General features: G+C 39.7%; 20 protein-coding genes and 5 long non-coding RNA genes across 58 annotated transcripts; 12 read left to right on the forward strand and 13 right to left on the reverse strand.

The window, feature by feature from the left end:
- Positions 1-1,665: 1,665 nt before the first annotated feature.
- On the reverse strand, positions 1,666-10,392 carry LOC136107146 (fatty acyl-CoA hydrolase precursor, medium chain-like). 3 transcript variants are annotated; one of them, XM_065847976.2, is made up of 14 exons: positions 8,518-8,632; positions 7,565-7,769; positions 6,587-6,728; positions 6,012-6,145; positions 5,632-5,785; positions 5,378-5,479; positions 4,985-5,089; positions 4,311-4,451; positions 4,144-4,230; positions 3,035-3,182; positions 2,712-2,843; positions 2,329-2,401; positions 1,996-2,182; positions 1,666-1,879 (listed from the first exon to the last, which is right to left on the reverse strand). In XM_065847976.2, exons 1-13 carry the CDS (start codon positions 8,588-8,590, stop codon positions 2,008-2,010), a joined length of 1,671 nt encoding a protein of 556 aa, XP_065704048.1. In that variant the 5' UTR covers positions 8,591-8,632; the 3' UTR covers positions 1,666-1,879; positions 1,996-2,007. The 3 variants fall into 3 exon arrangements, with proteins under 3 accessions (XP_065704048.1, XP_071670437.1, XP_065704047.1); XM_071814336.1 differs by lacking the exon at positions 8,518-8,632 and adding an exon at positions 10,278-10,392 and having other exon boundaries at positions 1,666-2,182; XM_065847975.2 differs by having other exon boundaries at positions 1,666-2,182.
- A 1,400-nt stretch (positions 10,393-11,792) lies between these two features.
- On the reverse strand, positions 11,793-26,718 carry LOC136107147 (fatty acyl-CoA hydrolase precursor, medium chain-like). Of its 2 annotated transcripts, none has more exons than XM_071814338.1 (13): positions 26,527-26,718; positions 20,839-21,041; positions 20,286-20,421; positions 19,890-20,023; positions 19,221-19,374; positions 18,864-18,965; positions 17,947-18,045; positions 17,378-17,518; positions 16,012-16,092; positions 15,025-15,172; positions 14,236-14,385; positions 12,457-12,529; positions 11,793-12,331 (listed from the first exon to the last, which is right to left on the reverse strand). In XM_071814338.1, exons 2-13 carry the CDS (start codon positions 20,856-20,858, stop codon positions 12,142-12,144), a joined length of 1,428 nt encoding a protein of 475 aa, XP_071670439.1. In that variant the 5' UTR covers positions 20,859-21,041; positions 26,527-26,718; the 3' UTR covers positions 11,793-12,141. The 2 variants fall into 2 exon arrangements, with proteins under 2 accessions (XP_071670439.1, XP_065704050.1); XM_065847978.2 differs by lacking the exon at positions 26,527-26,718 and adding an exon at positions 21,615-21,694 and having other exon boundaries at positions 20,837-21,041.
- Positions 26,079-28,128, forward strand: LOC136107149 (cytosolic iron-sulfur assembly component 2B). Its single transcript, XM_065847982.2, has 5 exons — positions 26,079-26,267; positions 26,374-26,453; positions 26,715-26,840; positions 27,317-27,362; positions 27,887-28,128. Exons 1-5 carry the CDS (start codon positions 26,126-26,128, stop codon positions 27,982-27,984), a joined length of 492 nt encoding a protein of 163 aa, XP_065704054.1. The 5' UTR covers positions 26,079-26,125; the 3' UTR covers positions 27,985-28,128.
- Positions 28,129-29,328: 1,200 nt separating this feature from the next.
- On the reverse strand, positions 29,329-36,545 carry LOC136107214 (fatty acyl-CoA hydrolase precursor, medium chain-like). Its single transcript, XM_065848099.2, has 13 exons — positions 36,438-36,545; positions 35,515-35,719; positions 34,541-34,682; positions 34,223-34,356; positions 33,915-34,068; positions 33,195-33,296; positions 32,466-32,570; positions 31,659-31,799; positions 31,491-31,577; positions 31,177-31,324; positions 30,883-31,014; positions 30,488-30,560; positions 29,329-30,065 (listed from the first exon to the last, which is right to left on the reverse strand). Exons 1-13 carry the CDS (start codon positions 36,508-36,510, stop codon positions 29,891-29,893), a joined length of 1,671 nt encoding a protein of 556 aa, XP_065704171.2. The 5' UTR covers positions 36,511-36,545; the 3' UTR covers positions 29,329-29,890.
- A 3,282-nt stretch (positions 36,546-39,827) lies between these two features.
- LOC136107405 (fatty acyl-CoA hydrolase precursor, medium chain-like) lies at positions 39,828-47,899 on the reverse strand. The gene is made up of 13 exons (XM_065848442.2): positions 47,774-47,899; positions 46,851-47,055; positions 45,860-46,001; positions 45,287-45,420; positions 44,805-44,958; positions 43,719-43,820; positions 42,690-42,794; positions 42,210-42,350; positions 42,039-42,125; positions 41,081-41,228; positions 40,787-40,918; positions 40,392-40,464; positions 39,828-40,240 (listed from the first exon to the last, which is right to left on the reverse strand). Exons 1-13 carry the CDS (start codon positions 47,844-47,846, stop codon positions 40,066-40,068), a joined length of 1,671 nt encoding a protein of 556 aa, XP_065704514.1. The 5' UTR covers positions 47,847-47,899; the 3' UTR covers positions 39,828-40,065.
- A 2,162-nt stretch (positions 47,900-50,061) lies between these two features.
- On the forward strand, positions 50,062-52,101 carry CIAO2B (cytosolic iron-sulfur assembly component 2B). Its single transcript, XM_065848444.2, has 5 exons — positions 50,062-50,254; positions 50,356-50,435; positions 50,697-50,822; positions 51,299-51,344; positions 51,869-52,101. The coding sequence occupies exons 1-5, from the start codon at positions 50,113-50,115 to the stop codon at positions 51,964-51,966; spliced, it is 492 nt and encodes a 163-aa protein (XP_065704516.1). The 5' UTR covers positions 50,062-50,112; the 3' UTR covers positions 51,967-52,101.
- LOC136107407 (uncharacterized) lies at positions 51,887-63,586 on the reverse strand. Of its 2 annotated transcripts, none has more exons than XR_010652279.2 (5): positions 63,496-63,586; positions 60,636-60,912; positions 58,733-58,919; positions 54,007-54,219; positions 51,887-52,389 (listed from the first exon to the last, which is right to left on the reverse strand). It is a non-coding gene; the product is annotated as an uncharacterized lncRNA (long non-coding RNA). The 2 variants fall into 2 exon arrangements; XR_011741246.1 differs by having other exon boundaries at positions 54,003-54,219.
- Positions 63,587-64,555: 969 nt separating this feature from the next.
- RRAD (RRAD, Ras related glycolysis inhibitor and calcium channel regulator) lies at positions 64,556-68,509 on the forward strand. Its single transcript, XM_065848589.2, has 5 exons — positions 64,556-64,669; positions 64,778-65,136; positions 65,337-65,410; positions 65,917-66,121; positions 67,626-68,509. Exons 2-5 carry the CDS (start codon positions 64,782-64,784, stop codon positions 67,901-67,903), a joined length of 912 nt encoding a protein of 303 aa, XP_065704661.1. The 5' UTR covers positions 64,556-64,669; positions 64,778-64,781; the 3' UTR covers positions 67,904-68,509.
- Positions 68,510-95,239: 26,730 nt separating this feature from the next.
- Positions 95,240-152,481, reverse strand: PDP2 (pyruvate dehydrogenase phosphatase catalytic subunit 2). 3 transcript variants are annotated; one of them, XR_010652290.2, is made up of 3 exons: positions 152,390-152,481; positions 147,552-149,615; positions 95,240-95,391 (listed from the first exon to the last, which is right to left on the reverse strand). XR_010652290.2 is itself a non-coding variant. In XM_065848624.2 (2 exons), exon 2 carries the CDS (start codon positions 149,554-149,556, stop codon positions 147,955-147,957), a length of 1,602 nt encoding a protein of 533 aa, XP_065704696.1. In that variant the 5' UTR covers positions 149,557-149,615; positions 152,314-152,402; the 3' UTR covers positions 147,491-147,954. The 3 variants fall into 3 exon arrangements, 2 of the variants coding, with proteins under 2 accessions (XP_065704696.1, XP_065704697.1); XM_065848624.2 differs by lacking the exon at positions 95,240-95,391 and having other exon boundaries at positions 147,491-149,615; positions 152,314-152,402; XM_065848625.2 differs by lacking the exons at positions 95,240-95,391; positions 152,390-152,481 and adding an exon at positions 152,192-152,306 and having other exon boundaries at positions 147,491-149,615.
- Positions 123,636-139,280, forward strand: LOC139829038 (uncharacterized). Its single transcript, XR_011741245.1, has 3 exons — positions 123,636-123,700; positions 123,964-124,059; positions 138,977-139,280. It is a non-coding gene; the product is annotated as an uncharacterized lncRNA (long non-coding RNA).
- A 1,027-nt stretch (positions 152,482-153,508) lies between the features above and the next one.
- NAE1 (NEDD8 activating enzyme E1 subunit 1) lies at positions 153,509-185,606 on the forward strand. 3 transcript variants are annotated; one of them, XM_071814339.1, is made up of 21 exons: positions 153,509-153,566; positions 153,796-153,896; positions 173,527-173,630; positions 173,722-173,786; positions 174,704-174,734; positions 175,343-175,414; positions 175,523-175,602; positions 176,706-176,815; positions 177,160-177,269; positions 177,866-177,928; positions 178,198-178,261; positions 179,022-179,113; positions 180,387-180,446; positions 180,535-180,668; positions 181,495-181,570; positions 181,947-181,986; positions 182,486-182,572; positions 183,600-183,692; positions 184,106-184,220; positions 184,296-184,345; positions 185,340-185,606. In XM_071814339.1, the coding sequence occupies exons 4-21, from the start codon at positions 173,746-173,748 to the stop codon at positions 185,447-185,449; spliced, it is 1,428 nt and encodes a 475-aa protein (XP_071670440.1). In that variant the 5' UTR covers positions 153,509-153,566; positions 153,796-153,896; positions 173,527-173,630; positions 173,722-173,745; the 3' UTR covers positions 185,450-185,606. The 3 variants fall into 3 exon arrangements, with proteins under 3 accessions (XP_071670440.1, XP_071670441.1, XP_065704563.1); XM_071814340.1 differs by lacking the exon at positions 153,796-153,896 and having other exon boundaries at positions 153,521-153,566; XM_065848491.2 differs by lacking the exons at positions 153,509-153,566; positions 153,796-153,896 and adding an exon at positions 172,421-172,546 and having other exon boundaries at positions 173,722-173,782.
- Positions 159,458-169,161, reverse strand: CA7 (carbonic anhydrase 7). Its single transcript, XM_065848297.2, has 7 exons — positions 169,107-169,161; positions 166,926-167,123; positions 164,277-164,395; positions 163,277-163,372; positions 162,968-163,030; positions 161,379-161,534; positions 159,458-161,115 (listed from the first exon to the last, which is right to left on the reverse strand). The coding sequence occupies exons 1-7, from the start codon at positions 169,144-169,146 to the stop codon at positions 160,993-160,995; spliced, it is 795 nt and encodes a 264-aa protein (XP_065704369.1). The 5' UTR covers positions 169,147-169,161; the 3' UTR covers positions 159,458-160,992.
- A 672-nt stretch (positions 185,607-186,278) lies between the features above and the next one.
- On the forward strand, positions 186,279-203,832 carry TERB1 (telomere repeat binding bouquet formation protein 1). 12 transcript variants are annotated; one of them, XM_065848231.2, is made up of 22 exons: positions 186,279-186,501; positions 187,672-187,743; positions 188,400-188,458; positions 189,085-189,195; positions 189,383-189,511; positions 189,975-190,106; positions 190,557-190,617; positions 190,715-190,830; positions 190,963-191,085; positions 191,634-191,786; positions 192,859-192,990; positions 193,847-193,972; positions 194,977-195,134; positions 195,595-195,950; positions 197,538-197,599; positions 198,507-198,599; positions 198,841-199,008; positions 199,490-199,570; positions 200,830-200,943; positions 201,341-201,453; positions 201,949-202,176; positions 202,741-203,832. In XM_065848231.2, the coding sequence occupies exons 2-22, from the start codon at positions 187,739-187,741 to the stop codon at positions 202,768-202,770; spliced, it is 2,550 nt and encodes an 849-aa protein (XP_065704303.1). In that variant the 5' UTR covers positions 186,279-186,501; positions 187,672-187,738; the 3' UTR covers positions 202,771-203,832. The 12 variants fall into 12 exon arrangements, 11 of the variants coding, with proteins under 11 accessions (XP_065704303.1, XP_065704308.1, XP_071670442.1 ...); XM_065848236.2 differs by having other exon boundaries at positions 202,123-202,176; XR_011741248.1 differs by lacking the exon at positions 201,341-201,453 and having other exon boundaries at positions 202,123-202,176; positions 202,741-202,754.
- Positions 203,833-204,961: 1,129 nt separating this feature from the next.
- DYNC1LI2 (dynein cytoplasmic 1 light intermediate chain 2) lies at positions 204,962-229,178 on the forward strand. Its single transcript, XM_065848134.2, has 13 exons — positions 204,962-205,142; positions 206,071-206,144; positions 206,565-206,681; positions 212,893-213,123; positions 219,477-219,640; positions 219,878-219,971; positions 220,528-220,663; positions 220,999-221,110; positions 221,682-221,741; positions 222,447-222,488; positions 222,872-222,989; positions 223,976-224,092; positions 226,174-229,178. Exons 1-13 carry the CDS (start codon positions 205,048-205,050, stop codon positions 226,278-226,280), a joined length of 1,467 nt encoding a protein of 488 aa, XP_065704206.1. The 5' UTR covers positions 204,962-205,047; the 3' UTR covers positions 226,281-229,178.
- A 10,508-nt stretch (positions 229,179-239,686) lies between these two features.
- Positions 239,687-274,818, forward strand: CMTM4 (CKLF like MARVEL transmembrane domain containing 4). The gene is made up of 4 exons (XM_065848243.2): positions 239,687-240,237; positions 256,981-257,157; positions 267,816-267,914; positions 268,649-274,818. The coding sequence occupies exons 1-4, from the start codon at positions 240,052-240,054 to the stop codon at positions 268,820-268,822; spliced, it is 636 nt and encodes a 211-aa protein (XP_065704315.1). The 5' UTR covers positions 239,687-240,051; the 3' UTR covers positions 268,823-274,818.
- Positions 274,819-278,296: 3,478 nt separating this feature from the next.
- On the reverse strand, positions 278,297-289,514 carry CMTM3 (CKLF like MARVEL transmembrane domain containing 3). The gene is made up of 5 exons (XM_065848626.2): positions 289,334-289,514; positions 283,617-283,772; positions 281,368-281,463; positions 280,408-280,525; positions 278,297-280,177 (listed from the first exon to the last, which is right to left on the reverse strand). Exons 1-5 carry the CDS (start codon positions 289,442-289,444, stop codon positions 280,149-280,151), a joined length of 510 nt encoding a protein of 169 aa, XP_065704698.1. The 5' UTR covers positions 289,445-289,514; the 3' UTR covers positions 278,297-280,148.
- Positions 289,515-290,260: 746 nt separating this feature from the next.
- Positions 290,261-293,340, reverse strand: CKLF (chemokine like factor). The gene is made up of 4 exons (XM_065848069.2): positions 293,179-293,340; positions 292,939-293,097; positions 292,264-292,359; positions 290,261-290,626 (listed from the first exon to the last, which is right to left on the reverse strand). The coding sequence occupies exons 1-4, from the start codon at positions 293,236-293,238 to the stop codon at positions 290,522-290,524; spliced, it is 420 nt and encodes a 139-aa protein (XP_065704141.1). The 5' UTR covers positions 293,239-293,340; the 3' UTR covers positions 290,261-290,521.
- A 36-nt stretch (positions 293,341-293,376) lies between these two features.
- TK2 (thymidine kinase 2) lies at positions 293,377-307,222 on the forward strand. Of its 3 annotated transcripts, none has more exons than XM_065848068.2 (10): positions 293,377-293,527; positions 294,290-294,327; positions 294,691-294,765; positions 295,930-295,983; positions 297,474-297,563; positions 299,003-299,076; positions 302,374-302,462; positions 302,733-302,812; positions 304,020-304,100; positions 304,496-307,222. In XM_065848068.2, the coding sequence occupies exons 1-10, from the start codon at positions 293,380-293,382 to the stop codon at positions 304,592-304,594; spliced, it is 828 nt and encodes a 275-aa protein (XP_065704140.1). In that variant the 5' UTR covers positions 293,377-293,379; the 3' UTR covers positions 304,595-307,222. The 3 variants fall into 3 exon arrangements, with proteins under 3 accessions (XP_065704140.1, XP_065704138.1, XP_071670451.1); XM_065848066.2 differs by lacking the exon at positions 293,377-293,527 and adding an exon at positions 293,544-293,562; XM_071814350.1 differs by lacking the exons at positions 293,377-293,527; positions 294,691-294,765.
- A 3,180-nt stretch (positions 307,223-310,402) lies between these two features.
- On the reverse strand, positions 310,403-315,385 carry LOC136107541 (uncharacterized). The gene is made up of 2 exons (XM_065848644.2): positions 315,030-315,385; positions 310,403-312,872 (listed from the first exon to the last, which is right to left on the reverse strand). The coding sequence occupies exons 1-2, from the start codon at positions 315,339-315,341 to the stop codon at positions 311,373-311,375; spliced, it is 1,812 nt and encodes a 603-aa protein (XP_065704716.1). The 5' UTR covers positions 315,342-315,385; the 3' UTR covers positions 310,403-311,372.
- Positions 315,386-315,487: 102 nt separating this feature from the next.
- On the forward strand, positions 315,488-623,632 carry LOC139829040 (uncharacterized). Of its 8 annotated transcripts, none has more exons than XR_011741254.1 (10): positions 315,488-315,599; positions 384,639-384,694; positions 462,686-462,741; positions 512,689-512,769; positions 552,514-552,686; positions 585,283-585,413; positions 604,531-604,650; positions 612,432-612,521; positions 614,699-617,989; positions 622,665-623,632. It is a non-coding gene; the product is annotated as an uncharacterized lncRNA (long non-coding RNA). The 8 variants fall into 8 exon arrangements; XR_011741250.1 differs by lacking the exon at positions 512,689-512,769 and having other exon boundaries at positions 614,699-614,848; positions 616,474-617,989; XR_011741255.1 differs by lacking the exon at positions 512,689-512,769 and having other exon boundaries at positions 462,686-462,778.
- BEAN1 (brain expressed associated with NEDD4 1) lies at positions 317,547-357,743 on the reverse strand. Of its 2 annotated transcripts, XM_065848667.2 has the most exons (6): positions 357,594-357,743; positions 356,510-356,584; positions 351,223-351,357; positions 330,530-330,739; positions 327,785-327,926; positions 317,547-321,160 (listed from the first exon to the last, which is right to left on the reverse strand). In XM_065848667.2, the coding sequence occupies exons 1-6, from the start codon at positions 357,622-357,624 to the stop codon at positions 320,812-320,814; spliced, it is 942 nt and encodes a 313-aa protein (XP_065704739.1). In that variant the 5' UTR covers positions 357,625-357,743; the 3' UTR covers positions 317,547-320,811. The 2 variants fall into 2 exon arrangements, with proteins under 2 accessions (XP_065704739.1, XP_065704740.1); XM_065848668.2 differs by lacking the exon at positions 356,510-356,584 and having other exon boundaries at positions 357,594-357,715.
- Positions 375,763-405,040, reverse strand: CDH5 (cadherin 5). 3 transcript variants are annotated; one of them, XM_071814347.1, is made up of 13 exons: positions 404,809-405,040; positions 400,925-401,112; positions 388,513-388,696; positions 385,952-386,240; positions 385,745-385,861; positions 384,813-384,977; positions 384,202-384,389; positions 382,414-382,667; positions 381,687-381,829; positions 380,949-381,073; positions 379,776-379,884; positions 379,243-379,488; positions 375,763-378,432 (listed from the first exon to the last, which is right to left on the reverse strand). In XM_071814347.1, exons 2-13 carry the CDS (start codon positions 400,930-400,932, stop codon positions 377,927-377,929), a joined length of 2,334 nt encoding a protein of 777 aa, XP_071670448.1. In that variant the 5' UTR covers positions 400,933-401,112; positions 404,809-405,040; the 3' UTR covers positions 375,763-377,926. The 3 variants fall into 3 exon arrangements, with proteins under 3 accessions (XP_071670448.1, XP_071670449.1, XP_071670450.1); XM_071814348.1 differs by having other exon boundaries at positions 375,763-378,420; positions 404,809-405,039; XM_071814349.1 differs by lacking the exon at positions 400,925-401,112.
- Positions 623,633-624,461: 829 nt separating the features above from the next.
- LOC139829041 (uncharacterized) lies at positions 624,462-627,710 on the reverse strand. The gene is made up of 2 exons (XR_011741257.1): positions 627,505-627,710; positions 624,462-625,343 (listed from the first exon to the last, which is right to left on the reverse strand). It is a non-coding gene; the product is annotated as an uncharacterized lncRNA (long non-coding RNA).
- Positions 627,711-640,802: 13,092 nt separating this feature from the next.
- On the forward strand, positions 640,803-858,545 carry LOC139829042 (uncharacterized). Its single transcript, XR_011741258.1, has 3 exons — positions 640,803-640,857; positions 735,516-735,606; positions 858,445-858,545. It is a non-coding gene; the product is annotated as an uncharacterized lncRNA (long non-coding RNA).
- Positions 858,546-1,012,484: 153,939 nt separating this feature from the next.
- CDH11 (cadherin 11) lies at positions 1,012,485-1,094,009 on the forward strand. 3 transcript variants are annotated; one of them, XM_065847919.2, is made up of 14 exons: positions 1,012,485-1,012,808; positions 1,026,728-1,026,809; positions 1,053,271-1,053,401; positions 1,073,401-1,073,796; positions 1,075,045-1,075,339; positions 1,075,967-1,076,086; positions 1,076,560-1,076,727; positions 1,079,611-1,079,798; positions 1,081,267-1,081,520; positions 1,082,515-1,082,651; positions 1,082,853-1,082,974; positions 1,083,774-1,083,891; positions 1,089,864-1,090,115; positions 1,091,098-1,094,009. In XM_065847919.2, the coding sequence occupies exons 4-14, from the start codon at positions 1,073,569-1,073,571 to the stop codon at positions 1,091,592-1,091,594; spliced, it is 2,379 nt and encodes a 792-aa protein (XP_065703991.1). In that variant the 5' UTR covers positions 1,012,485-1,012,808; positions 1,026,728-1,026,809; positions 1,053,271-1,053,401; positions 1,073,401-1,073,568; the 3' UTR covers positions 1,091,595-1,094,009. The 3 variants fall into 3 exon arrangements, with proteins under 3 accessions (XP_065703991.1, XP_065703992.1, XP_065703990.1); XM_065847920.2 differs by lacking the exon at positions 1,026,728-1,026,809 and adding an exon at positions 1,048,364-1,048,597; XM_065847918.2 differs by lacking the exon at positions 1,026,728-1,026,809.
- Positions 1,094,010-1,153,433: the final 59,424 nt, after the last annotated feature.

Consider the following 1,153,433-nt stretch of genomic DNA (forward strand, 5'->3'; position numbering starts at 1 on the left):
CTTAACAACAACCAAACCATCAGTGTATTATCAGCATTCTTCTAATTCAAAATCCAAATCACGACACTATATCAGCTACTAGGAAGAAAATTATCCCAGCCCAAACCAGGAAAAGTGCCCAGAGCACACATTGGTGTTTAACATATATGCACTGTTACGTTGTGCCAAACTGGGTGTCTATACCAAGTAACCATTAGTAGTAAAGCTATAAAATAAAATGCACTCTGGAGCACAATGTAGGAATCTGCTACTTGAAGGTAACCTACATGTTGTGGTCCCAGTATTGTTCCTTTCTCAGCTGTTTCAGATCATACCAGTTTTTATATTTGGACTTTCAAAGCACACAGATGGACAGAATGCTGCTTCTCACACAGTCTGAAACTACTTTGTTGTCATATGTGCCTAATAAAATAGTGGGCTTCACTTTTCCACAGAAGTTATACCTATGATTGTGTGTTCACAAACACATGGGATTTCTTCTGTCTTGTTTGAGATGATGGTTTTCTGGACATACAAGGACAGAAACACTAATTCAACAAGCAAACAAATAATGGATTTAAAGGCTCCTTCAGATTAGAACAGAGGAAGGAATAAAATGCCCAGTGTGCCCCATATTAAGAAATGTGCGTTAAGAAATGTGTGACAGAACTAGCAGGATTGTTGAACACTGTTGCTACAATTAGCTGTTGCTACAATTAGCCATTCCTTAATGATGCGTTTTTGCAAGGAATGGTAACGAGTGTTTTTTGCAAGTTATAAAAAATCAGCACAAAGGGGAAAGCCAGGCAGAGGCTCAGTATAGATCCCACTGTTTGAGGTCCACTCGTGTGAAAGCCCTGGTGAGGCCTGAAGTGAGGAGGAGGGGGAAGAGGAAGAAAAAAGAAGAAGGAGGAGAAGAAGAGGAAGAAGAAGATGACAACATCCTCAGGACATCAACACCCACAGGCAGGAACTGTGACAGCCCCTCTGGGAAGAGCTGCCACAGACTGTGGGACACTGCAGGAGGTGAGAGGGGCAGCTCAACACCAGCAAGGGGGTAGTTAGAGCTTATTTATTGGTGTTTGCTTATTGTTACAAGTAGACTTCTAATAGATTCTTGGGGGCTTCCATTGTGTGCTCCTTTGTGCCTGGCAAGTGAACCTTGCTTGTAACGTAACTTTGCAAAAAGCCGACTCCACTACTTGTGCGCCCTGACACATTCCAGATACACCAAAAACATCATCGCAGCTCCTACTGCCCTTGCAAGGAAGAAGACTGGGGGTTTGTGAGCATTGAGACTCAAGTTCTGCAAAGAAAGCTGGAAAATTCACATCTGAATTCAACCCTTTGGGTTGAAGAAAGAAACTGGGCACATTTCTGGCTTATTGGATATGATTTAACCTCTTGGAATTAGCCTGTATCTGTTAAGTGAAACTAAAGGAAGTTCTAAAAAGTCAAAGCAACATTTGTTTATAACAGCTTACAAAACAAGAAAACAAGTAGAAATCTTCTGTCCTCATTTGTGAGATGTCAAGCCAATCTCACAGAGGATTTTTGGTGGATGCTCTACTCCCTACAAGCTATTTCCAATTGAAGAAAGTGGAAAGACCCTGTAAAAATAACACCTGACCGTTCACTTCTGAAGGAAGAGGTGAATAAACATATAGCATCTTATGACACTTCTGATATTTTTCTGTATGGATAATTTATTACAGATTTCAATAGATTTGCCAATTCCCACCTCATTCTCCCCTCTCACAGGAGCATTATTCAGTTTTGATATCCACTGAGTAGATGCCACAGTCTCTTTCAGCCTAAAAGATTCTTTTCTCCTTGCTTCATTAAATAGTGATTCTTAGTCCTGCAAACATTCCAAATTTCCCTTGATTCTCTCCTTCCACTGTGTTCATGACAACAGATTACAGAATAAGGACTTAGAAGGTGATTATTAAACTCTGCATCCTGACAAAATATATTTTTTTTTACTTTACTTTGAGATTTAAAAGCAAACTGTACCTTCCACGACTCTTATAAATCACTGTGTTCCCTCTTTACATCCTCCATTTCTCTTATGAGCTGTGTCCAAAACTCCATTTTGCGTTCTTTCAGTTTCTTTGATGCCTTTTGCATCAGGTCTATTTCCAGGTATCCTTCATCCAGATCGTACCGAGGCCAATGGACCAATCCTTCTCCATTGGGATTTCTGGAAATAATGTAATGATCAGTTAGCTTTTCATTTACCTGTCACTTCTGCTCTGACTGCCAAATTCCTAGGAACCACCATGTAAGTATTGCCGTTATGGTTCAGGCGGCACGGACTTGAGCTGTAATTAGCATTACAATTCTCACCCATTTCTAGCAAAGTTGGTCCAGTATCTCATAACAGTTCTGCTAAGCTTGTTTTCTTCTTCTGTAGCGTTCCCTGCAAAGTGAGACATAAGAGGGCAACGTTAAAAACTAAATAATCAAAAAAGAAGCAGCTCTGTCAATTCCAATAGACTGTATTCGGTTCTATTTGTCCCTCTGAGCTACGAGAGTTTTACCCCGTAGAGCTCTAGGAGAGAACTGCAGATGGATGATTTCATGGAAAGTAACTACTGCTAAAGACAGAAAATGCTTGTGTTGATTTCAATGATTCTAAGAGAGAAAGTCTATTCTAAAACCCTCCCTGTAAGTGAAATTATAATAAGAATGCTTTAAAAGGACCACTTTAGTAAGCATGGATACATTACCAGCTAAGAATGGCTTTCCAAAGACAAAGGCAATCTCATCTGTATGATCTGCTTTTACAAACTCTGGTACAACCCCTGTCGCTGAACTGGGTCGATGCTGAAACTCATAAAAGTAGACTGGGTTGCCAGCATCTAGTAGAAAATGTACAGAGGATTGTTAGTTTGAGAGCTGAATATACCTGCCGTCAAAGAGCATAAACTTTGATTACAAGCTATTTTGATAAAATGAAAACACATAATGAAGCGTGATACATACTGCCCACAGACACACCTCAGGGTGGAATTCTACATTTCTTCTAAGAGATGCTGAGTTAGAGACTCACCTCTATGGTATCTGGCCACTTCAGTGGCTGAAATAAGAAACATAGCATCTGCTAGTGCATCAAGAAAACCATCTCGCACCTGAATACGGTTTGCTGCATTCCCTATGTATTCATTGTATATTTGATCAACAACTTCAAAAGTAACACCCTGAAATGAACAAAGAAAATATAACAGTGATGAATATTATCAAGAGTAACCGCACTGAGTGTGTCACCTGCACATCCCTGGCTAAAAAAACCCCAACCATTACCTTCTTTCAGAGAACATTCTCAGCTGTGCAGAGTGTGGCTCAGAGCTCAGAATGGGGAATTACACGAGTGACTGGGTAGAAATGTTCTCATGGAAAAAGGGGTTTGCAACATCTAAAGATCAAACTTCTTTAAATAAATGTCAGCGGTACTGATAAATAGATACGGCAGTCTGTTCTCACTACCGTGGAAATAACCCTCATAAGAGAAAAGGAATCCTGTTGGATTTCATAAAATTCACTTGTTTGTAGAAGGCCATAATTTTTGTCCTTTCAGAACAAGCTGTGTCTCTGCATTTCTAGGTTCATGATGGATGTCTGTGACACTGAATGATCCCTTGCAAATGCTGGCCATGGTCATAAAGTCCTTTATTCTTCCATAAGGAACCAGAAGGCTAAGAGGTTTGTAAATTACAGGGAAGCAAAACCTCCAGATAGCTAAACATGGGTCTCTCAGTGCCATTTTAAACACATCAGGTTCTCCTGACTGGATACCTACTGCCTCAGAACAGCACGTTCTATAGGGTTTGTGTCACACCTGCTGGTACCATGCGTGCCTTGGATAACCTAGGGAATCTAAAATGTCACAAGACATCTGTGTTTAGGTACCTGAATCATTTCTGGAATTCCACAGAACTCCTTTTAAGAGAGAATGGCATTTAAGATAGAAATTTAAAGTACATTTTCAGTCATTAGTGGCAACAGGGACACAGTATCTGCTGCCTGATACTGGCCTGTAGTAGGAAGCTGTCAAACGGAACAAAGTTTACCTCTAAAATATACCCCATATATAGAATACACAAACATAGAACCAGAGCTGTGAAAAAGCAACACTGGGTTGTTCTGAAAATGGTCTCTTACCTTAATATTCATTGCTAAGAGGCTCTGTAAAAGTTGACGTGCAACATCTTCATCCAGACCATCTGCATAATCAGGAATTTGCATTATCTGCATGATATAGAGAATCATATTTATCAGAAAGACATTAACAAAATTATATATTAATATTGACATTATAAGTCTCTTACCGTAGGAAGCAGCCATCCAAATTCATAGTTATTTATTCCTATTATATATGGGACTGGATAGATCAGTTTTTCAGATAGTAATTGCTGGGGACTCTTTGGAAGAAATACCCCATCTGCACATGCTCTGGTGGACAGGGAAGCCTGGAGGGAAAAACAAACAAACAAACAAACAAACAAACAAACAAACACCAGCTTCCTTGGCACAGAAATTTTGACTCCAGAAAAAAAATTGAGATTTTTACTGCAGTTCCAAAGCAGAACAAAAAGCACCAAGAAAAAGGAAGCAACATATTCATGCCATCACTACATTTTCTCTACAGATTTTCTGCACTAGGCAGAAGATTCTGTGATGATCAGCATTATATTTTTAATGTGTGGGAGACACAGGTGCTGATGTTCAATTTACATCTCTTCTTAATTAGTTCAATCCTATTATCATTTATGAAGCAGTAGTGGAAAAACTAACTTCTGTGTTGAAACTGGAGAGGAACATGGAAACCAGCACTGTGACAGGAATTTAAAAGTAGAATCTAATATATTATATTAGATTAATTAATTTTCAGGTGCTCCAGGAGAAACTGTGACATGTACACACTCTTTTCCTTCCCCTGGCATACTCTGTTAGGATTAAATTAGAAGAGTCATTTAAATGCAGTAAGTATAGTTTCACCTACCAGTTTTTGTGCTATCTGTACTATCTCTTCTTCTGTTTTTTCCCTTAAGCATTCAACTATTGCAGCCGAACTGGGTTTTTCACAGCCAGAGGCAGCAGCAACTCTCTGAAATCAATAAAACACTCACTGTTCATCTGCTCCCTATAGAAGACTTCTTCCCTGCCTTCTTTCTTCTCTTCCTTACTCTTTTGCTTTCAGACTTGTCTGAATGCTTGAGTATTTGAAAAGCAAAACATAATTAAACATATAATTTGCACAAAGAAATTCTTTAATAACTGTGGTTCTAGTTTCACAAGAAAAAAGAAAAAGCACTGCTTCTACATTTTGGGATAAACTGTTCAAGACATGTAAAACTGAGAGGAAAAATAATCAAAATTACCACAAAATACCCACATCTGCTTCCTCTTCAGGGTGGTCAGTGAACAAAAGCCTGCTTGCAGTACCACTCTCTGAAATGGCTTTATGGAACAAACCCTTCGCCAGGGGAGATAAGATCTATAACAAAGCAAGAACAAGCATGTCAAGCATTCAGTTCTGACCACTGACTTACCCTTCACATAAGGCTTCAAGCATTGCAAGCATCATTAACGTGTGTGGTGGTTTTTTTTCCCTTAAGTAGTTAAAATTCATTATTACTTTGAACTTACAAGAGCAGAAACACTGACTCCTCCTGCAGATTCTCCAGCGATAGTGACGGATCCTGGATCTCCTCCAAAGTGTCTGATATTTTCCTGAATCCACTGAAGAGCTGCTACTTGATCCAAATACCCCCAGTTACCTGGCGCGTGCTTGTCACCAGTGCTGCAGAGAATGGATTGGTTTCAGTGCTCAGTGCAAGAAGAAAGGCAGAGAAAAATATCATCTGTGCTATAAGAAATCAGCTGTAAATTGTTCCCAACTGTTGCATATGTAATTAAGAAACATATAGACTCTTTGCATAAGCAAGCGTCCTGCATGTCCCTTCACAGAGGTTTTGCACACGTCATTGTGGAAATCACTGAGCAAAAACTGAGATAAAATATCTTACCTAAAATATCCAACAATACCTAATCTGTACTGAATTGTTACAACCACCACATTGTCAAAGGCCGCTAATGCTGAACCATCATAGGATGAACCTGCTCCAAAAAATAATCCACCTCCATGGATCCACACAAAGACCTGGGAAGACAAAACCAGAGACAACCCAGCACGGATAAGAGCTCCCAGTGGTAAAAACTAAATATAAACCAAAATACCTTATTTTGTGCTGTTTCACTCCTGACTCTTTCAGATTACATTTTACAAGTAGTAGAAGTCTTTCAAATATGAGGCCTGCAGTCTCACAAAATAGCATTGGTTTAAATACTTACATTATACCAGTGCGCTATGACTTTTCACAGATTATTGAGAGGAAATCAAACATTACCTACTAAAACAGCAATACAATTTAACTTAAAAATAGAATTTTGTGTATCTTTTAAACCTCGGCAAATATTTACTGGGGCAAAGTATGGAACTTGATCACCACCACTAAACTGCAGCTGTAAGTCTGCAGATAGTACAACTTGTAGGTTTACTGTAAAATAATTGTGCTAGACGTTTTATAATAGTTTTGCTTACAGGCAGCTCCTGTTTTTCTGTAGCAACGGGTGTATACACGTTTAGGTACAAGCAATCTTCAGACATTTGGAGACGAACTTTTTCTTTTCTATTAGTAATAACATCTGAAAACCAATCTCCTGCTGCTTTATCCTGTAGACACCTGAATAAATGAAAAAATAACAAGTACCAGGGATAATTAAAAACTCAAAGCTATGAAGTGTAGCTTTTTTGTACTACCACAACAAAGTGCTAACCAGAAACCAATCTCTAATACATTTCCAGATTGTTTGCAACAGAAAATGTGTATTTTTTTAACCTTTAGTATGTTTTATTCCTTTGAGCTCACATTAAGGAGATCTGTAAAAATTAATCACAATCTATGGCAGTACACAGGGACATGCAGATACAACTTTGTGTGTTTTGAAATATTACAGAAATATACCTGCAACTACCTGTGGCTATAAATTACTTCAGTAAAAACACAAGTTAACTATTTTGCATCTTCAATAGCTTTTTATATCGTAATGGTGGTTCTCAGGCTTGAGGCACTAAACAAGGGCAGTAGCACAAATGCAGCAGATATTTACAACATAGACTAGAAAGGCTCTGCGGTGCTTATGTGTCCTATTAAGCATGTGACTCATTCTGCAATTTTTTCTTCTAATGTTTTACTCCAACATTTCCTCAGTTTCTTTCTCTTTCTGCTCCATAATCTACAGAGTTTATAAACATTGCTAAGCAATGACCAAATTTTCGAAAACATGAACATTATTAGCAAAGTGCTGGTGCACATGAGTTCGTCACTAATGCCCAGCAAATAAGAGCTTTTCATACAAAAAGCAGCTTTAGAAATGCATTCATTGTAACAATCACAGGTGGCAACGAGATGGCAGCAAGGAATGTATCTTTGTGGCTTTAGATTGCCCTACACATCAGTGTCCTGGAACTGCATACCATGTACAATTCTTACAAAGACCCCTGGCCTTGTTGTCTTACATTGGTGGGTAGGAAGTGGCATCTCTGACTCCTTTCCATGGCTCAGGCGGTTGGGGTTCAGAAAACCTCAGTGGCCCAACTGGCGGCTTAGCAAAAGGAAGCCCCAAGAAGACATTCACACTCCGCTCGGCTGCGTCCACTTTGAAGCGGTACCCTCGCACTCTCCCGTATTTGGTCTCCACTTCTGGTTGCTCTGCATTGTGGCCTGGGGGACGTGAACACAAAATCACGTAATTGGTCTATTTGTAAGTAATTGCCAGATTTCTGAGAACTTTATCTTCTTAAATAAACACCTTTTTTTTTCAACAAACTCTAATCAGTATAGCTGACATCATTTCAGCCTTCCTTCTACTTGGTTTCCATGTATAATCTCCCTCAGATATAACAGATATATTGTCTTACTATCCACACACATTAGTAATTTCATGTAGACCTGAATCCTTTTTGATCCACGTTGTTACCTGAAAGTTCAATCAGGTGCTCTCAATAAGAAAAGGCATTTTCTTTTTAAGAAAAGATCTGTGAATACACAAAATACATGGCAGACCCTTGACAGTACATACAGCCGAGAGAAAAAGCTTCTAGCATTCCTGAAAATGCTCTGACATATACAAATACTGTTAGCATTTAGGTAACATTTGTTTTAAGATTGGTGTGAAAGTTCTCCATACCAAATTACAGACGTGGTGCAGTGGTCTGCCCTGCCCCAGCAGACAAGATGTTGAGAGAGGAAGCTGATTGCTCTATTTGCAAAATCAGACAAATAAGACAAATGACTGAAAGCAGATCACAAAAGGAAATTGAGAAATGTTTGCTATTGAGACATAATTTCTATGCAGCAAGGTTGTTTGCCCAGCTCCTCTGATACAGCTGGGGTTCCCATCCATGAACAAGCTGCCACGGGCTCTATTTCCTGACAGAAGGCAACAGGTAAAATCCCTTCCCAAGCTCACCAGTAGCTACAAGCGCCATGACCCCCACAGCCAGAATCAGGGACAGCAGCAACGCGTCCTTTCCAGTTGCCATTTTCAAGCCAGTCACATATTTACCCCTGCAGCCTGTTGCCTTATATACCCTGTTACGTGTGCGTGTTACGCAAGGCAACCCCTGATCAGCAAAAGCAATAGTCCAGCTGTGAGACAAACCGATGCATGCTTGGTAGCTAACCAAAGAATTAGAGAGTTTCTCAACAGTAACGAGATGATTCCTCAGCTTGTGTAGCGTGGGAACAATATTAGAGTCTTTGGCTGGGAACTCTACATTTAATGCCTCTGAAAAATCAGGAGGGTTTATGGGCTTCACATCTATCAATGATGCATGACATGAAAAAGAGGGAAGAGAAAGCTGAATAAAGGGCTTGTGTTAGATCTATGTGAACTTTGGTCTTTGCCTCTTTTTTTTTGGCACACCTCAGTAGCTCTTGCCCAGAAAGGCTGTTTTGCAATTTTATAATATATCACGAGAGTTCTCAGCTGTTAGAGACAGCCCATATTAATTTGCTGCTTGCACCTTCGTTTTCACCTGAGTGGGCCCTAAAGCCCCACGGTCATTAAATTAGTTCAGCACACATACTATGCACCTGGTACCCTGTGCACTAGGACTGTGCTTGTGACCTTTATTCCAACCTTCCCCAGAGTACCTGCACAGGTGTGCTTTACAGCCCTTGCAGGTAACCCCAGTCAACGTTAACCTGGGCTGCTCAGGGAGCAAACTGTTGGCAGGTGGCCTCAGGCCTACACAGTCAGTGCACACTGATTATCTCAGGCATTTGCTCTGGTCACCAGGAGGCTCCTGCCCTCTGTACAGAGCTGCGAGTTGCAGCACTACCCTTTTATCAATGCCAATGTGCTGTTCCCAGTGTATGGCTGGTGCACAGTATACATTGGCAAAGGGGACAACGTGGTAAGTTTGCGCTTCAAACAAGATAATGGAGATGATAACTTCATTATAGAATTTTTACGGCTGCATAGATGCAGAGATGTTCACTGGGAGACTTTTTTCTTGTTTTCTGTTTTTTGGTTTTTCTCCATGCAGTGTGGAACAGCAGGAATCTCTGCTTGTGACTCAGCGTCCATCCCAATGGGCACACACACCTCAGCTCACTTGTGACCTCCAACCTACTGGAGTTCTTTGCTACAAAACCAAATGCTGGGGACTCTGCTTGCTGCTCTTTCCTTTAGCTGAAAAAAAACTTTAATTCTCTCCATCAGCAATTTATTTTCTATATACTGATATTTACTCATTTTACTAAACTCTGTCCTTTCCTATTTGCTTTCCCTTTATTTTTCCCCTTCATTTACTATTACCCTTACTCTTCAATCCTTCTTTGTTCTACTCACTACTTGTCTTTCAAATACACGATCTGCAAAATCTCTCAGCGCATGTTCCATCCAGAGTCCCAAAGAGCAGCTGCTCTGAAAATATTACCAGTGCAAAACAGTTTCTGCCAACTCTGCCAATCTTAGTTAAAACAAGAAAATAAACAAATGGGATTTGAGATCCCTACAGCCTTGCCTATAGGCACTTGATACAGATCCACAAGCATGACCTATATGTGGAAACCCTTACTCTAGTGAAATAGACAAACTTGTGGAATCTGGGGACAGTGTTACATATCTGGTAAGAGGAATTCTTGAATCCCATCTGGCATTTAATTTTAAGAGAGAACATCTGTTTGGTATTGAATTTTAAGAGAGAACATGTGGCAGCTTACCCTCAATCAGTGAATAATGCAGAAGTCAGGGACCAATCAAAAATAATCCTGCAACAAGATTATATTTGCTTCTTTATACTTCAATGCACTGTTACCTTTCTTGATTTCAATAGCTGAAAAATAGACACAAGTATCACTTTTATGGCCCATAATTGCCTAAGAGCTCACAATTACATTTTACCTCAAGAGTGTATGGTAGTAATGTTGAAAGTCTGCATTTAAAACAGGCTCAGTTTGTGTTTTTACTCAGCCCCTGGTGAGTATTCAATGAAGCTGGAATGTACAGAACTTAGATCTAGAGTTTCTAAAGCTTTGGCACATGGAAATCTCACGTCGAGATGCCTCTGGGATGGGACCGAGTTTCACAGCTCTCACCCCTAAATAGATAGGAGTAAAATCTTCTGACATTTTCCACTGTGATCTATTTTTAGCACTGTGCCTGTGTGTAAGAATTGGTTCCACTGCTCTTCACTGCGTGCACTTAACAGAATACATGCTTATGTTGTAAGATACAGACAATGCTCTCTCTTTTAAAGGGAATGGTACAGGAACTAAGTAAAATTGTAACCGCAATGAAAATCTATCAAGACTATTTTGAGACTATATTCCTGTCACAAAACATGTTAGCTAAAACAAAGGAGAAGAGACAGATTCTCAGCAGGAATTCCTACTTATCAAAACAGCAGTTGTGCTAAAAGCCGAACCCGACCTCCCATGACAACAGAATTTGTGCACAAAGATGTAGGAAATCCCACCCTGTTTCTTCCAATAAAGTAATTCACAAAGAAGTGATAGCTTGGTAGATGCCGTAGTACATTATTAGCTATGAACAATCTTGAGTTCTTCCAGAGGTAAGGAGGGAGATGACAAAAAGGGGGAACGAGATGTCCAGTGCCCTGTGGGATCTGTGGAGCTGCATAATGGCGCCTTGAGGCAGCAGGTGTGGTCAATATGGTTGGGATAGCTGGAGCGGCCTGGGAGCCAGATATAGGAAACAACTGACATAGCAGAGAAAGAAGTTCTGGACAACACTGAAGTGTTCAAGGCTCGTTTTTGGCAGTCCAAGTGCATATCAGCCGGTAAGGGCACTGGAATAGTTCTGGTGCAACGAAATGTCTCTCCAGTGCTAGTACTGAAGGGATGTGACCCAGTGCAAACGGAGTATCCGGAACTGTGAGGGCACAGAGAACAGCCCGGAGCACAGCACCAACCACCACAGAAGAGAGAAAGTGTGAAAATAATGTTACCAATGTTGATCCTTCTAAGGGAGTTATTGATAAATTTGAAAGGAAAAAAGTGTGGATAGTGTAGACCATTTTTCCCTTTTCTAACATTCGAGAGAAGTCTTAATTCTAGCACTACTGTTATAGATTATGTATCACAACTGTCAGAAATATACTATTTCAAGCCGACTTGCAAAGCAGAACATTCTTTAGTTTCTTTTTCTTTCTCCATAGAAGTAATTTCTGTATCTAAATCAGACTAAAACTTCTGTACCATTGCTGATACACTTGACATCAAAAGACAGTTTTACCTCCATATCCCGTCTTTATTGATTTCACTTTATTAAAATGATGTTGCTGCTACATTCTGTCTCCAGTCATGGGGAAGCGACAGAAAAACTTGAGCAGTAGGGAAATTAGGTAACTAAATTTATTAAGTGAGGCTTCTGTTGTAGATGCAAATCCAGGAAGAAGTAAAGGATCACAAAGGGGAAATAAATCAACTGGAATTATTACAAATATGTAACTGGAATAACTGCAGTTATGAAAAGTGTGAAGAAAAGGTGAACAGAACATTGATTTAAGTAATTTCTTCTACTATCCTAATAGTTTGCATATTATGTGCATGTTCAGGCTGTACACTATAACTCTGAATTAACCTTCTTGTTTTCTGTTCTTTTGCTATTTGTCCCTTCAAACATGACCTTTCTCCAGAAGTCTACCTTCTTTTCTTTCAACTTGCTGGCTTTCTTTTGCTTTAGATTTATCTGTAAGTATTCTTCATTTAGGTTGTAAGATGGCCATTCAACCAAACCCTCTCCATTAGGATTTCTGTAAATGACAATGAAGAGAGAGTGAATGCCCTTTTCAGTTGCAAGGGAATTCAATTGCAGAAGTTTGGACTGAATCAACAAAATTGCTAACTCCCTATAACTCATGAATCTCATGATTCTTACCCATTTCGAGCAAAGTTAGCCCAGTACTTCATCAGAGTTCTACTAAGGTTCTTTTCTTCCTCTGTAGCTTCACCTGAGAAACAAAATTTTAAATAACTGTTATGAGTTGCAGAAACCAAAACCTTGCTTTTTCAGAAGGAGCATTTCAGTCTGTGAATAGGTCTTAAGAACTTACTGTTTACAACAGAGGCATTGTACCTGCAATATGTTAGTAACACAGCAATCATCAAGAGAAGACTTCAGCACTCTTTGTGAACAAGACGAGCACAATTATCCTTATTCTACAAACTGAGAATTGCAGTACAGGAAACAGGTGATATGCCTGTAGCTTTTCAGGAAACCAAAAGCAGAACCGAAAAAAGAACCCATGTGTCCTGAGTGCCATTCCAACTTAAGGAATGGGCCGCATGGTTTATTTTCATAGATCTCAGTCTGGCTTTGTGGGACGAAAATTTTCCCTACTGTTCACAGTATGACGAGGCAAAAATTTCTTCATTGTGATACCAGACAAGGTTGTTTAAATATAGTCACACATATGCCCACTGCATTAGTGTGCTGATTTAACTGAAATCAACCATAGCAGTAATGCTTTCAGTAGATTCAGGCAAATAGAAAAAAGAACTAAATGGTGTTTTCTAGTGCAGGATAACACAAGGGGGAGGGGGTGAAAAGACAAAGTCAAAAGAGATTGAAAAATGTTTTTACAACATAGCTGGATTGCTCCGAAGTTCAGTGGAATGAAAGGAAATACTTTCATTTCTGTAGGCTTTGAAACAGACTATGAACTACTGTGCAAATGACAAAGATAATGGCAAAAAAAATGGTGAATTCACTTAAAATAAGTAGAATCTCTGTATTTCTTTGTCAAAATAAGAGCTGCCCCTGATTTGTTTCATGAGAAAGAAGATAAGTCATCCTGAATATTATGTGTTTAGGCATATGCAATTAAAGAAAATTGCTGGATTCATAATATTCCTGAGGATGTGCCATCTTGTATCCAGCTGTTCAGTGACTGGCACATTCATTTGGACTGTAGCAATGTGGGATTCTGCCTGAAGGAACCAGACCTTCCAGAATCCTATGAGAATGCCCAAAATGGCAAGGCAAAGGCAATTTTGGGAGTACACTCTTAATCATTCCCCAATGGACTGGTTCCATTTTGAATAAAAAGCTTAAATATTAATTGAGTCATAGGAGACAATAGTCTTTAACCTAACTGTTAGATCTTCATGCAGAAAGTGAAACACTGGAGTTCCAAGCATTGCTCTGATCAACACAACTGGAACACTATCTGCAAAAGAGACTGAGTGCCACATTCTCTGGGGCCTGACAGCCCATAGGATTTCCTGGAAAGGAGGAGACATTTGCTTAAATTCCTCAGGAAAAGAAGAAATCCTAGATTTCCTGCTTTGCAAGCACTCTACTAGTCTCCTGCAAGTGTCATTGACCTTTCCTTGGATTTATTTTTGAGCCAAAGCTATTTGTCAAATTCATCAACAGTGCTGGTATAATGACACTGATGTTTTTAAGCAAATGTCCTCTTTGCTAAATTGTTGGCGTGTATAACATAGAGTGCCTCAGAAACAGCAAACTGTACAGGACAAAGAATGAAGACAGTAAAGTCATGTTAAATTCTAACATGAGAAAGGGTTCTACTTTGGTCTCACTGTTAACAAATGCACTTTAGTCTGATTAAAAGGGAAGCAGCACTACTGAACAGAATAATGCTGGTGTTATGAGAGTGATTTGTAAGTGAACATGGAATGTTCTATTCCTTACTGCGTAGCTGAATATCACCAGCCAGAAATGGTCCTCCAAAGACAAACCCAACTTCATCTCCATGATCAGCTTTCACATACGCTGGTTTATTATCCCCGTATGACGTGGGCCGATGTTGATATTCAAAGAAGTAGGTAGGAGCTCCAGACTCTAGAAGACATAACGAGAGTTAAGGAAGAGATTCGTAAATCACAGCTGACATCAGCTGTTTAAAATATTACTTTAAATATGCCCCAAGCTTTATACTGGGCACATTTTTAATGTAATGTTACATTCAAATATATATTTTTTCTTTTTAATTAAAAATTAAGAACCCACAGCACTTACACAAAAAGATGAAAGATTAACCCCATGAAAACACAGAGAAAACAAAATAACATCAAATTATTTTCCAGTTCTGGTTTGTGTACACTTCAATACCAGAATAACTCCAGAGTAGAGAGCTGCTGACTTCCCAAGCAGCAGTGGGTCAAAGGACAAATTCCAGGTTGCTTTAATATGTTTCAATTTTTAAGCCTGTATATATCAGTTATCAAGCGTTTACTTGTGTCATCATGCTCTGCTCTCAGTCTGTTGACTGTGAGCACAAGTGCAAGACACTAGTACAAGGATAAAAGAGTACACACACTTGTTTCACACAGTCCTGCAGACCTATATGCCTCTTCACCCTCAAGTTCCCAGTGGGAATCTCAAGAAGGGCTGCCTACCCACAATAGGGTTTGTGTCTACATCGTTTGATCCAGCATATAGCAAAAGGTTTTAATATCCTATTGGTGTTCATTAGCTCACCCCTGTAGTAATTCAGTGCTCTAATGGATGGCATAACAATTCCTAAGTCCCCTAATAATTCCAGAAATCCGTCCCGCAGCTCAGCAGGATCATCAGTGTTTCCTAGATACTCATCCACTATCACAGACAGAAGCTCTGGTGGTAAATCCTAAGAGAAATTGGGGAAACGAGAAACACACAGAAAAATCATGTCCTTGAATTAGCAGCTAAAACCATAATCTTTTGAACTTCAGACATTCTGCAAAGGCACAAAGGCAAGCACCCATGTTCATGGGAAACCACAATGGCAAATAAAACCTATTCAGATTTTTTGTGGGGGGAAAAAAAGCAACATCAAAACCCAAGCCAAACAAACCACGTCAAGTCAAATTTGCAATGGATTTGTACAGGTTAAAACTCTATAGGAATCAACGAAGATCCAGGGACTTCACCTGATAATACCTTTGGTTTCTCTTTTCTTCAAGAGAAAAGAGATGGGAATAACAACAGAAAATTATCTGAGTCCCTGAAAAGTTTATGGACTATCAGGCTAGAGGGCAAGACCAAGTTTTTAGTATTAGAATTTGCTGCTTGAAAGTTATATTTCAAAACTAGGAGTGCAAAGTAACTAATTTTAAAGTTATATTTAATGTAAATATATTGAAAAATCCTGCTTTGAAACCCGTCAACCAGGTTAGCCATCAGATGCTGTAAAAGCAGGGACACTATTACAGTAATACTACACACAAATGCATAAGATAAAAACGTTTGTTCAGAGGTCTAGAAGGAGAAAGGTATTTCCTCAAATCCCAGGCCTTACTCAACCCTGTTTCTGTGTAACTCCACACACCGTAGTCCCATCGGCTTTGCTGGGACTCTTCCCAGAGCATAGCCTTGGTAACACTACAGCTCAAGCATGAAATCTGAGAACATCAAGCTTCACAAATCTGTTATATGCATTAAAAAGAAATTTCACTTCTCAAATTAGGCTAGTGCAACAGTACTTACTATCAGTGGGAGAAAAATATCTAAAGTTGAAATCATCAATTTTTTATCTCCTATTTCCCTCAAACCTGGTACTTTTGATGTCTGCACAGAAAAAAAAAAAAAAAGTAATTAGTGCCATTCAACTTCTCCAATGTTTTTAACATTGGAACTACATTATTGCACTTTATTCTTACTACTGGTTTTATCTTTGAAGCATATCATATGTGAAATGTGGTACAATGCAGCAGCTGTCTTGAAAAGCTTGAATTTATTGCAGTAAATGTTTACATGGTGAAGGCTTCTACATAAATCACTCATACTATATAGTTTAGGCTTAAATCCACACACATATTCTTAAGAAACTCTTAAGACTAGAAAGCATTAGGGCAGAAATGAAGCAAAAAGCTTCCCCTGTCTCAAGGGCTGATTTTCCCTCTGGTAGGGGAGGTGTTAAGAGTCTCTCTGTCTCCAGTCCAATTATTCGAATCCTCTGAAGGAAATACAGATAGGCAGTGTTCCCACTCTATTAGACCATTACATCCAATGACTCTTCTGTCTGCAAAATGAATTACAACAGATTTCAATGTACAGTTTTCTTCTTGGACTCAGTACCAGCACACTCCCAGAGACACACAATTACTACGTAGATCTAGAACAAATGCTTTGTGCTACATAGATGGATACTTAGGAAATGAAGAAAAGAGGACAAAGAAGAGAAAAGACACAAATCTACCTCCTGCTGTTTTGTGCTCTGTATAGCAACCACTCATTTAGTGAAGTTACCCATGGAACTGATATGATAAAGAATGTATGGATTGAGAATGAGTTGGACACCCGCATTATGCCCACACTCTGTCCCCAGATGAGATTTTCAAACACTAGATCATTCTACATGATAATGAAGAACACAGGGGAATGACATCAGAGTTCATAGTGACAACGTGATGTTTAAGGTGATCAACGTCACATTTCTAAACATTCTGCGTATCAATCCTGAATACTGCGTGTTGTTGGGGAAAAGATTAGTTATATTTTTCTTTCAGTAATAAGTAACATGCCTTCTTTTTGCTCTCTTTGCCTGGATGAGGGATTAAAAATTTAGGATAGGAAATATGGTATAAAATTAATGTTCCGAGGATGCCCATGTAGTTTAACTTGCAGGATGAAGCCTGTCTCACTGTTTCATGACGAAATGGTTCTGGGTCACTACAGCATCCTAATGCAAGAAAAGTTTACCTTGTCTATATTTCCAACAATCTATATTTCCTTTTCAGCCATACTTAAAAGGTGTCCTACCAGCAAATACCTCCTCAGAGTTGCCTGCATCAGTTAACACATCAGTTAACAATCAATCAATCAAAAAAAAAAGAGAATAACACTAAATTACAGATCTCATGTTCCAGCCAAATTCATTGTTGGTGACTCCTATCATAAATGGGACTGCATTAAATTCTTTTCCAGCCAATATCTCTTCAGGCGGCTTGTGAAGAAATACTCCATCCAAAACTAAAGGTAGAAATGTGATATCCTGAAGGAGAAGAAAATAAAATTACGTGTTAATAGTATTTCCCATTTTTTCTTCAAATCATATAATAAAATGTCCACATTTAATGTTCCAAGTGAAAAAAAAAAAAAAAAGGCTTTAAGAAATCTGAGTATCTACAGCCACTGTAACATGAATTTATAGTTTTGTACAAGAGTATAAAACGCAAGCCCGGTTGGGTCGTAGCACGGAGAAATGTAACGGTCTCCTGATCCTTCACAGGCACTGTAGCACTTCATTGAAAATTCTACAGAGAAATTATGTGAAATTATTTCAATATTTAGGTGGTATTTTGACAAAAATGAAGAAAATTCCACTCTGGAACAGGCTAGCAATGAACTCTGGTTAGAAGCTGAGCTAAAGTTTTGCAAATGTGCCATTAAAAAAATATTACTAAGTAAAGTTTCACCTACCGTAGTGTTAAAGACTATATCGTTTGCTTCCTGGTTCCTTAAGCAGTTTATCAGTGAGAGTGAGCTGCTCACGTCACACTTAAATATACTTGCAATATGCTGAAAATTATTAACAGAGACAAAAACTGTTAGCTGTGAGGCGGTCTTTAAGGAATGTATTAACATAAAATTACTACACACGGTACTGTTAATAGTTTTATTTAAGGACAGATTTAGGTGAGCTTGATAGGTCTTTGAGTATTTTATTTTACTAGAAATACTACGGTTTGATCACAAAGTGAAATCATTCTGGCATACTTCTCTTTCTTGCTGTATTTCCATTCACTGTTCTATAACAAACCTTGCTGCAGAGATAATACAAAGTTGTAACATAAATCAAATAAGGAAAGAAAATTCAGAAAATCAACTTATGAGATATTTACATTATTACCACTTGATGTTTCAGGAGGAGAAGTGAAAAGGTACTTATAGAGAGGAATTTAATTCTAAATTTAATTTTAAAGGTTTTTTTAAATAATTAATTTCAAATACAAGTGCTGCATAAAAAAACCATAGCTGAATAAAAACTGAATGCCTCTTCTGGATTCTAACAAAACTTTCCATAATAAATTTCATAGTTACCGTATAAGTTACAATGTGCATGAAAATCAACATATGCCCAGCTTGGCATGTGTGTAACTGAAAATACTTAACTTGACCCACAGATACTATAATCACATAACTGTATAATCTATTTCCAACACCAAATGAGACTGAAAATAAATAGACTATAGGTATAATGTGGGAATAAATTTTATCAACTTTGTTGAATAATATGCAATTAGATTTTCCCCTTTTCTCTTTTAAGCAAATTATCAGATATAAACAATATCCTGTTTTAGGTTATAAATGCTTTAAAATACAAAAAATGAGCTTACCTTAAGATCTGTTGTAAGATGTAAAGTTTTATCTGGAGAGATTATAATTCCACTCTCTAATATTACTTTATGAAAGAGACCCTTAGACATAGGAGATAAAATCTGCCAAGAAGGGAAGAACAGAAAGTTTATTCTACATTAAGGTTTTTATCCTATAATTTTATACTTGACTAGACTGCTGGATTCAGCGGGGAATGACACATTTTTATGTGCTTACAGGAGAAGTGTCCAGATTTAGCACAATGTGCCATTAATCTGACTTTCAAAAATCAGATTAAGCAAAAAATGTTACACTAATTGAGTTTTTAAAGATTTCATAAACTATGTTAATTTTTAGTGTATCCACTGCATGCCTACATGTGCAAAATTCGAGCAAGATCCTGCAGATACACCAAAGAGCGTGACAGATCCTGGGTCTCCACCAAAGTGTTCAATATTTTCTTGGATCCACTGAAGAGCCGCTACTTGATCCAAAAATCCCCAGTTCCCACGTGCGTGTTCATCACCAGTACTGAAAGAAAAGAATAAGCCAGCTTCTCAGGAAGACTAATAGTTCTTCTAACACCAGAATAAATAAATCTCACCAACTTAGATTTTGTGCAAAGTGTCATATTTGGCCAAGGGAAGATCTGTACAGCCTACTGACCTAAAGCTCTTCCCGGTCAGACCTAAGCCCCACTGACTTACTTGCCTCTACAGTTCACTGACCCACCCATGGATGGATTCCTGGCCTTTATACTATATGATTTTTTTGCTTTACACAGCAATGGATGGAAGTAAAGGCAAGAACAAAAATCCTATCCAGAACCAAATAAGCCCAACTATGATTTGATAGCAGGCTACAATCAAATGACAATGCAAATGGAATTAACAAACATTTCTTAATGTCCTTAAGTCCTGATGTCAGCAAACTATGTGCATTCAAACCACTCTAACAGCAGGAAGCTGTTTCTTCAGGAAACAAAACTACCTATGCTTTAAATACGATAGGAAGTATTTTGTAAAAGGTGAAATAGGTCATCTTACTTGAAGAATCCAAGGAGTCCAAGTCTGTACTGAATTATTACTACCACAACATTCTCGTAGGCTGCTAGTGCAGAACCATCGTATCTAGAAGCACCACCGAATATAAAATTGCCTCCATGGATCCACACCATGACCTTAGATAAAAAAGGGTGAGACACACTTTTATACATTGCTTGGTAGATTCCATTTGAAAAAGGAAGAAAACAGCAGAGAATCAAGAACTCCAAATCACTGAAGCTCAATAGGAGCTGAATTTTAGATTGTTGCACTTTGAATTTTATGTAACATTATTTTTGCAAATACAGCATCACATTTTCAAAAGCAATTAAGTGACTTAGGAGCTATAATTAGGTGCAAACTTTGTACAACACAAGTTTGTACAATGGGTTTACGTACAGGTAACTTGTTCTTGTTTGAACCAGCAGGACTGTAAACATTTAGATACAAACAGTCTTCGGAAGTTCGGAATGGAATGTGTTTTTCTTTAAAGTTTTTTTCACCTATTTTCAACAAGGACAGATCTTGAGGACATCTTCACAAAAGAAAGGAAACATGATTATTAGTGATAAAACTGCAATAGCATCAACGTAACAATGACAGAGAAAACACACCTCCTTGTACCCCACAGGCTGAATTCCCACAAGGTGCTCAAACTTTGTGTTAGAGGTGCAAGCTGTGAAAGCACAGCTCTATACCTGTCTTTAAAAAGCTAATTATTTCAGCACAGTATAATGAGAAAACATTAATTCCTAAGGCAGGAATTTCCCAGGAATTCTTTGTGCGTCCTAGTCCCACAGTTCTCATGAAATACTTCAGTACTGGCAGCATATTCACTACCAGTCAATACAGGCTCCTTACCAAATATCAGACCTCTGTACTCTAATAAACATGACAACACTGACAAACACGAGCAGGTCCTATACACAAATGAACTGAATGGCTCTCACACTGGTGGGTAAGAAGTTGCATCTCTCAGATCACTCCAGGGTTCAGGTGGTTCAGGTGGGGAAAACCTCAAGGGTCCAACAGGGGCTCTTGCAAAAGGAATTCCAAGGAAAACATTTACAAGTCTGTCTGTCTCCTTCACAACAGTTTGTCTCCCTTTGAGTCGTCCAAGTGCAATAGTCACTTCTGGCTCAGCACCATTCTGTCCTAAGTAAAACATCAGGAAGAAAAAAAAAAAATAGGCGTCTTCATAATGATCAGACAGACTTTTCAATGAAAAACATTTCTAACTGACTGTTTAATTCAGAAGATTTCAGCTTGTTCCTTCCAATTTTGTACAGTCTTCTTTTCACTTCTGTGCAATGACAGACACTCCTGTGGAACTGGCTCTGCCAGGGACAACTGGAGCTGGGTAAAACACAGTTCAGTTACTGTGCAACAGCACACAGCTTAAAAACAAATTTCACAGTAAACAGCAACAGTCAAAATCATGAATATTTTCTAAATCTATAATCCAACAAGATCTTAAAAATATTTTGTTTAGATAATTCAGAAATGTTTTTGTTTACTGCCTTTTAAGAATGGCAGAAAGTTCTAATTTCATAAAATCATCTCAGAAATGGTTTCATCTCAAAACCAGTAACTTTTGCAGCAAACTTATTAGGATACTTTAGCAGCTTGGTAACAAAAGTATTAGAGATGTACTGCCTTTGAAAATCAGTACACTTCAGCTTGTTAATGCAGCTGCTTCCCCAACACCAATAATAACAGTCATCTCACCTTCTGCTCCGCAAATGACGAATGCTATACTACAAAGCAAAGCAATCTGGCTTCGAGGAGCCATCTCTCACCTGTGTTTGGGCTCCAGACTATTGGTTTTATGCTGAACAGACATGTACAAAGGTCCTGGCGGAAGGCATTCTGACGAGGAAGTGCAGCCCCGTGCTGTCCTGAACATGCCCCGCATTCAGCACTTTCAGACCGTACTGGATAGAGAGGGTAAACACAATCCTTCAGCGCAATGCACCTAATCATTACCTGATTCTGAGAATAATCTGAAAATGACTCAAACACCACGTGTGAACAACAACAAAAGGCACCGTCCTAGTTAATCTCCTGTTATCCTACAAGCGGGGAAAGCAGTTGTGCTCTAAAGAGGTTCCAGAGCTGTAACACATAAATTCTTGTAAAAAAGCCTGAAAAGCTGCAACAAAAACCTCACAAAAATACAGGAATGTAAATTAAAAATAACTAAGAAGTAACAATTAAAAAAAAAGAAATAAAAATAGTTAATACATGCGGAAGTTTTAATGAGGGCTAGCACATATGTACAATAACTGACATTGTGCTTTTCAGCAGGGCCGGGCCTCCAACCTCCACTTTAGTTCTTTATCCCTTCTTGAATAAAAATAGACCTCCTGCATTTTTCAAAATTAAAGGGGAGATTAAAGTTAAGGGTCAGACTATAACTTCTCTACAAACAGCCTCAGCGGAGGACAGAAAGCAAGAGTGAATAACCAGCACCCCATGGGGGACAGACTTCCCTCAAAAAAGCGGGAAAGGGCCATGACCTCACCTTCTCTATAAAACAGCTTCCTACCGTGGAAATAGGCTGGAAATCCAATAGATTGTTTTGCCTGCTGGCTGAAAAAGTCCTAAAAGATTCTGTAGTCTGTAGAAGCATAATACCCCTCAGTGCAGCCGACCAGCCTCAAGGCCTTCATGCTCCACCAACTCCCAATCTTCAACTGGCAAAACACCCTCCACAAAATGGCTCTTTGCTTTTCCACCTTGGATTGTTTCACATCTCCTGGATGAACCGTGTCGTCACTCAACTGCAAAGCCACCACTTCAGACTCCTCTGTACTGCTTTCACTCAATTCACCTCAGCACGGACACTCACAGAACCTGTGAAGCCAGCTTCACCACAGACCATACATCATGTAAGTTCCTCCTGCTTGGGATACAAAGGTATGTCACAGTAAGTCAGGTAATCTTTAACAAAAAGGGTTGCAAATGAGATAGCTAAAGTAAGGTTTTCAGAGCTACTTGCTATTTTGTATATAGCTCCTGAGTGTCTAGGTTAGATAGCTTTGGAAAAGTGTGCCAGTTTCTCAGGAATTTCACCTGAAACTGTGCAAATGTGCATTGTAGAACATAACTTGCCTCTTATTTTTTATACTTTCCTCAAATCTTTCTGTTGCAATTATCTTTGTTCCAGTCAAATATGAATAGTCTTGGGATTTTTGTTGAATCTTCTTGTGGTCTAAAGACAGTCTAAAACCAGCAGAGTTCAAAATACGGGAACAGGTGTGTGCACCTGTTTGTCTATATCTATATCTATATCTATATCTATATCTATATCTATATCTATATCTATATCTATATCTATATCTATCCATGCACATATATGTGAGGCAGGGAGCAAAGGGATGGACAAAACATGATTGCATGAGGCTACTTTAGATGAACAATTTCCATTAGTGAAATCTAATGAATACACATTTCTTGTGCTGCCAAACTGAACTCTCCTTATTGAATTAAAAACCAACCAACCAACCAACAAAAAACATTTTTAAACTCAGCCAACAACTTCATAAGTCAGCTCAGTCAACTTTCCATTTCCTAAACAGACAGAGAAATGATGCTTACCAACAGAAGTTATTATCCAAAACAACATTCACTAATTGAAACTTCAATGTAAGGTGTCCCTCAGGGGTCTGTACTGGGACTAGTACTGTTTAATATCTTCATCAATAACATAGACAGTGGGATCGAGGGCACCCTCAGCGAGTTTGCAGATGACACCAAGCTGTGTGACGCAGTTGACACACCTGAGGGATGGGGCACCACCCAGAAGGATCAGGACAAGCTCGAGAACCGGGCCCATGTGAACCTCAGGAGGGTCAACAAGGCCAGGTGGAAGGTCCTGCACCTGAGTCAGGGCAACCCCAGTATCAATACAGGCTGGGGGATGAAGGGATTGAGAACAGCCCTGCAGAGAAAGACTTGAGGGTACTGGGAGATGAAAGACTGGACATGAGCCAGCAATGTGGGCTTGCAGCCAAGAAAACTGATTGTATCTTGGGCTGCATCACAAGGAACGTGGCCAGCAGGTCAAAGGAGGTGATTTTGCCCCTCTGCTCTGGTGAGACCCCACCTGCAGTGTTGTAACCAGCTCTGGAGCCCTCAGCACAAGAAAGACATGGACCTGTTGGAGAGGGGCCAGAGGAGGCCACAAAGATGACCAGAAGACTAGAACAGCTCTGCTGTGAGGACAGGCTGAGAGAGTTGGGATTGTTCAGCCTAGAGAAGAGAAGGCTCCAGGGAGACCTTCTTATGGCCTTTCAGTACTTAAAAGAGGTTTGTAAGAAAGATGGGGACAGACTTTTTAGTACAGTCTGTTACGATAACAGGTAATGGTCTTAAAGGAGCGGAGATCCAGGCTGGACATGAGGAAAACATTTTTTACTATGAGGGTGGTGAAACACTGGCCCAGGTTGCCCAGAGAGGTGGTGGATGCCCCATCCCTGGAGACATTCAAGACCAGGTTGGACAGAGCTCTGAGCAACCTGAGCTGGGTGAAGGTGTCATGCTCATGGCAGATGGGTTGGACTAGATAAGCTTTGAAGGTCCCTCCCAACCCAAACTACTCTATGATTTTATGATAAAGGATTAGATTAAGACGTGACCTTTAATGCCAATGTAATCTATACATTAACTGAATACAATACAAAACCAAGGTGAAAGCAGAAATAAATTGAGACTTTGCTCACAGGCAGTTTGCGTGTCTTATCTGAAATAACAGGAGATGCGTAAATGTCTCAGTAATCTTCAGAACTTGTTGGGGGCAAGCCCAACCTGGCCCAACTTACTGCAGTCAAAGAGACACCTCAGGAAACCACCACCACCACCTCTGTAAGGTGGTGCCCAGCAAGAGAACCACAACAAATGTCTTTTATTCTAGCAGCAAGACTTACCTCCTTTCAAATCCCTCTGCCTGGGGAGCATGTTCACATCTTCCTATCCCTGACCATGACTTAACACAGCAGGTATGAAAAAACCCAAACCCTATACAGATATTTTTTTTCAAAAAGAAATCAAACATATTGAAGGAAGCTAAATCAGATAATATACAGTACATTTAGACAGGTGTTTGTGCTTTAACCCTATTATAAAGGGGTGTACGAAGCCAAAATATGTCATCATTACACTCCATCATTCCAGTTTCTTTGTTTGCAGTGTTTTTTATATACAGTTTTGTTGAAGTTTAAAGCCTCTTTTAAGCTGGCATGCTTAATGCCTTAAAAATACCAAAACCTTCTATATGGATTTATCTAATTGTGTCTGCTTTGATCCTAAGTGCATCACAGTTGCTACTACTTGAGATAACTACGAAAGTTTGCGTAGGCCTAGAGAACAAATTAACCAAAGAAACACGCAAGACGTTGCAAGGATGAGCAGCTCACTAATCAGCTCAAACGTAACCACAGGCTGATAACAGTAGTTTTATAGCTACTCCAAGGACATCCTAGAGATTTATCGAAACTTTGTAAAGACTGCTCAGTAGAATTATATCCTGAGATGACTCAATACCAGGTATGAACAATGTGGGTGAGGGTATTAATTCCCCAAAAGACCACCAGAGACTACCAGAGACTTCACACCTGTATAGAAATAACAAGCTGAAAGAGCGAAAAATTACAGCATATGCTTCAACTCAATGTTATGACTATGCATTAGACAGATGAAACTGTGTACTAGATAAGATGAGGTTTTGATATATTTTATACACAAATATCCCATGGAAATTCCTTTCAGGCATGCTAGTTTAATCTAGCATCCAGAGTTGCGCAACTCTGTAGTGAAGAAGTATCTCATATCTGAGAGCAAATTGGCAATCACGTACCCTGGGTAATGCACTTTCAGTTTTAGCGACAACAGTTTGTATTTAATGTGCAATTTAATTTACCTATCCTCCATAACACTAAGTTCACTTCGTAGGTCCCTCACACTCACTTCGCAGCGTCGCTGATCCCAGCGAAGTTTCAGTTTAAAGCTGAGCAAGACCCGGCCCGCTCCACGCTGCCTCCCACCCGCTCCTCGGAGCTCCCGACCGGCGGCCCCGCGCTCCCCGGGTCCCCAGCCCGCCGGCGGCCCCACGCCCGCAGGAGCGCGCTGTCGCACGGGGAAGCGCCGGCCGGCCCAGCACCGCCCAGCAGCCGCCTCCGCTCCCGGTGCGGCCGCGAACGGCGTCCGGGCTCCTTCCGCCCGGCAGCGCCGCCGCAGCCATGGTGGGCCCGGGCCCGGGCGGCGGGGCGCCGCTGGAGAACGCCAACCCGCTCATCTACCGCCGCTCGGGGGAGCGGCCGGTGACGGCGCGGGAGGAGGACGAGGAGCTGCCCGACTCCATCGACGACCGGGAGATCTTCGATATCCTGCCGGGAGGGGAGGGCCGGGGCCGCTGAGCCGGCGGCGCAGGGCAGGGCAGGGCCGGGCCGGGCGGTGCAGCTCCGCTCCACTTTCCTTAACGCGGCACATCTCATCCGCTCCATTAACGACCCCGAGCACCCGCTCACCCTGGAGGAGCTGAACGTCGTGGAGCAAGTGCGAGTGAAAGTGAGAGCCCGGGGCGCCCATCGAGCCGCCGGGGCCCGGGGATTAAACGCGGGCGGGGCACTGATCGACTAACCTGCTGCTTTCTAGCGCTGAAGGGCGTTCTTATAGCGGTCTGCTGCAGCTAAACGTGGTATTTTACAGTGTCAGGGAAGAAAACCATGAGCGGCAAGGTGCAGCTCCGAGTTGCGTTTCCCATAGGTGCCTGCAGCTGGGCTGGGGTACGGCCAGAGCGGTTCGTCCATGAGTGTTTGGTTTCCCCAGGTGAATGACGCGGAGAGCACGGTGGCGGTGGAGTTCACTCCCACCATTCCTCACTGCAGCATGGCGACCTTAATCGGCCTCTCCATAAAAGTGAAACTGATCAGATCTCTGCCTGAGAGGTTTAAGGTGAGTAATCAAATTGCTCTAAAAGCCAAGAAAAGGGATTGTATTGGAAAATTACAAAGAAAAAAAAAAGCTACCTAACTCGTGGTGAGAACTGACCGGAGTGATTTTGTTCTTGCGGGTGAGGGGAAGGCTCTGGGAAGCAGAGGGGGCCGCGCACGGAAATGTGGATGCAGAGTCGCGGTTCGGTGGCAGCGGTGTCAGGCGAGTGGGGTCGCGGGGGCAGTGACCTGCAGTGCTCTGCAGCACGGGAGCAGGGGAGGCTGCTGCCCTGTCTCAAAGAGGCTCAAGCAGATGGGAATGCAGAACAGTCTGCGAGTTTAGACTTTATTCTGCTCTATGCAGTAACTGCCATTGGCAAGAATACTCTTTTTGCCCTCTTTTTGTTACTGTCTTATTTTTATCATCAAAGAGTTTGAACTTGAGCTTCCACTGTACTATTGACTTTGTCCTCTTTTTCTTTTGTGATGCCTTTTAAGCTGGATGTTCACATAACACCAGGAACACATGCCTCTGAGCATGCAGGTAAGGTTTTTAATGCTCTGGTTTGTGTTTGGGTTTTTTAATTTTGAAAATTAGAGGGGAGAGAGACTCCCAGACCTGCAGAGCAGCTGTTTACTCTCTGGGACTTTACATGCGCCAGCTCCTGGGGGATGTAGCGGAACAGAAACGTGTACTGATGACGCTGGTGTGTTCTGTACCCTGCTGTAACCATCTCCTCAGGCAGCCTGTGCTCTCAGCTGGTCATGGATCTGCCTGGGCTCTGGAGGACTCAGAAAATGGGGAGGGGCTGGGGGGAAATTTCCTCCTGCATCACAGCTACAGGTGCTGCTGGACCACAAACAGCTTTGTGGTTTAACCTGTGATAACGCACCAGCTGTGACTTGAGACTGCAACTCTGCAGCATCCTTAGCAGCTGCAGAATTATGGGTCTAGCTGGGTGCCATAGCAACAGAGTGATTATGTGTCTCCATGTAAAATGCTTTAACAAAGACCCTGTACAGCAAGGTTTTGACTGGTTTCTTGTGTTGTGTTTTTTTTCTGCACAGTTAATAAACAGCTTGCTGATAAAGAACGTGTAGCAGCTGCTTTGGAAAACTCTCACTTACTGGAAGTGGTGAATCAGTGCTTGTCTGCCAGATCATAATTGCCTGATGAGGAAATTATTGGTATTCTGCTCTGTTAAAAGTTTTTTTTTTTTTTTTTTTATATATATATAGTGGTGATGCTAATGTTACTCTATACATATACCTATGAGCAAAATAAAATCACTTGGATTTTCTTAAAGAAATGTTGATTACTCCTACAAAACTAGTGTATGGGAAATCAGCTTACAGACAGCTACAAAACATAATGAACATTTACTCTTACATTTTACTGGTCATTGCAGAGATGGGTGTGATATTTGTGAGATGATAGAAAAAAAAGTGAGGACCAACAGCAGTTCGTTTGCTGAAGCTCACAGGTCCTCTTGTCCAGGCTCCCTCAGCTTGGATACTCACTGAGAGATACCGTACTGCCAGTTCTAGCAAAATCCTCCGTTCCCTGGTTTTAATGATTGTTAGCTGGCTGCTGCTCTATGGAGATAAAGGGGGAGAAGAAAACATTAATTTGTTACAAATATTTCTTGTCAGACTCTTTATTTTTCAAAAAAAGCTACTCCTAAATGTAGCCTCTGGAATGCTTTGTAACAGGACACATGCCATCAGAAACAATGAGCCTTTAGAGCAGCTGACTTGAATACAAGCAGCCTCACTCAAGTCCAGGAAAAATTCCAGCAACAGACATGTGTTCCAGATTCCTGGGCTCTGGGCAGAGCCTTCAGGGGTGGCTCAGTGGCATCCACTGCTCTCAGTCTGCAAACACTGCAGCAGGAGCTCCCTGGGCCAAGCGGCTGTGTTGTGTGCGACAGGAACCCGCTCTGCGTTTGGGCCCACGGACCAGCGCAGTCCGTGCACCTCGGGTTCCACCACCGCACATCCTCGTGCGCTCGGGATGTGCCCACCAGCCCTGCTGCCACACTTCTGCCAGGCCGGTGCTGCCTGGCACCAGCATGGGGAACTTCTGAGGGCTGCTCATTCCCAGTTCCTTGAGTAGCAGGGAAGCAGCTCAGAAGCTTCGTATCCAAACACAGAACTGAACTGTCCGAGGAAGAACTTCACACTGCAGTGGTAAACACATACTGGTTGTGTGAGTGGTTGTAAACTCTGCTCTTCCAGCTTCATTCCACATGATCATCAGGGTTGCTGAGGAACTTTCCAGTTGTCTCATCAGCTTTGTTGCTTTTTAGCATCTTGTTGCAGTGCATTCAAGTTGCAGATAGCAAGGCTGTGCTCCTTAGTACAGAAGTTAAAGCAGCCTCTGGTTCCTGCCATGTGCTCAGCTTCAGCCCTTTGGGTTGAAGAAAGAAACTGGGCACATTTCTGGCTTCTTGGACGTGATCTAACCTCTTGGAATTAGCCTGTATCAGTTAACAGAAAGAAAAGGAAGCTCCAAAAAATCAAAAGCAACATTTATTTATAACAGTTGACAAAACAAGAAAACAAGTAGAGATGTCAAGCTCATCTCACAGAGGTTCTTTGGTGGGTGCTCTGCTCCCTACAAGCTATTTCCAATTAAAAGAAGTGGAAAGACCCTGTAAAAATAACACCCGACCATTTGCTTCTGAAAGAAGAGGGGAATAAACATGTAACATCTTCAGATACTTCTGATATTTTCTGTATAGGACATTTCTTACAGATTTGAATAGATTTGCCAATTCCCCTCTCACTCCCGCCTCTCACAGGAGCATTATTCAGTTTTGATATCCACTGAGTAGATATCTTGCTCTTTTTGAGCCTGAAACATTGTGTGTTTTCTCTCCTTGCTTCATTAAATAGTGATTTTCAGCCCTGCAAATATTTCAAATTTCCCTTGATTCTCTCCTTCCACTGTGATCATGACAACAGATGACAGAATAAGGACTTAGAGGAGTTACTAAAATCTGCATCCTGACAAACTAATTTTGTTTGACTTGACTTTGAATTTTATAAGCAAACTGTACCCCTCCCCCCTTATAATTCACTGTGTTCCCTCCTTTCATCCACCATTTCTCTTATGAGCTGTATCCAAAACTCCATTTTGCGTTCTTTCAGTTTCTTTGATGCCTTTTGCATCAGGTCTATTTCCAGGTATCCTTCATCCAGATCGTACCGAGGCCAATGGACCAATCCTTCTCCATTGGGATTTCTGGAAATAATGTAATGAACAGTTAGCTTTTCATTTGACTGCCGGTTGTGCTCTGACTGCTCAGGCTGAGAGCATTTCAGAAAACCAACACAACCTAGGAGTGTGTGATTCTAGTACCTGAAGAGTTGGCGTTCTTTTATCAAAACGCTCATCAATGGAATAGCAAACATTTAGTAACTGCCGTTAATTTGGGATGTAAATCTCCACTGCACATGGAATAACTCTTGGATTTTATTTGTTCGTTTCTTTGTTAGCATGTTCATTTAAAAGGTTTTTCTTGCAATCATTAAGAATAGAAATAACTTGCTTCAGTATTTATCTGAAATTCTGCCAAATTCCTAGGAACCACCATGTAAGTATTGCCGTTATGGTTCAGGCGGCACAGACAAAACTTGAGCTGTAATTAGCATTACAGTTCTCACCCATTTCTAGCAAAGTTGGTCCAGTATCTCATAACGGTTCTGCTAAGCTTGTTTTCTTCTTCTGTAGCATTCCCTACAAAGTGAGACATAAGAGGGCAATGTTAAAAACTAAATAATCAAAAAAGAAGCAGCTCTATCAATTCCAATAGACTGTATTCGGTTCTATTTGTCCCTCTGAGCTACGAGAGTTTTACCCCGTAGAGCTCTAGGAGAGAACTGCAGATGGATGATTTCATGGAACGTAACTACTGCTAAAGACAGAAAATGCTTATGTTGATTTCAATGATTCTAAGAGAGAAAGTCTATTCTACCCCCACGCCCCCCCCTCCCCCGTAAGTAAAATTAATAATAAGGATGTTTTAAAAGGACCACTTTAGTAAGCATGGATACATTACCAGCTAAGAATGGCTTTCCAAAGACAAAGGCAATCTCAGCTCCGTGATCTGCTTTTACAAACTCTGGTATAACCCCTGTTGCTGAACTGGGTCGATGCTGAAACTCATAAAAGTAGACTGGGTTGCCAGCATCTAGTAGAAAATGTACAGAGGATTGTTAGTTTGAGAGTTGAATATACCTGCCGTCAAAGAGCATAAACTTTGATTACAAGCTATTTTGATAAAATGAAAACACAACCAGTGTCCATAAACACACCTCAGGGTGGAACTTTACATTTCTTCTAAGAGACTCACCTCTATGGTATCTGGCCACTTCAATGGATGGAAAAACAAAGAAAGCATCTGCTAGTGCATCAAGAAGACCATCTCGCACCTGAATACGGTTTGCTGCATTCCCTATGTATTCATCGTATACTCGATCAACAACTTCAGAAGCAACACCCTGAAATGAACAACAAAAATACTTCTTATAATGGTGATGAATATTATCAAGAGTAACAGCACTGAGTGTGTCACCTGTACAAATATACCCTATATATACAATATACAAACATAGAACCAAACAAGTGAAAAAGCAGCAGTGGGTTGTTTTGAAAATGGTCTCTTACCTTAATATTCCTTGCTAATAAGCCATGTAAATGTTGACGTGCAACATCTTCATCCAGACCATCTGCATAATCAGGAATTTTCATACTCTACATGATACAGAGAATGGTATTTAGTAGAAAAGCTTAAGTTAAAATCATATATAAATAATGACATTACATGTGTCTTACCATAGCCATCACCCATCCAAATTCACAGTTATTTACTCCTATTATATATGGGACTGGATTGATCAATTTTTCAAATAGTAATTGCGTGGGACTCTTTGGAAAAAATACCCCATCTGCAGTCCCAAAGGCACCTAGTGAATGCTGGAGAAAAAAAAGAACAAACAACAAACATGTTAGCTCTAGAAAAAGTGCTCAGATTTTTACTTCAGCTCCACAGCAAAACAAAACACAGTGCCAAGTGAAAATATTTGAAACGATGTCTTCAAGCCATCACTACGCTGTCTCTGACAGATTTTCTGCACTAGGCAGAAGATTCTGTGAAGATCAGCATTATATTTTTAATGTTTGTGAACCACAGGTCATGATGTTTAATTTGCATCTCTTCTTAGTGAGTTCAATCCTACTATGATGTGTGGAGCAGTAGTGGAAAAACTAACTTCTGTGTTGAAACTGGAAAGGAACATGGAAACCAGCACAGTGATAAGAATATAATATGGTACATTAATTAACTTTCAGGTTCTCCAGGAGAAACTGTGACATGTACATGCTCTTCTCCTTCCCCTGGCAGAGCAAGACAGCAAAACACAGGCATCTCAAGGTACACGCAGAATGAAAGGAGAGTCACCTGTTGACATTGTTCAGGTGAGTTACAGCATAGCTGCAGTGCTGTCAGAGCCTGGAAAGGTCAAGAAAGTCACATCTTTCACTCACTTCAAGTTCCCCTAATATGCCAACACACAAGTAGCATACTCTGTTAGGAATAAATTGGAAAAGTCATTTAAATGCAGTAAGTATAGTTTCACCTACCAGTTTTTGTGCTATCTGTACTATCTCTTCTTCTGTTTTTTCCCTTAAGCATTCAACTATTGCAGCCGAACTGGGTTTTTCACAGCCAGAGGCAGCAGCAACTCTCTGAAATCAATAAAAACACTCACTGTTCATCTGCGCCCATAGAAGGCTCCGTGTGCCACCGAGCCTGAGAGTGCAGCAGGGGGGAGTCTAAACTTCTGCACAAGGACCATTGCAGCCAGACACGTTCCAGCTGCAGGGGCAGAGAGTAGGGAGCCCTCAGAACCCTTCACACTGGGGCTGAGCGGAAGGAAGTCAGTCAGCTCTTCATTTGAAATATAAACAGAATGGATAAAGTCCTGTTTACTTGTGCACAACAGGCATCAAAAAAGAGGGAAAGAGAAGAGTATTGAGAATCTGGTGCCATTTTCCAGCCAAAAATCATAGCTCTACTTTTCCTGATGACAGTACGTGTTCTAGGATTGCTTTACATTTCACACTCCTTCCCTGCCTTCTCTCTTCATTTCCTTAGTTTTCTGCTTTCAGACATTTGTCAATATTTGGGAATATGAAAAGAAAAGCATCATTAAACATGTATTATTTGCACACAGAAATGCTGTCTTTAATGACAGTGGTTGTAATTTCACGAGAAAAAAACTCCACAACTGTTTCTACATTGTGGAATACACAGTTTAAGCTGTGCAAAACTATCTGGAAAAAGAAACAAATTTACCACAAAATACCCACTTTTGCTGCCTCTTCAGGCTGGTCAGTGAACAAAAGCCTGCTTGCAGTACCACTCTCTGAAATGGCTTTATGGAACAAACCCTTCGCCAGGGGAGATAAGATCTATAACAAAGCAAGAACAAGCATGACAAGCATTCTGTTCTGACCACTGACTTAGAAATTCACTCACAGCAATTGCCATTTCAAACATTTTGAAAATAAATGCCATAAGAGTCTTATTGTACAGCCTCTGATCTCATCTCTGATCCCAGGCCACAAAATGCACAACAGGTTCAGCTGTGGTAACTTTGCGCAAGTGACTGTCAAAGCCAACAGGGAAAAGGCAATACGTTCTCTTAAAGAACTTTTCTCAGAAAGATTTGATGGGGCGGGGGGGTTGGCCCTACAGAAAAACAAAAAACAAACAAAACACCAGAATTTAATTTAGTAGATGAGGAATAACATTTTGGGTCTGAACAGCAAGATTTGGGTATGATAAGAACATTTTCATCAATCAGAAGCTGTACTGACATCACATTCTATTATAGACCAAGGTGTTGGACTCAATGATCCTTGTGGGTCCCTTCCAACTCAGGACGTTCTGTGATTCTGTGATGTACCATTTACTATTAAACCATCCCTTTTCTCTCACTGACTTTTCATGTAGGTACTAAAAATTAACATGAAAGCTGTTATTTTTTTCCCCTAAGTTATTAAAACTCATTATTGCTGTGAACTTACAAGAGCAGAAACACTGACTCCTCCTGCAGATTCTCCAACGATAGTGACGGATCCTGGATCTCCTCCAAAGTGTCTGATATTTTCCTGAATCCACTGAAGAGCTGCTACTTGATCCAAATACCCCCAGTTACCTGGCGCGTGCTTATCACCAGTGCTGCAGAGAATGGATTGGTTTCAGTGCTCAGTGCAAGAAGAAAGGCAGAGAAAAATATCATCTGTGCTATAAGCGAGTGTCCTCCACGTCTCTTCACAGAGGCTCTGCACACAGCATTGTGGAAATCACAAAAGACAGAAATAAGATATCTTACCTAAAATATCCAACAATACCTAATCTGTACTGAATTGTTACAACCACCACACTGTCAAAGGCCGCTAATGCTGAACCATCATAGGATGAACCTGCTCCACAAACTAATGCACCTCCATGGATCCACACAAAGACCTGGGAAGACAAAACCAGAGACAACCCAGCACGGATAAGAGCTCCCAGTGCTAAAAATTAAATATAAGCAAAAATATCATATGTAGCTTGATCATCAAACTGCACCTGTAAGTCTGCAGATAGTACAGCTTGGAGGTTTACTGTAAACTAATTGTGCTAGACGTTTTATAATAATTTTGCTTACAGGTAGCTCCTGTTTTTCTGTAGCAACGGGTGTATACACGTTTAGGTACAAGCAATCTTCAGACATTTGGAGACGAACTTTTTCTTTTCTATTAGTAACCATGTCCGAAACCATATTTCCTTTTTCTTTATCCTGCAGACACCTGAATAAATGAAAAATAAGTAACAGGGATAACTAGAACCACAAAACTATGAAGTGTAGCTTTTTTGTACTACCACAATAAAGTGCTAACCAGAAACCAATCTCTAATACATTTCCAGATTGTTTGCAACAGAAAACATATAATATTTTTTCACCTTCAAGATACTATCTTCCCTTGAGCTCACATTAAGGAGATCTGTAAAAATGAGTCACAATCTATGGCAGTACACAGGGACATACAGATACAACTTTGTTTTTCAAAACATTTCAGAAATACACCTGCAACTACCTATGCCTATAAATTCCTTCAATGAAAATGCAAATTAACTATGTTGCATCTTCAATAGCTTTTTGTATTGTCATGGTGGGTCTTGGGCTTGAGGCACTAAACAAGGGCAGTAGCACAAATGCAGCAGATATTTACAACACAGACTAGAAATGCTCTGCAGTGCTTATGTGTCCTATTAAGCATGTGACTCATTCTGCAATTTTTTCTTCTAATGTTTTACTCCAACATTTCCTCAGTTTCTTTCTCTTTCTGCTCCATAATCTACAGAGTTTATAAACATTGCTAAGCAGTGACCAAATGCTCCAAAACATGAACATTATCAGCAAAGTGCTGGTGCACATGAGTTCATCACTAATTCCCAGCAGATAAGAGCTTTTCATACAAAGAGCAGCTTTAGAAATGCATTCATTGTAACAGTCACAGGTGGCAACGAGATGGCAGCAAGGAATGTGTCTTTGTGGCTTTTGATTGCCCTACACATCAGTGTCCTGGAACTGCATACCATGTACAATTCTTACAAAGACCCCTGGCCTTGTTGTCTTACATTGGTGGGTAGGAAGTGGCATCTCTGACTCCTTTCCATGGCTCAGGCGGCTGGGGTTCAGAAAACCTCAGTGGCCCAACTGGCGGCTTAGCAAAAGGAAGCCCCAAGAAGACATTCACACTCCGCTTGGCTGCGTCCACTTTGAAGCGGTACCCTCGCACTCTCCCGTATTTGGTCTCCACTTCTGGTTGCTCTGCATTGTGGCCTGGCAGACGTGAACACAAAATCACGTAATTGGTCTATTTGTAAGTAATTGTCAGATTCTCACAGCTTTAGCTACTTAAATGTACACTTTTTGTTTCAACAAACTCTAATCAGTATAGCTGACATCATTTCAGCCTTCATTCTCCTTGCTTTCTATGTGTAAACTCCCTCAGGCTATCATATGAATTGTCTTACTATCCACACACATTAGTAATTGCATGTAGATCTTAACGCTTTCTGATTCATGTTGTTAGTTAAAAGTCCAATTGGTTGGTTTCTATAAGAAAAGATCTGTGAATACACAAAATACATTGCAGAACTTTGTATGTACAGCCAAAAGGAAAACCTTCTAACCTACCTGAAAATGCTCTGTCATATACAAACACTGTTAATGTTTAGGTAACATTTGTTAAACATTAGTGTGAAAGTTCTCCATATCAAATTACAGACGTGGTGCAGTGGTCTGCCCTGCCCCAGCAGACAAGATGTTGAGAGAGGAAGCTGATTGCTCTATTTGCAAAATCAGACAAATAAGACAAATGACTGAAAGCAGATCACAAAAAGAAATTGAGAATGTTTGCTATTCAGGCGTAATCTCCATGCAGCAAGGTTGTTTGCCCAGCTCCTCCGATACAGCTGGGGTTCCCATCCATGAACAAGCTGCCACGGGCTCTATTTCCTGACAGAAGGCAACAGGTAAAATCCCTTCCCAAGCTCACCAGTAGCTACAAGCGCCGTGACCCCCACAATCAGAATCAGGGACAGCAGCAACGTGTCCTTTCCAGTTGCCATTTTCAAGCCAGTCACATATTTACCCCTGCAGCCTGTCGCCTTATATACCCTGTTACGTGTGCGTGTTACGCAAGGCAAACCCTGATCAGCAAAAGCAATAGTCCAGCTGTGAGACAAACCGATGCATGCTTGGTAGCTAACCAAAGAATTAGAGAGTTTCTCAACAGTAACGAGATGATTCCTCAGCTTGTGTAGCGTGGGAACAATATTAAAGTCTTTGGCTGGGAACTCTACATTTAATGCCTCTGAAAAATCAGGAGGGTTTATGGGCTTCACATCTATCAATGATGCATGACATGAAAAACAGGGAAGAGAAAGCTGAATAAAGGGCTTGTGTTAGATCTACGTGAACTTTGGTCTTTGCCTCTTTTTTTTTGGCACACCTCAGTAGCTCTTGCCCCAGAAAGGCTGTTTCGCAATTTTATAATATATCACGAGAGTTCTCAGCTGTTAGAGACAGCCCAGATTAATTTACTGCTTGCACCTTTGTTTTCACCTGAGTGGGCCCTAAAGCCCCACGGTCATTAAATTAGTTCAGCACACATACTATGCACCTGGTACCCTGTGCACTAGGACTGTGCTTGTGACCTTTATTCCAACCTTCCCCAGAGTACCTGCACAGGTGTGCTTTACAGCCCTTGCAGGTAACCCCAGTCAACATTAACCTGGGCTGCTCAGGGAGCAAACTGTTGGCAGGTGGCTGAGGCTCCTGCCCTCTGTACAGAGTTGTGAGTTGCGGCACTACCCTGTTACCAATACCAATGCATAGATGTATGGATGCTCTCCAGGAGACTACGAACTTTTTTTATCTCCATCAACAATTTATTTTCTATATCCTGATCTTTACTCATTTTACTAAACTCTGTCCTTTCCTATTTGCTTTCCCTTTATTTTTCCCCTTCATTTACTATTCTATTTTCCAAGCCTTACTCTTCAATCCTTCTTTGTTCTACTCACTACTTGTCTTTCAAATACACGATCTGCAAAATCTCTCAGCGCATGTTCCATCCAGAGTCCCAAAGAAGCAGCTGCTCTGAAAATATTACCAGTGCAAAACAGTTTCTGCCAACTCTGCCAATCTTAGTTAAAACAAGAAAATAAACAAATGGGATTTGAGATCCCTACAGCCTTGTCTGTAGATACTTGGTACAGATCCACAAGCATGACCTATATGTGGAAAAACTTACTCCAGTGATACAGACTAACTTGTGGAATCTGGGGACAGTGTTACATACCTGGTAAGCGGAATTCTTGAATCCTGTTTGGTACTTAATTTTTAAAGAGAACATGTGAGAGCTTGCCCTCAATCAGTGAATAATGCAGAAGTCAGGGACCAATCAAAAACAATCCTGCTGCTGGGCTACGGCGATGGCGGTTCATCCATGAAGTGTTTGGTTTCCCCAGGTGAATGACGCGGAGAGCACGGTGGCGGTGGAGTTCACTCCCACCATTCCTCACTGCAGCATGGCGACCTTAATCGGTCTCTCCATAAAAGTGAAACTGATCAGATCTCTGCCTGAGAGGTTTAAGGTGAGTAATCAAATTGCTCTAAAAGCCAAGAAAAGGGATTGTATTGGAAAATTACAAAGAAAAAAAAAAGCTACCTAACTCGTGGTGAGAACTGACCGGAGTGATTTTGTTCTTGCGGGTGAGGGGAAGGCTCTGGGAAGCAGAGGGGGCTGCGCACGGAAATGTGGATGCAGAGTCGCGGTTCGGTGGCAGCGGTGTCAGGCGAGTGGGGTCGCGGGGGCAGTGACCTGCAGTGCTCTGCAGCACGGGAGCAGGGGAGGCTGCTGCCCTGTCTCAAAGAGGCTTAAGCAGATGGGAATGCAGAACAGTCTGCGAGTTTAGACTTTATTCTGCTCTATGCAGTAACTGCCATTGGCAAGAATACTCTTTTTGCCCTCTTTTTGTTACTGTCTTATTTTTATCATCAAAGAGTTTGAACTTGAGCTTCCACTGTACTATTGACTTTGTCCTCTTTTTCTTTTGTGATGCCTTTTAAGCTGGATGTTCACATAACACCAGGAACACATGCCTCTGAGCATGCAGGTAAGGTTTTTAATGCTCTGGTTTGTGGTTGTCTCTGGGTTTTTTAATTTTGAAAATTAGAGGGGAGAGAGACTCCCAGACGTGCAGAGCAGCTGTTTACTCTCTGGGACTTTACATGCGCCAGCTCCTGGGGGATGTAGCGGAACAGAAACGTGTACTGATGACGCTGGTGTGTTCTGTACCCTGCTGTAACCATCTCCTCAGGCAGCCTGTGCTCTCAGCTGGTCATGGATCTGCCTGGGCTCTGGAGGACTCAGAAAATGGGGAGGGGCTGGGGGGAAATTTCCTCCTGCATCACAGCTACAGGTGCTGCTGGACAACAAACAGCTTTGTGGTTTAACCTGTGATAACGCACCAGCTGTGACTTGAGACTGCAACTCTGCAGCATCCTTAGCAGCTGCAGAATTACAGGTCTACCTGGGTGCCATAGCAACAGAGTGATTATTGTTCAAAAAAAGCTACTCCTAAATGTAGCCTCTGGAATGCTTTGTAACAGGACACATTCCATCAGAAACAATGAGCCTTTAGAGCAGCTGACTTGAATACAAGTAGCCTCACACAAGTCCAGGAAAAATGCCAGCAACAGACATGTGTTCCAGATTCCTGGGCTCTGGGCAGAGCCTTCAGGGGTGGCTCAGTGGCATCCAGGAGCTCCCTGGGCCAAGCGGCTGTGTTGTGTGCGACAGGAACCCGCTCTGCGTTTGGGCCCACGGACCAGCGCACTCCGTGCACCTCGGGTTCCACCACCGCACATCCTCGTGCGCTCGGGATGTGCCCACCAGCCCTGCTGCCAGACTTCTGCCAGGCCGGTGCTGCCTGGCACCAGCATGGGGAACTTCTGAGGGCTGCTCATTCCCAGTTCCTTGAGTAGCAGGGAAGCAGCTCAGAAGCTTCGTATCCAAACACAGAACTGAACTGTCCGAGGAAGAACTTCACACTGCAGTGGTAAACACATACTGGTTGTGTGAGTGGTTGTAAACTCTGCTCTTCCAGCTTCATTCCACATGATCATCAGGGTTGCTGAAGAACTTTCCAGTTGTCTCATCAGCTTTGTTGCTTTTTAGCATCTTGTTGCAGTGCATTCAAGTTGCAGATAGCAAGGCTGTGCTCCTTAGTACAGAAGTTAAAGCAGCCTCTGGTTCCTGCCATGTGCTCAGCTTCAGCCCTTTGGGTTGAAGAAAGAAACTGGGCACATTTCTGGCTTCTTGGACGTGATCTAACCTCTTGGAATTAGCCTGTATCAGTTAACAGAAAGAAAAGGAAGCTCCAAAAAATCAAAAGCAACATTTATTTATAACAGTTGACAAAACAAGAAAACAAGTAGAGATGTCAAGCTCATCTCACAGAGGTTCTTTGGTGGGTGCTCTGCTCCCTTCCACTGTGATCATGGCAACAGATGACAGAATAAGGACTTAGAAGGTGATTATTAAACTCTGCATCCTGACAAACTAATTTTGTTTGACTTTACTTTGAGTTTTAAAAGCAAACTCTACCTCCCCTCCCTTATAATTCACTGTGTTCCCTCCTTTCATCCACCATTTCTCTTATGAGCTGTATCCAAAACTCCATTTTACGTTCTTTCAGTTTCTTTGATGCCTTTTGCATCAGGTCTATTTCCAGGTATCCTTCATCCAGATCGTACCGAGGCCAATGGACCAATCCTTCTCCATTGGGATTTCTGGAAATAATGTAATGATCAGTTAGCTTTTCATTTACCTGTCATTTCTGCTCTGACTGCCAAATTCCTAGGAACCACCATGTAAGTATTGCCGTTATGGTTCAGGCGGCACAGACAAAACTTGAGCTGTAATTAGCATTACAGTTCTCACCCATTTCTAGCAAAGTTGGTCCAGTATCTCATAACGGTTCTACTAAGCTTATTTTCTTCTTCTGTAGCATTCCCTACAAAGTGAGACATAAGAGGGCAATGTTAAGAACTAAATAATCAAAAAAGAAGCAGCTCTATCAATTCCAATAGACTGTATTCGGTTCTATTTGTCCCTCTGAGCTACGGCAGTTTTACCCCGTAGAGCTCTAGGAGAGAACTGCAGATGGATGATTTCATGGAACGTAACTACTGCTAAAGACAGAAAATGCCTATGTTGATTTCAATGATTCTAAGAGAGAAAGTCTATTCTACCCCCACGCCCCCCCCTCCCCCGTAAGTAAAATTAATAATAAGGATGTTTTAAAAGGACCACTTTAGTAAGCATGGATACATTACCAGCTAAGAATGGCTTTCCAAAGACAAAGGCAATCTCAGCTCCGTGATCTGCTTTTACAAACTCTGGTACAACCCCTGTCGCTGAACTGGGTCGATGCTGAAACTCATAAAAGTAGACTGGGTTGCCAGCATCTAGTAGAAAATGTACAGAGGAGTGTTAGTTTGAGAATTGAACATACCTGCCGTCAAAGAGCATAAACTTTGATTACAAGCTATTTTGATAAAATGAAAACACAACCAGTGTCCATAAACACACCTCAGGGTGGAACTCCACATTTCTTCTAAGAGACTCACCTCTATGGTATCTGGCCACTTCAATGGATGGAAAACCAAACCAAGCATCTGCTAGTGCATCAAGAAGACCATCTCGCACCTGAATACGGTTTGCTGCACTCCCTATGTATTCATCGTATACTCGATCAACAACTTCAGAAGTTACATCCTGAAATGAACAACAAAAATACTTCTTATAATGGTGATGAATATTATCAAGAGTAACAGCACTGAGTGTGTCACCTGCACATCCCTGGCTAAAAAAACCCCAACCATTACCTTCTTTCAGAGAAAATCCTCAGCTGTGCAGAGTGTGGCTCAGAGCTCGGAATGGGGAATTACACGAGTGAATGGATAGAAATGTTCTCATGGAAAAAGGGGTTTGCAACATCTAAAGATCAAACTTCCTTAAATAAACATCAGTCAAGGATGCTGATAAATACATAGGACAGTCTGTTCTCACTACTGTGGAAGTAACCCTCATAAGAGAAAAGGAATCCCGTTGGATTACATAAAATTCATTTGTTTTGTTACAGGGAAGCAAAGCCTCCAGATAGCTAAACATGGGTCTCTCAGTGCCATTTTAAACACATCAGGTTCTCCTGACTGGATACCTACTGCTTCAGAACAGCATGTTCTATAGGGTTTGTGTCACACCTGCTGGTACCATGCGTGCCTTGGATAACCTAGGGAATCTAAAATGTCACAAGACATCTGTGTTTAGGTACCTGAATCATTCCTGGATTTCCACAGAACTCCTTTTAAGAGAGCAGGGCATTTAGGATAGAAATTTAAAGTGTATTTTCAGTCATTAGTGACAACAGGGACACAGTATCTGCTGCCTGATACTGGCCTGTAGTAGGAAGCTGTCAAACAGAACAAAGTTTACCTCTAAAATATATCCCATATATAGAATACACAAACATAGAACCAGAGCAGTAAAAAGCAACACTGGGTTGTTCTGAAAATGGTCTCTTACCTTAATAATCATTGGTAAGTATCTGTGTAAAAGTTGACGTGCAACATCTTCATCCAGACCATCTGCATAAGCAGGCATTTGGATAAACTGCATGATACAGAGAACCACATTTATTAGAAAATCTTATGTTAACAAAATCATATATAAATAATGACATTATAAGTCTCTTACCACAGAAATCACCCATCCAAGTTCACAGTTATTTAGTCCTATTATATATGGGACTGGATTGATCAGTTTTTCTGACAGTAATTCCGTGGGACTCTTTGGAAGAAAAACCCCATCTGCAGATGCAAAGGCATATAGTGAAGGCTGAAGAAAAAAACGAAAAAACAACAAAAAAAGCTTAATTAATTCATGGATGTTAGCTCTAGAAAAAAATTTCAGATTTTTACTGCAGCTCCCCCAGCAGAGCAAGACAGCAAAACACAGGCATCTCAAGGTACACGCAGAATGAAAGGAGAGTCACCTGTTGACATTGTTCAGGTGAGTTACAGCATAGCTGCAGTGCTGTCAGAGCCTGGAAAGGTCAAGAAAGTCACATCTTTCACTCACTTCAAGTTCCCCTAATATGCCAACACACAAGTAGCATACTCTGTTAGGAATAAATTGGAAAAGTCATTTAAATGCAGTAAGTATAGTTTCACCTACCAGTTTTTGTGCTATCTGTACTATCTCTTCTTCTGTTTTTTCCCTTAAGCATTCAACTATTGCAGCCGAACTGGGTTTTTCACAGCCAGAGGCAGCAGCAACTCTCTGAAATCAATAAAAACACTCCCTGTTCATCTGCGCCCATAGAAGGCTCCGTGTGCCACCGAGCCTGAGAGTGCAGCAGGGGGGAGTCTAAACTTCTGCACAAGGACCATTGCAGCCAGACACGTTCCAGCTGCAGGGGCAGAGAGTAGGGAGCCCTCAGAACCCTTCACACTGGGGCTGAGCGGAAGGACAAAACAGACACCCTCCAAGTATTTTGATATAGAGGCAGACCAAGATAGTAATTCTGGTAAGTAACGTGCTGTGCTGAGAGGGCAGGATGACATAAAGGAGTGAGGGGGATGCGCAGGCAGGATAAGACCATGTAGATGGTAACAAAGAGCATAGGATACCATTCTTGACGATGTCTTTTTGGGTGGAGTGACGGCTCTCAATAAAGATACAGAGCTCATTATAATGTTGCCTCTTTTATATTCCCTATTATCAAATCCAGGTTCCTGGATGTTGTTTTCTTGTAGTTGAAAAAAACTGGCTTGAAGTCAGCTCTTCATTTGAAAATAAACATAGTGGATAAAGTCTTGTTTACTTGCATACAACAGGCATCAAAAAAGAGGGAAAGAGTATCGAGAATCTGGTGCCATCTTCCAGTCAAAAATTATAGCTCTAATTTTCCTGATGACAGTACATGATCTAGGATTCCTTTACATTCCTTTACATTTCACACTTCTTCCCTGCCTTCTCTCTTCTCTTCCTTACACTTTTGCTTTCAGACATGTGTCAATATTTGGGAATATGAAAAGCATCATTAAACGTGCATTATTTGCACACAGAAATGCTGTCTTTAATGACAGTGGTTGTAGTTTCATGAGAAAAAAAAAACACAACTGTTTCTACATTTTGAAATACACAGTTTAAGCCACGTGAAACAATCTGGAAAAAGAAACAAATTTACCACAAAATACCCACTTTTGCTTCTTCTTCAGGCTGATCAGTGAACAAAAGCCTGCTTGCAGTACCACTCTCTGAAATGGCTTTATGGAACAAACCCTTTGCCAGGGGAGATAAGATCTATAACAAAGCAAGAACAAGCATGACAAGCATTCTGTTCTGACCACTGACTTAGAAATTCACTCACAGCAATTGCTATTTCAAACATTTTGAGAACAAATGCCATAAGACAGTTATTGTGCAGCCTCTGATCCCAGCTCAGCCGTGCCAAGGGCTCTGCAGCACAGCCAGAGATAAGCAGCCCACGCCTGGCCTGTCCCCTCCCATAGCACCTCGCTGCCAGGACTCGGTGGGACGGCACCGCAAGCCAGAGACAGACCGAATAAAACCGTGTCCAGGAGAGTCTGGCTGTGCTGCAGGAGGGGAGGAAAGAACTATTGGCCAGAGGGCAGAGCTTGGGAAACAGGAATTTCTATGACATCTGTCACTGAACCCTGATTTCACTGTGTGATCTCTACCAATTTGTGAGAGACTGGGCAAGAGCAAACTCTTAGCCAAGGTGCTCGAAGTTGATGTAAAAATTTTACATCATCGCTGGGTCACAAAATGCACAAGTTCAGCTGTGATGACTCTGCACAAGTGACTGTCAAAGCAATCAAGAAATTGGCAATGCATCCTCTCAAAGATATTTTCTAACACAGATAGCTTTGGGGGAGTAATGCCACTACAAGAAAAGCAAAACCAAACCAGACCAAAATACTCAAAAGAACGACGACAACAACAAAACCAAAGACCAGAATTCAATTTAGTAGATGAGGAATAACATTTTGGGTCTGAACAGCAAGATTTGGGTATGATAAGAACATTTTCATCAATCAGAAGCTGTACTGACATCACATTCTATTATAGACCAAGGTGTTGGACTCAATGATCCTCGTGGGTCCCTTCCAACTCAGGACATTCTGTGATTCTATGATGTACCACTTACTATTAAACCATCCCTTTTCTCTCACTGACTTTTCATGTAGGTACTAAAAATGAACATGCAAGCTGGTAATTTTTTTCCCCCCAGGTAATAAAGATTCATTATTACTGTGAACTTACAAGAGCAGAAACACTGATTCCTCCTGCAGATTCTCCAGCGATAGTGACGGATCCTGGATCTCCTCCAAAGTGTCTGATATTTTCCTGAATCCACTGAAGAGCTGCTACTTGATCCAAATACCCCCAGTTACCTGGCGCGTGCTTATCACCAGTGCTGCAGAGAATGGATTGGTTTCAGTGCTCAGTGCAAGAAGAAAGGCAGAGAAAAATATAATCTGTGCTATAAGAAATCAGCTGCCATTCTCTACACAGAGCTTTTCTCCTACCTGAAATATAAATGGCTCAAAAACCATTGAGCTTATAGTAACCAAACAAGAACAGAATGAAGCTGACTTGGGACTTGTAAATTGTTCCCAACTGTTGCATATGCAATTAAGAAATGTATAGTCTCTTTGCATAAGCAGGTGTCCTGCACGTCTCTTCACAGAGGCTCTGCACACAGCATTGTGGAAATCACAAAAGACAGAAATAAGATATCTTACCTAAAATATCCAACAATACCTAATCTGTACTGAATTGTTACAACCACCACATTGTCAAAGGCCACTAATGCTGAACCATCATAAGATGAACCTGTTCCTCCAATGAGCCCACCTCCATGGATCCACACAAAGACCTGGGAAGACAAAATCAGAGACAACCCAGCACAGATAAGAGCTCCCAGTGGTAAAAACTAAATATAAGCCAAAATACCTTATTTTGTGCTGTTTCACTCCTGACTCTTTCAGATTACATTCCACAAGTAGTAGAAGTCTTTCAAACATGAGGCCTGCAGTCTCACAAAATGGCATTGATTGTATTAAATACTTAGATTATATCAGTACCCTGTGATGTTTCATATATGATATAGAGGAAATCAAACATTATCTACATAAATGTCAATAAAATTTAATTTTATGATAGGATTTCGTGTATCTTTTAAACCTCAAGAAACATTTACTGGGGCAAAGTGTGTAACTTGGTCATCAAACTGCATCTGTAAGTCTGCAGATAGTACAACTTGTAGGTTTGCTGTAAAATAATTTTCATAGAGCTTTTATAATAATTTTGCTTACAGGCAGCTCCTGTTTTTCTGTAGCAACGGGTGTATACACGTTTAGGTACAAGCAATCTTCAGACACTTGGAGACGAACTCTTTCTTTTCTATTAGTAACAAGGTCGGAAAAGAAATGTGCTGCTTCTTTATCCTGCAGACACCTGAATAATTAAAGAAATAACAAGTAACCGGAATAACTAAAAACTCAAAGCTATGAAGTGTAGCGTTTTGTACTACCACAATAAAGTGCTAACCAGAAACCAATCTCTAATACATTTCCAGATTGTTTGCAACAGAAAACATATAATATTTTTTCACCTTCAAGATACTTTCTTCCCTTGAGCTCACATTAAGGAGATCTGTAAAATGAGTCACAATCTATGGCAGTACACAGGGACATGCAGATACAACTTTGTGTTCCAAAACATTTCAGAAATACACCTGCAACTACCTGTGCTTATAAATTCCTTCAGTAAAAACACAAGTTAACTATTTTGCATCTTCAATAGCTTTTTATATCGTAATGGTGGTTCTCAGGCTTGAGGCACTAAACAAGGGCAGTAGCACAAATGCAGCAGATATTTACAACACAGACTAGAAATGCTCTGCAGTGCTTATGTGTCCTATTAAGCATGTGACTCGTTCTGCAATTTTTTCTTCTAATGTTTTACTCCAACATTTCCTCAGTTTCTTTCTCTTTCTGCTCCATAATCTACAGAGTTTATAAACATTGCTAAGCAATGAACAAATGCTCCAAAACATGAACATTATTAGCAAAGCGCTGGTGCACATGAGTTCGTCACTAATTCCATCAGATAATGGCTTTTCATAAAAAGAGCAGCTTATAGAGATACCTTGAGAAATGCATTCATTGTAACAATCACAGGTGGCAACGAGATGGCAGCAAGGAATGTATCTTTGTGGCTTTAGATTGCCCTACACATCAGTGTCCTGGAACTGCATACCATGTACAATTCTTACAAAGACCCCTGGCCTTGTTGTTGTCTTACATTGGTGGGTAGGAAGTGGCATCTCTGACTCCTTTCCATGGCTCAGGCGGCTGGGGTTCAGAAAACCTCAGTAGCCCAACTGGCGGCTTAGCAAAAGGAAGCCCCAAGAAGACATTCACACTCCGCTCGGCTGCATCCACTTTGAAGCGGTACCCTCGCACTCTCCCGTATTTGGTCTCCACTTCTGGTTGCTCTGCATTGTGGCCTGGGGGACATGAACACAAAATCACGTAATTGGTCTATTTGTAAGTAATTGCCAGATTCTCACAGCTTTAGCTACTTAAATATACACTTTTTGTTTCAACAAACTCTAATCAGTATAGCTGACATCATTTCAGCCTTCATTCTCCTTGCTTTCTATGTGTAAACTCCCTCAGGCTATCATATGAATTGTCTTACTATCCACACATATTAGTAATTGCATGTAGATCTTAACGCTTTCTGATTCATGTTGTTAGTTAAAAGTCCAATTGGTTGGTTTCTATAAGAAAAGATCTGTGAATACACAAAATACATTGCAGAACTTTGTATGTACGGCCAAAAGGAAAACCTTCTAACCTACCTGAAAATGCTCTGTCATATACAAACACTGTTAATGTTTAGGTAACATTTGTTAAACATTAGTGTGAAAGTTCTCCATATCAAATTACAGACGTGGTGCAGTGGTCTGCCCTGCCCCAGCAGACAAGATGTTGAGAGAGGAAGCTGATTGCTCTATTTGCAAAATCAGACAAATAAGACAAATGACTGAAAGCAGATCACAAAAAGAAATGGAGAATGTTTGCTATTCAGGCGTAATCTCTATGCAGCAAGGTTGTTTGCCCAGCTCCTCCGATACAGCTGGGGTTCCCATCCATGAACAAGCTGCCACGGGCTCTATTTCCTGACAGAAGGCAACAGGTAAAATCCCTTCCCAAGCTCACCAGTAGCTACAAGCACCGTGACCCCCACAATCAGAATCAGGGACAGCAGCAACGCGTCCTTTCCAGTTGCCATTTTCAAGCCAGTCACATATTTACCCCTGCAGCCTGTTGCCTTATATACCCTGTTACATGTGCGTGTTACGCAAGGCAAACACTGACTAGCAAAAGCAACACTCCAGCTGCGACCCAACCGAGCAGGGGCAGCCAGAGCAGCTGCCCGACCTGTGAGCCGCTGTAAAATGCTTTGAAAACAGTTTTCATTGTGACAGACGATTCGTCCTGCTGCTGGAACACCACCTACTTCACCACCATGTCAGGGTTTCCTCACACTACACAGTGAAGAGACCAGGAAGGGAACTACGCTTTTACCTTGTCACATCTGTTTACTTTGTCTTGGTATTAATGACTCAAGGTAAGGAACACACAATATAGCCACCAAGAGCAAACCCCAAACAATACTCCTGAAAAATGTGCTTCGGCTGAAGAAAAAGTCGAAGGATTTTCCTTCTCAGAAAACGATAATTGTCGACAAAAACACTACCAGAAAAATCTCACTTTTCCTGCAAGGTGGATGATGCTGCACCTGCCACTCAGTCCTGCGTGTTCAAGGATGTTTGCTTGGTAGCTAATACAAGAGTTAGAGAGTTTCTCAACACTAACGAGATGATTCCTCAGCTTTTGTAGCATGGGAACAATATTAAGGTATTTGGGTGGGAACTCTACATTTAATGCCTCTGAAAACTCAGGAGGGTTTATGGGCTTCTGTGTGAACTCACATCTATCAGCGGTGCATGACATGAAAAAGAGGGAGAGCTGAAAAGAAATAAAAGCGATTTTCTGCCCACACAACTAAGGGCTTGTGTTAGCTCTGTGTGAACTTTGGGCTTTGCCCTTTTTTATCTCTCTTTGGCATGGTTCGGTAGCTCTTGCCACAGAAAGGCTGTTTCGCAATTTTATATTATATCACGAGAATTCTCACTGTTACACACAGCACAAATTAATTTACTGCTTGCACCTTTGTTTTCACCTGAGTACGCCCTACAGTCCTACAGTTCACTTGGAGAATTTTCTCTTGTTTTCTGTTTTTTGGTTTTTCTCCATGCAGTGTGGAACAGCAGGAATCTCTGCTTGTGACTCAGCGTCCATCCCGATGGGCACACACACCTCAGCTCACTTGTGACCTCCAACCTACAGCAGTCCTTTGCTACAAAACCAAACGCTGGGCACTCTGCTTGCTGCTCTCTCCTTTTGCTGAAACAAACTGTTTTTATCTCCATCAACAATTTATTTTCTATATACTGATATTTACTAATTTTACTAAACTCTGTCCTTTCCTATTTGCTTTCCCTTTATTTTCCCCCTTCATTTACTAGTACCCTTACTCCTCAATCCTTCTTTGTTCTACTTGCTACTTGTCTTTCAAATACACAATCTGCAAAATCTCTCAGCCCATGTTCCATCCAGAGTCCCAAAGAGCAGCTGCTCTGAAAATATTACCAGTGCAAAACAGTTTCTGCCAACTCTGCCAATCTTAGTTAAAACAAGAAAATAAACAAATGGGATTTGAGATCCCTACAGCCTTGCCTATAGGCACTTGATACAGATCCACAAGCATGACCTATACGTGGAAACACTCCAGTGATACAGACTAACTTGTGGACTCTAGAGACACAATTACACACACAGCAAGTAGAATTCTTGAGTCCGGTTTGGCACTTAAAGAGTGAACATGTGGCAGCTTACCCTCAATCAGTGAATAATGCAGATGTCAGGGACCAATCAAAAAACAATCCTGCCACATGATTATATTTGCCTCTTTTTACTTCAATACACTGCTACCCTTCTTGATTTCAATACCTGAAAAATAAAGACAAGTATCACATTTATAGATCCATAATTTTGTAAGATCTCACAATTACATTTTACCTCATGATTGTATGGTAGAAACGTTGAATGTTTGCAACTAAAAGAGGGTCGGTTTGTCTTTCTACTCAGCCCCTGCTGAGCATTCAGTGAAGCTGGAATGTACAGAACATAGAGCCAGAGACTATGAATCTAGTGCTTGATAGCTTTAACTCGCTGAGCCCCACTGGAGTTCAGTTTAAAGCTGAGCAAGACCCGGCCCGCTCCACGCTGCCTCCCACCCGCTTCTCGGAGCTCCCGACCGGCGGCCCCGCGCTCCCCGGGTCCCCAACCCGCCGGCGGACCCACGCCCGCAGGAGCGCGCTGTCGCACGGGGAAGCGCCGGCCGGCCCAGCACCGCCCAGCAGCCGCCTCCGCTCCCGGTGCGGCCGCGAACGGCGTCCGGGCTCCTTCCGCCCGGCAGCGCCGCCGCAGCCATGGTGGGCCCGGGCCCGGGTGGCGGGGCGCCGCTGGAGAACGCCAACCCGCTCATCTACCGCCGCTCGGGGGAGCGGCCGGTGACGGCGCGGGAGGAGGACGAGGAGCTGCCCGACTCCATCGACGACCGGGAGATCTTCGATATCCTGCCGGGAGGGGAGGGCTGGGGCCGCTGAGCTGGTGGCGCAGGGCAGGGCCGGGCCAGGCGGTGCAGCTCCGCTCCGCTTTCCTTAACGCGGCACATCTCATCCGCTCCATTAACGACCCCGAGCACCCGCTCACCCTGGAGGAGCTGAACGTCGTGGAGCAAGTGCGAGTGAAAGTGAGAGCCCGGGGCGCCCATCGAGCCGCCGGGGCCCGGGGGTTAAACGCGGGCGGGGCACTGATCGACTAACCTGCTGCTTTCTAGCGCTGAAGGGCGTTCTTATAGCGGTCTGCTGCAGCTAAACGTGGCATTTTACAGTGTCAGGGAAGAAAACCATGAGCGGCAAGGTGCAGCTCCGAGTTGCGTTTCCCATAGGTGCCTGCAGCTGGGCTGGGGTACGGCCAGGGCGGTTCGTCCATGAGTGTTTGGTTTCCCCAGGTGAATGACGCGGAGAGCACGGTGGCGGTGGAGTTCACTCCCACCATTCCTCACTGCAGCATGGCGACCTTAATCGGCCTCTCCATAAAAGTGAAACTGATCAGATCTCTGCCTGAGAGGTTTAAGGTGAGTAATCAAATTGCTCTAAAAGCCAAGAAAAGGGATTGTATTGGAAAATTACAAAGAAAAAAAAAAGCTACCTAACTCGTGGTGAGAACTGACCGGAGTGATTTTGTTCTTGCGGGTGAGGGGAAGGCTCTGGGAAGCAGAGGGGGCTGCGCACGGAAATGTGGATGCAGAGTCGCGGTTCGGTGGCAGCGGTGTCAGGCGAGTGGGGTCGCGGGGGCAGTGACCTGCAGTGCTCTGCAGCACGGGAGCAGGGGAGGCTGCTGCCCTGTCTCAAAGAGGCTTAAGCAGATGGGAATGCAGAACAGTCTGCGAGTTTAGACTTTATTCTGCTCTATGCAGTAACTGCCATTGGCAAGAATACTCTTTTTGCCCTCTTTTTGTTACTGTCTTATTTTTATCATCTAAGAGTTTGAACTTGAGCTTCCACTGTACTATTGACTTTGTCCTCTTTTTCTTTTGTGATGCCTTTTAAGCTGGATGTTCACATAACACCAGGAACACATGCCTCTGAGCATGCAGGTAAGGTTTTTAATGCTCTGGTTTGTGGTTGGGTTTTTTAATTTTGAAAACTAGAGGGGAGAGAGACTCCCAGATGTGCAGAGCAGCTGTTTACTCTCTGGGACTTCACATGCGCCAGCTCCTGGGGGATGTAGCGGAACAGAAACGTGTACTGATGACGCTGGTGTGTTCTGTACCCTGCTGTAACCATCTCCTCAGGCAGCCTGTGCTCTCAGCTGGTCATGGATCTGCCTGGGCTCTGGAGGACTCAGAAAATGGGGAGGGGCTGGGGGGAAATTTCCTCCTGCATCACAGCTACAGGTGCTGCTGGACCACAAACAGCTTTGTGGTTTAACCTGTGATAACGCACCAGCTGTGACTTGAGACTGCAACTCTGCAGCATCCTTAGCAGCTGCAGAATTATGGGTCTAGCTGGGTGCCATAGCAACAGAGTGATTATGTGTCTCCATGTAAAATGCTTTAACAAAGACCCTGTACAGCAAGGTTTTGACTGGTTTCTTGTGTTGTGTTTTTTTTCTGCACAGTTAATAAACAGCTTGCTGATAAAGAACGTGTAGCAGCTGCTTTGGAAAACTCTCACTTACTGGAAGTGGTGAATCAGTGCTTGTCTGCCAGATCATAATTGCCTGATGAGGAAATTATTGGTATTCTGCTCTGTTAAATGTAATTTTTTTTAAAAAATATAGTGGTGATGCTAATGTTACTCTATACATATACCTATGAGCAAAATAAAATCACTTGGATTTTGTAAAAAAAATGTTTCATTACTCCTACAAAACTAGTGTGTGGGAAATCAGGTTACAGACAGCTACAAAAACATAATGAACATTTACTCTTACATTTTACTGGTCATTGCAGAGATGGGTGTCATATTTGTGAGATAGTAGAAAGAAAAGTGAGGACCAACAGCAGTTTGTTTGCTGAAGCTCACAGGTCCTCTTGTCCAGGCTCCCTCAGCTTGGATACTCACTGAGAGATACCGTACTGCCAGTTCTAGCAAAATCCTCCGTTCCCTGGTTTTAATGATTGTTAGCTGGCTCCTGCTCTATGGAGATAAAGGGGGAGAAGAAAACATTTGTTACAAATATTTCTTGTCAGACTCTTATTTTTCAAAAAATGCTACTCCTAAATGTAGCGTCTGGCATGCTTTGTAATAGGACACATTCCATCAGAAACAATGAGCCTTTAGAGCAAACTTGAATACAAATTCAAGTCCAGGAAAAATGCCGGCCACAGCTGCCCCCCTGCCCCACAGGTGACAAAAAGCCTTTGCTGTCCCACGGCAGATGAGTCACAAACAGCAGGAGGAGACAGGAGGATCAGGAGGACAATATAAACCCAATGCTTTAAGTTGACACAGGGCGACACACACTTTGCCAGATGGGAAGTGCAGTGGCCACGGAGTGTGGGCAGCAGCTGTGTCCGCTCTGAGCCGAGCGGGAAGACCTGAGTGACTGGCACATCATTGCCGCCAAACTCTCTCTGCTGGACTGGATCCCATTATTTTGATGTAACTTTGAGATGATGGTTTATCATAGCATTTTTCTTTCCTAATCTACCCCAATTAGTTTCATCTGAGTTCCCATCAGATGTGTCACACATGGCTTTGACTGAAATAACCTCAGTAGATTGTGAGGAGCTTGCTTAACCCCAGGATGCCTGGCAGCTTGATTTCTCTACACTTTTGCTAATGGAAGAGCTGGCACATTTTCTAAGGATCAAGAAGGTATCTAAGCAGCAATACTTTTTTTTTTCCCATGCAAAACAACAAATAAACAAATAAATCATCCACATAGTCTGAAATGCTTGCAGAGAAAAACAAGAAATGCCAATAGATTCAATTTTTCCCCCAAAGTTTTAATAGAACAAAATTAGTTTTATAACTGAAAATCAGAAAATAGTTTCATTGACACTGTGGCCAACTTTTTGAAAAACACAAATACTTTTGAGGTAGACAGAAAATGATTAGGAATGAGTCACATAAATTGCTTCTCTTCAAATTGGTACTGATTTATTATCACAAAAATGCATTTTAGACATTGTTTTTTGAAACATAAGTCAGTAATGTAAAGAGCCTGTCAAAATCTGCTTCATTATCAATTCTTACTAATGGCAAAATTGACCAGGAGCTTGAAACAGGAGCTGTTATCTAAACACTTTCTTCCTTTTCTCCTTCAAACTCACCATTCTGGGTCTGTTCCTACAAACTCAGCTTTAACTGAGGTTATACTCTGGATTTTATTTTTAGTATGGAAGTGACAAAGTCTTGTCACATCTATTTGTGTTGATAAGAAGAATACTGGGCCATTCCTAGTAAAACAACTGCGAGTTATTTTATTATTTCAAACACAAAGTAAGCATTGTATCAGCTTTAACTTCAGTCATAACTGCCGTACTTTAAATGTATATGCCATTTGCATGTACACACTTCATCTGTAGTCTCAGTACTTAACTCCACAGGAAATGTTCTTATGCAGTTACCAAGTCATATAATAAACAGTTTTCTGCATTTTATGGCTCAATAAGTAAACACTATAGCTTAGATGCAAATTGTATATACATCAGTTAATGTATCATACTAGTTTAGCACTTGCAACATATTCTACTAATCCTTAAAACTGCAGGAACTTTGCTATGAGTGATATGAAGACAGTGTACCTACTGCTGACACGTTCCTGTGACCCAGTCTTCATGTTCTTTAAAGTTGCTTGAGTCTGTCACTGACTACAAATAAATTGTGTCTTTTTTTGGCCTGCATGCCGATCTGGGCAATCCCTGCTTCGCCACAAAGAATGACAAGATGAAAGAGAAAATGTAGTATGAATCGTGCTTTGGTCCAGCTGGGAAGAATGGAAGCCATCCCACAGAACAGGCTCTGGAATACACAAATAAAAATAACATGCCAAAGAGAGGAAATACATACACGAAAGCTTCCAAGACTGTGATGTAATGTCTCTGAGTAGCTAGGTTCAGGTCTGTACCAGAAAAAACATATGCCACAGAAACTGCAATGCACAGAGCATGTCCTCTCGCAAACACGGACAACTGGCGAGGGACCGCCCTGCTCCAGGACAGATGTTCTCCCAGCGCCCTGCAGTCTGTCCCAGCCACGCAGGCTGCACCCTGGCTGGGAAACAAAATTTGAAAGCTCTGCAGGTTAAATACGCTTTTGCATGCATGGACAAATTGTCAAGTTAGCGACATGGAGGTGGGATAGCTGAAATCATGAGCTGAGATCGTGAACCGCGGTGTGGCTTAGGGCTGGTAACTGCACCCCGGCAGATGGTGCTACAATTTCATGCAGGTCAGTGGCTGTCCTGAGAGCTGGCCAGCATAAAACCAGGTGAGAAAGAAGGGAAAATGTCTTCATCCAGCATCTCGGAGCTCCTGCTGCCCTTTGAGACTGGAAAGAGTCCTGCCCAAGCCCAGAAGCTGGCTTGGCACCTTCATCATCCTCGGCTTGCTCGTCCAGAACACCAAGGCGTTGGTGCCTGTGCTGTACCTGCTAGTCCACGTCAGGTTTTCAGCTTACACTTAACCAAATCCCTTCACACCCATGAAATCAGTGTTCACCATTCGCAACAGCTCTGTCCCTACATATAATGAGGGACAGTACATACAACAAGATGCCTTTCCACTTATAAAATCTCTTTTTTAAAGCTGACACCGTTTCAGCTGAACTGAGATTCAATTTATTTCAGCTGTCTTGGTAATTATTGAAGCAGTCAATTTTAATTAGGATGACACTTAATGAAATCTGCCATAAGAGCATTTGTGGGTTTTAGTCTTTGCAAAAAACCTTACGAATATGTACTAGATATAGAGAAATAAATAGGCACAGTACACAATGTATTGTTATTTTCTTTCACAGTTAATCAAGGGAAGTCTACTTATCGATATGACTTGATGGTGACAGGATGACAGACTCATTTCTCCAATGAACTATTTTCTTCTTATAAGGCAAGAAAAAGCACTGCATCTGCATGACATCATCTAGAAAAGTCCTCCTTCCTGAAAAATACTATATTCTTTTTTGTTGCCTAGCTACATGCTGCTGTTACCTTAGAAGGCTGTAGATTCATTTGAATGATTCTGGTGGTGCTGATGTGCTTCAGCAGAGGAGTAATGAAAATATATAACCCTCTCTTTGGTAAAGATTATGGAATAAAGGGGTCAGTGCGAACAGAAAGAGCCTTTACAGCAATTCACCATATTCATCATATTCTATTTGACATTAATAAAGACCATTTCCCCGCACAGCCCTGGGTACATGAGCAGGCAGTGAAATCACACTTGATGTTTTTGATGCGAGAGTCTGATGCCAAGGAAGCGTTTGCTTGGTTCATGTTAATTACTGATGTAAGTGTAGAAAAGGGGAAAGACTGTTAAGGCCTGATTCTCATCTCATTTCCAAACTGTAAACAGGGAAAAATGCCATGAAAGGCAAATAACTTGCTGAATTTTGTTACCACCAGAGAATGGAATGATCACTCAGTCCTTCTTTGAATATAAGTAGCTTTGATGATTTGGAAAGTTAAGAAAGTCCACTTAAAATGCCGAAGGCCCAAAGACTTACATTGTGATGTGCCTGTCAAAGAAGACTCTGACAGTGAACTCTGCTCTCAAGCATGAGACTTGCAGAGATTGAGAGCTGAGCAACATTTCCCTGGCACTTCCCCACCATGATCAGCAGCTCAGTGTGCTGCTGCCTCACCAGTTTGGTACTCTGGTCTTCAGTAAAGGTGGGGAAGTTGCTCGTGCAAGGAATAAGTGAATAGGGAAAAAAAGTTATTTCTTACCTGCTTCACTGTAACTGGTTTGGGTGTAGAATGTCCTTGATGCACGTCAAGATTTTGTGGTTTTATCTTTGGGACTGAGAGACTTCTAGCGCTGGAGTTCTGATGCAGGTTTTTTTATTTAGGGTTGGCTTTGAAATTAAGATCTGCATTTGCTTTCATAAAATATTTCAAGTCTACTGTCTATAACTCTCTTTATATAAGTACACACTTCATATCATTCTATTATATCCATCTATGCTTGTGCTTGTTCTCTGTATTTTATCATAAGCCTAGATCCTGATCATTTCATGTTTTTTAGAGAGAAAGTGGTAGATAATGAAGCATATCATGGTTAGCATAATTACTATTACATTCCTTTTCAAGAATAAAATCCGAAAGAACTTTGACAATTTAAGGTGAAAATAATAAATTTGATTTGATTCTAGTATAATTCTACTATAAGAATTTTTGAAGTCTCCTTGCATAGCGGCAGGAGCACAGCAGGAAATGAGACATTTAAAAGAAGCAGAGATGCCTGTTACTGCTGTGATGCAAATGTGGGATTTGCCAAACTCAGCACATTCCAACTGGACGAATTCTGAATTTCTCCCGGAACAGATGATGACATCTCTCACATCCAAATTCCTACACACTTCACATGAACAACTCCATGACATCACTCACCACAGCAAAAGACACCACAAATTCTCCACTGAGTTATAGAGAAGTGTGATGCCTTTCTGATTCAAATTCATAAGCCTCCCCTGTAACTGTGAGTTTTTGTCCCTGTTTCAAGCTTTCATTTGTTGAAATGAAAGAGAAATGGACTTTTGCCCATGAGGAAAACAAGATCAGACTTTATCACCTATAGCAAAACAGCAGCTGTGTTCTAATTCTGGTCACCACCAGTGCCCATCACGTGCCTTATGTAAGGTGCAGCTATTCTAAGCTTTATAAATGCACATCTGGACACAAAACTGAAGTTTCTGTGTTAGAAAAGATAGATTTAAAAATCCTTGTCCTTTCTTCATAGATAAGAAGCACACAGAAGAGGGCAGCATAGTTAAAGCTTTAGTTTATATTGCCACAAACATAACAAATCATATTTCTGTCTTACGTCCTTCCCTCAGTGATGGATCAATGCGACTCTGCACACTGGAAGCTGTTGGTTGTCTCCTCAGCCCACAGGTCTGCTCCTGCTGATGGGTTTCCACTGCAAGGACACTTTTCCTTGTTTGCCTATCATATTCATGGAAGCATCCACAATATGATGACTTTACCCAGATTTTCAGACCCCACATTCTCAGGTCTTCTTTCATTTGGTATCTCCCTAATGTGTTGAAATGTAATCAATGTTTTCTTACTGACACAATGTGCTGTACTCCCAGCACCCTCACTGTAATCTCCTGCTACAGAGAAGTTTTCCCTTTTAACTATACTTTCATTCTGCAAGTTTCTGTGGGTTTTTTTCTGTAGTACTATGTGGAAGATGGCTGTTAACAGGCAGCTTTTGAAGACATTGTCCAGTAGGTGTACAGAAGAAATGGGCTCTGTGGGTTAGCAAGGGCAGCTTTAGACTGTTTTCTACCCAATTTCCTGCCTAATTAAACCCTTTGTTTCTCAAAAGAGAGTTACAGTAGCCCCATGAAAATATTACTCACTGCTCAGTTGACAGTGTAAACAGATGCTACTAATTCTCAGGATTAACAAAGAGAGCAGAAAGCATCACTGGCCACTGGGGAAGTCCATGCACACATGCAGTTTGAACAATCTGTGTTTCCAACCTGTGTGCTTCTTGCACCCTAACTTCTAAAAAGATGTATTAGAAAAGATACAGGGAAGGGCAAGTAAGGATCATGTTTATACATCCAGTGATTGAATACTCTGGCTTCTTCAGCCAAGAGAGATAATTACTACAGAAAGCAATAAAATCATTTCATGTATGAAAAAGACGATGGAAACCTTATTCTCTGCTTCACAATATGGTAAATGGAGGTGTTGCATGACATTGAAAATCTACGTGGGTTAAAAAGCAATCAGAAAAACATGCAGAAAAACCACATCAAGTGCTTCCGAACAAAAGGAATATTTTAGCCTGGCAGTTGTACAGGGGGAGTTTTAATTGTGTTTATCATGTCCGTATTGTCCATTCTTCTTTAGATATCTACTACTGACAGCTACTGGAAACTGGCTGTAAGTTGAGTCTGACCCAGTACAGCTCCTTTAATTTGTTATTGTAAACAGATTCATTCCTCTTGCCAAGAGCTACTGCTGGTAACCAATAAATCTTCCATTTGCAATTTTCTTCCTTACCACTATGCACTTCATAGCAAGACAGCCAGTCAGCCATTTACTTGCCCACTCCTTAAACCCACTGTCTGTAGCAAACTGTAAATTCAGAAACTTTTTAATGGTATCAGACTTCTAGATATTTCTTTTAGAGGGCCTCTGAAATCCACACTAAGGAGTACACATCCCACAGGAATTGTAACAGGATATCTAGCATTCCACGCATGGACAGAAGAGGTATGTCATGTACATTGGCCATGACAGGTTTCATGCTGAAAAACAGGAATTGGAGATGATGAAAGAAAATAATTATGGAAATACCTTAGGTCATGTTCTGATTTTACTCCAAACTTGAAATGCAATAGGACCAAACAGCTGATCACATACGGTACGTGCTAATGAGTCCATTCCGCGGTGACTGAAGAAACTAAGGGGGTATCCGAACTCAGGCTCTCGTACCAGGGTATAGCACAAGTGGTCACCATGTCAGTAAGAAGTAAACTTGAATCTGAAAAAGTAAAAGTCAGTGCAAATTCAAAGTTACACTGGAAAAGAATGGTTTTCCCAAGTATATTCTAACAGGATAGTTTACTAACCATGTGGTGCACTCTGTGAAAAAGAAGTGGGGGAACTGCACAGGCAAAAATGAAATTAGATATGCCACTTGTGCAAGTTCTTTTTTTCGGAGCAATGATTCACCTGGTGCAGTTGCTCATAAGGTTATCTAGTGGGGGAATTTTTTAGTTTACTCACAGCAATGAGAAATTCAGAGCAGCAGGAAGATGAAGCACATTTCCAGTTATTCTTATCCCAAGTTATTTTTTGCGCTCTTGCATGAGTTTCAGAAAGAAGCCTTTGCTTTATGTTACAAGCAATGGACTTAAACCATACCTATTTTATAATTTTCTACCTGAAAAACGCAAACAGTACTACATTCTTTTGTGTTGTCTATCCTTTAGAATTTCTGGTCTGGAGCTGAGAGGAAGCACAGTAGCTGTGAGAGGAACAAACGTGTGATTAATTTTGTACATCTAATAATGGATTTAGTTAGGTTTCTGCTTGCACCTCCCCCCTGGCACTCTACATTAGCTTTCGAAACTATGTGGGTTCCTATTGACTCCAAAGCTCATACTTCTCACACGTTATTGTTGCAGCCTCACTTCATGACTACCGCTATTCAACCAAAAACATTCCCTGACATTAAATGCAAGTGTAGTTATAAGCAAAGGGATGGCTCCTTGGCCAAGGGGATGCGCTGCCCTCCCTCGACAGTGTCCAAATGCACGTGGATGTGACATTTATCAGGCTTTCCCACCAAGGAGTTAGTGCTAAGGCCGAAAGCTTCACCATTGCTAGAGTTACTCACACAGTTCAAGCTGTAGCCCACTTTTACCTTCCTACACACTAACTGCAAGACACTGCAACATACCATGTGCTACACATGAAAAGGTCTAATGTGCCTTTGCATGCAGCTCACAAACTGAACCAATTAGCCTGTATCTGTTCCGCACACACTAATCTGTGGTTTGAAGGGTGATGGTGAGGAAAACTTGAAACCACGTGTGCACTGTATCCTGCTTTTTGTGTGATAAGGACAAAATGTTGGTGTTTTTTTCTTAATTTCCCTGTACCTCTGTCTCACTTGCTTAGGTTAAAAAACCCAGCACATTTCATTTTGCTGCCTCTGTCTCTTCTTCCACTGGCCTGAGTCTGTCAGTCCTGTAATTAAAATAATAATAAATGCTGCTGTTTGTTTGTTAATCCAGGTATTTGGGAGGTAGCCAGCCTCATGCTTCTGCAATAGTAATGCTTCCTGTAACTTGGCATGAACAGACCTTTTTGGATATCTCTGCAGCTCACACAGAAATAACTTCACCCACATAATGGCTGGTTAATTAAATGTGAGACAGTGCAGATGAGTTGAGAAGTAAGAAGAGGAGAAACCAATGACTTCCAGCATAGAGTCACACTGAGAGCAACATTTTCTCCCAAACCTCACTGCTGCAAATCCAGTCTTTGGGCTGTTAAAATTATTTGTATTACTCCTAATCAAATGTGAAACAATGTGAGACAGCAGTAAGAGTAAACACTGGAATTCAGTAATAATGTTAGTCTGCTGTAAAAATATAAATGCTGTTCATAACATGTCATTTGACCTTGAACAAACACGGATGGGACAGAATCACATATAGTTAATTCGGCCCCCCAAATTCTGCTTTTTTACCTGAAAAATCAGTGGGGAGAAGGTCAGGTGTTAGGTCATACATGCTCAGTTATCACTGCACTCCCTGCGACGTCTGTGCTTGTCATTTACACCGCGAGAAGCATTCTGCACCTAATATAGCATGAACTCCAGACACAAGCTTTATTACCCCAGGAATAAATCACTGGAAAACCAGGATTCGTCTGCATGTTTTTCATTTTCCATATGATGAAAAGTACTCAGGCCAAGAGAGTGCACTAGAAGCGAACACTGATACTTCTCCAAAGCTAGAGGAAAACTGAAATGGAAAAAAAAGGAGAGTAAGGAAGGAATGAGATAAGAGAAAAAAAACCCAACAGTAAAATACAAAGAAAGGCACCTTAAGAGAAAAGCATATGAAATAAGGAAAATGAAGGTCATATGAAATAAAACTGGAAAAAAAAAAGGTGAAAAGTAATCCATTTTTAGAGAGCTTTGTGCTCAGTTCCATAGAATACAGGACATCCTATATGGATCTTTCTTTCTGAGTCTCTGATCGAACTCTTCCATGAGCACCATAGAACACACACCACAGATGGTGGGCAGCCAAGCAAAAGTGAAGCTTTTGGATTGATTCTCACACGGGAGGTTACAGTGGTTCCTCCAGGATCCCAGGATGCTCTGATAATTTGGATGTAGCTGACTGAGGTCCCTGAGACAAAAAATGACCCAGTGCTTCCAGCCTTGGCAGAATTTGCTTGTTCCTTTTGTTAAGCTGAACCTCCTCGTGTAGTTAAGACAGGAGCCCCTGGACTGCAGCTGTGCTGCGGGTGACGTGACACGGCCATTGCAGGGGACACACACCTGGGTTGCTGCAGAGCCACCCGTGACTCAAGAACCGCACAAAGATGGTACCAGCTACTGTGACACCCCTGAGTCAATGCACTTACAGGCTGCTGTGCAGGCTGGAGTGGACTTGCACCTTCACCACTTACAGACGCCAGGTCTGGCTCTATGTAAAATCCAACAGAATTATAAAATTTTTGGTTTCCATTTCTATATGTAAGGAATAGTATATTAGGCTTACTGAAAATATCAAGTCTACAGTATGTTTTTGAAGCACTCATTTAATTAAAACAAACCCTAGACCAGTAGAGGCTAGGAAAATAGAAAATAAGAGTAGAAAAGCAAGACATGCAAATCACTTTTAAATAGAAATAGATGGTCTGAAAATCCTTCAAAGAAACTACAAGATCAGTATTTCAAGCCTGTGGTCTCATATGCACCCCACTGAAATCAGCAGGTGCCACGGTAATGTGTACAAGAATATATAGCAATAATTAACAGCAAACAGAATTACATGCTACGTGAAGAAGCACTTAATATGTCTTAAGTGATTAAACTGAATTATCTGTTAATTCCTCCGAACTTCACAAAATAGCGGGACATAGTAAGATCAAAGGAGATAAACCAGCTACATGACCCCTGTGAATTCCCCCTCTCTCTGGTTCCAGGCACAAATCCTGCGGTGGGTGGGAACAGACCCGACTGCCTTGGCACAGCGCTGCTCTCTGCAGCTGGTCCTCACCCCTGAGGAACAAGCGAAGTCCCGGGGACCCAATCCAAGGACGCCTCACTTTCCGTTAAAGGACAACTCACAGAACCCAGTGCCAGATCCCAAGTCGTATCCTGTAACTCTGGTGGAATTCCATAACCATTAATCCATTAATTGTACCTGGTGCTGGCACAAAACAAGTATCTGCCACAGAGTCCCGATTTTTTTGCATGATTTCTATTAGGCATTATTTTATTTTCAGTCACTTTTCCTGCTGAAACACTGTTGTCTCAAATTCTTAATTTAACACTTTTGCATATGCCTTTCCTATTACTTTTTGGCTAGCAAGGGGTCTATCTTGCATTTACATCACTAAAATATTTATAATTCTCATGAGCAAAAGGCCTAGAATAAAATATGGCTTCTTTAGTGTCAGTGAAATGCCCATTTTTAGTTTGGTTCCAGTCGGTAGTGCTATATGTGGCACAAATGTGGCACGGTATCTTTGATTCTGGTGCTTCTCAGATTTCCCTTCTTTCACGGAGAAAATAATTAGAAATACCCCCACTTTATATGTCAACTTCTGAAGTTTGACCCTGAAACACAGAAAAGGCATGCAAGAGAGACTGATCCAAAAGACTTACAAACCCACTCAGAAACATGCAAATTTTTAAAAAGTTAACAGAAGAACTTCGATTTCTGGAAGTGTATTTACATAATTAACTGTAAATAAATACAGATTAAGATTGTTTGGCAGATTCCAGTCCATCCAAGTTAAGTAACCAAGGCGTACTTCAAATGCTAACCATAATTTATTTAAATGTGACTTAAAATGCTAACCAGAGGTTTCTAATTCGGCTCATTTAAGTGAGGCACTCACTTCATTTCACCACCAAACTCTGACTATTTAAACTGACAAGGCTATTTTGGTTGCTGTTCTGTGAGACAGGCAGAGAGAACTTGCTGCAAGCACTTGATGATCTTTAACTGCCACATTAACACTTCAAACTGTAGTTATCGGGGTGGAGGGGCCAAAACCACCCCAAGAGCATGGACTGGAGAATTATAATTAGCTCCTGAAAATAAGAGAACATTCACTTATTTAATTTCACAGGAAAAAATTACCCACTCCTTGTGGTCAGTCCCTTCAAAGTATTTTTATGTCTATCTTTGCTGCAGTTAAGTAGCGTGAGGAGTTTAACATGTAAGAAAAAAGAGATTTCTGAGCCGGTATGCAGTGTTTTATTTGCTATGAAACCCCATAGACAAATCCCGCAGATTCTTTTCCTTCCCATACTTTATTCCCTACATCTATAATTTCATTTCCATTACCTCCCTATCTCTTACCTTCTTTAGCCTTGTTTCTGTAGCTGATGTGTAAACCCTTAAACTTTCGCGGATTTGATGGCAGCTATCCCTATACAGAGTCACAGGGATTTTCCCCTACTGATCAGGCTGTAACCTTTTGGGAGCAGGAGCCAGAGTTATTTTGGCTGTAAAATGTCTAACGTTTCGGTTGCTAGGTAAACAATAAACTGTATACACGATGCTTGGGTGAGCCATTCAGAATACAAGTATAGTTATCTGGTTAGTCGTTTCTTCACCCGATCACACGGTCATGACTGTGCCACTTATGAGATAAGCCTTTCACTGTCGCTGCTCAGGTGAAATCAAGAGAAGAATTTGACCTTTATGTTTTATATTTCCCTCTTAAACCGTTAACACTGCATGTGGACACTCTTGCAAGCTTACTATGTAAGTGCAACACCTCGCAGAGCTGCTTTTCTCATAACCCAGTCCTGAACGTTAGGTCAAGCAAGCACAAAGTAATGCAAAGATTGCAAATACTGCAGATTTGCAGCTGGTTTTCCTAACACTACTGTAGACATCACCTAAACTCCTGAACAATAACATGGAGCCTAACAAACCGAGGAAACCTGTTTGGGTACGACACACGCTCTCTCGCACTGCGAGTGGAACCAGGTGACACAGCAAATGCTGTCTTCCATTTCCACCCGGGGGAGCATCGGGAAAGTACTCCGAGCCTAGCACAAAGAGGGACGCGGGGCAGACCCCACCAGCTTGACTGCACAGCCTGTCACTCGCTACACATGACAGTATTTCCCACTGAAACGCTCTGCTTCCAGCCCTCGCCTCCTCACGGCGCTCGCCCTGCGCCACCGTCCCGCGGCCAGCTGTATGGGAGCCCCACGGCCGGCAGGACGGGAGCCCCGCGGCCGCCCCCTTCGCTGCCGCCCCCGGCGGGACTCCCCGCGCTGGGCTCCCCGCCCCCGCCGCGCAGAGCGCAGCGGTGCCGTGGGCGGACAGCTCTGCCCACGACCGCGCTGGCAGAGAGCCGCGCTGTGCGCGTCACGGCGGGGAGGGCCGGGCTGGTGGAGCCATAAATACGGGCGAGGAGCGAGGTGGCGGCAGCAGTCGCTGAGGGAGCTCCCGCGGCAGCACAAGCGGTTAACGGCGGGGAATCCCTTTCTGCTTCCCTCCCTCCGCGGGGCGCCCCGAGGTAAGCGCTGCTCCGCGGGCGGCGCGGCGGGACTGGCCCGTGCTGTAGCGGCCGGGGCACTGCAGGGGCGGCGGGTGCTGACAGCTCTGCTCTCCCCTCCGCCCGTAGCTCCATGACTCTGAACCGCGGCGACAAGCTGCGCTACCTGGACAAGCGGCGCGGCAGCATGCCCTTCTCCGTGCACCAGCACCTGCACCGGCGCAGCATGCCGGTGGACGAGCGGGACCTGCGGGCCGCCCTGCCGCAGGACGAGCTCTCCGGCCTGGTGCGCTGCACCTCGTACAGCCCCGGCGAGGAGCACCGGGAGAGCTGGGCCTCCGACTCCTCCGACTCCGTCATCTCCTCGGGCAGCGACTCCGACAGCAACCTCTACAAGGTGATCCTGCTGGGCGAGCACGGCGTCGGCAAGACCAGCCTGGCCCGCATCTTCGGCGGCGTGGAGGACTGCGCGGACGCGGAAGAGGCCGGTGAGGGCGCGGGGCCCCCAGGGCAGCCCCCGGGCGGAGGGAGGCGGAATCCCGGTGCCGGGGACCCGCCGCTCCGAGCGGCAGAGGGCAGCGATACCGTCGCCGGCCCCGGCTCCCCGGGCATCCCCTCGGCCAGCCCTCCCAGGGAGAAGAGGGAGAAGAACTAATCTTTTTCTGAACTTTTTTTTGCTTTTCCGTAGGAAATACATATGACAGATCTATCATAGTTGACGGAGAAGAAGCATCTCTCGTGGTGTTTGATATATGGGAGCAGGTACTTACAGATTTATGATAGTTTTTCTTTATGGCATGGTCAGTGGTTCATCCTAAAAAGTAGAAACGGCACAACTATGTCTGTTTCTTCTATCAGTAATATCAAAAAAGTGACATTAAAAATTAGAATTCATACTGCCTTTGTTCTCTCCTGCAATTAATTTCTTGTAGCTAGGCAAGCAATTAAAAAACTTGAATAGGACCCGGGTGCAAATCCCTTAATGTTTTGAACGAGCAGCCCAGGGTGTTACTGTGAAATCAGAGATTCACGATCTGATCAGTGCAGACCTGATATTATTTTTCAAAAAAAGATCATTTTGGTTTGTGATTTTTTTTTTTTTTTTTTAAACGACAAAATCATTTTTACAAAGGGAGGTTGGCTTACTTTTACTGACTCTTTAATAAAGCTAACAAAAATATCTTTAAGGTGGTTGCAATAATTAAATCATTGATTGGTGTTGAATAGATTTTTCAGTGCAATAAATCTATTTCTTGCTTTTGCTTTAGGATGACAGCCAATGGCTTCAGAACCACTGTATGAAAATGGGAGATGCCTATATTATTGTCTATTCGGTGACAGACAAAGTTAGTTTTGAAAAGGCCTCCGAGCTAAGAATCCAGCTAAGAAGAGCAAGGCAAACAGAAGACATTCCTATTATTCTTGTGGGCAATAAAAGCGACCTGGTCAGGTCCCGGGAAGTCTCAGTTGATGGTAAGAGACACTATTAATTTATACAATAACGTCTAAATCAGTAGCAAAGGCTATGGATGATCATAGTCAATACAAATGGTCTGGGTTTGATGTAGGAAAAACATTATTTGAGGCACACCAGAGAAATCAAGCCAGCTGGTTCATGCTGAGGGACTTGGTACCGTGGAAACTGGTGGAGATGGTGGTGGAGGAAGATTTATGACTGCACAGAGCGATGCTCCTGGCTGCAGTACAAGAGAAATAAATGCTTCAGAGCTGCAGTTTAGCAGATGGTTTTGTGTAGCATTCAGGTTTGGTCCATATTAACTGAAGGAGTTCAATTGTATGTTACATGTGCAACAGCACTTGCTAATCTCAAGATTTGATAGCCCGAGCTATGCTTTTTAAGGGACAGGAGGGCCATGTCGTGGAACTCAGGCAGCCTTTGAAAAGGGTGATACCCTACAGCCTGTACAATCCTCTTTTCTTCTGGAAGTGATTCCATCACATTTGAGTTGAGCTGGTGGGACCAGGCTCACACAACTTGGTCTTTTTGTATATTCTGCCGTTGTGATCAGTGAGAATTTTCTCAGTTCCAGCTAGCATTTCTGTAACCAGAGCACAGTAACCACTGCCAACACCACAATATTAATTTCACTTAAGTAAACATTTGTGGTGTGTGGTTTGGTGGTGGTGGTGGTGGTTGTGTTTTTCATTGGGAAGAATACTCTGAAATATTGGTACCTTGATGATGATGATGAACCATCTCTTGCTGTCTGGTCTTGCCATATTCCCTGTATTAAACAGGGAATTGACTGTGCACCAGGAGATTATCAATTTTCAGGCTGGTGGCAGTACATGGTTGACTTGTCCTAGTGGTAACATCAATACTTTGCTCAGGTTTACAACTTTACCATTATTTACCACAAATTGAGCATGGAAATTTACACTGCAGCAATGTTCCAGAGTTACGTGGTTATGTCTGGAACACTGAGCATCTTGTATTTTGAATGTAGCCCTAGTCAAATCCAGTGGTGTGCGTCTTCATGACCTCTACTGATCTGTTCAATGACTTGACCTTCATTTATAACTAATATGGAAAATTCTCACTTACTGCAGCAAGGCAGAGATGCGTAATTGCTCAACAGCTTTCAGAAGAAATAAGAACTATTTCTGTACCTCACTTTCCTATCAAGCAGCAAGCATGCATCCAAGCGCCACTCCTGTCTCATCTTTAGCTCTTAAACAATACTGGGATGGTCTGTCTGCCTGTAGGACTATTGTTGTCTTACATTCAGTACCATTGGCCAAATGAGATTTCTGACTATATCACAACAAAACCAAGAAAAGTAAGGGGGCAAAACCACGAGCTCAAATTTGCACTTTCTCACTATGCAGTAAGGTTCTTCATGGCAGTGAAGGCACTCCCTCGCTTAAAGTCAACTTTTCTTTTGTTTTTCTGACAGTATATATGGACAGAAAATGTACATCTCCACTCATCTCCTTTTGTTCTCTTTCCATCCAGAGGGACGGGCCTGTGCCGTTGTGTTTGACTGCAAATTTATCGAGACATCAGCTGCTCTTCATCATAATGTCAAGGACTTGTTTGAAGGTATTGTTCGGCAAATCAGACTTCGAAAAGACAGTAAAGAAGACAATGCCAGGAGAATGGCTAACACAAAGAGAAGAGAAAGCATAGGCAAAAAGGCAAAGCGATTCCTTGGGAGAATTGTGGCAAAGAACAATAAGAAGATGGCTTTCAAAGCAAAATCCAAGTCTTGCCATGACTTATCTGTGCTTTAGGAGCTTCAGCAAGGCCAGATGTTATGCGTGTGTGATGAACAAGCATCTGACTGTTATGAGAAGCATATGGATGATCCTCATGGTGATAAGAAGAATGACTTGTCAGTTGAGACTCTTGTTAATGCCTTAAGGTGCACAAGGAAGTCCAGAAGTTACACGACAATGTCTGCTTCAGTGATAAATGGTTTAAGTTTCAATGTGTGCAAGTAAATGAACTAACTGTAAATAGTGGCTTGCCATAGCCACATTTTCATTGTGTACATATGTTAAATATCCTTTTGTCCTGTGGATACCAGAGATGCAAAGATATGATGAGTATCACCATAGACTTGTCTCGTTTGCAGAGCAAAACTTAAACTTGTACGCAGGCTCGTACACTCTTTCTAGTATAAAGCAAGCAATGATAAATCTTTTTAAACAAATGTGGGGAGAGGGGATTAGAACTACATTAAAATGGGAGAAAACAAATTACATATAAATATATAGTTAAATACAGAACAGATATCATTTTATGAAGTTAATTTGCACTTGCATTAACCATTATTCAATTAATTTGTTACTTGTTTACATGCAGATTTTATAATAAAGTATTATTTCCTGTTATAATCAACTGTGCTTTTATCATTACTATGGATAAAGAATGGGAGAGCAGTATTTTTACACTGACTTTTTTCACTGTGCAAAACATTACACACAAATTATGCAGATTTACACACGCTGAAGATCTGGAACAAGATGAATCAGGAATATCCATGTTCTTCAACAGACTTTTTCTTTAAGAAGTAAAACCTTCCTTTGTGAACACTACTTCTACAGTCCATATTGGAAAGAGGTGCCTTGACCCTTTGTATTTTTGGTTATCGTCAACCTGGTTCTCTTGTCAGCTCTGGCAGGAACGGGCCTCTTTATAATGCCATTAGTTAGATAAATTGAAGCCTAAAATGTTCTACTTTGTAAGTCCTCTCCTGGCTTGAAGGCCTTGTGTTACAGCTGATAAGCAAATGTGTGAGTTTGGTTTTGATTTTGTTTTTTCTTTTGTGGGAGCAGTATAACTTTCTAACCTACTCACAAGCCTGTAGATACCTCCCCATGGTTTCAAAAAGCTCAAAGCAGGCTGGCAAGGCCATTTGAAAGAATTGTGGGCTTCAGCTGTGGTATACGGTGGCCTTCAGTGCTGTTAAAGTCTTCATATTCATTTCACTGTGTTATAATTCATGTGTTTCTATTATTTTTCCCTATTTGCTATTCATGAAGTTAATAAGCAGTCATGTCTCAGTGAAAAACGTGGACTTGCTGCATTTGCTTTATACATTCCTTTTCATAGGATACACTCTGTTTAAACTTGTCCATAAACTCACTTCTTAAAAGCAGTAAAACACATACTCTTGTGTCTCTTGCTACTCTCCTGCCCAAGTCCAGTTCTTCAGAGAGGTTGTTCCAGCTGCCTGGGAGCTGTTTGTCTATGATTTTATAGGGGCTGACCTCTCCCTGCGGCAGGCAAACTGCATCTGCTGTTACACCTCACACTGAGCTTCCCTGAGCTCGAACTAGCAACTCTCCCTTGGGTCAGCCCAGTGCTTGGGTACTTGTCAGAGAACAGTTAGTACTGGGGGAAATGGCATCTGATCTGCGTAGGTAATGCTCTGCAGAACGAGTGTCGCCTGGTGTTGCTGATGCTGGGCCTGAGTGGTTGGATGCACGGTTTAGCATATGTTGCCGGAAACAGAACATTTATTTTTATGAAAAGAGGTGCTTACTTTGTGTCCTGAGTGAAGCCTAAAATGTGTAATTCTGTGCTGCTGCCAAAACTCACATTTATCTGATGATACATTTTAATTGAATTTGGCTTTTTTTCACTAGCCTTGCTTCCTGGCAAACTGTTCTCTCTGGGATGTCCAACCACTGTCAGAGTACGACACCAGGTGTCTGTTTACATGGCAGCTTTTAGCTGTCAACACCAAAGCAATTGCTCTAGTCCTGAAAATTCTACAGCAAGAGCATCCAGATTCATGTGCATAAATACCTGTTCATGCACACACTGAAGTTACTGACAGAACTACATGGTGTCCCCTGGATGTCTGTCTTTTGGTTGCTTTGTGCTTTCAGAATGACCAGAGAGGACTGATATGTTTGATTGGCTTGCGAGATTTAATTCTGTCCATAACAAACACAAGGAATGGGATGGAAACCCAGAGCTAAGGAAACGGCATTTCAGACGGTGCCAAGTGTTACAAAGATGTGTCACTGAATGCTGCAACGTAACTGCAGCTGCAAAGCCTCTCCAAGGTCATGGTTAACAGCTCTGCTTCTTGCATACTCCGACCTACAAATCAGGTGTTTTACTGTCTTCATGAATTCAAAGGTTAGGTTTGGAAAACTCAAGCCTAAAATATTTCTGAGGTGCTCTAGCGCATTGCTAGAGGTCCATTTAAACTGTGGAAAATAATTTATGTTTTGAAAGTATATCATACAGGACACTGTGAGACAACAAACTGTGAGTCACTCTAAAGAAGCTTGGGCTAATCTAGAATGTATTCTAGCAGTTAATATTGTACAATAAAATATTGATTCAAATCCTCATTAGACTATTTTTTTCATTTGTTTGTCCAGGGGTTAGCATAATTCAGCCATGGGTAATGAAAACAAGGAGGGTTTGTTTTGTAGTAATACTTCTATAGCGGAGATTTTGTAGCTCCTGCAAGATTTTCTACTTGAGAAAAATTCTTGGGTGTCATTTAGTGGAATTTTCGGAAGTACATGTGCAACATCAGCTACAAGTCAGTAACAGGTACCTGGCTGACAAACGCCTCTAAAAATCAACCTTCTTCAAAACGCTGTTTGTACCCTCAAGCATTCAAAAGTCATCTATACGGTTTTGTAATTTGAGGTGTTTTACTGGTATGGATGCTGAGATTCTTGTCATTAATAGGGTGAATCTATGTAATGTTAAAATTAGTGTGTTCCAGTATTTTCCCTAAGTATTACCAAAGCAGAAATGAGTGTAAAGGGTAACGGTTGTGTGAGTTTTCTTATTTTATGCCAACGTACATCTGTTTTAATTTGGAGGGACAGTTCACACAGTCATTTAATCTTTACTGCTTTCACTGCCGCTGCCAGCTGAAGTTCCTACTACTGCTAATTGTGGTGGTGGATTTTGTGTTGGCACAAATCCATTTGGAACAGCTAGTTATTAACAACTACAGTGGAAGGACATTGCCTTTTATATGTGATACATATGCTAGGTAAACAAATCAAAGCCTCCTCTGCTTGCTACTGCTAAACTAGCTCCTGTAAATTCTTCACCATATGAAAAATGTGAAGAAAGCCATTCCTCCATCTGCCCAAACCACAAAGCATAAAGTCATGTCACATAAATATAGACAAAATGTTAACTGCTGGGGGAAGACTCAGCATCGCTAAAAATGTGGTTTTACTCAGATGCATTTTCTCAAAATAGGACTAGGAAAAACAGGGCATGATCTACATAGTAACATTGCATAGCTTCATTTTTCTTTACTGAAAAGGAAAGTATAGTGAGTTGACAGTGATTAATAATCCAGGGTATGATAAAAGATTGCTAAGACGTAGTCTACAATAAGTGGAGTAATATTTATGTTGAAATTTGCTTTAATACTCTTAATTTGATTCAGAGGCAATGTTCAGGTTCAACTGCATGTACATCAGAGACCTCACTGAATCTGCAGTTACACTCAAAGATCATCTCTGTGCATTCCACCATATAATTTATATTTTACCAGATGGTATATAGCATTATAACAATTTGACTCCCTCTTTGCATAAGGGAACATCTGAACTCCAATACTATTGAAGTTATTCATTTCTAAAAATTGAAAGAGTAAATTATGTCAACTGCCCTTGTGCTCTATGGCTTGAACATTGAACAGAGAAGTAAAATATAAAAAGAGAGAACAAATGCCCATTGCTTATGTCCAAATAAGATTTCTCTAACCCACTGTTTAGAATCCAAGGGGAAGCAACATTGTTTAACTTAAAAGTACACTAAGGATTCTAGCACTAGAAGGTAGGAAGGAGGCTAAGAAATTTACTCAACACCAAGTTCTTCAACAATGTAATAATATGAATTATATGTCACAAAAATGTCCTGGCAACTGGGTAACATGGACAGTGTAAATTCTAAAGATTGTCCTCTCTCTTCTTCTTTTTTCTTCCCCCCTACCCCCCTATTTATAAATGTGTTGTCTGAATGAATCATTGGAAACCAATTAAGAGCCTATGGATTTTTTTCTAGTTCTTCCCATATTTATCACAGGAGCTGAAGAAAATATTAATCTGTACTATAATTTAGCAGATTCAGAGACTGAGAGAAATAGACTACATTTGAAAATACTATTTTTTTTTTTTACCTTCCTAAAAATATCTTCTCTAAGGTCCAAAACAGGGGCTGGACAAAGGACGGGATTTGGAGAGCAAGTGTTCCTGCTCAGAACAGTCTAGTCAGACCCATAAAAACCTCCTCAGCTTGTTTCTGGCACTGAGTCCCACTTTCATCAGCCTCATTACACTAGGATAAATAATTACACTACTGTTAGGCTTGCAGTCCCACTAAAGGTTGTGACCCTTACTTTGGGAATGACAGTTTCAGTTCAGTAGATGCCTTGGCAGAAGAACAGTAATTTTTGCCATGTCTAAATTGGATTATTGTAATGCATTATGCTTAACAAAGAGCTTTTGGGAGCTTCGGGTGGTAGGAAATGCAGCCGCATTAATTAAACTGGCTAGGTCAAAATGAGCACATAACTTGTGTGGTCAGGTCTGGGTTCCCATACATTTTTAGGTGAAGCGATGATCTAGAGAAGCTGTAAATAGCATTGGACGTGACTAATGTTGAAACTGCTTCACTTCGTTGCATGTTTCTTGGCTGGCTACAAAGCTTGTTGAACTCAGTACAAAGTCGGCAACTTTGCTTTATTTTGGACTGCCCAACAAGAATCATCTTTGCATTTCTAATTGCAAGTTTTCAGGTACCTCATTACAGGTATCCAGGCCAGAACAGTTCAGTGCATTTGACACTGCGATGGTAACTGCAAGAGATCATGCCCTATTTATTACTCTTGCAGATCAAGGATGCAAAAAGCATAAAGCAACAGAAATGCATCTTATCAGAACTAGAATATATGGTGAATTTTAAAACTGTGCCAACTTGCATCAGCTCCACTTCATTACAGGCCTGCCTTTGGAATTTATTGAGTGTTCACCAACCTTCTTCAATGAAAAGAATAATGTAACGCTCTTTGGCTATCAGCTGAGTACCAAACAATTTTCTCACAGATTTTTCATCTATGGGTATCTCAGTCACACGCTTTTCATGTCAACTTGACTTTTATCTTTCCAACCTCCATGGTTACACATTGTCGCCCTTGCAGCAGCGGCTCAGCGGTGCGCGGGGGGTGGGAAAGCGGCCCCGCTCTGCTGCTGCGGGACTTACTGAGAAACAGCAGCTGTCAACAGTCGTAACATGAACCTGGTCCCCCAGCTCGTTGCTTTACATAATATAGTCTTGATAAAAATGTCAGATTTTGCTGCACATAAGTCTCTGATTAAGGCAGCATAGCAAATTAAATTACTTTCTCCTTGAATGCAAGGGGGTACTGTTGCATTTGCAAGACAAAAGGGAATGGAAGATTTTTAGCTAACTAAGCATGGAGAAAACAAACAAAAAAACCAACTTATGCAATCAGTCATCCACCTCTAATTTTCACTCTAAAGTAATTTTTTTGATGGAAATCTTTCCAGCCGTGGAGTATTGTTCCATATGCTCTTCTGCCCTCTGATCATGCACTATATCTCTATCCAAGTCTCATATGGAAAACCTCCTTAGAATCTGACACACAAGAGCAATGGAAAATTCCCATGATTTTGAAATGGAAACATTTTATTCAAATTAACATTTCTGTGCAGGGTTTACAGCTGACAGTCCAGCTGTGGCAGTCCATTAAATTCATGAAGAAAAAAATGGCTAGAGAAACAAAGAAAACACAGAACTCTTTGGTCTTTCTCAATAATAAGTATTTCTGTGTTTATCCTGATACTCTGGAGCAGATCTATCACTGTAATAAACTGCAAAGAAGTAGACAAAACAGAAACTACAAGACTAGGCTGTTTTTACTGTACGTTTTTATCATTACCAATAACAAACTTTCATTTGTGCAAGTAAAGACACTCAATTCATATGTATGATAAATACACAATGAATGCACCTACACGCATCCATTACCTGCAGAACTGTTTTTCCCTTAAGCAGTAATTCAAAAGATAACACTAAAAATCTGAGTTACAGCATAGAGGGGATATAAGCCTACAAATAAAGCGGTAGACAGCACTGAGGAAGCAAATAATGCTTCCTGCAGATCTGTCTCTTATTCATCTTTTGTTTTTTCAAGCTACTGGAGAGCTGAAGCATCCATGCATGTCTGCACAACATTTATTCAAAAGCTGAGCTATTCAAGTATCGGAGCAAAGCTCTGAATGGCCAAGTCCTCAAGAACAAAGATTTAGGATGCAAATATGCACCAATGTACCTTCTGCCTTCCCAGAGGTTTCATTAGCAGAATGCCCAAGTCTTTCTAGATCGGTTTCAAGGGTTCTAGGAAACAGCACATGTTCTTTTCTAAAAACATATTCAAACCCAAAAAAATGCTAAGGGCTTTTTAATGAACAATTTCATACCCAGCTTTCAGAAAATGAGTTGTAAATTAAATTCTTAGTTAAATTCTACAGATCCTGACTTGGTTAGTAATTGGTTCATTTTTAATTACCAGGTATATAATTAACTAACACGTCTTTATTATTTCACCCCCAAAGTTACATTTTGCCGTTCAAGAGCAAGACGGATTAAAGAGCGTTTTCATTTTAACCAGAGAAACGGGGAGCTGGTTGACTTTTCTGCTGGCTCGGACTGTGACCCCTTTGAACGGGGGCTGCTCTCACCTGTCCCTCCCACCAACGTGAGGAGTTCTCCAGCCTTGGAACTGAGCCCTGCAGTCGTGAGCATTTCACCTGCTTTTCAATCTCTTTTGAATGACTATGCTCGAATATCTGCTAATACACTATTCATTCGAGGAGTATGATGTAGAGCAGATGACAAGCCCTAAAGAACAAACCACAGACAAATTTTGACAGGAGTTTGGATGTTGTGAATATTGTAAAGGCAAATTAGTATTCCAGGTGGTAATTTCAGGGTTTCTTGGCTGGGCAAAGATTTTTAATATTCTCATTATTAACAAATGTCAGTATTTTGTAGGCTTGTTTTTAAGACTTTTTGAAGCATTCATGCACTCAAAACTTTCAGTTACATACTGGAAGGGGTATATTTGGTGGAAAGTATGAAAGATGAAATTATGTCTATAAAATGATATTTGTTCTACACTGAGTTTTCTAGCATTTTTTACTTTGGGTGTCACAGAAAGACTGGCTCTACATCGGCACCCACAGATGTTCCATAAAAGACTGAGCAAGAAGGGAAACGTTGAAATGAAATCTATACGCAACTTTATATTTCTATTCAAGGGAAGAATTTCTGAACCAAACCGCTTCTGACTTCACTGCCAAAATAGCAGATGGGGGATGGAGTGGATCAACAGGCCAGAGAAGACCTGTAGGTCCAAATGGAGAATGAACTTTTTGATTACCTCCTGTTGCCAGGTGTTCTTTTCCCAAACTCTACAGCCAAATGCAGGGGTTCTTGGGCTGGAGCAGAGGAAGAGAGGAACAAAACCATCACTTGCACTAACTTCTTGTCTCTGAGATGCTTTGAGAAGAGAGCGCAGCATGGGGATTGTGGAGCTCAGCAAGGAGCTGTGCCTGAGGCAGACTGGGTGAGAAGTCTCTGAGCTGCTCAAGCAGGAGCTTGTTCTTCTATGCCAGGCTGGGTGGGAAACTTCCTGCATCTCAGAGCATCACCTCCTCCCTGGCTCCTTCACACACACAGCCCCCTACCCCCACCAAAGGAAAGGCTATTTCCAGTTCTCTGATTGTAAAGCTTGCTTTCCCAACAGCAGGATAGAGGTTTAATTAAAACTCCACCTGGTACTAACATAATCCAGCAAAATCCTATCCATTTCAGGAAATAAATCCTTGCCGAGGTTGGTTAACCAAAGTGATATATTTAAGCAGTTTTCTGTTCTCTTCCTTGAACTTAGCCATATTTCTGCAGTAAAACCTGCCCAAACCATTCAAATCTCTAAAACATCACATTTTCCATGACATTGAAAATGGCTTCTTCAGGTCACTTGGTGAAAAATGGATGAAGAAAACTAGCTGCATTTTAATATCTGTGTTTCACTTATCCTTTGTCATTTCCAGAAGGATTAATAGGAAAACAACCAAACAACAACAGACACACACAAACCACAAAACACAGCTGATATTTCCAATATACGTTACTTGCATCCCTATATATGTGGCAGAGAATGCACAGCACCTTCATTGCTAAATGTACACCCAGCTTTCTAATTCCTTATTCAACTGAATACTATTTATGCAAATAACGTTATTAAGACCACAGGACAAATCCTGCTCTTTTCTGGAGAGTCAGCAGATTTAGGCCCTGTTTTTGGAAGCACTACCACATGCTTAATGTCAGCGGGGTGCACTGAGCGTGTAAAAATGAATATGGAAAAGGCTCTTAGTTTGGAATTGTGTTCTTGCTACACTATGGGGAAAACAAAAATAGAATCCGGCATTGTGAGAGCGTCTATGTGATGTCAGGAAAATGCATTGGCACATTTGTAGGATCAGGACTACGTACTGAAAACAAAGTAATTGCATGGCAATTTCTGAGAGACACAACCACACTGTGGCAAAAACATGAACAAGCACCCAATAGGTTCTTTGAAATAAAGGAAAACGAAACCAAACTGTTCCTGCACTGATCTGTTTTACTAAATTTCAGGAGCCATAACAATAAGACAGATCAGGAATTCACTGCTAGAATAAGAATGAGGGATTACATTAATTACTAATAAATTCAACCCTACTTTGGAATGATCTCAGCACTTACAGTTCATCTGTTAAGAAATTAAAATAATAAACTTGATGTCACATTGACACAGAACTTTCACAGAGCAGAATAGAGCTAAGAATTAGTTTTCCAAAGAAAAGGATATAATTCTAACACATTATTCTAATTCTAAGTCCTGCCAATTTATGAAAGGAAGAGCTGAAATTTTGCTTAACATACTACCCATTCTACCTTTTGGAGACTAATTATGTTGGAATCTCGCTTTGATTAGACATTAAAGATCTAGCTATTTATTATATTTCATATCATTTCAAATCCTGCCTTGTGAATTTGTGATACAATTTCAGACTGGCAGTATCATGGATCTCTGTTATCTGTGGAAAACATCCATTTGCAATTTAGAGAACCAGTATGAACTTCTGAGCCAATAAGGCTTCTGAATTACAGCAGAATAAAAGACATAGTTACACAGATTTTAGAAGAGAACTGGATTTAGGGGCTTTTGTAGTTGGTGTTTTTTGGGGTTTGTTTTGGTTTTTGTTTGTTCCTGTTTCATTTGTGTTTGTTTGGCTTTTGTTTTGGTTTTTTTAGCCGCTCTTCATTTCCTCTTCAGTAAGAATGTCTTGTGAAATGAACCATTCATTTCATACCCATCCACTGGCTCTTACTCGGAGAAACAGCAACTCATTTTAGACCTAAGTTTAACTGTATGACATCTTTAATACTCTCATTAGAAGTATGATTATTTTAAAAAATATTCTATAAATTTGCAGCACAGCACACTCTTTCCCTATGTCAAGCTTTACCTATAGTAATTAGCTTTATTTTTTTCCTTTATTTTTATTTAAACCTTGTTTGCCATCTTAGATGTTGAATAGACAGGTTTACAGTGTAATGTAATCCCACCTTTTCTGGAGTTTTTGTTTTCTCTGTGTCCACATACGCTCTTTCTTGGAGTGCTGAAACATCAGGTACCATTCCTGTACCTCTGCAATACAGGAGAAGAGACCCAAGTACAGCTCAGGAATTTTAAAGGCCCAAAAGCAAGTCATCCTACAGTGCCCACTACTTGGATGGCTGGAGTACTGAGCTTAAATGTGAGCGTTATGTTTTTGTGTTTGTCTTTCCTAATTCAGCCCCGTTCCAGTTTAGCTGCACACGTGTATCTTGGAGCACAGATGGATCAGGATCCAGTTGCTGTAGCTTCCAGAATCAATGCCTGTGTAGATTCCTTTTCACTGCCCCTCTCCCTAATGAAAACAGAGAGTACTTTGGGGTTTGTCCTGAGGCTGAGAATAAGAAAATAATTGAATGCTTCCAAGAATCTTGTGGTAGGAAAATGGTTTCCTTCCCATTTGCTGGCAAATACAGCAGGTTAAATGTTAACCCTGATGAAGCCAGTAAGTTTTCCCTTAGACACAGCTACAGCCAAGAGCTGTATTTCCTCTGTCATTAAAGATGTAGTAATTTGAAAAACCACAAAAAGCAAAATTAGTTCTGGTTTTATGTGGATTTTGTACAAATTAGCAAGATATGCACAGAACAAATTCAAAACCTGTACCTCATGTGTTTTGCACAAGAATGTTTTGACAGATGGATGCATTCAGACAGAGAAATTAAGAAAATGAACCCAGTAAAGTTTTCCTGATTATTTTTGTTTCCAACATCTCAAATATTTGAATGACTGAATGCAAAACTATGTTTCTAGGTCTGGGAGGCAATTAACAACAAAACTGCAGAAAAGTCTTTCATTTTATTGGATTAAAAGTAAAGTGAAGGTCAGGCTCCTACAAACGCATATGCTCCTGCCACACTTTAAGCTACAGAAGAGCTTTCTTGAGTTCAAAGGGACAACATTAATGTGAGGAATTCAAGACATGCGGGGGGGTTGGAGAGCTGCCCCTCCCCAGCCCGCCCTCCACCCGTGTTTGGCTGGAGTGCGTGTCCTGCAGCCCACCCGGCTGAGTGGGCTCAGGGCAGGGCTGTGGTCAGACCTGGTCACTCCTCACCCGACAGCTCCCACCCATATCGAGAACAGCGTTTGAAAGATCCACAGCAGAAGTTATCGAAGCTCTTCCATCACAGCTCTGAGTTATTACAGCCTTCCTGCACAAGCTGATGTGTATTAAAGAACGGATCTGCTGGAACTCAAACTGATTGACTGATTTAATGAAGGCAACTTTCATATTGCTACTTCCTTGATCTGCTGACATTTAAACATGTGCTTGACGCTACTTGAATAAAATTCAGGGTAATGTGCACGTGTATTTAGACCTACTGCTCTAATGAGTAACCATGCTACCGGGACATCCAGTGCAGTATTACGCTTCTTTTTGTGTAAACCAATGCTTTTTTCCTCAGAATAACTTATTCAAAACACATCAGGGTAATACTGATAGATTAAAATAGTGTCCAGTACTTGCACAAAAACAGGAGAAATCAAAAACATTCATCCACTGCTTGATTTTGTTGCTTTATATCATGGGAATGGTCAATTAAATTTAGTCAATTGTTTTAATTTACTTTACATGAGGAATGCAATAAGCCAATTTTCCAACACTTAACCAGACAGCAGGCATAGCTGGCTTTAAAATTATTTTTCCACATGTTGTTCTTTCATCATTCACCTTTCAGTAAACAGGCATTTCCATACAGCTCTAATAATTAGATTTGTATTTTCAAAAAGCAGTATTTACAATGTTTTTTCTTCTTTAATGTTCTGTTTTGACAAAATTGCTACGTCCAGTTCTCTAGTATAAATAAATGAACTTCTCTTTCACCCTGAAATCCTTTTACCTTTCACACGGATAGTTAAATATCAGACATCAGTTATCTAGCTTGTGCCTACAGAACTATCATCAGTCTAGTTTATGACTGAAATGTTACAAGGACTATTCACTACAGCACAAATGACATTAGCGAGCACATTCTCCTATTTAATGAGTATGTGTTAGCTGAGATTCCTTATAAATGTCTACACCTTTCAGATATCTCTGTTTAAGGCTACTGACTGCTTTAAAATATGAATGTGGGGTTTTTAGTGAAAAATAATCAGAAACCACGGTAGGTTAGAGTTAGGCCTTTTAGAAAGAAGTCAGTGTTTTGGGTTTTTTTTCCTTTACTCCTCCTTTTGACTTAAGGGTCCAAGAGTAACTTTATGTGAGCACACGTACCACTTGAGAAGTATCGAGCTTGTACGAGGCAATATTTTCCGGAAATAAGTTAGCCTAGCACAGTAGGATACCTATTACCAGCTAAGGAAAATAAAAATAAAATAGAAATTTAAAAAAATAATAATAAATTTTAAAACCACACAAAAAGCCCACACCACTCTATAGCAGTATTATGTGCTGTTATGAGCAGTTCCAAATACTCTAAGTAGTATTCTATACTAAAATCTGTGGGTATATCTCTAATCTACAAAACAGGTCACCTGCAAAAGTTGTCCCTTCCCAGGCATAAGCACCATCTGCCATTTAATAGATGCTTCAGTGACTCAATAGTCATTTTAGTGCTGCTGTGCTCAGCACCACTAACCAGGACCCTTCAAGTCAATCCTGATAATGCCAATATCTTTGAAAACGGTTTCAAGGCTTGTGTAGCCAGTGCTGGAACTTTATTTTCAGTCTTAGTATTTTCTTCACCTGGCACTTTCTGAATTCCCCAGCATGCAACATGGTCCAAATACAAGTGTACAACTTTGCACAGAGTAAAATTGCAGCACATATTTTCAAAGGGGATGTTAAAATGTTTTGCATGTGTTAAAAAGATGTTTGGAGGCACAATTGCCCAACTCTGTGTGCAACTGACACAGATATTACATGAATGCAAAAAAGTATTTCTAGACATTTTTTATACTGCTTGAAAAGCTACTCAGAAAATATTACTGGAACCTCTTTAAGTAACAAATTAAATTATATTTTCATGCCAATTTATCTCGTCCTTAAAATTACTTCTACATGTATCTATTTCTGCAAATAGTATAGTTATTTGAATACAAACTAAGTCTTTAAAGTCATATTGTAAAAAAACTGAACAGTTATTATTAAAACCAATGTACAATTTGCCCAAGTCTATATTTACAAACCTCTTTTCTTTTGTATTTTTAATCTGTTTGTTTGTCGGGTCAGATCTTAAGCACTGTGCCTGGAGACCACTGAATAGAAAAACTAAGTAGCCTTGATGCTGCTTGACCAGCTGTTGATATGTAAACGTCCAAATAGAAAATAATTAGCAAGTACTACTAGTTAAAGGAATGAAGATATAAGAATTATTAACCGAAAACTAAGCTCACATTATCAGCTACTATCACCCGACCAAGTAACAATTTGCAAATTAAAGAACATGGATTAGTCTTATACGTTTCTATCTTACATCGTCTATCCTCCCCAATACAGTAAATGCCCCTACATATTGGCTAATAAGGGCTACAAACTTCGAGAGAAAACAGCAGGGGCTGAACTATCTCATGGTGACAACTTCATAGACGTTATTTTTATCTCCTGAACCCTTTTCATGACAGAACCTCATCTTACAGTCTATTCCATAAGTAGCCTACGCTTTGGCGGGCACTTATCCTGAATCATTTGCCTTCCCTGACACTAATTCGGGCCACACTTAGTAATAAAGTCGCTTTCATCCCCAGGGAGTTTCAGTATGAGGTGAAGTCAATTAAAAATCCATAGCAGAAGTATTTGGCTATGATCAGATGTATGCACTGCAGCCTCCAGATTAGGACACGTTTCTCTGAAGACAGAAAACGTGCATGGATCTGGTTACGTTAATGTATATTGGTGACAAGCTGAGAAGAAGCGAGAGACTCAAACATCCAAAATGCCAACTGCTGCTGCAGTGGCAATAGTAATAAAGCAATAACCAAGCGCTGGATTCTCTTCATATTGTTTCTTTCTGGACAAATATGTAAGCAAGTTGCAGTGTGGCCATACCAAGATGATAACTAAAAACCTGCCAAAAATATCATCACCCCCTTGTTACCTGTAGGCAAAGCAAGCTGTAACCCCTTGCTTCTGCCCCTGGAAAATGACTAGCAGCAACGGTAGAGCCTGGAGATCTCAACAGATCCTCCTCATTACCTTTTTCTATGGCAGATATGAGGGACCGAAATTCAGACAGAAGAAACAGAAGCAGCTGATCTCCACACCTCAGTCCATTTCTTTCCCCTGTATTTTAAATCTATAAATTTTTAATAGATTTTACATCTAAACATCACATGCCCTTTATTAGTTACAACTAACAGAGGTTTTCCTACAGCTCCAGTAGTATCACGTGTGCTATAAAACACGCTTTGGAAAATAGCATTTGTAAAAGATGAAGGTGGGCAGCCAGAATTGAATTCCACGACCACAATCACAGCAGGTAAAGATGAAAATAAAGCCTTATACCAGTGTTGGCTGAATATGTCTTCTCTGCAGTTCTTAGCAAACATAGCAAGGTAACATCAGCCTCCCCAGCTCCTTCCTAAAAATGCACATTTCTTTGTCTCCTCATACATTCAAAACCAAACAAATCACATATGCCAATATCTGTAAATTTAGTAAAACATTTTGTTAAGATAATCCAATTTATATAAATTACGAATTTATATAACTTATATAGTTTTCATATGAAAAAGTTCAGAAGTTATTTGCTCTCCCAGAGAGAAGAGTAGAACTGAATATAAAAAGAACAAGTATAAAATACCTTCCCTCCCCAAAGATAATCACAGCTATCCATGTGGGGAGGAGAAATACCATGCCTTACTCTTTGGGATTAGGGCATTCTTTTAATTTGCCATTTGGCATTATGAACACAGTAAACAAAGAGAGAAAATATAGAAACCATGTGACTGCTTGTTCCATAGCCTTTTGCACACTGCTGCCGCAGACTTGCTTTCAGATGTCAGTACAAAGCTGCCTGCTCACTGATGCTCAGTAAGAAATGTCAGGGAAGAGATAAGCAGGCTAAACAGAGACTATTTTAGAAACATGGACTGTTCTATCATTAGTTCTATAGATAAACTTCCCAACATATTTTTGAACAGCAAATGTGATTGCTTAGCCAAACATAAAATCAGGAGGAGGCAGTATTTTAATATTTTAATATGGAGCTTGGCCTTATTTCAGGAGCTTCATATAGGCTGAGATAGTTTAACCTTGTTAGGCTGTTGTTTAAGGCTGCTAGTGTACTGAAGTCTTTATGTTAAAATGATTCTTCTTCACAGAAAAATGGGGAAAACAGACGTGTAAATCTTCAGGATGCAAGCCAGAAATAGAAAGAAAATTACCCGTCTTCAGGTAATCATTAAGTTGTCATGGAATGGTAAATAAGGGCCAAATTCTTGATAAATCTCAGTTTTGCAATAGAAGGAATTCATAGAATCACAGAACAGTTTGGGTTGGAAGGGACCTTCAAAGCTCATCTAGTGCAACGCCCCTGCCATGAGCAGGGACATCTTCACCCACATCAGGTTGCTCAGAGCCCCACCCAGCCTGGCCTTGAAAGTTTCCAGGGATGGGGCATCCACCACCTCTCTGGGCAACCTGGGCCAGTGTCGCACCACCCTCATCATAAAACATTTCCTTATATCTACTCTAAATCTACCCTCATTTAGTGTAAAACCATCACCCTTTGTCCTGTCCTGTCCTGTTCCAGGATACAATTGGCTTTCTGGGCTGCAAGCCCACATTGCTGGCTCATGTCCAGTCTTTCATCCCCCGGTACCCCCAAGTCTTTCTCTGCAGGGCTGCTCTCAATCCCTTCATCCCCCAGCCTGTATTGATACCAGGGGTTTCCCCAGCCCAGGTGCAGGACCTTCCACTTGGTTCATGTGGACACACTTCTTGAGCTTGTGCATTGTTCTGCAATATCTCGTAACTGAGACTTGTGATATCTGGTGAGGCACTTTGTGATCACCTTTCCAACACACAAGCTCTAATATTTCAAACAGTAAGCAAAGTGTATGTCAATCATCTTTTGGAAACATTCTGGAAACTTAAACTGAAGGAATTTACCCAGCTTCCCAGCAAAAGTGTCTATTAAATTAACTCTTTATTTGCTTGTGGTCTACTGATGCCAAAAAGTAGCAAAATCAGGTGCATCATGTTTTACTTGTCAACAGGGTTTACAATGCAGAAGAATGTGTGTGGACCACAAAGGAAAAGAAGAGTGTTTAGACCACCTACAAACACATTATGGAAATCACCAAAGACTGGAGTGGTGACAGACAAGATAATACTGTTTTCCAGAGGTGATCCTGTAAAGGGACACTCAATCTATATATATCTTACCTGCAAATGTATATTAAAATGTTCTTTGTTCACAATATACTTTTAAAGTATGTTAGTTAACATATTTTTAGAAGTCCTTTTAGTCATATCTAAATGCATCCCAAAGGGATTTAATTTAGATTGCGATTAATTTTCCTCTCCCCTACAGAGCAAGTACAAATGGTATAAAAAGCTCCAACATGAAACAGGAAGCATTTTTAAGCCGGCACAGATGTCAGACGGTCACGATGCAGAGCAAAAAATCAGCAGAGAATATGACCTATGTGGTATTGTGTTCCTCTCTTATTGTTATAAATCAGGGGTATTTTCACTGAACTCAGGCTTATTATACTGATGAAAATGAGGTGTAAGCCAGAGAATAAGATCCTTGATTAATCACAAGAAGTTTTTTTCCGTCTGAAATACTTACTTGTCTTCAACATGGTGGTTTCCTCAATGTATTCATTTGACTTGCATTGGTCATGCTGTTTTGCATCACGTCTCAGAAGGCGGCTTTTAACAGCAATATTCGTTATATTGTAGACGTTATAAAAGGTTTGCCGTGCATTTCCATATGTTTGTAAGAGAGGCAAAAGTCACTTCAAGTCACAGCAGTAGAAGGATTCACAGCGTGAAGGCTAAATGAGTTTTAATGGGTACTTGTCATTTTCTCCAGCCTATAACAAAATCTCTTGAGAACAAAGGAAAAAATGGGTGGAGAAATGTAGTGCTACATTAATGACATTTAAAGTAACAGTGCTTTCCTAATGTTATTTTCTAAATATTACTACTGTTCCAAATACCAACCTTTACATGGCCTGTCTCTGCTTTCATATTAATGGGAATACATTGTATTGATTAGATCCTTTCTTAACGCTTACTCCTCAGAACAATCTTGCAAAACATTGTTGGACCTCTACTATCCCCCACGTTTTGTGAATAAAATCCAACATGCAAAGTTTTATTTTATAGCAGATTTTTTTACTGAATCTGCAGATTATAAAGTACAGCTGAGAGCGTGAAAATTGCTGTCCTTGAAAAACACTGCCTGATGCTTTGTGTACACCCACACAATGCATCACCAATAATGACAGGTTGGATTAGGTTTTTTGAAGTGCAGTGAAAGGTCTTTTTGCAGTTCATTTTGTGCGCCTGCAGTCATTGTGTGCTGGATGAAAGATTCTCAAAAGACCAAGTCCATAGTAACGTAACAGCCGTCAAAAATTTTGGAAAGTGCAGCTAAAAGTAGTCAATGCATATGGGTAGGAGTTTAAATAAATCCATAACTTGGAATTGTGTCAAACTTTGTGTATTATTTTGCATCAGTAGGAAAGAAAAGAGGAAGGCAAAGGGAGCAAAAAAGACTTGGGGAAAAATTACTTTCCGCTAAAAAACTACAAAAAATTTAATAATGTCAAATGTTACAAAAGAGAACTACAAACACTATATGTCTGCTCCCCTCAAACAAAATATCCAGCCTGAAAGGTTTTTAATCACACGCTATATTGACTGAAGAATGAATGTCTTGGCTTAGGCTTCAATGGGCTGGCTCTGTAGCAGTCTCCTGCCACAGCCATTTTGCAAATGACATTTTATACAGAGAAAAACCTCCTGGAGATATAACAGTAGAACATGACAACTCAAAAGCCATAACGGAACAAATTGGAAAGATAGAGCAATCTCATCTTCTAAGAAGCGAACACAGGTTACAATACTCTGTTGAAATGTATGTTGCTGCGTCGTGTTATGACAGCGCACAGAGGTGCATTCCTGGTCAACTCTTGATATTCTTTATGCAACAATATGGAAAACACCTATTATTTCATTACAAAATAAAAAATGCAAAACTGCCTCTCAATATATTTTTTCACTTATTTTTACATTTCTAAATGTTATGTAAGGCTGACCACCATCATGGGAAGGGCACTTTAAAACAAACCCAAGGCTGAAACAGTAATTTTAACTGTTTTCGTGAAACTGGGAAAAGAATGTTTTCCCCTGGAAAAACAGCTGGTGGCCATCACTTAAGACCCTTGTTCATGTTTTAGATAAAGGCTAAGGTCAGGTTAACAGTCTGGAACAATGACCAATCTAGACAGCTAGTTTCTAGGATTATATGAAGATTGTTTTAACTAAGTTATCGCTGAAAATGTGTGTCAGATTAAACAACAAACTACAAAAAGAAAGGTTCAGATAAATTGGTTTTTTCCCAGTCTTCTAGTCTAGCATTGCACCTCTTTTATCTAAAATACAGCTCTTGTCCACTTGATTTCTTTTTCTCCAGGAACCGTTTAACAGTGAAATGCATTGTCCACATAACTGTGTTTTGGGTGAACAGATGACTGAAAAATACCAGGCTTTCCTAACTTCTCTCTGCTGGTTGCTACTGCTTTTGTACTGACACAGCAACCTGATGTAAATCTCACCCTCTGATACAAAAGCAAAAACATCCTCTGTCTCCCTCATGATAAGAGAAGAACACACCTTCCCTCACTCAAGAGTTCAGAGAAATTTCTATGGCTTTTAGGTATTAGTCACTACAAAATCATTACAGAAAGCTGCATCACCAGCTCAACAGAAATGTAGGAGGGAAGAACATTCAAAGATAAATCTACACCCCCCCGACAGGCTCCTTTAACACAAGCTTAAGCCCTACATCTCCCCCGGCTCCTGACATTCCCAACTCCAGTCAATGAGGTTATTTATACAGAAGCAGCAGGAAGGTAACCCAGCAAAGGTCTGGAACGAGAGGAAAGGTCCCTACAGGGCAGTTTGGAAGGGCTGCCTTCTGCTCACAGGGAGGCCAGGCAGGGCAAAAGGTAACACACAGCCTGTAACTCAGTGATGAATTCCTGGAGTTCTCAGGGCTCTGAGACTGTCCCCACCGAGGAAACACTGGTCATCAGGAGTCAGCTTGATATCATCTCTGACCACATTTAGACAGTAACGCCCATCACATTGGCAGGCCAGGCAGATCCAGATGCCCGGTGCCTAAGGATTTAGGAGCTGGTGTAGCTATGTTAACTTGTCTGAACGCCCCCCTCCACTGGAAAAGGGAAGGAGGACTTGCCTAAATCCAAGTTCTGAAAGCTCTTCCCCCAACTGCCGGCAGTAACAAAGCAGTGTGCCATGCTGTATGCTGAGCAGTCATATTGTCATGAAAACAAACATCACCTCGGACAAGTGATAGTGAGCACAGGTCACAGCATTGCCTAGAACAAGGTCAGTATGATGTCTAAGTGGCTGTCTCCCATTTGCCCACATTTGCCCGCAGCAGAGCTGCTCTCTCCTCAGAGCCCCAAAGCTGCGCTTCTCTCTCCTGGCATCTCTCGTTCAGAGTTACTTAAAGACCTTTTCCTAGCAACACTTCACTTCCTTTCCAGTGGCAGATGCTGCAGTCATCTTAAAGTGAAGATTTAGCAGCCAGTAACCCAGGATTACCAGCAGCAAGTGATCAATACAATCATTACAAGCCTCTGAAAGACACATCGGTATCACGGAAAATATGGTACAGAACTGTCCCATGAGCACCCCAAACTCTTCCCTTCTAGCAGGTTCAGCAAAAGTCTCACATCCACCACCTTACTACAGTTGGCAGTAACAAAACTGGTTTGAACCATCAGTAAATAACGACAGGAAAATATACAAAATCAGAACCACAGAAATATCCCTGTAGCAAAGTATTTGCTCTAATTATTTAGCAGCAGTTAACAAGAAAGGGAGCTTAATTTCATGTTCCTATACCAGCTGTCATGCTTTTGCAAAATAATTATAAATGTCTTTAATAAGTTTCTCTTATTTGTAGACAGGTCTGTGCTAGACACATCCCAGGTCAGTGATGATCATCTAGTTGTGCAAGTCGAAGATTTGGGGAATCGGTCTCTAGGATATTGTGCCTTAGCAACAGTGGAAATCGCAATTGTGGGAAACACCCAGGTAGCTCCAAGGTACCATTTTCCTTCCAGAACTCCTGAATGTGAATTATCCTCAGATCATTTCCCAGGTAACTCAGGAGATCCTGATTTTCAAAATAATTCAATTCGGATGAGATGGGATTCTCCTGCAATCTTATATCTACTCTGGGTAATCCCTTTGGATTAGGAACATTGGCTTTGATACTGCAAACCCCTGATTAATTTAGGTTTATGAATAATCCAATTAAATTCAGCCTTCTCTTGTGCATTTACAGAAATGCTGCCACGTGCATGGGTTCATTTTGAAAGGCAGATTTGCTGTGTGTTGCGCATCGGAAAGCAAAAGGGAAATGTGTATGGCAACAGGCCAATTTCAATTAGATTAGGAAATGAATCTCAGGTATATGATCTTCAAATGGCAACTGAGGAAAGTGTGTTTCATATGCATGAAGGTGTTTAAAATAATTTATATGCCTGTGTTTTGGACTGAAAGTCTCGGTTTTCTCCCCAAAAGGCTAAGCTCCACACTTTTGCATTCTTACCCCTACATTCTGGGAAATACTGAAATCAGTGCTGCATTTGCCCACTTTTTCCTACAACCCTAACTGCCTGTTCAGCTCGCACTGTCTGAGCAATAACAGAAACACAGGGCTGTCTAATACACAGAGTGAAGAAGCCTGCTGTTGTTCTGCTTATTGGAACTCCAAAGGGAATCCCTCAGGCACGCAAAGATGCAAATGGTCGCTTAAAATAACAATCTTATTTTAAACATGGATTAGAGATTGCACGGTCTTTCCTCATAGCAAAGCAAGTAACGCAGTGAAGGAACTGAGTCGCAGGGCTGTATCCACATACTTTGGGAATACAGTCATACGGGCTAAGAGGCACAAAATCTAAACATAATCACCCAAGAAACACATTAATGCTAGCATAAACAAATGGATGTTTAAATTAGAATGAGGCCTCCATAATGGCTTTGCCTTATTATTTTGAGGACTGATGAGGCACTGCACACATCCCATTTATAACAGTCACCTTCTCATTTCTCCTTGTTAGGAACTGTTCTGCATCCATGGAGTTGAAAGGGTTTATGTCTTATAAAAACAACTGACAAGCTGTATTTCATGAGGACTGTACAGTCTAAACACAAGTGTTTGTAGCTACATTTCCATGGTAACAGCAAAAAAAAAGGTTATAATTTTCTCAGAGTTTGCTGTCCACTCTTCCTTGGACTATCTAGCATAAAAGTGCTCTTTGTTTTTCACCAGTGCAGTACTGACGAAATATTTTTAGCTCTGCTAATTCAATTTCATATTTAAATCAATCTGAAAATGAGTTAACTTTCAGTCTGCCAAAGGATGTCAGGCAAAGCTTTCACTGATTTGATTTTGCTTTGGCTTGTGATGATGGAAAGATTACACCATGTAACAACAAGGAAATGAGTCCCAAAGTTCTAGAAGAAATTAATTTTTTCATTATTTAATTTCAATTTCCTTATTACCCTTTTGAATTCATTTGATATAAAATGCTGCTACTCGTGGAGCTGCAGAGGTTTGCACTATCTCATCAGAAGTCTGAATCATGACAATTATATATTCAAAGGATCTGAAAGCAGATTAAAAAAATTAGGTATACAAGTCCTACAATATTGCAGGAGGCAGGCATAAATTATTATATTTTACAATAACTGATGCAGAGATTAGTAATGGCTGGGTATTTAGACATTCATTCATAAATCCAGTTGAACTCAAGAGAAACTGGTTAACTTCAGAGTCACAAATAGCTTGTCTACTCAAACGCAGAATGAGTCTGGCAGAAATGAAGATCCAAGCCCAGCATTTCTGGATGCCTAGATACCTTATATAGTTAGCAGATCACATCTCAACATTTTTTGATAATATAAATTGTTGAAGAAACCTCTTATGGCAAACCACATTGGCAGAGTCTTCAACCTTAGCTGCTTTAAGAGCAGACACTGTACTGCAGCTAGATGCAAAAGCAATGTTGTCTCCAGCTTCATCATGAGGTGTGTTACCTCTCTAAAAAGAATAACTGATAAAAAGGACTAAGTCCTTTTGATAAGAGCAAATTCTGGGCTGCTAACACCAGAGACAAGCTTCTTGGTTCATACTCAGGATAGTATGGAGATGAAATGATAACACAAGAACTTGCTAATATCCACTCAAAGTGCCTGGGCTGTGCCCTGAGTAGGTGATTTTTACAGGGCAGTTTCATTTCTATGCCTGTTTATTTTAATAGCAATCTTCTGTAGTTCCCAGCAAAAATTAAATCGTGTTTTTGAGGGACCCTGTGTCCTTGAGACTGAACCATCCCAATGTTTTGGGGTTTTTTGTTTGTTTGGGGTTGTTGTTAGTGTTTTTTTTAACCTTGGAGTATTTCTGTTTGCATTAATATCCTACGCATGATTCCAGGTTCAGTGGCAAAGTACAGAGGTCCTTTACTATTTGAAGGCAAGCTCCCCTCAGGGCTTTTTTTTTTTTTTTCAATTGATCCAGCCAGAAACATTTATGCAACATCAGAGCTTAACAGAGAGAGTCAGGCAGCACTAAGTATAAATGTAAGGAGCACTCAGTCTGATGTTGTAGTACAACTTCTTCAACTAGTGCTCAGAAGATTCAAGTACACAGCGGGCTTTGTTAATATGGATTAAGGAAACTCCACCTATGTGAAACAATAGGATTCTTTAAGATAAGGCCAGGGAAATAATCATCTGCCTGCTAAGAACTCCCTGTCTCACAACACTAGGATTTATGTCCCTGCATGCCGCCTTGCCACTCTTAACAGAGAGCACTTCAGCATTTCCGAGCAGTGGAAAACACTATTATCTCCTCCTGCAGAAGACAAGACACAAGGTAGAGTCATTTGCCCAAATGCATAGATGCAGGCTGTGACTAACCCAGGAATGATGCTCTGTTCAGTGCCTTATCCATTAAGCTCCTCCCTTGAGGAATAAGAGTCTGATATCAATTGCAGAATGCAGTTCTGTTTCCCAGTACAAAAAGACTGGAGTGGATTAGGAGAAGGATTTGACCCTTGACTATAAAAACAATGCTTTCCAAAATATAATTAACTTGGACTTTCATTCTTATTTGATTTGAAGTATTAGCTCTGTTTGGATTTTTACACCAGTATTGCATTCCTTTGTACTTCCTCTATAGTTATTTTCATGGGAGCAAATCTCATGATCTTTTGCTATGTAATTAGTCATAATTGCCGCAAAATACAAGGGAAGCAAACTGTAATTTACCTGAAAACAGTTAGAAGGAAAATCCCAGCCTCTGGCCCAATGAGAACAAGCAGATGATGAGCTAAAGGTGCTGCACAGGGCCCTCCAAAGGAATGATGAGCACAGAAAGCAGTTTGAGCATCCCAAGAGCAAGGCAGATCTGGCAGCAGCACTGTTATTAACCACATCTGTGCTTTAAATACTGTTTCACACCCATCTAAACTTGATTCCAGAATCCATCAACCCATAAAAACATTATTAAGAAAGAATACCGTGCCAAATGTTGAGCTGTGTAGACATACAGTATAGATCTTGTTGTCTACACTCTCTTGTCTTGGATATTTCAGATGTCCCTATTATCATGCTGCTGTCCCACTTTTCCAAAGGGATGTAATAGAAAAGAGATTACTGATGTTTCAGTAATGTAGGAACATATGGTCCTACATATTTATAGAAAGAGCCTTGGGACTTCCACGTAGTAGGAAAGCCTGCAAGCTGCCATCTGGGATTCTGAAGTCTATTTTCTGTCAGTAATAACACATTTTACCTTTAGGTTTTAGATTTTCCTCTGGAATATATAAAGCTGAGAATAGAGCATACAATGAAGTCCTGTTTGCAGATCTCTGTAGACAAACTCTTATTTGGAATACTGTCATTTGAAATGCGATCAATACTTGTCAGAAAAAATTTAAAAGATGAAGTAATTTTAGCTCTTTGTAGTCCAGCTCATGGCATAAATTCTCAGCTTCTGGATAAGACTTACTACTTAGTTTGTTTTGGTGATGCATTCCTTCCAAATTAGATAGGCTAGCAGTTCAAATGTTTAGGGTATCTACCAGCACAGTCCACATGCTGCATGAAGTAGCGTAAGAGTAACATTTTATGTCAGGAGCTAAAGCTATAATCAAAGTACCAGTTCTCAGAAGACTTGCAATAAGAGTATGAGCATTGGGCATACCGACTTGGATGTCTACACACCTGTAGGAACTCTTCGAAATACCAAAAGCCTCTTGAAATTTCTACAGAGTTTTGACCTACTCTTCTAGGTTTGACACAATCTCCTTTCCTTGGTGTAACATTGATTTTTGAGGCCTTAGGTTAGAAAAACGCTCCGATAAATGGAGACGAACTTCAATAGGATATTTTTTCTTGCAATCTCAATATTTTTGTTGTTTTTAGAGCAGCACGTGAAGGCTTAAAGCTGAGATAAACACAGCACAAAACATGGCAGTGATTCCAAACATCTTTGATAACTATCTGGCCTGTTAAGATGTTGTCATTCTTATTATAGAAGGTGCAATGTTTGATCTCAGCGGGGACAGATTAACACACCAGCCTTGGAAACTTTACTCTAATAGCTAGCTGTCGAAGGAGTGCTGACACCTTAGAGAATTGCACTCTGGAGTATTGAATAATGTTCAGTTACTCAGCAGCTGAATCACTTCCATATGTAGACAGCTATGACAAAGGTTAAGGGTGAACCTAACTTTGTTCCCACTACAGTCAGTGATAACGTTTTCACTAATTTCACTAGGAGAAGAATAGGGCTAATTGTAGCCTAATATTCTGTCACAAAGATTAGTTCGTTGTTTTGAAATGTAACTACACTTGCATAAATAGTGCTGGAAGGGAAAAAGTGATGTATTGCATGGTTTATTTATTAATCTCAGATACAGAACATTAGTTTCTCCACATAAAATACTTTTGTCACCACTACTCTCTACTGTGCTTTTTTTTTCTCCTTAATTCACATGGTCAATTTACCCAAAACTGAGATTCAAAGATTACTAAGACATGATAATATATACACAAATACAGCTCACAGCACAGCTGGACTTTGTCTACTTGAGCTCCTAGATGTTACAATAATGCTGCCAAAATAATATAATACTAAATCAACTAATTCTAAACCAAAAAGTGTTGGGGGGTAATGTCTATCAGGCACCATATATAAACACTATAGCAATTATAATAGATTGTACCAACTTCTTTCCTGTTACTACACCTAAAAGTAACATATTTCAAGTTATAAACCAGAAGCACAGTCAACACTACTATTTTGATAATCTTTTTCAATGTGAAACAGACAACTCATTTTTCATGAGAATACAGAAGTAGGGATACTGGTAACAACTACGACTGGAACAGATAAAACTGTGATATTCAAGTTCATTCACTTCTCTGAATATGGAACCTTCAAAAGTCTAAACGACCCATAGATCAAAAAAAAAGGCAGTTAGAAGAACCCTACTCAAACTTTTCTTATAGATTCTTCTGGAATTAACTATTTACTGGAGTATTTCCCTCCTCTTATCACAGTGCAAGTATCAGTTTCACTAATTATTTTTAATGTAGTACCACCTAGAAATGTACTCCTCACACAAGACATTATTATGCCAATACTCTGCAAAGACAGAATGGGACAAAATCTCCGTGTTCCACACAACTTACTCTACCAGGGTAAACAGATTCCTACAACACGGAGATAAGAGCTGGACGAAACTCCAGGTTGCAGCTTTGCATTTACTACCAGTCCTTACACCATGCCTACCATGCCACAGCAGTGTTTACTGTGGTCACAGGCAACCATTATCACTTTCCATGGAACTGAAACAGTATTAAAATGAAAAACCCCTTCAGTTTGCTGTAATCTAGTTTCCAGCTAGCTCCAGTTTTCTATGAAAAACACACATTTCCCTCTTTTCCTGTCTGGAAAAGCTCAGCATAATGCAGTATAAAGCTACAGAAGAAAAAAGTAGATACAAACTTTTCTTTTTTTTTTTAAATTAAAATTAAATTATCTCCTTCCTAAAATATAGCCTTAAGTTCCTGGAAATTAGTGTTTTGTTTTCCCTTGACTTTAACTAAGCAATTTGGCTGTAATTGAAGTGGCAAGTGACACTACAGAATAAGTAAACAATTAAGTCATCGCACTTGTAGAAAGAAGATGAATTATTTCTATAGTCATCTCCATTAGTAGAAGACAGGGCTGTCAATACCTGGTCTTACATTTTCCCCACTCTGGTGCAAATCCTGCTTGGTAAGGGCTATGACATGAGCTATAGGGATCCATTTTTCTTCAGGCTGAAGAGGTAACAATAGAAGTCATTAAAACACAGTGTGAATTTTGTGCTGGGACCATATGAGTCACTAATAAATAAAGGCAATGGGCAAAAAAAGATATTATCTTTTAGTAATTGTATAATGCAGTACATCCTTATTGGTTTACTTGTGTGTAAACCAGCCTTACCTTTCTACTGACGTCAATGAAACAGTAAAACCTGGGCTTTTTAGTGTCATCAATGAAAGTGCTAATGCTCTTAAGCAGACAGCCATGTAAGTGACAATATCCTTTCAGTGAGGTCAGCTGGAACAGTAAGGTTTTAGTCACTGCATGTCACTTACAAGGAAATTTTAGCTTCTGACAAAAGTGACGAAAGGCTAAATGGAATATTCAAAACTAGGTACCCAGCAAGCTCTCAGTCAATAAGCTAATACATGTATAGACACAGACAAGGCTGGCCACAACCAGCAAACATCAATTTCAGTTCACACTCTGTCCAAAGCGGAAGCGGAAGATGTTAACTCAGAATTGGGTTTTTAAATGATTTGTTGAATTGTGAAAAGTTCAGGGTTCTATCCAGTTTTCAGATTATGACAGTATGGTGTTGCCATCTAAAAAGACGTTTTGTCCTTAACACATAATACAACCTATTGCATCCCAGCACAGACTTGAAAAAATACTCTGACGTGAAACAAGAGGAAAATGGCAACGTTATATTTGAGAAACACACGTTGAACTCGGAAAACCTTGTGGGGAAAAAGTGCAAATCTGTTTTTACTTGGTGGTTCCTCAGAAGCTGGTACTCTTTAGAGTGCTTAAAAATAGGAGTTACCTGTACTTCATAGGGCTTTCCAGGCTTTAATCTCTCTGTCCAGCTTGAGTGCAGGTGCCACTCCTGGCTGCCATCTTCCCTCAGGGGGGTTCTCTCCCTTTCACTCGGTGAGCACATCTGGGAGCAGTAAGCAGCACGGCTCAGTTCCACCCCGCACTAAAGCATCTAGAGAAAACAGAGCAGAGATCACACTGGCACATGGTGTCTGGACACATTGAGTCTGAAAGGTACATGTGCGGCCAGATTCTGGAAAGCTGGAAACAAAGGGAAAAGAATAAGCTGGTTTTAAAAACCAACAAAACATTTATAATGCAACAGAAAATGTGGGCTTTGAATTAGGCAAATTCTTGAATGGAATTCAGATAGTTAGAACCCAAAGTCTGAGGAACAAATACATAGCCTTCTCCCAAACTAAACTAACTTAATCTTGCTCTCCAGAGTGCTTAATTCCTCTGATTTCCATAAGCCTGGCTTAGATTTCTTAAGTGTAATATTTGAAAGGCAAACCCTTAACTTCCTAAGAAAGAAACAGCCACTTCCCTCCCTCTGATTCAACACATCAGCCACATTTCTGGAAAAAAGTTCCATAGGGGAAATGCATTCAGCTCATCCCAGCACTGAATGCTACAGAAATTAATTCCTGTATCTCTGGACATGAGGTGGAGTGTTGTAAACAAGGATGACGCAAGTTCTCACACCGGCTGCAACAGGGATTCCCAGCACCGCGCTGTCTGTTCTCCTCAAGTCTGTGCACCCATCACTGTTACCTTGCGAGACTGCAGAACTTAAAGAGGCACACAGAAAACACAAGTGTTGATGTAACTGCTGTTAAAACTATAGCCAAACTAAATAGGGAAGTAAATAAGTAATTGTTTTCTACTTCTTATAAATCTATTTTCCAGAGAGATACAAAACCAGAGGTGACTGCAGGTAACCACAAATGCAATCACTCAGAAGAGACCACAGATACTAAGTGTAGCAGAGGGCACTTCTTCAGAACACACATGTGTTTGTTTGATCTGTGTTCATATAGTAGTCCTTAAAGAGTGATGATGATGACGTTATTATAATCTCATTTAAAATCATTGAGATAAATGCTGACTTTGTTTTAGTTCTTGGTAAGCGATCAAAGTCATTAATAACTCTACTGTGTCTGCACAATTTACCGTGGTTTGTGTGTTGTCTTGATGCAAGCCAGGCATGTCTGGAAGTAAATCACCCACCCGAGACAGCCAGAAATTTAAGTGTCTATCAAATTATAGCAGTGGTCAGAGAAATTGTCCTTACTGTTATTGATCTGGATCTTTCATTTGTAGAGATACTTATACAATTGCATTACTTTTTTTTTTGTCTTCTTCATAGGAATATTTATCCAGTGGGGCCACAGGTTAGGATGGAGGGAATGAAGTTATTTAACTTCATCTGAAGGTCTGAATCCTTCATTGTGATACACTATCTAAAAATGCTGAGTTATCGAAAGTGTAAACTACCATACCAAGATCCACAAACATCAAGAGGCAAAAGAAAAAAAGCCACCAAGAAATGGGTTTGTGCCCAGATGGATTTAAGGTAGGATTTGGATTTGGCCGAGAAAGCAGGAATCTCACTAAATCTTCATGATAACATCTATTTCTGAGAGATTTAATGAAAGAACATCAAATTTAATCAAAGAAAAATATTTGTAAATTCTAGGTGAAGCCTAAAGCAAAAACCCTAAGAGTTTTGAATGTGAAGCCTCAAATTATTCCCTTAGAAAATTCAAAGAAAACTGACAGCCATTGTCAGTTTTTGTGCAAGTTCATTCTCAAACACATCTTATAACTGAAGTGGGTGCTGGCTGAAATTTGCCAGCTTGATGTTACTGTCCATTAGTATTTCTAGTCAAAGCTGTATACCTGCAACTCTTGGAAAGTTTCGGCATTGTATCAAGTAGAGAAGTAAAAAAAATACAGTAAAATCAAAAATATTCTTCATAAAGTTTATCCTGGCAAGAACTGTAATAAAATTCTCATATTCATAAATTGTAGCTGGTATCATTGATGTATTATTTACTCTTTCTTAATTATACCCATATTTACATGCTTCACTGTCAAATAAATAGAATAGCTAAGATTTATAAGGAACACTAATTGAGAGATAATTTTGTTCAGAAGGACATGTGGACTTTGTTTCCTTAATGATGCTGGAGAGGTTACCACATTAACACAAGAGAACAAATTGTATATAATAGCATCTGAATGCTCCCATTTGAGGAAAGATGATGAAGATGATGTTGATGCTTTGAAAATGCTTAAGTCATTTATGGTCAACCTTAAAACCTGCAGGTTTTTTGATAGCACAGCAGATTGGTATTTTGCTTTTTTATTCAGAACCTAAAATGGACATTGCAGCTGTTTAAGGAACATCCAGAGTAAGATGAAAATATTGCCCATGTCACAAATGCACGAGTCTAGACTAAAGGCAGTAAATAAGTTCTAGATGCGTTGGCACCCCACAAGCACTAATGAGCTAATTCACAATTGCTTTCAAAGCACAGTCTGCAATTCAAATTATTTTTTCTTTGCTCCAGTAAAGTGTATCCAAACAAGATTAACACAAGAGCATAGGTTCTTTTCCAAGTAGATCAACCCCTGGTTAATAAGACCGGGATACTTCTGTTTTCTGCCAACGCTCCCAGTCCATCTTTTCACGTGGGTCTTGCCATGTCTGTAACCTATCTCAGACTCAAAGTTTGTTAGCATCGATGTCTCGTTTCCTGGACTGGTTAGTACAGCTCCTTCCTTTTCAAGCCTCCTAATTCAACTTCCTCCTGCCTAAGGCACTTATTTACTTTTCTCTACCATTTCAGACATCCTGGACATCTGAGTTCCAGGTAAAGAGGTGGGCATCGCAGAACCCCAGAATCCCTCCAACACAGCACAGCTCTTTGCTACAATGGAGCTGCTGTTGTCCTTTACGGTCATTTCCCAGTGCAAAATATGCCAAGAATTGTAAAAGTTATTTAATCTGCAAACAAATTGTAAGATTGTTTAAAAGCATGTGTTACAACCATCCAGCTTCCAACATCACAATATTCAGAGTGCAAAAGTATTTCAGAACATAGGACATTAAAACAAAAAAATAACAAAAACCAACAGCCAAGAATGTTATTCTGCCCTGAGAGTACAACACCACCCAAGTCCTCCCCCAGTGTTCCCTGTTCCCAAGCTCCTGCTCCATCTCAGTCAACATGGCTTCAAAGCACAAAAGCACAAATATAATTCAAGCAAAAGGTAACTGGAATTTCTTAAACAAAGCCCAAACATTGTCATTGGCTAGATGTATACCTGGACATGATTATAAGCATTAAAACAAAACCAAGATATTAACTGCTTTCATGTAGACAATGAAGATGGAATTTTTCTTAAAATTAAGGCAAAATAATTAGCAGCTGAAAAATCACTTCTTACAAGTGGAAAATGTCAGGAAGCCCTAACAGGCACATCCCTTTATGACTTTTTTACTACTTCTCTTTGGCATGTCAGCCCTAGGTGGGTCATATCCCTACATTCCTGTCAATAAAATCATTACATTTCACTGAGGAGTAAGCAGTCTTGAGTCACTTTGCAACTATTGTGGAACAAAAGCATATACAGTGACCATTAGTGCTTGATGACAAGCGATGACTTGAAAGTAGCCTAACTTGACTCCATCTTTCATTCACCTGATCATTATCATACAGGGCAATTAAACTTGGCTTTGCCCATTATGAACTTCTAAATGACAGTACAGAAGCAAATCTGAATGGCGGGTCCTTTTATTTTTAATTTCTGAAAATGTTAAATGAAGTTCAGTATAATTCACCACTACATTTCACCTGGCAGCAGACGGGAGTTGCTGAAGCGGTTTGCTGCTGATGGGCACTGTGGACAGTTCGAGCCACCGAGGGCCTGGACAGGGCAGCTCCACAACACAGGTCACTGCTCACGATCGAGGTGAGAATGGATTTGGGGTTTGCAACGGAATACAACATCTTCCCATCCGTCTCTCTTTAGGGCCAGCAGAGAATACAGCACACCAAATTCTGCGGTAGCATACATGAATATGAGTTGTGCATTGGTAAATGAGCACAAAGGATAAAGGACCGGCAGAACACATACTTGCTTGTGTTAGGTAACCTCCAGTCCCACGCTTGCCCATGGAAACTGTTTACATTAAAAGAGAGTGCAGCTATGAAACTCCCATCATTCTGTTAGCTTTGAAGACAACATGAAGATAGAGATTTCTGGCCTCAAATTCCTGTCCTTAGACTCAATTGTCAAAACTGGTAGTTCCCTAGTATGAAATACTCTATCAATATAACTCTTTCCTTTGTGGGTCATTTATCACTGGAAAGGCAGATTCTCCGCACACTTGGACCTATGGAGGGGATTCTGCGGCATGGAGTGGACACTGCGAGGATTATTAGAAACCTATGAAATAGTGGTTTATCCCTGCAAAATTCTTTTGCTGATTTCAACAGCGTTTACTGCAACCTATTACAGCAATATAACAAAAATCATTTTCTTTCACACAAAACAAGTATTTTCCTGCAAGTCTTTTCTTTTGTTTTAAAAACAAAGTCAGCTGCTTCATAACGATATTGAGAAAGTACCCTTATTGTCACAATATCATATAAATAAAACAATGTGAATGCACCTAAAGAAAAGCTAAACAGTTCTTGCTGGGCTTAATGCCTTAATAGCAACACACCCTGCTTTCAAAATGCATACATGGTGGCTTTTTCGGACCAGCTAGCCTTAAAAATTATCTCAGTTCTGTATGCGTCAAGGGGGATGGCAACCAGATAATCCAGTTTACACCGAGAGTCACAAATATTAAAACTTCATTGTGACTTTTCTTCCTCAAAACTACTTTGAAATCAGCAGACACTGGAAAGCAATCTAATTGTAAAAAATAGGAGGCTATTTCTAATGACCGGAGCTGTTAACTCAAGAACAGCAGCAGAGGCATCAGCCGTTCATTGCTCTAGAAGCTACTTTTCTGCAGTGATTCACACTTCGGCGACGTCACCAACCAATTTACCCAAAAAAACCCTTCAAGTAAGTTTGACAGGAATGTTTCTTTTGCAGCCTCTGAATCACACCTGACCGTGACAGCAGATGGGGAAATCTACTTTTGTCATTGTGACTGAAAGAACCATATGTGACAGCAAGTGCTGTAATTTAAACATTCATCTGTGTCACACCAGGCTGTAGTGGATAAAGATTGGCATTCACATCGCCTTGAGCCAGCGGCAACTGCTGAATGGTAAATCACCCAATGTATCAAAGAGGGCAAGGTCAACAAGATAACTGTGATCACATCTCTTTATAGGCAATTACAGTGAGAAGCAAATGGGATGATTCATTCCTAAATATAAATAGTATCGAGCACTCCAAAAGCCCAATCCTGAACAGTTTCAAAATCAGGACTGGAAGGAGCTTAGCCTCTCATGAGAAACTGAATAGCTTCTACTATTAGGCTTTCATGTCTTACTTCAGGCTCACTGCTGTCAGGGAGGCTGCATTCCCAGCCTGGCTCCAAGAACACACTCACAATTTTGGGTGCTGGGAGCAAGATTAGACACATGTGCCTAACAGGTATTAGCTTGTTACCTTTACTAATCCGCAACTGTTCACTTGAAAGATGAACTGCAATCTGAGATTCCAAGGTAAGCAGTACACTACTCCTTCCATCATTTGTTCATGTTGTCAAGTAAGAAGAATTCACAGCTTGATTTTCTAGCTCTGTAATTTATATTTGTAATTTGAGAAATACGAACATGATTCACACATGCTGATTGAATCACTTGGAATTTATGGACTGACGTGTCTCTTGTAATCATCTGATCATCCTTTCTATGCCTTTATTTCTAAATTCTAATTTAATAAAGGCATTTTGTTTGTTTGTTTCCTTTATTTTTTGGTGGGAGGCCAAAATGATGCATATCTCTTTAAATGAAGTCGAATCAATGCGACACAAAGAGGAATTGTATTGCTTCTGCTTCAAAAATCCCTGTTTTCCAGACATCACGTGACATCACCTGAGACATGAGTCATATCGACATTGTAAGATTTCTTTTTAGCAATGTTGCAATGACACAGCAGAGACTGCATTTTCAGCTGCTGCTTCTATATCTATGCTTACAAACTATCAGGCATTTGTGCATGCAAATAAGCATGCATTCTTGCAAGCTTGGTGTTCTGTAAAAGACTACTGCAGTATTCTGCTTGCGTGCACATGATCTACAGTTATAAGTAATTAGAGAACAGTTGACAATCTCACTCTGGGAAGTCTTCACTGATTCCACATAGGGAAAGGGATTAAGACTTTTTGAATACAGAACTTCAAATTTGTAGAATAATTGAGGTTGGAAGGGTTCTCCGGAGGTCATCTCCTGGTCAGGTCCAATTCCCTGCTCAATGCAAGGCTAATTCCACAGTTGAATCTAGTTTCTTAGGGCCTTATCTGGTTCAGTTCTGAATATCGTCAGGAATGGAGATGCTACAAAGTTCCATGTAGTCTGTATAATAAAGATACACTGTTTCCTACCATTACTAGGATCCTTTGAGACAGAATGGCTTGAATTGTTTTCCAACTTTGTGTCAGTTTTACGTAGACCAAAGACTTCTTATAACACCTATTGGCTTCTAGTGTGAAACATTATAGTAGACATGTTCCCTATGAACCTAATTTCTTCCACATCATTGCATGTCTGCCCATTACTATAAACTATGCCACTTTATCACGTTCGAGTTTATCACTGGTTGCAGACCAAAATGGGGCAGAAGATTCCCGCACCCCATGACCTCGATGCAAGTAAAACACAGTTTCCCACTTAATTCCCAAAAAGCCAAGGAATATTTAGGTATATGCTTATATAGGAAAATATGCTTATATTAGGAAAAAATAAATCACTAAATTTTTCAGAGAATTACATACTATGGTACTGAATTCCTAGCAGCCTTATGTTGAGGTTGCTCCGTGCATTCTCACTGATGCTATTTTTGCTACCTTACTCTAAACAGTTCTTCATGCCAAAACACAGTTTTAGGAAAAGAAGCTTTGTTAATCTCAAACCATGTACGTGAAAGCTATCTTTTGCCTTGTGCCAACAACAAAAACACTTAACATTCTGTCTTGCTGCTCAACAGTTGTCTCTACATTTGTTAAGTTACCTGCAACTTCAGCAGGATATAGACAGTAAATTATGGTTTTGTCCTCATTTCTGTCTTATTACCTGTAATGCACAAAACAACTGAAGAGAAGAAAGATTGCCCAAGATGATTTTCCCTTGCACCTTCAATCTGAATGTCCCAACAGTACACCATTCTAATCAACTGCTCAGATACTGTATTTTAATTGAAAAACGTTTTAATAAAGAAAACCATCTATGGCATTTATCTGCTCAATCACTTTGTTAGCAAGCAGTATCCTAAAACTTTTCTGTACTATAGACTCAGATACATATGGTGATAACTGAGTTGAAAAACAGCTCAAGTACATTTGGAAGAAGTTGGTGGCATAATGGCAAGGGTTTCCAACAGTGGTACTCACTTTCAGAGAGGGATGATAGAAGAAAAGGGAGTGACTAAATCAGCAGAAAAGGAGTAGTTAAGAGTCTGCTTTGTGTCGTTGGCTGGATCCTTGACATGTGAATAAGAGATGAAATCACAGAACTAAGAAATATCAGCTGTTAAAAACAAGTCTATGTAAATAGCTAATCTTGTCTGAAAGACTTAGTGAAATTTATCTAAGGGCTAATGCAGAGGACATGAGAGGCCAAACAAGGCAGGAAACAACATAATGTACCTTCACAAAAAGACACCTGCTGCCTTGCAGCCTAGTGGGCTGCTCAGTGAAGGCAGCAACAGTGACAATACTGAGCAAATAACACTAGAATGTGAAAAAGGAGTCGTAGGAGGAGTATGGAATGGGTCATCATCTGGACCTGCACCACCATAGTTTTCAGCATTTGTATCATATGAGTCTGAGGAAAACAGCTTTCATTTTATACTGTATACCGGTCTTCGCCTCTGGCCTTGAAGGACTAAGTTGTCGTACCTGCTCTTGAAGAAGTCATGGCATTTTAAAACAGAATTAAAAACAGATTGCCAACATGTTTTTTTTCCTGCTGTTGTCAGTGACCTACAAGATCCATTTATAAATATTGCTCACAGGTTTCTCCAGGCCCTTACTCACCAGTGCGGAAAGGCCAAGGACTGTTACTGCTGCAGCACAGCTGAAGACAATTATTTCCACCCAGAGAAGAGGGCAGTGACCTGCTTTGCTCCTATATTAGCCAGCTGGCATCTGCACACAGCTTCCTTGATTGTCCTTGATTAAGACCTCAGATCTGCTTCTATTAAAGGTAAGAATAAAGTGTAAACTTAGGCAGCACTGCCAGAGAAGTCCATTTCACTTTGAAGCTGGAGAACAGGATACTACCTAGCCATGACAACTGACAGTATTCAGTCTGCCCTGAAAATTGAAAACTGTAATTTCCTACATTGTTTCCATGTTCACCTTATTTCCAAAATATTGCTTATTAGTGCTTCATGGTTTTCCTCTTCAGATAAGGTGTTATTGCCACTGTTTTTAACTGCAGTAACCAGAACTGGTGCCTTTTAGGTTATATCAAGTTCCCGCTTCAGATTGGGCACAGTCTGGTACCTCTACTCAGTGAGTATGTAACATGCCAAAAGCAAAGCTTCTCTTCAACTCCCATGCTTGCACCAGCCTAATTGTACATCGTTTGAATAGCGGGTTCTCTCAAGTGCCTGAGCTTTCAATACCTTCTTGAAAATCAGCCCAATAATATTAAACAGCAAGTATGACAAGAGGTAAATAAGCATGACCAAGTAATATGTGCCTTCAGGAGCACATCTCTTTTTATTAAGTGGGACACTGCATCAGATGTCAACTGTTTGTTGGGAAACCTGAACATGAGAAAGCAATTTACGTACCGGGTCTTGGCTGACAGAGCTATGGAGTGATCAGACAGTATTGGTGTGAATGTCAATGGACAAGGACACTAAAATGAGTGCAAAACACTTACAGAAGGTGCAGTAATTACTCAAAGCCCGATCTACAGTAAAGACACATTAGCTCTTGTGACACTATTTCTCATGAAATATCTTTATGTAATGATATTTCTACTGCATTAGAGTCCTAACCCTGTTCCCAGATTCTATATGAACTGGAAACAGATGAAGTTGAATGATGGTCTAATACACAATGTGCTAGTTTAATGAGTGGGGTTTTTTAATAGCTAATGCACTGCTGCGTATTTTGGCCAAGTCCCTAAGATGTTTCAAAAGTCCAATTATATAAGGTCAATAGGCACTTATTTTTAAGAACCCATGATTCAGTATATGCTTGGGTTCGATGCTCCCTGTAATGTTTTAATGTTTGTTATAAAAATTGCTACAGTGATTCATTTGCATGTATTTCTCCTCTGTTTGCAAGGTAATAGAGTGGCTATTTTAAGGGTTGTTAAGTGGAACATCCTAACTGTGAACACTCTGAAAAGATAAATGGAAACATGTAATATTTATGCTATGCTATATTACTGTGATTCAGTCACATAAAATCCGATCAATATCCTACAGCTCATTTTAAAAAGAAACTGCTAAAAGCAATAAAAGATAGCAATAACTGACTTGTTAACACAGGTAATGATTTAAAGATAAAAAATTCAGAGGCACAATTGTAGCACACTTACAATGTTGAAAGTCTGCTGAAACAATGCCAAAATAGAGGAATACAAAAGAAAATGTTATTCTGCCCTCAGACAACTATTTAGAGTGTGTTTGCTTCAGCCATAGCTGCATCTAAAGTGGTTTTGGGTTGCTTCAACCTCTTGCTCCTATTTCTAGTACATCCTGAAGGTGTAGTTCATGTGTTCTGGCAGTGACATTACAGAGTTCCCCTAAGTCTTGCTTCCCCCAATATTATTCCTAAGCAACTGCTTGTGGAGTTACAGGACAAACCTAATCATTGATCCTGGTGTTAACATAAAGGGATAGTGAAATACAGCAGAAAATCATAGACATGAATATGCATATTTTACCAAATTAGAGCTGTACTTCATCCAGTACCAACTCGGGAACTGACTGGTACTGCTGTTCATGGGGTCCATGCACAGTGGCATAAGGACCGTACAACAGCAACCCTGTGTGGTCATCACAGCTTCATGGTAGATGTCACTATCCCTAGTAGAGACTTCCTCAAGCCTTGAACTATGAGCCTGAACACTCCAATTAAAATTGTCTTGGTGTCAACACTTAAACTTTAATCTTCTTGCCCATATAGAGTCTAGTCCCTTTTTGAATCTAAATTCTCAATCCTTAAATTTCAAGGATCGGGATCCACTGTGCTAGCTGGCTAAAGGGACTCTTTGTTAGTGGTATTTCGGATGTGGCTCACTCAGACTGATCAGTGCATTTGTAAAATTTATAATAAGTGTTCAACTTCTGGCATAACTTGGCGCTCTGAATTCTGAAAGACTACTTGTATGCTTAGAATTGAAGTTAACAGATATTAATACTTTCCTTATAGGTTTTGAGGAGAGTAACAGAGCAATGTTTTCCTCCTACAAAACATTTGCCAAGCTGCTTTGACTGACAGCAAGTTTGTATAAGTGCAGACTTTTGCTGACAATGTATGAGTCAAAATTCACCATTTCATTGTTTCAAGTCATTCAGCTGCTTCTAGCAGTGTTTAGTTGTATCCCATATTAGGGTTAAACCTTCATTCTCAGAACTGAAACTTGGCTGCTAAATATAAACTTGAGCCTAATCTAAGCTCTTGCTTCAAAAATGTTAGTTTGTACAGCTGACTGTGCTAAGTGGGGGTGGAAAGTTTTTGTTGCTGAAGAAGTTCCTTACTATTTTAAAGCAACTTTGCCAGCTATTTCTTTGCTGTCCCTCTTACAGTCACATTGCTGGTCATAGCTAAAAATACATGAAATATTGTTTTCCTTTCACCCCAGAGTAGTAGGTGAGAGCAATGAAATGTTTGTGGGTTTTCATAGTTGACATTCTGCATGTCCATCCATATATTTGGCTAGGAACAAGGTCGGGTAAAGAAACATGGGCAAAAATAATCCACAGATACTAAGCTAAAGATAAAACAAACTCCTAAATTGCTAATAAAGGTCTCTTAGAGCACTGAGAAGACTGTATGTACTCCCAAAAGAGGGAGACGCGCCCACATCACCTGGTGTGAGACTCAGTCATATGGCAACTGCTTTCCTCATCCTGCACTAGGATGGAACTTGATCCAGCTTCACCTGCCCTGGAGTTCAATCCATCTCCAGCTGTCACTACTCACATCTTCACTTGTGCTTGGATATCCTTCCCATGCACTTCCAAAATTCAGGGAAAGCAAAGCTGGATTTATCTGCCACCTCAGGATTTCTTACTCTGAATATTCAGAAATACTTCCACACATTTTCTTCCACTCTATTCCCAAAATTGGTGAAGGAGGTACAAATAACTATCTTGCTGCACGTTAATAGTGAGCAAAAAGAGCAACTCGGATGACAGAAAGCAAGCCTATAGCGATTCCTGCAGTCATTTTAGCATCTTTTTTGGTACCATTGGAACTACAGGTATATAACTGTCCATAAAACCAGAAAACCGAATCTATTTTTCCATCAGAAAACCTACATCCCTTGTTTCTACAACTAATAACATTTCACGGCTGATAATCCCTACATCACATTCTGTTTATTTCCCCTTTACTTCCTTAATTAAAAAAAATATTTAGATTAAAAACAGTGAGGACTTTTACAAATTATTCTGGTTAAAAGTGCCTTTAAATATTTTTTCTTTCCATTTTTTTGCTCCGGCAGGTTTCCTTGTGCTAATTATCCTTGTTCATTTGGTTTTCTTAGGATTAAATCTAAAAGCTCATGAGACAACACTGTTATAGTCTGGAGTATCCTTCGGCAGAATGAGATAGTTTGTTTTACAAGAATGCTTGTGAATGGATGGATGGACCAGCAAAACTGTGCTATATTGACTTAAGTGCATGTATTATTGGGACATGCAAAGCTGAAAAGGCAAACTCAAAGTTAGATATCATCAGGAAATTTCTTTAAGCTAATAGAACAGTGATTAGAACTGCAATTACTTGTCATCCCAGTCTGAAAGTTTGAGTTGGTTTTAAAATCAAGGTAAGAGCTCAAAAAAGCTAGAGTAATGTTTCACTCTGCTCACATTTAAGTAAAAGGTGAGACTCCTGACTCCTCTCAATCTGGGTGAAAGAATACTCAGGCCAGAGAGAAGCAGCACACAGTAGAAGTCAGTCTGGTCTCCATAGCGGCTAATTAGGTAGAATTTGTTCCCCCTTTTCCCACATAAGGTGCCTATTATTAGAAAATAGCTTTGTGCCCCTGATGAGAAAAGTAGCATTACTGTGTGTGGTAGTACAATAGAACATCCTGATCACATTGTCTATGGATAATTCACTGTATTTCTCCATTGTATGACTGGCTGTATTTTTAAACAATCATTACTGCTAAAAAAAAGTTTTCATCTCTGTTTCTTCGAACAGGAATTTCTCCTCCCTTGCTCCAGCTTCTTGCTCCCAGTTATCCACTGCCGAGATCAAAACATCTTCTGCTCTTTATGTTCTGCTCTTTATGCTCCATACTACAGTACATGCGGGAAATGAGGACATTTCCTTTATTAAAGAACTACATTAAAGTGCTACAGATTTGTCTGGGGAGCTTTTTAGCAATTTTGCACCCACCGTGAATTTATGGGACACAAAGGAATTCAACAGTAACTTGTGATTAGAGCTCATGAGTTTTATTGTTCTATAAACTACATAAATCAAAGTTTATTCAATATTGCAATTAAATAACCCTTTGGTCTGATCTGATAAGCTAGGTGGTCTGTGAGTCAAACTGTTCACTAAAGAATTTCCCTAGTTATTCCTAAACTGTACCCTTGGCATTTCAGACTATGAATAAGCATCATAATAGATTAAGGCAGTAGCGTCAGCACTCATTTCATATCCCCATTCTTCATAATGAAATTCAGTATGAATAAAGTACTACTGTTCTAAGTTGTTCTCTACAGCTATTAATCATTAACAAAACACCAATGAGAATGAAAATGTGAATTTACTGGGGCCAAATACTCATCCAAATATTCAAATCGCCAAGGAATCTCTTCTGTAATTGAAATCCCTGTGTTGGTGCCAGACTTCTACAGGTTTGTTCACACTTCATCTTGAAAACTTCTGCCCGTCACCTGGAACAACATAAATACTTTGCCTATTGTAACCACAAAGAAAAGTTAGCAAGGTTAAACTGGCCATGCTGCTTTGCAGGAGGGTAGTTTGGGGTAATCACAGTGCACATCAGCTGATGGATGGTAACTTCTCATGACAAATTGAATCAATCACTCTGCAACTGTTAAACTGAATCCTATACACCTATGCTATCAGAAGGGAGGAATTCTCCTCCAAAGTCTTATAAGTGCTTTTAACAAAATGTGATCTCACTGTTATTCAAGCTGCAGGTGCCAAAAGATCCTAAGGATCTCTGGATCCAAGGAAAACTCGTGTTTTGGTGGGAAAGGTAAGTGTATCTGTTTCTGAAACAGCTCTAACAAGTACAGCTACATGTACAGGAACCAGGCTTTTCAAAGGGGACAATTTCCTAAAACAGCAAGAATTATCACTCTTCCTTTAAGAGTCACACCTAGAGATCCTTACATACTCTCTGTTGTGAAGGGAAGAGCTGAACTGGTTTACCTGGCAGTCTTCCTGTTTCCTTCCACTCTGAACAACCGTGAACTGTTTGGTTCAGTTATACTCTGCCAACCACATCTTGGATCCACTGAAAACAGAGTGCTTTTATTACACGGTACTTAGGACTTTATTAATCAAGTAAGAACCTGTTATCCTACTAGTTCAAGGTAGGAAATATTTTGTATGGCCATTTAGAGTGAAGCTGTTTCTGTGCCACAAACCAGCAACTACGTACTCACAGTATGAGGGAAGTGAACACTGAGAACTCATCTCGAGTCAAGCAGCGGCAATTCAAACACCTTTTTTCCCCTCCCCGGTCATGGTGAGTCATTAGCTAATCCTGAAGTTGAATGCTATCCACAGCTTTCTGTAAAACTGTGATCTATAGATTTGATCAGCAGAAAAGTTAGCTTTACTGCCTGGAAATTACTTTAAATGACTGTCTATGCTTACAGTGGCACTTCAGACTAGTGGAATGAAACTTTAGCTCCTTTTTACCAGGTCGCTATTTGGTTGTGAAGTCAAGTCAAGATCCTTTCTAGACAAGATGTACAGGACCATACCACAGGGGTCCTCAGTTGATGAGTTTGATGAAACAGAGATGATATTATCTAATGATAGATAATCCCATGGCTCTAGATTTAAGTACACCAATTAATCCTATGACATTTGCTTTGGGCAGCCAGGTGTTTTTATTCTAACTGTAATGAAAGTTGTGTAGACTGCTTTACCAACCTGTCTCCAGGACATTGGCATTCTACTGCAGTCATTAGATGAACTTGCTATTTTTAGCAGCCCAGAAAGCATATTCTGCCAGAGTTGCCTCTACATTCAAGCAGCAAGCAGTTAAGGGAGCTGAAATTGCATTTGTTAAAACTCTAAAGCCTGACAGTTCAAATGTCAGATGATTATAGTGACAGGCTGATGATTTTGACAAGTCCTCAATCTCTGATACATAATTTTTGCTTTCATGATGGAAATGTGCAATACTCACTCAGACCCAGAAATAACACCAGCTAAAAAGAGACCAAATGAGACAAGTTTCCAGTCCAAAAGCAGCTTAAAAAGGAGCAATGAATGATTAAACAAACGAACCAAAAATGAGAATAGAGCCACTAGTGTACAAGGAATGTAAACATTAAGTATATTTTTAAACTTTTTTCCATCCTCAGACTGGTGCAACACCTTAAATAAGGCAAATGTTTGCTCCAGAATTGAAACAGAGGTTTGTCAGAACCATCTTGATCTTTTCAATTGATGCACAAATGCATTTATATTGACAAAGTTCTGCTGGCCTAATCTGCTTAGTAAAGCAGTAATGATCCATTAGTATCTGATTCGCTGCTTAGTATTTGCTGCTTTGCTGGAGTGTGGGAGCTGTTATGCTGCAGTTACCTGACTGTTCCTGTGAGCCATAACACTGCAGAAGGGCTTCAAACAGTGGAAGACACAGTGAGAAAGAGATTAAGGACTTGGGTCTGAGGTTACCCATGTACAAATGACCACAAATGGGGTCCACACTGTTGAGGCTTGAGAATCAGCATAAGGATTGAAGGTATAACCCTGTAGGACCACCACGTAACATCAGACCTTGCTCTTTGGTAAAAAGAAACAGCTTATTTGAAGTAATATGTAGACTGGTTTCTTGAAGAACTGAAGCTTATGCATCTATGCACTTGCGTTTTTATGCATAATCACTTGTGCATCTGTCAGTTTCAAAACAAATTTTTAATCCAGTGGATAATTTCACATAATTTGCAGGGTTGTTACAGAAATGTGATACTATTAATAAGCTAAATTTATGAGGCCTGTGTCCAACAGAATAAATAACATGCAACCCCTGGGCAGCAGACTGTTCGGGTACCATGTGAATGGCTTCAGATCAGCTACAGCGCATACTGTGTGTAACACTGCCAGCTGGCCAAAGAAAGACAGGTGGAAAACATGGGATGGCTGAGTGCACTGCAATGAAAACCTAGTGAAGGGGAGCAGAGAGCCCTAGGAAATACAGGAAGGATCTGGGGAATTGCGGTGAAGGTTATGGGAGATGGGGGAGAGCTGGAGACAGGTGAGACGAATTGGCTTTGTGTTTATAAATTGATGCCTTTTTGGCCTCCCCAAGTGTAATTCAGCACATACCCTGCAGGTTTCATTAAAACAGAGAGCAGAGAAGTAGAGAAATGACAGAAGACACTGCCATTCTCTTTTTTCTTTTTTTTTAACTTTTTAATACAAAAAAGCCTATGGAGGAGGGATTGATGAGCAACTACGAGCACAGGAGACATATCAGTTAAAACTCACTCTTTTTTTTCAGCACCAAATAAACCCTAGTCTAGGTTAATCTCCCGTGTCCATCTGTTCATGTCTAATAAGGACACACTCCAAATGCAGCTTTTCTAAGTGCACATTCAACTTTTCCCAAGTCATTTCCCTACCATGTAATGCAGATTCAAGTTTCAGCCTTCTATAATTCACTTCAAAAGTCCACCAACCACAGGAAGAAAATCCTCAGACAACCGAGTTACATTCATGTCTGCCAGCGAGAGTGGCACTACATTTTGCCCTTGAAGATCTTTTAGATGATCTGCATTACTTTTTATTCAGTCTAATATTATCTTTCAAGTACAAGGGGCATTCGTTACAATCTTGTATGCACATCTTGTGCCTGGGAAGATGAACATTTTGCAAATACCTAGTTTATCTGAAAACAAAGAGCATTCACTATTGATTTCAATGAAAAGAATTACATTCATGATGTGCATCCTAAAGCTGTAGGTTCATGGTCATTTCAGATTTCAATAAAATCGCGTTGTCACTGAAAGAACAGATCTTCCAAACATCTCCACTCTCTTGTGCGGAGCGAGCATTCACAGACAAGCAGTGAGCAAGATTCACAGCACTGTTTGTCAGTCTGCTTCAAGAAAAGGATCTTTTCCACATAGACTTGACCTTCTCTGTTTCCTGAAGCCCAACAGTCTCTGTCAACCAGACATCCCACCCTTTGACTGATTCCCATCCCCTGCTTGCCTTACTAGACACAGCCAACTGTTTCAAGCATCCAGATAGGGCCCACATATCCTAATTGGGTTCCTCATGCTCTTTTCTTGCAAAGACTGCCAACTTAAACAGTTCCTATTCTCAGCTGAATCCACATCGCTCCTTCCACTGTGCCAGCACAACTGATGTGCCAAATGCATGGTGAAAAAGATCAGGGAACCAATTAATCTCAAAATAACATTAAAAATACACGCTTAAGTGTTTTAGATGGTCACGGTTTATTCCAAAGGAGTCCTTCACTGCTGTCCACATAAGGTGGTGACAATTAACAGGTTTTAAGAGATGAAACATTACCCTAGATTAAGCATGATGCATGAGTCAGTAGCTCTGCTTGCACTAAGCGAATATCGCACATGGGATCAGAGCTCAGGAATTCTTAACTAAAAAGCTTAGTAAAAAGCCCATGTTTAGTAACCAAAGTAGAAGTAGAAAGAGTAAGAATATACAAAAATAGCAATAAAAAGGAATCCAGTAAAGTGAAACAACAAAGTCAATAAGATACCTTGCACTCTGAGGCTGGGAACATATTTTAATTCTGTGCCTGGCACAGTGGGAATTCTGGATCACAGATGGGGTCCTAACTGGTACAACACAAATGGAAACAGCATAGGAATAAAGAGTGACCCCTCTCCTTACATCCTCAGTAATACTACATCCTCACGAGAACAAAGTCACCTTTTTGAAAGAAAATCACAACACACACACCACCGCCACACACAAACAAACAAACCGCCACACTGAAACACATCCTCAGGCAAAGGAGTAATTTCACAGCAATTTGCAACTACAGACCTAACTGGTGAAATTGGTCCTTTGCTTTGTTCGGGCCACTGAGCTTTTTATTTTGGAATTCATCTGAAGAAGCCTTAAGAAGCAGACACTGCTATGGGGAATAGTCCAAATGCTTAGTAGGAAAAACAGTCATATAAATATTATGTGCAAGACACCAAAGGAGAGGCAGAATTAGTACAGAAGCAAAGTCGTCTTGTGGCCACAAGAACCGCCCATGCAAGCAATCCCTAAGACAGACCACTGATATCTTTGTATATCATCTGCATGACAGTTCAATTGAAAAAAAAAAAGGCAGTGTCTACAGTGTGTGCTTTCAACAGTTTACATACAAGTCCTGGAACCACTGCTACAGGAACTGAAAGCTGAATTGCCTTGTATATTCAAACTTAGAAAAAATCCTCAGTTTCAAAGATTAAGGAAAAATCCGCATCTCTGTTTGAAGTTAACAACTGAGTGGTGTCTCTAAAACTGGGAAATCACTAGCTTGAGTAGCCTCCTTTTCTTAAACAAAAAGAGCAACCTCACAGATAATGCTGTTAGCAAACCCTGAGTAGGAAAAACTACCCTTATTAATTTTCTTTGTCCTGTTCTTCGGCCAAGTACGTATAGAGCGTACATTTTAAAAAGAAAGCTAAATTGGGAAGGCATTGAAAAGGTAACTGTGAGATTCCCTTCCCTGCTGGCCAGGGCTCTCTGTCACTCAGGCAGGGCACCAGAACGACAGAAAAACAGAGGCATGGTGACTGCTAAGGGTGAGGCTGTTTGAAGCAGGGGAGGGAGAGGAGACAGCCGTCTTCCTCCCCGCTGTCGCCACTTGGCTGTTGTCCTGAGCATCCTTCAGCCCTCTTCCTTCAGGACACAGAGACGAGGAAAGCGGCCCATGGCGGGGCAGAGGTGGCCGTCCCTGTGCCCAGGTCAGCTCCACGTGGCCGTCCCCTCAGTGGGTTGAGCCCGGACGGACTTCCAGCATCACAGCAGCTGAGCTGCAAAGCCAGTTAATGTTCAGGTATTGGGGCTTTATAAGCTATACCATGGGATTTCTAGTGAGCATCTTCAAACTAAGAGACCTGAAGGGAAGGAAATCCCAGCAACTAAAGAAAAAAGCAGTCAAAAGCAAATAATCAGACATCAAATTACAGATAAGTGGATCCCCAGTGTAAAATCAGGTTTACGTGATTGCTTTTGTTATCAATGCAGCTGGTTTTCTGTTCACAATAGGATTAACAAGAAAGAAATGATTTGGTTAAACACGAAGGTTCAAAACTGAGTAAACTTTAAATTGCAATCAGTAAAACCCCCAACTCACCCATTGCATTTTATAAATAGCAGTTTAAATTTGTTATTTGGGATTTGTTATTCAAATGGGAAAGGAAGAAGGACTTTCAAAACCAATGTAAATGGGCAGTTGAAAAATTTAAAGGTAGTACTTCGGAAACATTATATAAGCCTTTATTTAAAAAGTAAAATAAAATAAAGCAGCCATCACTTCAAAATACCTTCATCTATTTAGTTTGTGATGCAAGCCTGCAGTAATAGCAACAAATTATTTAATCTTCTCTAAAATATCCCAAACCAAGGCAAAGAGGTTACCCACATCTCTTAGTCATTAGGATAGAGAGAGATATTGTTTTGTTGACCCATTTACAAAAATAAAAAGATTAATTTTGGTTTAGATTTCAGGACAAAGATGGGATGATAACAAGCAAAGGCTGGTTAATGTCATCAGGCTCTGCTAGTACGGGATTGAATCTGCAAAGGGTGCGACAGAAGCCAGTTGAGCCGCCCACAACTTGTGCCTCAGCTTTTCTGCCTGTTGGCTCTGAATTCCCCCATGTAGGTGGGAGTTCCCCTGTGAGTCACAGGGTGCCCTGGCAGCCTTCCTGATTTCATCCCACCCGCAGCTCCACTCCAAGTGAGCGCTCCCCGAGCAGCCTCCTGCACCAAGCAGACACAGCTTTTCTGCCAACGCGCCGTCCCTCCGTGGCTGTAAGGCCTTGCTCAGGAGATGCTCTAGTGCCTGACTGCCTGCAGTTGTTCAGCTGTCCTTGCAAGGCCCTTATAGATTATATAGAATTATGGACAGTATCTGCGGTTAAACTTCCCGTACTGTGGAGGAAAGGAGTACACGTTAAAAAATCCCAGGTTACTAACTTCAAAAGATGGTTCTTAATATCCACACACAAGAGCTTTGTGTCTCCAGCTGGGAATGCACCTCAGTGGAAAGTAGCATTTTGTACTCTATGGTTTTCCATGCGGTGCACTGGGCGCCTCATTCCAGACCACACCACCCCATTCCAGGAGCTGGTGGGATCAGCAGGATGGCCTTGCCATCTTAGCAGAGATGGCAGCAACTAAGGAGCTGCAGGACTGTGACAGAGGCAGCTGCGTACAGTACACAGGCTGCGCTGTCCTTAGCAGCGATACGGGAGCTCTTAATCTCTAGAGCCCTCCTTATAACACCTTTAACCAAAAGCCACTGATGTCAGTGTTTTCTATGTAAAAAAAACATCAATCAAATGTTTGGATGCTCCAGGTCTTTGGTCAAGATGTTTCTAAGCGGTATTCCAGAAATAGCACTAGCTTTTATTTACTCTCTAACAGGTCACATTAATTTGCCAAGTGCCATTACATAGCACCAATTAGTTCCATTATTTCTTCATTACTAGCTGCGAGCATAGATGTTTCCACAACGTGCTGAAATGTGTTTCTGAAGCTCTCCTCAGTAGCTCTGAAGGGAAGATAAATGAGGACAATCAGAGTGCCTAGATTAACAACCAGTGATAAATCCAGGCTCTTTCATTGAAGCCAAATTAAATATTCTGGTGTAGGCCTTGACCTAATTCCAGCTACTCATTATTTTTCTCGTACTTTTTCATTAAACAGATTTGGTATAATCTCTGGCTCTGCCATAAGAATAGGCCATACACTTCTTTTAGACACATATACCTTCAGAAATTATTCTTGCAAGTTATGGATCATTTCAGATGGCCTCAAAAGTTGCCACTAATTTTGCTGGAACCAGAATTTAATTCTCTATCAAAAGAGGAAAACTCGTGTTGCTAAGAATAACATTTTATCTACCATGTTTTAAATACTACAAGCTATATCTGCTTGCAAACAACTCCAAATGGTACTGTTAGGACATGATTCTTAGTTTTAATCTTAAAAAATTACTTCCTTTGCTTTCTTCGTTTTTTAACTATTCTTTGGTTGTTCCTAAATTTTAGAATACTAATGTGTCCAGAAGAAGTGTGTAAGCTAGTGGTCAGTGTGTTGTATATTATGCTATCATATATGTTATATATTGTACTATACTATTTCACTGGAATTGTCCTGCCTTGCAAGCACTTGTAAATAGCAGCCAACACTGTATTGAATTACTTAAAAGTATTTCATTCAATTAATCTTGTCTGTTTTTCTAGAGCTCTCATATCTCTCTGCATCTTCCCTGTAATAACTGATCTTGCTGTCTCCAGGATTCAGTCTCCTGTATTAGAAAAGTCTCCTGTGTCTCCTTTCTCATAGATTCAAAAGCAACCATGAATTACACTGACCTATTTCACCACTGTATCACTCTCAGAGAGGAGATTTGTCAGATGACTTAGATGTTTCATTATTCTCTCAAGGAATCTGACCTACCCTAGAATAAAACTGAGAGGAAGGACCAAATTCTGATATCAGGGACAATTAATTTACTGGACATAACCAGTCTGGGTCTTGGAAATTCATTTATATTCATATTGGTGGAGATGGTGTTAGAATCTGGCTAAAGATCTCAAACTAGAAGCTTTGCCAGCTGGTTACTAAACTATGTCTCTATATGTTAAGCTCCTATGCTCTTAAGGTGCTTTTTGGTCCAGGTAGGCTCCAGATATGTCTGTTCATGACATCTCTAGAGCATTTGCTGAGCAAAAGCTTGTTATTCAAACATAGTGTCAGTTCTGCTCTACTAGAGGCAAAATTCCAACCATGAGAGAACATAATCAGAGAAGTAAATAGGTCCACACATATGCTTGTTCAGTCACTGAACAATACAGTTCTAAAAAAGCCCTGAATAACTGCAGAATCACTGATTCTTGCATGCTCTTTGGGTTTAGGTTAGGGTCCACTAGGATCCTCCTTCTTCTTCCATCAGGTCTGATTATCTTCTCCTCTATATCACAGTTTATTTATTTCTCTTGTGTAGCCCACCTATTGGGTTTGACTGGTCTCCCAGCCAATTTCATTATATTCACAAGGAATTCCTCTCTCTTCTTTGGCCCTGATGAAGCTCTCAGTCATCCTTGACCATTCCAGGGCCATCTCCAACGCGCCTTTGCTCTGCTTTGCTGTGCTTGCTGCCTCCACACATGCTGCGCAGCTCAGCGATAAAACAATTCTACAGCTGGAGCCAGTATACAGAGAAGTTTCAGACTGTCGCAATATAACTCACTGCTCTGTTGTTTTTCAGTATTTTTTCTCAGTTCAACTCAAAAAAAAAAAGATGATGCACACAGAAAAAAAAGAAAGTGCATTTTTAATCCTCCATACCATCCGTAGGCTTCTAAGGGTATATTCACTTGTTTTACTTCTTTTTTGTAAGAGAAGATATACAGATAAGGTAATCCTATACTCAGTATTATAAAGACCAACATCATACTATCATACTTCCTGCTGTGAAAAATATATTTTGTATTAGACCTTTTCAAACAGGAATTAAACTGGCTGCATATTTTGGGTGTGTGCAAGAGTACACAAAGAACTGTACCTGCAGAACTTCAAACAACTCTTTCTGTGTCTCAAACTGCCACTTGGAGTTTACATTTTAGAACTTTCTACTGATTCGTGATAGCGATAATTGAAATATGTGTCTATTCTGATGAAATCCAAACCATACTCTGTACTGCAGTTCCTTTTTCCAAAAACAATGTTGCAGTTGACAAACAGGAACTTATATTGAGCTATTTTGGTAGAATGGGCAGTGACAGGACAGGCTTGAAGGCAGAATAACCTGATCTTTCTCTGACATGGCATCTCTAGCAAAGCTTTTCGCATAGGGGCTGACAACAAAGGGAAGCTTACCCTGATTCTTCTTCTGTCATACAAGTTATTAATCTGACACCAAATACAATTTACCCATCTAAACTAAGGAAAAACAAAAAATCAGTTCATGGATATCAGCAATTTTTTAGGCATGCTTACAGTAAACTATTTTACAAGGTGTTAATTGGATTTCCAGACTTGAAGTAAATATAATCAGATCAGAGTTTCTAAGTCCAGACCCCAGTCAGAACAGATACTGCAATCTCTAACTATTCCCTATGGAAAAATTCAGGGTGTCTTAATTTGACATGTCAGTATTGAAAGGAAAAATCCTCAGACTTCTGACAGCAATGAATGCATAGTCCATAGTCATAAGGTCTGGAAAATCTGTCCACTGCTCGAGGGGAAAGGAGACAGTGAAATCACATACACTGTGAAGATCCATACAAATTAGATAAGCAAATTCTTATTTTTAGCATTTGCCCGACAGCAAAGACAAGGGAACAGTACATAAACAACTCAGAAGGGAACAAGTAACCTAGGCTAATCCAGGGCACATTGAAACAGCCAAGTTTCAGATGCAGGGTGTTCTCATATAACTGAAGAACTTGTAACTCATTTAATTGAAGAAAAATTGTAACGGGCCACCCAATTGGGAAGACAAAACACCTATTTCTGTCCCTACCTTGCCACTCCAGGAGTGACCTTGCAAAATGCCAAGTGTCTTTCACTTGAAACCGAGGGCCACAGCAAATCAAAGGCTTCACTTGCCCAGTTTTATGAGACTATCTTGGCACTTAACTCTCATTAATCTCCCACAGAAGTCAAATGGGTTTTAGGAAGATAAATCTCTGAGGATCCAAGCTTTTAGTACCTAAAATAAAACTTGAGCTTAATTTGAAACCCAGCACCAAAACAGTGAGTTTGAGGTTTTTTTTTTAACCATCTGGTGAGGCCTGACATTTTTAGTTGTAATTTTCCCTGCTTTTCTGACAGGGGCACAAAGATAGAACAACTCTGTAGTATAGGGAATATGGAAATCAGTCTTGAGCTCTTTCACTCTGACATATTTTAAGAAAAAGCATGAATAACACACATTTCCACACATCCTTTCCGAGCAACTGCCTTTACCAGAAAAGGAGATAGCACCGATACATTTCCTTAGGAGAAAAAAGGAAGCCCTGCTCTGTTCTGTGAGTGAACGGGCAGGAGTGGTATCATTCCAAAGGGGAATCAGAGCTGTGGGGTCTGAATGGACAGAAGATTCTCCCTGACTGCAGAGAGCAGAAGTGCTTGCAAAGCAGGGTGTAAGATCCAGTTTATCCCCATTGCCTCCCTAGAAAACAGCACACAGCTTGCTGCTCAGCACGCACTCTCCAGATCCCTTCCGCTTGCTCTTCCAAAATCTCCCGTAGCACTGGATTATGAAGTCTACTCCTGAGATGAAGTGCCTAAACTTTAGGAATAGATCTGTTAATCTGGCCTTGAAGGCCAGTCATTCCACACAGGCTGAAGATCTGGTGGAATATCTGATAACATAGTATCATTTGATAACTTGCTCACATGTTTGCATAAGACTCAATAACAAGCTGAATAAGTCTTGGTAGAAATAAGCAGTGGCTCAGGTTGTGTTATAACCCCACCATTTCTGCTGCGACTGGTTTGCAGATGTCAGATAGAAATGGAGTTGTTGGAGCACAGTTAACGTTTCTTTGATTGCTCATGGGCTAAACCCATAATGCTGCATGGATGTAGAAGGCAAAGGGCATAGATCCCAATGAGACTTTCCCTGTCCGAGATTGAATATGTAGTTTATACTCTGCAATGTGTAAGTGAATATAGGATATATCTCCTAGGAATTTATCTTGTTGAAAATAACTAAAATATGACCAGGATTTGTTCATGCTATAAACCAAGTTGAAATCCTCTCCACTGATTCAATTTTGTTTGTAAGTAAGGACAGCAATTAAAAATACCATTAGCCTACTGATGAGTATGTTTCCATCCTCCACGTGACTCTTACTTGAGCATCTGTGTTCTTGTGAGCAATGCTGTGATTAAATTCGTGATCTCTGTAAAGATAATCTCCCGATTTCTACTCACTTATTTTCTCTGAAAAATTATGCTTGTCTGTAACCTGAAGGCCGTACAATTAACTGTATGTAGCTTAAAGTAAAGCCACTTTTTCAAAATTATATAAAGAGTAGTTATTGAATTATGTTCTCAGTTCAAGATAAAGATTTTTCTTAGGATGGGCCAAAGAGGTTTTCAAAATGTTATTGCTCTGGGCTCTGTAGGACAAAAGAAAATGCGTTGTGTATCTGCATTGTAAGGAATCCAAACAATAGTAGCCAAACTGAGCATTAAAAACATTTTCCAGAACAGCATCTCCTGGAATAGGATCTGTTCTTTCTATCGGTGTGCGGCGGTATAGCCACACACTGCTTGTAAAAAACATCGAAGGAAAGCCTCGGTACTCGGAACAAATGGGAGCTCTGCAAGCCTGAAGTGTTTACCAGCTTTTTTCATCACCCTTTTAAAAAAAGATCAGTTGCAATATCATGAGTCTAACATAATTAGTACCAGTAAGGGACTGATAAGATCTTAACCCAGAAGAAGAAAAATACATATTAGGGAGTTTTCATATCAGCTGGGTCTGATGAACTTTGTCATCCTAGGATATTTAAAGAAGTAACAGAAGCAGTTCCACAAGTCATATTAGCTCACTTTAAAAACTGGTACACAAGGGTGCTAAGAGGAAAAAGAAACTTGGTTCCTATTCTAAGAAAAAGTGAAGTGGTTAGCAGCTGGGGAATTATAAATCACGCATCCTAATTAAAATTCCTGGAAAAATACTGAAGTATTTTTAAACACATTATATACAAGCATGTAGGAAAACTCAAAGATTCACAGTCACCATGGATTTATTGAGAACAAATTCTGTCAAGGCAATCTAATTTCCTTCTATCAAAGGTAACTGACCCTGTGAATGGAGAAGCAGCAGTATGAGTCAAATGTCTTGACTCCAGGAAAACCTTTACTATTGTCTCCTCTAACAACATATGCAGAAGGAGGTGTCCTCAAGCCGAAGCTGCTGTAGGATGGGTGCAGGACTGTTTGAAAACTATGTTGAGATTGCATTCTTCAACGATTTCTGGTGAAACTGAAGAGCTTCCCATGCTGGATTCTGCAGCAGTCTGTCTCAGACAAATACTGCTCACTGTTCTCAGCAGAGGCTTGGAAGATGGAAATAGCGACTGCGCTTATTAAATCTGCAAATGCTAGCAAGCTGGGAGAGACTGCAAGTGCGTAGTATAAATTCGGAAAGTGGTTTGAAAAGAAATGCAGGTCAATAGGAATAAGTGCTGTACTCTTCCAAACAGAAATAGCCAATTATAAAAATAAAAGATGGGAAATAAATGACAAGCCAAATGATAATGGTGAACCCGGGAGTCTCAGTGACTCACAAGACGGACATGAGTCAGCACTGTTAATGCAGTCACAAAAATTGGAAGCCAGCATGCTGAGAGGTTTCAACGGAAGTGTAATCTAGAAGACACGTGAAGTAACCTTTTACTCTACATTGCAATGGAATACATTTTGGGCCCCAGTTTTGGGGGCCATTCTTTAAGAAAGCTGTTGCTGACATTAAGAAAATTTGGAGGAGGGCTATATGAGGGTTCTTTTAATTTCTATGCAAGAAATTGTTCCTGCTTCATGCGGGAAATCTCTCTCGTAGTTACCGCAACCAACTGACCTTCTTTGAAAAACCATATGCATGATAAAATAGAAAACGATATGCTCTAGTTAGATACCAGCCTGTTGTCAGCCATATGCTATTTTGGGAATTGCACTTCCAATACTGAAAGTCAAGCCAAAATATTGGCTTCTGTCAAGGATACAGCTTTATACGAGTTTTCTACCAAGATCTTAAAAAAGCTATTACTTTAAAGGAACTTGAATCAAGATTATAGTAATTCTGTAGTGAAGAATATTACATGCACCTTTTAATAGTATTTGGATGTAATTCAGCAAGGCACTTAAACAATTGTTTACTGCTCGCATATACTTCAGGATATATATATATATGTGCCTTGCTGAAGTAAAACATAAATTGCTGAGGATAAACTTCTGGGTCAAATTTTCAAAAGCAGCCTTTGATTTTATTGCTGGACCAAATTTGCTTATTGCTGAGAGTCAAAGCATCACACTTTGGAAGAATTCCAGCGTCTTTGCAGGTCTCCGAATTTCTAAAGACTCTGCTGCTGGAAAAGTTCTTCTGTGAGTACTGGGAATAATAAGAGACCTGCTTTCTATCAATTTGTACTCTTTATTTCCACAAACGCTCACCTACACCATTGTATTAACACATTTTCTCTTGCCGTCTGTTGTAAAGCGTCCCCAGACAGCACGTGCCTGTGGATTGCCCAGCTGGTCTCTGCTGAACGGAGCGTGTGACACTCAGGCTGTACCTCTGCTTCCTTCAGTGATGACACCAGCACGGACTTTCTCTTCTGAACAGCCTTCAGTTTTATTGAAACTTAATTATGTATTAGACTTCCATATATTTTGTCAAATTTGGCTAAAATTATACTGTGGGTATAAAACGTCTTCAGGGAGATGGGACTATGTTATTGATAATAATATGATAGTATAAATCTCATTTTCATAAGAAGCTAAGCCGTAAAGAAAATTACTATCAGCATAAAAAAATGAGCTTTTAGGAGAAAGTCCTTTCCCAGAGTAAATCTGAGACTGCATTTCAGAAGTTAGCAATGCTTATACCAATGACCTGCAAGCATAGACCTTCTGTACTCTCAAAAAGTAAGAATCTGCTTTTAGCATGGAGCTCTAAGTAAATGAACAGAAAATAAGCAATCACAGAGTTTCTGTGACAAGAAGGAGAAAACAGGGGTGTGGGTAAAGCACATAGAAAGCAGGCAAAGGCAGTAGTTACCACCATTTGATTGACTGACTGATTGGGTATTTGATTATGGAGACTATTTTCTCTATGGACCCAACCTGTTGTGCTAATAACTTCTCTGAGTTCAGTGGAGTTCTCCCAGAACTTCAGCTGATTCCTCCCTAAAGACCTAAAGATTAGAGCTGTCAGTTGAGGCTGAAGGGCTCGGGACATTTGGCCGGTGCTAATAATGACTCTACAAATGTTTCCTGAGGCTTACAAACTTTCAAAGTAGGGAAGTATTTCTTTTATTTATTTTTTAAAATTGTAAATCATATTCACTTAAGAGGCAAACTCTTACACCTCTTTTACTCTAATAACTCTTTCCTGGTAGCTTAGAACTGTGTTTTACATACAAGCTCTCCTTTCTAGAGATGGGATTTTTACAGGACTCATTTGAAATCGGTGACCGATTCTCTTTGCATGTGATCAACACAGGGCTGTGAAAAACACCAAAATTCCTCCCAGTCACAACCAGGTGTCTGGAAACCGTTTCCAAACATATTGCTGGAGTTTCCACGTACCCTGTACCATTGTTCAAGAATGTCATTGTAGTCTAGCTCACATCTGAGGTCTTACGTTCCCTCTTGAGTTGGACATGTACCCAAACGCACCCAAGCAGACGGTGCTGTAGGATAAGCTCTGCTTTCGGCAATACCAACTGCCAGTAAACTCAAGAGGCCTGTTAAAAATAGAAATAGTTAAGACGAGCGGCATAGCCACACAAAATTTTCCTGTCGGGAAGGAAAAGGGGTGCAATGGAGCTGTGACATAAATTTCAGGCTCATAGGGATTCCTCCTGCCGTGATGATCTCACCATAAGTCATCAAGAAGAGCTGCTTTGTATTAACGGTATAGCTACAAAGTACCATTTTACCTGGTTCAGTGAGGATAACAGAAACCCAAAATGACCTTCTGCTCTTTTCTTAGTTTCAAAATTCGGTCATTTCAGTGACACATTCAGAAAGCCAGGATATGGGAATGAGTTTCTGTTTGTCTACCTCCCTGTCATCCTCCAATTTGATTTATACTTCAGCAATGTTTAAGATTAGGCCTTTTGATGCATTGGAGTTTTGGAGAAATTAGATAAGAAAGATTGATTTTTTTCATTTCAGCTTATTGGGAATGAAGGCTTTGCAATTATTTGATGGTCTGACTGATGAGCATTCACAGAAGAGAATGAGAAGAAGGAATTGACTTTCACAGACAAGGTGAGTAGAAAGACACACAACAGATTTGTATTTCAGAGCTTTCCACAGCGACAGCAAAAGCAAGTTGTTCATACGGATTCAGAACGATTCAAAAGAACAGACCTAAGGAATACACAAAACATGGTGAGATCACAGGTCTGAGAAAGCAAAAAGGAGCCACCTTCTTCCTCCAAAATGCCCTTCAAACATTGGCATGTCAAAAATAAATAAGTAAGCAAGCAAGCAATGGCAGACAGAAACAGGGTGAAGGTGCAGCTGCTCACTTGTTATGTCCTCGTTACTCTATGTGTTGCAAGGGTTTGGCTCTTTTCAGTGATAGACCTGTTGGTACCAACAGGGACCCAATAGAGCCCATAACTCCAGGCAGTGTCTCACAGCCCTTCTTGAACAGTAAATCTGATCTTACTGTGGAACAGTATCTCAAACTGAAGATATAAAAAGCCCAGCAAAAGAACTGAAAGCAGTTACTCAGCAGAAGGGAAACCTCCTTCCTCCCCCGCTGCCTTCAGTCTGAAAAGTCACCTTGCACATTGCAAGACCTTTCTCTGCCCAACTGACGACTTGGCAGCCCTGACAAGAGCAATCTGACTTTGGATGAAGCTGGATCTGTGGGAAGCATATAGTTAGAAAATAAGTCACGCTTTCCTTCCATTGAGTGCATGTTCTATTTATAGCACTTTCCAGATTATGCAAGGATTCCCAGAACACTGCAGACTCTAGTTGAAAATTATATCTGCATAGCATGTAGTATCTCAAGCAATATTTTTTAAATCTCATCGTTAGCAGAATGAGCATCTTGCAGTTATATCTACAGAAAAGCTAGGGTAAATTTGGAAAGATACTGTGTCGTAATGAAGAGTAATTATGGTTTGTTTTATTTTGTTTCCCAAATCATTTGGTAAGTTGTATCTTTACAAGCAGCAAACCAGTAATTGCAAACCAGTAAAAGCCAAAGTAAAAAGTTCACTTGATTGAAAAATTATGTTTTTCTGATCTTTAAGAGAGTATGTATTTTAGAAAATATGAGGGATTGTTTTAGAATTGAATGACTGAGGACAATAATATCTAAATTCTAACACTGTAATGTAAATTTCCTCTCAAAGTTGTGACAAAATACAGTGTCTTGCTATCCATTCAGCCATGGGATAGGAACTTTCCCTGAAAGTTGTTTTGTGTTGCAAACATTACAAATTTCTTGAATTTTCATGTTGAGAATACCAAATAATAAAGCTTAAAATATTTCAATGACATTCAAGAACTTCTAAACCCTCAAGGAAAACAACATGGCAGGAGAGCCACGCAGATATAAAAGCCAAGTACATATATCACCAAACATACCTGTTTTCAGTGCAAACACACTTGGAACACCTGCATCTATTGCGTTTCCCCCAACTCTTACGTCATGTAAACTCGAACTACTCTTATGCTTTGAAAGAGGCCAATTGGCAAAGCTTATTCTGAATTTTCAAATGACTTATCACTCCTTAAGTGTGAAGCAGGAATTTCTGAAAGTCAGCCTCAATAACAGCCGTTTTGAAAGCCTGGCTTAGTCAAAACCAAAGAACATTCATAATTCTATCACAAAGCTTATTATCACTGAGTCATCACAGGTTCTTACTGAAACATCAAATACAGACACAGCTTTGGGTCAAAACTATTCAAAAATATGAACAACAACAACCATTTTCATGCCAGTGCATTCTGTCAGACTTCACATTCTTGACTTAGTTTTTCAAATGGATGTACTCATCGGATGTCCCAGTCTATTTTAGTCAGCAGATTCACTCTAAACTCTGTTAACTGGTTTGCTGGCTAGCTAATGATTCCAAGAACAAATTGTACTCTTTCGATATATTTCTCAGTTTACTATACGATTGCCAAGCCCTGTTATGAAGTGAACTTTGCAATCTAACAATAAATTACACCTACAGAGAAAGTCTGCAAAGTTATCTTCAAGAATATATTAAATTAGCAATATACCTGGGCTTACCTGTAAAATTTTATTGAGTGTGTTTAATGTGTTACACAGCAGAATTTATACAAGTAGAACTAAATAGCGTACCCTCAAAACCACCTTTTGTGCTGGATTTAGAAACCGGGGGTTGACAAATTTTTCCCACTGTTAATAAAGCATTCAGGCCTCTGTACCCACATATCAGATTCTGCAGTGTTTCAGTCCATTAAAAATATAAAATAAATGGGAAGAGGGGACAGAAGAAAGGGGGCTATTTCTAGATGCCAACATAAGGTGGAAGGGCATTTTTGTGGTATTTTTATTTAGTGATATCACCTATACTTTTCGTGTCACTCTAATTTTAATCTCTGAGGTGCTATTTTTCCATCAACTAACTATGGAAAAAAGTGATGTGAGCTCCTCAGTTATCTATCCAATTATTCATCATTAATGAGCTGAGTTGCAATGTAAACCTTCATGCGTAACTTTAGAGTTAGAAAAGAGCCAGATTAGACAGTTTTAATTACCCAAGAGTCATCATTTGAGCTCTCTCTTCTCATACTCCTTCATTTTTAAATCAAACCTCACATCTCACACGTTAGTTCTCGCACATCATCCATAGATACTGGAATAATTTACACAAGGTGTGAAGTAGTCTGTTTTTAGCTATCTGTTACCAAGTTAGCAATGTTACTATTCTTACTGGGCACAGTGTGTAAGATGTATTCCCACACTAGGAGAGTATTCAGTAAGGTCACAAGGATGCCCGGTCCTTATCAAACACATTCCCTGGAAACTTGGCAGGGGTTTAGTTTTACAAGAATTCAGGGGCAAATTAATGGTATTGGGTTTCGGCTTATTTAAATTTTTCAGTGTTTGTACAGAAAGAGATTTTTATTACCAACCTGTAGCAGAAGATTTGTTGTCAGTAGTACTCAAAGTCTAATTTTGCTTTGAGTAAATTGATTTTGAACTCATTTAATCCACTAACTTTTGTAGACTTGCTTCATGTTTGCAGTAGAAGCAGGCTGTATTTACACTACTAAGATTAATTTTAGTCTATTTAATCATTTTAGAAGGAAGAAAACTGAGCTTTTTACATAATTTTCAAGATAACATCAAGGCCAGAGGCAAACACAGAGTAATATATGCAAGGACTGGATGCAAACATTTTGCATGTTTAAAAAGCATTTTACGTAACCCAGTGAAACAGAAGCAGTAGCAGTGTGGTTCTAAAGGGAAACAGAACTCTGCAGAAAAGAGGGACTGGGTCAGAGTGCTACGTTTCTACTTCTCATATCTGTGGGCAAGTGGCAAGACCCCACACTCCTTGTTTCTTGACATTTTTCCAACATTTTACTTAGTCTCTATCCTGTAAAAAGTAGCTGTGCATGATAGGAATGTTGCCAGAAACAGCGAGGTGGAAATTGAACGCAACCAACCATTGAAGATCTTCACAGAACTTCTAGGCAGGAGGCTCTTCGCATTCTGCTGTCAAGCCAGACCAAACTATATATCCTGAAAAGATCTATTAAATAACACATCACAGTATATCCAATGGGAAAAGATTTGATCTGCTGTGCTCGTGGGGATCAGAAAAGAATGGTGAGCAGGGAGAGCCTTATTTTAGAGAAGAGTCTTTTTAAAAAGCTTATTAAGGGGAAAAAAAATAAGCATAGGAGCAAAGTTAGTTATTATCACCTGCAAAAGCTGAAAATAGCCTCAATAAATGAATGAGGGGACTTGGATCCCTCTGAGAATCCAAGAATGTCTATGAAACTAAGTTATGAAACTTAGCAAATATAATATTCAACTATGTATCCTGAAAGTAAGTCTATACAGATAATAATATGCGATACAAAATATTTGCTGTGGCATCAGCTGTTTTTCCCTATCTGCTATGCATTGAGGCCTACCCAACTTTCTCAGTCTCAGTGAGAAAGTGGAATTTGAAGCTGGATAATTCATTAGCTTCACTTACTAGGAAAAGGACTAAGGCCCAATTCCTTCCTCATCCTATAGCTGTGCAAATGAGAAACGAGGGGTCACCACACGTCCTTTCCTGCCCAGGCACACGCTGGCGGGCAGCGGGTGCTTTACAGTGGGCAGCAGCGCTCAGGAGGAGCAGCTGGCTGAGCTGCCAGCCCGCACTCTGCTGTGTTATGTCTTCTTCTCCAGCACACTGGGATGGCAGCTTGCCATCTGCAGCACGTTCTGGCCAGAACATTTGGATACAACTGCGCTCCAGAAGTCCAGGAAAATAAATTGACTCAGCCTATCTGTCAGAATAAGGTCTTCTACTAAAGGATACCCTTTGTCAGGCAGTCCTACAGAGGAAACTTGCTTTCACATTCTTGTCCAGCAGAGATTTCTTCTGTGACCTTGAACAAATAATTGTCTTGTCTATGCCTGGGTTTGCTCTCTGAAAATATTTGCAGGGGTTCTTGAGGGTAAGATTGCAAAGCCCTCAAATACAATGATACTGAGATCCAGAAAAGTGGACAGATACAAACTTTTTTTGGAAACACAGCTTTCTACTTCAACTATCGAAAAGCCTCAGCTGTACCAAAGTTCAAGTATGGAGGTCAAAAAAGGCTGTGATAGCAGAGAGCCTTCAAACTCTGCTCTTGGGTAATGAACGTGTCTTCCAACACTTAAACAACCACTCCTGACTGATAAACAATGCAGCATCTTGCCCTTCTGGCCTGCAGAAAGGGTCACCACATGTAGGGCCTTTGAGCTGTTCTGGGAAATGCAGATCTTGGAAGACTTCACCAAGAATGATATAGTTCTGTGTTATATAATTATCATTTCTTCTCTAAGATACAAAGCTCTCCGACAGTAGCGTTCCCTGGCTTTCCTCACGTGAGAGTCACAGTGCTCTTTGTGCAACGTTGCTCCTGCAGCTTACGGTTCAGTAACTTTCTATCTGCCTTGATTGTAAGTGGCAGTGTCAACACTCATGCCAAAAATAAAGCCTCCTGACGAATGACATGGATACTCCGCAGGCTTAGAGGCATCTTTTTATAGCAACCCTTTGATTTGAGATACCGCACTTTTGCTATTTTTGGCACAGAGGCTTGGAGAAACTTTCATGATCTTTAGCCTACATGACTACTTTTGCACACAGCTCAGGTGCTGTCAGAGTAGTTGTGGCTTCTCTTAAAGATAGCGAAATACGTTCATTCTGTTGGATATTTGTACTCACTAGAGAAACAGCTGACCTAGAAAACTGAGATTGGGCTATCACATGAGTTTTCCAAATTGTTGCTGGGGTATTAAAAACTTGTCACTTCAAGAAGTTCTAAGGTTTCATACTTAATGTAACTGAAAAGAATAACTTTGAATTGAGTTAACTAGAAGTCAAGTGTAACCATGGGATTACTTTGATGTATTTCCTCATTTAATAACCTGGAGGGGATTTATTTATTTATTTATTTAAATAGGAGATTGTGGTACAAATGGCAGATGCCAAATTCACCCTCTAGCAGATACAAGTGCACTATTTATGCATAGTGCAGACTGAAGGTGTCCTTATCCAAACTTCTAAGTAATAATTTACCTCTAATACAACTCTACCAACCCTAAACAGCGCCAGAAGCCACTGTGTAGGCAGAGCTCTTGTTCTTTTACATCTGTTCAGTTCAACTGGATAACAGGAGAGTAAAATTTTGGCAGCACCACCTGATTTAGTCATTGCTATCGACATTCTAGAGAATTCTATTTCTGATATTTACTATTGTAGTCAGAGCCAAATCTTGAGGAAATGTGTATTGCAACCAAATGTCCTGTGGCTTAAGAAATGCTTGCCAGATTAGACCTAGTTTACCATAGTACATACAGAATCTGGAAGGTAATTTAATTTTCCAACTCTCGTTTTAGTGCTTCTTTTCATTGAAGTTTCTTGCTCATGTTCCCTTTCTGATCAATATGACTTAAAAAGCCGATCTAGGTAATAAAAGTACAAGGAAATAAAAAGCGTTACAGACACTTTATCAGTATTGGAAATAGTTTCACAATAAGTCTGTGACTAGGACCTTATTGCTTCTGTAAGTGAATATGGTCCTAAACACCAGTGCATTAAGGCTGCTTAAGCCTGAAAGTAGGATGATTCCAACTTGTCCTATTTTAGCAGGGTAAACTCAAGGTATACTTTTAAGACTACTGAATGCAATTAATTTCACAATTACTTTGAAAGGATTGAAAATCTGACCAGATTAGATTCAAAGCCTGGGCAGCAATTGCTGCAGCTGAATACAGAGCTCTGTATACCTATTCACTTTAGCTGTTCACTAATGTTAATATCCACTCGTCATTAAGTAAAAATTCAGTCCTTTAGACTTTCCCCCTAAGGCATGCTAATGAATTTATTTATGGGTGTTAATCCAACTAGGAAATTGTTCCTCTCTCTGTATATAATCTTTCTCTCCTTTAGCATTCGACCATTTCAAATGCTGACTATAATCACCCATAGAAAGCTTTTCTTGTAAATACTAAAATGAAAAGTAGAAAAAAAGGATCAAAAAGATTCTTTGTATTTCTAAAAGCTGGTGTACAATGTGTTGATTTGCTTTTGGCTTTTTTGTTTTGTTTTAAAATTGGAGTCAAATGCGAGCATCATCATTTGAGTACATCCCATGCAAATTGTCAAGCACATTATCTTGAGGGAGGCTTTTCTCATCCCCAGTTTGATGTGCTAGGTGGAAACGAGGACTGTGCTGACAGCAGGCCAGATAACTAATAAAGTACACATCTAGCATTGAGTCAAATGCTCCACAATCCAAACATACACACTTGACAGAGAGACAGACATTTGTGTAATTAACATTTGGCAAGCAAGAGGCAGATAAGTAGCCAGTAGGTGTTTACCAAGAACTGAACGGTTCTAGTCATCTGTGTAATACGTGCACCAGCTGTCAGTCAGAGCTGGGGGTTTTCTCTAGGCTGACAGTGTCATTTGTATTCACCTTTTCTTAGCTCCCTTTCCAGAAACAGACATAAATAGACTTTTCAGCAGATGTGAATGCAGTATAGATTAGCAAATTTCTAAATGCACAGAACAAGGGTTGGAATCACAGGAGATTACCTAAGGTATTTCCATAATAAGAGCTGTAGAAGTCTAAAGAATATGTACTAAAAACCAGATGCACTAGAAGCACATTTTTGGTACAAGTTCTCATTAAGGCTCCCTCCTTGTTTTCCACTGCTGGAAATCAAGGGGAGTCCTGCAGGTAAAGCCCTATCCACTACAGCAAAGACTGCAAAACCAGACCATTTTCACCTTTTCTTGAAGACAAGTATCTCTGAATACAGTACCTCTGCTCCTCTTAACTCCAGATTTCCACAGCAGATTTACTGCCTCTTTTCTGGAAGAGCTGTGATATTTTTACTGTAAAGCAGACAGTGCTGAGCATCATATTTCAAACCAGTTCTCTTGCCCACATGCTCTGAGCTGTCAGGCATCAGCAAAGCAACCTGTTTGTTTCCTAAAGCAAAAATCTGGAGAGAAGTCTTTGTTCCCAGACACTGAGACTTTTATACTATTTGCTTTTCTTCCTTTGATTAACAAACAAGAGTCTAGAAATGGTGCTCACAATGGACATGGATCGTTCTTGTATTTAAGTTCAACTCTTCTGTTTCCTACATACACTTGGAGGAGGGGGGGGAAGTGTAAGGTGACTGATGCGGATCTGTAAAAAGGAATACATTCCTGCTTCTAAAACACATTTGTTGAAACATAGGCTGGCAGCCTATTAAATGCAGAACAGGCACAAAAAGTTAGCCAAAACAGATACATAAATGTTGATACTGCATATCATTTTGATTGTAATGAAATGAGCTACCGACTTTGCTTTCATATGCAGCCACATCAGTAAAACAGAATTGTTCTATTTAGATCAGTTGCTTGAGCATTCTAGCCACATTTTGAGAGCCTTATTAAATTTGAACGGCTACTGCTTCTGCTCTTTTCTGCCCCAGTGTTTGGGTTACATTATTACCTGAATCTGTTCTTGCAGTGGGTGACAGAGGTGGCCCAAGGGGACACAGCCGAATGCTGTTTCTGTAAGTTGTTTTTCACCACCTGAACAAACTGCTTGTGTGTTTATACACCTCCAGTTCCAACACTGCTCTCCAGGGTGGATCAGTCTCATTAATATCCCATTTCCATGTCTAGAAGGAACTGCAATGCTTGTTCTGTACCAGACAAGTTTTGGATATGGTTAGTCAGAAATGTGCCTTTATGTTACACCATCACAACCTGGTGTTGTAACGCAAGACATAGTTTTGCTTCTACTGTAGAGATGGCAAAACGTGCTGTGCAGAAAGTAACTCCAGAACCAGAATCCTCTTTGGACATATCCCATAGCCCAGATGTTAGTTGACTTAAAACTTCATACAAGTGCTGTTTCATACTGTGGATATGACTTCATGAATTTGAGTCTTTAAAGAACTCTTTGGGAATCTTGGTTAACAGTTTCCAAGTATTGAAGCACTTGTACTTTTATACTCAGAAAGAGATACTTCCAGACTATCTACAGATCAAAAAACCCTTTCAGTCCTTAAGACTGAAAGTAGAAAAATACCTTTGTTTTTCAAAAACATGGGAACCTTTTACCATAAAATTAGTTTCAAAAAATAGTCTATATTAGGCATAGAGTCTATTCAAGTCATTCTTGCTTCAAGAGGGCAAGGTGACCTTCCATAAGATGATTTATGGGCTTACATAGAATTTCAGACACTTATAATGGTAGAGAATTTGGCTCTTTTCTTCAAATGGTGAAGTCAATGCAAATACGGGTAAGAGGAAATTCACACTGAAATGAAAGTATGCGTTCTGCTCAGAGTCATTCTGGGTTTTATACTGTCTCAGTGGTTTTTAGTTACAATTTTGAAAACATATGCAAGAAAATCATTATGAAAATTGTTCATTGACAAATGTATCTTTCTACTATTGTCTGAAGTAGATAGAACTTTAACTGGTACTTTTCCATGCAAAGACTCCCCTCCACCACTTCCAGAATACAAATACTTAGATGCAGCTACAATAAAGAAAAATTCCAAGTGACACGGATGTATAGCCATTAGCAACAGAGATTTCCAAAGTGTCAAAAAGCATGTCGTCACTGGTCTTTTCAGAAAGATGTGCAAGTAAACTCAAAATAGCAGCCACAGACAATACTCAGTTCACCAGTAGAGCAGAGGTAATCTCGGATACCAGACAAAAGCCCTTATGAGCAAGTAAGTCAAATGCTTAAACCCATGTCCCCGGCTGAGACTATACACCTCTTCTCCTGGCAGACCCAAAGTACCAAGTGGAATTGCTTAGGCAGAGCAAGCAGTACAGTATAGATATTTGACAAGTGTGTATTGAGACAAGTTTATATACACCCAGTTTTGTTTTTAACCAAAAACATGCCTTCTAAACTGTAAACAAATGATCTTCTATTTGTTCCATTTCCCTGTTTTTTTCGGGACAACTGTTGGATTGAAACTGAGTTCTGAGTGAAATAGAATGACAACAAAACCAATCACAGAATTAAGGTTTAAAATCTTTTGTACACTAGGTTAAAGGCGGTATTAGTACATCTTATTACTTTGCCATTTCCAGTGCCTTGTAAAAGATAATCTCATTAATCCTGTTTTGCTCCCTCTACAGAGGTGAAACACTAGGTAAAGGAACACAGAAAGAAAGCAGTTGATAAGCGGTATCTGATACTAGAGTATCAGAGCAAAGCTATGCAAACTGCCAAATCATCTCAAGAAGTACAATTTAAAACGTGAGATCTTCACATTCTGTATTGTCCGGCTAGACACAAACATAAAATCAGTTCTGTTTGCCTAAAGTGTGGTAGAAAAGAGTCACGTTTCATTCACTGCTACAGTTACTCTCTAACTTTGTAAAAAATTCACAGTCCTCAGAGGAAACAGTGCCAAAAGAGAGCATTTTTTTCCCCAATTCAAAGAAATACAACAATAAAAGAGAGCTTAAAATATATTTTTATATATAAACAGATAGCCTGTTTTATTTCCCACCCTCTCCACTTTCATCTTGACAGCAATTACTATTTCTGAAGACAATAACAAAAGGTGAAACATCTCAGATCACTCAGCTCTATTTATATGAAAAAAATAAATGCGTAGAGGATTGTGGAAAAAGCAAATAAAGTTAGAAGTACGTAGACTACATTTTCACAATTACCGTTAAGGTAAAGGGAGCTCTGCAAAGTTGGAAAGTGCTGTATTTTAGTTGGGTTTTCAGCAATAAGAGGGCAATACTGTGAAGAGCCTCAGTAGTATTTTGGATGTTTAGAGGTCTTCAGTTGATTTTTGTTCATGTAAATATAACTTTCATCAGTTATATCTCCTGGACATAGCTCATAGAAAAGTTTTGCTCCCAGTTTTGTGCTTTAAAAAACAAAAAAAGCCCCAACCAACCAGCCAACCAAAAGCCCTGCTTCATATCAAAAGAAATTTTCCTTAAGAAATTTGAATGATAATAATGAGAAAAGAAATAACGAGTCCTGAAGAGTAAAAAGAAACACATGAAATAAAAATAGACTTGTTGTCAAAATTGTAAAAAATACATTACAAAAATCAAGTTCCCAAATGCTTATGGATCTGAGGATTAAGTGTCAGAGATGGAAGCTTCAGAGAGAACCTATGGAAGGTGACAGACATAAAGCTTCCACACCAGCCGTAATGCTGGAGACCATCATCCTTAGCTGATACAAGCGGGGTTTATTCAGCTTGTTAAAGCCTTCTTCAGATACTCGCTGGTATAAGAACAGAGATTTTATAGTTGAAAAGTGAGATCAGAGTCACACAGGTACATCAAAGAATCATTTGTCTTGGAGACTCCTCCGTTTTCTTAAGTTTGCAGTTAGCATCTTTTTAAGCCTTAGTGTGTGGCCTTTGGACAGAAACAGATCTTGAAGACAGGGTATCTGAAAGCTTGTCATGGATTTATTTTAACCATAAAAACTCAAGGTTTTAACACCATGTTTTCATCCACTCCCTATATATGTTGCAACTAAGAAGGAATAGACATTTCTAATAATCATTTCACAACAGGGAAAGCTTTCTGGCCAGTATAGATCTTTTCTCAGATAATTACTTTACAGTGTCATGGGCATAAACTCCATCAGTTCAAACACATGGTAACTTGGGCAGAGTTGCTGACATCCTGTCTCTGAACTAGACACGTTCAGTAAGGGAAAACTAACAGTCATCAACACTAAAAATAAAAATAAAAAATTAATAAACAAACAAACACACACCACCCACACACCAAAAAACAACCCACAACACAAAACACCGCACCATACAACTGCAATACAAGTCAGCCTCCAGCTAGTGACCATTCATAAAGAGAATGAAATGAGCAAGCTTTCAACAAGGAATAAGCCAAATTTCTGCTGTGTAGGAAGCAGCATGTTTCAAATCCTGTAACAGCACAAGTATCAAGTTTCTTCACAAGGTCAGATGAAACAAACATGGCCTTAAAGTCTAATGGCACTGTATTGTCATGATTCAATCGGAATCAGTCTGCTCAAGTTACAGACACTGAGGCTTTAAAAATTAATACTTCATTTCACCTAAGCTGTTCCTGACAAAAGCCATATAACTTCAAAAAGTGCTGACAAATGTTCTGCCTCGCCATTTCCTAAAAAATTAAGGTTTTTCATCCTTTCCTTAAGGAAAAAAAGAAAATAACTGCAGGGTTTATTTCCCTGTAATATTTTGTTGATTGCTTGTAAATATTGCAGTTTTTATCCTGTGAAAATCAGTATGTGAGCCTGTGAAACCTGTGACTATAAAACATTTCCTTCTAGCTAAACTACCAGAAAGTTACTGCATTTTTTCCTATTTAAATGAAAATTAGAGCTCTGTATGCTACTGAAAAGGCTGTGAATGCTTTGAACTTTTTTTTTTTAAAGAAAAACCTTTTCATTATTTAAAAATGACCACTTCAAATCATTTGCAGATAGAAATTGCTCTAATGCTATAGCTTGGCAGGTTGGAAGTTTTACAGACAAGCTATAAATCCTCCAAATAGACACCAATAATAGAAATAATTGCACAGTCTTTATAAAGCGGTGTGAACAATTATACTGCAATATAAAAATCTATTTCCACTATAACCAATGATGAATCGGATGCCCATTAATGAATAAAGGTTGTGAATCATCATCTTTGAAAGATTTAAGACCGTGAAATGTAACACCTTCTTAAAACTGGCTCCCTAGCTTGTCTGTGTTAACAATTGCCTGGCTGGAGATGGTTAAGAAATAACTGGAGTTTGGGTTCAGTGACCAAACCTCAGTATCTGTCTGATGTGCACCACCCTGGTCTTGGTACGGCTTGGAAATCCAGGCTTTTGAAATCGGCCAACTCCAAGGGCACGGTGCTCCTTGTACATTGGGAGAGTACTGAGCTCTCACCTAGACTACCCAAGATCACACCTGTTAACAAAGCATTTTCACAAAGCAAAAGGGCCTAGTTTAAAACAATAACATTTGTAAACAGTTTCTTATTTTATCTGAAGTTTTATTTGCTCATCTGTCAGTATCCAGTTAAACGTGATGTGAGTTGATGGTGCCATCCTATATTGGCTGCTGCTGACTAAAAGGGCAGGTCAACAACTATTCATAGAACTGCGTAGTGAAGTAATGGTGATTGGCAGCTCTGATCAGAAACGGTGACCATGAGCACAGTATATATATTTTAAAGATGTGCATTATTATATTTAATTCACTAGCGTAAGAAGGCAAGATACACCGTTAAGTCTCTCATATTGAATAATCCCAATTTAGTATTGGTTGCTAAAGTTTTGTACTTTGTGATTTTTTCCGCACTCTATCAAATAAACCCTTTCTTCGCATAAGGGCAAGTCTTAAAAAATTAGGCAATACATTATTTTTAACCTTATGCTTTCATAAGCATTGTATACAATGTAAATCAACACACCCTTTGCCATAAGTAACATAAGGTTTACAAATCCACGGAGACTAAAGGAAAAAGACCAGCATGCAAAAAATACTTCAGAAATTTTGAAATTATTTTCTGTTATTTTGTTTTCCTTAATCCATCCCGGCTTACCCTACCCCTAGTATAATTAAGTTCACTAATTTAATCTAAAAACAAAACAGATTTTTAAAATTTAGCTTGTGCTTTCAGCTCAGATACTACAGCAAACCAGCTAAATGTGAGCATGGTAGTCCTGAACTATGCAAGTTTTTGCTACAGTCTGAGTCCTCTGAGCTTCACCAACACTAAAAATCTGCATAGACAGACTGCCCATTCATACACGCTTTTTTTGAGAGGATGGTATTTGCTTTCATGGAGCTTGGGTGGTTTTTTAGTTTTTGGAAAAGAGGCAAACACTTGTAATGAGACACAACTTAAAGGAGGATACAGTGATCTTTGAGCCTTAGTTTTCCTTCTTCTGGCTTCTGAATGCACTGGTTACCTTGTCTAATAGCTCTAATTTTGCCACAAAATGTTTAGTCAAAGAAATATACACAGCTACATAGGACATTTCCTTTTGTAGGGAAGTGAATGATTTTTAAAACACAGGAGGAGACACCAGATTACATGTATTACCAATAGAAATGACAAGCACAAGAAAGAAGACAGGTTTGATGCATTCATTCTTCTTGTCATTTAAATTAAGATTAAACAGAATAAGAACATGACTTCCCAATTATTTTTTTTCTTAATCCCTGTTCTTACTTACTGGAAAAAAAGACTTCTTATAGTTATCTGTCAGTTATATAGAACCACTTGCAGAGACTTTAAATAGCATGAGTTAAGTATCAGCCTTGCCTTTAGGTCTAAGAACTGGCTTCCATCTGAACCACAGCTCCACGTTCCAGTCCCATCCATGACAGCAGCACTGTGCTATCAATAGCAGCTCCAGAGCAACAACGTGCATCTACAGCTTAGCAAGCAGAGAGGATGTAAAAACATTTACTAGACATTGTGCAGCTGCAGTTGACTCTGACCATCCAAGCAAATTTGCCTCTTTTAGTGAGGCAAATTAATCCTGCAAAGTGCCAAATTACTACTATCTAGCTCTGGAGTCAGCTCAGGTACCTTTGTGCTGTACCACATGCTCCCCAGCATCGCTGAGAGTGGCCAGGGATTTAAATTGCTGGTGAGAGAGCATCCCATATTCCATTAAATCCTATAAGCCATGCAGGCTATGAATAACGAGACAGACAATACTTTGTGTTTCTCTAATAACTCTGCATTGTGTAAGAAAAGGCAGCTTGTCAAGTCACAAACACAAAATCCAGCTGTAATTTCAGACACTTCATACGTCCTTCCCGTTAGGTTCGTGTGAGTGAGTCTACAAAAACACTCACAGTTCTTTCCATAAGTTCAGCGATCACCCTAATCACCCAAAAGACATGAAAAAAAGCATTGGAAAAATTAATCACATGTCCTGCCATTATCACCACTTCTTAATGCATTACTCTCAACACAGCAGTCTTAATCTTTCGGATACAAATGTCTGATGTTGTTTTATTTCAATAAAGTATTTGTTGTCAATACAGTTTTTCAAACTTAAAAGTATCTCTCTAAATGGTCCTCTCGAAAGATCAAATTCTTGGTATAACTAGATTAATTTTGCAGTTCTGGATGTGAACAAGAAAATACCTTATGTCAAAGAAATGTCATTATTCCACACTTAGGAAGAAGAAGCAAGACCTTGGTAAGGCCTGTCCGTGCCATGCGGCAGAGTCTGAGCTCAGAGCTGTGACAGAGCAGCAGGGGACAGCCCACTGTCAGTCCTTCCACATTTTGTACACCCATAAGATGTTAGGGAATAGACTGCCTTAGCTTATTGAATTATTGGTATACTGCTTCTTACAGAACTTGTTTAGAAACTGCTTATAGAGAATTTTCCTAGCATAACTTCTGCAAGCTGTGAACCTTTGTTGTTTCTGTTTTGTTAAGCAAAAAAGGCTTCGGAGTCGTCAAGCTGGAAGATAAGGGGATCTGCATCCCTGGAGACAAGTGAAGGAACAAAACAGTGTCTAACAGAAAAATGTTTTGGCTGTTGTCAATAACTTATTTTCTCCAGCTGCGAGTGCAAAATAGCAACTGAAGGTCAGAACTTTGACAGCCCACCTGATGAAAATGAAGAGATCCAGTGAAGAAAAAGGGACACCTCAGACTCTAATTTTGCAATTGGCCCAGAGTGACTCACAGGGGGTGGGGCCTTGATTGTGAGGCTATTAATTATCCAAGTTTTTTTCCGCTGGGGGTCCCTCTTCAGGAGACACCAACCTCATGCCGCTCTACACTGTATCTTGCAAATAAATTACTGATTTTAGAAGAATTTCATGTCTGAGTCTGTTACAGAAAACCTAGGGAAAAGAAACTTCTCCAACATAAGATGACCTGATTTCAGCAGATTTTCTTACTTCTTCAGTTTCCCTTTCTACCCTTTATTCCTTTTTAGGTATTTACAGTGCCTGTACTTTCTCGCACATTGCATATAGGGGATAGCAGGACAACCATGACAAGAGTTTCCAAGCTGCACACTTCCATAACAGTCAAATGGTTCTTAACAGCTGATTTTCCCTGACTTTTAGATTGCCAAAGCTGCCACTCAGAGATCCCATCCCTTACCTGCATGGGTTTTATCTCACTCAGGTTTCACAGACCATTATTTAAAGCACAACAATTTTACCTATACAAGTTATACAGAAATTCATGTCATCAGCTTCTCCTGTAAACTGTTGGTTCTAGAGGCAACACATGAACTCACCTGGTTTCAGTATGCAGTAAAAAAGCTAAAGGCAAGATGTCTTAGGAAGGCAATAGAAAACAGTGAGCTAATGTAATTCTTAAAAAGCAAATGTACATACCCTGGAAAAATGGTCTACAGCTCCTCCTCAGTGACTTGCTGTGCCTTAAAATTACAGGGTCTTCACCCTGCACACTGTGCTTTGTTTCTCAGTAAGGAAAGAGGAAGTAAAGGTATTAGTTAGGTTATTATTTTATGATAATAAAACTTAGTTTGGCATCCTGACATGTTTGAAGCCTGTCAGTAAGGGAAGAATTAGGGCAAAGTCTTCATGCATGCCCCAACACCAGAGTTTCAACTTCTAGAAGGCACCTTATGCCAGACACTTATTCAGAGCAGAATGTGCACACAGTTACCCAGAGTGTTCCCACAGGACATATTTCTGGGCTGATGCAGTAAGCCTTTGTCTTCCCTGAGACTAGATAGCTTAGAGGATTCATGCATTTTCCATTAGTAATCCTACTTGAGATATTGAAATAGAGTCACATATCCATAAATTTACTTCACCACTTTAGCACCAACTGTTGATAGAGGAGACTTATCTGCCTCTTACACACAAGGAAGACAGGCAGAGGTTAACAGGATTGTAATTCTGTACAAGTCTCACCTGAAGAAGACAGCTCAGAATACCAGAAGTCATTTTTAACCCACTGTAAACACTCCATGCATTTTTCTTAACTACCCTAGTCTTTTCTCCTTTCTTTCCTTACAATATATGCTGCCTCAAATCTATTTTCCAGCTGGTTTCTATCACTCTCAACAGTAATACAAAAATAGCCCATTTGTAATTTAAAGGTTTAGAACCAATTATCTCAGTCTTTGCTTGCATTTCATCAGCTCAAAACTTCTGTATATCAGATCACATTGTTCCAGCTGAGATCCTAACGAGATAGAATTTCTCATTTTGGTGGCCTGTAAATTCTATTTATAGAGTCCTTTCCAACAATGAATTCATTTGTTCAGAAAACAAGGTCTGACTGTGCTCAAAAATAAGTTATAATGAGCCATGTCAGCAAATACTAGATAAAGGTACCGTTGAAAGAGGGAAATGAATACTTCAAGCTCATTTATGATTTATGAGTTTAGGGTTGAAATGGAAGTGACACATAATAACGAACAATGGAAATACCTCATTTGGAGAGTGAGGATGAATAGAAATTTGGGCTTGAATAGGTTATTAATAGATTATTGATCTAAGCTATTTCTGCTGCCAAAAAGAAAGGAAAGTTCAAGTACTGGTCAGCAATAAACAAAAATACACAATAGCTAAAATACTTCTGCATGGCCATAAGCATATAGACCTATAACCAGAGTCATGGGTATTACACATCTAAACCATCTCTTTTGCAGTTTGAATGGACACATCCAGGAGTTTCACGGTCTCCTCCCAGGTTTTTCAAGGAGAGGTCAATTGGCTCTGAACAGAGTCGCAGGATGATGTGGCAGTGAAATCTTACGTGGTCTCAAGGGAGAGCACAACAGTTCATTTTCTACTCCAGGCCAGGAAATCAAAAATCTCACACTTTGTTTATTTTCTACTCTACCAGTTTCATCCACTGCCACAGCTCGGAGGGTGAAGCTCCCATTGACCAGTGCCTCAAGAGGCCTGACTTCAGAGACAATGCCCACATCACTGGTGTGTTTTAATTCAACACCATCCTGAAAATCAGAGCCAAGCTTTGACACGTTCCTGAAGAATGTGGCAGAAACATGCAGTTATGCCTCTAGGGTGATAGGCTTGAGGTGGCTAAGATTTCACCTAGTCAAGCACAGAAAACCTCTTTAGAAAGAAGTAAAAGTTGAATTGGGTGTACATTCATACCTCTCCTTTCTCTTCACAAAGCATAAAAAACATGTTTTCCTATTACAAAGATACATTTAAAGTAGTAAAATCCTTGTACTCATGACTGTCTAGGATACTAGCTTGCCTACAGTTCTTGTTTTTCATCTGTAGATCAAATGGGGTTTAGATACACATATATGTAATATATAGAGCTGCATAAATCAGTTGGTCTGGTGAATACTACCACCTGTTTCAAATGTATTTAGTAATTGTTACATTTTTATCTAGATATGTAAACTCCTGCAATAATTTACAGCTTTTACAATAGCTGTTTGATTACAGCTGTCATTTGCTAGTTTTTAACAGAGAGGTATCAGCAATTAAGCTGGGATTCTGCTACCAATAGTTTGCATAAATTAGCAATTTCAGCTCTACTAAGAAAAGCGAATTCTCAGTTGGATTTCATTCAGTGGTATATCCCAGAATTCCTACACAAACACACTCTTACCCAACATGGAAAGAACGGAAGTCCATAACGTGGGTGCTCCCTTTTTTCCATCAATACACATTGCCAATTACTTTATTCTCAACTCCAGTTCCCAAGAGATACAACTTTACAAGTAAGCATTCTCCTGTGTGCTTGGTACCGCTGCCCTAACGCAAGCACACCGGTGTTTGAGGAATAAGGACGTGAGGTTCAGCTGCACCAGTCTACACCTCTGGAACTCTAAGAGAATGTAAGGGCAGGCAGTTTTTGTTTTGGCACAGCATTGGCTTGTTGCAATAAGAATATAAAGTTCAGGTTCACCTGTTGCTATGTTTACTGGGTTGCATTATTTCTGTTGCCCTAGTTAAACAACAGAACCTTACAATTCCTAATTTATTTTTAAAAATGTGTAACAAAGTAACAGAAAATTCTTACACTAAGGTGAAAAGGATCTCTTACATCTGTAATGGGAAAGTTTTTGAACTCTTTCAGCAACAGAGGTTTCACAGGAGATGGTTTTCATCAGCAGGATGAATAAAAGATGAGTTGGCAGGTGAACAAGGTAGAAATATTTATTACCAGCATTCACTGAAAATGACAGTAGAATGCCTCTAAAAGCCTGACTGGAAGAGGAAAACAAACAAACACACACATTTAAAAAAATCACCCAGCACTCCAGAAAAGGAAACGAGGATAACCAAGCACGCTTACTTTTGGGTCAGGTGCTTGGAAAGCCAGGTAGACATTGAATTCAAAATGAAACTGAGTCCCATTTTTCTTTTTGTAATGTACATAAAAGGGCAGCAATGTCACCCTGGGTTTGTCTGTGGGATTTTTTTTTTTGGTTTGTCAGTTTTGTTGTTGTGCTTTTATTTTTCCCAAGGAGTTCTACACTCTCATGTCACCACAGAGAAACTTTCAGATTATTGACCAGTGCAATCTGTTCTACTGTAGCCAAATATTTCAAACATATGGAGCTTACTTTATAATAAAAATAACTAACCTTTTCAACCGTGTTAGGCACATTGTTTGAAAAAAAGATCAGGGTCCTTAGGGAATTTACTGTCTACTATTATCATTATTTTTAAAATACAGCAATTATCTCTTATTCATAAACACAGCTGTGCAAAGGAGAGAAAGGTCCTATGTACATGCCTCAGGAATTCACAGGGGATATCACAGCAAAGAAAACCACTGGCAAACAGTACGTTTCTTAAGGAGTGTTGGGACGTGAAAAAAGCAACAGCAAGAATACACAATAGATGCAAGTTTTGTTAAGCAGCATCCAGTGCAGGCAACTTTGTTCAGAAGAAAGAACTACAGATAAACACAAGAATTTTAAAAACAGGAAAAGAGGCAAAACCTCTCAACTGCTAAACAAACCAAACACTGATTTATTTCTCGGACCCTCATCTCATTTAAGAATTCCAGCTAACAATGAATTTGAACCAAGATCTCTGTGAACACCTAAACTGAGCAGCACATCTCAAGCTCCTCACAGTATCAAGTTCCTCCAGGAACATTTCAATGTGATTTCCAGACTAGACATTTGTCTAAACCGAAACACCCTTACCTAAGCCACAGTGTAGCCATGGGGCAGCCACCTGCACCTTCTGAGCTGCACAACAGCAGGAGCCAGACACAGGTAATGGTTGAGCAAAGACTTCCTCAGCTGAGGAAGCAACTGTGCAATTCTCATGCCATTGAAGACTCTTCAGGGAATTCAGACAAGCGCCTCGTGGCCTCACTTTCATGTCTGTGAACCCAGCAGTGCCAAGACAAGGAGACTTTTCCACAAAGATTTACCACTTAGGATACGCGGGCCATTAAAACTTGGTTTTGGCAAAGAATCAAACTCTTGCTCAGATTACCCAGTTCATAAGTTGGAAGTACTAATAAATCATATACAATTTTAAAGATGTGTGTAGGTGATTGGTGGTTTTTTTTACCTCCATTTTTCAATAACACCTGAAATTTCTGTTATGAACACATATCTATAATAGGAGAGACAGAATTCATAACACCGATCTCCTTTTGCAAAACCCAGATGACATCTTCTGGCCAACCTCAGCTCTGCAGGTACAAAAATCAAAGATTATTCAGTAAAGCACTAAAATTGAAATCCTTTTTGTTAAGAAAAACTCCACAGAACCGCAGAACATGATATAGCAATGCAAGAGCCATCTCAGCGTTATGAAGACCATTTCAGAGAGCACAAAGCAAAGCACACTGAACAAAAATAGAAAAGAGCATGTCAAAGGCTTCACCATCAGAGCCCAGAACCGCCCTGAGCTGACAGCAAAGTGCCCTTACAGCAGCCACAGCCAGGAACAGCTCCTGCCACCACCATCTGAGAGAAGTACGGTCTGAACTAACCAACACGCTCTGGAACAAGTTGCTGTAGGATTGGCTCCAAACTTTCAGCAGAGAGACAGGACAAGTACGCTTTGTGACCCACTTATCTGCTGCCTATGATTCCAGTACCTTTTTAAGCATTGCTCATTGACCACATTTTACCCCTCTGCATTGTTTCTAATTCAAAAAAGCTCACCATAAGGCAAAAAGGTACTTTTTTTTTTTTAAGAAATGAAAATTGCCCAGTTAAGTTCGCTTAACGCAAATAGAAACCATAACTCTGCTTCCTTTCCACAATTCCTTGGCTCCCTATCATCTCTTCCCTTTGAGCTGTTAACGACGTTCAGTCAAAGCATTCCAAGAGTCTCGAGAGCACAGGCTCAAAGCCCAACTCCAGCAGACAGCCACCACTTGTCAGCAGGTGCTGCAGTGCAGGCCAATGGGCTGTAATGTCTCTGAGCAGCACTTACCCCATGCAATAAGAAACAAGACTTACTCATACCTGACTGACAACTGGGGAGAGATCTGACAGTAGCAGTTTGAACCAGTTCTTCAGGATAAAGACAAAGATATAGTAAAATTCCAAATGTTCTATTTGACAATAATACTTCTTTGATGGTTAACCTCTCTGAAACAGATATAAAGAAGGAGAAACTTTTTCATGTCACAGCCGTGCTTTGTAACCCCAAGGGGACCACATGCCTCAGATTCTTACTTCTCTACTGAAGCATTAAGCCTGTGGTAGTGAAGAGCACACAGCACCCCACAAGGTGTGCACAGTTCTGCTTTCAGTTCTTACTACAATTATATCTCTGAACAGAGAGCCTCTGTTCAACTAAAACAACACCAAAAAACTCTTCCTCAAAGTTTAGACAGATACCTTCTTTAAAAATAAATAAATAAACAAATAAATAAATCTGTCCCAAATAGTCTTCTTTTATCTTAATATCACCCCCCAAAAAAATAAAAATACAAACACTTATAATTAATATAAATAAAGTTAAGCCTAAGTACATGAACACTTGTCTTGCTACTAGCCTCTTGTAATTCAAGGATTTAATCAGTATTTCTATAGATGTTGCATTTGTAGGGGTTTTTGCATTATTTTAAGACAATTACAAACACACACTTAATGTGAATGTTACAATGAACACGTATGTGCATGTGAGCCTATCAAATTAAAATAGTTTCATGTAGATTTTCAAATTAACTAAAGCACATTTTGGATACTTTGGCCAGAGAACTAGTGCTCCCTCTGCTGACTAGTTAATTTAGTGGAACCTCACTACTATCAAGATGTCCTTACTTTTACATCTTAATGGTTATTTCCATTGTGGGAAAACCACAGAGCTACAAACACTTCAGAAAACTTACAACACCTACTCAGACTATTTACTTTTACACCAGCTTGAACATTTATGATTTCTGACCTGGAATGTAGCATCTTTTCGCATGAGTATTTAGTAGAAAGAATGTCAGTCAGATTCCAGTACAGCAACCAAAACATTACATCTTTCATCCACTTAATAAAGATTAGGTTTAAGTGTTAAATGAATATTTTTACTTACAGTGATTCCCCCTCACTGTTTAGAATGAACTTACAAAAACAAAAAAAAACCCAAACAAACAAAAAAAAAAAACAAAAGCAAATATCTCCCCATCCCCCTGCCCCCCAGGCTCCAAATATATTATGGAGGCCTGAATATTTAAATTTAAATAAGCATCGTAATTTAGGAACATGGAAAAAGAGTTCTGGAGGGAAAAAAACAAACAAACAAAACAAAACACAAAAAAACAAACCACAACAAGTGACAAAGTTGTATTTCAACTGAAAGTTTAAGTTTTAAGGAAAAATCATATTTTCTTCTATTATTTAAGTTAGTGCTTAACCTCAGATATTTTACTTAAAAGTCATAATGCCCATAATACCACATTCTGAGACACAGAGTTTGAGTGACTGTGATTTTGACTGTTGCTTATTTTTTTAAATATATCTATTAACAATTTCCTTCTAATCAATCTTTAAGACACATTATTTAAATGCCTGAAAAAAGCACTGAGAATTTTTATCTGGAGGAAAAGTATTTTAAAAAAGCTCCAAATCCACAATTGCTACTGGTTCATGCCTCAAGATCTCATCTACTTAAGATCTTAAGAAAAAAATTAAATACTTTTTCATCTACTAAACTACAGATGGATAATGAAATTCAGGAAAAGCAATATTTTTATCTGCTCTGCTGTACCCACACAAGTTCTTCATAGCAACAGCAGTAAACAGTCCTATATTCCCAGTACGCACATTTGTGTAAGCAACAGTTACTGCTGTGCTTAAACAAGGAAAAGAATCGCTAGAAAACACCATATGTGAAATTCAAGAAAATAGAGCTAATTTGCAAGCTTAGATTGGCACTCTAGAAAGTATGAAAGAAAACCACTCTAAAATATATGTTCAGAGATGAGAACATACATTCATTAGAGAAAATAACTCCACACCTATAAGTAAAACCTGACATCCATAAGCAACAATAAGTGTAAAATAAAGACTAAACATATTTGGGTGAAATATCAGCACTGTTATTTCTCTCCACTAAGTCAAATCTGAAATGTGCCCTCTTCTCCTGTATTTGCATTTAGATGAATTTTTGGACTTCTGGATCTGTCAAACTTCCATTAAATTATTGTTGGTGGATTTGATGCACAGCACTTCATAGAAAAATATTTAACAAAAGGGTATAATTTCTAAGCAACTTAGATGCTTAAATGCTTAAGGCTAGTATTGTTAACTCTACATAGGGAACCATGAAGTTCCTCATGTGTGTTTGAACTGAAAGTTGTCACTCAAGTCCACACATAGTTAAGAGAACATGCATTCACATTTGAAAATAATTTCAGAAGAAAATATTGATTCCTAGCTTAAAAAAAGTATTGAGAAAAACACATCTGACAACCCAGAGGGCTTTGATCAGCTTTCTAAAGTGCTATCTTCACATATACAAGGCAATTTGTTAAAGTATTTGACACTGTTACATCAAATAAAGGTTTGGTAGTTCGTTTATTTAATTCAATTCCAGTGCTTCAATAGGGTGCTACTCACTTTCCATAAGAGCGGAGCCTTTCCTACACTCCATGAAGCTACAGGTATTATCCATCTCTCTATTAAATCGCACCAGTCTCGGAGAAATTTGTCCTGTTTGTTCATTTGGAAAGTTTCACCAGTAGTTCCCATAGAATCAGAACTGGGTCAGCATTTATTAGTTCAGTTACATTTCAGTGAACATTTATCAAAACATTTTTCTTCGTTGCGTACAGACCTGGAAACTCAGACAACTTTCACCAAACTTGCTTATATAAAGTTATTTTCAAGACTAATAAGTAACCAAAAGATTTAGGAACTTCCAGACCATAACACTAGGAACAGCTTGACTATCAGAGAAAAAACAATAATGGTTTCGGTATCAAAGCTGGCTAGTGGTACAAAATAGCAGCAGTGCAAGTCTCTACTCATTGTTTCTGTGGTAATTTTCAATTGTTTCTGAATTAAAATAGATCACAGTAACTGTGATATCATCTCTGTACATTCTCGCAAGGTCTTCAGGCAGTGTCAGCATCGCAGTAAGTTTCTCTTGATCCACCTCCCCATACTCGTTACTTCCAATTGCGTGCCGTATTAAATGAGTAGCTACATTTTGGTCAAGTGAGGCAATGCCTCTATTTTTCCTCTGAAGTAACAAGCTGTGCATATAACCCAAATTAACTGGTTTCTCAAAAGCCAGTTGTGGTTTCTGCACATTAAGCTCTGTAAGGTGTCCAGCAACAAGTTCTACAACCTTCTCATTACTTAGCATCTCCCATAGACCATCTGAAGCAATAACTAGAAATTTATCCTTGCCTCTTAATTTGTGGTACGTGACTTCAGGCTCTGCAGTTAAATAAGGAGGCGTATGGTAGCTTGGAGGAACATACTGATAAATATTTAAAGCCTCAACATCACAGCTATTCTCCAGAACACTGTGTTGCAACTCTTTACTCCATTTTAATTGCACATCTCCAAAAGCTCTAGATGGTATGAGAATCCCAAGTAATCTGTCATTCACAAATAGCGTTTTCTCCTCAGATCTAGGATGCTCTCTCTTCAGTCTTCTGATTTCAAATTCATTGAAGGCATTGTGGTCACGAGTTAGAGGGAGAGTAGACCACGTTCCATCTTCTTCATGAACCCCTAAAATTGCTCTGCAATCACCAGTATTTGCAACATGTAAGTGAACACCATCAATGTGAGCTACACAGGCTGTTGCACCAGAAAAAGCTACTTGAAGGGCAATATTTCTCATCAGTTCCTTTTCCTGAGGAGCCTGAACTTCCAATGATATGTCTGAGTCTAACCTTTTGAATGCACATATCATGGCTTCTTCTAAACTAAATGCTGGCTCAGCATCTAGGTCCAGCAAGTGTTGCCAGTAAACCCGGAGGTTTTCAAAATACTGTGAAGTTATTTCTTGATATTCTGTTTCATTTAGATGCTTGTGCCACTGCAGAATAGGTGGAACTGGTTTCAAGCACTCTGCAGCAAGCTCCATCTCTTCCAAGGTTTGTCGAGACATGAGAGAAACCGCTATATAATGAAGCAGTCTCTCACTTACTGCCTGGGCACAGGCAGAACCTGCATGACCATCAAAGACTCCAAACATCATCCCTTTGGTCTGCAAGCAGGTGGCTGCACTTCTGCGGTCTTCAACAGGGGTGTTGGATGCCAACTGGTTACTTTCAAACCTCAACACAGAATTCGCATTTTTACCATTCAAATCCAGTATTCTATGGGATAATTCACCTGCTCTGAGTATATCGTTGATTTGTGAAGAAGACAACTGGAAAGAGAACTGTTCTTCTTCAGTGGAAGTGTGTCGAAATGCTTTTTTTAAAGAGAAAGTATTGTCTAAACTGCAGTTCACAGCAGGGTAGAGATGTGTTTTGGAGAAAACAAGCTTCCATTTTATCTTGTTTCTATTTGGGACACAGATGGAGTACAGACGTCCTTTTCCTTGTAAAACAATGCTGTTTCTTGCTGAGCTTAAGATCCAGGATGATACAGTTCTTGACATGATAAGTCACTCCACAAAGAGTAGCACCTTCCTTCAGTAACACAGAATGTCCTTGCAGCCTGGAATATAAAAATAGGAAAGGTACAAAATTTAGAAGGTTCACAAGAAGCTTTCTATACAGTAATACAAAAGGAAGTCTAGAGCCTACAGAAATATCCAGAACCTTTCTCCAAAGAAGACTACTATAAATACAGGCATCTTAAAAGTGATAAAATTTCCATCACTTAATTATAACCTGGGTGAATTTGGCTTAGGATATGACTGCCACTCTTCAGTTAACTAATCAGAAAACATAAATTTTACTTTCCAAGCATGTTTTCCTTCATTGTGGCAAGGCTAAGAAGAAATTTCAACATTACAAGAAATGTAATCATCAACCATTCAGTGAAAAGCCTCATCTAACAGGACACAGAACAAACAGATTCAACAAGTTAGAAAATAGGAGTTTAAGTGACAATGCACAACTTTAAAAAGCCTGCTAGAGTAAAACTCTATTAATGCACTCTAAATAGCAAAAACAAGAGAAGATCACTACTCAAACCCTGTAGAAAAAATGAAAGATACGCCAAATTAATGATTTGTGTGAATTGTCGTGACCCTCACATCTAGAACAAGTTAGTCTACCTTTCCAATTCTGTTCAAGCCTATAAGGTCAGTGGGATTGGGTTTTGTTGTTGTTGAGGGGGGGGAAGTTGTTGTTTTTTATTTTTTTTTTGTTTTTTAATCTTCAAGGTCTTAACCAACCTTCACACAGGCACGATTTTTTTGCACAGTTGAAGGCAGATTCTACTGCTGCTTAATTAATGCATTTATCACAGCATTGTGTGCTTTGATGAAGTGAAAGTTAAAGCACAGTTGCATTGACAACTTTTACAGGTTTATATCTAGACAACCAGAACAAGCAGCTGTGAAGAGCTCTGCTGCAAACAGCACTAAAACCTAGGGCACCTGAACAGCTGATGTTCTTCAGGTGCCATGGGGGTGGTCCCTCATATTGTCTCCTACTTTAAATAAGGCATTCGAGCTGTGGGTAATTGCTACATACTACCAGATGCTTACTCCACAACAGTATTTCAGGATTTTAAAGTTAACTGTGTAGTAGCATTGTAAGTACAATTACTTCCAAAATATCATACCCGCAGTCAGTTAGAACAATACAGTTTTACGTGAGCTCTGAACCACGTTCAGATGGCCTGTAGCACTACATGCTCTAGGTCTCAAGCCAAAGACGCTGCATGCTACTGCAATATTGTCTTTTTAGCAAGGCACTTTGTGAGAAATAACAAGAAGCCAGCCAGTTGTACAAACATGGTTCTAAGAAAGCAGCAGGAGATAAAACCAAACTTGAACTATTATAAACAAAAGGCCTACTGATAAAACCCAAGGACTTCACCAAAATCCCATTTGGAAAAGAGAAGCAATGTGTCACAAAACATTTCTGAAGGGCACCACTCATGCTTAACAACAGAAAAGAGTAGACAAGCCTCCACCAACAAGGACCCCACTACTGTAACTCTGAGGGTCCTATGAAGACAGGCAAAGACACAGCATAATTTTCCTGCTGATGATAGCAGAGCAGATGGAAAAGGCGATACCAATTCATTGCTCAAGGCTGGCCTGCAGTCTCCTGGGACACAGGCAACACAATCAATGCCTTTTGTTGTACTGCAGAGAGAATACAAGCAAAATAAAGCTAATAGGAAGACAGCTGATACTGCTAACTCCAGCACCCATTAAACCCAAAAAGCACCAACAGTGCAAGACAATGCTTCATGTTTGCCAGCCTTTCCCAGGCAATTCTCCATCCTATTATTTCTTTTTCCACTTCTCATCTCTCTAAGCCACATAAGATTAAAACAATGACAACTTTAATGTCGTTGACTCAAAACTCAACAGAAATGGTATTTTAAACAAGCTTACCCGTTCACATCAGCTGGCTAACAGACATAGCAAGGTGATTTTTTTTTTTTTTTCTTTCTTTTTTTAGAAGCAGAACGGCCAAATACCATTTAGACGTATTTGTCTGAGGTCAGGTAGCATTGATCAATCCTAGAGCATATTTCTGAACCACTCCTACTCACTGTCCATAACTATACAATTTTCACATCCTCAGGTCCCCCTCAGCTGCAGACCTCACTGCTCTGCCCAGGACATCCACCCACATCCATGAGCTGCTTCAGCGCAAGCCACATTAGAACACAGTACCAGTGCTAATAAAAGCAATGTGCGCTAAAGATCTTTATGTAAGAGCCAATTACATAAATCTTACGCTCCCTGCTCGGCACACCTATTGCTTCAGCACTGAACATGGCACTTCCTTGTCAGGTGAACCAATGTGATCATTGAAACACAAACTGCCCCACAACCCACAACTCGCTGCTGGGCAGCCAGAGCTCACTGGGAGCTCACAGAAAAGGAACGCCCAATAAAACAGATACTCGTTACATTCTGCTTTACAGCCCCCCCCCAGCCCCATTTTCCCCTCATGCTCGCTCCCGGCACTGCCCACACACCCTCCGCACCCCCAGCCCTTCACCCGCACACACCGGCCGACACCCCACAAGCTCCCCCGCCCCGCCCCTCACTGAGCCCGCACCCCAGCGCGCACAGCCCCTACCGCACACACAGCCCCTACCCCGCACACCCCGCGGGCCTTTCCCGCAGAGCAGTCCCGCGGCCTTCCGGCCCCCATGGCTCCGTCCTCCCGTCAAGGCCCAGCTCCATTCTCTCTGCCCCACGGCATCGCCCCCAGCCCACCTCAGCCGGTGCCACAGCGGAAGGGCCGACAGCCACCGCACAGGCGAGCCCCCGCGGCGCCGCCCGCACGACTCACCCGGAGCGGCTGAGGCGCCTCTGGCAGCCGCGGCTCTTCCCGCCCACCCCGCTGAGGCGACTGCCCGCCCCCCGCCGCGCGACGCTGCCGGCCGCGCCCACCGCAGCCGCCACGCGACCCCCGCCGCCCGCAGGTTCCGAGCTCGCCGGCGCGGCGCGGGAGGTGGGCGCTGACTGACAGCGCCGCCGACCAATCCGCGCCTCCGACGCCGGCACCGCCCCCGCGCCCCACCCCGAACAACTGCGCGCGGGTTCCTGTCAGGACACGGCGGGACGGGCGGAGCGCGCGGAGCCGAGGGGGGGCCCGCGCCATGTTCTCCTCAGCGCCCGCCGTTACCGCAGCAGCTGCTCCGCTCGGACACAGCTGCGGACGGGCGAGGCGAAGCGCGGTGCGTGCTGCCGCCAGGCCTGGCCTTGAGGGGAGATCCCTGAGGACGAGGCCTCGGAGCCTCCCGTCACCTCAGCTGCCCGCGTTCCGGCAGCAGAGCCGCAGCTGCTCCGCAGCTGGGTAGGGACTGAGGGACCGCCAGGGAGCGCGGCCCTGCGCGTTTTTAAACAGGAAAGTAACGTGAGACAATAAAAGCAAGAAGATGCGATGCGTTAGAAAATAAAGCATCAGCAAATCTTCTTTTCCACATTAATAAAGTTTAAAAAAAGTTATTCTCTTTGGGGAGGGCCATTAGGATTTTTGTTTGTTTCCTAAATACAATTTTACACTTTTCAATGACGAGGCTGCCAGCTGATGAGGCTCAAAACTGCAAGGCCCTTTTGAAAATTCTAGGCCATATAAATTATGAAAAACAAATATTAAAAGCTTATTTTGCTGGCTTCCCTTTTTTATTTCAGTTGTTTCACGTGTCTTAGTTAAAATTTCTACTGAGTGGCTTTATACCACATACCAATACAAGGAATGAGCCCAAAGTGCATGGTGGTTAATAAGTAGTTATTGTGTATTACGGGTTGGTTACTAAGTAGTCCTTGCTTTAACCTGCAATAGTGATTTTGTAAAAACAGAGGCTCACAAGTCACAAGAGGTTTTGATATTAGCAGAGCATTTTTTATTCTCCTGGCTTCTTGTACTGAAGCATTTTTTCATTTAAATAATGTGTTGCAGGTATCCTAGATGAGAGAAAGGTTTTCCCAGATTATCTCAAGTGGAAGGATGTGTGATCATCTTCGTGAGTCTGAGCTTTCATTTGTTTCCTGTATTTGCTAATACAATGAAACATGGTTTCATGTTAAATGGAAGACCAAGCCATAGGACATTATTTTAGCATACATGAAAACAATTATTTTAAGTTTCACATAATTATTTGTCTGACGAATCTACTGAACAGAAAGAGGTCACCCACAGTAGACCTTACCTGTACCTCTCTGCTTTGCTCCACTGCTGGGGTATACTTACAGGCGTTTCTGGATCTTGAGGTGCTCCTCTTTCTGACCTACCAATTTTTTCATCCTCTGTGCCATTTACAACCGTGGTGAAACCTCATCCAGAAGCCTGAAAGGTAACTTGACTGTTCTGGGTTTCCTGTACTCCTGGCATGTTTAAATGCTTCTCTTCAACAGAAAGCTATTACTTATTGCTCACGTGTACGGATAGTAATTTCATAAACTCATATGCAAAAGCTGAAGTGATTTAGGAAGTGTGCAAATGGAGGTGAAAGAACTGACCTGCAGAAGAAGGTGTTGCTTTCATTCCATATTTTCTAAACACAAGTAAGAATACCATACTGAAGGCTTCCAAGAAACTTAATAGTTTTCAGTGTTAATAAGTTGAATTGCAATTTAGATTCTACTTTGGAGTGTTTGGCTATGCTGATGAACCAGAGTGATATATAATTAAAGTTTAAAGTAGTAGAAATGCTACTCTTTGGTATGATTTGAGAAAAGGAGGAGTACTGCTCAGGCTTGCAGTATTTTTGCCTTCAGGAATATCTAATGAAAATGGCAAATTTCTGCAGCAACAGTGGCTTGGTTGCCCTAGTGCTCTGTCTTAAAAAATTTTAGTTCAGGTTTCTTTAAATAAAACTAAGATTTGTTTTTGACTCCCCTGTTTATATGTGAACTGAAGCTCAGTATTAAATGTCATGTGACAGAAGAAAGTTCTTATCAGTATTTATAAGTAAACAAGTGTAATTCCAGGGGCATTGTACTAAGGTGCAGTGACAGGTTAAAAATATAGCAAATGCTATATTTAGATTTTTTTTAAGGTATAATTTTATCTGTTGACTTGTACAGTCAGCAACTCTGATTTTCTTTGCAAATGCATTTTTGTGCTCTGTTGCTTGTTTGGGCCATGATCCAGCTCCCGTTAAAGTCAATGGCAGTTTCAGCAGGCTTTAATAGATTTCAGATAAAGTGGAACGTTTATTTGAGCCTATAAGGTCAGTTTGAGAAAGGCCATTGCATGAAACAAGATAAGAAAAACTGAGTTCTTGGGAGAGAGGCAACTCCCCAGTTGTAAACCTTGCTTGAGGGTTTTAGCACTTAGTAATCTCCTTTGCAAAGAGCAGCAGCTAACCCAACTTTGGAAGCTTCTATGTTGCTAAAAGAATTCTAGTTAACTGAAGTTCAGGTAATTGTGGTTCCACAGACACTGGACTCCTAACTGCACTGTGTCACTTTCTCTCTGACAACCCAAGACTGTCTAGAAGAACTGAAAATTTTAGGAGGCAAAAGAGGTCGTATATATGTGTCACTTGGAAATGGCGTATGAAGGTATACTTGGTATAACTCTGACAGTTTGGGATGATGAGCTCTTTAGCTGAAGTTAAGAAACAGGCAGAATGTACCTACAAGGTGAAAGAACAGCCATTTCTAATCTTTCATGTCCTTTTAGAAAAGAAGGCTAATACTGTGACTACCTGGACATGAAAACGTAAAAGATTTCTATCTGATTTCCCTTACCAAAAAAAACCAAAAGGCACATCAATCAAGCTAACCAGTTTTTCAAAGGAAACAAATACAACACCAGTTCACAAAAATACTTGGATGCCTTCTTGCTCAGACCCTTAAAAATGTCAGCTGTTTACTCTATGTATTTTGCCTGCAAATAGTAAAATACATTTCATTTCCTGTATATCATATTTTTGATTTTCTCAAAAGGCAAATTAGTACATCGGATGCAGAAATCAAACAAACAGAAAAGAGGAGCGAGACTAGGAAAAATAAATTTCCTCTAGGTCTGTTAGAACAACTACATTTTCCTAGTTTGTTTACAGAAAATTCCGGTCTTTGATCTTCCTCTATAACCTAAAACAAATACTCAAATGCTAGGAAAGCAAACAAGCTGCAAGAAATGTCAATGAACAGAGGTAAACACCATGAACTGTAGGAAAAGGGCCATTCCAGTTCTCTGACTTCATTTAACCTCTGCTGTTACAGCAGTCTAAGAGTGTCTCTATATATGAAGATGTAGGCTTAAACTGAAGATTCAGTTTAGGTTAATGTAATTGGGCTGGTACAAAGGCCTGCCTAGTTGCTGCAATTGGATCTAGACTCCACAAATAAAAGTTTTACCAGTTGTTGCTCACAAAACTGGTTCAAGTTAAACTGAAATGCTTATTCAGTTAAGATTCTGCATCACTGTTAAAGTGAATTTAAGTTTATTGCAGACACCTTACAAGTGCAAGGTAGTCTTTTTGCTCAGTATCAAGCGCTCATGTGTAGAAAAGTAATTATACACATTTCCTCTCTCCTCCTTCCACCTTCTTCTCCTCCAACAGATGAATGGTCTGAGTTTACTCCTGAATTGATGCATTTAATATTCCACTATATTAATGTGAAATGAAATTAAATGATGGTTTGCATTAATTTGTTGCTGTTCACAACTTGAGGTGAGGGGCCAAAATTTACTAAAATTCAAATACAATGCAAGTAGCACTCTAAATGGCACACCAGAGGTGTAAGCGTTCTCTGCCTTACAGCCATGCAAATGGAGAATAGTTCTGTTAAAGTCAGTCAGGTTTCATCAGTATGCTGTAGTTTCCTCAGGGTGAGAAAAACTTGGCACTCCCCTTCTTACAGGCAGTATAGAGCAACATGGGATGACACTTGGTGTTTTCACTAAATGGTCACTCTTACACACAGAAGGAATTCAGAGAGGAAAACAGCTGATCTCAGGTATAAGATAACATCTGATTTTTCCAGGCTTATCTCTGCTTTATTCCCTGAAATGCTCCCTTTATCTTTTTGACCTTTGAACACCACCAAAAGCACCATCTGGTGACAAGGTACCTTGCAACACTTCTTCCCTGATGCTTATATTTGAGTTCATTTGCAGCCATCACAAAATTTGTCATTACAAATCACTGCTAGATCATATCAGCTATATCCCTGAAACTGCCTAAAAAAAAAAAAATCTTTCTGTTTGCAGAGGATGGGAAAAAAAAAAACTTAAGCTGAACCTTAACTATAGCTATCAAAGTTTAAAAGTTCAGGTTAACACAGTATGCAGTTCACCAGGTGGAGGATATCTCCACTCTGTCCGTGAAACAAGAAACAAAAAATTCTAACTGATTTGATTACTTTGTTTTGTAAAAATTGATTTTTTCTGATAAAGGATTTTCAAGGACTGTGTAAGTAGAACCAGCACAGGGATACCAATTACACTCACCTATACCTTAATAATTATCATTAAAGTTAAATTCTTTGATATGTTGTATTTTGACTGAATTTGCCTTAAAAAAAAAAAAAAAACGTGTTGTTTAAGTGTTCAGTTGTTTTAGGCGTTGTGTTAAGAAGTGGGAACAGCCAGCCACTAGATGGCATTTTTAGTCTAGTTTTTGTAGCTGTGCTGTGTCAGTCACTGTCCTAAACAGAAGGCCTCCTGTTCTCTCAGTCATGACAACTGTGATCCTATTAATTCTTGCTGGAGTAGTTATACTAAACTGCTATTTTTCCTTCAACATAGTTGGTAGGACATAAGGATAGCACATATTCTAGAATTTGAATGACCTTGACAGAGGAGTTTTGCTGAGTAGTGTTTGTATGCAGAGGAAGACCAATTAGAAGGAACACAGAAAAAAAATGAAGTTTCTGCAAATCCTTTAAAAGTACTGCTGCATGGCACAGGTATTTGGCCCTATGAATTGCCTTTGAGGGGCACGTTTGTTCTAGAGGCACTAGCTAGAATACCACTAGGAGCTCAGACAAGCAAACTAGTAACAGGGGCTTGATTCCCATGGTCTTACAAAATGTAGCACTTCCATAAATTGATGGTCATGCCTATATATGCAAGCACCAAAACATAGCTCTGAAAGTCTCAAAGCACACTACAAATACAGTACACAGTCCTTGTGTTTCATTATCCTCATCTCATGGATAACTTGAGCCTTATAGCAATAAATCCTTTGTTTCTTTTATCAACACTATTTTATCTTGTTAACTACATTTCACCCAACATATTAACAAGTCAAGAATCCATATAAGCAAAACAAATTAACATGGTCCCTTATGCCCCTGAATAGTCTTGCTAGGAAAACTTTGCTAAATGAGAAAGAATCATCAGTGAAGCTCTTCATGCTACCCCTTCTGAAAAGTAACTTAGATTGCTGATTTTAAGTCTTTTAGCATGAAATAGAAAGTTTTATTGCTATTAGTTTTGCTACATTTTCCTGGTAGACTACATTTTCAGTTACAGGGAAAAGACAGTACAGCAAAGCTTAATCTAATAGAATACCATACATTCATCATACTGATTGCATTGTTTATTGAGTATACAATAAAATTCATTATGTAATATATTTGATATTTCTTCTTGCACTTTGCTTTCATAATACCAAAATAAAGTGCATTAATCTGTAGAATGTAGTTTATAGCTTTAAAACAGTAAAAATGAAATATTTGCTTTTTTATTGGATGCCCAGGGTTTCAAGAAACAACAAAAAATATAAAAGGCTTCCTTTTCTATTTTGCTTCACTGTGGTAAAAAGATATAATGTTCTTTAATCCAGCAACTGAAAGAAATTGTAAAGTTAAGCAACTTATTTTTGAAGGAAGGTGGACATTCAGTTTCTCCTGGAAACTGAACACCTGGGGGATTCAACATTTAAAGCTCTTTACAGTAGCTAAGCTTTTACAATAACCTAAACATTATCCCTGTGCTGTTCACAAGTAAACCACCCTTAAAGAAGCTTAAGTATTGTGTTCAAGGTCACAGAATGGACACATTCAGTAGATCAATAAGATTTATTTTATTAGACTGGGTGGTTGTAGTTGGGGAAAAACTGGACAAAGTTTGATACACAATCCTTACCTTTTATGAGAGATTGAGTGATCAGAAACCAACTTGTATGCCTAGAACAAGAGAAAACACTGAAAATATTGACCAATGACCTTCTCTGTGAAGGTGTGTGCTGGTACTAATGCAGCAGTACTTTGGTTGCTTAATTAAGATATATATATGGTAAGTAAAAATTAAGATTTAATCAGGAAGGTATTTTAATTTACCCCAATAAAATGTATTTGGGCTAGCGAATATTAGGTTCTTCTGAAAGACTTTGAATATTTCAAGATTAAAACCTACATTAAGAGATTCATTTTAACAGGAACACAAGATCCATGACAACAGGAATTTAACTCTGAGCAAAAAGTCATCCAAAATGCACAAAATACCAGAATTTTCTTGAATGGAAGGATTAAAAATAAATAGAAACTGATGGGAAGAATTGCGGTATAGGCTAAAAATAACTTGTGAACATGAGTAAGCTTTCTAGATTTATTTTTTTTTTCTCTAAAAAAGCAGCCCAGAAACTTGGGAGGGATAACTCTTACCTGCATTTAGATTCTACTATAGCATAATCAAGGTTTCTATGAAGCTGAAGGTAAATAATCAAATCATTCTTTGATCTGAAATAAATGCATCAGTTGAAGATATCAAACAGCATTTCTGTTAACAAAAGTCCAAGAAAAACAGTGCCGTAAGTAGGGAAAGGTAGGTCTATTCCAAACAAAGGACAAAGAGGTGCACACTTGATTTTAAAGTCTTATTTATTTAATTTGTTAAAGAAATATACATTAGATTTTCTGCAATACTAGTTTGCATTACTAGCAAAGTTACATTCATAATAGCTAAAACCACTGTATTCTGTAATGATTTTCTGTTTCCTTTAGCATCTGCTATATAAGAGTGTCACATCTAAAACAATGCTGAATTAGCCCTCACAATGTCCCTGTGAGGTAGGTTAGTGTTACCCTCATTTTATGTAAGGGGAAAGCAGAAGTTTCAGGTCAACGTATCAGAAAAACTGTAGAAGAGTTAGGTCTAGAATTCGAGTGTTCCATGGCTTGTACTGTGCTTCACATCTAGTGCCTTTCACCCTTTCTGAAAATGGAGAACAGCCCATAGTAGCTGTTATCCTCCTTTCCCCCCGCTTTCCTTTACATTGTAATATTTGATGATTTCTCCAACTAAGCTGATTAAAATTGATAAACATCAGCAATTTTTATCTGAACTATACAGATGAAGTAGAACATTTGAAGCCCAGAATTCAAGCAGTTGAAGATAGATTGTGGGTATTTACAGACAACATCACTGAATTTAGTGCCAAAGACACAAGTCTGCATTTTGTCACCAAGCTACAGATGCAGTAATACTATCACATGGCTTTCCTAAAGCAGCTTTCTTTTGAAGAGGTGAAAGGGCTCAGAACTGATGAGCCTCTCATCTGCAGGGAGCATCCTGACAGACTGCCAGAGCAAGGGCATGATTCGTGCAGCAGTGCACATTCAGTGCAATCCATGTCTACCCATGTTAGTTCTTCAAAATAAACAAAATAGCTGCTTTTCTTAGGGCAGCAATGAAAGAGGCTGTATTGCAGAGCAAACCACTTAGCTGAGGTAGAATTTGAACAACTGCGAACCACAAAACACATACCTGAGTTGCTACAGATGTTCTTTTCAACAAAATTGACAATTATGTATGCCACATGGGCTAAAAGAACTAGTGTCTGAACAACACCAGGCAATAAAATGGCCTGCTTTTAAACACAACATTTACATTAGTATTTCAAATTAGTTTTAAAACAGCATTTTAGAACAGTAACTTAATATAGATGTAGTTTTCATACCAGTGCCTACCTGATGTAAGAACTCTTTTCTAGTGCTATTCATGTGCATGGTATGTGACAACAGACAGCAAGAATACAGTGAAAGCAATCTTTAAATCAAACAGAGATCAGCAAATGCTAACAAGAGATTGGTAAAGAAAATTTACGTCCAATGTGTCAAATTCTTGACTACTGTTTCATCGTGTATTGAGACAATTAGAAATTGTAGCCACCGGTACTAGTAGATCACTACATAATTTCCCATTTTATATTAAGTAGGATTTTCATTTCATCTTAATTTTTAGAGTGTCAGGTCTTAAACTCTAGATTACTCAGCTATCCCTTACACTTAAAAAGTACCAGTTAAAAAGATCCTATTTCTCAAAAGAATGAGCAATTCAAATAAAATCAGAAGATTGTTCCCCTCCAAGTAGAGTGTTCACAGTAGTGGCTATCTGGGGTGTTCCACAAGTGATCTGAAGACCAGGGTTTTTATCTATAGTATCTCAGATGTGGAAGCTCTTTGATATTTCAGTGTCACTATCAGTTTTCTTCAGGCCTTGAAGGAAGCTCGAACTACTCTCCCTTTAAGAGGCTGAGGGGGTCGAAAATTATTCACCATTTGGATCCTCTGGTCTTCCTCAGTGGTGAAGAGGAGCATGCGGAACTTCTCCAGCTGTAAATTCAGTGAAAATTTACTGTTTAAAATGGCAACCAGTATTAAAGCTTTTATTAAAAAGACCAAAGCAAAGCATTCAGTACATTACAGTCTGTTAATGGAACAGGTTCAAGGAAAGATCCTAAAGAGTATTTGCAGAATAAACAGAAGCCCTAATTATTGAACAGGCTAATGGTCTTTTAACTTAGCCCTGTTGCAAATCAAAACAGTCACTGTCTGTGTTGAATCCTACAAGACCTGGGAGAGTACCAAAAGCTTACCTGCTTCTCAGAAATCCTGATGGGTTCTTTCAGCACTATCCATGTTACACTCTCATTAAGGGGTGGTGTTGTCAAAGAACCAAGGTATGTCCAATAATCTAGACTCAAAGGCAAGAGACATTTGGGGTTGAAGCTTCTAAATTGAGCTTTTGTTCCCTGGAAAAATAAAATTGATACTTGAAGTATAGCTTTTTACTTTTAAGTGCAGGTTAAAGAAGTCTTTTCGAAGGATAAAGAAATGCTGAAGTAGTATTAAAGATTAGGGGAAAGGAATAATCTATGAAGGTTTGGCTCCCATGTAACAACTGTTATCTAAGAGCAGCATAGCAAGAGTGACACCTGCTGCTGACTTACTGGACTTTGAGTTCTTGCCTCATTGCCTCTGCCAAAGTTCAGCTCTTGTCACAGAAGGTCCAAGAATAATGCAGGAAGTATATTCTGTATATAGCATTCAGTGTGAGCTACAGATATCATGGCAGAATTCCTTGTCTCATTACTTGCTATTTTCTATGCTCCCCATCTACTTCAGTAGGAAATTTGAAACCTTAAAAACTTGGCCCCAAAGAGTCATCATCTGCTAAGACAAATATTGACTTTAAAAATCAAATGTTCAAGTCTAAAATAAGACTAAGATGGATCAGCCAAAAGACCAGTAGAAACAGAAGAAGGTGCTATTTAAACCAGTGATTGCCTTAACTAACACAGTCTAGGGCTTGTAGGAGTATATGAAAGGTACTTAGTCACTCAGAAAGCACCATTCAATTGTCTGTAAAATTGCTCATAAGGAACAGAATGAGTAGTTTATCCCCAGTGGCAAACCTGCAGACCTTCAGTCACTACTACTGAGGGATAATTATTTTCTTCCTGCAAGTGGAAGAAATTACTTAAACATAAAAATATCATTTAGCGTGTCTACCGACTACATATTGCTGCATAACTGCCTTCATTTCTTGTCTTTCACAAGCTTATACAGAGGAGCAAGAATAATATGCCTACTCAAGTTTATTTTGCGTATTAGAACTTAAGCATGCTATAGAATGCATTAACCTCCTGTAAATCCAGAAAGGTAAACACTTGTAGTGGTCTAATCAGTTCACACTTGGGAAAGTGCAGCAGGTATCAACCTTCAAAGCTCTCAGATACAATACATCTGGGTGAGGACCACCTTGAAGTATCACTGTAAGAACAGACTAGCTCAGGACCTCATGAAGATTGGCTCCCAACAGAGCTTTGCAGCAGAAGACAGACACCCAGCTTTGACTTGTTCAAGGCTACGCACGATGGAAAAGGGTTATTTTGCTGAGTGTAAGAGCTGAGCCTGAAGGGTCATGGAGCTTTTGATTTCAGATACTCTGGGAAAAGCAGAACCTCTGAATGACCAGTGGGGTCAGCATAGCCTTGGGAGGCATCTCAGACTGAGCAAATAAGATGAGCTTTGGAGAGGAAGGGGGGAATACAACTACAGTGATGTTCTAATGATGGGAGAATTTGTGGTGGGTGATTTTCCATTTTTGTCTTAAACATGTACATGAGCTTGATTTGTAAAAGATATTCCAGAAACAGTAATATTTAAAGGGATTAAAACTTACTTTAAATTTTACCATGTACAAAGCATCAGTGAGTCTGTTCATATTAGCATGTTCTCTCCCAATCTAAAATAACAGAATAGACAGGTTAAATAAGAATTACTATAATAATGCTTTGAATAGGTGTTGGTTTTTTTCTCTAAATCTCAACATTCCTACTAAAGTAAGTTTAAAAGCAATTTGCATTGAGTTACTGCTTCCAGTAAGTCATCTGTTTTCCTTAAGCACTTCTGAAATATGTGGTTTGGTTCTCAAACACTTGACAGCATAATACTTTCTATCATGTAAACATGCTATTTTTGTTATTCTTACCTCCAAGAAAACACCAACTACTGCCAAGCCATCTGGAGCTGCTGCTGCTTCTCCAAATGTTGCATATTTTCTGGCATTCCAGTGAACCAAGTGGAGCTTTAAAGAAAAATAACAAATAATAATTAAACAAATTGGCAATAGAAGCTGTGAACATAGGTTGTCTCATGTTAACAGGCACTAATGGTTGTTCATAAAATAATGTAGGTTTTGCTCTGAAAGCATCTTTGGAAATATGAGCAAGTTCAGCCTTTTGGACCAGTCCATAAGCATGGACAAACACTAAACAAAGTTTCTATATATCAGCTTTAATTTGAAGCAAAGCAAGCATTAACCTGTGACCTAACTTCCCTGGTATGGGCCTCATCCCATGAAGCAGTATGCTCCGGTACTTACTAGGAGGCTCCAAAATCCTGTGTTACTGTAGTGTTTGGGAAAGATTGTACTGGGAAAGGCCTGTGCTTGTCCTAGGCTTTGCAGAAATGTCTCAAGCCCCCACATGAAGCCACTTCTAAGCTATGGACAACACCAACATTTCACAGGTGGTGACCATCAGCTGAAGCCTAAGCTAACTATGCCAGGTAGTGGAACTACACATGGCTTCTCAACATCATGTTTGTCAGTATAGCCTTCCACCTGTATAAATAAAAGGATGCAATCAATTGTGTGCAGCAGGCTAAACTAGACAGCAAAGGGCTCTCAGAGATGCTGTGTGAGCACAGCAACTAAACTGTGGGGCTGTGTCCTGTTAAATAGGATAAGATGACTGAGAATCTTGGAAAAAGGGCTGGACTAGGGAGAGATAAGTTCGCACTCTGAAAAAACAGAATAATCAATAGATAACTTCAGTGTAAGGAATAAAGTTCTCATTAAAGTCTGTGCTGACCTAAGCATGGTGAGTAAGCAATCAGAATCCTAAGGGACACGTGGTCCCCACTGCAGACAAAGTCATTTGTCAACAGCATTTGCATGAATTAATCCCATCTGTAAAAACACATATTACCTCACATGGAAAAGGTTTGCCATCAATTGTGTGCTCCGATCCTTGGTCATGCTTTGTCCCCCAGTGAAAGTGAAACTGCTTTAACCGAAATGGGTTCTCAAAGGGACCACCACTGATTGCTAAGCAGAAAAAAGTAAGAGAGAAAAAACTTAAGCACTCCAGCTTCTTAGCTTCCTGTTAGTAAAAACTAATGTAGTGGAAAAAAGCCAGCAGCATCTCCCAGTTGCCAATATCAAATATATGCATCATCCAGATATTTAGAAGGGCTGGATTTCTTAACAGGAAGTACCCGAGTTTATGTAAAAATTAAATTTAAAAGCATTGAGTGGCTATTTGTACAGAATTTTGTGGCTTCTTTGAAAGAGTATATTTGACATACAAAGAGGGGGTAGCTTTATAATTATGCCTTTCTTGTTCAACACAATAAATCCAAATCAAATGCTAAAAAACAAATAACAATTTGAAACTCAAGTATCTAAAATATTTTTGACAGTGCTACTTGACATTTCATGCAAAAGAGCATAGATACCTTGAGCATCAGGTAGACAATTTCCTGTTTAGAGTGTTTCCCTTCCTCTGGGGGTTATCTATATTCTGTTTCCTTTAAATACCTGATCCCACAAAAAGAGGTAATATAATAGCTTGTTCTTTACATGACACCATTCAGAATCTCAAGTCACCTTAAAAATGTGAGGTAGTGCTACAGAGAAACTTCATACATCATTTAGAAGTAACACTTAAGATCAGGTGAATGTGTAAGCTGCCACCTATAGGAAATACTTTATCAACTGCATCAGTAGTCCTGTACTTTTATATGGCACTAAATCAAATAAATTTTGCCAAACAGACATGAAAACTTGATCAAAGTCTTATATGAAGAAAATCAAAATTACATTTAGTATCTGTAAGGCACTCGTCCTCAGTGTAGTCCATAACATGTTGTCTAAAAAAAATACAGCTGGGACTTTCACAGTGCTACCATATGTGCACAGTTCCAGCTGGCCTTTATGCAGGAAACTGGCTTTACCAAAGCAAAGGTTTCAGTATTAAGAATATAATTATCTCCTAGTGTGTTTTTCTGAACTTAGCAATGGAATGCATCACCTGTCTCAACCATTATTTTAACAAATCTAGCTATTATGGCTTACTGTCAAAATTCTGTTGTGCCATTTATGCGGAATTATGAGTCACCAGATCTATTTCAACACAACTAAAACACTTTAAACCATGCTTTCCATCCCTCACAGTCTCCTTCCTTGAAAATGTTATTAAAGCAAGGCTTGTGCTTAGTGTAGAGAGGGCAGAGGTGTTCATTTCTGTATGTGCTCTGAGTCTGTATTTCTAACTGCAGAGTAATAGACGATGCTCTTAAACTTCTAAAGCTGGATAATGTTATCTGTTATATGCAGTTCAGCTTAGAATGGCACAAGAGTACTTAGCCAGCTAAGAGAACACTTTCAGATATATTTTACAAATTCTCTTTGTAGGGTGACATGCTTAATGCATCTGTGTAGTAAGATTTTGGAAAATGCATGTCCAGTCTTCTCTTCAAATTCAGTAAAGATACTTGAAAACCTCACCGTTCAGTTGGGCAGTTTCTTAGGTTCATTTCAGAAGGGAAATTTTAAAACAAAATGGCTTGACTTGTAACCCCTGGCCCCTATTTCAAAGGGTTACCAACAGAGACAAGTCACTTCACAGAAAAAGTAACTTGTTCTGAGTATCCAGGGTATCCTATTTAGCTAGAACCAAACACATGCAAATGGAAGATTAAACCAGCTGATTGACATGTTTAAAAATTGTTTATAGTTTTTTAAAATGCACTCAGCTATTTCATCATCTCCATTTGAATGCTCTTCCCTTACCTCTCAGATGTTAAAGCAAGGTTTACCATGGCAGTAGAATTAACAGAAGTAATCTATCACTTAAAGCATTTATATTCTCTGCCAAGAGCTAAGATACAAGAATAATATGCAACTGCAGATAGCCCAACATCCACAAGCTGCTACTGACTCAGAACTAGCTGAATATTTTATAATTTCTGAAGAAACTGAACTGCTATAAGGCAGGGAGGAAAGAAAAAAAAATAGTGCAGGGTCACAATTAGTGACTGGTCCAGATACATCTTGAATGTAGTGGATTATGATGATGATGACTATGCTGTGTCACCTGATCTCTGCTAATCCTCTTCTCTTCCCTACCCCCGGGGATGGAAACTGGGCAGTGAGCCACACAGAGCTGGCACGTGTGTTGGTACCTTTGATTTGGATGATCATGGACACATGGCAGTGAGGAGTGTACATACCTACTCCGTGTGTCTAGAACTGGTGGAAAGATGGAAGGAATGCCCAGCTAGCAAACTGACAATTCCCATTTGAAAGGGATGTCCTGCAAACAAACTTCTGATTCTCCTGATGCAAGAGCTTTTCCTAATGTAGAAACACTATTCCTCTAGGCAATATTGTATTGCTAGGCAGATTCAAGTGAAGACAAATGTGGGGCTCAGGAAGACAAAATATAAAGGGCTCTGGTTATACACCTTGTTCTAAACTGAAATTATGAATCATAAGAAACACACTATACAGGATGTACTTGTTTCCCTCACTAACAAATTGTATTCTGAGTTAGTTGGCTGCATGTTAGTCTCACCTGTCTTGTCATCAGTATCTTCAAACTCAACCATAACTGAATGGCCATTGTTGGAGATGCTGAGAGATGTACATGATTCATAGGAGACAATAAGTGGCTTCAGATTAGGGTCATAAACTGCTCTTGCAGAAACTATATCAATAGGTGACTGGCGGTTCCCTTGAGCAATAGGATAAGATTTGTGCCACTCTGAAGGTCCTTCAAAAGGAAAGAAAGGAAAGCACCATTATTTTCTTCTTACTACACACAAAATAATCATTACAGGTTTTCATGAGCCTTGAAGTAAAGCTTGCTGAGCAGGAGTGACTTGAAAATTTTGTATCCAAAAGGTCCACTTAAATTCTAAGCTGGTGTATTTTTATGAGCACAAACAGACTGCAACAAGATGGGCAAGTCAAATGTCTTGTACAAAACACACTGAGGAAATCACAGCACATCAGAGTGCTGTATCTTCAGTTACTTGTGACAGTAATTTTCTGCAGAGTGTGTAATTTCATTGCTAAGGAATCTGAAGACCTTCCAAGGTGGGTGCAGGTGTGAACACATGCATATGCACATACACACTCCCCCAAAGAAACAGCATTTAATTCTTCCTGGGAAAGACAGTGAAAAAGCTCCAGTGATTCAAATTAGATGCAGATGACTCAATCTCTTAGCTACTGACTATGCAGTTATTTTTAAAACCATTTTATGACTGCAGTAAATCTTTGAGGCAGCTCCATTCTTCACTCATGCCCATTATGGTATCTTTCTACCCTGAGTGAAGGGTACAGTGTGATAATTAGTATTTTTGGACTTCCTGACCGCAATAAAGTGGGGAGAAAGATCAATTTAATAACACAGCTCTCTACTGCCAGAGCTGGAACATTCATATGCTATTTGAGATAACACAACTGTATCTATATCAAAGAATTACTTACTCTTAACACTACTTTCTCTACTTTGGTATGGTAGTGCAAGAAGCAATTAAATTCTGCTGCTGCTTATGTTCAGAAAGTATTAACAGTAACAACTTTAAGGTTCCCAATAAGCACATTTTCAATTGTAGCATTCTCACATACTTTCACAAGTGGAAACTTTTGTCTTTAAATCAAGCACAGGTATTTACCCTCCTTGAGTTTATGTAACAAAATCAGCAATCCATTATACTCTTATTTGTCTTTGGCATTTTCTGAAAAGCTAAGCTTATAAAATAGCGTATTTTCTCAGCTTGCCTGTAAAGCAGATTTAGGATTTCAATGCTGTTACACAAGCTTAGGCAATATAACTTGTCTCTCATGAGCTTTGCAAGAAACATGGCTTTATTGCTACTACCTATATGCCAAATGCATAGAACGAGCTACTAGCACTAACCAGCTTCACTAAGCATTTAAGTGTGCTTTTTGATTTGGGGAAACTCACACAACTGCTGTTGAGAGAGAGAGTGGCTTCTGAAGGTTATACAAAAGACTCTTGTTGGACACTCAGCAGTCAGAATAGCTGCTGCCAAAAGAGAGAGACTACTGAAGGTTATGCAAAAGATTGTCTTGTTGGACAACACCAGTCACTCATCCATCCTCCTCTGTAAAGCATATAGGTGCTATAAACCACTGTTGTAGGAATCTTTCAGTAGTGCCACAAATCCTCTCACTCTGTGACACACATTCTTGGAGGTGGGAAGCAAAGGAGGATGACTAAATTTAAAGCTGTCAAATCAGAAAGCATAACTTGTTCTTTAAGAGATTTCTGATACTGATCTGTACAATTTATTGATGTTCTAGGAATATACAACATATATCTTATTTTATTCACTTCTGTGGAAGCCTAGATATCACATTTTAGCAACTGCACAGGATCAGAAGAGCTATTACTGCTCTGCTGAATCTTTACTTAGAAGAATTAATTGTTTTCATGACAGCTTTTTGGAGCAGGACCCATCTGTAATATCTGCAGCCTGGGGAAAAAAAGAAACAACCTCAGCACCTCTTCTCTCCGTTTTGGAACATTGATTACAACAATGAAAGGCAGCAGGCATAGGTTTGTGCCACTTTCTGGGTGCTACTTATTATCAATAAAGTAATTAATTACCTGCTGTGTTTACTTGATGCTTGCAGGCAGCTCTGCAGGGCTCAGGAAACAATTCTAGAAAGAAAATGAGTGGGGGAAGACCGAGAGATGCAGCGCAGAAATGCTATAACCTACCGTCATCCCGCCCATAGCCCCAACTGCGCTGGCCGGTCATTACCGGGAGCTGCGCCCGCTCCGCTCAGCTCTGTGCGGGAGTGCTGCTGCTCACCTGCTTTATACCGGCTCACCGCGGGGGGGCGGCCCCTTAAAGACACAGAGCGAGCCCTGCGGGAGCGGGAAGCACCGCCTGCCTCCCGCTCCCCGCTTTGCTGCTCCTCACCCTGTTTGCTAACGCAGCACAAAGGAGGGAAAGTAAAACTGAGATAACTGAAGTCCCAGGACTTAGAGAGGAACCAAGGCTGTCCAGGTCGCATCGGGGTCAAATATAAGAAAAGGTCGTAGTATTTTCCCATTTTACACCTCAAGGAAGCAAGAGCCATAAGCTGCTCTGAGCAACAGGGCACAGTAACTGGCAGATTGTAATGGGAACTGTCCTTCTCACTTTATGTTCTACAGGGGGAAACATCATCAAGTTACTGCCTCTCTTTTCTTGAACACTCTCCATCTGCAAAAAAAAACCCCAACCAAACAAAGAATGATATTTCCACCTGATTTGTAATTAAAACTTCAGAATCGGTGCTTAGGTCAGAGGGAGAACATTCTCATCTCAGAAAAAAATACTTGTGCTACATTCAAACAAGGCAAACATCACAACAATTAAGGATAAATTTGCAATCTCTTGTGGATTCTTTTGGTTTATTTTGTTTGTTGTTATTGGTTGCTTTGTTCTTTTTAAGTCTACAGAAACTGGGGAAAAAAAAGTGTGTTTATATTAGGGAATAGAACACAGCAGACTCTAGAGAAAGGAGGTGAGCTGTGAAGACTCAGTTATCTGTCATGGTGCAGTAGTTTCCTGCACCCTGCTAAACCCATGAAGAGGCTACAAGGAGACACCAAATCTGCAGCTGTAAAATATCTTAAGACATCTCTGTGGCAAGAAAAATGGCTCCTCGGTAGTAATTTTGTTAGATCTGAGGAAAAGCTGTCATTCAAGGCTATGTTTTATAAGTACGTTGATTTTCACAAAGACAAAAGGACATAGAAATAGGGATTCTTCTATTATGCAATCAGGAAAATGGAAGAAAAAAATCAATGGAAGCATTTAATGCAACTTTTATGTTGTGATACTGCATCGTAAGAATTCATTTCCTTTTTTTCAGGACCTCTCCATAGGATTCAGCTATAAAACCTTTGAGATTCACTGATGCAAGCTAAATCGCTCGATAAGGGATGTAAACTGCTGTAAAGGTGTCCACAGAGTGGTTCTGCAATGACTTGCTCAGGTCATCTTCTCAATTTGTTGCTGTTAAACTCCCGAGAACTTCTCGGGTCCCTGCACAGGCGCTGACCCTGCTGGGATGTCTGTGGTCAGTCTGCACACCCAGGTCCTCGTGTGACTCAAATACTGGAATCAGTACAGCAGCGCTGCCTTTGGGTTCAAATGCTTTGCTGCTTAGTAGCACAAATGAGCTGTGATGCCTAGGTTCTTATTCTTGTGTGGCTCTTTGCTGTGTTTGTAGACAGGGAAACCCGCTGTAGATAGAGTCAGCCAGATGCAAATAGTCAGGAAAGCTGTTCTAGACCATGGGGAAAAGTACAAAAATACCAACTTATCAGAGAAAAGAATAAATAGAAGAGGAATTTTCTGTATTAAAAAAGCTGACTATAGAAGGGGGAAAACCATATGCAAGACAGAAAATACTGAGCAACTTTTCAAGAGAAACTTCAAACCTGAGGCTCAGATCTTGCTGACATAGTATAGTGCCGATGAAGTGGCCCAATATCTACATGGATTTGACACCATTCGCCATTTCAGCTTTTATCTTCTCACATTCAAAACACAATCTGTGTATGTGGACTACAAAAGCAGGTGCAGGAAGACATCTGAGACAAGAGAAACCTGCTGGAGATGTGGTGGGAAGTCGACTCCTCAAAATGGAGGTTTAAATGGTTTGATTTAGAAAACATAACGGAGGCAGTGACAGTACCTAAGAGGAAAAACCAAAATAGCTTGAATACAATTTTTGCTAGAAGTGATAGCCAGTGTGTACATGACAGGAAAGTTGGGTAGAAAAAGAGGAATGGGATACCTGGCTCCCTCAGAGCTTCCCAGCCTTCACATACCACTTTTTATTATTATTTGTCTTTGACTTTAAAAGCTATAAACACTTGGCTGCTTTATACCAGAAATGAGCACTATATTTTGGAACTAAGTCTGAAATAATCTTATAATTCATGGTTTGTCCAGTTGAAACTGTATAATTGCAGCAGATAGCAAGAAGAGAACACGACACCTTTTGATTTTGATAGACAGAACATTCCTACAAACATTGCAACAGTCACTGAAACTTCAACAGAAGGAAGGATTTACTGTGACATAACAAACACAAAGCCTGAGAAAAATGAGCTTTGGAGGAGATAATGTATATGGGAAAATAAAAGAGGAAGCACTATACTGTATTATAACATCCTCTACAAGATATAAAACACTAGATTGCACCGTTGTATAATTTATGCTAGCAGATATCTAGCAAATTAAATATACTAAAGAGAAGCAGATTGAAAGGATCACAATACTCTTTTATGGGCTAACAAATGGGAACAATGCACACATTTTAGCACCTCTCTTTTGTTGTGGAAACTTGGTGCCAGAGACGTTGTTGAAATTTTTAAAGGTGTGAAGCTTTCCTTTTTTTGTGCACTTTCATAGGACAGGCTGTATTGATCCTATATGGAAAGATTTTCATAACAGAAGTGCATAGATACAGAAGATTTCAGAAATAATTGTAATAATGTACACCAACTCTGTAAATGTATCTAACCTGATTTTTCTGAGTGTGGGTATCTGCAGGGCTTCTGACTCAGACTGCTGTAAAACGCCTCAAAACTTCACACCAGAAAGTGGCTTGAGAGATGAAGAGAAATACCCTTTTTGGACATGAGTTCTGGGAATGAGACCTTATTTTTAGAAATGTATTTCTGAAGGAAAGAGCATCCTGTGTTTCTGTGCTTGTGATTCCCATCAGTGTCCCCAAAGACACCCCGACCTCGCTCGGCGCGGGTTTTTCCCGCCGTTTTCCAAATTGCCATCTCGATCTCACTGAACAATGACGGCATCCCGACCGGATCCCGACCGGATCTGCTCAAATCTTCGCGTCAACACAAATGCTCCCACTTCTTGCCACAGGACTGCAGCACCGCCCGCGTCTCACGCAGGGAGCCCGGGACGCGTCCCGCTGGGGAGGAGGAGCCGAGTGCGCCCCTCCCGCGACGCTCCACCTCGCCCCGCCCACAGCCCCGCCCCGGTCGGCTCCCACTCCGGCGGCCCCGCAGCGCCGTCCAGCGGCTCGGCGCATGCGCTCGTCCGCGCCTGCGTCAGCTGCTGGGGAGTGTGGGGCCATGGCGCAGGCGGGCAGGGCCAGCCTCAAGGAGCAGAGATACGACCGGCAGCTGAGGTAGCGCGGTGGGGGCTGCTGCTGGGTTCTGCGGCTCTGGCTGCCCGTCCCATCGCCGGGCTGTTGGGCCGCTCGCAGGGAGAGAGGCGCGGCGGGCGGCCCGGCTGGGGCTGCGCTGGGCGGGCCGGGCCGGGCTGCTCGCTGTCCCCGCTGAGCCTCCGGGGGGCGGCACTGCCGGCTGCGGCGGAGCCCGGGTGGCGGGGAGGCCGTGGCCGGGCTGTTGGGCCGCTCGCCTGTCGGCTCCGCCGGGCAGCGGCGCGTTCGTGCCTGCGTAGGGAAAAAGGCGCCAGGTGAAGTGAGACGGGGGCGGCTTGTGTCGGAGCCAGCCGGTGTTTGAGTGTGGCTTGGGTTCATTTGCACATGCTTGTACACATTTGAGAGTCTTAGTTATAATGCTTTGCTGTGCCTGGGCAGTAGCGTTCTTCTCTGCAGCTGCACTGAGTAAAATTCCTTCCCTTGTGTGGGGTTTGTGCCCGAGTGCTGTCCTGTCCCCATTGCAGCCTGTGTTATCACAGATGTAGTGAATACAAGAGTCATCTCCATCTGCCTGTACGTTTCAGTGTCTTGTATTATAAATTGTAAAAAAAATATTAAACCCCATAAAAATTTATTATAATAAAACTTACAAAACCCAGAACATTCAGTTTTAGGACAACAGTTGCGTCAGGTGTGTTGTGACCCGTGTTAAATATGTTACAACGGAAAACATGTGTGTTCATATGGTGCAGAGTATAATAGATGGAGGGAATGAAATGTCAGTAAAATTGGGTTGCTTTTCAGAAAGTTTCATGTTTGTCACACTAAGTTTTCTTAAGGAAAGCTCATCTTGGGTAGTGCTATTTAGCCACTCCTCAGTTGAATGGAGAGAAGTGTGCTACCCTCCATTTGTGATTGCTTCAGTGTTTAAAAAACTCTTTATATTTGCATTATTATCTGAAATGAAATAACATCAGAATGTTTCTGTTTCCATCCCAATGTAGATTATGGGGTGACCATGGACAAGAAGCTTTAGAATCTGCCCATGTTTGTGTGATAAATGCAACAGCGACGGGAACTGAAATACTCAAAAACTTAGTGCTACCAGGTAAGTAGATATTTCTTTTGTATTTTGTAGTGATGTACCTGATAATTTCCTAATGCCTAGTTATTTATTGTAAATTTTTTTTTTCCCCAAGGTATTGGTTCATTTACAATTGTCGATGGGAATTGGGTCTCTGGAGAAGATGTTGGAAATAAGTAGGTTTGTTACTAGTTTCTGATAAAGATTGAGAAGTAACAGGGTTTCATAAGTAGTTCTGTTAGTGTACTTGTTAAGGAATTCTATAAGATTGTTAATAACTTTAAAACCTCAAATGTGTTTCTCCAAGTCTTTTGTGCTTTTGGACATTTGTGGCATACACAGCATGCATGATAATTTTGAAATTAGCTCCTAAATTTTGCATGGTTTTTTAGTTGCCGTTTTTGTATCTTATAGGTCTGTTTGCTTCACAGATCAAGTTTATAAAGACAGCAGTTTGCTCAATATAAAAACATTCAAAAATAACTGGTTTGCTGTACTCTTGATACATGATAATGCAAGATTTGCTTGTGTTCCAGCATGGCTAAATGTATTTTCCAAAATTTTCATTGTGCAAAGAACTTACTTTTAGTTTATCACTGTGAAATTAGACTAATAGCCACCTGTTAGCTTTCATAGCTTTAAAGGCTGCGTGCAGCAGGGGAAAGGATAAGAAACTCTTTATAAATCCTATAGAAACAACTTCTTTGCTAATCGTAGATCCCATTCTCTTGTGGTTCAGGTAGGTACCTACAAATATCTGTCTACTTACAAGGGTTATGTGTGGGTGGAGTGTATTCCATTACATGAAGAAATGAGTACAAATGGATCTTTAATTAGGCTAGTGAAAAAGAATCTGCAGTATGATCCGGCTTCTAGAGGAGTTTGGTGTGTCTTATCTTTCAGATTTGTGGCCCAGGCATTGGAAAGTTTCCTTAAGAAACTGATCATTAGGAAAATATTACAGTGCAGAAAGGCAGATTTAAGGGGAATTAGTTTGTGTATGGGAGTCAGCAACATACTCTGCACTACAAAATGTAGCTTTAATGTTGTTTTTCTTCAAAATACAACCTCACATCTAACTCTTGTCTCCTTTTCAGTTTCTTCCTACAAAAAAGCCATATTGGTCAGGTAAGGACATAACAAGTGTTAATTTAGGTGTGTTGAAAGCATGAAAGTATTGAGTTAATAGTCAAAGGTAGTATTATGAGCAATGCTAAAAACATGTATGGATAGGTTAGAATCTATGTATTCTTTGTCAAAATACCCCATGCTTACTTTTTAGTCACTCCTAAGTGAGAAGGTAAGTTCAGTTGTAAGATTGAATGGAAAAATGAACAGGACACAGTTAGGAAAATATTTGAAAGATTAAAATGAAAGAGAAAATATTTGGAAGGTTAAGATGAAAGAGAATTGTGGTTGAAGGAGTAAACTAAGAGTAGAGAAGTGAATGGTGGGTAAAAAGAATCACAAAAATGGAAGAGTCCAAAGGCATTGGTAACTCCTGGAAATTAATAAATAGCTCTCACATAACTTTTGTTTTTAAAATGATATTACTAAAGATGGACTCAAGTGCGTGCTGTAAAGAGATTTATTTTTTCTTCAGATAAGCAAGGCTTGGAATAAAAAATCCTACCTCATGTCTTTTTTTTTTTAGCATGTTGCATATGTAGTAGTGATATACTATATATAAATTACAGTTCAGGAGGTTAAACATTGTTTTGGTTGTTCTTAAACAGAATCGTGCCCAGAGTGCTACTGAGCTCTTGCAAGAATTGAACAGTGATGTTTCTGGAAACTTTGTTGAAGAGGTTTGTTTTCTGAAATCAGTCGTATGTTTCTTGTTACACAATGTGATGAAAGTATGAAATAAAACCCTTGTGTTTCCTGACATTTTTTTTTTTTCCCCAACTATTTAGAGTCCAGAAAAACTTCTGGAGAATGACCCTTCCTTTTTTAATCGGTTTAACTTGGTGGTTGCAACCCAGCTACCAGAAAGGTAAAGAGTAACCTGAAGTTGTTTTTGTTTGTTTTCATTCAGTTGTAAAAGCAGGCTTCGATTGCAGGTATGTTTGCGGGAAAACATAACACAAAACAGAACTCTGTCATTGTGAAGAAAAGTTACACTAAATTATGGCATTTTTTCTACAGACCTTTAATATGTTAATACATCGTTTAAAACCTTCTTCAGATCCCTGTCTGACTCGTAGGTGCTGTCTCTAGATATATTCTTCTATGTCAACTACTCTTGTAGTGGAAGTTGTTTCTGGTCCAAAATCATTATAGCAAGTGTCCTTATGTAAAACCTAACAGATCATAGGAGCTGTGATACCTTTAGATTTTTGCAAATCTGTTTTGTGTAGGGCTTTCTATTTTACCCATGTATATAATTATTTTGCCGGTAGAAACTTTGTCAAGACTGGAAGATCTTGGGGTTTTTTTAACCTCTTCCTGCTGCGAGGTGTCTCCTGTGCTGCCTTCCAGTAAATAGTACACATGAAAAATGACAATTCTCAGAGTATTGAGAAACTGACAGAGAAGAGGATGTTCCTGTTTCAATAGCAAAGCTGCCTCCACAGAGGCAAGAGGTTGCTGGATAGATGAATAGTTAAATCTTGTTTTTGTAAGGAAGTGACTGTTGTTCATACTTCATATATTTCTCCCTCCCTCTACTTACAGAGGAGCTAGAGATACTGTCTCTTAGAGAAATGAGAGTCAACTTGCGTCTTTGAAGTGGCGATTTTCTTGCAGACATCTGTGAATAAAGAGTATTTATATGCTATGCAGAAACCTGTGATTGGAATCGCCCCTACTGGAAGTTATGTTTGTGCAACATACCAGTCTCATTGGAGTTTTTTGTTTAATTGATAGTTGGAACATTTGGGAGAATGGAGTTAAATATAAGTAAGCTAATGGATAAATATATTTCTAACCTAGTGTAAATTCACATATAAAATTAATGACCTGGTATGTGCTTAGAATCATGATAATATTAGAGTTCTCCCATAGAAAGCTTACCTTTCACAAGCAACTTGTGTAAGAGTTAAGTTTGTAGTTAGCTGTTGTCCTCTTGTATATCTGACAAAATGTTTTTCCTTATAGTACATTGCTGCGCTTGGCTGAACTTCTCTGGAATTCCAACATTCCTCTGCTGGTCTGCAGGACTTATGGACTGGTTGGTTATATGAGAATCGTTATGAAAGAACATACAGGTTAGAGGGTTTTCTGAGATAAGGACTTTTCTAAAAGCCTTAAGGGTTCAATATGTGATGTCACTTTTTTCTCCATCTTTATCTTGTGTTGTATTTAGTATTTGTTAAGTCTTACGTAGTTTGCAGGTTGTCACTAGGAGCACTCTTCGAGGAATGCATAGAAATTATGGACTGCAACAAATAGTAAAATTGAGATTATCTCAACATTAAAATTAGCTTACACAAAGCAGTTACTCTGAGAATCAAGCAGTGTAAGGTGCAGATGATGTGCTGTATTCGGTGTATAGCGCTGTTTTGAAGGTCGAACATAAGTGTGACATTCATTGTGTAACTTTTTCTCACAGTTGTTGAATCCCATCCTGACAATACGTTAGAAGATCTGAGACTGGACAAACCATTTCCAGAACTGAGGGAACACATTCAGTCTTATGACTTGGATCATATGGACAAAAAGGTTGGTATGTGGTTTGCATTATGTGCTCTACGACAGATGCGGACACAGAACAGGGGTTCTATGAAGATGAGTAATCTTCACGGATTACTTTTAGTGCTGCCGAGCCTCATCTGAGCAGAGGCAACTGCAGTATCAGTCACAAAGTACTATTTTTTGCCTTTGCCCCAAATATTACTGTCTGTATTTATATCTTAAGCAAATGGGGGTGTTGGAAAGTAATTAATATTGTTGGACAACTTGGATATTTTGTTAGATTTATTTCCTCGTGCCTTCCATTTAAAAAAAAAATATTTATGACTACCTACTGCTGCAGAGCTTTGCAGTGTGGATACTTCTGCATGACATAAGTTCCACTTCGGAAAAATATTGGAGAACTTGGCTCAGCCACCCTTCTTTTAAGTAAGGGAATAGTAATTTAGTAATTTGCTTTATAGTAGTTAGAGAATGTTATTTCTGAGCCGAAATGTGGAACATGTCCTGTGTTTTTACAATAGTGGAAGGGATGTTAGATATGTACGTTTAAAATAGATTTGTAATTTGTGTCCCATTTTTATCTTTTCTCAATTTGACAAGTATTTCTCTGCTCTTAATTACAGGACCACAGCCACACTCCATGGATTGTGATTGTAGCCAAATATCTAACAAAATGGTTCAACGAGGTATATTGCAAAACTTCATAAATCATCCGTAGTATTGTTATTATTGCTACCTCTTTAAATATTTCTTTTCTAAACTAGATTATTATGTTAGCAATGTGTAACAAATAAAGAAAACAAGGTGAAACCATTAAAAAATGTACTAGTTGAAATAGAAGTGAATACGTGTGGACAGTGACAGACTTCTGGAGTTCAGCAGTCTGAGCTCAATGACATTAGCAATAGCTGTTCTAAATAGAAATATTTTAATATTTTTGCATTTTTCAATTTAGAACAGTGACCAGTTGCCTAAGAGTTACAAAGAAAAAGAAGCCTTCAGACAACTGATTCGGCAAGGTAATATATGTCGTAGAGTCGCTTATTCATACTGGCAGAAATATGTAAGGCAATATCTGAAAAATCATCAGAAGTTTTCTCGGGGTTAATTTATGAAAATCTGCTGGCACATACAGTACAATTCTTTTGCGAAATGACTGTTTTATGCAGGTGCTTGCAGATGCTAAAATCAGTGGGGCGTTTTTAAGATCTAGAAATATGTTGTCATAAATTACTGTAGAATAAACCCAGTAACTGAATTTTTGGTATTTTCTCATTTAAAGCTGGCCCACATGCAAATCGTGGAGTGGTATCTTTATCCCTGGGCTGGGCTAGGGAAGCGATCTGCAGTGATTACCTTTGGTTAAATTAGGTTTTTAGTGCAGTCCCTTTCTTGGTCTGGCTTGCTGCGTGGGTTCATAAGTGTTGGCCAGATTTGACCGAAAAAGCACAAGAAGACATGACTGGGGATGGGAAGGAGAGTTGAATTGCCTTTTTACCACCATCTGCATTAATTCAGTGATTATGAAACTCTACTCTCTCACACAAATAAACTGGTATTTTTGTGATAAGCAACTTGTATGTAACATCACAGGAAAATTAATCTTACGCAGAATGTACACGTAGCTGATTTTATCAGTATGTCTTACTAGTAATCCGTTTTTTTGCTGCATAGTTATTACACCCCAAATGCATTCAAAGCCAGTCTGCTCTGTTGGTAAGACCCAGGTGATGAATTGTAATTCAGAACACGAGTTTTGGTTTGTTTGTTTTCAATAAGGTATCTTAAAGAATGAAAGTGGGACCCCAGAAGATGAGGAAAACTTTGAAGAAGCTATAAAAAATGTGAACACCGCATTAAATACTACAGAGGTAAAATAAACATTTATAGGACAAAACTGAAGAAACTTCAACTACCTCATTTTTTCAGAACATATTATGCACTTTTAGGACAGAAATTCCATTTGCAACATTTATATTTAGGTAAAACAGGATTACTACAATTTTAAAAATTGAAATAATGTGTAGTAAAATAGACCTAGACTAGGTGGCACTGTAGCTTATGGACATTTTGATTTCCTTGCTCCTGCAGGGAAGCTACACTTCTGTCCTGAAGACTTGAATTCAAGTATGGAAAGAATCAGTAACCAGAGTTCATTAGCAATGCATGCCTGGCTTAGACTTTACCAGTTTTCTTTTACAGATCAAACTGTGAAGTGTGTGGTAAATTAGCAGCCACTGGTGTGGATGATGTTCAATTTAAATAGGAGAGAGACTCAGAAAGCATTTGTTGAAATGATGCTATATTGAAGCCACTTGCAGCAGTATTGATTCTGTATAGAAATGAAGTGCTGCAAGGGACCTTTGACTCAGCAAATTCAGTACTTTCATCTTGAAGAAACATATTATGGGAATTTCTTTCATAAACTGATCAAGCTAAAAGATGTTAAAAGTGAAGTTTTTGTTGTTTTTAAATAATCCTGAAGTAGTAACTCATGGTTTAGAATTGACATCTGATTAATTTCTCATCCATGGTAAATTGCGAAAGGTAAATGGGCTAAAAACACATTTTGTGATTCTTTCCGGATTACATTCAGTTTCTATTTGAACCGTGCTGATCCTTGCTTGCACAGTCACATTAAGTCTCCCAAAAAAGCAGCAGGTCAAACTTAGTGCTCTCATCTGGGCCACTACAAGCTGTGTCCCAGGTTATTAGTGATTTATTTCAGTTTATGTGTCAGACTGAACTCCGTCAGTTAAGGGGTCAAAACACGCTCGCTTTTGCAGCCCCTCTTTACTTCCCTGGCTTTTTTGCTGCTCCACCTCTGGTTGGTAGGATGGGCAGCTGGTACCAGTGCTACCCTTTGCTGATACCGCTGCCGGTTTTATAAATCTTCCTTGTGGAAGATGGAAATGAGGTGAGATTTTGTTTGTAATGTTTATCTAGAGCAGAAGCACGTGCCTTGTTTTCAGGCAGGGCTACTATTTGAAATACGTCTGAAAAGCACTAAGTATGCAAGATTTAGAAGAGATTTTGGTGTGAAACTCAAGTCACTTAGAGTTGGCTCACCTGTGTAGTGAGTGTTGAGATAGTTCAGGAAATCCCAAGGCAAGTAAATACAAACCCATTTTATTTTTTTCATAGATTCCAAGATGCATTGAAGAGATTTTTAATGATGATTGCTGCATAAACCTCACAGAGCAGGTAATGAGTAATTAAGGGTAAGGCTTAAACGTAGGAGAAGCATCATAAATAACATTTGTGTATGTGACTATCTCTTGTGCATTTGCAGTCACCCTCTTTCTGGGTTTTGGCTCGAGCTGTGAAGGAATTTGTGGCAAATGAGGGACAAGGAAGCTTGCCTGTCCGGGGTACCATTCCTGATATGATCGCAGACTCCAATAAATTCATCAAATTGCAAAATGTGTAAGTATACGGTTTTTACTTTAATAGTTACTATTGGTAGTAAATGGTGATGCCTTCAGACCTCACAAATTGCATGAATTCCTGTATTTAAAAAGAAAAGTGTATGTGGGAGTGGAGTGAGGAGGGTGTGAGGAGCATGGCAGCCTGGGCTGTCTGGAACTAGGGCCTCGGCCTCCAGTGCACCCCAGTTTCCTAAGGCTGGGCAGTGAGTGATCACTTTTCTTGGTGTTGGATCTAGTAAAGACAGTCCTACAGTGGATCCCATAGCCCAGCTACTGCTGTCCGAAGCAAATAGTTGCTTAAACGCAGCCTTTATTTTTTTCTCTTCAGTATGTATGTCAACCAGGTTACAGAAATTCTAGTTTCCTAGGTATTTAATTCAAAATAGAACACTTACAGTTCCTTAAAATGAGCTCATAAATTGAATTTTATTAAATACCATGTTGTAGAGATGTTTGCATTGTCATAGGTCGTAACAGAACTAAGATGCTATGGCAACAAATACTGAAATAGAGAAATTAATGACATCCTGCAAGCCAAGTCAAGGACACATAGCTGTTGTTCTGAAACTACTTAATGTTCTTCCTCTGACTGTTTGTAGTTACATTCATTTTAACTGTTTTCTAGACCACATGTTTAGTGAACAGCTCAGCCATGCCCAGCAGTCAGACAGGGAAGTAACGAGTGCATTCATGGCCCTGAGGTGGCTCACTTCATTCACACGGCTTGTATTTTGTCTGTATAATATAAACCAAAAAGAAATGGTCTTCACTGTGAAGTTGATGGCTTTATCTTGTAATTAATAAGACTTCTTTATTATTCACAGATACCGTGAAAAAGCAAAGAAGGATATTGCTGCTGTGGGTAACCATGCTGCTAAACTGTTACAATCCTTAGGCAAGGTAATTAAAAATCTACCCTCATTCTGACAAGATAGAAATATTTTTACCCTGACTTTCTGTACAGACATAAGTCACAGGAGACAGATACGAAAAGAGAAGGCTTAGTTACCTTATTTTGTCGAAAGGTTTAAGTTCTAATGAAATTTTTTATCCAGGGTCTGTTTTATTTATCACTTTTGATTTGGTCATATAAAAGCAAAAGGAGTACAGAGGTGTATTATTTACAATGTAAGTTTTGCTTGTTTGTTAGTTTGTTTTTTTATTTTATTTTAACAAGAATGACTAGTTAGTTCACAATGAATGTATGAATATATCTGAAAATATAAATTCTTTGGTCATTGTATGTACTGGAATGAGAGTATATTCTCTCTTTTAGGCACCTGAATCTATTTCAGAGAGAGAGTTAAAATTATTTTGTAAGTATGCTTGAATTCTGTCCCTGTGTTTACACAAATGATCAAAGAATCAAAAACTTTTGACTGCTAATGTAGTTACTAATCAGTAACTCAATATTTGAATTTTTCATAGGATCATAGTAGATGTAGTGGAAAAGAACCCTTGTTGATTTGCAGTATGGGAGAGGAGATTGTGACGTTGATGGCTGTGATTGATGAATTGCTATGGAAGAGCTACACGTCTTGTGCGCTCTTACACTAACATGGCAGATACATGTAGATTCTAGAAGTAAATAAGCACAAAAAGTTTCCCTAAAACACTTGTGATCATAGACCTAAATGTAGTTCAATGGATTTTTATTACTGCAAGAAGCTGGAAGAAACATGAAAGTGTTAAATGAAATTATTACAAGTTTTAGTGTTTCATGTTTAACTCATCAGAGATACAGACTTGCAAAGATTTCCTAGTTGGTGATGCATTCAAGTAGGTGATGCTCTCCTTTCTGCACCCTCTGCTTAGGCAGCAACTCGGCTTTTCTCCGAGTAGTACGGTGTAGATCTCTGGCTGAAGAATATGGCTTGAACACTTTTAACAAGGACGAAATCAGTAAGTACTCTATTTTTGCACATACTTCAATTGCATTTTCAACTTGAAATGGTTTTGTGATCAAAAAGAATTGTATGTTACATGTTCTGTTTTATTATGCAGTTTTATAATTTGGCATCAACTACAAGTATCTTTTCTACGTCTAGAATGTTGAATTAAATTTGATTTTTGAAAGTTAAAAAATGGCCTTACAGATTGATGCATGGAGATTTTATTTTTGATAGCACATAAATAAAACATTTTCTTCAAATTTCTCTTCTCTGTACCTCAGTTTTCTCTGACAGAGTTGGAAAGGTGCTTTCACCTGACCAAAGTTACAAGACTAATTGCCTTGACTCCCTCTAAGCTTATATTTTCAGTACGTGAACTAGCAAACTAGTTACTTGATGTTGCATTTTGGGCTTTTTTGAACCTGGATCAATAAAAATAATTTCCAGCTTTTTTTTTTAATTTAAGTTTGTTTAAATTAAGCTTATATTAGTACTCTGCGTGTTTTGTACAAAATATATATAAAAAGTATATACATTTTGTGTATACTTAAGTTTTGGGATATTTATAATTTAAGTGAAAGGTCCTTGAATTAGTTGGTAATATGCAATGTGATTTCAGTAGTAGTATTTGCACAGACTACTGAGCTGTATGTTAAGGCATTTAAGACCTGTTTTATAATTAGAGTCATTACAGTTAAATATATGAAGCATGTGTTTCAAATCCCAAAATTATCACTAAAAGGAATATCCCATTTAATGTTGCAGCAGGTGTCAGAGCTGAAATGTGAATATCTTCACTGACCAGTTTATATCAAATACATTCAATATGTTTGGTCATACACTGGAGTCAAACTCATGTATCTGACAACTGACTCATTGAGATTCTCAGCTGTGGGTTGTTTTCATGAAAATATATTTTCAGTGCAGAGTTTACGGTTTAAGCACATTGGAAATACTTGATTTCAAGTAATTAAAAGCCCCCTTTTTTTTCCTCCATTTTGTGTGTACTAGTTAACCGGTTCTCTTCCTGTTTTCAGTTTCCCATATGGATAATCCAGACAGTGAACTAGTGCTGTACCTGATGCTGCGGGCTGTAGATAGATTTTATAAGCAGCATGGTAGATATCCAGGTATGTTAATACCAGACTTACTTAATGTCGTAAAAAAACCCCAACTAATAGTTACTATAATACTAGTTATAGACTATTAATAGAGTGTTAGTTGTAGTTTTGCTTCCATATTAATATAACTTTAAGAATGTGAAAGTTAAAGTGAGGATTTTTTTCTCTTTAGGAACTTAAGAAATTTATCTGAATTGATAACACTGAAATGGGTTGTGTGGATTATGAATCGGTTCAGCTATTCGGTATTTGTCATTACCACGTGTAGCACCAACAGAATATGCAATTATTATTAGTCTAATATTAATATGTTAATTGACTTAGAAACTTTTCAGAAAACAAAATTCTTGTGCTGCCATGTAAGCCTATGAACTTTGACTATGTTGTTATGAGTCTGTGATGAAACACAACTAATTTTCCAGGTGTCTACAACTATCAGGTAGAAGATGATATTGGAAAACTAAAATCATGCCTCACCGGTTTTTTACAAGAACATGGGTTGTCTGTAGTGGTGAAAGATGACTATGTTCATGAGTTGTAAGTATTATATCTTAAGTATTGCTTTATCGGTAGAACTGACCTGAAAATGCTAAGTGTTACTTTGCTCTCCAGTTGTCGCTACGGAGCTGCTGAACCACATGCTGTCGCTGCCTTCATGGGAGGTAAGAATGTCACTGTATTTTGAAGGACCGTACAAATAAACCCGCCTGCTGCAGTACATGCTTGGGTCAGAATCTCCTCTGGTTTAATTACTTTGTATTGTCAGAGCAAAGGCTGTGATCACAGACTGTAGTTTAAATAGTATTAGAACAAAACCTGCCCCCTTCATTCTCCAGATGTGACCTTCTATGGTGTATAGAGAAGGTGGACACAGCAAGGGTTTCAAGTCGGTAAAAGAAACCAAATAATCTTAAAAATTAATCTCAGTAGATCAATTCTAGTAGCTTTATATTGTGTTTTGAAATAAAATGCTTGAAAGAGGCTTTGAGGTTTATTTTTGAAGGAATAATTGTACTAATATTAAAATTAACACAGTACACATCTTCCTTGAACTCAATAACACTCATGTTAATTAAATATAAATAGCCTTGATTGCTTACCTTAATTCAACCTCTGGGTATTATCAAGACTGAATATGTTTTAATGGATGCTCAAAATTGATATATCCAGTTAGGTTCTTTATTTGGCTTCATGCAGTGCTGAAGATAATTATGTATTAAGTAGTCTGTGGATTTGGGAACTTTTTCTGCTTAAGTGAAACTTGGTATGTGCAGTGTGTTAGAAAAATTAAAGGTAACTTCTGAAGAAATTATAGAATATTTCATACTACAGGAGAACACAAAGGGATTACAGTGCAGTGACCCTTCAATTTATTTTGTAGTTTAAGTGTATATGTTTTTTTTAATTGAACTTCTCAGTTTCATTTAGAGAGGTCACAGTTTGCATAGAGAGAGCAAGTGAAGCTGCCTTTCAAAGTAACAGCTTTCTGACTGGAACGTCCTGAAAGGCATTTTTACCTCCTAGGAGCTGTATCAGGCACTTCCCAAATAATTCCAGTGTAACGAGTTCTAGATAAATAACATTCTTATACTAGTTTTTAAATATCACCTGCTAACTACCTTTTTGTTTGGTTCTGTTTTGTTTTTTCCTTTTCAGGAGCTGCTGCACAGGAGGTTATCAAAGTCATTACAGGGCAGTTTGTAATTTTTAATAACACCTACATTTACAGCGGAATGTCACAGACTTCAGCGACTTTCCAGCTGTAGGAGAACGATCTCCCACTGCTGCTTGTTCTGTAAATACCGCGGTGTTCTGCCACTGACTGGACTCTTCTGTTTTACCTGCAAATTAAAGTTCCTTTATTTGTAACAATTTTATCATTTTTTTTCCTCTGGGGACAAATAAAATCATACCAAATCCTGACATTTTTTTTTTAAGCTAGAATTTATGATTCACCTTTGAGAGAAAAAGGTGGCAGCTATTCTTTGACAGGGTGAGTTGCATTTACAGATGGACTTGCCTGCTTTGCAGTAGAGCTGAACTTTTTCCCAACAGCTGCTCTTCAGTTTGGTTAGAGAAGGCCAATGTGACTTTGGTCTGAGGATCTGTGAGGAGAGCTGGGGAAAGCTGTAATGCCTTTATTGAGTTCAAGGGCGGTGGGGAAAGGGATTGTGTTCCTGAAAGCCTGTTTTTTTCAGCTGTATTGATCGAGTGAAGGATTCTCTTCCTGTTTTGTCTTGTACCTGTCAGGTGATGGCACACTCTGTGTTGTGCTGGCGTGCTGTCCAAAATACCGGGAATGGAAACTGAGCTGCATTGAAAACCAAAAGGTTTCCCCCAGGCCTGGGGCTGGAGCCATACGAAGTGTCGGACGGCGCTTGATGTGGCCGAAGGGCTCTGTCTGTCTCCCGGAGCCCGAGCGGACCGCGGCTGCGGGGCCTCCGTGCCCGAGCGGCCGCCGCTTCCCCACGCAGCTGCGGCTGCTGCTGAGGGGCCGGGAAGCGCGAGCGGCCGCGCGCGCCGCGGCGGGGCGGGAAAGGCGCGCGGCTGAGGGCGGCTGCGCGGAGGGGCCTTCTCCTCAGGGCCGGGACCGCGGGGTGACCCGGGGCCGCGGTGGGGCTGACCCGGTACGGCGGAGCGGCTGACCCGCCGCCGCGGTGCTGACCCGGTACGGCGGAGCGGCTGACCCGCCGCCGCGGTGCTGACCCGGTACGGCGGAGCGGCTGACCCGCCGCCGCGGTGCCAGTCGGGCGCACCAGGGGGGGCCCGCGGGGCCCTTCGCGGTTGAGCTGAACCACTCCCGCTGTCAGATCGACAGGTAATCCGTGCCCTATTTCCCATCCTCTTGATGTTCCACATCCCTCCCAGAAGCTGGCAGGAGGAGAATTTTGCCGTTTCATCTTGAGACTGTTGGCCTTTTTTTATTTTTAAATCTTTTATGTGTTCTTCCCTTTTTATATTTGGGATGATCCAGAGTACTTCTTAAGACTTCTACTTCAAAGCCTAACTGTAATAATGAGCTATAAATGATACATGGCTGATTGGAGAGGGTGGCGGGATGGGATGAACACTGAAATAGCACGGAAAGACTTCAAAGGCCTGTTAGACTGAGCTGCATTTCTCAAGTCAGCAGTTGCACCCTCAGCTGCTGCTGGTTTTGTTTCAAAAGGACACCAGCAACCCAAACTTCTGACACACAGGATTTGACCATTGGGTTTTAAAAAGAACAAATACCCCTGAGACTGACGGTTTCTAACCCGGTGTGTCCTCACGGAGCTGAGTCCAGTAGTCCAGGCCCTGACCGGGCACCTTCCCATCAGCCTCCTGAGCTCCACAGCCTCCCGTGTCCATCTGAATGTTCAAGCTCTGTGCTCTAATGCTGCTGAACAAACACATCCATATATCCACTTCTTTAAGACTCTAGTTTTGAGGTTAGAGGAGATGTTACTAGGTTGTTTCCCATAACTGGTGGGGAAGAGGTAATGTATTTTATAGGCAACGTTTACCAGAAGTCTGTAGCAAATCCTGTAATTCATCTTTTCATCTTTGCCCTTTGATGCAACATCAGAATTGAGCTATTTGCATTTTAATGTCGGCTGTCTTATAAATACTATTTTGTGTGCCTTCTGTATGTTGCAAAAAAAGATCCAGTTGGGGTCAAGACCTATCTTTCTATAGCATTAAAAAAAAAACTTGTGCTGCTTATATTTAAGGTTCCTTAATTGTATAAATGTGTATTTAAACTTTGAAATTAGCTCCAAAGTGAGCTCATTTTACAGCCTTTCTTTTGTTAAGGAATATGTAGGTAGTTTTTGTTTTCTCTTAGGCTAGTAGGGTGCTATCAGTTAGAGGTAAAAAGACGCGAGGAAGACCTGAAACTTTTCTGCTATTGTGGCAGGATTAGATTTGCAAGAAGACAAAATGCATATACGTTATCATTTCTGAAAGGGTAAAGGAAGATAAACTCTCTTCAAATTTTCTCTCCAAGGGACTGTCTGTGCTGCCAAACCTGAATTTCCCTGTCAGTACTGCTTGACTAACTCGGATGCTGGCACATGAGGTTTGTGCAGAATCAATGCTGTGGGGTTTTCTGGTTCACACGGTTCATGTAATGTGATTTCTTTGGTGAACAAAAATAAATTCTTACTTTAAGAAAGAATGTCTCCATTTATGCTCATTGTCTTTGGTTTTGATCAATTCTGATAAAACAACATAGTTATGTTTTAGTGGCTCACTGAGTAGCTGTAGTAGAATGAATGCTTTATAGTGGATGTCAGACACACTTGATAGTCTGCATAACGTTACTTGGTGGCCTTACTGCCACTTGTTGGCTGATGACAAAGTTGGCAACCTGTTGTAGGGAAAATTTGATCAGACTTGTTGTGATAAATGACACAGAGATTGGTATATTTTTATTGATGGGTGTTTTCTGTGCCCCACGATAGTAACATGGAATCACTGATTTTTGCAAAATGTTAACTGTAAAAACATAATAACAAAACAGTTACAAATGCAGTGTTACGATAAAAATACTGTGTTTCCAAAGGAAATCTTTGCCATTCGAGAGCATATTAACCTCTGTGTCAAATGATAGTGTAAAACCAAAAAAAAAAAGGGGTGTATTTTAAGAAAAATGATTTAATTTATACTGCATATGATATTACAAACACTGCTAATCTAAACAGAAAATAAACCACTTTTTCCTTGCCGTTGTAGAACAAGAACAGGGATACAACCAAAAATGGATAATCAGAAGGTGCAGAAAAAACAGTGTGGTAAGGGCAAATCTAATGGCAAATCTTGCAAGTGTTTAAAATATACAATATCTGCTGTTACTGTTGCAAATAATTAGGAAGTAAGTCTTTTTATTATACCCAAGAGACTAAGAAACAGATTTGCAAAGTGGTTTACCTACCTAGAGTTGTATGTAGGTGCCCAGAAAATGCTTTGTGTTAGCTTACTAACCTGACAACCTCTGTAGATTCACTCTGTAGATTTTAATTTGCATTTTCACTCTGAACATTTTTCTAGTTATAGATTATTAACTTAAATACACTTAATGTATTATGCCTTGCAGTTGTGACTTCAATATTCAGTAATTTACATCAGATTTACTAACGGTTACTGATAGTTAAAGGCCAGAAATATTAAAAGGGAGCTGTTACTTTAGCAAAGGAATCATGCTCAAATAACATACTATGGAGAAGAATATTTTTATGTTAGGTATGTTTGTCATTTACAGATGGATAGAAGTAGTGTAGCTCTGTTTTGCTCACTGTATTTTTTTGCTTTTAAAAGTGTATATGTACTACATTTTTGGTCAAATTTATTGTAATACTAAATGGATCAGTATAAAGAAAATATAACAATTTGCATGAAGTTTTTTTGTGTTTGCTCTTAGATATGAAAACAGATCTGAACTTACTGCTTGAATGCCTTAAATATCAGATGGACTGCCCTGCATCTCAGAAAGAGGCTTTGATCACTATTTATTCGATTTGTCAACAAAACAGTAAGAAGCATTTTTCATTAGAAACAATGCAATTTTATGATCACAATAAATGCTAAGAATCTGGTTGTCACTGTAAAAAATATCTAAAGGATGGAAGACTTGAGAAGTTATAGAATCTTGGACCATTTTCATTTTACAGAGAAACAAAAGCAGAAGTTTATTTTTTGTTCTTTCTTTTCTGTTGTAGGTGAAGCAAGTGAATATTTTCGAGAAATTGGTGGTTTGATGTTTATAAATGATCTTGCAAAGTCAAGTGTTCATTGCATAGTGAAGGAAGCGGCTTTGTTTACCTTAGGAATTATAATAGAGAGTAATGGTAATAATAAGTAATATTATTTGTATTTCTGAGTCAGTTGTGATCCCATGTTATTACTTGTGCTTTGTCTCTGTTACTTTTTTGGTCTCAAAAAATTAGATTACAAGATTACTGCCCATGACTTGAGCTGATAAAGTTGCTACCATTTCACTTGTCTGTCCTCAGATTTGGAGAAATACCTTATTGATTGGTGCAGACAGCACGTCTGTATGATCCCTGTCAGCTGCACCACTCTTCCTCAGCAAGTGTTCAGTGACTCGTAGATTGTTCCAAAGTTTGCGGAGGTCCTGATTGCATTAAAACTAACTACGGGAGGAAGCCCTCAGTCACTTTATAGCGGTGTTCTATCTCCACTCACCATATACTGGATGCAACTGAGACTGTAGTTACTGTATTACAAATATAATTTGGGATTTTGAATGGCTTGCTTTAGGACTTAATGGTTTTTATTTTCTGGTTTCAGTCTATTGTCAACAAACCTTGTGTACTTCTGCTTTGTTTGAAGACCTCATTTTATTTTTAGTTAATAAGGATTCTGGTGTGAACTTGAAAAGAATGTCTGTCTATGTCATCTTAGTACTGGTTTCAAATAATAGTAAGTTGCGTTTTTTTTCTGTTTTATAACTCCTTTTTTTCTATCTGCCAATCTGCAGTACAGACATTTGTAACATTCAGTAACCAATGTTTTGGTAAATCTAATTTATAAAGATGGATGGTTGATGTAACTGAACCTGAAGTGCGTAAGTAGATCGTTGCTTACTGGGATTTCCTTAAATAGCAGAAAGTGTTGTAGTCCAAAAACTGAAATCATAGTTAAGAAAAAAAAATGCAAACCAGTAGTTTCTGACAATGTATAGAAAAAAATAGACATAGAAAGAAATGGAACATTTTTGCCAAATTGTTGCTGTGATTTTTGTTTTGTGTTTGTGGGCCATATATGCTTAGGAAATGAAAATAGAATGCACATATGTAAACTAAATGTGACATTAAGAATTTTGCCTCAAGTTGCATGTGTCTTCGGAGTCTTGTATATGTTCTTTTTTAGAAAGTGGGCAAACCTATGTCAGAGATACAGGCTGCATTGGTCTTCTGCTACAGCTATTCAGGTAAACAAACAGTTGCAATTCAAACAGAAAAATTATAGACTATTTGGGACTTATATTTGCTTGCCGGTTTGGGACTGGTTTGCATTGTTCTTTACAGAACAACTCTTTCCACATCTGAGATGAATCTGTCAGATGAAAATACTAATGAGTGCTATCAGCTGTGGTCTTCAGTCTGCAGTACTCTCTGTGCTTGTGTTAACAATCCTCAGAATGGTAAGTGTTGCTGTTAAAATTGTGAAAAAAGTTTAAAGTATTTCTCCAAGGTGACAACAGTTAGTTTTCATTTTTACTGTTCAACTGAAATTTCAGATTTTGATTTGGGTTTATTTGTTTTTATTTTTCCAGAAGATAATCAAAATATTTGCTGTTCAGTCTTTCCGTATGCCAAAGAGTGGCTCGAAAGTTGCACAGAACCTGAGATAGTTCGTCCTATTTGTTCATTTGTTGGTCTCACAGTTGCAAATAACTGTAAGTGCAGCTCAAGCTTTAGATAGTTTTTCTTTTCCAAAAGTAAGGTTAATTCAACTGTTAAATGTTTTATTTATTTCTGTCAATCTACAAATTCTTTTGCTGTTCTTCCAGCTTTTACTCTGAAAACTAAATTCCACCATCTTTACTTGCACTGCATTGTGCTAAAGTCCACAAATCGCTACAAACTGGCTGCATTTAGTAAAGTCAGTAAGAACCATTTGGAAGCTATTTTGATTAGAAGTATTTTACAAATATAAGTCATATTCACATCTCTGAAAACCATAACTTAGGTAGAATTCAGGCATAATGTTTGCTGTTTGTATGCATGTTTTAGGGGCATGTGTTTCCTGTAACTATTTTAAAAGGCGATTATGAATTTTCTTGAGATTTATATATATCCAGCTTCATTTCTGTTGTATGGATGGAAAGTTAATGATTAATACATGCACAGAAAAATTGTGATGACCCAAATTGATAAAATGCTAAAACAATTTGAAACTTGTATTATTTAAGACACATTTTTTTCTTTTTTTCCCCCCACTAAGCATATGTGCAGAAATATTTTGTTTCTGTTGGAGGACTGGATACGTTAGCTAAAGTTCTCATCAAGCTGATGCGTGATTCCTGTATGAGTCACTCTAGCACAAAACTTGCAGTAGTAGTAACAAAGACTCTGGATGCCTGCATTGCTAATGACTGTGAGTGAAAAGCCTGCTACCATTTTTTACATATGGTAATTTTAAAATGCAATTTTTAAAGTCTCATTTTGGTGGAAAAAAGTGCTATGAGTGGATGCTAAAAGGCAATTAAGTTATATACATACCAGTTTATATTACAGATTTTTTAAAATTCAAACATGTCTATGGGGAATGATTCAGTTCATCCGAGGTTGGTTGTTTTCCCCTTGTTGCTAAAATAAACATAGTGAAACTTAACCTATACTGAAAATGAAAAATAAGATCCTGGAGCTAGTTTTGTGTAAGTCAGCTTGGATCCCAGAGTTAAGACCTGTGTTTCTGTAAACCTATGTGTGAGCTAATAAGTTCTGTAAGCTTTAGTAACTGGGTCATGGAGCTGAAAATGTGATATGTCTGTACAACACATCTTCACCCTGATTTACTCTCTGGATAGTCCTGTCCTAATGAGCTCTTTGTATATTCCATCAGAAAATTTTGAGAAAGCTGGCCATGATTATTTCATTTGACGCTACTGCCATAAGTGCTCGCTACCAGAAGTTCAAAGAAGTTTAAAACTGTATACCTGCACTGGTTTGGAGCCTAGTTTCAGAGAATTTGTTATGTGACAGGTTTAGGTTTCAGCATGTAATTACTAGCAGTGGTGTTCCCAGATCCAGGAAAAGATTACCCTCTACCAGAAAATTTCTTGGCTCTTTTTGTGGCAGATAATCCATGTGTCAAACCTTATTGTACTCTTGCTCTGTTCTGGAGCTGATAAAGGGTATGGAGAAACTCAGCAGAGGTCTACAAAACTTGCATGTTGCAAAGCCCTTGTTTATCTGATCTTCTACCACATTTCTATACAGCACGATTGGGGAGAAAGGGCAGTGTTGGATTTGGGGAGCAGCATGGGCAGAATTACTGCACTGGAAGGGATGTCATAATTTGAAGTGTTAAAATGAGAGAGAAGGACTGTGCAGGTCCAAAGCTTGCAGAGGTCTGTAGAGTTCCCTTGAAAAACAGTGTTTTATGCTTGGATGATGCCTGTATACTATCTAGTTTATTTTTCTCCAAATTATTTTTAATGTAATAGCTGCCATGGGTGTTGTCTTGACAAAGTATCACACTGTATCAGAGCTACTGAAGCTGCTGTCCAATGACACTCTGGATACAGGAGAAAGAATCAGTATTATTCTAACAATTGGACACTGTACTGAAGTTTCTGGTAAGATTTTTTGTTTTAATTTTTCCTGTCAGTTTCTGCTAAGTTCTCATACATTATTTCAATGGTGTCATTTCATCAAGATGGGAACATGAGGGAAAGTTCTGTTCACAGAATCACAGACTGTCAGGGATTGGAAGGGACCTGGAAAGCTCATCCAGTGCAATCCCCCCATGGAGCAGGAACACCCAGCTGAGGTTTCACAGGAAGGTGTCCAGGCGGGTTTGAATGTCTGCAGAGAAGGAGACTCCACAACCTCCCTGGGCAGCCTGGGCCAGGCTCTGACACCCTCACTGAGAAGAAGTTTCTTCTTAAATTTAAGTGGAACCTCTTGTGTTCCAGATTGAACCCATTACCCCTTGTCCTATCATTGGTTGTCACCGAGAAGAGCCTGGCTCCATCTTCCTGACACTCACCCTTTATACATATTTGTAAACATTAATGAGGTATAATATGAATACTCAGAAAAAAATGTTTGCTATAGTATTTCATTTTTAAATTTAAAAACCTGTTAACAGATAGCATCTTCAAGAGCTTTGAAGAAGTAGACTATTATGCAAGAATTCAGAGCTGGGCTTAGGTATCTTGGGGGAAAATTTATCCAGACCTGAAAACTACTACAATACATATACCAAATAAATCTTTTTGAACTCTGTTTTTAATGGCCCTTGATATATACAGCTTATGTCCACTTTACATAGCTATTAATTTTTTAAAAAAGCTATGTAACAGTATTGTTTTTGAAGTAGCATAACCAGTAGGTAACCCTGAAATGTTTTGCCAGGCTCCTCAGGGCTTTCCCAAGCATATGTGGTGAAAATATAACACTTTTTTTTTTCTTTACAATGTCCTATTTTAGAAGAAAATCAGTGTGAACTGCTCCAGAACAATGGTCTTCCACTTATGATTCAGGTATTAACTGAGTCTCAGGATGAGGAACTAAACAAAGCTGCTACTTTTGTGCTGCAAAACTGCAAACAAATGAGTAAGCTTACTGTTACTGCTTTAAAAATTACAGAGATGACTTCCATCTTTAAGTTCTGTAGACTTTCGAAATGATTTTATCTGTCGTGGCTTTGTTACTCTGTGTACTCCAAGAGATGTTTGTATTCTGCAGAAAAGTTGCGTACTGGTCACCATGGACTGATTATGGGATTTAAGTAGAAAAAATAAAAGTAAAAATTCCGACAATGTTGCCATAATGCATTTATGAATCCAGTAAATTGAGACCCAGTTCTTAAAAGCTTTCCCATCTATAAATCATATGCAAGATATTAACATTGTCATTTAACACTTAGTTGGCACTCTATTCCTGGATGTGTGCCATTGTACATAGAGGTGAAACCAGTAGATAATCAAGCCCGAAATCACTGTGAATACAATTATTTTGCAATATTAAAAAACCTTGATGTTTATTTTCAAAGTAGAGTGTGTTTTGAAGTGTCTTGTTCGTTTGTTTTGTTTTAATTAACAGTATAATACTACCAATGAAACAGAAAGACACCTTGTCCTTTAGTCTCTAAAGCATGAAAGGTATTATGCAATTGATAATTAGTAAAAAGCATGTATCTGTGTTTTTGTACTGAAAACTTAACTGAGAATTTTGTTTAGGATTGGAGGTGTGTGGTGATTTTCACTGTCCATTAATATGGAGTTGTTTTTAAAAAAAAAGTAACCAGACCCACACTTGTAAGGGACCTGTAGAGTTAAGATTAAGTCCATGATAAAGTAATTTTTTAGAGCACAGCATCATTGTGTGAACAGCTTATAGTAACTACAATTGCAAGCTCACCTCTTATAACTGTAGTTTATATTAGAAGTGTATTAACATTTATATGTAAATTTCAATTAACAGTAATACAAAATTACTGAGAGATTATATTTTGCATTAAATTATTTGGGCCTCAGCATGCTAAAATATAATAAATACTTATTAGCGTGTTAATGGGTAGAATTTGCAATATTAATTTTGATTTATATTCTATAAAGCTGAACAGTTGTCCCTGCAAATAAATGATAATTCATTAAACGTGAACAATGCAGAAGAGTTGGACGTGCGAGTCAGAAAAAGAAGTCTACAAGACTACTGGAAGAAAGCAAAAGAAATTTTACACAGAATACAGTTGATGGAAAAAGAGCATAATGAGGTGGGCCTATTTACTAAAATAGGATCAAACTGAAGCAGATCTTTCTGGAGTTTAGGGAAAAATAGAAAGTAAACCCTTAAGATAATATCAGTGTGAGCTACAGAAGTGAGGAAAACATTGGATATGTGTGAAACTACGACCTGCACCTTTTACCATTACTGTGTATCATACAAAGTTACAAGTATGCAGGGCAATCAGAGAATGCACACATCTGTATTTCTATGAAGCATTTTAGTTTATTATAAACCCAGCTTTTCTACAAAATTGAGATCACTTAGGTTGGAGAAACAAGAGTTGGATTTGCTGTCTTGTTTGCTTTTGATCAGGGGGTTTTGAAGCTTCTCTGGAATTTGTTTTACCTTCAGAATTACACTGGTCTATCCTACTTAGTGTTGTTGCTAGGTTTATTTCCTGTTTTTAAAGAGCTTGTGTAGTTGCTAACTAGTATTTTTTGATACAGGAGAGAGTGCAAGGAAGAGTATTGGTAGACAGGTCTTCAGAAGCCAATACTGAAGCATCAAAATACTATGAAGTGAATCCTGCTGATCCAAAAATTTATGTAGAAAGAACACATAAAGAAGTACACTGTCCACAGTTGACCTCTAAGTTGGATGATCATGTTCTTGCTCCATCTACTCCACTGAAAAATGGAATAGTGAGCACTGTGGATCCAGTCAATGCTTCTACTATACAAAATGAACAGAGTAATATTATTCTGCATTCGCTTAATGAACTGCAAACAGGCATAGTACTTCAGAGGCATGGTATAAATGAAAAAACTGCTTGTGTCGAAAATCAGTCTGTTCCTCAGGTGAGGTAAGTATCTTATACCTAAGCAGAAATACTAAGTTGATTTTCTTTAGTAATTTCCAAATGGAATGTTAGCCTTTCAAATTATCTGTTAGTAATTATGTGTTTTTCTGGTGGCGAAAAGGCATAGGCTTTCAGGGGCTCACTAGAGAGTATTCTGTAGAAGTGTTTTTGACAAAACAGATCAAAGATTGTGGGCAATGTAGTAATAAAAGCTTCTGATCTTTATCTCTGAATGGCGGGCTTCTGTCAGATTGTATAGAGAGCCATGCTCTAACGCCTTCAACATAGTGTTGAAAAGCATCTGTAGTTTTTGCCTCAAAATTCTCACTGATTCAGTCGATCAAGATTGGACCCATTTGTTTGCATGAAACCACAGAGACTTCTGTGGTATGCACTTACTAGGAAAACAGCACTTACGGAACCGCTCTGCAAAAAAACTGAAATTGGAATGCCAACAAACTAAGGAAATCTCTCTGCCCACTTTTCTCCCCTCGTGTTCAATTGCTTCCCTGCATGGGAAGAAAAGGAGTCTTGTTTAGTCATTTACTGTTCCCTTGCTTGTTGCTCTCACATGAATACTTATCATCTTTGTTTTTTTTCCCTGCTTATGACTATCTTTCCTATTGATAAACAAAAAATTGATGATAGGCAACTTCCAAGAATAAATACAGATTCCATTATCTTGAGTTTATATCTGGAATATCCCTCAAGGCAGGCAATGAGAGAATATGAACAAAACTATGTTTCTCCTTTTTTTGAGCTCCACATTTTTATTGTGCTTTTTATGCGGCTGGCTGGATCCAGCTCCTCTGCAGTTTCCTTGCATGCTTTATATTGTAACTTTGCAACTACTGCAGAAATTATCAAAAGCTTAGGATATTTTCCGTGGTACATTCAGGTAAATTTTACTTTGCTGCTGAATTTCACACAGCTTCTTTATTTGTTGTTCTGATCTCTGAAGCACAAAAGTGTTAAGAAACTAACTTGGAGTGGGGAGTGCTCTCCTTGCATATGTATTTGTGTGAAAACAGTGGTTACCAGAGCATAACTATGCATGAGGCTCCTTGCTCCTGCAGCAGTTGGAGGTAGTCAAGGACACAGAAAAATACATGATCACCATATCATAGGAGCATGTTGGTTGCAAAAAAGTCAGTCAGTATAAGAAAAAAATAAAATCGGTTACCTTTGAGAACAATTGCTACATCTGGTGAAGGCTAAACTATTTTGAAGACTTTGTGAAGGTTTTAGGTGCGCTGAGTAATCCTTATGTGAACCAGGACTGCAAATGATTCTGGAAACCAGCATCCCCTGAAAGCACTGCATTCCAAATGCTGGCACAGATGTGCTGAAGAGCACAGCAGGGAATGCTCATCACAGATCTCTGGTAAAGAGATTCCTATCACACAGTGATTACATGCTGGGTACCACGAGCCAAATAGCTTGGGATAATCAAATTATTTTTGTATGTTTTACATATTTAATGTGCTTCTTGTTTTGCCTTTGGAATGTGTGTAGTCATTTTACGGGTAAATGTACATTATGAAGTTTGATTATTTTTTTAAAAAATTGTTCACATTTTGATTTTCCCAGCGGACACGTATTTAATCAACCAGCAGAGATTGCTAAAAATATGAAACGGACATGCACATCAGGTATAAGTAGCTAAACATGTTCCTTTCTTGAGTAATTTTGTTCTTAATGACATTTTAATTGGTTTTGTCTCCTATTACCACTGCTTTTTATCCGATGTTATCTATTATTAGATGATAGAGTACACTAGGTATAATATCCTTTATTTGCATTGGTTTGGAATTCTATATTGTATACAATTTTACTAGAAGAATAGTTATTCTGCTTCTCTTCTAAGACATATGTTAGCTTTCTTTTTTTGAGTTTAGCTATTCAAATGAATGTGTAACAGACAGATGTTTTAAGTTTAGTCTGAATACAATCCGTACTGAACAGTGAAAGCCATTAATAAAAAATGTGTAAGGATGCTGGTTTTGTTCTGTACTTGTAAGACTGAGGATAGAGCCTACTTGTGAGAAGGACTTAGGCCTGGAGCTATTTCTGCATGTTGAACATGTGTTTAAGATAAAAGTTTTTCAGATTTGCATTGATCTTCTCCATCTGATACACTTATTTCAGAAATGGGATCTGTTCAATCAAGTTTAGTTTCCTGTTGATTTATAAAATTTATGCTTATTCATTAGGTTAACATTTACCAGAATGGTAGCTCTGCAGGTAACGAAGCTGATCTCTAGGTTGTACCTATTTAATTGGAGAATAAATAATATTCCAATACATCAACATCTGATTCCAAATAGGAATAAAGTCTATAGAACATAGTTAAGCAATTTAAGTTTATAGAGTTATTTTGCTGTGTTCAAAGTGAAGTAATATGCTTTGGGAGAGTGATGAAAAAGTACTGAATTAAATGTAATTAATGGATTTACAAAAATGTAAATGCGATCCATTTAAATGGTATGCTGATGCATGATTACCATGGCCAGAGACAGATTGCATTTTCTTTCTGGTTTCATTTCCTTCCTAATTTAGATCAGCATGCATTCTACCCAGAGATAACCAAGGAAGAAAATTCTACTTCAGCTACATCTGCATCCCATAAGATGGCAAATTTAAGGTGTTTAGGTAAATATTATCTTAGGTCTTTCTTTCCCGAGTCCATGAAAGAAGACTTAATGAGACAGCAATGCAGTAAGTGAACTGACTTCACATAAATTTTAAGACCTATGAGAAGTGTGACCTCTTTTGAGATGTGTATTTGGAAAACTGGAGGTCAAATTCTTGATCATAGCGAGCAAAATAAAATGTTGGACTTTATGATAGGTGCTTTATCAGTTGTGCTGGAAATATCCTTTTTTTTCCCCAGGTTGTACAGCAGGACTGCCCTTCAATAGCAGAACCTTTACCAAGGTGTTGCAAAGTTGTCCATATCTATGTGACCATCACAAAGTCATTCTGGAAGCTGAAGAAAGATATAAAAAAGAACTTCGCAAATTGGCTGGTTCGAACAACAGTAGATATGCAACTTATGAGAGTAATTCTGATATTTTTTGTAGCTGTAACTATTGTTTTAAATTGCATTTAAAATTCTGAACTTTATTTGATGCAAATCTGATTGTCCTACTCTTGTAAATACACTCTAATTTACTAATGATTTGTAGTACATGAGATCAGAACTAGCCACTTTTGTTTTGAGGATCTTGTGTATTTCTTTGCAGTAGTGATGCATCCTCATCGTAGGCTTTGATGAGGCTTTGTCCCGTTTACCAGAGTTAGTCAAGTACTATAATAATAGAAGGGAATATATTAAGTTGAAGTAAGTGTGAATGGATGTATGACATCATAACACGGTCATTTGATTGTAATATTGCATACTTATGGATGTAAGAGCCTTATAATTCTTGATGAATTAAAAGCGCATCCTATATTTTTCCTGGTTTAAAGGAGGCATTTTTGAAAAGCAAACAGTTACTGCTTACTATCATTTGTACTGATGTCCATCTTCTATTTTCCAGAAATAGTGCTGACCCCGGTGCAGAAAAACAGACTGCATACAGAAATACCAACTTTTAGGAGCAAAAAGGATAGTTCCCAAAGTAAGGGCTCAGTTTGGAAATTAATGCAAAAAGCCTTTACTGTTTAAGAAATTCTTTAGCAGGACTTCGCCATGGGATGCTGTATATAGGGAATTATGTTTGGGTTTTTTTTCCTGTGGATTCTGTGAAAAATCTGTGTATTAGTAGGCCAGAAAATGCATATTCTATAATAATGAAATTGTGTTATGCACATTACCTCACAATGAAGTTATCTGGTGCTTTCTTTGTAGATACTACTTTGAATCCTGTCAGGGTTACTTCCATGCCATCTGGTATTTTTCAGTTTTGTGGCATTAATTTTTAAAATGGAGAGGTATAGTTGGGATCAGAAAACGGTACAGTTGCCTGTTCCTGGATTCAGCATCACTCTACTACACAGTTACAGCCATGCTATCCTATGATACCTGTTTCTGTTCCTGCTTGGAGCTCTGCTAAGGACTTGGGTCTCCGTGTGCTAAACAGCTAAAGAGTAAACCTTAACATATACAACAATACTAGAGCAAGTAACTGAAAACAGAAACTACAGGAGATCTGTCTACCTGTCCCGTATTATGTGGTATTGAATAAGATGTTATTAGTATCTTATTCTTAAGGTAGAGATGGAAAAGTGAATATAAGATCTGTCACTTTCTGCAGTGCCCTTTAGGAACTCTCTGAACCATCAGTTGCCTGTGAAATCTGGTATTCCTTATAAAGCACAACAACTGTCCATTGGTAAATAGCAGAGTACATATCTTTTACAGTATCTTACTCTGTACTATAGCAAAAAAGTTAATGGTTATGATTTTTTTCTTACTCTGCATATATATATATTTACATAATTCACAAGGAATTTTCTTCAGAATATGGTGTCTGTGGGTACATCCTGCAGAGCTCCAACTACAGCCATACTTTACTACATTCATCAACTAGTAAAAGCTAGTAGATTTTTTAAAATTGTCTTTTCCCCTCTAGATTCAGAAATTAATTAATTTGGCTATGGTAGCTATGGGGGTCTTCTCATTTAAAAAAAAAAAAAAACAAACAAACAGCTTTATTTAATCTCAAGAGCTCATTACACTAGTACATTACCTTTAGCAAGTAGACATTTTCTTAAGTAAACTGAATTTTCAAGTCTTTCATCCAACACCAGACAGTAGTATGGCTGAAAAGATGGTTCTCTCTTAAATTTTAATTCCTAAAACACTACCTGTGTGTTGTGTGTGATTTTTTATTTTTAAGAAAGATGCGTAATATTTTATCCTTTGGGTTTCTTTAAGGTATTCTTTTGACTCCAATTAGAAAAAATAAATCTAATATTTCAAATAGAGATGAACATAGTAAAAATACTAAGCTGACTGACAACTATAACTTGATACCTACGTATAAAAAGTGTGAGTATTACCAGAAAATTAATTCTTTAGTAAGTATAACTTAAAGATCAGGGTTTGCATTTAGGTCAGGGCATTGAGAAAAGCACCTGTGCTTGCTATTGGAGAGAAATGCCTGACAAGTTAAGTACCTGTGTTCTCGTACCTTCAGTCACAGTATTACTGATGTTTGAGTTAATTCCTGTTATTTGCCAGTTGCTTCCAATGCATAAATAATCCTCAAGTGTTAATGTCAATTATGAGAACAAGATTGAATGAAAATGAGGTATTACTAATAAAGCAATATTTACATATTCAAGTTAATTAGAAGAGATGTTCCTTTACAACACCATATTCAGTTTTACAGTAGATTTCAGTTAGTTTCGAGTAACTAAGAGGTTCCTTGTTCACAATTTCATAGCTTTCAAAAAAACCCAAGATGCTAACTTGAAGAGACAAAGAGTCAAAGAAATGTGCAACCAGGAATGTCAGCGCTTAAAAGAAAATTGCATATATTCACTTGACAAGGGTGAGGTTAGTTATGCAAAGCCTAATCATACACTCACATATTTATAAATGTCCAAATAACATCATGATGAATTGCATAAGTTCTTTTAAAGTCACCTTTAACAAGAGCCCAGTAGCAAAGTGAACCTTATTGAAAAGAGATTCTACTCCAGTCCTACTGATTTATCCCTGAAATGAGTTCAGAGTTTTTCAACTGACAGTCCTTTCTGAATAATGGCTATGGAGGTACGCTTTTTCCTACACTTGTAACATTTGCATAGTATAACAGAAACCTCAAGAAAAAAACATACTAAAGGTATAAACTATGTAGGCATGACAGAAATGGTCATGGAAAAATACTGTATGTCAGTAAGCGGGTGACAGTGAAGAAATCTTGAAGAACCATTTTTATCTTGACAAAGCAATCATTTCTTCAGAATTACATAAGATCGTATTATCAGTAATAATACGTTACTTCCAAATATGCAATAGCATTTGAATTTACCTAATTTTTAATTGCAGAAAAATACATATTTGTGGAACAATGAAATGTGTTCCCTGGACATGAAGACAAGAACTTTAAAAAAGAGAAGAACCCGAAAAGATTTCACAACTGAAGAAATTAGCTATCTTTGTAGTGGAGTAAAAAAAATGGGTAATCACTGGAATTTAATTTTGTGGTCTTATCCATTTCAGAAAGGACGGACAAATGTTGATCTTGCCAAGAAATACTACAGGCTACAATTGCAAGTAATCCTAATTTGATTTTCTACTAATCTTATATGTGGTCAGCTCGGTTTTCAGCTTTTGCCCCTGAACTGACTTGCAAAAAAAAGTCAGACCATCAGAATTTGCAGCCCATGGGATTGTACTTTGTGTCAGTTCAGTGCCATGCACGCTGAGCATTAGAATGGTCCCCGAGGTAATTCAGGTGGGCTTGTGCTTCAAGTGAGAACTAAGCTGGGAAAATATCAGAGAACCTTTGAATCTGCTAGTGCCACCTGACAGGGTACAAAGAGAATAGGAATTTCAGTTAAGGACCCTAAATTAATCCCTGTGTTTATCAGGAAATGAGTATTTTCTCTGTTCGATATCTTTTTTGATGATGCTTTGTGAAAATTCTGGTGGTTTTCACCGTGTTTAATGTGCGGTCCTCACACAGCGATGCTCTGTGTGGATGGAGTGGGCAGCATTTCTGCTGTGCTTTGGAAACGAGTGGGAGTGTTTAGTGGCAAGCAATTTTCTACTGAAATGTTTTCTAAAATTGTGCAGTGTTTTGTGTCAACATTTGTCTCTTTTATCTCTATTTTATAGAGGCAAGAAAAAACCAAAGATAGTCAATAACATCTTTCAAGAGCATTTTGGATTTTGTTGCAGAATGTCAAAGAACAGCTTTATTAACGATGAGGTGTTGGCACAACAGTACGAGCCCTGAGAGAATTTAGATTGGCTTGGACTCATGGTTTTCAGGGTAACATTTATGGCCCAGTTGTTATGCTTTGTACATTTCAATCACATGTAATTTGATAAGGTGGTGTTTGTTTTTTTTTTTAATAATGCTAGCATAGCTAAAAAAATCTTTATATGTAAAATTTAATGTTCTTAGACATTTCATTTATGTAACATTCAGTTTGGCTTCCTGTTTGAATCTTTGTATAGTTTGCATTATACCATTGCTAAGAAAAGGCTGTATTGCTAAAATGAGTATTTTATGTCAGAAACTGATAAGTGTTGATGTTGTTGTGTCTGAATTTGTTTCCTCTCAATCAGTGAAATGTTTAAAACAGGTAAAATATTTTGTCATGCGCTTAATGTGCTGTATGTGCAGAAAAATGTATCTGACAGAAAACACCAACTTGCGCGTAGCAGGGAAAGTTTACGTTGGTAGAGTAAGTAAATTGAAATGGAAAGCCTGTGGAAATGTCAACTTCTGGGTAGAAGATTTAATGTGTGGTTCTGCTGCAATATTTCTTGACTGATATTAATGACTGGGAAAACATTCCTGGACCTATGTAAAGTACTTCAGCGTTGAACTAAGTAGAATGCAGGTACTGATAAGATTTGGCTTCTGTTTACAGTTGGACATTTTTGGTGTATTATTCAAGTGAGCAGAGCTGCCATTTCTGCTAATTATACAATTTTTGTACAAAGCTTCAGTGAAAGCCTTAGTAACTTGATTTTTCAATGATAACCTTAGATAAAAAATACAAATTAAATAATATTCTGATAAAGGAATGATTCCTTATTAGTTAATTTCTTATGGAAAAAGTTTAGTTCACTTATTAGCACTAGCTTTTCACTACAGTGTAGCTTGAATGCTGAAAAACAAGCAAGATAACCAAAACTGAACGTCTTGCAGTAAAGATGATGCCAATGAGATAATAAATGGGTCTCCTGATACTCTCAGCTGTTGCACTTTGGTTTTTATATGATTAGAATATACAAGTTTCATAAAAGATGCTGCTTTGAGTAGCTCCATTCAAAATTGTAGTCAAATATTGGCATGCGTATTTGCAGAATATGAGTCAAAAGAGCTACCGAGAGCCGTATGCACAGAGGGGAGATTTTGGTCTGTTACACACTCTACGGTATTTTTCCAAGGGCTCGAAAGCTGGTCTGGATAAGCTGCTACTTTGTTGATGGCATGTACATCAGTAATCTGTATTATCGCCGTCTAAATATATTTCAAGTGGAGAAAACATGCAAGGCATAAATCTTTAGTTGACACAAAGTCAGAATATTGCAATACTGACAATTTACCTAATATTAGGCATGATTTAGGTTGGGGAGGGCCTCTGGAGTCCGTGATCTCAGCTCCTTAGAGCAAGGCTCATCTCAGAGTTAGGCTGCTTGGGGCCTCCTCAGCTTCTGAAGGTCTTCGAGGATTACATTCCCACAGCCTCTTCTGGTGCTTCAGCTGCTGAACAGGCATCATTAGAACACTCTGTGTAATCCAAAAGAGAAGAGTCATGGACTAGAAGCAGGCAGAAACCTCGTGTCAATCTTTCTCTCCTTTTCAGTGACTGCACAATCTTGATAATCTTACTAGTTTTCTTGCATAAAATAGTTTGAAATCCGCGCATAAGGAGCATCCTAAAAATGTAATTGCGTAAGAATAATCGGCATCTTAGGCTGCTGAAGAACGGTATTTTTCGTTTTGAAAGGCTGAATTGGTGACAAATCACAAAGGAAAACGTGTTTTTAAGAAAACTTGAACTTGCTTTGTAGTTCTATTGGAAGAGCAGCGATTATTGGCGGGGTGTGAGAATGTGGGTGGCAGTTAAAGCTTGCTTCGGGAGCAATAATGTACAACAGGCCCTGTCCTGCAGGTGCGCTCAGCCGCTCCCGCGGGCACCAGGGGGCGCTGCCGGCGGCGGCCACACCCGCCGCGGAAGACACCGCCCAGGGCGGGGAGCGCTGCCGGGGCTGCCCTGGCGCCGCCTGAACGGAAAGCGGCGCGGCCGGGAGCGGCGGGACGGACGCGAGGGGCGGGGGGCGGCGGCGTTGAGCCGCGGCGGGGCCGGCAGCGCGGGCTGCCCGCACAGCCGGGCCGGGGAGAGGGAGGAGCGGGGTCCTCGGCGGGCCCGGGTGAGGTCACTCTTTGTGGCTGCAGTCGGCAAGATGGCGCCGGTGCTGGTGGAGAAGAAGCTGCTGGGGCCGGACGGGCCCGGCGGCGCCGAGCTCCCCAGCGAGGAGGAGGAGGGGCAGAACCTCTGGTGAGCGGCCGCGCCGGGCGGGGGGCGCCTCCCGGGCCGCGGCACCCCGGCGGCGGAGCCGAGCGGCTGCTCTCGGGAGTCCCGCGCTGTCACGGCGGGTTCTCCTGCTCTGCCGAGCCGCCTCAGCCCTCCCGCGGCGGGCGGCAGTCCTGGGCCGGGCTGGAGCGGAGTGTGCGCCCCGGTGGGCGCGGGCTGCGGGGCCGCCCTCGGGCCGCGCTGACAGGAGCGGGGGTGGCGGCGGCGGGGCCGGCCCGCCCGGCGGCTGAGGCGCGGGACCGGCGGGGACTGTGAAGGGTGGGGAGCGGGGCCCTTGACCGGTGTGGAGGGGCTGTGGGTGCGTGAGGGGAGCCCCGCACCCCCCGGAGCGAGGGCAGCATCGCTGCGAGGGGCGTGAGGGCAGGGGTGCGGAGCCCGGGACTCGGCTCTGCCGGAGATCCGCGGGGTGGGCTCCGGGAGACGGGATCGCTTGGTTTTTCGTCTCTTTTCTCTGAGGAATGCGTAAAAAATTACTAATAATGACCAAAAAAATTGTGCATAAGGTACAGTAATGGATTGTGGGAAGAGTTAGTCATCAGTTCAAAAGTAGTGCTTGCAGTTATGTGACGTTTTATAAGGCAGAAAAACTTCAGAAAATGTCACCGCCTGAGTTTTATAAATGATAAAAGCTTTTCTCAAAAAGGTGGCATGCTTTTGGTCTTTTGAAACGAACCTGAATCTCTGACATCATATCTGGTTTGTAAATAGAACGGATGTGAATGGATTGGTCTGCGCAGATCTGCTGAGCTCACGGGTGCTGTCACTGGGCAGCGTGCGCTGTGTCTGTGTGTCTGTGCGCGCTGTGTCTGTGTGTCTGTGCGCGCTGTGTCTGTGTGTCTGTGCGCGCACCGCCCTGCCTGTCAGCCTGACAAGGGGGATGCTGTTTTTCTAGGTCCTCGATACTGAGTGAAGTTTCTACCCGGTCAAGATCTAAATTGCCATCGGGCAAGAATATTCTTGTTTTTGGTAAGTAGCATATGAAAGCAGTTGGGTGGTTGGTTTTGTTTTTGTAGAAAGTGTGTTTAAAACAATGATGTGAACAAACTGAGGCATCAGTTTGTTAAAATTGGGTTATGTGATATGATCTACAGTGTTATTGTCTTCAGGCTGATAGTTTTACTTTCTTTTTGGTTTATTATGCTGGTAGATTTATAATATCTATTTTAACAAAAGGATTGCAATACAGAATAGTTAAGTGCTTCCTTCTTGTCATGGTATAAGCTGTTGGATTTAGCTGGAATACTTGAAAGGAAACAGCAGGTAAGTAGTGCCAAAAAATGTACAAAGATATTTCTGATTGCTTAAGTGTGTTTTGAAAAAAAAGTTTCTACAAAGTTAAAATTAATTCTGAATGTGTCTTTCTGTCCTGTAAAAACTTACTGGCAGGTGATGATGGTTCAGGTAAAACCACGCTTATGGCTAAAATACAGGGAGCTGAGCATGGCAAGAAAGGAAGAGGACTGGAATACTTGTATCTAAATATTCACGATGAAGACAGAGATGGTAGGTTCATTTTATGTGTAATCTCTTTATTGTAATTAAGTAGCTGACAATGCCTTTTTTTGTAACCGTGGTTTCATCAGTGTATTTTGGGTTATGCCCAGGTAACTGCTTCCAGCGTTGTTCTCTGTATTTTAGAAGCTATATTAATTTCTTGTAAGTTAAATGCATTTTACATTCAATGTTCATTCTCCCACTTGCCCTTCTTACAGCTTGACCTGTGTGTGAGAAAAAAGTACACTTGAGCAGCGCTCTGGATCCATTTACTTTTAGGGTAGCTAGATTTGCTGATGTTGACTTACTAGCAGATATAGTGTAATTTGGTATGACTACTTGATAATGATAGAAAGTGATACGTCCATGAGAATTTAATTCTCAGTATGGATTTCTGGGCATAGGGTTTTGGTGTTTCCTTACAGGGGCTGTGTGCAGTATTTTGGTTAACTGTAACTGGGGTATTTTGCTAGAGCTGAGTGAGTGAAGAAGAGAGCTTTAAGTTAGAATTAGTATTTCTTTTTTCTCAGATTGGAACTTGTCTCTTTGCCCCTTGTCTTTCTCTTTGTTGTTGTTGATGATTGTTATTCTCTACTATATGGGAAGGGGATGATGGTGAAAGATCGTTTAAAAGCAGGTCTAATTAACAGAATACTCGTATTTTTAGGAAGGTTAGGGGCAGGAAGAGATGGGGAGTGAGTTGATTATCAGTGCTCCTAAGTCTGCCTCTGCTTCTCTCATTCTGAGCAAAATGAGAGAAGCACCTCTTTGTGTTAGTTTCCCTCTTCAAAAATGGGAAATGACAGTCTTCCTGTTCATGACTTTGTTCTGAGTTGTCAGTTCAGAAGGGAGAAGCAATGATGATGCTTTATCCATGTTTCTGAAAAGAAATGAGCTAGGAAGATCCTATAATATTGTTTTGGAAATGGAAATGTACTAAAGACTTGCACAAGTGATTAAGTACCATATGTGACTGGTTGTTATGGAGATTGGTCCTGCGCTCACATGGTAATAAACTGTCTTTGGATATTAAGTTAGGCACAATTAAAGGATGAGTACATTGCCTGTGTCTTCAGTGGCCACCTAATCTTGCAGTTCCTAAACAGCTTTTGTGCTGTAATTTTAAATGCTGAGCCATTCTTGGCTTCTTGAAGTTCTTGGTATAAGTGCTTTTTCATGCACAGTCTTCTTTAGTACAGTGTAAATACTTCATGGGATTAAAAAACCACTGTGATGAGGAGCGTTAGGACAGCCTGTGACATAAGGCTTCTTGCAGCATCAAAGGATATGGTATTATAAGCAGAAAAATGTTTGGTGTGCCTTTTTTTCCTGGTATTCTTTATCAGACCTCAAGTATGTCCTTTCTGTGGAAATACTTTGCAGCTATTCCTGAGTATCTAGAAGTGATGAGTATTTAAGGTGATTAGGAGAAGCCTGTCATAAGAACTCTGGCATCACAAGCAGGAAAAAGAGACCCTTTTGACTGCCAGACTCAGCTGGAGAATTCATGTGTCCCTTTAATGGATGTGTTAGGATCTAATAATACATACCTTTTTCTTCTCTGTCTCGTTAGTGTCATCGGTGAGCAAAATAAATAGCAAAGTGGGTCAGGACCTCCCAGCAGGGAAAGATAATGCTCGTCCTTCTCTAGGACAGGTTTGGGTTAGTTTCCTTAAACTCTTTGCATGCTTTAAGCGTGTGTATGCTCAGATACAGGTTTAGGAACAAAGCCTTTATGATTGAGCCACAATTCTTGGAAGCCCTGAAGAAACTGAAGATAGGCATTCAGGAGCTTACTATCACATATTCAGGTATCTGCTTTTTATTATACCCCAGCCTATTCAAGACCAGCAAAACACAAGGATTTCCAGGGGTGTCAGATCAACACTGGTAACGAAAACTTCGTAGTGGAGTGAGAACATGTTTTCAACTTCTTTCCCAGGTGCTAGAAGATTTCTTTGCTCTCTCTGTCTTTTTCTTCTTAATTTTGGAAGAGTTTACTCTGTCCAGGAGAAATATTTTGGTCATAGTGCTGAGTCATTATCTACCTCCCACCACCCTTTGAAAAATCTTAAGGGAAATCTTCTGGTTTGCTTCTTATCCCCACCCCCCTTCCTCCTTAAGGGGTATTTGAATCTGACTCTTCCTACATTTGAAGTAAGATTACTCTAGATTTCTAGGTGCATATCTTAGTTTACAGTTACTTCTTTCTTTTCCCCTAAAGATTAGATCAGTGATTAAAGTGTTCTCTTTTTTAGCAGGAAAATTAAGCAAATGCAGAGAAAACACTTCTCTTTTGAAGAACCCCCATGGCTAATACAGGTAGCCACTAACTTTTTTATTTTCACTGTGACCAGCTTTTTTCTTGGCGGTGACTGGACACCCAGCTTGGATGGCAAGATACACGTCCCCACTGCATCGGTTGTTTGCTGGTTCAGCTCTGTTAGATGTTAGTTGCCCAATGTAACACTCAATACTCTGGTCCCTAGGTCTCAGGATAGCTTAGAATAAGTCCACTACTGAACCTCTGCGTGAAAAATCTCTGTCCTAGGCTATTATGCCAAATTCTGCCTTGGCTAAGGCATTTGTTCAAGAGGTTTAGGGATGCCTGAGAAGTAATCCTGAGAGAGAGGATTCTCTTAGATCATTAGCCCCAGGTACAGTATCCTTGGAGGGTATGGCTTCTTCTGCATACCTGACACCATAGTTCATCTGGATGAAAGCACACACTGCACTAGCTCTAAAGTTAGCTCAGGATATTAAACAACCTTGGAGCTCATGCCCAAGAGTCCTCTCTTGGTAGAATTTCTCAGGGAGCATGGCCAGTTTTAATTTTTTGCCTCTTTGTGATGAATAGGTGTTTTGTGACGATGCTGGGTAGTCTGCTTTCAAGAGCTGAGAAACGTAATTCGTAAGAGGTAGAAGAGAGGCTCTGCATAATTTTGCTAAAGGATATGGATTTCTGGCGTATCTTTCAGAGCCTCTTGCAGTGACGGGGCAGAGTTAAAGTAGGGACATACAGGAAGACAATGTGACAAACTACCTCCCCTGGTTTTGTAGCAATACTCTATGGCAGGCGTGTCACAGTCATTGTCACCGGGGCCACATCAGCCTCATGGTTGCTTTCAAAGGGCCGAATGTAATTTTAGGACTGTATAAATGTAGGAGTAGTTTGACACCCCTGCCGTATGGGTGAGCTGGCAAATATGAACACCATAGAGGACTTTCAGTTGAACTGCCTCAGATTACAAATGCAATACAGTTGTCCTGACTTTGCCAAATATGCCGGTGAAGTACAGCCATTCTGTTGTTGCGTTCTTACCTGTAACAAAATCAGGTAGTCTTGTTTTTTTGCCTCAGGTTTGGACTGGCCTCAGTCATATAAATGCATATTGCAGTGGAACTGGTTATTCCAGATTGAGCCAAGCGCTGCTGGCACACTGGTTTCTAATGGGAATATTTTTTTGGAAACTTCTTTAAAGTAGTTCTCCTGAAAATTATTTTTCCCTGTTTTCCTTCTCTTCACAGCTTGAATGAGGGATTTCTAGTTACCGCTGATACCTTCTGAGTAAGTGCAGGAGGTGTAGTTGCAGGTTGCAGAGTTGACCATCTGCAGTAAAATTCATCAAAGCTGGAAAATATTCTTTATGGCTAAAGGGATAATGAAATATTGACAAGATTTTGAAATTTAGTTTTAGCTAATATTTTAATAGTCCTTAATAAGGAGCACCTGCTTTTCCAGCAGAATCTGGTAATTGCTCTGTTTTGGTGCCTAATGTCGTAGCCTCTACGGAAGGTCTAGTTAACGCTGACATCATATGACTAACTAGGAGCTTGACGTGGTGCTGACAAGGTTGAATCTGCCTTCAAGTCCTTGCCAAATTGTGAACAACCAGGACTGTATCTTAAGGTGTGTTTTGTATTTGTAGCAAATGTAAATCACGAGCCATACCTCTTCATTGTAAGAAAGGAGGAAAACCGTTCATTTTCATGCAGTGTTATCTTTCTTTTTTTTTTTAAAAAAAGTACATTTTTTAAAAAAAAGTCCAGTGCTGGACTTCCAGTCTTCCTAGCAGATTGGTTTCATTTGAGTGATAGTTCCACCTGTGTTCTAGTTCCAGTCTGTGTTCTAGATGTAAAGCAGAAACTTAAATCCTTAAGTAGGACAGAGTGGTTTAGCAAAGAAAACCTTTGTAGCTTTTAGGTATTGCCTTAAAAAAGCGGCTTAGCAGCAGTGAATTAGATATTTATTAATTTTTGTTACTTGATAAGGTGTGAAAGTCTTTTCTGTGATCACAGCACTCTCCACAGGAGAAACTGTGGAAGTGCTGATGGGAATTGTAAACTTCCGTAGACTATAGGTAGACTTAAGTTGGGCTTTTGACACTTCTGTATTTGCTTCAAGGAGGAAGTCAATGTCTATCAACCTTTCACTCAGGGAAAGCTCCCAGGGTTTTTATTCACTGGTAGATTTCTGCTTTTGGGAATATAAAAAGGATGTTTCTGCACTGCAGAGAATAATGGAGTCCTGCACTGATGTTTCATTTACTATTGTGAAATAGTAAATGTGTTCACATTATGTCCTAGCTTCCTTTTTCCAAACTTTTATCAGGCTCTGTCCTTAGAGGTCTTCCGGCAGCTTTAGATTCGTACATCCAGTGCTGTGAGAATGCTGTGTGATGTCAGTGAGACGGCTTCCTGAAAGGGGTGGGAAGGATGGGGGAAACAAGGAATATGCAAAGATTCATTTCTTAGATACACAAGGATTACTGTAACTGTTTACTGTAAAGGATAGATCTGAGATGAGCAGTTGGAAGATCTTTTAAGTTAAAAGCGTAACTGTTGGCCTGTTTGTGTCATGACTGATGTTTCAATGTCTTATGACAGCCTAACAGTACATAAGTAGGAGCATAACATGCTAAATGAAGACTGCCCACGTATAGCATCTTGCTATAATCTGTCTGTAACTTGGCTGTTCAGTAATTTTATCCAAGACCTGATTAGAAGGGAGGTATGTATATCTCTGTGCTCTTTTTTTCTTCCGATTTCCTTAGTCAAGTTTCTGCCTTTTTGTAGAGCCAGTGTTTTTTATCCCGATGGATTATTTCTTGAAGTTGTGATAACTACAGCGATGGGATTTATTTTGTGAAGTTAAACGATTTGGAGCACAGGGCAGGGAAACATAATAAGGCAGAGTAATTGTGAAGAACTGTGAATTTTGAAAATCTGGGCTCTGCAGTGCTTGTTTTCCTGATCTGTGTATTTCAGAATTCACGTATCTTGCATGTAATACATATGGAGACCCACCGTTCCCTTTGGACAGCTCTAGTGGAACAGGGAATGTGTTGAAAGAGTCTAGAAGATAGTTGTTCCTGTTCAGGAGGAAGTTCCAAGGATAATGTTGTTGTTATTATTAATAATAATAATTTAGATAGATTTTGTTGTTTGGAGTACCTGATAAATCATTCCTGGATGATGTTCCATTTTCAGTTTCTGCTGCTCTTGCCAAAGTTGACATTTTGGGTTAAACTTCTCATGCTAGCTTTCTGGGGAGAAACACAAAACTAAAATACCAGATCTTTTGTTCAGTACTCATTCTATAAGGAGCCTGCCAGTAGGAGCCGATGCTAAGTCCATGTGAATTAGGAGCAGGTAGCACAACTTTACAGTTTGGTAGGTTGGGAGTTTATCCTGTGGTTGCTCCTCCTCCTGTGCTAGAAACCTAAGCTGCTTATTGCCTGTATCTTGTTTGCAGCTTATTTCTGTTGTGAGATGTCTTTAGCATGTTAAACCAGCTAATGTGTCAGAGGGACACCTCAGGCTTCCCTGCTGGCCTCAGCTAGAACCACCCCCTTTTGAACTTGGAGTTAACATGCATCACATGTCTTCTGGTTTTACTTGGAATATACATATTTAAAATTCAGGAATGCTACGCAGTATCTAAAAACTGTTGTGTCAGCTGTCCTTAGTAAAAGCCAAATAACATAAATTCTTTTTTAAAAGATTCTGAACCTAGAAAAAATCCTGTTAAATGAAAGCATCTACTGAGTAATGTAGGCATTTACATGCACACCTGTGTTGAAAATAAACAGGCAAGATCTGCTGGTAGTTGGGGTTTGGTCTTTCATTTAACACTGATGTACTCATCCATTTACTTGTGGACTAGCAAAGCAAGAAAGTTGGCATCTGTTGAGTTACAACTGTTACCTTTTCTTTTCAGATCATACTCGCTGTAACGTTTGGATTCTGGACGGAGACTTGTACCATAAGGGGCTATTGAAGTTTGCAGTTTCTGCAGAATCTCTGCAAGACACCCTTGTAGTGTTTGTTGCAGATATGTCTAGACCTTGGACTGTTATGGAGTCTTTACAGAAATGGGCCAGTGTCTTGCAAGAACATATTGATAAGATGAAAATTCCTCCAGAAGATATGAGAGACATGGAACAGAAGTGTAAGTTTTTGTGCATCCATATATTCTGGTCCCTTTTTTTTGGTTGTTGTTTTGAACTAACTCTTGCAGATTTCTTTTGCAATGATAAATTTCTTCAGAGTAGTGTTTTAAGAATGGGTTGGATAAGAATTACTTTGAAATTGTGATTACAACTCAAATGCAAAAAGACTGTTAGGCTTTAAAACAACTCTTCCAGTTTTGCTGTGCTAACAAAACATCAGGTGAATTAATGGTCTAAACCCCTTGCAGTAATGAGATTTTGATAATGAAATTATTTTTAAAAAATGACTACATACGGAATGACATTTTAAAAATATTGACGAAATTCAGTACTGAAGTGAGCTGCCTGCTCTCCTGTGGTATCTAAGCCAAGGTCCCATTTCCACCCTGTGTTTATCTTCCAGTGGGTCTCTTTGCCTTTGTTTTTCACGAGGCTTAGGCTGTGATCCTGGTACATCCAGTCGTCTCTGACTGCAGCCATTCCTACCTTATGACTTTAGGAATGTTGTATAAATTAACTGTCTTTCCTGGCATATCTGTGGCAGGAAAGAATCTGGCACTGGCAAGCAGTCACCGCTGCAGTGCTGTTTCCTGCAGCTTCTTTTCTTTCCTAAAATAGTTTTGAATGTTTCTTGAGTTTTTTCTGTTTCCCTATTGAATTACTCCAAAATAAATTATTTCAGTGGAAAGGGCCTTAGCTGCAGTGTAGATTTAGACTGATCTTTGCTGGTTGCTGCTTTTGTTCAGGGCTGGTGGCTCGCCGTACTGGAGCGTTTAAACCTTGCAAATACTGTCTGGGAGCTTCCTTAGATTCACTTTAGGCAGCAGTGTAATCTGTTTGGCATGTGAGCATTCACATGTATTTCTATAGCTGATCTCCTTTCCCAAAAGGCTTGTGCCTACAGCATACTAACTGGAATTTAAACTTAATGACAGAAACCACCTGGATTTGATCACCAGCTTATATATATTTTTTAAAAAGAAGGAGTAAAATCTGACAATTTTTAAGGGGAAAAAGATTTTTTTTGTATGTACATGTGAGAGATTTTTGGGAATGGGAGATGAAAAGGCAGGTCTAGTCTCAGAATACAACAGCTAAACCAATTTGCACTTTTCTGAGACACACCAAATTGTAGGGAAGTTCAAATAAATGTAGAGTTTGTGCACTTAAATTTTACTTTTGGAAAGAGAAGTATTTTAAACCTTCCCTAAGAGTCTGCTTTGTGGAGGAGCTACTTACAGCTATGGCAAAGCTTTAGCACAGTGTTTAGGGAACTTGGAATGGTATTGTCTTAAGAGACTTCGAAATTAAAGTCTTGTAGAAATTCCCTGTTACTCTTGTACTTTAATAGAGTTGAGGGCAAAGGAAAGTTTGAGAGCTGTGTAGCTTCACAGGCTTGCAGGACTCTGCTGCCATGCGATGGCTGAGCAGTGAACTTCAGGATCAGTGTGCGGGTGAAACGGGCCCTACCGTCTGCACCCCCAAACTTCCATCTCTCTCCTTTTCTTAGTCTCTGTGTAGGACACTTGTGTCATCTCAAATGTGTGTCTTCTGTATTGTTGCAAACTGGCCCTGGGGCCAGATCTGTGCTCAAAACTTTCTCCCACCATAGCTTGTAATTCTCTCAACAGCAAATTTTGCTAAAAGAAATTCCTGTTCTAGCTGTGGATATATTAGTGGAGCTGCTCAGACCATATAGAACACACATGCCTGAAGAATGCCTTTTGACTGCAGTCCATCAATAAAGCTACAGCAGCAAAGTTTGCTTACTGAAATCCAGCTGTGTATGCCTCCTAAGATAAGCTGCCACTGTGTTGCAGTAGCCCGGATATAAAAAAAAAAATGGTATAACAAAGCACAGATGTAAAGCAGGCAGTCAAAATATAGAAATGGGGTGCAGAGTGAAGGGATGTGCTAAATTCATTCCGGTAAAGCCCCCCTGTAGCATCTCCCCGCAGGGAGGTGCATGTTTGAGTTCAGCTTGCAGAACCGCATTCCTGTACGTTTGCTTCTAGGTAGAACTGGTGGCATGTGGACCAGACTCAGTGTCCACAGGGCTTTCCCCAGCGATTACACTTGGTACCAGTGCCTGTAGTTCTTGTTGACTCTAGGGAAACATTTTCTAGTATTATCCCAATAGCATCCCTTTAAAGTGCTGCTAGGTTGTTCATTTTCCATTACTAAGATCTTATTACCAGTTTCCAGAAATCCTTTTGTTAGCTTACCCTTCTCGGTGGAATTGAACTTTGGACTGCTCGTCTTTGGTTTCAAGGGTTTTGTGGCCTTTCTCCACCCAGTCTTTTGTCTCATGTTTGCTGTTTGAGATACTGACTCTTGGCTTGGCTGGGTGGATGACGCTGGGCTCCATCTGGTGTACGAGCTTTCCTTTTGTGTTAAGGAGCTTCCAGAGTGGGAGGCAGGACACACATACGGAAGCAACAGGCTGCCTTGAAGGAAATTGAATTATTCAGAATATACCAAGAGTGTTGTTTGTCTGCGCTGACTGCTAGCGCTGAGCTGCTCTGGAAATTCCTTGCTAAAAGCTTGGCCAGTGTGGATTCAGATATATAATGTCAGTTCAAGTGTTCTAATTTAATTCAGGCTCAATTATGATAAGTAATTGTTTAAATAACACATATGATTAATTATTTTGGGGAAGATCTAAATTTTGCATCCCTCTTTATGACAGCGAAGCAGAAGACTGTCAAGAATCAAGAAATGTAGAAAGGAAGTATACTGGTAAAATGGCTGTTCTATTAATGTCCTCTGGAGCATTTGAAGCTAAACGCTTGAAACACAATAATACATTTTTCTGAAAATTAAGCAGTGTCCCATTTAGGCTGAACTGATTTCAGATTCTCTGCCTTTTTTTTGTCTTACTCACAGCTCCAATAATTCTTCAGCTAAAGGATAGAATAAACTTAATTTGCCCAGATGTTTTTTGTCTAGGAATTCTGTTCACAAGACTGAAATTTATGGTCAGTAAAGATAGTGCTCAAAAAAAAGCTGCATGAATTGGTTGTGAAATTGAATAAAGTGTAAATATGAAACAATTGTCTGTGGAAAATTTTCTGTGTTTTTCTTGTTCTGCTGTTCAGTGCCTTTGTGATCTAAGTAGTTAAGTTGTAGTGTTTGTCTGCCGTTTCCATATTGCAGTTAAACAGTGCTTCAAGACTGACGAGTTTATTGTTATTAGACCAATCAAACATAAGAATAATGGTGGATTGCTTTCTTGGTGGTACTTCTGTTCTTGTTACAGTCAACTTTCAGTAGCTTGTGGAAATAAGCAATAAGGTGAGAACAAAAGGATTAACTGTAAACTTGCATTCACTTGCTGTGTTAAACGCAAAAGTCTAAATAAAAGGCTTTTTTTACCTAGGTAAACCTCAAGTTTGGCAGATAAATCAGTAGCAGAGGTGTAATTTTTATGGCATATCATCACCAGGTGATAGTTTTTCAAATGTAATAGGCTGTTGCTAATACTCAACCTTACTGATAGGTAGCAGAATATTACTGATTTGTCAGATGAACATTTGCTTTTCTGGCTTCCTATTTTACATGCATCATCTTATTTCCTGTTTAAAAAAAAAAGCCTAAGTATTTTTTCTTCTACTTTTTAATCAAGAAAAGAGTTATTTCCCATACCATAAAGAATGTAATTCCTTAACATGAATTACGTGGAGGATAAAATATTCATAGCTCACTAGGAAAAAAAGAAGAAAGATTTATACAAGCTGTTTGGGTGCATGATGAACTTTATGGCCATTAAACTTTTAAGAATGGAGATCGAGTGAGAAACAGATATTGGAAGTAAAGAAAAAGTACTGAATTGCTGTGTGACACTTTAACTGAAGCAAGCTTCTTTATTAGATGCTTGGGCTGCAGTTTGTTGGTAAGAGGTAAATCCAACAGCCCTTGCTGTGTAACTTTACTGGGATTTAACGGCTGAAGTTTGAATGATAATGGGGGTTCAGTGAGAGTCTTTTAAAAAGTTTTTAAGAGCCTGTTGCTAGCAGGCACTTAAACCCCTTTAATTCAGAAACAAGCTATGTGTGTTCAAGATAAAACAATTTGAGGTTCTTACTAGAGCTTCTTTTGCCTTCTTTTAACTCTGGTAGTTGCTTGTTCAGCAGCCACCCTTGTTAACTGAAGCTGAGTGTTTTCTGTGTTATTTCTCAGTCTCTAGGCAGGGATTAATGCCAGACCACGCGCATTATTAACCATCTTCAGCAACAACAGTCTCCAGTTTGTTTCTTCCTCCATGCACGGATCAGGCTGGGCCGATCGCAGGGCTGTGGAGCGCAGGTTTGGTTCTGCCTGCTCTTGGGGGTTCTTGGCTCTTGAGGACCATGGTCTTCATTCGCATTCAGCAGAAACTCATCAGGATGTCCATCAGATTTCTGAAGCTTCTATGTTGCATTTGCTCTTCTTTATATTAGTAAAATTTTTGGGGAATCTTAAATAATGGTTTGTATGATGTTGTCCGGAGTCTTACTGTTTTCAAGAGAGGCTCTCCTTTCTCGCTTTTGAGGGGTTTTATACTAATAGATAACTCAGTAAAGAAAAATTTTTCTGCTCTGATATGACCAAAGCCTAGGAAACTAATATTGTCTGATTATAATGCTGTAGTAAATTGAGACCAGTATTGTCAAATACGCTTTTATATCGGATTAAGTCAGAGAGGCTTATCTGAATGATTCTGGTGGATGTAAATGGTATTTTTTAACTGTTGTGATCTACTTGTCTTCAATAGTTTTTTTTTTTTCTATCAAGTACTTACCAAAACCCCTTTTGTAGTTAAATGCTCTGGAATTAATTTGCTTTAGTGAGATAGTCAGTAAACATATTTATTGTGCAGAATGTGTAATGGAATTTTGATTTCCAGTTGCTGAATATGGAACAACACTAGAGGAAAGGATCTCTTTGAAAGCATGGTTGTTTTCTCTCCACCAGAAGGCACTACCTCCCCAAGTTTAAAAGCAACTGCATTTGAATATTTTTAGTGATTAGAAGTCTTATTGTCTATATTTAATGTGTGTTTTTTAAGTTTTTCTCTGGACTAGACCTTCCTTGTTTTCCCCAGGAATCACACAATTTTATATTTCAAATAGAAATTGCAGATTGTGCAGCTTTGAACAGAAGTGTTCTTCTGATTTGATCTTCCTTGCACATGCCCATTCTATTGCAGGAATGGTTCCTATTTTGAAAAGGTACAGTGACTTCATTTTGCAAGATTTGTATTTTAAACTATTCTGAGGTTTTCCCACTTCCTAAACCTCAGCTGTATCCCATGGCCTGCAGTAGAATTGCAGTTCCTTCCCTGTCACATGGATGGATGTGCTGAACAACACTGTCTTTGTGACTGTGCTAGAGATTGGGAGCTTTTTCAAAGAGTTTTCCTTACTGTGAGTATGGTCAGCCTGCTCCCGCTATTTCTAACGTAAAGATGCTTTCAGGGGAGCAGCTCGTGGAGCTTTGCTTGGCTCTTTCCAAGTGCTCCTCATGGTGGGGAGCAGGCACATCCTGTAGGCAGATGGATCTGCTCTGGGCGTTCATCCTGGAAAAAGAAAAGCTGTGGGTTGCAGCCCACTTTTGATTAAGCTTGCATGGGGTCACAGTGTGCTTCTTAACCCCCAAAATGGGGTTAATACTATTTCTTAGGCACTTCAGTATTTCATAGTATTGAATATTATTGGAACATGCGTCATTACCATAAAATTAAAACACTGAAAATTTAGAAGGCATCTAGTTTCCTCTGGACTCCATTATAGTTTTCCAGAATATAACAGAATCTCTTCAGTTAACATTTAAAAGTCCTTGAGTTTGTATTTATGCAGTGTATTTTTTGTGTTTCTAGCATTCAACTCCTCCAACAGAAATTCACAGTCATAGAAACTTAAATTGAGTCATAGTTTATAAGGTAGAGTGGCTATTTAAGCTTGGTGTTTTCTGTGCCCCATGTACATTTTCACCATGCTTTCTTCCAAAATTAGGTACAAATTGTGCTGAGTATTGGTGACGTTGCTAAACTGTATTTATGTTTTCTGTTATCAGCTCCCTTATAAAGAAATGCATTGAGTTGAGGAATGTGCATTTGTGCATACTGTAGCTCTTGCACATAGTTTTGATTGCTTGTTCTGGATACCAAATGCACTCGATTTATCTAATTGTAAATGTTGGTGGAGAATTACTGTGTTTGAAGGGGGTAACAAGGCTTAAGCTTGCGTTCTGTTCTCATATAGTACCTTGTTATAACAGCCAAAAAAAAAGTGAGTTGTAGTTATTCGTAGATTGGTTATGCTTTATAAAGAACTAGTTCCTTTGTACCTTAAGAAGATCTCTCTCTTAATAGTTATAAAGGAGTTTCAAGAGTATGTGGAACCTGAAGAAGGCTACCAAGGATCACCGCAGAGGAGGGGCCCTTCTGGCCAAGAGGATGAACACGTTTCGTTGCCACTTGGAGAAAACGTGCTGACTCATAACCTTGGTATTCCGGTGCTGGTAGTTTGTACAAAAGTGAGTTTCTGGTGCTGTTTGCTACTATGGAAAAGTGTAATTACTTTTCTTTAATTTTGCAGAAGGGTAATAACCTTATCAATTAAACGTTAATTACTTTATCTTTGATGTATTGGTGGCACTTTAAAACCAAAGGCTCAAAGTAAATGCGATGTGTTTGTAATATTAAGGAAGATGTTTTAAGATGTGCTGGGAGTGACTGGGTTTTTCTGGCTTTGGTTGTTCCCTTTCTTGCAGTGCGACGCAGTGAGTGTGCTAGAGAAGGAGCACGATTACAGAGAAGAACACTTCGACTTCATTCAGTCACACATTCGTAGATTCTGCTTACAGTGTATCCTTTCCTGCACTGAAGCGATTTGCTGTAATGTGGAAGCAAGAAAATATGTTTTAGTGTTGAATTGCACATAAAGTTAATCTGAGAAATTACACTTCAAGACTGCTTGGTATTTAGTTATTTACTACTTAGCATTTTTTGTTTTGAAAATGTTGAGAGGTGTATAGCATGGTTTTTAAATTCTGCATGGAATTCAGAGCTTTTGTTCCTTTACAAAGGATTTGCCTTGTGAGGTGGTTTTTCTTGGTTTTCCCCTCAGAACTTGCAATTTCCATGTAAACCCAAGATTTTGGCAGTTTCTTTAGTTTTTGACTTTTTCAAAATTAGGTGCCTGGGAGAGTAAGTGACTTTCGTGCATGTTGAGAGAAAAGTATCATGAGTCTGCTCCTGTTATACCCCCTTCCTCTCCTGGCTACTAAATGGCTATAGCTTTTTCCCTAAACTACTTCTCAAAATCAGGTGTAGTAAATATATGTCCATTAGGTCCCGTTTTGAAATTCTTACTATAATTTAAAAGCTGTATCTAACATGTTTTCCTTAAATAAATAATCAGATGGGGCTGCCTTGATTTATACATCAGTTAAGGAGGAAAAGAACCTTGATCTGTTGTATAAGTACATTGTACATAAAACATACGGTTTTCAGTTTACCACACCTGCCTTAGTGGTAGAAAAGGATGCAGTTTTTATGTAAGTCAGTTGGATAAGCAGCATGGTTTCAGATTATTTTATATTAAGCATTACACTTCATATAACTATATATAAAAAGAACTTGAATGATTTGTGTCATTCAGAAGCTTAGTATGTGAGTCTTCTGAAGTCTTGAACTAAAAACCAATGTGTATCATTTGGGTTACTGGACTCAGAGTCTACCATTTCAGCTTTTTACTGTCTTTGGAATTTAACTGAGAATGAGGACTGACCTGTAACAGAATTGCTTTATTCAGGTAGAGGGCAGTAAATAAATGGTCTCTGTAGAAGTGCTTTTTGTGACCGAAAAGGAAAAGCTTTCCTTCTTTTTGTAGACCTGCTGGTTGGGACAATGAAAAGAAAATTGCCATTTTACATGAAAACTTCACAACAGTGAAACCAGAAGATGCATATGAGGACTTCATTGTGAAACCTCCTGTAAGAAAGGTAAAAAGGGGTAAACTCTTCCCTGTCCCCTGACAAATAAGCAGTTTGAATGGCTACTAATAACTACTAATACTGAAGAGCTCCAAATCTAAATGTATTTATTTTTTTAATCCAAATGTGTGAAACATCAGGCTTTCATTTTCCAGTTCACCTTAGTGAGTGAAAGGCAGTCCAGAAATAACCACTTCACATGAACCTTTTTGCATGTGTGGGCCAAAACCAGTTTTTGAAAGCGGAGAATACCGTTGTAGGACTTCAACAATTTTCATGAGGAGATTAACACCAAAGCTTAACAGGATGAATGTGGCTGCTACCCAAGTACTCATCTTTCTGGGAGAATAGCCACAGGCTGCCATCAATGGGAGTCTGCTCCATTCACTTACACTATTTTAATGACAACTTCTTTAATGTTACTACGCTTTTAAATGTGAAATAAGTTTTTTGGTTTTTAAAAAAGTAAAGAATTGTATTAAAGATGAGGCTCTCTTTCTTCCCTTTTGATCATGAAAACATAAAACCAGTCGCAGCGATTTCAGTTTTTACTTCTATTAACAAAATCTTTTTTCAACAGTTAGTCCATGATAAAGAGCTGGCAGCAGAAGATGAACAAGTATTTCTTATGAAGCAGCAGGTAAGAATGAAACTAAATTACTAAATAAGAATTTAAGCTCTCCATTGTTATTGCCTACAGTTTTTAATTCCTCATTTAAATCACTAGATAGCCACTGTTCAGCTCTGTAAATTCACGTGGAGTTGTGACATAAGACTTTATTGTAACAAAGGCAAATAGAAAATACGGCCACTTATCGTGGCAAGTTGAAGGAAAATACGCTGAGAACAGAAAGAATTTACATTTCAGAGGAGAAGAATGAGAAGAAAATCTGAAATTTCACAGCATAGATATATTGATCTGTAAAATATAAATACTTTAAAAACATCTTAGTGTTGCAGTTTTCTTACAGCCAGAGGCTTGAAGGACTTGAAGATGTCAAATTTGGCTATGCTGTGTCATCTTATTTTCTTTTCTTTTCAAAAAAATAAAACCCAAAACTTTCCTGTATAGCTGATTATAAATATAGTGGTCACAGACATGGGTGGCTGTGATTCTGGCTTTTTTATAGTTCTGGACCGGCTGCCTAAGACAAAGGGCTGAAGCTTATTTATTTGTTTTAATGCTGTCCTCTAGTGGTAAAATCTGGAAGTATATAAATATCAAAGGAAGCCCGTAAATATCAGAAAAAAATTGTCAAATAAGTTAAAGAAATAAAATACAGTGAAACTAACACTTACATTATTCTGAAGTATGTTTAATTTTCTGAATGTGTTGTTTTTGCAGTCATTCCTTGCCAAACAGCCAGCAACGCCTACAAGAGCATCAGTAAGTAGATCCAAGAGAAGAGTAGAGGAGATGTTTTCTTTCCTTTTAGGAAAGAGGGAGCAATTCTAACCTGTAGAGATTCATTTTGTAAATGTAAAATACATAACCTCCAACTGCAGAAAGTAAATAATAAAAAAGGCAATATTTTAAAATGTTGATTATAAATTGCTTAATGGTAATTCACTGCGGTAACATAGAAATATCTGATGATTATTGAACTAACAATTTACTACAGTGATTCACACCAGTGGTGTTTTCTTTGAGGTTTTTTTTTTCATAGTGTGCTTACACTACAGTGCTAATATAAAGGTTTAAAAAGTAATTTGTATGTGATGTTACATTTGCTTTCTTCTCTAATTTGTGTGATTTGGACTTTTTTACAGGAATCTCCTGCAAGAGGCCCTGCAGGATCCCCAAGAACTCAAGGCAGAGCTGGTCCTGCCAATGTACCCAGTGCCTCACCAATAACATCAGTTAAGAAACCAGATCCAAATATTAAAAGTAAGAATAAGCATTTTATTGTTTTTATCATGTGTTATTTCCCTTAAAAAGAAATCATCTTCTGTAGAAGGATTTTGCAATTTATTCACTAATGGTATCGTTAGTTTAATAACAAGAATGAACTGATGACAGCTTCAGGTTTGATTTTCTTTTTTCTTTCTTTTGTCATTCATGTGATTTGAAGTGGATTTCTGTGACTGCCAAGCAGAGTCTGAGCTCAAATACATTGTTTCCTTAGGTTGCCTAAATGCATCTATTATGCATCAGTTGGATTATTAGACTGGGGATTGCTTTAAACTATGTGCAATTTTATACTTCACATCACTTATTCTGGAATCCACAATGAAACCTGTTCTACTAAACCTTCTCTAGAATGCAATTTTTTATAGTAGATGAAGAAGCTTGGGAATTACACCCTTTTCCCCGCTCCTCAGCCCTAAGACGGAGCTTGGCGGTATGGGCTGGTTTGTTTCCTCTCTGAGCATTGAACAAGTTGGTGTGGCCAGTGTTGTTTTGGTGGTGACTGGTGCCAAACCTCACCCACAATGGGTGCCCTCCTCGTGCAGTTCTGGATCGTGTCTCATTGCTGCACATCCACGTTTTGATTGATGATAGGTAGTGTGGCGTGACAGACAGCAGTAAAATGTCTACGCAGTTTGTTAATGGACTTATAAATCTTTGCACACCCATAATGAATACATTGTTTCTTGGGTTCTACATGTAGAAAAAACAAAAGCATACAAATATTTAGATTAAAATCACCCCCCTGCCGCCATTCCAGAAGAGCAGTAATATGCTCTCAGTCATTTCTGACTTTGCCAAAGAATTGAAAGGACTCGTGTCTTTAAATTGAGCGAGAAAGACTCTCATATTTTAGGTTTATTTCATTGATTGGTAAGAGAGTTATATATATATATGTAAATAATAAGTTCTATTGTTTACCAGTACTAACTATTCTGTGATGTATATATTTGTTTTTTATTTAGATAATGCTGCAAGTGAAGGTGTCTTGGCTAGTTTCTTTAACAGTCTCTTGAGCAAAAAGACTGGCTCTCCTGGGAGTCCTGGTGCTGGAGGAGTGCAAAGTACAGCCAAGAAATCAGGTATTGGACTTGTGATTGCTGGCTGGTTTGCGTGTTTTCAATATGTTATTTGGCCCGCGTTGGTCTAACAGTGTGTGTCTTTTAAACTGGTCAGTAAAGTGCCAGACCTTGACAGGTGACAGTGCCAAAATGTACAGTCTTTAAGACAGAACTAAACTACTGCAGCTTCGCAACTCCAGGGCTTCCATATTAAGCCTGTTATAACTTGACTATTTGAGTGAAGTTATACTGCTGAGATGTAAATAATATTTGAGTCTTGATCATATTGAGGAAGTGCTAATTTCTTTTTTTTTTCTTCCATGTGTAGACTGTGATATTTCAAATAACTTCATTTGGTGGTTTCTGTGGTGTATTATTTTTCTTGGCATGGACTTCTAGACTTAAAAGTTATTTCATTTATATTCGCAAGAAGATTCTTGCAGATTCCAAGATTTGCCTTCACCTTTCCATTCCTGTGCAACAGATAAGGAACTAGGGTTCCCTGCTCTCACTCGAGTCTAGAAAGGACAATACATAACAATTGTATAAAGCTCATCTCATTGACTAAGACCCTTACCATCCTTGACGATATTTTTGTAGGGAACCTGAAAGTGAGTTACCAGTTTAACTTATAATGTAGGGGGAAATTTTATTCTCTTAAAACAGCTCCTTGTCTGTCTTCTTCTTTGAAAGGTGCTCACCTATGATGGTGGTAAAGGGGAGTGTGTAAACCTGCCTGTCGTTGAACGGCTTGGCCGTGTTTCTTGTGTCCAGTATGAGGTAGTTGCAGGACACAGCTCCTTGTTCTTTGGAGGTTTAAGGTTCCAGTCCATCTAGCGTTAAAAAGCCACAGTTTTTGTTTAGATCTACTTTTGTCTGAGCAAGAATTTTGCGTGTTTTTTATTGTTTTAGGATTTAGGTTTTTTTAACTCCAAGGTACCATTAGTTTACATGTAAAGTGTTTTGTATGTTATATTACAGTTAATGTACTCATTTTTAAATTTAGTTTAAATACCCATGCTTTGAATAGGTGCTGTTAAGAGTACTGTGGCTTACAACTAGTGCTTGAATCCAAAACCTTTGTAGTGATTAAAGGTAACCTTTTAACTTGGTTATGTCTTTGTACTTTGGAAAAAGCACTTAAATCTCCAACAGTTAAATCTTGCCTTCTTAATGTTTTCAGCATGTACCCTGGAAAAAATCCACCTAATATTTCACACACATTTGAGCTGGAAAACAGATGCTTGTTAAATTCTTTGGCTATGTAAGGAAGCTGTACATGGTTATATAATCTACTTTTTGTCTAAAAATGTAGCTTTTAATCTTAAATGCTTGTATGTACTAGGCATATAGAATATTTAGCTCCAATTTTAGTGTTCAGTTAGTGGGTTTATAATTTTCAGAGTGAGAAGATTAAACTGATGGTTCAGTTAGAGAATTGGTAAAAAGTTTTGAGTCTAATATAAAAATGTAAGATATGCTTTTCCATTAAATACTTCAGCGTGTCTGTTTCCAATTGAAGAAATCCTTTGAAATGACTGCTCTGAGATATTACATGAATATGCAATTTGTGTCCCCTTTTTTAAGGGAAAACTTGTCTGCAGACATAAAAGAGTTCTTCCTGTTAGTTGTTTAATATTAAAACACAGCAAGTGTAAGTGTGACCAAACAAATGTGGTTTTTGTAGCAGGTGTCCTGTGTACGTTGGAAAACTTGTGGCTAAAATCTGGGTTTAAAGTCAGTCCTTGCTATCAGTTCTAATAATAGACCTGTGTATAGTTGTTTTTAATAGAAAATTCTAAATGTGATTGATTTCAAAATGTTAATTGCTGTAAAATATATCACAGATTTTCTTTGCTTTATGCTGCTGTATAATTCACCATTTCATCTCTTTAAAGTCAGTCAAATCTGAGTATTTATCAGTCTTTATGTAGATGTTACCTTGCATTGTGTCAGGACCCGTGTTCTTGGGTAGGTGGTGAAATAATGAGAAAATAAATGATATATTGTCATATAAAAGTGATTTCATGAATACCCGTACTCATTGGTTAAAACATTTAACTGAAATTAAATTGTTTTAACCTTGTCCCTTTTCTTTTTAGGACAAAAAACAGTTTTGACAAATGTTCAAGAGGAATTGGATAGGATGACTCGCAAGCCAGACTCTATGGTAACAACAAACTCTCCTCCAACAGAGAACGAAGCTTGATAGCGCATAAAAATGCATATGTAAATGACCAAATAACTATGTAAATTGATCTGATAAGACCAGGAATTTTCTGCTATGGCAGATGCTATCAGTTTTCTTGGGGCAGGGGAAATGAGCTTACTCCATCATTGCCTTGTCCCAGTAAAAAGTGCACATTCAGGAAGTTTGCATATAAAATCCCTCTGTATAAGATAACCATTTAGAGTTTATATAGGGCAATTCTTTTGGTTTTGGAGGTAAGCAGGTGCAGCTGCATTTCCTGTTGGGAAGAACACAGAGAAGCAAAAAATGGAGAATTCTTATTAAAATACTACTACTGACTGCACACAAGGCAAGAAAGAGAAATTCAATCCTCTTTCAGAGTTACTGGAATTGGCTACTTGTATGTTTGCAAATGCATTATATTCTTGGAAAGATGGTGGTGGTGTAACAGAGCATTAATTAGGTGAAAGGAGCCTAGGGAGGGAATGGAGCCCTGAAAGGGGAAACAGACTTGGGGCAGTGAGAAACTAGAACGTTGGATTGACTGGAGAGGAGCAATGTTGTTAAATCCTGTGTTTCACATAGGGTAAATAATCACTGTTTTCAAAAGACTACTTTACATTGGAGAATTCCAGGCCGAACACTAAGCGTCATGGGAATTTATTCTTGTTATAAATCTCGTTTTAGTTTTTAAAAAAGTCTAAGAGTGTGGATGCCCTTTCTGGTGTAGCTGACAAAGGGAGAAACTATAACTTGTTTAGATCCAAGTGCCTGGCACAGTGTGTGATGTGTCTTTAGGAGGTGCTTGAATTTATTGTGCACTGTAGTACAAACAGTCACTGTTTGGTTTTATTTTAAAATGGGTAGTTTGGCAATTTGTATTTAATTTTAAATCCTGTTTTCTGATAGCTTCTGCCTTTTTTTTACGCCGAGAGGCTAGCCTATGAAGAATGGTGGGTGACGTATCATTTTCCCATAATGAAATATGCTACAGAATGCTCTCAGTATTTTTTTTCTTACTTTTTGTAACTAAATATTAGCTACCAAGCTAAAATTGATTCCTGCCTTACACCTATGGAGGTTTTTAGAAAAGACTTTCATGGCCCTAGTTCCAACCGCATCTGCTGCAGGTGCAGCCAACTCCAGTTCTGAAGGTAACCTAAACGTATGAATGTGTACATGGTGAACACACTTAATAACTTGTATTTTCTCTAATGTAGCATTTCATTTGGAAAGATGGGTTGTGGTTGTCCCCGTTGATCTTGCGGAGCTCTGCCCACGGTCACATAAAACCATCATTCTGTAAAAACAAACAAAACTGCTATCGTTACTGAAAAGGCACTTTGATTTTATATACAGTATGCTTGTTTTACATGTACACACTACCATAAATTAAAACTACCAAGCATATTCTGTGCTCTTAATGTTGAAGGGAAAAACCACAATTTGAATTTTGCAGAGTTTACTTTTTATTGATATGAACTTGTACTAAATCTGATGTCTGGATATAACTTCCCTAATATATATTGTTACTTAAATATACAGAACTAGATTGACCACTAACACAGTACTGGATGTTAACTTCAAATCCTATGTTACATCAAGAGGCTGTTCTTGTAAGTCTTGTCTAAACATTATCTAGAAAGCTACGAGTATTTACTTGCCTCTTCGACAAACATTAACATGAGTATGTTACTTGTGCCAGTTTTTTTTGTTGAAAATACTATGTTTTTCTTGGGTTTTTTTTTACTTTTTTAAAAAATAAGCGGTATGACCTGAAGTGATACAGTTGTGTAGATAACAGTTTAGCCTAAGGCTGCGGACAGCTGACGGGTCGTGTGGATGTGCTTCCTGGTGTCCCGGGCGCCCGCTGCGAGTTACCGCACCAGAAGTAATCACACACTGTCCTCCTGACACCGAGAATTGAGATCGGAGATTTAAACATCAAAAACTTGACGGGAAATTTGAAAAAGTGTGTGATCATAACGGGATTTAGTTTGAAAACCTCAGTCTGAAGCTGCGTTTTTTTGTCATCTAACCTGATAAGCACTTTCTCTAGTAATATGGCTAAAACTTAAAATCGAAGTACTTTCCGGTTCTACAAAAATGTTAAATACACTAAATCAATTAAAACTGATAACGTATGATAACCTAGCAGTGTTGCAGAAAGCTGCTTCTGACAAAACAGGAACGGATTTCCGGTTTCTAATTGCAAGTGAATGCTCCTAGTTTATGGAAGAAAGTCGTAAGTAATGTAGCATCCTGTGATTGCCGAAGTCTGTCAGCTTGGGTGAGCTGCACGGTTGTTAATTCTGGTGTCTTCAGGCGTTGGAACCAAAGGCCAAATTGCAAACAGCCTTTACGTTTTCAAGTGAAACTTCATTTTATTTGCAGATACACTTGTATGGTAGACTGTTTAAACTATTATATGACTATATTTATATGCATTATAGTGACTGCATCTACTGTTCACGTTTAAACTAAGAAAACAAAAGATGAAAGCATTCAACTTGAAGCAAATAGAAAAGTTTAAAGATTGGCCCTCCGTAAAAACGCTGTGGTTATGCTGCTTGATTTTAAGTTTGCACTTTTTTTTTATTGGCATTTAAAAAACCTGTTTAAACTGAACAGAATTTCGTATTTTATTTAATTTAACTACGTTGAAAGTGACTGCTCTGTACATCATGAACTTAACAATATACATGCTGTAAATGAAAGTTCACTGTCCTGTATACTAAGTTTATTGGGTTTTTTTCCACCTTACAATTAGGACTGCAAATGTATGAAACAAACCTTAGTCCATTTGTATGGCTTTAACCAGGTGCAGTATGCAGTCATGTGGAATCTTGCTTTCTAGTGCTGGCAAAATGAGGACGTCTTTAATTACTGGCTTCAATAAACACGAATCCAGACTGCTTTATGCTGTGCTTTTTGTTGTTTTTAAGATCCCCCCCTAGAGCTCTTTCTTTGGAAGCAGAATTAGTGTGTTCTCTGAACAGGAGAAGTTGGCTTGGACCGTTGTGCACCTTGACGACAGCTTTCTGCTTGGGAGTTCTTGTACCAGCCTTTGCTAATGCAGCTCCCCTGGAGTGTAGAGCACGTACCTTGTGTAAGTAAAGCAGAGTTGGTGTGGCCCTGTTCGCAGAGAGAGGAGTGCTCGTGGTAGTTCACACATAACCAGTTATGTCAGCAGAACCGGGTTTGATGCAAAGTAATATATTTCATGAGAATGGGGAAACGGTTGGATGTTTTTCCAGGTGAAGATGTATACTTTGTAATATATTTTGTGGAATACTGTTTTCTGGATTAAAATCCAGATTATGAGAAATGTAAGGAGTAAATTGTTTGAGTGGTGCAAATGCTGCTTCTCTGCCAATAGCATTTTCTCCCTTTCGTGGGTGTAGCATTTTCTTCCTAGTAAGCACAGGAAGCGTACATGGATTTAATATGTATTCTACTTGTTTGCTTCATTTTTACTTTACCTGGATGCTTATAAATCCCCCTGCATAGATTGAAGTTCTAGTGATTAATGCTTCTTGAGTCACCCTGCCTCCGAAATAGAAATGAAATAAGCTCTTGGTTTCTGAAATACAGAGTTGCTCTAGAAGTGAATCTTTCTGAGGCCATGAAACAAATATAATTTTTGAATTGCCATAATGCTTTATGTTTTCATAAGTTCATTAATGCAAGGAATTAATTTTAGTCCTTCAAGATGAGATTTAGAAAGTATTTTTTGAGTATATGAAGAGAATTATTGGTTATGTTAACTGGGGAGGGGGGAACTAACTGCAGATTTCCTCTTCAGACATGCTGAAGTTGAAAGGTACTTTCTTCAGAAAGACCATAACAGTGGATCGAAATGGAATAACACCCTTGTAACTCTTACATTTACTTTCCTGTTGTTCAACTGCAACTTCTTTTTTTAAAGAAAAATGTCTCCAAATTAAAATAAACAACCAAAAAAAAGGATAATAAGGTTTTGGTGTGGAAAAGGTCTTGCTGGAGGCCCTAAACTACTCTTACAAGATAAATCCTTCGCTGCCTGGGCTGCTCCAGGTGGTGCTGTTAACCCCTCTGGCTTTTCAGCTCTGACAGGATTTTGTTAGGAACCATCTTCTCAGATGAAAACCTTTGCTTGCATAAAATCATCCATTTCTGAGTCTTTATAGTTCAAATACACACAAGGGAAAGGCTATAGAATATTAGGTTGGTATTGATCACCTGAACCAGACTGTGGTTATCTGGGACTCTATGTAGAGCTGCATGGAATATCAAAATTGAATATTTAGTACCAAAAGCAGAACTTGTCTGGTATTTGGTCTTTTTAAATAAAAGATAAATAATGCATTTATAGGATAGAGGCAGTTTAATTCCAAAAGCACACTTCTGCTGGAATTCAGTTTCCTCTTCAAGGAAGCATTGACATGAAACTTCCAGCCTTTTCTGCTACAGCTTTAATGATAATTAATTACTTCTTCTCTTATCCACTCAGGTTGTGTGGAGAAGATGATGTAAGTACAAATAATTAAGAAAGCCAACAGTGTGGACTTCGGGATACCACATGGCGCTGGTTTCACAAACATCTGAGATTTCTCTAGTCAAAGATAACTGTAGTTTATAAACAGCCATTCCATGTAATTGGAGTTGCAGATCTCACTTGTTTTCTCTGGAAAGGTGAAACGAAGCCATCTCTGGCTTGCACTGTACATCAGTGCCTCTGGAAATGCTTAAAAAAAGCTCAAGGAGTTAATTTTCTCAAATGAGAAGTGCTTTACAAGTGGTAGTGTAAGTGTAGCGTTACAATGCTGAAAAATCATGCAGGTCTCCGTAAATCTTAAGTATGTGGCACCTAATTCTGCATTAAACTGCCTTAAAAATTTAGTAATATTAGCACCTTAGACTTTTCTTTTGCCAAATACAGCAATGCACCTATGAACACGGTGCTGACATTGTTCAGAAATGACTAATGCTAAAGATTGGACATGACAGTGTAAGCTGCTATGCAGCACAGTTTCCCTCTGAAATAGCTATGTCGTCGCTTTGGGTTGGGTTCCAGTATTCGTAGTTACAGACTTGGACTCACCAGGGGCATTATATTGAAACCACGCTATGAGTTACATGTGAGAGGTCTGTTAAGATAATGTCGTAAACAAGGGAAGCAATTGTTTTTCTCTGCCTTTGTTTGCAGACTTCCTATGTGGCAGAATCCACGTTGCTAGTTATAACTTTTTATCTGAAGAAAAAGATCCTTGACTCCCCTCTCCCTGACAATTAACTGCAGTTATGTTTCTGGAGATTAAATATTCCAAGTCCAGAAGGTGGCAGACTTGGGATCGGTGCCTGTAGGCAATGGAGCTTATTGTGCCATTGCAAGATGCCATCTACATTGCTTCTGATGCTCCCTTAATAGTTCTTGTTTGGCAGATTTTTTTGTTTTCAGGCTAAGTATCTTTCTAAGAGTGATTTGCTGAATTTTTCCCAAACAAAAGCAGTCTAATTCAGTTCTAAGGATTTTGTTGGTACGGGTTCAGCTTTTTTTTCTTTCTCATTTTGAGTTGTTTTCATTAAGACACTCTGGTTCCTTTCTTTCAGAACAAGGCTGAAATAGCAATGTCCAGCACTAAAATAAGAGTTGTATCTGTGCACAAGAAAGCTCAATTAGGTTGCCCAAGCTGCCTTTGGGTTTCATTTTTCAGTATGAATATTCACTAATGAAACTGTTGATGTTTGTTTGTCAGAAACACTCAGTGTAGCTTTAGGACACATGCAAAAATGTCATCCTTGTCCCTGGCTTGCCAAATGCTTAAAAACGAAACAAAAAGTCCTTTTAAAATATGCCAGAAAGGTGGTTGCAACTAAAACCTGCTGGGAATGTCTTGCATGAATATTGGCAAGAATGTGCAGTAAAATATTGAAGTTCTTGAGCAAACGAAATGTGCCATTGTGAATCTCTGGCACCTCACTTAACAGATTGACGATATTCTAAAAAAATCGGGACTTTCCTTCTAGAGAGGGAATGACATGACAGCGTTAGAATCAATTGGTAGAACAGCAGGAGTGAGTCCCCTGAAAAGATGATGGATGGAGGTGGCTGCTGAGGCTTGGACCGGATCAGCTCTACGTGACTTACATGCATTGGCCCATGTGAGTGACTACAATTTTTGTCTTGTGCCATGTTGCCCATTTCTGTCTGTGAAAGAGTCCGGCCGGGTTTCTGCTCTGCTGCCAGGCTCTCGTCTGCCCTACAGGGCAGGCTGGGACAGGTGGCAAATCCCAAGCCTGGTGCAGCAAATTCACAGCGTGGTCGCCGTGCAAATAGGAACGGTGGGTGCGTGTCGTGGGAGGGTAATGTAAGCTGGGGCACAGGCCTGGTAATTAAAGTCTGGATCTCAACACAGGCTTGACACACATTTCGGCTACAGAGCAAACTTGGATGTTGCACTCAAGTTTAAATGACCATATTGATGATGTATATCTTAAATGGTAGCATAAAGGTGGAGATGAGTGTTACTTGCCGTGGTTGGTTAATAAAAAGTGGTTTACATTGGTAATGAATCACTAAGTACTATCAAATTAAAACCTCTCTTTTTCAGAGGAATCAAATTACTATCCGTGAGGGACTTGGTATACCGACTATGCTTCAGAGATAATTAGAAAGTGAAGACGTTCAGATTTTTCAGATGGTTTGAAAGACTTGAGTTACTGCGCCCATAGGCACAGAGGGGGAAGAAAAGATTTCCATTTCATTAAAGATCAGTCACTGACTACACAGAAAATCTCTTAAATCCAGAACAAAGGCACAAGGCAAGGGAGAGAGACCTTGGTACTTCAGCCAAACCCTGAACTGGATTATCTAGCTCAGGTGTGCAGGTCAGTAAGGAGAGCAGTGGTTTTATCACCTGTGCTGTAATCTTACTGTGTGACTCCACTCACAAATGCTCAACAGCTTTCAGCTGACAATATCCTTTGCTAATAACTGTTAATTCCTGTTGCAATGGGCTGGTTTGGAAACAAGAAAGTGGTATATTAGCCTTAGATAGATGTAAGAGATTGGGGTAACTGCATTAATACTCAAATTTGTGTATGTTATAAACCTGAATTGTTACACAGAGGTTTATTTTCCTGGGAAAAGCACCCGTGCCCCAGAAAAATACTGGATTGTCAGTAGGCAACTGTAATTAGCAACTGTTTAACTGGCTTGGACTGGTACCTTGCAATGCTGTTTTGCTGGGCTGAGAAATTGCCAGTGAAACTGGCAGGATCTGAGGTACTTCAAATTTCACAAAAGCCTGTCAAAATCTCTCCAAGTCACCTTTTAGCTGAACGTAAGTACAACTATTAAGAGGATGCTGTCATATTTAAAATACGTTTCGCACAGTTTCCTCTGCTGTTGCATTTGTGCTCTGCCCTGTTCTACCCCCTCGTCAAGAGGAACGTAAATCCTTTGGCCAACTTCAGTGACAAGAACAATCTTGCAGACAGCTGACTTAATACCAGTTGCATGAAAATTAGTGGTTTGGTGGAGACGATAAATCCAAAGATTTCCTCTGCTTGAGGTAGGGATTGCCAAGTAAGTTTGGCTAGTCCATCGGCGAGACGGGCCAAACAACAGTCGGTCTGCACACATGGAACCTGGCATAGCGCTTGCTTCCTTTTGCTCAAGCAGTAGTTTGAGGACATAAATAGGAGCTAAGCCTGTGGTGTGTGAAAAGGGACCCTGGGGATGGTGCTGGGTCAGGGGAAGGGGTGACGTGGGGAAGGTGGGAAGAGAAGACCTAAGTCTGCAAGGAATCGGGATGTATTAGTTCCGCTGTGTATGGCTTTGTAGACTTGGAGCCATCTGCTTGCCTTGAGTTTACAGCCAGTGATGGAAGAGTCGAAATTATTTTTCCTGTTTAAAGAAAGGAAAAAAAGCCAAAACTTTCCCTTACATGTAGAAGATGGATGTAACTAAAGAAATACTCTGCAAGGGAATGAGCCAGATTAGCTGAACATAAAGTTCTGTTGTATGGAGGAATTAAGTGCTGTTGAAAAAACGAAATATTCTTTGAACTGTTGACATGTTAGCCGTAAGCTGTAGTTTAGTTATAAGTAAAGCAAATTCAGAAGGATAATTCAAAATGAACTTTCTTAACATTCGCAGTTCCCCACCAGAAGCGCAGCGGCTGATTGGTTACATAACAGCAAACACAGTATTAAAACAGTTGAGGTCAGTTGTTTTCACTGGCCCATTTCGTCCATGGAAAGAAAGAATGCAGTGAGTGTACTTCATCTTTTTTTTTTTTTAAGCTTGCTAAGGGACCTTTAAAACTTAGCGTATAAAACACGGTTCATACAATGTTTTTCATCCTCCCCTTCAGCTTCCCACCTCCTCAAAACATAAAACCCAGCTCTTTCCCTCCCAAGGCCTGCGGTACCCTGCACACTCCATCTCTTGCTACCAAAATACGGACTATCACAGGGGGAACATGACCATGCCCAGGCAGCCAGGGGGAACTAGTGTTTTCTGACCTTCTGTTCTAAGACTCTGCATTTTTATGGTATTATTGGAAGAAGATTACCTTTTTTCTTGGTTCAGGGCTTTTTTTCCCCCCCTCTGTTCCCTGAATAAATGTAGTGCCATGAATAAAATAAACACTGCTGTCAGTCTCCCTGCATATTTTTCAGTGTGCTTCATTATACAGGATTCTTTCAAAAGAAACATAACCCACAGTCTTGGCTGGTTCCCAGCACCATTAAAGGTCTGCTGGCACTTTTCTTAAGAATATGAGGTTCTGCTTCTGTTTTTTTATAGAAATTAAGTTCACCTCCCTGCTATGTGGAGTGTCTGCTGCCCTTTAGCCCAGCCGTGGCTGCAAGGTAACCCCCCTCTGGCACTTGTGGATTGCAGATGTCCTTACAAGTTTTTGGAGGTGAAAGGAGTCAGTGACTACTTCATCAATGATGAAGGCAGGGGAAAATAATACCTGGCCCAGTAGACAATACTGAAGATGTTAATCTCTAATCCTAGATGGAAGGAAAAAAGTTGCTCTGTGAATGGCTCATTGTTAATAACATAAAAAGTTGTGTTCGTAAGTCTGCAAAGGAAGGGTCTAACTAATTTTATTGGTGGTGTTGCCTTGCTAGGCTTTGTTTTTTTAGCAGACTTTTTGTTTTGATGGTTTGTTTTTGAAGGGAAAATACTGTTTCTTGATAGCGATGGTGAAATTCCAGGAGTGGTGTGTTTACCTGTCCCCTTAACGATGAAGCCAGCCCTGTGGAGCTGCATGGGACAGGTCCTGTGCTGACTCCAGCCACCGCCTCCCGGTCCCAGCTGTGGGACCCGTGGCTGCCCCGCGGGGCTGGTGTTGGCGGAACCTGTCACGCCAGCACACGAGGCCTGCAGGGATTCCGGGGCTGCTCTGTTTATTTTCCAGAGCATAAGGGCTGGACTACAGGTCAAGGTGTTGGCAGCGTGCGTGGGCTGATGTTACAACTGCAGGCAGGAACAGGATTCACTAACGCTTTCTGTTCCTGGAGCTGCCCTTTTTTAACCAGACAGAAAGCCCAGAGTCGCTTGCTGTGCTGTGTCAGTGTGTGCCTGAAGCACCCCGACCAAATGGTCAGATTTGAGAAGCAGGCACTGTGCTGTCAGCTGGGAAAGGTTTCTGGATATTCAGTGAAGGAAACTTTTGATAGGTTGCCCTTCAAAGTAGTTTCTTTCTGTCCTCCTCTCTGCTTCTCTTTGTACTTCCCTCAGTTGCTATGACTGTGTTTTGACTCCTAGCTGAGGAATTTGGTTCTCGTTATTGTTCCTGAGGTGCCTTTGTGCAGAGCGGTCGGACCGGGGAGGTTGCACAGCGTTACTCCAGCCGTGGCTGGACACAGCATCAGCAGCGGTTGTCCTCCACCGGTTAGCGATAACCGGCTCCCCACCGTTCTGTCCAGTTTTCCTTCTGCTTAAAGTCCATGTCAGAACTTGCAGCTTATTCCTGTTGTATTAATTCCTGAGTCTGACTCAGCAAAGTTAACTTGCCTGCTTCCCATGCCGCTCATGGCTACAGAATCACGATGTGCATGCCACACTCCCACCCTGTGAAAAAGGACGACTTACTGAACTAAGGCACTTAAAACTACCAGATGTTTTCTTTAAGCAAGTCCTTTATTAGCTTCTTAGGGTGGGGTTTGTGGTGGTTTGGTTTTTTCTCTTTTTTTTTTTTACCCAACTGAGAAGTTGAGGAAAAGCTTCGGCATTTTCTACATTGAGAAATTCAAGGGGAAAAAAGCCGCCTCTCTGATGCCAGAGTTAAACTCTAATCACTGCTCAGCTCTCTTGGAATTTGGCAGCATACCAGCGCTCCTTCCCTTTGGTAGGTCATGTGGAAATACCGGAGCGCTTTCTTAAAGAACCTCTCAGCTCTTTCCAGGTACTTGCACAGATGTAACTTTCCCATTAGGATTCTAATTCCTTTCGCACTCTTAACTACATTTAAGCACCATTCATAATAAGCACCATTCAGATCTACAAAATTTTATGTATAAACATTAAAATACTTCTAAGTGTGTTAAAACTGCATAAATGCAGCTTTAAAGATCTGATTTAAAGTTGGTATTCCTATTAAGTTGAAGTAGAATCACATGCTTCGATCTTGAAAATCAAACTTAAATGTGCTTAATGCAATGAATCCACAGTTGATTAAAGGCTGTGTGAATAGTTGAGGTGGAAGTTGAGAGGTGAGGGTTGTTCGTTCAGTTTGATCAGTGATAATATTTAAGATTTGCTTCCTACTGCTTTTTACAGCTAAATCACCAGTTGGTTGTACTTTATCACCACTGTCCTGGAGGTTCTTTCTGATGCCAAATGTTCAATTCTGTCAAAACTGGCTTAACTGTTCTGCAAAAATACAGATCTTTGCTCAAGTAATTATAGTGTCTGTGAATAGCATACTTGGATTTCCTCCTCTCTGTGCTCTTTCTTCCTTGTTTTCGCTGTTCAGTCATCTCTCAGCTGCATATGAAGTCCTCCCTCAGGAACTCCATCAGTGTTGATACTGTGGTGGTGTCTTGGGTGCAGAGCATTGACCTTTTTCCCCATTTTCCTGATCTTGGTGTTCAGGCCCGTGATGAAGTGGCAATCTGTGCTTGAAAAGCATCTGAACTTGTAGAAACAAACTTATCTGAAAGCAATGTGATCTGCCTTGAATGAATGCAGCTACCATTTACTGGATTAATACTTTTATTTACATATTAAATGTAGACTTTTTTTCCCTCAAGTGCTACAGAGCACGCTGCAAAGGTGCTGTATCAGGCAAGAATGTGTGTAAAGGATTCCTTTGTTAAATGCTGGCAGCAGCCTCAGAAAGCCCTTGCCAAGTCTGTCCGGCCCACCCACCGGTCCAGGAGGACGCCAGAAAATCCTCTGGTATGGCTTGGGATTGGCGCTGTGCCATTTACCATGGGGGGACGCTGGCTGTACAGCCGTGGTGCCGAAAGGGGCAGCGTGGCTATGGACAGCGGTGCCGATACCCTGCTGCCCCGAGAGGTGCCCGAACGCCTGTGAAGCGCCGTCAGTGACACTGTCAACACGCCGGCTGAAAACACGCCTCACAATTGCTCTAATAACGCTTGGGACGGAGCAGAGCGAACACATGCTGTGCGTTCGCTACCTAGGTAATTAGCTCACTGAAGAACAGAGGCGGTTTGGAGTGTCTATACTTCACAGCGCTCTCAAAACGCTCTGATGATTTTAAGTACATTTAAACTTTGTGTCCTCCACTTTAAAGGAAAAACTAAGCTATTAATAAGTTTGCTGAAGGCTGTGCAGGAGGCAGTGGCTATGCCAAAAAACAATCAAGATCTCTTATCACCTAGCCTTTTTATTAACTCAACCATCTCTCCCTTTGTCCTTCATTTGCCTTCTGCAATAACACCTTTTGATTCTCCTTCAACATACTGATACGCTTTGGTTCCATCTGCAAAAGAGTCATCAGAATAATGTTCACTGGATGTTTCAAAAGTGTTCTCATTATTTTGTTCAGGATGGTTTTCTAGAACCGCCACAGAAAATGTTAAATGTCTCTGCAGGTAAATGGGGAAATCCTGTGTTCCTGGAACAGCTGTGGAGCCTTAAGTCAAAAAATCCAGAGAAGCTCTAGAAGGGGCAACTGCCTACCCATCATATTCTCTGCAAGAAAAAGAGTTCTGTGATACTACGATTTCCCTGGAGTTACACAAAAATAGAACAGAGTGTAAAAACCTATTAGTCCATCATGGCCAGCCCTGTGCCAATGCAGGATTTCCCCCTTACATTTATGATTTCATATTGTTACCCTGGTTTCATGTGCCCCAAGCAACAGAGTTTCCATACTTCTCCATGCCTTGCTACGTCGTCTTCTCATTTTTTCCTTTTTCCTGCCATTTGCCCTTCACCAAAGGGCAATGTTTTTGTCATCTTAAGCATGTCTTCTAACACTTCAACTTGCTTGAGAATATCAGCCTCTTCCAGTACCAGTGTGTACCAGAGAGGTTATGAAAAGACATCTATTGCCTGTATACTGCCAACAATGTCTCCAGTTAACCAAATGATGACTGTTAATGGTAGACAAAACCCCGAGTCTCTGTCCATGCAGGGTTCCTGGTGAGTCTGAGCACTTCCATTTCGGCTTGGTCTGTGGTACACAGCACTGCGTCTGTCTCCGTGTTAAAAAACCCCCAAACCTTCAGCTGCATTTGATACACCTGTTTTTGCCAGATTATGTTGAAATTTCTCCTTATTTGTGGTGACACAGAAAGTGTGTCTCCAAAAAAATGATTCAGAGCCTGTCAAAACCAACTGTTTACTTGGAAAACTTCGCTATTTAAAATGACACTTTAAACTGTTCCTAGCACTCGTGGAAGAACACCCCGAAGGTTTCCAGTGTTCCAACTACTGTGGGTACAGTATCGTAACAACAGCTCGAAGTGTAATTCTGAGCAGCATGAACTACTTCATGTATCTCGAAGAATTAACTCTGAGTTACGAATGCAATTCAAAACGTCATTATCCTTGACTTTCTCGGTGTTAGCATCAACATCACTGCATTTAAAAGACTCCAAAGTCAAACAGCCATTAACGCAGCAGGACGCTAGAACCTCCTGAAGTGCCAGGACCGCCGGGAAGCGACAACCGCGATCTCCGACCGGCGCCAGCCGAGCAAGGTGACCCGCGGCCGCCCGAGGCGCCGGCGCCGCGGGGGTCAGGTCCCGGCCCTGCCCTGCTCTGCTCTGTCCCGGCGGGCACGCCGGCCCGGGTCCGGGCGGCGGCCTGGGGCAGGTGCCGGCCGCGGGGGCGGAGCGGGCGGGGGCCGGTGGAGGCACCGCCCGGCCGCGGCGCAGCCCTCCGGGGCGGGTTCTCTCCGCCCTTTCCGCTGAGCGCAGGGGGAGGAGCGGCGGCGGCGGCGGCGGCGTCCGCGGTGGGAGCTGAGCGCCGCGCCGGGAGCGGGGCAGGACTCCGAGCCGGGGGATCGAGGGAGCCCCGGCGGCCCCGCCGCAGCCCGGCCTGGGCGGCTCCTCGCGTACCCTGCGGGGCGAGGGCGCCCCCGAGCGGCGGGGCTGAGGGCCGCCCGCACCGCGCTCTCCTCCTCCCGCGCGGGGCCGGGGCGGCGGCAGCGGCGGCCGGTTCAGGGCACAGCGCGATGCTGCCCCCGCTCTGCCCGCGCCGCTCCGCCTGACGGGGCGCGGGGGCGGCCATGCAGCCGGCGTTCCGTTAGCTGAGCGCAGCGCGGCTCGGGCCGGAGCTCCGCGGCCAGCCCCTCAGCAGCGCGGCGGCACCATGAGGAACGGCGATGACCTGGAGGGCTTCGATGGCGAGGCGTCCAGCACCTCCATGATCTCGGGGGCCAGCAGCCCCTACCAGCCCACCACGGAGCCCGTCAGCCAGCGCCGCGGGCTGGGCGGCCTCCGCTGCGACCTGGACTACCTGCGGGGCACCTTCGGCAGGATCAAGCTGGCCGAGGTGGTAGGTACCGTCGGCGGGGAGCGGGCCCGCGGCCGCCCGCGCTCGGGAGAGCCCCCCGCGGGCTCCTTCCCCCGTGCCGGTGCGGGCGGGGAGCGCGGAGGGCAGCCCGCGGCGGCGGGGCCGTGCCGCTCGCCCTGCCGGCCCGGCGGTGAGGTGCGTACCTGCGGGCGCGGCGCCTGGCGGCGGCCCAACCGGCCTCCATTTCAGGCGGCCGGGAAGCCGCCGCGGGCCGGGAGCGCCGTGTCACCCGCGCTGCCCAGCTCGGCGCCGGGGCGAGCACTGGTGACCGGGCCATTTTCGCCGGGTGCGGGGGCTCCGTTCGGCTCGGAGCGGCGCCAGCTCCCCGCCCGGTCCCGCCCGCTGCTGGCCCCGGCGCCGCTGGGTTTCGGGTGGCCCGGGGTAGGTGCGGGCGGGCCCCCTCAGCTGGGGCGGCTTCCCCTCGCAGCGGAGACCGGCCCGGGGTCGGCGTCCATGCCGGTGGGTTTTCAGGGGTTTGCCGCTGTGCCGGTTGATCTCGGTAGTTTTTACCTCGGTGCGTGCCAGGGCCTGCCTGTGCCCTGGGAGCGCGGGGCTGTTCGAGACCTGCACAGCTGCAGGATTTCTGTAGGTTTAAAAGAAAAGGGGCAGCTTCTCGGTACATAAATTGAAATGTTCTCTCACTCTGGTGGACTTAGCGTCCAGAGGCGTTGAGAGCGGCGCGGCGGTGGCTCCGGTCTGCCCGGGACCTGCCCGGGACCTGCCCGGCAGCGCGGGGTGCAGCGCTGGTCCCGCCCTGAGCCGCTGCCAGGGGTCCCTGCCGGCCGCGCTGGCCCCGAGCTGCCCGTGAAGTGTTCACAGGAGTAGAAGTAGCTACATTTATACGGTCCTAAAATTATATTCGGCCCTTCGAAGGCAACGGTGAGGCTGGTGTGGCCCCTGGTGGCAATGAGTTTGACACCCCTGTCTTAAGTGCGCAGAGTAAAAGAAAAGAAACGCTGGGCACCCGCCCTCCGCTGCCAAACTCACGTTTTTCCATTCTGAAATACAACGTAAGCCGTGTTTGTTCGTGTGCTTTGAACAGCTGAACTGTTTGATGGAGTCTGTGCGAGTCTTAGAGCACCATAGCAGCTAAATGTGTAATCGCATCTAAGCCTTTTGTCAGTTTTTCTGTTGACGATGCTGATTTGTTTTTTCTGATCTACTTTCTAAGTCACTTTAAAATTACTATTTTTTAAATCAACAAATGTGTTTTTCAGGATAGTTTGAAGTAGGTGTTTTATGAAAATAGCAGTAAGCTTGAAATAACTTTTAAAGTAGTTTCTTATAGGGTAGTACAAATTGTTTTCTCTTAAAATGGATTAGTTCCTTGAGGACTGTGATGGCAGAAACATATTGATATCTCATATGTATAACTTCATGTAAAACCACTGCTGGTTAACATAAGGCAAAGGTGGTGTGTACGGGTTTCATGTAAAATACAGTCAAAGTATCCCGGGTTCAACAGTGATACAAGTTTATAGAGGACTGCAGTGATGAATCTATGATCAATTTTTATGAACACAGAGCAAAATCCAGCATTTGGAAGTTCAATTTGGTTTTTTCTCATCTCAATTTAGAACAGAACCTGCGGTCTGCAAGTGGTAGCAATGAGCTCGTTACCTGAGTCGTCCTAACGAGTGTAGCCGGGTTTGCATTGTGTATTCTCAGGACTGGAGCCAAAGAAATGTCATCGCTGTGCAACATCTACCTGCCTTTGAACTGTTAAACACGACCCATGTGGTAGAAATCCTGGGGTGGTGCTGCCTGATACGCTGAAATAATCTGCCCTCGGGATTTTTGTTTCTGTTCCTACTGCCGATCCTTTCTGTAGTACATTAATAACTGCGGTGAGTTGCGTTAAAAGCTTGTCATTAAAATGAGTGATTACCGATCATGAGGAAGTGAATCTGTTATTATTAAGCTTTGATTTGGTTGGATCAATTTCCAAAGTTATATGGAGTACACCTGTTAGTTTTTAAGTCTTGTAAAGAAAGAGGGGGAAAACCACACTGTGCTGGTGTTACAGACAGGGGAGTTTTCTTGTCTGTTGAACAAAGACGTCACTACTTACAGCACATCATTAGGAAGACGTGTATGTGCAGATCAGTATCTTCAGGGGAACAGAGCAATGTTTTGTGTCTTTTTAACAAGAGTCATCTGAACTGTTGCGCATGCTTCCTACGCAGTGCGTGAATCCAGTGGGTCAGAAGTTAATGAGAATTTAAATTGGCTGGTATTGGGTGGAAGCCTGCGTACCATCTCAACACCTTTAGTTCTGCACAGTTGTACTCAGAAGGAGCTCTATCTCATTCATGGAAATGACTGGGAGAGCAGACTATAGAATTTTGCAAACCGATAGAAAACTGAGCCATTCTGGAAAAGAAAAAAGAACACATTCCGTCGTGCACTTAATTTGCCTATTTGCTAAGTATAATGATTTTAATGATAATGTTTAGTAATACTTTCACATTTTAGTTTCTGCAGTATTTTTGTATCCAACTCCATAATATAGAACTCTAGCTCTTAAAAGTAAAGAGGAACTTCCTTTATTGCATACAAGAAAACTTAACCAATACTTGTATTTTTCTTTTTTTAAGATAAAAAGGTCTGTCTGGTAAAAAGAATACCACAGGAAAGATTACAAGGCATATGCCTCATTTAGCATCAGGATTTGTCTTAAATTATATATATGATTGGCAGACAAAAGTATCAGGTCAGGACAAATGTTGTTTTTTCTAATCATCAGTGGAAGGACTTTCCGCAAGTTAGTTCGTAGTTCTGTATGCGAAGGATAAGTGTTGGGCTTTGTGACTTAACTGGCTCTTCTTCCAGATGCCCTTATGTGATTGTCAGAAGCAGAATAAATAGGGAGTAGGTTAAAAAAAGAGTGACTGAAAATAGGTGATTGTAGGGCTCTGTTGTTTTGTTGTAGATTTGTCTTTATCTATTCAAAATGTTGTTACAGGAGTTGTTACAAGATGGAAAGCAGTATGACGTTTTAGGCGTATGGAGTAATTTAAGTACTGCTAGAAGGGTGAATAGTTTTAAGTCATTAATATTTCAAGAGAATATGCCCTAAAATATCTTTAAAAGGTGCACAGACATAGTGGGTTATGATAATGATTCCTGTATGGCTTTGTGCAGCTTATTTCTGAGTCTTATTCTGGTTTGCTTTCTCTTGACTCCCAGAAAAGGTTGAATAGCGTTATGTTTTTTTTGTTAATCTTAAATTTGGTATGTGAGCTAAGATGACTGTATTTTACTATTTAGAGTTACGTTGAACAGTCAGGTAGTAAATAAATATGTATATCTGCCTGCTAATAGTTAGTAATATTCAATATGACGAAGTAATAAAAACAACCCATGTGGAACAGCTTAGTTTTGAACCGATGTTCTTCTTTTTGAAAGTTTTGTTGATAGGTAGGTGAGCTTTTTGGAAAGTAGCTCATTAGCCTATAGGTTATTGTTCTGTTGAAATAGTTGTATGTGTGTTTGCTTGGATCTGTGTACCTGGGGCCGGAGCTGCGGGCCTGTGTTAAAGAAGCTTGAAGGAAGGTGGTGAGTGGTGGATCCTATCAGCAAAGGAGTTTTCAGGGCTACTGGGGTGGCTGAGACACCTGATGGGGCATCACCAGGCGGATGGAAAGTGAACGGGGTGAAGGGACATGAATGCAGGGGGGAAGACTTGAAGTAGTATGGAATTCTCGTGTTTGGTTTTGTGCCTTTTTTTTAATGGGAATTTGAGCTTGAAATGGAAGTCAGGGAGAAGCCAGTACACGTAAATGCTTTTCCCTTGGGGAAACTGAAGCCTAGGTGGAAATTGTCTCAGCTGACCTGCCAGCATGTGGATGGAGCAGTGTCTTGCCATATGGCAGATGTGAGCCGTTGGATAGCTGTCCTTGGGGACCACAGCAGAAAAGCTCTTCAGAGTTTATTTTCATTACTCTCTGGCATGATTTAATGTTTCTCATGCTTTGTGGGGGGGCTTTAATACTTCCCATGGAGATTATTGTACAATAATCAAACAGATATCCCCGTAAAACTCTCCTGTGGATATCCTCAGATGATTTTTTTTATTTCACTATTTCTTCCCCATTCCCTTGAATTTCCTAATTAGAGTGCTTGTGGAAGAAAAGTGTTTACTATGTGAGGAAGCGGGAGGGGCCCATTGCTGTGATCCAGAAGAAAAGGGCTGGTTAGCAGGTACCACCTCTTTGCTGGAAACTGTTTTGCTTTGGATTGCCTGCGTGTGTCTGTGTTTTGTTTTGGGTGTTTTGTGTGTGTCTGTTGTTGTTTTTCTTCTCCTCGCTTTATTTTTCGGTTCAGCTTTTTGAAATGCGTTACTGTTTTTCCTTGATTGTTTTAATACCGCACCTTCAAGGATGTTAGTATTAAAGCTGGGTGTAGACATGTATTTCCCACAGAAGCTTTGATGGTGAATCCTGACTGCCTGTTGTCTGATTCTCTGTTTCTTTGGCCAGCAGGTGAATTATGAGGAGCCTGGTCGGTTCTCATCAGCATCCCACTAGGTTTTCACAGGCACTTGGTTTAAAATACCATATATCACCTTTAACAATTGGGACAACTGATAAGAATTGTGCCTGGCCAGTTCCTGTGACCTTCTGATGGAAGTCACAAGTGTCAGGAAACCCTTATCCGGTGCTAGCTTCAAAGAGGGTGGCATTTGTGGTGGTTAGTGGTGGCCCCTGCGGCTTGGACAGCCCTAGACTTCAGTTTCTTCATGTGTCTGTTCCAAATACTACAAAACTCCACCAGAGACGCTTTTTAAAGAAGATAATACTTCTGCTTGGGAGGTCTCTGAGCTACAAGTTGCTGATGAGTGTGCTGGGAAGCATCACTGCGTGCTGCTCTTGTCTTCTTCTCTATAGCATATACTATTGCTCGTCAGTGGAGGCAAGCTAAATGAAATCTGGTGGGAATAGCAGTTCATATGTTCACAATTTTCAGAATAAGAAGTTCCATCTTCATTGGTGGAGAGTAGCTGAAATAGTTGTTTTGTGGCTTACTGTCATGATACATTTCCAGATCCAGAAATTGGTTAAGGCCAGGACTGCAGTAAAATTCTTTGCTATCAAGATCTATTGCAATGAAGAAAACAATTCAAAAAGCCAGTAATACATGCCTAAATGGGACTATAGAGAGTTCCTGTTGTTAGTTACATTAAAAAAAAAAAAAAAAGAGTAATAGCATTTATGTTAGAAGGAATAAGCTAATTGCTGACTATTAGAATCCAGTTGAAAACTGTTATGAGGTGTTCAGTAATCTCGTATTTAGTTATCGCTGCCTTCTTGTGCCTTCAGCTCGGCATCCCATTCCGATCACTGCTGGAGGGGGGGATGAGATGAGTCCCCAGCCTCCCGCCCCGCTCGGGTGTGTCACATCTTGGGGCATATCTAATTCTTCCCTGTTCCTTTCTCCCTGGGTCTCTCTTGTGATTCCTGATCTGCTTCGTTTGTGGGTGGTTAGAGTGAGGAGCTGGGTGCTTTACAGGCAGCTATCATTCTGTAAATCATAGGGGTTACCAGTTGGCCACTGAATACAGTGTGAATATATCAAGATTTCTTTCACATTAGTTATTGTGCAGTTTGGTTTTATGTAAATGGGGTGTTAATTAATTAGGCTATGCCCAGTAGAGGTCAGTAGGTGATGTTCTCTGCATGGTACAGTCATCCCGTGGTGGTCAGGTCATCAGTACAGCCTTGCACGGTCATTCTGCAGGAGACATTTGGGCTTTCTAAGGCAGCTTTGGTGTCACAGGCAGCCTGAGACCTGATGTATTTTTTCATAAGTGATAGTTTCACCTTTTGTTCATTTGCTGTTCCCTTTGGAGATGTAGGAACCTTCCTCGTCTCTAGTGTGAACTGAATTCTAGAAAACGTATAGCGCTTTGTTCTTGCGTTAACACTGCCACTTCCCAGAACTGCTCCGGACTGCGTTGTGCGCTCCGCACCAGCTGCCTGTGCTCAGCCAGGCACCTTCTTGCCACACAAGGCAAGACAAAACTGCTTTGGGCTCCCCTCGTAAGAGGGGCTCTGGTCGTGGGACCAACTGCAGCCTTTCCACAGGCACCGTCTGACCGAGGTGGTGGTTGCTCACCCGGCACAACCCGAGTAGTAGGTGACCCCTTTCAAGGGTGTTTTACCAGTGCGTATGAAATCACTTTGCAAGCCTGTGCTGCAAATACCTCTCCTGTTCCATCCTAGGATTGCACTGGTAATTTATAGTCATTCCGTGATTAACTGTGTCCTCCATCTTTTATGCTCTTATAATTTACAAACAATAGATATGCGTTTATATAAGAAATATTTGTGTCTTTTTGTGATATATGCTGTTGATTCCCAGTGGTATTTGTAGCTGCTTGTTCAGAAGATGTTTAGTATGACATTGGATACTGGTGATCTTTGGCATTGGGTCTTAAGATTGCTGTGATATTGTATCAAAATTATCAAATTTATCATCACAAATATACTTAGAAATTGTCTTTAGATAAACTATGTCTCTTCAGTATCTCTGAAACTCTTGATTTCTCTTTGGAAAGATTTATCTTTAGTGATTGTAGATATGCATTGCTGACATTTACCATAGAGGGAAAAATTATGAGAGAACTCTGTTTAGTTTTCTTTTTTTATTGTTCTGTGTATAACTAAAGAAAAGGCTCTGGTTGTCTGCCCACAGAAAGGTGAGTGGGTTTTAGTCTCTTTCGTGGTGTCTCTTAAGCACCATCTGGCCATAAGCTGGTGTCCTACTGTCAGTGAACTCCGAATTCCTCTTATAAATTTCTTTCGAAGAGGGTGGATAGTTTTAAATTCTGCTTTCAGAAGAGATTTCTGTAATCTCTGTAATTAGTACTCTCTATTTTTTCTCACCCATTATGAACCAGTGTAACTGTAATAGATACACTATGCTAATTGTTGATGCTACAGTAAGAAATGTAGTTCTGATGGCATTAGTATTTGTAAAACTACCTTCTTTTCTTGTAGTTTTTCCAGTGATGTCTTTTGCTGATGAGTCTCCCTAGTGATTTAATGATGATCTGGAGATAAGACAAGGAGAAGGACTAGAAATGTAAGAGATTGTGGTTTTCTTATAACCAGTATAGGAGCAATCTGTTATTTCTGATGTGAGTTAATGCATCATTTTGTCAAATCAACTTGGACACTCTTTAGTAGTCATCATTGTGTGCTCAAAATTGTATTTCAGTAATACCTGCCTTGCTTCTAGACCTCAACAAATAACTTTGTACTGAAATTTTGCATATGAAGAGGGCTAGATGCACAGTGAATTGGTATCTTGACAGTGGGTCAGCTGCTGTTACTCTGTAGTGGTAGTAGTTGCTATTTCTAAATTAGGGCTGGACAAAAAGTCACCTAATTCTCAGGTGATTTGTGTGGTCAGTTGCTTTTAAAACATGGAAGTAATATTTAGGTTATTCTGGAACTTGTATGGTCAGCTCTTCAGAATATGGGAGTAGGAAAGCAAAAGCTGGATAATACCAACCTGATGTAGAATAGGTGTAAGAATGTACAACCGTGAGCAGAGGGAGGATGGGCCAAAGATATCAGTGTGGGCAGAGGAGTCTTGGAGCTGATGCAGCTCTCACCTGAACTGAGAAGCCTGAGCACTGTGCAGCAGCGTAAATCCAGTGCTGCGGTGGTTACAGTGACAAGTCTCAAGCATTGTCTTATTTAGTAGGTGGCCAGGATGAAATCTGTACTGGCGCTGCAGTCTGTTCTTAGGGTGGCTTAATGCTTGAAGTGTAATTGCAGCCGAGCAGAGCCACTTTTAATGTTCTAATCTCACTGTGTGCAAATTGAACTGGGAACTGTGAGTATCACATTTCTGACTATTGTATTTAGCTAATTGTAATTAAGGCTCTGGTATTTAATGCCTTAGCTTGTGAAAGACTACAATGCGTTTTTCCCCAAACAAGTGTCCATGGCATTGTCTGCAGTTAAACTTCTTCTAATGTATAACTTGATATTCAAATGTTGTTGCTTGAGTAGTGTCTTTTTCAGGGTGCTTTTTTAAGTTTTCTTTAGCTTTTATGTACATTCACAAAGTGTTCAGCTTGTAACTGAGCTGAATTTGTTCATGATAGTTCCCCTCATTACGGCACAGTTTAAAAACCCAGCAGCCGTGTGCCCGGTGTGTAGAAACACATCCTGTACTTGCGTCTGGAGTTGCATACGGTGACATTTCTGCTGTAACTGTCACTTAAGCTAAACATTGTTATTTTCAAATGCTATAAACCTTCTGGTGATGCAGCACTACCCGTAACAGTCTCTTGGGGTGTTCTGGCAACTTTTTGCAAAATTATTTCATGAATCAACTGCAAACAGTTCTGTATTAGTGATTTTCTGTACTTTTGTACATTTTAAACTGAAATGTTCATGAAAGAAAGCAACAAATGCAGTTGTGAATATTGTGAAACACTTAAGTTCTACAAGTCTTTAATAACCTTCAGTCACTTTTTGTCTTATGAAATTATTTTCACGCTAGGAACTGATGTTGTCGCTTGAATGCTGTGAATAAGTTGTTTAGTTGTTTGATCATATACTCTTCTAAAAGCAAGTGATTGTTGTGTTTAATGCTTAGAAACTTTTTAATGTAAATGGAACATTTTATTAAACATTGGGATCTTCTAAGTTTGAATGCTGTTGTCACTTAGTAACATCTTTAAAGAATGTTGGGAAGAGTGCTTTTCTGTAATTATAGGATAGTGTCCTAACTCTTTGGGATGTTCACTCTGTTTAGTTTGCGGTGGCAGTGCAGTAAGAATCGTGATGGAGAAGGCAAAAGCCCTATTGACAGAGCCTTAGGGCTTTTGTGTTAACAGTATTTTGTAGTCCTCTCTTTGCAGCGTCCCAAGTTTCTTTACAGTCTTCAGGCAGATCTGTTCTTCAGTTATAAAATCACGAGTAGGTGGATTTGCAGTTACGCAATGACAATTTGTGGGCTCTATTTTGGATGAGACACTACTGTATAATGCTTCTAAGGCAGTCTGAACAGCAAGGCGGGCTTGAAGGTTTCGTGCATTCCCCAGTACAGCTGGCAGTGCTCTTTAATGTTCTGGCCTACATCTATTTTCTTAATGTTCTGTTTTACCAGTATGTCTAGACTCTTTTTGCCTTTTAAGGCATGGCATCTAAGGGGGCCTTCAGATTGCAATCTTGGGAACGTTGGGATTGCAAGGACATTTTGCACCATTTCCTTTAAACAAAAACAACCCCAAAAAACTTTAATGGATTCCTTAGGAGTACTTCAAGTTCTTGAATGTTTTCTCATTAAAATTCCTTTCTTGTTTTAGTATTTGTGGGATGTTTGATGTTTACTCGTAACTGGGATTAAATGGGGTTTTAAAGGATACAGACTGATTCTGATAGTCTTAAAACAGAACTTTCACTTTTAAAAATAGCCTGACAGGGTAGTTAAACAGGAGGCTGTGCAGATCAAATACTTGACAAATTTTATGAGTACACCTTTACTTCTTAAACCCAATTAATCTATCCTACTGTTTGTTACAGATTTACAGTACTGTGTTTTAATATGGTTTTGACTAGCCTGGTTGCCAGCACAGGTTGGCTCGTGAGTGTGAACGGGAACATGAAACCAGGTCAAAAGTGTTGAATTTTAGGTTTTTGTAAGAGCTGAGGAGAGAATTCTTGTAAGTGAAGCAATAGCCATTTTTTTACATTGTTTAAAAATCATACAAACAAAGTCTCAGTAGCTTACTGTGTCCCAGCAAAGAGCATGTGGATGTACCATACAAAACATGTGTGCGCAGCCTGAAGACAAAAATAGGTTAACTATATTTATCCATTTGGCTTAAATAGCAAAGATATGATAAGTGATGAGTTCTTACAGCTTGACTTAATAGAAACTACTGGGAAACAGACTGGAGAGGATACTGTACCACTGCTGGAAGGTGGGAACTTGGACAATGTGCTGGGATATTGGTACAATTCAGTGTACTGTAGATACAGAATAAGCCTTCCCGTTCATGGGTTGTTCGCTTCGCTGAGTTGCATAGGAATTAAGTGATTAATACATATAAATGGGAAAGTTAGAAATACATGGCTCTGGAAGTTTGTTAAATATTGTCTCGCAGGACCTGTTGCTTCTGAAAATATTTTGAATTATGGTGCACATGAATTGTAGTTTCTGGGGACTGGAGGCACAGGTTCGTGTGGGAGTAACTGATGGTGTTTTGCATGTGGTGTTTGCCCTTGTTTAAAGCGTGACATGAAGCATGAGCTTCAAATGAGTGTTCTGATAGGATGGGATTGCTACAAAACAACTGATGGGCTTTTGTTTATGGGACAGGTGGCAGGTTACATTCCTCTTTTTGTCTGATCTGGAAGGGATCGAACCTCATTCAGGCTTCTGTGAGGAAATGTGATGTGCCTAAACCAAATACCTCGTCGCAATGCGCCTTGGCTTCAGATTTTGTTCGCTGTTTCTTTTGCTCGTCTGCTTGGCTGGATAAAAACTGAAACATACCTGAATCAGAGTGATGTTGGGGTTTGTTTTGTTAGGAAGATGGTTGTGTTTTGGTTGGGCGCCAGTAAATGAATAAACTCGCAGTCGGGCCTGCAAAGTCGTGCGAATAACGTGCAAAGTCCCCAATAACGATGGGCCAGATACTGATGGTGACCGCACGGGAGCTGTGCAAACCAGGGCCTCTCTCTGCGTGTTCACTTATTACTTCGAATGCCAAAATGGATTTATTCTGGAGGCGATATAAATGTGTAACATGAAAAAGATCTTAAATTTTTGAGCCATAACAGGAAGAAGTATGTTGTTTGTTTGTAATCTTTCCGTACTGTGAAATCCTATTTGTTTAATGGTATTTGTACTGGAATTGGTTTAGCAGATAAGAATGTTTGTTGTATAGGTGCGTCCAAGCTGTACTAATGCCTGCTTAGCAGGAAATAAGTCACTATGTCATGTCTGCAGCTTCTTTTTCTTCTAGACAATATGATTAATTTAACTTTTAAAATGGATGCATTTCTGTTTTAGCCAGTTCAGAGTCTCTTCTGTTCATCTTAGTTCAGCCCAGCTAATTTTCAGTTAATTCCAGTTCTTCTAGCGTGTTAGTTTTCAGTTATTTCCAGGTTTTTTTTGCATGTTAGTTTTCATGTACTTGGTGTTTCAAAACAACTGTCATTCTGTTGTTAACTTAAAGTTGGTTACCCTTGTTCTTAAATGTGACCCTCTTCCATAATATTTTCCATAGTATTTCCAAAATATTTCTCACATCAAAAATACGTTCTGTAGGTAGGATCCGTCTTTTGCCTAAGTTGAGAAAGGGAGGTCAGCAGTAGCTGAATCTTTCCAGGATCATTGTAAACTATTGGACGTGGCAGAAGATCATCTGATTTAATAAAGATGGCATAATATTCAATGCTCTGAAGTCTTGCCATGTTGTGTTCAAAAGTGAACTAAGAAATAATGAAAACGTAAGGATTGCAGCTACATGTGAAACCCTAGAGGTGCACTGAAGATCTGAAATGTAAATATTCTGCTGTTATTTCTGGTGTCACCACCAAAACCCAAATCAGAGTTGAATTCAGAGGTCTGGTTGAGTTTCTCTGGATTTTGTTCAGTGTTGTATTTTGTGCCATTAGAACACAATTTAGTTCCTCCAGAGTGCTGAATCTCTGGTGTTTCTTAAGCTTTCTTCTCTCGCCAGCATAGTTTTCCTAAGTTTTCTGTGTTGTCAGGAAAGTTTAATACTCATTTGTGATTTAAGGCTCCTTGCAGTCCGATTACCAGAGTTAGTAACACATTTCTTTTAGTCTTAAGGATGCAGACTAGCAACACGCGGGAAATCAGTCATTCTGCTTCGGGTAAAAGATGGTTTCCTGCTGGAGAAGCGGGGCTGTGTTTAAGCCATATGATCCCAAATATTCATATCTGTGTCAGCTGGTTTAGATGTGGGAAATGCATGTGTTTTGCAAGGAATGAGACCCACTTGGTTTCATACATTAAGTTGAGACTGCTGGGCCAAGTAAATGAGAACAATAAATCTAGATTTTAATTCAAAAACGTTTAACGTCTTCAGATACTTTAAGTGGTGTAAAAGCGATTTATTTCTACTCTACTTTGTGCGTATGTATTGTGCCGTGCCATTAATTTAAACAGTCTGGATGTGAAAATGGCTTGGTAGTGTGACATTCTTACGAAAATTCTGTGGGTATTTTTCAAGCAGAAAAAATGCTGACCGTTTTGTGGCTTTTTGGAAATCATGCGTAATTATGTCACTTAACCGCACAATAAGGCTTTCTGTGGTAACTTTTTAGATAAACAGGAAAACTAATTTTTTTTTTTTCGCTTTGTTTTCATTGCAGAACTGTCTTTTTTTATTGTTAGTGCAAAACTGCTTGATTATTTTCTTCAAAAATAAAACACAACGTGTTCTGACAGGAAAAATACACCATTAGCAACCCCCTGAAAGCTCTCTTTTCAGCATTGGTGCCTGTCATAGCACATTTTCTCCATTTTGGGGAAATACAGTGCGTGCCTGTGTTGCCAAGAAAGTGATGTAAATATAAGCCATTTACATAGCCCTAAGGCAGATGATTTCTTCATTAAGGGCCCTTCTCCAGGGGAGTTTACAGGAAAGTTGAGATGAAATCAGTGATGGTAGGAGGCTAATGTGGTAAATTAAAGGACATGGGATCCCAGTGTGGAGGCTCTTTTTCAGGAATTAAATAGCCCTAAATTGTGGTCGCTTCATCCCCTTCCAGTGAGGGGCTCCTTCCCTCTGAATAGAGCCTTTATTTGGGGGTTCGCTGCTGTTCAGTGGAGGTGCAGTAGTCTCACACTGTATGGGAGTTATCTCAGCAGCCCTCAGCGTCCCACCCGATAGAACTGGACAGCAGTTGGCCAGTTTATTTAAGACGAAAAGCAAAAGATATAATTATTGGGAAGTACATCTCCTATTTAATCCTGTTCTTGGGTAATTTTTCTTCTGCCCGTGCACGGTGTGGTGGTGGGAGATGAGGGGTGAAGGGCAGGGGCAGGTTTGCTCTGTCGCGGAGTTGGACCTGCATTGCACGCATTGGGCAGACCCAGACCTTTCCTCGGTTTATGCTGAAGCTCTTGTGTGTTGATCCTGCTTTGTTGACCAGATGCTCGCGTCTCCTTTGTTCAAGAAAACAGTGGCATTGCAGGAAGCCTAGGCTGTCTCTGCATAGACCTGAGCATCCAGTAGAATAAGCAGATGTTTCCAGAGTGACAAAGTTGCGTATCAGCGCAGCATCTACTGTATTTATTTCAAGAAGAGTGCAAGTAGAAGGGATACTAAAAGCGACTGTTAAAAAAAGGAAAGGTAGTAATAGAGTTATACAAATCTTATGATATGGAGGAAATGAGGTGGAACAGAAAACTGTCCAAAGTACTCAGTGCAGAGAAAAACAGATGACAAAGTTTGTTTCATCCATTAGAGGAAACTTTCTCTCTTGCCTCTGCCCGAGAAAGCTGTAGCTGTGTCATTTGTGGGAGGGAGCAGTAATTCTTGTAAGAGGAGATCTCCACCGCATTCGACTTGTTATTTTGCCTCGGTAAACCAATCTGAAAGTTCTGCTTGTGGAAAAACTGGCCAAAACTCATCACCCTAAACCATGAGAAGAGGGATGACTCAAGAGCAAGGGTTGCCTTCTGCGTTGGCTAAATGGCAGTGTATATTTTGTTGGCAGAGACCTATAGTCTGATATGATACTGAGTTTTTTTTGTGTTGGTGGGTTGTGGGTTTTTGGTTTGTGTTTTTAGCTAGTCCTGTAATGGCAGTCATGGGAGACAGACACAGGCCTAGATAGATCCTGTCTCCTGGTTTTCTGAGGTAGCATTGGTGACTTATCTCATAAGAGCAAAGCTTCAGCAGCTGGGGAATGAGCGTTTTGTCTGCTCCAGCTTTGGGTCTCGGTCACTTGGGGCAGCGTGAGTCTTTGCACCCTCAGATGGTGTCTGCATGGAGGCTGCCCAGGAGGGCTGGAGGGTCTTTGTCCTTCCTCCCTCTTCCCGAGACACTGTGTATAGTCAGTGTGGTAAGGCAAGGCACCAGTTTTATCTTGGATGTGTGGTATGGCAGAGGGAAGATGGTAGGAAGCTTTGGAGAAGTGATGTTTGGGGTCTTTGAGCCTTGGTGAGCTGTGTGTTGATCAGCTAATTCAGTAGGCAGTGATGGGGAGGTAGTCAGGCAATGGAGATAAATGTAGGTTAGAAAGGTGTTTTCATTGTAGTTACAGAGCATGAGAGAACAGGAGAAAATGGTTATTGCTAAACCTGCGCTGAAGTCCCTCAGAAAATAAGCTGGGCTAGCTGAGACCAAGCCTGACTTTGAGTCTGTGTGAGTTTGCGATGGGGTGCTCTGGGGGCACGCTTGTGATCACGTCACGCTGCTTTGTGGCCACGTCAATCAAGTGATATTCTGACTGGAAAAATCATAACCTAACTTATATAGCCTGTCTCATAAATAATTTATTTTGTAAATTTAAAAATGCAGAGAAAACGAAACATTTTTCTTACAGTGTTGATACTTTTTTTGTTTTGGTTTGGTTTTGTGTTTTTGTTTTTTAATGAACTTGGTCACTGGCTGAACCATGGCCTTTGGCTGCTTTGGCTCTTGCTGCAGCATTTACACAACGCTTTTAAGTAATGTAGGCGAGTAAGTAATGGGTTTGATTCTGTCATGTATTTCACTTTCATTTCATGTGTTCAGAGTAGTTAGCTTTATTATCATTAGAAACGAAATCGGATTCATTTCTGAGTGGAATGTCCGGTGAAAGCAGCACTAGTGTGTGTTTTATAGAAGATTCACATCACTTGTAGTTAATTGGAAAGAGGCTTCTGGCAAGTTTGTAAATGTGTAGGAGGACAAGATTACCCTGATGTTTCAAAGAGAAAATATGTTGTGTTAAAGACTGAGATTTTTATTGTGCTTATGCAAACGGAAGTTTCAGTGGGAGGATAGCTTTTTCTGATGCGGTGATTAATTCAGATCTCATTTTTTGTTATAGCATTCATTGTGAGACAAAGAATGGGCAGTTAACAAGGAAGTATTATCTGTAGCACTAGAAGGGTGAAAGGAGTTTTTATTGCAAGAAGAATAGTAACACATTTAGTTGGAATCTTCCTTGAAGTACAAAAGTTTTACGAATAAATTGTATGCATGGGAATGTTCTCCTTTCCCTGTATCCCCCACCAACCAGTGTTCAGGTGTCCCAATGTCCCAATGTGTCCCAGTGTTGATAACGCTCCTGTTAATAGTCAGCTGTTGTGAATGTTTCCAAAACGCAGCCTCCAGTTTGTGACCAGAGTCTCTATCGTGAACTGAAGCAATTGAGGTTTCCCCCAACCTTTCTGATAAACATGTCAATAGACTTGGGCTGCCACAGCCCAGACAAGTGCTGGACGGTCATGCCCTATGTCTCACTTGAACTGGTTTGCGTTAAGTCAAACCTAAGTGTACACAACTAATACTTTTCTTACAAGGGTGCACTACAGGGAGATGTATTTTATAATTTCTTAAGGGCTAAAATGAAGTCTTAAGGTACAATTGCTCTGAAGATTGTTAAATATTAATTCTGCAAAATTAATTATGCAAAAAAAGTGAATTCTTTCTGAAAAATATAAGTGAGTGGGTAGGGGGGTTGTTGTCTTGAAAACCAAAGCAAACCACTCCTAGGGCCTTGCTTGCTTGCCATGGAAAATTAAAAACCAAACAACATACGAATAAACGAAGAGCAGAAGAAAACCATCCATGCAACTGTTTTCCTTTTACCAGTTGTACACCGGCATTTGTCACTTGTATACTTTGTGGTGTCTGATGGTATCCAAGTGGCAGCTATCAGTGCGAGCTAATGTTGATGTGTGGTTTTTATGTATTTTAGTTTTGTCCATTGGGCAGATTTTTTGTTTTAAATTATAGTGAGTTTCACTGTTTAAATAGTAAATTTAACTCTCATCTGGCAAAAGTCTGCGTTTGTGTGAACTCTACCAAGACATCTTCTGCATTTGGTGTGACTAACCATTATCCCAGTTCGATGTATGGATTTGCAGCACCAGGAGTTTTTCCTTCATCTATTAGCTGCTTGTTTTAATGTATTATAAGAGAACTATAAAATGTTTTTATTTGAAATATAGCGTATTGATGATTAAAAGCATGGAAAGGCAGGTATTTTTGGATGCTGGTAGAGATCTTGAATCTATTCTGTGTTGGTTTAGATAGCAAGTTGATAGTGAATTTTTCAATAATAGCTTTATTGAAATGTCTTTCATAATCACACTGTTGCTATTATGTAATCGAACTTGAGGTTGGCCGAATAAACAAATGCATTCCACCTTCAAGTTTTGGAATAGCATATCATGACAGAAAAATGGAATAAAATGTCTGAGGTGCCATTTGCACGTTAAGCCAGTGGCGTGAAGGGGTTTCATGCTTTTTTGGGTGTCTCAGTCATTTTGATGTTAGGCTCCTTGTAATTTTGCTAAAATATGCTTTGTTGAACAGGAGATATCCAGAAAGTCTTGCATTAATTTGCTTTTGTTTTTGCTCTTTAGACAGTGCCCTGTTATAAACTAAAATCACACATTCCTGAGTGTAAACTGATCATGTTCCCAATGGAAATTTCAGGAATACTTGTGGCTACTTTCAAAATGTGGAAATCTATTTATATTTTTTCCCCTTGTTTTTCTTCCTAGGTTTTGGCACTGATTGCGTTCATCTGCATAGAGACCATCATGGAATGCTCCCCTTGCGAAGGCCTTTATTTCTTCGAGTTTGTGAGCTGCAGTGCATTAGTGGTTACCGGAGTTCTGTTGCTTATGTTCAGTCTAAATCTTCACACAAGAATACCGCAGATCAACTGGAATCTTACTGTAAGTTCATACAAATCCTCGCTCTGTTAAAAATAGCTGCAAGTCTGTTTTTAAGTTTGGTCTTTGAACTGTACTTTCTAGTCTTGTTTAAGATTGCGTGCGGGTGTTCTCTGTGCTGAGTAAAGTATACAGTTTACTTACATTTATTTTTGAATACTAACAGCAGAATGGGCTTTGAAAAGTAGCAAGATTAAACAACATTAAATAGAATTAAAGTTGTCTTCTAGTAGATTCTCTTTGGAAGGAAGGAACTTCCTGCTAATGGCAGCAATTGCTGTTTGTGGATGAAGTGGATAAAAATGCAGCCTGTAGTTATTTAACTTTGACAGATGCTGTTTGTACAGTAGCCCGTTGTTTTCTCTTAAGCTGTTTCTTATATTAGGACAGCCATGCTACGTATATTTTCTTATACAGATTAACGCAATCATTGGGCAGCAGTGTAAAAAGTTATGTGCTGTCTGTGAAATTCAGGTGTTTTGAATTGCTTACACACATAGCTATTAAACATTGACTGGCGATGCTTGATGTATTCTCAAATATGAGGCGTTTTAGGGAACTGCTGGCAGTGCACATTCCTTTTGTCCAAGTCTCTATTTCCATCCTGCACTATGAGTTAAACTTTCAGATTGGGTTGCATAAACACAGGTCACAAAATCAGCGTTAGTCACTCTAGCAAAAGGTCTGTCGAGATTTATATTAACTTCTTGGGACAGTATAGATATATATGTGTCTACATTCTGTTTTAGCTTATAACAGTAATTTTGTAAGTAGTGCTGGAGACCAGTCCCAGAGGTTTTTTAGGCTTCTGTGTGGTTTTTAAAAGCTTCCTTTAAATGTAATTTATGTCGTAATTTGTACGTTTGCAGTAACAGCTTAGAAGCCTAAATGACTAAAATGAGACTGGGATGTGGAATTAGATGATCCTGTGTATGCTGGGGATGCTTGATTTATTGAGGAACTCTTCCTGAGAGTACTCAGTAGATAGATTAGATGGACCATCAGCTGCGACTGGTACCTGTGCATGGAGGAGATCCAGGAGCCTTGCGAAACAAAACCAGTGGAACCACCGGAGTATTTCTAGGTTGTCTTGCCTTTGCTTCTTTTGTCTTTGTTCTGCCAGTATTGTTGCCACTTGTCTTTGCTGAAAAGTGGCAACAGCAGAGAGAAGGTAGTCTCTGTTTCTGTTGCCAGCCTAGTTGTTTAATGAGCATCACAACAGCCTGACAGCTCATAACAGCAATTGAAGACCATCTTTTTATACCACACAGTTCTATACCTGCTAGTAGGATGTACAAGAGCATGGTAGCAACTGTGTGTAAGTGCATCAGTGTCACATAAAATACATGATGGTTTTGCTGGTGTGGTGCAAGTGCTTTCACAGTGAATACGAGATCTAGCCTATGTTCAAAGAAGTTTGACCAGGACGTTTTATCAGGAGACCACCGAGTGGTTGTGTGGTGACCGTGGCTGAGCTGAAGTTGTCTCTGGAAGAGTCAGTTTAATGATTTTGCATACCCTTGTTTCTGTATACCTGTGCCTTTCGTTCTGTTGTTAAGCGCTGTGGCACACTTTTACTGCCTGCCAGAACACTTTGACAGTATGTTGAACATACGTAAGTACAGAAGCTGAACTGCAGATCTCTGCCTTTCCCCAAGTAATGCCGTGGTTGTCAGTGTGTAGCTGGTAGATCCTTTCAGCCACTCCGACCTCCTATGGTATTTGGGTGACAAGGGTGGTTGCTTTGAGTGCAGCATTACTTGTCTCTGCATAGCACTCTGCTAGAGATCTTTACAGAAAAGAGGGCTTAAAAATCCAACCAGTTGTGGTGTAGGGGTTTTTTTGTTTGCTTTTTTAAAAACAAGTTAAGTATTTTGGGTTTTAGGGCAATGGCCACACTCTTAACCCCCCACCTAAATGGCATGGAGCAATGACATGGTTGGAGTTCAACCTGAAGGGCCAATGAAATACACTGCAAATGCTTATACCAAACATCTCTAACATTAGTGAGAACTGGAAGCTTCTGACTTCCATTAACCGAGACCTTCCTTCTTCCTAGTGTTGCTTATTGACTTTAGCAATCATTAGTTTGATAGGACTGGTAGTCTGAGAGCAGCACGGGAGCATCTTCATTATTCAGATATAGCTGTGTCTGCTGGTGCACCTACGGAGTGGGGGATCGAAGCCTGCTGATAGAACACCTCTGGGAGACTACTACAGCAAAGTTAGGAGGAAATGTAAGGATGTAGAGTTATGGCTGAATGTGGTTGTTTTGGCTTATTTTGGCATTTTATTCTTCAGTTTAGATATGTATTCAAACATTATTTAGTACTTTCTTGTGTTTTAATGGCTATTTTGCAGCCTCTCTATATGACAGTTATCACAGGAGCTGCTTTCTGGCAGCAGTTTCACACTCCTGAATGCTTTAGGATTACTCCTGGTCATGTATAAGTTCATTGGTATACATGCTTTAAAAAAAATATATATATGACTTTATAATGGGTATTTTCCTTGCAAAAAGTCTCAAACTTTGCTGTTTAGAAGCTGTGTGAGGAGAAGAGGCGGTTGAGTGCTTGGAAGAATTTAACAGTCTTAAATTTAGGAAGAATTCTTCCTTTAAACACAGCATTCAGACTTCTTAGGAAGCATTTGAGACCATTTGCTTTCAAATGATCGTGCCTATTAGAAAGTACCAGACCAGCAACTGCTATTGTCCAACACAGGATTGTTTCCTTTAGTACTTTATTAAAATTAAATTTCTTTCTAATGTGTTGTGGATATTGGCTGATGTCCACTGTCCCCAGTTGGAATGAAAACGTGGATCAGTATATACTAGCATATACTAGTATATACATATGCAAATGTACAGTTTATTAAATACATATTTTTAGCCATTTAGGAAAAAGGGCTTTGTTTTGATCCTAATTAGAAACTTGGCAACCATTTTCACATTTTCCTGAGGTAAACCTGGAAGAAACATGGAGCTGGTGAGGCAGGAAAGAAGCTTGCTTGCATGTTTTGGAAAGGGGCAGATCAGTTGTAAGATGAAAGAGCAGTCACTTGTCTGTGTTGCGCAGCACTATCAATATTATGCAAAAATGCAAAAGCTGGGAAAGATGTCAGTGGAAATTTCCATTTCCTTTATGCTTCGCAGCTCAAAGGGAGCCTGTTCTGCAAGGAGACCAGCAAGTGGCACAGGGGGATCCCTGCTTAACTGAGGAGCTGCTGCTTGGAAATGTTGGTTTTCAGAGTTAACTAAGAACTGAATGGTTGCTATAATTTTGTGTTTGGCTAACTTATAGTTTTTTTTCCTTAAATTAATTTTTTGAATCTAATGTGATCTACTGAGAGAGCTTAAGATCTTGCAGCCAAACTGTGGATGAGCTGGCTCTCTAGAAGCAGAGGTGGGGTAGGAAAGGTAACAGAAGCCTTTTGTCATTCACGCCAGTGCTTGGGTGCTTGGGTGAACTGGCATGTGGTTTGCCAGGCTTTCCGACTGTCACTGCAGAGTTGGATCCACTGATACTGCTGTACCTGTTTCTCAGGGCAGAGAACTGAGATGGCTTGGGGAGGGGGAAAAGTGACGGCCAATAGCTGAGAATACTGGAATTTGATAGCGTCTCTTGGATGAAAGTTGGTGTGATGTGAGAAATCAGAGTCGTTACAGATGTAAATCATTGCTTAATCTACCGGTGGAATGGACTGTTCATGTCTGTGTGTAGGGGGAAAAAATCCTCCAATAGATCTTGACTGCTGATTTTTATTTCATTTTTAAGCATGAACTGGACCTCTGGTAGTGTATTTGCTGTGTGTGCAGTTCCGAATATAGTGCTTTTCAGCCTAGAGCAGCTTCCAAGACAAGACACAGAACTGAGCGCAGCACAACTAATGAGAGTTCAGCCGGGCTCGTTAGCCTGGGTTCGGTCCCAGGGAAGTGGGGCTGCAGGGAGCAGAGCCAGCGGTCAGGTGTGGCTCTGAGCACGTCCCGCAGCCCTTGTGTTTTGTGCTGCCCGAACGCTTGTTTCATCAGCTTTGCAGGGATGGGGTTTTATCAGTTGTTAGAGAGATGAAGCTTTGTGTGCGAGCAGCTGACACTGAACTGGCTGGCAGAAAATCTGATGTGGTGCCAGAATGTCAAACTGTCTTATGCCAACCCTGGCTCTGAAGAGCGTGATTACAGAACTGCAGTTCAAAGGCCTTCAGGGGGCAATCTTATTTTTCTTTTATTTTTTTTTCTTTTCTTTTTTCTTTATTTTTTAGTTTTTTCCCTGCTCTGTTTTGAAAAAAACATCTTGCTTTTTCTTTGGCTTGCAAAGCTCTTGAATGAGAAATAAAATAATCCTTCACTTTTGTGTTTACTGCTGTCAAAACAGCAATACCTATTAGGGATAAAAATGAATATTTTACAAATTAAAAAAAAATTGTCAGAATTAATTTCCACCGGGTGAGTGCTGTTTGTGGACAGTTCTCATTTGGTAGAGCACGGTATAAACAATTACACATTATTCCTATGAACTGCAAACACACATTTTAAATACAAGAAATATGACATGGTTTGGTAGCTGTTGCTAGTAAGGACAGTTGCTTTGTGATGACTGCTGGTCGTGTCTGTGCAGGACCGCTATTGGGAAAACACACAGGGAAAGCAGTGAGGAGCAGCTGAGAAAGAACTGAGAGAGAATAGGCAGGTAATCATCAAAAAACCAAAATGAAATGAGGCTTGTGGAAGCATTCGTTCAGGAGCTTCACTACATCTAACAGACCTTGTATTCCAGCTCAAAAGTAGTTAGAAATGAGGATAAAATAATATGAATCTTGGTTTTGAGGCCGCTACTTCCACTTCTTCAAAATCATAGCTTGTCCCTGACCTTTCAGAGAGTTGGCTGAGGCTTTTGAAAGTCACAGGTGTTAATTCAGGGTGGGTTTTTTTACATAGTTTGGCTTGAGATGCTGTAAGTAGAACTGATTTACAGCAATGCCAGACAGCTGGGGCCGGATCGAAGCTCCTGTTCAGGAGCACGTGCAGGCGAATGCCCGAGCCCTTTGGGGGCTGTCGGGTGTGACGAGGGACCCGCGGGGACCGTCAGCCCCGCGCTATGAGACGGGCACTCGGGTGTCTCTGCACAGCGTAATCCAGCCCTCTGGTCACTGACAGATTGCTGGAATCATCAGTCATGAGCTGTTCCACCGGGGGAAGCGATGCTGATATAAATCTTGGGGTAGCAGAATATAGTGTTTGAATAAGGCTCCTGTACGTGTGTGAGCCTAAATAAATAAGAAAAAGAGGTGGAATTCAGTGCTTATATAGTTAATTCTGTTCCTTCTACCTGTGATTTATTTTTGAGAAACCATGTTTCCATTTTTAATTGTGGTGCAAAATGCTGATACAATGTTTAATAGTATGATTGTAGGGTAAAATTATGGGAGTTTGAGCAGCGTACTTGTCTTAGAGGACTAACCGCTGTGTTTGTAAAATTCAAATTGATAGCTTCATGTAGAAACAAGGGAAGAAGTTCCCAAAGCTTGCAAGTGAAGTACTGGTTGGAGGAAAAATTAGAGACAATGTACCAAAAAAAGGCAGATAAAACCAAACCAACAAAAACCCAATAACCACACTTCCCCTCCCTTCCCCTGCCAACTGGAAAACAAGCTGCCAAAACCCAGGCAGCCGAAAGGAATCCTTACTTCGAGCTCTCTCTTTTGTGGAAAATAACCTGGACGACAGCAGGCCATTAACTTCTGTCACTTTTTATGACAAAGTCAAGCTGTTGAAATGTGCAGGCTTCTTTTCCAGATTACATTAGTTTAGCTACTTAAAACTCCATTTAAATGGAAACTCTTGGATTTCAGAAAGCAAATGACAAAAGCAACCACCAGTTTAAACGTCATATTTCTGTTTATATAAACTACAACTGCAAGATGGTACTGTCTCCCTTTTAAATAGTACCTGGTCATTTGTGCGGTCTCTTCCTTCGCCACAAAATATGGGATAAAAAGGCAGAGTGTGTGTGTTGATTGAATGTCTCTTAAGAACTTGGATGTGTGAAGTCATGGAGAGAGGGATGGGTAAAGCCCTGTGGATGTTCCTGACGCGCCTCTGGGCGTCTGAGCCGCCTCCTGGTAATGCGCAAACAGGAGGATGTAACGGCAGCTTTGGAAGCTGGTGTCCCTTGCAGCTTTCAGGGGTCTCTTCATGGGAGTTTTCAGGCCTGTTAGCAGAGTTCATAGCACCAGTTCAGCTTGTCTGCCCTCATTAATCCAGGAACCACACCTGCCCAGACCCTTGAAAATGAAAGACTGTAGGATGCTGTCCACTTTTATAGAGTTTCCAGCCTCTACAGCAGAATGAGCAGAACAAAAGCCTCACCCTGTTTTAGTATAAAATGCTGTCTTGGCGTAAACCCATCTTCCTCCACAAGTTAAGATTCCTCTTCTGCCTCTTCAGAGTGGGCGGATGGCTGGGGATGGCAGTAGGAAAGCGTGTCCTTGGATACTCTCCTTTGGACTAATAGGAGCACTGGTGACTGATCAGGGTGACTTGAGCACAACTAGCAAGTGACAAGAAGTCATTTTAAATCCTTTTGGGAAGGAAAAAGGGAGCAGCAGCAGTCTAGAGTGGATTTGATTCAGCTCATAGATTTTATTCTCTGTTATGGATGGCAGTTTGTACAGTATTTTATGGCACAGCATACTGTCTCATGAGGTTGCTGTAATTTCAGCAGAAATTCTTCTATCTGTGTGATGTGGTTTTTACTTTGTCTATAAATATAATAGCAAGAACTTCAGCTCCATCATGGCCAGATTTGAAACGGCTCATCTTTTTTCAATTAGTTTATTCTTTTTATTGCCACGATTATTCATTTTCTCTTACGTGGAAAGAAGTAACATTACTTTAGGGAGTGTCCTTTACTTCTTGAATTCTTGCTGTAATTAATTCCCTTTTGCTTCTGCTCTTTGTCCAAAACCATTGTGTTTTGTTTTGCCTTTTTGTTTTCTTATATTTCTGCTCTAAGTAGTAAGTACCAAATTTTGGATTAAAAACAAACCTCTACTGATACTTCCATCTGTGATGTTACCATTATATATTGATATATATATATTATATATGTAATATAATATAACATATATATATATTTAATTGTATGAGTGTGACTCAAGTATTAATCACCTTAAAAAGTTTTGACCTAAACAGGAAGAATGGATTTGGAGAAACAAATAAATTGGAACCTCAAGATGGAATCAGTTCTTTAGATTTGAATTGTTGGATTATTTGCAAGGATAAATTTGATATTTTTTGTAAGGAGAACAATGAAATAAAATGCCAGTGATGACGACAAAGTTTCTAACGTATCTTTGGTTTCCTGGAAAAATGATGACCAAGGCAATAGTAGTCTAATTTCAGCAATATTTCAGACTTCTTACAAGAAGCCTTCCAGTCAATATGAAGCATGGAGACAGGTGACAATGTCCATCATGGTGTGGAGAGGTTTCGCTGTCTTGCTTGTAATATTCTCCTTTGGCAAGATAATCAGGGCAGCAGATTCAAACAGACAGAGGTCAGCAAGATTAACTAATAAGCACATCTGAGCCCATAAATCGTAGAGCATTGTGGGTCATCCATTTAGTGTTTTAGTATGGCACTAAGGAAGAAGAGAATGTATGTCTGAAAAAAAACATAATCTGGATTATAAGAAGCGAAAAAGTGGAATATTAAGGACATTTTTGGCTGTTTGTTCTGGTGGTTGCCTCCCTTACAGTTAAATTTACTTCATGTTGAATATGACTTTGGTCTTAACTTTGCAGCTGTTAATTTTGTTCTGTTATTAATTTTTTTTGTGATTTTTTTCTGTGTTAACCTTTCAAAGCGCTACTGTGTTTTGATTATTGGAACACTGGAGTCTTCATGTACACAGCTCAATCTTTTTAATACTCAAAGCAGTTTAGGTTCTTTGATTCATACTGTGAGAAATTTCCTCCTCCTTTCAAATAACTTCTGTGGCTCTTCTCTGTACCTTGTCCAATTTTCAACTTACTTTTAAAAATGTGGCTACCGGAACAGGATGCAGCATTCCAGTATCCCTTGCACAGGTAAGATTACCACCTTACACCTATTCTGTCCGTATGTCCAAAGGAATGTATAATTGCTTTTTCGCCCCCCCCTTTTTTTTTTTGTCATGGCATCACATCTCGAGATGCTTCCCTACTGCAATTACCATGTTCTTCAGAGTTATTTCTTCTAGGATTTTATTTCCATTCTGTAGGTCATTCCTATAGGTGGCAAATTTACTCCGGTAATAAAATACACAACTTGACCTTGGGTTGAACTAAATTTTTAATTTTTTTTCTTTAAATTATTCAAGCACATAGCTGCCAAATGTACTCTGGTAGTGAAATATACAGCTTGACCTCAGGTTGAACTAAATTTTTAAAATTTTTTACTTAAATTATTCAAGAACATAGCTGCCCTCTCCTCAGTATTTAGTTTCAGCATCCTTGGTGTGGTATCTGTTGTCATATATAGTGACATTTCCCCTTTGGTGTGGAAAGGTTTGTGCCGACGAGAACCGCAGCCCTTGTTGCAACCCCAGAAGGCACAGTTCAAGCCACTAAACTCAAAGCTGGAGAGGAGGATACTTGGAGAACTTGTGAAATGCCGTGTATTTTCTAGTATCTCTATTATCTCAGCAAAGTAAACAGTTATAATATTAAAACTGCAATAACTATTTCATAAAATTCCAATTTTGTTTGATGCCGTAAGTACCAGTAAGATTGAATAGAGATGAAGAAGTGTATCTCTGACGATGCACTAGCAGGTGGAAAGATGGTAGGAGATTCTGAAACCTGCAGCTTGCTTTTGTTTCCTCAGTATTTGGTAAGACCGTTTGAGCCTTACGAAGCTCATGAAATGTGAACATGTGGGTGGAAATAGCAATGAGCAATGGAAACCTCTCAGATTTCTTACGAAACTCCGTTTAGATGAGCATCGGGCCGCAGTGCTAAGTCATAGAGTTTATCCCCAGCTATGCTGCGTGTTGACAACCGGCTGTTGGTGAGTCAGGACCCCCAAAACACAGGTAGTTTTCCCTGTGAATAACGAAGCACCCGAAACTTTCAGTTTTTACAATTGCTGTCTAAAGCATTCTCCAATCACGGCTAGACAAACAGGTGATTTGGGGGTGGCTGGATGACAATGGTCTTTTCCAAGTCTTTGTGCTGTGTAGCTGGAACAGAGTCATGGGATTCATACCCAGGGAATAACTTTAAATTCATGTCTTCAGTTTTCTAAACCTAAATTCCTACAGCGCTTTGCAAGATGATCCTGACAATGAAGGAAGTGTAGTAAGTGGAGGAGCAGGAACAGGCAGTGAGCTTGTGAAAGAAGAGGGTCAAGTAAAACTAATTTGTCCTTCAATTCTAATTAGAGAGTGGTGCTGGGATTCTTTTTCTATGGTGGCAGTCGACATGTTCAGTACGCTTTTTTCTTCTTCTTTTTCTCCCCTCTCTTTAACTCAGGACTGAGTCGCACACCAAACTTGTATGCAGGTTTTCTCCTGTCCCTTTTGGCTGTGACAGTATTTGCTTCTCACTGATTTCGTGTTCCTTCAGGATATTTGTGCTGAGCTGCCATTCCCTGACTCCTCTTCACCTCTCCTTGCTCCCTGACCTCAGCTGTTTGTTCATTTATTGCGATAGTCTGTTATTTCCTGCGTCTCTGTAGGGTGCATACAGTGCAGTACACATATGTATCGAATGCTTTAAAAGAATCATCAAAGATGCCACAAATAACATACTGAACAGCTAGTCCCTAATGAATCTTGCACTTTATTTCTTCCATTCAAGTCCCAACTCTTTTTTTTCCCCTTGAGTCTGCTCAGGTATTCTTTTATTGACATAATTGTGCTAATAGCTGACATTCAGAATTCTTTCTTACCTTACGTTAATGACCCTGCTTTATTGAAGGCATGGCAGCATAGTCTGAAGGCTGAGTGACATATGTGGCATATGTATAACTGAATTGCATGTTGCCTGTCATTTTTCTGTGCTTGGAGCAAAGCAGGAATTTTCCCTACACTGAGGTGCTCCTGGGGTGCCGCTGTGCGTATGTTCTAAAATGCCCGCTTGAAACATCCATTTTATGCAATAAGTGTGTAAGTAAATAAATAAATCTCTGTGTTCTCGCAATACAGGCAGCTGGTACTCATAGAAATAGCATAGGACATGCAGTTTTCTGCAATAAAGGCCTCAAAGAACTTGTAGGACAGTGCGTGGAGCACCGTTGTGATGTGAAGGAGAACAAGGGGTTCCTGAAGCGCTAAAGCTGGATATTCAGGTTACTTTGGTGTGAGCTGAGGTAGAGCTTTGCTCATTGTTTATGCTGACAGTACGTTTCTCATAAACCCAGCAGAAAGGGAGGTGATGCATCCAGAACCTGTGCTGGGGCTTCACGTGTACGTGCTGTTTGACTCCAGGTCACAGACTGATGTGCACACGTGCTACGTTTCCTGTGTAACAATCTTTGCCTTCTTTTGGATAAGCGATAAACTGCATAGAATGTGGGGATGTGTTACTGTAGTTCTTGTTCGACACTTCTATTTCATCACTTCTAATAAAAGCAAGCAAAGAATCATTGTTTAGTAATGCTAATGAATTTATTTTTTTAGGATCTGGTCAACACTGGACTCAGCACTTTCTTCTTTTTCATTGCCTCTGTAGTACTTGCTGCTTTAAACCATAAAACTGGAGCAGAAATTGCTGCTGTGGTAAGAATTTGAACTTCTTTGTATATGACACTTATCTTCTATTAAAACTAAGAGTAACTTTTCCCTCATGTTCAATGAATACTCCTGTTGCCTTTGCCGTCTCAATTTACTTGTAATTTTATGGCCGGCTATAAGCTAATTTTCATTTAAGAATATTGGCATCCTTTGGGTTGTTTGTCTTAAGGCTTGAGGGAAGAACAAACAAAAATGACTCACAGAGAACACTTTCAGCAGCTGAACTTGCCTTGCTTCTTTCTCTATAGCTAGTTTAGGTGATAATGCTCTGTATTGCAAGTCTATGGAAAAGATAGAGCCAAAAATTCACAAGCAATTACAGCTGCTTATACAGGAAGAACTGCAGATGAGCTCCTTCTCCAGGCTGATGTCTGGACTGGTTCTCTTGTCATTCATTCACTACCATGTGCACCCTGAGGAGTGAACTGTTGGATGAGGGGCTGTATTCTTCATTACAAGAGGTTCTTCCATTGAAGCTGCATTGCAGGATTTAATTGTCATGATTGTAGACAGAGAACTTTGTTTTCTGGGATCATTTATCTTAGTCACTTCTGCAGATTCTGTAGTGCATTGAAGAAGAAAAACATCATTTTTACACAACATGATGATTTCTCAGTGCAACTAAAGTAGAAGACTAAGTTTCTGAGGAATTTGTTGTGAAACTACTATTGTTCTTGTTTTCAAAAATTGTCTTTGACAATTCTTTCTACTTCTTGTAGATATTTGGTTTCTTGGCAATGGCGGTGTACGCTGTGAACACATATTTAGCAATTAAAAAGTGGCGAATGAACAGCAGACAACAAAGTAGTCGGCAGACCAGTGATTACATACGTGCTCGGACAGAATCCAGAGAAGTAGATCATCGCCCCGAGATCCAGCGTCTGGATGCGTGAAAGCGACATTCGCGTGGGACTGCAAAGGGAAAAGAAGTGCTTTACTCCCTCACAAAATAAAGGGGCTTTTCTTTTTTTTTGGGGAAGAAAAGGAAGATCAGATGGTGGCAAAGAATACCCGGCGCTGCGTTGTGCAGAGGTGCATTGAGTCAGAAGCTGTTGTCATGAAGGCAGTAAATGTTGATCATTCTAAAGCAAGATCAGTTTAAGACGTCCATGTGTATATATACATATATTATATATTTTATATAATATATAGTATATATATGTTTTGAAGTATGTTATTGTTTTGAATTAACTGCATGATATTTTCCTTCCATCTCTCAAGCGCAAGCTCTGAATATACCTGTTCTGCCAGTGTTTCTTTGTCTGTCATAAACACTAAGACCAGCACTGCATTGCTTGGTTAATATAAGATAGAAATCAACCAAAAGTAAATTTAATACATGCAAAAAGGAAGTGAGGGGCAAATAGCAATAACTTTAGCCACGTATCATGTCCAAGAGACTCTCTGTATCCGTCCTCATGCAGCCTTGGCAGCGCAGCTCAATTCTTACCTGTAATATCTCCTGCAGTTTCACTGTTGGTGCACTTACACAGCTGAAATGGACAATCATTTCACATTTTTGATTGATGGATATATAACATTGAGGTAATTACCCTGTGGGTTACTCTGAAATGGCCATATTCAGTTCATGCATGGTGTTGGCTAGGTCCGAACTTGTGGAAAATGAGCGTGCTTACTGAATGATCACCGTAATGCATCAAGTGCAAGCATGTGGTTCCTGAGAATGGTGGGATACGTTCTGGTTTTCATTCTGAAATGAGAAATCAGCTTGGGAGGTTGGATGGAGAAAAGGAAGTTGAAGGGGCACGATAGAGAAGGAAGGGGCCGTGATCCAATAGACTTGCTTTCCAGTCGTGGCTCTTTTCTTTCTCCTGGTGTGGGTGATGGTTTGGTTTGGTTTAAGGTTCAACCTTTCTGAGAAGCCTTGGGTAAACAAGAACTAGCAAAAAATTATGTGTTTATAGAGTGTTTCTACAGTTGCAATATTGTGATTCATTTAAGATTAATATTTTCTGTCTTGGAGGGTTGTTTGTTTTTTCTAAAATTAAATCTGTTGGTAGTAGATAATATTGATTTTTTTTTTTTTTAATTTTAATTGGGTGTTTCTGCATATTTTTCCCCTAACATTTATTTGATAAATTAGTTTAGATAATTGGAGGATAATACGACTGTATTGATTTGTTTCAAAACAGCTTTACCTAACTGAAGTTTTCTTATTATAATTGTACTTCCACCGAAGAGGATGTTTTCTCCACTCAAAACTTGAATTCTGCAGTAATCAGTTAGACCATGTCATAATGTTATTAGGAAGATGCCCCTTGATTTTTTGATTGGTGATTCATATATGTAACCTGTTATCTGGCATATGCACACCTGGGTGTTACGTGAAGAAAATGTGTGGGGCAGAAGATGTCTAGAACTGAATTCCTTCCAGGCCTAAGCTGATGAAATCTTTGAAATTAGCAGAACTGTATGCCTGAATCTATTTCACATTTGAATTGAACACCTTTTGCATTATATTCTTATGTAGTTGTTACTCTTAAATGGGTGAGTGCAGTTAACTGGAGTCTTAGGAACAAACAGCAATATGTTGCAATACGTCACTTAAATATGAAAAGCAGGTTATACCGAAGAGAAGATCAATAGAAGTGCCTGGGCTTTTTAATACCAGAGAGAAGTGGGGTAGTGACAGATGTGAACCGGACACTGCAATGTTCGAATCAAGCAGAGAACTATCTTCATCTGTGCAAAAACGGTGACAAAACTGATGTCTTTTCATTCTCAGTTTACTGATATCTGCAGTGTGTTTCACCTTAGTGGCTAAGACAGAGATTAAAATTCAGCAAGAGTTATTAATGAGGTTAAAGAAAGCTCGCATTTTCTTAAAGAATAATGGTTTACCAGTTACTCGACTAACATTTTGTGTTTCATTGAAAGTTAATGCCAAAGGGAACACCAGTTGAAATCGAACTGTATAAGCCAACCTGCATTGATGGGTTTAGAAGCTCTACTGATGGTTTTATTGAAGTGGTGCCTCACCAGGATCACTGTCCAGTTCATGAGAAGTACGTGACAGTTCCATGGTCAGCATGGGAATTTGTTATCGCCAGTGGAGTTGTCACAGCCCTCCTGTTTCGCCACACTCTGCCTGGTATTGGCGAAGCTTTCAAGGAGAGTTTGTACGTATCGTCAGTTATTTTAATAACCTTTTTAAAAGTAGCACAAGGATATCTAGACTGTAATGGTAAACTGGCACTAAAGCAGTTTGTATAAGGATTGTAAAAAACAACCCCAAACTCAACCAACCAAAAAAACCCTCAAAAGGATTGAACTCTTCTACTGATTCTGTTTCTTCCAGAGGTGTGGGAGGACTCGTGCATCTGTAAGTTTATGAATTTCAAATCCTTATATGTCTGCTTTCCTAGAGAAAGGGTAACCTCAGTAAGCTTTCTCTGGAGAGAGATCATGAAAAGCTTTTGTTATCTTTTAGCTGGAATGACAAATGCAGAATGGTTCAGTTGTACTTCTCATACTTCATCACGGGCTCTGCGGATCTAGCAGAAAGTCTACTCAGTCTCCCTGAAAAGAACAGAGCTCTCGTGTAGCGTTTCTGTAAATTGGGTACTTAGTTCTTGTTGTTTACAGCATAAAATAATGGGTGGTTTGGAGGGACAACGAAGCTCAGAAGACTCTGCAGTTAGAGATGTGTATGTGAATTTTAATGGCAACAAAAGTAATACTATAAGATGAAGCTGAAATAGGTACATAAAACAGTGGAATGTTTGAAAATAGTTTGTAGAAACGACGCTATACTTCTCACTTTATTTTAACAGAGGAGCTGGTTAAAATGCGTTGATGCAAATATTCAGGAAATCTCAGAATGCCACTTCGGAGTTTGTCCTGGTGTGGTGGTTTCCTGGTTGGCCACTCGGCCACCTGGATAGGTGTGTTCAACAGAGCCAGAGCAGTGCTGTCCAACCTCAAAGGGGTCCTTTGTTGTTTTGGTCTTATTTTTACTTTGTCTTTTAAAAATCTCTTTATAATTTAACCATTTGTATTCTAAAAATCTTCTTTAAAAAAATCTGCTTACACTGTGATTTTTTAATAGCCTTTAATTTAGAGTATACAATACGATGTCATTTTCTTTTGGGATATACAGCTTTCAAAAGTGTTCTTATGCCCCCAAATGTTGACTATTTATAATGGAAATCTGATGAGATGAAGTTGCCTATTCAGAATCCCAGTGAAACTCTTGTAAGCGTGCTGGATGGATGAGTTAGTGAAACTGCCTTTTAATCTCTGTGGGTTAATAATTTTTTTTAATAACTAGCCACAGGTATTCCTTTTTAAATTATACTTGGCAAACAGAAGATATTTAATTTTATATACAATATACATAGTTACCTTGATTGACATATTTATAACAGAGCTTTGTGTTTACTAGGAAGGTTTTATCTGTATACCGTGGACTTAATCGGTACAATTTTAAAAAGCCAGTTAGCGTATATGGAAGGATATGGAAACGATCTTCATGAATTCAGAATGAGGACATAAGAGCATTTTAAAAAGCAATAGCCAGATCAATTAATGGAGTATCTGAGGTTTTTCTTATTTTTTGATTGGGGCTGGTCCCTGCGGCTGTTTTAATAACATCTGGATGTGAGTAACAGAATGAAACATGACCATCTGCCTGTTCCGACTGTCACAGACTATTGTTTAGAATATGGGGAATTTCAGGGTATTGTATTTGTTTTGCTTTGGACAAATGTCTCAATAGACATATTTAATTAAAACCTTCATGTGTTTGAAAGAAAATACCCTCTCAACTAGGCTGATTTATCACTTCTGGTAACCTTTTAATCCCAGAAGCGTTATTGTCTAAATATTTTTAGTAATGTTAGATGATGTCTACAGGTTACAGTGGTTCTGGCTAGCACCCTTTATTACAACAATTGCTACCTTCATTTTTCTACTGTTTATACTTTAGTCTCGAATGTTTACCGGTTTCTACTCATTGGATATTGTGGAGGGAGAGTGTATCTTAGCACTACAGTTCATCCAGCTTTAATTCATACATCGCAGCTCTGGAGTAAGAAAATATTTTGATTTATATGTTGTGGCCAATTTATTGCATTTTCAAATGATTTCTATACTTAAAACATAACACTTATGACATAATATAACAAATAACTTGGCTAATCATTATATCTGTCTAGACTTACTCTCTTCTGTGTTAGTGTCATTTTGAAACTATTTGTATATGTTGAAGTTTGTAAGGGTTCAGGAACCCACAATAAAATAGTAAAGTATGTATTTATTTCTCAATATAATGCTCGATTTTGATTTGTATGTCTTTTCACAGAATTGTAAGCAAATACTGAAAAACTGCTTCACCTAGGGTGCCTTCCATGTGTGGTATAAACACTTGTCATTCACAAAAATAGAGATGTAAATTTATTAAACCAGTAAACACTATTTTTGTAATATGAGTCACTAACGCATCTCTGGTTTCGTTGTGCTTTGTTCGCAGTAATACCAGTTTTACGGCTGCTGTAGTCATTGCTTTCCCGTTGTGCACTAAACAGTAAATCTGATTTCATGGTGAATCCAAAGATTGTCTCACTTCTGCTCTGCCTGACAGATGGAGATAAAGCCCATTGATGTCAGCTGGAGGGTACTCCAGATTCCTTTCCTGGAGACTTGTGTTAAGAGATGCTCAGCGTGGGATGTCTGCATCCTCTAGAAAATAACAGTGGGTGTAATCTAAGCATTCTGGTTCTAGCTCGTCATTTATAATGTCTGAGGAAGGAGCATCCAGGTCTGACTGAAAGACTTTATCCCTCGGGGATGTAGGTCCAATACTGGCAGATTGTAATTGCGAGCAGCTCTGAAGCATTAGTCGAAATAGCGGGTTAGAATTCCATCTCAGGCTGAGCAAAGGGGATGCAATTCTCCTTTTATCCTATGAGCACAAGTCTGCTGTGTAATACCCTTGGTATTTTGCTTTTGAAGTAAGAAAAAAATGTAACATTTTGCCAAGGAAAATCTTACAAGTGTACTCTATGTGCAAATGCAGAACCTGACTCTGTTGTCCTTACTCAGGCAAAATCCCTATTGACTTAGGGGACTGCAGATCAGGTACTCATTTATCACCAAGTCCTGATGGACGATTTGGAGAACATCACAAGCTAGCAAACGTGCATGTAGAGACAATTCCCAGCCCTGAAGCAATTTCAGGTTATTTGGTAAGTGTTGCTGAAGTTCCCCAACCGCACACAAGGCCGGCTGATAGAACAGGTGTGTTCTGTAGCTGTACCTGCCAGCTGTGAGCACTGGCCCCTCCATATCCACAGCTGGAGCTCACATGTGTACGTGTAGCATCTCCCAGCTCTATATGTGAAATTTGTGCTCTCAATGCTTGACCAATTTCAAAAGCAAAGTAACTCTACAAGAAAATGTAACCTCCAACTTGTTTTTACACCAGAAATGATTTTTCAATATGTTGTGCGCTTCGTTTCTGTTGGGTTTTATGCTAAACAAAAAACGCAAACTGAAGAATTGTCATGTCTTGCAATACAGAAAGCAGTCTTGTTTTTAAAATCCATACTGTTATAGCATAATTTAAATTATGTATTTATCAGTTTTAAATGTCATTGTGCTTCTCCCATCTTTTGTATATGGGCACGATATTTTTTGTAATTGTTTTTTATTTAGTTGTCTTTCTGTCTCTTTTTCTTACTGATATTTGAAGATTTGAGCTCTACAGATTTTCATGGTACTCTTCTGATCGTGTCTTCATAGTGTAAAAGTCTGTATTTTTGTATGTAGGGAAAATGGTAGTTTTCTAACACTTATCTTGATCAATATAGTATGGAATCATTTGTGAAGGACTTCCTGTTTAATAAATGGGCATATTAAAGTACTAAAACATTGTCTTCATCTGTAAAGGCAACATAGAAACTTGGTATCCCAAGCGTCACGGTTGATGAGTTGATAACTCAGTGAGTGCGGCTGCCAAATGCATTTCCTATACAAGAGAATAGAGCCTAGGGGTTAACACTCAAAACAACCCAGTCGGGAGTTGGTGTGTGACTGTGTCTCTGATAAGACAGACTTCAGAGATGCGGGAGTTAATGGAAACCCATGTATAAGCAGTCCTTGATGAGAGGTTATATGTAGCAGAAAGGATGTGGAACTGCTTTAATGCTGAAGTGATTGTGGTGGGATTGCTCATGGGGAGATTTCTCTGTCTGGGATGCTGCGATGGGTCAAAACGCTCTATGTTGTGGTTTGCGGCATCGTGTTCTGGACTGAAAAGGAATTTTGGGGCTGAAATGCCAGAGTGAGTGGGAAGTGCTCTGCCACCTCATGGGCTATAGGCTGCAAGTCCTACCTTGATGCAGTTGGGATTTTTGGTATCCAGGTGCGAGGTGAGGACACGGAGTTAATACAGGTAAGAACCGTGGAATTGCACAGATGGTTGGATGAGTGTTGTGGACAGATTTGGGAATATGGATGACATTCTTAAAACGCTGCTTAGGGGTGATGTGTGTGGAGAGGTGGACAAAGGGTACGACTGAGCTTGTACAGATGGATTCACTAAGGAGAGGCGTGTGTTGTACATCTCTGCTAAAACATGGGCCAGTTCATTTTACCTGTGTGTGGTTGTCAGCAAAGGCAGATTCTTGTCTGTTGTGGTGTTGCATCCATTGGACCTGTTTGGAGATCAGTCTTTAATGTAATTGATGCTGTTGAAGAAAACGAAGTTAAAGTGCTGGACTTATGGCATGTTGGCGCTGATGTTCTCATCCATGGCGTTCCTTGGCCAAGAGAAGCTTTGTCAGCTCTTGAATTTAAAAAAAGTTTATTCTGTGTAAAACTTAAATGCTGAATCTTCCTTCAGTCTCCTGGGAAGACTGTAATTGATTTATTATTTAATGGATCTGGCTAGCATAATGGATGGGCAGCATCCAAAATATATCAGATAAAAACACAAGTATTAACTGGTGAAAATTAACACTGGAGTCGCTCTGTGGTTGGGTGTTGGGGGTTGTTTTTCTTGTTAGTTTGTTGGTTTTTTTCTTAAGTAGATTGAGAAATTGATATAAAAACCAAACCCTTTAATTTTCTAAGTGGCGTTATTTGCCTTCTGACCCAGAAGTTCTACAAAACATTAAAAGTACTGTGAATTCTTCCAGTAAAGAAAGAATCTGTGTTGCATTAAGGATTTTTTGATGCAGTCCTGTTTGTTTAGAAGCAAAACGAGATGGTGTCTCGATCCTGACTTCTAAATCAATATTACATGCAGAAAGGTGTCTCAAGCATCTTGTAACACGAGCCACATTCTCCGTGCTTATCTAAATTTCTCCAGCTTCCTTGATGTGTTCTCTCTTCCTCCATGCTTAAAAGAGATGAAAGGATGGCTTTGTGGAGCTTCTTCATGCATATGTAAAAATACAAGCTGATACTTGTTTTTAATTTGCTCTTTGGAGGCAGTTTGTATCCTGGTCTTTGGAATGAAGTTGCTTAATTTTTAATCTCCTATGAGGTTGATTACAAGCTGCATGCAATGAGGTTTAGCAAAAATATGTATGTTTTCTCATTTATTTATGTGTTTTAGAAGTACAGGTGTCGGAAACATGCACTGTTAGTGTTTGGTTACAAGTACATGCCCACTTAATGATACAGGCTACTGGTCTCCTAGCAGGGGATGATGCAGCTATAAAACTCAGGCTTAGAAACTTGCACAATGAATGAAATGAATGAATGAAAAACATCTGCTTGCTATGCAGAGCATTAAATTGTCTTCTGCTTCCAACATAGCAGGCTGGTGGAAGCATTCTTCTCAAATACCACGTAGGCTGAGATATACCACTTTTCACTTAGTAGCCTGGAAATTACTTTGTCGGTTGGAAATGTAAGACTTGCAGAACTTTGACCAGTATCAGGTGAAAAGCAAAACTAAGTGGAGTAATGGGCAAAGTGTTAAAAGGACAGTTGTGCCTCTTGTATCAGTGAGAATCTAGAAAGGCTGCTTGGAAAGGTCTTTGAATTCTTTAACATCACCTGTCCAAAATCACCGCACAAGACTCAACAAAACCTCCACAGATCAGTATAAAACCTTCTTCATAGCAGGTGGGAGGAGGAGGAGAGACCCTCGGGCTGTGTGAGGGTTGTATGGAGTCATTCAGCCCTGATGCCAGCTGATTGTTTTTCCTTCCTGTTGGTGGCTTTGATTCAGAGCCGTGTATCATAAGACTTCTTGCGTTGTTTCTACAGAGATTTGTTCCGTGCTTGGTACTGGAAACTCTCATCACTACTCGGGTTTGTCCACTGCTGAGTGCTGTTCAACAGGCCTGGGAATCAAAATGGCAATAGTTGTGTTCTAGTTGCAATGAAGGCACATATTGGCCTGTACACGTTTTGGAAATGGTTTCTCTTTGCAACAAGAATGTATTGTGATTGGAAAGAGATGCTAGATTATGACCCTGCTGGTACACTGAAATAAGAACTGCAGTGCAGCTTCCATGCTGCAGGTGGAATATTCATTAAGCTTGTGTCATGGGTCCTGAATTGCAGAGGAACTGGTGCTCCCACTACTTGGGTCTTGGCAGTTGAGGAAAAACAAGCAAACAAACAAAAATGCCAAAAAAATGCAAACAAAACATGCCAACCCCCCCCAAGCAGACTTTTCCTTCTCCCTCTGAGCTTAGTGCAACATTGCTGGCAGCACCCCCGCCTCCCCAGTCAGAATTGGCTTTAATGCAATTATTTTTAATTGGATTCTCTTTCCTGAAATGATACTCATAAAATACAGAAGTGTGTTTTATTTCAATCATGGGAACACATCTTTTCAAATAAAAAGCTGGAATCTTACCAAAGTGCTTGACCCTTGGAGCAAACTGCTTAGAAATAAATGAAATCATCAAGTACTTGAATGCTAATTCACGAAATCCTCTGGACAGGCGGTTCACTGCATGCCTGCTAAAGTAGTCCTGAAGCTGCTAATGAGCAATACTGTTTGCCTCTTCTGTTGATTTTAAGAGTATTCCAACATGGAAAAAAGCTACTAGAAAACCTTAGCAGATTTTAGGTTATAACAAGTCTGTGAAGGGTAAACCCAAGGGGGTTGTTGTTTACGGTGTTATTAGTTGCCAAGTAAGAGCGCTGTATCTCCCGTGTCTGCCAAATACGCTAAAACTAATTCTTGGTTAAATTCTTTCATGCTTAAGGATGAAGTTTCTCCCTGCAGGATGTGTAGGTGTGAGGGCTGGGTCTCCAGTGCTGCCTCTGTGCTGTCGTCGCCCCCAAAGCACCTGATGGGTTTTCTTGAAACACCGTTCATCTCGCTGGTCAGAGGCAAGGCAGTAAAACCAGGTCTTAAATTAAGTAAAGGCACCAAACACTTCTATTAAAAGAGGTTTAATCCAGCATGGTTTCTGAATATTAACCATGTACTAGTTTCCAGCTGTGACATGCAGTACGTTTTTTTAATTATAAAAAAGAGAAATACAAAACAATTGAATATAAAAACGAGCCCAGGTCCCCGAAGTCACAGTACGTGCCAGTAAAATATGACTATAGAAAAGAAAGAAATGTGGAGTTTCATACAGGAGAAGGTCCAAAGAGCCCTTTCTCTTAAAAAGCAAAGATTATTCGTCACATTTGGAAGCAACCGTTTGTTTTGCTTTTGCTTCAGTGGTGTGGAAACAGGAGCTGCGGGAGCTGCCTGTCGGACACCGCCGGGCCTGGGCAGCACCTTCAGCTCCTGCAGTGCCGGGTACCGCGTCTCGCCAGCGCGGGCACGACTGCGGACCCGGCTGCTCATTGTGCTCCAGAGGAAATCTGCCTTTATTGCTTTATCTCTGTTTTTCAGGGATAAAGTACCATCTGCTCTCATATCAATTATTCTTAAGGCCACCTGTTCTGGTATTATATTAGGGTTTTTTTTAAATGTATACAGGTTTCATTGGAATAGACTGATCTAAGGAGCAAGACATACTTTTTCCAAGCACTGTGTATTTATAGGTGGACACAAGTATTACAGGGTAGGTTGTGCTGCTCATTAAGACACCTTGTGAAATTCAGGAGGCCTTTCTCCCAGAATAGAAAACTATGAGATAAATCACGTCCTTCCTGTGGAAAAACATAGAAACAAACCAAAACCCACACACACCAAGAAAAGGGGTTTGGGCAAATGAATTTCATTGCAGACATTTCTTACTTTGGAGGTTGTTTTTTTGTTGTTTGGGTTTTATTTCTCCTTTTCACAGTGGGAACAATGCGTTGCCCTCCTGGGGCCTGTGTATCCCCAGTTTTACAGAACAGTTGTCTGTTTTGCAAACCCAGTGGACTAAGTCCAGTGCTACACTGGGAGGACCAGTGTTCACAACACAGCGCGTGGGATCAGACGGTGACGTCTCGCACACAAAAATTTGCAGGCAGATGGTGGCGGATGGTATTTGACAAGCCCTCCTTACCTGGACGTGCCAACGCCTACAAGGGCTTTCACCCAAATGGTAAGAAGGAGCTGGTAAGAATGACGCCTCATCTGTTCTACCTCCTATCAGTGGTGAAGCTGCAGAAGATGTGGTGTGACCCCATCTGAGCAGCTTATAGAAGTGATACTGAATGTCTGGTGAGCCGGTGGCACAACTCTGCTTTGAGGTTTGTTCTTGCTGCAGATTTACCGTTGTCGCTTTTCTTGTCGCAGACAGGCAGTAGATAGAAATGTATTGAAACCAACATGTTAACTATAATCTATACCTTCAGTGCTTGAGATAGTGGAATGTTGAGATTTCAGATAGAGACATACTGTTAGTTAAGAAAGAAAAATACAAATAAAGTAGAGGCATTCTGAGCCTTTCTTCTTTGGCACAGCAAGAAGTATAAAAGCTGTAAGCGTTAAAGATTTGGAATTAAGAAAATCATATTAAAAGCACCACCTATACATTTAAAATACTGTGTTCCCATTTACTCAGTACATTGTAGTGCTGAGTAAGGAGGGGCAATGGAGAACTGAGATGTGCTGTTTGGATACAGATGTCTGGCGGGTTGAAAATCTGTAGTTCTGAAGGAGCATCTAATGGCATTGGGAATAGTCTCCTTTTCCACATCTGTGCTTTGGCGATTCCTTAAACAGGGAGGTGGAAAGAGGATACCGAGGCTGAAGTAAGGGAGATATTTCAATTGGCAGTGCACTCAGCTGAGGAAAGTGCTTGATCATCTTCCCTTCGCGCTTGGTTGGTGTTTGGTTCTTCAGTCCGAGTCGGAATCTGAGTCTTCATCTGAAATGTAAACCAAAAAACAACAGTGAAAATGAAAACTGGAAATGTCCACGTATTTTAAGACTAAGCAGCTTCATAATTCATCATAGTTGTGGCACACAAAATCAAGGTAGCAAAGAACAGAAACTGTTCTTACCGAGTCAGTGCTCTTGCTCCCCTGAGAAGGGTGAAATGGAGAAGAAAATCTCATGTTACCTGCTCACGTAACCAAAATAGCGAATTTTACCCACCTTCCGACTTGCGCCCTTCAGGGGAATCAGAACTGCCTTGCTTCAGAAAAGTAACCAGGTCATTGAAGGTTACGTAGAAATCAATGGCAAACACTATTGTGGCTATAAATCCAAACACCTAAAACGGCAAAACAATCATCTCTTACTGGTTTGCAAGGAGGCAGGTCTACTGCGGAGTGCATTCTGGAGTTACCTGCTCGGTGTCAAAGCAGCAGCAGTGGGGCAAGAACAGGCTGGTTTTCAGCCTGAGGACCTGGGTTAATGCTCCATGTCTAAATGGAGTGACAAAGATTAAAACTAGGTCTGTGTCTTGAGATTATGTATGACTTGGGATGGCTTGGTAAGGGTTGCTGGCTAATGCTACTAAGTATTGTTCTTCCCTGTCTTTTAAGATTATGCAGATTTTATTTATGTTACATACATTATTGATGCTTAGAGTCAAGTTACACAGGGACAGGTTGTGTCTCATTTCTGAACACAAAATGCTGATGGCAAAGGCTCTCTCCCAGGTAGTCCACATACTGCAGGGTAAAAGGATACTTGCTCTTGTTTCAACCCATCCAGGTAGAATTAAACAGTAGAGGCAGGAGGCTGAAATTACTTCATATAGATGGCCTTTAGTAGTAAGAGGTTTGATTTCTTTCTTATTATTATTATTCCCTCCATTCAAGATCTTGATGTTCTTTGTAGGAACAGAGAAGTTTATCTTCCCTCTACAGCCAGTGAAATTAAAAAGCAGAATAGGTGTCTTACAGCTAACACTGAGCAGCGCTGTCAGGATGAAAAAAGCCCATTCTAAATAACCGACCACTTATTGCTTGCTTTAGGCACATCTAATTCTCAGTGAGTTAATTGAAGAAACTTCTGCTGCTTGCAATGGCATCAGAATTGAATTGCTTTTAAAGTGTGTCCACACGCAGTTCACCAAAATACCCAAGTGGAAAGCTCACGTCTACTTACTCCTGCCGCTTTAGATGCTCCGTCACCGTATTTTGAGACAGCAGCAATTGAAATGGCAAAGTAAATAATGGCAGCAGTGACGCACCGCAAGAAATCCTGTAAAATAAGCAACGTTGCATCCTCAGATTAGTCACGGAATTCCAACATACAAATTCCTCTGAAAATGGTTTCAGAAATAACCACTAAAAACTTGTTGTTGCACTGGTGGCTCTGCCTGATGCTGGAGTGTGCCTACAGCCTGGTGTTTTGTAGCGGATGAATTGCTCATCTGGGAAATATTTTGAAATGTGAGATGACCAGAATGTTGGCATTACCTTCCGTTCCTACAGATGTTCGTATAAATCCTACTTCTAACATGCGTGTGTCGGGCAGACCTGCAGGCTGAGCAGGGCTGTCTGTTGTGACGCGGGGCCTGGAGCGCAGCAAGGGCTGACGGCAAACCACTGGAAATGCTGCTGAAGTCCCATCTTTAAGCAGAGCTGCAGCACCACGGGCTCCCGTGCCGGCTCCTCTGGGAACAGGCCTGTGCTGGGCAGCAAAGATGCTGAAGGGAGTGGAGCATCTCCCGTGTGAGGAAAAGCTGAGGGAGCTGGGGCTCTGGAGCTGGAGAAGAGGAGACTGAGGGGTGACCTCATTAATGTTTACAGATATCTAAAGGGTGAGTGTCAGGAGGATGGAGCCAGGCTCTTCTCAGTGACAACCAATGATAGGACAAGGGGTAATGGGTTCAAACTGGAACACAAGACGTTCCACTTAAATTTGAGAAGAAACTTCTTCATGGTGAGGGTGGCAGAGCCTGGCCCAGGCTGCCCAGGGAGGTTGTGGAGTCTCCTTCTCTGCAGACATTCAAACCCGCCTGGACCCCTTCCTGTGGAACCTCAGCTGGGTGTTCCTGCTCCATGGGGGGATTGCACTGGATGAGCTTTCCAGGTCCCTCCCAATCCCTAACATTCTGTGGTTCTGCTTTCTGTACAGAAGGAGGCCTGTCTGTACCAAATCCTCATTTAGGAACTAGATACTTAGTTTAGTTTTTAAAACTATGATTTTTACTCAGCATGTACACTCGTAACTCCAGCAGCTGAACATCCCCATTGCTGTCACTGGACCACGTGGCTGGGCCTGTGGCTCTGCAGGGCAGTGGCCGTGCCCGGTAGCACCAGCAGGGATGTGCTGGAGCAACAGCGACTCTGAACTGGCTGTTCAATAAAGAGCTGTGATTCCCAGGGCATATGTAAATCATGTGAGCTGAATAATGGTATTTTGACCTCTGTTCACTATTAGATCTTCTGCCTTTTCAGAACAGATGGATGAATAAGATACTGTCTCAAAACAGTAATTCTGTAAGAAACTTGATTCCTCTGAAATCAGGATGAGGTCAATTATCTGCATTCTGTGGCTGGAGTATATTATGGCAATGGACATAATAAACATACAAGTGCCTTTTCTGTCTTAGTTCTGGAGTCAGATGCATGTAGAAAATGGGAAGACGATGGAACTGAAATTACCATCTGAAAGCCATACACACTTTGATAGTCAAAGTCACTGTTTTTGTTTTATCCAATGGCCTTGCTAATGTTTGTGGTTTTTTTTTATACATTGAGAGCTGTAACTCAAATCTCACTACTACAAACTATTGCAAATTTGTGCCAAAAGACTGAATTAGCGTTTTTTTAAGTGCTGCTGGACAAATGCTCGGTTTACAATGCATGTTTGAAGCAACAGAGCCATCCAGTGGCCGGTGTGCACTGGACCTGCAGCTGGAACAGCTGGTGGGTTCCCCCTGTGAATGCACCCGCGGAGCCTCCCCCTCCACGACAGTCTGTGTGTGTGTGACTCTGCATCCCAACAGCACTAACCTGGGAACTTTAGAACATTTTATAAAGTATATGCATTACTATACAGCATGCCTCGGTTTCCCCGTTTGTAAGGATGGCAATATTAAGGAGACTCCAGCAGTGGTCAGACTGACTTAGGCTGATGTTGCTTGCTTCTGATAAGCCATTTGCTTGGAATCAGGCATAAATTCAGTGCTTTAATAAAATCATGCTTGGTGTCAGCACCAAGAAATGTATAGTCTGTAGTATAGCATAGTTTAAAGAATGCTTTGAGACCTTTGAATGAGAGGCAATATGGGCAGGTTTCTAATAGGGAGGTGAAGCTGCTAACAGCCTGAACTCCCACATAGTCCCTTTTACCCACGTTATACTGTACAATTACATCTGTGTTTTTACATTGCACATTTCACTTACCGCCAAAGGCCAGTAGAGTCCTTTAAACTTCTCATTAAGTTTGGAGGCATAGGCAAAAAACAGAAACAGTGCCAGCAGAAACTCTAGGAGTGGTGCCATCATGAAAGAGGCAGCTAGAGACGCTATATAGCAGATAAAGATGATAAATGACAGCACCTAGAGTGAAGGGAAAACGCTGGTTATTCGCATGGCAGAGCAGAGCCTCGGGCAGCTGCTCAGCTTTGAAGCGTTATTCTCCCTGCGTATTTCTGTCAGCGCTGCTGGTGATGGCCTATCTTGTTTCCTACTTGTTTTTTCTCCTTGGGCCAAATGAATTTTCTTGTTTAGCATGGAATGTATCTAAAGTAGTGGTGTTTATTTCAATGTGTGTGAAATCAGCTTTCCAGAGAGCTCGGTGGATTTGCACCTCCCCGAGTCAGTAATTGCTCTGGGTTGTAAGCAGCTCTGGCAACAAAACTCTGAAAATAGAGCGGGGCATTGCCAGGCAAACGGAGCTTTAAGCTTTGAACCGTGATAGTTCTGCTTTGACATCCAAATCATTGCTCAGACAGCCCTCAGTAACACAGCATTCATCATCTTAGAGTTGAAAGAAAAACGTCTGCTGGATAGAAAAGAGCTGAGAATTAATGATTCTGTGTTTTCTGGAAGTCTCTGGTTCTAGTTTTCCAGCTATTTTAGACAGCAGTAAGATAGATAACTCCCACAGATTTGTTTGATCTCCATGACATTTCCTACCTTTACAAAATAATATAAAATGGCATTTATTTTCCCATTCAATTAAAACACCTTTAGAATATAGTTCATGGCTCAAAATAGAAAATTTCACAATGGGAAAAGGGCTAAAGAAAATGCATTTTCACTTAAGCCAGGCAGTACTCAAGTGCTGGGCTACTTCTGGACTTTTAGCTACTGTATTTGTATGTGAAAGTGGAAGGTGAGGGAACCATGAAGAAACTCAATACATTTTCCAATGGTGTACTGGGAGCTGGTCACCTCCAAGAACAAGCTCCAGCTTTACTGCCTCACATGAACTGCTCGCTGTTTTCCTCAAATTAGCTTAAAATTTAACAAGTAGCTGGCACCCTGAATGAAAGGTTTTCTTTAAGTGTGAGGATTGTGTGCCAGGTGACACCTGAGCTGCTCTCTCAGCCGTTCCCAGAGATGCTCTTGGGCAGCGTGGCCGTAGGTGCTGTCTGAGCACCAGATTACAAAGGTGGTTTCACCTTGTAATTGGGACACCGAGGTTCTTTGAGACAAACATACGGCAAACTGAAAGTTGTTCTGAAAATGACAAACTCAAAAGCAACTTTCAGAATATAGCCTGACCCCTCTAAAGGCTGTCAAATGATCCACTGCACATCATACTTGTTCTGCGCCTTTCTTCCCGAAGCTGTGGATTTAAACATGATTTCAGAGAAAGGTCAAGCAACGCGATCTTGCTCTTTATTCTAACAGCTGTGTCTATGCTAAAAAAAAAGGGCAGAGAGGAAGTTGTGAGGCTCAATGCAGTTGCAGGTTCATTTCTAGCACAATTCAGAAAGCAATGCTGCTTCTCTGAGGAAAAAAAATGTAGTGTTTTCTCAGTTTTATTCATTTGTATTGACACAAGGGAGTTTATTTTTCCCTTGGGATGACACCCTTGGCACGGAGAGCAGCCCAGAGTCTTGAGTTGTTCCTGCACGGCTGTTGAGAGGTTGGTGTGATTGTTGCCAGCTTCACTGTGGAGGAATAAATAGGTGGATGTGGAAAGCTCCAGTGCAGCAAAGAACAGAGCAGGATCCTCTCACAGTCTGGCAGTGGCAAGATTATAAAAACTCCTGGCAAAAAAAGAGGCCAAATTCTTCATTTAGCACCTTTTTTTGTGGGAATGGGAATGCACTTAAAAGAGAGAGAACTGTTACATATTACTTGTCCTTTTTTAAAGGAACTTCTCTGGTATTGCATTTCAAAAAGTAACTTTCTCCCATGTAATTATTACTTAATATTGCGTTGCTGGTCGTCTTAAATTGGCTAGGTGCTATGAAGTTATGCATCACCGTATAACCAGCTTGCAATTTAAGGTGCACGGGGCTCATCCTGTACTCAGGCTTTGCACAGAGCAGCTCAAGTTTGTTATGAAGCTCAGTTCAGAGAAGAGTGAAAAGACAGAATAAAGACAGGAAAAGAGGAGAAAAACACAATCATGTCTACATCCTTTGTGTCGCTACAAACCTGACACAGCCTTATACAGGACAGCCTTACATATTCGTACTATATTTTTGTTAAAAAAAAAGTAGTGCCAGTGCATACTGGCTTTGGGGGATGCTAATAAAGTATTCACCATGAAAAGCTGGACTGAAATGACCGGGGTGAGCAGCAGAATGTGTCACTGTGGGTCTTGTCTGGACAAGCTCTGGTGGCAGGTATGAGAGGGGCTGTTAAATGGTTCCAACACAGGACGGGAGGAACTGAAAGATGCATCTCTTAAGGGGGAGAAAGCACGGATGAGATGTTGACCTTCAAGATAGCAATTTGAGTATTTAGGAAAAATAAGGAGCTGAAGAGGAGTAGTATGGGGAGAAAATAAAGAGAGAAAAAACATTAACCTGGTAGATACAGAATGGTGATTAGAAAGTGGAGGAGCAAGGCAGTGAGGATAAACAGGCCCAGGAGAGACAGCAAAGTTTATACATGTACTTGATGTTGCTCCTTCTTTGTGGCTGTGTAGCTATCCCAGGTGGAATAAAAAATTAATAAGGCAGGAAGATCAAAAGGAAAAGGAGTGGGGAGGAACTTCCTTCTCTGAATAAAATTTGAGATTATAATTAAGCGTCTCGCAGTAATCAGCTTCATCACCAGCCTGACTTGCTCTAGAGGAAGCACCAGATTGCCCAGACCTGGAAGCCCACAGAGCGGTTCACATGCTGACCTGAACAATACACCCAAACGCTGTGAAGGTCCATACTACACGTGAAAATGTGTGTAAAGGTGTTTTTAAAAAGTGGCTACGGCCGTTTCCATCAGTGTGCACAGAGCAATCCCCAGCGCCACCTGCCCGGGACCCCAGCGCTGCCGCTCGCCACTGCCCGCGCAGGGCAGGGACAGGCTGGGCGAAGCGGGCAGCTGTGTGAACGAACGGACAAAGTCGGAGCTGGACCGCTATAATTTGTGACAGCTGAACCGACCATTTGCCAGCCGCTTCTGGGCAAAACAAGACTTTTTCATGAGGTTTCTTCCACCAAGTACACAACCACAGTCACTGGGCTGAGGGAATTTCCTGAAGCCAGCTCCTGTTCCCTCTCTGCCACAGACTGAAAAAGAGAAGCACAGTCATCTGCCCCAGTCAAGATATGGTTGCAAGTTGCTGCTTTGCTTTGGTGGCAACATGTTTTTCAGTATATGGTGGTTTGCCTTTTGAATATTGAAAACCTGACTTGGCATTTGCTGTAGCTGAACAGAACCTCTGATGGACCTGCAGAGGTGCCAGGATTTGCTTGACCTCAAGACGGAGAAATAAAGTGCATTTCTCGTGACTTGCCAAGCCACTGAATAATAATGTAACAGAGGTATTCAGTAACAATTATGAGAACCCCATTTAGTTTCTAAACAAAAGACACTATTCAAAATCTGTATTCCATGAATATTATTTGCATACATTTATGCAGGACCCAGCCCCACCCCCCATTAGTACTGCGTCAAAGAGGAAAAATCAAACATTCAAGACAAGAAGTACAAAGCTAATGATGAAACACAGATTTAAACTGTGATAGATTTAGCTTGGACTCATCTTCAATTATTTGGCACTGCATTTCTCTAATTGTGTACAGACTGGATTTGTTCTGGGGTCTGCGTGTCTTCAAGGATTTCTTCTGGCAAAGCCGAGACAACTGGAGAGAAACTACGGCTGCATCCCCTCTGCCAGGGACCGGCAGCCCCGGCACGTGGGTGCCTGCAAGGAGCAGAAGCTTCGCTGCAGCTCTGCCAGATGGGGTTTTAGGGCTGCTTCAGCCAGCCAAACCCTCGGGAAGCCCTGAGTGGCCTTACAAAGGATAAATCCCTGTTTGTCAAGACACAGCAGCTTTTATTCCTCTGAGGAGGTACAGTCAGCACTTCTCTATGACAACAGAAGGGTGAGTCTGATCCCATGACCAAAACAGTATTCCTCAAATATGTCATCATTCCAAGATGTTAAAAAGCCAGGCCCTCCGCAGGTCCTGATGTAAGCTGTAGGCTTGTATAGGAAATTCCAATATATGTTACAGTATGTAACAAGAACGTGCGCCAAAGGAGCAAAGTGAATTGGGTTTGGTATCTTTTAAATGTGTGTTTTTGTAAACTACAGATGCTGTATGAGTGATGGGTTGGCGAGCCAACAGAACCTCCGGCCTCCTGCTACCCAGCCCGAGGCCCGTGATCCCCACCACAGAAGTCATCCTCATCTCCTGAATGGATGGTTTTTCCTCTCACAGGCAGGCTCCTATCTCCGGGCTGCTCCCATTGCTCTCTGCCGCAGGGCAGTGCCCACGGCCTCAGACCCGCGGGCTGGTACAAAGTCGCTGCCTCCTTCTGCCCATTCCTTCCCTTCCTCTTGCTTGGATTTCCTCGTTTCCCTCTGAGCTAGCACAGTGGGCAGCCAGAGACACCTTACACATCAACACTGCTCCATGAACTTGACTGCTAGTTTGGGCTGTCCCAATATTTGATTACCTGCTGTCGAAACTCCAGCTAAAATTACAGAGAACTAACTTAGTGTTTAAATTTCTCATTACTAGTGTGAATGATGTTGAAGGAATAATTTCTATCAACTATCTTCCTCTTGAATTTTAACTTTTGATTGTTGAAATCCCCACTGCCCATGGGGTACGTTTTCTCTCTCCTACCAGGTGGGTACTCTTTCAGCTGTCAGGCTTTAACCTTTCTAAGTAAAATACCAGAAAGTGTTGCACCAAAAATCAAAGGCTTGTAATCACCACCAGCTTGTAATCACCACCAGCCCAGATCTCAGAACCGCAGTGTATTTCTGGGGGAGCAATGTTTTCATCGCCAGACTAAGTTAATTTCTAATGATTATTATTTGGTACTTTCACAGTACGCTCACTGGCTCTGTAGCAGGAACAAGTGTGTCCCTCTGAGAGGAGTTTCGGAGTGTTCAGGACAAAAGTTGAGAGATCATGATGCCCCATATAATGCCAAACATTATAAATGAATGAGTAAGATCTGTCTTGACATCCTGAGGAGAAGCTCTCTTGTAAACTATGCATGGCACTAGGAGATAATGCAAATCTGGTCAGGAGTGGTCACTCTGCAAATAGGTTAAAATGAAATAAAACCCAGTTTGAACTGAAAAGGGGTTCCTGCTAAACGGGAACACACTTTAGACACTGGAAGCTTAACGTGACCAACTTTTTTGTTTCCTACCGTGCTCTGCCTGAGCACAACCAACTAAACTTTCAGTCCCGAAGTTTCCCCCGTATTAGTGGGGCTGTTCCCGTTTTTCCCGTCGGTTGCGCTCTCGGCCACCATCACGCTGCAGTCAGACAGACGAACCACACCGAGAAGGGTCCCTCAGCCTAGAAACGGGGTGAGCCCGCTCCCCTTCGCACCGCCCGTCTCTGGAGGGAACGGGCGCGTTACCGCGGGACACGCACGGAGCCGCCGGGGCTGCGGTCCGCCCCCCCCCCGCATCCGTCCGAACCCCCACCCCGGGGTCCGCGCTTCCCGGCCGTCCCTGCCCTTACCGACTCGGCGAGGAGGAGCTGCCCCTTGCGGGAGCACAGGAACTCCCGGGGGGGCAGGAGCGAGCGCAGCCCGGGCGGCGGGGCGGCCCCCGCGGGCTCGGGCTCCTCCATGGCTGCGGGCGGGAGCGCTGGCGGATCGGGCGCTGTGCGGTGCTTGCTTTTTTTTTTTTTTTGAAGGAGGGAAGCGGAAATCGTGACACTGCGGAAACGTGAAAAAAAGTTTCAGCATCCCCAAATCTGGGGGGTGGCGGCCGAGCGCTCGGGGCGGCTCCGCAGGGGCGCGTCCGCTGCCCCAGCCCCGTGCTGCCGGGGGTACCGCTGGGTCCCGCAGGGCAGCGCGGCCCCGGGCAGCCCCCGGGGCTCCAGGCCGGCTCCGGTCCCGCTGCGGGGCCCGGCGGAGCCGGGGGGCAGCCGGCGGTGGCCGCTCCCGGTCGAGGGCCCCTTCCCTTGTTCACTTTGGTCCCTTGCGCCGGATCAGCCTCGAAGCGCCGTTCCCCGCCGGGCTGCTCGCTGTGCCGCCCGGGCACCTGGAGCAACCGAACCGCAGCGCTGGCTCCGAGCGGGGCAGCGGCCGTGGCAGCAGCACTCACACACTTTATCTGGCTTCTAACAATAACTTGATTTTATCTACTATGTGAATCGCACCGCAGTACAGTCGTGATTGCATTACAGTAGGGAGGCACCGCGGTTATTTTCAGCACTATTCTGAACATAAAAATGAGAATTCAGGGATCAAAATGCCTCAGCAATAATGTGTTGGCATGGCACGACATGGTCATCAGCCAAGAGGCTGATCTGTGGAATGAGGAACACAACCAAGGGTGGAAAAAATAATAATAATTAAAAAATCTGTTCCTACAGATGTTACTGGTACCTTGAAGTTTTACTTTAAGTACACTTAATAAGTAAATAATGCACTTAGACCAATTTGTATTTTCTTTTTATTACAGAAAGACAACAATAATGAAATTAATTTTCCAACAGCTAAAAATGTATTTAAGTTTAGAAAAACACGGTAATTTTCTGTGAGGCTTACACTGGTGAAATTGCAACACTGAAACTACATTTGTAAATGCAAGAAAACTTCTGAACGATACTTTCAAAAATGTACATAAATGCATGAGAAATTCAACGAGAACAGTAAAACAATAATCAATGGAGAAATAATTCTTTTGCTAAAATGTACATTTATTTCGCAGGAGTATTACTTCCTCTTGGTTCACCAAAGCTAATCTTCTGGAAAAGAATAACCGCGTCGAGAACACAGAGAACAAGCAATACAAGACCAAATACCTATAAAAATAACAATAATGTTAGTTCCTCCATAGAATCTCTATCTTTTACTGTAGCGACTCATCTATCGTTCCTCAAAGAAGCAGTAAACATATCTTCCTAAGTTGGTTCTGGCCTTCTAAGTATGTGTGATGTGAGACAGCTGATAAATTCAATAACATCTGTATTTAAATCCCATCAGCCTTTCACAGAGCAGTGTACACCCTGGCTTTGTTTCATGTTTGTCTGAAGCCTTGGAGATGATGTGTTCTCCTTGCAACCCGAGCCAATTAATGCTGCATTATGCCAGACAATGCTTTCATCCTAAATGAAGACCCTCCTGTCTCTTTAGGGACTGCCTAATTAATAGTACTGCCTGAGAAAAAAGGCAGCATTTGTAGAAACAAGCCAAGCAAGAAAAACATAGTGCTCCTCTCCTCTGAAGCTCTGAACAGAAAACATACTCCAAATTGAAGAAAAGGTATGTTAAGTATTTAAAAAACATACAACTTCAGGCAGGCAACAGGAAAAACGTGTTTGCAGAACAGCACCTGAGCACCTCAGCTCTCGCCTTTCAGCCCGGTCCCACATGCATGCAATTTTTTGGATGCAAGCATGTACTAAAACAGAATTATCTCATCAGCAGGAGCGGGGCTGCGGCAGCGGCTCAGGAGAGCGCAGGCCAGGCGCTCTGTGCCCTGGGAGCACAGGCCTGGGGCAACTCTGCTTCTCCCAGCTTTGAAGATCTCCTGCGTTCTGCCCAAACTTGTTTTCCAAGCTACGTACTTAGTCTCCTGCATCCAACTTTGATTTCTATTTAATTCTCGACAGAGAATGTAAATTATGTTCTAGCATAGCCAGTCATTTCATCAGAAAGTCTCCTTTTTGCTGAGGTTGTCATTGCCAGCACCAGCAAAGACAACCGCTCTGCGCCTCCCGCGCTCTTCTCCTGTGGCAAGTTCTGTGTTTCTTTTGGTTTGTTGTCACATTTTAGCTTATCTTGTATTTCAGGAGCCTGGAATACTTTCAAAACTGAGTTCCTCCCCGTCTTATGGTTTATTAATATTAGTTATATTAGTTTTAATTTGAATTTAAAATGCCAGTTGCTTAGATTACTAAACTGGTTTGATCTTAAGTACACAAAAACCTTTATATTCATGGTATGAAAAAAAACCTCTTTAACTGTCATAATTTGTCAGTTTGTGTAAAAAAAAATGATATATATGTCAGGAGGGAAGTACCAACATATTTGTTGAAAAAGTTTCATCTCCATTTAGCAGAATCACACGCATTTCTTCTTAAATACTGTCATCAAACTAGATAGTCCTGAAAGAACTATGGATTCTTCCACCTGGGATTTCAAGCTATGGGAGCAAATGCAGGTTAGTTAAATGAGATAAACTCCAGGCGTTTTCACTGTTGCTGTGTCTCCATAGCAATTCCTAAGTTTACCAATATCTTTAAATTACTAGTGATTTGAGTTTTGTTTGTTTTTAGTGAGATACAGTGAATGTGTATTCACTTTTGTGTGTGACTGCTGAGTATGTTCTTCCATTAGAAGAGTTATTTTCATGGTCTTACCACAAGGTGAGCACACCAAGAGGTTCAAATCACATGTACTTTAAGAACTGAAATTCATTCATAATGTTCCTACTTACTCCTCCAGTCAGTGTCCCTTTGTTGGTCTTGATTGTTACGGCAAACATGCACACAACCAGGAGGAACAATGCGGCAATCACCGAGTTGAACAAATCCTGAAACAGCCGAGCGAAGCAAAATATTTATTCTGAAATACAAGCCTGAAGAAGAATGTGAACAGTTCCCAATATTGTGTGAATCGCTAACAATTGCTGGTTTGCTATGAAAGTGGAATTTCACTAATATCCACCCAGGATCGATAGTGACACCCAGTGGTTTGATGTTAAAAAGAGCGTTTGTGATAAAACTTCCTCATTTTGTATTTTCTTTTTCCAGTCAAATTTGTGCAGCTTGGCTACGCTTGGTAGACTAAGGCAGGAAATAACTTCTTGAAAAGGGAGGTAAGAGGAGAACTCATTAATATTTGAGTGAATGTGTGCGTTTAATTTCTGATGAGAAAGATGAAAAGCGCAGTTTGATCGAGTCAAGCAAATGCTGCTCGTCACGGGAGGGGCTGTTAGGGACACAAGCCAGCTGGTCAGAAACCGATGCAGAAGTACGCTCTCTGTTAGGAAAAATTCGCTCAAAAAACGCAATACTGGTTTTTTTTCTTTATAGAAACAGCCAAACCTTTTGGCAATGACCCCTCTGAACACAAAGCGGGTGAACTCCCGTCACTGGGGGCGCATACTCACGGCCAGGGGCCAGCACAGCCAGCTCAGCCTCTTGTCCAGCTGCAGCAGGTACAGCACGAAGAACAGCGCGGTGACCGTCACCTCCATGGCGGCCAGCGCCGAGTACGCCTCGTGTGCGCGGGAGGCCACGAAGCACAGGAACGTTACAAACGCCACCACCTGCGGGACAGACACGGCGGAACGGGGTCAGCGCTGCCCCCGCCCGCCCGCCCGGGCCGCCCCGCTGCCCCCAGGCCGCACCGTGCGGGCGATCTTCACGGCGCCCCGCGCCGAGCTGGCGAAGCCGCTGTCCAGCGCCATGGCCGGCCCGGGCGCCCCCGCTCCCCTCAGCCGGCGCTGGGACGACACCCGACCGGCCCCGCCGCAACGGCCGCGGCCCCTCCCCAGCAGCGGAAGCGCGGGCGCAGCGGCCGGAAGTGGGCGGGGCGGTGGGGATGGGCCATGTGGCGGCTGGGGGCGGCCTGGGCGCGGCACGCGGTGCTGCGCGGGGCCCGGGGTCGGCGGGGCCTGACAGGCGGAGCGGCCGCGGGTTCCTCGGCCTCCTCGGCGGGCGGCCTGGCGCTGCGCTCCCGGCCCGGCCCGGGCGGCTGTAAGTGCGGAGCGGCGGGGGCGCTGGGAGGTGAGGTGAGGTGGCTGCCGGCCCCGGACGCGTTTCGGGGGCAGCGCGGAGCGTCGCTTGGTTCTGTTTTAAACTGCGACAGCCCCGGGGTGAGGAGCCCCCCAGCCCCTCAGCAGGACAGCAGCCCCGCGCCCCTCACAGCGGAGCAAACCTGCTGCTTCCCATTGCTTGTACGTGGTGGTCCTTCCAGTCTTTGTGGCCGCTCACTGGCGGTGCTGGGCTACTGGAATGGCTTTTTTTTGATTTGTTTCGTTAAGGGTGCTGTAATCCTGGCGTTGCTTACAGAAGTTTGATGTAGGTAGTTTTGATATGTAAGGCATCTAAACTGCTTCTGTTGGAACTGCCTTATAACTAGGCCTGTGAAGGCACCACACAGTAACTGCCCTTCCCAGAGTTCATTTTTTCTCCTGATGGAAGCGGAGAGCAGTGAGTGTATCAGAAATCTGCCGAAGGGGTGTAGGCACTCACCGTTTGACTCTTTGTAGCTTGACTCTTAGTAGCGTCAAGGACCATGGAGAACCAAAGCCACAGCTGCGTCAGCCTGTGCCACAACATGTCTGTTATGTGACCCAATGATTACCAAAGACTTTAAAGACTGATAATTTTGCAAATATTTGTATTAAGCAATAGGCAACCTAAGAACTTCATGGAGAGGCTCAGATTAAGAAGCTCAGTATAACTGGACGTTATGAAGACCTCCTTAGTTGTAACTGCTGTTTATTTCCATTCTAGATAAACATCTGGTAAAAGAAGATGATAGAAAAACGGTTGTAAGTATTTGCATTTTGTTTGGAAAACTATGTAAAAGGTGCAGCATCTTATTTTAAGATAATCTGAGCGTTTCTATATTTGCAGCCATTGGTTGTGGCTGTTTTCCTGAGGGGTGTCCAGGTGGTGGGTCTGTTACTGGGGAAGAGACTGTTGGTGTGGGTGTGTGTCAGGGAGAGAAAAAGTGGTTGTCTGCAAGGAGCCAGCACATCCGAACTGATCCCCTATGTCTTCCTGTAAAATGATCTATTTACATTGTAAGGAAACAGTATGCTTGCTATAGGAAGAGTGTATTTTTCCATATGCTGTTTACATACCGCTATGCAATAGCATTCTGTTTAAGAGTTGATACTGTTTTTCGTCAGATATGTATTGAGGGGAACATTGCAAGTGGAAAAACAACATGCCTGGATTACTTTGCGCAAACTACCAGCATTGAGGTACTGGATGTACATGTACATGTCTTTATTTACATCATTTAGCAGTTGCTTGTCGTGACAGAAATTGACAGTCAAATTAGAGGTGGTGTCCTTTCCTAGGCTAATGAGAAAGGAGCAGGGGGTTGTGAGCCAGTGCGCCTATTAGAGCACATGTTTCACCCTCTCTTCCCCCAACCCTTAAGAGTCAAATTGTAGAAGAGAAATTTAGATCATACATAATATAGTACTGGATGCCAAACTATCAGTAAAACCTGTGGATTAGAGTTTGTATCTCTGTAAAGTAACAGCAGCCCATGTGGGTTGGGCATGTTTGGGCTTGTTATTTCATGTCACAATTGCTTTTGTGTACATCAGCTATTAGGACCTTGGAACACGTTTGCTAAGTTGCAGGATTCCTTATGGAAATGCTGGGTAACCAGATGTTATTTGGTAATTTACCAGGAATGATCCATATGGACTAAACTATTAATTCAAAGGATAGCAAACTTTAATTTGCATGTAGTGCGACATTTTTTAAAACGCTAGTTAACTTCCCAGGCTTATTGGATCTGCTTAGACCTGGCTCTTCAGTTTCATTGGAGTTTTAGACCATGTTTGAACCAGATAAGTCTCCTGTGATTTTTATGTATTCAGGGTAGCAGCTTTTCTGATGAATTTTGTGAAAGTTTTGAATGTATTTTGTTTGTTAGATCATAAAAACAAAATGAAAAGTAATATGATAGCATTCTGATCCTGTGTTCCTTTGCAGACAAGTATTGCTCTCTAGGAAATTAATTTGTGAGGGATTGAGCAGGTCACTGATACGCAATCAGTACTCAGCTAAGCCGTTCTTTCCTTTGCATCGTACTGATTTTGACCAAAAAAAGTGAAATTATATCCAGGTCCGTTAAGTAACTGATCCAGTGTTTTATTTTGGCTGTTTAAGCATGCTAAAAAGATGTTATATAATCATATTTCTTTATTTTTTTAACAGTCTTCATTATTACCATTTGCATTACATAATTTAGTGTTGTTTTTTGAAGAGGGCTGAGCTTTCCAATGCAAGTCCTGATTCCTCTCACTTACTGAATGAATATTCATTAAAAATAGTTGTAGACTTGTAGGGTCAAATTAAGTATTTTGAATCTAACCCATGTTTAACACGAAGTAATTATTTTTAACAAGGTTTTGACAGAACCAGTGACCAAGTGGAGGAATGTTCGTGGTCATAATATCCTGGTAAGTGGCAGAAATTAATTCTACAATTACTATTGTTTTAGAAAGACAGGCATGAGGACTTCATACCAGTCAGCAAAACCGTTCCAAAAGGTGTGCTCGTAGTCTCATACAGCAAAAAAATAAAGCTCCATGATGCGGAAGATATTTTACTGTGATTAAGACATGCATATAGTAGAAACATTGCATATAAAATGTGGTTTTGGCAAGGACTGGGTCTTTCATTGGGTACGAGCTAAAGCAGTTCACAGAAAGGTAAACCCTTAGTGTGACAGTTGTTTCTATATCTAGTTGTGTGTATTGCAAAGAAGTGAAGAATGTCACTCAGAAAGTGAGCGGTGGGTCTGGTCAGTTAATGTTGTGTGACTGCTGAAGATAGGGAAAATTTAGTCCTGTGAGGTGCTGAGAGCTTCTGTTGTGTTTTGGGTAGGTGTTGCTTCTTGTAATCATTCCCCACAAGTGTGTCCCTTTGTCACAGCCGAGCTGGGAGGCAGCAGTGAGGGCTGTGACTGCGTCAGGGTTGCAGTGGTGTCTGGTGGCAGTGTCCCTGCCTGTGGCATCATCTCCGTTGCAAAGATCTGCTGGTTCAGGTGGGGATCCGTGCTCAAGCTGCTGTGGAATTCACAGTGTGGGTACAGCCCAAACCACACGTGCCCAGACAGGTATTTGATGGCGTTACTGCCAGCGTAGGTCCTCTGGAAAAGGGATTGCTGACGCTTTACTTCCTTATCATTAGTAAAGGGATGGGGTGTGCTTGGCTGTGTCACACCCCACCCCAGCAATCTGTGCACTTCAGAATGCTTTCTCATTCTGATCTTGGGCAGGGAGAAAAGGAGGTCAGATCTGTGCACGGGAGCCACAGTGCTGTCTTAAAGCTTGTCACCTCAGCTGATAGGCACTGAATGACATTTTATTTCAAGTCAGATCTCTGCTTTGCAGGATAAACCGTTGCTTGTAAGTGTGTGTGAGGGGAAAATTGAAGCAAGCAAAGAGTAGAAGGTCTGAGAACTGCTTTGAGGATCCTTTGGGAAGAACAGTTGTCTCTGTTAAAAAGACACCTTTTCTGAGGTTCAGAAGCTACTTACTGGAACCCTGTGCACATTTCTGAGTGGACTAGGTATACTGAGAGTCTGCCAGTGCACAAAAACAGCATAGCAGATACATTATTTTAATTAATAAACATATTTGAAGTGTCTCAAATGAGCTGTGCCTTGGTCCTGACTCTTCAAGGTGCAGGTAACTTGTTGACTGCAGCAAGCGCTCCAAGTGCCCTGCTCTGTGTCTGTGCAGACCAGGACTGTAATTCTTGTATCTGCATTGTGGAGAGCAAATGATCACTCAATTCTTGTCAAACCTGGTGTCAGCTGTTTTAGTGCACTTCTTTTAGCAATTCTGTTGTAGTGCAAAAGCTTAAGAAATACCCAACTTCACTTTTTTTTGCTGTTTGAGCTAACTGAAATGTCTGTCTGTCTCACTTCCATCTCTAACCGCAGGGCTTAATGTACCAAGATGCATCAAGATGGGGGATAACGTTACAGACTTACATACAGCTTACAATGTTGGAGCAGCATACCAGACCAATGGTAAATAAACATGTTTTTATTTTAATTTAAAAAAGAATTAGATGTGGTTATGAGTAATAAATAATTTACATCTTGTATCCAAAAGTTAAGATGCTATTTGCGTTCTTTCTTTGTTCCTGCAGTGAGTATGAGTTTTTATGATGCAGAGACATTGTTGATATGCTCAACACGTGCTCCAGGAGGGGCGAAACATCTGCTTCCTACCTGCACAGAACTTTTACTTCCTAAAACTAGTACTGCTTTCTTTTGCCCGTCCTTATGAGCTAGAGTTGCACATAATCTCTTCATCGTTGCACATCGGTGACTTCTCTGTAATTGATCTCCATGTAAATGTGGCTATTTCAAACCATTCACATGCGTCAAGTAATCTTAAAAGATACTGTCGGCATTCATTCTACTGCTCCATGCTGTTTAGCACAAATTTAGCCGTTACTTCTTGTGTTTATCCAAAATACTTCCACTAAAATTTTCTAATGCTTCTTTTCAGATGTTTTGCGTCCTTTTTTTTTCTTACGTTTTATTTTCTCAATTCACACATTCTGTGTTTTACATCAGATCTAGTAATTTCTGTTTTTGTCAAACACCTTTAGATACCTTCTGTGCTAAGTCTTCCGTTCCCTGATCACCACATCAGATCTTAGGTGGCACACTTGTATCTTAATGATTATTCTTGCATTATCTTCTGACTTTGTGTGAGGGCAAACTTTCAGAAGCACCACATATGACAGTGATAGTGCACATACAATCATTAGCTCTTCGGAAGAGGTGTTTTTTCAAGATGATAGAAATCTCCCATTGCAGAAAAAGCCCATTCAGAAAGTCCTGAGGATTGTGTTTCAGTCTGAGCTTTGCTGTCATTTGCCAGTTGAGCCTAATGCTGGAACAATTGTTGCTTCTGTGGTCATTAACGTGCAGAGAATACCTGGTTGGGAAAGCTCTGCCAGGGCTGCCTTGCTCTGCAGGGGCCAGAGACTGTCGGAGAATTTCCCTTCTCCAAAATGAAGAGCTGTTTTCTTGTTAGTTTTTCTGGTGTTAGGCCTGTGCTGTTGGCACAGTAACACACCCGAAGGTGCCAGCAGTGCAGGTAGCGATAGTTCCTGTTGCTCTGCACATCCTGATCGGATCACTGCTTTTTTGTCCCTCTGGTGAACTTCAGATCTCAGCTGAATCCTTTTGCTGTGACCTTTGAAACTCGTGTATGAATAACAGTTTAGTTCTGTTGGTGGTTAATAGCGCAGTGACCATACGTAAGGTGAAGAATACGTGTTTTTTGTGGGTGGCACCCTCCCAGTAAATCTACCTATCACAAAATCTGGAAGAACGGAAAATGTTAGGTATTTCATAATGTGAAGGTCATGATATGCAATATAAGCTTGAAGGTAAGAGAATTGTGTTGAAAAATGTAAACTAGTCAGTGATTGTCGTGTTTTATTTTGTAGATTTCCCCCATAAGAATGATGGAGCGATCAATTCACAGTGCAAAATACATTTTTGTAGAAAATCTGTATCGAAGGTATGGTATATGTTTTTTTACTTTACTTTCTTGACTTAATCTAATTAAAAAAAAATCAACCGATGATTTCTTTGGCAATTTGCATCTAAGTGGTCTGTGAAAGGTGTCGGTTGTGTGTGGAAGTGGCAGTGTGTCTTGTACGGGACGTGCTGGCCGCAGGTAGAATGGAACCCATGGGACATGGGCCGGATGAGGGCCTTTTGCACAAGTACTGTTGTGTATTTACAACACCGATTTATTGAAGTTATCTGCTCTCCAGCTGAATACAAAAGTCCTAAAGCAAACACATTCTGAACAGGTAAAAAAACTCATGAGGGTACAAAGAATGACACTGTAGGAGGGAGAGAGCTAGAAGGCTTTATCCAGCCTAGCGTCCAGGATTGGCATTGCTTGCAAGCAGGAATGGGAGTCTTGTGCTGTCACTCAGAATTGGGATTCATAGGATCAAAATAGGCTGTGGACCTGGTGAGTAGGGAAAGAACAAGAGCTGTTTGTCTGTAGAGGTCACGTTCTGAATCAGGTCCCCACCCCCAATTGTGCTTGAGCCGGGGGTAGAGCAGTTGGGCCTAACCCAGGTTATTTTGTTCTGGGGGGATAAGATTGTGGCCTGAAGCAGAAAAAGGATGTGTTATCTGGGTGACGGATAGTTCATCCACCCCATGCTAACAAATAGTGCACTGATAGTTGTTTGTTTGTTTTGTTGAGAATGCTGACATTATATTGAGAAGTGTGCGTAACAGATTGTTGTTTTAATGGATATTTCAGTGGTCTTAAGGGACAAAACCAGTTTCTTGCTCGTCTGCAGGGAGAAGGGCTGTGTGCCACCAGGTGGCATCCATGCTACGTAAGCAGTTAGTCTGTTACTGGAACTGCTTTAAAAGTCGAGGGAAACACAGTAAGATGTGCGACGAACAGAAAGAGACATTATTTGTATACAATGGAAATGTACTGGAATGTCTTTCTCGTTTTTAAGTACTTGCTTTTTTCATTGTAGACACGGTGCTTCTGTCCCAAAGCCTGGGAACTTTGTTGCTATGAGACAAGTCTGCTTATGTCAACTCTGTGTATTGATTTTGTAGTAACGTTTTTAAGGACATCTAAGATGTCTCATGCCTTCAGCACTTTTTAATGTTGGACAGAAGGCATTTGCTTTGTTTTGTTACTGCAAGCCAGAAGCCAGCTGATGTTACCAATAGCAAACCAAAATATGATAGAAAGGTGTGTGAAAGGATTATAAATAACACAAGGAAAAATTTGGATGGCATTAAAAAATAGCTGTTTGAGTCACGTTAAAAGAAAGTAAATCTGCCGTCTCATACCATGTCTCCAGTGTTGGTCAAAAGTACTTGGAAAGAGCCTAAGAACAGGGTAAGCATGTATGATAATTTCTGAGTATATCAATGTACAGTTCCAGGGCTTCCTCATTCAGCAGTGGTTTCTCTGTATTTAGTAACCCAGAGGGAATTTATTTTCCATGAAACTGTCTGGAAAACAAAACTGACCTGACATATCTTTAAATTTTGCTCAAAATTTTATCAAAACCCCCCTCAGGCTCCAGCTATTCAACAGGTATCTTCAGCAAAGGGCTTGTTAAATAAGCTGCATGGAAGGCATGTTCCCATTAAAAGTATGTAAAAATGTCATTTATTCCAAACAAGACTCGGAGCGAATGGGGTAGGAGAGCAGAGGTTATTTTCTGCTTTCTTTAAGAGATGTTGCTTTGGGTCCCAGTCTTAAAGATGGAGAAGAATCCCTTGTTATCTGTAGTCCGCACAAGCTCCTCTTCTTTAGGAGAATGATTAATTTAAGCAAGGGCTGAAGAGCTTTGGGAATATCGGGAATACCAGCTCTTCTTTGATCTGGTGTCACTCAGTATCTGTGTTTTGGCTTTGCAGGGTTTTTCCCAGAGAAACAGAGTAAGATTTACAGCGATGATGGAGAGCTTAAATTGTGAGCAGTTGCTGTGAGCTTCTCCGGCAGGCACAGATACGCACGGGTGCCCGAGGTCTCACTGCCTTTGCACAGCTGAGTTTAGCACTGAGAGATGTGCTCATGTTAGGTGTAAAACTGTAGAAGAACTTTAAATGTGTGCACGTGAGTATGCATGATATGTTACAGGGTAAGCACTAGCGATTCCCATTTGAATTCATAGTTATTTAGGATATAAAGCTCGTGCCATTTGTGTTTAACTTCACTTGGCAGGAGCAAATGTCAGCAAACTTTGGAAATAAAAACACCCTTTAGTGCCTTTTATGGCACATGTACTGATTGATACATCAGAAGAATAGCAGTGAGTTGTGATACCTCATTTCTTAGGTGCTTTGGGAGGCAAGATATTCAGCTGGACGGCAGATAAAGAAGGGAGGTGTACGAATATTGGTTTTGCTTTCTTGCATACTTAAATGGAAATATCTTTCTGGATTATTATTACTTGGTTTTGCCTGTGATCAAAGCATGTTGCCAGGATGGTTGGGAAATCTGTGGCATCTCTCTCTTCATCACTATGTAAAATCTTGCAACTGGTCTTAATCATTTCACTGGACAGGACAGGAGCCTCTCAGCCACATCTCTTTTTTATACTGCAGAGGCATTTAGGAAAGAGTGTGGAGTATGTGTTACTGTCACCAGTTTCAAAGACAGAATAATGTTAAACTAGTAATATTTGACTGCTTAGGAATATGGAAATAGGTGAAAATTCCAGTACTAGTAAAAACGTAATATGTGATTCTTAATGTGTCATCTGTAACTCCCTTTTACCTGCACCATTTGATATTTTATTACTGACAGGACTTTGGGACGGTTGTCTCCAATATTGTCTGTGCCCTCTGAATACAGAGTTCAAATTAAGTGTGTTGAATATTTCAGTACTCTTTCCACGGGTATTTCTTACAGTGGGAGTGCATTTTATGTACACGGTGCCATTATTTTTTCAATTCTCTTTAGTATGGCTTCGGTAATGAATTATTGGTGCTACTCAGTCAAGCCTCTCTGGCAACATGCGCTGCGGTAGTTTAGGTAAATTTGAAATCGTCCTGAAATAAAGAACCTGAGCAATGAATACCATTGACAGTAATTTGTTGTTACTGCTTGTGTTATAAGTACTTAAAAAAAAGAAAAAAAAAAGAGAAGGATTTGGTTTTTCTATTGTCTAAACAATGAGACCTTCAATATTGGTCTTGTTTTAATTTCATGTATGCTGGAGTAAATTTGGAGTAATTCTAGTCAGGTGAAAAAATACGAGTTTAGAGTTGATCCGTGCCTGCTGTTCAATGAGTGATGGCTTTTATGTTTATTCAGCGGAAAAATGCCAGAAGTGGATTATGTTGTCCTGACTGAATGGTTTGACTGGATCCAGAACAACACGGATGTTTCGGTTGATTTGATAGGTAAAGTTTTGATGGTATCTGGAGGGGCATGTTTGTGGGTGGGTGTCCTTAGTGGAAAAAAAATCTTGTTTCAAATACGATAGTGGTTGCAATGTGTAGCATTGGACAGCAGGAATTTGTGGGTGGTTCATGGATTAACAGTAACACCAAAGGGGAGGTTCAGTGGTGGTACTGATGTCAGGATTCTTTCCTCCTACTGTTTGTGAAGTGAGGTTCTTCTTTGCTTTAAAAAGCGGTTCTTGAACATAACCATAATTCTTCTTATGGCAGTTTATCTGCAGACTTCTCCTGAAGTTTGTTATGAGAGATTAAAGAGAAGATGCAGAGAAGAGGAAAAGATCATTCCTCTGGTAAGGAGTTCCTTCAATACGTGTGGTTACAATGAGCTTTCAAAACATAATGATTCCAATCTAAATACTAAAATCATATCCTGAGTGTATTGCCAAAATGTGCTGCAGCTGTTTCCATTGCAAACTAGAACTTTAGTGTTTTAGTAATCAGTGTGCGATAGCTGGCTGTTTAGGTGGACTATTAATCAACCGTTAATCTTCTCGAAGATGTAAAAAGGCAATTGCTTTTGTGTCGTTAAACAGCATAAGGGCACCCAGTTGAAGCACAAATACGTGTGCATGCAGGTGCTGAAGATTTATGTGGGCACTTTGTGTTGTCTGCTATTACCAGGATGTTTATCCATGAAAAGTGGCTGTGTCTGAAAACAAGCAACTTCTTGAAAATTGTTAGCATGGGAATCTGCATAAAAATAAATGGTAGTAATTGAATGATCGGTTTCTGTGTCACAGTTTACTGAATGTCCCTTCGTTAAACACATTTTCTCCTGAAGAAGGCCTAACCAGAAATAAATGTAGTTACAGAAGGCATCCTGTATAGTGCAAAGGTACGTCTAGTGTTGGCCAGTTCAGTAGAAGCAACTGTCAGGTGAAGATACATGCAAAGAACTACATTTTGGGCCAATGAGAAATTTTGCCTTGGAGAATTAATTCTTGTTATAATGGATTTGAAGAGACATTGTGTTACTTCACAGCTCTACTGAGGGGTGGCAGGGAGCAATTATGAATGAAAAATGTTAAGTGGTCTCCATGGAAAAAAACCCTAATAATTGATGACAGGCAGAAGTGCTTTTAGAGGAAATGGAGTCAGTTAGGAGAAAGTGAATTGGGAATTCTAGGAAAACGTATTGACACAGAAGTGCCTTCAATACATATTCTTTGCAGTCTTGCCCTTTTTGTTCTTCTCTTTGTTGTATTTTCCTCTGTAAAGTCTTGAGCCAGATTATCCCTGTGGGAGATAAATGGGTTCTTGATCTTCAGCGGAGCCGAGCGTCCTGTGCTCCAGTAAGCCCTGTGTCTTTGAGGGTCTTTGTGGAGTAAAACCTTATACTGCGAATAATTTTTTTCTCAGAATACTGATGGTTTTTGTTGGTGGAAATATCCGATGCTGGCTTTTATATGTAGTTCTTAACTACGTAACAAATATATAAAAATTGCGATGTTTGTTTCATCCCTGGGCATATGTGTTACTTGAGTGCCTCTTTTCTAGGAATATTTAGAAGCTATTCATCAGCTCTACGAGGAGTGGCTCATTAAACATACACTGTTTAAAGTTTCCTGCCCAGTGCTTGTGAGTATTATTTTATTTATAACCAATTAAGCATATGGAGGATTGCACTCTTCAAATATTAGAGAGTTTTATTTAGGGGTAAAAGTAAATAAATCTGCTTTTCTTATAACCTTTGGAGAAGGAAAACCTCAGAAGACTGTTTTATGCTATACACTATGGATAGCTGTGAAGTCTGGTCTTCCATCTCTTCTGTGGAATTTGAGGGTCTGTTCCTTGTGGTTACAGGATCAGATGTAGCTTTTTAATGAACGCCAGACTCTGAACAGAAAGCTAATTGGACTGATCTCTAGGAGGACATTGGTTTGGCTTCAGCACCAGTCCTGTTCTGTTCTGCTCAAAAGCGACCATGTTTTGCGGTGTCAGTTATTTCTAATGCTCATGTTGTTTTTTTCAAGGTTATTGGAGCTGACCATGACATGCAGAAAATGATAGAAAAGTATGAAGAAAACCGGGACCAAATACTAAATCCATATAATATGCAACACCATTTATAGAAGTCTGCAGTTGTATTTAAAAACACGTTTATGAAGTCTGATTTGGGGGAAATGTTGGGTATTTTTAAAATATCTATGTTTTTTTGCTTTTGAATTATGCTTTGTAGAATGTTGTGAACTTACTGCTATGAAACATTCAGAAACAATTCATAAATGGAATACAGGTCAATTCCCTTTCAAGTTTTTAGGTTCTCCATCAGCTTTACTGTGTCAGTTCTATGCAGCTAAAATACAGTTATTTGTCCCATTTCCAACCTCACTGCTGCTTCCTGTAAGTAACCTAAGTTTCCTTTTTTTCCCTCTGGACTACCCTATATTTTGTAATTTGTAAGAAATAGCTCCATACAAGAGGTGGGATGTGCATTTTTATTATTAGAGGAGGCAAATTGCATGTTAAAGTAGCTTTGTTAAGTAAGTCTTACCAGGTTGAAATAGGGAGGTCTTACTCTAATCCTACCTAAACTAGTGCAATATCATTGAATTCAGTAAATATATTCTGCTTTACATGAAATTGCAATGTATCTGTAGTTGTGAAGGTAACTATGCACTAGCATAGCCCCACTGAATTCAGTGGCAAAAAACACTAGAGTAACAACTTTAATGAGTGATTGCAGAATGGCTGGGAGGCTTTTTTCTCTATAACGTTCATGAAATCACTGCCTGTATCATGGCTTGGTTGACAACTAGTGGATATACCGGCTGCACAGAACAGTATTTGTCGTTCCTTTCAAATGGTTATTAAAAACCCTAGAATTAATTTCTTAACTGTTATGCATTCTTCAATTGCACTATTTTTTTTTTTTTTTATATAAAGAAAACCACAGATGGTTCTCCGGGTTTATACCTTGATCAGTTTATTGTGACTTACAGGTACTTGGACAGTAAGAGAAACATAGTGGGGGGTTCATTCTTGCACTTGTTAGCTACAATGTTGAGTTGCTTTTAATTTTCTGCTTTACCCTCTTGAGTATTGTCTTCAAGATAATCCTTTTGATGCAGCAGGTCTGACTTTCTCGCATTATTTTTTCTGTTTAATTTGAAAGGAATTATTCCTGAGCTATGGTGTATATATATGTTTTTTCCCATAATAGTTTTGGTTGGCTTAATTGGAGCAGGCGAGGTTAACAGTGCTTTAAAGCATGCTTACATTAATGAAGTTGAGCATCTGTTATAGCTTTGTAGTGAATACTCCTAAAAAATGGCTCCTGTCCAAGACTTCAGTTCATACTTTGACTGTTTGCTACACACATTTGTCTGTAACTTGTCGGAGGATGTAAATTTTCGGTTACTGGGCTTTTCCATGTTTCACCTGATTTTGAACAGTATCTGCTAGTACTACTTTTGGAGATCACTGCTTTTATTTAGTAGTTTTGTGGTAGCAGGTTTTGTTTTATGCTTAAAAATCACTGTATTGAAGTGAGTGTGCAGTTTTCCAAGTAGGAAATACAATTAATTTCTTGTTATTTCCCTCTGGTGGGATATCTTTTTTCCAAATCAGTACAAGTTAATAATGATCAGTGCACTGAGAGAGCATTTCCTAGTGATGTACTATATTAGTATACTAGAGCTTGTGAGCCCAATATTGCCATTCTTCTGTTGTAAAGCTTTAGAATTCTAGCTCAAGAATAAGATTTTGCATGTTAAGTAAATTCTGTTACTTATTGATGCATATTTGTAGAGGGATAGTAGTTCATTCTTGAAACCTGTTAAACTTTCAAAGCCTTTTCTTCTGTAAGAGACCAAAAGAACTGTTTATTTGGAAATAGTTTTACACATTCAAAGTTCAGTTATGTGCAGTTTATTCTTCATTCTAATTTCATTATGGGTTGTAGAAGGCAAGATGTGTATTTTGCACACAGTCTAGAAAAGAGCACTTACGTGTTTTGTACAGAGGATCTTACAGTATAAAGAATCTCACTGTTGTCTTTTGGCTTTGTATGTTTTTTGGTCATTTAAAAAAAAGTCTTCAATGTATCAAAACAGTAGTTTGGATGTGGGTTATTGATATTAATAATTACAATGGACTGTAAAGATTCACTTATATAACTTATTAAAAATTACAGATGCTTTGGCTAAGGGGAACATGTTTATTTTATGTTTTGCTATCTGTTGATTTTCATGTTTAGATTTTTGTATACAGGTATTTTGGGGTATTTAATGAGAACTGGAAATAAAACCAAACAGGTTGCTTGTTATGTGTCATAAATGTAAAATGTTTGCAGTCTGCTTAAGATGTGGAGATAAAAATACTGCAGTAATCATGAATAACTCTTTTTTAAGCCTGGAATTTGCTTTTGTTTCCTGAAGTCTCTCAGTTGGTGAGAGGAGGGGAAAAAAGGGCAATCAGGATTATTCTGATGAATATTTTGTTCCTTTTATGACTCTCTAAGCAGCAGTGATTGGGTAGCAAGTTGCAAAATACCACAGGACACTGTTTCTGTGGGCAAACTGAACTGCAGAGGCAGTGGAAGGGATCACACAAACAATCTGCCACTTCTCTTGGCTTTTCGGATTTGGTCCATAAGTTGGATGTAGCCTGTACTTGTAGAGTGAACCATACATAACTGGTTTTGCATACATTTTGGCTGTTCTGGAATAAACTGCAGGAATACATGAGATGAGTAAAAATTGCGTTTTTTAATTACTTGTGTCATAATGAGTTCCATATCTACACAGCAATACATGTGAAAAGTGATTACTTCATTCTGTTTTGCCTTTACTGCACACTTAGTTTGAACATATGATGTCTTCTCCAGACTTTGTATTTACTTTGTCCTGGTGAAGGTGTTTAGTAAATCAGTAACATCTGGGAGCAGCATATAAATTGAAGTAAGATAGATTTGCAAAAACTAAAATGTTAAACAGTTGCATTATCTTAGCCTGGCTTTTAATGTGTTTCTTGCAGCATGGGAAGTGTGTTTAGATCTTCCTTGTTTGATTAAACGTTTCAGAGGTGAGTTTCCAAAACGGTAGATCTTAAGAAACATTTAAAATTGTTTTCACCAGAGTAATGAGCACACAAAACCACTGCCAACACCAGGATGTCATCCGGCATCTCTCTTGAGTTCCTCTCCTTCTGCAGACTGTGGGAAGTGCGGGGTATTCTGCCATCAGTTGCTATTAAATTGTTCAGACCTGAAGGTCTGTCCCACTCCTGAATAATGGCCCTGCTAGCAAGCACCTGTCCCGTGTCAGGACTTGGAGAATCCAGCCCTTCCTGTAGCATGTGGAGGTTTAAGGAAACATTGTGTGCATTTCTAAAGCAGGATAAAGTCAGGTGAGAATTATGGTGGTGTTCCCCCCACCAGGCATTTGTAGGGGGCTGACAACCTGTGAGCTTTTTTTGGAATGAAAAGTTTCGTTTCAGAACAAAAACTGCAGATTAATACATTAATTTCCACGTAAGAGAAATGTAGTCTTCTGTCTAGTCCAGACTGCTGGAATGGGATAATTGATTGTGCTGTATTGAGACCGGGGCACCATTGTGCTAAGTGTTGTGTAAACACACACCTGAAAGAGGGACCTCTGAACACAGACTGAGGTGCACTCAGGACAGTGACAGAGGAGCTGTGTTTGTTACCTGTCTATTGAATTCATAGCACTTGATTTTCCTTATTTTTATGCCAGAAGCCTTTGAGTTGAATCCTCTTCTCTACCCTAGCGCCCTCTGCCTGGTAACAGTGACACATTCCTCCCATATATCCCCCAGAAAAAGCTGCGAGGACGTTCCCTGTGTGCTGCTCTGCAGATGTCACTATATTCCATCCCATTCCTAATTTCAGTTTTTTACTATTTAATGCTGTGAAATGACCCTGTGGGATTAATTTCCAATGGGTGGGGACCTTTAGCTGTGGTTTGGCTTATTGGTCGTTATTTTCCTACTATTTAGGTACATGTAAGGTAAAAAATGATAAAGCAGTGTTTCAGAAATTGTGTTTTTGTGGTGAGATGGCTCTGAACAGTAGACATGTATATTCATCAGTGCTTTGCAAGCCCTTGCCAGTCCCTCTCAGGTATGCTTTGTTTGTCTCAGGGAATTTCTGTTTTTTAATTCTGAAGAAAATAGTAATTTTTTTTTCATTTGGTGTATGATGCTTTTTTTGGTATTAACACCGAAATTTGATTGTCATTCTTAGCTTTAGAAACAACAAAGTTTGTTGTAAAATCAAGCTATGCTTCATGAGCAGCTTAGCTCCAGACAGGGCAAGGGTGTATGCGTGACACGAATGTTAAGAGACCCAGTGGGGAGAGGCTGTGCAAGTGAATGTCACCCAGCTACCAGGTGTGCTGCCCGAGCTTGGTGTCTGCACTGATCAAAAGAAAATTTCTCTAATCCAAGGCTTGGGAGAGCTGAGCCATTCAAAGTGGTTGTGTGTAGCATATAAATTTGGGAAGAGAATTGGCCTTAGGTTTGTATGATGGAAAAACATCCAATCAGTCAGTAAATCCCCATTCAATTCCTAGGCAATAGGACCAGCTGTAGCACAATTGAAGCTGACAGCTCACCAGAGGGTAGGCATACATTTTACAAACAGATCACCTTCCTTTAGAAAGGTGCCCAGGCAGCCCTCTAGCTGGCCAGCAGTGCTGCTTGACTGGCTGCTCTTATTTAAGTTAATTAGTCAAGGATTGGTGCAGTGGCTACTACCAGCAGTGGCAGGAGGATACTGGCAGATGGGGTGAGAAATCTTATGGTCCCTTTTATCTCTCCCTCTTCTCAAGTCTTGACTGTATTTACAACTAGCATTTTAAATCCAGTTCTATCTTACTCATTTGGAAACAGTTGCACAAAGGACTACTGCCTAAGGCCTCTTAAATACGACTTACATTTTATTTCAGCAGGTTTTCAAATCCCATATCTTCACAAGCGTCTAACTGTAAAGCAGTTGTCTCTTGAGACCCTGGAAATTTGAAAATATAAAAGTAATTTCTAGTACAACACCTCAAACCCCTGCCATTTTTACAGGAAGGGAAGTTAAAGGTGTTCCCACAGCAATAAGAAGCTCAGATGAAAATATCTCTAAGACTTTAAGTGCACAGTAGCTCTCCCTACAAAGGCAAACAGAACACTTACCAGTCCTGGCCAGTCTGCCATAAAGAAGAGACTTCTTCAATCCAGGTACTCAAACATTAACAAAATGTAGTCTCAAAACATGGCTAATTTATATTTAATAAATTTTGTGCAGTTTAACTGTTTGGTGGACACTGTTCAAAAACAAAAAACATATTCATTATAATATTTTTGCTATCTCCACCAGTGTTCCAGTGACTTGGCAGAGCTGTGCACTGTGGTGCACTGTTAGCAGGTTTGTGCTATGCTTCCTCACCTCTCAAAGAACCTCTGAGTTATTATGTGATGTTGCTCATAAGGTCCTGGACATGCTGGTCCAAAACTCTGCTCAGACAGAGGAAAAGTTAAGAAATTTGTCTCCTCTATGCCAGGTAACTTGAAGATTGAAGCAATTGTGTACAGCCCCATCAGGGGAAGTTTAGAAATGACTTAAAAGTGTTTCTCACAGTAGATGTTAATGAGTTTAGCGAAGGCCAGGAGTATGGTACTAATGGAGTTAGATGCCTGAGGTGGTGTCTTTCAAGTGGTAGTCTTGATTTTCTTTTGTATTGTTTTTTCATGTGTAAGTTGCTGTTAAGTACTTCTCCTGGTATAGCTACAGTAAAGATAAAAATGGGATGTTAGGTTTATGAATCGTGTAGTACTGGTGGTCATCTGAATGCTTTGGAGACTTTTTTTTTGTGATGAGAAGGGGTTTTGAGGTTTTAAATTAGAGTTCCTGAATAACAGACACAATATGAGTTTTAAATCACATAATTTTAATAACCCCCACAGGGGGAAAAATACAGCTTATAAAAACCAAAATGGTTAGGGAGAACAGATGGGTACTTGAAGAGCAAGGAGGCTGTAGTAGGTTGCCCCCTTCCCCACCAGGGCAGGGGAGAATGGGAAGAGCAAAATGCAGAGAGCTTTTGGGTTAAGATGGGGGTTTTATAAGTGAAGAGCAAGGGGGAAAAAGTGATGCAATGACAGTAACTGGCCACCTCCCACAAGCAGGCGGATGACCAGTCTCTGAGCAACTGACAGTTTTGTAGATAAATAAAACCCCACCTTCTTCTGCTGCTGATAGCAGTAGCAAAAATAAAAATAAAAGCGTTCATAGGGCCATTTCCTTCTTTAAACCTAAAGGAATGTTATAAAACTTTTTGAACTTATTTTCAACTGAAAACAGGAGAAAGATTAGCTCAGAGTACAGCTTCATAGGAATGTGAGGAGTTAACAGAAGTACACTCCAGTATAGCACTTGTCAAGCCATAAAATTTGGTCTTCCAGTTTAGAAATATTTACCTGTTTCTGCCATTGTGTAGCATACTATACTTGAAGAATACTCCAGGAATAGGTCTGTAAAGCAAAAAAAAAAGGGGGGGGGGAGGGAAGTAGAAGCATGCTTGACTGAAGAAACCTGGCTCACATTAAGTACTGCCAGAAGGACTCTTGCTAATGAATTAAATGGACTTAAATTTATGGAAGTTGCCTATGCTTTAGAAAGATGACCATTCAGTTTTCAGTGCCAAATGTTCCAGATGAGAAGGGGCCATTAAAAATTTGCTCAACTACTTCCCCTTTTTACTGTCCAGAACTGGCGGTGGTTTTTTGGTTTTGTTTTTTTAAACTGCTTACAAAGCCAACCATCTGTTTGAAAAGATGATCAAGGCCACAAGCAAGAGGAAAAAACCCAGGCAAACTACAAATAAAACACCGGTACAATCAAGTGTAATGGCATAACATTCCTTGGTCAGTTTTGTCAATAATAACATAAGGCTCCTGGATTTCATTTGCTTTTGAATCATAGTTCTCCAGCTTTACTTGACTGGATTCAGGGGAGTCACGTTCAGGCTGCAAGAGGTTCCTTCTGCCCTGTGCACCGATCCTTCTGATGCATGAAGGCCGAACATCAATACTTTGTGGTGGAATGTAGGTGAGGTTAGGGGGCTCTCGAATGTGTCTGAAGCACTCCGCAGCTGTAGGTGCATTAGCAGTATCCATCAGCAGCCTCTTGCTATCAGAACCAGTAGTGGGATCCTCTGTGTTCTCAGGTGTGCAGCATAGATGTGAAGATGGCTCAATATGTGCCACTGCTCTGTTGTGCATCTGAGCGGCAGTCAGATGGGTAAGTTTCGTTTTGAAATGATTAAATTCTGGTACATTCCTGTCACTTGCATATGATACTGATTCAGGCTGACCAGTTTCCTCTACTGGATACCTAAGGTCTTCTTCAGTGTCCTTGATTTGTAGTTTTGTGAAGGTTAAAGACAGCTCACAAACTTCATCTTCCCTGGGGACACTGCAGTTTTGGACAGGTGCAATGTCCTCATATGGCAGAGACTTCAGCTCATTGGGTTCATCTGCAGGATCCAGGTCTATGCAATTTATGGCATCGTTAATTTCTGCTTCAATTGATTCTTCAGGGACTTCTTGAGCTTTGTACTCCAAAGTGTTTTTGATGTCACAAGAGCTGTCAGCAAATATTGCAAATGCTGGCGGACCGCTTGCTCCTGGTGAGAGTGGCACAGGCCTCATCTCATTTGCAGTTGACTCCGCAGTGACTGCCAAAACGCATTCTTCACTTAGACTGGCTCTTGGCTTTTTTTCAAAAGCTTTTGGAGAAAGATTCTCATTGAAAATAGGGGTTTGCCTTATGACAATGTCACTATATTTGATCAAGAAGTCCTCGCTGTCTGAGCATTTGCCCGGAAAATGTCCAGTGTTAATGACTTGCCTTTGGTGTTCCTGAAGCCTGTTAGCGGATTGAGCAACTGCTAACTGAGGCACGTCATCTTTGATCTTCAGATTCCCAGCAGCTTCAAAGGATATATCACTCTTAGTTGAGGATTTCTGTTGAGTAGTAAGGCACAAAGATGTCTCACTGTTTTCTTTGTTTTCTATATTTTCAGCATCTTCTCTCTGGGTTGCCTGATCCTCTTTGTCCTTATCTTCATGATGCTGGTGCGTTTGTGTTCTCTTCTGTAGAGTCTTCTCCAAATTGCCATGTTTTTCTTCATTTGTCATTTCAAGGATGGTTTCACACTCATTTCTTGCCAGGAATATTTCAAATGCAGTCTGCTTTGTTTCCTCATTGTTTCTCTGTTTGACAAGTGAAAACTCCGTTGCTGTTGTTGCAATGTAACCTATTTTCTCCAGTACTGTTTTTACAATGTCATCTGGGAGCACAGATTGAATATAGTAGACAAAATTACCGGTGAATGTCTGAAACAGAACGCAACATTGAAAAACAGATGAACACTGAGGGGATGGGGTGGAGGAAAGTGTGAAAGACTTTCGAAAAATCAAAAGTACTTCAAAAATTATTTAAATCTTTTTAAAAACTTCCTAAAAGTCTGAATTTTGAATCATAATGAAGCTTTTCTAACAGCATTATTTTGTCAGCCCCTCAAGCAGTATAACTTTGCACATTCATTTCAGTGAAGTTATGCCAATTTAAACCTGCTGAGATACTGGCAAAGACCATCAATATTGAAAAAGGAACAGAGTAAAAAAAAATCATTTTAGTCAAACTGGAGAAACTCAGCAATAAAACTTATGTGCTTTCCTGAAGAACAGAAGTTATTTAAACAAAGATTCATAGAATAAATCACTGAGGTCTAATATTTTCCTAAAGAAACAGACATGATGCCTCACTGTTAATCATATTTCTTAATTGTTTACAAGACAGAAACATTTTATTTTTCCCATGGTTCAGACTTCTGCTGTAACTTTACTACCCCAAATTGAGTTGTAATTGCTCTGAAAGCACCTTTTTTGAAAGGAGACTATTCTAGTAGAAATATTGCCAGAACATACTCCTTGCACAAGCTGTCTGCAAAACATGACTTAAATAAAATGCTGCTGCTTGTAATAACTTAAATTGTTCAGCATTTGCTTGGTTTTAGAGTTGCCCATGGCATGAAGCCTAGTTTGTGAACTGGAAGTGGTTTTTGGTTTTGTCTGAAATGCTATGATAGGAGAGTCTATACTGCCCTAAGCATGACCAACTCCACGCAGGTCAGAACAGAATGCAGGTAGGAATGCCAAGTCAGCACTTCCACAATCAGCATACCTTATTTTCAGGCTGCTTTGCTTGAGACTGACTTAACTGCTTCTCATTCTGAGGCCTAAGCACTGGTCTCACAAGCACAAGCTTGGAGAAGAACAAAACTGACTCCCAAAAAAGCCATTGAGCTAAAAGGCTACACTATAATGTAGGACTGAGCTTCAGTCCATTCTCAATAGTTGTCAACTGTGCCTTTTACTCCCCAGCTTCTGTTCTTTCTAGAGGGAAGTGGGGAGCAGGCACTGCAGGGGGTGACATCAGTGCGGGTGAGAGGCAGGAAGTATGTGAAGTAGTATTCTGCATACAGCCAGTAACTTCTTATCAAACCTGTACATACACAAGGTGGTTCTCCAACTTCTGCCTTGCAGTAGAATTATTTCAGGTCTTGAGCAGGCTGTGTTGCACTTTGGATTACCTACAGTGGTCTTAAAAAATTCTTTATTAATGAAGCCCAAGATTCTTGTGTTACAAAAAGCTAAACTTGCTAAGTGTAGACCTTATTATCTTTGCCCTGTTTTAGGTAGACAAATGGGGAGAATAAGAATCTACAGCTGTTTGAGAATATGCAGGTGAGACTTAGTGGCAGGAAGAAGGAAAGAAATGGCTTTACCTCACCAGCACCTGTTGCTGTAGGAAGGGAAATACGTTTGCATTTTAGGTGTTCAGGGATTTTGATTAAATACAAATAGATTTTGCCTATATTGAAGATTGCTGTCTCTTCTGGGCAATGAGATGTGTTCAGCATGCTAGGGAAAAGGGGTAACCTTGAGCTCCTTGCTGTAAAAAAGCAGCAGTATTTCCTCTTTTGAAGGGTTTTTTCCTACCCAGATCACCAGCTGCAGTCACCAGTGCCAGGACATGTTGGTAATATCACTGGATGGGAGAGAAACTGTCCCACCTGCCTTTGGCATCAAACTGTTAGCAAAGGGGATAACTAATGCTAGAAAGCATCCTCTCCTTACAGGCAAATCAAGGTGAATACTCTGAATAATGACAGTCTATGCATTTCATTGTACCTTTTAACTTCTTTGCCGTCTCACAATAACCGAAGGTGTCCGCGTCCAAACCTCTGAACTCGCACTCCTGGGAAGGCCCCTGGAGGCCTCGGTCTGCAAAGGCCAACGGGCACCTCGCGGCTCCCCCGCACCGTGCACAACGGGCTCCCAAAGGCTGCTTCCCAGCTCCCCGGGACAGCTGCCGGCCCTCTTGCGCCACAGCCCGGGGACGAGGCCTCAAAACCCCGCGGCCGCCGGGCCGGACGAGCCCTGCCGGGCTGGCTGAGCCCCCGCCCGAGTTCCCCGGTGCCTCCCTACCTTCAGCGACCTGATCTCTTTCCGCCACGGGGAGAGGAGCAGGTTGACGCAGAGCAGCTCCAGCACCTCCAGCGCCTTCAGCAGGGCTCGGAGGACGTTGCCGCCCCGCTCGCCCCGGTGCCGCCGGCACTGCTCCGCCAGGCCGCATACGTCCAGGGCGCCGCGCCGCCGCGGGCCCAGCAGCCGGCGCGCCCTCGCCTTCAGGGAGGCCTCATCGCACACCGCCAGCGTCCCCCCCGCCCCCTGGGCCGCATAGTAGGCCAGGTAGTCCCGCAGCAGCTCCTCCTCGGCCGCCGCCGCCGGCTCCTTCATGGCGGCGCCGGGCCGCCCGGCCGCGGAACCGCTCGGCCCCCCATTGGCCACTCCGCCGGCGCGCCGGGCGGTCAGTGGTGGCCCGCGCTGTCAGTCAGGGCCGGGGGGCGGGTGCCCCGGCGAACTGAAAGCGAAAGGCGGGAGGGCGGTGCCGCGTGGGGCGGCGCGTGGTGCTACGCTGCGCGCGGGCTGGCGTCGTCTGGGTACAGGCGCGTGGCGCTGTCGCGCGAAGCGTCGTGTGGTGGCGGCCACGCTGAGGTGAGAGCCGCCCCGAGCCCGCTCCTGCGTGCTTCCCCCGCTCCTGCGTGCTTCCCCCGCTCCTGCGTGCTTCCCCCGCTCCTGCGTGCTTTCCCCGCTCCTGCGTGCTTCCCCCGCTCCTGCGTGCTTCCCCCGCTCCTGCGTGCTTCCCCCGCTCCTGCGTGCTTCCCCCGCTCCTGCGTGCTTCCCCCGCCCCGAGCCCGCTCCTGCGTGGTTCCCCTGCCGTGGCCCCGACTGCTCTCCCGCCCGACCACGAGCCCCGGAGAGGGGGTGCTCGAGGGCTGGCGTGAGGGTGAAAGCTGCCCTGGTGGTAATTGCGCTGTGGAGTGAAATGAGAGCATCTCTAACAGTGCGTGTCTTCTGTGTGCTTTGTTATTGTTTTTATGTTGCCTCTGAGTTCCTGGACTAGGTTTGGGCAACAATCAGCTGAAAGAGGCTTGTGTCTTCTGCTGTGGGGTGTGAGAAGTTTCCCTGAATGGGTTCGGAATGGGAATTGGGCCCAGCAGCTGGAAAACCAGCCTGACTTAGATCCAGGTGATTTTGCTGATCTTGATTTCTGGAATCTGAATTTTAGAGTTGTTTCCTATGGCTGCCATGATGTTGTGGGCTTGTGTGATTTCATAAATTAGTGCTGGCATCGGCTTCCCATAATGTTAATTTTTGCTGCAGACCAGCTGGGCTGGTGTCTTCAGCGGTGTCTCCGCTGACTTGACTTGCTGGAAGTGTGACTTCGACTTGATGTTTTTTTAATGGCTCATCTTATTATAGGTTGTTTTTATTACATTATAGATTTTAAAATTAATATCTGTCTCACAGTTAACCACTGGGAATGTATGAGTTGTCCTGATTAAGGGAAGTCTCAGGCTTACTTGACAGCAGTCCTGTTATGTTTGTTTGTTTTTTGCTTGTTTTGTTGGGTTTTTTTTTCGTGGAAAGTGGCTGTGTGGTTTTGCAAATAAACTGGTTTTCTCTCCGACTTTGCAGGCAAGGGGGCTTTCCAAAAACATATGCTTTTGATTGTCATTCCAAGTGAAATGTTGTTAGGAAATACTTTTGTAGAATTCACGTATGGATAATTGCTATATAAAAATGGCTGATCTAGCCAAGAGGGAAGGGGAGACAAATCCCCATACTAGCACCACATGTTAAAACGAGGCCATCTGGCCATCTGCTGCAATGTCTGAGTTTCCTCCCCTACCATATGTGCCTGCACACCCTGTGGGCTGGGCTGTGCTCTCGGTCGGGTGCCTGCAGGGCTCAGCTCTCCTCTCACCATATGCAAAACTTTATTGACCCAAATGAAAGGGGTGGATTTCATGTTTCTGCACATCTGCTCCCATAGGGGCAAGATTGGATTCTTTAAACTTTTTAGTTCTCGTTAATATATTGAATAGCTGCATTTTGCTAAAGCCTGATGTGTTTTAGTAGAACGATACAGGGAATCTTGCTTTGTTGCTGGTTCTTCTGAGTGTTTCACTTTTCAATAACGCATATTTGTGTAATACAGTAAACACCGAGTTGTCTCATCAGTCTAGCTATCGTTGCGTTGTTATTCTCTGAATTAGTTTCCTAGTACACCCTCCGAGGATGGGGCTTATGTTCTGTGTTTTGAAGGTCCTAATACTTTAAAACCCTGTTCTCTAGAAGAGAAGCTTAATTGCTTCTGTGGTGTGTGTGGTACCAATCCCATCACTGCCAACAGTGACCCAGACACTTCCCTTCTGTTCTTGCTGAGCTGGGCTGATCCTGGCTGGGCACATGCTGACTTGTCCTGAGTAGGAGAGACCAGACTGCTCCAATGCCTGCTTATTCCTGTCATCTCTGACAAATGTAAAAGCCAAATGCAAGTGGCAGAAGCACAATGTTGCTCAGTCAACAGTTGCACAGTTGCCTGATTAACAGGCAGCTAAAGGCTGTGGGTAGTCCCAAAGTGATACGGATGCAATAAAAAGCACAGAAGATTTATTGAATACATATATGTTCTTTACTAAAAGTTTTGTGTAAAGATCAGTATACTAAAAATCGAAGCAAAAGAGATGACTACAGAAATACAGTATTGTTATCACATAGCAAGAAACAACTTCCTTTCAGATATTGTGTAATAAATGAAAGCCTGTGTTAAGCCTGTTCTAGAATTGGTGTTAAAATTATGCGAGAGTTTAGAATAAAATCTGATAGGAGGATGTGAATTTCTTAATAGGAGCATCAGGAGGCACTGTCAGTTTTTCCAAGCTTTATCTGGGATCTTAAATATTCTCCAAGAAGTGAAAACATATTCTTATTGCATCATTACAAGGAATCTCAACACTGTTCCAGTAGTAGCAGCAGAAGCTGTTTTAGCAGCTTTAGAGCTATAAATTTCTCTGTCTAGTATTGTCTGTTTGCAGTGGTATATGGTTGGATGTATATGCTTTTCTCCCACAACTTTGTTGGTTATCACCTAGCTAAAAAGATTAACAAGAGTAGAAAATATTAAGCCACTCTTGCAAGTGATTGTGGTAAGTATCACTGAAGGTAGCGTACTCTACTTTTAATTCACAGTTTGGTTTGTAAAGGTACTTGTTCATGATGAATGACATAACTATGCCTTCAGTGTTAACTTAGAAAAATGCTGCAGTATGGAAGTGTATGTTCTGGTGGGCTTCCATATCTGTGTGACAAAGCAGCTGGGATTATTTTGATGGATGAATCCCTCATTATGAACCCTGTGTAGCGTAACCATATGACTTGACTTTATAAAGTGGTATGCCACAAGAGGGAGTAGACAGCTATTTGGAAGCAATGCTACTACATACAATCCAGATCATAATGCTAAGGATGTGTAACTGTTATCAACGAAGAAAGACTTTGATTAGTGTTTTATAATCTTAGTAATGCGCTTCTATCATGAGGTAAAATACAAATTTCCCATTTTCATCAGAGGCCTACTAACAATTAGTTTGTTACTCATAGATAGAAAGTTAGTGGAAGGTCATGAAAACCCTGTCATGTTAAAAGCCAAGCAGATTGAAAGGATTTCGCAAAATGCTCAGAAACTGTAAGCAGCTATAACAGAGTAGAGGTTTGACTGCCAGATGTGAAAAGCTCTCTGTGCTTGTCTTCAGAACAACCTTCAGGTTTGCCATGCTACAAGTAAAAGAGGGACTCACTTTGTGGGGAGTGGAGGTGAGGAGGGGGGGCGGGAAGCACACTTGTCTTCCAATACTTGTTTCTTAGATTTCCCCCTCCATCTCCTCCAATAGCAGGCTGAAGTAAGAAGGGTCTGATCCCAGTGCCTTACCCTGCTCTAGGCAGGTCTCCAAGAGCTGCACGAAGACATTGCTATGAAAGCATGTCCTGCATAAATAAACCTCTGTGCTTTCCTTCACTTTTTATTTTCCTGCCAATGAAACTGACAGATACGTTTCTTTCTACCTTGGTTTTAATTTCTGGCCCCCAATACATGGTGTAGAGCTTTGTCTCTCTTATTGCAGGATACTTTGCATATGGTAAAACTGTTTACACTAGTACTTTATATAGAGGGATAGGTCCATCTGTTAAAAACACCAATGTGAAATATAGCCTACATTCTGGCAATGCCTGCCAGTAGTTTTGCAATGCAAAATTGTGAAACTTTGTTGTTTTGGGTATCATATACTGATAATATTGAAAATCTTGCAAAATAATTCTGTTATTTTAGCAAAATACATATTTACTCTCATCTAATTAGCAAAAAATGCACACTTACCTTATCTCATCATGTGCATGACTCAGTGATGATATAATTTATACAGCAGTAAGAACCATATCATTACTTCCCATCTAAGTATTAATTATAATTGTGTCAATCTTTGTAGTTTTGAATGATGATTACAGTTGAAAATCATTTAGTATTTACAGAAAATCTAAGTGCAGTTTTAATAATTTGGATGATGCTTCCTTTTAAATACAATTATATATTTACTATACTCATTTTTACATATCCTTCAGTGAGGGTAGCAAACTTTCAGTGAAAGTACCTCTAAGAGAGTTAGTGGAGATAAGCCTCTGATAACTCGGCTAACTAGTACTGGTTGAATGTGCAGCTTGGTTCTTAAGTGGAGATAGGGTGCGTGTGTACCATGCAAGATTAAACTCGCATCTGCAGTTTAGTGCTGCTATTCCTGCAAGTGTGCATCTCCAACTTGTATACTTTTATCCAATGCTTGTGTAAGAAGTCCAGCTCTATGAGCAAACACTAGATTTGTGGGTAGCAAAATTTCAGTGAAAAGGATCATGCCTAATAAAAGAGATTTCTGCACAAAGTGAGGTTCTCTGTTACTGTGCATGCCAAGTCCAGCATCTATTATTCATATCACACTAATTACTAGAGGTTAAGGTCCTTTGTAACACTACGGGCTCTCTACTGACAAGGGAGACCAGTTAGTGCCTGAAAATGCAGTCGTGTGTGGGAATCAGCATGAAGCATCTTCTGGGATTCCAGAGATGACCCTTCCCTTGGCTACAGCAAGTCCATGTGAAGGGCTCATAGCTCCCAGGCCTGCACAGCTGCAGTACAGCTGCCATAGGTAAAGCCAATTGGGCTTTGGGGATCCATTGCCACCTCTCCATCCCTTGCTGTTGGTTTCTTTTGAGGAAGCCTTAGCAGCAGGCTTCGCAATGGTCTGGAAAACCTGGTACTGGCCAGGCTTTCCAAAGGGAAAATGTGACTATCAGAATATTGTACTGATAGTCATGTTTTGCACACAGTGTTCTATCTCCATCTACTGAAATACGTATTTAGACAAAGAATTATTTTAAAATGCTTTGTTGCCAAGACACTGAATGAAATATACTACTGATACCTACAAAGACAACAAAATGCTCTTCTTTTTCTTTCTGCTCTAAAACGTGCACAGTTTCATAAATCAACATGTAGGCTTGACTGGATAACATGTATCTACATTAAGAGTGGCTGATTTCAGTGTGTTTTGAAATGCTTCAAAAAGGTCAAATGCATTTCCTGTCACTGCTGCTCTTTTATACTGTGTGATGTCATGGAACGCTTTGAAGCACAAAGAAGGAAGTTTAGGTAAACTTTCAAAAATCAGTGTAAAAAAAAAAAAAAAGAAAAATCCCATTGCATCCCTGTTTAAAGATATAAAATATGTAAAACATTCAGAGGTTTTATTCTTCCAAAAGTTTTTGTCAGTTTGAGTTCTTCGGAAGAATTGAAGGAAAGAGCCGCTTTTATTCACATGATTTGGTTCAAAAGGGTCTGGTAGTCAGTGGAAGAATTTTTCAGTACTTCCATTGGAACAAGTGGGATGGGGATATTCTGTTCACACACCACCGTCTCGTACAGGGGAGCAGCCTCCAGAGGGAGTGATGACAAAGAGATGGATGAAATTGGCTGCTGCAAGTCCTGCAGCGTGACTGCATAATTTGCACCCTGTCCTGTAGTCCCAGATGCTGCTGCTTCTTCCAGGCTAATGTTTATAGATATTTCATTTCTTTGACAAGGGTCCGTAAGAGAATATGGGGGGGGATCATCTGTGGGAATATATATTTGTGTTGCTCCTGGCCCAACACATTCATCGTAGCTGAAAGAAAAAAGAAATTTTCATTAGATTCCTGTGAAAAATGCCACAGTACGTTATTTTCAGCATAACAAGAGCAGGTAAAGTGAGAAGAAAAGGATCGTCTCGTGTTTTGTCACTCAGCCCACATCTTTGCTTACCCTGCTATGTGAGACCTTGAGAGCATAATACTTAAAAGCACATCTCCAAATACCTCAAGATAGCCCCAGAGGTCTTGGTGAAAGTTCAGACCCCATCCTCCTGCATGAAAGTAATATCTGTGGCAGCATCGTTAAGCCAAGGTGACTGGGGATAAGCCCAGCTCCCTACAGTGGGTCACACAGGTGCAGGTGCACTAATGCTGCTGCCTTACACAAAGCTGTGCACGCTGCACCAGTTGCGACACAGCAGGGGCTCATTCCTGCTCTCAGTAGCTTGTGAGCAGCTACATTAAAAAATGTCTGGGGAAAAAGGAAGTGGTGTTGCCATTTGACAGTTACGAAATAAGGCAGAGAGCGTTAGATGGAGGCTAGGCTATCACATCAAATGCTGTCCTCCAGGCTCACAGGCCTCTGGTGGTCAGCCAGCAGTTACATGCGGTGGGTCGTCTGGGTTGCAGATCTGTGCTGGCAGAAGCAGCAGGATTTCTTGCTGAGGTGTAGAGCTGCGATGAATAATATTGACAGACTCATGCTGGTAATTCTGAGACTTAGACTCCCTGTCAAGTTCCTCCCGAAAAGGAGGAATGCAAGACAGATTGATTTGTGGGATTTCCATGAGGAGCCAGCTCTGATCTATCCAGGCTTCATAGTTCTGCCGGTGCCACCAAGCTAGAGCCAGGGGAAACCATTACCTCCATGCTGCATCGCTGCACTCAGTGTTTGCCGTCCTGGTGTGAGTGCAGACTGGCATTCTAGATTGCAGCTTGGACTGCACAGCCTAGGGAGGCCCCAGAGGAGTAAATAATGAGCCTGGATAGACCAGCATGTCTTTGTGTGTGTGTTCTCCCATGTTCTGTGTTGCACAAATGGGATGGGAATGGACATGAGCAGGCTCCACGTTCTTGTACTGTACTTGCTGGCGCTATCCAGCGCGTTGAGCCTAAGGGCTTGCATAGATTGTGCTGTGGCCCCAAGGACCAGGAGGTGGTCTGGCAGGCTTGGCTCTGAACCAGAAGTGGTGAATCTGGTCTGTTATCTGGGTGGCCCATTGTCTGGCCATCCCAGCATCACCTGTTACCCCATGAACTAAAGCTGACTCCACTTTTGCTATCAAACCAGCCCAAGTCTAGTGGCCTGAAGGAAAGTCCCGTTTTCCTGGCTTATTGGCTACAAGCAAAAGTGAGAAAGGTTTGATCTTAAATGTTGGACTTACTTTGTTTGTGGCTATGTTTTTTAACTGTATCAGGATCATTTTAAATCCAATTCTGAAGGAGGGAATGTCTCCTATAAATATCTTTGCCTGAAAAACAATTTGGCTGGAGCCAGACAAATTAAGAACCCATTTTCTCAGCCACTTACACTGCAGAGCTATTAAGATCTAGGATATTTCCTGAAACTTAGGATATTTAGCGGATGTCTTCCCGTAGATGGCAGGCAGTCTTTCTGACCCCTGTAATTGCATTACTGCCAGGCTAAACCCAAGCTAGTAAACCCTACTTATAGATTGCTAGTGGCTTGCAGCAGAGCAGCTTCCACTGGCTAGAGTGAGCTCAAATCTACTGCAATCAACCATGGAGGCCCTGCCTTAGAAAAATACTTGATTCTGCTGCACTCATTCATACCTTTCCCTGAAAGCTCCTGTTGATTTTGATGGTATTGTTCCTAGTCTGGGTGATGGAAGTGGATTTTGGGGAAGGGATAAGAAAGTAAAATCTTAGTATTAGATTATTAAGTAACTCAAATATCCATGGGTGTTTTTATTTTTATCTCCTTTTTATATTTTATGTTTGTGAGGACAATGGTTTTAAATTCAGACTAGAAAATGTTGATTTCCCCATCAGAAAGGATGGGATTTAAAGACGTAACTGTTCTGAAGATCCTGAATATGGCTTCTAGATACTTCAGAAACAGGTCCCAGCACATAGAAGGTTGAATCGATTTGTATAGCATGTGGAAAAGATTTCAGTCCAGCCCCTACTAAACCCACTGAAGCTTTCAAACATATCTGATACTCTTCTAAAAAAGATCTCAGACCTCAGTCAGAGATCAATGACCTGATGTCCCCAACTCTGTGAACTCAGTGAGAGTAAAGGAAGAGCTGCACTTTGCAGGATTACTTACTATTAGCTGCATCTTTACTTAATTTACGTTTTGCTAAACCAAAGCCTAATGAATTTATTTAAAATCTTTCCACAGATTTTGACTGACTTAATCAGGCTAATGAAGAGCACCTATTGGGTCCTGTTACCATAGTAAAAGAATTTCAGTTTTGAAAAGCCCACAGTAATGTGAGTTTCGAGGTGGAAAATTTTAAATCCTTTTGAGGAGATACAAAAGGGAAAAAGCTTTTCAGCCTCCTGATGCTGAGTCTGGACCCAGCACAAGGGAAGTCTGCCACTGATCTAAAGGAGAAATGGGCACAGCATGGACCTTCTACTTACTGTTATCTGATCATCTGCATTTCTTTCCCTTGGATTTAATTTAATATCTTTCATGGACTGTAGCTAAATGCTTGTTGGGATAAATAGCAATATGATGTTTTGTGAAGGAGACTTTTAAGCACCAAGGCAAATGGGTAGCAACTATGGTATTTAAGACCTGGCATTTTAGTATTCAGTTCCAAATATCAATATATTAGTGTTAGGGCACTCTTTTCGTATGTATGATGGGTAAAAAATAAATATTTTTCTCCAAATTCCAATGCAAGTAATGTTCCCCCTCTCATTTTTGGCAGTTGATTCACATTTTAGAAAATGAATAGGGCGGTAATGAACACATGCCAGATTTTCAATTAAGTAACTTTTTGGCACTTTCAAAGCTGTAGTAGTTTGCTATGGCCAAGGAAGCAACTACAAATTGTTCAAATATTATAGCTTCTTTTTTTTATGATCTTGATACTCAGTTTCCCAGACTTTCTTCTAAGCATTGTAAAGAGCTATTGCTGTGATACTAGTGGCAGAAGCTACAGATAAGGTTCCTAATGTTTTCTGTTGAGGATAGAAAGCAGATTAATTAAGGTCATACAAGCCACTTTGACTTTGTATTTTTTCCCTAGCCTCTGATTGGTTTTTGTTATGGTTTTAATTGTTTGTTTTTCCCCCTCTGTTTAACAGCCTCAGTAATTTGGTTGTGCTTTCAGCGTGCGGTTATAGAGGTGTTCCTGTAGTATAACTAATGAATTATCAACATTACAAGCATGAATTTTATTCTGCAGACAGGAAAGCAGTCTCTTCTTCAAAGAGACCGGAATACGTTACCTTATGCATCTAGTCTTTACCAGATCTTTTTTTATTAGAGGATTCTAAGGAAATACAGTAAGAAGTAATACACAGTTTGACAGGCACCCACTGTACCTGTATGTTGGTCGTTGGAAAATCGTTCCTCAAAAGATTTAAAAGATTACTTATAAAATATTGTAATAGCAATCATTTCTTGCAGTTGATTACTATTTGTATCAGACTTTATACTGGAGAGTCAAGAAGTGGGCAGCCCTGAACAGTTAGCTCTCCCTCAGCCAAAGAAATGGGAGCTCTTTGACTCTGTTTCATCATCCTTTCCCTAAAACTCTTTTTCCACTCATTTAATGGTTTAAAGTCCAGCTGTAAAATCTAATATAAGCATTCTAGACTGATTATAATCACTCCCTTGGCCAAATGGAGGTGTTGTTCTTTCTACTGATATCTTTCCAGAAAGTGTAATTTAGCAAAAATGGTATGTTTTCGAAGACTTGGCTCCACAGCACCTGTCTGCAGTGTACTGCTAGTTGCCTCTTGCAGGCTGTATTGGAACAATGCAGTTACATGAAACTAATGCCTCGGTGCCTGCCTGTAGCAGCAGGACACGAATTTTCGGTCTCTGAACTCTTTCACTTCAAATACGTGTTGAGAGTTATTTGCCAATGCAGCTGCCTTCCTTGCTGCTCTTCATTTCTGTTCTGTTTATGCTACAGTTGCGTTATTAGCTTTTGGGCACGCTAGTTTAGCTTTAAATTACATCTTGCATTGCATTAATTAGAGGGAGGAATTGCATTAATTTAGCCAGTGCTACATTTCAGTAAACCTACTCCTCAAAACCTTATCATATGTAACAAGATTGATCCTAGTGAGTTAATATTTTAAATGCACAAGGTCAAGCATGTCTTGTTTATGCTTCAAGGCCATGTCTGACAGTCAGTTTTCCTGCTGTTAGCACCCATCAGTCCAAATAAACTCCACACTCTATTAATTAGATAAAAATGCATGTTACTGTAATGCCAGAGAGGAGAGTGTAAAGGTAGCTATACAGAAATTTTTTTGACTTCTACATAATGCAATGTATTCATAAAATACTTCCCATCCAATGCTGTCCTGAACAGACAATTACAATGGACTATATAATGTATTAATAGTAAGTTTAAATGTCTCTCTATGTAGTATTGCTTTCAGCCATCTGCTAAGCTCTACTTCCCCTGAAGTCTTCTCCAAGTTGTGTTGCTAAGATGTAAAATTTAAGGTTTTGATGATTTGCCAAAGCTACCTTTTCTAAAATATTTAACTATGGTAGCAGTGAGAAAACAGCAAAACCATTAACAATAATCTTTACTTTTGACCTGTGATGGAGAACCTTGTGCATATAGAGTTGGATCTTGGGCCCCTCAGGGATGCAGTCCACTCAGCCCAGAAGGGAATCTTGAGGAGGCAGTGGTTGGACACCTTTGTCTCTCTGATCCTAGTACTGATGGCCCAGAATAGTTTCTTAGGGCAAGGTAAGACACAAGATAGTTAACTTGTGCCGGACTTATTACAGAAGTAGCTGGAAAATTTACAGGAAAGCACAGTGCTATTCCATATCACTCATGTACCTCCTTCCAGAGAACTCCATAGAGGTGGAAAATCTTTCTTTGGACCTGTTTGAAACTCAAAATGGAAGCAACCTTTGGGCAGAATCTTAGGAGAACCATCTACTAAAGAAATATATTCTCAGAGCTTGATCACAGGAGTCTGAGCTTGTTCTTGGAAATGTGGCCAGCTGCCCACTCAAGCTATGCTCGGGTGTCATCTGGATGGCTTTTGTTAGTAAAGACTTGCGGGTGTGGGTCCAAAAGCCAGTCTAAATTTTTAAGTGGATTTATATGAAATTCTTCAAATTTAGATGCTAGGCTCAGAATAATTTTTCACATGTGAGCTTTCTGCTAAAATATTTACACCATCTCTAAAAGCCCATTTATTATGTAGTAGTATGTCTTCGTAATATGTAAAGGATTGCTTGTAGAACATGCATAGAACAGAAAAAGCAAAGATCTATGTATTTTATGTTCTTCCTGCTGACTTGCTGTATATTGCATATGTGTATAAGCAGTCAGAAAAGAGCTGGTTGGTTTAACTCAAACCAGAGTCTGCTTAAAAGGAAGAAAAGAAAAAAAAGCAGAACAGGAGAAGGGGGCACATCTGTTCAACTGTTACTTGCTGTTCATAAGATACAGCGCTACAGAAAGCCTGAAGTGATGTTCTGTTTAAAATGATTTCTGTTGGTTCATTGGAGGGAGTAACTGAATTCCTTCTTTTTATTAACCTCAAGGTGCATGAGGCACACAGAGGAGAAACAGATGGTCTAAAATATGACTCCTACCACTCATGATGGCTGTTCTTGCATTCTGTGAATGCAGGCACACGAATGTGGAAGAAGCTGCGGTATTATTTCTGGAATAACTGTCTTTGGAAAGAGCATCTTCTAGCAATGTGACCTCCCCAGGTGGTAAGAACTGCCTGATGTTTGAAGGACATTCTTCTCCAAAGATACTACTACAATCCAGGCAACTATGGCTCTCCAGAGTAGATTCGGGTTAAACAGCTAAAACAGTAGTTGTTCTCCTCCTCTACAGACTACTGATATAAGCTGAACAATCCCAAACAGTTTTCTCCCTATCCTAAATTAGGAGGTTAAATACAATTACTAGGTATGTCAGAATGGTATGTTTTCTTCAGTTCTGCTTTCTGATAGAATACCAGGGTTAAAAAAGCTGAGAAGTGAGACTTGCTGAAAAATATGGAAATAGTTAAAGGCTGCTTGGACTTCTTTCACCCAAGCTCCCTTTTTTCATTTTTATTTCTTCTGATCTAAAAAGTCTCAAGGTCAGTAACAAACGTAACCTGAAAGTTCTTGAAAAAAGTATGTATTTTTCTTCTGGAAGTGAAACTTTGACTTGTGAAATTATTACTTTCAAAGAAAGATGTTGATGACTAATTTTGCTTCTGTGTTTCATTAGTATGCCATCAATATGATAAATCTTAATATAAACGCTAGTAAATGAGAATGACTGTACACATGCCCTTATTTAGTAAAGATATATCTCCTATGGAAAACTGTAACTAAACAGTCTGTCTATATTTAGAGTTTGTGTGACGTGCACTTTCGTAGTGAGTATAGGTCTAGCAGTTTTATTTTCGTTTTTTTAACAGGTTTTGCAAGTGCAGGACCATAACACCCAGAATCTTAGAAAAGGGCTTACCGTGGAGGTGAATCAGGATACATGAAGTTGACCTGAGAAAGTGTATCCAGATAGGACCCAAAATCAAAAGCTGGGGGAAACTCCTCCATGCAGGTAGATCTCAGCTCTCCAAAGGAGTCACCATAAGAGAAGCCATCTGGAGCTGGAAAACAAGCAATTAATACTTGCTGCTCTTTTCCTCCATGGTGGATTCTCTGAGACAATATCACTGTTTATATACACTGCCATAAATCAGAAAACCAAACCTATCCGAGGCAGAGGGATTACTGGTATTCTGCAACAATCGGGTTTCACAGGACATTTCTATTCCTTTAAAAGCACGTTAGCATCATCTGTAGATGAACTGTGGTGTTTCAGGCTATGGCATGGAGACTGTATATTTAGTGCTGCCCTGCAAAATATGAGTGTCTAAAACTTTTCTTGTGCCTCAAAGGTTGGAAAGGAGTGTCAGTTCTGCATGCAGCTTCAAACATCAGCAGATTGCTGAACTTCCCTGGAGCCGCATACACTGAAACCTTGTCAGTTCTGTGAAGGGTTTTAAAAGGAGGCTTAGGTGTTTGATTGTAGGCATGTGTCTTGAGAAAATGCTATTCTCAATAAAAACACTCAGGAAACCAGAAACAATGAAAAATAGTAGACAAAAATCATCCTGCTGCCTACTTCATGGCTTTCTTAATGCTTTCATAGCTCCAGAAACACCAAGAAGTTAGTGCTGTTTTCTGTCTTTGAGGTTATTTAGTTAAAGTTCAGTATTCCAGGGTAAATTTCCATAAGAATGTCCCAAGTTGTGGAAATTGCAGCAATCTCTGCTCCTCCTTTCCCCTGGTTGTCTTCCAAATAAAGTGATCCCTCCTTTTCACTCAATGCATTCAAATCGTACCTGGAGAGAAGGGCCAGCTTTAAAGTGACATCAAAGTAGTGGCTCTCTCAAGTGAGGACTGAGGGCAGGACTCACTTGAGCTGCCTGTTGTTCCTTCTGGCAGTTTTCACCTCTGCCAGTTTATTCTCGAGGAATTCACCAGGACTAATCCAGTCTATGATGCACTGAGCTTTCCTTTGGTTTGGTCAGCAGCCAACTTCGCAGTGACTCCCGCAGCTCCCATGCTGGCCAGTGGAAGCATGCTGAGGTATTCTATTAGGATGGCATGTGCTAAAGTAAAATTTCCACTTATGTAGACTCGCACAATTTAATTTAAGATTATTCTTTTTAATTTCTCTGAAAATATCACCATGCATTTTCCATTTCTCTGGCATTGTTACTTCTAACAAGCAGTTTGAAATTTGTCCTTTATGTTTTTGCCTGGCTTTAGGATTTTGAAAGGAGCTGAAATTAACATGGAAGTAGATTTGAACGCAGTGATTGAAGCTTAATGGTCAGTATTTTACCATGCCAAAACATTGCTGTTCATGGGTAAAACAGTAGCTCCAGTTTGAGTTTAACTATTTAATCCAAATTTTAGCTGCTGGAAAGTGGGAAAAATAGATGTTACAATAATAATAGACATTAGTTGTTTGGATTTTTTTTTCCCTTCTTCCCCTCTGTATGTTGCCATGGAAGTTTGCATTTCACCTATTCTGAAGTCTAAAATTTATTCCCCAAACATAGATGTTATTCACTTATCTGGATAAATGCTTCTGGAAAAGCCAAAACTAACTATTCCTGGATCCAGGTGGACAAAGTGATCCTAGGAAATGTGCTTCTTTTAGACATGAACATTTCTGGTCCAAATAATTAAATGAAGTCAAATTGACTTCAGTGGATGGTTGTTTTACCTCAGTTAAATCAATATTTGAGACAATGCACTGTTATGTGGCTCGCTATTAATATCTTTTCTATATAAAGAAAAAAACCTCAACAATATGCAAAGAACTGTACTGTCATAACAAACTGCAGATACAGGAGCCTAACCACAGATGGCAGAAATTGTTGATGTTCCACTCAATTCATTAATCCATTTATAATTTGCAGTTTTACTAGCCAAAGACTTACAAAGTAACTTTTGGTAACTGTTTTTTCTTTAAATATAGAAATAGTCAGATAGTGTAATTTCCTTTACCAAGTGGTTTTTAACTCCTGGTCAGCAAGCCCCAAATTGCCCGAAAATATAGTTCTACAATTCACGTCTTCATATTCCCAAATCTTTTTAAAGCATGAGGGATTTTTTGTTAGGTGGAATAAGAATTGGTACTTTTTGGATAGGAAACGAGTCTCTTCAATGATGTCAGGTGTAATGACATTGATGTCATTAATGACGATGACAGTTGTAATGACATTTTGCTGCCCTGTTCTGTTTACATCCAGTTATTAACTTTTGTGGTCAGAAAAGAAGTAATTGCCTACTCATTGTTGTAGGTTGGTGCACACTGCAGAAGTTCCTGGCTTTCCAACAGATCACAATTCCATTTTATGTTATACCAAGGCTATAATGGGATAGGAAAATAAACTATCAGGAGTCTAGTGATGGAGAAGAAATCTTATACCATATGAAGGGAAAACAAGCTGTTCAAGAAATGCTGTCGTCATTAACCTTGTTTATGTTAAGCATTAACTGTAGAGCTTGCACCACGTGAATTCAGTGCCAGCACAAAGATGCTATTAAACTACAAAGCTGCCTGTAAACTGGTCATCCAATTTTTAAAATTATTTTAACTTTGAACTCTTGCACAGCGGTCAGATGTTTTTTGTTGCCCATAGCACCACATATTAATAGTTAAGCATTGTCTTGGTATAACTAGCTATCTTACCATAAACAGCGTCTCTCCTCAGATGTGGGTGTCTTAACCGTCCATCCTTTCGCAGACTGCCAACGATGATTGTAACACAGGATAGAAACAGCACAAGTCCGATCACTACGCCAGCCACCAGAAGTGGTGAAACGAGTAAACTGGTGTCATTTCCGTTTTCACCATAGCTGGGGAATTCACTGGTTGGGCTGCTCTGGTTCAAGTGAACTTCTGTATGGCGGAGAGAGAAAGATCGTGTCAGTTGTGAAGAGACATTTACACTCACCCAAATTAAAAAGAAATCACCCATTAGCTGCTAAGGATCAGACTATGTACAGAGTAAACCAGAACTGTATTGATGCAAGAGATTACTGGAGATGTATATATGTATATATTTATGCACACCAAGAGTAACTTTCAAATATGGCATGGAAGATATATTTTTGTATCTGGCTACATGCCAGCTGAACAGATAAATAATTTGTTTCCTACAGAAACTAAGGCTAACAAAATTTTGCTCTTTTGAATGTTCTGTGAAGTGAGTATGAGCTTTTGGACGTGCAAGGGCTTTTTACGTGCATAGATGCTAGCAGATATTTTTCAGCAATGTTTTCCTCGCTCTCTTCCCTCGGGATATACCACTTAGTGTCTTGCAGTCACAATAAGCTTAAAAAGAAGATGATGGCTTCAAGCCAATGTACATTATCATTGGCTAACGCTTGACATTGAGAGAACCGACTAGAAACATTAAAAACCAGGGAATTAGCAAGTAGTCGAATTTTTTTTATTATTATTATTTTAGAAGCACTTGACTGTTGGCTGAGAATCTGTATGAGCAATTGACAGCCAAGAAATGCGCTGAGTTTTTACAAAGCATTTTATGCCAAAAGAGAACTGAATTTTCTGAAAAATAAACTGATTCTGTAGTGTTAAATCAAAGGGGTATGGAAAACTGTCCTATTTAATACTCAGCGCAAAGAGTTTTTGGGTACGGGATATGCTGATCTTATGGCCCTTGCACTAGAATTAAACTTTCTCAAAGTTTACAAATTTCTAATCATATTTCTCATTTGTGTAGTTTTCTTTACTGTCTCTGTTGGTAATGTGTCTAACACGTGTGTACTCCTGCTGGCTTTCCATGGCTTTGTTTATTCAGGTTTTTGCAAATTCTGTGTTTGAGAGATACAAATATCCCAGCAGTGCCAATTAGTTTAAATCACAATCACAAGGAATTGACACCCGAACTGAAAGTACTGGCGGAGAAATTATTGGTAATTTTGGCTGACATACAAAGATAAAAGGGAAGAATTAACTTTGTGATCATGATGAGAACATGAGCCTGGGCTGCGAGGCTGCTCCATGCACCATCAGACTTGTGCTCTTCGAACTGCAGTCGAATAGTTCTGAAACTGGAGTAGGGGATTAGTTTCCTGGCGAGTTCAGTAGGAAAGAAACGAGGCATCACTGAGTGCTTTTGGGTCTTTCAAGACTTGGATAACTCCTAAACTCTTAACAGGAAGGGACTGTGTAAAGAAAAGAAGAGCAAGCTTGACTTATTTATTTATTGACTTGCTTATTGGTTGGGTACAGAAGCTAACTGGTATCTTAACAGACTGAGTATTTTGGAGATTCCTGTGGTGCTTCCCAGTGTGAGCACTAATATTTGGTCCTATTTTGCTTTATAGAAATCTAACAGATGAGCCGTGACTTCAAGCAGAAATTACTGTCTCATACTCTGCACTTGTACTTGAGGTGTTATTTTTTTTTATTTCAAGACAGCCCATTTATCTTGCATGTTCTCAGGGCCTCCTCAGCTGTGCCAAATCTTGTCTATTTTCTCTCTTGTTTCTCACTATCATGATTTCTAATCTAATCCACCCTGTCTCTGGTAAAGACAAGATATATTGCAGTATTGCTCTTATTAGAAGGAATGAGTAACTCCCCTTAGCCTAGCTCCTAAAACAATATGTAGTTGATAAACTTCTCTTATTTCCAATTTGATGCTGTGAGTCTAGTACTCCAGATTTTACAGACCGAGTTACTACTATGGGAATTGCTCAGGTGACTAACAACTACAGAATGAGACACTATGTTGATATAAAGTCCTTGGCTTTAAATTTTTTGGAGGCAAAAGATGTTTACATTACTTTTGGCAAAGGAACATCTTATAAATTTTTCTCCTCTTATCCAAATACATCGTCTGTTGATAAACTATACATTTCTGCAAATAAAAATGCTGTGTTTTTTCATTCAGAGTAGAAGTATCTGGAAATGTATGTAAAGCCCATAAATACAAAAGCAATAGCGGAGTGCTAACATTTTTTTGAGGTAAGTTGTATTTTTTTCTATGAGACTGCAAATTGTAAACAATACATGCATAAATATTTTATATCTAATTCTCTAAATATCACTTACATTGGATGCACAAACCATTGCTTTTATCCAGTGATGGGAGTTGAGTGACTAACCAGACACACAGAAATGGAACATGGTGGCTGTTGCAGCTGTGAATACAGTGCAAGGGGCACATATCACTGAGTGAACCCTTAATTTAGAGTGAGAGTACTAGTGGAAAATTACCTACACTATTCATTCAGTGTTAGACAATAATTTATCAGTCTGCAAAGTCCCTTAAATATCCCATTAAATATCCCATTATTATTTTACCCAGTGCTGCTGCATCTCAACAGACCAACTGGTAAAGTAACTCTAAGTAACTGAAGGAGGTGTAGTTCAACTCAACTCTTCTGGCTTAGGTTGCGCTTTCTCCTTCTCATTAACCTGTCTTTGAAGGAAGGGACTCCTTGTATCCCTTTCTAACTTGGCAGTAAGTAATGTTGAGGCTTCGCTTGGGTCAGATCCTGTCAGAGTGAAATGTCTTGGTGTACACGTGTCATGGGAGCTTGGTTCATCCGAGATGCAGCCCTTTATTAGGAATGGCTTCTCCCTTCACTGGCTCTTACCTGCTTGTAGCCCAGATGAGACAGAAGGGAAGCACTGCATGTAAGTGAACATCAGCTCTCTCAATACTGTAATAGTTTGCCTTTCTCACCACCCTCCAAAGGCCCATCAGCTCTAGTGAAGCTGCCATGGTCTTTGTGATCAATAGGGTTTTCTTTGTTCCCTTTAAAAATCAGAGCTGATTTTAAGGCTGGATCTTACTAAGATAACCAAATCTGTACCCCAGTTTAACATCTCTTTATCATCTCAATGAAGAGGATAATTCATGTTATCACTGGTGGAAGGGATAAGACACAAAGTGGTTTTGTTTCACAGACACTTAGTAGATATTTGACAAAGTCGATGAATAAATAAATGTTTTCTGTCAGTTGCTGGAACTGTGACATTTAAACAATCACCCAAACCAGATGAAATTAATTATTTTTAAATGTGAGGTAAAAATCTTTCTATACAAATGGTTAGCTAGTCTTGCCTGGTTATTACTGCTGTGGGAGATACTTCAGCATAATCCAAACCCACGTGAATGCCATTAACCAGGCTGGACCCATACATTTAGTCAAAGTTTCTCTGCAGCTCATGTTGCCTCTTTGATCTTTCTCACTGCATATGTATGTTCTAATAATAATTAAAACTTTTCGCTGATTAATAGTAAAAAATCAAAACCTTATTCAGACATGAGACTGTGATAGAGACATTTCAGTTTTATCTGAGGCACTTAAAGTGAATTTGGAGCATACTTACAGGTATAAAAGCTGCTCATGACCTTGAGAAGCTCATCCAAGGTAGAAAGGGTGGCCTTTCCCCTGAGATATCTAACTCTGCCTTTTTATCATGTCTCCTGGCTATCAGATAATGACTTTTCTCTTCTTGCATTGACATCCTTATTATAGAGCCAGAATGAATAAGATTGGATCACCAGCAGCCTGCAAATTGAGAATGTCAGGAGCAAAGAGAATGTGGCGGCATAAGGGCTCAGGAAATAAATCTTTTCAGATGCTGTGGCTGTAGGACATTATGTTGATGTCACAGCAGTATGTATAGGTGCTGTTTCAAATTAACAGGAAAAATCTTCCAATTTTCAGATCCATGGTCTGTTTTATCAACATGATAAACACCACTGCAATGAAACAAATCACTCTGAAAGTGTAACAGCCCACTTTGTGATGGACAATATATTTCTTCCTCTATTTCCTCATATACAAACAACTTTGAACTAATAAAATTTTATAAGCAGGACCTGAACCTATTACTTTTTTCAGAAACTCTGTATTAGGCCTTGGAAATAAGTATGATGAGAATCCTGTTTTACCCATTAAAGTTACGTTACATTCATAAGCTCATATCCAACTTAGGTTGGTAGCGACTTGACCAGGGCAAAAGCAATTTTTTTTTATTGTGAGAAACTCTGCTATTTTGGCACTTCAGCGTCTTATATAGAATTTGGGAAAAAAAGGTAGCAATATATATATATTTTTTTTTTCCTGAGAGGGAAAGGTTTGAAAAAAGGTAATTGGCAAATAATTCTATATTTCACCTTAGCAGTCTGTCTGGTTGAACTGTGATAGAGATGTCTCGTATCTCCTCTTCAGGAGGTTGAGCTCTGTCTGAACTACATCTAATGTGACCTAAAGAGGTAGCTACAGGGCAGATGAGAGTGTGAGGAAGATGTAGCTCGTCTGTGTGGTGTTAGCTGAATGAGTGAACCACAGGAAGGCTAAAACAATAAGGAAGCCTTGAACCTCAGTTGCTTAGAGCAAGAGTAATGCAATGAATGATTAATTTGCTGAAATTGAACAAAAACGAGCTTGGAAAAGGTGGCTGTTTTGTCTTTAAAGCTTCTGATGGTGATTGTAACTGGGAAGTCAAATATGTAAAAAGCTGAGATGAGCCTCATATTATTTATTAAAAAGATTAACAGTAAGTTTTTGATCTGCTGTAGAGACAAGATGTTAACTCAGAATTTCCCTACCGCCTCAAAGCAATTTTGAAATACTACATTACCCTGGAATAGCAGGTGAACAGCTATTTCTCAGAATTTATAAAAGCATGAACTTCACAGCATATCCTAAATACAACTGTGCTGGTGAAATGCCCAGTTACAATGGCAAAGGACAGTGGATACTTTATTTTCTTTTTTTTAAATCCAAAGTACTCACTGTCCTGAAACTTTAGGAGAAAACATTAAATGGGAAAGGTTTGACATCTCTGCATGTACCAAATAGCTCCTTTAACTCCTCATTCTTGTCTTGCATACCACAAGGTATCTTTTGAGGGGCCCTAATCAGGAGTGGTGGGGTGTCTAGAAACTGTACTACAGTGGGATGTTGTTCACAACTCCAAGATGGGGGAGCTCCTCCCTTCCATCGTAAATTGGTAAGGGAATGTGGTTTGAAGTTAGGTGTGGCTTTCTGGTTTGGTGGTTTGTGTGGGGGTTTTTGGGTGTGAGTTGGTTTTTGTTTGTGTGTATGGTTTAGGGTTGGTCAGTATGGTCAGTGTTGTGCTTTTCTTTTTTTACTGGAGATAAAGGGACAGATTGCAATTCTTTAACAAGAACGCTACGCAAAAATAAAATCCTGTTTGAACCCCTGCCGCCTTCTAGGTAGCTTATGCATCGGTATTAATTGGGAGAAATGTGCTAGAAATGTTAACAAGGATAACCACTATGTGTTATGGAGCTACACCTACACATCTATAATGTTCAGTCTCTGCATGTTGTCCTACTACAATTTGTTCTAAAGGCCATACTGAATATCATATGGTACAGGGACTTTTACTTTAAATCCTGTCTCTGATCTCCTTTGTGCTGACAGCATATGATAGAAGAAATATCATGCCGTTTGGATTATTAAAATAATGAATGTATTCATATTTACTGTGTCACTTGCTAATACTATCTTGTTAAGTCCTTCTGGCAATGAGATCACAGATTTTTTCTAACTAGCAGCTGCTGCATAGTTTCCTAAAATACCAGATTTTAGGGTTGGGCTAAGGAAGACAGGGCTGATGATAAAAACAGATGGCCTCATTGCTAACAATATACCTGAGCCTGTGAGCACTGAATGCTTGTGAAGGTGTGGGCAACTTTGTTGATTCAAGAAGCACTATGACTGTTCAGTGAGCTTTTTGGTTCTGAAAGGAAAGTCACTGCTCCAGTTCATCTCCTGTGATACTTGGAGATAAACCCTGTCTGTGAAGAAAGGTTAGAGATAGCCAAATAATGCATAAGTTTATTTCTCGTGTTGCCTTTTATCGGTGTTTGATTACCCAAAAACTCTGCAAAGAGAAACATATGCATATCAACCTTAGAAAATGACGATGACTGAGATAAAAAGTAATGAATAATGTATAATTAATTAATTTACAATATTGGTCAAGATGATTACTGACTATGAATTATGGTCCTACTTCCTCTGATTAATTTAGCACAAGATTTCTTTTTTCACTCTCTCACTGACTATGTGGTAGATACCACTGATGGATCACGCCTAACCTGTAATTTCTTTTGCACTACTACTACTCCTCCATCTGAACAAATCTTCATCACCACCAGTTCCTGAATCAGTACAGGAGGAATCAGTAGTGTCCAGTCAAATTATCTTGTGCACTGGCTCAGTTATCTGCTCAACTCTTAATTATTCCCAAATATGAAATTACAAAGAAGCAGACACTTTTCCAAGGTAGGATTTCAAATGAGCCGCATGTCAATAAGACGTGCTGGGGGAATGCTTTATTTTTCAGAACTGCATTCATACCAGTTTTACATGTGTAGGTTTAATGTACATGCATAGTGATCACAGGATGAGATGAGATTATTCATCCATGAAAGCATCTATAAGTTAGGAACATAACTATAATCATTAGTTGCAAGCAAATGGAATTAGATTTGAAATATACTTTATGGTTGTATTTTCTCAATTAAGTTTTTATTTTTTTCTACTGGAACTTTGGCAAGCTGTTTTTGAATTTAGTAATTCTTTTGTAAACTCTACAAGCAATCCTGAGCAGAGAAATCTAACCTCAAGGTTTTGCCTTGTCTTGAATTAACAAATCTTTATTCTAATTAATATGTTCCTTTAAAGACAATATACTTAATTATTGGTATTTAATTACAAGAATAAATGTGGGAGAAGGTTGCTTAAACCTTGAAATAAACTGTAGCTGATCCTGTCACATTTGCTTTAGATGTGGCTTCTTTAGGGTGACAATACCTTCCTAGGTGGAAGGAGGAGATGGTAAGGAAACCCCCGTCTGCCAGAACAGAACTTTTCTTTTCAAAGATGACTTGCATGTGTTGTTCCATTGCCAAAATACATTTAATTTATTTGTCCTAGTAGTTAACGCCAAAGAGCCAATGAAAACAAGAACACCTCTTTGTTCTGTTCCAGCACTCTGTCTCTGCCCCTTGCACAGGAGAAAGATGCAGAGAGTTCAGGCACGAGCCCGTTCCGTTAGGGCAAGGCCGGGTTCAAAGGATCAGGTGCCGAATCACTAAAAGCAGCAGTGGGGTCTCAGAGGCCTGGGACAGGAATGGGCTGCATCATGGGCCCCATCAGCCTGGACATACCCTTGTGTGAACTGCTCTCTATGGTGGGGATGTGGTGACATTTGTGATGGATGTCTCTCAATCAATGGAATATCTCACTAGCCTCATTTACTCTATAAACATTGTCCTTTGGATTCTTACTCAAGATAATGTAATACGAATACATCAAACCCATAAAACCTGTGTCTGCCTCCTATGAATGTGTATATACATATATTATCACAAATAGTTGCTGTGTTATGATCCCAAAACAAGATTAATATGAAATCAGTTTGCCTAATGTCAGCCTTAATCTCAGCTTTCACTTATCATCCTTTAATAAAGAGCTCTTCTCTCTCTTGTTGGCAATTTCTACTGATAAAATTAGGCTATTTTCACTGAAGGTTAGCAGGCTGAAGCAAGGTTTTCATGTTTCCATTAAGTGGTAGGAGAGATGCTGACTTTCAGACATGTTTTGTTTCCATTTGGTGAATGCGAGTTTGCCTGTCCTTCCTGACGGTGGAGGAGACAGAGGCGGCAGCTTTCTCACCCATCTCCTCCCTTCTGACTTGGCAGAAACACCTGCTAAAGCGAGCGGATTGAGAGCAGAACTATCCCCAGGTAACTCTGAGCCTGCAGGTGCTCCATTTGTCTAAGCAACACGTGGCAGGGCGCTGTGGTTACCTGTATGACAGGTCACATGGTGTTTGGTGGACTACAGAAGGAGAATCTGGGGACTTATTTTGCATTGTGTTAACTCGCTGTTGGGTAAAATAGTGTCCTACACAGTGGGGAGGATGTGGTGCCTGCTGGACTTTGCAGTGCAACAGACAGCTACGTGACTGAAACCTACCGCCTATATATCCAACAAAGGTTTTTCTATCCCAGCAGAAAAGATGATGTATCAGGAACTCAGCATCCAAAGTCAAAGCGTTTGCTCCCTTTTCAAAGGGAGGGCATGGCATTAGTGCTAAAGAGCAGCATGTTACCCAACACCAGATCATTGGGATGGTGGCGTCTCCCATAAGACGAGTCAATTTCTCAAGCCCCAAACGATAAACTAAATGCGCACAATTTTAACATATCCAGACTGTGACCTCTTGTTTTGGCTTGTTCAGTCATGACATCCCATGCTGACCTCTGTTAGTACAAGTACGATCCCATTTTATCAGAAGAATACTTTGCTGTGTGCCTACTGAAAGGGCCGGCAGTGTTCAAAGTGCATCGCGGTCTTCTGAGGACAGATGGTTGCACTGGGGCTCTGAAGTAACACACCAATGCATTTCAGTAGAGAGGCACTTTAACTAAACGTGTTCCGTAAGTCAAAAACCAGAAGAGCAATACCTTAACTCTGCTTCTCCTTGAACTGACTTGTGATTTAAATGAAAGCAAATTGACACTTTCTACAGCACGTGATCTGCCTCTTATGCTCTGTGCTAAGTCATGTTCTAATTCTGCATGTTTTTCCTGCACTTTCTGTGACCGGTGGAAGAGGGATGAATTACCAGCATGCTATTTCCTTAAGCTGAGCAATTACTTCTAATGAATGTTACGTGGGTTATGTGGCAATAGAAAATAGGAAAAAAAGAGACTTGCCATGGAAACATGGGGTGTGTTTTCTTTTTTCTTGATGCTTTAATCTCTTCTGCAGTGGGGATTACTGTGCTATTTATTCTTTATGGTGAAAGTATGGCACTTATGCCTGTTAGATTTGTAATATTTTGCTTTATATTACTTTAAAAGTGGGAAGTGTACTGTACTATCTTGGTGTATTTTGTTTTTATCCTGATGATGTTTCCTTTCTCCAGACAACAAAATGAACTTGTTGCATTATACCTGTCTTGCTCACGCATTTTTATCATCAGGTAAATTTCTGTCCTTCTTGTTAACTCATGTTCCATGGAGTATTTCCAGAAGGAGGTTTCTGTAGTATTTTGCAAAGCCTGTGCTGATACTCAGCCTAATACTCAGGGCAAGAAAACATCTGAAGCCCAACAAAAGCCTGTGGACTGACCTCACTGTATCTTACCAAAGTGATGAATCTGGCTTGCATTTTCATTGACTGACCTCCTTTTTTCTGTTCTAATTATGTACTTCTACATGTTTCTGGTGTGATGTATCATACACTATATTCCTAGTATTGAGAATCAGGATTCCTGCAGCAAATTATGTGTGAAAAATAGCTAGTTGACTAGCGCAGGGATACACACTTTATTCTCTTGGTATTAAACTGGCTTCAAGAAAGAGAATTGCATCTCTGCACTGCTGACACTGAGCCAACGGTTTCAGTCTGAGAGGAGGAGAGAGAACAATGACATTTGTAATCCCCTGCTAAATGCAAATAAGTTCTGTGTCTCTTTCTTCTGGAGATTGCTTCCCTGAGTCAGTGGAGTTCATTTACATTTCGGTGACTTCTACAAGAATTTTGCCAACACAGCTTATTACTGCAAACACTGTCAGTTCTGACATTTCTCTTTCCTGGGAGAATCCCCAGAATGGCTGTTTCTCTTCCCAGCAGCAGACTTGCAGCTTTGCTTTCTGTGTGCCTCTGCTAGCAACGCCAGCCTCGACCATCCCTGTCCCTCATCTGGTAGAGCACCATTCCCTGAGTTAAGACACCACAACTTTTTATGGCCATGGTGCCAATCACACCACATGAATAAAAACTTCCCCCACAACAAGCGTATCCTGGATGCACAATTGGCACCCTGACCTCGCTCCTTGGGCAGACACAGGGTTGGTCCCCGGGCACAGATGCACAGCAGCTGTGTGGACTCGGCTCAGGAGAACCACACTACACCACCACGCAGATCCAGCTCCCACGCAGGCATGTAATTCAACTTCCAATTAATCCGGCACTCCTGGGGCCAGACTACTGAATCTACAGAAGACAAAGGCTATCTCTGTAACTCCACTAAAGGTTGTTATAAAAGGATGCTTAATTCTTTTTTTTCCTGTGTAAATATTTTCCCATGTAACTGTTACGGCAAAGATGGTGAGGTATTTATCAGCGCTTTAGGCTAGAAGTATCATCTAAGTTAGACTGAACTCTTCAGTCTGCCTTTCACGCATTACTGGTTTGTACCTTTCTCTGGCTCAGAGGAGGATGTCATCAGGGTTTCATTCATTTATGAACACCATTTACTAGTTTTGTGAATTACTGTTGTTTTTGAGAGTCTCCAATGATGCTCAGTAAGATAGAGCAGGAGAATTTTTTTTTGTCTACCATTATTTCTTTTTAACCCTGCTTATGAATTTTTATATAGAATATGCATTTATTTGCCACTTTTGTCTCTTGATCAAAGCCTGGCAGCTATAAACACATCTCTTGCAATGTAATGATATGAACAAGCCCCTTCTGTTAGCTGCTCAGATGAAACCAACCCAATTATTTGTCATGACTTAAGGCATATTTGAATTTAGGATTTCAAGGAGGCTTTATGCCCCCTGGCCCTGCTGACTCTTTTCTATTTGCTCTTTTCATCTTATTCTCAACTGTACTGCATATAGTGTTTCCCACTAACACGTTTTGTAAAGTTAATGTGTCAAAAAGCTGGATTTTGCTATTTGTTTATAGAGCCTGTGGACAAAGAAATTAGGCCTCAATTCAGGAAAGTGCTTATGTGCATACTTTGCACACTGCAAATGCCTTCTTGATTTTATTCATGCAAAATTTTCCAATGCAGGGAGCACTGAGATGCACGTTCAAAAACTGTCACTGTTTAACTATTTAGATTGTGGGAACAGCTGATTGGCCCTTTTTCTTGTCTTGTCGCTTTGAAAGTTTGTATTATAGAAGTGTTATAGTAAAAATTACTGAAATGTTTTAAAATATCCTTTTCTGAATTCACAGACTTCATATTGCAGATGAAGGAAAATGCATATGAAGATCCCTCAGTTTCTTGTGTGTCTGTGCGAGTTTACAGAGCAGGCTTTGGCTTGAGAGAAACTCCCCTTTTAAACCTTAGCTCATCTTCCTGAAAAAATGCAAGCAGACAAAGAAATATTTTAATATATTTCAAAATATAACAATAATATGGATAATTTCCCACTATGAAACTGAACCAATCTTTCTTTATATTCTGTTGAATCATTTAATATTCTTATCTCTACCTTGACAATGGCTATACTGATCAGAATTGAGCACTTTCTAAGTTCACAGGGCAGGGGGGGGTCATCATCATCAGGACTGTCCCATTTCAGGAAGACCTGGTGCTGGCAGCTTTGCGTGACAATACCTGATCACAGTCGTCTCTTAAGGCTACTGAGCCATTGCTGATTTTTCTAGCTAGGAGACAAACGGTGCCAGGGCCGCGCAGGCTTGCCTCTCGTGTTTACTGTATGCTAGAATGCTATGCTTAGTTGTTATTTTCTAAATTTTCTTTTTAGCAATGTGCTTATGAATAGATAAGTTGTCCAGTTAAAGATGCATAATACAGATAAAGGTCCTGCTCCAATTAAGTTACTGGAGGGCTATTTCAGTTCTGTCCATTGTTCATTTCTGCTTACCAACGTTGGGAGTAAGTGAGTAGGATTTTATTTCAAGCAAGATTAACAAATACTGACTCTCAGCAGGCAGTACAGATGCATTAAATAAAACTTAATGTCAGCAAATAAAAGAGAAAAATATGCTGAATCACCATGACGGCATTGGAAGAAGCAATCTTTCAAATTAATCCTTAGAAAGGATAAATGAAAGGTGTAAGAGCAGAGGATATCACGGTAATTATTTTGATAATCCAGACTAAGGTAGTACATGAAATTTATGAACAAGTCCAGCAACAGCATTTTTGGTATGCAATAGGCTGCACATTGCTGTTACATGGAAAGAGCAGATAAACATTTCCAGAACAATCTAAATTCTTCTAACAAAACAGAAATAAATTTCATGAATGCTCCAAAGAACTGAAATCTAACTGGAGGCCAAAGCATCTTCTGCGATGGAATAACTTTAAAAGGACATCTGATGGATTTAGCTGGCAATGAATGGAAACGAGTGCATTCATTAGGTTAAAATTTAATATTTTCAATGGTTGTTGTCACTGTATCTCAAGTGTTGTTATGTTCGTATAATACTTAAAGAACAGTACTGTACCTTCCTTGAAATCTGCTTTTCTGACAGGAACTGTCCAAAAGCAAAGTCTCAAGACAAGATCATGTTAACCATCCTGGTTGACTCCAGGCAGGATTATCTAGAGAGAATTGTCCATGGGCAGGATTACCTTTGTGATTTCATATTAAGCTGCACAGAGAGTGATGGAGATTATTAATGCAAATGGCCTGTGGTACTTAACAGAAAAGCAATCTGTGGGATTATCTGTGTAGATGCAGCTTTTTGAATGAAATAAACCTGGCTCCTTAGGTAAAGTCTTCATGACAGAGTTATTTTAAGTTTTTGAGCAGTGTTTACTTATTTTAATAATAAAAAGAGAAGTCTGAAGTGGCCTAAAAGACAATTTCTTTGGTACAAAAGACTCCAGTCATGTAACCCTTGGAAGTGGGAGCAATGATTGCACAGATATGACTATCTTGGGCTTCAGTGGAGCAAATTCTTTGGCTCCCATGAAAATGGATGTTTCAATCTGAAGCAGAATTTTAGCCTTTAATACTACTTTCTTATGGCTTCAGGAAAGTCTCTAGATAGATAATATAGGCTTGGAAAAAAACACATAGGTAATTTGAGACACTAAAAGATACCTAAAATCTTTGTATGCATGTAAGCTTCTATGCTAAATTATTGGCTAGAGGACTAAAGAAGTAGTAGGTGAAGGCAAGTAGGTCTTAAGTGCTGCAGGTCAATGCTATTTTGCTGAGCGTATTTTCTGAGAAATGTATGGTTAACCCTTGAGCAAAGATTATACTACATTTGATTTGCTCTTAAGGCAAGGGAAATATTAGCTTGTTTTCTCAACTGGAACAAATCCATGCATTGCTTCTCAGGGCAGCCTCCCTTGAGTACATGCAGTACAATGCTTTTGTTAAGACTTAGCAGTGGTTCTACTTCTGATTCAAGAGGATTTAACAGCAAAAAATCATCAGTCAAGTTAAGAAAAGGGAGCACAAGAAAGAGAAAGGGTGAGACAGAGAGAGGAAGAAAGAAGAATGCATTTTTTCATGTGGTGATTCTGGTTGACTGATACAGGAAAGAATAGGCAAATATTTTTGTACTTGAAATACACTTGAAATAGTTCATGTTCTTTCCCATTAGGCTGAATTTCATGGTAGCTGCACATGAAATGAAATACTTTAATGTCAGTGTTTTGCTTCTTAAATGCTAAAATCAAGCTCCCAGGGTACGCTAAGGAAGTAACTATTTTGCCTCTGAAAGCCAAGATAAAGATGAGAGGTAAAAATTAACTGAATTGTGCAGACTTAGAATCCTGCAATATGAAATAATTTCCTGTTTTATTTTTTCTTTCTACATTAAGGCACCTCTTCTACAGAGCTACATTTATAGATGTGTATTCACACATCACCTGTTTGTAAGCCTGTACTGTTGGCTGTGTGAGAATCATGTTTATGAATACACACACGTGGCTCATCAAGCTGTGGTTGATTACTGTGATGCCACAAACAGCCTTTTAGGAATGTCAGAGCTATGGCTCAACATGCTGACTGGTACCATTAATCTTTACTTACATTATCACAATGCCCAGAAGTCATGGTTAGGAAACTGGATGTGTGAGGTGTTATAAAAAGAACAAAGATTCCCTCCTCTCAAAAGAACTTATCCTGCATTGTTCTTGTTTGATCCACCACTTATTCTGCCAGAACTAGGCTAGGGTTTGTGGCCGTAGCATGGATGTTTTCCATCTTGTAGCAATATGCCACGTATGTGATGGAAATCTCTCCTGGAATATAGCCTCCGTGGAAAGACTGCTCTTACTCTCAGTAGATACGGTGGATGTTGGTTTTGACCACCCAAGATTTTCCTGATTCCCTTCCCTTCCTTTTCCATGAAAATTCACTTTACCATGGTTAGCTGCAAAGCTTTTCCTGTACGTGCCTAGGTCTGAGTAAGAGTATGTAGAATACTATAGCCTGTCTTTCTTGTGTAACCACCTTTCTGTGTGTAAGCCCTCTGGGATCTTTGTCAGTGTCTCAAATACGAAACATCGAATGTCTCTGCCATTTGCTCATAACTGCACAAGTAATAATGTCACGAGTTCCACTGTGACTGGACTGCCCACAATTGTGGTGGATATCATGGCCTCATTCTTGTCTTACAGCCGTGGACCACAAAATATTTCAGTGAGGTACATGATAGTAAAACTGGTTGGGAAAGAACTATCAGTTTTGTTTTTCCATTTTCCTAGGTATTTATTTCTGACCTTCTTTCTTAGCATCTCTTTTTCCTCTGCCCTTCTCATTTCCAAGATCCAGCATACCTGCATAGCTGATACAAAGCGATCTCTTCTTCTAAATGAGTATTGAGACCACATGGTGGTGGTTACTGGTACAGGGAGCCCCCATTACAGACACTATTGTGTCTGATTTTATAAATGCTCGAACAAAAGGTTCTCATTTTATTCCCTCCCACTGCCTAAGTATGTGAATCCACAATATTAGGTTAGGCATTAATGACACAGTGGGCAGGAGGCGATTTGAAAGTAATTTCCTTTTCACGCTATCATTAGTCTGCGTCCATGGTTGATGTACTGCCAGTGTTTTAAGAAGTAGTTCTCACGCGTTCCCCTTAGTTACTGACAAATCCCAAATCCCCTGGAGTGAATGCACAAATGTAGTGAGTATACATAACAGACTGAGGAACTTGGCCATTTCTTTCTCTGCTTAAAGCAAGAAGGCTTCCTCAGACCAAAAAACAAAACTGTTATATGAACAAACTTCTAACTAGGGAAAAGCTTTTTGTTTATAAACCTGCACAAAGCACAAACTTCCATGCTTTTGGATTCTATAATCTTGGGTGTTTGCTTAAAGGCCTGGCTGCTCACACCAGAGCTGCGAGTTTACACCTGAGTACTGTCACAGAGGATCTAGTCCAGGACAAAGCAAAAACCCACTCTGCTTCTCTGATGCATTTTTATGATAAGAATTCTGTAGTGTTGGTAGGAATAACTGACTGGGATAATTATTGGGGGGCACTAGCAAAGACATGCCTTTTACTTGAGTGGGTATATTTTATCCCAGTTCTGGGTGACTGTTCTATTAGTTGATATCTGAGACTGAATTTATTTTATTCCAGCCTCACCAAATGAAGTTCCATGTGATCAGCTTCCCTCAGAGCCCCTGTATAGCCGTAGTCCACCAAAAATTCAGCAGTCTCAATAGCTGATGACAGAAACACCTAAGTACCTAAGGTATTTACTGGGGAGTGAACTCTACTGCTTTTCAGAAGCACCTGAAAAGTTTGATGCACGCTGATGTATGTTTGAAGGTAAAACTATTGTACATATTTTTTCAACACAGTTACAAAAGTTATGTGTGTTCTTTATCTGTGTTGCATAACCAGTAGGTGTCATATAAAAACAGTATTATGACTGCTGTTTCAGCTTTACTTAAAGGTATTTTGGGTTTCTAGAAAGCCAGAGGTGGAACAAAATTAAAATAGAAAGAATAAAACAAAATAACACAGTATAGCACGTTAGCAGCATTAAAGTCCTTTTGGACTTTGATAAACATTCCATGTAACAAATTTAAGAAACAGACCTCTGCACACTATGGAACAGCATCACCTGCTGCTTAGCAATGTAATTAATCGATCCTATCACAAAAGTGCTTTGGTAATTACACAGAAAACAGTCTTGTGAGTAGTACTGAGAGGGTTCATTTGCTGTCCTGTTGAGTGCTGTGCAATATGTTTGGATGTTCAGTCCTTCCATTACAAGCGGAGATTGTGATCTGAACAGCATTTCTGGACACTTTCCTCTATATACAGTACAAGATGCGGGCCTCTGCTCAGGAATTTTTAGGCTCAGGGAGTAATCTTGAACCGGCTTTCTCAGGGTCAAGCTTCCAACAACTGCAACAACAACTTACTTTAAGCAATAGAAAGGGATTTAAACTCCAGTGTACCATGATTTTCCGTTTCTGTAACTAAGAATAACTTTGACAAGGGCTGTTTTCATAGACAACTCAAAAGGTGGAATATGGCTTTATTCTGTTATATTTTTTTAATGCTGAAGTTATTAATTTGTAATATGATAAAAATGGAAATTTTAACCTGTCCAATATACTAGATTTACAGTTCTCACCATAAATCGTAAGGTAAACTTCCAGCTGAATGGAAAGTCATTTCAAAACATCTGCTTAGCGTCCATTGAGGCATTTTTAGTCAAGGAATACCATATTGCATGGCAGAAGTTTGGACTATAGCTTTTGTCTGGGTTTCAGAAAAGGCCAGGCAACAGCTGTCTCTTCCCTCCTCCATTTAATTCATCAGAACTACAGGTAGTAACAGTCTCTGTTGCACGATAGTAATGTGCATTCATATAAATACACAGACCAGTGATGACACTGCTGACTAGCAGCATTTTGATTTAGAAAATATTAGGGCAGCTTTTGTCGATGAAGAAACAGAAATCTAGAAGGAGGTCAAAATTTTCACTGGGAATTTGTGTGCGTGATTGGAGGGGAATACATATGTGGCCTCTAAACACGTGGGTGAGACGACAGCCATACATTTTTATTAGTGATAGTTCGATAGCTGTAGCTCGATAGTATGCTACATGTGCCTGTTGTTAATAAACAAGTGACCTAATGCGACTTACCAAAAGGTTTTTAGGTTGTTGAAATAATCACATGGAAGTAGATTTTTACTATTTTAATTGAAAAATATTTTATATATACATATATATATATGTAAAAAATTGACAATCCCCCTGTCTCTGAAAACGTCAAAATAAGAAACCAACATTCTTGTGATAGATCTGTCACCTTCAACTGCATGACAAACTGTCTAAGGACACGCTAAGTAATGGACACGTTATATGATTGAGATGAGCTTTGAAGATGTTTACCACAAGTGCTTTAACAGCGAAACATATAATAAGGAAACTATGCTTTCTTCTTGGTACCTTTTTATTGTATTATGTATGGGTTTTGTATGAAGGAGATGAAGTTTTTCTTGGCCAAAATTAAAAAAGAACGGAGATGCCATTAACTGTAAAGTAAATGTAACAAATCTAAGATGAAAAAGAATAATGGTAACTAATATGTAAAAGCTTGATATTTTTATTCATGCTTTATGGCTCAAGGGTATAGTGCATTAAATGAGTGTTGCCTTCAGCACGCATCACAGGTTCTTGGATCTTGCCAGGAAATTCTAAAATATATTAGGATGAAATAGGCAACTGCATGAAAGTGTTTGCTAACCTGTGGGCTAAACGTTTGATTGTTAGTATTACAAAAGCAGAAAGTTAGAAATAAGAACAGTAAATAATTCAAGTGGAGTGCCTCTATCTTGCACACAGAAAAAATAATGAAGATGTCAATATATCTGTTTATATATACTCACCCCCTTATATACATGTTATATAATATTACCTATACAATAGTCACAAAGGGATTTTTTTAATACACAAGTGCTCGTTTAGCCACATGTTCAGACTTGACGTGTTGGTGTGAATGCTAACTGCTTATGGAAATCTCTGTCAGCTTTGGAATTCCACCTGGCCCTGTCCCCACCTTGTCTGTCCGCTATTACTGGGTAGCAGTGCTGTTCTGGGGAATATGAGACCGAAGGAAACGGTGACCCAGATCTAATTGCACAGTCGTTCTGTGTCGATTTTCTGTTGGTGCTTATCTTCTAACAGGTCTTGCTGTTATTCAGCAAAACCAACACATGGCAGAGGTGCTTTGGCACTTGTCTTGTCTGAAACATTTCTGTGTCTGTGAAGTATATATGAAGTGACAGATGTTAGTGCCTCGCTGGATGACACTCTGCTCGCTCTCAGGTTCGTCTGTGAACAGCAAATCAGTTTTTGCATTGAAAAATAATGGATTTTTCCTCTAGGCAATTTCTGATTTGCGTGTGCTTCTGTAACCATTGCAAATGATCTGTTGGGTTAGTGGTTTTGAGCTCTTAATGTGTTCAGAGCAAACCTGTGACTATTTGACTCTATTTTGTTAGCTGTCATTGTTTTTTCTTACTAGCACTGAATGGATAGCTTTGCATTTAGCGACATTTACATACATTACATTTACATACATTAAAAAGAGTTTGCTGCCACACTGCTTGCTTTATGGAAGGGCAGAAAATAATGCATACTTAGGTGTGATGTAAGTCACTGAAAGGTTTTTATGTGATCCAGGCAAGATGCAACATCATAAAAACTGATGTATACCCATTAAATCTTCCACAATCACACCTAATATGTTTTTTTTTTCAGAGAAAAAAACCAAATCACACGTCTAACTCTTATCTCTGCTGACTAGATTAGGCATTAAGAGCATAAGAGCCTGAGGTCTTGCCTAGATTCAGGTCTTGTGTGTCGTCCCATGCATTTTAACTGTAGCCCTTCTGAATTCTAAGTTGTAAACTCATAATCTTCTGTGCTCCGTGGAGCTGACCTGGATCCTGCTCTGCTTACTGGGCTCTGATCACTTCTGCAGAGAAGCCGCGTTGCACGAGTGCTTGAACTCCCCTGTAGAGCCAGGCAGCGGGTCTGGAGATGACCCAGCTGGTGTTGCAGGCCTGCTGTCTACACCACGCATGTTTCAGAGGGTTTGACTCTGCATCAGCTCTGTCTTGCCTCTGAATGCCCACGAGAGGATGGACTGTACCAGGCTCACTCTTAAAACTCATTTTTTTGTTTACTTTCATCTGAAGTGCATTGCCAGTATCACAGAATCCCAGAATGTCAGGGGTTGGAAGGGCCCTGTAAAGCTCATCCAGTGCAATCCCCCCATGGAGCAGGAACACCCAGCTGAGGTTCCACAGGAAGGTGTCCAGGCGGGTTTGAATGTCTGCAGAGGAGGAGACTCCACAACCCACCTGGGCAGCCTGGGCCAGGCTCTGGCACCCTCACTGAGAAGAAGTTTCTTCTCAAATTTAAGTGGAACCTCTTGTGTTCCAGTTTGAACCCATTACCCCTTGTCCTACCATTGGTTGTCACCCAGAAGAGCCTGGCTCCATCCTCCTGACACTCACCCTTTAGATATCTGTAAACATTAATGAGGTCACCCCTCAGTCTCCTCTTCTCCAGCTCCAGAGCCCCAGCTCCCTCAGCCTTTCCTCACACGGGAGATGCTCCACTCCCTTCAGCATCTTCGTTGCCCTAACAAAGTAGCTGTTGTTCCGCTCTCCCTGTTGTAATTTCTGGTCTTTCTGCAAAATTGAGGCTGTGTTCTTCTGTGTACGATGTTGCATTAACTAAAAAACAAGTCTGCGAATATTTCTGTCAAGTAATTAGTGACAGCAGTATGTGATCTATCTTATTTGTACTGTGTAGAAGTCTAAAAGTAATTTGCCCTCTTAGATGTTGCTAGATAGAAGACAGGTATGTTAAAAGGACAGTTTTGTGATGAAACTGTAGCTTGAAATTAACAAGTTAACATAATGAGCAAAAAGTAGGAACAGAAAAAGCTGAGATAGTTACATCACCAAGTTTGCTAGTAAACAGCATTTGTTGAGGTTACAACACACTTTTGTTCATCAGAAATCCTCCAACTCGTCTTTCAACGTATTTGCGACAAATATGGTCCTAATGTGAGCTATCTGCACTGTTCACAAAAGTTACCCTATGACTCCTTGAAACACGCACTCAGGTATCTCTGACTTGACAGTAATTCTTACCTCTCCCTTGTTGAAGTATTATTTTCATCAGCTGGCAGCTATTTTATTCACATTAACATTTCCAAATGCAGAGTGCCTGGCCAGCAGTCACTGCTCTGTAGACATGACAGTGTCTGATTGTTTCCTGCAATGGCAACTGCCTTTTTTAGCCTTATTTTATTTTATTCTCCTCCCTCCACTGGCGTTTAGAGCAGCAGCCCTCACAGTACATTACCTTAATGCATTTTGAGCTTGACCAAATCTTCCATTCCCACTACTGCTGATATTTGTCTACTATTCTACTTGAAATCAGCATGCAGTATAAATTATTTTGACAGATGAATAAATCAATCTCTAAATATCCATATCCTTCCAACAGCAAAACCAGACAAAATCTAATATTTAGAACAGTATATTGCTCCCAACACGGATTCGCTGAGCAAAGGGATTCACATTCGTAGGAGATGTCACGATTTAGGAAAGTGATGGGTAACTCACTTGAGCATGTTAGTTTGATGGACATGTAGTCTCTGCCGCAGTCTCTCTTATAGTGACAGCGCAGCCAGTTTAAGAGGCAGAGTCCGTCACCACACTGTAGTTCTTCTTTTTTACATGGCAGAATACTTTGTTCATCTAAAAGGAGGAGAAACAATAGATGACTTTATGTAACAAGCAACTCTTTCCTGAGCAACAAAGCCACAGGTCAGCTGAAAGTCAGTCTTCTGCTTTTGAAAGCCCTGGGCAGATGAAAACACTCTCTCCTCTTTGTCAGATCTGAAAAGGGTTTCAGACTTTAATATTTCCTGTGCTGTTGTTGCTGATCATTTAAATAGTGTTTGAGACAGATGAGATCTACGTGAAGCATACCAAAGAAATCACAAGGGTACCGTGTCTCTGAGGTAACCAGCCTTCTGACTGATTTACATGCTTTAACATCCAAAATAAGCAATCAATATTTTCCCCAACTTAACAGATGAAATGGATACATCAGGGGAAAAATGAGATCTGCTGTCCTGCATAAACCCGAAGGACTGGATTAAGGGCTTCTTAGCTGTAAGTGTAACTCTCACAATCCCTTTCCAGTTCGAAAATCAGGGGTGGAAACTCAGTCTGACAGAGTGGGGATTTTTTTTTTTATAATCTTAATAAAGCCTTGGGTAAGTTTATGGAGACAAACTCAGGTTTGGCTTGCAGTGACATTATATCCTATACAGTAGGGTCTGCAGCTCTGCATGAAGCCAAATCTTTGGCTCCTCAGTTGAAAGAATGTCAGACTGCAAGGGTTAATAGCTCTCGGAATCTCTGAAACATTTATTCCTGCCCTACTCTTCTCTGAGAGGTGTCTCAGTTTGGCTGCTTGTATCAGTTGGATGGGATCCCCTTCAAAAACTCAAGTATCATTTCTGTTTATTTGATAGGCAGCAGTGTTGGACTCTAATCTGTATTTTTGCACAGTAGTTGCATAGGAATGGATTCTAATCTATTCTCTCCACTAAAAAAAACTAAAGTTTAGGAATGGGAGGGAGGAGTTGAGAGAAGCTGCTGAAACTAAAGCATTAAGTCAGTAGTTACAGTGGAAATGAATGATTTGGAGTTGTTAGCCCACACCCTTGTAAAGGAGGATGAGAAGTTATCAGGCTTGGAGAGAAACTGATACCTTCCCAGTGTAGATTCCAGCCTAATACATGAAAAGGTGAAAAAACAGTTTTTGATGTAAACAGATGATTTCAAGCCATCATGAAATAAATTTATGGTAGAAAGATATTGAGCAAGAGATGAGACCTATTAGAAGCAAAGAGCAAAGGATTCTGAGGTGTGGTTCCGGAGCTATTTGAACATCCTTCATTAAAGCCTGAAGTGCAATGTGGAAAATGGTAGGGAGGTACAGGATATGCCTTCAAGGAAAGGGAGATGAGACCCTCTTTGGTGCCTTCAGAAAACATCGACACTACAAGGAAAAAAATCAGTGAAGAGCAGATTATTCTGGAAATTAAACTTTGCAGTACACTTAGAGAAGACGGAGCAACTACAGTGTGTGTTTCCCTGACTGCTGGCATCACAGACCTATAGGGTTTCCAGCATTCTCTGTTAGGAGAAGACTGGTAACGGGTGGTGGATGTTGGTGCCTTGATCACTGACTCTTCTCAAGGCACCCCTCAAGTGCAAGGGAATACGCTGCTGTGGGGTGCAGAAGTCTTGGTGCAGATCTGTCAGTCTCTCACTTGAACCTCCTGGCATAATGTGCTCTCTGCAGGACACCAGCGCACAGAAAAGCTGTCACACGCAGGCTTGAAGCAATCTCTTGCCTTTCTGTATGTCTCAATCTGTTGCAGCCAGTGGAACCACTGTAACATACCTGGCACAGACCCAAAATCACCCAGTTTCTTCACCTGTTTGAACTGAGGCACTGGGCTCCACCTGCGCATACAAATGTGGATTTATGTTCACTGAGTACTGGCCTCCAGACAGCTGTGTCTGTTTTCTGGGAAAAATGCAGGATTTGCCATCAAGAACAAGAACTGCAGACTCCCTGGTCTGTAGCAGTGGAGAAAGTGTTTTATTCTTGCTGCATACACAAATATTTCCTTGTTTAGGAGCAGAAGTTTACTCAACCTTCCGCCATCGTCCTGGGGCCTCAGAACACAGGTAGCAGTGCTGTAGTCACTGAGAGCACAGCTGGCAGCCAGCTGTGCCACTGCTGTGTGTGAGCTGAATGCTGAGGGACAGCATCCAAAGTGTCTGCTCAACAGCCTCCTGGTTTTAGTACCAGGATTTTCTGTGCTTTTCCTTTGCAGCAAGTACGTCCCTGTGCCTGGCTTAGGTGGGTTTTCATGTGGAAAGAGGAGAGCCACATACGAACGCTTTTGTTCCTTCTTGGTTTTGTAAGATAATCCTGTTTAGTAAGAGTATGTTTGTAAGATCTGTAAAGGTTATAACATGGAAATCTTAACGTGGGATTTTAAAACACTGTCTGCATATTTTATAGTTTTGTTTTTCCTGATTTGTGCATCCAAATGAACATTTTACATATCTCTGGACATTCCTTGTGCTCTTGGGTGTAACAGCAGAGACATAGTTCAATATGGTTATTTAAATACATAATTATATAGTCAATAGTTGTAAAATTTTTTTTTTTATAATAGCAATACGTATTGTCAATCTGGTTAACTGACTGAAAAACTGGTTGATTCGTTTGCCTTTACCTATGCCTACAATCCATTTCTTCAGAGATGAATCTCAGAACTGCTGGGGAGGAGGTGGAGGAGGCAGCGTGATGCAGGAAGGGGAGGCAGTTTGGGTAGAACCATTCGTCTGCCTTTTTACCTCTCTGACAGTTTTGGGCCCCTTTCATTTAAGTATTAGAAACAGTGACTGAGGTTCGTAACTGCTGATTAATAGTGACGTATTCCTTATCATCAATATTTTCTAGACATAATTGTGACTTCTTCCTGTAAAAAACAAACATACCTGACCAAAAGCTAAAAGCACTTTGCAAAGAAAATCCAATGTTTCTCTCAGAAGGAAACATCTAAAGCAACAAAGCTAATAGCAAATTTTATGTCTGATCAGAAGGTTCCATTACATGCCAAAACTGTCAACCTGCCTTGGTATTGTGTGGTTTAAGTCACGTAGCTCTATTCCTGAGTATTTGCTTGCCTGGACTTTGCTTGTGTGACTCTACCCCTTTGTCCTGTACAAGCGCAGTATTCTTGAGGCACAGCTGCAGTCCTGCTCCCGGGCCTTTGCACTTGCTGAGGAGAGTAAACGGGTCTAGTACCTGGCGTACGTGAGTTCTGTATAGCTGAGGAACCCATTTTGTGGTCGCCTTCCTGTGGTTCACAGTAACAGCCTGGGACAACACCAGCCTCTTCCCAGTCTGGGCATTACAGTAATTAAACACAACAGCCTTTGCGTAGAAGGCCAGAATGTTGAGCCTGGCTGAACTGTACTCAGTTAAGGCCAAAGTAAAACAAAAATATTGTCTTAGGAATGCGTGATTTTCAAGAGACGTAGGCACCCATTTGGAAATGAGGGCAATACTCAGACTACTCTGAACTGTTTGCTGCAACAGTTCTATTACAAAACTCCACTAACCTAAAGTTAATGCAATAGCAAGTTGTCTTCCCATGAAGAAGTGGCCTCTCTGGGAGGTGCAATGGCAGGGAACAATCTGAGCTTAAGGGTCAAGGGAAGCAAAAAATTGCTAAGAAATTAGGGTATTCTGATACGAATCCCCAAACGAAACATATTCTGGCTACATATGGAATGAAGTGCTATGAAATATTTCATGCATAATGTAAACCAAACAGTTCCATAATTAAAAGAAAAAAAAAAACAACTAAATAACACCACCACAAAACCACAACAAAACACCTAAACAGTATTTTTGCAATATTAACCTGTAGCAACATAAGCACATTACAAGTCCTTTTTTGCCAAGCCTACAGGCAATTCACTAATAAATGGGTAGGCAGCCACATGTAGCTACATTAATGTAAGCATCTAAAATTCCCTCTCATTTTTGTATTGTTATTAGGTGTTTTCTATGACTTATGTGATGCCAATTTGTCATATATTAGCTAGCCAGAAGGCAATCAGTTTTAATCAGCGGCTACTAATTTTGCACTTGCTCTTGAGCCCAACTTTAGCGTGTTTTTGGTAGGAGTTTAAAGGAGTACCAGGCAATCTGAGAGATACCACTTTGCATTTACTTGGTTCAGCACTGTCTTCAGCTTTACAAACCAAACTCTGCTCCTTAGTTGCCAAAGTTATCTTAGGTTAGATCCTACAAATACCTAATGTTGATGGAGGCTGGTCTTGATACTATGAGGAATTTCTCCTGGTTGGTAGGTCGTGGCAGCAAACATCAAGCCTGATGGTAATTCTAGTCTGTGAATGATAGTAGCTGCCTGGCTTTGTTGTTCCTTTCAGTGTGTTACCAAATAAATAAGATAATTGTTTGCCTGTTATTTTGTTAAATTTGAGGTTTAATCACATTATTTCTCACCCATGATGGGCATCTTAGCTTGAAAATTGTTACTGAAGTCATAGTCTAGTTGCAACATTTCAGCATGCCTTGTCTTGAGCTGCAGCACTTGCTCTGAGAGATATCTTGGTTGTTTTAATGGTTGTGCATATATTTTTATCATTATGCGTTCTCTTCTCTAAGAGATTGGACATGCTGCTCTGCTTCCCTGCATACATGTGCTTTTCTGATAAAATAAGACTGGTGACCTGGGCAGAATTGGCTCCTATAATGTTTTATTTCCTTTTCAATGGAAATAAGGTAGTAACTACAAAAGTCGGTCATAAAAGTAGAGTAGAAGGAAGTCCAGTGTCAGGAACTGTTTTATTTCAATGACTGGAAGTTGTTTTAGCCACATTTGTTTCATTAGTGAGTGCCAAAATGATACAAATTTTGATTGATGTCAGTGTGCTGCTCCATTTGGAAACCAGTTTTAGCAGCTATGTGCTAATTTGTTGTTGTGGGAGAAAATGATGAAAAGAAGGATTTTGTTTTAAAAATGAAATATTGAAGTACTTGTACCTGACAGTAAATTTCTTGGTTCTGTATTTCACACAATTCTCTCACTCATTTCTGTATAAAGTTCATAAGGTTAAGGCCATTTCTGTTAACTCAGTTGTTTTCTTAGTCAGGAAGCTATTTTGTTTTTTAATGGATTGATGTTTATCTGCCGGAGGACTTTAAATATAATTTTCCTACAGCTGTACATGGCTGCAAGGCATGCCATTAATGCAGTTAAAAAAAAAAGAGACTACTTACAGAGATTGGAATAATTGCTGCCTATTCCAATACGGATGGAGCTTCCAGAGATGAGAGGAAGATGGAAGAAAAGAACTAAGGAGGAAAAAGTGGGAAAAAAAGGTCCTTAATAGCAGTTTGTTTTTGTTTTGCAGTCAGATGTCAGTTGAAGACACATTGTGTTGTTAACATGCACCCACTCTTTCTGGGGCCGGATTACATGTTTCAGACTCTGAATACACACACAGATGTAGCTTGAATGGGGGTGAAAAAACCAAACAAGTCATTGCTTTGTACTTCCAGGAATCAGTCCAGTTTAGGAAATGATATTATATGTGACTTTAATGCCTCGTAGATTGAAACAACTCATGTATAAACAACAATGTGTTATATAAATATGCTAATTATTGTATCAAGTCATTCACCAGTCACTGAAACAGGCACCTACCATTGTAAAACGAGAAAACTGTTTCCTAATTTGCCTAAGTGCATCTTGAATACATTAGGGGTGTGTGTGTCAAACTGGGTTGGAATAAATTTATTCTAAAATTTGATACACATAGTCCCCCTATGCATTTAAGATTTAATATTTATAACTTGCGCTTCAAAGATTTATACTTGCAGACAACAAAATGCAGATAAGTAAACTGTGTCCTAAATAACAAGATGTTTAGATTTCCTGAAAGGTGGGCTTGTTTGCTCCTGCGGTTGCATATAGAACAGCTCCCAGTAGTCGGTCGGATGTCACACAGCCCCTTGCACAGCGTTTTGCCGAGGCTGCGTTCCCATCCAGCCGAGCCGTGCTGTCCCCTGTGCCATGGGGATGCTCCCGGTTCCTGCCCCCCCCCAGCCGGCACCTGGTCCCTGATCTTCCCTCCCCATCCCGTCCTTTCCCCGGGAGCCGCACCCCGGCGCACCCGATGCGGAGGTGCTTTTTCTGCTTCGGGAGGGGATTCCCGAGTAACAAAGTTTCCGCGGAAGCCCTCCCCGCCGCCGCCCGCCCGGGCCGCCCCCCGGGGCACAGCGCTGCCCGGCTGCGGGTTGCCCTCCGCCCGGCGGCTCCCCCGCTGCCGCCGCCGCAGGGTCAGCCTCCCGGCGCGCTTACCCCAGCACACAGCGGCGGCCGTTCTCTCCATGCGCCTCCGCCGCGGCTCCCCGGCGGCTTGCGGGCGGCGGCGGGCGGCGAGGCGGGCGCAGCCGCCGCCGGGAGACGCGCCCCGCCGCCTCCTCCTCCGCGCGGGGCCGGAGCGGCGGCGGCTGGACGGAGCCGGCGCCCATGGGCGGAGGGCGGGGGCAGGCGGGTGACCTCCGCCCCGCGGGGGCCGGCTGGAGCTCCCCCTCCCCTGCCCGGCCTCCAGCGGCGGCGGGGCGGGACGGAGGGGGGCAGGCCCGGCCTGTGGGGAGCGGGTCCCCGGGATGCGGGGTGACGGTCGTGCCTGTGGGAAGCGGGTCCCGGAGGCGGCGCGGCCGGCGCAGGCCGCACGGCGGGCCGGGGTGCTCGGGGCTGCCCATCTGTGGGGGTCTGACCGCCCTGCGGGGGATCCGGGGCCTGCGGGAACCCCGGCTCCGCGCCTTCCCCTCCCTGCTGCGGTGCCTGGGGAAAGGGAAGGAAAGTGTTACGGGACGCTGCGGGGCTTTGCTGCCTGGATAAGGAGCTGTAGGCGGATAACGGCTCTTGAAAGCCGAGTCCAGCCTAGCACTTGGGCTGAAAGGGAGGAGACTGCCTGGGAATAAACCCGCGGGGATGGACGGGATTATCTGAGCAGTGCAGAGGGAGTAATTCGCTGAGGCTGGATGGGGGCCAGGAGAAGAATGTAGTCCAAGTAGGAGCTAAAACCACTTTGCAGTAGTAAGATCTGCTTGTTACCAGGGCTCTTTGTAGCGTTTCTGATTGCGAATGATAAATGCCCTAGTGCTAGAGACAGAGAAAATGGTGTTGCAGCTGGTACTAAAGCATATGAGCTTTTATAATCGGCTGTTTACCTCCAAGAAAAGGATGTCAGCAGCTGCTTAGGTAAAGAACGCAAGAAATAAGGCCGTTTTGGCACATCATGTCACACTGTTTTTTTTTTTTTAAATGTTGCAAGTTCTATTGGCATTTTCTTTCTCCTGTGCATGCATTAACCCTGCAGTTACTTGCCGAGTGGTCCCACTGATCAGGTGTGTGGGGGATGCTCCACGAGTATGTACACAGCCTCCTGCGCTTCCCTGCCCCGGGTGGCTTTGTAGTCTGGTGGGAAAGTTCTTTCACGTTGCAATAACTTTACCGGCAATATCTAGGCTGTTCAATTTTGCTTTGGTTCAGTAGTAATGGATTCAGAGTTGTAATGAAATTTGGGGTGGATGTAAAGCTTTTGAACTCTCTGGTCTTTCTGTAGAAGTTTTCTTGCTGTCATTGATCACTTGCCCCCCCGCCCCCTTTCTTTTTGAATCCATGCAAGTATGGAGCCTAAGGCAGTTGAAATGAAGGTTTACTGGAAATTTACAAGTATGTTTCCTTGTGAGTCAGTGGTATCTGTACCTTTTGCCAAAACTATAGTACCTTGGTTCTTAATTAACACATCTCTACCGTAAAATCCCTTAAAACACTGCTGCAAAAGTTATTGTGTGATTAATTTCTTCAACCCCTCAGAATATTTGACTCCTTGAAAGACTTCTCTATCATTTCAGTACGTGGAAACTGTATTGCTTCATTTTAAAGCTGTTTGTTATTTAGTTATGGCATAAAGGTGTGAATCTGTATATGCATCAGAAAAGCTGTTTTTCTGGATATGTGCCCCCTTGGCCTCATTCTGTGTGTGGATTAATGTATGAGTGTAATGCTGTACTTAAGGATATTAAAATATTTTCTCCACTTTAAATTTCAGGAATTTCTAATATTTAGTGCTTCTGCAAAGTCTGGTGATGGCACCTTTCCCAAATGGCTCCTTATATTTAGCTGTAGTATCAGTATTAACTTTAATCCTGACAGACTTGAAGTCTTGTGTTTGACTGAACAATCTGTGCTTAGACAAGTATATAAGCTGACAAACTGTGGGAAATGCAGAGGTCTCAGTAATTGACTTTGAATACAGGGGAATTGCTTAGTGTTTGGCAATTCTAAAAAACCCATCCCTGTCTAAGCCTGGCTTTAGAACCCTTTCTGTGAGAGTCTTGTCCTTTATCTCCAGTAGGAATTGCAACTACTTCTGAGACATAGAATGTTTGTTTCTGGGCCACATAATACAATGTACAACATATGATCTATCCAAGCCTGCAGAAACATCATCATGGTTAACAATAACTTCTTCGGTACTTAAACATACTTGGCATTACCGTCTTGAATCTACTTAAGTGTAGGTTTGGCTCATCCCACTAATTTCCAAATCTGCGTCAGGTGCGTATGGAGATGGCGCTGATTTTTGCTCTTTTATCCTTTGTGTTTTCCAGCTTTCAACGGTTCCTGTTTTTCTCATTCAGTTGTGCGCTGGAATGAAACCTGGATGTGTTGTGGAATTCAGGCCAGACTGTGATTTGCATGCTTAGTGCAGTATCTCAGCAGTGATGTGTTGTGTCAGGGCAATAGTACGGGTAGTTTACATTTTTATTTGCTTCTTTTTGTTGCATCTGCTTTTCTGTTCTGGTAACGTAGGTTTGTATTAAAGAGAATTTTCTACAAATAAATTATATATTCTATAGAAGATTGCTTATGGAGTGTATTTGGGAGAGCTGGAGCAAAGATAAAAATATTCAGAATTTCTGCTGCTCATTGGGTTAGCTCGTCTTTCTCATAACATCACAAGACAAGGGAGACCAAAGCAGCGTCTGCCCCTGGTGGTTTAGGACCTGTGCGTCCCATCTGAATTATCTCACTTTCTCAAGACAGGGAGCATGGCAGAGTAGGAGCTTACGTGTGTTTAGGTAAGGTTTGGAATGGTGTTCCTTATGGATGGAACTGTATAAAGTTGCTGTCCTCAGTGGGCGTTTCCCAATTTACTGCTAAGGGGAAATCAGTGAGGGACCCTTGCTGAAGATGGATAATTTTATTCTTGGATGATTTTACGTTTTCTTCAACCTAGGGACTTCAATATAAAAGTGTGCCGTCAGCACGGTCTGCTGAAGTGACAGACCTCCGCAACTCACTTTACCATCTCCTGTGGTTTCAGTTGAGATTCTTGGAGCTCAGTGCTGGACTGATGCTGAAGTGCGGTGGCTGCTGTGCTACCCACATGGACTTTTTGCGACAGCCAATTTTTGTAAGGCAAAATAAGTTTTATTGCTCTAATGAGATCTCTTTTTGACTGAGAATTTTTATGTATTAGTAGCGAGACGTTTGGGGGATACTATTCATCACTGTTTTTTTTTTTTATAGAAGAGGCGGTAATGAAATAAATGTCAGTTGGATTATACAATTAGTCTTAAATAAAATGCCTCAGGATGAGCAAAATTGATTAATCGTTGTTTACGGGAATACGAAAGTCTTTTCTGTGTAGATCAATGCTGTTACCACCAACAAGGCACAGATTGCATTTTAGCATAACTTTTGGATAATTCCCTTTGTTCGGACCAGTCTGCATGTGATACTCTCTGATTTCTTGTACCAGTGCCCACATTTTAGCTTCTTCATTTTCTTCTTTCACCCCCGCCTCCCATTTTTATGCTGCCTTTCAAGCAGGGGTGATGGGAGGCAATGAAATCAGTTATGGTTTTGAGATCTGTTGCGAATGGAATTCCCGAAGGGGTAGGATGGGTGAGTGGATTTTTAAATTCATTTGTTTGTTTAATATTCACTAAATCCCATTTCTAAGAAATTTTAGGGTGAAGATAATGTTCAGTTTTCAGCAATGGATTTGAATATGATCAAAGCGAAATTAATTCTCAGCAAGATCCTAAAGAATTTTGGAGTTTGGACATATTGTAGAATTACTCACAAGAGGAAATTCCCTTGTTCTAAAAGCTATTTTAATGAAAAGAATGGAGTTTTATATATGTAAAGTTACCGTATAACATTTTTCAGCTAGTATTTCTAGGACAGGTAAATTTATCTTGCAGAATATTTTCTTGAGGCTTAAATCAAGCGATTTAGTTCTTTAGGCATAAAATCCGTCAAGAGGAAAAACAATTGTAAATTATTAATAGAGATGAAACATATAAATAAAAAATATTTTATGGCAGCACCAAGGCCTGGAGGCAGAAGTCGTGTTCTTTTCCATGACATGTAAAGAAATGAGATCTAGGATGAAGAGGCTCTTCATTCAGTTTCTATAGTTGCTATGTCAAGCAAGCGTTCTGTAGGAATTTTATGTCATGCCCAAGTTCTCAGAGGCTGTTTTCCTGATTTTTAAAGCTGCCAGCTGCCTTTTTCTGTGGAGCAAAAGGTGCTCTTAGGCTTTGCAATGGGACCAGCTTCAGTTTCTTATTTATTCACCTGCTTGCAGGCTTTTGAGGAAGATGGTGAATTGTGCTGTCACTGCCTTCTGTATATATATTTTTTTTGAATATATGTGTACGCACCAGGAAATAAGTGGGTCCAAGATTGTTATTGAAAAACCTATAATATTTCCACTATCTGTCTGTGTTTTCAATCTTCCTGATGCCAAGTGAGTTAATGTTTAAGGATGTAGAATAGAAAATTTGATCTCTGCGTTCTTTTCCCTCTCGTTCTGTGACTCCTTAATGACGTTTACAGTTAATTATGCGATTTATTTTGTGTTGACCTTTCAAGGACCTTAAAGCATCTGACGGTGAATGCAGTCTCAGTGTTTATTTCTGTGGGTCCTTGGATGAATTTATCATGAATTCTAATGGTACTTTTGGAATCAAAGACAGGCAGTGGCTTAGTAACAAATAACAACATATGTGTCCCTGGAGATACATAACTGTAAATATACACAAATATATATAAATAAATGCCGAATTGTGTCACGTACAGCATTTAAAGTTAGGTAACACCACTACCAGTAGTAGTAATTCTGCTTGTCAGAATGTGACAAAACGTTTTATATGTTTGAAAGGCCACTCCTAGATACAGGTGTCCCACTCGGTGCTAAAAATCCTGTGTTTGGATGCTCAGATCCACTTGTGGTCCCACAGAACATTGGGGCAAGGGGTGTCTGTGATCTCGGGGGCCTGTACTTGAAAGCCGGTTCCTCGGGGTGAGGGTGACGTCCCATCTGTGTACATCCAGTGTCATGGGGAGGAGAAGAGAAACGTTAAATGAAAGAGAGCTTCTTAGTGCAAACTAGTTTCTACAGTTTGAAAGATTGTTGTTTAGTGTAACCCTTGCAGAGGTTAAGAGTTTTATGGTTTATTTCTTATTCTTTACAGATGGACATGGAAGTATTTGTCATTTACTATCAGTAATCTTTTCAAAAGAGGCTTTCGATGGAGAGCTCTAGGGAAAAAAAGGCCTAGCCTACAGTATTATTAGTGTAGGCAAGAGTATGAATCTAGCAATGCATTTGTTATCTAAAACAGAAGTACAAATGAGAAGAAGCCAGTATGGCAGCAAATGAAAATATATATGTGAGCCAAGATTGATTTTATCTTTCTGAAAATGTTGTGTACTAGGAAGAAATACTTAGTGTGCCTTGGCAAAGTACAAACCCTGTAATTCATTGTCTTTTGTGTTTTACCAATGAATGCACAAACCAGTATCCCTCCATTTTATTACTATTTTATTTATGAAGTGTTTGTGAATCTGTAGGACGTGTGGAAGGCGGTAAAAAATGTATAAATACGTGACGGTGCAAAGTTCCTCACTGTAACTGTGAACGTTCTTCATAATAACAAGGAAGGGATGGAGACTGGAGATGGAGATGCCTGGGATGTACCCTCAGGCTCATGAAACCCCCGTGCAACTCAAACCCGGTTTCCCCGGCGCTGTGTGTGGACGCACCGCTCAGGCTTAGGCAAGAAGTGAGATGTATTTTTGAAACAACTATTAATGGTTAAAGTAAGGATGTAACATTATTCTCCTGTTTAATAGATCTAACCTGTGGAAATAAATGTGCAGTAGGATAAGCAAACTTGCAATTAATTTAAAACCTCGAGAGCAGAGAAGTTCACTTGCTAGGAGAGAGAAGCACAGCGATAAACGTTTTGGAGAGGTGGGAAACCAGGGCAGCTAAGTGGCTTATGCAGTTCATTTGCAGAGAAATGTAAGACGGGCTTGGGGACAAAAGGAACAGAGGAAAGCAAAGGAAAACAAATAGAACCTGAAGGTTATATAATACAGAAAGATTATACTGGGGTTTAGGATGAAACTTTGTCTCTGACAGCTTAGGCATGGTGTTTAATGCAGTGGAAGGAGCAAACAATAATGTGGCACAAACTAGTAAAAAGATATCAAAAAGAAATCGGATGAACTGGGTTACCGCAGCATTTGAAAGGCTGGTGAGAGAGAGACCATGTTTAAGAGATCAGCTACATCCATTTCTAGTCAACCTTTGTGTATCCTTCTGACAAAACAAGGTATTCTCAGAATTGAGGATAAAATTATAAAGGAGCAGTTGTGAATGACCGCTCTAGGATGTAGGTGGGCAGAAGCCAGTTCAACTCACCTGTGTCTGAAGAGGAAAATTATGATTAAATCGAGAAAACAGAGAGGAATTGAAGGGGAAGGAAACCACGGACTGCTTGAGTTAGTGACTTGTCATCACAAAGGACACTTTTGTGTTTCTTAGTACTTAAAAGGACAATTGACTTTTGTCAAAAGCTCAATAAAAGAAAAGTGAACGGGTACAAACACATGCACCTGAGTTGTGTCTCTGCCACTCTCACTCTTATTACAGTACAAGCTGGACAGATGAGCATGGCTTTGTTATTAACCCAAATTTGCTCCAGCTTGAAAATTGGGTGCGTGTGGGTTTTCATCTATTTATTTATTTATTTATAAAATTCCACTATGTACTTTGTAATTTATTATTTGAAGTGAGTTAATGTTTTAGGGACTGCTTTATTCAGGCCGTTGGAAGTTTTTAGCAGTAACAATTGAAAAATGTATTTATTTGTATAGTTATAAACCAATGAGTCTATATGTTCTCTACTACCAGATTTTGAGATACTGCCATGGAGCTATTGTACAGGATTGTACCACCAGAGAGATGGGTGTAAACTCCCAAAGTTCAAGAAGGAGGGAGAACATGTGGGTTTTGATGTTCCAGACACATTTGCTGTCCTGACAAGGAAAATGCATTTCTTGTCTTGTAAATACAACAAACATTAATAACAGAGAAAGAGTAAATACAGAAAGTGCAATGTCAATTTATCTAACCAGTTTCCAGTGACCACACTTTAACATGGAAGAACACTTCTCCACTCTGCTCCTAAATGTCGTATTAAATGGACAGAGATAGTCCCATGATAACTGTCAGAAAATAGCTGGTATCACCACTTTAACTGCTGCCTTTTGATTTACTGTTATTTTGGCAACATGGAAGTCAGCGCCAGCTGACACACATGTGCATCTGGCATGGAAAATACTGATAAAAAATTCAGTGACGGGCCTTGGCATTCAAGTCAAAATGAAAAACACACCTCTGAATATCTAGGGATATTCACAGAGACTGTCTCTAAGAAGGAAGAAAGGTACGAAGAGAGTCGATGCATGCTGTCGAAGGATAGGAGCCCTTGCTTGCGGTTTACATATGTTGAGATAGATAACATTCCTTGCAGTCCCAACGATGACAACGTGACTTCTGATGTGTCCACCTGGTGCTGGACCACAACATGGTTGTTGCCCAGAGTCCAGTGGTGAAAGCTTCCCAAACCGAGGAGTCGGTGAGGTTGCAGCCGTGGTGGAGCACTGAGGCCCTTGCTGCCTGAATGCTGCGTCGCTGAAATCTTCAAAAAGTGAGTGCGCGTTGTCTGTGGAGCTACTGGAAAGTAGTATCAAAACAATAATATATGAAATGATCGTACATTCAGTAAAAAGCACTAGGGAAATGCATTATTTAACACGCTGCCTCATGATGGTGTTTAGTCTGGAGCTAAATACAGCTTCAGTTGTAATTATATATCTGCTTTACCGGTGGGGCTCCCATAAATGGATTTCAAAGCCGTCCTGAGGACAGTATTATTACACTGATTTTCTATTACTTTCAAAATCATTTTGTTTCTGACAATCTGAACTGAAAACAAAATGAAAATGTGTCCCACCCACTTAGGGTTTTTTGTAGATGCTCTTACTTTTCCCTTTAGTTGCCCCATGTGAGCGACTTAATGTAGATCTTACACTTACCAGAAACCAATATCCAGCTACATTTAAATGACTGCAGAGGTAAGCCTGTGGGGCAGGAGCTCCAAGATGAGGGGGAGTCAAGAAGAGCCCTCCTTTTGTTGATGGAAAGGGATTAGTGTTGCTCTGAAGAGATTATTGACGGAGTCCATCTATCCTGAAGCGGCTCTCAGGCTGTACTTGAACTGGGATTTGGGAACTGCATGGAACTTCCCTTGAAGGTCTTATGGTCTGCATGGATAAAATGGGCATGAGAAACAAAGAAACCCAGGGAAGCTGGGCATGTCACTGCCATTATTTATGTGGGCTTGCGTGTGACTTTAGAAGCTTACACAACGTACAGTAAAAGTATAACTTTATGTCTGACATTTAGTATTTCAAGTTTTATTATCTAGAGACAGCCAAGCCTGGTTAATTCACTCAACAATTCTTATCAAAGTGATCAGTCTATGCGAATTATCTTTCTGCCATTTAATGGAATTAATTGCTAATGCAAAAAAAGATGTAACAAGAAATAAGACAATCTAAAGCCGTCATGTGGATCATGTATTTTTATTGTATTTTGATGAGCTAAGAAAAATTAAAGTGATCTGACTATATTTATCCCATAGAGAAATATATGCCTACAGTCACTATCTATGTTTTAGTATTCCTTATTAAAAAATAAGCAATTGGTTGAGCAAATAATCTGCTATTATTTGACAGATCATTAGGCTGTTACATGAAAAACAGAATTACTCGTAAGAGAAATCAGAATCCTAGGGAAGCTGTAGCTAGAGATGGGATTAAGCAAAATGTCTTAATATTTAAACAAGGTATTAGAGGCTAAGGATAAATGGCAGAAAATTGATCATAACGTTTGTATACAAATTGGCTTGGCTCATGTCTTGCCATTGAAGATGAGTCAATCTGAACCTCAAAGATGGTTGATACTGAATAGATCTGTGCTGTGCAGATCAAATTTGTGCCGTGATGCTCTGCTCTTGTACAGCAGGTACTGCTGTCATTGGCATTTGGGAATTTCATATAGACAAAGTGGGCTTGATTTCCCTGTAGGCTCTATTGCCCTGCCTCCAGTTGTAGAAAGTGTCTGTCTCTTGAGTTAGGTGACATGAAATAGAATTGTAGGAAAACAAGGCAGATGGTGGGATGTTCTGAATTGAGGTAGGAACCTCATGGTAATATTTGCAAAGACATGGGGAAGTATGGGTGAGAGAGTTGTGTGGGTGGGTAAAGGTGTGACAAGAAGATGGGTTTGCGATCTTGGAAAAGTTGGGCATTTAAGGGAGGATTAATATGTATGGGAGGGTCGATGGAGGGAGCAGTTCCTCGTTTGGGAAGGTAGGATGAAGGGAAAATAAACCTGAAGCTGAGCAAGTCCAAGCTGTGTTCTAAGAGGAGATGCCTCTCATTCTTTTTCTGACCTCCCACTATCTGATGTCAGGGTTGGGAAAACTGTTTCTCTGGGTGCCCCCAACTCATACTGTCTTAATCCTTCGTTCTGGAGAGATAGCCAGTGAGTGTTTCATTTTCTCAGGCTTTTTGGTAGGAAAAGTGTTGCAGCTCTTTTTTACCTAGCAAAAAAGAGTTACTTGGGTGCAGTGCAATCACCTGCTCAGCATTCAATAAGAGCCCTTCAGTTCCCTCAAATAAATGAGGTATGTGAAAAAGATATGCTGATTTTAGATTGAGTGAAGCTCCTCTAAGATGAATCTGAAAATCATAACGAACTGGAAATGGCAGAAAAAGGCAATTGTGCCCTCTGGAGATGAGGGCAACTGATAGTAGAGCAGCAGAAAACCCCTATTAAAATGACCGCATTGGAAGGAGTAAGATCAACTGCTATAATGTTTTCTATGTCGCAGAGCTGCTATTGCTGCTTGAACTGTTCCCATTACAGTAAAACATTACTGAAAGGACTTAAATAGCTTGCCTGGTAGAGCAGCCTGTAGTAGTATCACTGTAATTAAGCTTCCACCAGTGTTTCTATGATAAACATATCTGCAGGGTCCTTTAACCCAGCTTTCAGATCTTTATTTGGCACTTGCCATGTCCTGTGCTGTGATTTAACGTTTGTCCAGAGATTATAATGTGAAACTGTTCTCTCAGATCAGAGATGCTTAGGGAAATGTGTGTGTTCCAGAGCCCTGTGGACAATGTCGACTCTGCAGAGTGTCCTGCCCGGGGGGGAATGGGCAGCTGAACACGTGGGTGCAGTGAAATCACAGCGCTCATGTTCACTAAGAGCCTGATCCCCGTATGATTAAGTAGTTGTGCAGTGCTTGGAAGGGGGCAGGAAAATCACAGTGCACTGACATTTGAAGTGTCAGCTCTTAAGTTTAAATTCTACATGTGAATGCTTCCAAGGCTGATCCCTTGGATGTTAGAGCAAACAGCTGCTGTCATGGGAAAGAAAGCTTGTCCAACTGTTTGGCTGTTCTTTGGGGTCTTCATGACTGTCCTGGGATGAGCTTTCTGTGGTCAAAGGAAATATTAACGAGAGGTGAGTGTGTTTTATGAGCCCTTTCCTGTGCTGTGAAGGATTTGAACCAAAGGGCCTCTGAACCTGGGGACTGAAAACACCAGGGGTGGGTAGAAATTCAAAAAGCTAATTGTTGAGCTATGCAAGAAAAAGAGCTGAGTGTTGATTATTTGTTGTAGTCTAAAATGGGATAATTTGCACAGCTGCAATAAAGGTCTGATATAAGTACTATGAATGGCTAAAATAGATATGTTTCTTAAAGGCAGAACTGAAATAATGAAAAGGCACTGAAACTGGAGTCCCTTGACTAAATATAAGTCTTTTTCCATGCCATATGGAGCCACATGAAGTACGTTGGTCATACATTTAGCATCTCATAAAAATAAAACCTGTTCTTTATTTCTCACCAGTGTTTTCTGCATGCAATAAATACCCTTTGTGGCTATGACTGGATTTTACATGTCTAACATGGTAATTTTAACCTCCAGATGTGCACACAACTACCTTGCTCTAACTCTGCCTCATATTAAGTGTTGCTCATCACTCTTGCTCGCAGTGACCTATGAAATGCAGGTTCTCAAGCCTTATGCTACAGATTCTCTGTTAATTGCAGTGGGAATAATACTATATGTATCATGCAGAACTGTAAATATGTGCAAGGGAAGGTGTTTTAATTATATGTCTTCGTAGATCTTTTGCAAAAATCTCTTGTGCCTGGAAGTGTGCTGTAAAATAATAAATAGTAGTAAAACTTTAAAATTAATCCTTAAAATGCATTAGTATTAGAAAATGTTACTTATCAGAGTGCTTTTATGCATGTTAGCCAACCCTTGCGATGATGTGGGCAAGGGTTGCATGGCTGTTATGGCATGTGAAGGGGAAGACAATGGCCAGATAATCTTTCAGAAGGGAGTTCCACTTTGAACTCTTGATGGGTAAAAGCAAACATCTCGGCTGACACGATGTACCTGAGATGAAAAGGGAGGTCTGTGTCACAGCTAGGATAGGAGCTCAGAGTTCTGCTCTTGCGAATAGGCTTTATTAGTGCATATTGTTTATAAGTCACAAATTTCCTCCTGCAATATGTCTACATCGAATGCAGTCTGCTTTGCATAGATCTGGTGACCATGTAATGCTCTGCCAGATACCCTTCTCTTGGAAGGCCATGTGGTGCTTCCAGTTCTCTCAGAAGTGATGTATGTGACAACAGCGGGATTAAACACAGCTGTGCCCATAGAATGCCTTCTCTGCTTGCCACGTACTTGCCTCAACATCCCAAAAACTCCAGGTGTTACGACAAAATCCGAGAAACCCAGTTCTGATTAGGGTTGATGCTTTGTCATATATTTAAAGGAAGGAAGGAATTGTGAAGATTTTTTTACTAGGATTTAAGAGAATCACTTAAATTTTGTAGCTAACTCAAAGCTCTTTTAATAAAGGAAGAAGAGGAGGAAGATGGCTATGTTCTGACACTATTTTACAGCTCTCTGGTAAGGATATAATGCTTTTCACTGACTCAAAGCGATCACTCTGCCAGATCCATGCAGGTACTGAGAGACAGATCTGAGTCTGTTCAAGACGTGATTACTCAGTGAGGTGACAAGTGGTCACTGCCAAGTCAACAGAATGAGAAAATGATTTTGTGTCAGCATGAGACATAGCTCTGCTGCCTGGTGTTTCTCGCTGCCCTGTGTCTAGCCCTCTGTTAGCTTTCTAGGAGTATTCCTTGATGCCAGCTCTTTCACACGGTTGGCTTTCTCGGTGGATCCCTGCTAGCCTTGCCTTCTGCTTCTGCTGGTCGCTGTTGAGTGTGAGAAAGCACAACTGGGCACAGCCATTGTGTGTTTCTGACCCCTGTCTGGGCTGCATGGTCACAAAGGTGGTGGTTTTTGCAGCTCAGGATCCTTACCTGGCTGCAATTGCAGATCTCTTGTCATTCTCAAGCATGGTACTGTTAGGAGGGTAGTGCAGTGCTTGCATCTTCTTGCCCCCCATATTTGCAATGGCAAAATACTCCAGGTTTGGGAAATTGTCAGGCACCCAAAGCTGGAGTAGGTAGCAATGGCATTTGGGAAGTTTCGATATCCATGTGGATGGCTCTTCCCCAACTGAGTGATACAGAGGAGAGCTTTGTAGTCTCCCCAGCTGTGTCACATACTCTGTTCTCTATCCATCCTCCCTCCTGTTCCAACAGCAGTTCCTCAACCAAGAAGCCGCCTACTCTGCTGTGCACCAAGGCACAGGAAATCACAGCGGCAGCTTCACTGACATTGGTGCTGTCCCGTCTGGAAGGTCCACAGAACATCCCCGTGCAGCCCCTCAAGCAGGCCAGGGCTGTGCAAGCCAGGCTGCCTGCAAATGGTGCAGGACCTGCTGACCTGGTGGGAGGCTTCAGGTCGTCGCTTCTTGGTAATCTGCCAGGACCACAGTTTTAGGAAGGAAACCTCAGCTATGGTGAGCTGCACATATTGGTGAAGTGCACTCTGGTTCTCTGAAGGAGAAGGAGGCCTGGCAGGGCTCTGCGGTCGGTGCGTGGTTTGCTTGCATTGCCCTGGTTGCTCGCTGTGTTGTACACGGCATCTGTTGGAGGAAGGAGGAGCAGATGGCAGCAGGATGAGACCCATGTGCATCAGGGGAACAGATGTGTGAGCTGAGCAGGCCGAGATGGCTCAGCTGCTGCTGAGGAATGAAGAAGCCATGTCCCTCAGGCTAGTCTGCTCACAGAGAATTTGCTAATTCCTACTTGTATACAACGTAACCTTTTGGATCAGAGGGAGAAATAGCTATTTTTTTGGTCTCTCCTGTTTTTGACCTACAAATTCATGTGCTGCTAAGTTTCCTTTCCCTGCTCTCTCCTCATCGTAGCAAGATTCGCTCAGTATCAAGGAGCTGTTTTGGAGCATGTTCTTATGCGTAGTTTTGCAGTCACCAGGCATTCCAGGGGAGGGGTGGCTGTGGGCCGGGAGTGCTGGGACTCGCAACCCTGCTGCAGTGGGTGCATTGCGGACTGTTGCTGGCAATGGCAGAGGATCAGGCAGAGTGTTGTGTTTGGGGAATCGAACATGACGTGGATGAGAGAGCTCAGGCTGCAGCATGGGACAAAAGTAATTAAGATGATTGAGGTGGTATTGAAGAGGTGGTAGCTGCTGCCAAGTCCTTCGCCATAGTGCTGCCAGTCTCAGTTGCAGAGGTGCTCAGGGGGTCTGCGTGTTTCAGCTGGGTCATTCTGCCCGTTCCTGGGGGAGCCTGGCTCTGCAGAGCCTCGCCATCAGTGTGCTGTCAGCATAGGCCAGCACAGCTTGGATGCGGTTATGTGGCATTGGGGTGACATGAAATAAGGAGCACCAGACTTTGCAGAACAGGGGGGACATCACAGCTGCCGCTGTGCAGAGAGAGGAAGAGAGGAGAGGCGCTGGACTGAGAAGCAACTGCTGACGGCAGCTGTGGGAGGCACAGCAGATTGCCAGTGTGCAGAATCACTTCCTCGGCCATAAACCTTTATCCTAACCTTAGCCCAGTAAAATATTATAACCAGATTTTAAATTAGCATAGCGCTTTGCCCCTGTTCTTTGTGACTGACCAGCTTGAGTTCATCCTGATGATCTGCAGACAGGATTGTTCTGGGTCCCTAAGGCAGCGCCTGCCTCCGCTGCCACACTGAGGTCTGCAGAGCTGGTGGATCAGCAGAGTTTTACAGTAATCTGTCTGGAGGAGTAGCAGGAGGAGAGAGGATGAAGGCTGATTAAATTACTGATTACAAATACCGAATTAAATCCACTGGCAAGGAGTCTTTGACTTTCATGAAGCCATTAATCTGTAATTATATGACAAGTGATTTCTGTGCCACTTTTCAGGGGTCGCTGAAAGGTTGCTGGTACTTTATTGTTTTACTAGTTTGTTTGTATGGCTACTTGGGGAAGTTTTGCTGCATGGTTGTAATATATAAAAAAAAAGAACAAATAATGATTAATGGGTAATGCACATGGTCATATACAAATACACGAATTCAAGATACAAGAGTCACTGAAAATTAAAATTATTTGGTATTGCTTGAGAAAATCCCTAGTAGTAGTTGCAGTTTCGTGTGAAAGGAAAAATACTCTGAAGAAGCAGGATTGGACAACATCTTTACCATCAAAACCAGATTTCAATGTTGTATAACAAACTAGCAGGATTTAGTATTTGACTTCTTCTGGCAAACAGAGAAGCCTGCCCCAAGTAGGGTGATCTGGACTGACATTTTAATGAAGGAGACATCTGGAGCTGGCATCCTTTCCCCAAAGCTGTTTCCCTGCCCTTTATGCCCTTCAAAGCTGCCTGAATGATACCACTGCTTTTTAATGTCCAGGCTTTGCAGCCTTTCTGGCTGCTGGAGAGGGCTGAGTATTTTTATGAAGTCAGCGTTAAAGCATGAAACGGATTGATTTAACTTTCCGGGATTGTTAATTTTACCGAAGACGGGTCGGATGCTCGTGTCAGCGGGCGGAGCAGTGTAGAGGGCGGGCAGACGGGATCGAACCTGGGGACGCGGCGGGCAGCCGGGATCGAATCCGGGGAGGGGGTGGCAGCCGGGATCGAACCCGGGGAGGGTGTGGCAGCCAGGATCGAACCCGGGGGCGGGGTGGCAGCCGGAATCGAACCCGTGGACAGGGTGGCAGCCGGGGTCGAACCCGGGGACAGGGTGGCAGCCGGGATCGAACCCGCGGAGCGGGAGTGCCGGCACGACGCGTGCCGGAGCGCTGGCACCGAGCGCCACCAGGCGGCCGCATGTGACCATGGCAGGCGGCGGCCCCGCGGTACCGCGGGCTCGACTCGCGTGTGGTTCTGAAGTATCGCACTAGCGGGCATTCTGTGCATCTGTGGCGTGGGACAGGCTGTGTGCAGAACGTGCAGCAGTAAACTCTGGCGTTTCATGTTCCTGTGGGGTTTTCAGCATTTTTAGGTTCTTCAGGTTTGCTCTTTAAATGGGGAGAGCAAAGCATGGACAGTTGTTTAGAAAACACATTTTAAAACTTGGATCTGGTTTCTCCGTACTGCCCCAGTTGCATAACAGTAGTTTATAGTGGCAAGACATTGTACTGAGAAATATTTGCCATGTTGGAGGTTTTCTGCAGGTCAGAGCAGCAGATGGATACACGATGTCTCCTTTTGAACCTTTCAGTTTGAGAATGCACTGGTTTGCAGAGGGCATTGCAGGTCAGGCCTTGAGCTCTAGCGAGGCTGCCAGAAATGCTCCGTGGACCACTTGCAATCCAGCTGTTACTGGCTGGACTTTATTTGGCTTGTTTTTGATGTGTTTGCCTGGTGAACTCTGCCTTGCTTTGTTCTGCTTGTTTTGATAACTTCATTCAGGGCACTGCCTTTCAGTTAGAGGTTCATTTTTAATGAGGAATGGAAGAAATGCAGACATTTATGATTGATCGTGGCATTGATGAAGGGGTTAACTAGAATGAATTAAGAGAGTCTTGTGGGAAAGCGGGTGGGACAGCTGCTCACTGGGGATAAGTGGAAGGAAATGCTGTTTGTGGAAGGAAATGCTGTTTTTCCCTTTTCTTTCAGGTCAGGCAGGAACAAAGTCAGGAAGCTGAGAGATGCCAGCAAAAATCTGTGAATTTTTATTGCTCATACAAGAGTTTTTCTGGTTTTGTTGTCCTTTTTCTCATGCAGACTAAAAGGTGTCTTTGCTGTTTGGTTTTCTCTCATGCTTTTTCTATGGACTAGATTTAGGCTAAATCACCCACTTTGATCTGATCAGACTCTTGTTCAGTTCCTGGTAAGACTTGATGACTTGTGCTACGGTGAAATCGTGATAGCTTCCTAAATGGAAAAGATACCACCTTGGTGATTTCTTTCATTCCAAAAGAGTGTGACGGTAAAAACCACAAGAGTTTTATCTTTCACTTCCTCAAACTTGAAATATTTATTTTTAAAAAGTAGGAGGGGAGAATAGATCAGGAAAGAAAGTGGTTATTCATTTTTTCTATCCTAGTCCCATCTGAAGTGTAACGGGAATAAGTATAACTATTATTTCTAGCCAAGTAGGATAGTATATCTGCATGTTTACTATCGCCACGAGCATTTCCCGTGTATGTAATGTATGCATACGAGTGAAAACATATAAAATAAATGTATATAGGTGGATTTGTACTCTGAACACTAAGGTCCAAAACCCCAGTATGGCTTTCCATGGCTCGGTGACACCACCTGTGTGTGAGCAGCTCTGATCGCCAGGTCGGCCCATCCCTTCTGCTTGTTGAAAGAAGAAGAAGGGAGAACCCACTAATTGCAGAACAACAACTCTGTTTTCACTGGATTTGCTGTTATATTCTTCCTGACAGTGTATCAGTAACACTGGACTGTTATTGGATAATACCCAATACAATGGTTCTTTCTTTCTCTGGACCGTGGAAACTCGTTTTGATAACGGGTCCTGAGCTCCTCTGACCTACCTGGGAAGTGCGGCAGCGTGCCAGGCGTTCATATTCAAACCGCTTTTCATTGCTGCTTTGATACGCATCGAGGAATCTGATCACAAGTCATTATTTCATAAGAATTTCTAATGGGGTAGGAGTAAAAACTTATTAAATGGCATTAACTTCTGTGTCTGCATGTAATAAAATAATAATTCAGGATATATGTTTAGGGATAAGAGATTAAAATGCATATTAATTAGATGAATAATGAAAACCTTTACAAGAATCTCTGCTACAAGTTGCAAGTAGCTGTTTAATCAAATTCTTTCTGTGGAAAAATGCATTTCATTATAACATAATTAGCACATCTATTGTGTTTTTAATACAACTTGTGCTAAAGTGTGTTTGATCTGGAATTTGCTCATGGCAATTAGCAGAGAAGGAATAGAACTTTTTTGCTTTATTCTAGGCTTTGTAAATGATAAGTGCTGTATCTGGGGAAACTTGGGAATATATTGGGGTAGTCATTGTTAGTAGCAAAAAGAAATGGTTGGAAACTGTGCTATATAAAGCTGCAAAGTTAGGAGTGGGGATTTTTATTTAGTAGGTGTGTACTGTTGTGGCACGTCCTGTCTGAATCCTGGGCTGTGATACAGTGGAGGTTTTCCTGCTCTAGGGAGCGATCCTGCTTGCCTGTGCCCGTGGCAGCGGATCAGAGGAGCGGGTGGTGCTGCTGGGGAGGTGACACAGACAGACCCATATGTGCAGTCCCCGGGGGTGGGTGGTACGTACTGACCCAGGGTGTTTGGACTTTCTGTTCTGCAGCCTGTCCTTTCCCGTCAGATCCGAGTGCTTTTCCAGCAGGAAAACAGAGCCGAGCCACCAAACATGTGCTGGGAATGCGGGTGTGTCCTGTAGCACTGCCGAGCCCTCCACAGTCGGAGGTTCCACTGAAGCCAGACCGCACTGTTGGGGCTTTTCCTTACCCCAGGAGCTTTACTGACAACTTTCCGAAGAGTGGGAGAAAACTTCTTTTACAGAAAGTCCTTTGGTGAATTTGTGTCTACTCTGAATTTGCTCAGAGTGTAGATACCAGTGTTTTTATGGTTGAATTCACTGTGGTATTGTCTTCTGTGTGAAACTCAGGAATGCACAGAAAATCTGAACTTGAGGTTGGCTTTTATCGAGTAAAAAAAAATACAGTACAGGAACATAAAAAGAAACTGTCCAGTGCAAACATCTTTATACAGTGGAAATTGCTACAGTGTTCCTTAAAATAGCTTTATAAAACACACTTAAAAATAGCGATTACAGGTAATATTATCTGGATGCTGCTTAACAAAGTACTTACTGCACTAAATAATTTCATAACTAACTCTACCTGTTGATAGGCAATACTTTAGTTACTGATGAAAACCTTAAACTGTAAGTATTATTAGTTAGCGCTCCTTATAATATACTAACATGTGGAACCTCAATAGCATACACTGTTGAATGGATTAAGCAAAACAGAAGAGAACGAACACATTAAAAATAAAACCAAGGCTGTCATTGCAAATTGTACTTCTGTTATAAAGGATGTGATCCAAAGCTGATTCGCAGATGTGCAGAATTCTACTTACTTTTCCTTTAGTTTGTACTTGAAAATTTGAGTGATTGCGTTATTGATGATACGAAGCATTAGTGTCCAGCTTAGTATTGCATTGGACAGCTTTCTATAGTAGTGAGGACTAATGGGAGACCCTATTATAGTGCATTGCTATTTCCAGGCAAGAAAGCATTTTGGGGGAAGGGGGTGTAAATTAGAGATGACATGAGTAAGTGAAAAGCAAATTTGTGAGGTTCCACGATATTGGTTTAGGAAAACAAAAAAAATAGAAAGAAAAAAATCAACGTTATTTGATTAGCTACCAAATTTAAATAATCAGATCAACTAAACTAATATATACAGCTCCAGCACAGGTTCTGCAGAACTGAGTATCTGTGTTCCTGCTGAAGGCAACGGGAATCTGCATTGCCAGGACCAGAGACAGAGCAGCGTCCTAAGAGACCCGCATTTTACACCATGTGTTTGGCTGGGTAACTTCCTGCATGGGAAGTTTAATTCTGTTCGTTCCGTGGCTCTTCATCAGGCAAGAAACTAAACACATGCTTACCAGGGACATAGTAGTTGCAGCTCCAAAACCTTATTTACATTTGCGGTTCTTTTATGCAGACAAATGTGTGGGTGTGTAGCATTCTGGTTTGGAAGTCTACAATGTTTTCCTAGGTGGAAAATACCCATTTTACAGTACCTGCTTAGGAAAAAAATCAGAACAGTTTCACAGTAATGAGGCCTTCCAGTTGCGTTTGTCCCTGAAAAAATACAATTGCTTTAATAATGTTGAATAAAAAAATGTATTCAACCTCTTTAGAAATCTAGAGAGACCTATGTTGCCATCTAGAGACATTTACAGTATTGGAGTCTCCACATTCCCCTGATCTTTGTATTTCCTGCCCTGCAGGATATGTTCCATTGAGTAACACTGAGATCCTCTTTACAGAGAGAAAAACCAATTTTGCTGCTAGCTAGAGCAAATTCTAGCATGCCAGAAAGGTGCCTGAAATCATCATCAGGCTGTTGAAAATGACAGATGAAACCAGATTGTGCATCTAAAAATTCTGTCTAATTTTATCTTCAGTAACTCATATATGTAGTAGAAAACTATAAAGCAAGAATAATTAATAGATTGGAAAGAAGAAGAAATCATGCCTCTTTTGAAAGTGATGGAATAATTTCTAATATGGAGTGACAGACCATATGTTCCTCCTCTGCTGGGTAAGCGTAAGCGTGGAATGTCAGTAGGGATGTTACAAGAGGGCCAGGCAAACCAGCCGGCTGGAGGTACGGGAGGTTGTTCAGAACATTCCTTCCAATGCCACCCAACCTCTCTGCTTCAGCGGATGGTGACCTTGAATGTCTGTTGATGAAAACAGTGCAGGAGAGGAGGAACGAAGGAGAAACTGGGGACAAAACCACTTTTTAAGGAGAAGTGCCTCTCTGGACAGGGAGAGGAGTTATGTCCCAGAAGAGTTGAGCAGGTCCTCAAGCAGCAATTTTGGGGAAAGAACTAAATGTTAGCAAGGAGAGCAGAGCTGGGGGAAGTCAACATATGTGATCTGTGTGTTTCTTTATAACACTATGCTCTCAGGTGTTTTTTTTTTTTGTGTGTGTCTGTTTGAAATCCTAGTACAGCTTGAATGAAGAGCTGTGAGTTCTTTGACCGTTGGCAGGGTCTTGATGTCTGTCTATAATGGGAGTGAGAAAATTCATGGCTAATTTGAACTTAATACACAAAATCTTCGTTTGGTTCTGATCCGTACAGCTCAGCTAACATTTTAAACCTGGGTCCCCAGTCATTTAGAAAGTCATAATCAATATCTGAGTCTGAGGAGCCTGATGCCAAAGAACTGAGAGATTCTGCAATGGACTCGGCGCCTTCGTAGCCATAAATGTGAAGTGTGTCGTAGGGCAGCAGATCCCTGTCGTTGTCGGCTTCATCTTTCTTAACCTCAATCATCATTTCCATTTCTCCAGCACCAGAAGTCATATTTCCAGGAGGCTTTTGGACTTGTGCATACGGAGAGGGAGCTGCTTCAGGCTTTATACCGTTCTTGCGGACCGAGTTGAGCACAGATACATCATAGCTGGTGGTATCCATTTCACCACCCCCTTCTTCATCGTAAGTGACAAGCTGTTCGTGAATCTCTGCCACATTCCTCCCAAGACCGCTCAAATCCTTCTTGTGTCTCTTTCTTAGAAGAATTAGCAATGCGATTACTGCAAAGAAAACTTAGATGAGCAGGTGTAAATGGAGAAGTAGGGAAGTAAACCAAATTGCATTTAAGATATGTAACACAGTCTGAAGTGGGTTTTTTCCTGTTGTGTTTTTTTTTTGGTGTGTTGGTTTTTTTGGGGAGGGGTTTAGATTTTTATACACTATTTAAAAAAAGTTTTAAATGCTATTTAACTGTAGGATTTTTATGTTCTCAAAGCGGTTCAGTGGGTACAGGGATTGTACAACTGACTCTTGAGCCAGAATCACAAGTACGAATGTATAGTGTCACAGGTTCATTGAATCAGCTACTGCCTTGAACTGGTAAATCTCTTAATGCCAGGCATCAGATGCTATTTATGTGCTAATTGCATAGGAGGCCTCTTCAAGCAAGAAAAAGTGTTGCTCCTTCTCTGATAAATTCCAAATACAGCAAATAGGTACTGGTCTGCTGATTTGTTACAGATTATTTATGTATACATGTCCACTCTACTGTTCAAAGGGCTTCCAGACTAGTTCAGCCTTTGGAAACAGGAATTCTATTATTATTGCCCCAGCACAAATTTCCTGTTTTATAGCTGCACGTGAGCCTAGTAACAGTAAATCAATTATATTACGCATACCTGCAATAACCTTTCAGTGACTCAGCCTCTCCAATAGACTGAACAGTTTTGTAGCTGAAACTACGCTAACAGGCCAAATGGAAAGAGCGAGATGTATCAAATAGGTACAGTATTTCTGCCTTTGTGACCATTGGATAGCCAAGAGAAAACCAAAACAATCCCCACATTTAAAGTTAGAGAACGTAACAAAAGTCAAATACTTACTAATGATAGTGAAGATACAGATAAAAATTGCCACCAGTGCTTGTATACTGACTCCAACTTGTTTAGCTCTTTCCTCACAAAAAGTGAAGTTGCCTTTTTCGTTACACTTGCAGACACTGATGACAAGTGTATTTGTGCTGCTGAGCTCAGGATCACCGTTGTCGGAGATGATGACAGGCAGGTAGTGGATTTTGGCAAGTTCCCGATTAAATTGTCCATATTTGACAGTGATATTAGCTGTGTTATCTGGAAGAAGGAACAACATCTAATTAAGTGATAATCTCTACCAGATTTTCCTTATAGATGATCAGTCAGTTGGTATATCTTCCCTTAGGCAGCGCCAGCCATTACGGAATGCAGTGAAACTTGGGTGGCAACAAATACTATCTTTTTTTCACTAAGTTGAGCCTTTACAAATAAATTGTTACTTAGCTCAGCTAGACCAGTCCTAGGTCATTGCTACCACTTTTCTCCCCAGTATCTCAGTGTCTCACTTTGGCTGGCTGAGAAAATGCATTGCAGGGATACGCTACCGTAGTTCTCAACCAAGGAGAAGTTGCTATCTTCTGTGGCCAGGGAGTATTTGAAGAAACCTCTAGGTGATGTTTCATCCTTGTCAGTAGCTGAAATCCTGATGATAACCTACAAAGATGGAAGAGGTCAAAATTTTCAGTATATATTGCTTCCAGTGATGAAGCTGTTTACAGTATTGTTAGAGCTGGGCTATGTATCCTGTGTAACCCTTCAGTAAAGGGCAGGACAAAGAGATATTGTGATGCTCCTCTTCAAGTTCTTTCAAGGCAAGTAATTTCCTGGTAGATCTCCAAAAAGAGCAGTCTTGCCCTTTCATGCACAGGTAGAAAACGAAAGAGGAAATCTTGTGTAATTAAAGCATAAGAAAAGTCTTATGCACAAAGACATGTGGCTCATTTAAATAGTGAAAGTGGCTGTCTTCTAAAGTGTTCAGCTTATTTAGAGGTATGACTCTCGTTCATTGAATGTCATTGAGACTGCCACTCCTGAATGACATGCTTCTTTTTGGAAACCTCGATCCGGGATAGATTAGATGTATAAAATATATTAAAAAATGTGTATGGTTATGTCCCAAAGGTATTTTAAAAATAAATTAAAGGTGAAATAATACTTTGTGTGTTTTAACAGATGCCATCAGAGAGTCCAGTCTGTGACAAAGTCTCTTAATTAAACAAACATTACATGTATGGGCTAAATACTTGTGTCTGAGACCAAACATCTGAAAGCACAAATACTAACCCTGTGCATGCAGATACTTGTGCTCTGATGAGTACCACCATAATGTTATATGCAGCAATGTTTCTTTTAGTATTTTGAAATGGTTTCATTCTCAGTATCATGTACGAGTATTTGCGTGATAAAGCCGAATTGCTAATTTTTGCTCTGCAAGGCTTGACTGTACTTCACAGTTCAATTGCTAATGCACAGATGTTCTTAAAAATCTGGAGGGAGCAGAACTGTGCAGCCCATGTGTATAAACAGATGAAAGTCAATATTCCAACACTGTAAAGTCCTGAAGAGAGGTTTCTGACCACTGCTGTTTTGGAAATCAGTGACATGATCAGGCGCTTGCGTGTGAAAAGTGAGACTAACTTTTATTAAAAGACATTTTTCGACTGAGCTTGCAAGTAGATAATTCAGGTTTAAAGGAAAAATGCTTTGTCCTTTCTCACCTTTCCTGGTGCAGCATTTTCACACACTCTGGGTTCTTCAGGATAAACAAGTTCCGGAGCATTATCATTTTCATCAGTAACTATTACGTGAACTTGGGCATGTGATTCTCGGTCAGAAAGGCGGCCTGAAATGACAGTAACAAGAGTACAGGTCTCTGAGATATCTGGAATCTCAGTGCTGTCTGGGCCTCTCCTTTCCACTGTTTGCGTCCACCCCCGTGCCTCCTGCATGACAAATATGGGGAGTTTCTAGCTCCATTATTAATTTAAACTTTTCCTTTGACAGATTGAGATATATTCCTAAAACCTCTCCTACTGGCCTGAATGATCACGGATCTATGAGGAAGAAAATGACAATTGCTTATGGTTTCTTCTCACTGTGTGGCTGTGGGATCCAGCATCGTTCCCTGGCACTGGGGCAGTAGTCACAGAACAGGCTGTGGCCGGGATGTTTCTGCTCTAACCACAGCCTTATCCCTCTGCCCCAAGCTGCTTCCTCTCCTCATGCCCTTTTTATTCCTTGTAACAAACTGAATGCATTTTCCTAATAGCTTGGCGCCAAATCTTTAAACTGTGTTTGACCTATTTTGTAGGGACTCATTTGATTTGGAAGATTATTGCACAAACCTTGTGAGCATCCCTTTCATTCATAGCTTAGTGGAAACGGGCTGTTAGGTTGTGCCTTTCCTTTTTGTGAAGTTGTACTCTGATTTATTTCGAATAGCGGATAGCACTTACCATCTTCAAGGATTTCCTGAGCTGCAACAGTGATGTTGTATGAGGAACTGAATTCTCTGTCCAGGGGCTTGGGAAGTTGAATAATTCCAGTATCGGATACCCTGACATAGTCTCCATTAGGACTAGCTCTTCGTCGAATAAACCTGTTTTTTGTTTAAAAAGAGATATGTCAATGCAATACCAAAAGAGATATAATAATAATGCTGTGCTTCACCTCAGTTCTTTGTAGTGGAAAGTCAGAGAGTTCTTGTGTGACAAATGACATTAATATCTTGACCAGGCAGTCTCGGAATATTTTCCTAAAATTCTGCAAGCTGTGGGAGTGAAATATGTCCATTGGAAAAGTTTCCAGATTTTTATCTTTTACTGTTTCAGAAGTCTATTTTCTTTTCAAAGCACAGGCTCGAGAGAGTGATTACAATAAAAAAAGTAATAATACATTATAACCATGTAAAGATAGCCAGGATTATTCCTTTTCCTGTAAATGTGCAGATACTTAATCAGTAAGTTTATGTGGTAATTACATGGGTAAATGTAATTTATGTCCATATTTTTGGTTACCATATATATCCATGGCTGCAGTGCCAGAAAAATCAAATTGGATTTTTCTTTTTAGCGTGAATATTCTGAAAAACAGAGCCAAAGTCTCAGTTCTCTGTCAAATTCATGGAATCATTAATGAATTCACCGCTTTAAAACAGAATTACTACAGCTAATGTCGTATTACCTGATTTTCCGTTTGGCGGCATCAGGGTCATGTGCCCAAACTGATCCAAGTGTTCTTATTTCTGGATCATTTTCCCTCACTTTAAATTCATATGGCAGTTTAGTGAAGACGGGAGGCTCATCAACATCAGTGACTTCAATGGTGACTGTCGAAATGCTCCTGGAGCCACCGGATTTAAAATAGCGAAGATCAACTGTGGGATCTGTTGCTTCAATGTCAAACTTGTATTCTGCTACTTTTTCAAAATCCAGGGGCTAGAAGAAAGACAAGCAGATATTCTTCCTTTGGAGATGTCTAAGTAAGCTTTGCAGTAACTATCTGTGGAAACCTAAGCTGTGTACACTAATCCACGTTTGGAAATATTACCAAATTGCATCCTAGCTAGACTCTTGCTAGCACGTCCAAACCGACCATCTCCTTCATAGAGTGGTTTCAGCAACTTCTGGCTTTGAACAGATTCATCTGGTATTCTAAGTTCGGGAACTATTTATTGGTTTAAATAATTTTCTCTAGCTACCAAAACTAGTTTAGCTGCTTTTTCTCAAAGGTTGGGGACCAGATTCTCCTCTTCTTGGCAAAGCTTTCTGTTCTGAAGTAACCCAAGGCAGAATTCATAGCTGCGCTGACTGGTGCCTGGGCCATTTACTGATAAACGACATCCGCTTCCTTGGTTTTCCCATTGATTGCGATTATAAACGGAATCGCACAATGGAAGGAAGACCAGGAGTGAGGGGAATGCCCAAGCTGTCACTTATTTCAAAATTTGTGTCCCTTTGTACTGTCACCTGAGATTATAAAAGCACCGTGAAATACACAGCAGTTAGTTGTGGTGACTCTTGATTTTCTCTCTGAGTAGACGTTGCGATTGGAAGTGCTAGTGCTCATCTAGCAGTTGAAATTTCATCTTGCGTGGCTGCATATTTAGAATTATGATGTGCATGGTCAAGATCGTGTTACAAAACAGTGGGGCGAACTTCTGCCCACTGTGTCTTAAAAGAGGAGCTGATTCCAAATCAGCCAGTGTGTGTATGTTTGGAAGGGAAAAACACATTCCTGTCAATCTGAGGCTTACAGGACATGATTTATAGTCCTCCCTCTTTCATTTATTTATTTATTTATTTATTTATTTATTTTCCCCTTCACTCTGAGTCAATGAAATCAATGAACTCTTGGCTTATGATGATGAACTCTCTGCATAACGCAGGAATGTTTCTTGGTACGAATCAAGTATGTTTGAGAATTAAAAAAACAAAGAGCAGACCATAATAAAGGCTTTGGAGAGTCTGGTCTGTCCTTAGTGAGGAAGATCTGCAAACACCCTGAGGAAATTCAGAGAGCTGTGACTGGGGTTGGAGCAAGCGCCGAACTGTAAAGAGTGCGTTCGGAGGGGTGGACTTGTTCACACTTCTACTTTGTTTTCACTTAGGCTGCAGAAGGGAAAGATTCTTTGATTTGGTCAGTTGGTTCATCTCTTAAAATCACTGACTCTTTGAGGAATCCAAATATCTGAAGTTTGCGAGAAGCCTGAACCGTGTAACCTGAATATGTGACACAGTCCCCATTGCACTGTGCAGTAATTCTGGCTTTTCCCAGAGCTGGCAGTGAAATGAGCTGGTGATTCTCCAGCTCTTCTCCCAGAGCTCACAGAACAGGGTTTTCAAGATGAACGTATTTCATGGTGACCTCCACACGTGTTCATTTTTTCCTGCCACTAGTCCCAAACTGAATCAAACACCGTTGTTACACAGGGAAAAACAAAATAATCATCTTTGTTACTGGGAAAAGTACCTTCTTCGGCCTAATGATTCCTTCGTTTGTGAACGGATTTGCTACAATTTCGAAGGTGTCCCTGTAATCTCCTCTGACAAAACTGTATTTTGTATTTCTATGTTGTGGTTCGTCAACATCTTCTACTTTGACTCTGCCAACTTCTCCTCCTACTGAAATGTTTTCAGGAACTTTAAAGTGAAATGATGCTGTTAAAAGAAACAAGCAAACAAAATAACACAACAAAGACGTAAGGAGTGTGTACATGGAAGTTGGAACTTGGTCAAAAACTCTTAGTTTATAGACATACAAAAAGTATTCCATTGAGCATTCAGCATTATATATCTCTGCAGACAGCACTTTGATGTATTCTTAATAAAAGTATAATTAATTCTCAAAACTGCCAAGATCTTGTGCAAAGTGATAAAATTAATATTGCTTTTTATTTTCTCCTCTAGGTGTGAGTCACCAGGCAGAGTAGCCAGGGCTGCACTACAGAAGGCCTTCTCAATAGGTAAGATTCTTTTGTCCACTTTTAAGACAAATTAAATGGTTATAAACTCTGACATAAATCGGTTATAGTCAAGTCAGCCCTTGGTTTCCAACTGATACAGCGCTTGCGTTATACTTACGGTGCTTGAATACCGGGAAGTTGTCGTTGATGTCGGTTAAAGTGATAATGACTGTAGCTGTGCTTGAATCCCCAGAAGACCCTGGAGCATCTTTTGCTTTAACAATAATTTCATATGTCGACTGATGCTCTCTGTCTAAATCAGCCCTTGTTGTAGAAATCACACCTTTGAAAAAATAACATTGACTATGATTAGATTTTGCAGCATGTCCAATATCTCTTAACTTCGACAGCAAATTTTTGCCTTGTGCCACACATTCAACTTTAAGTAGCATTTTTGCAGTGGTATTTTTCTAAGGCCAGAAAAGTTCGAAATCTTTCTTACATGAGGTATATTTGGGAGATTTTGTACATTACATTCCTTTAAACTGATACTGATCTTTGCTGCTTAGAAACAGTCTAACGATGTCTAAGCTTGGTCACTACAGCCTCTAGAGCCTTTGAGCACCTCTTTATCCGAGTTATGTGCTCCAGAGGACTAGCAAGGTTACAAGACGTACTGACATTATTTTTAAAACTGGGCAAAATCTAAACAGGAAAGTTTAGGAAAGCAAAGGGTTGAGTTACTGATTATCGAATGCTGTTTCAGAATTTATGTGTTCTCCTTTTCCTGTTTGGTCAAAGGAATGGCATCTCTGCTAAACTGGAACTGAACTTATATTAGCTCCTAGTCAGTCTCTTCATCAGTGGGAAAAAATGACCTTTTATCTTCTCATTTAGCTCATGGCACCTGATATCCTGACTTTATTAGTTCATTTCCAGATGCAGGCAGTGGCATTGTGTGAGTGTGAATGAAACATCTTTCTAAATTATGGTTAAAATTATAGTTTGGAGTTATTATCTGCCTTTTCCAAAATAACAAATGCTTAAAACTGTTTTCTTCAAAGTATAAGGTAAGGACAAAGTGTAAGGACATTTACTTGTTTTACCTACCAGAGTCATCAACTGTGAAGTATTCGTCTCCTTTAATGACTTGGTAGGTAACTGTGGCGTGACCTGTAACTGTTGGATCGTCAGCGTCTACAGCTGTCACCTTGGTGACTGAGGTTCCTAGAAAAGGGTTTTTCAAAGAGCATATTTAGTATAAATTCTGCTTTTTAACCAGAGACACGAAGGGAAGTGAGTGATGGAAGGACGTACCTACTGGTGACATTTCTGGGACAGATCCATTGAATACCTTCTGTACAAACACGGGGACATTGTCGTTAATATCATAAACCTTGATAATGAATTTAGATGGGGGTTCCAGTGACTGGTTGTTTCTTCTGTCAATAATGAGAGCTGTCAGCTCATACTCTGCTTTCTTTTCTCTGTCCAGTCTCTCAAATGCATATACATCACCACTGGTTTCTTCCACTTTAAAAATGGTGTTGGCGTATTCACCCTCTATAATATACTTGGCGTAGTTGTTCCTTACGCTTGATGTGATCTAGAAGAAACGATAGAAGTGAGCTTTGGTGTCTGGATGCAGCATGGTTTGTACCAGAAGATACACAGAATCATAACCTTCTTCAGGCTCAGTTTGAAACCAGAATGGCCATCAAGACCTCTGATGACAGCTGGAGTATTGCTGAACAGACAGCACTACGGCAGCTCCAGCCATGGCTTATGGGATGAAACTTGCATCCAGACTGACGGTTGCTTGCTTATACATCAAGAAGCAATTTTAAATTTTTTTTTAGATCGTATCTCATATTTCCTAGAGATTTAAATTGTTCATTCAGTTGACACATACAAATCATTAATGTCATTATGTCTGAAATAACACATGCCACCACGTTCAGTTTGAGCTACTCTTGTTTGCAAATAATCTTCTGAATTTAGCAGAGATTTTGCTTAGATTGCACAGAATTACAGAATCAGATCTTCCTTCACAGGTATTGACATTATTCAGCATTAGTTTCTATTATTGGTATTTAGCAGAATTCCTGCTGTAGCTGACAGCTTTCTTGTATTTAGTCGCATGCAATTTTTTCATAGTCTTACATGCCGTGACAGTAAATTTCTACCCCATAGATTTTAAATTTTAACATTATATGCAATGAAAATGGGATGGGATGAAAGTAATGAACAGTAATCAGTTTTAAAATGTAATTTAATCCGGTCTCAAATGGTTTTGCACATCATTTAATCTGCAGGTAATCTGATGATTCACCCTTTTCCATACTTCATCGATCTAAGGACAGCGATAGCAGGCTTAAACCACCATTTTCTGTGCATCATATCAGCATTCTTACTTCAGCAAGCTATTTATCAATGATTGCTGGGTTTGATCAAGAATTTCTAGTCTTTTGTTACTGATGTTATCATAAATTGCACCTGTTAGGTATTCAGGATTTGTTTTATCCCGTAGTTGTCATTTACTGTTGATCATGCTTTCATTTCTGTTTTCTGTTTGGAAATGTGTCATTTGCTTCCCTCATTCCACATACTTAAATCACACTTCTGGCTGCTGCGCCTGCTGCGGAACAGTTTACAACTCTGGAGATGTAACACAAGAAATAACCCCAGCCTTGCCTCAAAGACAGGATAGCCTGTGCCTTCTTTCTCAATTTTTATTTACTTATTCAGTGTAAAAGGTATAGACTTCCAAGACTGCCTTTTCTAAAACTGAGGGTGAACGTAGAAAGGAGAGGATCCAAGGTCACGAAAGATAAAATCAAATTGTATCAGCATATTCCTGCAGCTGTCGCTCAGTTGTGCCACGCTGCTCCTGTGGCCTCTTTTAAAGGGTTTATCAAGTGTTCAATCCTGCAAATGCAATGCCCTGAACACAGCCATTGCAAAAGCAATCAGAAGCACTCCACTGCTGAAAGACCACAGAGCACAGTACAAAGTGAATTACTCTTATTTAGGACAGCTCCAGGAATGGAATCGTTCTCCTCAATCTACCAGCGAATTGGTCTGAAATGAAACGGAGATGCCCCGTGTGAGCTGCGCGCGGCCTCTCCTCTCCCTCCCGCGTTCTGGCGCTGAGCATGAAAGCTCTGTTTCGCTTGGCGAGACGGCTCTGACAGGTGCTGATTGTTGTACATGGGGGGAAAACCTACAGCTGCATTTATCTGGAAAGTGTCAAAGCAGTTCAATTTGAAAGACTAGATTGGAAGAACTTTGGGTGATACGCGCTTAATCATAGGATTTTTTGAGCACTGCCCTGAAGAAAATGAGTTTGCAAGCAGGTCAATGCTCATTATCGTTTTTTTAAATTATTTTCTCTCACTTCGTGAAACAAATATTTTGATTGTGCAACAGTATTCCTAAACATAGCGCTTTTGTTTTGTATCCAGGCGGAGGGATGTAAACTGTATGGTTTTTCGTGCATAGGTTTTTATTAGCTGATCTCCTGGCTTTTTGAAAGAACCTTGAGCTGCCAGAAAAATATTGACATACATCAGCCGCCAGACTTCCTTCCTGTGCACCTGTGTGCGGTGCAGTTGTTGCTTCACTGCGGATGCTCCATACTTGCCGTTCGCTAAAAGTTGTTAATATTCTTCAAAAGAATTAGAACTCCTTTGACATTATTCTTGATTTCCTCTGTGTCCACATTCTTAAGATGTTAACACGTTAGTATGCTGGAATAAAGACCCATTTCTGTTTCCTTTCTTTCTCTTCTGCCTAGACTGCAAACAAGTAATACTTTTCGGGATGCCCATTTGCTGTCTGCATTTCTAATTATTCATTGCTAGCAGACTGCTATTTACCTTGCCAACATGGTGTGGTAATGGCGTATCAATCTCTTCTTTGATATGCATTTGGTTCCATATCCAGTCTCTCTTCTGTCGTTTATGACCGGCATCGTTTGTTTTCTGACTTTCGCTGTCAGCAAATGCTGGAGCCAAGAACAATGAGAAGAGTAGAATAAGGTGGTTCATCTTCTTCTGTAGCCTAGAAAGTAATATAAAATATGAAAACTATATAAATAACAACAGGTTGATCAGAGAGAGCACTTGTGGACACGCGAACAGACTTTTCTTCTATAGGAAAGTTTGATTACTTTCCGTATTTCTTTTCATCTGCCTTAGCATCCAAATTTAAAATACCTGTCTTCTTCCTTCCATGGAACAGTTTTAACTAGATGACAACTGTAAAAAGCAACAAAAATATTTTAACAAAATAAAATTGTACAAGATTTGAAAGCTATCACAGAGGGCAGCAGCCACTGGAGCTGAAGAGAAGGCTCAGTGGCGAGGAGCAGCCGCTGTGCATCGCGGGCCACTCAGGACGGTGGTGGTGGGGAGCGGCACCGAGCTGAGCCAGCCCACAGTGTCTGTGAGCTCGGCCTGAAATGAAACTTTCCAGCATGACAAACCCAAATGCAGTGTTTTGACTTGCCCTGACACCTAATATGCTATAGTCAATATCTTCATATGGAAAATATTGATTTAGAATAAAATCTGATTTTTTGGTTGAAAAAATGATTCATGTGAAATTTTCAATCAATTCCAAGTACAATATAGCAAATTATCTAGCTCAGAGAGCTCATTTAGTAATTCAGTCCCTTGTCTTTTGAAACGTTTGAAGACACACATAAAGTTCCTTTATCCTTTATTCTCAGATTTTACCATCTACAAAATGATGATCTGTGAAATTATTCTCAGGTGAAACCATGTTTTTGCATCATATATTAATATTAGCAAACTTTAGGTCTGACTTTCATATCAGATTGAGAACTTACTTTAATGTAACAAAGCCGATTAATTTTCTTACTAAATTTCCCCTTCACAATATAAAGGACTGTCAGGGAACTTTAACACTCAAATAATCAGACTTTGAATTACACATAAATGAATTTGCATTATCTTTTAGGATCTGTCGGCATGCACATCAAAAATAAAACCATTAACTGGGCTAGAGAAGTTTAGATCACACAGGTTGCTACATGCGAGATTAAATTAATACTTTCGGCAGGAAGGTGCTGTGATGTTTCCAACATCACTCTTCGGTAACAGGCAATCACTGTTATCCCATGGTGCGCTATGATTGTCACTAAAAAGATGTTATTTACCATTAAATTTTGCTTTCCTGTACTTTTCTCACTTCTACATTGTTGTACATAAGCTGAGGAGCACTCCTTTTTTGTGGTTGTGTAGGAAATGAGCAAAGAAGGTGGCCTTGAAGTTGCTTTTTAATAGCTAAGCTGTGTTTTATACTGTTTTGTGGACTCATAAAATTTTTGATTTAGCCAGTTTTTTGTATTCTATGCTCTTATTTTGGCTCTGATTATTTTTAGAAAAATGAGATATAGTTGTTTTGCTTCGTTTTGTTTGTATACATGAAGATTCTACAACTGGAAGGCGTTGATATGATTCTGTGGTCGTTGCAAAGGTCTATTTTATTAGTAAAATTACAAAACATGATAGCCAAAGGAAAGCAGTTGGTTAGTATCAACTAGTCCAGGCTGTAGTTTTGGAAAAAACAGACTATAGTGTTAAAAAAAGCGTTTTCTCTTGGACACCTTTGGTGTCCTCATGTAGGGCCTCTGCTTATCAGAAATTGATGGCTCAAATTAATCATGAGTGTATGGTTATCTGTGTGGGAGCTCTGGGACTGTGGTCATATCCTGATGATTCCTGAGGATCCATGCAGCAAGTGCAAACTCTGCTTTTGAGTAGGTGACCTGTACATGTGTCATAGTTCAGGCCTTGTTTGAAAGCCTGGCCGTTAATACAGAAAGCACTAGACTGAATCTTCTTAAATATATGCACATTTCAGCTGAAACTTAAGCTACCCCTTCCACTCAGCAGATCCATCTTTGTCTTCTCAGATTTTAAGGCTTCCCTTCCTTCAGCTTGCCCAGACTTCCCGGTAACTTAACAGTTCCTTTGTGAGCACTTTGGTGGGGTTTGGTCTGCCCTCTGGTATGCACTGTAGGTCAAACACAGGCTGAGATAGAAGAACCTCTTGCAAAAAATGACTTCTGCTTTGTCTTTGGCATCTTTCAAAATGTCTCATTTTGGTAGAAGTAACACTGCACACCCCAGCACTTCGCATGCTGTCTTTTCTAGGGACGTTGGATGTGTGTTGCTCCATAGGACAGTCTGACTCTTCTGACTCCTCTATGTTACCACACCAGTTTTCCGTTCAACAGCGGGAAGTCTATTGCTATTGAATCTGTAGCTGAGTTCATCACAATATTTCAGAATCCCCTTCTTTGGCAGCACATACAAACACTTCAGAAGTAGGACCCTGCTGAGCAGTAACTGGATAAGGGCACTGTCCTGGTGTGAAGGCCATGTTCCATGGATGTTAGCGCTTGACAAGCTGTACTAAATGCCCTCTCTTTTTCTGGCCATGGTAGCGTTCCTTTCCAGCAGATCTCATTTGAAACGCCCGAGGCAGCAGCAGAACAGAGACATTCCCATTCCTGAGCAGGGGAATGCATGCCCATGGAGTCAGAAGCAAGACAATTTCGGAGGGGTGACAGGCGGATGACACGTAGGGAATGGCTTTTCGTTTCTTCTGATGTCTGCTGTGGCAGCCAGGACTGAGAAAGGAAATCAGATGTGCCCTTTCAAGCAGTGTCACCCACGGCCACACGCTTCCGGAGAAGGGGACAGCACAGCATGAGCTGTGACCGACCTGTCCCATGCCTGGTTCTCCTGGCACGCTGCCCTGGGGTCCCATGGCTCGCCTACCTTAACACACCATCTCCAGTTGCCCCTCTGTCTCTAGCTCGTCGGACCAATCATTCACACTTTCCCCAATTTAATCAGGGACCATAAATGTTCCTTAAAGTTAGCAGGGGAATGGTTTATTCAGATAGCTAAGTTTCTCGCTTTGCACTTAAATTTTCTTTCAGCAAATGATGGGTTTTTCCACCAACATTATTCACTTTATGTGTTGAATTATTTTAGCAAATAACTCTTGGTCTGCGGGGTGCTGTAGACAGTTAACTGAGAAATTCTGGTATTCAAACTGATTTATGGGATATATGACTCATTCGGCGTAGTTTCTTCCTGCAGATTGGGAGTAATTATTAAAAAAATGTCAGGTGGAGATACAGAAAATAGTGTACTAATTAAAAGTTTGCATTTTACAAGTTGTTTTGGTAAGTAATCAGCTGTAAGTTTGATGAGAAGCTAATACAAGTAAGGTGCCTATGTAATGAAAACACATTTGATGAAATACTTGTATGAACATTTGTGGGTTTTTTCCTACTATTTGCCTCTTATCTGATTAACTCCTCACTCTAAAAATGTATATTAGTGCTTATGTGAGGTAAATTTAGTTAGCAAACAAATTTCTTCTATGCTTGCATGTTAAGTGGAAGGTAAAACATGTTTCTCTATGGAGTATTTGGTCAATGAGCAAACAGTTGTAGCTGAAATGATGTATTTTTCTGGTTGATCAGACTAAAATCTTATGCTAATCTTGACATTTTTTTCAGCAGCTGAAAAGCAGAAATAGTGCTGGACACAGTGATAAGAGAGAAATTTGCTTAAGGTGGCTATCATGCCCCAAAAAGGAAAAACAATTAAAAGGTTTGTGCCACTATTATTAACATATTCTACACACCTGAGTGTCAGAAAACCTGAGTGTCAGACATGATTATTGATGATTGAGCTTGATACTTCATGATACCTTTTACTTACAGTATCTTGGTTGGAATCTGAACAACGTAAATGAAAATGCAATAGTGAGAGTGACATCAAATCAGAAAATATTAACAAGACGACTGATAAATCAATACTACAGAACCTAATCTGCTCCATTCCACAGTACTCGAAATTCTGCTGTTTCTGGTTGTTACTCGAACCCGAGCTGTCACCCTGCACCCATGTAGATGCAGGTCGCGCTAAATGCCCGAGGTGCTGTGTTCAATTGGCAGAGATGAGGAGGGGGTGAGGGCTCCCGACCCTCACTGCAGATGAACCCACCGAGCCCTGAGTGTGTCTGTGGGTGCTGGCGGGCTCAGAGAGACTGAAAACCGAGAAAACATTCTTGAGAAAAGCGTTAGTTTAATTTAATAAGTGTTTTCTGACTTTCCCACTCCTGTCTGCTGTACCCTCCCCAGTATTCCTAAGAAGCTCTGTGCAAGGAGCTCTGTTGAAGTTGCAGTGGACTAACCCTACAATACAGAGCAGACAACGCTTCGAAATTACCTTTTTTCAGATGCAAAAGATTTACTTTGATACATGATCTAAACACCTCCAAAATTACTGTGCTCAATGAAACCATGATAGATGTAATGAGAAAAGAATCCAAGCCAGTGTCAAGTAACAAAATGACCCTGAAAAACACTGCTGTACGGAATCCATTTTTAACGTTAATTTTTCATCTATATGATATTTAAGAGCAAAGGTAAATGTGTGCATGCAGTGAGGAGTAAGAAATAAGAAGGTGAGACACCAGACACGTTCTCTTTGCCATTCCGGTAGTTAAGAGGTTTAGCTTGCTTTGCAGAGGGAGCATGTTTGGTAAGCAGGGAAAACATTATTTAAAGGAAATAGTCCGAGCAGTACTTAATGCTGCCTCTCAGAGATCTTAAATGGCTGTGCAAACATGAGTTGATAAAGCCTCCTCATTTCTCTGAAGAGTATTGCAGCTAGATAAAAGGCAATATCCCTTTCAAAAAGCACATTTGAAGCACCGAGGACTTCAATGTGTTTGCCATCTCCTGACGGTGGGCCGGGATCAGGACTAACAACACGCTCAGATTTTGTTCTCCCAGTTTCTTCGTCTCATAATTAGACGACATTGCTCTAACAAACCCAGAGAAACACAGCAGCAAAGTAATCACATCGGTACAGTTGTTACCTGCGCTCCGGCTGCTGCCTGGCATCTCGGTTGCAGAACCCGCACGGCGTGAGGGGCTGAGCGCCACAGGCAGTGCCGTGGGAACGGGAACTAGGGGAGGTCTTCGCACTTTAGTGACATCGCTTTAAAAAACTGTCTAAGTCAATTGTGCAACGTTTGCGTTGGAGCAATCATTTTTTTGGTTGCGTTTTCAGATATCATTTGTTTCGGGTGGTTATTCCATGTTTCTCTTATTTCTTATTAAAGCTGCCTTGTCTCATTTCCTCAACACTGTACAATGATTAATTTTAAAATAGGCCTTTCCTGAGAACACTCTCCTGCTTTTTCATTTCCAGGTTATTGAGCTGATGTAAATGGGCCTAGTGCCTGACTACCTGGTATTATATTTTTGATTGTCCTTGTGTCGATTTTGTGCATCTGAGAAGTGGTTTCCACTGATGACTAAACAATCTGGAGTGCAGACGCCTACCTGAAAACTGAATATAAAACGACATTTTATACTTGTGATAGAACCTTTGAATGAATAGCCACTTCAGCAATATCTTAACTAAATTTCCTACTTAAAAAAAACCCCACACGTCACTCAGCGTTGTGAGAGCACTCTTGTGTGCATTTGGTACTGTTCAGTTCTTGGCATTAACGCTGCAGCACTGTATATCAATATAGCTGCAAAGTTAATTCAGCATTTCTGGTTTTGGCTTTGGTGTTGGCTCCTCATCTATTTTCCAGGGAAAGGCAGAATAATTCTAACCTGAAAGTTCTTTGTGATTTCAGTTCCAAGTTTCTGGTAAGTCAGGGGAAAATTGTATTAATGGGTTTTTTTCCCCCTGTCCATTCATCTCACCAAAAGATTCTCTCCTGGCTGATCTCATGGGTAGATGGAGTCATCAGCCAGGACAGATGCCTCTTTCAGAAATGGAGAAATTTGGTTATAAAAGATCTGTAAATACTCTCTATATGTTAAAGATTCATTGTCTGGTAGAAAGCAGGCAGCCAGATTGGTCTAACCACTGTTAATTATCTTAGATATAGAACTGGCTATAAATGAGGCAGTCAAGCACAGACTTCTTTTTTAAAGAAGCAAAGGCACCCTCCAAGCTAATGAGTGAGCGCCCGTGTGCTCGAGAGGGGTGAGCAGCAATAGCGAGATCTACCTGAACGCCCCCCCGAGCTTCCTGACACCCTGGCTTACATTTTAGCGAGTGACTTGTTGACTCCAGGATTAAAGAGCTGCGTTAAATACTGAGAGAAGGGCACATGAAAAGGCTGAGCGTGAACTGAAAATAAGAAGCGTACAGCCAAAAAGACGTTCGCTGTAAACAAAATGATTGTAGAGAAATGAGTGGTGAAGAAAGTTGTTTCCAGTTGTTTTCTAGAAGACACCTCGTCACAGATCTGAAAGAGAAGCTGGATGAGTCAGGTGCAGGGTCTGATCTTGTGTCATAAATTCTCCTGACTTTCCTGGAGTCTGTTTTACATCAATGGTGTGTCTGATGGTATTTTAGCTGGGTAGATGAACAAAAATAGAAATGTGGGGAAAGACTAGCCCATAGCAGGTTTGCTGCTTTGAATCTCTGACAGAGCAGTACTGCACATGCAGTCATCATAGTAGACCAGAAATACCGTGCTTCGTGCTTTTGTCTGTCTTGGCTCCAAATCACTCTGAATCCAACCCATTATACGCAGGCATGACCTCTGGGACAAATGGGGAAATCATTTTGTTGGTGGTGCTACTTCAGCTCAAACACTGTTCCTTGCAGCACTGACCTTCAAGGGCATCCTGATAATGGCGTCAGGAGACTCATGACATTTACTGCCTGTGAGCTGGGTGGGCAAGACGTAGTCACAATCTCCCTTCCACTCACAAAAATCCTTTGCTGACAGATGCTGATCTTGTTGAGAGAGTTCAGAAGCAAGCCTGCTGGCCAAAATCTCAAAGGTAGAAGAACATTTATCTCCTGTTGATTTCTCTCAATTTCTAGCTAACCTTATCGTAATGTGTATTCTCCAAAAACATATTTGCAGTTTGGAGAGCGCTGTCTGCATTCTTACATGACTCCTATCTGATAAAGAATGGATTAGTTATAGAACTGTAGAATGTGTGTTGCTGGTGTAGGTTCAGATTCAATTTCCCGGTCACAAATACATGGCTGAGATCTTGATTTACCTATACATAACACCCATACAGCTTCTGTTTGAATTCAAGAAAATCTCAAACAGCTTTTTTTCTGGGGAAATTTGGAAGAGATGGGCTGTGTTCTCCAGGGACTTGTGGCCTCTTGTGGACAGTGTTAGTTTAAATACGTCTGGGGATCTGAAACATTTCTGTTTGTGGACATGAATCCCTTACATGATCTAATGAAACATGGGACTGTATTGCTATGTAACTTATAGTATGTACAAAAGTACCCAACTTCCACATAAGCTGGCGATTAAGCTATTTTCTTTTCTGTGTGGCACATCCAAAATCTTACCTAGTGAAGTTATCCAACCAAGAGGGACTGCTTCTGTGCTTGATGTGTGCAAACTATGATTCCTATTCTAATCTTTAATGAAATAGTTTTTCTATTGATCTATAGAATCCTGGTTTTTATCTGAGTTTGTTGGTTGCAAATCTGATAACTGATAAGCAAGTTAAATGCATATTTTAGTTACTGGCCTGGTCTCTTCGTGGACTTTTAGGAAGCATTATTTTGGGCTGGATAAATTAGTAATTCTTATTATATCACATGACAGTGCCCTGTTTAAGTGAGAGTTGTTTGCTGTGGTGAGGATGACATATGTGATGAAGGTAAAACAATACTTTGAAATCATTAAAATGAGTGGTGAGTACACCAACTGGTTTTTCCTCTTCTCATGAGATCAGTTATGTGGCGTAATTATTGTTTTAATGGATGGCTGTTTTCCTTTCATATGAGCATCCTGGTATTTCCAGCAAGTAATTCACTAGTCTTAGTAAAACTGCCAGCCTTCTGCCTTGCCCAGGAGAGGAATACCTGTGAAGGTCTATCACAACCATGTTGAATCATTAGGTGAGCTTTAAGAATCTCCCTCATTTCACGCTCTCAGCATGCAGATCGTGTACCGTGCCAGCTGCACAATCAATGTCTTTACTCATTTTTCACAATGTTATTTGTCATCACAGAAGCTGTAGAGATACTTGGGAACTGATGAAAATCAATTTGAACAGAATACAGTACATGAAGCACCGAAATGTATCTGTTCTGGTGCTGCGTAGGAGTTCTTACTCTGGCCATGCTACTATAGTCATATAAAGCTTTACTACAGAAACTTGCCCTGGAGAGACCCCAAAATGGATTACAGTGCTTTAAAGAAGCAGCAAGTGGTATTGTCCACTCTTTCCATGTGTAAAGCCTTTTATTTCTCATACAAATATGTTGGTACAAAATATAACAAGGGGAAAAATGTGCTTAAGCACAGCGCCCAGTTTAAATCTAGCCACTAAAAGATTTTGAAGCTCATTTGTGATTAAATTATTAAGCCAATTTGTGTCACTGTTTCATAACAAGTAAATATATCATTGTAACCAGAAGATTTTGTCTTTCTCTCAGTTGTTGACAGCATGAACAGCATTGAGATAAGGTGATAAGATGGTCTTCTAATGCTCTTTACCAGTTCTGAGCTTTGGGAGCACGAGTATGAGGGCTGAATGACTCCTGAGGAGCAGGAGTGTTCTGGTGTTTACTGAGTCCGCTCAAACCCACAGGCAGAGTTTGGGTGTTGGTACAACATATTATCACCTCATCGTCAGCGTGTCATATAGATACTGTGCTCTGTAGATTTAGAATGTTCCATTTTTTAAAATCAGGAAGCTCGTAGGACCTATGACTAATATGATTTATTTGGTTTGCAGATGTTGCAGGGCTGAAACTAATAATCAAATGACAGAAAATTTGTTCTTGGCTACACGTCTTTTGATGACAGTTGCCGAATGTTGTTGAAATCTGAGCTATTTTGGGGGTTTAACTTTGCATTAAATACAGCCCTTCTGTTCTGCAGTGAGCTAATAAGATGGGTGGGATAAACCCTGCATGCATAGTTTGGAACTGTAAACATTTACCCTTATGAATTCTTTGTCCAAAATATAAAGCTAAGAGGAAAATGTCTCCTATCCAGATTAATTATTGATCAGGACAGATGCTGAAAATAGGGATGAAGTGCCAGTGTTACAGGCAGGCAAAGAACTTGTTCTTTGCTTATATCCAAAACGCAGTTTCAGGGATGACCTTGCAGTCAGGGGTATTTATTCCTGTGAAGGCTCTCACTGATTTGAAGAGCACTTGGGGCTCTGTCAGTCTCTGTGCCTGTAGATCCGGTTTCTTTCTCGCTTGCTTTGAGCCGATTTCCTTCTGTTTGGTCCAAACTGTTGTGGTTCCAGTAGGAGAGACAGAGGTGCAGGTGTCTCAGCTCGGAGCCTCCCCCATCCCCAGCACCTCCCACACCCAGATGATGATGTTTGATTTTTGGGGAGGGGGGTTTGGGTGAGAAGGGGACAAAGGAATCCTCCAAAATTATTTGGCTCATCCTAGTGTGGCAGTGGAACAGGTCAGGTATATTGGAGGTGTTTGTGATCGCCAGGAAGATTTCTCAAGCATCGCAAACCAGAAGCTTAGTTTCCAGCAATAAATTGTGTGCACATTTCAGAATGGATGTGTTTTGATAGTGCACCCTGGTTAACTGTGCTGTACACAGAGATCAGCCAAAGCTGTCACTGAATGTTTAAGAGTTTGGCCAAACCGGAACAAAATAAGATACACTATGAGAATAATGCATTATGGAGCTTTTTCCACTTCCCCTTTGTTTCCAGATAAAGCCTTCATATGGGAGAGGCTTCCTAGCATGGAGCTCTGACCGAGTACCTTTGATTAAGGAAAAGTCCCCATCCTTTGAGGAACTGCATGTGAGAAATCTGATATTTTTTTTAAAGTACAATGTAGCTGTGTTTACAGCAGATAAGATTTTTTGACATTTTCCTTCAACAAAAGCTCAAGAGCGAAAGTATCTGTCTTGAACACGAGCATCATGCACAGGTCACAGTAATTGATATTTATTGTGCTAACAGTAATCTGAAGCAGAGAAACCATGTTTAGCCAGCTGTGTGCTCTGATTCCTTTATCCAGGCTATTCTACTGGGTAACTGAATACATTAGTATTTCCTCTGAAAATTAATTTTGTGTCAGATAAAGAAAAGCATGTACATATACAGAAATCCCTTGTTTTCTGGCTGGGCAAGAGGCTAAAAAACCAGGGTGTGTCTGGATATATTTTGTTTGGTAATCTGTATTCAGTATTCTTCTCCCTTTTTAAAATCTCTAATTCAAATGTCAGTTCATTCTTCTCTATTTCCTGGCCTTATTCAGCCAGACTTCCAGACCAGGCTAATTAACTTCAAGACCTTTTCTGCCCACCCCTATAGTTACAGTCTTTTCCTGGAACATTTCCATTGTTATAATCTCCGTGTGTTGTGAGATGATAGAAATGATATTGTTACTACTCTTATGAATTTACAATGAGCCTTTCAATGTTTTTACTTACGGCTTAGCTCTTGTCAGGAAAATCTCATCTTCACATCAAAATAAAACTAGGGAAGCAGGTTTCCAGCTTACAGTGCTGGTAAAGAGAACCTGGAGGGCCTGAGAATTCAGGAAGCTTAAAAAGATGAGGAAAGCTGTTATGAGTTTTGTGACTTTATTTAGAGCTAAAGGTTTTTTTTTTTTCCGTGTAGATTTGTTGGGAGTGATCGTGATTTAAGGGTGTTGTGTTTTGCTTCATTATCTATGCACCGGCTTAAGCAGGTCGTTAGTCTGATGAACTTTACAGCCCCAGTCCGGAGGCAGCGAGGGGACCCGCGCCCCAGGAGAGCTGGCTTCGTGAAACAGATCGCAAATGGAGTAGGTACCAGTTCGATGTGTACGCCGTGGCTACAGGAGTGACCATGGTTCAAGGCAGGCCATGCTTTTGTGTCCATGCAGTAAGAAGTCTTTGTGAAAGTGATAAAAGTGAGAGCTGGGGGCTTTCAGCTGCGTGGCGCGGGGACGTTTGTGCCCGCGGGTCTCCTCCAGCCAGCCCAGGACGCGGGCTGGTGGCAGCTGCCCTGTGGGCTCAGCGCCGCCAGCACCGGGAGCAGCCCGTGTCCCCCGGGAGCTGGCGGCTTCAAAGTGACCTGGCTGCTCGGGAAGACCTTACAGCAGGGCTGTGCTTGTGGGGTTGCTGCCTGACTCTGAAACACAGCTGGGGGTATTTCTTAAGCTGAGGTGCGAGGGTTTTTTTTCTCCTTAGTGGCTTTATACATGGAATATTTCTTTCTCCCACAGCTCATATTTTAATAATAGCCACTGAAAACCCTGTTCTTGTGTGAATTAAGCCTTTCTCTTTATTCAAAGCCGAAGATCAATCCATATAAGGCAGATAATACCGCTCACCGTTTCACAGCAGGAAAATGACGCAAGATATTCCAAAGAGAAATGTGCCCCTTTCTTCCTGTTTGAAACTTAAGTCATCTCCAAGTGCAATTACTGGAGGATTCAAGTATCTATTCTAATCTTAAACTTTTACCAAGGCTGCTGCTGGCAAATCTAGTGTGCAAAGCAAATGAGTTTGTTAAATGGTGCTACAGATGAGAGAGCTCTGCAATAGCTTTGTCACTGTCAGGTTCACATTATTGTCTTTGTAAAATAGACCCATTACAAAAAGCATTCCTGCTTTTTGTGCTCTCTGCTTTCTGCTCTTGCTTCTTCATTTCTGTGCTGGATATGTGCTTTAGGTGGTGTGTTGGTAATATGGATGATGTGCACAGTGTAGCAATGTTTGTCTATGTTTTAATGACAGCCTAAAAGCCCCTAATGTCATCAGTACTGAGCAAATAGACAATATATGCTATCTCATTGTAGGTTTAGGTTAGTGGTGCAAAGTCTGATACTTTATTAGTAGTATTGAGTGGCTGGCCTAACCCTAACATGGGAACACTGGTTCTCTTTCAGACAGATCATATACATCTGAAAGACAGTGATGATAAAAGCCAGTAAGATAATGCAGATCTCCTCTGAATTCAGGTCTAGGACTGGAGGTAAGGGGAGGGAGCACCCACAAAAAGAATGGAGAAGCCAGTGTAAAACTGTGCCGGTCGAGATTCTGCCAATGAAGCTGAACCTGTCACAGGAACAGTTCCCATCAATGGCAGGATTTCCTATCATTTGCATGAGAGCAGCGTTAGGCCCTCGGTCTCCCCAAGTGGTATGTTGGAAGGTAGGTTTTGTGCTCCTAGAGCATTTCCAGAACACAGATTCATAGCAGATAGCATCACAAAAGGAAGGGGAAAAGGAAGACTGATCTTACCAAAGCATTACTTAGAAATGTGGACAAAGGCAGGAGAAGGAATTCAACCATATCCTCCAGACATAGTGGAGATGTGGAATTTCCCTTTCCACTGTCATACACAATATGGTCGAGGGCCTGTGTGTGTTCCTTGTGCCCTGTGAACTTTGCCAGGTGTCAGGAGGACCATTCCAGATGTTGCTGATGGGCTTGTGGAGAGAGGATGCAGAGAAATGGATGACCTCAGTGGGGGCAAAACCAGATGGGTTACTGCTAATTTACAGGGACTGATGGTAGGCTTTTCAAACGAATGTGTAAAAGAAATAGGAGGCTCTTTCTCCTAAAGTTTTGGCAAAGGATGGTGGTGAAATCCACATGCAGCTCCCAGTCTCCCGTAGGACAGTTTTGCTGTCTATCTCACACAAAAATACTCGCCTGGAGGAAAGTCTGCCGGAGTGCCCATCTACCTCCTTGGCCATTTCTGGTTTACTGGTTGTAAATCGTTACTTGGATACACTCAGAGCACAAGAACTGAAGTGCAGGCAGTGTGAACACCTGCAGTGGATGGACAAATTTCCACTCTGCCCTTCCCCTGTCTTTGCCCAGCCCTGGAAAGCACTGAGCTCCCGACCTGTTCCAGTCTGACTCCCCCCTGGGAGGGCTGGGCCCCAGCTCTGCTCACTGCCCGCACGACAGAGGTTTATAGTAGCACAGGTACGAAATACACTCATGGCGCAAGTAAGATCCATCTCAGAAGGATGTTACAGAGCGAACTTGAAATATTCAGCAGCATCTTACATTCAGAATATAGCTAGTCCCATGATTATTGGCAGATTTGAAATTCAGATCAAGATGAGTGAAGCTCAGGTTCGCATTGAATTAAAGGGCTAATTTGTATCCTTGCATTGCAGAACTGTAAACAGGATCTTCACATTTTTTTATTAATATTTTAAAATGTTGAGAGCAGGCTCGTTGTGGAATTTGGGAGGCACATGCGCTGGTGAGCGGTGCGCATTCGTTTTGCGCATCATTATTGCCAGCGTTAGTGCTGTTGGTGGCATTCCCAGGTGTGCAGGGGCCTGTCCCTGGGCTGAGGACAAGCCCTGGAGGAGATGCCTGCACGTTTCCCGGCAGCACAGATGGTGGCTCCTGGTCGTGGCTGTGGCACCAGAGCTGCTTTCTGTGTTTGCAAGGGAAATACACCAGTGTACGTGCTTCACATGGAGCAGGGTGCTGAACTGGAGCCCACAGATGAATCAAGCAAACTCATCATGGACCAAACCGGCATCCTGCTCTGGATTTGCTGAGGTCTGTTCTCCTAGCTCAGATTTGGATCAGCTCTTCAAAGGCACGTGTGGGGAATTGCTTTACCTTAGTGGTTGTGAGCTGGGCATCTCTCTGTCCTAGCAAATCTCCAGTTTATGCAAATAATCACTCTGTGCTGTGTTCTAGGCTAGAAGGGAAACCAGTTGTGTCAGGGCTAAACTTTGGGGGATTTTTGATTTGTAAACCCACGAGGATAACAAAGGGAAATACATTTGTTTTTTAAAAAACACAGCGAAATGTTTTCATGGCCAACAATTTTCTCACAGAGAACCTCTTATTTCCTTCTAGGCACTAACATTTGAACCTCTGAATTAAACTTCCAGAACCTGAGCAAAAACTGAAATTATGATGAATGACAAACATAACCATGAAGAAAGCTCAGGTGCTGGAAATAGTTACCTCTATTCTGTCAATCTCTGTTTTTAAAGAAAATGTAAGTAATTAGCTGGCCTGATTTAAGCCTGTAGCTCTGTAGACATGCACCCTGACAAGAGAAAAGAATTTTTAAAAAGTTTTCCTATTTTTCATTTGAAATAATAATTGAAGTAATTGATTTACGGCTGCCCAATGAAGCCCTTTGTTCTTAAGTGCTATAAATCAGAGGAGCTTCTAACCCATCCCCAGTGATTTCTACCTATATCCTGTTTTTGGTTCTGTTGCGCTCAGCAGAGGCAGGATGTGGAGCAACCCTGGCAACAACCTGTTAACTGTTTGGGTGGAACTTTCTCTGCCTAAGCTGCCTCTTTAGTCCTGAGCCCTGGAAGCTTTAGCTCTGGCTCTCTGCAAGCTGCAGATTGCTGAGTGACATGTAGCTATTTCATGGCATCATTTCAATGCTAGCGTTTGTTCTAAAATGTTTAAGAAACAGTTTTACGATAATACATTAAAGTACAAAGCTTTGGGAAATAATTCTTGTTGCAGTGCAATGCAGCTGCAGCACTCTGAAAAATAAAGCCCAGGTTTGTGCACAAAGCAGGAATGATTTGTTAATTGAGTTTATCTTTTGCTTTCTAATTCATTTGTTTTATTGTTTGTAACTGCACATTATTCTCTATAGTATACTGTACTATTCTAAGCCTTTCATACGCTAAATTAATCTTGCGTCCTTTTCTCCTGTTGGTCACCCTTTATTTAAGGATAAAAAGTAACTCCTGCAGATACCGCAAGTAAATGGCAAGTCAGCATTTCTGTGATTTGTTTCTGGTATTATTGGTTATTGTTACAAGGCACAAATTAACCTAAGATGAGAAGCTTTTGTAAATCATTGGAGTATCATTGCTTTTGTCTAATATTTTTTTCCTACATGAACATCTATAATACTGTATGCTTTTACAAATGCTGATCCAATGATTTATAATCAGTGGAGGCAGGGATGCATTGATTAACTGTACCTTTGTTAACTGCAGTAGCAACCAACTTTTAATGTTTTTGGTAGCTAAGAATGGAACAGATTTTCTCACAGAAATTCATCTTCTTCCATATCTTTTTTTCCTCGCATTTCTTTCCTTCCTTTATCTCTATTACAGCGTGACAACCAGCACAGTAAAGTACCGTGCACACTGACAGTCCTGCTATTGCAGAATAGAGTTCTTACAGAAAAAGCAGTACCAATTCATCTCTTATGCATAAATCCTTTGTCTCTGCAAGCCGTACAGCAAACTTGTTAGCTCAGGGACTTGCTATGCTATCTTTAGGATAAGATAAAAGCCTTCTACACCAACTTTTCACATCAAGCCACTGCTCATAAAATAACTTGACAGAAAGAATGGTTCTTTTTGGACCACTGAGATCAAGAAACCTCTAAAATAAGAATTGCTGGTCTTTTAGAATAGGGGCTGTAAAACCTGGTAGTCCAGGGTTATTAGGGTGCTAAAGTACCTGGGCCGCTTTGAACTTGAGATTTAGGAGACAAAGTCACTGACATGTTATATAAACTCCCGTCTAAGCCTTAAACAAGTCTTTTAGCAAGAGAGTTATGCCAAACCTGGCTAGGGTCCATGGTGGCTTTCGCCTCCTCTTGCCATTGCTCATGATAAATCCATAACACCTTAAACAGAGGTACCAAAGGTGAACCCCCCGCTTTGATAAAACATATTTATCAGATCATAGCCGCACACACCTGCTCACTTAGAGCAGCCCGAAGCCTTAACTGTCCGCTCCACAAGTGAAATCCTTTCCTAAAGGGTTTACAGGTGCCATTTGCAGTATCATTTCTGTCCCTTTTCCATTGAGAATGAACATCAGCCAATACTCTAAATATTACAAAACAGAACTACAAAAAAGCATAAAATATCTCTTCTTTTGAACCATCTAGGGATATTGTGGTATAGCCCAAGAAAGCAAGAGATTTACCTTTTCCGTTGTCCATTGTAAACAGCTCTGCTGTTGTCTGCGCTTAATTTGGTTTAAGTGCCATCGGTGTTAGGCCCAAAGGCTTCTGTGGATATGTATAAAATTCACAGCCTGTCTGCTGGTATTTCTTAAATTATTTAAGGCATCAGAAGAGATATTTGGTGGAGGTAGAAACCTTTGAAATGAACTTCATGGCTGAAGGACAGCAAATCCCGCGTATCTCTTACCTGAGTCAGAGTTGGTGGAGCTTCAGTTTGTTCCCGAATCAGGCAAAACTAAAATCAACAGTATCCCAAAACGTTCAGCATTGTTCAGAAAGTGAAGATCAAATAGAAAAATCCACTTCTCTTTTCGTTAAGCAATACTGGGAGTGTTCAGCTCTCCAGTCTCCAAGGTTTTCCAGCTGGGAGTCAGCCTGTTCCCATCCTGCATCCCGGCATCCTGTTATTGTTCCAAAGTCTTAGTAATGCAGTGAGAAAAGGGAGTGGAGGAAACAGATAAACTTAGCCTTATTATTGCTATACCTGCTTATTTGTTGCTGACTCTAGAGAGGGAGCTGAATAAAAGGAAATTTCTGAGAGAAACACAAAATATGGTATGATATTTAGTATCATTTTATGAAGAATTTTAGGAGTTAGCAAACATCTGAATGGTGCTTTAAATAGGGTCTGATATTTGATCAGCACAGACTATGCCTGTTGTGCACGAACAGGATTTTCAAAGCAGTTTGGAGATGTCCTATCTATAAGGATTTTTATACCCACCAGCAAAAAAGGTAGAGCCCTTGTATGAATGAAACTGGGATTCCTTTAAAGCTCTGTCAGTGCTGGATGTAAAAATGAAATTTTAAAGTATTTTTCCTGGTAGATTGTGACTTCAGAAGTGAGGCAGTGTAAGTGGGCCTTCCAGAAGGAGATGTTTGTAACGTCTTGATAAAGATTAGTTTTAAGTCCCAAGACCGCTGAGAGCAGACAGAAGGGATGGAGTCGGTGCCTGTGCTCCGTCCCTAAGGCAGTGGCACCCTGGGGACTCTCACCAAAGCACAGGGGTCGGTGTCTCTAATGCTGTCACCCACATAAAGCTTCAGTCGGGATTTTGTTCAGTGAGCCCAGCCTGAGCACCCAAACCTCTGCGGGACTGTGTGCTCCCTCCAGTGCCACCCGTCTGCACGTTAAAACCCAGCACAAAGGGGCAGCTCTGGCACCGTGCGGTACAAAAAGAGGAGGAATCCTGTTACTAAACAATGCAGAAGAGAATCTGAGAAGTGTGAGACTTTGGGACTTAACTCAAAACTCACTTTTTCTGAACCAGTTATAATAAATGTAGGCAAATGTTCCACGTATCTTAAGTAGGGCTTTAAATAATAATGTTACACAGTTAAGCACTCTCTTGCCCCTGTTTGTCATCACAGTCCAGCGCAGGTGATGGCACTGCTTTGCTGGCTTGCCAGAATGCTGAGGTTGGTTGGATTACTTCATGTTTTTATGATGTGCAGCAGCGGAGATGAATTACTTTAAAAAAAAAATCGATACATTAATTATTCAGAAAAGTTAAGCACCTAATGAGGAGACATTTTTCAAAGTGTTTTGTAAGGAGACCAAGCAGAATTGAGATTCCTCGAAAGAAAAGAAGCCGTTCCTGTGTCGTTGCTGGGAGAAGAGCAGGGAGGATGCTGATAGGAGTTTTCCAGAGAGCTGCAGTTATCTGGTCAGTATGCAGCTCGGTGATAACCTGGTACCCACGGCAGACAACGGGCCCAGATAGGATGTACTTTTGCAAGTGACTTCTACTGTATTTACAACCGTTGCATAGCCTTTGATGTCCATATCTGTGCGGTAAGCATGCTATTTTGCTAATCTAAACAAAGGATGAGGATAAGGGAGCCTTTCACGTCCACTGCTCAGAAAAGGAAAACTCCTATGTTCTCTATATATGCCCTGAGGCAACAGGCCTAGATTATCAAGGTCTGTTTTGATGTTTTCTAAATAAGCTTTGTACTAGCTGACTTGTTTTATCTCCACTGAAAAGTTCAAGGAAAGGAGTGAGAAAGTTTCTAAAGGCATTTTCTGCATACTCTGTTTCAGAGCCCAGTAGAGTAACCGAAAACCATTGGCGAGCTTTGAAGAAGATACTTTCATTTAAATTTTAGAAACCTGATTTAATATCTCAAAACCTTCCACGTTATGTTTTACAGATTTCACCTCTGCCGAACTGATTCTTTAAGTCTTATTTCTGGCTAGGCGGAAATGTCCGTGGAGATGTTACCGGCTGAAGAACCTGGTTTTGCAGCCCTGCCCAACAGGTGGCAAAGCTCCTCATGGTTCAGCACACCCCTCGCCCTCTGGTTCATCCCAGATGTTTGCACTGCTCTGCTTCCTAGGCAGTGGATTTCTTCATCTTTTCCAAGCTGCTGGCTCAAGGTGCTAGCAGGCAGGTTTTCATGTAAACCTTAGTCTTTCAGACTTCTTTGTCATTAGGGCCAAATCATAAGCTTTTGGAAGAATTCCAAAGACTCGTGTGTTTTGCAAGCAAGACAGTAATGTTTTAGACCGAATATTAGTAATTCACCACTCCGTGTGACTTGCGGATGGACCTGGTGACACGAGTGAAAGGAGTGATAATGATTTACTTGGCATTTCACAGTGTTTGTCGTTCCTTTTTTCCCAAATGACGCCAGGCCTTTGTCACGGGTCTGTTCAGCACTGCTGTATGAGTTTTCTTCCATGTTATGTCCAGCTGCCCCTTCTGGATCATTCGCTTGTCTCCCACAGATGTTCATTAGCTGCTGTTGTTTGACTTTGTGGCGCCTGACTTAGGTGTGCCTGGTTCAGATCAGCATCTCTTTCTATGAAACTTTAGGCTGTTAGCCCGTGTTATTTGAATGCTGGTGTCTGAGCGATCGTCCAGACTGCTTAGGCTGGTGGGGTTTAAAATCGTCTTTACTTTCTTGGATAAAGGGGGTAGAATTCAACTTTGCTTTGAAGGTGTTTGTGCATAGTTTGAATATGACATTTAGAAGAATCTGAAGTAATAACTGTCATCTTGCTGATATTGAAAAGAACAATGCATTAAAAGGGCAGAAACAGAGCCCTCATTTACTGTGCTAAATCTATTAAATTTGACTGTTCTCACTATACACAGATACCTGCGAGTGGGTTAGTATAAATTAATGGAATTGATAACTGCACAGAATAAATGTGAGATTAAAGCTTGCGTCTTCCTTCAGAATTACATTTTATCTGTTGCTGAGGAGTTTGGTCAGCTGATCTGAAACTCTGATTTCATGACTTTCTGCATAGCCAGCAGAGCAGGCTGACTCACGGGAACAGCTTTTGGTTACATCTTGTTTCGGTTTTTCACTCGAGTGCTTTTTTGCTGTCCCATCTGATCCATTGGTCTGTGAAGTTCTCCTCGAAGAATTCATGGAAACCATAGCCATAGGAACAAGTTCATTGCTTTCCTAACCAGCACAAATTCCAGCCAAGCTGATAAAACAGCCCATGCCTTTCACTGAGCGAACACACATTTCTTTTTTTTCTGTGGAAGTAACTCAGTTACAGGGAAATTTCATGTGATAAATACGCCCTTCTTAATAAGCACAGTCATCAAAATCAAAGACAGCTATTGACACAGCTGCAACTAATGATGTTTTCATTCCTCATAAACAATAGTCCTAATATTTGACTCTCACTGGAGAAGGGCTTTACACTTGGCAATATAGCCCAAGAATGCTTTTGTAACAGTTTATAAAGGTTAGACCTAGTAATCTGTCTTGCTGAAAGCAGCACATTAGAGGCGCTGTGCAAGTGAAGGTCTGCCAAGATGTGAAATTCACTCACAGCAGCTATACTTGTGTCAGTATTTTTATGACTTGCTAAGAATTATGGTAGGGGGGAGCATAAGCTTTCCTTCAGTTATGAAAATAAACCCGAAACGCTGATTTTCAACAACTCAGTCATTGTAAAATCCTTCCCTTTTTAAACCTGCAGTTCTATCTGACTGTTGTCTGAAGCCTCTCTGGAAGAAACATTACTTAAGAGTTTAAAAAATAACAATTAGCGCTCCATGTGGAAAGCATAATCTGTGCAGAACATTGTGTTGTTATTTCTGGGACTTTTAATCAGGGCAGTGCAGTGCTCTTAGTCATTTCCACTTGGTAACCGTTTTCCTTTTTGTCACAGATTGAGGTGTGTATCCTGGAGCGAGTCTGACTCAGCTTCCTTTTGTCACGTTTGTTTAACACAAGAATGTAGCTCTGAATTATTATTATGTTTTTTTGTTAATATAAGGTGCATTTAAAAAACTGCTGAAGAATTTTAGTTAAAGTTGGTGAGATTGGATGTTTGCTGGGGACATGCGATAGCATTTTTCGGAAATGTTGTCCAGACCACCATTGTGGCTGTACCATACACATTTCATTAAACAGGGTCTCTCATGGAAGGTAAAATCCTATGCTCCTTAATCAGGCAAATATCTCGTTACGTATCAGACCTCTGGCTGCATAAAAACTAACGACTGCAGGATTTGCATCTGAAATGTTCAGCAGGGAATGATCCCAAGTCATCTTGTTTCCTTGTTTGGAAATGAGAGGACAAAATAGATACTAGAAAATGCACCCATATTGTACTAAAACTCGAAGTATCACCCTGAGCAGGAGCTGTAAAGTGAAGCAGCCCCACTGTCGAACTGAAAGGAATGATAAATCCCTTTGATTTGTTCATGGAAAACACAATCCACAGGGATTTTAACAAGCAAGCCTGCAGGTTAACTCAGGAACGCTAACCTTGTGATGTGATTTGAATTCGAAGAGCACGGCTCATGCAGAGGCATGAAGCTGATAAAAAAATTCTCCTGAAATATTTTTGATAAACAATCTCGATTTCAGTGAAACTTTTTCCCATAAAGAACATATCAGCTTTAACCGAAATGTCCCTTGAAACAGAAACCCAAACCAACACAATCTCTTCTTCTCCCACCCAAGTGAAAGTGATGAAAATTGATACAATTGATTAATGCTGCTGCTTGTTTATAGAAGCAGCCCAGCTTTCACCTCTGACTGGCAGTGTATGTGGGAAGCTCATGTTTTGTTGTAGGAGCTTTTCTCTCTGTTATGCCAGGTCCAAAATGAAGGAGTAACATCCATCTTAATTTTTGGTAAAGTTTGCAGTGCAGACACTTTTTGTGGCATTAATTTAAAAAATAAAGAGGACCGGAGTGTGCGGTAGGAGGTGGTGAGGCAGAGCTGCTGGGGCAGGAGGGGCTGGGGGCTGAGCCCTGTCCGTGTGTCCCCACACACTGCTCTGCAAAGGGTGCGGCGTATCAGGCACAGGGAGCCGGAGAGAAGCGGAGATGTGGCCTCCTCTCCTTCCTTCCTACCCTGTTTACAGAACTGATATCCCCTTCCCGATACCGGCTTTCATGTGACATTCTCCCCATTAACGGGTCGGATGTTCCCAGCTGAAGCGCTGGGCGGCCAGTTCCTGACTTCAGGGGTGGGGTGACCGAGGGCAGTGGATCTCGGTCCCTGCGCTCAGCGACACTGGCTGCTGGACTTGTTCTGAGCTTGAATGTCTGCTAGGAAGCTCAATAAAGGTTGAAATAATGCTGGTTTTTCTTTCAAAAAAAGACCGAAACCTAATTTTTCTGCCACGTACTGTGCGCCTCAGGGGAGATAAAAAGTCAGATTACTGCTTGAACTGCAAGCTATATACCAAATAAACATTACAGACATCGGAGAGGTGTCACCCCAAAAGCTGCAGCACACAAATAGCTCTGTGACGCTGGGATTCGTGGGGCTAATGAAGTACAGAAGGAGTTTTGTCTTGAGAGTAAGATTTTACAGTATCGTAGGGAGAAGAGCAGGGTGCAACAGAGGGGCTCACAGACATGGGGTTGCTTTCAAGACAACGGTGGGGTGCCGTTCACCTCAGTGTCTTTTCCATTGCTGGTGCACCGTATGCACTTGTAAAGCTGCCAGAGAAGGGATGTGTCTCATTGGTGCTTTGTTCTGCGCCAAATGAGTCTGCGAACAAACAAGTTCCTGGAAGGGAAGCTGCACTGGGTGTTTACAGGACATGAGCTGACCCATATCTTAAATGTTTCCTTGATGCCCCTTGAAGTCTTCCAGATTTTCCTTTTATCTCGTTACATTGAACTGCTGGCGCTCCAGTGATTCAATCTCCATGCATGAAGTGACGCCATTGACATTAGCGTCCCCTGCACCCGGTCACGGCTCATCCCCCCTTCCCCCGGTTCCAGGGCACAGGGCTGGGCAGAAGCGCTTGCAGCATCTCCCATCCCCGCTGCGCGGTGACAGCGCGCACCGGCACAGGCTGGGTGGTGGCTGGGCAGCCCTGTCCCCATGCACAGCCTGCCAGCCCCAGCTACTTGGCAGATCCCCATTGGGGCCGGCCAGATCTCTCTGGCATACGGTTCACCCAGTGGGACAGCGGCTGTGACACCCGGCTGTGACACCCGGCTGTGACACCCGGCTGCCCGTGCGTGCGGTGCCAGCGAGGGCTGGAGGGGCGCAGCTGCGGGGGCCAGCTCTGCGTGAGGCTGCGCTGGCTTCTGCGGCAGGGATCAGACGGAGCCGAGCCTCACACCGCTGCCACCTTTTCCCAGCGGCACAGGATTTCAGACTGGGGTTTTGTTTTGTTAAAATAGCGCATGGGAAAAGGGAAGGAGGGACATGTGCTTTCTATAAAAGCTGTTGGTGGATCTGCCCGCTGGGCTGAGCCTGTCGGAGCCTTTGCCAAAGGAGGGTGGAGAGAGCTGCTCTGAAAGAATTTTTTGCTGAGGGGTTGAAGTCTGGGAGCCAGTGCGCTAATGCCTTGTAAATTGGTTCAGTGACTTTTACTCATTTATATGCACTCCCTTTATTATACCCCCGGACCTGAGCTGCTTTATTTCTGGTTTTGCTGCCAAACACTGTGGAAATGCAGATGGTTTAAGTGTATCACTGACAGTCCCCCACGTATTGTTCCTGTTCTGCAGTCTGCATTGTGCCTCTTTTAGCCAGTGAGTGTATGTGTAAGAACTCCTAATGGCTTGGAAATCAGTCAGTATAGATTTTTTCCCCCAGCTCACTGAAACCGAGCCATCCATGTGGAGGCAACAGGAGTTAGTGTTTTCCTTTATTTAAACACTGGAGGCCATTCTCTGCTGTGATGTTGTCTCCTTCTCTGCAGTGACGCTGCTGTGATTTGCACTGGTTAGAATTTAGCAGTGAAATACAGAATATTAAGTGTCAGGCTTTCCCTAGAACTGATAAAATAGCATTTAATTCTTAAGAGAATAAATGTATTCGTAAGTGCATTAATAACTTCCTAGCCTCCAGATGGCACAGGGACAGTGCAAATCTGATGAAAATCCAAGTATTTGGGTTTTCATGTTTGTAATTTTGGCATAAAGAAGTACCCTGCAAATAGTCAGGGAAGCCAGTCGCAGAGGCTGGAGGGCCTGGTCTATAAAATGACAGATTTCAGCCACTGTGATCTTTGCAATGCAGTGGAAAAGTAATTTTTAATCTTCCGGTTCCCTGTGAATTGCTCGGTGTGGTGGAGCTGAGGGTGGGACCGGTCTGCCCAGCTCCATGCTCACACTGCTGAGCCGCAAGGATCTCATCGCGACTCTGCTAACTGAGGGAGCAGTGCCGGATGAAAAATGTGTAATGAATAATGAAAAGACTCAGGCTTTAGGAATTAATGATTCACGCTGAAATATATCTGCCCCGGACAATTTTCTTGTGCTGATATTTCATCTTGAATGTACAAATGGTAATGCCGTGCCCATCCCTGTGCACTTTAAGAGAGATTAAAAAGAATAAGAGTTGGCTACTAACATCCAAACAGAATCTCCAAGGAGAGAATATGTATATTTAAAAGCACAATGGAAAATTTAAGACCGTTAAATCCTTGCTTTGACTTTTCAGGATTAACATTAATTTTGGAAATTCAGAGAAACAGAAAAATGAATGATCGTGCTAGTTTGCAAAGGCAACACTTCTGTTAGGATCTATCTTCCTGAGCGTGCTCCTGGAAGAAATATTCTGCTAGATTAACTTATTGTGTAAAGATGTATTTACAATAAACAACAGGAAAGAGAAATGTTCATGAATTACCGCAAGTAGATTTGCAGCTATTTTGACTTGTCACCAGTTTAACGCAGCAGAAAATTACGCTGATTTAACTTAAACTTTTGTTTTGAAGAGAACGCATAATTTTAAAACGCTTTAAAAAAACCTCAGCTTTTATGTATTATTTGCACACTAGGTGCGATGTTTTAAATGTGCTTCAAGTATCTGTGAAGTAAAATGGCTGGTAATTTAATATAATTTGTGTTACAGAAGAACTCATAACCTCCTGTGAAGGCTGCCTGGGGTTACACCACAGCAGTAGGTCCCGAATCCAGAACCTTCCTTGTGGGGCCGCTCAGCAAGAACAGGTCTGACCCAGACCTTGACCCTGCCCTCCCCTCAATCCAGAGTTTTGTGACTGTTTCTGTGCTCTGAAGCACAGAAATCCCTGTGAACGTGAGGATCTGCTCTGTTTGGAGGTTGGGCTGCAATAGCCAGATGTTAGTGCTTTTATTCCTCAAAGCTGTATTTGGCTTCGGCGAGGCTGGGCTAAGAGCTCATTAGAAAAACTTTCTTCTGACACTTCCAGCGTTTCCTGCCCACGTTGAGATGACAAAGGAACTGGCTTTCTTGAAGAATTTTGTTGTTTCCTCTGCTGACCTTGGCCGGTGTGTGCAGGTGCACAGCAGCACAATGAGAAACGCCCGCGACGTGTTTCCTTTACATCGTCAGAGGGGCTGGCTTAGGGGTGGCTTGGATGAAATATGAGCCATTTCTAATCATCCCTGTGGAGCGTTAGCACAGCTAGGGCTGCCCATAGGAGACGAGTGCAGAAGTATTCTGAAATGGAAGCATTACATATGAGCAGATTTTTAAAATCTAGCTTAGTGGAAACAAAAGGGCACCTGAGCCGATAGCCGTGAAATGCAGTGAGTCAACACGCTGGAATGTGCTGTTGGCCGTGGGTGATGCTATTTGGTGACTTCCATTTGGGTGGGGGGAGAGGAATGTGCGTGGTTTGGCTGTAGAGAGAACGTTCCAGTTCAAGTGGGGCTGTGCAGGATTTCGGTGCGGGTAAATGTGCCGTCCCTGTCACGGGACAGCTTCTCTAGTGCTAAAATAGAGAAGCACATCTGTGTGTCGCAGAGTATTTGTTTCACATAACCACTCTCTGCCACAGCAAAGATTTTCTGTCCTGTCTTATCTGGAGAAAAATAAATAGATGATGTTACTGCTATCATTACAAGAAAAAGATTTGTTTTAAGAGAGCTGGAATTAAGACTGAAACGGTGGTACCTGAGCATGATTTGTGAGTGGTGCTGCATCTACGGGCAGGCTGAGATATTTAATATACTACATGAAAGCTTGTAACAAAATAAGTGGATTTTAAGATGAATCAGTTTACACTATTGGAGCAGACTTGATCTCTGAAAGTTATACAAGTGTAAAAATAAAGACCTTCTACTGAGGCTGTAAACAACAGTTGTATAAACACTTTTTACAATAACTTGAACAGCAGCTGAAAGTTTGGAATTTCCTTCGTTAGCAGTCATTGACCTGTTCAGGTGTCTCGGGTTGTATTTGAAAAAATGCCATGCTTTATTTTGACTTGACAGTCTGGAGGTACAGAGGAAAATGAAGAGCAACTGTAGTCACAGAACTGAACTGTTCAGAAAGGGCTTAATGCGTCACAAATCAGGAAAATGAGCAGTTCCAGGTTTTTATTTGGCTTTACAGAACAAGAGACCAGCTAGCATACGAGGAAATGAGACTGCTGTACCACATGCCTTTGTTAATCTATATGAACAAATAGTTTGCAGCAGAGATCTATAAGGTTTGGGCAACCAAAGGAATTTAGCGACAGAACCATCTTTGCTTCATTCTGCTTATTGCTGGAGGGTCAGAGACTTTCTTGCTTCTGTAGAAGTCGTGCCTATTAGGCAGAGCCACGTTATTTGCATGCACCTTGATTGAGAAGGTGCAGCCAGGAGCCCGGGGTGCTGGGGGCATTCCTTGGCTGGTCGAGGAGCAGCGTGCTCCTTTGAAGGGAATTGCTGGGACTGAACGGGTGGTGGTGGTTGGGTGATTGCAGGTATTCCGGTCACACAGCGGAGAACTTGTTTTTTCTCTTGCTGTTTAGGAGTTCCGTCCTCAGCCACACCTTTTCCAGCCTTCTGCTCCCTCCTGCAGCTCCTGTTTTTCTCTTGCTCTGCTTTCTTCTGTGGCACCTCCAGTTTGTTCTGCACTGCAGATGAAACCGTGCCCCTCAAACCTCTGAAGAGCAGAAGGGAGCAGTCCCACCGCCTGCGATACTGCGGAATCTAGGGTGGTTAAATCTGGCTTTCCTGCTTTCCTGATTTTTCCCAATAACAATAGATATGGCCTGCACAATGCCGTAAGTATTTTCTGGGATGACGAGATACGCGTGCCACAAGCCACCTCACTACAGTGTGATGTAGGAGCTTGTCCTGGTGCAACACGTTTCAAGGCTGAAACACCTCTGTTTAGCTTCATCGATACCTCATCTCCAAAAATGTGTGCTGTACCACAAAGAAAGATTAGACGTGCTGGGACCGTTTGCTGATGAAGTTTATTATGGTGTCTGGAATGAAATAGGGCACTGGCATGCTGATCATTGTGCAGACGGCTTATTGGTTTGAAATCTTCAGTTCAGGGTTGGCCTACAAAGTGCTTCATTCTCTACTCCTGGATAACATTTTTATTGACTTACCCAGCTGTAGCTTAATTAAGTTTGAAAAGTGAGCTTACTTTCAATTCCATGACTGAATATAAATGAAGCGCCTTGAAACATATTTGTTTGTGAATGACTTGACTATTATTTCCTATGGATTTCCTTATTGATTTCCTAGTTTTTGCGGATGATATCTCTTTAAAGTTGGCTTAGATTTTTTATTCTGGATTCTGATCTATGACCCACAATTTTATGATAATACAACTAACTGCGTACCCCATGTTGGGAACTATTGTACCATTTCCTTGAGCAGTACTGCTAGCATCAGTAAGGTGATGTGAATTTTGGATTTCCTCCTGGAGGTTGATACAACTTGAAAGTGTATCTTTATAAAGTACCAAGAGATGTACAATGGTGATTTTAAAGGCTTTTATTACTATTTAAAATCACGTACTGCCTTCATTTTCTGGGAAGCTGAAGCTGACTTCTGGTTTTAATCAGATTGGTAAATTTTCTCTGCGTTTTGTTATATGCGTCCTATAACTCTGTGGTGTTGGCTACTTTCAGTTACGCAAATGGTGCAAGTACTCACAAAGAACTTCACCAGCAATAAAAGCCCAAGCTGATGCTGCTGTACATACATTGGACTCTTATAGTCTCTTTAGGGGTAGGCCTGCTTGCTATCAAGGGTTTCTTCTTCATTCTCTGGTTTAACGATTATTGTAGCGGTGTGTAAGGCCAAAGGATCTCTGAAGCTGATGAGAGCAAAATGTGGAACATGTCAGGTGAAGCCAGGTGTGAGCTGTTCTTCTGCCCCATGTCCCCTCTGTCGCTACCTCTGTCCATCCGTCGCAGAGTGAAACTGGGTGGTGTTGCCAGGAGATGCTGTGGAGTTCAAGTACCCCAAGCTGCTATTTCCTATGGCATTTGCTGCATGTGCTTACTTGTCGGGTGCCTTATGGAATGTACCCCCTCCTTGGTCACAAGAGGAGGTTTTTTTATTGAAGAGAAGATAAGCAACTGATTTCTCAGCCTTTTGAAGACATGTAGTCCAAGCCTTGTATCGTGGTGCAAGGGGAAAGTGCCATCTGGATGCCAGTAAATGCCATTAAATACACTTTGAAGAGAATGATATGTGGGAATGGGAACTTTATTTTTGTTCTCGCTGAATGGAGTAGTTCTGATTTGTTTTGACCCATCTATGCTTCTATCGAAAGGATTTCCGTTGTATAACAAAGCTTAGAACAGGAAGCACATTGTGTTTGGGCTTTTGCTGAAATAAGGTATAGACTGTTGTAAAATGTTAAAACTCGTACCTTTAAAATGGGTGTTTGTCTATTGGATTTTTTTTTTCCACACTTTAGGAACTGGCTATTGGAGAAACAAAGCACAATTTAAGGAAAAGGAGAAAATTGTTTTTCCCTGTTGGTATATTAATGGTAATTTCATGCTAATAAGCTTTAGAAATAGGAGATCTTGGAGAAGGGGAAAAAGAAAAGTCCCATTTTCCAAATAAAACCTAGTCCCTTTGCTGTGTGTATCAGCTCTGCAGTAAATAAGGGTCGTGTCTCAGCTTGCCCGCGTCTGAAATCCCCTCCTGAAGAGCCCTTGTGAGCCGAGGTGTGGCGGTCGCCTTGTGCACTGACCTGATTTAAGCAGACAGACGCCTTCTGCCCCGTTAGAGCCTCTTCTGTCGCTGTGACATCTGTCTGTCTTTGCTCTGTATTTAAGGACAGCTTGTAAAGAAAAAGTCATTACCATTGGCCTATTAAAATAGGTGATAGCACTGGTAGATTAAATAACAGATTATGTAGATCAGTGATACATGAAAATCAACAACGGCAGAAAGATTTCATCTGGAGGGCTTAATTTTTTTCTGTGCCAATAATGCGATGATGCTTTTAGCTCTGAACTCAAGATGTATTCTGGCATTTTGCATATATGAGCAACGTGAGTTTTAAACCCGTCAGTTTGCTTATTTATGCACAGTGCCATAGTAACTACCCCTATAGATGAAAACTGAATTCCTTGAGTTTTGTGGCCTGTCCCAAAGTCAGGACTATACTTAAAATAGTCAGATCTTCCACAGCTGAGGACTTTTTAGTAAGTAAGAATAGCTGTACTGTGCAAAGGCAAACCCAGCTATTAATTCCCTCTGACTTTAAAAGAAATTTTCTCAGTAATCTTATGAATGGTTTTGTTATTTGATGTGTGTTAATTACATCCTATTTCCTTTTGGTTGTAATGTGAAAAGTAAATGGTGAGACATTTCATAAAATGACAAGTTTGACTTCAGTTGTAGCTAAAGCTGGTCTGTATTTTCTAAAAGATCTTCTTTGGTAGTTATATGGGAGAGTTAAGAGGATGAGTGTAGATACCATGAAGCAGAAAATACATATGGAGAAAAGTCATTGCCTATTGAAAAGTTATGTGGAAAAGACTTGTAAAAGTTTCTGTCTATGAAGTTGGTTTCATTATGTAGACAATACTAATCCAGGCTGTGTGTTGAGCAGTTTTCTCTCTGGGTGCTTTTCCTGAATAGGCCTCAAAGATGAGAGAAAATTTTGAATTTCAGAGGTTAATGTTCCAGGTTATTTTTAATAAACCCTGATGCGTCATAATAATTAAAACATCGGTTGAGGTTTAGAGAGTCATTGAGAGGGAGATGCGGTGAGCTGCTCGCTGAAGGTCTGCTGGAGAGGTTTCTCTGTGCTCTATTCCTCCATATGAGCCCAGGTCTGTTTTCACCGCAGTTTTCTTCCATGCGTGCTGGTTTGTGCTGACCAGCTCCCATTCCAGTGCTTATAAAATGTACCCCACCTAGTGTGGGGAATGAATCGACTTTTAAGAACAAGAGGACAAACACGTTGTATCCGTTACCAGGCAGGATCTCCCGGGAAGCCGAGAGTTCAGGAAGGATGCAAGAATGGGACCTGAAAGCCGGAGTAATCTTAAACACAGTTTTTTGAACTTGAGAGGACAACAGTTAAGGTTACCCAGGGGATGGTTTTCTGTGGCCAGAGGCCACTGCATTTCTGAGCAGACCACAGTGGCCATGAGACTTATAATTGGAGGAGGTCGGTATTAAAGACAGAAGCAAGGGCTTCAGCTTCCATTGAGGAAGCTTTTCACAGATTTGTGCAGCATACAGCCTAAAGCAGCCGATTGTAAACCAGTGTGTTTTCAGGTATAATCTTTAAGGGCTTCCTAATCCAAGTGATCAAACAGTTCAGGATGTTTGTAATGGACCGTGAAGCTTTCCACTTGTTGTAGCGTGTGGTTGAAGATCAGTGTTTAGTGCTTAAGGAAAAAATGGTGTCATGTGGGCCATGTAGCATCTGCTAAACCTGTATTGGCAGCCTTGTCAATGAATTAGGGGATGAACAGGGCATGGTGGAACTCCAGCTGTTGTCCTTCTGTAAGAAGAAGGCTGTTTGGGCAATTGCAGTTTTCCTTGGTGAGAGAAGAGAGCTGGAAGCCGACGTTCCTGAAACATTCAAAAGCCCAAGCAAAGTTCAAGCATTAGACTGTGGGAGATAAATTTGCGCCTTTGTCCAACATTAAACTTGCTTGAGATGAGAAGAAGAAAGCACTGTTTCAGTATGAAATGCTGTGTAGTCAGGATGATATTTAAAAAAATTAAAATAGTCTCCTGATAGGCCTGAAATGCATCACTGAAAATCTAACAAAATGTGTAGTAACATATTCCATTTGACATCCCTAATCTGTAAGAAGTTAATGTTAACGGAACTATAATTTAGTTTACAAATAAATCTTGTTTGAGGACATCACTTGACTTTATTCAGTTAATTAGTGTTCCGTAACAATTGGTAACTGCTAAGTCATTGTAGCTCCATCATCTTTACTGATAGATTTACTACTAATGTGACAGTTAAGTGGCACATTAAATATTATATCCATTATTTCATCTCCTTTTTAAAATATAGTATAGCATATTAAGTGTAATTTGACTTCAGCTGTACTTGTGTAACACATTATGCCAATATAAATGGCTCGACTGCAGGTGAAACTGAACTTTTAGTGAGGTCAAGATGTATAAAGTTTAGCTGGCTGTCAATTTTTATGAATCTGTTCTGAAATACTTACGCCCACAGAAAGGCAGCCCTTCAACGGAGAACAGGCTTTACAGCTTTTAAGAAGCTGTAACCAGAATATGGTGATGCTGTCCTTAATATTGGAAACTTAAGAATCTGAAAATTAAGATGTGGTAGGTTCGCAAAGGCGTAAACAAAATTATGTTGCTGTTAAGAAAAACAAATTAATACAGTAGAACTCTTATCCTTAGAAAGAATAACGAAACAACAATAGTAACAATGATAAAGGAACATTCATATTGTGTCTTGCATTCGGGGTGACATGCAGCTTCTCTGGAGGACATGGGAGAGTTGTTATCACAGATGTTACTTCGTTGCTAGGTAGAAGGCGGTAAGTACGGCAGATCCTGTGCAGTTAGGTGTTAGGACTATCTGACATTCATTCTTGGCCTCTTCTGGTGGTGTCATCACAGTAACTCTTCAGTGTGTGTGAGTGCACCAAGAGCTTGTGCCTCACAACGCAATTAGGAGGTAGCAGTCTTTAAATCTCCATTTGGGCTGGTATTGATCACAAAATGGCTTGGGAATGACCAGACTAAAAGACTAGATAATGGACTGTTTCAAAGCTTGTGAAATAGGCTGAATATGTATGTTCAGTTGTGATTTTAAAAAAAATCAAATAAAACCACACCTCTGCTCCTAAAAGGAAAAGAAAATGGAACAGTCCCAGAAGGATGTTCTTTGACTGAAATGATTTTCTAAAATGAATGCCATAACTAAAATGTAAAAAGTTTTACCTGTACTTACTTAGTTCTCCAAGAAACCAAATATACTTTTTGTGAAATGGCATTTCACTTGAGTCAGTTATTCCATTTTGAGGTCAGGCTGCTTTTACATTATCATCACCTCTAAAACATAATGTGATATACAGACAGTCATAAATTGCCTCTTGTAACATGAGAAATAAAAACGTAATTGATTCCCATTGGATTATAAATGGCAGTGGTAGGAAGACCTTCATAATTTTGTGGCTTTACCACATATGAATTATAGGCATGATCTCTCACTAGCAGGATGCATATAAATATCTGTAATCATCGTGCATTCATTTCTGTATTCTCCATTATGTTTGTAATGTGTCTCCAGGTAAAAAATATGGCCATGTAGATGACAGCAGAGTTCAGCAGAGAAGTATTTCTGACGTTTGTGCCCCAGTGATTTGTGCTGGAAGGAGAAGCCTTTCAGTAGCATCTCCCAGCCAGCTCTCAGCTCCAAGAGTTGTGAAGAACATGGTGAGAGCTCCCCTCCTTTGGGTTTTTCATGGCTCTTATCTAGAAACAAGTGATCACCGTTCAGTCCTAAAACTTTGTAAATTGTCAAAAAGATAAAATCTACAAACTTGAACAAAATCCAAGCCTGCTATCGAAAGGCTGGTTGTGGTTAACCTCTTTGCTGGGTGCTGATGCCCAGTCAGCGCTAACCGGGGGTTTGTTTGCCTCACGCTGCCCTTGTGGTGCAGCTTTAGGCTGACCTAACATTTCAGGGACACTGCAGACCAGATACGCGGAGTTTATATACTTGCCACTGTTTTGAAAACTGTCACCCGGTGTAATTCAAACAAGGCTGTGTCCCTGTAGCTGTCAGCGCTAACAAAGACCACCAAAACGTTATGAAGCTGGAGTTTCTGTACCCAGTAATTTTGACACATCCTACTGCTTCCTTTATAACCTCGTTTAGGGAAAATATACCTGCCACTCCTGTGCTTCCTACACGTGGTATGACCACAGAGATTCCTGCTGTGTATGTTATAACTGCTGGTTAAAATACAGGACGCTTCTCTTGCCTTCTTGCCTTTTCCCCCTCTTTTTTTTTTGATGTGCACATATTTCATTATCATCAGCTTTGTATGTTGTAGCTATTTTACCTTGAGAAAAGAAAACATTGGCCTAAGAGCTGTTAGAAATAATTTCTGAACAGTTCCCCATCTGACAAAAACATCGCCCCCAAAGGGAGGCAGGCAGCCGCGGCCTCTGATGGGTGCCGGTGGTGACAGCCGCGCTGTGGCTGCACACCCAGGTTCCCCTGTGCTGCTGAAGAGTTTCGGCCGTTCTTTCTGCCCCAATGAACGACACCTTTTCCACACGCTGACCAGGTGAGTTGCGGGGTCCGACAGCACAGTTCTCCACAGGACCATGGTGCTTTCTTGTTTAATGAACTTCCCTTTAGTGTTTGGTGACTGGGGATTTGCAGACACACCAGTCGAAGGGCAGAGGCAGCTCCTGTCCCCGCCGGGCACACGCCATGGAGCATCTCTGCTCCAGCACCCCGGAGCTGGGACTGCAAGGCTGAGGGGTGAGCAGCTGACTTGCAGGCATCAAGCAATCACATGTGCAGTTTTGAGCATAAAAGCTGGAAGCTCTGGGTAAAACTGGCTGGAAAGATGATCATTAGTAACTCATACAGTTAATAAGCTGTATATATATGCAATCATCCAGCCATCTGTCTGACTGTATATACTAAGTTCTCCCCAAAGTATATGATGCAATACTCTCAAAATCTGTGTCGTTAACGATAGTGCAATATTTGTAAAGCCATCCAGTTTCATATTCAATGCCACCTGTCGTGGTTGAGACGGACAAACGACATGGACCAAGTTCTTCCAGGATGAAAGTAGTAGATGCCATTTATTGCCGCAAGTGCATTTTTATACAGTTTTACCAATTCATGTGTCTCTTCACTATTGGTTACAAGTTACAGCAGTAACATCTCATGGGCTAATTTTGCTATCATCAGTGTTACTCTTCTACTCCCTTCTCTCTCACGGGTACATCCTTAATATCTCCGGATACTCCTTTACTCCCATCTTTCTCATGGGTAGGCCTTCATATCTTCAAGGCTAATTTCTGTTCCCATGCCCTCCGTCAGGGAATCCACGGTCCCACCGTAGTCCCCCACAGCCACCCTAAATAAGACCAATTAACTCTGTGGCTAATATAATGAGAAGTCACTTTCTGATCAAACCGACTGTTTCTTGAGCTGAGCAGAAACAGGTTCCCACTGTGAGTCTGCTCCAGCGTAGCTGCTCGTGCTCTGGAGCATCGCTTCGAAGATGAGGAACTGTTTCCTCCAGAAGTTTTGGTGAGATTTTAAAGTAGGCTGAGAAAGGCAGAACTTGGACTCCTAGTTCCCCCTCTTTGTGTAAATCACTTCTGCAACTTGAGAAAACGCTGGGAGCTCTTAATAAGGGTCAGTTAAATTGTAATGAGTGAATGTAGGCAACTGTGTCTGCATGTTAATTTTGTATGATCACAGTTGCTGGTATTTTAGGTCATGAATTTAAACGCATGCAAATCCATCTAATGCATTAAATTGGTAGTTTTTGGAGCCTGAATTTCAGAAACCTGTCATGGAAATGAGAAGGTATTCAGAGGCAGTTTTCCTCTACTGAAGATTTTTTCTAAAACTATCATTGTCATTCTCTTAACTAAAAAAAACCCAACCCAAAAGCCTAAAAGTAAACTAAATGTGCATATAAAATAATTACTTTTGGAAACCTCTGTTAAATTTAGTGAAGTTAAAAGCTGAGAAATAAAGCTGTCGATGCAATAAACCTGAATGGACCGTTATGCAGTCTTTGCTAATTTAAATGCTGAGGATTTGCAGTCTACCTTGCATTTTTGAGTTGAAATATTCACTTCCTTTTCCCTCCAAGCCTTCTTGAAAGTTCATAATTTCTGTTCTTGACTTTAAAACCTTACTGCTTCCTCTTTCATGCCCCCCAAAAATAGGGCATAGCTTTCAGCTGATCAGAATCCTGAGAGAAAATTAGACATGTTTTTATATAAGAAATTGGACTTACGCTTGTTAAGTTTTTGAGTCTTGAAAAGTTTCTGGACAAATTTCCTGCCAGAATTTCTTAGCTGGCTGCTAAAAGTACCTGAAAAAGGAAGGAAACATTTCCATGTGAGCAATTAGATTACTAATTTGAACTGCTATTTCAGCTCCTTTCATAGCAACCTTGCAATGTCTCAGGTTGCACATATTGCAAGTAAGTTACCAAAAACTGAGCAACAATATTGTTGTGTAGACACATTCTCCTTGAACATGGGATGGGGGGCCCCGTTTTAGTTCAGTAGTTTGCATGTTAGTTCTTCAAAGATCTAATCTGGTTTCACTGAACTTGGTCTCTTAAGATTGTGTTGGTCTTTTCAAGCACTCCAGGAATGTCAGGATCATACTCTGCCTGCAGATAGAGTATCTGGAGTGGATCGGAAAAGTATAGCAATTTATTATGATATTTCTTAGTGTTCTCATTAGAACTTCTTATTCTTCTTTCTTCTCCAGGTAGTGTTGAAAACTTAACGTTCCACCAGCGTCCTCTAAAAATATCACAGTTTTATTTTGAAAGAAGGAAGCACGGACAATTTTCCTTGAATTTACCTCAGGTCTTTTTCCAGTTAGAAAAGCAGGATGGGGTAAGGACTTAATCTGAGTGCTAAATTAAAAGTAGTTTGTACCTAGAAGTTGTGCAATGGGAAGAACAAAGCATCTGCCAGTAACTTAGAATAATGGAGCCACTGAAAATCATCAGAGCAGGATGAGTGGGAGGAATGGCCTTGTTTTCCTAGGTTACTCACTGCGAAAGGCTGAAGCTGTGATTGATGAGATGCCTTAGAAATACTAGCAGTATCAATCAGCTGGCATTTTGTTACTGCTGCAAGCAGCGGCTAAGACAGCTCAGGACTGCACCCCCGGGAGGCTGAGGCTTGGTGGAAACGCGCTTTCCTCCTGCATAATTCAGCCATGGGTTCGGTGGTTTCATTTTAGTACCTTGAAAACACATGCTTTGTGCTGCACCCAGTCAGTGCTTGTGTTAGTCAGAATGACAGAAGACAGCGGGACTGAGAAAAGAGACCAGGCATATGGCACTCCTTGGAAAAACGGAACCTTAAGCTACCCTCTTAGTTTCAGTTAGCAGAGAGTTCCTTAAAGAACAGTCCAGAATGTGACAGAATGAAGTGAAGTAACAGCCGAGACCTGATCTGCTCATCTGCAGAGGGAATTTAATTACACTTTTGTTTTGCTTGTGTAATTTCCTTCTTCCTCCCCTCCTGTCAGGCTCTGTTCTCATCAAGGGATATCTGACAAGGAAAATATGTGAATAGGATGCAGCTGAAAGCTTTTGAGCTCTTGGGACTTAGGTAGGGAACACAGACTCTGATCCAAAGCCTCTTTGCTGCCAGATTTCTCTCTGTCTCTTTGAGAGGAGAGAGGGAAGGTGGCCAGGAAGGCAGCTCTGGGGCACAGAGCTGGTTTCGCTGGAGAGAGGGTCTCGCACCTCCCTGCGTGCTCAAAGAGAAAAGCAGCCAGCCTGCTGCAGCAAGGCGGGAGGCAGATAAGCTTCACCTGCCTTTACAAGCTCTCTGTCTAAGGAAAAAGAAATGCTTATTCCACCACTGCTGGCTGGTGAGGAAAGTGGCCACAGCTCACAGCGGTGGAGACATCCCTTTGGGCCTCAGCTACTGATGCAGCTCACACACTGCGGAGAAAAAGACCATCAAAAGCTGCTCTGATCCTGGATTGCAGGGTTACCTGGGGATTGCACAGGCAACTGTTTTAGTTGGCTTTCTATTAATACTTGAACTTTTTTTTCCCCTCCCCCTATTCCTAACATAATGAAGATGTCTGTATCTCCACAGTGTGTGCTGAGGTCAGGGAGAGGTTGTGTTCTTTGGGCACACATTCTGCTGTTCACTTGCCCAAAAAGTCATTTGCTTTTCCTTCCCTTTCAAACAAGCCCTTTCTCTAGGTGGTTTGTGTTCAAACATAACCTTTGCTCCTCACCTACCTAGAGCCAAGTCACTACTCAGGTAGTAGATTTTCTTACTGCAGGTACTCAACCTGACACACAGGCTCCAGCCCTCACATTATCCACACCATTTTCCTGGCTCTTCAACCAATCTGTCTTTATTTTACTGTCTTTCTGGCTTTCCATCAACACTGCTCTTTGCCAAGTGAGTGCTTGTTTCCCCAGTGTATTGCTTCCTCATCAATTCATCTGTGTTTATTGTTATACTGCTTGTAGCCAAAACTTCTGGTTTTGCTTTTCATTCCTTTTCCTGGTGGTTCCTTTTTTCCTTAGCCAGTCCCAGCTATCTCCAACTCCCGATCTATCCTGCTGTCCCTGAATATTCGGGACTTACATTTCCTAATTTTAAACTGTTATCCTTCGTACCACCTGGAACAAGCAAGAGTGAACAGGCAGAAAGAGCACCGTGGAAAAACTTTTTCCGTGAAATGTTTTGACTCTACTATATTCTAAGGAATCATACTCAATGAATGTGAACTTGCATCTATGGAGTTACGTCGAAATCAGGCAGGTTAGTGTGAAAATTAAAGTTGTTTCTACTTTATCCCGTTGTTCCACTCTTGCTCTTAAAGAAACAAAAAGCTTGTAAAAATTTGTGGGCAAATTTAGTTTGTTCTTCCGTCAGGGCCCTTTTCAGAAATGGCAGAAACGTTGTGGTCGAAATGCTCGCAGAAAATGTCTCCCTTTGTTTGGAAATGCCCAGACTGGTTCAGATTTGACAAAGTTTCCAGCTGAAGGTGGCGTTCTGCAGTTACAGGTGTCAGGAACTGCAGCGATAGTCTGTGCTGTGTCTGAAGGACTTTTCATGGGGTTATGATGTGCTTGTGCTTCCATCCCTCCTGTGCTTTAGTGGAGCTGCTTTGCTCTGTGCATGGTCAGGTCTGCCAGCCAGATATGTTTTTGTATACCATCCAGGCACTGTTGTTCTTCTGCGGTGTATTTAAATCCAGTAGAACCAAGAATCGTAAAGGAAATCTGTTGATAGGTTTGTTAATTGTTAGTACATAATGATATCTTTAGGAGAACAGCACCTGGCCAGGCTGGTATGTGCTGCCAGTTGGCACTACAGAGATACCTTAAAGTCAGGGCAAAAGCTCTTTGTAACGCCTGCTGTGTCCCCTATGTTTTCACTGTGTAACGTATATAACCACAATATCCAGCAGGCAGAGGCTCTCTGCAGCATTTGAAGGGCAAACAAAGGGGAAGGAGCCTTGATTAGTGAGCCTTGTTTGTATTACACAGGGATCAAAGCAGATAAAACAGAGTCTATTGCACTGTTTGTAAAATAAAGATTCCAATTACAGAAGGTGGTGCTGCATCTGTGCCTCCCTGACAGCTGTGAGGAGAATGAAAACAGCAGCTCTCATTGCATTAAGTCATTAATAATTAATTCTTCCTTGGAAATCTGTAGTTGTACAGAAGGTTGGTTTAGGTTAAGGCTGAAATTTTTAAAAGTGCCCCATTCTTCTAATTTTTAAAGGACATGGGTATTGAGGAGCTCAAGGGTCTGTCTATGGTAGTGGGTGCAGAGGACTAAGGCAAGTTTGGGCATAGACTGTAACTTCACCTGCGGCCAGGAACAGGTATGAAACCCTCCTTGTCCACTGTGGGCTATTTCGCTCTTGCATCAGGACATGCAGGGAACAGGCAGAGGCACCAGTGCAGTTCACGTGGGTGCAGAGTCCCTGCGCGGCAGCTGCGGCTGATGCTGCGTGACCGGAGGTGACTCTTCACCCCCAGGTGCTCCATGGTGTGGCCGTTCCCCCTGGGACTTCCTCAACAAAGGGAAAGTGGGGCAGAGTTGCTGCTTTGAAGAAGACCTGAGACACGGTGTTTCTGAGGATTGCACTGGGAAACAAGCCGCATGCAAAAAGGAGATATTTCTGCTAGCTCGAGGCACCTGAGATGCTGGCTGGTGTCTGTGGGCTGCGGGGGCTCGGTGCCTGGCCTTGCAGCCTGCTCGCCCCAGCCAGTGGGGGTGTGAGCTGCCCTCTCTGAGGTGCCAGGGGGTACAAGCCCCTGCCCTGTGCCCAATGCAGGGAGGGACCCGAACTGAGCCGCTGCTGAGCTGTCCTGCCTGCCCAGAGCTGTGTGTTGAGGAATGCCCTCCCGCTGCTGATTTCTGCAGAAGGCAACACGCTCTAACTATGTATTACATGCACTGCTGAAAGCGTAACGAAGATTGGGATGGATGCTGCCTGCTGTATGGAGAGCAGCTTTTTAATTTTGCTACACGGTGCCACGCCAGCCCAGCAGAACTTGCCTGTCTTTGAGAAATGCTTTTATTAGTTGGCTGTGATATGTTGGCAAATTAGGCCACACCAAATGTGCTTGCAGCCTCCTGCTGTGAGGATGCTTCACAGACCCTGATGCGTACCTTAGAGGTGTTTGCACATTATACGGTATTTGCAGTCTATTTGTCCTAGCTTTGATCATGTCCTTGCTGATTGTATTCTAGTTGCATGCTCTTCCCTCTGTCAGCATCGATCCTTTTTATAGTATTTTATAACAACTTTGATATAAATTGTCTTACAGTTCTCTAATTAGTATTTCTTTCTTACACTACTGAGGCAAATCCTGGGTCTGTTATACCAGCCAATAGTGTGCCTCAACATATACTACTGGATACATGTACATGAGCAATATGTAGTGCATAATATGTAGTGCTTGTTAAATTTGGCATTTTATACATGGTTATAAGTAGTATAGTAATACAATAAAAGCAATATCTGGAAGGTACATTTTGAATGCCTCAGATTTCAATCATACAAACTGAATTTGCTTATTCGTCATAGCAGGGGATAGAATTAGACACGATGATAATCTTTAAACACAGGGAAAACCTGAACGATGGGATGGGTGTATTGCGCAGCAGGAAATACCGCGCTGGCACGCGCGGGCCGTGCTGTGCTGGCGGTGCCACGGTGCCGCTGCGGCGCTGTCCGCGGCTCCCCCGGGCCCCTCTCCGCGTTCCCCGGCGCAGCCCGTGTCTGGGCGGCTCTATGGGGGTTGGCTGCTGCGCCTGCTGGCGGGAGCAGAGTAGCCGTATGGTGTGCTTGCCAGAGATTTACAATGAATGTACCAAATAGCTTTCCTCAAGCTGTGCTAGGAGACCGTGTGTGTTTAGACACATGCTGGATCACAGTACGCCATCCCATCTACGCTTCCAAGTTCTGTAAAATATCCTCTCGGCTTTCATTTCTATTCCTGGAGAAGCTACCAGATGCTTCATTATTGTTTTGCAAAACAAGCTGCATATTACCCATATGTTTTCCCCCTTGTTTTTCAGGAGGCAAACTAAATGTTCATGCCTATTTCAAATATTCATTGGATATTTCAGATAGGTTGGAAGTAAAGAGCAAGAGCTTTTCACAGCACAGAGCAGACAGAAAATTTGTTCACCGTGCAGCCAGGCTGGGTGCACAGTGTCTGGTGATGGGGGTGGAGGGACCTCCTGGCCACCACAGCCTGGAGTAGCACAGACTTGGTGGGAAAAGAGTCGTAATCTTCATACAGTCGCAAGAAAGAGAATGTTTCAGGGCTTTAGCCAAACCTCCTGGTGAGGGGTGGAAAGAGGTTTTTGATCCTTTAATCTCCTTTTTGAAGGAAAGGAGATAGGTTTCTTCCTTCAAGTCTAAGAGGGGTTATCAGCAGATGCCCAGGTGCTGCAGGAATGAGAGATTGGGGTGGCTGTGTCTTAGGCAAGGAGGGGAGGGGAGGGGAGGGGAGGGGAGGGGAGGGGAGGGGAGGGGAGGGGAGGGGAGGGGAGGGGAGGGGAGGGGAGGGGAGGGGAGGGGAGGGGAGGGGAGGGGAGGGGAGGGGAGGGGAGGGGAGGGGAGGGGAGGGGAGGGGAGGGGAGGGGAGGGGAGGGGAGGGGAGAGGAGAGGAGAGGAGAGGAGAGGAGAGGAGAGGAGAGGAGAGGAGAGGAGAGGAGAGGAGAGGAGAGGAGAGGAGAGGAGAGGAGAGGAGAGGAGAGGAGAGGAGAGGAGAGGAGAGGAGAGGAGAGGAGAGGAGAGGAGAGGAGAGGGTGGCTCGTTCTCTGGGGCTGCAGGCGCGGAGGGTGGCAGAGGTGAATGAGGCTTAATTACGGGTCTTTGTTTTATATTCTGCCACTTGGCAGAGTCTCCATTAAGGACATAAAGCTGTAGCTATATACACATCCTGTAAAAATGTGAATTCTGGGACAAATGCTCCTTTGTTGTCATTAATATGGTGCGGTTATTTAGGTCTATGCTGAAAATGAAGACATGACTAAAAGTGAATTATTTAGAAATTAAGTACCTATTCCAGAGTAAATATTAGGCAGAACCAGGGGATAGATTCCCGTGAATGGCACCTCACTTAGCAAGTGCTCCCTTTAATGCTAAGGCAGCTGTGCTGATACTTAGTGATTTGGAAAAATGTAGATGGAAACTGGCAGATATCCATGTTTTGCTTTGTTGGATTTTCAGGAAGAAACTACTGTTTCAAAGTTTCTGATAAATATTTTGCTGTGTAAAACTCAGCCAAATTATGCATAATTCAACACATTTCCCCTTCTTCAAATTTCTCAGTAATTTCTACACTATTTTGTCTTGATTTTGTAAATGGCTTTTTGTTAAACTGCTTTGGGCAAGGGGGACTTCTTTGCCATTTTTTCATGAATCTCTGCATCCCTTCATCTAATGCAATTCTATAATAAAAAGTTTCCCTAGCAACCAATGGATGCACTGACTATTATGGGAAAGCTTATTAACGTCACTTATTGACACAGTCTCAACAATTCAGCTGTCAAAAGCTTGACACTTCAGAGGGTGACAAGTGCAAGAGGTTATTAATAGTGTAATTTCTGACGTGTTTCATGTCAGTGGAAGTATCAGTTGCTTAAGAGCTAAATTTTGGCTGCTCTGAGATCAGCTGAAGGGACCAGATCATAGGTACTTAATGTACCTGCTTTACTGTCAAGTGAGAGAACGGCTGACCCAGCGTGGGATTTCTTTGGAGAAGAAAAGGTTCTGTGAGAAAGATGGGAGGTTTCCCTGGTACCTCGCAGGGGTTTCTAACTGTGACTTGGCCTTGGCTGGAAGGGGAAGGGCCTGTGATGCGGTGGCTTCTCTGCCTTTAGAAGGCTACAGACATTTCTGCTTGCGGCACGATTTAGAAAAGAATGACCTTTCTGCAGGATACTTGAGTAACTTCCTGAGTTATGCTCCATGACTTTGGCTCCAGCTGTCTGTGCTATTTTACTCTAAGTGCCATAGATTATTATTTATTTTCACTGTACCCTGATTATTACATACTGCTTTGTAAATGGAAGCACAACCATCTTTACAAAGTGGCCCATGCTTTGTTTTGCTGCCACCCTCGGTGCCCCTATCGATGAAAGGTAACTGCAGTGCCCCGGGCTCTCACTCCTGGATTTCCACTGGCAGTAATTGCTGTAGTTAGCAGTACGCATCTGTGTCATCCCTCCTGTATCTGGCATAATAACGCTCCTATGCCAGTTTGGCCCTGTGACACAAATGAGATAGGAATATGAAAATGAGGAACCATGCTCTGACACGGAATTGTTGCAGGAGCTGTGACCAGAATACAGCCAAGAGGATTCGTCCCCGTCTTGGGGGCAGCCCGCGCTGCCTGCTCGGTGGGGACAATAGCACACGCATTACAGCTGATGGAAATCCTGGCTGCCCAGTGCTCCAGCTGAAGGACTCCTCTCTGTCTTTTCTGCCATGGGGGAGTTTTTCAGTTTAAGGCCATGATATATGATCTGAATGTTTTATTGTGGTGTTACTGACTCAGCCAGCGGCTGCACTCTTCCCGCTCTGGTTACTTGGGCTTTTGGCATGCACAGCCCCTGTGAGCAGCTGTGAGTTAACCGTGGCCAGCCAGGGCTGAAAACAACCCAGAAATGTTTGTCTTTTAATGCCTCTGTACATGAGTTGAGGGTGCTCAGAACTGCGTGGCCTCAGCAGACATAGGTCAGTCATCATCTGACTTTGTGTCTGTTCTCCTTCTGTGGGGTAATGCTAATCCTGCATGACTTCAACTATTAAGTACAAAAATAGAGGTTTGTAGTGCTTATACTGTGCAGGTCTGCAAGGGAAGTTGCACACATGCCAGGACAGTGCACGCGCAGTAAATCTCTACCCTGCATTGCATGTAAAATAAGCTATTTAATTACAAGCTACTAAGAGTTTACAGGCAAGTGAATCTGATTCATGCACATCATAACTTACATGAAAATAATGCCTCTGCTTCACCAGATGAGCATATAAATGAAAATGTTAAAAATAAAATACTTTATTTCATCCTTAATTTGTGGTGGTTTAAGGCAATAACTGTCATAGTCAAATTAATATGCTTTATTAGGAAATCAACATGTTGGAGATGTAGTCTAATCTGTTGTGCAGGGGAATCATGCTAGCATGTAATGACAATACATAATGTATACAATTCCTATTGACTTTTTGGTGTTGAGCACCTTGAATGAATAGTCGCTTCTGAACTGGTAAGTGGGGAGGTCTTGCAAAACTCCTCAAGTCTTTGCAGCTAAGAGGGGGCAGTTTGTAAAACATGTAATTGCCAAAGCATCATTCATAACTAATTTTAGCTGAACAGGAAAGTACCCCAGGGATGCTAATCATTAAGTATGTTGAAAGTGTCATTTGCATACCTGCTCATCGATTGGATCAACATGTATACAGACACCTCTCAGTAGTTCTCCTCAATTATCCACAGCTTGTTAGACCTTTAAACATTACACAATAAACACAAGAAGCTCCGTTTCACAAATAACTAAATGTGCAATTGTCAGTTAATGCTACAGTCTTGCTCTTATAGTCCATTAATGTTCTCCTGTATAATGCTGTGGCACAATATTTTAGTGTCTTGTCTTGCATGTGTATTTAAAAAATGCTACTACTTATTGCTATTCTGCACAGTTGAAGTAGCTTTCTTAACTAAAGGTGGAGAAAATTGATTAAAACAGCTAGACTGTGGTTAAAAGAAATAGTCATAAGTTCCCTGTTAATCAATGAAGTATTCTGTATAGCAGTAATGTATTCCAATATTTTTTTTCTGTATTTAAAGTGACTGGCAACAGGCCAAAGGTACTGAGGCTATGGGGTGCAATCTGTTTTGAAAACAGCGAGCAGGATTTTAGCTGCATGATACCAATTGGCTTTTAGCTTTTATGAAAAATGCATCCATAGCTCCAGCTATGAGAGAATTAGTAATACCTCTACTCATTAATACACTAAAAGCTATTTAGAAGCGTTGGCTTGATTTGATCATGAGTATTCTGCAGGAGGGATAGGTGGGTGATAAAAAGCAGAGCAGCCCGCAGTCACCTCCCCCAGAGGTGTTTATTAGGTCTTTCTTAAAGGTGGAGACCATAATTCACTGTGATGAGGCTTGTTACACTTGTAATTTGCTTTTTGATAAATACGGGTCTGTAAACTTTGCCTGGCAGAGTCTGGAGTGTCCTGTGTAACGCAGCTCTTGGAAAGAGACACGAGAATCAAATCTTTCCACAAGATTAGAGACCACCCTATATATTTATTTTGTGCGTGTGCATACATAATATTGGTAAAAAGGCAACATTGTCTACCATTTGGATAGTAAACATCCCATTTCCCACCTGCTGTGTGTGGCTGTTGCTTGACATTTAAAAGACTGACTCATGTCCTTCAGCATCTGAATACCTAGGTGATATTGTACAATGATACTTGACAGTATCACTGGGGTTTTTTTGTATAGTAATTTTTCCTTTTCTTTGAAATGGAGTGACCTTAGATAGCGTTGCGTAGCAGTCATGGTTCTTCCCCCCTTATCTGTGGATTTTAGTAGGCAAAGCCCTGTGGGGCTGCTGTGATGTGGAGTCATGGTGGCTCAGGAGATGCTGAACTGCCGGTGGTGCAGCTGCTGCCACGCGCTCCCCGGCTGGTTCTTCACTGGGCAAAGGTGGACTTTGCACTCTAAATAAGTGGCGACAGCACCGGTGAGTGGAAATGCCTCGAATGGCTTGTCATTCTCTGCCTAGGAGTACAGAGGAGCATAAAGTGACCCAGGGAACAGAGTGTAAGAACTAACTTCACAAAAAAACTCACCCTCCTTTCCCTCGGATTCTCAGTGGAAAGAAATAAATCTGTATTTCAGAAGGAAATATAGCAGAGTGTGCTCTTTTTGTGTGACCGATGCTGGCTGCGGTATTTTGCAGCGCTCCTTGCTGAGGCCGAGTGCCGGGGCCAGCTGGTCCCTGCCCTCAGCACTGCCGGCACTTTGCATTCTGCCTTTGCTGTGGAATTAGTGCTGTCTCCAAGACACAGGGGAGTCCAGAAAGGCTTGTGAAGAGACCATTTTATTCCTTGTGATGCCATTTATTAGGGAGATAATTAAAAATTCACCATAAATGTGCTTTAATTAATACATCAAAATAAGAATGTAAAGCCCTTAGGATGAAAGAAGAAACTTCACCTTTAAATATAAAATGTACCTTACTTGCTTTAAAGTAGACCTTTGAGAACGGCGATTTTACTTATCTCAGCTTTTTAGAAAGTTGAAATCTCTTTGTAATAGGTAGATAATGATTTCGGTTGCTTTTTTTGTAGGTAAGGAAATAACAGCACGTATTGAAGCGGAATACTGGTATTTTCATAGCTGGGAAATTATCCATTTTACTCTTTTGGTAGATAAAGTATCTGAATGCTTGTAGAAGAATTTCAGACTTCATGTGCAATATAAAGCACCAAAGAGAGCTTCTAAGGAGAAGAATGCTTTTCAAACTTTATTTTCTGGAGGTTGAAGAAAAGGGAAAATTCTTAAAAGGGTTCCTTACATATAACAGACCGTATTATTCTGAAAAACACAATAGCATTATAAATTAATTCCACAGCTTATTTCTCTTGAGATCTCACTTAATATCTCAGTATTTAATGTGTGCCTTCTTAGATTGTCTGATGTGCTCTCTGGGTTTGCTTGAAACTGTATTGGTGTTAAACCTGCCTTATAAATATTCACAGGAAGCTGCTTGGGAAAACACGAAGAAAACATGGTACCTTTGCTCTCCCCCCTGCAGAGCGCAAAACTCCGCTGGGTTTTGTGGGTGCCTGGGGTAAAACCTCTGGAGAACAAGCTGGGGCTGAGCCTTCCCTGGCTGTTCCAGAGCACTCGGGTGCAGCTGTTCCACTTCCAGGAACACTCTTGGGCTACGTCTTCAGTGGCCACCGGCTTGGGCTGACCCTGCTGTCGCCAGTGGACACAGGCAGGCAAGTTCCTCCCAGAAGTAGAAGTGTGATAACAGGTGGTGTCCTTAAAAAGTGCCCTAGAACTCTGTGGTTTGTTTATAATTGAGATGCAAAGGGAGTCTCCATCATCTTTATAGCTACGCCTTACATACTGGAACGTGGTGATGAGGTCTCCTCGAAGCCTTCTTTTCTCAAGGCTGAGGAAGCCCAGTTCTCTCAGCATTTCCTCATATGGTGGCTTTCCAGTCTCGTGATTGTCTTTGTGGTCCTTCTCTGGACCCCGTCCAGCGTCTCCACATCTATTTTGTATAGTGGGGACCAAAACTGGATGTGGTATTCCAGCCGTGGCCTGACAAGTGCTGAGCAGAGCGGGATAATGACTTCTTTGCGGCTGCCCTTGTATCCTGTTGGCTTTTGCCACAGAAGCACACGGGTCACTCGTATTGAGCTTATGGTCCCTTTCCACAGAGCAGCTCTCCAGCTGGGTAGATCCCAACCTACGAGGATGTGTTTTCTCACTGCATTAACAGAAATATCTTGAGAATATAGAAAAAAAATGATATTGTATGTGGAGAGAATGTTACAGTGTCCATAATTTGTCTGGACCTAGGTGACAGAGCAGACAGAACGGAGCAGGCTGGAGATGGCATTTCTGAAACCTGTGTTCCTTACCCAGGAAAACGCTGAGCCTGGGTGCTGCTGGGGAGAAGGGGATCGTGCTCATCAAATGGCTTTCCTTATACTAACTGACATCTTAAAATTAAAACAAACAAAACCACTTAAGCCTCGTATTTGATAGAAAGCAGAGCAAGCTAAACGTGGGGATCAAATGATATTAGGCATGTTTATTTTTTGCAAAGGGAAATGAATGCATTGAACGTATATTGTTTTTCTGGACTTTCAGAGAAATGTTGGCCTACTGGATATTCACATTTGAAAGAAACTGGGAAAGTTACGATTGTGAACGCAAAAAAAGAGCAGAAAAACTAAAGGTCCGTTTTGGTTTCGTGTATGACTTTGCCATGTGCACTGATCATTAACGCATAGTGAAAATGTCAATGCTAAAACTCATGTAGGTTTACTTGGTTTATATATGGAATTATAAGCACAGATAGATATGTGAACTTTTGGGGCTTTTTAAAGGTTTTCCTCCATTTCCTTTGGCATTCAAGTTTCTAGCGTCGGACTGTTGTGCATGCAGATTTAGCAGAGGATGAAGTGTTACTCAGCCGAAGCGTTGAAAATGTCCTTTTTTCCTGCAGACTGACATGGGCTTGGCCATGAGTTTTAACACAGGATTCTTGGTGGCCCAGTGTGGGCTTTTTTTGCTTTGTTTTGATTCAATAGAACTGGGCTCCAAGCACAAAATGATGCATCCTTTCTTCCTTAGATGTGCATTTGGCAACTGGAGCTGTTTTGTGACCTCCATCTACTGTGGACTCATGATGTTACCTACAGGCTTCAAGGTGTGTTTTATTTAAGTGTGTGTCTGAACGTTTAGCCTTCAGAATACGCATTTTCTGTTCTCTATTATACATTGTTCTGGTAATAAAAATTGTATCTATGTCAGGCAAGTTTCATTTTTACCTCAATTGTGATACAAACTTTGTTCTTAAGTGACACCAGTAATCTGTTTGCAAATCACTGTTGGTGTTGAAATTCCTAACAGAAGGGGATGTGCTCAATGTGCTTTTTGTGACCGCCTTTGTTCCAGGGAGCAGTATATACATAATTAAAGGTAATGTTGCTTGGACTATGCTCAGACTTCATCATCGTGTTATCCTCACATGGCCTCCAATACCTGCCCCAGCTTGTATGAGGTGCCAAAATGATGATAATTCACTCTTTCATGGGTCTGAAAGAGTTTTGTAAACAGAGCCAGCTAGTACATTCCTGTTCTAGCAGTGGTAAAAATGAGATAACTGTTTGATTTTTACATATCTAATAGCTTACTTAGGTCAGACTTACCTGGCTTCTAGCCCCATGTCCTATCCTCTTGGGCCACGCTACAGAGGATGTAATTTTTTAATATTGAAATGAAGAAATCTTTAGAGTCACCAAAAGCCCCCATTCTTTACTGTGATTTCAGTGGCAAAAGGCTGATGCTCTCACGTCGGCAGCAAATGCTGGATAATGAAAGGAGCTCCATGGGGTTCTTAAAAATGCTTTTTACTTGCCTTTTCAAAGTTGGGATCTTATAGCATATTCTTATCCGATACGATGATATAGCTGATGAATTATTTTTTAGATCAGAGAAGAATGCTGATGAGTTGGATTTGGTATTGTAGCTGTCATTGAAGTAGAAAACATTATCTTTACTAGAAAATACGTTTTGAAGAGTCTTGCTTGTCTTTGCTTTTTGAGTGTCACACGGATGATAAAAATATGTATTCCAACAATCAGGATGAATACGCTTTTTTTGTGAGTCATCAGGCTCCATCCTGTCGGCTGAACGGGGCGTGTGGCTCTGAAGGGGGCACTGTGCTCTTGTTCAACACTGGAAGTGTATAATGGAATTATACAGGCCAGTCTTCCTTTTTTTTTTGCTGAACTAGATGCCAATTTAAAGCTGTTCTCCTTGTCTCCTATATAGCGCTTGCTGAGGTTTTACTTGGCCACACGGGGACAACAGCCAGAGGAGGATGTGCTGTGCCGAGCTCTCCTCTCCCCTCTGTTTTAACGCGCAGGGGCAGCGACCAGAGCTGCTCATTCCAGCACCTTCCCTCTCCTGATGGCGCCTGCTGCCCAGCGCTTCTAAAGACGTTCTCCCAAGATTCCACCCCACTAAGGGTAAACTCTGAACAGGGTCAGAGTATATACTTGTTTCTTGCACAGTCTAATTTTCCTCCTATACCTAAGAATAGACTTGCTGAATGCAGAGTATGACACTTCTATTGAACGTTGCTCCTGACTCATCTCTGGGGCAATGTGTTCAAAGTGAAGCGGGCTAATTAAAGTATGGGGCTGCGTGCGTCAAAACCTCTTTGTGGTGTAATCATGGAATGTCATCTGGGATTTTTAAAACATGAAATGTTGCACAATCTGATAAGTACAGAAGAAGAATGACTTGTATTTTATACTTTTAGTATGCTACAGAGACGGGGTGAACTCTGCAGCGGGAGAGTCCTTTACAGCATAGAGGGGAAATGGTGGTGACACCTGCAGACCACTCAGCACCTTCTCCCAGCTTAACTGTTTTTGCTGAAGAAGTAGTATTGCCTGTAGTAATTTTTCTGAAGGAGGGGTGGTTTGCCATGGTTGCCAGAGGTTGGGGAAGTGGACAGTGTGACACCCCATGGGAGTTTGGGGAGAGCTTGCTTGGCTGGCGGGCGAATTGATGACTTGGTTGCTAGAAGGGCTCAGTCTTTTACGATTAGTGGTGGGGCAGGTCTCCAGGCTTGAAAGGCAGATTTGGGTTCAGAACTTGCAGCCCTTCCCTGCTGTCCCCCTGACTTTAGAGATGCAGGGATTTCTGTCTCTGACAGCTGATTAAGCTGATTCCAACATGTAAGTTGGAATCTCTGAAAAAATACTCATTTTCTCTAATGGTTGGAAAGAGCTGTTGCAGTTAAGAAATATTAAATAATTAACCTTTAGTCCTTAGAAATAAGAAGTTTAGAAATCACTTTAGTGCCTCAAATTTCAACAGAGGGCAGTGTGACATTGCTATATGCATCTCCGGAGCATTTTCTGTTGTGATGATTTATGTGAAGACTCTTCCACTCAGTGTCCTCATTAAGCTTATTATAGGAGTAATAGCATTGCTGAAAGCACAGGGAAGATGTAAAACAGGAGAGATTTTTACAATGGCTAGATGTGGTAAAGGCAGGGTAAACTGGAGAACATTTTAAGGTAATGGATGGAGTCAATTACAGCAGCATCCCAGGATCCAGGATAGCAAAAAGGGTTCTGCAGGGAGCCACGCGGAGAGGTTATTGTTATGGATCAGTTCCTAGTTGGGGAATATTTCATTGAGTTTGTTTGGTGCACAGACCTCAGCCAGAAGGTTTCGGGCTATAGATTCTAGTTACGCTGAGCTGTTTCTGCTCTCTCATTATCTGGATGCCCCGAATGGCCGTGGTCTCCAGAGCAACAGAGAGCTCTGTCAGGACCAGCTGATTTAAGTGGTCCCCCAAAAGGATGCTGTGCGCTCCTGTCAGCATCACCTGCTGCATGGGTTGTTTGAGAGCGATCTCTTATAGCTGGTGTCTCACAGCTGTTAATAACTAGTGCCTGGGAAGTCGCATTTTAGCAACATAGGCCCGGAAAGGGGCTTTCTGGGTCATTGAGTTCAGTCTCTTGCTATCATAGAAAACCGTATCATATAATCCCCTTCAGAAATTTATCACACTTCATTTTAGAGCAGACATCGCCTTACTCCAGGGGTGACCTAGCTCGGAGGGCTCGGAAATACAGAAACCCAACCTACTTTTCATCCACTCCAGTTCTCTGCTTGGCGGAGCTCGTGTGAGGAGACCCTACCCAAAAATACCTAACAGAAAGCGTAACTATTTCATCTGCTAAACAGACCAAACAAACCCAAACAATAAGTCTTGCATTGGGATTTTCTGCGTAAGAAAATAAGTATTTGTGTCCACCCGGTAGGAACGCCATGTTTTGTACTCGGCCTGCTAGCTCTACAGCAGCAGTTAATTAACAAACACAATTCCCAGAGCTGTGTTGACATTAATCATTGTTGCTGGTGCACAAACAAAGATGTTTTGGCATGAAAAGGTGCTTTGGCAGATGAAGTTCTTGCTGTTGCTAAACAGAACAACAGCATTAATTTAAGATCAGTTTAAAACATAAGGGAAGAACTGATGTTCATAAATGGAAGAGAGCAAAGCATCATGGAGAAAGGTCCCTGCAAGAAAGGAACAACTGTGAGCATAAAGGTAGAAATATTGGGATGTTGCTTTGCTAACAGCAAGAATTAAATGACTGTAAGCAAGGAGTAGCGGTCTGCTAACATGAGACATAAACATGCGGAATTGTTGTGTGAGAGTAACTCTCCTCCGTGGTCAGACTGGTCTCTGGCTGTGGGATCTCTTGGGATCTTGGTGGAAGAGGTGGATCCTGGCGATGGAGGATGAGCTTGTGCTCTTTTCTGTCCATTAGCTCTTTCACTGCAGAAATCCTTTTAGCTCAAAAGCTCTTGAACTTCTTGTATGTTAGAGCTGCAGCAAAGACTTGCTGGCCAAAAGCGGGCTTGTTGTCATCTTGTTCTCCATGACCAGTGATTTCTGTTTAAATATAGTGTGTATCACTCAATTATATTGTATCAGTGAAGGAAAAATCTGGCACTGAGCATAAAGAGAAAGAAATGAAACTGTGTTTTTAATCATCTCTTAAACTCGCTGTTCTCCACAACTAAATTGCATGGTGTACATGTGTCCTTATGAGTCCCTGGAAGAAAGATGGGAAGGAACTTGTAAGTACGTCAATAGGAACGAGCTTGTAAAGTAGTGCTGAAGCTGAAAGCAGGACGTCAGATGGGAGCGCTGGGAAGATATGTGAATAGGGAAAATGAGAAAAAATTATTTCAAGAGGCTATTTTATGATATGCAAAATGAAGATAAGCAGTATTTAACTGGCTTTATTGAAAATTAAGCCTATATTTAGCCTACCAAATGGCTGAAATGGCTTTTAAAGGAAAGATACTATACACAGTTTGGATCCAGATTTCTACTATTGAAGTTTGTTGCGTGGTGGAATGATGTATGTGGTTCCATTAGCTCCAGTCACAAATGGCCTGCTCCCCGGCAGCTGCTCCGTACACTTATTATTGCTATTCCAGAAATCACAGTAATTACAGCTGTGAATGCATATGCATTTTCCCCTTCTGCAATGACGAAGCAGCTATGCATTGATGTAAGAGAGTATCTTCAAAATTGCCCCTGTTGTTGTTTGGTTGAATAATTCTTGCACTGCTCGCTATGGTATAGGACAGCAAGCTCCCAGTTGCTTTAACAGAACTTGTTTTGTCATCCTGCAGCATACTGGATAAACTCCCACTCTTGGGAGAGAGAGTTTCCCTGCAGGATTTCAAGTTGTTCTGATCATTTTTGCAAGAAGGTAACCTGAGACAGCATCGTTGCTCATGTTCTGTCCTTCTGGAAGGATCCCCAGCTTCTGACTGTTGCTGAAAATCTGTGCTTTTTAATCTCTAGCAAGAAAAGACAGAGGAAGGCAGCAGGCAGTGGTATTCGTGCATTAGACTCTCTGCCATTTCTCAGTGTGGCTGCAAAACAGCAGAGTTTATCCAACATGCTTGAACTGCCTTTGTAGATGTATTTCCTGCGTTTCGGATGCTCTCTGGAAAAGCAGGTTGTGTTTCAGCGAGCGAGCGAGAGCTCGGGAGAGGGCAGTGCGGCTCCAGCGCTCGGGGGCTGCTGGTGCTGGAAACTCTGCCTCCTTCCTCCATCTGTCAGCAAACCTAAGACAATGTCAAACTGTAGCATTTCATAAATGTGAACAAAATACAGTTTAACAATCTGATTTCACCCCATCTCCAAACTGCTTGCAGACATTTTTGTCTTGGCAAAATGCCTGTTGAGTCAAAATTCACTTTGCAGTTTGATTTAACAATGTTTGTTTGTTTTTTCTCCCTCCAGTTGAGCCCCCACCCCAGAAGCAGCTTTCTGAATAGTTGTGTTGAATGACAGACGAATTGTTTCATGGTACTGTACTGTGCTGTGATACTGGGATTTATTGGATCTGAATACTTGATGCTCAGCACTGGTATTATAGTTTTATGTCTTGGGCATATGCAGTCCCAATGCTTTATGCACTAGCTAACGGAATGAACAAAGCACCTTCTGAAAGTATTATAAAAGCAGTGTCTACTTGCATACTGAGCAGAAGGAGAACAAGCTATTATTAAATTACTGTGGTGAAGAAGAACATTTCCTTCCACCCTTAGGCTAATATTAAGTATTCTCAAGGTCAATTGTAAGATAATATAGAGACAGACAAGAAGCATAGGTGCTGTCAGTTATATTTTTTGTTTTCATTTAACTGTAGCCTTAAAATCAAAATTATTTATAGCTGTGATGTATGTCCCTGTGACCCTGGCTCCTCTAGTTTAGGAGTGCCCTTATTTGTGTTCAAAAAGAAGCTGCAACTTCTTCTTTGAGTCACTCCCTTTTGTAGAAAATGCCTCAAGTTTCCTTGGCTTGCAATTCTAATTGCAATTTTTTGTGCTGCGTGGCTATTTGGTCTTTTCAATACATGGAGAGTCCAACATACTGAGACTGCTTAAATATGACCGCTTGCAGACTATCTATCAACCAGTGATTTGCATGGATGCGTAATTAATAGATCTGATTTGATGTTGTAAGGAAACATATAGGTGCAAACATAAGGGATTTGAGCTTCAAAGGCAGATTTACACCTCTGACTTGCTTGTGTTGAAGACAGGAAAAGCTGGGGTAGGGCATTCCCTCGGCTGGGCCAGTGGCCAATGTCCTGTAGGTCTGAGTGTGCGCCGGGAGGTGCCGACGGCCTGAAGGGTGATGCTGTGAGCTCAGCGCAATGGGTGTGATGGGGCACGTGGAGGTTAGATCGTAAGGCTTATCTTTGAATTTCCCTTAAATTTAGTCCAGCATCACTGACATCAGAATAATTTTTAAACATTTTAATGTTGGATATTACTTTTATGTGTGCGAACTTTGCTGCGGGTAGAGGATAATACAAAAGAAATGCAAAATGCTGGAAGGATTCCAGTGAGCCATTTTAAAAGTAAAGAGCCTATTTTTAATCTATTTCAGTATACATACTTAAAAGCTTTAAACAAGGGCTTGTTCAGCCATTCTCCTGCTCATCATTCACAGCAGCATCATTTCTAACTTCTCACGTGTCCTTGAGCAAGTCACTTAACCTTCTTTTCCTCAGTTTCCAATTTGTGAAGTGCATGGAGGTAATAATGCTTGTCTACTTCACACAAAGGACACAAAGTGCAGCACTTAATTTAAGCATAAATGCCAGCCCTGCTGAAGTCAAGGCAGAAAAAACTGTATGATTTTATGCTAATTTTATACTAACCTTATAATCGATTTAATTAAATAGTTGCATGTATGCTAGTTGAATGTACGTCAGTCTTGCGAGTGACTGCAGAAGTGGAGACATGACCGCATATACATGAGATGGTTTGGAGGTTTTATGTCAGCTGGCTGTAGGTAGGTATCTCTAGCTGTCATTATTTATTAAAACAAACATAGTTTGCTATTGTGTGGATTATGTGTGCCTGTGTAACTCTATCAGTCCAGCTGACAGGTTTGTGAGAAAAATTGTATAGGAAATCGAGCCTGTGAAAAGTGACTGATACGTACCCTGCTCTGCAACCAGAGAGTTAATTTTTGCTCGTCTGAAGGTTTTCAAACCTTCTAATGAATGAAGGTGAATTACGAGCAAATCTGAGTCAAATTAAGCATGGCCTTTTTTGAGCTTCCATGAGTAATTCAGTTTTCTTTTTAATTTGCTTGCTACTTCAGATTTTAAGGGTTTCACAGTCATTCTTGGATAGAAAATTCTGGTCCAGCTAGCTACATGACTATGTGCTTATCATGTTTATGACAAGCAGTTTGTGGAAGTTAACGGTATATTGGCTCTTTGTTTTAATCCCTGTTTGGCAGAGTGCTCTGTTATATGCTGGACTTGCGGTACATACTGGAGCTTCATTCATTTTGAAGTTAAGCGTGTGCTTGTGTGCTTTCTTGAAAATAAATGGGCTTTAGCAAGGTAGCGAACACATACTTAATCGGGACTCAATAAGTAACTTCCTCTTTATTTGCATAAAAGGCGTTATCAAATGTATCATAGTGATGCATTTTCCTGTCTTGGTCTTATAACTCAACGTTCAATTGTAAAAAGATGATGCTTTGTTGCAAGCGCTTTTCCCCGCCTTTGGTTTTGCAGAGCTCCGTTCCTCACATTTCCTCGCCAAACAGCTCCGTGAGAACCAATCGGGGAATGTGACAAATGTTGAGAATGTTTCTATCTTCCTCCGCTGCCAGTGGAGCACTCATTCTGTTTTCAGGATGTCAAATGATGTGTGCAGGCAATCGTCTTGCTTCACTAGCACTCAGGAGGGGGAAAGGAAAAACTAACAGGGCCTCTGCTCTGTCTTTATAGGTGATGCGAAAGCGTAGATGCCTCAAACGCTATCTTCCAAAGTTCATTACAGTTTTCTAAAATATTAGCTTGTTTCTTTCTTATGTGCAAGCTTTTTTCCATTCATTTCAGAACCTAAATTTAAGGCATTACATACATTTTTATGTAACCAATGATTAGATGGTTATCAGCTGTATACTAATCTCACCCCTCTTATTCTAAGGCAAGTTGATGCAGACAGGAAGATAATGCAACAGTGTTATGAAATTAATACTATCATGAAGTCTATTTTTTTGCTGTTCAAGGCTTGATTATACAACTTGTTATTCATGTAGGTTCAACTATACTGAGTTCCCTTGGGCCATTCAGACTTTCTGCTGGTGCAAGTGAGAGCAGAAGCTGGTCCTCTTATTTGTGTATTGTCAGCATACACCTCGACCTTCTGAAGCATTGAGCTCATCTATTTGTCTGCGTTGTTCCTCTCCGCCGCCTTTGGTAGGGGCTGTCACTTCCCATGGAAACTCAGTGTCAAAAACAAAGGCCAGATGTTACACTTCACCCCCAGTGCAAGCCCTACCAAGGGTGTGCAGTGCCCCCAAAATACAGAAGTCTTGATGCCATGGGTCGGGTGCTGTGTTCATGTCAACAACACGTGCTTGGAGTTCTGTCTGCAGCCAACACAACCGCGTGGAGGAGAGAGCCCTTGCTCTGTGCACTGCTCCTGGAGGCTTTGTTTCACACAGTGTCTGGAATTCTGTCATTAGGGTATAACCTGGAATTTGTGCTAAGGTAAAAATAATTGTGAACGCTAACTAGCAGGTGGTCCATAACTCTGTGTGTGGGGTGAGGGTCCAAAATAGAACTTTTGAGCTGAGGCAGAAGACTGGGATGGAATGGCTGTAGATTCTGATGGTGCCTGCATTAAACAAGTGGCACATCCTGAATCCTCCAGCTAATAGGGAAACATAAACCAGAACCACAAATTAGGAGGCTGACCATGCGCTGGGCTCCTGCGTGTAAACTGCTCAGATCTAGAGAACTGAGGCCTTGGGGATCTGTAAAAGCAGAGCTTTGAAAAAGAAGAGTTCCTAAAGGTCACAGAAAGTAAGGGGACCAGAAAGGAGGTGATGATGGTCCTGGCCAGAGCAAAGATCCTGGAAGTGAGGGAGATCCTGGAGATCAGAGAAGGGGTGTGAGGGGCTGGATCCCAGGGGGTGCTGGGGACCAGGGACAAGTGCACAGCCGGAGCGAGGCAGCGTGCTGCCTGACCTCGCTGGATGAGGGCGAGACCTGGTGAACAAAGGTGGCACTGAGGGGGAAGAGAGCAAGTGAGAGAAATAAACACCAGTATCCAGTTCTTCTACAGGGTGTTGCTTACTCTGTCTCACCTATGACACAAAGTGGGGAAAAAACCCTTTGTGCAGTTTCAGAAACATTCTTTATCCGTTTGACTTTGTGGACCTTTTTAGCGGCTGTCCATTACAATATATGCAGACAAAGCTTATTGCGATAGCTCTTGTGTGGGCAAAATTCTCTCTTGGGAACTTCTGGGAAGTACTCAGCTATGTTACGTTTCTGTCATGTGTGTTTGGAAATATCACTGGTGTCAATAGGAGAATCACATCATATTACACTGTAGGTATGAAGGACACGATCCATTCTAGCAAGATATTTTCAATAAGCCAGATCTCAAAAAGAGATCTGAACAATCGTTATGAGGAACAGAAGAGATATTAGTCAAAAATATTGGTTTTGAAGGTGCACAACTTTGAAGGGGCTTCCAAAAGCAAATGTCAGTTGTTTGGCTGTTACATAAGTCGACACCATATTTCTTGTACTTGACAACAGAGTTGGGAGAGATGAAATTGGCATTTATAAGGGAGCTGGGAAATGCATGTTTTCTCTCTTAGCAGCATGAGTGATGTTCAGGTCTTCCTCATGCTTGCACAAGTAGTTTTACAGAACAAAAGTGTACTCTTTATTATCGGTGTTCTTCCAAGAAACAATTCTGCCTGTGTTATTATATTAATATATTATTGTTTCTTTTTCCTAGTAGACAAAAATATACAAGGAACATTCCTATATATTATCAGGTTCCCTTGTGCTTTATTACAATTTTTAAAGATAATGTTTCTGTTGTATAGTTTTAGTTTAACATCGTTTTATGTGAAGGGTAGCAGGACAGCAAGGAGGAGTAAGGTATCACATGAGTTCTTCCCATTTCTGGCTTGGATTATGGGCCCAAAGGAAAGAGATTCTGACTCTGTCCCTGCATAATGGGTTGGCAAAGGGAGTGGGCTTGGAAGGATGATCACGTCTGTCCATCCTGCTTGTAAGAGGCTGTGGTTTCTCCTGAGAAATGCAACAAAATAACATTTCATCTCCTCTAAGAGGTGATGTAGCTGAATCTGGTGTTTCTCATTTGATTTGGAAGATATCTCCCTCCGGAGGGCCCTTCTTGGGGTAGTTTACTCATATGTTGCCCGTGTAACTTGATTGTGTCAGGCACTTGTGTCTTATAAAATTAATGTTGTTGCTATAAGACCACCTCAATAAAATACAATCTAAAAACGCTTATGAACAAAGAGTCCATTCATATCCTCTGTCATGCAGTAATTTCTACCAGGGAGCTTTTCCATCTAGTAATTTTGATCTGGAAGAAGCCTGTGTGTAGTATTCATGTAGAATTGATGTACTAAGTTGCATAAAGTTTCCCTATTGCGTCTTAGGAAGCAAATAAATATTCCAAAGAGTAGAGGTTATGAGTCCCAGTGAAAAACAACACTTTAGTCTAACTGCACATACAGGCTGGTAAATATACTGCCTTCTGTCAAGGAAGGAGAACTATAAATGCATATTAGCTGAATCTATGCCAAACAGTATGACTGCAGTTGGATCGTCTCAGTGATAGCGAAAGTACTACTTCATGTCAACATAAATTTTCAGATTATTTTCACGATGGGAAAAAAAACCCCCTCGTTTTAGACCTACTGCTATGTTATATATCAGAAACACAGAATGCTGATTGTATAAATTTCAAACCCAGGACAATTTAGAAAGATGAAATGTTCTAGACATCTTGTGGTATCTGTGGCAATTATGTGCATCTTGTTTCTTAGAGAGGTTTATTTAAGTTTATGTTTAGTTCTAGAAATGAGAAAACAAAAGGAAAGGTGTCACGTGGAAATTCAGCCTGCCAGAGGGATACTAAAAGGACCGCAAGGGCAATTCAGCTTCATTATTTCCCACTGAGACAAGTACAGAATAGAGAATTTAGAAAGCTGGTTTATTGTTTCATTTACACAGAGGACAAGTGATTGCGAACGCACCTCGGTGAGGCTTGCCCGTCTGACAAGGAAACAAATACCTTCAAAAATTGGCCGAGCTTTAGGTAAGACTGGTCTCGTGTCCTTTACACCTGGCCTTCAGCAGCGAGCTCTGCTGGTAATCTCAGAGCTGCCCTTCATTGGGGCGAAATACTGGGGAAGGGCTTAGGTAAGGATTGTAATTGCTCAAAGCATTAAGGTTGAAAATAGCTGCTGACGGGAGTTATTCTCCACTATGACAGTATCCAGGAATTGCAGTCAAGGGTGCGATAGCCTGTCATTAACATCAGCACCCAGGATAATGATACAAGTAAAACTGTTGTACTTTATTACATTCTTGCTGTCATTTAATTGCCTGATAATAGGTTTTCATAACAATAGAGACCCATGGAAAGTTGGCTGGAGTAATCCCAACCGGTGTATTAACTGTAGCACAGTTGCCATTAACAAAGCGAGTTGTTTGGGGAGGTCATTCAGAACAGATGGCTATTATTTAGGGAAAGTAGCTGTAGAACTGTGTCTCATGAGAGAATCTAAAGTTCCCATATTTAATATGAACTCTATGAAAATGTGCAAAAGGGTTCCCAGGCCCGAGCAGACAAAAGAAGCGCGGTGCTGTAAAGCTGCACAGTGGAGCCGTTGTGAACAGTAAGTGCTGAGAGGTAGAATGTGGTTTTTTGCTTTGTTTTTAATGCTGTCATATATTCCCTTCTCTTAATGAACTTAACCGTACGCAATGCATTTTTGTTTCATTTTATGAGCCTGTTTTGTGTGCGTATATACAGACTGCATGCAGAGCATAGGCAGACTACCACCTTGGAATAGTAGTATTAATTAATATTAATAATACATAATGCTTACATGCAAATGTGTGCTTACATATGCAAACATGGGGGTTCAAACATGGTGATGCAAATGTTAAAGCGCTGGTGTTTGTTACATTTGATGTTAAGGAACTCTAGTGGGATTTTCTCCTCATGAAAGAGCTGATGTCTTGTTTGATCACTCTGGGATGCAGGTTTAAGAAAATTAATTAGTTGTAGAGGAGTGGACTATGAATTTTATTTTCATGAGTATTGGACAAGCTGTTTTGTAATTTAGCTGTAATTTCCAGTGTGAGGATGGGTACACAAGAGGACAGCACTTGTAGCCATCACGGTTTTGTTACTGGAGGGTGAGGCTGAGACAAAATAAGGATGTTTTCCAGAGAGATTTCTCATACAAATTGAAGTTGTAGCTGCCAGTCAAATCTCTTTTCCATTTGTGACTCCCAGCTTTCACTTTAAAATTCCAATGAATAACAAAACCAAGTTAAAGTCCCGTGAAAGACCATATTGAGCAACAAAGTGTGTTTTGAAGAGCCCTTTTCCCACCCTCACGTAGATGGGGAAAAAATACAATCCCAGCTTCCTAAATCAATCTAAAATTGCCAGATACCAAATATTCCTGCCATAAGAGACATCTGAGCCTTCTGGAGAAGGAATATATTACTTTTCGGGGTTCTCTTTTTTTTGATGTTTAATTTGTTTTACTGATATGTTGACATTATTGGGGGAGAGTAACAACAGGATGTCACTTGCTTTTATACTGTAGGGCTTCCTAATAGTCAGTGTTTTGTATTAGTGCGGTGTCTTTCTTCTGTGTGACAGGTGTAGTGTTGTGTGATGGGAAAACTGGCCATGGGATATCTGGGGGATGCCGACCATCAGCTGTGGCAAAGCAGCCGATGTAAGGGCTCCTCCAGAACCCACTGAAGTTGATAGAGAAAAGCTCAGTAGGCTCTGGAACAGACTTGGGATCAAAGAGTTTCTTCCATGAGAAGGATGATCTGTTCTCAGAAAAGAAGTTTGGTGAGCATAAAACTTCTCTCTTCATTTGCACGGCAGGACTTTCAAGCTAAATTCACGGCAGCTGCCTCTTGGGGATGTAAACTTCCCAAAGAGGGAACTGAGTCTTGCTTCAAATTGCATGGGCTCGGCTGGATTTGAAGGGAGCATGTTTTCTTAGTGTTGCCACCTGTTTGCAATCCAAAAATCTAACTCGTTCTTGTGTTATACAAACCTCCTCTGTGTTTGTGCATGAAGCGATCCCTTTAATCAAGTTTTGCTCTAATGGTGGGAGATGTTATTAATAATATGTAAAAACTATTTAACGTAATTAAAAGTGGGGAAGAAAGTATTATTTTACAATTATGCTGACAGTTTGTCTTTGATCTTGGAACCTTTGTGAAGATATGTTAGTAATAGGAATGAATGCCCTCTCGTTTTAACCTCATAGCAAAGCTATTGTTATGTTTACTAAGCCAGAACTGCCCTCTGAAAGTGAAGTACTGTGTAAGTTGTACTCCAGAATGGGACCAGTGGGCTTTTTTAACCCTTCTTCCCACATCTTGTCACTTCTGCATTATGAAGCTCAAATGAATTACCTTAAAAAAGGAAGTGGTAAAATGACAACAAGTTTTGCAAGCATTTAAATAATTTAGAAGGCTAATAAAATACCAGGGCACAGGGAGCTGGATTTGTCAGTTTGTTTGTAGGTGACTTGAAAGAGAGCACAGCACTCTCTCTGGCTTCCTTGCACGCCAGCTTTGCTTCAGAGCCATACAATAACTGTATTTGATAATGGGATTCGGCCCTTGTGTACAGGTGCTCTATGTTTAGCTATAGCTTAATGTACTCTCAAATAGGTATTTCTGTTATTTTTCTTTACTAAGTCAGTGTTTTCAGACTTGGACATCAAATAAAGGATTGTATATATGTTACTGTAGCTTCTGTTTTCCTTCTCTGCTTCTCTCTCCTGAGCCAGCTCCAGCTTACTAATGCAGGTGTTGGTAGCACAGGACCTTTAGGAACTTGGAGAGAGCTGCCAAAGCTACTTAAGAAGCTGGATGGATATTCCAGCAGACTAGCCATGCTAACAGCTACAGCTATTACACCAGCAGTACCCGAGATTTGGGACTTAAACCTAGCTGATATATTCATCCCTTGCTGTACGTTGCATTAATCCTACATGACCCAGTGCTGAGAAGATGCAGATTTTTTCAGGAATGGATGCAAGTTTCTGAAAGTTGTGCTGATTGTTTAGGGGTGGCATGGAAATGTTACCCTGCTCTGTATGTGTTAGCTCCAAATATTTAGCCTGTGATGCAAGGCTATTTTGTTAGCCTCTTTTTAGAAAAGTAAATTTATGACGCAGTAGTTGACAAGAGGGTGAATGATGCTGTGCCTGTTTTCCTTTTCCTCCTCTCAATTTCTTGCGTTTATTGTAAAGACCAGGAGGCGGCTTTGGAGGACGTTTTAAGAGCCGTCATTCATGTCACGTCCAGGTTCCAGGGTGTTTTAAAATCAAAATTACCCATGATGGCAACACTGCCTGGAAATTATTTTGCTTACCAGTGGAAAAGAAACAAAGACTGTACCGTATGTGTTGAACTCCAGAGGGGAATTGCCATTTTGGATGGATGGATGTGAGATTGCAGAAAACATTCACTCTGCTCTTGTGTATGTTTGTGAGTGACGAGATGGATGCAGGTGGGAATCACAACTGTCTGCTCCTGCTGCACGATGTCACTTGTACAAAATCCCCTAAAATGGGTCACAGAGCTTCTGGTGTGCAGCCAGTTGTGAAGACTTTGCATGGCCGCACATATTCTACCGCTTTTACCCCACATGTTTACCGTCTTCCTTGCATAAATCTTGCATGCATGCTCTGCTCCCTACTGAGATTTCACGAGGAAAACTCTTTCTTCCTTTGTTAGCCTCCAGGTAGCAGCAGAATACCTGCTGTCGATAGGTTATTACTCGATTTCCACCCCACATATTTATAATGTTATTAATTCCCCTTCATAATATTAAAAATGTTAATGCAGTGTTTGCTAAGTCTCCTGTTTCCCGGTGAGAATAAGACCTAGCTGTTTAATCTTTCCACACAACCCGCTGCAATTTTTGAGAATTGTTATCATTTTGATTACTCGGTAATGCACCTCTCAGCACAATTATGAACTCTGTAAACTGAAGCTGCAGCAAACTGTTTGTCGGAGATTCGGGCCCTGGTGAAGAAGCCTTTGTAAGCTGGCCCTTGAAATCTGTGCTTTCTGGCCAGCCTGTCTATCGAGCGTGTGTTTGTTTTGTGCGCCATTGACACCCGTGTCCTTGGATAAGGATCTTGAAGAAAAAAAGGCAGCTTGGGTAGGGTTGGAGCAGACAACGCGGTGCTCTAGGGGAGCCCAGTAAAGGGCCCTGGGCAAAACTTTTGAAAATTAGAGTTCTACATGAAAAGAGGGAAATGAAAACGGGCAGCGAGCAGCAGGCACAGCCGTTCGGGTGGCAGGGTCTGCAGGGGGGTTCAGGTGGTCTCGTAGGTGTGCACACAGGGTCTGACTTCTCTCGTGTTCTGTAGAAGCTGCTCTGATCACAAGGCTTCCGAATTGGTTTAGCACGAGTATTATATTGCATTGCTAGTGGCCACCTCATAACAGTCAAATAGGAATTTTGAGGAAATGTCTGTCTTCTCAATGGAGTTGGACGCTTTTCCTTTTGAGATCTTGCAACATCTAAAAGGATTTTCCTGGATCTCTCCCATTTTCTTGTATGTTGCCTAATGTTTTCCCCTCTTCTAAAAACTGTATTTTTTTTTCAGTTCTTTGCCTATTTGAAATAAAATCTGCATCTTGTTGTGACCAAAAAATAGGATATTTAATTTGTTGTTGCTAAAAGGGTTGCGTGTTGTCCTTCATAGACCGTGGGGAGAACACAGGGAGGGAGGATCACCCTCCTGCTGCGAGGAGAAGGCTGCTGGGTGCAGGATCTCATTCTTTCACACTCCATGGTGCCACCATCCTTCGCTTTCGCGGGTCTGGGGACACGGTGGCGTACAGGGATTCTCTTTATTTGGGTTCCAAGTGTGAATCGCTCCAGTAGAATAAAAAATGTAGAAAAAGTTGTAACTACTTAACAAAGGAATAACAACAGGGTAAAAATAGCAGTATGTTTCCGTAGAGGTTGTATTACAATAGTCTCTGGCTACGTGGTAGGCTGTGAGATGAATAGGTGTGTGGGTGACTTGAAAAACGACATCAGATATTTTGTGAGCCATGAGTTAAAGCATATACATTGCTACCCACAGTGACTTATTTCAAGTGGCTTATATTTGGCACAGTATGCCTTTAGATTACAGAAGGAAATGCTAAGCATGGAGCTCTTATTGCTCCACTCAGGCTTAGCAATTATGAAGAATAAAAAATTTACCAGAGCCTAAGCTCTTAGATAGTTATAAGCATGGGGAGAATTAAGGGACAGGAAAATTATAGCAACCCAGCTAAACCACTATAATTAAGGCTGAATTGCTTTTTGTATTATAGCATTCATGAAGTAGAATGTTGAAATAAGTGAAAAGTAAAAGCTCAAATACTGTTTCAGGCTTACATTTTGTTAGGACAAATCTGTTTTATCTAACAACATGTGTGTAACTTCCAGTTTCTCCCTCCTCCTCCTCCTCTTCTCATCGGTGGCGCCTTGTCCTCCAGATTCACGTCTCCTGAGTCCTGCGGGTCCAGCCCTCGCCACGCTCAGTGCCCTTTGTGGAAGTCGAGTGGGAGATGCGCTAACATCCTTCACATTCAGAGGAAGAGCCAGAAGATCGCAGATTTCTGGTGGTGGTGTGGCTGTCTGTGTGTGTTCCTCGGTCCCCAGATGATAGCTTTGGCATCCAGAGGCTGGTTTCCGCTGGAGCTGACAGTAATTTAGAGGCTTCAGAGATACTAAGTTACACCAAGGTTGGTGAAAATCCCTGGCCAGAGGAAAAAGAGCTACATTAAAGCTCCTTTTGGGGAAAGTCAGGCAGAACTCAATCCGTGTTCGCTTAGAGGCAGCGGCCAGACCAGACCCGATAGCACGAGTTATCGGGCGGGAAAAGGAGGACACGGGAAGAAGCTGAAAGTATAGAGAGAGGAGGTTAGCAAATATAGGACATGGGTCTTGCTGTTTGTAAGCTTGTTTGGATCAGCAGGTTTGTAATGGGAAAATATTTGAATGTGTATATCTCAAAGGCACCCCTACAGCTTAGGGAGAGAGGCTCTCTTACTGACAGGGAAGGGCACCTTAGAGAAGTAGTCTGAAGTCTTAGTGATAAAATATACAAGAAAACAAAATGATCTTTGGGGAGAGAATTCTGGGGGTGATGGTGATATTATGCACAGGTAGACCACAATAATTAATTACAGCTGTATTGCGTTATTCTGACACAATGAGCTAGATTAATGGCACTGCTTAACCCCCCTTTCATAAACCATGAGGCAGTTCTTTGGAAAGGAAGATGCATTCATTTGTGACTCCCTTTAAACTGTATCTTGAGTTATCAAATGACAAAACTTGGAAACATCTCTGAATGCTGTTCATGTTCATGCTAAATTGGTTTCTTGCCAGAGGAAGCGAGGCCACCTTTGGGTGCTTCTCTAAGTCCCAACCAAGCTGAACATTGATCTCAGCACGTTCAAGGACGGGAGGGGGGAACCCACGATTTCGTCCTGAATGGGAGCAGCAGTGAACCTTTTTCCTCTGTTTCTAAATTCTTTTTCATGTAAGCTTTACTGGCTCTTTGTAACCATCTGCTGCAGTGCTGTGCGCTCTGAGCTCCTGTAACATTTAAGATTTTGTGTTTGTTTGTTTCTGTGGCCGTGGAGAAGAGCTGGAGGATGCGAGCTCTGGAAGTTCAGAAGCAAAAGAGCAAATGAGGCAAAGGGCACCCCAATTTAAGGGAATTCAGAACTCGTTGTTAAAAACATCGCTGTTAAAAAAATCCCGAGAACTTAAAATATATTTATCAGGCTGTTGTCTCCACCATCTTCTAAGACTTTCAGTTAACCCTAAATATACCTTCATGGTCTCCCTGGCTTGTTGGCTGCTGGAAGGTGGATGTGTGACTTTGAGGTCTCTGTATTTTTAGGATGATGAGCTATTTTGGATGATAAAATGTGATTCTTCTCAGAAATAAGTTTTGGTAATGCTGACAAGACTTTCTGACAGATGAATGATGTGTAACAGGAAGGCAGACTTGAACTCAAAACTTGTTAAATGGATGATATTGTATTTTTGTAAGAGGCAAGAACATGGTAAAACTAATTTCTCTGTAAGGTATAGGCCAGAATTTGGGTTGGAGGGTGTCTTTCCATTGGCTCTAGTGGCAGTAGGAATAGGCTCGAACAGATTTTAATTAAAAGGAGTAATAAATGTGTGCACCTGTCCCATTCTCTTTGCTACTCCATGTTTATGTCCTACATTTGAAACCTCCCAGCTAATGAAAAGTTACTTGGAAAGACTTTATTATGCTACTGAGAATATGGCCCATATTTCTTGAGCAGTATGGGGGTAGGCACTTTATGCATTTTCAAAGCAAATCAACTTGGGTTCTTGTTTAATTCGTGAACTCTTGTTTAAGGTTTGAGATTTGAGGCGGCAGCCTCGCTGATCTGGTCAAAATTTGGCAGAAGGAAACCTGGGTGTGGAAGCTGCAGGGGTTACGAGGCCAAGAAAAACCCTACCACAGACCCAAGGGAACACAGATTTGTGTGGAACATCTGCCAGAACTGACCAATACATCATATTGATGACTGATGATTTTGCAGGACATCTAGTTTCTTACAGGAAATATTTTCTATATTAAATTTCATTAAGTTTACAGTAATTTAAAGGACTCTGTAAACAGAGAAATAGTGTGAATATTTACACAAATGAGCACTGGTTTTGCCTTCACTTAATTTTGTACTAAATGTAGTATGAAACTCCAAGAAGAGTTAGCTGTAGACATGATCTGATGCCTAAGTAGGATAGTCTTGAATTATAACTTAGGTTAATAAAATAAAATATCCTCTTCAGTTGTAAGACAAAAGAGAAAGGGGAGAGATGTGCTTATTATATTCAAGAACTGTGATACATAAGCATCAATGAGTCCATTTGTTTTATATATTTGCTTGTCATTTTAATGGTTTATTATCAGGGATCCAGTTGAAATGGGCAATAAAAAGAACATAGCTTTACTTTGATTCAAAGTCTGCAGCAGATATGCCAGCAGAAAGGATAAATAAGGCATGGAAAATATGCTGTTAATAAGGGAAATACAAGTAGTTCTAAGCATATTTCACACGCTTTTCTTTATTTTGATTTCAAGCAGAGTGTTGAATGCACTTAAATTATTAAGTCACAGTGAATAGTACCTTGAACATGGGTTGAAATATTCCATTCTAGAGCAAACTTTGGTTTGTTCTTGTAAATCTATTCTTATAAATCATTTTCCGAGAAGAAGAACAAAAATACGGTCTTTTCTGATTTTGTGTACTTTACAGAGAGGAAATATCTTCTTTATAAGAACCTCATTGCTATTCACTGCAATTCTCCGTTCCGAGGGAAGAAATATACTGGAGGACTTTGTGGCATCAGGACTGTATATTATTCTGTCCTTCAATGGCCAAATACAATGTATGGGTGGGGGAATATAATGTGACTACATATAGTTCAGTACTATCACTCATTTTGATGCCAAAAAGAAAACCCATTGGCTGACCGAGCAATCGGCTGATGAGAGGTCGGTGGCCCTGGGTCGGGCAATTAAACTGCCGTGTGCCCTTTGGACCAGCGCCTTCATCTAACCATAGGAGTGCAACGGGAGAAACCCTCCATTTAGAAGGTTTAAAGTACAATAGCTGTGTGTACAACTGGATTCTACACCTCAGATTATTTTGCTAACGCTTTTCTTCTTCCCTAGGTAAATCTGGTAATTTTAAGCAGTGTATTTTCTATTTTAAGCAACCGGAAAAACGGTAGGGCTGAGATGACTATTCTCTGAGCTTTGTCAGGTCGGTGGTCATGTCTACACTCCTCCTGCACATCCCTTCTGAAACCGTTTTGCTCTTTTACCTGTTCTTTTTTCATATCCACTAACCGTGTAGCCAAATATCTTTGTCTTTTAAGAGAGGTCTAAAAAAAAAATCCCCAACGCTTAAACTTGAAGTGAGAGAAAAATTTGTAGAAGCCATGGCACCACCCTGCACTTTTTTGCTTGGGAGACTGGGTTTGTCTGTAGCATTTTGTGGACATAATTGCTGCTACTTCTGGCTCACCAGATTAAAAATTACAGTCTCCACTAGTTTTCTAGGAGAGGTCAATCTTGAGACCGTGGCGGAGAGAAGAAACCAGCTTGCTCTGTTTTATTTTGCAGCCTAACACAAACGCGATGGGAAAATCCATCGCTAGGAAGAATCCACATTCCTTTGGACCACAAAGCTGCTCTTGTTGGTTGATTGGGAGCTGCGGGTGGTGCTGGGCCTGTGTACGAGGTGCTTGGGCCCCAGCGTGGGTTCTGGGGGTGTCGGGGCACCCGGGGGCTCCTGCGCCTCAGGCGGGTGCTGCTGCGGTTCAGTGATCTCAAAACACACCAGGGAGAGCCAGCTGAACTGGGAGAGCGGGGGTAAACCTCAGAACACACTGAAGAGGATATGGAGTTAAAAAGTTATTAATAGGCCAGGCAGGTACATCTTATATATGATCCTGCTGGCGCAGAAATCTACTGAGGGAGACCTTGTTGCTACTCCATTGATTTCAGTTGCATTTGGGAATGCTTTGTACTTTTATGACTAATGCCTGCCTGGAAGTCCCCAGACAAAGTGGAAAAATATGTTTAATAAAAGAAAATAGAAAAGCAAGTTTCTCTTTTCTGAAGGCAAGCGTGTGGATGGACCTCCTGATCTTTCCAGAAAGAAATCGGTAACATCTGGAAAGAACCCGTGACAGACTTTTGTGGGGAGAAACAAAGGAGAATAAAATGAGATGGAGGATTTTTGTGGCTTGGGCAAGGAGGCAGGGCTGAACCAGGCAGCAGGGTAGCACAGTCAGGCAAGGCAGCAGAGGTGAGGCCTTGTGGAGCGTGTCTTTGTGTGCAGGTACTCCGTCTTGCAGTTGGCAGGTTTGTTACACAACCCCAGTGGAGCTTTTGCAGATGAATTGTGCTTTGTGTGCTGTGTCCAGATCCCCAAGCCCTGATCTCGTGTGCTTTCAATCATCCCTTGGCCTGAGCTGTCTTTGTGAGGGTTTCTTTGTGATGGTTCTGCTGGACTTGACCCCAGCTCCAGAAGCCAGGGCTGCCCTCTGCCCGATATGCTTGACCTGCTCCTTTTAGTCCTGGTCTGGAGAGATCTGAGATCTGTCACATATGACTGGGACTTTTGGACACCAAATTATATCTGTCTGGACCAAGACTAGACATCTCAAAGCCTGGGTTTATGCATAGCACACGTGTAGATGAATTAACTTTGACTTATCTGAAGCATTTTGGACTGACTGCATGCACTCAATAAATATGACACCTTCTGGCCGCGGCAGCAGCCCACGTACATGAGAGCTGTAGCATCCAGGCGTAATTCATATCGCAACTCAATGCTGAAGTACCTGTTCAGACAGCCCAAAGAGCTCCTGAGCAGTCATTCATATTACCTGTCTCTGGATCCCTGAGATTTACCGTTCGCTTGTTTATGGAATATATTTTAACGTGGCTAAGAGGCTTCCGCGGAAACACACTGCTGTCTAATTTAAGAGTGCTGCCCTATGTGAACGTCTATGTGGATACGAGTCATCAATATATAGCGACCTTGCATTGTCCCTGCTCTGGATGTGCGTGACCTGTCCAACTCTTCCATGGTTTTCAGAGGCAGTGCAGTAAGGACACCAAGTTCTGTGTAGACAGGTTCCCCGAATTGTTACGCTGGAGTATAAAAAACTGAGTGTTGGTTTTAAACACCGTATTAGACGGTTGTTCTGTGTTTATTGTGCTGTTTAAGCCTTTGTGCTGACTGGAGCTGTAACCTGGTATGGAATTGTCAGTGCAATGGGTTGAGTACAGACAAACACATGCTTTGAGACCTTCGAACTGCTGGGATAGGGCTGCATTTCCAGAGAAAGAGGTTGTGGGTGTTGGAATTCAAAGGTAAAGGGCTATGCATCAGGAAGAAATATGGCTCTGTGTTTTACGTGCAATTTGTTGCTTCACTCTGGCCAGCGGATAGGATATAAAAAGCAGAGTTTATGCTCAGAAGAAAATAACTGGTTTTGCTTTGCTTCCCTCCCTAGATGTCCCCGATCCCTTCTCCCTCCCCTTTGCCCCCAGGGCTGTCCCTATTCTCTCTGTTGCTTTTGGAAATCTCCAAGGCAGCATATGTGAGGGAAAATGGTATTTCCAGAAGAAGGGAGGCCAACTTCTGCCTGGCAGTATCTGGAGCCCGTAACACTGCCTGTGGCTCAGAGCCCATTCTTTGTTCTCTGGATCCGCTCTCTTTTCTTAGGCTTTTTCTGATCCACAGCTGAATGCACTAGATGGTCACGCTCGAGTGCTTGTTATTTGTGGCAATTAGCGGAGGGTTGAACAGTGTGCACGTGTGCAGGAGGGTCCAGCAGAGCATCCTGTGCAGTGGGAGACAAACACCAATGTCCTTTGAAACTGGTTTGCTCCTCGCAGTCAACAAGGCAATGTAACTTCAGCCTTTTTCATATAAGGCTGCTGCTGATACAGCTGAAAGCATCCCCAAAATGGAGACTGGTACCCAGCCCCTGGGCAGTGGTGCTGGGACCTCTATGTGGGAATAAGGCAAAACAAAATTCCTCGGAAAGAATATGACTTAGTTTCACAGTACACAGAGGCCTGTTCATTTTGCATCACTGGTTTCTCAGTTATTTTTGATTGTCTGTCTAGCTACTGCAGCTGTGAAGATGGTGGGCTTGTGAATACTTGCCCTCTCTTAGAGTTTGGTCCGTATTTCAAACAATGTAATCCTGAAAACCTTGGTATATTGCAGACGAAAAAAAATTGTTAAGAGATCCATCTGTACAGCTGTGATTTATAAGCAACAGTGTATTTTTGGTCTTTTTAGCTGGATATATAGCTTTTACTGGGTAGTAATGCAGTCAGCTGACTAGCAAAAGGCACACTTAAGGATGCTAAAATCAGAGTCAAAGGAAAGTTATTAATCACTGTGGATTTGCAACTGTAAATTTGCTTATACAGCTAAGGAGACAGTCAGGGAGCCAAGTGTCAGGGCAAAGAGGACCTTTCGTTAGAGCGTGTGAGGGGAGATACCCTAACTCACCGTCGTATTTCTGTCCTGTGGAGATACCCTAACTCACCGTCGTATTTCTGTCCTGTGGAGATACCCTAACTCACCGTCGTATTTCTGTCCTGTGGAGATACCCTAACTCACCGTCGTATTTCTGTCCTGTGGAAGGCGAACGTGCCACTCAGCCGTGTGCACCAAGGACGGTGTGACACTCAGGGCACAGCCGAGCACAGGGCACCGACTGGGCTGTTCGACCTGCTGACACTCCCAGTGCGTAAACCAGGCATTTTCTCCATTCTTCATTCACTCATTCTTCACAATAGGTGGACAAGGGAAAACATGGTGGGGTTTTTTGTTGTTTGAATCTTTGCAGTGTTTTAGCTACTGCAGTTGTTCTGGGATTGACATTTTAAGCCAGTGTCTCCTTCTTCTTACTCTTCAAGTCTGTTTTAGAGAATATTCTTGCTTCTCAGGTTTACGTGACTTTGTAAAAGCAGAAGGTGGCAGGCAGGGGTCTGCACAGGGCCCCGACTCGCGAGCACACGATGGCTGAACAGGGGTGTTTTTCGGAGCAGCACTTTAATGCGCCCCGGCAGCGTGGGGCAATTTGCAGGCACAGGAGCAATCTGGTGTTTCACTCCAGTGCAGACCTCTGTAATACGTGCTGATCAGATACTCATTAGTCAGACAGAAAATATGACATCTTCATTTGAAAGGGAGTTGTTCGTGGATATGTGTTAAAAAGCAATGTGGTGGGGGAAACTGTTTTAGGTGTGGTTTTGCTTTGTTTTGTTTTATTTAACCTGTCATTTTTATTGCCCATTTTGATCATGAGCCTAAGTTGTTGCGATTTGTTCCGTTCTTCTTTCCGCTCTTTGGTTAACGTCCGTCTGACGATCCTGGTACGACTGCCAGGCACCCACAGGTCTGCACTTGACACCCTGGCTCTGGATTTGCCCCACAAGGGTCAAGGATTTACAGAAGCTGATGGGAGTCTTGGTTGTATAAGGAATACAGGGTGAGGCAGAAACTCCACACAGTTTGCCTGATTTGTATAAAGAATGAAAACAGTTACTGAAGAGGGAAGGAATAAGGTTTTATGAGCTCTGAATGAAAACAGCAATACTCCATCTTTCCGTGAATCTAATTCTCTCTTTCTCCCTGTCTTTTTACTTGTAGGATTGTGATGTTTATAATTTGCAGTGTTGCAAAAAAAAGCATCTTATGATAGAATCATGTAATTATATCATTCTTTACCAAATAATAATGTCCTCCGTGTACTTTATTAAACTGTGGGACAATAAATGCAGTGGAGGAAGCTGGCATCTCCTTGGCAAGAATGCTTTGAGATGCATTGCTTTTTTCTGTGTTCCTCTTATAACCTCTACTCGTTCTCTTTGATGCTGATGTTCCGGTTTAATAGGGCTCATCCTTTTACTGCAAGAACATCATAGTGCTCTGAAGAAGAGTTTGTCTGTTCAGCTTTAGTTTCTTCTTGTTATCAACTATGTGTACCTTTTAGCTACTTTTATTTTTTTCCATTCACCAGAAGACATGTACCAGGAAATATCATCTCTTAAAAGCTTTATTTCAGAATTTAAAGTGAATGCCACCATTTCTTTATTTTTCCATAGCACGGGGAAGTTAGTGTTTCAGCACTGTTAAATACCCAGAAAGTGCTGATATTAGTTTATATACCTGACGTTCTCTCATCTTTTGAGAATTGTACTCCATCCAATGAATAATAATGGTGGAATTGTTAGTAGAGTTTTTCTTCTGGTTATCGTTACAATGGTATTTATTTCTGACTTAATTTGCTTTCTTCTTGATGCTTTTTTTCCCATCTTCCTTCAGTACTCAAAATCTTCTTTAAGCTGTGTTACGGATGGTGACTTTTTTGGTAGTTTTTGATTGCTGGCTCAATGTCGTTCCCCAGCTATTCTGGGGAAAATAGGGATGAAGAGCAGCAGTGCCGTGGCTGTGCTCTGGTAACTCATCAAAGGTGGCTAAAGAAAGGGTGGTTGGTCACGTAGTCTGGAGCCAGGGCTCGGTGCCACGTGGCGCTGGTGAAGCAGGGCAGGTGAGCCCCGTCCCTCCCTCGGGAACGTGCGTTTCTCACCTCTGTGGCCACAACGTGTAATTCCTGATGTTCCGAAGCAAAGACGCTTCTGCAGTCTCGGAGCAGATGCTGCTCCTCACCCACCGCCCTGGGGCCTGCAGGGAGGTTTGGCAGAGTCATTGATCCAGTGCTGGAGTCAATCCCCAAGTGGTTTCACAAAGCTGAAGTGAATTGACTGTGAATCAAACCCGTTTCTTTGCTTCTTTATACATATTCATTTTCCTTGTATATTGCTGTGTCATAGTGCTATAACCTTCTACAAGCCAGTATAAGCAACCACTCCATTCTTTTTTTCTTCACTGAATCCTGAAGAATATTTCAGGTATCAGTTGAGCTCTGTGTCTCTGCTCATACTGACAAATAAAAATATGTCACTTGGCATTTGTAGTTAATATCTTCTGGAAGAATTTCACAAATCCTTACCTTGAAACGTAGTAATGTGTTTGGTTTTACTTACTGTATTGTAGCTTGCCTTGAAATTTATGGTAAAAAAGGCTTCTTAAAAAAGTTTTGGTGGGACAAAAAATAATAGGGAAAGAATGATGTGGATAATTATTGAGAGTAGGCAGCTCAGTGTTCTGAACCCCTGCACCTCTGAAAAGCAAAAGGTAAAAACAACAAATAAAAGCTTAAAGCATTAACCAGATAGTTAATAGAAACATGTCGATGCTGAAAATCTGAGCACCTAAAATGCACTGTAAACAGAGTAAGTAGTAAATATTCAGAGTGAAATCTTTTCTGTTTCCTGCTGGGATCGGATCCCGTGTGAAACGGGCGGTCGCTGTGCTCGGGGGGTTTTGAACGCCAGAGCCGGCTCCGGTCGGCGCGCAGGGCTCTCGGATTCCACGCAGGCGCGAGGGTGGCTCTGGGTTGAGGCTGCGTGTCCGAACGGGCTGCCGATTCGGGCGATCCAGATTTACACCCGCAATTAAACGCAGGTGTAATTTATGGAAGTTTGATGAGGCTATTTCAAATGTTTAGCTTTGGGCCAGTTAAATGAGCTGGCTCGGTGTTATGAATCAACTGCGCAGTTAATCACAGGGGCAAAACTTGGGGCTGTTATTGGCAAATAGAAAACGTATGGTTACAAGGTCAGAGAACAACTATAAAACTCAGGACTTCAACTTTTAAGAAAGAATGATGTTTTTGTGGCTTAAATCCTTGTAATGGAAGCCTTAGTACCCTTTTGCTCAGTTAAATTGAAAAGGACAGCATGATGTATCTACAGCTGAACACTGAATTTCTAAATTCTTGAATATCTGTTAAAAGATGCGTTAGACTAGAAGTTGCCAGTGTTTGTCTGCTTTCAAACAGCCCACACAGAGTATCGCTGATATTTCTGATCACACAAGTGTTGATAACGTGTCACAGCCACATGTGGTACAACTAGAAATGGTGTCGTAGGAAAGAGTAGCTCACAAACATTATGGGGAATTAATCTAGCAAATACTTTATTTCAGGATTATCAGCTCATCTGATGTAGTATCAAAACTCAGCCGCGTAATATGATCAATTCTACGTTTGTTTCTTTCAGGGTTACGAGAGCATCGTGTCCCAAAGGAGTGCTGTGCGTAACGAAAAACCTGACTGGTAAGAAATATTGGATGAATTGTTCAGCTTCTGTTTGGTAAGAGACAAAATACATTTGGCATTAAAAATGGTGGTAGCAAACTTCCTCTGAACGTATCTATAAATTGTCAGGGATAATTCATCAGCTGAGGAGCCTGATATTTCTGGTGGTAATGAAATCTTAGGGAGTCATACATTTAAGAAACTCTACCGGCTGTTGACTGATGGCTTTTACAAAAGAATCAAAATGAACCATTGCGGTAGCGGTGAGATATTCTGCCTTTGCACAGAAACGTTGCAGGCTGCATCCTAACGGTGCTGGTGTGGCATCTCCCTCCCACCCTGAAGAAGCCCTTTACATAACGTATTCTTCACGTCAGTAGAAAGCTCTATAAAAGCTGCATAAGAAGACACTTAATGACTAAAAACACTGCTAGAAACCTCGTATCACAACGTGCATGCAAGTGCTGAAGAGAGAAATGACTGTTTTGCGTTGGAGCTCGCCGAAATGCAGTTCTTTCTGTCTGGGTATCTGTGTGATATATTCCCAACAGAATACTAAACAGTTAATCTGAACAGAGACACTGGATCACTTTTTCCTTGCAGAAAATCTGGTAGGTAATAGAGAACAGAATATTTTTGCTAGGATTTAAGTCTTATTCTTCCATATGCTGATAAACACAGCAGCAGCATCTTTCTGTCAGACTGCAGTTGAGGTGTTTGGTTCTAGGTCATAGGGGTAAACTGAAACAAACACACACAAAATGCACAAACAAAAACCAATAACGAAAAGAACAGAACAGCCAAAACCTGCCAAACACCACTTTGTAATACATTGATTTAATGGTGGGGAAAAAAAGGGAGTATTCCTTGATGCGTATTGTAGTATATATGTCTTGAGTTACCCTATTTAGTAAACTCTCGGTTAACAAAACCTACAATCTGTTTGCTTTATACAAGAGAAGTTCCCTGATGGTTCATTTCACTTATTGTTCCCACCTGCAGTAATAGGAAACTTCTGTGATAATCTTACGAAATTACCTGAACAAACTGTCTTGAGTGATGGCATTTATGTGCCTTCTGAGGGAACTGGTGTGTTACCAGGACCGAGAGAGCACGGACTGGGGTTCGAGGGGTGCAAACTCATATCGGAGGGGGCTGATGGAAAACTCCCTGTCAGTAAAAACTGGAAGGCTTAATTATGACAAAGAATACTGATTTTTACCTTGTACGTTCTTTCAAAGAACTAATGTATTTCGTTTTGGGAAATAGCGTGGTGGTGGTGATGAAGAGAGTGCTGCAAAGTATGTGAGTTAATGCACGATAGTGTGGAAGTTCATGGGACTTGTACCCATCCTAACCCCTGGAAGCCCGGTCAGCGAGCGCCGTGTGTCCAGCAGCAGTGAAATATTTATGGAACGTTCTTTAAGAGATGTTTACAGTCCATTTGCTTCTTCACATGCACATCTTTCTGTGGTCAAAGTCATGAAAATATGGAGATTATTCTGATACTGGGTGACGTTTACCTAAAAAAAGTTTTTAATAAGTTTTAACAACTTCATAGTATACTCTTGTGATATTGCAAGTAAATATTATGAATTGTCTACAAGGGCTAGGCATTTTTGATCATGGGCAATTGAGATTGCCGCTTATTTAGTTCATCAGATTGGACAATATACTTTTCCTTAGAGTGTTAAGTTGGTTGGCTGCGTCAGTGAAATTGGATTAACACTATAGTTTTATCGATTCTGAAGTAAATCCTTGTTTGAGATCCTCCTGTTACATATAAGTCAGAATGTGTCTAGATTTAAGTTGGGTAGTTAGTAAAATTGAGGTGGATGAACTTTTAAGTAATGAGTCTCTGTCCTACAAACTGCAAGTTGAATTCTGTTTTGTGCTGAAGGTTTCTGTTGGGTTTATACTATAAATACGGTGTTGTAATAGCCGTTTCTATCTCCCCTAACTCACCTGGAAGTTATCTTAGATTACAATGGCAGCTCTTCTGAATACCTTGATACTTCCGACAGGGTAGATAATGGTAAGTTATTGATGCATTTTGACAGTTTTTCAAACATATCTGTGTGAATCAGAACTGTATACATTTTTGCCTTCCAGAAGTTAGCATGTAATTTGTCATTATAGCAACAGTAGAACAAGACCTGAATGTTTCTCAGTTTTCTGAGCAGTAAAATGCACCTTTTTATCTCACTACATTGTCGACATATTCCTGCTTTTAATTTGCTAGTGCTTATATTTGGCTCAGAATTAACTGTAACAAGAATCCTGTGCGTAAGCGAAAATACTGTGTATATTGAATATTTTAAAACTGAGCCTGGGGTATTTTCACCTTTTTCTTCGGTGCAAGCTATTAAAACCTCTATCGTACATAACAATGTTTTTTGACACAAGGTCAACATAAAAGCTTCTCTAATATTAAGCACAGTATCTCTTCTTTCACTGTAACAACCTTTACCAAAATTGCCTGCAGTGATGTCCACTGGACTCTTCCAGATACTCTAAGCCCAATAGGAGGCTATTTTATTTTACCTACCCTGTGTAGCAAGTAACACCCGTTTTAAGTCCCACATTAGAATCACAAGAATTCAAGCAATGCCTATATTTAAGCAACTGGCCTATTTTCAGCCAATATTTCAGAGAAGTGTGTGACTTATGTGAACACTCAGCGATAAATGGACAAATGCCTGGTGTCTTCAGTGGCATCAGCAGGACTCAGTGGTACGTTTGTCTTTTATTCACCAAGAAGTGGGTTTGGACTCTCAGAGGAGCCCTAACAAACTGCAAATTCTGAAGGAAAACACTGGTTTCTAAATTTTGCTTTGTATCTGTGTGTGAGATTGGGTGAAGCCTTAATGGGTTCAAGACCTTAACTGGCACAGTGGTAATTTTTTCCCTTCAAAATCCATTTTACCCTTCCCAAAATCTAAATAGTGTAAGGGCTTTGGTCTAGTACAAATTAATTTATATGAGTGGAGAAGTATGAATGGATAAAGAAGATTGTGATAATAGCAGGGAAGGGAGTGTCTTTTTAGTAGAGGAAGACAAAGAGGAAAACAATGACAAGTTTAGAGTCAAAATAGGAAATGTAAAGTTTGCATGAGTGGTTTGAGAATGTCTGGTGCAATTTAAGAACTTCTGGTGCCTTTGATTAGTGGGCATGAAGTGGAAGGAGGAACAACTGGGTGCGTGTGGTTGCAGGAAGGATGAGAGACAATCAGTTGAGGGGCATGTGGAAAACATTAGGAATGGAGAACAGAGAACCTGGTGGAATGAGGAGAACAGGAATTATGGAGAGATGGGATGGAAAAGGTGGGAAAAAGTAAAGAACTAAGATGAAGAACGAGAAGCATGCAAGAAGTAAATGACGATCGATCTTGAGAAATAACAACGGTAAAGGAGGAGATAGTAACTTATTGTTGTAGAGTTTTTAAAACCACATGTGTTTGTATCTTAGTTTATCTTTTAGCTGTTACAGGCAGAAAATAAAAAGGAGCTATCAAATTAATGCAAGGGTGTTTTTAAACTTAAATCTGGTTTTATAGCAGCGGAAACCATGGCCAGTTGGGTCAGAGTTTGTCAGCCTGATTTGCAGATATGATGCAGATATGATACGATATTTTGCTCCAACATTAAGCAGACCATGACTGCTGTAGAAACATCTTCCCAGTTTTTTTGTTGTATTTATGACTGTTATTTAGTTCTATCTGCAAGTATACCTGAAGCAGCTTTTCTCATAGCAGCCAGAAATAGAGAGAAAATTCAAATGAAGCCAAATGATGTTGTACCAATCTCCTTAAGGAGTTTGATTCATTGAAATGATATCTAACGCTCCCGTTTTGTGGGGGATGCTGTGCTGCTGTATTTTTTGGCAGAAGCTCTAGCAGTTCTACTGACAGAAGATCTCTGGGGGGAGAGGCAAATGTGTACAGGCGGACACGGCCGTGAGGTGCGGAGGTTCGTGAGGTGCAGAGGATGGAGAAAATCTGGCATAGCAGCACACAGTAATCCTGGCACTAACAAATGTACCGGGAATAATACTCTGCTGCAGAGAGTTAATAACAGTGATGCCAGTGACGTTTTTTGGCACAGGGAGGGACCCAGTGAAGCCTGGAGTGACAATGGCTGCCGAGGCTCCCTTTTACAACTTCAGCTTTTGCAATCCTGCGCAGCACAGACAGACGGAGAGAAAGAGAACTTAAACAGTTCAAATGCTGACAGTTGGCATTGCTAAGAGAATGGATGTAAATGGCATAAAATTAACAGATTATGTCCTGCCAAGTTTCTTCTTAATTGATGTCATTCAGGCCTCCTCAGCAGGCATTGTAACAGCAGAAATTCAGCCTCCCAAGGTTCTTTGCTGTTTAAATATGACAATACAATTCCTCAGTAAGTCTGAGAGCTGGCACTATTTTTTCCTGAAATCTTGACTGGATGGTGCCTTTGGGCTCACTCTTGGGGAGGTGCTGAGTGTCCCGGCCCCTGGGGAAGGGGACTCAGCCCCCTTGCATGATCAGGTTTTGTATTCCAGCAGCTGATCTGGCACAGGAAGGTGCGTGTTTTCCTCTCGGAGCCTGGGGTGGAAGGGGATGTGGGTAGAACGTGACAGCTGCCCGTAATCTCCCCTTCTCCTTGCGGGCTGTAGCTTCACTTTTGTTGAAGTGAAGTCAGTGGCTATTTACAAACCCAATAATACAACCTCTTTGAAAATTATATGCCGGAACTAGACCTACTTTTCAGCAAATAAATCTGAAAGAAATGTTAGTACCTGGGATTGGAACGTAATCACGGTTTTGTTTAAAAGAAACAAAAAATCCCCGACCTGTTGTACGCACAGGCTTGATGGGTACTAAGGGAGCCATTGCGGTTTATTATGTGCTGACCTGCTAATTAAAGAGGCCTTCAGAAAGAATTGACATAGAGGATGTTTTGTGTCTCTGAATTGTCTTTGACAGAACTAAATGTAATACCTTTAAAAGTTACACAGTGTATTTGGGATTGTATGATTAGTACAAGGGCTTTGAGACTTGCATTTTACTTTGCTACAGACTTGTTTGACCTCCTTGTCTCCAGAATTAGTTAAATAAATATATCGTTTAAGATTGGTTAATATTTCAAATGTTTTAAAATCCCCGAGTGAAAAATAGAGGTCTATGAAGCTACCATTTGTCTAAGTACTCACAGTCACCATTACAGCTGTTACTGTAGTACCTGCAAATATTAATCATGGCTTGGTTAAGCTGAGTACTGTAAAATACAAAGAAAACATCAGTTTATAGTAAACTTCTAACAGCTCATGTAATATGAAACAGAATATATTCATCAAAAGCCACAATAGCCTTTTCCTGTATTTTATTTCCCGTAGAAACAGTAGAATACAAGCAAGAACATGAGCTTCAGTCATATGAAAAGATTCAGTCTAACCCATCATGTTACCTTGGTGGCTTCCTCATCCCTTGTTGGATTTGGATGTATAGGTTTGAAATAAAGAAGGCGGAGCAGTACGAACCAGCCCTCTCCTTGTGAATGTTTAGCGTTATTCAAACAGCAGGGAGGGAGAGAAACTGCGCAGAAGGTTTTGCACCTTCAGCATAGCTCCTTCCTCCTACCCAGGCAAGCAGCTGTACTGAAATCGCAGGCTGTTTTTACCTGTCAATTCAAAGAAAAATAGATTGCTTGCTGGGGATGGATTACCATACAGTGAGGTTTTAATGAAAGTTTCTGACTCACTTGTATGTTTTTAAGATAGCGCCATAAACATTACCTCTAACATAGCCGTTTGCAAAGTGCATTTCTTTGATTTACCTCCTCTAAAATAAGGGTATAATAATATCTTTATATATATATAAGCAACACAAGCCAAAGTTCCTATCAAAACAAGACATTGCATTGCTTTTATCTCTGTGTAGAAAAGATGGGAAATCAAATCTGCCGGTAAAAGCTGTTAACCATTTCACTACTGGAAGCTGCACATTGAAGCGATGTTAGATATCACTTTAATGAACGTTGTAATATGAGCTGATACAGAACAGAGTAGTGTTGTGTTGTGTTTTGTTGTTCTGTAGCATAAAGCTTCTCTTATGTAATCATTACCCATTAACATAGCTCTGCTCACGGAAGTATGGTATTTACCATTTCTCATCCTATTCCAATAATTTACTGCCTCAGGAAAAAAGAGCATGAAGATCTTGATACAGTGCTCAGTGTAGCCCAAGTAGGATTGTCACCATTTACTGGTAGATATACTTTTAAAAATGCAGATGCCTATAACTTTGCTTACAACATTTTGCTTCATTATAATTGAGAATGAAAGATTTGAGGATTTTGAGGGACTCTGTCCTTGCCTAAGTATTTTGCGTTTGAAGTTGAGGTGTCAAAAATCTATTGATGTTATCTTGTACTTTTCCTTCATGGTGAAAATGTTAGTAGAGCAATTACTGAGAAAGACAAACCTCCTTGAATTTGGAAAACAAAATAACAGTCTTATAAACAAGAGTCTGTATGATTGCTCTTGACATTTTAATTTGCCGCTTGATAAAAGTCCATTTTCTTGACCTGAAGAGGCTAAATTTGAATGAATTTGAACTTCTCACTGCAGCAGGATTGCTGAAACTGCTTATAAAATGCTATGATAGTGGCCAAGAAGAGGTATATCCTATACAGTCGTCTTTGAATAGCAATCTGGTATAGTTCTTTTGTTTAGTATTCTTCCAGGACACTTTTCCAAACATATCTCCATATGCAGGTTCTCTTCACTTCTGATTCACTGTGGTTCATTAGTACAAACTTGCTCTCAGCTTGTTTTTGAAGGAAAAGATGCAGAGAGCCGCGCTATGTAAGAACCCCCAGAACGCTCCTGACGCCGAACGGCGCCGGGCGGCCCCGTTTCCACGGATCGCTGTGCGCTTTGGAACTCACGGCTGTCAGATGTCAGTTAGCAGAGTGATTCTCCCAGAGTCTCTCATGAATATGAATGACTTGGAAAGCAGCGCAGTGATGGCCTCGGAGCCTCGAATTCTCTGTCAGATTCTGCACAGAAGAGAAACAGAAATAATTCAGACCTTCGCTACCTGCCATGGTTTCGTATGGAAGCGATCAGACTCTGCTGCTTATATGATGACTCTGCATTTGAGTAATACTTCAGTTGTCACATAAATTTTCGAGTAAGCAAATATAAAGTCCCAACATGTGTTCGACTTGCAGAAGATAAGCTTAATTGAACAGTATTTCACTCCTTTATGGTAGGAAGATGTATTGTGATGGTAATGATGATGTGCCTTCTCTCACTAGCTCCACTTCTTGAGGCTTCTGCCTTTGCCAGCGAACTCTTCCACATTGCAGAATTCACCTAGAAGCTGTGTTTCTGGTAGAGACCATCACTTCTGATCGTTGTGCTGCAACATAACAGCTTGGTTAATTGTATGTTGTGCAAAGCTAAAAGAGAGGAAGATGTCTGTGTTGTTATTCACATGGTATGTGAACCTGCATCAGTTGTCTGTATGTTTCATGTTAAATTGCTAGTTCTTTAAACATTCAGCAGAAAGCGTGATTTAAAGTCAAAGTCATAGAGGTACGTTTAGCAGTGCTTAAAAAAATTGATTACCAGCTGAACTGGTAGCAGAATGACCATCCTGCTTATGATTTGGCTGCTATCCTGACTTTCTTGCTTTCCAGATTATTTTTGGATAGTTTGGCAAATCTGTACTTTCAGGCAGTTCAGCACATCTCTTCATAATACAACATAAATTGAACTGTAAAAACTAATGGACTGGAATATATCAGGGCTTTAAAGACTTATGGCCAATTCTATATATTTTGTGCAGTGAAGGAGGCTATCAGGCTCACGTTTGTCATAAGAAAACCCAACCTGAGGTTGAAAAACCCTCCAAGCTTTCACGTAGTAGCAGTCTGCCTTCACTGGAGAACAACCTGACCTTTCCTGAAGTGCAGTATATACACGTGAATCTGATTCGAGTCCCCTGTTGTTGGGGGCTAATGTTGTCCCCTCTGCTGCGTAGTACCGCACTAAGGAAAGGAAGGTGTACCGGTTCGGTGAGCAATTCAGCAAAACAGAACAAGTGGTAGAGAGACCTTGGGGAGCTTCTCAAGTGGTCAGCAGGTGCTTTGGAAGTTGTTCTGCAGGAGACAAACTTTTTTGAGAAGCAGATGTCATCTTCTCTCTTCTGCTCCACTGTCTAACACTGATGCATTAGCACTATTCACAATGTCACCTCACCGAGCCACAGCCTGCCCGAGTGCCAAGCTGGCTCTGCTTGTGCTTTGAGTTGGTCAGTGTCAGTTTTAGCTTGGTGCTTTGGTAGCGGTATTTCCTTGGGCTCTAGAATTGGTATTATTGTCATTATTTGTACATGCAGAGAATTTGTACATCCTAGCTGCCTCAGACCTGTCACTTTCGCAAACCACTTTGACAGAACAAATGCTCATCATTTCAACCCAATATCGTCCTGTCTGTCCCCGATCTTAAAAACTTTAAAGGATATAAGAGCGAAGAAATTCACTACTTCATTTGGGGGATGATGTCATCTCCCTTCATTGGACCTTTTCCTGCTGTATTTGATAAAAGTCCTATTTTGACTGTTTTCTTCTCAGTCTTTTGCTACACATTTTATTGTCAGCAGTCCCTGCTGTCTGGCCCCAGGGGAAGTCAAGTGTCAGTTGTGTGCAAAACTGAGAAGAGAAAGAGATGGCCCCTGACCAGCGTAAGACGCGTGTCATCAGTTCTACAGCGAGTCAGCTGCCACGCTTACAAAGCCATTTTTTGTTTGGATTTGGGTTTTTTCTATGTCTTTGTTGTTGTTGTTGTTGCTTTGGTTTTGTTTTAACCTGAACACTTTCCAGGAGTGTAAATGCTAAAGACATATGCACATATTACGTTCCTAAAAGGTAGCAGAAACTTTTGTCTTACTTGCTACTGATCACTTATTTGTATATTGATTTCACTCAGAGATCTATTTCGCAAGTTCAAATGAATTCATGCCGGCTGCTTTACTTTTTAGCTAAATAGTAGTTTTGTTCATTTTAAAGAGGGATAGGTAGTTTACCACTACTGTTTAACAAGTATTTTCTCAAGCACTAGGGCTACGGGAGCCAGGTTTCCAGTAGGTTTGTGTCTGAGCTGCTCTGCTGAGCCAGAGGCCAAAGGGGCGACCAGAGGGGCGACCGAGGCTTTCCAGTGCGCTTGGCGTGCTGTCAGCAGCCACTGGCTCGCGTTTGGAGGCTTGAATTGGTCCAGCAGCCTTTCTTCAGTGTAAGCATTAACTGTTTCTTAAAAAACCTTTATGTTCTTTAGTCACATTTTAGAAAGTGGTTTCTGCAGCTATGTAAATTACTGACTGTGAAGAACATCCATCACGCCAAGCACAAGTCAAGCAATTATAGGTTCAGCTTGATGTAAGAACACACAGAAGGCTACTCACAGATACCAGCGGGGAAAGTGGGCAGCTTCACCCCAGATTTGTGCAATATTTGGGCTGTGAACTAAATTGTCTGAAGGTTGTGATGTTCGGAGTCACCACGGCACAGCGAGCCAGGGCAGGACTTTGTCTCTGCTGTTACAGAGAAGGGAAAGGGTCGCCGAAAAAGCAGAAATGTCCCCAGTTTACATGTTCAACAGGCAGATTTAAGCCAGGGTACAGCAGGAATATTTTACTATCTTAATCTATTTTGTATATCTAATCTTTAGTACTTGGTGTACCTGCCCTGTACTAGGTGTTATGGCTGGTATAAAACACTAAAGATAAATTGTGTAGTGTATTATAATACTAATACATTCTGAATTTATTAGTTCTCAGCCTATCCTCAGAGAAGCTGACAATGAATATTAATTAAAATGCTGTCACAAAAGCATTTCACATCATAGTCTTGGGTAATTTGTAATATACTAAATATTTTGCGTTTAATGAAAAATCATTGGGTTGCATCTAGTAGTTTAAAAATGAGTTTTGAACCGAGATAGCCAAGGCATTAAATGGCTTTATTGTGGTAAGTACATATGGGTATTTTTTTGTGTAAATTCTTTGTTTGATGCTATTCAGACATAACTAATATTTATCAAAGTTACTTGTGCAATGATCTGTTACTATTAGAGGAATTCTTTTCTTTATGGTCCACAGATTTGTCTCACTTTGAGCTTTTTTTTTGTGTAAATAATTCAAATTATTATTTTCCTTTTAATATGATCTAATTAGTATGTATCATGCATTTTAATGTAATAACAGTTTCTAATTATTTAGAACCATTATTAGCTTTCTGAAATTCAAGGGAATTAAATCAGGATGATTCCAGTTCCTGCCAGCATTGCCAAGGAAGTTCTTAGCATTTAAACCCAGTTTTTTAAACTTTATTTTCCTAAGGCGTTTTGAAGCCTTGAAACTAAAACTTTACTGATTTTCAACATTTTGTCTTTATTTTTGAGAATGCTAGAGAATGCTGGTAAACTGCTATTGCTTCGTACCAGTCTGATTACAAGGGAAGGTTGGTTGGTTGGTTGTTTTATGTTTACTAAGGTAGAATGCGGTAGAATAAGGACCAGATCTGTAGGTGAAGTAGTTAGTGGAGTGACACAATGTGTGGTGTAAACTCCTGTTTATCTGCAAAGGCAGGAGTTTTTGCACACCCGGTTGTGTGCCTTTATTCTGGAATACCGTCCTCTGTGTATGAAGCCTTTCATTGAGGGAATCTTCATTTTGGAACGAAAAATATTTTAAAATTGTAAATTTCCAAGAACCCTAATGACGTTAAATCTTTGCTTCTTTATTATTCTCGGTTGAATCTTTGCATCTGTTTCTTAAAATTTCGATTTCACTCTATAGCGTTAGGATATTGTATCAATAAATTTAAACAAGATTAGATGATATTAAGAAACAGTTGTGAAAGAGAACTGCTTTGCAGACTATAAAGCACAGGGAGACCACTGACTGTGAAGTCCATGGGCTGACAATTCGTAGCGACCGGGAAGCGCTGCCCGAGAGCTGGTGGGACGGTGGAGCTCTGGAGCCAGGCTGGGGCTGTGGGCCGGTCTCTACAAGCTGGCCAGTTCTTGGGAAGCTGGTTTTGCAGGAAAAAAGTCTAAACCTGAAGACAGGTTGCAATGGACCAACCTTTTTAGGGTGTTCAATTGAAGCGAAGGGCTTGAGTGGTTGAGGAACTGAAGAGTTTGCAAGATTGAGAATAAAAGAAACCATTTATTAGGGACTGAGCAGAATTTATCTGTATTACTGTACAGCTGAAAAAATGGAATATGTGCCTGTAGTATATATATATATCCTTGGTTCCCTCTGGTTTGACTTGGAAAGCTGGGGATTGAGGCATGATGTGAAGGCAATGTGTGTAAGCGAGTTAAGCCACCAGAATGCGTCTCCCATTGGGGCTGTAGTTGCCTTTAGATCCCTTTAACTGAATACTTTGATAAGGATTAAGCTACGAGAATTTAGGACCACCAAGTAAGATCTATATAAATGACTTAACGTACTTGAAAATCACCACTGGATTAACAAAACAAGTTGGTTTGCCCTCACTTAAGCCCTTCTTTAGAAAAACCTTTGGAGGTCCTATACTCAGACTTGAATCCCAGAATGATGCTCCTTAGTTTCCGTGTACGTAGCAAAATTCATACTGTCCCAGGACAATATTTTAATACCAGTTTGTTTAATGTACTTTGGATGTGGTTGGAATTGAAACATACTCCCTCAATTCATCAGCACTGTTTTCCATTTGTAACAGCCTGGAGCTTTGGGGATTTCAGAAGAATTTGCTTTAGCTTTCTTTTTCATTAGAATTTATTCGCAGCTGAGGGAAATTCCAACAACAGCCAGAAGCATCATCATATAAATGAATGGGCTGATCCCACTGTCTGACCTGGCACAGCTTTGGGGCAGATTTGTTAAATCCTGGCAATACAGGTGTGCCTCTTGCTTCTGATTTTCCAGTTTAATAATGAGAAGCTTTAAGGTCATAATTTACAAATGCAAAACACTGATTAGCTATTTTAATTAAATTAATAACACATTAATATTCTTTGTATGCTTATCATAGAAAGACTCAGATTAATTCATCGCTTCAGGAAACATGAAGGATTTCTTTCTTCCTTAAGTCAGTGCTGTGTGCATGGGCTGGGGATGCAAATCCTCGGGGCGATGCTGGCAGATTTGTCGGGCTCTGAGAGCTCTGGTGATTGCTTCAGGTGTGGGATCCGTTGACTTTTCCTTCCCCTCTGTTTTTGGCACTGTGACTTTATTGAACTGGATGAATGAAGGATGCCAGTCTACCATGGATCTGCATTTTGCTGACAGCGTCACTTCAGTTTGGGACGTTATCCGGGTGAATCAGAGAATTTCCACATTCGTCCAGGATGCCTGGTGGCCCAGCTGGAGCTACTGGGCAGTGTTATCTGAGCAGACCTGGGGAAATGCCAGGCATTCTGCACTGTGCATGCCTATGGCTCCAACCAACAGGCTTCTGATTTCCTTCTGGAGGGCTCGATCTATAAACCCTTCCCTCTTACACACCTAAGCTTATAGGCCTTGGACCAAAGCTGTGAAGGAGGGGAGATGCAGTAAGGGTTTAGTGGGTTTAGACTGTGCAGGAGTGACTGGGAAGCTTAATCAGACTATTAAAAATCATCTTCAAAGAGTCTGTGCAGTAACACGCTTTGTTCTACAAGAATGTAAATTTTTATTTATTCATGCAATTTGTTACTGTGTCAGTCTGCTGAGTGCCAAGGTAGTGTAGTCTGGCTTTAAATCGCCAAAATTTCAGGAATTATTTAGCTTATAGAACTTACAGGTATTCCATATATATGAAAACTTAAAGCTGTTGCCATCTGCAGTTCTTTCAGAACTATTCTGCATCTCCTCGTATGGTATTTCCAAAGGAGCACAGCATCAGCTCATCTTCTCTTATGCGGCAGTCCATTAGACTTTTAACAACACCGAGCATTTTTAAACCCCATTCATTCTCAGAAAAAGCTACTTTGCTGATAGCATCCTGTTTTCAAACGTAGACGAGGCTGAAGTAATTTCATTGCATAACCTGTCACTTAATGGCTACAATTAGCTGAATGAAATTTCCCACAATGGCTGGAGTTAAAGTTCTCCTGATTTTGCTCTTGGCAAAATGCACGCTTTCCCCCTGAGATTCCGTAGTTGATTATTAAAAACCTCAGCCATCATTTAGACTTCCCTGCTCATATCTATCATAAAGAAAAATAACATTACATATGTTTACTGCTGTCACCTGCTTCCTTCCCACAATACAAGTGTTCTGCAGGATATTAAAAAATCTATGATGCACAAGTGAGTCGTAACAAGAAAAGCAATTACATCTCTATCTTTATTCAGAGCACATAAGGTATTGGGCTGTTCAGACAAGGATATGACATTTTCAGGCAGACAGTGTTATTGTTCCACACACTGTGCAGTTTAGGATTTTTAATAAGAACTTTCTCTTGAAAGCCTTTCTAAAATATTTTTACATCTGTTCAGCTGGGCATTCATGTGTGAAGGTACAATGCAGGTGAAGAAGAAGCTCTCAGCTTTTGGGGCTGTTGCTTGCACTGTCCTGTTTGGAGATGAAGTCAGTGGTGGGGCTGTTAGTGCAAGGACAGTTTCTTTTTTACCGGGGTATGTTCTCAGATTCTGGTCATCCAGACTTCACCACTTGAAAGTGTCAGGAACAGAGAATTATACATAGGAAAGCAGTATGAATATATTTTGCATGTATAGAGATGCTTTTCTGAGAGGCATCTACTGCACAGGGTCGATGTCGTCTGGACTCATCCCCTTCAGCTCTCGAGGCAATGAAATCAAGGCAGACCAACAGCTCACAGCAGGAGCAGACCCTCCAGCTATTGAATCTCCTCTAGGATTGAATAGCTCAAACGCAGCTCGCTCAGAAGGGCTGGGGGCGGTGGATGGACTGCTGAGCAATTCTGCTCGAGTCTGGGGAACACACAAGCCAGAAAATGACTCTGAAATCCTCTCTGGGTTGTGCTGGCCAGCTGCAGGTACAACAAAGGGCCCTCCAGGAGCAGAGAGGGAGACTGCAGAGCTGTGGATGTCGCTGTTCCATTATGTGAAACGCTTCCACCATTTCCAGAGCTGTCTCTGCTGCCACCTCCCTAAGGTCGTGTGCGTGTTTTGTGGCTCTCGAAGGTATGTGGTTTTCCATGTCAGGAGACTCGACCATCGCAGTCTGGCACCATGAGGAGGATGCTATGGCAGAATTTCCTTCTGTAGTGATCCTCTCTGCATCATGTGCCAGGATCTTTCTAGTGAAAAGTCCTGGGACCTGAGAAAGCAAACAGGTTTGAAATGCAGCTCTTCTGTCTTTTCTAACTGATGATTTATTAGTTGTCTCAACTGGGCATTTTCTTTTTTGTAGGGCTGCTATTTTATCTGCGGAAAAATGTAACTGTCAATCATAAACTGTTTGCTAATTCAGGTAAGTGAATAGTTCTCACAAATAACCAAGTGGATAAAAATATACTAGAAGCCTGAAAGGAATGACACATTTCTGCAATGAAGCATTCTGGCTTCTTGCGGGAGGGTACAAATATAAAATTCCTTATGAGAGAAACACAGAAAGTAAATAACGAATTTGTGTCAAATGAAGAGTTTGGGTTCAGAAGTCTCTCCTGCAGTGGTGTCTTGGTGATAAGGTTTGCTGTACATGGTGGCACTATCCAAATGAGTTATTTGCAGAACACAGTATGTGGTCCTGTGTACAGGCATTTTCTCAAATATTGGTGTGATATTCCATAGAGAGATTAAAACGTCTGACATTTCATAATCTTCAAACCAGAATGTGTTTGTGTGTGACTGTTAGCAGCACAGGTAGAGGGGAGCAGTAAGTCTTTCCTTCCTTATTTACTTAAAGTTGTATTGATTGCCTCAGTCCTAACCACAAACTGTACTCACAGTTTCAGGTTTCTTCTCTTCCTTGCTGAATGCACCACCAAAGGAACACATGAAAACCCTTTTGTAAATGCATTTGAGAGACTATAGCTTTTATCTTTGTCGTATTTGCCTCTCTATTTTTAAACCTTTGCTGCAGAGAATATTTTATCGTTACCTGTTTTACTGTTAAAATTGTATCTGCTCTCTGTTGTTGGTCTCTTTACCTTTAGACTGCTTGTATATGTGTGTCTGCTTTCTTTGTGGTCCTTAAACTTAACAGTTCGGTGGTTTTCCAGATACCGAAGCAATCTGTGAACTATGAGAACGCTTGGCCTAGTCCAGTGTAACGTGGGAACTTCTTCTGTGCAGTGGGCTGGCATTTCTACTTAGAAAGTTCTTATTCTTTTCGAAGACAGAAGTGGAGGTTTTGCAGGCCAGCACAAATGTATTCTTGTAAAGTTTGGTTTTAGTGGGTAGGAAGGACTGAAGAAAGTGGCCTGTGTAAAATATACCTATTGACAAACATTAAGAGAATCCTTTCAAATTATTGTTGAAAAGACTGTTCAAATTACAATATTCATTTGTATAGCTATAAGAAAACAGTGGGAACAATTCTCAATTGTTCCTTGAATCCCCTATGGACTGACAGAGACATTTTGAAGTATTTTACTGTGTAGCTACGACGCATCAGCCAGACAGCCTAACATGAAAGGCAGAGGTTTTATGTACGTTTGGGTCAGTGCAGGCTGAGCCGGCAGAGCCTGCTTTTGAACTGCACCATTACTTACACACTGAGTGTTACTTAGTGTTGGCTAAAATTGCCGTTAGATGTTGAATTAATAACAGAAGCTAAAGTTGCTAGTTTATCATGCGGACATTAATGGCTTGGTGGGATCATATTTAAAAATATATGTGTATATAAAAAGAATAGTTTTATGCTTTTAAGCCAATTTTCAAAGCAGCCTGTAGAGATCGGACTGCGTTGCTCCCCAAGAGGGGGGACAAAACCAGAAACTGAACAAAACTTGCTTACGTTGTGGTGTTACATATAAGCATTGACTTAAGTCTGGGATAATGCAGGAAAAACAAAATAGCCTGTATGTATATTTTTCCCTTTACAGATCAATAAATGAAATGCCTGAGCGCAAGCAGGCTTGCTTGCTCTTAGGACTAAAAAAAGAATTAAAAAAATAAAGGAGGGCAAAATGAAACCCAACATCTGCGTGGCTTGTTCAGCCAAGAACTTGCCTTTAAAGCACAATTGCAGGAAAAATCTCAAGTACTAAGGTCAGCAAGCAGAGGAGTCATCACTTCCCGGTAGATGTGTAGGTGTACTGGTATTTTAAGAACATGTAAATCTCTATGTGAGGTCTCTTTGTTTCTGCCAGATACCAAGATTTTTGAAATGAAGAGTTTGTGTTACGTTTTTCCATTGCCGTTTGATTCTGTAGTTTTGCCGTGGCTGGGGGAGATGAAGCGTTCTCCCTGAGCTCCAGGGAACCGCAGCGCTCTGTGTGACCACCCTGCAAATTGAGGGAAAGAAAAACAGTCTTGTCCATCAGTGTGCAGGGCTGTGGAATTCCCAGTTCAATTTAAACCTTGCTATTGGTTGTTCGTGGTTGAAACCAGGGTATTCTGCTCTTCCGTGTGTCCTCAGCGGTGGGGCAGGAGGGCGGCAGAGGAGGCTCTTGGTTGTTCCCGAAAGCGCGGGGGCTGCTCGGTGTGTGCTGAACACCCTCACATGGGGGCATTTTGTGGTTTGAAAGACTGTCCTGGAGCAGAGCTGTGTAGTGATGAAACCTCTTTGAGGACGTTTCAGCTTGTTTCTACATCTGTGTTTAAAGCATCTTGCGGTTTGAGAGCACAACGTGACATAAACTACCAGTAACTAACTTTGCGTTTCTCCCCATCAAGTGACAGCAATTGATGGAAGCAGTGGGGTTTTGATGTTTAATGCTCGGCTCTGCCTGACCTCGAGCAGCAGGTACCCAAATCTGGGGGTGAGCTGCTACACACCCCATGGGCACTCCCCGCTTTGGCATGGGAGCACCCCATGTACTGGGGCTGTGTTTTCAAGCAGCTGCTCAACAAACACCGAGAGCTGAAGTAGAGGAATCTGCTTTCCATCTCTCCAACCCATGTAATGCTTGTGGAAAAACAAACTCCTGTCGGGTGCTGATTTTACTGCTTTTTGGCTTGGTGTATGGCCGCTCTCTTCCAGGTGATGTCTGTAAGTTCAGCATTAAGCATATCTTCTGTACAGTAATAGCAACAAAAACAGACCATACTCTGAGGGTGATATGACTATGGTGACCTTATATACCTGAGCTCTACACTTGGAGCTGTTTGAATCTCCTCTTGGCTCAGTAGGGCAACACAGTGAGTTATTTTTACGATCACTCCATCTTTAGAGTTTAATCTATGGTACAGTTTAGCACGCTACTGGTGATAGAGAGAATACAGTGATTAAGTGATGGCAACCTCAGAGCAATGAGGAGACCATATCAACGAAATAACTATTAATATCAAATCACCTTATGAGAATAATTCATGAATTTAATTTAGCTATTCTTAATTTTTAATTTCCTAACAAGAAACTCGTCTATACATGTTTAATAAAGGTCTAATTCCTATAAATCATGTAGCTGTATTTATTTTAGGATGTCACGAGAACTTGATTTTAAAACAAAACTGTCTCATCATAAAATCCTATATTGATAATCCATGCAAATATGAAGAAATTGTCTTTGGAGAAGAATCCAGATAGGTGGATCTTAGGACTGAAAAAATGCTGTATGAAAATGGCCTGAAATCTGCCATAGAAAAATGTATCTATTGGTGAATTGGAAACTTTGTTTGCAAGTGAAAAAACCTGGATGTTTTTTAAATCCATACCAAATTATTCATACTGAACATAAACCCCACAGTTCTGGGCTCTGAACCCTAGAATTTGCATTTTCACCAAATTTGGGTCAGAATCCAACTCAATTCATGTTGCCTAAGACCTCTAGTCAAGTCTTGTTAATAGTTGGAAGGGTAGAAAAATCAAACAAAACCTCATAATTGATCCTTTAGGAGACCTTTCTTCACATAGCCCTCATAGGAACCTAAAATAGGAAGGAAGGTCTATTGAACACGTTAGCTAATACAAAAAATGAAGGCTCGAAGAGTAAGAAATGGAGATATTGAGGAAAAAAAAATCTAGAAGCTACAAATATTTGGACATTTTCGTACTTTTAGTGACAGTACTTTGCCTGATCAAATGGGGACACAGTACAAATATGAACCATGCCCATGGCAACTGCTCCAAAGGCTACTGAAGCATGGGTTCTGGTTTGACTTCATATAGCTTTAGGTATGCCCAGGTACCAACCCCTCAGGCCAATTAATTGCTGTGTTTTTTTCCATCTCTTAATGTTCTTTATTAGTGACAAAGAGAGGTATTGAAGCTTAGCTGTGATGCCGATGCTGGCAGATTTTTAGCTGTGAGGAAATTGCTGCTCTCAGATTAGTGTTGCCTTAAGAATCACAAAGCACCCGACAGAATATCAGAAAAACAAGATGCAGACAGATAGTTCAGTATTGCTGCTTGAAATGGCTTCACGTAGGGAAGTTTCTACAGCGAGGGCTGTAGCGTGTGTGGGTGCCCACCTGTGCGTATGGGGGTGCACCCATGGGCGCATGTGAGTGATGTTTGAGCGTTAATTCAACAGTATCCACGTTTGTCTAAGCGTATGGCGCAACATGTACGGCAAGGTATATTATGTTATGAAGTGTGATCCTGCTTCAAAGCACTGACACCTGGTCTGCATCCCACTGGGGAGAAACCCCTTGGAAATTACACTAATGGACTGAACAATCGTCAGGAAGAGAACATCATTTATTAGGGTGAGAAGTGGGTAATGGTGTCTCTCTGACTTCCTGCTGTCACTCTATTTACTCAAGCCTGTTGGTGCCTAAGTGGTGATCACTTGAGGCAATACATTAAGACTTGAAAGGAACAATATATTTTACCATTAGGTTAGCAAACACAAGCAATGGTATTTCTCCCTGTTGATAATTACAAATCAATTATGTTATATGTTTTAAAAAATGATAACTCCCACGGTGTTTTTGCAAAGCAAATATTCTCGGAAAGATATGAGATCTTTAGGGCCAAGTACTAGAACATGCGCAGTGGTTAGCAACAAAAATACTTTAACCCTGAAGCAATACTTCTGTGAAAAATAGATTAAATTAAGGTCAGCTGGAGCTAACTGCTGCTGAACATGGTTAGTGTAAAAGAGAGAGCATCTTCAAGGAGTGAGCTAATGGGACTGAATTTTTATTTCTAATGAACTGAAGATCCAGGGTCTGATGCAATGTTTTATAATCTGTTTATTTTACTATAGGGGTTTTTCTTCAATTCCGTGAGCAACATTGCAAGTGTGAAATAAACTGTTTCATAATAAACAGTCTGATTTCCACAAATCATTATTTCTGTTACAAGTAATGGCTGAGTTAGTTATTTGTAAAAGAGAAGAGCGTTGAAATTATTTACTGTAGCGCTATGTGTAGGCTCATGGAATTAATTCTCGAATAATCATAGTAAATCCATTCTCTAGTATTGTATATGTAACCGCATTAATGGGAAGACAAGAAAAGATGAGTGGGAGATGCTTGTCAGGAGCTGGGGCTCTGCAGGGGTCCTGGCCTGGGGGGCTGTGGGGGCTGCTCGCTGGTCACCAGTTAAAACCACCTGCCCGAGGAGCTGCCTTACCACCTGAATCAGAGACATACTTGATATGTTCCTGGATATTTCCTGGATTTTAACAGGCGTAAACGCTCCATTCCACCCATATTTAAAATTTTGCTTGTACTTCTAAGTGTTATTGCTGCTGTGAATCGGTACCTCGTTTGCTCTTTCAGGTTTTCACTGGTTGTGTTTCATGAAGGAGGTGTGGACAGGCTACTTACACATGGTAGTCTTCTACTGCCGCTGCTGTGAGAGTCTGCTAGCAATTAATCAAAACTTAGGGTTTGTACCGACATGTAAATAAACGTGGACAGTATGTTTAAAACAAACAAACAAAAACTATACACGCCAACTGAATTCCTATATGCAAATGTCATGCGTGCAGGTGCAAACAGGATAATTGCGCCTGGAAATAATCACAACTCATTTGCATGTATAATTTGTATATACAGTAATGGCGTATGAATACCTGCTGGTGCAAAAACTTATTTGGACTCCAGATAATCACTTTTGTATTGATTAATACCTGGAAGCATTTTCTCTTTTACAGTCTCTTTTTGCTATAGAGGATCTTAGACTAACGTGATGCATGTGCTATTGCATCTGTGAGATTCTTTCAGAAACACAGGGGGGAAAGGTTATGTCTGAAAGTCTGCATACAGCAAATAGGTCTTTTCATGTTCAGAAAAATGAAAATATAAATGAGGAAAGCACCATTCCCAAATTATCTCCTACTTTTCCTTGGGAAAGAGAAAGAAACTCTGAAATGGAAGAGGGAAGAAACCCAAGCTCATAAGGAAAGGGGCCCTCAGTGACACTGCAACCTATTTCATGATGTAAGCTGCTGATATTGCAGCTCCATGGCATTTCCCATCAAATGTGACAGGCTTTATAGCAGTTCTAAATTAGAGTATAGAGGAAAGTACAAATGGTTCGAAAGTGAGTGTAGCGGGCAATTGCTGTAGAGCTTATTGTCACTTTCAGTCCTCGTGAAGCCTAAATACTATATTATTGTCTCTTTTGTTGACAGCACCTGCAAAAGCAAACCAAAAAAATAAAAAGTCTTCACTTTTTCTCTGACACTGAAGTATTACCCGTGTTAATTTTCCATTTTTTCCTTCAAAGGACACATATAAAACCGCACTTTCATACCACAGCTTTCAACCGCATGGTTACTGTCTGACAATTAGAGTTTAGGATTAAAATGAGTAAAAAATGCGACAAATACTGCTTTGGCTCCTGTTCTGTTTATGCAAGAAGAACGTGAGCCCTTTGATCATTTCTGCTGATAAGTAATTTTAGATCTGTTTTGTGTGTGTGTCTGAGAGCCTTGAAAGCACAGACCTTCCTTAGTACCTAATAACATTATGTTTTATACTTGTGACAGAATGTGATATATTGAATAGGGATTATATTAAATAAATTTATTTTCATAAGTTCTACTACATGGTAACCTTATGATTTGTAGTTCCTTTCTGCTTGGGAAAAAATTCTATCGTAATTAAATAGCAACATTTTTAATTGAAGAAAAAGCTTCCTTTGGGTACTCTGATTCTGAAAGATTATTTAGGCAGCTGATGTCCAGAATCTGTAGTTAGTACCTCTAACATGCTTTTAGCAAAATGGCATCTTTCAAGTGGCACGTCTTGTGGAAAGTAGGAAGAATCTATGAGAGATAGACTTGACTTTTTCAAGGGCCTAAGAATATCTCTTAGGGCTGTGCATTGTGTGTGCTGCTGCCTTTTAAAGAGTTTTTAACTTGCAGTTCTCTTAGGAGAATCTGGTGAGAGTTCCTGGGCACATCAGCACTTTCCTGTTGCTTGGCTTTAGATGTTCATGGTTTAGATCAAACTGATAAAGATATCGCTACATAAATTCATTTATTTATTTCTGTCTATATTTTTAGATTTCTGTGCCTACTACAGTTTATTGACTACATAAAATACAAAATCTGGTGAACTTTATCATCCAGCATAAAGTTAGTGTGTCAGATGCGTGAAATGAATGCAGCTGATTTGTGTAGGAGTTCAGAGTACACAGTGGGAGAACTAACAAATCTGAAAGAGCAGGATTCGCTTTAAAAGGTCTTTCCCTTAGAGTATGGAAAAAATATAGAAAGTTTGACATCATGAGGAATTCCATCATTCAGTCTGTCTGGGATCGTTGGCTCACAGGCTCCCATCCTGATCTTGCTGTGCCGGATGAAGTTTCCGTGGTGCTGTTGTGGTTTAAGCCCAGCTGGCAACTCAGCCCCAGCTGGCAACTCAGCCCCACGCAGCTGCTCGCTCACCATCCCCGCTGGCATGGGGAGAGAATTAGAAAGGTAAAATCGGGAAAACTCGTGGGCTTACTGGAAAACACAAACACCATCACTCCAAATGTCCCCCCCTTCCTCCTTCCCCTGCCTTTATATGCTGAGCATGATATCGTATGAGACACGGCCCTTTGGTCAGCTGGGGTCAGCTGTCCCAGCTGTGTCCCCTCCCCAGTTCTTGAGCACCCCCAGCCCACTCGCTGATGGGGCGGCATGAGGAGCAGAAAAGGCCTCGACTCCGTGTGAGCACTGCTCAGCAACAGCTAAATCATCCCTGTATTATCAATGCTGTTTCCAGCACAAATCCAAACCACAGCCCCACACCAGCTGCTAGGAAGAAAATTAACTCCATCCCAGCCACAACCAGCATAGTTGCCTTTGGAGCAGCGTATGGCATGAAGGGACAGGATGCTTGCCTGTGCAGGTCTCAAACATGCGGTAGTTTTGCAGCCTGTATTTCGTGCACTTGGAATTCTATATGGGTGGATTCAATTCGTTAAGAAGTTACTCCTCATTTATGGCCAAGCGTACTTGCAGGTGCCCTAAAGCTTACAGTCAGCAAGCATAGCAGACATCAAAAATAAGCCAGCTGGACAGCTTTGCTATTCATTGTTCCTGTGTGTCTCCAGCTGAACAGAAGTGATGAGTTGTCCAAAAATAAAATGCCAGTTTTTATTTATGTTAGTCACAGAGGTAAGAAACCATCTCTGCCAGCATCTCGATAAAACAGGACCCTTATTTTTCCAATATGAGAAGGAGTCCCTAGGGAATAGTGTACGTAGCCTCCTTCCCTTTGGGATGCAAGAGCTCTCCTAGCACGTGTTGCTGGCGCTGTCGGTTTTGCGGAGGAGAACCCACGCCTGGGACTCTGGCACAGCCGAGCACAATAAGATTAGAGAAGTACATACAGACAGCTTAAACTAATACGAGGCAGAAAGCTGATTATGGGCTCTGGTAATTCATTGGATTCAAATCAAAACGTCTTAGAAGCCAGAAGACCTGCTGGGTTTAGTGTTATGCATTACACTGAAGATTATTTCTAGCAGTAATATATATAGTCTGGATCTGTTATATGAATGCCCACTTTGTCATTTCTAGAGAAATGACACGTAACTCTGGAAGAGTTATGTTCTCTATCTACTCAGTCTGACAGGAACAAGAATAAAAGTGGTGTGTGTTGGTTGGTTGTTTCTTTCCAACCGAACATGACGTACAGAAATCAAATCCCAAGTTGTGTAAAGAAATACAGCAACAGAAACGCACCACTTATATAGCACATGCATTTGGCAAGTAAGCTTAACATTATAGTAAAGATAAGTTATCAAAAAAGATCGACAAAATTGCCCTTAACTAAGAGCTGTGTAATGAGTAGAGTTTGCTATTTCAGCTTGCCAAAGGTAGTTTTCAAATAGGAATAGTTTTTATTGTGGTGAGCAAAAGAATTTCCATGAACTGTTAGTGTAATTTCTCCAGAACTTTCTCAAGGCCAGTGAGTTGTATCCATTACTATAGGTTTCTTTCCTCTTCACTGACAACTATTTCTTTGCACTCAGAAAGACCCTTGAAAATACAAGTTAGATGACCTCTTCTGGCTCTCAGTCATATTAAATTTCATGCTTTTATCAAAGAAATTCATTACCCTTATAGTTAAGATCTAAAGGATAACTAGCAGCTTTTTGGAATTAGAAAGCAGTCTTATGTTGTATCTCACACTGCACTTTTAACTTGCTTCATATGCTTTGACGTTTTATTTAATATTGTAGAGTGCCCCAAGGTGCTGTAACCTGAAGGCTGCTATAAAAATAAAGTGATAGATGAAATGCTTCCCCAGGAGCATTTTGGGAAAACTGGGCTGTCAGGTCATTGGTACATAGGGCCAATAGTTAAAATACATGGTAAAAGCAATTTCAGTAACCTACTGAAAGTGCATAATGTATTCTTGCTTATCCATCACACTGTGCAAAGGGAGTTCCTGAGACCATCACAGCTCCTCTTTCCAGCAATGCACATGGAGATGTTCTGCTTCCCAAAGCGAGCGGCCTGATACGGGGGGACGATCGTTTGAGGAAGAGCTAAAGCAGAAGGGAGCTACGATTCTTCCACAGCTGAGAATCGTCCTGTTTATTGAACTTTTATTTTTCATACATAAATTGGGGCAAAAGATGGGTTGAACCAGCAGTAGTGGAAGGATTGGGTCATTTGAGTCTGTATCAAAGCCTGAATAACGCCGCCCCTGCTCCCCCTTCAGCTTTCACTGGGGAAGGGGATGAGAGTTTTAGCTTTCTAGTATCCTACTGCACTTAATAAGAAACATTTCTAGATAAGTTGAAGGGTAGCTAATGTATAGGTGTCTTGTCTTTTTTTTTAAATAGTTTCTGGAAGTCTGAATAAAAAGGATTATTCTGAGTCCTACAGTGCTCTGCAAGAAGGAAAATAGCCCAGCCCACCAAACCCCAACCCTAAATAGAGGTTGTTCTATTATACTTTTACAATTAAGATAATAGTTCATGGTTTTCTCTTTCTTGTCTTAAGGAAAGATAAGCATTTGTATAAAGGCTAGTTATTAAGAATCCTAAGTGCTATCATTATTGTATAGCTTTTTATAATCTTAAAGTAAAAATGGGAGACACAGCATTTTTAAGTGCTTTAATAACTGGTTGTCACTTGCTAAAGAATGGACACCAAGAATATCAGCAATTCATATCCAGAGTCACTGAAAAGCTTAAGAATGTGTAGTTGTTATTAATTTCAATCTAAAGGACCAAATTTACTGGCTGGTAAGGAAATCAACTTTCTGACATGCAAGAAACAAACTTACTCTGGGGATGCAGGGTTTCAGCTTTGGGCGAATCCTCAGAAGCAGGATTGTATACACTCCGTACTCTTAAAATGAAGTTTCTCCTCCATTCTATGTTCGTGTCACAGAGTTGGGTGGGTGGAGATAAAGCATATTTTAAAAACTGAAAGGTTATTATATTCAAAGAAACTCACTGAGTCACAATACCAACTGACTTCTGGTTTATTAATTCTCAAAGCAGTTTGGTAGCATCATCTCCAAAATTCACCTGTTTATATACTTCCATTTCTTGGTTTTATATCTGATTGCATATACCTGTATATGTATAAATAACTTTTAGTATTATGCTGTCATCTAATAAAAACCTCCTGAAGGCTTAAAAACTCAAAATAGCTCTTCATTACTGATGGCAAAGCATTTGTCTCTTGCATATCTGAATGCTGAAAGTTTCATTACCAAGTGTGTGAATTTGCTCCTTTAGATTTTCTTTAAAAAAACCCCAACACCTAAATCAACAATGTGAAACACTTTGGAACAAGCCTTATTTTGTTTTACGGTATTAGTGTATTGTGAAATATCACATCATATCAACTTACTTTTTTCTGACTCGCTTGCTTTAAGGTAATAGGACAAAACGCAGCATAACCTGAGCATTAAGTGCATGATATAGTTTAAAATCTTTTTCCTTATAAATAGCAGCTATCACCAATGCACAGTATCTTGAAGAAGTGAGGCAGGGGTTCATTTAGGATTCTCAAGGGACGGTTCACAGTGATTTGCTTTCTGCATTGCCATCCGTACGTCACCATCTATGATTCAATTCTTGCTTTCAGGATCTCGCCTTTCCCAAAAAGCCCGTCCCTTAGGCAGCCAGTCAGTTCTGTGTGCTGTAATTGCGTTAAGACAGCATTGCAAAAATCTGTTTACAGCTATCTGTCCATCCATCCAGAAACAAAACAATGACTGAAGACCAAGACAAACTGTCAAAGCCTAAACGCTTCCTTGCTGATTCTTACACTACATAGGGTAGGATCCAGAAATACTGGTAGCTTGCAACCCCAGAGTTTTCCGGCTTCCTTCAGTTGCATGTTTACATTTGACCAGGATGGACAAGGACAGACCCCTATAGCACCTGCATGACGAAGGACCTTTGGCTTAACAATGCAGTGAGTGAATAATTTACAGGAAGGTGCAAAGAAGCACTTATTTGATGCTATTTTCTCTGTTCTAGTCAAAGATTCTGCAATTCCACCATATTTATTTAGTGTTATAATATTTACTATTAAGTGTTTTTCCTAAACTTCGTCCTTTGCTCTGAATCACGCTGCTTAGTTTTATGCGGACGGACACAAATGCTTCCCCTGCAAATATAAAATGTGGCTTTGAAATTTCCTGGATGTGAATGTTCAGATGCTGTTGGGAGAAGGGTAGGCTGATAGACATCTCATGGTTCAAAGGCTTTTGATAGATCTAGAAAAGTTGGTTTGGACATCTCAGCGTTGTCACTGGAAGTTCATGGATTACACACAGGTCTGAACAGAGATGTGGCATTATTAATCAACCTGGTCAAGAACGTTTCCCTATTTGAGGTGCCCCCTCCCCCCTTTTTTTGGAAAGAAACATTCACAACCTTCTCATTTCCAGTTGATATGCTTCAGTTTTTCCTTTCTGGAGATCATGAAATCTGTTCCATGCAGTGATGCATCCCACATGCATCCTTATGTTGATCCAGCTACAGCAAAGCGAGTTAGATGAAGACCTCAAATCTTAGTAAAATCCCTACATCCACTCACCCTTGGGCAATGTAGCTTTTTATTTTTAATACAGGAAAAACTGAAGCTCGCTATTATACCTTTTTTGAAGAAATCATTTGAATTCTTAAGTGATTGATATATTAGAGGCATTACAAATATAACAAATGCTTCTCTTCTGAATAGCTGCAGATTATATTTCACTTTCAAATTGAATTTGGGAATTAAGGGTGCTGCAGTTGCAAGTGGAAGATAGCTGAATTTCAGCTCTCTGCATTTCGAAACAGAATATTTCCGTGAGAGCCATTTATACAAATGGGCCAAGACATATCACAGTCTCATAAGTGCTGCCGATGCTCGAGCCTTGTCAGGTTTGTGCCTCCTGATCTTCACTACAAAGAAATTGCGAAAACATGTCACTTTATCACTTTGAGGAATTAATTTGTCATCCAGGATTTTTTAATCTCCGAGAGCATAACCATTTCCGAATTGTTTGTTTTATAACTCCGCTCTGAAAGAGAGATGTTACCCGCTTTGATGTGCCTGTTGCTCTCACCACAGGGAGAAAATAACATGTGAGTAACTAAAGCATTTAAAATACCCGAGGGACCTGAAGGTACCTGTCGGGGGTTCTGTGCGGGGGGTTCTGGGTGCCTGGCCGGGGTTGGGGTCCCACCAAAGTGGTGGCATCTCCAGCCTCGTGTGGCCCTGCAGCCGCTATGTGGGTCACGTCCTGAGGTAACAACTACTGGTGTCTCTTCGATCGTGTACAACGTCTGTTTCTCCTGAGTTAACGTTAGAGAGATTTCTGACAAGAGGAGTCATATATTATTAAGTAACATTTTGAGTCGTCTGTTTTCAGCAGATCGCTCTGATCTTTGCTTTCCTTCTCCCGCTCGGAAGCAAGGGGCTGGAGACACATCGCTACTGAAGGCTTAATTTCTGTGGGTGTGGGGATAATTTCTCAGTTAAATAATTTAAGAATCATTGTGTGCTTCATTTTCTGTCCAATACTAAAAAATCCAATTGAAAAATTAGTGGTATTTATCTCCTCAGAATGTGAGCAGTTATTGTCTGAAGGTATCTGGTGTAAACAGCCTAATTGCTGGTTGCTCGGTACAGCCCCCTCTCCCAAATCTTGGCAGCCTTTTCCAAAAGAAAAGACACTGGATGCCTCCATTTTCTTTGCACCAGCTCCATCTGGGTGTGTTTTAGATCCTAATTTAACCAGTACCTTGAGCACATGTGTTTTCTAATATTTTCTTGTTTTATAGTTCTGCTGAAGCTGCTCGGGAGCTACTGTACATTGAATGTGACAAAAACCTTAAAAGTAGTTTCTAACTCCATGTATTTGTGTATGTACATAGAAATATAAATAGAACACTCTTGATCACTTATTTATGAAGGTTGGAATATTTAGATCATCAATATCATGCTGCAATAGTTAAGGGTTTCATCAAGATAAAGATTTAAAGATAAAAGCAGCTTTTGTCACTTGCTTTAAACTGGAACTGATGGAGGTCAGAAGTGTAAGGCAGAGAGTTAAAAGTCACACAGTGATATGAACAAAGGCCAAAACCGGCAAAATACGGGTACTTATAGTAAGGTCAATGGAAGGATAGATAGGAAGCAGACTATATGAAATGTCCGTATTTTTATACAAAAAACATAGAATAACCTAGAGGAACTGAAAGTTCTAAATTGGATTTTACTTGTTTTATTGGTAAATCTCTTGGAGCGACTTGATGGCATATTGACGTGGGAGATGTAGTCGTTGCTCTGAAAGATGCTGGTGGGTAAAGCAGATTTGCCCTGAAGGTGTGTGCTGCCCGGGGTCCCCGAGGTTCTTCAGAAACGTGTTGAAGGGCTGAGAATTTCCTGAGGCACAGGACCTGTCGCTAGAGATTGGCAGCGGAGGCTTTCGGTGCCTGTTGGGAAGGGCTGTGACCTCACAGAGAGCAAAGCTCTTGCTCTGCAGCTTTTACTTCTGAAGTTATGGTGCCTGACGCTCTCTTGCTGCCCACATAGGCGACTGAGCCCATAAACTGAAGAGTCAAAGCTAGGTGCTTACAGATAAGCAATCTGCAGGATTTACTGCCTGAGAAAGCCTAGGAATAAGTTGACAATGGTCTTTTTCCAACTTAAAATTTGACAGTAGCATGTATTTAAATATAAATATATGTTCACAAACACACTATTTTACTTATATATTTTATCTATCTCTATCTCTATCTGTCTCTATCTCTATCTCTATCTCTATCTCTGTCTATCTCTATCTCCATATCCATATCTATATCCATATCTATATCCATATCTATATCTATATCTATATCTATATCTATATCTATATCTATATCTATATCTATATCTATATCTCTATCTGTCTCTATCTCTATCTCTATCTCTATCTCTATCTCTATATCTATATCTATATCTATATCTATATCTATATCTATATATCTATATCTATATATCTATATCTATATCTATATCTGTATCTGTATCTATATCTGTATCTATATCTATATATCTATATATCTATATATCTATATATCTATATCTCTATATCTAATCTATACCTATATCTATATCTATATCTATATCTATATCTATATCTATATCTATATCTATATCTATATCTATATCTATATCTATATCTATATCTATATCTATAAAATCAGGCTACACTGATCAGCTCAAGTAATGAAGCTTGAGGATGCATCTTCCACTGTTCATTTTCAGGGAGCTGGAAGTGTTTGGTTTCTTGCATCAGGTACAGGTTGGGCTTTTACAATTTTCCTTCCTACTAGCTCATGGTAGTATCCTGTGGGATACCCTGGAGCCCCTCGGAGCTCTTTGTGCTGCACAAATCATCTTTAATCTGAGCAGGCTGCTCAGGCTGCCGTTGCGCTAAGTGCCTGACCCTTCCCAGAACGCGCTGTTGTGGCTTTGGTTCCATGGATGCAAAGCTGGGCACTGTGATGTGTGACTGACGGGCTTCTAGGAATTTTTTGGCTGTGCAGGCAAAAGATCCTTTCATTCTGGTAGAACGGTTAGAAAAGTACGTGTTCACTTGTGCACAAGTGCAAAAATGTTGGTATACAGTTGTTTGTGTTAACATATTCCACACCTGTAGGTAGCAACATCAGTATATATGATCATGCATTGCCTGAGCATAATCTCCCATATGAAAAAAACCCTGTCATTTAAAATTCCCTCATTGTGGAGGAATGCACAATATTTCAGGCACCCATATGAGAAGCAGTTATTTCATGTAGGGTCCTTTTTTATCTCCCTGATTGTTGACTCTGTTAGCCAGGGCTTAAATCAATAGCTGTGAACATGAAAACAAAAAAATCTGTATGGACAACCAGTCTGTTTTGTCCCGATTGAATTTATTATATGCTGTGGTCATCATTCAGTGAAAATCAAGAGCTGGAAATAGTGGCTTCACATCAATACAGTCAAATCACTGCTTAAAACTGGAGTTATAATCCTTTAAATTTAATTTTGTGGGCAAATTGCAGCTGCCAGCTCCTCAATTTGATTGGTTCCAAAACCAACCCAACATAAGAAATTGAAAATGCCGGGAGGCATCAGTCCTGTAAATATATTAGTGTGCCATCTGGAGTGTAGTGACCTTGGCCATTTTACTTGGCCTTGCTATCTTATTGCTTCAAGTCATTCAGCTATTAATACTGGATTGAGTTTATGCTCCTGACTAAACAGAACTTGATCTTTACTTCTCACTCAAAGAGCAGGTGACATCTGATTTAATAATATGTTAAATGTGCGTTATAATAATTTGTTAGTTTTCTTATAGGAAAAAAGCCAACCAAATAAATATAGATTGTTTTGAAACCTACTGTATAGTGCAATACAGGAAAGAGAACAAGCTTTCTGGGTTTTGTGACAGCCTCTGTGAAGCATAACAACTAATTTTAGAGATGTCTGCCTTTGAGCTATTATTTATCAGGTTTCAAAAAAAAATCTAACTGATTGTACCTAAAGTCATTATCAAGTTTGGGGGAAAACATTTCTAGATTAAATTACTTTAGTACTGGAGAAATGTTACAGTGTTGAGACAGGGCCCAGTGAAATTACTGGAAAACATTCTACTGATCTGAAGTGAGCTAAAAATCAAGTGCTTCACAGGTTTATTTACATCAGCAAGTTGAAGAGTATCAAACCTTTGGCTCACCAGAAGTGACATGTAGTCCATACCTCACTGTATCCCGCCTGCAGGTAGCATACACCTGGATATTTAATTGTGCACGTGTGGATGGGCTTGGTAACATCCATTGCACTGCTCTTGTGGTAGCATTAGAGGTGCCAGTAAGGACTGGTAAGTGAATATCACAAGTTTTAATGACAGCTGCCTTCTAATATAGTTGTTCGTTATGACAGCGAGAGTGTTGTACAGAATTCTGCACAGAAGGCATATTAATAGTTAGTAAGCTTACAGAAATCTTTAGTAAATTAGCGGTGTTATCTAGTCTCCATGTAATGTCTAAAGTCTTGCTAATCTTAGAAAGACTATTTTAATTATAGTTCGAATCTGTCTCAAGGTATGTACTTCTAAGACAGTTGTTGGAAAAGCCTTTTAAAATAAATAATATTTCTCCAAAGCAGGGAGATAGATAGTATTGAATATTTCAAGTACTAAACGCACACCACAGCGGGAAGTTAGCACAAAGCTTTAGAGCACTCTAGGGTTAAATTCCAATTTAGTTCACGTAAAAGCAGCATTTTATGTATAATATACTTGCTTAACCGTGCTCGTAAACTCAAGTAAGTATGTTTCTGCATGCTGGCTGATCTACAAAGTGAAAGCAGTTTCTTTGTACGCCAGCATTTACATGAATGTGTCCTCGCTGTGAAGGTGGGAGCACTGGACTGCTCCCCTGGGCAACCTGCACGAGGCAGGAATAGACCCCAGGTGATGGGCTGTGCCATTGGAGCTAGAAAATAGAGTTAATATGTAAAAATAGCAGAAAGCAAAGGCTGAAATGTGAGGAAATATTAATTTTGATTTCATATAAGTGATTTGTTCAAAGTATGAAATAATTGAGAAACGAATTAGTAGCAAATTGCTACAGCTGACATGTGAAATGCCCTGATGGAAGGCGATGGGGAGGGACGGCGCTGGAGGGGGAAGCCTGGTTTGGGTTGGTGGAAGGGTCAGGGGTTCACCTGAAGTCAATGGCGGATCTTCCATCAGCCTGTCCCCCTGTCCTCTTCCCTTGGGCTGAATTTCGTGTTAGACTTGTGCTCCCACAGTACTGCGAATTCTCACAGTAGCGCCTTTTAATGAATTAAATTCAGAAAATGTAAATGATGGGAATTATAAAGTCACAGATCTGCTGATCTGCTTGAAGCACAGATTAAACTCGGGGAGTTTTCAGTGTCATCTGTTGTGCGGCTCTGTTCTCTTGCAGTGTCTCTGCTGGAGAGACGGGGTCCCTGGCTCATGGTCGTGTTTGGTGGAGCGGGCTGACGCGCTCCCTGCAGAGCCTCCCACCAAACCCGCCTGGGCATCTTGAGCTTGACAACTATTGCAACCGCTTTGTCTCCCGTTCTCCCCCATTTCTTCTTTAGCCAAAGTAAAAGCAATGTTTAACACACTGGGAAAGCCTGTTAATGAACTCCAGGAAGGTGTCTGGGTAACGTGGTCATTCCTGGCATGGGGAGAGTTGAGAAACTTGAAACCGAGCTTAGTGGTGCTGACTGCAGGCGGTGCACTAGGAAACGGGATCCGCAGCTCATAAATAGCACGGAAAGGAATGGTTCCAATTAGTGGGAGGCTGCAGTATTGCTGAGTGGCTTGCTTTCCTTTGTATGTTTTTGTTTCCAGAATTAAACTTTGTTTTCTGAATCTCTGTGCTTACATGGAAGAGTTGATGTTTTCATTCTGTAAGTACTTGCTGAAATGGCATAAATACCGAGACACAAACACTCCAGTGTTTGCTGAGGGTTGGAGAACAGAAGAAAAACTTTCAGCTTATATGACACTTCAGAAATGTGAGTTTGGGGCCTCAGATAGAGACAGGCAGAACTGGCTAAAAAGTCATTCCCAAACCACAAGCACTCCATTGAAGGAAGAGGAATAGACTTGGCAGACAAAACAAACAATGCCGAGTGTGCTGTAAAACCCAGTGCTTTTTATTTTTCAACTCAGCTGGAACACTACTGAGTGATTTATAACATGGAGAGATTTTACAACTCTCACATCCCCGCCTTTCAGCCTTACAACCATACCTGAAGCAACCTTCTCCCCCAGCCTGCGTTATCCAGGTTGTTTTATCTGCTCTTGGTGTTCACCTACCTGGTACTGACACTTCCTACAAATGTGGAAGTTCCTTGGGAGCAATTTAACTCTTAAAGACCTGTCCATGCAGCAAAATGGTTACCCTGTATACCTTCCCATCTAGAAATGGTATTCCAGGATGAAAGTGGTTAATCCAGACTGGAGTTAATTATCCTGGGGAAAAAAAAAATAGTAAAAATCCTTTAGTGTGCTATGTTTATAGTGGGAGTTAGACCAGAATAGCATAGCAGAATTGGCAGAGTATAGTTATGACTGATGGGAAATTTCCCGTGTAGACAAACCTCAGACAGAGGGTCTAAAATGCCAGGTTTAAAGCAAGTCCTGACAATAAGAAGAAAGCACTCTTCCCAGACGCTCTGCCAAGTTCCACACACAGTGAAATTTGAGGCTTCCCCTGCCTCAACACAGCTTTTTTCTTAAATAAATCCATTTCCTCTGCTGAAGTTTTCTGCTGAGGAGGCATCTATTCGGAGCACAGGCAATGGCGTGCTACTTTTTAAATGCTCCATAGGCCATTGAGCATCAAGGCATTGCACAAAGAACTCAACATTTGAATTACGGTTTCTCAAATTCAGGAAGGAAGGAGTTCTGTTGCAATATCTTAGGTAAAGTGCAGTGCATCAGAGCTTCTTACACCCATGGCCCTTTACTCTGACATTTTGATTTAGTTTAAAATTCTGTTTAAACTCTACTTCTAGATAGTGGTGCTTAAATTTTTTATTGTCAGTCTGTTTAGAACTCGTCTACCCAGTTTGTTTTCCTTCTGTGGATTGGCTGACAAAACCAGAAAAGTAAACAGTAGCTTGAAAATAATCTCTGAAACTTTAAATAAACCGTGGATCTGACAGAGAAATGAGTTCACTAGGAGGATTCAGCTCTGGTAATTGTACACCTACCCTCTTGCTTAGAAAATGAGCCATCCTACTGAAAACATCAAGATTAAATGTCCTATATTTAGGTAACCTCTTTAGCGTCTGAAAAATCTCATTGAAATGCTACACTATTGTAAATGTCTCTTTCCTGGTGGTGTCTTGCAATGCCTACATGTGCACTGTAATTCCCGAAGAGTTAAAAATCAAAGTATCTTACGAATTTTTATGCTAGTTTCAGTAATTCTTGCAGCCTGCCTTTATCAGGGATTCATCTATACTGTGATGATTATTAAACTCAAGAGTTGGTATTTCTGCCTAAGTTAGAACAGCAGAATTCTAATATATCGGTTAGGTCAATTTGGTGATTGTAAGGAATGACACCAGGGTTTAACCCGGTCCCTTCTAAATTGCAAAGTGTGTAATTTTCAGCTGAGGTGCGGTGTGTGTAATCAGATATCCAGGTATTTTGTCATTTGTTCAAAACACTTGAAGCCTAAGAATGGAAGCATCCGATCTGATATAGGGACAATCTTACAATAAAAATTGACAGTTGCTATTGTAGAGAAGAAAGGATTAACTACTCAAAGAAATTGTGCTGATCTTCAGAAGTTTGTACTTTGGTTATCTGAAGAGTTATTAGCCTGAAAACCACTTTGTTAAATAGAATTTTGCTCTTTAAACTACTGTTGCATTTATGCTAATAAAAAGCCTGATTTTCAAATCTACAAAATGAAAACCTGCTTAAAGCGTAAGTCTATCCAGAGCCACTCTGCGTAATCCTGTAGGCAGGGAATTTCTAAAACAAATACCTAGAGCAACCCTTCCTGACAGGCACCAAGGCAGTTCTTCCAGAAATTTCCTCTGAATTAAGTTCAGCTGTTCTCACTGCAGGGAGATTTCATTATTCATTTAACTCTTTTGGGAACAAAGGTACAGATCTAAAAATCCTTCCCCTGAAAGATGCTGAACTCCCTCAAATGTCTCTTCTCATTATGCATCACTAGATCGGCCCGACAGTTTTAACACAGAGGACCAAATATATCCCACATGCAAGTCTTTCAAATTCAGTGAAACTATGCTGAGGGTGAACTTGGCTATCAACAGTTTTTGAAATCTAAATATCAGGGTCATTGCTTAGATCCTTTAGTCCTTGATGTAGGTGTCTTACAGCTCAGGAGAGGAGCAGGGCTGTTTCTATATTCAGGGGGTGCTTGTGAGAGCAGCATGGGGCCTCCTCCTTTAAATGGGCAAAGGGCCAGAGAGTTCCAAATGTAGAGAGGGAGAGGAAGAGAGAAACCTGCCACAGAAGAGGGTACACGGCAAAACGCAAAGAAAGATGTTTCAGGAGGACAAAAAGCAGAAAGATCTCAAAAGTAACTGCCGCTAGAAATCTAGGAAAATGACTTTTGTAAAATGAAGCAGTAATGCAAGATCCCATTGCTCTGCCCAACCATTATGGCCCCATTTTTGGTTAGAAGGAACCAGAACTCATCTTCATACCACCCAACCCCGGATTGTTTTTCTTCCCTCCTTTTATATTTTTCCCATCCCTTCTTCCTCAAAGGACGTTTCAAGTTACAGAATCAGTTTTGGTGCTTCGACACAAATACAATAAAAAACAATCACGGTAATTTTCTTCCTTTCTGTCGTTATCAGATTATTATTCCTGTGCTTCGTGCACCTTTAGCCAAGTGGGAGAAGTACCTAGGTCCCCCCAGCTGTCTGTGCTTCCTACTGACCCATCGTGGGACATGGGAGGGAGCAAGTGGCACCCAGCGGGAGATGGTCTGTGAACATAGCTGGGGCAGCAAGAGCCAGGACTGCCAAGGAACTCGCTTGTTTTGGATCCATAGCGAGGCAGTTCTGGGTGATTTTTGTTAATTTTTTTATTTTAAGTATGTAATTTCCTGTCATGAAGGCATTTGCAACATCTTTAAGTGAAACATTTAAAAGTGCGTCATTGAAACTGTCAGGCCTGAAGAGCCCCAGGGAGAACTTTTCCTTAAGCAAAAGCTTTCTACAGCTGGTAACTTCTTGAAAGTCTAACGTATCTGTCAGATGATCACATTTCCCTCAGGGTTCTCCTGGTAGGAGACATGGGGCTCTTCAGTATGTGGGGAAAGGCAATTACATAGCTGGCTGCTGTGGAAAGCACTCATCCTGCAGCACAGCACGGGCTCTGGGTTGTACAAACAGCTGCCCAGGTTCTGCCCCCATCTATTACGTTTGCTTGATTTACACTCCTTCAAAACAAACATCCTTTCCTCATCTCAGAGCTGGCAAATGAAGCAGACTTTGCGGATGAAGGCAAGCTACGGATACCGTTGAACTGGCTGCAGTTGCGATGACTAGTTTGTAATCAGAGTCCAAACTAACCAGGCTAGTCTTTTGAAGGGAGAAAATTACTTTCCCTTATAATGCATCTATAAATACTATTGGAATTAAACACCAGAAAGTCATCAAATTGCTCAGGTCCATTTCAGTTACTATTAAATATGTTGTCTGGGTTGTTTGTAAAAGTCTTTAAAATTGCCTCATCTTTCAAAAGAACATTTATGGAGTGGTTTGATACATATGAAAGGGCATAGCTTTCCTAATGCTTTCAAAGCAACCATCGCTCTCTGAGCAGACTTAACATCTACCAGAATAATTGAAATAAAAAGAAAACACTATTATAATCCTCTAAAACCTGTAATGAATAACAAAAAGACTGCAGCACTGATATTATAACCAGATGTACAGTACAGAAACTATTTCTCTGGCCAGCAAGGTCTCGTTCTCTATGTGCATTAGAAGGCAGAACACTGAGCTGAGCCTTGCTCTTGACCTCTGAATAAATATGCGTCCACTGCTCTTTCTCCAGACAACATTATTTTCCAGCCGCATCAGGAAAAGTTCCCTGAAGTATTTACTTCTGATTTCAGTTTTTGCTGACTACAGCTCTGCCACATTTTATATACAAAACAGATGTTAGCGCAATCCAGGTTTTAGCATGGAAGCCCTTATGGAGCAGGATTTTAGATTGTTGGTTTGTTTGTTAAAATAAGTCATCTCTAAAGACGGAAAGATGGATTTTTGCAGCGAGTTGTGTTGGCAGGTGAGTTTTGCAGCCTGTGCAGTTTGTATTGTCCCATGACAGTCTGCAATGCATTGCAATTATGGAATGTGCACATTATACTGTAAAGTTGAGGGAATAGCGTATTTTATGTATGTAAATTATGTAACATGTAAAGAATATGGTGTATGTACATATGCCTAGTGGCACATCAGTAAGCTGCTCTATACCAGCTTCTCCTGCAGTGAAAGAACCCCAAGGACTTAGGTGCCCAAGTCCTAAGAAGTCCAAAGGAGGTAAATTGCCTGTTAATGAGCTTTAAACACAAAATGATAAACCAGAACTTTACTGAACTGCGTAAACCCAATCTCCTATGTCAGTGAGAGCTAACCAGCCATTTTTTGTGAGAGGAATTGGATGCCTGGCTCCCTAAACTCCTTAATCTTGTTGTTTGTATTGAAAAGTGCTATGTGGTCTTGGAGAGATGCTTTTGGCATCTACACTTTTTCCATTGCAGTGTTTGGATATGAGAGATGTGAGTGGACTTGCTTTCTTCTTTAGCCAAGGCTGTGGTGAGGATCAGATGAAAAGTAATTCCTGAAGGCAACACCATCAGACTTTGCCTTCTAGAAGGAGATGAGCCTGGGTTTCACTTACCTGGTGCCTTTGCAATCTAATCTTTAATTAGTGCTTGTCTGTCTATTTTCTCTTCCTTGGCTCTCGAAAACATAGGTGTTATTTTGGAGTCACCTTCTGTACAACTCATTCAGCACGTTTTTCAGCATGATTATCCTGGAAGATAAATAAGTGCGGAGTTTGTCTGGGAGGAGATGAACTCTCCACGTATCTGTGCAGTCAGCCTGGTGTGGTTGTCAGTGGAACTGAGAACAGACGGGCTGTCTCTCATCAACGAAGAGTTTGCCTCCCCTTTTCAACATTCATTTGATTTCCAGTTAAATACACTGAGAAGACCGAAAGGCTCTGTTTACCTGCTCTGCTCATGTGTGCCGTCTTTAACTCTTGTGGGCTCTTACAGAGGTGGAATAAGCAGCCTAGTGTCTGGCCTCCTCAAACTTTGTACCTCTGCTGAGAAATCCCAGAGTTGTTACTCCCTGGGACGGTCTTTTTGGGATGTCAGCACCTGCCCACTCACGCTGTGGGTTGCTTTAAGTGCTGCCAGATGGCAGAATTTTCTTTCACTATATGAGCTTGCTTTGAATTTAAATTAACAATCTCGAGGCTGCAAGCTCACACGTCAAATATATTGAGCTTACAGTTTTAAAGATGTATTTTCTAGTAACGTATTTTCGTATTTGAAATCGTAATGTGTGGTTACGGCAGCACAAGCCGTCAGGATACAGCGTATCGTTGCTAACTATTATTATAGAGCAAAGAGTTACCATCTTAGGCTGGGTATTTAAGATAGAAGAAACAGTGAGTGAGTTCTAGAAAGATTCGAATTTAGCCAAGTTAGACTAGCGTGGGACTAAATGCTGAATATCAGGCTTTACACTGTGCACTTTACAATGTCTTTTACCTTGAAAGCACTTACGAAACTTGAGCTTTGGTAAATAATTAATTGAAAACAGTGTTTTGTGAAGGCACTTACCTTTCAATGTACTCTAAAGGTACCTAGCACAGTTGGGCATTTCATGTTGCAGTCCTCTGAGCCCTGCATCAGAAGCAGTTGCAGAGGCTTGGAGACATATAAACAGCTTATGCTGTTCCTTTATCCCCGCAGGAGTTCCTCAGGGCTGGAGAGCATTTAGTACAGTGCTTGTGATAAATTTTAGCTTTGTTTGCAATTTTCTGTGGTTCAGTGGCCCAGAATGGAGCCCCTTCTAGAGCAGTGTCCTTAGTGTTAGCTGTGACTGTTTGGTCTTCGGGAGATCTTGGGTAAAGCACAGATTGAGTCAGTGTTAGTAAAACTGAACCACCTTTGCTTTAGAGGTGTTTCTCTGTACCACAAATGGAAATCTGGTGTCTGACTTTAAGCCACCTTGGCTGCCCAGCCTAAATCAAGCTCGTGGTGTGGCTTGAGGGATGCTTCTGACCACAAGGTTGGGATACCTTGGGAAATGTTCTGTGAAATTGTGTGTTGGAGTTGTTAGAAACAGACTGACTTCTCGATGGTTCTGTATGGATCGCTTGCATCTTTTCTTTTTAGCAAGAAAGTCTTTTTTTTGGTGTGTGTTTATGCTTTCTCCTGTGTTTTAAAGTCTGAGAGATTTTTCATCCACCAATTTCAAAGCATGTCGATATTACGCTGCCAAAATGCAGAGCTTGAAGCACAGGGTAAGGAAGTGACTTACTGTAGCCTTCTTAACAGCTTTTAACAGCTCACAGGTCTCCTAAATCCCAAGCCAAAGCTCTGTCTGGTAGGCTACTCTGCATTTTCAGATTTTGTACAGATACAGCAAGTACATATTAAAAAGCCTACACCAGAACACAGGATTAAAAGGCGATATGTGAAGTACAATATCCTCCAAGTATTTGAAGGGAGGGAAGCAGTTGGAGGGTGACAGTCTGTTCCCTGGCAACTTCTGACATTTGTGTTAATTCTCTGTTGGAATGAAAAATAAGCCTTTTGAACTCTTCATGTAAATTGAACTGGTGAAAAACCTGTTTTCAGATTTAAACCAGAGCATAGGAGCATCTGGGTTCTTGGAGGACTGCACCATTTGTCCTGGATCAGATGGCTATTATGTGGCTCTGGCACATGGGATATACTTGTCCAGGTTCCTCCTTTATTTAATTCTCACAGGACTGGAGTGAGTACTTAAAACATACTTTGATTGTATTACAGGCACAAGCTGGTCTGCATGGCTGTTACTGCAGTGTCAAGGTTTGTTAAGAGGCAGTGCCATTTATGAGCTTTACGTTTAAGGAAGATTTCCTGCTTTCATCGTTGACATCCTTTTTCCATCTAAGGAGTGGGAAACTGTGTAACCTTTGCTCCTGTTCTTTACACAGTCTGGCACTAAACCTCATCATCTGAGTAACCTGGGCCTTGATCTAGTCAGGCATTAATAACTAAATAGGTATGAATTTCTATTTAAAATGGAGAGGAATTCAGTCTATGCACAGGCTTAGAGTAAAGTATGAGTTAAGTACCCTGTTGGATTGAAGCACAGACTGGCTGTCACAGGTGAAAGCTGTCATATTGCAGGTTGTGTCCCCTGAGAGAAGAATGAGAAGGGCTTTCTTCCCTTTGTTTTTTGTTTTTGTTTTTGTTTGTTTTCCTTCTCCATTCATTTTTAGTGCTCCACAACCTTTCCAAAGTCTTGACCGTGTTGCACTCGTTCTTCCCGGTGGCAGAACTGGCCGAGCCGTTGTGCGATGTTTAGCTGAGTTGCGAGATGTCTCGGTTTGTTTTCAAAGAGCACATACCTAGGTGAGACAGAGTAACACGTATTGATTTTTGGACCGTTTGTAAAAAGGCTTCTTGGTCTTGAGTACATGAAAGCAGAAATGAGGCATTGTGTGAAGTTAAAAGCAGAAAGCATTCTTTCCAAAATCAGAAACTGCTGATACTTCCAGATGGTATGCCAAGAAAGTTTTATTAGTCTTCCATAGGCTTTTCACTTTTTCCAGATCCCTGCAAAATAGAGAGGCCTCTCCCTCTGGTTTTCTTGCCAAGTTTGAACATGAATCTACTGTTTGTCCAGATTGCACTGGCTTTAACAAGTGATTTACATTGCCTGGTTTGCTTTTGTCCAGTACATTGGATTTAGCGCCTGTGGAGGTGGAGCCAGGCGCTGCTGGAGGAGGGCGTTTGTTGTAAACTTGCATTTTAGGAACTGATTCTTTTAGAAACAGCAGGGAAGAGGAACTGACCCTTTAAAATGACATCTGTGGACCAAACCAGAATATTTGTCCGTAATTTGATCTGCTTGAGTGCTATTTTGGATCAATTGATTGCCCCTTTTTGTGCCAGGTGACAGCTGTCTTAAGAGAACGACTCAATTTTCATGTTTATTATGCACAGGTCCTTTCCCAAGAGTGGGTATTTATCTATTAGAGATAAGATAATGGATATCATGTTGAAAAAGGTTATATGACAGTAATTGGAGCAATATGTTGGCCTGGCATATTTAACAATGAGATTTTAGCTGCATATTTTTAAAAGCAATTTGACAGAAGAAGTAGAAATCGAAGCTGTTTATTGATTTGATCCTTCTTTTCCTTAGATTTAAGGAACAGAGCATTAGTGGAAGAAGTGGTATTATTTCTGGCTTAGTATTTGCATATCAAAAGATGACATTTTAAAACAGAGTCGTTAAAATATGCTGGTGGTTTCAATTCTCTTTGACATATGTGAAATTAGAGGAATGCGCAGAGCTATGTTTCATTAGCTATTCAGGGAAAAGTAATTTGTCTAATGGCCTTTAAAATGCGGTGGTTCGAAGTGAAGATGGGTGTTTAGGACCCAGCAGTCGCAGCGGTGGTTTCCAGGTAGAAGGCACCGTAATCTGCAAACCTGTGAGCATCTGAGCTTTGCTTTTTAGTTTTAATACTTTTCCCATTATTTGAAAATTTCAGGTAAATGAAAAGTCATCTCTCCCCAGCCCCTGAATGAGCTCACTGGAGTTTAAGCAGGGCCTGCCTTATTAGTGTTACTTTCAACTCTGTTGAGGTTTTTTTTTTTATCCCATAAAATATTTAAGATTCATTTTAGTTGTAGCATAAGGAAAGTGGTTTACCCCCAATCCTCTATAAAAATCAATTTTTCTTTACTGAGATTTCTTCTGACTTGTAATGGGAATCTGTGAATTTGTCGGTTTAGACATTGCAGGGAAAAACTGGTTTAAAACACTGGAGATGTGCACCCAAGGCAGCTGCAAAAACTCTCTTCACCAATTTTCCTTTTTCTCCGTTCATTTCAGAAAACTGCAGATTGTAAATTTATCCTCGCTTCTTCATCCATACAAAATCCGAACTATTTCAGACAGAAACGAGCAGACAACTTTGGTTTTAGCATCTTGTACAACGAAGCCTTTCCCAAATTCAAGTGAAGTGCCATACTGTTATCTTTTTATTGATATTTAGAAGTATGTAAAGGGCTTGTGTTATGCTGTGTACTGTAGAGAAGCAGAATAAAGAGATAGCTTGGGTTCCTGAAGCCGGTGGTGGAAATATTGATACCAAACCACTTGGAGAAGACAGAACGCTATCCACCGAATTGTATAGAGAAGGATAAATTAATCCCTGGGAAAGAGAAAAAAGGAAATCTCCTCAAAGGGATTAAAGTAGAATATTTATGCATAATAGCATCAGAATAGCAGCAGAATTTTGCGTTATCTGGCATTCAGGTACCACAAAATGACTTGCAGCTTCTAATGGTTTGTAAGCTCTGTGTGGTATCATTTCCTCCTCCTCCCTCAGCAGCGCTGCATCCCGCGTGTGTCCGATCTGTGCTGCTTGTAGACGTCGGATAGGCACTGAACGTTCTGGCTTGCACGCTGGCGCTGTCCTGAGGCCGGAGCCGTTCTTCCAGAAGGTGCGATGTCAGATGCTCGGCAGCCGCGGGTGCAGCGTCATCCTGAGCACACCGCAGCCGCCAGCTCGGGATGTGCATGAGGCCTGACAAGCTGTGAGATGGTGGCTCCCACGCTCTCTTACACTTGTAAGCTCTGAATTACGCAACCGTATGATAATTCTCGCTGTGAGTGAAAGAAAACGACTGTTTTCTTAGCTAATAAAAATCATAAGAGCCTTACATAATTAGCAGGGTAAGAGAAGGTGGCCCTTTCAGGGGAGTGACTGTCTTCATAAATGCAGGTATGGAAAGGAAATGTCTAGAATCTCCCCACTCCTTTGTTCTCTCTTTATCTTGAAGGAACATTTAGTGTGTCATTGCCTCTTTCAGCTCCTCGGAACTGTATTGCACAGGAAATGCTTTCTCCTGGCCCACTCCAGTCCTGGTCTGCTCTGTGATGTTGCTCCACTCTTTCAGAATAGAAGCAGTTCCAAGATTTTGTTGTTTCTTGACTGAGATGCAGAAATTCGCTTCACATAGAGAGCTAATTACCCCTCATTATGTATGCATGAAAAGCAAAACAACCCCCCCAAATTAGCAACGTTTCTCCTTCATGCTTTTTCTCCTTTCCGTCCCTCCTCTCTCCCCCCTTCTCTTCAATTATGTGCATCCTTTCTTTGGCGTCCGTTCACTGATTTTTAATGTGCCCTTGGCCTAGCTTATTTTCAACATCAGACAAGCCTTGTTTTCCCTGCACCGCCTCCAGGAGCTCAGCTCCCTTCTCAAATTGAGAAATACATTCCCAGAAGTGACCTTTATCAGCAGCAGCAGCATTTTGATCTTCAGGGAAGCCTCCTGTGGCTCCGTAACCCAGGGTTTGATCCTATCATTCAGTGACACCATCAGAGGGGAGGGAAAGAGCGTGAAGCTGAGTGAAGTTCAGCATGTCACAGCGCATTAAGCAGCTCTGTGACGGTGACAGTATGAGCTCTTTTTGTTCTCCTAGAAGACAAATAACTTTCTCGGTGTAATTAATAACCCTAGCCGTTTGTTCCAAAAAATGGAATAATAATAGGATTGAGTAATCAAAACTATTGATTAATGCATAAGGCCCCTAGAAAAGGTACGCAACAGTTCTAGCACAAAATGTTTAGTCCTTCCGGGCATGGTTCCAATAGAGACTGTGGTGATGATTGAACAATAGGATTATTGTACAAAGTCATTTTTTCCAGAACGGAAAAATTTTTAGTGCCTTTTTCTTTTTTTCTTTTCGTTCGCAATTCATTCATCAAATAAAACAATACAATTTTGAACAGTGGCATTACGTTCACCATTCTTCCTGCAGCTGGGCTCAGCACTTGCGCAGAACTCCCATTGGCAACACTGGTGTTTCTGTGGTACAGATTAAAGGAGAATTTTTGCCTGTAAAAATAAAATCCTGGAGTCAGTTGCTTTGTAATGCAAGGAGTACTGATGATTTCAGGAGAAGTACCTACTGCCCGACCTCTTTGGTGCTTGAATGCTGTTTCTCTGCTTTTCAAAATGGAAATCTTGGAGCAGGAGGTGTGGAAGGAAGAGATTAATTTCCTTGGAGTTTGAAATAATCCTAATAAAAATTCTGTAAAATATAACTCCAAGGCCTTATAGTCTCTATAACAAATAATGCTTTGGGGAACAATAAATTGTGTAATGATAGTTCTGCTCAGATTGGCTACATCATTATGCGTTGCAAAATGTCAGCCACTGAGGAAATCATAACTAAGCACATTGCAGGCCTGCAATCTTATAAAAACCTGATATCATAAAGGGAAAACCGGGACCTAAACCATTTCAAAGATGCTAGAAGGAAAAGGCTAACAACTGCCTTTTTTTACATTTTCAAATTTACCTGTTTTCCCCAGGAGAGCATAAAGATAATCAATCAAAAGGAGGCTTTCGTAGATCCTCCTGTGATTAATCTAATTATTTTGCAGAGACCAAATGCATTTGCTGTTGATATAAAAACCAGTTTGATTGAAGTATCAAAGGTAAATCAATAGGCCCAGAATGTGGATCAAAACATTATAAGCTAGGGAGCTTAGAATCAATATTTTCATGAGGAGAGTCAACAACTGGGACTGCTATGCTTAAGCTCATTGAATAAATGTACTGTTTTCAGAAGTCAGTTGTCAGAAAATCAGAATCACTGTATCTGACGCATTTGCCTTTTCTACAGATGAGCTTCTCAAAATATGTGACTAAATGTTTTAAGCACAGAAAACAGCAGTGAAGCCATGCAGAGGAAAACAACCGATAGCTGGAACTTGCTCTGGACACGTGAAAACCTTTAATCACCGAAGAACAGCGGGCCAGCTGGTGCCCATCGCCTCCCTTCCCTGCGTCCCTGCAGTCAGCCCGGCTCCCGCTGGCTGAGGAGGGGGAGAGCAGGGCCCCCTGGTCAGGTCTGCCCGCAGTTCTGATGCTGATGGTGCTGATGGTGCTCTCGCCATTGGAAGTGGAGCACACATCTACCTCTCTATGCATGCGGGGTTTGGGCTCCTGCCACCTCTTGCGGACATCCATGACCTGGCTGCAGGGGGAGTATTGTAGTTTTGGAGAAGGGATGCAGCTCAGAGTATGGGGCTGATCACAGGGGAACTAGAGGCTTCCTTCCCAAAGCTTTCAGAGGTGAAAGGGAGGAGATGAATAGTGCCAATATCACCCATTTTCTTTAGTTCTGCAGGCTTGCTCCGCTCCAGTTCGGCTTCTGATGCCTGCATTGGTCTTCCCTAACCAAATGCTGTTAAAAGGATATTAGGAGAGGATGCTGTAGATGTGTTTGCTATAGGAAAGGATTTCTCTCTTAAGCTTTACTGGTAATGTAGCATTGCAGACAGCAGTCCTCTCTTTCCCTCGGTGCATTTCCTACCTGCCGTCTGCCATTAGTGTGTGTACTCATCCTGATAGAAAGACGCACGTCGCTGTAGCTGCTTTGGTAGGGAAAGGTGAGCAGGGGCTGCTGACAGGAGGCACTCCTGGTCATTAGTGCTGTGCTGACCCTGCGTGTGGCTCTGAAACTGATACAGCTGATATGGTGATAGAAGAATTTTCCCATAAGCCAGACCTAAATTTGCCAAAAGACAGTTCTACACTTTGTTTTTAGAGTTCAATGTAAGAAATAATAGAACACTTGTAACAATTTTCTTTTGGTTTCCAAAGAGATTGTGAAGAACTTACTGCTTCAAAAAGTAGTTTTAACCTTTCTGACTCTTCCATTTTTAAAAATCCTAGAAAAGAGATGGAGAGCGCAAACAAGGGCTCACCAGCTCCATGGGTGAACAGAGTCAGCTCTTGGCCTCTGTGCACAGAATAATTTCTGCTTCAGATTCTTTGTGGATGCAAACACGGTTAAATGACTCCAAGTAAGGAGCGCATCTCGAGAAGGTTGTTGAAACATAATCCGTGTCTCTTTCAGCTACTCTACAGTAGCTTTCTGGTCTGTCTTTTAATTTCATCTCACTAAAAAGGTTTCAGGGTTACGTTCCATGCTGCTGGGATCCACCCACATGCACTTGCAGCATAGGTTGGCACACAAACTGGTGTTATGGTATTAAGTATCATACAAATTATTTTGATATACCGAAGATTCAGGTTGTTAACACTTGCTCGTGGCTCCTTTTTTCGCAGGATGATGGAATCCATAAAAGCCAGATTTTCAGGCCAGAGGTAGAAATAGGTGTCTCTGAGGAGTTTCAGTAGTGCCTGGGTGTTTTTTCTTGGCAATTAGGTCTTCACATACTGTTGGAAAAAACTCTCAATGCCTTACTGCCTTTCAAAGCACCTGAGTGTCAAAAACCTGCCTGCAGTTCCAAAAGGAAAGATGATAATTTCAGCTGTTTTTCACCTTGCATTTTAAATTTTAGCCTTGAATTCTTCCTCAGCCAGGCATGCAGCAGAACTTCAGCTGAGGCCAGCGGCACTTCTGCTATGGTTGTTTGACCCTTCTCATAAAGTGCTTTGTTTGAAGTTTTTAGGATTTTGCCAAACTTGTGCTATTTGGAAGCCTTCACTAAGTCTTCAGCAGAATCAGTTTGGAAACGTGTCAGCTGATACAGGCCGTGTGTTTCTGAAAATCAAACAGGAAGGAATTTTGTATTTTGGAATTACGGTAGCTCATCCAGCCCAGAGCCTGGTTTATATCTGAGCGCAGTACAGCTCCTGGTACTGATGCCTCTGTGCCACTTTACGTGTTTCCATAGACTTAAATGAAGCTTGTTTGTCGTTACCTTGTACAAGGGCTTTCACTCTCAAGGCATTCTGAGAGCAAGGGATCACTTTGATCTGGGAACATGCTGTAGCAACCATGGTAACATATCTCCCAACGTATGGCTCCTCTTGTTATGATCTTTCTTTTTCCCAGCCTACTTGTGAACCTGGATTGGCACGAACTAACTCAAACTTACGATTGGAGTTCGCCAAACAAAAGGATGCTCGGGAGTTACATCTGGAAATTAGGCAGTACTTTTTCCTTAGGATTTCCCTCAAGCCCTGGAGGCAGGAAGGTAGGGTTGTATGGCAGCTGCTTGCCTTAATGCCGAAAGAGGGAAAAAACCCAAAGGGTCTGTTGTGCATCACCTAAGAGTCTGTCTGAACTGTAGGGGAAAACACAGATTTTGAGTTTTGCGAGAAAAAGTGGCTTAGTCAATTGTTACTGCTCTCGTAGACTTAACATAACTGTTCAAACGATAGCTCTAAACCTTCGTTAACTGAATGAAGACACGTGTAGAGATTCTTTCTTGCTGGGTACTGACTATACAGCTATGGACTTATATTTCTTCTTTGTCGTAAAAGAACTGAAAAACAATAAGGCAAAACTGAATTCATTTGTAAATATACAAAGTTCAGCATAAACACCATCTGGTTTTACCACTGGTTTCTTTTCTACAATTCCATCTCTTGACAGGGTTGAGCTCCCCATTTCGGGGAGGATTCATTGCTCTGTTCTGTGGTGTTTTCCCCTATATGAACCTCAGCAGAACACGTGCATGCAGAGGCACGAGTCAGGGTCTTGCTGCATGTATTGAGCTTGACTATGCATTAGGTGTCGGTAAAAATAATTCTAACAGGAGTTCAGCTAAGCCAACACCAACAAGTTAGGAAAGTCATCGCTGTTGTATGTAAACTTCTCATTTGAAGTATAGGTAGATTGCATCTTCACACACTGGTACTGACTGAAGTCAAGTGACACTTACAAAAAGTCATTGCTTGAGTTTTGCGCTGGAGAAAAAAATGCATCCTGAGTTCTCAGTGATTTCAGCACTGTGTATTTTGAAATGTTGGCAGCAACTGAAACCTTCACAGCCTTTTTTCCTCCTCCCTTACCCAAGTAATTGTTTATTGTGAAGCTTAACCCAGGTAGATTCTTGAAAGTGTCTCCTTTGGACGTTTATTTAACAGTGAACAAAATGAAATAAACTAATTGTGCATTTAATATTATACATTATACATACAATAATATACATTGCTAAAAAAAAAGAAAGCTTTCCAGAGTAGAGAGAGTTAAGTATGATTTTCCATGCCTTCTCTCTGACTTCAGTGAGCTGCGATCAGACTCAAAAATATGCTTCCCTGTGAAACTTTGTAATTCCATTTAGCAGCTGCTTTCAAACACAATGGGAGGTTTTCAAAAATCTCTTTGTCTGGAAGTGTTCGTGTGTAGGCATAAAAGCAACCTTGATAACATTAGGGGGGAAGATAACAATGTCTATCTCTGTAATGATATCACCTTATCTTTAATTAATGTAGAGTACTGTAAGATCTTTTCTGAGATACAAGCTTCTTATTTGGATAGGATTCTTCCTGAAACGACGTGTTGGAGCCAGCATAGCCTTTTGCAACAGAGGTTTAATGTAAGTTGTTCACCAGGCTCATAAGCATCCATACTTGTTTCCTTTGTGGCAGGAAAAATAAAAAGGCTCCTTACAGAAAGACGTAGCTGTCACTAATACTGCGGTGGTTTGACTTAGAAACTGCCCTTATTCCTTGGAACTGTGTGACCTCAGCTCAGAGTGTTTTAACTAGAAATGAGCACAAATAAACCGCCTGGATTTGAGCTCTGAGTACAACTCATTTGTCTATGAGTTTCAAATTCCAAACATTGTCAGCATTCATATACTTTAGACAGCTGTAGTTCACACCCACATCCATAATAATGTGGTTTCCTGTACAGTCTGAACCCCTGTACAGTTTGAGTCCCTCCTATATCCAAACAATACAATCTTTAATTAAGTAGTACCCAGTGTTTATTTCTTCCATTTCCACTGGTGCCTCTAATGTTGCTCTGCATCTATCCGTTGATTCCTGGTCTGATCAGCAGTGAGGGTCTCTGGTATGTCCCACTTCCAGCTGTGTTCTCATCCTCCTTGCTCCCTCTTGTCTCCTTCCTGCTCCACAGCTTTGGCTCCGCAGCATTTTTCCTTATCCTGGCTGCCTTTGCATTGCCTGGGGCTGGCAGAGAGGAGGGGGACGAACGCCAGCAACAGCTGCTTGTGTTCACTGGGCTCCATGACCCAGAACTGGCATGGCCCGAATTTCTATTTAAAGGAAGATCCTGATCAGATCAGGGTTGTATACCCAGCTCCGGAGTGCTATGTTCATGGACCACAGGGTACCTGGGAAGTTTAGCTGTCTGTATTACAGTGTTTTAAATGCACCATTTGTCGTGGAACTGACTAACTAACTGATCAAGCATCACAGCCTGTAGATATCTGTCACTTCTAAAAATCTCACCCGCTTGGCTAAATTTTTATGACTGATACAGATCTTGGAGTGGGAAGTAACAGCCAACCTGTCTGGTGTGATTGCTGGAAGAAGGCCTGATTGGAAATGTGAGGAAGGAAAACCTCAGAGCCAAAGCCAGGCCATTCCTAAATACTCTTTCCCGAGAATAAATCTCCAGTTTCAGGGCAGATCCTCTTGTATTCAGCAAGGTGTAGTCTCAGCTTCCACTTGTTTTGTACACCTAGTCCTGCTGCAGAACAGTTTCTAGACCTAATGGGCACTGTTGCAAACAGCCCTTCTCTAGTTTACCTTCGAGTGGAGGACTATGTGTAGAGTCATTGGAAGCACTGAGTCGGGGAGGTAGACGGTGTGAAGTGCTTGGCATGTGTCCTCAGCCTGCAACATACTGTGCTCAGCATCGTGTAAATACATAACAACTTTCTTCTGCCTGAAACCATCATTGCTGTGGACAACCAGGTTGCCATGAAAGCAAGGGGCGGAAGGGGGGGGGAGCACTTTACTTTCTGGTTAAACAACAGATTTGTCTGTGAGTTGCCAAAATTGTAAGCGTCAAGATAGCTGAGTACACTTTTATGTGTACAATTTTCTGTGCATATGTCTGATACTCCTTATTTTGGAAGGGCTATAGTAGGTTTATATCAAACCAGCCCATCTGTTCAGTGATTCAGTAATTTGAGAACAGCTAAACTTGTCCCTCTGCTCCCTTTGCTGTAGTCCATTCAGACTATGTGACCAACTTCAGATTTTACTGGCATCTTTAAAAATATTGATACGTACCACTTGACTGTCTTGTGTGTCTGACCATTATGTCCATGACGTCCTAGTGCCGCACTGGATCTGCCTGCCCAAAGAAGCAAGTTCCCATTTGCAGAAGCGAAAGTTTGTGTAGCCCTTTGTACCTATATGTACAACTCACTCTCTACACAGGTCTGCGCGAAGATATACCAGAGAAACTGTCTAAATCAGAGGCTGAAGAATTAAAGCAAGCTACAGCACACCCCCTTGAAGGTGAGGGAGAGGCACTGTGTGAGTGCATTGTGTTTTTGGAGGACGTGCAGTGCTGTACAGATGAGTGCTGTCTCGGGTCTTGTGCAGAAGCAACATGGAGCTGCGCTGTGATCATAATGACGAGTTCAAATGAGTCAGTTTGTTCCAGGAGAGTAAGCTGCCAGGGCATTTAGTGTTATGGAGAGTTTGGCTGGTGGGTCAGTGCATGATATGGTTGTGTAAATATTAAACAATACTGTGACATGTAATGATATGCTGCATTTAGGAGGGTTCTTATGTACTACAGGTAAAAGAGAATTTCTGGTTATTTGTGTGCAGTAAAGACGCTCGGGGTTTTCTTTCAGAAATAAAAGGCTAGTCGAAAAATGCAGGCCAGAATTTGATTTTGGTAAGCACCAAAACTGAACTCTGGCCTGGATTTCTCAATTCTGTCTACTGGAAATCCCACCTGCGGTTTCAGGTGAGCATGGATTTCTTTGCTTGGAGCTGGTGCTGCTGTGGACCACTGAGCCACTGGTGCTTCCCACGAGTGACGTTTCTACAACGGGTAGGACTTTGGTGGTATAAAGGGTTCATATATCGTGTTTTGGGATACATTTGTGTATTTAAGTGTAATATAGTGAAAATCTCAAGATGCAAATGCAAAGTGATCCTTAACTCTATGGAACAGTGCAGTGCTCCATGCAGGAGCTACCGCAAGACCAAGGGAACTGGAAACAATCACACCTGTTGGAATGGCTCTCTGCTGGTTTAATTTATTCCCTGCCCTTTTAAAGGACCTGGTGCGAAAAGAGCATCGCAGATTCTCTATGGTTTATCCTTGCCCATATTTTTCCCTCCATCAAGCATATCAGTTCTGTGAAATGCAGACAATACTGTGGAGTGTGCTGTCTCTCTAACACTTTCTGTGAAACCGGGGCTGGCTTGAAATGCACCAGCATGGTACAGGTGGTTTTAAGGCTTCTATCAGAGACAGAACGAGTCTCCTCCCTGAGGATCTTAGAATAAAAATAAAGAGGACAGAGCACGGGAGGGTAAGAAAAAGGAACAAAGCGGTGCCTGTCCAAAGACAGATTGCAGGTTAGTGGCAAACCCGTGACCAGACACGTGCTTCCTGATTCCCTCTCTGGTACCCAACCCTGGCTGGATATTTTCTGTCCTAAAAATGGGCAGTGAGATATTGCTCAAAGGATAGGTACCTCTTCTGTGACAGCCTTTTGAGTATTTCATCGGGACACTTCGCTGTTTTGTGTGCATACACATGCACTCATATAGATATGGGGGAGGGTGGGGAGAGAGAAGGGAGAGAAGAACATCCTGTGGGATTTCTTTCACCATCTGCTGAGTTCTGACTGCCATCTGTAAAGTAGAAGCGTTTATGTTGTTTAGCCTTTGTTCGAAATTTATTTCTTGTCACCGTGGCTTTTGGCATTATCATGCACAGCAAGAAGAAATATTCAAGAGTTTGGAGCAAGCAGTATAAACCAGTGACAGCTCAGGAATCTGAAACATCCAGTTTATACAGTGATTTGGTAGAAGGTTTTGACATCATGCCTACTGTAATCTCCACTTAGGAGTTCAGACATAACCTTTTGGGTTCATAGAAGACCAGACAGCAGCTTGTCTGGAAAGGCAGAGGCTTCTTTAGCAGAACATGGGTAAGGTCTGGGTAACTAGAATCATAATTACCCAAGCAATTGCTTTGCTCATCAGAAGTCTCACCGGTGGGATCGCTTGTCTGTAAGCAGTCAGGAAATGCAGATCTTTAGTTTTGCTTTTTCATCTATAAAACTTGTTGCACAGCTCGTTGCATACACCGGTCTAATTGCTGACCTGTCTATGAGTTTGCTGAGCATATGGCTGTGTGATAGGAAGCGGCCAAACACCAGCAGGATAAAGGGGAAAAAAATCAGCGCCTCATTTCATGTTTCAGAAATCAAAAGCATGTCTTGCATTACTTTCCTATTTTACATGTAACTTACCTGCAAAGTTTTCCAGTGTCAGATGCATGCTTATTAACACAAATGTGCATGCTTACTAGCCTGAGCTGTACTTCTACACTTCAGATTTGTTCATAGTCAAAAATACTTAGCTTAGGTAAGAACAAAAGGAACTCTGTGGTGGACCATCATGACCTAGGAAGATAACAAGAGGAAGAGATGTTTTACCTGACATTAGGCTAGAGGACTTTTCGTGTGTTGGGTGGCTTTTGTAGGTTGAACTTCTGTGAGAAGGCTCATTGAGCTGCTGGAGTACAAGCTACTTTCAGCTTCACAGTCTTAATAATATGAAGGATAATCTTATTATGTCAAATAATTAAAAAAATATGGAAGTTTGCAGTTTTTCTCACTGTCTCCAAATGCAGCCCGACTTCCTGAAGCACATATGTAAAGGACAAAATTATGCTCTGGGTAGCATTCCAGAGACCTTTCAAACTCAGTAAGAGCTTTCATGTGTAGTTGTAAGCAGAAGTATTTGAAATTATTTGCATTATCTAGAAATGTATGGCCATTCTCACTGTAAGCGAGAACATAGAGCGGAAAATAAAGCATGAAGACACCTGCGCTTTCTATAGTTTTAAGGACCCAGAAGAATCCAGTAAGGACTTTGCTTTATGTTACCTATTTCTGAGGTAGTTTCAGGAACCCCTTTTACTGCTGGATCCTAAAGCTTTCACAGATAGATGGAGGATGAGGGCTCAATAGGGCTGAAATCAGATGGGCTGTTACAATTAGTGTTTGAAAGTATAAAAGCTCTGCAAGCTCAATTTATTGTTGTGTTCTCTATGCCTGCAGAGTTAGGAATAGGGTCAGTGTGGTCTAATGCTTTGTTTGCTTTTTTACTGTAGCGATTAGACCTGTTGTTTTTATTATAATTGGAGTGAGATATGGGACTTGGGAATATAAACCCCATGAACCAAGTTCACTGATAATTTCTGCTAGGTCTGCAGGCTTATAAAGCCAACAATTGTTGATGTGGTGCTGTTTATTATTTTCCTTTATTATCAGTAGATCAATCATCCAAATGTAATTGCATTTGGCATCAGAGTTCAGTTTAAGGATTAGAAATCTGAAGGTTTATCTCTACTTTGGTTTGGTTACTCCCTGTTTTCTGTGAGCGGTCATTTCCACATTGTGAATAGGCCTCCTTCTGGAATAAAGCAAAACCTCAGAATGAAACTCGCACACTTTTCACAACATTTTTGGATCCAAGGTCCTACTCCAGGCAGGTGGACAACAGTGAAGAAGCTTTGCCTCCTTCTGACCCAGGTAATTCATCAACAGCATTTCAACAGGCCTTCCATCCAAAGTCCTTCATTCCTGGCATACATCCCAAGAGCAAGCTAGGAAAATAAAGCTCTTGGGAGCTTCAGCCCAGCTGCCTTCTTTATCTTGAGGACACTGAGCTGGAAAAGCTAAAATAATGACAATAATAATAATAGTAATAATAATAGTTGTTGTTGTATGTCATGGATACAGGACTGAGCTCATTGTCTGAGACCTGAAGGATACCATAGCCAAGTACCGTGCAAAATGAGTTTGGTCAGACCACCCCAGAGGAGTGTGGACACAAGCCAGTTCCACATGGTTTTGGCTGGGAGATCTGTGCTCTCCTCTGGGTTCAGTCCATCAGACAGCATAAATACAGCATCTGAGATGCAGCTAAACTGTGGTTTAGCTCAGCTGTGGTTCTAACACTAAAATGAATGGTCCTGTCTTTATTGTTGTCTTGGCATGGGTTACCTGAGGAAGTGTTGTGTGGTTTACCTCAGCTGGAAGTTATGAGTGCTGAGAATCAGATCAGACATAGAAACAGTCTCTCATGTGGAGAGAAAGTGAAGCGACTGAGACTGCTCACTGCACAAGGATGAAGAATAAGGGGAGCAAGATAAAAGTGTATAAAATAGTCAAACATTCAGAGAAATTATCACCTAATAAAAGAGCAATAGAATAGAAATATGAAAACTCTTGAATTAATAAAGCAAGATACATCTTCAAACAGTGCTTATCAAACTATGGCTTCCTTCATTGTTTGAGCCAAGAAACTCAGCTTTTAAGTATGATTATTTCTATATGAGTAACAAGAATTTTACATGATGCCATGCTAACCAAAGTACACCGAAGAAAAAGAAAGCCTCCATGACTCTGATTAAGCAAAGCGACGTTTTGTAGGCCAAATTATATTTGTGTATAATGTATTTATATATTTCTTTTCATGGGCACATCTGGTGCTGGCTCATCCTGCAGACAGGTTTCTGGACGGGGCTGAGTGCGGGTCAGATCCAGTCAGGCAGTTCCTGTGTAACAATCTCTCCTTTGATGCAGATTTTCTCCAAAATTACTGTTAACAGATTAACTAGAAATCTTGTGTTCTGAGAAACTGCATTTGCTGCAGGAACAGCTGTGAAATTTGATAAAATCACCGTGGTCTATTTAAATGGTTTTATAGCAGTAGCCCTTCGGTTAACCCTGGATCATTTAATAGCTGGATATGTCTTTCAAGAGCAATTAAAATGATGTTTTCAGAGAATTTAATATTTTATACATGGTTTTTTCAAACAGGAGCAGTGAAGACTTAGATGCCAAAGCGGGAAGTCTGGCACTGGACACGCGCTCTTGCTCCCTGGTGCATGAATTTGCATACGGATTTGGAAAGGCACAATGCCTGACTTAAACAAGCAGTTTGCTTATAACCCCCCTCCCATCAAGCCAATTGCAGTGAAAAATATACACTTGCTGTTACTTTTTCATTATCAAATGGGATCATTGCTGAAGTGGCATATGCTATAGGTATGTAATTATGATGTCTTAACTACTTTGGCACTAAATATTTCATGTCCCTAGCAAGGGGCTATTCTACTCCATTATGTAAACTTTTGCTTTGACTTTGTTTCTAGGCTTTTCTGACATGTAATATTTGGAGTATTTAAAAATAGAGCTTTTGGTTCCAGTCTTCCCACAGGAATTTTGCCTAAATCAGTGATTTAGGAATAGGATCCGTTTGTATGGCAAAGTGATCTTTTTTAATAGTAGCTTAGTTCCAATAACTTTATTAGCTGTGTCCAAATGATAAAACATTTTAAAGAGACAAAGTACACATTTTAAACACCAATCCATGTATCAGCAGCAGAAATATAATTAAAAATTAAGTATACCGTGCTGCCATAGTTAATCTAGAAAATAAGCTGTATGTAGTATGATATATCTCATGAATAAAACTAAAGCCTTAAAGATAATGTGGAGGATTGAACTGGATCTTATGGTAAAATGTTATAATCAGATTACTTTACATTTTCATATTATTTTTATAGCATATCTGAGTATCTCTAGTTTTCATATTTAAAAATATAAGCTTCAGGGAAAGTTCAGAAGTAGATGAAGAAAGGATGAAGCTGTGTGGTGAACCTTGGAAATAATAAAATGAACAGTCTATTAAAGCTGTTGGCTAGTTTTAATAGTCAATTAAAATCTTCACCAGTTACTGTGCTGCAAATGGACTATGTAAACTAGCACAAAAATAAGTGACTTTAATGTCTGCCCGTCAGACTCTGAAATAAGCCTATTCCTTTAACTAGGTTTAGAGTTTGCCTATTTACCTTTTTCACAGTTAGAATCCATTGTTATTATAATTCGTTAAGCCTACTTATATGATTACCAGTATTTTTAAGTATGGATAATTGTGAGTGTTTGAGAGTAGTAATGAATAACTGACATTATTTATATCAGCCATATAATTAATTACCATTACCTGATGTATTATACATCCCATTTATTTCAACAATTAACATGGGTTTTTTTGCCATTTATTATTATCGTATGTCTCCATTTGACAAATAAATAATAAAAAGGCAAGGCAAAACATTATCTGCCATTGAGGTAAATTCATCTTCATTATACAACAAATAAATTCCCCAACAAAGGCTGCCAGGTACAATGTAGGAGAAGGTTGGAATTGCAGTGAAAACGTGTCACAGTGGTGTAGCCGATTGTTCAGAGGGGACGTGTGTCCCCTCAGTTGGACGTGTGTCCAAAATGTGTCACAGTGGTGTAGCCGATTGTTCAGAGGGGACGTGTGTCCCCTCAGTTGGACGTGTGTCCAATTCTGCTTCTCTCTGTCTCTTAGAGGAATTAATGTCTTGTCACTCAGTTCCTAGTTGATCTCAGGACACCTGATCCTTGGTTGGATGATCTCCATCTTTAACAGCTGTACCCAGCAGAGCTGAGGGTTTAGGATGCGCCCTGAGATGTGTTTAAATACCTGGCTGCCTTTTGCACTTGGTGAGACGTGGTTTGCTCACCCATCCTTTTAATGTGGTGCAATCCGTGAGCATCTGTGCTCTTCTCCATTCCTCCTGCTGGTGCCATAGCTTCATCTTCACCCTCTCAACACACCCTGTGCTTCACCATTTGGTCTGATAGAGGATTTGGTACCCAGCACCATGTGCTCCCGTCAATATTGTCTCATTCAAGATATAAGCAAGAAGCATTAAAATATCATAATTAGTATAATTTGTCAAATAAAGGCAGGTGAAAAGCGTATTTGCTACTTACAGAGTTTTAAGCCAAATACAATTTTCCTGCCCCAAAGCATCAGACAGGCAGAGGTCCGAAATAAAAAGCTGTAAACATTACTTCTAATGGCTAAAGCTGATTGTTTGCGTTCACTGTATACTAAAAAAAATAAATGACCCATTTTAGTAAAACTTCTCATGAGGTTAGCAGCTTATTACCTGTAGCTCTGACTATATACCGTATATATTATATCCCAATGGCCAAGTGTGTATCAACATGTCTTACAGTGTAATATCTAATCATAAAATTTAGTATTGAGAGAAGACATAAAAACATTATCTTATTTTCCTATCTGCAGCTTTGATTTGATAAGGACTAATAAAATATAATAAAAATGTCCAGGTAAATGCCTGGTTTGTGATCCTCATAGTCCCTCTAGAAATCACAATTCTCTTGTTTCCACAGCGTAAGTAATATCTAGTAAACAGAATTATGGTTTCATTCAGTGCTGTCACATAATGCTGTAGTTTACAACAAGTGCAATTGTATTTCTTTTGGAAAGGTTAAGAACAGTGTGGAAAGTGCTTTCCCTGAGGGGACCAGAGTCCAGGATAATAAACTCTTCGTCCATTATGTGCCAATGAGACTACAAAATAAATTCTTTGCATTCAGAACAACAGAATATTTATTTTAGAAATGTTATACTAAGAGATTTGTTTTGGGATACACTTAAGGAATATATTTTATGGGCTGCATAAACATAAGTACCCAGTGACTTGACTATATCAGTTGAGTACGCACCGTAAACCATGAGTGAAGGTCCCTCAGGTTTTGTGGTACAGTAGACCAAGAGGAATCATTATAACCTTTCAGAGTTCATCATTTGTTCTTAAAAATAGGGGCTTGGGTGCTTTCACATTTCTTTGGCACTTTTTCCTCCCCCCAGCCCCTTCCCCATTCTCAAAAAAGTGCTCTATAGGGTTCTGTCATCCTTCTAACTGTTCAAGGGCCAGAAGGTGGTTTTCTTTCTAACTGTGGCAGTGTGGTAATGTGTCATTTCAAAAGTTTGCAGTGAAATAGAAACTATTATAATTTCAATGCAACAGATAAGAATAAATCCACAGACCATGTCTTTCCCCGTGTTTGTCCTCACCTAATGCTTCTGCAACCTGTCTCTTACCTTCCATAAGTACCTTAGGCCTGTGGTGGGATCTGCTCAGGAGCTGAGCGTTGAGCAGATTTAGTTGTTTCCTTTCCTGACGTGCTGCTCTTATTGCTTATCTCATGTTTCTTCTGCAGGTGGCTTTTGTAGACTTGACTGATAGCGCTGGGATTTACAAACAGCACAGGGAAGGGGCTCTGCCAACCTCAGGGAAACCTGAGTGTGTGGTTCATTTCAGCTCCACTGCAAAATCCAACCTAGATTTTTTGGAGGGGTAAATCGTTGACAAAGAAAGGTTTGCTCTTGTGAATAACTGCATGAAGGCAGTTACAAGCAGGAAGGAATGATCACCTTACCTTTGTTGTGACAATCATTGCAGTGAGCCCTCATGTGGGACTGACATTACGTTGCACAGCAACAAAACAGGTTCATCCTCTGCAGGCTTTCAAGTTGAGAATCTAAACCTTTTGTCCCACAAAGGAACCTACAAAAAATAAATAGTGTATATTCAAAATTATGTACCAATGAGTAGCGTTTTGATCTTAGTCATGATTATAGGGCATCTGTACAAGGCAGAGACCGTAACTGTAAGTTAGGGGCGTCAAACTCATTTTCACCAGGAGCCACATCAGCCTTGCAGTTGCCTTCAGAGGGCTGAATGTAGTTTTAGGACTGTATAAATGTAGGAGTAGTTACAAAGGAAGATATAATATATCGCTCTATATATAATTTAATAGAATCAATATTATTATTATTATTATCACCATCATTACCATTATCATTATTATTCATATCATATTATTATACATGCAATTATAATGATAATAACATAATAATATATAGTGCAATATAATTTTTCCACTTCAGTAACATGTAATAAACAAAAAAGCATTCTTAGCAATGAATTATAAGTTTAAATTTATTTAGACAGGGTAATTGTTAAAGGAACACAAGTAATGAACAAATTAATGAAATTTATAGCCTGTTTGCCAATAACTTGTTGACGGAAAGCATTATACTTGTCAGTTGAAATTATTCATTGCCAATTCTTTCAGTGACTGAATTCAAAGTTACAAATTCCTCAGTGATGGATAAACTCTCCTATTCCATCTGGTTTACAGACACACCTGCCTTTAATTTGAATAATTAATTTAATCAATTACTTGGTATCATTGCTCTTCACACCTTTTGCTAAATGCATCCAACCGGTGCAATGCAAACCCAGTTGCTTTTGACCCATGGAAGAGAAAATTCCCTGTAACTTTGCCCACAGTCCCGGTGCAGCGGAGCTGAGGAGTCTGCAGAAGGGAAAGCTGGAGACAAAGCCCAGCCCATGGAGAAACCCTCTCCCTTAAGCACAAAGGGGGTGAACTGCCGGATACTTCCATAGATATATTCACTCTCCTGAAATACGAAGAGTCATGCAAGCGGACTCTGACCTCAAAGGTTGGAGACTATCATTATACATTTCTTTACTTGGGTTTTGGGCCAAGATTTTAAAATGTAGCATCTCCTAAAAGCCTTTGTTGTACTCTTCTTGGTAAGAGTTGTGACTTTCAGCCAGGAGCATGGAGGTGATGTCAAGATGTCAATACGTATTTATTACTTCTGAAAATCAGGGCATTTTCAAGGCATGTGCTCAGGCTCTAGCACTTTTGCCTTGCATTGTCGTTTGGTATCTGTGAAATCCAACGAGTTTCTTTCTAATGTTCTACTGCTATCTCTTCTTTGACTAATATTCTTTATTTTAAACCATCTTCTTCAACTCTTTTCTACTGTTTTCTTTGTCCTGTGCTTCCCATAGGCATTACAGATTGTCTGGTGAATTCTGTTTGGTTGTGTGGTCAGGTGAATATGGAGAGAAACTGTGGCATAATTATTTTCCAAAAGGTTTTGTAATTACCAGAAAGTTTTGTTCATTTCTTGACTGTGAGGATTGCACCCAGTAGTCGAGTGCAGTGTTGAACTCTAGGAAACAGCAGTGCAAGCAAAAGGCCGTTTACATAGAATTTGTATTTGCAATATACTAAGAAGACTTAATTCAAATCTTTCCTTGTTCTCTGTGCTTTTCTTGCACCTCTTTGCGCTGGCAGTGTTCTACTTCATCTTAATTTTGGGAAAGTCCTGGTATGTTTGCAGAGTTATTGTTACAAATATGCAAAGTAGAAAGCTGGGATTTGGTTGCATAAAAGCATTCAATAGTTTTCAGTGAGCATAAAACTTTTCAAGAGTTCCTGAAGTGAAGAAATTAAAGCAGGCTGTGAATAGAGAATAATTGGCTGCATCCTAATTTAACTGTAAATTTTGAAGCTGCCTAATTTATTTGGCAGAAGATATAAAATCTACTAAATCATTTTTCCCAACAGAGGAGCTTTCAGATATGTGTTTCTTCTTTTGATGGGATAGAAGGGACTGTTGATAGGTTTCCTCCAACACAGTCCCTGTTTTGAGGCTGTCTGTAAGCTCTCAAGGAACACCCGGGTCTTACTGTGGCAACTGGTTGTGCTTTGCTAATCCTTGCCTACCTGAAAAAGAATGCCAAGCTCTACCCTAGCTGATCTCTCCTTCTCTCAGAAACACAAAATGCAAGGTGGAAGAAGCAACAGAGGGAAAGGGATTCGGTAGCCGGGGCATGTGGCACCTCAGTGCTCCCACATCCAGCTGCGCGGGGAGCAGGGCCCCAGGGCCCCATGGGCAGAGAGCAGGAGGGAGGATGCAGAGCCGTGGTCGTGCTTCCCGGCCTTTCCTTTCCCCACGAGCGTAACCCCTTTGCACGCTCGCTTTCACAGCCTGCGTTTCCCTCCGCGATCCACAAGGGCAGCAAAAAGGATGAATTGACCTAATAGGTTATTTTGGTATCTTCTGATGTGACACAAAGAAAGCTGTAAAAATCAGTACATACTAGTTCCAACTTGAAGACACGTAATAGCATCTAATACAGTAATTTGATTAATGTTCTCTGTTCTTTCTTTAGATTTCTCTCGTGCACCCTACTGAGCTTTTGTAAGTGTTCACAATATACACAGGAAATTAAGTGACAAAGAATATGCTGTGAACAGTTCATACCAAGCAAACCAGAATGAAATACAGTATTTGTTAGTAGAATAATAAGCATCCACATGTGACTGCTGCATGCTGGCTAACGATTTAACAACTGCTTCAGAAAGGAGATTAACTATATTATGTGCCTCTCTTGACTGTAACTGCTAACTCATTACATAGCAAAATAGGTGCCATCTCTGGCGGGCTGAGACCTTTAAAAATCAATATAACTCTTTAAATGCAGCTTAGAAACTTCTAGAAAACAAACTCAAACAACAGCCTTGGTGCCTGCTATTTAAGTGATAATCCAGAGCTAAAACTTTTTAAAGAAGACCTGCCTGCGAAAGTAAAAGGCTTGGTACAGGTCTCGTTATTGGAAAGCAAAGGTCTTTCCCTTCTCATCAAACTCAGATGATAAAAATCAATCTTCAGTAGAACTGCAACTGGGGCACTGAGGGACAGCTGTGAGGATCTAATGTAGCCTCTGAACTGAGGTAAGGAAAGAAGATGTGCTCTTCCATAAAAAGGTAGATAAAATCTTTTCAGCTGCTTATTTCAATCTACCATTATTACCATGTTGTTGTCTGGGTTCAGTCTAAGCCAGCCTGCAGTAATCTAGGTACAGTCTTGGTCTGACGCTTCATTGTACATGCAATTTCATGAACTCGGTCAGAGGGGATAAAAACGTATAATTGGATTTCATCAACCAGTTAAAGATGTGGTTTTTTTCGGAATTCATTTCCTTTGATGAAATAATACATTCTTTGACTAAGAATAATGGTCCTTGTGAAAACTCCATCTATTTCAGCACAAGTAATAGATGCAACAGTAACATTTATGGTGTCTTGTGAGTAATGGGATGTTCCCTTCTGTCACCCTCAGATATCCTGGCTCACCTTGGCTCTTCAGAAATCCCTGACCCTGTAATTTGGTGTCAGATGTGAATACATTGCAGTAGTGGTCTGAGTAACACTTCTCTTTTGGCAATGGAGAGAGATTGGGGTGCACACTGATTCTTCTTTATCCAGGTTTGGACACTGACTCTAAGCAGAACTGTGTTTTATTGTTTGATTTTTAGCAAGCTTACAACATCAGTCTCTAGGGAGCACTTGTTTAAAGGCCCCATTAAAGTGTTTCAGGTATGAAAATCATAAAAGAATTCCGATTTCAACATTTTAATTGAAGATTTGCAGACCGTGCATTTCAATCTATCTTTGCTCATTTTTTTTTCTTTTTAGTTTTGTAACTCCCACGTATCATTTTCTGAGTGCTCTTAGATGACCTGCAGCTTCTGCTGTTTCAGCAAGAAGTCACTTATGCATCTCTTGAGCGTCACAAATTCTCAGTCTGTTTGTTTATAAATATTTTTTTTCAGTGTCTCTCATCCCTTTGGCAGTCCCAATGTTTGTTTGGAATTATCCTTAATATTAGGAAATCAATCTGCATTATTCCAGTTCTGGGATCTAAAATTGCACGGGTCACGAACACTTCCCAGCTGCTGGCCTGGGACCTGCATTCAGACAGTGCTGTTCACCAAAGCACAGTGATGTGCTAAAGTTTCCTTGCTAAACTCCTTTAGTCTTACGATTTAGAGAAATTGTTAAATAGGTATGGGAATTGTCATTGAATAAAAGATGCTATCAGTGATGAAATCCAGAGGGGTTTTTTTCAGTGCAGCTCCAGCAAACTGATAAGTCAAGCTTCTAATTGTTAGCAAAACAATAGGAAGTCTATAAGCTGAATATTTACCAGCAGGGGCCACTTCTGAGAAGAGTCTTCGCTCTTCTCCCTTCATCTGCTGTATTTGTATGAGCGAGAAAGTTATGTAAACAGTTAATCTTATTATATGGGTTTACAAAAGAGAATAAGGAAAAGACTAAGAAAATTGTTCACTTTCAGTGGTGACCTACTGAAGAAAAGCAAAGATAAGAAAAGCTAATATCTGAGAATAATAAAATGAATAAAGAAAATAGACCTAGGAAGAAGTGCACGGAATCTGGAAAGGCATTACATACAGGACTCCGGCATAGAGGCAGTTTACATGGTCCCACTCTTGCGTTAAATGCACACATGTGTAGGGGGTTTCACTTCAGGCATCTGATGGAGAAACATCAACTAATGGCAAAAGGAACACACATAATGAAGATTATTGGGCTTGAATTCCAAAAACCACCAGTGCAACCACTCCTGTATTTCAGAAAAACAGGACTGCACTTAATTTGTTTGCAGCTAGATCTTAATTGAATGATGTGCCCTCAGTAAGAGCAAAAATGGCCCCGGTGTCCATGGGGTTGTGCGTGTGTGTGGCAGGATGGGGGGGGTTAATCGAGTGGGGTAGCGAACGTTGCCAAGCCCGCTGCTGCTGAACAAGGCGCTCCTTGCCCTCCCAGCTCACCGAAGCACCCGAAAACGAGCTGGGCAGCAGAGGAAGTTCTGTGTTGACTGAGCGAGCTGCTGGTGGCAGCGGGGCTGGCGCCGGGGTGAGACGGGTGCTGGGACAGCCAGGATCGCACCATTCGGGGCCGTTGGGCTGTTGATCAACACAGCTGCCTGAGGTACCAAACCAGGAGATGTGCCCCAGGCAGTTAATTGTCACACTGCGCCCTGAGATTACTTTGTAATCACTGATGAAGTGTTTTTTCCTGATTTCGTAGTGAAAGAGATATTTTAAGTCACTATTTTCCCACTTAGGAGCCGTTGTTGTTCTCTTGTGGTTTTCCCAATTTGCCTTTTACAGTTTTTACTCTGATTGCAGTTTCAAACCTTGAAGAACTGCTTTAAGCAGTGTCTGTTTAACTCGGGTAGTGGTATTTCAGGGTGCTGCCTACACTCAGGTATCCTCTGCAGACTTCAGTAAATGTCTTTCATGGTTTTCTTTGCCTAAAAGCTAGATCGAATCAATAGAAGCAGTACTCCCTCTCTTTGCCTTGCCCTCCCTAGAAACTCCAGCAGATGATGGTTAAATTATTACAGACCTTTCAGTGTGGTAGCCCTAGGCACAGGATAGAAAATGAAAAGGCCGAGAAAGTATCTGATTATCTTGTTTAAATTTTCAGCTAAGACCTACAGTCAATTTTTCAAACTATTTTTAATATTGCAAAGTTTTTGTCGTATTTTGATTGTATCGATATTGTAAGTTGATGCATTTGATTGGCCTGAGACAACAATAAATAACACAATTCAGTTTTATTTAGTGATTTCTAGTTTCCGTGATAGGGAAGCTTTGCCAATTTTAAATTAGATCTTGGAGTAAATTTAAAATTAATGAAATTTAAAGCTGTGATTTGTTTAAGGATCCAGAACATTCACTCTTTCATCTATTCATCAAGCTCTTTAATTACCTAGTATGCATGAAACCTGTATTATGTCTTATTATTGAGAGATTAATTTTATGAAAAACCTCTGAGTGATACATCATTAGAATGACTCTTGGATAATGTATAGTGTAACCTTTTCTACTAATCCCACCACAGAGGAAGAGAGGGAAGTTGACAACTCTTCTGCAGGGTTTTATTCCTACTGCTCCCCTGCAGTATTATCAGCTACTGGCAGATAGTTTGTCTTTTCTACTCTTTTAATTTCTAATCCTCACTTGTGTATAGCTGTCCATCATGTTCATCCCCAGCTACGCATACGTGTGAGTGCCATTCAAAAAGGATGCCTGTTGTTATCTGTTACAGTAGAGCATGGAGGCCCTGCTGTGTGAGACAGGAGTGTGCTTGCCCCTGACGTTGAAATACTCAAGTGGTTTGAGTCCCTTGTCCCTGAGGGAAATGACAGACAGGCTGTTCGGCAGGGCTAGGATGGACCAGCGGTTTGCGCTCATCCTGCAGCCCCTGGGCCCCGTGTGGCGGGACCCCCGGCACCCACCGGATGGGGCCTGCGGGGGACAGCGGGAGCGGAGCGTTCACCTTCCTCGGTTCCCCAGCCTGGCTCTCACGCAGCTCGAGGGGTGCAATGGTGTGAACAGAGAGGCAGAGAAAGGTGGGCTGCTGTTGAAGGAAAATACTGTCAAATCGCATCCAAAAATTTGTATTTCTCAGGTGTGTTTTACCGTCTCATTCCGCGACCACTCTTCTTTGCTACCAAAAAGAAATGATTTTTCCGTTTTTTTCACAGTGCTCCCACGCCAGGCTAAATCTCTATTCTCTTGAAAGCTAATATATCCACTTTCCATGTTAATGTTTGTTAGAGTAATATTAGAAATGTTTTATTTCATTATCTCACAGCTGAGGACGGTGGTCACGCTGCGTTATAGAGCAGCTAATTACAGTGTTAGTGACTTACAGCGTGCCCTGCCCGCACTGCACTTTGTCAGAGTTGCTGAGCATTTCTAACCAGAAAATAGTTTGCAGAGTATTTTTTGAGTCTAGTTTGAGAAATGTTGCATATCCAGCATGTTCACAGTGCTATACATCTCCTAATCAAAACTTTTTCACCTCTAAGGGCATTTGCATTTCGTGGAAAACTTGCTAAATTCAGATTGTTTGACATATGTACTTTTCATCTGTCCTTGCTTGTTAAATCAAAAATATTTAGGATACCGCAGAGTAACAGAATATTTGTAAGCAGTGATCCATTCTTCTCTGCCGGGTTTGCAATCATCGCTGCCTCGTAATAATCACTCGTGCAGTTGTGAAGCTGTAATTAAAACTTCAGATGGGGAACAATGAATAAAAGGGATGCCTCTTTCCTCTGCTCAGCCTTCATTAATGTAAATGTCATTAATGATAAAGAATAAAGGAGGGGAAATGCCAGATTCATAAGCATATGTGCAACCTTTTAACTTTAATGTTTTCCAAAACTTAGTCTCCGTTTAGGAGGAACTTGTAAAAGTAGCTTTCTTTTGGGTTTTGTAGGATGCTCTCTGTGGTCAACATGACTTTACATGGAACGTGTTTTCTATTTCAGAAGAAAAATCTATACTTTTAGAAAGAAAAGCAATGAATTTGGTTACAGCGACTGGATTAACTAACACTGCAGAGGGCCGGAGTCCACATATATGGAAGAACTTGGAGTGTTTTAGCATTTTGATAAAAATCTCTGTGGCCACTTTAACAGGACACATGTTACAAACAACTCAGCGGTATTTAACTGCTGTTCAGGGAGCCCTGCTGAGCGCTTCGTGAGCCCCACAGCTCACTCTCTAATGCTTTAGGTCAGAAATGTTTCTCTTGGAGCTTAGAAACTCCACTGTGCCCTTCCTCTGGTGCAAATAATTACTGATCCCGTCGTCGCTTTGATGTGTGGTGGTTATGGATGAAGTCGATTGTTCCGTGTATTGACACACGGACATATGTCATTGGACTTCGTCTTTGGTTCAATCACAGAAATTCTTGTAATAAAGTACGTTGCATGGCCGTGTTTTTCTGATGGAGGTACAATACATTTTGGTGATGGAAATGGATGTGCATTCCCTATGATTGTCATCACTATATTCTGTAATCTAGAGGATCCGATGATGTGGGGGCGGCAGTGCCTGGCTCAGCAGTCTGTGCCCTCCTCCGTTTGCCATCCTGACGGACGGGGCAGTGCAGGGCGCAGGCGAGGGAAGCAATTCCCCCTTGGTGGTACAGGTTTGGGTTAAACCACCCGTGTCCAGCCTCCATCTATTACCTCGCTCACTGGAGACCACTGCCTTCACTGGGCTTTATAAAGAGTTTGTGTCAGAATTGTCTGTTCTTTACCATTAATGCAGATACTCTTGAAGATATCAGAAAACAAACACTTAGTAAATACTTAATGAGTAGCAATACATTTTTTTTTTCTGTACACACATATGGATATCTCATGGCCTTTTAAATAACACATATTTCAATTTCCACTCAAAAATAAATCTTTTAGCAGTAGTGGGAAAAGCACTCTTTTGGGTTTTTTCCCCCAATGGTTATGGAAGGTTGGGTGACCCTGGAGTGATTCTGTTTTACTGCATCTTCTCAGTTTCTGTCAGCATTGGAAATGCCTGATTTAATCATTCAGAACTAGGTTCTGCAGAAGATATTTGTATTGTGCTTTTTTGAAAACTGTCAGAGTCAGAATTAACTTTAATACAGCTGGACTATGTGCGGAAAGCGTCTCTGGTCACCTAGAGCTCGTGGGAAGGGGCAGGGTTTATGAATACAGGGTTCTGCATTCTAGCACATTGCATTTCATTAAACAAAACTATACTTTCTGTATACCCAGAAATGCCTCCCAGGAGATGCTCTAGAGCAAATCTGTAATTCAAAGTGACTGGTTTATGTTATTCTTTTTCAGCACTTTTTCTCCTTATACATTGTCAGCAACCAATATATACTTTTTATTTTTCTCTGAATCATGTCAACCAACAAATCTTAACCTGTATCTGCAAATTAAAGGCAGTAGAAATCAATTCCAAGTGCTTGGTTTACCTAAATTGAATTGCACTGGCTCTTTTGATTGAACTTAAAAGTCACGTGGTTGGTGTTCCATAGCTTAGTGACTATAAAACTTGTAATTTTATTTCCATCATTAATATCTGATCTTTCTGAATTATTTACTGATTTTTTTTTTGCAAGTGCTTCAGTATTTACTCAAAATCTGCAGTTTCTGCAGACATTTAGTTGGCAGATTTGTTTCTTAGAGCGTTCATGAGATGTAAATACACGAGAGGTGAGCACAGACTACCTGGATGCAGTTGTAGCTTCAAAGAAATATTACCAGACTCTCTTCCCATTTTGCTTCCATAATTTGCTGTTTTGGGCTAAGAGCACTGGAAGGCAGGAACCTAAGCTAGAGTGTGTTACTGTGTCTCCTCACATATTACATATCTCAAGTCATCATCTCTTGTGTTACTGTCCTGCATAGAAATCATCGACTGATGCTATGATAGATTGGCTCAGCTGCGTCTGTACATGCTTGCAATGTTTTTGGAGTTCACAGGTTAGAAAACTCGAACTCAGTTTGTTGGTTTAGTTACAGAGAACTATTCCTGTGTTTGGTTTCCTTAATGAACTGAGGATTCATCACACATGCTGGACACCAGCAGAGTGGGCTGCTCTGAAAACTCACACCCTCTGTCTTGAGATGCACTGTGCTGGCTCCATGCGTGCATTTCTCTGTGCTGCAGGGCTAGAGCACCGTTTGAGGTCACAGTCACTGGGGTGTATAGAAATTGAGACAGATTTAGAGGTTACCTTTATTCAGATGAACAAAATTAGAAAGGAAAGAGTTGCGTTATAGCGAAGAGTTTGCCACATTCTGATGGAAGATGCTAATTTAGCGTTAAAGGATTTGCAGAGATAGCTTAGCAAAAATACTATGAAGTCTTGATATTAAAATATTCATAAGAGTTACACAGGAAAATAAATGATACCCAAACACAATAGGAATGATTCTCTGTTTTGGACAGGTGTATTATACCACCTGGCGATTAGGCAGGTTGGCCGTGTAGCGGAGGAGCGGAGCACTGCCGACCACCTCTCTCTGCAGACACATCTGTCACGTTTCCTTTGCACCTACAGTTGTTCTCCTGCGAAGGGAGGCTGGGCCACCTTCCTGCAGCATACAAAGAGCACCAGTTTGGACTCAAAATTGTTATACGCTGAGTGTAAAAATACACATGAGCTTTTTGGTTGCCTTGCTTTGTAAGCCATACTGCGTACATTTGTTATTTTAGTGGCACAGCATCTAATTTGACTCTGTTGTCTCTATACTTAGAACTCTGATATTTGTGGAAGATTCAAGCAATATTGCGGATTTCTTTTACTGCTGCTGCAGGAAGGGAGTTTGATGATGAGCTATATTATGTATGGCTCACTAGACAGTAGTAAACATTCTTCTTCGTTGCTGTGCTTTGGGATTATCGAAAGGTGTTGTGTCGCTAGTTAGCGTTTTTCTGGATTAATGAAACAGATCGCCGATCACTGCATAGCAACGTGCGTGAAGTCTGTGAAATGTTTTCTGAATAAGGATTGGATCAGGCCCATTGAGAATACAAAGTACTGGAAAGGACATAGTGTTATTTTACAGACACTGCATTTGGTTGTTTTCTTACAGTGGCCTTATAGCCTCACTAATTAGAAACTTGAGGTTTCTTTAGTTGCTCTGTTTCTTTCTTTCTAACAATACACAGTTAATGTCCAAGTCTTCGTCTTTACTTGGGCCATTCTGACTGTCATTGTCTTTGGGAGTGACTTCGTTTGAATATGGACAGGTTCAGATTGAGTTAGGAAAACTTAACAAAGCTTGAGAGTTTCCTATAGAGAATTGAGGTCTGTACCCATCCTTGGGGAGATTGTACATCAGTCTTTGGGGAGTTCAACAACAGGACTGAACATGGAGACTGGCTGGTGTTGAGCCTCGGAATATTACCCGTCTGTAGAATTTAAGTGTCAGAAGCCAAAGGAACGTTTTCAAGAAGTTTGAAATGTCTATCAAAACTCCCAGGAGATTGTTACTTAGTAGGGGGTTTTATTTTTGCTCACAAATTCCATAAAATGTGAGAAAAATGTGCATCTCAAGGCCAAGTATGAGCAGGTAGAGAACTAGTCTCCATCATGAGTCACATCCCTCTCACAGGTTCTGAATTTAACTATAAAAATACCTGCTCATTCTGGAAGTCTCTGTACTTGTCTTTTTTCAATCAAGGGAATAGAAACATGTGACTTCAGCTGGGGCCAGAAGCTGCTTTTTAGCTCTTGAATATATAACTTTGCTGCCTATGGTATTATGAATCTGTCCATAAGCTTATTTTAGTGCCTGCCAAATGATCCTTGCATAGATTTCTGTTCAGTTGTATTTCTTTGGCTGGAAGCTTTGCTTATCCTCTGTTTCTGGAGCTCAGTAGTTCTGAAACTGGGGCTCTGAGATGAGCTCACACAACAATTGTTTTAAAGGCATTGATCTGGCTTTTTTTTTCTTCATAGGTGATTGATTTCTGCCTCTGTTTTAACTCAGACTGTCTTGAATGATGACTTTTCCCAATAACGTAGAAAACCTAAATCCTCGTGTATACAACCCTTTAGATTTTGCATATGTCAAATACGAGAGTTGTTGCTTCTTATACCTGGTCCTGAGAAGGTCCATGTGTCTTAAAAGGACTCTTTTGTTTAGAATGCATGAGTGATGAATGTGTTTTTATGTGAAGGTGCCTTGAAATCCTTATGTGGGTGGAAGGCACTGAAGAATCTAAGTACCATTTACATTCCACTACTAACATGATGACTGAATTTGAGGTCCTTATTCATGACTATTTTGGTCTGAGTCGGTTTATGAGATTCTCCTGTAGGCTTAACCCAAATGTGAAGTTTACCTTGTCTACCCTCGGTTGTCTGTGCTACCTAGTGAAGCTGTTTTGCAGGTATGGCTTGAAGTGTGTGATTCATGAGAGCGTTGCAATTGATTACGTGCCGAAGCTGTGAATAGGTCACATGATTATATTCTGACTCACAGTATGTAAATCCAGATGGTTATTCAAGAGCCTCACATTTTTACATTAGGGTAAAGGTGAAACAACTTTATTGAAATTACTCTACCCAGTTCCATCTTCTATTACATTTTTCTTTTCTTCTGGTTGAAGCTTCTGGGCTACATAACCGATCCAGTGTATCATCTTCCTTCAGGGACGAGAGAAACTGGTATATTAAAGGAAGCCCAGGTTCTCCAAACATCTTAGGTTTGCCGATAAAGGTTAGCTGTATTTTACCTGCTGCTATAGCGAGAAATGTGAGCTGCCGTAGGGCATGTGTTTGTCTCCGTGGTCCTACCTAGCACATGATATTTAAATCTTATAAAAAGTTCATTCTCATTTCAATGAAGGCAGAATTCAAGATTGAAAAACTGTCTCTAAGATGAAAATAGGTCACATTTGAATAACTGCACTTCTTGCCTTGTAATGAGTGCTGGATTGTGATCGAGCTACCATCGTAGGCTTTTGGCGTAAAAGTTCTTTGACGTAATAGCCAATGGAATATTCTGTATTAAATTTAAAAACTAGGCTTGTTTTGGTCGTTTAATTTCTTAAGCTTCTAAGTTTATTTTTGGGTTTAGCAGAAAGAAATGGTGAAATTTATATCTGTGATATTTCAAGACCTGGTTAACAAGGACTATATCAGCCTATAACATTTTCAGAGCTTTGCAGGGAGGAAGTCAGACCTGCTGTTAACAGCAGAAACGGTGCCTGACTTTGCACGCAAAGACAAAAATGTGTAGGTAATACACTGTATGGGATTTAGTATTCTGTTTTATTTAATTGGGTATCGATAGGATATATGAAAGTTCAGGGCTCCATCGTCAGTTGGATCTGGTCAGTTGGCATAGCTGTGTTTTGTACCAGCTGAGGATCTGCCTTTCAATTTGGAACAAATTTTATACCTCTTTTTCTATTAGATTTGGACTGAAAATAGTAAAACTGGAATAGCGTTTCCCTCCATTTTCTGTTTCTGTCCTTCTTAGTTTCTTCCTGGAGGAGGGGCCGTCCTTTTTCCTTCCAACATGAACCTGGCAAATGATATATAAACAAAGAAATAACAGTAATGGAGCACAAAGAAAGGATTACTATCCATTATTTATGTACATAATTAAATAGAATCCCTGGCCATCTGAAAGTACAAATACAAAACTTTGCGTTGGGTGTATTACACACATAAATGCTGAAGCACTTCACGGTGGTGTTATGTGAGAATGCCGCCTCCATTTTCCCTCATGCAATTACATTTTGTTTCATCACGTAGCTCTCAGTTTGCAGCGATGGCTGCACACGCTGCGTTTCCTAGTTGGGTTTGTCAGAAACGCAGCAATTAATGGTCAGGTAGTTTGTGGTTTTTTTTTTTTTGTTTGTTTTGTGTGTGTATGGTTTGTTTTGGTTTTAATTTTTTAAGTCATTATCACGCAGTACATTGAAAAACAGATGTGATGCAGATAGTGCCATGGAAGCAAATAGGATGGCTTAAACCCAGTGCCATACGGAGCAAACCTGCTGGCCTGGGGGGCAGGAGGGACGGCAGTCACAGCACCGCTGCTCAGCGGGCACGCCGGGGGCTTTGTGCCTTGGAAATGTGCGTTTGTTTCACAGGATGGAAAAACTTTGGCATTAAACATGTTTGCTCAATTAAGTTATTGAGCCACGGGTTGAATTACTCCTACAGTATGTTGTTTAATCCCCTGGTGATAGTTGAAGGCGCTAACGCAAACACGAAGAGAATATTTTTGTTTGTTTCATTTTTGGCATTGACATCAACAATGTTATGTTATTTTTATATACTTCTCATTTTCTCTTTAATCCATAGTTTTATGCTGTGGCGTTTTGTCCATAATAATAATCCTGTTATTTCATACATAGGAGAAACTGCGGCAAATACAAATTAATCGAGTTGCCGTAATCTAACAAGGAGATGCTTATAGTTAGAACATAAGGAGCTGAACTCAGAGCTCTTAATTTGCCAAATTATGCCATCCTCCAGAGTGATGTGTTAGTAGGTTTTATGAACTGTTCTTTTTATTTCACCTTACTCTTTCCTGTGAAACTTAGCAATTCACCCCTCTACAGGATAATGTGGTGTGAAGCACGTAGAGAATCCCTCTTTAGGTGCCATGCGGTTTACCTGCGTGCCGTGGTGCTGCTGCCGGCTGGGTCTCAAGGCAGCAGATGCTGGACACGGCAGAGCTCTGGTTCTGAAGGGAGATGGTGCGGTGCTGGGAGCCGGGGCCGTGCAGCCCCTCAGGCCGAGCACAGCAGCTGCACAGCGCCCAGCACAGCGCTCGGCCAGCGCTGTCACAATTAGCTAACGAAGGGACCTTGCCAGCTCGTTGGAGAGAAGGGCCAGCTGGCCGAGCCATTCATCTCGCCTTTCCAAGAGGGCTCCCTCTTTCTAGAAATTTGCCCATTCCATATCTAGTGTCTCTTCTCAGTGTATTTTGGGTGATTAGAAAATAACAGAACTCACCACACTACGTAGCAGATTAGGATTTTGAATCCTGTAGTAAATGTATGTGTGTTTATATATACACACACATATACTGTGGACAAGCTCAGTGATGATTTTGACACTTCCTAAATTCATTTAATTCTGCTTAGCACTATCGCTTCTAAGAAAAAAGAAAATAATTTTTCTAGTATAACGAATATTTCTGTTTTGTGGCAGTCATCAAAATCCATTGGTTTTGCCAGAAATACACCTCGCAATTTCACGAGGTAGGTCAGGAAAATGAAATTCAGCAATGATTTTCCCAAAGGAAACCACAAGCTATCACAAAGTTTTATGGCTGGATCTCCTCAGTTTTGGAGGGAAGACATAACAAAGTACATATTTCACTCTCCTTTTTTGAATGTTTTTCATCCATCCAAGCCAGCTATTCTAACAGTTGGCAGGGACACTTGGTCCCATTATGAGTATTGGCTTGTAGCACACGCTACGATCCAAATGTCTCAGCTCATTCATAGCAGACGCTATCAGTCCAGGTATAACGAAGGCTACAGTTGCCTCGTAATATTGTAGTTTTGTGGTGACCTTTAGTTTGCAAAGCATGCAGAGGAAGTCCAGCATTCCCCTGTTGTGTTGGACATAGATGTGGGTCACAAATGAAGCACTTAGGCAGCAGACCCTGCGTGCCCAGAAAGCTTTGAGCGTATGCTGTGTTCCATCAAATCTGTGTGCGATGAGCAGATCAGGTTCACTGCACATACACCCACTGACCTGTATCACCAGCCGCGGACCTGTGTGTGCACTCAATGTTTCCGCGTGTTCCAGCTCTTTGCCTGACTGAGCTGTGGGACATCAGCACATTACGGACAAGGGTCCCAAATCTTTGTCTATCCAGCCAGGATTTCTGGTGAAAAGGAGGAGGATGTCTACATGTCTGTGGCTGTTGTAGTGTTGCTTCTAGAGATGTTCTGAAGTCAGAAGAAAGCAGCTAAACAGTGCAGAGGAATACACTTGTTTTTCGGAGCGAAAGAGAGAATGCTTGGAGGAAGCAAAGCAAGAATGGAATTCTAATGCTACGTTTTATCAATTTGTAAAGTTTAATTACTTGTGCTACCTCTGAAGAGAAATGAAATCCAGGTTAATCTTTGCAAGATATGCAATAAAAAATTATTTATTAAAATAAGACCCATTACTGTGATTATCAGATACATTTTTAATTAAGTCCAAAGTTGCTTCAGTAGAAATTTTACTTATATTATCTCAAAATGTTTGGACTTGTTCATCTTTCTCAGCTCTCCTTCTCTTGTATAATGATCATGAACTTGGCTTAATTAGAAGTAGTAGTTATAATGTCAGAGCAAATTAATTTCAGTCAACTAAATGGTCCCTCTGAGGATCACAGTCTGCACCTGTTGCTCCCATCTGTGGCAATACCCACGCTCTGATGAGGAGGGAGCTCGTTAACTGCGCGAGGAGCCGCTCCGCGGGCCGGGCACAGCACCCGGCGCTGGTACCGCTCACAGCGCCGAAGGAGGCAGGACAGACCTTTCCTCACCTCCGCCTTTCTCTGTATCTCCAAAGTTTGCTGACTTTAAAAAAGGTGATTCAAGGCTCTTGAACCAGGTTTGCATGCAAGACTTTTACGAGGCAGTTTGTGGCTGGTGTCTGTGTGTAATAGATCTGGTTTATAAATAAAAAAGATGTATGTCCAGCTACCCTTCCAGCACAGCCAGGCCTAGATTCTCAGCTTAAGTCAGCAGATTGGTTGATCTGAGTAATCGTTTTTACATCAGAGTCTCTGTGAGGTCCCAAGCACAAAAAACCATATTTTTTCAGAGGTTTCGCTCAAATGTCTCCCTTCAGTCGTTTTTTTTGATTGAATGCGTTTCTTTTGAATGTTACTACACACATTTTGTATCTAAAATGGCAGAGCAATCTTGCTTTCTGAAGGGAATTTATTTGCATAAAAATAAACAGTAACTTTTTCTAGGTGTTAAAACATAAAATGAAAAGATAAGTTAATTGTAAACCATTACTTAAAAATGCATTTCGTTACAAAATTTCTGGACTACTCAACTAGGTTCTAATGAGCTGAATTCATTGGTTAAATTAAAATGCTTCTTCTCATATTCAGTAAATGCAGTGTGTATGCAATTGAACAAAAATAAAATTGAAATTTACATTTTCACCAACTGAATAACCACATGCTGAGGTTTGCTCAACTGCAATTTATGATTATGCAAATGAAACAGGTTTTGCAACTAGGATATGTACAATAAATGGGAGTTCCATTATTATATATCAAAAAGCCATTAACCTTGAAAATTATATACAATTGACATGAGCATTTCTAAAACATGTCCAAAAGCTGTTAATGTTCTCTTTTCCCCTCCCATATGTATGGGGTAGTGTAGATTAGATTTAGCAAAATAATTCAGAATTAATAATTTATTAAATGAGCTCTGCCACTTTTTTGTTTATGAACTATCTGTAACAACTTGCCGGGTTCTTTATTCATTATTTAAAATCAGTGAATGCTACTGAATAATTCCTTGCCTGCTAACAAGAATGTGAGTTACAAAAGCCGCTCACAATGTGCTGTTTTGAAAACCTGGCGAGGGCAGTGAGTCGCGTGGCAGCTTCCCGGGTTAGAAGTTTATTTGTTGTCAATACTCAGTGCTGTCTGTGAATTTCTGGTATTTGATGGTTCTGGATCAGATACTGTTTTTCTCAGCCCCAGTGACAAAACCACCAGTACTGGGAGGGAGAGCAAGATGGAGCTGTCTCTGAACATGCTGTTGATGTCTTTTGCTTGGGATTGGCGAGGGAAAGCGAACAGCCTATAAGCTTGATGATAGAAGCTTTCAGGTAATTTTCTACTTCATGGCGGATGGTCCCTTCACAGTTCCACAGTTTCACAGTATGTTTGGGATTGGAAGGGACCTCAGAAGCTCATCCAGTGCAGGAACACCCAGCTGAGGTTCCACAGGAAGGTGTCCAGGCGGGTTTGAATGTCTGCAGAGAAGGAGACTCCACAACCTCCCTGGGCAGCCTGGGCCAGGCTCTGACACCCTCACCAGGAAGAAGTTTCTTCTCACATTTAAGTGGAACCTCTTGTGTTCCAGTTTGAACCCATTACCCCTTGTCCTGTCACTGGTTGTCACCGAGAAGAGCCTGGCTCCATCCTCCTGACACTCACCCTTTAGATACCTGTAAACATTAATGAGGTCACCCTTCAGTCTCCTCTTCTCCAAACTAAAGAGCCCCAGCTCCCTCAGCCTTTCCTCACACGGGAGATGCTCCACTCCCTTCAGCATCTTTGTTGCCCTGCACTGGACTCTCTCCAGCAGTTCCCTGTCCTTCTGGAACTGAGGGGCCACAACTGGACACAATATTCCAGATGTGGTCTCCCCAGGGCGGAGTAGAGGGGAAGGAAAACCTCTCCCGATCTGCTGACCACCCCCCTTCCAATACACCCCATACATCCATACACCCATACATCCTTAGCACCTTTGTGGATTTGGGAAGGAAACCGCCTCACGCTAACCTTGGGACGGTCAGAGTAGAAGTATCAACTGCAGTGCTGCAAAGCGCACGTTCCGTGATCGCCGCGGTGCTGAGGGCCCTGTCTGTGCGAACCAGGGGCTGCGCCCTTCACCCAGCATCACCCTGCTGAGGACGCACTAAATCTGTCCCAGGCACGCAGCTCCCGGCCGCGTATTGCCCGTTAATGCCAAAATTCTGAAAAGAAAGAAACAAATACACAACACAAAGTGGTAAAAAAAAAATAATATTTATATAACCTAGTTCTCAAGAGGGACCTCAAGGCTCATACGTTCTTTCAATGATTTTTTAATAGCCTTGTGGAAGCGTTTCAGCTATATCTCTGTGTCAGTTTGTAGCTACAGAAGGGTTTGATGTCCTGAGTTATTTTTACCTTAGGTGGTGTTCACGCTATGATACACAATGTTTGAGATACCGAGAACTGTCCGTAGGAGATTGCCTTATGTCTGTTATCTATAATGCTTAATTTGCAATAATTTCTGATATTCCTTTTCATCACATCCCCATAGCTATCAGAGGAGAATGATGAAAGTCTTTTATTGCAAATAAATCAAAATATTACTAAACGTGGCCCTCATCACCCTAAATCAAGGACCCTCTCTGGCTGTTCTCTTCTTGCCTTGTCTCTGTAAGAAAGTGAATGTGTTTCCTTGCCCAATTATCACTTTTAGACTGGGGTTTAGATCAAAACCACTGCCAAAAAGATGTTAGCATGAAGTATTGCAGTAAAAGAAAACATAAAGTAAATGGAAGCGTCATAGGTGGGAAGAAGGGCAGGAGGAGCTGGGAATCCATGTTTGTTCGGTTGAATGTAAGAGTAGATACTGATGTTTTGAGAATTCTAAAGTAGAAAATGAAAAGTACAAGTGATTCCTTTATCAAAGCAGACAAGTTATGCTATAGACGTGGAAAAAATCTGCAGGAGAAAGCGACAAAAGGATGATATTTAATGGTAGTTTTGCAATATTAGGTATGACCACAAGAAATAGTCTTGGGACTTCTACTGAGGGAGCCTAGAGTGACTCAGACTCATCCAAACTGCTTTTGACGTGTACCCTTAAACACTCCTCTATATTCAAGTAGTAAACAGGGATCTTATGTTACTTTTGACCTTGAAAATGATGCCCAGAGTACATACGTATTGTGGGCAGGTGGAGGGATATACTCAAAATGGAGTCATCCAAACTTTTCCTTAAACTAGTGGGCTATATGTCTGAACAGCACTGTACAATTTTACCTGTTATGCTTTAGATGGGAGATGCAGATGTATCCTATAGAATTAGCAAAAATTTTGCTTTTTACTGTTAAGGTACTTAAATATTTTTATCCTATAAGAAGAGTTGAATTAGAGAACTTTAAAACCAATTTAAAGATTTTTTTTTTCTAACGTGGATAGCATATAGGTAGCAGAGGGCAGGATTTATTTGTAATACTGCCCCAGCTTATTACGCATTCTCAGCCATTCAGTAGCAATTTGGGGGTGAGCACTTAGGTAGCGTTCACCTCTCTAGGTGACATGACCCATGAAAAACATGTTCTCACATTGCTTCTTCCACCATGAGGATGCAGCTGAGAGCTAATAGTGTGGTGCTGTTTACTTGGAAATACAACAGAAGAGGGGTGTTCACTCATACTAGTTGAGGCTTACATTACAAATTACTGAAACACTTTTTAATAAAAACAACATTATTTTTTGTGCTTTTTAACTCCTGCAAAAGTCTGTCACAGAAAAGACTGACCGAACATTTCGTGTGTTGTTCTTGCTAAGTTTGCCGGAAAACTACAGAAAGCTAGATCCGTGTCTTACTTTTCACCACTTTCTGTAAACACTCTCCAAATTAATCTCAGTAAATACCAGAAATGCTCATACCTAGTCTTTGTATATGCTCACAGAACAGATTTAGGGCACTTATTTGAAGTATATATAGATATATAAAGCGATTATTTGCCATAAGTTAAAAGCGTCCTTTTTGACATCTCTAGAACACGTTTCTCAAAGTACTGAGCAGTGATTGAACTCTTAATTCCAGAAGTATTTCTGGATATGTTACCAGGAAACCGTGCAGAGACCCACAGTTCCCATCTTATCGCTGCATGTCCCAGTCTGTCCTAGAACAGGGAGAGCCCAGCAGACAGTGACACTAAACCCGCCTTAACGTCTCCCGAAGTCTTGTGGACCTGAGATATTTCTAATATGATCTGCCTGCTGTGACATTCATCTTCTCTTTCTTGAGTGTAATTCTCAGCAGTGGTATAGGTACCAATTCCTTAATTTAAAGTACTGTAAGTTGCTGAGGCTGGTACGTCCTTGGGGGTAAGCTCTCGCTTTGCTTTGCTGGCAAATACCACTTCAAGGCTTTATTCTGGGTTCCTATCTACTGTAAATGTTACATTAGGACTAAGACATTTTTTTAAATATGAACTCTTAGATGCTGAAGCAGAAAATGGCAGCTGTAATGTAGCCTTGTTTGATCCTTGTCTTAAAAAGCAGGGCCTTACTAATACACAAAACTAAATTAAAAAAAAATAAGTCTTCATGAGGTACAGAACTGTAAAGAGTTTTTATTATTTGTAACTCTTCAGCCACTAGATGGTGGGAAAGTCGCAATATGAGAGCACTCAGGGACTTGATCTGCCCTCCCAGGGTTAGTCCACGAACAGGTATAACTGAGCACAGCACTCCTACAATTGTTGGGAAATTGTGCCGTGAGGTGGCATCTGAATTGTGGCATTGCTTGTACATCTCTATTCAAATCAACTTGGTGCTGGACAGCCTTGTCCTCATCACCAGGGCAGCTGCGATGAAAAGAATTCCCTTCAGTTGCAAATTTCACCTAAGAAACTGAAAATAATTAGCAGAGGCTCGTCTGTGCTAAATTCAAAACTACCATGGCCACATTGCTGGCAGTGCCCATTTTAAAGCTAACTCTTGTGTGCTGTCATGTCTGCATACCCACTGTTTCAATAAATAATTAGTGTGGAACACCTAGCACACTTGTGGACCAATTCATTTTTCTTTCAGTAGCTTCTGTGGCTTACGATTGTGCATCATTCTCAAAAAAATGTTGTGTGCATGGGGGGCAAATGTTTGTTCCACAGTGCAATGAAATTTGCTAAGCTATTTTTTGTATTGACATTTGGCAAAGAAATGGTTTGGTTTGGAAATCTCTTCAACAGGTTTATTACTCTTTGCTTTGTTCTGAAGGACAGCTCCATAAATATTTCTGTCTCTGGGATCCCATGCCAAGATCTCTGCTGTAATGTCAGATTCATCACCTCACCAGCCAGTTCGCCTCCCTTTTTGATGTTAGAAATAAATTGTGGTCCCAATGTCCAATGCAAATGGCTGCGGTACCAGCCCTTGATGATTAAGGTAACTTCAGTGCAGACTTCAGGAGCATCAAATGATGACAATGCCTTTGATTTATGTGCCACCTTTCATTCCTAGTGATCTCAAAGCACCTATAATTTCTGGCAAACCTGTGCTGAGTTAATGGGTTATTTCAGGGTCTATTCAGCAATAACCGTTAAGTACTCAGAAGAAAGACTGATTGATGGGTGAGATGGCCCAGAACTTCAATTATCTTAATGAACAATTTTTTGGACTTAACAGGAAGTCTACCACTAACACAAGTGGAGCTATGAACTTCAATTCTGTCACTCATTATATTAAACACTGAGCCTGGTGGTAATTTGAAGACTTGTCTCTTGCTCTGTGTATGTGCGTTTTCACTGGAGTCTCCTTAGGTATGTAACTGGTATATAACCACTTCTGCAGTGGAACTGAACATAGCACACGGAGTGGTTTGGGACATGAGCTTAGAAACAACACCCTACCCCGTGAAGCTGTTAAAAGAATTCTATGCAATAGCTTGAGTTTACCAGGATGACAGAGACAAAAATTCAAAGTATTCAGAAGGGTTCCGGGAGAATTATTAGTAAGCAGATATTTAAGTTTTATACCTGGTCTGACATTTTGCCTATGACCGAAAACAGGGGTGGCAAACAGCCAAACCGGAAGAACAGGAAGCAGGAAAATAGCATGAAAGGCAAACAGATTGCTGTTGAGGAGATGGTTTTGAGATTATTCCAGTGTGAAAGTTCTTTTTAAATTAGCAATTGTGATCGCACGTACCTTGTCTCATGTCATCTACGCCCCCTTGTGCTCTTCTTACGCCTCTTTGTTATTGTGCTTTTAAACCTTTATCATTTTTCCACAGAAATGAAAATTGTTATTAGCATCTGTTGTGTCTGCATAATTACCGTGCCTGCTAAAAGGCTTATTTCTGTTATTTCCAGATCTCTTCCACAAATCCTTACCTTGGTAATTAGTACATCTTACAAATACTGGTGGAGTGAAGAGGATCATCAGTTTTCAGGGTAAACCATGAATTGCGTTCTGATGACTAATACTATAGTGGGTACCATAAAAATAATAGTATTAGAAAAAAAACCACAATAATTCCAAGTTGTGTTTTACTGTCTGTGTTGCCAGGGAAATCTGACTTTGTGAGTGACTTTAGGACCTGGACTCCTTGTACCAACTACAGCAGAAGCAACCTGCACAGCTCATAGAATGAAAGTTATGTGCCTAAAGATATCTGTGTGCACAGCTTCTCCCCTCTGTTGTCTTTCAGAGATAAAAAAATCTTCTCAAAACCTGTCCAAGTGATGCTCTTCCATTCTCAGGCCTTAATTGATATATCACAGAATGTTAGGGATTGGAAGGGACCTTGAAAGATCATCTAGTAAATATATATTCTGGGCAGATGTTTGCTGTTGTCTCAGCTTCTGATACCAGAAAGAAGGTTAACTGTTTCTTAGATTTATTCCCAAGGAATAGTGGCTTAATAGTTCTGAAGCCCCTTTTAGCCAGGTTTAACCAGTCTTACAATGTTTTCCCTCATAAATCTGGTACAGGTCATAGCAGAGGAGCTGCAGGGATGGTCTGGAGTCCTGCCATTCTCTCTCACCCCTGCCAGCTCTCATCCCTGGTGGTCATTGCCCTTGTCTCAAAGCGGTGGTTATGAGGCCATGGGTTTCACTGGCACAGGACAAACTTGGGGAAGCTGTAGTCGAAGTAGATCGAAAAGAGAGATTTGAGTATCACTACGAAGCTGCACAAGCCAGCAAAAATAAGCATTGGGTATCTGGTATCACAGTTGGGCTCCATGAACTTTGAAACATGCAACTTCAGGCTTAAAATGTTATGTTCACCTAAAACTTTATTTGGCTGATAGGTCTCTCTGTGCAGATAACGCCATCATTCGCCTGTTGCTGTTTGCCATTTTTTGCTAGTGTCTAAAGATATGAATCTGTGGTCTCTTTGGCTTTATACAACATTTTAATATCATCCCTAACTCAGAGCTAAATGGTCTTGCAATGTTCTGTTTTCTAAAATACATTTTTCGTAAGTAATGTGACCAAAAAGATCTCATTCTTTGAGTGGCCAGACTGTGTGGAAGAAGTTTGAAAGAGATAAAAAAAGCGGTTTCTGGAAGAACTGTTAAAAGATCCCCATTTTTCACAGCTATAATAGAAGCTCATAATTAATTTAAATGAAATTTGTTTTCCATAACACATATTTTTGGGTGTAAAGTATGTCCTTTGAGAGAGGCAAGAGGAAACAACCTCTGTTATTTTTGATTACCTTTGTGTTTTGCTTTTTACTCATTATGCTGATTTTATGCTAATAATGTTCTTACATTAAGTTTCACTTTATACTGCATAAGCTGACAAATAGAGCAATATTTATCAAGCATAAATATTAAAAACACTATAAAGACTTCTAGGCTTCTAATTATTATGCTGATTTATCTCTAAATTATTCTTGTATTACCACCCTACAGTTCGCTGTAGAACATGACACAGAAATGGTAAAAATACCAAAATTCTCTTTCTTAATGCTATTAATTAATCGCATAGGAAGCCTGTCTATGAATTTTAAAAGTGCTACTTATAGCATTGTGGATGTAAAGATAAAGAATTCATTTCTTCTGGCGAGCTGTAGAGCCTCTGCTTATATTATCATAAATACCAAGGAAATCCAAAGTGCTTTTTTATTTTGAAAGAACAGGAAAACCTAACATATTGGATGGAAAAATCCACATATTGAGCCAAATTCTTAGTATTTCTTTTCATACCAGTATATTTATTGAAGTCAATGAGACTATTCATCTGGTTTAAGTGTGTGAGTTTTGGCGTCTCTCCTGCTTTTGTATTGCACACATGGGGCCAGACGAAGCCCCCTGATCTCAGATACCACATTCATTTGGTGCCATTGCGAGGCTGTGGTGAGGGGCCAAATCTCTCCAATGTGTGGAAGGACTAACTACATCCATACAATGAGAGTTCCTGTATGTGTGGCTGTTATCAGTGCTGAGAGGGTAATGGGAGGCAGCATCAGCCAGGACTGGAGAAGATTATCTGAGTGTTAACAATACTTTTTGTATTCCCAGTATCCCTCTTCTTTTTCCACCCAAATATGTGGGTTCTTTTAAGAAATTCTGGTTTTTTTTTAAATATTTTTTTAAAGCTTTGCTATATTTGTGAACTAGAGATATTAACAAAAATGCCTTTATAGCAGTTATTTTGTATACCTGCTTTTTCAGTTAAATCTTTACTTGACCCATCTGCAATGAAACAGGCTTTGTATTAAAATGATCCTTAATTCTCCACAGCTAAATTTAATGTATCTTTTGGTAGATGTCCATAACAATGGGAATACTAGTGGTCTCAAAGCATGGCTCTCCTGGTCAGCATACATTTTCTATCCCAAACACAGCGCTGTTCCCTCCAGTGGAAGGTTTTGTCACTACTCTGGAAAGAATGGCTTCAATTCCCTCACTGTGCCTGTGCCGATCAAACTGTACTGGGAAATTTTGTGCAATGTATTATTATGAGTGGGTTTTTTATTTTAACCTGGAAACAAATTATTCTGCTGGGATAGTGCTCTTGTAAAGAGGCGTCAGAGGCGTAAAGAGTTGGAAGGATCAGAGTGCCTTTAGACAAAGAGCTGCCTATATGTGTATTGATAAACGCCAGGTATATTGCTCAGCTGTTTCTATATTGCTTGTTTTAGCTGTTTCATGCTCATAGTTTGAAAATGCAGTCGAGTTTCAGCTGAAAAGGAATTTTTTATTGAAAAGCCAGTACCTATTTTTGACCCGAATAAAAATCCAAATAGAAACCACTTTGATGTTTTTGATGCTACAGCTGCCAATTAAGTGTTTAAAAATAACAGCCAAAAAAATATTACTCCCTTATGAGGAAAGGCTGAGGGAGCTGGGGCTCTTTAGTTTGGAGGAGACTGAGGGGTGACCTCATTAATGTTTACAGATATCTAAAGGGTGAGTGTCAGGAGGATGGAGCCAGGCTCTTCTGGGTGACAACCAATGATAGGACAAGGGGTAATGGGTTCAAACTGGAATACAAGAGGTTCCACTTAAATTTGAGAAGAAACTTCTTCATGGTGAGGGTGGCAGAGCCTGGCCCAGGCTGCCCAGGGGGGTTGTGGAGTCTCCTTCTGTGCAGCCATTCAAACCCGCCTGGACACCTTCCTGTGGAACCTCAGCTGGGTGTTCCTGCTCCATGGGGGGATTGCACTGGATGAGCTCTCCAGGTCCCTTCCAACCCCTGACATTCTGGGATTCCGTGATTATTGTTGGGCTTGGTAGACCATCTGAATTCAAGATATAGTGGACAAAGCTCATCCTACAACACTGTAATGAAATGGGTGATGGACAGAGAGGATTTAAGGTCATTTGTCTGATGAGGAATCTGTTATGTACAGAATACTCTTCTGTTTCATAAAAATATCTAGGAAGCTGAGGTTTTGCCAATCTGAAATAATGTATGCACAATTCAATTGTCTATACATGGGAGAGAGTAAAAGAAAAAAAAACAGTAATTTTTTCTTTTTAAAAAACTTTTTTATTTTATTTTTACCTTTTTCTTTTTTTACTTTTTTGAAAGTTGTGTCCGTTTTGCAATAGAATCAGACACACAGATGAAAACAACCCATAGCACAAAGTAATTGTGAAATCAATCAGTAATCAACAAGTCTGAGCTCTGGAGTAACCTCCTAGCAAGAAAAAAAACCCGAAAGCAGAACACAATATATTAAATACAAATCCGAAAAGATAGGTAATGTGCCAAAGAGGTTATTGCATTCAGGAGACTTGATAAGGATGATTTAACAGGGTGAAAAGATCACCTCTGCAGATCATAGAGGGAAAGGACTGTGAAGAGATAAAAACAGGCATGCACAATAAAGAGATAAGTGAGCGTTATCTCTTTTAAGGGTTTGAACTTACCTCGTGATTGTTAGCATTTCCTCTCATTTCCATAATCAAACTTCTAAACGTTTAGATGCAGAACGCTCTAACCTTTGCTCACCTCTGTATTCCAGAAGCAAAATTAATGGAACTGTTGTGGTAATTCGGATCTTGTTTGTTTAATTATAAACAAGTAACTAATACAACCTTAGACTAAATATTTGAGGCTCTACTTGTAAATTGTGATCGATTCCAAATGTTTGTTTTCTTTTTCTTCAGGCAGAAACTTAATACAACATTAATAAATATGTTTGTAAATCAGGCAGTGGGCAGTCAGTGGACGTCATACTGTCGACTCCTTTAGGAGGCTCACTCCCAGTTTATACCCCATCTGGATACCATTTTGAAATTATGTCTTCTGCCTACCTACACAAAGAAATCTGCCTTTCTGATGAAGTGTCTGTTTCTGTTGATAGAAGAGTCTGTAATTGCTTTGGTTGAAAAAGAGTTTTCTCCAGCTCCAAAGCATATGCCGTGTGCCATAAATTGTCTACTTCACACTCATCACCACTTACAAAACTGTTATAATTCTTTGGGATATTTTTCCCCCAAAATCAGTTATTCTAAGTTATTCTGAGATCACTTATTCTGTTTTTTGTTTGTTTGTTTGTTTTTACTCCTGGGAGTAATTTGAAATTATTACTGTTCTTTCTTCAGGAAATGCTTTACTAGAAAAACAAGTTCAGTCTCCTGTTTACTCATTTTAAACATTCATTGTGTACCTGTAATTTAAAAGTATAGTGTAGGGGGCAGAAAATAACCATTTAGAGAATATTGATAAAATGAGACAGGTCTGAGTTAAAGAATCAGAATTCTGTTGTGCTTAAATGCAGTAATTGCCCGAAGTTTCTTTCTGGGACTAAGTTGATCATATATGGAATAGAAATGAATGTCTTTTTTATAAATACAATTTGAAGACACAGGCTCATATTTAAAATATATATAAGTATTTTAATGGTCAGTAAATAGCTGTATCCATGTTCAAATGGGCAGTGCTGCCAAATGACAATGAAATGCAAGTACCAACTTCACCTTAGGCTGCTGTGAGCCGCATTAGTTCGCTGTTGGGCATGACTTGTTCATTATGCATTGAAGCACCATTGCTGTAGAAAAGAGAAGCTGAAGTTCGAGAGTAGCAAAATAGTTTCTGGGTAGGTTAGTGGAAAGGATATTAAATATGATGCTGAGGATATGGGTCTAATTTAAAGAATCATTTTCTGTTGCACTCACAACTTTATTCTTTCATCTTACTGACAGCACAAATGTTTCCATCCATTTCATTTCATCTTCTTCCTTCTCATCTCAGATATTTATATGTTTGGATGGCCCCATCGTGATAAAATCCAGCTGCCTCCCAAATAGAAATATCATTTACAATTTATCTCGCTTTCTTCTTTCAGAGTCTTCAGGGAAATAGCCTGATTAATTCATAGGTTTTCATTCCTTCATTTGTTTGTTTATGCGTGTGAGTGAGTGGATGTGCTGTGTAAGGACGTGTGTGACTAAATTATTGAGAGAAAGCTAAATCAAAGAGATTAAATTTGCCTTTAGGGTATATTTAAAGTGCAGACTGCAGAACGGAGATATGCACGCGTCTGTCAAGGAGCTGGTCTGGGACACTGGAAGCTCAGGTTGGTCAATCTCCGCAGGAGCATTTCTGCTCCCTGTGCCACTCCGAGCGTCTGGGATTTAGGGGTCAATATCCCATGTTTCAGTGCCAGCCAGTTGCTCAAAGTTATGCACCACTCTTCTTTTTTGTACAACTTTTGTAAGTGTAAAAAGAAGAAGGAAAAGAAGTTCTGACTGAATCTGGCACATCTCTGGTTTACAGAAATTCCTTCTCCTACTGCTAAACTAGGAGGGGGTAAGAATGAACCCCGGACTGTCCAAAACCTTTTGAAAGGTTCCTCTTCTTTTCTCTCTTCTCCAATTAAATCTGGTTCCAGTGACGAATAAATCAAAAGAGTTGAGTGGGTCTTAAGAATGGGTCTGCCAGGATCAGACCTGTCCTAAAGAGCTCAGCAAATGCTTCGAACTTCCCAGCCCTCCCTTTGCACTGCTATGGGAGCATTTCATCCATTGCTGTGCAAGAGGGAAAAACTCCTGGGAACCTCCCTGTTCTTGACAGATGAAGAGCAACATGGAGAAAGCCAGAATGTTGACAGGTTCTGTGCTTAAGTGAGAAAAGAAGCCGTAAAATATTTCTGTCATCTCCCAGTTGGTTTACCAGCAAGGGTCAGCGGCCACGAAATACCCCAGACTTTGCCACCTCCCAGACACTACCTGAGTCATTCTTGTTAGTCCCCGTTGATCGCGAACCTGGGAATGGGAATTAAGTGATTCAAACAACCCTCTTCAGAAGTTCAATCTGCTCTTTTTCAGTCTGTGTGAGTCACAGGCCACTGGATGTGCTTGAGGGGAGTTGTGCACTTTTGCCCTCAGAGCTTATGCAGTGCTACTAAGCACCGTATTTTTCCTCTGATGGAATCACTTCTGCTTGTCCCCGAAGTTTTACCCTACTAGGACTGGTAATCTGCTCTACAGGAGCAGTCCCATCTTACACTCTTTCTTGAAAGAGTATTTTTGAACCGTGTAAAGGAGATTATTTAAATGGGGAGATATAACAAGGCCTACTAATAAACACAGAAACCCTCTCTGTTTTTAAGTTATTTCCTCACAGAGATGTTTTCGTACTAAGTTTCTTTTTCGATGATTTCGTTTTGTTTCCACTAAGTTGTCCACATGACAGGTGTTTTCTTCTGCTGTGGAAGCTGTCAATCTTCCAAGCTCTTTGTAAACCTGAGCAGAGTTGAGATTTGCCGGCCCCAGCGATGGGCAGGGTGCTGTGCTGAAGGCTGCTGTACCTTGTCACAGAGTGAAAATGATCGTTTGTAGCTGAATTTCCCGTAGCCGTTTCATTGAACAAAAATTACCGTGACTGTTTTTTTCCCCTGAGTAGCCGTGATTCTCTTTCTAGAAGACAGCGGTTGTGAAATTATTATAATGTACATGCATTGATGCTTGCTTTGCCACTCTCACTGGGTTTAATAAGGGTTGAGCTAACATTGAGAACAAAACTGTCTGCTTAATCAACTCCCTTTCACAATTAGCAATGCCAATAAAAGGAAGTGAATGTGTATTATCCTGAGTCTGTGTACTGTCAGTGTGAGCAGCACTATAGTAATGTATTTCCACCATCAACACAGGGACCTCTGGATGTGCAAGAAGCAGGTATAATATGCCATATTCCAACAATCCCCAGCTGGAAAGTGTTTCCTACCTGGGGAAATTACACTTGGATACAGATAGATAGTACCACCAGTGACAGCATCCTATTGATAACAGCACGTCTTCTAAGAAATGAGGAGGGAAAAACTTTAGATGTATATCCTGCACGAGGAAAAGAAGTTGGAGCTGGCAGCCCATCAGTAAGGCAAGGAGGAGAAGCCTCTCTAGGATGTTAGCACAGGAAAACTCACTGCTGGCCAGGTTTCTAACAAACCGGGCAGATTGGCACTCGATATGGTGACACAGAGTGGACTGCTTTGATTGACAAAACTAGGGAATAAAAGAAAGGGATTCTGCAATGGCGTTACCAGCAGCGGCAGCCACGGCAGCGTGTGTGCAAACACTGCGCCCTGCCCGGGGCTGGCCTGTGCGCCACAAATGACTGCGAAAACGAATGCTGTGCTCTGGCATCTTCAGGACAGAAGGACTGACAAAAACAAAAATGGTACTGTTAATAGAAAAATGAGATTGCGGCTTCTCTGTTGAAGCCTAGGGATCCAAGGCTTTGTCTAATGCATACTAAAATAATGGAAAAGAAGTCTTCAGGGGAGAAAAAGAGATGTCAGAAAGCAAGAGGAAAATAAACAGAAAGAAGTGATATTTCCATCATGATCCTTCAGATTATTTGCTGTGTTACTGCATAAGTTTATTTACTGAATGCTGTCTTTTGCCAAATAGATTGTTTCGTTTCTTCTGGAGGAGTGGTTTATTTTGATATTTAAGCAAGCAGCCCACAGGAATGCCTTCTACAGCATTGAAGCTGCTTTGTAGCTCTGTACAGCTCTTGTATTGAATGATCTGAGTATGTGCAAGTGGGAACCCCCCCCCCTTTTTGACAGACGACATCTGTAGTGTCAAGTTTCAGATTTCAGACCTATCCTATCCTATCCTATCCTATCCTATCCTATCCTATCCTATCCTATCCTATCCTATCCTATCCTATCCATTTTTTGACAGATTCTTTTTCTGCAGATCACTTATCTTTAGCAACTCAACACCTACAAGTAGTCTTTTCCCTTCCTAGCATTGTAAATACAGAAGAAGAAGGATGCTAATTTCAGCTGGTGGTTTAATTTATGGTGGTGGGAATCTCTAGATGTCACTTAGTCCAACTCTTACAAATGTGGGTCCAGCCAGCGAAGGTTGCTCAGGGCTTCTCCAGTCCTTTTAGCAGCTCCAGGGATGGACTTTCCCCAGCCTCCCCAAACCCCTCACAGAGATGTTTTCCCCTCCTGTGTTGAAGGCTGAGTTCAAATTACAAAACAAGTCTTCTGAACTCATTCAGCAACAACAACTGTTTGTTTTTCAAATAGTAAGAAGTGATTTTGCCCGTTTTTCGTGGAGGGCAACTGTGCAACCATGTTTATCAAAAAAGTCTTTGGTTTCTAATGAAACTTTCTCTATAAGAGTTGGTTGATTGTGAAGCTCTTTGGAAGGCTTTGAAAAGGTCATAGCCTCAATCCTCAGCTTCGAGGAGAATGTCAGAAGGCTTTAAAGGGTCATTTTATATCCAGCAAAATGCTAGATGATACGGCTACATAGTTTTAACTTGTCTTGGGCAAATATTTTCCTTTAAGCTCCAAAAATGTTGTATTTATACTTTTAATGTATGCTGTATTATTAAGCTCTGACATTAAACACCTTCATGCCAGTTTGGAGCCACTGAACTTTGCTAATCATTCAGTAAAGTATGGGAAGGAGAAACCTGGCAGGTCTTAAGTGCCTTTCTTCCTTACTATATTATTATAACTGCAGAGGTCCCTTCCAACCTCAACAATTTTGTGATTCTGTGACTGTACTTAATGTCGAACTGATCAAAACTTTATGTAGAGAACACTGAAGACATAGAAGCTCATTGATTTTAAATGGCAATAGCTACATACATAATCTTCACACAGTACAGGGAAAATCTTAGGGACCAGGATTTGCTATTAAAATACCTTTTTCTTCTTTAACAGGAAAAGGAAGGCTGAGATGCCAACAGAGAGACCCAGTTTTGGTGCAAAACCATGTAGGTGAAGCCTTACAAAGATAATACCCCAAAAAACCAATCTGGTCATGCCTTCTCAATGGAAGAGTGTGTTCCTGTGGAAACGACTCCAGGCTTCTGTGGACGTCTGAGGCCTGACAGGCAAGTTAAACATTTAGAAACTACACAAGAGTAGTCTATGCAATACAGCGGGACAAAATAAGTTGAAGTGCATTGAACAGCAAATTCCTAGAAAAACAAAGTATTGTTCATCTTGAGACTGCTTGAGCCTGCCAAATTAATTCAGCTGGGAAAAGATGTTGAGGTCAAGAATAAGGGAAGAATCTGACAAGTCAGCATTTAGGGCACTCCAGTGTTTATTGCTTAACGCACTAGACTGTAGAGTATATTGGCTTTCAGTACTCTTAAACGCTTCCGTTGAAATGGTTTCACTGCATGCATTTCACTTTAAATGAACAAGCAGAGTTCTGGGACCTGCTTCCCATCCCCGTGGTGTGTTAGCTAATTCTTCCTCAAATATAACTAGTCTACTTTGCATGGTTCGCTTGGGCTTGTCTGGATCCAGAGAATGAATCTTCCACTAAGAAGTGGAATACTCAGTTTATAGTTTCTGCTCCAGTAAATGTTTGATTGCCTTAGAAAAAATGGAAAGATTATAATCCCTTGAACTAGCAAAAATGATGATTAGAAGAGTTTTGTGAAGGTGGAAGCTCTCCTCAGGCATTCCTAATTCAGCCTTCTCAGGCAGAGAAAGGACTTGTTGTAGGATTGGTTTGAGCTGTGAATCTGTCTCATTTTTAAAATAATCCTTCAAGATGAGTCATGGTTTTTTTTCAACTCCCAGTGTAATTTAACTCTCCAAGTAGAAAAAAAGAAAGCCAGCCATAACTCCCACTCCTTTCTCCCTCCTCCTCACGCTAAATCCTCTCTGAAACTTTGGATGAGCACCTTTGACTGGTCATTGGCCGTAACTTTTCCCATCTGGTCTCCCGAAGACAAGTTGCAATTAGCCTTTGCCTCCTAGGCTAATTGACCTTTAGGCTTTGTCTTTTCAGCTAATTACCAAACTAGACTATCTGGCAGTTTCTTAAAGACTGACACAGTGTTAAGATGATAGGGAGGCTTCAGGCTGAAACACAAATGGGTAAAGACAGTTTTTCAGTCTCCCCCATTTTCATCACATATATTAGTTCTTCAGCAGATCACCCTGTCATATAAATTGGTCTCGAGTCTATGTCCTGAGGGTATGAAATGCTGAGCTAGGGACTAAGAAAAACTACTAACTTGACAATCCTGGCATTTTATTTCCTCTTAGTTCCCAAAATGAACTTTTCAGGATTTTTACCTCTCCCTAGACAGCCAAAATATTGTGGTTTAGTTTTTAATTTCAGATGAATTTTTTTCAAAACAAATGTTGTTTGATTGATGTAGGTTTCTCCCCTTTCTGTTTTGTCTGTCAGGCAACTAAACTGAATATGGGTAAATCTCACAACCCTACTCAATCAATACAGTGATAAAGATTAAGTATCAGCCTCGTTCAGAAGACAGCATTTTCATCCTAATGGCTCAGCCTACTGGAGAACAATTCTCTTTTGGTTTTCCCAGATATAAGGGAATAACCTCATGCAAGAGAAAAGTCTTGTGAAAATGAGATGCATATAAAGGTAGCATTGGAATTTTTATCGTTATCATGAGGGCTTCTGCTTCTGAGCCTGATTTGAATGTCACAAGAAAAATAAAAGCAAAACGTCAGAAAAATTAGTCAGTTATAGTCAGGATTGTTTACATAAATGTTATTAAAAAAACCAATTACTTACAATTATTACAATTTTCAAAAAATGAGCAGAGGTTTTGTCTTGCAAGGCTAATTCAGGTTGCTTAAGTGCCCTATGAGGAGTGGAATACATCTTATGAACCTTAATAGATTTAGATGGACTCTCTTAGCAGTTACTGGCAAAATAATTAGAAAATTTAGGCATATTAAATAAAAAATAATAATTTATCTTAATAAGAGGAGTAAACAATGATTTCCATGTTTTACTTTTTTATGTTTTCTAACATCTGGCAAGACCATCTCATAGTATATATAGAGCGTGTCTGGCATTTTTGGTTTGTACTGCTGAGTAACAACACAGACAATCCCATCACTGTAATTTACATGCATCTTTACTTTAGACTGAGCTGTTACCATGATGAAATCCTGGTTCTTAAACATTATAGAATGATTATTTAGATACCTGTATGACTGTAATTTGAAACTAGCTTTTATGGTTTTTTGTCTTATAACTTTAAGAGTACATAACGTGATACATAGTTTATTTGGATGCTGAAAATGTCATGGTGAGGTTTGAGTGAGCTAAAGAAGATCTAGCAGGAGATGATATTCGAGAGATGGATATCTTCAGTGTAGGGTATGTTCAGTTGCCATGGTTATTTCATGAAAATATATATATCGTTAGTTAAGTTCCTGGATACTTTAACTTGCACAATAAATAAAAGTATATGGGTGCAAAACTTGTCACATGAAACAAAATCTTTATAATCCTAGGGCTTATGGTAATAAATTCAAACTGAAATATATATTATGCATAGATACACAGAAGCAGTGGCAGCTAAGGTAACAGTATTCATCTTTTTTACATAAATAGCAAAACAGGTCAGAAAATAAATGAGTTTCTAGGAGCTGAAGTGGTGATGTGATAATCTGAATTTTGGAAATGATCTTGTGACATTCAGAATTACAAAAAATAAACCTGGCTCTCTCTCACCTCTCGTGTTTTGCATCACTGAAAGAGGCAGCAGGAGGAAGGACTGAAGCAATAGAAAAGTGACCATTCTGTTTGTGCAAATGAGCACTTAGTTGCTCAGCTGAAGGTAATTTCTCACATGATCTCTCGAATCTTCACTCACTCTTTGTATTTCTGTTTAAACACTGAAACACCTTGATGACAGGATGTGGCTAATGCCTGAAAGGGAAATAAGTCTGCCCAGTTATTTCTTGCTGCTGACTGCTTAAAGACAACATTACCTTTACTAGGCTGTCTGACAAAATGCACTAACGTGAAATGTATATGCTTATGAGCTCCTGTGCCTCGTTCTTTACTGTGGTCTGAAGCAGTTAAGGTAATCTGATAAATAGCAGAAGAGGGACAACCTTCATCCTCTTCTGCTGCCGCTCCATTTCAGTATTTAGCCATTTGAAGTGTTTATGAGCGTAGAAGCCAAAGCCTCACAGGCTCGAGTAGAGCTTCTGTTTTTCTGGATTGTAAGAAATTTGGTTTTCAGAAATTCTGATTTGGAAAGATTTGACCAAATATGAGTTCATAGAGTGTGGTTGTCTGCATAAAATAAAACAAGAACACAATTTGTCCTGAAGGTGCAGTAGAATTTTCAATTTGCTGCAAATAAAAATGTGGCAGAGCTCGATGATGTCAAGGTTTTGTCTTTTACCATTGGACGCTTTAAACAAAGATGTAACATCTCACATGTCAGGTGATGTGGAACCGACATAAAATGTTAGCGTTGTTGGAGTGTAAAAGGGAATGTGATGGGCATTCAGTGCTGTATGACTGCAGTGCAATGTGGGCAGTAAGTACAGCATGGGTCTGAGGGGGAATGGATTGAATAGTGTTTAGTGATTTCAAATCCAATGTCAAATCCAGAGCGAAGGCAGAGGTCCATGTGTGAGTTCTGGTGATAATGTGGATAATGATTCTGTCAAGTCAAATGCACGTGCTGACCGATATAAATGAGTCATCAAGGCCTAGTGAATAATGTCCTGCTGATGAGCCATAAATCAAAGTGCAATCATCAATCCATCTGTAGAGGAAGGCCTAGAATAGTTCAGTAGTAACCCTCAAGTTGATACATATATTAATATGAAAAATAATGAGTCTGCCAACTTTAAGCAGTGGTTTACTTTGGATAAACACTCTGTTAGAATTTAGGCAGGCTGGTAAAGGTATTTGACAGATTTGTTTGTCGTATGAATAATATCTCATTCAGTGCATTAGAACAACTGGCAGTCCCTTATCAATGAAAGCAGGTCAGTGTGATAAGTACTATATGATTCTAACAAGTATCCAGCTCAACTGCCTTTATATTAACATAATTAATATCTATTAATTGAATGGATGACATGGATGATTTTGTTCTTGCTGCAGAAACAAATAGGGTAAAAGGGTGATCTCTGTATCAAAGTGTTTGCAGTCTAAATCCAACCAAGACGAGGTAGTGGACAGACGGACAAACTGAAAACCACAAGAAAAAATGAGGCACTTTTGGTCTGTGAGATAAGCAGTGGTCTCAGGACACCAGCAAACTTATCATTGTCAGTTTTGTTGTCAGCATGGTGAAAAAGAAGAATGCTAAAGCAGGTTTGGAAGAGGCATAATGTATTACTTGGGCAGATGTTTATGGAAGCTCCTCTCAGTTGTGGTAGAGTGGGAAGATGCTTGCAGGTATTTTTTAATCTTGCTGCTTAAGGAACCAAGTCTTACAATGTCTTACCCTGAGTATGGGGCAGGGAGGGTTGTCTGTCCAGTTGGCTAACTTGAACTAAATTTAAAAAATAATAAGATTCTAAAAAATTGTGAGTTCCAAAGATGTGATGAATGTAGGCAGGGAGTAGGTGAGAAGCCGGTTTAATGCCACCATGGAGGGAAAGGCTGAAGCAGGCGCAGCTTCAGAGAAGCAAGCGAAGCTTCTGCTATATTAAACACCAGACAATCAAAGAACACAACTTAAATCTATAAAAAACAGGGTTTACTAGTTCCACTGCTCATGCCATCACTTGTTCCTGTTATTAATTTTCCCAGTGGCACTTATTCCAGTGTAGTTTTGTGGCTGTACAGGATGTGTTTCATCTACAGCCAAACTGTGAAAACCTGAACTTTCTATTTATTCCTTATTTTTTTCTATCACATACACAGAAACGTATTTTCACTAAAGTCAGTTTTGCCATGAGACAAAAGCAGTTTCAGCTTTCCAAAGCAGTTTCATCTTTCCCGCTTCCTCCCATCTTATTTTCCCAAGCTGTAATTTTGTTGATAGAAGATAAGAGGTAGTGATAAAATACTCTGACAAGAATCACATCCTTGGGTTTTAGGGCTTGGACTTGGGCTGTCGTCCTTGCCATCCTGTCTAACCCAGTGCCCAGGGTTGTGGAGCGGCTGCACAGGTCAGTTTTCATTCCTTACCTCTTTCCCAGTGTTTTCAGTGGCTCCCAAGTTTAGATTCCCAGAGAATGTGCCTAAGTGTAAATGAAATATTCTGAAAACTCTTTTTAATAGTTCCTGTGCTATAGACATCGTATCAAGCAGATATTTCCACAGAGTGAGTTCTACTCAAGCTCTCTCTTGTTCTTACACCTAGAAGTAGTCTTATTGACTTAATCAGTGTGGAAATGAAACCCACAAAACGGAAGGCAAACATGACTGTTATATTTTTGAAATTTAACTGTTTGTTCTGAATTCTTCTCTATAGGCAATCTACTAAAAATATGAGAGGTGTTAGTACAGACAGCAAATAAATATTCCTGCAAACAGATTTTGTTTCAAAATACCTATTATCTTTCCATGTCCTTTTATTATGAAAAATATTTCTATTGCTTGTGAGGTTATTACATTGAGAAAATTACCAACTAGGCACTGTAATTACTTTAGGAGAGCACCAAATAAGACTGCTTCACATTATTTAGACAATTTGATTAGTCTTACTCATGATTTCAGAATGTGATAATCTAAGCGTTGCTTTAACTTGAGTGCTCAACCATGCTCCACAGTGATTTATACAAACAAATGAAATGTCAAGTTGAAATGCTCCCGATTTAGATCTCCTGAAGCTCCATGTTGCTGCCCTTTGTTACAGACACTCTGTAAACCTCCTCTCCAGCTAATGTATACTATTACAGCTCTGAGTAAACCATCAGCTTTCTACGTTGTCTCTAAATTTAAGGCAAGACCATTCTACTTTTCTGCAACAATTGAAGTTCTTAAGAAAAATGGCCTTAACATTAACGGTATGCACAAAACCACCTGCAGTACTTCTTTTATCTTCTGGAGAAAAATACGAATTTAGCTAATACAATCTGTTCTCAAGAAGAGGTCCTCAGACCTCCTCCTAAGGGAAATGTGAATTAGCAACATAAGAGTGAAATAAATGGCTTCATATCAAAATATTACAAGGAAACATCCATCTGGGAGTCTGCGAAAATGCTGTTCTGCAGTTGAAAAATTTGAACAAAAAGCTTGGGTGCTTCAACAATTTATGGCTGAGAAGAGCAGATGCATTTTTTTCAGAACATCCCAGTATTCATAACAGGGTGATGCAGTGAAATATGCACGATCACAAGTATGGAGAGCATCTATATACAATAGGAAAGAACAAACAAAGTTCTGTTATTCATCTGTCATTGTAAAAAGATTCCACGTTTACTGTGAAATAAGTTCATGCCGATACATGAATGTATTTAGATTCTTGGAGTCATACTTCTATACTTTCCTAATGGAATGGGGCTTTGGATTTCATCCAAAGACTTAACAGAATCGATCTGAGTTTTCTTTATCATTTGTAAGTATGAATCTTGAAATCTTTTTGAACATTTAAAAATGAGAAAGTGTGAAATGGGGCCTGAAGCCTAGTTTACCTGTAGTACATCATCTTCCTGTGAAAACAAGCAGGATATTTCAAATCACGGCTACCAACTAGACAAGACAGACAAGTCTATTTTAACTAGATTATTTTTTAAATTCCTCTTGTATGCCAAGGGAAGAAACTATATTATTCATTCAACTTCCCTTTCATGCTCACAGATCTTTGGAATTCCAACTGTGGGATAGAACTATTTGTGTTAGAACTGTCTTTTGTCCAATGTAAATTGTGACATAATTCCAGAAGTACCTGCAGTTCCTAGCGTATCACTGAAATGGGATGTTGCTGTCTACCTATTGAAGCTTCGGACTAACAGTATTGAGTAAATACCCAGAAAAGCTATATAAGCTCTCAAGTGTAATGCACACTTGACCTCTTTGTCTCCAGAAATGAATTATATTGAGTGTAGATTTCTACGTCGCATTCTTTCTTACATCTAATTAACCAGACTGAGCTTTAACTTCTTAACTTTAGTACTGCACAACAGATTGGAAGAGGAATTCTGTAGAGGCTGTGTGGATGGGGGGTGATCTGATATTCTCAAGGTCAGACAATAGAATAACAAATCAGCGATATCCATATTTTATTGAGCAGTAGTGAAACACTGCTGCTAGAATGCCGAGGGACTTACACGGCAGTTACGCAAGTTTTAGTCTGTTCCCATCTTTGGAATGAAAAATGTGTCTATTTTTTCTGTATTTTTACACTGTGTATAGAATGCATTGAGATTATATTTCTCGTTTTGCAATGGAGATGAGGAGGGGGCAAATTTTGCACTTGTCTTTTTTGAACTTCACAAGGTGCTTGTCGGACCGTTTGTCCACCAGCAGCCCTGCTCTCCAGCATGTTGCCCTTTCCCCCTGGTTCGGATCCACTCACAGGCTGGTGGAGGATGCGCTGTGCCCCACACAGCCCATGAAGATGTAGCTCTGGTGGCACTTGCACCGAGTGGCCGTGGCCGGTGGGGATGTGGAGTGGGGATGCAAGGCAATGGACGTGGTGTGGCAGGGCAGGACCCAGCGTTCGACTGGCAGCTCCATAGGCAGCTGAGCTGAAGAGGCTTTCTTGTAGTGGGGTTGTTAGGCGATGTTGTAAATACAGACGTAAATCAGAAGAGAGATAGAAGTTAAAGATCAAAGCAAAGAGCAGGGGATGAGGGAGTATGGGAAGATAGATACAGGATGGAAAACAAGTTAAAATTAATAGATATCAAGGAGTTAGGCAGCTTCGATCTATGATAAATAAACAAGGTTCAAGACGTATTGAAATTGAGAAATCATTAATTCCAAATTTCTTCTGTGTAATGCAAATATGCAGAGTCGTGTGTGTAAGGTATTTTGCTACCAAGTTGTCTCTTAGGACTGAGTATCTGGAACTGGATGGGATTTATCTATCAGAAGTTCATATGCTGCGTGCCATATGAGGTGAATTAATATGCACAACATTGTGTTTTCTCTTGCAAATTAATAAACAGCACGTTCATTTATTTCCGACTAATTGAATGTTCAACTTGTTTGTCTAAGGCCAGTGACAGGTCAATGAGAGGTTAGGAATAGATATTGCTTGTTCTCTCCAGAGCCCTGAACCATTGCTGGGTTTCATGTTTCCTCCAGCCTGTCTCCTTGCGATACTGTTTTGCAGAGAGATGAAAGAGTTTATTTCATTATTAAAACAAAAGGGCAAGTAAAGAGCTAGGAAACTGATAATTATATACAAACTTTTTCCCCAAGGGCAAAAGAAAAAAAAAAACAACAATGTGTTGCAGTTTTTTTTCAATATAATTAGTTGCTTAATGAGGAAAAAATTAGTATACATATTTTCTTTTCAGGACTTAACTATGGATGGAGTTATAGCTAGAAGATACTTTTTATATCATATTATGGCTGGCTAGGGCATCTGAACAATGGGAAATAAGGAAATGACTTAGCGCAGTTTAAAAAATTATATTATTCGTGACATATTTCTAGGCTACTTTATTTGTGAACTGGTTTTGTTGTTGTTGCTTGTACTTCTTGTTTGCTTACGTTAAAAATTCTTGAAGACCAACAGCAAAGGGGTGATTATAATGACTACTGGAGTAATTTAGGAACTACCACTGAAATTTTGAAGTGATTTTGGTGCTGAGGTTGGAGATTCTTATCACTTCAGACACCTAAAGGAGTATTTTCTTATGCACTGTCAGGAGTCACTGGAGAGAGAGCAAATCCTTTTGCTAGCAGAATGTAAGTTCGGCTTACAGAATATGAATCAGGTTTACGTCATGCCCTCTTTCTTGAATACTCAAGTTATGTGTAAATTTGGATCAATGTCTCCTGTTTGGGGGAGAAATTAATCACCTTGCTTAATGGCAAACCCATTAATAGCACTCAGCAGGGTAGAGGCAAAATAGCTGCCTAGAGGGATTTTGGGAGAAATGGGATGGATGTGGCTTCAATTAGGGAAGTTCTTTGGAAGGACGTCAGTGAAAGTCTCACTTACATACATTTCATATGAAGGCACCTCGATTAACCATGTGGTACTGAGAAAACATCTCACGTATAGCGAGCAGAGAGCTTGCAGAACATTATTTTCTTACTCCTGCTAAGGCAAGGAGAGGAGATGTCACACTTGTCATTTGAGGACCTGCCCTGCCATGGAACCACCATTCAAGGAGCAAAATTCTGAACTGCATGGCAATAATTGTGCTCTCCTCCTTCTTAGACATGCTTTGGAGGATTAGCTGGGCATCTGGGATGCAGAATAGACCTGCTGGTGAGCTACCCTTTCTGTTCATGGGATAATCCTTTTTATGAGCTGCACAAGGAAGTCAAGGGGAAATTCTTGTTCTGCATTCCTGCAATATCTGACAGGTGCACTTTTGTGACCTGGGTGAAAGGCTCTCTTCTGAGCCACCTGTGTGTACTATATGTGGAGCATGGAGACTAAGCCACTATAAGCTAGCTTTGAATTAATAATCCTTTCATATCCTCTTTCCTTTCTCATCCACTATCTGCCAATATTGTCTCTGGGCTTCCCTGCCAATACGTCAAGTTATGCTACCGTATTGCTGGCTCCAGGCTCTGCTCTTTGCACTCCCTGATCGCTTCCTGCATCCATTTCACCAGTTCTGTTTGGGCTTGCACGGCTTTCTGTCTTACCATTAGAAACTCATCCCTTCTTTCTCTCGCAAGAGAAGGAAGTTTATTTTCATCCCTTCTTTAACAGGCATAATTTGATCAGTCCCTTTAGCAAAGTCAGCATCTCTTAAGCCTGGACTGATGCAGAAGAATGAATAGGAGTTGGCACTCCTCTGGCACTCTGACGCTTTAGGATCAAAGATCCATCAGTAAAATTTGCTAAAGCAAATTGTTTGTTTGTTTGTTTGTTTGTTTGTTTTCCATTGTGGTTGTAGCTTCTGGAAGTGAAATGCACTGGGCAATAATTTGAGAAAAGGTTCCTTTTAAAGGGTAATCTAGCAAAATGTAAAGGCTCGAGATGTTTTTACAGGATTGTTTTACTTATGGGCCAGAATCCCCTAAAAGGTTCAGTGACATTTAAATAAACTAATAGATGAAGGGTCATTCCTCTGACTCAACAGCGAATGAAAAGCACAATGACAGATGGACATTTTGTGCACTCTGGCAAGAGTACAGTGAGGATATGTCATTTAGACAGAAAGAAAACACTGGATGGTCTGTGAGCTAAACAGCAATTCTTTGGATGTTCCTTTCCACAGTAGAGTGGATTTATGGCTTAAATTAATTCATCTCATGAAGGGCAATGGTAATTGAGACCACTTTGTATGTTTTATAGTGTGAATACTAATGTAATTAAATGCTTAAAATTAAGAATAGATAAAAAACTTGATCTGACAGTAGTAACTCTGTAAAGACAAATTGCAGTGCACCTAACCAGTGTATGAATCTATGATTAATTTATACAACCACTTATAATGCACTATGTAGCAGCATGCCAATTATTATGGAAACAAATTGTGTTTATATTAGCATGTCTGAGGTGATCATTGATCCCAAATAGCATTATTTGAAGACTAATAGAGAGAATAATGAAGGAATAACATTCTGCCCTGCAGCTGTCCAATGCATTTCAAAATGGAAAGTGAAACTGGCACATTTTGGGTTTTATTGATTTAATCGAGAAACAAACAAAAAAGCTGCCTCACTTTTCATCAGTAAGATTTTCTTGTTCTTGTCACAAGCAAATAGCTTCTTTCATCACCGCTAACAACAGCACGAAAGTCTCTTGGAGGGGCATGGAGCAGAAAGTGGGAAGGCAAATCTTTCTTGTTGTGAAATGAAGTCATTAGCTCGGCTCTCGCTCCTTCAGAAGATGGAGATAGACTTCACTGCAAATTCTTTTTTAAAAACTAGAGAAATTTACTGAGGAATGATTGATTATTGAAAATACACATACTCTTTTCCTTTATTGTTTTGCTCAGAGTTCCTGAAGTAGCACAGTAAGGCTTGCTGCTTATGATTTTGTTTGCTCTATTTGGTTGCTGATATCTGGTTCTGATAACTGCTGTGATAAGTAAAGTTTGCAGTTACTTCTGATTCTGAAGTAGTGTTGGAATAAAGGCGGTGTTTTAAAAGATCTTGAATTAGATCTTGTGTAATAGAAAGAGTGAGTATATCCATCCAAATCTGATTTTGATGGGTATATTAAACTGTAGACTGAACAGATGGGGCTGTGATATTCTCTCTTCTTTTTCAGTTTTTGGTTTAAATTTTAATTCTGGAAACCTTCCACTCACAGCAAGAAAATTACAGTCAATTTATACCTGGTAAAATAAACTACGGAATTCAGCAATGATGTCAGTGGATGCAGTGATACAATGACTATGATACCTGCAGAATATATCCAATAATAGGAATGTGTTGGAGTTGCCTGAAAGAAGTGATGAAGCAGACATAGTTCTTCCACTGGAGAGAAATAAGCAGTCAGAAAATGCTGAGGAAAAAAATAAAGCAAATACAAGTGCCCTTTTAAAACGGCTGTTCCCCTCCCCATGAGCTCCAGTAGTCCTAATTGCTTAATGAAATTAGCACATTTGCATTTGAGTTTTGAGGGGAGGCCTCAAAACTACATCAACATTTAGTTTAACATCTTGTTAATGCCAACCACAGCATAACACTGAGGCATTTTGTAGTGTAACTTTAATTAGTGAGCACATGAACCAAGCTATGATACCATATCTCCAGAACCACCAGTGGAGAAGAATTTGATCTCAAGAGATATATAATATCAGATTGGTCAGAGGACTAGGAAATCCCTATCTTGCGGCTTGGCAATATATGGACTGGAAAACACTAACTGACCTGTTTTAAGAAGGGCAGCCTTCCAGTTCTGGGTGTGTAATCTTATGTTCACAATAACTTGTAGTTGTGAGTCACTAAAACACCGGATTATGATGATCAGGTGATTAAGCCATAAACATTATTCTTGGGTTACAGTAAATAACATCTGTGAGATGAGATGTCATCTTTCAAAATAAGGCCTAGTTCCTTAGACCATTACCAGCTTTCTGAAGTGCTTCACATTTCCTATGTGGAGGCTGGTTATTGTGTTTTTCGGACTTGTCTTTAGTGTTTTGGCCAATGAAATTCTTCCAATGATGTAACATCGGGCTGGGTGAGCACTTTCTAGGGAACTTTGCTTAGCTTAATTGTTTTTTTATGACAGTTCTTTGCCCCTCGTCTTGCTGTTGCCTCAGTGAGGACTGCACTTGAACAATTCATAGCCTCTTTGACTTCAACGAAAAGCAAGAAAGGAAGAGACAGATTCTTTTGCATGACTTGGCCGATTGTAGTCAAGTTTGCCCTGACCTTTTGAGATATGGAAATTAACACACTAGGGGAATTTTCCTTTTCCCTTAATTTGCTCAATAGACCCGTAGGTGGGACATCAAGAATGCTTTCAGAGATGCAGTTCTTTAATGCTGAAGTTCTTAGTTTGGGAGCAGAAATTCCATTTTGGGGCGCCTTTAAATAATTATTTAATTGTGAGCTAGCAAGCACTGTGTTGAGACATCACAATTTTGTCTGCTTCAGCCCAGCTGAAGAGATGTGATAAATGCAACCTGTTAAACACCACAATAAAACATAGAGAGCTATAGAGGGAGAAGACTGAAATGATAGGCTATAATCAAAGACGAAGGAAAATGTGGTACCACACAAATGCCTCTGAGAAATTTGTTAAACAAACTCAAGCTCTTGTATAATTAGATGACAAGATTTATTTTGAACTATGAGGTATGAGTGTGACAGCACTATAATTTGTCTTAAATAATTTCTTCACACCCAACAAGACACGGTCTTCAGAGTTCAGTCCTGCTATGCCTTTCTAAAAAATAAAACCAAACATTTTTTACACTTAATTTGGGTGTGGAAATGGAAATAAAGCTTGCTAAAAGGCAAGGTTTGAGATTTCCTTTTAAGATTAAAGAGAGAACTTGATTTAGTGAGGTAATTACTCATGCTTTGCTATCTGATTCCCTCTAAAATAATCTTGTTGACAGCTCCTGTTTTGTTTTTTCATTGCAGGGATGTGTACACACAGAGCTAGCTGAAATATTTTGGGACAGGGCATCTCTATCTGGTCTCCCTTCATACCCTCTGTAACCCTTTCATGTCCAGAATAGACAGCACGGATTAACAGATCTTTCCTTTACAGGGCACAGTTAGAGGGAAGACATTTAGAAGTAGTATTGTGGGTACAATCCTTGTCATTTTACCTGTTCTGAAAGGGGAAAAAGGGATGTCAAGAATGCCATTAGATCTGGTGACCCTAAACTCTGCCATGCTACTTACATCATTGTTGTAATTTCTGTGAAGGCGAGATATCGAAATCCATATTTACGGCATCTGTTAATTTGCTGCACTTATTTTAAATCAGTTTTCTAGGAATATTTCACAGTAGTAATGTCAGAATGTGCGTTGGCACTTGCCTGAGCACAAATGCAAATGGTGGTAGCGCACAGGTGGGTCACGCTCTTGCTGCTTGTGGGGCCTGTGGCAGAGGACCAGGATGAGATGCCCGTGTCGGGTATGGTTGTTCTGCTTCTGTACAGTGACTGACGCTGCGAGCAATCCAGGGAACACACCCAGATGCAGTTTTGTTTCCATGGCTCTAAATTGCTTGCTACAAATATTTGTGCCATTCTATTGAATGCTCATGGCAAGGTGAGTCAGTGCGACCATAGCAAACATCAATAAAAATCGGAGTGAATATTTATGGTAACTTTTTGCGGTATTCATTCAGCCTAATTATTACATATGCTTACATTATTCGTGACATTTTGAGCTCTTCTGGTTTATTTCCTATTGTTTCCAGATTCTATTACATTTAAAGTAAAAATACTTGCTGGCAGCACAGAACTCCTCTGTTTCCAGTGATCCATCTGCCATGTGGAATGGTTTGTTCAGACATCAAGTCAGAGACCCAGCTTTTTTTCCTCTGTAAGCTGTGATGAGCTTTTCCTTTCTCCTTATACTCTGAGTGCTTTCATTCTTGCCACAGGGTCTTTTAAAAACTCTGCATCCGTCACCGATGTGCCACGAGGAATTTGAAACTTCATTGAAAGGGAAGATAATCACCTTTATGTTATTTACTTACGTTTTTGGTGTGTTTTATCCTAACTAGATAGAGCTGTTCCAAACCAGTGGCGATCCCAAAGGAAATCAGCTGATTCTTTATGGTGACATAGCTGGGTAGCATTCCTGACAAAATAAAGCATCGCTGCTCTGCTTTGCTCTCTGGAGGTAGCGCTCATACTCGCAAAGCTAGAGCTGTTATATATTCATGAAGCTTTGAATTCATTAACTGTGAATCTGTTGTCAAGTCCCTACTAAGAAATGTTAAAATTCAGCCAGATGTCTGGCGTTATCTCCCCCTTAAAAAAAATAAAATCAGAGAAAATCTTTCATCTGTGAAGTTGATAGTCAGTGAAGCTCAGTGCTTTCAAAGTCCATTCAGATACCTGGCACTTCTCATGCCCTTAAACATAATTATTATGGTTGGGTCAGAAATTTTCACTCAGCAAGTTTTTCCTCAGAAAATGATTAGAAGGATGTCTGTCACAGCTTATTGGTTGAAACCACGAATATATGACACATTTACTAGTACTGTAAGGCACTAGCCTGTCACTCTTCATAGTGGAGTGATACAACTTCTGGTAGCAGATTTTATGGGTGTTCTTCGCAGAAGAGTGTCAAGACTTAGAATTTCTAACTTCAGTTCCTTGTTCTGGGTGGAAATGTGCATTGATAGATCTCGCTGTGCTCTTCCTCAGAACTTACAGCTGGAGGATGAGACTGTAATAATGGTTGCCCCAGGCTCTTAGTCCTGAGGTTGGTAGCCCAGAAGCCTGGGAGCCTGATCTTAGTTTTACATAAGGAATCTTGCCTGCTGAAGAGCCTTGGCTTCATGTTGAGTTTGCTGCTTTGTGACAGTGAACCCAGCAGCTCCCGGACCCCTGACTTGAGGTAGGAGTGTCAGGAATTCTCCTTCTCAGCAACAAGTCCAAAGCCTTGGATTTCTACCAGTTTGCTCAGAGCTTCTTGCACCACTGTATATGTGTGGAGGGTCCTTGGCTCTGGGAGCAGCACTCCCAGCTTGCTCCTGTATCTTAGGGACAGCCTAAGAGGCCCTGAAATTCACAGCTAAATGGGAAACAGGAAAGGAAGTTTTATTGGTATTCTAATATTTTGAGTGGTTTGTTGTTGTTGTTGAATGTTCTTTATTCAGAATCTAAGCAAAAAAATGATGCATGATGCAAAATCTCAGCATTTCAAAATGTTGGCATTTTCCTCTTGAAAATAATCAGGTAATAATCGGTACTTCTGAGCTGCAGACTGGAAACTGCTGTATCACCAGTGCTTCAGAGATCCCATGGCTTCTGTCACGACACTTTCTTCAATTTTCTTCTAACAGAACCTTTGTCTGAGGGGCAATAGCAGTTAAATGTCTAAGAAAGATTTCCTTAGGAAATCCTGCTCCTCAAGAGCCTGTTGAGATGTTAATCTTCAACCAGCTTCCTTATTTTGGGCTCTAGACAGACACCGTAGGAGCAGACTGGGATACCTTACTTCAAAAGGCATTTTCAACACCAGTGGTTGCTTATTGATTCAGCTGTTCATAAATCATTTAGAGATCTTCCTGCTGAACACATCTTTCAGACAGGATCCCTGATGTTACTAAACTCAGCTATACAAGCCCTCCCAGGCAATCCACCCAACAATAGCTTGTTTGATCAAGTGTCTGCTTTAGATTTTATTTTAGCGTGAAACCTTTATGTGTTTTCAACAGAGTTTAGGTAGAGAATCCTAGATTTATATTTTGAAGTAAGTATGTGTTGCGTTCAGCTCTATTTTATTGCAAACTACAAACCAAAATAAACCAGTGTTTAGAAGAATGAGGTGGTTTGCAAAAAAACAGCCAACACAAAATCCTTGGAACTTGGGAAATGCAACTTATGGAGCCTTAATTCAGTCACGGGTGCTTCTGAATTATGAAATACAAGGCTATATGTTCTGAATACACAATGCCTATATGCAGGGGAAAGCTGTTGCTTATTCCTCAGTTCTGCCACTCCCGACTTCTAAATTCTTCAATTTGCGGCGTTAGCAGTTCCCTCTTTTTGAAGCACACTATCTGCAATCCTCCCCAAGCTTGTAAGTTGTCTAAATTTGGATAAATTTTCCAGCTGCTTCTACGTTTCTTAATGTAAAACATCAGGCTACTATTGTAAAACAGAGGGTGCTGGAATTTCTCAGTAAAATGGCAAAGTTTGCCATGGTAAGAACAATGTATTTTCCAGATAAATTATTCTCTAAAAAAGCTGAATTATTTTTACTGAGACTTGGGGGGAAAAAGAAAGCCTGAGGCAGACACCAACCTGGAATGGAAAATGTCAGTCAGAGCAATTAGAGTGTAGAAACCTATAGGCAACTGAAGGAGAGTCTGGTGACAGAAAGTATCTCGACAGTCTTGGCTGAAAATCAGAGCCAGTATCACTTACCTTTATATAGAGGTTATAATCTAAGTTACACATACTAAAGAAATTGTCAGCTGCTGTGATGTCCCACACACTTAGGCAAGTGTAACCCAGTTCAGACTGGTGAACATGGGGTTAGTTGTTGCTGTTACTACAGTGTGGACTTAGACCCACTCGGCTCAGTCAATGACCCTACAAGGCTTGCAGGTGCAGAATGAAGCACATCGGCGCACAGCATTTTAGGACAGCACGTGCAACAGATAGTGTGCTGTGTATTTGGGGTGAACTGGGCGTGGCTGGGCAGTAAGAGGTAGCAAAAGGTTAGAAAACTAGTGAGAATAGTGACTTAAGGTGATGCTGAAAGTGTCGTGGTAGTAGCACTGCAAAAGAACGTATGGGATTTTTAATGGAAACCTAAAGAGTAATACTGAATAATTTTGGAATAAGGAAGAGCTTGTGCAGTCTTCAAGGAGATACTTCTATTAGATTTGCTAAATAATGCCAAAGAAACAGATTCCTTCCTGTAAATGTTTGTAGGTGATGACAGACTTTATGGTGTTGCTCAGATACAATTTCTGCGTACTCCGTCTTACAAATAATTATTTCGAAAAATAATTATTTGCATTTAGTTTTGAATTTCAAGAATGAAAAATGAGAGAAAATATCTGGAGAATTTAATTTTTAATCTCTCTAAATATTGCAAGTCAAAAGTACCAAAAAGCAATTAAAAGCTGTTGCAGGGAAGCCTTGTTACACGTGCTGTATCTAAGCTCCTCGGGACACTGAGCCCAACATTATCATTGTTTTTACACCATGCACCCAATTGTCAAAGACAAACATGACTCTTACTTGTACCCCTAATAATTTTCTGCTGTCTGAGGTGGAAACATGACAGGTCAGTAAGATTTTTCAGCAACATTTAGAAAATGAATATAATTGTGGGGAGCTGAAATAAATAAGGCCTTTTCTTCCCAGTGCCTTCAGAGAGACACTTCTCCCTGCTGCGTAATTACCTCTCTGCCTAGCACTACACTATGCATTGGAATAAACCTGGATATTTAATAATCCAAAGGTGTTTCCTCTGCAAGAGGTGATACATCTTGTATGGCTGAGTACTTTTTAGCACCAAAGTGTAATTTTTAGCATTGCTGTCAGTGTTAGATCTTTCTAAAATAGGAACAAAAAGGAATTTTCTTTAAGTAGTCTGCTAGCTCAAGTTAATTATTAGGCTTTGGAACATCTTATATCACATAGTAGAGACAACTTACCGCATTTACCAACACGGTAGCTGTTCCTATCGTACTGTAGGCATTCTCCTGAGGATCACCATTGTTAAGTTGTATCTGTGTAAGGTGTTAAGTGGTGGTTTCTATCGTGCTAGCTCACTTGTTTGGAAAACATAAATACAACAGAAGATGTCTTTGTCAATACCCATCCGGACAGGTGCCGTGTGTAGTAGGTTATGTCTATGTGAGGGGAGTGTTGAGATGCTACCAAACAGAAAAGTGGTGTGAAACAGAATGCAAATCCCAAATTCTTAGTGCAGACCAACATGCTTAACAATTCTAATTATTACTTAACTAACATTCATGTGCCTTTTTTAAATTCCTTATTATCATTTAAATCTTGTAAAGCCGAGTCAAAGACAAGGAGAAAATTAAGAAGGCTGGTCTGTAAAGCCAACAAATGGCAAGACAAGAAAGATTTTGTGCATCATGTTGTTAAGGGATTGTTGATATTTCTTGCAACCTGGAGCATCCTAAGTGAAAAGATTTCGCAGTCTAGAAGTGCCATTGTAAACAGAACTGTGTGCCCTCCTCCATGTCCATAACAGTCTTATTTCAGTGCTTTAAATAATCAGTCTCCTTCATTGTACGTACACTTTGTGGAGAGCTGGAAATTCTGTAATGCCTCTCTGTAGTCATTACCTGACCAGAAAATATACTCTAAGTTTCCAGAAATTTTCTGTTCCTCTTGCTTAATGCCCAGAGTTGGAGCCTGCCCCTGACCTGCTCTGAGGGCTGGGTAGATGTGACTTCAGCATTCAGTGCCTAGGGGTTTGCTTTGTTTGTTTTATTTCTCCCCATGATGTATATCTAAGGCTTGGTTTTATATTCAGGTTTACATTTCCTGAAACTGTAGCTTTTGAGATTTTTTTTTATGCTGTATACAGAAGACTTAAAATAAATTTCTCTAGTTTGTGAGACTGTGATTTGTGGGTGGGTCTATCAGTTTGACAACTGGGTGATCGAACTGCATTTTTGAGGCTGTAAAACTCAACCAGACGCCAGTCTAAAACACAGTCTAGAGTTTTATCTTTGCAGAATATTTTGTCTTCAACAATTTCTTTTTCTAGTTCCCATTGTGTTTACTTGCGATGCCTTTATGAACCTCTATTTGCAGCATGCTATTTTAACTTGATGTGCCAGAATGGGTAAATCCGAGGCTGTACAGGATAATGACAATGTCGTTTTCAAGGCGCTCTAAATGATATGGAAGATAACTTGAACAGATATTAGTTTCCCACTGTGCTCAGTTGTTACACAGTAGCTAATTAAAAGGCAGTTGACAAGCACATAAGGCAAGCGGTGCTTGTTGGAGTCCTTAGCAAGCTGAAAAATAATCTAATAACCCTAGAATTAATTTAGGCTCAAATGTTTTCATTGCAAATGGTTAATAGGCTGATGGTTGAACTGGTGTGCTCAGACACTTTTCTATGTGAGGTAGTACATGACCGGTTTAACTTTTCTCCTATGTAATAAAATTATACAAATCTAAATTATACACACGTTCCCAAGTTCCTAGACTTCATTAAGTACTAGGGGATTAAAAACTTGTATAAATTAATCAATGTGCTATAATCCTAAAAATTATAAAATGAGCCCTTGAGGAAGTAATGCAATACTAGCTTTTTAATTAGTGTGACACCAGAGATTCATTGTTCTATAATGTAAGTCATATGTTTATGAATGGTATTATAATTTTAAAACAGAAAAAAACCACAGTGGTTTTGCCGTTTGCGAGTAGGTGGTAGGTGCTTATGAATTTTGATCCTGTAAACACATCTTGATCTTTATCTTCTACTCACACAGGTAGACCTATGCCAGTGAGTATAGTATTACCTTTACATTCATGAGTCAATAGGTATCTAATGATTCCTGGGCCTATTTTATCAAGATCTCCATAAATAATTTTTTGGGAAGCCAGAAACCCTACAGATAGCAATGAAGTGCTGGCAATGCTTGGAATATCATGTGTGATCTTAGTATGAAAATGTCAATTTGTTTTTTAGAGTAAGGTGGAAGCCAGTATTAGGTATGGTCATTTTGGGAAGTGCTTGTTAGGTTAGCTGACATACTGAATGCTTTCAAGACACAAACACTTTTTCATATAAAACTATTTTTGAAAGTCTTCATTCGTATTCTTAGTTCATCTTCATCCTACGGTCTGTTGTCATGGTCTTTGTTTTGGGAATAAAAAGTGCTCCCTCCTATTACACAGGACTGGTTCTGATAATGTTAAACATCAGCGAATCACTCAGGCTTTTAATTCTGTCATGCCAGACCTGTCAATAAACCAAGTGACAAAATTTGGTGAGTTAACCTTCAGATGTCAATGACCACAGGAAAAAAGAGTAGCAGCAAATTTCACTGTTGTTTTGTATGAGAACATAAAACTGCTTCGATATCTCAAGGTTATTTTAAAACACACAGTACGTGCCCAACTAAAAAAATATACTTTAAATGGCTTGAACAGTATATATGATGTAAATATAAAACTGCTATGGGACAAATTAATATGGGGGGATTTTGAAATAGAATTGTGATACATCATTTCAAATTTCAATGTAGATCTCAGGTTTTTTGCTAATCTGAAGGTAGAGTTCAGACTTTCTACTTAACCTCAAATGAATCTCTATGGGCTGTATTCTGCACCTAGAGGACCACATTACACCTACTGAATGTTACTTGTACATCTGGCAATGTTTTCTCAGCAATTTTGAAACTACTTAAGTTTGAGAATTCTTCCTCAGCATATCTGTTTCACATTAGGGTTTATAATTGTTTCGAAACTCATGTTGTCTAAATCGTATACATTGATGCATGAATTTCAGTTTGTAAATTTACCTTAATCTGGTTCAGGCAATTTAATTTCCAAGCGGAGCAAGTGCGTGTGGTGCTGTGCACAGCAGGATGGGCGCGGTGCTGGGAACCTGCACGGACCGTGTTTAGCAGTGTGATTTAACAGTGTGGGACGGGGAACGCTGCCTGAGATTGCCCCGTGTTTCAAAGGGTAAACCAAAGCACAACAACAACAAAGAGGACATGCTAACTCTGTCTTTGGCACATTTCCCCAGCATTGTCTGTCCTCCTGAAAATGAACAAGGAATATTAGAGACTTGAGCGTTTTTTTCATATAATTCCTGCGGAGCTACTGGAAGAGTGACAAGTTTCCTGTGCCAAACATACCGGCAACAAAGACTGTGGCTCTTTTGTTTTCACTCTGTATTTTTTGGAAATCTAAAGAAAAAAGTTCAATGAAATTTGAATAGTCCAACAGTATCTGAGTCTTTTCTGTGTATTATTTATTGTACCAATCCTCAGCCGGTATAAATAAGCCCACTTACAATGATGCTAACTGTGGATTTGCTCATTTACATCCTCCATCTGGGCAGCGGAGCCATGCTTTAATAATAAAGAAGTATCTCTCTTTTTCTTCCTTCCTTTTTTGCTTCCTGTTAGAGTATTAAAATAATTCTGTGTAAGCAAACTATCCCCAGGATATCCAAGAATTCTGTTGTTATTTCTTCTTCTGTTACTGTTTACATTTACCTTTTTGCATTAATAAAGGAAGGCTCATAGTTATGGGAAGCATTCACTATAAGCTAATTTCTGATTCAAACTTCTAGAATTATATAACGTTATGAAAGTCAGGTATTGCAACATTCTTTTCTTTTCAAAAGGATTTTCAGCAATTCAAAAAAAAATATCTGTGTTGGTTAAATTTTATTAACATAAGCCAGTTTTCATAATAGAACTTTTTTATGTTCAAATGCTTCAGGGGATAAGCCAGCACTAAGTTTTGAACTACAGGACTAGATTTTGAATATAGAAATGCACCTCTTATCATGAAGTGTTTGCTAGAACAGCACTTGAAAGAAACCAAAATTTGTTGTTGTTGTTTTCTTTACTCTAAAATAGCCTCACTGCACTGTTTTTTATATGAACATGACACATTGCTTCTAGGCTACTATCTTTATTCCATGTTTCAGGTCAATGCATTTTGAAGCAGATGGGGCAGTAATTCATGAAAAATAGTGTTTAGAAAAGGAAAGGTAAGTCCATTTTACAGACACTGTAATGTCTATAAACTGGCTTGTCTGTGGCTGGATTGTGAAAGGGTCAGAGCTGCTCCACAGATATTTCATTTACTTGTAGGGAAAAAAGGAAGATACAACCAGATGCCACATCCCAGACTGGACACCACGCTTATGTTCACTTCCTTTTTTTTTCTCAGTGTAATTGATAAAATATTTATAGGTCAAGTGAAGTGTTTTATTTTAATGACATTTTATGTACTCTTTCTACTCTTTTGCATTTGATTTCCGTGAAAATCTGGCAAATTGCTGAAAGATGCATTTAATGAAATGGCATTTGTAAGGGAGAGGTGCAGAACGGTGCCACCGCCCATGGGTGGTGGTTTCTGAGGTTGCACCTCTGAATGCTCACAACTTCTGACAGTGACATTTGCCAAGGAACAGAAATGCCGAAATTCCATCTGTGCAGTCCAATTAGGTGGAATTCCGAGTGCTAAAGAGCCTCTCTATTAGATTAAGACCAACACCTGAAATAACGAGGGACTGAAATGCATTTAGAAGAAGGAAGTATGTCTTTAACAATATCTGAAGAGAAACTGTAAGAGTAGCTCCTCGGTGTGCTATTTGATTCCCCCAGTTCTGGCCAGCTTGATCATGACATAAAAGTATTGGAGAAGTTTCCATGAGAATTTGGAGTAGTGCTTGTCCTGCACTCAGTGTACTGCCATTGCCTTAACATCCTTCCCAAACAGATCTGCCCACATGGTTAAAGGTCCATGAACAGTTTTTGGCTGTAGCCAACTTCATAAAAAATGTTGCTTTAATTAGTACTTTTAATTATTTTTTTTTTCTTTCTGAAATGACTAGAAACCTGAAGAGCAGACATGCAGATCTCATTGGGACGGACACGCTTTACAAACAGATAAAACAATCACAAGGGGCGAGTGTTGGTGGCAATGTCCTCTTCCTCCTATGGGAAATCCAGGTGGGCGAGGTACATCAAGGAGCAGTTATTAACTAAGCTCCATAGATTAACGGACGCCTTCCATTCCTGCTGCCGTTAAGCTATCAGCCAGGGCAACATGTGGTAAAGTTTAGTTGTTAGCATACTTCAAAAACCTACCTGTAATTCCTCAATTCACACACACCATTTAGTGAATCATTTGAGTCTCTGGCTATCTTCCAAGCCAATAATGCTGACCAAATTATTTCGAGCATGCAGATGGTAACAAAAGGGCACCAGGTGTTGTTTTATTGTAATAAAGATGTGCAAACCTTTGCATCTCACAAACTTATTTATCCACATAAATCATCAGGATGCTCAGCTTCCTACACTGCTTTAGTAAATTTTGAATAAGAGGCATCAGCTGTTTTCAGAATGTGCCCTTCTGTGTGTGCCACAGATATTTTGCTTTGGGCTTATCTTCCACACTATGACCCATAGAGGCATTCAGTGGATCCTCTTTTTGATTTAAATGATTACTGAGCGATCGGAAGCCCAGATGTTCAGTGGCTTAATTGCTAAGTGTTAGCCTATAAAAGAGAGCAGGCAGTTAGTATCTGAACAGAGGATTTTACTGCATATAAATGTTATTTGGTATGTTAAGTGACATTATTTACATCCAATTTCTCTCTCTAAGGTGGCAACCTGAGGCAGTAAGTTACCATGATGGAAAAATAGCATTTGGTTTCACATAATCCTATGTCTACCTTTACAGATAGGGAGAAACAAAGCAAGTAAACATAAAGTAGAGCAATAATAAGACAAGGCTGGTCAGCAGGATAAGAAGTACCCTAATGCACCAGCAGACTAGTGATTGGCAAGTTTTCTGTAGGCTTTGGGGAATGGCTATGCTATATTGCCTATAGGAAGGACTTAAAACTCAACAGTAAAATCGCAAAATTGAATATTGTAGCCTTTGAACAAGATCAGGATTTGGTGAGATATCAAGAAGGAAATTTCCATTTCTTTAGATTGTCACGCTGATGTATGAAAAAGAATTTGAGTACTTGACATTGATTCAATATCATTCAGAGCTCTTCAGTAACTGGAATTTCTTTTTGTAAGAGAAGAAATTAAACTGCTACCTTAAGTAGTTTAAAAATGGGGGTGAGGCCTCTCCGAGCAGATGAGAAGTGGCTACAGATAGCACAGCCCGTAACTGTTCAATATTCAGATAAAGCTTACATCTGCCTCCTTTGATCCCCGTTCAAGTTTCTGAATCCTCAGGGTTGGCTCATGCAGGAACCAAATACAAAACTGATTTTCTTTTTTGTAAATTCCCGTCACCTGTTGGCAATGTGAGCTGGTATTAATCATCCTAGGCAGCAGTGCAGCTCTCCATGGTAAAAGAGGTGGCCTTCCACTAGGAAATGTGAATTCACCATTACCAGAAAGAGAAAATATTGACAGTGAAACTCATCTGTGGTGGTTGAGAACCACAGAGTCAGGCCCTCTGCGATATGTTTGTTATTGTAGCTGATGGTTTATGCTCTTAGTGCATGTTATGGTTCTTTGAGCATGTAAATGCTTGTGCCAGTTTCATCTCTTTAAATGCCTTTTTTGCAAAATTACATAGTTACCGAGACTATAGAGCACCTGCAGACATCGTTAACTGTGATTCTCTCGCATGTCTTTGTCAGGAAACGCACTGTTTCTGCTAAGATTTTATTGTATTACGGTATAAATGACGATCTGAGTAGAACTGTCAGAGGAATGCTAAGGATAGTGCTTCTAACTCTGAAGGATGTGAGCAAACGGTTAATTAATGTCTATAGTATTTTTTACAAACAAGTCGCACCGATTGTGAAACTGTAATGGTGATTTTAACTTATGAGGTTAGAGAGTATCCTTACTTAATGCATGGACCAGCCATCTTTTTTCAGTCCAGGTCGACCATAATCACTGTCATTGTTTTTCTTCCCCATGGAAAGGAAGGCTGAGAGATGACCCATTACTAGTCACAGCACGTTGCTCTCCCTGATTGGAAAGCAGTCACACACCACCAAGCATTTATTCTGTTTACTGAGATGTAACACCAAGGAACAGCAATTCACACCTGCAGTGAAGTTGTTATACTTCCCATTTCTTTTCGTTATTCTATTTTTCTATTTTTATCCTTCTTCATTTTTACTTTTGTTTTTTTCCCTTTTCTTTAATCTTCTCTGCCTCTTCTTCCCTCATTTCTATGATGGGTGTCAGTGCCACCCTGGACACTTTTCTTAAACCTGAAATGAAGGATAAATGGTCAGTGGCATGTTCTCAGCTATCAAATGACCATTACCCTACCTATAGCTGATGAGTTTCCTTTGGGACAATCAGTTCAAATGCATCTGGCTAAAATATGAAGTGTATATACAAATGTATGTGTATATATTTCCATATATACAGCTTAGACCCAAATCACATCATGAGCTGTGAAATTTAGAGCTCCCTTCTTACGCACAACCTGTTATGTGATATTATAGTATCACAGTATCACAGTATGTTTGGGATTGGAAGGGACCTCAAAAGATCATCTAGTCCAATCCCCCTGCTGGAGCAGGAACGCCTAGGTGAGGTCGCACAGGAAGGTGTCCAGGCGGGTTTGAATGTCTCCAGGGAAGGAGACTCCACAACCTCCCTGGGCAGCCTGTTCCAGTGCTCTGTCACCCTCACTGAGAAGAAGTTCTTTCTCAAATTTAAGTGGAACCTCTTGTGTTCCAGCTTGATCCCGTTGCCCCTTGTCCTATCATTGTTTGCCACTGAGAAGAGCCTGACTCCATCCTCATGGCACTCACCCTTTATATATTTATAAACATTAATAAGGTCACCCCTCAGTCTCCTCTTCTCCAAACTAAAGAGCCCCAGCTCCCTCAGCCTTTCTTCATAAGGGAGATGCTCCACTCCCTTAATGATCTTTGTTGCCCTACGCTGGACCCTCTCCAGCAGTTCCCTGTCCTTCTTGAACTGAGGGGCCCAGAACTGGACACAATATTCCAGATGGGGTCTCACCAGGGCGGAGTAGAGGGGAAGGAGGACCTCTCTCGATCTACTGACCACCCCCCTTGTAATACACCCAAGGATGCCATTAGCCTTCCTGGCCACAAGGGCACAGTGCTGGCTCATGGTCATCCTGTTGTCCACCAGGACCCCCAGGTCCCTTTCCCCTACACTGCTCTCTAATAGGTCATGCCCCAACCTATACTGGAACTTGGGATTGTTCCTGCCCAGATGCAGGACTCTACACTTGCCCTTGTTATATTTCATTAAATTTTTCCCCGCCCAACTCTCCAGCCTGTCCAGGTCTCTGGATGGCAGCACAGCCTTCTGGCGTGTCAGCCACTCCTCCCAGCTTGGTGTCATCAGCAAACTTGCCGATAGTACACTCAATTCCCTCGTCTAAATCATTAATGAATATATTGAATAATATTGGCCCCAGTACTGACCCCTGAGGTATCCTCCAAAATATGGCATATGACTGGAATCCAGCGAGGGACAAAACCACAAACTAAACCTTATCTGCGACTCACTGATTCGTTCACAGAATCATCAAATCACAGAATATTTTGCAGAATATCTGTGCTAGACAAATAAAACATAACTGGAAAACACTGAGGTGTTGTAGTTGTGTTGGAGCAGCCCTTGGAATGAACGAAATGAGGAGGACAAGGAAAATAGCTCTCTGAGGATCCCAGATTATTTTACTTTGCTTGTAAGGACCATAACCTAAATAAATAAATGCAGTACGGAAATATCCCGCCTGGCCCATGCTTGTCACAAACCAACGCCAGAGGCTTAAGATAACTATTCTTAACCTCTACAAACATGACACTTCCCAATATAATGTCTCTCAGAGGGACAGGTGGGCAGAGAAATGGAATTGCTAAAATTATTTCACTGTGGAAAGAAATAGATACCTGGGTGGTAAGAAACTATTACATTTGAATCGGTCTCAAGTGTTAAATAATGGATATGTGTGTATGCAGGCTATTCAAATGTTTTTGATTTCTTATGCTGAAGATTAAAGTTTCCATTAGTATTCCACCTCTTCAGTTTTGCCTGGGGACTGTTAATTGTGTTTCTGAAATTGCAACCAAATAAAAACTTCACAACAAAGAAACAACCAGACAACCTAAAAAGTAGCAGTTTTCCCCTTTCTTCTTCCCTGCAGACTGTGTGCTCGCCTCTATAGAGCCCCAGCCTAAAAACTTACCATGTGTAAAAATACACATAGAAGTAGTGGACAAAAATGTAAACCTCAAAGTACTACTGAACTTTCTTTATAGCTTATTTCTGCAATCTTAACTGCACTAAATTTTGCTGAACTGAAAGTAACTTCCAAGGGCCTACCTCTGCTTCCCTCTTAGGAGATTTAAATTGTGTTTTTATAATTAAGCTATAAATTTTAAAGCTATTTCAACTACACTTTTGAGTGTGCCACAGGTTGTCCACCTGTCGTAGCTGTGTTTTGATTGTCATAGATCAATTTCTTTGGCATGCTGTATGGCAAACTGCTATTAACATGGTAGATAAATCCGCTCTAAGCGAATGGCGTCTCAAGTTCTCTCTCTTTAGGGACCTAAAATATGTTTTTAATACAGATAAAGCAAAAAGTTTTAATAGGGAAATGATAGGGTATCAGTGTAATCTGAGAAATATTATTTTTCTGACATTATTGACATTGATTTCTGATATTTCAGTGAAAGTGTTTGAAGATGTAACATCAATAATAAGCTGTGGTGCTTATGGCAGCTACCATAGTGCAACATCAAGGTGGTAGCATCTGAGTTTCCAGCTACAACATTGACAATTTCAGGGGTTTTCTAAACTAGGAGTCACATATCATTCACCAACAGGGAAATGATAACTGTGTTAGGACAGCAATAAACCTTTAGCAGCTGTCCTAATGATCGCTGGCTATGGAGAAAATGGGATGTAAAACTGCCAGTCAATATAAGGAAATAATTACAAGTATACAGCTTGTTGAAGTAAATGACCCTGGCTACAATGGGGATTACCTTGATTTTTGCCCTGTTATGACCAAAGGAAGTAAAACTTTTAATCAAGATATGCAGAAATTACGCTGTGCCTTTCAAATGCTGTTGCGGGGGTGTGCGTTGGTTTGGTACACAGGCTGCTGGCACTGGCATGTGGCTTCTGGCTCAGAAAAGACACGAACCAACTTACCGTGCCGTGACGGTTCTGGTTTTCTTACAAGTTTAAGGAAAGGGTGGGATGTGGAAATGAAGCTTTCTTTTTTCCTGACCATTTTCTTTTATTCTTGTTATAAATAAGGTTATAAAAGGGTACTTTGAATTAAAGCTACCGGTTTAGACTCAATGGAATTTGGCTAGTAGAACGGCCATGGTACAGATAAGGAAGCTGACAGTGGATTTCCAGCTTTTGTGTACTTTAGGGAAGGGAGTTCAGGGACACCTGTGGTATATCAACTCCTCCAGTTTCAGCATTGTAGACAACTGAAGTAATTTGCTGTTATGAATACCTCAGGAGAGTCAGTGTGTGCTGCACTGAATTAAATATCTTGAGCTAAGCAAACACAGAAAGACAACCCTAACTTAAAACTTAATTCAACTCTGAACCTGTGGATTCAGGTCTCATGCTTCATTTTATTGAAGTCTATTTGTGTTTAATCATTGTTGGGAATGATTGCTCAGTGTATTCAGTATAACTTTCTTATTTTTTTCACACACAGAGGACTGTGCGTATGTTTCAATTACAATCCACAGATAGATGTTATGGAAACCAACTCAGCATAAAATCTTCCTTGTGACATCTGAGCATACACGTTTGAAACTGAAAACTTTTTCACCATGAGAACGTCTTATTGACACATTCAGCTCCTACCAACCCATTCATATCCCTTTATATCAATGTAGAGCAAATAGGCTCAATTTCTTTGAATCGGCCTTGTTGAAAAGTACTTTTTTTGGACAGGCTTGTTTTGTAGAGTTCATCTTTTCCTCCAGTTTCCAAAGGCACTTCTTGGAAGCTAGACATTGTAAAGGACTTGGGCACTTCTCTCATTAAAGTCACAGATGTTGCCAGATTTTGCTTGAGAATTAAGAGTTTCCAACAGCACAGGAACCAATAAATCTCTCTTCTGTTTAGAGAGCCCCATTTAGCATTCAGGGCCATTTACAGTATATATATCTGTTGCAGGAACATCAGCACCTGTACCAAGGATGCTCATGCCTTGTCCCTTGATCCTCCTACACTCTCTCTCATTTCTGCTGGTATTCTTCTCTGAAGATAACTCCAGTGGTTGTTGGATTGGTTTGATTTACCCTCAAACTGGTAACCCAGTGTCCAGTTGGCCAGCCGTGTTACCGTATTTTCATTATAGACTTCTCACGGTGTTACCTAGATTGTTAAGAATCCACCTACCTCATCCGATAACCTCAAGGCAGATCTACTAGACGAGGATGTTTTATCAAAAAGTCAGGCTCTGAGGGAGCAGAGGAGCAATTTCATCATTCAGCATTCAATAATTTTTGAATAAATATGAATCTGATGCTATGAAAGACTCCAAATCCTTGTTCCAGGATATTGCAGGAATACTGCTTCAGGCTAGATTACGCATCTTGAACTGCTCTGGAAGAGCTTTTTTCTCCCCAGATAAAATCTGTGTTGTCATCAAATGCATAGATATGAGAAGGAGCTATCAAGAAAAGGCAGTCTCTGTCTAATCCAAAGCTTAGCTTTGGGATGGTAGGACTAATTCCCCTTCCAGCCAATGCCCTGAAGAACACCTGCAGTTTTCCGTGTGCAAGTCAACATGGGTCCTAGAGCAAAACAGTGCAAGAGCCCAGGCTTGAACGGGGCAGCGGAGAGCTCTCCTCCATGAAGCTGGTGATCGTCTCAGGGCATTTTGGAGCTTGGCAGGGACCCCGTGTGGGGCTGGGGCAGGGACCCCTTGTGGGTCTGGGGCAGGGACCCCATGTGGGTCTGTGGCGGGGACCCCTTGTGGGGCTGGGGTAGGGACCCCGTGTGGGTCTGTGGCAGGGACCCCATGTGGGGCTGGGATAGGGACCCCGTGTGGGTCTGTGGCAGGGACCCCATGTGGGTCTGGGGCAGGGACCCCGTGTGGGTCTGTGGCGGGGACCCCATGTGGGGCTGGGGTAGGGACCCCATGTGGGTCTGTGGCGGGGACCCCTTGTGGGGCTGGGGTAGGGACCCCGTGTGGGTCTGTGGCAGGGACCCCATGTGGGTCTGGGGCAGGGACCCCGTGTGGGTCTGTGGCAGGGACCCCATGTGGGTCTGTGGCAGGGACCCCATGTGGGGCTGGGGCAGGGACCCCATGTGGGGCTGGGGCAGGGACCCCGGGCCAGCCAGCGCTGCTCCCCGTGGGGCAGCGTCAGCAGGTGCAGGCACTGCCGTGCCGCTCGGAGCCTGGCAGGAGTGTCGGTGCTGCGTGGGGAGATGTGTTGCCAATGCACACTAATTGCTCGCAGGCAGCCTCTGAGGTGGCTGTTTATTAAATGCTGTAAGTTAGATCCGCGCAGTGTCAGAAATGCCTCTTTTTGCATGTTTAGTCCTCAGTGCTTGCTCATTATCAGCCTGCATTGTATTCCTGTCTTCAGTGAGAAGGTTGAATAATTTCTAATCTGTGTGTTTGGACCAAGAAATTTAAATTTGAGCTTCACTGTAAGCTTACAGTATTTTAAATTCCTTCCAAGCTACGTTTGGACTCAACTGCACAGCGTATTTACTGAGACAAAAACAAAAGGACAATAATTTTCACTAGAGCACACCTGCAATAATGGCTCACAGCATTTAATTTTTCCCTTGGTTTCCTAGTAGACTTTGTTTTGACACCTGCAAACAACCTTTTCCAAATCAAAGTGAGCTTTTTCTCTCCGTGTCATTCTGCCACCCAAGTTGAGCTGACGAAGTCCAACTAAGAAACAGAGCAATTATAAACACAGTTTCCTCTGGTGCTTGTGCTGTTTTTAGCTTTGCTGCTCTCCCAAGGAGAAACCAGTGCCTAATGTTTCCAGCTTAGCATGCAAAATTAATAAAACTTGACAATTAGACTGAGCAACATAAAATACAAGTAAAGGATCCTTCCCAATGTGGTTGGACTTGAAGATATTGAATTGGCTCCTTAAACTTTTTTGTTTGTTTCTTTAAAACAGTGATCATGAAATGTGTATCTGTAATGATAAACAATAATTGGCTCTAGGCAGCCTTTTCTCACGGAGACAAAAGAACCAGTTGTTATTTCTGTACTTCTTTCAATAAATACATTTGTAAGCTGGGACTCGGCTGGGCTGCCCTGGAAAGAGGCACACTTGGTGCGAAGCATAAAAGAGATCAAATTCATAAGAGGGCATGTAGATGGAGTAAAGGGTTGTTTTCTATTAGAAAGTATTCGCTGTACTCATACAATGCCAAGAAGTATCTCACCAGGAAAAATGCAGTCTGAAGTTACTCCTGTAACATTCTATAGAAAACAATGGATTCACCCTATAGATAGTTTGGGGATTAATATTCCTTATTCCAATAATGTCATTTAATATTACTTGGGTTCACTTTTGGGTTTCAAGACTTACATCACAGTATTTCCAGTGGTTAGCTTGCTTTCAGTTTGTCTTCATGGGAAGAATTTACTCCATTTTCAGTGTATTGATCATTAAACCTCGTAATTAAACCCCAGCTTTCTTCTTTGTTTCTTGAAGTGCTGAATGGGTTTTACAGTGGTATTCTCCAAAATTACGGATAGTTCAGAAGTAAAATGCTTTATTTAAGGATAGATATATTTGTTTATTGTGTTGCTTTTCTTTCAATAACCAAGAATAAGAGCTCAGTTATAGATGTATTTCTTATATTTATTGTATGTGTTCTTGTTTGTTTCATGATGCAGTATAAAATATTCTGTTACTATGGCAAGCAGCATCTCAACGATTGTCCAGAGCTTCAGGGTTTTATTCCAGAACTTCTAGAATATCCTATTTGACGCAGTGCAGTTTAGACTGTACCAGACTTTGAAATGGGTATGTGATCATTCAGCATTCTGGCTTATTTATTGTAATCATTAGTAAGTTGCTCCAATGGGAAGGAAAAGGAAGATATGGGATACCATTTTTTACAAGGTGTTTTCTTTAGAGAGAGAAATATTGAAAAATGATGCCATCCTTCCATTACTTCAATTAACTAATTTTATTCATGGCTTGTCTTCTTGTAGCAAGAGATAAAAGCAAGTATGAATTGCCTTTAAGAAATTGCTGTATCATTTGTTTGAAAAAGAAGTGTTTGTTCCAAAGGATTGTAGATTGACAGACCAATTTATTGACCAAATACTTACTTGAACAAAGGCTCTAAGAGATTGCAGAAGAATCTTTGGAGTATCTTTTAAGATTGGCTGAGAGTTTTAATGAAGTCCACATCCCTTGCCCTTGGCCTGTATTTCTATTCACCTCAGCAGTCATTAGATGAGTGCCATGATGATCAGAACTTGCAGTAACAAAAGCTTTCCTAAACTCTTGTGAGTAGTATTTTACTAACGGAGTGTGCTCAGCTGGTTTTGGACCTGTCCTAAGCATTTTGGAGGCCCTGCACACAGCGCTAATGGGTGCCTCTGCATTCCCAGAAACTCACCGCATGAATCATGTACCTTCCCCTCAAGGTTCACTTGTATGTGTGCTGCTGCCAAGAGTGGTCAGAATCTCCAGAAGTGTTTGGTTCCTCTTCAAAATAAAGTTGCATCGTCTTATGCAGCCCATAGGATTGAATTGCATAATATAAGAACCGCCCTCTCATGTTGCTGTCCTAGGTCTGCTGGCAGAACTTAATCTGCTGAGATCTCGGATGGTCCTGAAGGCAGAACAGCGGTGTCCAGCCAGACGGCATCACTGAGCGTGAGGAAGCAGAGGGACAGCAAGAACTGGGCTGACAACAGAAAAGGTGATGTGGCTTCTATACTCTGTGTTTTCTATGTGACTAAATCTTGGTTGATTGTGTTCATTTTAGTGTACCTACATCACTGCTCTGTGAAGCACAAAGCAGGAACATGAAAAACACGAATTTTCTTCTGTTTTATTCTCATGATATTCCATATTCTTAATAAGCTTCGTTCTGTTCGTGAGTGGTAGGCAGGTGATCAACCATATCCTGTGCATCCTGGGTCTGTTGATGTCCATGCTGCAATTTGGCCAATGTTCTCTTTTCTTCTTTGGAAAAAAAGAAGGAAAGGGAAAGGGAAAGGGAAAGGGAAAGGGAAAGGGAAAGGGAAAGGGAAAGGGAAAGGGAAAGGGAAGGGAAGGGAAGGGAAGGGAAGGGAAGGGAAGGGAAGGGAAGGGAAGGGAAGGGAAGGGAAGGGAGGGAAGGGAAAGGAAAGGAAAGGAAAGGAAAGGAAAGGAAAGGAAAGGAAAGGAAAGGCTTTTAACTGATACAGGTATTTTCAGACTAATTTTTAATTCTGCAGCTAAAGGTGACAACTCTGATCCTCTCGTTCCTATGCTACTTACTGGGGGTTTTCCCCACCTCTGTGTTGAATTGCTGTGTATATTGAAAAGGATGCCTCCTGTCTAGTCTTTATTTCCTAACTATTCCACTGAGGCTGAGAGCTTTAAAGTAAAACAGCACTCTAAGTGCCTGTAGAGATTGTGTCTGCGCATACATAAGATTTTCCAAGTGGTGCGGGAATGGCAGGGTCAGGGCTTCAGGGGCTGCACTTGGGTGACTTACACTGTTACCCATCCTTCTGTTTGATGCTGCCCATTCCCACCCAGAAGCGCCGCTCATCGTTGCGCAGGGGCTCCCAGACGAAACGCTTGCATGTTAGAAGCAGTGCGCTTGTGGTAGCCTTTCGGTAAAGCTACAAAACTCTGACAAAGTAGGATTGTCTTCTTTTCAGTGCTCATCTGCAACATGTGAAATGCTTCACAGTATTGTGGGGGTTCATCATGATCCAGTGTCAGCGTAAAAAGGTGTTTACTAGAGATGTGTTCTGGTAGAGAAAAGGCTGATAGTTCTCAATTGCCAGTGATTTGGCAGAGGAATGTGTTATGGTGGAGAGGACTGAAACTGGGAGGAGTGGAAAGAGGAGATGAATTTTGAGTCTTGGATCCTTTATGAGCAGGCAACTACAATTAGTCCTTAAACTGGATATTTGGATAGCTAGATACTGGATAATCTTTTGCTCCTGTTTAGACATTCAAATAAAGATTTCTAAACTTGAATTGAGAACAGGAGCTGGAAACTTGAAACTCGTTTGCTTCATTGCTGAATGGGAGCTGAACTACTTCTAAAAATTTAGCGTCTGAATGGATTTTTCAAATCTGTTCTTGTACATCTGATTTTTAAATACAGACTAATTATAGGAAGAGCTTTTAGGTGCTGTGTGTTATAACGTTATGATGTTGGAAACGGTTTGTATTGAAAATTGTTGTGATACTGAAGGAAAATTTTGGGGAGGTGGCAATCTGCACTTTGTCAAAGACCTCTGTCATGCCAGACTGCTTTTGTAAACCTGTGCCAAAACAGATAATTGCCAGTGTCTCGTCAGAGCTAACAACTTGCTTTAGGTGTACTTCTGAGAGACTGTTAGCTCATCCTGTTTGAGGTCAGCTTATATGTTCAAACCCGTATGTGGTTATCGACCCAACTTTTATTCTTGTATGTTTAGTATGGTTATATTTTATTTTTATTTATTCCTTTTGTCCCCAAGAGAGATGTCGGTGTGGAGCTGGTGCACAGACCTAAGAGCTGTTGTGTGTCCTCCATAATGCAGGTTAGCCCTTTAGCGTATAGGTTTTGAAAGCCTTCTTTTCAGAAGAGTTGACAAAGTGGGCTCTCTGAAGCTCTTGAAAGATTCCAATATCTTTTTATCTGAAACAAGGACATAAAAGCAGCTGGGAATAAAATATAGCTGAACAGATGAGATACGCAGTCTGTTTTCTCCTAAGTAAAAATAGAGATTACTGTTCATTTTGAGACTATATGATGCAATAAGAGTTCACTTGCAGTGTAACTATAGCTTATGCTCCAGAAGAGTTACAGAGGCGTGCGGATGCTGCAGTTACTCACCTCCTTTGGCAGCCTTATTCCAAGAGGTGTCAAGGGAAAGAGCGGATGTGTGTGCCAGGGTATTATCTACATTCTCTTTTAGTGATTATCAAGATTTTCTTATGTAGTAGACCTTAAGTCATGAAATATATGGATTCCCAATTCTCAAATAAGAGCACAAATCAAAACTGCAAAGAACGCACTAAAAACATCAACTAAAAATTCCAGTACGTATAATTTTTTAAACTCTTTCACTGAACTACCAATGTGTTAGGCTTAGCAGATGTCTTCTTTCCAGATTTTGTAAACATTTACAGTTCTAGGAAGGTAGGTGAACACTTAACATTAGTGAGTTTTCTGTGCTTACAACCATAAATTATTTGTGATTCATGTAAATATCTTTATATGCCAAGAAATGCTGCCAAGTGAACACCGGTCAGCTATTTAGAAATACCTTGTATGAAAACAGACTGCTCTAAAGATTTTTTCCTATTCTTTTTGTTTGTCTTGTATGACCTAAGTAAATCTTTTCCTCCTTGGCAAGGAGTACTACGTGTTTGACACCTGTCTTAAATTTACCTCTTATAGCTGTGAGACAGATTTCATTTTGTGGAGCCACAAACTGTTCTTCGCTTCCCTGAGTCATCCCTGAAATAATTCAATTCATGTCAAGCCTTTCCTCCAGCTTTGGCTGCTGGGGCTCCCTGGCTTCCCACTGCAGGGAGGGCTCAGCCCTGGGCGCTGGGCAGCAAGCGGCACCCTCGCTTTCTCCCAGCAGCAAAGTATCAGCTTTCCTACTATTTTTAAATACTGTATTTTTGTGATTGCAGAAGAATAAAGCGTGCTAACAAGTAACGTTGCAGAAATTAAGACAATTCCAGAGGACAGAAAACTTCAGAGCAGTAAATCATGAAACATATCCGTGCAGTTTTAAGGAAGTATGATTCATAACTTTGAGTTGCAAACTTTCCATTTGTTCACCATCTTGATGTTCTAATTTTCATTCAGCTCCTGAACAAGAATCTTAATTTAACTTTAAAAGTCTCTGGGTTATAAAAATGGTGGTATCATTTATATATAAAAGTTACATATTTTAGTCTTTGTGTAAGAAACTACCACCCAGAAACGTCTGAAATGACAGCAGACAGCTCGATTTTTCCAGTAAGCCATAAAAATGACTAAACAGCAGCACAATTAAAATTATGGGTTCCAGTTAGGTGTTGTGACACAAAGTGGAGAACATGAGAATAACTTTCCAAGGTGTCCAACTTATCTATCAAGTGTACCGTAACATACACTTTTCTATAGTTTATTGCTTTAATATTATTCTGCTAGATAGTTCAAATCACACTGTGATGAAATTGCTTTCAAGGAAGTTCTGACAGAATAATGAAGAGCACTGTTTGTACATTACTTAATGATACATTTCTTTAGCTTCAAGTGAACCATTGTACTTTGTATTTTGCCAGCTGAGAATATACAAGAGGAGAAAAATTTTCATCAGAAAAAACCAGCTCGTATGTTTTTGAACTACACACATGCCAGGGGGCAAACCCAAAATTATTTGAGCTTAGTTTTGAGACTGCATATTACAAACAATATGAAAGAATTTATGTGGAGAGCAAGAGATTCACAATGCAGTATCGTAATTCAAAGTATCTCGAAGCGTAATTGCTGGCCTAGATGCTTGTTGCATGATTGATGACTCTGAATTTGTACAAACATGGTTCGCATTCCTCAAAGTCCATTCACAGTGTGATGAGAAAATGAATGGTGCAGCAAAATCAAACACCATTCATTGCACTTCAAACTAAATGAGTTGGGCAGGGGGGAGTGCGGTGGTGAGTTTGTGCTTACTTTTAGCTGTTCTCCATATCATCTTCTCAAGCCTTTCTACATGTGGAATCTCTCTATATCTGTCCTAAACACCTAAAAGAAAATGGCATCTTGCTTCACAGTATTAAAGTCTAACAAATGTCAGAGCAAAATCTGTTCGGTTTAATGCATATTTTAATTAAGTTATTTTTGAAGCTCTATTGATGAAATCAGATCAGAGAGATCATTTCTTGTAGAAAAGTGGATTGCTGAGGCAACAGAGGAGTGTAATGAAATGAGTTGCTGCAGTTTTGTTAATGGATACCTTGATTAAAACAAAAAATAGTACATTATTTAGATATTACAGTTTTTTTTTCTAATGAACACTCAAATGAAAACAGACAAATATGTTGCATATTCTCTCTGAGCTCAATTGTAGTTCTTTCAAATGGCAAAAGAGAATCACGGGAACATCATATTTGTCTCTTCTTCCAAGTGGAGACCCCATCATTGCTTCCCCAGAAGCTCCAGCATGTGTAGACCACACAGAGTCATCCTTCTCTGTATTTAACTAGACCAAAATATTGCATTCTGAAAATCCTGGAGGCGGGAACCTGCAGAGGTGCTCTCGCCATTTCTGGTTTTCTCATGGCTCTTTGACGTTTTAACTTCCTGGGCTGGAAATTGGAAGCGTGCAGTTTGGCAAGATGAGAAACAGGAAAGACAGATCTATCCACTCTGCAAAGTTCATGACAGGTTTTTCTCAAGTTTTTGATGGTTTGAGTTGGTTTTTCTTGTTCTGTACCAGTTCTTTCACCGTCTGTGCAATTTCTGTTAATAGTTGTGAGTGATTTGTGTGTCTAATTCTTCATGCAGAGTGTTGAAAATCTGCCCTAAAGCTATGAAAAAAATAATGGAAAAAGCATGTATAATTGAAAATAGTCTTAATCACTGGAATGTTGAAATCCACATGGCTTGGAAGACTCGAAAGATTTCTTGTTTTAGAAAAGTTGAATTGAAAAGCGCTGTCATTTTCTTTAAATATATTCTTTTGAATAAAACATCCATTCCTGGTGCCAGCAGCAAGCTTCTAAACATGTTCGAGATGACATGATTGATAACAAGAATGCTCTTCTCAAGATGTTGCTAATTTCATCTCTCTGTTTTAAGAACGTTAAACTTCCAACATGATATATGATACAATAACAAATATTTAAACCAAAGATTAGTATTTTTCTTAAGAGACTATACAGTAACTTGAACTGAATGGAAATCTGAAAGCTAGTTGCTGACTCCAGAATGTGGATAAATTCTGGAAGCTACTGCCTGAGTACAAATTATTTCCTGCTTTGTACTGCAATGGTAAGCACATTTCCAACTTGAATTAATTGACTCCGTTCAAGTAAGGGTCTTTCCAGTTTGACTACAGCACAACATACTTTCAGGTCTTAATGGCTTGGATGCTAGTCAAATCTAGTTGCTATCAGAAAACTAGAATCAAATAGTAATAAATATTCTGTCTTTATCTCCAAATCTCAAAATTAAATAAGAAATGTTGGCTTTCATGGCTTCTCAGTAAGTCGGTACTCCAGAGCTTCCAGTTTTTGAAACTTTTAATGGCCAGAATCTGGTTTGAGGTGAGATTCCTCCTCCAATTCCAAAACTTTCTGGAAAGAAAGAGATGGCCAGTGTTAGTCATGGTATCTAGGTCAACAGTGGTCCATTTCTACATGTAGAGCCTGTACCCAGACCATGTCAGATTTGTGAAGGAAAGAAGCAATACCACAACCTGTTGAGATAAAGGATATCCTAAAGCATCTGAGCCTATCTTTGGGCAACAAAGAAAGAAGTCTTTGTTCTAATCTAGAATCAGAATCAAAACATGAAGAGCATGTTTGATCTTTTCATAAAGGTGTATGAACCAGACCAACTCCCATGGTTCTTGGCTTTGCTGGCTTTTAGGTGTTATTTCTAATCGCTGATTTTGCAGAACAAAGAATTCTATGCCCAGGCGTCTTATACCTTTTTTTTTTTTTTAAACAAAAAAAGGGTTAGAAGAAGCACATCACCAGCTGGACTGTACAAAGGGAGTATATCTACATTTTCTGGTGTACTTCATATAAGGATGCTGGGAAGTTGGGCTTGGGCAGGTGGAAGGTTAACAGGGTTTTTTGTAATAAGTCCATTTAGGGTTGGAGTCTACTCCACTTCTACAGAGCATGTGGAGCTACATTGAAGTGAAGCATTTTATTATGACTTTTGTAGCTTTTCCCAGTAAAGAGTTGGGTTTTTTGTTTTTCTATCTGGAAAAGGTGATCCTTCAGAGGGTTGAGGCAGATACACATGTCTGAAGGTCAATGTTATTTCTCATCTAGTGCTTGCCAGATGGCAATCTCCACCTGTAAATCTCTGAATTAACATCATGGATTTAAAACAATTAAATTTCAGGAACAATATGTGGCTGATTAACAATAGTGGAGCTTGGTATAGGAAAGGACTCTCTGCTCAATTTTAATTTAAAATGTGTCAAACTACATGACATGGTGTTATATTACTGTATATTAGTGCCAGACAATGACATTACTCTAAATAGTATTAACTGGCCGGCTTAGGGAAAACCAAGAAAATTTACAGTTGATGTATCAAATTATAGCTCAGATTCCAGCTTCAAATTATACTCTGTCAGAAAACATGGCTAAATATGGGGAGTGAAACGCTCATTAGTTTGAGATAAAATGGAAGTGATACCCTGGATATTCAGCAAGTCCCAGTTTGTGTCATACCCCGAAAGCCACCTATTGACGTTCCGAGAAGACTTTCTGTAGTGCTGTGACAAGACCTCTTCGCTGGCTTTCAGGAAGAGGAACAAAAAGGCCTTTTGGGTCAGTCAGAAACCAAATTCCTTGCAACTTTTCAATTCAGTCAAAAAATGTCTCCAAGTGGGAGAAATTGTTGACCAGGACCAATGATCTCCCTGAAAGTCATACACAGAACTAGAAGGAATAGGTCAGCTGTTGCTCTGACACTTAGGAACAGGGCCGAGAGCATTATTTCTTTATGATTTGCTTACTGGGCCATACATGGAAGCTGCCATCAGTCTACTGAAGTACAATCGGCTGGGCCTAGGCTTCTACAGAAACTTTGTTTTTAAAGTATTCATATTTTTTACAGTCCTACTTTCTGGTTGTTGAGAGTTGACCCCCTTAGAGTTCTCTTCCTGCTAGTAAAGTCCGTATATAAAATGCAAGATCTGACTAAAAGAAAAACCAAGCCACTCTTTGGGAAACCAAACACAATAACTACAACTACAAAACCCACCAAAAAATCCCAAAACAACAACAAAACCCACAAAAAAAACCCCCAAACAACGAAAAACAACCAAACAAAAACAACAAAGAAAATGGCTTCTACATTTATCAAGCCAGCCTGTAGAAACGTATTATTAATAAAAAAATATTCAAGAACAGGTAGCTTTATAGAAGTGTGGAAAAAATCTGACCTACCCATATGGGTCACACTAATGACTGTCCAGAAAGGAAATACACACATAGGAGAAACAGCAGCTGTAATATGCTATTCAACTTAAATAGACCATTTGTTTCAATAGTCTCCTCTAATCAGATGCAAGTGTCCTACAGTATTTGAACAGACAAAAGATAAAATACAATCACTGTCAAAGGAAGTGAAAATTAAAAACAAGCAGATCAATTGGAAAGCCATAGTTTAGGCTTTGCTATTGTATATGCCAGGGTGGCTTCTGGTCTCTGTAGAGTAGGTTCCATATTCCCACTGCTGGAATCCACCAGCAATGGGTGGCTGATGAGTTAAATCTCAGAGGGGCCTTGGGAGTGCAGGGCTGTTCCTCTGCCTCCCCTTTACCCACCGCTGAGCAGTTTAAATAGAGTTTCAGAAGAACCGCACTCTGCCTGATACTTGGCTTCTTCAGGCTTTTAAGTAGTGTTTGCAGAATTGCCTGAACGCTAGGGGAGAAATAATAGAAAAATACTGTATATGTGTTATTAATTATAGTTATTACGAATAATTATTAATAAACTGGTTAATATTATTTCTAAATCCCACGCTCCTAAAGAGGAAAATTAGTGTCTCTTTGATAACTGTAGACTAGATGAATGTAGAGTTTGGACTTCCAGGAGAACTCACAGTGATACAGAACACGTCCTCCAAGTCATCACCTGGATGGGTTAAACTCTGCATCATAGCAAATTCAGATTTGATGTGGGGAAGATTTGTTGCTGCTGCAGGAGGGCAGACCCACAGAACATAGTCCGGTCGCTCACAGGTTCACAAAGGCAGCGCTCGCTAGACCTCGCGTCCAGGGCGACCACAGGAGTAGCTCAGTGGGGAAAAGGGGATTAACAAATCACACGTGCTTAATGTGGTAGGTTCCTGTGGCAGGGAGAGCGTGTGGTGATGTGAACTGGCTGTTGGAAGGGTCTTTTTTTGGACCTTTGAGCATAATCAGCCCATCGTTTGTGAAACCTGCCTGTGTCGGCTCAGTCTGGACCGTGCCCCTTTCCTCCTCAGCTGCGGGGAGAGGCCGAGCTGGCTGCTCAAGGCTTGGGCACCCTCGGGAGACATTATGCAAAGTTCATCCATCAGTTAACTGAGGTTGCTAACAACAGCCTTCATTTTTAACAGCCTTGATAATACGTTACCACAATCCCACAGGTTTAGCAGAAGTTCATTTTAGAGACAATTGCAACTGTTAAAATAATTAAATTTAATTTGCCTTGCCGTGATACCAATTTGTTTTTTGTTTTCATGGAGCTCAGAAGCCTTTATAGATTTTGTCTTCTAGATCTGAAATGTACAACTGTGACACTCAAGATGATTGTAGAAAGCCTGTTAATGAATTCAGCTGTGAAGGTTTCTCTGCACCAAAGCTGTGGCTCCATTTCTCTCTCATTTGACTACCTCTTTTTCCTGAAATATGGCAAAAAAATTATTAAACCATGAAAGGTGCCGGTTATTCATTCACCACCATTACTTTTCTGGGGAAAGTCTATATAGAGACAATTTCTTTCTTATATCTCAGTATAATTTATCATTTATATCATTGTCTGTCTTATATCTCAGTATGATTTTTTGCCTGGAAAAAAAACTCCTTAACTTTCTGATGTACATTTCCACATAAGTGCAAATTGTTGGGGATTTCTGCTTCACCTCTGTAAAGGTGAAACTGTAGTCATGGATTCCCACAAGAAACACACTTATGATCGCTTTTAGACTTGAGTAGTTAATGTTAAGATAAAATTCAGATTCAAATGTAGCTTTCTAGGGAAAGCACCTGGAAATGCTATTTGTCTGTCCTTTCTCTGAGGAAAAGATTATCTTGTAAGTCCATCCTTTAAGACGCATATTTACTCTCTGCAGTGGATCTTCCTGTGTGTAGCTCGTGGCCATTACTCTTGGACTCTTCATCTCAAACCACCTCCAACAGTTCCTCCCTATCCTTGTTTTGTTGCTGTCTTTACATTCCACTGATGTATCTCCTCTGTGCAGTATCATTTTCCACTATCCTCTTCTTCAAATGTGATGGCCTCAGATCCTTAGCTTGTGTAAATTAGATTAGCTCTCCTCCGGCTAGGAGTAAATTAATGGGGCTGCCGCTGATTTACACCAGCTCAGGATCTATCCTGGTGCTTTTAATCATTTTTATAGCACTTCTCCAAGTAATCAATGGCATGTCTGTACTGTACTGAACTGCGGGCTGAGTTTTAGCCTTAGGAGAAATTCTGGTCTTGGTTATGTTGATTGAATTTCGTTTACAGTGACAGTGCCACATGTGTACCTAGGGACACAACTTGGACTTTCCTAACCTGAATACAGAAGAGTAGTCATCCATCTAAATGGAAAGAAGTACCTGTGTGTCCTTGTTAGACATGGGCTCTCAGGAGTGTTCATAACTATTATCTTAGAATCCACTTAGCCAAAGAAGAGAATTATTAATAAAGTAGATAAATAAAATGAAAGATGGCTTCACAAAGGGAAGAAAGGTAAGAGTTAACTGGGTTTTAATTGCTGCCAGATTGCATCTAGTTTTCAAATGCTTTCTGGGGGAGGATACTCAGATTTCTCATCTCCAGCTGGGCTTGGGTTTCCAGATCTCTGTCAAACTAAGCCTGTTTCCTTGGTAACTATCTCACTCTCCCACCTATGTATAAGGACAATTACTCCTTTCTGCTGAGCGGTGATGGTGGAGCCAAAGGAGAACGAATAAGGTGAGTTTACTGCACAAGAACCCTGTGCACAAATTCCAAGTGGGTTGTGTAAGGACTACATGAATTAGGTGAGGCCAGGGCAAAGACACTGCATACAGCATGCCTTCCCCCATACTTGTTATTTTTGCTCCATCTGGGTGCAGCTTCACATACTAGCAGTTGTGATGATAAATGAAAAATGTGTCTTACATATGTGGGTGGTCAGGAGGTTTAGTGTTTTTTGTCTTCTCGAGACATTTTCCTTTGCCCTGTGATTGCACTTGACTAATCCCTAAATCTATACCTACAGTCAGCTGTTGGTTTGAGATTAGTGGACGAGTTCAAGATTGTTGGAAACTTTGACTATGAAACCAAAATTAGAACTAATATTCTATCATTTTTTATTTCATTGTGCCCCAAAGGGTTTTGTCAGATTTTGAGAGTCATCCCTCAAGATTTTTCCGTGTTTATGCTTTAGATCTGAGACCAAGTAAGAGGCCACTGGAATCTGTCCATCTCAATAGAAATTATTATTTTATTTCTTCTGTGCTGTGACAAATTTAGAATTTTGCCATGAAGATCTTCATGTCCACTGTTGAAATTCTGCTTTAATGGATGTGTCTGTCATATATGGTGATATATACGGTACACACTCAGTCTCAGTGAATGGCTTTTTAATAAAAAAATCAGTCGGATGATTCTGAGTCCCCTCATACTGCCTCCTTCCTTAGTTTACATTATATAAAGGAACTGACACTTCAATTATAATTTTTATGAAATACTAATCGACTGTTCAAACATGAGAAAGACTAAAAATGAATTCTCTCCCTTCTTGTCCCAATTCTCCATCTTTCAACAGAATGGTTTGCTTATTTATTGAATTGATTTTCTATTACTTTTTTTGATATAAGACCACAGTAGCGATTTTTGATACTGTTACAGATACACCAATAATTTCTTTTAGTTGCTTCATCCACCCATTTTTCCCTCTGTTTTCATATATGTTTCTTCAGTTGTTCAGTTTAGTTGATGGAAATTTTTCATACAGAGGTAAGATAGAAGCTGAGCTCCTCCTCATACGTCTCCCAGCTGGATTGTAATTTCCTGTAGTTTTTAGACTGTTTCTAAGAGCTTGAGTCAAGGCCAATGTACTGATGATGGAATCACGAGCATTTTCAGTTCTCCATGGGGGACTCGGTTTAGTCTCTACTGTGGAGAATCACCGTCAGCTGCACATAAACCTAATGAGACAATTGTTAATGAGGTTGGTCTTTGGAGGCTGGATCTTCGAAGGTCAGCCTTAAACTTACAACTTCTTTTTTTCTAAGGTGATCTAAGTGTTATATCTATATACTGAAGCAACCTATAATCCAAAGAACCATACAGAGAGTAAACAGGGGACTAATGATACCTCTGTTGAGTGCATAATGTTTACTTTGACTTTTATAAAGAGGTAATTTGCAAGACTGCAGATAATCCCACTATACTTTATAATTTAAATGTCACTCAGAATGTATGCTGACATGGAACTGATTAACAGCAAACTTTGGTGGCAAATTAATTAGTATTTAATCCAAAGGCACTATTAAGATGTGATGTGATAAAAATACCTTTATTTTTTTTTTTCCCAGCAGTTATTCAATTAAAATGCACAAATGATCTTGACCATCTTCTGAGTTTCACATATTTTATTTAAAAGCCTAATAACCGCATCTCACTTCTATGAAAGCTGACACGTACACAACAAACTCCCAAAATACAGCTTGGATTAGTGTGAAGCACTTATGAGAAAAGAGCAATTGTACATTTTTACAGAAAAACTAACGCTAATAAATATGGCTTAGATCAGCCTGTTGATTTTAGCATCTTTGCCATACTGTTTATATTTCTTACTCTTCACTTATTTTGCTAAGTGAACTGTGTGTAGTTTTTAGACTATCATTTATCTTTCAGCACCTCTTTGTTTCTTTTCTACAGTCAATGGCTTAGAAGAATGTGACTTTAAAACAAATATGGAATTCTGTGTAAATAATTTATCTTCTTGCAGCAGTTTTCTGTTCTTTCTTCAACGTCCTTCCATCTACTTCTTTCTTATTGGAACCCGTAATGATATTCTTTTTTTGCAGATAAGACTTATTCTGCTGCAAGCTCTTTGTTAGAACAGTTATGCCTTTATGGTGAGAATATTAATGCAGACTTCTTGTGACAATGGCCTCTATTCAACAAGAAAGAGCCCAAAATTTATTTGTGGGAGGAGGAAGCCATAGGCTGCAGGCAGTGGAGCTATATGTTATTAAGGTCTGTGTGTGCCTTTCTTTAAATTAGTCAAAGATTTATTTCTCCCTCTGTATTTCATTTTATTCAGTGGAACCCCACATTACACTTATAATGTCTACAATCATCAGATGTGTATGTGATTTTTCACCAGCTACAGTTGAAAATAATGTGCTCTTGCCTTTCCAGTTTGTATCTATAACATCCTCGCAGCCAAGGATGATGTGACTTGTAAAATCCCAGCTTTTGTCAGGTTTTCCTGTTCAGGTCTTCACTGGTATTTTTCAGAAACCTTTGCTCGTGCATTAGGAACAGTGTCCAAAATGAACAATGAATAAAATAGCAGACACATCATTGAAACAAACAAACAAAAAGTTATCATGGTAAGTCAACCTAGATCAAACCAAGAAAAGTGCCACTCATTTTGTACTCAAATTACAAATCCTTGTAAATTATGCTTTGTTTAAATGGTACTGGGTTTTTAATGTAAAAACATATGCAAAGCTGTATTTTAAGTGGTGGACAACAGAGTGGTTGATTGTGGTAAACCTGACTCTCTAGCACTGGGAATATAAATTTCGGTACTGGGACTGAAAAATTACTCATGAAGATATTGGGTCATTTCGTGTCACATATTCGTAGACAGAGAGGCCTTTTGTGTGGTGTTGTTTCCCAGAGCACCTGTTTAGATGTGAACAGACAGCATCAAAATGGAACGAGGGAATTTGAATTACAGAATGTTTGTTTTGTAGTCTCAGACATATCTGTTGCGTTCGCTAGCATGTTTTATCATTACTTGCCATCATAATCACTGTAGTTATAATACCCTTCAGAGATCAGGAGCTGCTCTGAAATTGGATTTATTTATTCGTTTTAACTTTTATAAACTGACTTATTTCTAACACTGTGACATATATCTTTTATCTCTGTAAATCTAATAATGTGCTAGGGCTGCACTCTTGGCTGGTGTAAATCAAGTTGGGTTCACTTAAGACCAAGTCACCACACAAGCTGAGAATCTGGTCTACAAATTTTCATAAGTCCTGAGCAGTGGGCCATGGCCTTGATTTGCAATCTCTTCGAAATGGAAGAAGTTCCCATAGTTACCCTCCTCCAAACTCGGTGTCTGCTTGTCATTTAAATAGCAATTGCTGCGTTGCTCTGCTTAATATTTTAGTTCTGTCTTTGCGGTGTTTCTCAGATACTGCAAACTTTCTTTCTGAGCCTTTCTGGCTCCCTTTCAGCAGTGAAAGTCAGCCTACTGTTGCTAAATGTCAGCAATACAGCTACCCACGCTGGGGCTCAACACCTCCCTCCCTCTGTCTGTCTCCCTTTTCCATGTGGCGGATGACGAGGTTTCAGGAAAAGCACAGCAGGTGCTTGCGCTCTTGTGTGTCTCGGAGAGCTTCTGGGGCCTCCTGCTATTGAGTGAAGGTGATATTTCCCTAGGATACCCTCTTCACCCGGTTTCCAATATAAACTAAGCCAAGGGGTTGACATCATCTGACAAAACATTATTCTGGTCAGGCTTTTAACCTTATTGTTCAACATAACTAAGGTAAAACCTTGCCCTGGAATCAGTAGACGTTTTCCACTACAGTGCCTGACCTCTCTGTGAGGTTTCTTTCCCAAATGAGTTGTATGTCTTAGCATATCTATTTTATATAGAATAGTATGTCCTCATTCTTAGTGGGAAAGAATGTCCTCAACCTTTATCGTAAACTCTATTTCCATACCTTTTGTTCTGTCCTTCTGCTTTTTCTCCCTCTGCTTTTCTGCAGCCTCTTGCACAGCTTCCAGCTAAAAGCAGAGTTGTCAAATGTGAAGTGAAGGTCTGCTTTGCCAGAACAAAGCACGTTTAGGCTGTGGCTGGAGGAAACAACCTCATTGTTGTGGCTTTGTGTTTGGCTGTCACCCCACAATAGGCAGCGCAGGCCACGGTGCTGGGAGGGCAGCGTTCTCGGGAGCCCCCGCACCCTTCCACGGCGGCTCGGGGACAGCTTTCCCCTCCTACAGCGGAGGAATGCGATTATCCAAAGGGAAGAATGGTGAAGATCGCTGTTGTCACACTGCCCCACCTTGTAGCGTGGCTACAGGAGCTCCTGACCTGAGACAGCTTGAAGTGAAAACGCTGGGGAGTCAGTTCCCCAGTAACTGCGGGGCCCCTGAGCAAAGCACGCACTGGAAAGCCCGTTTGGGATTTGAATGAGATGTGCAGCTAGACTGCTGCTTTTCGTGATGCTTCTTAATAGGTTTCAACAGTATCTGAACTTGACAGTAAAAACTAACACGGGTAGAGCTGAGCCCTAGTTTTGACTGTGTTGTCATTCCATCTGCAGCTTGATTTTTAAGAAGCAGCTGTTTTGTAACCTCTGGATGTGATTGAAATAAGAATTGAACATCCTTAATATATCAGGTTACCCTATTGCTTTCTGTAATGTGGCGGTTGGAAGCATAAGGTAATGAAGGATCTGATTACCAGTGAAATTTAAAGTTGACCTGGACTTTCAGGTGAGCAAAGATAGAACTATAAAGTAGTTCCATTTGTTTTGTCCATGCTGCACTTAAATGCATAATATTTTATGTTGATTATGCCAACACGATAGATTTGTGTTGCAGGAAATCTGCAAGAATACTGGTTGGAAATCTCATATTTCATATTTTTTCTTATTTAGATATATTGCACTGAGCAGATATTCAAAATTTGTCTAGTCATATAATCTAGAATGTTTCTGTCATGGGAGTTCCAAGGTCATTATTTAGAGGTTTCATCCTTTGACAGAACAGTGATGTTTGCTTAAACACTTAATGAAGTGATTGCTTTCATGAAACAAAGAAATGCCTTGATCAGGTATTCAGACTTCAGATTTCATCCCTATTACCATGCATGTGAGTGTAAGGCGTGCCATTTCTTCAAGTAAGGTTATAGAATTCATCATAGCTTGAGTTTGTAAAGGATTTCCATTGAGTTGATTAGATACATGTCTGACTTTGCTGACAGATTGAGTCAAGTATCTTTTCACTAGCAGATTGATTGGAGTGTAAGATGAATGTTTTCCAAAGTACTTTGCTGCAAATCCTTTTATTTTACCCTTATTTTTACCATGAAAAAAAAAAAAAAAACAACAAAAAAACTTGCTGTGTTTTTAATATGATGTGTAATAAAACCTGTATTACTTCCTGACAATATGAAAATATTATATGATCTATAATATATATAGAAAAAATGTTTTATTTATAATAGTCAAGGTTAGAGGAAACCCACTGTTGTGTAATTCTATTTGTGTTTTAACAGTTGTGTTTTTGTTTAAGGGAGCTGACCTTTTTTTGCTCTGCATAAGAAAGGAGAGCATCTACCAAAAAGTGTATACAAGTGAGCCCTAAAGTTAATCAAATAGTATTACTAGTATCAAATAGATGAGAGAGTGCTACCATGCATTTTCGCTGAGGCTGTATCTGATATACTCGAAATACCAAGTTTCTGTTTGACCTGCTACAGACAGAATCACAGCACTAGATTTAGAAGGCTGGGGCTTTAACACAAGCAGGGGACGTCTTGTCTTGTGCAAAGTGTTAACAGTGGGAATGGAAATAACTTACTATAAAGATTGTGCCTTTTAACTGGTGATGTGTTGAACACCCATATTTGGAATAAGTAAATTACTGTATTTTTCCACTGGCTTCAATACCTGAAATGTTTAAGATGAAGTTCATTTCAGGAGCTTCAGTTACATGAACTGATAGACGATTCTTTATACATATTTTTTCCTGTAGCACTGGTAGGTGTTTTCTTCGTTATTCATAGTGAGTGAATTTTTCTGGTTCTGAGTAGTTTATTCCAGTGTCTGAAATTGTTGTTTATTTAAGCCAAGGAAGAAGGACATTTTGTTTGGATTTTTTTCTAATTCTTGCTTGCTATAATTCTCTAATCTGCTTCTATTGTTTCAGTTCTTTAATTGTCTCTGCTATCACTTTTATCCTGTAGAACCTCTATGAGGAATGTACCTATTTTAAGAATGTATATAAAAACTGGCAATTACATTGTGCTATCAAGTTTTTGCAGTTGTTCAGTGGTGCTGGAGGTGATTGGACTCAATACTGAAGGAATGAGAGTCTAAAACAGAAAGCTGGGCTTTTAAAGCCATGATACCTTGGAATGTTCTACCTGTTGAATACCTGTGAATAGAAGACCGTGTAGGCCACCCATTTAGTTTGGGAGGCTCCTAAGTGACGCTCCTCTGCTTTGTTGAAGAAGAGACAAGTTAATGCTGTCAAGGTGAGTTAATGGCCGAGGCCTCCAGGCACAGCGCCGTGCAGGCTCTGCCTGGCCCAGGGGCCAGCGAGATCCTGTGCCAGGAAAGGGAACGGCTGCGCCTCTGCGTTGGAGCAGAAGCAGAAACCAATCTTCAGCAGTCTTGTTTCTCCTTCGTTCCTCATCTTTTAGCTGATCTAGAGTGGATTTAGTCCAAATTTTTACCACTAAAGGATTTTGCGGGGCCATGCTAACCTGTAAGGAGTAAGTGGAAAAGCAGAGAAATTAGAATACTTTTACAAACCTATCAAACTTTAAAAATAAGTCATTTTCATCAAAAAATCCCAAGCCAAGTCCCGGAGAGTTTACCATGAAAAGAAATGATTTGGCTTGCAGAAGACGCTCTGACATCAAACTAAGCAGACCTATACAAGCCATGAGAATATGGAGCTAAGAGAACTATTGTGTGTATTATTACAAAAGGTGCTGCATTATCAGTAGCCTTGGCAATAGTGGGAGCAAGGGCCGCTAGTAGGGCTGTAGGGACAGATACACAGCTGGGCCTTTCCGTTTTATCAGTGCCTCAACGGCTTGGAGCTTTTCATCTGCACAGCTCCTGAGTTTATTATACCTCCTTTTAATTTTCTCTCTCTTTTTAAAAACTAGATGCATCATTTGTGCGAGATTAATTCTGCTGGACAATGCTGGGATTCCGTGCAAAAAAACCCAACATTTCTTTAGGGAGGTAGAACTGTAAGTGTGCAGGATGCTCAGGTTAATATGCTGATCCTGACCCACTTAAGTCTTCTGCCTGCAGAGGAAAAACTTTACATTTTGTAATGTTCTGATGGCAAAATAAACTACTCAAGAGCTTCGAGACGTGTGTTAGGCAGCTGCTGGAGTCAGCCCAGCACGAGGGTGGAGCAGTCTCTATACTCTCTGAGCAGCTATTATGTTGCTGGAGTCCAAAAACTATTAAAAAGTTGGATGTTGGTTTTAGCTGGAAATTTTCTTTGCCTAAATTAGTCTTCCCAGATGCTGCAGAATAATTTGGTGAAGATAAATAATATACAAAAAGAAGAGATGCTTCTAGAAGGACTTTGCAGTAAATTACTTTCAAATGTGTGTGTGTGCGTGTGTATATATCTATATCTATCTATATCTATCTATATCTATCTATATCTATCTATCTATATATATATATATGAACTTACTTAACCAAACATTTACAGGCTCTTTCAGAGTTAAGTATTTTTGAATTTTCTTGGAGAAACCTTCATTATGATTAATTATTGTCAAAACCTTGATCTGGAGAGATAAATAGATATAGAGTTGTGTATTTGTACAACATCTGATTTTGCATAGTTTATAAGAATTTATTTCTGACATCCTTGTTTGAACTTACAAAAGCTCAGTCTTGCTCTTCCTTTTTAAATAGTCACCAGCTGTGTTATTTTCTTTCATTCATTCATTCAGCTAATTTTTGCCATATTTAAATAGCTTTAGCTATGTTAAGGCTTCGTTCTGTTCAAAATTCAAATTAAAGTTCTGATTTCTCCAGTGCCTGGCATTTCTGACTAGCACTGTAGTGACTATCTCTGATCTTTTTACTAACGAGTTTACATGGCAGTTACAGTTTTAGTGGGAAAATAAAATAAGCAAACGGCCTTTTCCCACTGACATGGCTGTTTACAACACAGGGTGGTTGTCTTCCTCATATTCTGGACGTAGTCATGGACTTCTCCTTTGTGGGACATTGAGTTTTCTTCCCCAAATTTCACTTAGTGGTTGCTATCTAGGAAGCGGAGAGAAACATGAGGCCTGTAAGGTGGGGGAAGCAGCTGCCTTTGACAGGCAAAAGGACCAGGTCGTTTTCTTTGACTCCAATAAGATTTGCCTAAGACATTAGTACACAACATGGGAAAATCTGCCTCTGTTCCGAATGTAGTTCAATCTACTGACCCAAGACATTTGCTACAAGGTGTTCTGGAGCAGTGCTGAGGATTTTGTGACCGATGTTGTTACTCTTGACTCTCAGATGTCTGCTAAATCAGGATAGATTCCTTACTGGGCTTAGAGAAAATGAAGTGCTAACACGGAGCGCAGGAAAGGCAGATTTATTTAAAGCATTTGTCCCTCTTTGGAAGACAAAGCAGTAGATTTAAGTTAAAACTGGCGATATGGATCATGCTGAAGATAAACAACATTGAAACCAGCACCGTCAGCCTTTTGCAGGCTTGTCCTTGAGCTTGTCGGAAGAGGTGAGAGAGTGGACAAATGGCTCTAAGATCCTTGTCTTGTTTCTGTTTTTAAATTCTATAGATTTCCCCATGAAAGGAACTCGCAGATAACCTCAACCTTGATTGTGTGTCAGAAAGTTATGATCATTTTTTGTTGAATGCGTATCTGGAGAGATTTACTTACAATGCTGATGCCCCTGTCATCTGCTCAGGCCCTTTGTCAGCCTTCAGCTCTGTGTGCCGAGGTTCGTGCTGAACTGAAGGGCTTTCGTCTCGCATGGCTGGAGGGAGCAGGTGATGGAGACTGAGAGAGGATGCCCGGCCCAAGCTGGGTAAGTCACGTGTATTTCTCTTTGCGTATATGGGATCTGTAAACATCTACCTATCTAAAATGCTTTGAAGCAGTCAAGTAGGCTTACGCAGAAGCAAAGAAATGTCTATGTTATCAAGCCAAAATTTAATCCTTCCAGTTAGATTTTGGTATGGGAGAGACCCACAGAAGAACTCGAAATGGCCAAAATGTCAGTACAAATTTTTAAAACCTTTTCAACCGTCTCATTTCCAGTTGCACCCTTACCAGCCACCTGTCTCTGCCAGCTCCCTTTTCCTAGCCCCGTCCCACCTTGTGGCCTGCAGTACCTCCTCATGTTTTCCATTTGCCAGTGGCTGAGCTCTTGCCCTTCCCCACTCTGTCCCCTGTCATTCAATGCATTTTGCCTTCAGCAGTCCCTGTTTCTTTCCTGCAGAAACCCACTGGGAATAGATATTCATGGCCAGAGTGATTTAGGAAGGACTTTTACAGATGCAATACGAGTCTGTAAACATCCCTGCAAAACCTTTTTCAAGTTATTCTGATGAAGTGTGGCTCATGACCAATTTATATGTAAGTGATGCTGCCAGATGCAGCACAGAGCTCACAGGATGACGGTTTATCATTGGCCTTTGCTATGGTTCCTGATGGTGCCTTGAAGGAATGATGCTGTCAGTTGCTAACTGCTTGTCATCCTGCTGGAAAGGGTGCTGCGCCAGACACAGCGTACGTTCCCTACCTTCCTTTAAACCTGGATGACTGAGACAGAATGGCTGCCTGTTTGCTCTGTCTAGGTGTTGGCTGCAGCTATTCTCAATCTGTATAATATGTGAAGGCAGTATATGTTAAAAAATAATAGGAACTTGAATTTCATTACATAAAAGCCCTTTTGAGATGATCTCTTAAGGAGGGAGTAAAGACAGAACAAGCGGAGGATGCTTAGCAATATGATGATGAAACAGTATTATAAACAAACTATGAAACTTGTTATCCATTTTAAATTCTTACTATTGAGATTGTCCAAAGAGACATATGCAACATTGCTGATTGAATGTATTGTATGACATGATGCTGTCAGCCAAGTTGGTCTGATTGATCGCAGGTCTTACAATACAATGCCATTTGTTTTAACTAACAGAGGGCAGAAACAAGAGTATCTGTATCTCATGTGTGAATTTTGTGATATAATGTTTTTACATGTCACTGCTCTTTTTATGATGTGCTTTCACAAGTAAGAGAGGGGTTAAAGGAGAGAAGAGAAACTGCTTTGCCTCTGCCTTTTGACTCTCAACAGGCTTGGCTGGCCCCTGAATTGGGCAGAGTAGACAAGTCTTAGTACTGTAACCATTTTAATGTCTCAACATTTTATTCCAAATTCTTCCTAACTGGATTATTGTTTTTTGGTGAGAAGTGTTACCTGCACAAGTACTCTAGCGACTTGGATCACAGCGACTGCTGGCAACGCAAGGCTTGCTTTAACACCTCAAAGCTAATGTGAGACTTGGCTTAGCAATAGCAGGAAGCAAGTTCTAAGCGTTAAATATACGAAGCTCTTGCCTATCCAGGAGACAGCATAACAGCTTGCTTGATTCATAACACCAAAGGAAACTCTCTGGATCTTAAATTGGATATTCATTTAGATTGTAGTGAAGTAGTTAAATTGGGCAAGCTGAAAAAAAAATGCACCCAGTTGTTTGTCCCTCAATGCATTTTATTCTGGAAACTGTTCCTGAACTTTTTATATTTGGATTTCTGTCCAAATCCATTTGAATGTGGGTTTCTTCCCACCACGATAGAAAGAATATGCATTTTCCAGGCACCTCCGATAAAACTATAATTTAATCTGCAGTTTCAATAGCACCAGAAGAATATATATGAACAAATATGATCATACTATCTCCATTTCCTTGCTGTGATCCATCAGTTCATTATGTCAAGGTCAAAGCTAAAAATTTTAAACTCTTCTTATTTTACAAAATGGAAAATGTCAGAAAATGTCAGGATTAGGAACAGTGTTGACAGAATCAATGCTACGAAGCATCATTTATGAGAGCAGCAGGACATATAAATGCTGTGAAGTTCATCGCTTTTAAGAGAGGAACACGTTCCTCCCCAACACAGCAATACGCATTTATATTAATACCCTTAAAAGGCAAAGCTTGATGGCAGCTTAGTTTACTACCAACATATAAACCCCTCTGATTTAGGTTTGTTTTGACTTCCTCCTTTCTCCAGTACCTTCCTCCTTCCCTGTGTTAGTAGTCAGAGATCAACTTAAGCAACCTTCTGCCCTTTGAACTTACTCTGAGAACTCAAGACAGTCTAAAAGGCTTTTCCCCAGAATGCAGTGGTACTATAAATGATAACCACCCTTTGCCCATGTGTCCTTTTGCCTTGGAGTGCTGCTGCAATGAAAAGAAAAAAGTTACCTATTTTGTAGGTGATGTTTTGCCTTGCCTGATTCTGTGCTTTCAGCTCAGTAATTGAATTAACAACGTTTTCTATTTATTTTTTTGAAAAGCGATTAACTGAGTCCGGTACAAGTCTACAGTAAACAAAAAAAGCAAATAGTAGAGTGACCATTTCTTCCATTCCATTAAGTACTTAAGCACATACTTAATTTTATTTGGAATTACGGTGAGACCTTCACAAATTTTAAAATATCTTTCTCAATCAGTTAAATAAATTAATAAATTGAAAACAAAGAAGGCAGGCGCAACCAGAATTTTAAACAGCAGACCTCATCCCTTGCCAGTCCCTCTACCACAAAACCTGCAAAACAAACACTTAGGAAAGCAGATGCCCGAATTCTGAACCAAATATTTTTAAACATAACTGTCTGGCTGAAAACTGGGAAGGTGGCATTGATCCCAGGAGAATTTGTTTTGGTAGTGTTTCTTTTCGTTTAAAATTTAATCATGATTTAATCATAATTGATTTGCTGAAACTCAGCTATTCATTCAGCTGCCTCCCAGCCATGGAGGGCTTTGTCTCCCAATAGTCAATGAGTTAAGCATTTCTTAGGCTCTGTTTTTCCAAGCTAAGGCTTCCGTTTAGAAAAAGTACCTTCAGAAATACCTGTTACTTTTGTTTAGGCAAGTGACAATATTGCAACAATCAACCACAGAATCACAGAATGGACTGGGTTGGAAAAGACCTCAGAGATCACCAAGTCCAGCCCTTGGTCCAACTCCAGTCCATTGACCAGATCATGGCACTAAGCGCCATGTCCAATCTCAGTTTAAAAACCTCCAGGGCCGGTGAGTCCAGCACCTCCCTGGGCAGCCATTCCAATGCCTGACCACTCTCTCCCTGTGGGAAAGCTGTGGGAAGCTTGAGTAGTTACAGAATGAAAACGTATTTTAAGATATAGCATCAGGAATGGCCCTGGTCACAAGGGCTTTGTGAGAAGCGCATAATGGGAGCTGCGTGCTTGGAAACCACCCTTGAGCCTGAATGGCATTTGGTCCGTAGCCATTAATGCAATACAGGGAAATAAGGATAAAAGGAGATGCTGCTTTTGCTGACATGAAAGCACCTCTGTCCATATTTCCTTTTTTATATGAGCTGCTTCTGCTGCTGCTGCAGCCAAGCTCATAACTTCAACGTCCTTTCTGTCCTTGTAGCCCATAACTCAGTGTCTGGATCTCCATTTCCTATCTCGCAAGCTGCTCCTTTGCTACTATTGCTTTGTTCTTATATCTGCCTATACCTTTTTGTTTCGCCCCAAGCAGATTTGTATTCTTAGTGAGTTTGTAATCTCTCTTTGTAACTTTATTGCTGTCCTGCTTTTTATGGATTTATTAACATTTTTTTATAAGACTTTTATTTGCTTCACAAGATACCCAGATCATTCCTTAAGAGATTCTTCCACGCATATGGAAGATTTTCCAATTCCATGTTAGTATTTTAGTTCTTGTTTGTTCAGCTTGTGATTTTCTTTGATTTCCTTACATTCCCATTCACTTCTGGCTCTTTAAGAATTCATTCGGAAGGTGGGTTTGTACAAGATATCACAGCTTCAATCCATGGACTCCTGCTTAGGTACTTTTCTATTTCTTCTGAAGACACTAATCTTCCTTTACAACAAAACAACTTAATAAGCTGCAGAAAATTGATAAGGCAATTTAATTGCCAGTGCTTATGTATTTTCTCACTATAGCTAAAATCCTACCAAAAGTTGTATACAAGTGGTACCAGAAGCTCTCAACTAAAGAACTAAAATAATGGGAACAGATTAGCAAATACAGTGAAAAAAACAAACACACAAAACCCCCTGACAAGACACCTTTGCAAAGTTTCTCTTATTTATTCAACTTTTATAAATATCACAGAGAGTGATAACTTGGTTTATAAATTGAAGGAATAAAGTGAATGTGCCAGCATGAAAAAATATAAACAATTATATTGTCAGTCAGTGTTTGAATTATTCATTTGAAATATCTTTTAAGAGTTCTTCATTGCATCTGTAAGGCAAAGAAACATATTTATAGGAGTAAAATGTACTAAATAATTATTGAAGTATGCATCAAAGAATTCCTTTGATTATTTTAGAATGAATGTTCCAAACTGCCACTTCTGATTTTATTGTCAAGTGTTGGAACATTTGATGTTTTCTATACCGTTTCAAACCCGAGGCAAACAAATTTATAAAAACGACCAACTTTTATCTTTCAAAGGAAGTGGATAGCTGTTGTGACTGAGTCAGAAAAACAGAAACGTAATTAACAAGTCGACAAATAATGAAAAAATGTAGTTCAATTAATGGGAACCAATTCCAAAATTTGAAACGTTTGTGTTTGTTACTCCACATCCTCTATTACTTGCCAGATACCACACTATTTTCAGCCTATGATGATTTATATACAGCTTTGTGTTACCAAATATTTAGGATGTTTCAGAAAAACTTTTGCCTACAAACAGACAGATCATGTTATTTCTTCTTAAAAGCACACACTTATTCACCACAGTCATTCTCAAGATCTGTATGGGGAGAAGAAATGCAGCTTCTTTTGAGGGGTGTGGAAAGTCAGCTTTCACTCGCTGAACTTGGATAAAAGTTAATTAAGGGTAGCTCTGTAATCCGCCACTTAAATTACAGATCAACAAAACTACTTCTTTTAATTAATAATTTCTATGGAATTAATAATTTCTATGGAAGCACCTGTGAAATAAAAGCAGTAAACCAGAAAAATATATACTGAAATATACAGAGTACTTAGTAGAAAAATCAAGTACATCCGTTATTGTACTATTAAAAGCTCTATAGATTTATAAACTTTAATACTCACCTAATAATGGCACTTCAGGAGAAATGTTCAATAGAAATATCCATTCTAAATTTTCTGAAATAGGGAAAGTTTCAAAACCAAGTTTGGGCGAATTTGAGGCATTTTTGGAGAAAGAAGTGAGGAAAGCTTTAAAGATTCAAAGGGAAGTACAAGTAAGAAAAAAATAATAGCTATTTCAAGTTGTCTCTTGGTGCAAAATTAAGTCTTATAATGAAATATTCAGAGCACATTCAATAGCTGCAACTCGGATCAGACAGAGTCCCAGGTCTCTCGATCCCTTTACTGTTAACAATTAACAGGGTCAGGATCAAGAGAACCAATTAATAAAGAATATCTCTCAAAAAGAAAAAAAAAATGCCATTGACTACAGTGGGATGAACATTTACTGTCTAGTTCAATATATACTAATGCAGGCAATATAAAATATTTGAAAACCATCATAGAAATATTGTGTAAGTATTAAAATTGATAAAATAGAAAGTAAGCGAACATCACTGATTCCCGAGTTTTGACTTGTATCTTTCATCCTTTCGTTTTGAAGTCATGATTATTTGCACATTTGTTATTAAAAGAGAAGCTGGTATTCTTTTTTCAATGTAGTGAAGTTGGTGAATTGAATTTTTTCACTTTCAATTATACAGAAATGGATCTAAAAATGCTTCAAAGTGTGCAGTGAATCTGTTGCAGCCAAAATAATGGGTAGCTGCAACTGAATGTCTTTTTTTAATCTGGGTGCATCTAGCTATCAAACAAATCTATTAATTGTTAAATCATAATGACTTCAAAAGACATTTCTCAAGTCACCACTGAAACTTAGATAACCTAATCAGTGATGGCACGGAACTGCCTCATCATTAGTCTTGTCAGCTCTGGACCTGCTTCTATTTCCATAAGGTAATGAAAGACCTGATATATTTTTGAGAAAGTAACGTTTTCAAAAGTAGTTTTACAGGTGAGGCCTTAGAAGACACAATTGTAATAATGGCTTTTCACTACTAGTTCCTTAGTTTTAGGAATTGTTTCCTGGTAATGCACAAATAGTATAAAAGTGAGTGGGAACACGATGTCACCTGGTTTCTGTATTTTCTTGCTTTTGTGGGAGACAAAGTGAGGTGAAATCCTCGATAACATGGTCAGAATCCTACTGAGCAAACACTGGCTAATAGCTCTCACATTATCTATCAGTACCAAACATTGTTTTTCCTTTATTTGCTGGTATGAATGAAATGATAAAGACTTTATGGTAGAAGTACAGACAGAGGCAGAAGTGAGAAGGACAGTTCCTACGGGTTCAGCTTCCCGTGGCTCACAGCTGCAGAACAAAGGGGGGCGGCAGTGGGGTTTTACAGTGGGGGACACAGGGCGAGTAGACAGATGTGCGAGATGATAATTGAATAGGCACTATAAGACACTGTGCGAAAGATCTAATGATGGTATGTTAATGAGATCATATTTAGATACAGTTCAATATACTTGATAACAAGAACAAATTCTTCGTGATCCTGCTATGATCCAGTATTCTTTGAGATTTGTCTCCTATATTACCATACAGATATAGGCATGGTATGCATGCTTCATGGGAGACTGAAATCACATTTTCCAAGACGGTTTGCCTTAAAATTTAGCTAGGGTTGCCTCACTTCATTTGGCTAAAGCCCTTTTAAGACATGTATTATAAAGTTTGTTGATTTTTTCTTTCTCTGGGATATTATTGAAAAAATAAAAGTGACTTTGTTGGAAAAGAGGGAGATTCTGTCATTTGGAGAATAGCAGTCTCTTGTCTACGTGAAGTGCATTAAATACCCTAGCAAAGCGAACACTTAAAAGGTCATCAGCTTGACACTGTCAAGAAAATGATTTTGAATTTTTGCTTGAACTTGTCCCTGCAAGGGTCCCTTTCTGCCTGTGCCTCCCTTTTTGTTTGTGAAACCTACAGCTGTGGTGCTTTGCTTGTGTTGAAAGGCATAAAAATGCAACAACAAAGCAAAAAAGCGAATCAAAAACATTGAAAGAGAGTACGAAATAGTTGCTATTCTGTTCCCTGGGCTCTCCTCTTAAGAGCTCTATCCACTTAAAACATTTTCCAGCTTCTGAAACACTTGATTAAAGTCAATTGGGAAAAAGATAAGCTCTTAAAAGTGCTAATTTGTGACTCAGAAAACCTGAATAAGTCTAAATATGGAATTCTCTGTTGCTCTGTATTCATGATTATGGGGCTTGTTTTGAGAGTGTTTTAACATTTCTGTGCACACTCTCTGTGCCTACCTCTGCTTTGTGCTGTGTGTTTCGAAGGCATTCTGGAGTACAGTGTTGCAGTTCAGCTAAAAGCTCCCTCAACTCCTTTCAGTCTCTTAAGGTTTTCTAAAGTCTCCTTCAGATCGGAAGCCAAGTGTTTCTTTTCCTTTGTCTTTTGCTGGTCATACAAGCCCATATGGAGACTTTGCTTGACCTCCTGTACTGGACTAACAGTTGAATGGATATTCTTCTTTAATTAATATCCTCTCATTCTTAGGCTGTGGTTGTATGGATGAAATTTAGGAAGAGAACCAGAACAAATTGCACTGTGATGGACGTGCAAACAAGCAAACTCTGTGTTAAGAAGGTAAGAATGGAGCGAGCCAAGCACTAACACATAACAGTTTGAGGCTGTGACAGCTCTAACTGAACCCCCCAGCAGAATGTCTGCTACCGCTGGAGCTGAGTGGATTTTTAGGGAATATATCCTGTGTTCGTAGCTTTTTCCAGATTAAGATAGCTTATCTTTCAGTGTCTTAACCACTTCACGTGTCAAACCTAATTTATTTTTCATTCTGAAGGAATCCTCTATATACTCTTTTCTTTCCTACTTTGAAAGTTGTTAAATGTCTTCTAATCTAGTAATTCCTAGCTCTTCTCTCTTTTTGCAAGAAGAAAAGTATCACTGCATATCTTACAGATAACCCTGTGCCTTGTCTCTCACACCTCCCTTCTCCAGCCAACCCCGTTTTCTTGTGGCGTATTTGTGAGAATGCTGATTTTGCCTTAAGAAGAAAATTCCTCCTCTCCTTCAACTGACACTTTCTAGTCTGCCCTTGGGCTGCTAATATAGTCATGTTGTATAATACATAGGCACTTACAGACAGCCTACAAGGTAAACGGCAGCAGGCTTTGAGCACTTGAAAACCTTTTCAAAATCTTGAAAATGAATATTTAGTTATTGGGACCTTAGACCCTATCTTCCATCCATAAGCATATCATGTATGCATCATGTAAAATTAAAAGCCGTTTCTGAAATTATTTGTAAGTTACACTGGTCTTGAAAAGGGTTACGTTTTTTTTTTCCCTCATGCAATTATAATCTCAAGTGTCAAATCTGTTGCTTCAGTGTTGATTTCAGAAGTGCCATAAGACTTCTGACATTTTAATTCTTGGCAGAGCATATTGACACTTGAGGCTACCAACTGCACGGATTAAAACTGTTCCAGAGTCCCTGAATTTCCTATCAAACCGATGCACACAATACAAATGGCAACTTTACATTGCCAAGTTTAAGTAAGTAGCTGCTGGACTTTCAGTTTTTTATATCTGTCTTTATATACAGATACATAAAATACATAAAAGTAATGTATGAAATGGCATATGAATTACCTCATGAACAAAAGAGCTTAGTTGTATAAAGAACATCTTCTAAAGATGCTTAAAGGAACTGAAAGAGCTGATAAAACCTGCACTGTTCTGTAATATTTTCATTGATAGAATACAGGACACAGGAAAAAAATCAATTACTTGAGGATGTTACTGAACAAAGGAGGATGCTGAATGTGAAAGGCACTAATGGGGCAGTATGGAGTATAAAAGTGTATTGAGAAACCATCAGTATTTCAGAGGATTAGGTCCCTCTGCAGATCTGATTAACAGGTTGAAAGACTTCTCAGAAATATGCAGTTTCTTAGCGAACTTCCCTCGTCTCTGTTCCCGTGATTGTACTGTCCTGTTCCAAGGACTGACCTTTGTAGAAAATCAGCCCATTAATTGTCTTATGATAGCTAGAAGAGGAGAGTAATTACTTTACACCTTAAAATATAAAACAAAATTTAAAAGATTATATGACCTCCATCTACCAAGAGGTAGCACAGAACCAGGAAACAAAAGCACAGACTAATGGGCTACCACAGCTTAAAGAATGCCAAGAAACTGCTCTAGGAGAGCAGTTCCAGGGGAGATTTCTCTCCTTTTGCAAAGCATAGAGTCCCAGCTTCTCTCTGGCTCACCCATCTTTCCTCCTTGGGGTAAAGGTAGGTTTGAATGAGGAATTGAGCTCAGTGGGAGCATCTGTATCACTGTTACTGATTCAGATTAGTGCTGGGGAACTTGTTGATATTTACTATTTACTATTATGTTTTGTTTCTTTATTTAAAGATGGTTTGAACTTCAGATGACTTGAAAAAGTAGTACTTGGTTAGTACAAGTAGGAAATACCCCATATGTTTTCCTGGTTTTACCTATCACTTAAATGTGTATTGGCCAGGAACAAGCACCATGCACCACGTCTGTTCTTAGCACTGTCTTTTGCTTTCAGCCCCAAGAAAATGTTGTGTATGGTGCAAATATGATGGTTTAGTATGTATTTACAATTCTTATGGTGGCATCTTAGGGGAATTTTTAGGTAATCAAGATCCAGTCAAATGTCTGATGTTAAATGAGGCACTCAACGTGTGTGCGTATAATGCCTGAGTCTGTCCTATCTGGAGTTTCCTACAATCTGACAGTTTCCTTTTCCCTTATGATGCTTTGCAACAGTAAACTTAAAACCTAATAGAACAGCGAAGTACAAAACATCCCTATCCAGTGTGATACAAAACTACTACAGTGCAAGGGAAATGTGGTTTCCTATTCCTCGTCTTCCAGTGTTTTTGGACAACTGTCACATGTCAGCTGTGTTCAAGAAAGGTAAGTATAACATTTACTACCTCCAATGAATGTAATCACTGTAAGTGATAACAAAGCAGGAGCAAGGTAAATTAGTTTTTGTCACTCAGACCTAACAGAAAGAATTTTGAGAAGGCACCTTTCTTTTCATATTATGAAAGAAAAAAAAAGGTGCTTTTAGAAACTGAGGAAGCAAAGTAAACGAACTCAAGAAGAACAACTGAGAATGTAAGTGTCAGTGATTCCTGTCGCAGATATACTTTAAAATTCGGACAATGTTCATGAGGCTTAAACACACAATTTTATTAGTTCCCCGTTTGTTTTGCTAGTAGGATATAATGGATTGTGCCATCCGAGTGGTGCGATTCTGCATCTCATGGAAGGGGAACTAGTCTTGATGCACATCCAGAAGGTGTCCAAAGGGAGCAAGGCCATGGTCACACGCTTAAATGAATACCCCTCCTCTGATAGACGCGCAGTGGGTCGGTAGGGCAAGTGGAAACAGGCTGCGGTTACAGGGATATATTTTTCCCCCAACCTACCTATGTTTAATCCGAGGATAATGTATCTCTTTTGCTCTACACAAAACATATTTTTGTACTAGAGACTAGTATACCACAAGGATGATCTTGAGCTGATCTTGCTGTTTTTTCTCTATTTAGCCCAGCCGGAAGATTGAATGCACTTCCTCAGTATTCAGACATGACAATCCCTAGTAATTATCTGTCTCTGAACTAGGTTATTAGTAAGCTATAAAAAAGTCTCTAATTTCCATCAACAAATACAGTTTCCAGTCATTACAGTCTGCAAGAATAGTGTCAATTTATTTGAGATTTTCCTCTCCTAAGAATTGGTAGGAAGAGTTATTCCCATATGAATTTAGAAGGATGATTAGAAAGAGACTTTTTCAAGATGGCTTTAAAATGAAGCAGCCAGACATAAGAATGTAAATCATGTTCTATGGGAAAAAAAATAGATCAGGCTAAGAATGCAAATCATATTCAAGGGGAAAATTCAGATCAATATTAGAATCTGCCTTGTGTGACTGCAGTAGCATAAAATTATCTGCTGAGCTGCCTGTAGAAATGACAGTAGAGAGAAGAAAAAGATTTCAAGCAAAAGATGGCCTGCTGATAATTTGGCACAATTAAGCTAAATTGTAACCCAAATTGAGGGTAAAATATTATACGAAAACAGATGCAGAATACTTGTGGAAAATGTCAGGTACATTCTTATTTCATTGTTACAGTGGGATGGAATATGAGATGTTTGAGAGATGGGGAAAAATACTTGAGTAGTATTGAATTCCTAGGCAATGGAAGCTTGATTCTCCAATGTTCAATTAGGAAACAAGTCAGTGACCTTATTTTTCCAATACAGTGTCTCCCTTGGAAGGAGAGATCCCAACCTTTGGCAGATATATTCTGGGAAAAATTAATTTAGGAAAGGTTTTCATTATGATTCACAACATGACCTGGAATTGTTAAGAATTTTGTGGGAGGAACATTTAGAATAATAGGTTTTAAACCAAAACAGCCATCCAACCAGTCATACAAACACAAACTCTGGCTACCCCAGCTTTGGTTTTCTGCACTGAAACAGAGTTCACTGACTTCAGCATTCACAGGCTTATTCTCAGCCTCTAGTTTCTGCAGATCCTACTCGGTTCCCCGGATTTCAGAGGGTATTTTTTGTGTGGATAGCGGATCCTACAAGTCAGAGAGCCTTAGCTCCCATTTCCTTGGTTCCTCGCTTTAGAGCTTGGCTCTGAGCTCCTCCAGCTCCCCTCCACAGCATCGCCTCTCTGGAGAGGTAAGGCTCCCTCATTCTGCAGCAAAGTATGTGGTGGTAGATCCTGAAGTTGTAAATTGGCTGAAGTCGAGGTAGTGCTGTGAAACCTTTACTGAATCAGTATTTTCTGAGCACCTTGCTGTGAAGTTTTTCTTGTTGTTTTTGTTGGTTTGTGTTAGATACGTGAACAAGTATAAAGATTGCTACTAATTTAGACAGTTTTGAAAGTTGTACAGTTTCAAATGGGAGACAAAATTTTCAACGTATTTGCCTAAAAGATACTAGAAATACTGTTTAAAATTATCTGTGTGAATACAGTGGAATAAATAATTTGGTTAGGAATATAGATTAAAAATTAAGCTTGTTCTTTTTAGATATCCTGTGAGATATCCTTGATTTTAACATTATGACAGTAGCCTATTAATGGAAAAGGTGTGTGAGCATCCAGTGGTTGCTAGAAAATGTTCTTCTCTAATGACTAGTGAAATTTCTCTTTCATGGAAAATATTCACATTCCATTGCTTAATGGATCATATGACAAAAACTAAGTAGGAAGAGGTTACTTTTGATGGTTTGAATATTTTGTGAAGAGCAGGATGCTTAAAAACACCTTTTGTTGAGCAAAAAGGCGTGTTTTGCAATGACTTTTGGGCATTATATGTGATGCATGAAGCAGCGAGCCATAGTACACGGAAAGGGAAATTAAGAATGTTTGGCAGCTCTGCATTTGAACACTGCTGCTGGACCATCATCAAGGCTGGGCCTACAAATTTATTGAAGCAATTATTTAAAACTTCAACTACAGCCTTAGAATTAAAAATACATATTTTAAGAGCTGATGTGCTTCATAGCACATTGCCACTCCCTTTTCTTGTTTACTTGGGGATGGATACACTTGGAAGTTTCTGCCGATGGCATGTGCAGGGCAATAGCGGGAGGGTGGCGGGGAGCACAGAGAGGCTCCTATCTTTCTTTGCCAGACCTTTGCTTTTAAAGACAGAGACATGCAAATGAGCATAACTGGGAAAGTGACTTATTCACAGAGTCTATGGCATATAGCCATAGACTCAGGAAATATAATGCACGTGAAGGATGTGGCCGTTTAAGACTAGTCTTCACACCTGTCCTTCAGAGAAGAAGTATTGCTCCAAATAAACCTTCTTAAATTGCTATATATTGAAAATAAAGACTGAAATGGACATTTGGATAAATTAACCTAGGGAGAGCCGATAGGTGATTTTGTTTAAATTCTTTTGATTGCAACAGAGATCATATTTATTTTGCTGGAGGGTGACTTACCGAGCAAAGCACGTTAAATCACTCTGCTTCCAAGGGAGAGTGAAGCAGCAGATATATATCCATGCTGAAGAGGTAAGATGTCTGTTACATGCTCATTACACATATTTATGTCTCAGCTGCAAACTGAAAAGTATTCATGAATTTTATATATTTTAAAAGTGTTTCCAGGTATGCCTTTAGCTTTTCAGTTAAGTCTGAGCTTGTACAAACTGCAAATTCCCTCTGTGCCTGCTATACTGTTTAATTTTTCACCCGTCAAGAATATGTGGGAGTTTCACTGCAAGGCAGTAGTATAGAGATGGCAAGATGCAACCAAGCATACTAAAGGATACGTATCCTGTGCTAATGGGACAAACAGTGACTGTCAGGTCTTCGCAGCACGAGTCTTGGTTTCATGTAATTTGAGAACATCTTTCTGGGTTCACATTTTGCATAAATGTTGTAGGACTTATTGGCTTGTGTTGTCTTGTTCTGTGCCTGCTCTCCTCCAGCAGACCTTTAACAAGAAAGCTGCCACAAGATCTGCATTTTCGTATTGAGGAGAGTTTTACTTTAAATGAGCAGTGCTGATACAGAAAGGAAGGGGACCACCTTATTTGGGTCAAATTTGCCTTAGGTCTCTTGCCTTGGATAGCTCTGTTGTTTGGACACAAGTCCATGCTTCAACACGTGTAGCAGAAATACAAACAAGCACTGGTGAGGTGAAGCGGCTAGGTGATGCTATGCCTGTACATTCCTGCCTACATCTGTATGGTCCAGACATCCATAACGCAATTATATCACTGCTGACATAGTGAGAGCAAGTTGCTTAAGCTCCTGTCCCTGCTGAAGAGCAGGTTGTGCGGTGCTGCAGGGCCCGGTGGCAGGTGGGGACAGCGAGCCCTGCAGCGTGGGTGCATTGCAGCGTAGCGCACCTTGGAGCTCAGAGGCAGCTTTGCCCTTGCCCATCATGATGATAACCTTTGTAAGTGTACGGGAAGGAAGGAGAGGATGAACAGTAATGCTGAATTTCTGTCTGAGGAATATACTTTGCTCGGTCGTGAAAATGTTCACTTAGAAACCTAGGAGGAACTGATCCTTTTCAAATTCAGTGAAAGACCTCTGAGCTCTTTTTGCTATGTGCTTACTGCAGCACATACATTTAGTGAAAATGAGAAGATGCACACCTTGACAGTAAATATGGGAGAAACAAAGACTTGTTTCAGTTTATTGACAGTCTTGAAAGTTCAGGAGGTTTTAATCCCTAATTAGAAATAACAGGCTGCTTCCTGTGGACTGCATACAGGTGAGAGTGATACTTGCACAGTCACACTGCTGATTATACTGTCAGTTGATGAAAAAGCTGACCTCCCTATGCCCACTCAAAACTATTTCTTTGCATGTGCAAATATTACCTTTGTTGCTGGCTCCTTAAGAGTTAATATTATTTGTATGATTTGATACCACCGTGGTCCATGCTGATGAGCATATTATGAAATAGCTTCATGTCCTTTCCCAACCTTTTCAAATGATGAAGCCATTGAAGATAATCTGGAATTTAGTTTTGCTTTTCTAGACTGCAGCAATGAAAGAAAGAATGATAAAACATGTCCAATGGTGATGCAGAAAGATAGTAGAGGATCCCAATCAAATTAGTGGTAGAGCGTCAGGGGACATATAGCCGCTGCTTTCCGTCATTGGAAGGAAGACTTAGGTTTTTAACAAATCTCTGATGCTTCTGAAATTTGTAATGGGTTCACATTCTCTTCTTAGTCCACAATAAGCCAGATGTTCTTGCAATGAAGTGTCTGACTGTGATATATCAGACTCATATAAATAAGAGGAGACTAGAACCCAGGGTCTGTAACATCTTTTTGTCTAATTTTCCGTAAGTATTCAGAGGAGAAAGATTAAACTGTGCAAATGCAGGCAAATCCCACGGTATTAGCCTTAGGTTATTTGAAATCAAGGAGTCCCCCTTTCTTTACTAAGAGTACTGTGTAATATATTTACAGATGAGGTGTTACTTTGAAGTTGGGATCTTGTCATTGATCAAAAGCATACAGCTTCCCTCATGTCTCTCAGAAAGAGACAGTAGTTATATAGCACTGGTGTGGGTTTTTTTAATGTTTTGGACAGCAAAAATGACATTTACATGAAACAGTAATCCTGGGAATGTATGAGATAAGACAATTTCAACTACAAGTTAAGAGAAAGTCTCACAAGCAGACTTTAAATCAAGCAGCAGTAATAGCATGTCATACTCATTCTGCCTCCCTTACCTGCTGTTAATTAAAGTACTGATAAAGGAGGTCTGTCAACATTAATATGATGAAAAGTAAAACATGTGTTTAAAATTTTCTAGATGAAAGTACAGTTAATCAGTATTACAGAAAAAAAGGTTTTGAATAAATACTCTTAATTCAGCATGCTTGTTTAAGAAGTGTAAATATACTACATTAGAGCTTTTTAATCCGCAAAGGGAAAGGGCATAGAGACTGACAATGCAGTATTTTTTGGTTCCTAAGGAGGACAGAGAAGGCACAATGCAATTAATAGGGAAACCACTTGAGTTACTTGCTTGCTTAATCTTTGTAGTCACTCAGAGCACTAACTTTATCAGGGCTGTGTATTTGGATCAATGATATTATTTTCCTGATGGTTCTACATTGACTGGCCATGGATTATGTAATTTTAAATGTAAATACGAATGTGTCTATCCTGAGGGGAAAAAAAAGGGAATCTGGAAGAATAATATGCTGCATACACACAGCAAGGAAACACCACTGAGGCATCTCTGTAAATATTACTTTTAACAAAGAGTTTCTGGTTTATTGTACAGCATGGATGTTGCAGGTGGGCCAAGCATTGCAGCTGCTCTTTATGGACACCTAAGTAGTTTTATCTTGGCTAACAGTGGGAATAAGTAGCTCTGTTTTATTTTCTGACATGTTAATGTAGCTTTGAAGCAAGCAAAGCTGCTCTACTGAGGCCTGTGGTGGCAGAGCTTTCAAATACGTTATAGCACAAACCGCGTTGTAACACAAAGATTGCTTTATCCAGGCATCATTTCTCTTTCAATATGTGTTTTAATCATGAAGTGTCCACAAAACACTTGCTTTCCTAGAAACGGGATATTAGGAATGTATATATACTCTGTTTGCATCAAGTCTCTTAATGTCACCCAGTAGCTCTAAGTAAGCAAAACTATTGCGGTGTGACTGGCTAGATGTTTATTGGTAACCCATAATTCTAGAGAATACTCGTAGCCATCAGGAAACGGTGGGTTTGGACATCTGTGTTATGGCAACTGCGTTCCCCCTTCAAGGAAATGAAGTGCCGCTGTTGGGAGCTAAATGAGAATGTCAATCTCAGCCCGTGTCAGAACCAGCTTGATAGTCTGTTTGGCCAAAGCTCAGGTTCCCATATGAGCTTGCCTCCTGTTCAGATTCTGTCCTGGAGAGGAAAAGGGACAAAGAATTATGATCCTTTCACATTCCCGTATGACTTTTTTTTTTTTAAGTAGGAGGAAAAAAACCCTATTTTCTTGTTAATATAACTTTTTATGGTTTAGTATTCTTAAAACACTGAAACCAAACCAGTAAAAGCGTGATGCCTACCCAATCAAGCGATGGTTTGTTGTAAAAAGCAAACTAATATATAGTACTAGTAGAAAAGTGCAGGCAAATAAGAGAATAAGGTCCAGCTATTTAAATTTCTGGAGAAAAAAGGCTACAGCCATGCAAAGAGTGCTTGGGTCCTGTTCTTCACTTTACTGTGTTGTTCTGGGTAGGGTTCCATGAAGTAGTTTTCTTCTGGTGAAATTTCTTCAGCAGAAATGAACTATCTTGTTTTCCATAGTAACGAGTGAGCCTTATCTATTATATGAAGCTGCATAACTGGAGTTTTCTGCATGATATAATTCTTAGCCTTAAAATAATATTATACTAAAGAACTTAAAGAACTTCAGTGAGGAAAGGACAGATAACCTTTGTCACTCAAACAGCATTTGTGCAGCCTGTAAATCAAACTTCTAACTGAACTTTGCATGTTGTATACGTTATGATATGAAGAGATACAATGTGCTCAGTATTTTTGTGTGCTTAAATCCAATTACAAATACCTAAAATACCCATTTCTGATTGGCAGTACTAACAAGATACTTCTGTATTTTTATCATTTTACTATGCTTCACCTGTACTTTAAATTTTGAAATGACAACTACCCGTTGGTCTAGGTCGATTTTGCACCTGTCTTAAGAGAGTACTGATCTTTGTAAATTTGTAATGATATTATTATATTTTAATTTAGTTTGAATAGGAATTTAGTTGAGTAGATTTGAATCTTGTCATCATCTTAGATTCAAAGAACGGAAGAGGAAGAAGTATCATTATTCCCAACTGTAAGTGGAAATAAGTAACGAAGAGAAAATAATCTTTGTTATTATTTATCTTTTTCCAAATAATCCAAAATAACCAATTGTTCTTTCATCCTACGCTGTAGCCTTTCCTCGAGGGAAACGGGAAATGAAATGAGACATGAATAATGTCAAAAATCAGAAGAGCAATTAAAAAGCCTGGGAGTGTGAGGTCTCAGAAATAGAGGCCTTATTGGACCTTCACTTTGCACTTCATAAGCAGAGCACACAAACTTTCATTCCAATGTTTTATTCACCTCTACCACTTTGTCATAGGATTTCACAGCTAAGAGAAATAGCTTTTGATATTCTCCTTTTCCACATCAATCCTCTGTCTTTGTTTTTCTTCAGATGCTGATTTCTTTATGCTTCTGGTTCCCTGAGAAGTGTAGAAAAGCAAGATACAGAAAGAAAACCCTGGAAGTATTTTAACAAGCAGCTTTGGTGTCTCACATCCTGCCCAGACGTATGGGAACATATACAATGAAAATACCATTTTTGCATTATTAATAATGTTATTAATAGCATAATGCTTCACAACTTTATAATGTTCTTGCAAAATTAATTCTGAGTTCTATAGAAATTAAATCAGTGTAAATTTGTACCAATTCAGTGGAGTCATATGTGCCGATTTTTTTCTTACTTACACCAGTGTAATTCCTCATGTAATTTATCGTGAAATTTGTCTTTCAACCTCCTGTTGGTCTTAAAATGAAAATCATCTAAGGTCTGTCATAACTGCAGAATGTTGTGTATGTATGTGCGTCCGTCTCTAGATAATATCTTTTAAAAGCCAGTCCAAGTACTTGGCACTTCACATGTGAATTAACCCATTGTTTGCAATTAACGGCGCAGAGTCCTGTCACTGTGTAAAGAATGCAGAGTCACCTGTGCACATCTGACGAGGACTGGTTATTTCTGTTCTATTTGTCGTGTTTGAAGTATAATAGAATAATTCCTAAAGCATGAAAGGTTTTGGGAAAGAGACACAACGCACTTGCATGCAATAGGAATAGGTTTATTTTGTGTAATTTCTAGCAAGCGCGTTGTTACAAGATGCATGCTGGAGAGTGCTCGTCACCTACATACCCCTTGAAAATTAGTACAAGGCAAATTAGCAGAGAGTCACAGAATTTGCCGAGGGCATTCTTTTTGGAGTGTTTAGAGAATTAATAAAAGGTGTATGTATAACATGTAAAGTCAGTCAGCATTGTTCAGTTAAAATACGGCTGTCACAGACATCTACTCTGTTCATGTCTATAGACAGTCTTAAAAATTGCTGGGCTGATAAAATAAATAAAGCTCACTTGCTGTTTAAATCCATTGCTTTATTTGATTTTTATTTCAGCATCCTGAAGGTTTCAGAATCAGTGTTTTGGCCCTCAGGCATTTCCCTTGCCTGGTTAAGCGCCTACAGCCAACACTGACTTGGTTGCAAATGCGAAAGCATCATTTATGAATGCCACAGATGCTCTCATTTCTGAGGAACGATAAGCAATTCTATGGCCAGTTCTTATGATGCTGATTTTTAAAACAGATCAAACATGGAAACAGCAGGGGAAAAAAATCAAAGATGTCTCTCCTATTTAATACAGGCTCTTGGATGGAGTAACCATTCAGAATTAGATTTCAGAGGCATGATCCCTTTTCTTTGCAGAACGAAACATTATAGACTTATGATACCAGGGGAAAAGCTGGCTCTCCTAGTGCATGCTCTCTTATATAAACTACTCAGGGAGCTGATTAATCTATGGGAGTTGGTAATCATTTGTCTCTGGATATTTTGTTCAAATGTTTTTTCTCAATGATTCATGAAGCCCTTATAGGAATTCAAAAAGCACTTCACGAATCAACTAGGAGCTTAAAAAAAAGAATTAGCAGTAATGAGCTCATTTCCATAGAAATAGGACTGGGCTCACTGGTGGGTCAGACTGTTTTCTGCACTTCCACTTTCCAGTATTTTCCTCAGTTCTTCTCCATTTATTTCATGCATCATTATCTCCCATTTTTCCCATCTAAACCGTGCCATTTGGCTTTTTGTTCTCTAACCAGCAACTGCCACTTGAAGGTATTTCAAAATGGTGGTAAGAAATTGTCATCCATATTTCACTCAACAAAGTTTAAAATTCATTGTCATCTTGAAACCCATTATTCATGACAGTTTCTTTAATAGGTTACAAATCATAGTTTAAATTATTATTGAGGAAAATTTTATAATGCACAAGCCTCTCCATTCCTGCTGGATTAGTAATGTGTTTTAATGATATTGCATTTTTATTCTCTCAGTTTTCTTTCATGAGACATCAAAGAAGCAACAGAATGTATCTTTCATATTCAAGACATACCACAATACTTTAGTGTTTTCTGTTCCCTCAGATTCACTGCTAACCAAGATGAAAGCTAAGGGCTTGTGAGCAAAACCTAAGCCATCTGAAAAGAAATGGTATCCCTCTGAGGTTCTCAATTTGTTGGAAAGAGTGAAGTGCTTACAGTTTTATACACCACAGAATAAGACTTGTTGTGGCAGGTTCCAGAGAAGTAATGTTGTCACATTCAGCAGGCCAGTGTAGAAAGTCACGCACCGGTGCTGGAGATGTTCAGATTGTTTCATGGGCTCTCAGCCAGGAGATGAAGAAGGAACAAGAGAAGAACGTTTTATGGCTTGAAATTGCATACACAGACTTCTTAATGAAGGCTATGCACATTGTTAAGGAAAAAAGCCCTGTGAGCCTGGAAAACAAAGGAGTTTGAATAGAAGAATAATATTATTGAAATCTGTTATATAAATGGGGTAGAGTCTCTCCAGGACACACGGCACTGGAAAGGTATGCCTTTTTCCAAAGTTGCATCAGGTCAGTCCACATCCAGATCTGAAGATGAAGGAGCAGCTCTGCGTGCATTGGAGTTGTGGAGGACGACCACTGTTGGGTTACACTGGGTGATGAAGGGTAGAAGTGAACCATGTCTGGGCTGACACTCACACTCGTCTCGTTTCTGGAACAGGTAGGAATTGTATGCCAGAGCAAATGCCTTTAAAGAGGAAAACAAAAACGTGTTCTGGAAATAGACTTTTTTATCAAAGATGACGGAAGTGTGACCAGAAATTTTAAGCAAGAGACATGCCATGGATTATGAATAGAGGAGGGTAAAACATACAAGGTCCATCTCCTTTTCAGGAGGCGTAGTATTTCTAGAGTGAATACTGCGAGTGACATAATATAGGGCAGCCACTGTTACCCTTCAGAAAAGAGAAATGGGCTCATAGTCTTTCCTTCCTTTCTCATTTTTATCCTACAAAAGCATATATCAAATGAAAATTCGGTGTACCATCTCCTGTATCACATTTTCTGTGAGAGCAAAACTACTGGGACCAATAATATGCATATTTTAACACTAGGCAAGAGTGCAAATGGCTCTAAAAAGCAATTAGACAAAAGCACAGAGCATAAGGTCATTAGTGACTATTAGACAAAATGGACAGGGTAAAGCAATAGGTTTAATTTCTCTAGTGATTGCTGGAAGGTGAGTTCTCTGGAAAGTGTGTCGGAGCACGGTAAGGCCGTACGAGCTCCATTTCTTGCGCTGTTTCTTGATGTGCTGAAATGCAGCTGGAGAAAGGAGGTCAGCGGACAGTGCTGGGCTTGGCTGCAGCGGCAGAATCCTGTCCTTGCTGTAGCATGAAATGTGGCAGAATCACAATTCCAAAGTCCTCCAGAAAATGTCATATTTGCAGAATATTTGATGTCTATTAAAGGGCATAAGAAAGCTGTCTGCTAGCTTGCATTTTAAGACTAATATAATGAAAGCAGGCAAACCTTTGCTGGAAAATAATAAGAAATTGTACAACACAAATGAGATAGAACGCTATCACCTATTATTTCTATAAGAGACGACTTTGCTCTCTTTCTCTTGATAAGTGGTATTTTGTTTTGTGAGTGATGGCATTAGAAACAATGGTGGTGCATGTGTAATGGATTTAGAATTAACACATGCAACAGAGATAGTGGAAGTGCCAAGTACAGAGATTTTGATGATTTCTTTATTTCCTGCTCTCTTTAAGGTGTCTTAAGTAGAGATGATAGTAAAGAACATCTATGTCTTTTTTGAGAGGGAGATTTTTAGTTTGTCTTTTAGAAACTTCAATAGAGAGTGTAGAGGATGTAAGCTAATGGGACAACAAAACCCAAGCTGAACTATTTGTTTTATTCTTGTTTATTTCTGTTTTGCTTCTTGAGGGAAATTCTGTTGGGGTGGGAGTAATCATGTAGGCTTGCTATAGTTTCTCCAGGCTCCTCCCTACTGCAAATCGTCCTGGGCTTTATAACAGGAATCAAGAACTCTCCTGTCAAACCTTTGCAGTGAGTAGTTTTCTGGTTAATTGTCGGCTGATTTTTCTGGCACTGATCTGTAATGCCATCCTTCTGTGGAGAAATTATTGAGGATGCCTTGCTGAGCACAGATGAAGGAAAGTTTCCTTAGCAACCGGAATAACATGGAATGCTGAATACCTCTCTGGTGACTCTCCTTGTTTCTGTACAACAAAAAAGGTGCTTTTTTTCCTAGTTATTATTATTATTTTTTTACAGTAGATAGAGACTCAGACACACAACCTGACATTTTGTGCCTACTTTCAATTTTTCAAGCAAACGAAGTTAAAAAACCAGTAATCCTTCAAGCATCATTCAAGTAATTCTCTTAGTATGCCCAATTCCTTCATTAATTATTTGCAAAAGCCTATTAGCATATAGCCCAAAAAAAGCATGGTTTAGCCTGTCTTGTATCCAAGGAAACGTGTATACTTAATAACTGAGATATTACTTTGCACCTCTGTAGTGCTTCTCTAGCAATGCTTTACCAACCTGGAGGACTTTAAGGCCGGATTTTGAATGCATTTAGACATCTACTAATGCAGATAGGTGCCCGGAGAGTTTTCAGAAAGTGATTTCAGTAATCCATCCATTATCTGCTACCTCCCTTGTGAGAGAAAGTAAAGTACTGTTTCCAGTGGTGCAGATGCAGATTAGGGAAAGAAAACCAAAACCAAACAATAAAGCTTTGAAAGAGTTAAGAGAAAATCCAACCTTATGATTCCTACCACTGTGCTTTAATGACTAACTAATGTTTCCTGCAAGGCAAGGCAGGGTAATTAATGCAATTTAGGAAAATAAAGAACATTTTGTTTGAAACCTACCCTGGAGTGGTAAGACATCCTCTGGCTGTTTGTCCTGCCCAGGCAGCTCACCTGGAGTTCAGTCCCCACCGGTGCCAGCGTGACCACTTCATCACTCAGCCTCACGGCAAGGGACAAACACTGAGCTACAAGAAGCCTTGCGGGGCGATAAATATATTTACTGGCAATAACTATCAGGAACAACATCTTAGCTCCTTTCATAACTCCAGCTCCCCCTTTAAAGTACAGTGTTTGGAGGGTTTGGTTTCACTTTTCCGGTCAGATATGACTGCCCCCTATAAATAACACTCTTAGCCTTTGATTTGCTCAGACTAAGCATGCCAAATGTTTTGTTTTGTACAATAGCTCCTCCATCATTCTGGTATTCCTTGTCTTTGCTTATTTTGGTTTGAATTCATCTCTCCAGAACGTGGGGTTAAAGTGCATTAGAACTCCAGTACAACAACAACAAAAAGAAAGAGTTTAAGTCTTCCAAAAAGTAACTTTTGTCTCCTTCTCAAACGGAGCTAGCCAGAAATTCCTACATATCTAGTACCAGAACTATTGGAAAGAAAGGCTTGGTATTAGGTCCAGTGAAATAAAGAGTTTGCTTTATCCCTTGAAAAGAAGTTTGGGTCTCAAAATCTTGTTGAATAAGTTTTGGACTTATTTTCTGCTTTTTGCTAGCATAAGCAACATAACAATATATTAAAGGAAGAAAGATTATGAAGGTGAAAACAACAGAATGTTAAATAACACTTGTAAAGCAATATTGCCAGCTGAGGGTGTGAAGTCAGATATGATATTCTGATAGTGCTATAATTTCATTGATTCCTTCAACTGGGAAATGACAGTTTAAAATTTCCTGCCAAAGCTCCAAATATCTATTATATTATATAAAGTATCTAGTACTGGAATATAACTGGAAATCAGTGGGCATATTGATTGGGAAATGGAAACAAACAGAATACTGTTTTTGATGTGAAAACTTTATATCATGTATTTTATACCAGCTTATATTTCCAAAGGACAATATTTAAAAGCACTTAAACCAAATGAATATAACTCATCACATTTTCTTGTAGGGTATACATTTATTCGTACTTTTCACTGTGCAGTAATAATAATATGGCTTAACAGGAACGTCATTATGGTCAGAAGAGATTTAATTATAATGCAAGTTTAATTGCCATGAATGACTTACAACCGTATTATTAACAATACAATACATTTGATATTTTTACATGTTTGCAGCATGCAGCACTGAAATATATTTGCCAGTAACTGACAAACTAAATTATAGGTCAGAGAACAGAAAAAGCTATTCTATCATTGTTAGGTGATGAACATCGAGATATGTAAACCGCTGCGATAGGGTATTAGAGTGTTTTACATCAAATCTCTTGTGACAAGATGACATTTGTTACCTGCTAAAAAAAACCCCAGAAGATTGCACACCTGCTAAATCTCAGATAAAGGATGACAGCATCGTGGTTAGGATTTTACCTTATGGGCCTGGGTTTTTTGTTTAGACATGGTGCACGCACGTGTGTTTGGAGGTACAGTGGAGCTCCATTCACCCAGGAAGTGGAAAGAGTGAGAAGAACGTGGCCTGCTGGTAGATTCTGGATTTTCAGCAAGTCCCTCTTCCCGGGACGCTGCTTTTCAGACCCAATGGCAAGCGCTGTGTGCACGAGCAGCGCGGTGTGACACGGGGACGGCGACGCGGCCCCGCGTGCGAGGGGCTGAGCCACGTGAGTTAAAGCCGCCGGGCAGCGTGTCCCGGGGTGCTGCTTGTGGTGCACGGTAAACTGCATTTACTCAAACATTTCTTTCCAGATTTCTCAAGTGGGAAAATGGGAGCGCTCTGCAACCCAGGATCTCCTGGGAAGATCTCCTGAGAAAGCGCAGCCCTGGGGGGAAGCTGAAATTACAGGAACAGTGCAGGGAGCTTTGGAAATAAAATACAACAAAGGCGTATCAGTTCTGAAGCAGTTCTGTGGAAGATTCATGGATGAAATTCCTTGGACAGAAATTTTCCTTTGATATAAGTCAAAAGTTAATCACACATTAAAACCCCATAAGCCTCTGGCTCAGTAGCTCATCTATAGCTGTCAATGATTCCATAGCGTATGCTGTACTTTGCTTAGGCTCAGCAGATTCTCTACCTCTCTTATTCTATTTATTACACGAAGCACAATGCTATGACTAACTTATGAAAGTCACCACTATTTATGATTATCTAAAGGCCAAGTTTGTTTTCTTCGGGTGTGCTGAGCCCCTGTTAGGGTTACAGGAGCTGCTTGTGTCCCAGCTTTTGTGAACAAGGTTGTGTTGGGGTTTCTCTGTCGTCCCCACTGCTGCACTGCAGCAATAGGGGTGGCTTGAGGATGTGTCTTCTCTATAAATGCAGGTTGTCGGGCACAGGGAGGCTTTGCTGGCTACCAGCAATGTGCTGTCTGTTTTGTGTACATGTTCTATTTAGAATTTGCTTCCTGGGAGTAACCAAATGCATATACACCAGCTTATTATTAGCTCATTTGACTAGTGCGCTGAAGAGAGGAGAATATATTAGTTGGAGCGTGTCTCTTTGACTAGAAACTCACAATTATTTCACTGAAAGTCTACAGGTTAAGGGTAGATGAAAGTTCTCCTCAGAGCTGAGGGGGGTACTGGGCTCTTTGGGCATTGCTGCCCCACAGCCCCAGATGGGCTTTCCTTTGGGCCACAGCTGCTGTGGGTGTGACAGTAATCCCCAAGCTGTCGTTTTGATTTGATATTAATGGTTTTTTTTTTCAGCCTGGAATCCCAGTTTTTGTATTTGTTTCCCCATGGTGAGAAAGCTGGGCTCTTACCCACCTGCTCCTGATTGCCGGCCAGGACCACCTGTGCTGTTGGCAGCTGCCAGCTGGTCCCGCCCAGGGCCAGGACACCTAATTCCTTTCACCTGGGGGGATCCTAAAATGGAGGCGTTAGCAGCACAGCTCTTTGAAGAGAGGAAAACAGGTGCAATGTAGCAGTTGATCTCTGCATTTGGCCATCCCTGAGGAAAATAAGAGTCTGTTCCCAGAGCTCCAGTGCTGGTCTGAGTCAGCAGGGAGCCTGGAACCCTTGTTTTCATGAACTGAGCTGTGCTGAAACTGCTGGTGACTGCTGCCCAACAGTGATCAGGGAGATCTCTGGTTGAAAACCTTGCCTTGGGGAATTCTGCATTAGTTTGGCCTGAAACAGGAAAAGAAATCCAGGTAACTGTTACAGAGTAGGCTGCCTTAGAAAGCACCCCTTGTCCCCCAAGTGTAATTCAAAAAATTGAAATAATGTATTAGAATGTTAAACTAAGCTTTCTTTGAGCGGTCTCAGTGTATGTGGGTTGTACTCCTGGTGCAGCTCTGATAATGAAGTTTTTTGGTGGTGGAGTCTGCAGGATTATTTTTCCTCCTATAGACCTGTCCCTACATGTTTTGGGTGTAAGGCTGCACTAGGAGGTGTGATGGGACAGATGCTTCATTTCTTTACAGGTGAAATGGGTTTCATATTTGGGTTCTTTGGTCCTCGGCTTGAATGGTGTGCATTACATTCCTACTGTGGATTTTGGCTTTTCTTTTTAGCTTTCCTCTTCTAAAATGTATTTAAATACTTATTCACAGCTACCATTTTAATGCTGAAATTAAATTGTAATTCTTAGTAGATAAAAAAAAATATCAGAAGCTAGGTTTTAAGAAGTTTTTTCTTCTAATTATCTTTCTCTTCCTTGTGGCTATAAACATGCACCTATTAGAAGGTGCTTTAACTTGCCATGCTTCCCTCCTAAGGGTGTGAAATTGCAGTGGAATCCAAGTGTAACTTGAAGAAAGCTTTGGCAGCCGTGTTCTCCTGGTACAAAGGTGTCACTGAGCTGTGCAGCAGGCAGAGACGGGGTTCCCGGTCTGACAGCCCCAGGGAAGGGGAGGCAGCCGAAAGCTGCGTGGGACAAGAAGGCTGAGTTGTGGGAAGAGTCCCAGCCCGTCCGAGACGGGAATGCGGAGCTGGGGACGACAGTTGTTGCTCTATGAACAGTCTCCGACTGGTCCCTTGGTCTCGGGCTTTGGCTGGCAAAGGAGTCGCGACCATTGGCTCAGACTCTAAGTCTCCAAGGCGGAGAGGGGAAGCGTTAGGGCTGCTTTTGCCTTTTGTAAGAAAATCTAAATCCTAGCTAGGAAATGCCTTGTTGCTTTTCATCACTAGTTTAAACAAATGCACTCCCATTTTAGAGCCGAATTATCTACAGGTGTAAACTCACTTACTTGGGTGAAGAAGTGCCAACCTTACTAGTCATCCTCTAGTGTTTACCATTATTTCAAAGCATTTACCCTCTGAAAAGCAAGAGCAGCACTATGCTGCTAGTTCCTCTGGCATCTTAAAGGTTTCAGTCCTATTCCTTTTTAACCTTTCTTTTCTCTGGTGAATACAGTGGGGTTTTTATCTTGAGTTGAAAGAGTTTGTGCTGAGTGGAGTTCAGTAAAGCTCATTTTTCTTCAGAGCTTACAAAAACAAAACTCTTTTTCAGTAATATTTCAACAGGTCATTCAGTAATTATTGTCAACAGATCTCTCGAAGATTCTACTTACATATGCTGTTTTACAACATTTATTATGCTATCAATTGATTATAAGTTTGGGGGTTTTTTTTAAGTGAAAGCTGCATGGTTTTCTGGTGATTCAGGTTCCCAAAATGAATGAGCGCTTTCCTTCGATTTGTTGTCATTGTTTCTCAAATACATTTAAACATTCTGTAAACTGCTGGTCTAAGCTGTTTATTGTGTTGAACTGTGCTTTTGTTGGGGGATTGGACTGGATGATCTTTTGAGGTCCCTTCCAATCCCTAACATTCTGTGATTCTGTTGCATAATTGTATTTGCCAAGTGGAAGTGAGAACTCTCTCTTTTGAAATCACAACTAATGACATCTTGGGAGTTTAGTACAACTAAATACCGCCCCGGTTTGTTTGTCTCTGTGCATCCAATACATATCAGTCAATCTCATGGAGCAGCTTTCAAAGTTAAGTCTGCATGCCTAAGGATAGATAGCTTACTTATTTATTAAAAAACAAACACAAACCAACCCAAAACTTTCAATGAGTTACAATAGATTCAGTGACACTGAGACTTCTTGGGGAAAAAGAAAGTTTTTTAATCAGTAAAAATAGGAGGTAGTTTATGTAATGTTAAAAACCTAAAACAATGTACAGAAAACTATGACTGTGAAAGAGTTTCTTCTAGGTCATATTAGGATGTAAATGTGATTTAAATTAAATGAAGGAAAGTGACCAACAATTATAAAATCCTCTTTCTGAAAAATGGAATTTAGGATTTGCGCTATTTCCCTATCAGACCTTTATGCTATCTCTCTAATAAAAGGTGAAAAGGTGACTTACACTATTTAAAAAGGAGGTTATTGCAAATTGAAGATAGAGCTATAATTGGGTCTCCTGCTGATGGAAGTGCAGAAAAAACAATTAGTGGAACACTCTAAGAAAGAAGGCTAATCTCAGAAAGTCATTGGAAAATAGGAAGTTTTTTCTGTTGACGTGCTGACACAGATAATGATAATCGAGGCTCTTCTGCAAAAGTTGCTGATCTAGACAACTGGGCTTGCGTGGCTGACTTCCCCAACAGAATGCACTTTTGTTTGTGTAAGTATGTGCTGTACAACTACGTTATTCCGAGGTTTTGTCTTTTTTATTCACTATGTTTGCTAACTAGGAATATTGTATTCTGAATTTTTATCTGTTTTTCCATTTTTTTATCAGTGAGGTATAGAGTTCATGTATACAAAATTATTGAATATCTAAATACAGTTGAGATAACTGCTATTCTGTTCATTGAGCGTCTTCCTAGGCAGTTGATAACTATACCCTGGTGTGCACCAGGCTGATGAGCAGAGGATTTGTAACTAGAGTATCTCTAGAGATTATTTGTATGCCCTGAAATTCTGTCTTTTCCTTCGGACAAGACTTTAAATATAGAACACTCAGGCTCTATTTACCAGAAAAACAGAAGGGTGATCATAACTGTTACAGGTGTCATCAAGCTAACTACAGTTATTTGCTTTGGATAGTGCTTTAAATGTAGTTGTTGTAGCAATTAGTTGACTGTTCTCTCCGGGTGGCTGGTGGTGAGTGAGGCAGCAGGTCCTCAATGTGCTGGCAGCCAAGGGCCGTACGTGGAGCTGAGCTGCACTTGTCCCTCTTCTTGCAGAAGACACAGGAGTCTCACAGGCATCCTGCACTTCTTGTGAGGAAAAACTTGCACTCTCCTTCCTGGATTTATACTTAGTAATTGCTTTTATATTACTGAGTTTTTCCAAAGCTTTATTTAAGACCTGCCTTATCAATATTTAATAGAAAATGTTCTTTCCTGAAGTCTCATATGAGCAGCAAAGGTCTGGTACGAAGGCAGTCTTAAAATCCACATTTTTATTTGACCTTTATATGCTTAACGAGTGTATAATTCTCCCCTCCCCACCCGAGCCAATGGGAGGGATGACACGCTGTGTCTTCGGTGCTAAGGTGTCTCAAATTCTCTGTTCCTGCTTCAAAATCGCTTTTGTGAAATGCTCCAGCTGTGAGACTTTAACTCTTGGGGCAAACGTATTGCTTTGTTGTTGTTTGGTGTGTGGGGGGAAATCCTGAGCGTTTCCAGACTGCGTTCTGATTTAGAATAAAATTGTTTATGAAATATGACCTTTCCTGTAGAATGGAACTGGTTGAAACTTTAATATTGAATTAGTGCTCGTAAGACTTGTAAGTGTCAGGGCCATTTGGCAAGCCTGCAAGACATTTCTGTCTCTTGTCGAGACGATGAAATTGCCAGGATTTGACAGACAGTGTGACAGCTGCGTACATCATCACACACAGAAGGGTGAGGTCATTCTCCCCTTGGATCAGGAAACAATACCCTTATGAACCCAGCACATCCTGCATCGTAAAGAGCTTTTCACCCCGAGCTGGGGGCAATTAGTGAAGCTGAAGCTCTGGGACGCACAGGTGGGAGCTTAGAATTGCCCTTCACCAGCTTTTTCTCAACCAGTTTTTTTTGGTGACTTACTTACAGGTGACAGATAAGCCCAGAATTTATAGAGCATGCTTATATAATGAAGAGAAAAAGAAATCTTAGTGTTCCTCAGTGCAAACTTATATTGTAGTTACAGTTTTATTCTGATATATTGAGGTGGATACAGTCTGCCAGGATATTGCAAATATTCCCCCCACACCTCTTTATTTTTTAGCCATATTAGGTAACCTGTTGGGCTCTGGACTTGGCTATTTTGGGCTGTATATTGTAACTAAAACATCTTTAAACCTGTTAATTTTGCAAATGTTACCTATTTTCTTTGTGTCTGAGCAGTTTCTAGTAGCTTGTTTCATGTATTTTGTAGGCTGGCGTTATAAGTTTCAGTTGGTTGGAAAAAAAATTGTAATTGATTGTAGGTCAGTACCGTAGTTTGGTGATGGATCTCCTTTCAAACCATTACTTTTGTGCTCATTTTATTTTTATATACATGCATATATATATATTTCTAAAATGAGGTTGTCAATGACTGTCATATCATTTGAATAATGAACTAAAAGGTTTAGATTTATTGGGAAGTCCTTACATGTGATTCTTCAAAATGTGCTCATTGTGGCTGAATTGGGTGTTATCATTCCCCTCCATCCTCCTTCACTGTTTTGTCCGTATTTTTGCTTTGAGAAAGAGGTAAAACCAAAATTCTAGGGTTTTTTTTTGTGAGGATTTTTCGTAGAGGAAGTTGTATCATCATGATGAACAAATAAATGAGGTGTTTTATGTACTTAATGGCTCGTGTTTATAATAACCTATACAAATTGCTCACGAAACAGTGCAGAGCTTGGGATGCTCCACTGAAGGGGAGTCCTGCTTAGGCAGATTCAGGATTTGTGCAACAGATTTTATATCTTATGACTGTAGCATCTGGATGATTTAGGCACTTGAGTTCTGAGCCTTCCTTTAATGAAATGTATGAAACAACTTGAAGTGCAACTGTCTCTTACAGCATTTTAAAATAACAAGCTTAAAGTACTATTGTGTTTTAAATTATAATTTTGTTTTAGTATTAGCCTAATTCCCAGAATGCAATATATTTTTTTTTCTGTTGTTTGGAATCTGAAGTATTTATAAAGATAATAAAAAAAGATGTGTTTCTGTGTGGTTACTTGAAATCAGGATTAAACAAATGCTAAACAGAACGGTATTAAAAGCAAAGATGGTAGAAAGGCTGAGTAGTGATATATTCCAGACAATTAGCCTGATCTTGAACTATAGAAAAACTAGTGATGAAGAATCCCGTGATAAATTGCATTAGGCCTTGCAATAAAAGGATTTTTTAAAAATCACTGAAAATAAGGCAAAAATGGATGTACCTGTGACTATATGTCATAAGAACTTTCTTATATTTTCTTGTATAAATCTGTCAGTGGCTGACAGAGGCTCCCTGTCAGTAAGAACACTCAGAGGTCTGATTGCTGAACGTGAAGTCCTTCCTGTGGTCCCGTACGAGCTCTCTCTGTCCTTGGGCGTCTGCTGCAGAAGTGACAAGACCAGGGGCGAGAGGATGGGAAGTTCTAGGAAAACCAGGGTATTTTATCCTCTTTTGTCTCTGGATGGTGATCCTCACCAGTGCCTTTACAGCCAGGGCCTGGAGAAGCACAGGAACTGCAGGTTTTCATTATTGTTACTGTGAAGTCCTTTATCTCCTAGATTTGGAAATTTCAGATTTTATGTTGTTTCAGAACTGTGTTTGTGAAGGTGGCCTGTCGTCAATAGGAAATTCTTTACATCTGTATGATTGTTTTGTGTGTGATATATTAAAGGTATAAAAGTATTCCACCTCCTGGGGGGTGTGACTGGGTTACTGATGTCAAGGGCAAGAGTTGAGGGATCCAATATGTAGAAGCAAAGAGGGGTAGTTAAGCTTTCTGGGCTGTTCTTTATGAGCCGTTTTGTTGCCAAACCTATTTTCAGCATCTGACTGAACTTGTCATCACACTCCTAGGAATTTTCCTAAGTACTGTAGTTAGAATTTATTAAGTGTTTCTCCAAAATATTGGGGCTTTGACAACTTTTTTTTTTTATTGTAGGAATTTCTTTTGCAATACCTCTGCAGAAAGAGTTCAGAAGTTTCTTGGCTTCAATGATTTTTTTCAAAATAAAACCCCAGACGCTGTCTCCATCATTTTGGAATGTTTTCTGTAGTTAGTAAGGGTGGAGGGGCCGGGGGTTTGTGCCACGTGCGTGTGTGCACGCACAGGGATGACAAAGATTTGGAGTGAGAGGGAAGGAGGGAGGGGAAATGGCTATTCTGGAGTTTATGGAGTTCATTAGTGGAGGCAGGGATACAGCTCGGTGTTTGGAGATAGGAAAGAATATTTCAAGCTTGGTCAAGTAAATGTGAAACTTTGGCTGTTTGAGACTATGTCTTTTCCAGCAGTTGCAGTCATTGTTTGCTCACCAATATTCCCTCTCTTCTTCACCCCACCCCTTCTTTCAAGAGACTACTTTAAGCCTATGATATGAATTAGGGGGTCTACAATTCCTTGAAAGCACTTTCTCAGCTTTAGTATTGGGAAATCGGTTCATAATTAGTTTCACTAAGTTCATTTCTGCATCACTCTTGTGTCAACTTGTGCTCCTGAATGAGTCTTTTTGTTGGGTTTTAGGACTCCTATGGGACAAATAATTTTAATTTATAGTCTCTGAACTGTACTGCAGGGAAAATGAAGTAATTTATTACCAATATTTAAAAGTGATTATATGGTATTTTTAAAAAAGAAAAACAAATAGCACCAAATAAACACTAAAACAAACCCCAACAACCCAAACCAAAAGCAACCTAACAATACTTCTGCAAGAAGGTGCCTTGTTACTCAGATCAGCGTCTTGTCAACCTTTAGTATGTATAGTTGCCAAAAAGTGATTTTAAGTTTCTACAATAAAAACACAGCAAAGTGCCATTCAAGTATTGTGAATTTGAACAAACATATATATCATCAGAGCTATATGGAGAGCCTAAGTTCTTTTTTTATAGAGGGTTTTAGGATTTCAAAGCTCATTCCCATTCAAAACTAAAATGTGAAGGCTACAGAGCATGGTTTTTACTGTTTAAAATTTTCCAAAACCTTTGGTTTCACTTTGTGTAGTTCAAATGGAAAAACAATAAAGCTATGATGTAACAACATCCTTCAGCTATTTTCCTTCTCTTCTGTTTCTATCCAGTTTGCAGTGATATTAGTACAATTTTAGAAGATATCCTATAGATAGGTAGATTAATAAATCTATTTCCCAGTGGAAAGGTGGTGAATCCTGTTCTAATGCTTTTGCTCTAAATGGCAAATAATGCCCTTTAGTTGTATGTACGTGTTTGGTTAAATGACCCCACAGCTTGCTGACAGTGTTTGAATGGAGTTCCAGCTTTGACTTCTGATTGTTATTTGTGAATTCAAACATGCTAATGGAAAGATGAGCAGCATACACTGAAAAATCAGTCCTATATTGACAAAATACATTGAACATATTATGAATCTACATGCAGCTATATGTCTAAATAATATATGAAAATATTAATGTATACTTTCTGTTCTTAAAAGTGAAATTATATTCATATTTAAGTCTTGCAATATAGTACACGTATCAAGTTTTATTGAAGCTCTGTGGCAGAATGTAATTTCACAGCCAGACATTTCATATTTAGAGAGTCGTTTCTTTCAGAAGTTTTAAAGATACTTTTAGTGCTCTTTTGCACTCTGCTTGAGAGGATTGAAACTTCTTTTTAAATAACAGTAAAGTTATAAAAGCATTTTTTTAGACTATAAGATAGGAGAAAACAAGGGCAGTTAGGAGAGGATTAGGTAAAGTTCATTTTATTATATTCTCTTCTTAAGATGGTGGTTCTGACCATTAAGTGAATTGGGTGCATAGCTGACGTAGCAAGAATCTTCCTGGATACCTATGTCGATTTCCTATGTTACTGCATTTCATATGTTCCACATAGATCATAGATATTGATGATACCGATACTTGCTGCATACGTATTTCATTAAATACTTTTGTGCAAATCCTCATTTTCAGCATAGAACTAAACAGAGTTTTCCAGGGCGGTCTGATGGAATTTGAACTTGGAACAGAGATGCTCGTTCTTATAGCAATAAATAGTTGCCACATTTGAGCAATGGACAGGATGTCAGACCCAAATTCACAATTTTGTTGAATCAGATTAATAGTTCAGCTATTATGGTGTTCAGTCTTATATGGAATTCAATTTATTTATGCTCTCCGATTTTCATTGTATTGTTGAGAACTGTCTTTAGCGAGCATGACTAATGAGGCCACTACATGGATATAGTATTCATATTCTTCAGTTAAGCTCAGCTCTTGGCTTGCTTAAGACAGAATCTCTTGATAATCAGTCCACCTTTTGAGTCTTCTTCCTGTAGCTGAGAAATGTTATCAAAAGGAGTTACGTAGCAAGAGGACTCATGATTAGGAAACAAAACTGTGTATGTACCCCATGCGATAGTGTGATTTCCCAGAACTGGATAACTTCGACTTGTGCCTCCAGGTTTTGTTGGGCAGGTGGCAGATGCTGTGGTGGATGTCACGGCCACGCTGTGTGTTCCGATGGCTCGTTTCCACGCTCTGTGTTCCGATGGCTCGTTTCCACGCTCTGTGTTCCGATGGCTCGTTTCCACGCTCTGTGTTCCGATGGCTCGTTTCCACGCTCTGTGTTCCGATGGCTCGTTTCCACGCTGCTCCGGAGCTGGTGCCCCGAGCCAGGCCGGAGGATGCTCCTGCTTCCCGAGAGCTCCCTCTGTCCTTAGCCTGCTGCTTCAGAAACAGAGATGACTTGGGGCGAGAGGCTTCCATTTAAAAGGTAGGGTAGTATCTTGCCTTAGGACATGCTTAAGGGTCTGTGAGAGACAAGAAGTAAACTTGAATCTCCAGGGTGCCCATCCAGTGCTTGAATAATGAAATCATTCTTTTCTCAGAAGTGAGTTCTGGGTCGACACGCACAAACAAGCAGCTTTTCCCCTTGCCTCTTCCCACCTTCCCGTGATGCCGTACTTGTTTGCTGCTGGATGAGCTGAGAAACTTCTGTGGCAGCAGGTATCTGTATTTTAGAAGAATAAATGGACTTCGTGAAGCTCCTTCCCCTTATTTCCAAGCTCTGGACGTCATACTTCTCTGGAATCTACTGGCATTCCCTACAAGTGTGGGTTTTTCATCCTTTAGGGCCTCAACCTTTATTGTGGGCTTCTATTTTTCTTTTTCTTAATGCACATGCTAGTGATGGCAGAAGTGTGACAGGAAAAGCACAAGAAGAATGTAATAATTCAGATATTTATGAAATCTCCAAGGTACAGTGTGCAACAAAGCATCTTAAGGTTTTGCCTGGGTCATGCAATTGAAATCTGACAGCTGTTCTACTGCTATAACTCTTCTAACATGCTACAGTGTGTTTATTCTAACATAGTTTTATCAGAATATGTATTTCAGAGAAAACATTTTCTTCAGTAGACTTGTGGTAAAAATATGGCTTTCTCCTGTATTTAAGTTCATATTATGGGGCAAAGGAAGAAAGGGAGAATAATAATTGTTTTTTCATAATCTGCATGTAAACTGGACTCTCAGTTGATTATCTTGCCTTAGTTCCATTGACTTAAACAGTGTGATGCTGATTTATGGCAGGTGTCGGACTGGCCGTTTTATATCATCAACTTACTATTTGTCATCATGTTTTCTGTAAAAAAATGTTACTTCTAATCTCAAAATGATTGAGAATGTGTTTGGGAAGTACTGACTAAAAACCAAATTGGGCCAATTGAGGTGATAGTGTCTGTGTGCTGGATGGTACAAAACATTTGTGATAGGAGGTTTGCAGAAGCTTAATGGTATAAAAGAGACCACAGCGGCTGCAGTAAAGAAGTAATATCTTCCCCAGCCATAAGCAATTGGACTGCTGAGCAAACAGTTCTCCCTGGGAGGCAAGGCCCCGATCTAACAAACACTTGAAAATATAACTATGTCCTATTGTCTTCAGTGGAATTTTGCAACATGTTCAGTGCTGATAAAGTTTTAGACTGAGATTTAGTTGAAACAGATTTGTCCAGAGCGAAATGCTAGTAATTATTTTCCTCGTGTTCATTTGCTTTTTAAATCTATTTCCACCTTTTTTTTTTTCCTCCACCAAAGCTATGTGGTATAAATCTTTTATGCTTGCCTTTCCAGCTGTACCTTTTAATCTCAGGAATGGTTTCTTTATGTTTTCAGGTGCTGGAACATCACTTTAAAATGTAGTCGCCAACTCCAAACATAAACTCTGAGTAAGTCATACCAGCTGTTTAACCTTATCGTAATTTTCTTAGTGTTAGTCTAGAAACTTAAATTACCTGTGGTGAGCATTTTAATTTCCTTTTTAAAAGTGGCTTGCCCCTGTTGCCTGGAGATGATATGTACAGTGAGGATTGGCCATTACCTGAGGGTCCGTGGTTGTTTAGTCCCACGTGTTTGGACTTGCACGTTTTGATGTTGTATCATTTACATCTGTCAACAGGGAAGCACGAGGTAGCACTTGGTTTGTTAGCACAGTTAAAGAGGTACAAGCACCATAGCTCGTTTCGTTCTTTATGCCTGTATCCATCTGTTCAGGGTGCAGTGACTTGCACTAGAGATATCAGACTGGAGCCTGAAATCCCTGTTTTATTTCAACACATGAGTTCAGCGTGCCTCCACTGCTGAAGAGTGAGAAGGGGGAGTACAAGCGGCTCATCCTTGTGTGCTGTGACTCATACAGGCTTTACTAGTAGCCTTCAAAAATACCTCCAAATACCCTGTGCTCCTCAGTGGTGAGAGGAAAAGCTGGAGTACTTCTACCTGCATCTCCCACCACCTTAACACCCTGCAAACACGCTAGGCTTGTTCACTGAGGAAGCTGTTAACCTTTGCATGCTGGAGGAAGCACGCATTGTATCGCAGTCAGCTGAAACCTAAAAATTCATTTAGGTCACATCAGCCTCCAACTTGTTTTTTAGCATTTAGGTTACCTTTGTAAACTTCACATGGTATCTCATTGATAGAAAATTCATGTCTGATGCGAAAAATGTGGCTCGTCATGTCGTCTTACTGTTTTGACAGCTGATCTTATGCTTGTTTTATTCTTACTTTCATGGTAGCTGTTGAAGGGTTTTAAACACTCTCCTGGTTTCTTGAGGAATATTTATGCCTCTTATGGGCCTCTTACAAGATGAAGAAGCAGAGGTCGGAAGCATCCTGGGAAATGCTATATGGAGGCAATAGTAAGCTGTATGTACATGATAGTGTATTTGTTTGTTAAGAAGTGATTTATTCATCTCTGAGATGTTTACTTTGGGGAACTGAAGATAGCTTGCAGAATTATAAACAGAATGGAAAATGTGAATCTTTACGAGGTTAAGTTAGTATCGACACTTCAGTGCTACTCGGTTGGGAGATGTGGTTCAGTGTGTACAGGATTGGGTGTCTACTTTAAATAGAGGATGTTTAGAAGAGAGGGATTATTGAAAAGAATTTTGTGACAGTAATTAAGTTCTTTGTGTCAGGAAGAAGGAGCTTCTATTTTTTTCTGGTGTGTAGCTTTTATATAGACCTGAATATCTTTCTGGCTTCATTTAACTTAATAATTTCTTGACTCCCCTTGAAGTGGGCTGAAATTAACACTTATTCTCAATAATTCATTCCTTACATGAAGAAATAAATGGAGATACATTTGAATTAAGATACGTGGCCTATCACCACTGTGAGCAGAAGGTCAAAATCTTACTTAAAACCTTTGTAGAGAAGTGTGAGGAAATAGGGTAGAAATGGGCTCTTTGAGGAGGTGCTGGTGCTTTATACAGAATATACTAAGAGTTGTCAGCCTGCACTCTTGTCTGTTCTGCAAAGATAAAGGTAGAAAAATCATTATTTTCAGTGTCTTGAGGACCTTTTTATTCTGAAGGGAGAAAATATTTTGTATCTTCAGTTGTAGTGAAGTTTTATTTAGGCATTGGTGTCTGTGTGAAAGCTCAGGCTTTACCAAAAATAAAAGAAAACAAAACAACCACCAAACAAACACAACCAACCAACCATCATCTAAAACACACATGTTATAAAGCCACCCGTCAAGGAAAACAAAGCTTTCCCTGCCTGGTTCTGCAGTGATCGCAGCCTCTGTAAGAACAGCGGGTAAAAGGAAGATCTTTGGAGACATAAAATTGCTTCAATGTAGGGAACATCGTGTCACGCTTTAATTGACTTGTCGCATTCTGAATCTGCTACCCAGTCCTTTGGAAAGTTTCTACTTTTCTTTTAAATGGAACTAATATATAAACCAGAAGTTGAGAAGAAGGTCAACACACCTATCTCACAGCCCAAGTGCACTTTTAAAATTTGTTTGCATTCACAGAAATAGCCTCACTGAAAACCATCAAAGATATTCATGTGACTTAATGTTCCTACCCTGGACTTGGATGTTTTCATCTCAAGGAAGTAAATATTATTCCAAGTATATATATATATATATATATATAAAAAAAGGAAATTAAGTCTTTGAAAATAATGGTTTCAAAGTCTTTGCTAGCAGACATCATGTATCATTCCATCTCTGCTCTAATTGATTTTGAAGTGTTAGGCATTTAGCGTGAGTTTATCATTTATTGAAATCGCTCTTTCTGCAAGCTTGCTTTCTTCTCCGTGGCAGTCGGCTGAACTCTGTGTCCAAACCTGGAATAGCTCGAGGCTGAACCAGCCCAGCCCTGGCTGCATAACACGGGAACAGCCCCGAAACATCGCTGGCATAGATCGACCTCATCTGGCCTGGAAATGCCAATCCATTAGAGAAAATAGCGCTCGCCTCTGACAACAGATAAATGTAACCCCTGCGCTAGGGCAGAGCAGATGAGCAAAACAATGATGCATTTTACTGTGATAATTGTTCCAGGGTCTGGAGCATAAATATTTTGAATGTCCTCTAATGAACAGTTGCAATTAATATGCATATGGTTATGTTTTAATAATTACTATATCTCATAAAAATGCCTCTCCGATATTCCTGTACAGCTTTTAGAGTAATTATTGTAGTCCAGTGTACTTAGTCTGTTATGCGTTAAAAAAACCAAACTGTGGAACATCATCTTTTCCACGATGTGTTTTATTGAAAACCTGTAGATTTAATTAAACCTGTCTGATGTTGGGGAAATTGCCATATTAACAACAATTTATGGTTGCATAAGTAACTTTTATGGCTGACAAACAAGGGATCTATAACATGCAAGTACAGTTAAACAAACAAAAGCTGTGCTGTGTTGTATGAATGTGACTGTGACCTCTAAGAAAATGTCTTGAATTTTCAGAGCTCTCTGAACCCGTATGTTACAATCATCTCAGGGCTCTGAGATGCTTAATCGGTTTTTCCTTGTGTTTTGGGTGCAGTTATGGCAAAGGCACACGTCTCTTGTCAGCAGTGTGCAGCAGGTGACTGCTGCTGTGCTGCCGTAGATGCATTTTCAGTACAGACTAAATAGCTCTACGGCCAGTGTCTTGTCTCTTCATTAATTTCGGTAAGCGCTTTTAAAAGTAGTCTAATTAGCGGAGAAGGGGAAATAAGGTCCCTGCATAGCATCGCTCTGAATTGCTGCTATTATGCAGAGCAAGAACTGTATTCCAAGGACACAATGGCTCTAAAGGGTTAAGGGCGAGTCACTGTTTTGTCCATTTTTCTTTTCCTTCATTTTTAATAAAAAGAAACAACGTGGAAATACTGTATATACTACAGAAATACTACTGAAGAAATTTTCCCGGAGCTGCGTTTTTAGTTAATATGCTGCCTTTGTACATTCTCAAATGTAAGGATCCCTTGTTTCATCTGTGTGCTCCCTTGCATGTCTGGCTGTGTTCCATTTTTCTCTGAAAATGTGAAATACCCTCTGCAGTTACCAGGGGGTAGGTGACAGTTGTTCCCCTTGCATCCCAAATAATGTAGTTCTGCTTCAGTGCTCTTACGTTCTTTAGGATAACTGTATTCCCATGTTATGGTTAGGTTTTGTGACCTTTTTGTTTCTTCCATACTGATTTATCAGATAGTGATTGCTTTCTATTAGACCACAATACACTCATCTATTTTCTGTGTACCAACTTTCATTAATTTCTTTTTATCAAGTTACTGTTTCTTTTCTGTACCACTGCCTCTGTATTTCCAGGTTGCCTGTTTGCTAGTAGAAAAGAGAAATGAAGAAGTATCATAGCGGTGAAGTAATTATTTCCATGCAAGGAACAATTATTAAAAACAGCAACTATATCCTGTCATTCACTTAAAAGGGTTTTATGACAGCAATAAATACTGAATCACTTTTGTAAGGAGTATCCTTAGTACTTCCCTAAATTGGGTATGTGTTCCATAGGCTGTCTCTCCTATCTAGACGGTTGCATGAGAAGCAACCCTGCATGCCTGTGAGTCTCCGTCAAATTAAATTCCTTGGGGGTTTTTGTGTAGTATGATGGAGGTTATTGCCAAAATATTTGCTTTTTAAGCTAATATTTTAGAGAGGGAGAAATATAGCCCTGATTTACTTTAGAAATGTTTATCAAATGTAGCTGTGTATATAAATATAAAAAAAAAGGGGGGGGAAGATCTCTAGATGTCACTAAATGTACCAACTACGCCTGAATGAAGAATTTTCTGAGCTGAAAATATAGAAACACACATAAAATGCACTGTGATGTATCCGAACATCACTGCCTAATTTCACGTGCTCAAACCAAGGGCTTTTTTTTTTTTTCTTTCTTTCTAATAGTTTTTTCTTGTTCTGTTAGCAGAAATAGACTTGAAATGCCTTTATTGCACTTAAAAATCTACAATGCATTTCATATCCTGGAGTTTCATGTTCTCCTTCCAATACGGACAGCTCATTACTCAGGTTATCAGGGAAGAAGTTTCTGCCATCCCTTGATTCCAGGGGTTCCATCTCTCAATATTAACATGTAAAAATATTTATTTTTGTATTTTAGGGGTATTTCTAAAACTAAACTTGCAAGTGCAGGCTATTGATAAGTGTATTTAAAAATCCCAACCTTTTCAAATAGGTGAGGATTTCTATGGTAATGGATTTGTAACTTATTTTTCTTTTTATTTAAACCTCATATTTGGAGAATGTGGTGAAGAATTGTTCTCATCTATAGTTTGGCTAATGAGGGCAACCCAGAGCACAAAGGTACTTTTATTGTGGAAATGGCCGCTAGAGTCAGCAATGAAGTATTTATGATACACTGTTGGCAAATACCACCGAGCAGATGCTGATGTAATTGTGAGGCTTGAATTGTACCTATAATTCATTACATGATACATTTCTGTGCTATTTATTTGGAAATAGGAAGCGCTTGTCTGTGTGTGGAGTTCATCATCTGGAAGTGTCCGTCTGATTCGGACCCTGGCCCGCTGGGAAGCCCCGTGTTGGAAAGTACCAGGAATGTACTTTCTTGTGCCCACTGCAAGGATGTGGGGACCTGGTGCTGCTCTCAGCCCAGGAGGAAACTTGAGCTGGATGCTTTGATTGGGGATAATGCAATTAGCTGGGAAATGCAGGAGCAATGGAGGTTAAGTTTGAACAAGAGATTTAACTTGAGTCAGGATTATAAAGGAGGAAAATGGATCTTTATCCAATGATTCCTATTGACTGTTCTTATAGATTTATGCAGAGAGATTTATTTAAACAAAGAGGTGCCTTTGTGGTCACAGTGGGGCTGAAGTTGACTTATCTAATAGTTGATTTGGGCTGGCTTCATGGATTTAATTCTGCATAACCTTAAGCACCTATATTAACCTCCCAAATTAGGAGTCTACTTGCTCTGTGAAGACGGTGGAAAGAAATAAGCTCGGTCGGTCAGTAGCTCCCGTGTGTTGAAGTGCCTCATAGAGGTGATGTTAGCTCGGTAGGGAGCCCAGGGTGATAGGCTTGTAACTTAGGCTCCAGACGCTTCAGAAATTATGGATGTGGCTCTGTAAGTTGTGGCAACACTGCAGGGCAAAACCAGATGTGACGTGTAGTCAGAGAGCAGGATGTGTTGGCCACAGGAGAAGGTGCTAAGTTCAGCCTCTCTGTATTTTCATGCCGGATTTACTAGCTGAAAAATAAACATCTTTTATTTTACAGCAAATATTTCAAGCGAAATGACATCAATCCCCATCTGAGACTGCCCTGGGGCATAAAAATAACATAAGGGAAATGTTTGGCCAGCATCTTTCATACTGAAATAAACAGTATCTAAACAAATATTTCTGCATTGTTTTTAAAGACAGACACTGTTACTAGAGTGCTAGGAGTGAGGCCGTGTGCTGCCTGGCTCTCCTTGTTCCGGGCAGCAGACGAACTCGGTGTAAGAGCTGCTCCTCTGTTCCCCCGGGAGCGTTAACAGCCCAAACTGGCAGGGCTGTCCCTCTGACATAAACCCGTTCTGCACTGGGGTCACTGACAACACCTGACTGACCTGCCACCTTGGCTCCTAATAGCCCAAGCTTGTCTGTTTAATCTGAAACAGATATTGTTTCTTAAAACAAGAATAGAAAAAACATCATTTTTTACGCCTTTTGTCTTTTACTACAGGCATTTATAGACAATTTTAGGAAAGCTGGCCATGGAAATATATTCTGTATTTGCACAAGGAATAGGATGTTTACCTTTTAAAAATGTTTTCTGTGAACAGCTTAAAAATTGAAATCACTTTTGCAATTTAGAGGAAAAGTGAACTATTTATTTAAGTACTTAATCCGTTGTGCATCAAGGCACTTTAATGATTCAGACAAGAAACAGACCTGAAACATGACAACTGTGGTGAGAATAATATGTGACGAAAAACTTGATCTCATTTACTTTTATTTGTGAGGTGGAAGGAAAAAGTGGTTGAAATCTTCTACGTTAATGGAATTCTGAATGTTATCTTACGTGGCCGTGGTATCTTGAAGAGCAGATTAGCAGTTGGCTGCATCAATTTGCTGGCAAAGCAGCAGAATTCTTGAACTTTGGCTATCTTTGGTTGCATACCCGGAGGAGACATGTTCCAACTGCAAACTGGAAGTCAACTGCCCTGAGTGGCTGTCCTTTCACCACTCCAACAGGCCAACCTCATTAGCAAAAGTTAATGATAAAAAAAATATGTCTTAAGGAGCAATATCATTCATCAGCTTCAGTAAACATTGTTTGGATCGGTGGAGAGAAATGCTTTTGTCTGCGCTTTTGCAATGGCATCCACTTCTGCTCCCCAGAGCTTGCTCTGAAGCCATGCAATTCCTAGCATTTTTTCTGAAGATAGTTTGCACTACGGGCCCCGTCTGCTTGGTCACCCCTCAAGGAGAAAGAATGCCTCTCCATATGTCTGAAGCAGAAGGCAGCCCAGGCTGACAGATAGGAATGAGATGATGTATTCCAAGAAATGCTCAATCCATGGCAATATGATGAGTTTGGGGGGAGGGAGGGAAGGAAACAAAAAATTTGAGGCAGATATGAATGCCAATAAGGGACACAACCCCTGTCTGTCCCCAGAGATGGGGTAAGACTGTGTGCACATCAGGAGGATTTAAAAATTTAAAATTGAGGAGCAAGATGTTGAACACTTTAAAGAAGGCAGCTGTAGGTAGTTTAGATGTGTGAGAACTGACAGTGCCTTGCATGTCCCCTTGTGAAACAGCTCCAAAACATTCAGGGAGTGGTAGACAGAGTGGAAGAAGAAATCAATGGACTTTAGTGTGGGGGGGTGGCAGACAGAATTTGAGATAGAGATCTAATGAAAAATGTTTGGATATGCACATGCAAACTCAAGTGTCAGTGAATGGTAATGTATTGGCCCATTTTATACGTAGTAAAAATGCTGTGGTTAATGAAATTGTCTCTATGGTACTGGACTATTACAGATGGAGTAGTGATTTGCAAATAACTAATCAGCTATAAGCTTTTGTGGAAAATAAACTTTGTCATTACAACTGTAGATCGACCCATAGCTGCTGTACCTCTAACATGACAGCTGCCGTGCTGTGGTTATCACTTCTGATAAGAATGCCAGGTGACAACCCAGGCCTCTTTAAAAGAAGAGCTTCTCAGTCTCTGGCACATTGCAGAATGTTTTAGCCATAAGCCTGCAGTGTATCCCACAAACCTGCACCTGATGCTGTGTTTATGACTCTCTGAATCACCAGTGGATCACACAGAAAAACAAATAGGAACTCTGATCTTTATGCAACTTAAAGGGGTTAGACTAAAGGCAATCTGCTTCAGGCATCCTCATTCTTGAGTCAGTCAGATTTTTTTTCTTCCCTGTTTTCTACTGTTAAACAGTATTTCCCATTCTTCCATTTCCTTTGATTGTTTTAGCCTCATTCATGCTTTCATCCCACTTTATGCATTGTCGAAACACTAGTCACCTAGTTTTTGGAGAATTATATTTGAAAAATATATATAATTCATTTGTAAGAATGAACACGGATGTTTGGTTTCAAGCCTGGCTGAGACACGAATGCTCTGGTAGCGCGTTTTCACCACCATATAGATGTTTATCCCATAGTGTTCCTCAGCAAACCAATTCATCTCAAATGTTTCCTCTTCTACACTGGACCAGTTTCCCAAGGAATAGGCTTTTGCTGGGTTAATGAATGCAATTAGGTCAGTGAGGAGTGCTGTGAGCAAGAGTGCCGACATGGGACAGAGGGCTTAACTGCTGTGTTGGGAAGGCACGGTGCCACCAGGGATGGAGGAGACAGTGGCCGTGGACTGTGCCAGCCATCTAGCTGAATTGCTCATCTTCATCCTTATCAGCAGTGTGCTAATTTTGCACTTAGTTCAAGTGGCGAAACCCATGACCGAATTACTTTGCAACAACAAATGTCATTTATCAGGTATTCGTAAATACTGGGATTCGCTGTGACTTGGTACCTGCCTGTAATCCCTTGTTTTCAAATCACTTCCATCTAGTCAATATAAGCAGACAGTTCATGTTATAAATATAGTATGGGCTACAAAGTAAATGTTTTACTTCATATTGCAGGTTATAAAAACAGAACATGAGAATAATATTAAGAACCCACAAAACTGTAATCCTCGGGCACAGGTGGGGAAGTGATGCTGCCTTGGCCCAGCCTGCAGTCTGGCAACTGGGAGGTTTCTCAGTTCTTCGCTGTTTTCACCTGGTTTGATCAGTTGTGAGGGAATGTAGCTTGCAGAAGGGAAGAGAGAAACACTGGCCTCACAAAAGCACTAACATTTTTTATTATCTATGTATTTCTATCCCTCTATTTTTTTTTTTTTTCTGTCTTGTTGGTGTGGTGAGTGATTTGGTTGTTTGGTTTCTTTTTTTAAGGGGTATTTTTACTGAAAGAATAAGAAAAATGTAATTTTGCGGTCGCGAGCTATTTTGCTCATCCTTCAGTCTCCCTGATTAACTGTAATAAATTCTACTGGACTTCACAAAAAGCAGGTGTTGGGCAATAAAAACTTTCCGTAGGCTAAACCAGATGTCTTCCTCAAATCAATGGGAATATCACTGTGAAAAATGTATTGAATGTGGCAAGGTCTTGACTTCCTGAGAAAAGCTAGTGAGAAAAATACATATTTTCCCATGAGTTTCACCATTATTAAGAGGTCCTCGTATGTTTCTACATAGCAGTACTAACAAGCTAGTTGTGTTTTTATTCTCTCCCATCTCTGATTGCATTCAGCCCTCAGGCAAATCTTTATACCCACTAAGTCTTCTGTCATACTATAGAAATCTTTATAATAATAGATTGTAATGAAAATTAAGTTGATGGGTTCATGAGTGATTTATTATAAATTACTGTGCGGTAGCTTATTTTTTTCCCTCAACAATATTCCCTGTATAGTGGAAGAATTGTGTGAGGGTCGTCTCAGAGCAACCTTTCGGGGAAACAAGGAGGAGAAAAAGTCAATAGTGTCCTCTGCTCATTGACACCTTTTCAGGAGGTTTGCTTGGAGATGGTGGGGTTGTCTGCTTTGAATTCCGGAGCAATGCGTTGCAGTAGCACCCCGGCACAGGATGATGCAGACCTATGTAGGAACTGTACGTAAGTGGAAGAATACAAATCAGCTTCAAGATGAAAGCTCTTAAATCTGTTCTCTGCTTCTCATGCTGATTACCATGGCCCCAAGGCATAGTTAGAGAAGCAAGATGCACTCAGGAGGGTTACTTCAGAATTTCCACAAATCATTACTGATTATGTGTGTGTATTTTTAAGTGTTTAGTGTATCAATCATCCGTCTATAATGATGAACCTTTAAGAACTGCATAAAGAGGAACAAGACTTGACTTGCACGTGGGTTTTTGTTATTTTACCTTTTACAGTCCACGTGGCTCCTGTTTTATAAACAGTAGCTATGGTAATGCGTTTAGGAAGGTTTTCATATGCATATCTACATATATATGCATATCTTTGTGAGATACGCACCTTAAAATTTTCCAGTCGTTATTACGAAATGCAATATAGCCTTGAAAACTCATTCTGAAAGGATTCCTATAATCAATTAGCTGATTCTCTAGAGTAGCCTTAATATGTTGGTTTAATTAATGGCGTATTCAATAGCAGAGCAAGCTGGTGCAGAACTCTTGCAGCGGGGACTGGCTGGTTTGCACCGCAGACAGTGTCCTTCTCTAGTTCTAGTCTGTGCCAATGCTTTTCCTACTACTGTTTCATCATTCTAATCGTACCTGTAGGATCAAAAGGAAAAATGAAAAGAATGATATTTCCAGGAGAAATAAAGCGTACTGCAGTAAGCTTCCAAGTAAATCAGATGAGAGCTGCTTACATTATTATAGCAATACCAAGCAGATCAGTGTTGCAGGGCTAGTGAAGTGTACTTGTGCAGAAATAACCTCCTGCAAAACTGAAAACAAGAGACACAGATAGTGGGGAAAATAATATTCAACAAGACTAGAAAGTAAAAGCAGTATAGGCATGTACTTATAGCAGAGGTGCAATCACTACTGATAGTATCCCTTTAGTAAAAAGAAAATTCTTCAGCTGTGATTTCATAAATCTACATTTATCGGTTACCATTTCAGTGGGTCGCGTTACTACACTGTTTATTAAACAGCTATTGAAGCTCTTCACTATCGTCAGTAATTTACTCCAGCAAAAACTCTAGTATTTGTATTTAAAACCTCGTGGTGAACTTTCATACTTCTGGTCTTTTTCCTACAGGAAAGATTTGTGCCATAACCACCGGTCTGAATTGATGTAGTTGTTAGCCATAGAACTTTTAGGATGATAAACAAATGATTTATTGTAGATAAATACTTTAGGTACAAATTATCCTGTTTGTCACTCGCTTGATTATAGTTTGTTTTCATGTAATGAAGGATTTAGCTTGTTGCAAGTTAATAATCCATTTTCTGAATGACTCTTTTTACTGTTTCTCACTGTATTGGAAAAACTTAATTTAGTAATACTGCAACTCTTTTGACCTCAGGGTGCTGGAGAAGATGAACATGAGACATACTTGCATATGGCTTAACACAGAAGCTTTTTAAAGGGCAGTGATCTTTCTCCAAACATGTATATGAATTTTCTAAATCTTTTCTGGTTGTTGAGAATGGTATCCAGCAGTTTCAGCAGCAAATTTTGGAAACAAACCTGTTCAGAAAATTAGATGATAAATCTAACTTTTTAGCTACTTAGAATGCATATTTTCATTGGTGACCTGGGATTTTAATTGCACTTACAGGTGGATGTTTACTTGAATAGATTTTTGTCTCTTTTTCCACAGCATAACTTCATTACTTCATTTGTGTTTGAGGGGGTGGTGGTTTGGTGGTTTGGATTTTTGTTCAGTGGGGTTTTTTTTGTGATGTTGTGAGGTTTTTTGTTTGATTGGGCTTTTTTCATTGTTTGGTGGGTTTTGTTTTGTGTGTGGTTTTTGATTTACGTTTTTGTGCTGTTTGGTGTAGAGAATACCAAAGAGAAGCTTGGGAAACTGAACGTGTGAGCTGAATGACACTGTTCTTATTCCTGGACCAAGTGTTCATTTTTATATTCTCTTTGCATGCTAGGAGAGCAAAATTTGCCACACTAATTATCTGCAGGGGTGCCTTTGTCTATACCAGCTTTCATTTTACTGGGCTTTATAAAATGGTCCAAATTTTTCTGTTGGTAAAACTTGGTCGCATCTTCAAAGAATTTTTTAGGGAAAGATTGAACGTTGAAACACTAAACTCCAAAGCAGTGTAAATGAATTGATGTAGTTTATAAGCAGATTGCTGGAGAGAGTCCAGCGCAGGGCAACAAAGATGCTGAAGGGAGTGGAGCATCTCCCGTGTGAGGAAAGGCTGAGGGAGCTGGGGCTCTTTAGCTTGGAGGAGACTGAGGGGTGACCTCATTCATGTTTACAGATATCTAAAGGGTGAGTGTCAGGAGGATGGAGCCAGGCTCTTCTCAGTGACAACCAATGATAGGACAAGGGGTAATGGGTTCAAACTGGAACACAAGAGGTTCCACTTAAATTTGAGGAGAAACTTCTTCTCAGTGAGGGTGTCAGAGCCTGGCCCAGGCTGCCCAGGGTGGTTGTGAAGTCTCCTTCTGTGCAGACATTCAAACCCGCCTGGACACCTTCCTGTGGAACCTCAGCTGGGTGTTCCTGCTCCATGGGGGGATTGCACTGGACGAGCTTTCCAGGTCCCTTCCAACCCCTGACATGCTGTGAAAGCCCATAAGACGTGACAGTAAGACTGTTGCTGGTTTTAACCAGCATGGATCAGGCTTTTCTGTTCTTCTTTAGTTTAAAGCCAGACTTGCATGAAAACATCAAAGAGTATCAGGCTGTGTGTGGATGGCGTGAGGCTGTGGTGGTGCCTGGCACAGCCAGTGTTGTCCTGCTTGGTGCAGAGGGAACTCCTGGCTGTGGGTGCAGAGCAGCGCTGTCACCTGCATCCTTTCCCTTCTGGCACCCTCTTGGGTGTCTTAGCAGTGAGGGTTTGCCAGGCAGGTTGGTTGGGGCTGCTGGTGTCTGTGCAGCGGGAGCAGTTGCTGCTCTAGACAGTCCGGCCAGCCCGTGGGAGGACACGACAGGACCTCTCGTCTGTGTGTACAAGCCTACCCAACAGGCGGTCTGTGCAGCCCAAGTGTATCATGAGAGTGATTAAATTCCCGCTGTGTATAATAATTGCTATATTGATAGAATAATGCAGGAAGTGTATTGGTGCTTAATCTGCTGTATCAACCTGAAAAAAAAAAAAAGTGCTTTGGGAATGAGAGTATTTTTGTACTTATATTTAATTTGATACCACTCTTAGTAAATGGGTCAGTGATCTGAGGCATTGTATTTTTGGCATTAAGAGAAGTGCTGTATGCTTCAAAATACATTAGCTTTTCTTCCTGTGAAAATTGCTCCACTTTGGCTTCAAGATGATGAAATTAGGTTGTGTGTGGCTTCCTTCTTTTTTTTTTCTTTAGGTGGGCAAAATTTTGGTTTCCACAGGCAGGAAAGAAAGTGAAGTAGCATCCAAACTGCTCTTTAAAAATACATAAATAAACTGGAGAATAATATGCTGTTCAAATGGTTTAGTCTCAGTGGGGCTCTGATACATCTAGTGGAGACTGGATTGTGCCAATGTGAGTTTTCCTGCATCCTATTCTGCTTCTGCTGAACACATTGGTCACTTTAAAGTGAGTTCTGTGAGCTGAATAGAAGAACACTGTAGATTTTGGTGGGATGACGAAAAGTTTAATGCTTCATGCACAGTCGTGTAGACCAAGGAGTTCAGGCATCTCAGAAATAATTTCCAGATCAGCACCAAGAAGACACCAGCTTTCCTGAAAAGTCTAAATGACTTGGAGATTTATCCTACCCTGAAATGAAACAGAGCTGGATAATGTTGAACTAGATGCTTTGAAAATTCCTTGCAGGCTGTTAGAATGAACGTGTTTTGTCAAAACAAAACTGCTGAGATTAAATGATGTGGTTTCATCCTCATTCGGAACTTTGGACTTCTTTGGAATAAATGGTATTTCACAATAAGAAATAGCATGTAAAATAGCATAGGGCAGTTGTGAAGATGCAAAGCTAAAGGAAACAAGCTGGTTCTGTTTGTGCAGAGCGGCTGGGGCAGGGCTGGGGAGAGCTCGGGCAGCCCTGGCCGTGGAGCTGCTGCTGCCCGCTTGTCCCCGGCCCTTCTGTCTGTGTCACCGGGGAGACGCCTGTGTTGGTGCACAAATATAAGCCAGCAGACAAGAGCTGCCATGGTTTTCAGAGGCCACTTTAACTGCTTGACCCTGGCATTTGCGTGGACAGAAGATTCATGCCTTAAGTAGGGGCTGCTAGTGTACTAATTACATAGCGATGGCAGGCTCTGTATAATAGCAATTTTCACTCAATTACTCAATGCACAGTGTCACTATTATAACCCAATTAATTTTAAATAACATTATAATTTAAAAGAAGGCAATATGTTGCATTTCCGCAAGTTATCTGTCGTGTTACGATGGTCAATTTAGCTAACTCTTTTTAGAGTTGCATTATACAGTGATGCAAACAAACCAGTGAATAATAACGTGACACAAAATGACTGTGTCTTTCTGGTGCCGAAAGCTTCTGAGGCTGTGCGTTGTACGGCTTTCTCACGGTCTGTCTTGATAAGATGCAAGACTGTAGAGGACATTTTAAGCCAATATTTAATTGAAAGGTGGTGTTCTGCTATGCCTATAGCTTAAGGTACATAAAAGAAAACTACCAACTAAGGTTAGCAGACCATTAAATGAAAATTCAATGTTCCATTTCCATTGGTGATTTAGGATTACATATCAGTCATAATGAACAGGGTTTTAACTAATGATCTTTCCCGAAGAGAGAACAACACAGTCAGGCGGATAGTTTACAGCTTTATTTTGTCTATGGGAACTGTAAGCTTATGGTGCAAAATGCAAGCGAACGAAATATATAAGTCAAGACAGGGGACTAGATTATTTCAAATGTAGGAAAAAAATAAAAATAAGGGTTTGTCTCACTGATACAAACTCAGGCCAAAATCAAATTCTGTTTAATGCATAAAATGGGTGAGTGTGAGGCATTTACTGAGGCAGCGGTGACTGAGCAGGCTCCCCACTGTTGCCTGGCACTTAATCCAGTTGGTGACATGTGCACCTGGTAAGCCCAGATACCCCAATGAACATATGTTTGTAACAGCTGGAGAAAAAGGAAAATAAGTGTGGGTTTGGGAGGAAAGCGGTTCCTTCAGCATTTGGTGAAAGCAGAGCATTGGCAGCCCTGGTGTCTGGGACTCTGACGCGTGGCTTTGGGGTGAACACAGAGTGGGTGCCACGAGGGCGATTGTCTTCCCTTAGGAAGGAGCAAAGACCACCGGGCAGCCTGTGGCTATTAAGAAATTAATTGGGAAGTGAGCACACTGCTAACCTTAACCCTGGCCTTGATGTAAGCAGCGATGACAACCTCTTTACTCCCAGATTTTGCTGTCACTGGATGGGGAGGCTTCCATCTGGACTCCATGAGGTGTTTTTAGAAATAAACTGACTGACTCAAAGTATTTGGAGGAATAACTCTGTTTGCAGCCCTCCAAATTGCACAGGGTTATTACCTGGTAAGCGATTTAAGAAATGCTTATGAATGTGGGTTGTCATTGCTTGTTTGACTACAAGAAAACAGCTCACCTGTTTACCACAAACAGGATTTGCTTGCCATGATTGCTTTTGAAATTATTTCCATGCTAAGGTTGCATTTTTCTCTTAGAATGTGTTGGTGCTGTTATCAGACTTCCCTTCATTTGGGGAATATAAAACCAAGAAATTTAATAGCTGCTATACAAAAATCCATGTCTTCATTCCCACATCTCCTTCATAAGGGTTTTCTGTAGCACCCATCACTGCAGTGTGTGTTTAACTGACACTGAGATGATTTAGTCATCTTAAGAAAGAGGTAGAAGCAAACGCGTTTAAAGTATACCCGATGGACAGCAAGTCAGATACTCATTAACAATATCTTCAAACCATAATCAGTTAGCCTCAGAGAACATGTTTTATCTTGCTCTCAGGCAACCTTTCTGCCCGCAGATGATTTGCACTCTTATTGAACAAAGTTGGTAGCTGAATGGGTAATAGCAAGTCTGACAATGCTCTGTGGTCTTGAAAGTAAAACAAAACCAAACCAAACCAAAGAAACCCCAAAACCAACCAACCAAAACAGAACAAAAACACCAAAAAACCCCACAAAACCCCAAACAAACAGGGGCTTTGGGGCAGCAAATGTGGAGTTTAGAGCAGAAAGTAAAGAACATTAAAGGGTCAGGGCTACTGAAAGTTATAGCATTAAGATTATGTCATTGGATAACAAATCTTTACTGTAAGAGAAAAGCTAGGAAAATATACCTGGGGCCCTTCCATTTGCTTTCTCTAATACAGAAATCTATTTACCCTATTTAACATTTCTTAATGGTAAAAGATAGCACACCTCAATTATTACTGTGGGGAAACAGTGATTAGAGGAAAATATAATACACAGTGTGAACATCTGCTGCTGTCATAATCACAGCATCTCCACTACTTGGCTGGGATATTTTTGGTTTTGATAATGTTGTAAGATATTTGCAGAAAGAAGATACAGGGGTAAGCTAAGATTGACAGTGTGAGCAGCTAGTGACCTCGTGAAATGGGCATATGGGTTGTGCCTGTGTACGGATTGTGATGCTGCTTGTGCTTCATAAAGCCCCTCTTGGCTTGCACTCCTGCACTCTGTGCTTCTCATGAGATGATTAAATTTTGGGATGTTTTAGGGCTATCTCTTTTTATAATTATCTTTTATAGGTCGTTCATCAAAAGGCCTCATTAAAGTGGTGAGTTCTCTTTAAATTATGTGCTGTAAGAGTGCACTGATACAAGGGAATCTTGTGTGGATATGCCCCTGGTGGGGTGGGTACTGGGACTGTATCTTTTTACAGCTTGCTAGGCAAAATTGAAGCTGGCGCTTTATGCCGGGTAGGTGACCGCTTGGTACATTCTCCAGGCAGTGTCTGTTCAGGCAAAATTATTCTTCAGTCTCATTACAAAGTTGCAGACCTAATCTAAAAGGAACCGCCTTGATCTCCTTTTCAGCCCTGTTGTGTTCAGTGCACAGTTCGTGTTTGTATAGTTATTTTTACTCATTTACATGTTTTAATAACATGCTAACTGTCTAATTTATATCAGAATTTATTAGGTTTAATAGGGCTTGCATGGAAGATTTTGTACAGCCACCACTGGATGTTAGCTTTATAATTTAACTCCAGTATATTGTTACATTTTCATGAGAAACCTAATGATGGCACAACATACTTGAAACAAAAACCCCTTGATTTTGCTATTTAAAATTTATGTTTTAAGAGTTCTATTTTCCCACTTAAAATAATGAACAGTAAATGAGGACATACATATTTTTCTTGTGGGATGTTTAATTGGCATGGTTATCAAGTTATCTGTAAAGATTGTTTGTGACAGAGCATGAATTGAAGTCAAACTTAGTTAAGCAGGAGGTGGATTTGTGCTCATAAACTGCTGTTGAGGGAGAAAAACTGCCTGTAGAGGAATTGCGCTATGAGCGTCCTGGTTTTGCTGGGATAGAGTTAACTTTCTTCCTGGTAGCCAGCACAGTGCTGTTTTTTGGATTTAGTTGGAGAAGAATATTGCTGATACACGGATGGTTTGGTTGTTGCTAAGCAATGTTTGTACCAAGTCAAGGACTTTTCAGCGAGTAGCCCAGAGGTGCATAGGAAAGCTGTAAGGGGACGCAGCTGACCCCAACTGACCTCAACTGACCAAGGGGATATTCCATACCGTATAATGTCATGCTCAGCATATAAAGTTGGGGGAAGAAGGAGGAAGGTGGGAAGTTCAGAGCAATGGCGTTTGTCTTCCCAGGTAATCATTACACATGATGGAGCCTGGCTTACCTGCAGATGGCTGAACACCTGCCTGCCCATGGGAAATGGTGAATGCATTCCTTGTTTTGCTTTGCTTGTGTGCACAGCTTTTGTTTTACCTATTAAACTGTCTGTATCTCAACCCATGAGCTTTCTCACTTATTCTTCTGATTCTCTTCTCTGTCCCACTGGAGATGAATGAGGGAGTGGCTGCGTGGGGCTTAGTAACACAATGAGTGGAAGGTAAAGGGTTTCCTGCAGGCAATGCTGGGATTTCACCAAAGGAGGACTGACTCAGGGCAACTGAAAGGTGAGATGTACACATACTGTGCCTAAAGTATACGGTTGGCATTCCTTCCTGCATCACTTTAGGAGGTGCAGGATGGTGCGTTGATGTGTGTGGTGGGTTTTGTTTTGTTTATAATCTAAATCTGGCAGATTGGAGCTAACCCCATTCCGATGGAAGGGGAGAACCCCTTGTGTGGAAAGGGCTTCAATTGGCCAAGCTACAACTCCTGTCTGACTTCAGCAGTGGTTCACTGGAAACTGAAAGAGTGTTGAACGTTGCTCTTTAATTTGGTGCAATCATTTTCAAAAATACTGAGTTGGTACTATCCTCTTTAACTAGTGTTGTTGAAGTTTCAGCTTTGATAGACATGTCTAGTTTTGTTCTGTGTCTGAATTTTAACTGAAATATGACAGTTATTGACTTTTAATATGATCTAGCTCTCTCTTCAATCCCAAGCTTTAGGTATTCAAGTTAATTAAAATGCATATTAATGACAAACTGGTGAATGGTTACAATGCAAAGTGTCAATTATCCTATTTTTGAATGCATTTGAAACAGCAAATGAATTCATCAAACCGTGAGCGTCCAACTACACAGATGCCTGTAATGTAAATGTATGGGAAGAGTTAATGCCATAACTCCTACAAACATTTGTCAAGCCTCTAAAGATCTCTGTACCCGAGCTGTTAACTCTGTTAAACCTCACGACTTGTCCGCAGCAAAGGCAGGTTTGAGCGCGTCTCTGTGCACCAGCGTTGCTCTGCGGGATGGCAGCGACTGCGGGTCTTTGGTGCCAACTGCTGAAGGAGACGCTGCTTTAGTACTTTAGGCTGCCCCTGGGGTACAGAGGGGCATGGAAACCTGCTCTTAGTTATAAGTTCAGGCCCCCTTGTAGTAACTTGAGGTTTGTGAGATTTTAGTGTATTTTTTTCTTTAAACTATTGTTCTATCTGAAGTACTAGGTAGTGCTAATGATGGTTTCTTTTTTTCACAGTCAAAAGAACTGAAATGTTTTTAATATGGCAAAGATAAAAACGGGTAACCGCAGGAGTGACTTCTGAAGTGAGAAGTTCTCTCTTTCGGTCAGTGTCTACCAGCAGGCGGATAGGAAACGCTCGCCCTTTGAGCAAATTGGGATACATTTACAGGCATTTGATCTCTGCTGAACTGGTGTAACCGTGTGAAACCTCTTCTATTATTAACTCCGTCTGCTTCAAATAATTCAGGACTAGCAATGTCAAGCCACTTTGTGATACAGCTTGCCTACAATATTAAATTTTCAGCAGCTGCATTTTAATCGGATGACAGTTCAAAAGCATGGCATTGGCTTCTGTTTAAGGAATCCAGATTTGACTGCTTTAGAACTACCGTGTGTTTGGAAACACACCAACACGTGCGGGCTGTGATCAGATAGTCTAGATGAATTTTCTTGCCCAGTTAATACACTCTATAGCTTCAACAGGTAAGGGCGGGGCTGCCTGTCTAATGTACAAGAGCTAAGGCAAGTAAATGCATGTATACACATGAGTAATGTATTAACGTGCTGTGCTATCGATACCAGAATTTTGTGAGATTTAGGGATAGATAAGATGATGTCAGAAGCAACTTTCAGCTAGAAATATTGATGGGAAATAGGTATTTTGACTTTGATTTCATTTTAGCAGGATTGTTTTTCCAAATTGGTGATTGTTTTCAAGTGTTTAATTGATTTGCTTTCTTTTTCTCCAGAGACTTTCAGACACAGTTGTACCAGTTCAGGGTTTGGAAAATGATTAGAAATACAGGATGTAACAAAAGACTGGGTTCTATGAAAAGAATCAGGCAGAATTTTGGCTGATGTCTTTATATATAGACCATGTTGCAATCGCATGTAGGACTCATTTAAAAGCACTATGCTAGGTTTGTAAAGCCCTGTCTGGTATGGTGAAGGGAAGGCACTGCAGGTGAAAGAAAGAGAATATAGTGCCTGTCACACTGAAGAGCGATGGGACAGGACAGAAGGAAGTAGCATTTTTTTGTCCTGACCTCACGTCTGATATGTGCTGACTTAGAATAGCTTTAAAGGAAATGTGTAGGTTTGTATACACACATAATTCCTTAGGCTAAAGTTAAGACTTGGTAACATATGCACTGTTTTGTCCTTAAAAATTGAAAGACATCGTGTGAACAGTGTACCTCAGGTGCTGTTATTCTTAGAAAAATGCTCAGTTAGTGATGAAGCTCACTATGTTGTTTAGAAACCTTAACTGTCCATGGAGTAACAGTTGTGCATTTTACAGTTCTTTCGTAAGGGAAATCTGTGTATAGCACTCGAAGTCCCTCATGTCTAATGTGCTTTGAGCAGTAGGTGGAAACACAGTTGATTCGTTAATTTGCTGGTGTTGTTAAGCTGCAGTTGTGAAGAAGGTGGAGGAGCTGAGAACCAGGGGAAGATGACATCTGGCGACACTGCGAAGAGAACGTGGAAGTATTTGCACTTCGAGAAAAGGGTCCTGCCAGAATGTAAAAAGTACAAAGTCTAAAATATTGGTGGCTCTCAACTAATCTGTAGAAATGTTCTTGATCTTTGAGGTTTTCTTCAGCTTCATTTATGTGCTGTGCCTCTAGTTGTCTGATATCTGAGAAAAAGCAACTGCCAGAAGTCAATGATTAAGGCAACAGAAATTTTTCTTAGGTCTTTGAATTCTCTGCTTTGCAGTAAAGGATCCCTGCTGATTAACTCCCCCTATGTAATATGTGAGTGTGAAGCCTATACCATGTAATTCATCTGTCCTCATCTACTTGCATGAAAAGGTTCGCTGTCTTTTTCCTTGAAGTCGTAGCAAGCATAAATTTTACCAATTCCTTACCAAAAAATAATAAAAAGCTGTACCAGCAAGAGTAGAAAAAGTCTGATTTTAACTAACTGACCTTTACCAGGACTTGACAAAGTGCCTCGCAGCACTCTGTGGGACGTAGAAAGGCTGCGAAGACTGCCGTGCTTCATTAAAAATGCATGAATACAACTTATTTTGCATACAAGATTGTAATCGGCTGTTCAATGAATAACTCTGATTTTACACCTAATGCATGGAATTGGATTTCTATTTTGCATTTACTGATACAAATGTGTATATTCTTAAAGACTCCATCATTGCGTGACTGAGTTGTTCCTGAGTCCCCAGACTGCGTGTGCCCCTGCAGCGCTAACCCTGTTCTCCTTGTTGGACCGTAGCTTGATATTAGGTTCTGTGACCTTGGACATTACTGTTTTAGCTGACTAGCAAACCTAGTCCAGCTCTGCTCCAGACATTGGAGGCTGTCAGCAAAGCTGACCTGTTGTGAAAGAGATCCTTCTGATAAAGTTGTTCTTTCCACCACCCTGAACCCCTGAAATACCAAGCAAAAAAACCCACAGGCCAGTAAATACCCGAGGCCATAGAAGGAGGTGCTTACATCTGTCACCTTGCTGCTGTCACTGCAATGTCTTTGTGCCTCAAACAGCTGGAAATTTGCAGTTTTGAACCTCAACTATGGGACTTCGCACCTGGCAGGTAAGCAGCGTTAACCAGTATAGCACTGGTATAGCAGGATTTTACCGTTAGTGCAGGTTTCCCAGTCTTCCTCCTGCCCTGTCACACTTCCCTGCTCCATTTGCTGATTCTCCATTCTCATGCAAGCTTTGCTCCTTTCTCTAAATAGTTTTTATTTTCACTGGAGGTAAAGGGATTGGGTTATAACAAAAAGCTGAATTTTATTTAAATACCTGATTCTGCTGAAAATGATGGAATGGCCTATTCCATTCATGCTCACTTTAGGCAGTAGAAGGTTTGATGGGTGGTAGCTTGCTGTAATGATCCTGTTTTTCATACAGGTTGTAGCATATAATTATAATTGTTCTGTCTTTCCAAGGGAGTGTTCGCGATTGCTTTAAAAGATTTTCCCCCACCACCCTTAATTTGTTTTGTTCATGAGCTTCAGTGGTTCTGTAAATGTTGGCAGCGCACGGTGTTCCCGCAGGTGGCACTGACGCTGCTGGCTGTGCCCTGAGAGCTGGTGGCGCAGCGGGAGCCGCAGCGTAGGCAAATACAAACATGCAATGCAGGAAACTTAAACCTGACCAGGATGCCAGGGAGAAGACAGTTCGCTAGCGATTACTGTTTCTGGGTTTTGCTCTTTTCAAATAAAGCCTTTTTTTTAATCCCTTCCCAGAATATATCAGAAGGAGTATCCTAGTTCAGTAGTTGCACTGAAATCAAATGAATATGCTTGTTTATTTAAATCCCTATTGCACTTCCAATTTAAATTACGAAGAAAGGGAAGACTATTCAGGACTCGAAGTAACAACAGCACTATGGACATTTGGACAAACTAGACTGGTCTGTACTTTGAATGTCCAGTTCTTTTGAAGCCTGCTTTTAGCTGCAAAAACTATTTAAAGACAGCATGTTTTTGGTCAGGATGTTTTGTCAGCATTTCATACTTCAGGTACCTTCTATTAGAGTCTAAAGGAAGAAACTTAATTTTCTTTGAAATATGGTTAACTACTTTGTCATAATAAATCAACTCAGCTCTTGTATGTGTTAAGAAATAAAAACGTTAAATTTAAGAAATAAAAACGTTAAATTTGAATAACACTGTTTATTTTTATGTAAGGAATATAGAGGAGAATATAAGAAATTGTATGTAAAAAACCTATTCCTTACCGGTTTCATTTCTTGTTATCTCTAAACTAGGGGATATAAACCAAAAACTTCCTGAAACGTCCTGGTGTTTCTGCCTCAGTAATTTCTCCTAATAAACCTTCCTCTGCACTTACCGTATCTGAACAAGAAATTGCTTTGAGCTATTAATTATACCTTTTTTTTTTCCTCCAGTTCTCTCTCTTTGTTCTATTATCACTGTAGGGCAGGGAATAGTTCAGATAGATGTGTATCTTTACCATTTAAAATGTTGTAAGGTTTTGTGTTTATCATAACCATCTCTTTTGTTAGGATGTGTGATGTAAGATCATTTAATGTTGGCCAGTGGACTCGGAAGGTACTGGCAAGGGAGGCTGCAGGTGGGGTGGTTACATAAGTTCTTAAGAAACTTCACCGAACAAGTGCTCTCCTGTTAACTCTGCCCTGTGTGGGTCCTGCCACCCTGGTTTGCAATGGATATCCTCTGCAAGTCTCACTGATGTGGTTGAAACATCTAAAGCGAATTATCAGCTCTGCCGTTTGCCACTGGTTACTGCCTCTTCGTAGGATGGTGGTTAAGGACCTTCCCTTGTGCCTCAGTTTCCCCAGTTTTCATGGCATTTTATTAAGTTGGACTCTAGATGACAATAAAGATACAGGGGCACCTACACTTAGTAATGTCTTCAGCCTCTTCAGATCGAGAATGCTCGTCAAAGCTGTCAGATATTTTGCTTCTGGCTAAATTTTGTGCCACCCATAATCTGTCTTAAACAGCTATGTTTTAGTTTTGCCTCCAGTGATGCAGACTTGTTTGTTCACTCTTCATTCGTGGTGCTTCCAGTCAGTGATCTTTGCTTCTGTTCTTGTGTTCAGTATGGGGTGTTTTCCCCCAACCACTGATCATTATTTAAATTTGTTGATTTACAGATGTCGGCATGCAGAGGGATGAAAGGCATTGTTATACTCGGTGGTTACAAGGATAATGTATCCAGGGAGAAATGTTAGTAGAAAGGTGAAAACAAGGAAGCCAGTATCTAGAGGAATCTCTGTCTGTTTCAGGACTGAAGTTATATCCTCACTGATGTCTATAATGTAATTTGCATTGAATTTGTCGCAGCTATACTTTCGCTCTGGCTTGAGTAGTAAGTCTCTAAGGAAGGTACAAAGCTGTATGGTCAGCTTTGAATTTTCAGATTACAGTATCTGAGAGGATGAGCACAAACACACAAAGGCTGTGCTTGATGAGGAGGGTCTAGAGTTGTGAGGGCTGTGGCTCATTTCCTTTTGGAACTGTGAAGCAGCTGTAAAATTTGGACCTTATTGTGTGCTAACTAGAGAACTTCAGTCTAAAAATACCGTACGGTTACCCAAAACTGGTTCTAGGAATCATAAAATTCTTTCACTATGTCCTGACAAAAATTATAACATTTCCAGATGCGTTAGTGCTTTCTAAATTGAGATCTTAATCTAGCAATATTATGAAGATGATTTAAAAAAAAAGATTTAGTAACAGATAAATTTCCTTGGATTTATCACTTATTTAATATTGTAGCAGCCAAGACTTTTATGTCAGAGGATCCTAAAACTAAGTTATTGCCAGAATTAATCACAAAAGGAGTTGTCATGCCTACTGAGCACCCAGAGCCAATCAGTGGCATTTCAATCTTTCTCAGGTTGAAACATAAAATTCTCAGCCACCCATGCTTAATACCATCCAGGCTGTTAGCTCCGCTGCAGTGCCGGCCGTGGAGGTGGCACCGCTGCCTACCAGGGAAACCCTGTCCTGGAAATGGGAACTGATCACTTGCAGAATGTTGTATTTGTTCAGAAATAGGTGCTGCATGCTCATCAGCTCTCCTGTCAAACTCTTTAGAAGCTTATCTATAAATTAAGTGGGTTTAGTATTCCCCGTGCCTTTTGAGAGCTGAGCTTTTAAGTGGCTTAGTTGTCCCTGGGGAAATTAAACACGCAAAAAAACCCACAAGCAAGAAAGCGCAGAAGATTCAGGGGTCGAGCGCAGGATGGACCTTGGAGGTCAGGGCCCTCGGGAGGTGGCTGAGAGAGCAGTAGGTGGTGCTGGGGGCTGGGGAAGTGCAAGGGCAGCAGATTAATTGAGGCCCAGGGACTTGTGCCGGGGAACAGCACGGGGAGGAGGTGGTGCAGAGTCTCTGCTGTGGCTGTGCGTGTGGCTCTCTACCCAGTTGCAAAGTGTATGGCAAGAGGAGAAATTGGCTCAACAGTTGTCTTGTATAAAATTTCGTTACTGTTTGCAACAGTCACTATAGAAAACATTGTGAACTGGTTGATTAGGATGTCAGGTGTGTAAACTCTTCCTACATACCAGAATTCCTTCATGTGCTTTTACACTAGGCTTTTTATCTGCTGTATTGCTGTGGAATCACTGGTCCAAAACTCCCAGGACAGAAATGTTAGCACTTAGGCACATTGGATTCCTGTTCCTTCGCGTTCTCCCGTCCGTTCAGAGTGCTCCTTCTGAGCGTCTGGCAATACTGCAGATTAGCTCGCTGAATTTGCTTTCAAATCTAGTCCCAGAAGACTGGATAGATACAGCATTCCAGAATCCCTCATTCCTGCAGATTTTTTTTCTCAATACAGGTGGTGTCCTCCTAAAAATGAAAATCTTTGGCAGATTTTGTTATAGAATATAATGTGTGGTAACCTATCTCTTGTGTAAGACTTCCTGATAGTGGAATTACCAGAAAAAAAGCCCACAACCCTGACTTCCACAAAACACAATCTCCTGAAATATATCTCTCAGAAAAACACATTTTATCTTGTGTTGCTTTGTGTTTTGTTGGTCACGATACTGTTCAGGTGTCAACCATAGTAAAAATAATTTAGAACTCCATGTAGCTTTTAGATTGTACTTAGCATGCAGAGCACCTTCTCTTTTCTGTAGCCTTTATTCTGTCAATTTTTTCCCTTTCATTGTTTTTCCCACTTATTTTACCTTCACTCGATCCCCATGGATTACAGCTTCAGATGCAGAGTCTGGTCGCTGTTTTAGTAAGAAAATGGTGAAACCAACATTGCCAAGCTTGCAAGAGATGAGGAGCATGACACAGTCGCTATAATGAGAGTATGGGGAGGGTTCTCCCTGGATTCTAAAGAGATTCCTCATAAGGAGTAGTGTTTCACCTAATGAAGAGAACATGTTTAGAAGAGCGAATGTACTTCAAAGCATGCCATGGAGGAGTCCGCAGAGATGTGTGTTGGTCGTTCTCTAGCTGGATCAAAGTGGCACAGAGACATTAGGCAAGTTTCTCCCTTTTATCTGCTTATTCTCTACCGGTATAACAGATCTGACTGTCAGAGCATGGGCAGCCTCTGCTGCAGTGGTTCAACAGTGTCCCAAGCTGATTTGTTAGACAACACAGAGACAACAATGAGTTATCTCCCATGAAACTGCAACAGCTGGCCTGAAAATTAAGAAATAAATCATAAATTAGATAAAACGAGATCCTAATTTTGTTATCGGGCTAAGAGGATCTTACTGCAGCAGAATTTGCTAAACCCATCAAGTAGCAGAGTCAATATCACCATGAATTCTGATTTGTTGATCACCAGTACTGTTGCTAACCAGAGACGTTGACTTGTGGAAGTGGTTTATACCTTCCCCTAGACTTTTCCGCTTAAAAGGTGCTCTCTTTCCTTATTAGTGCCAGGTTTTGTTGAGTAGACCTAAGCAGCTGCTGTGGTGCTGTCTCTATACCTGCAGTACTATCCTTGTATGAGTTTTGCGTTTCTCCTCAGAGTTTTGAGTGACAGGTTGAGCAACTGAAAATAACAAATTTTAAGACTCTCTTGCCTTCCTTCAAAGTTCTGTTAAAATACTTTGTTATTTATATTTAATCTGCTTTCTTTGGGTTTTGATTTAATGTAATGGCTTTTCGAAATCTGGAGGGTATGGGATCACATACTTTCACTCAGACAGAAATTGAAAATGTAATAATGCTGTGAACTCCCGGATCTTATTGATTCTTTGTGTGTAGGGGTGACTCACCTTCTGAACGGTTACAGAGAGCAGCCGTCATATGCGACAGTTGGATTTGTAGGGCTGGAGCTCAATGCAACCTAAAAATTAGGCTTTAAAAATACACACCAGCGATACGTCTAAATCTGGCTGTCTTCTGTCATTGTGGTCCTTCTAGTTTTCTGCTGTTTCCCTTTTGCAGTTCTTGAGACATCTTCATTGCGTTAATACAATATCGATAACAGTACAAACAATGTTACATGGTTTTGTTCAGCTTTGGATATGTCTTTTTCTGCTGGATTGCTCGTTTTTATGTTTTCCCTTGTTATTAACAACTGGTTTTCCGAGTTTGAGAAGCTCATTTCAAACTATTATAATGTCGTGTCTGACCTATGGAGATTAGGGCTCCTGAAGTACAATAAGTTTCTGAAAAGATTGTTGGGGATTAATTCAGTGGGTTTTTTAAAAGTGGGTTTATTTCTAAGCTTTTTTTTAAAGTTATATTTGGCATATATACAGTATACTACAAAGCATATAAAATTTGCTAAGAGAACTTTCCAGGAAACTTCCTATATACAAAAAAACCCCAGCTACTGAAATATGCATCATCTGTTATTTGAAATATCTTGTGAATAACAGGCAGAGAATATACCAGCAGGTATTCTTTAAAATACCTTAATAGAGTAGCAACTGATACCATTGTGTGATGGTACTTCTGGAAATACTTGCAAGCAGCAGAAATGTTGATTAGTTGGCTCTTTACCTTTCTAGTGCTGAATAACTGAAATCATAGTGAAACTGTTGCATAAGTACACATCATACTTCTCATTTTTATTCTTAGATATTATTTTTTTGTCTGGAGCAAATGCAAGTCAGACTTTTCCCACATTTTCAGTGAGGCTTCAGTTTCACCTGTTCGTGGATGGCTCTGTTTTATATAGCTTCTCTGTGTGTGTATTTTGCTAATTTGCAGAAGGCTGAAAAATATGTAATCAAAATAGGGGAAATCGTGATCCCTGCATACATGTGAATGCACATAGGTAAGATATTTATTAGAATGAAAATCCATGCTGCCAGCAGAAAAGAGCACAAATCTAAGTGGCATTTTAGAATCTTAGAAAAGCGTGGGTACGTATTCTGGGGCTTGTCTCAGTGTTTGGCATAAAGCAGAACTATAAGGAGCCAAATTTTGCCACCTTTATTTATTTATTAAGAAAGAATAATCCCCTTAAATTCAAAAACAAATTCCTGTCCCTTGGGTTTTAAAACCGCATTTTAGTATTGATTTTTTTGTTTTGCTGAATGGACTTTAACCAACCTGGGAATATCAGTTGTCACAGAGCTTGCCCTACAGGGTTAGCTATAAGGGAAAAAGTTTGGGTTGGGTTTTGTTTGGTTGGTTTATGTGGTTTGTTGTTGGGGGTTTTTGTTTTCTGTAACTGCAGGACAGTGTGTAGATCAAAATTGACACAGAAATAGTGTTGTCAGAAACAGGGGGGTTTTGGGGCAGCAGTCATGAGGTATGGTGGAGAATGAGCTGTAGCAGGTAACAAGTTTGTGTGTCCGGTTTGAAGCCCAATGCCGTGATGAAGTGTTACATAGACTGCTCAATGAGCCCTCTGTGGTGGGACCAGTTTAGCCTAAGTGTGCCAATTGGAATCTTACAGATATTCTGGACTAGAGATAGTCATGCTGAAAATATGGAACTTGGGGAAATCAGATGTCTGTACCTAAAAATCATATACTCCACTCTGTGTTTGTTTTTCTAAATCACATAGTTCCTACTTGAGAGAATGGAATAACTATTTTTGTGTTTTCGCAGTTATATTTAGTAGTGGTTTAAAGCTTATATTTCTTACTATGAGGATGTTTATTTAGGGAAAGCTGAAACTTTGGTTCCACATTCTGTTAAATCGCTTGTGTTTGTTTAATAAATGTGTAGCATATCTGGTATGCACCATACACTTGTCTGAAATAATTAAAAAAAGATTTTTGTTTGGTCTTGCAAGATTTGTCAGAAGACTTCATTTATTTATACTTCTCTTTATTATAGGAAAGATGTCTACGGATAGCAATCCAGAATATTTTAATTTGGTGGTAAAAAATAAAATAGGGATAAATATAGTTCCTTGGGTCCAAGCCCTTGGTTTTGCACTTGAAATGTTAAAGTAAAGATAAAGTTGCTAATTTGCTTCCCCAGAAATACAGATCCCCTGCTTTTTGGTAAAAGGTCTTTGGTACTTTACTGAAATTGAACAAGTAGTTTCACAAGATGTGTGTGCTATAGCACTGATCGCAACTTGAAGGCCTAGGTCTCATTTAAATATGAGTTAATTGGAAAGTTTTTCAACACAGATTTAGTTTCCTTTAGTTTCCAAGTTTAAAACCTGGATGTTTTCTGTCACTCAGTCACTTGGGAATATAAGCTATGAGGGTTTTTGTACCTATCACACAGTAGATACAAATAGAAATGTGGATGATCTGAATTGTACCTTTGCGGATACAAAATATTGCCACAAAAATACTTGAATGTTTCCCCAGAACTTGTTCAGAAGACAAATCAGAATAAGAGTCTACTATTTCTAGATTTCAAATTTGGAAGAAATAATGAGGGATGACGTGAATGATTAATATGGGAGAAGTGATCCAAACTTTGGGAGTGTTGAATGCTCTTTCTTGACTTTGGTGGTTTTGAATGTGGGTTAAAGAAAATGCTGTTAAGAAAACAAACCCGTTTGTTCTGCTCTTTTCATAGTACAACCATCTGCTTGAAGCAAGTCAAGATTGGGAAGAACTGTGTTTCCCTACCTCCTATCATAAAGAGAGGGCACAGGCTTTGGGACTCTACGGCCAATGTCCTCCTGTAGCAGCCCTAGTTTATCCTAAGCAGAAAAGCAGATATTTATATATATATCTATATATTTATATATATATATTTATTTATGGTTTTTAGTGTGCCTGGGGGAGTTAGGTGCTCGGTTTCCTCTGCCTTTCGCTTGCTTGGCTTGGTGACTGAAAAGCTACCTGACAGGCAGACCAATTTAGCATGGCAAATTAAAATCCCACTGGGGGTGCCAATATAAGTCTACACAAAATAAACAGCAAATACTTTCTGAAATGCTGAGAAAAGGTGTAACAAACTTCAGCCACTCAAGTTCCGGTAAAGTAGCAAAGTAGGGCCACATTGCAGTTTTGTTTGGGTTGCACGTATCCTAAAATAGTCTCTTATTATCACAATGCCTTCTGTGTCATCACTTCTGTATAAATAATACAATTTTTCATCCACACCTAGGGAAATAAATGTTTTGCTTGTGCACTGCCAACATTGTGTCCTCCAGTACCTCCTCATTTCACGCTACCATGCGTAGAAAGTAAATTACAGCAAGGAGAGGGGGCAGCCTGGTATCCTGCGCTATAATTTAGCAATGGGCTTCTGTGAATATGTAGACAGCTGCTCTTTATTCCTATCATGCATATTGCAGTGTTCTCGATTTGCCTCCCACACAAAGTTGTATTCTTATATTCAGTTGAAAGGGCGTTTAAAAAGCAGTATGTCACTTTACCCATGGTTGTAGTCAACATAACAAAAATTGTGTATTTTCCAGACCTGCAGTATAGAATCAAATACATTTTTAATTTAGGTTAGTACGTATTAAGGCCAGAAGGGTGCAGAAAATCTAGTAAGACCCCTTATATGATTTAGTCCAGAAGTTATTGCTGTGTTGAGCGCACCTGGATATCTGGATCTGAGTTTGCGTCTCTATTGGGGTGGGTGGGGGAGAGAAATCATGTCTTGAAGTGTTCTGTCATCTCTGTTGGCAGTTCTGTTGGCAGTTTGCTCCACTGGTTGCTTGCCCTCATTCTTAAAATCTGTGCCTTAATTCAATTTGATTTTTGTTTGGATTCAGTATCCTGTTTGCTTCCTCATACCTCATTAGAAAGCTTTCTTATTGCCCATCATGGTATTTCTGGGAAGGAAGCCTCTGCTGTTTTCCTGTGCAGCGCACCTCTCTGCGGAGCCGTTTGTGGAAGTCCAGGAAACGGTATTGACATGTCAGTGGGATGCTCCTCCTGATCTAATTAGTCTGTTCTCTGTCCCTCCTTCCTCCTTTTCTGTGTTTAATTAGCTGAGATGCAGCTGTGTGCCGGCCGGGTTAACAGCGCGGTGCGGGCTGCACGGTGGTGGTGCCGCAGCACACCCGGTCACTGCTGCTCCATGACTTACACTGACTGAAGTGTCAATGTAAGGCTCTGTTTTTCCAGCACTGCAATAATACTCTACTATAATGGATCTGTTTACTCTGGACTTTCAAAAATGTGCTCAAAGGAGAGAAAGTGAAGTGAAATTAGTAGGCTCCAATCTGCTGCTCTTGGTATTCTACAGTATTCTTTCCAGAAGAATGTTGTGTTACTCAATCTGTGTAATTGTTGGCTTGGATGGGACAAGGGAGACCAACACTAAATAATAGTCTTAATTTACAAGTTTACCGCTGAACTGCAAATGTTTGGGTGGTAGAAGACCATTATTAGCATTATGTATTTTGTTGCGTGGCACAAGTCACTCTTTTATGCTAGAAATGGTCTAGGAAATAATTTTATCTCATTGAACCTTTACAACTTTGTTGCAGTAATTTCCTTACTTTTTCCATTTATTGTCTCTCTAAAGTTTTCTTAACGTGGTGTTTTCTCAGAGTGCAGTTTTCATTTTCCAAACCCTTTATCATCTTAGATGGTTTTCTCTGAACTCTCTCTGATCTGTCCATCTCCTAAGCTCCAAAACACGCGCACTGACTGAGGTCCAGTGGGACTCGGATAATCGTGCTTATTTGACATACTTAGTGCTGTGACCTAAATAGCATTCACTTTTTATGTGACAGTGTTTTATTGTGAGCTTGTATTCAGTGTATTATCCAGTATGACATACAGCTCTGTCTCTCTGATGCTCCTATAGAGAATCTATTCCTAGGGAAAATCCTAACGGCCTTGTTCAATTTAAACTTGTCGCATCTTCAAGCAAAGTCAGTTGATCTCAGTGGGAGTTGCCAGATTAAGACTGAACAAAGACCTCAGGATTTGCTTCCCTGTTGGTACATTTGTTTGTTCTTTTCAGCTGCAAGTATTTGTCATTTGTTTCTATTGAATCATAGCACAAATTGATTTAATTATTTTAGTCCCTCAACGTCCTTGACATCTTGCCTGCTGTTTAGGTGAGGTGCAAGGGCTTGCAGTTCTCTTGCTTAGTAATAATAAGCAATAATAAGGTTGCTGTAATTGTATTATAAATGCAAATTCAGATATTTTAAAGAGTCTACTCAATAGCCAAGCTTATTTTCTTCTTTAGAACTTGCTGAAAAACTTCATGGGATTGGGGAAAACCTTCCAAAGAGAACAAACAAAAAATCCCTGTATCACACATGTGAGAACACAATCCCCATCCCCTGGATTAAAGACTCTTATGTTTGCATGTTTAGAAACAAATGTATTAAGTGAAAGAGGTAAGAGTTGAAAAATACTTTGTACTTCTGAATAAGATGGTATATTGAATTATGTTGTGTAGAACCTCCTTCCCTTCCATATTTACACAAAACCTACAAAGATTTGAAATAATCTTATTTCATAGCATACATATGTGCAATGGTGAATCATGTTTTGAGCACATGATATTTAAGTCAATGGCAAAATACTTTGGGGAATCTGTATCTTCAGGAACTAAAACAATTTGGAGTTGATTCCTGTGTAATTTTTTTATTTCCTTTAATAATCTGAGAGGCAGGGCAGGCTGAAGACATCTCGTTAGGATTTGTAGGTACAATTTGCAGGTACCATTAGCAGCTTAGTCTCTTCCCAGTATAACCAATCACCTATTCAGAGAGGCTGTTGGAGAGAAAAACTGTGGGGGAAAAAATGAAATGTGTAAGTGTACCTTCCATATTTCAATACTCTGGGCTATATATGCTTATAGAACAGTTCCCTAACAAGTGGTTTGTTGCCACCTTAAAACCAACTTGCTTACTTATGTGACGTGTATCCCGCATCAGGGAGTTTTTGAGAGCCGCAGGGTGTGTTTGCGTGCTTAGATATCCCCGCTAGAGCTTGGTGCAGAGCTTGTGGCTGAAGAGCGGGTGAGTGACTGAGATGTCTGTGGAATGGGCCGGCTCCCCAGCTCCCCTGCCAGCTGCTGGGGCCAAGAGCAGCAAGAGCTCTGTAGTGGTATCCTTGAATAGTAACATTTTCATTCGTACAGTGGGTTTTCACCGCCTTTCTTCCACGTTCTAATCTAATGTGAATACAAAAAGCATAAAATATATATGTATTCAGGATACCAAAAATAACTGGGGGGGTGGGGAAAGAACCAAACACAACAAACAAACAGTCAAACCAAAAGACCCCACAAAGACACCCAAAAAACCCCAAACAAAACCTGAAACAACAAAATAACCGAAAACAACCAAAACCAAATAAAACTCACAAAAAAACCCCAAAACAAAAAAAAGCCTCACAACTTTGAGAAGCTATAGATAGTTTAGCTCTTTTGGTACTGTCTTCTCGAAGTCCAAGTGTCATATTGAAAATTAGGAAGATCTGGGGAAGACTGAGCTAATTGGTCAAAGATACACTGAGCTGTGGGATTAGAGACATCCAGGTGTGGAAGACTGACCTAATTGAAGAACAGCTATGCAGGTCTGGTGCTGTCACTGTTGTCTGAGTATCTCCCATTATAGCAGTTCCTGTGGTGGAATATCAGTGTATAGAAACATGAAGAATTCTATCAAGTTGTCTGCTGTGGATGCGCATGAATATGAAAGAAAAATGCTGGCAATTTGAAGCTTATTCTGAAGTGTTCTTTGTTACTGTCCCTTCCTTTACTGTCCCTTTTTGTCTCTTCCTACTATGCATAATTAAAAGGGGGAAAAAATCGAGGAGGGGGAAGAAGGAAAAAAAAAAAAGAAGAAATCTTTCAAAGACCTTTAGCTCTAATTAGATTTTCATTAAGGTTTTATAGAATCTATTACACAGAGCCTCATAAGAAATGGGAACACAATTCATGGAGATGATTAACAAATTGGCTTAATGAACTTATCTTGAACTCTCAGACCCACTGTGGTGAGTTCTCACTACCCTGAAGTGTTAGAAAGAAACACATCCAGTGTGACAGTTCAGAGCAGTAGAAGAAGTAAAAACGAGATCAGATGGTCTCAGCCTTGTTCGTACTTTCTCGAGAGTGCACATCAACGAGCCATACTGAACTGTCACTAATTTGACAGCTGTAGCAGTGAAAAACCCCATAAAGGCAGAATGAGACGCTGGGATTTGTGCCAGCGGAGGGCAGTTCTACCTTGAAAAGACTGACTCTGGGTTCTGCAATTCAACAAGGAGCTTGATGTGGCTGAGCTCTTATCTTTCATTTGCATAGAACTAAAGAGAAAGCAGCTGCTTGGTCCTGCTTTGCTATTTGTTTGCACTATGTAAACACCAGCATTGTACTGCTAGACTAATCTGCACAAGATCTGCCAGCAGACAACCAAATCAAGACTAGAACCACCAAAACAGTTACTTTCAAAAAATACAATAATTATGCCAGACAGGTGAATTAGGAAATCGCTTTGACTCTTACATCTGTAGGATGGTCAGATTACAATTTTTAAAATTGTAAGAGTACTGTAAGATTTATGCAGTTGATATACATATGGCATCTCAAAGCATTTTCCAAAAAAATTTGATGCCAAGTAGATAGAGATGGGATAGATCACCCGCACTCAGCTTGGTTCAAGAATGTGTGTTTTGTTTCCAACTGTTCTGATGTGTTTTCATCCAGGAATTTGGGCTTGGGTCATCGTGACAAACATGCATCGAAGTTACATTCTTCAAGGAATATCATTGAAATACAATAATCCCAGACAGGATTCACAGATCTTTATGAGCTTGTGGTGTTGGAAATGTTTAGAGCATAGCTATACTTTTTTGGCGTTCCTCAGCTTGCATCCCTCCAGCAAGCCTGCTGTCCTCTCCCCCCTGTCACCTCCAGGTGTGCTTTGCCTGGCTGTGTGACAGGTGAGGATTGTGCCTCACAGTGTACCGGGTTACGATGCATGAAGTTCCTCCGGTTCAGAAGCAAGCAGGGCTACAGCTTAAAGCCGAGCGGGACAAATAACTCCTGATGGAAGTTCTGGCTTCAGCAGCCATGTCCCCCTGCTCCCTTCTGCTTTCTCACGCTGTCACTTCCTTCCGCTCCCATTGACAACGGGATTTCTACTGTTGTATGTAAAGCCAAATCAGGGAGGTGACTAACTGATAATGTTTTGCTGATGAGCTGTTTTTGTGCCGAATCATTTCCCTAACCTGATCTCTGCGTGGCTGTGCTGTTGACGCCAGCACAGCCCAGTGCAGTGAGGAAAACAGGAGCGTGGGGTTGAGGAGAGATTGAGCCCTGGCAGCTATCTGGTAGCACTCCTATTGACTGTTCAATTACACTCAGCTATTTTCAGCCTGAGAATTAAAATTCAGCTATTTTTCCTTACTGGGAGGGAGTAAACACCATAAACCCTCTTCTTGGCTCTGTTAGACTCCGAATTCAGCTTGCTGTATGGGATGTCGGCTGTGTCCTTTTCCCATCCATCTGTGCAAGCGTGCGAGTAGCGGCTCCCTCGCCGTTCCCATACTGTCATCTGCGAAAGGGAGTTCGGCGCAGTAAAGCAGCTCCCTGGGTAACCGTATGTCCCCACACGAGCTCACAGCGCAGGAATCACAGTTTGTCCTTATTATTGCTGTCTCTTGCCAAGCTCAAAGCATCTCCTTTGCAGTCATTGAAGAGGGTTTTGAATGCTTCTGAGAAGCAGAAGTTCTCAAAACCAGACTTCGGAAATGAGGTTCCTGTCTCCTTAATGGTGGGCACTAGATGGGCAGCTTGCGCTTTGAATTGCCAGTCTGTGAGCCACTGCACTGGATCAATGTCTGTCACTTGTCAACACGATATGTTCCAGGTTCTTTTGGGCATTTTGCTCCAGGGTACTCATCTCAAAATGAATCTGATACTTGGAGCTATGCGATCTGTTCACTTTTCTCAGCATTTATCTGCACAATGCAGTAACATTCAAATAATGCAGAGAAACTTATCTTCTACAACGCCAACGAGAGACACCTTCATTCAAGCTATTTTGGAGACTCTAAATCTCTAAATACATATTAGGAAAAATCTTTTATCTTCATAAGATCAAGATCAAAAAACTGCTTTGCAACATTACAGATGTTGGTGGTGTTGTTTTTTGTTGGTTGGTTGGTTTGTTTTAAGTTGGGTGTCTGTCCTGGTTTCAGCTGGGATAGAGTTAATTTTGTTTCTAGTGGCTGGTATAGTCCTGTGGTTTAGATTTACTATGAGAAGACTGTTGATAATACGCTGATGCCAGGTAGTCAAGGCCTTTTTCAGCTTCCCCTGCTCTGCCAGGTGCACAAAGCTGGGAGGGAGCAAAGCCAGGAGAGCTGACCCAAGCTGGCCAAAGGGATGTTCCATACCGCGAGATGTCTTGATCAGTATGTAAACTGGAGCTGACCAGGGGGCAAATACTGCTTCTCAGGAAAGAATGTGCTGGCAGTGAGCAATTGCATTGTGCATCACTTATTTTGTATACTTTATTATTTTCTCTTTCTTTGCTGTCCTATTCAACTGTTCAGATTCTCTCCCGTGTCCCATTGTGAGGGGGGATTAATGAGTGGCTGCATGGTCCTAGTTGCCAGCAGAGGTTAAACCGTGGCAATCTCAAATGTTAAAAAGCAGAAAAATCTTAGGTTGTCCTTGTAACCTTTAGTTGTTTCCTCATGCATATACAGTATGATAGCTATTTTAGAATTATTTTAATTGCAGCGTAACAATCTTGGATTCAAATTTTGCACTTCAGGAAGGTTAAGAAATTGCACCTGAGGGCACACAACTACGTCACATTGGGACTTTCTGAAATGTGACTCCGCTGGAAGCAAATGTGCCTTCCTGTTAAGAGGATAATTTGTTAGTCAAATAAACCGGGACTGTCCTCCTAGTGCCATCCGTGTCTGGTCTTGCAGTAAACTTAGATGTATACAGAGAAACGTCCCTTAAGGTAGTGTTCATTTTACTTTTAATTTCATATTAAAGTTTCCTGAAGCTCATTATTTATTTATTAAGGAGAAGGATGAGGCTTAATTACTGGAATAAGCAATAATGCGGAGCTGCGGTTGTGTGTTGTTCTCGGGGCTCCTTTTCTCCTGCAGGGTGTCAGAACACCAGCCTGGACACCCATACTGGTGCAGCTCAGCTGACTGCAGGGCTGGGCAGCTCTTCACAATTCTCACATAAAAGTAGCCCCGTTCCCTTAAGGAATTACACATCTTATTCCTGAAGGATCAATCAGAAAAGTTAGTAATGGACGTAATATTCTGTTCATTTGCCTGAAAAATTTAAAGATTTGAATCCACTTCAGTGGGCACTAGGAAATGTGACAATTTTAAAAGTAGGCCAAATCTTGCTCACTGTGTATGTGCAAAGACTATTACTGAAGTTGGAGCAAATAGCCTATGCCTTCTTGTTTTCACTGCAATCAACCTCAAAGTCCATAATGAATTCTGTAGCACAAGGATTTGGCCACGATTTTCACATTTGCAGACAAAGATAAACCAGAACTGGATTGATAGAATCCAAGTGATATGTTTACTAATGAGATTTTAGTTTTGATAGCAGGACACAAAAAATATAATTTAAAACTTCTAGCTGTTTGACACTACAACCCTTGGTACAGTGAGTACTTGTGGGTTATAACTCCAGACATCAGGGAGCAGATGTTTCTTTGGGGAAAGAAAATGACAGTAGATGTAGCCAGGTATATAAATGAACACAAAAGTACTGCAGGTTTGTTTTTGGAAGGGTTACTGATTTTTTAGGGGTGGATACTTTGAGATGGTGTGTATTTCTGTTTTACCTGATCGCAATGGAAAATAAGTCTGTATTCTTTGTTAACTTGGTGACGTTTACTTGAAAGGACTTACTAATTAAACACAAAGCAAGTTAGGTCAACTCTTGTATTGGCTGTTACGATTTTTAAGGAGGCGGGTTGAATGATTTGTCTTAGATCTATTTTTATACAACTCCATCTCACTACTCGTACACATGACCTTAAGTAATGTATTTTCTCCTTTTTTATTTTTTGCGACATCTACAACATCTGTGAACTGAATTATTTTTTGGCAATGTTTCCTGCTTAATTTATTAAATCAATCCCATTATGTATCTTTCTGACTTTGTTCATAGATAGTGGTAAAATTCAAATTACTGAATAATAGTAAATGGAGCAAGTCACTCCATTACAAGAAAGTTTTGCTAGTGGAAATATGTCCATTTAACATGGTTTATTGCACCAGCTACAGAGTAAATGCTTGTATCTTAATTCTACTCATACCTTTGCTTTCACATGAGTAGGAATTGTGGACATGCTGGCATTATGTGGCACTGGAAACCATTCTGTTGCCAACATGCTGCTTAAGCCTTGAGCAGCAATGAGCGATGAGGAGCTCAAAATGCTGCCAGTCATCTCGTGTCCTCTGAAACGCAGAATTTAACATCGCTTCAGTTTTATTGAGAGCAAAAGGGTGCTTTTCTTGTGTTTTTTGTTTGTTTGTTTAATAAAGACTGATTGATCTCTGATGTTTTGGCTGTGGTGTCATGAGGTTTTTAACTTGTCAAGCAGTAAGCAAAATGGATCAATTTGGCTGTTCGCCCCTCCTGGAATTCTGGTTCCATATACTTCTGTGGCAGCTCTTGTTGGCAAGGCTTGTGTACTGGGGGGGGTGAGGAACAAAAGCAAAACAACAACCAAAACCTACAAACCCCTCAATAACAAACAACGACAACAAACCAAACCCAAACAGAGGGTTGTCAAAACTCTCATCAACTTCCATGTTGTGACATCTATCATCAGAGTTTATATCCAAGAAATGTCTGATATTTAGATAGTTCCTTTCAAAAGAGAATTGTCACTAGTGTCTGAAATTCATTCCGGATTGTCATATTCTCACAGGAAAACCCAAAAGGAGGACAGTGCTTGTGCCCCCTCAGGGAATTAAGCTGTGCTGCCACCACAGCTCTGTGACAAGTACAAATTGCAGACAGGGCTGGGACTGCTGCTCTGGTTCTTAGAGACATCTAAACTATGGCTCTTTGTTTTCAAGAACTGGCTTTATACAGCTGTCAGATTGTGCTTCAGAGGATTTCTCAAAATGTACTTCGGAAAGAGCTGAAGTGCCCCAACGTGCTGCTTTGCTGGCTATAGGAACAACGGGGAGTTTTTCTCCACAGTGTCCGCAGAGCAGATCTGGCACCACCGGGGATGGGTGGGTACGGGCTGCTCCTGGCCAGGGTTGCTAATGGTATATTGTGAGAAGGAGGACATAGCAAAACAAAAGAGAAAATCGCTTTGTCTCCTTACCTTAGAAACATTATTTTCCACGCAAATTTTAAAATGGCATTTCCTTTGGGATCCTACTAACAAAAAATGGTATATTTTTCTAAGAGTGATTCAAATGATTTCATTTCGGGGTTGCAAAGTAAGAGCATATTTCTTAGTGATTTACATACTGCAGCCTCACAGTGAGTATACATAGTGTTTGAAGGTAAAATGAGTAATTTGTAGCTCTAAGCAGAGACAGAATTTAGTGTTTAAAGCTTTTTTATGTTTTCTAAACCCCCCATTTTTCAGGGAGGCTTATTCAATACAGGAGAAAAGGATGAGAGGAACACTAAAAACTGACTTGAAAATCTTATTTCAACAACAATACGTTAGACTATGACCACCAAGAGTAGACTGAGGAATGTGAAGTGTCTGAACTTGTCGTGTGTTCAGTCACCTGCATCAGAGACCTCACCGTGCCGCACCCTGGCACCCTGCTACCCACCGTTCTCTCGTGATGGTTTTTAAGCCTTTTTGAAGAGTTTCAGATTCAACATCACCAAAAACTACCAGCTGAGCAGCTCGTGTACTTCAGGTAGCGGTGAAATGAGATCATGTTTTTAGAGAGAATCATCTGAGTAAAAGTTAATCTTGCAGTCTAATGGAACTAAAGCGCACAAGTTTCTTTGTGTACAAATGGTAATAAAACTGCTTTCTGTAGGTATAAAACGGGGATAGGTCAAAATGTGGAACAGGCTGTGCTTGCTCACATCTCTTACCTTATCAGTTAAACATGGTTGGGAGTATGTGTGCGTGTATGGAGGGTTTTCCATGGTTGCATCTAGCTAAGAGACCAAAGTCCTAGTTATAGAAAGCCATATCTCTCCTGTAAGCTTGGAAAACGTGTTCTGTTTCTGTGAAAGCTGACTTCAGTGTATTCAGGTATTCTGTAGAGCAACAGCAGGATTCTGTGAGTGCATGTCCCTTTTGGCAATTGCACACCATGTAATTTATTATTCCTTTTCATGTCCATCACATTTTAAGTTCCTTCTGGGGAATTAAATGGCAGTTGAAAAGCATCCGCTCTCGAGAAGTTTGAGGAGCAATCTGTAAAAGCTCTGAAGCGGCAAGAAGTCGTTCTGAAGTGAGAGGTGCCCTGGTGACTCCTGCAAGTGAGGTACCATCGTGCTCATCTTACCTCACTGGAGGTCAGGATGCGTTCAGCGTTGTTAGAAGCCTTTCATTTAGATCTGTCTCTCCTCGAAGCAGAGCGGTGCTTGACTGGCCTTCTGCTGCGTGTGGCAAGCGATAGGTGTAGCTCCAGAGTGACGCATCGCTAGCGGCACAGGGTGAAGAAGTCGTCCTTGCTGAGGTTACGTGTGTTGTGGTGAAGGCTGTGGCTTAGCAGGGGATGGGTTTGTGCTCTGGCCCTTCTGCTTGCAGCCAGCTGTGTGGAGTAGGAGCCTGACTTGTTTGTCTTATAAATCCTGCCTGTATCATGATGCTGAAGGCCCCGATGTCCTGGTGCCTGACAGGACGGGCAGTTCAAGTCCTTTCTCTTTGATTTTAATCTTCCAGATGATGCAATGGCTTGTTTGGGGGGTGAGTGAAGATATTATTATGAGGGCTTTTCTGGTTTTGAGAGGTAGCTTTATAGACTTAGTTCAGACTTGTACAAACTGAAATCTGAGAGGTGTGGGAGCCATGTTTCAATAAAGCAAACACAGAAATGTTTTTGCTAGAGATCTGAAAAAGTCTTGAACTGACTTTACCATGGACTTGCCTCTGCTGTGTGGAATCGTGCTCTTAGTTAAACTTCAATACTCTCTTTTGGAGAACTGGAAATAAAGTTAGCTGTTTTCTTTAAAAAAATGATATAGAAATTAATGAAAACTAATGGTGCCAGGAGTTTTTTAATATCCAGATTCTAGTTTTGATTAATCTCAGAACAGCAGCCTCCCCTTGTGCCTTCTGTGACCAGCTGCAGGTGCCCTTTAGGGAACGTGCTGACTGCCCCTTGTGAAAATGCAGTGTTACCGGTCTGGTTCTTGTCAGTCACGGTATTTACCTGGGCTGGCGCTGGTAGTTGACCAGGAATGTGACTACCTATAGTAATCCATAGGGACTCTGCTCTAAAAATAATCCTCAGCAGCCTAAGGAACAGCTGGATCCAATTACTACTGTTTTCTTGGATAATAATCGAATTAAATTTCTCACAAGCTTCTGGGACTTCTAACAATTCTAACATTTGAGTGTATCTGCTGTTTGTTTTGGAGTAGCACAGGGTACTGCTCTTTCAAGATTAAGTCAGAGCACTTGAATACTCAAGAAAAGCCTTTGTCTGGAGTTTTCTTGCTTATTTCAGATGACTTGAGTTAGATTCACAGTTTTGTTCCTGACTGTCTCTTTGTAGATATTAACAAAAATTTTAGAATAAGAGATTTCCATTTGGCTCCACAGATAAACATCTGTATTTTGATATATGCAGATACATTTGTGGTGGTGATTGTCGATTTTTCTGTTGTGGTTCTGTGTCTCTCTCTTTTTTTGCGTAAGGCTTTCATTATCTGGAAGGCTGAGAGGGAATGCTCTGAGCCTGTGATACTGCCTTGCGAGATCCCTTGGCTATCTCTGAAATAGCTCCTGGTATTCTTTGCCGCTCCAGTATCTGTTTAATGTCAGCTTCATTTGACCTCCCAGCCTTACTGAAGCAGTAACATCAGTTCGGAGCCAGAGAGCAGCAGCTCTAGTTCTAGTAAACCAGCTTTTTCATGTAGTTCTAGTTGCGAAGCTTCTGAGATGGAGCTGTTGTAATATCTTTATGCTTGTTTTAAAAATACTTTTTAAAAACTAAGCTAATTATTTGTGTTAAGAAGCTCAAATAGTTCAATACAGCTGTTTATGTGGGATTTGCTCACTAGCTAGGTCTCAAATGACGTTTCTGCAGTTGCTGCATACTGATTTCATATTTGCTATATGCAGACTTTTCCTGACCAGCAGGGAATATAAAAGATGTGATGAAGGTACCTTCTCTCCACTCCTGCGTGTTCTGTATTACCAAGAAAACAGGTGTAGTGGTCGCCTGCTAATTTCACGTTAGACTTGTTTTCAAAAGAAATGTCATCATTTATTATTGTAGTAAATAACTAGATGCTGCTTGTGATATTTCAAATAACAAGAAAGAACTGTTTGAAATTAGTGGACTTAAATTTGCTAAAAACCAGGGGGTTTTGATGGTGAATCAAGCCTCAGCAATATAACTACCATTAGCCAACTAGCCGTGGAGTTGATTTCTAAGATGGTGGTAATTATTGTGTCAGCTTAATGACAGAAAAAGTCAACCAAGTTCTAACGCTTCCTTCCGTTGTCTCTTTCCCTAAACCAGAAAGCTAATTATAAGAATATTCTCATGTTTTAATTGTGACTATGGATGGCTGATGGAAAACATGTAATTAACTGATGCAAAAGTTGACATAAGCCAGTTGACACCAATTTTTTTATACATCATTACATGAAGACATGTAGCGAAGCAATTAGTCCTTCATTAGTTCTGAGTTATTTCCAAAGCTTTGGAATACTTGTGTATTTAATTTTGAATCATCAAGGTGATGTATCTTCTAGTGGTGTTAACTTCAGGGACTTAAATGAAATGCACTCCCGTGTGACTCATTCCAATGAGATAAATGGCGTCCACAGCTGCCGGGCCACAGAAGCTTTCATGAGCTTTGGGGGCTCAGCAACGACACAGGCTCTTCAAGATTTTCACTCGTTTTTCCATTCCTTCACGACTGCAGAGCGCTCTTGGCGCTGCCGTGATGCTGCACACATTGGAGAGGAGCTGCTATCTACATTCATCCCGACTGCCGTTATGCAACCGCAGTCTCTAACACTTCCAGCTTTTTACTCACCGAAGCCAAGAGCTGCAAGCTAGGCTTACGTGTTAATACGTGTTTAACTTCTGCCGCTTTGCCATGCGGTGTTAAAAAATAGCACTGAAATATCACCCAGCTGAGGATAGGCAGCTGTTTAGCTATGGGGCAGGAGGTTCTGCTCAGATTCCTTTGAGGTTTTTTTGTCTCCAATTTGTTTTCCTGGTCACTAAGGTGGCTCTCGTAATAAACCTATCATGAAGTTTAATGTCTTCTCATCCATTTGAAGTTTTGGTTTTTTTTTAAGGAATTACATCAGCAGGGAAAGATTACAGAACACCTGCGCCTTTGAAACAGATGTAATACCTTTCTATTTGTTTATTTTAGTAATAATAATTTGTAATAAATTTTGACTTTCCTTTTAAGTTATGCTGAAGTTCAGCTTTCATTGTTGTTTACCTATTGCCAGGAGAAGACTGTTCAATTTCTGGCATGTTTCCAGGTGCACTTTTTCCTACCATTTTTCCTTAAAAACGCTTTGTTTTTGGGGATGCTGAAACGAACAGTGTCGCATGGAATTCTTTCATTTCGGTGGCGGTTACTCATCGATGTCACTAAGATCAATATGCAGTAAAGTTTTGTAATGCATCATTCAGGTATTCAGAGGTAGACTCTGAGAAGATGCTTTTGCTAGGGGTGTTTGTTCAATATCTTTTGTTACACAGGAATAAAATGTGAATAGCATTAGCTAATTATTTTTCCTGACACATTTGCACCTTTAAGACACCCACCCCAGCTACACTTTGTTGCTGGAAGGTAATGAGGAAAATAAGGAATTATATTTGTTGTGTTTTAAGCTGTGTGAGACTTCCTTGCTATGTGTAGCTTTTACTACGCATTTTGGGATACACAGGGAGGAGCAGGGGGGGCATTCACAGGTGATTTTAGGCTCAAGGGAAGAGACTGTTATCAGGCTTTTTACTGTCTACAAGTTTTATGCTCCCTTTTAAAAAGTTTTGAAGCAGATTTAGGAGCAGTTATCTGGTATCAGGTGGTTAGACAGCTTGCTTGATGTTGAATGACAAATAGTGCAGGCAAGTAGAATTCACGTGAAAATAGGTTAGCAAGAAAAGCAGACCTTAAGGAGAGCTATGTATTTAAAAAAAGGACTGGCTTCACTTGTTTGCGATTTGAATTCTCTAGGAGTTCAGTGCACTCAGCCCTGCTCAGGACCAGATCCTATTTGCATGCAAGAAACCAAACGTTCGGTCTGCAGGCTCATGGCTGTCTTACAGGATAAGCCGCTGGATGTGAAACACGCTGCTACAGGAGCCCTCAGCAAGATTTTCGCTTGCCATGAAGATTAAATGAGAATTCTTTGGGAGGAAAATGATCCTTTCCTTTTAATTTTCTTATCAATCGTTTGTTTGGTTGTTTACTGGAGGTTGCTTGAGATCAGGTGGGGGAAAATGCACCATAAGCCACTTATAGCAGGTGGATGATGTATAGGAGAGCAGCCTTGAACACTGATGGCACTTTTGCTCTTTTTCCAAGGAAAAGCAGATAAAGAGGTTTATTAGTTTCCAAAGGAACCTTATTATGCTAGGAAAAAATGAGTGATACCAATAAGTCTTGTGTATTTAATGTGCTATATCTCTGTGTATTCAACCAAGCAGTGGAAGTACAAACCAGAAAGCTCAGGTTGAGGAATTTACTGACAGCAGTTCAAGGAGCAAGCACTGGAGTGGTGGCAGGGGGGCTGCTCTGTATGGGCTCTGCTTTTGGGACTGGTTGCTCAAAGTCCAGACTCCAGAGGGTCAAAATGGGCTTTTCACTTTATCACCTGGTGATGTGTTAATGAAGAACAGGATTTATATGGGAGGAACATGACATGAATAAAAACAGAGCTGCACCATACAGCAGCAAAGGACCTCAGAGTGGATCCAGTTGGCAAGAGATTTGCTTGCATTATGCACATATCTGAAACTTATTCCCACACTTGAGCCACTTGATAAAGATGAGAGAAATAATTTAGGATAGCTGCTGATCAGTGCCTAAAAAGTTTAGTTTATCAAATCGGTGGAAAAAAGGAAGAACGTTGGATGTTTTACCCTTGTATCACATACAAGGTTACCAATGACCCAGGTATTATTTTCACTTTACACTGATAACTTAGAAGTTAAAAATCTTCAGTGTTGTATTTCGCAAGATATTTTAAGGATTACAGCTTCAATGTAAAAATGTCAGTCTTGCTGGTATTAGGCTAGGAAACAAGAATAAGTAATGCTAAGTGATAAACTCAGTACTTAACACTGGTTACTGAAGGTTGTTTCATTTTTAGCCTGTATATTCAGTTAAACTTATTCTTTAAAATCAGAAGTAAAACAGTGGTCGTTGTCTTTACTCTCCAATCATTATCACTGTCCTAGGTAATATAAGGTGATTACACAGTGTTAAAGATGAACGATTTGGAGTGTGCAATACTATTCAGTAGTATTAATTTTCTATTTTGGTCCCTTATATTATATTTCTGTGTTGTGTTTTGTGCTGGAAAGGGCCTGCTGCATAGCAGTACTCATTGAAGTTTTTGATTGGTAGGACCCACTGACATTTCATAACCACAGAGTAGAGTTCAGTTTGGCCATGGTGATGCACACCTGGAATAATGTTAAGTGTGAGCGTGTTGTGCAGGTTTATTTGATGGGCTTCTTAAAGTGCTCAGGGGATGATATCCATAGTCTTATTCCAGGATAGGACATGTATTTAAGCAGAAACCTCTGTAATATTGTGGGCTGCTGAATGGAGTCTTTAATTTGACTTTAAAAAAAATATATCTTAATTTATGATAATTTTGTTTGGATTATATACAGCTGGTTATTTTAAAAATCCTTTTTATTCTCTACCATATAACCACGGATTTATTACTGGCCATACTGGGGTATATTAATACTTGTAGCAGGCTATCTGGTGAATAATTTTTTAATAAAAATGGAAATTCTTCTCTGTTGGAGATCAGGTATTTTACGTTTCTTCCTCCTTCAAACACTGTATGATATAATTTGTAGCTAGGCTTCTGTGCTTTGCTTTTCAAACAGGGTGGTACAGGGGAATTCTTCACTTGCAGTGGCAGGAACATTTGCTTTTGCTGGATTGAAGAATTAGTTGGAGACTCTGTTAATGGTCATTTATTGGTAATGATCAATAGACTCCTGCAGAACTGAATGTGGAACCCACTTTATTGAACTCTTCTTTAAGTGCATCCTGTGCTCATTTTAGCTTGGTATTTGTAAAAGCACCTGGGAATAAGTGAAGTTCTTACTTGTGATGATTGAACCCCAAATTTAGCAGAACTTTAAGGTAGAATTGTAGGATTTTTTTCCTTGATGTTGAGAAACAAAACCTACTGAAATGACTCGAGTTCTGAGCGAGAGACATGGAAGTAAAACACAGCAAGTTTTCAAAGAACTGTTGAAATAAAGTAAGGATCATAAGTAAATCATTCTCCCACCTTTGTGTCCTTTTAGTATAGATAATTTCTTTCACTCCAGTTATTTTGGTTCACTAAATTTCTGTAGTTCTCTCTCCTGCCTTTCCTAAGAGGTTTCTGCTTCTGCTCCAGGCTCCCCACTTGCTGTATATCCCGTATGATCATTGTCCTGCCCTGCTGATAGGCTGTGATTGTCCTCAGAAAGAATAACCAGACATTCCCTGAGAAAATTCAAGCTAATCAAATATACAGAAGTTTGGATATATGTAAAACAACGTGTTTTCCCTTTGATGCACCAATCTCAAGATTTTAAGATGAGAGAGATTGTATATGAAGAAGTATACAAATGAATAATGCAGGTGGTACCCATTATATTTGTAGTGTGTGTATATAATACAAATCACTCATTGGTTTGTACACCATCAAAACCGTGTTCCTTGTGTTTTGAGGATTGAAGATTGAATCAGACATTGCTAATGCACCTCATGTACAACTGAAATTGAGTCCATGTGAAGGGATTGGAAAACACTCTTCTGGTAGGAAAACCTACGGTCATCTTGTTTATCTCAGTTTATTGCTGGCTTTGATGCCACCTTGGTGCAGATACAGTGACAGCTGGGAATGCTCTCAGAATTCACTTTCAAATATATGTTAGCCGTAAAAATATTTGGAATTTCTTGAAAGTGAAGCAAGTGCCATCTAGCAGGCTCAAGCATACAGCCTACGTGCTGTGTACATTAGGAGAATCGTAGTGCCTTGCAAAAGGCCCAGTGAGACTACTTAAAAATTGATTGCAAATTGGCAGGCAGACACGCCAGCTAATGCTTTAGCGAAGTTTATGATTTGTTTATATTTACCTAATCATAATTTAATTTTTCAACTGTTAATGCTTAATGATCTTAGGAAACTGGTTTAACATGAAGTTCCCAGTAGTTTTAGGAAGATTCCGTGAGAGTAATAGCAACAGTCAGAGGAAAACATAACTGTACTCAACCACGAAGACCAGACTTGGGAACAGAGCTGGCATGCGCAAGATTTGAATAGTTTCTGAGTAACTGGCAAGCCAGAGGTAACGGCAGATATAAATCTTAATTCTGATCCCCAGAGAATTAATGATGAAGAATGTATATTATTAAGATACATATACATATATATATATATATATATATATATATATATAAAAGCTGCTTTGTCTTTGAACAGAATCTCAGGAGTTCTGAAATAAAAGTATTGTTAGTAAACCCATTTCTAATCTTCATTTACCTATGTTACTCTGGTTCAGAGCTTTCCTTGAAGTTTACTTGGCTGCTAGAAGACAGAGACACAGCTCATGGTTGTGTTTCTATGCATCTGACTTTTCACTTCCACAAACTGAAATATTTGCTAATGAAGTTTCTGTCTTCTTGTCAGATGTACCGTGTCCCAAGGAGAATGGCAAAGGGGTGAGTCTAAGGAGACAAGCATGGTTCTGTAAATAGAAAAGGCATGGAAGACTGTAGCAGATTCTGCTACAGAATAAAGTAGATGGAGGAAAGAAGAGATGTACATCTCATTACTGAATGTTCAGGTTTTGCCTCCTGGTTTTAAGAGTCTAAGACTTTAATTTACTGCCCTTGTGATAATTTCAGCTTTGTGCTGAAACAAATATTTTAAATTCTGACATGAAGAATATGTCTTTATCCAAAGATATTTGATGAAGAGTAATGAAGGACCAAGAAAAGAAAAGAAATCCCCAAATTAGCAGTTCTTAGTAATATACATTCTTCAACATTAATTCTCTGGGGATCAGAATTAAGATTTATATCTGCCTTACCTCTGGCTTGCCAGTTACTCAGCTTTCAGCTAACTTTAGATTCACAAATACTCAGTGTTCAGAGCTTTTCCATGTTTACCTGTGGCCTTTTAAGTGTAGAATTGAAAGCAAGTGAGTAGTAATAAACCAAATATTTTAAATTGTTACCCACATTCCTCATACAAGAAGGTTTTTTTCTTGCAAGTCTGTGAATCGTGTTACATCAGTTAGCAAGACATATGCTACTTGCATGATGTTTGGATAAGTCACAAGTATTTCTGTTCCACATTGATTTGTTTCCATGGATTAGTGCCTAACTTTTAAATTCAAGTTCAGTATTTACAAACAGCATTGGAAAGTTTTTCATAATTTATGTTTCCAGTGGCAATAATAACTTGGAAGGAATGGGTGATGCTTTACGTATGTTCCATTGCTTTATTAAAACAGGACCTAACTTTCTTTAATCAAGACTTGTGCACAGATATGCTTCCCTGGGCATATAGATAATATCACCTATTCATAAAGTTACATTAATAATTTGTGATGGAGGAGTAAACAGAATGCATTGGTTCAGCGTTAGTACTTTTGACCTATATTCCTGTAGCGATTTAAATACTTGTTGTGTAATAGCATAAATAATAGTGTATGTCACTTTGGACTGACTGAGTTGTTTCGGTTCCAGCTCCACCTTGGCAGACCTGTTCTCGTCCCCTCATATGAATGGGAGCCTGTTTAAGTAGCACAACTGCAGCTCAGTATAGAAATGTCTTTCATGTCAATATTTATATACGTTTTTATCAGAAAGGGCTGCTCAGAGTTGTGATGTAAATTATCTACAATTCCCGGTGTCTCAAAAGAAGAAAGCACATTTTCTTAAGTTGGGGATCAAGTAAATGAGAGAATTTTCAATTCAACATGTGACTGAGGAAAGTTGAGGTGGAAAGGGATGGCATGGTAGCTAGCAGAGCGTTAGCTGGCTCTCCAGTATGCTGAAGAGGTGAGGTGTAATGGGTTTGAACTGGTGAAGAGCCAAGAGTCGATCTCTTTGCCTCTGATGCCGGCAGAAGGCGTTGTTCAAGACCTGTGTCAAATGTCTCAGCTTCATAGCAGAGACTGAAGGTGTGAATTGTCCCTTCAGGTATCCTACTCACGGTGCAGGTTGTGCAGTACATCTTGCTCTAAGTTCATAATGGCTGAAAACTCCATATTGTATTTTGATGCTAATATGAAAAAAAGGGGAGGGAAGGGTGGTGGAATCTAATTCTAAAAACCTTGGTACAGCGGAAGGACAACATTTTCACCCCCTTTTGCTTTTGTCAAGTGTGTGTTTATACTGCTCTTACTAACAGTCATGTGCTGTGATGCTGGATTTCGAGTGTTTGCATTTGCATGGTGATCATTTGATGCCCAGAATACTGTGGAAAGGAGTGCCTGCTCTACAGATTTATAGATGGATGGATCCAGACTGTCAGGCTACTATGGGAAAGAGATAAATGATGCATGTATACCTACAGGACTTTGTATGCATGTCTTTCTGGAAAGTCCTGAACAGCGATGTGGAAAACACAGTTTTTTCCCTCAGTTTTATATGTTTGCATGAATAAAAGATATTTATATCAAGAATCAACAAATCAAGCTCCAGTTTGTTTGAATCTGTGTTCAATCATCCTAGTGATAATGTCAGAGGTTTGCATCATGCCAACACACATGGAAAATCGAGTTTAGAATCTGTTTATAGAGTAATACAGAAATGATGTGGATTAATCACTATAATAACACTAGATCCAGAGCAGAAAATTTTACTCCAGTATTATTAATGTTGGGAAAGGAGAGCCATGTCCTGCAAAAACATAAATGCGGGAGCAAAAGGAGGGTGAGAAATAAGTACTTAAACCCAGATTCTTTTCTTGGTTATAGCTCGTTTATCTTGAATAGCCTGTTGGCTCTAAATGTCTTGAATAATGCCATTACATGGGACTTCTTTGTGGAAATGAAAGTTGCCCAGTACAAAGGACCTGAGTGGTTTGGGTGTGTTACGATTGCTGGTGGTTTGGTTTTGTTTTGAATTCACTGAATGCTGAACTGGGTAGAAGATGCTTTTTCATACTGCATAGTGATAAAACATCTGAAGTAGAAAACTTGTCTAAATACAATGCTTTTAGAGGTCCATTTAAATGGATTTTGCTGTTTTGGTTTGAATGATGTTAGTTATTACTGTGATTTGGATTCCCTTATTTAATGGTGCAGTGGATCACCAGTTTTTACACTGTCAGAAAAAAAAATACAGCTAGGGTAGGCGGTCTTTAATCTTCAGTAATTAAATTATGAATTGCTTTCACAACAAAAGATTAAGATGCTCTGATGTCTCTTAGAATTGATTGATAATGAATATCTGTGAATACTTTACACTAAGAACACTTTTTTTCTTTGAAAGATAAAAAAGTGTAGGTTACTGTGACAGGGAATGTAAATGAGTCTATCTTTTCAGCTTGAAACAATTTCAAGAATAGGATAATGACTAAAAGTATTAAACATACTTAAATTCATATGTAGATGTATAGCAAATGAATATGATTCCATTTATTCTATAGAAGAGATTTAGTTGTGCTGAGTGAACAAAAGCCTCAGTGAGCCAAGTTCCACTGAGATTGAAATAGACCTAAGTTGAAAAAGAGTGTAGCCTGAGTTGAACAACAATCCGCTTTATGCTTTGTAAAGCTACACAACAGTATTTCCTTTCCTGAGTAGGCTGCTTCTACCTATATGTTTGAGTTTCGTTGTTCTACTTTGCCTTCCCTGTCTCTGATAGGCTTCATCTCCCATGAAGAGCTTTTCTTTAAGAAAAATAATTTGAGTACGTTTTGGTTTATGTAGCTTTAAAAACACACACTAGAAGTAGAAAACCTGTCCAAGCATACCTGCCTCAAGTCAAGCAATTGGTTTATTCTAATTAGAAAAGGAACCATAGCAGGAGTCCAAAAACCAAGGCCACATTCTTCTAACACTTAGCGTAGTATATACCTGAATAAAATCCACTGCAGCAAAGGACCATCTAATCTGGCTTTCTCTTACAAAGAATGGCTAGTAGGGGTGAAGAAAGCCAGGGGAGAATTTCTAGACCGAACTGAAGATGTGAGAGCTTAGAGGGAGTGACAAGAAAGATTTCCCTCTGTGCAGCAGGACCACGAGGAAAAGAGAAGGTTATTTTTCCAGGCATGTCTTAGGCAGTTTGGGTCAAAATATTCATCGGTGTAAGGCCATTAGACTACAGAAGATTTACCTTGGGTTAAACTTGTCCTCAGTATGTCTCAGGCAAGGGGAGAGTTGTAGCTTTGAAGAAAGCAAGCTAGAGGTTTATTCTTTGATAAGCATCTCCTCCTCCACTGTTGTGCCTTTCTCTCTGCGGTAACTTTTTACCAGGGAGACCCCGGTTTGACAACTATCTGTCAGCCCTCCAAGATAAAAGGACAGGTTTACTGAAGGCTTTGCTGAAGAGTGTTGTATAAAGCCTGGAAAGAATTGTCCACTTTTAAGCTGACCTACATTTAATTATATGGTTAAAGCTTTTAAGTGAGCTCTGGGATTTGAGATTGGATGAAGCCTGCAATTTCTGTAATAGCTTTGAGCATGTGAGGTTTGTGACCTCCTGTTTATTTAGAATTGATGTTGCATGTCTGACATAGCCTAACTGTAGAGTCCTGCACAGCAGAATGCACAATGACACAAAAAGCAGAAGTTGACAGTTTTAGATAAGTGTAAGTCCTTTGCAAATGTAGTAAGTAAAATATATGTGCTAATAAGAGCTTTTATTTCATACTCTGGTTTTTGCTGCAGCAGAGCTGAGTAAGGATCATTAAAATCTGTGAGCTTTGGATGTTGGTTAACTGTTGCTAAAAAACCACCCAAAATGGCTCCAAAGCTGAATTAGTGACTGGTGTTTCTCAAGACAGAGACCTGAAATGAGGAGGCTCTTCTAGACTAATATTAGGGTAGGTGAGGTAATAGTGCAGTTTGCTAAGAGGACATATTTTTTTGTAAAGAAGTAGCCAGTTGATGGAGTTATTTGCATTAGAACACCTTCATTTTCTGAACCTATTCACCAGTTTTACTGTGACAGGTCACCTCTACCTTTAGAAGCCGAGCTAATTTAATGCTTCAATAAACTGAAAGAAAAATATTCTGGATACTACAAAGACATTTGAGCTTGAGCTTTTACCACAGAGCTGAATTGTCATGGGAGATTGCTTTTGGTCCCTGACTGTATATATAGCCTGTTACATATAGCAAGGAGGTTCTGTGCAAGTCAGCTGCTTTTACTCCCATCTGGAACGGCAGAAGGACCTTCCATCAGTTAGACAAGTAGCGAAAGATAAGCGAGTCCAAGGAGTCTTTAGACACTAGAAAATTTCCCTTTCCATGCTCATTACATTCATAGATCCAGGATTGAAAATTATCTGGCAGGTGCACAAGACACTGAAAGCAACATTTTTTGCTGTTAATAGTTTATTTGCGCATTTATTTCTGTCTTCTGCTGTCACCAAAACACGCGGAGTTGTCGGGCAAAAACAAAAACCTGTTTTCAAGAACGGATACAGTTTTCCAAACATTCATGAATACTCTCAATAGTGTTTGCTTCACTTAACTAGGGAATGAAAAATGCAATGTGAGAGAAAATGACTGGATTTGGGAACTAGATGTGGGACTTAAACTTTCTCATTGCCTGATAACAAGTTCAGTGCTTCTTATTGGCAAAGGAGCTGTGTATTTGTATTTAAGGATACAGCCAGCTTAAAATGTTCAAATCTAAGTTATTTGAGAGTGAACAACCTTTCTTTGAGCAAACCTGTGTACAGAGTTCTCTCTGTCAGGCCCACTAGTTGAAAATATCTCATTAGAAAGAAGTACTTCAATAATTAAATAGTCAACATTGTTAAAGGTATAGAAGTATTAATTACAATAGCATCTTCTCTGTGACTGGGCCACTTACCAATGAAACTCCGACATGAAAATTGGTGAGTAAGCAGCAAGCTTAATAATGTGGCTTTCATTGCTTTACTGGGAGCAGCCCTGCTACCAACTGCAAATATTACATATGGCAAAGTTATCTTCTTGAAGTATATTTATGAAGACAACAAGTTCAAAATTAGACCTTTTATTTTCACTGTCTGATCTGCCATTGTCAGGAATAAATTCTCTGCTTTTTGAGAATGAATAGTATTGACCATGTAGTATTTATTTTTCTGATTTGAAGTTCACTGGCTGTAAGAAAACTATTTTCCATTTCTGGCCTTCAAAATAAAAAGGAGAAAAAGTTGTAACCACATTGATATTGCTAACATTAGCATCATACCATCTTTTGACCTTGTTTAAATGAGCGTATTGTATGTTGAGCGCAATCACTGCTGAATTCAGGGGCCACTTCTTTGTCTCCTCCTCCCCACTTTGAAACCCTTAAGCATGATCACAGTCAGCTCTGTAAAACAACATTCTTTCCCAGTTTGCAAGACACCCTGTAAAGATGATATGAATCCTCGCTCGAGCTATGTAGAGGGCAGATAAACTTCAGCAGCAGTGGGGATTCCTGTGTGTCACCAGCAGGACCTCGACAGTGGTTTGAGGCAGAATTCCTCCAGGTCACCTAGAGAGCAAACGCCTTCTCCAGTAGGCAACAGCTTTCACAACTGCTGTTTTCCTTCATTACCTTGGATGATTGTGCAGCAAATTGGCTACAGGAAGATTATACAGTAGACAAACCTTACTAAGGCTACATTCGTAACCACCAGAGGCAGAAGCCCGTGTTTTTGATTTGGGCATAGCATCCTGTAAGCAGCTGAGAGTTATTTCAGAGTAAGTGCCACAGGATGCTCTCCGGAAAACACAGGGTGATATTTTCGTGGCTGGAAAATGTTACGTGCAGTTTTGGTTTCTCAAACCAACAAAGGAAAACATCCTTTCCTACTGGTTTGTTCTCCTGCTGTGTGTAGGTACTGCTTGAAACACAAGTAGCACAGCTTATATTTGCCACTGTTGATGGTAACATGTACGTGGTATTTATCGTGACATTCGTTCCTTTTACGAGTGTAAAAATTGAAACTGCATTTAGGTCATGTTTGCGGTGTAGAGAAGATGCAGTGTTACAATACGATTCAAGCTGATGTGAGAGCAGAGGGGACTAGGCTAGGGCTGCACACAGCAGGAGATTGTCTTCTTATTTGGAGAGAAATACATATAGCTTTCTGGCACCAGGTCCAGAAAGTGTTGTTCAATGTTACAGCAGATCCATTCAGTTCCAGACATATCTATAGTCAGGCTGGAAATAACGTACTGAGAGCAACACTTATTCCTGCACTGTGTACGCTGCACCATTTTAGAGCAGCCTGAGGAAACATGAGGGAAAGAATGATGCTGTGTACTGGGAGGCCAGCTGTGGAGGGTATAGAAAAGTTGAGCAGGAAAGGAGGGGAAAAGCAGGAAGATAAGTAAAGGCAGCACGTTTGTGCAGGGAGAGGAACACTGGAAGTGAATGCAGAGTATTTTTACTCATGGAGGCATTAGGAAGAGTCCTTTTGTGGTAGTCATCGCCTACCGATGTCTTCTTAAACCTTTAAAACTCCACAATCTGTTTTCCTTAAATTAACCCACTTGTGATACTGCTGTGAAACCATGCACACAGAAAACGCATCTAACATTTGTGTCTTACAGTTAAAGGTTATGCGCATGCTGCTAACAGAGCCTGCAGCAAATTAATTCCCTTCCTCCTCCTGTTTTGAACTTCATCGCTCTGCTCTGCTCAGCACACAGTGCAGCTCCTCTGTTTCTCCTCTTGCAGCTTTTGTCTTCTCGTAATGGCGTGTGCCATCCCTCCAGGAGCGCTCCCTCCCTGCTTTCCTCCTGTGCTGCTGTACCTTACATGGTAAGCTAAGCAGCAATCTCCACAAACATCTCCTCACCCTTCCTAGCAAAACATAAGGCAACTGCAGTATCCAGGGTAGCGCACAGTGGCACTGTGTGAAATCAGAACGTAGTCATGAATGTAAGTCATGTATGATTTAATAATTTCATTCTAATGTGGGTTCTTCAAAAGCTGTAAATATGGGCTTATTTTTTTACTTATATCTGTCCTTAATTCGATGTGCAGGAGTTCTAATTTTGCAATATCTGTCCTTAAACTCCATCAGTACTGCTTCCTTTCCCCTGATACTCAACCAGAGCCTAACAAATTTGCTCAACCAAACTAAGTATTGTTGGGCATTGCTGAGGGTTTTTCCTTGACGGACGTCAGGTATAGTTGGCCAGAAATTGGAGCAGATCACTTTGCAGCTTCATCATTTGTCTGGCATAAATAAAGGATTGGGAAAAAGCCATTGTTGTGGTTGAACCCCAGCTGGCAACTCAGCACCGCACAGCAGGGTAAAAGTGAGAAAAAATGTGGGTTGAGCTAAAGGCAGTTTAATAGGTAAAGCAAAAGCCACACATGCAAGCAAAGCAAAACAAAGAATTCATTCAGTGCTTCTGATCAGCAGGCAGGTGTTGAGCCATCTCCAGGCAAGCCGGGCTCCATCACGTGTGATGGTTACTTGGGAAGACAAACACCATTGGTCTGAATGTCCCACCTTCCTCCTTCTTCCACCTTTATATACTGAACATGACATTATATGGTACAGAACACCCCTTTGGGCAGTTGGGGTCAGCTGTGTCGGGTGTGTTTCCCCCCAGCTTTTTGCGCACTCCCAGCCTCCTTGCTGAAAAGTCCTTGACTTGGTATAAACATTACTTAGCAAACCAAACCGTCAGTATTATCAATGTCAATATTATCAGCATCCTAAATCCAAAGCAGAGCACTGTACCAGCTACCAGGAGGAAGATTAACTCTGTCCCAGACAAAACCAGGACAGCCGTTGGTCTTTAGCCTGTGGTGGCACAGGAAGGGAATGTGGAAGGGGCTCAGCAGTGGAGTTTCCTGGGGACTGTTAAGGCTCTCATGACGCTGCCTGTAGGGATTTATTTTCCCTACCTGCTTACAATACTGGGCTGCTTTGTTTCATTCACAGACAGTGGAACAGGCAGTTTGGTCACCAACCCTGGAGGTGTTTAAAAGATGTGTAGATGAGGTTCTTAGGGACGTGGTTTAGAGATGAACTTGACAATGCTCTCTTAACAGTTGGGCTCAGTGATCACAAAAGTCTTTTCCAACCAAAGCAATTCTATGATTCTGTGAATGTGGAAGGGGAGATCACTGGTGGGGAAGAGAAGAAATAATAGCTCTTGTCATACTAAAAGAACTTTGAGGACTTTAATTAAATCCTTATGGCTTCTAGTTATAGCAGCATCTTCCACAAATTAAATTTTTAAATTCTGAAGCATCTCATTTTAATTTTTAACACTGTAGAACACTCCATCTTAAATAAATGCACCGTTTCAGAAATAATGGTAGGGAAAGAACCAAAAAAACTGTACCTCAGTTATTCAAACTTCTGCAAAAAACCCACATTTATTTGATGATTTAAACAAATAACTGAAGCCTTTCTTTGCTATTTATTTACTTTAAATAGCTCAACTTAAAATTATTGGACACTTTTGATTATGCAAAGTTGGAATGTAACATAAACCAGGGTGTGTGTAATACTGATTTCTAACCAATATACCATAGGAAAGCTTCAGTTAATTCGAATGAGGCCATTTTTGTTGGAATGGAGCTGTGGATAAATAATGCATAGAAACAAAATCTATTTGATAAAATTCCGCATGAGGTTATTATTAGAGCTTGCATTTGTATTGTCTTTATCTGTAATATGCAGGCTGTGCCTTTGCTCATCTTGTACTATCTTCTGACCATAGATGCTCTGTCAGTGGTGGCAATAGTCACTCTGTCATATCGTTCTTCTCAGAGAAGTGTCTAAATAACATAACGATAGCAAAATTTCAGCGACTGCTAAACTATTTCTGCTGCCATTATAGCATTTTGGTAATGGCACAGAAGAAGCAGTTTCCCCTTAAGGCTACTTTAAATCAGATCTGTGAGCTCAATGTAGTAGTTGTTTCTTTGGTGAGAATGTTGTAGGAATCAGAAGTCCATGTCAACAAAAATTAACAACCTAGGTATGTTCTATGGGTGTCATAATTTAGGTATTAATATAGATATTTTCGAGTGCCCCATTAAAACGATGTCATTATGGTAATATTTATTGTCTCTTTAGAGGTTTGTACATCAGAATAGAGAGGGTATGCAGCTGATCAACATACACATAATGTAAAAAAAAGGCAGAAAATTTTCCTTTAAAAGCTTTTTTTTAGTGGATTTATTGATACTTCAAGTCTGTGTTTTATTTTGCCTCTGTAGAGTTCAGCTGTGTTTTAAATTAATTTATTGTGGTGGGTTTTGTATTTAGTGTAATCATTAAAACCTGCCCCGTGCTCTATTATTTGTTTCCTTTGTAACGTATAAGCTCACAAATTTTAAAATAAGTGTTTCTGACAGAGGAAAACGGTCCTGGGAAGAAAACGGAGGCTGAAGTCTGATAGTGCAGCCAGCTTCTTGTGCTCCTGGTTACGTTCTTGGGCACATCCTTGCTGAGCACCTGGAGACCCATGCTGGGGTCCTGGAACCAAGGGATGGTGGCGGTTGTAGAATCACATGCCGCAGAAGTTTCTGTACAATGTGGTTTTTTTCCCTCCTTCCCACTTATTCAACTAGCATTTAGAATGACCTTTCTTTCTTCTTTTAAAACAGAGATTTTGCTAAGTTGTTTTGGTTTTTTCTCCAGTAGAACTAGGTCAGTACTCTGTTTGCATTGCCGGATGGATGCTAAAATAATGCTTAGGGAGTTCAGAGGTGATGCGGCATAATTTAGCCTTCCTGTTTGGGCTGGCCATGAATAAGTGATACCAATTAAGGAATCTGTAGGACTAACTGTAGTGATCATAAAGAAGATATTTCTTCATCCAGAAGAAATGTCATGTGGAAATAGAAAGATGTTTACCCCTTAGTCCCACCTGCAATTTCACGTGGTGACTACCTGCTGTTTGAAGAAGGAATTGTTCTTATGACTTGCTAAACTCTCTGCTCTCTGTGGACGTGAGCAGAAGGATATAAGTAAGATTTTCTGATATTTGTGATCCACTGCAACAGAAATATTTCTGTACTTCAAAAATTCTGATACATGTTTTTGTAATTTAAGAGATAAATCAGTACGTTTTATGTTTGTTCACATCTTCATGGCATTAATGACACATATTTAAACTGGCTATTTTTGTAAGATTAATTTCAGATACTGAGCAGAAAGAAAAAATTATATTAAAGCATTGAGCTTTTAAATTTGCTTAATATGAAGTTACGTGATTAAAGATGTATTTTTTGTCTAATCTAACATTTAGGATTAACTAGTTACGATTTTGCCTGTGGTACAAATATTTTAGCTTCTTGTCAGGACAAAGTTCATGTTTACTTGAGTATCAATCAGTGTAAGGGGGAATTAATTCAATGCATATAATGGTTGCACTAATCATTACTCAGGACATCTAAAAGTAGTATTTATATAAAATTACTTGATTGTAATCTTCAGAAAACGAGGTTACCTTTGAACTCAATTGCAATTCTTAAATATCTGTTTCACGATAATATGGTCTGCAATTTTAATCCTGGAACCCTTAGTCGCCTTTGCTGTATCAGTGTTTAGTTAACGACAGATTAAAAATCAAAACAAAACACCAGCAGCTTATTTTGTGTATGCAAAGGGATACTTCTGTCAATGCTTTTGAAACTGTGATGTTGCATTATGTATTTCTTCCATCAGAAAATTCTACTGAGAAAGAATAGTTAGATGTATCCTGAGTTAATTTTGAACTTTTCTATCATAATGAAATGAAAACTAACTTGGGCCACTTCTCTTGAAGGCTGCTATGGATTTACTAACTTCTTATTTTTTAACCTAAACTATCATGGCAAGAACCAGGTTTTGATTTTGTCCTTCGTAAAAACTCTTTGGATATATTAATAAGTCACATATCAAAACTCATATTCTTCTATTACATGGGATATTTAACTGATGTCTGTTCTTTTCAGATTTGCTATAGGAACATCTGGCTTTTTTTTATTCAACAGGAGAGAATCCAAAGAGGAGAATAACAGCTAGACAAAATATCTTAGTTATGAATTCTAGTTTAATAAATGTGCTTTCTGTGGATGATTCATGGATTTTATGATCACATTCAATTATTTTTCAATAACTCATGCTTCATTTCATCAAGAATTTCAATCAATGCCAACTGATTAATTATCATTCTACTAGTAGCCTTTTGTCTAATAAACAGTCATAATGAGCATGTTCAGTCTTGGCATATATAAATGTCAGTGATGTACTAATAAAATACTTCTAGAATTGGATGCTGGAGCGAGTCGTGCTTTAGATCTGTTGGAGGAGACAAATCTCCTACCCTTTGCTTCCCCTTAAAAGTTGTAGTGAAGCAGTAAGATAGAGTCAAATTTCTTCGTTCAAGAAGAATGTCATTGTGCCTCAGTGAAATACTTGTCAGTCCATTGTTTTGCCCCTAATTTTTACATGGCAGTTTACACAATGCATCCTGGACATTTTTTTTGAGTGTTTTTTCCCCACACTGTTTTAATTGTTCATGTACAGTCTTACTCTGCCAAAACCAAGATCCCTGCAAACTAGAGAATTGCATCTTTGTGTGGCATAAGAGATGACGTTAGTGCCCTTTTTATGTTTAATTACAAAACAGCAACACGCATAACCTTTCCAAACCAAGTATGGATATCGCCGAATCACAGATAGTTATTGCAGAAAGGAGAGAGCTGCCTTATGGCTCAAAACACTCTGGTCTTATATACCTTTGAACAGATGGTTCATTTAAGTACTGGCAGTGTAGCCTGACTAATTGCTTTGGACCTTCCATTTTTCTGCTTTATTTGGGTAAGAAGTGGGCAGCCCTGCCTGCACAGATATATGAGCATATGAATTGTAAATAAAAACAGAATACGGAATGTGAAACCATGTTTAATTGTATGAAGTGCTTTTCTTGAATTATCACAAAATGTTCTGAGGAGGAACAATAATGGTAGTCTGGACCTGAACTTGGGAAACTAGTGAAGTTTCTGGCCTTGCAGCTTAGTGTTGCACCCAAGGCTTCCTACCCCCCATCCTTCCCATGGATGCTTGTGGAGAGTAGGGCGGAGATGTGGTGGTAATTCCCCACAATGTTCTCCCAGACTCCTGTGTGTTGGCATTTAGAGACTCTCTCTATTACTGTGTGTCTTTAGAGGCTATTGGCAGATTTTTCTTTTCCTTTTGCTAATTTAATGGATTTTTGAATATGGTAAGATTTTTGTTTGTGGGTTATTATTTTTCACTGTCGCTTTTGTCATTACTAGAATCCAGGAGCAGGATGTGCCACTTATCTATACGTTTTGTGAAAAAATGAAATGCTTTTCTTAATGCTGAACTTTTCTGTTACTATCAGTCTTTCATTTGCAGGGACAGGATCCACCGCTGATCATTGCTGCTTCAGGCTAGGTTCAGTTTCACAGCTCCTGGTCATATCCTTCTTCAGCTGTCTTCTAGCCACAAGACTGTTTACAACATATACATAGAGCTGCACACCTTTTGTTAGTTTTCCTAACCTTCTGTGGACCTTTTTTTGTGTCTCTGAAACCAATAGCCTTGTACAGATGGGGGAAGAGAACTATAAACAGTACTCAGGATCTGACTGCATGTGGATGTTTAGTAGCTGTTTTTTCTTATTTCTGAAGGTTTCAGTCTACCTTTTGTCATTGTTCTGGAAAATTAAATGGATTTGTTTTAAACCCAGGTGCTCATTTCTTAGTATTTATAGTTATCCAACATTTTAAATGTAAAATTAAAGTTCTTCCTCATTTCCTAATACTTGGTATTGCATCTGCCATTTTATCACAGCGTCACTAGGTAGTGGGAGGGCTTTCTGCACTTCGGGTGTGCACTACACTTGGTAAGTTCTTCACAACAACCCCACCAGTCCGTTTTTCCTCTCCTTGTGACCATTGCTGACCACCCAGGTTGCTGTGACACTCTTCCTCTCACTGGGACAGTAAATCACTTTATTCCTGCCCTGCGAGGCCTTTCCCATGACAACTTGTTTTCTTTTAGAGGACCTTAGGGATAGTTTGGCTGAATGATTCAGGGACTGTCAACTTGATCTTCCTTGTCTATGTCTCACCCTTTCACAAAAGTGTGTGTTTGACAGCACTTTGCTGTGTGATTGTAGGCATGGTCTGGTCTTTTGACTCCAGCTGTGCTGGCCATGCTGATGAATCACAATGGGGCAGCTACTGTGAATATTACAACTTAATTAAAATTGGAACCCCCTGTGGAAACCTCACAACACAAAATTAATTTTTCTCGTTTTTATGGTAAGGCAGGCTTAGAGCAAAGGTAAATGCTACTGCCCGGCAAGTTTGCTCACTGCATTTAGGATGTAGTCTTTATTTTAGTTATGGAAAAATATTATTTCTGCCCATGTAGTGTGATTGCAGACCAGTCTAAAGATTGCCAGTTTTCTATGGTTGCCACACAATGAAGTCTGGTTAGAATTGCACCTGACTAACTTTGACTTTCCAGTTGATATACTATGATCAAGCTAAAATGACGTTTTTCATTGATCTGGAGTGAATTCAGGTTCTCTGGTCTCTCGGTGCTATTTTATTATCTTGCTGCTGTATAAGGACCTGAAGTATGTAATACGAACAGGATCTTGGTGTATTTACATTAGGTAGCAAGACGAGTGAAGTTTACCCTGTCATGTATCACTTCTGTGCCCCTGCCTTTTTAAATTATAGATGTGCACTCCAATACTTACAGTGCAGAGGAGATTGTAAGATAAATCATGTCCAAGATAGTAAAATGTGAAAATTACAAATGTATCATTTAATGTGTGGAAAAAATACTTCTGTTTTGGCATATTTGGTAAGTATGGGTTACTAGCTGTGTGGTAAGTGAATAGATCTATTTATGCTGTAAATATCCTATTTCAATCCCTCACAACAATGCAAATAGTCTTTGAAAGGTATTTATTATGCAGCAGGTTTGGTTTTTTTTTAATGTTTAAGTTCTGTGCAAAGATGCAAGTGCTGTCTATTGCTTAAAAGGCATCTAATGAGATAGTATTACATGAGGTTTCCTTAGATTGTTTGTTGAATCTCTCTCTGAATATTGAGCACAAACAAGTTTAAACATAACCGTTACTGGAGTCCTACTTTCCTTTCTTGGTTAAGCAGTTGTATTTTAGCCAGTCTGCCGGTACTGCTGGGCTGAATGGAGTTCAGTGTTTGAAAAACATCAGGGTGCCTCTTGTGTGGGATAATATACAGCATGGGAATTCTTCACATCAGCAGTCTATCCGCATCAAGCACAGAAATGGAAGAACAATTATTTCTGCCTAGAGTCTACTAGGGGAAGGAAAGAAGGAAGAAGAGAGGAGGAGGAGTGAGATCATATCCGAAAGTATTTTCAAGGAGTGTTCAGAAGGACGGCTGTTGCGGGGTAGACTATCCAAGAGAAACATTTCATTTCAGGGCAACTCAGCTTTCACAGCAGATAAAAATATTAGGAACTCTGAAATGGGTAGTAATGTTGGTTCTCAATTGAATTTCAGCTGCGCTCTGTATTTCTTATCACATGTGTGTATTGATAAAAATACACTCAGGGTTGGTAGCTGTGAAGCATTTAAGTATGATAAATACACCGCCTAAGATCTAATAAGGATGATATCTAGCAGATAATCTCATATTATTAAAATATATAACTATATGAAACACGAAGTTGCGGTCTTACATGGCACAATAATAGTATGTCTTAATAGTAGTGAGAACATGATCAGAAATTCCAAAGAAATGCCTGGTGATAAAGATTATTCTTAAGCTTTTTTCTGTAGTGGCTTTGTCTGGAGACCATAACAGCGATGTACTAGACTGGAAAGGTGTGGTTTGTATCTTCTTTTGAGAGCTGGGATGCCTGTTTGAACTTGGGTGAATGGTTTTGGCATCTTGATTACCTGGTTTGATGGAAAAGTGGATGTGTTCCTCACTATGCATCTCATTTGTGCAGGATGCTGAAATACAGTAAGTGTTCGTAAAAATAATTAAAGAGCTGGACAGGGGAATGAAAAAAAGTAGTATCATTTTAGTATAAAACCTTTAAATTGTTACGCGAGTGTTTAAAACTACTGACATTCAGCTAATCTGGTTCCAAGAAGCCTAATACACAGCCTATACTGATAAAAATGCCCTTTACTGAGGCTGTACGTAAACTCCCATGATAAATATTTGTCTTCATCTGCTTGGGAATGAGTTTAAGATCGAACCATTCTGGAAAACTTCAGCTGAAAGGGCAGATTTATACGCAGACGTATTTTTAGAACCAAGCTAAGAGAACAGATTACTTCATTTTTAAAAATAGGTGCTTGTTGGCCTTTTTTTGAAAGCTGTTCATGTCCCCGTTCTTTCTGGCACATAGTTGAAACTTTCTAGGGTCCAGCTTTTGCAACTTTTGTTACTGTCTACTTAAATTTGATCTCATTTCAGAATGTAGAAAAGACCTCTTCGTGTGCAGAATAGACATTGCAAAACGGCTGGGTAGGCAGGCTGTTGGAAAAGAGGGGGAACTTGACTGCTGGATCATGGGATTCTTCACATTTATGTGTGTATTTGGGAGGTCTTTTGGGATGTATCTGGTTTGAGACATTTTGGGTACTATTAGCAATATTTCTTGGTCCTCTTTACTGTAACAGGGCGTCCTCTATGTATAGTTGTACTCACTGTGAAGCGCACACAGGAATTCTACTTGACATGGCTCGGATAGAATAGTCTGGTATATGTTTTTTACTTTAATCTGTTTATCTCTGTATTAGCACCTTCCTGACTCAGAGTATTCTTCTAAAGATAATTCATTTGGAAAACCACCAAGCGTTATAGTGATGAGGACCATTTACAAAGCAAATGTGGGTACAGTGGAGCAAATAAAACCTGAGCAGGCATTAAGGAGAAATATTATAGAACAATTGCTTCTCAAAAGATAGCTAGCCATAGTGTCAACCAAATTAGAAATGGTGGAGAAAAAAAATACATACTGAAGAAAGCACTTAAGAACTTCAACATACATGGAAGAGAACGGAGATTAAATTTTATTGCCAACCATCATGCTTTAGAGTAATTCTTGAACATAAACCTCATGCTAAAACACCTCTATGGTCACAACTGATATTTAACTGATATTTTGGGGAGATTATATATATAAAATAATAAAAATTCTGTTTTGTTTTCTGGTAAGGTTTGTGCAGTGGACTATTTATCCTTACATTTCATATTCTGTATCATTAGTTGAGATAAACTTTAAGACGCTTTTTAAAAATTCCATAAGTTTCCTGATCTATAGAAATAAACGGGGACTCAGTACACCATTTTTTCCTTCTCCTGTGTATTCTGTACGATAACATACTTTATTATGGAGAAAACAGTACTGCAGGAAAGCAAAACAGGAAATTTCAGCCTGTCTGAAGTATCCCTGAAGCTTCAAAAGCAAACTACACCTTACGGATTATACGTTTATGAAGAAATTTTAAATGTCTTCAACCAGCTTAAGATGCTGCTGAGAGTTTTGTCATATGTTACTCTGAAGGTTTTGTGGGTCTGGAAGGGTCCTATCATGTGGCTCTTGCAGTGTGAGCAATAAAAACGTGACCTATGACAGTCTTGATATTTGTATTAAAGACAATTTGGGTGGCTGTGCCCGACTTCTGCATGTTATGAACCCAGTATTAAGATATATGGCATTACTACTAAAACCAGACTGTTAGCTGGATCTTATTCAGTTTAAATATTTTGAACTTGATATTCCTTGCTGCTTTACAAATGCTTAATTTACAGGCCAAAAGACATTTCCTTTTTTGTAACTGTTGTATTTCCTCATGTGCAACATGATTTTATCATCTCTGGTAGTTATATCATTATCAATAAAGCAGATATGCAGACGAGCCTCTACAGATATTGTAAATGACAAAAAAATGTTACCTGATCCAGTGTGAAATTTTATTGGTATTGGCAAATGAACCACAAGTGTATTGTACTATAAACTAACAGTGTCTTACTGGCTTGTAATGAGCTGATTAGTAATGCAAAATAATTGCAGACAGAATTGATACTACACTGCTGTGAAAAATAGCAAAATCAATACGACTCCGACCTCTCAGGCTATACTCAGGTTTCCTTTTTTTTTATATACAAAAATTGTGAAATTGATTGTCCCTAAATTGTACTTTCTCAGTAGAAGAGCATTAAATCTGCAAGGTAAAATAGACTTAAGTGAAACAATGATACTTTGTGTTTTTATGATCTAGCTTGCACATTTTATTACATAATTCTCAGGTCTTTGTAGGGAATTAAATTCTTTAAGTTACTTCAAGTATGGTACACATATAAAAATGATTATTGATATGTTGCAATTATGTATTTTGCGGGATGTAAACCAGAATGATACCATCCTAACTAAACCTTTGCCTTCTGGAGGAGGATGAAAAAAAGGAGAAAAAATAAAAAGACTCTGAATTTCTTACTTAAGCAGCATTTGCTAGACAGAATCAATTGAAAATTGACTTCAAGCTCCTGTCTCAGACACATTTTAATGCATGTCTGAGTGCTTTTAAACCCCATTGACCAGCTTATAAATGATTAAAATACTTTCCCTGCGGCATGCAGAAGGTCTCTCTATCATTATATCGTTTTGATAGTTGACGGTGGCACTGACAGGGTGAGGGGCTTTAAGCAGTTTGCAAATGTCAGATAACCTTCCTGTCAGATGTGCTGCAGTGTAGTGAAGAGTGGAAGTTTGCTAATATCAGTGTTTGTGCTTGCAGGACGGTGCTGGCTGATCACCACTCGTCAGTACCTTGTGGTGAGATACGTAACTGAAGCAGAGATGCCATAGACATAGTTTCAGAGATATTACTTCCAAAAATCATTAGTGCTGTAAGAAATGACCTGTAAGGTATGTGTTTACACCCAAATGGATAAAATTCCATATTGGCTTAGCAAGGTGGAAGGGGACAGTACATACAGCAGGCAGAAGGAAAGATCTACTTCTTTTTGTTTAATTTTTGCAAGTTTTGAAAGCAGGATTCCAATCAGATTGAATAATTCAGTCAAGATTTTGATTTTAAGGCTGCTTTTCAAGAGTTAGAATTCGTTGTCCATACATGAGTGTTTATAAAAACACTAAAATGAAGTGCTTTAAGCCACCCAGTCATGCTCACTTTAGCTGGTTAGAAATACCGTCTTTCAAGATCGCCTGCCGTGCTGAAACAGGAGTTTTTCCGGTTAGCGATTTTGTTTTCCGTTAGCCTGAGGCATAACAGTTTAGCTTAAGTGAGTCATTTGTTTCATTATTTGTTGAACCTTTGTTGCCATTTTAAAAGTGAGTCCCGTTTGAAATGGGAGTGTAATTTGGAAGTGTCAGTCAAAATGCTGTTTTAAGGAATTTCATAGGTGATATTCCAGGTCATGTGCACACCAGGGAAAACAATAAAAAAGCAAGCAATAAGTCAAGAGCTTTTAATGTCAATTAATATTAGGAAAGCATAAATTATATGGTCTAAAAGTTTTAGTGCCCATATAAATTTGCATATTTCCCCATTTGAATTATGTAATTTATATAAAAGGAATCACTTTGTGAACAAAGATCATTACATTTGCCTCTTCAGGTTTCTTCGCACAGCGGATCCTTCCCTTGCTGACCCGATGCTGTGTAGGGTGGATCTCCGTGGTGGTTTCTGTGCTGTCTCCTCCCGCGCAGGTGCCCCGGTAGGGAATTTGGCAGCTACCTGTGTCTGGGAAGAGGTTGTCACAAGATAGAACAGCCCATAGGGCTTCTTTGAGTGCTCTGATAACTTGATGCCCCTTTTGTGGAGCCTGGTTGTGTCTGAGATTGCACTTGGGATGATTTCCTCTCGGGCTGGGTACACAGTTACCTTTATCTCATTCCATTATTTCTCATTTGCCTTTCCCTTCCCGTCTGCTGCTGTTTGCAGGCCAAGTACATTTCACGAAAAACACCATTCTCTGTCAGAATATGTGCAAGTCGTGGGGAAAAAAAATATTTCAGTTTACAAAAAGGGGAATTAGAGAACAATTCCATGAACAGCAACTGTAACACTATCACTACCACAGACTGTTAAGAGCTCCATTTATGAGTGCCATTAAGCATATGGATAGCTCTGATTTCGTCATCAGCCCAGAATGGGACGTTACTGAGGCAGATTCAATCTAAATCTGTAACAGTAAAATTGGTTTAAGACGTAACCCTTTAAAATGCTTGGAGATGAGAAGTTGTCAGAGTGCTTCTATGTTTGGCAACATTTGCTAATGAAAGGAAGCAATTTAATGCAGCAGGGAGAATCATCGCCGATAAATACACCTGCTTGATGCAGGGCGTTAAATGCTTCAAATTTATCACAAGTAAGTGGGGGGAAGCAGGGCAGAGAGGACAGTGCTGTGTGTTCAGTGAAGTTACTATGAGGGTCAAAGCAGCCAAAGAAAAGAATAATTTTGTTTACAGGATGACACTGGGTTGTTCAAAAACATTACATACGGAAATAATGAATGAAGGAAGTGCATTAAAAATGACTTTGTGTTCTGTACATTAACAGGTGTTTGTCCCCATTTACACCCACATGCTGTTTGTCAGCTAGGTGATTACAAACATTTCTACTTTTGCTTAAAATGGACAAACCCCCTGCTACTGTTTGAGGAAGATATAAAGCAATACCTGGCTTTACCATGTGCTAGCTTTGAGTATAACTAAATAGGCAGTCTCTCTACTCATTAACTTCGTTTACTGGTGTCTGTTTGTCTGTGGAGTTTGTGGGATTTGAGTGATAGCACCTAATATTGACGTTATTGTTGGGGAGGAGGGTGGTGGCAGAAGAATCACTAGGATTAGCATATTTGGTTGGAATATTTCTGTTTTCTCCTTTCTTCTGAGGCAATAATCATATTTAGCAACGTCTGTAACTGTGGACCAGATTGTGTCAGGGAACAAACATCTATGGGGGTGGATCTCATAAAATTTCGCTGCTTGCTGAAGTAGAAAATGAGTATAATCAACAATAGGACTGTCAAGCAGTGGCATACCCACAGAGCCATGGGTTCAGCGGCTGTGTTCTGTCTCTCTCCTGCACTATAAGTCATACTGCTTTTCAGAAGCAGTGTTTTCTGATCAGCACCACTGAAATATTGCATGCAAACAGGGAATTTCTGTGTATAACTTGTGCCCGTATCCTTAGACACTTGGATCTCTGCAGCCAAAGTTCTGTAGAATAAATTCCCTGATCAGTAGGTGAATTTGCGCAATTATCTCATTTCTGCTTGGGTTATTTTTTTTTAGCATTTCTTTTTTCTCTCATCATTTATCTGTTTTCAATTGAAATAGAAAGTCATTGTACTCAAATTAACAGTTCTGCCAGATATATGTTTGAAAGCTGCAAAGGACACATTTCACTTATCAGTTGGACCAATAGACCAAGTGGGTTTAAAAAAAGCCTTCTGGCAGTTTAGTACTGAACCATTAAGTTTATCATTGGTATTTCTTATATAAAACAAGAATAGAATAGTAATATTTTAAAAGGGCAACTTGTTTCGGTGTTTCCCTGTGCTTTTCAGAGCATGATTGTTTAAAATCTGTAGGTATTGAAATGCTCCTCATTGCAGTGTGACTGTGAATGCCATTTGAAGTCAGCTCCAGGTGCTGAGGTGTTGGTCAGGTAGTTGAGGTAGTTTAGGACATTAATAAGTGGCTGATCACAGTGCACAGACACACATATTCACTATGCAGGGGGATTTTGAAGTAGCTATAGGGCATGTTTTTGCACTTATTTATGAGAATTGCCTTGCTTTCTTATTTTGCACAAGTGAAATACATCTGGATTTGTGTGGTGAGAGCAATGTGTGCTTGGTTTTTTATCCTTACGCCTTTGCTCGTATTTTGGATCTTTTCCCACCAAATTCCAAATTTGTGTGCTTTCTAGTTTCAAGTGTTTAGAGAACTGAAGTGCAGCATTGTCAAGGCAATGAATGAAGTTGATTCATGGCAATGATATGTTAATTTTTGCTTGCATCAATGAAATAATCGCTTGGAATAGAGATGCACTAACGTGAAAAATAAGTCAAGGGTGCGATGCCCATCAGTGAATTTGAAAAATCATGAACCTTTTGAAGTGTTTCCTTCATGAACATTTTAACAGCTTTTCTTCATAGGAGTTAACTTAAGAATAGCTAATTAAGAGAGACAGTATTCAAAGAAAGACATAGCAAGCGTGGGCCATTCTAGAGTAGCTTTTAGACTATGACTCCCCACCCATCTTCAATCAGAATGAATTTTAAGCTGCAGAGAAGACAAACCTAAGTGGATCTTTTTCTTCTTGATTCACGTTGTCTGGAAGTCAGTTATTTAGTTACTAATTTTTGATGTAAGTTGATTGAGAAACTGATTTGCCCTCTGCATTGGCCAAGAGCTGTTGTACCAGCGTTGCTGTGTCTGGTCCCTTCCAACTCTGACAAAGCTACTCTCTTCATTTTTAAGGATCTTGTTAATGGATTTGTGATCATGCAGAGCTACACCGATACCTTTCCTCTCTTTGAATAGCCCTGCTCTGCAAGTGGCTACATTAGCTTTAATGGAACAACATGAGGAACAAAAAAAATGCTACTCATTTTGGGTAGACTGCAGGGATCTGGTCTTTAGACAGGACTAAAGTAAATGAGAAAAATAAAGTAGTAGCTTTTCCCCTTTCATGTTTCTTATCTAGCTGAGCTGAATAAAAATGTGGATTTTCGGTTGTACGTGATGCTGATGAAAAGTGAAATCTCACCATTTCATGTGTGAACATCTTTGCACACCTTCACAGTAGGGATTTTCCCTAATGCCTTTTACATTAACAGCTGTGATGGGAACTCTGCTTCCAGCAGCTTCAAGTGGTTAAATCAATAATAGAAATAGTATAAAAATACTAATCCACCACTGCTATGTGAACATTCCATGCCCAGCCTGCTGACTGTGTATGCAAACAGATAATGGTGGGCATCAATAATTTTTAATGTTTAATTCCTGCATATCTAAAACTTCAGTAAATAGCTCTTCAGATAATTTTTCAGAGGGCAAAAGTATAGTCAGACACATGGTGTGTAACCATATGCTAACAGAAATGATTCATTATCATTGATGAAAGGAATTCAACCAGGATGAATTGGCAGTTGATAATTTGACATATGCAGCTAGGCACTGAATAGGCACAGCGTTTCTTGTGTATGAATTCTTTTCATGATACCAGTGAAATACAGGCAGCTGAAATTAAGTAGGTGTGGAGTATAACAATTTCCCCTTCTCTAGTAATTAGAAATTTGTGTTAGGATATGATAATTGACTTCTGAAATAGTTATCTTGGCGGTGAATTGGGAGCGTATAAAGAAGCAGATAAACAATTACTGCAGCATCAGACTTGTATCTGGTCAAAATAGTGTAGGTCTTTAACAGACTGTGGAGACTTTATCAGTTTGTGCTTGACTGAGACTTGATTTGATGTAGAAACATCTTAATGTTCAGCTTGGATGGTAGATTCTCAGGGTAATGAACACCATGGGCTTAGTGGCCTCAGATAAATTGAACCTGAGTTGTGTCAGGCACACCTGCATGGTCCAGCAGAGCACGTGGGAGAGGGATTTCCAAGCCAATAAGCAGCCTGAGTGGAAAGTGCTTGTGCTCGTAAGTGTAAATGTGTTGGGTCCCACTGATGCTCTGTGGCAATGTGTGTGGTGGGCCACACGGGAGGTATCGTGGTTATTGCACTGCAGGAACCTGGCTTTTCTTAGCTGCTTCTGTGCATGAAAACTGTGGGAAGAATTTCATGAGCATCAAAATAACTTTTCCCGTGTATTTATTCATTGGAAGGTGAACAGGCAGGCTGTCAACCTAAATAAAAGCGTGTCTAATTTCTAAACCAAGGTGGCGAGCCTTGTTTTGAAAGCAACTTTATATGAGGCTTTCTTTAAGTTGGCAAAGATTAAAAGTCTAACTACCCCCCTACCCATATCCAGGTATCTTCACACCCCCCTCTAGAGCTGACGTGTTATTTGTGGGCTTAATCAGGTGGACTTTACGCTTCAGTGACAGCTCAGTTAACAAGGAGTAGTATAAGGAAAGTCTCTGTTCTTCAGGTGAAAAGTACTATGTAGCCTCCCACTCCTACATACTTCCTGCCTATTTTTTTTATGATTTTAACTTTGAAAATAGTTTATCCCATAATTTGACTTTGAGTGTATTCAGTCCACGCTTTGATCTGAAAGATTCAGATGGCTGAGGTTTTAGATGTGGTCCCTAGATGAAGATCACAAGGATGTGATGAAGGCATGGGGAATCAGAAATAATTAGGGAGAATGTCAATGTACAATAGAAGAAGGTGAGCTTCTCTGCAGTGAACATCTCCCAGTAGGAAAATGAATCTCAGTCCACGTATTCCCACATTAAAACCCTGAATGGGAGTTACAAATGTATAATCAGACTTAGACTATAGGGATTTGAGGCATTAGTTTGTCATTCCATCCAAGGCACAGTCCAGGCTTTTTCTCACTGTGAGAAATCTTTGCATTTTCAAACAGACTAGGAGGCTAAGGCACATTTTGCCTTTGCTTGTAGCACAAAAATACATTTTCATAGAGGCAGCCAGTCTGGACCAGCGGTGTCAGACTGTGGCATCGGAGATCTGGAGAGCTCTTGGGTCTCCCGACTGGCTCCCGATGGGCGGAGGTGGCTGGGCAGTGGCTGCGTGTGTCACTGTCACCCGGGGCCACCTGTGGTGGTACCTGTGGTGGTACCTGTGGTGGTACCTGCCGTGCCGGGGCTGCCGGGCCAGTTGTGCAGGAGGCCTGAAGTACAGAGAGCTGTGGAGCTGTCTTGCAGCGAGTGCTGTCGGGTAAAATAGCTGATCATTGCGCTGGCATATACATGCATCTTTAAGCAGGTTTCAGCAGATCTGCTCATCCTTGCCTTTTTATTATGTGTTTTGACAGCGCCTGGGATCAGAGAGGTTTAATGCTTTGAAACTTTATGCTACTTGCAGAATTCAAACCCTTTCACTGCTACATCTTCAGAGCCATGGGAACGTGTTGGGTAACAGTGAGCAAACCCAGGCTCGCTACTGGAATGGTTGCAAAACCAGAAGGTCTAGGAAGATATTTGTCCTGAATTCTGGTGACTCAGCTTGAACTGGGGTTCTGTCTTATTCTGCCACAATGCCTGAGCTAACAAGCTTTGCCAAGAGTTAGATATATATATTGAACGCATTCCTGCTTAAACATCACTGTATTGTTAGTAATTCCTAATAGGATGATGCTGTTACCTGTGGATTGACTGTAAGTCATGACTGTGCTAGATGGAAGTTCAGCAACTTGTGCTGTGTTAGGGTATCTTGGTGCAAGAGTAGTTGTGTTTATCTGCCGTATTTAAACAGTTAGTACTGTTAAGTTCCTGCTTCTCTCAGCAACAGTAAAATAAAAACGGGTCAGTGAGGGGTTGATTTTGCCTGTCAGCTTCTGACTAAAAGTAATTTTTGGTTGGTGATTTGAAAATCATTATAGAGAACAGAGCAATATGGGTTTACTCAAGCTGAGGAAGTAGCCTGCGGTTTCTAGGGCAGTACATATGATAGAAAACAAGTAAAATTAAGGAAGTATTTTGAAGGGGTGCCTCTATAATTGTTCTGCAGTTTCTTACCATTTTATCCATAAAATAACCTCAAGGAAAAACGGTGACATACCTGTTCTTTAGATTCATTCCGTAGTGTTATAGTATCTGGGTCTAGCTACAAAGCAAATGCCGTGCTTTTTATGGCATACAGTCATATTTCACAAACTATAACAACATTCCTGGTGCTTATCTGTGATATTTTTAACCTAATAAGGATTTTTAAGCAAATATACAATATAGGGAGATTAGCTCTCTATTAGAGAGAGTGGCATTCGCACTTATTGCTGTGTCACAGCTGGTATGCATTAGTAGGCTGTTGATGCACACTGTGTGTTGTGAGCTAAACAGTAAAATTGATGGTGCTGCTCCCTATCTGCAAAAGTCTGCAGAGCCTTTTAAGTAACTGGGTGCCTGAGGCCATTGGGAATTCGGCTGTTACAGCAAGGTTTGCATCCCATCATAGCTGGTGCCTTCACAAGGCTCACTTCTTAGAGAGGGATCTCTTCTAGGAGTTGAAGCTTGAGTTGGGATTTCTAGTTGCTGACTTCTTTATTGTTTAATGAAATTCTGTCAAAACGTATTCAGCTTCAGTGCAGCATTGTTTAAAGCTTGGTGTAAGAAAAAACTTTGTTTCATATTTCTTTATTTTCTGTCCTTCAGGAGCTCCTGCCTGCTTATTTCCCTTTTTTTCCTTCTTCCTTTAGAAAGCTGCAGGAAGCAGAGCAGTGGCTTCCAGGTAGCGTACATCTTGAATCTCTAATGGACATCTTAAATATGTGTAAAAGCACAGAGAATACTTGAACCTTGGCTGGAACTGAGGAATTTGCCCCAATAAGGCATGCTGCTCTGTTTTCATGTATTTGACCTGGACTACTCAGCCATTCTCTACATCCTTTGCAGGTGTTTTCTGGTTCTACCCGCTTTGGGAGTTCCCATCTTACCCAGTCAATGTGTCCCCCTTTTTGTGGGTCAATCAGTCTTAGTCTCTATAACTGGGCAACTGAATGTAAGGGAATCTGAATTATAGTTCTCAAGTGCACACTAAATTATGACATAAATACAAGTGTATAATTAATGACCACCACTTGAACAGTATTGCATAGGCAATTTCAATTAAAAACAAACAAACAGAACAACGCATAAATCCAACAGACCCTGAAATGTGAACTTCGGATATTGAATACAGCACTTGGAAGTTTTCAGAAGGCTATATTTCATATATATACATTTATATAAAGCTAGGTTTAATACTGGAAAAGATACTGCATTTATAGGTGTGTGTATGAAGTTATACACATTGTGTGTAGAAACGTACACATATGCAGAAGAGGCTGCAAATTACTGGAAATGACATTGTGGAAATATACTGAAAATAGCGCTGTTGCCAGAGCTGTGTCCACCAAAACATGCCGTAGTGATAATGAATAAACTTATTAAAAACTCTATTATAACCTCATAACTGCTTTAATAGTATTACATCTCCTTAAACTGGACATCAACTAGTAATTATGTGTTTAAATTCACATAGTGATTCAGATTTGGTGAGCTATTTGATGTTATGTAGTTTCTCTTCATGTGCTGTTGATACTGAAAACTGTCTAGCTCTTCTTAGCACTCTGATTTTCTTTAACCTGAATAATATTAATCCATCACCTTTGTTTTTTAAAGCATTAATATCTTGCAGCAGGGTTTCAAAATGGATTAACTTCCTAATCTTTCACTCTAGGAAACTTAGGTTTGGACCTGTCATAGGTGAGAATGATAGTCAATATGTTATTTCAGGAACCTAGCTGGTAAGGATGGGTAAATAAGATGGTGTCGGGATCCAGGTGCTTATTTTCAGAAGTTCTGCTACACAAAAAATATGTAGTTGTTTAAAAAAAACCAAAACTTTTTTTTCCTGGTAGCTATGAGAACAAGAACATAAGTGGATGTCCTAGGACATTGTAAGAGGAAAGAGGTTCAGACCTCTGTATCTCAATCTCAGTTTTGATTTTGTTCATATTTAGGAGATACCATGTACTATATGGTTGGCTTTTAAATGCAGTTATCAATAAAGATATAAATAAGCCACTAAGTGTAGAAATTATGTAGAAAGCAGAAACAAACAGCTTTATAGCGTGTTGTGATGTGTTGTCATTGGCCATTAGGCTGAAATTCAGGTGGATCGGTTTCTATGGTACCAGTGTATTCACTGGTAGCCATTCAGAGAGTCGTCTGGAGCGCAAGTTGTTTATGGAAGTTATCAGTCGGTCAGTATAGGTGGAAGATGAAAATGAGTGTGTGTGTGTATTCAGGCGTATGATACCGTTGGAAAAGTCACGGAGGTTATTTTGTTTCATAGGTCATTTAGTCTGGAAGAATCAAGAAATGTGTGGAGATGTTTCATAGCACAATCCTGGAAGGACTGAATTGAGACAGGGAATGCTTTGAGTAGGCTGGGAGTGGAGACCAGATGCATTTTAGCAGAGCTTGGCATTGGTTCTGTGTACTGATTGAAGAGATTATAATCTTTTACCTCTTACAGTCTTAATGGGGTTGTGAGGCATTTGCCTATGCACTCTTATTTTGTCTTTTCAATATTACTGCTTCATACCTCATCCTTCCAAGAAAAACAAGCATGGTGCAGCATATCTGTTCTGCATTGACCAAGCAGATAAATATAGTTATTCTCCAAGTTCATTAAATCATAGAACCAATTAGGTGGGAAGAGACCCTCAAGATCATCAAGTCCAACCATTAACCTAACACTGGCACTAAACTATTGTCATCTCATCTACGTGTCTTTTAAACACCTCCAGGGATGGTGACCCAGCCACTTTCCTGGGCAGCCTGTTCCAGTGCTTGACAAGCTTGACAAACCTTCCCATGAAGAATGTTTTCCTAATATCCAATGTAAACCTCCCCTGGCACAACTGGAGTCTATTTGCTCTTGTTCTGTTACTACTTGGGAGAAGAGACCAACACCCTCCATGCAACAACAGCCTCCTTTCAGGCAGTTGCAGACAGTGATAAGATCTCCCCACAGCCTCCTGTTCTCCAGCTGAACAGCCCCAGCTCCCTCAACTGCTTCTCATCACACTTGTGCTCCAGACCCCTCACCAGCCTCGTTGCCCTTCTCTGAACTCACTCCAGCACCTCAATGTCTTTCCTGCAGCGAAGGGCCCAAAACTGAACACAGTATTTGAGGTGCAGCCTCACCAGTGCTGAGTACAGTGGGAAAGATCACTGCCCTGGTCCTGCTGGCCACACTATTTCTGATACAAGCCAGGATGCTGTTGGCCTTTTTGGCCACCTGGGCACATGCTGGTTCACGTTCAGCTGCTGTCAACCAACAACCCCAGGTCCTTTTCCCCCAGACACTTTCCAGCCACTCTTCCCCAGCCTGTAGCGCTGCCTGGGGTTGTTGTGACCCAAGTGCAGGACCTGGCACTTGGCCTGGTTGAACCTCTTACAACTTGTCTCAGCCCATTGATCCATCCTTGCCAGATCCCTCTGTATGTCCATCCTACCCTCCAGCAGATCAGCACTCCTGCCCATCTTGGTGTTGCCTGCAAACTTAGTGAGGGTGAGCTCAATCCCCTCATCCAGATAATTGGTAAAGATACTAAACAGAACTGGCCCCAGTACTGTGTTTCCATCCTTCAAAGCATTTAGGTATGTGCATACTACATATAATTACTCCTTCAAATTGAATGAATGTCATAATGAAGACTTTATTTCAAATAGAGTTATGAAAATATGAGGGATTTTAAAGTCAACAGAGGTATTTAGACAAGCAATTCTTATTCATTTTATTATAGGTTACTGATTAGGTTTAGTGGGAAATTGATGCGTCATTTTCTTATACGGCTTTGCAAAGGTCAGTGGAGTTCTCTTGCTGAAATTCACTAAAAAAATCAATGGACTCTGAGGACAAAAATTATCAACATACTTTATCAGGGATGCTGGCAACCCTTTTGAACAACAAAGCTTATTTAAATAATTAGTTTTCGGGAAGGATTTTTTTTTAGTGAGATGATGATAATGATTAAAGCCTCGTACGCCAGTTCCACATATTCAGGTGGTGCCAATGGCTGTTAATGAAATGCTGCTCTGTGTGGGGAAAGATCTGAGGTGTGCTCGTGTCCCCCAAATCCGTTTTCAAGGTGCAGCTGAGAGTGACCAGGATGCGATGAAAACATCAAGGTAAACTTTGGGTTTCGGAAGATTATGAAGTAAGGGTTACTTTCACAATCAGACCATGCCAAAAGCTAAATGTTTTCAGTCATATTTTTGATTAGTAAATAAAGGAGTAAGAGGAAAAAACTGCAAAGGCATGAAATAAGATGGTAGCATGGATGCATTTGTATGGAACAAGAAGGGTCTGGTTAGGGAGGAGAACCCTGTTTGTATATAGTGCAGTTTCTGACTTGATTTGGCCTGAATCTGTGCTTGGGAATAGGTTTGTAAATAAGTCATGTTAATACATAAGTGTGGTCTCAAGAGCCAGCTTGCTTCTCTGCTTTCCTGAGAGGAGATGCAGCCAAGAGGTTCCCCCTTTCCCTCCGTGTGTTTCTTGACCAAAGTATTGTATTTGCCTTTAGTCTTTGTGGAAGTCCAGCTGTGTGCCCAGGGCAGGGAGCCCCACTTGGGGACCAGCAAGGTGGCAGTGGGGCTGGGGGCCCGTGCTGGCAGCCGTGGGGGAATCAGACCCGAGTGGGGCGCGGGGTGACTTAGGAGCCAGGCTGGGCACTGGTTCTTCTACTTTGCAGCCTGTTTGCATGCAGCCATTTCGGTGTATGTGGGGCTGTTCTTTGCACTGTTATCAGGGCAGTCGGTTGCTGAAAAGTCTCGGAGAAGCTGTAGTGGTAAGAGAGGCATTTTGAAATGTTTTGTCTTTCATTATAATCAAGTCTTTGCAGAGTTTGCTTTACCGGTCATGGAAGCCTATGTAAAGGTTACTAATTTGTGTAGTTTCCAGATGGAGCTTTGCCATGCTGGTGTTGCATACTTCAGAGAGGTTATACACGCTGGAGAAGACATCGAGTCACCGACACAACCAGTTGCTTTTCCCCCACAAATAACAAGAAGCCCAAATCAGCTCCCTCTCCTCCCAGTCCTACGGTCTGCAGCGCTCTCTGTTGCTTTTGTACAGGATGCTTTTAAGAAGGTGATAGTAATTTAGCTGACCCTGTCATAGGGGTATAAATGTAAACCAAATTGAATGTGCTTGTTAGGGCTTAATTGTTTGTTTAGTATGTAGCAGCTTGCTTGGCCATTGTGGCATTTGGCAAGGAAAAGGAAAGGGCTCTCTAAAGTTCCTGCCTGTTTAAAAAAAGAAACGAAAACCAAACCAACCAGCTGACCAAAAGCCACCACAAAACCCACACGAATTTTCCCAGGACTTCAAGTAATTTAGTAACTTTGCATCAGGAGTGCATATACTCATTCACCTCTGTTTGGGTCAAACTTCCGTCACCATCATGCCAAGAAAATGCTGTTGAGATTGGGTAAACAGGAATGATCTAACGGAGCACAGGTGAAGTGGCAAAGAAGATGTAAAAGGAAAGAGCTGTTACTACTGGAACTGGTCAGCGAGGGCTTGCTGTGACTTTGACGAACATGTTTTCCATTTTCAAATGCACAGTCTAAGTTGAGAGCCTTAATGAGTCAGCTTTATCTTGAAGATCAGTGGCCAGTCCACTTTCCAAGATGCTGTATTTCTTCTGCCTTTTCATTTGCTTCTCTCACGGAGAAATTGTAGCTTGTCATTGACCAAATATCTATCTTTCTGAGCAGAGTGCATTAATATGCTGTAACAGTCTACTTAAAACTACCAAGTGTACCTTGTATGCCTGTGCTAGTTAATCCAAAACAAAGATTAAGTAAGGTTTTTCTATATAAGGGGAAAGCTGAATGTGAAATTAAAATGTAAATCAAAAAGTAATTGGCTTTTTGTGCATAGTTTAGATAAGATTTACTTTTGAGGAATGACTTTGTGTTTTAACACAGCAGGCCAGACACCATGTGGCACACTTGCACTTAATAATGGCAACCAATCTAGGCCATAAATATTGCAAACGATGCCATTTGAATGAGGAGCCCTATGAACCATAATAAAAACCCCTGTGATTAATTCTAAAACTGCTCTGTTCATATTAGACCTGCAGTGGCCTCCCTGATGAGATCAATACCGCGTAGCAGAGTGATTCTAATAGAAGTGTTATTATCTTTTAATCTTCAGGAGAATGCCAACTTTAAGAATTCTTCAGCATTCTGGCTGCTTATTTTCTCGGAGCAACCTTGAAGGCAGTTGTTTTCTGAAATGAAGATGCATTAGAGTTTTTTCAAGGATTTATCAATAATACGACACGGTCACTCTTTGTGGAGCCAACAGCTAAAAGGCACATTTGTATGCTGAGACTTACAATTGGTCACAATGACCTTCCCTGTCAGCCTCTGTTTTCTCAGCAGACAAAGTGAGTGAGGAGGGAAGGACAGGGACGGTGGTGGGTTGGGGGGGAGCGGGACAACATGGTGATGCTTTTCAAGCTGCCAACACCATCATCTGCCTGGAGCCGAGGTCGCATGGATCACGTTTAGCTCGTGCTGTAGGCAATGCTAACTGGAGTGCGAAGTTTGTAACAATTTTCATTACCAGTGGAAATGAAATTCTGTTCAGCAATTGCTATAATGAGGAATACGTGGCAAGTCTGGAAATGCACATTGTAGTCAGCTGAAACGTCCAAAGAGAATTTGGGGGTTTACTGTATTTTCACATAAAATAACAAGAAAACATTCTTTAGATGATATACTCATTAGATATTTTGGAAGTTTTTCTCCAGCGAGGGGAGGTGAGCAATGTCACCAGCCTGATTCTGAAACTTCTGAAGCATAGATTTGCCCGATCAAGTTTTATGAGGTTTTAAATGTTTGCAGCATCCTCAAATACGCATAGCTATTACATAATATGCAACCTACTCTGTCGTGATTGCGCATCGATATGCAGACAGAGACAACAGCTAATACTGCAAAAGGAAATTATTTGATGTTTCTAATTTGTCTCTGTTCTCTAGGAATGCGAATGTAATGTCACTTAATTATGAAATAGCTGGGTTATAAATATGGTTTCTACAGAAATCTTCAGCAAATGGCAAAAGCACGTTAGAAATTAAGCTATTCAGTATAATAGAAGCAAAGTCAGAGATGGTGTTGAATTCATGTGTGGAAGCTGACACTCATGAAAGCTGCCTGTAGACAATGTGCTGGCTACTGCTAACAACATATACAGATAGAAGTTCTTCTGTAGAATCTGCGATAAGCCAGGAAGAGAAAAATGGTGAAAATAAAGATATATTGCTTCCATGTCAGCCTTGGAACTACTTCTATTATTAAGGATAGAGATCAAGAAGCAATCCTTTTGTTATTGCTGTTGTTGTCTGCAGTTTTTTGTAAGTTTCTGTTTAAGCATATTTCACAGAATTTTGTTTGTTTTGCACAAATAGGTGCTTGGAGCAGCTGTGTCTGAGTTGGGCACACGAAAGTCTGGTTGCTTGCAGACAGACAGCAGTACAGCTCTGTTTCAGGGTTGTGATCTCAGGCTTTCATTGGAGCGTGCTTGGCGAGCTTGCTCCTCACACGTACTGTTTTTTCCTAGAAGGGATGATTTAGGTGTCTCACCTTGGTGAGCAAATTGAAGTGCGTGAGCTCTCTTTGGGAGCGCCCGCGCAGTGGAGTAGCCGCCTTGCTGTGTGTGCTTGTAAGAGTTCATTGTGCACTTCTATTCTTATGTTTTAAGAGCATTGTCTGTTGTACCTGTGAAGGGCAGACATTTATTAATGTAAATGCAGATTTCATTCTGTAGTCCTTTTGAGGAGACGTGATTGGATGAGAGCAAGTTCTTGTTTTGCTGTTAACAACCCCAAAAGGCAATGATAACTTGTGGCACTGCTAGATGATTGCGCTAAAAACATTGTCACTGTTTTCTTCTTTTGTTTGGCAATACGACTTAATGCCATTGTAGAAAAAGCACGTATCGTGTCAGGTGAGATCCTCATCAGCAGAATTCATAAAGTGTTCATGGTTTAAAATGTTGTTGTGCAGGCTTTCACAATTAAGTACTATCGTTTCTGTTTTTTAAAAATAGAAAGCTTCAAAGGCCATGCTCTTGATTTCTTTCTAAGGAAATACAAAAAGGAAAAAAACTCTCTGGCAGACACTGTTAATGATGCTAAATGTCTTTGCAAATGTAATCCTCATCTTAGTTTTGTTCTCATTTAATTGTGTTAGGAAGGCATAGCCAACCAAAAAGGTTACTTTCATGTCCCTTTGCATAATAGCTAAGGTGTGATATGTGCTTCTCCTGTAATATTTTTCTGTGTATGTAATTCATACTTAGCAAAGGACAATTCTTCTGCAAATGAATTGTAATTCATATTCATGCTCTTGCTTCATGTCTTAAATTTTAATCAGTGTTAATTAAAATATATTTTCTTCAAGTTCCATTTCTTAATCTTAACCTACTAATACTCATGCAAGCTGTTAAACAATAGGAAGTCCTTTTGAAGATGTTTTTTGCAGCCTTATGATGTTTCTGAAAATGGAGATAAAATTGTTTGGCTGTCTACTGATATGTACCTCGTAAATGTGGAGGAGAGACACAGTGTACTTAGAGAATCTTGAGCTCCTCCAGGCCTGGCTTCAAGATTAGAGACAAATACCATCCTGTCTAAGACCCATGGGAAGAAGGCCAGTTGGAAGCAATGTAGCTTAATTAAGGCATGATTTTTAAAATTTAATTCACAGAGAACTATCTGGCAGAACTTCATACAATGCAAATCATAATTCCTAAATAATTTTCATCAAATAGAAGACCAGTGTTATTCCTCACAGTCTGCTACTGGGACCATTGTACACTTGTCTTACATGTAATTTAGGAGTCTTGGCTTATATGGAATTTAAGAGTCCTTTTCTGTTAAGCAATAGGATATCCATGTTATTTCTCATCTTTAGGGAAGGCCTTTCTCAAAATCATTTTCCATCGTGGTTTAACAGGGATCTGTGTAGAATCTGTAGTAGCTGTGCACATATTTGAACCTGCATCTTAACTCTTGACCTATAGACCCGATCCCAGCAATTATATGGGGAACTATTTTTTGATATGTTATCAGCATCCAGTTCCACTGCCTGACCGTGAAGGAGGAAAAAGTCAGCATAACATGAAGGGGTAAGAGGAGTGAGAAGAGAAAAATATTCCTCATTTGAGCTGAAAAGGGAAAGATCATGTGGCTTGCAAGTCTCTTGTTTATGCTCTTTGAAAAATTCTTTGAGCAAATGGCGTTTATGTTTTGCTTGCTTCTAAAAGCAAAGGTAGACATTTCCTACTGTATTTATTTTCCTGAAGGCTGTTGTCTGTTTTTTTGTAGCTGCAGTGAAATATGGTGACTTGTGTATCTCTATGTGGATGTGAGTTAGGGTCAAGCTGGTGAGAAAGGGCTTCGGCTTTAGTCATAACATCTTGTATCACAGCGTAGTGATGATCTAATAACCAAAGTAGGAAAATAAGCTGTGAAAGTTAATAGACAATAAAAATGCTCTATACTAATTCTCCACTTTGCTGATCGTTCAGCTTATTCCTGCTGATGGGACCTTGCCTCTGTAACTCTCGGTAGATGGTGTATGTAGTACATCCTCCAGTTGAGTAGCAGTGTTGCAGGGACAAACAGGACCCTGTAGTAGCACTGCTGCCTTTGAAAGTGGATATCGTGGTGATATTGCCAGTTGACACGGAGATACAATGTTGATGAAAGTGGAATGAATTTCTATGTCCTAATGTGTAGGGTAGACACAGGCTGTTGTGTCCATGGGAGACTTCAGCTGCCCCAGAGTCTGTTGGAAGGGTAATAGGCTTGGGTGCAAGCAGGAGACAATTTCTTGAGGCAGATGAATGATCAGCTGAATAGGGGAGATATTCTACTTCCTCAAAAACAAGGAAGAGCTGTTCAAAGATATAAAGGGCAAGAACATCCCTCCTGCAGTAGCCATGAGACTGGGGAGTTAAAAATCCTGTAAGACAGAGTAAGAGTAAGGTCACAAGCTTGGATTTTAGGAAAGCAGGTTTTTGGCTTACTCAGGGATCTCCTTGGCAGGCCTGATGGAAGACTGCTCTGCAGAGTCGAAGGGACACAGCACAGCTGGTTGATGTTCAAAGACAACCCCTTCAAAATGCAAAACCAGCCTATTGCAATGTTTAGAAAGTCAAGCAAGCATGGCAGAAGGCCAGCGTGGATAAGTGAGGAACTCTTGGCTGAGCTCAAACACAAGAAAGAGGTGCAGAGAAAGTGGAAGCAATCATGGGCTACTCATGAGGAAAACAGAGACATTGCCTTGGCATGCAGGGAGGCAATTAGGAAATTCAAAGCTCAGCTGGAGGTGGAAAAAAAGAGGTATGTGAAAGGGAACTGTAACATATTACAGAAGTGCATCAACGGCAAAAGAAAAGGGCAAGGAAATATGTGGGTCAGTTGCTGCTCTACCTGGACATTCTTTCAGCAGGCGGTTGGACAAGGTGACCTCTGGGGGTATTTTCTGACCCCCCCAGTTTTATGATTCTATGATTTGTAGTGAAGTTCTAGTCTATACCTCATGCTGCAAGCTTTCTTATGGAAAGAGACCAACATTGTGCACCATAAGAAGGAGGTGCATCACTATATGGTTGGTGCTTTTTAGCAGAAGTTTGAAACTAGCTCTTGCAGCAAGCATAGAAAATGAGTTAACTTAGGTCTAAATATGTACAGTATTTGTAAAAAAAAAAGAGATTATAAGGTTAAAATAGCTTGCTGTGCAGACACCATTATCAAGGTAATATAACAAAAGGAGTTTAGTGTTTCTGAGCCAGTGACGTTTGTCCTATAATCTGACACTGCAGTCTCCTCCAGCACAGAGGGACAAGTCCTGGACTTTCCACTGTGCTTTTCACCTTCAACAGCCCAGAGAAGGTCTCATTGAACAGCCTTCTGCGCGGTAGTACTAGATTAACCTTTTTAATGGTTATTTATGCCACAAAAGGATACATTAGGGTCTAATTTTTCTTCTAACTTGTACTGTAAGTGCACCTGTGCGAACTGCAATGATTTCTTTTTATACTTACAAAAATCTCAGCTCCTGTATCAGAGATCACAGAAGTCAATAGAAAACTTCAATGAGCTACAGTGGAGTAGACCCTAAATGACTGTCTGATGTATAGAGCAGAGAATTTTATTGTGCCTAATAAAATTAATTTATCTATTTCAGATGTCTGTCTTAAGCAGTTCTTTAGGATTTTTTTGGTTATTGTTAGTTTTGGGTCCTATTGATATTTCATCCTGGTTGAACTTTGTTAGAATATGTCTATAAGAATCTGGCATCTCCCTGAAAAGCATTGTTGCTTTTCTTTTACTAAGAAAAAAGTAATGTGTCTTTAGAAAATACCAGCATGACTTTCTTTCGCATCTGTCAGTTCTGTTTCATTACTCCTGGGATAATGTATTAGTCAGGAGCAAGTTCTCTCCCTCTTCTGCTATTCAACATTTATAAAATCAGAACATTAAACTACTATAGCGTTATCCAATCTCTCCATTTTAGAGCATTTTGTGTTTGTTCTGAGCTTATTTGCACAACCCAGCATACAGAATTGATCCTAGATTTATGATGCCTGCTCATGTGTTCCGTACTGCAGCACTGGGAATTTCATTTGCCAGACCTGTAATTGTTGTAGTAAACGTTTGCACATTTAAGTTATATGTTGTTATATTTTACAAGTAGTTATTAGTGAAACAACAAAAGGTCGCACATAATCTGGGAAGATGATGGTAATATTGAGATTCCCCGCTAAAACAAAGAATTCATCTCAACCAAATTGTATCAGCTCTTTTTGTGCTGTTGACAGCTGAGATACAACAGGGTCAGGCATCTTGATCGTAGTAAACAATCCTTTCTCAGTGGCATTTTGAGATTGCAGCTTCTGTCAGGTGGTTAATTTCCTGAGAATGGAAACCTGGTAATTACAAGGGTATTTTTTAGTTTTATTTTTAAATGGTACTGTTGGGAATTTCTTAAAGTTTTTATCGATCTAAATTGTGGGGTTTATAATTGCTATGAGATGTGCAGCAATGGGGGTTCTGCGCAGGTCTCCTGCACTGCGTGGCTGTTGCACATCAGCTCTGCCGAAAGGAAAATGTTGTAGAGACCCTTAGAACCTCTGCCCCAGTGTCTTGCTAAATATTTGCCTAGAAACATCCCACCACTAAACAGGCAAAACTGAGCGTACCATTTAGCCAAGGAGAATGTGCTAGTTTTTACCCCATGTTGTGGTTGTGAGATATCCACACCATCTATTAGTGAGTCATCTGAAGAGCTTGTAAATTTTGAGTTCTTTAAATCAGAGCCCATCCTACTGCCTGCTTGAACGTTGCTTAGAGCAGTCTAGAGTGGTGGTAGAAGTTATTTATTTATTTTAATTTTGTGAGCTCTTTTTTTTTCTACAACACTGAAATGAACAGCTCTTCCTAGTGATGTAAAATGGTGTTTGGTGAAAAGTGCTTTAATGAAGTTGCTATTAAAAGTAATATTACATAAAAGATTTTTGGAAGTTTTATTCACCTAGATATTGTGACGGCAATTCACCTTCTTAATCTATTTAGGCATTGGCCAATACTTCAGAGTTTTTCTGCTGTTTTGCTCCTCACAGACCTTCACTGAATGTGCCTGATTCCCTACCGGATCAGACCCGTCTGCCTTTCCGAACGTTTCCAAAATCTAATTGTGAAAGTGGGGCTAATTTTGTTACAGGAGAATTCAGCCATTGGCTCTGGTTGTTAATTCTCTGTGCCCCTGTGGGACATGAACTGAAACCCTCTAGGTTAGGGACAAGCTTCTGGGTACACGTCTATACCTCCTATTCTGTGTTGTTTTCATATAGTGGCCTGGTTCAAGTACCATCTTTCTCACTCATAAATACAGTCATTTCTATAGAAAGCTTTTTGTGCTGGAGTCATATGTTCTGGTAAAATTTAGAGGACTGAACTGGTACTGAGGCAGAACCAGAACAGGAGCTACACTGATGTAACTGCTACAGCGAAAAATCACAGTACTAACAAAATAAGTGAAGATTCTAGTAGCTGTTTAATCTATGTCACAGTTCTCTTGATCAAATTTCTTCCTTGTAGGCACAGATGACTAAATGTTATGCACATTCTGAACAAATTTGAAGATTGTAGGCATTTTCAAGTTGTATATCTCAGTAATTCTGCTGAATCATAATCAAATAATAAACTTTCTGTTGATAAAATCAATGACTACATAGGCGTCATAAGTCATTAGATCCTAATAACGAGTTAGATGTCTAGAAAAGTGATATTTAAATTTAACAGCAAGGTGGGACTTTTTTGCTATAGTTGCTTTACTTTCCCAGCAAACTTAATAAGTATATTTGAAAAGTCTGCTTATGATAATGGTGAATTTGTCCTGGAAATGTGGAAGTGTCTATTTCAGGAGTTATTTTCTTCATACAAGTGACAGTTTTTAATGTGCTCCTTTTTTGTTTTCCTTGGAGCAGAATGTAGCTCATATTTGTCCAGCTTAAAAAGTCAGCTCAGCATTAAAAAGTATATATATATTCCTCCTTTTGAAGCTGCCTAAAAAGACAGCCTGAAGCAGTCATCAAATGAAAAGATGCGTGAATTTTAATCCGCTACAAAAGTACACCTTCAAACTTAAAGTGATAATTTATTTTTACTCAGAGGTCCAGCCAAGCATATCAAATGATGTGAGGAAATGTTAAGATAAAGCTTCTTGAAGCTCTTCTCAGTAAATGTGGACTCATTTCTTTCTTATGTAGTTATTTCTGGGCCAGTGATACGGCAAGTAATATGGCTTACAAATAATTATTATGATAGTGACATAAACAAAGGTCTTTTTATGAGACACAGGAGGAGAAATTTAATTTCATTTATGCTGCTTTAATGTCTTAGGCTGTCTAAACATTAGGTTCTATACATAGGCTGTCAGTATGTCTGTGTAGCCTAAATAAATGTTAATGTCCTTAACAAAGCTGTAATACCTCTTATCACCTAAGAACACTTTTTTTTTCTAAATTTATTTTTTTGAAGTATGGGCTAAAAATGAGTACTCATAAATGTTTGAAAATGAGGGTAATAATGTTGCTTTGTTTGCTTTGACTGTTTTCTTTGCCTCTCCCACATAAGTGGAACCTTCTCATGGGACTTTGAAACTAATCCAAATTCACATATATAGAATAATGTGAAAAGTTTACCAGCTGAACCATAAAAACCAGTTGCTCTTAGTCTATTTTGTGACAGCAGACAAAGGCATTTTCCTGCCAGCTCATTAGTGGCCAACTACCGTTACCGACAAATGAGCGGCCTCTTGACCATGAGGTGGTCACAGCTGTGGCCACCAAACAGTAGGTGTTGTCTTCTGTTTGGGCAGAGTCAGAGATAATGTGTTATTGTATCCAGCTAAGGGGATGTTAATACCTGTCCCGGAAATCCATTTGTGCAAATCAAGCCACAGTATTGTAAGTGGCACTTAGAAATTTTAAAGATGAAATTTTAATGTTGTGAAACTCAAAAATGAGGGAAAATCCAAATCTTTTCTTGGATATTTTCTGTTTGATGAAATCCAGAAGAATCCAGGGCATATCTAAAGTAGAGAAGATGCAAAAATAAGTTGGCTTTGATTTATTTTACATAAGAAGATATTATTTCTTTTGTATTTGTTGTATTTAAAAAAAATCCAAATACTTATTAAACATCTATAAATAGTGTTTCATTCATTACTGTATTGTTGCTAAAAAATTGGATTTTGTTTTTCCAATCACGTTTATTTTAAATGACACAGAGAATAAGATTAAATGAAGACTCTAAAGATTGATGAATATCTGTGTCAAATCATATGTATTTTTACTTGTTCATTGTAGTGTAATCGTATTTGAAGTTTATTGAGTCCAGTTAAATTACAGTTCGAAAACCTGAGAGAACTGTCTCACAAATCAGAAATCGGTCTGTTTGCAATAAACTTACAGTTCTTTTGTTTCATTTTGCATCAGCATGGCTCCAGATTGCAGAGGAGATTTACCAACTACAAATAGTGAGAACATAATATTTATTTCTTAATCAAATGTGAAAAACAAAAGCAGCAGGGCTATAGCTGAAACCTGTGGCTGCACTGATGCTTGTATGAGAACAAAAGTCTTTTCCTACAAATCCCAGGATTGCAGCTTCCTTTGATACTAAAAAGAAACATAAATGTTGAAAAAGATAAAACAACATATATTTTTAAGTAATCAAAGGGGACATAGAAACTACGAAACCAGAAAGTTCTACATGAAATATTAAATAATTCTTCTAGTGTGTAGTAACTATTTTCAGTTTGTAGGGGTTAAGTTCTCAGTAGACGAAAACTTGGGAGATTTGGATTACATACACATATTTCTGCAGAAACCCTGAGGCAACAGAATGTGTTTATTTCCTATGAAGGAAGTTCTAGCAATGATGAATAAAACCAAAAAGACAAATCAATGTAAGAAAGAGGTGGGTTGGCTAGTAGGTCTCTATCTCTTGCTTTGTTTTTTTGTTTTCTTCTATGGACTTTGATCTTCAGCAAGTCCATTTGTTGTCTTTGTTTTCTTCTCTGTAGCGTGGGAGTGAAGTTCTAGAGGAGCCACTTGCGAAGTTGCTCACTGACCCTGTAATGATAGGGACAGATTTTGAGGGGTTCATGGCACCTTACTCTTCACATTTCCCCCCGCAATTGGAGGAGGACATCCCAGGTTTTAAATTGGATTTTGACCAGGGCAGAATTTTGAATATCTAGTTCATAAGTGTGGGGGTATAAGATTCTCAGATTGAATGCTAAAAATTGAGTGTAAAAATGTAAAGGTTTTATGCTGCTTTTTAGCTTGCTTTCAAAAACAATCTGGAGAATATGATTCTTAAAACATTCTTAATAATATTCAGCACCATAAGGTAAAAATGAAGTGTATTCCTTGCCAAATAAATACGTTTTGTCTTTTTGCTTTTGGCTGGATGAAATAACCTCTCGGTAGCTGAGTACTTGTTAAATTTTGTAGTGTACATTTTGCCATCTATAGGAGCTCACTGCTCTTAGCATTGGGACCTTCAATGAAATATAAACTTTGCTATTAAAGCTCCATTGCCAATGGTCCTTTTTTTTTTTTTTTAATTAGATTTAACCAAGTTTGTAGGTGGCATCTTGAGTTTTCAGGGCTTTTTGGTTTGAGGAGGAAGGTTAAAAGTGCAGTAAAACAGTCTACTAATCAACTTGAACATCTTGTGCCAGAAATCTCTAACTTTTAACTAAAAGCAGAAAGTATTCAAGTTGGTTTTGGTCCAGAATGAATCACACTTTCTACAGGAAATCATAGCAGCTGATTCCTATTACAGAACTAGCATGAGTGCCACTTGAAGGGTGTTGTATTGTCAGGTACGTTTCTGTAATAAATGAGACTACTGTTACAAAACACACATATCTGGACAACTAAAACCTGTTTTCAGATATTTTATTATCACTTTCAGATACCCAAATTAGCAAATGTATTTACTCATAGATTTAGAAGTGTGGAAAACATAATTTTTTCATTCATGTGCAGTTGTATGCATTTCATGAGAACATAAAGCCAATACTTTATATTTCCTTTATAACTATACTTATGTACATGTATATATATATATAGCTATAGAATAACTACTTTTGAAAATTCTGCTGATTTCATACTAAAGTGCGGGGTTTTTTTCTTGTATGGGCTCATTTCTGAAATCTTAAGTTGCTCAGAAATCTTTGGAATACAGGAAGTCCCCAAGAAATGCCATATATAGATGAAAAATAAGAAAAGACTGAGAAGAGATTTGGTTACCCACATTGTTTTGTTTACTGGTCAGAGGTTCTGAGTAATTTAGAAGCTTTGTAGAGTTAGATGCTTTAGGCTTTGTTCATATGACACTGATCCCTTTGAAACAAATAGAGGACATTCTTTATAGTTCTGATATTGGGACTTAGAACCTTTCTTTATGACTCTTTCTCCACATACAAAAATTGTTAATGTATTTAATAGCAGGTGGTAGCTACCAAGTAGACCTGCTTCCCAAGCACTGCTGTATGCTTAGTGTTATCAGCACTACCATGATCATTAACAAGCGGGATAAAAGAACATTTGTGCTTGATTGTGGAACTACAAACACACACCAAGATGCATCTTTTTTAAAGTGGCTATTTTGAGGTTGCTTGTCCATGGAAGCTCTTCAGCAAAGGGGGAAAACAAAAAACAAGGAAACAAAAAAGCCCAACAGGTGAGAGAATATCTCATCTTCTGAAGATTGTTCTGTAAGTTTTCTTACAGAGATAAGAGAATTGATGCCATGCCACAGTGAAACTTGTGTTTTGAAGCCCTTTAGCCCTCTGCCTGTTGTTGTAACAATTCTTTTCGTTGAGTTGAGAAAAAGAATGAGCATAATACAGTCTGATGTTAACAATATTTATAAAATTAAATTTATGGAGTTGAATCTTGGTAGTACTACTTAAATACTACTTAAAATAGGTTTTTTCCAGTGAAAGTAGAAAATAGAAAGGTAGAAAATAGGATGACCATGAGCCAGCACTGGGCCCTTGTGGCCAGGAGGGCCAATGGTACCTGGGGTGGATTAGAAGGGGGTGGTCAGTAGGTCAGAGAGGTTCTCCTGCCCCTCTACTCTGCCCTGGGGAGACCACACCTGGAATATTGTGTCCAGTTGTGGCCCCTCAGCTCCAGAAGGACAGGGAACTGCTGCAGAGAGTCCAGCGCAGCCACCAAGATGCTGAAGGGAGTGGAGCATCTCCCGTGTGAGGAAAGGCTGAGGGAGCTGGGGCTCTTTAGTTTGAAGAGGAGACTGAGGGGCGATCTCATTCATGTTTACAGATATATCAAGGGTGAGTGTCAGGAGCCAGGCTCTTCTCGGTGACAACCAATGATAGAACAAGGGGCAATGCGTACAAACTGGAACACAAGAGGTTCCACTTAAATTTGAGAAGAAACTTCTTCATGGTGAGGGTGTCAGAGCCTGGCCCAGGCTGCCCAGGGAGGTTGTGGAGTCTCCTTCTCTGCAGACATTCAAACCCGCCTGGACACCTTCCTGTGGAACCTCAGCTGGGTGTTCCTGCTCCATGGGGGGATTGCACTGGATGAGCTTTCCAGGTCCCTTCCAACCCCTGACATTCTGGGATTCTGTAATTTCCTTACCTTCCCCCACTGCCATATCTCCTAACAGATAGGAGAAAGAAAAATATTAAACAATCATTCATAGCCTGAGTATTCTGGAAAAATAATGTATAGAATAGTCAGAGAGACTCCATTCCTGTGCTTAAGGCAATTGGAAATTGCTCCCTGCAGGGCACGGAAGGAGTTTGTGATGGAATGCTGTTTTTAACCCAGGCCTCATGTCTGTTTTGCTGCGCTCCGCTCTGGGAGGTGATGTGTCCTGCGAGTGTGCAATATCCTTCTGTTTGAGCATAATTTTTAAAGATACACAAGGTATATTCAGGGGAAAGTGAATGGACTGTGTTTTGCTCAGCACTTAAATATCTTAAATTTTACTAAGAGGCTACACTTAAAGGTTCTGCAAAGCTCTTTGTATCCTTTAAAAGGAGCACGCAGCTTAAATTTGTACATGGCTGTGAATTTTACCATGTTGAATGTGGACTGTACCAGTATATAGTCTACACTTTAAAAGGCAGTATTGAGGGAAATATCTCGTGTGACTTGTTAGAAAACAACACTATATTTGTCATTCTTTGAAAAATACGAGAGTGGCTTCCTGGCGGAATTGCAGCCTCATTACACCGTGTGTTCAGAGAGCTCACCTCCCATGGCCTGAGGTGTGAGTGTGGATCAGGACAGTGTTATGATCAACACCAAAGCTCATTATGTCCATTTCTGCCAGAGGAATGAAGTTTTTCTGTTGAGTCACGAACAGAACGAGGCATTATGTGATACTACAGCTGTGTTAAATCTTTCATACTGTTAGGATCCTAAGAATACCACAAACCTAGAAACCCTAAAAAACCAGAAGCCCCTCAATGTCACTATTGTCTGGCAAATAGGTAGATGATGCCCTTCATAGTTGGAGGCAAGTTCTTAGGAGTGGATCCTTCTTCCTGTCTGAATTATCTTGGTCTTACCTCAGCAAGACTGTGCAACCATGTGTTTTAAACCTGCGGGCCTCTTTCTGTAGCATTGATGTGTTTGATGTTGAGGAGAGATGAGTTGTAAATAATTCTGACATAATTTAGGGCTTGCTGGAAGTGTTTTCTGATACCTATTCAGGTGTGTCTGATGAAGAGAAGAACAAGCTGTGCTTTAGGGGCAGGATCACAAGTGTTTCTGTAAGAATATGTAATGTGGGCCTTTCCACTTAAGTGGAAGATTGTCTCCTTGTTGCTGTTACTTAATGGTGGATTAAATCCTAAAACATTGGATTTTACTCCTTTCCCAGTATTATTTTTCCCTAGGACATTGTTCCATCGGACACTGGCAAGTAGCACTAAAAGTCATAATTTGCTTTATGGAGACCCTGCAGCTATAAATAGATATTCATTCAAAATAGTCCCACTCTGTGAATAGTATATCATACCAGGAGGAAAACAGTTGACGGAAATACTGAGAGCAATACTGAAGCAGTTATAACAGGCTCTAGATCTGTAACCCTCTGGAAAACTGAATCACTTGGCAATGAAGCGGGAGTTTGAACTGTGCTTTTCTAGTTGAGTTGGTTGGTTAAAAGAGTGAGAGAAATCTGGTGCTTACTAACTAACAATGTCAGGGAAAGCTAGTGGAAGTATAGCGCAGATTATCACATACTGATTGTTCCAAAGAAACTGAAGGCCAGGGTATCTGCTGCACACTGAGACCCATCTGCAGTCATAAGCAGAAAATAAGCATGAAAACCCAGCCCATACCTATATCCTGAACTTTGAAAATAGGGAGTGTGTACTTGCAAGCAGCGGCAACCTTATACAGTGTTTTGTAAGGACTGTGTGGGGTTCTCAAATAAGATGGACCCAGGCTGAAGACAAGGAGGTGGCAATTAACAGCTAAAATTGAAAACAGAGGGATTTTGGGGAAACTTTGTAGTCTCAGAGGACTAACCATGTAGTTAATACCTGACAGAGGCACTGGGAAGAACTAATGAACATGGTAAAATAACTTAGAGGCAGATTTAACAGTGTTAGCCAAATTTATTTTCTTTAAACCGCTGATTTAAACATCATCCTTTTTATTGAAACCATTTAAGACAATAAGTGGTTATAAATAGTTGAAATTCTTTGCTTTATTAATATTGGCATGTTAATCTAGGAAAATATGATACGGGGAGCTCTGGTATGATCCATTTGCAGCTGGTTTCTGTTAGCAAAAGCTTGTGGGTCATTTAGAAATCTGGTACGCAAAGGAGGACGTTTCCATTCGTAACTCGCTTCACAGTAATTATTGAATACAATAAATATTTACATAAAATAGCAGACTATTCAGCATCAAAAACTGAGAACTAGCTACTCAAGTAACTGCCTAGTCTAGTAATTCTCTACCTTACGGTGTGGAGATTGTTGGAAGTTGAACGTGAACATTATGCACCCTGTACTTGTCCTGAGTTATTTAATAAAAAGGAATTGATATTTTTGTTATTATTGCCCTTGTTTTGCAAAAACATTCTGACAGGATTATGACTCTCTTTGTTTGAAAAGAATTACTTTGTTGCATCCCCGAATAAATTATTTAGCTTCTAGAGGGGTGTGGGATTTTAAGAGGTGTCTCAGCCTTTCATGTTAATATTCTTTGGTGATTCCCATGGCAGCCCGTTTGTTCTAAAGCAACTAATTCTCCTTATTAGATGTTTAATTATGAATTCCCCTGCTTTATAAAACACCCGAAATGTTGTGGGTAGTCCTCACCACTAGGGAGTCTTATATTCTTATCTGGTTCTAATTTTCTGTCCTTATAATGTGAGCTGTGAAACCTGCTTAACCAAATAGCAACGCTTTTCAGACCTGTGTGTGTGACTGTGCATCGATGTTCCCCTCTGGAGATGGAGATATCGTATTCTTGGTGCTCAGATGAATGAGATCAGCTTCACATTTGGTATTATGTTTGTGTAATATGCTTATTGCCATTAAAAAATTCAGTCCTGAATCTAGTTTGAACCCATAGCAGAATTCCTGTGATTTCAGTGGAAAAGTTAGGCACCTAGTCTCTTGGAGGATATTGTAAGAAACCGTACCTGGAGTGGTTTTTGGCCCAATATGGGCCAATATGATCCTTTTCTCTGACAGAAGGAGGAGAAACAGCCCTGAATACTGTGTAGCGGGTACTGAAAATAGTTATCATAGTGGAAGTCTCTCACCAGCTCCTCACTATTGAACGTCAGGCAAAAAGGCTCCCAAAAGGAGCCTACAGCTGATATTTTTAACAGACAAGGATCTTTTCGCAGACAAGGATAAGATACATCTCATGAGTTTATCTTTGAAGGTGAATCCTTACTGAACCACAGTTACGCTGCTAAATTTAGCAAGTATGCACTGAAAACATTTAGGTAGTCAGTACGATTAGGGTTTTCTGCTGGGTTTGCACAGATTTAGGTTCTTCAGTGCAGGGAGCTATCTCAACTGATAAGAAAAAAGGAGGATAGTACTGTGTATCTACTGCAATGATCTGAAAATAGCATTATTTCAATTATAAAAGAAAGACCTTTTTTCTTCTGTTTTTAAGGGAAGGGACATGGAAGAGGAGTCGGAAGCCAATGGGGGAACAAGCAGAGACAATAAAACAGCAAAGCAGTGCAACGTGACTGGTGAGGAAGGTAAGATGGTTGAGGAAATGTTTATTAGTTTTGTTCCAGTTTGGAGTAGAATTGTGCTGAATTGGTATGGCCTACATACTCTTTGAAACAAAAGTACTGCTTCATGTGGAAGTAGTCCCTAATTTGTTCTACCATCATTGCTCAAACTCTGACAAGACGTTTCTTGTTTTAATAATAAATGCATGATTAATGTACTTGTTTTGGTTATTAACTAATCACAAAAACAAGCTGAAGCAGACTAGTTTCACCATTTGTTATGGGCGTTTGAGTACCTTGCTCTGAGGTTGCTGTTAAAAACAGGAGATCAGAGCTTATGTCTTCACCCATCTATCAGTATTATCTTGGGCTGTGGCGTTGTGAACAAATCACATTTTGGCTCAGTGCAATAGTTTTGTAAAGCAGACCTTTATCTTTGATTAAATTAGCGCTACTTTCGGCCTTTTGAAGCTTTCTGTAGTTCTTGCTTGTGTTGGAGAATTTAGCCATTTTGTTACTGTCCCAAAAGTGATTGCAGCATAGCAGTTAGAAATACCATGTCAACTTGAGTCCCAGTAACAAGGTGGGCACATCAGCAAGAAGCTGATTTTTCCCCATGCTTATTTAACATATAAGGAAGGTAAATGACTTGCCAACTCCTTTGTGTTACTGGTACCCAACTAATTTGTGCATTTCTGCATTTGATTAAAGTCAGTTCTGGGCCTGTCCTCTCACAAGGGTGGTAGGTCAGTTCATGCTGCTAATTCCCAGCTGTGTTTGTAATTGTTGCTGTGCATTTGAGAGCATTGTTATACAAACAGTGAAAACATAGCATGGAAGAGTTTTTTAGAGGTCAATACACTTTTATTATTTTAGATAATAGATGTTGCTTAGGGTGACTGACATGTGATGATAAGTAAGCTGAACCTAACCCAGCTTTTTATTGCTTAGAGTGCAGTTTATTCAATAAGAAACAATATTTTTCAATCAAGATTTTTTAGAGGCATTATTGACAATTAATTGTACTGAAAAATATTAAAAATGAAACGTAACATAGTAAAAGTAGCGGGGTTATGAAAATAACTGCTTTGCTATAAACAGATGCAGCTTCTTGGAAAGTTCAAAGGCCAAAATTAGTTACGACAATGAAATATTACAAAGTTTTGATTAGCCGCTGAGAAACTATGACCTGGCCTCAGCTGGCTTTAAAAAATGCAATATAAGAGATTCATGGAGAAAGCAGAAGAGCAGGAAAATGAAATTCCAGGAACTGCTACTGTGGGAAGGGGTTTAAGCAATTTGTAGATAGCAGTGTATCCCTCTCAAGATTCAGAGCCATGTGATTAAAGTAGTTTGTAATTGTCTGAGAAGATATTTCTTCTAGTCACTTCATTTGTACTCTGCTAAACCGTTGCTGCTGGAAGTCACTGCAATATTTCTGAATTTTGAGCCTATTGAAATGATCCCCCCACCCTGTGGTCATAGGTTTTTTGTCCCTTGCCATTCTTCTCTCTCAAACTAATCCAGGGCACCTGCAAATAATACTTAGTCCTGCTTTGCTGGTGACCGTATAACCTCCAATGTTGCAACTACTTTTAAACTATAAATGAGATTTTATTATTTTGTCATTGGGAATGGCAGAATGCTTCTTACTGGGAGAAAAACTGTGGCGCCTACTCCGACAGGCATCACATTCCTCTGTATTTTAAGCTAATGAAATAAACTGTCTTTGTTTTATTATAAAGCATATTTCTGCATCACATTAAACCTTCATTTATTCTACTTTTATTAATCTAATTGACATATAAGTTTTAGACTACACATAATCTTTATAGGAATTTGATTTGTGCTACACTACATTGTCAAACAAACGAACAAAAACCCCACACAAACCCCAAGGAAAACAGCAAAAAAATCCTGCAATAAAAAACCCCAAACCAACCCCCAAAAAAACTCAAGCACAATATGCGGTAGGTTAACATTATCCGTCTTTCCTGTTAAATGAGCTCTTAAGGGGAAACGTTAGTGAATGCGTTGGTCAAAGCCCACTGGTGTTGCTTGTGTAGCTTTGGGTGCACTGGCTTGGTTCCAGTGCTTAAGTGATGGTGGTGCAGTAAAGCCAGTTACTGAAATATGAGTAATTTGCCACTCTTCTGCTTCTTGGTCATGTGATCAGGCAAAACACATTATAATTTATGAGTAATAATCTTAATTGCAAGCTATATGTAATTGGTATGGTTCAAGTATCTGCTGTTAATTGTTGTCTGCTATCAGAGTCTTGACTTTTCTGAACAGCCATAGAATTTGCTTTTAATTACTGAGTTACTTGCTGCCATAAACGTCCACAAGTGATTTATAAAACACAGAATGCCATACCAGCTTTTTGACAGTTTTTTCCATGCAAGTCCTTCAGCAATCTGGGGAAAATCACTGCAGTAAAACCAAAGCAGTGCTATTGTCCAAGTATCATAATCAGAGCTATAGTTACACTGCAGTTTCTGTAAAAGGGGTTTCTTTATTTGGCAAAAAGCTTGTGGTAAGAATAGGGATGGTGATGCCATAACAAATTAATTAGGAAATACATGGTTTTTGACATTTAACTCCGCTGACACAAGATAACCAGTAGGACCGACAAGTTATAAATGTCATGAGTGAAATATTCTGCTTATTGGAGGGGTACGTTTGGTGTGTACGTGTTTGTTTGGTTTTTAATTTAACTGAATCTCTGTTCAGCAAAGACAAGAGGTTGTTGTTAGCAGCAGGCTCAGTGTCACTGATGGCAAAGCGGGCTGCAGCTTGCGGTTCTAAGGGTACATAAAGCACTGGCTGTGTTCCACAGCATGCATGGGTAAACTGCAGCCAACAGGAAAAACTCCCTGTTGCAGCATAAATGTTGCATGAAAGTTGATTAACCAGTTTTATGTTGTTATCCAAGCCTGAAATCCATCTGGACTAAAATTATAAAAATGAAAACAGAGATATTCAGCAGCAAAATAGTGAAACTAGATTAGAAAAAGCGGAGGTTTAGACATTTAAGTTCTTAACAAGATGACCAGTTGTTTACTCTGTATGGTGCCTTGCTCAGTTTTTTGTGGGATAGCTGTAACCTATGGAGTTGAGATAATTCTCATTAAAAGAAGGGATATATCTGAGTGGACACATATGGAGTGTGGTAGAATCCTTGCATGTTCTGGGCTTGTATGTGTGTGCTCATCTGGAGAACTGTGGACTCTTTAATATTCACTTTGAAATTTGAGTAGACCTGCGTCTCTGATATCTTTATTCTGCCATTTGTGACGTTCTTAAAAAGTGCCCTGCTCGTGAGTCAAGTTTGGCATAAACTTTTTCATGTGTTGTGCCAATGTGTTTGAATTTAAGCCTTGGTATCCAGTGACTTTATGAATAAATGTGATGGTAATTAAGTATTTCAGACGTTTATGGTATTTGTAATATGGCTATTTTGGAAAAAAATAATTACAGATAAATTCAATATTCCAAATTCTGATTTTGGAAAGATGTGCATGTTGCTGAGGCAGCAGATACGCCTCCATGGATGAAAGAATTTGGTCTGTTTGCATATTACATAAATATGAAATTAGAGGAGTTTTGCTCACATGGAGCCTTATGGGTTGCAAAATGGGCTCAATAGGAATCTTTCCACTGGATCAGAAGTAGTCCTGCTGATTTGGTCAATGTTTGCTCCATTCTGCCCACTGTCCTTGCAGAGTTTTATCGCTAATCCATGTGGCCGTGGCTCTGTGGAGAAGCAGGGTGGTTCGGGAAAGGCAGGAGCTCGCTCCACGGGACGGGTTCCAAGGCGCATGTGCTGCGTGTGGCGGATCATGGGGAGCCGTTCACCCATGCTCTGCTGTTAGAAGACTCCTCATCCCAATGAAAGACTCCTGTTGATTACATCAAAGTCTTACATAACACTTCCATGCAGGTTAAGTCTACAGCAAAAAATCACTTTGTTTCTAAAGAAAAATGATTTTCTGTTCCGAAATGGCGACTGTCTGAACTATTCTTGTGCTTATCGGCTGCTTCTCTCCCCACCCCCTTTTACTTCTTTTAAATAGCATGGCTGCTTTTTCCATCAGTCAAATATGATTAACCTTAAATTCAGGGGGGAATCTCTGCTCACCACTGCCTTTATTGTAGCCAGGCCACTCCATTCTGATGCTTGGCACAAACCTCATGGGAAATTCCCTATTTTAAATGAGTATCTTATTTTTTAATATAATTCTCATAATCCTGAATCAGTATTAGCAGAATCTGCACTTACCTCCACTTATTGCGGAACTACATGGTAAATAATGTGCTCTTGTTTTCTTTTGAGACTCTGAAATTAAGCATATTTATGTAAGATTTTAGAGTAATTATAGGTGCATAATTTTGCAACATATGAAAACAAAATCTCTCCTAACGAGGGCTTGTGGAGAATTCAACCCAACATGAGCCACTATAGGAATTTCAGTTGAATAGAGGTTGGTCTAAAAATATGTAAATGTCTGTTTTTATCCTTGCCTTGTAACAAAATATGATGAATATGGGTAATTAATCCAAGTGTATACTGGGAACTTGAAACACTAGGTAATGTTAAAAACAAAGTGATTGACACAGTTGCGCAGATCAGATGATTTAGTTAAAGACAAGATCTCGCTTGTAGAGATGGTAGTTCTAACAGAGGTCGTGATAGATACTACACATTTCAAGGACAGGAGTTGCGTGTGTTGAGACACAACATTTCATTTACTGTTATTAATTAGGGCTTGAACAAATATAATGTGTCTATAATGCCTGCATTTTTGTTCTGCTAATTCATTGCTTTTATTAAAAGTTAAGTGATACTCCCTTTTAAAGTTGTATTAAAAATCAAGCTTTGTGTTTATTGAGAATAAACCAGGAATTTTGTTTTAATCTGTTTATTGAAATAATGCTGAATTTCTTTTTGGAAGGAGAGCTGGTAAAAAAGAAATCCTCGTACAAGGAACATGAGTGGAGGATGTTTATAGATTGCCTTATAATTTTCAGGAGGACCGAGGGGTAAAATTATATACCCTAGAGAGACAACATTTGCAGCAGTGAAATTCTAATTCAGGTCTTAACAACAAGGCAGCTGATAGTAGCTGTTGTACACAGAATAACGCCGTGTGACTGTAGTGATACAAATTTTATTTCAGGAGCACTTAAGAAGCACATGCTAATGTTTTGTAAGGGAGAATGGTTTTAAAATGTCCTTTGAAATGAGAATCTATGCAATTGTTCAAAAAAGAACGTGTGTTAGCAGCATTTCTTAATTCATATCTCATCAAGGGCAAATAAGACAATACTTCTACTTTGTAAAGACAAGATACAGATGGCTGGAAAGAAATTCACATAAACACGGTGCTTTAGGTCTGGCTGTCATCACATCCTGCGGCGATCTCCTGTATCCTTCCTTCCCTCTGCTGCCTTGGAATGCAGGTACATCGTGTTGCACAGACCATTTAATCCGCTACAGTGGTTGTCAAATACTAAGGATGTAGCATTCATTTGCAGAATATAAACAAATATGTTTCCATTTTGAGATTCAAATGAGCACAGAAGTATTTTGCTGTTTCTTTGTGCAGGATGAGCTTGTGAAAATTAGTCCTTTAAGATCCTAATTGTTCAAGAGCCAGAATTCAGATAGAAGGACGTCATCTGTTGGTTCAATCCTGCTTTTCGTAGATGATGTTTGGCACTACAAGTGCTGCTGTATTTGCAATTAACTTGCTGTCTTTTTGAGGGTGGTTTCTTCTATAAATGAGGTTGTATCTGAGGACCATAACATCAAGAATGTACATAGGAGTCTAGTGGCAGAACTGCAGAACGTATTCCTGTCATTTATGAGTATGAGGAAGTACCTTTGGGTTGTCATGAACTGAGTTATCATTCCAGAGAATAAAATGAGGAAAGTGGTGGGCATGAGTTTGAGAAGAAAGTCCACATCAGTATAACACCAGGAGGAGGGTAAAGAGCATGATTATCTTGGGTCATATGGTGAAGAAAAATAACCTGCAGTGGTGGCCTGCCAGCAGAAACAGGAATCACAATTATTATCCAGGCTTTCTCAGCTGACATGCATACATACAGAGGAATTCAATGTTCCTTACATTTTGTGACCTTTCTTTGCTAGTTGCTCAGTTCATTCTCTGTATAAGTAGTTTGAACTCTGAAAACAAAGTCAGCTCCCCCTCCTCCAGAGAAAAACCACAAAAACAAACAAAACCAACCAAACCAATGCACCAAAAACAAACAAAAAAATAAACCAACAACAATCCAAACTCAAAAAGCCCAGCAACATTTCGGAATGGTATGTTGAAAATGAAAGTTGAAGTGAAATTAAGCCCTTTAGTTTTTTATGTCTTTGCAATTCCTTGGTTTTCGTTGTTTTCTTCAGAGAGTGCATTCTGGGATGGAGACAGGTTCAAGACTTCAAATTTGTGGTAGCATTTAGGTGAAAGTCTAAAGACTTATATTAAAATAAACTAATTGGTTTTACTAATGATGCTACTGTTGGTACTTGGCTTAGTTTTGCATTCTGGTATGACCATTTCTTAAGGGTTTTTAATGGTAGGATGAACAAAAATGAATTTACCGATGAAATGATATAGATTTCTACTGTGGATGGGTAGAAGCTTAGCGCTGGGCTTCTGTGAAGAAACTTAACAGCAAATGTGATATGTGAAGGTGGGTGAGGAGGGCAGGTGGGGAGACAAGGGCCACCGTTGTTTGTGTTATTGTGTGATGCTTTAGACGATGCCATTTGATGTTTAGTGCTGGACATCAAAATTGCTGGATTATTTTGATTTGTGAGCTTATCGCAGTGATTGCATTGCTTCCAGTGATCTTTCCTCTTTATTTATGGAGAATATCTTAAATGCAGTGATGCTGTCATAAGAGGTGTTGTTAGATCAAGTTAGCTTTTATTCATCATTGTATTCCTTCATGTACTGATTGTTTTCCTTCCTCCTTCAGCTTCCCACGTTTCTACAGATCATAGGAGAGATATCTGTATGAAATTATATTTAGTGATTGTGCTCTTAACGTACATTTCTGTCAAGGCTACTGGAATATTGATGATGATCCCGTTATTTAATAGTGATTATAATTGATTTCTCATAACTTTTAATGCCAGGCAATGATTAGAGAATGAGCTATGGCCAGCTCTTTTTCATAGTGAGAGTTTATCAGACAGTGTAAGATTTGAGTAGAACTGGAGGGATTTTTACTATGAAAGCCCTTATGAATATTAAAAAAGAAATCAAAGCATGATTATTTTAAATGACTGTACTGACAAAACATTCAGTAATGAATGCTACTGTTTGTATTATTGTATTATCTCCAAATGCCAGACAAGGCTAACAAAGTAGAAACCTTGCAATCTGGCTCCTCTTTGGCATTATTTTTTTCTTATTATTTTATAGTTTCCTTACTCTTAGTAAGGCCAGACCTATCACTGATCAGATGCTCTCCTCTCTGATGAGAGGACACTTGAGAGAGTAATGAGAACATCAGAAAGGCTGGGCTAACTACACTGGGGACTTTGTCCCAAGCGACTTCAAAGCACTTTGATATATTCTCACTTCTGGAGTGATGGGCATTGGCAGGTTAAGATGCTTTCAGCATTGGGTGTGGTCAGAGAAAAAGAAATACCTTTGGATTAGGAACCTAAGGAGGAAATATCCCTTCCTCCTGTGACAGTTATTCAGCAGTACACAGTACAAAGTAGACATGGTCTTGATTTGCTTTGGTTTTGTTCCTCAGGTCTTGCAAGCAATCATAGGCATAGTTTTTCTCCCAGTGCAGATAAAAGGCTTGATGGAGCTGGCAATTGTGCCAGTCTGGGTATTCCAGATTCTGAGCTGGCAGTGGGAAGCAGTCTCCTGCAAATTAGATAATGAATGGGGAATCAAGCATTTGAAGAAAGATCAAAAAGCATAGAATAAATGCAGAGCAGCAGGAAACACATAGAATTGTGGCCTATTCTCTTTCCCCGTCACTTTCTGCTACCTCCAATCCAGTTTACTAGGATTTCTTCGCGTTTTATTACTTTTTTCCTTTGTTTTTCTTGTCTAAATCTAGTTTTCTGGCTTGTTTCAATTCTGCCTTCTGTAGTCTGGTGCTGATCACTACTCCTTCCTTCTCACAGTGAGTTCTTATTGGTATTCTGATGCCACCTTCCCACAGCAAGATCTGCTTGACATGGTTATTTACAGCAGACTTTCCCTTGTAAACATACAAAATTTAATTGTTTTTCTTGTTTACTATGCTGCCTGTGGAACAGTAATGCTGTCTGGCTTTTAAGCCTAATGCCACGGTGAATCTGACAATATAAATGAGAAGGAATGGTATAAAATCAGAGGGGGTTTGTTCAAAATATAATATGCCTTTGTAAAACTTCGAAGTGAAAGAGGTTTCTTTTATAATGTAAAGTCTTAAGAAATAGTAATATAATTCTGTTCATTTTTTAATTTATTTTGAGGAGGTGAGTGTGGGGAGAGCTCTGCAGCATAGAGAACAAACTCAGAATTTATGCATTAAAAATTCATTGGCGGTGTGTTGAGGAATCAGTAAGGTGCTTCTTTCAGGTTCGCTTTCCTACTTCCTTTCTTCACAGAAGGCAGCGCTGTCTGAACCGCCGGCTGCAGCACGGTTCTGGGGGAGGAATGGCTGGGTTATGAAGAACAGGCCTATAAATTGATACTTATGTTTTTATATCATCATAGCCGGTTTAATTTTTGATCTCCTCCCGCGTTGCCTGTTTGCCCTCTCTCTCTGTTTGCCCGTGTGGTGCTTTCTGCAGCGTTGCCACACCGTGGGCTCAAAGATGGCAAAGCTGTCACCAGCAAGGAGTCCAGAACTGGCCGTTTCAGCTTCAAAAGAGAGCAGTCCATAGCCCATCTGTCAAGACAGCGATTTGTTTAACACAGCATATGTAAGATCTTGGTCACCCACGCTATAATAATCTGAAAAATGACTGTGTCAATGAGCAGTTTACTGTGTCAGATGAGCAGGGTCTGCAGTTCAAGCACATCCGGAGATCTGAGAACTTTTATTATGCAATGAATACTGATCTTTTTTAATTATCCAGTTGCTGATCAGTTTGCTCATTTTTTAACTTTATTAAGTATATGAATATGCATAGACATGAAACAAAAAGAAAAAGATCATTATTCAGTACATTTAAATTCACGTACACATAAATGTACATGCATGTTTCATCACAAAATCATCACCTTTATCATGTCCTCATTTTCTATACATGGATTTTTCTGTCTGCTTTTTCAGTATTGGAGCCTTGACGATAAGGTAGATAATCTGCGCAACTGAAAGCAAGGTTTGGGCGCAGCAGTTTTCTGCTTGGATTTTTTGTTTGGTGGTGTGGTTTTTTTTGTTCTCTTTTGATTGCTGTGGTTTTGTTGTTTGTGTGTGTGAAAATTCAAGTTTTCAAGGCTCAGCTGTAAGAAAAAAGGCATCATTTAATGTGTTTGGAAATAATTTACCAGCACACGCGTATCAAGGTGAACAGCAGGACTAAGAACAAAAAGCAAAGAGTGTGCAGAGAAGTGTGGTGCGTCGCTTCCTTGAATTTGCGAAAGGGCTCAGTGGCAAGTTCATTATTAGGACGAATTTATGAAATCCTGAAGTTGTTCAAGGCAGTGAACAATCTGAAATAAGAGTTGAATTTAGTCTGGATCTTCCTATAGTTCTTACTTTGAGCTATTTCTTCTGTGAAGCTGCAGATAGGAATAACAAGCTGCTAGAGGGAAGGACAAACCTTCATCACTGTTACTGTGTCCTTAATTTAGACATGTCTGTATCTGAGACTATTATGTTGCGAGAGTTGTTTCTCTTTCTTGAGGAAAGTAGTTTTTCCTTTAAATATAAAAGGAAATGAAAACTAAGAGAGCACAGTGTTGCATTGCTTTAAAATAACTTCTAGATAAGGTCTGTTGCCCCTCATCCAAGTGAATTATTGGGATCATATTTTCGTCTTCGGTGCATGGAGAGGATGCTGTGGAGAAAATTGTAGGAGAGTCAGGCAAAAGAAAATCAGAGGCTGATATGAAATGATGTGATGAGTTTAAGCAGGAAGATGTTACTGAAGGTCTATGAAGGTTGCGGAATCAGGCTCTTTATTTGATCTTCGTATCAATTATAGTTACCCTGTCTAAATAAAGGACGTAGTAATGTTATTTTGATCATTTGTTCAGTGCTTAATAAAATCTGTTTCTATTCTATTAGCATTCTGTCTGGTAAACAGACAGAAGACTCTGAGTTGTCTTTATAAATCAGATTTTCCTTTTCATTCTCCTTAATAACAATGTCTGTGGTAGTTTGTTTGTATGGTCATATTTGTGATGCCTTCTCTTTCATTTTGGGTAAAATTCTGGAATGCTTGTGTGGACAAACACTCTCAGAATCCCACATGAGACTTTTCTGCAGGGACATCACAAGATTTGACTCCAGAGGATGAAATAATAAGAGCAGTAAAGCCATTGTCATACAAAATTATTGTTTGACAAAATTAACGAGAAGGTCAGATAAATGTACTCAAAGTGCTTGGAGAATAAATTGATCAAAGGATGGCTTAAAGGATGACAGTTTTTTCCTTCTTAGTATAAAAGTCCTTAGAAACGCATATCCGTGCCTGATTTCACAACAGGATTCTTTTCCTGTACCCTAGGAGGTAGGAATTGAATCACCAGTTTGACACAGGGTGCAGATTAGGGAGAAAGTAGCCAGGGAGCTGTGGAAAATTTTGAAGCTAAAATTGGTTTGAAGGACAATATTGCTTTTGCTATTTCCAGCCGGTATGGACCCTTTGAGGACAAGTTCCAGGGAACACGTGGGGACAAACTGCCTCTGTACCCAGAGCTTGAATGTTCCTACAGACAGAGTTAAGAGATTATTTCTGCTGTACGTTTTGAATTTCCAGCTACCTGCACGATGAAAAAGTCATTGCTTTAAAGCCTTTCCCCACTGCCATGCATTGGAGGTTACTTTAGTCCCTACTCTTTACAGCCTGTTTTGTTCAGCCCCTGACGTGCTCTACATTAATGTTCCTATATTATAAAGTTTTTTGCTCAGATACCTGGTGCACCTCTCAGAAGGGCTCAAGTTGTATATAAGTATTTGTATATACACATGCATGTCAGGCAAGGTTTTATTCTGATTCAGAGAAACAGATTCATTTCTAGAGGAAGCTGTGGTGGATTGGGCAACCAGTGGAAAAATGGAGCTTGCTGTTAGAAATCTATCTTCGGTGTTAAATTATTGAACAGATAACACTACTTGATAATAAATACATCTTAGGAGCTTAGTGCTTCATGGATTTTCCAAAGGTTGAGAGTCAGGTTCATGATAGAACACAAATATAAGACTTAGAAGCTTCCACTGCCTCACTTTCATTAACATGTGGTGTTTGTATTATATGGCAAATTCTTGAGATGGTGCTACAAGCTGAAATACGTGACATTTGCATTTGCACTCCATATACACTCTAAAGCTATGCTTAATGTTGTTATAAATTGCGGTCTGCTTTTGAGAAGCCCTTTAATGTAGCCAGAAAACTTGTCACTAATATTACAGAAGATAACATTGTAAAAAGGAAAGAAGCTTCTTACTACAAGCCAGTACGTGGATGTGATTTTGCAAGCAGCCTTCATACACGTTTATTTCTTACTCCTTAACTTTATTGGGACTACTTTTCCAGTAAGAATTTGAGGATGTATGTTTGTGTGCAGATTGAGCATATATACATGAGATTTTTTTTGTTCTTGGACACAATTTTTTTGACCAATATTCTTAATAATTTTTCAAAATAGTCATCCTTCAGTAGAGAAGTGAAGGAATTTACACACTAGTGAATATTTGTGTAGAAAAAGTTAACATTAAGAAGTATCTACATAATAAGTAATATTCACACTATCCTGTGAGCAACTAGTTCAGTGAATATTAGGTGGCTGGAAAACAAGATCTCCGATAAGTTCTAAGTTGTTTTATTCTGCATCAAGATAAAGTAAGCCTTTAATTTTATTTGTCTGTCAGTGAAAAGACAGATAATAAAAGCCACAGAAAGTCAATAAGCCCACTGATTGAGACGTACATTTCAAGTGTTAGACATGCTGATTCTCCTTTCTGCCAGGAAGCATGGTCGTATCATCACACAACTGCTGGGTTGCTGCTTATTTTGGGCTTTGATTTTTGACTAGGAATTCCCTTCGAGCCTGAAGAATTTTACAGATGGAACGGTGTCCATAAATACATTTCTGTGATAGCTTTTTTAAAAAAATTATTTTTCTGATTCTAACCCCCCACAATAGAAAATGGTTTATCAGAGGTTCCTGAGCAATTCCATTTAATGGGACTTCTTAAAGGTCATAGAGTGGAGGGGGGGTGGGGGAATTAACAGCTGTTTGGGTGGTGGGGGAAAAAAAGAGTTTTTCTTCCAATAAGCTATGAACTAACGGATTGATTGTCTTTATTACTGTACATTATAGTGTAATAAAATACAGTGTAAAATGCAAAGTAAGTGGTTTAGTTGATGAGTAAATAAAATAATTGTATGTAAGGTGAGACCACACCTGGAATATTGTGTCCAGTTGTGACCCCTCAGTTCCAGAAGGACAGGGAACTGCTGGAGAGAGTCCAGCGCAGGGCAACAAAGATGCTGAAGGGAGTGGAGCATCTCCCGTGTGAGGAAAGGCTGAGGGAGCTGGGGCTCTGGAGCTGGAGAAGAGGAGACTGAGGGGTGACCTCATTCATGTTTACAGATATCTAAAGGGTGAGTGTCAGGAGGATGGAGCCAGGCTCTTCTTGGTGACAACCAATGATAGGACAAGGGGTAATGGGTGCAAACTGGAACACAAGAGGTTCCACTTAAATTTGAGAAGAAACTTCTTCATGGTGAGGGTGTCAGAGCCTGGCCCAGGCTGCCCAGGGGGGTTGTGGAGTCTCCTTCTCTGCAGACATTCAAACCCGCCTGGACACCTTCCTGTGGAACCTCAGCTGGGTGTTCCTGCTCCATGGGGGATTGCACTGGATAAGCTTTCCAGGTCCCTTCCAACCCCTGACATTCTGGGATTCTTTGAAGGGTTAAGAATTCATATATGTTATAAGCTAGAGCAGTGAACATTGGACATCCTTCTCCAAATGTAACACACTTCAACATCTGTCCTAGTTTATGTTAACCTACACACTTTAAATGCCAGATACAAGACTAGTTTACAGATACTTAGTCATAATTGTATTCAGGTTTTGTTTGTTAAGGTCCTTTAAACACCACAACAAAACCCAACAACAAAAAAATCTCCTTGGAAGCAACATCATTAGAAAATGAAACAATACCATTTGTTTCTTTGTGAAGCTTGTTCATGTGAATATAAATGAACAAAAAAAAAAAAAGCCTTGAAGTAATTTTAAGGTTACAAGTGTTTTAGTTTTCTTTTGAGTGCATTTTGAGTTATCTCAGGGAAGTTAGCCACCTAAAATCAGAAAAACTTACTGTGCCAGACAAACCTGAGAGATAACACATTCTGTAACCCCCCAATTTCACCTTGCATGCATAAGGAAATACAGGATAATGCAGCTCAGATGGAAAACTTTAAAAGAAATTACGATTCTCTGAGTCTTGAGGATTGATAGCATCATCTAACCTATAGGTCAGGTGCAGCATAAGTTACTGCAAGATGAGCTCCCTAGGAAGAGGTCAGACAAGGGAAGTTGTCCCTCCTTTTTCAGTCATAGACCTCTGTGTTGCCACCAGCCTCTGTAATGGTGCTTATCAGCACCAGCTGTCTTGGTTGTTCTGTGATAGCCTTTTAGGACCTGGATCTGAAAATACTGAGTTCACTTGGGCCACAGAAGAGCAGTCGGTAAGCTCAGTTGGTCACTCTTGGTCTGGGTTTGATCAGAGGTTGCTTTCTAAAGTGGGTGGCTCCACAATGCCATGGAACCCCTTTGAGTCTGCCGTGTGCTCTTTGCTCTGTACTGCAATGGGTTCAGGTAAGAGCCCTGAAACTGGGGTGAGTAGAATGCTTCCTCAGTCCTGAGCGGAGTGTTGTGTTATGGCTGTGGTGCTATAATGCATTTTATGGAAAACTTGAGCATTTACTTTGTTTACTCAGTCTGACATCTAATTAATAGTGCACTTCATATGAGTTTGTGTTGTTCTTCATCAGCATTCAATAAATTTTTAAAGTCAAGTCTTTCCTAATTGGCAGTAATGAGCCAGTAAAACTTATATTGGATTAAGAAGAGAGGAAAACCCACAAGAGCTCCCTGTGCAGCTTAATCAGTAAAACTCTAGTCACAAAACTCCATTGTTTCAGCTGAGATAACTGGCACTGCCTCACAGACTGCCTTGGGTGCTAAATCTGATTGATTTTGTTTCCTTCATGTCATGCCCAACAGTTATACACTCTGTAACACTTTAACTAATCATGTACCAGAGCAGAAATCATACACACTTTCAAAACAGCAAGTGATGTAATCTTTTGGGTAACTCAACCAATTAACTGACTTATCAGGATTTCTTTTTATGAAGGTGAACTGTCAGTGTCTGCTTACATTTGGAAATGTATTGGAAAAGCACAGACTTTTAAACTTATGAACCAGTGAGAGACTGATCTTTCATACTTATCCAAATGATTCCTGGGTTTGACAGTGCAAGATTTAAAGCTGAGGTGCATTTCATAGCAGATCTTTACTTGATACCAATTGTCAAAGTCCCATTAGTTTCTATGGACTATGGTGATTTACATCAGCTGAGGATCTGCTGCAGATGACCTAAGATCCCCAGGTGAAGAAAGGTACTGGGGGATGGAGTGGGGAGGAGAAAACCTTCATAGCTAAACAGCCTTGAAGTGGGTAACTTTGGGTAAATCCTGCTTTCTGCAGTCCCAGAAAATCCCAAATGTCATGGCTTCACTCCCATGAGTGAAATAAGGAGGATTTGGCCTTGTGTTACTTTGGAAAAATACTACATCTGCCTAATGTAAAGACTTCACAGGCGAGAGGCAAACCATCTCCCCCATCACACCGCCTTTCTGTACCGTAGTTAAATACAAGGCAAAACCTTCACATTACAGAAAGCTTGAGACTTCACCCTGTAGCTTTAGTTCAACGTCATTTACAAAGCAGGCATTAGCAATGTAACATGCTTCACATCAAGTTTTTCAGAGCGACTTGGTTGGGTTTTGGTTTTCTGCACAGGAACCTGTTCTTTGTCTGCCCGGGCAGTTCATGAACATCCTCTGAAGCTCTCTGTTGTGGGGAAGCTGGTATTTAGCTCTTGTGCAGGGTTCATAGATCTGGTAACGAGAAGGAGGAACGACTGGAGCATCCTGCTGCACTGTTGTGCCAACTGAAACAATGACCTGAGATTCAGTATTCACATCTAGTGGGAGCTGTTGAATAGCGCACGGTAAAGTTATACGTTGGTTCATATTGGGAAATTTAGGTTAATTAAGCGAAAAAAAAAACCCCAACCAAAATAGTACAAACTTAGTTTTATGGAATCTCTTGATATTTGAAATGTTCAAAACATTTATTCTTAAGGTTCCAGAAGCCTGATTGTGATTAACTACAGAGTTAGCTTTATTTTATAAAAATAATACATTTGTGATAGGAAGCTTGAATCAATATTGACTCAGAGGAAGGTGCCACTTAGAGGAAATATTTACCTTTTTACCTGCAGGTTTAAAATACCTAATTTGGGAGTTCTTTCTGTTGCAATTTAAAGGGTTGAATTGTGTGAGTATTCCTTGTGTGAATCACCAACACTACTTCTTGCAATGTTAGTGCTTTAAAGTAGCTGTTTTATCTCTGTAATTCCAGAACTTTATAGTATGTGGCACATGGTAGAACCACCATCTTAGGAGTATGCTTTGGTTTTTTCAGTGGTGGCTGGATACTGTAGGTGTAGGATGTATTTCAGTCAATCTGTGTATGCAATGTGTAGGCAAAGAAATGTCAGTTTTGTCCTTCCCTCATGGGTCAAGCAATATTGGCAAGGTATTTCTTTCTGTAGTCTATAAATACTCCCTAATCTATATGTCCTGTTTACGTCATTGTGCTTGTGTCACCTTTACTTTCCAACGTGAGTTCATGCATGCTATATATAGTGTTTGCAAGGCGGGGAGTAAAAGTGCTAAATGTGGCAAGAGCAAAGTTATTTTTAAATGTTGTCAACATAGGTAGCATTGACTTCTGAAGATTACGAAAACAAGGAGTTTTCAGCAGAGAAAAACAAAACCAAACCAAAACCAACCAATCCAATTTATGCCAGTTCTAAGTCAACTTTTAGTTCTTTAAATGCAGGCTTCTACTACTGCTGCTGAATGTTTGTACAGATGATCATAATGGGAATATCAAACTGGTAATAGACATTCTGTTTCTGGCAGAAATAGTTTCCCTGTTGTGCAAGGTATCGTGGGAAGCGTATCTGTGTATCCTCTTGGTTATGGGTAGTTTATTCATGGATTTCATCTGTACAAGGTAATAAAGTTGAAATCTCATGTAAGAGGATGTCAAAAACCTAAGTACCAGTATGGCTCCAGCACCATAAAATGAAGCAAATAAAATGCAGACTTTCCCCAAAAGTTTGCAAAGATCTAAGCATAATAATGAAGTAATTTATTTTTATTCATCATTGGAATTTTTAAGTGCAGTTATTCTGGGGACATTTTCTACAAGGCTTTCAGGAATTTAAGTTATTATTGTAGCTTCAAGTGTGATCAGGATTTTGGAGTATAGAAGGTTGTTCTTGCCAGTATAATGAAATAAGGAATAGTATTAGTGAAGTTAAACACAGTGATATCTAACCCTTTGGCTGGTAGTAGGTGTGTCTGTATTAGGGATGTAGAGTCCACCCTTCTAGATGTGTGTGCCACATGGCCCATGTATAGATTTCCCATTCATACTGGTTTATTTTTCCACTCATGCCAGACATGGCAACTGTAACTCCTGTCAAGAAAACGGTCCGTAAAGTTCAGTCTTGTCAGATGGTTCATTGTGTCTGTGTACGTGGTGACAACCGGTGCTTGTGGTTGCCAGACGTGTGCTTCTGGTCACGTGAATAAGTAGCCCAGATGCTTTTGGGAGCTATTAGAAACAAAGGGCTTTTAACTCGCTCATCTGAATTTGTGTTTTTCAAGTCCTGCCGGTGTAACCCATGATAGTTATGAAGATAACAATTCACTTTAAAAAAAAACAAAACTAAACAATTCAGAATGCATAACGAAAGAGGGTAATCCTTTTCACAAATGCTTAAGCTTTGTAGATTAAATAAATTCTTTACATTGTTGGAAAAGTAAAGGTAATATTGTGCAAGAAATGTCTTAATTGTACCTGTTATTGTAGAAATGCCATGGCTTTATATGGCTTCCATTGTAGAATAGAGAGTTGTCTGTGTTTCAAACCTGAATCTCCTATTCTGCAGAAATTCTGGTGTTTCAATTGCTTTTTTTCTTATTATTTTGAATTGGAACAAGAAAATAAATATTGCTCATATCTTTTCATGCCAACCTTATTGAAGTATTTCTTTCCGATAGGTTGGCATAAGGTTGAAATATTGTGTTCTGTTCCTATAAATGTTGACTAATTTCGTAATAAATATGATAAAAACACGTAATCTGCCTGACCTGCAAGAGGAGAGGGAGCAGGCAGCCGGGCAGAGGACGTGCTGGGCAGGCAGGCTGCCGCGCTCTGCCAGCCGCGCTGCCGGCCGGCGGCCAAGCCGATCTGCCAGCCCCCCAGCCGGCCTGCCTGCTCTCCATCACACGTTTTAGTGGAATAAACATTCCCATAGAAGGGTTTGATCCAGAAAATCAGCAGTTTCTGATGGAAGATTGTTCATCAGAAGTGTTTTAGTCTGCTCTATTAAGAACATAAGTCTCTGAAATTGTTAGTCTTGAATAGAAGTGTTGCCAAACAATTGAATGTAATAGCCTTTGCTGCCTGGAAGGCTCATTCACTTTGTCTCTGTAATAGCTCTTGGTTTTCTTTTAACATCCCCTGGAAAGGAGTAAAAGTTAATTAAAGTGGGTATTTTTCTGTGTTTGCAGTCTGTTGCCATTGAAACAAGCGTGGAAAGAGTTCAATGTAACCGAGTTCAGAGTTAGCCGAACTTAAAGGTGTCAAGAAATAGGTGTATTTTCCAGTCTGAACTATCAGCCTCATTAGTTTGGAAGATGAAAAAAGATTGTACCTCTCTTAAAAATAAGTTGTTATATTGTTTCATTGATAGCCCTCACATTTTCAGTTGCAATTTTTACAGGGCTATCAGACTAATTAAAATTTTGTTCAGCTCTGGATATAGCTCCCTCTGTTAGAACCCTTTCAAGTTTACATGAGTGCAAAAGAAGTGTCACTCTGAATCAGGAAGTATCACTTTTTAGGATACATCCAAACAGATGTGCCAGATGGTGTAAAACTCAGTTCCTGAATATTTAGCTTTGAAGAGATGATGTTTTTGCAAGTATTAGCCTTTGTGTCCTACCCAAGGTCTGGCCCTGTGATCCCTTGAAGTCGTACTGGAAGCCTTAAATTACAGACAAATGAGATGTGTGATAAAGGCTGTATTGGATGTAGCTGAGATATGCAAGATGTATCCACAGGCATCTGGAAGCTGCTCTTTTGTGCTCTCAGTTCTGGAGCTGTAATGAAGCACAAATTGGGTGCTTCACCATGGCCTAGTGTCAAACAGCAAGCTCAGGCATCCTTCTGTGTTCCAGTGGCTTCTGCCTATCATTGAATCACCAACTTTCTGCCAAAATCCATTTTGTTCTCTTGTAATTTCTTTTTCTTCTTGACTTTCATTTGTGTCATTGTGGTGCCATTTGTTTTCTAGATGGGAAAGATCCATTTTTGACCACTTGCCAAATTTACACTCATTGAAAATTCTTTCATGCAGAGGAAATGTGCATAAGAATAAACCAAATTTTTGTCTGATTAATAGAACTGATTTATCATTACTGAAGACTGGACTCACATCACTATGCTGGGTTATGATAATTTTTTCTGCTGTGACCTTTCCTGTTGTGCATCACATTTGGAGAACAGGCCTACAAAGAGCAGTAATAATACTTTCAAGGGAGATAGTGAAAACATGTACCTGTGTGATCTTTGTGTTATACAGTTGTAGATGTTCATGTTTAAATGCTATTCTGAAATTTCGATTACGATATCTGCTACAAAAGATCTTATTCTTAAAGCTATCTGACAGATTTTGAGTGTAGAAAACAACTTAACAGACTTTGATACCATGACAGAGCACTCTATTAAACAAGGAACCCTCTTTCCCCTCCTTACATATTCCTCTCTTTCACACACTTTGATGTGTGTCTTTGATTAGGTGTCACAAAAATATAGATTACTTCATTTTGGTGTAAAAAATTTCAATAGTTTTCAGAGAACAAAATGCCCTTAGCTGCTCAGCATATCTGAGATTGAAAAGGACTTTAATCACACCTGGTTTTCACAGTAAAAAATCTCACTGCCTTTCCTTCAATATATCCTCTGACTAATCACAATGTGAGAGGTTTGGCTTGGAAAGAAAGGGGTAATTAATAGGAACTCAAACTCCTCAGCAATAAACCATAGTACACAGTACCTTGTGTCAATCCAGCAAAGTAGAAGAGCCGAGGAAGGTGAAGGTCAATGTGTTTTTTACCATAAAAGCCCGGTCATCTGGGTGCAGAAGGATACAGGAGGCCATTGAAGAGTGGGTCTTGGGAGAGCAGGTTTGTGGGACAGCCTGGTTTATAGGACTAAACTCTTTATCTTTTCTAATGTCTTGGATTTGCCATGGAAAATTTCAGCACAGCATTCTTCTAACCTGACTTAAAGATTTGGGTATTTGACAGGAAACAACTACTGTTCAAGTTACATAAACAGTAAGTTGTTTATACAATCTCCAAGGGGCTGTGAAGGAGTATCTGCTAGCTTTAAAATGATTAGATGTATCGGTAAAAAAGATAGAATCACCAGTATCTAAAAGCTCTTGTTTTTCCCCAGAATGTCAGCTTCCAAATTGTACATGAAATATATGGTTATATAAATGAAAACTCTTTGGAAGTAAAGATTTCAGCATAATAAAGAGCCTCTTTATAACAGTAGAGGTGATGGACTAGATATTTCATGATTTCTTATTATGTTGTTGGATTGGCTTATTTTTATCAGACTTTGACAGTTACCCAAGTTATACTTTACCTTCTTTGTTTCCCCCTTTTTTAGGTTGCTGTTGGTTCAAAATGAAAAAGTTAAGAAAAATAAGCCAAAAAGGGCTGCAAGCTTTTCTATGTGGATTTTTTTAAGAGACTGTATTTACACAAAGCAGCATATATTAGGACTCTTTTCGTACACATTATTCTATTTAATTTTGGAGAGACAATTGATGGGAATGGCAAGAACTATTTTGCTCTATGGTTCAAATGTTGAGGCAGAAGGAGGAGGTGGGAATTACGCATTCTTCCTTCAGGAAGCCAGCTGCCTGCTGTTAGAAGTAGGAACTTTCAGAAGGAAGATGTATTGACATTTCAATTATTACACAGTTGTGCTCCTTTAATGTACCAAACAGCAGATATTATTTATAAAACTTCTAATGGAAATAACTGTAGCCACTTTATTATTTCAATGAGCTCTTAAAGTGTTGTTGATGAGTAGTGTGATGTTTCTTCATAATAATGCCATCGAAAATTACTGCTTTTGTGTATAATTTTGTGAGGATGCATCTATTTGACATTGTTACAGTCATTTAACATTTTTAAGAAGTTAATGTAGAACACTAGCTAATGGGAAAGTTTTAAACCTTATTGACATAAGAATTAAACCTTTAACTTGAATCCACTTTGTTCAGCTTCCATACAATTAAAATAAAATTATTAATAAAAATAATAATGATTCTTATCATATGAAGAATTACTATTATTTTTAAAAAATTTTTTAAGATCTGGCATCGTTGAGGTCAAGTGGGCAAGTTTATTCTTGACAGTGGGAGCTAAGAGAAACCTATCAGTAGTATCTTCGCTTGGGAGGAACAGACCAGCAAAGCACGAATGGAAGAAGGAGAATCACAAAGTTCATGATCTAAATTGGTAGCTAAAGGAGATGTTTAAATATTCTTGGAGCTTCTGAGTTGAGGATCAGTATTTGCTTGTTTGTATATTCCTCTGTATCTCTGTTTACCTACGTGCATATTAGTGGTACAAGCTTCCATAGGGTCTAACTCTTCTTTTGAGATGTTTAGCAGATCTAAGACTCTGATGAACTAATCAGTATCAGTTTATGGAGTAAATGTCTTAGTGCAAACATTTGTACTCTAGGTTAGGACAATTTTGAAATGAAGAGTGCTTGAAAAAGCTCAAAAGTAGCATCAAATAAGGCATTTTCAGTCTTTCGGGCTGTAACAGAGGATTAGCAAAACTAAACATCACGTGTGTAGCTTACTATTCCTACTTTGTAGACCATGTAGTGCAAAGACTATCAGGAGCATGGAAAAATTCAAGGTGAGAGAAGTTAGAAATAAGGTTGGCTTATATTTGGTTCCCAGACTGTTGTGCTAAGAAGTTTCTCTAGAAAAATGAACTTCAATCAAATCTCTTGAGATAATCCCCAAGGCTACAGTTTAGCACCAACTTGAGTTACTTGATATTGTAAATTTGGAATAGATCCCAAACAAAGGATTATCCACTAATATCCTTCTCTGTTGCGATGCATACAGAGCGATCAGACCACATGTAGAGGACGGTGTGTTTCCAGAACACCCTTCCCTCACCAAAGCTTTATAACTGACTTTTCCTTATTTTTAAGTTTCACATTGCTGAGTGTCTAAATTTGCCAAAATACTGTTTAATACTTTCCAGGCATGGCCTCAAACACCAAACTGCCCTTTTGTATGCAAATTAGAGAAAAAAAGTAACATCAAGAAAACAAATAATTACACCCATTATGCTCTTATAATTTACCCCTTATCCTAATAATGTCTTAGATAAACATAGTCTTCAATGGAAGTTATTAAAGTTAGAAATTAATAAGAACTGCAAGGAAAGAAAAGCAGAATGCTGGCCTGCTACTTTGTCATTGAGTAGAATATAAGTAACTCGGGTGTTACCCAGAATTACTCGGATAGTATGAAAACAGCAGCTAGAAGTAAGAACAATATTAAGAATGGTATTTAGCTATGGTCAAGTAGCATAAAGCTGCCATCTCTTCTAAGGGCTTTCTAAAGACTCTTAACAAAACTAAGTTGTCTCCACGTAAATGTGTTTTAAAAATAAAGGACGTTTGAATGTTTGTGTGGATATATTGTTGGAAGTGAAAGAAAAGAGGTAAAGAAACAAATGCCTCTTTGTTTAAATGTTTTATTTCAAAAGTAAACTTTGGTTTAGAGATATTTGTGCACAGTTGTACAGAATTGAATGTGTTGTGGAAACCAGTCAATCAACAGTTGATGAAACACATTTTAGTTCTTTAATATCTTCAATCCAGGCTTCTGTAAGTTGTACAGGGCTTGTGTCCCAGCCTGAATGTTGTGCACTCACCCAGAGTAGTGAATAGGCTACTATTCTCTAAATTATTATCCTGCTTTAATCATACGGTTCTGTCAGATCTGTCTTAAGGTTTCCAGTATGAAAGTGTGACTTTGAAGTACATAAACTGCTGCTGTCTAGTCATAGAAAAGAACACAAAAAGACTTTTATGTCTAAATCCCGATTTGAATGTGGCTTTGATAAAATGTATATAAAATCCCAGTAATACTAGGTATTAGTCTGAAAAAAATCTCTAAATAAAGTATAAATATCTACTCAGTAAGTATCATTGCTATTTTCTGTGCTTGTTTCTTTTGTGTATATAGATTAATATTGCATATCAAAGCAATGCTGAGCTTCACATAGCTTTGTAGAAAACAGTGAGAGATGTTTATTTCTGGTTTATAGTTGAGGTTAAAAACTTGCAGACAAAAGCAGCTCATTGCTTCTCTTCTGACTTCACCTTGGTGTATTCTCATGCTTTAAGCAATTCTTACAAAATGCGACTTTGATTAACAAGTCTAGAGGACAACACAACTACATTCTAGGTACTACAAATTATGCAGAGAAGTAGTGACGCGAAGTCCGAGCTGAAATTGTTTGTTCTAACAAGTTCTGCGCTGCCCTCAGTCTGCTTACAACGCAAAATGTCTTGCTAAACTTTAGCTTGCAGCTTATCTAAGAACCAGCATCCTTCACGCAGTGCAGCACACCGGGATCAAATTTGCTCTCACTGGTGATCCCCTTGCATCATCTCTTCCCCTGTGGATTTTTTCTATTTACACCTCATGGCAACTTTTTCCTTTTCCTCCTTCTCAAGAGCATTTCTTATTTGATGACTGGTACACTGAATTGGCACCACCAGGCTTTATCAAATTACTGTGTTTAATCAAAAAAATTGTTACCTTTCCCACCTGAATTCCCTCCCCCCCACAAACTTGTTCCAAACAAAAGCTTTGTTTGACTTGCCAAATAAATAGAAAAATTTGCAAGGAATAAATGACTGAGATTTCCTGGTTGGTGGAACTTAGTTAATTAACATAATTGAAATTACACTCATTGCTAATGAGACAAAAATAGGCAAACAAATAAATTATTTCCATTAAATGTCATTTGAAAATAATTAGCAGAATATCAGCACTTAGTTCAGTGACCGTATTTGGCTTCCAGTTAGCTGTGATGAGCTTTAGCAAGTGGAACTTTCTGATGTGTAAATGAAATTAGAAAATGCAGCTTTCTAGCAACGTAACGTGGTCTTTTATAAATCTGTTGTAAGCTCTGACAGCAAGAGAGTGGAAAAATAAATCTAAAGTTCTGTACACTGGCCTTTGGAATGAAAGTGTTCGGCAGTACAGCCACAGGACAGTGAGTATTTATGGAGTATTATTTTAAAAAAAGCCATGATTATCAAAAAATGAGACAAATATGTACGTTATTTTGCAAAGATACCTTTCATCTCTATGAGAAAATACTTATATGGATGCGTGTGTGTGAATTTGCCTCTTCTGGAGAAGTGAAATCCAATTATATTGAAATTAATGGAATTCAAAAACATCAGCTGAAAACAGCTATAGCAGAACAGGTGCTCTGCATTTGGAGTTTGAAGTCAAATTTCTGTACTACTCAATCATATTTGTTTAGAGAGGAAAGTTTAAAATTAGCACACTGGAGTGTGAATCATTAGGCAAGTTCTACAGAGAAGATCGGCATGAGAAAGGACTAGAGGATTCAGCTTAAGTTTCTTTAATTTTCTGGTGGAGAGCAAATACAGGCACTGAATGGTAGGAGGCCTTGCCAGGAATAGAACAAAAAATATGTGTTCTTCCAATTTCATTGCAATGACCCTTCTATGCAGAACATGGGTTCTTCAGGTAAATGAACTTTACATGCAGCTAAACCTCTTGATTTCCTCAAGATGTTAAAACCCATTTTGTTAGAAGACATTAAAAGCACAAAGTTACTAAATTTTATTACATTGTGGTTGCAAACTGAGGTTTTTTTTTTTTTTCATGTTTGTCATCAAAAGCTGGAATTCTCTACTGGACAGAAAAGAGCATTTTAAGAGAGCTTAATTTATCCTTAGTGAGCTCATTTTGGGCTATAAAATTTAAGCTACTTGTTATTTGTTTTCGAGTGATCAGTCTTAACTCTTATAGTAGGAGGGGAAAACAGACAAACAAACCGGTCCATCTTTCACCACAGCTTCCCTGGCCAAGCAAATGAAGTGGTTTCTAGTCTTGGTGGTGTCACCACAGTTGTTTTGCTAGCAGCTGCTGAGTTTTTCATCTTATTCTGAAGATCTTTTGTCTTCATGAAACATATTATTCCAGGTCTGTGGACAGCCTAACGTAAGAGTCACAAGAACAATATCTCCCTTATTTTCTTCTTTATTTTGCTTTTTTTTTCTACTTGGGAGATGGAGTGATGGTGAGGACAGCTAACTTGGTTACACTAACCTTGACCTTGCCTTGGGGATGTCCCCCATGCACCCTGCCAGAGCCCCCCCAGCAGCCTATGGTCACCGCGTTGTGTCCTTACTCATTGATGGTTGAACTGCTACCAGCGATGTCTCTCGTATCACAATGCAAATGCAGTTTGGCACTGAAGCAGAATGAAAACCTGCTGAAACTAAATGTCACGCAAGACTTGTGAAGCCAAAGAACATGTCTTCAATGGTGTTTGCCGAGCTCTGAGAGGCAAACCGAAGTGGAGGGTTGTAGAAGGCGGCACATTATTCCCCATTCTTTTCCTTGCATAAACCATGAAGGTAAAAGTTGTTTTTTTTTTTTTTAATAGGCAATTACTACAGCTCTCTAATGGATTAACATCCTTTGAAAGCTTAGGTCTCTGATGAGAAATGCCTGTATCTAGCTACCTGTAGCTAAAGTCATTGTATTGTTTAATTTGCTACCACTGTGCTGTAAAGCAGGCTTTAGTGCATCCAGCTGAGGGCATCATTTGCTAAATCTATATTTGCAATTTACGTATTTCTTCTGATAGGGCTATTTTTCTTTGTTAGGAAAAAGATTGTAAACCTTTAACAGAGGCAGAGTTTATTGTTCACACAGCATGTCTCCGAGAAATTAACGGGACTGTTCCTGAAAGCTGTTGAGATGCACTTGTGTTGTAGGGTCTGTCTGTGGGCACATGTCACATGGCAAAGCTCCCTTCAAAATGGCTCTGTCCATTGAAATCCCCTCTGTAGTGAAGAATCTCAGGCAAATGTGTCACCTAGAAAAGACCCCAGAACCTTGGTGTTGTGTAAAACGAAAGCCTGGTTCTGTCAGGAACGCATGTGATTTTGTCCTCTGTGAGCAAAGGCAAGCAAGTACCCATCTTGTCTTGCAAGCAAAATCACCATTATGATGGAAAATTGAAGGTCTCCTTTCTGACTACAACCTGATGTTTCTGCACTACACAAAACCCAACACATTTCTTGGACCGTTTTGCCAACCAGTTCATGACTTACCAGAACAGAAAACAATAATTTATTCAATACAAGTGATTTCTCATTTTGCATAAGGCTTTTGTCATGTACTTTAAGTAAAATTGATAAAAATTTGGTCAATTTCTGTAAATGGTTTTCAAATTTGGCTATCATGAAGATGACATTTTTGTATCTCTAACCTCACATCTGTCTCTTTGATCCATTTGACTGATGAGACATGTGAGGGACTGCTCAGTTAGGAACTCAATGTGCACATCTGGATTTTCTGGCTGGCCTGAGCCACCATCGCTGGGGAAGAGGAGTTACTGGAATAATCAGCTGGTTTTTATTCTTGTCCCAGACTGTACTTGTGAACTGGTTCACTGACACATTGAACACCAAATTACTGGGTTCCTTGCAGGATCAGATCTGTTAGATAAACAGGCCTTTCAAAGCCAATAATTCAATAAATAGTCAGCAAGTAAATTCCATACTTATTACAAGGTTGAATGAGTGCCTTAGTAGACCTCTGATGAGTGCAGAGCCTTTTCAAACAAAACAACCACAGAAGGACAGATAATCCAGCTGTCGTGCCACAGGGAAATTCAGGCTTACATGTGTGGGGAGGTTGAGCTGAGGGGCTGCAGTGGGAATGGGACCCTGGCCCAGGGGGTTTGTGCTGGGGGCAGCTGGTGACGTGGCACTGAGGGGGTACTGGGGATGGAGGGAGCATGGACCGAGCAACAAAGCATCAGTTAAACACTTTTCTCCCCCCTCAAAGAACACATAAGCAAAGCTTGAGTGACTGAATGTTAACAAAACAAAGTCCTTAAAAATAATTGCATTTTTCATATTGTGATTCATTTCAATTTCATGAGTCTCAAAACACCACTTCTCAAGTGATTAATGTTTTCTCCATTGATTGCAACTGTACTTGAGTGAAGGTCTTTCTTCGTCATAAGATTAATGGTCTAAGATTGAGGAGCCTTTCCATAGCTATACAGGGAAGTGGGTAGATCGCAAAAGCAAACTGTATCTTTAAATGATGTAAAATCCAAAATTATAATCCACATTTGGACATTAAACTTATATCACAAGATACTGTTTTTAAGTATTGTTTTCCACTGTTACTGCCTTGCAATCCTATTAATGTTTTCTTAGATCCAAGAGTTTTCCTCTCTCTTTCATACTCTTGTGATTTTTTTTCTTCATCATTGTATTTGAGTAAACAGAGTATAAGAGGATAATAAGGATGTCAAATTAAAAACGTGTGAACGTCTTCCCTCATTAACACTGAGGAGTTAGCAATAGAATTTGACTCCCATTGTCTAAATGTAAGGGAATTCTGTAGTTTACAACCAAGAAAACCAACCCACCGTAAAGACCCAACATGGCTGAAGTAAAAGGTGCCCGGTACACATTTCATTTGTTGCTTTTCCTAGTTTTTGCTAGTTAATACTGGGTTTACAGTGCATTGTATTTTTAAGCCTATTCTTTGTATTCAAATCTCTAGCAGGTACTCAACTTTAAAGTATTTCTACATGCATTCTGTTTATTCTTCATGCATTTTGTTGAGGAGCATTTAACATGTCAGCTATTAAGGTCTTCTCATAAAAAAAAATGAACGAGTCTGAAAAATGTGGAATAAATATAATCAGGAATGAAAAGTCTTTTTTCTTTTAGCAGAATTTAAAACATCCGAAAGCTCTGTTTGGATTTCGGTTTTATGCAATAATTCTCATTTGGGCTTCCGTACTCTTGAGCCTGCTAGATCTCTGACTATGTCTTGAATTCAACGGGTGAATTCAAACCGTGAAAGCTATTGTTTTACTGCCGTTAGCAACCATGCTCAGCAGAGATAGCAACATGCTGAAAAATTGAGTATTTATCCTTCAAGTGAAAAATGCATAGGACTTATACTATATTATAGCCAGCTTACACAGTCATACGTGACATCAGAGATAATTTGAGTTTTTTACTGTTTTGCTTCAGTCCAATTAAAAAAAAAGCCACTTTTGCATAGGCCACTACTACGTAGTATTCATTTAGTGTCTATTATCTTGTTTGAATAGCAGGATCCTTGTTTCTCTTTGCTAAGTGGATGCGTAACAAGATTAACAGCAAAGTCTCTTTTCCGCAGTTTTTAGAACAAAAGCTAATCAGCACTCCCATAAAAGTTTAAAATGTTTATATTCTTTAATTTTGGATATTGTTAGCTGCAAGCTGATCCCTGGTGTTGGTTTTATTTTCATCTGTCAGAAGCAATGCCAAAGTATATTTCGTCTGACTTAAGTTGGTGTAATTAATCCTTAGCTGGAACAATCTCTGATGTTTTTTTATTTGATTAAAGGAACTGATCCTGTTAGTGCATATACCACAGCTATTTCCCAGCAAAAAGACATTAACTGTTATCTACATATTTTAATAAATCTGTTCAAGTAAAATCCATTGACATATTTTTTAAGAAGTGTACTGTGAGTGGAAAGGGGGAGTGAATAATAGAATATTTAAACATGAAAGTGTCAGTGTAGTGTGTTGGTATTTGCCTTATTTCCTTTTTTTTTTTTGGTATGTTTGTTGACAAAACAAACAAAGCCCCAAACACTTACCAAAAACCAAAGTACATTTGTTTTAAGAGGATTTTATGATCTTGGATATTAATGCATCAATAACATTTTACATTTATGGAATTAAATTGCAAAATAACATACATTGATCTTTACCACTGAATCAGTGTAATATGAAAATCCTTTAGCATAGCTTGAAAAAGCTTCATAGAAGCTGTGATAATGTTTTCAGTGCATGTTTTCTTGTTCATAGAGGTAGGGCCATTTTTTGAGGGAGAAAACTGCAGCTTTTTGAGAACTTCCCCCAAATTGAGAAGCTGTTCACATTTGGTATTTTTCTCTCAGCTGTGATCTGTGAAATTTGCATTCTTCATTAGAGTCTGCTTTTGATCCGAAATCTTTATATGCTTATAAACTGTGAGAAAAAATACACTAAACAAATGTTAGTCCCATCATACTTTGTTTTTCGGTAACGGGGCGTTTTGCAAGGCCTGTGTTTCCCAGGTTTTTTATCAAGGCTGACTCAAAGTCAGAATTTCCATCCATGTTGATTCCAGTCCTAATGTTTTCAAAATACCCATTGAAGGTGCAAGACCTGGCTCTAGGTGGAGCACTGGAGAGGGACTACGGGTGGATAAGCACAACTTCTGCCCGTGGTGAGATGTGACGTTCATCTAAGCGATGAAGAACTTTGGTCTGTTTGGACAAGGTCCACTTTTCTTGAGCATCCTCTTCCGCTGTCTACTGGAGTTGCATGGCGATGTCAATAAACTATGAAATAAGAAAGATTCAATGGGCATCTAATGTAGTTGTATTTTTAAAAGTTATTGAGAAGGTTACACACCAAAGGGTAAAAACAAAACTCTGTTGTCCTTGACACAGAAGAAACAATGATCTTTAATGGTCGCTTCTTGGCTCAAGAAGAGTCACTCTGCTGCTGCTAGAGATTTGGGATGGGTTTGTGCAAGATGATGATCTGTAGACCAGAGTCAACACTGATATCTCCAGTTTTGCAGATGACATGAAACTCCGGTGAGTCATCATATAGTGTGTTAATAGCAAGAAACTCCAGAGGACCTCACAGAAATGAGCAGGCAAAAAGGTAGTGGATGAACCTGAGTGTGTATGAGTTTGGGTAATGCATCTAGAGGAGAACAGTCTAAATGATACTTACTTGATACCAAACAATTACAACTTAGAGATACACTGAAGTGACTGGCAATTTTCTGAAATTGTGTCAATATTCAGTGGCAGCCAGAAATGCATCATCAGGAAGGAGAAAAATCAGAGGGCGCCATTTTGCGATTGCGTCAAACTTCCAGTGTGCTCACATCTTGTGTACTGTCTGTGTTTCCCATTTTTCAACATCTCCATTGTCATTGAAATCATGACATTTAGGAATGCTGTGTTCCTTTCTATAAGTACCTTTAACATAATTTGACACTTAGTTCCTGTGAAAACAAGGTCCGCTCTGTGGGCACTGATGTGCATGGGCTTCTCCGTTCAAATCCCAGTGGATCTGTGTTACACATTGTGCTTGTTAATTTTGTATGTTGTACAAGCAGGAGTGGCAGTATTTATACAATATGCCTGTATGTATTTGCAGGCTTTGGACATCTTTGGAATATATATGTCATTTCTGTTATTTTTTTTTTAAGAAATAATGAAAATTTGTAGGAATTCTGTGCATAACAAATTAGGCAATTGCAGATAGGTTAATAAACCATATTTCAAGGTATTTTGCACAATCTGTTTGAGAGTTATGAACAAGTAAATAAAATGTTCCTATACTGAATAAACCCATATATTTTTCTGAATCCCCAACACTAATGTGACTTTTTGAATTAATTTCGAATGATGCTGTTCTCCACTCAGGTAACTATGAGCCTAGGGCTAAATATTCAAAATGTCAGGACATACGGAGAAGCCCAGGCCTAATTTGAAATAATGCTGTTAGGAGCAGTGAAGTTACATAGATAGAAATTAGTGCAGAATTTATCCCATCCCATGGATATTCTTTCTTTCTCTGCTTTACACTTCATATACTTTGGAAAGACTGGCAAGGTTAGTTTGCACCGATTTGATTACCTTTTCTCAAATGAAAGAGAGCTTTCTGTTTCATCTTTTGCAAGAGTGATTGTTAACTACAGGGAAATTGTCTCAAACAGTCAATTAATTACTGCATTTTTAAGCTTCCCCTTGTAAAACAGCAATTAATTTAAGTGCTTTTTGGTGGATTTCTTCCTCTAGACTTATCCATTTGAAATCACTGTAACTCTGGGCAGATAACACTGGTTTATTGTATGTGACAGCTTCTCAGAAGATCATATTTCCTTCCTTAATCAATGCTACGACTGAGTTTGTTTTTAATTATCTGTGGCACCTTTTTATTATTAATAGAATGAGAAAGCAGTAAATGAGGAGTGTGAAGTAAATGAGGACTATCAAGCTCCTAAAAGTGGATATTAAATAGAATGGATTTCTAAGTCCAAGTTTTATATGATGAGATAAAAATTATTGATATTTGCACTTGAGACAGTGTGGCTCCAAGGACTTTCACAGTTTTCTTATCCTTTCTTCCTTTAAGCTTCCACTTTTTCATTTTCATCACAAGTGAGTAAGAGTTGTGGATTATTCAGTGCAGTCCCTGTGTACAATTCATACTTGTTGAACAAGGCAGAATTTACAGCACTCTGGAAATGTATTGGGCAGGGAGATTAAAAAGTCATCGTTGATCTTTCCTAGTTCAGTGTTTTTTGTCCTTAGATCATGTTGTTTCAAATGGCATCTTGTTGAGGTTTGTACATGTAGAATAAGACAATTTTAACTAGTTGTAATTTACTGTAGAGTTACTGCATGATTGGTAGGAAGATAAAGAACTTGAAGAAGATACTGGTGAATTCTGACCGTTAAGCAGCCAGGGAGATTCCAGCAGCTCAGTCTCAAATGGATTGGTTAAAATAACTTGCATGAGATAATTTCCATCCCGAGAGCTTAAACATCATATCCGAAATGTTTACTGAAAAGGTTGGAAGACTTGGACAGAGTATGACGAATAGGGAGTTAATTTGAATACCGTGTTATGTTTGGAGCATTTACTCTTGTTAATTGGTATTTGACTTATTAGCATCTTGAATGATATATCAAAGTATGGTTCAGACTGAAAATGGAATAAATACGACGTTATCCTTTTGTATTGCCAAATGTAGGGCACCAAATGTTTGCTTATGTGGTCTAGTACGATCAGTGGTGTAGCTCTTTTGACAGCTGTCGAATTATACTTGGGATGAGCCTGGCCCCATGACCCTAATCAAACTGAATAAGATGAAAGGTTGGGGAAAAAAGAGCTCAATCTCTACATAATATGATCTTTGTGAAGTATTATGGGATTAGGTCTTAAAGGAAAGGGGAAAAAATAAATATATGTGTATTTACAGTGGCATTTTAATCAGGCACATCCTGGTAAAGGAGACATACAGAATTAATTTAATGGAAAGATTTTCGTAGTCTTGTGAAATAGCTAAGGAATGAAATATGTCAGATAAATGTAAAATATAATGTGATTTCTAGTACAAGAGAATGTGATACCTTGACTTTGCATAGCAGTTGTATTTTTCTGCATTCCCAGTCATGTACGAATTTTTAATTGCAATGAAATGTGTGCAATACTAAACACACTAAGTGCAGTTTGGTTTACATTTATTAGAAGGCCATGTCTGCTAAAGAAATGTTTTCTGCGCTCCCTCACTTGCTTAATACAGTGGCCGCTTTGTTTCCCCCACAGATTAGTGATATCATGGTGCATGCCCATCTCGCTGAGATTAGCAGCGAATACCCTGTTTTACACTTGAGGGATTCCTACTGAGTTAATCACATGTCAGAGGGTAGAGGTACTTTTCTGAATATGGAGCAGTTAGGGGAATAACCTAAGGGCAGTGGATTGTTTACTCTCTGAATTTATATACCTCCATTTTTCCCTTTGGAATCAGGTATTTATTGTTAGAAGTCCCCACAGTAGTTTCTCTTTTCTGTTTCTTGGACATACACAGCTGAGATACCAGACTTTTTTTTAACTTGTTTAAGAAATAGCAGTATTAAGAACAAGTGATGATTCACTTTGATAAGTCTCACGTATAAGTCTGACTCTTATGCTGCTTTTCCTTCTAAAGCTGGTGGTGATGTGGCAGGTTTGAGTTGTTACATTAAATACTTCACATTGGTTGTTTCTGTTTGATTATTTGTAAGGAGAGACGACGTACCCATCCCACCTTCCCCTCAACCCGCTGCCCTTCCCACAGAGACCCTACTCCTCATGCTGGGATCAGGTCCTCTTGGATCTACCCGCTTCTCCATACTGACCATGCATGAGAATTACAGGTGATCAAACAGAGGAGGCATTTGCAGGTCACTGCAACTCGGCACCCCATAAACCAACAACTTGGTGTTTTCTGGCACCTGTTGACAATGCAGGTGCCAACGCAGTTTAGCCTTGTAGCAACTGGAGTATTTCTGTTTGAGTAGTTGGTTTCTGTCCTCAAGCTACTCAGAAATGCTACAAGTCAAATATTGAAGGACTAAAAAGAAGAAAAAGGGGACCTTGGCTTTGAATAAGACAAAAGAGATGGCCAAACCGATGTTTGTGCTGCTGATGATCCTGGAAAAAGGTTGGCTGGATAGCTTTTAGTAATAGCCATATCCCAAAATACAGTTAACAATGTAATTTGTTTTTTTCATACTGTGCAAGGGTAGCAGAAGGGAAAAGTCTATTTACAACGCATATTTAACTGTCATTCAGTTCTGTGTGTACACTGCGGCTTGATGGAGGGTTTTTCTGTCCTTTAGCTCCTGTGCAGTAACTCCCTTGGCTTGTTATCTGCTTGCTGAGAGTGCTTGGGAATTAAAATGAATTATGCTCAGACCAAACTTTTGGGAACTAAGGATATGGAAAAAAAGAAGGTGGCAGTGCATATTGATATGCTGGAGAGCAGGCAGGAAGGAGAAGGGAATAAACACAGATAAAGGAAAACTAATGCAGTAAGATAGTTTATACTCCCAGGCAATAGGAATTGCTGTTGCTTAGAACATGGGAAGAAGGACCAGTATTCCCAATAGCAGTAATACTGATGGGTCTCCTCTATATTATATGCATCATTTCATGTCATTTATTACTATAATTAGCTCCCAATACAGGGTTTATTATTAGCCTTGCTAGGGACAAGCAAGTGTTGAAAAGGAATCTCCTATTTTTCTGGCTCATCAGAAAGGGCTCTAGGGGGAGTAAAGCAGCTGCTAAAGGTATTTTATCATAAGTTCGTTCATTTGCAGGCAGACACATACATAAGTACTCATAGAGGTCTTACATACAGTGCCTTAACATCCCTTTTACTAAAGGGAATGAAATATTTTCATCTTTCTTGAAAGCATTTAGCTGACAGGACTCAATGGACAGTGAAAATAATAAACTCTCCCAAAAGACTCTGCTTTGGAAGTCATTGGTGGTGTGCAAAGCTACAGACCACTTTAGGTGGTCTTTAAGAAGTCAAGTTTTGACGTGAGTCTCCAAATGATAGGAACACTTTGATTAACACAAATATATGAATGAAAACGATAAGAGAGGAAAATGAACAGAAATGAAGCATGCTTGGTTCATCCAGATTATAACAGGTCACAGCTGGAAATGACTAGCAGAAGATGTGGGGAGTGCTACTGGACTGAGGCCAGAATGGCAAGTTATCCATTAAGCTGAACACGTGGTTATCATACAGTGCTGTTTTAATAAGTATGTGGATAAATTTGCTATTGTATCATCTGCCCATGTACGTTGGGTCCAGAACATGGCCAGTTATTTCTAAAGAAATGTCAAAAGCTCACAAGCTTACTCTCTCCCCAGATTTACCGGTTTTATTGATATTGTCACTAGAAACAACCTGGTGTTCTTGTGCCTGGAAGAAAGTCCTTTCCAATGGCAATGCATCCACTTGACTAAAGCTTATGCAGTTAGGGAGTAAAACAGCAACTAAGGTCCATTTAACTTTCCTTAGCTAAATCTCCACTTCCGTAGTGTTGCAGACTAATGAGTGGTATTGTTAGACTGGAATTGCAGGAGCTGTGTGTATTTGGGTTGCCCTGCATGAGCATGCATCAGAGTCTGGGAGTTTCCAAGTATGTAAAACCCAAGGCTCTGGGCTGTGTGAGACAGGAATCTGGCAGGAGACCAGTAACTGTTTTGGGGATGTGTAGGTGAAGGTGTTGGGAAGGGAGTTAAGTTGCAGCATATGTTGGCGCAGCGGTCCCTGGGTATCGGCAGGCAAGCAGGGTTTGGGCTGGATGGCTGTGGGTGGGATGCAGCACTGGGATGAGTGCGTGAGGTGGGTGGCTTGGCTGGGTGGCAGGGGTCCCACTGTGGATTTAGGTGAGTGTCTGTCCTGCTGTGATGATGGTGATGTTGGGGCTGGACTGTGTGGCAGGTAGATCCACGCACTAACTGGCAGGAGTTGGGCTCTGCCTTGGGTGGCCTGAGGTCTGCATGGTCAGCTGGGGATATTTGCTTCACTGCTGATGCAGGTGAGTGCACAGAGACCAGGTGGAATTCAGGATCCTCCACAGACCGTGGCATGGAGAGGCTGATGCACCTGCCTGGGGGTTCAGGAACTCCAAAAAGCTGGAAAAGAGGCAAAGAGCTTGTGGTACGAGAAGCTCTCAGAGCCTACGTGTGGGCAGGGAAGTGTGTACAGGGACTTGTTGGGGCCGTCAGGAGCTGGAACTCGCTCTGATTTTTAACAGCTGATTGTACTGAGCCGCCTCTGGCACAGCCCTGACCCCTATCAATATTTACTATCTTTAGATGCTCTTGCCAGAGCGGTGGCGGGTTTCTTTAAGACACTGATTGTTATTTACAGTGATGGTTGCCATGTGCTGGATATTTCCTGACCACTTGAAGAAGATGCTTTGCACTGATATGACCATCAAAGATCAGCAGACCAGTTAGGGAAAGATGGCAATCAGTTTTATGAATAGCAAATAGAATTGTTTTATAATTGTCATTTTAAGGGAATTTAAGTATTGATAAGGGTATGGGACATGAGGTGGAATGGGAAACATTGCACCACACCTGGTGACTCAGCAGAGGGCAGTGACTGGAAAAATTTAAGGGTAAATGCAACAGGAGGATGATAAGGTTTGGGTGACTGAAAATACCTGTCCAAATGCTTTATCCTTTGGCCGATTACCATTGTCATTGTTGTTTTATAGTCTTGAGAAACTGAAAAACGATTGAACGTTGAACAAAGGAGATTAAATGGAAATATTTCTTGGTGTTTTTCTGCTGTTTATATTGAAATAATTTTATTGAAATATATGCCTGAATTTAACTTTGAATTAAATATTAGTTTCAAGGAGTTGCAAAAGTTTGACAATTTTGAGACTATTGAGTAGAGGCATTTTCTTATGTTTTTTTGTCTATGTACTTTTTGTTAAAATGTTTATTCTGCTAACAATACTTTGAGATCATTCATATTAGTAAGCTTTTATCTTTATAAAATGTTAAAATACTGCTTGGTAATTTTAAAGTAATATAGATGATGGTTGTACTTAAGTCACTTAAGAAATAACAGCTCAGTAAATAGTGTGGCAAGATTGCACTTGAGGAGAGGGAGGAGAGAGATGTAGTGTGGGATCTTTGTAAAGAGAAAAGTTTCTAGAGGATGTTGGCTTTTGAATCCTATTCCTAGTTTAAACATAAGTGTTGAAAGGCAGCCATGTGTTCAGATATCTGTTATATGAATTGTTCTTAAGGCTAGTAATTTTTTCCATGGGTAAGGCTTCCCAGATTTCTTCTGAGCCATCTGTTGAGGAAAGAGAGCATTAGATCGTCAGACATTGTTTTCAAAGCTCAGTAAAATATTAGCTATTTAACCCTTGCATTACTTAATTTGAGAGAGGACTTTAAGTGAAGGGTATTTTTTCTACCATTTTATTTCGTATTTTTACAAATTGAGGAACAGAGGAGAAATGCTGGGTAACTCACTATGTCTATAGTAAAGCTAAGGCTGGAATATGGCAGTTCTGGGCTTGTAACAGCAAAAGTTCCTTTTATACATATGGGTAACATACTGCTGTGATAATCTTGATTAAAATAAATTCTAGATGATCATTCAAGATGCTGATCTTTTCTTTCTTGAATGAAGGAAGACAATGAATAGAAGGAACTGCTGTTTCACTTGGTGAGGTTGAGAGAGTGAGCTCCAGCTCCTGGGGTAACTGTGACTTCTCTGCTATTACTGTCCCCATACAACAAGGACTTGTCTGTATTTCCTAGCAGGGTGTTTCTCTTGCATTCTTTTGCTTGCTGAAAACTCGACTGTATTGTGATCACATAGTGAATTCAGTTCTCAAGGCACAGGCTTGATATAGGCTTTATAAATTACTATCAGTTATTTGTAAAGATTTTGTACTACGTCTAAAGTTAAGTAAAACTTTTAAAAACAATTTAAGGCGTTTAAATGTAGAATCTTCTTTACAAGACTGGAAATAGCTACTTAGAGGAAAGAGTGGGATCCTGAAGACATTGGGGAGGGCCCAACCAGTAACATAATATGTCATAAGTAGGTAGTGTATCTAGTGAAGAGCTGTGAAGGATGATTTGCCTAAGGTTGGACTCATTGTTCCGCCAGACACTACCCTGCGGAGCATCACTGCTCCAGTGGAATCCCTCAGAAAGCACGAGGAACTCCTTTCAGCTCTCTTCTTTCATCATTATGGGCAGCCAGATTCTCAAAACTGTTGAAAACAATGGCATTGCTTTGTTACTCTGTCCCAGCTCCACTGGACGGGAAGAAAAAGACACTCAGAACTGAGTCTCTGGTCAGATTAGTGTCAGTTTGTTCCTGGTTGCTGGGAGAAATACCTAGAAAGTAGTAGCTCTGGTTTGCATAGCTCTGGAGGTGGTATCACCGAAAGACTAAAAGGGAGTTCAATTCCCTTGATCATATAAATAATGTGGCTATGTGCTATTATGATAGTTTAGATCTAATAAAACCTGAGTAATTGCTGTCTGTTGGTCTATGTGCCCTCGTACAAATTATTTCTACAGGAAAACAGTAGGCACTTCATTCTAATGTCAAGAAAGAAATACAGCTTTGAGAAGGCAGTGGATTTAATAATCTTGAAATCCCTTGTGACATGTATGGGGGTATATTGGATTGTTCTTGCTCTTAATAGGGTCCCTTTACTTGAAGCTAGCAGTGAATTTGAACGTACCAGTAACGGTGTGACAACAGTGCTTAGTTTCTGAATCATTTCTTGGGTAATCTCAGGAAAACCTTTAAAGTGCAGCTGTACTTGTAGCTTCAGCCAAATTGTGTTAGTATTTAGAAACATAAAGAGGAGTTAAATACTTGGCTTGTGAAAAGTCTGCCAGTTCTCTAGAGCTTTGAGGTGCAGGAAAGCTAATAGCTGCTGAAATTAAAACCCAAAACCTCCTCCTCCCAGGGATGGCTCCCCCAGCCCAGGGATGCCAGGATGGCTTTGTCTTCCTGAGAGGACCTGTAGGACAGGTGAGTAAATGGTGACCTGCAGCATTTTTTATGGGCTTTTGTGCAAGAACAGTGTGCTGTGAATGTCCTTGGTTGTCATCAGCCATTGCACAATGCTGTAAATCATCCTTATTTTACTTTATGCATTGTAAAAATTATCATATGTTCTGCAGGTATCTCAGGACAAATAGTAAATTTGAAGGGTATTTTCCCATGAATTTATTGCAAAGTCTAGAAAATAACTTCTTATGCAGTTGGAAAAAGTAATCGTGGATATGAAGAGCAATATATTGTCTTCAGTTTGGGTGCACAACTCCCTCTGACATCAAGGAACACAGGTGGCTACTGAGTAATTATTTAGTGGAAAATATATATTAAAAAAACAGCCATCAAGAAAGGTTCACTAACAGTGGCTGACTCATGGAAGGGCTGCAAGTGTATAAAATCATTTTCCAGTGGCATTTTGATTTGGGATCATTGTTTACCAGGAATAGTACAGAAAATTACAACTGCCATCTTCTCTCCCAGTTAATACCATCTCTTGTTCTGTTGATGGTTTATCTTGTACATTTCATAATAAGGGTGCATCAGTGGCTATTTGCAAGTAAAATTACTTGTTTGGCATATGCAAAGAAGAAATCTTGAAAACAATTTTTATAAGTTAAAGGTGGTGGTTTGTTTGTTTATTTTTAACGTGATAAGCACAAGTGCATAAATCAATCTTGCTCAAAATAGCCGCCAAATTCCTGTAGGTACATTCTTGGTATGTATCGGAAGAGCAAATAATTTCCATGTGGAGGAGTTAAATTTTACTCTAAAGGTTCTGTGCATCTTCTTTTAAAATTCATTTAGCTATTTCTCACGTGTTTGAGGATGTGATTTGGCCACAATGGTGGCAGAAAGTAGCAAGTAAGGTGTTATACCCTGAGCATGTTAGAGCACTGGAAACCTGTTTGTTGCCTCCCATTCAAATTTGGATCCTATGTAATTGATCAAATTCCTGGCTAGAATTCTGTGGAATTGGTATTTCTGTATAGGACCAGATGCACCGTTGAATGCTTGTTGGCATTATCATGTTCTAATCCCTGAAATGAAAATGATCCCCTTTTTTAGCCTCTTTACACGATCTCTTGTGATCTCTTGTTCTTAGGTTTACCACATTAAAATGCCTTTCTAGGATCAGCTGTTATTTTTGAGAGAGGTTGGATGAATAGAAATATCTGCAAAGGCTAAATAAAACTTTGCATTCTACATTCCTGTAGAGAGGGGAGCAAAAAGATTAAAGAAAGCAAATGTTAGCCTTATTTTCTGTGACAACTCAAATAATTTTTGTATTTATTTTTTCCCACCTTTTGCCTCTTGCAGAAGCCATGAGCTTTACATTTCATGCACAGTCATGGAATATAACAGCATCATTTTCATGCAAGGACATAGCGTTGCCAGCTGAAAGTTGGTAGCAGTTTGTATGACAAATATATTTTCTAATTTTCTTTCCTAAAATTAGAAAGCATTCTGTAATGACATTGAACTAAAATATCTGTATTCTACGAATAGTTACTTACAAATAGGAGAAGTTTTGTTTTGTAGTTCTCAAGCACAATCCAGATAATTTGTAGGTGTTAATGAAAAAAGATCCCTAAACTGTGATGCTTCTGGAGCTTTTTAAAACTTCAGTACAAAAAATTGGTGAATTTTGGGGGGTACTTCGTTATGAAAGCACTAATTAAGAAAAATATACATGTCCAAAACGTTAATAGGTTGTAAAGAGTCTAATGTATCTCCAGTGCCCTCCTCTTATGTGAAGGCTGTGGGTCAACCGTTCAGTTAAAGTAAGATTGCAATAGAATAGGAAAATTTTCAGGCTTTTTTTAGATGACCTTTCTCCAAGTTGTATTTTCTCTACCTGGCCAGTGGCTTATACATCAGTGAAAGCCATAATGATTTTCGTCTTACGACATGTGTGCATTTGAAAACTTGTCTTCTCTTGCACCTATAGAGGTGAATGACACTGCAGCAAGAGATGCACAGTGTTTTCTTTCTGAGTGGAAGCTATGTTAAAATGTACAACTCGATTAGGGAAGATTAATCTATGAAAACAACGAGATCAGCAGATGTTAGCAAAGGAGAACCCAGAACCACATCCTCTGCTGAGGCTTCTATTATAAACACATGCTGCTGCTGTTTCAAAGGGCTTTCAGTTAAAAAGTAGCAGGGGGTGGGGACTCTCAGGGAGGGGGCTGTAGGGAAGGAAGCATTCAGTAATTTTATTTTTTCTTTTCTTTAAAGTGCTAACATAATTACAGAAGGGAACAATAAGATTCTTAATATTCCGTGGCAACATGGAAGGAAAAATGCAGAAGAGAATAGCAGCTGAGACAGTCTTTAATCAGGGTCCCTTACAAAGTCCCAGAAAAAGACACAAGAGGTCTGATGAGACACAGCTGCACTAATCCTTGTATTAAAAAAAAAAAATCAGAAAGAAGGGGATATGTTGATGAAAGATTGATAATGCAAGACACAGTTGGCTGGAGAAGATTAATGTATTAAAACAACAACCACAACAAAGGATCCAGCAAGTATACTCTGATTGTGTAACCACATCCTGCTATGGGTTTTAAACGTAGCATCTCGCAAGCCCACACAGCTCCCAATAGGAATTTTGTGAAAGTATGAGGATGCGAGACGCTTAGAGCTGGCCTGGCTGACATTAGAGCAATTGTCCTGCTCCTGGGATTGAGCTTAATGCCTGTAGAACTGCTGGGTTTTCTCCCTGAAAAAGCCATTGTGGAGCAGGAAAACATTTTTGATAGAAAAGTAATCAAAACCAATATGTTCTTCTGAAACTTGTTGACTGAAGCAACCAGGCTTTGTCTCACCAACAGAATTTCCCACCAGCTTTACCCTAGGTATTTTTCTTTGGGTCATATGTAATACCCACTAAACAGCTGAAATATTAAAGAAGAAAATTCACATTCTTTCTCATACATAGTTTGGGGTTGGTTCCTTTTTTTCTTCCTACTGAGCAATACAGGGAGATATATGGCATATCACACACAAGCTGAGCCGTCCCATTCTTCTGTCAAATTTTTAAATAACTTGGATAAAGTCCCAGAAGCGTGCGAGACGCCATCGTGGCTCCAAGTGTGCCCAGCACTTATCTCTCTTCCCTTCGCTCCTTCGCACGTTGCTGCTGGCACCGGGCCCAGCGCCCCTGGCAGAGGTTGTTCCTGAGCAATAGTCGAGGTCCTGCCCCGTGGTGAGTAAGAATTCCTCAAACGCTGACTCAGCAGCCTGAGCATGATGGATTGTGCTGCAGTATTTTCTTACGGGGATCGTTAGGAGCATACAGTTCTCTTCCACCTATTCATCTACCTCCTGCATCTCATGAGACCTGAGGGCAGTCTATGACCTATCTGCAAAACCTGTGCGAGCCTGGAACCTGACCAAAGCAATACAAACTTTTTGTTTAAATTTTAGGCGATATATCTTGCGCCTACTCAACACCTGCCTGCTTCTGCATTGCTGACCTTGCCCTGTTTTGACTCTAATTTACAGCTTAATTTGCCTTTGACATCTTCCTTTTCCAACAACATGTTTTCATTGGCTGAGTAGCCACTACCTGCTGGCAGCACTTCATTGCATCCATGGATTAGTGTAGTTTCCTGTAACGCTTCCTTAGCTTGCAGGACACAAATCACAGGCGATCGCAAATAGTTGGATTCTTTTTTAAGAAAGTTTCAATAACTGAGTTCCTGTTCATCTACTTTTAAAAATAAAATAGGCTTTTCAAATCCCCATATGTTTCACGAGACATTTTCCATGTTCACTAAGGAAAACCTTAATGGAAAACAGAGGTGGTTTTAGGCATTGGATTGATACACCGTAACTGACCTAAGATTTTCTGGCAAATATCAGGTGGTGATGTTTGTTTAAATCATGCATCAAGGAAGCATGTGATATTGGCACTTGATGTGTTTCTAACACTATTCCCATTTCCAGAGCAGTTAGAAGCTGTCTAGAGAATTTCTGGCTAATGTTACTTGAAAACTACCCATCTGGAGCAGCACTTTCCTAATTGACCGTAATAAGAACCCCCTGATTATCTTCCCAGGAACACAGGAAAGAAGTATACTATAGAATGTCTTGAAGCTAGACTGTGGGGATATTGCCTGGAGTGCATTTACCCTCCCTCCCAGTTCTTTAATATATAATGTCTAATCAGGAAATATTTAGAATTCTTTGTACCTCTTCCAGTTATATTACTGAAGATATAAAGTTTTTGTTTTGCTATTCTAGATAATGAATTTATTTTATGAAACGTGCTTGTAAATTCACTTTGACCTGTATGTCAGGATGTTTAATTATGTTGTCTGTTGAGTGTTTTAATTTCGCTTTATAAAAAACAAACAAACAATCCAAACAAACCCAGTTGTAAATATTGTCAGGTGCTCTGCCTCGAAATGCTAAGTAGTTAGAACTCTGTGGCAGTAAATTCCATTCATGCTGCAGTCGATTACCAATTTCCAACATTAAGTATTAATTAAAACTCTAGCTTGTTGTAACGTAGTAAAAGTAATTTCCAAACTTTTGTGATGGATAGCATTGTTTTTGCCAAAAAATGTCTTATGCTATCTCTATGGCATTTATTTCTGTAGATATGTATTGAAATTACCATTGGCCCTGCAAAGCTGACCTCCTCAAGAAATGATTTTGCAAGATTCTTTTTGAATAAACTCAGGGACATCCATTTGGGTGGATTTTCTTAATTTTGTGCTTACGTTTTTTCCTGTTGTACGTTGCGCAGTTTTTCTGTAGTGTTTCTATCTATTGGAAAAAAATAATTCTGAAAGAATCAAGATATTCCTAGACCATCCTCTGAATCTTGCTCAGATTATTGCCTGTGGGAAAACTCTCTTATCATGAAAGGTGGCATTGGATGACTGCTGCATCTTTGCTATAGTCACAGCAGGGACTTCACAGCAGGTCCAACCTGCTGCTTGAAAGGCAACTGTCACAACCAGTAGATCGGGTCAAGCACAGCTTTATCTGGCTCTTAAACTTCCATGGATGAGTATTCAGCTTCTGAAAGACCTGTTCCAGTGCTGATGTTTATCAGTGTCCTTCAGGATAGAAGATCTGATGTTCATTGCGCAACTGATTCCCAGAATGAAAAGGTTGCTCACACCACCACTCAGGACTTTCACGCTAAGACAAACTTAGGGACCAATTGCAGAAGAAGCACACTTTGCTAGGTCTAAATTGCCTGTCTTTGAAACTGAAGGTATCATTCCTGAAGTCCTGACTATGAGCATAGTACTGTAATTTTAGAAGTCTGAGCATAAATATTTGATCACAAAATGGTATGCATGAGCGTGTGTTTTCAAGGATGTACACTTACTGCATATATTATTGTGGTAAGCAACATTCAGTGTTTATTTCTGGTTAATCAGAAACCTATTACTAGGCTTGCGTTTATGGTGAGCTTTAATAAACAGAGATGGGAATTCTTTTGGGGAGACATAAAAACTTGAATCCAGAGTGGGTTTCTCTGTGTGCACTGATTTATCCAGCTCTTTGAATCTTTCAGAATTACAAGAACTTCCAAGGTCAGCCTGCTGATGTAAGTTGTATACAAATCTCTGTGTAAACACAAATCTGTTGATCCCCCATGGTAACCTTAGAATAAGGAGGCCATGAGGAAAAAGAAGAGCTGGATTTATGGTATCATGGCCATTCTACCAACAAACTCATCCAGACATAAATGACGCCTCCCCTGCTCCCCCCCCTCCATTTGCTTTATTAATGAATACAGCTATGTTTAATGGAGCTATGGTGGACAGCAGTGGTGTTTAAAAAGCAATCAAATCAACTAATGCTTTCATTATAGTAACGATAACTACATCAAAGGGACATACGTACGCAGCAGAATGTCTCCTGTACTGCATAAACATCACCACCACAGGAGATGTTTATTGCTTTAGACATGCTCTCTTTGATGTATTTATCAGTTAAATGTATTAGTTCTGCTTCACAGTTGTATGCAGAAATAGCACTAAGGAAGACCATCTTTTTCATATGCTATACATAGCATCATAACCTTTGAATACTAGGATCAATAAATAAAATTAAGTCAAAATAGTTGACTACATTTAGTCAACAGTTTGGGTGTTGACTATTCATGGCAGCACCCCAGCTGCCTTCATGGGTCATTCTCCTGTCAGCTAGAAGGAATACAAATTCTAACATCATCTGATTATGCAAATACGGTTTTTAATAGGAAATATTTTCTGTCATTAACATGGAATTACTTAGGTCGTGTCCTTAGATGAAAGAATGATGAGCCTCATTTTGTGCCTGTTGTGTGTGTGTGTATTTATTTTGTCTAAAAGTTACTGTTCCTTTTTCGTTGATTTGATACTCTGATTTAGATAATTATGTAGGATACTGATTGTGCATTAGATGCAGCTGAAATCAGTTATGTTGTAGCATATTAGTACATAGTGTCCCTTTATGTGCATGTGTAATTGCAGATGTTGATGTCCTGCATTTATTTCAGTTATTGAAACAAAAGAATCTACTGTCTTTCTCATAATAACCAATGTTCTTTATACCCCAAAAATATTAGTAATATTCAAGTCACATTTGCATAGACCGTCTGACTTGAAACTCTTTTTTGTGGCTGATGCTCCTGCCATGTTTTGATGCCACGAAGTTTAGATGTGTAATGTTGCAGCCCACCTACTGAATTGTCAAAATGCTCAGCACTGTGTACTGTATTTTTGCATCTCTTTTTACATTGTTTGTTTGTTTTTCTTTGGTTGCAGAAGTATGGAATGATAGAGTGTGATAATTGAGTGTGTGTGTGATTTTGTATTAATAAATATATCATAAGCAGATCCAAACAGCTTTGTTTAGTTTAAGGTTCCTTAATGTAGGATACCTATTAATAGAAATTAAAGATACTTTTTTGTTGTATCTTGTCAGTAGATTAAACAAATATGTTGTGAAAGAACTTAATTCATAGTTTCATTCGCTTTCTTGCCGAACCAAATGCACATTTTGGCATACTGGGGTTTTTCCACCCAAGACCTTGTGGATGTGTGTACTGTTTGACAGACGCTGGAACCCTCATTTCCAGAACAACCGAACACAAGTTGCTGTGTGATACAATGCAATAACTGTTGTGGAAACTCAGTAGTGATTTCTCCACGTGCTCTGCCTCATTGTAATACACGCTGGGCACTGGGCCTTGCAAGTGTGAATGCTGAGAAATACATAATATGCAGTGACCTATAGCTCTTTTATAAGAGATTCCTTTGTGACCAAGAGTGAGTGAGTGAGTATTTAGAACATCTCCGGCCTGTCTGTCGAACGTTGTTTACTCAGGAAAACAAGTCAGTGCTGTTGATATTATTGTGACAGCAACAATTAATAAGAAATGTACCACTTGCATTATTGAAAAATACTTTTACATACTGAAATGTTGACTACTCTGAAGTGCATTCTTTGAGCAAGGGGTCTAGAGATATGGATAACTTGACGCTTACATCGTGTCATCCTTAACATGCAGCATGTAATTATTTTAGCCAAGCAAACAAATGTTTATTTAGGAATGAAATATATGGGATGCAAGACACAGACAGCACAAGATGTAAGAAATTCCGTTATTGTACCCTTTCCAAATAGATTTCTTTTCTGTTTGCACTTTTAGTATAATTTTTTAATTTGCTAAGCTTTCAGTAATTACTAGTTAATACTGATAATTGATTGAGTGTGGCTCTTAAAATGTTATATTCTTGATCATTTATTTATAAGTAATTGGAGATTTAATTATTTATTGGTTAAATTTCATGTTACATTTAATAGGGTGATGTCTGGGTGTAGAAGACTTCCATTAATTATACAGGAAAATCTTCTTTAAAGGCAAATAACTCTATCAGTCTATTTCTTGCAATCTGTTGTTCTAGTCATACATTAAATAAAAAGAAATCAAGAGAGAAATTGTCTTCTGTGATTTTTATAAGGGTGAGAAAAGGAAGCTCTCAGTTAGTTACCTGTCATTTTTATAAGCCAACAAGTGTGATTGTTTGTATACAAGTGCTTGTTACTTCCACATTGATTTGGTCTTCCCCGAAGCCAAGATACATAATGTTGCCTGCATATCAACTGCTAATTTCCATCATGCTTGTCAAAAAAAAATCTGTTTTTATGTAAAGATAACCTTCCTATTTGCCTGTTGCTACTCAGTAGTGTTGAGAGAGCAGGACAGTGCTGGGCTGGTCATGCATGTGCCCCCAGTAACCTTCTGCTGTGTGATCTTTGCCTTCAAATACAAGTGCTGTTGTATTGGGGTACTGGCTGCTGAAAAGTTGACAGGTCAAATAAAACTGGATGTTGTGAAAATGTGAGAAAATACTCAAGATGTGTTGCTTTGCGAAAAATACAGATACTTTTCACTTTGACAGCAGAACAAAAACAACTTCCAAAATTTCAGATACCTCAAGAAATCCAGCTTTATTTGAACTGACCTGAACTGAGGAACCTCATGATTTCTTTTTGTCCCATGCTGCCTTCATTCCATGGGACTGTATTTTTTCACCATTTGCAAACTACTTTAACATGTCGTTTAGCTGACTGCTTGCATTGTATCAATTCTGTATGCTAGTGTTAGTGTGGCTGGATTTCGTCTTCCAGAAGGTAAGCATGGTTTGCTTTTTATGTTCAAGTCATCTGTTTTTTTCAAGCCTCATGTCTTTTGATACATGCGTGTTAAGTGAAAAAAGGGACCTGGTCAAATAATAGGCTCCCTCTCCAGAGATGGTTTGCCTTAATATTTCAGGAGTTTCCGGAGGCAAAAGCGAGGTGTAAAGAAGTAAGGTTTTCACATGAGAAAATATTCTATTTCTCCAGCACAAAAATATAAAGCTCAGTGGAACATGGGGCTGGGTTCCTGGCCATGGTTATGTGAGCAGCCAAGGGCAGCTGGATGGTCACTGGGGGCTTTATGGAGTCACCATACTCCTGAAAAAGGGAAGATTTCTGGGGAAACACTGAAACAGGCACAATAACAAACCTTCCATGCTGTCCGAGCGTGATAAAACAGAGGGCATCACCCATCAATGTCCCAGATCTGGGAAAGGTGCTGGGGAAGGGGCTCATGGTGGTGGTGCTGGTAGCAGTTTGCAATGAGGCCTCAGGAAAGAAACTACAGCTCCAGGAGAGCGGCAGGGAAGGGGCACATCTGCGGGGACAGGGCACATCTGCGGGGACAGGGCACATCTGCGGGGACAGGGCACATGTCCTGGGACTTGGCACATCTGTGGGGACAGGGCACATCTGCTGGGACTTGGCACATCTGCTGGGACAGGGCCTGGGGGGCTACAGGGGTGAGGCGAAGAACTGGGAACTTGGCGCATTGAGAACACAGGTCCAAATGGAGCTTTCTAGTTAAAAAGCTTGATGTGAAGAGTCAGGACCTGTGCATATCTTCCACTTACCTGGAAAAAGCAACCTGTTGCCTTGTTTTAATTGGAAAATGGCTGAAGCTTTGAATTCGCATCACTCCTGGAAGTAAGATCTGATCCAGATGAGTATCAGAGTGTGCTAAAGCTACCTAAGAGCTCAGATCTCATTTAGAGATTGCCTTCATGTTCTCCCAAAAATGTCATATTACTCAGTTGTTATGTTTTTTTCCCAGGTGCTGGAGACTATAAAACATACTAGATGTCTTTTCGGTAATGTGAAAAGTGATTTTTTTTTTTTTTTTATTCCTTGAGATTATATTGCAAAGGGAAAACATTGGAGTTGAAAAGAATTTTTAGTAGGAGTACATGAGTCTGCCACAAATAGGATGAAGGAAAATAAAACAAAATGGATTTATAAACCATAAAAGCACTGTCAGGTTTTTAAAATGCTAGTACTTTCTGCTGCCTTTAAAGCTGTACATGGCTTTTTCTTAGTTCTTTCTGTTTCTGACACTCTGTGCTCCTGACGACGTCTTAAGAAGCAGTGAGTGTTGGTAATCAGCCCCATAGCCCCACGAAGGCTTTGTGCCCCTCTTTGGGTATATATTAGAGCCATTTCAACAGGTTTGCCTGGAGGAATGCACCTTGTCTTAATTGTAGAAAAGGCTAGTAACATGTATGCCTAGCTAAGGCTATAGAAGGTATTGTTATTGCATGAACAGTATGGAACAATTCGGTTAAATCTGTCTCTTGCGGACAGATTTTCGTAGCTTCTCAACTCTCCAAGAGATAAGGGATGAACAAACCCAGGGCCTAACCTGTAAACTTCTGTCCGTAACAATAGTAATGTTAATAATAACAACAACAATGTAGGTGGTGGGAAGTTGGGTAAGGTAACTCCCAAAGAACTGTCTGCTTATTTGATTTGCCCTTTTGCCACAGTTGTTTCCGATGTGGAGCAGGATGAAGCAAGCCATCATCAGTATAATTAATGGATCTTCTCCTCTTTCGTTTCCCTTCACTTTAGTGAGCAACTTTCTTCTCTTTATTTTGCAGTGTGACCTCTGCTTTCCCTGCATATTTCTACTTGAGAGCTCTCAGTCCACCAAACTGGTGACATGAAGTGCTTAGCAACATATGGAAATTAAGAACAATCCTGAATTGCAGCATTTTCTGCCTTTTAGTCCCCTAAGGCTGCTGGAAGCCACATAGCTCATTGCTTCAGCTGGGTACAGGTAGTGTGTGCAAGTGTTAGAATTCAAACTGCTAATCAAAACCAATTGTTATGGACAATGATGAATTAAAACCGGTTTAATAAATAACATTATGTTGTCCTCTTTAGCAGAGCAACCAAGTCGTCACATTAATCTTTTGAGGCTGGGGGAGGCAGCACATTCATTAGAAGTGCAGTTCTGGTGAGGTTTCCTGTTGTTTGGTGGTTTTTGTTCTTGATTTTTGCTTCTAAACCAAGTTGATACACAGATTCTGCACAGCAGTGCACTGCTTTGCAGCAAGTGATGTATTTCAGAGCTTATAGGATGTACCATCTCCTGAAAAATCCTCTTGCTGCTTTCCTGATCATCAGCAAGGGCTATGGCATATATGTTTCTGCTAAATATCTGTCTGGAGAAAATGCCTTTCTCTTTTAGTGCACATTTTTATTTCGAAAGGTACCTGGAATTTGCCCTTTCTTGATTTGTGTTTTATTGGTGCATAATATGGTACCACACTAAGCATGCCTTTAGTTTTTGGATTGCGTACATTTATGTTGTGCTTTACCCAGGGTAAGTTCTCCTGAGCACACCACTTCATAACGAAGTGGGAGGCTAATCATACCCTCATTAGCTTCAAAGACAGCTACAGATACTCTTTTTCTTTCTGCTCTGGCTGGAGATTTAGTTTAGCTTAAAGGAAATGGAGCTGATGTTAATGAGAATACATTGTCTTAATTTGCATATTAGATAAATATTGAGCTAATTTACACCTCAGATGGTTTTTATTGCAATCTACCTGTTCCACAGTTATATTCAAAATATTTTACACACCAACTGTGTATAGTTTGGAGGAAAAGAGCATCTCCCATATGAGGAAAGGCTGAGGCAGCGGAGTCTCTTTAGCTTGGAGAAGAGGAGACTGAGGGGTGACCTCATTAATGTTTACAGATATCTGAAGGGTGAGTGTCAGGAGGATGGAGCCAGGCTCTTCTCGGTGACAACCAATGATAGGACAAGGGGTAATGGGTTCAAACTGGAACACAAGAGGTTCCACTTGAATTTGAGAAGAAACTTCTTCATGGTGAGGGTGGCAGAGCCTGGCCCAGGCTGCCCAGGGAGGTTGTGGAGTCTCCTTCTCTGCAGACATTCAAACCCGCCTGGACACCTTCCTGTGGAACCTCAGCTGGGTGTTCCTGCTCCATGGGGGGATTGCACTGGATGAGCTTTCCAGGTCCCTTCCAATCCCTGACATTTTGGGATTCTGTGGACCCACATACATTAATCATTTTGTGAAACAATGTTTTATGAAATGACTGAAATTTTCAGGCATTTGGAAAAATGCTGGGCATATTGTTACGCTATTTGACCTTTCCACTTGTCTAGTATGTTAAATGTTTGAAATGCCAAGCATGTTGTCAACAGCCAATGGTTGAAAAGAAATTTGTATTCTGAAGGTAGCAATACTGGGCATTCTTTTCTACATTTCATAGCAACAGTTCAGTATACTGTGAGAAACAACACAAATTTCTAATTAGAATAGTGAAAGATACATATATTTCCTCTTTTAAATTTTATAGATCATTGTCACTGTATGTCTTCTATTTCGTTAGTGATGCCCAGATCTGATCACGGTTTTCCTGCTGAGATCTTGCAAAAACTGAGCAAAAGCAACACTGGGATTGCATCTGCTCCTGCTACCCAGGCTTCAACAGTAGCATTGTATTTTTGTTCATGTGCATCTGCATGTGCTATAGCCCTGTATTCTCTGTTGAAGCACTACTGTGCAACAATTTACAGTTGGACTTGATGAGCTTAATGGTCTTTTCCAGCTGAAATGATTCTATGATTCTGTTTGTTCTCATTCTGTATTTGTGCAGTTAATTGTTGGTGCCAGAGCATAGTAGATTGAACTTCTTGCTACCAAATTGTGTTACGCTCTTCCAGACTGTTTCTCCCATTTTTAAGGATATTAACGTCCCTGAGTCAGCCTGCCTAGGTGGAGTGCTTCAGTTCTCTTCTCATGAGCACGTGTGCAAATGTAAACCTGATTGTTACCGTTCTCAGCTGTTTTGAGGGCTACTTGTTCACTTGGGAACGACATTTCTACAAAAGCTCAAGCTTGAAGAAACCTACATATTCTGAAGGTGTTGTTCTGTAAAAAGTTTTACTGTTTCTATAAACAGTTTTACTGGACAGTTAAATGTTGTCTTTCATCTGTAAGTTCATGATGGGGATACCTATGGATCACTGAGGGGTATTTCTTGAATATTTTGATAGCAGATGCACCAGAAAAATAATGGAGTATTTTGTGTATTCTTGTCCAGCTAGTAAAAGTATAGTAAACTATGCTTTAGTTATGTATTATACCATTCTTACTGTAAAATTGAGCAGTTGTAAAAACAACTTTTTCCAAGCATTGTTTCTTTAATGAGTAGCTCTAACGCACACAACCTGTCTCCTCTGAAACATTAAACGAATGCAAGAAGTGCTTCATAACCTTAAAGCTGATGATGCAATGCTGGGGAATGGATTTTTTGAATATTTTCCACTATTTTTTTTTTTCTGCCTGATTTTTTTTGGCACTTTCTTTTCTTAAACAACCTCAGGGAAATATAACAAAACCTTTGTCAAAGATGAAAGTTTAACTTTGAAATTAATGAAATATTATGCTTGGTGCTCATTCCCTCCTCCGTTGAAGATTACCTCTCATACTTTTGGATTTGCCCTTAAAAAAAAATACAGAAAGAAATCAGTTATCCATAAGCATCTATTAACTGAGATTTAGGAGAGATGATTTGGAAATTATAGTACTACTGGGTCTTGCAAAAAGATGTAACCTTCTTCCAGTTCAGATGTAAGAATATGTCTGGTACCACATCATCTATAGAGACCCCTCTGTCCTTGGTCTTTTCTCCAGATATCATTTTCCAGCCTTGCTCCACTGAACTGCTGAATGGTTTCTATGTCCCTACAGTCTTCCTTTGTAAGAGAAAGAGGAGAAGATGCTTTGTACTTTCTCGCTTCACTACCAGGCAGATAAAACTTAACCTGTCTAAACTCTGTAACAGCAGAAGTTGTAATTGTGTACTTGTGCAAAGAATAATTTAAGAGGATGCTTATGTAGCCTTTGCAGAAAGGGAAAAATATTTCCACGTCTCAGCAAAATCTTTTAAAACAAATACATCTGCATTTGGCGTGATTCAGAGGATCGTCTGTGAAATAATTCAGGTGTAAAGGCTGCAACAAGCATCATAAAAGATTCAGAAAGGTATTGAATTGGTCTGGATGAAAAGAAAACAAACACAAATCAGTAGGCTTCAATTAATGTTGTGTCAGGTTTGTTTCTGGATTTCTTTTTCCTACTTAATAATGTTCATTGAAAAAAATATCAGGTTTAATTGGGACATGGGGAATTTTTCCAGGCGACATCACAGATGTCACAGACTGCCAGGGACAGCTGAGAGTGATGAGAGAAAGCGCGGTGATTGCTTTATGTTGCTTTTAGGTAGCCTAATGTACTCATGTTCTGTTCCAGTGTAAAACTGGCCAATGGTTTAAAGTTATACTTGTGTCCCTCCGGTTATGATCTGTCTTCAGCAAATTGCAATCTGAAATCTTTAAAATGTTGATGTTACTTTAATAAATGTAGGTATTATTGTTAGACTTTCAGGAGCAGTTCAGATGTATTTTTAAATGAAGTAAGTCTTAATCTTATTGGCCAGATTGTGCACTGCTGTTGATTGCTTTTGCTCCATCACACCTTTTTTTAAGAAAAGGTAAAAGTTGGTCTTAGGCTGGATCTCCCAGGGAAGGTTACATCTTTATAGCTTTGACAGATGTGTTGTTTTAAGAGAAAGATGTATGCCTATGTGCTCTTTAAGAAGGAACAGCATTTGAATTTGATAAAATCTGATTTTAAAAATAAAAGCCATTGAAATGAAAAAGATACCAAGAGAATAAGAGCGGTGGCAGGTTATAAAGTGAAATGGTCATTGAGTAAGACTCATTTTAAGCACTGGTATTAAAATTTCAGGGAATTAAATGATCATACATTAATTATCCACATAAATTGAAAATATGCGCTAAGAACATGGAAACTGGCAGTAGACCAGAGCTTGCTTTTGCTCTCTGTCTCTAACAAAGCAAAGCTTGAAAAAACGTCTCTGGGTTTTCATGTGAAAATGAAAGGAAGTCTCAGTGATGCAGCCTAAAATGTTTCTACATGATTTTCTGTAAGCCACCCAACTTGGCCTTGTGAACAAAATGAATGTAGCCACTTAGCAGCAGATATAGAACAGCTTTGGAAGTTTATTGCCTGTTTCTTGTGAAGGTTAATAATTGCAATGTTTACACTGAGCTCTTAATTAAGGTGTCTTTGATTCTCTAGATTTCTGTTTAACTAAGAGTCGATGTCTTTATGCCTCATGAACCAAGCCTGTTAGAAATAGTTCTTACACTTTGTCACTTCTTTCTTGAAACTTAATATTTTCAGTTTTGTTTCTTACTTTATAAATATCTCAGTGCCTGAAGCAGCAGATGGGGAAAAAATGACACAGTAATGTATCTCAAAGTTCTTGCATGGCTATGTCTCTTTCACATTTTAAAAATTCGGAGGTAAAAAGTTCCCTGTTCAGCCACAAGAAACAGAAGAAAAACCCATCCTCCTTTATTAACTTCTGAACTTGAAATAAAAGATAACATTCTAGGAAACACAGGGAAACAAATACGTGCATCTGTCTTTCAGACTCACGTTTGAACAGAGAATATAATAGCAGGTGTAACCCTTTGATTCTAGACAGGCGTTCTTAAGATATCTCTTTGTCAGTGTAAGAAACTGAACCCTGCTATGTATTTTCTCCTAGCTGTAATCAGGCATGGATTGACTTGGGCAAGAGACAGGCAAAGAATAAAAGACAAAAGAAAACCAACTGAGTATTTTTCTGGGTTTTAAGGAAGGAAGATAATAGATAATATGGAACTTGGATAGGAAAGTTAAAGGTTCGGTAGTAAAGAGTATAACAATTTGGAAATTGCCATATATAATGTAAAAGCAGAAGGTGGAGAATTTAATACGGAGGGACTGGCTGGCTGTGTGTTGTTGAAGAAAAAGCACTGAAGGAGCTGGAGATAAAGGAGAGGGGTATAAAAGGCAATGAAAACCAGGTTAGGCTAAATAGATCTGATCTCTTAGATAAGGTAGCAGCTTTCTAGCTGTAAAATTCTGTCCTGCTTGTGTCTGAGGAGCTGGTTGTTTTGCACTGTGGAAACACAGAACTGCCAAGGAGATAGCTGAGAGTGGGCCTGGGAGGTGCTCTGCCTAAAAGGAGAATAGGCTCTGAGTTCTTGAATGTTGGATTGGGGATCACACAAGTATCTTCCTCAATGGTGTTGATGCCAAGGTGGGAACACAGCAAAGAAATTTGCTGATGATAAAGTTGAAAACATCAACAGAAAGGAGAATCTGAGCTTTGTGTAGCAGGAAGGGGTTTTCTGGAGGGTAACAGAATTACTGGGATCGAATTAATGACATAAAGTGCAGGGTTGTGCTTTTGTGATATAACAAAAGAATTTCTGCTTTGTGTGGGAGCGCTTCGGGGGAAGTGGCGGAGATGAAAGAGTTGGGTGTGTTTGGTGGTTACGGGACTGCTGCCACCACAGAGCTGTGGCCGGGAAGAAAGGAATGCGGATCCTCTGCTGTACTGGTAGGTGTTTCCAGGAGAGATTTGACACTGTTGTAAAGAGCATTCATAAAATGTTATTTGGAGTTATACATAAAATATTATGATTCCTATTCAGGAAGTATTTTGATCTAGGAAAAGGAACGCCTGTTTTAAAGAGGAAACTAAGCAACTTTTTAAACTTAGCCAAAGAATTGCTTTTTGGCCTGTGCATCACACCTCAGAGCCGGTTGCGATCTTTGAGGAAAGGTAGGACCTCAGGGGTTCCGAGGTGAGGATGGATTCTTGCCGGCATTCTGCAGAGGGACATTGGCTGGTTGAGCTGGTGCTCTGCATATGCAAAGCTGCCTGGGCTGCCCTTGGGGAATTTGCCTATGATGCCGGAGCCTGGGGTGCATATTTTTCACAGAGCTAAATATAAGAGTTAAACCATGCATTCAGAGATGAAGGGAGGATATTTCCATCTTCTAGGCAAATATATTGTGCCTGGTTACAGCAGTCTCTGCAGATCTCATGGGGAGGTAAGTTCACAAACTCCATTATGTGCATATACGGCTCAGATAGAGAGCAAAGTTGAAAGGTTTCCCATGCTGTTGCCATTCTCCAGAACTCTTATCACCCCCCAAAAGGATCAAATTTAATTGAGCTACCTGACAACTAACTGCAGCTGTGAATTTAAAATGGGTTGTCTTGTGTGTGTGTGTTTGTTTGTTTTCTATAATGAAGGAATTGGTATTTTTTTTAAGATTTTGACTTCCTTAATTGACACCAAATTTGTCACATTGGCAGCTACAACCTCAGAAAAAATGTTTGGATGGAGGAAATACAGTGAAAAGAGTCAGTGTACATGTTGAAAGCAATTAAAGAAAAGTTTTATCCCAGAATAAAATATTCCTTTTGTCTGCCAGGCTTACTGAGCTTTATGAGCTTTTATCTAGATTTTCAATTTTTATTATTATTATAAACAATTCCGTGGACCTGTATTGAAACTCAAAGTTTCTTGCCACAGGCCAGTTCTGGTTATAAAACATACTTGTTTTTATGTGCTCCCAAATGCCTTGCGCCATGGCTTTTCTGGTACATTAAAGTGGGGGAGTAGCCTAGGGATTTACTCATCGTGTTTAATGTCAAGAGAAGTATTTCCTTGAGGTCTCCTGTCACTTTCAGCAGCAAAGCAGTAAGAAAGAAGCTCGGTAGCTCCTCTTCTCTCTGCGACATCTGCGGCAGACAAAATTCTCAACCCCTCAATTCCCAGTCATGAATGAACTACAAAAACAATGTGTCAGAAATGAAAATTGTTCCATCATAATTTTTCACAGTTCTTTTTGACAAAAGCCAAACAAGTCTCATGAATACACATTTTCTATAACCTTATACATTATGTATCAGGCTAGAGTAGGAGTGTTGGGAATTATTTGTCCCTAGTAAGGGCCTTTGAAAATGCAGAGCGGGTAACCAAACCAAACCCTAGTAGTAGTACGTACTTTTTTACATATTATATTATCACCTGCTTTGTGAGCAAGGGCATACTCATCACTTCAGCACTATACCTTTTGATAAATCTCCCAACATAACAACATGTGGTAGAACACTTTATATCTTCCTATGATGAACTATAATGCTACCCAAAGCTATTCTGAGAAGTCTGAACAAATTCCCACCAGAGACTGTAGCACCAAATGTTGCTGGAAATGTGATAAGAACTAGTGTTAAGCTGTGTTAAATATGGTTAGTTGTTCATCGCATCACATGGTGTTTTTCAATTGGCAGGCGTCTGAACCTGGATTAATAGTATTTTACTGTCTTACTGTAACACATTGGGATATAGCTTTTCAGCCTCTGAGCATAAGCTTTTTAAACCTGTGTATTGATCAACACTATAAAGGTGTTAGGCATTTCTTGGAAAGAATTACTATTAATCTTTTGTGCAGAGGTGGGTTTCTATCCATGTGTACACACTAAGAGATACCAACAGGATGATTGATTTCCAAGGAGCAGGGAACAGGCAAGCGCAGAATGTGGCTCCGGGACATGGCAGCGCTGGGCTCCTGTCAGGGGATGTAAGAAGTCCAGGGTAAAGATCAATTAGAGGAAGTTGCAGGAAATTCCTCATCATCGTTAGTCAATGAAGATTTATGGTGTTTGCCTCTGTAATTTACTGATTGGTACCGCTTGACTAATGCAGACATAAACCAGCTGAGTTCTCAGTTTAATTGAAATGATAAGGCAGTTTGCAACTGCTTTTAGGTGTCACTGATAATTTACTCATGTGATTATGATTTAACTTTTCTCCGGCTGCTCCTAACCCAGTGGGAACCAAGAACATTACAGAAGTGAAAGTATAAATTAGCTGCAGACAAACAACATATGTTTATATCTGCTCTATAGTGAGATAAGTATTTTCAGTGAAACTCCATCCGATGTGTTGATCTCTGTTTGGCAAAGGAAAATACTTAAGCTGTTTAAACCAGGAGCTACTTTTGCCTGTGCAGCTGTTTGATATGAACTGTAATGGGGCTGTGAAGTGTCTTGGAGCCCCAAGACACTTCCATAACTACTAATAATGGTTCATGAAATACAAGCATGATACTTAAAATACCAAAAAAAGCCCCCAACACATTACTCAGATTAGTATGCATAGAGCTTCTTAGTCTAAGGAGCACTGCCCTAAGTAGAGAAGTGATGAACAGTTTGGCCCCAAGTAACTGCAGCAGTTATCACTAATAGTGAACTCAACTCTCATAGCAAATGCTGCCAGCTTTAAATAATATGAAAGAGCTGTATTTTTCCTTCAAATTCATGTGGCTTTAAAGTACAAGTGTAACCTGTTCACCAAAGAAAAGCAGAACCAAGAAGAATGTCTGCCTTTGTTACTTTGGAGACAGTACTCCAGCTTTCCAAAGACTCGCTCTACTCACTGTTCAGTGCCAGAACTATCAAAAGCATGAGGAAAAACCTCAAGGAATGGCTGTTTAACTTGATGTAGCAGCAGGTATTTCAGAGATGAGGAAGGGTGGTAGGAGAGGCTACAGAGAATTAACTAACGGATGTGAAAAGGGTAGAGGTGGGTGGTGTCTTTTCCAGCAACTCTCAGACACGACAGGAGCATAACCAACTCTTTCGCTTATCTTTGGCAAAGGTATTTGCCTTGCCACTGCAGAGTTTTCATTCTGGCAGAGCATGCATGTGTCAGATATACACAGTTCATTCTTCTATAAACTAACGCAAGGAAACAAGAAGTGCAGCAAGTTCATGTTCTCTAGGCAATCTACAGTAAGCAACAAATAGGGCATCTGAGTACAGTCCTATTCATTCACTTGCCCACAGGTACAGGTAGTACTAATAGAAGTGATTGTAGAAGACAAGATGATCTGAGCTTTTGTCAAGCAAAGCCTTTGGTTGATTTATGTGGAGTGACTAGCACTGTCACAACAGGGCATAATTTTGTACTGAAGCAATGCAAAAACCGGACAGTTTTTGAGGCCTTGCAGTGACCCAAGTCAGGAAAGCAGGTAGGGGAGCTCACAGGGATGAGGGAGATCTCAGATCTGTGCGTGTGCCAACCTGAGATTGAAAGTGTGTGATTTTCTTATTTAAGAGCCTGTTAGTGCCCAGCGCTATCACTTATGCTTTCTAATATTAGAGGTCAGCCTTTGTTTCATTTTTAAATGGCAGGCGTTTAACTTATATGTATATGTGGTTTGAACTGAAACACTCATGAGTGATTTTGATTAAGATGACTAGTTTATGCGGACATGCCTCTTACAGAACGATAAATCACTGAGTACTAAAGTTTGCCTCACAAAAAAAGCTGACTGCTACATGGTGTGGTGTAATTTATTTCTTTCATTCTTTAAAACTGTGTTTTTAGGCTCCAGAAAACTGGTAGCTTTAATGATGAATAAAGATAACTTCAGCCAATCCCAATACATATGTTGGCATATAGTAGCTAATATCGAGAAGTTCTTATTTATGTGAAATTACCATCTTACACCATCTCAGGTAGAATGAGTACTTTATATGTGAAGCTGAAAAAAGGCTGCAGCACCTCAAATTAATCTCTAAGACTCTGTGTAGTTTTCCTTTTATTACAAATAACAAGTTAAAAATACAGTTTTGCAAATTCCTTAAAATTATTTAAACAATTCTTTCGCTTCTTAAATCTCTTTGCCATGCTAATTGCAAGGACACTGAATGGAATTTCAGTCTTTAAATGTAACTGTTTCTGAGAAAGGAGGAGTGTATTTTATGCAAACTTAGTTTCTGTATTTAGCAAGTGGTTTTGTATTAGAGTGCTCAAAAATCACTTCTTGCTGCTTTATTTCAATAAGCTTTCAAAATGCAGGGAAAGTTGTCACATTTATGGCTTCATTATGTAGGAAATTGCTAGTTTCATTAGCAGGCTACTGAAATCAACAGTTTTATTTAAAGCTGTAAGACTGACTTGATGATGGCAACAAGAACTTAATCACAGTTTAGTTAAGCTTGAATGGCAAAAAAAAGTTGAACTGTCCAGTGCATAAGCTTCCCTATTATTTTTTTTTTTCTGACATTTTAAAATACTTTCTGCTTTAATGCAGTAAAAAAAGCAAAATCAAGTAATTCTGGTTATGAACTAGTCTTTCCTGTAATGTTTATTTGCATTTGTGATGAAGAAATTCCTAATCACGTGATAGAAATAGACATGCAAGCATACAATTGGCTCTTACTTCAGTCAGAGATTTTTTTTTGAGGTCCTGAAATCTTCCCATCTGAGTTGACAGCAATTGCTGTAGTCAGTATTTCTGTTTTCCTCATTACTCTTGGCCTCTTGCTGGTTCTGTGAAGATTCCTATTTATTCTCAACAAAGTTCGGACTCTTGAGATGAACCTAAACTGTGTGGGAGAGATGGTGTTTGGAGCCAGGGTTCACAGAATCCCAGAATGTCAGGGATGGAAGGGACCTGGAAAACCCATCCAGTGCAATCCCCCCATGGAGCAGGAACACCCAGCTGAGGTTCCACAGGAAGGTGTCCAGGCGGGTTTGAATGTCTGCACAGAAGGAGACTCCACAACCCCCCTGGGCAGCCTGGACCAGGCTCTGCCACCCTCACTGAGAAGTTGTTCCTTCTCAAATTTAAGTGGAACCTCTTGTGTTCCAGTTTGAACCCATTACCCCTTGTCCTACCATTGGTTGTCACCGAGAAGAGCCTGGCTCCATCCTCCTGGCACTCACCCTTTAGATATCTGTAAACCTTAATGAGGTCACCCCTCAGTCTTCTCCAAGCTCCAGAGCCCCAGCTCCCTCAGCCTTTCCTGATAAGGGAGATGCTGTGTTATCTGTGGAGACCTCAGGGTCAGGAGCAGGAATGAGGGGGTTCTGGGGGGAGCGAGTACAAGCAGCGCCAGTGACCTGGGCACTTTGGGGACACGAAGCCTCGTGTTGAGAGAAGTGCTGCTGCTCCGGCCCAAGTGTCCGGTGGTCTCACAGCTGGGGGTTAGGTGGGACAAATTGATGCCAAGAGGAGTGGAGACTTTGTGACAGAAATGGTAAAGAATATGTTCCTTTCTCTATGTGGGACCCAAAATACCATCTGCTAAGAGCAGTTCTGTCTTTGCACAGTGGTCCCAGGCAGTACACGTAGATATGTACATGAGAGAGGTACAGCCTGTTCTGCTGCTGTGAGGTTAGGGGAAATTCACCTCCAAAAAAGGGCAAAAAATTGGTTGGGGAGTTGCTGCTTTAAATAATCTAACCAGCTGCTCCATCCTATTTATGTCTGAAACTGTTTTATTTTAGCATAAAGTTCTCCCTACAGAAATAACCAGACAATTGCACAGTGTGACTATTATTTTTGGTCTCTTGTTTTTGCAATAAACTAAGTTGGTAGCAGAGTGGCATTAAATGAATGGATATGGATTATTAAAACCTGTAAAGGGTGTAAAGCACACCGGGATGCCTGGGGAAGCCACATTCCCAGTGTCCCTGCACACTACTAACTATCTTCAACACTCTTTTTCATCTGCTCTCAATTTGGGTTAAAATGTTGGTACGTTTGAAGAGATTGACATGCTGATGTGACAGCTGTCACATGTGCCAGACGTGCTACCTGTACTGAAATACCGATTTCAAGTTGCTCATTATGCACTAGGTGAGGCTTCTGCCTAGGATTACCAGAAAACTTGTATGTATCATATAAGACTGACATGTTTTGGAGTTACACCTCATCTGTATAATCTTGTAGTTTCTGGATATGTCATTCTTACTTCTCTGGAGAGTTTCTGTAGGGTTGATTTTTCATTGGGAAATACTGGGCAAATGTCCAAAGTCTTGACATTGTGGTAGGACACAGATTCTAGCTGGGTAAGATGATCCACCTTAGATGTGTGTTAACCTGCTGTTGAAGCTACCAGGAGACAGCACTTTATTATGCACTAGCTACATCACTGGGTGTATCTAATAAGAACAAAAAAAATGGAATTGTCTGATTATTAGACAGATTTATCTGTAGTGCATATGATGAAACCATAAAGTAAGAGATAAGATTGCTCACCGAATGCTGCGCATGCAGAATTCACGCAGCTGTAATTTATCTGTGTTACTATTAGCTGATCTAGATGATAGATCATAGAGTAGGTACCACTGAAGTGTTGCAATACAAATCTGCCACATTAATTGCAGCTCTTATCTAGACACCTTAGCATTCGGAACGCACATTTAAGCAACTGCTGAAGGAACTATGTCTGAGAAGCAAATCTGTGTCTACAGATCATGTAGAATAGCTAATGATCAGCCTAATTAACCCACCAAAACTTTGTGCATGACTAATATTCAGGCAAGCTTTTGAAAATAGATAGGAACCTATTAAAAGCAGTTTGGATATAGAGAAACTTTAATCAGTTTACTCATCGGTAGATATTCGCAAAGATGTTAAGGTGAGTTGCTTTGAGTACTTGCAGTGGTGTGTTTGCTAATGGCAAGACCAAGTTTTCTTAAGTTAGGTTATGGGGAACATCATAAAATAATAAAAATAACCAAAATAAACTCAGCGTGACTTCAATTTGATAAAAAAGCCAAGGTAACACAGTTGACTTCACCTTTCTTTGCTACTCTGCAAGTAGGTAAACTTGTCAGGAAGGTACAGGTTTATTTGTCGCACATGTACCATTGGTTACATGGCAGCATTCACGCTCCTGCTCTTTTTAAACAATTTTGCTTTGGAGGTCAGAACCTTTGATTACTTGCTTTTCTTTGAAGAGACCATTCTCTCTGCATCCATGTCTGTGTGTTTAACACCGTTTCTCGCAACGGATAATTTTTTGTGCATTTTACCCCTTGCAACATATAATTACTTGATTTGTACTTGCATATATCGAAAATAATTCATCTCAGTCCTGCATAAGAATAATTTTTGAGCACTCCTTAGGGGTTTATAGAAAACTTCTGATTTCCTACCTCATATCTCAAACATACATGAAGCGTGCTGGAGTTACTGTTAACTCTTGTTCCTCCATTGTAAACAATGCTGCTTTGCTCTTCTGTTTGCATATTTTTGATATCTTATCCAGAATGTCTGCTCTTAAAGTCAAGGTAGATGTTTTTCAGTGGACTGAAGTGATGTTCTATAATTTCAGAATGATTAAATTGATAGTGATTTCTTGGAGAATAAGAGCACTTGTGCATTCTGCTTGTGATAACAAGGTACATTAATTGCAAAATATACCCACCACACTATTGCAATTCATATTAATGATATTACTAATTAGAATTTTGATGACTTTTTCTTGCAAAAGATCATAAAAAGAGCAGAAAGTATCACTGATTAATGAACACTTTAATGAGGACAGAAAATGGTACAAAATTTATCCACTCTTACTATAGCCTTAATATTGTGATCTTGGCAAGAACTTTTGAACTGCACTTCTTAATATTCCAAACTTATGCTGTAAAAGTACATTCACAGCACTGTCATACCCTTATTTCTGTTTTTCTCATAGGAAGAAGTACAAGGAATTTACTGAAAACAAACTGGATAGATGATGTGTAATTTTAAAGATCCGTGGATTGATTTGTATGCTGTACTTTTAAAGTATAGTCTGCTTCTGGGCTCTGAAGTTGCAAGGATTTTTTCTTGTTATTTGTCTCTCTGCTTTATCAAACAAATATCTTTTATGTCATTTGCTTTAGTGACAGGTTGTCAGTTAAAATGCTATTTGGTTACAAGCAATAAAATCATGCATAAGGTGTCCTTCATACGTTCATCTGATTTAACTAATGAAAACAGCTGTCATTAGGATCCTCTTAAACAGTTACGATGTTGTCAGATTGTGCACAAGTGGTTCTAACTCTTTACATTTTCCATCTTGGTCCTTTTTGTAATGTTATTTAAGGCTGCACAATAGACGAGTTTCTTTAGTACAAATATACTCCCTGGTTGTGGTCACATTTTCACCTATGTGAAAAGGTATGCTCAGACACAATTAGCTTGATTTTAGCTACAGATGTTTAATTTCTGTCTGTTTAATGAAAGCAGATTTGTGCCCACTGGCAGAAGAAAATTCCACTTTTTATTCCAATATGGCATTTGCTTCTGGATAATTTTTGCTATAAAAAGATTTCCCCATTTTCTGTTCCACTGACTGCATGGACATATTTTTACCTGCTTGACCATATAGGAGATATTTCATTAACTAAACTGTATCTGGGAAAATGTCAGGTACAATCATCTGGAATATATCCGAACACACCTCTGCAGAGTTATCTCCAAGCCTCCCCTGGTCTCAAGCCACGTGATGTCAGTATTCCCCAGCAATGCTGCTGGCAGACAGGACTTACTGAAGTAGCCATGCTGCAACATTAATATTCTCTGATTGCATTGCGTTGGCTCAAAGAATGCAACCTGTGAAACATCAGTAACTAGGTGCAAAGGTAGATTTTAATTTTAATATAGCATTGTAGTTGATAACTTACCTCTTGTGAAAACCAAACTTAAATGTTCGTTATACAGCGTGTGACTGTTCTTGAGATGGAATCCATTAGTTTATTCGAAATTCTCTTGTGTGATCCCAGCAGAGACATTTTGGTGCTGGGGAATCTCCAAGGTTAAAACCCCAGCGCTGTGGTGAAGATGAATGGCAACGTCTTTAAAGCGTTCTGTTCTTAGGCGTGTGTTTTGGAAAGCCGGTTACTGTCACGTGTATTATAACCAGTACAAATTGATTTTTTTAATTCATTTTAACTGTACCAGTCCTGCGGAAGAAAAGCCATAGCAATCTTTCATAAGAATGACATTTGCTTCCTTCATAAATGCCGCTGGATTTTCTGATAATTCTTAGTATAGTGTTCTTAAAGCTGATATGGAGTTAACAATGGAAAGCGCTGGCTCCTTTTTGGGTGATCATTGGAAAGATAAGGGGGTGCAAAACCTAACACAAACCAAAAATGTAACAGTGTGTTTATCCACCGTGAAAAATGGCTTTTTTCCTAAGAAATGTAAGAGCAATAGGAAGAATTATTTCCTCTTGTATTTCCACAAACTTTAAACTTTTCCACGTCCTTTAAACTGGTTTTTAAACTGGATCTATCTTCCTGGTCAACATCCTTAAACTATCTTTATTAATCACTCTATCATTCAAACTTTTATGTTAGCTGTAATAATTACCATTTTAACTCCTTTTGTCAAAATCCGTTTAAGTCTTTACTAAGATCATTGTAGTTCTTTCCTGCCTGATGAGGTCTGGTTTCAAAGAGCTACAGAAAGACCTTGTGAGTTCTTCAGTGACTCAGCTTTGTGATAGCCCATGAAATTCAATGCAGACAAATACAATGTGATTAACAAGAGCGAAACCTTTATATATGAAGGGATGAGTGAAAAATGCTGCCCAATACCACTCAGTAACAAGGCAGTTCTAGGAAAATTCAGGCCAGAAACTGAAGTTCTAGAAAGCGTTAGCTCAATTTACAGTAGAAGAGGAAAAGGAGATCAGATATTAGATATTAAGGAACAGAGAACAAAATAGAGGAGCCTCATGATAGGACTGTATAAATCTGTAATGCAGCTGTATCTTTAATGCTGTGTGTGGTTCTGCCACATCAGAAAAGATATCCCAGAACTGGAAAAGGGTCAGGAAAAGGCAACAAAGATGATCAAAAGCGTGAGGTTGCTTATGGACTGTGAGCAATTAGGTTGGCTGGGGCACTCCAGCCTAGAGGAGAGATGGCTGGGAACTGGGGAAGCAAATAAGAATGTGCCCCATGGATTGCACAGTACTGAGAGTGATTGTTCAGTGCTTTTTTTGAGCAGGAAACAGGAACAAAGTGAGTAAGAAAAACATCAGAGCAAACGAGTAACTTGTTCACACCATGTGTAATTAAGCTGTGCAGAGCTTCTAACCACAGGATGTTCCGGATGATGAAACCTTGCCAGGGTTCAAGACACACTCATGGTAGATAAATCCATTGTGACTTACTAAATACAGAGGAAGCACCATTTTTTTTTTTTAGGGGGGTCCCTGAAATACAAATTGTTGGATGCTGGGAAGTATCTTAAGGTGCTTGTCTTGCTCCTGTACACATCTCTGGTGTTTGTTCTTGCTGATAGTGCAGACTGGTTAAGGGACCCAGTGAAACTTCAGATTTAGCCTGTGTGTTCTTATGTCCTGTACGCTTCAAAATGCAGCTCTTACACTAGTGAGTAACTTAAGAATTTGAGACATTAAAAACCTTTCTACTGAGAATTTATATACCGGAATTATTTACATACTTGCTTCTTTCCTGTATATATCTATTACTGTTGGTTCTGTAGATCTAGTCAGCATTTTTTTGTGGTATACAAGCAAAGAGACTCTATTTTCCCTCCTTCTAGTATTGCTGAAGGAGCATGATGACCATCCCAAATATGTTTAAAAAAACCGGAGTCAGGACATCTCTTTGTCGGATCATAAAAAATAGTCAGTACAAGTATGACTTGAATTTCCTTTCTTACTATAATATGCATTGTTTGTTTTGACTCCAGTCCTCAGACAGAGCACTCAAACCAATACACCCCTGTATCTTAAAATCAGTCGTGTCTTGGTTATATACCTGAGACCTGAAAGGAAATGGTTTAAAAAATCTTTGATGAAGTGTACTTCCACAACATAATGGAATATTTTGGGTTTCAGGCAACACAATGGGAAGTATTTCTAAATGAAGTGTGTGTCTCAGGATCCAATTTCAGTGGAAACACAAGCTAATATTTATAATAATGGTGAAAGGCTCAGGTGCCGGGAGGGTTTTGCTCCGTGGCGTCCTCGGGTGACACCAGCCGTGTCCGAGCAACTGGTGCAGACAGGAGGTGGCTGCCAAAAGCGCATCCTTGGGCTGCGGGGCGGGAGCGGAGCCGTCTGTCCTCGCTCCCCTCGAGCTGCTACCAAGAGCTTTTCTAACCGCTGAGAGCTGGAGTAACTCTCTTATTTTGGCACTAAGTTATAAACTGAAAAATTCTTCTCTTAGGAGGTTTTTATTGCAACCAGTATGTTTCTACAGGCAGTTTTTGTTTTGGCAAATTGATGTTTTCCTTCTATTTCCATGTGCAGCCCTATGTAGTAAGTGCTTACTAGTTCATAACTGATTTTCCTGCTTTCTGTTGAGAAAATGTCTACAAGTCTGTACAGCACCTACCAAGTCATGTTGGTTTCTCAGGGGTCTGTCTATTTAATATCCTTTCAGCTTTCTCTGCTGAATCGCAGCCATGAAAATGAGAGGTGACAGTGGCAAGAGGATGTCTAACACTACCATAGCTAAACTAATGGTTATTAAACGCAACCATTTACAGGTCTGTTCTCCCAGAGCCCAATGTGATCTCTAATGCACGTCAGAGACCCTTAGGAGATAAATATTTGTATGGTTAGTTGTGTTATATATCTTCAGGTGGTCAACTGGCTGAATATTAAACACTTGATGTTTCTTCTTTTGTATCTCAGAACAAAGGCAGATATATCATCCAATGCCTTTAAGTATTTTGACAGTTCTGGCTGATTCTGGAGCAGGCTGGGTATGTTTTTGGATTGTGTTGTATTCTAATGTTGGAAGTGTCTGATATCAAAAATAACCAACAAAGGACCAAGAAAAGCATTGTCGTCTTTCTATCCAAATGTTGTTCTAGGACAAAAATATAATAAATATTTAGAAGTAAACCAAATATTATATATCACTGACACACTTTGCCGTTCCATTTGGAAACCTTCAAGGCCTGGGCTTTGTAAGCTATTTAGAAATGAACACAAACATCTCTGAAATATTTGGTTCAGGGAAATGAAAACTGCAAAACAAACAGATTTTTTTCTAGGAGTGTCTGCAGAAGGGAATGTCTGCACCGTGCACGTCTGCTGCCAGGGCTCACTTTCATGTTATTTCACCCATCAGCAACTATCACTTTATATAGTAAAATATAACTATGTTTTACCTTTCTGCTCTAGGAAAAATGCATACATATTCTTCATTGCATTCTTGGCTAAATCAATATCATGAGGCGTATATGTCACCTACCATATGGGTCATCATCTCACACAGATTCAGTGTCATTCTAGGAAAAATACGTATTTCTTTGTCACTTGAAATGGTTCATTGCGGCGGTAGCAAATTCGACGAATCCAGACGCCGGCATAAGCTCTTTGATCGAACGGGCGGGCCGGGCGAGAGTAAGGAGTCTAATTCAATGTGAATTTACCATCCGTACTCTTTAATGAACTCTTAAACAACACTGAATATCAATGTCCCCGAGACCACGTTTTTCCAAGCCTTATATACTCTCTACCAAAAGGCCATGCGGCAAGTGCAGGCTACAATTGGTTACACTCACAGTCACTCATCCCCCCCCACTATGGTGATTGGCTGCAGGGCACTGTTCACAGACTGTTCATGCGCAGCGGCAACGCCCCTCCTGCAGCCTGGGTTGAGGGCAGACCGGCTTCTGTTTACTGTCCTTTTGTCTCTGGTGTCTCAGGGAAATCCTTCCGTGTAGCACAGCCGCATCAAGCCCTGGCTTGTTCACAGCACACAGCCAGAGACTCTCCACAATTCCTCCTTTTTTTTTTCTTTTTGGACAAGCCAGGATTGATTAGCTGTGTGTTCTAATCCTTTTTTGATATGTGATAAGAAACAACTTATACATAACATATAAATAACAACAACAATCAACGTAAACAGTGCACTTTGCAATAAACCTGAGGTATTCCATTGCCATTTAAATATCACAATGGATTGATTAAACAAATTCCAAGAACTTTGGTTTAAAGATACTCAACTTATAACAAACGATCTGCTGGGTGTTGATAAACTTACTCAAGAGGTAGTGGTGTTTAAAGATCTACTTATATAACTATAGTACGCATACATGTCACAGCTAAATCAATGCAAAGGTTACACCTCACTCTGTGACCTCCGAAGGTTCTGCTGCAGGGAGTTGACTTGGTTGAGTTTGTTTCAACTCCGGCTTTACTGCTCGGCTTGGAACCCACAATGGACCTTGATCTGTGGAGAGACACATATACCCTCTACCATTAAAAATAACAGGTACTGGTCCCTTCCACAATCCAGTGGTGGGATCACGATATCTCACCATGAATTCCGGTAAAGTGTTTTTCCTTCCTAGTCTGATCTGATAATGATGAATGATCACAGGAGGCTCCTCATGATCTCCAGTTAGACATAAATAATTCAAGGTAAACAACACCTTTGCTAAACGCTGTTGACAATCTAACTCTTCCTGCTTCTGTTTGCTCAAATACCCTTTAATCATTTGATGTGCTCTCTCGATGATTCCTTGGCCTGTTGGGGAATGAGGTATACCTGTAACGTGTTTCACTCCCCATTTCATTAGAAAAGTTCTAACTTTCTGGCTAACATAGGCAGGGCCATTGTCTGTCTTAATCTTTTCTGGGACACCCATTACAGCAAAAGAAGCTGTAAGATGTTTACATACATGTAGTGCTTTTTCTCCTGGTAAAGCAGTAGCCCATATCATTTTTGAAAAAGTATCGATTGTGACATGCACATATTTAAGTCTTCCGAATTCTGGCACATGTGTCACATCCATTTGCCATACTTCTAAGGCTTTTAAACCTCGAGGATTGACACCGATTCCTATACCTAACATCTGGCTTCCACACTGAGGACATGCCTGTACAATACTTCTTGCTTCATTTAAAGTTAAATCAAATTGTCTTTGGAGACCTCTGGCATTCTGATGAAAGCTCTCATGACTTTGTCTCGCTTGTTGGAATTTATCTGTTGGAGGCATGTGCTGTACTGAACTTACTAAACTATCTGCAATTTGATTTCCTTCACCTAGACCAAGATTCCATTGATGACTGCAGATGTGAATCACACAACAGGGTTCTTTTCTTTGATTTAAAATAGCTCTCAATTGTACAAACAATTTTCCTAATCGAGGATTATTCGATTGTCTTAATAGGGCATTTTCCATTCTGGGTATTACACCTGCTACATACAAAGAATCTGTGACAACATTTAAAGCAGATTTCAGCCAATTATTTAAGGCCCATATTACTGCCGTGAGCTCTAAAGTCTGCAATGAATCCTCTTTTGAACCTTCAATTAAATGCCGTTTCCATTGACTATTCTCTTGCCAGACACATGCTGCCTGGTGTCTTCGTTTTCCTGCATCTGTATATACTGTAAGGCCTTCAACAGGTTTTGCTTTTACTTTGCTTCTCTCTAACCACTGATTTGTTCTAAGGAATTGCCATAGTTTACCTTTTGGTTGTCGTGAATGTACCTTGCCTATAAATCCTAATAATGCATTCTGTATAGGCATCGAATGTCTCAGCCACCATTCTAAATCGGCTCCATTTATCGGAATACTGATATCATCTGGTTCCTGACCGCTAATTTCTAATATTCGAGATCTTCCTTTTCGAATCAATTCTCCAATTGCTTCTGGTCTCGTTTGAATACTGAATTTTGGTTGGACACTGAGAAAAATCCACTCTAATAATCGTAAATCATTTTCTGTTTTCAATCTGACAGTGGCACAAAAGGAAGAATCTGTAGCAACATCTATGGGGAATTCCCCGTTTTTGTTTTGCCACTGGCAGATGATTGCACACGGATGTTCTAGATTGCTAATAAGGAGGGAAATTGGTCGATCAGAAAGTCTTCGGCTAGACCAATTTGTCTGTACTTTTTGTATAATATCAGAAAGACATTTGAGATGCACGGACTCTAAGCTTATTTTCTTAGCTGGATCACCTCCTTTTAGAAGTGAAGTAAGAGGTGCTATATCATTGTTAGTAATGCCTACGCAATTTCTAATCCATTGTATGTCCCCTAACAATTTTTGGACATCATTTAATGTTTGTAAATCAGTATGTAATTCAATTTTTTGTGGACGAATCTGTGCATCACAAATGGACCAACCAAGGTATTTCCAAGGTGCAGACTTTTGAACTTTCTCTGGAGCTATAACCAACCCCTTTTCTTTGAGTTTGATTGTAATTTGGACTATGGAACTTTCTGTGAACTCAGCTTGTTGACAGAACAGAATATCATCCATATAATGATAAATAATTGTTTGTTTCCATGATGCACGAATAGGTTGAAGTGCCCATGCAACATACATTTGGCACAGTGTAGGAGAATTTTTCATACCTTGCGGTAGCACTACCCACTCATACCTTTTAGCTGGTTCCGCTTTGTTTACTGAAGGCAGTGTAAATGCAAAACGCTGTGTATCTTGCTCATGTAAAGGAATGGTAAAGAAACAATCCTTTAAATCTATAATTAGAATATGCCAATTTTCTGGTAACATTACAGGTGATGGTAATCCAGGCTGTAAAGCACCCATGGCTTGCATTTGATCATTTACCTTTCGCAAGCCATGTAATAATCGCCACTTTCCACTCTTTTTTGGTATTACAAAAATTGGGGTATTCCATGGACTAGTAGAAGGCTTGATATGGCCTGCAACTAATTGCTCTTCTACTAATTCACGTGCCTTTTGCAGTCGCTCTTCTGTTAATGGCCACTGGTCAACCCAAACTGGGCTATCTGTTAGCCAGGTCAATGGAGGGTTGGGCAACTGCTTTCCAGTGACCACTAAGGAAAAGGTGAAGTAGTTAACACGGCACCAAGTTGCCCCAAGACGTCACGGCCAATAAGCGCCTCAAGGCTGCTTGGCAATTCCATTACATACACCCTAAGGGTAACACATTGACCTTCAGGGAAACTAATCGAAATGGGATCAACACTTATATTTGGAGTAGTTTGACCCCCTACTCCAGCTACAGTGGAAGAGATTGATTTTTGAAGTTTCCAATTTCGTGGCCATTTGAATTGACTAATGATGGAGACATCAGCTCCAGTATCAAGCATTGCATTTACCTCTACAACAACAGTAGAATCAGACTGAAATAGTTGCACACGTAACATGGGACGCTGAGTCATTGATGAGGTGAAGCAAACTGCAGGACCTGTCGATCCAAATCCTTTATCACGCCTTTCTGTTGAGGATGCTGGAGGGACTCCTGGAAGCATTGGTAGGCAGTTTTCCAGTGCTACTACCTGAGCTATTCTACTCCCAGAAGGAATAAAAATTGGCGGATGCAGAGTGTAGGCCAGGATTTGAACAGTTCCTGTGAAATCTGCATCAATTATACCTGGTATTACTATAAGACCTTTGATACTAGCAGAAGAACGGCCAATCAATAGGCCTCCAATGAGACTATCTTGTCGAAATAAAGGTCCTTTAGCATTCGTTGGTATTCTATGAATTGCAGTATTGGTCAATGTTATATCTACTGCTGTCTCCACATCAACTCCGAGGCTTCCTGCGGTGCTTGGCTTGTTGAGGTGAAAGAAGCCTGGTTCACGGTTGGTCGCTGATTGTGATACAGGTTCGGAGATGTTCTTTGTGTCTGGTAGCTGCTGAACGTACACCATAGTTTGTGATTATTTGTTTTGCTTGTTGCAAAATTTTCCAATCGTGTGGTTCCCATACCGCTGTCTGAGTGTTCATATTTTGAATTACCGGTAGGGCTAATTTTGCTGGAGACCAATCACCTTCTAGAATGGCATCTTTGATGACCCCTGACCATCTGCTACGTCGGGGCTGCGGCTGGTCAGTAGAGTCTATAGGCACCTTTGATTGCATTGTTTGTGAAGGGCAAGCTGGTTTTTGAAACTCAATTTGTTCCTTATTTTTCTCTACATTTGACACTCTTAAGTTAAGTTGTTCAAGCTTGTTGGTAATGACTTGCAGTAACTGCTCTACTGCTTGGGGTGAGCCCAATGATGTAGGAGGAGGCTCACAAAAAACTTCCGCGGGTGCTTGCGGAGGCAAAGTTTGAGGCGGCCCCGGCCCCGGCGACGGCGCCGGCCCGGCCTCCACGCTTTTCTCGGAGGCAGGGGGGGCGTCCGGCTCGGGGCAGGGCAGAGGCGGAGCGGTAGGAGGAGGGCGGCACTCAGGGCCTCCCACATCCGGACAGTCGACTAGTTGCACTTCCGCCTTCTTGGCGCATTGCCCCAGAGACTCGGAGGGGGAAACTTCCGGTTCTTCGTTTACGAGCCGCGCAGTTTCTAATCCGCGTTGCAGATCGGATTGTGAAAGTATTGGCTGAGCCGGGACCCCGCGACCACCCCGAACGGCAGGCAGACCCCACAGAGTAGCCCACAGGCCCCTCTTTTCTTTTGGACGACAAGTTTTATCAGTCCAGGTTTGTTCTGGGACAAGCGCCTCCGCGGCTCTTAGGGCGGCACGTTGTTCCGATTTCAAAACTTCTAATGATTCTAATACGGTTTTCCACAATTCTCTCACAGATTTAATTTCTTTCTCTTCTTCCCCTCTGATAGTTTTGTCCCACATAGTGTCCCCCACTGATCTCCATTCCGTTGGGGAAAACAAAAGTGGAACTTCCCCAAAGTGTCCCCACTTCTGAGCTAAAAAAATCAATGTGATTAGCTTTTCCTGTGACGATTCAATACCTCTCTTAGAGAGAATAGTCGTCAGCAGTGCCGCGGCTGTTTCAATATCCATTATCTTATCAGCGCGGTCTTAACGTAGGATGCGAGTGGCCAGCTCGACTGGTGCCCGTCTTTTGATACCGGACTAAGCACACTATCCCACACCCCGGCTTGGCTCCGTTTTTATGAACGCTGCTCACCGCAGTAATTTCGATCCGGAGCGATTATGCTTTGCTAACGATCCATCCATCTGCTACCATATGTAGATCCGAAGCGTTGTGCTTTGCTAACGAACCATCCTCTGCTACCAAATGCGGCGGTAGCAAATTCGACGAATCCAGACGCCGGCATAAGCTCTTTGATCGAACGGGCGGGCCGGGCGAGAGTAAGGAGTCTAATTCAATGTGAATTTACCATCCGTACTCTTTAATGAACTCTTAAACAACACTGAATATCAATGTCCCCGAGACCACGTTTTTCCAAGCCTTATATACTCTATACCAAAAGGCCATGCGGCAAGTGCAGGCTACAATTGGTTACACTCACAGTCACTCATCCCCCCCCACTATGGTGATTGGCTGCAGGGCACTGTTCACAGACTGTTCATGCGCAGCGGCAACGCCCCTCCTGCAGCCTGGGTTGAGGGCAGACCGGCTTCTGTTTACTGTCCTTTTGTCTCTGGTGTCTCAGGGAAATCCTTCCGTGTAGCACAGCCGCATCAAGCCCTGGCTTGTTCACAGCACACAGCCAGAGACTCTCCACAGTTCATCTGTTGAGTACCAAACCTTTCTAAATATAGAGCTGTAGGCTTTTGGGGGCTTTTTTGTTGGTGGTATTTGTTAGTTTTTCATTTTGGCTTTGTGTTTAGCTTGCTCTGCACTTCGCCCCCTCCCTCCTTCGTAAACTATAGGTTTGAGCATTAGTTTTTAGACCCAAATTTGCCTTAGTGACTACTGAATGCAAAGGGCTTATGCCAGCAGCTCTCTGACATCAAACCTGAATGACAATTGCAAAGCTATCTGTGAAGATCTGTTTTAATAAAACCTTCATATGCACACTATGGTCCTTGGCGAAAAATTGACAGTTGATGAGTAGATATTGAAGAAATTCTTGAGGAAATTTATGGTTCATATGAGGCTTTTCCAGTGATTTTCATTCCTTTTCCCAGTTCTCTGAAACTTTCGAACATCCGATTAGGAAGTCCAAAAAGCCCATTTGACCTTTGCAACAACAAAATACATATTTATGTAGTAAATATTCCATTTAAAAAACTCTGCAAAAGTAGTTTTTTAATAAATTATTTAGAGAACAATATGAATAATAAAATGATGTTTGAAATAATTAGTTTGATGGGGGGAAAAAGGGCAAAATTCACTGAATAAATTGTTTGCCCACTCCTAGTTCCATAATTTGTAGAATATACCTTATACTCTTTCAAGGTTTAGTAGTGGAAGAATAACACAAAATAACAACTCTCATATGGTATTTTTATGCTTTGCTGATTCTTGGAGGTCACTTATTAGTTTGGGTGCTCTTGATTTTCAGAAAACCTTTTAACATGCTTTCAGTGGCCTGATTTTCAGTACATGGTTGATAAATATTTTGTGTAAATCAGGCTTTTTAATGAATTACAGATTCACTTCCCTAAATCACAATAAATTTTTAAGAGCCTTTGGCCTTTTCTATGGATCATGAATTTTGCTTTTGTTATCCCAGCATGTGTTTTGTAGAATATTGTCCAAAAGGTTGTTTTTGAGACTTTTAAAGGAAAAATCAATTATTGTCTTTTAAATTTTCACTTTGCAGTTATGCTTTTAATGGTCCGCCTTGCAGCGCTTTTAAAACGCAAGAATCATGGAATCTTTGTTAGTACATAGCCCACACTTTAAAGGAGTCTTAAGTATAATTTTACACAATGTGATTGTTGTCATGCAGAAATTAGGGCATATATAGGAAATCGCTTGGACTTGTAAAATGTCTTTAACAGTCATCATTACCTCTTTGTTTTTCAAAGTCTTCTCTTCAACAGTCCAGGTTCATGTTAAGGATTCAGGTAGGCTCACTTGCTTAGGAATTTTAAAGCAATCATCCTAAATAACACCGTAACCGTACAGTTCTTGTCATCTTCATAATTTCTTGGCTAAATTGCACCCCTGCACTGAAGATATTGGAGATTTGCATAAATGAACATTTTCATGGAACTTAGAATAGCTGATGCTTTGGCTATTGTCCAAATTGTCATTCTAATACAAATATATTGCTCTCTGAAGAGCAGTATTTTGAAAAATGGCTTCTAAAACTTGATCCCTCGAACACAGCTAGCTTGATTTTCAGTCACTCACTGAAGTCAATGACCCTACTAATCAAGTTTGAAGTTAAATCCACTTTCAAGTTCTTAAATACCTAAATGAGAACTTCAAATTCTATCTCCTTTGATTATTGCCAGTGTGAAAATAACGGCCATATGTTTTAGGAAGTGACTGATTACTGAAGGGAAAATTAACACAAATGATATCATATTGATGCTGTAGTGCTTATAAAATGAGATTAGATTCTCAGAACATGACACTACATTGTAATAATGGGAACTCAGCACGTTGCAAGGGATGAGTAAAACCATGGTCAAGCAGAGAAAGAATTAAGTAATGGGCCAAACTGTGTCGCATCCTCTGTGCTCTTAGGTGTGAATCATTAACATTACTTTTCCTTTTTCAAGGTTTTTCTTAAGGAATTTCATAAGGAAAACCACAATCTAACGTTAGCAATTCGATTTAATCATCATTATTTAGGAGGTGCCAAAAAGAAATCAAACAGAGGACTTGAAAATGGGGTGATTTTGTTGCTGTTGTTACCCATCCAAACAGGCTGTGATTGAGCTGGGTGAAGTCAGCAAAGGAGTGTAAAGGCCTGGGGAAAAGTGTTCATAGTGTAGCAGGAAAGCACTATGTGACCAACTACAAATACACACCTGTAACTTCACAATTTTGTACAATAGTGTGCTTCAAATTACTTATCGAGGTTCAGTAGGGTTCGCTGTATGTGAGCAAAGTATGATTTATTACCCCAGAGTATTTTGTTATAATAGTTTTTCAAAGTCTATAACACTGTAATTAATGTCTTCATTTTTTTCGAAAAGTTTTATCTGTCCGTGACAGACTTCTCTGTTTATTGTTGTCAGACAAAACCTGCACACATCCGTCACGTCGTCGCGTGCCCTCTGGCATTGCTCTTATTTAAAATGCAAAAGGAATTGTCTTGCATCGCAGGAAGGCTGACAGTGGTGTGCGGTGTTACCAGCAGGGTAACATTCCTCCCAGTAATTTTAATATACCAACAAATTAAAAGGAGGTCAGTGTGAACTACAGAATGGCCTAAAATGTAGGAAAGAGATACGGAGTAAAATTATACAAGAAATAAAACAACTTTTTGTATATCTGACCTAACAGCTCTTCCTGGGCTGGGAATGGGGCTTTTCCTTACACACGCTGAGCTGAATCCTTTGCGCTGATTCTGTTACACTACCATGAGTAAGTCAAAAATGTAAAATGAATGACGCTTACTAATCCCAAATACTTGTCTGAAATACTTTTAAACCTTTTAAAACGTCACCTTAAAATCATAGATGAACTTAGAACAATTAGTCCCACTACATTCAACAAGGTTTCACATTCCGAGTGTCTAATGAGCGTCTCACGTCCGGCCCTGGAGAGCAGGGCTGGGGCAGTAATGGCTCCCAGCTGCTCCCTGCTGGGCTCGGAGCCCTCACTGACCTCGGGAATTCAGCTGAAATGCAGCTTTTTCTATGTGTATGAATCATGTGAAATAGGGACACGTCACCACAGAGCGAGGGAAAAAGAAACCCAACCGAAAAAGCAAACCTCTTTCATGTTGGAGCAGAATCATGCTCCTAACTTCGTTAAATTCCTAGGTTTTTGTAACAGGAGAGGCTTTTTGTTTCTGTCTGTGTGCATATGTCTGCCACCCCTTTAAAGTGTTGTTTTTACAATGTGTGGAGTGAATGCCCCAGTGTCCTTGTCTGTCTTTAAAATAACAAAACCAGGTGTCATGCATTAAGAGAGGAAACTTGAAGGATCCTATTGCAAATGATATACAGCAATAAATTAGAAACAACTAAGTCCAGACAAAAGACAAAAAGAAAATATAGAATACTGAGTGGATTTGATACTAAATTATTGTGGAGTCAACTGATAAGTATTTTCCTAGGGTGAATTTCACAATAAAGAATTAATAAAAGGAATTAAAATACGCAGTCTGCATCTGGCTTCAGATTGAACACTGCAGACTTTGTATCCTCTCTAATTCATGGTTGAGAATAGACACTACTGATTGTTTCAGCAGGCAGTGAGATTTGTGTAAGCAGACTTTAAAAGTTTATCAGTTTATCTTTACAGAAATGTCACCATGTATCAGTATCTTAAGCCTTTATTTCTCTGATCGTGGATGTCCAATTTCATAAAATTTAATTATTTTCAAAGTAGAGAAATCTTCCCTAAATGCTAATGGAGGACCATTTAAAATGCACAAAGTTAGCAAAACCGTGTGCTTGTATGACCTACTTGTAATGTAGACTCAAGAGGTTTTCCTGCTGAAGTGGTGCCTTTGTGGATGGGACGTCTGGCCGAGCTGCAGGGATCCCCTTTGTGCCAGCTCCCCGGGGACACACAGCCTGTTACATCTCTGGTGATGCCTGTTGCTCTGTGTTTTTTTGTGGTGTTTTCATGTTTTCTGTTTTTACTTTTATAAAAAGCTGTGTTCTGAAACAATGCCTGTTTGTGTATACGTTTGAGCCACTGGTTTTGGTTTTGTTTTTCGGGAAAGTACTCCCTCCACACACTGGGGTGTTAGAAGGGCGAGTGCTTTGTTTAAAGGAGCCGTTCTCAAAGTGGCTGTTCAGAGGTATTTGAAAATAACCAGGTGCAAATTTTTATATTATTTGTGATATGCTGGTTAATTTTATCACCAGGATATTCACCGTTTGAAACAGTTTGCAGGAGCATAGCTGATGTATATGTTTTCCAAGTTCTTCATTCTAATCCAAACCGAATTTTTTCTATAAAAGGCTACAAGTTCACCAAATTAAGAGGTTCCAAAAGCTGCTTCCTGTAGATGGTGACAGTATTGTAAAAGCTCTGACCTGGGAACTCAGACCCCTCACCTTTACTGGCCCGTGTGTTGTTGCGGAGGGCTCAGACACTCCAGTGTGCGTGTTAAGTCCTCAGGCTAGCCGTGACATAGCGATCCTCAACCAAATCTGTGGCTGTCATTGAGAAAGCAGCCATAAGTTACAGATGTTAATGTTAATATTTTCTGTGAGATATTTTGGGAACACTTGTAGTCCCATCCTTCCAGTTCCACTCACGTGCCTCACCGATGCAGAGCGGCTGATGGCCTCTACTGATGGTTACATCTACCCAGGAGATGCAGCTTTTTCTGGTGAACGCAGACAGCCGAATACATTGGAAATCCTGCTCTTTCTGTGCCATGCTCAATAACGGAAAATAATATGAATTGGAACAAGCTTATTCAATCCTTCAGACATGTATCATGTTTCTCAGGAACTGGCCAGAAATAGCTAAATAAATTACACTAGAGTCTTCAAAGGAGCAGTGTTTTCCTACCATTTGAATTCAGTCAGTATCTTGCATAGCTAAACAAATACCAGGTGTGAGTTTCAATGAGAAACACACAGTTCAAAAGTTTGAATCTGATTCACACACCAGTGGCCAGGCTGAAATACGAGGCTTGAACTTATTATCCCCATGTAAGGAGTTTCCTGGTCTCAGCTCCCCAGACGGGAGCGCCGGGGAGGAGGTGGCTCTGCAGGCGAGGAATGCGCCAGGGTTGGAAGGCACGCTGTAATGTAAACCAGATTTCCCATCATCTGGGGGATGGAGCTTTACAAGAACTGCACTATTGCAGTCACCAACCGCTTCAGTATCCAGTAGTAAGCTGAGAAATCCTGAGCCTAAGCAGCTCCTGCAGTGTTGATGGCCAGGAATGGGCCCGGAGAGCACCCGGGGAGTCGTTCAGCAGAGCCCCTCGCAGTTCAGAGGCAGCATGCAGTACATAAAGCAACAATAAAAGCATCGTTCCTTCATTATCCTGCCTTTCCCACCTCCCACTTGTGTCCCAGGAGCCACCAAACATTCCCAGCACCTAATTTCCCAGTGCTAAAAGAAAAAGAAAAGAAAAAAAGCCAACTGCAGAACAAAGAAAAGGCCCCGATTCTGCGCGGGGGTTTCTGCTGCACTCGCCCCGCCAGGGGCTCCTGGCGCTGAGCTGCTGGGGCAGTGAGGCTGCCTGCCCCGAGTCCTTTGCCTGGAAACAATGTGGTTTTACTGCTTGTTGGCATTAACTTTCTGGCAAATGCCTTTCATTTTATATTAACATCAGTGTGTTTTTTTGGGAGACAGAATTTTTCACCTATCTTAAGGCTTTTTATTACTGCTTATCCGTAGTTTCTGAGTACGTTGCCTACGTGATGGATTGGCAGAAGATTTTTGTGGAGTTTCTGACTCTATTATCCAGCAGTGAGCTCTTGGAGAAAGTGAATTTGGAATTCCTGATGATGACTGTCATATCAGGGTTTGACTGTGAGCTGTGTGTCTTCAGATCACATTCCTTATGTTGTAAATAAAAAAATATATTGGGGGAAATAAAAGGTTTATAGGAATAAATATGCTTAGAATACATTCACTTAGTAACTCAAAATGAACAATAGAGCTAAACTGTAAGCTGCACACAAAGAAGTTGCCACAAAGTGAATTAGATTATTGTTGTTTTGATGAAACTGTATCTAATTAGGCTCTTAATATAATATATGAGTACCTGAATTCTGTAGTTCATTCAAATGAGATCCAATAAAATCTTAATTAGACACTGTGTTACCATGTATTTCATAAGCTCTATATCTTTACCAGAAAACTATCCAAATATTTGAAAGAGTTAAAAGCAGAAAACTTTTTATTTGAAAACAGGCAGCCGTAAAACCTCATCTTGCAAACATTTGCTCATATTGCATCTCATAAGAAATGCCATTTATTTTAAATCATTGTGGTAAGTGCTGAAAACTGAGCAGGTTTGTGCAATCCGTTAGTAAACTTGAGCCCTAAAGAGCCAAATACAGAAGCAGAGAATTCAGTCTTGACTAATACATTTTAGATTTCTCCAAAACAATTTCAGATCACTTTTGTTCATGTAAATACAAAATTTCAATTGTTTTATTGTAAAAAGAGCATTATAAAATACATAGATAGGTTTTAGAGTTAAGAAACTACGAAATATTATAGAAAGGTACATAAGAACCATGTGAAGCGTGATAAATTGTAGAACACCTTTGAAATATCTACAATGTAATGGATGCTCCAGCTTCTTTCCAGGCTCTCATTCTCTCACTGCTGAATAGAGCTCAATGAAGAATCTGATCGGGTATTGTATTAAATGTCACTTCCTTGCTTTGTTGGCTCAAAAGGGTGGGCAACAAAGGAGCAGCCATACCAAGCCAGGCTATGGGCAGAGAATTGCCATCGAATGTAACTGTGGGATCTTGCTTAGGACGATCCAAATTGTTAGAACAAACCTGTAAGGTCGTGACTAATGGAATATCAGTGTAAAACTGTGGGACAGCATATGAGGCACTCTTAATTGTGGAAAATAGCTGCTGAATGGGAAATGTGAAGAACTACCTAGATTAGCAGCTAAAGACTCTGGAATGATCTGCTCTGCAATAGTGAATGTGACTGGAGCTTTTCCATTTATGAGATTTGCTGGCAGCGCTTCTCTGAATAGGGTATGGTATATACAGTATGTTCTTTGCGTATATCTCTGTCATAGTTAATGAGATTTAATATATGCACACCAAGGGTGTATTGTATCTGTAGGTACAGAAAGAATTGCACAGCTTTGCAATCATTCCCTGATGTTACCCGTCTTTCTTTTGAATCTGCAAGATCAGGCTATGCAGCATGGGTAGCAGACGAAAGAGAGAAACGTACCTTTGTTCTTGCTCTCAGTTTGTGTGTTCACTCTCAGTTGATAGATTCATTGTAAAATATCACCCTAGCACTTGCAAAATAAAAAATTAAGTACTTTTTGCTATTTTAAAAAAGTTTTCTTTATGAACATGGAGTGATAGAGCTATTTTAATACATAGATGTACGACAAGGTGATGTGATTTAAAGGCCCAGTTTACTACCCTGCATTTACCTCAATATTGCACAAGTCCCAGCCCAGTGTTATAACTCTATAGTTCCTCAATTATGATAGCCTGGAGAATCTGTCCTTTTAAATATGCTGAAATTTCAGTGTTTATTTTTAACCCTTTATTCTGAATCTGACTGTCTTGAAGTTATAGACAACCTGGAGTTCATTCTTCAGAAAATAAGCAGATTCCACCCCATTGATTTCAGTTGCTTTGTTTGTGGCAATTTGAGCTCTAACATCCATTTCTGACAAGTGCTAAGCTGAATAATTGATGTTGACACCTATTTTTGGCTGAACTCTTGGCCTTGGTGGTAGAAATCTCTCAAAGTTAGGGGACATTTTTACTTCACAAATGCATGGGTGTGGGTAGGTATGTACTCCAAATATTTAATCAAAATGGGCTTTTTAGAACTGGTCAGGAGGAGACACTGAATTCTCGTTGCACTGAGAATTCGCGGATCTGACCGGGCAGCATCTAAGATGAATCTAAGGGAGACTCAGGCATCGGTGGGTACGATACTATGGTCCTTTGGAAGAGCTGTGTCTTTTAACAAAACCCCCAACAAAACAACAAGTGAAGCTATAATGGAAAATGGTGCTGCTGCCAGATTATAACCGGTAGGAATTTACATTAAATCTTCATTCAAGAGAACAGGACGTTTGCATTAAATTCTCTTTCCTATTGCAGAAATGAGGAGTATCTCCGTATGAAGACCTCCTGAAGCTTTGTTATCATGTAGAAACTAGTGCAAACGGTGCCAGGAGGAGGACAGTGCTGACTGCAGCTGACGGGTATTTTGCTGGGAGACAATTTGCAGGGTTCCACCACACCTTTTTTGCTATAAAGCCCTAGAAGGGTGCTATGGTTGATGTCACTGGATACAAAAAAAGTTATTTATAGATAGTTGGAAACTCAGGCGTCACATTTAAAGGAATAGAGTAACCACTACTATGACTACTAAGCCATACTTCTTCTAGTCTCATGTGTATTTTCTTTTCATTAGATTAGTTTTGATAGGAGGTGGAGTGGCTTCCCCTTTCTCCCAGTACATACAGAGGTGGAGCATCGGTTGTGACAATAGTGGAATATACAGTTAAGTTTCCCTGTGGAGAGAGCATATGTGGTTCTCTGCTGGTCTATGAAATTTTGAGTATTACACAAGAATTAAAAAATTACTCGCACAATCTGGGCTAGTAGCAGCCGAACAGAGAAATTTCAGTTCAAATTTTCTGAACATCAGAAGGCTTTTAGGTAGAAAAGTTTTGGCATAACAAGATTAACTTAGATGTTGAGTTTAACCCAGGTGAAATCAGCACAGATTGATAGCCTTCTTCCCTCCCCCCATGGCATTACACATGAAGATCAGCTGCTGTGTGAGGAGACTCACCTGGGGGCGAGGGGGTTCAGGCTTTGTCTGTAAGAAGCAGGTGGTGTGTGCTCCTGTGGAGGTTGTTTATGAAGAAAGGAGTTCCTCCAGGTAAGTTGGTTGAGGAGCTGTTATTTCTTAAGAAATAAAAATGTGCTTGCTTTCTAATGTTGTGATGTGCATATATACATATATTTTATTTATGAATACATATATGTGTATTTAATATGTAATGGAGAGCGAGTCAAGGTGAATTTTCTTGGCTGTAGAGCTTGAGATGCTTGCACTTACTGCTTTGAGCTACTTAAGAGGGCTACACAGTAGAATCTGAGCTTTTTTTTCCCCTAATTAATGTAGACCTAATACAGAAAAAAAAAAGCAGATTTGTATTTTCTTGAAGTAAGAATGTTATTTGTGCTGTTGATAGGAATTATGGTGGAAACATGCCTGCCCTGTTATAGAAAAATGCTCAGGTTATTTGTATCATAAGAGTCAGATGACTACTAGCACAAGGCATGTTTTCTTCCTCAAAGCCTTAGCCTTAAAAACTATGGTGGAAATTGGACCGTAGGGGATGATGTAAATGAGGCTTTTTATTTTTAAAGCAGAAGGGAAAAATTACTTAACGCAGTTACAGTAAACAAGCTTGCACTGCTACATAATGAGCAAATTTAATTGTACCTGAGTCCCACTACATGTATATGCTATTGCTCATAAAATACTATTAACTGAAATAACTAAATAGTAGCTAATTGTTGAGTTTTTCATCATAAAATAATGAAATAAGTTGGTGTGGAAAGGACATAGTAGTTAAAGATGTGAATGGTATGATTTGGTAGTTAATTTGTGAAACATGTCTGCTGCAGGTTCATATCAAAGGTTTTAAATCAGAATTCATTGAGTAGGGTAACTTGGAGTGTCTGAACTGAGCTCTTTTTATTTGCTTTGCGTTGTGTAGAGCGGTTAGCTGGAACAAGGTGTCTAAAAGCAGGGATTTCATTAGGACACGCAGGGTGGCTGCTGGGTCAGGCTGCCCTTGTGGTGCCAGCGGGTGTCCCTGAACCCGCCTGCAGCTGTGGCGGGGGCTGCCAAGAAGAAAATCTGTGCTTTGGTGGAGCAAGTCTGTGCGGCACCAAGCAAATGGACTTTTACATTCTGTATAAGTAGAGAAACTTAATGCTCCATGAAACCAGATAAATCTCAAGCTCGTGAATGTAACTGAGCCAATGACTGTGGTTAAATACACAGTGCTGTCAGCCGAGACCTGTTCTTCTGCAGCAGAAGAGCAGGACACGGAACCAGAAGGAAGCTGCTGTTTCTGGCTCACATTTTGATGAATTCTCCGTTTCCCTCATTTCTCAGTGTTCAAAAGTGTCTCGTGCTCAGTTCCTGGGAACATACCCAAATCTAGCCAGACACTGTTCAAGAGAGGGATCCTGGCTGCAGGCAGCTCCATGTGCTCCACAACCAGGTGAAGCCGGTCAGCTGCAGAACCACAGCAGCTGGGGTTTGGGAGGAACCCACTCTCAACCTCCCTGAGTCATTCATCTGGAAAACAGGGTTAAAAAAGGCGGCTGAAGAATGAATGTTGAAATGATTTTGAAGATTAAACCTGGGAAGATGGTGGTTTATTAGCAGGATGGCAATCATCACCATTCTGTTGTTAGCGCAGCAGATTTTTATGGAGTTAGCTTTTACAGCAGGGGCTTGCTATGGTAGTTTCTTTTCCTTTGCTTTTAAACTGCTTAAGTGTTCCTGCGATATTGAGCTATGCTACACCTCTGGCACTGCCAGATGTGTCAGGATCATTATGACTTTTTGCTGACTTCTGTGTAATATAAACAGAAATACAATAGAGCAGACATTGAGATGGAACCAGTAACAGAGGCCGTAGCACACTGTTACAGCTATGGTTTGAGGTTAGCTTGTCTTTGCGAGGTGAAGGAGTTCCTGGAAAGAACATAAAATATGAATTATATAGTGCAGATATTTGTGCAGGGGAAAAATGGGTATTTTCAGCAAGTTTATCTGACCTTTTGGAGTTCAAGTGAAGTTTATATGTCCAGCTCATAGTCCATAAATTTTAAAGCAGAAAAAATGCACTTTCTCCCTTTTTTTTTTTTTTGGTGTAATAAAGACATTCTGCTCTCTTTCAGTATAATTGTATTGTCAAATGGAGGGCTGTTCAAGTAATCAGCAACGTAATTAGGAAAGCTTTTCTGCTCGCTCTGTCTTCAGTTGAAATACAGTTCTGATTTCTAATGCTCTTTGCAGCAGGACAGTTTTCTTAAAAGAAAGGGAGGGGGAGAAAACCCAACCTTTAATGAGCAAGAGAGCCAAGGGAAACTGATACATTATATTTTTATAACTCTCTCAAAGGCAGCTTCAACTTTCCATTTTTAGCAAATAAAAACCAGGTTATGAGACTTACAAATGTGTTATATGAAACTGATCTTTTCTTTCCCTTCCCATCCCCCTTGTTATTCCTCCCTTGGGAACTGCAGATTCCCATGCTTTAGGACATCTTATTTATTAAGAAAAGTTAAACTGATTAGCTGGAGAAAGCTCTGCTTTGGAACTATACTGGCATGACTTGTAGAGGTTGGAAATGAGCAGGCATGCTCTGAAGACTCTTTGATTCCCTCCACTAGGGATTTCTGTTGCATTTTAGGGAAAACTTCTCAGCTTTAGCATACTATGATTTATTTATTTCTAGACACTGTTAGCTATGCTTTTCTGCATAGAAGATATTTGAGGCTTGTAGTTGGAGCTGTCGATGAACAAGCGAGACTAAGAGTTTGAAAGAAAGCTGGCGATTTTTGAGAGGAGGATATTGCTAATGAAAGAACAAGTTCCAATTTTTGCATCCCTTGGGGGAAAAAAAGAAAGAAAAAGTGGTAATAGAAACCAGTAGCGTGCTCAGAAACGTGTGATGGAGCTGTAAAACTTTTCAGGGTTGTGCTCAAGGAGGTGCACAGCTTATAATGCTAGAAAAGCAGCCAGGCCTGTGGGCTGCACGTGGTTGTCAGCAGCTGAGAGTGAGGACTCAACGTGTCCCGTGCTGGGCTGTGATCTGTGTCTGTGTGGAATGGAAGAGCCAAGCGCTCAGTTTGAACACACAGGTAATTTTACCCAATCTTTAACTGCTTTTGATCTGAATAACTATGTAGCCACAGGAAAATATGTTTACATTAATGCTTCCCATCTTAAATTCCCATATCTGCTCTGAAACAATGCCTCTAACAAATAAAGGAACTGTGGTATGTATGGTTGACTGTTTGTCACATGTGATGTTTTTGGAGGCTGCAGGTGCAGTGCCAGGCAGGAGAGAGTGAAATGGCAGCGAACAGGCTGTAACTTCATCTTGGAAATGGTTGGGATCAATCTACCAAACATACTGGGCAGGTGGTCAAATTGGTGTTGACCAATCTACATGTTTAGCTTCTAAGGTTCTGAAGAATAGCCCTTTTTATGAAAAGAGAAATAATGTTTAAATCCTCTGCTGAGGTGTCTAAGTGTGACAGTAAGGAATCTTTAGTAACTCTTCTCTTGAGTGCTATGATTAAGAAAAAATAATTATAAGCCAGCTTTGATGTATGCATTCTTAATAACTAAATAGTAGAAGAGATATCAATCAATCAATCTTACCTTCTTCACAAAACAGGGAAAATTTTCTTACAGCTGAAGTCAGGTAGCATGGTGAGTTATCTTCTTTGTACTATTAATTGTAGATGTTAATTTAAGCAGCTTATTATGCTTCTATTGTCATGCTTGCAAGTGCATGGGGAGGAATGTGTTATTCGTTGCAATCTAGTAACTGAAAAGTGTCACGGAAGGATCTTCAGGAAAGAATCGGGAGGGGTGTGAAGTTGTACCTGTTGCACACTTACACTCGTAGCACACATTGCAATGGAGTTTCAGGCCTGCAGTAGTTTTTTGATCACATGGTATTCTGTAAATGCTGCAGTGAACTTTCTGCTCTTAAACAGACACATGCAGCTCAATAATGCACGTGTTATTTGGCTCAAGACATTTTGGCAGGTTTATTTTAACCTCAGAGAAGTTCTGGATTGAGCTTGCGGGGATGAAAGGAACCAAAACCGGGGAAGATTTCAGAAAGTGGACAGGGCTTCTTATGTTCTGAATCAGCCAAAAGCTGCATGTGGTGACTAATGGTTTTGATTTTTGGCTTTACCCTTTTCTCCTTGTTCCTCGTGACAGACAAGCTGAAGGAAAAGAATATTTCTAAAAATTGCTCTTATTCTATATCATTTTAGATACTGATTGAAAATTATTCTTGCTGAAAGTTTAAAAAATGCTTTATTTCCTAAACTGTACTTTAACAATTAACAAGTTCCAAAGCAAAGAACATTCTCTACTGATGACTGCAGATATCTTCTTAATTCATGAAGTGTGGTTAAAACAGAAGTATTTTAAATATTACTCGGCTGTGATTAAGTGTTGCTTTTGCATGTGGAAACTAGTAATGATTTAAAAAAAACCCACCTTTTTTCCCGTATATGCTTTGGAGACAAGGGCATTTTGATACCATTTAGATTCCAAGTCGTGTCTAAATGCAGCCTGATGAACGTGTCTCAAGTGTACGTGTAGCTCTTTAGTAGTAAAGGTTAGAACTCTGTTTGTTTCAACCATTGCTTACACTGAGGGTAGTGGCACCAAACATGATCTATGAGACAGATCAGATTTTTTGCTAAATGGAGCATCCAGGAGATCATTCTGAGGAGAAGCCAGTGAATGTCTGTCAAGTGCCAAAGATGCACTACAAGAGTGAAAGAATATCAAGGTGTGACAAAATAATGATATGTGAACCTGTAATTCCTCTTCTTTGGCTCACAGGTTACCCCAAGCCGACAGAAGTTGAATGATAGAAGCTAAGGAAAAACCAGTTCTAAAAGAAACAGCTCAGATGTTAAAGAACCAAAAGGGCAAGGAGATGCAAAGGAAAAAAAATGGTCCCAACATAAGGATCTAGTACATTTTCAAAATATTTTCATAGTATCTCCATGGTCATTAATGGTCAAGTATTGTAGACAAGAGCTGTTGATTGCTGAGTCAGTTCAGTTCAGGTGCTCCAATAAAGTCCTTTGAAAATCCACTCCTATCTGTGGGATGTATAGAGCTACCCATAGCTTACAAATGGGAAAGGATGTCCCACTCCAAGGTGTAAGTGCTGTTTTGATTCTTACTATTCATTAGTCAGTGGGTTTGCCTGTGAAAAAGACTAGGCAGAATTTGATTCTTTGTTTCAAAAAAAGGAATTTAAAAATTATGAGAAATATATAGTGAGCTTTCTGAAAAACAAACACTGCCTCACATCTCAGAGGAGCAATGTGAATGTGCTCAAATGTTTACATTTTAAATTACTACCTTTCACAATGAACAATGGGAGACAAAAATGGCTCTGTTTCAAGTAATTAAAAAAATCTTTGCCCTTTTTAAAGTAAAGAAACTATATGAGTTCGTGTTTATCAAGCTGAGCTCAGAAGCACTTGCTCTGCACAGCACTTCATATGCACTCCAGGTGAGTCAGACCTGCTCTGTGGAGATTGTGGTTTTATTTGCATTTGCAGAATCGAAGGGCTCAGCTGCAGCTGATTTCTCAAAAATGTCAAGAGTCGATTGCGTTGCTGTTGTAGCTTTACTGAATGGTCCACTGCTATTTCAAGAAAGAAACAATTTATCCTCCTTTACAACACCAGAGTATTTCTTTCTGGATGGCGGTTTCTTAAATCTGAGAGGACTTCCAGTGGGGTTCCAGTTTTTCTTGTTTTCTCTTTTGTATTTTGAAATAGAAATATCTTAAATACTTCATTTCTTTCATTGTTCAAATTCTGAGATACTGGGTTGTGTAAACGGAATTTTTAAAGCTTAAAAACTAGTGGTTTTCTTTTCTCTTGTCAAACCACACGTGCACAAACCTGAAAGTGAGTCCGTAATCTGTGAGTTACACTTCTCTGAGCTAGTGGTAACGTGCAAGACAGCTGCTTCAGCAGCTCCGTCAGCTTTGCGGTGTAAACTATGGTTTTCAACCAACCTGCCTGTTGAACGGACCAAACAAACGTCCAGCCATGCTGGTGTAACACTAAGCAGAGCATAGAAAAACCCGAATGTTGCTGATTGAACAGTAAAGAATGTACAAACAAAGGGAAGTACCCCAAAGTATGTGCGTTCCTGCTGCGATGGAAGGTCTGAGTTGCTCCTGGGGTCTCCAGGTGCTGTCCGTGAGGTGGCAGCCAAAACACTGTTTTCGTTCTTACTCCGGGTGCTTCCTGCAGGCTACCAGTTGTCTATCGCTTCTCCCAGAACTTCGCAATAACATTGTCACTTGCTCTGTAAACAAGTGGCAGAATCATTTTATCTGGCTCAGTGTGTGTCAAAACACACTTGAGGTTTCCTTGATACATGTGCAATTTTCCAGTGTCTAATAGGACAGTCTTATTGTACAGTATTTTAAGGATACTTAAAGAGGTAGTAAGAAAAAGAGGTATTAAATCGGAATGTGAAGATGTTGCTGTTGGTTTTTTGTCTGTGTGGTGTTTTGTGTTGTTGTCAGTTTTGTTTTCTTGTTTCTCTGGGGTTGTTATTTTTCTTTTTATTATTATTTTTTTATTATTTTTAATATCTGTTGTAAGACTGCATCCCTCAGGCAGGGAAACATTTATCAAATAACTTATTCCTTGAACATGTTTTTTAGAGGTAGAGAGGTGTTTACATTGACTGCTCTGTATGGAAGTTATGGATGCTGATGTTCAGCCCAGTTGGGACTGTATTGGCTATTCATTGGCTTGAGATGCACCAGGTCATTATTTTCTCTTTCTTTTCCAATACGAGAGTCAAATAACTGGAGAACAACAGAGAATAATTTTATTCTTTGTTTGTGTCTGTTGGTGCAAAACTAATATATTTGAAGGTGGCTCCATTCAGCCTCTGTTTTGGGAATAAGGATGAGGTCGTTGTTTGACCATGATTTCTAGGGGGAGACATCTCCCCCAGGTTTCATCAATGGGTGCAGTGTGCACAGCTACAGTGTCAGTATTATTTTCTATTGAATTAGCTATGTATAGTGCTCTCAAATGAAACCTGGTCCTGCCTTCCCTTGACCGGGTCAGCATCTCGCTGCTGTCTCCCAGAAGTCGAATGACTGCCCAGGGGGGTTGTGGAGTCTCCTTCTCTGCAGCCATTCAAACCCGCCTGGACACCTTCCTGTGGAACCTCAGCTGGGTGTTCCTGCTCCATGGGGGGATTGCACTGGATGAGCTTTCCAGGTCCCTTCCAATCCCTGACATTCTGTGTGCTTGCACACTTTTATCTTGGCATGTTCCTCCAGCAGGGCTCATACCATGTGTGTCATTTATAAGCAACTGTTGTTTCTATTCCTTGCACAGCAGCTTTTACTGTGCCATCCTGCAAAGGACGAAATTGCAAATGAAGCCATTAAGTTTGTACCCCATAAGAAAAGCAAGATACGGAGCTGGAAGAATGCAGCTTACTTACATGGTGCAGGCTGTTTTTTCTCGGACATTGCTCAGAAATGAGAAGTTTGCAACGTCCTCTTATGGGTGGTCTGTAGAATAACTTCTTAGTGGCAGTAAAAGGGTATGTGCTTTCCAGACTTATTTCAGGTTGCACTTCAATTAAATTTTGGCTGTCGATAGATTGTTTACTTAGTTATTATTAGAGAAGATTTTCTCCCAGCAAACATTTAATCCTTGCCATCCACCACACTTTGCAGCTGGGAAAGCCATTATAAATAATGATAGTGGCTTTTTAGTATACCTCTTAAAATTTTCAGGAACATGCCAGAATTTTAACCTTTAGATGTAACACGATAATTATATGTCATCCTTAAATAATGAAATGCCAACTGCCTACTGAAAGTAGGATACACCTATTTTCAGCCTGAAAATTGTAATCAGTCCTTACAGTAGCTGAACTCTCTCAGCAGGAGGGCTGTCCAGGCCTGTGTTATGGTGGTGAGCCGGGCAGCAGTGATAGGAGAAACTGGGTCTTGATGATCAAATTAAATAATAAATAAAAAACCACACACACAAAATCCCACCTGCCTCATTAAGAGCTTTTTAATTTAAACCAAAACTTGGTTACAGACATTCTAAAAGTTCCTTGTTGCTAATTGATAGCTTCCAAACATGTTACAGTTCCCAAGTGGCTTTTCTTTTCAGGCAGAAAATGCATAGTAAAGTTGTTTTAATTGACTGATGGGTCAATAAGAAAATAATTTAGAATTTACTTTGGCAGTACTAGCAACTTCTGAATGTTTGATGTCCCTGCATGTCATCAATCTGTTGTCTAAAAACTGTACTTTTTCTGTACCTTTTTTCCTGTAAGCACAGTTTTAAGCTGTTTTCAAGCTTCTGCAGATGATGGTATCTCTAGAAAAGGAAAGGTTTTAAAACACAGGTTTCTTCCCACTAGGGTCTTAATCTTGAAGTACATATAACAAAACTTACCAGAGTAATTCAATCATCACTTAATTTCACTGCCAAATCTTTATTTTTCTAGGAAACGGTCTTCTGTGCCTTCATGTTGTGTCATCTGTTATACTATGGGCAACACATTAGGGTGTCCTTAACAAATTGAAGCTTTCCCATTCCCAAGGCAAGAGACTAGCAATGGCATCTTTGGGGCGGAGGAAATATTGTGAATTTCTTTGTTTAGATGTGGCAAGTGGATCTGTGGTTACTTAATATGGGGGGGAGAGGGAAGCCGCTTGTGAACATCTTCATACAAGACAACTTTCTTGCACCCTTAGACCAATCTGTACACTGCAATCTTAAATATACACTTATGTAATAAAGCTATCAAATGTGAAATATAAATTTGAGTTCAGAAAAGCTTTACCTAAAGCTTTAATTCACTCTGCATTTATAGGAAAAATAAAGAACTTTCTTCACTTACTGTACATTTAGGCAATCTTTTTAGACTTGAACAACTACTGCTTTTTTGCTATTATCTTAAATTTCTCATTTTCAGGTCTCTTTTTACTACTTTTTTGGTTTTTTTCTTGGTAGATCGAATAGTCAGGTGCAGGACTAACCTGATGCATGTTTAGATTCCTTTGGGGCTGTGCAGTGGATATGTACTTTAATGACAGGACTATTAACGTATCCAGAGTCATCACCCTTTCCATCATTGCTTCGCATGTAAATAATTTCTGACTGCGGTGTGCCCTGTCACTGAGCCCCGTAAGAAACGGAAAGTTATTGAGCTTGTTTACCACGGTGTATCTTTAAGAAAAGGCCTGTATTTCCCTGCAAAATTATGCTAGCTGCCAAGCCTGTTGGATAAAGTAGGATTAAGTATATAAATATCTAGGAGCCACTGCTGTAGCCAGAAGTTATTAGGGAGATAGTAGTTGAATGGTGTTAACTTAAAAAGGGTGAAGTCTTTATCCCCTAACTGACTGGGCTCTGTTTGCTTCAAGGAAAATCATTATATTGACTTTCTTTTTTCCTAAAGAAAAATTTATGTAGTGGTCTTTCAGCATTTCAGTTTTTTAGAGCAGTTTGTTACATCTCCTCACACATTTGTTGGGGAGGGAATGAGCAAATGGAGATACTTTCTGCAACCTCTTGATGTGTTCAGGATCGAATCAGCTGAAGAGCAACACTACGGAAGAACTTAGAAACTGAACAATAATAGAACAAGCACAGTGAACCCAACCAGTGTATAATAACCTAAACAGAACTTGATTAGGAACCAATAAAAACATCTTTTGGAAGAATTTTTTAGCATATTTAAATAGCAATTTTGCTCTTAATCTGGCAAACAAACAAATCTAATAGCATGGCTTCCCCTGTTAAACCGTGGAGCGTAGATTTAATACTCCTTTCAAATGGGCAGGGCTATGTCTTGAATCAAACAGCCTGCATGAAGGATGCTAATGTGAGCCAGCTGAATTTTTTTCAGCAGATTTATCCCAATTACTTCAATAACAGTTTTAAAGTATTTTGATCCTGAAACATTTGTGCACTGTTCCCCTTTGTACTGACCTCCGGGTGTTACTTGATGCACCAAAGATTTCCTACAGGCATGATTTCTTCCTCACTAACAGGAAAAAGGTGGTTTGTTACTAAAAGATCCTCAGAAAGGTTGCCTGGCAGTATTTGAGAATGAAGAGAGGTTGGCTTTCGTATGTATTTGCTTCATTTTACTGCTTTGACTACAGTTTCAAAATAGTGCTTTTAGATACGGGTGACAGGTACAAATATCTGTATTTAGTCTCGTTCATATATCTAAACTATCAATTATACTCTCGTGTTGTGTTAGAAGTGGTTATTCAATTAAGTGATTCTCAGAAAGTGCTTGGGATCTGTTCCAAGACTTGTCCATCTTGGTGTGCAGTGGGAAGATGAACCTGCTGGGGAGTAGGAAGTCAACCTGCTGTTGACTTTAGTTCTCTTTTCAGTCTCGGGTAAAATAACTTCCTTTCACCTTATTTACATTGAATATCATATGACTTTTATACATGTCTCCAAAGATTATCTGGGGTATTTTCATGCTGTACAGGTTATTGCACCATGATTTATCCAAACCTTACTGAAAGTCAACAGGGTCCCTTCTGGTTTTGTAATTTCACTGGAGGTTTGTAGAAAAGTTTCTGCTTTTGAACGTTTTTCTAAAAGCTCAAGAATGCCATGATAATGGCTTAAAAATGTTTTATAAGTGCCAGAAATAAAATTTATGAATCTAATTTATGCAATTTGTACGCTTAGAGTGGTATATAGTAGAATTATATGGGATATAATTTATGGCTACAAATGTAGGCCACGATACGCAAAGAGAAACGTATTGCTCAAATATATATGACCTAGTTGAGATACTGTATCATAATAATAGCAATGCAGTGGCAGAAATTGGGGTAGCCATGTGTGATGTGAGCAGGAAACATCGCCCAGTGAAGGGATGTTTAGCACAGCAATCTGGTGTTTCTCAGGTTGTTGTTATGCACAATGAGAGTTCTCAGCAATATTAACTTTATTATTAGCTTTTCTTCAGAAATCTGATAGCTAAGGCTTGGCTATAGAAAAATTCATAAGTACTTGGCTCCAATTAGAAACTATAGTCATTGAATAAGTAAGAAATAAGCATCTGGAAGAGCATTCTCAAGGCATTAGCAGTGATTTGTCAGGCAAAGGTGAGATTGCAGCAGGTTGTCAGCTGTGACTTTTGGAAATGAAATTGTCAATATTGGATCCTGAAAGAGTTTATGAAGATTAAAGGACCTATTGTCACATTCTTAAAAATTTCAGCCTTTTCATAAAATTGGTTGCTAATTATTTCAATAATATGTGGTATTCTGTTGTTAGCTGAGCTCAATAATAACTTCATAAGTTAAAAATGACAGGTGCTTTAAACATTTTCATAGTAAAAAGGCCCAAATTAACTGGAGCTGTAAAAGCCATATGCTTAAAAGTTTAAAGTGCTCTGTGGAATCTTGAGACTATGAAGCCTGTGTAGATCAGTCACGACCACATGAAACATTCATTTTGATTTGGTAGGCTGATGAAATCCTCCACTTCACCCCTGAAACAAGACTGGAGAATGACACTAGGTTTTTACTTTTCTTTAAGTATCACTTTCTGTTAAGCCTGTCTTTGTATAAAACATTTTACATGATATCTTCAGATAGCATAAATCATAGAGCTAGACCACTGTGAGAATGTATTATTGATTGTTATTGGAAGCTCCTGATCACTTGCTGGCATGTACGTACAAAAAGAAAAGTTAAGAAAGGGTGGAAGGTTTGGATGCCATCACACAGCCAAAATATGAAATAGGGTTTTCTGTGGTGACATAAGGACTGTGGTCTCTGGGTGTTTGGTGGCAGGACATGGTGGCTGTTAGTAAGGCCATTAATACAGCAGTGTGTTGCCAGTAACTGGAGTCCAGCCATGTCCAGCTTGTCATCTGTCTGATGGATAATCCATCTTTCCTTCTCTGATTTTTGGTGTTTTCAGGGTTGTTTCTTGGGTTTGGTTGGTTGGTTTTGGGGATCGGTTTGGTTGGTGTTTGTTTTCCCCTCGCTGCCATGCAGGGTTTCCCCACTGTGGACCCCACGTCCCCAGCGGTGCTGAGGGGCTCAGCTGTGCCCTGTGGTGGGGCCATTGCAGAACCGGCTGCGTCTGGCCCAGGGCAGCCCCGCTCCCTCCTGACAGGGACCCGCGGCCCGGGCACGGACACCCCGTGCTGCCCGGGGGGACGTGGGGTTTCAGCGTTGAGCTGCTTTGGTGGCAGCAGGCGCGGACTGGCAGTGACTTCAGGAAGTGGTACAAGATATTTTTGGCTTCTAAAGATGAGTTCATACCTGCAAACAAGCGCACTTGTGGCTTTTCTTATGCTGAACGCACCGTGTGGCCTACAAAGCCGTTTAGGTGTTGGAACCAATTGGGTGAATTTGCAGCTGACCTGGGATCACTCCTGCGGTTCAGGTTTTCTGGTTGGTTGTGTTTTTATGTCCTTACATTTTGCATGCAACATGTTATACTTTTGCCAAACAGCTCAGGGTACTTCACCACTGCATAACTATGCTTGACATTTAAAATCTGAGATACTGTTCTGTGATTGTTTGGTAAGCTGTACCTCAGTCCCAAGTAACGTAAATAACCTTATTTTCAGTGAGAGAGGCAATTAATTGCTTTGGCTATATTTTCAGGTCAATCTTCACTCAGAACAGGAGAGCTAAAAGGTTGGGTGCCATTCTTCATCACCTAAACAAACTCAAATTGAATTACCATAATATTTAAGAGTTGTTGGCACAAAACTGGTTTAACTTCAAATATTTTAATTTCTTACTGGTATGTAAGCACTGTAAAAGGCAAATATGCAAGTAAATGTGGAATTCTCTATTATGCTCTTTATGTAATTGTGTGGCGACGAGGTGGGTCTGTAGATATGTAATTACTTGTATTGCTTTGTATTTTTAAAGGGTAAGGACAAGGAGACAAGCTGAAAGCGACGATGCAACCTAAGGGCTCACTGGCTTGAGCACCTGTTGGAACTGAAGCCTTTCATACAGTTTGTTTGGGTTTCTTTAGTCAGATGAGAGTCAAAATATTTCCATTTAATGAAAAAACTGTTTGTATTGAACATACCTACAAACTTGTCAATGTTGTGTAGCCAGACTTCTACATCTATAAAATAGGGTGTTGCATACTCCCAGTCCAGTTGTTTGTTCTAGGATGGACAAAATCCTGAGAAACCTCCAGGTTTCCTTGTTCCAAGTGGTGGAACAATTAGCCCGTAGTGACTGTCTTGTCACTTATCCCTGCTTAGATTTCACTGTGACCCTAAGAAACGTTCCTGGAAATCGTTTCACTGAAAACTAAGAAAAATGCACACGAAGTTTTGGTTCTGTCAAGACAATGCTGAATATCAGAGGAAAGCTTTGAAAGTTGTGACAAAATTTCCAGACGTATCTAGGATAACAAATCATAAACAGTTTCCAGGGTCTCATTTATTTGAAATATTCTCTTCAACAATACCTAAACCAAAACACAGAGCTGATACGTCTGCAACATCTCTTGTCATACAAGTGTATACAAGGAAGTTTGGAAGTATCAAGGGTATCATGAAGTTGTAGTTGGGAAAAAAAATAGAGGGAAATCTACAGTATATGTGACCTGATGGGACCTGAATAAGAAGTGAGAAGGGTTGTTGTACCACTGATCCATAATACAATTAAAACCAGTTGCTTGCTTTCTTTTTGTATGGAGGATGATACTGTTAGTCTGTGCAGTCTGCCTGCAGCAGCGACCCTTGACTCTCCCGCAATGTGGACATTTCTTTGGTAAGCTGAAATTTGTCCCAGTCTTTGCAAATTTATTGTTAATTATGAAGCAACTTACACGTTCTGGTAACACCTAAGTGCAGTCTCAACCACTGGGTGTTTTAAGCCATAACCAATGCTTTAAAAGTACAATGTATTTTTCAGAACTAGGGAACCGTTAGTTTTTAAAAAGACCATGTATACCATTACAAACCTTGCTGGAGTGAGTGAAGCCTGGTTTCACTTATTGCAGTCACTCTGGCATCTAATGCGAGTGATGCCTTTTGTCTTGAAGGGGGCTAATAACAATCAAGTGCCACAAAATCTCATCGTGATCTTCTGTGAGGAAGCAGTCGCTTTTGAAGCTATCACAATTTAATCATTGAACTAATGTTTAAAGCATAAATTAGGAAATTATTAAGGCTCAAGTATTTAATGCTAGAAATGACTGTAGTGCTTTATCTCTAGGGAGATGTGGTGAGCCTGCTGTTCTCAGAGGTCAGTGTGTTATACACATTGCAACCGAAGATTATTGAAGAGCAAGCTATTTCTGGAAGGGTTGGTTTGGTCTGAAGAGAAACAGAACTGCTGTGAACAGTGATTTATGTAAGATGTTGCTGTACTAACAATAATCATTTGGATTTGGGGAGTGAGGGGAAGGGATGTTTAGGTTTCGTTAGAGGAGCAAGTACAAGAGCGTTCTTGCTCTGAAATAGGTAGGGAGTATAATATGGTTGAATAAGACCAGGGAACGGTCATCAGGTTGCATTACCCAGTGTCATAGAGAAGCCTTTCTTGCCAGCTCCACCTGTTTTTGGATTATGTGCGTGTGTTTGGTGTGGCTTTTTGTTGTTGTTGGGTATGTTTGTTTTAATTCAACCCACACGCCTCTTCCCGGGATTTGTCAGGACTTGGTGATGGCAGTTTCCCTGCTTTGTGAGGAGCTTTGCTACCTGGGCTATAGGGCTGCAACAGAACCTCAGAAGGTACCAGGCAAGGTAGAAAAGGTACGTGCTCCCAATGAGAAAAGGTGCCTGAAATGAAGTTTGACTTAAAGGATAACAAAAGGACTGTGTTCTTTTTGCCCTCTCAACCGGTGCCAAAACTACCTATAACATATTTTTTTCAAATTAATTTTCTTTTAGAAATTTGGGGGGAGTGTGGGGAGGGGATAACAGGATGACTCTTGACTAGAAAACAGAAATCTGCTTTCTAAATGACTGATGGGTTCTGAGTAAGAGAAACTGGAGATCTGTGAAACATTCCAGAAGTTCTTGTTCTTGGTCAGAAATTACGTAGGGATCATAGCTTTGGTGGTAAAATGGTTTAAACTAATGTTATATGGTGTTTCAGTTCAAAATATTCAGATATATCTAGATGAGAAATGGTGGGAGCTGGTAATTCAAGATGCTGGGGCAAAAAGCAACTAAAACTTCAAATATAGGTGCACCTCTGTTCAAAGAGACTATTTTGAGGTTGGGATGGGACTGGGGTCTTCAAATAATAGTAAAGTAAATGGACATGCACTTGGAGACGTAGTACTGAAAAGGTCAGATTGTAGGCTTAAAGGTCAAATATACTGCATAAAACCAAGCAAAATCATTTATATGAGAATAGATGAAGTACCTACTTACAGCTTTCTAGAACAGACCACTAAATATTTTTTAATCGTGGCTGGTCAATAGTTACTTAATATGATTAATCACAACCAAACTTTAACAGCTTCCTGCTAATGAATGGAGATTGTTAATGCCCATTTCTCTAAGGTCTCTTGCCCTCCCTTGCTCTGTTAGAATGATTTCCTTTGTATTGCAATAGGAAGCTTTCAGAGACCTTCAGGAAATGATTCCTGACTACAAAGCTCGTGCTTACAGTACTAAAGTGATCTCTTAGCCATGCATATGAAAATAATGTTATTTTTCATAGCAATTAATTTACTCATGCCTTATGGTGATGTATGGAAAATCACTATGAAAACTGCCCAGTTGACATCATAATCCTCATTCTCTACTGAATCAATACACAAAACTTTTCCAATCTCTTATTTTCTTAATGAAGTTATTTCCCCTCCAACATGGCCTCCTCTCTGCACTCCTGTACTAGTGGACTTTTGCCCTTTTTTCTCACTCAAAATAGCAGTAGCAGAGTTTTGAGTAGCATTTAGATACATCTTGGAGATAGATTTACTTGTTTTCACATTAGTTTCCATAATTTTATATCTCGACACTTTTTTGGCCTGTCAGGGATTTTAGAAATACAACAAGTTCCAGCAAGAATTTCTGGTGTTAACCCAATAGGAGATCTCCTGGGAGTAGTTTTTAATCTGTCACATTGAAGTGCTCTTTGCCACCTCAGGAGATCTGGAAGCCCAGATAAACTCGTTGTATGTTCTCGTTATCAAACACATCTAATGACTGAAGGCACCTAATTTCTGTTAACGAAAACATGCAGATATTTTTTTAAAAGACTTTTTCTGACAGCAAGATACATGAGTCTTCTTTGGAGGATTCTCTGTTGCTGTCTTTGACTTATTTCAGGCATTACTAACTTGAGACTGGTGCAACACATTGGCATGTACATTGTAGGGAGAACAAATCTTTTTTGTAATTTCTTGGGAATTCTGTTCTGCTTTCTTGAAAGAAGACTTCAGTATTCCACAATGGTATATATAAAAGTTTCTTACATGAGTAGCTGTTTGTCTGCGTGTAAAACAAGCTGGGAGATTTAATCACTGTATACAGAATATTAGCTACACTATGAGGTATTGAAAACTGGGATTCTTCTGGCTGCTCTTCCACTCAAAGTGTGAGTGGACGCTTGGGCTTAATTGGAAATGGAAAACACCTTGTGAATAGTATTTTGGGTGTCATTTGGTTATTAAGACAAGCTTGCCAAATTATTTTGTTGGATTTATCCTAAAATCTGATGTTTTAGAATGGATTGGCGTGGCTAAGTACAATGCAAGTGTCTAAATAAAAACACCTGGTTGTTGTAAGACAATCGAATGGGTGAGTGGCAGTGTAGTGCTGATGCTTTCAAGTATTAGAGCACAAATGCTCCATTTAGTAGCCCATGTAATGCCAACAGGCAGTTGGTCTGATGTCTTTCTCACCTGAGACATTTCCTCTCATGCTGCCATGCACTATTATGTGAATGAGACAGATTACTTGTTTTGCATGTAAAAATTTGTATTGTTTTGATCAGCTCTTTGTTTCCTATTTGGTAATTCTTGTTAGAACTCGTGGAGACAAAGAAGTGTTTTCCATGAGCTTTACAAAGCATGTTAAGAAAGGACAGGCTATCTCTCTAAATTAAGACAGCAATGAAGTTATTTTTGGGATGGGTAATACCCTGTTGATACCCACTATTCTGAAGGTAGATCTTCCATGATGTGCACGGTTTTTTTCAAAGAGTTGCTTCCATCCCAACAATGTGAAAATCTTCAAAGGCGCCTCTTCATCAATATGCAAATCTTCAAAAGGGGAATTACACAATAACAAGAAAACTCTCAAAGGGAAAGCGGTTACCCAAAGATGTAAAATTCTTTGTCAGGGACAGCTCCTCTGTGATTTAAAAGTTCTTCAAAGTGGAAATCACCTCAAGCAATGCAAATTCAGTGAATGCAAAATCAATGAGAATACTTCCTTGTGTAATCTTTAAAGTGGAAGTAAGTGTGTTCACTTGGGAATATTTTAATAAATCACATTTTTAAGAATTGGTGCTGTATGTACAGTCCCATTACTGTAGGATGTGTTTAGGGTGGTATAGCTTTTAAGTTTACCAGAGGACTTGTTGTTATGTCTATATCAGAAGGAGACTGGGGTACCAAACAATACTATGAATGTTTTTTGTTAAGCTCTGAACATGGGATTATGAACATGGAGTTAATTTAGCAATTATTTGTCATTTTTTTAATATTTGTAACAGCAATAGATGCATTATTTTAATGTATTTTAGAAGCAACAGCTCCAGCTTTGCAGGGACCAAAGTCTCGCTTGTATGACTACAAAAGGGACACTGGTGAGAGAGTTTGTGTTGTCTCCCTTTTGTCCTGGCTGCTTGGTGACAGGATCCCTGTCCAGAGACTCAGCCCCGAGGGCCAGGGAGGCATCACTGGCTGGCAGGCGTCTCATTATGTGTATTTTTTCTTATGGCAGCTTTTTAATTTCCTAAAAAAGATGATATGTTCCTTATGGCATTAGTCAAAACAAATATTTTTATCCTGAAACTTTTGTGCTTGCTAAATCACAGTAACAAGGTTTTTCTGGATAAGCAGCACAACACTGATCCTTAGTGCTGCCACTTGCTCTGTACTCAGCCTGGTTTGAAATGTTTCAGTTCAGTTGAGGACTGGAGCCTCCCAAAGGGATATCTTTTGTTGTAGGACAGATGTGCTCTGTCACAAGAACGTTTGCACAGCTGGCTCCTGGGTGCAATCCTGACTTTACTAAGTGAAGTGTAGTTCTGTCACTGACATCAATAAAAGCCAGTGGTTCCTACTGTTTGGATTCATGTTGGAGTATGCTTTGTAAAGCACCTAATGTGGTGTTTCCTATGAAGAAGGGGCATCTTTAATAGCTGTCAAGCCCTGAAATACTCTGTAACCCTCTTTGTTATACCTATGCTGCAAGTCTGGTGCCTTTGCTACACTGTGGTAACGTCAGTCCTTGAGGGCATTAAAACAGTCGTTCTAATACATGGTATAAATAGTCTAGTTGAGCAAGTATTACTTAGAGAGAAAGTTGTGTTTAGTTAACTGGCTTTTTGCTAAATGGTTGAACTCTGTTAATCGCATCTCAAATGTATGATGACTGCAACATATACCCCTTTATTTCAGTTTGATTTTTAAATACCACCCAGATGATTTCTGTTTGCTGTTTAAGGCTATGCTGAAAGAATATAAAGGAAGTCATTATTTGAGTTCTATTTAAGCTTGAGATTTATTCCATTTCCATAAACCTAAGTCGACAGCCACTTTTCAAGATAATTCACATATTGTGCCTTTTTGCAAGCTTCCTGCATATGATATCTGAAACAGAAACAGTTTATAAAAAGAAAAAGCAAATCCTTTTCAGCAAGTAGATGCTACCCAAAATAACTGGAAGTTAATGCCCCTCTCAAATGATCTCTTAGATTTTGGGTCGTGTTGTCCTAAAAGGAAACACTAAGTAATTGATAGTGGGGTGAACTAAAGAGTCTTTTTTAACTAGCAGTTATTTTAAGTCATAGCATTGATATGTTGAGTACACATCCTGTTCAAGTATGATTTTATTGTTTTAGAAAACACTTTATGGGTTCTGTGCATGTAAGATGACCTAGAGGTCAATAACTATTAAAGTTTCTTATTAAAAACTGAAGCGATGTTGTATTAAAGCAGGAATCATTCTGCACAGGAAACATGGGCTGTTGTTGCTGCTGTGTCCTATGTAAAAGACAGAAATGGATACTCCTCTGTATTAAACTTCTGACATGATTTTATCTCTACATGGCAAATTTATTATTTTTGCATAAGCACAGTTATTGTGGTTATTATATAAAAACATCATCCACACATATAGTATTTTCTAAAATGGGTTAAAAAGTATGACTAAGGTGGATGTTTAGGGGAGAAAATTTGACAACTTTAATCTGAGGGATATTCTATATCAGGTTATAATATTCGGAAGGTACAAAGGTTAATGCTGTTTTGCTTTGTAAACCTAAAAGGCAAAACAAAAATCCCGTGATGCCACGTTTGTGGTTTAAAGTGCAATATATGGGTGAAGAATCCTAGTCCTGAGTGTCTTGCAGATAATTCAGGCAGTCCCTTGATATCCTTAATCCTAAAATACGCATGTAAAATGGCAACAAAAAATTGGGGGCACGGGAGAGCAGCTCTATTATAGTGTTGCAAAATACACAAGATCTTCAGCAAGACAGCTTTTAACATAATGATTTTTTTGTTCTTGAGAAGCACTTTTAGAACGTCTGCCCATACTTCAAGGTCACTCTCGGTGGGTGGCTCAGGTTTGATATTCCCAACCACAGAAGGGAAGGCAGTAGCAGCACATTCACTGTGAGAGCCTCAGGACCGTGGCTGATAATGTCCTTGCTTCCAAAATACTGTGAATTCAATGATTTGCTGCAGAGAAGGCATTTATCTTATAGAGCTTAGAAGAGGACTGGGAAGTGAGGTGTGGAAACGGGCTTGAAATAGGTGTTTTAGTGTGCTTACAAGGGGTACTTATATTGCTTTGATTTATGAGATTACTGTATTAAATAATTTCTGGGATTTTCGTTTTCTTTGTCAATACAGGTGTGTTACTGTGACTTTAAAACAACATCAAGTATCCTGAAAAATTGGATTTTATAACATCTAAACATCTTCTTTCATTAAAAATAAACAAATCTCTAGCCCTAATCTCATGGGAGGCTTTGGTGTAGCTTCCTGCTGCATCTTTCAGTCAGTGCTACCTGTATAACCAGGCTGATTGGAGCACAGTGGAACTGACACGATGATGGGTACAGGTTGTTATGCACAATGCTTTTTTTCCTACCTACTGAATTTTTTGGATGTGCTTTTCTACTCATAAGCAGTGAAAAGATGTTCAGAGGTGCTGTTTTTTATATGAACAATTAAACATGAATGCTTGGTTTCTTATTTTTAAAAATGATTTCAAACTTCTTTGCGTGCCGTTTGAAATGGAAGTCAGCATGCGTTCTGCACTGTGTAGGTGATGTTAGTGAAAGTACTCCCTTCCAATGTGGAAACAGGCCTTTGTCACCTACATGTCATCTGGTACAGGAATCAGAATTGTCTAGCTAATTGAGATATAACATAATTTGTTTAAAGTCTTGTATTTGGGAAAACACACTAATTTTCTTCTCAGAAACCTATGGTCAGTACCTGACAGGTCATGTTATTTTATTTGCCCAAATATAACTGGAAGCGATCTGATAGCTACAGATGCATGCATGCATGCACACCAGATACATAAGTGATTCTAAATTACTTTTCCAAAAAAATTCTTCCCCAACTTAGACCAGGACTTTGGAGGATATCGGTATTGGTATTAAGGAGATTTTCCATCCAACCAGGAACACATCATTGATTCTTCCTTGTTCAGAGGTGATCAGAAATCATGACACAAAGGCGTCTGTGAACAGATTTCTGTGTGCAATTCATTTTGAACCTGCTGGTCCAATCGGTGGCTGGAGAGCGCTTTTTAGACCAGCAGATGAGCCAAGTCTACTCATAGCTTATAAAGCTGGCTTTATAAAGGTGGGGTGCTGCCTGACAGCAGGAATTGGTGAGGGCAGCTGTACTTTGCTTAGTGGGTTGTAAGAAGAGAGCGAGTTCTGCGTGTGCGCTTGGTTTGGTGGTGAGAGCGCTGTGTGAATAAGCCACGCAGCGCTTCCAGTGCCAAGCATTTTATTTCTTCTTAGTATCACACTTCTGTGTGGTCAGAAATAACTGCTCACTCTCTACCATCAGAAACACGTGTCTCAAACAACAGATAAAGCTGTTATTTCTGTTTGGAAATGGGAGTTATTTGAAACTCTACCTGCCAGGCCAGTTGAGCTGCTCTTTTTCCTCTTGGACTGATCTGCGTCTTGGATCATAGCTCAATATGGGGGAAGATTTTACTACAGTGTTTAGCAAAATGAATAAGGCTGAAGAGTGTTTGACCTGCAAGTCCGCTTTGCTTGCTGTCCAGGGCTCAACTAAGTCTCAGTTTTGAATTTAAACCTTGCAGTGACTCAGTGCTATTCTTCTGTCCTTCCTGTGGGTCATCTTTAGCACCTTAAGACAGACTTTAGTCTAAGGTCCCTGCAAGGATGATCAAAAGTTTTTGAAAATAACCTTTGGTTAAACAATGACATGTGGGTTTTATTCATAGTGGGTTATATGAGTGTTCAGAAAATGGTTTCCAAAGCAAATGAATAAAATGCTCTGCATTTAGTAAGCATTGCTATTTAACATTTCTTCTGTGTGAGAAAGTATTTGTTATGTGTTTGTGTAGGATTTTCTTTGAGGAGATCAATTTAACACCAAGCGTAGTCTCTGGAGTATTTCATTTATGAGTGTCTGCAGGAATGTCATAGATATTTTGAATGTTCTAATAACATTCTTAGAATGAAATATGTATTTTTAAAATATGTCAAAGAAATCTTCAAATGTAAGATATTGTACTTCATGCTTTAGGAAGGATCTTCTGTAATATGTGTGTGCATGCCTGCTCCCTCTAAATAGATAAATAAAATATGGGGCTTTTAGAGAGGGATTTTGAACCACTAATTCTGAGTTGGACGCTTTTTGTTTGTTTGTTATTACACCGGTTAACGTTAGTGTTTCATACAAGTTTGAATGGCAACTTCATAGAAAGCCTCTGAAGAATGGTCAAACCAGTTATACAAATATATATGTATAGGTCTTTTCCTTAAAATATCTACGTTTAACCAGCACCAGCATAGGAAAAGTAATCTTTACATTTTAAAACTGAGTTTGTTTGCTCTGAGAATTTGCAGTGTTAGGACATAAGGGCATTAATATAACCGTTGCAATAATGTAGTATTTTTAAATGCCACATGTGACAGTAAAGAAGGAAACTACCAATCAGTAATTACTGTAACTATGATATTTTTTTTCCTTTCCTTAAGTGACCTTTCCTGTTCCCTAAAAACCTGGTCTGCTTGTAAATATAGTAGTACATAAGCACATATTTGCATGCCTTTCTTCTTCTCCACGCTGACAGCGCACTTCATACCACTGATAGATTTGGTTATTTGTTCCGCACCTAAGTCTTTTGCAACAAAACATAATGACGTATTCTGAATTTAATATGTAAATTCATCTATTAAGTACTTGTGCTAGAAGATTGCTTTGCTTAAAGCACTGACAGAAGATAATTTTCATTTTAAAATAGTGCATTATTCCATCAGAGCACTGAATCTGGAAATTTTCATAACAATATTAAATACCCTCTAACAAAAACAAACAAGCAAAAGACATCTTTGTGAAAAGCGGATCTGCCTCTCAGTCGACATTTATAAATTCAGCTCCTGAGAGAACAGCTAGAGCTAATAGTGTAGTAAGGAAACCTCGGTATTTATTTAGCTTTTTAAATTTCTTTTGAAAATTATCTGAATCTCTTTCCCTTTCTTGCTGGGACAGTGAAGTGATGAGAAGCTTCGACTCTCTTAACTTTTCTGTTCAGTCCAAAGTAAGCATTGAATGATTTCAGATAGAAAACTGATGCTGGCTTGGCTTTCAGAAGTGTTCAGCGCTGGCTCTGTTTCTGATGGTTTTGCTGCCGCTATTTAGAATTTTAGGTGACAAAGCCTCCAGCTTGCTGCAAGGAGCAGGGAAGCTGGTAATAAGATTCTCACTATTTTTGTTGCTTCTGGAAGCATTTGTTTGCAAACTTGGAGAAGTGAATTGATTTGCATTATGAGGGTTATTTCTACAGTGAAGAGAGCTAGTTTGGGTTTTGAACAAAGGTTTGTTTTGACAGAAAACAGATACATGAAGAAAATGCTAATTTAAAAAGATCTTGGCAGGGTTTTGATTCTTCTTATTATTTTCTATAACACTGTTAGATAACTTCATCTATCCTGTTTCTCTTTGCAATGGATGCAAGAGGCTGTAATGTACTGTGATCAAACTTCATATTTGCTGAAAGTCAAAGTGTGTATAAGTATTACTGCATGTGCAAAAGCTTGATTAATGAAATCTCTTGCTGAGGTTGGAGAACATTGTGAGCATAGGGTTGAAAATGTAGTGACAGTAATTATTGACTTATGGTGTTAATGATATGACAGCTTGTTATAAATTACCAGAGATTAATGAGATAAATAGTTGGTATAAAACCCCTTAAAACTGATGATATTTTATTTTCTTAACTTTCCTTCATAAATATGTATTTGAGACTGTAGGTATAACTTCAAAATACATTATTTCCACTTGCAGTGTAGGGAACAGCACATATGTGACTTTTTTAATGACTGGTATTAACAGATTCCTGTTGGTCATGCTCAGTGATGATTGTTAGTTTGGGGCGTTGTAGAGGTGGAAATGAAGCTGATATCTCTTTGTCTCGCTGTACTTTTGGAAAACTTGTGCATTAGCTGTGCACCGTGCACCGTCTGCAGGTGTGAAAGTGTCAGATGTGTTGTAGAAGCAATATAGGCATTTGCTTCTGCTGAAGGATTGTTGTTTTTGTGGGCCATGAACATGACCATGCTGCTTTCAGACCGTGCCATCGTTACGGCTCTAGGATTTACCGCAGGGTAGGCTCTAGGATCTGAGGTTTGTTGTGTTCCCTGATTTCTGCTAATGCAACCTTACCTACAAAATCCATCAATTCTAGTTCTTGGAGATTTGAAAACTGGTTGTTACAGCTGGATGTTGACTGCTCCATATGCAGCGGTTAATCATTAGCATGATAAAAGTCATGGATTTTAGATGCTGGTAATGAATATTTGCTTCCATTACAGTCTAAGACTTCTTGTTTCAGACAATGGAAAGGATATACCTTGATAAAAGCATTGTATTCAAAAGGCATTTAAAAAACTATGTAAACATACAGCAATTATTAATAGTACTGGATGCATAAACATACATGTCTTTTTTTTTACTAGGTGATCTGTGTGTGTTATAAGAAATGTGATACAAGTTAACACTCTAGAAATCTCACTGTAAAAACTCTGTTTTCCCTTTTTTTTTGGCAGAGAGATGATCTGGTGGTGAGGACAGATTCAGAGCTGGGTAAATACCTGTAATTCTGAAGCACACTTCTTGTTGGTAAAAGAGGAGCAGGTGTGGTACAAGGCTTAGTTTGGGTTTTTAGGAACCTAAGCATAGGGTCTGAGCCATTTATCCCTGGCAACATGGAGCAAATGTAACTTTGATAATCGTAATTCTAGAATGTGTTAAACTAGATTTAAAAACATATTTTTTTCTGGTCTAGGTTTTTTTTAGTTCTGCACAGCCAATTTTAATCTAGGGACTTGGTGACTGCTTGTATCCTTGAGGGTTTTAGGCTTGTGAACAACAGTCTTGGTTAGAACAGCTGTCCAAAGCAATGCGAGTCACCACAGCCTCACCTCAGGAAACCTCCGTCCGCAGGTTGCCAGCATTGCAGGAAAACGCTCTTTGCAGTGATCACTTGAGCTCAAGCTTGGATACAGGTAGAAGGTACATAAAAATATGAACAGTTTCTTTATGGTGATACAAGAGAGCTCGCCTACTGGAGTATCTTTTTGCTTTAACTTATTTTTTATCTTTTTATATCTTGAGTTTTGTTTGTTTTCCCCCCTAATTCTGACAAAAGTGATCCTTTGGCATTAGGAGACACTGACTGCTGGTTTTACATCAGCCCACAATCACCAGATCTGCTTTTAAGATGGCTTCTCTTAATCTCTTAATTGTTTCAGAGGGTCACATTCGCCAAAATATCTTGTGCTACATCTGTTAGGCAGGAAGTTGCCTGCTGTCTGAAGACGGGACAGCAATGGTCTGCAGATTTGTAATGATGGGAAAAACTATCTGAATTCAAAAGGCTGCCTGTGATATATTTGAAGTGGGGAATCTTTTAAATGTGCAGCTACAACAGATACGCATTTAAAAAAAGCACATCCTATCAACTTTTAATAGTTCTGTTGTTGATTACTGTTTTTTAGATGCCTGCTTAATGATGATGATTACTGTCACCCCATATGAAAAATGAAGCTTTTCTGTTCATTGGTCTCAAAAATGCATCCACTAAAAAACAAAACCAAACATTTATAATTAAGCAATGCAGAGTGGAGCAAAAATTTCAGTGTTATAGTGCGTGATGAAGTTGATAGCTGAGTCATATTCCTTGTGATATAATTTCATGTCTTTATTTAAATGCATTAAATGTGGTTGGGTAGAAAGTAATACATCAGGTACCAAAGAACAATCAGGGCACATTTTGTAAATCATTGACAGAAACAAGACAGGCGTACATAAATACTCATTAGTTGAGAGCTTCTGAAGTTTTCAGGACTAAAAGTTTCTATGTAAACAAAGTCTGAAGACTGTTATTTCTAGAAGAATAGATACAAGATGATTAAAATATGTATTGGCAAGATAGATTGCTATTGACTATGTAAGTTGAAAGACTGCTGTCAGAAACCTGTCAGGCTGTGTCTATACACTGTAAATGTATTATAAATAAATAACTTTTTAAAACTCTGTAAACCCCCCCATACGTTCCTCAGGAATTGCGGTGCCATGAAGGATGTCAAATACTTGCATGCAAATACTTTTTTGTCGACATGAATCACTATTTCTAACCTAAGGCTTCCCTTTCTTCCAGTCTCTTTACATCTTTATTTGAAGCTTTGTAATTTCCCTTATTCTTCAATTATATATTTGAAGTTCAGTGATTTTTATTTTTTTCAAGCAAGAATAATGGTCTTGGCTATTAATTCTGCCACTTTACAAGGATAACTGTGTGAATTTGTGAGGTGGTAAAAAAAGTGCAAAATATCAGGGAGAAACAACTTCAGTGATTGTGTTCATAATTGCTTTTCAGTGTTATTGGCAAGGAAGAGCTGATCATGCGAACACCTTAGCAGTTAGGAAGGGAAGCCAAGCAAAATCAGTTTTAATAGTCCGGATAGTATGTATGTCCCCTGGGATTTTTTTGTATGTGATTACCTTGATTATGTATTTAGTTCATTCTTGGTTGAATTCTTATTAGAGGTCATGGAAATGGAGGGGACAGGGGGGAAAAAGGTAGTTGTAAAGCCCTGCCTGGAGGTGCTGGTCTCTTCAGGTGTAACAGGGAAAGCACCTCTGAAAAGATGCAGAAGCAAAGACAAAACATACTTGGATTATTTTTTTTCCAAAGATTAAAGTATTAACTGACTCTGTCTAGATCAGATGAGTAAAGTAGAATTATATCAAAGGGAAGGCAGGTGCCAGATAAGACAATGGGTTTTGGGAGATGTTGTGCTGCTGGAATTAGGCTGTAATGCTCCATACACCCACTTCTCTGGGCCTAGTATGATAATGTAATGTTCTTTTCCAGCAAGAATGAGGAATTTGCAATGCATGCGGTATGGTCTTTCGCAGTAGTTACAGAGAATAATTCATAAATTTAGTTTTTATGATTCTGTCAAAGTTCAAAATATTAAACAGTATGTCAGTTTTCAATATATAGTAATGATCAGCCTGGGTTTTCCCTATGTCACCTTTTTTTAAAAACAAACAAACAGAAAAACATGAGTTTTGTTTCCAGTTTTTTGCCCCCTTTAGTCCTTAATTTAAGGTCAGAAAAGCAGGCAGGATTAGCTCTGGATGGCAAGAGTATAGGAGGTGACAGTGGTGTGCGTTATTGTCCTGCATTTCTAATGCACCGAAGTCAGAATGCTGTTCTTGATATAACTCATACGTTGTATGTGTGGGCTATTTTAGTCACAGGGATTTATCCTGAACCATTTTCCAAACATTCAGCTCACTAAACCATCAAAGACTGTATGAGTGGTGTGTGTTTCATTATGCTGGTGAATGGTGCATCTGAAAAGGGAGGGTATGTTCTTAAAACCTCCATGCTGGAGAGCTCTGAGAAGACACACTAGGTGGCTATTGGGTTTCTGAGGTAGATCTCTCTTCTGGGAGATGACCTCCTTCATAAGATGTACTGAGAATACTTACTCTGGAATCTGAACTTTCCCGAGGGCTTTATCCCCTCCGTTTTTTTTAGTTTAGAAAATTTCAATTTCTCACCTCATGTCCCATGGGGATACAGCTGGTGCCATTCTACTTATATTTCTGTATCCAAGATAAATTCTTGAGATGCCACAGACTGGTCTGTATCATTCCCTGTCTTGATTATTTTAAGAGAATTATATTTTGATGTTCCCCTTTACAATTCTCCATCACACACAACAAATCTGAGTTCTATAACCCAACCTAAATGTAAGCAGAACATTGTGAAACAAACAATGGTGGTATTTGGTGTGGTTTTTTTTTTGCGAGCGCTCTGTGCAATATTTTCTTCCTATTCTAATCTTTCTAATCTTGACCTTATTATTAATATACTCAATTTGTCTTCCTGACTTGGCAAATTCTCCTTGCCTTAGGATTGCCTTAGGCCAGCAGAAGGAAACAAAGGACCAGCAGACACAACCATCCCTGAAAATATTAATTGATATTTTACCACTTCTGAATAGTTAAATCCCAGAAGAATACATCACAATTTATTAGGTTTTTTTTTTTCCCACATTTTTCAACATTACACAAATCTGTGTCTAGTGAGGAAAATGGGCACTTTCTACAGGTTGATGTAAGAAATATGTCTCCATGTATGTTCTAGTTTTTGATCCAATGAAACTTGAAGAATCAGTGGTCATTTGTCCATTGAAGAAGTTTCCCCAGTGGATATTTTTGGCTATAAACATAATTGACTGAAGAACTGCAACTCTGATATTGTAGACTCTAATCCTGAAAGTAGCCCTGGATGAGAAACAAACCATATTCTTGCATAATTCTGTTATGTCCCTGTCTGATACAGAATGGAAGCTTAAGCACATGTTTTAAGAAGAAATGAGCTAAGTGTCTGTCAGAGAGAATTTAAAAAACAGAGAACTATTTTTTTTTTGATGGAAATGTTATCCCAAAGTCTCTTTTTTAGCAATTTGAATAAATGTAACTACTTCTACATTTATACAGTCCTAAAACTACAAGCAGCCCTTTGAAGGCAACAGCGAGGCTGATGTGGACCCCAGTGAAAATGAGTTTGACACCCCAGCCTAGAATGAATGACTTGATGGTGCTCTGATAACTGCTTGTAGTCTACAGTCATGACCAGCATTTTGATCATTAAAACATTATTAAAAGTACTTTTTTAGTTTTGTAACTTAACCGCATTCATAGTATTAACTGACACTTCTTCAACGCCCCGCTGCACAGCATTACAGAAATAAGAGTTGGTCTAATAATGTTCATGGACCTTAGGTTTGGAATTATCATAATGGAAAGAGATCCTGAAAGCAAAATCATATTTCTGTGAGTGACCTATTACCAATCCGATTACATTTTGCATAGTAATTTAAATGAATTCCATTAGAAGTCTGGGTTGGTAAAGGGAAAAAATGGCTTATTGTTCGGTTTGCATAATTGCGAAGCCAGCAATGGGCCAGAGTTTGTGCAAACTGAGCCTGGGCCTGCTTGAAAGATGCTGTGGTTACGCAAATGTTAGAAACAGGGAATACGTGTGGGCAGAAACAATGAGCAGCAAAGAAAGCCTTTCGGAGACATTATGACTTTTTGATAACAAGGATGGTTTAAATTCAGCTTATGATATATGTTAGTGGTTTATAGGGGAGGGAGCACACGAGAACTGAAACAGCATTGAGGCTGCTGGTATTGTGAGTGGCGCTTTTGTCTTAAGAAAGGTGACTGCCAGGCTTCAGTATGTTTCTTTTACCAAGTACAATTTTCTAGTGAAAATATTTCCCTTGTAACAACTTTTATCTGATTATTGTAGAAGAGTTCAATCAATAAATTTCTGAGATTATCCATGAATAGAGGTGACTATATAGGGATGAAAGCAGTCTAAAAGAGTTTGATAATCTTGTCAAAAACTTAGATAAACCTCACTAAAATTCTTGTCTAGAACTAACATATAAAGTGAAACTTTTAGGATATTTCAAGCTTTATTGATCTTTCGCACTGTTTGTAATAGAGTATGCAATTCTTTCACACACAGAAGTATGAGACAAATGCGACAAGTGGTGAAACTGGCCATGAAAATACATGCTTTAAAAACCATTCATTGCAATCAAAAGAACAATTTCTCTTTTAAAAGTGTCATGAGGTCATGGTTATCCCGCTGTATTCAGTGTTGGTGCAGCCTCACCTTGAGCACTGTGTGCAGTTCTGGGCCCCAAGTTAATAAGGATGTGAAGGTCCTTGAATGTGTCCAGAGGACAAAGTGGTAAAGGGCTGGAAGGAATGTCCTACAAGGAGTGGCTGAGGATGTTGGGCATGTCTAGTTTGGAGAAAGGGAGGCTGAGGGACAACCTCCTGGCTCTCTACAGCTTCCTGAGCAGGGGGAATGGGGAGGGAGATGCTGATCTCTTCACCCTGGTGTCCAGTGACAGGACATGTGGGAATGGTTGAAAGCTGCACCCAGGAAGGTTTAGACTGGACATTAGGAAGCTTTTCTTTCCTGAGAGGATGGTCAAACACTGGAACAGGCTTCCTTGAGTGGTGGTCAATGCTCCAAACCTGTCAGTGCTTAAGAACCGTTTGGACAGTGCCCTTAATAACACGCTTTAACTTCTGGTCAGCACTGAAGTGATCAGGCAGTTGGACTGGGTGATCGTTGCAGGTCCCTTCCAACTGGATTATTCTGTTATATCATGAGTGTTTCCTTTTCTTTGCAAACAAGACTTTTGACCTTGCATAGTGGTATGATCAAACAAACCTCGGTCACTATGTCTCAGCTGTTCATCATATCTTGATTGTAATCATCTTAATTCACGGTTGCATGTGAATGGTAACTGTTCCCTGTTCTCTTTTAGTTCTGAATCAGTCTTTCTCTGCTGCTGAGATGTTTACAACGCCTTCTAAGTTCTTGCTTTCTATCATTGCTACTCCCACACTGATTTTTAATAAAGGCTGAAAGCAGGCTAGGTAGTGTTGAACTGGAAGAGTGGTACAGATTCTCTGCTGCAGTGCATATACCAAGTGCTTGTGGGCCAGCAGAAGAGTCATTGGCTTGAAAACAGTTGGTCAAAGGATGATCCAGATGTTAAAGTTGGAACAGCAGTCCCATCTTTACTTAGAAATACAGAAATATCAATTGGCAAGCAAAATCCTTGTATTCAGTAAATAGAGCTAGAAGGCTTCAGCAGAAAAGTGTGTAGCTAGGCAGTTATTGGTCACCTGTAACACACATGCTTACCTGTGCTCTGAAGGAACAGAACTGCATATGAGGAGCTCCCGTAAGTTCTTAAAATGTTGAGTTGGGCTGATTTGTGTATATAAAATAGAACACTCTCAGCTGATGTATTTACAGGGCAAAAAGTTGCAGTCTAGTTTCATTAACCACAGTGCAACATTTTTTCTAAAAATTAGTGTAATGTTTGAAACGAAGCATTAATTATTGTAACATCAAGGTAAAGGGAGCATTTTGTGACATCCGTCTTGTTGTTCTGTATGAATGTTGCAGTGATTTACCTAGCTAATTTTTTCTTTTTATGTAAATGTTACGAAATTATGTAGTTTTGAGAACAACAGCGTTTATAAACAAAAAATATGTCCTGCCTCTTAAGCAGCATTCATTTTGCAACAGCGATGAAATTGAAGAATCGGCTGTAAAACTCGGTGGAGTCAGCAGATACCTTTCCATTGACTTCATAGGATGTTCAGATGTGCAATTAATTGATTGTATGTGTTCTTAGTGTGTGAAATCCTGTGGAAATAAATTGGTAGTTGAGCCTGCCATCTGGGCAGCCTGACATCAATCTGAGTACTCTAAGTTAAACCAAAGGAAAGCCTGTGTCTTGCAGCCTTGGTATTATCTTCTGGAAAATTCTGGAAACAATTCAATTGCTTGTACTCTGGGTATATGATGTATTTCAGCTCTTTGTCATGCTGAAGGCCAATTCTTCAAATCTTTCCCATTGTACTCAGAAGCAGCTCATCTCTCTCTAATTAAAACATTATGTTACACAAAAATCTGCTATGCCTTTTTACCCATAGCTCTGAAAGTCCACGTTCTAGTATAATCTTGGCTTTCTTGTGTTCTCTAGACTCAGTTGTGTGTTAGTCGGTATTGATTCTTGGATCAGAAATCACTTTCATCAGTTTTGTATTATTTGGAGACAGCCCTTAATTCCTTTATATAGAAGAAATTCAGTTGATACCAAATCAAGAAAACAGCAGAACAAAAATCAGGGCAACAGAAGAAAGGAAGGCCTGTTTGATATGTTGAAGCTCACAACTCTGTAACTGCTCTGGGGAGCTTTTCCTTTGTCATAGCTGTGATTTAGGCTGAAGAGATTGCTACTCTTTTCTTTTAAATAGAGATGCTGTTTCTCCCATGTTTTTAGCGATGAGATATGAACTCAAAAATCCTTTGTAGACACAAAACAAGTCTGTATGTGTTAATGCACATTTCTCCGTGTAGACCAGTGTTCTGCATTAATGGTAGCCTGCACTGGACACCTAAAGATGCTTTTTGGGTGTTGTTTCAACTCCCAGTGGAAATGTGGATTTGTCTTCCTACCTAGAGGTGAACTCAAATGTGCACATGTGTTTGGGGTTTTCCGTGTGGTTGTTTTGATTTTTGTTCTGTTCTGCCCCTCTGCGCCCCCAGAGAATTTCCATTTTTCACTATTTACCCAATTAAACAAGCTAATGTTAAAGTTTGGGGGTTGAGCTTAAACTATGCTTGGCTACAACTGAAGACACTGGAAAGCAAAAGAGCCCAGCACTATTTTGCATAGACTCTTTCAGAGGCATACGTATCCCACTTAGGATTATTTTGGCAACACAACATATAACATACTTGCTGAGCAGATGGCTGGGATGCTATGGTTCACGTCAGCTCAGCAGTCTACTGTATAGAATCTTACATCTTCTGCGTTCTCACCGCTGTGGTGTGATGAGTACATGCAGCCAGTCTGATTGCAGATTAGCCACTTCTAAAAATCTTAGAACGCAATCATTTTATTCTTGGCAAATCCCAGGCTGTAAAAGAAAACTTTTCAGCAATGGAGAGGACTTTTAGGTCTTCAGAGCAACTTGCTGACCCATCAATAATTCTCAGGAAGAATAAGCAATGCAAAATGGCCCAAGATAGTTTTGAACCGAAAAAGAATGGCAGCATTGGCTAGTAAACCCAGTTAACTCCATTACAATGCAAGAGCAAGAAGAAGGTATAACCTAATGATTTGGTCTAATCTAATCACAAACATCTGTGCCATTTTGACAGCTGTAGTTGAGGGGGTGGGAGGGAGTACTGAAAAGCATTAAAAATTATTGGAATACTATAAAGACTTTTAAAAAAACGTGCTAGAATGAATAATTTTTCCTTATTTGTCGTATCAAGAGTCTGCAAGCTTAACAAATGTAACTTACTGTTTGTTTTCAACTGCGTGCTCAAAATAATTTGTAAATTATTACAGCAATGAGAGTATGCCTACATTCTTAGGCATATTGTGCCACGCAAGGTCTCCTTGATAAAAATGCATCTTTTGAGAAGTGTAGCTTATGAATATGGAAAGAGAGAGCACAGGAAGAACTAAATCATGCTAACCCTCTTGTTCCTTCCCATCTGTAAATAGTTGTAGAGGTTATGCTGGAAGCAGCATCGAGTGTCATGTGTCTTCCTCAAAGTTGCCATAAGCTGCTGGTGGGTGAAGTTAGATGTGCTGAATATTTCGCATAACAACTTGCACTTACTTGAAATATTGTAAGGTTTACTGGATCTTCTAACCTCGAATTAGAGTCTCTTAAAAACCCAGTGTCTTAACTGTGTTCAGCCCTGCTGAAAAACAGGCAATTTGTTAGTGGCAATTAGGCGGTATTGAAACATTCATACTGTCAGTTAAACTATAGATTCCTTGCAGATACAGCAGCGTGCATGTAAGCGTTTCTTCTTTCTCAGTTCCCTTTGTTGTGTCCCATTAGTAGCAGCACGTTTTAATTACAGTAAGCCGCCTCTGCCTCCTCCTGTGTGTTCTTACAATGCAGCCAAATGGTGCGGTGTAGTTTGACTGGTGATATTATTCTGCACTGAGATTTGTAAGAAACAACGGGTGAGAAGTACTGCTGGCAAAAAAAAAATCTTCTATTTTTCAGAAAGAATCCGAAACAACTATTGTTATTTGTCTGCAAGGAGTAGTTTGAAACCAAAATGAATGAAAACCTGAAAAGGCAACCTTTTATTTTACTGGGGAGGAGAAAGGGAAAATGGCACAAAAGAACTAATTTTTCTTCTCTTTTTCTCTAGTTCCCATGTTTTGGTATCCAAATGCTCTGCACTGGGTGTGTTTTAGGGTTGTGTGGATGGTTTTGGATAGGCTTCTGCTGATTTAGCTCTGGAAATTCTAGGCTTTCATTAATTTTAGCTGCTGAGTAAGGCATACAGGATGCAAGAGGTTTTATTCCCAAGGTTTGGTTAGAGCACTGTGCCACATCAAATACGAAGCCTATTTCAGCTCTTGATTCAATTGCCTAGTGCTGTCCTAACAGATGACAACGGGTTAATCTCCCAAAAAGCCTTTCCTGTATGCACAAGACAAAACAAGAAGCAGACTTTAAAGGCTTTAAGTATGGCTATAGTTAACTATAAACAGCTGTTGCAAGATAAGGCATTTCTATTGGAAAAGTGAGCCCCTTTCCCCCATTTACAATGAAACCATTCTGAAAGTGGCATTTGGAAGGAGTCAGTTCTCCGTCTGGCAATAATCAGAATTAAGTGATGGGGGTTGGGGAGTGAGTTGTCGGATCTTTCACCTCAAACTGACATTTATATAGCAATTCTATTTCTGCTACTGAAAGCCAAAACATACAAATCCATCTTATCCAGACCAGCAAGAAACAGGGAGCGAGTGATTATTTTTTTTCCCCTTCCATTCTCTTTTTTTTTTCCTGCCTCTGCTATGCATCAACATTCATTTTGAATAATGAGAAAAGAATGATATTAGCAAACCTCTATCTATCTTCTAGAGTCTAGTAACATGACGTTTGAATTAAATCCAAATAATACCTGGTGTAAGAATACGTTTTTAGAAATTCTTCCTGCTTGTTAAAGCCAAACCATAGAACATTTGAAGTTTTCTACTTGTACTGTTGTCAATACATTGAAATGTTAGCCGAAGTGTCTTTTTGAGGAGAGATCCAAAAACTAATTGGTTCTGTTCCAAATCAAAAGCTAGAAGGCCATGAAAATAAAAGATCTAATTTGAAGGCTTTTTGGCAGTTAGTGATTTGTTAAATAGTTTCGTTTTAATTGCTTTCGAAAGTGAAGGGAAAGGAGAGATCTTTTGTAATTCAAGATTCTAGAGAAAAAAAAAACACAGAACCCACACAAATGTGGGAAATCAGGCTGTTAATATTAGAAGTTACAATGTGACTCACACAGTGCAAAATCTGTGATAGTACAAGCAGCAAAAACGGAGACAAAAGAAACAGATGTGCAAACTTCCTACTAGTTAAATTCCAGCTATTTAATCAACAGCAGGACTCGTCCTTTGTTTTGCATTTCCTAGCTCAGAAACATCTCAATAGGAGGACGTGAAAAGGTACTGCAAGAAAAGTGCTTTTACCATCTGCAACCCAGCGAATACTTTAATAAAGCAGCGTTCGCAAAGTTGGCCACAGAGGTATAATGAGAGAGGGTAAACCAGCTATAATTCAAAACTAGCAACCTGGTTAGGAACTTTCGTACAGCTGAGCCAGACAGAAACCTGGTTGTTTGACTTCATAAGCACTTCAGATTCAAAGAGCTTTCTGAACTATGGGCGGCAGTTGTGCTCCTCGGACCAAAGCCAACTTCTAAGTTATTAATGTAATCAGAAAGTGGGATAATTGTTCTGTGACTTCTTTCACACTGGGAGAAGTCCCTAATGTTCTGTGGCATTACATCTGAAGATAACTGTCCTCTGTTAGCAGCTGGGGCTAGAGAAGCAAAACTACATTTTGGTTATAAAGTAAGGAACCCCATAGCTGGGGTAGAAACACAATCTGTCACTACATACTGCCCTGTTTTCTAGTGTTGCACATAAATGTGGTGGATAGATTTCCAGACCTGCATGTGATCTATAGACAAGATAAATCTCCTACCACAGAACAGGAGGTGGTTGGTGAAGTAGTGCTTTTTACATATTTCACATTATCCTGGGCTCTTTGGCATTTCCCTTTCAAGATTCAGGTGCAGAAGGCTGCTGAGTACAACCAAGAGCTCTGCCTCTTCCTTGCTTTCTTGGCAATGTGGGAGCCCGCAGGAGCAGCAATGTTCATTCCTCTGCTGCATGTTCCCCACTGAAGGCTGGAGAGCACAGGTAGGCTAGGTTTGCCCAATCTGGTTTGTCCTTCAGCCTATGGATGCATTGCCAGGTGAAATCACTGCAGTCTTGCTGTACATTAATAATTTGGAGAACCCCAGAAGCTAAAGCTGGCGTTGTAGAACTGAGAGCCTGGTAAACTGACTGACTAAGGACAGGTCTCTTCACCCCATCAGAAAATTTTTCAGCAAAATTCAAAAACTTGGTGAAAAATTGTTCTTGGATCATTGTTTGCCAGTGCTTTTCTTCATTGCAATTATAAATTGACTTTTTTTTAAGCAAAGGAGAAGACGTTATCAGGTTGCATCCTAATGGAGATTAATAATAATTGGGGTCTTGAAGTAATTAATAAACATTATACATTATCAAACTAATTGTTAAAAGAAACACTAATATTTAAAGTGCCGTTCATTTGTTGTGCAAATTTTATCAATTGTTTGTGGAATTACAGGGTTGAAGGAAATTGTGCACAATTTCTGCTGAAACTTGTAGTTATTTCTGTTACGTTATAGTGTGCAAATCTGCCAACTGTAACACGAGTTGTATTGGTTTGAATTGTACAGTTCTGCATTTAAGAGCCCTACCAGTCCCAGGGGTTGTTCTGATGCACTCCAGCTTAGAAAAGAGCTTTTGAAAAACAGCCCTCATTTAGACTGTGGTGCTAAAAGTGTGAACAACTTTCTTACTGATTTACAACAGGTCCCAAATCACTGCTAGTGATCCATATCACAGTTCTGTGACCATTCATCATTTAATTGTCACAAAACAAAGAGCCTCTTTCATGGAGAACTGTTTCACATGCATATATGTTTTATCACTCATTTTTACAGTGGGGGGACTGCATATTGTTCCCTCTCACTGAGAAACCAACAAGTCATCTACGTTCTTTGAAACCTGTACATTTTAGGCTAATTTGCTGAGGAAACAAAAATGGATTGTAGAGATATGTTCAAATATATTAATGAAGTTGCACAAATGTACAGGAGCAGCACATTTGGTCTTGATGATTTGGACATTTTTCCAAGCATATATACCTAGTAAACAACCTGTTACATAATCTGTAAATACACAGTATAGCATCAAATGGGACAAATGCTACAATACACATCAAAAGGTGTACTTTTTGTTTAATCGTGATAATAGCTCTCACATCACATCAAATTTCTCCGCATCCTCAATCTGACAGTAGAACTAATTTGAAGTTGCTGAGTTTTTCTCTGCAGTATCTCAACTTGATTTTTGCTACGTTCTTTTGAAAACAGACAATAGGAAATAGACCTGACACACTTGGGGGCAGATTTTCTGTTTGGCCTTGCCGTAAATGATCTTTAATGAGAAAGGTGAATATCAATGGACTTGTAAGATACAGGTCAATGTTTTCTAGTCCAGACTGTGTCTGTTGTGTGTAGTTCTGTTTAGTCCTTATGAGTCAATGAATTTATATACATACGCAACCACATACACACACTGTCACACATCAACACACAGCGTGGAAGAACATAAAAGATTTAGAGACTGAGGAATGTAAAGAAGTGGAGGAAGTTTTCTCTGCCAAATTAAGAATTTGTATTTCAAAGCTGTGTATTGTGATTTTGGACTACTAACTCAATCCTGTATTATTTGCAGCAAGTAATGGTCTCTGCATTGCAATAAAAGCAATCCTGTAGTCTAAAAGTAAAATTGCTAAAAAAATAGAAATGTTCCTAGAATTGATTGACATTTTGCACGTCTTTTTAGTAACTGTTCATTTACCTAAATAATTCATACATTTCATTTTCTGTATTTCATCTTCAACAATGTAGTGCTTCTCTATCAACTTTTGTTAATAGTGCCTTTTTAGATTACCATTCTTTCTTCTACCATTGCTTGAGCAATGACACATACTGAGGATTTGAATCCTTATCAGATACGATTTTTCAGTCCCTCTATAACTTTTGTCCTGTTCATGAACATAGGCTGTTGCCAAGAAAAAAAGACCATATCTTTTGAAGAGTTGCACAGTGATTTTCATTCGTGTTGGGATGCGTGTGATTTTTCTAGGGCTCCTCAGGGTTCCCATGCACAGAAAGACAGGAACTGAAAGATGGTTTTACTTGAATGTGTTTCTCTCTCTCTTTTTTTAAAATTTTCTTTTTTGGAGCAAAGATCCCTTTTGTATTTAAATCTAAGTGTTCTTGAAAATGCTCTGTGCGGTTCAGAGTGTCTCACAATATAAACTTCCAGGCGTTTTGGAAGGAATGACAGAAACTTGGGAAGTTCAAGTTATGTTCCATTGTTATTCTCATTAGGTAAAGGCTGTTAAGAGTAATTTCCTGCTGGAATTTCTTGGTCATATTAATAGACCACAGAGAAACAAAGAAGTTAGAAGAGCTCTGCTTCATAACTCTTGGAAGAATTTATTTTCAAGATTTATTAGCAAAATGACAATAAAGATATTGTAAAGAAACCCCAAACTTCAGGCTTATTTTTGCCACCTCTGAATACTGATCCTCTGATAATTTGGACAGCCATCTTGCAAGTGAACCATTAATTATGTGTTTTGAAATTTATTGTTTCCTTTGAAAAGTCTTTCTTGCAAACATATATTGTTATATAGCTAACTAATCTGCGCATATAATTAGTAAGTGTGAGTATAAATCCATGTGCTCTAAAGTTCCTTTTGCAGACAATGTAACTACACAAGTCATGCAGTGTTCTGGCAGGGTTAGTCCACTGCCTTAGGAGCAAGAGGAGAAAAAAGGAACCATCTTTATTGGTAGATGGAGAATAGAAATCCTCTTCAAAGGAAACAATTTTCAAAGCCTACAGTCATAAGGATGCCAACTGCAGTGTGTTTGGCACCAGAGTTATCTGGAAAGCGAAGCACAATACTCAAATTTAATCACTATATTGCTCTACAAAGCTTTGCTTCATATGTTCGTCATTACTGACTTTATTTAGTTTGAAAAGCATTTTCTTGTACTTGGCAATTTTTAGAAGGTATTGCACCATTTGGTTGTGTTTGAGGACCTGCCTTCTTTTAACACTGACAAGGTGACAATTTTGGCAGTCAAAATAAATATAAGACAACACCTTTTTTTTTTCTTAGGCGTTGGTTTTTAGTGTGTTTGTGTTTTCTGTGTGTGTATGTTTGATGTGGTGGGGTGTGGGTTTTCTTGGTTTCACTGTTGGTTTTTAATCTGTTTGTTTGGGGTTTTTTGTTTGTTTGTGGTGTTGTGTTTTTTTTTTCTTGCCAGACGATTAATTTGGAAGCATTTTTCTAGACTATTTTTAGGGTGACCAGTTAAAGATGATGAATGAGAATATAGAACCAGAGACTGGAATACTTGGGGATTATGAAGTAGGTTATGAGGTCTGGTGACCTTCTGTTTTGCTATCACACAGAGAAAGTTTTACTGTAGTTATCAAGCTTCATTTTAAAAACCTGGAGATAACACTATTGTAAGAATTATGTCAACACTCCCTTTTAACTCCCAAATTACCTGACAAAGAATGGAATGTATTCTGTCTCTATGGGTTATTTGGCTATAATACTTTTTTTTGGACAATGATGATGTATTTTGCTTTCCTTGATTTTTGTAGCTTGTAGATAAGACAACATATAGAAGTGACCTTCATCTCATAGCTGCAGCTGTGTGGTCCAAAGAAAAGAAGTCTGGTAATTTTGAGATTGGGGGACTAGAAGAAAACTGTAAGGAAGTGGGTAAAATAATCCTTTCTGTTTTCTGCATGCAGTGGGAATGGGCAGTGTCATTGTTTCATGTTGTGTTTGGGAGCTGGCATAGGATGGCAGTGAATGAGAATTTGGGTCAACTTTATCCCTTGGTGTACCTGATCTGCTCTGCAGCTTTTGGCTGCTGCATGGGCCTGCATCTTGATATCTGCAGCCATGACCCTTCTGCTGAATAAAATTGACCCGCTTTGAGCTGCCTGGTTTGTTTCCATAGACAAAGAGCCTAGAGATGTTTTCTGTTGGATTTGGCCCAAACTGGTCGTGTTTTGTAGGTAATATACTCAGTGCTTATAGACGAGGGATGAAACATAACAAACGCTATGCTAGATCATATTTACTCTGATTTAGTTTGGTCATTAGCTATTGTGTGTCTGTGATTCATTATTAAGAGCAATAGAGACTTTAACAAATACAGAAGATACTTGATAACTGTGGTATGCTAAAGGAAATAATAGTTTCTCAAATTTTCACAGAATTTACAGCAAGGCTGCTGAATTATTACCAGCCGAATTAACAGAGGGGTTTTTTTGTTGTTGTTGTGCTGGATGTAAAGTGCAGGAAATAAAGGAGACACAAGAGAACTTTCGTGGAGATTTTGATCAAACCACCAAGTATCTAAAAGTATTTTACTTGTTTCAAGCTTAATGCTTTTGTAGGAGGGAAGAAGTGGAGAACGTTTATCAGCTCCTTTGTGAAAATATATCCAAGGCTTATTAAATGTTGATTCATGTTTTTTGTTCCACATTACCTATATTGTGTGTAGGTGTGTATATATACACACACACATGTCACCAAGATTATTTTCTTGTTCTTATTTCTCTGTATTGTAAAAAGTTTGTGTATGTTCTATGCAGCAAAGTGATGTGTTTGGTATTTTTTTTTCTTCTTATATCTGTTGGTTCCTCTCTATTCCTTACAATAATTTCTGTAACTGAGTAAACAGGATTATCTCTGACATAATAATATTTGCAGTCTTCTAAGTAAAGGGAAGTATGCACTGTTTCAAAAATCTGCTTGTTTATTAAAGCTTTTCTGTGTTGCATTGTGATTAGTTAAAAATAATTGAATTAGATCTTATAATTGTTAGTTTCAAACTGGTGGAAAAGCTGGTTTTGCATGTTAGCAATTATATTTGGAATTAGAATTGTGGTCCTGCTAATGAATGTAAATGTATGTAGTTTGGATTTCAGGGAAACAGTGCTGATTTACCTAAGCCTGTCCCAGATTTGAGGGAGATCTCTTACTGTTTTAAGATGGTACGTGAGAAAGTGTCATAACCTATAATTTCTCTGAACCGTGTTTTCCTGAAATATTTTCTAGGAGCTACATGTGTGCTTTTCGTTGCATGGAAGAGGAGGTGAAGCAGCCTGCTTTGAGGAATGGAATGGAATGTTTTTGCCTGGTTCGGAAAGCTGATGATGCTAAAGGTAAGATGTTGAAAAACGTGTCACTGACACTGTTTTATTTAGTTAATTTAGTTTTTGTCTTGCTATGTTGAAGTTGTTGGTTTCTTGGAAAGAGGTAGAGATTTAAGAAAGTCTATGAAACCCTAACTGCTGGATGAAGTCTCTGATATGCCTTTGACACTGGTGAATGCTGTTTCACACGCTTCTTACATACAGTGGGCCAGGTGATGGCCTACTTTAATCTTTGCTCGTGTTGGGATAAGAATGTATTGGAAGTTCCTACCCAAGACAAGGAGATATTACCATGCTGGTAGAATAATTCTTGAGACTATCCCGGACCAATTTATGAGACAAACTCAGAAGAGTGGCTTCTGATAGGGTCGAGTGGATGATAAAAGCCTTGCTTTGCAGCAGCTTGGCAAATGCTAGGAGCTCTCAGGCTTCTCTACCTTTGGCTGAAGTTAAAAGAGCATTAAGTGTTGTTTATTTTTAATTTTTTGATCTATAGAATTCTGTGAAAAATGCAGTTGAGGAATGTAGCCACAATGTACATACTCTGTTAATAAAGTGAGTTGTCAATATTCTCTTTTCACATCTGTTTCCTAGCAAGTAAAACCATTCCCTAAGCATGGGGTCTGAACAAATACATCTTTTTAAATGAAATCATTGCAGAACCAGAAATCTAATCCTCCAGTTAATCACTAGCAATATTTGAAAAGAGAGAAACTATTGTATATCTGCCTTGCCTCACCTCAGATGAGCACCAGGAATAATGCACATCAGGAAATGAAATACGTGTAAATCACTGAAAATGAGAAGTTGACCAAAGCTGCATTTCAAGGCATTCAATGAACAGGAAAGATCTCGGTGAGAGGTGGGAAGAAAAAAAAAAGGCTGTTCAACTGCTGAAAAATGGAAAATGCTTGTTCTATATTCAAAAGGTGAATTGTGTACTGAGACAAAAGAGGTTTGGTTTATTTGAAAGGCAGGCATACTTGTGCATTTGTGATTTCAAGAACTTTAGCAGGAACAAAATAATTCTTCTTGTTAAATTTTGACTTCTTAAAAATTTGCACTTCAGATGGCCAGACAATTTATTCTTTTCCTATCTGAAACTGCAGATTAATAGAAGCTGTATGTCAACCTACATATGCTCATGTTTCAGTAGTGGATCAACAGGTGTTTGGGCATGGTTTAGAGGTGTTGTATGGTTAATGCTTGTACTTCCACTGGTGATCTGAATCTCAATGCAGAGACTAGTTTATTTTTTTCCCAAATGTGAGGAGTGTTTGGATCTGTTTGCATGTTGGCTGTCTGTGGATGACAGGATTTTAGGTGTCTCGTAGTAAAACAAATGCTATTCACACTCTTCAGTGATGTATTCCCTGTCCCTGACAAGTTCACTGTTCCTGTTCTTGGGCTAGAAACGAGAAGGCACTTGAGGAGAGATAAATATATACGATTGGTCATAGAGAGATGAATTAAAAGGCTGCACTCTGAAGGACTGAAAATGAACACCACCTCTCTCCTGTTTTTTATGTGTGGTATTTTAAAGCATACATCTTGCCTCTAATACTTGCTAGTAGATCTACTCTAATATGCTAGAATTTCTAGTAGAGCTGTACTTTGAAGTATATTTTTAATGATTGCAAGTGCAGATTTTGTCTGCTCTGAACTCTGGTTCAGCATATTTTTTCACAAGATTACCAAGTAACTAACGCATTAGTGAGTCCCCTATTGCCTTCTGCCTTCTCATGTAGATCTGTTACAGATCTCCAGCTTCAATGCTTTAAATGTTTTATCTGGCTGGAGGAGAAACTCCTTTGGTGAAGAATTGTTTAATTGTGCAATTTATGTGGATGCAAGGCAGAGGGCACAAAAATGCAGTGGTTCTTTGTGAATGGACAGGTTTTTCTTGGATTTTCCCAAGGAAAGATCCTTCTTTGCATCTGTCTGGTTTGCTGTGAGCTGAATAAATCAACTTTACATATCTGTGCCATGTCATTTTTATTTTAAAAAATCAAATACTAAACAAGCTGTGGGCTGTTTGTGAGAAGCCTTCATGCAAGTGGTAGCTCCAGGAATGCCAGGGACAGGGATGGGCTGAGTTATGGCAGGGGTTCTAGGAGGTTTCTTCCTTTCATTGTTGAGCCAGTGATTTCTAAGTGTGCAAAGCAGGTAACATATTTCTTCTGCCTTTGGTGTTTCTGTGTGAACTATTGATATAATGGCAAAAAACTTCATATTTTTCGATTTTTTTTGGTAGTTGGACGAAGCGTTTTCTTCTCCTGGTTTGGGTGGTCAGAAATCTGTTGAATACTCTTAAGGGTTTTCATGATGATGTATGCAGGAGAAAGCTCAGGATGTCTTTTTTTTTTGATGAAAGCACATCTTCAGTCTTTCTGCAAAACAGGGAAGGCCAGTGGTTCTGTTACAGGAACTGAGATGTAAGAATGTTATGGTACTTTCTTCTACAAAACTGATAGATAAACACACAAGAAGTTAGGCTTTAAAATGGCAGGCATAAGCATTGTTAGTGTGGTGCACTGGAATTGTATGCTTTTGTTGCCATTGATGGAACTTTTTTCGTGGTCTTAGAAGACATATAAAAGAGGGTTTAAAGTATATAGCACAGGTATTATAACTTCTATGGACTTGGCTAATATTTGTTTAACTAAAATTTTGTGCATTAGAAATCGACTTGGTAAGTTTGTGTCTAAAGCTTTCACTTGCGCATCAAGCAAGCAGAACTGAATACCTGAAGTGTGGCATAGTGCCTGACCTGGGTTTGCCTAATGGCCATTTCATGGCAACCTGCCTGCCTACCGAACACACATTTTGTGTCTGTTTCTTTAAACTTACTCAGTCCCAGACTCTTTTAAGATAGAATTTGAAAATGCAAAAGGTTTCTGGCCAAGCGTTGCATCTCTTACTCCTCTGGGCATCTGACCGTGCTGGAGGCAAGAGAAGGGAAGAACAGAGAGAGGGAACCATGGTGGTGGGATGGGGACCAGGAAAGGAACTGAGAATCTTTCAAGGCTGTGTTCAGGTGATGATGGTTTTAATCTCAGTAGAGTTTACTGTGTTAATGTGAAAAATGATATCACCATACTGATAGACAGTGGAGGTTGGGGATAGTGAAGTGTAGCAAAAATAGGATTGTTATGCCATGAGTTGAACAATGCCAAGAGTAAAATATTTCACTCCTTGAATCTTACACAAGTAAATCTCAAGAGGCATGTTAATATGCAGCAGTAATTTGTAGTATAACTCAACTAAGCATTGACAAATCCATTTGATACAGGCCTGATAAGTTTGGTTGGGTTTTTTGTTTGTTTTTAAATTTTGAGTGCTTAAAATGTTGTATGCACCAAAAGTGATGTGTCAAGATAAATGCATGTAAGTTATTTCCCTTTCCTCCCCACATTTATCATCAGTGACTAGAAGAATAAAAGATGCTTATATTTTCCTGGATCCTACAGTTTTACTTTGTTTTATTATGACATCTGTCACACAAAGTTTTATCCTCTTAAGCATCTTACAAAGAATTGCTTTTTTCATGACGAGGACTTAATCTTTGATCATGACATATTTTAACCAAGATGTGTTTAGTTGAGCACTGTTTTTTCTTCCAAACTAAAGCACTGTTGGAGGTGTTTACTACTAAACAGAACTTTGGGGAAAAGGAATGTAATTTTTTGTGACATGAAGAATATTATGATGCAAGTGGGAACAATTTCAAAAGAAGTAGAAAAGAGGAGAGGTATAAAACCTCAATAACTAGAGGGATGTGCAAGTCTCCATTTGTTCCAGACTGAATTGATTTCTTTTTTGCCTGACAAAATGGCAACTGCCTCATGTATACAAGCTTCATAAACAACAAGCTTAGTTGCACTGCACTGCTCCGAAAAAAATGTGTGACGAAGTTCTGAGCTCAAATATAAAGTAACAACTCATGCCAATGAAACTTCACTAATACGCACAAGGAGACAACTTTATACTTCAGGTTATATGAGCCCAGTTTAGTTTGGATTACCATCTGGAAACTTATTCATTGTTGTTCTGAATTACATGAAGATTAAAAGCGGAAAAACAACAAACAAAGCCCAAACAAAAAAAAAAAACCACACAGACAAACACACACCAAAAAAACCCTGGATTAACAATATTTATAAAAGAAGATATTAGCAGGAAATTTCAGTGCTTCCACTAATAAATTCGTCCAGAAATACTTGAATGCAGTCCTTTGTTTTCAGTGCTATGTAGGTATATAGAGTTACATATTTTCAGTGTATGTGTAATAACACACAAAATGAGAGTGAAATGGAAAAGTAAATTGTTCTCCAGCATCACCTCAGAGCTGCTGATAGAAACACAGTTTGGAGTTGGCTCTGAAATAGTTAAATGAATTGCATGACTCAGTGTAGCGATCCCTCACAGTTGTTCAGAGGAATTCAGTTCACTTTTATCTGCATTTTGGAAAGTAAGTCCCCTATTCTAAAAGCATATATAAAATTTCTCAAGATATTTTAAAAATAGTATTGGAATAATGAAGCCCTGGACTTGTTGGATCTCGCCCTTAACAGACATAAACGTAAGGCTGCTTTTTTTTTTTTAACAGAGAAAAGTGGTGATAATAGGGAGATTATGCACGATTTCTCCCATAATGGGAAGCTCACAACCATGGAGCACACTTCTTCGATGTTCCCCTCTATCCATCAAATTATATTTTGTGTCACTTAGGTCATTTCTCAAGCAGTACATAGAGTATATTATCAGAAAGCGCAGGAGAACTCGTAACCTTTAGAGAGTTTCCAGTCCAGTTATACGTCTCCTCTTGAAATGCTCACTGCTTTTTCTTAATGGCAGGTGCAACTCCTGCTCTGACTGTTACTGCTCCTTGTTAACTTCCCCTTTGCAGCAGAGCTGGCTTGGGAAGAAGGGAGTGTCCAAGACCTGTGTCAGTTTCTACTCCTAAATACATATAGGCTGTTTATCAATCCCGAAACATAACAATGTAGCCACATTAAACCGAATAGATTTAGGTAGGGTTTGTGGGGTTTTCTGTTAGTGTCTGATATGCAGGAAAAAAGACCAAACCAACAACAAAAACACAAAGAAGAGGAAGCAGAGGGGAAATTACAATAGAAGCAGCAATTCTCACCCAAATTGTGCCCCCAGAGTGTGTTGTGGCAACCTCCTGACTTCCACCCTGGCCTGAACCTTCCCCCACAGCCCTGCTTTTTGGACCCTTACAGCTACAATCTTATCACCCCAAACACCACCCACCCCTCACCAGCTTCTGTTCTGGGCACGAGCTCATTCACAAAACAGATTGATGTGAAATGCAGTCATGAAAGCATCTTCCCTTGCAGAAACTACTGTTTCTGTTCAGGATTTTAAAACCACCTTGAATGCAAACTTAGAGTATCAAAAAACCTTATGGACAAAACTCTTATAGAACAAGATGTTTTGGGGGAAGTTGTGGAGTAAACAGTTGCTATGTAAACAGAGCAGCAGATGTGTTTATTGAGTGCATTGGATGAAAAGGATATGTGATAAATGAAAACTAATTTACAGATTTAAAATATTTTAAAACAGTAATTATTTTGCAGAATTATGAAAAGGAAAGCTTTAAGGATATTGGAACTTGCTGAGTTTTCTGCCTACTTTTCCGCTAAGATTTGTGTTTGGAGAGCTGTAGATAGAGGGTTTGATTAACATAGATTCTCTCCTAGTGTCTGGTTATTGATCTGTGCCTCCCTCTGCTTTATCAGATATTTTGGTTGTCATCTTGCTCATTCACTGTTAAGGTTGCAAAATGAGATTACTGTATGGTGTTCTATAGCACAAAAGGAATCCAGAATATTCCTTTTCTTGTCCATTGTAGTCTTAAAGTCATTTCTGTGCTATGATTTTTATTTTGTTTCCCCCCTCGTTGAATCTCTTTAGCCTTTTATTGTCGTGAGTGGGGATTTTGGGGGAGGCGTGTGTGCCTGTGTGTTAAAAAGCTCCTCAGCATGAATTTGCTACCAGCACAGCTGACTACAGCTCTTTAGAATTGCAAGTAGAATGAAATATGAATTAAAATTACTAATTAAGCACGTACGCAATTTTGAAGCTGTTCATTGTAGGCAGTGGTGGTGTTCTTCGGTCATGGAACTGCCTCCTCTGTCTGAAGTGCACTCAGAGAAGGGCACGATGTAATCTAATGTTTATGTTAATGGGAAAAGTGATATTCATTAGAATCAGTTTGACTGGCCTGTGCTTTGTATTACTTTTCATCAGGTGTTTCCTTGTTGATGAAATTTCGGTGTTTTATGGTAATGTGATTTGCGAAGTGATCAAAAGATAAAGAAATCTGTGACTATGTCTGAATGACTGAGCTCAATCTTATGATCAAGCACTGTGAATTTATTTCTCAACTTCACCTCTTATTCTGTCAAGCCTATCCAGACAGCAGGTAATTTTCTAATATTAACAGTCCACTTATTTTCCTGTTTCCAATGTGAGTTGTTGACATGTCTACCTGAAGGTCTTTTAAAAGAGGAAAATATCATATGGCTATGAAGTATTTTAAAGTAGTGAACCTCTTAGGAAGAAAAAAAGATGTGAAACCTGCAGGGTTGTTGTAGTGTAGGGGTTCAAGTGCTGTGAAATGGTGCTGCCTGTGAGCACTTGGTGTGCTCCTGGATGTTCCCTGCATGTGGTGGACGGGGAAAAGAGAGGAGGAAGGGACAGGGAAGGTGAATTTTGTGAGCAGTGTGATGTATTGTTTCTGCAAATCTTGGCCTTGACAGGAAGAGATGGAAGGTGCTTCCTTGAAGGCTTTTTGGCTCGTTGTTTGTGGAATGAAACAAGAGCCGTCTGTGTGAGCATCTTTCGTGGGAGCAGCACACAATCAAGATGGTCCTGCTCGAGCTCCGAGCTGGTGTTTCAGGAGTGATTCCTGAGGACGCGAGAACTGTGCCGAGCCCATCATGTAGGGAATGGGTTAGTCTGTCACATAGCACTGACCTATTGAAATAATGCATTTTGTCAATTGCTTATTTTTTCTGTCTGCTCAAATATAACATTTAGTATTTGTTTCTATTCCAATCAGTAAATGTAACCACTGGACTGTATCAAAGCAGTTTAGCTGTCTGCAGTGATCAGGAGAGTTCCAGGGTAAGAGTTCCAGCACTTCCTCAGCTTTTTTCATGAGCTCACCATGGTTTTTTTTGAGTCTGGAGTGTGATAGGTTTGTGCTTAACGGTCTTTGATAGTTACTATAATACATGTTTCCCTAGTCTCTGAGTGCCTCTGAGAGCCCTTGTGAATTCCGATACACAGAGAAGAAAGTGCATATATTCGTTAAAAGTTATTGATTGCTTAGAGGGCCTGGAATGTTACCACTTACTTCCATATGAATAAGTTGCTAAGTGTCTATCCATATGTTTTAATCATTGATGGAATAATTTAAAAATGTATTTTTAGACTCAGCTGAATTAGTGGTGTTCATAACATATGTATGCCTTCTTGAGATGCTTGTTCTATTGGATTTAAATTATTAATATTCACAACAATATTATTAGTGTTTACTCTTGCATTATATTGGATTTATATGCTAATAATGCTGCTACTTCACGCACGTGAAGAGTTTGAATTGCTGTCAGCTCTTGTTTTGAGGCTGGTCTCTTCCTGACCGTTCCATAGGGGCATAGCTATACAGTTGGAAGCAAATATCCTGCCTAAAGCCACCATACAGGAGCTTACAGGGAAAAACTGCTCCAAAGCTATTTTTCTGTGGATGGAGAATGATTTTCTTGGCTCTGTATGCCTTGTGATATATGTGGATGACAGAATATGGCTTAGATTTAGACAACGTCAAGTCCAGTTATTCAGTGACCTCTTCCAAGTAATGCAACAAAATACCATTCTCAACACAAGGCCACGCCAATGACATAATCTCATGCCTACATTGGCTTACTTTTCAGTGAAGAATTAGAAAAAAAAGGTGTTTCCATGCTGTGCGCTTAATAAAGTAGCATATAAAGGTATGTTTTTACTTCTTACTTTTCCTGTCTGTAGCCTGGTCATATTGCCATATTCTTCTGTGTTCTTCTCTCTGGATCTTGATGCTGTCCCACTTAAAGCTAACAAAAGTTTTCATGTCAACTTGACCTGCAACAGTGTAAAGCCTTGAGCTGTGTTTGAAGTGAAGGTCTTAGAGGAGGGGAAAAACAAAAACCATCTTTTCTCAGATCAATGGAAGTAGCATGTAGGGAATTAGGGTGTTTATTTGTTTTGTTTATTTTCACTGATCCAATCAATGAGTTTTATAAAAAATATTGTACCTTTGCACTAAAATTTCCTTCCCCATACCCTTAAGCCATGGTGGCTACTGCGGGACTATTTGTGCATGTAAGTCACATTCAGTGTTATGCACCGTTTTTCAAGTACCGTTGAATGGGTGTTTGCTCTTTTCAATGTCTCCATGCATCTGTATATGTGGGCATGGGAATTTGCAAGGAGAAGTTAAAATTAACCATTGTTTCTTTGGAAGTATAGGCTAGAAAGGAGTTGGCAGGAAGCACTTTTGAAGACAGCTGACACATTCAAGATGGATTAGTTCATTACTAGTTCTGTCTTTCTTCTGAACAGGATTAAAACAAAACAAAACCCCTACATTTTCCAGTACTTATCTGTCATGTGTTTAGTTTATCTTGTATTGAATGTCATAAGAAGTTGAGGGCTTTTTTCCTTGTAACAAATATGACTTTCAGACTGTTCCAAAATGCGTGTTTAACCTTACCTTCATTGACATTCTATTCTATCATAACAGTCGAACAAGGATTTCTTCTTGAGCAATATTCAGAACAGTTTTTAATGAGCTATTTAATTAAAGGCTAATTGAGGTGAATTCATTAAAGATTTCTAAATTATGCTTATCAGGGTAGCTATGTTTCAAGATAAGTTTTAAATATTTGTTTTATACTGCATTATTTTGTCATAAAAACACCTCTGAAATTATTTTAATGCCTAATTAGGCTTTCTATGCATTTTTTAAACTTCATACCCCATGTTGAATTTACCATGTGTGAGTTTAATATATTATTAGCGTTGAGCTAACATAAGAAGTACTAAAGCTGTTAAAAGGTGGTTTTGGAGTCTTAGATATTATCGAATTAAAGAGTGTATTGGGAATGAGTGATATGATTGTTTTTTGTTAATCTCAGTTTTATTCTTGGGTGGATATTAACTATATGCATATTTTCTTAATCTTGGTGAGTTTCCTCAACAGCAGGCTAACTACAGGGAATATATCTACTTGACAATACTATAAATCTTTTCTTTGTTGGAACAATCAGTCAGTTAATGAATAAGAATATTAATTAATCAATCTGCTAGTTTTCTCTTTCTGGGAGTACTTAATATCTTCTTGAATCAAAGTGAATTTGGAAAATAGGCACTCTAGTTTACTTTAATCTTTTTGTCATTGACAGAAACACCAAAGTAGTTGACTAGAAATTTGGGGAAATGGAAGAGAAAATAAAACAAGAAATCTGAGGCAGACAATCCCCAAAATTAATCTGTTTCCTGAGCTCCCAAGATTTGCTGTCAATAAATGGGTCAGCATAAAAAAAACTGCTACAGAGTCCCAGGGACCTCATTGAAGCAAATACTAATTGTTTCCTTTTTCCTAACACTTTTTTCCCCCCTTTGCTGTTCATTCAAACAGCAGAAGTTGACAGCCCAGTCAGCCTTTTCCTTGTGTTTAATATGGTTGTGATTCAATAGCGGATCATTAGATGCGCAATATTCCTGCAGCTGATGTTTTGGGAGATTATCGGTGCAGCAGCAGCAGCAAGAGCTAAAACTGAGTTAAGAAATACTGGTTGTAGGTCCATCAATTTCTTCCTGAGATGGATTTGCCTTGAGATTGAAAGCTCTGCAGTCTGGGCTTCTGGTCTATAACTGTAGCGCGTTATTATATCATATGGTCTTGTACTATTAGTAAGGTTTTTCCCATGTTAGTACATAGGTGGTCTATTTCTGTACTCTGGATCAGAACAGGGACAGTCTCACTGCAAGCTGAGATAATCTTTTTGGGAGAATTAGCTCTATGAAGCTTAATGTGGTAACACTGAGTGAATGAACTATTTTGCCTTAATGGAGAATAGTAATCTTGGTAATCAAAGTGTTTGAGTGTTTTATTGTTCAAGGATCCCAGAATCCCAGAATGTCAGGGATTGGAAGGGACCTGGAAAGCTCATCCAGTGCAATCCCCCATGGAGCAGGAACACCCAGCTGAGGTTCCACAGGAAGGTGTCCAGGCGGGTTTGAATGTCTGCAGAGAAGGAGACTCCACAACCCCCCTGGGCAGCCTGGGCCAGTGTCTGTCACCCTTACTGAGAAGAAGTTTCTTCTCAAATTTAAGTGGAACCTCTTGTGTTCCAATTTGTACCCATTACCCCTTGTCCTACCATTGGTTGTCACCGAGAAGAGCCTGGCTCCATCCTCCTGACACTCACCCTTTAGATATCTGTAAACATTAACGAGGTCACCCCTCAGTCTCCTCCAAGCTCCATAACCCCAGCTCTCTCAGCCTTTCCTCATACGGGAGATGCTCCACTTCATCATCTTTGCCCTGCACTGGACTCTCTCCAGCAGTTCCCTGTCCTTCTGGAACTGAGGGGCCACAACTGGACACAATATTCCAGGTGTGGTCTCCCCAGGGCAGAGTAGAGGGGCAGGAGAACCTCTCTGACCTACTGACCACCCCCTTTCTAATCGACCCCAGGATGCCATTGGCCTTCCTGGCCACAAGGGCCCAGTGCTGGCTCATGGTCACCCTGCTGTCCACCAGGTCCCTTTCCCCTACACTGCTCTCCAACAGGTCATTCCCCAACTTATACTGGAACCTGGAGTTGTTCCTACCCAGATTCAAGACTCTACACTTGCCCTTGTTATATTTCATTAAATTTTTCCCTGCCCAACTCTCCAGCATGTCCAGATCCCATAATATATAAATGTCCATCCCATTATATATAAATATCCTAGCAGGTTGGTGGCATTGTATTTTTTGGAAAGCCAATGTAACTCTGACTGAAAATTGTTTTTTCTGTGGATAGGACAATCTAAGTTGAAGAGTCTTAGAAATCAATCAGATCACTGTAAGGCCCACTTACTTTCCCCATCCTAGTTTTTGTAAGATCTGAGAAGTGAGGGCCCGCTATGTGATTGTAAGATGACTTGAGGAGAACACAAGATCTACATCAAGGGGTTAACCCTGGTGTAGCACAGCAGCCTGTCTGCAGTGTAGACAACAGCAGATGACGGGACGTGATGTATCTGTCGATGTATCTGCAGACTGGGCCTTTTTCATAATATTCTTTCAGCTCCAGTAATATGAGGAGTAGTTGCTTCGAGTGCTTTGAGGCTGGACATTTCCTCCAGGAATTTGTCTAATTCCTTTTGAAAAAATTTATACTCTTGGCAGAAGCACCATGCTGGGGTAATGAGCTGTATGATTTAATTATGAGTTGTGAAGAAAAAGTCCTTCTTCTTGGTTGTTTTGAACTGCTTGTTCATAATTTCATTTTATACCACTTATGTCTTGAATAATGGCAAATAATGAAAAATCATTGCCTATTCACTATCTCTATACTACTCATCGTTTTATAGACCTCTATCGTATTTCTTCTCAGACACTTATTTTCCAAAATTACTGCATGTAGTTTTCTTTCTATGAAATCCAATCCATTTCTCTGATCAAATTCATTGTTCGGGATTCTTCTGTGCTCTTCTACGCTGTAATCTTTCTGAGTGGTGACGACCTAAACTGTATGCAGTATTTGAGAATTGAGTACGCTGTGGTTAGAAGTCTAATGATGCTTTGTGTTTTATTCCCTACTTCTTTCCTAATAATTCCTAATATAATATGTGACATCTTGGCAGCCACTAAAATTGTGAGTTAATGATTTTTGATTCTTTTTTCCGAAAACTGTTAAGGGTCCATCACCTTTTATGCAAAATTAGAAGCTGGATCTTCACAAAGTAATTAAACTGTGCTTATTTACATTTGTTTTCACCTGCCATTGTATTGTAAAGTCATAACAGTTCTTGGAGATCTTCCATGAGTTGTCAGTCAAAATTGTAATTTTAAAAAACCTATTACACAAAAAATTAAATAACATTGTAATTTTAATATACAGAGCAGAAGCACTTATTTGTTTGTAAGCTCTGTCATATTATTATACTCTTTTCCTGATCACTCATCAATATATTGAACAGCAAATATCCTAGTACAGGTTATTCAACATCTCACTAACATCTTCCCTTAACGATATAACCTAAGCAGGTTTAGTCTCTTTTTTCTTACAAAGCAATCTTGTTCAATGTATCTTTTTTTATATGTGTTTCTTTTTGTTTGTATTCTACACCCAGTCATCTTACTTTGCTTTGCAGGTTCTTGGAGGTCTTGTTTCAATTTGGTGTTGTCTGGTACCTTTTCTTTAATATCGTTGGTAGCTTAAGCAATATGTTTCCCTTTGTAGTCAGTAGTTCAGCTGTCTTATATTAGAACTCATAGGTAAATGCTAGCTAGATCCAGTAATTTCTTATTATTTCATTAAACCCTAATGCTGCAATTTTTATAGTTCTTTTCAAAAGCTTTTTTGCTAATCTGGGCTGATTTCAGGTGCTATGTGCTTGCTGTAATCCCAACATATAAACATATATGTGTATGTATTTTTATTATATGTCATTTGTCAGAGAAATAAAGGTGTTTACCAGCCATAATATGCGGACAGGTTCAATTGAAATGGGAAGAACTAGGAAAAAAGTTGTAAAGCATTGAAGTAACTCACGTTAGCTGATCAGAGACCTGTTATTGTAGGGATGCTACAGCAGTAGTGTTGCTGTTGTATTTACATAACTTTGGTATTCACTGATTTTTCTGTGTAAAGCAGCCACGTTCAATGCAAAGGTTTGGGAAAAAAATTCCAGTGTAGTATTGAAATTATGGGGCTTTTTTGCTTCTTCTGGTCTTTCAGTGAAGTCACCAAAGGAGCATATAGAAGTGGTTCTAAGCACATTTGAAATAAAAAGGGTATCTAGATAGAAGCAGATGTTTGTGATCCAGTGGGAGAGATGGATCAATGCTGTAATCTATGTGTTTCTTAATATGTTTCACTTATTATTGGCAATGATTTATAATGGGCTGGGGATGGAATGAGCTACAAGTCAGTGATTGTCTATTACACTGTTTCTTAGGACAAGTTAAAACTTCAAGAATACAGATGATGGACAGCAGATTAAAAACTCAGCTTGGGAATTACTTTCTCTCAGATAGTCAAAAGTAATTCCCTGTCCCTTATTGCAGGAGTGCCTGAGCTCTCCTACTTCTGTTTTAATGCTGAATTCATCTATCGTAACGCCATTAAAATATTACATGTACATTAAACTTATATAGAAGCCATTTTGTTTTCACTCTCTTATGTTCCTTTAGTATTCTGTAGAGAATGAACAAAGTAAAAAAGAAAAGCTAGATAAACTTGTGTTACAATTAAAAAAACCCTTAAATGCACCTTGCTCAGAAACCGTTAGAGCAATGATGAAAATAGATGGCTTGACATTGTGGTTCCATTTGCAATATTCAACAGCGATTGAATAGGCTCTGAGGTCTTTTTAACACTGATATTAGAAGGTGAGATTAACATATATCATCAATGTCTTATTCATACACATGGAAACATATTTATTTTATCTGGTATATCAAAATACATCTCATTGTGAGGTGCTTTTGAAAGTCGTCTTAGACCAACCTGCTGATTGGAGCAAAGCTAGCCTCTAAGTTGGACCATATTGGTCGGAATTTTGTCAAGGGAAGATCAATTACATCTATCTTTTTAATGGAAATAGATGTCATAGATATGGATATACTGCTCAAAAAAAAAACAACCCACAGACACAGATGATAAAACTTGGTTGCTAAGGAGAGTAAGCAATTGTTTGGAGCAATTGTTCTGTTCACACAATTCTGTTCTTATTGGTTGTTTCTGCTATGCATTGTCTTATTTAGAGTTTATATTTGGGATATTCTGAGAAGCTACTGTAGTGTCAAGTTCCGTTACATTCCAGCTGAGTATGTGTTAACTGCATGGTAACTGTTTAGTATGCTTTGTGGCAAAGATTATCCGTCAAGCAGTGAGTCTTTCCAAAAGCATATGTCCATGTGAAATCTCTTGTGAACTCCCCTTCCTTCTGGACAAGTTACACAGATATGTAACAGAAGGGACAGGATCTATTCAATTAGCAAAGTTTGAGAAATTAAAATAATTGTATAATTTAAAAAGGATTAGACCAAATGTTCAGGGAGAGCACTGATGTCTCTCTGTGCTGCTTTGAAATACTGGAAGCATCAGCAGGCTGAAGATGTATTAATGAGGCACCATGGATAATTAAGAGGGGGGAGCAAGGAACACCTGTAGCTCGTTTTGGGCTAAGCAATATAAATTCATGAAGACCAATCGTGCATTGTCGTCTTAAACAGTTCTTTGACTGACAGAAGAAACTGTAATACACAATGACACCAGACAAGTTTATATGGTGATATAATGAATTTTATGTTGTCAAAAGGTAGGATGAATAAATACAATATGCAAGGCACACAGCCTTCCTGTTCCATCTTACATTTTCATGTTTCAATGAAAAATTAATTACTTAAGAAAGTAAAAGGGAAGGCAAACTTAGCTATAATTCTTATATTGGTATTGGAGGAGAACTGATAACTATGCATATATTCTAGCCTGCACTATCTACTCCTCTTCCTTCTAAGAATCACTATATTTAAATTAGCACCTCTTTCCTGTTGCTGATTTCTGTGGTCTTGAACCAGTTTATTTTGTCCTTCCTCTCCGATTTCCCCACATCGGTCCTTCTTTCATTCCCTTAGTGTCTTTCCCAATGGATTGAGCTACTCTACTGATTAGGACTTTTCCCCCCACGTTTCTTTTTGTCATTCCTTTGAGTGCAAGTTAATAATTGGATACTAATGTGATAATAACTTCTTTATCTCTTGCCTCCCTTATTTCAGGTTTTGCTCCTCTGAGCCTTACTTTATTTACTCAGATGTTCTCTGTAATTAAGTGGTCCCATGTTCTGTGTCGAATGTATTTAACAAGACTCATGTTTTTTTTTGCTGTCCCTGGCTCTTTGTCCTTCCCTGGACTGATTCAACGCTCTCTTAGGTTACCAACTCTTTTTAAACCTTTGTCCTTAGCTACTACTTAGGACTTGTTTCCTCTGTTCCAGTTCTTTTGCCACCCTATGCCTTGAAAAAAACATGTTTCCCTCTATTAAAATACAAATTTGCTTACTTTACTTGTCATACTCCTTTTTCTGTAGTAATTCTTAGAAATGAGAGGGATAGCACATAATTAGGAGCACAGTTAGAGAAACTGTTTTCCCTCTTGCTTTTGTGGACATCCAGAAAAAGTGAGGTCTGTATGCAGTAACCACTCCAGGTTAGGAGGGACAAGTATGAAGCCATGAGGCTATGTGGGCAGAGCTTTGAGGGGAACTTGGATAATTCAGCTGAAACAATTGTGTGGAATTAAAGGACTTCAGGAGGAGAATGAAACACGCTGGCACTCCTCCTCTATGGCAGCAGGAGGTAGACACACAGATCAAGGTTGTGGTTGGTTGGTTTGTTTTTCAACCTAGGACACTGAAGCCATGCAAGACATTGTACAACACTCTCATCTTGCCTGATGCTGGGAAATTTTCAAATTCAGCTGCTCTGAAATGATGCACCAGGCGTTCATAAAAGTAACATCTAAAGAAGTTTGTGTTTTCGTAGGGTCTTAGTGTGGTCATAAGCAATAATGAATTAAGTGTGTAACCCACCAGAGATGCCATTATGAAAGGGTTTCAAGTACATTCTTTGCCAAATTTGTGACTTGGGAGGTAATGCTGCATAGCAAAAGATAGTCACTGCAGAGCAGCTGTGACAGTCCTGCCTGGACGTTCTTGTGTTTCTGTTGTAGAGGAAACCACATCCTCAGTTTCTCCAGCTGTGCTGACTGCAGTGTCTGACTGGGTGGCAGAGGAGGAGAGTGTCTTGATGGTAACAGTGCAAGGATTCCTAATTTGGTTGGTTTGATACAGATTCACAGGTTTGAGAGGCAGAATAAACCCATACAAACTGTGTAGGAGAAATTATTGCCCATTATTACAAGAAAGGTGAGGAGGAGTTGGATGCAATTATGTGCGAGACATGTTCTGTGGTGTTGAAGACATCAACACAAATAAATGTCTTCATTATATTGTGAAATACTGTGCAAATTACTTTTTCAAAAGCTATTGTTCCCTAAAATGCCTTCTATATCCAGCTACAACACCTGAAATATATTGTACCACATTTTGGCTGAATTACAAGATGAAAGGTCTCTGTGTTTTTCACCTTTGTGGCCTTGACTGCTAGAAATATATATATATATATTTAAAGCTAATAAAGAAGGATGCTGCAATGAATTATTTTTTATTTTAAAAATAAAAATAATTTTAGGCTTTAGGGCTATTAGCTATGGTAAAATTATCTCGGATAGCAGTGACACTCTAGAACTAGAGTTATCTGCTGAGTGGAAGAATCCCTCCTAAAGAGCTGATGCACAAATTTGCTTTCATGCATACATTGATAGCAAAGGTTTTCAGTGTGACTGCCAAGTTGAGTAGAGTAGAACATAACCAGAAAACAGCAAAATAGCATCTAATTCAGACCTGTGACCCAAAACCACCAGTCTGACTGCAGTGGTTTGCAAAAGTTAGGAACAAATCTTGAAGAAAGTCATGTAGTAAAATGGGTTTAGTAGTCTATGGGTTTACTCGTAGATGATGCATTGAAATAATCAGAATTGAGATGATGGGTAGCTGAGACCCTGGGTTACAGGAAAGTCCAGAGGATGTAAAACATTGGGTAGCTGGGGACAGCCCACTCATGAGGCCACTGCATCGTTCCTGAAAGCCCCGATATCTGAGGCTTGAGTCAAGTCAGACCAACTGGTGCTGCTGCCTCCTCCTTGCTGGAGGGAGAAAAGACCAAGGTAAACCAAGAGAAATTGCTGGCGTAAGAACAAATGGGACTCGATATGAACATGTCGAGTGCAGAGGAAGATGAAATCACTATAAATACATTAAGTACAGATATTTGGTGAAGACTCCATACTGCTAGAGCACTATATAATATTTATACATCCATTGCAAAGCAGCTCTTGTGTGAGGGGTTTAAATGTCTCTCAGAATTTTCTCTAGTTCATGACTGAACTGCAAATATCTACTGGAGTGACTTAGCTTTTTCTTTTTTTCTTATGACTGTTAGAAACATTATGTGTTCTCATTTCTAGCTGCTATGGAAACTTTGCTTTAAACTGACAGTTTACATTTAAAGATCTTGATCTCTAAAGAACTGTTTTTGCTTTAGCATAGCATGCACCATAGAATGAAAGATGGAAGTGTGGGTGCATATATATATCAGCTTGTTGATGACCTATAGATACGTAGGTCTGAAGATGCACATTTCTGCAAACAGCCAGGGATCAGAGGGGAGAGGGGTCTGGAGGCGAGAATGGTCCAGCAGCCGGCTACCAGACTGGAGAAGGGCTGGGAATGTGGAGGTGGCAGAAGTGTCCCTGTTTTGTGTCTGACCCCACAGAATTGTACTCCACTGCACACACAGGCTGTTTGCCAGGCGCAGGGAACAAAGTGAAGGGATAGAAGCCATACAAGAGATTCCAGAGATGGCTAGAAAAATGGCTGTGTGTTTATATTTGAGGTACCTATGTGCTTTCAGTTTTCTGTATTACCACAAAACGTGAATTTCCACTTTGAATGTGGGAATTGTGTTGGTAGATGGAACTTCCCTCCCCAAATGCCCCTCTAGTATTTATTGCCTTGATGAGTCATTACTGGATGTAATGACTGGTTTAAATTGCCAAGATATAACATACTGGCTTTGGCAATGTGTCACTGCTAATAGTTACTCAGCCAAACTCTTCAGTGTTATCAGCAGGAAATTCAAACCCAAAGGCTTGATGAAACAAAAAACCAAAGGTTTCCAGCTACTTACACCTCCTGTTTTGTTGCCTAATTAGCATTCATTTATCCTGCTGTAAAAGTCATTCTTTACCTGCTTTCCTGATTGCTTTATGGCTGCTTTTACAACCTTTGGGAATAAATTGAAATGTATGTTCTCCATGTGCTGTATCCTTAAAATAACTGATCTAGTCAACAATCTGTATTTTATTATCCAAATGATCTAACAACCCTCATATCATAAATGGAAAAATGGTTGTTGGAGAGTTCAACTATGTTTGGTAAAGTCAGCAAAATACCACTCCCACATGCATTTTAGCAGATTCCCCTGCAGTTGGAGACACTGATTTTTTTCTGAAGACAACTGGTAATTAAGGACTTACTCGTAGCTCGTTTAAATGCGAATCCATAAATACAAAAAGAAAAAACCCACAAATGCACAATATTAACAACTAAAATGAATGTATTATACTGTTGGTCTGATACTTTTTTTTGCTTACTGCACTTACCAGTAATGCAGCTTTTTTGTTTTCCTACCAGATGTATTCGACAGCTGTGACTGATGCTGTGGGTTGCCATTTACTGGGCATCCCCAGCCTGCACCAAGCCCGTGACACCGATCTCTGGTGCATCTGACAGCCAGTCGAAGATGTGCTGCAATTTATAAAACTCTAGGAATGCAATAAAACATTGAGAGTTGAGGGCCTTGCTGCATGTTCAGCTTAATATAGAACAAGTTTGGTTTTTGAGATTCATCGTACAATAGATTTGATTTTAAAGACAGCTCAAGCCCTAACGTTAATATTTCTGAGAAAGTCTGGGATAAACTTTTGATTGCATGAAGTTAGAAACAAAGTTACAAAGAACAAGCAGAAAACCAAAAATGCATGTACTTGGAGTGTATCTGACTGGTTCTTCTGTGTTGTGCAGGGTTTCTTGGAGACATACCCTGGTTATGGAATTGAGAAGATTGATTGTCTTTATTCCAGAGGCCTCCCAGAATTGGCCTTTAAAGTTAACCTGGCATCTGGCTATGCCAGGCGTGCCAGGGAGGCTGTTTTTAGGAGCTCTGCCTTTGTTCCTTCTCTATTTTTTGTCTCTTTCTTACCTCAATTTCTTTGAACTCTGTCCTCCCACAAAATGTAATAAACAGAACTAGGTTGGCATATATAGCCGGTTACTATTGCATTTTCCCTTGTTTGTTGTATCTTGTCTCTTCCTTCTTCCCATTGAATGTAAGTGAATTCCACTGTTTGTGGCACTAAGAGCTATTCCTTGCAAAATAAACATTTGGAGCTTGCTTAGGAATGTAAGGAAGGCATGTAAATATTTTGGGACTTATGGTACTTTACAAATTGTCTTTAATAAAAGCACTCTGAATTCTCATGTGCTATTAGACCCACATTAGTAACATTGATGGTCTTCACATTTAAAGTGTTTTCCCAATTCAGTCCCTACTACCTCTTCCTATCAATTCCTAATTAGTCGTGACAAATTCGATAGCTAACCCTAAGCACGCATTGAACCATGTGCAGTTTATAAGCAGCTATGACAATACTGCTTCTTTGTAACATATTAAGAACACTCTCCTGGTTTTCTGATCCGAGTTGATCTTGAACTCACTTTAAAAGTGACTGGTGGGCTAGGCAAGAGTTTGCAATGTCTTAGCTTGTTTTGCTTGCATAGATGAAATTATTTTAAGACTTTGTACAGCACGGCCTTACAAATACAAGGTAGTCTGAAGCATCTTTTAGCTCTTTTTATAGCTGCTGACACTATTATTTCTTGACATCTTCCTGTTCTAGTGGCAGTTTGCCATCTGTTTCTAAGATGACATTATAATGCAAAGTAAAAATTTTAGTATATTCTTCTAAAGACTTTGCTTCTCTTGCTGTGCCATTCTAATTCTGTACAGTTCCTGTTGATGTATTCCTATTTATCTTGTCTGATAGCTGTTTTATTTTCCTATTATGTTCTCCTATTCAGCTTGCATAGAAAACATCAAGATGCCTTCTCAATTTAAATACTTTTCTTCATTAAGAGCAATGCCTCATCTGCTACTCAGTCCTGTATTTTTTTCTTTTACATTTTAGTTTTATAATTTGGTGAAGCCTGTAAAATTGGGAGAAGATCTATTTACAACCTACTTTGTATAATTTTCACTAGGATTGATTGCATATGCAGGAAAGAATGTGTGCAGACTCTCTTCTGTAAAAAGAATTGATTTAGTGAGTTAAATGCATTTGGTAATGAACCCACCAAAATAACTATGCTGATCTGTGTTACAGGCTCTTACTGTCTTGAATCCAGGTTTGCATTCTGGTATATAAAGCTAAATTCCAACTTTTCATTTTATAGTTTGAGCAGTTTTGTGTCCTTTTACAGTGAATCCCGACATTTAGGAAAATGCTCTGTAATTTTAACAGGTAGGATACAATGGAATATTCCTCCTACAAATGTATGCAATGCACAGCTAACTCTTACGCTGGTTACTGTTTTGCATGAAAGAATCCACAGTTTGTTAATTTTATCCCTGGTCCTAGTATGTTAAAAAAATCAGGCAAATGAATGGAATAATTTTAAAAACACACAGTCTGGGTGGTTTTTTTTTTTTCCACTAAGGCATGTTTTTATTGGTATAATGTATATGTGTTGTTTCATTTCCATACCAATTCTATAACTGAATGTTTTAAAATTTAAAGTCTTTTAATCTTGTTTTTCTTCTGCAAAAGACACAAAGAGATGTGTTAGCTTCAATCTTGATTAGATCCTCCATGTATGGTTATATTATTTTTAATCCGATGTTACATTTATCAAAATTTGCCAGAGCAGACAAGCATTTCCTACTATAACAAAAACTGTAATAGGATAGTGTTTTGGTATAGTGCACAGACTGTGATGGCACAAGACTAATAGACATGGAATATCAGAGCTATCTTCTGAGTTAAATGCTGTCTTCTCAAACCTGAAGGCAGCAAAAAGTGAGAGGAAACAGCCATCTGGGAAAATTGTTATCACCATCACTGACATCTGGCTTGGCATTTTGTGGTCTCCATATTATTAAATGCTTTGCTGTATTATGCATAGGATTCATTAGTACAAATTAGGTTCTGTTCACATTACAGTAGATAATCAATTATATTGGATACGAAATGTCTTGTCATAAATCTGAATTACGCTTTTCCTGGAGCGCGGTCCAGCGTTTCAGCTGGTACGGGCTGTCAGGACTTCCAGAGAGCTGACAGAAGTTTGTGGTTGGCATCAGATGAGAATTTAGCCCTTTCTTCCCTCTGTGCCTGGGTTTTTTTCAGGTGCTACATCAGATGCAAAATTAACTGTAACAGTGCAGCCTTGTGCTTCTGGCAGGTGGGAAATTCGACAACAGTTACCCCAACAACAGCAGGAGTTCAGAAGTGATCCAATCTGGGGACCTGACTGGAATCTCCATTTTATTCCAAGTTCTGGTTGTCCTGTTGGCTGGTTGCCACTTTACCCTTAACCAGAACAGGTGACATGGGGGTAGGGCTGTAAATTCTGCAGAGACTATAGCTGTGTAGCATGTGCCATTCCATGTACGTTTCAGGCAGTGATGGGCTTAACTAATAATTGCATATGTCTAGCTAAATGTAGTGTAATAGGCTGCTGGTGATCAAACATTCTGTCTGATAAATATGAGTGAAATAACTTTAAATTTTTGTGTATTGGTTCCTCTGTAATGTGTGGTATTTTCTGAATTGAATTGAGTCAGGTTGAATGACTTGTGCCATAAGAACAAGTGTTGTGATTGAACCCGGTAGTCCTAATTTACTGCAATACAGATTTTTACCAACAAATTTATGAATTAGCAACCTTGTTCATACTCTGAGCAAGGAAGCTAAGAAATGGGCTGCAGGGGAGTCTCTGCATGGGTGCCTGGAGCACCTCCTGTTCCTCCTTTCTCACTGACGTTGGTGTCTGCAGGGTCGTTTCGCATACTCTGACTCCTCTCTCCAGCTGCTGTTGTGTGGGGTTTAATTTTTCCCCCTTCTTAAACATGTTATCCCAGAGGTGCTACCACCGTCACTCATCGACTCAGCCTTGGAGCTGAGCAGCTCTGTCTTGGAGCCGGTTGGCACTGGCTCTGTCAGGCTCAGCCTTGGCCAGCAGCAGCTCTGTCTTGGAGCTGGTTGGCACTGGCTCTGTCAGGCTCAGCCTTGGCCAGCAGCAGCTCTGTCTTGGAGCTGGTTGGCACTGGCTCTGTCAGGCTCAGCCTTGGCCAGCAGCAGCTCTGTCTTGGAGCTGGTTGGCACTGGCTCTGTCAGGCTCAGCCTTGGCCAGCAGCAGCTCTGTCTTGGAGCCGGTTGGCACTGGCTCTGTCAGGCTCAGCCTTGGCCAGCAGCAGCCCTGTCTTGGAGCTGGTTGGCACTGGCTCTGTCAGGCTCAGCCTTGGCCAGCAGCAGCTCTGTCTTGGAGCCGGTTGGCACTGGCTCTGTCAGGCTCAGCCTTGGCCAGCAGCAGCTCTGTCTTGGAGCTGGTTGGCACTGGCTCCGTCAAACACAGGGGAAGCTTCTTGCACCTTCTCACAGAACCCCTGTAGCCCCACTCCTACCAAAACCTTGCCATACAAACCCCGTACAGCATAATAGGAGCTGAGGTGTTCTTTTATCACCTAAACAAGGATTATGAGAAACGTTTAGCTGAAACATTTGTCCCCTGAAACCCACTGAATCTCTGCTTTTGCACAAAGGAGTTTGGGACTTTTGTCACTGGTAGCTATTTGTGGGTTTCACCATTCTGTTTAATTTGTCTTTACCTGCTCATAATTACTTTTCATTTCCTGTACCTAATAAATGCTTCTCTAGAAAACACCGTTTCTAATTAAAAATTCCAGCATTAACTTGACCATCATAATGTATATAAATGGTAATGAAGCTATAAATATTTTAAAGCTTCTGTACATTTTCCACTACAGTCTTTGTGCTTGCTTTGCATCTAGAGTAAAGAGTGTAATTACTTGCAGTGCAGTTCTAGGGAAACAATGCTTATGATAATTTGGTCCCAGTACTACACATATTTTTTCAAAGTCTCTCCAGAAACATCGATTTCGATGGCCAGCAGTTTACGACGATGCAGCTAATGGCCAGCTGCAGGTTATTTTTGACTCAACCTTCAAGCTCCACGTACCTGAAGTCTCTAAGGTCTCTTATTACCATCTGAGAAGCAAAGCTTATAAGTTGTGGCATTAGTTCTATCTCCTGCTGATCCTGAAGTTCTGATTCAAGTCCTTTTTTGGGATTGATGATTGCAATTCTCTCTTTTCTTGCTTACCCACTTCTATTAGAGACAGAGTCAAACCGGTCTGGAGGTGTGCTACAGGAAGAGTCATTTCCAAACTCGAGCTCGTCAGCACGTTTCTCCAGCATTTGCAGTGCTGCAATGGTTTTCAGCTAAATACTGTATTGATCCCAAAGTTTTGTTGCATTAGAAGTTTTTTTACAGTTGCATATCTGAATAGATTGGTGAGATTTAGGAAAAAGAAGGTCATAAGGTTTAGTCTATCATAATAAATGTGTACCGATTTGTTGATGTTAATCACGTGTTATTTCAAATCCGGCATATTTCTTTATAGCACACCTCTTTGTTATGTCTCACTGCTTACGTGCATCTAACTACAGTGTATTTCGGGGACAAAAAGTAATAAAATTTTGCTATAATTGAGAAATATTCACAAGATGCATTTATCTGCTGGGTGTAATCTACATGATCTGTTTCTGCATGATCTGTGCTTTAGTTATCACTTAAAAATGGAAGGAGGAAAGAAAAGAGGAGTGTTTATGCTGCATTAAATATTTTCCTTATGCATCAGACATTGAGAAATTTCTGGTAGGCCTGAAGCATCTCTGGCATTAGTGGTTGGAAAACAAACAGGAAACCACGTAGCACATGGCAAGCATGTGGTTGGTTTTCAGACTTACAACTGTATTTTGAACTGTATATGAGATGCCACATAAAGTTTATCAGAGCTTTGGCTCTAATGCCACAGGCACAACTGAGATTTAGGTAGCAACTGTTTTGGAAAGGATGTGTATTAATACTATTATTACTTCTACCTTTACAAGTCTTCTCTTACTTAATTGAATGCTGTAAGCAGACAATGTCAACCCTGGACGGTATGGATGTGGACTCAGTTTTCTCAGTGTTAACCAGTTAGGTTTGTTCAGAGTAATCTTGGTGAGGTTTAAGGTGTGGGGTTTTCTTGCTGTTTGTTTGTTTTTTTAAGACAGATGGTTAGCTACCCAGCTTTGAGAAAGGGATGTAGATTTCCTGTGGGCAAGCATTATGTGCAAATGAGCTGTGGCTGTTAAAAGGAGATACTGTTTCTGAGACCCAACCTAAAGTTTGTCTGTGCAATGTTGAACCACCTTCTTACATTTATTTGGCTAGTAATCTGGAAAGTGGCAGCAATCTAAGTGGATTTACTTTCATTATTACCTTATTTGGTGACTGTCAAACCCGAGAATCTCCAAGTCCTTGGTCTGTATTTATGAGGCTGTCATAAACTCATGATGAATGCTGTGAGGCTGCAAGGTAAATACTGACAAGTCTATAAACTTTGATTGCTACCTTAATTCTGCAGCATTCAGTTCTTACTCAAGGCTTTCTTCATCAAAGCTGCTTTCAGCTGCAGTGTTCTAATATTGCAGGATCAACCCAAACAGCGTATTCATTTATTTGATGTAGTGGAATTGAGACTTCAGCAAAGCAATTTGATTTCAGTGTACATTTAGGGTTGAGTCATTCCTCTTCTATGCAGATGTGCAGGGGGAAGAGAAATCACCAGAGGCAGAGCTACATGTGTGCGCTCGCCATAAGCCAAGGGCCACGGGGAAGCACTCGGGAAGGTTGGAGCATAGCTGCTGCAGAATGGGTTTTGTAAGGGTGGAATAAGGGATAATTCTTTTATCATCGGAATTGTTCCCACATCACAGCTGGAACTGTATATTCACTGGTTTTTATTTTTTGAATGTATGCTAAAATGAGCCCTTTTTGGCTTCCCTTTTTAAATGAGATAGCACCACAAGGCACCCACTGCCAGGCCATAGCATTCACAGCGGGGTAATTTGACCCAATGGTGTCTCCTGACAAGGTTGTGAAGCCTTGGAAAGCTATCCTATCTCAGCACTTCCATACCAAGTAAATTAGGGTAGGAGGAAGATAAATGTTATTGATGTTCAAATCCATTGTCTCCTTGAAGCACTCAACACATGCAGATTATATAAAGAACAATTCTCAATTCTTGCTACTGTCACAAATCTCCAAGCTTCTATAATAAATGTTGTTGTCACATTATATGGGTTAAATGACTAATGATGGAAGTGTGTTCTTATTCATGCAAGCAGCTGCTGAAAAGTGTGTTGTCCTAAAATATACCTTCCTGTCTGTAGAGCTGACAACCATGAAATGATGGAATCAAGTTCCTGTCCTTCAGTGTTGATTATAGTAAAAACTGTCACAGTTTTTAGAAAAGCCTGTCAAAGAGCCACAGTTCTGATACAATGTGGACAACGCACACTTGGAAATGTCTTGTACTATGGACAGTGTTAAATGCAGCACCTTGATACACTTTTACCTTCCATTTCATTTCCTGCCCTTCTTGATTTCTTTTAACCCCTTGACTATTAAGGGACAATTCCAAAATAAATAATAATAATAAAGAAATCAGTAAGCCCACATATTACAGTAATCTATTCACTATCTTGCCTCTGGAACAAGCCCAAAGGTTAGAAAGATATATATTTTTTTTTCATTTTCCTTTTAAGTAAAATTGAAATACGGAAACTTTGGGGCACCTTTGTCAAGCTGGTCATCATGTGCACTCTGACCCTTCAATTTTATCTGTATTGATACATGAAAAGATTGTGATGACATATTTCTGTCCTTGAGTACTGAATCTCAAGAGAAGCGTATGAATGGTGAATGTGGCAAGACTGTGCAGCTGAAATCCAGAAATAAAATGACACCTCTTGCCGTGCTGCTATCTTTTTCCATCCAGCTCTTTATTTCCCCTATACAATGTATTTATTTAAGAATTGATCCAACAAAATATCTCCTGACTTCTTCTGGTGCTGATGCACTGCTCTGTCAAATCCATTAACACTGAGTTGTGCGATGCTATTTAGAAACCATAGTTTTCTGAAAATATTGACATTATGCTGAGAACTGCAAACAGAGCTGATGAGAGAGTCTCTGTCCTGGTGAGTTTTCAGTCTAGAGCTGACGTAGGTATAATGAGCAAATGCCTAATTGAGGTAGCAGATAAAGAGACTATTTTAGCTCTATTCAACGTGTTGCAAACATAGAATTTAGTGACAAGAGAAACAAAAAAAACCCCATACAGTAAGAGTTCAATAATTTAATCATGATTCACTGAAAGTATGTTAAAATAGCAGTCAGTAACAGCTACCAATGCTTACTAGTAAACACAAGTGGATATTTCATTTAGGGTAAAGCTTTTTTACGTTCCTGAATTACCATCTCAGAATGTATTTTTGTAGTAAGCAAAGAAATGGCAAAGGAATGTTTTCAATAGTGAAGATTTAACAGCACAGAGTAGAAAAGCAGACATTTCAGAAGGAGCTTTTGCAATGGTTTGCTGTGCTGGGATGGCTCCTTTGTGTAACATGGAACTCTCTGGTGACAAGGAGGAACAGGAGTGGGACCTGGAAAATGGAGTCCTGCTAAATTGCAAAGTACCAGGAGCTCCTGTACACCAAGGATTCCCCTGACATCTGGAACCCTGGAAATGTGCCCCCTGCATCTATTCATTTTAAAGAATATCTGTTCCGTGCTTCAGCAGAGTGAACGCGTTTTGAAAGGTGACATAAAAGATGCTCTGAGTTTGCAGCACATCCAACAGAACAAACTGAGCAGAAGAAAGCTTTTAGCTCAGTGTGCTCAGGAGTAGGATGTTAGAGCATGGGAAGATTTGTATTGGTACAGCATGTTGAAAGATGATCAAACTATAAAACCTTAATCTGATTGCTTTCAAGTTGGCCTTGTGTCTATAACGAATACATAACATGCAATCATTTAATATGTAATTGATTATTAATTTGCCTTTAATTAATATCTGAATGTTTATGTAGTTTTTAAGGCATATTTATGAAGCTATATTTATTTAGCTTCCAAGATGCTAGAAATTAGATTACTCAATTAATTGGATTACTTAACAAATATCGATTAGCATTTCTTAGCAATTAACATTATAGACATGTAATATGGCACTGTTTTAATTTTAATTAACTGTTTAAATATTGCTTGGAAGTTTGAAGTTGTTGAGATTATAATTACGTTATTGCGTATGCAGTTTTGAATTAATTATAGTACATTTCTATAGACTTGATAAACTGCAAAATGTATCCCCTTAACAATCAATTGGTGTTAAATTAAATTTCAAGTAGTTTTTATTAAAACCAATTTAGAGTCTCATTTCAGACACAGTAAAGGTGGTACAAAAACTCAGAATTCAACCCTGATTTCTGCCACACTTACTGATTTCTAAACGTCTATTTGGTCAGTTGGTGGATATTGTTTGAAAATAAATATAAGTCTGAACAACACAAAGCTGTTTAGAGTGCTGGTCTTCAAAGAGGCGATGCCTCATTCTGCTTCAATGTACATTTGTGCAAGTCTCATTGATTTGTGTGACTGGGACAAGGCCTGAGTCTGCGATCCTTTGGCATAAAGTGTTACAGTCCCATTAATTGCAACAGCTTCCCACCCTGTGATGGTGGACATTTCTCTAAAGCCAAAAGGAATATTTGTATTTTATAGTGGTATAGTGTGGTGGTTGATGGCAACATACACTTGTTTACTCAACAGGAGTGAAAATTAATCTTATAGGCTCAGGGCTTTAAAGCAGCTTTCTTTCAGCTAGTGATTCCCAGATTAGTTGGGGTTTAGATACTTAAAAGCTCTAATATTTGATAATAAAATACATTAATCTGGCATTAGAAAATATAATACACTCATTCCTATAGCATCTTTTTGCAATTTATGATCCTCTTTATTTATCACGTAGTCTTTACTTTTTGTTTTTTGTTGGGGTTTTTTTGTTTGTTTGTTTTGCTTCCCCGCTTAACCTTCTCCATTTTCTGCATACCCTAATTCCTTTTCAGTGTTAGAGCAGATGTACTTCTTATGTTGTCGAGTTTTATGAAACCGTGTATTAAGTTAGTTTAGTCTTGTAATAGTAGTAGCACAACAATAACCCCCCAAAGAAGTAAAGAAACCCTGCAAATCAAGTGATGATTAATATATTAGGATGCTTACTGGAAACCATGGGATAACATGAAGCAAGGGAGCACAGTCTCATGGTGTTCAAACCACAGGTTCCTTGTTGGGTTTTTTTTGTGATTTTTTTTTTTTAATTTTTTTGCAAAACTTATATTTGCTCAGGGGATGTAAAGGTTTTGTGTAATTTAAATACTAGCAAAAGAAAAATCCTAGAAAGCCAGGATTTGGTACAAAATATGTCTGGACTTGAGCACAGATACTGTTATAGGATGTGATGGTAACGGCTACTGTGAAGCATGTATGATTGAGAATGACAGACTTTATGCGTGTCAGTCGGGATTAATGAAGGCAGCAACTGAAATGGGTCAATGAGGCAAGATAGCTGGAGACTCCCAAAGCCACCATCCAAGACAGCTTTTGTAGGCGATGCTTTATGTGGGCCGCTGTGTCTGACCAAGAACTAAAATATAGGAGAGGCAACTGGCTTAGAAGGTGGCTTTTGAAATCTGGATGCCATTAATTGTTTATTTGTTTCTGCCTGTGGTTTTAATCCTTGTAAGCAGCTAATGGCTGTTCCAGTAGCTTCTAATGCCAATAATCAGCTTCTGCCCTTGCAAATATTGGTGAGTGACTCAAAACAAAGGACAGGAAAAATTACCAAACAGGGCCAGATTCCTAATTCTCTGTATAAGTTTCGGAACGTATGCTTTTAACTGGTGCTTACCAAAGTCCTGAGCAACCACTGATTTAATGAAAATTTAGAGTACAGGGATTTTTCCTGCTAGTCACATACCCAAGCTAGGTACAAGCTGGGATTATTTTGAATACAGAGGTATGGGTAGGTACCTGTCTAGATTAGAAATCAACTGAGCTTAATGCCAGCCACCTTTAAACACTCTGTATATGCTCAAGCATCTCTCTGCATCCTTTGGCTCTAAAGCGCCTTTGAAAAAAGGAAGCGTAGCCAGCTAATTTGCAAATCAAACCATTAGGGTGTAAGTGACACGTCTGCTTCTCAGTGACCTGGTTCAGAGAGAGAACAAGCCCTACAATAAGGGCAAGAGTTTTGGCTGGATAGTTGGTGGAACTGGAGCAGCTCCTTGGGTGGCTGCTGGACTGTTCTAATTGAGTTGTAAAACCAGGTCTTTGGTTAATATCCCGAGATGATAGGTATTTTTCTTACATTGCTTTGAAAGTGTAGAAAAAATTACTGTATTTGTCCTTGCCTATTTGTTTATATTGAAGTATATGTATACAGAGGCATCCTAGCTTTTTCAGGATTTCTTGCCTTCAGCACTGACCAAAATGGAAGTTCCTGTCTTCATGCAGTTTATAGTCTGAGTAACTTTGTTGTAGTCTTCCTATTAGATTTGACATGCTGGTTAGCATAGCAATGGACAGATAGCATAATAGCTCTTTTACCTGAGTTTTGCGGCAATTACTCGCTTTCAAAGTATGCAAAATTGAATATTCTACTTTTTCTTGTGTTCTTTCATTGCGGGCATCATAATGTGAATTGTTTTATTGCTGCACTAAAACATTTTGAGGAACTAAATGTATATTGTATGAATGGCTGGCATTATTTGTATTTGAAGGAATCTAACATTCTGCATGTGACTGAGACTATGCATATTTAAAAATTAAAATCCAGTAGCTCTGCAAAGATAACTTTAGTCTATAAGTTGTCTTCAAGAAGTATTAATAATGACAATACTACATTGTAAGAGAGAGTAAACTAAAATGTCCCAATGGATGCATTTTACTTCAGTCATTAAGAAGAAAATGACTATACTCTTTATTTAGAATAATGAGAGCTGATACTAGTTGTCATTAGAGTATGCTACAATAAAATGTTAATAAGCAGCAGCTTGAGAATACCACACTAATGCAATGCTTTTTTTAATCAAATTCTTTGAATTGATTGCCTGTGGCAAAAGAAGCAAAATCTTTAATATGATACAATGATTCTTATACTGTCTCAGGGGAGAGATGTTAGTTCTGTCAACTTCATGACCTCTTTTGGATGCAAAGCACAACATATATTTTGTAATGGTCATTAGAAGATTGTATTCTGAACATAGCCATATGAAAAGTTTATTGATTTGTATAGTCTATGATATTTTTCAAGCTAGAACATTTGAGTAACTGTATGCTACTTTCTAAAATGTGACAGCAGTGATTAGTACTAATCTTATTTCTAAAATACAGTGAAAGAGATTATTTTTAGGTGTCACTAAACAATTGATATACATTCTGTGATTTCATGCAGTAGTATCTGACACATATCATGTTATTTTCTTCTAATTAGAATATAAAACATACCATCTAGAAACATATAAATAAGGAAAATTAATCTGGGGAGATGCACTCACGTTTCTCCTTTTACCTTTAATTCCAGTTCCGAGTCTGTTCATTAGTTTGTTACTGCACAAAAATAGCTCCTGGTTTTAATCTTACCTAAGTGCATGTATGGGTGCAAATATGCAGCTTCCTCTCATTTAACATTTGTGCTTGCGAGGAAATATGCGTGTGAAACGAATTTTGTCTTTTTCACCAGCAGGAACACAAAACAGAATGGAAAGGAAGATAAAACTCATTTCAATATGTACAGAGAGCGCATTTCTTATTTCTGCTGATGGCTGCCACATCTTTTCAGTGGGAACAGCTGGTATATAAATGGCTTCCTCAGCTAAAACAATGTCTATCTCGCTTTAAAATTTCAGCAGGAAGCTGCTGTTTCATCATTTAGTCGTGTCACATATTTATAGTGTTGTCTTTGCGTGTAGCGTTTGAGAAACAAAAATGAAAGAAAATAGATGCAGTGTGTATCTTGGCACCAGTGAATATAAAGTTATGGTTAGTCATAAAACCTGTAATCTATTGCAAAAGGGAGGAACCAAATTCTCAGTGCTGTGGTAAAACTTTTAGAAATAGAACAATTAGAAAGTCTAAAAGGAAATGTGGCCTCTGTCCAGCAATAAGTTTCTGTTCAAGCCTAAATGTAAACGTATCAACAATCCCGGAACTTCTTTCCCAGTTTAAACACCCATTCAAGTACGTGTAGCCAAGGTGAGGACGCACACTTCTCATAAATTCTCGTTTAGCTGGCAAAGTATTTTTTCTTGCAAATTTCAATATGAAAATGAAATGTGGAAAATGGAAACAAAACGGGTTCCAAGAAAAGGATTTAAAAATATATACAGGATGAAGAATAAATCAAAGTGTCAATATTTACTGACCGTATGAATTCAACTGAGTTTCTTTAGGGTTCATTTTTTCTTGCCATAGTGTTTATACTAGAGAAGCCAATGATATTCTTTAGTAAAAGACAGTTTGGTGCTTTTGAAATGGAAAACAATGAAATAAATCTATTAATTCAAGCTATGTAAAAGCTACAGTTGACAAAAATGGTGTATATTTTTCTCTATCAAAGTTTCATGTTCTTTTTACCATCCTATTATTTGTATACATCTCATATATTGTTGGGCACACTAAGTTCAAAAAGCTCTTTAACTATCATTCTGAGACAGCACAGGAGAAATGCTGTTCTCTTTAATTCATTGAGCTGCTGTGTTATCCATGCAACTGTATTCTTTATGGATCAGTTAAGGAGTGGGATTATAGCACCCAGAAGTGACTCTATTTACAAACAGTAATTGTGCATACAAAACAAGGAGAACAATAAGATGCCTGGAAAAGACATCCTGTGAAGGACAGATCACCCAGTCTGGTTACATCCATTTCTCTTGCTTTAATGTAAGTAGTAAGCATTGGAGGAATGACCTGTGTAACCACATAATACTAAAAAACCCAAAACCACAAACAAACAACAACAAAAACTCTCCAAGTTTGTGAGGATGTCAAGAATTAAGAAGGCAAAATTCCATCTTAGATGACCGTTCTAATGTTATGGATAATGAGGCTTCCTCACAAGACAAGCAGATGGTGTTTGCTGGAAGATGAAAAGTATCATGACACCCAAAAAGGCAGAAGTTAATGTCAGAGGTCCTTCATAGCTTAGTCATATTGTTTTATGCAAAATCCTAATATTGTAACTTGGGTAACTTGTATCGAAAGTGGAACAAACAAGCATTTCTGCTGCAGCATGTGGATGTAATTTTCGTTGTGAAAGGCTGCACCAGTTCACTGCATCCATGGTTGAAATTACCACTGCCTACATCCTGACTGACCTTGCAAGTTCCATTTTCCCTTTTTCAGCTGATCCTAACCTTCCTACAGTCATTTCTTCTGTGTGGGATTGCTTAAAGAATAGTTGTGTTTCGTGATTCAAGAGACTGAACTGTCCTGGGTGTCCTGGGAAGGACACTTTAGAATCAATCTTAAGTTTGATTCCTGTTAAAAACAATATTTTGGTTTATTTTACTTTTATTTAAAAGATGGAATCTTGCTATAAAGTCTCTGTGGGGACAAAGCATAAATGTCTCGTTTGGGCTCCTAAATGGGAACTGCCTTTAGAAAATAAAAGCTACAGCGCTTTCCTGGATGAGCTGTGGGAAAACAAAACCTTTCTTGTAAGTCAGCTTCAGTGGTGGAGGAACAGTGAAAATTTAAGAGCTGCATTTGTAAATGGAAAGGAATATTGACTGAGCATCTGACAAGCATAAGCAGCTCCTTCAAGCTGCTTTAGGTGAAATGGCACTTTCTGGTGCACGGCAAAAGCAGACACTGGTGGGCCAAGGTGTCATCTCACAGCTCTTCTTCAGAACACAGTATGAACAGGATCCAAAATGAATTTATGTTCAGGTGGAATATTTTTCAAGAAAATTATGTTAAAATATTTTTAATGCAGTAAACTAATAACTAATGTTATTAGTTTTAGGCATCTGATAATGACATATAATGACATGTCAAAATTCTGGCAATATCTGCAACTAAGAATAACTGCAATGGTGTAGCTTTAAGAAAGCCTACATAATGTATCTGCTAGACCTTCTAGATATAAATGGGTGCAATTAACACCCCAGTGTCTTCTCTATATAAGCTCTCAGAGAAGCTGAGAAGCCATTGTATCCTCTTTCTCCTTTGTTATCCCTCAGGAACCACTGGCATGTGGGATATAGAGAGAACAAGTCGCTAGTATTTCTGAGGAGATAGAGGATTATCTATATTTACTGATGTTTGCATTTTTGTAGGATATTGAACAAATACATGGATATTTATCTCCCTGTATGAAAAAAAGATTCCTGGCCTCAGACTGCTGTTTGTCTACCTATCTACAGGCATCTCAGAATTGCTAAGTTAAGCACTATGTTCACTTTTATCATAACCAGTTCTTATCAAGATTGATCTTATCTCTCCCAATTTGCCTGCTTGTCAGACTACTTGCTTCATCTTCTTTTACAAAAAATAGTTTTCAGTGGTAAACTTTTCAGGGAGAGCTATCATTTGTTAGGGTATGGCTTTGTGTCCAGTAAATAGTGATTTTAATAATGATAAGGCACTAATAACTTTGGACTACCCCAACACTTTCTCTTATGAATCCTCATTTGCTCACATGCACTGTCCTGTTGCCTAAAGTTGTTGGGCGGCTGTAGTCAGTTCCTTAGGACTCCTCATGGATGTGCTGCCATGAATACAAGCATGTGGGGATTTCTGGGCTGTGACTGTTACAAGACACTCGGTGCAGTCAGGGATGTTGAAGGACATGATCTGGTTGCATAAGCAGCAGTAATATGCTGTTACCATCTATGCTATAAAACCAAACTGTCTTGCTTTTGTGGTAACACAGGACTGTCATTTTCAAATGTCATTGATTCCTACAAAGCAGTAGAATCCCATAACAAGGACAAATTCAACACTGTGTGCAAAAATTACACTCTGCACAGTGCTGGACGTGAGGTCAGCTCCAGCCGCCATTGTAATAACCAGCAAAATCAATTTTAGACTGTTCTCAGTGTTCAAGGTGAGCTCTGCTACTCTTGGTACTGTCGCACTCGGGTGACACAGCAAAACCTGATCAGCAAAAAGAATGTGCAAAGCAGAACTGTTATTAGGGTAAATTGCTGCCCAAGGAATGATTTCCTGGTGGATATTATTTTCTGAGAGCAACTTAGAGCAGGTGATATCCACACGAAAGAAACAAAATCCTCAAACTGTGATGAAAGCTGGAGGGCTGTGAGGAGCTGGAGCTCAGGAAATTTCAAGACATCTTTATTTTATCTCTAAGATATTGAATAGCAGAGAGTTGTATATACCTACCATTAACTCTGTAGTAAGCCAGGGTAACGTTTAGGTATTAAATTTCCGTTTCAAGTCTCTACATTGTCCTTTCTAACTTTTTCAGTTTTGCAGGAGAGGAGATAATGACAGTGTTAGAAATCCAGGGTGATATAGGAATGGACTCCATACTTCGCTTTTTAAGGAAAAAAGTCAAGAATCGTGTCACTTTGGTGTTGACTCCTCCTGGTCTTCAGCTCCTCAAGGAACTGAATTTGAAACATGTGGATTTATCAGCCCTGAAAACAGAAGACCTTTTCTATTATCTTGATCCTTTAAAAGACTTATAAAGGGACCAGAGAGGAAAGGCAGAGAGAAAATTTCTTGCTGACCCTCAGACATGTATTCTTCTAGCCATTTGAGTTTCCTGAGTATTAAGTTTCACTTGTTACAATTCAACCCAGAATGGGCCCTGATGCTAGTGTTCTGTTAAGTATATTGCAGACATGTTAACCTAGAGAAAGCTCATGTGCCTGCTCTAAGTGGGAAGGATATAACTACAATTCTGAAATGTCCTTGGGGTTTAAAATGTCTGATACACCTTCTCCTTATCTTTGAGTAATCAAGTATCTAATTTCTGCCTCGACTTTGAGGGGAAAAGCCACGTTCTTATCTCATATTCTCTTCTCTCTCCAAAGTTCCAAACTGGGGAGTGTTGACCTGTTTACATGCAGATTGTGATTTAGTTGTTACCTGTGCTATTGTACTTCTATGAACAGTTCAGAAGGGCCTTCAGTATGAGTAGTTTTTGCTGTTCCTGAAGGAAGAAGAGAAAGTTGCCTTTATTGCTGAAGGGATAGGAAGGATATAAGCTTAATTGTAAATGATAGTTGTTTTACTTTAGTCCATAGACACTAAAATGTTCTTACTGATGAGTGAGGCAGATTATTTCTGAGAGCAGGTAACTAGTAACAAGTGTGGGGAACTAACAGTTCATCAAAACCATCTATACTTTGTAATAAATAACGAAAATGTTCATAGACTGCATTTCAACTTCTGAATTACACTAATAATAAAAAAGTGACTGCAGCAGGTTCATCACAAGGCATGTGCGAAGTTTTTATTTTGTAGGAGTTTTATTAAGTTTATTGTAGCTAAGATTAAAATCAATAAGCGAATTTTGAGAGAAAGAAGATGACAGTGATTTTAGTAGAAGATACAAACTAGCTTTTGTTATTTGTAGTGACACTTTTTCCTTCTGTCCTTGAATGATAACTCAGTTCCTCATGCAATTTCAATAATTATGATAATATACCTGCAAAAGACAAAGCAACTTTCCACCTAGATTTTATTTTGGGAAATGAAGCTACAGTATAGTACTACTTATTCTTCCTACATATCTCTGTTCTTTGTGGGAGTAATGCAGCTGTTTGAAGCCTGTGATCTTGCAGAATGAGTATGGGAATTTTTGGCACTGGGATGTAGCTGAAACTTCTTCTTTGCAGACTGACATTTATGAAAGGTTAACAGATATAAGACCTGATGAAAGAGCTAGCAGCATCAGGGACCCGGCTTAATAGCTTATCTTCTCTACTGTTTATTTTCCAGTGAGATTTCCTTGAACAAGAAGCAAGAAATGTTGCAATACTTGTCACGTTTAGGCCAAAGGTTTGAAAACTTTCAGACTTCCTTGGCTTCTGAAAACAGACTAGATGCTGTAGTTCACATGGTAACCATCTCAGAGAATATTATTGTGAAAACTACTTTCTAACATGCTGTTTTGTTCAAAAATTATTTGTAAATAAATCCACGAATGAATGCTTCTCTCCACCTTCGCATCTAAGTCCTTTTAAGCCCATCGTTTAAAGTAAATTAAAAGAAAATTCTAGCTAAATTCTACATATCCCTTGAGTTAAATTAATTCAGAATCAATAATGTAGTATTCCTTTGATGTTTCTAAATGTAACTGTTGATCCAGCCTAAACAATGAGTTCTCAAAGTGTTGCCTACGCTGCTCAAATTTGAGATAACTATTTTGGAATGTCTAAGGACCAACTTGAAAGGCAGAATTTAAATGGTAAATATAGAAAATAGGATCTGGCAATACTGTTGCTTCTAGTTTACCTAGAAATTTTATTGCTTATGTGTTTGGTGCTTGAGGCTACAAAAGCAAGGGGCCTCCAGGGGCTGTTTACAGTGCAGTGACAGCAGAACAGAGATTTCTGAGTCAGCTTGAAATTGGCTAACTTGGATATTGGTCATAGTCTAGTTGACCCAGCATGGCGATTAGCTTAGTTTAATTTGCTCAGTTCTTTTTGCAGCTTTGATTGCACAACACAGTTTCTCTTTTAGGTATCTAAGGCCAAATTACAAATCCTGAGCGACTCTTTCCCTTGTGCGTCCCCTCAGTTGTTTTCTGGACGAGTCTGTGTTTTTTGCCAAGAAACTTGTCTGGCTGTAACAGCTTTGCTACTGTTCATACCCAGCACTTGCGAAGTGTTGGCAGAGTGAGACATAAGTGCGTAAGTCCCATTTAGAACTACAAAATGAGCATCCCCTTGATTATCTGGTCTAGGAAACTTTCTCAGATTCTGCTTACTGGATTGGTCCCACAGAAGATAGAGAAGAGAGATTTTTCTCTGTTACTGTGTGATGTCTTCATTTTTATTTCCTTAAAATTTAATGTTACTATATTTACTGTGTCTGCACAGTTCTTATGAATGGCTTCTGTAGATTTCATTCTTAGATGCCTGTCTTCCTGTTATTTGGATAGCAGCCTGACCATCTACCCAGATGCTGTGGATTTGCTGAAGAATTAGGTGATGTAGTGGTTAACATCATGTTTCCTCCGAGGATGTAGCTCTTAATGCGTTATGGCAAGTACATTGATTTCGGATAAATAACACGGAAAATTATGACAAGTTGCAAGTATAGTTAAAAGAAGTTTATCTGGTGAATCCAGAACCATTCTTGAAGCCTTTTCTAGTTGACAGTGATTTGTGATTTTGGTAGCCTTTCTTTTTAAAATAAGGTGAAGTTTATTCATTTTCAGTTGGTGGCACTGAGCAAATTGGTGGCACTGAACTGTTGTAAAACAGGACAGAGGGAAAATACACTTCTGCTTACTTAGGGAAGGCATTTAATTATTCCAATATTCATATTTAGTTCTTTCCTCCAGCAAGACCATTTATGGAAGATAGGCGTGGCAATGCCTGAAATTTTAAGGTATTTGGTGTACAGCATGTGTTTCTGCACTTTTCCATTCAGTGATCCATTGGGTCATTTGCACTTGCCATTGCCACATAACCACTGGGACCAAGGACCTCCTGCTGCAGCTTCCCAGGAACATTGGGGGTGCAGAGTGGTCACATTGCCCATGTGCGTCTTTCTCTGCATCTGTACTAAACAAGCAGAGCAGTTCAGATACTGCTTGTTTAACCATGGAGACAAAAGACCTTTCCTTCCTCCAAAGTAATGCTGCCTGAAGAAAAAAGAACTCTTATGTTGTCTTAAATGTTTTGATTTATTTAGCTGAAGCAATGGAATTGTCAATGAACCATTTGACTAGGTAAATTTATGTCAAGTGGTATGATTTGACTGTTAGTATACTGAATGGGATGAGAAGAAATACTGTAAAATAACATAACCCAGCACTGTCAAAGCCTTTATTACACAGTGCAATGAGAGGAGCTGAATAATCATACAACCAGGGAAAAGTTAGAAAAGATTGAGACATCTTAACATGATCAAATCAAATAGGTACATGCCATGAGCTATCAAAGCTCAATTGACAGCGCGGTAAGCAGCTTTCCCCAAATTTAAGGAAATTACAAAATTGCTTTAGTTCTACCTGCTTTTAAAGTACTTGGGTAACAGTGCAATCCTATGAAATCAGGTTCCATATGCTGACTGCAGTTGAGAGTTAGTATCACCTTGCGTTTCATGTAGCTTAACCCTTCAGCATTCCTGACACCCAGTCCCATTTGTAGATTGTTGTCCAAATGTCCTTCATGTCCTTCAGACCTTCTCAGGAACATAAAATATACATCAAACTGCTGGTAACTGTATCTGTTGCTGTAAGATTCAATGTGACATTTTTAATATATTCTGAGCTTTCATTCTTGAAAGAAGCTTTTCATTTTTGAAATAAAAGAACATCATTTTAGGAAATATTTTTTTAAAGAACAACTGCACTCTTGTAGTAGAATAGAAAGGAGTTGGCACAAGAAAAAGTCTGACATACCAAGTGCAAAGAGATCTTGAGTTTGTTCAGACTGCTTATTATTAGCATTAATTAGCATGTGCTTTTAAACACACAAAAATAAGTTTTCTGTGACTGTAATAAAATACGTGGATGCTAAAAGCTTACACTTATTTTGTGACAAATGTTGAACAAGTGCATGTGAAGCTCAGAAAACCGATGTTTCAAAACCAGAAAGCTTAAGCAGTAATGCACAGAATCACCTTGAGATCTGTTATAATCTGTAAGAATATACATTTTCTTCACATTTCAGAGATACTTTATACTGAAAACTGTTTCATTTTACTATGCAACATACAATATCTTAATATAACATTAAAGGAGAGTTAATATGGAAGGAGAGACATCCCTAAATATTTTCTGCTATTTTATCAACGTAGGAAGTTTTCATTAGGGATAACATTCACCTCTGTGTGGTAGGACAGTGAAAAAGTCACCTGTTGGTAATAGGCAGACTTGGGGAACTTCCTTCAGATTTTCCGTAGGCAGATCTGGTTTATTTAGATTTTGTGAAGAGTGCAAAGATATGAGGTGAATTCATGACCTAACTGAAATTTTGCTGTTGATTTCCATTGGGGTATCAGTTCACTGGCAGCTCCTAATGAGTACACAACTGCAGTGTTTTATCATCAGATGTATTTTTTTCTAATTAACAGGTGAGAGGAATTTGCGTAGCTACCTTTTCCTTGTCTAGTACATCTTAATTCATGATACTTCTCCTCTGAGCACAGCCTGAATGTCTCCTGAGTTTTGCTAGAGGCTTGTCCAATAGCAGAATCTTCATTTTGATAGTTGGAATGAAAGTGAAAGGTGCAATGTAAGGCTCTTGTTCAATTTACAGAAAAAAGATGAGACAGAATACTAGAGCATAAATTACAGAACAAAAGGTTAAAATGGATGGTGATTTTGATGTATGTTTGAGAGCTCAGTGAAAACATCACAGAGGTTAAAGATGAATAGTCTAGGACACTGAGTAGTGTATCTTGGTAAACGAGATATTATTATAAATATTTTCTATTTAAAGTTGTTAGAGAACAGATTCTTTCGTTATGACTGTAACAGTAAAGCATTAAATGCTTAAAACTCAAATCACTCTTTAAGGTTATTTTATATTAGCACGGAGTTGAATTGTTATAATTGAGAAAAAACACACTCCCAAAGAGTAGTTGAGCGGTTTCAGGGGTATGTGGGGGGTTGGTTTAAAAACAAAACAAACAAAAAAAACCAACCACACCAACCAAACAAAACCAAACCAGAGGTAAGTGCAGGTAAGGAGAAACACTCAGAAGGTTGAATCCATATGCATGTCTCTTGTATTTGCCATCCGTATTGACTCGTTATGAAGAATCCCACTGATTGGCACTTCAGGGCTATAGTCTGAATCAGATTTAAGAATCCGATTCAAGGTTTACTGAGTTCGCTGTGCAATCTCTTGCTTCATTCAACAATACCCATACCTTGATCATCCTTTAAACAGAAAAAAAAGGTTTGCTTGCCACATAAGCAGAATTAGCCCTTCAACTATGTCTGAGTTGATGTCTGTGAATCAAACTTGTAAAGATTTGCATCTACTACTAATTATCTCCTCATCACAGAGCTTTATTATGTATAACAAAAGTGGGGTATTTTTTTATGTTTGAATGCTTCAAGAGTTTAAATCAAGTTACTTCATCCATTTATTTTTATTTATAAATATGTATTTTGATGTTTAGGAATATCTTATCCAGGAAGTAATGATTCTGAAACAAAATGCAATTTTTAAGTGTATTTCGAGAACCTAAGATGAAATATACATAACTTTCCTAAAATTGTATAATATTGAAGTAAGAGGAAGAGTTTTGAAACCTAAATGTAGGATGAAACGGGTAACTTATCTGTGAAAGAGTTATTGTCCACAGTAGTGATCAGGTGAGACCTCATGTTTCAGGTAATGTAATGCTGGGAAAGTGAGGTCTACGGTATTCCCAAATCCAAAGAATTCTTTTGGAAGGTTATGGAGTAAATGTGTTGTTGTTGATGGTTTGTTGTTTGTTTGGGTTTTGTTTGTTTTAATTTAAGTGAAAATTAATTTATGCTTCTACTTTTTATTATTATAGTTTACTAGTATTAAAATGAATAAAGAAGTTGTGAAGTCCTTAAATAATATATTTTTTCACCTGAACTGTGCTATTATGAGAGTACAAGGGACTGGAACATCGTCTCCTGAAAGAAGCAAACAAACAAAGAGAAGTCTCAATTTCTCTTTTATATTATGTTGTGAATCAATATATTTGGCTTCTGAAATGCTTTCCAGGATAAAGCAAAATGTCTCAGAAGCAGAATTTTTCTTCGGTACATCATAATCTACAACTCAACCAAGCATATGAGATCAATAGTGCTGTGTCTTGTTGGGTAATCATGAAGCTACAGGAATACAGGGTGTCTTAAAAAGATGGACCCAGTTTGAAATCAGTGTTTCTGCAGCCACAAACTGCCCATAAACTCTTACCACTTGAAAGGGCATGGGCGTTTATAAAAGGTTGCTAAAACTTGGTAACTCATTAAACCATTTGTAAATTTTTGTGTAACTGTAACACTTTCCTATTGTGAAATACACTGCTTTGAAACTGGGTTCGTCTTTTTTAAACACCCTGTATATTAAAGGAGGGTACCAGAAAATGAACCTTTTAGGGAGCTATTTCTTTTGGGGTTTTTAAAAGCAAACGTAATTATTGTCAACCATGAAAACCTATTATCAATTAATATATCAATATTCCTATTAATAGAAACTCTGGATTCATTTGACTTTTCCTGCATAGTTTCTGTGAGTATGCATATTTCATATATATATTTGGGTGTATATATGTATTGGTCAAATTATTCATTATGGCAACAGCTGTCTTTATTTTCTGAATATGACAAGACTGAAAGCTGTTGTACAGTAAGAACTTCCATAGCTTTGAAACGGTACTAAATGTAACTGAAACATATTTTGATTCAGTTTTGGAAGTTCCCTTGTTGTTTATTCACATGTGGTCATCCCTGGCAATCGGGAGAACTGCTTGGATGTGTATGTTGAGACCTCTCTGACAGAACACGGGACATTTAAATGTGTTCTGACAGTCTATTACTCTAAACTGAAAAGAAATTAAACCAGTTAATATTTGGAATGGAAATCATGTTAGGCTGAAGCAAGAGATGCTGCTGTCCTGTTCAGGAGTGGAATTGCTTTGTAACACAGGAGTGGGAGGGAGAAGGATCAAGGTTTCCGCCATAACATTTTTGAGCACTTTTATCTGTGCCAATCTCTGCTTCTTATTGTACTCCCACTGTCATGCTCCAGGTTCAAGAGCCAAGGGTTTTCTGGAAGTTGAGAGCAAAAGTTTAGACCTGAAATGTGTGTTGAGACTTACAAATCTAATTAAGATATTCAACTTTGGTAATGATTTTTAGGTACATAATTGCTATGAGGGACACCCACACATCTTGGTAAATTTCACACATTTTATAAAAGCTGAATGCTGGGTGCAATTATTTCCAAGCTGAAAAAGTGAAATCATACACTTCAGTTGTTATTGGGAGTCTTTTTGTATGTGACGCCTTGATCTGTGCGTCATGAAGGTTTGGGAGATGTAACTATCTGTTCTGATGCCCTCAGCTCCTAATTAAAATGGATCCGTGTTGGTAATTGAGGTGAATAATTTAAAAAGTTACTTAAAATGGTGGTTGGTGTTGCGACTGAGAAATTGCCTGTGTTCTTGTGACAGTGTGTGGTGCTGGTCTTCAGATCTGGGCAAAGAAAGTTTTGAGAATAGACCAAGGAATAACCCATGTGAAAAAACTGGGTAGGCTTGCATGCTCAAGACCAGTCTGGATTGTTCTGCTTGTTTTTGTTTGTTTTGGTTTTTGTTTCACTGGGTGGTGTGTGTTTGGTTTGATTTTTGCCTTGGTTGCTCATAGAGGGGATACTGCCTGCACAGACCTTGTCTCATGAAGTTCATGATGCTCAAATTGTGTATGCCACAAGGGCATCCTGAACAAAGCATCCAAAGCCACCAGATTACCTCCATGAAACCAGTCTTAATCACATTAATTGGCTGTTCCCCGTTCAGCTGAATCTCCTAAATTTTTCCAGTGCCACGTTCCAAAATGACAGTTCCGATTCTGTCCCAGATCCCCCAGCTTGCAGAGCTGGGGGGCAGCTCAGGTGAGAGACCCTTTGAAGGAGATGAATGTGTCCAGAAATACATTTGTTTTCTCTCCCGATTTGTTTTGTCTACTGAGCTCACAGTGATGCTTGGCTGCAGCTGTGCACTCCCAGAAATAAATGAGAATTGTAGTTCTGAGACAGAAAGCAGATTTCAGTCCTTTCCGTCTGCTCTGAAGCTGCTAACAGTCTAATTTAATGATTGTTTTATATTTTCAGGATGAAAAATACTTTGGTAAAGCTAATTTGTTCTGAAGTGCTGTGTTTTCCACTATCTTGCTATTTCCTGACTCTTGGTGGTGTTGTCTTTGACATATACATGAGTAAAACCTGTTTAGGGACAGAACATGCTATAAATAGGTCGAGAATATCCAGTTAGAAAAAAGGGTTATTTAGGAGTTCATTTAATTTCTTAAGGTTCAATCTGATTAAGAATAATGTGGGATATCATATAAGTGATTTCTGTGTGTGTATGTGTGGATATGTGTGTATGTGTATTTCCATTTAAATGTAGACTTGCATCTCATGAACTCCACCGTTTTTTCAAAGAATCAGAGAATACTTAAAAATCTTTTTGTGTTTTTTACTATACTTGTCCTAGGATCACCTTGGTTGTTAATTTCTTTCATAATTTAAGGGTTCATTTGCAAAATGGAGTAAAGAAACATAATCTGCAGAACAGCTTTAACTGTCAAGACAACGATGTGCAGCTAGCAAGGGAGCACATACGTGCAACTTATATTGGGATATAAACATATTAGTTTGGGGACTACTACTTTCAAAGCAAGTATTAAGTTGTCAGAAGTTGAGGTGTATATTAAATGGCTTCATTATTAGAATTTGGTTACTATTTTAGATATATAAATCTGTCTGTTATGAGAACTTTAAAAACAGAAGCACATCATTAATGAAAGTATTCAGCTCAGCAGAACAGTATGCAAAATAAACATTATCATCTTAGGCACATTTTGAAACAGGGAATAGGTTTGAGTTACAATTATTTTTTTAATGGAACATTTTATTTTCATATTTTTATAATGCTCCTTTCTCATAGCCTGAGGCTGATATGCTAGCTTTATCCTCTAAAAGTCTGAATAAATGGAGCTTGCTTGGCCACGTGGGAAATTTAGGTCTAGACGAAGATTCAAGCTTCACAATGTATGTCTCAAGAAAAAGTAACAAGGTCATGGAGATCATGTGTGTTGGCTTATGGGTCATGGAATTCCTAATGACCTGTTGAAAGAGCAGCACCAAGGCTGCGATGAAAGCAGAGCTGTTTGCTGGCCCTGCTGGCAGGGGAACGAGTACTGAAGCGGCATCTCGCACTTCTGAGGACTGCGTGACATTCTTTGTTAGAGGAGGTCACCAGTGGAGACAATGGTCCCCGTCTCAGCAATCCATTAGAATTTGAAAAAAAATTATACAGAGAAGAAAAAAAAAAAGGAAAAAGAATAACAAGAGTTTGCAAATGAAGCACTAAATTATATACTTTACAGATCAATGTCTCTTCCTCGACATTTTTAGGGATTTGAAAGAACAGGCTAAACAAATTCTTTCCACCTAATTATGATTTCCCAGTTGTCTCCAAGTGGAACACCAGGGTCAGTGAGAGGGGACTGGATCTGCTCCATGCAAAGGCAATAAAACTTACCCGTTCTTGTTAGTAAAGCCACAATCTTGGTTTACATATATTTTATTATCAAGTTCCTTGGTTTTCATCCAAAAGTCACATGCTTTTACCTCAATAGAAACAATGACAAAATATTTTTGGCTAAAGAAGTTCTTTGAATTCGATGTGTGGTCTTCAGTGTGTTGGAGACTTCTGCATTTCTGCCAATGCACCAGGGCTGAATACTTGAGGAGCACGTAGAGTCAGCCAGAGAGGGCACGGAGCAGCGTAGGTGCCCTGGAAACAGCCATAGTTTGGCTGCTGATCTACCGGAATATTTGAAACAATGGTCCTGACTCCCACCTTGGGTCCATAGGTCTCATTTGCCTGCTAGGTGCTATATGTCATAGGGGTGGATGGGATTTGTGGCTCAGTCTGTGCCCTCACCCTCCCCTGGCAGAACTGCCCAGGGATTCCTGCGGAGCTGGGATTTATATTTGAGCATGGATGCTGGTGACAAGGCTGAGTGATGGTGCTGTTTAGTTTCAGGGTCCTTGAATCAACAATCTGGGTTGTAGCACAGGCTGAAAAAAATGATGTAGGTAGGGTGGACTGATTTCAAGCTCTGCAGATTCCACCCCTCCCTCCCAGATCCACAAAACTACTACCTCTTATTTAAGAGCCTTGGGAGATAAAGTCATTCTGAAAAACAAATAGACCTTGTGCTCATCTGTGTGTCTGAAAGTACATTACTAAAACCAAAAGAAATCAAATATTACTCACAGGATTAACTTCCTTTTGAAAATGAGCAATGTCCCTTAGAAATCCCTGTCACCTTATTAGTAATTGTCCTAAGAAATAATTTACTTTAAAGTTCTTTACCTTTTATCACCATTTCATTTTTCTGGTCATTAGAATAGCTCAGGTCGTTAAGGCTTGTCGTTGTAAATAATCAATAGAGAGCACTAAGCTGTTACAGAATGCTTGTGATATGAAATCCGGTCAAGTGATCTGTATGATTACTTACTTATCTAGTTCTGGGAATGTGATTTATGCTATAAAGAAAACATTTATAAGGAGTGCAGTAGAAGAGGAAATTAATACTATAAACCTGTCATGAGGTATTTTAGTCAGAAATGGAACCAAGGCAAAGCTGAGCTCTTTGTGATGGCAAAGTGAAGTTTTGGGGAAGTTGTAGTTATGAAACCTTGTACCTAACCTTCAGTCTCCAAAGGATATAAAAAATTCCAAAACTTTGCTTACTGTTTGCTGTAAAATCGCAATTGATTTTTGAGACTGCAGACTTATATGGAGAAAAGAATTAGGGGTGGGTTTTTTTACCTTTTGTGATTATATGATTGCATCTTCATAGTTAGTGCTACAGAAAATACTGACTGTGTGCTTGAACTATCAGATAGTTTAATTTGTCCTTTGTCCCCATTTGTCTACAGAGTGAACAGTTACTTTTCACTGCTTAAACAGTCTGGTTTACTGTACACTTAGCTGTATATTATTTTTAGAGCTACACTCTTTTCCAACGAGCGTGTATTAATCCGTATCCTTTGGAGAGTTTGCTCAACCAGTTAATCCAGTGTTCCCTGATTGTACTAACTTTCAGATGCATTAGTAAAGGTGTTGGCGAGGCTCTATGTGTCTCAAATACAGAATGATGTGCCTGGAGATGTCATCAGCTTCAGCTATGGACTATTCCCTATGTGAAAATGCTGATTATAAAGAATATACTCAAAATACTACCTCTCTATACATTATTATAATTATTTTTTATGCTCAAGCTATCTAAAGTTTCCAGTATAATATTGGTGTATATTTCAGAAAGAAAACCTAACCAAACTTCTTGATCCTTCAGTGGGCTGATCCTTTGCAAAGAGATATGACAGTTTATGCATGTCTGAAATCTACTGATGGCTTGGGAAGTCACATTTATACAAGTATTATGAGCTGCTGACAAAGGAAAAGAACCAGACATGATTTTCATTGAATGAGCATCTTGTCTTTAAAAAATTCTAATAACCTATCAGAGTTAAATCCTTAATCCAGTAGATCTATTGAAATTTATTCTCATAGCAAATAAGCATTGGAGGAATTGCGTAACTTCTTTCGTATTGCGGTCCTAGAATAGAGCGCTGAGATATGGGGAAAAATAGAAGACTGCTCCTGCCCTGCCCCCACTCCCCCTCCTTTCAGACCTTACAAACTGCCATCTGGAGTTTGTGCTATTTCTTAATACTAAATAAATTAAAAGCTAATTAATTCCTTTATGTCAGGTTGTTCTCATTAGGATAATAATAACCTTTCAAAGTTTGTCATTCAGCAGTCAGCGATGTACCATATGCTTGATGTCACATGATAAAAAGTATTTTCAATTTGCCACGCTATAGAGCGCCTTATTGCTACTTAGCATAATAATTTTTTTCTTCAGTGATGTCTTGCTGAGATACGCTGCCAGATACATTAATTGTTTGCTAATACATCCTCAGCCACATTATTGCATATTTTTTGCCAGCAATATTAGGCTCAAAAAATATTTCTTCTTGCCTCCCTGAGCTCTATTTTCCCACTTGGTATTTATGCCTAAATCCCAGTGGTGCTCTTTGGAAGAAGGTGTGTTAGGCCTGGCGGCACTTACAGGGTGTTGATGTTGCTGTGATTGCTTTGTCCAGCCCTGTAGTTTTGCTCAAACAGATTCTTAAGAATTGTCGAATGGTTTGGGATGGGAGGGACCATAAAGATCATCTCGTTCTCACCCCCCTGCCATGGGCAGGGACACCTTTCCCTAGACCATGTTGCTCAAAGCCCGATCCAACCTGGCCTTGAACACTTCCAGGGACGGGGCATCTGCAGCTTCTCTGGGCAGCCTGTAAAAGCAATGCAATAGTGGGCAGTCAGACTGAAGGGAGGATATCCATGCCGAAGTACCACCTTATTAACAGAGTTTCTTCTTATTACTATTATACTTTCAGAATTGACAAAACAAAGCTCTGTCTGGTTATTTCTTACATGCTGCAACCATGTCCACGGTGTTACTGAAGTCTCAGTGAACCAAAATGTAGCATTCCCAAATTAAGAAGTGAAACTGTTTGTACTGTGGTTATCGAGAGATGATTAAGCATTTATGGTCCTCCCATTTTTGTTTAATGTGAAGAATGAAACAAATTAAAAGAACCTTAGTGAAGGTCATTTATGAAGTGGTTCAGAACAATCGATGGTAGCCGCTCAGTGCTACATGGTCTGTCATGCATTTCAGTCATGCGTTTTGAAATTTTTGATCAGAAATCCCCATAATATAACAAACAAAGTGTTTCAGAAATGAGGTTGAACTAGAGGTTAATTTGTAAGAGTCAAAATGATTAACAGCAAAATGTTTGTTTGATGCAAGAATCATCATTAAGAAAAAAATGCAGTTTCCGTTTCTAGCTTTGGGAATAAAGTGTGATCTGGCCAGCTCTCAGCCTTTTAGTCTCTGCCCTGCCGAGTGCTGGAGAGAAGAGAGTCTGTTTTAAGTCTTCACACATTGAATAGTCTGTAGTGCAGCAGAACTATAGCAGCACAGCATATTGCTGTTGCACTTCTCTTTTCTCTTGTTCCCCTCCCACCCTCTTTTCCCACTTTTCCGTGGGCATTGGCTCTGCAAAAGGAGCTGAAATCCCTTTGGATTGCGGCACTTCATGCGTAGCTGCTAAGAAACAAATACTGTAGCTCGAGGGAGCTGCTGGAATGAAAGTTCCCTCTGAATCCTCATCTGTACTGCAGGCATTTTGTCAAATGTTTCCCAATGTTCATCTTCCCTATTCTTGACATAAGTCCCTACTATATGCAGTGTAAGCTAGATGCACCTGCAGTAGCTGCATTGGCATAGCAATGCATTTAAAAAAAGGAAAAATCATGTGGATTATCAATAAAAAAGAAGAGAAGACTTACTTGTTTAGTGTTTCAGGCTGAAGAAGGTGAGATACATAGTAGCAATTTTTCCGTAATAAAAGCGAACGTACTTCATTACTCTGCATGTGTCTGTCTTCTGCATGACTAGCTGTACTGTACGTGAGCTACCTCAGGGCTCAGAAAGCAGTGAAATTGTGCTCTCTGGGATGAGTTCCTGAGGATCTCAGAGGGAACTCTTGCCTAACGATGAACAGCAAGTCTTCTCAGACCAGTGCTTAGTGTCTGCTGGTGAGGCCAATGGGGCCAAGTATGAAACACAGCACAGACGCGTATGGTCCTGATGGAGTTTTCTTACTGACACACAGGCACTTTGATTAGGTCTTAAGTAGCCAATTTTAGGTCAATTGGTCATGCATCTCTTGGGTGAGAGGCAATGGATTTAGGGCAAGACTAACTCAGTCTACTCATAAAAGAAAAGCTGTGTACCCTGTTGCCAGTTTGGTGGTGGGTATCATGAATGAAAATCGGTTCCAAAGGTTACAGTGCTGAGAACAAATTTTAATCAACATCTTCATCAAAGATCAGGAGAATGGATGTGCAGCACCAGAGTGAAATCTTCACCTCCAAAATATTAAGCTCTTTCAGGTAGTTAAATGTTATGCTAGTAGTGAGGAACTCCAGGAAGATCCCATAAAAGTAACAGTGTCATTGGACAAAAAGGTGGATAAAGAGCTTTAGTGCAGGTGACTGTACTCTATGAAAAAAATAATCCAAACTAGGATAACATGATTCTAAATTAGTAACTGACAGTTACAGTTCAGGAAAACGATCTTGGAGTAATTGGCAGTTTCCTTAAATCCTCAATTTAATGTGCAGCAGTAGCCAAAAAAAGGCCAACAAAAATGTCAGGCATCCTGAGAAAGGGGTACTGTAAGAGCAAGACAGAGGGCATTATTTTTCTAGCATGTAAGCCTTTGGTACGCTTTCATTCCAAGTGCTGTGTGCTGTTCTGATCTACACATCTCAAGAAGGATATAGGAGAGTTAAAGAAAGAGCAGAGAAGGGCAAGTAAATTGGTCAAGGATAGAAAGCTTTTGCTGTACAAAGGGGTGCTGGAGAGACTGGGACTTCTCATTTTTGAGGGAACAGGGCTGAGGCGGAGATTATGACTGAACTTTGTGAAGTCACGGAAGCAGAAGTTAAGGAGAGTAAAGAGCAGCTTCCACAGTAAGAGATCTGGGAGTACTTGGTGAAGCTATAGGAGGGAGATAAACTAACATCAGTTTCAGAAAGAGATTAGGCAAACTCATGGATAAGATTCAAAATAGATGCCAGGAATTAGTAAGAACATCCCCCAACACCTTCATCCGGAGCTTGTGGCTGCTGAGAAAGTGTAAATGGAGCGGGTGTAGCTAATGGCCCAGTTTCTGTGCTCTCCCTAAATATCATCTCCAGTGTCACTGGTGAACAGAGATGACCGTGCTATATCGACTGTTGGTGTTGCACAGTGGGATATTTCTTGTTAGGTATGCAAAGCTGTATCGCTACTAAAATGCATGTAAATAGGTTAATTAGGAAAGGAACCTAAAATGCCACATTCAGCTTAGTTCACTGTAGGTAACAGGTAGTAATTTGTGCAGGTAAAAGGTCACAAAGCCTGCTCCTAAAAGCAGAGGAGACAGGAATATTGCTGTGTCCATGCAGGAAAACTTGACGTGACGAGGTCTGGAAAGGCATTCCCCCTCTTTCACTCTTTTGGAGAAAACACATAATGGAAAGGCTGAAAAGCTAAGCTAAATGCTGTGGTTATTTTCAGTGTGTCATGGTGCGAGCCATATATTTGATTTATTTGAGAAACAACATGGTACATGAACTTAGTGTGCTTGGGAAATTTAATTTCTGCATCTATCATGAAGTTCAATAATGATGGCATTCAGTTATCCAAACCAGGGATGTTAATGTAGGATTAAGTGTTTAAATGCACGTTTTTAAATAATTTTAAACATGTTAGCTGAATATAGAACAAACATCTAGAAAACATTTTGGAATTTTTCAGAAAATTGGATGTTGTGCTAAACCTAGGCACTTTTGCATTTAAAAGTGCAGCGCTATGTGGTAGGATTTTCTGGAAGTCGATCCCTCCTTACTTTTCAATACATAGAAAGCACCTTTTAATTGTAGTGTTATTTACACAAAGATGAATGAAGGAATTGCATATAAACAAATAAATGTGAACCATAATTAATAGGAACATCATAGAAGTCTCTTTGACTTTTCTCTGTGTACAGATATCAAAGCCTGAAAATAGAATTCCATAGGAAGAGTGGAGTTTTGAACCATGGGGCTTAAAAGCTAAAAGGAAGCTGTCAAAATGGTATTGTTAGTATCTGAGCTAACCTTAATTTTGTTTTCTGCTTTTATTGTTCTTGCTTTACAGGTTGCAATTAGTTTGACATTTGGAGGTGTAAATTAATGTAGTTTTTTTACACTGGGCTTATTTAAAATTCCTGGAGTTGGAAGTATCTCAGGGATAAAAGTCCACTGGCTGCCCGGTGGAAGTTTGGCTGTACTATGAATAAAGGTTACAGCAGAGGATGCTGGGAGGATCCAGTGGTTAAAGGGAGTCCTCTTAATGCTACTTCCACTTCTCCAGCACTGCTCACATCAAAAATTCATTATGTTATCTTTTCCAGAGTTGGGTACTGTGGGAGCCTCCAGTAACACAGACCTGACAGCAGTCCTGATTAACGGCCCGTTTTGGCCTTGTCTGCTGCGGCAGGTTTTTACTTGTTATTAGCAATGCCTGGAGATGCAGCGGTGTTAACAATTGCTCCAGTCTGTGCCAGCCAGAGGGATTTCACTGCTGTGTCATCAAACCCCTCTTTGAGAGCAGCTCTTACCACGGTGCAGGAAAGTCGTGACTCTGGTTTGTACTGTCGTTCTCATTGTTGCTAACAGCAGTAGAACTGCGCTCGTAGATAATAAGTAGTATGAGAATCTGCAAAAAACTTACTGGACTGTGCAGTGCTGGCTCTTTTTTTGTTTCCTCTCTCCTGTTGGGAATGAAGGCTCAGCACAAAGGACTAGATTTTCAGTTGGTTTAGATCACTGTAGTTCTACTGAAGTCAACCAAGCTAAGCTGATTTACACTGGCGGTGGGTCTGTCCAGAGGCTCTCTCAACTGATGGCATTTTAAGGCAGTGACATTTAAAATGAATCAGTGCCACTGTGATGGCATTGCTCTCCATCAAGTCAGTAGTATAACAGCTTCTACTAGAAGGCCTGATTCTGATAAACATCTTCCCGTTGAATTTTATATTATCTGGCGAATAGGATTTTTTTCTCATACAAGTCAGTTTCTCATCAAGCACTTGTCCCAGTAGCCATAGAAAATAATGAAATAAAAAAAAGTTTGACCTTTTTTGAGAACCACTGTAAACTTTTGCAACAAATTATTGATTTTAGTGTATTCGAAGAAAAAAGGTTTCAGAATCTGCCCTTAATGAGAGAGACCAGGCCAGAAGCTCAGATGCAAATATTCATAGTCTGTTTACTTCAAGTGTTTTGAATTACTGTAGTTCGAAGAACTATTGCTAAAGGTGGTTTTGAAACAAAAGATCAGCTGAACGCAACATAATTAATGTGGTTTTTAAGATGTTCCAGAATGTTGAGATTGTGGATTATCAAATATGAGCAGTCACTGAATAGCCTGGCGGTGGAGGAAACAAAGAACACCAACCTTGGGGCTGCTGTTGTTGGCAGGAGCTTGTGTGCCTCTTGTTCCTTCCTGAGCAAGCTGTTCTTATGAAGGCTCTGGGAAGGTACGCTGAAGGCGAGACATATCAGATTAGTCCTGAAATGTTTTGCACAACTGCAAATGAAATCCACTGATACCACAGATATTCTGGCTTACTCAGTGTCCTGACTGTTATTAATAAAAAACAAGTTTTATATCAATAAAAATGTAGTTCTTTGCAGCACAAGGCTGAAACTTTACAAAGATATCAGCAGGATATGCTGAGCCTCCACGTGATTTTTCTATAAAATAAAGTTTCAGAGCTGTGGTTGAGTACCAGTATTGTTTTGCCCCCTCTCCCACCCCCCATCCTCTGTTTTAATTCATGCTAACAGGTCTGCCAGGTACATGTCAGTGGTTTCTGTGCCTTTTAGCTTACAAGATATCTTTATCTGTGCTGGTTTTGCATGGCTGCTTCTGTGTATGTAATCAAATAATTATCTCTTATATCTTCAGTAGATAAGGCAAGGAAAAATTAAACTATAATGAAACAGTGGCAATTCTTCTAACGATCAAAGTATAATGATAACTACAATTTTAACATGCAAAATTATACAGTGTTGCATAAACAGTATGGATTTCATGTAGCTTCCCTCTGGTCCAATTTAGTACTTTGTACATGTCTTCATTTTGATTTATTTCTTGTGTAAAATGCCTAAAACCTGGACTAAAGCAGGTCATTAAATACTAGGATATATAAGGGTTAATCCAGAGTGGCACTTATGCATATGCATTACTATTTGATTCATCAAGATAACAGTTAATACATGATCTAAAAGATTTCAATCCACTGATATTTTAATTGCCTAAACTTTAGTAATGCACTATTGTGACTGACACTAGGAAAGAAAAGGCTTTGCAGTAATCATTAGAGGAGAAAATGGGTGCTCAACAGAAGAACAGAACATCTTGGAATGCGGTCGATCTCTCAGCGCGTGACTGAAAACATCACTGCTGTATCAGTTTGACATTCAGAGTTTGAAACCTATGCTATTTATCACAAAAGAACGATCCAGTTTGGGTACTGTGCTTGTGCGTGTAGTGTTTCTCTATGTGAAACTGCCAATATTAAACCAAAGATATCTCCACTGTATTGAAGTCTCAAGAAGTTTTGTGATCTTTACATGTTTTTAAACTTTAGGTATGATAATCATACCACTTGGCATCGGTTCCTGTCTTCCAGAGAAAGCCATCCAAGCACAGTGCACGTACCAGAGATACAGCAGCTTTGTTACACCGGTCCAAAGTGTCTGTGAACATTATTAAAACTGATAAAGTCTTTGGCTTGCCTTTTAAGGGAAATTGAGCCTAACCCAGTGTGATTAATCATCAGCCCAGCACTGACATCACATATGGCCAAGTATCATGTGGTATCTCGAAGCCTGATCCCAATATTCCTCCTATGTCCAACAGATAACTTAATGGTCTGGAAAGATACACATCTGAAAGATATAAGGAGGTTCCTGCTGACCTTTTTGGTTTATGGAAGAAAAGGATGCCTTTTTTTTTTGACTGCAGCACAGTTTTTGGTCTTGTCAAATGCATTCTTACTGGAATATATAATAAACTTGTAGGACTTTGAGAAATCTACAAAGGGAGACATGAATGCCATATGAAGAAAGAAAAGTAGGTCTGAGGCACTATGCATGTCCAGCCCGTTAGAGGGTCCTTTCCAGAGTGTTTGTTTAAACAGACTCACTTGAGGTTCTGCAGGAAAGGTATTGTTCTCTGTGTTGCCTAGTGATTCTTTTCTGATGAATATGTGAAATCCAAAATAAAACCTGTTTTTCATATCAGAAAATGAGGATCCTGATTAAGATCATTTTCTGATACATGTAGTGCATGCAATAACAGCCATTATGTTGTTACATGCAGTGTGTTTGTGTTTAGTCTGTGATTTAAACCTAATATTAATAGCAAAGAAGTTGGACACTTTACCCAGATCATTACAAGTTTGTTGTGACTTACGTGTAGCATCATATAGACACTGAATAAATACCAGGGGTTTGCTTGCAGATGTTCAGCCCAAGTTTATAAGAAGACATCTTCCTCACTGTTCAAAAACTATTGGGCATACACTAATTCACTTCTTTAACCTTTTGTTTTGTAACTCTTGAAGGTGGCAACGTTTGTACAGTAGGCTGTACAAACAGTAGACTTACAATATTATTCAATAAAATATTCTCTCTGAACCACACACTGAGGCAGTTATTGTACACACTGTTTGTATCTTTATGCCAGGGCACTTCATCTGGCCTCGTTTTTTGTGTGTGGGAAGGCGTTCTATTTTGTAAAACTACACATGAAATTAAGATCCTGATAACCTTTTGGAGGAATGATAACAAGGTCCCATTTCTGAAAGATGATATAGCAGAAAAATCTGTAAGGGAGCACTTCTCATATGATTTAATAAATAAATTTACAACTATCACTAAGTTCTGTCTGTTGTAAAGTTTTGCCCTTTCTAAAAAGAAAAGAAAATATTATGCATTATGAATTAACATAATTAGAATGGTATATTTTGTAACTCCATGTATCTTTGTACTGTATTAAAGTAGTGTGCATAGAGTAAAAAATATACAATGGACTTAGCTGAATAAGATGGCCTTCTTTGCCTCTTCAGTGATCTTAAAGCTCATAAATGCAACCATTGCAAGCTGTGCCTATGTCAGTATTGTAGCTGAGACCAGAAGTGTGATTTTTAAAGGAATCACCTGAGGGTCATTATTGAGATACTTTGATTCACATAGTAGAGTAGTCTAAGTGACAAAGTTGGATACTTAGCACAAACTGATTTATTTGCTACGTAGTCATAGATTTCAAGAGGCTTTTGAGTTGACATCAGCTGTTCATCCCTCAAAACTGTAAGAGCTGTATTGCAGTCCAGTTTCCTATAGCTGCAAACTCATCCAAAGAAAAATAGTTAGTACTTTCAGAGGAGCACAGGTCAGTTCTGAGAAAACCTTTAACTTTTTTTCTTACTTATTTAGAGCTTGGAAAATCTTTGACATTGCTGTCTATTGCTTGAAGCATCATGTTCTTTGATCTTTTTGTTGTCTCATCTTTATCCTCTCTGTTACAATTTCTCTCGCTTTTATAGCTTCTGTATTTTTCCTTATGTTAAGTTTTGTAGCATTATAAACCGTCTTCAAGAATTATTTTATTGTTTCAAGCCCTAAAGACATTTGTCTTTATTCTACAATCTGTTAATACCTTCAGTACTATCCTACCTCTTGTTGCTGTCTTTGTTGCAATCTCTGTTGTTCTTCTCTGTATTTCTACAGAGTGGCTTCTCTCTCTGCTACATGGGCAAATTAATTTTCAGTTCTCCCCTGTTTGTTTTTTTCTTATTCATTACTTTTTTGCCTCATTCACCCTAGTGTTCTCAGGTATAAATGTGGAAAACCAGAGTCAACTTCCCTGCAAAGAAATCAGATTGTTCTTCCCTGCTTCAGATAGCCTACTACCAGTATCTGCAATGATGCTTTTAGAATTTTCATAGGTTTTTCCCCACTGCCATACAGAATGCAATGTAATCATCTCTTAATTGACATCAAAGTTTTGGCTCTTTTCAAAAGGTTGGACTGGCCGTGAGTGGTTAACATAAAAAACAGTTCAACATTGAATTAATGAGCTCAAATTGAAACCAACAAGGGTGCTTTTGTCAGAGAAATGCTGAGTACAGCTTGTGCGTGTTTTTCACACAGCATCATACCATGAGTTGTTAAATAATTCAGGTTTTAGCCAAGGTATATTGCGTGTCAAGGTATATTTGGTGATGAAGGAAATCAAGCCAGTCTCTGTCTGCATCTGAGGAGTGACAGAAGTGGTGCTGTGTGTCTGTATTTGTATGGAGAGGAGGAGGTTTAGTTTCGCAAGACAATTGCAAACAGACTCTGAAGGAATATTTCTTCACTCAGCTAATAAAGGAATGCAGCACTATTTGTGCTGGTACAAACAGTAATCAGTTTTACTTGTTTGTGGATAGCAGATTTGTTTCAAGACCTGTCAGTAATACTCAAAATATTGGTTAACATATGGGTATGGTGAACTAGAGCTTGGATTTATTATAGAGATGAATTAATAGACAGCTAGATTTTAAGAGTTCAATATATTATTTTTTTCTGCCTATCCTCTTCCAAATGTATATGACATCAGTATGCTGTGAATGCACTGAGTAGATGTAAATCTTTATTTAGCTGGATCTTCTGGTTTATTCAGGGGATTCTACAATGAAATATGTTGAATTTTTTCCATTAGTGCTGTGCAGATTGAAACACAGATGCTAGCTGTATACTGTGATCTAAATCTCTATCAGATGGTCTAATCTGGCTCTATACTTCACGTAGACTTTCAAAAAACCCTTTAGCACTTATGTTCCGATAGGGCAGCTTTAAGATTTGTTAAATAGTTTACAAAGCTCTTGTACTGGATTCTCATTTTTTTTCAGATTAAAACAGTAACACTGCTGTGGGGAAAAAAACCACAGTTGTGTGCTGAAGAGGGAGAGAAGGAGGAAAGTTGGAGGTGTTCGTAGCCAATGTGGTTGAAAAATCATAGCTGTATCCTTAACTTGGTCATGGAACTAGCTCAGCAAATAGCACTGCAGTTATTTGCACCGCTGATACTGCGACTGTTTCTTGACAAATCCCTTTACACTCTCTATCGAAAACAGATTCATAAATATGACTCTTTTATGGTGAATTCAATACATTTCTTATAAGTCACACTAAGTCATTAAAATATATTTGGGAAGTGTATACCAAGAATATTATTACTGTGGTATAAATCTACTATACCTTTGAAAATTCTGATACCGTCTTCAGAAAAGGAAATAAAAATAAATGTTAGTAGACCAAACAAACTGTGAAATAGCATTAGGTTTATCATTTATGCTATTGCTGTTTCCGCAGATCTGACAGTTTGATAATTTTGGATGACTATTTTGTGAAGACAGTCTGAATATGCTGCTAATTTATATTTAGAAACTGATTTGATAGATTTTGAAAACAGACATTGTTACTATTCTGAAATAACAAAGAATATGTGGAGCTCAAAGTGTTCTGAACTGCAATTCAAAGAGGATGTCTCTCCGAAAATTAGAGAGGATCAATGCGTACATGTGCTTTTTTTATGTTAATGGATGCTTATTGGAGTACCACAGATTATTGAATGTCTAACAGAATTTTGGGGTTACTTTGAGTATTTTCTATAGTCTTAATCTATCTGTTTGGTTATTCCTCTTGGTTTCTGAGGGCAGCTTTCAATACTGAAAATGAGGTATCCTATTTAAAAGGAATCTATGTTTTTAAATATATATATAAAAACAAACAAACCAACCAAAACCAGAATACATACACAAACAAAAAGGCAAAACCAAACCCTCTTGACCCTGACTTCAGATTAGTTTTCCCTTTTTTTGCATTCTATCCTTATCATTGTTATAACCTGTGTCTGGGAATGCTGCTACAGAGTTTTCAGCTTGGGGTACTGCCTGTTCTATTCATGTGATGTACGTTTGGATTGTACAGTGCTCTGATCTTTGAGTCACGCATGCTATAACTACTAACTATAACTACTCCTACATTTATACAGCCCTAAAATTACTTTCGGCCCTTTGAAGGCAACCCCAAGGTTGATGTGGCCCCCGGTGAAAATGAGTTTGACAGCCCTGCTATAGACTTATTCTTACACTAAAAAGCTGAAATTAATTCATCCAGCACAGTAATCATGGTATTTAAAGGCACTGTGCACCTTGATGATAAGCTATGATAAACTGTAATTTTAATTAAATGTTAGCCACAATTTTGTTCTGTGACATTGTTTAAACACTCTTCATATCTGTTGGCATATTAGTTTAGACAAAGAAGGGAAGAGTGAGAAGAACAACATAAGATGTTCCACGATATGTGGCAGTGGTCTTACCAACTTTGATTTTGGGCCAAAGATTGGGATGGCACATATTGCTGTCTTGACAGATTGCATTATTAGGTCACCTTGCAGAAAAGTAATTTGACTTGCTAATTAGTTGTGAGATATTTCAATTATCCTGGTGTATGGAAGCCTGGAGTCTGCCTGTTAACATGTCTCCACATTAGCTATTGCAACTTTAATTACCCAAAAGAAAGACAGACTTTTTGATGCCTTAAGACGTTGTTTTAAAGGATTTATTTATTTTGTAATTGGTCCCTTAATAATGAAGAGCAGAAGAAGGAAGAGGACGGTGGTGCAATCAGCGAGCCCACTAGTACTCCATCCCTTACACTGGTGATTTCCATGGAGCTACTCCTTTAGTACAACAACGTCAAGGTTACAAGGCAAGGCTCCAGAAAGTTGCCTAAGCCTGCAGAGGCAGGGAGTAGTTGGTTTGCAGTTTCCCTTGATCAAGGGTTATTGTGAAAAGCAAGACTGTACTGCCAACAGACCTTTAACTAGTATGCTACAAGAACATGTTATTTTTCATAAAAGCACCATTGCAGGAAGGTAAACCTCCAGTACAATGCAATGCAATACAAGAAACTCTCTAAAGAAGTCTGTGACTGATCTGTTTGTAGCTATACATTAATTGATTTCACATGAACATAGGGGTAACTACTTCAGTCTTCTCATGCAGCCCATGTTGCCTGGAGAGAGCCATGCTGATAGTCCATCACGAGTAGCCTTTTGACAGCTAAAGGATTATTTAAGCCAGTTATGTACTGAGCTATATGCTTCATCCTGGTAAAAAAACTGTTCAACTGCAACACTCGAAGATCAGTCAGGTCTACATCATATTTATTCCAAATGCTCAGCAGTTATGCTCATTAAGGGGACAGACTGCTTTCCAAAATGTCTATATGCATGTCTATATATAGCCTGTATATTATACATAGCCTCAAAAGAAATCATGTCAGTGTGCTCCTCTTTGCTGAATTGGAATGAATGTAGAAAAGCGAGATCAATATGAAGAAATGAAGCAATAAGCATGAAGTCAGGATAGGCTCAGAACTGAACTAGGACTTTGGAGAAGTTAAATAGACACAGGGTGTGGAACCAGTCTGGGCTGTCAGCAGTGCAGTATAGTAACCTGTGCCTTTACCTTTCAAGAAAATTAGATTAAAAGTGCCTTCTCAGGAGTCTGTCTGCACAATAATACTGTACAACAGTGTGGCTTTGGGCCTTGTGAATTCATAATAATGTAGCAGAATTGTACCATTGCCAGTTTCCATGAGTCTCTGAAGATGCTTATTTACATCTGTTTATCCTTGATACGCACTCAAAGGGCACAGTATGTTAGGGGAATGATGCTGAAATGGGTAAGAATGCACCTAGTGTCTCATAATGGAAAGTGGTTCAAGCCCTTGTACTAAAGTACTATTTTGGCAGTGCTAAAATGATTTGAGCTACTTTTTCTTTTCTCCTCCTTAAGTTTGGTTGGTAGATTATATTAATTTTTTTTTTTTGTTTAATTCTGCAGTATTATTACCTGTTTTGCAGAGTATCATTCTGTTCTGACAAATGTCCTTCAGTAAAAGGAAACTCCTGCTTGTCATAAAGAGTTCCTGGGAATGATGTGGGAAAAGGCTAAAGTTGAGTGGAGTGAAGCTTGAAGGAATGCTTTAAATTACTTAGGATATGGGAAAGGTCCTTTAGAACATGAATCGATTTTGACAAAGATATTTAACAGAATATCTGAACAATCACTGAACTTTAAAAAGATGCTATATGCATCATATTTTAAAAGTAATATTTGAGAAAGCAAGAAATAGAAAAAGGCCAAATCTAGCATATGGTCGGATGGTTAGCACTTCCTTACTGCAACATATTTTTACCATAATGTTCCTTACCGCAAAACTCCAAAATCTTAGAGGAGTGAGAACTTACTTAAAGCCTTTGAGGGCTATACTCAGCCTTTTTTGTACTAAAGAAGTGGCAAGACAGCAAACTTTCATATTTTCCCATAGCAATTGGAACTAATCAGTCTCTTCCTTTCTTTGCCCTACCTGAACTTGATCCAAACTATACTGAGGTTGAGGAGGTACTTTTCCCAGGCCACTATTTTTATCTGAGTTTGCCAGAACCTCAGTCTCATCCTCACAGTTGTACAGGGCCCGGATTTGTTGCTCTGCTTGTGTAGAAACCCACCCATGTGGCTGGTGAGTGCGGGGATTTCCATGATGTTAAATTAGAGATAAAGTCTTTCTGCTCATGATGTTACTTTGGTTCACCTGTAATGCAGAGTGAGATGGACATATGTCATTTCTTGGTTCAATAGTGTGACCGTATTTCTTTATCTGACTGTAATAATGCAACTCAGAATCTCCCTTATCTCTTAGGGGTTGTTTTGTTGTGGGGTTGTTGTTGTTTTGTTCCTCCCCAGCCTGGTTTTCCATTAACATACTTGAGGATATGGTTTGTCCTTTAGTGTAGCAGTTTGTCTTTGCTTTGAAAAAATGCTAGAGATCATTAGGTGCTTTGGGTCTTCCAAGGCAGAGAACAATTATGAAAGAAAAAAAGCTGGTTTGGTGTAGCTGCTTCATTAAAGATAAGCACTCTTGTTGGGTAAGGAGTCTGAGCAGTAGACTCACAGAACATATATGACCTTAGCAGCAGCAAGTGTTGAAGTGATGTCTCATTAAAACAGTATTTGTTAAATCATCTAACCTACCTGTTAACATTTTCTAAGAGTAAGGAATGGAACACGATCCCTCTGTTCTTATTGAAACTAGTTCCAAAGGAGCTATTCTGATCTTGCTGTCTTTTAAATTAATTTGTATCCAACTCAAAGCACGCTCCGAAACATGACCATGTTCTTGCTATTAAATCTTAGATTAAACTAAGCATGCTTCGTTTTAGTTTAGTAGTTCAATTGTAGGTGCTTATCCCTTTTACAAGTTTCACAGATGTAGTGCTATTGTACTACAAATACTATTAATAGTTCCTTTTTTTTTTACCTCTGAGATATACACAGGCAGTCTTGCATATTTCCGACTTGCTTTTCTGGCATTCATCAGTCAGTTTAAGAGGAAAATTAAAGCACTTTACCATTCCTAAAGATTTATTTATTTTTAATTTGAGAAACAAGTGACTTTTTCCACTTCTAGATGCATTCCTCTACTAAACAGCTAAACTTAAGCCTTCAGTTTTATTCTCATCTGAATAACCTGACCACATCTCTTTATACTCTGATCCTACTGGATTCCTTGGTGTGCAAATTATGGTACTGCACCATTAGCAATTTCAGTATGGTTTGGATGTATAGAAACTATGAAGCAGAAGTGCGTGTCCTGTACATCACAGTTAAAATAAGGAAATATATATGATGAAGAATCCTAGACTTGATCTTGGAAAGGCTTGAGTTTGTATTCCTGTTGTTATGCTTGAGCGGTCCCTCGGAGTTGCCACTGTAAGTATAGGAGTGCTTTTGGAAAATGGTTTGCCTTGCATCAGACATCTTCTGCAGTTTTTGAAAAGAAAGTACTGCAAAACTCAGGGAAGTGCAGACATGAAATTGTTCTCCAGGCCTTTCAAAGATTGAGAGCAAAGAAAAACACTAAAAATGTGGTTTATTTCATGAGAACACATCTCTTGTTTCACTATTAAAATATATCCTTGTTTTCCATAGCAAAATGTGCTCTCATGTGCCAAAAAAAAAAAGTCTTTTGGGAGGGAGGGGGGAAGACTGCAGAGCACATTTTTGAGATGTCTTTACAACCAAACCAGCCCTGCTTCGGGATAACAAAAACAGAAAGATACATTGCACTCTGTGAAATAAATACTGTCCTGTATTCCTGAATGTCCTTTAACTAGCCTGGTAGTGTTTGTACTGATCACATTACCATGTCTGTTTGGAAGAGGAGGAGGTCTGAATGCAATGAATTAAACTAGTGATAAATTAATTTTGAATTGGTATTTTTTGTTGTTCTTGTTTCTAACTGAGAGCAGCGTTGCTGCCACTATTTATGAGCAGAATGATGGTTTCGCTGGGAACAAAAGCCCAGCTTCCACGTTTGCACTCCTCTGTTCCCCGTTCAGCCACTTCTCGGGCTGCAGAACAACAGGAGAGGGAGCAGGAGGGAGATGAATTCTATGGGAGAGCTGCTCGCCTGGATTCTGCTCCTAAGCAGATCAATTGTGGATTCCTCCATCTTCATACAGACTTATACAAAGGACCTGTTCAGGATTTTGTGTTGAAAAATGTTCCTTTCCTTTTCATTCTCTGTTATTATAGGGTAGAATTCAGGCTATAAAGGAATCTTGTACATTCTTTTTTATTTAACACTTGTGAGTGTGCTTTAAAATTTTGTTAGCATTTCCAAGATTAATTGCAGCATCCTTACTGCAGCCAGTTAAGAGACAGTTAGGAGACCTTCACTGCACAAAATATTCTTACTCACTTATGATATCTAACATATAGGAAATACTCAGGTAAACGATTGAACTTTAAAAATATATTTATTGTTAATCATTATGAAAAGCAGCCTCATTAGGTATTCACAAGCTCACAATAAATCTTTTGCAGTGCCAAACCAAATTTTCAGTCTAACCGCTTCTAGTGAGTTGAATTATTTTCCAAAGAATTAACATTTTTGTCACCCAAAATGTTGTATCTGTTCTTGTAACTAATTTACCAGTGAGTTTGGTTGCTAAAGGGCTAATCACCCAGCATTATTTTATCAATAAGTTAGGATCTGTTCTAATGAAGGTAAAAATAAATCAAGTCCATTTAGTTGGTTTTTATTGAGTTTTAAAAGCGAATACCTAAATACAAGTTTCCTTGAAGTAAAGGAATAATAAAACATCCTTGCAACAGCAAGTGCTGTTCTTTCTCATTAGTAATGATCTCTGAAACAAGGGAGCTACCAGTAGCTGGTATCCGACTCGTGTTGTACGTTCTCTGGGTGCCTCCCCAAGCTGTGTGAGCTCCGCAGCAGCACGCAGGCTGTGCCCGTGCCGAACGGACCCGTGCGGCCAGCCCGTGGCCACTTCTGCTCTACCCCTGCCCTTCAGGGAGATGCAGTGGATTTGATGGTGGGCATACTGGTGTGAGAGAGAATACGAAGCAGACATTAGAGCTGAGCAAAATCCCAGCCTGTTTTAAAACGTGTATATGTAATATGGCGCTGTCATCAAGAAACAAGACAGTAATTTTAAAGGGGCTGCCAGGATCACTGGCGCTGTTTGAGGCTGTTGACTGCGCAGCGTTGCTGAGCGGTGAGCGGGCCGGGGGCTGTGCTGTGCCTGCTCGAGGGCTGCGCTAGGCAGGTGGTCATCTGCCGTGAAGGCCCCTTCCCAGCAGGTCTCTGCACTTTCTTGCTCTCTTTCTCTGTCAATTTAGGCATTTCTAGGGTGTACACTACTGTATGTTTTAATTGACTTTTCTGTTGGGAGGCTGCTGGAGGTGGTAGCAAGAGATTCTGACTTCTGTTGTCATCCATATGCTCATGCTAGGCTTTGAACTGTGCAAAAAGATCTAGCACTTTTTCTTTTCACTTAAATTCCTTCTCTGAAATGCTTTAGATTAAAACATTAATGTGTTGTAGCTACTGTTGCTGTCAGAGACTGGATATCATCTGGAACTAAAAAGAAAACAGAAACATTGGTGTTGTTTCAATAAAGGAGTCATTTTATCAGTGATAATCCAGAAAGGATCCAGGTTGAATATTTCCAGTTACAATCAAAACCTCATGAAGAACTTTGTATGCACCTTGAAGAGTTTTTTGTTGTGTACTTAGAGCCCTGTAAATATTTGTGGCATGTGTATGTTGAATGATTAGCCGGACATAAAATAACCAGAGATTAGCATATGAGAACTGTAAATCCTGAAGTGTTAAGAAAAAAGAAAAGCACTTGCAGGAATTACTGCAATGTCTGAACAAGCAGTGGAGAGCATCTAGGAGGACTTTACCTCTGAACACAAAGCCAAACAATTGCCTCAGTTACTGCTAAATCCAGAGCCCTTTTTACAAGTCTAGAAGCACACCCTGCATTTACTTCAACCTCTCCTCTGCCTCTCCCCAGCAAACAAACAAAAGGAAAACAAGAAAACCAACCAGAAAACATTTGACTGTGCATATGGTACATGGATGACAGACAACTTCTTTTCCTTTTACTCTTTGTCCCCTAAATGCACCCACCGAAGTATGTTTGAACCTTCATGCTGTTGGTATCTTAGCTGTATATTGTGCAGATCTAGTCCCAGAGTAGAGTTACCTGGACTGCAAAATTTAGCTCTGAGACATTTTGAGTTCTCTATTTATTGTATATTTTATAGTGTGAATTTCACAATCTCAGTATCTGCTACTATGCAAAATCTATCCAGACATTAAAAATTCGGTGTTTTTTTTTCTCTCTTTATTCCATTCATAATTTTAGCAAAATTTTTCCTAAAGTGTACATACAAAATACATATCTACTATGTCCTTGTCTCCTTCAGGTTACTGCACTACTCAGAGGCTTTATCAAGCATGTGTGAAATTATATCATATTCAAAATCAGGGCTGTACTTTCAAAATACAAAATCAAACCCGCAGCTCAAAACCCCTTTGAATCCTCACCCAACTTTCAGCGCATAATTACTAGTGTAAAGTCTGCATACAGCTGTGTGTCTAATTTGCACACGCAATTATCTCAACTGCCCCACAAGCAGCGGGTAACTGCACAAGCAGGTGAACGTAATTAGTCATTTGCATTTGTAATTACCTCGTTTGCACATTGCAGTCACAGCAGCTCTGCATTCTAATTAGTTTGAAAATGTCTGGTGCAATGCTATTCCCTCACTTGGTGTATTCAGATAACACTTTTGTGTATTATAGTGATAAAACCGTTTTGGAGAGCTGGTGTTTAGTGGGTAGGGGACACTGCTCTGCTGGTCAGGCCGATCCAGAATTGCATGATTCCGGGGGAGGAAGGGGGATCTTTGCTGAGGAAGATGTTTTCTCCTTGTCAAGCCTCCGAGGTATTTGCAGCCTGTTGTGAGAAGGCTGCACTGCTTGTGCTCGTATGATAGAGAGGTGTTTGTGCCGAGCACAGGCTCGGGGGCAATGCGCGAACAGCGGCGTGGTGATCTGCGCACTGGTTCTGATCGCACTTAGAACCTACTCCCCTCTCTAGGAAAGCCAAAGCACATTCGGAGAGCGGGTTTCATTTAAACCTGCAGTAGAGACAGGCAGTCAGCTTATCAAGGCTTCATATTTGCCAGGCGTTGAACATAGAATTGCAGTTCCTGCTTATTTTCATGTGCTGTCAGGGCCAGAAATTTTATCAGTTTCTGTTAGAGTGAAATAATCCAAAATCTAGGTCAAGTTCATTCTATATAAGTCTCTCGAGTATTGTTTTTCTCCAAGTTGAAACTATATTCAGGCTTTTCGACTTCAGTAAAATTGTGTGATTAATGGGAATGTAAAATGCAAAATAGTATCTTTACTAAACTTTCTAGGTCTTTGCGTATCATTGTCTACAATCCCAAATCTTGCAGATAAAGTACAATATAGTTTGAGAGACAGTAAATCAGCCAAGGGAAGGTGATCATTAAATACATTAAAATGCATGAAAATTACCTAAATGGAAACCATTAGATTAAATGAAGCAGCTACAGTATAATATCCTGATGAGTCTAGAAACTTTATTTAGATCATAACTGTACTGATGTTGTGCAAATCCCATGATTAAAGAGAACGCAACATATCTCTCCTTCTTCTCCCTCTGCCTCCCTTTCTTGAAGAATTTGCAATTTCAATTCCTCTATGGCTTAATAAACAGTTACCTCAATAAAGGCACTTTCTGGCGTTCTGCACCAATCTGCATTTTGATGTGGTACAGCATGAAACCTTATCTCAGTGTGGCATGTTTGCAGAAATAACAATGTTTAAATAATGACTGAAATGAAGCATAAAAATCTTTTGTAACTAAAATGGACATACTGAGAAATCTTAAGCCTCAGCTCCCATTGCTACTTTGGTATTTCTTTTCTGAGGCTGACACTCATACATTATATCCATCACAAAGCCATGTTCCCAAACTCCATGCATATTTTGAATTAGTTCGCTGTTTTATAATTCTTTATCATTCCACAGAATGGCAGTTTTTGGTCTTAATGCCAAGCTGTTTCATGAAGTTTCATTAAATATATATATCATTCTATTTCTGTTGAAACCTCCTAGTGAATTATCATTTTCCTTCTCATCTCAGTGGCATCATATTTGCTGTATAATTTCTGGATTGTGAATGTCATTGTGCTTTTTATGTAGTCTATATATTGTATGCACAATTTTCTCAGCGAATTAAAAGGTCAAGTTTTCTGCACAAATTACTTGATCTTTCTTTTTATTTTAATGGATTGCTTCATTTGGGATTTTTCAGTCATGTACATCCTGATACTACTGAAAGAATAATTTCAATTTTTGATTTTTTCGTATTCCAAGCTACTGCCCATAAACATAGGTGCCCATCATTGTATGTTAACTTAATATTCTTCTGCCTGCTGGGCTGCTCTTTCACATACTCTTGCTCTATCAGAATGCTTACAGACACTGTATTAGTGCTTTTAGGGAATCAGAATGCAACAACGGCACACAGTAATAGCTCCCTAATGGAGTAACTAATGGCTCTTATGCCGTAACTCATCAGAATTTGGAAGCCTAATTCTGACTGATATTCAAATAATTAAATAACAGTGAGTGGTGTTTTACCAATCCTTTTACCGATATTTGTAATTTATTGTTAGAACGTCACAATTTGTAACGGGCGAGTGTTTAAAAAAACAAATATTGCCAATCAGCATATGTAATATGAGTGGCACTAGCATAGCGAGTTCGCGTGCCTAGGTGCAGATTGCACTGCGCAATTTGGGAAGAACGGCAAGGGAGGAACGAGATCAGAGATCAGTGGCCCGAGGGTGCTTTTAGTTGCAGTGGACTCAATTGACTGCAAACTTGCAATTCCAGTTGACGTCAGTGGAAGCTGCTGATGTCTAAGAAGTTCTCATCAGCTTAGCAGTATTCATCTCAAGACAAAATTAGAAGTGTATTCCACATAGTGCCACCCTTTCTATAAAGAAAAGTGTTAGCCAGACTCCCTTCATATGGCACCACAGAATTAGCGTGGTCTACTCTGATTTTGAATTAATAGAGGTATATGAGTCTCAGAAGAGCAACTTTGGGGGAACTTTTCAAGGAAGCCAAAACGTGCGCAGGTAGCTTCAATTATGTCTCATCTGATTACTACAACTAAAATCCGATAAAAAATTTTAGAAGCTCGGTATTTTCTTTCCTGCGGTTGGGAGAAACAAGTTGGATGCTGGCTGGTGCAGCTGCTATTTTGATACCTGAAGAGCAGATTTTGCTTTACTGGCTTCATTTCAGTCTTTGGGAAGACAGTGACTGGGAGAAAAGGGGTTGTTTTCTTTGACTTTTTTTTTTTCTGATGGCTGAAGTTTGAAAACTTGCAGTAATGTGCCAACAGTCACAGTGAAATTAATTTCTTATCAGTCTGTATTATAGGCTTATACTAGAAGTATGTAAAGCATTGTCGCTCTGATTTGATTACTGCTGCAAATGGGCAAAAATGCCAGTACGAGACGAAGGGGCCGGGCTTGGCCCAGGAGCGCTGCTGGCATCCAGCCTCCCCTTTGCAGGGGATTAGAACAGACACTCAGCATCCTGCCTTCCCAGGTCAAACAAAGATCCCAAATGACTCTCTTGTTCAGCCTTATCTTACAATGCATAATGCACATTAAAGAGGACGTTTGTATATTCTGAAAGGTTGCTAATATAGTTGGTGCTTGGATCCTTACTGAAATGCACTGGCTCCCTTCTTCTTTCCAAGGGCAACAACAGCAGCTACCAGCACGTGTGGTAGCTTACAGACTCTCTATTCCCAGTGCATTGTTCGGGGATTTTTATTTCATACATCATTTCTTAGTTACAGCTGTATAATCATATATCACGTCTATAGAGCATAGCATGGCATTGAGGATGTATTCTGAATACACACTAAATATTGAAAAATCAACACAGAGAAAACTGTATTTTTTACTGCAGCTTGCCAAAGCCAATTTCTCAATTCTTTAAAAATCAGCGTGTTTTTCTAACAACTGCAGACCATTTGTCAAGCAAAATATCTACCCATGTAGATTCAGTGTAGATTTGGTTTTCTTAGGCACTGATGTAGTATTGGGAGTTAATAAATAACCAGAAAAGAAGATTTTTGCTAACTAGGAGAAATGTTACTGACACTATAACGGTCCTTACTTGGGGCAGCCATATCTAGAACATCTCCTGTACTGGCGAGTAGTTTCATGCCTACGTAAAAACCCCTGTCATAAATCATTAGCAACAGGAGAACCTGAGACATGTGGGAACAAAACCATACATCTCAGCTACAACCACCTGAACAAGCAGCACTATTTCTAATACCGCTAGCAGTAATAGTTTTTATCCTTTCTTTGCATAGGCTAGAAGAGAAAGATGACATTTAACCAACATGTTACAGATGCTCTGGTTTTAGCGACTCTGAGATCTGTAATAATGCTTCTGATCTAATTATAATGTATTTATTCAATAAGTGCCAAAGGAAGCTTCAGACAGCCTTATGCATTGTTCATTTGCCTGGGTTATTCTGGTGGGTCAGCAGCCGCAGCTGACACACGGCGCTGCCTTCCTGGTGGTTCTGCCCTTGGGAGGAGCTCCTGCCACGCTGGACCGGGTCACAGCAGCTGTTCCTTAGGCAGCGGAAAGCGGGTTCGCTTGTAACAACAGGAAAACCTAGGAAACCTACAGAGCTGACACACGGAAGTCCAGAAGAGAAGCTGTACACATGACTACTGATTTTTTTCTGGAGGATTGCTTGTTGTCTTTACGCCTGAGCATGAGAATTTTTTATTCCAGGCCATTAGCCACAAAGACAGAGATAGCAGATTTGAAGTAATCTATAAGCAAGTGACATAGATAATAACATGTTTGGAGCGGGCAGCCCAGACCATCTGTATTATTTATCTCTCTCTTTTTTTTTCTTTTTAATCGTCTCTGGCTTTTTTGACATTTGTGTGTATTTTTGAGTTGCAGAGTGTTCCTTAGAAAGAAGGCCCAGTCACTATCCTGAAGAACTAAATGGGAATATAAAGGTTTCTGTGTTATTGTTCCCACGGGTGGCAGGAGATTACATTCAATCACTCAGGAAGTCCCCTCCAGCCCTGTATTTCGTTCCATTTTGAAAAAGATAAATAAGGTAAAGATCATACAGTATAGCTAAAGGAATGAGAAATATTGAAGCAACAGGAACTGGCCCAATCATACCAGTCCCAAGAAGCTTGCTCTGCATTTCACGGTATACAGAATAATGAATTAATTCAAAGACATGTAGACTTCTCTGGAGGAGTTCTAGTCATTTCACAAACTTTTGGATCTGATTCTTTGGGAAACAGACAAGTGCAACTGTTAGTGAAAGATGAACCAGAGCTTAGGTGATGTTACTGCTTGCTTTTCCCCATTTGCTTGCTGTGCTTTCGCTAAGATATGACATGCCATAATGATATATATGCATTGTCAGCACTCAGGTATTGTGGCTGTGGATTAATGGGCTGCACAATGCAAAGGCAGCCCCTGGTCCTGCAGGATGTCCAGAGCAGAATAACCACATTCCTGCAGTGCTCTGGTATCTGACTCTGCTGGCTGAGGCTGGCGCTAGCTGGAGGATCCCTGCTCTGTGCAGTCAACAGGACCTTTCCTTTCTTCTTACACTCAGATGTTCTCATGCTGTGTTCTCTTAAGCTAATAAGCATCCTAATTTACATACCTTTTGTATTACCTATGCTTTACCTGTTTATCCTATTACCTGGCTACTTTGAAATTTCATTTGACACAATGCAATTCTAATGCCATGCATTAAAAATTATTACATTCATAATATCACCAGCTTTTCAATGCTTCTGAGTGTGGTTTTAGAAAAAGAATGTGTATGTACCACAATGCATCCTCCTCCTCCCCCATCATCCCCAGGAATGCACAGCCCTGCCCTGGAGACAGTGCAGTACGCTTGTACAGTAGCTCCCATCAAAACAAAATCACAACGGTTTTAATCTTATCCGTCTCAAACAGTGGCAGAAGTCTGTGCAAACCCAAGTCTTTGCTGTCTGACAATGTCAGTGAGGAAACACAGTTCATCCTCATCCCAGATATCAGTTGTCATAGTGAACTGACAGTAGACAAAGAGCTGCAGTGTATAGTGCCAGTTCTACAGCTGTACATGAGCCTTAACATACATTTTCCCTGCACTGCCCCCCCAGGAAAAAGCAACCTTTACTTCAGGATGGTGAGGAAAAAACAGTCCAGAACCTTATTTTGTACAATGTGTCCAAGAAACTTTCGACATCTGTTTAAAAGTACTCTGAAATCATGTTTTGTTGCTTATTTCTGTCGTACTTTTTAAGATTATGATGTATACTATTTATTACATTATGATAGATACAAGCTCTCTAAAATCCTTGGAGCAGACTATTAGGATTTTTACTCTGTTTGTGGATATTTTAAATTTTTTAAGTGTAATTTCTGTTATCTCTCGTCTTTCACTATTTTGACCACCTCAAGGTCCATTATTTGGGATACTCAAAAATTAATAGGAAATAAAGTTTTCTTAGATCATAGTGATTTAGTGTGGCTTGGAGGTTGATACCTGTGTGATATTAATCAGTGGCTGTGAACAGAATTGTTTCTTTGTCCCTGGAAGCAACCACTTAAAATCTTTAATCCCCATTGAAAAAGAATCATTAAAACTTTATACTCATTTGTGCTTTAAAAGATGTGCTTTTAGATGAAGTATAAGCTAAGGCAGGTTTTTCAAGCAAGCTTAGATATCCAGTGACTATGATGGCATGCACCAATCGAGCATTTCCATGTGGACATGGCCAGTTCCCTTAACTGACATGTGCCATTTTCCAAGCCAGGCGTGCAAATGTACTTATATTTCTTACAGACAACTTGAGTGCTAAATCCACTTGAAATCCTCTATGATGAGATATTTTGTCCTCTTCTCTGACCAAGAGAGCCAAAGAGGTGATTCTGAGATTGTTCGCTATGGACTAGAATGGGAGACTAGGTCAAACCGAGGGCATAAATGAAGCAGAACTATGTTTAAAAGGATTATTTGCCTGAGATCTGGCTTGAACTGTGATCTCAGGAAATCAGCCTGTTCAGTTTTGACCTGGGGTCAAAATCAACCCTGTAGTACCATAATATGGAAATAAAAAAAGGAATGTGCCTAATGGCCATAGCTTAACTTATGAGGTTATGAATCACTGACAAAGTTGTTTTACTTTGAGTTGGTCAATCTTATTCCGTCAGCAGAGTTACAAATGCCCATATTCTTTAAAAAAGGGTAATAATGCTTTGCAACTTAGAAAACTTTTAGATTAAAAAGATCTTCACATTAGAAGAAAAAGGAGAGCTGCTTGAATTTGTCCTATATACATCTTAAAAGAAACACAATGTCCAGTTAGGTACTTTAGAGAACAGCAGCTTTACCAAGAGCTTTTGATTTTTTAGTACCTTCTTGTCTGGTATTTTTTAGAATAGGAGATCAGAACACAAGAGCTGGAATGAGATGAGGTGGAGGAGAAAGAGGAACAACAGGGAACTGTGGGGACTGAAGAGGGGAGAATAAATGAAACAGTATGGAGATGAGCAAAACAAGAGCCGGGGAGGGGGTGGAGGTACTGGAGTGAGCTGAAGGGAACAGAAGAACAAGAAGAAACTTTAATCTTTCTGATCTGTAAGGCTGTCTGTATTTTGCATTTGCTGTTAAATATAGATGGCAACACACGTTCTACAAGACAGAAAAATAAAGGAGGCTAGAAAAAAAACAAATGCTGTGAATAAGTCTTTGGGTTATTCTAAAAGGGATAAAAGACTTTCAAGTTACTGGTCTTTTGATTTATTATGATACAGGATTGAATGGTGTCTGTGCAGCTCTACATTTCAGATTTATGAATCTATGCGGTAAACATGATTTCAATTATTCTTTGACAAATGTTTTGATTTTATTCATAGGGAAGCCTGCTTTCATAAGGACGGCAATGTCTGCCCCGCTGTCCTAGTTAGTCTCAGTGTGACCTACTTACCTGATCCTTGCCCCTCTGGTTGAATTTGTGTCTTCTCCCCTTTATTCTTGTTCATCTGGAAAAGCTGCCTTGTGCCACATCAGAACTGGCTGCCTTTGGTTGTCAGACGAAATGTTTTCTGGGTAGAAATTGCTTGCGGGGGTGTAGGATCTTTAGTTTAGACGCTAATTAAATCTAATGTACTAGTGCTACTTTTATTGCTATTAATGTAGAGGATTTTTGCCCAGCTCCAATTAATGTTAATGTGAGGAAAAAGGAAGAAAAAGGCATTTTTGACAAGCTAAAGAAAATTCTGTTCAAATGTCTTTGTGTTTCCTCTACTCATTATGTGTTGATATAAATGTAAATGTCTATGAGAAATGTGGAAAGGAAAATGTAAGGCAATACACACTTATTTTTGGCTGGGAGTAGCAGTAATTATGAGTCAATTCAGGCTTTCTAGCCAAAAAGACTTGGCAACTATGGTAGTGAAGGCATTTGCACATGCCTTTATACATTTGCTGCTAGGGCTTGATCCTGCAGAATCCTGTAGTTTCAATTTATGGTAAAGTAAATTTAATGTAAGAATGAATGGAAGGCAATAAACTCACAAAACCCATGCAGTGCGACCTGTTGCTTGATAGTCTTCTCATGGATGCAGACACCTGATTCCAATAGGTTTCTGCTTCTCTACCTAGGCATTCTCTCTTTTTTTGCAATCAGTTACCCAGGTTGCAGTCAAGAATTAATGGAGAAAAAAATATAATCTGAATTTCTGGTGGAATTTCTCATTTTCCAATTTCACTTTTTAAATTGTCTTTCAGATTGACAATTTCAGCCTGTAAGAGGAATAAAGATCTGTTATTTCAGTGTATGCACCCACAGTGAATGTGAGTAGACTGTGTTCTCATAATTTTCCAAAATGGTTAATACTGAAAGCTGATATGCCTAAAACAGTAAAGAATGACTGAAACTGAGATATATGCCCTCTTTTTAAGAAAACAGCCCTAAGGTAAAGCAACTTAATTGCACTCAACCTTTTTGTATTTGCCAATGTAATACGGGTGAAATTCACACTTAGGACTTTATGGCATTTTTGGAATAAAATAGTTTTCAAATAGAAGGAGAACATTTTCATGGCTGAGCTGAATGTCCATGTTGCTGCACATGGGCAGACCAGAGAAAAATACACTGTGGTGATGCTGGGGGAGAGGAAAGATAAGATTTACTTGAAAATAGCTAAGTAACAAATAACCAAGCGCTCTGAGTTAGCACAACGTTGGGTCATTTGCAGCAAAATCCATATCTAGTCCTTTTCCTTTTCTCAGGACTCGTCTCTCTGTTCCCAGAGCAATCAGTGTGCTCTCAGAACACGCTATAGGCTGTATTTTAGCTTGAGGCAATTTTGAGTTGGTGATGGTCCAGTAATCCTTCCCTCTCTGTCTGGAGCTTCCTTTAATTTTCACACCTCTCAACCAGTACCCTCCAATTCTGTTGAGAACGTGGTTCTAGCTGGTGAAAGCGATAAACCTTCAGTCCTAGCCATTACCTTTTTCACTCTTGATTGTTATTAGGAGGGAAGAAACAAACCCCAATATTGACATTCTAGTCCATTAAGCCACAGGTAGGAGTTTTCAGTGCACACGCTTTGTTTGCCAGCAGTTTGAAGGTTGGTTGCCCAGCCAGGGCTCTGTTGTGTGAGTGACAGCAGGCTTTGCTCTTGGACAGACTTTTTGGCAATTCAGATCCCTACTAGTGAGAAGAAAAGAAATTGCTCCTGAGGCTTAAGTGTGTCCTGCCTAGAAAGATAAGACTTTAAGGCGTGTTCTACCCAGGGAGGACTTCCTCGGCACATCTCCTTGGCACTTGAAGGCATCTCATTTGCTTTTGGGCACAAAGATTCTGGTGAACAGTTTGGTCAAGAGGTATGTACACCCTTGTAAGTAAGCAGCTCCACAGTGTATACAGTAATATCATTTAAACGTCATTTTGTGTAGTACTCTGTGTCCAGATCTGCAGTGCCTCTGATTCCAAGTATTTAGTTCTGTGAGAGTGTTTCTTCTGTTCTAGCTCTTGATAAAGGTCAGATTAACTGGAAAAATGAAATGCTTTCTCTTGAGTATTACAAGGTGAATGCAATTCAGAGTGGGAATGTATTTTCGATTGCAGAATTGCTTTTTGATTTTATTTTTCCCCAAAAGAAAACTCACCCAACTATCATATAACCTCTAGGGGTGAATATTCACCAGCTGTAAAATACAAATTGCTGTTTTCCTGTGTTACTGGCAAAATATTCCTTCCTTCTACCTCTGTTCCCAGTAAACATTCTGGCTGGAAATATAAATAAAATACAAATAATTCTCGCTTTGGAAATGATGTTCTACACCAGCAGAGTGGAATTTAGTCAGCTTTTCCCTTTGTGTTGCCAGACCCTGGAGCCCATTCATTCACGCAGGACCACAGTGCACATAGAATGGTGAAGCTCCAAGTGAGTGGTCAACCCAGAATCTAAACACTAAGTACCTATAAATGGTATGGATGAGACTGGCTGGTTAAAGTTTTCCAGAGAGCTGAAGGGGCATTGAAGAACATTTAGAAAGCTAAAACAACAATGAAAGTAATAGAAAATGATTTTGATATTTTTCTTTAATAAATGGGGGGCGCTGAGGCATTCTGTATGGTGCAATATCAGCCAAGACCCCAAAATAAAAACAGTAGAAGGCAAATGATAAATGACAGATCCACCTGCATTGCCCCATTACTTTTCTTTCTCTCACTTAATCTCATGTCTTTTTTTTTTCCTATATCTTTGTAATAGTGTCTAAATTTGTAATAGCTTAATGCTTCTAGGTACAGTGTGATGATAGCCAGTGTTCCTAAAATGTGTTTCCTACATTTCTTGGTATTTTTTTTTCCACTATTACTGTGTTCAGGGCAAATGCATTACCTTGTAATGATCACATTACCTAGGACAGGCAGTTCTTTAAGATGGGCATTTGACTTAAATATTTATATAGGAAGACAGGTAGAAAAGAGAAGAAAGTCAAGAAATAATTATGGAGCATAGAGAGCTGATATCTTTAAAGGGATTTTAAAAATGTTTTAAGCGTCTTTTTTTTTAATTATTATTTATAATTGTGTGGGGTTTTTATTGTTTTAACTTGCTTTAATCTGTTTGCTCAATCCCCAAAAATCTCAGGGCTGCATTAGAAGTACATTAGAGAACATAGACATAGTGTTACTGCTAAATGGTGATGCTTCCAGCAGCAGTTTAACTCTCAGCTTCCAAAGGTTTATTTGTAACCCTCGCTGTAAATTGTACTGGATTATGCCTCATACAGGAGCTGTCAGCCCAAAGGCAATATTTACAAATTGAATTTTTAATCCATTAGAATTACAATTTCTGTATTACTTAACTATTAAAGAGAAAAATCAGTTCTCAAAAGGACAGCTGCATTTGTTTGCCTTTTGCCTTTCAAACAAATGAAGGATGGAATATAAAAACGCCTCAGTGAACTGCCTGAGTTCTAGTTACTCAGCAGAAGTGTACGAAATAGTGGTTAATAATACAGAGATACAATAGAAAGGGAAAACACTGGAAAAAAAGGCTGTCATAAGTTTGGCAACATTCAGGGTAATGTTGAAGTAGTGTTTGGAATGGACATGAGCATCTTGGAATTTTGAGATGATACCAATATTTATGGATGAAGCAATATGTTTATGGGCATTACATTTCAAAGTGGGTGTTTGTACTCCATAACGGGGAAGGTTGAAATGCGGGCCGGTATTCTGGAAAACCTGAGGGTAGCACCCTTAAAGAGGACACTTATCTCCTAAAAACTGCATTTTGTCTGCAGCAAAAAACTTGGCCCGCCACAGAAATTCAGATTGTTTTAGAGCTTCTAATGGTGACTTTAATTAATGTATCTCATAGTCCCTCCCTGTACCTTGAATGCTGAAGGTGGGAGTAGAGAAGGAAGGCTATAGAAACACTGTGGCCAGTGACTTTACTAGTGAGATTCTACCAGTTGATACTGAAAGTCTGGGAGAAAATAGATGGGAGATGTTTCGATTGATCTTTAAATGGTAGTTGATACATGCAGGCTAACTACCTCTCTGGTTTCTGAACGTGTTGCAGCTTAAATATAGCAGCAATTACTTAAAAAAAATAGATGCATCTGACTAGGCTTTACTCAAATCACTTTCAGAATCATGAAAAGCCCAGGAAGATTAGAGTGAGGCTGTTTTTTGCTGGTGTATTAAAGCTATGGGAGGTCAAAAGGCAGTTGGACCATCGTATCGTGCTCAGGCATCACGGATCAAGTATTCCAGTATTATTCGATTCATATGCAAAGTGGTATACAGATTAGCCCCAGCTTTATCCATGCACCCGTCAATCCGGCATTCTCAGACATAGTGTGCTGAGCCACCAGAGACCAACAGGGGTTTTGGCATGTTATTTTATTTCCCTATTGCTGGACTTGTGAGATTATTAGTATTTTAACTCTTGCAGATAGGATCAAATATTGAAAAAAATCCAGTTCCCCCATGCCATGTAAAGAATGGAAGGGGAAAAGCTTGTTCCTGTTTGCTTCCAAGTGCATTAGGACAAGAGCTGCGTAAGAGTTATTGCGCAGTAGCTGATGTTCTGCAACCTCGTGCTGTTACTTCATGTTAATACCTCTTAGTCTCACTTCTCGCCAGATGCGAGGTGTCTTTTAAAGTCAATATAGAGAACTCAGTCAGCAGTTTCAGCATGATCATTTGTTGAACGTTACCGGTGAAAATGACGGTAATCAAGCAGGAGGTTGGTTTTGTGATCACTTCTCTAAGGAATACCAAATTCTCTGTTGACCAACTTTGCTGTTTTGTTAATGCTATCAAAATTAAGCATATAATTACTAACTAAGAGGAAAGCAACTAGCTTTATTCAGATGTATTTGGATATTTTCAAACGGCTGGACTAGTAAGTGGAAAATACTGCTCAGTGTTTAACGTAGACAAATGCGAAATAATCGATGTGTAGGCAATGAACCGAAGTAAAGAGTGTATATACAACGGAACAGCTATGCAGCATAATGACAAGGAAAAGATTTAAAGGTTATTATAAACAAATCCATGAAGATATTAGCATGGCAGTGTGCATGGAAAAAAAGCCAACATGAAATTAGGCTGCACAAATGAGCAGAATACAAATGAAAAGTAGAAATATTGATAGAGTACAGGGCTGTTTTTATTGCTTTATTTTAAATAGTACTGTGAGTTCCATTTTTCAAGCATTGTGGTTATAAACCTGTTTTGTAGCTGAACAGTCATATTGGCATTTGGATTTCTAAAATGGGATTATCATTTTTAAATCCTGGTGCACAATATTTGCTCTTATAATTTCTATTAACTATCTGTATTTTAGAGAGCTTCTTCAGTGTACACATCACAATAATTGTATGTACAAAAGACCAGTTACATGTTTAGCTGGCTTCTTGAAGGTACATTTACATTAAGTGGACCCACACAACTGGAATAATTGTTTATACAAGTAATGGTTGAACACACTTAGGGAAATCTGGGGCTCTTTTTCTAAAGCTCGATGCAGTAATTTGGTATTGACTTAATATACAACCTGTGAATGCTTTTTGTGCCTTTGCTTTTTTAGTTCAGAATTTGGTACCTCAAACAGCTAATTGTGGTTGAACGCTCGCATCTTGCATGCGGTATTGACCCCCGGGAGCCAGCTTGAGAAGTAAATGAGAATGTTGATTAATCCTTTAGGACAAATCTTTGTCACCATCAAATATTTTTCGCAGCAGGTTTTTGGCTCATTGGTATGTAATATGCAGTGGACATTTGTGATATGTGCCAGTACACACACCAAATGCATTTGTCATGATGTGACAAATCAACGACACTTTTCTGATTACCATAATGTCTTGGAAGCCCTTGATTTGTTTGCAGGGTTCCTTCACTTTGCTCTTCTGATACCACATCTTACAAAGCGAGAAAGCAACTTTATTTAAACCTGGCATAACTGTGCAGTACATTAGGTCAGGTAACCACATTAAATCTGAGTGTGCCCTGTGGAATTGCTGAAGAACTGCATCATTTTAATAGCTGTTGTTTTTTTTTCTCAGTGGATAAAATTTAAGCTTTTAGTAGTAGGCAGCCTGTTCCTTTATTTTCTTCATGTGGACATTTTGTCTTCTATACAAAGGTCTTAAAAACACCAGTTTTATTTTCTTGTATGGCTAAAGTCACAAAAACATCTCTGCCTGTGCAGCATATGCTTAATTTTTCATGTGCCCCATATGCAGTCTGGTTGACACATTGAAGTGAAGTCCTTTTTTTTCTTCTTTTTTGTTTTTAACTGCACCCTCTGCCACAGATGGTATTGTATGATTTGCGTAATTTTATAGTATTGCCTTCATATGGATTTTACAGTGTCCTAGGATCAATATATCTGAACTATAGCTGCTTATGTCAAAATTAATAATGTGTGTTGAAGTCAGTAATCTGATATTGCAGCCTTATTTTTATCAAGTTCCTGAAGTAACACTGAGATAATCTTCTCTGTAGTAAAAATATTGCTGATTTAATTTAATGGAACAATGTGGTGTAAGATGAGAAAGTCTAAATAAACAGGTCTCTCCTTCATGCCAGTTTGTCTATGCAGGATGCTGTAGGTTGAAGACCAGACAAGATGACTGGACCTTCTATCACAGCTTTTTGTATGGTTGAAGGCACAAGTCCTGAATTTGAGCTGGAGATCACAACTGGACATGTAGGCTTTGATTTTTTTCCCCCATCCCTCCTCCCAGTGATCCATTATGGCTCTTGGTGAATTGTTCCAGTGGCTAATTACACATCTGTGGTGTTATGCGTATTTCTTAATTTTAACTTGATTTTTTTTTGTGATATATGCTTGCTAGAAGAGCTATCCTCTAGCAATTTGGTGAGCCTCTGAGTAAATGGGTCTTTAGCCTTCCCTTTACAGCTTGTGCTCTGTGTCTTTTACAATAACTTGTCTTTTAGCCATTCTTGTTCCTCTCCTCTGAAGCCTCTCTGCTTGATCATCTTTCTTAACGAGTTGTGCTTAGCAGAATGGGCACCACGTGTAAGTACCAAGGCACTCATACTGAACGTGATGAACCAACCACTGAGCAATTTGCCCTGTCTTTGGCCTTTATCAAGCTTTTGGGTACAGCTGCTTTATTTCTGCAACTAAATTAAACATAACTTTGAAATGCTTACTGACATTGCCTGGACACTGTAATAGTCTGGAAGAGCAGCCTTTACCTCTCAGTCCCTCAAAAAGAAGGAGAATAATCTGGTTCAAGGGGGTAGATACGTGGTAGTTTCATAAGAAAACATGAATAACCCAGTAGCACCGGAAGAAGTAGCTTTTGTTTAACTTTTTCTATTAAAAAATGAGTTTAACTTATAATATTTAAATATATAATTAACTTTAAATATGTTTAATCTGACACATATCTGTAACATAAAATATATTTTTAGATTTTCCATTATGAAAAACTGTAGTTAGCTCCGATATTCAGAATCTCAAAGGATTTTTAGGCTTGCTTATCTGCCAAACTCTGCATTAATACATCTAATCTGGAATTCTGCAGAAACCATAATGATGTTTTCAGATATTATCCTCTTATAAACTAAATTTTAAGAAAGATTTCTCGCTAGAATTAATTGTATGTTATTTCTAAATTTTTGCAGTTTATGTGATTCTAATTTTGAAACATCGCTGTATTTTTCATTAGCTCTGGAAACCAAAAGTCATTATTAGTTCTACTATCCCACTACCTAGAATGAACAGAGCAGTTTAGAGATGATCGAAACATGCAAACCTTTCCCACAAAGATGAAAAGTAAATGAGCAGTTCTATAACCTCAGTCACACCATGCAGAAATTAATAGGGCTATATAGAAAGTGAGGGATTATTCAGTGGCAATAAACAGTCACGGGCAGATCTGTGAGGGGTCAGGATAAACAGGAGTTTCCGTGGATAGATGGGACAGGCTACAGTTTGAGCTCATCTTGGGTTGATGCCAAATCAAGCTATATTTTAAAATATCCATCTTGTGGGCAGTTGGGTTTGTTTGAGTTGCTTTTCCAGCACATGAAGCTTTAGAGCCAGGCAATAGTGTCTGTCGGAAACATGTGCTTTCTGAACCTGGCTTCAATACGGGAGGAGATGGAATTTACAAACAGTAATAAGAAGTTAAGGTAAGAAAGGCTGTGGTGAAGGATAGGAAAATAAATGTTGGCGTTTGAGCACAATTGTGAAATAACAAGTGCAAAACAGTGTGGGAAAATATATGTGGATCTCCCAAATGATGTTGCATATGTTATATCTAATGAGGAAGTTGATTAAGAGCCAGTGAAATGAAACTGGACAGACTCAGAGAAATAGGTAACACAGATAAAGTTCTGCTGGAATGGAAGCATGTGCAGAGATCAGCAAAATATGGAGAGCGCGCTACTCTCTCAAGCAAAAGAAAAAAATGCCCTGATTTCATTTTCATATGTATTTACAATGGGCAAACAACTAAACAAGCCACATTATTTCTCTGCGATGGAATTGTTCTAATTGGGTCGTAGACAGGCTTGGGTAGATCCTAAGGGGGAACATCCATGTAACAAAGCATTGTAATTCTCATTTACTTTTGGGAATATCAACCCAAAATGCTTATGGCAGTGATTTCTTCAAGCCGTGTTTATGGTGTATTAGTGGCTAAGTCCATGTGATACTTTTAAGACTAGTCTATCATAAGGAGGGCAGATTCTAGACCAGGAAGCATCCACCCATTAGTGGTTAAGTGAAGGGAGGAGATTATTCTCCAGAGCTGAATATAAAAATTCGTTTGGTATAGTTTTAGTTAGAAGAAAAAAGTATTTTTTATGTTTTCAACATCTAAAACTATGTTATCTATGCATGTTGAATATAGTGTATGCTTGCTTTGTTAATTTTTACACGAGGAAGAAAGGTCAGGAACAGGAAATCACCCAATATCTTTTAGCTACACATTGAAAGAACCTATATCCTGAGAAGTTCAATGCAATCTGAGCTTTTGCTCTCTCACATGCTGAGATAATTTACATGTGTCTTTAAGATCACAGTGATTTGGGAGATTAACATTTTTAAGTCCAATTAACACCAAATGTTATCAAAAACCTTTTGCAAATTGCAATTTGGTATTGCAAAGAGCAAGGAAGAGACTCAGCATTTGGCTTCCTATTTGCAGCTATACTAACTTAGTGACAAAAACCCATGGGTGTTGTGGCTTGCAGAAGGTTTATCTCTAAAAACATGTGAGAATGATAAGCTCATGGGATCTGGGTGAACCCGTACTGATTTATAGCAGTCACAGGCTTTCTTTCATTTTTGTTTCTAATTGGTTCTGTGTCTTTCATTCTTCATCAGAGAAAGTATAGATTAAAGTATGATCCTGATTCTACCAACAATGCATTTTTAGCATTCTTGAGGGTGATTTTCAACCAGATAGAGTAGGTTGCATGTCTGACAGGTTACTCTTCTGTTGGCCTCATTCTTGCCTCAAAGATAGCCTTTTCATTGTATTGTTCTAATGGAGTGATTTAAAAGGTGTTTAGTGATTTTAGGTCAGTGGGGAACTGAAGGAATTTTGCACTAAAAACATTTCTTTGTGTTGTCATCTATTTTGTGGGGGTGTTTCAATTAGAAATGTACCCCAAGGTTCCTGAAAACCCCATGCAAGGACAATTTTCCAAAATCTAAAACTGTTTTAGGAATGGCCTTGAAGCCATAACTTGGCCAGTTATAGGCCTTTTTTGACTAAGTTGGATAAAGATTTTGGGCCAGGACTGGGTGGCATCATGTTTTGTATGATATCGTTGTAGTCCCCAAACCAAAGTTTATAGCTGCTTTGAAAAAGCAAATGGTACCACAGAAGATGGAGATGCGAGGGCAGATGACTGAATGCCAATAAGTGCAAAGATGCCAAGCAACATAAGAAACAGTGGCCTCTGTGGGCAATCATCTCCTACCAAAACTGAGTGCTGCAGAGGAGGGAGCTGCTTATGGATGTTGTATTTAAAAGGGAAAAAAGGAGCAGCCAAAAAAATCTGGGCATAAGGTGACAATCAGGGATGTAAATTTCAATACCAGCTCACAAATATTTAGGAGATCTCTTGTGCTGAATGATCTGTTGTGAAAGACGCATACATGGAGTCCAAAGATCTGGGTAATGGTGTAATTTGATATGGGGAAGATGGAATAGGGATTGGAGTGAGTAACCCTATTTTCCGTTGGTTCTCTGTAGCAAAGTGAAATATATGGAATAAATGTCATAGATTCAAAATATCAGAATTTTAAGGAAGGAGAAGAAGGCGGGAAAGAAGGAAAGAAGAGGCAGACTGGGACAGCTTACAGCTCAGGTCTAGCCTACCAGGACTTTTCAGACGATACGTACAGTCTTCTGCCACTGTCCACTGTTGTCCATTGTTGTGTGTGATGGTGACAACCATTATGGACTTAGAGAAGCAGAAATCAAAAGAGGTATAAAAATGCCTTAAGATGAAGCTTTCAAAAGAGACAGGTTTAAATAACCCACTTTTTAAGGCTGTTCTGAATCCATAGGACCTAACTTAGCTTATTTTTCAGTCATCTTCCCACCTTTCACTTTAAGGTACCTTTATGCTTGTAAAAATGAACACCTAAATAGCCGTAATCTCTTAAATGACACAATTTCAAACACTGATTTTTCCACATCAGCTACAGTTCAAAATAATTTCCCCATGTGTCAATCTCAAGAGGTTATTTTTAGAGGCTCCTTAGAGAATGAGGGGAGATAGTTTAAACATGCTATGGGATGCTTACCATAAATCAGGTTGCTTATTCTAGTGGAATGAGGTGCCCTGATCCCAAAAGGGCAGAGTCCCATGAAGGGAGTACAGAGGAGCCTGTGTCAGAAATGATGGAGAGAATTTCTTTGCAACTCAGGATCCCACCACACAAAGATTTGTACTGAGTGAGCACTTCTTGAGACAGGATTACTCCTGAGATGGAAGTTTGCTCATGTGAATAAGGGGCTTGGAGAGAGAACACAATGTTGATAATTTTGAATAGATAAGGCGTGAAGGGCTGAGGTGTAAGGCAAGATTATTAGTCAGAAAATTCTTTCTTGCAAATGTCCCATGACTATCCTGTCTACAGGGAGACCACCGAAACAGCTCTTTGTTCTTGGATCATCATTTCACTCTGTCATCCTGTCACCTCTGCATCCCTTTGAGGTTGTTGGCCTCATTGTGCTGTAGTATTGCCCCAGTATTCCCTGAGCAGTCCTGTTGTGGGTGTCTGTAAATGTTTGTGGAAAACATCTTAAACCCATAGAAAGCAGCGTTAGAACCTGGCTAATGAATACTTAATTTCCTGTTTCTCTTCCTCAACATGGTTCTCAATTGTGTTTTTTAGTATATTCTAAAAGAAGTATCACAAAATATGTGATATGAATTGTGTAGACTCATATAGTGTATAGTAATGAACTGAAAGCCTGTGAATTGAGGACCTGTAGGAAGTGATAAAGATTCCCATACTGCGGATTTTTTTCCTCATTTTCTTGCTGTTGCCTCTCCTTCTGATTTCCCTGTGGTCTCTTTCTTGCCTAGTCTACATAAATCTGGAAGTAACGCTGTTCTGGAATGGCAACTAGTGTTTCTCACCTTCTTTTAAAACAGATGCAAAAATTAAGGGTGCCACTTAATGAAGCTTTCATGCCATATTTACTGATAACAGTGTTCATTCAACAAGTAATTAACTGCTGTGTGTTATGTCTTCTGTTCAGAGCTATTTAATGAAGTCTGAAAATGGGCAGTACATGTCACCCAAAAGAGTGGTTGCTAAGCACCTTGCAGAATCTGACCCCAGGAAATGATAGGAAAAAGGGAAATGGGGTTCTTGGTATATTCAGCAGTTATTTCTGCCTTTGTTTCTACATCATGGGACTTCTCATAACTCCAGTATCTGTGCACCTTTCAAGTGAAAATAAGCAGCAAACCAGACCCTATTGAGTTTTCCTAGTCGCACCTCATAGTTTTGAGTGCTAATGCTTGAATTAGATAGATTTTCTAAACTAATTTCTTTCCAATATTATTCTTGTTATCTGTCCCTTAATATTTAAACTGTATGCATAAAAAAAACCAATGTGAATCTCAGTGTATTTCAAAGCTCAGTGCTGTTTGAAACAGACATCTACAATTCTTCTAAAAGAAGTGGCAGTGGATGCTTAATTGTACTCTTACAATAGTTACAGTAATGATCCATTTAAACTTATGCCATTAGTATTTTAAATTTGTTTGTTGGATCTGTGTCAAGGTCATGCTGTTAGGAGCCAAAAGCAAACTCCATGAGAAAAAATATGTCAAAGATCGTTTTGGTGTGTGCCAGATAACAGGGTGTGTTATAAATGACAACTAGCTTATATCCAGATCACACAGACCGAAGGCAAGGCAAACACACGCTGGGAGCTCGGGGGAATTCAATGTCACCATCTAGGACGTGATAGAGTAACTTCCTGCACTCAAACATATTAAGTAAACAACTGCATTATGTCTTTTCTCACTTTGCCTTTCAATTCAACTTAGACTTCAAATATACATGAGGGAAATCTGATTCACTTGTCCTGAATAGTCCCTGGGGTGCTTAGAAATCTGACCCAGCAGAATTGGAATTTTGAATGTGGAATAGTGCACTGGATCATTCCTGGCACAGAGCTGCTTTCCCTGGGATCCAAAATCTACATGAAGTTGTAATGATGATAAGGGACTGTTATGCCCTTTTCACTGCGGGTAATAGAAAAAGAAGATATTTAAACTTCAGGTTGAGGCAGAGATTTGCTAGGTGCCTAAGGTGCTTAGAACAATGAAGTTCCTCACTACCATGTTGTAATGAATAACAACAAGGCCACGTTAACTCTTAGGTCTACCCATGCTAAAATCCACTCTCTACAATGAGCATAAAAGGTGGGGACGTAGTGAATGCAGAGGCATTGTCAAGCCTTGTGTTATCTGATGTTAACCAGTGTTCTGTCCAGTGGCACTAAATGGAAGTCACAGGGAGTCTGAAAGCCTTGGCTAAATTACTGCCATCTGGCTTCCATGTGCTCAACCCCCAATTCCTGCTGAATTCCCCCTGGTTGAAGTTCCTGGGCCTAAAATAACATTCCTTATCTCCCCCATCATATACAAAACTCATTTTGTTGTAAACCACCCCCTCAACCTGGCCCCAGAGTGATTGATGGAGTGATCTGCCAGAATTTCCCCCCCTCATCCTGGCTTCTTTACATAGCATGCTCTGCTAACGGGATGTAGAAATATTGAATAAAAGCCTGGCTGCAGTTGGTATTTCAGCCCTGTGCCGTCAGCGTGTGGGAACAGAAAACAACCTAATTGAGGAATGTAAAATCACCTGAGGTAATGTCTCCTGATACTTGAATAAAAATGTGGTGATAAAATTGCTCTTCATAAAGAAGAATAATATTAATAATTTTAAAGACTTGTACATCCAGTTTAAAGTTAAATGAGCCCTTTATTGCTCTCCTGCAAAGCACAAGGCAAAGAGCTCACTCAATTTCAATAAACTCAGGGCTTTAAAGAAGAGATAATTTAGTCATAAGGATGTTTCATTATCATTCCTGCAGTGAAAATATGAAGGTAAACAAAAGTGATTTTTTAATTTATTTACTGGTATTTAGAACAACATATCTAGATTAAAAATACCTTTAGAACCATCACCTCCTTATACTGAAAACCTCCTATTTCCAATTATAAAAATACAGCAGAAAGGAGCCTGCCGTGTGTTACAGAATTAGTGCGGGTAGTAAAATGCAACTGCTTCCAGAGAAGCCTGTAACATTCCTTCAGCCTTAACTGAGCCCGAGCGGTCCGAGGTGGGGTATTTACCAGTTCTGTCTGCCTTCAAGCATTTGCTTATAGAAACAGCTCTGGTCTGCATCAAAGGGCAGGAACTTTGGTATGCGATAATAAATAAAGAAATCAGCCCTAATGAACACTGATGGGGACTGGCTGGCGTCCCTGCGCTTACCCCAAACTAGTTCATGTGAAACCGTGGCTGTGGAGTTGGTCACCAGTTGTTCTGGTGACAACAGTCGTGGCAGAGGAGGCTGGATCTACCACACTTTCCATTTCCCACCAGATTTAGAAACCCAGTGTTCATTTTTCTTCTCCTCTCCTCATTCTTTCCATAAGTTGCCATTTTGCCAGGCGATTTCAATGTTTTATTTTCCTGGAGAACAATTTTTCCTCGTTTTTAAATACTTGTGTTTAATGGTGATTATCCATGTATGAAAAGGTAGGTTTTTTTCCTCAAAGAGAATGTTTTTTTTATGATGGTTGAAGTATTTTTGTCAGGGTAATCCAAAACTACGTCCATCTGGTGTTTTGTGGGTTCAGCGGAGGATTCCTGAGGAAAGAGTCCATCGAGCTGCCAAATTATTGTGGCGATTTTCTTGGTTGACAATATGTACCCAACAGCCAAACAGCGTGAACTGCTGCTGTGGCATTCTGGAAATTGGACTGGCATGGGATTGTGGTTCTATACTAGGGCAAAAATAAAATCCTGACACCACGGATATCAATTTAAAGACTTATATTAGCTTAAAATGAGCCAGGATTTCACTTTCTATTTACATCCTGGTTACACTGAGTTTTTTCCCCACCAAACCTGGGAAGAAATAGGTATTTTCAGACATAGCTATATGGTAAATTTTGGTGAATATTGATTATGTGCAGTAACGGAATTTGTCATTAGCAATAATAATCCTCAGTTTTTCTAAAACTATTCCATTTTTAAAACACTGAAGAACACTGTATCCAGCAAGTTTAGTACTCTGAACCTTAATTTCAAGATAGGAAAGCTGAAAATAATAACTTACCAAGGAGGCATGGAGAATTGGTGGCAAGACAGGGATTATGGCTTGTCATGTCCAAGTCATGAATGAAGTGCTTGTTTCAATATAATACAGCCCCTGTAGCTCGTCCCTGACCAGAGAAGACAATAAACTGGACTCTGGTATCTTCTACAGCACTCTTGGGAGAAAAATGAAAAGGAAAAGTAAAGCAAAAATCACTTTTTAAATAAATGCCTCTAGCTCCTTTTTGCTTATATCAATGTTCTAACAAAGAGACTGATAGTTCCAGCTCTAAAAAGAAATCATAATAAACAAAATCTAACAATGTCAGTTCACAGTGTTCCATACAACGTGTCATGCAGGCAGAAAGATTGGTTGCTCTGATATCGAGATGTTTGTAAGGTCTTTAATCAAGACATTATTCCAACTCATAATTCAACACCATGGAGTGAAATACAGTAGGTAATTGAAACTGATTGATAAAATGTGGATTTCCTCCCCTTAGAAGAAAGTTAAGCATACTTAAGGGGAAAAAAACCCAGAGCATTAATAGTTCAAATGAAAAATTTGCTGACATATTTCTTCCAGGAAAAAAATAAATAAAGATAAAAGCTACAGGAAAGAGTAGGTGACAATAATTAGTTTCTTTTTTTTTAAATGAGGAGGTCTCTTGGGCCAGATGTTAGTTGTCAGGGAGTGATGCCCCCTCCTGAGACATGTAATGAAACTGAGATAGCCAGGGGCCTTGGGAAAAAAACACTCTCTGTTTGGAGATGTCGTTTTATTACAATGCTCTTGCCTTTTGCCTGAAGCATCTTGTGACTGGGGATAGAAGGAAAAAGGGAGAGAAAGAGAGCATGCAGGGACTGATAGAAGGGACGTAGGCAGAATTTGTATTCAATCACGGTCGGGTCAGCGGAGCGTGCCTGCTACTGATTAGCATAAGGAGGAAGGCACAGACCTGTCTCTGCCACCGAGCAGACAGGCACAAATCTCTGGCTGTCCGGAAGAGCTGCCACCAATGTCTGCGGCTCGCTGCCAGGCAGGTGACAGAATTTAGAGAAAGACATCAGCAGAATTATCCTTATTTTCTCTGCCGTTCACTGTCTGCTCCTATTAAGCAAACAAAGAGTCCCGGGCACTTTTTGTGTTTTTGAGCACCAAATGTTGAGGCTCCAACCCCACGCGTTGCTCTCCGTGGGCTGGCTGCCCGCAGCCTTTGACCCCCGGGGGCAGAGCTTGCCAGGCTGCTCGGAGAGGACACCCCAACAGCCAGGGTGCTGCCCAGGGGTGCGGGAAATGTTCCTCTGAGCATCCAAGGTGGCAGGTTCACCTTTCCTGTGCCCGGGTTGGTGCCAGGGGGAACCTCAGTGGCCATTTAGTGCCCTGGGGATGCTGAGTGGGCTCCTCCCGAGACAACGTGTTCCACAGGACAGAAGAGCAGGAGCAGCACTTGGTTCAATGTGGTTGGAGAGCCAGACTGCACCCCAGCTGCCCACTCCATCAGTAGCTTATTTGAAGGGCATTCATTATATTCTATGTGTTTTGGATCAGTGTTCGACGTTAATCCAGGTCAATGAGTATAAGCGGTATTACAAAAGTTGCTTCAAAGGTGACAGATTAGTTCATGCTTTGCTACTTTGCTCCTGCAGCACATGCGAGCGTAACCAAAATAGATAAAACCATTTCAATTGCAGCAGATCAAAGCTTTAATTGTTGTCACCAGCTACATTTATACCATTTAGATTCACTTTTATTCATTTCTCTGCATTTTATTTCTGCAATAGAATAAGGACAAATATGATTTCATATGAGGAATAATAAATTTTCTAGAAGTCATATGTAGTTGTGCTAACCTATCAAAAATACCTATATGCTTCGTGAGCTACAATGTGAAGGAATATGATGGATATAGAAAAAAAAGGAGAAGTTTTGCAAAAGTTCTGTCATTTGAAATTATTTTCCCAGACTTGAGTATTTCAGAGCCAATTAACTTTGAAACAGTATTTGCATTTTTACTTTATCTCAGTGGGGTGAAAGACTGAATTGTTTTCTATTTATTCTTGTTTAAAGAATGATTGAAAAATAAATCTTTTAAAAAATGACTCATTGAAGGTGCCCACATGATGAGTATTTTAGTATCTACTCTAAAAGGTGTGCCAGCAGCATTCTGCATTTTAACAGCTTTTAACTGGTTTAATAATGTGCATTTTACATTCGTGACTTCCCAGCATGAGCACTGTATTGTATCAGATGACGCAGCTGCTTACTTTTAATCAAATGACAATTGGAAAGACATAAAGACATACCTCTGTCTCATTCCCTGGTTAGAATTTCAGCACGCAGGACTTCAGGATGGAATGTTACAGCAGATTATGGCACTTGTAATCTCTTGACTGGCTTCTGGTAGTATTATGAGATCCTTTTCATAAACCCACCTGCTGTCCAAAAGTCACGGCATTTTTCCATTAATTATATAAGATTACTTCAGATTTAGCTAATTGTCTTCTGGGACTCCATCCTGACTACACTCAGAGTAGAAGCTGCCAAGCACTTTGCAGGTTTAATCCCTGGGTCTGCAGATTTTGAAGAATCGGAGAAGTTAATTAACTATTGGTATTCCTGTTTAGTTGAAGTAATATATAAGTACTAGGAGTCTGAGTTTACCTTCCAGATATATTCAATGTAGTCAAACCTCCCAACTGGCAGTTCATTATGAGTATCTTACAATATTGATAACTGCTTTAATCTCTCAAACATGTAGCTAATTAAGTAAGCTAAACCTGGTCTTGTCATTTTCTGGAGGTAAACCTATGGGCATTTTTTGCCATTATTTAAAATGAAGTTTATTTAGAGAATTTTTAATGGAGATAGTGTTAAAGTCAGAGTAATGTTTTAGGAAGTGCTCACATGATGGAAAAGACTTTATGTCCTTCTAAAAATTGACTTTGACACTCCTAGGACTCTATGAAAATCCAGACAATTTTGAAAGCATTTCAAAACATATATATATATATATATATATATATAAATTTGTGAATTGCATGTGTAAAATGAAAAGTTGTGGAATTCCTCTCAGCTGAAAGTTGTCAAGCAAGATGCAATCCATTAGAACAGATTGAAAAGCCCAGTGACAAGCAGGACTAGATATTTTAAGCATTACCGCATATTTTTTAGCATAGTATGCCACACGGGTTTAAGCAGGAGATGCGGACTTGCCTTGACTATACAATCCGTTATCTTCCTCTGATGGTAAGAGTACCGCTTTAATTCAGTGGACCAGATTCATTGCCACTGTGTCAGCACTGCAGCAAAACATTGCTGAAGGCACTGATGGTATGACTTTTATTTTTACTATGTAATTTACATGTGGGAATGAAGAGTTTCCTCAGACATTCCACAGTTTTTGGTGGTAGCACTGGTAGTGTCTGGAGGCTTTGATCTGCTCAAATACTGTGATAAGATGGGTACGCTCCTTCAGACAAATGAACTGTCGTGTTTTCGTCTTTCTCAATAGGAAATGTGTTAATACCCTGAAGAATGTAGTGTGGGAAAACATACAGCTAATAGGAGCTATGTGAATATTCTCTTACGCAACACTGGGACTTTCCTGGTTACCTTTTCTGTTGCTTACTTTATTAATATATAAAAGATGATTAAGGCTTTTACATTTTGTTGTACAGGAATGTCTTATCTCAATAATTGTCTAACTGTTCTGTAAGGTTTTTTTCATTTTTCTTCCCCATTTCTTCATTCACTGTTTACATCCAGACAAAAACCCTGTCTCATTATTCTGTTGCAATTTGACTTCATGCCCACACCACATCCGTCTCTTGTAGCGCTCAATTTGCAGGCTGAACTCAGCCTTCTTTCTCATTTTGATTTCCGTTTTCTTCCTTTTATTTGCTCGTTCTCGAAATGTGTCAGAGCAGAAGACAGATTGAAAGCTCTGTTTTACAGTTAAAAGCAAAAGCACAACATAAAATGCATGTTTATTCTGCTTGTTTTGTTTTACTGTTCTGTATTTCACGAAAGTGCACCCAGTTTGATGAAACTTTTATATTCTTTCAAGAGTTTTGGATTTTTAGCTGAATCTTCTTCCATTGCCTGTGCTTGTTCACTGAACCGCAGTTGTTTTCTCTCTCCAACCCCCCCCTCTTCTTGGTGTATTCCAAAACAGACTCACTTTGGCTTCAATATCCCACCCCACCCACATGGACAGCAGTAGCCTTTTCAAATTCTTGAATGGCTTTCATGTATATTCTGCTTATTCACTCCTGATCCTAGTTTTGTATACACATTATATTGAAAGGAACAATGTTTATATTTGAGGGAGCAGGATCAGCCTTTTCTAAAATCCTCAGCTATCAAAGGACACTGAGTTATGGTGCATTTAGATGCAGTCCCATAAATAAGCTACTACAAGATGTTTTTCCTCTATGTAGCCGAAAATGAGGGTCAGAGGTCTTTTAAAAGTACCTGGATTCCTTATTCTGATTTTCTTTGGGTGGGAGTTAGGTCTGTAGACCTTTTAAAAACCTGTCCCTCTGAGTACTGTTTCCTTCCTTGCAGTTTCACATGCGTATTTTTGGTAACTGTTTGCTGATAACCGATCTAAGCATTGTTATGCCATTTCTTATGATGAATTCTCTGTGTTTCTGCTTGTACTGGAAGTGACAGGACATTTGTTGGATAAAGGAGAGGGACCATTTGTATGAAAGCAGGAATGATACAAGGTAAAGAGAGAAAACAGCCAGCTGAGCCCACCTCAGTGGACCTCTTGGTCCTGGAGCTCTTTAGAGATGGCCAGTGCAGCCAGAGACCTGACCAACTCAGCAGATCTCAGCTTCCAGCTAAAACCCCGCTGTTTGTGGGTACCACGTGTTTCAGTCCTTTTCTCTTGCTTTTCTCACCTTTCTTCACAAGTACTTGATGCAAGGCAATGTCTTTCTGGATGCCTCTTTATTCCTCATGAGTTTAGTGTTTGTGTGAAAGTTTGTGACTGGTTGTGCCTATATCCAGGCCAGGTAGAAATAAAGTTGATGTCTCAGAGAATGTCAAAAATCCCAGGGCCCTTTAGAAATACGGGGTAGGCCCGCAGATGATATTGCATTGACTATTTTGTAGCTTTTTTGAATCCTCTTGCTAAATCTGTAATTAATGGAAATTTTATGAAAACGATTAAGAGCCATCACATCCTCTACAGATGTGGTCAAAGTAAGGTATAGGTTACTGGAGCTGCAGGATGTACCATGTGAAGTGAATTTACCTATGCATAAATGGTAAAGATCCAGTGAGGCTGAAAACGGGTTTGATGACGTTCTCCCAAACAGCTCAGTTTTGTCACATTGCCCTGGTAATTCACCCAACAATGTGTCTTGGTGCAATACCGCAGCCTCACTCTTGGTGCAGACTTTGCAGGCTATTTCACGGGCTGCTTTCAGACATTAAGATTAGACATTGCCTATTTGCTTTCTGATTGAGACGGGTGTCAGACTGAGGGTGTAATGAAGGGAGAAAAGCTTGGGGCCACTTTGTCCAGTACATGGATGCTAGCACAGACCAAAGTGCAGGCTCACACCCAGACTGTTTGTGTTTGACAATCTTTTGAAGGCTGTGTTTGAAAAGTGTTTGCACAAGCTACCTATTTTCATGTTGTTATATCACAGTTCTTCTGTTCCTTTGCCAGGAATATAAAAATGTTAACTAATTTTTATTTTTAACTTTCAAAAATAACTTTTTGTTTTATAGACCTGGTGAGATACCTGTTATTCCGTGTGGATCTTATCTCCAGACGCAGTCCTCACTTCAGGAAACATCCATCCCAGTGCACAGTATATTGAAAGAGAACTACCTTATTAAGTTGTTTCCTGAGGAGAGATGGAGTTAGGAATGTTTATAATTGCTTTTCTGAACCAGTGCCATAGAGTTTGGCTGGTGTACCACATTCCATAGTAAACCCTCTGATTTCTCAGCATCTTAACTGCTTCACCCACATCCCATCTCATCAGTGTCTCCTGTTTGTTATTTCTGACACAGGACTTAGTGGGAGGATGGGGAAGAAAGGAAACTGTTTTTCCATCTGCTGATTTTTGGGGACTTGAGGGTCCTTTGGTCCCTGCAGCTCTTATTTTAGTGTTTACTCAAGAGCACAAGAGGTGGAAAATTGTAGCGAAGCATAAAAATGCGTATCTGATACTGAAATGCTGCCCCATCTCCTTTCTTTGCTGTATGTTATGGTGACTATCTTGATTGTTTCTAGGTTACAGAAGTCCAAAGTCTGTCCTTCCCCTAGGAATCAAGCTGTGTTCTGTGAGATGGAGGGGTGATGTGAATACAGCCTGGTCTGCAGAGAAGCAGAACAGAGTTGAAAAAGCACTCAGATGTGTTTGGCCTTGGCAAAGTGGGCACCAGGCTGAGAATTGAGTCCACCAGAACTGTTTTCTGCTAGCACTTTAAAGTTAGCAGTAAGGTGATCTTAGGATCTAGGAAAGTATTTCATGCATTGCAAAATGAGGGGACAAAAAAACCCCAAACCAACCAAACCTGTCTCTTAAGTAGCTAACTAAGAATTCAAAGAGGATAAAAGCAACAGATCAGACTGTAAATTGCTTTGTTCACTGAGCAGTCCCATTGAAAATTTCCCTACAGATGGACTATGATGCTATGAAGTATTTTCTTGTTGTCAGAATAGCATGTAACTAGTTAGAACAAAGCAGTGCAGTCTCTAGCTCAGCTTATGCAGGTGTAGAAGAAAAAAGGTTGAAATGTAGAGCTATTTCTTTCTCTGTCTCCTCTCTAATCCTGTGTTTCAGATTGTCATTCCCTCTTGTGGCAGAATGGGAGACTAGGAAATGCTTCAGTAACCTCAAACATGATTAATTATCATGTGAGATCCTGTGAGAAGTGAAGTGTGGAGAAACACTGTAGATTTAAGGAGAGAGTTTCCTCTTTAGTATATGCTGGTGTTGATGTTAAAATAATGTTCACTTTCAGATTCTGATGCCCAGTGTCTATACAGCACAGATGTTATTTTAGGAATGTCAGCCTCTCTGTACTTTCTTAATGACAACACGCTACAGTCATTAATTCTGAATTTGTAATGGTATTTTCGTGTACTCAAAGACCAAGTGCATCTCCCAAATTGCAGGTACCAGGAAACACTGAGAACTGGAAGTCCGCAAGTGGGACATTCTTGTTTGCAACTGATCAAATTCCAGGGCATTGCATTGATGCTATATCATTGTATCATGAGATAGGAAGAAAAATACCTTCTTACTTTTTCAGTATCCTATGTGGTACAATAGAGTGAAGAAAACACATATCAGAGATATGGGGGGGACTACGGTGTGTCCGTGGATTCCCTGACAGACAGGATGAAGTGTACAGGGAAGGAGCAAGGTGATAGAGTCAGGAGCAAAATGTTCTGCTTCTGTTCGTAAATCTTGCCATCTCAAATCCACACCAGACCCTAATGAATACCACTTTATGGGCTGATTGCAAATATCTTTTAAAAAGGGAGAGAAATTAGTGTGACAACAGAGAAGAATTGGTAAAGGAGTATTGCACATAAGAGTTGGACTGCACTAGAGATCATCTGCAATATCTATTTCCCAAGTATAAAGATTATCTCAGTGAAAATTATTTTACAGTTTGACAATTTCATTTTCATGTTACTTGATCTACTTTTTAGACACTTGAGAAATCAGTGCAACATTTTACCTCTCCCCATGCCAAAAACGTGAGCTTTTAGATGACTAATTTGCTCTGCATGCTTTCAAAGATGGGTTACACTTAGTGCTTATTTAGAGAAGAATTTCTGCATCACTCTGTGGCCAAATCCTCTTTATTGCAAGTACTGGGATAATGCAATGGAGATATCTAGCGGAGGTTCTTAATAATCACCTGCAATCTCTTTTGTATGTTTTCATATCAGTGAGACCTTATTGTACCAAATGAATATCTGTGATTGCATCTTAAAGGAAATAGAAAAGTAAACTTACAAAACTTGTTTTCCAAAAATCAATATTCAGAAAGGCTACAACACTGCTTATGACATGACAGATTTTCACCCAAGTAGAATCAAATGGATTCTACTCAAGGGCAAAGTAGTGTCAGTAAAGACTTACACTGAAAGCACAAAGAGCAGCTGAAAACCTGCACCTGGAGAATTCTTTTTGGAATGTTCTCCAGGCTCATGACCTGATAAGCGATAAATTAAAGCCTCTAGAGAATGTTAAAGAAAATAAAGTTTTGCAGGTGTGCCTTGAAAGGACTGTTTCAAAATAACTTTTTGTGGAATTTCTGGTTTGGGTTATTTTTGGGGATCGGGGGAAGCTGGTGATTCCTAGAGTCTCTATAGTTTACATAGAAGCTTAACTTGCAGCACACAAGAAAGCAGGAAAACCTTGAAAGCCCAAGGTTACAATCAAATTACCAAGGAGCACCTTTCTGGAGTTGTGATATTTAGGAATATTCTAGTGCAAAAGGCTGCTTAAGGTTCTGCTGCAGTTAATGTGGATGAAGGGTCAAACATATTTGGTCGGAGGCTTATGCTTTCAAGCTCAATAAATATGTTGGTTGGAGACCTCCCAATTATTGTTAAGCCCCAAAGTGCAGTTGTTAAAGGGTTTACATCTAAACTGACACCTTAGCATTGATCAGAGCTGATCGACCAACACTGTGATGGACTTAGAGGAAAATGCAAATAAATAAAGAAAATACATTGTTGTTTCACGCGCCAATGGGAGTCCTTGCATACTTATTGCTAGGCAGTCATTTAAGTAACTTGCTGGACTTGGAAAGCGAATCAGGGTGCAAACCAGGGTTTCATCTTTTGAAGTAGCACAACTACACCTGATTAAGTGTATTAACTAAATGGGTGGTTTTGCAAATATTTGCAGTTATGGTCACTTCTGAAGAAAAGATAGGAAAGCTCACAACTGCAGCATGGGGCAGTTAGAGGGCTAACGGCATAGATAATAATGAGCAAATGCTTGAATCTTTATCATTATCAAGAGACTAGACTTTGCTTTACTACCATTGACTGCTGGCTGGAGTGACTTAATTGGAAATTTAATAGAACTCTTAACTCTCTCTGAAGACATTGAAAGATAAATGCTCGAAATGGTATGTGTACTATTAATTTGGCCTCGTTGAGTATTGAGGTCTACAGTTTCAAAAAATGTAGAGGATTTTGACTTCTGTTTGTACTTGGTTCATTAAAAAGCAAAACAAAACAAACCTAAGGAAAAATATTCAGGTGTTACTTTGAATTTGTTCATTAGAAACCAAGTAATAAACTGTTGCTACTAGACCTGAATAATGAAAGCAGAAAGTGCAGGTTACTGGGATCAAGAATCTTTGAATATCTTGTACAAACTGTAACAAAATTTAAAACTCCATTTTTGAAATATGTAAGTATGTATGAGGCCATATATCTTTCCTCTAAAGTAAATGTCAATGTCAGTTGTCAGTGAGATGAAGACACATCTTGTGTCCTTCTGCTGGCTTATTTCTGCATTGGAGAAACCACATTAGTAATCTTTATGTTTACAGAAGAACTTCCTCTTGTTGCTATTGGACATTTTTCAGAGCCTTTTCAAGCTCTGTCTCCATTCCTCCCAGTGCCTGTATTGTTCCAGTCTTGACCTTCCCCTATGCGGGTTATAGACTGCTTATGCCTTCTCCTGAAACCTTTCTTTCCCTGGAACCAATTTCTTTGAAACACCTTTTCTAAGTAACCTCTGAACTCCTACTTTCACCTCAATCTTGTTTATCTTTCCTCTGGCAGATAATGTGTATTTTTTTGTTGTTTTCTTAAAGAATTCATAGAATTATAGCAATGTAACACTGTTCAATAGCCAGTACCAATTGCACTGTTACTACCCTGCCTGCCACCAAATTTTACTGTATTTCTAGCTCTCAAGTAAATAAGATTAGGTTTGTTTTTCAATTAAAATCAGGCCTTATATAACAGCTCATTCATATGCATAAGTGTTTCACAATCAAATCATTAGTGTTACCACTTAACAAATAAGGGGGAAAAATTAGATTATAGGGTTTACTTTTAGGTGCTTACATAAGTATTGTGCCTGACAATCTAGGCATGTGAAATGCGAGGCTCATTTAGAGGTTTTGTACTTCTGCTTCTTTTTAAAGTGTAGATTGTCATGAGCTTGTTGGATGATAAAGGAAGGTTAGTATTAAAATTGCAGGGGGAAAAATCAAAACACCATGGAAAGTCTGCATCCAAAGGTCTCTGGAAACTAATCAAGCATCCTAGATTTAGAATAGGCAATACTTTACTGCTGTTGCTGCTGTGCCCATGACCTTTGTACAGGGCTAGTGAAAAACTGTACAAAAAGTGAGCATCTTAAGGAAAAGCGGTATCACAGCTAGTTAGGGACCACAATTTGCACTTCTCCATGTATTCAGTTGACAGGAGAGCAGCGATGATGAGAACAGGGAGGGTTCATACCACAGATCAAAGGAGTTTTGCCATTCTCTGATCTGAACCCTGAGACCTTCCATAAAAGCATGCAGTTTCTCTTTCGTTAAATGTTTTTTTTACTACTTCTATTAGGACCTGGAGAACACAGGAAGAGTAATTTAGTAGTGAGTTAGGCACCCTATTTGGAGTGCAAGTATTACAGAAACCTGCACTTGCTCAAAAGCAGCTCCCCCGGCACACAGCATTGCCACAGAGAGCTGCTCTGTTCCCTTTGTGCCAAACTGAACTTGATCGCTAATCACAGCAGATCACTGCTCTATGTAAAAAAAACGCATTACGTTATTTCACAGACTCACCGCAAGAAAACTTTGTTCTTGGAGGCATAAATGGATAGTTAGCAGCAATGGTGTGCACAGCGCTGTACATAACTGAAATTGCATCATTTTTTTGCTGTGTTGCTGGAATTTGGAGACTTCACTCCTTGCATTATCACTTCCGACAAGAAAAACATCACGATACTGGTTCATACTTCAGCAGTCTAGTTCTCCTAATCCCTCCAGTAACTGTAGTTTAGCGGAGTTTTTACTACTGTATTTTAACTCGCTTCCTCTGGAAGCAATCCACCGTCTTTTCCCTCAGCTATGGTGGGTGCGCTAAAGTGTTTCTTCTTTTCTGACAGGTTTTGGCAGTTTGTGGAAAATTCACTCTATGTGTATTGAAGGTTACACTTGGACCTGGTTCTGACTGTCAAACCAGAAGACAGGTTATGCTACCCCATTGCAAAGAGAAGGTGGTTTTTTGTTTCTGGGATGAGAATAATTTTGCCCTTAGCTCTCAAAAACCGAGGAAACTTTATGCTTCTCTTTTCCTCATAGGTGCTTGTTTTTAGGGATGTGCGAGACCTCAGATCCAAACATGGCAGAACTTTTTCAATCTCACATGTGTAGTCTTCACTGACAGCTGAGAGTCTGGTAAATTTTCATTGTACATTTCCTTCCTACAGTGCCCCTGAGAAATTGAAAAGGACTTTTGCTCCCACTTTATAGCTACATTTTTAAATGCAGAGGTAGTTATGTGCCATGGCCAAATTCAGAGAGGGTGCCTGTGGACAAAGGATAGAATGGTGGTCTTGGTCTCCGTGGTTTAATGTGGTTCCCTGACAACAACCACATCGCCAATAAGGAATGTCAGCAGGACACTATGCCTGACCCTATGTAAAATACATCAGGTTTATCTTGAAAGTTGTTGTTAGTCTTGAGTTGACTGGAGTTACATAGGGAAACTCAGATTTTATGTCATATATGTCAGGGAGAATACATTTCCGTGATGAAAAATTGAAATATGCCAATAAAAGCAATTTCTTGGGATGTAAGAAGATTCCAATTGACTTGTGGCTAAATCTGAAAGTCTACTCAGTATCCTAACACTTTAGTAACCAGAGCTCACTTTCTTTATTCCTTGTGGGACTGCTGAAGAAAGAAGTCCTTGCTCTGTGCTGAATGCATGGAATATTCAGCTAAATCTGGGAAATTTCACTGGCTCTCAGTCATCTTCCTGACTTGTCAGAACATAAGGTGTGCCAAGGGTAGAGTACTTGCTGTTTTACCACTTTCTGATTTTATGCCTTGGAAAAAAAAAAGGTAAAGTTGAAGGACTGTAAAGCAATTAAGAACTTTATATGTAGTTTTTACAGAGTCAGTAGTCAGGTTTCACCCTCAGACTTGAGCCTGTGCCTTGACAAACATAGTGAAAAGCTTTGCTCAGAGATCTGACACTGAAACCCTATCCTAGTCCTTTTAAATGTGTGGACTTCTGCCTCTGTTGCATATGAAGACTCTATTACATGGCAGATGTTTGGTTAAAGCAAAATTAGGAACAGAAAGTACCAAACAAAAAAATACTGACTGTCCTAAGTACTTCCCATTGTTTCTCTGCTGTCCTTCCCATCCCAGCTGAGTGTGCTTTCTACCCATGCTGTTGCAACAGAACACATTCCACAATTCCAGGTGACGTTTTGGGATTTGATGTTTTTTGAATACTTACCTGCACAATGGTTAATCCCCATGGTCAAAATAATCCGTCTCTTTTGTTTGAAACGGAAAAACTAAGTAGTTCTCAGAACATAAGGCTCCATCAGGCCCTTCCGCCCAGTTGGCATCTCTGTATCCATCACATATGTTATACTCCTGCTGCACCAATCATTTCCCAACTCTTTGTTCCAGTCCACCCACAAATTAGACTTTTTATTTCTTTGCAGTCTATGAGCAGAAATCTCAGACAGAACCAGATTTCAGTGTCCTGTATGAATTACCAGTCACTGGAATACATTTTAGATGCTGGGACCTCTTTGGATAATTTAATTTTTAGAGGCCAAATTTGACAAAAATCAGACCTGCTTTATGCTTCCAGCTGTAACTAGGACCTTGACATTGAGTAAACCATGTTTAGTTGAACATTAGATGACAAATTTAGAGCATTTTAAGCATGTGTTCAGATGTAAACGTGATGCATTTACATAGAGGAAACAGAAAGTAGATGCTCTATTTCTGTTGTGACATTTCTAAAGAGGTGAAACTGTTCCAGAAAAGGAAATGGTACCTGATTTTAGTTATGAGCTATGCCATTGTGTGTAACCAAACATTTGCCCTCTGAATTCAGGTCTCGTACTAGAAAAAAGTTTCTTGTGAACATTTGAAAAGAAACATTGATTTAATCCTACCCACTTTCAACTTTGTACCTGTAGCTACTACAGCTGTTTAATTTTTTGTTATGCAGTTAAAAAAAGAGGAAACATCATCACTTTCCTTGTCATATCTTTTTTTTTCTGCTTTGTATAAAGCCTTTTTGATTTAACAACACTGTGTGTGCATTTTTATGTTCTTTAGAATCACTCCCCGTAGTGTGAAATAAATATTATTTGTGTCAGCAGCTAATCTTACTGTGGAGCCCGCATTGTTATTAATATGTTCATTCAATACTGTTTATTCAAGCCCGAACTTACATCTTTTCAAGTTCTTTATTTACGTGTAGCCAGCGTCCATCAATCCTAACCCTCTGTTGGGATTAGAAGGATGAAGGATTACCCATGCTAAACATCTGTCACTGTGGCTGCTGGAAGAGTTGCATGACTGAGGACAGAGGGGGCCAGAGCCTGGATTAGCAGCTGAACCAAAGATCGGTTCTTCTCGCTGTGTTTGATTACATGGCCAGGGCTGCCATGTGCGTTTTCACCACTTCTGTTTCATGCTGGAACACGTCACAAGTGTCTGGCTTCAGCACTGCTGTACTCAGTGATAACCCTTCATACGGTGCCTCTAGTCATTGTTTAAATGGGTATAAATGCACAGAGTCGTATTAATTTGAGTGTGAATGCTAATGCTTTAATGAAAAAATAACCTTGAATAATTATGTTAATTTATTTCTAACATAATCGAGGTTTAGAAAGCATTTAATCCCCAGAGAATCTTTGCTTTGTGCCCCAGGGTACAGTTTCATAAAACCTGAATACAACTACAAACAAGTGATATTTCAAAGAACTCAGCATTGAGTTCTGGACAGCCCAAAGTCACAGCTGCAGATTTGGATGTAGCCATTGACCCACTTAAAAATCCTGCATTTGTGTTGTGGGAGTTTGTGGGAGAACACATGGAAATTTTCCTTATTACAAACTTTCATTCAAACTTCAATTTAAGAAACCTAAACCTAAGCTCTTTATATTAGTTACACATCTGATCTAAAACTGGATGAGGTGGTGGTTGTTGTTGTGTTTTGTTTGGTGTTGTGTTTTGTTTTCCCTGATCTTTGTCAGGCAGGCTTAAGACCCTGGAACATCAACTTCTCCTGGAGTGACAGCTCATGATGTCAAAACTGACACTGTGAGGCTGTTAGCAGCGTTTACTTCTGTGCTGAAAGGCGGTAGAAACAGCTTCTAGAGATTTCTACGATTTGCCCAAAAGCTTCTTTAGGAAAGCCTTGGAGAAGCAGTAGCATTGCTTCTAAATCTTATGTGTTAATCAACGCAAACCTAATTTGGAATTGGACATAGCAATTTTCCCGATCATACTATTGCTATTATTTTAGAGACTTCTTCACTTGCTCTTTGCATTGTCTAGCTGTCACTGAAGTCAAAGCAATTCACATACATAGCAAGTTATAATTTAACTAGTTAAATATTGCATAGCACATGTCAAAATGTGGCTAGTTAGATGTTACCTGGCTGCCTTATTTCTAAAGTCACTCACTTCTAATGTGTGAGCTCCAGGTGTCTCAAAATGGACATTTGAAGTTAAAGAGTTTTTTAAAGTCTGTTTTGAATATGTTTTTTTAATGAGTATCATGAGGCAGTAAATAATAGCATGTATGTCCTCTAAATAATAGTATAAGCTTGACAAAAAATAGATTCTTAGATAGAATTGTTTCCCTCAGGAGCCTTTATTCCCTTTCCTGTACTGAGCCATCCTTGTGCTTACATAGGTTCCTATGTTACAGGGAAAAAACTTAGACAGTAAATCCTAAGTTAGGTTTCTTTCCTTTCACTCGCCTCCTAGTTACCACTGGCAGAGCTGTTCTTTTAAAATTTTTGATTGGTGCATAATTAAGGAGGTATATGGCACAATAGCTTCCTATTTTAAAAAGCCATAAAGATTTAATGAGAACATGGCTGCAGGGCCTTCCTCAACGTGAAGAAAAAAAGCAAGAAAAGAAAAAAGAGGAAGGCACACATATTCCTAGTTCCTAGAGAACACTGCTGTAGTAGAATGATATATTTCCAGACTGCTGGGGAACTGAAATGCTCGCCTCTTTTGAACAGGCAGCTAACAACAGGAAGAGAAAAAGGACTTAATCAGAATTTTGTGATCTGCAAGGAAAATGATTCAGGCAAAGTAAGGCTGATACTGGCCAAGTGCCTTTTTTTGATGGGGGAACCTTGATGTGTTAGATCTGCTGCCGGCTTTGTGCATCACATCTGGTCAGTCTGGTTTATATCGTCGCAACTTCATTGTAGAAACAGACCTTTGCTTTCTTGGTCTTTTTGACTGCCTAATTATTTCTAATTTGTCCCTTACAGTGGCATTTCTCTTTTAATTTTCACTCTGGAAGCATTTTCCTTTCTTTGCTTCTTTGTTCCATAAGCACTGTTCTCACACCCCCCCTCTGTAGCCCTTTTAATCCATGTGAGAGGAAAGCAAACTGATGCATCATCTGAACCTTCTCTCTGTGCTACTCATCAGACTGACTGTAAGATGAATTCAGAGGAACAGAGGAATGTATACTTTCCAAAGGCAGAATATAAAAACTTCACAGTGCTGCAGACAAAAGGTTCCGAGTTTGAACAATGCTGTCTTTTTAGATCTACTGGTCAGGGGAATGCAGTTCTTACAATCTATTCTTTAGCTGACCCTTTGCAACACAAAGTGCCTGTTGTTTTACGTGATCTTATAATGTAGAAAATTCCTTTCTTACAAAGTTCCCTAAGGTAGTATTCATCATCATATGGAAATATTGATATTATGGTAGGATGATGTGGAAAGAGGAAGTGATATTTATACAGTAGATGATAGATTGATTTAATGCATTAACGTGAAAGAAAGGACATATCATCAACAACATAATTTGCCATTGTTATATTTATTCACATTTAACCAGTATAAAGTACATCTTGAAAGGCGCTATGAATTGTCAGTCCGTAGTAGTGGCTGACTGACTGACTTTAAAGGGAAAGCAAGGCTCTTCCCATCCCTGCATAAGTAACAGCGCAGAGAAAAGACACGAGACAACTACGATGTGAATCATGATCAGAAGGGAGCTGAAGCCTTGGAATAGATGTGGAACCTAAACAGAAGCAGATGGTGTCACCTTTTGCCCCAAGGCATTTGGCAAGAAAAAATAAATACAATAACCGTACACCTTCCAAACAGGTTATGTACAGGAAGAACAGAGTGGGGCTGTACATTGTGCTCTTTTTCATTCTGTTCTTCTGTGTGTTTTCACATACCCAGATGAAACCACCACTGTTCTCTAGGTATCCAAATATAGATGCCTGAATCTAGATTCATCTGATGCAACCCATTTCCGGTCCTTCGAATGTTCTAACTTTTTTGTGAAGCTAATCCAGGGCTGCTGTAATCAGTGCAACCTTTCCATCCGTTGTCATGGATGGTTATGGAACTGCGATTTAAGATCTCCACAGCATAGGAAAAAAACCTATACTCTTTCTTCTCAGATGTATTGTGAAAACATTCTCTTTGTATGCTGTCCCTGCTATCATATGAATTAGCTTGCCATATGTATTTCCATACATTCTTCTACAAATGTTTTTTCCCAGACAGAGTAATGTTGTTTCCAAAAAGTAGATCGAATTATTCCTGTTGCACTATGTATAGCTGTAGGAGGCTCCAAAGCTTTTTAGAGAGATTTTGTAGAGCTTTTTACATTTTATGCTGAAGTAGAAGTCAGTTACGTTTGATAAGTATACAAATGATCTGTATTTCCAGAAGTCTTTTTTTGTGCTTTAGAAATTGTGGTTTCTTTTGTGTATCCCTATTCAGCAACTTTCATTTTGGTGGTTGTTGTAGTTAAAACACTTTGCAATATGATTTTTACTGTTCTTAAAAGATTCTGATCCTTGTAATAATGAAAGGTAAGCAGTTAAGTTTTGTTTGGTACCTTGTCCATGTAGATGAACAGATGGATTCACTCACATACTCATATGGAATAGACATCCCACTATTTATCCTTGGTTTCCTGCAGAAGATTCAGCACTGTAAAGTCCTTGTAAAAGCTTTAGTAGTCTTGCAGTGCATGATCTCAGCTGTAGGATCCTCTTTCGCCTCTAGAAACCCAAACACAATGAACTTTTTGACATGTTAAACGCTAAAGCTCTCTAGGAGTCTGGAAATATTCTGTGACTTGAATAAAGGTTCTCTGGAGTGTTGGAGTATAGCTTAGAATACAGCAGAGGTGCTCCAACCTGTCTTGTAAAAACAAAACCAAACCAATTTTCTAACCAAGGAATCTTTGTACTGGGAGTGAGTTGAATTTGGCTTCTCTGTTTTATTTTTTTAGCATAGGTAGAACAGCTTGCCTGAGTGAAATGTTAACACCAGTGCTGCAGTTGGGTACCAAGACATTACATGGGATATCAGTACTTTGGTTTGTGTTTTGTCTGGCAGGAGATGGGGTGGCTGCAGTTTGCTGTTGGTGTGCTTAGTAACACTACTACTCTGGGAGCCGCCTTTCTCTCAGTTGCCTTGTTAAGTTTGCACAGAACATTTTAGTTGTCTGCCTGCAAAAATAAGGAAGACCAAAGGACATTCCTGGGATGCTGAGCCCTCCCAGCAGAGGCACGCAGAGCTACTCTGCAGTAAAAGCTGCACGTTTTAGAGCATGTGCAGACACTCCGTGTCCCCTCTCCCCCTCCTCTGGTCCTGCCTTTTGTTCTTCTCTGTTGCATTCCTCCATGTGCACAGATATTTGTCTGCCAATATCTCATTTTCTTTGAAACATAACAGTGTGGTCATGGATTCTTGTAGAACAGATCAGCATTTACTTTGTCCTAATCTGTGCAGTGTTGAACCAGTGCAAAACTATAGTAGGAATTGGTGGTCTTTAAAGTGTATATATTCCTTGTGGTATTGAGGTCCTTGAGGTATTGATGCCTGTGAGTATGAAAAAGTAAATAGGTGTGATTCAAGCATTCATAATTTTGAAGTTGCCCCAGTAGAACAGTCTGCTGTTAAAGTCAAGTGATGCTTTCCATTAATAATTGTGTTTTGTTGCTTAAGACTTTTCCCGACATTTTAACTGCGCAGACTGAAAGTTTCCATAGTGGGTGCTAAATACTGTACTGACAGGCACAGTGGAAGGCTCAGGAATAATTGTCTGCAGACCAAGGTTTAAACAGAGAGCAATAAATAAGATTTAGGTCATGCCTTGAGCAGTGTTGAGAAAACAAAATATTGAATAGCTGTTCATTAAGCAAGTACTGCCTATTGCACTGTGGCAGTATGGCAGGGGGCTTTCAGGGAAAATACTGTGAACTCATGTAATGGTAAATTACATCTTTATGTTCTATGTGTATGTATAGACATAACAGGCAGGTATTCAAGTTATGTGGTTATCTTAATGGCATATCGTAATGTTTAAGCATTGGGTTTTGCAACCTTAATACTGAGCTCTCTCTGTTTATTTATTGTGTGTGTTATATTCATTCTCTGATCAATTGTAATGAAATTAACTGTGTCATCAAGTCCTGAAAATACATTTCAGTTAATATTAAAGTTTCTGAATACCTTTGGAATTAGAGAGAAATAGCTAACTTGCTTGATTTCCAATGTAAGCCTTTTATGTGATAGTCCTAGCAAGAAATGCATGCAATGCCATTAGAATGAATGGCATGATTGCAAACTGATTATTGTGTGACAGAGGACAGAATTGGTATTTAGCATAATATTCCTTTCCTTGATGTATTGAAAACCTTAGTTCTAGGGTATACAGTAGAACTTCAACTTAAGCCTAATTGTTAGAATTTAGTGTTGTGCTGAAATGTCATTTTTTGTTTCATAGCAAAACTGAAACTTTACAAACACTGTGGGATTCCCTGCCAGCTTCAGTTGAGAAACTGCTGAAACCTGCACAAACTTGCTAAAATGTGAAAACCTCTATTTAGCTGAACATACAGATGCTCAGAGGCAAAGCATGCGTTATTGCTCAGACTGATCCAGTGCAACAAGATCAGTGTTTGGGATGTCTGTGGGTAAAACAGTTCTGGCCAGACACTTCCATGGGACTCAACTGAAATGACCCAAGTTTCCCTGAAGTCATCATTCTTCAAATGGATATGGGAAGCAGAGGACGTCCAGGGCAAGCCACAGTATTTTCAGATATGTTGAAAATTACTGTGATCACTATTGTCAAGAACTGCTACATCAACCACAGAAAGAATAATATGTAGCTAAAAACCCAATTCTGTAGGAAGGATGGGGTTTATGTCAAGAACTTGTACTGCCAACCAGTTATATCACTTCTGTGTCATAGAGCTGGTATTTAAAACAGTTAACAAAAGTGGCCTTTAAATTCACACGAAACTACTTTGTGGCAGTTGTAACAGGGAATGGATGGTGACAAATTCCCACAGCAGTTCTCTGCATTGCTGCTGTAGTGCTGTCAACATATGGCACTGGCCTACAGCCAGCTCTCATGATTTTATTATTCTCTTAGGTGACTTACACTGCTTGCAGTGTAAGGTGTGTTCTTTAAAAGCCCAGGTTCAAGAGATGATGTTTGAAGATAAAAGTCTGTGTCTTAGTGGCACAGATAGAGAGCAAAGCGTGAAGAACACATGCACCCTAAAAGCCGACAACCCTGAGACTGTATAACAGAATTGAAAATACAATCCATGGCAAAAACAATGGATGAGGCTTTTCTTATCCCCAAGTGTTTCCTGTGTCTGTGTCACAAGTCCAACCCTCCATTAACTCTCCTTAGCGCCTACAGCAGCTCATTTTGAACTATTCTGCCCTCTTGCTCCCCTCTGGCTTCAGGGGCTGAACCAGCTGAATTTTCTGTTCTCCGCACCAGGATAGTACTGGGCTCCTCCTTTGGGAACCACCTACCACCTCCTGGCAGCAGGAGCTTGCATTCATACCTCTGCTTTCTTGTACACGCTTTCTTCTTTCCCCTTTTAACTTCTGTGTCTCTAGGTCCTGCTTCCTGAGTGTGCAGCATCCCCTGCTTAGAAAAGCATTTCCATCTCAGAACTGCACAGCTGGCCCAGACAGGCTTCCATGTACCAGTGCAGGCAAATCCCTGCATGTGTGCTCCAGTCCTCATTTCTGCCTCCATCCTGATTCATGGTTTGCAAGACAAGTGGCACCCTTGGTTAGAATGGGTCCTGTACTTCGTCACAACACAAGAGCTGTGGAGTAGGACTGTTGCTTTCTCTTCCATGCTCCACCTGTGTCATTTTATAAGAGGACTAACTCTGAAATTAAAGAGGCATAAAATTTAGGACAGAGGATGATTAAAATGTGATTGGAGAGCTGTATGAAACATGGAAAGGCAGAAAAATAAAACTGAGAGGAGTGTTATAATGAACACAGTGATTTGAAAAATATAGAAGACTTCAAAAATGTGCTATTCAAGTGCCCTTCCTTCATAGAGAAAAACTCCTGGCCCTGCAGGTTTTCAGTAATGTTCAAAGATTAGGCTTATTTACAAAAATATTTATTTGATTATAATATGGTGATGTTAGAATGAATGTCATGCACTTGAGTGTTTGTGTTCTCTGTGGAAGGATATTTGATTCTGCAATAAGGAATGAATGTGCCAAGGGAGTTAACATGCTGATGTTCAGCTGACTACTTGCAGCGGCACGGTACTGAATTTGAAGGCCTGTTATTTTAGTCAGGATGAAAATTATTTTTTCCAGTGCTCTTAAGGTTTTGTTTTTAAAGAATTATACCCTCTGCTCCTCTGAGTGTTTCTATATGAAGGTCTTCCCTAACAGTTGCTTTTAGCTTGATTTCAGATGAACAAAGCAGTTGGCTCCCTCTAATTCTAAACCCAAGAGACTCCTCTTTCTGTGCATTTCTTAATTACATGGGTTATTAAATAGGGGGCAGAAATGCAGCAAATTATATGAAAGAACTGTACACAATGAAATGAAAATCCTGCTAAAGACTGACCCACATCCACATCATATAACCAGACTCCTGAAAGTAAGAAGGAACAAATACAGACTACTTGAAGGGCTTGGTACTCATTAAAATCACCGTCAGAATTCTTCACAGGCTCCCTGGCATAGGAATTTCGAGACAGCTATATGCCTTGAGACTGGAGACTTGATATATTGAGGCTTGTAGCTCACACAGGGTATACAGATCCCAACGAAAATGTCCCTAATGTCTACATATACACAAAACTCCCCTTTTCCCCGAAGCATAATTCTGCCCCTTACTTTGTATTTCAGAAATCACTTTCCTGTTTCCTCAGCACAGGAAAAAATCCACAAAAGGAACAACCAGTACTTCTATTTATATGTTCTGCCTTAATGCTTCGTTACGTTTTTTTCTGTTAGGTTTTATTCTTAGTGTTTTGGGAGGTCTGGGAATTGAGGAGCGCTTAGTCTGTTCTGTTGTGGAATTTCCTGCCATCTCCCCGTGCTTGGAAAAATACAGAATTCAATAGCAGCATAGTTTCTGCTGAAACAGGTTTCTTTCTGCCTGTCCCAAACACATGATCTCTCAGCACATGAGCATGTGGCATCGGTACTGTTGCTCAGTATCTCCTCTTGGATTGTGCAGTGGATATTCACAGCCTTCACGTTTAATAAAGGTGCTTGCAATGAGGAAACTGCTCTGTTCTTGATGAGAAAAAGAAGCAATAGACATTTATGAATTGCAGCATGGAAGAACTAGATTAGATGTTAGGAAAGACACGCAAATGGCAAAAAGGGTGACGTACTGGAATAGATTGCCTTAGGCTTGGGGAACCTCCGTCACTAATGGTTTTCAGGGAGAATTAGGCAAATGTCTGCCAGGAATTATGTAGATATTGTTGAACCTGCCTTGGGCCAAAGGATGGACTAGAGTTCCCTTCCAGCTCTATTTGTTATGATTTTACCCTGCAGAGAAGCAGCTGTGCTTGAAGTAGAGGATCTCTGCTGTTCAGGCTCGCAGGACTGGAAAGGACAGCAAAGCTTTAGTCTTAAAAATTCTCAGGAAAGTAATCAGGAAATTTTTGTTCTACAGAATATTGTTTGGTTTATTATCATATTTCATTTTAAATCCATGTGTCAATCCAGCATGTGTTAGCAAATAAGGCTATAAGACAAAATTATCCAATAGGCCTGCTGTTTAGCTGCAGTGTTTGTAACAAAATGGTGCCGTATTCATAAACTCTAGTACTTGCTTCTTGACTTGGTCGCTGATTCTCTCTCCTCTTTCTCCAGACCCATGAAATTAATGACTCTGTCTCACAGAACTCTTTTCTGTAAGCAATTCACAGTTATTTAAACTGTTGTTTCCCTGTGCTTCTTTCCCTTTAGCTTTTTGACCCTCCTGACTCTGTGTGGTTTTTGTGCCATTCAAGAGGCCACATGCAGCCCCTCTAAGGTCAGCTCAGTGTTTTTCTTGCCTGGAGTTCTGTGTCATGTAGCTTAATAGAAGTGATAACAATCTGCAAAAATCTCAAGACTGTAAACATTGAAGAGAAGCAGGAGTGGGTCCAAGGATGTGTGGGAAGAAGCTGACCAAAGAAGCATGTATATTGAATACTATGATAAGTATCTTCACAGCTGGATCTATGAGAATGGAATATACTTTCAAAAGATTTTCAGACCAGTTTAAATAAATGATGAAAACTGTTCTGCAGTGTCAGCTGTTGATGGTTGCTGCGGCTCTCTTACCACACTATCAGAGCACATATGCTCATTCTTCCTCCAGAAAACTAGTTAAAGGGCATGAAAAACCTCTACTGCAGCTGCTACATGTAAGAAAAATTCTCTTGGAGTTTTGTTGCTGGTTTGAAAACTCGAAGGCTACTCATGATCTTCACTGTAGCTGAATGTCCCTGTAAAACATTCGACCCTCCTGCTCCCCCTGTTTGAGATTTCTGTGGGTCTCAGCAAATTTTATTCTCTTCCTTGCAGGATCTATTCTCATTTCCACTTCCTGGTATTCTAAACCCAAAGGGTTTTAATGAGTTCCATGTACTTTTCTGCTTCTTGCAAACGCTGCTTGCTAATGCAATGTGAAAATGCTAATGGCAGTAATAAATTTGGTACATTGACTATCTTCTCGAACAAAACCTCACTGGGCTAGGTGATAAGAGTGTAACTATGCCTCTATATAGATTTGTCTTGTATGTTGAGCTCTGTAAAGCTGGGCAGATACGGAGCATTGATGAGGCATGCAAGGGACGGCTTCCACCGTAATTATAGGACTGAAGTCTTTGAGGCCACACAGCTCTGTAATTCAGATTCTCTTCACCCTGCCTTCCTTTCAGGTGAAACTTCCATGGCCACACTTCTCTTGAGATAGACTCCCTTCTGCTGCTTTCAGCTGTGGTCTCGGAGAGCAGAGCAGTGGTCACCCTCCTGTATTACTTTTTATTAAGCTGTGAGCAGAAAAACTAGTTTTCATTAGGCGATGCTGTGACAGTGTTTGTCCTCCCACCCTTCTGCATCTCTTTATTGCAGATGGAGCCCATGGGAAACGGTGTTTGCTTTGTGTGCGTTCCCACTGGCTTTTCTACCAGTTGCTCTGCTCCTGTCCAGAATCTGGGGAAAAGCGTACATCACTGATGTTATGGCAGAGAATCTGATAAAACTTCCAGCTTTTCCCACCTCGCTTTAAAGCACCACTATTGGTTTTCTGTCACTTGACTTCAGGCCTGATTAATACTATGTAAAACTGAAGATTTCACAGCTATTCTTCAAAAGGATTTAAAGTCCCCTGATTTCCCATAGTGAAGTAAGCAATTGCATTATTTCAGTGTGAAGGAGAGAAAATTGAGATCAATATCCCATCGTAAATACAACGCTGCAATTTGTAATAACAACGGTGATTTAATTTTTTGGAAAGCCAGGAGACTAAATATGTGACAGTTACTGTATTCTTTCATAGCCACATATTTACGTTCTAAACTGCTCCAGTTAGTTGACTTGAGGTCACAAGGCTCAAGGAATATGTCTCCTGGGTCTGTTCTGAACAAAGTAATGTATAACTTCTTTTAAAAAAAAAATGAGGAAGACCTTGTCTGTCTTCAGTATTTTTGCCTTTTCCAGACACTGTGGTGAGTCAGGCTTCGGTTTGCCCCCAGGCTACAAAGAGTGAAAGGGATTATAGATTCCATCAGGCTGGAAATCATTCATCTGAGGCCTGATTAGCCTATAGGTACACATGTAAATGGCTGCCACCAGATTCAGAACAGGTAAAGATGAATGATGAGTGGCTTGAGGGATGAAGTTTTCTTGTGGAGAAGTGGGAGGTTTCTCACGCTGTGATGTTCTGCCATGATGCTTCACCTCGGAGGCAGCAGGAGCCTGCAGGTGGCAGGACAGGAAAAGTGGCCATTGGTTATTCTTTTAGAAGTGATAGAGTTAGAGCGCTTTTGATTAAATCACATGAGAAGGACTGAAACACAGTAGATGTGCTCATGCAGCTGAAGAACTAGGCTTTGACGTGTGAAGATGTTACTGCAAAGACAGAATCTTGAAGTCTGAACACTAAATCCTAGGAGGTGGGTACAGGTATTAATATGAAAGCAGCAAACTCTCCTAGGGACTTGTGGAAAGTGTAAGGTGCAGAGTAACTGTGCATTCAAAGTAAGAATAGAAACAGAAAAGGGTACGCTAATTGTCGCATCAGATGTATAGATTACCATAGATTAAAACACGGTAACTATCTGTTTTGTTGTTACTCCTATTGACCTCAGTAGGTATTATATAAACATATGGGTGCAGCTTCTTTGAAACTAGGATGTATAGGTGCTGGTCTTTCTACATAACAAGTTAATATTCCTGTCACCCACATCCAGAAGGACTTTGCTTTCCAGAGTTCCTTATGATGCTGAGATATTGCTGAAAACAGCTTTGGGGTTTGGGGTTTTTTTTGGGTGTTTTTTTGAGATGAATTGGTTTGTTTTCTGTTTCCAGAGCCAGATGGGGAAAGTAATAAACTCTTTTGGGGGTGGAGGGATTGAGCTGGTGAAGTGTTGGGTAGGAGTTGGAATTAATTTCAGATCCAGAGATGTTCGCATGTTATAGTTTGTGAATAACTCTAAAGATCTGACTGTTGGACTAGATTTACTTGAAGAGAATCTATGCTAAGATGCTAAGGAAGTGAAAAAAAAGATTACATACCCCTCACATAGGGAGACTGGGGAACTATAGAATTTATGGATCCGCCCTGTGGCTGAGATTAGATAGCCAGCAACAGTAGCCTGGGGGAAAATGTACTGTAATTTGCATGCAGCTAGGTAATTACAAGTTCCTCCATTAAATCTTTGCCTCTGCATATGGATCTATGGCTTAGTTGGGACAAATCCAATTACCTTCCTGCACTCTACATGGAAATCTACTTGATGTTCACTTGATGCAAAATAAGACTGTCAATATGTTTGGTGGTATTAGTTTGATGTGAATATACTATACCAGCTGGAGAGCTGTGATGTGTTTCCATTTGCTTCCATGTATAATTCAGGATGTTCATAAAGAGCATGAACATCCCGGATATCTGAGGATACTTTGCAGCCATCGTGGGAGTTCAATTGATTAGTTATCGAGGGAACAGTTGCAGAAAGTTTCACTCCAGCTAGTGAAATAATTTCACGCCTCCAGTGAGTGTAACATCCAATCTGTTTCTATAGCTAAGTGAGAGGAATAGATGCAGGTAATGGGACATTTGACTTTTTATTGGAACCTTAGTCCTTTAATATAACTTTGAATATTAGTAGCAAGGGGTCATCAGTTCTGTACGTGGGTTGTACTCTTCAGTGAGCACTTGAAAGTTCTGCGTCCTGGCTGTCCCTTCCTCTCTGACCTGCATATCCTTCCAATAGAGAAAGCTTTGAAACTAAACCATTTCTGCTTATTCTTTCACAAGATCTTTGTTAAGACAAGGTAAAAACAAGATTAATTTTATGTCTAACAAGTCTTTTAAAGTTCATTTTTGCCAATACTGTTTTTTTCCAGTGGGTCTGGACTGTGTCCTTGTAACCCGTGCTCCACTGAGAAGGGACTAATTCATTTTTCATGTTCTTCCCGACGAAGTGATCCTTGAAGGAAAAAGCAGTCTGATATCACGCTGCTGTCCACTGAGGGCTGTAATGAAATGACTTGACCACATTTCAGTCACTCATTTCAGCTTATTTTTGACTCTGATATCTGTAGGATTAAGACTTTGCATTAAACTGCAAGATCTTGCTTTCTCTCCATCTCTTCTTCAGTCTCTCCTTGCTGATAAATAATAGATAGAGTAGAATGAATAAAGCTCTAAACTTGTGCCTGTGGGACTGGAGTTTCCGTCTAATCGGTGGTCCAGTTCAGTGTGAAATCTATTTGGTGGTTTAGACTTGGTCCTTCAGGAACAGTATTCTTCCTGTGAAGATATTAAATGTAAAAAATGCAGCACAGTGAAGCAATCACAGTGTCTGAGAAAGGCCAAAGATTAAGTTAACATAGAAGCAGATTTACCTCCCACTCATACAGAAGAGTGTCTACAGGTCAGCCTGCACTGGAGTGCTGCAAGGGAGTCGGTATTGTGCCTACTCACACTCCTCCTGGCTTCTGTTCAACACAGAACAACTGGCTTTCAGTGCTTGGGCTTTTAAGTGAAATCATTTATATATATAGCATTTATTTTTATGTATGTATTCATAAGGATAATTATATATGCATGTATATATACACGCATAAATCTGTTTGCATATGTAGGTATATGTGTGTGTGTATATACGTATGCATTAAAAAAATAAAAAATACTCCCCCCGCTATTGGCTCATATAGGGGAAAACATCACCTGGCAATGACTGGGAATGCAAATGTCTAATGTCACTCTAACATCACTATAAGAATTTTCACCAAAAAAACCCCAACTTGCAGCTGATACCAATGTGCTGTTTGCAAATCTTCAGAGTTCCCGTGCATAAAATACACTGGTTTTGATTTTGTAGTGTAATATACCCTTTGTATCTTGAAAATGGAATAGTGTTAGACATAAGTAACTCAGAGCTGGACATCTCAGCTAATATTCTGTACCTTTTGGATTCCTATGAAAAGCACAGTTCTACACAATCATTTGTCTTCCTTCAAATGAGTGATGATAATTTTATGTGAATTATCTTCGCATGCCAGAATGACCTCAGAGTCCTGGTTAAGGTTCGCTGGCAGAAAAATGCTGAAAGAGGGAGCATTTAAGCACCTATATACGAATACAGAGACAGTTCAGTGGCTTCTAATATATCCAAAACTGACAATTTCAGAACTTTCCAAATGTAATAATTGGTGTTGTGGTCTGAAATCGTATGTATTTTGCAGGTTGGGCTTGGTCAATGGCATACCTAAGTACCAAAATGGCATTGCTGGTCCCTAGAAGCATCCCCTTGTGTTTGAAAATTCTTGTTTTGCTTGTCATTTCTATAATCCCAAGAGAAATAGGTGGTATATGGTGGTAAGAAAGCTATTTTTGCACTACAAGCATTAGGAATATTATGAGTAGCCTGGTCCCTTCCCCCGGATTTCACCGCCCAAGGTCTGGGGTAGGTGCTGCAATTCCTGAGATCCACCCAGTCTGCAAACCACTTGTTCAGACACCTGAAAACGTTTTCATGAAGTCCAGTGAAGTCAGTGGCAGGTGAGATGCAAAGATTTGCAATCGTGCTTTTATTTCTACATATAAGACTGCGTAAGAGATTAAAAGTTATGCCAAACTTATTAATTAGTGGTAACACCTCAGTTTTTTTCTGTGTCTTTAAAAAGAGTAATAACATTTTTCTAACATTCCCTGTAAAACTTTGTTATATGGCAGATTAAAAAAACTGAAGTGTGCTGAGGTAAATAGAACTTTTTCTTGGCTTTAGTGAATATTGAAGCAGTTGCTAAATGAAATCTCACTATGAACCCAGAAGGTTTATAGTTCCTTCTTGTGGGGAAAAGGCGGTAGGTGGGAAAGGCAAGATGTGTGCAAAAGCTATGCCTTGGTGTTCACTGTGAAGGAAGCCTAGCAAAGAGCTTTAAAAAGAAAGAAAACAGCAATAGTGTTTGATGGAAGAACTTCAAAACAAGCTATTTGCTATAGGGTTTCCATCTTCCAGTAATATCAGTGTGTCTCGACAGCAAAGTCTTGCAGCAGGCAATGCTGGCAGATAGCGTGAGGTCAGGTCCGTATCTCCAATGCAGAGCTGATAAAGCAGCTGATGTCAAACCAGTGGCTCTGTCTAAGTGCAACTTCTGAGGGGTTTCAAAGGCAATCTGCTTAAAAAGCAGGTGGTATAACTTGGAAACCCTGTTTATCTTCATCCGCGAGAAATCCATTCAATAACAAACTGGACTATTAGCAAATAGCAACTAAAATTTCTGACGAAAATATTGGATTTGCTAAATAAAAAACTGTGTTATTGGAGAGCTTGTGTGCTACATCCAGGACACAAATTTCAGCAAGTTCCTGCTCATTACCATCTCTTCTCTTGAAGAAAATAAAAAATATTGACTTTGCAAATAATGTGGCTCAGTCATTTATCTTGGCTTTAGGTCTTGCCAAACCTCATGACTATGTGTGAGGGGATTGTTGCAGATCTATCCATGTCAATAAGATCTTATGTGAGCTAAAATAACCAATTTCAGAGTGCAGGACTCAGTCATCTTGTTGACACTTCACACTAGGTGTATTTTCTATTATTGATGGCATTTTCAGCAGATCCCAGAACAATGGTAGGTGAGTTCTAAAATTAATATCCCTTTTTCATGGTTTATTAGTTTTATTAGGTCTGGATAATAAATGGAGTTAAGAAAACAAAACAAACCAAACAAACAAAAACACCAAACAAAAAAAAAGAGCAAACAAAATCTCTCATTTCATCTCAAATCCAATCCCAAAATTGAAGGTGGGGTGTTTTTTTTTTTTTTTTAGAATATTTGAACTGTAATTGAGGAATCTTTCTGGAAATTCTAAAAATGCCATGCTTGTTTTTCTTTTCAGTTTCCTATGCCTACCAAGTCCAAATCAGAGTGACAATTAAAATGCTAAAATGCAATGAAATAATCTGTCTCTGAAGTGTTTCTAACCACAAACTGAGATCTCTTGCAAGATTTGCAGCTCAGTTTTGCAGACCCAGGAGGATCTAGCTATTTCTGATAAGCCTAGATAAGCCCCTGGACTTCTGAATGCTTATCAGACCTGAACTCAGACTGAGCTTGGTGAAGTTCACTTGTCTCTAGCTTTAATATTGTTTTATCAACTGTCATTGTATCACTTTCCCTCCTCCTATCCCCTTCAAACCACCTCAAAATCCTACCTGGCATTTTAAACCTAAGTCCCACTTAAATATTATTGACTTAAATATAAGAGTTATTAGGTCTATATTTTTTAGTTGCAATCTACAGACCATGTAGAGATCGGCAACTGTATTAAGCAGCAAGGGTGTTTAAAAACCTTGCAGATTTAAAAATGGTTAGTATTTTGGACCATGTAACTTCATTGCGTTAGTATTTACTTGCTAAATTAGTTCAATGGGAATTAATGTAGGTTTACACATATACTTGCCTAGAAATACTGATTTCTATTACTGTGTTAAACACAATCCCATGTCCTTTTCGTTTCCCCAAGACTTCAAAATATTACAAATTTTGAGTATTCGATAACATTAAGTTCATAGCAAGCTAAACCTACCGGAATAGTTATAATCATTTCCCATAATAAGTTCTTATTGTGATTAGAGACAATTCATTATAATTGTTGAATTTTATTTTTTTTTTTTCAAGAGAGAAATTTGTGCTTGGTAGTCTGTATTCAACAATGCTCATCACTTTAAATTTAGAATTGTTTAAAGGTAATTATACATATCTTGAGCTATAGTGAAAAAACATGCAAGTTTACTTAAGGGCTGTACATTTGTGTTTTCTTTTCAACTCTTCCTGCCTCAAGATTTGTAATTGTCCAGGATGCTCAGGTGATTGGCCTGACCAGCTTTGTTACCAGAGTGATACCTGGTGATACAGGAGCATTAGCTTGGAAAAACACATTCAGAGTTCAGTAACTGGAGCCTCATCCAGGCTCCTGGAGTTCAAGGGTGTGCTCCTTATCTTAGCAATTTTTACAACATCTGATTCTGTACTGGAATTGCCATTTCATTATTAATATTTGATTCCATAATTACTTGGTATTTAACCTTCTTATCCCACTTGGGGAGGGGTTGAAAAATTCTAATGAATGTAAGTTGCCGCATTTTCAGTTAAGAAATGGTTTGGTTTAATTATTCTGTCATTTAAAGTGCCCTTTCATTTCAGTCCACTGTCATTTCCATTCTCTATTGAATTCCTGGCTACTTTTAATGTTCCACTCAACACTGGGAAGAAAACTCATATCAAGAAATGAGAACCTATGTATTTCTAACAAGCAAGGTGCATGTGTAATCTTTTGCGTTCTTAAATAAGAACACGAAGTTTATGTAAGCAAGCATAAAAAGCTGACCTTTTAAGATACTACATCAGATGCTGAAGAAAATATAAAAGGAATGGGGTTATACAACATTGCAAATTCAAGATTTAGTGTGAAGAAAAAACACTGTGTCTAACCACTATTGAAAGGATAATGTTGATTGCCAAGTGCCTCTGTGCCCTACAATGGTGACAGTAATGTAACGCAATTATATGTCCATGATATTCTGTCTCTCTAAAAGAATATAAGTGAATAACTGCATTCTTTTGTTTGTGGAGAAATTTTATAGAAATTGATAACTAAGGACAGTTCTGATAAATACTGAAAAACTTATGCTCTTAAAAGTGACAAAGGGAAATTTCTGGTCTGATTTTCATCTTTTGTTTGAATGTAGAGGTGAATCTAGTATGTACACAGACAGCTTGGAGAGATGTATTTTCCCCCCTCAAGCTGTGCATTTAAAGGTCCTTAGGAGATTATATAAAAGATGTTGACAGTTTGTGAAACACGGGAAGGCTGCACATTCATCTGCCATATAGATGAATCTTTATTTCTAACAATTATAAAGTAATTATAGCCAGGCAAGCTTAAAAAGCTGTAGTGTTCTCAGTTATTGTGCCTGTTCAGCTGAAATTAGTAATTGAAAACTTAAGTTTCTAGAACTCCCATCCCAGAAGACTTGAAGTAGCCATTCAGACTCCTTGGTGAATGGTGTTGCTTTAAATACAGACTGAAAATATATTATAACTATAATGTTGTTGATTCTTAATTGCAGATATTAATCTTTTCTTTTAGCAGTAAATAACAAACATGGGACAGGAGGATAGAATGTGTCCTAATGGAATATTAAGTAATTACATTTTGAACTGTAACTGTTGGATGTGGATATTTCATACAACGACTCTGCTTTTATCACGACTTTGTCTGCAAAATTATAGCTGTGGTTTAGATAGGAAAGGGTGAACTCCACTTGTGTAGTTACAAATTTTTAGTCAACTTACATGGCTTTGGGAGGCTGACTCATGTTCAGTTTCCACTACGAAGAGATTGGCGAAAAGCAGGGTGGAGACCAGAAAGAAAAGACGCTCTTTCCTGTGTATGGCTGTGAAGACAGAAGAGAAGTGAAAAACAAAGCCAGGGCAGCAGGATTTTCAGAGAGCTGCAGCCTCGGGTTAGATTCTTATCCATGTTTAGGCTGAAAAAAATGTTTATCCTCATTTACAAAATTGTTCAGCACTTTCTAAATTTGCTGTGAGTGATTTGTGCTCTGTACTTCACAAAATCTAGGCACTTGTTTTACCTTAAATATGGACAAGAGACCAATTATAGCCCTTTTATTTTAAGCTGGGCCTAAGTGAACAATATACCATCATAGCATATTCAGTGAATCTCTAGCTTGTGGAAGATATTTTTCTATCCCTTAAGACATTTATAAAACCAATATAAAAACCTCAGCCTGGTAAAATGGTTTGAATTACCCAGAGGCAGAGCTTGCTAAGGCAGTAGAGTTTTGTGAGCCTAAAATAGCCTTTGAAAGGTATGTGCATTATCGAGTCGCAAGGCGCTGAGCGGCTCCTGGAGTAAGCAGTCGTTTGGATGACAAATGACCTGGTTAGGTGAGGGGTTGAGCATTTTGGACTCTTGAATTTTTAGTGGGATTGAGGGCATCTGTCATTTTCTGGACTGAATACAAACTGCAAAGGTCTGCTGTAATTGAGTACAGGGCTCTCTACTTTTAATAGAGTCTGTATGTTCGGTAGATATCTAATGTGATCTAAAATATGTTAGGTGTAAGACAGGGGCTGGCAAGTTTTTGAGAACTGCAGCTGGAGAGACTTTCTTTATTGTAATTGACAGATTAAGGATGTCTTTACCTTTTTGATAGTGCGGTAACTAACGCTTTTACTTGGTGACATGATCACTGATAGTAATGACAGACAATTGGATCTGTCTGCCCATTGTAATGAGGCCTCGTTGCAAAGGATTTCTCCAAAGCAATCATTATGCCACTAATCCTCCTAGTGCCTATGAAATTAAAGTGGGATCTTTCTGGAAATGTGCAAGTGATTTCTTTTTTTAAAAAAATGTTCTGTTTTCTAGTCAGAAAATTGGGTTTTCTGGATTAATTTCTGCTGAAAACTTGGATTTGGGTCTTCCAGAACCAGTTTTATTTTATGCTTCATGTTGTCTCATTCAATGGCCTGAGATTTTCCTCTGTAGCAGCTGAGCAAGATCTAAGCCCGTGACATATCTGGCTAAAGAAATCTGATCATCTTGATTACTTGAGGAGAATGAACAATTAGGTATATTAAGAAGCTCTCAAAAGCTACTCTAGAAGTACTCTCATATCATATTTTTTCTTCATCATCCTACATCTCAAGAAATCTATGTTTCCCAGTGGAAAAAATAGTGGTTATATTTAAATACAGATCTGTGGTTCCACTGTGAATAATTGTATTTATTTCATGAATACAGTATGACATGGAAGTTTACTTTTGATAAATTTATTCTGAGAACAGAATAGACACGTGCAAGAGAAAGGGATGCAATCTGCAAATCATCTATTTAATGATGAAGACAAAACGCAGGTTCCCAGATGACGCCCATAGGGAAAGTAAAAACGTGGGTTTATGACGGAGCCCTGGACAATACCAAGACAAGAGTCATCTGCATCTTAAAACCCAACTTTTATGAAGCTGGGCTAATTTATGCTTTCAGAAACATGCCAATGTTTTACACCTTTTCCGTGGCTTCTTCTCTGAAGGAAATAAAACCATGTTAATTTATTTAGGAAAAACAAAATGCTTTGCAGAAGAAATTTCCACATTACTGTCCAGCTGACTTTCAATTCCTAAGTCAAGAACTGTTTAATGTAATGCCATGCCTGCATGTAATACAAATTAGGAAAGACCGTGGTTTAAGTTTTTTGTACAGCCAAGGCATAATAATACTGACTGCAGCAGTAGAACACATCATTTATTTTGCATGTTACACAGCATTAGTATTTGCTGTAGCTGGTATTGACTAATGCAGTTTGAATAAATGTACAGTTTTCTGGACCAGATTCAGTGATTCTGCAACCCAAACCCTAGAGAAATGGTACATGATAATCGTGCTGGTAAAATACAAAGGCTCCTCATGGACTGCGTTTTCCTTTTGCCCCACCCTGCCCCAAACACGATGCCATGAATGATGAGTCCTGGCTCCCCTGTGATGTTTTCAATAATCATGTATGTTTGCAGGCAGTATTTTGAAGCTTGGCATATGGTAATGTATAGTACCAGTTAAATTAGCAACAGAAACTTTGCCAGTTTACATATTGCTTTTATTCTGACATGGGTGGGTTTTTTTGTTGGTTGGTTGGTTTTGGTTTGTGGCTTTTTTGTAGTTGTTGTTGTTGGGTTTTTTTCTGTTGTGTTGGATTTTTTTGTCTACATGCTTTCCCTTGTGAGGCTGAAATTCTGCAACATACATCAGTATGTAGGAGTTCCTCTAAAAACTCCTCTTAATGGAATGCTTGATTATTAATGTGGAGATTGGGAGCTGAATGCAGGGAATGTCTGCCAAGAACAAGGGCAGAATATGACTGTACCACACTGCAGCTCTCCAGTATGGCAATTTACACCTGTTTTCTCATCCCATGTCAGGTACGTGTTCTCAAACCTGACTTGACACATGATGAATGGGCAGAATGGGGATTCAACCTTTAGCCATACTTGTAGTGCTATAAATCTAACTGTAAGTCTAAAAAAGGCCCAAGACTTTTGGATATACTATATTGTTTCCAAAATATAATTTGATTATTTGGAAAAAAAATATGTAGAAGTAGTGAATGGATTTCATAGTTACCCAAGGTACATATAAGATATTTAAAAAATGTATTAACCATGGGTGAAACCAGCTAATAACTACATCAGGGTATTTTATCATTTAAGCAAATGGGCTTGAAGTCAAATTAGTCACTTATTTTGCTGTCGTGTCTGTTCATTAATGGAAAAAAATAGAAATAAAGAAACAAAATTGTTCTAAAAAGTAATATTTATGTAAGTAAATGTGTGCTAGCGTATGCTTCAGGCTATGCAAATAAGAGCTTTGCTGTGTTTGTCCAGAAACGTAATCAAAATATTTCCTTCAAATTAATGTATCTTCTTTTAACAGAATATAATATGTGAGGTGTTTTCTCCTTCTGGTGGCAGTGGACTTTGTTTACCTCTTGCCAGCCTTTCATGGATTTGTTTGACCTGAGGTTTTTTTTTTTACCCTTGTAGGAAACATTGGTTTCTATTTTCCTAAGATGGGCTAAGCCTGGTGTAATTGTACTAAACTTTATCTTCAAGTTCAAAAAGAGTTGTTATTGTTGTGGTGTAGAGGGAAAAACAAAACAAAAGACTAGGAACAGGAAATGAGACTGTTTTTAAAACAGACTCTTTATGAGTGCCTTCCAGGAGCGCATTAAGCAACATGACTTACATCTGTCTCGTGTGTTTTGTTCTCTGATTCTCTCCCTAAGGCAGAATGGTGTGTGCAGTGGAGCATTTTGTTTTGGTAGGGTTTGTCATTTGATTTGTTTTATATACAAACTGTCCCTGTTTATATTGGACAGGAGCGTGCTTTGCATTTGGCGCACAGGTGGCGAAATTTGTGGTGCCTCTTCAGGCTCGTAGGAGTCGTTGAAGGAGCCACCATGATACTGACCCAGTGACAGCACTTTAAGGAGTGCCTTAACAAGACAATTCTTGTTAAAAGTTTTGAAACTGATTTATTCAAAGCATTTTGAGGGGACTTCTCTTGGTTTGCATTTGGAGATTTGTTTTTTCTTAGTTACTTTACCAATTCCTACACCTAAGTGGAAAACTTCTGTATCCAGAGGGGATGCTGAATTATATCATCACCTGAGTTCCACAAAATTAAGACATTTCAATTTAGGAAATGTCAACTAGAGCTCCAATACAAACTAAAGCTTTCATTTACTAACAAAAGTGGCTTTTGATCTTCTCAGTGAAGGGTACAAGAAATAAATAATAAGAATAAAAGCTGACGGAAACAAGCATGGTTTGCTATTAGTACCATTCTTTCTTGGTTTCAGGTAGCATCCAAAAAGACCCATTAGAATTAGACTCCTCTTGTGTTAGACCCCATGTAAACTGGAATAAATTGGACAGCTTTTCCTCAGCTGCATATAAGTACATTGCATGGTATAGGCAGACAGGTTGGATACCATGCAACACGGTGGAGGAGAATGCATGGCCTCCTATACAATATACAGAACTATGTAATGCAGTATGTAATGCAGAGAAGTACATATGCATCTGGGCTGGGATTCTCCTGTGGCGTACATTATCTGCTAGAGAGCAACAGTAATTAGACTAAACTTAGAATGTACAGAGGGGTGAATTTGAGTTTCCAAAACAAACTTATGCAGGAGTTATGCACACAAGAATGCCTTAAAAAGAGTATTGAAAGAAAAAAATGGACTAAATCACATTTAATTTTGTGGGGAAAAAAGACTGTAAAATATGCTAAAGGATACAAATAGGCAGAAAAATATCATTGTAAGCTGGGATTCAGATCTCATCGTATTTCTTGTCCAGCTGTAAGACAAGAAAGAACAGAATTTTCATCAGATTGATACAGTCTGGACTGTGTCACTGTGATGCCACTGCTGTAACAATGAGATAATTTCCTTTAGTCATCCAGCAGATGCAGAAAGGATGCGCATCCTTCTTAAAAGAGTCTAACATAATTATCGGAATCTGTGGTGGGAATACAGCGTTGCCCATGCCAGTGGTAAGTGCAGTCTGATCTGGAGATGTGTCCTAGAAGGGCTGTTACTTTTGTGTGTGCGTGTGAGGTTTTTCTCCCTGCTTGCTTGCTCGTTTGTTTTGTCTATTTACTGTAAGGGCTCACAATAGATAAAAATGTATATCAGGAAATTTCATATTGGTACAGTTTTTGTTCTGTTTACAATTTTGCCACTTTATTATAGGGAAAATTCAGGCAGATATTTGAATGGAACGGAAGATCTGTTTTGCTTCAATGCTGTTTAATATTGGAAAAGTTAAGAAGAATAAAGAACACTCACACTTTAAGATGCTTCAGCTTATAACTGAATCTGTAGAAAAGGCCCATCTTCTTATAGAATGTCAAACTAAAAAGCTACTAATGGCCAGCATATCTATACAAAGAAGTCTCTATATATTTTCGTAACCTTTGAAAACAACCTTTAGAAATCATGTCATTAAGAAACCGTCTAAAATTAATAAAAATACCTTACATTCTTAAATCACTGTTAGTTTTTAAATCAGAAGAAGTAATGGTCTAATGTTTCCTGCAGTAGATAACGTGAAAAGTAAACACTGAACAAATGAGTCGTGTGGCTTTGGTGGGCGAAGCGATGCTGGAAGGAAGGGTTACAGCCTCGTACCAGAGGGCGGCAGATTCATCTTTGCCGATAGGCAGTTCCTTGCTATTTTCTATGTTGGCACATATTAAATATTCTTTATTTTCCTAACCATACTTATTTAGAAGTCATAAACTGTTTTATCCTAAGTAATTAGGGTAATGTCAACCAATAGGAATCTAAATTATTTATCCTTTTATTCTGCTTTGTTGTTGGAGGCAGAGGGGAAGCGTATTTCTATTTTACTTTTTTTAAAGAAATAAAACTTTGCTTGGGCAGCTGGGACTGTAAGAAAAATATGCAGTATGTCAAAATTTGCAGTAAAGTAATGAGCTCTCATTAACACTGCATTCCACCCAAAAGTTTCTTACTCTTCCTAATAGTTTTTCATACCAACACAGTTTTCTCCAGTACAATTAGAGAATATGGATAGTACCTAACTTTAAAATGACAGGTACATTCAAAGACATGTTGCTGAGATTTTTACTTATTAGCTAAAATAAATACACCTTTCCTTCTCATTTCCATGGCCAGCAAAATAAAGACACACAACTGCGTCTCACTAAAAGGTTACGTTTTTCAGCCTTTATTTGGAACTTTTTCTAATATACAGATTCCTCAAAATGTATATTGTATTTAAAGATATAATGCGAGCTGAATTCTTGCAGTAGCTTTCTGCAGTATTTCTATAGAAAAGGCAAAAAATTAAAGATCATTTCAATAAGGGTGGGGGTTCTGTCAGTTCTTTTGGCAGTCACTCTCGTTATTTTGTTCCAATCCATCACCAAAACCCCACACAAACAGAAGGTATAACGTGATATTAACACAGAACAAGACATGGATGCACATGTAGATGGCAGCGATCTGTTTATTCAGTTCTTAGAAATGAAACAAAATTGCGCTTGTAATGGGGTAAGCAGTACGTGTGGGTGGAGGGTGGATGTGGAGTGAAAGAGAAAGTGGGTGATAGCTCATTGCATTATAAATGTTTCAGCAGGAGGTATTTGGAGTGGCTCCCTCCTTTCCATGTTGTGAAATCATAAGGGAGTTATGCTGCATCCCAAATGAGTGCTAATGAAACCTTTATACCAAGCACTATCACGTATTCTGTGTATGCTACATATGATGTGGGAAAACTCAAATTAAAATTGAGGGAGAGAAAGAATATGCGATGGAGTGGCATAAAGGTTTTATCAGCATGAGGTTGGGAGGGGGTGCCTTACAACAGCAAAGCTGAATTTATTAGTTCACATTTTTTCTCTTCTGCTGAACCCTCAGTGTTGGCACTTGCTGTAGAACTTGGGCTGTGGGCACAGGCTACAAAAATAGGTTCAGTAATCTATTTTAAAGCTCCTTTTTATCTTTCAATAAATAGTTATTTGACAGAATATATGAGCTAGTTCAGGGTACAAAGGTCTCACCAGCACTTGTTTGGAATAGTCTGTCTTTCTCACTGCTAATTTTGCAGTCTGGAAACATGTGTCTTTGTGCATTTTGAGTGTTTTTAGCCTCCCTTATCTGAGCTTCAACCACTAATCTAGCCAACTGAAACAAAAACCTCCTTATAAGAAGCAACATTTCTTCCTTCACCTTCCCTCTCCCTCTTCTCTGCCACAAAATGTGCTCCTCTTTTCCAAACTCTCAGTATCTGGACACTGCAATTCTGGATTAGTGAGTTTGAGGTTGTATCCCAAGAGCGATCAGAAGTTGGAAATGTGGGAGCGTGCTGCGCCAGCTCTCCCAAGGCATTCAGTGTCAGTGGTGGAACGCTCATTATACCTGTTGGAGGTCATTTCGTAAAAATGTTAAAACTGCTTCCTTACCAGCCTTTCCAAGGACAGTATGGTTTCAAGTCATGCTGCTTTCACAAACCAATAAACATTTAATATATCATAAAAACAAACAAACAACAACTGAAATCTAGTTATGCATCATTTGGCTTGTAGTAATGAAAGTGTCATATGTGCAAAATCAAGCTTTTCTAGGAAAGTAACCACTGTGAAGAGCTTGTGCCATTACAAAGTAGCTTCCTGTCTTCACCTTTGGTTTCTGCAGTATTATTTCTGCTCTCATTCTCTTTTCATGCTACTTTGTTTGACCTGTCCATGACTGTAGTTTGAAAACAACCAGTAGTAGCAGGAATTTTTAGTATGTTAGTAGAAATAGGCAGAAACAGTCTTTAATAAAGGTGACCTTTAGTTACACTGCAAGATAAGCAATGAAAGAGGGAGGAAAGGTATGCTAAAGCATGAAGAGTTTGTGGTACTTGTTAGTGACAGGAAAAAGCAGGGCAAGTCTTTTATTACTCATTAAGGTCAATTGGTCATTATGTTCTTGCGTCTATTGACTTTGAATCATAGAAGAAGAGAATGAGATTTTATAAGGAGGTCAGGGAGGATGGAGGAGGATTTTTCCTCCCATGACTTGTCTTCTTTCTGACCTGATGCTTTCTCTCAGCAGGAGAAATTCCTCACCTCACTTTTTCCTGCTTGCCCAAAATGAGTGTTCTAATAACCCTCCTCCCCAAAACTCATATATTATCTACAAAGGAAAAAGAAGGCAGGTAGGAGGTCGAGAAGATTTGTTCCTACGTTTGATAGTTTTAACTTTTTGTGGCTACTCTACTCGAATATATTCTCTCTGATATGTGTATAGCAGGGAGGAAAAAAATCAAATAATGGAGAAAGAATTGGAAACTATTCTTGCTATAAATCTTCTCTTTTTCTCTATTTACTGAAATAGAAAATTGGCTAGGACTTGAAATGCAGTGTGTATATGCACGTGTGCATGCTTCCGAGCCCTTCTTACCAATGTAAGAAGTGACATTTTCCTAATTTCAGTTTATATAAAAAAGGCTTTGCATGACTTTGATTTTCATAACATGAAGGTCAAACAATTCAGAATAGAAACAATAATATTCTTCAGATACTGACCCATGAAAAAGTATTTGTTTCTGGAAAACTGCCCTTCAAAGCTCCTTCCCAAGTAAACTTGCAATGACATTTCAAAAACAGAACATGGGTGCCAGTAACTATGGGGAATTTTTGGATTGTTTCTGCTAATTTGGTAACCACGCACAAAATACCTGTTACACAAATCAAACTCCCATAATTTACTATCCAGGTGCCTGATCTTGTAACGGCCAACATGCTGAGAAAACATTTTAGGATATTCAGCTCAGTTTATATATGTTCTGTATTGCTTTTTCTATTACTTTGATTGCCGATCTAACTTCCCAAGGCCTTTAACATTGAGAGAGATAAAGCTGCTACCCCGTTAAGGCACAAAGAATTGAAATATCAGAGTAATTTGATGTCAAATGGGTCATTCAGTTAAGAATTAAGGTTTCATTGTGGTTTTATATCATTTTTTGTTCTTTTTCATAAAGAAACAAAATGTGGTGTTGCCTAGCTGGACTCGAGTTGTTTGGGTAAGATGAATATACTGACTGTGTAGATGTAACAGCCCCGTGCCTTTAGCAAAAAAGTGGACAGGAAGGATTGTAGAAGTGGAAAATCACAGGTCTGGAGTGCCCGAGGATCTGCATTATCTTCCCATCTCTGTCAGACTTCGTAAATGAAGCTTTGCAACAGCTTTCAGAGGTGAGTACAGAAGGGAAAACCGAACAACAGAGTGGTTCTCAGGAACTGAAAGCCTGTGTGTGCATTTTACCTGAAGACACAGAAGTAGCCTGGCAGAGCTGGGAAGCTGGCTTGGAAGCCCTGCTGAGGTTTGCTACAGAGGATTTGTCTGGCAAATTCATGTTCAATTTTCTTTGAATGTAGAGAGTCAAGTTAGGAGGCATTGCTTTTATTGGAGGCATTGCACAGGCATGAGAAAGGGAAGGGGTTTTGATAGACAACATGCAAACAAGTTGTCTTTATTTAACCTTCTGTGGATATTCTTTGACTTCTGTCTTGAGCTCTCCTTTGTTGCAGAATATTACCTGATACTTGAGAAGTATATAAATATAAAGAATACTTTATGAATACATTAAATAACGTATTGGAAAACACACAGGTCACCACAGTGGTGATGAGGTGAAGGATAAAAACCTCCATCTCTGATGAACTGTTTGCAGGCATGGAGGAGTTCATTTGCTGAGAAAGCTCTGGCTGGGTCTCCAGCCTGGTGCTGAGAGCACAGTGGCATAAAACCAAAGGGCCTGATTCCCGGGGAAGTCTTGCTTAATGTCAAGGTAGTTTTCCCTTCTTAGGTAGCACAGTACTGGCCTAGTGATTCTTTTTCTGTAATGCCTGAATCCTGGAAAGGAGTTACTCAACACCAGTCTTGCTACTATATCCAAGATAAAAGTTGAAGTAGCTCTGTAGAATATCTGTTGGATTATTATTTAAAATAAATATGTCTTCTTAAAGACTAAGTGTAGCTGTGGATGAATATATGGGTCCATTTGCCCTACAGAGGCATATCTATGAGAACAAGTGCTGCGAGTTGTCTGTGTTTTGTTTCTGTCTTTTGGGGAGTGATTACATCATGAATCTTTTCTCCTTGTTACCCTCTGGTTTTAGTTCTTCAAACTTAGACCTGGCAACATTTTCTTCTTCTCTCTGCATTTTAAAGCAGGAAAAATATTTTTAGACTGAAAACCTTATGACGTGATTTCTAAAGGAAATACCACGTATTGATCTGTAGTCATGTGGTCTCTTGTGGTTGGCATTGTTTTATTGCCTAGGTTTAATGGTTTTTATTGGTTAAAGCTTTTAGTCTCAAGTCACAGCAGCTGCGAGGGAGCACTGTGAATGTCTTGTGGATGTAAGCAGGGTATTAACCTGTCTTGTTTAACTGCTGGCTCATTCCTCTAGAGGCATCATGTTTGTCAGATCGTTTTTCAACTGTGCCACACAGGCCTATATGTGATATTTATTTTCTCTGTAACAAGTTCTTTAATTTATAGATGGGGCACTGAGGATCTCCATTTTGTTACCTACTATTATTATCATCACTTTTAAAGTAAGTTTTGGATAAGTCTTCATTTTGTCAGTTTGGCTTTTTTGGTTGGTTGGTTGGTTGGATTTTTTTTATTAAAGAGTGCATTCTGAACTGAGAAACCTTGTTACAGTCGTGCAGTAACTGAGAGTTACATGGTTCTGCTCTGGTTTAAGTATGAACACAACATGACCAGATGGATGGTAGCAGCCAGTGTAATTTCTTTCGTTGCTGCTGAATTTCAGCTTTGCTTCCTGCAGACCTTTGGGTACTTTCAAAGGCTTCTCGGAGGGGGCTGGAATCCCAGGGTGGTGTGAAGCTAAACCGCAAGGAGGTTGCTGTTTGCCCCAAACCTTCCAAGTTCAGTTAATCTGATACCTACTCGAGAGCTGAAGGTCCTCGTTCCTGGCTCTGATCCTTGAAACTGTACCCGTTGCACAGAACCAAACAAGTGCGAACACAGCTACGTTAGAAAATCCAGTGAGTGAGCCCTGGAAGAAGCAAAGGGCAGTTTCTGTACCTGAAAAGTGTGTTCCTGGGGTGAAGACCAAGGAAATATTTCTTCGTCTTGAAGTTTGCTTGTTCCTTTTAGCTCCCATTAGTCACCGTTATCTGTCTCAGGTATTTATACGGCAGCTATTGCTTCAGGATCTAAATGGCACAGCCTCCCATGGAAGGCAGTTTAGACAAAGTAACTACATGGAATAACTAACTGACAGGCTGCAGAGTCTCTTGAGATGTGAATTCTCTCGGGAGAATGAATACATCCCACAACATTGAACTGCTAAAGCATAAACTCAATTGTAAATATTTATACTCTACAGTATAGCACAGCGTTTTGGCACGTTGTCCATAAAATCTTGATATTTTGAGACTAGTAGAATTTAATTTTCATATATTCCATGCAGCTGTATTTTTAATCAGGTTTTCCTGTATGCTGAACTACAACAGGCATAAAGTTAATATTAATGAAAATACATTTGATGTAATCTTTTAATAATATATGCTGGGTAATACAATACAAAAATGTACTTGGCTATTCCAAAGCAAGATGAGCTTCCAGATCCTCAATTAGCAGATGACAAACGGAAGAATGATAGATTTGGGGCAGTATATGTTTTCCTGTAGGTACTGAGAATGATGGGTAGGGGCATTTTGCAGAATGTTGCTTGGATGTCACCAAAATGCTACTTTCTGCAGCAGTAAAATTCAGCATCAGGAATCCATTGGTCTTTTGCACTTAGCTTGAATTACAGGGAACAGTCTTTCAATTTGTCCCTAATAAAATATCTAATAATGATTTTAGTGGAAACCAGAACTATTCAGAAGATAGAGGTTACTTTAAGAGGAATATGATATGGGCAGAGGTAAATTAAAGAACTCTTAACACATTCTAGTGAAAATGCTTGAAAACTTTACACGCGTGTGTTTTAACTAGAGGTTCTAGCTCACAGTCCTTAATTGTACTCAAAACCATTGTTCCCAGTAGTGTTGAAGTCTGGATTGATGTAACTGTAGTGCATATATAATGAAGAAATAGGTGCAATTTATGTAGTTAAAATTTAGAAATCAAGGGAAAGGAAAACAAGTTAGAAATTACGTGCTGGTTTGCTGTTATTAGAAAAATAGAAATTGTGGGATTTGGGGGAGGTTTTTTTTCTTGTTTACAATGAGTCCATTCCATATATTCAAGTGCTCTGCAGGTAAAAATACTACCAGGCACTGAGTGAGCTTCGATTTATCCCATCTCATGAGCTCTAAATCTCCAAAGGTGACAAAAATGGCTGTTGCAGTGAGTTCTTTCACAGTGTCATGCCAGACCTAAAACCCAGAGCATCCATAACACATGCACCATGCTTCAAGCAAGTAGAATACATTTTCTGTTCCTAAATAAAGTTTAATATTTTTCATCTGGAGTTGGTTCTCTACTGTCAGCAAAAAACAGACCATGGATGCAGTTGTGTATTTATGAGCAAGTTTTATCTCTAAACAGATTTGTAACTAAAAACAGAAATATCTTTTTATGGGAGACAGCTGGTTGGGAGATTAAAGAAACCCAGCAAGGGAGGGGAGTTCAAATTAACAAACATTCCTAGACAAGGAATGCTTGTAAGCATTAGCAAGCTTTTAGCTTGCGACCTAAAAACATATCTAATCTCATTCATGGGTCTGTAATGACGGGTTTCACTTTGTTATTTGCTGATAAAGAAATCTTTGAAAAGCCCAGCGTGGAGCCATAACTCTTGTACATCTTTGAGTATCAGACAGACCCTATAAATATGTGTCAGCCTAAAAATTTCCAATTGTGCCATGAGTTGGGGCTCAAGTGGTGTCAGGCAGTTAAATCTAACAGACCTTGTGCTGGTGAAGTTTTCATTGGGACAAACTGTTCTGAGTCTTTAGCAGCTTCCCAGGAAGCCTCAAGGTCCTTGAGCAGTCTTGCAGAGCAGATGTTTTGTTCTAGGGAAAGTAAATTTGCTCCCTGAAGAGCAGAAGGTGGGAAGACAGGAATCGGCTTGTCCACAGTGTGTAAGTCAGGTCATAATAGTACATTTCTGACACAAGAAACTGCAAGAAAACGTGCCTGTTTCTGCTGATATCAAGACTGTAGCCCTCAGATGGGAGCTTCTAAGCACATTTTTAATAACTATACAGAAAGTTAGCTATTGAAAAAAAGAGGCAATTGTTCTGTGCAATGAGCATTTGAATAGCTAGACCTTGAGTTATTTGACAAATCTGGTTGAACTTTTCTCATAAAGTATACAGTAATATGTCATTTAAAAATAGTTGGAGTATGCCTACGCATATTGTATTCTTTCCTTGTTTAAATATTATTATTGGGAATGCTGCCAATTTCTAACAGAACTATTGTTTGTTTTTAAGTCAGTATAGTTACATTTGGAATTGTGTTCATCCCTCATACTGTGTTCTTTTTTATATGATGTTTCAAGTTTGTCTTATAAGGGCACATCTTCTGCTGGAGTAAGCCAGCTCAGATTTACTGACTTCCAGTTGCACCATGACAGAATCTTATCTGTGTTCACAAATTTCTAGAAATATTTGGGCCATGGAGAGAAACAAAGTATCAGCATTCTTAATATCAACTGCTTTGAAGCCAGGGGTTTTTTCCTTCTTAAGCTTTACCTGGTGTATGATTGTGGTTTTGTGCTAAATCTCGTACACGTCCCTTAAAAAATTAAAGGGTTGAAAACCCTGTCCTCAGTGTAGTTAGTTTGCCAATCTGTCCATCACATCCACTTTACTTCTTTGGAAACCCCAAGTTTGCTCTGAAAGAATGAAGAGGAGAGAGTAAAATTATTAATCCTGATAGCTAAGAAATGCATGAAAGAAGAGCAGCGAGTTTGTGACTTTCTTTATGTTGCAGATAAGAACTTGAAGAAAAATGTGGAGGAATTGGTATACTGGAAGGGCTGTTCTTCCACATCTTTTCGCTCTAAGCCCAACTGCCCAAAGAAGCTTCTGAACGCTGATATTTGGCCATAAAATAAGGGTTTATAGAGGGGCATGTAGGTGAATATGAGCCAAAAAGAGTTGAGATACTTGATCTCTGTTCCCTGGTTCTTGTCCTTTTTCACTTACACGGTTATTTCTCCTGCTTCACTCAGGTGTATGGGACTATGTGGAAGATAGTTGATCTCGCCTATTTCTGACATCTGTATTTCTCTATAAAGGTTCATTTGAAAACCTACAAGATCAAACCTTCCTAGAAAATATCAGAGATTATTTGGATGTCATAGCCAACAGAAATGCTAAGTCCGTATGCTCAGGGAGATTTCTTATTACTAACTTTTAGACGGAACAAATCATGGGGTTGGTGACGAACATGCAAATTAAGTTTTAAAATGGAAGAGGTATAAGAATCTTAAACTGTGCTTCTGTCAGATCAGAGATCCAATTGAGATTTTTGGGTGTGTATGTTTCTTTTTGGTTGGTTGGTTTGGGTTTTTGGTTGGTTGGGATTTTGTTTTGGCTTTTTTATTAATGAAGATATTAAAAATACATCTAGCCACTTTGATATCTTTTAAGGGTGTGGTGGTTTTTAATTTTGTTGTTGTTATTTTTTTTTCCTGCAGGATCATGATTTAAATATTTTGAGGGTTAAATATCAAATTTTTGAACTGTTGTATTTACTTTTTAAAGCAGATTGAATGCAGATGTTTCTAGCAATTTATGCTTTCACCTTCATAGTTGCAATTATGTATATATTATACATTACAAAATCAGAATCCTGTCTCTGAAAATCTGTTTCTTTCATTGCTTTGCGAGTATCATCAGTTTAGATCTTTCTCACACATGTTCATGATTATATCTTAATGAGGAAACATTTTTCAAATTCATAAGTTTAAAAAAGGGGGAAACAATGTATCTGATTCTTCAACCCAAGAAAGTAATGTGAGATTTGCTTTATTTTGACTGGAATTCTTTCTTCATTATGTGGAATTCTAATCCAGAACACATTTTTATTTCCCTCGAATTGATGTTCTTTCAACATGCGCTTGGATGGAGATCTGCAAAAAGAATGAAATGCATTGGAAAAGCACATTGTTGGGGGTTTTTTGTTTTGGTTTGGTGGTGGGGTTTTTGTGGTTTTGATATTTTTGTGTGTGTTCCTTTGTTCTTGTTTGGTCAGTTTGGGTTTTTCTACAGAGAAATAGCATTGGTGAATATTTACTTATGCAAGAAATATTGCCCTTTTCGTATTACTTTCTGAAGGCTTTCAAGTAATAAAAATTGAGGCGGAAGAGGCCTGTAAATTGATGTATTCGCTATACAAAGATATTAAGTAGATATTTCAAATGAATGCTCCACTCCCTTCAGCATCTTTGTTGCCCTGCACTGGACTCTCTCCAGCAGTTCCCTGTCCTTCTGGAACTGAGGGGCCCAGAACTGGACACAATATTCCAGGGGTGGTCTCCCCAGGGCAGAGTAGAGGGGCAGGAGAACCTCTCTGACCTACTGACCACCCCCTTCTAATCCACCCCAGGTACCATTGGCCTTCCTGGCCACAAGGGCCCAGTGCTGGCTCATGGTCACCCTGCTGTCCCCAGGACCCCCAGGTCCCTTTCCCCTACACTGCTCTTTAATAGGTCATTCCCCAACTGCAGAACATTCACAGCCTTTGTTGGTGAGGTACATTAATGTTGAAAATATCATCCATAAAGCCATAAGGGGACTAGTTCTATAACCTATATTTAAAACAAAACAAAGCAAAAAGTTAATAGACCTCTTTTGCTATCCTGTTTCTTCTCCATTAAAAAAAAAATCAATATGGGGAGCAATATCAACTGCAAATGAAGGAGCAATATGAAGGAAATTCCTTCTGTAGTCCAGGTATTTATTAAGACATGCATGTGTATAGAGCTTAGAGAGCAAGGAATCAAAAAGTGTTTTTAATTTCAGGATTGGATGGAACCATTACATTAGTTAGTTTGACCTTTTATGTGCAATAAATCTTGCCCTTTTACTGTACTGGGCCACATGATGTGAATGAGGCAACAGGGTTTTAACAAGAAAAGCATCTAGATGGGAAAATATGAAGGCACCATCCTTCCTTAATTAGTGTCATGTTCAATTATCCATTACAAATATATGACCAGTTTAGATCTGTCTGATTTCAGCCCATTTTATGTCATGCACATTTAGGATTTCTAAGATTGCTGTCTGTTAAGTTCACTGTATTCATCAAAGAATGTAATACTATTCTTCTGTAAGAAATAACATTTGGTCTCACATGTCCTTCATTTATCACTGAAAGTTCCCCTTGTCAGTGTGACATTACTGAGAGAAAGTAGCCGTTTGGTGCAGCTCTAACTGCAAATCAAACCCTTAAATTCTAGTCTTGCTTGCATGTTTCAGTGTCTTTGTGCAAGGGGTTTCGTTGGAATAATGTTTGCTAAGTCATCCCTTTGTGCTGTCTCATCTTCTGGAGTTCACACCATTTTTGGCATGCATAGTCAGTTTAAATGAATTTCCTAATAACATTTCTGTGAGTTAAACTCAAGTATATCCTTTAAAATGAGGAGCCACGAGAAATATTGTTATTTGATTTCGCAGTTTAATTTATATGCACTGTTTATTTAAAATGTTAATATTTTTAATGCTTTACAACATTTTTGCTAGAACTTTCTTAGTAGCCATAATGCGTATAGTTATTAATTCTGTTAAGGTGATGTTTATACTCTGCAGAACTGAAATGATAAAAGTCCCTGGTAATAGGTAATATACTAGGATATCCAGAATTACAACAAAACTCAAAGATAGGTTTGTGTTTTGTTTTTTGGGTGTTTTTTTTTTGTTGTTGTTGGTGAGTTTGTTTGTTTTTAAGCTTGCACTTCCTCGCCTTATTAGCAGGGCTACATCAGTGCTACTATTGTTGTACCTTCTTGTCACCTTATCAGCAAGAATTGCAAGGACTTCTAAGTAAATCTTATTTACCTGTTGAAGGATAAAATGGACTGAACAGTTCCTGTCGTACAGACAGGTCTAGGGTTAGGCACGGATCCAAAATAAGTCGCTGGCAGAAAGATGAAATTAAGCTGAGGATCTTAGTTCCTGTCACTGAAGCATTTTTTTCAAATTTTGGAAAATATAATAAGCACAGTTGCAGTAACAATTGAAAACACTGCAAATAATAGAAAATACGTTCTTATTGTACTGGAAACATTAAGAAAGTGATGTCAAAAAGAACCTCTTGACATTAATGCAAAAGCAACAAGATTATATACCACACTATTGATTTAATACAATTATTACTGCTGTTCAGTGGTTACTTAAATGGTTAGCTGAAGGTTAAGTAAGAATAGTAGTAAAGTAGAAAGAAAGAAGAAAAAGAAATGGAGAAAGATAGAATGGAATTATCTTATCGATAGCCTGGATCAATTATTTTTTCCCTGGGAGACTTTCCGAGATGTCCTATCATCGTCCATAATTAGCTCCTGCTGCCGCAATAGCTTTTTCTCTCTTCTAGCAGCCAGGGAGTTCTGCATCTACAATGTAGAATCCAATTTATTTTTATGTTGTATTCTTCATTCAGGGCAGAGCAAAATGCTTTTCAAATAGAGGCAGCGTTACATTTTTTCATATAATTTCCATGACTGTTTTCCCCAGTGAATTTTCGCAGGTGGAAGCACTGTTCACTATAGTAGTGGTACATGACGTGTAACGCATAGGTGGGTTTGGATTGGATTAGTTGATACTGCTATATTGTAGAGAGCAAGTCAATATCAACAGGTCACAGATGGAGTTAGACTAACAGGAGATTTTTAATAAGAATGTCTAAACCAAACATTTCTTCACTGCATGTTTTATTATGTTCTGTTGGCTATTTTATTCCATGTAAAGCCCTTAGCATTGTCAAAACGTGAGGATTTTTTTGGCTCCCTCTAGGGAATCTGTAAATGCTAAGACGTTTATTACTATAAACCCTCAAGATGATATAGAAGGTTTTAATCATGACTTGTGGGGCATGTGCTGTTTATTCTCATACTAATAACTAAGTCATTTTATACATGAAAATTCAGAGGAGGAAATTGGCCATGGTGCAGCTTTTCTAGTTCCATGGCCTGTGTACAAATCAGGTCTCCCAGCATGGCCTGTACCAAAAGGACTGAGGAAAAAACGGAATTTGGTAACCCTGGACGAGTGCCTAAATCTGGAATAAATATTTCAACTGAAACAGGATGGACATTTCAAGGTGAGGACAAGTTCTTTCAGAACCCCCAAAACAAGATTTTGTGCAGATCGGGTCATGAAAGGCAAGACAGACCCAGGTGTAATAGTAGAAACAAGAAGAGTAATAATTGTGGAAGAATCAAGAACAATAGCTTTGAAACACTGACTGAGAAAAAACAATTGAAGGATATCATGTTTATTTCTACAAAACAGCGTAGACACATGATTTAGGATTTACTAATGTAGAACATTAATTCTACTGTTCTTGATCTTTTGGAATGTTTTACTTTTAAAATTATCTTAATTGACATCTTCTGACATTCAAAGCATCAATGGATTTAAACGGAGCTAATTCTCCTGGCAGAATACCTTGAAGTGTATGGACACTTTAAAGAGCATGGTTGGGTATGGGCACCCCTGCTCCGTAGTGACGGGACAGCAGGGTAGAGCCTGACTAGTTCCCAAAAGGTTCCCCAAGGAACTACTGAGAATGAACTCTAGTGTTTTCTGAGACCGAGAAGTGATTTCAGCCTTAATTAAGGCTCTAAGTGTGTAGAAAGAGCTCCAAGGCTTCCATATGCTCCATATTTCATTGACTGGAACCTTTACAGCTAAGAGTATAATTTCCTGCAAAATTCTGTTGACTAAGTGAACATGATACCCCAAAATCAAGAGGAAAGTGCATTCTGATGTGTTCATTTTAACAGTATATATGACTTTGTGAAAAAGCAAACATTTTCTTTTTTTAAAGTGATAGTTTAAGCAAAACTATGACAAGCATTATAAAGGAATAAGCCCAGGGACTTGTAAAATAATATTTCATATATCTCCAGATGGTTGTGTTAAATGATACAAATAATCATGTTAACCTACTCACTAAGTCATTGCTGACAGTGTATGGTGTACTAGGTTCTTATGTTTTGCTTCTACAAAGCAAATGAGTTTTAGTGTAATTTACTTAGAATAATGGGGGGGGGGGGGGGGGGGGGGGGCACACTTTGGGTTTTTTTTTTGCCTTTGTATTTTAAGTGTCCTACCTGAAATGTTATTCTTCTGTGCTAACGGGGGAAGATGGCTAGTTACAGTGCTTTGGTAATTGCATGCTTTTAAGATGAACAGCAATTAGCACCTTTTTATTTTAGGATTTTTGAAATATCTCCTCTCTTTCACCTTTGTACATTGCCTTGTAGCTATTATCCTCACTGTTTTACGCTGCATTTGGTGTCTTACCTAGGCTTTTTCTGTCTTGTGATTCAAACATCAAGCGTTTATAATTTTTGTAGGTCACTTCAATGTTATATTCATACTGAATTCTTTTAAGCAGTCTGTGCTTTGAACAGAAGTAGCCATATGTAGTTTCCTTCCATACCTTTCTCTTCACCTTATCTTGTTTTATTTGGCTTCCTGGACAGTGTTTCATATGTCTCTAAGTTTTATTGGAGGATCGACACTTTATTTTTTATCATCATGTTGTGAACTGGAGGAGGGACAAGGATCAACATATAAATAAAGAGAATATTTTGTTTTGCCAGTGGCATAAATGTAAATGAGTTTAGTGGTGACTTGAAGAACAGCAGCATAAGAAGGGAAATTTATTTCTGAATTAGAGGAATGATCCAAGTAAGTAGTTGTGGAGACCAAATCGCAGTTTAAGCAATTTTAACTTCTCTGTGTTCTTTCTGTAAAGACCTGGTAGTCTGTAAGCCAAGAACCAGTGCAGTACTGGTTCTTATGCATTGCTAAGAAGATGGGATCTACAAGCAGTTGTGGAGTTGGCACCTCAGTCAGAGCTGCTTGAGATTTTGGTGGTTTGGTCTCCTCTGACTTGTGAGCCATAGAATATGTCCTGTGTGTTCTGCACTAGTCTTGTAGATGGGGACTAGGGTTTGTATGGCTGCAGAGAATGGAGATTTATTCATTCCCTTATTTATCCTGGTATGAGGAATTGGGAGAATAGATTGGTTCTACAAGGTTTTAGATTTTTTTGTTTTCTTTGGGAATCATGTCTTAGAAAGCATTAGTGAGGTACAATTCTGTAACAAGACATGCTAGTAAACAAACAGGTCAAGGCCAGATTGTGGTAGACAGCTGTATGTCTGTGGTGTGGAGAAGAGATACCGCACTGTCCCAGGAACAAAACCCTGAACTTCCTCAATCTGCAGGATTAGCACTATGATCATCATTTAGCAGACAGGATTAGCACTGTGCTAATCATTCCTCTGAATGATGAGCATGGATGTCCAATTTGTTCTGATGGCTGGTTAGGGTCAGAATGAATAGCAATGTCATCGGCTTTTCACCCTTTGAATGTGGCATATGTGTCCTTTAATTATGCCAAACCACTCTGTGCTAATAGCTGAGAATGCTGATAATTAGTTTCCAAGCTATCAGAAAAAGCAAAAGTAAAAGGAACTGCTCCCAAAATAATCTATTATTCTATTAAAAGTAACAAGCATGTTAGTTTCCAGTGTACTCTAGTGGAAACCTGTGTATCTGATACGCTGTTTCCACAAAGAATTACTGTTACCTTCAACCAAGGCAAAATGAACCCATCATTCCTTAGAGGAATTTACATTAAAATGAAGCTATTTCACCCCCATGTTGTAAGTAATACAGTAATCTACTCTTTACACTCCCTTGGCTTTTTAAGCCTTTTCTAAAGTGTTGTACAATACAATACACTTCATTTAAATAAACTGGTTTTTGATAAAAACAAGGAGTCTGGTAGAGCTTTCCTGTAATTGTATGATGTCAGCGATAATAGACAGAATATTCTGTACATGAAAACTGGCACAACTCCATTTACTTCAAAACAGTTTTGTGAATTAATTCCAGAATTTAACAACTGTAGGTGTTAAGTTGCCACAAGCCCAGTATGTGAAAACTGGACAGCACAGTTGAAGGTTAGGCTTAGGTTTAACTGGAGAAAAATGATGAGTTTAATCATCCCCAAGCAGGAACAAATGTTTTCAGATGCAATCAATAAAAGTTGCTATTATCCAGGAGAGGTCCAAAATCTTAAATGCGTGTTTTCTCTCTGCCCCAAAACAGTAAAAAACAAATGCAAAACAATTCAAGGGAGAAACAAAACAGAAAGGAGTAGTTAATTATGATTTATAAATGTATTAACTTGCTGAATATTCTAATGAACCAAAACAGGAATTTGATTTCAATGCTAGTCATCTGAGGAATGTTGCCAGAAACAGCAACAGGAAGAGAGTGATACCTGTCAGATCATGGAGGAATTCAATGTGTTTGTCAAGTTAAACTGCTTTCAGATTTGGGGGAGATGTGAAAATACAGAGGAAAAGGGTCATTTTTTCCAAAATGTGATTTTCACTTTTTTATTTTATGTATGTGTATATATTTTTCCTTTGGTGCTCTCTGTGCACTATTCTTTGAAACAGCATTTACATGAACTGAAAAGAGACAATTAATATGCACAGTGTCCTGGAGGAGAGATGCTCCTGAGCTGCAGCTGCCGCTCACCTAGGTAGATGCTGAATTGACAGACATAAACTAAATGTGCCTGCACTGTGCTAAGCTGTAATTCAGATGCAATTCTCTATATAGCAATGACATCTTGGGGCTGGGAATTCAGCAATATAGTCCTGATAGTTCCATCCCCTGGAACCAGGTTTGGGTTTAACAGTAACAGAATCTTCACATTGGAATAAGTGAGCTGTTAAAAGTCACAAATTAATTCATGCATAAAAGTGCCCTTTCCTAAGGCATTTTGTTTGATGACAATGGGAATACTACTTTGTATTGTGATGATAATACTTTACATTTCTTTGGCATCTTTCATCTCAGGATTTCAAAGCGCTTTCCAATCATAATGAATCATGCCTCACGACACCCTTGTAAAGGAGATGAATGACAATTCTCATTATAATCGCTTTGTTATGGAGACAGATTTTTAGCATTTATGTTTAATGGAGTTATGGTATTTTGTTTGTTGAGAAGTCAGTACATAAGTTTTTAATATATTGGCAAGTCCGTACATTTGATAGATAACATTTCATTTTAACTTCTTATTCTTCCCTTTTCTTTATGTGGATCATCTTTCTATAGATCAAATCTGGTTTTATTTTGTTCGGGGGTTTTTTTGAGTGTGCATGATAAAGATTACGAAGCAATACAATGCTTTTGTTTTCTGTGGAAGAACTATAGTGTGTAATTATAAGCAACATTTAATAACAATGTTTTCCTCTGATTTTTACACATTTCCCTGATTTTCTAGTTGTATAACAGTTTCTAACAATGGATTATCTAATCTTCTCACTCTGCTCTTTAGATAGGTTTTCAAGTACGTGCTTTGGAGGACTTTGATTACAATCCAATATTTTGATGGTCAATGAGGCTTACCTGTTAATCCCATACAGAAAATGGTGTGATAACCTCGGTATCTTGAACATTGCGCCGCTTTTAATAGAACTTCACTTAACCATCTTCATCAATCATCACAATTCCCAATTCCTCTCAGTCAAACCTGCGCACTGGATTTAATATCAATTTACTATTAGTTTGTTGTTAAAAACTTCAGTTTGAGTTTGACTAATAACAAGTAAAACTGCAAGTGAATTTGTTATGGAAATGAACATTCTAAACTGTAGCTGATAAAAAGACATGCAAATTAAGGTTCAAATTAAACAAGGCACTGGCTATTTTGTGGTGAGGAGAAATATTCTCTTTGTTAATTGGGTTTTTGATAGGGATTTTAATTGGAGATTTACAGAAGCTGAAGTGCCACATGCTTTGGAAGGTGAGAGATTGAGTGCCAAGAAGGCTATTTGATTTAGGACACAGAGGTGAAACAGATGGAGGCCATGGATATAACTCCAAGGTGCACAGACAAGGAATACTGTACTGCAGAAATAGGGTTTATTTCATGGGCTATTCAGGAATGTCATGTAGGACATACTTCAATACATGTATTATGTTTCCTAGTGACAACATCATTTCTAGGAATGGAGTTATATTGCAATTTGAATACTTTCTCTGGTCTTTTATATCAGGCTCTGCAACCTTTATGTCTGATTTCAGGCCATAATTGCTCTGGGCAATAAAAATAAACTGGTTTGCTCCGTATGTGCATCTTGATTCCATTTGATTTCAGGAAGGCTGCTCCATAACTGTATGGAATGTAAACTCTAGAGCATTGTTGCATCATATCATCCAAATAATAAAAAATCACTTCTGCATTAGAGAAGATGCTTTCTTTAAGGTTTTTTCTCAGCCAGCTCCAAGGGCGGTAGAGTTTTGGTGACTTCTTTGAATTCACCTGTTATATAAAGGTTTATGTTTAATGTGTAATGTCTATATGTAGTTTAGAGTATTTAAAATTATTCTTCGGTTGTCTTTAAAATCTGCATGCTTCAGTTTCTGCAGCACATCCCTGAGGATGATGGTTTACAGTGCTTGATTTTTTGGCGTTAAAGGTGAAAAATAAATGCATATGTACTTTGTGTGGGTTTTACTCAGTACTTAGGTATACAGAACCACTATTATTGTGCTCAGAAAAAAATATGTATATTTGCTCAACTTCATGACTACTCATTTTGTATGTGTCTGCATAAGCAAATTGAAAGGGTGCACAATACTCAAAATTGCACACATGGATTGGGAATATAACATTAATCTCTTTTCAAAATCTCTTACCTATAGAAGAGCACCAGAACATAATTTACTGTTTGTTAATCAGTTCTTTGGGAGTCTCATTTATTCAGGAAAATTCGTCAACTGAGCCTATGACTTTCAGAGTATCAGAAGATGGATATTGTGTCCTCTTATACCAGATGATAAATTAATTTGAACGAAAAGAAAAATCATCCTCTGCCTCAAGAATTGCAGATTGGATTGTTGCGTTCATCTCACTGATGCTCTTAGATTATCCTACAGATAACAGCTGCAAAGATCTAAGAACACAGACCTCCAGACAAAAGTAATTTTTTTCCCTTTAAATTCTGTAGGAATACTGTTTAATGAATGAAGGAAAGCAAGACGAGGCATCATCACTGGAATCAATATTCAGACATAGAAATGCTGAATATTAATCTTGTGCCCAGGAAAAAGCAAAATGACTCAGATCAAGATACTGAAATGTCTTCTGAGTTTATTTCAATACGAGTCTATCAGGAACAGGAATTAGGTAGCTGAATGTGGACCTTGATATCAAAATACACATATCTGTGCTTTAAACCTATATTCAAAGTTCTACTGGATGAGTGGCTAGAAAAATAGCATAAACCTATCCAATAACTGAAGTCAAATGAATACGAAAATGTATGTATGCTCTCATAAATGCCCTCAGAGTTCCCTTCCACTTGCTTGCAGCCTTGCTTATTCTGTTACACTATTCCATGATCAGTTTCTCTGCCAACTTCCAGGTCCTTAAAACAGGTTCTTTTGGCAGCTGCAAATGCTCTTATCAGTAACTGCATTTGAAATTTATCCAACTCTCAGACAGTTGTAAAATCTCGCAAATTGAAAATCCTTGGATCTCCTGGGATATCACTGTTTAAGATCATGTTTAATCTCCTTTTAATATCTTCTCAGCAGTTTGATCCTGATCTTACAGTGATGTAAATTCAAAGTAACTCTCATGAAGTCAATGTGAAATCTAAGCAAACCAATGGTGTTATTCGGGATTTATGGCATGAGAACAGAATCTGGCATAGCATCCTTATGTTTTAGCTCATTGAAATAGCAAGTGTAAAGGTTTCAGAATGATGTGCTCTTCCTCCTTCATATTTACTAGCCAGAAGATTTGTTAGCTTTATTTGAGCTTGATCTGAAGATTAGTGACATTAATAATTAATCAGTTGTTCTCCAGCTTCTTTACCTCATTTTGGATGGGGTTTTTTTTAAATCTTGGTTTTGTTGGAAACCTGTAGCCATCACTACTATCAATTTTAGTATTGCAGTTAAAAGGCTAAAAGGTCCATGGATCCAGGTATTTTTTTAAATGTGTGAGGATGTGTAACTCTTGGGGACATAAGGGTGTTGTTTATTAATACTGTTCTTAAATTTTCTGTTCTGGTATTCTTGATTCAAAACTTTCAAATACTACGATCTACCACAAGCAGTACAATCCAATTAAGACTTCAAAACAATGCCAGACTATTATCAAACTGAAAAAGAAAATGCCTAGGCCTATAATAATGCTATCCTATAATAATGAGCCTGTTTATAGGCTCATTGCAAGGGAGTTGGACTGCATGACAATTGAAGGTCTCTTCCAACCTAAATCTTTCTATGATTCTGTAATATAGTACGATGTACTTTCTGTATGGCACCATAAAAATCAAGTTGTAAGAGGAAGGTCCATGACTTTCTTTGCAGAAGTCTAGATGAGACTCCATGGAAATAACTGAATTTTAAAATCTGAGGAATCTAGTACCTGGCTCATTTTACCATCTTGTAGGTGGTGCTTTTGATATTTTAGACCAGGATCTTGTTCCATTCAGGAAGGGTCTCGGTGGCTGGTGAGGAATACAGAGTAGACAGCAATGGAAGAGAATAACCACCTCTTTCTGAAATGCCTCAGAAGGCAACCCCTTTCCAAAAAGATGCTTAGAAAACCTAAGAAGAGTCAGAGTAATAAATACATTCCTGAAAGCAGAAAGCAGCTACAGAGAACTTCTTAGAGGTTACTACACAGGAGAGGGTCGCAGGTACTGTTTTCCATGGAAATGAGTTCATCTAGATGCTAAACAGTTTAGTGAGGGCTGCTTGCACATTCCTAGGCTGCAACAGTGGAAAATGGAGAAAGATGAGGCTTTTTCTGAGTGGGTCTTATGGAAATGAAAGCATTTTCCATGGATTAAGGGCTCTGCAGATCCAGAACATATGTAATTTTCTCCAATGCCCTTTGGAAAGAGCCATTCAGATGTGTTAAATTCTATGAAATGCTTATGTGAAGCATTTCTTTGTGTTGTATAACCTAAACATAGGCTGTTGAGGCCTAGTCTGTGTGGAAATACGCATTAGTTTCTTTTTTAAATGTGGGTTTTTTTCTTCCTTTGTTGATTAAATTAATGGGGATGGCGTATTGGATTTTCAGATGGAATATGTTTTTCTTCTAGTTGATTTGACAGCGTGGCAGCATAGTTTGAGCGTGTTTTCCACAATTTGTTAGCACTCACAATATTTCACTCGGGGAAAAAACCTGACATTGTTTGATGCTTTAAGCATCTGTGTTAATCTACCTTCTGATTTTGAAAAATGGGAGGCAAACAGTAACACATCTCAGCTATTGAATCAACGGAAGATTTGTGAGTTTTTTCTCAAAACATAAAAAACGTCACCAAATATACAGAACAAATAACCAAAAGCATCAAATGACCAAGCGACAGAAACGCATTATAACAAGCTGTATTTTTCACAGAATAACCAAAAGCATCAAATGACCGAGCAGCAGAAATGTGTTATAAAAAGCTGTATTTCTCACTGGTGTCATAAAATACAACAGGATGGAAATATTATTTTTTAAATAGGGAAACATCAAAAACTAAACTGGCATCCAAAATCTAAATCGCTTAAGAATTGTTTGCATTAGTTTACATGATTGTTGCTGTGACATCATTTCTATAACAGTGGTAATATTATATATTTGTAGTGACTGTTTGACTGTATGGATACGCAGTGGATCCGCGTGATGAGTTGAGCAGTTGAGGACTGATTGGCCAACACGTGTCTTCTTGGGAGCCCTCACTGGCTGGTCAAAGGAAGGAGCTCAATCAGCCCCCGCCCGGATGTAGATGCTGCAACACCACAGGGCCTGATCTAAAGCTCAAAGGAGTCAATGCAAAGCCTTCCCCAACTGAGAGGCTGAGGGAGCTGGGCTTGTTTAGTCTGGAGAAGAGGAGGCTTAGAGGTGAGCTCAGCACTCTCTAGAACGACCTGAAGGGCAGTTCTAGCCAGGTGGATATTGGGCTCTTCTCCCAGGCAGTCAGCAATAGGACAAGGGGGCATGGGCTTCAACTCTGCCGGGGGAAATTTAGGCTGGATATTAGAAAGAAATGCTTTCCAGAGAGAGTGCTCAGGCACTGGAATGGCTGCCCAGGGAGGTGGGGGACTCACCAGCCCTGGAGGTTTTTCAACTGAGATTGGACATGGCACTCAGTGCCATGATCTGGTCAATGGACTGGAGTTGGACCAAGGGTTGGACTTGATGATCTCTGAGGTCTTTTCCAACCCAGTCCATTCTGTGATTCTCTAGTCATGGGACATACCCTGTTGAAACCTCTCATCTCATGATCCTTCAGACATAGAACCTTAGTGTTTTCACTGATTTCTAATAGATGCTTAAGGGACACCATTTTTTTTTTTTCATAGAAGCTTGTTAGATTGCCTATCTAGACGTTACTTCAGGAAGTTCATATATATATTTAATTAAAGCCTATCTTTTTCAGGCATACCTCTCTTCACCTCTCTGAGTGTGATTTATAGCCCTTGACTTATTTGTACGTGGAACTAAAAATGCGATGCAATATTCTTTTTTTGTTCTTATTGAGAAATACGGAAAAAATATCACTAGACTCTTTAATTATCTGGACTCAAACAAAACGATACTCTATTATACACAGGATTTTAAAAATCTTTTGGTTAGTGATCAATGAAATTTTAAACCACGTGACAGATCTATAGTAAAGTAGCACCATTTCATTTTTCAGCAAGTTTAATAACTGAGATTGTTTTGTGTTTTGTGATTGATTATTGTGTGATTCATCTAATGTTTTTAGTTATGACTCATCTGACAAACTCTAAAGTCTGTTATATTTTTATCTTCTGATAAAAGCAACATTAAAGAATGATACTCTTGTGGAATTTAAATAGTCAAGCAAACCTATATTTCTTTTTACAACTTTTTTACTCCAGCTCATTAGAGAAAAGTCACTTAGTGATTTCTCAGTAGCAGATAGATGTTAATGCAGTGATGGCATAGCACTTTGTTCAGTATTATGTACAGCTTAAGGTAGAATTTATAGCTAAAGGTTTATAATTTTGTCTTTTTTTTTTTTTTTCCAGTTAATATACAACAGCTCAATTCATAATTGTTTACTGAAGTCTTGCAATCATGGTAGTGATTGATCTCCTGGATCCGTGCAACATGTTTATTCATATACTGATGTAAAAATGCCTTTGATTGTAGCCTTGTATGGATAGATAAGTGGCTACCAACTCATAGTACCTGGAATAGCATGGGGACATACACAAAAATCACAAATAGCAATCTGAAATACTTGAGGTGCATGCTGGGCAAGATTGACTGTCTCAAGCTGTGGGCATTAAATGAAGAAAGATCTTTGTGCTAGATAAGCATGACTGCCTGGTGTTCATCAGTACAGAAGGGTTAGCAGCTGAGATTACAGGAACATCATTCTCCTTTAAATCTTCTTGGGCACAATTTGGGTTAGTTGCAAACTGATGTCAGATATACCCAATATACATCTAAGGAGTATTCATAGTGGAGCAGAAATACATTCTAACAAATGTGTATTCTTTAACTAAAGCACAGGAAAATGGGGAAGAAAAAAAGGCAAAATAGTGAAGACTTAAAGTATTTTTTTTCTTAGGTTTTGGAAGAAGCATAATAATTTATTATACAACACATCCTGCACAAAATAAGTGACATGCAGAAATAGAATTAAAAGACATAATTATTATAATATTTAGCTATGCTATATCTTACTGTTAAATGATGTATGTACAAGCTGTGCATGCTCTCTACTAAGGTGCAGTGATTTTTTTTTCAATCTTGTTTTCTAATAAAATAAATTATGCAAGCTCTATGTTAAATATATTAGAGAAATACATTTGGAGGCCTCATCCGCCTCGAGAGTCTACACAAATAGCGCCATACACAAAGATGCGTGTGCATGTGCGTGTATATATAAAACTGCATTTCTTTCTTTTAATGCACAGTGTCAGAAATAAATGAGTCTCAAGTTCCTAACTAAATAATACCTTGTCTAAATGAGAAATTTAATTTTCTGATCTGTATTTCTAAAAACCCATTAGCAAAGGACACTGATACATTAAAAAGTTTATAAGGTCTGTCTGACTCACCATTTAGGCCTTTTTTCCCCCTGAATTCTTTTATGCTGTAATTTTTGGATATTAGGCTGGAACTATAAATAGAGTCTGTAGTTGTGAATCTACATTGGTCAGCAGACCCTTTGCATCCAGCATTTTTCAATTAATATCCTTATGAATGCTATTATGTAATAATCTACTTTAGTATTGTAAAAACCGCCCAGCCAGGGCTTGATCCTTGATTGGGTCAAATTTGTAACCCAAGGCAACCAAAAGACTGTCTTAGTGCTTCTGGAGATTTCCCTTCAGAACATCAAACCTGACCAGTCCGGTCCTGCCTGGGCTTCAGTACATCACAGTCGAGATGGGGAAAATGGGATGATGGCCAGAATGCTGCTGCAGCCATACCTAGCACAACACTTTTTAAACCCAAAGATTCTGAGGACTTTATCAGGGTAAGATAAGTGACAGAAATGTATAATTGTCCATACTCAGTACCTGCCAAATCACCTCATTAGATTTTATTAAAATTATATTTATGAATTATAATATTATTGTAATTTTTTTTCTATTTTTAATATTAAACAGGGTAGCTTCCCTCATCAAAGTCTTGATAAAAACAGATCTAGCTTTAAAAGGTCTCTTAAAAAACAGGAAACATAGACCTTTATTCTACTTCAGCCTGAATGAAATCGGACTCAATTCTGTTGTCCTTTATGGGTAAGCAACTTCTTATTCTGTGGCCTGAGTCTGGCCACTTCGGTGTGACTGGAGATGAGGATCTTTATCTTCATCATGAAAACGAGTTAAAATATGAAATGCCGTCAAGGCCAGACTCCATGGGCAGGTTAATGAGCTTTTCTTCACTCTGGTATAGGAATGAAACCTTTTTTGTTTTTTGAAGCAAGCATGGAAAGGAGATAACCAAGCCCCAAACATGGGTTCCTCCTTGATATACCAGGTGCATCAGTCCTGTGTTTGAAAATACCAACCCAGACACCACTTGGGATACACGATTCAGACTGATGATTTATTTCTGTAGCTAGTGCACTTACAAGAAGCCCCATGTGCACATCTGGAAATCTAACACACACCACCCCCCCAAACCCTGCATAGTACTGTGTATGAGATTGTAGTGTATGGGTTTTATTGTAACCCTCTTTCCACTACAAAATTTCCTTTTCTCTCCGTGTTTCAGTGCCTCAAGTATAACCCCACTGGTATAGCCAAAGAAAGATTTTTTCATTGCTAACTTCATGGAGATATTTCCTGTATCATTTGATTTGTTCAGATTTTTTTTTACCTTAGTGTTTTTGCTTTCATTTTAATCTTTTTCAAGTAATCATATGTTGTTATATTCCTATATTTGTACAGGGAAGTAATTTGTTATTGGAAAAAACAGCTTTAGATACAAGCTGCTTTGAGTTATCCATTCTTCATTGAGTAAAAGCCTCACTTATTTGCCACAAGATGCATACTTTTTAACACATTTACCTTAAAAATACAGAAGTATATACAAAATAATTACAAAAAACCTAACTTAGCAGTTATAGTATTCTTACACAACTGTCTTCTCACTGTGCTGGTACTGTTGCTTTAATTAGTTTTCCTTTTTTTGGAGTCATTAAGAACAACTTTTTTATCTCCTTCAATCCTGCTCACCCTTCACATTTTCACATAGGAATGAAATTTTGCTTGGTTCCTTAGCGAAATGACACTAAAACTGAAGGGCGTTTTGGACAAAAACTTCATTCAGACTGCATGGAATATCCTTTATTATAAATCTCCTCTTTCGGAGTCTCCCTTGCCTCTTTCTCAACTTGCAGCTCCTGTGGATAGCAATATGCTGTTTGTGTGCCTTTTAAATCTCTAAAATTTTCCAGGTGAGAAGAAAAGTGAAGGAAATTGCAGGTCTGCTAAAGGTAGCTGAGAAGGAAGGGAGTCTGTTGGAAGCCATGTGGGAAAAGGGCCTGTATAAGGCCTGGAGAAAACAGGGTCAAATGATGGAAAGAAGTTTCTTCTTCCGTATTTATTGCATAGATGTGACCAAGCTATTGACTAAATGGGGCATTGATAAATTCTTTTGAATTGCAAAAGGCTTTTTGGAGTTCAGTGTCTGAAGTTCACTTTTCAGACTTTATCATGCACCCTAATACAGATGTTCAGCATAAACTTATAATATACCTACTTGTGCTTTTTTCATGAATTCAGCTGCAATGTTTCCAAGAACAATGATTCAATTAGCAGTAGTGCATGTACTCCTTCAGATGCTTAGAGAACGAATCAGCCAGATTATTTTCAAATGATAAATGGGTTAACTTACCAAGCACTGAGCAGAATTTTAACAAACTTCAGATTCTGTAAGCCCATAGTAGATAAAGCAACCTTTTTTTAGATTTCACAGATTTGTTATCACAGATGTTCTTAACCTAAATATATGGATATGCAAAACCAAATACTGGTTAAAATATGTATAAACTTCCTTTATTTATGTCTGACAGTGATTTTGTTGAGACACCATGTTTGAGACAGCTGTAAATGTTAACTCCAGACCTCACTGTATTCTCCTGCTGCTCTGCTGTGACTTACATGGAAGCAGGATAACTAAGACCTACGTTTTTGGTTTGCGTATAACATTTTGTGAAGAGAGGTGGCAACTGTATTTAGAAAGATTTCCCACTAGTTAACCTGGTGCTGTCCACATTGAATTTACATTGGTTTCAACATGCTGCTCTTGAAGTAAAGTTACTATCTAGCCTGAACCTTCATAGATGAAGAGTTGCTGACTGATAGAAATAGTCAGTAAAGGCAGAAATTTGCAGTATTGTATCCTCTTTTCCTTGGCTTTGTGTATGGTAGGAATGGCGAGGTCTGACTTGGGCAGCCCATGGGAATCTCCCATCTCAAGTGCTGTGAATGCACACGTGAGAGCCGGTTGGAATTCAGTGGAGTAGTTCTGCAGATGTTCCCCATGCACACTTCTCCCTCAGGAGACCCGCTGTCGTTTCTCGTGCAGCTACTCTGTGTAGTAGTTCTCCTGAAATGATGGCAGGGTAGTTTGGAACTGCCCGAATGCAAACTGTAATGGCTAAGGGGAATATACCAAATGTCGTAATGTATCAGCATCACATACTGATTTTGGTTTGACCACTTCTTGTTTTCTGTATCTAACATTAAAAGCTGGATTTGTCTGACTTTTATATGGTTGCAGGTAGGTTCCTGGTCTGGGAAGTTTTTAGAACTCTTTGGTATACAGAGAGGCACCCCCAGCCAGTGGCCTGTCCCAGTTAAAGGGACTTCTTTTTGTTGACACTAAATGAGCTCTTGCTATAGATAGCCTGTTAGATACTCCATTTTAAAATGGCTTAAGCTAGGTGGAATTAATTCCACAGTGGTTATTATTGTAATCAGACTTGGGACTTAGCCAGAGGTGCAAATATATAGATTTCAGCAGGAGTTCTGCTTTAGTTTTGTTTGCAGATAAGGACTGTCTATAGATCCTATAGGAAGATGAACAAATGAGAGAAAAAAAAAAATAGCAGAATCTGATTAGTGTATACAGGGATCTCAATGCAAAAGGAAGGGAGGAAACAAGTCACTCACCAGATCAGATGTTACTACACTCATTTGTTAACATGCCTCTTTGAATGGAATTAATGAAACCTTTCATTATAGATCAATAAGCTCTTTGACTAAAGAATATTATGGGTACCTATTGTATATGCTTAATTAGATTGAAATTGCTTTCACATTTCCTTTATACTTAAAAAAAATAAAAATCTGATCTCAGCAGTTTAAAAACAGGGAATTACAAAAGTCATCCCTCCACCGGGCTGCTAAAGCGAGCGAGAGAAGGGAAAAATCCTCAGGCAACTGCCCAGCTCTGGGCTTCAGCTTAGTGGCAATTTTGGCAGAGTTGCACTAAGTAGTACTCACTATAGTGTATCCATAAAGAAAACAAATGGTAATTCTCATACTATCATCAGAGGAGACTGATGGTATCCATTAAAGGCAATAGGTTTGGACCGTGACTAGATGGAACTATTTTGAGACATATTTCCCTTCCTCTCATATTTTCTGTGCAAAACCAATTTCTCGACAAAACTATTCCAAATTAATGTGCATTACCCTCCTTACTCAGCTACGTCTCCTGAAAAGCATTCCTGGGTGAACCCTTACATGTTTTATTTCTTGATGTCAATTTATTACTCCTTACATTTTCTATCAAAAACTACTCCTAAAACTAGTTTTCTTAGTGCCACAGCCTTACTCGTATCAAAATTAAGCCTTTAGTATTTCAATACTAATTAATGAACTGTCTTTTTACCTCATGCTTTCAGCTCAGCCTGGGCTGTTTCTGGGTTTGTTCACTGTTTTCCACCATTTGTCCCAAGCTCTAAGTTTGCACGCCAGGGCTGCTCCCCTTGTTGGTCGCCTGCTCAAGCAGTGTGGGTCCCAATGTGGTCCTGGGTGCTGTGTTCACCTCAGAGCCCTCCCGCCTGTACCCTTCCACCTCGTGGTACACACATTGCCTTGCCCTGGTGCATTTGTGAATAGAATTGTGAACTCTGAAACAAATTTCAGTCTTAATTCTCCAAGGCCTCCCGCTCTGCAAACAGGAGGCTCCCGCTCTTTTCCTGGGGCTGACATCAGGCAGGACTTGCTACTCTGCTGTGCTAAGTTCAGTGTTCCTCAGCCTCCTTAGGATGCATTGTTTATCAGCTTTCCTCTTTCCGAATTCTTTCTTTGTACAGTGCTAGCTTTTGTGCCAGGGTTTTTTTTTTTTCTTTGCCTGGAGTTATTGGCAGAGCTAATTAACCACGGAATATAAAAGCCTTGTTCTTCAGGGCCAAGTGCTGTGGTCACAGAGCAGTGTGAGTGCTGCCTTGTGGCGTGGGGCATGAATGGTTGGATAGGTTGCCTGAGGATGGGCAGATTATCTTCACAAAGAGGTACCTAGTTATTTCCAACAGCGAATGCAATCCTTATTCTTGAGGGGCTGCGCATTGCATCCTTCCTTGCTCTGCTCTGCACCGCTCTGCAGCTACACAGATGGCACCATCTATGCTGACAGCCACCTCAGAGCCCACAGGTCTTAGCCACCATGAGGAAAGCTGACGGGTGAGAGGGGACTTCAGGCTCACGTGAGCCTGTGTGGGCATGACAGGAGGGAACTGCATGCTTCCTCTGGATTTGGATGAGTACATCGACTCGGGGCACTTCTCCCTGGGCTCATAGAGCTCAGTCTCACCTGGGAATCATGCGTGAGTTTTTCATTTTAGGTAATGAAAACAGACAGCAAGAGTGGCAGCCCCTGGTTCAGGTGTGTTTGAGAAGGAAAGGGTCACCCCCTCTACCTCCACTGGGGGGGCAGCCTGCCTGGGCAAGGAGTCCTGGGCTCAGCCTCTGGCTGTGAGCAGACCAAGATTTTCCACATTGAGAAATGCTTGGGGAACTTCTTCTTTTCTTTTATTTTCTTTCTCTCTCTTTTTTTTTTTTTCTTTCCCCCGGACAGATGTCTGATCATGACAGGAAACACGACTGGGTTCAGTATAAAATGTTTCTGCTGTTTGTCCAGCTCAGACGATTTCTGTGTCTGTGCTACAAGGTAGGAGTAGCCTTCCAAGCAGCGGCAGTGGCCACGGCTTGCCGTGCCCGGGGCTCTGGCGTGGGTTTCAGCCCACCCGCGGCGCCGCTGCTGCCGTGGGGTGGTCCTGGGCTGCCTGCAGAGGAGTGGCGACAGGGAAGGGACAGGGCATCCCTCCCCATAGCAGGAGGGGTGTCCCTGCTCCTCTCGCGGTCGTGCGTGTGGATGCCTGTGTGGCTGAGGGGGTGCAGAACCGACCCGTGGGGTTGGGGATAGCATACCCTACCCATCCCCGGGGCTGGCTGTGCAGAGGGAGAGAGTGCCCTGGGCTCCTCACCCCCCTCAGTTTGCCTTTGCAATCCCAACTTCTCCCCCGCAGGCATCAGAGGGCACTCAGGACGCGGGGTCTGCAGGAGGACAGGCTCTGGGGTCTGCTTTCCTCTTCGGGTGGGGGGAAGGGAGAAGAAAACAGAGAAGAAGCAACAGCCTCCAGCTTTTCCCTTCGTCTAATCTTGCTTCACTCCCCCTTGCTCCCTCTCCCTCCCTCTCCCCTTTCCCCTCCCTCCCTCTTTCTAATTCCTGCCACTAGCTCGGAGCCTCATTCAGCAGCCGCTGCCAGTGGAGTGTAATAGGCTGAAGATGCTGCCGTGTCTGCTCACTGTCTAGTTGTGAATGGGACTTGCCTCCTCTCCCTCCTCCGGGGGTGGCCAAGGGAAGCAGCCAGCCCCGCTGGATCCGCAGGTAAGCGACGGCCGCAGCCGGGTGCCCCGGGGAGCCCGCAAAGCCGCGGGGAGCAGCGGGCACGCCGGTGCCGGAGTTGTGTCGGGTAGAGCGGGCGGCGGGCGCGCTGCTGCCGGGCGGGGAGACGACTTGGCCAGCGGGAAAGGGAAGGAGCGGGTGGCGGGGAACGGTCGTCTCCCGTAGCGCAGAGCAAGAGGACGGAGCGGGAGGATGCGTGCCTGTGCTCCAGAAACTTGACAGCAGCAGCGGGGCTGGGGCAGGGACAGGGACAGGGACAGGGACAGGCAGGTGTGCCGCGGGGCGGGCGCCGGGAGCCGCTGCTGGCGAGCGGGGCCGGGCGCGGTGCGCGGATCTGCCGCAGCTGCCCGCGGAGGCGGCCGGCGGGCTCCGCGGAGGAACGAGATGGTCTCTCCAAAGGGAGAAAGGAAAGACTGTGGCAAACGGTATATATATTTCTTTTTTTTCTTCGGTTCTTGCCTGGGGGTGGGAGGAGGACGAGCATTTGTCCGTTTTAAAATGTTCCTTCGGATAAGCAGATATTGAAAAACCCCGAACTGAAAATCTTTTACTTGCACTGTAGCTCCTAGGCATGAAATGGATATGCAGAAATTATGAGTGCAGAAAATGAAGGATAATCTATCTAGAATTTGAAAAAAAGCAAACCCCCAACTCTGATTTATATATATTTCGTAATTTATTTTGCTTGCTGGCTTTCAAGTGCATTACTATTCACAAGGGACCAAAATGGTATCTGTCTCTAATAAGGGCTAGTCCAAAAAGCATTAGACTCTTGGGTGATAAAAGCATAAGCACATCCCCAAGAAAGGTAAAATAGATCAGGCTGTGAGTCCCCATAAATACCATTAACTTTTAGAATAAAAGTGCTTCCTGTGCAGTCCTCTGGGATCACATATAGCAGTCTGACATCACGATACAAATGCCTTTACCTTCTACAGAAGCCCCCCTTTATTGTCTATTCTTTTAAATATTCATTTGGTGAGGAGAGAACCAGTATATGCTCGGAGATCTTCTTTGTACCATTGCTACAAAGGACAGTGTGGCTGTGTAACACAGTATTTACCTACCAAGATATCTGTGACAAAGGAACCTCTTTAGCAAATGAGGTCACTAATTCAGAAATTGGCCCTTTATAAGGAGAATGCTCATTTCTTTTTCACATCCCAGTGACTAGTAACTCCCTGTGAAAGACTTTCTTCCTGTTGATTTGTGATGGTGATACAATAAGAATTTCCCAGACTCTGCATCTCTTTACTAAGGAATTAAGTATTTTTAGTTATTTAATAGTGAAACTGTTGAATGAGAAAAGCACTAACAAATGCAGAAGCAGGGAAGCATGCACACGGACGTTCCTGAATGTCCATCTCTCTTCCCCCTCCCTTGCTCTTATGCGTGCTTCAGTTTCCAAAGTCTGTGTGATTCTGCAGGTAAATACTTTGTTCTGTTTTTCTACCCTGGCTAATGGATACCAATAAATAAATTTGCTTTCAGTGTAGAAGTTCTGCAATAATTAATCTGACATCTGCCTGAGTCAGGTCTGTCCACTGAGATTTGGAATACAGATCAATGACTGTACTCAGTCCTTTAGATGAATTTATATGGGGAAATACATAGAAGTATATGGAAGTGGAATTGCAGATGTTTGCTTATGAACAGCATTTTTGCAGCAGAGCGGTGCAATTCATGTTGCTGGGAGTTGCACACTGAGAGCAAAAGGTCTGGTTTGAGCTTTGTACCTTAACACACAAAACATCCTTCTAGCATATTTCTTAGTCTACGAAACTCTAGAAAACAGAAGTTTTTGACGGTAGTTCTGAAACAGTTCTCCTTCCGCTTGCAAGAGAAGAACAAAAATAAAGTTACAGAACTATGAACAAGATCTTCAATAAAAGAGTTGGAAATTCTTTAGGAAAATTGCCTAAAAGCCATCTTTCTTCAGCAGGCTCTTCTTCTTAGGCCCTAGAGTAGGATTTTCATTTCCTCCCCTCCCCGCCCCCCCCTCAGCCTTGCACTGGAACATAGAGAATGAGCATGGACAGATGATGCTACATCAGCTTTAATTCTGCTAAAATTTCAAGTGTTGTCTGTCCACTAGGACCTAGATTGCTTCATTACCAGAAATACCACTACAATGGGGTATGTCAAGAGATAAGTCATTGCGATTTATCATCAGCAATTTCAGAAGGAAATATGTATGGAAATGGTAGATTGAGAGACAGAACAGCTACATTATTTTCTCTTTTGCATAACAATATGGGGAACCTACAAAGATTAGAATGATTTCTGTGATTTATCTGATAAAAGGCTTTAAAATATATCATGTGATTTCAGCTTCAATTAATATGCATTTCACATATTTAGTTTAAGTTAGTGTAAGAAACATATGTGAAGTTCAGAGCTCCAGTAGACTGAGACTAACATTTTTGTTTCCTGCAAAGGCTGTAACTAAACAAAGCGCAACTTGAGAAACAAATGTTTTATTGCTGTGATTTCCACAATAGAAGTTATGTCTAGCTCAGATGTCATAAAAATTTGAAGTAATTTCAAACTTAAAACTAGTGGCTCCTCTTTTTGGTGAAGCTCCTAGAATTTTGAATCCATTTTGTGAGCCGGATGTTTGGCGAAATATCTTCAGTGTAAGAGAAGCAGAGGTCTCATCTGGAATCAATTAGTTTGAAGCAGTTTAGCAACATACTTTCTAGACTTTTCATGTCTGAGTTTTTGTACTAGCAGTTTAAGCTAAAAATTCCGTGTATAATTCACTATGCTATATGTTGGTGGGGATTTGTTTTTTTGAGTGGCACTTTAGTTTTCATTGTCCCTTTGTTGGGGCCAACCCTAGGCTTAGGAAATAAATGCAAGGATGGCCATTGATTTAAATATTTAAATATAGTTTGGATCTGGCACTTTGTCCATACAAATGAAAAGGGTTTGTTTTACACTTAAGTATTGTCATTTTACGTCATATAGATATATTTTAGTTGATCTCTTATCAGTTAAGGAACACTGTAGTCATATATTCTAAAACTCTTTTATTGTGTTTTAAGATAAAATGTAGTCCTGTTCGGGTTTTGATACTGAAGACTCTTAGACTGTGAAATTATTGATTCATTTAAGTGCCAGTCCGCGTATGCCGAATTACTAAACCCATTCATTTTCTTTTCTCGTGTAAGTAAGGACTTTAAAATGTTAAATATTACCAAAGGGTAGCGAATTTGCACACGGTACTCCCAGAGAAGGGGCATTACTGCAGGAGCCGGGCTCTGTGGAAGCCGCTCTCCGGGCGCCGGGCCCCGCTGTCGCTCCGCCCCGCTCAACAGGTCCGCGCCCGGCGGAGCGGCCGCGCGGGCGCAGCGGTAGCGCGGGGGCGCAGCGCGGGGCTGCGGGGGAGGCGGCGGGCGCTAGAGGGCGCTGCTGCTCTTCGCGGCCCCGCCGGCGCCGGCCGGGCTGTGACAATAAAAGGGGTTTGTTCCCGCCGGCGCTCCCGGGGGACGGGCTCCATCTCATCTCGCCGTGGTTCGGGCTGGTGCTCAGGCGGCTTGTCAGGATTCGCATCTTTCTTCTAGTCAGTGATTCGTGTTACCTTCGGCGTCCTGTTACTCGCTACGAAGTTCTGGAGCGGTGTGAGTTCAGCGTGTCTGAGGAGTGGCCACAGCTGGGCTCCAGGTGTGAATCCAACAGCTTGGTCCTCTCAGCAGCAGTGGTTTTGAAGGGCTTTGCAATCTCTTTCTTCCTTTTTCAAAGACAGTGTCGTTTCCTGCTATACAAAGGGAAATGTTTGAAGAGAGAAAATCTGATAGAGCAAAACAACAACAAAATCATTTCAAAAATATTGTCATGCTTGAGAGATCTTATAAAGACATCCCTCATAGGAAAAAGAAAAAAAACAAAAAGACATATTAGTCTAAATTGGTCCAATTTTACCCATACACATCTAGGTCAGTGGAGCTTACAACAGAAGAACTGAGCAAAGTAGGGCGGTCCAAATAATTTTTGTATATCCTGTAGCACTTTGGAATATAAAAGCAACTGTTAGAACCCACCATTGCAAATGCTGACCAAAAAGGATGTACATAACAGCAGGGATTTTAAGTTGTTGCAGGCTTGGAAGGAGTCTCATTTCCACCTGGCTTCTTTTGATGCCCTTCCCTAGGCGTCCACTGTGGGCTATTGGTACAGGCAGGATACTGGGCTGCGCAAGTCTTTCATTTGACTCATAGACCAACCAAATTTCTGTGTATAAGAAATATACACTATAAAGAACAGAGTGCAGAAATTTATAATATTGTATTATGGTCACTTGGACAGATACACAACTAGAGAAGCTAATGTGTCTAATAGAAATTGTTGTCTACAACTTTGATGCTACAAATGAGCAATAATAGTCGTACAGTTTTCTGTCAATCTCCTGATTCAGGGTATGAATTAGGAACTATCTTAGAGTGACAACTCTTGGTGAGAGAGTTAGTAACTACTGCACTGGAAAGCGAGCACTGCTTTGCTGCGGAGCGCTGTGTCTGAGCCCCGTTAACTGCCCATCCTCTGTGCTCCAAGGCACAAACATCCCTTAAGCTGTTAGACGTGCTCAAGGTGGGTGGAAAAGTCAGAGCTGCCAGTCATGTTCAAGGCCCTCCATAGAACATTACGCATGGCTGGGGCATCAGCAGTGCCTTGCAAGGCAGCAGGAATTCAGAGACAAATATCTGGAGCAGCCAGCCCTGCTGCTGAGCAGTGCCTGTGGGGAAGGTGACATTATGGTTAATTTTGCCTGACAAAGGCATAAGGCCGCCTTCTCTAACTGCTTGGGTGGTGCGGTGGCTTTCAGGCATCCCAGTCCCACTGAGCTCTGCTGGCTCCATGAGCCATAATTTAGCTCTTCAATTTTAAAGTGCTGGCTTAAGCAAATTCTAAGGGTTTTTTGTGGGTTTTTTTCCTCCAAAGTTTGGCAATGAGTAACAGCCCTTACCCTTCTGAATCAGCAAGAGTTCATCAGAATTCTTAATTGTAATGCAATGGCAGGCAGAGTTGGAGTAGCAGAAATCAATGTAAATGGATTAAAAGAAAAGGACCAAGTAACTGAATGTAAAAGAGGAGCCAGGATTTTCCAGAGTGATTGGTGAACAATGCAGCTATAGTTTTCCAAATCTAATTCATTATTATAATGATGATTTAATAGTTCATCAACAGGTAGACTGTAGCCACATTATGGATAAACTAACATAAAATGCAATTGTGGATCATGAAATGTTATAAAGTACACAAAATTGAACAGAACTTTGATACGTGAAGGTAAGCTGTACGAAGTACCTATCTCCACAGTAATTACACATAAGCTTTCATTTAATTGCATTGTTATGATCTGACACTGTTCCAATGAACTCCCAGTGATGCTGTGGAGACACAGGCCCATGCTGGCAAAGACTGAAGCAATGAGCAGAAGGAATTATATTCAATAACACTTTAAATCACAATTCACGGAATTCCCATGTGTGTGAGCTTCACAGCACGAAGCATTTAGCTCCCTTATCTTTGTACAGTGGAAGCAGTCCAGGTTTTCTTGCTCTACCAGCATGTGTCTGTACTGCCCCATAGCTCAAAAAGAGCCTGGCCTAGATGGCTGTGCACAGGTTGGTTTCTTGCTCCTATCCTCACACTAGCAAGTGGGATAGAGATTAAATTTATGGTGGACCCTCTTCCCACCACCACTTCTCACATGAGCTCCTAGTCGATGGTAGCTTGGTAAGATAAAAAGTTCCTTAACTTGATGTCAATCCCATTGAAGAGCTGCTGCTTCTGAACTGCATTTCAGTACTCTTCATTTCATACATTGTGATCATCAGATATTCCATGTGAAAGTATTACATTTAAGGTTAAACTGGTGTCATAGAAACTCTGGTTCAACATAATTTTTTATCCCAGCAAGGCTGCTGATATATATTTTTAAATAAAATAAAACTTCAGAAACATATTAATTGGTCTCAGTGGTTAAGTTAAATAGTTAAATACATGCGTACATATCATTCTGCCAAGGCTAAGTCATTAGTTCAGTATAAACCAGAAATGATAGCTCTATTTTAATCAGGAGACTAAACCCTATTTCCATTAATGTTAACTGTTTTATTAATACATGCAGGTGTCGGCATGAAGTCATAAATTTAAATGGTCTGTCCCTTCTTGGTTTAAAATAATTATCTCAAAGATCTTGACTGCTGAATGAATAACTATGTTACTCCTTTTATCTTTTATCAACTCATTTATTTTTTCAATGTATGTAGACATGTAAGTCAAACAAAAGAAATAGAGTTTGTGTGAAGTCGGTTGGCATTTGAACCAAAACTAAATGTATTTTCATTACCACAGCAGAATACCTGTAACTGTATCAGCCCCCAGACAAGGATTGTAAGACCTTTTAAGAGTCATTTAACATTATATACCTGTCTATATCTTAGGTATGCTTTATGCACATCTATGCGTATTTTCATTTATACAGGAAAAAATATTTTTGGTGTATTACTGGAAAATTTCAAGTGAAGCAACAGGTAAAAAAAATGCAAGTTTTAATTGTTTGAGAAAATGGTAATTAAAAAGTTATACTTTTTTTTTTTTTTTAAATAACTTAACGTTACCTGAGAGAAATCCTGAAGTAAATAAAGGACTTTGAATAGTGCTTACAAAATGAAAAACTGGTCTCCTGAACACTAGCAAACACACTTGAAATGTTAGGATTAAGCCTTGTCCTTTTCGGAGCAGTGCTTCCGATGGGCAGTCCTCCCTTGCAGCAGACTTGACCACATATTGATGTAGTTAGGTATTTTGAAGTATTACTGGGTTCATCTTAGATCCCTGTCCAAGGAAAGATTTTAGTGCATTGCTTCATTACAGGGAACTTTCTGGTCAGGGCAAAAATGATTGTAAGTTTGTTCTGAGGAATGACCAATATTAAACCAGTTGAATGCCGCCAGGTTAATTCAATATATACAGCACAGTGATCAAAACCTCCCGTTTCATACTTCTTGTTACCATAATTATTTGACCACAGAGATTACCAAGCTGATGTAAACGAAGAATCAAACATTCATCCAATGCACACAACAAACAGATATTTTTAAAGATAACATCTTCCCCTTCTCTTTCAGCATTTTTTTTCTTGCAATTGAAATTCCACTGAAGATCTTCAATATTTCACATTAGCAAAAGTTACTCTTCATTCACAGTTTCCAACCCAATTTCTCCAGACATATGAGGTTCCAAAATTTTGAAAAGCTGTTGAATAATAATGTAACTTGAGGCTCTGATTCAAATAGAAAACTTTGTCCACCACTGATGGTTGCCTTTTTATTTGTTACCATTCCAGTTAGAGCTGGTATCGCTCAGAGAATATGACTGATTAGTATGCATTTCAATTCTTTTTAGCACAGTGGCAATTTACATAGCTATTTCTAAGGCAAGAAGAAAACATAATAGGCATTGGCATTTACATACAAACAATTCATCATTTACATACAAAAGGGCTGATCAGGTAGAAATACAAGTGACTGTAGGTCGGACTTAGGATGGCCATGATAGTTCTTTTTGTGAATTTTGTAAGATTTATATGAAAAAGTTATATTCGTAAACTATGAATATGAAGTCGTGTTTCAAATACTAAATGTAACAATCCTCTTAGAGATTTCTAGTGTGTGGTTTGCTGTGGTGTGGTCTTTGGCTATACCCTTGAGGTGAAGCCAGTTTAAGGTGATTCCCAGTCCTGCACAGCCATTTGCAGTCCACTGATCTGCACAAAGTCGATTTGGAGGTTTCGGAGCTCATTGGGATGTCCGCATGATCTACGCTGAAATAAAACATGTACTAATATTTAAGGTCACTGTCTGTGTGACCTTGATAAGATTGAACCTGTCCTCCTAGGCATAGTTCTTGGTTTCTCAGGTTCCTGCATCATTATCTTGAGTTCATTGAACCAGCTTATGTTTAGAAGATATTTCTTGTGCCTTAGTTTATTAGCTTCTGCTCCCCCTCTACAGCACAGAATCTAAGAGTCATTGTACTTTTCACCTTCAAAGTTTCTCACTTTCCCATGCAAACTTTGCTCTGCCCTCCCATAACCTCCATTTCATCAGCTATAGTAGACTTTTCTGCCCCTCACTACAATCTTTACTGATGGTTGCTGATGTCCAGCTGCCTTCTGCACACATTTCTTAGGTTTTTTGATCCATAAGGAGAAGCCCTACTTTCTTTGTATTTGGCTAGGTTTATGTCAAAATACCGGGGCAGTTAGATGATAAAAACTACTTGTCAGTATGTTCAATGACTTCCTATATATTTACTTCATAACAAAGAAAAGTCTCAATTCAAATAAGGTGACATTGGTGTGATCTGAGAATAGTCAAGCAATCTTACAAAAAAGGAAACCAGCCTTACTGCCTCACTATATACTGTTTATATACAATATACAGACGTCATCTATAACTAGGACACGATGAGCACCATTGGAAAAGGTAACACAAAGATTTACTCCATGCTGTAGTGATGTGCTGTGATTCTGTAGCATCACAAATTGCTAAGTGGCTGCTGGCCTGTGTTTTAAAGAAGCAGCCAAAACACATGAAGAAAATCAGAAGTCAAATTACAAACATCTGCTTTTTAATAAATGGCATTGATTTGACATTGAATACTACCTTATTGTGACCTTCAGTATGTATTTGTACATTTAGAAGACCAGGGAACTGTCTATTTAATATAGGCTGTTAGCAGACTTTTTTTAATGACTTCTGGAGCAGACAAATTTAAACTATTTATCTGATATTTACACTTTACTGATTAAAATTCTGTCTGTTCAGCCTGATATAAAAGAAGAGAAACTATTGGAGTCCATGGGGTTATTCAATTGACAGTAGTATTATTGAACAATATGCTTGATATGGAAAATTGAAGTCATTTTGGTAATTACATTAACTCATATTTAAACAGAATTTCTATGGAGGTATGCATTTCAGGGCTAAGCAGGTATTTAGTCCTACTAGCATTAGGAATGCTGTCAATACACCACCATATGTAAGAAATTGCACTAATATTTGTTTAATTATCCAATCAAATTGAACAAGAAATGAGTTTGGCTGAAATAATCAAGTCTACAGAGAAAGTGCCAGCTCTGATACTTACCCAGATTTGACAGTTGCTTGTTGTCATGACCTTGGCTTTTTTATTATGAGCTAGAGGTCAGAAAGAGTGCTCGATGTAATTACTGCCTTCCCGAGATTCCGTAGGCCATCCTCTGCAGCAGACTCGAACCAGATTGTCTACACGTATCCGACGACTGATTAACTGGGTGCAAATCTGTATTCTGTTCTCATAGCTGTTAAATCCTGTTTCTGACTGTCACCATATACAGTCTGTGGAACAACTGAGCCTTTATGATATTTTCCTTCAAAAAGCAATGACTAGCAAGCTATTTCTTGAAAGCTGTATGTAATGTGAGAGCTACCAAAAATGGGAATTTTATTTATTTTTTGCAAAAAATTTACAGAAGGTTATTGATATTTTATTAAGAAAATAAAATAATGTAAATTAATAATGTGTACAGAAGGCTGTTCCGTTGGTATTAAATCATTTTGCCAACTGGAGGAGAGAAGAATGTTTTTGCCTAGAGGTATACCCCATCTGGAAATTAAATCCATTTTTACTAGAGATGAAATCATTCAAAATAAACTGCAGAAAAGCTTGTGTTTTAACTGTTTCCATGTGCTTAAAAGTAGACTATACTTAACTCATAAATGCCTCGGGCAGTTTATTACTTTGACTTAATGAATACTAATTGCTTCTTAAAATCGAGATCAACATCTCCTCCTTTCATACTTTTCAATAATGCTGCAAGGAGTATTTTGAGTCATTCAGATATGATGGTTTCCTGTTTCACATGTTAGTTACATATGCAATTCCTGTGACTTAACAGAAAACCAGAATTGTAAATGCTTTAACTTCCTTTTTCGTTCTTAACAATTGTTTTTACGCATTTCTCCTTTGAGCTTTATAAAGGCTCCAAGTTTTATTTTTCAACAAATTAGAAACATACCAACTTTTTAATAACATGGCAAGTGTTTTAAACATGAATACGCGGATCTCCATCTACATCCTCATGCCCCCAGATTATTTGTCTGTTATCTACAGTAAGCCAGACTTATTCATTATGCTTTCTTAAGCCTGTATCGTTATGAATTGAGATGTCAGTCTGAATGACATGAATCTTTTCCACAGCTGTGCCTTAAAGGACACATGCCTTTCTACCATCACTGATGCCAGAAAAAGTCCTGTTGTGAAACTATTTTTCCCACTTCTCAGTAGTCTGGTGAAGTAATTTCCATAATCCATGGAACTGTTGCTAAAATTAGGGGTGTGTATATATATATGGCTATGCTGTTGAAGCTGTAGAGGGAACTGAGTAAGAGATCCCTATACATTAATTATGCCTTCTAATTATGCCACTTTAGTAACCTCCTCGTGTCCCAAAAGAATCCTAGAATGAATGAAGAGGAGTGTAATTCTGTATTTATGGAGAAGGATTCTTACAATAATCATATTAAAATTACAAATCAGCTGAGAGGATGGCATCTGTATTGACTTCTAGTTTCTGTTCCCTTTTGCAGGTAGCATGGCTAGGACTTTGCTTCATTAATGGCAAAGATGACCTAATCCAGGTGCTTATATCTGAGGTGATAGAAGAATGAAAGTCTTAAATCTATCTATTTGTTTTTATTATTTTAAAAGCATTCTTTCACCTGTCTGAATGAGAGTGTGCCCATTCACATTTCTTTCAAGGGAAATAGTTGGAAGACATAGAACACGATGAAAACTCTTGTTTTGGAAAGGCAAACCCCTTAGTTTTCAAAAGTATTTTTGTGTCTCACTGACATGCCATCTAAAGAGCGGCTTCCAAAGCATAATACTAAGGCAAGTTAATTTGACTGAAAAATGATTGGAACTTGTTTAGTAGGGGGAGTTTCAGCCTTTCGATAAACATCCCATCAAGTCCGTGGTATAAAGATCCTATTGCACCTACTATACTCCTCTCGGAGCAGCATCCCCAAATGATATTGTGGTGCTTGCTTTGAAATGCCAGAACATTGCATGAAATCTGCTATTAGTGGCAAAAGGGTTAAAAAACATATGGGCTAGTTATCTATCCGGAGCTTCAAACAGCCACATTCTACATCAAAAAGGGACTGCAGCAATTCCTTGATCAAAGCTCAGGTAATTTAATTATTTGCCTTGATGAATCAAGGGGTCCTTGAACAAGCTCAGGATGTCTGGATATTAGAAAATGGGAAATTTATTGTTTCACTCCTCCTAATATTCCAACATCAAATAGAGCTTTTTCCTATAAACAAAGCAGACTGAAGTCAAAGGATTCAAGCAAAAGCAAGTGTGAGAGATTCAGTTTTCTAGGATCTTTGTGAGCTGGAAATTAAGCTGATTCCTGCATGGTGAGATATTTACCAGTGTGATTCCTTGTATTTATTTTATATAACTAAACTGAAATGCTCAGCTTCTACTTCTCACTTAGTTGACACTGGTTTTCCTGTGTCTCAATTTTATGTGATTTTTCATGTTCTGTTTTGTGAATCTCTGTCTGCCAAGCTCTAAGTGGCTCTTTCACCACGTCATGCTTTGAGATGCTAATTAGCACAATGTAATGTAGACTTTGTGCTGTAATGCGGAGGAGAGAGTTCAGAGCTGATTCCTCCAGCAGCCTCAGCCAAAAGTCAGAAGAAATTCTGGGTGGTGACAGAAGCTCATGGTCTGAAGGAACAGTGCTCAGTCCCAAGTGCTCTTTGTGCTTCTCACCACTGGTGGCAATCACATTAGTTCAGGGTTAATGAAGCAAAAATAAGTTGGCATTTTAAAAACTCTAAACGTAGTAGAGATGTGCATGCTGATACAAGAATGCAGAAATAAATGCCACTTTATTTCTAGGAAAGATCAATTCCTTTGTATTTGGTCCCCCTCGGTTTTTCTTTTTGGTCTACCAGATTTCCTTTCACAGCTGGAGCCCGACCCATCTCTTTTCCAAACATAATATACTGGTAAGTTCCAGCCTTAGTGTGTGTGTTGTATGTTTATCTGCTATGCCATTTCTATACAAAAGTGCCCTCATTGCCTGTGTTGTCCTAATTTCCTATGTATTATATTAATGACCTGCAACAATCCCGTGTGTCAAACTGCTGTTGAAGCCAGGGAGATGTTTCTGTGCAGAGTGCTCCTTATATCTTAGCAGGAACAGAAATAAATATGTGGGAGACAAGTTAGTAGAAACAGGAAACAAACGCAGTCACCACATGTGGTGACAAATGTTTCCAATAATAATATAAAAGTCATACAAATAATAAGACAATGAAGTGGGGTGGCTCACCCATCTACTTATGTTTACCTGTGAAATAATAAATGCTACAAATTTCTAATACTGCAGATCCTTTTGCAAATGAGATTGTTTCTTTAAAAATGCCACGGAAATTTTTATAGAGCAAAAAGACTATTAAATGCAAAATTATGATAAATAATCTAAGTAATTATCTCATCTAATACAGTAAATAATAAAGGTAGCAATGCGGTATTCTGCAATTCACTGTTGTGCTGGTGAGGAACTCTCTGAAGTCTTGTGTTTAAAAAGGTGACACGATGCTTGGAGAGATGCTTTCCTCTGCTTTGTGTAAAGAAGGTCTAATCTACTTCACCTATCAGCTAACAGTAAAATAGCTCTGTCAGCTGTGTGTCTGCAGTTCCTGACGAGGTTACAGAATGGAATCAACTATACTTACTTGTGAAGACATGCCCAATTTCTACCATAATTCCTGGGTCATTGGAAGAATACACTGGTTGTCTGAAACTTGAAACCATAAGAGTCTGATTTTTCAGTTCCTTCAATCTGGACAGAAAACTTGCTTTAAAGTTTGAAAGACCTTGCTTTTCATTTCAATTAAATAAACATGTTCAAATTATTACCATGTGATAATCTCACATTCCATATTTTCCAAGAGATCAGCCAGTAGAAATGTGATTATTTCACTCAAAGTGAAGTTACTTGATTGCTATCACACCAAATCTACAGCAGGATTCTAGTCAGCCAGGCAGTGTTGCCAAAAAGCTTTACCTGTGTGCATGTGTATATACACATATACACACACATATGTTGTGTATGCTTCTCTGTATGCGTACATATGAGAACACACACCCTTCCTGAATGTCTGTCATAGTTCTACTGTGAAATTTCTGATGTTCAACAGGACCATATACATGACTTTATGGAAGCCTTCATCTCTGCCACACAGGCTATGTGGTGGTGTGCGTGGTTCTGTTTGCCAGTGGGTGATGCAGTGGCAGTGCACATCCCTGTGCCATTACCAGAGGAGGAGGAATTGATTAGCGATAACACACTTCATTAACACTGCACTTTCTCAATCATTGTAATTGTGGCTCTTCCCCTAAAACATCAAGTGGAACAGGTTTCATTTCAACCAAATCAATCTAATGTGTTAAAATTTACATAATTTCCTCTCATTGCGTTTATAGAGCAGCAGGAATTTTAATTTGCATTGTCTGTATAGTCTATAATCAAAGTGTTAAGAGCACAAGGTTTATTCATTATGTATGGCATGTGGTGACAAATTTACATAATAGGCTACATCTTGCTGAAATATTCCTTCTTTGCCCACCCCCACCTTTGTAATTTTGGCTATAACTTATTTTCTATAAACCTGTTAATTCAATTACACAAGACTTTGGAGTTCCTTAGAACATTTTTTAGGGAGAAGTATCTCTATAAAAATAAATAAATGGATAAAAAGTCGTCGTGAAAGATGAGAAGTGCTAAGGCAAAGCACTGAAAACTGGACTGTGTTTCCTGTTTGCAGGAGAAAGCTGGTATAACAAAACCACTGCGGTGTGTGCTAGTGCTGTACACTGAAGGAAAACGTTAACGGACTGAATGGAAAGGTACCTTTTGTTTGTTTAATGGCAGTTATGGTATAGAATCCATTCTACAAACGTTTTTGGAACTAAGTTAGGGGGCTAAAAAGCAGTCAAGCAATTAAGATGCTATGAATTTAAAACTCCATCTTTGATTGCTGCCTGCTAAGGCCAACCTTTTCTTTATGATAATAAAAGTGCTTAATAAGATAATTTTGATATAATATTATTACATTTTAGCAAACAGATAAAAAGTACAGCATTTTTATAACATTTGTAGCATCTAAAAATATTATCTAAATGAGGAATGTAATGTATCCACTGATTTAGATACATAGGTCCTCTACGGAGTGTCACAGAGCTACCATAGTGTAAGATTTATCATTTAGACCTTTGAAGTACTGAGTTTTATATGTGGCATATGGCAGACAGTTCCCTTCTCCCTTTTATTACCCAAGTAAGGATATTCTGAGTAAAATGTCAGAATATACATTGATTTTTATTATAGCATACTATCTTACTATGCTATAGTGTAAACATATATATTCCATGCTCTAGCCTGTACAGAAATTCAGGTATTACAAGATTCATCTACCTTTGATCAAAGAAAATCTCTGTAGAACCTCTTAACAGAAATGCAGAATATATTTAGATATTGACAGTCATGCCCTTTGCAAGAATTTATATGGACAGGTGTTTCTGTTCTTTACCAAAACATTCATACAAATAAGTTTATTAATGCATAATCAAATCCCTAATGTGATGTCAAGAGTTTAAAATCATCATAGTGTATTGTATTTGAATTGCGTTGTAGTTCGTGCTAAGAAAAGGGTGTGTGGGTATATTACATGCATGATGACTTGTATTTTGAAGTTAAGTATAGGAGCGGACACAAATCTGACATTTGTGACTATTTCAATCTTTGTATAAAATGGGAATGAAAATGTGGTTTATATAGTAACTGTAAACATGCATCATGTTTTAAAAGGCTTCTAAACAGTTTTATGTTAATGTAGATGCAACAACTGCATACATAAAAATGAGAGTGAACACTATAACTAAGTTCACTTTACTAAAGTTATAAGATTAAGACATCGAGAATCAGGTAATACTCAGTAGGTTTAGAGAGGTGCAAAAGACAAATATGAAGTCGGGTAACCTTTGAGAGAGCGAGAAAATCCAAGGAAAGGAGAGACTCATTTTGCAACTGAACTCCCCAATAAAAGGGCCTATTAACGTGAGGATGAAGTTGTAACACTGGCCACCCTTTTTTCACCTTTTCATAGAAGTTACTGTATATACTGCACAGTCCTTGAAAACACCATCTCATTCTGCTCTCAGGCAAGGACTATTTTGCCTGCTTTCCATCTTTTTTCTTCCTTACCTATTTTCCTACCGTTTTCCACATCCTCTGAATATTGTTTAAAAATCTGCAAGGGACTGTCAAGAGGGGAAGGTTTGCAGACAGAGGCATGTAACAAGAGCAAGTAATGCAATCAGGGCTGGCTGTTTGCCCACTCATTCTCAGAGAGAAACAACGGATGTGCTCAGTCTTCATATTCTTACAGTGCAGCCATTCTGATCGGATGAGCTGTAGAGGAGGGGGCCAGGGAAAGTCCCACAGTATATGAACCCCAAACTGATTTTGTGAGCTTTGCAGAATATTTTTGTCAAATTGAAATCTCGCTTGAACTGCACCTGATTTTTGGACTCTGATGCTTCCAAGCGTCAGCACATCTTGCTGTTGGTTAAGCATCGGCTGAAAAAATGCCAGTTGGAAATGTCACCAAACCTCTTCTTCGTTTGAGCTCCTCCTGGCCATCTGGGGGGAGCCAGCCCGCTGCCTGCATAGGTGAGAATGGATGTTCCTGAAAGCTCAAGAAGTGAAATGAAGAATTAGCTGTAATGCCCGTTCATACCACCTGAGGATGTGCTCTCTCTGGGGAATTGCACCTGGAGGTTAATGGAACCAAGTGAAGCTCTGTGCTTAGATCTAACACAGATGAATTAAACTACTGAGTTTAGTTTGGAAGCTTTGAGTTTATGCAGTAGCACCTCAGAGTTGGCTTATTCCTACGGCTGTGAGCTTTCTAGGAGAATAAGACCTGCTGAAGTCTAACAGAATTACACTCAATCTGCTGTTGCCATGAGAATAAAAGACAATAGTCAAAGCAATATATCTTAACCAGCTCTGCTGATGCGATGCTCAGCAATGCACCTACTGCTGAAGGTGCTATTATTTCTATCCCGCTTCATTTGCTCTGATATGTAGTTTCCCTTGTCCATGGCTTCAGAAGCTGTCATGCAGATCAGACTTCAGCTGAAATCTGTGTTTGTGGCACTCTTTCTAAATAAGAAAAATGTGGATTTTAGCTCAAGTTGAGGGATGAAAGAGAAATCAGATAAAGTTAGAATGTTTTAGAAGTTTAGCAAATTATGTCTTAAAATGGCTACAGAACTTGGGCAACCAGTAAAATAAGGTGTATGTTAATCAGCTGAAATAGCAGATTAAGAATTTCTTTGTAAATACTGTGATGCTACAAATAAACAGAAACACTGTTTTTTCTGCAAACCAAAATACAGTTCCACTATCAGCTTAATAACTTAGCTTTGTTTGAAAAGGCTATAGCTATTCCAATTACAGAAATGCTTAATATTACAGTAGTCAAAAGACCAAGAGCACCAACAGCACTTCCATTCTAACCTCCTGATGGACAGTTTGACATCCAGCCCAAGGGAACGGTTCACCTTTCTCTTAGGTGTTGCGGTTTGGGCAGGACTTAGGCAGGTTCAGATGAGACTCACTAGGATTGTTTTTCAATTTGTACTTTTCTTTTTCTGTAAAATGGAATACGGGTGGGTTTTTTATAGTATCATCTAGGGCTTTTACGTAACAAACGTTTTCCTCTTCCAGGATCTACGCCAGTGTTGAAACCTGTTGATTTCTCAAGCTCTCTTCTTACGGCACATCGTACTTATAGATTTTTGGTCTTGTATGGCATGTCTTAAGTTTGCTATAGCGTGCATTGAAACCTATATGCTGTACATACATGATTGTGCTTTTGAGTGGATGCAACTTTCTAAAGTACAGGGTTTTTCAAAAATATGGACCCAGTTTCAAAGCAGAGAGATTTCAAATTGGGTTCATCTTCTTGAAACACCTTGTGCACTTCATCTTTGCTTTCCAGAGGGGGCCGGAGTCAGAGACTAAAAATACCTGGTGCTCCTCTTCTCTTTTGTTTAGTAGTACAGAACCATATGCATAGAGGCAATTTCTTTGCTTATTTGCGTAATAACACAGAAGCGAGAGCAGAAACCCCTTGTTTTAAGCGCTAATATTTACAGGGCGCCTTAACATTTTTTTAAAAATATTAATCTTGACAGTTTTCAAAGGAAATAGATCAGCTGCAAATAGACAAAATATTCCACTCATTTAGTGGTTCTTTCCATCCTTGATTCTGTTTCAATTCAGGGACTACACAAAAATTCAGTATTTAATAGGTTTTTGGGAACTTAGTTTTTAATCAGGGAAAGATCAGCCATATAACATTGCCAGCTCTAGAGGAAAAATGAAATGTCATGTAACTGGAATAAGTGATACAACTCTTTGTGAGGCAATTTCTGTGTTTTTTTTCTCGGCATGATTAGATTTTATAAATATCCTGCTGTGTACAGGTATGTTCTCATCCCCCATCTACAGGCTGATGGGCTGTCCTCCCCTCTCGGATGACAAGCAGCCAGCAGAGGTTAATGACAGTGTTGGAATTTTTGGCACCTTTTTTACACTGCGCTGGCTCCGTGCTCACAGCGTAATTATCTCTCAGCTTTGCTTTATGTCACTGAATACAGGACATGCATCGGTGCTCCTTCGAGAAACTTCCATCTGTGAAGCTATGATTTCTAAGTGTTCACGGGGAAAGAGACCCTTGACTCCAAACATGACTAACGCAGCGCTGTTACTGACATCAGTTCTTGGCTTCTCTTTCCTGAAGTGCTTTCAGTGAATTTGGGGCAGGTTATGGCATTGTGACAGGGCATGATATGCAACTTCATATATTCTTGGATATCAAAGGTATCTTAGCACACGTTTATGTGGAAGGCGTCAGTGCTTTTGAGGATAGATTAATATGCTTACATATAGGCAAAGGGAAAGATCATGGAGGTGTTGTACTTAAAATTTCTGTTTCATGTTAAGTTTTATTCTGCAGCAACCTATGTTTATGGGCTTCATCGTGAGAGCTGAAATAAAAGATAGATTAAGCAGCGCCAGAGCTGGGAAGAACATGGATCTTCTTTGCTCCATATGCACTCTGTCAAATAAAATTTCTTTTATTCCTCTTGCTTTAAAGAAGACAGAGATAAAATGAATTCTTATTCTTGACTTTTCACCCCCATACTGCTGAGTCTTTCATTTTCTCATTGCCTGAATCCTTCTTTTAACGTATGTCTCTATTGCCTATTTTTAAATATACTAATACAACAAATTCCCTTTCCACGTTCTTGAACTCAATGAGATTTTTACTGCTGAACTTTAACGAGTCAGGTCTAAGTGTTCACAGAGCCACACACACTGGATTCCCAAGCTCAGTTCAGATTCTGCAGCACACTTACTACAGGGATCCCCCCTTTTTATTTTTTTTAACTGTGACTCTAATTATTTCAAGTATAATTACGTACTTCAAAATCATATGCATCTTATCATCCTCAGAAGCAAATAGTGTTAGAAGTCTTTTGAAGAGGCCATAGATTGCTGCAAGGAAGCTGAGTGAAGAGGACTGAATTACTTATGCCAGAATATTTACATGGCACTGAGCCTAAATGGTTGTCAGAAGAGTTTCTCCTGTTGAATGATCAAGATAAAGCTGCTACAGTCCTTCCAACTCGTTCAGCTGTACAAGCTTTAATTACCTAAACCTGGGCTGCACCCACTAAATCAGTCTGGTTCTTCTCAACTGCAGTCATTAAATAACTTACCCCCAATAACATCCTGGTGTGAGTTGTTGCTTCTACGGTCAGTTGGAAGAAACACTATTGGAATAGGGATCTTTGAGCAAGGGAATGCCAACACTTTTCTTAAAAGTATTCTGATAAAAAATAGTGATATGTAAGTTGTTTATTACAATTATCTTTTTCAGATTTATTTGACATCATTCAAGTCGGAGCAGGTGACCTCTGTTTTCAGTGTTTTTCTGTAGGAAATAACTCTTGTGCTCGTTCAAATTAAGTATTACATATTTGTTATATTATCAGAGCCTGAGAAAACCAAGGGGGGGTATATTTGATTAATTGACCTCAGCTGAAATCCATAGCCTTGTCCTTATTATTGAAAAATAAATTTTGTGAAAATTCTTTACAGTATATCAGATCAGAAGGTGTTCCCTGTATTTAATGTACTCTTTACCAATTCCTTTTTTCAAGAAGTTCAATACTACTAATTCAGTTACACCTATTTTTATTCTCTCAGATTTAAAAAGGAGGAAATCTAGATATTTCATTTCTGGAGTAAACTGTTCCTCAAGGAGGTGATGAGGGTACCACAGAATGAGATAAATTCAGATAAATCTATCTGGAATAGTTTCCCAATGAACTCTTAAGGTTTGCAAAAGAAAGAACATTAAATCAATACAGGCTAATAATTTATTCCAAGTATTTGCTCCAGATATTGTTGTATAGAGTTTCAAGTTTATTTTTCCTTGTACTCGAACTGTTATTTTATCCATCTTCTTTTAGAATAATGTTACCAAGCATCTGTTTTCACTCGTAGATCAGATAGTTGCAATTCTTTATGCAGAAAAGAAAGGACATCTACTACCTTGACGTAATAGTTTCTCAGGTGCTAAAGCAAAAATCATAAAGCAACAGACTTGCTGTGATTTTAAACACTCCTTTCCTGGAAGAAAAATTAAAAAAAAATCTAGAATTTTTAATTCAGAGGAAAATTAATTCCATCCTTTAGTATTCTTAGCAAATGACTCATGTAAGAGTTCTCAAAGTCATTAGCAAATCTTTCTTTTGTTAAGACGGAGGACTGAACTTCAGACGAATTGCTAGCTCCCACATCATGTCAGTTGGACTCAAGTGAAACTACATTTCAAATTTATTTCTTTGCTTCTTGTTTCCGCATAGGACAGAATATGTGGATATATTGGAAGTCAAATGTATTCATGAAGTATATGTATAGTTAGTGGGGGAGCCTTCTGTTTTGTAGCTGTTTCCGTTCAGCATGATGAGAACAGGAAAAGTCCATTAGATTAGACTTATGGAGCTACAGAATATAGAGGTGGCCTTTACAGATAAGAAGTCTGAAATTACTTCTTGTCTTTCATATTAGTATTAGTAATTAGTTTTAAGTCAGGACAGTAACAGAAAACAAAATTTGCTGCAAAAGTAGATGATGTTATATTTTAAGGAAACTAACCCAAAGCCTGCTCCAAGTTTAAAGCTTTTTGTGATTCAAAATTTAAAAAAGACAACATTTCTAGTGAAGAAGATACATTTTTGGTCTTGTTCTGCAGTAGAAAGTGTTTGCTAACATAGTTATGCCAGGATATCTTATATCAGTAACGATCCTTGTTTTAAGCACAGCATGTGTTGGCAAAGGAATGCTTTTGTCAGTTCATGAATAAAACTCATAGAGCAGAAGTTACTCATCTTTGCCAGCTGCAATACTTAGGTTCTCAGGTTATCTTACACTGTTGCCAGTGAGGAGGGGCTGAAACCTCACATCCCTGCCTGATGTAGGCTGGACCCACGTTTGCACGGTGCCAGAGAAAGGGAGACATTGCTGATGGAGACGTCTCTGAAGTTTTAAAAGATATTGCTGAAGTCACAATATTAAAGAAACACTGATATCACCAACAGAAAATTGTGTCAGTGAAAAGAGATATTAGGGCCTGTAAAAAACGACAAAAAAGACTGATTGAGTATATGAGTTAATGTCACACTTTCTAATCTAGAGGGATCTTAGTTAAAAATGTGGGTTCTTCTCCTACCATTGTGGTTTCTTTTAATGACTTGTTTTATGGGGTTTATCCGGGTCATTTGTCTCTTTACACCTCCCCAGATGGCTGTGCCCATGTCTTATAATGTGTTTGCTCTTGGTTTTAGAAAGCCAGAGCCTTTAGCTAAATAGGTACTTCTGTCAAATCAGGAATAATTTCCAGTCGAAGTAATCTAAAATGTCTGAAGAGTTTTCCTACAGCAAAGCCTTGTGCAGGAGACTGAAAACCTGTGGATGTAACATAGCCTAAATATAACTGAACATGGCCAACGGTGGCCTCCAGTTCAGAACCTGCAGAAGGAGTTAACTATACACATGAACATGAAATTAGCAAAATCAATCACTTCTTAGCTTGGAAATGTAACCAACAGATTGCTGGTGGAATGTATGTGTCATTCATACGCAGTACAATACAGCCCTTAGTCCTTATGGTTAAGCACCATTTGCCGTTTTTCTGTGTATGAGCTTTTAAGTGCAAAATGTATTCACACCTTGGGGCACAGAAAGCAGGTCTGGAGTAATTGCTTAAAGACAAACCAACAAAACTCTGAGACCCCTTTGTTACAGATCAGTCTTCGGATCTGTCAATAGCAGTTATGCAAGGACAAAACTGCTAAATCTGTTCAGCTCTTCTGCCTCTTGCCCACCAAGAAAGTAATACTACTGCAGCACACAGGGCTCTCTAGCCTTTTTCTGCTGTGCAAAAAGCACTTCATTATTGCTGATAACTGAGAAACTATCAATGCTAAGCTCTCATTCTTTCCGAATGGGCAGGCTGGTATTTCTTGAGGTCAAAGAGCTGTCCTGGGCTACAGGTGTCTCAGGTTCACATGCGCTAGAGCTGCTCAGCAGAAATGAGGCTCTAAGGAAGATGCTCAAGTACAGAAAAGACGTGACATGAGATACAAATATTAGGAGCATTCCTTTCTATAGAAGCCTTTGTGGGTTTATTTCCTCCTCACCATTATTGGTTTATATGTAATGCATCTATGAGTTTATACTATGGGGGTTTGGTACAAATCAAAATGAAATTGAGAGAGTGAGAATCAGCTGATACTAGATCCTTTATTTGCTGGTAGGCTGGGAAAAGTGCTTAACAAACATATTCTTCTTGCTAGTGTTGTCCTTTAGCCTGAATTCCTCTTCATTTCTTGTTCCTCTTTCTCCAAAAATTAGATTTAATGAAAACGAGATGCAGAGTTGGTTTCTTCTTTGTGTATATGTGAGAGTTCTGACTGAATTTTATATGTTCTTTAGTTTTGTTACTGCTCTGTATTTCATAAAGTGCTCTGAGGTTTTTGGTTTGGTTGGTTTTTGTTTGTTGGGGGGTGGGTTGGGTTGGTTTGGGGTTTTTTTTTGTCACCTTTTCTGCATACAAAAATCCCATGAATTAAGAAAAACATGTTATTTGCTTTTAGGATTTAGGAATAGGAAGCTGAGCTAGGCAAAGAATGACCAATGCAGATGCTGGAAAGATACTTAAGGTTGTGAAAATGGCAAATTAAAAGAATACATACATTTTAAAGCACATAAAACTAGCTCATCTTTGAATTAAAGGAGGGTGACTTATTGGCACAGTGGCTGTGCTAAAGAGATCCTAGCAATGGCATTTTGGTCATCCAGAAAACGTTGTGCTCTTCTTAAAGACACAGTCAAGTTCATCTTGCCTTCCTTCCAGGTGAAGCTGATTAATCCTTAGCTCTTGTTAACCAGGTAATAGTTACAAGATGTTTTATCTCCAGCCGAAAACTACCTGAGAAAGTCTGAACTGAAACTGTTACTGAAAACACGCTAGTATTTAGTGCAAGACAGTAAAAAGGTTAATGTCAATTTATTGGAGTTATTTCCCAAAAGCAAGAAGAATTTATTCTTGAACCGTATGCAGTTTATTTGGGATTGTACTCAATGATAATGGAGGATGGAGTGCTTGCTAAATACTCCAGGATACAGGCATCAAACTGAGCTGAGTATCTTGTCAGGATTACAGAGCAATACTGCTAATACATTGGGATGGTTTAATGTCTTAAAAACCCTAGTAGTGACTTGAACTTGTGGTTGGCTTATCTACTCTTTCCTAATTTAGTGGGACTAAAGTGTGTGTATAAATCAGATGCCAGCTCTCATCATGTTTGTTGTTTCAATGCAGCAAAGCCATTTGTACTGTTGGATAATAAAAATAATAGTTGCTTGACCTGATATTTTATTAGGCTTCATATAAATGGAAATTATCTCAACCAAATCCGTATTTCAGCTGAATCGGTGGGAATTACAAAACCTCACTTGTGATGGTTTCGATTGAGGCAGCCATCAAGTTTGCTAATTGTAGCTAATTATTGCTGAAAATTGGGATGCACTTTGTTAAGCTTTGACAACAGAAGTGTTGGGCATTCTGCTGGACGTAGATAATGAGAATTTCTAACTGTGATTATTACGGTTTCTCCTAACAGATGCTCCTAACTTGCCATGAAATTGTCGTCATGTAATTTCTCCTTTCTTCAGAATTTGTAGGTTAAAACAAAACAAATATTAGCGGGGCCTTTTTATGTTTCATAACCCTTCATATGAAAGGAAGATACAACTAGATACAGTATAACTTTGAGATTTTGCATTTGTCATGGTTGTGTTAATGATGATGGAGTAGGGAAATCCACTCAGCTGAATGGGTTATATTAAGAAAACAAAGCAATAACAGCAAACGCTGCCTCTGAGGTAGCTTTGGTAGATAAGAGTCTCTACAAGTAGCTGAAGCACTGGCTCGTGCCAAGCAAAGGAATACAAAGATTGACCAAAGAATAATATAGAAGTGTAGGAATAGAAAATGTGTTGATATGTTGTAATTATGAACTTGATAGTCAAGGTTTTTGTGTCTGCGTGTTCATGCAGAAGACAGTATACATTTGGTGACTTTCAGAAACAGTTGCAGTGATTTAAAAGTGGAAAAAATCGTTAATGAAATATTGATTCAATCAAAAGAATTGCTAATTTATTAAGGCGCAAACAAGTAGCTGCCAAGTGCATTTATTCAACTGGCTTGCATTGATTTCAGCTGGAGGTACCTCATGTCTACAGAGAACAATATTAAACCGCATCAAATTAATTTTTAGTTGTTTATTCTGTTTACCCATTAATATAGAAACATTTTGTGTAGCTATAGTTGAGATTTTTAAGGTGTTTTTTATAGGAGGCTAGTTAATTTATAATGAAGAATTCATTAACTGAGGGTCATCTTGCTTTTCTATTTGCAGTGTGTTCATGCAATAATTCCATACTAATATATTCTTGGAGGATTAGTTAATTTCAGGGAAATATTCAGCAAAAATTTGTGTGTCATCAGCTTTCCTCATCTCAGTGACTGCTTGTGCAAGGTCACTTAAATGCATTGTTAGCATAATCATATTTTATTCCGGTAATTTTTGTGAGCCATTTGATGTATTTTGAGCTGTGTTGATAGGACGCACAAGTAATGTGATAACCTGCAGTTTCCTAAATGGATAAGTGTAGCTTTTTGAGTTGGGCTTCTGACATGAATATTAGCAATCACAAGTTGAAAGTCTGCTGTGAATAGTTACTTAAAATATGCTGTTTCAGCAAACATGCTTCATAATCAGAATTCAGAGAAATATTTGCAGAAATAGAATCTGAAAGCGTGCAAATCTGATCAAAAAAAGATCTAATATGAAATGAATATTTATGGATACATTGGCAATATTTGCATAGTTTTTACAATTGCTCATGGGTGTACCAGAGTTATCTTCAATTTCTTATAATGTAAAAGAGGAATTAATTAGATTGGGGTAAGTAGCTAAATACAGGAACAAAGTCACACTTAATTGGAACTAAGTTCTCATTACAGCTGCTAGCTAAAGTTGTATCTAAGAGTCCAAAGCACAACTGTTCATCTTTGTAAGACAGAGACTCGTCACGGTGAAACCCATGGCGGACGACCCTGGTTCTATGGGACTGCAGCCAGCAGGGTGCTGTGCCACCCAAAACGGCTGAAAACCCTTGGCCTCCCACCGGTGTCCTGTAAGAACCCATTGCTTCTGTAGGATCTCCCCACTCAATGCAGCCTTGCTGTTCCATCCTGCATACTGCTATGTTTACATTTGTTTATGTTCTGTCCAGATCCAGAACTGAATACATCTCTTCCTTGAAAAATGGCATTGATTTCTAGACTTGATCTCATGTGCCTTTTTTTCCCCCCGCACTGAGGTACTTAAAATATTTCCGTTGTTTGCCATACTCAACAATAAAAATGGACTTGCCTTCTATCATAATGCTGGGAAGAATGCAAACTTGACGCCAAGTGCTTGTATAAAAATTTAATTATAAAAATTGCTTTACAATTCCCAGCTTTAATTGCTTTACAGCACTGCTATTGAAGGCAACAAAAAGTGTGCAGTTGTCTTCCTGCCACTCTTTCAATAGACAAAACTTTTTAGCCTTTTAGCTATTGTTACAAGCTGATGGCTTCATCTCTCTGATGCCATTTTCTTACTGACATGTGAGTCATACAGCCCCTTTTATTCATTGTTTTGTTATTTTTCCTGTGTTGCCGATGTATCTTTTGATCTGTCTGTCTCCCATATTCTTAAGCTTTGAATTCAGCTGCAAGGTTGGGCACTACTGCATTGGACCATTTGTTTTCAACTGGTTTTTATTTACTGCATCAAATGTGCATTTAACTGAAATGTTTGCGCCTGATTTCCATCAAGTAGACCAGTTCCTTCATATTGTACAAGATGTCTTCCATACAGTCAGGACCTTCTGCTGTGACCACATTCAGTTTTTGGGCACAACTCTTCCCATCCCTAAGTCACAGGATTTGTTATGTGGTGACCAACAATATTTGTTTGATTTACTGTTTCCTCTGAAGTTATTGGTTTGTGCTCACAGGAATCTTTAGTTGCCTGGTTGCAATTATTGCTGATAACAGGATCCTGAAACTCAGGTTTTACTTTTCCTTAGTATCACAATGCCTCATGCAGTTTACTACTGAACAGTTTAGAATAAAAGGTAATTTTGGATAAAGGTTAAATGTAGGTGGGCAACTTTAAGGAAATGTCAAATTAATTTTAGCAAAATTATAAAAACTTCTGTTTCAAAGCTATAGGAGCTATAACATGTTCTGTTTCTTCAGGACTGCTAAGTCTGCAACTTTTTGGATAGTTATCCCATTAAGCAAATTTGGATGATAGTTTTGTTGTGAGTATGAAAGTTAGATAAAAGTAACTTGACCTTGAAATTTTATTCATATCGTTTTTATGTCCACAATTTGTAATGACAAAATTTTGTCCTCTGACTCATTTTAAATTTCAGAATGTTGGATGCTTTTCCAGTCTAAAATTGGGTTAAAATGACACGCACATAAGCAACTCTCATTGTTCTGGCTAACAGCACAAATGATACACCCAGCCTGCCTGCTGCCAGCCAAAGCACTCCCGAGGAAGTGCAAACAAAACGTCTACTACCCACATCTTTTGAACATCTTCATCCAGATGTTTTTATTAGTTGTGCAATATATTTGTTAAAATTAGATAACCTTGTTTTTCCCTTATAATTTCTATCAAATTTCTTTATCCATCTCAGTCATTCAGAAGTTAATTTCTTACAATTGTTTTCTCCAAAATAATCTCAGCTTCCTTTTTAGGCTTCAAACCTTGTGTGCTGTATAGTTTGGAAAAAGTATTTTTTAAGAGAGAGTGTCTCTTGCATTCATATTTTCCACCTTTCAACTGCTCACTTTATTTTTTTAAATACTGTGCTATACAACTAATAGGCAAGATTGTTGGCCCTTTAGTATCATGCATGTGAAAAGGGTGGCAGGAGCTCCTTCATTAGTGTGCTCTAATATTGAAGGAAATAAGAACTGAAGAAAAACCAGTATTCATGGGGCTTTTACCTTTCCTTGTGAGACGGGTTGCTATGGTCTGCACCTGATGCTGCGGCTCGGTCAGTATAGCTACATCAGGTGTGTTCCTAGTGTGTTTTTGAGTGAGTTTAACATTTTGGAGCCCTTTATTCATGGCTTGAGACAAACCCCAGTGCAGATCTCTGTGTGCACCATATTTTTTTTAACAGCAAGATATAAAGAATGTCAGCAAGCGAATTATCGTGTGTTTACTAGCAACTCATGTAGAACAATGTCACCTGAATAACAAGATAAAGCCTTGGAAATCCCATTTTTCTGCTTTGCAATTGTGTACATACTGCTACTGAAACACGTTGAGAACCGTTCAAGTTATCCTGTGGTTCAAAATGGCAACGGTTCCATGTCCTTTCACAAGGTTGGGAAATAACCTTTCTTTCAGTAGTCAATTGGTCACATCTTGTTTTCCCCTTTTCAAATGTAGGCACACATCGAATCTGTTTGATCTGGAACCCCACATCAATATATTATTTGTGTAGAGGACAACAGAAAATACTGTGAAGCATTTCATAATACCAGCTCAACTGTTAATCTGCTCATTGTGGTTTAACCCGAGGCAGCAACTAAGCAGCACGCAGCTGCTCACTCATCCCACCCCTTCCGCTGGGATGGGGAGAGGATCAGAAGAGTAGAAGTGAGAAAACTCCTGGGTTGAGATAAAGGCAGTTTAATAGGTAAAGGAAAAGCTGTGCACACAAGGAGAGCAAAACACATTCACCCCTTCCAATGGGGAGGCAGGTGCTCAGCCATCTCCAGGAAACCTGGGCTCCATCACACGTAACAGTTACTAGGGAAGGGAAATGTCATCACTCTGAATGTCCCCTCTTCCTTCTTCTTCACCCAGCATTATATGCTGAGCACGACTTCATAGAATCATAGAATAATTTTGGTTGAAAAGACCTTGAAGATCATATGGTATAGAATATCCCTTTGGTCATTTGGGGTCAGCTGTCCCAGCTGTGTCCCCTCCCCAGTTCTTGAGCACCCCCAGCCCACTCGCTGATGGGGCAGCATGAGGAGCAGAAAAGGCCTCGACTCCGTGTGAGCACTGCTCAGCAACAGCTAAATCATCCCTGTATTATCAATGCTGTTTCCAGCACAAATCCAAACCACAGCCCCACACCAGCTGCTAGGAAGAAAATTAACTCCATCCCAGCCAAAAGCAGCAAACTACTGTTGCTCTAAAAATATAATGTGAAAAATGTAATGGGAGAAGTTTGGACTTTGGCCAGAAAAATTAAAACCTTTATGGTGGATTAAGCTGTTTTGCAACTAAATAGTGCTTTTCTCTGAAACAAGCCATTCCTTCTTGCAACTAAATACTGCCATATGTTTAAATTCTTGCAGGCCTCCTAAGGCTGACCTAGAAGAAATGTCAACAAATGTTTGTGAGTCCTTGTGGCCCTGTAACGTTTTCTTTAAAAAGTGAAGAATGGAACAGCAGGAGCTGTAACACTCCCACAGAACAGACATATGAAGGCATATGGCTAACATGGGAGCCTGCTGGCTCTTCAAAGCTTGCTGGCTTCATTCTTAAGGCTTTTTTTTTTCTTAAGACATTTAAACGTGTTGTTCTATTTCACAAGTTGCTCTCTTCTACTCAGAGCTGAGTTTAGCAAGCCTGGGGTCCTGTGCAGTCCCCAATCTGCAATGAGAGAGCGGCCACATCTGTCCTAGAGCTGGTGGATTGGTAAATGCAGGAACGGTGTGACGTGCTGTCCCTTGAGACTGTGGTGAGTCCGACATATCCCTACATTATCTTTAGGCAGTCATTTGCCCCCTACATACAAGAGCTCAGGTAGAAATAACCTCCTTACCTGGGTAGTTTCTGGGAAAGTATACTCTTTAGAGCATAAACCTCACGCTGGCTTTGATATTGGAAAATAAATAAATGGCATTTGTTGAAAGCTACTGAACAGTTGCACATGTGGGTTTTATTACATTTAACTATAGGTTTGAGTTTGCTATTATGGGGGAAGATCTTCAAATGCACAAGATCACAAGTTTTTTCAAAGTCAGTGTGATTCAGTCATATAAGAACTTAAGACTTTCAACAGAATTTATACTCATAAGTCTCTTTGATGCTTTGGATTATTTTTTTCTTCCCCATAAATATCCTTCCCTGCCATTATTAATTAACTGAAGTATTTCTGTCCTGGAATGAGGTAACATTAATACTGGAAATTCAGGGCACAAAAAAAATCTATGGGGAAAAAGTACAGCTTAACAGCTCCACTTCCGTCCCAACGGTCTGTGTTTTGTATTTCTGATAACATGTAATTTTACTCCCTGTTCCTAAGGCACATGTTAACATCTGTGTGGCACAAAGTACAGCTTGGCAGGTTGCTGTGTTTCCAGAGGCTGTGAAGGCCATGCCCACACCACACACACTTGGGTACGTGGGCACATTGTGCCGTTCCAAGGGCAGGAGGAGCAGGATGGGACCACCCAGGGCTCCGGTACCAGCCTGTGCGGGGACACGTACAGTGCCTTTTGAAAGGGTGTTCTGCCCTGGTGCTGTGCAGATGTCACAGTATCACAGTATGTTTGGGATTGGAAGGGACCTCGAAAGATCATCTAGTCCAATCCCCCTGCTGGAGCAGGAACGCCTAGGTGAGGTCGCACAGGAAGGTGTCCAGGCGGGTTTGACTTCTCCAGGGAAGGAGACTTCACAACCCCCCTGGGCAGCCTGGGCCAGGCTCTGCCACCCTCACTGAGAAGAAGTTTTTTTCAAATTTAAGTCGAACCTCTTGTGTTCCAGCTTGATCCCATTACTCCTTGTCCTATCATTGTTTGCCACTGAGAAGAGCCTGGCTCCATTCTCATGACACTCACCCTTTATATATTTATAAACATTAATAAGGTCACCCCTCAGTCTCCTCCAAACTAAAGAGCCCCAGCTCCCTCAGCCTTTCTTCATAAGGGAGATGCTCCACTCCCTTAATCATCTTTGTTGCCCTATGCTGGACCCTCTCCAGCAGTTCCCTGCCCTTCTGGAACTGAGGGGCCCAGAACTGGACACAATATTCCAGATGGGGTCTCACCAGGGTGGAGCAGAGGGGAAGAAGGACCTCTCTCGATCTACTGACCACCCCCTTGTAATACACCCCAGGTACCATTGGCCTTCCTGGCCACAAGGGCCCAGTGCTGGCTCATGGTCATCCTGTTGTCCACCAGGACCCTCAGGTCCCTTTCCCCTACATTGCTCTCTAATATGTAATTTTCCCAACCTGCTGTCATCTAAACTCATCTGTTTGATGCAGCACAGGATTTTGCTGTGAAACTTTTAGTCAGTTTTGTTTCAGTTTATTGTACCACATTCATGGGTGCACACTGTTTTAAACCATGAAATCTTGACCTTTTGGGTTACAGCATTATGTATTTCTCAATACCACAAGATATTTCTTCACAAAGTATTTTGGAAGATGATTTATGTAGCTACTCGTAAATTATACTGTCTTGATGTGGGGGATTGTTAAGGTTTATTTTCTCCAGTGTGGTTGGGGAAGTTCCTGTGCCCTGAAAAATAAAAGCATAAAACCAGCACATGAATAAAATACAAAATATAAAAGGAAAAATTCAGCATTTGGTGGAGTTTCTGTGGTTTATTCCCCATTCTCTCGCTCTTCTCTATGCACTACAGTTACAGTAATAAGTAAACAATAATGAAAAAACACAGAACATTTTGCGTGAGATTGACAGAATGAATAATTAGGTTTCTTTTTAAAGGAGTGGGGAAGTTCAGTATTGTCATTTGAAGTTTCTCAAATCATTTTTCTGACATCTCCAGCCATAATTTAGCATGCAGGATGCTGTCTGTTGAGAAAGGCTACATTATAATTGCAATTGCTGTGAATACTGACTGGAGAATCAGCAAGGTGCTGAAGCAAAGTTGTCCACGCTCTTAGGTAAACTTATTAGGTGACTTGTTTGTGTATGACTCACTTAGGTTGGCACTTTCTAAAAACAAAATAACACGTTTGTTTAGATATGTTGAGTTGTCAAATACTTATCAGTCTCGTGAACATGAAGATAATACCAAAGATATAAATACCTATTTATACTATCCAAATAGAGAGTTCACCAAATTGAACACTAAGTGTTTATATACATATTTTATATCTATATTAAGTATTGTATATATATATTTATATTTTGGCTCCTTTCCAAAGCATACAGGTGGAAAAATAATAATAACTACATGGCTATAGGATTCTATTTTTAGAACATCTTAACATTCATTGTGAGAGTAAGTTAACTAACCTTCACAATAGCATTTTCAGATACAGGCGTTAATTATTATCTCCAGTTTAGTGATGGAGCTGAGGAGCAGAGGGCATGTCGACAAAGGCTATTGTTGGCAGATGGAATCTCAGCCCACCGGAGCTACACAAATGCGTTTATCACGGTGCCAAATCTGAATTAGCAGGTCTGATCTCAGGCTCATATGCCTCGGCTCGCAGTAGGGCTTGGTGGGCTGGGCACAGCGCTGTGCTAACCACATTTATTCAGCTTCAACTCGGCTTGGAACTTGGGCAGAAAAAGCTCACATCTGCCAGCAATATGCTGTGTAGATACTTCCAGCAAATCTGCCCAAGGCCACCCAGGAGACTTAAGTTATGGCCTGGAATATTCTTCCATCTCTGTTGTATTCAGTTGAAAAGGAAAAAAGCTTCTGCTGTATGAAAATTATTCCACTTATAAGTTTTCATATAAGCTTTTTGAAAACAGACCTTTCTGTGCTTTTGCTGGAGAGCCACATTTCTGCACAGCTGGCAAAGCAACTTCTTTCACTATTGTAAGTTATCTTTGATTTTTATTAGGCACTAAGTTACTTTTAGACACAGTCTTCCTTTCTGTCTAGATATGTTAATATTGGGCACTCCTGGCTGAGTCCCAAAGGAAAGCAACTGAAACTCAAAGGGTAGCTGCATTTCTGAAATAATCTAATAGAGTGGAGTTAGCTTCTCAGTTTTCAATTAACTAGGACTTTTTTGTTTGATTTTGTGTGTGTGTGTTTTTGTTGATTGGTGTTTGTTTTTTGTTTTTTTAATCATCCTTATTTTTTCATAAATATGTCTTCTTGGTTGTCTGAGCTTACCAGATGATTGCTAGTAGTATAGCACTCTGGAGCTCATTTATTGTTATTTACAAGCAAATGCCTTTATAGCACTGAGGCCTACCTCCATTAGGCAAACCTCCCATTGACATTAGCAGGAATTCTTTCCTAATTATGCAGTTTCTTCTGAGTATGCAGAGCACTTGTTCTGTTATTATTTGGTTATGCATATTTCTATTTCACAATCATCGTTTTAAAGAAACCTCATAACGTACTTGCTCATAGCTTATAATAATTACACTACAGAAAATTAAAGTCTCAGTGGCATTTTGGAGGCGTAATGAATAGCAGACAAATGTTAAATATTAATACTGTCAAATATTCTGGTTAATTTTGGCTGTGAACTTCAGTGTTATGAGCATTTCATTACATGATGCAGCTGAAATACAGAACCGTGTTCATGTTTCGACTCTCAAGGATAGGTAGGCATGTTACTAAATAACAAAACTGCAGTATATTGTCATTTTCAGAGTGGAATATCCTGAAATGATAGGTGGTGGGAAATCATATCTTTTGTACAAACGTTGCTAAAATTCTGGAAAGCTGTATTAGTTGTGAGTAGAAACTGCACACTAGGCATCATGAAATGCTCCTAATGCTTGCACATCTTCCGGGTTCTACACTTAATCATTCATATTTTGCTGTGTCTTTAATTACTATTTTTTAAAAATTATGTACTATCAGTTGTCCAGTATTGTTCAGTCCTGAAAACTGAATTGTATCGTTTGAAGAGGCTTGGTAATGTTTAGTTAGTAATGTTTAGCTTGCTTTTCTTCATTTTTTAAGCTTTCTTTCATTAATACTTTCAGACTGTTTAATGGACAAATTAATGTGTTTGACATTGCTTTGTCCTTGATTGAGAAGCCAACTGGATATTATACAGTTTGAGAAAACACAAAAGCAAATTAGGAAAAGATGATGAGGAAAGACAAAGACTGAATGCCTTTTGGTTGAGCTAAAATGAGTTTCCTATCCGTTTTCCCTTCCTTCCACTCTCCCCAGATCTAGAGAAGCTATGACCTGTGGGAGTGTGGGAGGAGGATTGGGGGGAGTAAGGAAAGAGCTGTATTCAGTCCAGAAATAAGTCTGAATTCAACTTAAAAGAGCTTTACAACTGTTTGAAGAGCCATTGCTGGGTTTGCAATAGGCTTCCTAGAATGAATCATGTAACTTTCTGGGATGATATTCAGTGAGCTGAATAAGGCACGGAGAAATTGAGAAACATCAGATCTCTACGGGGACTTTGAACAACTCCTCTTTTCTTTATTAATAAAAGGAAGAAGGTAGGAAAAAATGTCCCTAAGACCAAAGACCTCCATTTCTCTTGAGTCTCTTGGATGAATTCTGAGGTATTCTCCTTTATGGTATCTCTGATGTCCCAGAATTTTTCTTTCTTGGGTGTCTCCAGTAGACCTGGAACCAGCAGGATGATTTTGTGGCACATTTTTATAAAGATTTTTTGAAAGGTTAGTTAAATATTTTTTTCAGTGCTGCGTGTCCCCTACAGCTTGACTAATAGGGGCATTCAGCATATACTTCAGTGACTCTCAATTTTTAGGTTTTCTTTTCAGGTCACTAGAAGGGATTGATAAAAGAGAGCAGAAGAAAGCCAGAGGAAAGAAAGAGAGAACAGCCTACTGAAATTGGCAGCAGAGAAAGAATAAGATAAATAGAGCACCAAATGCTAGCGAAGGCAGCCTTTGCTGTGGCTTTGTTCTAGACGAAGGATCCAACCATTTCTGTTTACAGGAAGAAAAGCACCAAGAATATGCACGTGAAAATGGAAAGGGGAGGAAACAAACAAGAAAAAAAATCTGCAGGGAAAATTTGCCACGAGAGTATTTTTAATGATGACAAGATCCCACTTCCATAGTCTCCGACATCAGCTGCTGGTGGAAGCTGAGTTCCAGCATGACTTAGAAGGCTTTAGAGCAATTCTGTGCCTCTTGTAATGGTAGTAACTGATTTTATAGGCTTTGTATGTATAATATGTTTATCCAAGAAAGAATATATATGAGCATTTTACTGATGGTGGTTCAAGAACAAACACTTAATTTGTTAGATAGAAAATATAAAAAGTTAAGCTTTCTGAGGACAAAGACTTTTTCTAAATGCAGAGAATTCAAGTGAAAAAATGAATAAGTTGTATAAAAATATATATCTATGTAGGCAAGTATGTATAAAAAGTATGCATCTACTTGCTGTGGATCCTCTTCTTCCAAATTCAGTTTTTAGAACAAACTCAGAGAAGTTGGAAACATTGAAATGGAGGGCTTGATTTATGATATTTAAAATGACAGAACATGCCTGCCTTCAGGCCTCCCGATCCACTTGTATTCTTAGTACCTGGATAGGATGGGACTGGAACAGCATGAAGCTAATTAATACAGACTTTATCCCCAAGGGCGTATCGTCTGCCTTCAGGCACTTGTGACCCAAAAGCAAGAAAGAACTTAAAAAGTCATATTGTATTGGCTAAGCACAGGGTCTGGGTGCTCATGTGATCTGTAAAGAGTTTTTTATGAGGGCAGCTAATTTGTTCCTTGTGAGCCCACATGAACTTCTACTGCTATTTAATTTGGCCTTGGACAGATTTGGGCTTTAGTCTGCAGTCTGTTAATACTCTGAAAAGTGTTAAGATGTAGTTGTTTCTCTCACAAGAGCACACAGCTATTCCGCTTTTTAGTTGGGTAATTTCTGCCATGGCTCGTGGCCTTCATGTCTAACAGCTCAGTATTCAGGACGGTCACTTACCTTTCAGTGCCCGGTACTGTGAAGTGCTCAGGCTCACTGATTCCCTGCTGAATGATAGTCAGCACTCAACAGCACGGTGAAGGGGTGGGAACATCAAGGGAAAGTATTTTGGCAGAGGGCAGAATATAAAATCAGAATAGTTCACAAGAAAGAGAAAGGGACTGTTTACCTGCTTTGAACAGAACCCTGTATGTGTGAAACCTTCTCTGCAGCTGTTGGTTCTGTCCTTTTGTCCTTTTCTTGCATGTCCTGCCTTTCTTGTGTGTCCTGCCTTCTGCAAGGTATGCCACTGGGTGACAAGGTCCTTCTTTCCTTCTGTACAAGACAGTACAACTGTTTGGTTCAACATCTTTTTTCAAGCCTCATAAAAATGACAGGTTTATTACTCAAATTATGGGTTAAAAACTTAGCTTCTCCAGGATACAGATATTGACACTTTTCTACCTCAGAAGCAGGAGATAATAAAAGCAATCTGAAGTGTTGAGGTGATGGAAGCCAATGCGAGAGGAAGCGCGTGATCCTCCATCACTGCTGCTCAGCACCAGGTGCACCTTAGGTCTGCTGCAGGGGTCCGGACACTCCGGAGCGCACACAGAGCCGTGCAAACATCTCCCAGTCCCTCCTGAAATGTGGTCAGTCATTGAATCATTGGTTCTGACCTGCCAGTAGACCCTGTAATTACATGTGAATTTATAAGGGAAATTATACAAATTATTTTTAATATTTCTGATGCAGCGCCCTTTGTTTTGTTTGTTATTTTTCATGTAAATGTCTTTCAGCATATGTTGGTGAGCGCTTAAAACATTCACGTCCACACAGAGAGACCTTGGTCATGCTGCTAATTTCAGCTATTAACATTGATGAAGCGACAGCCTTAATTACCTAAAGCAACTTGGAAATTGGTGCTGCTGGACCAGATGACCTCCAGAAGTCCCTTCCCACCTGAATTATTTTAGGATGCCATATTGGTTGCTGCACGTGGGGATTCGTGTAACTTAACTTAGCCGCCCACAGTAAGTGGAAAAAGATCAAGTCTCCTGGAAGGTGATTCAGAGCATAAGCTTATTTAGATGCGAAGATAATAGCTCGCAGGAGCAATATATACATAGCCAAGGTCATACCCTCCTAGTCAAGGCACCCAGATATATATTCTCTAGCAGGATTAAATGCTGGTTTTGCACTAAAAGACTTAAATTCCACGCAGAACCAATTTTTATACCTAAACAGAGACTGCTGACTATGTAAAAATGTGGTGTCACTGCATGTCATGTAGTAGGAACTAGAATAAAACTATAAGAGGTGGCAGGAAACAGTTTTTGTTGAAGACATACTCCTGAATGACGAATTGCCTAAATAATCAGAATAACTTTATGCAAATTATATTTATACAGATGATACAGCTTCAGGAGCAGGAGAGTTTTGGCGATGCATAGCACAAAACAGCAAACATCAAAAAATGGCATAAGAGAAGTCAAGTTTAAACTTTATGTTAAATCAGAACTTATACCTGTATCTTTAGAACAGTTAATTATTCACTGAGGAGAGAAGATGAGAGGGAAAAGGTAAAGCTCTGCACCCGAGCAGTAGAAATACTCAGCTGGCATGCGGGAGGTCTGAACTTAGGCCTCTTTCCTCTGATTTTTGTACTGATTAATACATTTTTCATAGGTGCAATGTTTTATAGCGTGTCTTTGTACACCTTTAGAAATGGCTCTAAGGGTAAGTGGTGTGTGGCAGGGTCAGACTGCAAATTCACAGTAGAACTACGGAAAGCTCACGTGTTCCTAGATCTTGGATTCTGTCTTATGACAGTGAACTCAAACCTGTGTTATTTTTATTTGACATGTTGTTAGACTCTTTTTTTTTTTCATTTTTAGCAGTGGTGTTGTGTACATTCTGAATATTTAAATTTCCACTTCAATATCTGTTTAATATGCAAGATTGAAATAACCTGTGTGTTTTGTAGCCTTGTAGTAATTAGACACGGTGAAAAAAAGCTACTCAGCCCATTTGCTTGGGCTACGTAAAAACATTTTTTCCATATCATAATTGTTTAAGTAGTTTATGATCAGTAATTTAATTCTGCTGTATGGATAACTCTGGCACTTTGAATATGCGCAATAGTTCTTGCTTGGGCAATACTTTAGATTGGTAGGGTTTTCCTTAATAATTGTGTATGGTGTATATTGTCTTTCCACAAGCACATTTCTAGTAAAATGTAATCAAATAACTGTTTAAGTGAACACCTGATGCAATGAATTCTATATTAGAAATGCCTATTGAAGTTACATATGTATATATGTATATTTGGGATATTTTAGTCTCATTTCTGTGATAGCTGCCAAAATTCTCTTTGCAATAATCTGGCGACCATTTCATTTCAGAAACTGGTCCCTAATGCCTTTGTCTCTCAGTAAGCTCTTAGTAGCAAGGACCTAAACATATGTAGCTATAAATCCACAGTTTTAATCCTTTTAAAAATTTAAGTATTTTGTCTCTGTTTCATTACGCTCTCAGATATGTTCCCAAGTTTATTTCTGTAATTACTGTTCTGGAACTATTTAACTTTAAAAGCACATTGGATACAATTTTGCTCCAAGCTGAGATCTTCGCAGATTTTTAATATTTTTACTCTTTTAATGAGTGCAATATACCTACATCTTTTGCATAGAGACAAATGTGTATTCATTGTAATTCCCTGCAATCAGGAAAAAGGAAGATGAAGACAGGAAAATAAATGGAGGCTTGGGGTTGTTTTGGGTTTCCTTGATTTAAATCTCGTATTTCGCATGTCCTTGATTGTATTAGTTTATTCATTTTGCCAAACAGACTACAAAGCTGTGAATATTTATTTAGTTCTGTTCCTAATGGTTTTTCTAATAGGGAATTATTTTGGTACAATGAAAGACATTTGTAAATGAAGCAGATAAGCCCTTTGGCAGACAAGGAGTGTTTTGTTCAACACAAGAATTCTATTGTCCACTGCTTTAGTTGTCAAGTGCCTGGGGAGCCCAGGATTTATGATGATGATACAATGGCCCTTTCAGAGAGAAGTCTAAGAAGCTGTGAGATTCCGTTCCTCTGCTTTTCAGACTTTCAAATCTTTTTATCATGCAAGAACAATGCAGGATTCAGCTGCTTCTTAGGCCACAGGACTGCCCATTTAACATCAGGCATTGTGAAATAATTACCATAGTGACAATGGGTTTGGGCTTTTTTTTTTCCCCTCTAACTAGCAACATTTCAAAATCGTTCGAGTTGTCATTTTGTATAAACCAACTCCAAAGCCACGGCTTATTTTATAAGAAAAAAAAAAGTTCCTAGGAGATTTGATATAAAGTGCACTGTGTCAAACCTCTTTGGAGCATGGAACTGTTTAATGGGTGGTTTTTTTTGAGTTTTGATGTAATTATACTTGAACTTGGAAATAGCCTTCTGTAAATACAGCAATTGTTTTTCTTTCGGCTTTTCTCTCTTCTGTAAAGGTTATGCAGTCAGTAGAACCTTGCTATTGATGAAGCCACATTCAACTGCAGCAGAAAAGGAGAAAATGAATAAAAGTAGTATCTGATACCTTCGTATCAATCAGCTAAACTATTGCGTTATTGTAATGATGGAAATCATTCAGCAGTCTTAAATCATTTTTTTTTCATGAAAATAGGTATCTGGAGGAGATTCCTTGCTTTATGTTAATGTTTATTTGCTTCAAATAATGATTAGTGCTACAAACAACTATTGTTTTGTATACTCTGAGGTCTGTTTAAATGCAGCATAGCTGGAAAACAGAGCCTTTACTTGACAGTGAAATTATTATGTAGGTGGGCACTTCACTGTTTGGTAGTCAGGTGTGTGTAGAGGAAGAAGCTTAATAGCATAGCAGGTCAGGCCGAGGACTGTATTGTATGGATTACCAACTATTCGCTGCTTTTAAAAGCAAAAGCGGATCTTGAAAAAATTAGACCACAGGCATCTGTGAGAGGATATTTTGAGAAATACTTACCTAAGCAACTTAAAATGTCTTGGGCAAAAAGGAATCTTGAGCTGCAAAGTCATCTGTAGAGATGTTGTCATCTGTGAAGATATTGAACAAATTATCAAAATGAGAAAGTTTTTTTTCAGTTTTAGTCTTTTCATTCATTCATATGAATTGTGCACTAGTTCAAAAGGGTCCTCTATGAAAAAAAAAGGCTTGCAAAATGAGCATATTTTCAAATGCCATATATACTTCAATGCACAAATATGTTGCACGTGTAGAGTATTTTTATAAAGCAAGTGCTTTATGTAGTAGTGACTTACTTCATAGAGCTTGTCTTAGCAAAACTCACTTTCTAGGAATGTGTATTTATTGAATGTGTATCACAGTTTTTTGAAACAGTAGGTCAACGTATCTGCAGTCACAACTGGCAATAGAAGCCACGTGATTTTATTTCTTCTGTTGATGAATTAAATGTGAAATATGTTTGAGCAATATTGCAATATTGAATATTTAACATTCAGTTAATACCTATTCAGTTCTCCTCAACACTTCTGCCTAGCAACTTTGAAATGTGGCCTGTTCTGCTGAACTATATTTTGCAAGCAAAACCTGATTGCTTTAATGGGGGTGAAAAGTGGGTATAAAATGGAGGATGCATACGGATAAAACAGCTTGAAGAGTTAAATACTGCAGAAAAATACTGATTTGGATGTATCAACCCAAATTACAGAGACTATTTTGCAATAACTGCTCCTAGAAATTCTCAATTAATAAATTTGAAAGTACCGGGTAATCTAGCCTGATTTCCCTGGTGAGCATGAATCCTAGTTTTAGGATTCATTTAGTACCCATTTAAGACTCTATCAAGGTATCAAATGAGCATCAGAAGTACGCTGTCTACATCAGTACATAAGAAAAGATCACACACACACAGCATTTCTTTTGCCTTCAGTCACATCCACTATAATTTTACTTGTGTGGGAACTTGTTGTCAGAAACACAAGATGATGAGGGACCGCTCTGTGAAACTGAGCATTCTTAACTTACTCATATCAATCCAACAGAAGACTCACCTCATAAGAAATGATTCAGCTGCTTTCTTTTTGTTTCTGCAACCTTTATTCAGACTGCCTCAACTTGCTATCCCACTATGAAAGAATTTTAGCCATCAAAACAGCTTCTTACAGGCAGAGGCACCTCTTGCTTATTTTCTCACTTTAAATGTCTTACCCTAGAGATCTTCTCTCTACTGTAGTAGAAGTTCTACTTACTAAAATAATCTACTTCATTCTCCATCATAAGAGTAAAAATACTAATTTTCTAATATGCCTTCAGAGCACTTAGAAATGTTCAAAGCACATCTTGTTGGCTAATGATATCTGCAGCTGTTACTTTTTCCCTACAGTATGTCTTGTACTGGATAGTGTTCCCAGGACAGATTTTTTCCATAGAACTCTGTTTTTTCAGGAGATAATGAAAAAGATGTGAAGGCATTTTGATATGGCCTCCGGCATTTTAGTTATGGGAACATTCTTGCAGTAGTAAGCCTGTTATGGTAAAAGCTATTTATTAATTTTCTCCTTGTATTATTTAATTGCTCGTCTTTAAACCCTCCTTAGGCTACTGTGATATAGACTAGACTTCAGTTGTTTTTTATTATGGTACCTACACTGCATTGGATTTCAAATGGACTTTTTTCATTCTTTGCAGCCGGAGCTGAAGTGCTGGATAAGTGGCAGCAGAAAGCTGACATCTGCATTGGCGTCATAGTCTCATTAAGTGGCATTTCAAATGTGTGGAATATGCTACATAAATTGGCAACAAGTTTCCAGTGGGTGAAGGTAAGTAGCACATCCAAACGTTATGATCTGAGTGAAGTCAGATACGCATAGCTGGCCTCTTGTTTCTGTAAGTGTCCACAGTACTTGTACAATACAGAGAACATTTCTGCAGTGACTAATCCCTGGATTGATGTGTGCAGTCAGCCAGTTTTGCAAATGCATCTTAAGAGTTTATCTATTGGTCTTGACTGTCACTCAGGAGAGATGACGCTGGAGGACACTGACCATCCTTATGTGTTTGTAAAGCACAGTTTGATAACACCTGTTTTTGGGGGTCACACTTGTTTAATTTCTTGTTTAAAATATCCAGAGAACCTCTTGAAAACTCACAGCAATGTAGCACTGAAGAACAGAAATGTAAGAAATTTTCTAATATTTAGGCTTTCAATTTAATTTTAGCAGTCAAAAAGTTTCATATTTTTCTTATTCTATGCCTGCATGAATGAGTAATTAATTTTGGTTTTGGTTTATTTCTCCAATATTTTGTGCAATGCTGGTGAGCTTAATATAACTGTTCAGGCTTGGGTTAGAAAAAGAATTTAGTGGTGATATAAGCTTCAGAGGAGGTGAATGTGGAAGCTGTGGAAAGGAGCAATACGGAAAAGCCTAGACCTAAAACCAGTTATATCTGCTGCTCTGATGCCTTCTTCATATCCTCTGTGACTTTCAGTTGTGCTATTACTGAAACCAGTGATTCCACAGAGGTGGGAATTGTCCACTCACAGGAGCATTCATGTTGGTTGTGTAGTTGGTTGGTTGGGGTTTTTTTTTGTGTGCGTGCTTGCCTTTTTTTTTTTTTAATTAACACAGAAAAAGATGAAATGTAATGGATAATAAATATGTAAATACTCTAATTTTTACAGAATCAAAGGCATGATTGCATCTGAAATGTCTAGGATAAAGAGTACAAAGCCAGGATATTAAAGCTCTTTGTTTAGCTGACTCATTCACTTGTTTTTACATTCAATGCACTCAAGTCCTGCTTGACAGATGCCTCAGTTCTGAGGAGATGTCCTTGAATGATGCTAATCTTTTTTCTGGAAGCCAAATTTGCCATATACTTACACATTCTTGTAAGCAGCTGTATAGGATATGTGTTTATGGTATCCACCGAGTCGTTAAGGTAGACTGCAGCAATTAGTATCAGGCTGAAACAGAGTCTATTTGACAGTGATACCAGCAGCATTCAGTTTAATTTATGTACAAAAGATGTGAACTCCTTTGCTTCTTAGAGGAGCTGTAGCTCAGCCTGTGAGATTCTTATCCTGTCATCACTAAACATAAGGGCCAAATTCTGGAAAACAACGCTCAGTTCTTGTTCACATAGAGCTTTTCAATAGATTTAAGTTAGAGTGTTTGGTTCGACTGAAAACTTCCTGACAAGTTTCCAAATTCATATACGGGTATCATGAAGAAATAGCAAAAATACCTTCAGTTATGTGTTCAGTTTCTCTCAGCCTCCCCTCCATGTGGAGTTACGTGAGTTTGCTCACTGCTGTCTCAGTTTGTCTCCTCTGGCATTTTCTTCTATCTCACTTCAATGTTTAGTTCAGGCCTCTTTATACTCTTGACTTCAGAGCTCCACTTCCAAGTAGATGAATTTTTTACAAATGAAAGGACTGTGAAGAATAACCCTGACGGACAACTTGAAGGCCCATCGTTCTCACTAGTATATGAGATAACTGGGTCCCTACTCAAGTTTTTTTTCATGTCTTATCTGAGAAACTGTTGTGTCTATTTTTGTAGGCTTCTTTACATTTAGCGTCTGAGCAAATCACTTCTGAAAGAAAGCTTCCTGCAGAGTGACAGTGGGATGTTCCCTCTGGTTGGAGTGTGAAGTGCCTCCCTGCAAAAGAGGAGGAATAAGCACCGCTTTTGTTGATTATCATGTAAACCTGGGCATCCATATGCTTCTTAAAGTCTCTTCTTTTGAAGGATCTTCCTTTCTTAAATTGTTTCCAGCTGTGCCTGTTCAGGAATGCAAATTTCCTGTTATAGTATCTAGATAATCAAACAGTTGAGAAGGTAAATATTCATGTTTAACTATTGTTAATGGAACAAAGAACAAGAGGGCGGACAGAAAGGCGCTACAGAGCTCACTGGGAGCTGGACCACAGGCCTGGCTGCTGGGTCACACCAGAAGATGCCAGTAGCTTCATTAAGTGGGAAATCCGGACTAGGGATTTCCTTCCTATACTGCTTGGATTTTCTATAATGAAGTTCTGGAGGGAGTGAGAGTAGGCACAACAGATAAATTTATTCTCAATTAGATTACTCTGAAAAGCATTATATATGAATAATATATACAAATCAGTGTTGTCTAATGTATATCTTGCCTCTTTCATTTATAACAACCTTTTTATTATTTGTTTTTAATTCTCACGTAGTCTATACTATAATGGGAAAAACAAGGTATGCATGACATAAAAATTAGATCTTGGAAGGAAACTGCTGTATAGCTTTGTTTCTGTACAAATGCCATGTGGAAAGATTAATTTTCAGTTACTTAGAATCACCCTGTCTTAAGACAGTGCTAGCACATTTAATGAGGCCTCCGTATCTGAACAGAAAGCGTTATGTACCCAATTGCCTGCTTTAACCTGTATTACATATCTCACCTCACTTCTGTACAGGCAGACGTTTACATCGGTTTTAAGACCTGAATTTTTTGCATTCTCAACTTCAACCCACAGAACTACAACACAGAACAAACACCTAGTATATCTGCAGGATTAGCTTATTGCATGTATTTTTGGATGAATATTAGTAGTCTGAAATAAGCTCATATATGAGGGGAAAACCTTTGATTTTAGTAGGAGGATGCTCCAAAGTACAACAAATCCTGAAGTCCTTTTTAAAGTAAAGCCTGCAAGTGAAATGTTAAGAAGAGCAATCTGCTGGTGTCAGTCTCATTTCACATAGTCTGTGTAATGAGATGGAGTCTGAATTTGTCACCTCTGCTTTGCTGGGGCTCTTCAAGACTCGCTTGAGCTAAAACACCTTTGGAAATATTGTTAGACTAATTATAAAATACATTGTGGTCAAATGGATACAACAAAGAATGATTATTTTGTTATAAATTCAAAAGACTTCTAAAAGATATCAAGATGGGAAATACATTCACACCGTCCTATCTCTTATAGTCACAATACCTCATAATACGGACATTTTAGATTTTCCTATATGCTTTTTAAGAGAAAGATATTTGTATGAAGGCACTGTTGCCTTGAAAGAATCTTGGCTTTGTTGAAGTATGTAGTTTGTTGTTGGAAACAACTTTTACCTGAACTGAAATTCAGGGCTCAGTGACAAAAAGTTTGTTTCAGCTCAGATGTTGAAACAACTGGGTCTGTCAGAAAGAATTTTGATGGAGATTTGTGGAGAAAAATGATGTCAGCTTTAACCATAAGTGCTCTCTACAGTTGCTGTCTATGGGTTTTAGTAACAGAAACAAGGATAATAGCATTTATTAAAACAGACACCATCCTGCTTCCAAGAACAAACACACAGATCAAGGGCTGGAAAAAGTGTAAGAGAAAACTAAATTATGTGTCTTGTACATATGCATTACATATTAAAACACTACTATCTACTGAGGCATTCAGAGTTTCATATGCAACAAAAACTGTCTTGAATTCCTCTCAGAAGCTGGTGTGCTGTCTCAAACATGGGCACATTCTGTATGGTATAAAATAGAACAAAATGTAGTGTATTTAATGAATTTGAGGTATTTAACCAAACCAATTACTGCATTGTTAGTCACAGTTGAAGACAAACTTAAAAATGGCTTCAATATCTTTCAGGAATACTTACTAATGTAACCATGCAAACATATGCAATTTATGTGGCTTTACTAATCTGTATAAACACTAATAAAAACACAGAGGTTGTGATTGGTAAAATCTAATGTAACGCAAAGGATTTTCCCACTCATTCCTGACAACCTGCATTTGCAACCATTCAGTTACTTTCTTTCAAAATGGCTTTTCAATTACATTCTAGTGCTGTAGGGGAAAGCCTTTTGACAAAGGCATGACATAAACCATTTATACTGCAGCTCCATCATAGTTCCCATAGCTAAACTAGACTGGACAGTTCATTAAAAAGAAAAATTAATAGTACAAGGTTGCAGGGAAACAATAACAGATTATGACTGGCCTGTGGCAGCCCACTGAATTCATGTAGTGGAATAAAAATGATTCCCCTGTCTCATAAATGAAGGTTTGTTCCAAGGTTTTAGGCAAAGTCTATACTTCTACTCCTTTACAGGAAAAAGCTATACGGTTTCTTGTCTATAAAAGCAATTCCTGCAGAAGATTAATATGAACTCTTTTGGGATGGAAGGCACATATTTCATTATACTTTGAATGTATAATAACAAACACACATAAAAGAGAACAGAATAGGGCACACTATGCAGCTACATAGAAGAAAAACCTAACCTTCTTGGAGATGGGCAGAGGCACGGAGCGGCAAAGCAAGGGTGGAATCAGGACTCGGTCCCACCTTTTCTTATCTAAGGTAGTAATTGCTCTAGACCAGTCTAAAATTGCTGCACTTCAATGTGGCAAAGACAAAGGATTTGCGATTCAATGGCGTTTCTTTTAGGTCCATTGTAACTACCTGTAACATCATACACAATTTATCTCTTGCTTAAGGTTATTCTAAAAGGTATAGCCAAGTCCTAATGGCCTCTTTCTAGATATTAGTGCATATTTTCCTAATTTCCTTAGAATTTCGTGGTTCACATTGTCTATATAATTCTGGTATGTGTGGCAGGAACACAGACATACTTCAATGTTGAAATCTGAGTTTTATTATAGCAATGCTATAAATTCCTGTCTCAGAAGGTATTTCAAACAATATGGGCTCTGGGATGCATTAACCATTTCTTTTGGCCAGTAGCCACAACCTTCTAATGAATTCAATGGGATAACAGGAGAGGCCAGAAAAGGGGAACTCTGAGCCAACATCATCTTTGGAATCAAATACAGGACTGACCCTCCAGGCTATTCTCTGATTCTATTTATGAACAGGATATTATTTTAGAAACAACGGTCTAAAATGCTGAAAAGTCATGGTTCTGGGATCTGATCCCCTTGTACTTTCACAGGTTTATACCCACTTTTACAGGAGAACTTGGGTACTGGGCCTCCCATTCTCCCTTCTCTCCCCTCAAAATAGAAAAACAGATTATGTAACCTCAAAAGCCTGGTCACCCGGAGAGGCCTCCTGGCTGTGTTGGCTTAGTTTCACGCTACAAGCTATATTTTGTGAACTGAGGCTCCACTGAAGCAAAAATAACCAACCAAGCAAAGGACCCTCCCTCAACCTCCTGTTTTCATACTTAGCCTGTGAGCAACATAGATAAGTTGCAGAATGTTGGAGCGGAAAATACTTCTCTTAATTTTTAAAGGGAATGTGTTTGCACAAACATTTAGCGCTCACTAATGAGCAGTTCATTTCAAGACTGGTTGCTAACTGCAAACTTCGCTGCTATCTTCTTCAGTTCACATGTCCAAAGGTACCGCTTCTGTCTGCTCTGCCTCCCTGCCCTGCCCAAGGCACAGGAGAGAACAGCCCCATCCCAGGGAGCAGCCTGTCACTGAATCACAATGACTCACTCCAAGGAAAGCTCCACAAAGACTGTGTTGTGCTGTTTCACAGTGAAGCTAGTGACCCAGTGGCTACTGCTACTTTGCTGCTAGCAGGATAAACAGAATAACACAATGGTTGTGTATTCAGGAAAGGTCGCATCAAATGGAATGACCTTTTTTCCTCCTTGTAGATCTCTAATGATTTGATGTGCCTAAAAAGTGCTTTCGTTTAACAAATCTAAAGATCAATTCAATGTTTAAGTGGGAAAACTTCCCAGAAAAGAATAGAATGGTAGTGGTTTACTAACTGTCAAAACTAACTCCACTAAGCAGAGGCTGTGCTCTGTTGGCCTGGTCATTATCCACGTTACTTCTGCTGTTGCCTCCTTTCAGCACAGACCCTTGTTTCCTTTAACATGAGCTCACACATGGTTGACAACACCGTCTTTTGTTTGACTGAGCTGTTTGCCTGTGAGTGGTTACGATCTGTTGCATCCAGGTTTCAGACTAGGCTGCTTGAGGTCTCCACCAGTCTATTATGCTATAGCTTGTGGAGCTCATCTAGGCCAAAGGGACAAAACCTATGTATAAACCCAAGAATATACTGTTAACTTAATGTCTTAACAGTCTAACCAAAGAATTATCAGTTCGCCCACGTTGAGCTCTTACACAAGTTATGTACACTTAAAATGATACACGCAGACTTTCTAGTATCAACCCTTTCTCTGGCATCGCACTCAGTATCAGCTGCCACTCAGGCAGATGTCTCCAGGAGAGGAAGGGGATGGAGGGCCTCTGTGACCCAGAGCAATACAATGATGGTTCCTTCTTCCTCCTCAGTCCAGAATCCACCTGGAGTCATTTTTATGTTTGCTAATATCCTCTACATTTCCACGCCTTGCACTGTCTCCATTTTCCTGTAGTTCCACATTACATGCAGTTTTACTGTGAATGGTGTGTTTTACATGTATTGAATACTGTCCTTTGTTCTCTGTTATGTCTCTAAAATTGGGTTTGTGGAGCTTCCAAGGTTGCATTCATTCAGTGGCCAGTAGGTGACCTCTAGTGAGCAGTTTACAGCCCTGGGGCCTCCACTATTGTCTTGTACCTGGACTTTCAAATCTCCTTGTATCATCCCATGCCTGTCTCTATGCTGCATTTTATTCGAGGGTCATAGATAGTTCATTCTATATGGAATAGTGAATTTGCATTCTTATCTGTTCATTACAACTATATACATAATCCAACTGTATTACAACACATAGCCATCCAAAGCTAAGCAAAAAAAGTCAAATTAAATGAAGCAACAGTCACCTGGTCCTTAGATAATCTGCTACAGCCAAATACCAAACCCAAGCCCCAGGCAGGCCAAAACAAGTCTCAGTGAAGCCTAACAAGTCCTAATGGGTCCTGAGGGCTGTGCTGTCAGCTTCACACAGAGCCCATGGCACGTTGCAAGGGATGGTAACACCCTTTCACTGGCTTGCAAAGCTCTGAAATTCTAACAAGGTCATGTTACACGTGGAAAATTATTTTTTACACTATTTAATGAAACCTCATTATTAAATAGGCATTTAGTAAACATTCATATTAGCAATCTTATTCTTACAAAATCATTCATGTCATGTATTACAGTTGGGTTTAGCTATAGCTGTGTTTACAAATAGCATAGAATAATAAAAGTGCCTGCGTAAGACCTTCATAATGAGTTCTTCTTGCTTATATTTATCATTCTTTGGGTCCGATTCTAAGCTCACTTACTGAAGCTTAAGCCAGAAGGGGCTTTTTTAACTCTTGCACAAAGAGGTAAAAAGAAAGTAAAAAATTTTAAAGCAATGTTTACCCTGACAGCCATTCCATTTGAACAAGAAATCTGTCTGTCTGCTCAGAAAGATGTTCCCAGTTCTTGGATGAATCCCCAGATCCAGGTTTTCCAGCTGGTGCCTGTCTGGTGCTTTATTCTCTCTGATCACTGGATTTCCAAAAAGTTATTTTTGGTTGTAGGTGAAGTACAAATGGTACCCAATAATTTCTTTGCTTTTTGCTTGCTCTTGTGAGTTTTTGAGTTAAAAACACTGTCTTTTGGTCTTTTAAGTAGGAAGAAAAGATAGGGTTGGCATTGTCAAAGAGCACTACATCACTACCCTCATACGTGATATTGTAAAGACACCATAAAGAAATTCAAATACAAAGCCATATGGGTTAGCCTTATGCAACCATATACTATTTACTGAAGAGATTTAAAGGAAAAAGGAAGATGGGAGAGTTCAGCATTATGCACAAACAAAAACATACCCACCGAAATTTTGCACAGACTTTTAAATGAACAACTCCAGATTCTTTATAATGTGAACAAAACCAGCAAGCATCCTGTGCTGGTTTGACTGAAAATGAGTTAATTTTCTTCATGCAGTTAGAAACATTTCCTTTTCATAGCTAGCACCATCATTATTTGGACTTCGAGAACAAGAGTGACAGAGTTAATGTTTTTAAGTTAATTTTTTTCCATCTCTTCTCCCAAGTAGCAAGTGAAGGGACAAGAGGAAATGGCCTCAAGTTGCGCCAGGGAGGGTTAGATTGGATATTAGGAAAAATTTCTTCCCAGGAAGGGTTGTCAGACATTGGAACAGGCTGCTGTCCCTGGAGGTGTTTAAAAGGTGTTTACACAAGGTTCTTAGGGACATAGTTTAGTGCTAGAGTTAGGTTACGGTTGGACTCGATGATCCTGAGGTCTCTTTCAAGCGAAACGATTCTATGATTCTGTATTTACTAGTGGTGTATTAGTATTTTGTTATTTTATTAAACTGTGTTTATCTCAATCCAAGTTTCTCCCTTCCCTTTTGATTCTCTCCCCTATTTGTGGGTGGGAGTGGGAGAGCGGCTATCATAGTTACATTGCTAGCTCGAGTTAAACCATGACATATCCGTATTGCATTTGAATTCTGTGAAGTCTGAGATATCAGATTAGACCAGAGAACAAGGTACAGGGTTATGTCAGCCTCTTCTGATGGTTAAATCAGTGGATGCTACAGGTTGCTTAGCATGATGCATTCGTGCTTACATTGAGAATGCCATTTGATACCATACACTTGCTCTTTAGTCTCGGGCTTTCAGTCACCTTCATCTTGTCCACCAGCTCCTTGCTTCTAACATGGTAATTTGGGCTTCTAGTTCACAGTAGCTCTCTTGGGCTTAACATGTATGGTCTTTAAAAGCTTTCTATTGACACAACTTCCATTTTCTTTCTCTATGCACTCCCAGGACTGTCAGCAGTCATTTTAGTTTGCTTCTTATTTCAACTGTCAAGTTGACTTTTCCTTCACAAAAACTAAAAAGGTCCAAAGTTTCTAAGTATTTCATCCATCTTCAAATAAAAATAACAAGTACCAGTGTATTTAAAAAGATTATGTTTGGTAACAGACTCTCTCATCTCTCTTTACCCTAATAGATCCTTTTCCAGGAAAACCATAATTACTCCAAGAGCAATTTATTTAATTACCATTATGGGAGACTTCAAAGGAAATTGCTTGGATTGAAATAGTGATATCACCCAGCAACTTTTGGAACAGAATATTTTGGTAGAAAATATGCTGAATGTAAGGGTATATTTAATGTGAAAAAAGAAGTCTAATCTTATTGACTGAAGCTTTCAATCTTTTTAACATATATATGTGTGTGTATATATATATATACACACACGCATGTTGATTTGTGTTATTATTGTTATTGGCCTCTATTTTTCTTCTATGAATATAGATTCTTTCTCCTGTAATTGCGTCGTATTGAGGTAATTCCAAAAATGATGCTGTTCTCAATTCAGCAGTTCTACCAAGTGTCAAGTTGTTTTCCTCTTTCTTTTTCAGAAGTTCATTTTTAAGTAGCAGTTCAGTGGTCTTCATTAGGGACAAAACTATCTATTAATAAATGGGAAGTGCAAGCTTTACCTGACTGAACACACATTCATTTGTGCTTAAGTACTTTTATGTTGTCCCAGTGGTTAAACAAGACCTTGGCTATCTGAGAGGCAGAAATCTAAGACTGGTCATCTAAGGTGCAGATAAATGCCACAAGTCCTCATTATTGCACTCTTAAGGTCAAGATTTGCCCTTGGTATCAGAAAAATGGTGATTAAAAGGTATTTATAGCTCCAAAACATATAATGCACTTCCAAAATACACGTAATTATAGCTGATTCATAGCCTCAGCTATGAATAACACTAATCTAATTAAACAAATGCCCATTTTTGCCAGTTTCCCATTATGAGCTTTCTGTGGGGCATAGTTTTCTAAAACTAGGGCTTTTATGCAAGCCATAGGGTCAAGATACTAAAATTTTGCCTCTTCTGCATATCACGGCACCAAACATTGTTGCACTGAAGCAAGGCACTGTGTTAAGACTATTGCTGTTAATAGTTTCTATCAGAAGAATAGAAATGAAGTGTTTTGTCACAATCGTCTGTAATTACAAGCCAGAAATAGTGCCAGTCCATAATCTCTGGCGTGTAGTAGTGTTTCATATGATCAGTTAGAAATATCTAATGAACAGGTTTAACTCAAAATGAATTACGTTCATGCAAAATATACTGAATCATTTGCCCTTTTTTGCAAATGTATCATTTGCATGAAAAACAAATTTTAATTACAAGCTGACAAGCCTGTCCTTTTGTGTGTGTGTGTCTGTGCTATTTATATGCTTAGAATCCAATTTATTACCTTAGCACCTCTTGTTGCATTTTAGGTTTTGTATTGTAATACTGGAAAATAGTCCTTATAGCTTTGGAACACTGAAAACACAGACAGTTCCCCTGATTTGTGCTCAGAGCAGGTCAGGCTGCACTGGAAGCCAAAGGGCATTTCTTATCTGATGAAGGTGGTATTTTCTTTGTGTTTGTGTGGTTATTTTTTAAGTTGAATGGAAATTTTCTGTGGTGACTACTTACAACGGCATCTCAGAAGATACTCAATCGAATATTGTTTGAATTATGATCTTGTGATTTAATGGATTGTAAATAATACATTTGCAGTTTTGGTCCTTTCAGCTGTAGCTTCCCATTAGGTACTTAAACAGTTATGGTCTCCTTTATTAGAGCTATTGGCTCTGTATTAGGAATGTGTTTGCATATTCTGATGTTATTATCTCATGCTATTGAGCCAAAATAGGTCTCTTCACAGGCAATCTCTGCCTATGAAAAAATTAATTATTGATTCAATTGTTCATTCAAAAAATCTCCAAGTGGCTTTTATACTCTTTATGGAAGAAATTTGCACTAAACTGGAACAGTTAAGCAAACTATCAAACAGGACCTTACATGTGCGTGGCTGAAGGATCTGAACTCTTCCCTCTGCAGCTCCAAGAAAACTGAGAAAAGGAGACGATTCTGATTAGAAATTTAGTTCTCACCTTTCTTTCTCTAGCAAATGTATTTGAAAGACACTCTTAGTAATTCACTAACTTGTCAAGTTTTATAAAGATAAGTGTCACAGAGAATCTAATTATGTGAACCTCTCTAAATGAGGGCCACAATGGTTGCTAGACTCAAACAAGCTGCTGTCAGGCTGGTTTGCATGTGCTTCTGAAGTGGCAATCTTTTGGCAGAAACTTGCCTACTTGAGGCAGACCAAATTGAAGGGGACCAGGGGATCAAGCAGTCTAGCAGAATTAGATTCTAAGTGGAAAAATGTTTTGTAGAGGAACACATCGGTCATATAAAGACCACACAGGATGCTGTAATAGTTTGGCATTTGAGCAGCACTGCTGAAGCTGCCTCCAGAAATGAAGCTGTAAGTACGATACCACAGATTCAGTTTAGATTTCTGATTGCATGGAGGCTGTCAGCCCTTCAGCAAGAGATTATAGATCAGAACAGAAATGGATTGCTTGTTGGAATTCCTTCTGGTTTGGTTTAGTAGCTGAATAGGCCTGCCTGTAGTCATTAGTTTGTCATAGGTTCTCAGTTATCACTCCTCCATCTTGACTTTCTGTCTCATTTTTGGCATAAACCAAACAGATCATCAGTCAGAGCACAAGTGTCATTTAGCCATTCAGAAATTCTTAGAGAAAAAAACAATTCAGGGTTGACTTAGCACGTAAGTACAGTGTTAGTAGTTGGAAGTAAGTTGACTTTAGTTGTCATTTATTTCCTCCTCGGGGTGTCATTTATAGGCATTTACACAATAGCAAGCTGTATTGAAACTAGCAGGCACACAGGCTGCAGTTATATTGGCCTTCGAGTATACAGGAAATTATGAGAATTCCAGTTAGTCTGAGATGCACAGGAACACAATTACTGTTTAAAATAAACTCTACCAAGAGCTTAGTCATTACTTCAAATGACTCTATCAATCACCATGTTCTTTAATAAGACTACCTTTCTTATGCTAGTTGTTTTCCTGTAGAGTTTATGCTTAAAAACAGACAGCCTCTGTCACATTTATCTTAAGTGGATCTCCCCAGGGCAGCAAGTAAATGTAAAACTCTGTTTACAGCCATTTTTCATTTCCCAAACCTTTTAATATCACTCTCTCAGGCTTATTTCTGTGTCATTCACTTCATAACGTATCATCTTCCCACTTTCTACTGCTTTGTACGAGGTACACCAAATAGCGATTCCGCTCTTCTTGAATGAGTACAAATTAAATCAAAGCCCAGTGCAAATACTTTCCTTCCATGATGATTTCAGAGGTGGATACTGAAGGATACATCACGTCATATTAGTCAGGAGGTTATTTTTCTTCCTCTTTCCTGCAAAATGACTTCTGTTTTCAAAGTGCCATCATTTTCTGGCTCTGTCCATGGTTTTCTAATACGGAGTCTCAAAGCTGCTACCGGGAAATATGGCTACATTTCAAAAACTATTCTTTGGAGCAGCTGGGGATTATTGGCTTTAAACATCTCAGTAATCCAATACAGTGCTATAAAACATAATTTAAAAATGCAAAGGATTAAGATTTCCTTTCATAAGATTCTACAGAACTCAGAATAGGAGTCTACAAAACTTACTTAGCATTTTTAAGGTAACTTTTATTGCTGAAGATGAAAATCACCAATTCTGTAAAGATTTTATTTACATATTTAGTACATACGAATCTTTCCGTGCCCTAGATTCCCTCTGTAGTAGGATACCCTATAATCTTGGCTGTTTGCACACCATATATAAAATTATATATAGACATGGCTCTGCAGAACTGCAACTTATTGTAATCCTTTACAATGGCATCATGATCCCATGCAAAACAGCAGAGTGCGAATTTGGGGAGTGTGAGGTTTTCAGTATTTAGTGGAATAACTACAAGAATTTTTCTCCAAAGTATCGTTAGATATGAAAAATTTCCTTTTCCAGACTAAATACTTTTGTCTCATATGACTAATTATGTTTTGTGAATGACACAAGAGATTTATATCAGTTTGTATTCAGATGAGAGTTATTTGCTTTTCGCTCCAGTAAGACCTGAAATATGCTTCAACGAGAAGACAGATTCAGTGTTTCAGAAGGGCTCAAAGGGAGTTAGTTGCTGGCGGTCTGGTTTAGAATTACACATTGGGAAAAATGAGATTACTTATACAGAATGAAAATCTTTTCCTGTATCAGATATCAGAGCTTTTGTCATTTAAACAAACGTTTTACAGTAGACTACTGCATATTGGCCTTTAATGCTCATTTCTTAGTAGATACATGACTGGACTCATGGAGTAGCTCATATTCATAAAGTCAATTTGCTGGGTATGAAGTCCTTTAGTTTTTAATTTTTCCATTTTGAATGTGATGAGTAAAAGCCATGGACCTGGCACTTAAGGAACTCTCCTGGTGTATGAATAGAGCTCTATGTCCCACTGCTTCCCTGGGAAGAGGGGGTCATTTGAGGACACAAAACCCCATTTCCTAATGGGATGATTTCCTGACTGGAAAGACAGGCATAATGCTCTTAGCTGCTGGGGTGCAGCTGAGAGTTAAAAGAACGTGCTACTGTCTTATTCTGCAGTTCAGCTTGTTCCATGTAAAGTGGACCTTGCAAATGTTGATACACCAGTGTTGCACCTTTCTCAGTTCTGCATGTCACGTAAGCAGTGGTATCAAGGCAAAATCAGGCATGCTCTAGTTCCAGTGCAAAAATGCAATAATCCTAATTCTAGTCTACTCCAGATTTAGGATACCTAGAATATCACAGCAGGTTTGGCATTTTTCAGGACTAAAGGATTTAAGAACTGGCTTTGCTGTATGTGTCATGCAAACTAGATATGCTCTATAGCAAATGTCAAAATGTTCCACAACATCATTCCTTGTAATTAAAATGAGATGTCTTCCTTTCAACAAGTGTGTTGTATAGTGAATACAAGATTAATACTACTAAAAAACTGGTCTGATAATTCAGAACAATTTAAAATGGAAAAGTAATTGAGAGAATTAAGTTAAATGTGGTAGGTACGGATTCTCAGTATTTTAACTTGTTTCATAAACAAAAAGGACCACGCAATTTGTTTACCTTTATGTACCATTTTCTTGAAAGGTCAAGGAAGAGAACAAAGTTTTGTTAAACAGGAAAAAAAATAAAACCAAATATTAGGTTATCAAGATGTGCAAAACTTACTGGTTAGGGCTGAATATCTTTCTGCAGCAAGAACTAGTATCCTTCAAAACTGTTTTCATATTAATTTGTATCAAGGTATTGAAAATACTTGGGCATCGAGTATTTGAATACAGCAATCTACAAGAGGATAAAATACATGCCAGACTGAACTGCACTCTCACTGCTCCGCATACATTCATCAATGCACATCAGAAATTCAACAGGTGTGCACAGAACTATTCCACATCCCTCACTTCGTGTATTTTAATAGAAACTTTCAAAGTAGTTAAATTCATGATATGCCCTAAAGATTAACCAGCATGGGCTCAGGTGGGACTCAACTGATTATGTGATCTGTGGATCCTTTTTCCTAACTTCTTTCCACGCAAACTGCTCATTTTTCATTATCCTGATTGCAGTGTTCTAGGAGGAAAGTCTCTGAGCTAACCATTTAAGTTAAACCATGGAGTATGAGGCTGCTCAGAGCAGCCCTGTCCCAACAGCAGGAAAAAGCCCAGCCATTGTTGGCTTTGCTGCGCCGCTCCCTCCTTAGCCCCAAAACTCAGCTATACTTAACTCCAGAACTAGTATGATCCAATATTTATTCTGTCATTAAAAAAACTATTCATTTCCTTGTCTGATGATAAAATTATTGTAAAATAAATCATTCATCTTTTCAGCTAATTCTAATTACAGCTAAAATCCCATTTGGACTGGGAGTTTGCTATATTTACTTGGATACTTTTGCAAAACGTTTCAGAACATAATCATCCATTATTATATTGCTACACTTTGCTCTTGACTGCCTTCTGCCAAATGTATCATCCAGAAGTTACGTCCGAGACAAATCAGAAAAATTGTTTAGTCTATTATAATTTGGCATATGGTCATTTAATAGCACACAGGAAGTCAGCATGAATGTTTTGGATTATTTTTACTATAAATATAACGAAAGAAGTTTAAAATTGGCTAGACTTCACTTCCGCGACCGGCCTTGTCATTAAAATAATCTTTGCTGGCTCTTTATTTTTGTCTATTAGTCATCTGTAAGCAGACATTCAACTTTGTGTGTGAAGTTTTGTAGAGCAGGCTGACTTTGTAGCTCAGGCTGTTGGAGCGGGGATGACCCCGTATCGCCATCCCCGCGCTGGGCTGCGTGCTGAGGATCTGCCCTTCGTGGTCCCTCATGCGAGGATGCACACAGAGAGCAGAGCCGAGTCCTCGGGGAGCAGTCGAGACCCCGGCTCTGCTCCGTGCTGTAGTCCGGGGACGTGGTTAGATCACTTTTCAGGTTCATGATAGATCACAGAATCCCAGAATGTCAGGGATTGGAAGGGACCTGGAAAGCTCATCCAGTGCAATCCCCCCATGGAGCAGGAACACCCAGCTGAGGTTCCACAGGAAGGTGTCCAGGCGGGTTTGAATGTCTGCAGAGAAGGAGACTCCACAACCCCCCTGGGCAGCCTGGGCCAGGCTCTGCCACCCTCACTGAGATGTGTTCTTACTTAAGTTGAACAGCGTATTTCCATTAGGAATATTGATGGATTTTATTATCTAACAGTAGAAGAACAGACTTTTCTTATGTTAAAATTGAAACTTTGCATTTCCAGAACTAAGTAGCAACTACCAGCACAAAACATAGACACAATATCTATGTAGCTAGAAGCACCCTGAAGGCATGTTCTCACAATTATTTAGGGAGATTGTCTATCTCCATGCAAACATTTTCTCTATGCACCTCACTGTGTATGTTGTTTTTCAGAGTGTGGACCAGATATTTTTTTACCATTTCTCAGTCCTGTATACCTGACATGAGCAGCATTTGGGAATGTCATTGCATCCATGTGCCTCTCTGATGCGATTTGATCGTGTGTGGTGGCTGGTCAACTCGTTTCCCCTTTATCACTAATGGAGCTATTACTCACTACCAAAATCGCCAGTATTTGTTTGTATGCGCTGCATTTAAGGAAACAGGAAGCAATTTTTTTTTACAGATTCCTTAGGAAAACTTCAGATTTCAAAATTATCTGTTGTGCAATTTGAAACAACCATGAGAAAAAACAGGGTGTTGCAGTTTGGTAAACTGCCCACTGCTTTGCTGTAGTTGAGGAATATAAACTATGTGCAGAAATAACAATCATGTTGAAGATATCACTAAGATTGTGGGGTTTTTTTAAAAAAAAGACTGGAAATATTCACAGCCAATGATTCTGAGAGTCCACTACCTGTGTTGTGTTGTGCAGAGTCTGAATAGAAGTGCTGCACACAGAGGATTTGCAGCTCTCAGCAGAGCAGCAGCCCAGGCAGCTGCGGTGATTGCCATCCTCAGATCTGTATTCCGTGCTTACAGGATTATGAGCTATTTTTCCACAAGATAAAATAAATTGCTTTAGAAATTGTTTAGCCGCTTCTCCGTATTTTCTGCTTGAAGAAGTAGGAAATGGTAGGCTTTCAGCAGCTAACACTAAAACGTAGAGTAGATTGGTTTTGTTTTTTAAAAAAGATTTCTTTCTTGTCAATAGTACTGCTTTGGTTTTTAATGGCATTTATTTGAGTTTGAAGTGAAGAGCGTCTCGTGCACCTTGCCTTTTAGGAAGAAAGTAGTTTCTAAAAAGCCAAGCTCTACCTGTTTTGTCTATGAAGTATTTTCACAGACTTCAGTGGAACTCTGTTGATTTATTCTATTAGCTTTTCTTGTGCTGATAGGAGTCAGAGGGCTCACTGCTGTGGCAACCACGCTGGAACTGAACAGAGTAAGAACTTCAGGAAGGGAGAAGGTGAGAGGGGCACGAGGAGACGAGGGAGACCTTGTTGCCTGCAGCTCCAGCTTTAATTGCAGCCTATGTAGCAGTAGGTCACTGACTAAAGAGCCAAATTGGTATTACTAGCATGGAGTCCTTTCACATCGTAACTCAAAACAGAAGCAATTACCATAAACAGCCTTAGAGAATATTTTTTTTAGCCCAAGTAGTGGATGAGAGATAATAGTTTTCTTTATCTCGAAGACATGTAGCATTATTGCTTCCTCTCTATACACGTACACGCAGAGGATAAAACAAAAGGTAGCAAACAATTTTTTCTCTAAATCCTTACTAGTAAATGAAGCCTGGATGTGTGATTAATATTTTGTTTCTAGCACTTCACGCTCGAATGGCTGATAATAAGCAGCATATGTATCAGCTTGGCTCTTCCATTATAGTTAAGCATCTTTATAAAGTGTTTACGGATTTACATAACAATATTGAGAAGTTTGGGAATACTGGTCATATTTGTTTACTTGTTTTCATTGTTGAGATCATTATGTGATGTTAATGAAGAGTAACGATCGGCGATTTTAATTTCAAATGCATCCAAAATCTATTTGTGTAAGCAGTTTGCTTACACTTTTTTTCAGAGCAGGTTTAAAAATGCACAGCTGTCTGGGCGTATCTTCCTTTTTCATTTCTGTTTGGAGCACGTAGACCCCACTGAACAGTCAAGAAAGCCCAAGCACATCTAACTGCTGCAAACGAGCAACACACTATAGATCCCATAGCAGGTGTACTTGTCCGTCGTGATTAGCTATACTGGCCATGGCATTGAAGACCATTTGGCTCAAAGGAAACTCCACAGCAAACTACATCTGAGATGGCAGTACCACTGATTAACTGAATGCAATTATGAAGCAGACGGAACTGACCTTAATATGTAGAATTTGGTAACATCAATGCATTTCTGCAGACAAGAGGAAACCTCGGAGCCTGCTTGCCTCGGGGTTAGATTTACACCTGCCATGAGGATGTAAACCCAGAGGTGTTTACTAAACAGGGCAGAATAACTCATTTTACATCTGTGAGATGAGTAAAGAATTTGATGGTTTGTATTTAAAAAGTTTAATAAAGATAAATGATAGGGAAGCTTGGCAAATAAATACTGCATACTAGGTGCTTCAATTTTATTTTTTCTAGGCAAAACTGTCCTTTCTTTTTAGAATTAATTATTATCATAGAAAGCCACTATAACAACTAGTTTTGAAAGGCTTTTCATATTTAAGCCAATTCCAAAATAGGTTAAATCTCAGTTTTCAAGTCCTTTAAGTCCTACCTTATTATTACCCCTCAACAAAATAGAGCTACAAAATAAGCTCTAAAACCACAGACCTAATGTTCCACATTTCACACATGTATATTGTGTCAGAATAAAAGCGTTTTTCTGACCAAAATAATATAAATTGTTTTCTTTTTAATGTCTTTCATGCTGATATGAGTCATCGGTAATGTGGCATCATATAACAATAGTAAAAATGTACATGGGTACACCAAATGTTGTACTTGATAAATATGCTTGGGAAAGCCAGATCATTTTTGTAACTGTATGTGTGATTTTCATTTAATTCATAAGGAGCCACTGTGATGTTGTAATTGAGGCGATTTCAGTTTTCTTTAAAATAAAAACTTATCTTTTTTTGAAGAAACAGAACAAATACTTCATTCCTTATTTACTAATTACTTATTTAGACCCCCCTGTCTGTCAATGTTGGGTGTGTATTTTTATGTAACTGTGCAAAGGGATGGGGCTGAGAGGCCACAGCTGCTCAGGATTTTAGAAAGACATCCCAAGATGAGTGGATTTGGTACCTGTGAGATGTTTATCTGTTGCTGCAGTTATAGAATGGGATGTAGGCTCAAGCTTTTCCCTATATTCACATTTTTCTTCTGCTACAAATACTTTAAGAAAGATTTCCTTATTTCTCATGGAAAAATCATTCTGCTTTAAAGAAGATGGTAGCATATATTTATACATATGCCTGTATGAATATAACGAGTGTTTAATTAGTATCTTGCAGAAGAGTAAAGTGAATTACACTGAAAGCTGAAACAAACATCATAGGTACCTTATAAAAATTGGCTATTCTGCTAAGATTGAAGGAGAATATATTAGAAACCCCAGGGATAAGTCGAAGTGCCCTTCATGATGGATTGCTACCCGCTGGAGGTAGAGACCTCAGTTCAGGTTTCACTGCATTACACAATTTCTGCTTCAAATATTAATTTTGACCTAGTGTTTTAAAGAATTATTAGAAAGTAAGAAATCAATACAATTCTGGTAATTGAAATCACAGGGAAAATAGGAATAAAGAGCCAAATCAGTTACTGTGGTATCAAGAGTATCTGGATATGTTTTTATTGATTTATGGCATTTATTGTCACCAGCACAAAGACAGCAGAATTGGCAATCTATGCTGCTTCTCCGCTTTGATGACTTGATCCTCAGAAGGAGGCAGGAAGGCTACTTCAAGGGTCTAAATACAAACTGTAGGTGCTTGGAGTTCTGTCAGATGCTGCTCAGGCCTCGGAGAACATTGGTAGTTATTTTCAACATGAAAATCTGTTGGTCGTGAAAAGGCATTTTTTCTGGGCATGTGTAGAAATGTTCAATTTGTGATAAGCAAGTATCTTGGTATCTATCGTATATCTAAACCTATGGCTTAATGGCTTATATCTAAGGCTTATAACTAAGCTCTAAAGAGGGCTTAGGTATAAATTAGATATTTCTACAGTTACCTTGCATCTTGGACTAAATCCATTTGGAAGGATCATGAGAGAATATGATTCTCTATTTTTCAAATTCCAAAGGAGTGCCCTAATCAGCAAGTCAGGAGATTTTTACAAAGCAGCAGTAACACGTAGCAAAACTCTAAATATGCTCATTAGTCAGTATTTCATAATTATTAATACAATTTAATCTTATTATCTTGAAATTTCCCAAGGTAGTCTTATTTTGCTTAATAAAAAAAAATATTGCACCTCAGAGACATCAAAAGAACTGACAATCTTCTCCATTTTCCTTTCTTTCAGGAATTAAGCTGGGAAGCTGCAGAGCATTAAAGTGATGTGTTTAATGTGTAGTGGCATCCTATGTGCAGAACATTTTATCTGAAACTTTTCAGCATCCCCAAACTTGTTGACTTCCAAGGTGGAAGGGGTAGATTCTTGGATACTCCTGTGCCTACAAAATAACCAAAAATGAAGGAGGACAATTGTTTACATGCCGCTCTCATCTGCCTGGGCATGCTGTATTACAGCCATGCCGTCACTACAGAAAAACTGAACCACACAAGGCCGTCACTTCACGGGCACCATGAAAAAGGAAAAGAAGGACAAGTTCTGCACCGTTCAAAAAGAGGCTGGGTGTGGAACCAGTTCTTTGTTATAGAAGAGTACACGGGACCAGATCCTGTACTAGTAGGAAGGGTAAGAAATCATTTCTTTTTCATTCACTGATTAATAATTATTAATTTGTATTATTATTTTGTGAGTTATTTTTTTTCTGCTGTGTTAGCTGATTCTTCAGCAGCTGCTTGTTCACCTAGAATTAATCATTTGTTTGTAGCTCTATTGAGATTCTAAGCAAAATACTTCCTAAAAGTGACTACAGACTTTTCTATTGATCTCAGTAGTCTTTGAATGAAGGTGTATGAGCTATTATTTAATACAACAGTACAAACCAGATCAACCACCTGAGCAACAAGATGCCTCAAGCGTATCTGCTTATCATTCCTGGGTCTTTAAAAATAGTAATAACAAATGTAATGTCTAAACCAGGAGCTTAGTAAAAGTGTACTGCTCAATAGGTATCTCTTCATTTTCAGGTTATCAGTGAAATTAAATATATGAGGGGTATGTATATAGAGAGACATATATCTTTGTGCAAAAGTGTATTTACACACATCCTGGAGTGATTTTTTTTATTCTGGTGTTGTCTAATAGTAGCAGAATATAAATACATAACTAAAACAGTATATATGCTAAATCATAAATCATCAGCAGAACTGTGTTGACTTAACCCCAGCACAAAAGACTGGAGAACAGGATCAATGACAGCAAATACCATTCTGGGTATTCCGGTTTAAAAGATGGTTTGTGTTGTGCAATTTGTAGAAGTAAATATAAAAGCAATAAATCTGTAATTTGGCTCAATGTTTCCCTCATTCATCAAACTGAAGTGTGTGTTGGTTGTGAAAGTGAGAATCTTTAGTAAGCATTTGTTACTTCTTTTATATTAAAGAGGTTGTAATTAAAACCTAGTTGGCAATCACTGATTGGTTCATTCGTTACATCCCATCTGTCACTTACCAACTTTCTACATGCAACCTAGTAGAATATGATCTGTATGAAGTACACACAATCTTTGCAAAAATGACTCTTCCAATTTACTTGAATAAAGAACCTATTATAGATATCTTCTCATATATTCTCTTCCTTAAATCTTAGAGCCTGGGTCTCAGAAGCGCCGTGGCTGTACTGGCACGCAGGTCTGTGCAGGCAGCTGCCCAGAATGCAGGGCAGCTGTGTTCACAGCATGTGCCCGAGTACCGATTATGGCCTGATGTAGGACAAGATAACTGAAATGATACTGATTTCACAAACTTTTAAATTTCATGAACACGTAGACGAAATGTATACCATCTTGTTAAGGTATGTCTGTTTCTCATTTTGTAGCTTCATTCAGATATTGATTCTGGAGACGGAAACATTAAATACATTCTCTCAGGTGAAGGAGCAGGAATCATTTTTGTTATTGATGACAAATCAGGGAACATCCATGCAACAAAGACACTGGACCGGGAGGAAAGAGCTCAGTACACTCTCACGGCACAAGCGGTAGACAGAAACACTAACAGACCTTTGGAACCACCTTCTGAATTCATCGTTAAAGTTCAGGATATAAATGACAACCCGCCTGAGTTTCTTCATGAAAACTACCATGCCAATGTGCCCGAGAGATCAAATGTAGGTAAGTACTCAGAAATGCACTTCAGTTCCTGGCCTTACGGAATATGTTGCGTTGTCAGTATGTCTTGGCTTTATTTCATTCCTATTGTCTAGAGTTTTGGGAAGTAAAATTTACTTCATGCTCAGCCAGGGACTCAGCCAATTTATCTAATTTGCTGACCAAACCAAATCCTGCACAGTTACTCACTGTCATGGCTGCAATGTCTCTAGCTGGTTCGTTGAACAGGACTGTTTCCTCCTCGGAGGAATGTGAGGGTCCCCTGCAATTTATGGAGTGTGAATTCCCTGGGGTAAACATCAAGAGCATTCCTTTGGCAGAGCTGGGTAATAAAGCTAAGGAGTTACTGCCACACTATCTATTCAGTTTTCATCTCCTGTTTGAGCTTGTGTCTATCTCAGAGATTTCTACAGGAGTGATTTCTCTGAAACTCGGTGAGGAAAATGTAAAAAGTAAAGTCTGTTGTTTGGCTGTCTAATGACAAAAGCAATGTAACACTTAAACTACTGAGGGAAAGAAATAATGGTACAGCGTGACTGCTGACTTTATGACTGAAAGCATCTCTGCATGGTTCTTACAGGCAGGTTTGCTTCTGACTGTATTTCTTCTCCGTTTGCTTTCCGTTTTTAGGTACATCAGTTATTCAGGTAACAGCTTCAGATGCTGATGATCCTACCTATGGGAACAGTGCCAAATTGGTTTACAGTATTCTTGAAGGTCAGCCGTACTTCTCGGTCGAAGCTCAAACAGGTATTATTGAGCAGTTTATTTGAGTAGGACTTCATAACTGGCACACATTAAAAGGAAGAACTAAAGATATTGACTGAGGCAGTACAGTTGGGTATATCTACTGATGTCTTTGAGCAAAGCTGCCTTCATTCTTTCTTGATTCTAGTTAAGCTCTTTTGCAGGTTGGTCCCCTGGCATTTGGTAGAGCTTCTGGGTACACTACGCTAGAAAGATGATACTCTTTATTTTGTGGTATGATATAGAAAAGGCAGTGCCTGTGCTGAACAGGAATTCTCCAGGATTATCCTTTGTTCAGCTGTGTTGGATATTTGGGCTATTTTCCTTGTGTAGCATGATGCACAGCGTAGGGAAAACGGACTCTGCACCACCACTGCAAACATTGCTGTATTTTAATGCAAGCTAAAAATGCTTTATGCAATTTTTTGTCATGTGAACCCGTGAAAACTTGTGTTATATTTTCTTTATATTTATAGGAATTATCCGAACTGCCCTTCCGAATATGGACAGAGAAGCTAAGGAAGAGTATCACGTTGTAATACAGGCAAAAGATATGGGAGGACACATGGGAGGCCTCTCAGGGACAACCAAAGTGACAATTACACTTACAGATGTCAATGACAACCCACCAAAGTTCCCACAGAGTAAGTAACAACCAAATCCTTGCATCTACTACCAGTACCCGTATTTGTGAAGTATCAGACATACTTAAAACTTCAAAAAGCAGTAACTGATGGATTATCATAGCACACATGTGAAAAGATAAATGTTATTTACACATTTTTGCTAGTAACATATAGAGTTTTATGTCTGGATTATGTGCTTTGTGTTGCAAAATGAGACGTCAAGATCAGATTACGAAGATTGCTAACCCTACACTTTGTTTTTGAAACTACCAGACCACGTTATATTAGAAACAGATCTATGATATGATCAGGGAGACATAGTCTAGACTTCTTTGTTAATGGAGAAAGAGACCCCATTTCTTGAGGGCTGTTTTGTGTGTTAAACCAAATTGGTCAAAAATACTAGAAGATGTACCTGCACTGGAGCAGTGCGGGGATAAGCTTTTCCATTTTCATAGTTATAGTGTGAATGTAAAAGACACTGCAAAAAAGCAAGCAGTGTTCACTACTCTGCTCAGACCCCAAGAACTTTAAGAAAACCTTGCAAAGAAATAGGAGGTTAAAACAAACATCCCTGTGTGTATTACGTAGGAACAGATTTTTCTGAGTTGGGAGAGCTGCAGGGTGCAGTAGTCACATAGCGCTCGCAGCAGAATGCTCTCCAGTTACATTTACAGTGTTTGAAAGAAGCCTCCAAGTGGCCTTATGTCATGCCTTTCAGTACTTCAGTTTCATAGCTATTTGCGAGCATAGTTATGATAGTCATTTTCCATGAACAAATCCACTTTGCTTTTTGATGAAGATGGACACAGGAAAGGAGATCTATTTTATGTTCTTACAGCAGTATCTCTCAGGCTTGAAGTCTCTTGCTTTACTTGACCCTTGACAAAGGTGTTGCACAATCTATTAAGAGCTCCTGATGATGCCCTTTCAGGTCTCTGACAGACCTTCAAGTGACTGAGAACCATTTTTTATTTCACATAGCCTTTCATTGTAAGTGTTGATGCTTTATCCTTTACTTCTATAAACACTCTCAGTGAATGGTGAATCTCCATAAGGATAAAAAGTTAAGACCGGATACTCCTCAAGACATGTATTTTCCATGGCAACGCAAACTAAATTGGGTACAAATACATTTTTTAAATTGATGGTTGAAATGAATTGTTGGTCGTCAAATAATTATGTTTTATACCTGTGCTACTTATTTTTCATATATAAAATTAATCAGGGCTGACATTAACAGATTCAGTCTTCACAGTTGGGTGGAGGTACATTAATGGACCCACACATCTGTTCTGCCTCTCTGCGTGTGTTTTTGTTTCTTTGGAGGGTTTTTTTGTTGTTTGTTTTTAAATTGGAGTGTAGAGTACACACCAGCTCACCCTGTTTCTCCTCTGAGCAACCTTTACAACACTGATATGTCCTGGACATGACCATCTCTCTAACAGCTTTTCTTCCAGCGTTGCAGCTTTTTGGACCCTCACGCAAGAGCTTAAATGATCTAGTCAGGCCCTAAATGAGAAAATCTATGTCAGCATTTTCTACCATTCTAACAGGAAAGTGTTACATTCTTAAAATGACAGGTTTTTACATACATCACAAACACACCTTTTCACTCCAAATAATAGTCTGTGAACCTAGTACACAGTATTTTGTTGTGTAGCACCATCAAATGATGATTTTTTTCTTTACAAATTCAAGCCACTTTACAGAGTGTTTTGGGAGAATATTTAAAATTATCACAAATGCCAAATAATAGCACTTACTCTACTTAATCGTTCACCCCCAGCGTAAAACCAGGATTTGACCTGTTTATATTATATAAACATCCAAGTGATTGGGTTTTTTTAATCTACTCCCCCCTCCTCCCCAACGTTCAAGCCCTTAACGAGTTATATGTGCTTAAATTTTGGGTTCTTTGTGACTGGAGTTAATGATCTATTTTGATTACATGTGTCAATTGTTTTATGGGTAATGAGCCAAGGCCCTGCTGGGAGTAAGTGTGGCAACAAAGAGAGGGGAATAAATAAGATTATTTTATTTTTCATGCCCTTTTTTTTTCCCAATTAATTAATGCTGATGAAGTGGCAGAAAATGCCCATGTACATTTGTACGTTTAGGACCAGGTTATGTTACCTGAACTCTGGAGTTGGTTGGGAAGGTCACGGAATCAACGGTGCCCAAAGGATGACTGTTGGAGAGCTATTTTTCCAGAACAGTATTGCTCACCAGTATGGCAACACATCTGTGAGATGCTTGGGGATGGTTTTCCTATTGGTGTTTGATGAGGGAAAGCCATTTTTTGCTTGGTATGGAATCCCATACAAATTGGGATGTATTCTCTGTTGTGTTAAATTTTAATAATCATTGCTACTCTACGTTCATACTCCAAATTAAAGCCATAGAAAGCAGCAGATTAATTCTTTAGTCAGCACAGCAGAGAGGTCTTATCCAATTCATGGTATATAATTTGTGGCTCCTGAATGAAAGGGGAGAAATGCTTCTGGATTCTGCAGAGCTGAAGGTCATTCCATGAGTCACATGAAAGAGAATTTTCCGTCCATTTTCAGAGCAGGATTTCTGATATGAATTATAACCTCGATGTCACAACAGTTTCTGCATTCTGAATGACTGGTGATCTTTTTAACCCCATCCTGAACAGAGATACACAGATGTGTAAAATATCAGTGATGAGGTAATGTTATATAGATTAGCACTGTGTTTTAAGCTTTCATAGATGACTTTCTTCTCAGAGCTCTTTATAATATAACATTCCTTTAGGGGATTTGAAAATACAAAAATATTACTGTGTTTATTTGGAACTTAGAAGTTAAATGAGTAAACACACAACTGGAGAGCAGACGGCATAGTTAAGGCAAATGCCTTTTTTTGTTCCACCAGGTGTGTACCAGATGTCAGTGTCAGAAGCAGCTGTCCCAGGAGAGGAAGTCGGAAGAGTGAAGGCCAAAGATCCAGACATTGGGGAAAATGGCTTAGTAGCTTACAGCATCATTGATGGAGATGGCATGGATGTGTTTGAAATTACAACAGATTATGAGACTCAGGAAGGTGTTGTAAAGCTTAAGAAGGTGAGTAAAACCTAGTGATGTCTAGTATTCTTTGTTGCTGACAGAATATTTGGTAATAAGGGATTATTCCCTAAGATGTAATATCAGTTAATGCAATTTCACTTAGTTTGTTTCTAAGGCTGTGATTAACTCTTAATATTCCATTTCCCCATTAGCTGAATTGGAATGGAAGAAAATAACCAAGAAGAGTTACATAAATACTGTACAGTGGATTAATTGCACAAACTAAATGAATTCATAATAAAAAGTCACGGTAAAATACAATGCCATCAGCTTCATTGTTAATGAAGTTTTGCCTAGTGCTGATAAGTAGCAGACATTCACTGTTGCTTTATGTTCAGTCTGAATAGCCTCATGCCCTATAGTTTGAATTCTTCAGCTGTGCATTGTCCACAATATTGTTCTGAAGGAGTCACAGGCTATGCAAAAAGCAGCAAAAAGACTGAGGTGATTTCTTATACAGTCCATCAGTATAATCTTTAAAAGTGTTACTAAATGAATTTTAAATTACAAATTATAAAGCTTAAATCTCATTATTGAAACATTATGATTTTGCCCTTTGCATCTTTATAGCTTTTCATATTTCTTGGAGATTATTAAGGAGAAGGTCTGGGCAACTTAAGTTCAAAGTTAGCCCTGCCCTGTGCATCAGGGCAGTCTCTCAGGAAGAGACTCAGAACTCTCCTCTGGTCAAAACTATGCTGTGGTTCAATTACTGTCTCTGTTCTAGAGGTGGAAGTGTATTTTTTGTGTATTTAAAATGTGAATGAACTGTTACACCACTCAGTCCATGGTGTTACTGTACTCTGTGAATTGTGGTTGGCACCTACATAATAATTTTGAGGCTACCAATACCGCAACACTGCAGTGATTCCATGGCAATGGCAATGCAGATGCTGTGACTGTGATCAGGCTCCCATAGGGTATTATTTTGCCTCCTCTTTGTAAAGTGCTGTGAGATCTGTGGATGGAAAGAACTACAGAAACAAAAGCACTACTAACTATCTTCATTTAAATAATTTATGTTCTCTGCCCTGTCTCATGATGCACCTAGTAGCAATTTAAGCTACATTTGTATGTCAAAAGAAATGCCTGCCAGCTTGGGATAGACCAGGCTGGGCATTTTGTGGGAACTCCTTTATCCATCTCTCTTTAGTGCTACTTGGAAGGCTGCATGAAGAAAAGGTTAATTTTTCCCAATAAAGGTGATTTTCTGAGTGATACAGCAAGCAAAGAGCAAGACAAGGCCTCTGACCTGGTACTTTGAGTGCCTTCCTATGCTGCTCCGTACATAGAATGTAGCTCCTTCCATTTAAGTCTTTATGTTTTTAAATACACACATTTCAGTCCAAGCTTGTTGACAGATGCTCACATTTGTTTTATGTCATTGAATACTAGGGGACTGCTTACTGCTTTTACACTCTAGTTTTCCTAAATCTGGAACGCATTGTTGTCTTGTTTCTCGCAGCTCTTAGACTTTGAAACCAAAAAGTCCTACAGTCTGAAGGTAGAGGCAGCCAATGTGCATATTGATCCTAAGTTCATCAGCAATGGGCCATTCAAGGACACAGTAACAGTGAAGATAGCAGTGGAAGATGCTGATGAGCCACCTGTATTTTTAAAGCCAAGTTATATTTTTGAAGTACAAGAAAATGCAGCATCTGGTACTGTGGTTGGAAAAGTACATGCCAAAGACCCCGATGCTGCAAACAGTGCTATAAGGTACGCTTCATTACAGAGGGCTGCTTCTTTCTAAACATTAGCATGTAGAATTGTTATGCAAGTTATTAAGATAGTGTGATAGATCTACCACAGTAATATTATAAATTCACACAGAATATTAATAACTTTAACCATACAGCATTGTTTTTGTGTCTTCTTCTATAAGCTACTAGTTTCTCAAAGCCTTATCACAGTAAGAAAGCATAGCTATGCCTGCCTAAAATATACTTAAGGACATCTGTTTTAGGCTCATTCTAATTTATATTTTCTATAAAATATCCTATGCTGTTATCACAGCATATTTTTTCTCAAAATATAGAAGTCTACTACGCAGTACATTAGAGATTATGCTGGTTAATTGTTAACTGTTAATTGCTGCTGACAAGTACATATACACACCTACTTTCTGCAGTTACATTGGGTAGTCTTCTATTAGTTTATTTGTCATGTTCTCAGTGTAAATTCAATTATGAAACTCTGTTGTGAGGGTATAGTCAACATTTCAAAGAACTGCAAGGCAAAGATATGAAAACCAGAGCTGGATAAAGATGTACAAATATGTAAATAATGGGCAATATCTAATAATCTGGTATGGTCAGTTAACATTCTGAGTAATCCAAAGATCAGAAGACTTAAAAGAAAGATCTTCATGATTAATATGAAACAGAAGAAAACATATCAGTAGATATTTTTATCATGTTTTATAAGAAAAGAAAATAACTAATGTTTTGGGCTTTAATACAGAGATATCAAAGAACAATGATTTTCATTTACTCCAAAAATTCTGATCTAATATTTTTCTAAATGTAGAAACTGACCAGGTGCATCTGCTTTTAAAGGAACACGTATCACCCCTTTGACCATGATATTAAGGGCAACAATAACTGTACTACTTACAATTATTCAAAAATAATAAAGGTATAGAACAGATTTGGATCCATGCAACTACAAAGTCTGTCTCTTATCTAATTACTTATTTTCAATCTTCATTTAGATATTCAATTGATCGTCACACCGACCTTGAAAGATTTTTTATGATTAATGCAGAAGATGGCAACATCAAGACAATAAAAGCTTTGGATAGGGAAGAGATTGCTTGGCATAATATCTCTGTCTTTGCAGTTGAAGTCCGTAAGTATTTCACTAAAGTATTTCATAATCAGTGGTATAAATACTGTAGTCTTCTAATTATCTCAGTTTGATAAGCTGCAATAAATCCCAGTGGAAATTCTTCATTCTTCTATTTCATTTTTACCTGGAAACAGCAGGGATTTTGTTTGTTTTGAGGGGTCTTCTTGCTTCTGTTTCATTTTGTTTTGCCTACTCTCATAGACAAACAACACCAGGAAGCCAAAGTTCCAGTTGCAATTAAGGTCATTGATGTCAATGACAACGCTCCAAAATTTGCAGCAGCCTATGAAGCGTTTGTCTGTGAGAATGCTCGAAGCAATCAGGTATGCCTGGTCCTACCATCTCTCTGTGCATGAATTCCTTCCTTCAGGGTGTTAGCTCAGTTCCGTGTTGGTAGCTCAAATGAATGGCAGCAAACAAACATTTACGTTGAAATTTGGACCAGAATGCCTAGAGCACTCAGAAAGGCACTTTCCTCTGGTTTTATTCTGAACTGCTATCAGCAGTTACAGTGTATTGAATCTGACTGGTAGGGACTGTGCGTACCCACCATCCCATGGGCAAGGAAGCCGGCTGGGAGCAGCTTTCCCAGCTGGGAGCCCGATTTGGATATTACAGAAACATGCAGCGTCTTATAGGAAGAATCACAGCACAGTGCTTGGAGGGTTCAGCCTACAGATTTACCCCCGAACAATCTGTGAGGAAGAGGGGTTAGTACCATACAGAAATAGAGCTCTACACATTATCTGCACTTCTGCTTTTACTATAGCAGTTTGAGAAGGACATTGTTGCTATGAGTCCCTCTGAGGTGCTGAATTTTCTGCAGAACTTTATTTAGTCTATTAAATTATCATAAGCACATATTTGTACGTAAGAATGTGTATATAGGTGTATACTTTAACATCTATAATTCTATGTTGGTTAAATGTAATAGCAAGTAAAGACTGCCTGTTCTAGTTTTGAGTGTGCTCTGTGTTTATAACTGCATACATTTGTTGAGGTATTTTGGAGGTTTCTGCTATTTCAAAATTCTTTGTATTCAGGATATTTCCCAGAATGCTGTCTATATCTAATGTATCCAGAAAAGGACCTGTTTGTTTACAGAGTACTTTTCTTTTACAGCAATTTATTACAGTTAGTGCTGATGACAAAGATGACTCGGCCAATGGACCAAGATTTATCTTCAGTTTACCACCTGAAATTATTCATAATCCAAATTTTACACTCAGAGACAACAGAGGTTTGTGTGAAGATTCCCTCTATACTCGAGTCCAAATAAATGACAAATTAAAACTAATAGCCAGCATAATGCCATGTGTCTCTTTTCCAGAGATTTAGGGGAGGAAGGCAGAAAAAATATAGCTGAAATACAAGGATGTTTGTGGAATAATGTGTAATGCTTGTTAACTCACTTTCATTTTCTTGAATACATTTTTTTAAATTACATAATAACACCCCACATGAAAAATCCACTGCCATTTTATCTCCCAGGAAGAGGATAAAAACCATTAACAAAAACATTCACTAAGTGTAATTGGCAGATGTCCTGGATTTAGAGAAAACTTCCTGGCTAAGCTAGAATTAGCAGAGGCAGAATAAATTGTTAGGTTGCTTGTATTTATTCACCTTACTCTTCGTGCTAGCTTTTGTAAATGATGAATCACAGGAGATGTAGACTAAATTCCTAATGGAATAAAAATCGCTGCCACACTAACCTTCTGAAGGAAATACAAACGCAGATTTCTGCTGTGAAACGTATTCAGATTGGGTGTATCTCAGGATAATGGGTATCCTGATCTTTTTACCAATTTTCTGTTCGTGAAATATGGTACAACCTTGCATTCAGATTGATGGTGAGTTTCGTGGGAAAAACACCCAGGCCCAGGTGAGCATCAAAACTTATTTGATCATCTGACAAAACAGCATCAGTGAACCTAAGTTGCCAGAGGTTGAGGATGCCAGAGTGGGGTAAACAGGAAAAAATAGAGGCTCAGCCCTAATACATAATTGTCCTGGGGTTTTTAATGATAATCAATAGGATAGTCTCATTCAATGTTCATTTATTTTCCTGCACAGGGAAATGAAATTGCTTCAGCTTCTTAGAAATTGGTTTTAATTGGCAAGCTTTAATGTTTGAAGAAAACTTTACTGTTTTCTGAAAAGTAGAACTCAGTTAAACTGCTTTGAATAATGAATCCAGATGATTTCTTCTAGACTTGCAGAAGCACAAAAGGCAACATAATTCAGATACATGATTTCAGTAAAAACTTTTTTCTCTCAAGTGTTATGTTGTGGCATATTTTATATCAATATCAGAAGTGAGGGTAATTATCAATCATCAGAGTTCCCAAACAAAATCTCTGTTATTCTTGGAAGATCAAAGTAATACTGTTACCTACTGCTTGACACTTGTACATTCATGAGCAATTCATAGAAGATCCAGGAGGGGATATATTTATTCTCTTTAAAGTAGTAAAAGACATTTAAAAAAAAAAAAAAGATGAGTGACTTTTTAGAGAGAAGTAAATCAAAATGTATTCTTTGCTTGAGACCCTGAGGCCAAGTTTCGCTTTAAAAGATGATGTATGGTCACCATATCAAACTGAAAATGGATTACATTTTATAATCTAACAGAGGAAGCATAGGTCAGAATTGAGATGCTCTGATACAGCTGCAGGCAAATGGTATTATGGTTCCTGGCTCCAGTCAATTCCATTAATCCTTCATTTCCATATGCAGCAAAATCCTTCTTTTTTCAAATGACAAAGTTAACCCAGACAAAAATGTTTTGTAATTGAAGTGATAATGTCACCTGAATGCAGTGACTGTACCTGACAATACTGCAAAAGGTTATTTCAGCAAGACAGTATTTAAGGATTGAATCTTCCTGTATAATTCCATGTTTGGGAAATGAATAGCGTAATGAAATCCATCCATTTCCATCTTGTCTTTCCCTCATTTTTGTATAAACCTCAGTGCAGTGATGTTATTATTTTTTCGGTGGGGTTTTAAGTTATGGGAGAGAGCAAAGTAAAAATGTTAAAATTCTCTATACTTCCATATAAAGAAGCATTACCATTTATAAGTCAAATAATTTACATGATCAGTTAACGGTTGGGATTGTTTTCAGTTGTGAATCTGAGTAGCCTATATACCATGCCACCACTTTCAGAAAGAATTGCTAGTTTCAAAGAAAAATGGCTTTATTAACTCTGGAGGACAGTTACTGAAAACTCTAATGTTTGGGTCTATTACAGAACTTTAAAGTGAATACAGCCCTACAATTATCATTTAATAGAGTTTCTTTCTACCAACTCCTAAAAGTAATCACATATTGCAGTAATCCACAAAACGTAATCACGTTCTACATCCTATTAATAGCCTACTGTGTTACCAAGTTTTTCAGAGACTATCTTCCATAGAAAACATGAGATAATGGCTTATCACATGCTGTGATAAAACACTGAATTACTTTTGCGCTGTTTACTTACATTATACCACGTAAATAAACAGCACTGTGTTTGCCCAGGCTCTGTTCAATTTTGCTCCTATTGAAGTCAGAGCTTCAAAGCAGAGGTAGAGGCTCATGACACTTCACAGCAGAGAGACGGGTTTTAGCAAATGGATTTCCTGCTTTTAATCCTGCTCCATCCTCAATGGAAACGCCCTTTGCTGGGGCCGCTCACCTTGTGCGGGGCTTGGATGCTGCGCGTGTTGCTGGAGGGACTGCAGCCACCCTGCTTTACCCTGCTGCTCAAGGACGAGTTACACTGCAACAGCAAAAGAGAGGTGGAGTAATGTTCTCAAATACGCAAGATAGAGCTTTACAAAGACTAAAATTAAATTTGTGATTCTACTAAAATCAGTGACTAAAATCCACTGTTTTAAATAGAAAAGTGCTCTGGCTCTTGATTTCAGACCTTTTAATCAAGACATTTTGAAACACATGAGCAATAAAGCCAGGGGATTTCATCGTGGATTATCCACAGCATTTGCCACTGGTAATGAGTTCAGACAGCTGGACCCCTGAAGTTCTTCAGGTTTCTTGCTGAATCAGCACTCACGTTCTGATATAGGTGATAACGTCCACACTGCAGTAAGCTTCTTTAATCTAGAAGCCTCCTTACACAATATACAAGTTAACAACCCCCCAAAAGCTAAGCTGCATTTGCCTGTATGTTGAGGAAAAAAATGAAAAACCATCAATAAGATCACCAGAGAAAAAGACAAAAATCAAAGGTCGAGAAGATCACTATGAAGATCACCATAAAGTAATGCAATTTTAACTTGTAATTCTGCAGATTTCATGGAGACTATAGCTAATCTTCACTTACAGCACTTTTGGGTATTAGATATCCTAGACAATAACAGCTGGAAAAATGAGAGCGTGTGTATTTTTCTGGATGGTGTCGAGATGGTTATTTTCTTCCCTCTGTCTTGTGTTAACCCCCATTGTGTTTGTTAAGACTGTCAGTCAAGTGCCTCTCATATGTGCTAAGTAATAGTTGTAAGATGGTATTGACATTTAACTTCTGTTGCTTGGCTTTAAAAATGCCATTATACCTGGATTATAGTTATACTCCTGGGATGTGAATATAATGAAAAAGCAAGGATGAGAATATTAGCTAGGATTATATGTTATCTTTTATCCAGGTAAAAGACTTTTTTTCCTCTTATGGATATTATGTTTCTTCTAAATGTAAGAAGTGAACATAACATAAACAGAAAAGAAGCACAAAAAATGACCTTTTAGGGTTGGTAAATGATAGTCCTTTTTAAACTCTAGCCAGGCATGTTAATTGGATTTTTTTTTTTTTTTAAATACATTAAACTAGAAATCATTTCAATTTAAACCAGAAAAATCAACCATTGGATCATATTTAGCCTTAGTGTAACATAACTGACTGCAGGGGAATTGGCCAGTCTCTATAATAACCGAATGATTTGTCATTCTTTTCTTATTTCTAGTTGTCAAAATTCAAGAAAAATTAATATCATATCACATATCTTAGCCAACAGACTAAATACACTAATATATGATACTGCCTGTGCTTCCTTCCATATTGCCTTTGCAGCCTCTAGGCAGCCGTAGCTCAGCCCAATAGTCATGTTCATATTTTTTGCCACAAGAAGAATCGGTCCTATTGTGATCTTTCATTTAATAGGGCACATCTTTGTTCTTGTATTGAGGAAATGAATTATTAAATGTTTTTCAGAGAACCCTGTGGAACAGTTTTATTTGTTATCAATATAGATTAGTTCAAGTATTAGTTGATGGGTTAATAGATATTAGATGTTACATTTCTATTTATACCAAACTGTTACGAGCCCATTAATTCAAAGTCCTATGACACAGAACTGCTATCACTAAGGTCTTTTAAAACACTGTGCTACAAAGCCTAGCTGGGCAAATGCTGAATGTAGGTGTTTATGAAAAGAGAGTGAGGGCACCTCCAAAAACCACAAGCAATAAATAATCAGATCTTAATCAGCTCCTCCATCCTTAGCAAATATGACCATCATGTAAAGGAGAAGTTAACAAGCTGTCTTCTCTCCGGGCATTATTCTTGTGAGACTTCAGTATCAGAGACACTACAGTTCTGTCATGCCAAGGTAACCACAGTGGGCCTGGCAGGAGAGGTGTAGACATGGGGAAATGAATTAATTTAGCATGTAACAAACATCCTATCTAGGACAGTCCTAAAAATATTCATCCTTTTTGATGTGATCTGCACAATTTACTAGCAGGAGAGTCAGATAAACAGAGCCCTAGTGCTAACATCCCATACATAATTTTGTGGCCACCAAATTTTCAGACAATTTCAGACTTTGTCCTACATCGGGGTACTGCCTGCAAGGGTGGTTAATATAAGGCAAGAATACTTGTCGTTTTTTATATAATTTATTCACAGACTTTCATGGAAATAGCAGTGATTAGATCATTAAGAGAGGTTTTATGATTTGCATTATTAAATTCTGGAATTTATGCTGACTCTTCAGTAAGAAAATTATTAATCTCCTGCAGTAGCCGAGGCAATAGTAAAATGGGTACCAGCAGAGGTGAAGGGCCCTCCCTTAGTAGATAAAAGAACTATGCTTTTTTTTCTTTCCACTAGATAGTGAAAAATAAAGAACATGGCAAAACAGAAAAGTTTGTGTCAAGTAAATTCTTAGCTTAAGCTAGTATTCGAAGGTCTGAAAACCACAGACGTGATTGTCTCATTTACTTCAGGATGTTTACAATTTTATAAACTTGGGTTCAGTCTGAGAAACAAGGAGCACAATAAAGAAACGCTGTTCGTGTTTCCCAGCCTTTGTCTGTCACGGCTGGGAGCAGGAAACACTGACCAGTGCATCCCAGGGTTTCATGTCACACACTTCCCTTCAAATGCTTTTGGCGCAGGAAGCACGAGGGACTATCCACGATCACCTTCCGCGCTGAGACGGCACCTTGGTTTCCATCCTCGTGCTCAGCGAGGACAACTGGAAATAGCGTTAGAGCAATACTTGAACTCTTCCTCATATTCACATAATTCAACATGTGCCCAGACATATTGTGCGTGTACAACCAAGCTTTCTGAATTCTGGCTTTGGGACCTTGTACGAAAAACAGTTTCTGAACAAATACTACTTACTTTAGTGTTTCTTAATGAAACGGATCAACGGTGAGCCTTAAATCTGCTAATACACAGCAAAAATTGGCTTTTGTTTTGGTGGGAGTGCCATTGACAGACTATTTTGGTACAGATTTCTGCCTTCCATTGCTGTAGGTCTGACACCAAGAATGACAAATCAGGGGAATTTGTTTTTTTCCCCTCCACTGAAGGTTTTAATTCTGGAACGAGACTAGAACCAGCCCAAACAGCAGTGCCAAGGCCCAGGCATTCTGCTAGCTAATGAAGTATTGTGAGATTCCCAGGAAGTTAGAGGGGTGCTAAAAGGAGGTACTGACAGAGATTTCTTTGTGTTCCTTGTGTTGCCCTCATCACCTTGAGATACTTAAAATCGAGTCTGGTACCGTGTAAATGAAACAATACTGTAACTGCTCTTGGGTCACTAGGAAGCCAATACTTTGTGCTGGTTTATTGTACTAATAATGCTAAGGCATCTGAAAATTCAGGGCTCTTGGAGCAAGATATATTTTTTTCAACATTTAATAAGAGGATGACTTTGTGGAAAAAATAATGCTGGCTATCTTTCTTCTTTAAACAGATAACACAGCAAGTGTTCTGGTTAGACGTGAAGGATTTAGTCGCCAGAAGCAAGATTTATACCTTCTTCCTATTGTAATAAGTGATGGTGGACTCCCCCCTATGAGCAGCACCAACACCCTCACCATTCGGGTCTGCGGCTGTGACAGCAATGGCTCCATGCTCTCCTGTAATGCCGAGCCCTACATCCTCAATGCTGGATTAAGCACTGGAGCTTTAATCGCCATTCTTGCTTGCATTGTGATTTTGTTAGGTAAAAACATTCTTATTACGCTTCTATATTTGTTTGTGATAAAAAATTAACCTTGCCTTCAGCTTCAAGATGGATATATAAATCTCAATTTCTTAGCTTTTGTTTTTATAGGAGGTACTAATCTGCCTGGCTCAAATACAGTATATGATAACTGCAACAGCAAACACCAATGAATTTATCTGGCCTCAGAGAATGTCCCTTCATGGCCTAATATCAGTTAATCAGGGACACTGTTTAAAGGAGGTCATGACATAAAGTTTTAAGTTTTGTGATCCTCCTTGACGACAAGATCCTTATTGAGGTGAGCCAGGATTAATGTGGCTCCTGCCACCTATTTCCCTCTAACTCCCTCTGGTGTTGGAGACAAATGGCTCAGAAGACCTCATTTGAAGAAAGTCCTGTAAAGTATTTCCCTATGATTTGAAAATATTTACATTACTATGGGTAAATTAAAATGCGTTTTTAGTCTTTCTTAATGTATTTTAAAATTATTTTATAGAAATTTGAAGTGAAAGGGAATACAGCAACAAAGGCATATGTTCTGAGGTGTTACTTAAGAAAAATTCCATTTTCATGGAAATGAAACATGGAATTAGAGTTAAGTTTTGGGCATACAGCAGAGATTAAAGACTCATCTTCACTTTGTTGTAGGTGTCCATGTGATTGGGCTGCTTAAAGGCAGTGTTACAGTGCTCATGCAGCACTGCGGGCCCACAAATGCTTTTCTTTAATTAGTCTTGCAGTAATGAGTAATTAGGAAAAGCAATGGCATTCAGCCCAAACAGAAAGCCTCGAATCGGTGTGTTCAATTCTGTGTACAAATGTCAATGCTTTTACCTAACTAAAAATGCAGATGTTAGCAAAAATACATGATGAACTGCAGCATAAAAGCTGAGGTTTCAGTGAATGCAATAATCTATTTATAAAGGGGCCACTGCTTGAGAGTGCAGTCTAACTTGTCTTTTTTTTTTTTTTCCTATAGTCATTGTAGTGTTGTTTGTAACACTGAAAAGGCAGAAAAAAGAACCTCTGATTGTTTTTGAAGAAGAAGATGTCCGAGAGAACATTATTACTTATGATGACGAAGGTGGAGGAGAGGAAGATACTGAAGCGTTTGACATCGCTACTTTGCAGAACCCTGACGGCATCAATGGATTTATTCCTCGCAAAGACATAAAACCTGAGTATCAGTATATGCCGAGACCAGGGCTTCGGCCGGCTCCTAACAGCGTTGATGTTGATGATTTCATCAACACAAGAATACAAGAGGCTGATAACGATCCAACTGCTCCTCCCTATGACTCTATTCAGATCTATGGCTATGAAGGAAGAGGCTCAGTGGCTGGTTCACTTAGCTCATTAGAGTCAGCGACAACAGATTCTGATTTGGACTATGACTATCTACAAAATTGGGGACCTCGATTTAAGAAACTTGCAGACTTGTATGGCTCCAAAGACACTTTCGATGATGATTCTTAACAATAAAGATTAAGATTTGGCCTTAAGAACTGTGTCCAATGTCCAGAAGAATCCAGAAGAAATGTAAGCAGGTATTTTTTTAAAAATCAAGAAAAATCTCATTTAAACATTTAAGTTTGACAGAGAGGATTCCTTTGATAAAAAGGACATAGAAGTGGTAAATACTGTGAAGTACCTTTTCCTACAAAAGGCAAATATAGAAGTTGGCTGCCAGCTTCACTAGAGGAAAAAACCCACTTAAGAAATACAAAATATTTAAATGAAGGAAGATGCTAAAAGCAAACCTACAAATAAGGGAAATCTTATGTATTATGAACATCTAAATCTTTTACGTCAAAGAAGCTTCCACAAATTAGAAAACATAACAGTTCTGAGCTGTAATTTCGCCTTAAACTATGGACACTCTATACGGTAGTGCATTTTTAAACTTGAAATATATAATATTCAGCCAGCTTAAACCCATATGATGTATGTACAGTACAATGTACAATTATTATGTCTCTTGAGCATCAAACTTGTTACTGCTGATTCTTGTAAATCTTTTTGCTTCTACTTTCATCTTGAACTAATACGTGCCAGATATAAAAACTCTGTCTTGTTGCAGTGGGAGGCGCCCTATTTCTATGTCATTTTTAATGTATCTATTTGTACAATTTTAAAATTCTTATTTTAGTATACATACAAATATCAGTATTCTGACATGTAAGAAATGTTACAGCATCACACTTATATTTTATGAACATTGTACTGTTGCTTTAATATGTGCTTCAATATAAGAAGCAGACTTTGAAATAAACTGATTCTTTTTTAATTCTTGTTCTGGTTATTAAGCATATAAGGAAAAACATAGTGTTTCTAATGTCCCATTTATAGTTCTGACTAATTTACTACAATTGTGACCTTTTAATAGCCTTATTTATTATGTGTTTGTAGTTGGTTTGTTGCCTTGTTAAGTGATTATTTAAAAACCAAGTACATTTTACAAATGTTTTTTAGATTTAAAAAAAAATGTAATGTCTGGTGAACATTTTGTACCCTCTCTATCTACAGCTTGTGGCTGCTCCCAGAACACAGTAATAATCTTCATATAATACTACTGTGCTTTCTGGATTAAATTAAGTGTAATACTTTTCAATATTTCCCATGTAATATGCATTTATCTTGTATCTTAGAAATTCCAGAGGGTTCAGAAATGACTTTATATGTGGACAGGAGTACTCTGTACTTACAATTTACTCCAGGCTTGTGAATTTCCGTATCTGTGCTAGGCTTCTGCGGGTTCTAGAGACTTCAATCTGACTCAATTTAGCTATGAATTCCCTAAAGACTGTTCTACCTGACAATTACTTTACCTGAGTAGTAATTAAGATTCTGGCACTTTTTTTTTCCATTTTATTTTGATTTTTTTTTTTCCATTTACTGCAGTAGAATAGCATCGTCTACTGATAGGAAGACATTTCAATTTGTGATGACAGACATACAGAGTGCTTTCAGAGTTGTTCTTTGTAATGTATGTTTTTAATTGAAAAATGATCTATAACTTTTTTATATTAGTTCAGAATGAGCAAGGGATTGGAATATGTTTCATGCATCAACATTTTCAGCATCTGTGTACGGCTGTACTTCTGCTAAATTTAATATAGTTTGCTGTTTAGGGTCAGAGATCAGCAGCTGCAATATGGGAAGAGGCAATAAATAGAAATGTTATACATTTTTCTACCGCTCATTTTACAGACCCCGTCCTTCACTTGCAGTCAGGTACCAAACTGCTTGATCTGAGAGGAAATCTGATTTGTTGGTGTATTGCTTTTCTGAAGACCCCCATATATGTAGTTAGATTAAAATTTAACTTGTTGAAATTATGAATGATGTTTCAGCTCTATATTCATAACATATTCACTTGTCCCATTATATCCCTATGTTTTATAAGGCAGAGTTTGCTAAATCAGCAGATTTGCTCTACAATGTTTATTGTAATATTTCACTTTATTATAGCTGTATGCATTCTATATAATTCTATAGTTTATTATTAACTTGGTTCAAATTTCTTTGGTGGTTGATTTTTCTCTGTTTATAATCCAAAGAATATTTTGCTAGATTTGCACATTTCTCCATTATAAATTTAAATAAACATTAAAAAAATGAAATGAGTATCAATTTACAAATTAACAAATGGAAATAAAGTAAAAAGAAAAAGTCATTTGTAGGACTCCATCCTCATTGATGCTATCTGGGTTTATTTCAGTATTGAGCAAGTTTTAGAATTAATAACTGCATTTTCTACATTTTTATGTTTAATTTTTAAGAAGGACATTGTCAACTACATTTTTTAATAGTCTTAAATGCTTTGAGTTTTAGTCTCTATTGTTTGTAGCACTCTCGTAGATGCTTGGAAATAAATTTTCTTTCCCTGCTGGTTTTGTCCTTTTTCATTTGATTATTTTTCCCCTTCACAGTGAATATGGAATTACCGTAGTCGTGCTAATCTCAACCAACACTGCCTCTGAAATGCTGGGAATTATGACATATCTGCAGCACCCCTAATGAACAGCGTGTTAAACTTCAGAGTGGTGCTCACTGGAGTCTCAGGTTTTAATCTGAGAGTGTAAAGACCAGCCCAGCAGCCCTGGGTTGGTCCCCGACACAAACCAGAGAAGCCTGTGGGCTGGGGCTCCCAAGGAGCTGAGCAGCCCGGGAAGGGATTTACTCACACGAGTTACTTTAGCGCAGTCTCTGTCTCTTCCCAACTCAGCTTCACACCCATGGAAGGCAACCAAAAGATGAATTACAACTGCAGTGGGTTTGAAGACAAACCCTAATTAAAGGGAGGATCACCACGACTGAGCCAGGTAAGGTAATGGACAGTAGCAAGTGCAGATGATGTTTTGGCCTCTTTTTTCCCCTCTTGTAAGGCCTGTCTCAGACATCATCTGGGGGAAAGTGGGAGGAATAACAAAGACCCTCCAAATATCCTCAGTAACAGACGGTGCAACATTCACTAGGAGTGATGTATATGTTGTGAGTGCAGGTATGTGCTCCTGTTGGCAAAAATACTCAGCTCCATGTCTAGCTGCCTATCACCAGAACTCGCATGTGAGCAAGGTTGACGTGTCCCCAGTCTCACGTATATCCACAGTGCTTTTGTACACAATTTCTCTCAGCACCGGCAAGAAGCAATTAGATATGCAAGTTCAGTGCCGGTTGCTAAGGGAACTCAAAACTTACACTGATATGGAAGGGAAGTGTTTGTTTGGGATTTTTAGATTGCCTCTGTCATGTTCTTGCCATTATGTCAAGCAGTTTTTGATACCATGTCAAGGGGTACAAGCTTGCCACCAACATTTACATGCTCTTCTGCAAGATCATGCTTCAGAAACTGATATCACCACAGATGAGAAAAGCTTTTAAATAATTAACATGTTTTCTTGGCTCCATATTGTTGGCTGACTGGCAAAATAAAATGATGAATTTTACCATGTGGTTGCTGATAAGCTCATAGAAGAAGTGAAGAACGGCAATTTAAATCAGGCTCACAATGAGGAAACCTTAGCTTTATGGGACCCAAAAGCCTGGAATTCTATGACTTCTCCAGCAGAATTCTCAGAATTAGGTGGTTTTATTTAAAAGCTCAGTAAACAAAAGAATCTAGGTAGACCCTGTGCAGGTTTCCACTAGTTTTCAATTATTATTTTATATCGCTAAGCTCACTATTTAATAAGGAAGGCTGTTTGTTTCAAAACCTTGACTGACCAAGCTGGACTGGCTACAAATACCCAAGTCACAAGAACAATTTTAACCAACTCTGACCTCTTCTCAATTGAGATTTATGGATTCATAATCATTTGAAAAACATGCAGCTTGTAGCTCTGCACAAAGTCCTGGGCCTTGCCCACTCACCAGCTTTAGCTCTGTGTTTCTTACTCCTTCCCTCGGTAACTGCAAACTTGGCTTCCAAAATTAGGCCTTGTGCCTTCTCACAGGGGAGGAAGAGCAGAAGCTGCAACCTCACGCCCAGTCAAAAGCTGCATCATGTACAACATGGAAACTTCATGTCCAAGACCTCCTGTCTCCTGGGCAGAGGTGGTGGGTTGTACATGCTGGGGACAAGGGCTTACCCTTGTGGGGGAATTTGCAGAGTACATGGAGCATTTCAGGTTTCTTCATGGAAAGAAAGAACAGATGTCCAAAGAGGGGAAGACTTGCTTGGATTGCATGTGACTCTGAGACCTCTTTCCAGGTAAGAGAAATGTCCTCTTCAAGAGTCTTTCAGACTTCTTGTTTAAGTCAATTTGTGCTCTATAACTAATTAAATATTAACTGGGGCAGGTGATTGAACCTGAGATTAGCAAAGTCCTTATGATTTCTCTAACTGCCAAACTCAAAACCTGATTTATTTTTATTATTTTTTTTTCTTTTCTTTTCTTTTTAGTACTTGTTTAGTCCATTTGCAGTAGCTTATAACTGCATCAAGAACAGCAACAGCTGACCCACCATCCAGGCTGGTGGGCAAAGCACATCACGGCTGGGGAGAACCTGCTTTGGCGTGTCAGCTTGGGAGTGGCAAAGTCATAGCTGATGGTGACGAGGAATAAAACACCATCTTCTACCCCATACTGCCAGGAGGTGAGAAGGAATGGATACAGCTCTTGTTTTCTGCATTTCTGTTTCCTTTTATGTTTGCAAAATCAGGACCAATACTTAATCACTTGTCTAAGTCTAAGAGAAAACTTTTGGTTTATCTGGAGTCCTCCTGGGTAAGGCTGTTTCTTAGACTTCTGATTACAAGGGTGCTCTTTTAAAATAAATGAAAATAAAAGTCTAAATTTGACATTAAACAGGCTTAAAAAGCAGAAAGACAAAAAAAAAAAAAAAACACCAAACCAAAACTTCCTCTCTAGTTTTTTTTCTAAAGCTATTCCCCAAATGTGCAGACATTCCTGGCATTTTTAGTGTTAGTGAAAGAGACTTTTAGACTTTGAGATTGCTTTGGACTGAGGTTACGATTGCTTGCCTTTTTTTCTTAAAGAAAAAAAAGCCACACATGAAAACCATGTTTATTTTAATTGACCAAATCCATATGCTGCTCTCCAGGCCTTTCTGAAACTGAAGGGTTTATTTTGTTGTTGTTATCTTATTTTCTAATCTAAATCATTCCATGAGTCCATGACTCACTACTTTGGCTGCCAAGACAAATTTCCTCCAGCTCCATCACCAGCAGGCCTTGCAGACATTCTACTCCTCTCACATCGCTGCTTCAGAAGTACGAAGCGCTTCTGTATTGTTCTTTGTGATAGATGGAGATCTGAAGGGGGCCAGGGGGGTGGATTTTTTTGGTTGTTTGGAGCTATGATGCTTTCACTTCACACCTACAAAACCGGCTTTCCGTGTTCACATGCTGTGCTCAGTGCCCTCTCCCTGGGTGGGAAGGAGCAATTTTTCAGGGAGTAATGAAGTGCCTCATACTTGGCAAAAAGCCCCCAAAGATGGCCCTTTCTTCCAGGAGACTCTTCTCCTGCTGCAGCCTGGGCTCATATTTTCCTTCTCTTATTAGCATACTGAAGAAAGTCATCATTAATCAAATCCAAGCACATTTAGCAAAGTTCAACGTGTATGAAAAATTTATGTCAACCTTTAGGCTCTATGACAGCCCCAAGGCTTCACTTAATAAGTTCTATAATGACTTACTGTTAATGGCCAATTCACATTATCTCTTTGAGGTCTATTGGGCCTTTCAGTAACATTTTCTATTATTGATTATGGAACTGTTGTACGTCACCCAGACTTATAAGCAAAGCTGTTGTTTATGTTCTCTGCTTTCTAAAATGGAAAGTTGGATGCATTAAACTATAAAAACTCCTACAACATAATTTTCTCTTGTGTTAATTTATGTGGCTCTAGTATAGTGCAACAGTGAATGAAAGAGCAGCTATTTGTGGAGGGCTGGCAGAAGCTCTTGAAAATTACTGGAAATTTGACAGATCTTGTCCATTTATCTAGCAAAACCTACACTTCAAAAAACATTATCCAGCTGTCTATAAGCCTTGTTAACCATTTCAGAAGAGGTCAAAGAATGGCTGACTGCCCTGTGTTCTGTAGTTCTGGTCACCAATGAGTCACATTTAATCTCAGACATCTAATTTCTTCCTGAATTTTTTCAAAAGGGAAGGTTTCTGATGACCAATCACTGCCTATTTCTGTGGCTTTACATAATGCACCAGCAAATGCTTTTCACTAAACACAATCCCTCAAGATTGTTCAGTACTTATAACTGTGGTATTATTTTCTAAAGCCTAGATCCTGTATACACTCACAATTCATCACAATGTTTACTACTGTGAATAAATAGTAGCTCTCATACCAGTAAGTACAATGAGGTAACAGTATTATAATCTAAGTGCTCTCACACTACTGGAAGCTAATATCTCGCACTCTGGTGAAACATCATTAAATGAAAGAATATGAACTTTATGTGCCTACACATACTGCCACTGCACTGCAGACTACTTTGAAGTACCCAGTGTCATGTAAAATTCCTTTCATGGACGAAAATTCCTCAAGTAACACCTAAGCATCCCACTAAGAACTGTGAAAATGGCATATTTTTTTGTCATGGCCACCCAAAGAGAATTGATTGCGTGTTTCATTCATGTAACTAACTATGCCACTGTAGTAAAAGGGGAAAAAAATAGAAGAGTAAAATAAATAAAGCTATAGGACTTGCTTTAAAACACTTTGAAGTAGCAAGCAGAAAGCAGCAGGAATGCATTGTATTGAGAGACACCATAAATCACCAGCAAGGCCAGCACCCTCTATCAAGCCACTACAACATGCAGATCAAAACAGAGGCAGTCAGTCTGTCTGTCTTTCTTGCTGCCCCTTCCTCGCCCATCACACTTGCAAAACTAAATGTGCTCCAAGTGCAGAGATGCAAGGTCAGAAGCCATTGCACTGACCACACAAACACACCAGCACCTAGAACACAGATACAAGGCTTTTGTTTGAGGTTTTTTAATGCCTAATGCTGCACTGTAAAGCCATTTAATACTAACTAAATCAATCTGTAAATACATGACATGATTTCTGCATTACCAGCTTCACATTTCTGATGCTAGACCAGCAGCTTGGTGGTGGAAGAAGTGGACAAGCACATTCAGACACCTGCTGACTGCTTTTTCAAGTGAGATGACAGGATAAACAAGCTATTTCTGACCAAACTCTTCAAAGAATTAAAGTCTATGCATAACTCTCAATATTCCAACGAGACTATTGCTGGTAAACTGCTCTCAGCCATAGCAGATAATCAGAAACTTTAGCAAGCAAGCTTTGCTATTAACTCCGCTTCAAAATAAAAAGGGCATGTGTACTTGACTGTAATAAAAAACTAGTGCAAAATGTCTGCATGATAATAGCAGAGACCACGGTTTAATGAGAGCTGGGAAAAAAGAAAGGCTAGAATTTCTGAATGTTTATTTGCCCCTGGTGGATTATAAGATAATATGAAAGTCCCTGCATTTTTTTTTTTAGCATGGGGGTCAGTATGGAGCTGTGCTAATAAAAGAGTATCAGACTCCCACTGCACCTATAAAATCTGGAACCTAAGCTAAGCCTTCCAGCGCAGTGCATGAAGCCACATGCCAGAGATTCATTACAGAAATGGCCCCTTCCCATCACACTTGCAAGAGGTGAGCCAAATTTCAGCACACACCAGCTATTCTGTTTGTTCAGCACTATGGAGGTTACTGTAATAATCTGTCTCCATGAGCCTGGACTATGTCCTTTCTTGTGACCTCCCCTGTAAGCTCCAGGCACCATCATTCTTTGCTACCCATTTGTGTTGGCTGCAGCATCTAAGGGCAAGATTTATTAGATATTCCTGGGAGTCGTGAGCTGGAATAGTCACCAACAGATGAGCAATTCAGGGCTCCCTGCGCAGTGCAAGGGGCACCTGGGCTGGCTCGGGAGCAGTGCAGGTGTGTGAACTGCAGAGCTGCCACTGCCAAGAGAACAATGTGCTGTGACCCAAACACCAAAAAAAAACAACCACTTCTCCACACAGAAACACACTTCAGTCTGGGGAGTCAGGAAAATAATGAGTGTTCCTAAGATGGGTGCCTTCATTTATTAGCCAGGCACCAGAAGAGGTGCTGAAGCAAAGGCAACAAGAGAAGGAGAAAGAGCGCATCTTAAACCATCCCAGTACCCCTGCACACACTTTACTATTTGTCCTGAAAGCTGTTTCAGAGAAGAGTGGGAAGATAAACGATTCAGGCAAACTATTTTGTGGATGATTGGTACGATGTCACATAAGGAGAGAAACGGAAGTCTACAGGACAAGCAAGATAACCTGAGCATGTATGAAGGTGTAAAAGGGACTTGGTTGTCAGTGCTCACCTCAGTCCCTGTTCTCTGGCCACCACTCTGGTTGCATTGCCATGATGGAGACTCAACACCAAAGCACAGACAGGGAAGACAACGCAGGGAGAAGGTTTGCCAGAAGGAAGAGTACTGCTGTGAGGCCCTGCAGATAGGAATAACTTCCTTCAAGAAAATGTGTGCAACATTTTAAACAATCTGGACTATCTCTGTCTTCAAATGTAACCTTGAAGCTCTTGAAATCCCTTTGTCTCATAAACCCATTTATCTTTAGGTATAGTGACAGACTCCTAGAAAACTTCCATCCATTCTCTGGTGGGATCCTTTCCAGTCGTGTTGATTTAGTGCATCTCTGCTATCATAGCAGAGTGGGCGTCAGGTCACAGCATCGCTATAAAGCATGATCTATCCTTTAGGTGCTTCATTCACAAAAGTTTCCTGGTTTACAGCTGAACAGCAGTGAATGTCCAGCAGCTAAAAGACTACTGCACTTAATGGGTCACATTAAGAGTTCTTTATCTGCCAAAGAGTTTCCATCTCTCTCCCATTCTCAGAACCTTCAGAATTAGTCTTTGTGCATAATTTTGAATCCCATCCTCATTTAAGCTCAGAAGATTCATTGTTTGCATTGCCTTATTAGACCTAATTTCTGACACATTAACTCCTCACCTCTTTTTGGTTCTCTAGGCAGAGTTCATAATGATTTTTCACTCTGTGTTTCTCACAAGAAAGGAAAAATGTTCAATTTGGTCTCTGGTTTTTGTTGTTTTCCCTGAAAGATGCTATTTTCTTTCTTGATCTCTTTTTGATTACATTTAAAATGTGTTCTGCTTGCCACAAGCATCCAGAACTTAATGTATTACTCTCTGTTAAGAAAAGTTGTGGTACAAGTTTGTTTCAGTTAGAGATCAGTGTTGTCACGGAGGAGCATAATATCACTCTCAGCAGTTTAATGAATAAATAGGATAAATACTACATCATTGTTTACTTCTACAGATCCTTCTGGTTCACTTGCAGAAGCTACAAGGAACACCAAGACACCGTAAGGAACAAGGGCGAAGTTTGTAAAGTCTAGGGGCCCTATTAATCAGAAATAAGGCCAGAGGAATCACTAGAGTTACACTACAAAGAAAGGTGGCCATACGCAAAGTTAATGCAGAATAGTCTCACCCTGCCAAAGAAAAGTAAAAGAAAAACACAGAGGGTTTAGGGGTTGCCCGTGCATATTATTCAGCTCTCATTAACTCTCCTAAGAACAAGCCAGAGAATTGAATTTGAATTCTTGCTGCACTGCAACTGCAGCCCATCTGTTTTCCATTCCCAACAATAGATAGGCCAACATTTGTGCATAAGAATTTGCCCTAGGATTTGAAGGTTTAAATAACAGTCACCTCTAAATCTAGAGCATCTCCCCTGTTTTGTAGTTGCATTTTTATAAGAGCATTTTGTGTTCAGGTTTCTTTCAACTGTGTTTGAACACTGCTTGAAATGATTCAGGAGTTTTGCTCGACAAACGGTTGCTGTGATCCAAGGCCCATATGGCTTGTTTTGGAGTGTGTAAAGGTCATTGCTTCTGTTAATACAACTAGTACAAATACTTCCCTGCCATCTGACGATGTTCCTCCTTATTCAGATTGGCAGCCATTTCCCCCCCACAATCTGGAATTTCCTTTCAACGTGGGTTGTTGAAGTGGAGATGATAACAGTTTTAAAATCAAAGGTTGAATGCTTCTGTTGAGTTATACTTGGAACCAACCATGTTCTGTACAGTGAGAACATCCCATATGGAAAGGACATATGTGTTGGATACAATAATACATAAATAGTGGATACAACTTTATATAACCCTTATATTCTTATTGCTGTTACATATACTTCTGTAATGAGACAGGTGAAATAGATGACTTCAGTACTGATATTTAAGTCCATATGTTGAAAGCTTGCACAATAAACAGAGAGTTTTAAAGACAGATTTAGTTTTTCATTATTTTTCAAACATTTGCACTGACATAAGATACCCTTGAAAACGCTGCTAAAATATCCTTACACAATAACACCATAGACAGCACTGTAACTTCACATTAGAAGAGCGACCATGGATGGACACACATGCTCATGCTTGCACACACCTTCATAAATTGTCAAATATAAACTATTTGAACTCATCTTTTTTTTTCACAGATTAGTTTGAAAAAAGTTAAGCTTTCGAGGAACAGAATAGGTAAAAAGTTTCAGCAAAAATGTTAGAGCTAAGATTGAAAGAATCTGACAACTGTTTTTGTTATGAAGTTTCACCATTGCTAAGATTTGGAGCAGGGATGTGGAAACTGGCAGCAGGATAATTGTGTTGTCACTGATTTACACTCCACTCTCCCTAAGAAACTCCATCCAAATCTAGAAAACATACAAGCTCCAGATGGGTTAAAAAAAGCACCCAACAACCTCTCAGTGTGCAGATGCTCAGTGAAGACCTGTTAGTACTTGGCAGCTAAATTCTCTAGAGAGTCTGGGCAGCAAATTCTCCGATCCCCTCCCTGCTGTCCCCAGGCTCAGCACCAGCCCCCACGGATGAGCCTGAGCACTGAGCTGCCTACAAGGAGGGTTAAAACAGGGTGTGGGCAGGGTCAACATAACGGCATTTCTCTTTATTTTAAAGGCATTTAAACAAGTTTTCTTTTATTAAGAAATTTCAGTAATTTTACGAACCTGCATTACTCATTTTCAGAAGTCAGGGAACAGTAATGACACGTTTTATGCTCTCAGTAAATCAGCTGCAATCATTTTTTCCTCATGATCACTGCATTACTTTATGGAACTTTTCAGAAATTGTGGGAATATCTGTTTCCCCCTCTAGTGCCCAAAACAGTAGAAGTACTTTTGCTGGAATAATATTTAAGCCTTATTCTTCTACTTCTTAATCTCTTTTTTTTCAGTGTTCTGTCAGTAAATACAAAGCATTGACATTGCTTTGTGAGAATCCTTTCTTATACTTACTTTTTTGGGGGAGGAGGTCTGGGGAAATTCATTATTCTCTTAACATTTGTTTTCTGGAAATTAATCACCTATCAGATGAAGAACCTACTGGTTTGTGGCCATGCAGTTATTGGAGTCACATTAAGTACTGAAATGTAGCTGCCTTTTTCCAATGGTACTCAGATAGCCAACAAGCCTTATAAAAGAAATCCACATGCTCATTCTATGCTTTTTCATATATCTGATTATAAATTAGCTGAGTGTTTTAACTGAGCTGTGTGCCAGTTGTATATAAAAGAAGCATTTAAAAGACTTCAAAGCTCTGCTGGTGCCTAGGTATGGGCTTCAAAAGAACCATAAATCTTAAGTGTCTTCTTTTTTCCCAAAGCATTTCCCAAGATCCCCCTTGTAAAAGGATCTCTGCTCCATGAACCTATATGAAAGTTTCCCTCTTCTTGTGAAACTACACAATTTTTTATTTGCTTGTTTGTTTCATATCTAAATAATTGAAAATGCTGTGAATCAAACTGAGTGGAAAAAAATCCTGCAGTGAATTTCAATCACCAGAGCCAGCCTATTAAAGAATGGATTAACACTGTAGAATGGGAATATTTTAACCAGCATGACCACTGCAAACTGAAATCTAGCATGCTGTACTCCACCAATGAAGCAGAGTGCTGCTTTGCACTCAAAAAGTGGTTCCTTAATCAACAACTTTACAGCTTTACAGCCCTAAGAAACAAAAAAAACCTGACTACTTCATAAACACAAGACAAGCTTCCTGGAAAATACCTCATTTATTTTTTTTTAACAACTTTGTTATGACTGTTATTGACATGGTGAGGCCTTCACACTAGGTTAGTGGGGATTTTCACACTCACCAAAAATAAAGAATAAATGTCCACAGGTTCCCTCTGCAAACCATTAGAGAAGTTCCAAGAGGAGCTGCGAAGAGCCTTTTTGTACCCTCATGCTGCTTCCCCCACACTCTCAGTGCACCATTGCTGGTGCTCAGCCAACCTTCCTCTGTGCCATTTAACTGGCAGAATTTATTTATGTTTTTTTTTTTAAATGGAGTTGAATTCTGGTTGGTTTAATGAGCTGAAGTGATAAAGCAATAAGAAAACTAACTAAAGAACAACACTTCCTGGAAGACACCCAAATTGAATGCAACATTCTACTCACTGTGACAATGATCCTTCAGTCTTACCAAGTCTTCTGATCACTGCAGTGAGGGGCTATCGCCTACTGACGCAAAAAGTTCCCGTAGCCCTTTGAACAGGGCATGGCTGATTCTGCAAGTTATCCTGTGTATTATCTTTCACGTCTCTCCCTTTAAAAGTATTCAGAGATGCTGTGAAGCTTTTTCCACAAGTCACTTCCAAATAAAAACGTGTTTCTACATTTTTTTAATGTACATATCATTCATTGACTCACACTGACACACGTGCATATAACTTCAGATTGCCAATAGATTACAGCATATTTTGGCAGCCTTCAGTTATATGCTATTAAATTACTTGTGTTTTTATAGGGCTGACTAATTGTACTGATTTCCCTTAAACATTGCTCCTATAGCAACTGCTGAATTTTGAGGCACTTCAAGTAACCAGAAACATGAACAGCAGCAGTGAGATGGAGAGGAGGAGAGGAGGAGAGGAGGAGAGGAGGAGAGGAGGAGAGGAGGAGAGGAGGAGAGGAGGAGAGGAGGAGAGGAGGAGAGGAGGAGAGGAGGAGAGGAGGAGAGGAGGAGAGGAGGAGAGGAGGAGAGGAGGAGAGGAGGAGAGGAGGAGAGGAGGAAGAAAAGATGGACCCTTCATTTCTTATTTTTCAAATCTCAGTGTGTTCAGCTCATCAGTTTAGTAGGCCTAACTCACTGTTTCTGATCTCTTGGCGTTGGCAGTTTGGCAAGCAGATTTCATTACAATAAAAGAACAGGTGCCATTCACACTTTTTTTTTTTCTTTTTAATATCACTGCATAATATACATCTGTCTTTCTGCTACCGCACAAAACAGAAGCTCAGAGCACTATTTACCAATTATTCCACATATTTTTTTCTTAAAAGCAGGACTCTTACCCTGGTCTGGTCAAACTCTAATTAACAGAGTGATAGCATCACTGGAAAATGGTGCAATTCCTATTTTAAATAATGCTTAGTGTGTACTGCTGCCCTTTTCCGTCAAAGCATTACTGTGTGTTTTGGCACAAAGATATCTGCACTTCTATATCTTCTACCAATTTTACAAAGGTTTTATAAGGCTTAATGAATGGAAAATGCTTTGAAAAGCTGTAGATAAAAGCCAATTTTGAAGGCAGTCATTAGTAGTAAATACCCTCATCAAAATTTTTCCTGCTAATCCTTTATCCTCTAGCTGTGCAGGCTGTGCTGACAGCACAAAACTACCATTCCTCCAAGGTTATTCTAATGCTAACTTACAGACTACAACTATAACAATCACTTATATTTATAACTTTGCTGGCACCAATGTCACCCTCTTACCAACTTTGATCAGTTTAAAGTGTGCCACCTTAACGCTATAGATCAATAGCATAAAGAAATTCATAGACTTTCTAATAGTCTCACCATTAAAACTAATATTGTGTAACTGGAAACCAACTGCTTCAATTAATGGGAATATATGGCTTCATTTTGTAGGCACAACCTTTACATTTGAAAGTTCGGTGACATATGGGTTCCCACTGGTGCTATAATTACACCATGCCTAAAAGTCATCATTAGTTTAAAATGTGGTGGTACTATTTTTTTATAATGAACAATCTTGCACTGGTTAAGAGTGCATGAGTCTTTCTTTTAGCACCAGTTTCAATGGAACCCATTCATTTAGTTCACGGTTCCTTCAGTGGCTGCTACATACCCCTTGGCGTCAGCGTGGGATTTCCAGGCTGACAGCCGTACCTGTGAATTGCAGACTTAAAATGGACTATAAGACAATGGTGTATTGTTTTTTATTCGGTCAAGGATAATGCCCTTTCCACCACAGTAATTAAAACTCTGCACCCCAATAGTGCTCTCCTGCAAGGAGACAACAGGAGCAGGAATGTTTAACACAGGTAGGAGGCAAAATGAGGCTGAGACAGGTCCTAAATGACTTCTAAAAAATGTATGGGGAGAGTAACCATCGGAGAATCAAGAGATAAAAAGACCCTCTGAGTGCCTAACTGCAGTTGTCGATTACTAAAATTTGCAATATAAAGGTCATTTTAACAGTCTTACTTCTGCTAGATGCCCATATAAAATTGTGGTGCCCATGTTGACTCCAAATTAAGTGGTTGGCTGGTTTTGTTGCTGTTCTGGTTTTTTGTTTGTTTTGTTAAATTAAAAATAAAATGTCAGATTTGTCAGAACAATGTTTTTAAAGTTTGTGGGGGACAGGAATGAATTAGAAGCTTATAGAGAATAAAGCATTTACTTTGATCTGCAATGAACACTTCACTTTGGATTTCAGTGTTTAAAAGACACATTTGTATGGTTCAGAGAGAAAGTTTACACAAACTTGAAATAAACTTCCAAATGAAAACTAATGCAAATGAAAACAAGGAGATGTATTTAAAATCTGTCAAAACTAAATGTTTTGATTTTTGTAAAGTTTTATGTTTATTTTTTTTGGGGGGCATGAATATTTCAGTGAAAGCAATACATGATTTGAAGACGCACATCAATGTCAAGTGTCTGCATTTTCACACAGTTCTAGTAATAATTTTCTGTGCATCTTGATAGCTGTGGGTCTTGTAAATCCCCTATCATTTTGTTACCCAAGACAGTTACTTTAAGTCTGAATTAAAAAAAAACAAACATCCAGTCATATTTCCAAAGAAGCAATAAAGAGGCATCAATATTGCTTGAATCAGAGAAATACAGTTGGGTGTATTTATTTGCCATCACCATATCACTGAATATGAAAGACCTGGAGGACTGCTTACATAGCATTTGAGCCTGAGGTCAATGGAGGCAAAAGCGGATTTTTTTAAGCGAGCTACGCATGACATTAAAAACAAGACAACACCAATCAGCTTCCACTACCTGCCTGCCAGTCTCTTGCTGGAGAAATTGTCTCCTATTACATACTAAGTTATTCGTACCAGCCATTTTCGTATCTTTACTCTCCTCATCAGGCTACTACCATTTGGTAAAAAAAGAACCTGAGCTGGTGTTTCCCTATAATACAGACAATGACTACTGGCACAATGCTGCTTGTGGAGGCCAAGGCTTGGATGTTGCCTGAAATTCTGAACACCCAGGTGGAAAGCTGCACAAGGGCCATGTCAGGATTGTTGCTCATGCTATCTTTCAAGGTATGTATGGTGCTCTTTGTATATGGGCTTGAAGTAACACAGTCTCTGGTTCTTTTCTATCCTTTCTTGCATCCACTTGGCTATTATTCGGCTTCCTTTTATATTTGTCATAGAAAAGATGAAAGCAACTGGGCTGAAGGAAGACAATGTTCCTACAGTGAGACAAGGGCAGGTAGGACAGTGCTGTGCTGTAGGAGGACATTGAGCAGCCAGGCACAACCGCTAGTGCAGACTCAATAAGGGATCCCACAGGATCATCTGAGCTTACCCTGCAAGAAGCTATAGGAAGGGAAACGTTCATGACTCATAATTACTGTGCGAAATATTTACATGCACAGTCTGTGTGCCTCTGGTTAACTCAGTCTGTAAGAAGTCCCCCTAGCTATTTGAGCCACATGAATACTCCTCCTCTATTTTCTACAGATCCCTTTTCAATTAAGAAATGCTGCAGTTTGCTTTGATGTACAGATCCCTAACTATTATACTTACAAGCTTTATTCAGGTCCCTCATTGTGGCTCAGGAGTGTTTCCCCAGCCCACACATCTCTCCTGAGAGCGCTCATGTTACCCAGCCTGCTCAGCCTCCCAGCACACTAACCCCTGTCTCCCTGATGCTCCACAGCCCACCATGTGCTCCAGCCTCCCACCCACAGCCCTGCTCACATGCCTGCTCAAGCTGGGAGCTGTACATGCTCTCACACCACGGAAGGACAATAGATAACCACTTTTACCAGATTTCACCTGGTATATCCAAGTAAAATCCCTGGGGAGAGTCATTAGGCAATGTTAATTATGGCAATCAACCTACCCAGCCTGACCTAATTATAAATAATTAGCTTATCCCTTTATTTCCAAACCTTTCTCCCTAGTGAGATTGTACTTTCAGGATTTTTAAACTAGCAAAACTCCCCTCACAGGTTTGCTTTTTACTTGTAGCAACATTAACATTAAAGGCCTAAGTCCGCAAGAACAGCAGAGTCAATATCTCACCGACCTAGGGAAGAAGGGGCCCTTCCAAATGTAAGGAATTACAAGCATATTTCTTAAGCTATTTCACTGGTATAGGGTATCTAGTGAGATTTTTTAAAAACAGTTATAGGCAATGAAATTCCATCAGATGCCTAAAAAGCAAAATTTCTTAAAAGCCTTTTAAAAAATCTTGTGCTGTTGGATTATAGTGATGTCTCTCAAAACCATTTTAGCAAAGTACATAAGCATGGTACAAACTAGCATTGTTTGCAGTTATGCCATGTAGCAAATACGACCTTTGCTGACAGTACCATCTGGCCAGTCTGTCTGAATACAGTAACACAATAGTGTTCTGTAAATTAATTCTCTTTTAGTGAAAAAATGCAGTATTTTTATTTTTGCTGCTTCATGCAGCAAAGATCTCTGTAAAATGTCATTTTCTAGTACTCAACTGTTGTTAAAAGTTCAACTCCATTTGAAACTACGTTGCTTTTAGTTTATGTTTTGTTTCTCTCCTGTTACATTTCGAAAACAAGCACTGCACATGTGTGTTGTGCCTGATATTTGATGAGTAACACACCTGATGTAACTGAAAAATGTAACCTTGTAGTCTCAAAACGTCTCTCCAAATGACTCTTCCAACAAAAGCTCTTTAAGGCTCTTTCTAAATCCTCCTTCTTATCCCAAAGAAACACTTTTTCTCCAGTTCCTCTAGGTGATTTTCATTTATCTACATACCTCCATGCCAAGCAGTATATACCCTACGTTTTACCTTTGTCACCTGCAGCTCTCTCCACAAAGCCTCCAGTTAATACAGTTTAACAGAGCACCCATGGGATTAGGAGCTTCTAATAACCCACACAAAAGGACACAGTTAACCCAGCCAGTGATGTCAGTCTACTGTAATTTTGAAATAATTCCTATTCCAAGGGTTTGTGCTCCTTGCTCATTTGTGCTAATGCAAAGTACTCCCAAATGTGTCCAAATTTCCTACTTTCAATACTAAGTCAAACCTCATTAAAGCAAATTTTTTCCCTCCAATGATTCTTAGGTTTTCTGAATCAAACCCTGTTTATGGAATTCTCCCAAGGCTGTCTTGTGCCTTTCTTGGCAAACAACATTTGCAAAGTTTAAACTCACCTTTATTTCTATGTATGGGATTTACTTTGGTCAGCAATGCAACCTGTGTGATGACATTTTACTTAAGAAAAACATTCCAATTACTTCAGGTGGAACCTGATTACAAGAAGACTATTTGCTTTGTACTACGAATTCTAAGCATAGTGTGGGGAAAATATAAACTGAGCCTAAACCATAATTTTTCTATTTTCTGGACACTTCCAAAGGTACAGTGCTGCGATAAATGGATGATTGACCATTGCAAATTTCTGCATTGTTTTATTTTACAGGGAAGAAATGAGAGAAGTGTTCTTGGGTCATGGAAACTGCCCTGCTACAATAGATGTTTTGTGCCAATTATCACAAATAACATGTATTTTCAGGTCAAACTACTCTAACCAATCAGTCTGAATTTTCCTTGCACCACTAGAATGTGAGCATCATTTTAACTAAATAAGGGCTGTACTGTTAGGCAAATTCTCCACAATGGAGAAGTGCACTTTGTTTAGCATGGCAAATTATGATGCAAAAGAATGAATAAACAAAATCATAACAAAAAAAACCCTCTGTTATGGATGGTAAATTAAACTACACTTAAAAAAAACATAACCCAACAAAAATTCCCCCCCAAAAACCCAAAACACCAAACTTGAAATACTTTAAAGCTTCATTTCTCCATGGATTCTTATTCTTGCTTTTATTCTAACCCTTTAACATCATCTGTCTTGTCTCTTGTTTTTGCCTGAGTACTACAAAACGATCCTTCACTTTATTACTCCCCTTTGCAGCCCATTATCCTGTCCCGGAGGAAGCTGCGTATCTCACGTTCCTGGCAGGAATTCCTCCGTGCTGGTAACCTTTGCCTTGCCTGCGCAAAGCGCTGCTCCCCGGCAGACTCCAGCTGTCTCTTATCTCTCTGATCCAGACATAGGTGTCAGAGCGGCCCAGGGAGCCATTAATCAATGTCCCCCTTTGCCATCCACTCCTTAGAAGCTCTCCATGAACCTGGAGTGCTTCTGGAGCTCTAGAGCAAACAGTGCAAGGAGCTTTTACCACCAATATCTTTCATAGATCACCTAACCTGATTGATGATAATACTGAGAATTAAATATTTATGGTTTAGAAGCAAGGCAAAGTTTGAAAACATATATTTTAAATTTAGATGAGAGGAGTAACGTCAATGCATATAAGATGCTTTACACGCTGCATTGGAAAAGGAATTCTGTCCTGCTGTGAATGCTGTCTTCATTGTATTGTCATATTACTTCATATAAAGCACATTTTCAAAAAGTTAAAAAAATATATAATAACCACAAAAAGGTATAATAGAAGAAAGCAGTTGTCTCAAGCTTTTTGTCTATTTAATCTTTATAAACAAAAAACCAACCTGTCATGTTTCATGTTGCTGAAGTACTACTTAAGGCAGATACTATATATACATCACAATAATGAATAATTTACCACGACCATATCATCTAGGGCTATGATCTCACTCTCTCCTCCTTTTCCCACAAGAAATATAAGTACCCACATGCCTGACAGATTATGCCTGGAAGATCCATAGATAGAAAGGCAGAAGAAATAGAAAAACTTCTATTAGCAAATCAATCCTGCTCTCTTGCATCAAAAAGCATCCTCTACTCACAATAATGTCCAAGATGCTGGAAGGAAGCTTTAGCCTCATACCATTTAAAAAAAATCCCATGAGCTCTTCATAACATTTGGGATGCCAACAGACTTGAAGGACTTTTAACCAAATAAGCTAATTTCAGTTTTGTGAACAGCTTTTTGGTACAGATACTGTCTTCCACCCTAGCCAGGCCAAATACTACTGTTATTAGTCATTCTATTTACCTTTGTGATAATAAGCCAGTGCTTGTGCAAGGTTAAAGTATTTTTCGTTGACTTGGAACAGTGGTGACATTTCTATAACCTAAAATGTGAAGTCCTACATATCCTAGATATGAAACCTGACAGCATAATCTTTTATTCCCATTCTAAGCAACAATTTGCATGAGTGAGCGTTCTCAGGATTAGTTGCATAGTTCAAAAATCTCCAAGGCTTGTTTAGGATTAACAGACTGAAGAAACAAGACATTTTTAAATTAAACTGCTGGGTTTTAAGGAATGTTTCTGTAATGGGTCATCATAACCTTTTTTTCCTGACTGAATGGATTTTTCTAAAGCACATTGTACTGAGAAAGTCTGTTCGTGTCAGCTAAAAATACAAAGTATTTGGCTATATCATCTGCATAAACCAAACAAGGAAAAGCTAGTGAATATAAGAATTTTCTTCTGTGCAGGTCAGCATATAGTCTATGTCCTACATAAATGTTCTGGGCAGAACAGCTGATTTCACCTAGAATTATGAATTTAAACATTACATACCAAATATATGCATTAATTGTTTCCGTAGGTACCTTTAATTTTCTTGCCTACCCCTTTTTTGACCTGTCATTAAATTTCAAAAAGTGTGTCCAGGAAACAAAACACCAGAGTCTGAACTGAGGCCTAAGAACATCCCATGGCTTGATGTGATCTCTGAAAATACTAAACCATTATCACAGCAACACCCCAAAAATCAATGTGGGCAGGAAGCTCCAAAAACACGTTATTCTAATCAGAAATTTTTAGCACAGAACCAACAAGAAACAGGGTTTATCCAAAATCAATCAACACTGCAGCAAAATTATAAAACACAGAGTTGGATACCAGTTAGGTGCTTAATTACTACACAGCCGGCTCAGACTCAAGGGATCCCCAAACTCTAGAAGGATGACCCAAAATGCACATCTCCCAAGGGCAGCCACAAGATCACTTACCAACAAGGTGTCTCAGTCCTCCAGGAACTTTCCTTTGTTAGCCAGGCTGAAAAGAAGAGTCTCCCACTGCGGACACAACTGCCCTGAACAGGCAAACCACAGGTGACTTCCAGCAAGGGCCATTTATGGTAGTGGTCCAGAAACTTCCCCCAACCGAAGCATTTCATTGGTCAAGGGCCTTGTCTGTCAATGAAGGGGCATGTACATGACCATAGCAGCCCATTGGCTGGAGCAAGCTGCACCTGCCACAGCCCCAGACTGAAGCACCCTCAGTTGGGAGCCTCGCTGGTTTGAGTGTGGTGCGTTCCCTTTGGTTGTGGTTCAAATTACATTTCACTCCACAATATTTGATCCTCTCATAAAAGAAATCTGAATAGGCTTTCTACGTAACCAAGAAATAATTTTAAAGTTCTGAGCAAGTTCTGCAGTTCCAATGGCCCTGCAGCACCTGCTGGGCCCCATACCCAGCCAGTGTGGAGATCTCCTATTCCAGACATCGCTTTGGCAAAAGGTTTCCAGCATCCACTTATCTAGAGAGAAAGATTTGCCCATCTGGCATCAACGTCTCATTGTGAGATCCATATCTTGTAAGGAATGGCAAACGGTAGGATCAGTTTAGATTGTGACAAGTAAAGTGACACATTATCTGTGTTTTTCCTGACTTTGGTGAGCTCATTTGTTAAGTCGAACATTCCACCAGGGAAGTCGGTTTTCAATATGGACACAGACAGCATGACAAACTTAACAATGTTATAATAAGGAGAGCAGGCCCAGTTTTATCTTCATGGGAACATAGTTAGGTTCCATATTTAGTCTTTCAGCGAAGCATTTAAAACTGGAATTTGAGTAAGCATCACAGTTAAGATACTACAATCGATTTTTCCTCCCTCCTCACCAATGACATTTGAGTTGGTGTGAAGACACTTTGTGCCTTGAAGGCATTACCTAAAACCAACAGATAATGTAAAGCTTTTATTCAGTAGTGAACAATTACAGAAAAGCCCCTGTAGAGTATATGCAAGCTCAATATGAGTCTCCCCACCACCATCACGGAGAACAGTTTGTGCAAAACCAAGACTAAAACAAGTGTATGAACACAAATCAGAAGTTTTCTGGTTTGCGGTGATAGGATGCTAACACTGAGATCTAATTAGGTCTTACAAATAAAAGAATACTAAGCAGTTTCTTGAATCAGAAACATTGATGCTTACCTAATGCAATTAAAAATATGAATAGGACGTCTAATGTCATATTGATTTAGAAAAAAAATGTCAATCTTTCTCCGCAGGTTAAAACACGCAAATAAAATACTTTGTTCTCTTACAATATTATAATTATTGAAATATTTAGATTTTTATTATGTTATTAATAAATTCAATAGGTGCACTGAAGTATATCTATTAGAAAATTCTGGAAACTTCTGCAGCTGCTTTGTACCAATCATTGTCAGGATTTTAGTCAGAAACAGTGGCTCTCATCACTAACTAGTGACTTAAGTCAAGCAAGTTTAGAAGTAAGATGTTCTGGATTTAGGCTCACACACTTACTAAGAACATCAAGCTGTGTATCAAGCTTTTAGTTGCGAGTTTTGATCCTCACTGTGCATCATAAATGGGTGGTTCAGTCCAGAGAGGCAAGTGGTGAGGTCCAATCATGGAAGCCAGACCAATGTTGGGCTTATATCACCGAATGACTGAGGTTTTCAGAACTCCAGCCTCTGAAGGAAAACGCTCTTCTAGCAGCTTTGACTTCCAATCTAATTGTAGAAAACTTGAGCTTAATAATCAGATCTATTTTTAAATGGATATTCCTGTTCATTTTTATATTACAGCTCTGCAACCTTTGGAGTTATAGTTGTACAGAAAATAACACAACCAAGAGTAGAATGAGTTCTCTTCAGTCGTAGATCACACTAATTAAAACAAGACTGTACATGCACACGAATCTTACTTAATTCTACAAAGATTGGAAGAGAATCCTACCATTTTGGCCAACAAAGTCAGAAAATATCATTGCTTCATAGTTGTTGCTATGATATCTAGCCAAATTATTATTGCTTTCTTTACGTTAGGCAAACTCAAGGATACTTTATTGGAAAAGAACAATGTGCTCTTTTTCCCCATTAATACATAGTCTGTCTCTTCTACTTCCTGAAAAATCCAAGAGAAAATGTATAATAACACTGTGGCTGCAATGTTTGTTATGATTCACTGTTAATTTCATTGAGTTGGTAGATCTGCTTTAAAAATCACACAGTTGGTTTGTATATACTGTAACATTGTTTGGATTTCTGTTGATTGGAGAGAAGTGCCCAGGGAATCCTCAATAGACGTACAAGGCTGATAAACATTTTCCATAAATTACCTTCCCTCAGCATTCCCTTTTCTTTTAATTGCAGTATTTCTTTTTATTGCACTGATGTTTTCCATTAGTTTTTAAATAGAGCAGATGTTTTTCCATCAGTTCGGGATTTTTCCTACCAAAATACTAACTTGTCTTCTCAGTCTTGTCTATAATGCTTATGGCTGGTAAGACTTTATGAAATAGCGGTTCCTTCCTCATGGCGCTGATGTTCTTCCAGCTTGATGCTATGTTTCATTCCCAGAACAATCTGTCACTGTAGAATTCCAAAGTAACTTGATAGTTAGAGAAAGCATAAGCTGTTGTTTTGTTTCATTTGTTATCTTGTTCCCCCACCAAAAAAAAAAAAAAAAAAAAAAGTTTTAGACTTTAAGTTACATAAATTAGTATAGCTTGTCTGATTTCAAAATAGAGACATTAGCGCTTGCTAAAGCTTTACCTTCTTCAGGCTTTTCTTGAAAATGCTTTTGTTGTAAGCAGCAGGTGATGGAACATTCGTTATACTGACACTTAAAATAGGTTAAGAGCATCTTATAGAAAGTATTTTCTTGGACAAGTATCAGAGATTCACCAACATTTCTCATTACCTCCCCAAAATCCAACCTGAAACCAAAGCTCAATTTTTTCTAACGCTGTCCTTTTCTCCATTTATTTAGGGGAATGAAATCCTTCATCTGCTATTGACAGCCAAAACCTCCAAATTTCTGATAAACTACTCCATGATAGATGATTCCTTGAGTCAGACAGAGTCAAGCCTTAAATTTGCAATAGAAAAGTAGAAACTGTAGTGTACTTCAGAACACAGAGACATTTAAAATGGAGCATGCATTCTCTTTTCAAAGGATTTCTTTCAAAAGGACCATTCTGAATCTACTACTAGTTGCTTTGAGGACCTATTTTTCATTTAAAATTCACAAGTAATTTTAAAATGAAATACTAAAAGTACACCATTTAAAAATCTATCTACATCATAGAAGAAAGACTATTAGAATAAAGCAAGACTAGATGCAAATGAAATTATTAGTGTTCTCTATGAAAGATAAGAAGATGATTTTGTAAATGTTCTCAGCATTCTCACAAATCAGTGTGTTATTGATAGCTTGTATTCTGGATAGAGACACTCAAAACTTCAGAGGCTTGAAATACTTTATTTTCTTTCTTGAGTCTTTAACATTCTTATTACATGTCTCTACGTTACGTTAATCAGAACTGCTCTTACACATTATAATTTTCAATTACACTTCAATTTTCTAAATGCTTAAATTGTTATGGTATAATGTAAAACTCCAAAGGTGTGCGAAAATGCTGGATCAGAAAATTGTATCATAATTAATTGTTTTATAAAATACCTTCTTTTTCATTATAGATATTAAGTATCTAAATACTTGAGGTGAAGAGTAGGTCAGGTCAGGAAAAAACGCTGAAAACAGTCTTTTTAAAAGTGAAGGCATTCTAATAAGTGATGATGAGAATATGAGAGAGTTCCAAGCTGCTATCCACAGTTAAACCAGAAAGCTCCTGTGTTTTATCTAATGTTGCCGATGATTCATTAGTCACGTGAAGAAAAAAATCAAAGGCAGATATGGGAAGAGGTACAACAATTAACTTCAGAGTTAATTGTTTGATTTTGATGTACTAAACTTAAGCCTTTGACAACCCTTCAGAGTTAACTATTTCAGACATGCAGAGAAGAGTTAATTGGAGAGTAGTTTTAAAACTTTGTATACGTTAAACACATACATATGTATGGTGGTTTTGAGTGACAAGGTTATTATGAATTTCTATTTATTAAGGTCAAAGTTACCAATGTGAACTCTAGAGTTGTTAATTAAAAATATTTTTATTATGTATATGCAAAAGATTGTAATAATTTAACTAGAATTGATAAATATCTGGAATTTGCATCAATAAATCTTGATGGAGATTGAGGCCTGTAAGAGCACCATGTGGTTTAAATTGAGAGGGAAGGAAAGAAAGGAGGAATTTGGCTAGAAAAGCAGAAAAAAAGGTGTTTAACAGCCAGCCTGGATGGATCATCAGCCAAGATAATCTTCTTAGTATTCAAATGTTATAAAGCAGCCAGATGTTTGGTCAGAAAAAGAAGTTGAAGACTCTAGATGCGGACAGATTTACAGGTTGGGGTTTTCTGTTTTTTTTTTTTTGGTTTTGTTTTCTTTTTTCCTCCTAGTACTATAAGAACTTAACAATGCATATAGTTAATATTCTCTTGCATTCTCAATAGTAAAACCTCAGTCTGAACTGTGTTATTTCAGGAGCGGATGGAGTTTAAGCCTTACACCGTTCCTTCTAAAAAAGAGCATCCACATAATGGATTATGTTGACAAAACCGTATCTGTATTAACAGTACTTTCTAAGCACATCGGGGATATACAGTCCCCAAAAAGCTCTGTACAGGAATAACAAGTGATTTGATTTCTTAGATTGATAAGCTGGTTCATTCCTTAAATTTTGAAGATAATAATTAGGCAAACATATCTGATCCCTATAATGTGAGGATGTGCATGATGAAATCCTAGCCTTGGCAGAAGAGCCTAGGTATTTTCCCTTGATCCCTTCCTCCTTAACGTGTCTTCTTTAGACATCCAGAGCCAAAGGATTCGCTGGACTCCAGTGCTTGTGTTCTGCATATAAACTGCCGTAACAAATCTCTTGAGCTGAAAGCTGTCCCCAATACTCTTAAAACTCTCTGCGTGCTAATACTTTCCACACTTTTCTTTCAAGATGAGTGTCTCAAAGTGAATAAAGCCTTGGAATTATGCGAGCAACTGTATCTCAGAAAAGAAGATACACTAAGAGTCTTGAACAGGAAGTATTTTAATTCCTAATTTCTCCTAGCCACACTACACTTGATATATATTGCTTATCATACTTACATTATTGATACATTGATCTTTCTTCTCTCTTGCCAATATTATGGTACTATATTGATTTAAATGAATACTATACCTCGTTGATTAGTTTGTGCACCTAGGTAAAATCAATAAACCTCCCATTTGCAGAGCTTAATAAGATGGGGTGAGAAGAATTAATGTTAGCTGAGGCCTTTTGACTAATTATCATTATGCATTGGCATAAAAATCTCCACCTTTGAGCAAACAATCTTGATTCCATACTGGGCAAGATGTTCTATCAACTATAATTATATGTAGGCCAACCAATTTTATGTATATAGGACAACCAAAAGGAAGGCTGGCTGTAGACACTTAATTTGAAGGTTATTATTTTTAGTCCCACCAAGGACTAGTGGCATGAAAACAATTAGGATCTTTTGTCAAGTTAATTAAATTTTACTAAGTGTAGTAATCTCAGTGGGTTTAGTACACCAGAGGAAATGCTAATTAAAACTTAAATTCTTCCTGGTATAATAAGGAGCTCTAACTCTAGAAGCAAATGAATGTTTTGCATACTGATAGATATTCAAACACTGATTTTTAACTAGATGAGGGTGAACCCTTAAATGATTCAGATCTGCTGAAGGCTCACTTGAGAACACCAATAAGTGTGTTACATCTTGGAGAAACCCACTGAAGGAACATTAAACAATCTGGAAAACTTGCCTCTTTCTTAATAGAAATGGTACCAACTTTGCAGCAGGGCACAAACATAAAAATTCAAATGCAAAAAAAAAAAAAAAAATTAAAATATGGGAGAAAAGAAAGAAAATACTTCTACTAACTATTCTTCCCTGATTACTTTTTCTGCTGACTTTCTAAGAAACAGAGTTAATGAGATGTGTTGATCTGTGGCAGGTACGGGAAGACTGATTGTAGGTGTTATTTGTTTATGCCATTTGATTTTCAGTGCTCAGGCAATCATTGTTTGATGTTTTTTACACCACCGTCTTCGTCATTATTTTCTTGAAAGAAGACATTTCCAATAGCCTAAGGGTTAAAAAGACATAATATTATGCCACAGTAAAGCTTTTGTCTTAGTTTTGTGCTTCTCTTTTACCTTGTAATGTACTGAGCAAATTCAGGCATGCAAAAGACGTTTCTTCAAGATGTCAGTCAACAACCTGGACCAACCTAGAAAACCCTTTGTCTTGAAATTTTATCTCCATTCAAAAACAGCATCATGGTCTTTCTATCTACCATAGGGCAGGATATTTAGTAACTGCTTACATCCTTGCCAAGGTCAGGCTGTACATCATCATGTACATCTGTACCCTGAGACAGAAAGCATGGCTGGCATGAAGAGTCCTCTCTTCTAAAAGTGTGCGTGCTCATCTTTGCCAGAATAAGATCAGTATCACGTTGCATATCTGTTCCGTTGCACTCTAAGTACAGTGAATATTGATGAAAATCTCTTTGTAGGATGGCTGGCTGTTTAAATTCATCTGATGTTCTTAGCTTGTAGTCATTTAGGCAATTAATGTTCATCTTGCAACCGTTCAAAGAAAGGGTCAAACTTCGAACAGAGGGGTCTGTAAATGACAAGAGATCTGCCTGACCGGGACACAGAGCTGCTCCGTGTGAAAAAGAGCGGCTGTGAGAAAGAGCAAGCACATGGCTCTGCCCTCGCCACCATCATCTATGAGCTGATGCTGCCTCTCTCAGATCTTGTGTCTCTTATCCTTGTGCCCCTGGGACAGGGGAATAAAAGTTGGTTATTTCCCAGTGAGGAACCACTACACATCCCAGTAATGGATTACTGGGCACTGAAGAAATGCAAATACAGTTGTGGTAATTTCCAGCTGTGCAGTCCCTTTGGATCAGACATCAAAATCTCAATTTTATTCTCATATTCTTTATTCCTTGAAAATAATGCCTAAAAACATACCTTTTGAAATTTCTCCCCTAATTCCTTTCATGGCTGTCCAGACTGTACAGCTGATTTTGCAGTAGTGTGTGCTCTACCTATGGATTTGACAGATGTATCAATCACCTTTGACTCCGAGAAGATAATTTTTCTGTACAGAAGAACTGCAACGCATCCCCCTTGAAATTTCCTTAACAAGGTGCTTTTGTTGAAATTCACTCAAAAAAAGATGCAGAATTCAAAAGCAGCCTGTAGAGAACTTTTTCTGGAAGCATTCTCCAATGTCAGACAGATTAAACGGTACAGGGAGAGCACTCCCCACAACAGATTTGCTTTTGCCTGTTCCAAGGTGCTTCCAGCCAGCAGGAAAACAACAATGAAGTCTATTGTAGCCACTGAAAAACAAGGAATGTTTTAGCCTACTAGTGTGCTCTTCAGCATAAGTTAACGCTGAGAAATTCACAATTTCTAAAGATCTTTGGACCTTGAAAATCTGAGGCAACTTGCCTTCAAAAATGGAAATACCTTTTAAATCTGGCAGGCTGCTGGTGGATTAGCAAATGCAATTCACAAGGAAAATGCACAACAGCATATATGTCCATCTTGTATTCTGACAAGTGAAGTTTAAATTATTGATAAGAGACTTGTAAGCATATTTGTGTGTCTTGCAGATCTGACTTACTTTTTGAGGTTTTCTGATGCTCTGTTATTCAATCTTTTCTTCTCAGAAGCTGAAAGAAGGCAATGTATATTTTTGCAATATCAAAGTGTAACATCAGCTAGATTTTTCTGTGATGAACTATCAATAAAGAAAGAAAAAGTTTCATAAAGCTGGAATTCTTCTGTTCTTGACACACAGTACACACTTTTCTGCTTCACAGCCAACAACTCCTGTCCATGATCTAAAACAATAACTAAATCAATAAAATAAATAAACTTGCTATTGATCTTCATTTTAAAAAGCAAAATGAACAACAAACCTGAAGTATTAAATTAATCAAAAGTAAACCACAGTGCAAATAATGTATTTAAAAATATCTCACCTTGTGCTTTTTAGAAAGCCGTCTACCAGGAGTACCACCCATATCCATCCCAGAGTGGAAACTTGACTCAAACACATTGAGAGAGAGAGAGAGACCTGTCTAATTTTTTCCCTTCCTGACAAGCTATGGCAAGACACCACCTTAATTCCTAACACAAGGTAATTACATCACATCTTTGACAAGGAATAACCAACACCAAAGCTTAATGTTCATTTGTGGAAAACAGTTTAGTTTTGGTTCTACTTCAGTTTGGTTATGTATTTGATGAATAGAGATGGAATTGTTTGTGTGGTTAATGTTAAAAATTCAAGTGTTTGGCCAATTTGGCACCTCAGGCACACTGTATGTGTTGTGATAATTGTGTTGCTTTAGCAACCTTGAATGCAGCCCAGTCAATTACTGTGACACTGTCAAAATGTGCTGTGGAAGAACAGAAAACTTTTTCTTCCCGTGCCCCTAGCCTGTACTTAACCCCTGAGAAAACACAGAAGATAATAACGCTCTGAACAAAGAATACATTCATTTAAACCACACACATGCTGTATGCCAGAATGCAGCCGTGACTCAGCTCTGAGTTCAGAGCTGGCTGACAGGAACGTGTCATTAAGAGAGCTCATCACAGATCACACAGTGCTTTCCAATACATTCTAATTCTCAGGCAAGCAATACAAATAATATGGCACTGGCCACTGCAAACAAGATTTCGATAAAAAACAGTTGCTTGCTCTGCCACTGTCTGTACTTATTTAACCTCTAATTTATACTTCCTGAGAGATGGAGTCCTGTTTCTTTCTTAGAACTGTCATTCCACAATATAAATCTGAAAGGGTTGTCTACATACTGAATGGCATTTTCTTAATTTATCTGTTGCTTCCAAGGTATCTGCAATACTATCCCATTCTTAATGTTAGGTATTCTTTTCAGACTCCAAGTTCAACTTTATGACCTTCAGATCTCTCCTCCCCCATTCTTAATTTTCCAGTCCATTATAACATTATTTTAAACATTTAGGATGACTGTGCTGTTCCTCAGTTAAAGGAAAGCCATGGAGAAAAGAAAGTAACCCTGTCGACTCAATCTTTTCTTATATTCTAGAGAATATACAATTTTGTTGCAGTGAATGGTATGGACTTCGAAATTTCAGCAACAAACGAGAAGTTCCCATATTCTCTCCCGTCTTTTGCAAAGTTCAGTAAGTATGAAATCTATTTGAGTGGCATCAGATCAGTTCAGACTATAGCTTCTGAAGCTTCTGAAGATATGTGTTGTTATTATAACATTTTGTTGTTTTCTCTTTCCTATTTTCTGGGATTTGTATATTTGGAAACCAAAGAACACTAGCAGTGTTTAATGGCCAATATGGGAAGACACAGGACCTGGTACATTTCTTGGAAGTTTCTCTACTGTCTTTTGCTACCAGAGACACGTATGGAATGGAATCACAATGCCTATGGGAACATGCCAGGCGATTTTGCTCTTTTAAGATAGGACATGCCTTGGCTGTCCTACCATTTGATTGTGAATGAAATTTTTGTTCTTCCTGGCAGGTACAGAAAAATATTTTTGTGTGTACAGCTGGCATTTATGTAATTTTCAAGCTGGAGTGTCCTTATTTCCCTACTATTTTTTACAGGTATCTATGTCACACACTTAAATTCACAAAGGTTACATTATTGCAGTGAAGAAATCAAGCAGTATGTATCTTGGTATAGCTGCACCGACTTTTTTTTTACTTTCCCTACCTCGACAGAAATCAAGAGCTCATTTTCTTATAAAAGTGATTCATAATAGCAGCAAGATGAAGAGAACTGTACTGATGACTGATCATCTTAGTATATTAAATGTTTACAAGGATACTGAGCTGTCTGATGTACTTAGTTATCATCAGATGATAACTACTGTATTTAAGTACTTTAATTTACCTTGGACTATATTTCACGCGTCATTCTAGCCCCATGAAACCACTTCTTTTAGAAAAAGAAATTTCAATAATAAATCAACATGAGCATATCTATAAATTCAACAGAACAGAGAGATTAGAGAACCTTGGTATCAGTTCAATTTCCCACTCATAGTCAACTAAATGTTTTCTACTAGGAATTGTGGAAGGGATATAGAGAATGGTTTCATTAACAACCTGTGTTTATGTATTTAAAAAGTACATTTTTTTCTGAAGCTATGGTCAAACAGTGGAACACAGCCAGTAAACATTTGTTAAACCTATTCAAGGGTTTGAAAGCAGCAATCATTTATCTGCGTGAAGACTGCAAAATGCATCTTTATACTTCTTCAGGCTCCTAATGATGTGGAAATTTAAATTTTCATTTTTGCTCCATCAAACATATATAATATCATTAATGATCACTTTCATTGCCTTATTACATCTGCTTCTACCAGTGCTCAACTAATACCTCTTGGCCAAGAACTGGCAATTCCAGTTCAAAGTAGATTTCCTTAGAAGTTTTTACTATCAGACTGACATGGAAGGCATAATTCAGCTCCATTTATAAAATGGAGTTCAAAAACTGTAACACAATATCTACATCTGCTAAAGTCTTAGCAAGATAATGCATGGAAATATTTGCATGATAATACCAAAAAAGGGTTCATGACTGAAAGGATGCTTGCAGGGATAGATGCTGCCAGATATAAACTAACTGTATATTAAAGGAATACGATGCCCCAGCTAATAAAACCAGTCATGTTATAAAGTCCTCTTTTATATATACAGGGATGAAATTATTATCTATATTTATCTGCTAGTTATGTACATAACTTCTCATAAATTAGGCAGTCAAACAATCACGCTATTAGGTAACTTGTGCATTTTATAGAGCTAACTAAATACACATTTTTAGTGATTTGAATTAAAATACAATGTTGCAAGACATTCTCATAGGACAGGGAGATCACATTCTGGTCTCTCAATGAAAGCACCATTGATCTATGCTAGCGCTGTTAGCAATGCAGATATGTGGCACCCTGGGCCAAAAATGGAAAGGTCTGCTACCATGGTTATATTTTTTATATGGCACAAACACATTTCTGAAGGAGCTAAAATTCAGCTTTATCATACATTCTGAACCCTGTTCTTATAATTCCTACATCTGGGATATCTCGTCTACTTTGTGAAGGCTTAACTGAGTGCATTTAAAGGTCAAGAAATATTCACCTCTAAGTCATAGTTGGATTTTTGTGTGGTAAATGAGAAAAACAGTCTAATGAGGAAAAAACCTGGCTAAGTGAGCTGAAATAAAAAGCCCATTCTCTTCTGAATTCGATTAATTGATGAGATTATATTTGCAAAGGTAACTACTGAGGCTAGAACCGGTTCTTTAATCTTCTAGAAGAATGTGATGAGTGGGTGTTAATTACCATTCTACATACTCTCTTCTGCTTGTAAGAGCTTGATAAGTAGAATGTTAACATTTGTTTCCCACTTACATTTTATTGTCTGCCCAGCTTCTGTATTATTCATTGTACTGTGTTATGTTTTGAACAGTCAGATTTTTAGAAAAGAGAAATAGGGATGTGTTTTAGCTCCTGCTGGACAGCAGCTTAGATCAAGGGAAATATTTATTTCAACATCATTTTATGCAATGAAATGTAACTCTAAAGATAGAATTATTTTTAATGTAAGTATTTCAACTTTCAGAATTAAAATGTCTATTTTACTTCATGTAGAGTGTCATTTTTTTGTCAAAATACAATTAGACTGAATGAGAGAGTATAGATAATACAGTTTACAGCTAAAAAAGGGACAAGCCTCAGCTTCCAAGTCTGGATCTATCACTAAGCACCAGTGAAGAGACAGGAAAAAAACTGTTTCCCCAAGACAGTGATACTTTACCAACATAGGAATAAAGTGCACACACGCACACACACATGCAAAATTAGCTACTATTTTAAATTTTTTCCAAAAGTGGATAAGACACTTAATTCCAAAGTTCATTGTCTGTTCCAACAGATTTTTACCATCTTTTAATTAACTTCATTTCCAAACATTCATACTTACGAAGTGCAGGGACAAAATAATAAAATATAACCAAATGCAAAAAAAAAAAAAGTAATGTTCAGCTGGTTAACTCATGTAAAATATGATTCTACATTATAAACTCTTTGATTTTTATATTGCCTAGATAGAACAAGGAAAGACAGGATTCATAGCCATAATTCGTTTTACTCAAGAAGAGAGTGATTTCAGCAGACAAAGTTGGAAGCGGAGAGTATTATGGACAATATTGATAAGGGATTTCAATAGTAGACTTTTAAAGGTAAATAGACATCTAATTATATGTGCCTGAAGTTTTTGAATCATCCACTCTTACTAACCTAAATAAAACTGAAGCACTTAAATGAACATCAGATGCATAAGATCTAAGTCACAGAACATTTTGTGCATCACCAAAGCAGAATAGGATCTGGTCACACATTATGTGTAGCTGATAGTAAGAGTCTGCTCCTCCCTGACCTCATCTCCACCTTGCAATCCAGAGTCCTCTCCTACATTCACCCTAGAGTAAAATCGTCTTGATATAAAGGAAAATTAACCCACTCCCCACAAAGCCAAAAATAAAGAAAACGTTGAGGTTTTGTAGCTGTACAGATTGCTAGATACAGTGCACAGGAGAAGGGGAGGCACATAGAGCTCAGATTGAATGAAACAGGGAAGGATGGGAATAAACCTTTTCCTTTCAGCTTGAAATTCTATCTTCCTTTCCACTTCAGGGCACCCACAAGTGAAGCGTGGCACTCTCAGCCCTTTCCCAGGGTGCTCAGTGGTGCAGCAGGATGATGGCGGTGCAGCACAGAGCCATCTGAGCTGGCTCCGACTGCTCTGGGTGTGCAGCTGCTCTATCACAGGGCCAAACATCTGCAAACCATCGCACAGTGAGCAGCTCAGGCAGAGGGTTAGCTCTAACTCATCTGATGTTACTTCTAGGATACAAACTACCCCATTCACACTCCTTCCAGGGCTTTTATGGTGCAACGTCTTGGGCATGGAAGGTATGAACTGAATTTTTGACTGTACCACTCTCACAGTGCTTCTACTTGATTGTGGGTGCCTTGCGGTGGTTCCATATTTAGGAAGATCTCGGAGAGGCTTTTCTGAAAAGGGCTGGAGTGGAGTCAAAATGAATAATAACTTGTCTAGTCTCAGAGCACTGCTGGAGCCACTAAGTATTAACAAACAGAATTAACATTTACAGGTTAAAGATCTGTTTGGTTGGTGGTTATTTTTCAGCATTAAATATAATTTACAGCTGGCTGATTTATGGGCATGGAATCATTTAAGATATTAAACAGTACCTAGTAGCTGCTTCATAGCTGCTGAGCAGCTTCAAGTCTTCCGCTCAGCTCGCTGTGTCATCCCTCTTAAACAAAGGGGCCATTAATAAACTGTTCTGTGCGGAACAAGAAAGGACTGAGTACCGCAGCCTCATTTCAGAGGTAATAGACTTAATAATGAACAAATGACACCGGAATACTTTTAGGCTATCATTTTAAGTAATGCATGTGCTTTGCTATAGCTCTGTATGTGGTAAGCCCAGCTCAAGAAAAACATTCCATGGTTATTCACATCACAGACTATTTTGTGATACTTTTCTATAAAGAGAGCCAGACAAAAGCTTCCAAAGGACTATGTGCCAAGGTCAGAGGCAGTTACTACTTAAGAAAATATTGTTGAAATCGATGAGAACTGGTGTGGTGGGGGAGGAGGGACTGGGGCAGCAGTCTCCCAGGGTTTTCATTCCACATCTGTCTTTAAAATAAAGATACAGCTCATACTCATTTTTAGCCCTTTTTGTATTGCTTGAGTGGAATGACTGGAGGGAGGTGGATGAGGAGGGAGGGAGGTGCTTACATCAGGTTTCCTTATAAAACGAAAATTTTGGCAGACAGTAAAGAAAACTACAGAATTACCAAATATTTCAAGAGACCTTTGGGTAAACACTGAACGAACATTACAGCACCTCCTGGGATCTGCATAAGGATTTATGGTAGCTATTTGAAAACAAACTATATATAGAGATTTTGCATAGTTCCAAACCCCAAGTCAGACTCTGCTGGCAGTTCAAGCTGGGTTCTCCTTTGAGCTTTCCATTTTGTTTGAATTTTAAACTCTAAGCAAAACTCAGGAGATGCAAACATATGCAGACAGTTTCCCCCTGAAGTGCTAACTGACTTGTGAACCAAAACCCAGTTGAACTCCAGTCTATTTAAAATCCATCAGGCAAACACTTAGCTCAGAACAATTCTTTATTCACTCAGATACATAAAAGGAAGATAAACTGGTAGTACAGCATCCAGCCACACAAAAGTATATTTAGAGAACAATGAGAAAGTCTCTGCGCACCATACCATACACTTTGATAGATAATCTCCTTGAACATCTCCACAAGCTATGATTTCATCTGCGGGCTGCCTCTGAAATCCTGAACATGCCCAGATTCACTACACTGTCCACCTCCACTCCTTGTACTTCTCTAAGATGATTCCATTTCAAAGAACTCTTGGGTAAGGGGCAAAATGACCATATTTCTCCTGCTCCCAGCTGCCCAGACCCATGACTTCTATGGTGATACCTCAGCTATAAGCACACCCCAAAATGCTGTAACACTGCCAAAGCCCTCCTTAGGAAACCAAATCATGTTTATAATGAAAGTCTTTCATAGGAAACTGGAAAGATGTGCCTTGAAACTAGGATAGTTTGGCTTTGTGTTGTCAGTTACACGTGGCCTGATAAGACAAGGATGCACTAACCACATGCATGCAGAAGATAAAGAGAGTTAAAACTTCGACATCACAGTACTAAAACTCTACAAGACAGTACTCCCGCTGGGAAGAAGGGGGAGAACCATCAGTCAGGAGCCTGTGCCTCACACCAAAGAGGATATCTGGCCAGTGATGGTTCAATTCAGGGAAATGAACAGGTGGATGTGTAAATCACCAGTGTGATTAACCACTTACAGGCTGTGTTTTGCTCTGTCCTTCTGACAATGGTTGCGCATCACCCAAAATTATTCAGATGCATGAAACAGCTGAAAAAAAAGTACATTTTGTGATATAAAGAGCTGCAGCCATAGAAATAAGTGATCCTTGCAAACACCTGGAAAGTGAGGAGAGGCCAGAGGGAAGAGGGAAGGTAATGACACTCTCTGCAAGAGAAATCCCAAAGCCTGAACTGAGCTGAACTTATTGAAGAGAAAGGAATACTGGTTTTCCAGAGGGAAGCAGCAGTACAACCACCATGTCAAGAGACAGAACAGAGATGCCCAGTGTGGGACTTCTGGAAAATGAGCTCAGCTTTAAGGTTATGGTATTCCTGTCACTACTTAGTGATCAGTGCAGCCAAGAGGATCACAATACAGAAACCAACTTGTCCTCCACTACCAGTTCTCAGATGGAATCTGTTTTCAAGGCTACGGTTTGAGCTACACTTCTGATGAAGGGTCTGCAACCTTAAGAACTGTTAAAAAGCGAAATTCATTACCATCATAATTACCATTCCTATGTTAACAGATGGGCAGCTGAGATTATGAGAATGTTATTTGTTCAAGGTCACGCAGGGAATCTGTGGCAGAACCCTGATTCGAACACAAGTCTCTAGAGCCCAAACCAAATGCTTTCAATGCAAAGCTATTCTTTTTTTCCTTTCCTTGAATAGCCCAGCTGGCACTTTGCTTGCTGAGTGCAGCAGGTAGGGGCTGACATTCCAAGTCCTTTCAATTGATACTATTAACATATAGCAACAAAGACGTGCAGTGGAGTATTGGCAGCCAAAGGGATAAGTGATGATTTTAAGATAAAGTGTTTGTGTTTCTAGCCATCTGTTTGCAAATAATCCAAATTATTATTTTTAGGAGTGCTGATTCTGTTATAGCCATATTTCTGGTGTAGGGTAGCTCTCTTCTAGTAGTGGATGGCTGAGAAAAAGCGTTTGCTTCTGGTAGAAAACAGAAACACAAAACTTTATATACTTCTAATGCATCCTGCTGATAAAATACAAGAACTTTATGTTCACAATTTTCTTATTAAACATAACCACAAAATGTGGATAACAAAAAATAACAGTGCATTAAGAGAGCAAAGGTGCAGATGACATATACAGGATCTGAATGTGCAGAAATTTTTGCTAAGTTTTAAATAACTCTTACTGGAATTACTGCAAAAGAAAAATAGCTTTCATAAGCAGTATCCCTTTCCCTCCACATGCCGGGTACCTTGCACTGCCTTGCTTTCTCTAACACGGAATCACAGAATGTCAGGGGTTGGAAGGGACCTGGAAAGCTCATCCAGTGCAATCCCCCCATGGAGCAGGAACACCCAGCTGAGGTTCCACAGGAAGGTGTCCAGGCGGGTTTGAATGTCTGCAGAGAAGGAGACTCCACAACCTCCCTGGGCAGCCTGGGCCAGGCTCTGGTACCCTCACCAGGAAGAAGTTTCTTCTCAAATTTAAGTGGAACCTCTTGTGTTCGAGTTTGAACCCATTACCCCTTGTCCTACCATTGGTTGTCACCGAGAAGAGCCTGGCTCCATCCTCCTGACACTCACCCTTTAGATATCTGTAAACATTAATGAGGTCACCCTTCAGTCTCCTCTTCTCCAAGCTAAAGAGCCCCAGCTCCCTCAGCCTTTCCTCATAAGGAAGATGCTCCACTCCTTAACATTCACACAAACAACAATTGAATTCCTACCAAAACCAATATGATTGAGTGTCCAAACAGTGTAACAGATACTAGTCATGTCTCCTCTTGTGCTATGGGAAAATAACAATAGCTGCCAGAGAAATCAGACTAGAGCAAGGAGGGATTGGATGCTCAGAAGAAAGAAGAGTGATGAAGTCTCTGTTTTCAGGCACACAGAGAATCTTTCTCACTTGCAGAAGAAAAAAAAAAAGGCAAAGCAGAAGGCAGTTCCTCTCCACCCAAAGGAGCAGGTCAGGGAATTAAGACAGCCCATGGCTGAGGACCAAAGCAGGAGAAAGAAGGGATGTCTGCAGCCACTGAGTTTTATTAGGAACTTTTTGTAAAACAAAACTCAAAGGCTAACTTTTTCTTTGAATATCATAGGTGTCCTCCGTTGAAGTCAGTTTAGCATTCCCTTGCAACGACATAAACTCTGTGCAACTACTACATTCTACCAGACTAAGGTACCCTCTACATGTTACACATCTATGACGTTAGTGGCAAAACAAGTTATAGGTTCTGATTTATTGTCTGCTTTGGCTCAGACCAACAGGACTATACATTAAGGAGGAAAAAAAACATGCTGCCTCTATATTTATAACCTTGTCATTTAAACATTTGGCAGCCTTTCAGCTGCTCCATATGTTCACTGTATTAAGCTTTACCATAAAAGGAACTAAGAAGAAAAATCGAGAGAAAGCTGATACTGTATGGTTTAAAAGTCTGGCAGTAAAAATAATAATCAAGGAAAATTTTCAATAGCAGCCATTCGTGGTACCTCTGCTACTTCAAAGGCCTTGTAATGAAACACCGCCATCCTTAAACATTGCTGGCAGACTGTCTTCATACAAGATGACTTAGAATATACACATCAAAGCTACTGTTAAGCTTGTGCTTAACATAAATAGAAAAGTTTCTTCAGAGGGTGACATCGGAAGGAGACAAAATCAGGATTTAGAAACTGGGGAAGTTCTACACCATTTCATTTTGCTGTGTAAAACACTTTTGGAAGGAAGTTTGGAAGTGGATAACAACAGGTCTTCCACAATCCTAATGTGATAATTTAGACTTATTTGAGTATTATAAGATGTCTAAAGGCAAACTAAATTTAACAACTTCACATCATAAATACACTGTTAAGTATACCTCCATACGCATTTCCCTAAATAATGCATCAGCACCTCCCTACAAAGGGGATACCTCTTCTCCCAAAGCTCCTTTCTTTGGGCAGAATTCATAGCAAATGCTCTGCTGTGACAAATAACAACAAAAAAAACCCCAAAACAAACACCCTCTCTCCCCCTCAAAAAAAAAAAAAGAAAATCAACAACAAAAAAAGGCAAGCAAACAAAAAGAACAATTATCCAACAAATCCCAACCAACAAACCAGTCAGGCTGAAGTTTAATCTCCCATCCTTCAGATTTGTATTGGCTTTGCAGATTTACAAGTTTGTGGTTTACACTTAGGAGCTGAATCTTTGTGTTTGTGCCTTTAGATGCAAAATATTTCTTCACCATCAGCTAATTCTACATGTCTAGTATCACAAGAATCCCTTTTGAAATATATCCCCAGTACAGACAAGAGGCAGCTGAAACAACTCCTGCTTCTGATCCAGCATCTCCCCAAAGCCCCACGGCACTTCCTGAGAACTGGGGGCCTTCATCTGTTGAGAACAAATCATAATTGTTTCCTCTATGAACCTTTCTGCTTTAAAATTGGAATCAAAAGTGGCCTGTAACATAGTTGCCATTAAACATCATCTGTGACCACATGGAACATAAATAATCATTAGTAAGCAAGGTTGCTAATTTTGTACAATAATCCTTTGCTTCCTTTGGAGAAACTAAGCCTGGAGCATGATCCTAACACTGCACAGATGGAAAAAGAAAAGGATAGTTTTGTACAGTAACTTTGACTGGTGGGTGGATGGAGAGAAGCTATAATTAATAAAAGGAAAATCCAGAATTCTTTTGAGCTCAGTATCTTTCCCTCACGTTGAGGTCCTCAAAATATTTCCCATCATTTTCTATTATTGCCCACGGTGTGAAGGAACGAAATATTGAGTTGAACTACCATCCTGGACAAGAGCTATCCAAATTCTTATATTTAATATCCAATCATTCTCCAGTTATTTGTCCTCTTCCTCATGCCACTCGATGTGCCTTTCCTCTGCACAAATCATCCCATGTTGCCTTACTGAAAGTGTATAAGGTAACCGAGCAAGTTTCCCAAATAAGACTTGCTATAGTCACATTTAGAAAATATCGCCAAGAAGCAGAGGCAATCAACCACCACTCACTATCACAAGAAAATCAACATTTTACGCTAATAATAATAATAAAGTCCTGAAGTTTAATACCTATAGTAGATGGTGAATCATTAAAACTTTTGGCATATTGCAAAGTTCTACAAGCTCAGACATCCAGAAATGGCTATCCAGCTCTATTAAGTGACTCAAACAAATGCCAGTTGCCTTGCCATCTATTGCCTTATTCTATGCTTTTCAATATGAATTTTCTTGTGTGAAATGTCTAATAATCTGTCAGTATAATCTGTGCTATTCTTTTGGCTCATTCAGCAGCCTGTTAAGTGATCTTTTGTGAGAAACATTTGAATTATTGTCTTAAATGATTTATATGCAAAAAAGAAAAAATGCCTTATTTTGAGCTCTTCCAAATGGAATTCATCTGGTTTCTATTAATTGAAGAAATCATAATTTGGTTGACACATGTATTTTTTTCAGTACGATTATGGGATAGTATTTTAAGAACAAACTGTATTTGATTAGAAAATAATCAGCATCATCTCCTTATCATTAAACACATCAGGCAGAAGTATGGCGTGGGAAAACATTGCTGACTTAGGACCTTCATTAAAACTGCATAGCACATTAGCAGCCTTTTCTGTTAATGGCTCTGAAAAAGAAAATCCACCATACTCTATTAAGGTGTCCCTAGGTAAAATATCACTGCAAGACTTTGTTATGTCCTGTGTTATAGAATCATAGAATAGGTTGGGTTGGAAGAGATCTCCAAAGATCTTCTAGTCCAAGCCCCCTGTAATGAGCAGGGACATCTTCAACTAGATCAGGTTGCCCAGTGTATCACCTTTGATCACAGCATGTGAATAAGGATTGGTACATGCGGATGTGATTCATTACTTCAAAGGAAACACTTAAAAATTAAAACAAATCCAGTCTATCCCAAATTAAATGACTGGAGCAGCAGATAAAGCAGAACTGGCAGATCAGAAATATTATTAATACTTATGCAAAATTATTTTTCTTTGGCATGCCAAAACACTTTGGATTAAATGGTTTTAACACTTCTCTCTTCTGAAATCTGAAGTAAGCAGTCAGCAAAACATGAAATTTGTCAGTAGTCTCATTATCTCTATGCTTAAAAAATTCATAAATAAATAAATACACCTTCTTGATGTTAAGTGTTTATCAGTCTTGCTTTTTTGAGAGAGAATTATTTGATAGTACATTAGTAATGAAAGGTGGAAAAATAATCACAATCTAACTAAAAATGAGACAAATACACAGAACAGTTTTAGTAATTAATAGAAATTCAATGTCTTACCATATTATTACTGTGAGTCACTGTTTTTCCAAATTGGATCCAGGAAATACATAAAAGGGATAACATGCAAAATAATTAATGTGTTTGTACTTTTTCTGAAGGCATAAGAATGTGGCTGCACTTCCAAACTGTCTGATATTTGTTTTGTGTAATTAATATGAATACTTTCTAAGAGTTGTTAGTTTTCAAACCAATGCCCTATTGTTAATTTTAAAGAATAATACTGAGCTGCATCAGGGACAACTTATATATACATCCCTTTGTTTAGCTTGTATGTGGACACATTTGTATTTCATGTATAAACCAAGTAAAACTGCAAAACGTACCCAGCTGCTGCTGAAATTTTATTAGAGGACTTTTTGTGTGTGAACAATTACTGGTTTATATATTTGACAAAACTGAATAGGAATTCAACTGTTTCTGTAAAAGAATAAACTACATAGCCCTGAGAAGCTTTCACAGTGCTCTTTGCACTAAACTTACTGCTATAAAATCAATTTACAGGGCACAATTTTGGTCATGGAGGAACTCTAAATAACACATAAACTTCATTATTGAAGTAAGATGCAGCGCATTATTTCTTTTCCCAGATACTATTTTAAAATAGAAGTGTCATCTGTATAGAAGTATTCATATCTCCAAAACATCAGAAGTAATCTTTAACATAAGAAGTTGTACCAGCCAAGCTAAGTTCTACCCTTAGAAAAGCACAAAACCTTCCCACTTCTGCTCACGTGAATTATTGTTTTGGGGTGGGAGAACTCAAGCTAATTAAATAAGCTGATTATGACCACAAAGACGGCATTACTGACATATAAGCTCCCTTTTCATGTGCTTAATAGTCAAAAACAGTGCTACCATGTAATAACGTGCCCATCTGAGAAGTGGCATATGCGTATGAATGTGACGTGTCTGGGGAGTTTCAGATCACCTGTGTGTGCCCATGGATGGGCTGCACACACGGCATGTTCACATATTGCGCTTTCCATTCAGGGAAACTCTTATTTCATCCCCATTAAAGTCTGTTTATTGTCTTAACAGCTTCCAAACAGTAATGCTTAAAACATCCAAACTGTAGTTGTGCAATAACATGAGGTTATCAAATGAAAAGACTGCGAGAGTTTGCTTTCAAAAATTGTACTGATACCAACTATGTTTGATTCTTAATGGAAATAATCATTGAAAAACACATACCTTCATTAAAAGACAATTATAAGCTTAACAGGCTGTATACAACTATTCAGAAACAGCAGATCTTTCTATATTGACAAAACAGCAGATGATTTTAGATGATTCTCTGCAAATAGATGTGTTAAAAGTGCATAAGACTTTTCCACTATGCAATCTGGACAAAAACGGCTTTTCCCTTGAGTTATATACTTACTAGCATGGAACTGCAAATGTAGATTGTTAGAATTGGAAGGCAATATTTTGCCCCTGTGAACTGCACAGCTTTGCCTTCTGTAAACAAAGATCCAGGGTCTCCCTACTCAATTATGCTATACAATATTTGTATATGATCTTTAAGGTCCCTTCCAACCCAAACCATCCTATAATTCTATGATAAATGAGTGATAAATTACCTAAAAGACTTTGACAAAGCATTTGATTTGGTGGTGTGGATATTCTGTTTCTTTCCTACAGTACTTGAAGCAAGAGTATCGTTCATTCAGATGTCAGAAGCTGAGGACCACACTCTGATTGGAATTTGGGTGGTAAAATGGAAAAATGCTGGACAGTCACACTGCTGTAATTGGTACCGCAGGCAGAGCAGAGCAGATGGTAGGCAACTATTGTCTTCATGATACCTTCACCAGTGCTTACAATCAGTTTCTACAAAGTGGGTAAATCTCTTCTATCTCCCGTTCCTCAAACTAGATTCACAGCAATGGCTCCTGTTAATATCCACTTTCGAATGAACCTTATTTCTTATTTCTTGTATGGTTGCTTGAAGATAATGTAAATTGCCTCTTGCCCACAGGCTCTTAAATGTAATCAATGTCTACTAACACCACAGACTATTAATCAAAGAGGGGTGACATATTCTTATCTGACCTTTATGAGCAAACTCTCGTAGTGATGACACTTTATTGCTTAACATCACCGTTTTGTTCCAACATTATTCCTCTTTGGCGAAACCACAAGCCCATGGAAATCAGTGGCATAAAGGAGGGAATCTCATCCTTGAAGTATGGATTCAAGATCATGCAATAAAAGGCTTAACACTTGCAGGTTTATAAGCAGTGAAACTACATTTATGTTTTATCCCAACAAATACATTAACATCCGAGCAGCTATTTCTGACCATTCATTTTTGACAGACCATTAGGACTATGACTTCAGTATATTTCCTAGAGGCTCTCATGACATTTATTTACTTGGCACACTACTTTCACCAATCAAAAGTAAAAATGTATAGACCTCAAAGAGCAGAATTTGACCATGTTTTACACAGTCTTTGCATATGAAAAAATTTACTGTGCCTTTTAAAAACATAGAAACAAAATTGTGAGGTGGCTAATTCTACAATTGAAGTAGAAGAATTTCTTTAAGGACACAACATTTGTCTAACTTCAAAATTATACTATTTCAACATATACGTATCTTGTAGATTTAGGGCCCAATTATTTCTCAAACAACATGCGTTTGAGCAGTTGCTCTTCAAATACACAGAATAAAGAAGAAATGTTTTCTTCCCCATGTATAAAAGCCATAACAGCTGGTCTTTTACCTTACTTGATGATTTAAGCAGAACTTATACAATGCATTAGGCCAATACACATTGGTTGACAGAGCTTCTTTGTTTTATTTGTTATGATATAACGAGTCCAAACAACCTCTTACAGCTAAAGATCTATTACCTTGACTTATATGTAGCAGCTTGGTATAATGTAATGTATTATATCTTACCCTGTATTATGGACAATGTTTATATTCCATTAAAGTCTGTTCTTTAATTTCCATAGCGTTGCAATTATTAGCTTCTGCACTACAATACTTCTGCTCTTTGCTGCTCTTGAAGCAGACAGACATATGTCCATGCAGGGTAAGCATTTTTTTTACCTGAAAAGCATGAAGGAAATCTGAGCATCAGATTACCATTTGGCTATGTTCTGCTGGAGACTTAGCAACTGAAAAAGAATAAAATAAATAAATTAATGAAGAAATCATATATACTGTTTACAATGAATATTGCCTAAATCATGCAAATCCATAGCCATATTATACCAAATTTTACAATGATTCATAAACAATACAAGCTTGCTAGGGTACAAATTTAATATATTTCACTTGCAAAGTGTAACTGGAATCACTGTTTTCATACATCAAGTTTGACTCAAGCGTATTTCATAACTTCTCAGATCCTTAAGAATTTTTTACCTCATTGGGAGCTTTTCTGCTTACAAACAATTAATTCTCCCCACTTAATGTCTTCATTGGAAGAGCAAAAAAGCCAATAGTGCTGTCTTTGTACCACAACAGAACAATTAATATTAATGTGACAATGACATACCCTGTTGTTTACACAAAGCCTTTTGCAAAGCATGCAACACCTGGCGGTTTTTAGCAGGAAACACTATGACTAGGAATGCTATGCATTGCAACAGATGGGAGAGAAAGGGTTAAGTTGAAGAAATTCGAATCTCCATTGAGTCCTCACAGACATGTGCAAGAGTGCTGTGGCAGGAGGGAAGAGCGCTCTGCTGCATCTGCGCTGGGTCCAGTTCACTCTGCTTAGGGATACATTTGCAGCCGTTACTCATTTGTTCCTACCCCATGGCCTGAGCGGCAGACTGCATCAGACACATTGTGCACAGCTCAAATACTCACCATTTGGCCAAGATACAATTTCTTAAAACATATCAATTAAATTACCTGATGGCCAATATGATGTGAATTTCACAGCAGTATCTCATATTATACTGCGAGTTCTCTTTATTTCCACATTGAAAATATCAAGGTAATCACAGAAAGAAAAATAACCAACCCTATAAACAAATATTATCTTTTATAACCATAAATAGATTGCATCCCTAAAGCTGAATTACTGTGCATCTTATTCTGGATTATTTTGTGCAAATACTTTTTTGATTACCAGTGTGATAATGTTGAAATGAGTTTTCAGGCTTTCAAAATTAGACCTTTATACACAAATATGTTTTGCAGAATAGTAAATGATTTAATAGTCCATATATAACAGTAGCAGTAAAAATCATAGCAGTCCTATAATTGAGCTAATGGAGAATCTGATGGAAAGACAAGATAACAAAGGAGAAATGATGCAGGAAAAATTGCTTCACTTTGAGTCCAAATGCTAGAAGTAGCTTGAGAAACCTAGGATTTCATGTGCAGTTAGTTTCAAAAATGAAAGATTCGAATATAATAAAAAGACAATATGTAACACATGGCTAAAAAGAAATGAAAAAAATAGAGGAATATTCCACCTATAGTGTCATTCTTTAAAATCACTGCTATCAGAAGGCTTTCACAATTTTGGAAAGCTTGCTTGAGAAGTTGTTCTTCTCCATATAAAAGAAGTGTCTTAAGGGGCATTATATTCTTCATCTAGTGAGAGTAATTTGAAAAGCTATTGAGCATGCAAAAAATATAAAATAAAGATGCCTGATTAGAGATGACAAATCGGATGCTGGATACCAGTAATGAAAGTTACTGTCGACAATATTCAGCAGAATAAAATGTCTCCTGCATAGCTTTCATATTAAAATGTAAAAATGCCTCCTTCCATAACTTCTCTTAATATTTCCAATTTTCTTCATCACTTTATCTGTTTTATACAGTAGATTACAGTCTTATGGCATGGGGGTCAAATTTTCTTGTTATAACAATGCCATTACTTTGAAGAGACATTAAAAAGCAAATATACCACAGGTTAGCTGATAGGCTGGTTTTGGGTATTGCTTCATTGTACTTCTGCTGAACGGTCTGAAGTAAGTTCTTGCTATTGCCAGACCTTTCAGAGGTTTGACTGCAATTTGCAAGCCATATAATTGTTGCTGGAAAAATAATCATCTGTGTGCTTGCTTAGAGGGGCAGAGGACAATGGATGGAATGAGAGGCATTTGCCAGAGAGGGTGTCAATATTAATGATTTCTATTCAAACCATTCATCTACATCCTCAATCACATTAGCTTCCTCAAAATAAAAGCAATACAGTTTTGTGCACATATGAAATCATGCCTGTATTTGAGCTGCAGTTTTTGGTACCACTTCCTCAGCATACAGATGAGATGCTGTTCTGATCCCACTGCTGCAGGAGGACTGCAGCAAGTCCCTCTCCACAGGCATCCACTGACTACTTAGCTATGCATCTGCTGCCATAGTAACTCTGGCTGGGACCTCTGTAATTAAATATGTCATTTCTCAAAGCCTTTCAAGATGCACATCCCCTGTTCACTGGACACCTTTACACAGAGATGCTCTGCTCTTGCTAGTTCAGACACATAGCATAGGCTCAATTCCCCTAGGATGTTTCCCCAGTTCCAGGAACAATGTGCAGTCATTACTATGTTTAATGACAGCAAAAAGTTCTTTCAAGTTGACACTTTTCTAACCTTATATAACAAGAATTAAAGTATAGTGCAAGTTGCTCCATGGACTTCAGGTCCTATATGGGATAAAAATGTCAGAACCCACTTCCCCTGCAGCAAAAGTTATGCAATAATCTTACTCTGTCCCTTGCTTCAGCTTGGAAAATGCGCTGTGTTTTTTCAGAACTTCTCTCTGTACTCACCTACTGGCAGCAGAGACATCACCCTTTGTGCAATTCCACCTGTGGTTAGAAATGCAGCGTGGGGTTCCTCTCATTCCAGCATGGCTGCCATAATCCAGTGGGTGACTTGTCACTGAGAGCGACAGGACAATGGAGTGTGAACACAATACCATCTGATGTGACTTCAGCTTTAAAGAAATGGATCATTTTGATAACAGCAGGTAGAAGTAAGAAATTACCCATAAAACACTGCTATTTGCTACTGCCTGAAGGTTGAAGTACTGTGTGCAATGGGTATAAGTTTGCCAGGAGCATCCATAGTTAAACACCACAGAAATTATTGGACTACTTTTGAAAACACACTGGGGATCTAAACAACTGAAAACATTCAAAAAACTTTCCACCTACATGTATCAATTCAAGTGTCTGACTTTTCTTCAGATAATTATTTAGACAGATATGGAAAGGAAAAATACACAACTTCATTCTAATATCACTCAAAATAAATGCAAGAATTTTCAAAGGCATGAATTTTAGAAGCGAAGATGTCATTGTGCCCTTAAGTTAATCCTATCAAGTAGCTACGCTCTTTAGCTAATAAACCAGGATGCATCATACTGAAGAGTCATTTTATGGACTTGTGTTATCATTGAGGTGAAATTTTGCCAGCTAAAGAAACCAAGATTATAATGTTGCCTATTTTTTTGTGAACGAATTCAAGTGAAGACTTGCACACATAAACTTTGCATGCTGGTGCATGTTTTATAACCGTGTTAGCTCATGTACAAGGTAATTTTATTCTGCTATTCATGGATAAAGAAATATTACTCAAGTGCACCCATTTGTAGTAAAATGGGAGCAAAATAATGAAAAGCAAGTAGATAATTATGCAACATGTAAAGAAAAAAAACAAACAGATATTTTATTCTCTTTTCCTTTACTGTAACCCTCCCCCAATAAAATAACTGTTCACAACAAGCAGCACTTCAGTCCATCTTGACCAGAGCTGCAGAGATCTGGCATCTAGGAGTTTGTATCTGCTGGGTAAGCAGTCACATATCTTTTGTAGAGATTATCCTCAGCTGCTTCATAGTGAAGTGTTTTCATGCCCACTGGCACAAATGACCAAAATAAATCCTCTTCCAAAGAGGATCACTGACAGCAGCGGAAGCAACGCTGCCACGTCCATTCCCCCAATGAAGCAATAAGAAAGTTTGGGTTCCCTATAGGAATCAGAGGCAGCTTGTTTGGACTGGAGCTGCACAAACAAGAGAAACACAATATGTGCTAATGCAGTGAGTGAGTGATTCCCAGAGCTCTTGGTGCAGAGGAGAAGCTTAGGAGAGAAAGGCTTCTTAAAATGATTTATCGCAATTGCTCTCTTCACCAACTCACGTCAAAATGTACCAAAATATTGCTTTTATTCAGGTATATGCTATGACAAGATGTTCATTAGCAATGAAGTACTTCGACAATTTTGAAAATTGCAGTATAAAGCTGCCTAGAGCTGAAGTGATCACAGTAGCCATTTCTGCTTGCATTGTTCATGCCCTTTTAGCGGTACTGGGCATCCTTAAAAACAGTTAAGTATTTAGGGATGTCCTTTACTGATTTATAGCTATTGCTTAAGCATCTGAAAAGCACTACAAGTGTTTTGAAGTCCTGCTACCAATAATGGATCAGGAAACAACACTAATTCTGCTAACAGGCTTTCTTTACATCTGCAGGTTGTTTGCTAAACCAATCAGGTGAATAAACCTGAGTAAAATTCTCTTTAGTCTATAATAGGACTGTATGATTTTCATATAAGATTCCTTACTTTCATTACATTATTTCAAAATGCACCAACAAAATGGATGGGATTTTGTATGTTAGCACTGTATAGGTATATAGCATAAATACCTTTTTGCCTTTTTTGTTTGCTTACGCAGAACTCAAAAGAACATGAATGCCCCACAGTCTTACTTTGATTTAATACCTTGAAACAAGGGAACTGGCCAATAGCATTCAATGAGTTCAAAGGCTGTGAATCACCAAGGGACATCAGTTGGAGATTTTCTGATCTAGCACACATAATTCAATGTAAAAGAAGCCCAGCAAATCAGTTAAAAAGGTGGATTTTTTTTTTTCTCAGCTAAATTAAACATCTCTAAGATTCAGATTTTCCTCAGTTTAGATGTGGAGTTTTTTTTTTTTTCCTCTTTATACTCAGATAAGAAATAGAATGCCCAGGAATGATATTTTGAGTCTATAACTTCTCAAGAAAAAAGTAGCTAATCACTACAAACAGCATTCAGTAGTCAGATAAGTCTGACACCTAAATCCATGAGAGTTTATTGTGATTAACATTTCAGTGTACAGACCATTTACACTGGTTGCCTAAATATGCATCTGACCACAAAAGTCAGTGACATATCTGAAGATTTGAAAGATACTTACGTTTCCTCTGACCTGGAAACCCACACTGAAAATACTGGCATCATACTGTAAAGCTATTTCTAAACACTCTTTCAATAGCTGCAAAATACTGAGCTTAATTTTACTAACACTGTAACCAGTAGACAACATGCAAAGGGCATCCTGAACACTACAAGCAATTAAAATAGCCATTTTTAAAAACAGACTTTTAAAATATTAAGAAGGAAGAGCTCATAGACATGTTAATTATTCTAACTTGAAAAAAAATGAAAATTTCCTTTAAAAAAACCCTAAAAAATTAGGAGTAATTGCTCATAATTGATCTGTAGACAGATAAGCTGAAATCTGAGCAAACTAATAAGTAGTTAAACAAAGTAAACATGTGTTCTATGTGTTACTGCCATAGAGAATAAACTCACAAACTTCGACTTGAATGCTGATTCTATTTCAAATCCAGTTAATTCAGGTAAATAACATTGTCTACTTTGGTTTATGTCTTTGACATATCTGTCTTTTCCTTCAGAAATAAATACCACATAATCACAAAATTAGGTTTGCTTTTACTGTTAGTGGTTGCCCCTGTGGGATACTGTAGTATATACCCTGTTTGTCAACTTGAGTTTACCCGAATTACCTTGACTTACTGTTTTTCAATAAAAATTGTTTGAATGTCCATGGTACCACAATGATGCATCCACAGTTTCTCATGAACACATCAGAAGGACAAGTTTCCACCAGAAATCAAAGAGTCTGCGGGGACATAAAAGGGAATAGACCTGAATTTTACACTAAACACTACTTGCTTTATCTGGTTTTCCCCTTCATATTCAGAGGTGACCACACCACCTTGCCATTAGATTGATCTCTGTCATATGTTGTATGTCTAAAATCTTTAGAATTCTGACACAAAATTACTGCACAGATGTTGGGCTGTGATGGAGGTTCATGAAAAAAGAAAACACTGTCAGAAAACAGATGTTTGGATTTTGAAGCACAAATATAGCTGACACTTGGCAGATAAACCCAGATTTCACCAAGTTTAAAGGATAAGAGACAAACATTCCTCCTTTAATCTGGTTTGGTTTACTCACTAGTATCCAGATAAGTTAAAAGCAAAAAAGATCAAGGTTCTATGTTTTGAATGATTAACCAGTGGGTTTTTACTTCCTTCTACAACACTTGGACTATCTACATATCTAATAGAAGGCAAATCTTATGTATAATAGGGATTCTATGATTTACTACCAATTGCTTGTTTAAAAAATAAGGTAATTGGTAAGAGTTAAATAGAGTTGAGTTTTAATGACTTCTAATGAAAATCATACCAATTAATTAAAACCCAGTGGTATATATATATATTCCTCTTCAAAGTTTTGAAGATGACACGGCTAATAGACAAGAATGGGCTACAACTATCAAGATGAAGTCTTGTTTCAAGTAGTCACGATATTTCCAGAATACAAAAGAAAAGGAAACTGAAGAATAATTACCAATTAATATTATAATTAATAAACATTGTGTCAATGCTCTTATCAGTCCCCTTCACATAGAACATTTTTGCCACTAGCTGAAGCAAAAAAGCAATTAATAGCAATTATGGGATATTCAAGTGAACATCTTATGATGTCAATACAAACAAGTTTGCAAGATAATTAACACTGACCTTAAAAATAAATAGATATTATGACACCATCCACAATTCACACAACTCTGTCCAAATGAAATGAGATTTGGGCGATGTACAGGAAAACCAGCTCACTGATAGGGCACAAGCAATGGTTTGCTCATGGTGTGCATGATGCTTGAAACAAAACTGAGTTTCTAAAATACTCATAATGTGAGTACATTAAACTGGGTTTCAGCTAATGAAGGAGGAGTAGCTGATTTCTCTCTTCTGCTCACTTTCAAGTAGCACCTTCACAGATTTATTTTTAATTTTCAACAATTGCCATATAATTTGCAAAATTATTACACAGAAAACTACATGACATGAAATTCATAATTTGTGACATTGATAAATATAAAGACTATTAGTTAGCTGCCTATGTGCTAAGTGAATGCTTAGGAATTGTATTTTCACACTTTCAGCAAAGTGCAAAAATTAGAGGACTCAGAGGCAAGCAGAAGTGAGATCAAGTTCTGTTACCAGTGCTATTAGCTTACCATTACTACTACAGAAAAACAACAACAAAGACACAAACAAAAACCAAACAAACCCAAACAAACCCCCACAACAACCACAAAGCCCACAAGGAAATAAGGATGATGAATCATTTGAGGTAGTACAAATGTAACACTAATAGCACCATTGAATACGTAGTTACATAGTATAGAAAAACTATCGTAAGAGTAACATTCTTCAAACTCCACAGATTGGAGCAGATTGATAAAAGAGAATATGGCAGTATTGACAATACTGTCTTTACTACAATGGTGTTTATGGAAAGCAAACAATAGGGTTTTATGGGTGGTCAGTGCAAATATCTCTTATTTATACATTCCATAAGTTACAAGAATAGTAAGAAAGCTCAGAAGTTCAGTCAAGGGAATTTTATCAGTTTATTAAGTAGGGACAAAACCAGCAAAATAGCTGATCTAACAAAAGCAGGAGGATGCCAACAGATCCCCTAATACTGTCCTACTTCAAACAGCTGCTGCCAGCATGGCCCTCAGGCAACCCCAACTATATACATAGTTCTTTGGCTTGGCCATTTCTCTGGTTAACCTGCCTGTAATTAGGCACTTTTTGTAGATACATAATTTCTGTGCCACTGGCCTTTTTCTTTTTTCCCCTTCAGTTTTTCTTTTATATGTTTCATATGATTTAATGAAGCTACAGTTTTTCTTTTAAAAACAAATTAGGTGTTAGAAACTAAGCATCTACAGCAGGCCTCACAGTTGTCACTACTTTGACAAGAAACTCTCAGTTCTTATAAATAGAGATGAAATCCAGCAAGAAATTTGGGGAGGTGCAGCTCTCTCGTATATGCTAGCCTGAGTTTTATTCTCCTTTGCATTCCCCTGAAGAAGTCTCGTGACATGGTTATTGAGAAGCAGGAGTGTGTGGTTGAGCACTCTCCTGCACACTCTCTGGTGACCCCAGAGATGGGGACCCTGCAGAGTGCCTGAGCCAGCCCCACACAGGATGCCTGGGGGGCTGCCAGCTGTCAGCCTGGCAAGGAGGGTCAACCCAAGCAACAGCATGGACCGAACGCCAGCTATAGGGCACATGGCCACCAACCCAGCAAACACAAGCAGAAAATCGAGAGTGAAAGTCAAAAATAGGGACTTCCCTTGGAGCTACCTACACTGCAGGGTGTTCAGGGTATAGGCTCGCTGCTGTAAAGGTGTGTTTGCCTGCAGTGATGGTCACAGGCTGGAACTGAAGAACAGGTGTCCTGTCCACACAGCCTGTATTTCAGATTCATTCCAAATGGCCAGTGTTTCTGATCAGAAATCACAGCACTCCTCCTAAGCAAAATTGAGAGTCGTACCTTAGAGCAGGTTTTATTTCTAGAGGTCTCTCCACCCCATTTGCTGGCTGGCCAGAAAAAGATCTCATAAAGGCATGTCCCTGGCTAACACTGGAGGAGAACTGATTTGTTTCATTACATCACACTCATCCAACATGTGTTTTGAGGCCATATCAATAAAAGAGATCTGAAGTCCCTCTTATACATGATTATATCCAATCTACTACTAACAGAGTACATAATACTTCTAATCATAACAGTACTTTCAGAATAAAAATATATGCAGTAAAACTACACTTTCAAATTAGTAAGCCTAAATATTTACTTTACATAGCTTGTTATTTAACATACTGTGCACAAGGAAAATATTCTGTTTTGAGGTATGCTCATGTATCATCAGAAGGAACAGCTAATACAGATTCATGTACTGATAATGTATCTAGACCTGTAATTTGTAAACTTAGTAAAACTCAGTATACATTTCACCAGTCCCAAGTATGTGTATATATAATCCACAGAGATTTTGTTTTGAACTGAATTAATTACATGCTTCAATGGAAATTACAAATGGAATGAAACACAAGCCATATATTCACATGTAAGAGATAGCATTAAAGTTCTAATTCAAAGAATGGCCTAAAAAAATCTAAATTAAATCTGACAATTCATTCTTTCCTCATATGGACTTTCCACATTATTTTTGAACGTTCATGTCTCCATTTTTAGAAGAAGCTTAATGAGGCGTATTACCTAAATGTAGCTTTTGAGGTTGCATTTCCTTCAAAATGTGATTCATCAAAGAGTGCACAAATATATTAATTTCTCCTATAGTATTTAAAGAACAGACCCTTCAGTTGAGTATTTCTCACTAAAATAGTAAGAATAAAATAGAAATATTATTTATTTTAGAAAGAAAAGAGAAAGAAAATTTATGCTTAGATTGGTGTTTTGAATATGGTGAGCAGCATAAAGGTTGTTTTAAAGCAACTATGACAGGCAGTCAGGTTAGCCAGATTTAGTATAAAGTATTCCATAAACCACTTGTATACTATAAATTAACTACAAACATATAATCAAGAGTTTTCTGGCTTTGCTTTTCTTCCTGGTTTCATGTGTGGGGGTAAATCTTCATTGTATAATAATACATTGAGTGATAACATAATTTATTTTCATTTCCACCTTGAACCTTAGTTGAGACAAACCATATTGGAAACCAAAGTCAGCCTCAAGTTCACAAGAAAATTAATAAACCATCACTTAACTGCTAAAGTTAGTCCTAGTTTGAAGTTTCCTATTGTAATCCCTCTCTGACACTAATCTAAATATTTTAATTACTTGCTCTGTTAATAGCAGCTTACAGGCTCAGAGCAGCGGACTATACACTCCGCTATGCAATGCTGTCACTTCCTAAATTAGAAAGCAATCCTCTGATCTGTATGAAATTAAATTTATTTTTAATGAAATTTTAACCAAAATCTTCCATCAGGGATTTCATACTTTGAATAGTTTGAATTCCTTTTCTCTTGCTTTTTCCAACATACTCGCATTTATCTGTCTCATAGAGAAAAATATGGTTGCTAAGTTGCCTATTACCTGTGTCACCCCAGATGTTGGATATCTCCTTTCTACCCTATAAAAGTCAAAATTACAGTTCTTTCTTCAGCAATCTTCATAAATTTGCACCTTGCTACTTACATTTTCTGCCTCTTCCAATTTCAGAATCAGATCTGCTCCCAGTTTCAGCTCCTCTCATTCACTTTTTCCTTTTTATAACTTGGTATACTGAGTCAGCTGCATGAAATTGGTTAATTTCTGCCCCTCTAAGTTTCTCTCCAATATGGCCAATATAAAAACATTGAAACATAGGTGACATTTCATTCTGCTCCTCTCCTTTTATTTCTAGACTGCAAACATCAGGATTTATTGGATGTTGCCAAACACATTTTAGGTGCTACTGTAAAACAAAATGATTCATTGATTCAGAAAACACTTACAGCAAAATGACTTTCCATAGGGTTTTCAAATGCTTGTCCCTCCATCAGAGTGAACACATTGCACTGAAAAAAAAACATACAAAATATTGTAAATGGCAGGTACACATGCATACACACAGACATTTCATACTTAGAAAAGTACAGACAATTGGATATCCTCTTATCCAGGCTACTGAGGAATGCTGCTGAATGACATTACAGGGTAACAGTCTCTGATTCCCCTTTCTCTAAGACAGGAATCAGGTGGCCATTTAGAGCATTTTCAAGGAGAGGCATTCCCAGCTCAACAGGGTTGCTGGTGATGAAGCAACATTGTGATGTAGACAGAATTGATTTAACTATTCACAGCTGAGCTAGCTGACACTTTTTGTAGTGATCAGCTTATGTGTGAAAATACATGGACCGTGGAAGCAAAATATGAAACAGAGAGCTTAATGACTTGTGTTTTAAAAATCTATCCTCTTGTTTCTTCAGCAGCGTTTGATACAGTTCACGTTCATGTTCGCTTCACTTAAATGACTTTCATTATTGCCATCATCATCCAATGCTACACAGTGTAAAACACCACACGTGAAAGGGGAGATGGCAGAGACAGTGAGGAAGACAGGGATGCAAGTCAAAAGCCATACTTCCAGAACATAGGAAAAGCTTCTGTGTGCAATGATGTACAATCATTTAACCATAAGGCTAAAGAGTTACTAATATTTGCTAAACTATTATCCTTTTCTCACAGTGCGCCATCCCTTAGAAGAGGTTACTAATCCTGTAACAGCGCTGCAAAACAGAACTTGGGAGACCACTTAGCTTGTTGAATTTGTCAATCCACTTTTCCTGCAAGAGCCAGCAGCTGAATTTCTATTTTTGCTGAAGCTGGTGAAGGAGCAGAGCCATGGGAGCAGCCTGCAGGCAGCCCCGCAGCAGAGCAGGGTGGGCACGGGGGCAGCCGAGCAGGGAGCTGGAAGCCACTGCTGCTCCATGCCTGTCAACCAGCCAGCCAGGTTAGACTTGGTCCCAGCTCCCGAAATTCCCTCACTTTCAATAGAACAGAGTCCAACACCATGGAAACATCTAAAACACACAGAGAATCTTATTTTGTGCTGCAAAGTCTGTAATAAATGATAGACTGACTATTATCAAGACTTTCAGAGGAGACTGAGTGAACTTAGAGTGAAAACACCTTGACTCCCAAACCTGGTTTACATGTGTAGGAATATAAACTATATTAAAATGCCTAACTCAAAGCTCATTCTTTTATAATTCAACTGCATAGTCACAGAGCTGCTATTAAGTAGTTTATTGGCCATAAAAAATGGCTATTAACATTGCAGTAATAGATGTTATTAAAGTAATAAATATTTGACTTAAAATGCTAATGTCTCACCAAGGTTTAAGACTGTTCTAAAGATCAGACGTCCCATTCTTCAATCCACTGTTACAGCACAAAGGGATTTAGGTGGAAAGTTCTCTTCCTTCTCTGAGCAGAAACTTTGTTGTTGTTGGAGTTTGATACAGCGATGAAAGAAAACAGATCCCAGACACTAACTGCAAAAGTGTAACTGGATGTAAAGAGCTTTCACTCCTTCGAGAAGTTGTTCTTCTGTTGTTCATTCCTGGGGCTCTCTGAAAATAAAACTAAAAGACAAGAGTACACAACTTTCAGCTGTACATTGTGTGGATTTTTGCTTTCCCAAATCTATCACAGACTTTATAAATACAAGGCAACCATGGGCGTAACAATATTTTTCCAGTTATGAACACAAGCCACTGCTATCCTTCCATATATATGTATAAACTAATGGAGCATTAGAGTACTCAGGATGTGTGAGACCTGGATTCAGCTCCTTCTCAAGGGGGCTGAAACTCACGTGTGTTGTAACGCACACATATGAATGTATACAAAGAAGCCTTTGAAAAGGAATGTAAATGCATAATTAGAAGGGGAGACCTAATCCACTGCCAGTGGTGCAAAGCGGATGATGGTGTAAAGGTGGGAGAGGAGAAGGAGCCATAGCCTCTCTCATGCCTTTAAAGAAAGTGACAGTTGTCACTGTTTTCAGTGAAGAGCTCTGTTCTATAGGACTATGGCGTGTCATTGCCAAAACCCCCTATTGGAACCTGTCCCTTATTGAAAGTTAATTTGGAATGACAAGGTTTTTTTAATTCAGTTTTGCTTACAGTAGTAGATAGTCATAGCCTGCTCGAACATCTCAAGTCTGTAATGCTCTTGGTATGCAAAAGCACAACTGCATCTATCCAGGAAACTTTACAAACAAATGAAAAAACTAGTATCGCCAGCATGTGGAAATAGAACCAATTTTAAAACTATTCAGGACTGAGATAGCTAGACTGCTATTCAGTCACTTCTGGATGAGGTTTTAATATCTACACAACAGCAGAAACAGTATAATTCATGGAACAAACCATTAAAGATGGGGAAAACGATGTGTGACAAACACCCAAAGCCTGACCATTTAATCTGGTGCAAAGTAATTCAGTGACCAAATAGAAGTCACTCAGTTGTTGCGTGTATTTCAGCCACATTAGAAGACTGTGGAGTTCAGTTTCTAATTTTTAAAGTAGATTACAGCTGCCACATCGTTAAGACCTTACAATTATATCTGAACAATAAATTGTATTATTAATAGGATGGTTATGGTCTCTGAGTATTAGATACTGTTGTTTGTGAATTGCACTTAAAGAGGGATTTTAATCAAGTTTACCATTCTCAAAAAGTCTGTTTTGCATTTAAATAAGCATCCTTAAAAATTGATCTGTTTTGGTCAATTATACAATGCCTCATTCTGAAGCCTAGGAATAATTTATTATACAGACTGTGAGCAAGGAAGATGTATTGCATTGTACTTAATCTTATCAAATTTCTGCTGATTTTTGATGACAATGTCTGTTTATCATAATTATTATGAGTTGTCTGGGTTAATAAAACTCAAAAAACTGTGTGGAAATTAAACCAATATGGAATGTTAAATTTACTATTTGTGTAAGGCTATCTGATACCGACTGTCCTTCACAAGCCTATGAAGCCATTTATTTCAGTATTGTCTCATGTACCACCCTTGTTGAGTAAATCAAATGTAAAAATCTCCAATTTTTAGGAATGTATAATTTGTATTATGAACCCTTGCAGATGAAAATATTTTAAAAGATGATAGAATATTGCAAATGAGGTATAATTTATCTAATGTATTTGATAGAAAATTTTGTTTTCATTAAAAATGACCTGGTCTTCACTTGTTTTGTGCTGTAACTTTAATAAAATAGCTTCTTTGCCTCAGAGCTCACCTGTAGATAACTCATTTATAGTGCAAAGGAATTGCTTTGTTCATTTAGAGTCATAATTACTTTCTATGCTGCAGGAAGTACTTATAACCATTTTCTGTACTAGTTCCATACTGTACCATAATTTTTAAGAGGTACTTCCCATGTAAAGTGCATTCAGGAGGAATTTATTTCTAAAATTAACAAGGAAAAAAAAAATTAAAAGTAAATCTTGATTTAATATATCTTTCATAAGATGCAAAATACAAATGACTTTTTTGTTTTTCTTTTTAAGAATGTAAAGTACTTTGTAAGGTTACACCAAAGGTCTTTTGCGATCTGAAATAAAGGCCCATGTTTGTCATGTTCTTTGATACAGAACCACAATGATTTGCCTTAGAAGTAAATCTGTAGGCAGTGGGCAAGTTTTCAATCCCAAGCCAGGCCAATGACACTCCCAAGTAACAAGAATGCTCACAACTATATTGCACAGTAAAGAAACGTGGAAAACATGGACTTCACATATTCCAGCAGAAACAATAAAGACACACGAAATGCACAATTTAAAATGGGGGGGGGAAAAAAGGTTCAAAGAAGGCTGAAAAAACTATTTGATCAGCAGTGTATGTTTTATCAATAGCATTCCTGACCAGTCTAAAGTCCTGCTTGTGTCATTTAGGAGGCTAAAAAGTTTGGGATCCTCTCCTTGTGGCTCTGGATCTGATTATTTTGTGACCATTCTCACATCAGTCTTCAGTCCTACATTTATCAGTAATAGCACTGATCATCTTCAGAGATACGATATGAGCATTAATTTCCAGGAGAAGGCACATAAGCTTCAGGTGCAGTAGAAATGCAACACACTATTTCTGCTACAAGAACGACTTCAGAATTAAAGACGTGAAGAGACAAAACCAGTGTATCTGTCTCCATTTCTGCTCAGGAATGCCTGGAACATACATAGTCTATTTTCATACCAAGGAGGAGAAAAAATAGTCTAAAATTCCTGTATCAAAACAACTTTAACTTGTTAGGATAATTGTCTTGCAATGATTGATCTAGTCATGTCAAGATAATAAGGTTTTTATGGTCCTGAGGAGGGTTTAATCTAATTTTTTGAGGGATTCTGATCTCACTCTTGCTGCTTTATCACTTTTAATCTCAACACTTTTATTTGAATTTGCTCTGCAAAATTCAATATACTTTTAGTTGACAGCTGAAGACATAGAATAGTCTTTTTACACTAAGTTTTCCTGTGTTGCAACTGTGGTTTAAATCTTGTTATCATTACTCCGAACAAATCCAATTATGGAGTTATTTTGCTACTTTAGACAGACAATACTCAGTATAATTCTCCAACACAATAAAAATACCTCTTAAAGAAAAAGTAGTAGCCTGATTTTGAACCGAAGGTGGCCGCTAATGGTGTCCTTAATTATTTGGCAGAGGATCATTTGTGATTTAAAGATATCTAAGACTTCGTGTTATTCTTTAGCAGAATCCACTTATAGTTTTATTAGTTCGGTTTTCTAACTATATGAGGGCAAAATAAAGTCTGTATTAAAAAATAATAGTGTTTAACATTGTCTTCCTCAAGTCTCAGGTTTTTTTTGAACTCTCTAAGGAAAAATGGACAATTACTACAAATCTGGTTAATAGATAAGTCATGAATTTTTAGTTGTTTACACTGATCACGGTGCTTTAGGCACCAAAATACCATGTGGAGGAAAAAAACGCAGCACCCAGTTGAACCGAAATGAGAATAGAAGCACTATATCAACTGAAAACAGTTTGGGGGAGGGACTGTCAGAGTTGTTACACATGCCCCGCGTGGTGAGTCCCAGTGAACCAACTGGTGTTCTTGCCAGATATATACCAAATAATTAACTGCCACCAATCTGCAATTTGGCGGTTTCCTTTCCCTATAGCAGAGCCCCACGGGCTGATGTGCAGCTCCCTGTGCTGGGGTTGGCAAAGTCCGCTCTGCACCGCCCAACAGCAACTTGTGTCTTCTCCCCATACGCAGGGAAAAGTACTCACTCTACTCTTCTTCTGGGATTGTGCTATTTGTTGTATTTTCTTTTCGGCTCTATCCTCTTTGATTATTTTTAGTTCTTAATCTTATTACTTCACACTTCTGTAAAACTGAGCTGAATAAGCTACTTATCCAGCCTCTAAGCTGAATCTATCCAGATCGTTTTGAATTTATTTGCGCTGTTCCTCTGTATTTACTTTATCCTCCTTGCCCAATTCTATGTCATTGTCAAATTTAGGTCACTAAATTATAAAGTAAACAAGACATTCCTTTTAACTGTTTCCTGAACTATATTTTTTTTTACTTAAAATATTTACTCCTGCTACAAAAGGTAATTCCTTGGGAATTCATATATCCTTCTGTAAGAGCATGCTTACCTTATTTGTAGATCAAATACTTTTCCTAAAATCTACTTTAAAATAAGCACCACGTTTCTCTTTTTTCCATCACCTGAATATGTACTGTCATATCCTTCAGAAGAAAGACAAAAGCCCATAGTCACAGAGCACAACACCCTGAGCTGAACTCTGACATGGGTCTTTTCTGTCTGGGCAAATCACTTAACCTCCCTTGACACTCTCCCGGGAGAGGAATTCACCACTATGAGGATTATTTTTCACTAAGCACTTCCAAGGTTCTGCAGACATGGTTAACACTTCAAGCAGAAGCACAGCCTCTGTAGTCTTCAACCTTCAAATACATTTGATAGTGGGGTTTTTTTTGGTTCCTGATTGCTCACTATATTTTCTTTTTTGTCATCAATATCGCCTTGCTCGCTCCTTCTCAAATAAAACATTCTCCCATAGGTGACACATATTGAGTTGGTAGAAAGACGCTGTAATTTGACTCACTCTGACGTGTTTCAGAACACTGGATATTTGAAAGTACCAGAGAGTTTCTCAAACCATGTTATGTAATCTACATTTCCAGTGTACCTCTCAAAACACATCAAAATACTTGCTCTAAACTAACATTAATTTTGGTTTTGGTTCTGAATGGTCTCTTATCTATACTGATGTTCTTAATTCTGCCTTCTAATATGGGAGTTGGCACTGAATGCAATAATTTTTTCTGTGTGGCCAAATACCCTTGGAAGGATTGTGTGTGCCATTTCCAAAAAGAACTTTTAAGCCCTACTTCTCCCATTCAGTGTACTCTGCTGAGTATATGGATAGTTGCAGTCACCAATTAGCATCACCCTGGTGCCATGTGATACCTTCCTCTGTGCTCAATTACCTCACAGACAGAATTTCTTCTTCCCTTTTTTTTTTTTGTCAGACTCCTTGCAAGAGATCCTTGTACTATTCATAATCTGAAACATCCAGACTGTACAGACTGTTTTTAAGAATGAATCATGTATCAGGCCACAGAGTTTTTTGGCACAGAAACTATCAATCTGTCAATACCTACTGGTTTGTTTCTGAACTTTCCTGTGCACTTGCATGTCAGATAAGTAACACGGAAGGAGTTCCCTATTATGCTTGCTATCAAAATTTGTTCTTATAGGGACATTAGTTGCCTTGAATTTGTTATTCCTGGAGAGTACCAGTGTGCTGCTTGGTTGACACACAGACAGCGCCAGCTGCAGCCCCAGTGTGCGCTGGCAGTGCTGCAGGACAGTGCCCACACCAGCAAGCGTGGCTGGCACACACTTGCCTTCCAGCACAAGAGAGAAACGTGAAGTGGCTGCTTGCTGCCAAGCTCGGTACATGGCAAGACATCACTTACTGCATGGAGCAATGGCTAGAATGACCACCAATTCCTGCGCAGGAGCAAGATAGCAGCCAGTCCTTTTGACTCCTTCCACATGGGTCCTCAGTAGGTCCATTAATTTTGCAAATAACTTCAGGTATCTGACTTTCCCTATTACAATCAAATAAAG

Source organism: Patagioenas fasciata, chromosome 13, assembly GCF_037038585.1.
Source record: "Patagioenas fasciata isolate bPatFas1 chromosome 13, bPatFas1.hap1, whole genome shotgun sequence".
NCBI lineage: Eukaryota > Metazoa > Chordata > Aves > Columbiformes > Columbidae > Patagioenas > Patagioenas fasciata.

Excerpts from the sequence above, each read along its gene's own strand:
- LOC136107146 (XM_065847976.2), bottom strand. The coding sequence starts at position 8,590 with ATGGCAACTGGAAAGGACGCGTTGCTGCTGTCCCTGATTCTGGCTGTG. Across the intron at positions 4,231-4,310 it reads TTGGATGGCTGCTTCCTACG|ATAATGCAAATTCCTGATTA; the intron begins GTAAGAGACTTA and ends TATATCATGCAG. Across the intron at positions 2,183-2,328 it reads ACCAACTTTGCTAGAAATGG|AAATCCCAATGGAGAAGGAT; the intron begins GTGAGAATTGTA and ends CATTATTTCCAG.
- LOC136107147 (XM_065847978.2), bottom strand. The coding sequence starts at position 21,678 with ATGGCTCCTCGAAGCCAGATTGCTTTGCTTTGTAGTATAGCATTCGTC. Across the intron at positions 20,024-20,285 it reads CAAACAAGAACAAGTTACCT|GTCATGGTGTGGATCCATGG; the intron begins GTACGTAAACCC and ends TTTTTATCTAAG. Across the intron at positions 19,375-19,889 it reads GGACTCCTTGGATTCTTCAA|TACTGGTGATGAACACGCAC; the intron begins GTAAGATGACCT and ends CTTTTCTTTCAG.
- LOC136107149 (XM_065847982.2), top strand. The coding sequence starts at position 26,126 with ATGGTGGGCCCGGGCCCGGGCGGCGGGGCGCCGCTGGAGAACGCCAAC. Across the intron at positions 26,454-26,714 it reads TGGAGCAAGTGCGAGTGAAA|GTGAATGACGCGGAGAGCAC; the intron begins GTGAGAGCCCGG and ends TGGTTTCCCCAG. Across the intron at positions 26,841-27,316 it reads CTCTGCCTGAGAGGTTTAAG|CTGGATGTTCACATAACACC; the intron begins GTGAGTAATCAA and ends ATGCCTTTTAAG.
- LOC136107214 (XM_065848099.2), bottom strand. The coding sequence starts at position 36,510 with ATGGCAACTGGAAAGGACACGTTGCTGCTGTCCCTGATTCTGATTGTG. Across the intron at positions 34,683-35,514 it reads GCCACTTCCTACCCACCAAT|GTGTCTGCAGGATAAAGAAA; the intron begins GTAAGACAACAA and ends TCATTTATTCAG. Across the intron at positions 31,578-31,658 it reads TTGGATGGGTGATGGCTATG|AGTATGAAAATTCCTGATTA; the intron begins GTAAGACACATG and ends TGTATCATGTAG.
- LOC136107405 (XM_065848442.2), bottom strand. The coding sequence starts at position 47,846 with ATGGCAACTGGAAAGGACGCGTTGCTGCTGTCCCTGATTCTGATTGTG. Across the intron at positions 46,002-46,850 it reads GCCACTTCCTACCCACCAAT|GTGTCTGCAGGATAAAGAAG; the intron begins GTAAGACAACAA and ends TTAATTATTCAG. Across the intron at positions 40,465-40,786 it reads TGGAAAGCCATTCTTAGCTG|GGAATGCTACAGAAGAAGAA; the intron begins GTAATGTATCCA and ends CTCACTTTGTAG.
- CIAO2B (XM_065848444.2), top strand. The coding sequence starts at position 50,113 with ATGGTGGGCCCGGGCCCGGGTGGCGGGGCGCCGCTGGAGAACGCCAAC. Across the intron at positions 50,255-50,355 it reads CGACGACCGGGAGATCTTCG|ATCTCATCCGCTCCATTAAC; the intron begins ATATCCTGCCGG and ends TTAACGCGGCAC. Across the intron at positions 50,823-51,298 it reads CTCTGCCTGAGAGGTTTAAG|CTGGATGTTCACATAACACC; the intron begins GTGAGTAATCAA and ends ATGCCTTTTAAG.
- RRAD (XM_065848589.2), top strand. The coding sequence starts at position 64,782 with ATGACTCTGAACCGCGGCGACAAGCTGCGCTACCTGGACAAGCGGCGC. Across the intron at positions 65,137-65,336 it reads CGCGGACGCGGAAGAGGCCG|GAAATACATATGACAGATCT; the intron begins GTGAGGGCGCGG and ends GCTTTTCCGTAG. Across the intron at positions 66,122-67,625 it reads CCGGGAAGTCTCAGTTGATG|AGGGACGGGCCTGTGCCGTT; the intron begins GTAAGAGACACT and ends CTTTCCATCCAG.
- PDP2 (XM_065848624.2), bottom strand. The coding sequence starts at position 149,556 with ATGTCAAGAACTGTATCATCCTGGATCTTAAGCTCAGCAAGAAACAGC.
- CA7 (XM_065848297.2), bottom strand. The coding sequence starts at position 169,146 with ATGACCGGCCAGCGCAGTTGGGGCTATGGGCGGGATGACG. Across the intron at positions 164,396-166,925 it reads AGATACTGATGACAAGACAG|CAATCAGTGGTGGTCCCTTT; the intron begins GTGAGACTAACA and ends TTTTCTGCTTAG. Across the intron at positions 161,116-161,378 it reads TCAGGATTTCTGAGAAGCAG|CTGGAGAAGTTCCGCATGCT; the intron begins GTAAGCTTTTGG and ends CTGAATTTACAG.
- NAE1 (XM_065848491.2), top strand. The coding sequence starts at position 172,446 with ATGCGCTCGTCCGCGCCTGCGTCAGCTGCTGGGGAGTGTGGGGCCATG. Across the intron at positions 177,270-177,865 it reads TGGATCATATGGACAAAAAG|GACCACAGCCACACTCCATG; the intron begins GTTGGTATGTGG and ends TCTTAATTACAG. Across the intron at positions 178,262-179,021 it reads CAGACAACTGATTCGGCAAG|GTATCTTAAAGAATGAAAGT; the intron begins GTAATATATGTC and ends GTTTTCAATAAG.
- TERB1 (XM_071814341.1), top strand. Across the intron at positions 199,009-199,489 it reads TAGATATGCAACTTATGAGA|AAATAGTGCTGACCCCGGTG; the intron begins GTAATTCTGATA and ends TCTATTTTCCAG. Across the intron at positions 202,177-202,740 it reads ACTACAGGCTACAATTGCAA|AGGCAAGAAAAAACCAAAGA; the intron begins GTAATCCTAATT and ends TCTATTTTATAG.
- DYNC1LI2 (XM_065848134.2), top strand. The coding sequence starts at position 205,048 with ATGGCGCCGGTGCTGGTGGAGAAGAAGCTGCTGGGGCCGGACGGGCCC. Across the intron at positions 205,143-206,070 it reads GAGGAGGGGCAGAACCTCTG|GTCCTCGATACTGAGTGAAG; the intron begins GTGAGCGGCCGC and ends CTGTTTTTCTAG. Across the intron at positions 224,093-226,173 it reads AAGTACAGCCAAGAAATCAG|GACAAAAAACAGTTTTGACA; the intron begins GTATTGGACTTG and ends TTTTCTTTTTAG.
- CMTM4 (XM_065848243.2), top strand. The coding sequence starts at position 240,052 with ATGAGGAACGGCGATGACCTGGAGGGCTTCGATGGCGAGGCGTCCAGC. Across the intron at positions 257,158-267,815 it reads AGATCAACTGGAATCTTACT|GATCTGGTCAACACTGGACT; the intron begins GTAAGTTCATAC and ends TTATTTTTTTAG. Across the intron at positions 267,915-268,648 it reads GAGCAGAAATTGCTGCTGTG|ATATTTGGTTTCTTGGCAAT; the intron begins GTAAGAATTTGA and ends TACTTCTTGTAG.
- CMTM3 (XM_065848626.2), bottom strand. The coding sequence starts at position 289,444 with ATGGAGGAGCCCGAGCCCGCGGGGGCCGCCCCGCCGCCCGGGCTGCGC. Across the intron at positions 281,464-283,616 it reads GACTCTACTGGCCTTTGGCG|GATTTCTTGCGGTGCGTCAC; the intron begins GTAAGTGAAATG and ends CTTATTTTACAG. Across the intron at positions 280,526-281,367 it reads GAGCATCTAAAGCGGCAGGA|GTGTTTGGATTTATAGCCAC; the intron begins GTAAGTAGACGT and ends TTGCCGTTTTAG.
- CKLF (XM_065848069.2), bottom strand. The coding sequence starts at position 293,238 with ATGGCGCTGGACAGCGGCTTCGCCAGCTCGGCGCGGGGCGCCGTGAAG. Across the intron at positions 293,098-293,178 it reads CCGTGAAGATCGCCCGCACG|GTGGTGGCGTTTGTAACGTT; the intron begins GTGCGGCCTGGG and ends TCTGTCCCGCAG. Across the intron at positions 292,360-292,938 it reads GGCTGTGCTGGCCCCTGGCC|GATTTGTTCAACTCGGTGAT; the intron begins GTGAGTATGCGC and ends CGGCTGTTTCAG.
- TK2 (XM_065848068.2), top strand. The coding sequence starts at position 293,380 with ATGTGGCGGCTGGGGGCGGCCTGGGCGCGGCACGCGGTGCTGCGCGGG. Across the intron at positions 293,528-294,289 it reads CCGGCCCGGCCCGGGCGGCT|ATAAACATCTGGTAAAAGAA; the intron begins GTAAGTGCGGAG and ends TTTCCATTCTAG. Across the intron at positions 302,813-304,019 it reads AGGAAAAGATCATTCCTCTG|GAATATTTAGAAGCTATTCA; the intron begins GTAAGGAGTTCC and ends CCTCTTTTCTAG.
- LOC136107541 (XM_065848644.2), bottom strand. The coding sequence starts at position 315,341 with ATGAAGGAGCCGGCGGCGGCGGCCGAGGAGGAGCTGCTGCGGGACTAC. Across the intron at positions 312,873-315,029 it reads AAGAGATCAGGTCGCTGAAG|ACATTCACCGGTAATTTTGT; the intron begins GTAGGGAGGCAC and ends GTTCTGTTTCAG.
- BEAN1 (XM_065848667.2), bottom strand. The coding sequence starts at position 357,624 with ATGGAGAGAACGGCCGCCGCTGTGTGCTGGG. Across the intron at positions 356,585-357,593 it reads GGCCGCCGCTGTGTGCTGGG|TTCTTTTCTTCCATCTTCCT; the intron begins GTAAGCGCGCCG and ends TTTCCTCCTTAG. Across the intron at positions 351,358-356,509 it reads CAGCAATTATTCCAATCTCT|ATGAACAAAGTATTCTGCCA; the intron begins GTAAGTAGTCTC and ends TCCTCCTTTTAG.
- CDH5 (XM_071814347.1), bottom strand. Across the intron at positions 384,390-384,812 it reads CTTCCCGGTATTCAAGCACC|CATCATTTCACTTTAAAGTT; the intron begins GTAAGTATAACG and ends TTCTTTTAACAG. Across the intron at positions 382,668-384,201 it reads GAATCATTAGGCCGAAGAAG|CCCCTGGATTTTGAAAAAGT; the intron begins GTACTTTTCCCA and ends TCTTTCTTCTAG.
- CDH11 (XM_065847919.2), top strand. The coding sequence starts at position 1,073,569 with ATGAAGGAGGACAATTGTTTACATGCCGCTCTCATCTGCCTGGGCATG. Across the intron at positions 1,076,087-1,076,559 it reads CTCGGTCGAAGCTCAAACAG|GAATTATCCGAACTGCCCTT; the intron begins GTATTATTGAGC and ends TTATATTTATAG. Across the intron at positions 1,081,521-1,082,514 it reads GCTGCAAACAGTGCTATAAG|ATATTCAATTGATCGTCACA; the intron begins GTACGCTTCATT and ends ATCTTCATTTAG.